Consider the following 1,153,433-nt stretch of genomic DNA (forward strand, 5'->3'; position numbering starts at 1 on the left):
AAACCCTATTTAATATACGTAGTTCCCCACCCGGTAGTCTCAATTTGAAGCATGATAACTTGGCGACACATGTTTCTGCTTCTTCACTTCATCTAGCATGTAAATTCATATGATGAATGAAGATGAGATCATTCATGTTTGTTCTGCCTTTTTTTTAACTAGGAATAAACCACTTCTCTTTCTTTTTCAACATCTGCGCCAAAAAGTCTTAGATCTTCCTATTACATTGATACGTCGTTCACCATCTTAATCTGAATTTTCTTTTACCTAACCTAAGTATTGGGATTAAGTTTGATTTAAAAATTAATTGCAAGAAAATGCGATAATATTCAAATATTTTCTAGTACAAAATTGAATTTTGCGCCGTTGAAAAGAGCACTGTCCCATCCATCCAGATGCACGATAAACAGGTTGCTTAAGATTTTTCTCAGATGAGACAGAGATGACGCTTTTTTACAAAACCTTACTGGTTTTGTGTCAAAAGCACATACGCGTCTGAGAGAAAGCAAGATAGATTGTTCAATGTTAGGGAATGCTTCTAAGCATCCCTAACATTCGAGATCTTCAGCAATAGCCATCAAACACTGGTGTATCCACTGATGATTCAAAATGGCAATGAATGGGAATGTTCTTGAATGCTTCTGTCCAGTCTCAGGAATTGTTTAGACTTCACTGCATTAGACCACTCATCAATTTTTTGGCCTTTGATTGAGATCCCCATCAATATTGTCACGAATAGAAATTCGTATTTTGTAAAAAATATAAATTCATTAAAGCAGATAGTAAAAGATGGCGAGATAATAAAATGCACGAGGCAATGTTGCAAGTTGCTACACGTAAAATTTGGTTCAGAGGGTTGAGTTTAAATGTAAGTGAAAAAAAGCAATAAAATAGTAAACTCGAAATGTAACAGTCAAGCTCTGGTTCGGTAGATTAGTTCTTTTGATACGTGAGCAAACACTCGACTAACTCAGAGGGTTCAAAGCGCCACCGACTTTAAATGGCTAAAGATAATCACAACAGAAGTTACACTTACTTACGTAGTACTTACTACAGGGTGGTCCAGTTTTAAATGTCAATAATTCACCAATCCATAGCCAATTAAAAAATAAGTTGACATTCATTATGTCATTTTCCTGAAAAGTGCTTCTTAAGGAAAATACAGTCCTTCAAATTTCTGTTTAAAAAATCGTTTTTTTTGTCATAACTGTCAGACCGTTGGAGAAATATTGATCAAATTTGGAACAAGCACTTTATTACACGTTATTACGGTTAAAGACCCAAAACTAACCCAACCCAACTTAAAAATTGTCTTGGAAACGGAAAATTCACTTAAGAAGTTTAAAAAATATTATTGTACCCAGTTTTCATAGTTTCCAGGCAAACTAAAAGACTTTAGTTTTGAAAATTGAATTAGAAAAGATAAACATTTCAGAAGCTTAAAAATTGTGTTTGTAACCAGTTTTCATGCAAATCGAGAGACTTTAATACTAAAAATTGACTTGTAGACATAAAAACTACTTTTTGAAGAATTTATTACTACAAATTCATACATTTAAACCTTAAAAATTGACTTGAACCCCAAAATGTAACTGAACTAATGAAAAGTGACATCAGAAGCTTAAAATTTGCATTTGAAGTAAGTTTTCATAATTTGAGGACAAATTTAAATATTTTAGTCTTGAAAATAGTCTTAGAGGCAGGACATTGACATTAGATTCATGAAAATTGTCTTGAAAACTAACTTTTCGTGCTTTTTACTTTGCTTTTCATTTTCTTCGAATTCTGGACTATTTTTAGTGCTTCAAAACTGCTTTCAGCTTGGAAAATCGAGTTTCAAGACTATCTTCACCAAGTTATTGACAGCAAAATTAAAAAACAATTTTTACATTCTTCATAGACTTAAAATAGCATTCCAAGCTTTGTCACTATTAAATCGACTTCTAGACACCTCAGTGCTAAAAATTCGGGTATTTCTTAATAAACTAGACTGTTTTTAGTGTTTTAAGGCTGTTTTCAGTGCCTCAAATCGAGTTTCAAGACTATCTTTACAAAGTTTTTGACTTATTAGGCCTAAAAGCCAGTTTGTCCACTGACCATAGTCTTGAAAATGTTATTTCAAGCTTATTCACTATTCAATTGACTTCTACACTCATAGGTGCAATAAATTGTAGCACCTCTAAGAAATTGAGACTGTTTTTAATGCTTTTTAAGACTGAAAAATCGAGTTTAAGACTATTTCCAAAAGTCAAGTTTCTTCAGTAATAAAAGTAAAAAATGTTGGTACCAAATGCTACAATAATACGTCTTGAGAACTAATTTTTAGAAATAAAATAGTCCGAAAATTTAATTTACTTCTAGACTTGTTGTCCAGTTCAGAAAATTCAGTTGTACACCAATTAAAGTCTTGAAAATATACTTTTGGACTCTCTTTAGTCCTAGTAAAGTCAGTTCTAGCATTAAAAGTCAACTTTTATATTATTTTTAGTAGTAACAAATGAGTTTCATGCACAATACAATCTTTGTCTTGATTTCCGGACTTTTTTTAGTTCCTGAATGCCAGTTTCAGACAGTCAACCAGGATGGCAGTCTGAGAAAGCGAATCATAAGACCATTCCTAGTAGTAAAAAAGTTTTTAGACCATTCAGTACAAATTTGGACTTTCACAAGTCTTGGATGTTCAGTTTTAAACTATAAAACGATTTTTTAAATGGAAATTTGGAGGACTGTATTTTCCTTAGGAAACGTTTTTCAGAAAAATGGCACAATGCAAGTCAACTTATTTTTTGATTGGCTATCAAATGGTGAATTATTGACACTTAAAACTGGACCACCCTGTATAACCAATGCAGCTGTGAAGATAGCGAGCTAATTATGTGAGGATAATTAGCTTATTAAGGGACGCTGTGACCTGAGCATTAAAACAACTAGGTAAAATTCAATTAAATATATTGTCACGTTAAGGGGTAGCCCAGAGGGAAGAATACTCAGGTTTCCACAAGTAACCCACTTTATTTGAGAAGTTAAGACAGTTGGTATAGTAATCTTACCCCCAGATCGCCCAAATGGCGAAGAGCATGATGTGGGATGATGGTCAGAGTTGATGGGAGGTTCACGGAGGGCAAACGCTTTATCGGAGATGAATGAACCCTAGACTCGTGTCCGAGGGCATTCACCGGGCCGGTAAAGTCGTTATGGTTCTAGCAAAGGGAGGTAAGTAGGTAACGGCAACTCTAGCAGCACGCCCACACTATTTCCTTTGCTAGGGCTGATACTGGGGTGTGGCACTTGGTCACCTGATGCTCCACGTTTCGTTACACAAGAGGCATACCCAGACTAACCCAGAGATCAGTAAATGACCTCCCTCTGGGGAGGTACAATATTGACAGTACAATCAAAATCACAAGCTAAGTTAAATATTGTCACATTAAGGGGTAGCTCAGAGGAAAGAATACTCGGTCCATAGATAACTCGCTTTATTGCACTAAAACATACAGAGATCGCGGAGGGCAAACGCTTTAACGGGGATGAATGAACTATATCCTCTTGTCTGGTAACGACATTGTGGAAGTAGCAAAGTGAGGTAAGTAGGAATGGCAACTCTAGCTGCACGCCCACACTATTTCCTTTGCTAGGGCTGATACTGGGGTGTGGCACCTGGTCACCTGATGCTCCACGTTTCGTCTCCAGACTAACTCAGAGATCAGTTAGTGACCTGCCTCTGAGGAAGACCCCAGAGTTCGGTGATTTAGACGGTGCATCTTTTATATTCGTCAGCGACCTCATTATGCTAACCTTGCTGACTATGCTGGTTACTGGGTGTGCACCGTAACTACTAACACGGGTGCTACAATATCAATTAAGTTAAAACAGAAACAAAGGTAAAAAACCGCTGCTATCAATTGTGATGGCAGATTACTCGTTATTAGTTTGGTTCGGATAAATAGGCTTGCCTGACAACTCGACTCAGCCCCTCTGCAGGAACGGTATCTTTGTCCCTCACCCAAATTAAGCTGTTATGGCAATCGCGAGTACTGGTACGGATAGTTCTAATGGTAGCTACCCCGATGTCTAGCCCTATCGGTTCAGATTCGTAACCCTGGCGTTTGTTGCCCTAACCAAGGACCCCTGCCGCAAAACAAAGCACTAAAATCCGCATAAGCGACAAAAATACTTAAAAACTCGCAAAATCCTCAACAAGTGAGTAACAAAGAGTGGTTAAGTTGGCTTAAAAATGTAGATTAGTATGTTAATTAGCCTAAACATAAAGTGTTACATTAGAGGTGTAATCTTAGATTAAAGTGTTATTGTGTTGGGTGTTGCGCCTCTGAAATTTTTGTGGACGTCCTGTCCTTGTGGTCTGTGGCAGATTGCGTGGTGGTTTCCGGTGGATCGGCCTTGATCTGACGAATTTGAGTGCTGATGATGACAAAGGATCAATAAACAATTTGCACGTAGCATACGCTTTTTACTGAACTATCCTGTAAAATATTTGATACTTTGCGGTGTTGCCAGATCAGTCGGAAAGAACACCAACTTTCGATTTTTAAATAGAACACCCTGTTTCTAATCTCATTTTTGAATTCCTCGCAAGAAAGCTAATAATGGGCTCTATCTCACATAACGTAAAACTGCGTTTCAATGCATGAAATGAAAAAATATGTGGAATTAGTCCATTAATATTAATACTTCCCTATTCCTATCTTGTACCGCTTCTTAGATAATTCATAAAAATGGTGGATTTGTCAGCAAAACGGTAGTCTAAACCTTAATTAAATTCTCAAGTCCTGAGAGGTTTGTTCATGCGACCTCTTGTCCTCAGTTGGACAATACTATATGGCTGAAAAGCCCAGAAACAAAAAATGAAAAAACCTACAGGGTGGTCAATATTTATACCTTCAAGTCCGACAGATAGAAAAACTGCCGTTTTTAAAATGGATCCACAAATATATTCTGGTTTGTAATAAAAGAACAAATCCATGTACATTTACTATACCTAACTTCAACGGTTTCTGATTTATTAACAGTTTTTTTCTAATTTTGGCATATAAAGTGACACTTTTCAAAACTGATTAGGGTGGCAAAACGTTTTACTTTATGTAACTAGTTATGAAAAGTTCATTTCATCACTCCCTGTTTTTATGCATTTCCGTAAAAACATATGGGCGACATCCATCATAACATGTCGTTGTCAGTGTTTATACAAGGTGCTATGAAAGTGAATATTTGTGTTAAATCACTTTAAAAGATGGTTATTACCGCTTTTTGGTCAAAATTAGAAAAAATCATGTATGCAACACGTTTCGAAAATGTCTTATTGTGTAACTCATTCAAATTGTAGGACCTCGCTGCGCTCGCCCTACAAACATTCATTCGTTACACAAAATCGATCTTTTCGTAACTGGTTACATAAATAGCTATTTAATACAAACCATCAAAAAACCGATGGATCCATTTAAAAAAACAAACTTTTTGCAATTTTTCTATCTGTCCGACTAAATGGTAAATATTGACCACCCTGTAGGTTTTTTTTCATTTTCTGTCTCTGGGCTTTTCAACCATGTAGTATTGTCTAACTGAGGACAAAAAGTCCCATCATTTAATTAATGGCTACTGTTTTGCTGACAAATGACAAAAAGGTGTCAAAATTAGTACATAATACAGCAAATGTGAATTGTAAATAGCAATAATTGTTGAGTATGACGTAATGTAGTCAGAATAAGATGGCATCATTATATTATACTGTCAGTCTTCTTCTTCTAGTTGTGCATACGCGCATTGGCGATCCTTAATCGTATACTTGTGCCATTTGGAGGATGCCATCTTCTGGTTGGCGGAATCTCTTACTCCACACCAGTTTCTTATGTTTCGAAGTGTTGCTTTCTACCCGGGCCCCTCTTACCTTCTATCTTGCCTTGCAGGATCAACTTTGGAATTGAATATCTCAGGCCTCACAGAATATGACCACGATACGATATCTTTCGCACCTTGACGATTCCAAGCAACTCTCTCTGAACTTCAGCCATCCTCGACACCTCTTCGTTGGTTTTGCGCGTAGTCCACGGAATGCGGAGAAGTCTGCGAAGGGTCCACATTTCAAATGCCTCTATACGGTTCAGGGTCTTTTGTCTCTGCACATAAATGTGATCTCAGCTTGTCCAATTCGACTTCCTCATCACAATCCCATTTTTGGTTGAAGGTGGCACCCAGATAAACAAAACGCGACACTTGATCTAAGCTTCTTCAACTCTGATCACATAGTTGACGGGTTGTCGGATAATGGCCGTTACTTTTGTTTTAGATGAGTTGATTGTCAGTCCGAACTGTTTACCCACTTGGTTTACTCTGTCTACAAGCTGTTGAATGTCTTCGGGTAAATGCGCCAGTAGGGCAGTATCATCTGCATACTTATTAATATTACTTATTGACCTTGATTCTTTTATCTTCTTGAAAAGCCAGCTTCAATATCTTTTCAACCTAAATATTAAATAAGATTGGTGACAGAATCTATCTCTGGCAAACCCTTTTGGACATACATACCTCGGCAGTCTGTTGTAGGTAAAGACGCAAGATTACACGGATGTCCCTAGAATATAAGTCAATCTCTTGCACCCTTTGCTAAAAGAAGATCGTGATAGTTTTGTAGCTTTTTGATAGTCTATAAAGCAAATAAACACATCTCGCCTCTGATTATAACACTTTTGGATAAGTAGTTTCATAAAGAAGAGTGCCTTCCTAGTGCCTAGACCCTTTATAAAACCAAACTGAGTTTCTCCGCTCATTAGTCCTACAAAAATGACGTATAAACAATAAGAGTTTCACCTCAGTTCACAAAAAATCCGTTGAAGATTTTGTTTTCAAACTTATGGACGCCTCGAAAGCTATAGCCCGCAAATCCCTCGGGAAATTTTACTGATCCAGTACACCAGCCTTTATTAGATTATTAATCCATACCCGACAAAATAGCATTATAATTAAATCTGAAGCCAATAACGAAGGAATAAAATTTGTGAGTATAAAAGATCAACTCGAAGGCATCAAACTTCAGTTGCATCCGACGAGTCGAGTGTACGTGGTCGGAATATACAACAAAAAAGGTAAGTAAAAACTATTTTTGAATATCAAAGATATACTACCACAGTTTATAAAGAAATGTTGTTTGTTATCTTCTGTTACCGATTGTAATGACGTGCATCTCACAAAGTTTTCAATTTATTAAATATGGGCTCAAACATTGTTTTTGAAGTGTCAGTATTAGATCAATTGCTTGTAAAACACATAAAGCGTCAAAGTAACTTTGTCTCACCATAAGTCTATTCACACCTACTTTCAAACCTTTTAGGTTCATTTTTTATAATTTTTTTTAACAAATCAGTTTTAATTTCTCAGTAAAAATCCCACTGACTGACTTGCTCAAAAGCATTGGTTGACAGTAATGCTTCTTTCTTCTCATCGTTGATTCCAAAGGCAAATATTGAATTATCTACCCTTGTATGCACTCTAGTTAACCGGACAATAACAATGATGAGCAACCAATCCATTCGTGCCAAACTGATCGTCTTGCTGGTAGTCGCCACTATAATGTTAGCCCTATCACCGGCCAGCGCCACCTACCGGAAACCGCCTTTTAACGGTTCCATTTTCGGAAAACGTTCAGGAACTCTCGTAAATGGTGGTAAGTCTAGTTCCAAGATTTAAATTTAATTACCACATTGAAAACATAGTTTTATACTTGTGCTTCAAAATACTAAACGTGTATGAAATCAGAATGGGAGTTCTGCATCCAATTTATTACTGAACTTTAGCGTATAGATCGTTTAGAAACATGCCGATAGCAAATTTACAAAAAAGTAATTATTTAGTATTAAAAAATGGACTAAAAATGTTTTAAAAATCCTTCTACGTAAAAATGACGTCACGCTAAAACGACTCCTACGTCACGAAGCACCTCCTGTCGTCTAGAATTAATACTCAGCGCTCAATCTAATAATTCTTTAGCGAAAAAATCGTTCAAAATTGCTGATGTTGATCTTTACCAATTTAAAACAAGACAAAGATCTTCCTATTTAAAAATTTTAAAGATTTTCGAAGTAAATCACAAATTAAGTCGCTTTACTGATTCCCAGATATACAGAGGGGTGTCCGGGGATTTTTTAGCATTACTTTAACCTTAATTTTTATATTCAAAAACAAGTCAATTTGCAGAAAAAATTAATCTGAGTATGATCTGATGAAAAATCTTTTTTATTACATATCTGTTAATACATTTTCACCGGCAGGTAGCACTTCTTCTTGGAAAATTACCGGAAGCCTCCAAATACTATCAGAAACGTGACAAAAATTGTCAGACTTCCAAACCTTTGAAAAACTGTTAAAATAGAATCCTTTAGACCTTAGAAAAATTGTGTATAAGGGCCAGAAACCCCAAAATACTATCAAACAGCTCCTAAAAATTGTGAGAGGACTATACAAGTGTCCTAAACCTTAGAAAAATCATTTATAATGGTCAAACACTTTCAAAAACTATCAAAATCCTCCTAAAAATTGTCAGAGGTCTTTACAAGAGTCCTAAACCTTAGAAATATCGTTTAAAGTGGGCAAAAGCCTTTAAACACTATTGAAAACGTCCCAATAATTGCCAGAGGATTCTACAAGTACCCTTAAACTTAGAAAATCGTTTTTTGTGGTCAGACGCGCCTCTTATTATTTATATTACACCAATACACTCTTAAAAAGGTTGGTTTTTGTAAAACCTTTCTTTATTTCCTGGTGTTTATTTCCACTTTAACACCATTTAGTATTGACAAACATTTTTCCTTTCCAATATTAATTAAGAAAGAAGCAAAAGGAGAATTAATAATCACACTAAAACAGACAACATAACAAGCGCTAAAAGTGGCCTAAGTGAAACGTGCCTTGTGACGTAACACGGCACTTAGATCGAACATCGCCGTGTGCGTTTAACGGCCCTATTCACTGTTTGGTTTAATTGTACGTTTTATAATTTGTTTATTTATTTAATTTTTCAGAATATGACTCCACCGGCAAAGCCTTATCGGCAATGTGTGAAATTGCTAGCGAAGCTTGTCAACAGTGGTTTCCATCCTCCCAAGAAAAATAACTACAACTGAACATGCGACAACGACGTCTGTAATCCATATTTTGTACCCAATTATGTAGTGAATACGAAATAAAAGGAACTTATTAACACATTTTGCATCTTCTTTTGGTTCTAAACTCCACCACCATCCGCAAAAAATCAATTTCAAACTGGAATTTGAGATTTTGCGTAACGTTTTTCAATATAATTTTCTGTATTCCAAGTTTTCTCTTGTTAAGATTCATAACTTATAATAACTGGACAACGTGTTAGTAGTTTTTCTGTTAAATAAACAATTTTTGGACCTTCCTTTATACAGGGTGGTCCAGTTTTAAATGTCAATAATTCACCAATCCATAACCAATTAAAAAATAAGTTGACATTCATTATGACATTTTCCTGAAAAGTGCTTCCTAAGGAAAATACAGTCCTTCAAATTTCTGTTTAAAAAATCGTTTTTTTTTGTCATAACTGTCAGACCGTTGGAGCAATATTGATCAAATTTGGAACAAGTACTTTATTACACGTTATTACGGACAAAGACCCAAAACTAACCCAACCCAACTTAAAAATTGTCTTGGAAACGGAAAATTCACTTAAGAAGTTTAAACAATATTATTGTAGCCAGTTTTCATAGTTTTGAAAATTGAATTAGAAAAGAAAAAAATTTCAGAAGCTTAAAAATTGTGTTTGTAACCAGTTTTCATGCAAATCGAGAGACTTTAATACTAAAAATTGACTTGTAGACATAAAAACTACTTTTTCAAGAATTTGTTACTACAAATTCATACATTTAAACCTTAAAAATTGACTTGAACCCCAAAATGTGACTGAACTAATGAAAAGTGACATCAGAAGCTTAAAATTTGCATTTGAAGTAAGTTTTCATAATTTGAAGACAAATTTCAATATTTTAGTCTTGAAAATAGTCTTAGATGCAGGACATTGACATTAGATTCATGAAAATTGTCTTGAAAACGAACTTTTCGTGCTTTTTATTTTGCTTTTAATTTTCTTCGAATTCTGGACTATTTTTAGTGCTTCAAAACTGCTTTCAGCTTGGAAAATCAAGTTTCAAGACTATCTTCACCAAGTTATTGACATAGCAAACTTAAAAAACAATTTTTACATTCTTCATAGACTTAAAATGGCATTCCAAGCTTTGTCACTATTAAATCGACTTCTAGACACCTCAGTGCTAAAAATTCGGGTATTTCTTAATAAACTAGACTGTTTTTAGTGTTTTAAGGCTGTTTTCAGTGCCTCAAATCGAGTTTCAAGACTATCTTTACAAAGTTATTTTTGACTTATCAGGCCTAAAAGCCAGTGTGTCCACTGACCTTAGTCTTGAAAATGTTATTTCAAGCTTCTGCACTATTAAATTGACTTCTACACTCATAGGTGCAATAAATTGTAGTATTTCTAAGAAATTCAGACTGTTTTTAGTGCTTTTTAAGACTGAAAAATCGAGTTTAAGACTATTTCCAAAAGTCAAGTTTCTTCAGTAATAAAAGTAAAAAATGCTACAATAATAGTCTTGAGAACTAATTTTTAGAAATAAAATAGTCCGAAAATTTAATTTACTTCTAGACTTGTTGTCCAGTCCAGAAAATTGAGTTGTACACCAATTAAAGTCTTGGAAATATACTTTTGGACTCTCTTTAGTCCTAGTAAGGTCCGTTTTAGCATTAAAAGTCAACTTTTATACTATTTTTAGTAGTAAAAAATGAGTTTCATGCACAATACAATCTTTGTCTTGATTTCCGGACTTTTTTTAGTTCTTGAATGCCAGTTTCAGATACTCAACCAGGATGGCAGTCTGAGAAAGCGAATCATAAGACCATTCCTAATAGTAAAAAGCAAGTTTTTAGACTATTCAGTACAAATTTGGACTTTCACAAGTCTTGAATGTTCAGTTTTAAACTATAAAACGATTTTTTAAATTGAAATTTGGAGGACAGTTTCTTCCTTAGGAAAAGTTTTTCAGAAAAATGACACAATGCAAGTCAACTTATTTTTTGATTGGCTATCAAATGGTGAATTATTGACACTTAAAACTAAACCACCCTGTATAAAATATCTAACAGGTTATGGAACCAGGCCATATTCCAAAAATTGTTTTGAGTTCCAGTTTATTCCAGTGTGGGTAGTTCATTGCGTTGCAATTCAGCTAAAGAAGAATGGCGGTAAGTAGTGGTTTGCAGTTATGTTTCGAGAAACTGTCTGTCTGTGAATTGAAAGATATCCAGTAGAAATTCCTTCAAGGGAAGCAAAAAGGGAAAAGTGGAACCAGAAAGCATTAGCCAAAATTTGTCTTGGTTAAGCCTGAAGATTATAAACACGTTAGATCAGCCACAACTGCCAAGGAGGCCTGGATCAACTTAGAAAAAGCCTATGAAGATAGAGGACTATCTAGAAGATTGACATTAATCAGGCATATATTGACAAGAATATGGAATTATTAGCCCAAAAATTAAGTGACATGTCTAAACCAGTTAAGACGAATTTCTTGGTGTTATTTTGTTAAGTGGACTCACAGCTGAGTATGATCCAATGGTGATGTCAATAGAAGCATCTGGTATGCCAATCACAAGCGATTTTATCAAAGTAAAGCTTTTACAAGATGATAAATGCAAGATTAACGAAGAATCTGCAGTTACAGTGAAGAAAAACAGTTCAAAGTTTAACAAAAAATATCAGTGTTTTAATTGTGGACAAAAGGGACATTTTAAAAATCAGTGTCCAGCCAATCAGTTTGGAAATACACAAAAAGATCATTTTGGACAGAAGAAATCCAAATCAAGGTAATAGAAGTCGAAATCAGTCTAAACCCAAGGACAAGGCTCTCCAAACACTCTCAGAAAGTTAATGTACTTCAGGAGTCTGGTACATTGATTCAGGTGCAACATCCCATATGATTTTTGAAAAAGAAATACTGAATAGTTGTGTTCAAAACCAAAAATCTGGCATTATAGTGGCCAATGGACAAAAACTTTCAAGTGTTGATGTTGGTAGCACTAGTGTTTACACTTTAAATAGTGCAAATACAATATCAGACATAGTTTATGTACCTAACCTGCATGCTTAGTTGTTATCTGTTAGCAAAATGGTGGAAAAAGGACATACAATAGTGTTTAGTGACATCTATGATGCAGATGATTTCCAAGTAAGTGGAACTATTGTAGTAAATGCCAATTTGGAAGACAATTTATATCAGTTAAATACCTTACCAATAGTCAGAGCAGGTTTTTATGGCAATAATTCAGAAGAGTTAGCAGGAGAAGAGGCACATTGTTAAGGAAAGGACTGGCAATGGGAATTTCTTATAGTGAAGTTGAAACTGGAGTAAAATTGCATTGTTTGCTTACAGGGAAAGCAAAGCAGGCAACCTTTCAAAAACACTGGTGGACGGCGTGCAAAACAAGTATTAGAACTTGTACATTCTGATTTATGTGGACCAATGCCTGTAGAATCATGGGGTGAAGCATGAGCAGAAGAATTCAACAAATTTAAGTCATTCAAAGCACTTGTTGAGAACCAGATTGGACATCGAATCAAGAAAATTAGAACTAACAATAGCACATAGTATGTGAATCAGGCATTAAGAGAGTTTTTAAATCACAGTGGAATTATACATGAATTAGCTGTTCGTCATACGCCCCAACAAAATGGTGTAGCTGAGAGAGTTAGTCGGACACTTCTAGAGAAAGCTAGATGTTTAATGCATGAGTTAAAGGTAGATGAAAATATGTGGGCAGAAGCTGTTCACGTTCACCACAAAAGCAATCCCTGGAAGTACCCTTGAAGAAAAATGGACCGGACAAAAAGCAAGATTGGAACACTTAAAAGTGTTTGGATGTCTTGCTCAATCTCATGTTCCAGTTGTGCTTAGGAAAAAGCTTGATTCCAAAAGCAAAGGCTACATATTTATTGGATATTGTACTGAAACTAAAGGCTACAGGTTATTTGATCTAAACAAACCTGGAGACATAATAAAGTTACCTGATGTAGTGTACTTTGTAAATGTTTTCCTGTGTGCAAAGAAATCAGGTTCATATGAAGAAAGTACCACTAATGATCCAGTACAAGTTTACGTATTGAACTCACATACTGATGTTGAACCAGAAGAACAGAAAACACAGGAGGATGAAGAAGAGTCTGCAGAACGAATCCAAGATGAGAATGCTGAGGATGACAGTCAGAATTTTGGTGATTTAGTTGAAACACCATTGAGAAAATCAAATAGGGATCAATAGGAATAAATTTCCTGATTATATGTTTCAGAGCAATCATTGAGTACTTTTGATGAACCAATGACAGTAAAAGAAGAACAAATAAACAATGGAAAGAAGCAATGAATCGAGAATACAAGACAATGAAGGAAATTATTTTGACAAATTGTTTAAATAATAATATCCTCGGATTGCGTCATTTCTCACACTAAATTGAAATTACTCAATGTTACCAATTTTTCTGTGTAAAAGAAAATAACTAATAATTATGGAATCTAACAAAGTTATCAAAAAATTTAAAACTCATTCAAAATGACCAAATTTAATTTTTGTTTAAAGGATATTAAGTTTAAAAAACATGTGAAGAAACCCCTCTTAAATAATAAGTTAAAATCAAAAATTTCTATTATAGGACAGGAAAAGTTGAAAAGTCACAGAACTCAAATAATGAATTAGCAAGTTCTCGACGTGTACTCATTTGCATTCAATAGTCGTAATAATACCGACTTGCAATTCTTCAGACAATTTGAGCTTTGGAATCAACTAAAACCAATGTCTTGATGGTAGTAAGTATATTCTTACATATAAAAATTATAACACAATCTCTATGCATCATCACAGTCTTTATATAAAATATAGTCTATAACCTATAATGTTTAAATGGTAGTAAACTTAAATAAAAGTATAAACTAAATTCAGAATCAAAGTTGTGCACTCGATCGAATAAACTGTCATGAAGATTAAAGTTAGTAAAGTCAAGACATTTTTTTGTTGTCACTCAAAGAGATTTAGGATTCCTTGTTTTAAAAATTTGCAAACCTTATTACTTAATAACAGGCACCTGAGACAAACTAACCCTTAAATATCAAGGACGTTAAATGCCTTCTTAAGTAATACTTGCGTGTACTTAGTCCTGTCCAGTGTACAAGATAAATACATCAATAGAATCTTTGATGCAAACAACCACAACTCTTTGTTTCACATTTTTTCTGAAATTACATTGAGTATTTGGAGTTCTAGGTAGAAAAATTTGAAAATTATGATAACTTACCTAAATGACACATAATGATCCTCCTTTACCGTCAAGGTGCTGTTTTAAATCTGAAGCAAAAACTAACATCATTTTGACGAGTTCCTTATCCAAAATGAATTTAGGTATTTTAACGTTTAAATTCGGGTTTATTAGCCAAATGATTCGGCATTTGTTATCTTCATTAGGTATTGATTCGACGACGTAACCACCTGGACCATTTTCAGCCCTAAAATAATCAATCACAAAATTGTAAAAAGGACAAACAAGAGAAAATACACATAATAATCAACGAACACGAACAGTTCACAACATCGAAAAACTACTTTGAAAAGATTGTAATTCATGTGTAATATAATTAATAGTGTATAGTAGAATGGTAACTGATCAAGCTTTCCTTAGTGTATTCTTCCAAAAAGACATTTTACATAAAGCCTATTTAAAAACTAGGAGAAGCCTGATATACACAAGCAAAAGTTACCAAAAAAAATCCCCAGATTTATTTATTTACAGGTTTGGGTGACATTGGTAGTCTGTTATTGTTTAGATTAGATAAATAAAGTTATATTGCCAGTGTATTTGCCTCCTCTAAGGATATGGCCGAGGTAGAGTACCTTTCTTTAACGATGTTAAGTAGTTCTCGTTCACAGCCTGCAGTTCTTAGAATTTCTTCATTCGTGGCATGTGCTGTCCATGGCACGCGCAAGAGTCTCTGGAGAATCCACATTTCGAACGCCTCAATGCGGTTTAGGGTTCTAACTTTGAGAGACCACGTTTCTGCGCCGTATAGTAAGATATGTAGTACTTTATTACCCGTAGTCTAAGTGCTAGAGGGAGACTGCGAGTTAATAGGAGGTTTTTAAGTTTGAAAAATGCTGTTTTTGCATAATTCGTTCTTAGTTCTTAGTAACTTCTTCATCGAGTTTGGTCTTGGTAGCGTTGATTTTAAGACCAAAACGTTTGCCCATGTCCTCTATACTATCCATCATTTCTTGAAGATCCTCTAAAGTTGGTGCTAAAATTGCCGTATCGTCTGCATATCGTACATTGTTTATTGGATATCCGTTAATCTTAATTCCTCCACTTTCTCCTTCCAGGGCCATTTGAAAGATCTTTTCCACGTATATATTGTTACGGTTTGGGCCTACTATGCTGGATACTTCTTAACGAGCACTCGATTCGGGATGAAACCGATGTGCCGCAATATCTGGCCGGGCGCGTGTTAAAGTAGGCCACAGTTAGGAAGCGCCACCTGGAAGCATCTTTGATATTCGAGGCAAATCGCGAAGCGTTTTGCGGTCATTCTAGAACGTGGTTTGCGAATATAAAAGAAGCGGTGTCGACGACGGCGTAGTAGTGTAGTAGTGTATTTGGGAACGCGGTAAAGTTTAAATAGTAGAATAATTGTGGAATTGTAGTAATGTTTTTAGTAGCTGAATTAATTATTGTACGGAGTGTTTTAAAGTGTAAATAAATTTATTAATTGTTGAGTTAAACTGACTTTGTGAAAACCCACGGGAAAATCGTAACAATATTAAAAGGTATTGGTGACAATATACAGCCCTGGCGGACTCCTTTGCATACATTGAAGGTATCTGAGTATTTCTTTTACGGCGTTATCAAGTTTACCTGCCTCAAACGAGTTTAGTCTTTCTCATGTCAAGCCGGGGGATTCTTAGCACCCTCTGATGATCGAACATCTGCCCGGGACTGAGGGTCGTACTGTTTAGATTTCCTGACATGATAAAGAAGAGTTACAGGACAATGTCCCGGGGATATCCTTAAGGATCTTTAATATGGTAGTCATCCCGTGGCTGTTTGGCTATTCTTCTATAGTTCCTCCGCCTTTGAGGTCGATTTCTCAACATCAGAACGAAAGGGTGCCCTTACTACCATTTGTTCATCCGCCTGTAGCCGTTGACATGCTTGTAGTGGATCGCTTATTCCGGCGATCATTGGGTCGCCAGAGCCTCGTCTGTTATATTGGAGGGTGCACCGGATGACGTTAGTCATCACACGAGCAGGTGAGGTTGACATTTGGGCTGGCATTATTAGACCTTCGCCCCTTACAAGCTTTTCCCTTCAGGATACAAATGGTCTAATTGCAATGGTCTTCGCATTTTGTGGGGAATTATGGCGGATTGCAAATTGACTATGACAGATCATGTGCAAAATGTCACAGTCAAATTAAATTTATTTCACTTGAATGGAAACATTAAAAAATGTGGAATTTATATTACTTAAGCGGAAACCTTAAAATTGTGGAATGCGGTCAGAGTGCAACTGCACTTATGTTGCAATTGCTGAGTTGCGAAATATGTGGAATGTTTCCAAGTACCGAGGGTCGAAAGGTCGTCACGAGTTGTCGGCTAGAGGAGACCAGGTCTGGGAGTTTTGATTGGTGGAACCAGTGTCTGGAATGCTTTAAAAAGGAAGTTGTACCCTAGAGAGGAGTTCAATTCATTCCAGTCAGTCCAGTTTTGCTGTGCACCACGTTAGTGACCGAACCGCAAATGTCTATTAGACATGTCCGTAACTCTCAAGTAAAGTTATTCGTGAACGCGTTCCAAGTGACAAGCCTCTCTCCAAGATTCTGTCTTCAATAGAGATGTAAGTATGTTTATTGTACTTTTATGTTGTGTATTGATTTACGCCTGGTTTATTATGATTTTATTGGGAGTTAGCAACGTTTTCGTTGGGTTAGGAAACCGGTTATTTTATTAGTTAGTAAGTTAGGAGTTGTTAAGTTAAGGTACTTATTTAATAGAACTTGATGGTAGAGTCAACTGTGTTTTATTTTCACGCTGAAACGAGATCCCAGGCAAATAAGTTGAATTAAAATTCAACACGTCACGCTAGTCGTACTTCTAAGGGACTTTCTTGCCAAGGCTCTTCTGTTTCTCGCGGATTAGGCGGAGTCCTACTCAATGAAGCTCTTGGCTTAAAAAACTGTTCTGGAGATCGTGACCCTGCTTTGGAATCTTTAGTTTTCTGAACTTGGGAAGTCGAAGCTTTGGTTGTTTGAATTCGCGGGGTTTCAATTTGAGCACTTACGACAGTTTTTTCGAAAGGGCTTTCCTCGTCCTCACTACTTGTTAAACTGGCAATAGAAGCTGTTTTGTCAATTTCTGGGGCACCTGCAGATATCGATGCCTGTACAGAAGCAGGAGAACCGACAGTTGAGCTATGATGCACGGGTTTAAACTCTTTCAACCCTTTTTCGGGGTTTTTTCCTTGGGCTAGTGCTTGTTGCAAAACAAATTTTTCTTTGTCTGATACACTTTGAGCTCTACTGCGAGTTCGTACTCGTGATTTGTCACTTGGTTCACTCATGGAAAATTAATACGAAATGTTTGGCAGTATTTTTTCATTATTTCGATTTTTCAAGTTTTCAGACAAAATTTAAACGATTATCTTAAACAATTTGATTATTCCTAGCAATTTCTTTGGGAATTTGCTTATTCATCAAACTAATAATCTTCCTAATGCTAAAATACACCAGCATTAATACCTCTATGCACAAAAAAATGATAATTAAAATTTCCTTAGCTGACCATGAATTATCCTTTTCTTGAGACGCTTTATTAGAAATACCTCCGCTATTACCCGCTTGAAAAATAATAATTTCTTCTTCTTTTGATGAAGAACCCCCGATTTTAAATAGAACGATTTTTTAAAAGATAAAAATTATGTTTTTTCCACCCTGAAACGTAGGCGCCTCCACCATATCTCACGACTAGCGTGACGTGTTGAATTTTAATTCAACTTATTTGCCTGGAATCTCGTTTCAGCATGAAAACAAAACACAGTTGACTCTACCATCAAGTTCTATTAAATAAGTACCTTAACTTAACAACTCCTAACTTACTAACTAATAAAATAACCGGTTTCCTAACCCAACGAAAACGTTGCTAACTCCCAATAAAATCATAATAAACCAGGCGTAAATCAATACACAACATAAAAGTACAATAAACATACTTACATCTCTATTGAAGACAGAATCTTGGAGAGAGGCTTGTCACTTGGAACGCGTTCACGAATAACTTTACTTGAGAGTTACGGACATGTCCAATAGATATTTGCGGTTCACAGGAAAACTGGACTGAGTGGAATGAATTGAACTCCTCTCTAGGGTACAACTTCCTTTTTATAGCATTCCAGACACTGGTTCCACCAATCAAAACTCCCAGACCTGGTCTCCTCTAGCCGACAACTCGTGACGACCTTTCGACCCTCGGTACTTTCCACATATTTCGCAACTCAGCAATTACAACATAAGTGCAGTTGCACTCTGACCGCAATCCACAATTTTAATGTTTCCGCTCAAGTAATATAAATTCCACATTTTTTAATGTTTCCATTCAAGTGAAATAAATTTGATTTATTTCCTTCGTGACAATATGTCGGTGCAATCAGCCCTTATTCACATTGGGTCTTGGCGTAGTTGAACATTATATGCAGAATGGATATTCAAGTGGTGTAGTATTGAAACTAACTTTTTTTTGATATCAATACACTGCCAAACGCCTTTATACAGACTCAAAAACAACTTTAAACGACTCTGATGCAACAAGAAAATTTGGAATGCTAAAGAAACAGATTGACAGTGATTAACCTGAAAATTAAAATGGTGCCCGAGCCGGTGTTTCCTGTTTATTTATGATTTCTGCTGTGTAAATCATACCGCCAAATCAACCAATTACATTTGACCACTATTGCCAATCTAATTTACTATCGCTCCTCTTAGTTTTTAAATAGACTATAACCAGTAGTTTTGAATATTAATTGTCTATTACCACAGGGAACCACACTATAATAAAATAATACTTACAGAAAGCATGCACTCACCTAACGAATTTACTAGGAGGTAATTTAGGGTGGTCACATTTGACGCACGCAATGACGTAGGTGTTTTCGATATGGGCCCAGTGACGCAGATTGACAAAGTCTCGACTACTGACCAGACCGCCAGCGCCCTCTTCGCTCACTTGATATGTGATATCAGTGTATTCGTCTATAGTTTGTACCTTGTGTGACTCTTTGACTGTTCGATTCCATTTGGGCAAGTCACCCACACCAAAGTACAATTCTTCCAGCAAATATTTGGGTGGAACGTTTATTTCCGACTAAAAATTTAATACATACTCGTATGTAGTGTCTAAAAACTTCTTTTTTTTTCAGAACGTTTCACCACCATTTTAACAAAAAACCGTTTTGTATGTAATTATTAATAAGTGAAAATAGCAGTAAATGCAGGGTAGCATACAAGGTAGTGCAATAGTGTGATAAGGTCCCATTTTTTTTAAATTTATATATGAAAGTTGTACTTGATCACCAGATTTAACCAATAAATCACTCCCTCATTTTTTTAAATTAATGGCACATTGCCATGACACTTTATTTAACAAAACGGTCAAACTAGCGTCAAAACATCTTGTAACCAAAATCGGTTCAAGAGCTATAACTAAGTGTTCAAATAGGTGCAGAAGACATAACTACTTACTCATTGTCAATTTTGTGTTAGAGGGCGTTAGTTAAGCATAACTTTTAAGACATTATTGTTTAAAAGTTTTTTTATGAAACTTTGCATATTGAATTGCTTTACTAATAAATTGTGTAAACTAATACAAAGTTGTATATTACTTTTGCTGAAGTTTTAAACACATGTCTCTAAAAACTCACCTCTAAACGGAAAATCATACCAGCTTTAGGATCTTTTCTTGAGAACACGCAATCGCAATCTCGTTGTTTTTCAAGTTTCCAATCAGTCTTTTTGTATAAATCCCAGGTAGTCTGCAAGGTCCTGGAACCTAAATGCTTATAGTGAGTTTCCTGAAAGTAAAATAAACCAGGTTAGATGAATTTATAAGAAATTCCATTTAATGAAGAAAAAACTTGGTATTTTCCCCATAAGTTCCATATTGTTGTTGCTTTTGATCAGAATCATTTAGTGTACAGGGTGCTGCATTTTCGATGGTTTTACGGGGTACAGAGAAAACGGTAATAGATATAAAAAAGTAGCATACGTGTTCTGATCTCTTTTTCTGAGCTGAGATGACTGGCGAAGAGTGGGCTGCGCAAACTTCTTTTGTTTCAAAGATACGGGGGGCTTTTGAAAATTGGCCATTTTGGAACCTCCTCTGTATTTCATTTGCTATTAAAGTTATCAAAAAAGGAAAAACGGTTTCCGGTAGAAGTTTTGACGTAGATCCAATGGCGTAGTCAGTTTTTTTCTATTACGTTTAGTTTCTGACATATGACAGTAAGTTAGGTCACACCCTATATATTTTTAGGTCATTTAATTCTGTTGATTTTTACTTGTTCAACGGTATATTAAAACATATAAGTTTGTAAACGTTAATCTTGGTAATTAGAAAAAAAGTGTTTCCTTAACAAAAAAGTGCTAAATAATATGTATAAAAATACCCACAGTCGAAACAAAATTTGGCTATCTTCATATTAACATGTTACATGTCGTTTATAAACAGTTTTTTCAACTTCCACCTTAAAAATAGTAGAAAATAGAAATAGCCACTTTTCTTATTAAAGTGACGGTAGAACTGTTTGTAACTTAGATTTTTAATAAGATTTATTAAAAATATTTAATTTTCTGATGTGTTAGTTTATATGATTTCCGATTTTGTTTGGTATTTTAGATATTGGCCTTTTTTTAGCTTAGCAAAGGTCTTTTTTTAAAATAACAGTATTAACCTCTACAAACTTATATGTTGTAATACACCGTTGAAAAGGTAAAAATCAACAGAATTAAATGACGTAAAAATATATAGGATGTTCCATTTAAAAAAATGTAACTTACTGTCATATGTCAGAAACTAAACGGAATAGAAAAAAACTGACTACGCCATTGGATTCTACATGAAAACTTCTACCGGGAACCGTTCTTCCTTTTTTGATAACTTTAAGAGCAACTGAAATACAGAAGAGGTTCAAAAATTACCAATTTTCGCAAACCCCCCGTATCTTTAAAACAAAAGAAGTTTGCGCCGCCTACTTTTCGCCAGTCATCTCAGCTCAGAAAAAGAGATCAGAACATGTATGCTACTTTTTTTACCGTTTTCTCTGTACCCCGCAAAACCATCGAAAATGCAGCACCCTGTACAACATAAAAATGCTTCCACTATACAGGGTGTTGCGTAAGTAAAGTTTTTTGTTTTTTTAAATAAAACACCCTGTAAATTTTTGCATATTTGGATTTCTTGTAAAATTCTGCATCTGAATCAGTTTTCAGTTTTGCATAAAATGGCGGCGTTGCCAGCTTATTTAACAAAATAATCAAATTAGTGGCAAAACATAAGTCTTGGTTATCGGCAATAAATCATCGGCATAATTACTTGTATTAAAGTGATCAAAATCGACCTAAAGGTAGCCAAAGATGTAAATAAAAGCTTAAATAGGCTTAGAAGACATTGCGTCATACAAGGTTGTTTTGTACAGAGCGCCCAAGTTAGGAAATTTCAAAATCGGTTAAATAAATTTTTTGAATCTGCTTGTATTTAAGGGATCTCCAGTCAATTCTCTTCAACTAACGCTAGTTTGGGGGCTATTTTAATTTTTCTGAATTATCACCTAAAAACGCGTAATAAGTAGATCAATTAAATTATTTTCTGGAGTGTTGTAAAACTTACTGACTGCATTTAAATATCAAATTTATTATTGATTTAGCTGTCATCAGTATTTTGTTATTGAATAAATTACAATTTTTTCATCATAAGACAGACCCAGCATGTTTTATTTTGCAATATTTCACACATAAGCTAAAACTAAAGGAAATGAGTACCTTTTAGCAATAATTGACCAAAATTAAAATCTCAACACTTTAGGAGAACTAAATGCACAGGGTTGCATTCAAAAAAATAAAACTAATTTACTATATTTTTTGAAAAAAAATTATTTAGATTGATTAGTCGGAAAGAGTATTAGTATAAATGTGTCATTAATAAATAAATAGGTAAATATTTTAGCTAGTCCTTGTATTAAATTAAAAAATTAAACTCAACAACATATAACACATGTTTAAGTACTATAACTTTCACTTAATTTTTATAATAATTACAAAACACAATACAAAAAAAATTTTTTAGGCAATAATTCAGAAAAATTAAAATAGTCCCCAAACTAGCAAAGATAGGCATAGAGGCATCTTAATGAAAGTTAAAGAAAATTGACAGGAGAAAAAGATGCAACCTTAAATATAGGGTGTTCCATTTCAAAAAATCGATTTAACCGATTTTGAATTTTTATAACTTGGGCACTCTGTACAACACTGACCGTAATAAAAAATCTGATTGCGCCATGTTCAGTTCAACTCTGCCTATCAAATTAACGAAAACTTTCTGATAACGTTGCAGGCAAATTTGACGTCACGATGACGTAATTTGGCAGGTGGTCAAATGACGGTTTTGTTAAATTACGTCATCGTGACGTCAAATTAAGTCTGCACGATCCATAAAGCATCAAAACGAACAGGGCCACTGCAAGGTTTTTCTGAAAATTATTGATACTTACAGAGAGAAGGAAAATTACAAGTTTTCTTTCTCCGGATTTTTGAAATAGAAGAACTATGTTTTTGCGGCGTTTTGTGTTGTTTCTTGTTGCGTAAATACTAAAAACGTCAAAAAAACATGGCAGCAGATACAACCCTATACAAATTGTGAAGAAACGCCTTTAATAAATATTATTGTGTGAGTGTAATATCTGTGCAAAGTTTTTTAGTGACTGCCCAAATTATGCTAAACTCGGAAATACTTGGAAAGAAGACTTTTGAAAAGTCCTTGTCTACATAAAACCTAAGGTGATATACTGCTATTATCTATAGTGATTACAAATCTGTTTTGGGGATAGTAAACTAATGAAGTTGTACTTGTATTCAGTTACGGCCAGTTATAATTAATAAACTGTTAGATAAGTCGTCGGATGAGGCCTTCTCGTCCTACCACTTATCTAACAGTTACATAAGGAGACTAAATTCTAACCAATAATTAATAAACTAAAAAACAATTCGGCCTAAGTCATCATCAGATCTAAAATACACACAACTGTGAACCAAGAACTGCTGCATTGACACAAAAAAATAATACCACACATTTACAGTTCAAAATTTACTGTAACCATTTCAAAGCAACCACCCTTACTCACATAAGATGGCAGCCTTCAATTCACTTTTACAACGTCTTTTCACAATCACTCTTGATAAAGGCGATTTCAATAAAGAAAAAGATATTATATACCAGTTCTCTCAGTCTGCAGTTCATTTCATTTCTATGGTAATATCGATCAGTGTTTAGTAATTTAAACATACCAATTTCATTCAGAAAAGATAACAACTTGGCTTCTCTGAAGAACAAAAGATCAGGTTCCTATAATGAACAGACCAGGAGTTTATTGTCTCATTTGTGTCGACTGCTTTTCCATTTACATAGGACAGTTTGTCCGCAGCTTTGAAATTCGGTTGAAAGATCACACCAAACTTATCGATAAGTACAAGGACAAGGGAGTCTCAAATACAGCATCACATTTTGCCAATCTTGAATCCAACCATCGGTTTTCAATGGATACCAACTTTAAACCCCTACACATATGTAATAAGGACAAACGATTAGACCTTTTGGAGTCTTTAGAGATTAAAAAAGCAATTAAAAGCCCGAATTACAACTGCTTAAATAATCAACTGTTTTTAACATCAAAAAAATGGTGTCATTCCTAATTGATCCACACTCCTTTGATTCTTCAGGTATTGATCAGTCAACTACCTAGAATATTTCCATACATCCATACAGGGCAGTTAATAACATTTTTTCGATCCGTTTGCTTTCAGACAATTCTTCAAGAGATGTTAAACAGAACGAATTGATTAATAATTAAGATAAGTTATTATACGTGTCGAATTGCTCAGTCATTAAACGAAGCCAATGCAGAACCAATAAACTTATCGAAGCATGAAATTTGGTTCTACTTTAGAAGAAATCAGTAAGTTTAAAATGATTTTGTTCCTCTGGTACCAAGTCTCCAATAGCCGTGATCGTCTAGTGGTTAGGACCCTACGTTGTGGCCGTAGTAACCCAGGTTCGAATCCTGGTCACGGCAATGTGCAAACATTGTCACGGTGGAGCATTTTTTTTAGTTTGTATGAATTTTCTATAAAATTCAAATATTTTAGGTTCATAACATTTTTTGGTTGTAGCATTAGTTTTGTCCAAAAATATGAATTACAGAACTCGTTTTAGTTAAGTGTGGTAACAACTTACTTGTTTTAAATTGTTTTCGATAAATTAAAAAATTTCAGGATCTGGTTTTCTAAAATAGCGCGTAAAAATGTAATTTTTTACTTTTGGTTTCAATTTTCTTAATTGTAAATTCATGTATAGGTAGGTGAACCAAAAGAAGTTTGAATCAATATTGAGTTTTACTTTTTCAAATTGAAACATCCATTTTTTGAATTCTGCATCAAATTCTAAGTATGTTTTTATAGGTTTTTTTTACTTACAGACTTTGATTTTAAAGACTTTATTGTAGGTAATTATGGCAATTATTGCGGATTGCATAGATTTATGTTTTGTTCCTAATTTAAATAGTTTGTTAAAGAAGTTGGCAACGTCGCCATTTTATGCAAAACAACAAATTCATCAATATAAGACTTTGTCACATTACTGCACTACACTGTATATGGGGGAGATGGGGTCTCAGAGGCATATGAGGCTATATGAAGTAGCTAGATGCAAAACGAGTGCAGGCTCTTTAATCGAAAGTATTGTTGGGGGACTTCAAATCCAAGAGACAGAAGCTATGAAAAGGAGAAAAACACTGGAGAGGAAAGAAGAAAAAATGAATATACAGTTTAACACAACGGGACTGTTACTGTCTCCAAATTACCCACTTTTTAGAGCTTCTCCAGATGCTATTTCTGACGAGTTTGTAGTGGAAATAAAATGTCCTTCCACTATGAAAGTGAGTACTTATTGTTAGGAAACAGCGAAATGAAAATGCCAACTTCTCAGGTAACTTTCCGGAACAAATTTGCTTGTAAAATGTAAAAAAATTTATCAAAGACTGAAACATGACTGAACAGCCATGAGTAATCAGAAAAAAAAACTACAAAGTGACATTGACAACCGTCAAAATTCATAAAAGAATGTCTCTCAGACGACTATTTATTTAAGCATTTTATCAATTTCTTTTCTCTAATTTGTGAAAAAATGGCCAGAAATTAAGTACACAGAAGATACACAAACTTTATACATAAAAAATAGGACACATTACCCAACTTATTGAAAAACGAATAAAACTCAATTTATTCTTTCCTATGGGTATCAATTTTCATTAAATTTAACGAAAATGTATAGTAAAATTGTAAAAATAAAAGTTTTGTCTGTAAAGATGATGAAAAGTGTATTATAAATTAAGAAAACAATAATCTTAATTTTAACTTATGAGCGATAGTCAAGTTTATTGTAATATAGTCAGTGCGGAAAATGCACTTTACCGCACCCGAGTAGAAAAACCTACTTATCTGGTACCTACTTAATCAAAGAAAATAATCCGATTAAGTGACTTATTTAAAGATAAAGAGTGGACTAAATTACAGTCTGAACTTGACAGACAGTTTAACGGCTCATTAACTCATTACTATTTAAATTACAGGGTAGTTCAAAGTACCAATTTGTAGCCCTTGAAATACTCTTTTGATCACCCTATAGTGTCTATAGTAAAAATGTCAAATAACCAAGTAATTCAATGTGAAAAACAGATTGTACTGTATTTAAAAGTTTATGTTACCACAGAATTTACACGGAATTGACGATTTTTTTTTACATCTTATCTTTGTCAGTCAATTACTTATTTCATCACGATTCATTGAAATTGAACTTCAATCAGATAATTCCACTAAAATTGTCATTTTAACAATTGACGTAAATTGACAACTGTCAAATATGACACAATTATACTACACACACATTATAGGGTATATGAGAAATCTGGCTAGACAGCAGGCAACTTGCTAGTAAAGCTCTTTGTTACAAAATTGAATGCTATGTTACCGATTTTCTAGGGCTACAAAGTATTGACAACTGTCAACAACTGACACAACTATAAAATATCCAATTGATTATTATCCAGCCATGTAAAGCGCACTTTGGTCTGGATGAGTGAGGAGCACTCGCAAGTCGTAAAAGAAGCAAAATTACTGTTTAAAAATGTGTGCTAGATGCTGTCGTAATTTGCGCACGCAGGTGTGTGTTAAAATCGTAAATTTAACAAATGTGACAAATTTAGTCCTTAAACGGTATTAGTAATCAACTATAAAAAATATCCGATTGATATTTATGCAGTGAACAGTTTACCATAATAGTCAACAGTTCAATTAAACTGAATAATAATATCCAAATATTAATATCCCAACAAAATGTAATTAAATTTTTAATAAAGAGACTAATAATTACCTGTTCTGGTGTTAATGGAACGGAACGAATTTCCAATTGGTCGGACTCGGCCACAAATATAGACCCCTCAGGAGAGGCCATAGGAGAGTAAAAGTTCCCTACACTTTCGGTATAGATTGAAGGAAGACCCTGTACATAACTTCGGATCAAAGGTGCCCGTTCGCTTTCCACATTTGCTGGAAATCGTCAACTTTTTAGTAGAGATATACTAGTAATTTAAAGAGGCAATACTAAATACAAATAATTAAATGCTGACGACTTATTATAGTACAATGCATATCAACATAATCAGGTAACATGTATGGTGCAAAAATAGACTAACCGATACTGAAAATAAATCCCAGAAAGGCAGCCCCAGTTCATTACATAAAAAGGCGTGGACTACAAATTAAACTGGAATCAATATTTCAATAGCAGTACAAAAGGCAACAACTACTCTTATCATAGATAAATGGATCTATAACAAAGAAGAGATCAGATAACAACCAGACAGAAACTCAATTCTCCTCCCAAGCTCACGTGTCTGAGAATAACAGGAGCAATGAGAACCATTCTAAGAACCGCAATGGAAGCTTACATCATTTCCAACTGTAATTCAGTACCACCAAGCGTAATTAAAAAAGTATATCAAGGGTAACTGTGGTGGTTTTCAATGCTATAATTTTGGTACAAGGAAAATGTCCACAATTAAACGAGTCCTCATGTAGTTTGCGGTCCGTTTATGTCCTTCTAAAAGTTTGCAGTTCTGATGGCCTTGTCATTGCTGGGTTCTGGATTTCTCCTCAGGAGCACTGAAGGTTTTTCGTCCTCCAGCAGCATTCCCCATTTTTGAAGGGTGTTTCTGCACCTCTTGTGCGAAGTCTATTGAGCGTTCTCCACATTGGGTATGGAAAGAAATATCTCGGTTCCAGCTCCTCTCTTTGTTGGGTGAATGGGTCTTGAACCTCACCGCGCCATTTCTGAAGCCTTCTGGCTTCCTGAGAAACTTGCAAAGGTGCTGTCCCGGTCAAAAAGCTGTGGCGGGATTGGAGTCTGGGTCTGGCATACAGAGCAAGTGCTTTGGCTTAGTCTTTTGTCACTCCCTTTCCACTTCTGCGGCTACCGTTCTCCGGCGGTACTATCCCAGCGAGAAAGTAACCTGACGATGGGGCTTAAGGCAAGGACTGAGATGCTCAATGCTGCTGGCTGTGCTCCATATGACCTACCAGTCAGTTTCTGGAACAGGTTGTTTCTTATTGATACCTTTTTTCTGGTGTTAAGGCAGTGGCGCTTATATGTGAGAGCTCCATTTAATGTTACCCTGAGGTATTTTGGAGTTGGGCTAACTGCTGGCTACACCTCACTATATTCAACTGCTTCCTTGTCTCCCTGTTGCGAAGGTGGAAGGCGCACACTTGAGTTTTTGCTTAATTGAGTAGGAGGAAATTGTGCTCATAGTAGGTGGCAATGTCGTTCAGGACATTTTTTAGTTTTCTCTTTACCTCATGGAAATTACTTCCTAGGGCTGCTAGCGGTATATCGTCCGCATGCATAAACTGCCTTACCTCCAGCCGTATTGATTGTTGGTGTAGATATTGTACAGTACCGGAGCCAGAAATGCGCAAGAGAACTCAAATATGTGGAGAGGTCCCAAAGACGAAAGAAGGGCAACCACTATGAGCCAATACCTGTGTACCTATTAATAATCTTAAATAACTTGCAAGAACAAAGAAAGTAACTAAACACACCGGCAAAATTAGGGGAACACTCAAAATTTACACTTAGTTTAACATCAACTCCCTCTTCAATCTTTCGCTCGATTTTGATCATCCTTTTTATGAATTGTAGCTTGATTCTTTATGAATACATCTGTCTTATTACGATTTTTAAAAGGTTTGTCTTTATGTCATATACAGGGACGAAAAGGAAGTAAAGAATTTTCTGTGCTCTTTGAGACACCCTGTGGAGAGAACCACTGAGAATTGAAAACAGTTTATAACATCAAATTGTAGTCCGTTATTTTCTGAACATTTCCCTTGTTTATTCCCTCTGATATCCCAATTATTAAAGAAAATACAGGGTTTCGAAGAAAATGTGGTTATTGATCTTATTTTTCCACACCTGTTTTAGAGGCAATCCATTGCCATGGTTTCCTAATCGAATTTGCTAGGCGTCATTGGTTATTGTTAAGCAAAAGTCAAGAAAGAACATTAATCATTTTGATTCTTAAAAATCCAACACGGGTGATACGGCTTCTACTGATGTGGCAAAGGCTGTCGCGTTGATTCAAATTGTTACGTTGCAGCGATGTTGCTGACATGTTAGGAAAATCAAAATCTACGATATACCGTAATGAAAGACGTTGGAGACCAACGGGAGAGTATGTGAGGAGACGAGGTCAAGGAAGGACAGATTCATAGTCTTGCAAACATTATTGAATAGGCGTAAAACAGTACTGCAACTAAGACGCGAATTGGAAGAAGTACGGCTCGGACGATTAGCAGAAGGCTTAAGAAAGTTGGTTTGAAGGCCTATAGAACAAAGAAAGCTCCATTACTCCAGCGACGACATCGTTTGTCAGACTAGGCTTTGCTAGGGAACACAAAAATTGTAAAAATGATCAGTGGGCCAATGTTTTGTTCACAGATGAGAGTCGATTTTGTATTAATTCCATCGACGGCAGGGAAAGGTTATATCGCCGCCGAGGAAAACAAGATAAACAATTTAATTTTACTCCCACTGTCTCCTATGGTGGAGGCTCAGTTATGGTCTGTGCTGGAATATGCTTAGGAGCACAAACAGAGTTGGTGGTGGTTAATGGAGCTTTAAATGCAGATGGATACATTCGAGATGTTCTGCAAGAGCATGTCGTACCATTCGCCCTTCATATCGGAGAAAACTTTTTGCTAATGCTCGACAATGCCCGCCCTCACAAGGCTCGTTGTGTCTCCGACTTTGTGAATGTCGTCGGAATAAGAACAACGGCGTGGCCGGCATGTTCTTCAGACATTAATCCGATTGAACATGTCGGGGACATATTAGGTAGACGATTAAGGTCCATAACTCCTGCAGTTCAAAATCCTGACAATCTGCCTCAAGACAGTATTGAAAATGTCATCAGAAGCATGAGGAGACGGATGACTGTCGTGATAAAGGCGCCCGCATTTTACAAATCACCCGGACGCCGGTGGTACTGGAGTGCCAGTTAAATATGAATATAAACCTGGATAAAACTGGACACACTTGGCAAAGTTAGGAAAAGTCACAGTGATTAATATGCCATTGTGAAACCCGACTGAATCATCCAATCTGCCTCTAGAAGAACTATACAACCTCTTAGAGGAACAAGTGTAGGAGATTGGTTGAAATGAATAATTAAGCTCAACAGTTTAAGTCTATATATGGTTGCGGAATTATTCTACAATCACCACAGATGCGCAGGATCAAAACCAAAGAAAAAAAATAATTTGAATGATGAGAAATTTTGTACCACTTGATCAAATTAATGAATGATTCAGTAGATTTAGTAAAAAATGCAATCAAACAAAAAAAAACTATACATACTTATGAGATACCTGCTGGCGTTTGATTCCTGGGGAATGACCCTGAAGTCCAAAAACCAGGCCTCACCCCATGACAATATGAAAGAAGCGAGCACCAAGAGCACTTCAAAAATGGGCTGTGACGATTTAGGCCACTACAGATTAAAATAAAGGGTGTCCCATAAGTAAGTGACAATTTCTAGAGATCATATAGGAAAGGTCAAAATAAAACAGTGTTATTTTTTTCATAATGTTGTTACTATAAGGTAGATATCGGCCCTCAATGTTAACCTCAAAAAGTAGTCTTATTCTGTTTGTAATTTTCGTACATTGTCACCCAGAAAATATAAGATCGATAAGTGGTTTGTAAAAAATAAGCTTAATAAGGATAAGACATATATGATTTTATTTCATATAAAATTATCAAGAACTCAGAAACCACAAATTGTGAATGCCCTAAATGAAGAATATTGAACCAAGTATAAAATTCCTAGGTTTTCCCATAAACCTAGACGAGTTTCTTGATTGGACCAAACACGTAAATATGCTAATTAAAAATTTTAAGCTCAATTTGCTACGGAATACGAGTAATTAGTAGTTATATGAATGAGAAAATGCAAAAAGTCGTGTATTTTCCCAATTTTGAGATGCGTTTTCTGGGTAAGTGGCACTGAAATGCTCCAAAAAAATGAGAGTAGAGAAAGAATAGAGAAAGTTGCAGGAGTTTAAAAAAAAAGAGAATATTTTAACCTTTTTAACTTTGGCCATATTGGAGTTTTTAATGTTATTTTTACAGCACGGGAAGAATGTTAATTAAAAGTTTAACACAATACACGAACTCTAAATGTAAAATATCTATACCTACATAGATTAACTGTGTTAATAAGAAAATGTTCCTAAAAGTTAAGATGAAGAAATGTTATTAGAATTAGAACATTACTTAAGTGATTAAACATTGGATTATAAAAAGAAATGTAGCCCTATTTTGTATGCTTTTTATTGTATGTACACAAAACAGTGAAACTGTTTTTAATTCATTGTAGTTGTAGGTAATTCCGTCGGATTATTTAAAAAACTGACTGATGAAACTACTTTTTTGCGTAAAAACATCCAGAGAGCTAAGAAGCAATATTCGTATTTATCTGCATGAGCAGTATAGTGGAATTTAAGGTTTTAAATATAAACTTTCTTAAATGTATACTTTAAAACGAGCTATTACGTTTAACGGTTAAATATTACATCCCTAGAAATATTGTAAAAAGCATAAAACAACAGTTAAAATGAGCCGAACACGGTCCCCTGTGACGTAGTAAGAGACATTTCAATTTCACTCATTCCACAGGTATCGGTCTTTCTCATACTTAAATATCTTATTGGGACAGCGTCGCGTAAAAATATCCTATTGGGACAACATTTACCATTGTTTGAACATGATTGAACAATACCAACGCTAAAACGCCATTTTTTTCAGCAGAAGATAACTTCCTAAACACAAATGACTCTAAAATAAACCTAAAATTTCAGTTCCGTCTTTCTCGACTCTTGACGTCTCGAAATTGATATTTAGACATACGTCCAAGAATTCCGTCTAATTCAACTCACTATAAACAGGAGAGAGATAGGAAACATGTCCCTTTCTACGTCACAGATATATGGCGTACCAAAATAAGTATGGTTTTCACTGACGTTTTTTTTAAAAAAGAGAAAATAAGTGTCAAATTTCTGCGTACTTCTAATTACCTCAAAAAAATGTTTGGTCTATAATCTCATTCCTGATTTTTTTATAAAACCTAGTGGGTCGGTTTTTAAATCAGAATTTGGGTCTTATATCTACATTTAACCAAATATTGATTAGGATATACAAAGTATAGTTAGAGCTGATGCACATTTTGACGTTGACTTACTATTGACGCCTGTTAGTAGAAACATTAGAATAAAAAAGTTTATGAACTGTATTATTTTGACTTCCTCTATACGCTTCCTAGATTTGCCACGTACTTATGGGACACCCTGCATACAATGTGATTAATTTTGTTGTCGAATTGAAATGACCACATCAAAATACAATTTTGTATTCTCTCCAATTTGCTTTTAGACGAAACTTAATGTAACTAAAATGTTTTGAATGTGACAATTAAAGATTGCATTGTTAACAATCCTATTTCCTTTGATTTTTGTCGTACATTCAAAACTTTCTAATCCCAACTACTTACTTAAACAAACGTGATACTCACATCAAACATAAACACCTTGGTTATTAACAAAGCACAACTCAGCGTCGTAGATATCTACAAAAAAATAATGATTATCAGTGACAAGACTGAAATAACAAAAATTTATTGTCATCCAATTTTGAACAAAAATGGTGTGATGTAATAAGAATTTACACTGAAATAAATTATTGCAATGTCAAATGAGCTTAACGAGTGCTAGAAGATTAGAATTATAAATTTTTTAACAGAATATTGCTATTAAATAATTTTAATATTTTCTGAACTTTATTTCATTGAACCACAATTATTAGTTTTCATACTTACTGCTATTACGATCCAGTGATTTAGTTGCACTATAGCATAAAATAAAATTAGTAGCACAAATCTACTAAATGCGATGAGAACAATGTCAAACAATGACTTGTGTACATCATAATGTAAGATTTGATCGTTTAGGGCTTTTACTATGTTTTGTCCGTCTAGCTGAAAAAAAAAATTAAAATATTTAAATGACTTTATTCAACGCACAAAAACCTATTTTTATATAAACTGCTCCCGGAAAAGATCCGGGATAAGCATAATTTTTGGCAATTTTTACTTGGACTGTATCTACGAAATGCCTCAACTAAATTTAATGAATAAAAAAAGTTTTAAAAGACCGTTTTTATAGAATTGGAGGATAATTACCGAAAATGTACACGTTTTTATATGTTACCTTGTACTGCAGAAATACTGAGGATAATTTTAATAAAAAAGTTCATATTGAAAATTTTATTAAAAATTAAACTTAGGGACATAAGCTATTGATTAATAAAAGCATTGTGTTGGAGATATTCGAACATTCCTACTCGTCTTTTTCGAAAACAACCCATAATTCTGTTTATAGACCAAAAATTTAAAAATCCCCAAACATGTCCCAAAATATCAACCAAATCCTTGAAATGACATAAGAAAGATAGTTTACCATTACCATTACCATGATCTCAGCTAATGGTAATGGTAATGGTAGGTGTGGATGGTGACGATTGAGTGCGACCTGATTAGATCTATTGTAAATAAATACAGGTGAAGAAATCACTGGAAGTCAAAATGAATTTCTGGCTCGAATTCTACAAAAAATGGTCTTTTAAAATCGTTTTTATTCAATAAATTCGGCTGCGGCATTTTGCAGGTACAGGCCGTAGAAAATGGCCAAAAATCTTACTGTGTCGATATTTTGATCAGTTTATTAAGCAGTAATAAAACTAGCTGAAAACCAAAACAAGAAAAAAATCTGGTTTATTTCCTATTCCTTCCCTAACCTAACCTAACTATAGTCAAAAATATTTTCTGGTTGTGCCAGTTTCCGAAATATCTCTTAAGTAGGTAAAACTGTTGTCAATTCAAGAAACTGGAAACAAACAACTATTTTATCTAATTTGCATGTAGGAAAATGAATATTACCTGAATACTTTCAAATTCTTATCACACACATTCACAGGGTGAACAACATTCAGAACACTGTCCCAAACATCAAATAATAACACTAAACTTATAAGAACTGATAAGAAACTAATTTGAATTGATTATGTCACAACCAAATCAAAGGCGTTCAGGAAACTATTAATTTATCATTATTTTAAAAAGTACTCATTTTTTGCATGCACACCTTTATACAAAGTTACTCTTATTATAGTATGCGTTAAAACTGTGTGTGTACATTTAAAAGAATTTGCTTTTTGCCTTTATTTTGATTTAATTTTTGGACACACACCTAACATTTTATACACAAATACAGTAAACTAATAACAAACCATTAAACAAGTCTCAAAACTCACTCATAATAAAATTTCAAAAAATCTGTGATATTTTAAGGCCCTTTTTTTATAAGAGAAATTCTGATAGGATGGAAACATAAGATAAGATTCAGAATTTAGAAATCATCTTAATCTCAATATCAAGCAACAAAGTAGCCTTCAGTTTATAATATCGACTTTTTTTATGTAATATGGATGCAATTAAAGTTCAAATAAATTGGCAGTATTATCATTGCGATGATAAAATAAAAACTTTCATAAAACATAAAATGTAATAGAAAAAAACTTACCATAACACAAATGAGCCACATGAGAGATATGAACAGGAAATCAAATGTGACAAACAAACAAAAAAATCTTCTAACATTGGACATCCTGCCATCTAGTCTTTGTCCAGCTAACAGATCTTCAGATATGATATAATCGCGAACAGATGGGATCGTATTGATACTGTGTGAATGAGCTGTCAAAAAAAAAAACAAAAAATTGCTTACTTGTTACATACCACGTAGGACAGAGACTAAACTAAGTAAAAAATACTAAAAACCCTTTATTTCAAGTGCCTACTTACTAATATGTACTTAACTTGTAAATCAGTGATAAATTTACAAAGACATCAGACCCAAGCATTTGTTGATATTAAAAAATCTTAATATTTCAAACAAGTTTGGCTTCTTAAAAGATATATAACAAAAATGTTAACAAAATTAAGATAATTAGAAAAATGTCTCCATTTATGGTTAAAACATTTTGCCATACATGGCTTTTAGAATAAAGTTGAAATACAAGCAGACTTTTCTTATTAAAGAGGCAATTTGGGAAAGAAGAAGCCAAAGGGTAAGCCACTAGGGCATTATGGTGTACAAACTATAGGTGGGCATTACTTTGCAAGTGAGTAGTAGAGAATTGTGGGGATTGCCGGGGAACTATAGTAGGCATTAAATTAGTTTTTTGAAAACTGTTAATGAATAAAATAATTTTTTCTATATCTACCATTCAAATTTAAACATAAATAAAGTTTGAAAGTTTCAATGAAATCCCTTGAAAAACAAGGAAGAACTTTTGTAATTTTACGGTTTCGCCGCTAGAGAGCTAGTTATTGAAGATTGAACGAAATAATGCACTAAACAAGTCATAAAAAAACATTTTTAGAAAGCTCATTTCATTGGCTATCCATTGACGTATAAAAATCTACTAACAAAGGTGCAAATAAACGAGTTATTAAAGATTGAACGAAAGGATAGACCAAAAAAATTAGTCAACGTTGACGCTCTCTAGCGGCCAAACGGTACCACTAACCAATCGATTTTTATACGTCAATGGAAAGCTCATTTCAATGGCTGTTCATCGACATATAAAAGTATATACAAAGTGTTGCAAATACGCGTGTTATTTACGGTTTAGTGACAGGGTGCACCAGAAACACATTTTGACTGGTTAAAGGCTAATTTGACCCTGGAAAATGGGGAAAACACGGTTATGTGACCTACTAGTCTTCTATGAGGATGGAAATTTCTTTAAAACTGGTTTTGCAAAGGACAATTTTTGAAAGGGTCAAATTTGCCTGAAACACTGCCTCTGTGCCTGAATCTTTTCTAAAGGGTTTTCAATTTAGTTCGCGCGAAAATCGGCCTTAATGATTTTATTTCTACAAATCCCTAAAAGAAAACATTTACTTAGTTTTGGAGCCTTCTGGCGGCCAAACAGAGAAATCTATCAAAACAGGCGGCCATAAACGAAAATTACAGTTCAATTAATTTGTGTTCAATGTTAGTTTGTTTATATCTGTAAATAAGCAAGTGTTGTTGCAAATGCATTTGACAATAAATACAGTTTTGACAGCTACTGATTTAACCTTCAATAACTGGGTTATTTTGACAGTTACAGGGTGGCTCAATGTAATTTAAAGGGACCTAATACAAACTTAGCTTTAATTTGAAATCTAAATCAGACAAGTTATAAGAATAAGGAGTGTTCCATTTGAAAATTAGACTAGCTGCAAATATCAATTTTCTCATAAAATGGTACATATCTCTGAAACTGATACAGAATGCAATAAAATTGCAATAAAATCAGAGATAAGATGAATTTTTATTGTTATGTACTCCTCTAAGTAAAAAGGACAAATAAATATTAAGGGTTTTCCCAAAAAATGTGCTATTCTTGGTGCAGGTTAAATTTATTAACCTTTTGGTTCCCCTTTTGGGAGACAGGTTTTGACCTATAAGGTCCTGAAAATTTTGGTGCAGGAAGAATACCTGTCAGAATATCTACAGCATTTTTTGTAAACACTCTTGTTCTGCACCCAGCATTTCAACCCCCATTTACAAATAAATTTAATTTCACAGAATATATGCATGAGTAAATAATACAAATGCAAATAAATAATGTTTATGGCTGAATAAGCTGTTATCAGAATCAGGATCTGTAATTATTAAAAAAAAAACTCAATAATAAAACTAATTATAATAAAAATATTATAACAGGTAAGCCATTACATTATCATTATACTTACACATATCAAGTGAAGCTTGATTATTCAGGCTCTGGTAATTTGGATACCCTTGAGGAAAAACCACTTCTTCAGGAGTCATCTTTAGAACAAAGAAAATAAAATTGTGATCTAAACTAAACGTTTTATGTTATAAAATGGACTTTATGTGCACATTTCGAATTATACAAGCACTTCTTCCTTAAAAGCTTAACAAATAAAAATTATAAACAATAGTTATTATTAGGATGGGGTGAACTTGTTTTGAAAACGAAAGTGCGAAATAAACAAAACAAACGTCAAGATGGTAATGTCGGCCATTTTTTTTTTTTATTTTTACTGTATATCACGTGACGGCACTGTCTGATGCTTACCTATAATCATGTGATAGCATACATATCAGCTGATAAAAAAAAATTTGACAATGACAGTGACCAATGAGTGACATTGAAATGTTTTCATGTTTGTGTTAATGAAAATTTAATGAAAAATTAAAAACGCAGATAATTAATTAAAAAAAAACCTATATTCTATAATCTACAATAACCGATGTAATCGTAGCAAACTAAATAAAACGAGATAATAACTGTAGCGATGGCTGAGCCCACCAAATCTGGGGCGCAGCCCCCTGTTAAGATCGGCCATTACATCCTGGGACAAACGTTGGGCGTAGGAACGTTTGGTAAAGTGAAAATTGGCGAACATCAGCTCACCAAGCACAAAGTTGCCGTGAAAATCCTGAACAGGCAGAAAATTAAAAGCCTAGATGTGGTCGGTAAGATCAGAAGAGAGATTCAAAATCTCAAACTGTTCAGACACCCCCACATTATTAAGCTATACCAAGTGATTAGTACGCCAACTGATATTTTTATGATTATGGAATATGTTTCTGGGGGTGAATTGTTTGATTATATTGTAAAGCATGGGAAGCTACAAGAGCATGAAGCTCGAAGATTTTTTCAGCAAATTATATCTGGAGTGGACTATTGCCACAGGCACATGATAGTGCACAGAGATCTTAAACCTGAAAATTTACTGTTGGATCATAATATGCATGTGAAAATTGCTGATTTTGGGTTGTCCAACATGATGATGGATGGTGAATTTTTGAGAACCAGTTGTGGTTCACCTAATTATGCTGCTCCAGAGGTAAGTTTGATTTCACATAAAAATATAAAAGTTTCCATTGGAATATTCCTAAATGTAATTCATACATGAATGTATTACCTAGTCTCAAAGTGAATGATAGATGTAGGTAAATTTAGCATTGTTTATAAGTTCCTTTGATTGATTGGTACTTAATTAAGTAAAAAACAAATAATGTTAAGTCTGTTGTAAAAAATGTGTTGACTTAGCTCAGCCCAAGGCATTTGGCTCCATATTTTATAATTTATAGGTTAATGTTCTTACTCGATCCTGGGTCTAAATCTAATATTAATAACAACTAACCATTTTACCCATTTAACTATTTGTTACTATTAACAATATGACTTTAAAACCAAACCAACTTGGGTTATGATCACTTGCAATGGTTAGTATTCTGTTCATCTAAACAGGTCTTGGCTATTTGTGATATCTGTGTATGTCTCTGTTTGTTCTTTTACAGTTTCCAGATTACACCTGTCTACATATATCATGTGCATGTTAGTTGGCTATAAACCTTCTTTCATACAGATGATATTGCATGCCTGAGCCAATAAGTGAAAATGCAGGTTGTCAGGTTATTCTGCTTATTTTGCCTTTTCTTAGTGGAGTTATCCAATTAATTTTTGGTTTATATCCCATATTTTGTTAACTTTGTGAATGTTTCTCTTAATTTAAAGGTATATATATAATAAAATTTTGCTTATAATCGGTATTGGGTTAAAGTTTTATTCATTATAGATATCTTGATAAGCATAGGCATATGATGAGGGTGCTCTTTGGTTTGTATGCCAATATTTGCTTTGATTTGTACAAAAACTAAAGGTGCCTCATTAGCTTAACTTTGTTGTTATTATTTAGCCTTTGGAGCACCTTTTCCAGGTCTGCTGCTTTTGCATGTCTTTCTGTCTGTTATCCTGGTTCATGCATAGGTATGAACCAAAAGAAGACTGATAAGTTAACTGTCAGATTCTAAGTGATTCAAGTATGATTTCCTGGAAACCATCTAACAAAAATCTCAAGCAAACCAAAGAAGAAAAATTTAAAGTTACATAGCTTTATTGTAAAAAACTGCTGCAAATGTGTTGCCAAGTCAAAATATTTAATAGCGGTAGAATAATCGGTTAAAAAACGGTAGATAACCGTATATCAAAAAATAAACAATTTACATAAGAAAAACAAATTTTACATGATTTTAGATCACTATTTAGTTGCCCGTTTGTCATGTGATAATTGTTAAAGTAGCTGTCATAAATTTCAGAAACATGTCTCGTTTCAAAAACTGTGTTAAGGACATTTTTGGAATCCTCATTAAATATCCTATTCAATAACATGAAAAAACACTACAAAATTTGGTAAAGTCAAGTAGAAAAGCGGTGTCAAAGTTTGAACTGCCAGAAACACAGTTTGAAATGGCAATCAGGGTCAAAATTGCTAGTAAAACCCACTTGGAATAAGAAAATTCCTGCTTTAAGCACATTTTTGGAATTCTCATTACATTTCCTATTCAATAACATGAAAAAACACCGCAAAATTTGGTAAAGTCAAGTAGAAAATCGGTGTCAGTTTGAACTGCCAGAAACACAGTTTGAAATGACAGTTAGGGTCAAAATCGACTGTAAAACCCACTTGGAGTAAGAAAATGACTGTTTTAAGCACATTTTTGGAATCCTCATTAAATTTCCTATTCAATAACATGAAAAAACACTACCAAATTTGGTAAAGTCAAGTAGAAAAGCGGTGTCAAAGTTTGAACTGCAAGAAACACAGTTTGAAATGACAGTCAGGGTCAAAATTGCTAGTAAAACCCACTTGGAATAAAAAAATTCCTGCTTTAAGCACATTTTTGGGATCTATATTAAATTTCCTATTCAATAACATGAAAAAACACTGCAAAATTTGGCAAAGTCAAGTAGAAAAGCGGTGTCAGAGTTTGAACTACCAGAAACACAGTTTGAAATGACAGTCAGGGTCAAAATTGCTAGTAAAACCCACTTGGAATAAGAAAATTCCTGCTTTAAGCACATTTTTGGGATCTTTATTAAATTTCCTATTCAATAACATGAAAAAACACTACAAAATTTGGTAAAGTCAAGTAGAAAAGCGGTGTCAAAGTTTGAACTGTGAGAAACACAGTTTGAAATGACAGTCAGGGTCAAAATTGCTAGTAAAACCCACTTGGAATAAGAAAATGACTGTTTTAAGCACATTTTTGGAATCCTCATTAAATTTCCTATTCAATAACATGAAAAAACACTACAAAATTTGGTAAAGTCAAGTAGAAAAGCGGTGTCAAAGTTTGAACTGCCAGAAACACAGTTTGAAATGACAGTCAGGGTCAAAATTGCTAGTAAAACCCACTTGGAGTAAGAAAATGAGTGTTTTAAGCACATTTTTAGAATCCTCATTAAATTTCCTATTCAATAACCTTAAAAAGCATAGGAAATTTAATACAGTCAGGCAGAAAAGCGGTGTAAAAGTTTGAATTGTCAGAAATATATTTTATAAGAACAGTCAGGGACAAAATCGTCAGTAAAACCTACGTGAAATAAGAAAATGACTGTTTTAAGCATATTTTTGGAATCCTCATTAAATTTCCTATTCAATAACATGAAAAAACACTACAAAATTTGGTGAAGTCAAGTAGAAAAGCGTGTCAGAGTTTGAACTGCCAGAAACACAGTTTAAAATGACAGTCAGGGCCAAAATTGGTAGTAAAACCCACTTGGAATAAGAAAATGAGTGGTTTAATCACATTTTTAGAATTCTCATTAAATTTCCTATTCAATAACTCAAAAAAACATTACAAAACTTAGTACAGTCAGGGAACATCATGGAAGCATTTTGGAATGTATAAGAAGAGTATATTTTACGAAATGGGAGCAAAGTTGCGCATTTTGTGGGCATCATGTCGATTTTTGTGTTTTTTTTTGTAGTTGAGTACAGTAAAGCTATATACTTTTCCACACTCATTTAATTTTCCAAATGGCGAAAAACAATAACTAGATACTTGATTTCTTTTTGAATGCACTAAATGCAATAAATTCTCCTTGTAAATCAAAGTTTTTAATTTTTTGTACATTTTCGTTCTTAGTAAAGTAATTTGACACACTCATAGGAAATAAAAGACACTTATTAGGCAAATATCTACTAAAGATTTTATTTACAACCATATATGTAATGCTGTCATTACTAACGTCATTGAAGGTTAGGAAGTATCATATTGCGCACCTCTACTTCCCGCCCTCACTTCCCGCCCTCACTTCCCGCCCTCATTTCCCGCCCTCTAAAATTGTGATTGTTAATATTTTTTAAAAAAAAAAAGATGATCGAATCAAATTTTTTAAATGTCAGATAAAGTCGGATCGATATTCAGTTCGCAAATAATAAATTGAGAAAAATGTCCTGGATTACAACTCGAATTGTATGCATTCTAACGGTTATAATGCCTATAATACATTACAATACTAAAATTAACATGATCTAAACTAAAACAAACTACTTATTGAAATTAATGGTTACATTTGAATTATTATAAGTGTTTATAGAAATATTTAGGCCAGTACCAGCACTGGCGTCTCCAACAGTTGTCTCTTTGGTCGACAAATTAATTTGCTGCTGAATGACTGAGGTTTGTGAACTACTTGCAACAGCTTCAGAAGACATGGCACGTTGGGACAGCATAACAGAAAAGCAAAAGAAAAGCATATAGAAAAATGACTGCTTGGTAGTTTTTTGTTAAATGTAATATTCTAGATATGTTCAGAATGAAACAATGATTTGTAAATTTTGATAGAAATATGATGGTTGTAAATAAAATAGTATACAAACCTCGGTAGGAAGTTTCATTCCTGTCTCGAGATCCTAGCTAAACCTCGACGCTTCGCGTCTCGGCTATCTAACTAATCTCTCGACAGTAATGAAACTCTTCCCACCCCGGTGTGTAATATACTATTTTGACGGGGGCCAAATATCTGTAACTTTTGTTTAGTTTTCCAGTAAAGGATCTTTAGCCTGTAGGAGCTTTTTTTTGTGTCAATGTATAACTTTGTTGTTTCAGATTCGAAGTTTTCATTATTTTTTATTTATTATTAATATTTAGCATGTTTAAATAATGATTCTAGACCAAGTTTTGACTCACCGTTGATTCTCTCTGTTATGTATGTAAAGTATAATATTCAAGTTAACGACTTTAAAAGAAGAGTAAATTAAAACAGATTTTTTTATTTATTTAGTTAAATTTCCCGATTAGACTTTAGTTTTACCCCTTTTATTTAAATTTGCTATACTGCTTATAAGTCAAATTATTCTTGCAGGTAATATCTGGTAAATTATATGCAGGACCGGAAGTAGATATTTGGTCTTGTGGCGTCATTCTATACGCTTTACTATGTGGTACTCTTCCGTTCGATGACGAACACGTTCCGTCTCTGTTCAGAAAAATTAAGTCGGGCATTTTCCCAATACCAGAATATCTGAACCGATCGGTGGTTAGCTTGTTATGCCAAATGCTCCATATTGATCCGATGCGACGCGCCACCATCGAAGACATTAAAAAGCACGAGTGGTTTCAAAAAGATTGCCCTGCTTATCTGTTTCCATCGCCTGTTGAGCAGGATTCTTCAGTTATCGACATTGATGCTATCAGAGAGGTCTTTCATCGATTACATTGTCTAGAAAGTGTTAATAAAGTAAGAATTCCAACAGGTTTGTGAGAAATTTGGAGTCCAAGAATCAGAAGTGCACAGTGCGTTACTTAGCGGTGATCCGCACGACCAATTGGCAATTGCATACCATTTGATTATTGATAATAAACGTATAGCCGATGAGGCTGCGAAAGCTGAAATTAAAGATTTTTATGTGGCTGGCAGTCCACCACCAGTCAGTGTAGCGCCTAATATTGTAGCTGACTTTAATAGTCCTCTTAAGCCACATCCGGAAAGAATTGCACCATTAAGGGATAGAGTAACTGCGGCCAATCACGCAGCAGCTACTGGAGATCGTAGTAGAGGTAATTTTCGTGTTTGACTTTCAGATATTTGCTCTACTGAATATTTTGTAGTGAAACGAGCCAAGTGGCATTTGGGTATCAGGTCGCAGAGTAAACCAAACGATATAATGATGGAAGTGTACCGAGCTATGAAAGCTTTGAATTATGAGTGGAAAGTGATTAATCCGTATCACGTACGAGTCAGGCATAGGAACAAACTTCATGATCGTTATGTTATGATGTCACTTCAGCTTTACCAGGTATGTGACTTAGGATTAGCATTTCAGTCATTTTGCAACATCTCTTGGCAATAATATTGATGGCGGATTGCACCGACATTGATCGATCTAGACTAAGTTGTGATTTGACTGTGACAGATCATGTGTAAAATATCATAGTCAAATTAAAACCTAGTCTAGGGTGCCCTTAAATACAAAACTGAACGTCCAATTTATTTCAATTTCCTCATAAATTGTATTAATCTAGTATTAGATGCAATAAGTTAGTTTGTAGTGAAACTAGAAACTTACAGTATTGACAGATCTATAGGGAAATTTATACAAAACTAGGATGACGACAGTTAATGCATTTTAATCGTATTGACTGGCAATCACTGCCTGAATGCTCGTATTCTCCGCATTTATGGCAACACAGCCTTTCCTTGCAGTATTTTCCAACATGTCCAAAACCGCAACATTTGAAACATAAGGCTAGGTTAACATGTTCTTGGACGTAGTACACTTTCATCATATCAAAATTGACGGTTTCGGCTTTTAAAAACCACTTAGCTATTGCTGGTTGAGCTTGTAGAATCCAATTTTCTTTGGTGGGATTACGACACTGTTTTTTAGCAATTACTTCGATTTCCATCTTTGGGTTTGAAATATTCAGATCGGTTTCGATGGTGTCGTTCATTCTGATCAATTCTTCAATAAATTCGGTTTCTGAGTAGCCCTTTAGAATGCCAGTTATCATAAACATTGGATTTATTATCCCACTTTCTTTAATTTTTATGTTGTCCTTCTTTTCCAGTGTGTTTTTTAATATCTTTTGTTGCGCTTTGTTCCGGCTTTCAAAAACTATTGCCCCATCTTTCAAATGCTTGATATTTTTGAATCCTCCTTCTATCCGAGATCTTTCAATTTCTTTTTTAAGTTGACACATTGCTTCTCTTGGGTCTGAGACATCATTGATTTTAACGAGTGTTTCTAATTTCTTTGAAACTTTAGGTGTTGTTCATGTTTGTTTTTCTTGATCATTGTTTGTTTTTGAAGGATTAATCTCTTGTACTACAGCTGCGTATGTTTTTTCTTTTGGCACAATGGATTCTTGATTACTAGCTTTCAATAGGGGGTGTGTATTTGAGTCATTTTTTATCTTCAAGGTTTCCAATTCTAATTCATGTGCAATGGACATTTTTTCTTGCTCTAGTTGTCCCATTTTTAGGGTGATAAGAGTCAAGTTCTTGTAAATAACAGTAGTTGATTTTCTTAACCTTTCTTGATTGTACCTAATTATAGCTGGACTGCCATTTACTTCTTCACTTGTGTAAAATTCAATTTTTCCTAGTGCTTCAAATGTATCATTCAGAATGCTGCCTATTTGTAGTTCTTTTTGTTTTCGGATGTTTGTATTGTTTGTTGAACGGAGGACCTCTTTAAAATTGGTGCTTCCGCGTCTGACATGAGTCTTATTCCACCACATGTCCTTTTGTAACAGTTTTCCTCTTCAGGTCACATAACGTTACGTGTTCGCTTGCCGGAGTTATCCGGCGACTTAAATACGTAGTCGGTAACGATCGAATTGTCTTTTAACTTATTGAGGATCTCCGGTATTTGTCTGCTATTAGTATTATCTTCGATATTGGAAGCGATACCAATGTTATCTTTATATTGGAAGGTTTGTTTAGTTGACTGTGTCCTTATCAGCTCCGCTGCTGTTTTTTCTTGGTACCCGTGAATAATTTTATTTATTTCTGACTTTGAAAACGTTGTTGAACCCATTGAATTGGATCGGTTTTTCCGTGGAAATTCTTCACCAAATTTGATCATTTTTTTGTCAGTGTCTTTGGAACCGCCACTATTTTCAGCCATCACAAATGCAAAATTAAGTTGTCACTACTTTGTAAGAAAAAAGCACTTTATTGAAGAGCAAACAAAATGTATTTATATACGACTCGATGTTTGTGTTAAAGTAAATAATTTAATAGCGTATTTATGGGGTCAAAATAATACGATTTAACACAACTTACCTTAGACGAAAAGTTAACGGAAACTGAAATACAGGTGGTCAACGTAATTTTTTTAAAATGCACTTTCTTGAATAACTTGCGATCCATCACTTGGAGTTTTTTGCTAAAATTAGGTTTTCTGAGGGTGTCAAATTTGATTATCTACTCAGTTTTAAGCCAGCTTATAGAAAGCGCCAGCTACAATAAATGATTTGCTTTAAAATCGCTCTAACTTTTTTCTGGTAGAGCAAAGAGACAACTGACATCCGAGTATCTGTTATCCAATATTTTCTGAACAGAAAAGGTATACTTAGTTGGTATCCCTAAGATTAACCGTTTTCGAGATATTCGCAATTAAAGAATTTGGTGCCATACATGATTGCAATTTGTCATTTTCTTCATTGGAAGTGAGAAATAACTTGAACAAAAATATTCCGAATCGTTAAATTGGTCGGGGAAGCCAAAAAACATGACTAGCACAAAGTTCAAACTTAATCTGCCAGATTTTTGTGTAAGTGACACTTGAAGCCTTTTGTGTATGAAGAAATGATAGATAACCGAAGCAAATTATGAAATTAAACTCAAAAAGCTGTTGAGTCAGTTTGGAACAATATTAGGCAGTTATTTAATTGAACCGGTGATTTTAAGGATACTTCTTAACGTCTTCTTTCGGTGCCTTATCAGGTCCCCCTAACGTTGGCTTCTTCTTCTTGAAATAAGCTTTCAGCCTGTTTTTCCAGCTTTAAAGAGTTCCTTGCGACGTCGACATCCCTCCACCTCTTTGGTGGTCTGCCTGGCAGTCTTCTAGAGTGTGGTTTTCCGTCTCTCGCAATTTTAGCAATTCTATTGTCTTCCATTCTGTTGATGTGTTGATTCCACTCTCGCCGTCTCTGTCTCGTCAATCTTACAATGTCCTGTATGTCGCAGATTCGTCTTATTTCTTGGTTGGGTATTCTGTCACGTTCTCATCTCTGTCGTTTGAGTTATGCTCTTGGTTCTGCTGGTTTCTGCGGCATATGTGATTATTGGTCTTACGCATGATTTATAGGTATCTTCTGGTCTTTGCTTCTATTTTTAGGAACTGGTTTTTCCATATAATGTCTTTAAAACATCCTGCTATTCTAGAGGCCTTATCTATTTGATTCTTTACCTCAGATCTCCTGTCTTGATGGGACGGTTATTTCTACCCCTAAGTTTCTGAAGGACATCACCTGTTCTACTATTTCGTCGTTAACAGCTAGTTTGCATCTTCTAGGTTCTTTTGCTACAACTAGTGATTTTGTCTTGTTTATCGCAATCGACATATTGTAGCGTTTCGCTGTCAGGTAGAATTGATGAAGTAGTCTCTGCAGCTCATCTTCGTTTTCTGATATAATTACTGCGTCATCCGCTAAGTATTGTTATTTCTCCTTTGTTAGTTCTTTAACCATGCTCCGCGTTTTTAACGTGTTTTATTATTTCGTTTATGATTAGGTTAAAGAGTACCGGGCTTAGTTAGTTAGTTAGTCTTCTTTATTTCTAATTATGGTCACAATACATTTCCTGTAACTACAAAAAACATACATGAAAACACAAAAAGAAACAGCGTCATTTTAAGAATGAGTGTACACCTAATAGTCTCTTACATAATCCCTGATACAATATGGCTCTAAATTAATTAACATCTGTTTTACCTTTCTTTTAAAAAGTTTCTCATTTCTTTCTAATTTTAAATCATTTTGTAATGTATTAAAAAGCTTCAAACAGGCATAATATGGATTTTTTTCGGTTATAGTTAATCTGTGTATCGGATAATTTACATTTACGCTTCGAGTGTTATAACTATGATGTACCTCCAGATCAAACATACTTTTGTTTTTGAAAAAGAAAACTATACATTCATAAATATATAGTCCCCACACCGTCAGAATGCCATTAGCTTTGAAAACCCCCCTGCAGCTCTCCCTGTATCCCATTTTCTTGACTATTCTAAGTGCTCGTTTTTGTAAAACAAAAATTTTTTCCATTAAGCTATTAGAACCCCAAAATATTATCCCATACTTGAGCACAGATTCAAAGTTTGCGTAATATAGGATTTTTAATGTTTTTTAATTGTTCTTTCTTACTGACTCGTATGCCATAGCAAACTGAACTAAGCTTTTTGTTTAACTCTAAAATATGATTTGACCAGTTTAGGAATTCATCCAAGTGAATTCCAAGAAATTTGGTATGTTCTACTAGCTCTGTATTTGATTGTCCAAAAGTTAGTGTTCCAGGTTTTTCAATTTTGAATTGTTTTGTTCTAAAGAGTAGAACCTTTGTTTTATTATTATTAAGTAATAATCTGTTACTTTTAAACCAATCTTGTGCCCTGCAAAATAAGTTTTCTCCCGATAGTGCTAGGCTTTCTACATTTCTTCCCCCTGTCAATAAATTCGTATCATCGGCATAACACGTCACATGCTCATTTTCTGAAAGCAGAATGTTGCTCAGGTCATTAAGAAATACAATGAATAAAATAGGTCCCAACATGCTTCCCTGTGCAATTCCAATTTTATTTTCCTTCAGACTTGAGAAATAATTTTGTCCATTTTTTAATATTTTAACTTTTTGTTGCCTATTAGTTAAATATGATGAAAACAAATGTAATGTTTGACCTCGCACACCGTAAGCCTTAAGTTTTCTAAGCAACATATCTGGGTCAACACAGTCGTACGCCATTGACAGGTCCAAGAAGATGCCAATCGCCAGATTACCTTTTTCCATACTTTCTAATATCCGTTTTGTAAAGTTAAATATTGCAGTCTGCGTGGACCTTCCAGGTACATAACCATGCTGATTTAAGCTCAATAAATTACAATGCTTGAAAAAATCTATCAACCGTTTACACATACATAATTCAAAAATTTTTGAAAAAGCGGGCAACAAACTAATAGGCCTGTAGTTTTCCATCAAATCCGCATTTCCTTTTTTAAATAAAGGCTTAATCAACGCTATCTTTAATTGCTCTGGAAATATACCATGTTTGAAGGAATTGTTAATTATATGGCAAAGCAGCAGAGTCTCCCTGTCTTATTCCTGTTGATATTGGCACTTCTTGGGTCAGGCTGTTGTTCACAAGTATTCTGGTCGTTGTATTGGTGTTCAAGTTTTCAATAGTTCTAACTTTTTCTTCCGGAATGCTGCCCGGTCTCAATATGGTTGTGATGTCATTTAGCCTCACTCGATCAAACGCTTTGCTCAGATCTATGAAGGACATATACGCCGGTTTCTCGTATTCGATTGATTTCTCGACTATTTGTCGAATGATGAATATGGCGTCTGTGGTAGACCTGTTTTTCCTGAATCTCTGTTCTTACCGCATATGATTTTCGTGAATAGTTTCATCATGGCGCTTAGGAAAGTTATTCCTTTGTAGTTTCCCGGTTTTTTTGTCGCCTTTTCGAAGATAGGGATAGTGATGCTTTACTTCCAGTCGGTTCGTATAGTTGTTTCATTTAAGATCTTCTGGTAAAGACTGGCTAGTTGTTCGCTTAGTGGTTTACCTCCGTACTTTATCAGTTCGTTGTTCGTTGAGGCTTCGTCGATTCCTGGGGCTTTTCTGTTTTTTAGTTCCTTGGTATATTTTTCTACTAGTTCTTGAGTTACTTCTGCCATTCCTGGCTTTTCCTGGTGTTGAGTATCATCTTCGTCGAACATTTGTTTGAAGTAATTTATCCATGCCTCGCCCGGAATATTTGTTACTGTTACATATTCGTTGACTTCGCGTTTCCTTCGTCTTATCAATCCCTATACCTTGTTTTGGCTGCCATAGAGGTCGTGTTCCACATCCGCCATGAAGGTTTCCCAGTATTCGGTCTTTATTCGTCATATTTCTGCCTGCGTTTTGTTCCTTATTTCCTTGTATCGTATCCACTCTTCCGGTGTTCTGTTATTTAAGTATCTCAGGTAGGTTTCACGTTTTTCTCTTGCCATTTATTTACTTCCGGCGTGAACCATGGTGTGTTATGTTTATTGGCCTAAACTAACGTTGGCAATTACGTAATTTATTTAAACGTAATTTATTTAAATAAATGGATACTAAGTAAACCTTTTTTGGATAGAAGATATTTGCTCGGATATTTGGGTTCCAATTGTCACTTGGCTACACCAGAAAAAAGTTATGACGATTTGAAAGCAAATATTTGCTGCAGGTAGCGACCTTTACGTATTTAGGTATTAGGCGTTTAGGTATTTCTGTACGCCCCATTTTTCCAAAATTGTAAAAGCAGACATGCTACTTAATCCAACCTAAAAACTGTCACGTGATAAAAAAATTAATTTGAAGGGGGTATGTATATTTCATCAAGATTTATCATTATCTCAATACCAAGGGGACTTATAACTAAATTTAAGAAGAAGAAGGTATTGAAGGTATCCTGAGGCAGTTTAAATAGAGATAGATGCATTTTGATGTATTTCCAGGCAGTTTGAGGTATTTAAGGCATTTTGAACAATAATAGAAGCATTGTGAGGTGTTTTAAAGGCATTTCAAGGTATTTTGTATGCAAAACATTTTGGTGTACAAAAAATTATCGGCGGTCTACCTCTCGGGATGACCCAAATAAAAGGGTCAACAAATCCTATGTTTTATTTGGCCGTAACACACCAGCAAAAACTTTAAACGGCCACTAAAAGCAATTTGTAACTACACTAATTCGCATCAAGTACTCATTTTACAAAACATTCAGAAGACAAACGAGAGTGCTTTTTCTTTCGATGCAACCCGCGTAATCGTGGACGCTATGACGCTGATTTCAACTAGTTTGTATTATAAATTCCAGGTTGATTACCGAAGTTTCCTCTTGGATTTCAAGAGCTTAAGTAACGAAGAAGCAGAATCAACAAACGTTAATCCAGCTACTTTGCTTATGGACGCAATTCCGACCCCAGTTTTAACAGGTAACTTGTCTCTCAAATTCATTTGACTTAAACCTCAAATGTGTGTTTGAACTTAGGAAATATTGCTATGCCAAAACCGAGTGGTCACCACACCATGGAATTTTTCGAAATGTGCGCAGCTTTGATTATTCAACTTGCACGTTGAATGCTTATATACCCCTCTTAGAGTCTATAACCTAGTTGCAAAATTATAACAAAAGGTATATTTTAAATGTTATTTAATTTTATTTCACTTATATTTTTAGAGGTATTTTAAATTTCACTTGTTAGCTATTTGGCGCTGTTGCCTTCTTATTTTAACAATGTACATATAAATTTATTTGTTAAAACCTAAAATAAAACGGGATTGAAAGTAACTCAAACACAATGTTTTATTAAGAACCTTTATTTTTCTTTCTTTGAGCTAATTTTTCTAGAACTGAAGGAATTTTCTCCAGCAGCTGCTCCCTGTTCAAGCTGAACTCACTGTCAGCCCAAATCTCCTTTAACTCATTCAAAACCACTCCCATAAATCTACCACTTTCCACACCTTTCTCCTTCAGCATACCACCACTAATTGGAAATTGCGGTATTTCCCAACTTTCAAACTCTTTTAAATGTGGCGAGTTGTTGTACTTCAAAACTTCGATAACGCTCAGTCGAATTAAGTTTGGTTTGGACTTGGTTTTTACCACTAATTGTTGGTACGGCAATAACGGTTTGGGGTGCAATTTTGCTTCTCGGTGTTCCACTATAAAAGCCGCCAAATCGCGTTCGAACGCTGAAAATCTCAGGCGAGCATTTAACTTAACAGCGTCTTCCACTGTGTTTAAAAGCGATGAAATTAACGTTATTGCGTTTAGACTTAAATGTTGACTTCTAGCCCACACTCTTTGGAGTTCTTCCACATTAGGTTGACTTGGTAAACCTTAAAAGTTGAATTAGTTCGATAGTACTCATTTGGTTAGCATTTTGAGAAACAAATGGGTTTTTACCTATGTGCTCTGAACATCCGCAATCTATGATAATTTCCATTAAGTCACCAGCAAAGTTTCCTTCAAGTATTTTTTTAAGTTCAGTCCAAATTCTCTCGCCTGAGATTCTACTTAAACCAGAGGCGTTTTCTTTAATTGCCTCTAAAGTTGATGCCTCATGGTTGTTATTGTTTTCTGCTATTCTTCCGTAAAACCTTAAAAAAAGAACAGTTTTACAAGTTAGTGAAAAACATTCTTTAAAAAGATTATTGTCAAAGCTGTTATTATGTCCCTGACTGTATACCATGTCTAAATACAATACAATACAAAAACTCTTTATTTACAATTGTGTTACAATAATTATACATTGAAGCACAAAATAAATAGCGTCAAAAAGAAAAGACTTGCCAAAGCCTGTCCCAAGCCAGATTGGAAAAGAGTGGGATGCAGGAGGAACAACATCGATAGAAAAAGACAGGGTTCAGCTAGCCCGGATGATAGTACCCTGTCAGGGTACAGACGAAGACCACAACGGCAGTGAAGGCGGAAGTGGCAACCATGCTTTTAGGATAAACAAGAGCGAAATTGCTACCTTGCAATGAGGCGCGGAAACGCCAAAGGCTAGAGGAAGACAACCTTAATGATAAATCACCCGACCTTCCTGGATGGGGGTTGAGACATGGGACCAACCCCTCGGTACGCGGAAAAACAAAAAAGGTTAAAAACTCCAGTAACCAACCTCGGAATGGACGGAAACAAAGACGACCCAAGCTTAGGAAACGGACTATGAATATTGGAACCATATTGGTGGGACCAAGAGATCGAGTTTTACAAATAGAAGTTAAAAGAAAGGCTTACAATAAATTCCTTAACTCTCAAACAAACCAAGATAAGACACTTTATAAGAATGCCCCAGCAAAGGTCCGAAAAATGATCTGTCAAAGGAAAAACGACGCATGAGAAAGAAATTGTTCGGGAATAAATACCTACTTGGGAGGCACTAGAAGCACTGAGAGTTGGAGACTACTAAAGTCGCTAAGACAAGATAACAAAAGAGACATAATATCACCGATAACCCTAGAAAAATGGGATGATTACTTTAGCAAGCTCCTCAAATAGGCCACACTTTCAAATCGAAGACCAGACTGGTGCAATACAGACGACAGCATCTCCAATTAGAATAAATTATATAGAGACAAAAAATACTTGTAAGCTTTTAAAAACTGGAAAATCTGCGTTATTTAAGTACGGGACCGACAAACTTTTTAAACAACTTACCAACTTATTTCAAAACTGCATCAACGAAGCGGAAGTACCTGACGAATGGAAAACATCTTATATGTCGACGATCCACAAGAAGGGAAATAGAGAAGAATGCGACAACTGCAGAGGCATATCAGTACAACGCTCAATGGCTTGAGTATACGGAAAAATACTTACTAAGAAATTCGAAAATGAATACAGCGACTTTGAAGCGGAAGAACAAGCCGGCTTCAGAGCGGGAAGATCTACAGTGGACCACCTATTCTGTCTCACCCAGACGATAGAAAAGAAAACAGCATTTCAGCCAGAAATACACCTAGTTACTATAAGTGGACCTAAAAAAGGCATACGATAAGATCCCACAAAGCAAAATCTGAGAAGCCCTAGAGAGGACTAACAGCAATGTCAACTTAATTAAAGCCATAAAGAATCTTTATAAGGACAATACAACTAGAATAAAAATAGCAAAAAGGATATCAAAAGGTTTTAGAGTGGACAAGGGCCTGAAGCAAGAATGCAGCCTCTCACAGACGTTATATCTGGAACAAGCTTTGGAAGCATGGAAACGAAAGTCTAAAGATATGGGCATCCCACTAAATTACACACTTTTATATACTGTGAGCTTTGCAGACGATCAAGTAATTTTGGCCCAGGACTACGAAGACCTGGAGTATATGCCCCGGAAATTAGTTGAAGAATATACCAAATGGGGCCTTGTAGTGAACCTAAATAAAACCGAATATATGTGCATAGGCGGACTACAACAAGACCTTATCCTCGAAGATACACAACAGAAAATAAAACCCTGCAACAAATATAAATAGGCCTGGGAATGTACATTACGAACGACGGTACCACGGATGAAGCCATAAGCGACCGAAACATACAGGGATGTAGAGCCATCAACCTTCTAAACAGTGTACTATGGGACAAAAGTCAGACATACAGGTGGCGCAACTCAAATGGTATGGACACGTCCAGAGGATGGGAGAAGAAAGGCTACCCAAGCAAATCCTTAATTGGACACCACAGGGGAGAAGAAAAAAAAAGCGACCCAGAAAAAGCTGGAGAGAGGGCATCACTACACAAGTCTGAGAAAGAGAATTTGAAAGACCTGTGGATGAACCAAAGGCGACTGGAGATCGGAAGACGTCGAAGAACGTTTCAACCCGATGTATACAAGAAAAAAAACAAAATAAAATTCGGTTACATTTCTGTTTGCAATCCAATATTGAAATAATCACTCAATGAGTAAGGCTCTATTTCTAGTAACATTTTTTAAAGCTTAGTTTTAAATGTTTTCTTATTAGATATACATTGCACATTTTTGGGTAACAATTATATACAAACGAAGACACATATAAAACGGACTTTTTTCTGTAAGTGTTAATCAATGTACAGGATATTCTACATTTAGATTTCGTGTATTATATCTGTGGAACTTTTAATTCAAATTCGTCCTTGTGCTGCAAAAAGAATGAAACTCCAATATGTCTCTATATTGTATTTTTTTGAACACCTTAACGCTCTTTTCTGAACAACAAACACATTTTGAATTTTACTGCCACTTCCTCAGAATACTATGCCGTATCTTAAAATTGACTAAAAATTTGCAAAATATACGATTTTTTCATTTTCTCATTCATAATACCTACCGGTGTTGATTTATTTGAAATATATCCGTGTTGATCCGGGTTGAATAGCTGCCATTTGTTTAAGAAATCAATAAGTCTTTTAGACATGACAAGCTGACTGATAAATTGGCCGGTAGCTTTCAATTGAATTTGGATTACCTTTCTTGTATAGAGGCCTGATAACAGCCAGTTTCAACAGACTCGGAAATGTCCCATGCTTGAAAGAGCTATTAATTAAAAAAGCACACAACACTGCATATAATCGGAATTACCATTTAAACGAGACATGTACTATACTTATTCTTTAATTATTTTGATAAGTCACAAATTTCCGAGTCAGTTACGTTTTACTGGTGCCAGAAAAGAAACATTGAATGTATATTTCGATCAATATTCTGATGCATTTCACAGTTGGGTAAATTAGTCTAACATGTTTAGTACATTGGAAACAATTGATAAAAAATGTAGATTATATTGATGAGCGAGTTTATTAGGAATCAAAAATAAACACATTTTAAAAATTTTGCAGTAAAATGTTGTAAACGATCTATATCATTATTTTTTATTAAAATTACTAAACATGACTTTGTTTTCAAAGTTTTTTTGGGTCACCCTGTTTAAGGCAGTTTAAGTTTTTTACTTAAACTGAGTAGTTTTACGTGTAACCTTGCGAATCCCGTATTTCTTACCGTAATGATCTAAAGAAATTGTTGAATTTGAAACAAGAGTAGTAGAATAAACCACTTTTTAAAAAATGTGCAATAAATCCTGTAAAGGGTCCTTAATCGCAAAACTGGCAAAAACGTCTTGAGATATTGACCACAAGGCTGGATAAAGGTTATTGTGAAATCCAAAAATTTTTTTGCCAGAAATCACGACGTTCAACCAAATTTTTCATTTTTTGAGTACACCTCAATCACACTCGGTAAACTCGGATCCGTGGCAACTTTCAAAAAGATCATTTAGGTCGTCAGAAATAGGAAGAAAATACCTTTTAATCCTCAAAAAAATCATTAAAATCGAGTGATTCAATTTGAAGAAACATCCACTTAAAAAAGACCAAAAATTTTGCTGTCCCATTCTTTTTGATGAGCAGTTTAGTTCTGCCAGTGGGATAAATCACACTGCATATTGTAGTATAAATATATTCCCGAGTATATCCAATAAATTCATCCTTCTCTTACACTTCTTCTAAAATTCTCTCTGCATTTTATCCAAAAATAAATTTCTGAGAATTTTCCATCTCTACCCTTTTAACAATTCTTCTAATATGATGACTAGTTAAAAGGTAACCTGGTGTAGAACTGTTGTGTTTTAACTGAATGTAGATATAGCAATAGTTCGAAAATGTCTTTTAATTCCAGAGTTACATATCTTTATTTTTTCTTTAGTTTATCCACTTACTAATTCAATTAGGTTAGGTTAGGTTAGGTTATAGTGTCAAAGACCCTTTAAAATTGAACATACTTATTGAGGATTTTAAAATCTCTACTGTACAATTTTGTATCTCTACTTTGCTGTAACAATTTTTTTGTCTTTTACTCACCGACAATACCTAAGAATCCTTAAATAATCTTCTTGAATCCTTGCCTTTGCACTACCAACAAAAGCAACCCTCCTCTTCTTCAAATCATCATAACCAAAAAAATAATCATACACATTCCCATCTAACCCCAAATACATGGAGTTTATAGTTAAGTCCCTCCTCAAAGCATCTAGTAACCAATCTGTAGTGAATACAACCTCTGCATGCCTCCCATCAGTGGCAACATCAATTCTCAAAGTAGTCACTTCAAAGTTTTCTTTATCGTTGATACGCGGTGTAATTGTGCCGTGCTTTTCACCATTTTCATTGATCATTCGAATGTTTTCAGACTCAAACATTTTCTTCATTTCAGTTGGTGTAGCGACAGTAGCAAAATCCAAATCTTTGGGCTGCAGCCCCATTAGCAAGTCTCTGACCGCGCCTCCCGCTATACGAATCTCAAAATTGTGTTTCTCAAAAAGGGACATTAAGGTCTTTAGTTCTTCGGTGAACAGGGAGCGAAACTCTGGACTTTGCAGTTTCATAATGACTGGGTTGTCTCTTGACGGTGGCATTTCCATTTTGATTCGTTTAAGCAGCTGCTCAGGCACGTGCTGTAAAATTTATACTTTTAAAAACCTGTTAAGTAAAATGTTGAAAAAACTAACTTTAGTGGAGAATGTTCTTTTTAACAACTTAACTGAAAAAAGTGACAACTTACGACAAAATAGCATGTTATGAATTCACCTTTTTTAACGTTAGTTTGTATCAAGAAAAGTCAATAAACGTATAAACAAATGATCTAAAGTAAAATAGGAAACTTTAAATTTAAAAAGAACAATCAAAACAAATCTGTAGACAAAACTTACATAACCTCAATTTTACTTATACATGCGTTGGTGGTTGCTGTACCATTAAAACGAAAATCATCGATCACGTGATTATATTTACGCTCTCATAAGAAAAATCACGTGATCGGTATGTTAACGCTGTCAGCGGTCAAATGTAGACGTCGGTCGAGTGTTGCGGTTGTTTGCTTGAAATTTTGTGCCGGATTATTTAATTAGTTCTTATTTACAATATAAAGTATTGAGCTTGTTAATAATAAAATCATTAATATTTGCGTGCAGTAGTGATCACACAGTGTTTTCCAGTAATTTTACAGTAATTGACCTCTCCAGCTTCCATCGAGTAGGTAAACGTTTACAAAACGTTTAAAAGGCTTGTCAAACCTTGAATTCACCACTTTAAATTTAAATGCAATTTTTTGATTGTGGCATATCTTTAAACTAATTTTAGAAGTACTACAATGTCTGACGCACAAACCATTTACGATTTTACGGTAAAGGATATCAAAGGGAATGAGGTTTCCTTGGAAAAATACAAGGGACATGTTTGTCTTATTGTTAATGTTGCTTCCAAGTGCGGCCTGACCAAATCCAACTATGCAGCTCTCAATGAGCTTTTCGATAAATATGGTGAAAGTAAAGGGCTTAGAATACTTGGTATGTACTTAGTTATAATTATCATATTATACCTTCTTATCATTAAGGTGATCATTTGTCCCTATTTTACAGGATTGTCCTTTTTCTCTTTACCCCTTGTACTGTATTGTAACTGTCCTGTATTTTGATGTTCAGAGTTTGCTTTATACAAAAATTGTCAAAAAAATTTGATGTTGGTATAGTTTCTTTGAGTTGAAAATGATTACAGTACCCTGCAATACAATAAAATAAAAACTCCATGCAATACAAAAACTATCAGAATCCAACAGTCTTGTATAATAAGTAAATAAAAATCTTGAATAAAAATATTTGTTGGGAACTGAAATTTTCTGTATTGCAAAGCATGAAAAAAATGTTTTTAAGGTTTGTTTTATGAATATAAAATGAAGTAGGGTATTTGTAAAAAAAAATATTTTTTGTTTATTTTTTCCTTGCTTGCATTGATAAGTATGAGTTATAACATAATTCTAGTTGTAATTAATCTGAGTCTGTAAACATGATTTTTTCCACAAAAATGTCTTCTGTCACTGATATATTTATTCTTTTCTGTAGTCTTCAAGTTACATAATTTAGATATTACAACATCCTTGATGTTCAGTTTGGATTTCTATTGCTTTTTCTTCATATATTGATGGAAATATGTAGACTCTTAAAGTGAATAGGCATTTGACCTTTGAGTTAGCCTATATTATTGGGTTTCAAAAAATATGGTTACCTCACATGATAATTAATTCAGCAGACTCTGATGATTAAACAATAACTGTGGGAAACCACTAGTCATGGTACTATTAGTTGTAACATACCTAAGATAATCCTAAATAATTAATTATCAGTATGACAAGTCATTATTTATTGATTTTATTTAGGATACTTCAGAGAATGTCTTATAATATAAAAACAGATCACAATCATATATCTTTATGTCTTGTTATGATAATTAATTCAGTAGACTCTGAACTCCACTCTGATGATTAAGCAACTGTGGAAAACCACTAGTCATTGTACTATTAGTCATATAACATGTGTGAGATAATCCTAAATAATTGATTATCACTTTGAGTAGTTAGTATGTAAGGCAAATTTTTAATGTGTCTTATTGTTTTTTTATTTATGATACTTCAGAGTAGTAGGTATTGCTGCTGAAAACAGATCATACCTTATGGTAGGTATGACTATAATAATTTTAAAAAAATCAAATACCAAATTGATCAATAATCATGCATGTTCATTTGTTATACTTATCCTTATATTTTTTTATTATTGTTATACTTACATACAATTTGTTTGTAAAAATGGATTACAATAATACTTTATAACCTGCTTTTTTGCAGCTTTTCCTTGCAATCAATTTGGCGGTCAAGAGCCAGGCAACAATGAACAAATTTGTGAATTTAATTCTTCCAAAGATGTAAAGTTTGACTTATTTGATAAGGTAGGTAAATAAGAACTATAAGTCTGCTTGTAAATCTTACCTACTCACCTATAAAGATGGAGTGACTTCAGTGACTTTAACCAGCTTTTTATTGACCAGTGAATTTTTACTGAAATTTATGGAGGCTTTGTCAATACTGCGACTTTAGCATCAGCATTTTGTGCAACTTTTCAAAGAAAATAAATGATTTTGGGCTGCTTTATCAACTTCTATAGGGCAAGATTCCAGCTTGCATAATTGCCAGAATAAGCTTTATAAAGTGTAATATGCTAATTATTATGAAACAGTATAGTGTTATGAGAGCCTTTCTTTCTCCAATATTACTAAGCCCTGTTCAGTGACTTCTGACCGTTGCGCCACATTAATTATCTCATTTCATTAGACAAAGATCGAATAAGAATATGTGTTTTATAACATGATATGGTCAGTCTGAAGGTTTAATAATCAGGTAATTTTGACGTTTTTATCAGTTTTGTAAATAAACAGCGTGAGTCATCTTAATTAGAGCAGTTTTGTGTCAGAAATGACATTCAAGTATAGTGAAAAGGAAAAAATCTTACTTTATTTCAAGATTTTATAGACTATCTCCAAAAGTAAAAATTGACTAGAGAAACTTGCTTGATTTAAACTAGTCAGAATACTGTATATCCATTTTGAAAGTTCCATAGACCTCTAAATGCTATTGAAAATCTCTTAGCAAGTGCCAGAGGCCTCTACAAGTGTTTAAAACCTTCCCAGAGTTGTTTTGATTTGCTAGAGGTTTCTAGGACCTTTTTGAATGTTCTAGAGACTTCTAAATGCTACCTACAACCTCTGGTAGAACCTTAAACTGTCAGAGGCCTCTACAAGTCTCTTAAACCTTCCCATAACTGTACTAAATTGCCAGAGGTCTCTAGGACTATTTTGAAAGTGCCAGAGACTTCTAAATGCTACTTAGAACCATTTCAAAATTGTCAGAGGCCTCTAGGATCGTTTTGAAAGTGCCAGAGACCTTTAAATGTTACTGAGAACCTTCTTAAAACTGTCAGAGGCCTCTACAAGTCTCTTAAACCTTCCCATAACTGTTCTAAATTGCCAGAGGTCTCTAGGACTATTTTGAAAGTGCCAGAGACTTCTAAATGCTACTTAGAACCATTTTAAAACTGTCAGAGGCCTCTAGGATCTTTTTGAAAGTCCAAGAGACCTCTAAATGCTACTGAGAACCTTCTTAAAACTGTGAGAGACCTCTACAAGTCTCTTAAACCTTCCCATAACTGTTCTAAATTGGCAGAGGTCTCTAGGACTATTTTGAAAGTGCCAGAGACTTCTAAATGCTACTTAGAACCATTTCAAAACTGTCTGAGGCCTCTAGGATCGTTTTGAAAGTGCCAGAGACCTTTAAATGCTACTGAGAACCTTCTTAAAACGGTCAGAGGCCTCTACAAGTCTCTTAAACCTTCCCATAACTGTTCTAAATTGCCAGAGGTCTCTAGGACTATTTTGAAGGTGCCAGTGACTTCTAAATGCTACTTAGAACCATTTTAAAACTGTCAGAGGCCTCTAGGATCTTTTTGAAAGTCCAAGAGACCTCTAAATGCTACTGAGAACCTTCTTAAAACTGTGAGAGACCTCTACAAGTCTCTTAAACCTTCCCATAACTGTTCTAAATTGCCAGAGGTCTCTAGGACTATTTTGAAGGTGCCAGTGACTTCTAAATGCTACTTAGAACCATTTTAAAACTGTCAGAGGCCTCTAGGATCTTTTTGAAAGTCCAAGAGACCTCTAAATGCTACTGAGAACCTTCTTAAAACTGTGAGAGACCTCTACAAGTCTCTTAAACCTTCCCATAACTGTTCTAAATTGCCAGAGGTCTCTAGGACTATTTTGAAGGTGCCAGTGACTTCTAAATGCTACTTAGAACCATTTTAAAACTGTCAGAGGCCTCTAGGATCTTTTTGAAAGTCCAAGAGACCTCTAAATGCTACTGAAAACCTTCTTAAAACTGTGAGAGACCTCTACAAGTCTCTTAAACCTTCCCATAACTGTTCTAAATTGGCAGAGGTCTCTAGGACTATTTTGAAAGTGCCAGAGACTTCTAAATGCTACTTAGAACCATTTCAAAACTGTCTGAGGCCTCTAGGATCGTTTTGAAAGTGCCAGAGACCTTTAAATGCTACTGAGAACCTTCTTAAAACGGTCAGAGGCCTCTACAAGTCTCTTAAACCTTCCCATAACTGTTCTAAATTGCCAGAGGTCTCTAGGACTATTTTGAAAGTGCCAGAGACTTTTAAATTCAACTGAGAACCAATTTAAAACTGTTAGAGGCCTCTAGGATCGTTCTGAAAGTGCCAGAGACCTCTAAATGCTACTGAGAACCTTCTTAAAACTGTCAGAGGCCTCTACAAGTCTCTTAAACCTTCCCATAACTGTACTAAATTGCCAGAGGTCTCTAGGACTATTTTGAAAGTGCCAGGGACTTTTAAATGCAACTGAGAACCAATTTAAAACTGTCAGAGGCCTCTAGGATCGTTTTGAAAGTGCCAGAGACCTCTAAATGCTACTGAGAACCTTCTTAAAACTGTCAGGGGCCTCTACAAGTCTTTTAAACCTTCCCATAACTGTTCTAAATTGCCAGAGGTCTCTAGGACTATTTTGAAAGAGCCAGAGACTTTTAAATGCAACTAAGAACCAATTTAAAACTGTCAGAGGCCTCTAGGATCGTTTTGAAAGTGCAAGAGACCTCTAAATGCTTCTGAGAACCTTCTTAAAACTGTCAGGGGCCACTACAAGTCCTTTAAACCTCCCCATAACTGTTCTAAATTGCCAGAGGTCTCTAGGACTATTTTTGAAAGTGCCCGAAACTTCTAAGTGCTACTGAGAAGCATTTTAAAACTGTCAGAGGCCTCTAAGATCATTTTGAAGGTGCAAGAGACCTCTAAATGCTTCTGAGAACCTTCTTAAAACTGTCAGGGGCCTCTACAAGTCCTTTAAACCTTCCCATAACTGTTCTAAGTTGCCAGAGGTCTCTAGGACTATTTTGAAAGTGGCAGAGACTTTTAAATGCAACTGGGAACCAATTTAAAACTGTCAGAGGCCTCTAGGATCGTTTTGAAGGTGCAAGAGACCTCTAAATGCTTCTGAGAACCTTCTTAAAACTGTCAGAGGCCTCTACAAGTCTCTTAAACCTTCCCATAACTGTTCTAAATTGCTAGAGGTCTCTAGGACTATTTTGAAAGTGCCCGAAACTTCTAAGTGCTACTGAGAAGCATTTTAAAACTGTCAGAGGCCTCTAGGATTATTTTGAAAGTGCCAGAGACCTCTAAATGCTACTGAGAACCTTCTTAAAACTGTCAGAGGTATCGTAAGTCTCTTAAACCTTACCATAATTGTTCTAAATTGTCAGCCTCTAGGATTATTTGGAAAGTGCCCGAGCTCTTTAGATACTACGGCAAACCTTCTAGAAATTGCCAAAGGCTTCTTACAAGTGCTCTAAACTTTGCAAGAATTGTTTAATTGTTGGTACATAAATATTGATTGGTTGGTCATATAGTATATAATTTATTGTAGCTCCTGCCTTAAGTTAGAACCTAAAACTACAGTCATTTTGACAATCAATCCAATAAATTTTTATATCACATTAATCACCAACATACGTTTATTGCTGGTGTTTGGGACGCAACAGTCAGAAGTTTCTTGTTTACCCTATACTTAGAGGTGGAAGATTCTCCGAAGTTTATTTTTGAATAAAATGCGAAGTGAATTTAAGGAATTTAAAGATAATTTAAGAGAATGATAAAGAAAAGGCTAATAAATGCGCATTAAAAGCAACAATTCAGGCAATGGACACTATTTGAAAATTATAAAATGCCAAGTAGATGTGTTTCTTGGAGGAATCACTCTATATGTATATTGGAGCTAATGAACATTTTTATATTTTTCTTATGTCACGTGACAGCTGTCATAACTGTCGAAATTCGTTCACCACTGACTTGAAACTATAAAAGTTTAACCAAATTTGACAGTTGGGACCTTAAGGAACAGTTCAGTTCGTCAAAGAGGTCCACGTTTTCCAACCACACGAATTATAAAAGCTTCTTGAACTTTTGGACGTTGTCAAAATGACTGAGTTAAGAGTTTTCTTTTTGGCCACGTGTTCCACATCCACATGTTGCCGTTATGTAATTCTTAAGCTTTTCCACATGGAAAAGGTGTTGTAGAGTCTGAAAAACTGACTTTTTTTCGGTTTGTGAACGTATGGCGTTCAAAATTCCATTGCCTGAGAGTTTAAATGAAGAAGAAATATTCAAAATTCTGAGAACATTTATTTTGTAAAAGAAAATTATCTTGGGGCCATTTCTACATACACTGCGTCCATAATGTACTGAATAATTAATTTTACCTGTCACTGCAACAATCTTGCGACTATAATTGATCTACAGTAACCTGATTGGCACTCCATCTTAAGATGGGCAATAACAAAAAAATGTAAAAACCTTTGTTGCTTTAGGTTGATGTGAATGGAGACAATGCTCATCCATTGTGGAAATTCCTAAAATCCAAACAGGGTGGCACTTTGGGCAGTTTTATAAAGTGGAATTTCACCAAGTTTGTGATTGACAAAGAAGGAAAGGTGGTGGAACGACACGGTCCGACTACGGATCCCAAAGACATAAAACTGGAAAAATATTTTTAATCTCCTTTTATCTTCCAATTTTTGTGATACCATGGGCATTTATTCTATAGCTTTATACTGGGAGTACCTGGGGGTATTAGAGTTTTTGTTGTAAATTTTGTTGTTGTTATATTGTTGTATATTATGCTATTGCGCAAAATATTTATTGGAATATGTATGTTTAATAAAACTATAAATAATGTTGGTGACTACTAAATTGTTTGATTTGTAATTTAGTACCTTTAGTGTTGCATTTTTTTGCTTACACTCATTTATAAAAAATGTGGTCACTGAATGTTTTACTTCTTAGAGGTTACAATCGGGAAAAGGAGTAAAGAATTTCTAAAACTGAGCAAAAGCAACTTACAGCCACTTGAAGCGGATAAGTCTAGGAAATCACGGACACTGCAGATACTGTGGGGATCAGAAAGAAACTCGTTAACACCAGCTTTGTGAATGTGATGTAGAGTTGGCCTGTAGTATAACAATAGAAGTTCTTAAATTCGACTTAAATTAGTATACAATATTAATAAATAGCTATTTATGTAACCAGTTACGAAAAGTTCGATTTTGTGTAACGGATGAATGTTTGTAGGGCGAGCGCAGCGAGGTCCTACAATTTGAATGAGTTACACAATAAGACATTTTCGAAACGTGTTGCATACATAATTTTTTCTAATTTTGACCAAAAAGCTGTGAAAACCATCTTTTAAAGTGAAACACAAATATTCACTTTCATAGCACCTTGTATAAACTGTGACAACGACATGTTATGATGGATGTCGCCCATATGTTTCTACGGAAATGCATAAAAACAGGGAGTGATGAAATGAACTTTTCATAACTAGTTACATAAAGTAAAACGTTTTGTCACTCTAATCAGTTTTGAAAAGTGTCACTTTATATGCCAAAATTAGAAAAAATAAATTATTATACTTAGCAGCGTTGTTCAAAATGGTGTTCATATTTCTCGATTTTATTGATTGTTATTGTAATGTGGAAAATTATAATAATTGATGACTTAAAGTAATGCTGCTTAATACATTTATTTTGTTTTAACATTATCATCATTATTTTATAATTATTACTAGTTATCACAAGGATTTATTTGAAATTCATTTTACAATATAATTTTCACAAAATTAAATGGTAAAATGTTGAAACCACTATTGCATGTTCGAGCAATTGATTTGTTCCAGCTGCGTTTGCGGTCAATTCTGAAAATGCAACAAAATACAAAACCTGGTTCTAATAAGGGTAGTAAACTGAGCCTTAACATTGGAATAATCGTAAATAAAAACTGATGAAAAAACAGGTAAATTGGGGCAAAATTTCCCGCTTTTTCAACAAGTCTAAAAACTTGACATTAAATAAGCACACTTTCACTTTTGATCGGCTGATTGATTTGTTGTTTCTCTTGTAGTGTATGGTTAAAATATTTATGTTATTACCTAACGGATGATACAATACACTTTTGCGTCTTGTATACCCAGTGCCTGGAATATTCAGCTCACAGTGTATCAGACTATCCGCATCTACCTCGGATATATTATCTGTGCCCACGACTGTTATGGTATGTTTCTGGCTGATTGGGTCCACTTTGACGTCCCATACAGTTATTGAAAGGTATTTCATTCTATAAAAAATATTAGAAATAAAATTTGAGGCAATATAAGCTTGTTCTAACTGATTATTATGCCTGCTAATAATTTATATATTATTTTGTTGGTTTGGGATCATTTAAGGATTTAACAAAGAAAATTAATTAAAAAATTCTGTTTCAAGTTTCAATTTAAAAATCTGTTGATATTTATATACATATTTTTATGCTCATAGATGAGTAGATTGATTTTATATTGTTGGTGAGGAATTACAGAGCTATTGCAACATTATCTACAAAAAGCAAAATGCCTAGAATTGTAAAAAATGAAAAGTCACCTGGTGTGCATAGTGTGATCACTGGACTTCCGGAAAATTAACATATTTGGTGATGGGTAGATCCCCACAGCCAAACATGTCACATTTAGATACTGCTCATCCATTGTTTTCCAGATCAGTAGTTGATCTTCAGGCTCTTTAACACGTTAATTACAATTTAGGATAAAAAGGGTCTTAAATGTACCTTTTACCTATCACAATCATCTTTTTAGCACGCGCGGCATGGCCTTTTAACGACGACACAGCGCACTTGTACTTTCCTGACATGTTTGTAGTAGGATTCAGTATTTTTAAAGCTCTGTACATAGTTTGGGAGTGGTTTGACGATTGGTAACCCAATTTTACGCGATCCTGGTAAGTTGCATATGTTACCTTTAATAGAACATTTTTCTAGGGCCTTACCTTAAAAACTCCAAGACTTTGAGGTTGATGCGGTGGAATCCATTGGTAGACTAAATTTCCATTTAAGAACCATTGTAGAACCAGTTCTGAATCGCCAGATTCTACTGAGTAATCACAATCCAGTGTTAGGGGTCGATTTGAGTTGTTTTTTACTACATTCGGCACGTGCATATTGATTATTTTGATACCCCATGTATTCAGTCCTAAATTTTGATTTTGATTAGAGTGTTTCAATAACAAAGTTGATTTTCCCCATACTTACTAGAATTTAAGAAGCAAATAACTAGTATTCCTCTGATATAATTATACATCTCTAAACTACGGTGATTCCGATTACCATCCACACCTATCCACTTTCAAACTTTTATTAGTCGATTGGTGTATCAGTGAAGCTCGAAATATTCATTGGAGATGAAAGGTTTATTAGGGGCGCAGGAGCATTAATTTTAAATGTCCATAAAACAAAGGGATATTTTTAGACTAAAGAAAGTTTAATGTGTTCCAGCTTGATAACCTGAACTAATTTCATACAATTTGGAATTGAAATATTTCTGTTTTTTTAAATTTGTAAATATATTTTATAAACTTAATTACAAATGGGTTTTATTTATACAGCAAATGTTCGTGTTTTTTGTGATGATCGGCTCATCAGAACATCGCCGTTAAGTCGATGTGTCAGTGGGGTTGCTTTGTTGTTGGCCGGCACCTGGAATCCTGACCCTGAACTATCGGCTATCCACTATAAGTGAAATAATAATATAATTAATAATATAATTTATTAGGGTCATTTGAAATTAGCGATGATTCAGATCAGACAATAAAATTATGTCACCGTATACAGTATCAGAGATGCTTTTGACCAGTTTGACCAGAAGCCGAACGTTTAAAAAGGAAAAGCTTGGAATAAGATACCAACTATGGGTAGTTTTACATTTATGATGTCCATATTGAGGAAATTAACTTGATGAATCTTTTTACGATTTACTGGAGCGACTGCTAAGCACAATCCCGTAACCTGATATGAGACTTTAATGGAAAAGTTGTTAGAGGAGAAGTGTTTAGGTTAACCATAGGACGACACAGTCATTTGCACGACATGGCTTACGACTCGTAGATTTAGCAACGTTTTCTTCTTTATCAGTCATTTTCTGTCCACTCCTGATCTCTTTTCATGCTGGTTCTGTCTTTCGCTGTATGGTACCATCTTCCTCCCGCTATTTTCTTTACATCATCCAACCATCTCCTCTGTGGCCTGTCGACACTCCTCTTTGTCTGCCGTGGTCTCCAGTGTACAAGCTTTGACACCCATCTGTCCACACTTAGTCTGCCAACATGGAATAAGATACCAACTATGGGCAGTTTTATATTTATGATGTCCATATTGAGGAATTTAACTTACTTTTTATTTAATCATGTTAAGGAATCTTTTTACGATTTACTGGAGCGAATGCTGAGTACAATCCCGTAACCTGATATGAGACTTTAATGCAAAAGTTGTTAGAGGAGAAGTGTTTAGGTTAACCATAGGACGACACAGTCATTTGCACGACATGGCTTATGACTCTTAGATTTAGCAACGTTTTCTTCTTCTTTATCAGCCATTTTCTGTCCACTCCTGATCTCTTTTCATGCTGTTCTGTCTTTCGCTGTATGATACCATCTTCCTCCTGCTATCTACAACCATCTCCTCTGTGGCATGTCGACACTCCTCTTTGTTTGCCGTGGTCTCCAGTGTACAAGCTTTGACACCCATCTGTCCACACTGCTTAGTCTGGCAACATGCCCAACCCATCGCTACTTAAGCTCCGCGACTCGCTCTATTATGTCCACTACCTTTTCGTTCTTCTTATTTCTTCGTTACGGATTTTACACCGTCAAGTTGTTAGTGTACTTCTTGGTTAGAGCCTTTGTTAGACCATATATTGCGACCGGCAGGATGCATGCGTTGAAGACCTTTCGTTTAAGATTTATAGGGATATCAGGGTTTTTAACTATATGACTCAGTTTTCCAAATGCTATCAAGCTATAAGATCTTATTCATTCATCAACAATATCCAACGTTTTATCCGCTATTCTTATGTTTTCCTCGGTCCTGCTCATTATTTTTGTTTTTGATAAATTCATTTTTAATCCGACATCATTTGCAGCTTTGTTTAATTGTGCTAGCATGTTCTTATAAGCTCCTGGATATCTGAACTGATCAGTATACTAAGTCATCTGCAAAGCGCAAATGGTTTAAATAGGTGTCATCAACGTTTACACGTTTATTTTTCCAAGGTAGCATTTTAAAAACGTCTTCCAAGACTTGTCCAGCCTCCAAGATGACCCCACGATTCAGCTGTGTCTGTAATCAGCATATTGAGTCCTGCCCTGGTGGCTTGTGCGTGTATGGTGTATTCTATTTCCTTTCAATCCTTTTTATTCATTGCTTTCAGCAATATCCTGAACATTGGCAAACTTACCCATCCATGTTTCCAAAATTAGATAGGCGGTTAAGAGAGAATGGCACATTCAAGAAAAAGCGAAACAAATATGGAATAATATAGTTAGTGAATAAAATAGAAAACGCGGGTTAAATGTAAAAGTACCAAAACTGTAAAGAACAAAATACTCTGCTTCTTCTTCTCTTCCACATATTTTAGGCCTTTAGGCTTGTATTTTCCCACTTTCAGTTCCTTTGAGATGTTGAAGACCATGACTCTATCCATCTTTTTGGATGTTTTCCTAAGGGGCGTCGTGTTTCTGGTATACCATCTCTAGCCATTCTATCTACTTAATCATTCCAGTCTCTTTTACGTTTACATCCCCACCCGACAATGTCTTCTACTTCACATTCGTGCTATATGTCTATTTTTGGTGTCAGCTTTTGTCTCTTTAGCGTATGTCATCACCAGTCTAATACAGGGTGATACAGGTTTTGTATATCTTAACTTTGGACATTTTATTCATATTGGTGTCATTCCAAATGGTGTCCCGAAATGTTGGTTTGTCCATTTACTTCATTCATTCTATTTTGACTTGAGGTAATTTGCATGCCTAGGTAGTCGAACGACATGACATGTACGATAGTTTTGCTTTCCAGAGAAAGTTACACTGGTTCTTTGGAAATGACGAAGGTTTTAGTTTTTGTTATGGATACTTCCTTGTCGAATGATTTAACTTGCAAGTCGTCTTGGCAAAATAGATAATTTTGATTTCGCACGTTGTGAGTGAATATCCTCCTTCCATACTTTTAACATATTTTAAATTATTTCATCCATTATTTGATTGAAAATTTGGGGGCTTAAACAGTCTCCAAGACGAATTCCAGTTGGTGTTTTTATTTCCTCTGTCAGGTTTTAATTAACTGATATGTGAGTAGATGAGTTGTGATTTAGTTGTCTTATGATATCTATTCAAGTATATCAACTTACCCCAACTTTCCTCAACTCAACTACCCTATCAAACGCTTTGGTGAGGTCTATCAAGCACAGATATGTGGGCTTTCCGTATTCTATAGCTTTTTCAACTACTTGCCTGATTATGAAAATAGCAGACCGATTTTTACTGAACCCTCGTTGTTCTTCCGATATGTTTACATTGCTATTGCTTCTATGATCTTTGTGAAAAGCTTCATGACTGAGCTGATGAGATGATGTGAAAATAGAAATGCTTATACCATTTTTCCAATCGTTAAGGACTTTTTTTGAGTATAAAAATTTGGTTAAAGAGATGAAAATCCGAGGGTTAATAGAGAAGTAAATAAAATCAAATTTAGTGTTAATGTATGGACTGGGATCTACGGTAATAAACTTATTGGACCATCTTGAGTTGAAGAGAATTTGCAGGGTGTTAGATATTTGGAACTTCTTAACACGGGAGAGTATTTAAGTGATATTCCTCTGGATGGGCTACGCCAAATCTGGTTCCAATAAGACAAGACGATGGATTGAAATTAGAGTGAAAAATTGTAATCAAAAAGCAATAAATAAAATAGGAAAAAAAACAATAAGCGCATTAAAATTAGCGGTAATATTTTTGATAATAAATTAGAGTTAAAGCTGGAAATTTCTAAAAAATGTAATGGAGAATTTTTATATTTTCTTTTGTCTTTTTGTCATAACCTATCCAGATTAGTATGGACATTCAAAAGTTTAATCAACACTAATACCCAAACCATCTTTTTGAAAATTCAAAACTTACCATATTGGGGTTTTGTTGCTTCCTTAAGAACATAATCATATTACATTTCAGCAATTTGGTGGTAGACGACCGAAACTTTTTGGACAGGATACAGTAAATAATGGGATTTAACGCTGAATTTGTATGGCCCAGCAATAAAAGATACCTAGTGGCGGTTTCGTACTTGTTGTCTGCTTTCAAACTAATCACCAAACTGATGATGTGGTAAGGTAACCAACAAACTGCAAACACTATGGCTAGCAAAAGTAGGATGCAGGCGACTCGTCTCCTTGATTTCATTACTCGAATCCTCTGGAAAATTACTTTTAAAATATTTCCTCACGTTTTTATAAATTACTTACCTGACGAGTACAAGAAGACTCGTTGTTATCAAGAGGTGGCAGAGCTGCACACAGGGTTTTTCCCATTACTGAGTAGGCAAAAATCATTATACAACCTGTAGAAAGTATATTAGTTAACATGTATTTAAAATGTGGACAGTCAAGGTTCTTACCAGGGATTGCAAACATGAACAGAAACCAAATCACCCCAATCACACCCTGTGGTATTGGAGCGTCTTTGAAGTTCATACGACACATGGTGATGTCACCCTGGATTACTGTTAATCCAGCTATCCAAAGATTCGGGGAAAACAGAATCAAAGAGAACGTCCACAGAATGGTTATCATGATTATGGTCGATTTTCGATTGAAACATCTATACCTTAAACCGAACGGCTTTATGATGGCCATATATCTATCCACAGCCATTGTGGTTATCGTAAAAATGCTACTACCTACAGATATTCCTGAAAAGAAACCATACAATATGACACTCTGTATGATCATATAGTTTGAAATTACCTTGAAGATACGCAATTATCTTACAGGTATCTTCACCGAACGTGTAAGCATCAGTATAGGCTCCCCAAGCAGCGTTTGGCATGCAAATGATAGTCACCAGTAGATCTGCCACTGACAGATTCACCAGGAAGTAGTTGGTTACGCTGAAACAATATAGGATCAATATGGGACACTCTGTATATCTAAGACGACGTACTTTTGCATGTACCTGTCCTTAACAACTATAATGATGAGTATTAGATTGGCGACCAATGCGGCAAAAAATACGATAAAATACAACACTATTGTAATGTATTCTCTATGCTTTAGCATCTCGTAGATTCCATCTTCTGTTATATTTCCCTCGGTGGTCGTCGAGTTACTCATGATGTTTCTGAAATGTTATTGTTTTAGTAAACCAAAAGTGTATCACTTAATAATAATTTTGAAGTAATCAGAAGCAGTAATTAAGAATTCAGGACACCCTGTATCTAAATTCGCCTTTATTTTTTTTATGAAAAGTCTCGAAGGAACTCAATAATATAGAATTTCCTAAGCATATCTCTTTTACGAGACAAAAGGTGTTTGGAATTTATATAACAGAACTCTAACCACATATACAAAAATAATTGTTATTTTCTGTGTAGAGACTAGAGAAGACTAGACTCAGAAACAAAAAACTGGCAAATAGATTTTTATTTTATTTTTTTAATGGCTAAGGTCCTGGGTCTCAAGGAATATCGATTTATCCAAAAAATGCGACATAGCAGTGCTCAATCCCGAATTAAGGCAGTATGTAGCTTTAATATGTCATTCTAATTCAGATAGGTCTCATATTATGTGTTACATAACTTTAAGTCACTTCCTTGACCGATAGAACCATACAGGGTGTCTAGAAACAGTTCTGACTGAAAATCCTGTAAGATCTTATAAACATGGGGCTTGTCCCGAAAATTACTCAGATACTGACTATATACCGAGCCCAAATCATTCAGACCTATCAGTTTAACGTCCTTCCTCATGAAAACGCTGGAAAGGATGATGGACAGGTACCTAACAGAGGAAGTCCTCATCAGGACTCCGCTGCATAGTAACCAGCATGCATACAGGAGGGTTGACAGATACGGTTCTCCATGCTTTGGTGCAAAAAGCTGAACAGAAATTACAAGACAAGGAGGTCGCATTGGTCCTCTTCTTTGATGTGGAGGGAGCATTTGATAAGGCCAGAGCAAGCAATATTTGCAGCACTCTCAAATCGAAAAATGCACCTGTTTCAGTTATAAACTGGGTCCGGAGTGCGATAGCGAGGTCAGGTATTGCAATCGAAAAACGTAAAGTCTTTTCCGATATCCTTAAGGGGAGGAGGGTTTGTTACAAAACACGCATCTCATCACACAACAGAATTACTGCAGTTACTGATAATTCCTAAACATCAATCAATCTTCTTTGAAAAAGCATCATAATATAAAGCTATTAAAGCATATCAACTGCTTCCTAATCAACTCAAGACCATAGCAAATATAAACACTTTTAGTAAATCTGTGATAAGCATCCTATTGGAATAAAATCTGTCACATATTCTTCTTCTACTTCAATGTAGCATTAGATAAATAAATTGTTTCTTTACGACTTTCAAATAATATTGACATTCCAGGGCATTTATTCTTGAAACCAGGCACCATCAAGAGTCTCAAGAGAGGTTTTGATAGAAGAAGGTGACAATGAAAGGTTCAGCATATACAGGGTGGTCCAGTTTTAAATGTCAATAAATCACCATTCTATAGCCCATCAAAAAATAAGTTAACATACATATTATGTCACTTTCCTGAAAAATAATTTCCAAGGAAAATACAGTCCATAAATGTTCAGTTTAAAAAAATCAGTTTCTTGTCATAACTGTCAGACCGCTGGAGCAATTTTAATCAAATTTAGAACAAATACATATGAAATTAATACTTCCATCACTCGAAACTGTCCAGTGGTGTAAATACAGAAAGATGGTTTTCATTTTTCTGCCTTATATTCTATGTCACTGGATATTTTTCAAAATTTTCAGTTTTTTTTACTTTTTCAATTTGACAAAATAAGTATCTCTTACAAAACTCTGATTTGAAATTTTGTTTACGACAAAATTGAGTAATTACGTTTAAAGACCCAAAACCAACCCAACCCAACATAAAAATTGTCTTGAAAACGGTGAAAATTGACTTAAGAAGCTTAAAAAATGTCTTTGTAGCCAGTTTTCACAGTTTCCAGACAAATTAAAAGACTTTAGTTTTGAAAATTGACTTAGAAACCAGTAAATTTACTTTGAAACTGTGAAAATTTACTTGAGAGGCTTAGAAACTATCTTTGTAGTCAGATAAGTTGAAAAACTTGTGAAAACTGACTTGTAGCCATGAAAAACTACTTTATCTAGAATTTTTTACAACAAATTCACACATTTCAACCTTGAAAATTGACTTGGACACCAAAAAGTGACTCTGAACTAATGAAAAGTGACATCAAAAGCTTAAATTTTGCATTTGAAGTAAGTTTTCATAATTTGAAAATACATTTCAATATTTTAGTCTTGAAAATAGTCTTAAATACAGGATATTTATATTAGATTCATGAAAATTTACTTGAAGACTAACTTTTCAGGTTTTTTTACTTTGCTTTTCATTTTCTTAGAACTCTGGACTATTTTTAGGGCTTTGAAACTGCTTTCAGCTTGGGAAATTGAGTTTTAGGCTTATCTTCACCAAGTTTTTGACATAGCAGACTAAAAAAAAACTATTTTTACATTTTTCTCAGTATTAATTTGACTTCTAGACGCTTCACTGTGCTTTAAGACTGAAAAATCGAAATTGAAACTATTTTTTATAGTAAAAGTTAAGTTTCAGACTCTTCATTGATGAAAGTAAACAATTTTGGCATTAAATGCTACGATATTAGTCTAAAACTTTAATTTTTAGAATAAAATTAGTCTGACTGTCTGACAGTTGTAACAAAAAAAAGATTTTCAAAACTGAATTTTGGAGGTCTGTGTTTTCCTTAGGAAGCGTTCTTCAGGAAAATGACATAATGTGTGTGAATTTATTTTTTGATGGGCTATCGATTGGTGAATTATTGACATTTGAAACTGGACCACCCTGTATTTCTCTTGGTAACTCCTTCCCTTAATTTCCAGAATACGCACCCAGGTGGTTTGTCCACAGATGACTCCAAAACTCAAAATAACGCGTATATTTTAGAATATACTATAGTGCTTCTTGAATTGTATAGACTATACTTTATTATTATTGTTGTGTCTTGGGCTCTTGGGATTTGAAGAAGACTCTTTCAATGGGCACTGCATACATTTATTGATCACATTAATATATATATATGTACAAAGACAATTTTTATTAAGACCAACATGTGCCCTCGTTCATGGTTGAGTAGCAAGAGAGATGGCGGGTCATCGGTCGTCCACCGGCTTCCCCCACTGTCCAGTGTTGCCGCTTTTCGAGGGAACGCAATACATCACATTTCCCTCCCTTCTTAATCTATAACTATACTATATGAGACAACACATGTGTGCGCCATGACAATCGAAAGGTAACCAGGCCTACCCCATACAATACTAATTAGCATACTCAACTAAAGAGTCCGGGACTTCCTACCTAATCCTTGATAAAGTCTCTCAAATGAACAGACGGTTTCGACGCGCGCCCCGACCTTGTGGTGACGCCACCCTTAGCCGCAGGTCCACCCCCTGCCTGTGTACGCTTGTCGTACCTGCACTCCATGACAATGCTGTCTCTTCTCTGACTGGTTTCTACGCCTGGACTTTGTAATCCGGCGCCGGCACCAGCTCTTGTGTCTTCAGTTGCAGCTTTTGAGGGTGTTTGAGAGCCTACATCTACGAACACCTCCTCATCTGTTGAGGTTTCGCTGTCAAGATGCCCCACTGGTGTCTCATTCGAGTTTCCTGTAGGAGTGGCATCCTGGTGGTAGTTACTCTGCTTTCCTTCTTCTGTCCACCCTGCTGCTATTTTTCCCGGTTTTATTGAGGGTTGTCGCGGTTCTGCTGCCTGTGAGCACTTTCTGTTGTCCGCTTGGTCAACAGCGCCTCTCACGATTATCTGATTTTTGTGCCTCTTCCACAGCTGTCTAGTCGGCAATCTGCACAAATACGTGGTTGCTCCTATCACTCTCTCAATGACTGCCTCAGTCCAAGCTTTCTTATTTATTGTTCTATAGTCTCTTACCATTATTTCCTCTCCCTTCTCAAACCTTTGCTTGCATTGTCTTCTTTTACTTGTCTCACGTTCTTGATGCTTTACCATATTTTCCCTGGCGGATGTTGCACTTTGCGTTGCTGGATCTACTACCCTATTTCTTACTTGATCCAGTAAGGTTCTCAGTTTGCGGCCAAGCATCAACTCTGCTGGGCTCACTTTGGTAATGCAATGGGGAGTGGTTCTGTAATTTAAAAGAAATCTTGCAATTATAGTGTCAATGTCAGTGTTGCTATTCCTCTGATCGTTCAGCGCAGCTGAAATTTTGTTTTTGAAGGTCTTCACTGCGTTTTCGGCTGCTCCATTGCTTTGACTATTATAAGGAGGGATTGTCACATGTTTGATACCATTCTTTGAGAAGAATAGTTCAGTCTCTGATGCTACAAAGGTTCTGCCATTGTCTGAACAGACCAACTCGGGCAACCCGAAGCATGAAAACACTCTTCTGAGGTGCTTGATCAACTCTGACGCAGTCATACCCTGGACAGGTACCACTTCTGGCCATTTGGTGAATGCGTCTGTGAGCACCAAGTAATTTTTATTCTTGAATAGCAAGTAATCAATGTGAACTCTCTGGAACGGTCTAACAGCTACTGGCCATGGAGTTACGACCTTTGGTGGGTCAGGCTGCGTCTTGAGACATGCAACACATGATTTTATAAGGTTTTCTATGTCATTATCGATGTTGGGCCACCAAACATACGATCTAGCCAGCTGTTTGGTCTTAACAATACCTAAATGGCTGGTATGAAGTAGATTTAATACCTCTTTCCTGCATGAGCTCGGAATCACCACTCTGTGGCCCCACATAACCATGCCCAATTCCTCATGAAGTTCATCCCTCTTTGAGTATAAGTTCTTCTCTTCTACCTGCAGTTCCTTGGGTTTGCATGGCCATGTTGTCTGTGCGTATCTTACTACCTTCTTCAAAACTCTGTCTTTCTTAGTCTCCTCTCTAATCTTCTGCGCGTCGAGTGGCCAATGCTTGCTGGTTTCTGCAAAGCTTATGAAGCATTCGGGCTCAATCTCTCCCACGTCCGGCGGTAGCTCGTTCTTGCCGTCTGGTAATCTAGATAAACAATCGGCGATAAAATTGTTTTTGCCTTTTATGTATTCTATACTATAATCAAACCCAGACATGTACAACGCCCAACGCTGTAACCGATCTCGACTTCTTACTGGTATGCCCTTATTTTCGCCGAAAATTCCCAACAGTGGTTTATGATCGCAACGCACGATGAAACGATGCCCGATCAAGAACTGCTGAAAATACTTCAGTCCAAAAATGATGGCCGCTGCCTCCCTATCTATTATAGCCATTTTTTTCTCGGACTCAGCCAGAGTCCTGGATGCCATGGCCACTGGCCTTTCACTTCCGTCGGCCTGTCTATGGAGCAACACCGCCGACAAGCCACTATCGGAGGCATCAGTCTCCAAAATCGTAGTTTTAGAGGGATCGAAGTGGGTTAATACTATGTCCTGGCTAATTAGTTTCTTTATTAACTTAAAGGCATTTTCACATGTGGTGTTCCAATTTACAGCTTTACTACTATTACTTACGTTGTTCTTCAGAAGTTCGTAAATTGGCTTCATTATGCTTGCCAGGTTCGGTATGAACTTAGCATAGTATTGCACCAGCCCACAAAAAGATCTCACCTGTGTTACTGTGGTCGGCCTTGCTGCATTTTCTATTGCTGCTACCTTCTTTTCGCACTTCTTTAGGCCTTCTTCGCCTATTACGTGTCCCAGGTATTCTACTTCTCTCTCGAAAAACTTGCATTTTTCCGGCCTTACGGTAAGCCCTGCTTCCCTCAATCGCTGTAACACTTCTTCACAGTTCCTAATGTGCTCCTGAGTGCTCGCGCCAGTGATGCATATGTCGTCTGCAAACACGGCCACGCCTTTTAATCCCTGCAGAACTTGCTCTATCGTCATCTGGAAAAGAGCAGCTGCTGGAGACACCCCAAAAAGCATTCGGTTTGGCCTGAAAAGACCTAAATGAGTTGTGAGTGTCATTGCTTCTTTTGACTCTTCTGAAAGCATTAACTGTGTATATGCCTGATTGAGGTCCAATTTAGTGAACAACTTACCGCCCGATAACTGATCAAAGATCTCATTTATGCGAGGTAAGGGGTAGTGGATATTTTTGTCTAAACATTTATTCACAGTCGCCTTATAATCGCCACAAATTCTTACCGTTCCGTTGGCCTTCCTGACTGGCACTATCGGAGTTGCCCATCTTGAATTTGTCGTCGGCTCTAGAATGCCTTCCTCGACCATCCTCTTTATTTGCTCTTCCACTTTTTGTCTGTATGCCAGGGGAACTGGTCTATGCCTGAGAAAAATGGGTCTCGCCTGCGGATCTATGGGTATTGTGACCTTATCGTACCTGTAAGTTCCCAAACGATTCGTCAAGACATCGGAATATTCCTTCAACAGCCTGTTCCTGTGAGAACACTGCAAGACTGAATTAACGTTTAATGATATATTGAAAGCACTGAGAAAGTCCCGGCCTAACAAACAAGGTCCCATGCTATCAACTACATAAATCTTTATTGTTCTTACTTTGCTGAAGGCTCTTACATTTGTCACAAAGTATCCTAATGGCCTAATCATTGACCCTGTGTAACCACGCAGCAGTATGTGATCTACTTCAAGCTGAACATTTGGAAGACCCTTTTTAAACACTGACCTGCTTAGTGTGGTCACACATGATCCAGTATCAACTTGCATGCTGAACATTTTCCCCATAATTTCAACCTGAGCAACAAATCCCCCTGAACAACCCTTATGTGTATCTACCTTAAATATGTCCCTTGCGACCTCTGCTTCTTCACTTGCCTCCATCAGAGCATTTTGTCCCCTCACTGTGGCTCTGCGACAAGCTCTCTCCAGATGGCCCTCTACGCCGCATCTTCTGCATCTGTAGTTTGCATAACGGCAGCTTCCTGGGTGGTTCCTGCCGCACACTCCGCACTTTGATGGATTTCCCATCTGTTTAGCACTTTTGTTATTGTTTTTCCACTTGTCGCCATTGCCGCCTCCATCTTGGAACTGGCTGCGCGCGCCCTCTGACATGCCCATCGCTATGCCTGCGCGAGCAGCAAATCTTCCTCGGTGACGGTCCGCCCTGTTGCCACTGTTCGCTCCGTTTCTAACCCAATTGACTTCCTCACGCTCGTGCTGGCTACTTTCTCCATTCTTTACTTCCTTCTGTACCGCCAACTTTAAAAGACTCTCTAGGGGCCTATCTGAATCCTCTTCGCATAATCGGTCCAGTATTGAGCCCTTCCTCAATCCTGCCATAAACTTCTCCCTCAAAACGAAGGTCAAATTTCCTTCAAAAGCACAGTTAATGGAAAGTCCTCTCACCCGCACGTACCATTCTTGCGAGGTTTCGCCAGACATCTGAGTGGCCGCCCAAAATTTGCTTCTCTCGCGCCACACGGATACAATGGGGCTGAAGTGACCACAGAGTAGCTTGGTTAGTTCGGCATACCTTTTGTCTTTTGGTAATGCCGGATAAGTCAGTTCACGCAATATGGTATAGGTGGATGTTCCAATTAGGCTCACTAAGGTTGCAGTTTTTACAGGTTCTTCAATTATTTTGTTGGCGGCAAAGTACTGGTCCAATTTCTCTTGGTATATCTGCCAATCATCGGTGGCATGGTTGTATTCCGCCATGGATCCGATCAAGGCTGCCATCTTGAATATCGCCGGTCCGGTCGGTCCTTCTCCTCGTGGGATCCTAGCCCTTTACTAGTTTTCGGCTAAGTATCCCATCCTCGTCGCCATTTGTTGTGTCTTGGGCTCTTGGGATTTGAAGAAGACTCTTTCAATGGGCACTGCATACATTTATTGATCACATTAATATATATATATGTACAAAGACAATTTTTATTAAGACCAACATGTGCCCTCGTTCATGGTTGAGTAGCAAGAGAGATGGCGGGTCATCGGTCGTCCACCGGCTTCCCCCACTGTCCAGTGTTGCCGCTTTTCGAGGGAACGCAATACATCACAATTATCATCAATTCGGTCACATTATATACCTCTTAAACTTCTTTTTCAGAATAGTTTTCGAGATATCCCGCTGTTTTGAGGCTTAAAAGATATTCCCATACTAAAAATATAACACATGGAAACATCACTTTATTTATACAAAAATCTAAAAACGACAACCGTTTTACTGAACGAGAGGCGGTTTCAAAGAAAACACACATAAATTAAATGAAAATCACGTTTACTAATACTAGAAAAACAAACTCGTTTTGTACCAACAAATACTAATTCGAAGATTTTTCCGCCTTTGCTGTTTCTGCGAGTTTCTATATATAAAAGCAAAGTTTACATGTCCACCTATTAAAGCGTCCGTGGCACTATTACCGCCATTAACATGTATAAAAACAAATTTTCGATCGGAATTTTATATTAAGTTAATATTTTGTTTTTGTCCTAATGTAATCAATATTTGAATTGAAAATTCTTTGAGTGGTTGTGCTGAAAAAGCTATGCCAGCGTCAAAAGGAGTGATTAGTTAATTGGTTTATATTACTGTAGTTAAAATTGAAAAGCACGGTTTTTAACACCAGAAAAGTTAAACATTAAAATTTGATGGATATATTTCCTTATTATTTGATGCTTAACGTTACAGTTTTAGCATCTTAAATCAATTTTAATCTTATTCATTAGTAAAAGTCACAGAAGTTTTATGGTATGTAGAAACATATAGCATTCTGAGATATCACCATGATCACCATGTATCAAGTGCGGAGAAAAAAAAACCGTGTAATTAAGAGAGAAACACTGATAATTGCACAGGCGAGACAATGACAGAAAACCCAATATAAAATCTAGAGATAGATATCCTATCTGAATTCATTGATTGTATTAGTCACATAATTTTGTTATTGGTCTATTCGATGAATTAGTGTTTTAACTGGTTTTTGAATTTTTTTAACTAAAATGAATGAATATTTGTTTGGCTCTTTAGGATTTGAATTACTGTTCCGTTACGATAACCCTCTAATGCCGTAATTTTCAATTTTCATCACTCCAAAAGGAAATCAATTCTAACCACAAAATTAAACCAAACAGAAAATGGTAAACACCGACTTTTTAAGTTGTCTGGATGCCTGTATTGTAACATTTTGGCAAAACAACAATCATTTACAGACAAAACAAAAAGGTCCACCAACTATTTGTAGATTTCCGCCAGACATACGATAGCACCAGCCGGGAAAGAAGAAAAGATCCATAAATCCTCAGATGGAGCGGACACGTACAGTGATCACCGAATTAACGTCTCCGCAAGAGGATATGGGAAGAAAACCCAGTGGAAAACCTTTATAGAAAGGCCAAGGCTCAGATGGATGGACAATATCGGAGATATAAAAGTCTTGGAAACACAGGACTGGAAGGAGGTTGCGTTGGACGAAGAACAGATGATAGGAAAATCAACAGAATTTAACAAACCCATTTTGTCAACAAAGACATTCGACAGGGTCAGACTAGATCAAAACCGAGATGAAAATACTAAGAACTATCAAGGGGTTTACCTTCAGAGATAGAATAAGAAGCCAGAATATCAGAGAAGATGGCCTAGAACACGCAACAGGTGCTGGAGAGACCATGTGAAAAGGATGTCGTGGGCAAAGTGGACCGTGTCGCAAAAACCAAACTGGCGAAGACCGATAGGCAGACCACCCAAGAGATGGCACGAAAGCTGGAGCTTAACGTCACAGGAGGCTAAACGCAACGGAATAAACAGGATCAGTTCCTATTATAAGAAGAAGAAGAGTCGTAAGGGCAGCTAAGACCCGCAGCTGCTACTAAATGGATGGAGATGGTTATCATTACTTGGAACGTCCCACAAATGCCACCCCAAGAGTGCGCCAAACAACGTATGGTTGCAATGAACTAAGCACATACCCTAAACCTTTCCTCCCAACAGTCCTAACCGGAATGTATAACCCAGGAACTTGTCGGATGACAACCGAAGTAACTCAGGGCAAGATGGTTACTACACTTCAACCTTTTTCGCGAGATTATACAATCCTCAGCTGCAACAGCATGCTGCAGATCAAGTCATCCATAATCATGCGTCTGAAGGAAATGGTCCAAGTCATTAAACAGACAAAAACAAATACCCTGCGGCACACTGATATTGACTGTCACATGACACACTTAAACTCAAATATATGTCTCCTCAATCTCTTGAATTTATTGGAGCCTTTATTGTACCGTACCCACCAATCTTTGTAAAGAAAATCTGGTGCTCCAGGGAATTAAAAGCATTACAAGGAGCCGAACACCCATCGACCATTGTTACAGTGATCAGAAATGTTGATACATCTGGACACTGCGGTATTTATGGGCTTGTTCTTCACCAAACCTGTCGGCTAACAATCTCTCAAATTTTTTTGAAAACTTATTAACATGTTGGTAAGATCCGGATTGCCTTTTTTCTGGATTACTCTAATTAGTGACAATTCTAGCATTGGCTACTTAGTACATCAACTATTTGTTTATAATGAGTTTTGTAAAGTCGATATGAATCGCACCTTTTTCGTCTTTAATAGCGCATCTTCATCTTCACTCCACTTACCGACATACGCCTCTTTCAATTCAAACTTAGCTTGTTTAATATCATCGTACCACCACATTGGTGGCTGTCCTCTAAGTCTCTTGAAGGCATAAGATCGCCAGGTTAAAATTATTTTATACCATTTATATTAGGCACTTTTGCCGCATAGGACCACTTTAACTTGGCCGACCTTTTGGGTATATCTGCTATTATGGTTGTTTGTCCAATCCATTAATTAGTCCTTTGATTGTTTAGAGTTAGTCTGATTCAGATTATTTGATGACATTGTCCAATTTTTCGCTCCATAGCTCATTATCAGCAGAATGCACATATCATATTTTTTGTTCATGGGTATATAACCGTTTGCCAAACGGCTCTCAGGATTGTATATTTCTTCTTTGTTTGATTTTCTCTTCCAGGAACAATTTTTTAATCCAATGTTGTATTCCTCCATTCTCTCCAATTTCTGATTTCCCACCTGGATTATACCTTCCTCCAAAAGCATTACTAATCATCCTCAGTTCAATTTTTGAAGATTCTTCATTTAGTTCATTTATCATGATCTCAAGTTTCTGAAGGATATTCTGTCATTAGGATTATGTCATCGGCAAAACGTACGTGGGTCAAGTATTGACCATTCACATATAATACCGCGTTTTGACCAATCCAGTTTCCTAAACACGTCTTCCAAAGCCAAAAGTACCTAATTGGTTTTCGTATTTAAGTAGTATGTTGTTGTTGCTTCGTTGGTAGTCTCTTGTATTGGTTCTGAGTATCTACTATCGATTCTGCAATTTTGCAGTGCTTTCTAAATGGCCTAACCGTTTCGAAAGCCTTATCATATAGTCTATAAAGGCCAGATTCAAAGGAAAGTGGTATTCATTGTACTTCTCAATCAAGACTTTCACAGTAAGCAAGTGATCCGCAGTTGAGTAACACACCTTTCTAAAACCTGCTTGTTCCAATGACTGATGTTCAGAAGAATGTAGTTTAACATTGTACAGTTATAGGACGGTAGTTCATAAGTTTAGTCTTATCTCCCTTTTTATGAAGAAGTTTAATTTTAGCCTTCCTCCAAGTATCCAGGATTTTAACTAGTTGGAGACATTTATTCATTAAGCTCGTTATCAGTTTTATTAGTTTAACTCCCAATTCGATCATTAAGTCGAATATAATATCATCCTCTTTTTCAGGGCTTTCATTGCTTCTTCCTCTGTTACTTCCGGTAATTCTTCAGATCCGACGTTTCTCTTTCACCTTCTTCGTATTTGATCTTCCTTTTGATCCTGTACCTTTGGTTTGGTATAGGTTCACAAAGTCGATATTAGTTCCTTCACGAGTTGCCTAAAATTTGGTAGATAAATATGTTGTTGTAATATTCTATTAAGTTTCGAAATGATTGGTTTATCAGGAAATGAGTTGTAACGATGTCTATTAGAACCGAAGCAGAGGAAGATTATCAAAGTTAGTCTGCATATTTGTTACTTTTGAGCTATTCTACGTCTCTTGGGACTACATTGGTCGCTGGATTTCACTCGTTCGTGGTCTATCTGTGCCAAATTGTATTATTTCGTCTCAAAACCGACATAGATCGATTCCGCTGATGTTCTAGTCTGCATATTTCTTACTTTTGAGCTATTCTACGTCTGTTGGGACTACATTGGTCGCCTCCTGGCTTCTCTAACCAATTGCCCCTCCATTATTCTTTTAGTCCCCTTTACCTCTACTACTACAACTACCAATTAACTTTAAAAAAATGCTTTTACAATTTATTACACCTAACCTAACCTAACCTAATCTATAAAAACGAAATAGCTATTTTTTCTAATTTTGACCAAAAAGCTGTTAAAACCATCTTTTAAAGTGATTTAACACAAATATTCACTTTCATAGCACCTTGTATAAACTGTGACAACGACATGTTATGATGGATGTCGCCCATATGTTTCTACGAAAATGCATAAAACAGGGAGTGATGAAATGAACTTTTCATAACTAGTTACATAAAGTGATACTTTTCGTAAGTAAAACGTAAAACGTTGTGTCACTCTAATCAGTTTTGAAAAGTGTCACTTTATATGCCAAAATTAGAAAAAAGTATAATCATTATCATTTTATTTTATTTTTTAATTTATTTTTTATTTTTGAGATATTAAACCGTTTATAGACCGGTAAATAACTCTAACTCTGTATAAACAATATGTATGGTTTTTGCACTGACTTGAATATTTTGTTTAGAGATTACCAGAAAACCACATGAAGAAATAAAATTTAACTAAGTATACACTTAAATCACTCTTGAACCTCGTAAAAAGGATTTTACACATCAATTTAACACGAACCTGTAATAAACTCCTGGCAAATTTACTTATGCACGATGCGGAATAGTTGAAATTAAACACGCCTAATTATACATCAAGAATTCCTAAATATTTAATTCAACTGCACATATAAAACGACAGATTTTATTGTAACTAACGTATTTTTTCTGAAACGATGTTTCAAAGTTGCAGGGCAATAAACGTTAACCATCTATCAGTTTGCAGGAAAAATAAATAACTGAAAGTTTTGTTTAGTTTTTGGTTTTTGCCACTCACCGTCATGTTTTACTGAGAATTATCTGTTTTTGCATGTTGAGACTAGTCAAAATTACCATTTTTTTTCTTAAAAACAACTGATATTTGGTTATAGACACCTTTTTGAAAAACGTGCTATTTACATTTTACATAATATTGTACCGTCGTACTCTTTAATGACACACTTCTTGTACAACACTGTATATTGTTTACAAACAATAAACTGACACTGACACTTAACCTCGCTATCTGACAACTTCAACTTCTCTACAACCATCAATTCAACAACTAACTAACCAGGCCTGGTTCAGCTGCTTATATAGGCTTCCATGGTTTCTAGAAAGTTCCCAAATATTCATGAAATTGACTTTCTCCCTCACACTCATTAAGCTATAACATAAATCTCTCTCTATATAAGCAACGGAGCCAGGATTTTCTAGAACACAGACAAAAGAATGTAGAACGTAAACAAAGCAACGTAACATACAGGGGTAACAACAAATAACTAAAGAAATCCTAACTAATAATCAAAAGTTCGCTTCGCAACAATATGTAGATCATCTCATGGTGAATCATCCCACAAATTTATAGGTAGTTTACCGTAAAATCCCACATTTACTAACCGAAATGAAAATCAATAAATAAAACTTACAAAAACAATTTTAACAGTTTTCTCAAGAGTTTCATAAAAAGTGATTACACTTTTTATTACAAACATAAAAACACACTAAATGATTGGTGATTACCTACAAAAAAGTCCTGATTTAGAAAGAAAACTGAAAGTTGTGTATGTTTTATTAACGCTACATGAAAAATGTAGACAGAATGTCCTGATGATGATATTGATATTGTTAGTAGTATCTGAGGTCCTTTCTGGATAATTCCATCAGGAACTTCGACTTGTTTCTTGGAAAGAAGCCCATGAGTTTTCACATTTTCATTTTTCAATGTGAGTTTCACACAAAAATGTGTTCTTTGAGAAGAACTCAAATTTGAGCACTTTTACTTTAATTTAACCAACTCTGTAGCCCTTACCATTTTAGAAATTTCATATACTTACACAAGAATTTGTAGCACTCTGTATTTGTTCCATACTCGAACTTAACTACTGCTGAATTTGGTCCGGAGTTTTTCAACACACTGTATACAGTGCGTTTTTTTTAACGCGCAACATAGGATTTTACGTGTTAAATTTTTAAGCCCATGTTAGACCATGTTATTTTAGAACTACAAGTATAAAACTTGATGGGTGGCTGTTTCGAACCCTGAAGCTTAAGCAAGTTTACCAATTGGGCTTAAAAAGTGATTATAAACTTGCAAAAAATCATCTTTTTTCGAAAAGATTTCATCTTTCCATACTCCCTGTATGTATGATAGGTGCTTGTTGTTTTTGATACTGGCACGGCAGGTAGTAGGTAAAATTTGGCGTAGAAAGTAAAACAGGGTGATCATTAACTTTATATCAAGAAAGTTAAGAACAAAAGAGGTATTTTTATAAGTGAATTGTTCACAAAGTGATCTACGTTTGAAGCCAAACAGTATTCCAAACAATCATAAAATGCCTTTTTGACGTTCAAAAGATGTCGGGTCGTGATGCAGTCAAAATATGTCACTTTACCTGCTACCTGCCCTGCCAGTATAAAAACAAACAACAAGGAACAACAATGCATACAGGGAGTATGGAACGATAAAATCTTTTCGAAAAAAAAATGATTTTTTTTCCAGTTTTTAATCACTTTTTAGACCAAATTGGTAGACTTACTTAAGCTTCAGGGTACTAAAGACAAACCCGTCAAGTTATAGACTTGCAGTTCCAAAATAAAATGGTCTAACATGGGCTTAAAAATTTAACACGTAAAATCCTATGTTGCGCGTTAAAAAAAACGCACTGTATGTGGAAAACAGCACATAAAACAGGTGCGTAATTTTTAAAAAAATTTCTATAAACTGTTTGGCGCCATTAACATTCACGCTTGTTGAGATATTAAATTCTTGGCAATTTGTCAAGAACTGTTTTGATTAGTTTACATCTTATAACATATCGAGTCTCAAAAACTTCCGCTGATTAGTATCAATAAATTGATATAAAGTACTCATTAGTGCAGGGCAAAATTATTAATTAAAATTCTTCTCTATTATTACTTCCTCCATTTTATAACATTGAAAATATCAGAAAATTATGTTGATTATGACAATAAACGTTGTCCTTTAATTGAAAGCGACAAAAAACTTGTTTTGTGTGTGATTTTCTTCTGTTAGTCACATTTTCTTTGAAAACCGATTGCACACGATGTATTTTTCTGTGTGTAAAGTTGAAATACATTATTTTAAATAGGTACCGCTTATTTATACAATAGAGTAAAAATAGACTAGAGGATCCACATATCTTTTTGTATTGGAAATATTAACATACAGTGAGAGTAACATTGTTTGGACATCCTTGACAAAAGACATTCAAAAATTTGTTTGATTTATTGAAACTGCTTAACCTCAGCCCGATTTCCTGAAATAATACTTAAATCAGTTTCCAATCTGAGAAAAGCAACTTAAATTTGATTTCAGTTATCAATATAGTTGTAGTACCAAATTTCGTAGTGTTTTCTTTCAGGTTATTGGATAGTAAATTTAATGTGAATTCCAAAAATGTACTTAAAACTGTCATTTTTCCACTCAAAGTGGGTTTTACAGGCGATTTTGTCCCTGGCAGTTCAAACTGTGTTTTTGGAAGTTCAAACTTTGACACCGCTCTTCTCTCTGGCTGTACTAAAATTTGTAATAATTTTTCATTGTCATTGGATAGCAAATTTAATGAGGATTCCAAAAATGTGCTTAAAACAGCAATTTTCTTACTCCAAGTGGGTTTTACAGGCGATTTTGTCCCTGAGTGTCGTTACAAACTGTGTTTTTGGCAGTTCAAACTTTGGCACCGCTTTTCTACCTGACTGTACCAAATTTTGTAGTGTTTTCTTTCAGGTTATTGGATAGTAAATTTAATGTGAATTCCAAAAATGTACTTAAAACTGTCATTTTCTCACTCAAAGTGGGTTCTACAGGCGATTTTGTCCCTGACTGTTCTTTCAAACTGTGTTTCTGGCAGTTCAAACTTTGACGCCGCTCTTCTCTCTGACTGTACTAAAATTTGTAATAATTTTTTTAGGTCATTGGATAGTAAATTTAATGAGGATTCCAAAAATGTGCTTGGAACAGCAGTTTCCTTACTCCAAGTGGGTTTTACAGGCGATTTTGTCCCTGACTGTCATTACAAACTGTGTTTCTGGCAATTCAAACTTTGACACCGCTTTTCTTCCTGACTGTACCAAATTTTGTAGTGTTTTCTTTCAGGTTATTGGATAGTAAATTTAATGTGAATTCCAAAAATGTACTTAAAACTATCATTTTCTCAATAAAAGTTGGTTCTACAGGCGATTTTGTCCCTGACTGTTCTTTCAAACTGTGTTTCTGGCAGTTCAAACTTTGACGCCGCTCTTCTCTCTGACTGTACTAAAATTTGTAATAATTTTTTTAGGTCATTGGATAGTAAATTTAATGAGGATTCCAAAAATGTGCTTAAAACAGCAATTTTCTTACTCCAAGTGGGTTTTACAGGCGATTTTGTCCCTGACTGTCGTTACAAACTGTGTTTCTGACAGTTCAAACTTTGACACCGCTTTTCTTCCTGACTGTACCAAATTTTGTAATGTTTTTTCAGGTTATTGAATAGGAAATTTAATGAGGATTTCAAAAGTGTGCTTAAAACAGTCTTTTTCTTATTTTAAATGGGTCACGTGACTGCCCAAAGTGCAAGTAATAAAGTTTAACACAGTTTTTGAAACGAGACGTGAGAACGTGTTAAATAATACTTAAATCAGTTTCCAATCTGCGAAAAGCAACTTAAATTTGATTTCAGTTATCAATATAGTTGCAAGCAAGTTTTCTAATTAATTAGAAAAGCACAATATAATAAAATCTCATTTATACAGTGTGGTTCAATTGCTTTGTCCTAAATTGTAATAGTTACAAGTTAGTTTAGACATCATCTCGAGATACACAAGTTTGCAAATTTTGTTGCGTTTCAGAAATATTGTAAAACAAATTTTGTACACCGTTTTATTACTTTTTAAAACTCTACACAATAAAAATAATTTTAACATATTTTTTGTAAATGCATATTTTGTCCTAATTTTATACATTTGTGGAGGTTTTTCCAAGCAAGTCATCATCAAGTCAATATATGATTGCTAATACTAAACTGCTGGCCAATTGAAACGTGCAACGTATTTCGTAATTTAATCCTTTAGCAATTTGTAGCCCTCCCTAAGGCCGCAGGATTAAAAAGGGCTCTTTGATTTCTAGGTTTATAATATACTATTGTCATTAAATCCAGTCATATAAATAAAAAACTGAGCCCAGCAACAGTAGTAGTTCTGAATTTCTCTCCTCGTTTGTAAACAATTTTAATTAAAAATGTATTATTAAAATCGCCACTGCAGAACACATTCCTGGAAAGAACTACCCTAATCATCTAAATAAATTTGTCTACCAAGTGGTTTGATTTTACCTCCGAAACGAGATCTCGGTAAAGGTGTATATTAAATTAACTAACGTACCTACGTTTTGTTTAACTTGTTTGGCCCAAAAGGCTCATTTAAATTTAAACGTGGTAATGAACACAAAGTCAAAGTTTCAACTATGTTTTTCCTGGGTTTCACTTGTAAAGGCAGTTTCCAACGCATTCTTAGGACTCAAATAAAAAATTGTGTTTGTAACTCATTTACCGTAATGTCACGTTAAACTCACAAACAGAAAATTAAACAATATTACAATGATTTGTGGTTGTAAGTTTCTCTTACTCTACTCTCTCTCCAATAGTGCTCCAGCCTAAATTGAGCCTTGGTCTCCTTCACTCCATCCTCCCATCTGTTCCGTGATCTCCCTTTTGGTCTTCTGCATCCTACTATTGAGTGCCCTTTTTGGTAGTCTGTTATCCGGCTTTCTTACTACGTGGCCTCTGTAGTCTAACGAATTCTGAGATAGGTGCCTCCTTGAAAAGTTGGTAGATTTCATGATTATATCTTCTTCTCCATATCTCATTTTCATTTAGTGGCCCAAAGATCCGTCTTAGTATTCTTCTTTGAAACACCTCTAGTTTATTCTGTGAGTTCTTTGTTATGACCCATGTCTCGCATCCATAGCATAGTATCAGCCTGATGATGGTTTTGTATATCCTGATTTTTGATTTTCTGTGTATGATTTTGGAGCAGAATATATGGGACAGAGCGAAATAGGCTTTGTTTGCCGATATTATTCGAAGTTATATCTCCGATTCCTCTGATCCTCTCGTGTTGTCCTCTACTCTTAGGTAGTTTTACCCTACTCTACTACTCTTTTTTATGTTAACGACGAGAAATGCAGAATCAAAGTTATATCTGCAGAATAAAATATCCAGTCTAATTGGTGCCAAAAACGAGAAAATTTGCCCATTTCTTCAATTAGACAGCACTTTAGTTTCCATATAACCACCCAAAATTGGAAATTTTGCAATAAATTTGGTTACTCAATTAAATGCTTCATCATCATTATTGACCTTAGATTACAAATAACCCTCAATATGTCAAAATCCAAGACGTAAGATACATTAATTAATAAAAATAATACATACACTTGGAACAATTTTGCAAATATGTACTAATATGGAAACAAAACATTAGTTTAAAAACTACTGTACTGTAAAGTGCTAAAAGTTGAGGTTTTTCACAGCAGCAATAATTCAGTAAAGTTGTTGTTTGAGCTGAAATTGACGTTCTTTAAGCTTAGAAGTTGAAGTTTGGTTCTGAATAGGCAATATGGTAACGGGTATGTAAAAACCAGATTCGGAATTTATTTTAGTTTTCAACGCAGAAAACTCAGAAAACGACTACCGGCCAAAACGGTTTAATTACCATTTTTGTAGTATTTCTACCGTTCTCCTGTTTTTTTTTGTATATAATCTACCGTTTTTAATAATATTGCAATTTTCAAACTGTTTCTGAAAGTTCAATGTCAAAAAATGTCATTTTCTCACTAAAAGTGGGTTCTACAAGCGATTTTGTCCCTGACTGTTCTCTCAAACTTTGACACCACTCTTTTCTCTGACTGTACTAAAATTTGTAATAATTTTTCATTGTCATTGGATAGCAAATTTAATGAGGATTCCAAAAATGTGCTTAAAATAGCAATTTTCTTACTCCAAGTGGGTTTTACAGGCGATTTTGTCCCTGACTGTCGTTACACACTATGTTTCTGGCAGTTGCACCGCTTTTCTTCCTGACTATATCAAATTTTGTGTTGTTTTCTTTCAGGTTATTGGATAGTAAATTTAATGTGAATTCCAAAAATGTACTTAAAACTGTATTTTTTTCACTCAAAGTGGGTTTTACAGGCGATTTTGTCCCTGACTGTTCTTTCAAACTGTGTTTTTGGAAGTTCAAACTTTGACGCCGCTCTTCTCTCTGACTGTACTAAAATTTGTATTACTTTTTTTAGGTCATTGGATAGCAAATTTAATGAAGATTTCAAAAATGTGCTTAAAACAGCAATTTTCTTACTCCAAGTGGGTTTTACAGGCGATTTTGTCCCTGACTGTCGTTACAAACTGTGTTTTTGGAAGTTCAAACTTTGACGCCGCTCTTCCTTCTGACTGTACTAAAATTTGTATTACTTTTTTTAGGTCATTGGATAGCAAATTTAATGAAGATTTCAAAAATGTGCTTAAAACAGCAATTTTCTTACTCCAAGTGGGTTTTACAGGCGATTTTGTCCCTGACTGTCGTTACAAACTGTGTTTTTGGAAGTTCAAACTTTGACGCCGCTCTTCCTTCTGACTGTACTAAAATTTGTAATACTTTTTTTAGGTCATTGGATAGTAAATTTAATGAGGATTCCAAAAATGTGCTTAAAACTGTCATTTTCTCACTCAAAGTGGGTTCTATAGGCGATTTTGTCCCTGACTGTTCTTTCGAACTGTGTTTTTAAAAGTTCAAACTTTGACACCGCTCTTCTCTCTGACTGTACTAAAATTTGTAATAATTTTTCATTGTCATTGGATAGCAAATTTAATGAGGATTCCAAAAATGTGCTTAAAATAGCAATTTTCTTACTCCAAGTGGGTTTTACAGGCGATTTTGTCCCTGACTATCGTTACAAACTGTGTTTTTGGAAGTTCAAACTTTGACGCCGCTCTTCCTTCTGACTGTACTAAAATTTGTAATACTTTTTTTAGGTCATTGGATAGTAAATTTAATAAGGATTCCAAAAATGTGCTTAAAACTGTCATTTTCTCACTCAAAGTGGGTTCTATAGGCGATTTTGTCCCTGACTGTTCTTTCGAACTGTGTTTTTAAAAGTTCAAACTTTGACACCGCTCTTCTCTCTGACTGTACTAAAATTTGTAATAATTTTTCATTGTCATTGGATAGCAAATTTAATGAGGATTCCAAAAATGTGCTTAAAACAGCAATTTTCTTACTCCAAGTGGGTTTTACAGGCGATTTTGTCCCTGACTGTCGTTACAAACTGTGTTTTTGGAAGTTCAAACTTTGACGCGCTCTTCCTCCTGACTGTACTAAAATTTGTAATACTTTTTTTAGGTCATTGGATAGTAAATTTAATAAGGATTCCAAAAATGTGCTTAAAACAGCAATTTTCTTACTCCAAGTGGGTTTTACTCCTGACTGTCGTTACAAACTGTGTTTCTGGCAGTTCAAACTTTGGCACCGCTTTTCTACCTGACTGTACCAAATTTTGTAATGTTTTTTCAGGTTATTGAATAGGAAATTTAATGAGGATTTCAAAAGTGTGCTTTAAACAGTCTTTTTCTAATTTTAAATGGGTCACGTGACTGCCCAAAGTGCAAGTAATAAAGTTTAACACAGTTTTCGAAACGAGACGTGTTTCTGAGATGTACGATTTATGACAGTTCAAAAAAATCACGTGACAACTGTCACTAAATGTGAAAAATTTCAAACTATTCTCAAAGGTTGCAAAAATCAGAGATAGAAAACTGTAGTTTTGAATAGTAGGAAAGTATTCTTGAAGTATTGGATATAAAACGTGTTTCTGAAATTTATGACAGTTGTCACGTGACTGCGTAGCCAAATTATCTTCTAAAACCACGTGATATCTGCCACAAAGATTAAAACTTAGAAAACAAATGCTGGAAAATTAAAATTTGTATTTTTACATACTTTTGTATTGGTATGGTTTATAAATTTAGCAAATTGGCATTATTTTTCGATGTAGAATCAATAATTAATATATTTCGTAATCATTAAAAAAACATCCTGTATAATAATGTAAAATAAATTTTGTTTCTTTTTGTAAATTGTTTATTTTTTGTTTTTAATACACTTTACTTACCGTTTTTTGACCAACTTTCACGTTAGTACAAAAAATTGCTAAAAGTGTAATTTGTTATTTAATAATTAGTTAATGGTCCTTCGACGGGGTTAAACCGCTTTAAATATATACGAAACACCAGAAACCAGTTCAACGGGTCATTTGAATCTTTTCCCGAAGGAAACTCGGTGTTTATTCAAGGAATTCTTTTCTTACATTAAATGGTTTATACTCATTCCGGTAAAATAATACATTTTTCTCTAACAGTGAAAATTGCAGCAAAATCCGTTTTACAAAAATGAGTTAAAAACGCAGTGTCCCGGTTAAGGAGGCGAATAGTTTAGTTGACTTTCCAACGTAAAAGTTCACTTTTAAAGTTTTAATAATTAAATTTTGAGCTTGCAAGTCAACTTTTCAGCTAGAAACTGTTGAAAGCAAGTGACAAACTTAAAAATCAAATATTTTTACTTTCCAGTTTTGAAAGGTTTTCAAGAACTTTCAGGGACAACCAGTAAAGCGTGTAAATCAGTCTACTAAAATTTCCTTAACGTGAAATGGAATTGCGCTGTTGCAAAAACATTATTACTTTTCTGAACCCGAAATTGAAATCTGTTATCTCGGTTTGGTGGTTCTGTAAAATTATATAAATAAATATAAACAAAAAAATAATCAAACTAAATTAAAACGACGTCACCAGCATTGTCATCAGAAAATAGAAGAAATTTTAATATTTAGGAACGTGTCTGTGTGAAAACTGGGAATCAGAGACAGGAATCAGATGCCGGATTGAAAATGCCCACAGTGCGTTCCTGAAATTCAAAAAAGTGCTCACAAATACTGATTTCTATCTTGGCTTGAGAATTACATTCTTCATAAGCTTAAAAACGTCATTTCAAGCTTTGCCACTATTATATTGACACCTCAGTACTAAAAATTCGAGCATTTCCTAAAAATCTAGATTGTTTTCAGTGTTGAAGGACTGAAAGCCAGTTTGTACATACACTGTCCATAGTCTTGAAAATGTAATTCAAGGTTCTTCACTATCAAATTAATTTGTACACTCATCGAGCATTTCTAAAAATTTTGGACTGTTTTTCGTAGTAAAATTATGTTAAGTATTGAAAATTGACCTGTAGACATAAAAAACTACTTTTTCTAGAATTTTTGACTACAAATTCACACGTCTAAACCATTGAAAAGTCACATCATAAGCTTGAAATTTGCTTTTGAAGTAAGTTTTCAGAATTTTAAGATAAATTTCAACATTTGTGTCTTAAATACTGTATCTTAGGTTTTTGAAAATAGACTTGAAGTTTAACTTTTTTACTTTGTTTTTCATTTTCTTTGAACTTCTTCACTGTTAAATTAATTTTTACATTCATCGAGCATTTCTAAAAATTTTGGACTGTTTTTCGTAGTAAAATTATGTTAAGTATTGAAAATTGACTTGTAGACATAAAAAACTACTTTTTCTAGAATTTTTGACTACAAATTCACACGTTTAAACCTTGAAAATGGACTTGGACATTAAAAAGTGACTCTAAACCATTGAAAAGTCACATCATAAGCTTGAAATTTGCTTTTAAAGTAAGTTTTCAGAATTTTAAGATAAATTTCAACATTTTTGTCTTAAATACTGTATCCTCACATTAGGTTTTTGAAAATAGACTTGAAGTTTAACTTTTCAAGTTTTTTACTTTGCTTTTCATTTTCTTTGAACTTCTTCACTATTAAATTAATTTTTACATTCATCGGGCATTTCTAAAAATTTTGGACTGTTTTTGGTAGTAAAATTGTGTTTAAGACCAATTATAATAGTAACAGTCAAGTTTCAGACCATTCAGTAATGAAAGTAAAACATTTTAGCCCTAAATGCTACGACATTAGTCTTAAAACCCAATTTTTAGAAATGAATTAGTCCGAAAATTTAATTTGGACTGTTTCCAGTGTTTAATTAAATTGTAGGCTTTTTCAGTCCAGTACATTGAGATACACTAACTAAAGTCCTGAAAATAGACTTTTGGACTCTCTTTAGTCTTAGTAAAGTTTTAGAGCATTTCCTAAAAATCTAGATTGTTTTCAGTGTTGAAGGACTGAAAGCCAGTTTGTACATACACTGTCCATAGTCTTGAAAATATAATTCAAGCTTCTTCACTATCAAATTAATTTTTACACTCATCGAGCATTTCTAAAAATTTTGGACTGTTTTTCGTAGTAAAATTATGTTAAGTATTGAAAATTGACTTGTAGACATAAAAAACTACTTTTTCTAGAATTTTTGACTACAAATTCACAAGTTTAAACCTTGAAAATGGACTTGGGCATTAAAAAATGACTCTAAACCATTGAAAAGTCACATCATAAGCTTGAAATTTGCTTTTGAAGTAAGTTTTCAGAATTTTAAGATAAATTTCAACATTTTTGTCTTAAATACTGTATCTTAGGTTTTTGAAAATAGACTTGAAGTTTAACTTTTCAAGCTTTTTACTTTGGTTTTCATTTTCTTTGAACTTCTTCACTGTTAAATTAATTTTTACATTCATCGAGCATTTCTAAAAATTTTGGACTGTTTTTCGTAGTAAAATTATGTTAAGTATTGAAAATTGACTTGTAGACATAAAAAACTACTTTTTCTAGAATTTTTGACTACAAATTCACACGTTTAAACCTTGAAAATAGACTTGGACATTAAAAAGTGACTCTAAACCATTGAAACGTCACATCATAAGCTTGAAATTTGCTTTTGAAGTAAGTTTTCAGAATTTTAAGATAAATTTCAACATTTTTGTCTTACATTCTGTATCTTAGGTTTTTGAAAATAGACTTGAAGTTTAACTTTTCAAGTTTTTTACTTTGTTTTTCATTTTCTTTGAACTTCTTCACTGTTAAATTAATTTTTACATTCATCGAGCATTTCTAAAAATTTTGGACAGTTTTTCGTAGTAAAATTATGTTAAGTATTGAAAATTGACTTGTAGACATAAAAAACTACTTTTTCTAGAATTTTTGACTACAAATTCACACGTTTAAACCTTGAAAATGGACTTGGGCATTAAAAAGTGACTCTAAACCATTGAAAAGTCACATCATAAGCTTGAAATTTGCTTTTGAAGTAAGTTTTCAGAATTTTAAGATAAATTTCAACATTTTTGTGTTAAATACTGTATCTTAAGTTTTTGAAAATAGACTTGAAGTTTAACTTTTCAAGCATTTTACTTTGTTTTTCATTTTCTTTGAACTTCTTCACTGTTAAATTAATTTTTACATTCATCGAGCATTTCTAAAAATTTTGGACTGTTTTTCGTAGTAAAATTATGTTAAGTATTGAAAATTGACTTGTAGACATAAAAAACTACTTTTTCTAGAATTTTTGACTACAAATTCACACGTTTAAACCTTGAAAATGGACTTGGACATTAAAAAGTGACTCTAAACCATTGAAAAGTCACATCATAAGCTTGAAATTTGCTTTTGAAGAAAGTTTTCAGAATTTTAAGATAAATTTCAACATTTTTGTCTTAAATACTGTATCTTAGGTTTTTGAAAATAGACTTGAAGTTTAACTTTTCAAGCTTTTTACTTTGTTTTTCATTTTCTTTGAACTTCTTCACTGTTAAATTAATTTTTACATTCATCGAGTATTTCTAAAAATTTTGGACTGTTTTTCGTAGTAAAATTATGTTAAGTATTGAAAATTGACTTGTAGACATAAAAAACTACTTTTTCTAGAATTTTTGACTACAAATTCACACGTTTAAACCTTGAAAATGGACTTGGACATTAAAAAGTGACTCTAAACCATTGAAAAGTCACATCATAAGCTTGAAATTTGCTTTTGAAGTAAGTTTTCAGAATTTTAAGATAAATTTCAACATTTTTGTCTTAAATACTGTATCTTAGGTTTTTGAAAATAGACTTGAATTTTAACTTTTCAAGCTTATTACTTTGTTTTTCATTTTCTTTGAAGTTCTTCACTGTTGAATTAATTTTTACATTCATCGAGCATTTCTAAAAAATTTGGACTGTTTTTGGTAGTAAAATTGTGTTTAAGACCAATTATAATAGTAAAAGTCAAGTTTCAGACCATTCAGTAGTGAAAGTAAAAAATTTTAGCACTAAATGCTACGACATTAGTCTTGAAACCAAATTTTTAGAAATTAATTAGTCCGAAAATTTAATTTGGACTGTTTCCAGTGTTTAATTAAATTGTAGGCTTTTTCAGTCCAGTACATTGAGGTACACTAACTAAAGTCCTGAAAATAGACTTTTGGACTCTCTTTAGTCTTAGTAAAGCAATTTCTAGCGTTAAAAGTCAACTTTTAGACTATTTTTAATAGTAAAAAATGAATTTTATACGCATTATTCTAAAAATCCTGTTTTGTGACTACTTTCACTGTTAAAAATTAGGTAATAGTGGATTTATTATCATGCAAGCTGAAATTTGCTGTTTCACTTTTTTGCGATTTCATTTCAGGTCACCCTGTATACAAATTCAATTGAATTTGCTGCAATTCATTCTTTGTGCTAACCGTGCCTAGGATTGAAATACATGGTGTTCAAAAATTTAGTTTGAATTTTCAAATTTTTTTTTTCAAAGGATTCAAATTTGTACAGAGAGTTCAGTTACAAAAAGTGGTGTTTTCTTGTGACAAAACCATTTTTTCCAAATTTGATCAAAATTGCTCAAACTGTCTGACAGTTATAGCAAAAAAAACGATTTTTTAAATTGAAATTTGGGGGACTGAATCTTGTGACTGAATGACTTAAATAAAGTGAATTATTGACACTTAAAACTGAACCACCTTGTATATTTGGGTAAAAACTCAAACTCCTCAACAGAAATTTCTGACTGGAAAAACATATTAAAGGTTAAGCGAATTTTTTAATCATGAGACTTAGTAACTTGTGTATTTTGTCCAATATTTGTATAGCTACTCTGTAAGTTCACATATTTTGTTGATTTAATTTCCCAACTCAATGTAACGTTCCGAAAACAAATAATTGAAATTACTTTACGTTTTGTTGGAAAACGTACACATAAGTTAATAGAAATTGGCCAAATACTTGCCCAGTAAATTTGTGAACAAGTTTGTTTGGGGAAAGTTTGACCGCAACGTACAAACGTGTTTCAGAGGCTTGTTTTCTCCAATTTTGCGGCACAGGGAGGCGCAATTGTGTCCGACACTTTGTCCCTTATTGTTTATACAAACTGTTTTGCTTTGCATGCCACTCACAAAATACACTTTAAACCAGTTTTTGTCAAAGCTGATTAATGATGCTACTATCTAACTGTAAAATGCAACCGTATTGTTACATTTTCCCTGGTAGATGGGAGATAATTAATTCGTTTCATAAAAAATTCAAACTGCAATTAAACGACAATAGCAAAAATTAATTAGTAGAGAGAAAATCAGGTAGTGCTTGTACAGGTTGTTCTATCTCATTAATGCGAAAATTAGAAAAAATTCTGTATATAAATTTTAGTTTTAGCGAATATTTAATTGCATAATAATTGTGATTTTACTGAATTTTGCTGGAATTTAATGGACACTAAAATGCTGAAGAGAAAAAAATTCTAAGTGGTATTTAAAAAGTTTTTATTAACAAAAAAATGTAAAGTTCTATTACTTAAGTATGGATTATTAAACAGTCATAGATTACAGGGTGACTTTAGTAAAAAATTAAACTTTACCACTGTCACCTGTGTTCCTTCTCTACAGTGTGTCCACGATAGGGAGAGCCATTATGGGGATCTTCAAAACGGTTAGAGATAACCGAGATTGCTTAAATGCTTATATAAAATAATAATAATAACATGACATTTAGAACGAGATTTTTTTAGTTTATGAGATATTTTGAAAATTTTTATTTTTTTATGACGTTAATGTTGAACTTAGACCAAAACTAATAACAGTTCATCACAGCATGGTTTTTGCTATATTTACAAAAAAGTATGACAAAACTAAATGACCAACTTTGACGCCATCTAGCGGCTAAAAGTCACGTGGTAGTCCTATTTATTGGCTACCTAAGTGTGTCTATACTCAATGTTTCAAATAAGCGAGTTATTAGCAATTTTATGGTAAAGTGCCCTAAAATTGTGTCAAATTTACTGTTTTTTTTTGGAGCTTTAGATTAGGGTACCTAATAAAGCACCATATTGGAACTATTTCAATGAAATTCTTTTATAGACTAATTTGGACCTCAAAAACTCAAATCCGGTGTCAGAATGACTCTAACTGGTAACATTTTTGAGTTGACTTTGATTTTTGTAATTGTTTGGTACTTTTCAGAGCGTGGCTTCTTTATAATTACCTTTTGTCACCTTGCACAACATTTTGTCTATCAGTTCAAAAGTATTTGCCCAGTTAAAGTCGATTTTAAAATTTTGATTTTTTTTTTAAATTTGCTATGCTCCCTTCTAAAAAAATTGAAAAAATGGGCTTTTATTTTTTTACAGCTAAACTGTGCGTTTTATAAGAAAATTGTATATATTATGACAAAATTAGTATCGTCCTGTCGAGACATGTTTATGTTAAAAATTTCAAGTTTGTAAATTGGATCGTTTTCGAGATATTTAGTATCGTTTTTGTAGCGTTTTTTCAGGTCATTGGATAGGAAATTTAATAAGGATTTCAAAAAGTGTTTAAAACTATAATTTTTTCACTGCAAGTGTGTTTTACAGGCGATTTTGTCCCTGACTGAAGTGTCAAACTGTGTTTCGGACAGTTCAAATTTTGACACCGCTTTTCTCCCTGACTGTACTAAACCTTGTAGGGTTTTTTCAGCTCATTGGATAGGAAATTTAATGAGGATTTCAAAAAAGTGTTTAAAACATTAATTTTCTTACTCCAAGTGTGTTTTACAGGCGATTTTGTCCTTGACTGTAGTGTCAAACTGTGTTTCTGGCAGTTCAAATTTTGACACCGCTTTTCTCCTTGACTGTACTAAATTTTGTAGTATATTCTTATGTTATTGAAAAGGCAATTTAATGAAGATTCCAAAAATATGCTTAAAAGAGTCATTCTCTCATTCCAAGTGTGTTTTACAGGCGATTTTGTCCCTGACTGTCCTATCAAACTGTGTTCCTGTAGTTCAAATTTTGACACCGCTTTTCTCCCTGACTGTACTAAACCTTGTAGTGTTTTTTCAGGTCATTGGATAGAAAATTTAATGAAGATTTCAAAAATATGTTTAAAATAGTAATTTTCTCACTAGAAGTGTGTTTTACAGGCGATTTTGTCCCTGACTGAAGTGTCAAACTGTGTTTCTGGCAGTTCAAATTTTGACACCGCTTTTCTCCCTGACTGTACTAAACCTTGTAGTGTTTTTTCAGGTCATTGGATAGAAAATTTAATGAATATTTCAAAAATGTATTTAAAACAGTCATTCTCTCACTCCAAGTGTGTTTTACAGGCGATTTTGTCCGTGGCTGTAGTGTCAAACTAACTAACTAACTAAAACTAACACCCCTTTTATTTCTGACTGTACCAAATTTTGTATTGTATTTTTATGTTACTGGTTAGAAAATTTAATGGGGATTAAAAAAATTTGTTTAAAATAGCTATTTTCTCACTACAAATGGGTTTGATAAGCAATTTTATCTCTGCCAAACTGTGCTCAAAAGTTGCAAAAATCCGGTTTTTGAAAAGTTTTTATGCAGTATTTGATACAAAACGTGTTTCTGAGATTTGATGATGATAGTTATTTTTTGACAGTGGTCACGTGACTGCCTAGCTTAATTATTCTCCAAAAACCACGTTATATCTGTCAAAACTGTCAAAATTTGTCTAGAATTTGCAAGAATTACAGTTTAACACAGTTTGCGAAAGAAGACGTGTTTCGGAGATTTATTACAGTTATTTTGACAATTGTCGGTCAGTAACAAATATTGACCGAAAGTGACTTGATGATATCTTTCTAGCAAATTTCAATTAGAATCATAAATTTACTGGTCAAATTGGAATTTACTGGTAAAATTGGTAAATTTTCCTGTCACACTGAATTTTATGTATTCTTTGTCAGTTTGCCAACACTCCGAACATATTTTCAACCAAATCAAATTCTCAACATTGCAAACTAAAAAACTATTTCAATCTAAATTGGTAGAAATCGTCAGTTTGGCAACTTTGCCAATTTTCATAAAAGAAGAAGAATTGTGAATACAGTTAGTCCTGTTACAATGGTAAATTTGAGAAACGGTAACATATTTTTTTGAATTCTCACCTAATTTTTAGACAAACCAACAATTAATTAATTATTTTTAGAATATTCCAGAAGTATTCCGCTCGAATTTGACCTTATTAAAAGTCTAATTTCAGAGATCTACCGATTTTACAAATGTCAAATTAGTTGCTTAAATTTACCAAAGCAACCTTCTATTTCAAAATAATCTCTCAATCTACCGAAAGTTGAACGTTTCAATTGACATTATTGTGAAATCGGAAGATTACTAAAATTCATATATAAGGGCCAAATTTCAAGCGAAAAACCTTTGAAGGTGAAGAAGCAACGAAATTGACATTATTTGGTGAAATCGGTAGAAAATTGAAATTACTGTTTTAAGGTCAAATTTTCAGAGGAAATCTTCTGAATTAGTATCACGAAGGATATTCTAGTAAATTTAAGCAATAAAATTGACACTTGTTTAATTGGTAGAATTCTGAAATAAATTCGGTATCTCTTACCGTTTTCAAGATCCCCATACTTACACACAAACTTGTAGCAGCCTGTATAAATATTATTTATGTATACTAGTTTTTAAAAAAATTATAATAAATATTTTTTTTTTCATTTCAGGCCATCAAGGAGTAATAAAATTATAAATTATGAACATTTTCTCTGAAGAAACAAAATATATTAGAAACACAATTTATAACAAAAAAACGATTAGTATGAGCTACCATTTTTACGTAATGATCAAAATGGTATAAAGTAATTTACTTTTCTCTTTGGAACACCCAAATATAGCTAAATAACTCCAGTCAGAAGCAAATAAACCAATAAATTCTCATTAACAATTGCCAATAAATTCTCTAGTAACTAATCGAAAAAGTAGGGGGTAAATGGAGGAAACGAACACATATAAAGACAACCATTGCTATTTAATTAACGTTTCGACCTTTAATTTTGGTCCACAAATAATTATAATTGAATGTGATTTATTAAATAATAGTAAATTACTGGTAAATTACAAATACTGTGATTTTGGCAGTTCAAACTTTGACACCGCATTTCACCCTGACTGTACCAAATTTTGTAGTGTTTTTTATGTTATAGGATAGGAAATTTAATGAGGATTCAAAAAATGGGGATCAAACTGTAATTTTCTTACTCCAAATGGGTTTTACAGGCGATTTTGCCCCTGGCTGTCCTGTCAAACTGTGTTTCTGGCAGTTAAAATTTTGACACCGCTTTTCACCCTGACTGTACCAAATATTGTAATGTTTTTTCACGTTATTGAATAGGAAATTTAATGTCGATTCCAAAAATGTGCCTAAAACTGTCATTTTCTCACTCCAAGTGGGTTTTACAGTCGATTTTGTCCCTGACTGTCCTTTCAAACTGTGTTTCTGGCAATTCAAACTTTGACACCGCTTTTCTCTAACGGTACAAAATTTTGTTGTGTTTTTTCAGGTTATTGGATAGGAAATTTAATGTGGATTCCAAAAATGTGCTTAAAACTGTCATTTTCTCACTCCGAGTGGGTTTTACAGTCGATTTTGTCCCTGACTGTCTTTTCAAACTGGGTTTCTGGCAGTTCAAACTTTGACACCGCTTTTCACCCTGACTGTACCAAATGTTTTAGTGGTTTTTCAGGTCATTGGATAGGAAATTCAATGTAGATTCCAAAAATGTGCTTAAAACTGTCATTTTCTCACTCCAAGTGGGTTTTACAGTCAATTTGGTCCCTAACTGTCTTTTCAAACTGTGTTTCTGGCAGTTCAAGATTTGACACCGCTTTTCACCCTGACTGTACCAAATATTGTAGTGTTTTTTCAGGTTATTGGATAGGAAATTTAATGTGGATTCCAAGAATGTGCTTAAAACTGTCATTTTCTCACTCCGAGTGGGTTTTACAGTCGATTTTGTCCCTGACTGTCTTTTCAAACTGGGTTTCTGGCAGTTCAAACTTTGACACCGCTTTTCACCCTGACTGTACCAAATGTTTTAGTGGTTTTTCAGGTCATTGGATAGGAAATTCAATGTAGATTCCAAAAATGTGCTTAAAACTGTCATTTTCTCACTCCAAGTGGGTTTTACAGTCAATTTGGTCCCTAACTGTCTTTTCAAACTGTGTTTCTGGCAGTCCAAGATTTGACACCGCTTTTCACCCTGACTGTACCAAATATTGTAGTGTTTTTTCAGGTTATTGGATAGGAAATTTAATGTGGATTCCAAGAATGTGCTTAAAACTGTCATTTTCTCACTCCGAGTGGGTTTTACAGTCGATTTTGTCCCTGACTGTCTTTTCAAACTGGGTTTCTGGCAGTTCAAACTTTGACACCGCTTTTCACCCTGACTGTACCAAATGTTGTAGTGGTTTTTCAGGTCATTGGATAGGAAATTTAATGTAGATTCCAAAAATGTGCTTAAAACTGTCATTTTCTCACTCCAAGTGGGTTTTACAGTCGATTTTGTCCCTGATTGTCCTGTCAAACTGTGTTTCTGGCAGTTAAAATTTTGACACCGCTTTTCACCCTGACTGTACCAAATATTGTAATGTTTTTTCAGGTTATTGGATAGGAAATTTAATGTGGATTCCAAAAATGTGCTTAAAACTGTCATTTTCTCACTCCAAGTGGGTTTTACAGTCAATTTGGTCCCTAACTGTCTTTTCAAACTGTGTTTCTGGCAGTCCAAGATTTGACACCGCTTTTCACCCTGACTGTACCAAATATTGTAGTGTTTTTTCAGGTTATTGGATAGGAAATTTAATGTGGATTCCAAGAATGTGCTTAAAACTGTCGTTTTCTCACTCCAAGTGGGTTTTACAGGCGATTTTGCCCCTGGTTGTCCTTTCGAACTGTGTTTCTGGCAGTTCAAATTTTGACACCGCTTTTCACCCTGACTGTACTAAAAAGAAGTTACCAAAAATGTTTCTAATTAATTCCTTAACCAAACACCGTAAGGTTGCAGGACCGTTTTTGCTTCCAGTATACAGCGTGTGCAAGAAAATTATTGTGGTTCACTATTTTTGTGACCCTGTACGCAATTTTTAAGATAGAATTTTTTACTCAACACCACTGGAAAGAGAAGCTCAAAACTGTTCTTTTAGGTGGTTGAACCACCCTGAACTCACAAAATTAACCCAGTTACAGGGTGTTCAAATTTCAAACCACTACTTCAACTGATTTGAAAATTTGTTGCATAAAACCAGTTTTGGCTAAATAACTCGAAAACGGTGAAAGTTACAAAAAATTTGCAAGGAACTAAAAATGTTCCTAGTCAACTTCTTAACTCAGCACCGTAAGTTTCCAGGACCAGTATACAGGGTGTGCATGAAAATTATTGACTGTTTTTGGTCATCCTGTACGCAATTTGTCAGATAGAATTTTTGCTCAATACCACTGAAAAGAGGAGCTCAAGACGGTTAATTTGAGTGGTTCAACCTCTCTGAACTCCCAAAAATAACCGAGTTAGAAGGGGGTGTTCAAATATCAAACCACAATTTCAACTGATTGGAAAATCTGTTGCATCAAACCAGTTTTTGCTAAATAACTCAGAAACGATGAAAGTTCCGAAAAATTTGAAAGAGAGCAAAAATGTTCGTAAAGAACTGCTAAACTTAACCCTGTAAGTTTCACAGTCCGTCAGTAAAGCTATTCTACAGGGGACATATGAAAAATGTAGTGATTCAGATGTATAACTTTTCAAATTAATGTCAGGAAAATGATATATTTTAAGCAAATTTCAGACCCATAAATTTACTGGTAAAATTGGTAAATTTTTCTGTCACACTGAATTTTTTACCAGTTTTACTTTACCTAACCGGTCACGGTCTCTTCTAATGTAAACGAAATGGTGGAGACAAAATATTACTAGAGAATTGTATTTCTTAGCACATGCCAGGTGGTTTTACTTTTGACAAACAATCTGGCAGTTAAAGTCATAATAAACTGACAAAAAGATTATTCCAGAAAAACTAATACTAAATGTAGTAAAGCATTATTAAAACGGGCTAGGATCTCGTACTCTAAGTGTAGCAAAAGCCGCAAATGTTCTTAAGGTAGTCGAAGGTACAATTTTTAAATTATTGGATCCAAATAGAGCATCAAACCAGAAATACCTCCAAAATATGTCCGCTAAAGTAACCGAAGCAAAAATCAAAACCCAAGGTGAAGTTTGCAAAAATACTCATGCTAACTTTATTTTACTTGGAGAAAGTGACAAACTAAGAGAGTGTGACTTTTACTGGTGGCACTTTTCCTCCCTAGGGAGGAAAATACTTTTAGTACCTCTGGTGGCACTTTCACACTCCTTAGGAAATGAAAATGATATTTTCATCTCTCAAATGAGGGAGAAAAATGTTATTTTCTATAGGGGTTGTAGAAAAAATCGGTACAGGAACGACGATTTGTTATAAAATGTTTAATTTATAATTATGTAGCACTTGGTATATCCGTACGATTTACTGAACTAAGAATACATGTAGATTTAGTGTCTAGATTCCGACATATTCGTATGTTTTAGTCCGCTGGGGTAATAAATAGTATATTACGTAACTAGTGCTGTAAGAAGCATTTTACGCACAATATTGAAAAAGTTACGCATGAAACCGCGAGCGTGTAATTCCATGAGTGCGTAAAATGCCTTAGAGCACGTGTGACGTACTATACTTTACCTACGACCAAATGGAAAGTCCTGTTTTCGCAATTCATATGATTCAGAGTAACTTTTCATTAAAAAAGTATATTTTCAACGTATTGACATCATATTTGTACTAATCATAGGTATTACGCCACTAAAGAAAAAAATAATAACGTAAAACAAAAATTCACAAATCATGTTATTTAAATCATTATTAATGGTGACATTACAGTTATTAAGAAGAAAGGGAAAACTTTCAGTAATATTACTTGATATGTTTGCTATTGCAGATAATATTCTAGACGAAGTGGTAGTTACTTAAAACTGTATGAACAATGCATTACGCGATGATCTCCATCTAATATACTCTGATAAAGGAAGAAATGTAAACAAAATCAATTTTTCCCAGCATTAGAGCAATAATTTGTGGCCGATCTTAAAACTGTACAACTGTGCGTAACGAGGCTCATTACGTAACGGAAAACTATGCGTAATTAGCAATTTACACTGATGTCATAGGTAAAATACTATACAACACATCAAGTGCAGAAAAATATAACAGTGTTACTTTTATGGCGACATCATGTTGTAATAACTACGTTTAATGAATCAACGTTAGAACCTTAAATTATCCGTAAATCATTATTTAATATGCAATAATATCTATTGTTATCTATGTATCCAGGCATAACCTGTTTGTGCTAAAACAATATCCCGATAAAGTGCCAAACAGCGTTAAAATCCCTAAAACGCAAACAAATTGTGTGCCATCCTATATCAAATTGTTACAATTATCTGAACGTTAATCGATATACATAGTTTTTTTTTTCCATGAAGGCGTAAGCTTGCTCTAATACCTACGGATTTTTGTTAATAGATTGTTTCAATCAAAGTTCAATAGATCTCAATTGAATCAGGGCGATATGAGCATTTTAATTGAGTTTCACGTACATGTCATGGAAATAAATGGGCGTTAATTTACCGGTAAGGTAAAGTAAAATTCAGTAGTTCCAATTTGACCAGTAAACTTATGGGTCTAACTGAAATTTGCTTGAAAGATTTAATTTTTCCTGTAATGGGTGTTATTAATTTAATTAAAGTAATTTTCGGTCAATACTGTCAAAATCCTGAAAAAAGGCTGTTTTAATTTGTTATTTATTGTTTTAGAAATTTTGATTTATCAATAATAAAGTAAATGAAGTAAAACTTTTCTGACAAAGTGATTCTTGTACCAAATGAATTTCAATCGTATAACTTTTTTATGAACAAGTAGGCTTTTCTAAAAAAGTCATTATTAGCTTTTTGTCACTTTTCTTTATTATCTCATATTTAAATTATGACTAATAATATGTTTTTGAGATGAGAAAAATGAGGGAAATCTGAAGATATTGATATTTAAATAATTTGTAATTTACCTGAATTTACTGACTTGCCAAAATAGGCAGTCATGTTACCACTGTCAAGATAACTGTCATAAATCTCAGACACGTTTTGTATCGAATACTGCAAGAAAAACTTTTTAATTCCTAAACAGTCAGGAACAAAGTTGCTTGTCAAACCCAGTTGGAGTAAGAAAATTATAGTTTTAAGCACATTTTTCGAATCCTCATTAAATTTCCTATCCAATAACCTAAAAAAACATTATCAAACTTGGTACAGTCAGGTAGAAAAGCGGTGTCAAAGTTTGAACTGCCAGAAACACAGTTCGAAAGGTCAGGGACAAATTTGCCTGTAAAACCCACTTGGAATGAGAAAATTACTATTTTAAGCACATTTTTTAAATCAAATTTCCCATTCAATAATCTGAAAAAACACTACAAAACTGGGTACAGTCAGGGGAAAAAGCGGTGTCAAAGTTTGAACTGACAGAAACACAGTTTGAAAGGACCGTCAGGGACAAAATCGTCTCTCAAGCTCATTTGAAGTGAGAAAATGACAGTTTTAAGCACATTTTTGGAACCCTCACTACATTTCCCATCCATTAATATGAAAAACACTACAAAATTTGGTATAGCCAGGGAGAAAAGCGTTGTCAAAATTTGAACTGACAGTTTAAAAGGACAGTCAGGGATAAAATGGCCTGTGAAACTCACTTGGAGTAAGAAAATTACTGTTTTTAGCACATTTTTAAAAGCCTCATTAAATTTCCTATTCAATAACCTGAAAAAACATTACAAAATTTGGTACAGTCAGGTAGAAAGGCGCTGCCAAAGTTTGAACTGTTAGTTAGGGTCAAAATCGCCTCTAAAACTCATTTGGAGTGAGAAAATGACAGTTTTAAGCACATTTTTCTAATCCTTATTAAGTTTCCTATCCAAAAAATTAAAAATCACTTTAAAGTTTGGTACAGTCAGGGAGAAAAGCGGTGTCAAAATTTGAACTACCAGAAACACAGTTTGAAAGGACAGTCGGAGATAAAATCGCGTGTTAAATCTACTTAGAGTAAGAAAATTACTGTTTTAAGCACATTTTTGGAATCCTCATTAAATTTCCTATCTGATAACATAAAAAAACACTACAAAGTTTGGTATAGCCAGGAAGAAAAGCAGTGTCAAAATTTGAACTGACAGTTTAAAAGAACAGTCATCAACAAAATGGTCTGTAAAACTCACTTGGAGTAAGAAAATTACTGTTTTAAGCAAATTTTTGGAATCCTCATTCAGTTTCCCATCCAATAATCTGAAAATCACTACAAAATTTGGTATAGTCAAGGAGAAAAGCGGTGTCCAAATTTGATGAGACAGAAACACAGTTTGAAAGGACAGTCAGGAACAAAATCGCCTGTAAAACCCACTTGAAATGCGAAAATTACTGTTTTAAGCACATTTTTGAAATCCTCATTAAATTTCCTATCTAATAACTTGAAAAAAACACTACAAAATTTGGTACAGTCAGGAAGAAAATCAAAATTTGAATGCCAGAAACAGAGTATTTGAAATTTATCAGTAATTTACTGGTAATTTCAAAGTAAAACTTGTATTGGGGTGGCTTAAATTCAATCAATAACCCTGTGTACATATCTAAACCTCCCCATTTTTATTTCTTATTTCTCCTATTGTTGATGTAAACTAATAGTTATTAGGTAACATCAAATTTTGTAAAAGCAACAATTCCAAAATCGGAAAAAATCGTAAAAGCTCATGTTTTTAGCTGAATTTACGATATTTTAGCCAAGCAAGGTGTCATCAAAAAATAAAAATTTTAAGATATCTTAAAGAAATTTTGAAAAAATCCTAGAAATGGGTAAAAATTAGCTTAAAATGGCCTAATTTATTTAGATTATGTGTTAGGAAACCCAACCAAAAACGTGGGTTGGCTTCTTTTCAGGTCCCCTGACCACCCTAGAACCTCACATTGGCAGAAACACCGAAAATGTCTGCTCACTGCAAAAATATAGGCCAAAACTCAAAAAGTGCGTTTTCCGATTTTCCTGAGCTTATACCAATTTTCCGACCTCTCAACGACACTATTTAGAACCCAAAAAAAGACTTCAAATTTACAAAAGTTTAGGAAATTAACTAAAAATTACTTATTCAAAAAATGCTACTTTAATATTGGCATACTTTATGGAGCAACCTGTATAATTCCAATAAATTTTTTGTCCAAAAATTCTCTATAACTTTTATACAGGTACTTTTATAATAATATTTTATTATTAGATGTTAATGACAGGATACAGGGTATCATTAGTTGATTTTCCTTCCTTATTTTCTACTTTCACTAAACATTTTTCAAACAATGACACTTTTTTTTAAATTCCTTGTTCAATTTGGAAAAGAAAGTATGTCTTGTAAAATTCTGATTTGAAACTTCATCTACGAGATAATACGTTTTAAAACCCAAAAAAACTGATACCTGGGCGGTCAAAATTTGGATAATTTATTTTATAATAATTATATTTTTTATAATATATTATAACTGGATAATTTATTTGGCTGCCCGGATATCCCTCTTTTTTTGGGCTTTAAAACGTAATAACTTAAAGTAAAAGGAATTTTAAATTAAAATTTTACAGGAGATACATTTTTAAATTGAACCAGGAAATTATTATACAGTGCGTTTTTTTTAACGCGCAACATAGGATTTTACGTGTTAAATATTTAAGCCCATGTTAGACCATGTTATTTTGGAACTACAGGTGTAAAACTTGACAAGTGTGTCTTTAGTACCCTGAAGCTTAAGTACAACCACCAATTCGGTCTAAAAAGTGTTTACAAACTAGCAAAAAGTCATCTTCTTTCGAAAAGATTTAGACTCCCTGTATGTATGGTAGGTGTTGTTTTTGATACTGACAGGGCAGATAGCAGGTAAACATACATACAGGGAATATGGAAAGATAAAATATGTTCCAAAAAAGATGACTTTTTGCTAATTTGTAAACACTTTTTAGACCGAATTGGTGGTCTTACTTAAGCTTCATGGTACTGAAGACACATCTTCCAAGTTTTATACCTGTAGTTCCAAAATAACATGGTCCAACATAAGCTTAAAAATTTAACACGTAAAATCCTATGTTGCGCGTTAAAAAAAACGCACTGTATACATTTTGCACAGTGTATGTAATATTTATTGCATTTACAAACTTCTAAGTAACTTATTTAAAGTGACATTACTGAAAGTTAATTTGGTGTATTATTCACTAATTTTTGTCTTGAAACCTAAACTGAATTTTTAATCCACTTGTTGCTGGAAATATGGGAAAATGGCAATATTGACGCACTTACCAACTTTTCGGTCCCTTTAAATTAATGAACTGCATTAACGGTCCACTAGGTTTTTCCAGCGGTTAGCAAACAAAAAAGAACAAATTGACCCGAACGACGGGCTCAAAAATCGCGCACCTCGACTACCGACAAAAACTTCATGACTATGGAAAGCCGGTTGATGAAATTTCCCAATCGTTTCCCGTTCCAGTTTCAGCACTAATCACGCAACTGAAACGGCTATTTTCAGTTAGTTCTAAGCGAAGACAATCGCTCCTCTAAACTACCCAAAACGCCCGTAAAACGTTCACTCATTTCTGCTTATCCCGCCTTTTAGTAAATGGATTTACGAAAACTTTTAATTAACTACAGAATCCGTGGCTGAAATTGGCTTTTCTTGATGATGCATCAGGGTTTCGTTTAGTTTCAAATCAATTAGAATAATCAAGGATACTGCAAACTTTAATGCAAGTCTAATAACATTACGTAACAAAATTTGGGTCATCGTAACAAACAAGTGTTTTTATTTGGGTTTTTTGGGAAGCGGCCATTGGGAGCTTTCGGAAAATTGGAATAACCTCAGTAAAATCGGAAATTGGCAATTTTTCAGTTAGTTCTAAGCAAAGACAATCGCTCCTCTAAACTACCCAAAACGTCCGTAAAACGTTCACTCATTTCTACTTATCCCGCCTTTTAGTAAATGGATTTACGAAAACTTTTAATTAACTACAGAATCCGTGGCTGAAATTGGCTTTTCTTGATGAGGCATCAGGTTTTCGTTTAGTTTCAAATCAATTAGAATAATCAAGGATACAAATATGATCATTAATAAAATAGTCGAAGAACTAAAACGCAATAAAAATTGCTAAAAATTATGAAAAAAATTTGTTTACAAGATCTACAGTTAAAACACAATAGCACAATTCTTAGTGAAACTAGTAGTGCCTCAACAAATACAAATTATAATACATTTACGAGAATAAAGTAGTGATTTTACCAGGAAGGTAAAGTAAAATTGGAAAAAAAAATTCAGTGTGACAGGAAAATTTACCAATTTTACCAGTAAATTCCAATTTGACCAGCAAATTTATGGGTTTAATTTTTGGTCAATATTGTCAAAATAAAATCCTGCACAACGCACCTTAACAGCAACAAAACAGCTTGTTTGTTCATGGACATTAACAAAGCTTTTGACAGTGTCTGGCACAAAGGACTACTTTACAAACTACATAAACTTGATACACCAAAATACTTACTTTACACAATCAGAAATTTACTAGAAAATAGACAACTGCACGTTCGAATAGACAACACACTCTCCTTTCCTTTCAGTCCTGAACAAGGACTACCCCAAGGATCACCCCTCTCACCTTTACTTTACAACCTATACTGCCATGACATATACAATCACAACAAGCAGGACAAGAACCAATTTGACAAGACCGCATACATATTACAATACGCAGACGACACTGCACTTATAGTACACGACAAAACTACGTCAAAAGCAGCGTCAAAACTACAATCACTTACTGACGATACTATGACATGGTTCTACAGATGGAGACTGACCCCCAACGCAACTAAAAACCAACTTTTACTACCAAACCATAGGATCAAAGACGACTCCCCAAACATAACCGCGGACGGCCACATAACTGAACCCAAACATGACATAAAATACTTAGGCGTAATACTGGACCAAAAATTAAAATTTACAAAACACTTAAAAAATGCAAGAACTGAAACTATTAACCGGACAAAACATTTTAGATCACTGACATACAAAACAAAGGTATTAGCACGAAAACCACCACACAAATATACAAATCCATCTGTAGACCAGTTCTAGACTACGGACACTTACTTAGAGCAAACGCTACTGACAAAACTAAAAGATATACTCAGACTACGGAACAGATTGCTCTAAGACTAATAACCAAAATAAGACACCCAGAAAACCCACTACACAACCCATCCAACCAACTTCTCTACGAACGTACAAACATGACCAAAATAACAGACAGACTTATACAACTACAAAACAAATGGAAAAATAATCCAAACAACTGGACAATAATAAACCCACTGTGCATAACAAGACAAACCAGACAATCCCGTTACCTCTTTCCCACTGCCACCCTACTAGAGCACTTTAACTAAGACTATTTTTGTTTTGTTTTTTTGTAAATAAATTGTAAATAATTAGAATAAGTTAACATGTATGCTAAAACTATTAAAAAAATCCCACTGTAAACATAGGCAGAAAGACCAAGTGGTCGATAGCCTTTTTTCTGTTGAAAATAAAGATTGTTTATATATATATATATAAAATCCTGCAAAATAAAGACTGAATAAAAGGCTGTTTTGATTTTTTAGATAAAATAAACAATTTGTAATTTACCAGTAATTTACTGAGAAATGTCAAAATAACTGTCATAAATCTCAGAAACATCTCTTGATTCGTAAACTGGAATTTTTGCAAATTCTAGGCAATGTTTGACAGTTTGACATTAGTCACAGATATCCCGTGGTTTTTGGAGTGTAATTTAGCTAGGCAATCACGTGACCACCGTCAAAATAACTGTCATAAATCTTAGAAACATGGTTTGTATCGAATACTGCAAGAAAACTTTCCTAAATCCTGATTTTTGCAAACTTTTGAGCACAGTTTGACAGCCACGAACAAAATCGCCTGTAAAAATCACTTAGAGTGAGAAAATTACTATTTTAAGCACATTTTTGGAATCCTTATTAAATTTCCCATCCAATAACCTAAAAAACACTACAAAATTTGGTACAATCAGGGAGAAAAGTGGTGTCAAAGTTTGAACTGTCAAAAACACAGATTGAAAGAACAGTCAGAGGAAAAATCGCCTGCAAAACCCACTTGGAGTAAGAAAATGACTGCTTTAAGCACATTTTTGGATTCCTCATTAAATTTTCTATGCAGTAACGTGAAAAGCACTACAAAATTTTGTACATCCAGGGAGAAAAACGGTGCCAAAGTGTGAACCTTCAGAAACACAGTTGGAAACGACAGTCGTGGAACAAAATCGCCTGCAAAACCCACTTGGAGTAAGACAATGACTGGACTAAACACATTTTTGAAATCTTTATTAAATTTCCGATTTAATAGCGTGATAAAACCCTACAAAATTTATTACAGTTAAGGAAAAAGTGGTGTCAAATTTGAACTGCTCGGAACACAGTTTGAGAGAACAGCCATGGACAAAATCGCTTGTAAACCCCACTTGGAGTGGAAAAAATGACGTTTTTAAGCACATTTTTGGAATCCTCATTAAATTTTCTATCTAATAATTTCAAAAAACAGTACAAAATTTGGTACAATCAGCGTGAAAAGCGGTGTCAAATTTGAACTACTCGGAACACAGTTTGAGAGGACAGTCAGGGACAAAATCTGTGACTGATGAAAGTATAGAAAAAGGAAGTGTACATCAAGTGGCTTTTCCAGACAGAAATCATTCGCACAAGTCAATATATTGTGTAAGCAGTTCTATTTTACAGCTTATTTTTTGAAAAATAGAGTAACACACAGTGGCCTTCACAATAAATTTATGGGGTTTTTATAGCTCCTTCTGAAACGCCAGTGAAAAGACAAAGAGCACTGGGCAAATTAAAAAAACAAACAATACATTACCTAAATAAAAAGAAAAATAAAAAAGTAACCTCAGAAAAATCGGAAAATGTCAAGTTTTTGCCAAAATTTTCCCTATATTTTAGAGAAGTGAAAAATTGTCTGTGTTTTGCGTTCTGAGTGTCAGAAGATCTTGAAAGAAGCTAACCCAAGATTTTAGTTGGTTTGCCTTATTAGTGCATTTTAGGCTAATTTTGAAAAACATGCACATATACGATTTATATAGATTTTGCAATTTTTGTTATAACTAATTGCGTTATTGCTAATTTTCATCATCAGGCGGGGTCTTCTCTTCCTCCATTCTCATAACCTAACCTATCCACTCAAATTAGGGTTCCCTAAGTCCACTTTATTTTCTGTATTTATTAATTAGATTCAATGAGGGCCTAATCTGAGTGTGAGTGAATATAAAAAACTATAAAAATATTTGTTAGAAAAGGAAGTAAAAATTGATTCAATTTAAAATATTTATTTTATGATAAATATAAAGCGCTAACCGAAAAAGATCAATTGAGCGAGGAAAAAGTTAAATTAATCTTAAATGATCTCTAAATAATATTATTAAGCAATTTATTCTTAGAGACAATCAATTCACAACAAAGACAATCATTCTCTTCTAAAAACTTATTTAAAGAGAATTTTTTCAAAAACAATTTAAATTGTTTATAAAGCTTTTGTTGTCTATTTTAAATCTGAAAAACATCATCGACAATAGTTTCTATTTACTGCTAGATAACTGATCAGCAGGATTATACGGTTTAGTTCGTTTTGACCTTTTCTCAAAAAGTTATAAAACAATAATGTAATATTTAGAAACTAAAAACTGCCCTTTTTCACTTTCTCAATAATGTACAAATGGAAACTTTGAAGCTCGTGTGCAAAAGGCAAACTTATGTTGGAAGTTCAAATTGTTTCTGGCCAAAGTTGATCTATTAATAAGCTTCTTATCTATCAAGTGACAACGGAGGTTAATAATGTTGCAACCCTTCTGTTAATTAATCATTTTAACCAGTTTAGTAATAATTATCGATCAAATTTTTATTAACGGCTAGTATTGTTGACCTGAATATGAATGATGTAGAAAAGAGAAGGAGAAAAATGGAATTGATAATGGTTTTCTCTTGTCAAAAATGTCTGAAATATTACTCTAAATTTTCATTTTGCTTTGGTTTATAGTGGTAGCAGATCAATTTATATTTAAATAAACGTTCACTTTATTCTGAATTAGCTTAGCTATCATCATTTCTTGCAAAGATGTAACTTAAGTCAACTGTAACTTCCAGTTCCTGTTAAGTTGTTGTTAAATGATAATCCGTATTCTTCATTGCATTCTACTATTCTGTTAATTGGTATCTGAAAATCTTCTGGAGTTTCTGCAATTACAACCGTGTCATCGGCGTATCTTATGTTGTTTATTGGGATCCCATTTACTTTAATACCTGTATTTTGCTCTAAAAGTGCTCTGTTTATGAGGGTTTCTGAATATAAGTTAAATAAGGTTGCATACTTTCGCCTCTTATCTTTAACCTATACTCGGAGCGCATCTTCAATGTAGCCCTAGACGGCATGAACAAGAGAATTCAGACAAACCGACTCAGATTGAATAATATCAGCTACGCCGATGATACCATCGTGTTTGCTGACAATCTCGAAGACCTACAAGCCCTGGTGCACAGAATTACCCATCAATAGTCAGTAAGTGAGATGGGTCAAGCAATACCACTGCTTTTTACCCTCCCATCACTGTAGACCAAAAGGATAGGTCTGGAAGAGGAAGTCGCTACAAGTCCAGGAATTTTCTCTGTCGTGGGAGAAGGATGCTCCCGCTGACAGAGGGGCTCTTCTGGCGCTCTTTTGTCCTCCATTTCTTCTTTCTTCGTCCGCGCGTCCATCTCTGGTGGTCCTGGCAAACTATAGGATGTAAAAACAGACGGACGAAAGCCGGCTGTTGAAGTTTTGGGGAGTTAGGATCTGGTGAGTAGGGGATGGTTTACGGGGTTAACTTCGGAAAGGTTCTACCCAGATGTTGAGAATAAAATTCTCGCCACCCGGGGGAAGGTTTGGGAGAATTTGTGGTCCTCTTCTTGGCTGGTTGGTTCTGAATTGTCGTCTCTCTGAAACAGAAACTGAGTTACTAGTAACTACCTAATCTCTCGACAGAAATCAAACACTTTCCACCTGAGTATGTAATAAAGGTACTATTGCATTATTTGATTTATTAGTTAAAAAACACCAGCCAAATACATATTTAACATGTTTTTCCTGTTTTTATTTTGAAACGAAGCGCTCACATTGCAATAATATACTACAGAGGAAGTTCACTTTTTGTTCGTATATGACTACATGAAACGCAATTTTCCACTTCCTCAATTACAAAAAAACTACCAACCCTAAAAAAATTCTATTCATTGCTCTGCTGGCGGGTTTTAGTTTCCACATTTTCCAGTTAGTTTCTTTTCAGGAAAAACTTAATTTACGCATATGAATTGGATTTCTCTTGCCCTTGCCAATTTTGATTAAACCATCCGGAATTAAGGGAGAGATTTCACGAATTACACAAGTCGCTGGTTTCGAAACCATCTGCGTCCTCTGATAAGGTAAATTGGATTTCTAACACACACACGTGATACGTACATCAGAAGCACTCAGTCCAGAATGCATCAAGTAGAAGAACGTGTAAAAGTGTTGAGTCAGAAATTTGAAAATTCCGACATTACGAGTTCGGATTTGTCAAATTTCACGGTGGTTAAGAAGTATAAAAGTGCTGACAGGAAGTGGATTAAACATGTCTTAATGCTTTCCGCATTTGTTTTAGTGGTCGCTACTTTCCGAACCGTTGGCTTTTCGAATAATCCAGAGGTAAATTTGTACATATAGGTTGTTCCAAATAAACGCCCATTAATATTTTATCTAGACTGTACATGCAATCAAAAATATGTTTAGTGACGTCAGGAGTTTAGATATGCCCTTACTAACAATAACGGATCTTTTCTTCTTTTGCTTGTTGCTTAACTAAATTCTGCAATCTTTCGAAGCTCAAAACATGCACGCCACTGGATTTTGTTCGTTTTTCCTAGTGATGGGTAAATTACCGGTGAAGTAAATATTTTACCTTACCAGGAAAATTTGACTGGTAAATTACTGATACATTTCAAATACTGTGTTTCTGGCAGTTCAAATTTTGACCCCTCTTTTCTTCCTGACTGTACTAAATTTTGTGGTGTTTTTTTAGGTTATTGGATAGGAAATTTAATAAGGATTCCAAAAATGTGTTTAAAACAGTCATTTTCCCTTTCCAAGTGAGTTTTACAGGCAATTTTGTCCCTGACTGTCCTTTCAAACTCTGTTTCTGGCGGTTCAAATTTTAACACCGCTTTTCTCCCTGACTATCAAATTTTGTAGTGTTTTTTAGGTTATTGGATAGGAAATTTAATAAGGATTCCAAAAATGTGCTTAAAACAGTCATTTTCCCTTTCCAAGTGAGTTTTACAGGCAATTTTGTCCCTGACTGTCTTTTCAAACTGTTTCTGGCGGTTCAAATTTTGACACCGCTTTTCTCCCTGACTATCAAATTTTGTAGTGTTTTTTTAGGTTATTGGATAGGAAATTTAATGAGAATTCCAAAAATGTGCTTAAAACAGTTATTTTCCCTTTCCAAGTGAGTTTTACACTTTTACAGGCAATTTTGTCCCTGACTGTCTTTTCAAACTATGTTTCTGGCGGTTCAAATTTTGACACCGCTTTTCTCCCTGACTATCAAATTTTGTAGTGTTTTTTTTAGGTTGTTAGATAGGAAATTTAATAAGGATTTCAAAAATGTGCTTAAAACAGTCATTTTCCCTTTCCAAGTGAGTTTCACAGTCAATTTTGTCCCTGACTATCCTTTCAAACTGTCTCTGGCAGTTAAAATTTTGACACCGCTTTTCTTTCTGACTGTACCAAATTTTGTAGTGTTTTTTTCGGGTTATTGGATAGGAAATCTAATGGGGATTCCAAAAATGTGCTTAAAACAGTCATTTTCTCATTCCAAGTGAGTTTCACAGTCAATTTTGTCCCTGACTATCCTTTCAAACTGTGTCTCTGGCAGTTCAAATTTTGACACCGCTTTTCTTTCTGACTGTACCAAATTTTGTAATGTTTTTTCAGGTTATTGGATAGGAAATCTAATGGGGATTCCAAAAATGTGCTTAAAACAGTCACTTTCTCATTCCAAGTGAGTTTCACAGTCAATTTTGTCCCTGACTATCCTTTCAAACTGTGTCTCTGGCAATTCAAATTTTGACACCGCTTTTCTTTCTGACTGTACCAAATTTTGTAATGTTTTTTCAGGTTATTGGATAGGAAATCTAATGGGGATTCCAAAAATGTGCTTAAAACAGTCACTTTCTCATTCCAAGTGAGTTTCATAGTCAATTTTGTCCCTGACTATCCTTTCAAACTGTCTCTTGCAGTTAAAATTTTGACACCGCTTTTCTTTCTGACTGTACCAAATTTTGTAATGTTTTTTCAGGTTATTGGATAGGAAATCTAATGGGGATTCTAAAAATGTGCTTAAAACAGTCACTTTCTCATTCCAAGTGAGTTTCACAGTCAATTTTGTCCCTGACTATCCTTTTAAACTGTGTCTCTGACAATTCAAATTTTGACACCGCTTTTCTTTCTGATTGTACCAAATTTTGTAGTGTTTTTTTCAGGTTATTGGATAGGAAATCTAATGGGGATTCCAAAAATGTGCTTAAAACAGTCATTTTCTCATTCCAAGTGAGTTTCACAGTCAATTTTGTCCCTGACTATCCTTTCAAACTGTGTCTCTGACAGTTCAAATTTTGACACCGCTTTTCTCCCCGACTGTATCAAATGTTGTAGTGTTTTTTCAGGTTATTGGATAGGATATTTAATGAGGATTCCAAAAATGTGCTTAAAACAGTCATTTTCTTACTCCAAGTGGGTTTTCCAGGCGATTTTGTCCCTGACTGTCCTTTCAAACTGTGTTTCTGGCAGTTTAAACTTTGACACCGCTTTTCTCCTTGACTGTACCAAGTTTTGCAGTGTTTTTTTCAGATTATTAAATAGGAAATTTAATAAGGATTTCAAAAATGTGCTTAAAACTGTTATTTTCTCACTCACAGTGGGTTTGACAAACAATTTTGTTCCTGTCAAACTTTATTCAAAAGTTGCAAAAATCACGGATTAAAAAAAATATTTTGTAGTCTTCGATACAAAACCTGTTTCTGAGATTTATGACAGTGGTTACGTGACTGCCCATTTTGACAAGTCAGTAAATTACTGGTAAATTACAAATTGTTTAAATAATAATATCTTCAGATTTCCGTCATTTTTCTCATCTCAAAAACATATTATTTTTCATAATTTAAACATGAGATATTAAAGAAAAGTGACGAAATGCTTAAAATGCAATTTTTTTATAAAAGGCTGCTTGTTCATACAAAAGTTGTAAAATTGGAACTCATTTGGTACAGGAATCACTTTGTCAGAAAAGTTTTATTATTCAAAAATCAAAATTTCTAAAACAATATATTACAAATTAAAACAGCCCTCTATTCAGTCTTTAATTTCAGGATTTTATTTGGACATTATTAACCAAAAATTGCTTTAATGAAATTAATGTGCAGCCATATGACAGGAAAAATTATATCTTTGAAGCAAATTTTAATTAGACCCATATTTACTGGTCAAATTGGAACTTAATGGTAAAATTGGTAAATTTTCCTGTCCCACCGAATATTACGCCTCTCACTATTTTTTCTTTTGTCAAAACGATTTTCAAAACTATTTTTGTAATTAATATTTTGTATAATGACAATTCTGTTTCAGTGCTTACTGGATATGCCACGTGACGCACCTAAACTATTCCGAAAACCTGAACAATGCGACATCTGCGAAAGTTTCACTCAAGTCGACAAAATCACCAACGTTTCTCCTAATTTCCTACTGGAAAACTACATCAATCGTTTCAAACCTGTTGTAGTATCAGACGGTGCTCTAAACTGGCCAGCTAAATCTTTATTCACTTTTGATTTCTTCAAATCTCTGTTCGAAACCGTTGAACTAAGGTCGGGCAAGGACAAAAACTGTCAGTTTTTCCCCTACGAAACCGAGTTTACCTCTGTTAAGGAGGTTTTTAATATGAGTGCTGATCGGATCAGAGGAAATTCAGGGGAGAAACCTTGGTACGTTGGATGGAACAATTGTAACGATGAAGCTGGAAGGTACCTGAAACAGTTCTACGATCGGCCTTATTTTTTGTCAAATATGTCGGAGCAAATGTCTTTGAGTTGGGTTTTTATGGGCACACCAGGATATGGTGCTCACATGCATGTAAGTATATTATACAGAAAAATCATCTACGAATTCAAACAAAATTGCTGTGGCATCACCAACTTCAGTAACTATTGAGCGATGTTTCTCAAACCTAGTTTTTTGTTCCTCTGGCATTTCCAAAGTGATTATAGAGGAATCTGTCAATTCTAGAAAATTCTTGCATGAAAAGTTTAAGGCTTCTGGTAATATCAGATAATTCTTGAAATGTTTAAGACACTTCTAGAGCCCTCTGGTAATTTTTGGGGTGTTTTTAGCAGTTTTTAGAACTCTCTGATATTTCCAGAATGATTCTAGAAACCTCCTGGCTATATCAGAAAATTTTTGGAATGTTTGAGACACTTCTAGAGGCATCTGGGAATTTTTGGGATGTTTTTAGAACTTTTAAGAACTTTCTGATATTTTCAGAATAATTCTAGAAACCCCCTGGCCATATCAGAAAATTTTTCGAATTTTGGAGACACTTCTAGAAGCATCTGATAATTTTTGGGGTGTTTTTAGCAGTTTTTAGAACTCTCTGATATTTCCAGAATGATTCTAGAAACCTTCTGGCCATATCAGAAAATTCTTGGAAAGTTTAAGACACTTCTAGAAGCATCTGATAATTTTTGGGGTGTTTTCAGCAGTTTTTAGAACTCTCTGATATTTCCAGAATGATTCTAGAAACCTCCTGGCCATATCAGAAAATTTTTGGAATGTTTGAGGCACTTCTAGAGGCATCTGGGAATTTTTGGGATGTTTTCAGAAGTTTTTAGAACTCTCTGATATTTCCAGAATGACTAGAAACCTTCTGGCTATATCAGAAAATTCTTGGAAAGTTTAAGACACTTCTAGAAGCATCTGATAATTTTTGGGGTGTTTTCAGCAGTTTTTAGAACTCTCTGATATTTCCAGAATGATTCTAGAAACCTCCTGGCCATATCAGAAAATTCTTGGAAAGTTTAAGACACTTCTAGAAGCATCTGATAATTTTTGGGGTGTTTTCAGCAGTTTTTAGAACTCTCTGACATTTCCAGAATGACTCTAGAAACCTTCTGGCCATATCAGAAAATTCTTGGAAAGTTTAAGACATTTCTAGAGGCATCTGATAATTTTTGGGGTGTTTTCAGCAGTTTTTAGAACTCTCTGATATTTCCAGAATGATTCTAGAAACCTCCTGGCCATATCAGAAAATTTTTGGAATGTTTGAGGCACTTCTAGAGGCGTCTGGGAATTTTTGGGATGTTTTCAGAAGTTTTTAGAACCCTCTGATATTTCCAGAATGATTCTATTTACCTCTTGCAATATCAGAAAGTTTTTGGAATGTTTAAAACACTTCTAGAGGCATCTGATAATTTTTGGGGTGTTTTCAGCAATTTTTAGAACTCTCTGATATTTCCAGAATGGTTGTAGAAACCTCCTGGCCATATCAGAAAATTTTTGGAATGTTTAAAATACTTCTAGAAGCATCTGATAATTTTTGGGGTGTTTTCAGCAGTTTTTAAAACTCTCTGATATTTCCAGAATGATTCTAGAAACCTCCTGGCCATATCAGAAAATTTTTGGAATGTTTGAGGCACTTCTAGAGGCATCTGGGAATTTTTGGGATGTTTTCAGAAGTTTTTAGAACTCTCTGATATTTCCAGAATGATTCTAGAAACCTCCTGGCCATATCAGAAAATTTTTCGAATGTTTGAGGCACTTCTAGAGGCATCTTGAAATTTTCGGGATGTTTTCAGACGTTTTTAGAACTCTCTGATATTTCCAGAATGATTTTAGAAACCCCCTGGCCATATCACAAAATTCTTAGAATGTTTAAGACACTTCTAGAAGCATCTGATAATTTTTGGGATGTTTTCAGAAGTTTTTAGAACTCTCTGATATTTCCAGAATGACTCTAGAAACCTTCTGGCCATATCAGAAAATTCTTGGAAAGTTTAAGACATTTCTAGAGGCATCTGATAATTTTTGGGGTGTTTTCAGCAGTTTTTAGAACCCTCTGATATTTCCAGAATGATTCTAGAAACCTCCTGGCCATATCAGAAAATTTTTCGAATGTTTGAGACACTTCTAGAGGCATCTTGAAATTTTCGGGATGTTTTCAGACGTTTTTAGAACTCTCTGATATTTCCAGAATGATTTTAGAAACCCCCTGGCCATATCACAAAATTCTTAGAATGTTTAAGACACTTCTAGAAGCATCTGATAATTTTTGGGATGTTTTCAGAAGTTTTTAGAACTCTCTGATATTTCCAGAATAATTCTAGGAACCTCCTGGCCATATCAGAAAATTTTTGAAATGTTTGAGGCAGTTCTAGAGGCATCTGGGAATTTTTGAATGTTTTCAGAAGTTTTTAGAGCTCTCTGATATTTCCAGAATGATTCTAGAAACCCCCTGGCCATATCAGAAAATTTTTCGAATGTTTGAGACACTTCTAGAGGCACCTGATAATGTTTGACATGTTTTCAGTTTCTAGAACCCTCTGATATTTCTAAAATTATTCTAGAAACCTCTGGTCATGTCAGAAAATTCTTGGAATGTTTAAGACACTTCTAGAGGCACCTGATAATGTTTGACATGTTTTCAGTTTCTAGAACCCTCTGATATTTCTAAAGTTATTCTAGAAACCTCTGGTAATATCAGAAAATTCTTGGAATGTTTAAAACACTTCTAGAGGCATCTGATAAATTTTGGGATGTTTTCAGCAGTTTTATAAGAACCCTCTGATATTTCCAGAATGATTCTAAAAACCTCTGGTAATATCAGAAAATTCTTGGAATGTTTAAGACACTTCTAGAGACACCTGATAATGTTTGACATGTTTTCAGTTTCTAGAACCCTCTGATATTTCTAAAATTATTCTAGAAACCTCTGGTAATGTCAGAAAATTCTTGGAATGTTTAAGACACTTCTAGAGGCACCTGATAATGTTTGACATGTTTTCAGTTTCTAGAACCCTCTGATATTTCTAAAATTATTTGGCAATTTGTAAAACATTTTCAGTATTTTTTAGAGGCTTACATCACCATTTTTCAAAATAAGAATTCTAGAGGCCACCAGCAATCTTAAAAAATTTAAAAAAAATTGCAGATGACTCTCTGCTTATTTTTGAGAATTTTTGGAAAATTTACGACGGTTTTAATAGTTTTTGGAAATTTTTTATTTTATGTTCTTTTAACGTTTTTGGTTTACGTGTCTTCTCTTTGGCAATATTTAGTGTGTTTAAATAATATTTAGACATTTGGTATATCTAAAATAAAGACTTCTGGCAATAGGATTAGATTTTTCTTGGAAGATTTAAGACACTTCTAGAGGCATCTGGTAATTTCTGAGGTTTCCAGCAGTATTGCATAATGAAGAATTCTTGAAATATTTAAGGTAATTTTTGGGAGGTTTGCAATAATATTTAGAATTCTCTGACACTTTTAAAATGAATTTAGAGGCCTCTATAACAATTTTAGAAAGCTATTAAAAGATTTAAGATCTTTCTAGAGTCTTCTGCCAATTTTTAAAAAAATGTTGAAATGTTAACACATGTTTGTAAAGACTTTCTGAGGTAATTTGTGAAACGTTTTTAGTATTATTTTCAAGCCTCAATCATTTCTAAAATGATTCTGGAAACATTTGGCAATTTTTACGAATAAGGCTTACAACACTTCTTGTAGAAGCTTCTTTTTTATTTGAAAAACAGGTTTAATGGTGTCATATAATTTAGAAGTATCTGGCACTTTCCAAATGATTTTAGATGCGATTTTACAGCATTTTTGAAAAGGTGTAATATTCTTTGACAATTTTGAAAATTTCCTGGAAGGTTGGAGAACCTTTTTAGAGGTATCTAACAATTAAAAAAACATTTGGAAGGCTTAATTTTTCAATTTTTTATTAATTTTTAAACAAATGTTTTGAAAGGATTAGGACACTTGAAATAAAATTAAGTGGCCTGTTCTGGCAAATTTAAAAAATTCTGGAAAGTTTTTAAATATGTTTTTCTTATGCTGATCACTCTACTATTTGCAAATAATAAAAAACAACTTAGTAGGTCCAGAATCGTTATTTGTGTTACTAAAATTTAAGTGGAAGTTTTTCTCTTAAACACTTTGTTAAATGAATGCGAAAGTAAAAAAAACACTTTTTACGAGTAGCACATATTATTGTTTATACGATACAACTTTTTGTGACCACTCTATATGCAAAAAACCTTTGTTTAAGTAGTACAAGTTTAGGTAAGTACAGTTCTGCCATTTGGTCAGTATAAAAATAAAGAATATTTTGAAATCTACTAGAATTAAGTTATATTTTTATAGCTACAATTAACTAGATTTTGCATTTTTGTTCCAGGTTGACGACGTGCATTTCCCATCTTGGCAAGCTCAGCTAACTGGGAAAAAGCTATGGAAGCTGGCGCCTCCACCAGAATGCTACTTTAAGTGTCAGGAAGTGGAAGTTGTCGTCCATCCTGGAGAAATAAGTAAGTTAACTCCTCCTCTACTAACACAATTTTCAACTTTATGACGTATTTTTTCAGTTGTACTGGATACCAATAAATGGTACCATCAAACGCGAGTACTACCGGGTGACATCAGTATTACCATTGGAGCAGAATTTGATTAAAAATGATGCTATTTTAGTAAACTATTAGAGTACATTATAATTGAGTGCATTTATAATCAAGTTTGTAACTTCAAAGTTAAATAAACGAACATTTGAATCACGTACTAGTACTGATTTAATTATTTAGTACAGGAAAAAATAAGCTGTAAGTGATACTCGCTTTCCTCCATTTTTATGGTGGTATACTGAAAATGTTTCTGTCTTCTTTCTACTAATAATATCAAATCTGACAGTCTGACAGATGACGGCCGACGGTCAGTGTTCTCTCTTACTAGCGTCAAGTGTCAATTTAATTTTTTATTTTGTAATTTTGTAATGGAATATTTGTGATTTTTCCATTGTAACGATGATTATTAAAAGAATTAAAATTCTTCTACAGTGCTAACTATCCCGTTCCCCGTGCTGGATCATAGTGCCACTAATGTAATCTGAGGTAAGCGAATGTTATTTGATTTGTTTACATTGAAAAAACATTAAAGTTGACATGTTCCTGGAACCAGGAAACTGGTGCAGCTGAAATTACTCTCCTGATTAAAGTATTTGTTAATTAAATGTCTTAATAGACTGGGTTACGTGTTAGAACATAAATCAAAGTACACGTTTGCACATGCATGTTGATTTTTTGTAATGTGCACTACAACTTGAGAGAATGTGTCTAAACACAGTTCTGCAATAGGAGGTATTCAATAGGAAATTTTTATCAAAAACTGTGTGTAATAAATGTATTAACCCATATATTGCCTTAGAACAAATAACACTAAATATGGGGCAACATAATAGTGTAATTTATGGTTGTTGAAGTTTAAATGTATTTTTATCATAATTGTGGTTAACTGATACAAACTTAATTACCAGTATTTAGATTACTACAACTTTTTGAACTCCTTTAACTAGTTTCACTGCAATTATAGTCCATAGTTTATGATATAAGTGTATATTTGAAAATTAATTTTCTAGAACATGGATCATCCTTGTCCCCATTTAGGGGATTCCCTGACTGACATCAATGAGGTTTTCAGGATATTAACTTTAAAACATGTAAGTTTTTTGTAAAAAGTACCACATCAATGAAAAGTGAAACTCAAACTGACTGAGTTTTCTTATTCAGGAGATATCCTGCTCAGATTGTGACTGCCGCGGTCCTAATTTGTGGCTTTGTCTGAGGGAGAATTGTGGTCATATTGGATGTGGAGAAAAGTCTAATGATCACAATACCAAACATAATGCTGTAAGTGAAAACATATTTATTATACAGTACTGTTTTATTAGTTTTTGATAACTAATTTTGTAGTTACAAAAGTTATGGTTTATTGCATATTTACCAGTCTAATTTAATAATGAAATTATGTAAAAACAGAGGTGTAGTGAATGACCATCATAATATTCAATCAGGAACTTTAATTTAAAAACTTCCTTGATTTAAAGTTCTTAATCTGGAGGTGTGTGCTTAAAACTTCTTGAAACTGGCTCAAAAATTTGTGAATCTATTTTTTGTTAAACATTGTTGGTTTGATTTTTTCTTAATATCTAGTGGATGCACTTTTAACAGTCATAGGCCTGCATATAAATTACAAAATTTTGATGGTAATTTACGCTGGTACGACGGCGCTGTGTATTTGGGTCTTGTAGTCAATTTTAGCACAAGGGGTAGTTTGTGATTGGTAAAAAAAAAAATTCTCAACCAATCACAAACTGTGCTGTAATTTACGCAACTATGGTACAGGGAGTCCCAATAAGCCGTGCACGCGGCTGTTTCTCGAGAATTATACATAGTACGGTTATGGAAAAAAAAAAAAAAATTAGAAAATGGAACCAAGGGAAAATGTTGGAAAGATGAATAGACCAATTACCAATAAACCATTTATTAATTAAGTCAAATCAAACCATACTCTTTATTATTAAACATTTAACTAGTAACCAATCAAATTATATTTTTTCGCCGATTGTCAGTAAACCTGTTGTTTTAGTGCCTAACGACAGGCTGTAAACAACCACTTTTACTGCCTAGGCAGTAAAAATTTTTTAATGCCGCTTACCTGGCGCAGGGACAATATAAATATGACATTGTTTACACAACATAAAATTTAACATTTATTAAGAAAAAACACCAAACACTATAACATTTTTGGAGTCAAACATTCAAAAGTATATATAATTATTTAGAAACATTAACAGTAAAATTAGAACATCCTTCTATTATTATTGATTTGTCGTTCACTTCGTTAGAACTATTTTTCAAATACACCGATGAACTAGAAGTTTCATCTTTTCTCTTCCCACTGTCACTGCAGGTGGGAATATTTGGTAGAATTTTTTCACTAATCACACTTTTGCTTTCGACTGAATTCTCTATGTAGCCTTCAGCAACACTTGTGGACTTCCATCCTCCATGTCTTTTTAGCATTGTGATGTCAGCTCCAGAATTAACAAGCCAAGTAGCAGACGTCCTTCTAAAGCAATGTCCAGTGTACTTCTGAGCATTTGGTAGTTTTAAATAAGTTGCTATCTCTTGTGGCATAGCACCAAATTTATGAATTCCAATAACTTGTTTTAATGCTTTACCCCTCCAATATCTGAAGAAAAATCTTCGGCTTTCAAATCCAGAAGGACGATAAGAAGCATATTTTCTATACATGTCCAGGTGTTCTGATACCACAAAAGATCTCGGTCTCTTCGTTTTGGTATCAGGAAGGGAAACTAATAGCTTATTGCCCATATCTTTAATATCATCTAATTGCATTCGCACAAGTTCTTCACTTCTACATGCTCCGGCAATCGCAAGAACCGCCGCAACCTAGACAAAAATACTTGGTTATTCACTTAAAATTCGATACAAAGTTCTGAAACTTACTTTGGTTGATAAATAGTTGGCATCTGGAGCTTCCAATAAAAATTTAATAACTTCTTCCTTCTCAAACACCTTAGATTTTTTGGGTTCGTATCGATCTTTCTGCCTTTTTAAAAAAGCCCTTAGTTTCAAATACTTTGCCAAATCTACATTATGATGAGTGCTTAAGGTGGATTTGAGCATAGAATATACACTCCACAATGTAGAATACTTTAGTTTTTGAGACAGTTCAGCAAAATATGCGATTAACACGTTTTCTGAAAACGAACCGATGTTCTTGTTCTTCCGGTAATCCATAAATTGGCAGTATGTGTCTTTATATATTTTTTTCGATTTTTCCGGTAGGAGATTAATTTCTACATTCCTGGCTGCTTCTCGCACCTCCGGAGGCGTTAGTGGTACATCGTCGTCACTCTCCATAGTCTCCATCATGAAGAAACAACTTATAAATTTGACGAAACTTTTAGATGTCAATTTTGGCTTATTTATGATGTCTTTTTAAGATCGTAATCATAGCAACCAAACAGGTATAATTATTGTTGTAGGTACATCATAGGTGGACAGGAGGCGAACTCCGTAACAATGTAGGAAATAGAAAACGCATAGAAATAGACAAGAAAGAAAATTTCTTTCTATTAACTGTTGGTACTCTCTAAGCTATTTTCTATCACATTCGGCTGACACCGTCAACAGAAAACGGGAACTTATCGGTCCTAAAAACATTGACTAATTTCTAGTAATAAATCTAGGGCTTTTGCTTGTTTCGTCGTATTCAGGGTTAATGACAAGTATCAACGACGCTACTTTGAATAATTCTACGTTTTTTACTTTCTTTTTCAGTAATTAATCATATATTTCAAAGTTTACATTCTAAAATAATCCGTTTTGTTGCCATTTTTGTTGTTGGTTTTATTTATTGTAGTTCTGTCTCTTCAGTTTCTTATTTTCTTGTTAGACCATTAATATTTTTCAGTTGCTTGTAAACATGCTACCAATTTTTATGCATTTTGTGAAGAAAGTAGGATGGGACTTTAGGATGTGTTGATGGAACCCATATAGCCATAACACAACCATTCCATCAAGAACAGCTTACACCTCAAAAACAATAACTAATAGATGCATTAACACTTTAACTAAAAACTCAAAAATAAAGAAAGGGGGGTGCAAACACAATTAATTGGTCCCCAACACAACCTTATTGACACAATGTTGACACTGACGGGCATAAAGGTTAAAAAACAAAACATTTGAATTTTAGAAGACGACGGAAAATAAAGATTGGCAAATACAAAATTTCATAGCCGCAAGAGAGATAAAATCATAGCAAGACCTCATTTGGTCTTTCTATTTTACACAACCCGAATAGCTACGTTGAGTGCCGATCTTCGCCAATTGAAACGTAGAGAGTACCATATATTACGATAGAGAAGGGTTTTCTATGATAGCAAAGAAATTTCCTTGCTATTCGTTAGAGAGTTCACCTTCAGTTTTCATTATTAGGTGTATTACTATTTAAATATAAAAAGTTATTCTGATTGACAATAATCGGCGAAAAAATTATGTGTTTGACTCGGCGAAAATGCACATTTACTGCCTCATCTTTCTTCTTCTTAAATGTACTACTTTTTCGCCTTGTAAAACAAACAACTATTAAAAGCAGCTGAAATAAACAGTAGTAATGATAGTTGAATAATTAAATGGCGGAATGGATCTTTCTCAAAATGTACAACTCTCGAGTATAATCCTTCTATAAGAACTAGGATGCAAAGTGAAATAATGGTTGAATAAGTGAATTTCGCAGGTGACACTTATCATTGCCTCTGCGCGTGTTTCCTTATATTTGTAAGCAATAAAACTGGTACTCTTCTGAAGGCGAACTCTCTAAGGAATAGCAAGAAAATGTCTTTTCTATCATAGAAAATCCTTCTCTATCGTAATATATGGTACTCTCTACTTTTCCTGCCCCATCGCTTGAATGGTGAAAATTATCTTGAATTCTTAGTGAATACTTTGCCTGTTCTAATGGAGGATGCCCCTCTCAGATGTGGTTCATGCACAATGGTGCATCCTGCTTCTCTACACATTAATGAAATTGCGTCAGCAAAAGAGAGACTACTTAGGTATATTATTATACTTATGATATAGTATACTCATTCAATACAGGAGAGTTCAACCTCTACATGTTTAGGTAATCGTGGATGATAGGGTTCCAATTGGATTAATAACTTTTTTAGCTCCCTTTAAATTTTTGGTTACTCACAATTGTTTTAATATCCATAGGTAACTTATTGAAGAGCTTTATACACATATAGTGGGGAGTTTTTTCTGTTATTTGCAGCCGGTGTGTTGGATACATAATTTGATGGGTTAATCTTGTATTATATTTGTTTACCTGTGGATTCTGAAAAAATAAACTTCTGTTGTTGAAAAAGAACATTAAGCGTTCATATATATACAGAGCATATACTGTCATTAGTCCCATTGACCTGAAAGTGTTTCTACATGATTGCCGATAATCCATTTTTTTAATTATTCTCATAACTCGTTTTTGAGCAATAAAAATGTTCTGAACCCTACCATCTCGGCCCCAGAACATAATACCATACTTCAGTCTGGATTCAAAATTGGCGCTATACAGAATTTTTAGACATTGCTCACTTAGATATTTACCAGTGAATCGTATTCCGTAGCAGATAGTTCCCAAAGTTTTCAAGAGTTTATCCAAATGAAAAGACCAGTCAAGGTTCTCATCCAGATAAACCCCTAGGAACCTCGTGTTTTCAGATACTGTTATGTCTTTTCCGACAATCGGGAGTCCTTCCAGTTTACCAAAGTTTGATTGTTTTGTCCTGAACAGGACTAAATCAGTTTTCTCTGCGTTCAAAATTAAGCCGTTATCAGCATGCTTCAATTTTAGACGTTAAATATTGACTATTGCTTACTAGGCTCAAACTATTTTTGTCTCCAATCAACAAGTTGGTGTCATCGGCATAGTTAATAATAGTTTGCCATGGTTCATCTGCTACCGAATACAAGTCGTTTATGAAGATTACAAAGAGGATTGGCCCTATAATGCTACCTTGTGCTATTCCATAATCGTTTGAAAGAGTCCCTGACCTACTAGATTGACCATCTTTAGTGACAGCCACTATTTGTTGCCTGTTTTGCAAGTATGACCTTACCCACTCCAATGGTTGCCCCCTTATCCCATATTTTTCCATTTTATTTAATAAGATTTCTCGATGTAGACAGTCATAGGCCTTCGAAAGATCTAGGATAGTTCCTGTAGGAATAATAGAAATGTAACTGCACATTTAAACAACACTTGGATCGGAAGGAGAAGAAGAGATGTTCCTGTCGAATGGCCCTCTAGGTCCCCCGACTTAACACCATTAGATTTTTTTTTATGGGGTGCCTTAAAAAATTAAATCTACGCTACTCCTGCGGAATCCGATGATGAGTTAATACGTAGGGTGCAGAACGAGGCAAACGTAATTCGGGATGATGCAGAAATGTTGAGAAAGGTTCAATTCAATTTGAAAATGGTGGACTATCGAACACTTGTTGTAATTTCTATTTTTTTTGAGAATCTTCTGCTTTTGAGATCTGGCTGGTAGTTTCAATAGAAAATTATGTTTTAGTTTTTTTTAACAACATCAAAACTTTGATAGTTAGTTTGTAGTTATCAAATTAACTGGTGGCTACGTTATTTGCAATAAAAATGTGTAAAATGGTAAATAGCAGGGGGACACAACAAACATTTTTTGCGGAAGAATTATGAATGCTACAAGATTTTACCAAGAGTAGTAAAGCCTTGAAAAAGGACCAATACATCAGATTAAATAATAAAAAGTTAACTGAAGAATTTAACACTTGCCAAATGCAAATGGATGTGCTTGTTTGATCAAACCATGAGCCTTACTTAGAGACAAGTCCACAGCAAGTTTCATTAAAATCCATCGAAACGTTTTCCAAATATTTCCGAAAATAGATTTTTTATCAAGAACTTTGACCATCAATCGATCTAAAAATGTCACAGTACGCTTTTGATCATGTGGTTACTGGACACCCTGTATAGCTCTCATAAAAGCATCATTGTAGAATGTATTTTATTATTTTTTTAAGTAAAATTTCACATAGTTTTTATTCTGCAGGCAAACATATTGCACAGCACTCACATGAACTTGTCCACTCGTCGAATTTGGTGCTACGATTGCAAACAAGAAGTGTTTCTGGATCAATATAAACGGCACAGTTACTCCCACGATTTCGATAATGCCGATCGGCAATCCATATACAATAAGGATTCAGGACGAGGCAGCTACGCTACTTTAAGATCCGGTAGCTCGGACAGGGGTAATTTATAATTGCAAACTATTAATTCAGTAGTGTGTTATCATTTTACGCATAAACGACTCTGTAATGTTTGTTTACCTAAGACCATCATGGTAAGTAGCTAAAAACACAGAGTTGCTGCCAAAAAATGGCACAGATCCATAAGATTAACATGAAGAGCTAGAGAGAATGTTTGTTTTGTACAGTTTCATAAGAATAGAAAATTCCCATGTAAATTTTATTATCCTCTAATATTATCTTTTTAGAAGGTACTTAAATACAAACTTGGTGCATTCATAATGTGGTAAAAGCAGCCATTCAACATTGCTATATACAGCAATTTGAAAACAGTAGTTTGGTTCTAAGAAACCATTAAATGATTAGTCAATCAGGTGTTTGCGTGTGTTAAACTAAACTAATTTCCTTAAACTAAATTAATCAAAATTTACGGTGAAGATGACAAAAGTAATATGCAGCAATTAGACCTGAAAGAACCCAAAACTGGTACTGCTACAAATTCAGCGTACGATAACAACTTCAAAGCGTAATGCACTCCAAATTAGTTTTGTATTGATTTATCAAAAACAAGTTAACGGGATAGTTTAAAACCACCACATTAACAGGAAGTTAATGCTTTGAATTGCGCTACAGTCAATTTTGTTTGGCTCTTTTTCGTGTTTCGTGTGAACTCCTCCTACTTTGGAACTACTCCACAAATTCTGATGTGCCAGTAAGTATTTTTTCCAACAAGCTGTATAATCGTTTTATAAAAAATACCGTTTTTCAATATAAACTAGCCGTAAAATACATCAACTGAACTGTGTATTGTTGTCGGATAATGTTCACTAGTAGCCAGACTTTTTCACTGAAATTTTTAATGAATTTTACTACTCTTATCAAGTATACAAAGTGGTCCTGTTTGAAATGCCATCATTCACCGTTTTGACATTCACCGGTTGACATGCATTATGTCATTTTCCTGAAAAATGCTTTGTAAGGAAAATACAGTCCTTCAGAGTTTAGCATAAATAATCGCTTTTATGGCATAACTGTCAGATCGTTGGAGCAATTTTAGTCAAATTTGGAACAAGCACTTATGAAATTACCTAATACTCAATTATGTGCTGTTAATGACGAGATTGGTACAGGAAGATGGTTTAATTTTTTTGCCTTATTTTCTTCCTCACTAGATATTTTTCAAAAATGACTATTTTACTGTTTTTTTATTTCTTTGTTCAAGTTCCAAAAAAGGAAGTGTCTCATACGAGACTAACTCATTACGAGATAATTGAGTTATTACGTTCAAAGACCCCAAACCAACCCAACCCAACTTAAAAATTGTCTTGGAAACCGTGAAAATGTCTTTGTAACTAGTTTTCATAGTTTTCAGACAAATTGAAATACTTTAGACTTGAAATTGACTTGGGAGGTTTAAAAACTCTCTTTGTAGTCAGCTCTCATAGTTTTCGGAAAAAGTTTAGTACTAAAAATTGATTTGTAGACATAAAAAACTATTTTCTCTAGAATTTTTGACTACAAATTCACACATTTAAACTGAAAATTGACTGGGACACCAAAAAGTGACTCTGAACCAATGAAAAGTGACATCAGAAGCTTAAAATTTGCATTTGAAGTAAGTTTTCATAATTTGAAAACCAATTTCAATATTTTAGTCTTAAAATACATCATATTGACATTAGGTTCATAAAAATTGACTTAAAGACTATCTTTTCAGGTTTTTTACTTTCATTTTAATTTTCTTAACAGTTTTTTTCATACTCTGGACTATTTTTAGTGCTTTAAAACTGCTTTCAACTAGGAAAATCGAGTTTCAGGGCTATCTTCACCAAGTTTAGGACATAACAGACTTTTTTTACATTGTAAAACAATTTTTACATTTTCCATAGGCTTAATAATGATATTTCCAGCTTTGTCACTATTAAATTGACTTCTAGACACCTCAGTGTTAAAAATTTGATCATATCTTAAAAATCTAGACTGTTTTTAGTGCTTTAAGGCTGTTTTCAGTCTGTTTCACAATGTTTTTCATTTATCAAGCTTGAAAGCCAGTCAGAAAATGTAATTTCAAGCTTCTTCACTATTAAATTGACTTCTACACTAATCGGTGCAAAAAATTGGAGCATTTCTAGAAATTCGGACTGTTTTATGACTGAAAAATCGAGTTTTAGACTATTTATAATAGTGAAAGTCAAATTTGAGACTCTTCAGTGATGAAAGTAAAAAATTTTGGCACTAGCTACGATATTAGTCTTGAACACTAATTGTAGAATTGAATTAGTCCAGAAAAGTGAGTTGTACATCAAATAAAGTCCTGAAAATATACTTTTAGACTATTTTTAGTAGTGAAAAATGAGTTTTATGTGAATCAATTTTTGTCTTGATTTTCGGACTGTTGTGCTTGAAATCCAGTTTCAGACACTCTGAAAAAAACGAATTTAAAGGCCAATTTTTAATTTCCAAGTAGTGAATAACAAGTTTTTAGACTATTCAGTACAAATTTGGATTATCACAAATCTTGAATGTTTAGTTTTACACTACTTATAGTCGAAAAAGTTGAACCCCAAATTAGTCCAAAAATTTAGTTTTTTTGGCTATTTTTAGTGTCAAAAATTAACTCGTAAACCTCCCAGGGTGCGTATTCTTGAAATGAGGAAAGGGACTTACCGAGAGAAAGGTCAGTAGAATGTAACAGGAAACCGCCATTCTGAGCTGCTTCTGTCACATTCTATCAACACTTCTCTTGAAAATTATGTTTCCCGGTTTGTGACGAACAATTTTGACGAACGTCATCACAAAACGAATACTCATTTCAAGTACTTGTTCCAAATTCCGAAGTTTTCATTATATCAAAGTGATAATTTGCTCACATCTTTGAGATTTGAAAGAAATATAGTTTTATCTGTTTGTAAAAAGAAAATATGAGCACATTTTTAGTAATTTACTATATAATTCCACGAAAAACGAAAAAATTTTACAAAAACCCAATATATCCTTTAATAACTTAATATTTTCTTAAATTTACCAAGTACCAAGAAGTTTTATAAAAAAAAAACTACAACTACTTTAACTTTACCAATTACATACAACAAGTCTTGAAAATTTAAAATAGAATTTCAATTTTTCAAATTTGGTGATGTGATGAAAAGTATTTTTTCGTATTTTGTTTAGTAGGACAGTTTTCTAAAAGGAACTATAGAAAAACTAAAATTCAATCACAATTTTTTACATGACTTTTGGCCGCGGAATACCATTGCTATCACCGTGCTACGGTCTGACAGTTATAGGAAAAAAACAATTTTTTCTAATTTTGACATATAAAGTGGCACTTTTAAAAACTGACAACAGTGACGTAACATTCTACTTTTCGTAACTAGTTAGGAAAAGTAACACTTTTTGTAACTGGTGATGAAATGGCCATTTCTTAACTAGTTAATAAATGAATACGACAATTTATATCAAAAGGAACATAACAATTTAAAAAATCAATTATTGTAAATATTAATTACACAATTTGTACAGGGTGCTGCATTTTCGATGGTTTTACGGGGTACAGAGAAAACGGTAATAGATAGAAAAAAAGTAGCATACGTGTTCCGATCTCATTTTCTGAGCTGAGAGGACTGGCGAAGAGTGCGCTGCGCAAACTTCTTTTGTTTCAAAGATACGGGGGTTTTTTGAAAATTGGTCATTTTGGAACATCCTCTGTATTTCATTTGCTATTAAAGTTATCAAAAAAGGAAAAACGGTTTCCGGTAGAAGTTTTGACGTAGAATCCAATGGCGTAGTCTGTTTTTTTCTATTACGTTTAGTTTCTGACATATGACACTAAGTTATATTTTTTTAAATGGAACACCCTATATATTTTTAGTTCATTTAATTCTGTTTATTTTTACCTTTTCAACGGTGTATTACAACATATAAGTTTGTAGAGGTTAATCCTGTTATTTTAAAAAAAGGACCTTTGCTAAGCTAAAAAAAGGCCAATATCTAAAATACCAAACAAAATCGGAAATCATATAAGCTAACACATCAGAAAATTAAATATTTTTAATAAATCTTATTAAAAATCTAAGTTACAAACAGTTCTACCGTTACTTTAATAAGAAAAGTGGCCATTTCTATTTTCTTCTATTTTTAAGGTAGAAGTTAAAAAAACTGTTTATAAACGACATGTAACATGTTAATATGAATATAGCCAAATTTGGTTTCGACTGGGTATTTTTATACATATTATTTAGCACTTTTTTATTAAGGAAACGCTTTTTTTCTAATTACGAAGATTAACGTTTACAAACATATGTTTTAATACACCGTTGAAATAGTAAAAATCAACAGAATTAAATGACCTAAAAATATATAGGGTGTTCCATTTAAAAAAATATAACTTAGTGTCATATGTCAGAAACTAAACGTAATAGAAAAAAACTGACTACGCCATTGGATTCTACGTCAAAACTTCTACCGGAAAGCGTTCTTCCTTTTTTGATAACTTTAATAGCAAATGAAATACAGAGGAGGTTCCAAAATGACCAATTTTCAAAAACCCCCCGTATCTTTGAAACAAAAGAAGTTTGCGCAGCCCACTCTTCGCCAGTCATCTCAGCTCGGAAAATGAGATCGGAACACGTATACGTTATACATTTTCCGAGCTGAGATGACTGGCGAAGAGTGGGCTGCGCAAACTTCTTTTGTTTCAAAGATACGAGGGGTTTTTGAAAAATGAAAAGCGTTTCCTTAATAAAAAAGTGCTAAATAATATGTATAAAAATACCCAGTCGAAACCAAATTTGGCTATATTCATATTAACATGTCGTTTATAAACAGTTTTTTTAACTTCTACCTTAAAAATAGAAGAAAATAGAAATGGCCACTTTTCTTATTAAAGTAACGGTAGAACTGTTTGTAACTTAGATTTTTAATAAGATTTATTAAAAATATTTAATTTTCTGATGTGTTAGCTTATATGATTTCCGATTTTGTTTGGTATTTTAGATATTGGCCTTTTTTTAGCTTAGCAAAGGTCCTTTTTTTAAAATAACAGGATTAACCTCTACAAACTTATATGTTGTAATACACCGTTGAAAAGGTAAAAATAAACAGAATTAAATGAACTAAAAATATATAGGGTGTTCCATTTAAAAAAATATAACTTAGTGTCATATGTCAGAAACTAAACGTAATAGAAAAAAACAGACTACGCCATTGGATTCTACGTCAAAACTTCTACCGGAAACCGTTTTTCCTTTTTTGATAACTTTAATAGCAAATGAAATACAGAGGATGTTCCAAAATGACCAATTTTCAAAAAACCCCCGTATCTTTGAAACAAAAGAAGTTTGCGCAGCGCACTCTTCGCCAGTCCTCTCAGCTCAGAAAATGAGATCGGAACACGTATGCTACTTTTTTTCTATCTATTACCGTTTTCTCTGTACCCCGTAAAACCATCGAAAATGCAGCACCCTGTACAGTTCGACAAGTTGATGCCCGAATTTGTCTCTTGAATTTGTTGTTACAGCAAGTGATTTGGCACTGCTTGTTTCACCAAGAATGCTAGCAGAAATGCTTTTTTTGTTTTCAATCGAGTTTTCAACATATCCCTCGGCAACAGAGTTCGATTTCCAGCCCCCATGTTGTTTTATTTTCAACAAATTGGCTCCAGAGTCTGCAAGAAAGGTAGCAGACGACCTTCGAATGTCCAGTAAATAATCCTGTATTTTTTAAGCCAAGTAATTCAGCAATTTTCTTTGGTAACTGGCCAATACTATTAATACCTACTGGTTGTATACTGCATTTACCATGTAGGTAGTTAATAAAAAATCTGTTGTGCTTCAATTTTTTTGGTAGCATATTAATGTATCTTCTTAGTATATCTACAAAACTGAGTCCCTCCATACCTCCTTCCGTTATGACAAATTCACGTGATGTTTTTGTTTTTGTGATTGGAATGTTAACTCGAAAATGCGAGTGTTCATCTATTACATCTTCATTTCGAAGAAACGTTAATTCCACCTTTCGACAGGCGCCTGCTACACCTACAATAAGGACCACCTGAAACATGAAAATAAGTGATTATATCGAAATTTTGTGTAATAGTTTAGGCCTACCTTAGCCACTTGGAATCATCTGCTTCTTTTAAAAACTCCGACATGTTTTCTCTAGTAAACACATTAGATTTCTTCGCCTTATACCCATCGCTGCATCTTTTTAAATACCTACGCAATCAAACTGCAATAACCTTTAATGTCTATGCCTTTTTTCAGAGACAGCTTCGCTCTCAACATTGAATAAAGTCACCATAATGTTGAAGATTTACATCTTTTCCTCGAAGTAAAGCCTGGTTTATAAAACAAAATTTAATTTTAGCGTTAACTTTAGTATTAGCATTAAGAATAGAAGTAGTGGTTTTAAATTGTGATGTTCATAAACAAAATTTAACTTTAACTGTAAATTTAGCTGTAGCTTCTGACCTTGGTTTTACATAAAATTCTAAATTTTCTTACAGCTAATACTAAAGTTAAATCTCCAATGTTTAAACTTCTTCTTAAGATTGAATTTTTGCTTTATTTATGAAATTTCTAAACAGAAATTCAAAGAATATCCTTTTGCTATTAATTTAGTGCAGTAATGTGGCATTAGGCAGCAAAACTTGAAAAAAATAACATTAAAGTTAGGTTACCTTTCAGAAAACTGTATGGTTAAATTAAGGGTTTTATAAACACCCTTTTTTTTTAGGGTTAATACTAAATTTATTACTAATGCTAAAGTTACAACTAAAGTTAAAATTTCTTTTATAAACTAGGCTTGAGCTAGCATAACTTTTTCATTTATGTGTTTTACCTTTTTTGATTTAAGCCATATTTCAAATTTTTCGTAAGCTGTATCGTACAGCGACTTAGATATTTCGGGAATGAGAGTCAGCACAGCTTTTCTTGCAGCCTCTTCGATATCACTCGGTAATCCTGAATCTAAGTTGTTCATTTTTCAATTAAATTATCGCACCATTAAACATCTGTCGCAATGTTTACAGCATAAACAATATTTGACGTGGCAACATTTTGATATATTAACAATACACCCACAAGTCACCATGGATATTTCATTTGGAACATCTGGTGGGGAATTGGGATGTAGGCATAGATGTTGGATGTGAAACTATAATTTACTTAGTTTGTACCACTTTTAACTATTTACCATTCAAAATTAGAAAAAATCATGTATAAAACACGTTTCGAAAATGTCTAATTGTGTAACTCATTCAAATTGCAGGAACTCGCCCTGCAAACATTCATTTGTTACACAAAATCGCACTTTTCGTAACTGGTTATATAAATAGCTATTTTTAAACTAAAATTTGGAGTACTGTATCTTCCTTATGAAGCGTTCTTCAGGAAAATGACATAATCAATGTCGAAATGAGTGAATTATTGACACTTAAAACTGGATCACTTTGTAGACAAGTCATTTGTGCGTAAAACATTGTACACCTCATGCTTAACTGTTTTACGTTGAGCCGCAGGCGTAACTTTTTCCTTTCAACCGTTTATACTTAATAAATATTATTGCAGGCGCAATTTTCGAAAATAGCGTTGGTTTGAATGTAGTAATGAGCGGTGATGGCGATGCTTCCGATTCGAGTGAGGTTGGAGATTTCAGTGAGTACAACTCGCATGGTCGTAGAGGCGGAGGATTAGTGGGTCTTCAAAATATTGGTAATATTTTTCATCACCTGAAATACTGAACGAATTCAGGGGATTATTTTAGGTAACACATGTTATATGAACGCAGCGTTGCAAGCTCTTAGCAATACAGAACCACTTACCAGGTATCTATTTTTTTTTTTAATGTAACAGTGTTTGCAATTTGTTTTGTTTTGAAGGTATTTTATAGATTGTGGCAATATTGTGCATATTTTGTCTGAAGGCAAAAAACCGGGTTTGAGTCGAACCTATCAAGCTCTTATTCGAGATATGTGGATGAAAAAAAATGTGAACGGTTACGTAACGCCATCAGGTAAGTGAATAACTATAAGTATGTCAGACAATTTGTTTAATTTAATTGGGCAACAACAACAACAAACTTGTTGAATGATAATATACAATTTTTTTTGTTATTTATTTGTAAATTGAGAAGAGTAGTCTATAATAAGGATTTTGCACCAAATTTACAAAAAAAAAAAAATGTAAAAATGACGTCACGAGGCATGTCCCGTCGCAATTCGCGACCGATCCAATTTTAATACTACTAATTCCCTATCAATTCTTTGTTGTTTTGCATGCATCGTACTTTATGTTATATACATCAATCGAATCGATTTTCTAATGTTTTGAATATATTCTCTTATTAAAAAAAAGTTTCAATTGCATAAAGTGTTCCCAAAATCGATGAAGAAGGATTCATTAGCGGTAAATTCGTTTAAAATTGTAAGTTTTTATTTTTATCAATCACAAATTAATTCGCTTCACTGATATAAAGGGGTGTCCGAGTAATTTTGAGCATGAGTTTTCTTCCCCTTTTCTAAATCCAAAAGCAATTTGCAAAAAAATTCTTTAAGAGCTACAGGAGGATTTTCAATTTCATAGAAAATCTTAGTGATTATTAATTTCCTTAATTTATTACATAATATTAATACTTTTTCACCGCCATGTAACACTTATTCTTGTAAAATGGTCAGAAGCCTCTAAATACTATAAGAAATATTATGAGGCACTTTCCCATTATTATGAAGCTTTGTGAGGTATTACAAGGCATTTTGAGATGTTTATAAGGCATTTGAGAGTATTTTGAGGGATTGTCTGTATATTTCAAAATGTAGTTTATTAATAAAACAAAATTGACTGAAAATTGAACAAAACAGCATAGGCACATGTAATTATTATGGATGGTAAAATCTTTGTTACATGGTATTGAGTTGAAACAATATTTATTACAATTATAATAGTTTACCAATTTTTCGACATTTAAACTACATTTTTAAGATCACGTGACTGTTTTTGACAGGCGTCAGTTGGCTTGGACAGTGTGGCAAGCTCTAAAATGACATAATGAAAGTCACGTGATGTGCCCCTTGCAAATGTAAATTTGCAAGAGACATTCATTCTAAATGTAATTTTTACCAAATTTTTAAATTTTAAATCACATTTTAAAGGTCACGTGACTAATTTTGACAGATGTCAACTGCTCTTTACAGTGTCGCAAAAACATGCCGAATTGCATTTTCAACGTCACGTAACGTGTATTTTGCAATTTAAGTTTTTACAACTGTCTAATATTAATTTACCAAATTTTTATATTTTAAACCACATTTTAAAGGTCACGTGACTAATTTTGACAGATGTCAACTGGCCTTTACAGTATCGCAAGAACATGCCGAATTACATTTTCAACGTCACGTAACGTGTATTTTGCAATTTAAGTTTTTACAACTGTCTAATATTAATTTACCATTTTTCAAAGTTTAAACTGCATTTTGAAGTTCACGTGACTGTTTTTGACAATGTTGCAAACTCAAAAATTGAATTATCAAGTCACGTGACGTAGTACTTACAATTTTGCTACTGTCTAAATTTAAATTACCAATTTTTCAACTGTTTCTTTTAAATGATAAGTGTCTTTATTTAACACGTGCTGACTTGGTTACTATGACAGTTAGAAGATTCGTGCAAACGTCAAAATATGACCCGTAATTTCAGACAACCGTACAAAAAATATTTTTTGTTTGTCAGAATTTGAAAAAACAGTCACCTGACCTTAGAAAATCAATTCAACCTTTAAAAAATCAATTTTAAGATTTTGGGTCTTTAAAATTTGGAAAAACAGTCACGTAACCTGAGGAAGTCATTTTAATTGAATCATTAATCATGTACAAATTATAAAAGCAGACACTATACTTCGTCCAACCTAAAAATTGTCACGTGACCATAAAAAAATTAATTTCAAGGTTGTATTTCATCAAGATTTATCATTATCTCAGTATCAGGGGAGTTATAATATCTAATTTAAGAATGCCACAAATGTGTAAACATTTGAAAGTATCCTGAGGCAGTTAAAAAAAATAATTTAAAGGCATTTTGATGTATTTCAAGGCAGTTTGAGGCATTTTAGGCAGTTTAATTTATTATAAGGCATTTTGAGCAATAATAGAAGCATTGTGAGGTATTTTAAAGGCCTCCTCAATTCCTCCTCCTAAACCTCAGAAAAATCAAAATGAAGTAGTAGCCCATGTTCTCACAGTGGAGGTGTATCCAATTGAGTGAAAACAAGAACACAAAGCCTTTTCCACAACAAGTTTATCAACCTCTAATTAAAGAGGAACGCTTAACATCAGGACTTTCTAAACAGGGGAGACAGTAAAACTTAGGTCAGATGTTAATTAAATTGATAAAACATTACTTAATATCTAATTAAAGCCAAATAAGCAATATTTTGGAGAAAAAACCACTAACAAGTAAAGTTAAATTTAAGCTTAAAACTACATAATTAAGCTTACATTTTTTTAAAATTTTTAATATATTAATAAAAGCTGATAGTGTTTAATCTTAAGAAATCGTTTGAAATGACCAGAAGTCTCTAAATACGAAAACCTCCTTACACCTACGAAGATCCTAAAAAGGTGGTTCCTCCGCCTTCGATAAAAAATTGAGCTACTTATTGCTTCTATCTGATGGCACTTTAATTAATGTTTCCTGGTGTGGACTTAGTGAAACTAGCACACCCTGACAATTTAGTATTGACACCTCGATTGACACACCATTTTCCCTACAACAACAATAACACGAAACAAGCAAAGGGAAAATTAATAGTCACACTAAAATGGACATCACAAGCGTTAAACATGCCTCGTTACGTCACACGGCACTAAGACCGAAATTCGTCGTTTTGGCGTTTAAACTTTGAATTGCTGATAAATTCGTTATTGTCAGAAATAGAAAAAAACTTTGTAGAATTGTTTTTCATATGTGTATCAATTTAAATTAAAATTAAATAAAATTAATCAAAAAAGTGTGCATCGGTTCTATTCTCAAAAAGACTTTACTATAACACCTGGTTTTATAAAAAAGCTCCCACAATTTGTATGGCATAACTACGTTACTACTTTGTTTTGCCTAAATCCTGGTTTATAAAACTTTGTTTTAACTGTAAAAATGGAAGGTGTTTATAAATGTAGACTGAAGTGCCAGTACATAATTATATACCAAATTCTACTTTTAAAAATGGAATACTTGTTCAAAAGTAATTAGTATTTTTTAAATGAAGTACTTGTACTTTTTTACTTATAATTTGTATTGGAAAGTTTTTATTCTACTTAAGCAAATTTAAAAGTATTTTTAAGTATTAAAATTATTTGTATACTCTTAAGCAGTACTTGTTTAGTGGTAAAAGTAATTTTAAAGAAATAAGTAAAAGAAACTATAACCAGCATAAACAAGTCTCTGTCTGTTAAAAGAGGAAAATTACTTAATTGCAGCGAATTTTGTAAACGGTTCAAGTTTTTTTTTCGTGGATTAAAGGCTTGTTAATCCCCTTATATGATTAATTACTTACTAACATCACAGATCGTGAAAAACAATGACATACCTGCAAATAACAGCTATTTTTACGCAGATTATGGTAAAAAAGTATATTTTTAAAGTACTTAAAAACTTCTTTTTAATTCTTAAGTAGTTAAGTACTACTGAGACTACTTAAACAGTGATAAAAGTAAACTTATGTCTGAAAGTACGTCAAGTGTAGTTTATTTATTACTTGTACTGCAAATGTTTCAATTTAAGTACTTATTACCTGAAAGTATATTTGTTTAATAATTTTACCTAATACTTCAAGTAGATTTGAAATTATGCTTAACAAAGGGTATCAGACGTCTAAAAAATACACAAAAAAGAATGCATACATATAAATATCGAGTAATATTCAACGGCCACACTAAATATGAAATAAAATGTTGGACTTGTTGCAATAATTAGATATTAATAATAATAAGGCGAAAAAGATTCCGAACGTTATTGCATTAATGAGGTGACTAATTTGGAACTTTTTTTGGGCATTTGGTGCCTTTGATAGGTAAAACTCGAGTAACGTAGTTAATAAGGATTGTGAAACCGAGTTTTTTTTGAATAAAACCAGCTATTTATAAAGTTTGCAACGTCAAACCTCTGCCTTTGGTTTACGTCAGAACTGTTTAATGTTATAGATGTCTTATTTGTAAAATCAACATGAAACAAACCACAATCTACGTTTCAATTTAAGGTATACTTTATGGGATAAGAAACGTTCACGCAATGTTTCGGGGGTATCATCAGCACGACACCCAGGAATTTTTGCGTAACTTTATGGATCAACTTCACGAAGAATTGAAGCAACCGGTGGCTCCAGAAATATCCAATTTAACCGACTCGGATACTCTCAGGTATTAAGTAAACCATCAGACCGTTAGGGCTTTTTTTTTGAGAGTGAATTGTATAGTCTGGCAATGGAAGAAACCCAAAGTCCGCCAATGAGTTTCGACTCGTCGGAAGGAGAATATGAAACTTGCGATTCGGGCGTTAGCGAACGTTCGTCGCTGAGTGACGATTCGGAATCGCGTCAGGGCGACAATATGACTAGATCGCCAGTTTGCGGGGGCGTAACCAGTAAACGAAGACACAGCAGATGCCAAAGTCCTAGTAGAAGACAAAGACCTAGAGTAGTTAGAAACGTAATCGGTAAGTATTTTCAAATTAGTATTTAGGTGGTGTCATAATTGGTATTTATTACAAAACTGCTACTAAAGCAGCCCTCACACGATCAGTATTACTAACAGTATCAGAGTTGATATTAATAATCAGCTTAAAATTATTCAATGCCTCAGTAATAAGGTTTTAGGTTTAAATGTTGTAATGCAAAACTTTCTGATTTTACTTTATGTACTAGTTTTTATTAGAGCGTCTTGGGGGTTGCCATATACAAGAGATGAGATACTTGTCCGTTTTCTTTCGGATGCTTGGTCATGCGTGACTTCGGTCTGGAAAGAACTTTTGAATGTGATAGCTATTGATGATTTAGGAATGATTCTGATAATAAACTGCTCGTCAAAAAGAATGGGACAGCAAAATTGTTGCTCTTTTTTGAGCGACTGCTTCTTCAAATTGATTTACTTGATTCTAATAATTTTTTTGAGGATTAAAAGGTATTTTCTTCCTCTTTCTTTTGACCTAAATGATCTTTTTGAAAAGTGCCACGGATCCGAGTATACAGGGTGTGACTGAGGTGTAGTCAAAAAATGAAAAATTCGGTCTAACGCCATTTCTCGCAAAAAAAAATTTTTACGTTTTACAATAGCCTTAATCGAGTCTTGCGGTCAATATCTCTAAACGTTTTCGCCAGTTTGGCGATTAAAGGCCGTTTACAAAATTTATTGCAAAATTTTTAAAATGTGGTTACTTTTGATTCTCTTGTTTAAAATTAAACAATTTCTTTAGATCTTTTGTGGATGAAGAGCGGGATTAGCAAGTTAACTTAAAACTACCCAATTTAAGTAAAAAACATACACTGCGGGATACAGGGTGACCCAAAAAAAAAATTGCTAAGAAAATCATATGTTTTATCATAAATCTTAGCATGTTCAGTAATTTTAATGGAAAATAATGATATTGGATAGAGAAGCACATTATTTGTTTAGTAATTCAATTCATATCTCTAGACGTTTTCGCCAGTTTGGCGATTAAGGGGCGTTTTCGATATTAAAAAAATGTTTTTTTTTAATTCTCTTGTTTTAAATTTTAAATTATTGAATTTAAAACAAGATTAGCAAAATTACATTTCAATTCACCCATTTTAGGTGAACATTTATAAACTGCGAACTTTTATAAACAGAGTGGGTTAAAAAATCATACAAAAGATAAATCAAATGTTTTACCATACAAAAATAGCTATTTATGTAACCAGTTACGAAAAGATCGATTTTGTGTAACGAATGAATTTTTGTAGGGCGAGCGCAGCGAGGTCCTACAATTTGAATGAGTTACACAATAAGACATTTTCGAAACGTGTTGCATACATAATTTTTTCTAATTTTGACCAAAAAGCGGTAAAAACCATCTTTTAAAGTGATTTAACATAAATATTCACTTTCATAGCACCTTGTATAAACAGTGACAACGACATGTTATGATGGATGTCGCCCATATGTTTCTACGGAAATGCATAAAAACAGGGAGTGATGAAATGAACATTTCATAACTAGTTACATAAAGTGATACTTTATAACTGATGTATAACTGTGATACTTTGTAACTAGTTACATAAAGTAAAACGTTTTGTCACTCTAATCAGTTTTGAAAAGTGTCACTTTATATGCCAAAATTAGAAAAAAAAACATGTATCTTTATTCGGTAAATTTAATCGAAAATAATGGTTTTTAATTTTAAAAAAACCAGGTCCACAACATTCATATCCGATGACTTTGCGGGCTACAAACCCATTTGTTCTTAATACCTTGTCGGTCCCCCAGCAGTTTGTTGCAACTCCGCAACCCTTCTTGGCATGCTATTCACCAACTTTGCAATCAAATGTTGGGGAATTGCCTCCCATTCAACCCTCACCATTTCTGCCAACTCATTCAAATTTTGAAATTCATGCTCTGAGGCATTTCGAAAATTCTGCAAAAATTCGAAGCGTCGAAATAAATTGTCACTATTGACAATAGCGTGTTGCTATGGTACTCAACACACGTCTACAAATGCATGCACATAAGATTTTATTTTGATTTTTTTTTGGTTCATTCTGTATGAATGCAGTTTATAAGTTTTTACTTAAATTGGGTATTTTTAAGTGTAATTTTTCTAATCTCGTATTTCATCCGAAAAAGATCTAAAGAAATAATTTTAAAACAAGGGAATTAAAAATAACCACATTTAAAAAAAAATTCAATAAATATCGTAAACGCCCCTTAATCGCCAAACTGGCGAAAACGTCTAGAGATATGAATTGGATTACTAAACAAATAGAGTGCTTCTCTATCCAATATCATTATTTTCCATTAAAATCACTGAACATGCTAAGATTTATGATAAAACATATGATTTTCTTTTCAAATTTTTTTTTGGGTCACCCTGTACTTCGCAGTGTATGTTTTTTACTTAAATTGGGTAGTTTTAAGTGTAAACTTGCTAATCCCGCTCTTCTTCCACAAAAGATCTAAAGAAATTGTTTAATTTTAAACAAGAGAATCAAAGTAAACACATTTTAAAAATTTTGCAATAAATTTTGTAAACGGCCTTTAATCGCCAAACTGGCGAAAACGTTTAGAGATATTGACCGCAAGACTCGATTAAGGCTATTGTAAAACGTAAAAATTTTCTTTGCGAGGAATGGCGTTAGACCGAATTCTTCATTTTTTGACTACATCTCAGTCACACCCTGTATACTCGAATCCGTGGCACCTTTCAAAAAGATCATTTAGGTCAAAAGAAAGAGGAAGAAAATACCTTTTAATCCTCAAAAAAATTATTAGAATCAAGTAAATCAATTTGAAGAAGCAGCCGCTCAAAAAAGAGCAAAAATTTTGCTGTCCCATTCTTTTTGACGAGCAGTTTAGTTTACAGGCCTCCTAATGAATTGAAACCTGATTTTTTAAAATATTTTAACTGTGCTTTGAATACCTTTTTTAAACCTTCTTGTTTACTAATTGTTGCTGGCGAATTTAATTTGAAAGCAAGCTTCTGTCACTTTTTAAAGATGTATTGACTACTTTTCAATTTTCAACATTTTTTATGTTAAATTGTGGAAATAAATGGATTATTATACTGACGAAAATCAGTATTTAGTGTATTACGTCTACGTAAAAGACATAATAAAAAAAATCAAAGTAGCACTTTTATACTTGAATATACAGGGTTTTTCAATGAAAAGTAGCCACCCTGAATATCTTCCAAAATAATTTCTCTGTTAAAAAATGCTAAGACACGTCAACAAAGATTGCAAGGGGGACATCTTTTTTTACGTAGGATTTGGATTTCTGCCATCAGCCCCTTTGCCGCCATAGCCACCCCCACTAAGTTTTCAAATGGCACCATACCCTGTGTGGCACATCGTTGGAAAGGGTATTTCATAAGAGAGACCAAAAAAAATAAAAACATTTTTTTGTTATTTTGGTCAAACTGCTGATAATACTACCGAATACCTGTTTTCCATGCCATGTTTTTGCCTCAGTCGGTCAACTTGTAAGTTCGTTTTGAAGGAACATTGTCAATATGGTTTACACGACTGCCGAAAGAATAGAAGAGCAACAGATTTCCTGGAAGATGGATTGGTAGACGTGGTCCCATGGAATGGCCTGCGAGATCACCCGACCTCACTCCGTTGGACTTTTTTCTATGGGGGCATTTAAAATCTAAAGTCTATGCAACACAGCCGGCCAATATTGCAGACCTTAGGCAGAGAATAATACATGAATGCCGACAACTGACACCGCAAGTCCACACAAATGTTCGCGAACTCTTCCAAAGTCGCTTGTATTATTGCATGGAAGTTAACAGAGGTTATTTTGAGCCATTAATTAAATGATAACCGCTATTTGCTATTATTTCTGCAGTTAACAAAAAATAAACACAAAACGTATTTTTTATTTTTTTTTGGTCTCAATTCAAAGCAAATGTACAAATAAAATAGTGCAATTAATTCCTTATGAAATACACTTTCCAACGAAGGGTATGGTGCCATTTGAAAACTTAGTGGTGGCTATGGCGGCAAAGGGGCAGAAATTCAAATCCTACGTAAAAATATGTCCCCCTTGCAATCTTTGTTGACATGTCTTAGCATTTTTTAACAGAGAAATTATTTTGGAAGATATTCAGGGTGGCTACTTTTCATTGAAAAACCCTGTAAAAATCTTTGATATGTTTACAGATTCCCAGCCTAGTATAAGTACGCCTCATCCGAAAAAACAAGTCAAATATCACTCGATAATTTCGGATATATTTGATGGAAAGTTGCTAAGTTCCGTGCAATGTCTCACTTGTGATAGAGTGTCTAGTCGCGTGGAAACATTCCAGGATTTGTCGTTGCCAATACCGTCGAAAGATCATTTGGTGCTATTACATGGTAATAATTCATATTTACTGTTAGATTGGAATTCTACAAGTTGCTACAAAGTTACATATCGATAAATCATTGACAAGGATAGTTTTGGTTGCAGGCAGGACCACGTCTCCAAACGCTACGTGTTCGGATGTTATAGTTCCCGTCCAAGACGGGTGGATGTCCTGGATATTAGCTTGGTTGAAGTAAGTTTTGATTCAGCTGCACTAGGGTATTTGCATGTATTTTTTTAATTTACCAGGTGTAATTTAATTTCTTGAGACTTTTATTTGAAGAGATATCTAAAAACATATGAAATTTTACTCTGTAATTTTTTGTCTTTTTATCTCGTATCACTATTATTAATGACATAAAAAGTCTCAGTTTTTGACAAGCATATATCATCAGTTTCTTGGGTTTTCTTTTGGAAACGCCATATTATATAGAATTTTACTTATTTAAAATGCTCGTTAAAATGTATTTTGTTACAGTTCAGCTAAAATTTCACAAATTGTATCTTCACAAAGAGTGCATGTGATATCGGTCAATAATTTATTAGATTAGAGCGCGTTTAGTGTCATCATCTGACAGTTTGTCACGTTATCATTATTTTGCAAATGGCAGTAATATCACGTGGGTAGTGTCATTTGACCGATTGATGTCATTTTCAAGGTGCTTTTTGCAAAAACATAATTTTTCTATATAATAGATTTTCTATTATATAGAAAAATAGACTCGACGAAGTGACAATGGTAAAGTGTCTTTTGTTTTCAGTTATCTTATGAAATAAATTAGTAAAAAAATCAAAACTAATTTCCAAAATTTCGGATATCTCCGGAAGTAGTAAGAATTTTTTTAATTTTTAAAGCGTCATTTTATTTGACCCCTAATTGCTCAATTTTGCCCCAATTTAAACTTGAAACACAATTCACTATAAAATAAACATTAAACTTAAAAAAAATTGATATTAGACATAAGACTACGTCCATGCATTCCATCTCACTTAACTCATCAACATCTATAAACAGAAAAGAGATTGGGCACATGTAGAGCTCGAATCAGATGAGAAAAGGCCACCGCATCATCAATGACGCAGTTTTTAAAACTATTTCTTTCTCCTTCTACAGTTGCCGTCGCATTAGATATAATCAGAGGCGTCCTATTAAAATATTCCCGAAAATATATTGTTAAGCGGTCAAAAAGCCACTTGGCAACGTAGTACGGTTTTTACTTGGACACAATTAAAACAGATGCGGCAGCGGCCAGGGACATTTGGACCTTTTTATATGCTTTTACTAGCCGGCACTCTAAACGGTGTTGCCAAGTTTAAAAAAATGTAGTGGCGGACAGGGAGACTTAGGGGGTTAGGTTAGGTTCCGTTTTAGTCTGGTGTTTTGGTTGTATTGTTGATGGTCGCAGTTGAAGTTCACATAGTGTTATGAATAAAAAACGTTATTTTGTCAAAATGTCTTTCAAAAAGGTTGGAAAGAAAGGTGTTATCATATACAGCCAAGGCCGTGAAATCGTCAGTAACGTCTTACAATTTATGAAGAAAGAAGCAGAAGGAGTTTCCATTCCTTTGAAAAACTTGTTGTCTTTTATTTTCTTTATTAAAAACGACGAAAATGTTTCATTTTACTGATAAAATAATAGCACGCCACTGACTGGCTGCAACAACTTGGAAAGTAACGAGAGCAGCAATATTTAAAGCGAGACGTACAGAGATCGTGACATCATCGTTTGATGACGCCTGTGGCCTTTTCTTAGCTGATTCGAGCTCTAGAGCTCGAATCAGATGAGAAAAGGCCACCGCATCATCAATGACGCACTTTTTAAAACTATTTCTTTCTCCTTCTACAGTTGCCGTCGCATTAGATATAATCAGAGGCGTCCTATTAAAATATTCCCGAAAATATATTGTTAAGCGGTCAAAAAGCCACTTGGCAACGTAGTACGGTTTTTACTTGGACACAATTAAAACAGATGCGGCAGCGGCCAGGGACATTTGGACCTTTTTATATGCTTTTACTAGCCGGCCCTCTAAACGGTGTTGCCAAGTTTAAAAAAATGTAGTGGCGGACAGGGAGACTTAGGGGGTTAGGTTAGGTTCCGTTTTAGTCTGGTGTTTTGGTTGTATTGTTGATGGTCGCAGTTGAAGTTCACATAGTGTTATGAATAAAAAACGTTATTTTGTCAAAATGTCTTTCGAAAAAGGTTGGAAAGAAAGGTGTTATCATATACAGCCAAGGCCGTGAAATCGTCAGTAACGTCTTACAATTTATGAAGAAAGAAGCAGAAGGAGTTTCCATTCCTTTGAAAAACTTGTTGTCTTTTATTTTCTTTATTAAAAACGACGAAAATGTTTCATTTTACTGATAAAATAATAGCACGCCACTGACTGGCTGCAACAACTTGGAAAGTAACGAGAGCAGCAATATTTAAAGCGAGACGTACAGAGATCGTGACATCATCGTTTGATGACGCCTGTGGCCTTTTCTTAGCTGATTCGAGCTCTATCCTTTCTACGTCACAGATACATGGTGTACCAAATAAGAATGGTTTTCACTGACATGTTTGTGCAGTAAAATGTTTCATTTTTAAAAACAGAAAAAATAGATGTAATTTTTTTTTCAGTACTTTTTTTTAATCAATTTGGCAGACATTACCATTAAATGGTTTTATGCACTTTTGTCTGATTGCTTTTCAATTAATCCTAAAGCCTAATTGATTTATTGTAACCAAATTGTCCCATTCTATTGTCATTTAAGCAAACTGTTGTTAAGTTGAATTTGACGCTGAATAGAAAACCACGTAACGACAAAACAACGTTACCTAATAACTTTATTTTACAACTTGTTGGTCATAAACTAAAATTTACCAGTTACTCATATCATATATGTACAAATTTTTGAGCTTGCAACACTGTTAATGAAAGTTGACACCTGACAAAACCATAAAAAATAGTTTGAATTGTGAAAATTTGCTAAACCAAATTTCGACAATTGTAAAAGTCTCTTAGTGACTCTTAAAATGTATTTTATTTTTTGAAAATTGGGTAAATAAAATTTAGTAAACTTTAGGCAGTGGCAGAAGTTGAAATTGTAATAAACATGTGTCACGTGACACCGATAATCCAATTTTTGAGTTTTCAGACCAGTTGACACCTGTCAAAACTGTCATTTGAACATAAAAAAATAGTTTGAACTGTGAAAATTTGCTGAATCAAATTTCGACAATTGTAAAAGTTGAAATTGTAAAATACATATCACGTGACGTTGATAATATTATTCTGAACTTGCTACACTATAAAGGCTGGTTGACACCCGTCAAAACTGTCATTTAGACATAAAAAATAGTTTAAACTGTGAAAAAATGCTAAATCAAATTTCGACAATTTTATTGTAAAAGTTGAAATTGTAAAATACATATCACGTAACGTTGTTAATGCTATTCTGAGCTTGCAACACTGTAAAAGCTAGTTGACACTGGTCAAAATTAGTCACGTGACTCTTAAAATGTATTTTAATTTTTGAAAATTGGGTAAATACAATTTAGTAAACTTTAGACAGTGGCAGAAGTTGAAATTGTAATAAACATGTGTCACGTGACACCGATAATCCAATTTTTGAGCTTTCAGACCAGTTGACACCTGTCAAAATTGTCATTTGAACATAAAAAATAGTTTGAACTGTGAAAAAATGCCAAATCAAATTTCGACAATTGTAAAAGTTGAAATTGTAAAATACACATCACGTAACGTTGTTAATGCTATTCTGAGCTTGCAACACTGTAAAAGCTAGTTGACACTTGTCAAAATTAGTCACGTGACTCTTTAAATGTATTTTATTTTTTGAAAATTGGGTAAATAAAATTTAGTAAACTTTAGACAGTGGCAGAAGTTGGAATTGTAATAAACATGTGTCACGTGACACCGATAATTCAATTTTTGAGTTTTCAGACCAGTTGACACCTGTCAAAACTGTCATTTGAACATAAAAAATAGTTTGAACTGTGAAAAAATGCTCAATCAAATTTCGACAATTGTAAAAGTTGAAATTGTAAAATACATATCACGTGACGTTGATAATATTATTCTGAACTTGCAACACTATAAAGGCTGGTTGACATCCGTCAAAACTGTCATTTAGACATAAAAAATAGTTTAAACTGTGAAAATTTCCTGAATCAAATTTCGACAATTGTAAAAGTCGAAATTGTAAAATACATATCACGTGACGTTGTTAATGCTATTCTGAGCTTGCAACACTGTAAAAGCTAGTTGACACTTGTCAAAATTAGTCACGTGACTCTTAAAATGTATTTTATTTTTTGAAAATTGGGTAAATAAAATTTAGTAAACTTTAGGCAGTGGCAGAAGTTGAAATTGTAATAAACATATGTCACGTGACACCGATAATTCAATTTTTGAGCTTTCAGACCAGTTGACACCTGTCAAAACTGTCATTTGAACATAAAAAATAGTTTGAGCTGTGAAAAAATGCTAAATCAAATTTCGACAATTGTAAAAGTTGAAATTGTAAAATACACATCACGTAACGTTGTTAATGCTATTCTGAGCTTGCAACACTGTAAAAGCTAGTTGACACTTGTCAAAATTAGTCACGTGACTCTTTAAATGTATTTTATTTTTTGAAAATTGGGTAAATAAAATTTAGTAAACTTTAGGCAGTGGCAGAAGTTGGAATTGTAATAAACATGTGTCACGTGACACCGATAATTCAATTTTTGAGCTTTCAGACCAGTTGACACCTGTCAAAACTGTCATTTGAACATAAAAAATAGTTTGAGCTGTGAAAAAATGCTAAATCAAATTTCGACAATTGTAAAAGTTGAAATTGTAAAATACACATCACGTAACGTTGTTAATGCTATTCTGAGCTTGCAACACTGTAAAAGCTAGTTGACACTGGTCAAAATTAGTCACGTGACTCTTAAAATGTATTTTAATTTTTGAAAATTGGGTAAATACAATTTAGTAAACTTTAGACAGTGGCAGAAGTTGAAATTGTAATAAACATGTGTCACGTGACACCGATAATCCAATTTTTCAGCTTTCAGACCAGTTGACACCTGTCAAAACTGTCATTAGAACATAAAAAATAGTTTGAACTGTGAAAAAATGCTAAATCAAATTTCGACAATTGTAAAAGTTGAAATTGTAAAATACACATCACGTAACGTTGTTAATGCTATTCTGAGCTTGCAACACTGTAAAAGCTAGTTGACACTTGTCAAAATTAGTCACGTGACTCTTTAAATGTATTTTATTTTTTGAAAATTGGGTAAATAAAATTTAGTAAACTTTAGACAGTGGCAGAAGTTGAAATTGTAATAAACATGTGTCACGTGACACCGATAATCCAATTTTTTAGCTTTCAGACCAGTTGACACCTGTCAAAACTGTCATTTGAACATAAAAAATAGCTTGAACTGTGAAAAAATGCTAAATCAAATTTCGACAATTGTAAAAGTTGAAATTGTAAAATACACATCACGTAACGTTGTTAATGCTATTCTGAGCTTGCAACACTGTAAAAGCTAGTTGACACTTGTCAAAATTAGTCACGTGACTCTTTAAATGTATTTTATTTTTTGAAAATTGGGTAAATAAAATTTACTAAACTTTAGACAGTGAAAGAAGTGGAAATTGTAATAAACATGTGTCACGTGACACCGGTAATCCAATTTTTGAGTTTTCAGACCAGTTGACACCTGTCAAAACTGTCATTAGAACATAAAAAATAGTTTGAGCTGTGAAAAAATGCTAAATCAAATTTCGACAATTGTAAAAGTCTAAATTGTAAAATACACATCACGTAACGTTATTAATGCTATTCTGAGCTTGCAACACTATAAAAGCTAGTTGACACTTGTCAAAATTAGTCACGTGACTTTTAAAATGTAGTTTAAACGTAAAAAATTTGGTAAATTCAATTTAAACAGTTGCAAAAGCTGAAATTATACGAGACAGATCATGTGACTTTTGTAATCTAATTTTTGAACTTGCAACACTGTATAGGCCAGTTGACTCCTGTCAAATGTTAAAACAATCACGTGACCATAGGAAAAAGTTTGAATTGTAAAAATTTGATAAAGCACATTTCGACAATAATTGCCAAAGCCGAAATTATAATTTTATAACTTACTGTCAAAAACTAAAATTTTCTGTCACTCATATGTCAAATTTTTACGTTACTGAAACTGCAACATTTCTTAATCAAACATTTACTGTTTTTGTAACACGTTTATACAGGGTGAGTCTGGGAAGCGACACCCCCTTGTTATTTTTTAAACAAGAAAGAATTTTAAAAAAGGCTTTATATAAAAATTGTATGAGTGCATATGTACTATATTTTGCAACCACAATCTATTATACAGGGTGACTCATAATTAAGATACAAAGGAAAACAATATTTTTTTAAATGGAACCCTGTATATTTTATTATATATTTAAAAAGAACACAAAATTTTGTTTAACATTGAATTGTCAGATATTAATAATTGATCGGAAACTTATACTATAAAAAAAATAAAAAATATTAATTATGAAGCAGTAGAAATGACAGTAAATTATGACAGCAGTACTGACAGCAATGAATTAGCATTACAAATACCAGACAACAAGTACCAGCTAATAGAAACTATATTATTTTTATAATATTTTTTATTTGCCTAAGTTAAAGTTTCCGATCAATTATTAATATCTGACAATTGAATGTTAAACAAAACATATTGTACATTTTGTGTTCATTTTCAATATGAAATAGAATATACAGGGTTCTATTTAAAAAAATGTTGTTTTATTTTGTAACTTAATTATGAGTCACCCTGTATAGTAGTTTGTGGTGGCAAAATGTAGTACATATGCATAATTACAATTTTTATATAAAGCCTTTTTTAAAACTCTTTCTTGTTTAAAAAATAAATTGAAATTCAACGTTGGTTTGTTGTTACTTTTAAGCGGGAATGAAATAATAAAATACTTTATTACATTTGCACTTAAAGTAGCTAATCATCTTATAAAAACCTTTTATAATATTCTTTGCAAACTGACGTGAAACAAATGTTGATAAAAACTTCCTTAAAACGTTAGATTACATTTGAAGGGTGCACGGGAAAAACAAGCTAAGTCAATTTTTGGCCAAATTGAGAAAACAGCTTCACCTGATAGACAATAGCGATGCTATACAGGGTCAAAACTTAGTCAGAAGAAAATCGAGCTACGTCGTCTAATAGAACATATTTTAGGATAGGCGTACACGGGAATGACCTACTTACCTTATTCTACAATCTTTTTAGTAACTAATTAGTTTAATAATTTTTTATCAATAAAAAACAAACAAGTTTTCAACTAATTATTTTTTGACATACATTTTAATTTATGAATTACCTTGTTTGCTACTTAAGCTTGATGAATTTAATATTTATAATATAAATCTGGTGAAAAACAGGCTAAGTCAAGACCTATTTTTGTATCTTCTTCAACAAAAACCTTGTAATTATTATATTAAATAAAAAAGCATGCTGCTTTATATATAAAAAAATATTTATGTTTCTAATGCCTATAGGCGACCAGTTAACAACGATTTTAGAGATAAAACTGCTGTACTCAAAAACTTCAAAAATTTGACTTAGCTTGTTTTTCCCGTGCACCCTTCATTTGCAATTCAACGTTGCTGTTGCAAGTTTTGATTCAAGCCTATATTTTAATCAACGTTAGGTTACGTTTTACTATAATGTTTTTTGACCTAATTGTGCTTATTGGGTATTAACGTTATATTAACGTATTTCTTGTTAAATTACATTTGCAAATCTACGTTGCTGTTGCAAGTTAATTAAACGTTGATTCAGGCGACATTTTTACTTTTATTTTAACGTTTTCCAATCTCCTAAAACCAACGTTCGGTTGCATTTCAGTACAACGTTTCTTTAACGTAGTTGTGTTTACTGGGTTGCTTCTTTACATTTTTGACAGCTACATAACACATTAGGGTTATTTTTTGACTTACTACAATAATTTAATTCTTTATGTTGTTTCAGGTCTTGGTGGTATGGGCCAGTAGTAACACTTCACGACTGTTTGTCTGCATTTTTTAGTACTGACGAATTAAAAGGAGATAACATGTATAGTTGTGAGAAATGCAGTAAATTAAGGAATGGGGTTAAATTTAGTAAGGTACGATTTTGAAATAACTTGCCTTAAACTAGTTCTATATCTAATCGAATGTGTTGTAACACCTGGAATAACAAAACTCGGTTTCCATAAGATTGAACATGATTTAAACCCAAATTTGTTTGTAGGTTTTGCAATTACCAGAAGTGCTGTGTATACATTTAAAAAGATTTAGACACGAACTTATGTACAGTAGTAAAATATCGTCCGCCGTTAGTTTTCCTCTAACTGGATTGGATATGTGGCCATATCTTCATACTAATAACACTTCCAAAGTATGCTACTTTTGTTTTTGCATATGAAATGGTCAAATTGTGTATCACTCACTCAATTTTAGGTATCCAAATATGATTTGTTTTCTGTTATTTGTCATCATGGAACAGCTGGAGGCGGCCACTATACAACCTACGCCACTCACAACAATGATTGGTTTGAATTTGACGATCAGTACGTTTCTAAAGTTTCACCAGAGCGGGTTCAAACTTGTGAAGCGTATGTTTTGTTCTACAGGTAAACAACATTTTTACAACCCCGTATAGCAAGTTTATAAACTGTCGATTTCGGTATACGTGAAGAAAGAAATAATACTTTTACAGTTTTATACCTACTTTTAGCGACAACTCATTACATCTCTCACTGTATTACGCTTACCGTAAAACGGGCATCTCTTTCTAGGAGTCCATCTGTTGTTTTACGTGTTTTAGGCAGGGTTGCAGCCATTTAAATTACTTGGATTTACAAGTTTTTTTATCCTTTTAATAATATTTAAGCTATTTGTTATTCAAGACTTCAAATCACAGGGTTGTTAGGCGGCGATAGAAGCGAATTCGAATTAATAGAAAGCTTAGACCAATAAGCAACACTAAAACCTTACTAAAATTTACACATTAAAACATTGTAAATATACAGTGTGTCGCAGTTGAGAAACAATCCATTTTTAAGTATTTTTACGCAGGTGAACTAGCCAAATACGGTTAATTTCCTTCTTTATCTTTTGATTTAAAGTTTTTGATACAAAATTCTGTCACCACTTACACAGTGGGAAAAAAATGCTTTTTATCAACATTGAAACTTGAAGTTTAGGCGGTAAAGATTTAAATTGTAAATCTGAGTATATTGGATAACGTGGATTTTTTGTGCATATTTTCAACGGATTTAGAATTTGATTTTCCTTACTCCATTAATAATTGAGAAAAATAATACAGGTCTTACAAATTGGATGCATTAGCGACGAGTGACACACCTGCGGAATGGTTGACGGAATAGTGTTAATACAAGTGGGTTTTACAGGCGATTTTGTCTTTGACTGTCCTTTCAAACTGTGTTTCTAGCAGTTCAAATTTTGACATTGTTTTTCTAACTGACTATACTCGATTTTTTAGTGTTTTTTTAGACTATTGGATAGGAAATTTAGTGAGGATTCCAAAAATGTGCTTAAAACTGTCATTTTCACACCACAAATGGGTTTTACAGGCGATTTTATCGTTGACTGTCCTTTCAAACTGTGTTTCTGTTAGTTCAAACTTGACACTGTTTTTCTCTCTGACTGTACTCAATTTGGTAGTGTTTTTTTAGGTTAGTAGATAGGAAATTTAATGAGGATTCCGAAAATGTGCTTAAAACTGTCATTTTCACACCACAAATGGGTTTTACAGGCGATTTTGTCCTTGACTGTCCTTTCAAACTGTGTTTCTAACAATTCAAACTTTGACACCATTTTTCACCATGACTGTACCAATATGTTTTTTGTTTTTTTTGGCTATTGAATAGGAAATTTACTGAGGATTCCAAAAATGTACTTAAATCAAACATTTTCTGACTAGAAGTGGGTTTTACCAGCGATTTTGTCCCTGACTGTCCTTCCGAATTGTGTTTCTTTTAGTTCAAAATTTGACACTGCTTTTCTCCCAGACTGTACCATATTTTATACGGTTTTTCCAAGTAACTGAATAGGAAATTTAACGAGGATTCCAAAAATGTGCTTAAAACTGTCATTTTCTCATTCCAAGTGGGTTTTACAGGCGATTTTTTCTCTGACTGTCCTTTCAAACTGTGTTTCTGGCAGTTCAAACTTTGACACTGTTTTTCTAACTGACTATACTCGATTTTTTAGTGTTTTTTTAGGTTAGTAGATAGGAAACTTAATGAGGATTCCAAAAATGTGAATAAAACTGTCATTTTCTCACTCCAAGTGAGTTTAACAGACGATTTTGTCGCTGACTGTCTTTTCAAACTGTGTTTCTGCCAGTTCGAACTTTGGCAGCACTTTTCTCCCTGACTTTACCGAATTTTATGATTTTTTTAGGTTATTGGATAAGAAATTTAATGAGGATTCCAAAAATGTGCTTAAAACTGTCATTTTCACACTACAAGTGGGTTTTACAGGCGATTTTGTCCTTGACTGTCCTTTCAAACTATGTTTCTGTTAGTTCAAATTTTGACACTGTTTTTCTCTCTGACTGTACTCAATTTGGTAGTGTCTTTTTAGGTTATTGGATAGGAAATTTAATGAGGATTCCAAAAATGTGCTTAAAACTGTCATTTTCACACCACAAATGGGTTTTACAGGCGATTTTGTCCTTGACTGTCCTTTCAAACTGTGTTTCTAACAATTCAAACTTTGACACCATTTTTCACCATGACTGTACCAATATGTTTTTTGTTTTTTTTGGCTATTGAATAGGAAATTTACTGAGGATTCCAAAAATGTACTTAAATCAAACATTTTCTGACTAGAAGTGGGTTTTACCAGCGATTTTGTCCCTGACTGTCCTTCCGAATTGTGTTTCTTTTAGTTCAAAATTTGACACTGCTTTTCTCCCAGACTGTACCATATTTTATACGGTTTTTCCAAGTAACTGAATAGGAAATTTAACGAGGATTCCAAAAATGTGCTTAAAACTGTCATTTTCTCATTCCAAGTGGGTTTTACAGGTGATTTTTTCTCTGACTGTCCTTTCAAACTGTGTTTCTGGCAGTTCAAACTTTGACACTGTTTTTCTAACTGACTATACTCGATTTTTTAGTGTTTTTTTAGGTTAGTAGATAGGAAACTTAATGAGGATTCCAAAAATGTGAATAAAACTGTCATTTTCTCACTCCAAGTGAGTTTAACAGACGATTTTGTCGCTGACTGTCTTTTCAAACTGTGTTTCTGCCAGTTCGAACTTTGGCAGCACTTTTCTCCCTGACTTTACCGAATTTTATGATTTTTTTAGGTTATTGGATAAGAAATTTAATGAGGATTCCAAAAATGTGCTTAAAACTGTCATTTTCACACTACAAGTGGGTTTTACAGGCGATTTTGTCCTTGACTGTCCTTTCAAACTATGTTTCTGTTAGTTCAAATTTTGACACTGTTTTTCTCTCTGACTGTACTCAATTTGGTAGTGTCTTTTTAGGTTATTGGATAGGAAATTTAATGAGGATTCCAAAAATGTGCTTAAAACTGTCATTTTCACACCACAAATGGGTTTTACAGGCGATTTTGTCCTTGACTGTCCTTTCAAACTGTGTTTCTAACAATTCAGACTTTGACACCATTTTTCACCATGACTGTACCGATATGTTTTTTGTTTTTTTTTGGCTTTTGAATAGGAAATTTACTGAGGATTCCAAAAATGTACTTAAATCAAACATTTTCTGACTAGAAGTGGGTTTTACCAGCGATTTTGTCCCTGACTGTTCTTCCGAATTGTGTTTCTTTTAGTTCAAAATTTGACACTGCTTTTCTCCCAGGCTGTACCACATTTTATACGGTTTTTCCAAGTAACTGAATAGGAAATTTAACGAGGATTCCAAAAATGTGCGTAAAACTGTCATTTTCTCATTCCAAGTGGGTTTTACAGGCGATTTTGTCTCTGACTGTCCTTTCAAACTGTGTTTCTGGCAGTTCAAACTTTGACACTGTTTTTCTAACTGACTATACTCGATTTTTTAGTGTTTTTCAGGTTATCGGATAGGAAACTTAATGAGGATTCCAAAAATGTGGATAAAACTGTCATTTTCTCACTCGCAAGTGAGTTTAACAGACGATTTTGTCGCTGACTGTCTTTTCAAACTGTGTTTCTGCCAGTTCAAACTTTGGCAGCACTTTTCTCCCTGACTTTACCGAATTTTGTGATTTTTTTAGGTTATTGGATAAGAAATTTGATGAGGATTCCAAAAATGTGCTTAAAACTGTCATTTTCTCACTCCAAGTGAGTTTAACAGACGATTTTGTCGCTGACTGTCTTTTCAAACTGTGTTTCTGGCAGTTCAAACTTTGACAGCGCTTTTCTCTCTGACTGTACCGAATACCTATTGTTTTCATTCGATTGGCAATCTGCAGCCAAGCCTTCTTCAAGGCATTATTATCCTTGTGTTGATGGTGCTTAGAATCCCACAAAATAGGGAACTTTGGACAAAATCAATTAGCGTAGTGTTAAAATCGTTTTCGTTCATCTCCACGGACATATTTGCTTTACTGTTTCTATTTTGTTTTCTGTCCCTGTCAAAATATCAAAATATGCAATCCGGTCCGGATAGACGGACAGAACGCTTACGGAAGAACGCTGATTGGCTGAACGATTTTCCGCATTCCGCGAATGTTCCGGATTCATGTGAACCAAGCATAAGTCCGTTATTTGCTCAGGTGTTAAAAAGTGTGAATAATGAAAGTAATAGCAAAGATCATGCTATACAAAATTACAGGTTTTTTCATCCTTACAAGGCCTCTTCAAAGAGCTACTGGGCAAAAAGTGACAGAATGCACCACAGTGCTCTTTTTCAACTAGTTTGATTTTTCAAGAGAGCGTAGCTCCGTTGTTTAAAGAACTATCAAAAAGTGTTAATAAAGAAAGTTGTAGCAAATTTCATGCTCTACAAAATTACATGTGTTTTCATCCTTAAAGGCCTCTTCATAGGGTTACAGGACAGAAAGTGACAGAATGCACTACAGTGCTCTTTCTCAGCTAGTTTGATTTTTCAAGTGAGCATAGCTCCGTTATTTGAAGAACTATCAAAAAGTGTTAATAAAGAAAGTTGAAGCAAATTTAATGCTTTACAAAATTACCTGTGTTTTCATCCTTAAAGGCCTCTTCAAAGAGTTACAGACCGAAAAGTGACATAATGCACCACAGTGTTCTTTTTCAACTAAATTGCGCGCCACCTCAACCGGGACAGTGATTTTTTTGGGTTAATTTTAAAACCTTGCCATTTCTAAAAGAAACGACAGATTTTAGTTCGGTTTGGACTATCATTGAACTTAATTTATTGGCTTTTGGTTGATGGAAAAAACTGGAAAAGAAGCGCGTGCAAAAAAGTGAAATTTTCAAGTAGTATAACACTAAAACACTTGAAACTGTAAAAATGGGATAGAATACTTGAAAATTCACTTGTTAACATAAAAATTCATAGGAAACTTGAAAATTGACTTAGAAACGTGTAATTTAACTAAAAAACTTGATAACTGACTTGGACACATACAAATTGACTGGAAAACATAAAATATGACTTGGAAATGTAAATATGTGTGAATTGAACGTGAAGTTGGAAAATTGGCGTAGAAACTTGAAAACTGACTAAGAAACTTTAAAACTTACTTGAAAATGTAAAAATGATAGAATACTTGAAAATTTCCTTAAAAATTCAGAAATGAATTGTAAAACTTGTAAATTGAATAGAAAACTTGAAAATTAATTTAGAAACGTGACATTTAACTGAGAAACTTGAAAGCTGACATGGACACATAAAAATTGACTAAAAAACATAAAATATGACTTGGAAATGTAAGAATTTACTTTTAAATGTGTAAATTGAATGTGCAGTTTGAAAATTGACGTAGGAACTTGAAAAATGATTTTAAAACGTGAAAACTGACTAAGAAACTTGAAAACTGATTTGAAAATATAAAAATTGAATAGTATAGTTGAAAATTTTCTTGTTAACGCAAAAATTGACTGGGAAATTTGAACATTTTCTTAAAAATTCAGAAATGGATTGTAAAACTTGTAAATTGAATAGAAAACTTGAAAATTTAGTTAGAAACGTGTCATTTAACTAAAAACTTTACAACGGAATTGGATATGACTTGGAAATGTACAAATTTACTTACAAAATGTGTAAATTTAATGTGAAGTTTAAAAATTGACAAAAAAACTTGCAAAATGATTTAAAGACGTGAAAACTGACTTAAAAATGTAAAAATTGGATAGAATATTTGAAAGTTTACTTGAAAAATCAGAAATGGACTGTGAAACTTGTAAATTGAATAGAAAACTTGAAAATAGACTTAGAAACGTGTCATTTAACTGAAAAACTTGGAAAACTGACTTGGACAAGTACAAATTGATTGGAAAACATAAAATATGACTTGAAAATGCAAAAATTTACTTAAAAATGTTTGAATTAAATGTGATGATTGAAAATTGACGTAGAAAATTGTCACCTGATTTGAAAACGTGAAAACTGACTAAGAAACTTTAAAACTGACTTAAAAATGTAAAAATTAGATCGAATACCTGTTTTAATATGAAAACTTACTTGAAAACTTGAAATTGTACTTATTAACAATTCAAAAATGGACTATAAAACTGACTATATCCATCAATTGTCTCAATCAATCATTTTTTTTTGGGTTTGTTTCAACATAAGGAAGTGTTGCTTAGGTCAATATCTCGGGACGTTTTTGGCCATTCCCTAATTAACATTCTGTGACTCATGAAATATCGATTTATCCAAAAAATGTGACATAGCAGTGCTCAATCTCGAATTATGGAAGAAGTGGAAGAACAACCTGTGCAAACAATTTCAAGTTGCACTCACTCTCGCTGGACACTCTGTAAGGTCTTACCAAATATGGGGCTTGTCCTGAAAAGTACTCAGATTATGTAACAGATAATGTTGAACATACAACGGCATTTGAATGACGGATACAAACCTGCTAATATGGCTTAATTCAAGATTGAACAGTGTTATATCAATTTTCCGGAAAATCGATATTTCTTCGGACACATGACGTTAATTAAGAAAAGCCCAAAAACGTCCCGACGTAATACCCTGGACAACAAGTTACTATGTAAGAAAAAAGTTTAAAATATTTATTAGTAAAGTGACTGTAATTTAATACTTTTTTTTTGCACACGTTCTTTTCTCTAGCCACCCTGTATGGTCTTATTTATCATGGGGTTGCTTTAAAAATCATGTAACAGATAATATTGATAATATTAAAAGCTGGTGCCATAACTTAATTCGTGCTTGAGCACTAATGTCGTCTTTTTTGGATAAATCAATATTTCTTGAGACGAGTTTGATGTTTCAAGTGAGCGTACCTCTGTTATTTTATTTATTTGAGGAACTATCACAAAGTGTTAATAAAGAAAGTTGTAGCAAATTTCATGCACCACAAATTATGTTGTTTCACCTTTAAAGGCATCCTTAAAAAAAAATTGAAATATTTAAGTAATAGACTAGGTATAATTTGAAGTAATGATGGTATTTAAAACACAAAACGTCGAAGCTGAAAACTAAAACTATTTTCTTGAATAGCTTAAAAAAGTGCCTCCAGAAAGTCCCATTGACTTTTTAGGTTTTTGTCGGATATCTCCGGATTTAACACAAATTTGTCAATTTTTCTTTCAACAAATTGTTTAGCAATGAAATGCGCAACTTTACCTTCATTTAACTAAACCTCTACCGACTATAGTTTCTGAGATATTTAACAATGCTAATACATCGAATTTGTAACACCCTGTATACACATTCATCTACCTATAATTAACATTTTTCTTCATTTTGTACTGTTCAAATAACTAAGATTGATTTTCAACTGTAGTTTTTTTGGTAAAATTTTAGTTTTGTAAAAACGATTTTTTTTAAATACTTAGTAATTTTTCTACATTCCATAAATATTGCACTCTACAAAATGTGTTTATATTATTATTAATTTGTGTTTATACAGTCGTAAATACACAAATGTGTGCATCTTAAGGTTTTCCTATTTACAGTCCTTACCGGTCTGAAAACTAAGTCTATAGGTCCAACACAAGCATACATTTGATGTGAAAATGACCTAAAAATTTCAGGAAAAATTGATTATTTTGACAGTGATTTTTTCCCAAATTGAAAAAATTTCGAAGCATTGTAAAGTAGAAAATTTAGAGGTTGTCAGAAAGTTAAATAAAGTTGTAAATTGGTATAAATGTAATCTGAGGAATCTTTAATCTATGAACTGAACTGATTGTTGGTCAGTTTTGAAAATAACTTTTCTTTTTCAGTAAGTAGATTTTCTGTAATTTCATCAAAATACCCATAAAATTACGAGTGTACGTTTAACCTTAAACGAAAAGAACAATCTAAAAACAAGTTTATTCTTACGATTGTATGTTATTTACAGAAAGGTTCAAAGTAGTGCAGAAACCACTAGAATGAAAGTGACTAAGATGAACGAAGAAATTGATCGAGAAATTGAAGATTTTAAAGGTGTTTACATATCTAAGCAATGGATAAATAAGTAAGTATGTTGTCGATTAAATTTTTTAGTGCTCAACATAATTGTGGTATAAAGATTTTACTACTGCGTTGAACCTGGACCGATCGACAATGCGGACTTTCTATGCCATCACGGAGCGCTGGATCCGGAAAAAGAACTCCACCTGGAACAATTGTACATCGAAATACCCTTGGAAGTTTACGAATACCTGCACAGAAGGTTTGGTGGCTGTCCGCCCATCAGAGAACCGATTATTTGTCCTGCTTGTTCCGCATTGCAAAAGAGAATCCTTTACGAGCTGGAAACATTTGCTGAGGTAATTTCAATTCCGTATAATAACAATTTAAATATTACAAATCTTGAAAGTCACACCTTTTACGTTTTTCTCATAAACTAACATTGAAACAAACATAATTTTTATTAATCAATTTAATCGGTGTCTGACGTCACTTATTTTCTATTGGTAGAAGAAAAATTTGAAAATTACAACACGAAAAATGCTGTCCCTTTGTATTGATTTTAATTTAAAAAAATACAAATTTTATAGTCAATTTTCACGAATATTATGTCGAGTCAAGGAATTTTGGGGGAATTTAAAAGAATTAATGCTGTCTGGCTAACCCGTGCAAACCGTTGATTTCGCACATTGCGTCGATTTCTCCGCGATTATCTAGATTTGAAAGTTTTCACACGATTCCTAGATGGAGTTAGTTTGAACATGTAAAAAAAAGCAAGCAAAAGTCCGGTCGGGTATTTGTTGTGGTTGAAAACTGTCTCGATTCAGGAAAATTATGTTACGGCAACTCTTGGAAGCTGATTGTTGTCTAAAAGAATTTTGGAACACGTGGTCGATTAGGAATGAAATTTTTGCTCCTGCAGAGAGTTGCAGCGACATTCCAAGTGTAACATTAGAAAGATCTATCAAAACTCTTAGCGTCCGTGATAATTGTAAGTTGATCAGTTGAAATAGTATTGTCACAGTACATGAATTAATAATAAATACTTATACAGGGTGTTTAAAAAAGACACGGCATTATTGAAGGGGGTAATTTTATGAGATTATTTCCCTCATTGTACTAGCAGCCAATAAAATTCAATGAACCTTTCTAGTTCGACCAATGAGAGCCGTTATATACTGAATAAATCCCTAGATGCTAAAATTTTACACTGAATAAACACTTCCTACCTTTTTCGAATACGTTTTTTTGAAGAACATTTGATATTAAACGAAACGGGATTTAGACACATATAAAATTTAAGCTATTTTCTTCAATATTAACAATTAATAAATCACTAAACGTAGTTTCCATTAAAAAATTACATAAATTAAAATATTATGACGTCTGATTGTCAATCTGAAATGTAAACAAAAATATACATGGCTGAACGAAAATCTGTCGTCTGCTAGGGTGAGTTCAATATTATCATTAATTTCATCACGTTTAGTTTAGTATTTGTGTTCTAACTATGGTGTTTTCTTGTTAATAAACTAAAATGTGAGTTTTCAGGAAATAATCTTGACATATACCCCTCGGCGTTCACGTTTTATCACGTAAAATGTGCATTGGTAGGTTTTTTGCAACATTTTTCTTTTAGGCAAATGGTTTCGACTAAATAATTCGACGATAAAATCCTGAGACCGCAGGTCGAATCATCTCAATCATTTTCCAAGTAAAATTTTGCAAAAAATCACCTATGCACAGTTTACCCGATAAAACTTGAACGGTTCGGGATATAACCTATGAAAAGTTCCTATAAACGTAGGTCCGCATACGCTTCGTTACCGATTTACAGGGTGTGAAGTTTAATTAAACAAAATAGTAAAAACAGGATATTTTGAAAACGTTTTTGTATAATAACATGTACAGGGTGTCCGGTTAAGGGTACGGAGCGGCTATACAGGGTGTCCCACGACGAAAGACATTGATTGATATTGGAAAAATTATAAATAGGAGAGTTTTGAAAATTTGGCAGAATACTGATGTGGGCATGCCCAATCTAACTAAAATATTTTCAAGATGGTTGCACTTCCGTTTATACCGAAAGTCGATCACAACTTTCTTATTTTAAATAGAACATCCTATATATTATTACATATTTGGATTCCTCACAATATTCTGACCAACTTTTGTGTACAATGCCCTATGCCTATCTCTAGCCGTTTTTGAAATATTTGATGTTTTTCCAAAAAAGTAACAGTTGCAACGCTCAACATATTTTTGTACTCTGTCAAAACTGTATTTCATTTTGCAATGAAACTTTGGGTTATTGTAAATAAAGGATCGTTTTATTAAACTGAAGGTGCGTAATGACTCATTTGTATACAGGGTCGTCAAAAAAAATCATAAACTTGCCACTAAAAAAAATGAAAAATTTCAAGTTTTTTAAATAGAAACCCACATTTTTTATGACGGAATCATTTTGAGCATTAAAAATTACTATACGTTTCAATTTACTTGCCTATACCTAAATCCAACCCATTTCGTTTTATTTGAGAATAAACATTTTCTATTCATAAAACTCCAGATTTCTTGAAAATTTCTCTCTCTAATTACGTGTGGATTTATGTCACACCAGTAGTTTGAATTATGTCTATTGAACATTCCATTTTTAGTGAATTTGGCCTCGTCGCTCTAAATAATATTATTCAAAAACAATTCTTCTCCATAGTGACTAGTCAGCAAAAACTCACTAAAAACCACTCTCTTCGGAAATTCAACCTCTTTTAAGTGTTGCCCTAATTTAAATGAAAAAGGGTGAAATTTATGTTTCTTCAGGATCCTTTGAATTGAACTTTTGGATATGCCTGATTCTACAGAAACTTGTCTTATTGACGAAGTTGGATTTGCAACAAAATAGCCCAAAATTGCAATTTCTACATTTGTACACTTCTTCACAGATCCGGTATTCTCAAAATTTTCAATTATTTGCTTGACAGCTTTTGGTGATGGCTTTGGTTTTTCTGGATAACGAGCGGCAAATACCTCACATGTTCTACTCACAACTTTATCACATTCTCCGTAAATAATAAACAGATTTAAGTAATCTTGGTTTGAATAACGTAACAGCGACGGCATATTTGCAGTTGTCAAAACACTCAAAACTAGTGTTATTAACATGCCCTGCAGGTCTCCAATATCACCGTGTGTCAAAAGCATAACCAACTAGAATACCAGATAATCCCAACCGTGCAGCATAATAAAAAAATGTTTATTCTCAAATAAAACGAAATGGGTTGGATTTAGGTATAGGCAAGTAAATTGAAACGTATAGTAATTTTTAATGCTCAAAATGATTCCGTCATAAAAAATGTGGTTTTCTATTTAAAAAACTTGAAATTTTAAATTTTTTTTAGTGGCAAGTTTATGATTTTTTTTGACGACCCTGTATACAAATGAGTCATTACGCACCCTCAGTTTAATAAAACGATCCTTTATTTACAATAATCCAAAGTTTCATTGCAAAATGAATTACGGTTTTGACAGAGTACAAAAATATGTTGGGCGTTGCAACTGTCACTTTTTTGGAAAAAGATCAAATATTTCGAAAACGGCTAGAGATAGACATACGGCATTGTACACAAAAGTTGGTCAGAATTTTGTGAGGAATCCAAATATGTAATAATACATAGGGTGTTATGTTTAAAATAAGAAAGTTGTGATCGACTTCCGGTATAAACGGAAGTACAATAATCTTGAAAATATTTTAGTTAGATTGGGCATGCCCACATCAGTATCCTGCCTCCTATTTATACTTTTTCCAATATCAATCGATGTCTTTCGTCGTGGAACACCCTGTATATCAACAACGTTAAGGTCTAGCGGTTGGAGTGTTCTCAAAGCGTTTGCAAGGTATTTTAGAGCTACTATAGTGTTTTGGAATGTTTTTACATTTTTTAAGACTACTTCAGGAGCATTTGGAAATTTTTTGGTCAGTTTAAATGTGTAATTTGATAATTATACATTTTGCAGCATGTTTTTGTCGTTTAGAGAAGCCTTCAATATTTCAATATAGCAAAAGTCATTATTACCACTTAGGGCCCAATGGCCTACTGTGCGACATTACAGAACCAATAAGATTACGTCAAAAGTCCTGCGTTTTTTTGGTAAAGCAGTTATTAGTTTAGTTTATTTTTAAAAACTTGTTAAAAATTAGTTAAACCATACAAAAATAGCAGTAAATAAACACAAAAACTAAAATAAGCACAAAAAGAAGAAAAATGCAAAAAAATATTCACATTAGATGTCAAAGGTTGGTTGCTTTTATTATTTACAAAAAGCAATATTTCGGAAAGAAATCCGGACTCCGGTTTTAATTGTGGTACACTGCAAGCATTTCTTCATAACTGACAAATAAAAGGATGAGTAAGAAAACTTCTTCTTCTTCTGCATATTCATTGCGACCACATGACTCATTTGTGTTCCGTCTCTGGCCGTATGTATTAGGCTTTCCAATGTTCGTAACCCAGTCCACTGTTTTATGTTACGCAGCCACGACATCTTCCTTCCCTCTTATCTTCTCCTCGAAGATCAGTTGTAAGTCATATTATGTGTCCTAGGTATAGTATACTAAGAACACTTTCCCGGTAAATTACTGAGAATCTAACAAAGAAATATTCAAAATTCTGCGAACTGTTGTGAAAGAATATTCTCGACAATTCCACTCATGTACAAAAAATGCCATATATACGTCATCAAAACACGGTTTGCTATCGGCTAATAAGGAAGGAAGAGAGTTTGCTAGCGGATAAAAAAATCGGATAAATTTTGCTGTTGATTTCATCGTTTCCACGGATTTTCACTACACTTCTATTGTTGCAATGTCTCACCTTGAGGTTTTTGCTGGCACTGTCAATTTTGATTTTTGTTCGTATTGTTTTGGTTATGGCTCGCTTCGGATAGAGTTCTACTGCAGAAAATCAAAAGACCCAGAAAAATGTATTTCTGCCAGTACAAGGCAGTCGCAGTCTTATTATATTATTGATTATATTCATGGAATTGTCGTATCAAATACCATTCGAGCTCAGATTTTGAGCAGGATAATTTTTCCGCTTGTATTCTCATACTTTCTTTATGGTACAAAACTCGACCTGTTTGCCAAAATCACTCGAGCTACGCTCTCGTGATTTAGTTACAACAGGTCTCGTGCAGTTACACCAAAAAGAAAGTGTTCTAAGACAAGCACAAAAATTATCCGGCTAAATCTGAGCTCTTGTGGTATTGCCCCCGACAATTCCACTCATGTACAAAAAATGCCATATATACGTCATCAAAACACGGTTTGCTATCGGCTAATAAGGAAGGAAGAGAGTTTGCTAGCGGATAAAAAAATCGGATAAATTTTGCTGTTGATTTCATCGTTTCCACGGATTTTCACTACACTTCTATTGTTGCAATGTCTCACCTTGAGATTTTTGCTGGCACTGTCAGTTTTGATGTTTGTTCGTTTTGTTTTGGTTATGGCTCACTTCGGACACAGTTCTAAGGCAGAAATTCAAAAAGAAGTTGAAAAATTGATTCCTGCCAATACAAGGAAGTCCCAGTCTTCAATATGGAAACAATTTAGTCAGTTTTGTGAAGAAAGGCAGTTCGAACTGGAGACACAGCAATCAGTAGACGATATTGCACTTATACTCATGGATTGGGGATTTAATATGAAAAGAAAAACGGCGATGATTATAAGGAGTACGTAGTAAAAACCATATGGAATACAACAGCAAAACTTCTGCAAATGAGATATCTAGAAAGGTACCGTGTTACTTTTAATCCTTTTACTGATCCTGGTTTCAAAAAGTCTCGCGACGCACGTGATTCTAAACGAAAGAAGCTGCAAAGTGACTACAGTAAAGGTAAAGAAAGTTCTGTCGCATTAACTAAGAGTGAAATCGACAAAATGGCGTTAATATGGAATGAAGACACACCAATAGGCCTATTAAAAATATTTTACCATGTTGTCGCATACGAGCTAGCATGGCGCGGAGGCGAAGCTGCTAATTGTAAAGTGTTTTATTTCAAGGAGGAAAGGTTTAATAATGGAGACTTGACTGGCCGCATCGAGTACAATTCAGTGTTTTCAAAAACTTGTCAAGGTGGCTCAAAACAATGTTGCGACAGTAAATGGTTAGTAAAGAACAAAGAAAATCCTTCTATTTGTCCAGTAAGATTATTTTACAAAATTTTATCACACAGAGAAAATCATATTTTAAGTGACAGATTCTTCTTAACTCCAAATCCGTTCTGGCAAAGTAACACGTCAAAAGGTTGGTACAAGAATGTTCCGATAGGAGTTAAAGAAATACTCAAGTGGACAAAAACCTCCGGCGAAAAAATTGGTTTGGACATTAAAAGAAGAAAGATAACTAATCATTCTCACCGCTCGAGTGCGGTGTCAAATTTAGCAAAGGCCGGTGTTAGTGAACAAAATTTAATCAAAATTACTGGGCACTCCTCAGCAAGTTCCATAAAACCTTATTTACAACTTCACACTGATCATCATTTAAACCTTGTATCCAGTCTCCGAGAGCATTCTGAAAACTTTGATGCACCTATACAACCATCATCGAAGAATCTATTTCAGTTACATCAACAATCAAGTGCTACAGTTACAAAAAAATCTACATCGATCCTAGAAAGTAGCCTTCAAGGTGAAAGTGCAAGAAAGAATTGTGTTTTTAATAACTGCGTTTTTAATAATTGTTCTTTTTAATGTGTAGTGTTTTTATTTGTTTAAATACTCGTTTCTAATAAAATTGTTGTATTACCTTATATTTCAGAATTATATTCATGGAATTGTCGTATCAAATACCATTCGAGCTCAGATTTTGAGCAGGATAATTTTTCCGCTTGTCTTCTCATACTTTCTTTATGGTACAAAACTCGACCTAAAATCGGATAAATTTTGCTGTTGATTTCATCGTTTCCACGGATTTTCACTACACTTCTATTGTTGCAATGTCTCACCTTGAGATTTTTGCTGGCACTGTCAATTTTGATTTTTGTTCGTATTGTTTTTGTTATGGCTCGCTTCGGATAGACTTCTACTGCAGAAAATCAAAAGAACCAGAAAAATGTATTTCTGCCAGTACAAGGAAGTTGCAGCCTTATTGTATTATTAATTATATTCATGGAATTGTCTTATCAAATACCATTCGAGCTCAGATTTTGAACAGGATAATTTTTCCGCTTGTCTTCTCATACTTTCTTTATGGTACAAAACTCGACCTGTTTGGCAAAATCACTCGAGCTGCGCTCTCGTGATTTAGTTACAACAGGACTCGTGCAGTTACATCAAAAAGAAAGTGTTCTAAGATAAGCACAAAAATTATCCGGCTAAATCTGAGCTCTTATGGTATTGCCCCCGATAATTTACCATTTTCCGTAAACTTTTCGTGGAGTAAATTACCTTTGAAAAAAAAAAATACTTTTTTTGCTAGATGAATCGGCGATCTCAAGCAGAACAATACCCCCGCACCCATTATTTATCAATGTCGTGGTACTTGTTATGGCACGCCTTTACCATGAAAAAAACCTTAGAACCACCAGGCCCCATTAACAACACGAAAATCGATCCGATCAACTTGGACGTGGACGAAGCCGCCGAGGTGCCTCAAGCTTTGTGGGAGTTCTTTTATAATATATACGGTGGAGGACCAACGATACTCATTAACTCCGGTAAAGATGAGGTGGTCGAGTGTCCTGATGAACCATCGAATCAAGAAAGTGAACTGGAAGCGGTTAAGGCGAACGAGATGGGCGATGCACCGATTCCGGCTTCAGCGGACAAAAAAGTCAACGGATACAGCAACGGTGAGTCATTTTTACTAGCATTTAAACACAAAAGAGTTATTTTAGTTTTCATCACTTTAAATCGTTTAAAGTCTCCAGAAAACGCTTGATATTCGAATATTTAAATATGTGAATTCAACCAGTTGAAATTGTAGTTTGAAGTTTGTAAGTAACTCAGTTAATTTTAGGAGTTCAGGGTGTTTGAACCACTTAAAAGAACCGTTTTGAGCTCCTCTTTCTCAGGATGTAAAGTAAAAAAATTTATCTTAAAAATTGCGTACAAGGTGACCAAAAACAGTCAATCTCCATATTTTTCATGCACACCCTGTTTTAAGCAAATACTATCCTGAAAATTTCCGGTGCTGAGTTAAGGAGTTGATTAGAATCTTGGTCTCCTGCAAATTTTTCGTAATTTTCGACTTAATTAGGAAAAACTGGTTTGGTGCAGCAAATTTACAAATCAGTAAAATTGTGATCTGAAATTTGAACACGGTTTAAAGGACAGTCAGGATCAAAATCGCCTATAAAACCCAGTTGGAGTGACCAAATCATGATTTTAAGCATATTTTTGGAATCCTCACTAAATTTCCTATCGGATGGCGTAAAAAACACTACAAAATCGAGTACAGTCAGAGAAAAAACGCTGTCAACATTTGAATTGCCAAAAACACAGTTTGAAAAAACAGTCAAGGATAAAATTGCTTGTAAAACCCCCTTGGAGAAAGAAACTGACACAAAATCAGGTAAAATCAGGGAGAAAAGTAGTGTCAAAATATAAACTGTCAGAAAGACGGTTTGAAAAGACAGTTAGGGGAAAAATTGCCTGTAAAACCCACTTGGAGTGAGAAAATGACTATTTTAAGCACATTTTTGAAATCCTCACTAAATTCCCTATCGGATGGCGTAAAAAACACTACAAAATCGAGTACAGTCGGAGAAAAAACGCTGTCAACATTTGAATTGCCAAAAACAGTTTGAAAAAACAGTCAAGGATAAAACTACTTGTAAAACCCCCTTGGAGAAAGAAATTGACACAAAATCAGATAAAGTCAGGGAGAAAAATAGTGTCAAAATATAAACTGTCAGAAAGACGGTTTGAAAAGACAGTTAGGGGAAAAATTGCCTGTAAAACCCACTTGGAGTGAGAGAAAATGACAATTTTAAGCACATTTTTGAAATCCTCACTAAATTCCCTATCGGATGGCGTAAAAAACACTACAAAATCGAGTACAGTCGGAGAAAAAACGCTGTCAGCATTTGAATTGCCAAAAAAAACAATTTGAAAAAACAGCCAAGGATAAAACTACTTGTAAAACCCCCTTGGAGAAAGAAATTGACACAAAATCAGGTAAAGTCAGGGAGAAAAATAGTGTCAAAAGATAAACTGTCAGAAAGACGGTTTGAAAAGACAGTTAGGGGAAAAATTGCCTGTAAAACCCACTTGGAGTGAGAAAATGACAATTTTAAGCACATTTTTGAAATCCTCACTAAATATTAGATCCAATATCCTGAAAAGAGGGAGATCTGCCAGAAACACGGTATTAGTGATTTACCGGTCAAATTTACGTTTATATTTACTTTACCGGTAATTTACCCATCACTAGTTTTAAATGTGTACAAGGTGGCGCCCTCTACATTTTACAAGGGAAATGAGGGCAGATTTGAATTTTTCACACCACAAAACCCCTCTTAGCCAAATTTTGTGATAATACATCAATTATTAAAAAAATATGTCGGAAAACTAAAATTAAATTGAACTTTTGACACTCTGTATCTCCGAAATTGTCGACTTTTGGATTGAGCTCCGTTATATCGTCATTTAAGCCTCAAAAATTTGTAGTAGCAATTTTTCCGCACCTTTCAGCGACACCCTGTATATGAATATTCGACTATTTGAATTATTACTAACCGATTTATTCGAGTTTATGACTAATCGAATATTCAGAGCCTTAATGAAGAGTAACTAACTAACCCATTTTATGCCGTACTCACTTGATGCTAAAATCACTCAAAACAAGAAAATTACATTTGTGCGTCAAGGTACTTTTCCAGAATTTTTGACATTGCTGTTCAACACACACTGACAAAATTAGAGAAACTGTCAAAATTTAGACTTAGTTCAACATCAATTTCCTCTTCAATCCTTCGCTCGATTTTGATCATCTTTTTTATGAATTGTAGCTTGATCCTTCATGAATACATCTGTCTTATTAGGATTTTTAAATGGTTTGTCTTTATGTCATATACAGCGACGAAAAGAAAGTAATTTTCTGTGCTCTTTGAGACACCCTGTGGAGAGAACCACTGAGAATTGAAAACAGTTTATAACATCAAATTGTAGCCCGTTATCTTCTGAACATTTCCCTTTTTCATTCCCTCTGATATCGCAATTATTAAAAAAAATACAGGGTTTCGAAGAAAATGTGGATATTGATCTTATTTTTCCACACCTGCTTTAGAGGTAATCTAAATTGCCATGGTTTCCTAATCAAATTTGTTATACGTCATTGGTTCTTGTCAAACGAAAGTCAAGAACATTCATCATTTTGATTCTTAAGAAACCAACATGGGTGATATGCACCGCCCTCTGTACAAGAAAGCCAAGAAGGTGCATGCCAAAAATTCCATTATGGCCGAAATAGTGGTTGACAGTTTGTATTGTGGAAATTGAGTTTTTCGATGATTAAATTAATTTTTAAGGTTTAAAGTCAAGACTTGGGATTACTTGCCAAAGTAATTTGTGTTTGCTATTATATATTGTTGTTTATATGTTTGTTGTTCTAGTGAAAGTGTAGTTTGTGTTCATTTTATTGTGTTATCACTATTGTTATTGTTCCTTCATTGTTCTATAATTTGTTGTTGGTTTTTTAACTTAAATTCTATTGCCTCTACAATATGCCGTGCACTTGTTGTTTGCCAAATTGTAAAAGCAATTTGGTGAAAGGCCCAAAAGTGTCAGTCTTTTACTTTCCAAAAGATCCTGCTCGAACCCAACAGTGGTTGAAAGCTTTGAACTGGAATGATTTTACTCCAACACAATACTCAGTGGTAAGTACAATATGCTCTCTCATTCAGTAAACTTATTGCCTCTTACATACGTATGTGAGTTACATTTTGAGGCCGCCTGCATTTTGAGAGCAACAAAGGTTTACTCTGAAGAAGGACAGCTTTTAGAAGTTCCATTGGCACATTTACATTTTAAAAGAAAGGTCTTGGTAATAATATAAAACCCATTTACCAGTTTTGCTTACCTAGCTTCAAGGATTTCCAAATTTTCTTTGATTGAGCAGTTTTCACACTAGTTTGTTGTACTTTCCAGGACAAAGGGTTCTAACCAAACTTTGGCTGGACTTTATTGGGTATAAAAAGCCATATCTATACATATCTGAATCAGGAATGAAGCGTTCTTTGATTTTTCACTCACAACTTCTAATCAACTACACGAAAAAATAAAAAAAAAACATCTTTTCTACTGCATCTGCATAGGTTTGTGTACAAAACGAAAACCGCTAACGCCGCCATTAAAAGTGACATTCTAGGCTTTCTTGTACAGAGGACGAGTCACAATTTGATGTTATAAAGTGATATCAATTGTCAGTTGTTCAATCCTCAGGGTGTCTCAAAAAACACCGAAAATTCCTTACGTCCCTGTATATGACATAAAGACAAACCATTTAAAAATGGTAATAAGGCAGATGTTTTCACGAAGAATCAAATATGAAGGTGGAAAAGAAAAATTTAACAAAATGCATTTCTGAGATACGACACAGTTATTTACGGTTTTTTTCTTCTTTCAGATACCACCCCAATGAACACCGAAAACACTATAGAAAGTGAAAATTCAACAGACGAAACTAGTCAGTTTAACGGTAACGATAATGCCGACAACCTAGATCCGTCTTCTCCTAAAGTTGAGCGTAAACTAGACGAAATTGCCGATCCGGACCTGAATGCGAAACAAACACCAGTCTCGGTAAAAAAAGCAAATTTATATAAACGAAAAAATCACTGAAATTATTTTTGATGTTGCATACATGCTTCTCATTCCATGTTTTTATACCTTGAATGGCGGACGAGTATGGTTTGTTCACTTTTTTTGTTTTGTTTTTCTTTTGTTGGTATGGTTAGTGTATGTAGAAACGTTATTTATAGATTGTGGCATAAAAAAACCAACATTTTCTATATATTTTTCAGAGAAGTTTATCTAAAATTGGTCTTTGAAAAATAATCAATAATTTTTGATATGCAAATGTTCGCGTTTATTATTGATAATAATTATACATTTACAGACAATGGGAAGGTGTTCCATAAAATGCGCATTTTGAAACGTGAATGCCAATTATGTACAGGGTTTACGGTTAGATTTTGACTGGCCCCGAGAGGTTATGCTTGTTTGTCACATGTTATACAGGGTGTCTCTGAAATCACTGTACAAGGCTTAATCACAAATTTCTTGGTCAAAAATACGGCGATCTATGTCCAAAGTTGCTTAGTTTTGCCACTACAGGGCCCCAAAGGTCTCAAAAATAATTATCGTTCTTTCAAAATAATTCTTTAAGGCCCTTATCGATTTTTACGAGATTTAGGACCAAAAATTATTACAAGTTTATATTTTTGTTTTTTTTTCGAACTAGTTGACTTTATGAAATGATGAAATTTTTGTCTCCCGCAAAATTATTGTCAGACATACGGTTTTCCTAAAAAGAAGTGGTGGTTACTTTTTTTTGCCATCCAGAGAATAGGTATATTTTTCTAAATTGCATAATTTGAAACTATTATTCGGCGTTATTTTAAACTTCTAATTATTTTTGGGTAGATATGGCAACGCTGCATTTGTTGATCTTAATATTTTAAGCCCCGAAAAAAAAAACAATTTAGAAAAATTATCTTTATTAGTTCTTCAGAATCCTTAGTAGGGCAGTTGATTTACCTTGTATATCTTATACATTTTGTAAAATATGTAGTGTTTTAATCTGACTGTTTTTTATAGATTTTCATTGAATATGACTTACTTTTTTAACATAACTTGCAAACCGTGTTAGCCTGTTATCTTAAAACTTGATTTAAAATAACAAAATAACTTTATTTCAGATGTATCTGAAACAAAGGTTAAAACGTTTTCTTTACTAGTTTTTTTTATACTTGATGTCACGTAATTATTCACTTTAGGATCTTTAGTTGAAAATTCAATTTTCGTACACACTAAGCTATTTAGCAGATTAGAGCTTTCGTACTTACTTATTTGTAATGTTTGGAGAAACATGAATTGTCGAAGTTTTTGATTTTCATATGCCCTTCTATAGTTTTTGTATATTTTTTTTAACTATTTTAAATTACTTGCAAGTGTACTTCACTATTTTTAAAACCACTGCATGATAATTGTAGGGTCATCAGTTATTGACCATCTATCCAAAATTTTCACTTTACCAAAGTATTTTCAGATTTCAATCTGTAAATTTACATTAACTACTAAATGAATTAATTGATTAGTAAGATGATTAGCTATTTCAAACATTTTTAACATTATCATATACATGCAAAATTTTAGTTTTTTCTAATAGTTGACCAGGATATGTCGTAATAATTGTGACGTGACGAGCGGCAGTGACGTAATAATTGTCTTTCTTTGTCTATTAGTTGTAAACTGAGCAAGACGGAATTTTGACGTCATTAACATATGTTCTTTAACTAATTGTTAAAATTCGGAAAAATAAGGCGTTGGCGCTGCCGGCAACGTCATTTAAAATTTATAATTTTGGTTGTTTGGCGTTTGTTGACAGTTTCTTCGAACTTATCCTGTTCCAACTTAAATTTGTTGATTAAGTTATTATTTTGTGTGAGTTGTATTTGTGCTTTTTATATTTTGATTTTTCGGTAACAAAAAATGTCTAAACAATACAGTGAGGGCAAACAGCGGCTGATAGATGTTTCATGTGACATACCAAGGGTTGGTTGTTGCTTACCTTACTTTGCAGGTTTACCATCAAGTAAATAACACACAGACAGTCCAGAATCACTATAGTTGGATTTTTACCTTTTGAGAATGACGTCATCGTTTTACATCTTTGTTTATCGCATATCAAACATATGAAATAAACAATTTTAGCAAAAAAGGCACGTTATTAATTTTGTCATCCTGTCAAATTAAAAACGTTGACATTTACTGTCACTTTGATATAAACAAATATCAAAGGTACACAAATGCTACGCTACAATGAGCAAGCCCAAATGCTAATTCTAAATGTGCTGCTTTTTTTGGAGTACGAAAAGAAACAGTTTCCAGATGTCATCCCAATTGATTATTTCAATGTGTATGATAGAGCATCACAGGCTTTGAAAGTGAGTACTGCTATGCCAAATGAAAAATGATGGAATTCCAGCTGACGACTCCTATTTCACCAACATTTCTAAGAAAATGTCGGTCAGTAAAACCAAAATAACCGCTTTTATGAAAAACAAAGAAGTTAGTAATGTTGTTATGTCAAATTTCTATTTTTGCTTTATTGTGCAAAGTACAATAACCCAGCACAAAATCAATGAACATTAATAATATATTATGTTATTAGGAGTAGAAGAGATCTTTAAGTGAGTGCAAGCACACCTATTCACTGAATGAATGATGATTAAACTGAAACTCTCATGATCATGTGATTTTCAAGGCACTTGATCATCAGTCACTTCCGAACATCCGAACGCAATTTTTCAAAGCATTTGTGGGTTAAAATTTGTGATCTAATTCCAGACATGCGTGTTTTTTCACCTGCTTGACGTCATTCTCAAAGGGTAAAATTCTGACTATACCACAGTATAAAAATAGTCGAACCAGTAGGATCACTTCTTTGATCTGTCGCAAAAGCCGGCTTTTTTTGCGCCCGGTCGTAAATCACTTTATTTTACGAATACGAGGGTCGCTCAGGCATACTTACAAAGTTTTCTCTGGAAAGTGTTATACGGGGGTATTACAGAAAGAATTCTACAAGCAAATCAGCATTTATTTTCAAGACAGCAAGAGAGAGAATTGACACAACAATCATCTACAGAACAATAATACCCATTGGTAGCCATGTTTAAGTTCATTAAAACAAGTTACAAGAAAGTAAACGCTGCAGCTCAAATAACGTAACATACGAAACTTCATCCGTCTTTATCCCACAATCACATACAATGTTCAGTTAGTCATTGCGAATATTCTTGCTTGGCAAGTCGACTTTAGGCGGGACGCAAGGTGAGGTAAATTTTACGATTTTCGGAGAGTGATCGGACTGGTTATGTTATATCTTTAGACTGTGACTATACCAACACCAGCCTGCACAATTCAAGTAAAATAATAACGACACTAATTTAATTTTTCCAAAATTGCTTTTTACCAGCTTAACCTCACTCTTGTGAGTCTAGTCAAATCGGTAAACAACTCAAGCACTGTCAATGTCAATTGTCAACCAATATGTTTCTATCGTTTGCTAACCTTAAAAACACACTGATGCCACGTTGCCAAATACTCCCGTATAAAAGGTATTGATAGATCAAGCTGACAACCGCAAAATATCAATGAAAAGCTTTGGAACTAATCTAAGACATGAGTGAATGATGGTTTTGTTCGTCTTGGTTTAACGTTTAGTTGCAAAGTATTGTCTTTGTTTTAGGAAAACCGTATGTGTCTGACAATAATTTTGCAAGAGACAAAATAAAGTCAGCTAGTAGCAAATAAATTATTAAAGTAATTGATACAGGGGAAAAAATATTTCGTTTAGGTCAGAACATGCCAATTTATGTAGTAATTGTTGGTCCCAAATCTAGTGAAAATCGATAAGCGCTTTTATAAATTATTTCGAAAACACAACAACTTTGACAAAATTAAGCAACTTTGGACCAGGTAAGCCTTGTTAATGGTAATGGTAGGTGTGGATGGTGACAGATGTACTGCGACCTGATTAGATCTATTGTACCCCATCTTCTTCTGTTATCTCAAGGTTTCCTTGTTCATAGCAGCCCCTCAAAATTTAGTTCCTTTAGGAATTTCAGGATCTTGAGTGGGTTTGTTCGAGGTATTTCTTCCACAGCAAGCTGGGGTAATCCCAGTGTGTTTAATATTCTGTGGCGTACAGCATAACACTCCAGCAAGATGTGGTGGGGTGTTTCTGGTTCTTCTCCGCAAAACCTGCAGGTACTGTACTCTTCTAGGCCTATCTTCCTTAGGTGTTATCTGAGTCGACAATGACCCGTTAGAAACCCCATTAATGCCTTGAGACTAATTTTGCTGAGGTTAATCAGTGTCTTCGATCTTGCTGGATCGATCTTTGGCCTGCCTCAGTCCTGGAAGGTTTGCCAGTGCGCTGCTCTCAGTTCTTCTTCAGCTTTATTAAGTTCTTCCTTGACATATGCTTTTCCAAGGTTGCAGAAAGGTTCTGGCCCGATCAGTGGCGCTGATGCTCCTTTTCGTGCCAGAGTATCTGCTTGTTCGTTACCCTCTACTCCGACGTGCCCCGGAACCAAGAGGAGGGTTACCTTGTTCCTTCTTATATCATTGAGCTTTCCTAGGCACTCTAGAACCATCATCGAGTTGATGTTAGATGAGCTCAAGACGCTTTGATGGCTGCTTGGCTATCGGAAAGAATCGCAATTGTTCCGGTATTTCCTGTCGAGGTTAAACTGAATAAACCTTTCTATGGCTTGAATAATGCTAGGGAACTGGCCCATGGGTTTGGAGTATTTGGTGCGAGGCTCTTAGACTCCTGCTCCAGTCTCCTCGGGAGTTTTAGATCCGTCCGTATACCATATTATGGTATTTTTTCCCAATGTTTGAATGGATTCTCTGCTCCAATCTTTCTTGGTGCTCAGTTCCGTTCGAAATTATTTTTCGAAACTAAACTTCCTGATGTGCTCTCCTTTTAAATCCGGCCTTATCCAACCTGAGATGTGCTCTCCAAGCAGTTCTTCTCACCATGATGTAGAGCAGTGTGAGGTCGAGAATTACCTCTAGTGCTGCCGTGGGGGTCCATCCCATTACTCCCGTTATGCAAAGACATGCAAGTCTCTGCACCTTCTCTAATGTTTTCCTTGTTGTTCGGCAAGTTCTGTTTTTCTGTGCCACACTACTGTCTACTGTAAGCCTGGTTAGATCGCCGTTATTTGTGGTTAAGCGTTGTACAGTAATTTCAGAGACACCCCGGATATTAAAAATGGTGTATGGTTTACTTAGTAGGGAATCATGTGGTATACAAACACGACTGTTACACCGCCGAAGGGGGTGCTAATAATGAAAAGCATTTAACTATTTTTTTTCAATTCTGTAAGTAAATACAGAACGTTGTCTAATTAAAAGTACAAAGTTAAGTGTCGAGTTTCTATCCCCTGCTTGTATAATGTTAAGTTGTCCTGTCCATTCAAATCCTCCACTTTTATCTAGGAGTTGTGAAACTTAAGGTGATTTTGATCAAGTCAAATTTTTCAAAATTTGTTGTGACTTGTGATCCTATTTTATGTTCCTGTGGCCATTAAACGGTTCATTTATGAACAAAAAACATTCTGTCTGTCATGCCAAAACCGTCGAATACTGGCTCCAAACAACTTTATTCTATTAAATGTTTGTGTGAAGCTTACGTCTATAGTTTGATCTAAAAATGTGTCTGCAGTACAAAAAGCTAAGTATTACCATACCGACCCGGTTGAATCGTACGGTAGTTTGACTGGAGAAAAATTTATCGTACGACGGCGTTTGATATACGACAAACCGGACTCAATTCGACATAAACTTCTCGCAAATATAGAGACTAATACATTTTGTACTGAATTTATTGATCTCTATCGTGAGCAGGTTTGTTTGAGGGATGTGAAATCCAATGAATATGCCAATAAACATAAACTTTTTCCTTTCTTTTCTTTTTCCTAACTTTTCTTTCATCAGGAACTAAAACGACCATTATTGCTACTGTAGTTGTTTTTGACAACGTACGCGGCATTATGCTCTGTGTGCTACAGAAGTTTAAAAAGTACTACAAATCTTGATGCTCAGATCGTTTGTGTTTTGCAACTTGTCGCATCAATTGTATGTTCAATCTATCGTACAACTTGTCGTACAACTAATTATATAATGTATGGGCCGTTTAAGCCTCAAGAATTTGTGGTATACAGGGTGTCCCACGTCGAAAGACATCGATTGATATTGGAAAAAGTATAAATAGGAGAGTTTTGAAAATTTGGCAGGATACTGATGTGGGCATGCCCAATCCAACTAAAATATTTTCAAGAAGGTTGCACTTCCGTTTATACCGGAAGTCAATCACAACTTTCTTATTTTAAATAGAACACCCTATATATTATTACATATTTGGATTCCTCACAAAATTCTGGCCAACTTTTGTGTACAATGCCCTATGCCTATCTCTAGCCGTTTTTGAAATATTTGATGTTTTTCCAAAAAAAAGTGACAGTTGCAACGCTTAACATATTTTTGTACTATGTTAAAACCGTATTTCATTTTGCAATGAAACTTTGGGTTATTGTAAATAAAGGATTGTTTTATTAAACTGAAGGTGCGTAATGACTCATTTGTATACAGGGTCGTCAAAAAAAAATCATAAACCTGCCACTAAAAAAAATGAAAACTTTCAAGTTTTTTAAATAGAAACCCACATTTCTTATGACGGAATCGTTTTGAGCATTAAAAATTACTACACGTTTCAATTTACTTGCCTATACCTAAATCCAACCCATTTCGTTTTATTTGAGAATAAACATTTTTTATTCATAAAACTCCAGATTTCTTGAAAATTTCTCTCTCTAATTACGTGTGGATTTATGTCACACCAGTAGTGTGAATTATGTCTATTGAACATTCCATTTTTAGTGAATTTGGCCTCGTCGCTCTAAATAATATTATTCAAAAACAATTCTTCTCCATAGTGACTAGTCAGCAAAAACTCACTAAAAACCACTCTCTTCAGAAATTCAACCTCCTTTAAGTGTTGAACTAATTTAAATAAAAAAGGGTGAAATTTATGTTTCTTCAGGATCCTTTGAATTGAGCTTTAGGATATGCTTGATTCTACGGAAACTTGTCTTATTGGGCAGCGTGAATAAAAATTCAGTAAAAGCTAAAACTTACATTTTCCTAGCAAATGCTTAGTTTGCAGTGAATAAAAATAAGTATTAGCTTTTACTAAAAATGCAATTAGCAAAAGCTAAAGTTTTTAGCATTGTCTAAACATGGTGTGAATAAAACTAAGCAATTACTAAGAATATTGGCAGAAATGGCTGCATTTATGAATATAAAGATCTGTAAAATTTTATCCCGAAAGAAAAGAAAGTCGGCTCGAAGAATACCCACGGTCTGTATAGATTTAGTGAAGAAAATGTTGAGTGGATAGCTAACCATTTTTTGGAGCCAAAAGTGGAAACTAGAGGGGGTGAGATTGAGTCCAAAAAAAACAAATGCAAATATTTTTGCGATTTTTAATCCTGGATTTCAAATAGGGATCGGAAAAGAAGAAGGAGTTCATAGAACAACAATATGTAAAACGATATCTAACGTTTTACCAAAAATAGTTAAAAAGGCAGGAATTTGGATTAAATTTCCTACAGAAAACTCGACTGACCAGGCAATCAACAAATGGGCAGAGTTGTATAGATTTCCCTGTGCTTTTGGTGCAATTGATTGCACTCATATACCAATAATAAAGCCATCGCTACATGGTGACGAATATATCAATAGGAAAGGCTGGTGTAGTATAAATGTGCAAGCAACTTGTGACGGAAAAGAATGTTTTACATCCGTAGATGCTTAATGGCCTGGCTCGGTGCACGACAGTCGTATTTTAAGAAGATCAAATATTTTTGGTATGATGAGAAGACGTCAACAGAACTATGGACTTTTGTTAGACGATGAAGGGTACGGCATAACAAGATGGCTATTAACACCGTATAGAAACATCGTCACACCTCAAGAAATAGCGTATAATAATTTACATAAAAGAGAGCGCGTTATTATAGAACGCTGTTTCGGACAACTAAAACGTCGATTCCCTGTTTTGCAACATCAGATACGCTTGAACATTGACAAAATTCCGTCAGTAATCGTCAGCGCTGTGGTTCTGCATAATGTTGCTAAGTATTTAAATGACCAATTACCAAATGACGAAAAAGAAGTTGTGGAAGATAATGATGAGCTGAACAACGACCGTCACCGTGGTCAACAGAGACGAGAAGAAATAAAAAATATAATTTTTCAATTGCAGTTGTACTAAATATACTACTAAGTACGATACCATATAATATCAAAAGATAACATGAATATTAATACATAATAAGAAAAACCAAATAAGAACTTTAAGTAACTACTTAAAATATCTAGATTTTCCTAGTAAGTAAAAGCAAAAGGTTATTCACTTCAATTTCAGCAAATACTATTAGCAAAAGCTAAATCTACCTAGTAAAAGCTAAAGCTTATACTTCATACTAAAAGGAAAAGCTTAGTTTTTATTCACTCGGCCCATTGACGAAGTTGGATTTGCAACAAAATAGCCCAAAATTGCAATTTCTACATTTGTATTATTAAGGATTGGTTTTGTTTTAATAGCTTTTATCTTCACAGATCCCGTATTCTTAAAATTTTCAAATATTTGCTTCACAGCTTTTGGTGATGGCTTTGGTTTTTCTGGATAACGAGCGGCAAATATCTCACACGTTCTACTCACAACTTTATCACATTCTCCGTAAATAATAAACAGATTTAAGTAATCTTGGTTTGAAAAACGTAACCGCTACGGTATATTTGCAGTTGTCAAAACACTCAAAACTAGTATTATTAACATACTCTGCAGGTCTCCAATATCACCGTGTGTCAAAAGCATGGCCAGCTAGAGTACCAGCTAATCCCAACCATGCAGCCTAATAAAAAAAATGTTTATTCTCAAATAAAACGAAATGGGTTGGATTTAGGTATAGGCAAGTAAATTGAAACGTATAGTAATTTTTAATGCTCAAAATGATTCCGTCATAAAAAATGTGGGTTTCGATTTAAAAAACTTAAAATTTTTCATTTTTTTTAGTGGCAGGTTTATGATTTTTTTTTGACGACCCTGTATACAAATGGGTCATTACGCACCCTCAGTTTAATAAAACGATCCTTTATTTACAATAACCCAAAGTTTCATTGCAAAATGAAATACGCTTTTGACAGAGTACAAAAATATGTTGAGCGTTGCTTGATCTGTCACTTTTTTGGAAAAACATCAAATATTTCGAAAACGGCTAGAGATAGGGCATTGTACACAAAAGTTGGTCAGAATTTTGTGAGGAATCCAAATATGTAATAATATATAGGGTGTTCTATTTAAAATAAGAAAGTTGTGAAAAGTATAAACTCTCCTATTTATACTTTTTTTTACGAATGTTTGCAAATAAGCTACTTTGCATACGTAAAAGTGTGTGCAAAGTGGCACTTTCCCCGGGAAAAATTTTTTCCCGCACACTTTTTAAAATGCTGATTATACCTTTGAACAGTGGTTTTATATAGACTATTATACATAAAATCTGCTTAGAATTTTGCGTAGAATTGAAAAATGTAATAATATAATATTCAGGGGTTTCATATAAAAAACACGACTTTTTTCACATTATTCTTCCGTACAGTTTAGGTAAATAAACCACCTTGTCTCTGTCTTTGAAAATGAGGCTTATTTCCTTAAAAACCAAAGCTCATTGTCAAAAAACGCATTTATATGCAATTTAAAGTCTATAACAGTGTTTCATTCTTACTTATTTAAGTTAAAAAAAACTATTTTAATAATGGATATCACTGAAGATGAACTTCCGGAAGATGTTCTAAAAGCCGCCAACATGGCTAGTTTGCAATTGCTGCCTCTCAAATCGCGAGAAAAATACGAGAAACAGTACGAGTTGTTTACCCAATGGTGCGAACAAAAGGGGATAAAAACCTTAAAGGAAGAGGTACTTTTAGCGTATTTTGTTACTTTAAGCAAAGAATTCAAACCTAACACAATGTGGTCAAAGTATTCAATGCTCAAAAATGTAATAAAAATAAAAAGAGACATCGATATCGGTGAATTTTATAAGCTCACTGCATTTCTGAAAAAGCAGAATGTTGGTTTTAAACCTAAAAAGGCAAAAATTTTTACAAAAGAAGAAATATTCAGTTTTATGAACTCCGCACCAGATGAAATTTACCTGTTAATTAAAGTTGCCACTATATTCGGACTTGCTGGTGCATGTCGAAGGGAAGAGCTAGCCAATTTAACCACTACAGATATTGAAGACAAAGGAAACCTCATAATTGTTAAAATTAGGGATTCCAAAAATCATACAGCAAGAAACTTTATAATATCAGAAGAAGTTCATAACGGAACCTACCTGCAACTGTACAGAAGATACACCGGCCTACGTCCAAAAAAGTCAAACAATCGTTTTTTCCTAGTTTACAGAAAGGGTAAATGTTTTTCGTAAAGTGTTGGAGTAAACAGTTTTGGAAAAATGCCTTCTGAAATAGCTATTTTTTTGAAGTTGCCAAATCCAGAATTCTACACAGGGCACAGTTATCGTCGATCATCGGCAACGTTCCTGGCCGATTCTGGAGAAGGAATCACTGACATAAAACGCTTGGGGGGTTGGAAATCGACTACGGTAGCTGAAGAATACATTGATGAATCCACAAGTTATAACAAAGGATTAAGTAACAAAATTCTGACCTTCAATCCTAAAAAAAGTGAAGCAGTTCCAAGTACCAGTATTTTACCTTCAGTTGCTCAATCTGCGATCAATTTAAAAAACGCGACCAATTGTACATTTAACATTAATGTTGTTAATAACAATAAATAGTTATAAGTTGTTGTTTTTAATATCAATAAAAATTAAAAACAAAATATATACAGTGCGTTTTTTTTACGTTAGACCATTTATGTTAGACCATTTTATTTTGGAACTGCAAGTCTATAACTTGACGGGTGTGTCTTTAGTACCCTGAAGCTTAAGTAAGTCTACCAATTTGGTCTAAAAAGTGATTAAAAACTGGAAAAAAATCACTTTTTTTCGAAAAGATTTTATCGTTTCATACTCTCTGTATGCATTGTTGTTTTCGATACTGGCAGGGCAGGTAGCAGGTAAAGTGACATATTTTGACCACATAACACTTACTATATAAGGGCAACTACCATGCTAACCAATTGTTGAAAAATCAGGGTATACCTGCTGACTACAGCGCTGTCAGTGGGTATGGTCCTAACTTTTTGAAGTGTTTGTACTAAAGTTTTCTATATTACCGGCTGTCATACATTTCGATACAGGGGAAGTTATAAAAAGGTATTGTTATTTTTAGAATATTACATACAGGGCGATTCTTAATCTATACGGATAAACTTAGCGAATGATACCTTATAAAAAAATAATGAGTAATCATGGAAAAAAGTTTAGTAAAAGTATTTTATTTATGAAGATAATCGATAATACAGTGAATTTGCAATGCAATTCACAGTTATCGTAAAAATGTTTTTGCCCGGTTTAGGCCGTGCGAGTAGGTCTCATCGATTCAGCAATTTATAGAAAATGATGGAAATAACTTCAAACAGTTGGTATCAATCATATTAGTTAATAATGCACTTTCAATTATAATTTTGAATTCACGGTAATGTATTTTTTTTCAAATTTGTCTCTGTAAATAAAAAAACTTCACTTTTACTAAACTTTTTTCACATTATTAATCATTATTTTTCATAAGGTATCATTCCCTAAATTTAGGCGTATAGGTTAAAAGAATCACCCTTTATTATTAGATGCGTTTCAAGCATAAGAAAGTTGGCTCATTTAACCACATGTGTTATAATGGGTCGATTATTCTTAATCGTTCCAATGAAAGTAAACTCCCCCTATATTGAAAACGCTTGTGCACACTCCACACTCAGCAAATTCTGGAAAATAATGTAGGTAAAGTTATACAAATCACCAAGAAATTTATATCTCACATTCTGAGAGTCGTATAAAATTTTTATTTTTGCTATTTATAAATAATATGGATACATACTAGGTACCTACATTTGAACTTTGAAGAGGTGCTGTCAATAGCAAACTATCTGCATGATGTGAGCTTGTGTACTTTACAATAATAAGAAGACACTATAAACATACAATTATTAAACACGTCAAACTTTTAATAATATTTGCTTAGAAAGCTAGACGATAACTTAAAAGTTAGTAGGTAAATCGTTATTTATAATTCCTTTGTCCCTTACCCGCTACTTCTCTCTTCACTCAGTTAATAATATTAATTAAAAAATTAGTAATCAGCTATAATATATTTCTTATTAGTTTCATATGTAAAACTCTCTAAATGTTCCTGATCGATACTTTTGCAAACAACTAGAATACAATGCAAAAAAAATGGAAATGAATGTCCCCAGCGAATTTGGGACGTTATGCTGATATAGCCTGTTAGCCTCTATTCTTTCACATACCTTTTGAATTTTTGTTAATATGCATCTGTAAACTAAGATTTTTTTACACCTTTTGTGAAGGAAACAGAAAATTAATCATCCGGTATTGAATCTTATTGATATGAAAGTTAAATTCGCCGTAGACGAAAAATGGCTTACATGAATTGTAATTATTGTGTCCGTTAAAATCGACGGATGGATTGATGATTTCAGAAGAATCATTATTTATGCGAATGTTATTATAAGATTCTTCATTTGATCTATTCTCATCGTCATTTTTTAGGGTCGGAGATGAACTACTTGTTCCTAGAATAAAGAAAAACATGAAAGCACATTATTGTTATTACGTGTCCCAAATGAAACCCAATATTGATAAAAAAATATATTTGTGTACCTACTTACCCAGTATGGATGGTACTTTCAATCGGGGCAAAAATTTCGTGGGAATGGCCGTTGTTCGAAGCCCTCTTAGAGTACCAGGAACTTTGTCAAAATCGCTAAAGTGAACATCACAAACCCAGTAGGACTTGTAAATTTGGTCATTGCTTTTGTTTTTGAGAATGGGATTTTGGACGCAATTGACCCATTTTTTAAAAAGTTCTTGATTTTTTTTCGGGGACGTATGACGTTTTGAGAAAACGTCCAAACACTCCGGAACGACGCACTTTTTATAACGAACACGATAACACTCCATATTTATTTTACTTCTAAAACTCTGAACTTAACGAAATTAACGAAATAATGAACAAAATTTAATTACTAAACTATTTAAATAAAAATAAAAAAACATAAATATATATAACAAGTATGGAACAAATAAGTTTGCAAATTAAACGTGACACTTTTTCAAAATAATGGCAGCTCTAGTCAAAATACCAATTAACCAATTATTTTGTCTTACCTTCCTCCTAGATTTTTTGATATGATGGTGACATCTATTATTAGAATGCAAAACGTAGATTTTTATACAGCGCCAAATCCTTGCAGTGGGTATGGTCCTAACTAACAGGTTTGGTATATAGGAGTTTCACATATATTATAAGTGATATGTGATTTTGACTGCATCACGATCCGACATCTTTTGAACGTCAAAAGGGCATTTTATGATTGTTTGGAATACTGTTTGGCTTCAAACGGAGGTCACTTTGAACAATTCACTTATAAAAATACTTCTTTTGTTCTTAACTTTCTTGATATAAAGTTAATGATCACCCTGTTTTACTTTCTACGCCAAATTTTACCTGCTACCTGCCGTGCCAATATCAAAAACAACAAAGAACAACAATGCATACAGGGAGTATGAAACGATAAAACCTATTCGAAAAAATATGATTTTTTGTAAGCTTTTTAACACTTTTTAGGCCGAATTGGTAAACTTACTTAAGCTTCAGGGTTCGAAATAGCCACCCGTCAAGTTTTATACTTGTAGTTCCAAAATAACATGGTCTAACATGGGCTTAAAAATTTAACACGTAAAATCCTATGTTGCGCGTTAAAAAAAACGCACTGTAGATATTTCATTCGTAGAAAAAATATTGTTCCTAACACGTGTGCAAAGTAGTTTTCCCGCACTTGAAGCTTATCCGAACTCCGCTTCGCGTCGTTCGTCTAACTGCTTTCGCGTGTGGGAAAACATAACTTTGCACACTGAATAGGAAAACTACTATTTCCAATATCAATCAAATGTCTTTCGTCGTGGGACACCCTGTATAGCATTTTTTCCGCACCTTTCAGGAACACTCTGGATAGGAAAACACTCTGTATAGGAACAAAATTCATAAATTACAAGTCAACCTTAATTATTAGTGCTCGTTTAATGAAACAGAAAAAATGCACAACAGATGAATTTCAATTTGTTTTTTTTTTTTTTCAACACGTAGCCATTACAACAAAGCAAACACTTCCGATTGATAAATGCAAATTGAAGTTACGCTCGCTATATACAACTAAACATCATATTACAATAATTCGAATTGAAATGTTTTATCACATATTTATACCTATAATCTTACCTTATTTTCTCACACCAGCGGCCGTTTCGTGCTTATCTAGGATCGCTGTTAAATCGTGTATGGTTTTTTCGAGAAACTTCATATCTTCCAACAAACAACATCCAGTCTTGTTGCCACTGTTCCTGTCTTTGTTCTCAAACTCTTCGGCGCTGTTCGTGTTGGTGCTTTCTGAACCGCTCGAATGCCGGTGTTCGCTGCTTTTTGAGCTTTTCGCTTTTTCTTGAGGCGGCGATTCAGTCTGAGGGCTTTCCTTTGAGGTTGACGGTTTACTTTCTGCGTTTTGTTGGTTTTCTTGACGTGCAGATTTTTCTACAATGTTAAAACCAATGGCTATTTAATAAATAAACTGTGAATGATAATCTGAAAATTGGCTTCTTTAAGCCGTTTTTTAGAGTATAAGCGTCTTACAGCCGTTTGCACCACTAATCAGTTTGAAAGTTTAGACTGTAAATATACATACAATAACAATACAAATAAAATCACAGTTTAGAAGCTTCGAAATATACGCAAAACTGCCCAGAAGCTTACAGATGCTCTTGAAACAGCCTAGCAGCCTCTAGAACAGCTTGAAATCTCCTAAAGCAGCCTAGAAGCTTCCGAATGCGCTTCAGCTAGTCTCTCAAAAGTTTCTAGAACAGTTCAGGGCCCTAATTCTTGAACGCAGTAGAATTATCGATAGAAGTGTTGATAGAATGTGACAGAATTGGTTGGCAAAAGCAGGTTTCTGTCAAATTATGTGTTCCGTTCTCTTGATAACTCCCTTTCCTCGATTCAAAAATCTAGGGCCAGATGCTTTCAAAATTATCTAGAAGATTTCAGAGGCTCTTGAAATAGCCTAGCAGCAGTTTCAAGATTCTAGAACAGTTTAGATGCGTCCAAATAGAAGCTATCAAAAGTTCCTAATACAGCATAGAAGCTTACAGATGCTCTCTACAACCTAGAAGCTTCTAGAAAAGCTTGGACGCTTCTAAAGCAATTTAGAAGCTTCCAAATGCTCTTCAGCTAGTCTCGCAAAAGTTTCTAGAACAGTTCAGAAGCTTTCAAAACTAGAAGATTTCAGAGGCTCTTGAAATAGCCTAAAAGCAGTTTCAAGATTCTAGACAGTTTAGATGCGTCCAAATAGAAGCTATCAAAAGTTCCTAATACAGCATAGAAGCTTACAGATGCTCTCTACAACCTAGAAGCTTCTAGAAAAGCTTGGACGCTCCTAAAGCAATCTAGAAGCTTCCAAATGCTCTTCAGCTAGTCTCGCAAAAGTTTCTAGAACAGTTCAGAAGCTTTCAAAACTAGAAGATTTCAGAGGCTCTTGAAATAGCCTAGAAGCAGTTTCAAGATTCTAGAACAGTTTAGATGCGTCCAAATAGAAGCTATCAAAAGTTCCTAAAACAGCCTAGAAGCTTACAGTTGCTCTCTACAAGCTTCTAGAACAGCTTGGACGATCCTAAAGCAATTTAGAAGCTTCCAAATGCTCTTCAGCTAGTCTCTCAAAAGTTTCTAGAACAGTTATTCAGAAGCTTTCAAAACTAGAAGATTTCAGAGGCTTGTAAAAAAGCCTAGAAGCTTAGTCTAGAACACTAGCTAATCTAGAACAGTTTAGATGATTCCAAATGCTTTTGAAACAGCTCAGAAGCTTACTAAGATGCTCTTGAAATGGCTTAAAAAACTCTAGAATAGCTTCGAAGCTTCTAAACCAACCTACAACCTTCCGAATGTTCTTCAAGTATCTCTCAAACCTTCCTAGAACAGTTCAGATGCTATCAAAAACCGCCTAGAAACATCCGAAAGCATATAAGCTTCCAAAACTTTCTAAAACAGTCTATATAAGCTTCCCGAAGCTTGAAAAACTATCTAGAAGATTTCAGAGGCTCCTGAATTAGCCTAAAAACTGATAAAAGCTTCTAAAACGGTTTAGAACGGTTTTTAGCTTCCAAATTTTCTTAAAACAACCAAGAAGCTAACTAAGATGCTCTTGAAACAGTCTAGGAGCTTCTAGAACAGCTTGAAACCTTCTAAAACAGCGTAGAAGCTTCTCAATGCTCTTCAGTTATTCCCTCAAAAGTTTCTAGAACAGTTCAGAAGCTTTTAGATGCTCTTAAAACCGCCTAGAAGCTTTAAAAAGTTTCTAAAACAGCCTAAATAGTCCCTGAAGCATTCAAAACTATCTTAAAGCTTCCAGAGGCTCTTGAAATAGCCTAGAACCTCTAGAACAGCTGCAAAGTTCCTAAAACAGCCTAGAAACTTCCAGAAGCTTTCAAAACTATCTATAAGATTTACGAGGCTCTTGAAATAACCTAGAAGCCTATAAAAGCTTCTAAAAGATAGTTTAGAAGCTTCCAAATGTTCTTAAAACAACTCAGAAGCTTTCAGATTCTCTAAAAACCGCTTAGAAGCTTCCAACGGTTTCTAAAACAGTCTAAATAGTTCCAGAAGCATTCAAAACTATCTAGGAGCTTCCAGAGGCTGTTGAAATAACCTAGCAGGTTATAATAGCTTCTAGAACAGTTTAGATGCCTCCAAATGTTCCTAAAACAGCCTAGCAACATTCAAAACTATTTAGAAGCTTCTAGAACAGTTTAGATGCTTCTAAATGTTTCTAAAACAGCTCAGAAGCTTTCAAATGCTCTTGAAACAGCCTAAAAGCCTCTGGAACAGCTTCGAAGATTCTAAAACAACCTACAACTTCAAGAGAAAGACAACTTGAATAATCAAGAGTGACAGCAAACCGCCATTGTCAGCTTCTTCCGTCACGTTCTATCAACAATTCTCTTGGGAATTCCGTTCCCTACTTTCAAGAATTAGGCCCCAGAAGCATTCAAAACTATCTAGAAGCTTGAAATAGCTAGAGGCTCTTAAACTACCCTAGAAGCTTGTAAAATGCACACTCTAGAAGCTTCCAGAAGCTTTTAAAACTATGTAGAAGCTTCCAGATGCTCTGGAAATAGCCTAGCAGCAGTTTCAAGATTCTAGAACAGTTTAGTTGCGCCCAAATAGGAGCTATCAAAAGTTCCTAAGCTTACTATCAAACAGTCCAGAAGCTTACAGATAGAAAGAGAACCTTCTAAAACAGCTTGGACGCTCCTAAAGCAATCTATAAGCTTCCAAATGCTCTTCAGCTAGTCTCTCAAAAGTTTCTAAAACAGTACAAAAACTTTCAAAACTAGAAGATTTCAGAGGCTCGTATATTTCGTAATAATAACCTAGAAGCTTATAACAGCTTCTAAAACAGGTTAGAAGCTTCCAAATGATCCTAAAACAACCCAGAAGCTTACAGATACTTTTGAAACAGCCTAGAAGCTTCTAGAACAGCTTGAAAGCTCCTAAAAACGGCCTAGAAGCTTTCAAATGCTTTTCAGCTAGTCTCTCAAAAGTTTCTAGAACAGTTCAGAAGCTTCCAGATGCTGTTGAAATAGCCTAGAAGTTTTTTAAAACGTCTAGAACTTTAGATGATTCCAAATGCTTTTGAAACAGTTCAGAAGCTTATAAATGCTCTTGAAACAGCCTAAAAGCCTCTAGAACAGCTTCAAAGATTCTAAAGCAACCTACAACTTTCCGAATGATCTTCAAGTCACTCAAAACGTTCCTAGAACAGTTCAGAAGCTTTCAGATGCTATCAAAAACCGTCTAGAAATATCCGAAAGCTTCTATAACAGTCTATAAGCTTTCCGAAGCTTGCAAAACTATCTAGAAGATTTCAGAGGCTCTTGAAATAGCATAAAAGCTTATAAAAGCTTCTAAAACGGTTTAGAAGCTTCTAGAACAGCTTGAAAGCTTCTAAAACAGCGTAAAAGCTTCTCGATGCTCTTCAGTTATTCCCTCAAAAGTTTCTAGAACAGTTCAGAAGCTTTTAGATGCTCTTAAAACCGCCTAGAAGTTTTAAACAGTTTCTAAAACAGCCTAAATAGTTTCTGAAGCATTTAAAACTATCTAGAAGCTTCCAAAAGCTCTTGAAATAGCCTAGAAGCCTCTAGAACAGCTGCTAAACCAGCCTAGAAGCTTCCAAATGCTCTTCAGCTAGTCTCTAAAAAGTTTCCAGAACATTTCAGATGCTCTTAAAACGCCTAGAAACATCCAAAAGCTTATATCACAGTTTAGAACCTTTTAAAAGTTTCTAAAACAGTCCAGAAATTTCCAGAAGCTTTCAAACCTATCTAGAAGATTTACGAGGCTCTTGAAATAACCTAGAAGCTTATAAAAGCTTCTAAGATAGTTTAGAAGCTTCCAAATGTTCTTAAAACAACTCAGAGGCTTTCAGATTCTCTAAAAACCGCTTAGAAGCTTCCAAAGGTTCCTAAAACAGTCTAAATAGTTCCAGAAGCATTCAAAACTATCTAGGAGCTTCCAGAGGTCCTTGAAATAACCTAGAAGCTTATAATGAATTCTAGAACAGTTTAGAAATGTTCTTCCAAATGTTCCTAAAACAGCCCAGAAGCTTACAAATGTTCTTGAAACTGCCTAGGGACATCCAAAAGTTTCTAAAACAGTCTATAAGCTTTCATAAGATTTAAGAACTATCTAGAAGCTTCCAGATGCTCTTGAAATAGCCTAGAAGTTCCTTAAAGATTCTACAACAGTTTAGATGCTTCTAAATGTTTCTAAAACAGCTCAGAAGCTTACAAATGTTCTTGAAACAGCCTAAAAGCCTCTAGAACAGCTTCGAAGCTTCTAAAGCAACCTACAACCTTCCGAATGTTCTTTAAGTCTCTCAAATGTTCCTAGAACAGTTCAGATGCTATCAAAAACCGTCTAGAGACATCCGTAAGCTTCTATAACAGTTTAGAAACTTCCAAAAGTTTCTAAAACAACCTAGAAGCTTCTCAATGCTCTTCAGTTACTCTCTCAAAAGTTTCTAGAACAGTTCAGAAGCTTTTAGATGCTCTTAAAACCGCCTAGAAGCTTCCAGAGGCTCTTGAAAAAGCCTATAAGTTTCTTAAAGCTTCTAGAACAGTTTAGATGCTTCCAAATGTTTCTAAAACATCTCAGAAGCTTACAAATGCTCTTGAAACAGCCTAAAAGCTTCTAGAACAGCTTCGAAGCTTCTAAAGCAGCCTACAACCTTCCGAATGCTCTTCAAGTCTCTCAAACGTTCCTAGAACAGTTCAGAAGCTTTCAGATGCTATTAAAACTGCCTAGAAACATACGAAAGCTTCTATAACAGTTTAGAAGCTTCCAAAAGTTTCTAAAACAGCCTTGAAGCTTCTCAAAGCTCTTCAGTTACTCTCTTAAAAGTTTGTAGAACAGTTCAGAAGCTTTTAAATGCTCTTAAAACCGCCTAGAAGCTTTCAGAGGCTCTTGCAAAAGCCTAGAAGTTCCTTAAAGCTTCTAGAACAGTTTAGATGCTTCCAAATGTTTCTAAAACATCTCTATCTATGTCTATAAGCTTCCCAAAGCTTGCAAAACTATCTAGAAAATTTCACTTGAAATAGCCTAAAAGCTTCCCAAACAGTTAGTAGTAGTAGAAGCTTCCAAATTTTCCTAAAACAGCCAAGAAGCTTACTAAGATGCTCTGGAAACAGTCTAGAAGCTTCTAGAACAGCTTGAAAGCTTCTAAATCAGCCTAAAAGCATCTCAATGCTCTTCAGTTACTATCTCAACAGTTTCTAGCAGTTCAAAAGCTTTTAGATGCTCTTAAAACCGCCTAGAAGCTTCCAAAAGTTTCTGAAACACTCTTAATAGTTCCTGAAGCATTCAAAACTATCTAGAAGCTTCCAGAGGCTCTTGAAATAGCCTAGAAGCTTCAGAGATAATAAGAAAGCTTTATTCAATGTTAGAGACTTGATCGAAGTGACCAGCGAAGTGAATTTAATCACAATAATATACAAGGTGTCCCAAATACCGCGATCGATATTTCGAAAACTACAAAAGATAAGTTTTTGAAAAAGTTAGGTCGTTACTGGAAGTCAAATTGACTACTTTAAATAGTACTCCGCAATTCCTCTACATTAAATAATTCTACGTTATTATTTAAGAAAAATTCGTTAAGATTATCCTAAGGCAATCTGAAGCAGAGTTTGAGCTATATACAGGGTGGTCCAGTTTTAAATGTCAATAATTCACCAATCCATAGCCAATTAAAAAATAAGTTGACATTCATTATGTCATTTTCCTGAGAAGTGCTTCCTAAGGAAAATAGAGCCCTTCAAATTTCTGTTTAAAAAATCGTTTTTTTTTTGTCATAACTGTCAGACCGTTGGAGCAATATTGATCAAATTTGGAACAAGCACTTTATTACACGTTATTACGGTCAAAGACCCAAAACTAACCCAACCCAACTTAAAAATTGTCTTGGAAACGGAAAAATCACTTAAGAAGTTTAAAAAATATTATTGTAGCCAGTTTTCATAGTTTCCAGACAAACTGAAAGACTTTAGTTTTGAAAATTGACTTTTCATGCAAATCGAGAGACTTCAATACTGAAAATTGACTTGTAGACATAAAAACTACTTTTTCAAGAATTTGTTACTACAAATTCATACATTTAAACCTTCAAAATTGACTTGAACCCCAAAATGTGACTGAACTAATGAAAAGTGACACCAGAAGCTTAAAATTTGCATTTGAAGTAAGTTTTCATAATTTGAAGACAAATTTCAATATTTTAGTCTTGAAAATAGTCTTAGATGCAGAACATTGACATTAGATTCATGAAAATTGTCTTAAAAATTAACTTTTCGTGCTTTTTATTTTGCTTTTCATTTTCATCGAATTCTGGACTATTTTTAGTGCTTCAAAACTGCTTTCAGCTTGGATCTTCACCAAGTTATTGACATAGCAAACTTAAAAAACAATTTTTACATTCTTCATAGACTTAAAATGGCATTCCAAGCTTTGTCACTATTAAATCGACTTCTAGACACCTCAGTGCTAAAAATTCGGGTATTTCTTAATAAACTAGACTGTTTTTAGTGTTTTAAGGCTGTTTCGAGACTATCTTTACAAAGTTTTTGACTTATCAGGCCTAAAAGCCAGTTTGTCCACTGACCATAATCTTGAAAATGTTATTTCAAGCTTCTTCACTATTAAATTGACTTCTACACTCATAGGTGCAATAAATTGTAGCATCTCTAAGAAATTCAGACTGTTTTTAGTGCTTTTTAAGACTGAAAAATCGAGTTTAAGACTATTTCCAAAAGTCAAGTTTCTTCAGTAATTAAAGTAAAAAATTTTGGTACCAAATGCTACAATAATAGTTTTGAGATTTAGTTTTTAGAAATAAAATAGTCCGAAAATTTAATTTACTTCTAGACTTGTTGTCCAGTCCAGAAAATTCAGTTGTACACCAATTAAAGTCTTGAAAATATACTTTTGGACTCTCTTTAGTCGTAGTAAAGTCAGTTCTAGCATTAAAAGTCAACTTTTATATTATTTTTAGTAGTAAAAAGTGAGTTTCATGCACAATACAATCTTTGTCTTGATTTCCGGACTTTTTTTAGTTCTTGAATGCCAGTTTCAGACACTCAACAAGGAAGGCAGTCTGAGAAAGCAAATCATAAGACCATTCCTAATAGTAAAAAAGTTTTTAGCCTATTCAGTACAAATTTGGACTTTCACAAATCTTCGATGTTTAGTTTTAAACTATAAAACGATTTTTTAAATTGAAATTTGGAGGATTGTATCTTCCTTAGGAAACGTTTTTCAGAAAAATGACATAATGCAAGTCAACTTATTTTTTGATTAGCTATCAAATGGTGAATTATTGACACTTAAAACTGTATACAGTTAATGTAATAATTTTGCTCTGAGAGTGACATTTGTTCAGCAAACACTCGATGCAAAACCCAAACAAATGCCGAGTAAAACACATCGGATCTCGAAACCCTAAACTAAGTTTTCTTCACCCTCAACCCCCTAAGAGATGGCTTAACAGCCAGTTGTACGATATTGCTTTAAATTGTGCAAAAACGTCTAACGTATAGTAGCAATTAACCCTTTTGACGCGACAGTCAGAAAAAATGGAGTATTCGGGGGTAATATCCCTAGTGCATTTAATTTTTCCGGAAAAACGAGTTTCTAAGTAATTTGTTTTAATAAATAGCATGAGCGAGAGTGGTTTTAAAAATCATCCGAGTCGAAGACGAGGATTTAACAAACTACTTAGAAACGAGTATTCCAATTTTTCCACAGGAAAAATTAGATGCACGAGGGATATTTGGTAAGAATATTTCCTGAGTTAAATAAACATTTTTTTCTAATTTTGGCATATAAAGTGACACTTTTCAAAACTGATTAGAGTGACAAAACGTTTTACTTTATGTAACTAGTTATGAAAAGTTCATTTCATCACTCCCTGTTTTTATGCATTTCCGTAGAAACATATGGACAACATCCATCATAACATGTCGTTGTCACTGTTTATGCAAGGTGCTATGAAAGTGAATATTTGTGTTAAATCACTTTAAAAGATGGTTTTTACCGCTTTTTGGTCAAAATTAGAAAAAATTATGTATGCAACACGTTTCGAAAATGTCTTATTGTGTAACTCATTCAAATTGTAGGACCTCGCTGCGCTCGCCCTACAAACATTCATTCGTTACACAAAATCGATCTTTTCGTAACTGGTTACATAAATAGCTATATTTTAATTAAAACAATAAGAACAATAATTAATAAAAACAATAACTTTCAAGCTAGAAAGGGTAACACTATTCTTTATGTTGCTGTGAGGAGTGTGAAATTTTGTCGATTTTTTTTTCCGGAAAAACTGCTGACAGCTAAGTTGACAGTTGTCAAGTGATTTTTCCACTTAAAATTTACATTTGTTATACTAATTCTTGATAGCGATTGGTCAAAATTGATAGGAAGGAAATAATTCATTTAAAAATCCCGAATTACCTGAATTTTTTAACTAAATTTTAAATAACTACACTTGCCTTGAAATTTCTCATTCATCTGGTAAATCGCAGCTTGAACATTAGCTAGCAAAGTCTTCAATGCAGTTCTCAAGACGTTTGATTTACGCTCGGGCTTGTTGTACACTAAAGACAACGCTCTTAAATCCCCTGCAAGCCGTTTAGGACTGTTCAGGATATCCGGCGAATTTGCGGATTCGTGTAAGGAGTCAACCATTGAATCCACCATTCTTAACGTTTGATCATTGAGAACTTGAGCGGATACCTACAATTGTAATAACACAAAACTAAAATAAAAACCACAGCAACGATAAACAAACAAACCTTAGGAAAAAATTGTTCTACAAACTCATAAATTACATCTACAGTTAGAGCGTAACGTTCGTCCAGCAGTATGGCGTCCACGTAGTCCACAAAGTAGTTACAGGATGTGAGCATGTTTATGTATTTCCTATCTATATGCTGCAAATTCAATTAATTTTATGAGCCCTAAGGGACAGATCAAAAAAAACCAACCTGAGCCTTTAGTATGTCCAACCACAGTTTGGGGAAGTAAGTGGAATGTAAGGGAACCGCTTCGAACCCCACTACAGCACTTAGATTGATGAGCCCTTCTTGCACCGTGTCGTTATTTACGGCCAAACGAAACAACGTATCGATGAAATCGTGATACGGGGCGTAGAACTTGTCTAGGGCTTTGTCGTACTCGGGATCCACGCCCTGCAGGTTATCAAAATACCGTAAGTACAGAGATACTGGGTCCTCTTCTTTTCATTATTTATTTGAACGATCTGCCACATGCTCTTCATAATGATAACTGCTTAATAAACTATGCAGATGATACTAATTTGATCATAAAAGAAGCAAGTCTATCAAAATTGGTATTGCGGATAGAACAATATGACTTAATAAAGAAGTGGTTTGATAGTAACGGCTTAATTTTAAATTCAGACAAATCACAGTGTGTTTTCTTCCGGACTCAACAAAATAAGGTTAATGTGCCTTCTGAACTTGTGTTCGATCATAACATATTGACGATGAAGAGCGAGAGTAGATTTCTTGGTGTGATCACTTAAGTGGTTTGCTCATGTTGAGGGTCTGTGTAAAAAGCTTAACACTGTCTGCTATAGTCTCCGAATTATAACTAAATACCTTCATTTGGATGTGTCAAAATTGGTATACAACGGTGTTTTCCTATCGTTTTTGCGTTATGGCATAATTTTCTGGGGCAGTGGAACAAATCTGGATAAAGCTTTTATAATTCAGTGTAATTCAATGTTTTGTTGTTTTAAATTTGTTGTAATGTTCGATTTTAAGGTATATTATATAATTGACAATTACATACTAAATCTCAGTGAAACGCGGTTTTATTGATTGATTTTTAATGATTTGTATTGTATTAATTTTTAAATTTTAGTGTGCATTTGCACTTTAATTCTGTATGGCCTGTTTCAAACTTTGTGTACTCACGCAAATGCCTTTGGAATAAATGCCTTTTTGACTTTCAACTCTGGATAAATTTATTCTTAATTAATTTCCATAGGAAATGTTTTTAAAACAAAGTTATTCTGATGTGAAACTGGGCCTTAATCTACAAATTGTTTAACTCCCGATTGTTGCGCAACGTTGCCAACCGTGGCAAAATCAATTATGTTTAAGGAAGCGAAACACGTAATTCAATTCAATTAATGGAGTTATTGAGGTTCAAAGCAAAAGATACTCGACAAGTTTCCTGGAGAGGGGGGCAAATTTTTCAAATCCAGTTCACTCAAAAACAGTGCTTTGTAGAACAAACAGTTAAGAACTTAGTTTTTTGCACCTTTAACCATTTTGGAGTTAACCGGTTACTTGTGAACCCTCTGCTCCCTTTCAGATGCTATCAAAAACCGCCTAGAAACATCCGAAAGCTTATAAGCTTCCAAAACCTTCTAAAACAGTCTATATAAGCTTCCCGAAGCTTGACAAACTATCTAGAAGATTTCAGAGGCTCCTGAATGGGCCTGTCCCACATTTTTTTTTTATTTCATAACTACAAAGACGGATTGAAAATATTATACCCGTATTTTTTTGTTTTCAAAAATATTAAGTCTAAATAGAAAAAAAATGATGATAAAAACTACATTAATCTCATGTTTAAAACGCCCGCCGTCGGTGACGTACTACACTATCAACCAATCAGCGACAAGAAGTGAAACAGATGGCGTGCAACAGCCAATAAAATCGCCCAGAATTACGTACGTCACATGCGCGCCAAAACAGATCTTTTAAATTTAATGGACAAATTCAAACTAATGTAGGAACATTTACGACCATAATTTTTTTCTTCAAGAATATGAAAAATTAGTTTTTTGATCCTATTCTTTCGATTCCAGTCATTAAAACAAAGATGTATGATATGTGGGAAGGCCCATTAGCCTAAAAACTTATAAAAGCTTCTAAAACGGTTTAGAACGGTTTTTAGCTTCCAAATTTTCTTAAAACAACCAAGAAGCTAACTAAGATGCTCTTGAAACAGTAGAAGCTTCTAGAACAGCTTGAAAGCTTCTAAAACAGCGTAGAAGCTTCCCAATGCTCTTCAGTTATTCCCTCAAAAGTTTCTAGAACAGTTCAGAAGGTTTTAGATGCTCTTAAACCGCCTAGAAGCTTTAAAAAGTTTCTAAAACAGCCTAAATAGTTTCTGAAGCATTTAAAACTATTTAGAAGCTTCCAGAAGCTTTTGAAATAGCCTAGAAGCTTCTTTGTAGGACAGAAAGTTAAGAACTTAAAGGAGTTTTTTGCACCTTTAATCATTTTGGAGTTAACCGGTTATTTGTGAACCCTTTGCTCCCTTACCTAAACTCGAGAGAACTTTGTCGCCCTCTAGCGGCGTTATGCGACAAGTTAACCCAGTTTTTCTTGCACTCTCCGAAAGGAGGAGTAACTATCTTGGAGTCTTTACTATCAATCACCTGATAAGCATTTATGATGTATACAGGGTGGTCCAGTTTTAAGTGTCAATAATTCACCATTCGATAGCCAATCAAAAAATAAGTTGACTTGCATTATGACATTTTTTCTGTAAAACGTTTTCTGTTCTGTTCTGTGATACTGTTCTCCAAATTTCAATTTAAAAAATCCTTTTTGTAGTGTAAAACTGAACATTCAAAACTTGTGAGAGTCCAAATTTGTACTGAATAGTCTAAAAACTTGCTATTAACTACTAGGAATAGTCTTATAATTCGTTTTCTCAGACTGCCTTCCTGGTAAAAACTAAAAACAGTCCGGAAATCAAGACAAAGTACATGAAACTCATTTTTTGCTACTAAAAATAATCTAAAAGTTGATTTTTAAGTCTAGAACTAACTTTACTAGGACTAAAGAGAGTCCAAACGTCTATTTTCAGGACTTTAATTGGTGTACAACTCAATTTTCTGAAACAAGACTAGAAGTAAATTAAATTTTCGGACTATGTTACTTCTCAAGACTAATATCGTAGCATTTGGTATCAAATTTTTTTACTTTTATTACTGAAGAAACTTGACTTTTGGAAATAGTCTTAAACTCGACTTTTCAGTCTTAAAAAGCACTAAAAACAATCTGAATTTCTTAGAGATACTACAATTTATTAGTAGAGAGTGTAGGAGTCAATTTAATAGTAAAGAAGCTAAGCTTGAAATGACATTTTCAAAACTACAGATAGTGTACAAACTGGCTTTTAGGCCTAATAAGTCAAAAAATAGTCTTGAAGCATCTTAAAGCACTAAGAACAGTCTAGATTTTTAAGAAATACTTGAATTTTTAGCATTGAAGTGTCTAGAAGTCGATTTAATAGTAAAAAAGCTTAGAATGACATTTTAAGTCTATGGAGAATGTAAAAATTGTTTTTTTAAGTTTGCTATGTCAATAACTTCGATTTTCTAAGCTGAAAGCAATTTTGAAGCACTAAAAATAGTCCAGAATTCTAAGAATATGAAAATCAAAGTAAAAAGTACGAAAAGTTAGTTTTCAAGACAAATTTTATGAATCTAATGTCAATGTCCTGTATCTAAGACTATTTTCAAGACTAAAATATTGAAATTTGTCTTCAAATTACGAAAACTTACTTCAAATGCAAATTACGTTTCTGATGTCACTTTTTGGTGTTCAAGTCAATTTTTAAGGTTTAAATGTATGAATTTGTAATAAAAAATTCTAGAAAAAGTGGTATTTTATGTAAATAAGTCAATTTTGAATATTAAAGTCTCTCGATTTGTATGAAAACTGGTTAGAAACACAAAGCTTCTGAAATAAATTTTTATCTTTTCAATCAATATAAATAATAAAGTCAATTTTCAAAACTAAAGAATTTCAGTTTATTTGGAAACTATGAAAACTGGCTACAATAAAATTTTTTTAAGCTTCTTAAGTCAATTTTTCGTTTCCAAGACAATTTTTAAGATGGGTTGGGTTAGTTTCGGGTCTTTGAACGTAATAACTGAATTATCTCGTAAACGAAATTTCAAATTAGAATTGTATAAGAGATAATTAATTTTTCATCGTGAACAATAAAATTTAAAAAAACTGTAATTTTTGAAAAATATCCAAAGACGTAGAAAATAAAGCAAAAACATGAAAACCATCTTCCTGTATCTACGCTTCTGAAGAATGTTGGCAAACGTCATTCATAATGAGTATTAATCTCATGAGTGCTTGTTCCAAATTTGATCCAACGGTCTGACAGTTATGAAAAAAAAAACGATTTTTTAAAGTGAAATTTGAAGAACTGTATTTTCAAAAAAATGACATAATATGTATGTTAACTTATTTTTTGATGAGCTATCGAATGGTGAATTATTGACATTTAAAACTGGACCGCCCTGTATAGTCAAATTTCAACTTTGCACCTTTTTGGAGTTATCCGGTTATTTGCGAACCCTTTGCTCCCTTACCTAACCTCGAGAGAAATTTCTCGTCCTCTAGCGGCGTTATGCGACAAGTTAGCCCAGTTTTTCTTGCTTTTCTTTCTTTCAAAAGGTTGGAATCTTTACTATCAATCACCTGATAAGCATTTTTGCTGTATCTATTCAATTAAGAGAATTATTGAGGTTCAAAGCAAAAAATGCTCGACAAGTTTCCTGGAGAGGGGGCAAATATTTCAAGTCCAGTTCACTTAAAAATGGTGCTTCTTAGGACAAAAAGTTAAGAATAGTAAAAGTTGAACTTAAAGGAGTTCTACCAGTCATTTTTCACCGTTTAAAAGCATCAAAAATCAACTTAAGGGGATCGGTAAAGACTTTACGTTTTTCGATCGCGACGCTTGAACAAAGATGCAAGATTTCCGCTCCCTAATTCGAGCAATTTTTTAGTCCTATCTTTTAACCCAAATTACTTAATTTTTAACTTATTTGCGTGATTTTTTTTTTTATTAAATAGCTAAAGGTTTGGGGAATGTGCGAAAGTTATTTTTGTCACCAAAAAAGTTTTGCAGGTATGAAAAATAGTGACTTGAAAATTATGGTAATTTTAGCATTTTGTTAAAATGCTTCTAAATATTTTGATTGATGTACTATTAATAGTATATTATAAACCTTAGTCGCGAGGTTTATATACTATTTTATGCACTTTAGAATGCGAGAAACTAAAAATAAAAAAAATTACAAAACTAACAGTGGTTACAACGGTACTCTCGTATTAATGATAGTTGTTATTGATTGTTGTTGGCATGGTGGATTCACTTAAAATTTATTGTGCCCTGGAAGTGTTGCTATGGCACAAAACAAATGTCAATCAGTTGTTATCAAACGGTGAGTCCAGAAAAATCGTATTTTTTGAAAATGAACATTGAAGAGGCCGCCCAAGAGGACATCGCTAGCCTTCTTCCAGAAAAATCTCGCGAGGCTTACAAAAAACAGTTTCTTGTTTACCAAAAATGGTGCATTGAACAGAATGCAGAGAATTTTACGGATGAAAAGGTGCTCCTGGCTTACTTCCTGCAGAAGTCTAAGAAGCTCAAGGCATCTTCTCTATGTATATATATCCACGATAATATCTGAAGCAAACGTCGACATCAGCAAATACAGTAAACTCCAGGCATTTCTAAAGAGGCAGAATGACCATTATAAGCTGAAGAAGTCCAAGACATTGGATTTCGACCATATAAGAGATTTTCTTCAAAATGCTCCAGATGAACAATATCTAGCCCAAAAGGTAAGATTATTTTCTTTACTTCGAATATTTTCCTGATAGTACTACTAAAAATAACACCATTGATTATTTTTGTCTACAAAACTACAAAATGTACTGACAGGAGACAATTTTGTTGCAGGTGGTGCTGATTATGGGAGTCGCTGGAGCATGTCGAGGAAAGGAGCTCTGCCAGCTAGACTGCAACGATGTCTCGGATCATAAAAGCTTTTTTCTGGTAAATCTACGGGGTACAAAATCAGGAAAGGATCGTTTGTTTGTGATAAAAACGTCTGGCGAAAACTACGAATGTAGTGGAATTAGTGAGAAAGTATATTGGTCTAAGCCACCTATAGAGCATACACGATTTTTTGTGTCTTACAAAAATGGGAAATGCATGACTCAGCCCATAGGAAAAAATACATTTGGACAGCTACCAAGGAGAATTGCTGGCTATACTGGGCATTGTTTTCGCAGATCATCAGCTTCTTTACTTGCCGACTCTGGATCAACCATAGATGTGTTGAAAAGACATGGTGGCTGGAAAAGCAGTTCTGTTGCTGAAGGTTATGTTGAAAATTCATTGTATCAAAAGAAGAATGTTGCCGATCAAATATTCACCAATGTCTTCTCCGATGTTGATATGGCATCAGCATCAACCATAGAAAGATCAATTTCAGAAAATGAGACAACGGCAACGGCGACTCCTACGTATGTGCAGAATATGTTTACTACTAAAAATGTTGCTTCCAATTGTCCACCCTTCGTTAGCCTTGCAAACTGCACCAAAGTCAATATAAATGTAAATATATATAATAATAAGAACTAGATTTAAGTTATGTTTATGTTAATTATCCTTTTTCGTCCTTACATTTTAACAAATAAATAAAATTTCAATAAAATCATTGTTTAATTTGGAAGAATTTACTTTAAATCCCCCAGGGATTAAAATTACTTTTATTTACAACCATATATGTAATGCTGTCATTACTAACGTCATTGAAGGTTAGGAAGTATTATATTGCGCACCTCTACTTCCCGCCCTCACTTCCCGCCCTCATTTCCCGCCCTCTAAAATTGTGTGATTGTTAATATTTTTGAAAAAAAAAATGATGATTGAATCAAATTTTTGAGAGCGTGGCCTGTAAAGCCTTTCGAGTTCTCTAAATTCAAAAAAGTAGCAATTTTTTGGGAATAATTAGCTATTGTATTGTGCCCAATTGGTTGATTTCTTGCTATTCCTCCTCTAAGCTGAACAAAAAGTCTATCGATTTCTATGTTTTCTCTCAAATTTATGTAGTCTCGAACGATCTTCACCCATATTGGATCAGTAATGAGAAATTATCTACTTGTACTCGTATGTGTTTTGGAATCTGGAATCTCAACCAAAATTTTTGTATTTTTTTCTGTCGTATTTCTGGCGGGGTACACGTCAATGCTTCACCGGAGGACATTTTTCTCAATTTATTAATCCGGAAATGAATATCGATCTAACTTTTTCTGACATTTATTTATATTGGTGAGTTGTTTACCACATAGCTACGGTAACAATATACCTGATTGATTATTCTGAGAAAAATGCCTGCTTGGTAGTTTTTTGTTAAATGTAATATTCTAGATATGATGGTTGTAAATAAAATAGTATACAAACCTTGGTAGGAAGTTTCATTCCTGTCTCGAGATCCTAGCTAAACCTCGACGCTTCGCGTCTCGGCTATCTAACTAATCTCTCGACAGTAATGAAACTCTTCCCACCTCGGTGTGTAATATACTATTAATCCCTGCGGTATTAAAACTCTCTTTTATCCCTCAAATGAGGGATTAAAAGTGCACTTTTAATCCCTAAAGTGCATAAAATTATATTGACTTTCGCACATTCTAGCAAGTGTCTTCTTTCATATGCCGTTTAAAAAACAGCAATACCTAGCCTAGTTTTTTTTTAATTTGGGTTAAAAGATTGTCATAAAATGCATTGAATCTCCCATAAGATGTTTTGCTTTACCGATGCCCTTAAAAAGAAAATAAATTGCTAAACTTACCCTACTACATTCCAACTGATTTTGCGGCACTGTCATCTGAACCATGGGTCTAAGCGGTCGAGCGCTGCCCTTACCAGGAACTATCGGTATCGAGTGGCCTCTGCGAGGAAAGTACGGCCCTAAAGGTACAGTGTCTTGACTGTCCTGAAAAGCCGAATGACAATGCGACAGCAACGGAACTAGAATTTGCATCGCTTCCGGCGTCATTATCAAAACGAATTCCTTCAAAATATCTGAAAAAAACACTTTGTGTCTAATTTGCGACACTAAAATTGTGAATCAAAAAAAGGTTGTTTACCTATACATAGGACACGCATTTCGGAAGGATTGTAAGTATTCAGTAAAGTGGCAAGTTTCCTAATAACTTCCAGCCACTCTTTAGTGGCTAAGACCAGGCTGCGTGCGTCTTTATTATCCCTATAGGCTCGGATGCAGTGCATTAAATCCAGTAGAATTTGAAGGATTTCGAGCATGTCGCCTACCACGTGACACGCTGTCGCTTCGTGAAGCATAATGTGCAAGTTTTGGAAACACTACAATCATTGTAATTTTATCCCAATCCAGTTACTTCATACTTTAAATTTACCTCAAAAACGATTTGCAGCCCTCCATTATAAACTACGTACAACTTATCGTCGTTGGTTTCAACGAGGATTCGAAACGCGTTAATTAGAGTTCCCCAACTTGTCCTACCGTCCAAACACTGAAATACAAAAAATATACAGAGTGTCTGTATAAAATGCTATCACATCCCAGAGGTGAAAACGTGATGGTTTATTTTGGTTTGTCTACTGTATATTATTTACTATCAATTAAAGTTTATACAGAATGTGTCATGAGGAAGCAGTAATATTTTAACTACTAATTATATGTTTAAAAATAAACTTAGTTTGCTGGTTCTTCTGAACTGTTAACAGTTACAAATTCTGTTTGTTGACAAAATTGAGATCACACTGTTACCAAATTTACTTAAAATTCGGAAATACTGGAAAAAAAGCTTTGCGGGAAAGGTTTTTTGTTCATGAACCTAATACAGAGTGGTGGAAATTGTTTTTTTTGTAACAAAAAAATAACACTTCCTGTTTATGAAATATCAACGACTTGATAAACAATAATTTTCATTTATTAAATACCGACCTGCCCAACAAACATTTTTGGTTATAACAACCAAGCAGAAAATTACGCATTTGCATTTTTTTAAGCAAATTTACTTATGTTGATAAAATTTTACCTAAATTTCAAAAGTCACAAAATTTGTTAAAGTACAGTTTTACCAGAAAAACTTGTGATGGCAACGCCAGGCGGAGAAACGTCAAAGTGAAACCAAGTGCAAGCTTAAAAAGTCACTCTGCTGCTCATATCTGCTTTGACAGCCCCTAACTTTAATTCCATGACAGCTACAGGGTGGATTTTTTTACTAAAATGTAGCTAAAACCATTGTTTATTTAACCGCCCTGTATAGTTTTACCGGAAAAATGTGTAGTGGCAGCGCCAGGCGGAGAAACGTCAAAGTGAAATCAAGCCAAAGATCAAAAAAGCATTACCTGCTTTGACAGTTCGTAATTTTGATTCCATGGCAGCTACAGGGTGGATTTTTTTACTTAAATGTAGCTAAAACCATTGTTTATTTAACCGCCCTGTATAGTTTTACCGGAAAAATGTGTAGTGGCAGCGCCAGGCGGAGAAACGTCAAAGTGAAATCAAGCCAAAGATCAAAAAAGCATTACCTGCTTTGACAGTTCGTAATTTTAATTCCATGACAGCTACAGGGTGGATTTTTTTACTAAAATGTAGCTAAAACCATTGTTTATTTAACCGCCCTGTATAGTTTTACCGAAAAAATGTGTAGTGGCAGCGCCAGGCGGAGAAACGTCAAAGTGAAACCAAGTGCAAGCTTAAAAAGTCACTATCTGCTTTGACAGCCCCTAACTTTAATTCTATGACAGCTACAGGGTGGATTTTCTTACTAAAATGTAGCTAAAACCATTGTTTATTTAACCGCCCTGTATAGTTTTACCGGAAAAATGTGTAGTGGCAGCGCCAGGCGGAGAAACGTCAAAGTGAAATCAAGCCAAAGATCAAAAAAGCATTACCTGCTTTGACAGTTCGTAATTTTGATTCCATGACAGCTACAGGGTGGATTTTTTTACTTAAATGTAGCTAAAACCATTGTTTATTTAACCGCCCTGTATAGTTTTACCGGAAAAATGTGTAGTGGCAGCGCCAGGCGGAGAAACGTCAAAGTGAAATCAAGCCAAAGATCAAAAAAGCATTACCTGCTTTGACAGTTCGTAATTTTAATTCCATGACAGCTACAGGGTGGATTTTTTTACTAAAATGTAGCTAAAACCATTGTTTATTTAACCGCCCTGTATAGTTTTACCGAAAAAATGTGTAGTGGCAGCGCCAGGCGGAGAAACGTCAAAGTGAAACCAAGTGCAAGCTTAAAAAGTCACTATCTGCTTTGACAGCCCCTAACTTTAATTCTATGACAGCTACAGGGTGGATTTTCTTACTAAAATGTAGCTAAAACCATTGTTTATTTAACCGCCCTGTATAGTTTTACCGGAAAAATGTGTAGTGGCAGCGCCAGGCGGAGAAACGTCAAAGTGAAATCAAGCCAAAGATCAAAAAAGCATTACCTGCTTTGACAGTTCGTAATTTTGATTCCATGACAGCTACAGGGTGGATTTTTTTACTTAAATGTAGCTAAAACCATTGTTTATTTAACCGCCCTGTATAGTTTTACCGGAAAAATGTGTAGTGGCAGCGCCAGGCGGAGAAACGTCAAAGTGAAATCAAGCCAAAGATCAAAAAAGCATTACCTGCTTTGACAGTTCGTAATTTTAATTCCATGACAGCTACAGGGTGGATTTTTTTACTAAAATGTAGCTAAAACCATTGTTTATTTAACCGCCCTGTATAGTTTTACCGGAAAAATGTGTAGTGGCAGCGCCAGGCGGAGAAACGTCAAAGTGAAATCAAGCCAAAGATCAAAAAAGCATTACCTGCTTTGACAGTTCGTAATTTTAATTCCATGACAGCTACAGGGTGGATTTTTTTACTAAAATGTAGCTAAAACAGTTGTTTATTTAGCCACCCTGTATAGTTTTACCGGAAAAATGTGTAGTGGCAGCGCCAGGCGGAGAAACGTCAAAGTGAAACCAAGTGCAAGCTTACAAAGTCACTATCTGCTTTGACAGCCCCTAACTTTAATTCCATGACAGCTACAGGGGGATTTTTTTACTAAAATGTAGCTAAAACAGTTGTTTATTTAACCACCCTGTATAGTTTTACCGGAAAAATGTGTAGTGGCAGCGCCAGGCGGAGAAACGTCAAAGTGAAATCAAGCCAAAGATCAAAAAAGCATTACCTGCTTTGACAGTTCGTAATTTTAATTCCATGACAGCTACAGGGTGGATTTTTTTACTTAAATGTAGCTAAAACAGTTGTTTATTTAGCCACCCTGTATAGTTTTACCGGAAAAATGTGTAGTGGCAGCGCCAGGCGGAGAAACGTCAAAGTGAAACCAAGTGCAAGCTTACAAAGTCACTATCTGCTTTGACAGCCCCTAACTTTAATTCCATGACAGCTACAGGGGGATTTTTTTACTAAAATGTAGCTAAAACAGTTGTTTATTTAACCACCCTGTATAGTTTTACCGGAAAAATGTGTAGTGGCAGCGCCAGGCGGAGAAACGTCAAAGTGAAACCAAGTGCAAGCTTACAAAGTCACTATCTGCTTTGACAGCCCCTAACTTTAATTCTATGACAGCTACAGGGTGGATTTTTTTACTAAAATGTAGCTAAAACCATTGTTTATTTAACCGCCCTGTATAGTTTTACCGGAAAAATGTGTGGTGGCAGCGCCAGGTGGAGAAACGTCAAAGTGAAATCAAGCCAAAGCTCAAAAAAGCATTACCTGCTTTGACATTTTGGTTCCATGACAGCTACAGGGTAGATTTTTTTACTAAAATGTAGCTAAAACAATGATTTATTCCACCACCCTGTATAGTTTAACCAGAAAAATTTATAGCGACAGTGTCAGACAGAGAAACCTCAAAGTGACATCAAGGTAAAGTTCAAAAAAGCACTACCTGCTTTGACTTACTTTGGTTCCATGACAGCTACAGGGTGGATTTTTTTATCAAAATGTAGCCAAAACCATCGTTTATTTAACTAGCCTGTATAGTTTTACCATAAAAAAGTGTGGGCAAACGGATAAACGTTTGACAACATCGCAGCAAAATGTGCAAAATGCATGCAATTATCAATGTTTCTCTGTTAGGTACACAGTTTTCCTATGGCCAGTTTTAGTTTTACCACACCTGTATAGTACTGAAGAAATTATTTTGAAGAAGGTATATTAATGTATAATTTATTTAGTATATCATATGTATAACTAAAAGTGACAAATAATTTAGCAATAACTCATAAAACTAAATTGTATTTCTCATTTTATTTATATAAAATATTTTTCAACAGATTGTTGCCAAACCTTGGGGTGATAATTTGACGTTAACAGTTGCCGAAGAGATTTTGGTGGATGGATTGAACCAAAACTAGATTAAATCAATATATTTTTGTGATTGTTTTTTTTTTTGTATAATTGCTGATTATTTATGTAAATGCTGAAGTGATATTTCAATGGCTAATTGTTGTTAAATAAATAGAATACAGGTGTTTTTTATATTTAGTGTGTCTGCTAACCACCAAAACTACCTAGAGCCCTAGAAATTAATGGCATTGTTTACTTTAAAGACCAAGTTGCACAAGCGCCCTGTAATAATTTAAGACATGACTCCACAACAAATCTGGAATAAATTTGAAGATTGTTTAAAGGAAGCTAAGAGTCACAAAATTTTTTACAGTTTTTCAAGGAAGTTAAAACTTAGTAACAAATGCCTTTTAAAAAAAGCCCTTCAAGACAAATAAAACTTAAAGTTATGGACATATAACAGTTAAACATAATACAGGGTGTGAAAGGTCTTTACAACGCCCTGTCGCAGTTAGCTGGGGTCAAGATAAATCGATTCAGCCATATTTGCCTTAAATCCAAAAGTGGATAATTACAGAGCTACAGGGCGGCAAAGTTAAAATTTAAAAATCAATTTTTAATCATAGTTTTTTTGTACCAAACCATTTAAAATTATGAAATTAGGTATCAGGGGGTTTTCCGAGATATCTGCCAACGATTTTTACATTGATCGTAGAAGGCTATCGGAATACGGTTTAAGCAATTTGTTTAATTCCTTTATATTTTTTTCTCGGTAACGTAAAATCAATTTTTGAGTATAAACGCGTATTTGCCTGGTATTTCTGTTTAGAATTAGTCATGTCGCTATAGACAACCGTTTTTGAGAAAAGTGCGTTTGAACTACTAAATGTACGTTAATCTCAGTCTAAAACAGTCTTTAGAAGTAGCTCTGTAACTATCAACTTTTGGATTAAGGCAAATATGTCTAAATCGCTTTATTTTGACCCCAGCTAACTGCGGCAGAGCGTTGTAAAACCATTTCAGCGACACCCTGTATACAGTATGTCGAAGATTCAATTCTCCATACAGGGATCTCGCTTCACGTAGGAGCTACTGCAAAGGTTAAATGGGGAAAGTTTTAGAGAATTTAATAGGCAATCCAGCATCGTTTTAAAAATATTTAATTTTTGCTTCGTTTTTTCCAAAAACGATCATTTTCAAAAAAGTGCTGTATTTTCGCTAATTTTAAAATTTGGCTTGAACATTGTTAGAGCAACTTTTTAAGGACTATCTTTCTGTGTATTTCGTTTTCAGTTCCGACGTTTCGGTCTCGAGATACCATCATCAACTTCTTTTTTACTTATGGACGCTATTTTGTTTTTGTATCTAGTTAAAAAGAGCACTTTTTTGCATTAAAACAATGTATTACATGTTGCAAAAAAAATGTACTTTTATGTTAAAAAAGCTAAATAATACATTTCGGAATATGACAGTGACATATTTTTTTATTTTTATTCGGTTTTTCAAAACTATTGCAGTGAATATTTGTATTAAAATGCCACAAAATAAGTGTTCAAATGAAGAGAAAAAATGAAGAGAAAAAACCTGCTGGCACTGTACCCACTTTAGAAATCTAGTTGTTAATTTATTAAAATACGGTGCTTTTGAAAAACCGAGAGGATCATATCGTCTTCATAATGAAATCTGAATATTTTGCAAGCCGTCAATGAAAACCCAACCGCATCTGTTAGAATAGTAGGACAAGATGTAAACGCACCAAAATCAACTGTTCGCCAAGTTCTTAAGACTTCTGGATATCATCCTTATATGCCAACAGTTGTACAAGGACTTTTGGAGACCGATTATCCCAGAAGACTGCATTTCTCGAACTGGTACATTAAAAAATATGTAATGAGGACCCGGAATTTTGTTCTATGGACTGATGAAAGCAGGATTACTAATTGTGGTGTTTTTGATAAGCACAACAGACATTTTGGGGCTGTAGAGAATCCCCATGAGGTTGCTCAAAGACGGATGCAGACAAGATTTGGCTTAAGACTCAGTAACTGAGCAATGTTTCTCATTTTAGGAAATCGTTTAATAGGGCCATTTACATTTGATTATAATCTTCATGGAAGGAGGTATTTGGATTTATTGAGAGCTGAGATCTTACCAGCCCTTCGAGAAATTGTGCCAAATGAAGCTGATTTTAGAAAATTTTGGAAACAATGTCATTTCAACATTTTGAAAATTTACCAGAATAAGTTACGTTTGGTTAGATTGAAAGCTAGTTTAGACCTTAATTACATACTACATTTTCATCATTTTGTAATCGTTTAGATTTTGCATTAACGTAATTTTAAGAATTCCCTTTAGTTGGTCTTTCAAACCAAATTTTAAAATTGTTAAAATTAGCGAAAATACAGCACCTTTTTGAAAATTGTCGTTTTCGGTTTTTCGAAAATAATTCAAAAACGAAGAAAAAATTTAATATTTTTTAAAACGGTGTTAGATTGCCTATTAAATTCTCTAAAACTTTCCACAACTAAAACTAAACTAAACATTTAACCTTTGCGGTAGCTCTTACGGGAAGCGAGATCCCTGTATAGAGAATCGAATCTTGGACATACTGTAGAAGAAACTTTCAGGTTGTTTAGTAGATGACAAGAACTATTTCAACCACTTACCATTACGGAGTAAATGTCAACTTTCGATTAAGATTATAGGTAACATATATTTTACAGAAATTTTAAAACAATCGAATGAGCAACTCAAAAGATAATTAAATTTTTAGTTATTTATTTGAACTTGAACGTCCTGTAGAATCGTTATTATTGAGTTTTCCGAAATAGTGAAATGATTGTTCTAAAATGCTACGACATGCGGAAAACCGAACAAAAATAGAATAACCTCACAATGCAGCAGACCGAATTAAATGTTTTGCTTCTACAGGGTGGTCCAGTTTTAAATGTCAATAATTCACCATTCTATAGCCCATCAAAAAATAAGTTAACATACATATTATGTCATTTTCCTGAAAAATCCTTCCCAAGGAAAATACAGTCCATAAATGTTCAGTTTAAAAAAATCAGTTTCTTGTCATAACTGTCAGACCGCTGGAGCAATTTTAATCAAATTTAGAACAAATACATATGAAATTAATACTTCCATCACTCGAAACTGTCCAGTGGTGTAAATACAGAAAGATGGTTTTCATTTTTCTGCCTTATATTCTATGCCACTGGATATTTTTCAAAATTTTCAGTTTTTTTTTACTTTTTCAATTTGACAAAACAAATATCTCTTACAAAACTCTGATTTGAAATTTTGTTTACGACAAAATTGAGTAATTACGTTTAAAGACCCAAAACCAACCCAACCCAACATAAAAATTGTATTGAAAACGGTGAAAATTCACTTAAGAAGCTTAAAAAATGTCTTTGTAGCCAGTTTTCACAGTTTCCAGACAAATTGAAAGACTTTAGTTTTGAAAATTGACTTAGAAACCAGTAAATTTACTTTGAAACTGTGAAATTTACTTGAGAGGCTTAAAAACTATCTTTGTAGTCAGATAAGTTGAAAAACTTGTGAAAACTGACTTGTAGCCATGAAAAACTACTTTATCTAGAATTTTTTACAACAAATTCACACATTTCAACCTTGAAAATTGACTTGGACACCAAAAAGTGACTCTGAACTAATTAAAAGTGACATCAAAAGCTTAAATTTTGCATTTGAAGTAAGTTTTCATAATTTGAAAATACATTTCAATATTTTAGTCTTGAAAATAGTCTTAAATACAGGATATTTATATTAGATTCATGAAAATTGACTTGAAGACTAACTTTTCAGGTTTTTTTACTTTGCTTTTCATTTTCTTAGAACTCTGGACTATTTTTAGGGCTTTGAAACTGCTTTCAGCTTGGGAAATTGAGTTTTAGGCTTATCTTCACCAAGTTTTTGACATAGCAGACTAAAAAAAACTATTCTTACATTTTTCGTAGGCTTAATTATGCCATTTCATGCTTTGTCAGTATTAATTTGACTTCTAGACGCTTCACTGTGCTTTAAGACTGAAAAATCGAAATTGAAAAAAAAAGTTAAGTTTCAGACTCTTCATTGATGAAAGTAAACAATTTTGGCATTAAATGCTACGATATTAGTCTAAAACTTTAATTTTTAGAATAAAATTAGTCTGACTGTCTGACAGTTGTAACAAAAAAAAGATTTTCAAAACTGAATTTTGGAGGTCTGTGTTTTCTTCAGGAAAATGACATAATGTGTGTCAATTTATTTTTTGATAGGCTATCGATTGGTGAATTATTGACATTTAAAACTGGACCACCCTGTATATTTGTGAAATTTCTCACAAATTACCTTATTACCTCATCGTATTTTTGTTAATCATCAATAAAATTGGTAATTTAGCAAAAATATCTTACCTGCAGATATGTCATTAAAGTAGTGCGTTTAAACGTGTATATTTCCCTTTGATCGGCTTCTGACGCATCAGGATGTTTCATAACCATGATTTGCATTAATTTAAACAGCTCTTCGACAGCCTAAAATCAAGTGGATCATCAAATTAAACCTAAACTCTCAACATCAAAACAAACCTGTGGATACTGAGTTGGATGTGGTGTAATATTCTTAAAAGCCCATTGAAGATTTTGATGATTTGCCAGATTTCTGATAAAAATCCTAGATTGTTGACACATCATCCTTAAAATACCGTAATAAGCCGGCAACATCGCCCGGTTATACAAAACTATGTCCTGATCGTCATGATCGGCGCTGTTGAAATTAAAGTTACCAAAACCAATACAACCGCAACAAAATTACTTACAGTATATAGTTGAAAGCAATATTTTTGGTCACGTGCGCATTAGCTAACATTAACTGTACATTTTCGGGACAATCGGTACACACGTGATTCCAAAAAGCCAACAACGCTTGTTTGTTATGATAAGCCGGAATCGAAGGTTCGGATAGTTTCGGGTGGAACAAATGCCACAGTTGCAAAAAATACTGGCCAAACTGCAATTAAAACCAATTACAAATTATGTAACAGCTAGTTGTAGTAAGATCTTGGAATAATACCATAAGTTTCTCAGTTCGGGATATACAACAATACATCAAAAGCGCAAAATATGTGGTTAGTTTCATAGATCCGTGTTGTTGCATGTCGGTGTAATGCTTGGCAGCGGGTAACAGCCTAAAATATTTATTGTTAACAGTTTGAATCACACGACGAAGTAGTTTAACCAGACCTGAGTAGAGCAGTATATACTTGGTGCAGTACAGTTTGAGCTTCGGTGGATAAATGGGGTTCTCTGTTGGCTCTGTGAGACGCTCTAAATCCCTGTCTGAAAGGTGTACTAGGAACTAAAGACACTAGAAGATAACCGGCGGCTGAAAAAACACAATTACATTCTGTAAAGTTTGTTCAACTTTTAATCACAAGTAGAATAATTATGTTAGCATATAGGGTGACCTTTAATTTTATTTTTGCACCACAATAGGCTCCGCCTATTTTAAACATTTAGGTTTTTGCAACACCTTTTAAGTGCTTTTTTCTACGACCCCTATAGAAAATAAAATTTTCCTTCCTCATTTGAGAGATAAAAATATTCACCTACCAGAGGGCCTATTCTTGAAAACAGGGAAATTCTCAAGAGAAGTGTTGATAGAATGTGACAGAAGAAACTGACAACGGTGGGTTCCTGTCACATTCTACAGGTCTTTCTCTTGATTATTCCCTTCCCTTGTTTCAAGAATACGCACCCTGAGAGACTGAAAGTATTTTCCTTCCTAGGGAGGAAAAGTGCCACCAGTAAAAGTCACACTGCCGCCAATATGTCATGGTTTGACATGACAAATTGAAAAACAATAGTATATTACACACCGAGGTGGGAAGAGTTTCATTACTGTCGAGAGATTAGTTAGATAGCCGAGACGCGAAGCGTCGAGGTTTAGCTAGGATCTCGAGACAGGAATTAAACTTCCTACCGAGTTTACTATTTTATTTACAACCATCATATTTCTATTAAAATTTACAAATCATTGTTTCATTCTGAACATATCTAGAATATTACATTTAACAAAAAACTACCAAGCAGGCATTTTTCTCAGAATAATCAATCAGGTATATTGTTACCGTAGCTATGTGGTAAACAACTCACCAATATAAATAAATGTCAGAAAAAGTTAGATCGATATTCATTTCCGGATTAATAAATTGAGAAAAATGTCCTCCGATGAAGAATTGACGTGTACCCCGCCAGAAATACGACAGGCTGCTGACGCATTAGCACACGGCTTGGTGCCAGAGAAAAGTAAGCATCGCTACCTAAAAGCTATTGAATTATATAGCAAGTGATGCGAAGAAAAAAAGGTGAAGAATACCAGTTCCGAAAGTGTACTCTTAGCATATTTTGGAGAACAATCCAGACAAAAGAAGCCGTCCACTTTGTGGGCAATGTACAGTATGATACGAACGATGCTACAAATTGAAGAAAAAACTGATATTTCAAAACATGGGAAACTGCTGGCCTTTCTAAAACGTCAAAATGTGGGCTTCAGCCCCAAAAAATCGAACGTATTTTCTAAGAAAAATATAGAGGATTTTTTAAACAAAGCTCCAAATAATCTTCTACCGATAAAGGTAAGATATTTGTGATCTTTAAATAGGTATTTTAAAAAAAATAGTGTTTGAGCTTATACAAGTGCACAGTTATTATGGTATTATATTCTTCTTATTGTTTTAGGTCGCATTAATAATAGGTGTATCTGGAGCTTGTAATACGGACGAATTAGTGAAAATGAAAATGTTGGATGTTACTTTTTTTGAAGAAAAAATTTCGGTTGAGATTCCAGATTCCAAAACACATACAAGTAGATCATTTCTCATTACTGATCCAATATGGGTGAAGATCGTTCGAGACTACATAAATTTGAGAGAAAACATAGAAATCGATAGACTTTTTGTTCAGCTTAGAGGAGGAATAGCAAGAAATCAACCAATTGGGCACAATACAATAGCTAATTATTCCCAAAAAATTGCTACTTTTTTTGAATTTAGAGAACTCGAAAGGCTTTACAGGCCACGCTCTAAGAAGAACCGCCGCTACGTTACTTGCCAACAGTGGAGCAAATGTACTCCAATTAAAAAGGCTGGGAGGATGGAAATCTAGTACTGTGGCAGAAGGTTATGTGGATAGCTCAATGGAGAATAAAACCAAAACTGCCGTTATGCTGTCCCAACGTGCCATGTCTGTCTTCTGAAGCTGTTGCAAGTAGTTCACAAACCTCAGTCATTCAGCAGCAAATTAATTTGTCGACCAAAAAGACAACTGTTGGAGACGCCAATGCTGGTACTGGCCTGAATATTTCTATAAACACTTATAATAATTCAAATGTAACCATTAATTTCAATAAGTAGTTTGTTTTAGTTTAGATCATGTTAATTTTAGTATTGTAATGTATTATAGGCATTATAACCGTTAGAATGCATACAATTCGAGTTGTAATCCAGGACATTTTTCTCAATTTATTATTTGAGAACTGAATATCGATTTTGGCATATAAAGTGACACTTTTCAAAACTGATTAGAGTGACAAAACGTTTTACTTAATGTAACTAGTTACATAAAGTATTACTTTATGTAACTAGTTATGAAAAGTTCATTTCATCACTCCCTGTTTGTATGCATTTCAAGGTGCTATGAAAGTGAATATTTGTGTTAAATCCCTTTAAAAGATGGTTTTTACCGCTTTTTGGTAAAAATTAGAAAAAATTATGTATGCAACACGTTTCGAAAATGTCTTATTGTGTAACTCATTCAAATTGTAGGGCCTCGCTGCGCTCGCCCTACAAACATTCATTCGTTACACAAAATCGATCTTTTCGTAACTGATTACATAAATAGCTATTTTAATGAAAACCAATCGGGTTTCCGGGAGCACCATTCGTGCGAGTCCGTTGTTGTCAGTATGTACAGTAAGTTTGTGAAATGGATGGATGAGGGATGTTTGGTGTTGGCGGTTTTCCTGGATTTCAGGAGAGCGTTCGAAACGGTGGACCGATCGTTGCTTTTAAGTCGTTTGAATAATGTTGGCATTGGGGGGGATCCATAATCAAACATTGGTGCAATTCCAACTTACTGTCATTAAATATCAATAAGACCAAGATCCTACATTTTGGATGCTCATTGCAGGAGATTTTTGTTGAGGGTGAGCCATTGTGCGCCCCTGGAATGAACAAGTTTTTTGGTCTTATTATTGACGACTCGCTTCGATTCGATTTGAGGGTAATCTCTGGCAATCTAGATTACCATGTAGCTAGGAGTGCATACTATGCACCGATTGACTGCGATCTCCGCTACGACATAGCTTTCTGGGGAGTTTGTTCTCGAAGCCGCTTCAATTCTGTGTTTCTCCTGCATTGAAGTGCTTGTGTCGTGTTGGATACAGGGCCTCATGTAGACCCCTCTTCATTGAACATGGTATCCGCACCTTGTGCTGCATTTTCATCTTAGAGACGATTTGTCTTGTCCGTGGCAAGTTTGGGGGTCAGTTGTCCGAGGGCTCCGGCTCGGTGACTCGCAGTAGATTCGTTTTGAGGCTCCCCATTCCTCACACGGAGAAGATTAAGTCGTCGCTTATTTACGGTGGCAGGAGACTTTTCAATAACCTTCCTCTCCACGTGAGAGGCCAGCCATCTGCGCATGGATTTAGGCGTGAGGCTGAGAGGTTTTTGCTTGACGGGGCGTACTATTCTCTGGACGAATTCTACTCCAGTTCTTAAGGCGCCTTGTTCTGCCATAAATTGATCAAGCAGCACTGTTTGTGTTTTTGATCCTCTTTCTCCTCTCTTATACAGGGTAACTGCCTTTTTGTTTTGTTTTTATTTTAATAACTGTAAGGTGTAATTATGTGTGATTCATATTGTATTAGTGTAATATTTATGTATGTTCTTTTTTTGCTGTTTTTGTATGTGTTTTCAGGGCTTTGTCAATGATTTTATGTGCCGCAGGGAACTGTTCTGGGCCCCTTGCTTTTTCTCCTGTACATTAATGACATGGTAAGAGTCGTTAAAATTTGTGAAGTGGAATTATTTGCTGATGACACGATGATCTACTTACTGTGCTGGGAAAGACATAACCACTATGCAGCAAATTATAAATAAGGATTTGGATGATGTGTTCAACTGGCTGTGTAATAACAAGCTCAGCTTGAATGCATCAAAGTCTAGGTTTTGTGTATTTGGGAGGAGGAGCAAGCTAAATGACATTATTAATCAAAAAATGACATTATTAATCAAAAAGTAAGTAATTAATAATCAAAAAATTGTATATGAGGCTGAAGTAAAATATCTAGGAGTTATTCTGCACAAGTGCCTCAATTTTCAGGCCCATGCCGATTACATAACTAGAAAGTTCTTTAAAAAGGTTAATTTTATATAAAGAGTGGGAAAACATCTGTCATCTTACACCAAAAAAATGTTATACAGGGTGGTCCAGTTTTAAGTGTCAATAATTCACCATTTGATAGCTAATCAAAAAATAAGTTGACTTGCATTATGTCATTTTTCTGAAAAACAAATTTCAATTTAAAAAATCGTTTTATAGTTTAAAACTGAACATTCAAGACTTGTGAAAGTCCAAATTTGTACTGAATAGTCGTAGTAAAAACTTTTTTACTACTAGGAATGGTCTTATGATTCGCTTTCTCAGACTGCCATCCTGGTTGAGTGTCTGGAACTGGTATTCAAGAACTAAAAAAAGTCCGGAAATCAAGACAAAGATTGTATTGTGCATGGAACTCATTTTTTATTACTAAAAATAATATAAAAGTTGACTTTTAATGCTAGAACTGACTTTACTAGGACAAAGAGAGAGTCCAAAAGTATATTTTCAAGACTTTAATTGGTGTACAACTCAATTTTCTGGACTGGACAGCAAGTCTAAAAGTAAATTAAATTTTCGGACTATTTTATTTCTAAAAATTAGTTCTCAAGACTATTATTGTAGCATTTGGTACCAACATTTTTTACTTTTATTACTGAAGAAACTTGACTTTTGGAAATAGTCTTAAACTCGATTTTTCAGTCTTAAAAAGCACTAAAAACAGTCTGAACTTCTTAGAGATGCTACAATTTATTGCACTTATGAGTGTAGAAGTCAATTTAATAGTGAAGAAGCTTGAAATAACATTTTCAAGACTATGGTCAGTGAACAAACTGGCTTTTAGGCCTGATAAGTCAAAAACTTTGTAAAGATAGTCTTGAAACCCGATTTGAGGCACTGAAAACAGCCTTAAAACACTAAAAACAGTCTAGTTTATTAAGAAATACCCGAATTTTTAGCACTGAGGTGTCTAGAAGTCGATTTAATAGTGACAAAGCTTGGAATGTTATTTTAAGTCTATGAAGAATGTAAAAATTGTTTTTTAAGTTTGCTATGTCAAGAACTTGGTGAAGATAGTCTTGAAACTCGATTTTCCAAGCTGGAAGCCGTTTTGAAGCACTAAAAATAGTCCAGAATTCGAAGAAAATGAAAAGCAAAGTAAAAAGCACGAAAAGTTCGTTTTCAAGACAATTTTCATGAATCTAATGTCAATGTCCTGCATCTAAGACTATTTTCAAGACTAAAATATTGAAATTTGTCTTCAAATTATGAACTTATGAAACTTACTTCAAATGCAAATTTTAAGCTTCTGATGTCACTTTTCATTAGTTCAGTCACATTTTGGGGTTCAAGTCAATTTTTAAGGTTTAAATGTATGAATTTGTAGTAACAAATTCTTGAAGAAGTAGTTTTTATGTCTACAAGTCAATTTTTAGTATTAAAGTCTCTCGATTTGCATGAAAACTAGTTACAAACACAATTTTTAAGCTTCTGAAATGTTTATCTTTTCTAATTCAATTTTCAAAACTAAAGTCTTTTAGTTTGTCTGGAAACTATGAAAACTGGCTACAATAATATTTTTTAAACTTCTTAAGTGAATTTTCCGTTTCCAAGACAATTTTTAAGTTGGGTTAGGTTAGTTTTGGGTCTTTGACCGTAATAACGTCTAATAAAGTGCTTGTTCCAAATTTGATCAATATTGCTCCAACGGTCTGACAGTTATGAGAAAAAAAAACGATTTTTTAAACAGAAATTTGAAGGACTGTATTTTCCTTAGGAAGCACTTTTCAGGAAAATGACATAATGAATGTCAACTTACTTTTTAATTGGCTATGGATTGGTGAATTATTGACATTTTAAACTGGAGCACCCTGTATAATAGTATAGCTGCGCCTCACATTGAGTTTTGTGCCACACTTTTGTACGGTTTGTCTGCGTATAAAATTGAACAACTACAAATGATTCAAAATAGAGCCATGAGAGCCATATTGAAGTTCAACCGATATACGCACATATCAACAATACTTACGACCTTAAATATGTTACCTGTCAAACAGAAGATAATGTATAATGTTGTTGTTGAAAAAGTGAAAAATGTTTAAAGTTATATTCAAATGTCCAGCAGTTTTGGAGATACACAAATATTTTTTTATTCACTCTGCGTAAGGAAACAAATTTGGAATTGATTTATCGCAAAACTTCCACTTTTGGTACTCAAATAATTTAACCATCAGGAAATTTAAAAATAAAGACACTTACTATTCCGAACTCTCTGGTTGTTGTGAGCGATCAGGAAATGTTCCAACCAGGAATCCATGGAGTTTAGCACCCAAGAATGGACCAGTCGATTCCTAGTTACCTGCAACGCCAACCAATCCAACGCGCTATGCGGACAACACTCCGCGGCCTCCCACACCTTTTGCAACACCAATTGCGTGAAACACGGTTGATTCGAACCGCTTGAACTACTTTGATTCGAGCTTTCTGTTAAGAGAGTCAGTATTTTGAAGAACGGTTGACAACCTTGCAAGTTGACCTAGAACAACAACATCACTAGTCCCTTGGATTATATCGAAACAAAAAGATTACCTCAGAATGTCGCGTAATGGCTTGAGAAATCATGCAAATAATACTCTGAGCCAACTGGTTGTTGCCTTTGCAAAGCGAATGTATCAAATTTCTGGTTTGTTGAAGATTAATATTGTCTTTAATTTGTTGGTAAAGAAATGAGAATCCCTAAAAGATTACAGTTGCACACAATTTGTGGTTTGTTTTACTTCAAATTTACCTTTCCTCCAGCTACAGCGTTGTAATCCCGTTCGCTTAACTGTAGCTGCATACTAGAATCCCTACTTTTCTCTACTAAGGACGCTATTAAAGTTATCATCTTGTCTAAACTTGCAGGTTTGTACTTTTCGGGCGGAATCGCAACCATTTCGTCCTCTTCTTCCCCTTCACTAACATCAACCTTCAATACCATATTTAACAAATTATCATTTCCAAAAATAAATAAAGCTGCTTACAAAGTCGTTGGCTTTTTGTCCTAAATAGAAATGAACCATGGAGTTAATAGCCCCAACAGCTAATAGGAATTTCGCTTCCTCGTCGCCCATTTTGCTGAACTCGTACAAAAAATTGAAATATTCAGTGAGATGCTTTAAATGAGCTTTGGCACCGTGTTCCATCTGAAAAAAATGTCGTTTTAATCTAAACAATGGCAAAAAAACAACCCGACTCACCAAAGATAATAAAGTTTTAATAAACTTAGTAACGCAAGACGCATTTCCTATTTTCGATATGTTGACGTTGTGCGGTTCGTCCAATGGGGACAGCTCTACATCATCGTCTACTTTTAAGTACAAACTAGAGTGAGACTGCCTAAAAACCAAATCAGGTTTGAAAACTAAATGGATCACTCCGCCAAGTATAAGTGTAGTATTTTAATTAAAGTTATTACGTAATTATCAAAGGCCACAACATAGATTTAAATAAAGTATTTCTATACAAACATAGAATTAGATTTATCTGAGTGCTATGGATCTTTTAAAACCACTAAGAGGTCTAAAACGGATAGAACGCAGAATATTGTTACGGTTTGGGCCTACTATGCTCGATACTCGATGAAACCGATGCCCCGCAATATCTGGCCGGGCGCGTATTAAAGTAGGCCACAGAAGGAAGCGCCATACCTGGAAGATTCGAGGCAAATCGCAAAGCGTTTCGCGGTCATTCTAGAACGTGGTTTGTGAATATAAAAGAAGCGGCGTCGGCGTCGACGGTAGTGTAGTGTAGTAGAGTATAGTAGTGAATTTGGGAACGCGGTTAAGTTTAAATAGTGGAATAATTGTGGAATTGTAGTAGTGTTTTTAGTAGCTGTGTTAATTATTGTACGGAGTGTTTTGAAGTGTTAATAAATTTATTAATTGTTAAGTTAAACTGACTTTGTGTGAACCCACGGGAAAATCGTAACAATTGGTGTCAGAAGTGCGATCAGACTTTAGTGCGACGTGAATTGGAACTAAACTTCGGGTTAAAGACTTGTGTTCAGAACCGGACTAGAGATTTTCGGAACAGTGGTGTGTTAAATTTATTTTATGCCAATAACAAGACGTCAAAGTGCAAACATGGAGGCCCAACTTGCAGCTATTATGGAATTCCTTAAACAAGAAAAGGAAGAACACGAAAGGATTCTACAACAAAACGAGGAAAAACAAAAAGAAAGAATTCGACAACAAGAAGAAAGAATTCGACAACAAGAAAAGGAAGAACAAGAAAGGATTCGACAACGAGAAGAAAGAATTCGTCAACAAGAAAAGGAAGAACAAGAAAGGATTCGACAACAAGAAGAAAGAATTCGTCAACAAGAAAAGGAAGAACAAGAAAGGATTCGACAACAAGACAAAGAAGAAGAAGAAAGAATTCGACAACAAGACAAAGAAGAAGACAGAGAGCGGCATGAAAAGCGTAACGTAGAAATATTGAAAGTTCTAGCGGGGACCAAGACAGAAATCCATGAGTATGTAACCCATAGTCTCAATAAAATTCAGAATGATGTTCGGGAGGACATTAATAAAATTCAGAATGATGTCAAGATAAAGCTACGCGACTTAGAGCGGAAAATTGACAGCAGAAGAGTCAACTCTACAGTGATCACCGGAAACGGGCTCAACAAGATCAAGCCTCCCACATACGACGGTCAAACTTCATGGGCAATGTACCAACTCCAATTTGAGGCCGCTGCAAAAGCAAATAGATGGAGTAACGAGGAAATGGCTGTAGCACTAATAGTGGCATTACGTGGACCTGCATTGGAGCTGTTACAGACTCTGCCTATCGCCCAACGAAGCAACTATGAAGCATTAGTAGCTGCATTAGAACGTCGTTATGGGGATCAACATAAGAAAGGACTGTATCGAACGCAATTAATGGCAAGACAGCAGAAAACTGGTGAAAATCTAGAAGAGTTTGAAACCGAAATTCGTCGCCTTGTGCATCTGGCTTACCCAGCCGTCCCGGATGAAATCCAAGAAGAACTTGTGGCACAGTATTTTGTAGATGGGATTCGAGATCCGGAGGTAAAGAAATGGCTGAAGATGTTCAAAGGGAGCAACAACAGCGAATTACTGATTCGAGTGCTGGAAATTGATGCTGCGTGCAATGATTTAAAGCCAGAGCCTATTCAAGAGGAAAGAGTACCGCCAGCCGATCATGTTGCTATATTAATCGATGAAATTAAAGCAATGTTCGGACAATTAGTGCAACAAATGGCAGCATTAGGTAATGGTCAGACCACACAGTTAGAACGATCCCGTCCTATCACTAGAGTGGAATGTTATCGATGTGGGCGCAAAGGACACTATAGAAGGAATTGCAGACAGCGGTCTTGTTCTCCAAATGCACAGTGCCGACGAAATCAGGACATCAGAACAAATCACCGGAACTCCTCTGCTAAAAGAAACATTACATGTTATATTTGTGGACGTAAAGGACATTACCAATGGAATTGCAGACAGCAGTCTCGTTTACCGACCCCGCAGAATTGGCGTAACCAGGAGCAGGAAATGAAGAACCCGGAAGGACATTTACCGCGATATGTAGAGGATTGTCAAGCTTTTGATAGTGATTTAAGGTACCGGAAAGGACAAATTCATAATGGATGGAGGATTGGTCAAATCGCGATGGTGACAGATAAAGAGGCTACAAAAAAGAATGAAGAGCAGCGTTTCTAAGGAGGACATAATAAAAGGACAGCGCTCAGACTCTGATTTGAAAGTAATCAGAAGATGGTTGGAGAAGGATTTGAAACCGGATTGGCAACAGATTTCCAGATATGGACCAACAGTAAGGGGTTACTGGTTGCAGTGGAATTCGCTTCGACTGCGAGATGACTTAATTACTCGCAAATGGGAAAGTCCAGACGGAAAACGCTTTGTTTACCAAACAATAGTGCCCAATTCCTGCAAAGAGAATGTGCTGCGAGAACTACATGACAGTCGCGGAGGAGGACACTTTGGAGTAAACCAGACTTTGGCTAGAATAAGAGATCGATTTTACTGGATTAACTTCAGAAAGGACGTTGAGGAATGGTGTAAACGGTGTGACCAGTGTTCGTTACAGAAGGGATCCATCACAATTCGGGAACTTGAGAGAGAGAAGATGAAACCAAACAACGACCGTATGAAGATGACACTGGACCACAGACCAACTGGTGGCAATTATAAGAAAGGTGATGCTGTGTGGATGTTTCAACCCAGGAGGAGCAAAGGATTAAGTCAAAGATGGCAACGACACTGGGAGGGACCTTACCATGTGGTAAAAAGGTTAAATGACGTCGCGTACAGAGTCCAACGCAGCCCCAAAGGCAAGATGAAAATTGTCCATCTGGACCGACTCAAGAAATACCAGGGACTAGATGAAGCGGATCGGGACGATCAGCTTTAAGAGGGGGGCAGTGTTACGGTTTGGGCCTACTATGCTCGATACTCGATGAAACCGATGCCCCGCAATATCTGGCCGGGCGCGTATTAAAGTAGGCCACAGAAGGAAGCGCCATACCTGGAAGATTCGAGGCAAATCGCAAAGCGTTTCGCGGTCATTCTAGAACGTGGTTTGTGAATATAAAAGAAGCGGCGTCGGCGTCGACGGTAGTGTAGTGTAGTAGAGTATAGTAGTGAATTTGGGAACGCGGTTAAGTTTAAATAGTGGAATAATTGTGGAATTGTAGTAGTGTTTTTAGTAGCTGTGTTAATTATTGTACGGAGTGTTTTGAAGTGTTAATAAATTTATTAATTGTTAAGTTAAACTGACTTTGTGTGAACCCACGGGAAAATCGTAACAATATTGTAAATGTGCGTGAAAAAGCAGCAGCTACCATTGTATGTTATATCTGCGACAAGTTTATGGTTATGAATATCATAAAGGCCAAAATGAATTCAAAAAATCAGTCGCTTTATTACATAGCAGATTCCTACAAGAGTTTGTCAATAACAATGACAAATTTGAATGGTAATGGCAAGTTTGACAGTTTCCCTATCAAGGTTTTATCTGTGGACGCTGGGACTACCCATAAATATTTATTGATGGTTTGAAGTTGTGTTAAAAAACCACTTAAGGAATATGCCAGAAATTTCGTCCGTAGTAAAGCAATATTTGATTTTTCAATTAAAAACCTTCTGTTTCCACCTTTTTTGTATCTAAAACCTAGTACAGACAATAAACGATGCAAAGAAGAGTTGCTTATGTCAATTATGCTTTTCTCTTTCAACACATTATTTATAGTTGACACTGTAATGTGCTTTTCTAAAAATAAAGATAATAATTTTCAAGGAATCCTGTTAAATAAGGAGAGATTTATTACTTTCAAAATACATCTGAAGATAGTGTCATGAATATCACATTTACTACTTTCAGGTAAGAAGTTTTGGTTTTTTGTCCATGTCGTTGTTTCCCGGGAGATTTCAGAACATTATTGTTATTATCCAAGCTGTTTTGCAATCGGGTGATGGTGGTTACACTCAGAGCTGTCGGTAGTTGAATTACTTTAATTGGAAAATGTAGTTCAATTAATTTTAAGTAATTGAACTACTGTAATTAGATTACTTTTCAAAAACAATAATTGTAATTGATTTTTCAATTACTCAGCAAAAGTAGTTGAATTACTTTCAGAGTATTTGAATTACTTTCAGAGTAATTGAATTACTTTCAGAGTAATTGAATTACTCTCAGAGTAATTGAACTACTTTCAGAGTAGTTGAACTACAAATAATATTAAAGTAATGGAACTACTTGTTTTTGAGGTTAGATACGATTGTTTTTTTTTTTGCTCTGTTTAATGGCGTTACCAACTAGGGTATTTGCCAGCTCGATACGAAAGAGGCTCAGATAGTCGGGCTTGTGCCCCTGAGCCCCAAATAGCTACTAAAAGATACGATTGTTGTGTTTTGCGCGGTCGAGAAGTAGCGGTTTACTGAACCGGGTTCAGAGCAGTGTTTGGTTGGAAATGAAAAAATAGAAAAAAGTTAGAAAGTTGCGATTTTTGCTGCCTGGTGTAGTATTTTGTTCTCTTCATTTTAACATTAAACAACGCTATAGGTTGCATTTAATTTTTTTGAGTTAGGCGGTAAAATAATATTTCTTTGTAAAAAGCGCCACCTGTGGACGAAAGAAAACAACTTTAAATAATTATTTATGGAGCATCTAATAGAAAAAAACCTGCTCTTTTCAATGGCGCCAAACTTAATGTTCTACGACAAAGGGTTTCGAAGTTATCGCAGTTTTTTTAAAGCAACTTTTGACTTACCCCCACCACTTTAAGTCAAGAAATGGAGAAAAAAGGTTTTAACCAAAGTTGTTGCTAGTAAACGTAGCTTCCGTTTGCAAGTATTTTCAAAGTGCTATTGTATTTGAAATTTTGGAGATATGCACTTTTTTTAAGTTAAAGTTGTTAGTACGCCCTCTTGAGGACATTTCCTGAAACTGAAAATATTTTCTAGCGATTCTTTTGGCCCCTTTTTATAACAAAATTTTTTTTTTCAAAGCGCTACGATTATCCTTTAAGTCAAAAAAGCCGAGTGCCACTCTTATTTGGACATCCTGTACATTTACTACTGCCAATAAATAAATTACTTTTTAGTAGTTCAATTACATTTGAGTAGTTCGATTACATTTTATCAGTAATTGAATTAATGCCAGTAGTTGAACTACTGTAATTGTCTATTAATTCAACTACTTTACTGAAGTAATTGGTAGTTCAACTACATTTTAAAAACATTGACTAATTGTAATTCAACTACTTTCACTAATTTGAGAGTAGTTGATAATTGTTATTTAATTACTTTTTTTGAGTAATTGCGACAGCTCTGGTTACACTTATATTATCTAATATTACACTTCTTATATGTTATTTAAGTGTACCTACCTTCTGCACTAACGATTAATCAATAAGAGGTTCTCCATTGTCCTTTTCTTCTTGAAAATATTTCAGTAAAGAAAATACTATTAACCCCTCATATTCATTGGTTTGCAAAACTTCTCAATAGTGACACAGATGATATATCAAGAAATGTCTTTAAAAAGACAATTTTAATTATTTAAAAGATGTACAGAATAAAGCAATTTAAAATAAATCCAAACAATAATCAGTAAAAGGTTAATGAAAAAACATCCAAAATGTTTCCACATTACATGTAACACTGCAACAGTCATTCACAGTTAGGAATCGAAATCAACGTTCGAAAGAAACGCGTTGAATCCAACTGCAACAGGTTGAATTTTGTTTAATACACGTTTTGTTTGTAAATAGGGAAAATAAACAGCATTTTATGCATCAAGAAAACACTACTGAACTTTCTCCTTCTCTTTCTAGCCAATTGCAAAATTGGAAGACATGAATTATCTAATCGTCTAGAACATTACCATATTCAAAGAGATATGTCGTTGATTGAACGTTTGAATGGCCTTTAATCGTCTTCTTTCGTGACACAGACAATAGTTTCACTTTTTCAGCATGGAACTCGCATTTCTTAACCTTGTGTGTTTTGTGACCAAAATCAACTAAAATATCGAACTCTATAACACTCAAAAACCGCATTAAAATCCTTTGTTTCCTTTTGGAATAGCAAAAGATGTTCAGTAACCGAGCAAAAACTGTTTTTTTTTTCTTCTCCTGGTACCCAAAATCAAACTTGTTTCTTAAGTAAAATGAATAAAAAAATAATCATACTGTTTTGCTCACTTTAGTCTCTGTATCACATGTATACACAGCCTTTGGAACATCTGCCTGACCATTTGATTGGGGCATTTCAATAGCACCTGTACTGGCCACCACACATCTTGTGACATGTGCTCTAAAAACCACACGCACGCCTCCTGACAAGCGTTAAATTGCTTTGTTACCAGTTCGACCCATTGCACCATAGTGGGCTAAAAAAAATTCAAAGTTAAAACACCTAGACTGGGTAATCGGGCAAGTCCTTCACCTTTTCTTTGGCATGAATAAAAGTTTCAATGAAAAACGTCGTGGACAACTGAGCAGCCTTCTGTGTGATATTAGGCTCAATAGGTAGTATAGTTTGAGGGATATAACCGCATATTTGCCACATGAAACTATACAAAAATGCTAGTAAAAATAACCACAAAGTTTCACCAAAAATAACTCACTTAAAATATGTGTGCTCAAAAATATTTTTATCCTGAATAAAATGCATGTTATCCTGCCAAATCCAATCCTCCAGCTCTTTACTCAATTCAAACGTCATGTTAGGCGCCGGAGAGCTATTACAAGTTTCTATGGCGTCCAATGTAGTAGAAGAGCTTTCGCTACTATCATTATTAGATATCGGACATCTGGAAAACGATATGTCAGTCAGCAGTGTCCTACCAACTGAAATTGCGCGCGTACCTTTCATAAAACAACATGTAAGCACTGTTGGTTTTCTCGAAACTGAAATCCATAAATTTGTCCGTGACGCTGTCGTACGTTTTGCTGGTCATTTCGCCACCGAAACACTCGGCAGCTATCTGATTGGGATCGAACGGTTTTACCTCGGCATCGTTAAATAAAAACCATTTATCCCGTGATCCTACAGTTCGGTCTTTTATAAAACTGTAGTAGTGGCCTCCGTCAGCAGTTCCTAAACGTCAAAAATGTTTATTTTGCTAACGGAGTAAGTTTAACTGTTTGAAAACCTCAATTTCAATTTAATACGAGTAACAGGATACCCGCATTACTTTTCTTAAATTGGACAAACTGATTGAATTTATCGAATTGAAACTAACTGTAAGCTGACACCAGTCCCAAAAACTGACAGGTGGACCTTTTTTATAATGATGGGAGTAAATTTACCTTGACCGTTTAATTACCGGTACGGTAAAGTAAAACTCAATTTACCAATTTCACCAGTAGATTTATGGGTCTGAAATTTGCTTAAAAGATATCACAGGGTGGTTCAGTAAAAAGCGTATGCTACGTTCAAAACTACTACTTTACCATGCAAGTGCGCACGTTGTATACTGGAAGCAAAAACGGTCCCGCAAACTTACGGTGCTGAGTTAACGAGTTGATTAGGAACATTTTTGGTCTCTTGCAAATTTTTCGTAACTTTCACCGTTTTCGAGTTATTTAGGAAAAACCGGTTTGATGCATCAAATTTTCAAATCAGTTGAAGTGGTAGTTTGAAATTTGAACGCCCAGTAACTGGATTAATTTTGTGAGGGTGGTTCAACCATTTAAAAGAACTGTTTTGAGCCAGTGTTTCCAGCCGATTAGGGACATTTTTGGTTTCTTCGGGTCAAATCAAAATTCCCTATAAAATCCACTTAGAGTGAGAAAATGACTGTTTTAATCACATTTTTGGAATCCCCATTAAATTTTCTATCCAATAACCTGAAAAAACACTATAAAATTTGGTACAGTCAGTGAGAAAAGCGTGTTAAACATTGAACTGCCAGAAACACAGTGTGAAAGACAGTCAGGGACAAAATCGCCTATAAGACACGCTTGGAGTAAGCAAATCATGTTTCTAAGCACATTTTTATAATCCTTATTAAATTTCATATCCAATAACCTGAAAAAATACTACAAATTTTGATACAGTCACGGAGAAAAGCGGTGTCAAAGTTTGAACTGCCAGAAACACAGTTTGAAAGGATAGTCAGAGGCAAAATCGACTGTCAAACCCACTTGGAGTGAGAAAATAACGGTTTTAAACACAATTTTAGAATCATCATCAAATTTCCTATCCAATAACCTGAAAAACACTACAAAATTTGGTACAGACAGAGAGAAAAGCGATGTCAAAGTTTGAACTGCCAGAAACCCAGTTAGAAAGTAAATCGCCTGTAAAACCCACCTGCAGTGAGAAAATGACTATTTTAAACACATTTTCAGAATGATCTTTAATTCTATCCAATAACCTGAAAAAAACACTAGAAAACTTGGTACAGACAGAGAGAAAAGCGATGTCAAAGTTTGAACTGCCAGAAACACAGTTTGAAAGTACCGTCAGGGACAAAATCGACTGTCAAACTCACTTGGAGTGAGAAAATAACTGTTTCAAGCATATTTTTGGAATCCTCATGAAATTTCCTATCCAATAACCTGAAAAAACTACAAAATTTGGTATAGTGAGGGAGAAAATCGATGTCAAAGTTTGAACTGTCAGAAACACAGTTTGAAAGAATAGTCAGGGACAAAATCGACTGTAAAACCCACTTGGAATGAGAAAATAACTGTTTAAAACACATTTTTGAAATCTTTATTAATTTTCCTATTAAATAACCTGAAAAACATTACAAATTTGGTACAGTCAGGGAAAAAAGCAGTGTCAAAGTTTGAACTGCCAGAAACCCAGTTAGAATGGACATTAAGAGAGTAAATCGCCTGTAAAACCCACTTGCAGTGAGAAAATGATTATTTTAAACACATTTTTAGAATCATCTTTAATTCTATCCAATAACCTGAAAAAAACACTAGAAAATTTGGTACAGACAGAGAGAAAAGCGGTGTCAACGTTTGAAATGCCAAAAACACAGTTTGAAAAGATAGTCAGAGGCAAAATCGACTGCCAAACCCACTTGGAGTGAGAAAATAACGGTTTTAAACACAATTTTAGAATCATCATCAAATTTCCTATCCAATAACCTGAAAAACACTACAAAATTTGGTACAGACAGAGAAAAAAGCAGTGTCAAAGTTTGAACTGCCAGAAACCCAGTTAGAATGGACATTAAGAGAGTAAATCGCCTGTAAAACCCACTTGCAGTGAGAAAATGATTATTTTAAACACATTTTTAGAATCATCTTTAATTCTATCCAATAACCTGAAAAAAACACTAGAAAATTTGGTACAGACAGAGAGAAAAGCGGTGTCAACGTTTGAAATGCCAAAAACACAGTTTGAAAAGATAGTCAGAGGCAAAATCGACTGCCAAACCCACTTGGAGTGAGAAAATAACGGTTTTAAACACAATTTTAGAATCATCATCAAATTTCCTATCCAATAACCTGAAAAACACTACAAAATTTGGTACAGACAGAGAGAAAAGCGATGTCAAAATTTGAACTGCCAGAAACACAGTTTGAAAGTACCGTCAGGGACAAAATCGACTGTCAAACTCACTTGGAGTGAGAAAATAACTGTTTCAAGCATATTTTTGAAATCCTCATGAAATTTCCTATCCAATAACCTGGAAAAACTACAAAATTTGGTATAGTGAGGGAGAAAATCGATGTCAAAGTTTGGACTGTCAGAAACACAGTTTGAAAAAATAGTCAGGGAGAAAATCGTCTGTAAAACCCACTTGGAGTGAGAAAATGACTGTTTAAAACACATTTTTGAAATTTCTATTAAATTTCCTATTAAATAACCTGAAAAACATTACAAATTTGGTACAGTCAGGGAAAAAAACAGTGTCAAAGTTTGAACTGCCAGAAACCCAGTTAGAATGGACAGTCAGAGAGTAAATTGCCTGTAAAACCCACTTGCAGTGAGAAAATGATTATTTTAAACACATTTTTAGAATCATCTTTAATTCTATCCAATAACCTGAAAAAAACACTAGAAAATTTGGTACAGACAGAGAGAAAAGCGGTGTCAACGTTTGAAATGCCAAAAACACAGTTTGAAAAGCCAGTCAGGGACAAAATCGACTGTAAACCCACTTGGAGTGAGAAAATCACTGTTTCAAGCATATTTTTGGAATCCTCATGAAATTTCCTATCCAATAACCTGAAAAAACTACAAATTTTGGTACAGTCAGGAAGAAAAGCGGTGTCAAAATTTGAACTGCCAAAAACACAGTTTTTGTAATTTACCGGTCAAATTTTTCTGGAAACCATCCTAATTATTCTGAAGTAAAAGTACTAGTCCTAACAAAAAATTTACCTGTTTAACCAGGTTTTCATTTAACAGTTCAAATAACACTCATTTGCAAGTAATACGTTTTTACGAAACTAAATAGAAAAACTGTATTTACCAGTATGAACGGTAACACCTATAAGGTCATACTCGTACTGTTCCATTTCAGGATCCTCTTTCACTTTATCCTCCTGATAATGCTGCGGCATTAGAGTTTTTTCCACGTAGCCTGCCATATTTAACCGCAAAGGAAAGGAGAAATGCGTATTGACCTACAACAATCCTCATCAATAGCGGCTTATCAATAACATGTCAGAAGTTATACCACACCTTCTCTTTCAGCATCGTCAACATATTAAAAGTGTATCGCATGGTGTTAAAACACAAAATGTGCGGTAACTTTTTGAAACAGGCTCGTTTTTCGGCTCGCACTTTTTTGCCGCACTGCGAACACGTATACATGTTATCGCCTTCCAGGGTGTCTTTTACGGTCACCTCATCCAAGGACTCGTACAAATTACGCATATCGGCAACCTGGACAATTCGATAATGGCTTACTGTAGTGGTAAAAATTAAATTGCAACGTTAAATTACCTGACACCGCACTGTATAGAACTCCTCTAACGTGCGACTGACATGATCGCAGTCCAGAGAAACTACATTGTTGCTAATCACACCGCAAAACAATTTTTTAATTACTTCTTTCAGTGGCGGAGTCATTTCTTCTAATTTGCTGACCAAGTCGATGAAAAACTCGGCCATGTCTTTCTGTTCGGCTGTGTTTAGTGGTTGATGGTCCATTGTGTACACCTAAAGATATTTTTAATGGATATACATAGTTCCAAATTTGTTCTACATTGTATTAGGTATCAACAACCATATTAATACAGTGCGTTTTTTTTAACGCGCAACATAGGATTTTACGTGTTAAATTTTTAAGCCCATGTTAGACCATTTTATTTTGGAACTTCAAATCTATAACTTGACGGGTGTGTCTTTAGTACCCTGAAGCTTAAGTAAGTCTACCAATTTGGTCTAAAAAGTGATTAAAAACTGGAAAAAAATCATTTTTTTTCGAAAAGATTTTATCGTTCCATACACCCTGTATGCATTGTTGTTCCTTGTTGTTTTTATACTGGCAGGGCAGGTAGCAGGTAAAGTGACATATTTTGACTGCATCACGACCCGACATCTTTTGAACGTCAAAAGGGCATTTTATGATTGTTTGGAATACTGTTTGGCTTCAAACGGAGGTCACTTTGAACAATTCACTTATAAAAATGCTTCTTTTGTTCTTAACTTTCTTGATATAAAGTTAATTGTCACCCTTTCTACGCCAAATTTTACCTGCTACCTGCCGTGCCAGTATCAAAAACAACAAAGAACAACAATGCATACAGGGAGTATGAAACGATAAAACCTTTTCGAAAAAAGATGATTTTTTGCAAGCTTTTTAACACTTTTTAGGCCGAATTGGTAAACTTACTTAAGCTTCAGGGTACGAAACAGCCACCTGTCAAGTTTTATACTTGTAGTTCCAGAATAACATGGTCTAACATGGGCTTAAAAATTTAACACGTGAAATCCTATGTTGCGCGTTAAAAAAAAACGCACTGTATACTCAATAAGTATATAAAAAATCTTTATTTCCGAGGAAAACGGCTATCGACCTCTAATGGTCTTTCTGCCAATGTAACAGATATAAAGCTTAATGTATTGACCACTGTCAAAATAACTGTTATAAATCTCAGAAACACTTTTTGCCTCTAATACTGATAGAAAGCTTTTCTAAACCTTGATTATTGCAACTTTTTAGCACAGTTTGAGAGGGAGAAACAAAATTGCTTGTCAAACCCACTTAAAATTCTCCTCATTAAAATTCTTATACAATAACCAGAAAAAACCTTACAAAATTTGGTACAGTCAGTGAGAAAAGCGGTGTCAAAGTTTGAACTGCCAGAAACACAGTTTGAAACGACAATCAGGGACAAAATCCACTGTCAACCCACTTGGAATAAGAAAATTACAGTTTCAAGCATATTTTCGGGATCCTCATTAAATTTCCTATCCAATAACCTGAAAAAACTACAAAATTTGGTATAGTCAGGGAGAAAAGCGTTGTCAAAGTTTGAACTACCAGAAACACAGTTTGAAAGGACAGTCAGGGACAAAATCGCCTATAAAACCCACTTGGATTGAGAAAATGATTGTATTAAGCACATTTTTGGAATCATCATTAAATTTCCCATCCAACTACTTGATAAACACTACAAAATGTGGTACAGTCAGTGAGAAAAGCGGTGGCAAAGTTTGAACTGCCAGAAACACAGTTTGAAACGACAATCAGGGACAAAATCCACTGTCAACCCACTTAGAGTAAGAAAATGACAGTTTCAAGCATATTTTTGGGATCCTCATTAAATTTCCTATCCAATAACCTGAAAAAACTACAAAATTTGGTATAGTCAGGGAGAAAAGCGTTGTCAAAGTTTGAACTACCAGAAACACAGTTTGAAAGGACAGTCAGGGACAAAATCGCCTATAATACCCACTTGCATTGAGAAAATGATTGTATTAAGCACATTTTTGGAATCATCATTAAATTTCCCATCCAACTACTTGATAAACACTACAAAATGTGGTACAGTCAGTGAGAAAAGCGGTGGCAAAGTTTGAACTGCCAGAAACACAGTTTGAAACGACAATCAGGGACAAAATCCACTGTCAACCCACTTGGAGTAAGAAAATGACAGTTTCAAGCATATTTTTGGGATCCTCATTAAATTTCCTATCCAATAACCTGACAAAACTACAAAATTTGGTATAGTCAGGGAGAAAAGCGGTGTCAAAGTATGACCTGTCAGAAACACAGTTTGAAACGACAATCAGGGACAAAATCCACTGTCAACCCACTTGTATTGAGAAAATGATTGTATTAAGCACATTTTTGGAATCATCATTAAATTTCCCATCCAACTACTTGATAAACACTACAAAATGTGGTACAGTCAGTGAGAAAAGCGGTGTCAAAGTTTGAACTACCAGAAACACAGTTTGAAACGACAATCAGGGACAAAAGCATCTGTAAAACCCACTTGGAATGAGAACACAACTGTTTTAAACAGATTCTTGAAATCCTCATTAAATTTCACATCCAATAGCATGAAAAACACTACAAAATTTGGTAAAGTCAGTGAGAAAAGCGGTGTAAAAGTTTGAACTGCCTGAAAGACAGTTTGAAGACACAGTCAGGAACAAAAAGGCGTGTGAAGTTCTCGGTTTTGTCCAAAAATGTCCAAAAACTCTGAAAATTTAAATGGAAAGGTACAGTAAAAATCTCATAAAAGTAATCCCATATTCTCTACGAAGAATTTTCCTATTTAACTTTTTTTTGGATCCCTTCAAATAAAGTGGTGTGAGTAGTCCAAAGTTTGCTTTGAAAGAAATGAAATATCTCGAAAACGGTTAACCGTAGAGACTTTGTTTTTGCGGCATTTTAAAGAGCATTTTCTGTCCTGTAGAGTGTCCCAAAACAATGTTCCATTTAGTTTTCGGTCTTTTCGATAGAGGGCGTTTTTACAAAAAATGCACTTTTATCTTAGATATCTCGAAAAAATCAAATGCAATGGTATAGCTTCCTATTACTTATTCCATAAGCAATCAGATTATCTATCGTTGTGTGAAAACTGCTCTATCTCTTTTATAAAACGAGATATTATTGAAAAATCGTTAAGAATAGCCTTTTTACAGTTGTAAACATAACATTATTAATCAAATTAGAATACTATATGTTGCATAGGGTTTGGTTATAATGGCAGTCATTAGTACACGCAATTCCGTTTTGATTCAGACCATTTTCTGTTTGCTTTTTGAGTTTCTGAACGTAATACTGCAACATCTTATTGAGAAACCCTGGTATTTACAGTTACAGAGTAGACAGCAATCATATCAGCAGCTTCAGAATTCGGTAAAGGCAATTTGGAAGGTACAAAATGGACCAAATATGAACAATTTGACAATAAAAAAATATTATAGAGAAATAAATAAAATGCCTCATTTCATGCCTCATCTCTCTCATGTCGTCTATCATTTTGACGTTGCCAGGTAAAGCAATACTCAATATCGTCTGTAAATACCAAGGTTTATCAATAAGATGTTGCAGTATTACGTTCAGAAACTCAAAAAGCAAACAGAAAATGGTCTGAATCCAAACGGAATTGCGTATATTAATGACCAAATTGTGATTATAACCAAAACCTTGACCAAAATGATTATAACCAAACCCTAAGCAACATATAGTATTCTAATTTGATTAATAATGTAATGTTTATAACTGTAAACAGGCTATTCTTAACGATTTTTCAATAATATCTCGTGTTACAAAAGAGATAGAGTACTGCAGTTTTTACACAACGACAATCTGATTCCTTATGGAATAAGTAATAGGAAGAATTTGATTTTTTCGAGATATCTAAGAAGAAAGTGCAATTTTTGTAAAAACGCCCTCTATCGAAACGACCGAAAACTAAATGGAACATTGTTTTGGGACACTCTACAGGACAAAATGCTCTTTAAAATGCCTCAAAAACAAAGTCTCTACGATTAGCAGTTTTCGAGATATTTCATTTGTTTCAAAGCAAACTTTTCACTACTCCCACCACTTTATTTGAAGAGATAGAAAAAAAAGTTAAATAGGAAAATTCCTGGTAGAGAATAGGGGATTACTTTTATGAAATTTTTACTATACCTTTCCATTTAAATTTTCGGAGTTTTTGGACATTTTTCGATTTAGTGGGATCGAGCGGTGGAATTAGAAAGCTGAAAATTATTTCCAGCATTTTCTCTCGGCCACATTTACTAAGAAAATTTTTTTTTTTCATAGCCATACTATGTATAGTATTGGGACACCCTGTACAGAAATTGGAACTGTAAAACAAAGCTACAATTTATGGCAGCAATTTTAATTGAAGGTAGAACAATAGCCAACTAAACCAGTTCTTTGACTACTCTCAATTAAAGTACTGGTTGGTGAAATATTAGCCAAATAAACTAATTTCAGCTGGTAATTTGTTGTTTATTAGTTGTTTAGTTCTTTTAAGTTAAACCTCATTAATGATTCGACTTTTGAGGTTCATAAACAATCTATTTTAGCACTTAAAATTAAATATTTCTATTGATATAGTCTGCAGTTACTTCTTTAAAGCAGAGAAACTTGAAACACTCAAAACATGGAAATAATGAAACTAATTAATCTCAGATAGCTAAAAGTTCATACCTTACAAAAACTCCTGGGATTATAAGCTTTCCGTTCGCTCTCCAATAAATAAGCAAACATGCGTTGTAGCTCTTTTAAAGTGGGTTCGTGTTTCGAGTCTTCTGTGCATGCACCTAGAATGGAAGCGCGCGCTTGTGGCATCATGTACAGATGTTGCATACAAGACGCCATGTAGCAAGTGGCGCCCAAGTTTGTTAAACCCACATAACCGCAATCGGAACGTCCGTCCTCGTGAGGCCAATAATCCCAAGGATATGGAGAATTTGACCCTGAAATGTTTATCATAAATTTACGAAACGTTGGATAAACTGTTGTTTGATTTTTTACACTACAGATCCTACTCCCAAAATCAAAAACATCGGTCATGGATCGGTCAGGATCATAATCCACGAAATATGAATCAGTGTTGCCAATGGCCGTAGAATAATCATTCAAAAATGGTAGATTTTTGAAAACAAAATTAATTTTACATTATTATAAAGGATGTTTTTGAATGATTGACATAGAATCTACATCGAAAAATACTGCAAATTTTCTATATAAACCATACGTCAAAAATACAGATTTTTATTTTTTCATAATTTGTTAAGTTTTAACATTTGTGACAGATATCGCTTGGGTTTAGAAGATAATTTAGCTAGACAGTCACGTTACTGTCACTGTCAAAATAACCGTCATAAATCTTAGAAACACGATTTATATCAAATAGAAGAAAACTTTTTTAAACTCTTGCTTTTGTAACTTTTGAGCCCAGTTTGATATTTTTGACCTTAGTGACATTTGTCACGTGATTTTAGAACACTATTTATATAGACGGTCATGTGATAATTGTTAAAATAACATAACTAGGGCTATTTTAGCTAGGCTTTCATGACCTACCCACCACCATTAAGTAAGAAAATGATTTTTTTTCAGTTTATTTTTGAAATCGAGAATTGAATTGAATTTGCTGAAAAACCCACTTTAGTGAGAAAATTACTGGTTTAAGCACATTTTTGCAATTCTCGTTAAATCTCCTATCCAACAACCTAAAAAAACACTACGAAATAGAAAAGCGGTGTCAAAGTTTGAACCGCCAATAACACAGTTTGAAAGAACAGTCAGGGATAAAATCGCCTGTAAAAACCACTTGTAGTGAGAAAATCACTGTTTTAAGCACATTTTTGAAATCCTCATTAAATTTCCTATCCAATAACCTAAAAAAACACTACAAAATTTGGTACAGTCACGTAGAAAAACGGTGTGAAAGTTTGAACTGCCAGAAAGACATTTTTCAAGGACAGTCAGAGACAAAATCGCTTGTAAAACCCACTTGAAGTGAGAAAGTTACAGTTTTAAGCACATTTTTAGAATCCTCATTGAATATCCTATACAATAACCTAGAAAAACATTACGAAATCGAGTACAGTCAAAAAGAAAAGTGGTGTGAAAATTTGAATTGCTAGAAAGACAATTTTCAAGGACAGTCAGAGACAAAATCGCTTCTAACACCCACTTGGAGTGAGAAAGTTACAGTTTTAAGCACATTTCTGGAATCCTCATTAAATATTCTATACAATAACCTAGAAAAACACTACGGAATCGAGAACAGTTAAAAAGAAAAGTGGTGTAAAAATTTGAACTGCCAGAAACACAGGTTGAAAGGACAGTCAGGGACAAAATCGCTTGTAAAACCCACTTGGAATGAAAAAATGTCTGTTTCAAGCACATTTCTGAAATCCTCATTTAATTTTCTATCCAATGATATAAAAAAACACTACAAAATCGAGTACCGTCAAAAAGAAAAGTGGTGTGAAAGTTTGAACTGCCAAAAACACAGTTTAAAAGGACAGTCAGGGACAAAATCGACTGTAAAACCCACTTGGAGTGAGAAAGCTACAGTTTTAAGCATATTTTTGGAATCCTCATTAAATATCCTATACAATAACCTAGAAAAACACTACAAAATCGAGTACAGTCAAAGAGAAAAGTGGTGTGAAAGTTTGAACTGCCAGAAACACAGTTTTCAAGGACAGTCAGGGACAAAATCGCTTGTAAAACCCACTTGGAGTGAGAAAGTTACAGTTTTAAGCACATTTTTGGAATCCTTATTGAATATCCTATACAATAACCTAGAAAAACACTACGAAATCGAGTACAGTCAGAGAGAAAAGTGGTGTAAAAATTTGAACTGCCAGACAGACAGTTTTCAACGACAGTCAGTGACAAAATCGCTTGTAAAACCCACTTGGAATGAGGAAATGTCTGTTTTAAACACATTTTTGAAATCCTCATTTAATTTTCTATCCAATGATATAAAAAACATTACAAAATCGAGTACCGTCAAAAAGAAAAGTGGTGTGAAAGTTTGAATTGCCAGAAAGGCAGTTTTCTAACGCCTGTCATTGACGAAATCGCCTGTAAAACCCATTTGGAGTGAGAAAGCTACAGTTTTAAGCATATTTTTGGAATCCTCATTAAATATCCTATACAATAACCTAGAAAAACACTACAAAATCGAGTACAGTAAAGAGAAAAGTGGTGCGAAAATTTGAACTGCCAGAAACACAGTTTGAAAGGACAATCAGGGACAAAATCACTTGTAAAACCCACTTGGAGTGAGAAAGTTACAGTTTTAAGCATATTTTTGGAATCCTCATTGAATATCCTATACAATAACCTAGAAAAACACTACGAAATCGAGAACAGTCAAAAAGAAAAGTGGTGTGAAAATTTGAATTGCCAGAAACACAGTTTGAAAGGACAGTCAGGAACAAAATCGCTTGTAAAACCCACTTGGAGTGAGAAAGTTACAGTTTTAAGCACATTTTTGGAATCCTCATTGAATATCCTATACAATAACCTAGAAAAACACTACGAAATCGAGTACAGTCAGAGAGAAAAGTGGTGTAAAAATTTGAACTGCCCGAAACACAGTTTGAAAGGACAGTCAGGGACAAAATTGCTTGTAAAACCCACTTGGAATGAGAAAATGTCTGTTTTAAGCACATTTTTAAAATCCTCATTTAATTTTCTATCCAATGATATAAAAACACTACAAAATCGAGAACCGTCAAAAAGAAAAGTGGTGTGAAAGTTTGAATTGCCAGAAAGACAATTTTCAACGCCTGTCATTGACAAAATCGCATGTAAAACCCACTTGGAGTGAGAAAGCTACAGTTTTAAGCATTTTTTGGAATCCTCATTAAATATCCTATACAATAACCTAGAAAAACACTACAAAATCGAGTACAGTCAAAGAGAAAAGTGGTGCGAAAATTTGACCTGCCAGAAACACAGTTTTCAAGGACAGTCAGGGACAAAATCGCCTGTAAAATTCACTTGAAGTGAGAAATTGAATGATCTTAGTACATTTTTGGAATCCTCATTAAATTTTCTATCCAATAACCTGAAGAAACACTACAAAATTTGGTACAGTCAGGTAGAAAAGTGGTGTGAAAATTTGAACTGCCAGAAAGACAGTTTTCAAAACAGTCAGGAACAAAATTGCTTGTAAAACCCACTTGCAGTGAGAAAGTTACAGTTTTAAGCACATTTTTGGAATCCTCATTAAATATCCTATCCAATAACCTAGAAAAACACAACGAAATCGAGTACAGTCAAAGAGAAAAGTGGTGCAAAAATTTGAACTGCCAGAAACACAGTTTGAAAGAACAGTCAGGGACAAAATTGCTTGTAAAACCCACTTGGAGTGAGAAAGTTACAGTTTTAAGCACATTTTTGGAATCCTCATTGAATATCCTATACAATAACCTAGAAAAACACTACGAAATCGAGAACAGTCAAAAAGAAAAGTGGTGTGAAAATTTGAATTGCCAGAAAGACAATTTTCAAGGACAGTCAGAGACAAAATCGCTTGTAAAACCCACTTGGAGTGCGAAAGCTACAGTTTTAAGCATTTTTTGGAATCCTCATTAAATATCCTATCCAATAACCTAGAAAAACACAACGAAATCGAGTAGAGTCAAAGAGAAAAGTGATGCAAAAATTTGAACTGCCAGAAAGACAGTTTTCAAGGACAAAATCGTTTCTAAAACCCACTTGGAGTGAGAAAGTTCCAGTTTTAAACACATTTTTGAAATTCTCATTAAATGTCCTATCTAATGACATAAAAAACCAATAAGAAATTAGTTAAAGTCAAAGAGAAAAGTGGTGTCAAAATATGAACTGCCAAAAAACAGTTCGAAAGAACAGTCAGGAACAAAATCACTTGTAAAACCCACTTGAAGTGAAAAAAATTACAGTTTTAAGCACATTTTTGAAATGCCTATCCAATTACCTAGAAAACACTACAAAATCAAGTACAGTCAAAGAAGAAAGTGTGAAAATAACTTACCAGGTTGATGCTGCTTCAATAGCTTTTCATGTAGAACCGCATAGTTTTCAGGCGATCCCTTCACTAATTCAACCAACAAATCAAAGGCGGCGGTACGTGATCTCGGCGATTTACATTTAGGCACATGCCGTAATTTTGGATTGGGCAAAGCAAACAAAAAGTCAAACACCTGAAAAAAAAAATCGTAAAACCCCCTCGATTCAATCAGAAGTGAGTTTTTACCTCATTGAGCAGTTCTTGACCACCTTTACTAGTTTGAAATGGTGGTCGATGTTTTATTAAGTTGGTTAGTAGATTCAAAAGTCCTATAAGACCGTCATCTTCTATGGTTCTATGACGGGCTTCCAGGTAATCTCTAGTCAGGACCGAATGAGCTATTTTAGATGTTAATTCGTTGATGTCAATTACGGAGTTTTGCGGTTCCTCAATACTCTCCTTCACTAATTCATCGGGAAGGCTATCCACAAGCCTAAAAAATGTTTTACACAACAATCTGCAAGCTGGATTTAAACTAAAAACGCACCGTGATACGAGCCAAAAGTAATCACGACAAGCGGGACCGTAAGGTTCTTTACCCTCTTCTTGCGCTTGCATCGGCTCAATTCTCTGAGATCGCATGTTTTCCGCTTTATCCAAGTATGTCAATAATTGCGCCAGTATGGGCGCTACTAAGACACTATCCACGTGTTCGCCCCTTGAAGATATACCCAAGCATAGACGGTAAATGTGCGAACAAACTTCTCTTCTAACAGCTGGCTCTGGATCTTCCAGTACCAATCTATTGATCAATGAATACAATTTATGTTAATTAAAAAGAATTCATTTTTTCGTCTATATTCTAATAATACAAGAACATCACATATCACATCAAGTCAAATATCTCTTGATGATCTTTTCGCATTTTAGGAACTCTTCACACCAGCGATATCAACTACCACATTTTTTAATGGATCGGTAAAGGTTTTAATCAATTTTTATATTCAGTTTCTAGTTATCAGAGTTTAATCTTTGAGCAAAGAATAACACATTTGATTATTGACTAAAATACCTGTTAATACCCAATCAAAATATTAGGGATGAGAGATGTATACGACAGATATCAGTTTTCGATTGGTGATTGTATTACCAAACATTTATCCTACTTGTAGATATAAATGTCTTCTGTCATAATATCCAACCATCATGAGTAATGTCCCAATTTTCTTTCCTTAAACTGAACCACTTTCTATTGAACGTGATTTAACACATTTGATACGAAATATTAATCTATTTTCATTATTTTAAATGATCAAAAATAGAAAGTAATATTCATCTTTGAAGGTACGAGTCTACTGGATACTTTTGTATGGCAACAATGTTGCACAACATGCTGGAAAGCGACGATACTATAATTTCTTTGATGTTTCGGCGAAAAACCGCCTAATGATTGACTTACATTGAATTCCTTTGTATTACAATTTGATACGTATTTAGCACATGGATTTCGTATTTATTGCAACGCAACGGTGATACGACATGGGTTTTGCCTCCAATTGCCTTTGGATTATCGAAATCTGCAGCTTGTTAAAATAATGATGGTAGTAAATTACCGGCAAGGTAAAATAAAATGGAAAAGTAAAATTCAGTGTGGCAGGAAAATTTACCAATTTTACCAGTAAATTTATGGGTCTTAAATTTGTTGTGTCATAGCTGTCCTTAATTTGAATTTTTTCATATATACCCTGTAGAGTACACTGACGGACTGTGAAACTTCCAGGGATAAGTTTAGCAGTTCTTTACAAACATTTTTGCTTTCTTTAAAATTTTTCGTAACTTTCACCGTTTCTGAGTTAATTAGCATAAAAAAACTGGTTTAATGCAACAAATTTTCATGTCAGTTGAAATTATTGTTTGAAATTTGGGCACCCCCTTCTAACTCGGTTATTTTTGGAAGTTCAGGGAGGTTAAACAACTCAAATTAACCTCTTTCCAGTGGTGTTGAGCAAAACATCTGACAAATTGCGTACAGGGTGACCAAAAACAGTAAATACTTTTCATGCACACCCTGTATACTGGAAGTTAAAACGGTCCTGCAAACTTGCGGTATTGAGTTAAGGAGTTGATTAAGAATATTTTTGGTTTCTTGCAAATTTTTCGTAACTTTCACCGTTTTCGAGTTATTTAGTAAAAACTGATTTGATGCAACAAATTTTCAAATCAGTTGAAGTGGTGGTTTGAAATTTGAACACCCTGTAACTGGGTTAATTTTGTGAGTTCAGGGTGGTTCAACCACTTAAAAGGAGCTCCGTTTTGAGCTCCTCTTTGTAGTGGTGTAGAGAACTTGGAGTGAGAAAGTGAGACTTTTAAGCACATTTTTGGAATCTTCATTAAATTTCCTATCCAATAACCTAAAAAAAATAAAATAATTGGGAGAAAGCGGTCAAAGTTTGAACTGCCAGAAACACGGTTTAAAAGGACAGTCAGGAGCAAAATTACCTGTAAAACCCACTTGGAGTGAGAAAATGACTGTTTTAAGTACATTTTTGGAATATTCATTAAATTTCCTATCCAATAACCTGAAAAAACACTACAAAATTTGGTACAGTCAGGGAGAAAAGCGGTGTCAAAGTTTGAACTGCCAGAAACATAGTTCAAAAAGACAGTCAGAGACAAAATCGAGTGTAAAACCCACTTGGAGTGAGAAAATTACAGTTTTAGGTATATTTTTGGAATCTTAATTGTATTTCCTATCCACTAACCTGAAAAAACACTACAAAAATTGGTACAGTGTGAGAAAAAAGCGGTGTCAAATTCTGAGCTGCCAGAAACCCAGTTTGAAGGGACAGTCAGGGACAAAATCGACTGTAAAACCCACTTGGAGTGAAAAAATGAGAGTTTTAAGCACATTTTTGGAATTTTAATTAAATTTCCTAACCAATAACCTAAAAAAAAATAAAAAAAATTGGGATAGTTAGGGAGAAAAGCGGTGTCAAAGTTTGAACTGCCAAAAACACAGTTTAAAAGGACAGTCAGGGACAAAATTACCTGTAAAACCCACTTGGAGTGAGAAAATGACTGTTTTAAGCACATTTTTGGAATCTTCATTAAGTTCCTATCCAATAACCTGAAAAAACACTACAAAATTTGGTACAGTGAGAGAAAAAAGCGGTGTCAAATTCTGAGCTGCCAGAAACCCAGTTTGAAGGGATAGTCCGGAACAAAATCGACTGTAACACCCACTTAGAGTGAGAAAATGACTGTTTTAGGCACATTTTTGGAATCTTCATTAAGTTCCTATCCAATAACCTGAAAAAACACTACAAAATTTGGTACAGTCAGGGAGAAAAGCGGAGTCAAAGTTTGAACTGCCAAAAACACAGTTTAAAAGGACAGTCAGGGACAAAATCGACTGTAAAACCCACTTAGAGTGAGAAAATGACTGTTTTAAGCACATTTTTGGAATCTTCATTAAGTTCCTATCCAATAACCTGAAAAAACACTACAAAATTTGGTACAGTCAGGGAGAAAAGTGGGGTCAAAGTTTGAACTGCCAGAAACATGGTTCAAAAAAACAGTCACCGACAAAATCGAGTGTAAAACCCACTTGGAGTGAGAAAATTACAGTTTTAGGTATATTTTTGGAATCCTAATTGTATTTCCTATGCACTAACCTGAAAAAACACTACAAAATTTGGTACAGTGAGAAAAAAGCGGTGTCAAATTCTGAGCTGCCAGAAACCCAGTTTGAAGGGACAGTCAGGGATAAAATCGATTGTAAAACCCACTTGGAGTGAAAAAAGGACTGTTTTAAACACATTTTTGGAATACTCATTAAATTTTCTATTCAATAACCTGAAAAACACTACAAAATTTGGTACCGTCAAACCAACTGCCAAAGGAAGCCTTCCTGGTAAAGTAAAATATTTACTTTACCGGTAATTTACCCATCACTAGATTAAAGAAAATTACTAAGAAAATTTCGAAACTTTGACACCCCATGTCAAGAAAGAAGCGATTACTGACGATTATATTCCTAACGAAATTTGTATTTAAAGTAAGCTGCTCTATCGAATGCAGAAATCCTGATAAAATACTGACTCACCCTGTATAACTCTTCGTTTTAAAACAAAACTGAACACAATATATTCATAATCATTGTTTGCAGATGTCCGCAGATAAGACGCTACTTTTTCTGTGTTCTTTTTTTCAGAAGTGTCTTCTTTGAAAAGACTCGCGTACAAAAAAGTAAACATCTTAAAATTTGGCCACTAACAAAAAAATTGCAAAATGTAAAAACATTGCTCCTCTAAAAAAAATTAAACGATATAGAATACTTAAAAAAAAAATATCAAAATCATGTCATTCATGAAATCCAACTGATATAAATTGATAAAATTTCTAACAAAATTTGACAGTTTAAATGATAGAATTGTCCAATTTCTTCATAAAATTCAATTGCTTAAATGGTAAAGTTCACTAATTTACTAATAAAATTTCCAACTTTAAATGACAAAATCGACTAGTTTGCTAATAAAAATTGACAGTTTAAATGACGAAACTCACTAATTTCTTCATGAAATTCAATTGCTAAAATGCTGAAATTGACTAGTTAACAAACTTTAAATAATGAAATAAGTGACTAGTTGCATTTTTCTAATGAAATTTTACTGTTAGGTTGATGAAATTGCTACATTTGGTATCAGAATTAGTGAAAATGAAATAAAAAATAACTTTTTATATCAATGAAACTTACCTTTGAAACCACACCGAAAAATCCAACGATTCAAACAATCCCTGCCTGGCCTCTTCACTACAATGCAACCAAGACACCAACAAAGTCATAGCGTAATGAACGACTTGAGCTCGTCCCCAAAATCCAGTCTTATAATGATTAGGATCCCTAGGCAAAGACGCTTCTTTTAAAATAGAAGTCAACTTGGGCATCGTTGTCTTGACATCAACCAGAGCCATCATGGCATCGTTCAAACTAGGAATGATAATCTTTTCGTTTCTTGAAGGGCGTGATTCGTGAGGCAATTGCTCCAAACCCAAGTGACAGAGCAGTTTCAATAATGAAGCCAGACAGTCTTGTTGCCAGTCACTGCCGTCGCCACTGTCTCTTTGCAACACTCCCGACATGAAAATATCGTAAAGATATCGCAGCCCTCCGTGTTGGATAAACTTTCTAGTCCAAGGAACTTCATCGTCGTCCCCGAATTTGCCTTGCCTGATACTGAGAGACTCCACAATGTACAGGGAATACATGAGCTTCTGCGCACTGGACGGATCCAAAAGTTCGGACAGAGAAATGTTCAACTGTTGAAATCCTTTCAACAACTTAGGACTGGTGGGCATTAAACTCAGTATGTCCCAAACTCGACGGCTCAAAACTTGAGCCTTGGTATGCGGAATCACTTCGCCACCTTTAACCACTATTTTCATTGAACTCAAGGTGTGCATAAGAGAAAACAGTTGCTCGAAGTAACTCGGCTTCAATAACAATAGCGTTGGTAAACAGTCTCTTGACGGTGCCGCTTGCATTGACGGTGCGTCCAAAAACTCTCGTTTCTTCATATTCCTGGACATTCCCACCGAGATGTAGGTGATTTGATTGTCTTTGAAACCCATTTCTTGCAACGTTTTTTCATCACAGTCAATTGACAGTTCTTGGCCTAAATATTTTAGAATAAACGAACATTCCCAGTGTAAAAAATTAAAATAATATCTACCTTGGGTTATGATTCGAATCCAAGTGTCTGGTTTCTTTGTAGTGTGACTAGTTGGATGACCATCTATTGCTTCCTCTTGAGAACGGATTTTTAAGATACCTTCCCACCATTTAACTATTTCAGCCCTGAGGTCTGCTACATAGTCTAAAAATTTTAAAATGAACTCAAGACTGTTATACAAGGTATTCCAAATGTTTCGAAATCTTTTTTCACAAGATTAAAGCTACAAAGATGGAATTTTGAAATATCACGTAAGGTTAATTTTTTCAATTTTTCCATCTATCTCTTGATGGTCATTTCGAATTTTTGGGACCCTGGAACCAGCGACATCCACCACCATTTTTGTTTAATTCAAAAATCTGCTCACAACACTATAGAGGAATAACCCTCTTAAATACAGCAATAAAACTATTGACGAGCATTCTTAAGAACAAACTGGAAACGCAAATTAAGAATGCTGAAGAACAAGAGAGCTTCACGAACAGTCAATAACAGACGCAGTATTCAAAACAAATAAAAGAAAAGTCTACAGGGTGGTCCAGTTTTAAATGTCAATAATTCATCAATCGATAGCCCATCAAAAAACAAGTTGACATACATTATGTCATTTTCCTGAAAAACGCTTCCTAAGGAAGGCACAGACCTCCAAAGTTCAGTTTAAAAAATCGTTCTTTTGCTACAACTGTCAGACCAATTTTGATGAAATTTGGAACAAGTAATTATGAAATGAGTACTCGTTATGTGATGTGAATGACATTCTTCAAAATTGTTTATATGCGTCGATATAGGGGGATAGTCTTTATTTTCTACGCTCACTGGATATTATTCAAAATTGACAAAAATGTCTACTTGGGTTATTGTATTTTTTACTTTAAAATGGTTCAAAAGGATTAAAATCTGGTGATCTGTGAGGTTTACGAGTTAATTTTTGACAAAATAGTTAAAAAACAGGATTTTTGGACTAATGTTTACTGGCGTTCAATTTTTTAGACAATAAGTAATGTAAAACTGATCATTCAATCAATTTTTTTTTTATTCATTTAAACGCTAGTAACAATCCGAATTTTCGAACTATTTTAATTCTAAAAATTAGTGTTCAAGACTAATATCGTGGCATTTAATGCCAAAATTGTTTACTTTCATCAATGAAGAGTCTGAAACTTAACTTTTACTATAAAAAATAGTTTAAAATTCGATTTTTCAGTCTTAAAGTACAGTGAAGCGTCTAGCAGTCAATTTAATACTGACAAAGCGTGAAATGGCATGTTTAAGCTTATGGAAAATATAAAAACAGTTTTTTAAGTCTGCTATGTCAAAAACTTGGTGAAGATAACCCTAAAACTTGATTTTCTAAACTGAAAGCAGTTTTTAAGCCTTAAAAATAGTCCAGAGTTCTAAAAAATTTAAAAGCAAAGTAAAAAACTTGAAAAGTTAGTCTTCAAGTCAATTTTCATAAATCTAATGTCAATATCCTGTGTTTAAGACTATTTTCAAGACTAAAATATTGAAATGTATTTTCAAATTATGAAAACTTACTTCAAATCCAAATTTTAAGCTTTTGATGTCACTTTTCATTGGTTCAGACTCATTTTTTGGTGTTCAAGAATTTTCAAAGTTGAAATGTGTGAATTTGTAGTAAAAAATTCTCGATAAAGTAGTTTTTAAGCCTCTCAAGTCAATTTTCATAGTTTCCAAGTCAATTGTCAAGGCTAAAGTCTTTCAATTTGTCTGAAAACTGGTTACAAATACAATTTTTAAGCCTCTCAAGTCAATTTTCACCGTTTCAAAGTAAATTTACTGGTTTCTAAGCCAATTTTCAAAACTAAAGTCTTTCAATTTGTCTGGAAACTATGAAAACTGGCTACAAAGACATTTTTTAAGCTTCTTAAGTCAATTTTCACCATTTTCAAGACAATTTTTAAGTTGGGTTGAGTTGGTTTTGGGCCTTTGAACGTGATAACTCAATTATCTCGTAAACGAGGTTTCAAATCAGAATTTTATAAGAAATACTTTATTTTTCAAATTGAACAAGTAAAGTAAAAAAAAAACTGAAATTTTTTGCAAAATATCCAGTGACGTAGAGAATAAGGCAGAAAAATGAAAACCATTATTGCTCCAGCGGTCTGACAGTTATGACAAGAAACCGATTTTCCTTGGGAAGCATTTTTCAGGAAAATGACATAGTGTATGTTAACTTATTTTTTTGATGGGCTATCGAATGGTAAATTATTGACATTTAAAACTGGACCACCCTGTATAGAGTACAGTATCCCAGCATACATTTACCCAGCTTCATTGACCTAACAAAGGCGTTTAACAGGGTTCGTTTGGGAAACATTCTACATATAATAATAGAAAACAAGGCACCGGCTAACATAAAGATAATCCATAACCTAAATAACAACAACACAGCAAAGGTTAAAGCAGAAGATCAGCACACTAAAAACATCCCAACACACGGAGGAATCAGACAGCATGACAGCCATCAGAGCCATTTTGTTTAATCTTATCATGGTGTGTTATGCCGATGATGCAGTAATTATTGCCGAATAAGAAAACGACCTACAGAGACAACTCTTCCAGTTCTTCCAAGCAAGCCAACAACTCAGATGTACGCTAGTGGTGGAGGACAATCCCATAGAACAGGTAATGCAATTTATCTCTGGGTATAGATATATCAAACACCCAGTTACCCAGTTGAAGACTTAAGGAGCCAGACTATCAAAGCTTCCGCACTCTCAGGATGCCTACAAGAAATAGTCTGGTCAAACCCGTACATGCGCAAAGATAGCAAACTGGTATCATCTTGAATCTGCAAGACCTGTATCCGACCGATTATGACGTACGGTACAGAAGTCCGCAAAGACACCAACAAGACGAAACACATGCTAAGGGTGGCCGAAATGAAAACACTGTGGGGAAAACAAGAAGAGACTGAGTAAGAAACACAGATATTAGAGAACAATTCAAAATACAAGATATTGCGAGATGGAGAAGACAACGAAAAAGGCAGTGGTACAACTATGTACGGACGGATGGAGGGGACTTCCGAAAATAGCCCTAGAAAATAACCCACCTGGCTCCAAACCCCCGGGAGATCACCCAAAAGATGGACAGATAGTTGGCAATCTACCTCCCAGGAAAAGATGCAGAAGCAGCTTTAAAATTAACAGATCGACAGATCTCCAAGAAGTAGAAGAAAAAGAGATTGAGAGTAAAGAAAAGGAATTTATTTGGAAAAAACATTTGGTCCAGTGGTCAGAACAGAAGCACTTCCAGTGTTATTTGATTTAGCTGTTCAATAAATTAATTTTTAAGAAAATTGATATTAAAACTGCTTTCTTATATGGAGAGTCAGATGAGTATATAGAGAGAGAGTGGTAAACTGTGTCGCCTACAGAAGACAATTTATGAATTGAAGTGAAGAAATTTATGACCTTTGTGCTGGAATAAACATTTTTCTGATTTTATATGGATTAACTGCTTTGACAACTGAAATAGTAATTTATTTCATACTCTGTATCGTAATATGCTCTATTACGTAATCAGTTTCAGTCCGGAAAATGATTCATTACGTTACCACTCCGGTAAAATGTTTTTTTTCCGGACTAGTCCGGCAAATAATTCAAGCATACGCCCCGACCAGCAAGTCTCCAGAAGAAGAATGCGAACAATTTTATGAAGACATATCAGTAGCAATGAACTCTGAAAGAACAAAAGCTAAGCTAAGCTAATATTAAGAAATTTTAATGCGAAGCTAGGCCAACGAAATGTATCAGACCCGCATAACATCGGAAATTTCGGGCTGGGTGAACGAAATCATAGAGGGCAGATAATGTTAGACTTTCTCTGTCGTGAAAATCTCTACTCCTTAAACACCTTTTTCAAAAAGCCTCCTCAAAGAAAATGGACTTGGAGAAGTCCAGATGGCACGGTAAAAAACGAAATCGATTATATTCTATCAACGAACAAGAATACCTGCCTGGATGTTTCTGTACTAAACCATTTTAACACAGGCAGTGACCACCGTTTGGTTAGAGCCAAGTTCAGCATCAACACTCAGCTGGAACGTAAAAGACGAATAGAAAAGAGCATTCGTCCATCAATAGTAGAGCTCGCAGATAAAAGAGAAGAATATAACACTATTATTGAGAACAAACTAGAGCCAACAGAAAACCTAAGAGAATTAAACCTAGACGATCTCTCAACGAAAATAACAAGTAGCATTCAAACAGCAAAAAAGGTTGTATGTTATAGAAACAAAAATAAAGAAACAAAAATTAGTAAAGAAACTAACACCCTCATTGAATTACGCAGAAAAACCGATAGGGACTCTCCAACGTATGAGGAGCTGAATAAAAGAGTCAAGAAAGAAATCAGGAAAGATCTAAGAAGATACAACACTCGCCAAATTGAAAAACTGATCGAAAATAACATGAACATGAAGGTGCTTAAGTCGAAAGGAAACAGAGGAAAACTTCTAATCACGAAATTAAGAAATGGCCAAGGAAACCTTATATATGGGAGAAACGAGATCGCTAAAGTAATACAGGAGTTCTACCTAGACCTATATAAGCAGACTGTACAACCACCAACAGCCGACACAAGAAGACACACACACCCTGTCATAAATGTGGGATCCGAAGAGATGCCGGAAATAAGTATAAGTGAGTTACGAACCGCAATAGGGCAGCTAAAGAAAGGAAAAGCCCCTGGAGAGGATGGAATTACCAACGAGATGCTTAAGATTGGAGGTAAGACATTGGAAGAAGCCATCCTTATACTATTAAATAAATGTCTCGAAGAAGGAAAAACCCCGGAAGCCTGGCAAAACGCTGAAGTTATTATTCTATTCAAAAAGGGAGATGCCACTAACCTGGAGAATTACCGCCCTATTAGCTTGCTGTCTGTCTTATATAAAGTGCTGACGAAAGTACTTACAAACAGATTAAATGCCAAGTTTGATTTTTACCAACCAGTTGAGCAAGCAGGTTTTCGAAAAGGCTTCAGCACGATTGACCACATACAGAGTGTACGGACATTGATCGAGAAGTGCACAGAATACAACATTCCTTTACATCTGGCATTTGTCGATTACCACAAGGCGTTTGACTCTATTGAGACATGGGCTGTTTTGGACGCTATGCATGATGCGAGGATCGACTCTAGATACACTGAAATAATAGGTCATGTGTATGGAAATACTGCAATGCGGGTAAAGATTGACGATGATAAAATTCCAATAAACAGGGGAGTCAGACAGGGGGACACGATCTCTCCTAAGCTGTTTACATTGGCCATAGAGAACTTATTCAGAAAGCTACCATGGCTGGATAGGGGCATCTCAATCGATGGAAAACACTTGCACCATCTGAGATTTGCCGACGACATCGTGCTCATTAGTAAAGATTCTGAAGAATTATCCACAATGATAAAAGAACTACAACAAACATCCAAAACAGTAGGACTGATAATGAATATCCGAAAGACCAAAATAATGAGCACAGACAATATCGACGTAATTATTGAAAATCAGCCTATCGAAGTGGTGAACGAATATAACTATCTAGGCCATATCATTAAGCTCGGCAAGGAAAATCAAACTGCTGAAATAAATCGTCGAACAGGTCTTGTCTGGGCAGCTTTCTCTAGGATGGCCTATATTCTTAAAAATCACGATGTCCCGATTAGTCTAAAACGTAAGATCTACAACACATGTATTCTGCCAGTAGCGACCTACGGGTTAGAGACAGTCACTATGACACACGCAAATGCTAACAAGTTAAGGGTCTGTCAACGCGCCATGGAAAGAATAATGCTTGGTATTAGCCTCAGAGATCGGGTGCGAAATAAAGACATTCGGCAGAGAACAAAAGTCGATGATGTTGTAGTACGGGCGACAAGGTTAAAATGGCGCTGGGCAGGTCATGTGGCTAGAGACAACAATAAATGGACCAAAATACTCATGGAATGGAGGCCGCGAGAGTCAAAGAGAAACATCGGAAGACCGCAAGCGAGGTGGCGTGACGACATCCAGAAGATTGCTGGAAGAAACTGGATCATGGCGGCCCAAGACAGGAACCGATGGAAAATGATGGAAGAGGCCTATATCCAGCAGTGGACAGAGACAGGCTAGAAAGAAGAAGAAGAAGAAGTCCGGCAAAGTAATATAATTTTGTTAGCAAACTATTTAATAGTTGGTGTCCGAAATGTACAACGGTCTGTGAAATCACAAAAAATCTAAGAATTAAATAACTATTACCACTTCCCTTCTCCTTCAAGTTGTTAAAAACTGTCGATCAGATAACAAAGAAACACAGTAATAGTGAGTAGTAAATTACGAAAACCATGCTTTTAAATAAGTTCGATAATCAAAACTTAGCGAGAACAGGCATTTTAGAAATATGAATATAATTTCCTGTGATTTCTCAGGATCAATTTTTCTAAGAAATCTTTTTTTTATATATAGCTGACGACTTCTTAGTGACTCGCCAAGTACAAGACATTGAATTAATACATACAAACATTGAAGAACTAGTTTTAGTACTTTTTTCTTGTAAGTCTACAAAATTATACTACTAAATAAAGTACAAAAATTAAAGCTGGAACATACTGTAAATTAAAAATATTGTTTTTAAGTCAAACAAAACTGTTTGTAGAATGATTTTTTGTTATTTATTTGCGTTTTCTCGTTTGGTGCATTTACCTGATTAACACTTGTGTCACTTTTTATACTTGTTTTGTAACAAAAACAAAACGATAACACAAATGTGAGTAGGCTAAAATATATCAAATTAATGATAAAATAAAACTTACCGGTAAGAAACATTTCCAAAATGCAACGTTCCGCACAACTTCCCGACTGAACTACGATTCGTATGGGGCTACTCAATCGTTCTCCTAAAGCTGCGGAATGGCTACCAATACCTTTACCTTCTAATGCCCATTTCCTCAAATGATAAGCGTATCTGTAAATAAAAAAATGTGACATGTAGATTCTAGGAACTATGATATTAATTAAGTATACAATATTCGAGAAATTCTCAAAGTATACATAGAATAACATGCAAAACGTTGTTCAGCACGTTCCAGTTTGCTGTGGAAGTGGCGAATACATCTTTTCGGTACTGTTGTACTTGGAGTCGTTGAGGAATATGGTTTCCTTTAGACAAACTATATAATAGTTAAATAATTAAAGAAGCAAACGTCACCTTTAAAATATTAACTACAAGGTTGATTTTCCGCTTAATTTGATTGCAGCATACAAGCAAACCTTACAGAAAATGTACACCACTCCAAGTCAAACAACATTAATTGCAATTCTGTGTCTGACCAGTCTCCGCTATTCATTAAAACGTATTCGTAAAAGAAAGTTTTTGAAAAAATAGTTAGTATAACAGACATCACATGGTCACAATTTGCCAAGAATTTCAGAACCTAAACTGGCAGAATTCATTAAAGAACAATTGGCAAGGATGGACTACAATAATTCGCAAAGACTTTTTACCTCAGATCAGATTTCTTTCTTTCTTTTTTTTATTCCATAACAAGATTTATCTACACCATTTACACATGTAGTTTAGAAAATATCACTTGGATTTTAAAAATATAAGTTGGATATCAGAATTTATAACTTGTATTTCATTATCGTAAATTTGGTTTTAGAAAACGTAAGTTGTATTTCAGATTCGTCACTTGTATTTCAGAAAAGGTCACTTGTATTTTAGAACGCGATATTTCAATTTCAGATTTTTTTGGGTTTCTATGTAGTTATTAGTTCATTGTTTTTTTTATATCACTTTGAGCCAAAAAAAAACCCGCGCCCATTGGGAGTATTAATTTATATAAAATATACAGGGTGTCCCATAACTATATGACATACAGGGGAGGTCAAAATAATACGATTTGTTCATATAATTTTTTTTTTAAGTCACTCCTAAGTTAAATATTGAGCCCCAAAGAACTGCCTTCCAATTAACGTTTTTGGCCGTAACTTTTGAAACACTTTGTATATTGTAATGATTATTGGGTTTAATGTTTTATCGAAAGAGACCTTCTATTTGACATGAAAACCAGGTATCTCGTATTCGAAAGGCCGGAACTAACTGGACCTAAGACACAATTTGCTTAAACTTTGACAGCTGTCATTATTTTCAGCTGCAAACGCCATTAATGGATACTCTTGACATTTTTATCGAAAAACTGTACTCTTCTTTTATTTCGATAAAATAAATGGTTTTCGAGATAAATCGATTTTTCATTGAACTGCTTAAACACAATGTTATTAAAAATATTCGTTAAACTATTTACTTTTTTTACTTATTTAATTTTTTTTATTAACTTTTTTTGCTCAACTTTAATTTTCCAAATTACATGTCTAAAATCCAACTGCTCTTTTCTATACTACAAGTGACTAATCTGAAATACAAATTGCAATTTCGAAAATCAAAGTTATTATTCTAAAATTGAAAGTACCTTTTCTGAAATACAAGTGATATTTTTTAAATCCATCTTATGGTTTCTAAAATTCAACTGACGCTTTCTAAACTACATGTGTAAATGGTGTAGTTTCTATTACGCCAATAATTATACTTTACGGTATAAACCGTTTAAAAACACGGGTCTTGCTATCTCCTTCTTATAGAAAAACAGTCGGTGCCTCAATTTTTCTTTAAACTCGTTAAGGGGTACTTATGTGCCCGAAACATATGTTTAGCGGCGCCTTTAGTAATTAACAGTTTAAATATTTTTTTTTTGTAGAGAAGGTTGAATGTTATTTTTACCCATCATTTTACACTTCCACCTCTATACAGAAAATGGACTACTACTTCAAGAAAAAATGTTACAAAATTATAAAACCACACGAAATTATTGTACTAACACTTTGACAGACTAAAACAAACAACTTACCTTTTTCTAAAAGTCTCAATATGAGTCTTCATTAACAGAAGCGCCCTCTGAATGCATAGTAAAGCGGCTTCCTCGCTACAACTATTAGACAGCAAATCCTCGGAAGAAGCTTTCAAATTCGTCATACATTGAGACACGAATTGGCTTTCGTATTGCAAATTCTGACCCATATAGTAGCCGTTTATGTATCCGATAGCGGCCATACTGACGTCCGTATTATTGGCTCGAAGAGCGATTTTCCACATATGATCCATACCGATGTTCCTATTTTCTTTGTGTTCGTTCTCCAAGTGGCTGTGAAAGCTGCACAAATGTTGGAATAGAGTCAGGCAAATCATGCTGAACTTTTCAGGAGGTAAACTCGGCAAGTGATGTAAATACAGTCGACGTAATGCGTCAACGCGTAAAGCGTGCGATTCGTTCGTTTTAGTTTGCGACAGTAACCAACTGAATAGTTCGTCCGAACACTCCGGATCAAGAGCCAGACACTCCCACAGTGTGTCAACCTGATCGATACTCAGCTTGAAAGAGTTTGGAGACACCATTGGTGAGAATATGGCTGAGAGAAACTGCAAACGAACGTGAACTTGCATTTGATGAGTGTACAACGGCAATGATTTGTCTGGATTAGCAGTGTACGATTTCAAGTTGTTGAAGAAATGCGTCATCATTTGGTGTTGCTTTTCTGCCCATTGGGTCACGTGATGCATTTCAATTCCCCTAAACGAATTTAACAGTCTGGGCAACATGTGCAACGACACTATAACCGAAATATTGTTGGCAAGATTGTTTAAGCACCCTTCGATAAATTTCATTCGAATATCTTTGTCGGGCATGAAACAGATTAAATTACATAAAGTTTTTTCAGCTTCTTGTGCCAAACCCTCGCCTAACTGACAGATCTTATCGTCTTGCAGTAAGTCCCATAAAAGAGTGTTTCCAGGTTGACAAACGTTGTCGGGTTTGAAGCAAGTAGATACTCGAGGGTCAATCATTTTTACTGATGACTACAATTATTAAGGTATTTAAATTAGCATTTCAAATTGTGTTTTGGTAATAAACAACTTACTTTCTCTACAGTCGGAGCTATAATGTGCAGGTTCAAATTGGGATGATTATCGGTTAATTGGGCTAATTCTTCTTCGCAAACCGAGTCTTCACCATCAAAATCAGCCATATTTTTTTCAGACTTATTGCTCATTCTAGAGGAATAACTTCCTTCCCCATCACCTATAATTAAGACACATATTTGATGTTTAAAACAAAAAAAATATTTACTAATTCCAGGTGTTATAAAAAAGGAGTCCAGTCCGTTAATCACAAATTACTTGCACAAAATAAATACCAGTTTTATAATGTCACATTTTAATTTAAACAACTTTGTTTGATATACAAGGAAGCAAAATTTAAATCTTCGTTTATTTCGAACAGATTCTTAACTAAATTTTCGATTCCAGAAACTCAATTTTCTACTGGTTTTTTGCTACGCTGCAAGCAGTAACTAAAGTGCTCTGGAACCGAACAAAAAGATCAGAATAGTATCTCTGTTCTTTAAATACCGATGTTTTCTACACAAGTGAGTCTCCAACTGGCCAATAACTTTTTTTTGGTTTTATTTTAACATATGGACAAAAATAGCTATTAAACAAGAAAAGACAGTTGAAAAGACCTTTGAATTGTCATTCTAAACCATATGTAGGTCCTGTTTATTGACTTTCTCTTTCTCTCGAACCGGGGTGCTGCATTTTCGATGGTTTTACGGGGTACAGAGAAAATGGTAATAGATAGAAAAAAAGTAGCATACGTGTTCTGATCTCTTTTTCTGAGCTGAGATGACTGGCGAAAAGTGGGCGACGCAAACTTCTTTTGTTTCAAAGATACGGGGTTTTTTTGAAAATTGGTTATCTTGGAACCTACTCTGTATTTCATTTGCTATTAAAGTTATCAAAAAAGGAAAAACGGTTTCCGGTAGAAGTTTTGACGTAGAATCCAATGGCGTAGTCAGTTTTTTCTATTACGTTTAGTTTCTGACATATGACACTAAGTTATATTTTTTTAAATGGAACACCCTATATATTTTTAGTTCATTAAATTCTGTTGATTTTTACTTTTTCACCGGTGTATTAAAACATATAAGTTTCTAAACGTTAATCTTGGTAATTATAAAACAAGCGTTTCCTTAACAAAAAAGTGCTAAATAATATGTATAAAGATACCCACAGTCGAAACAAAATTTGGATATGTTCATATTAACATGTTACATGTCGTTTAAAAACAGTTTTTTTAACTTCCTACTTAAAAATAGTAGAAAATAGAAATAGCCACTTTTCTTATTAAAGTGACGGTAGAACTGTTTGTAACTTAGATTTTTAATAAGATTTATTAAAAATATTTAATTTTCTGATGTATTAGTTTATATGATTTCCGATTTTGTTTGGTATTTTAGATATTGGCCTTTTTTTAGCTTAGCAAAGGTTTTAAAATAACAGGATTAACCTCTACAAATTTATATGTTGTAATACACCGTTGAAAAGGTAAAAATCAACAGAATTAAATGACGTAAAAATATATAGGATGTTCCATTTAAAAAAATGTAACTTACTGTCATATGTCAGAAACTAAACGGAATAGAAAAAAACTGACTACGCCATTGGATTCTACATGAAAACTTCTACCGGGAACCGTTCTTCCTTTTTTGATAACTTTAAGAGCAACTGAAATACTGAAGAGGTTCAAAAATGACCAATTTTCGAAAACCCCCCGTATCTTTGAAACAAAAGAAGTTTGCGCCGCTCACTTTTCGCCAGTCATCTCAGTTCAGAAAAAGAGATCAGAACACATATGCTACTTTTTTTCTATCTATTACCGTTTTCTCTGTACCCCGTAAAACCATCGAAAATGCAGCACCCTGTACAACATATACAAAAATTCTAAAAATAACAGTTAATCTACACCAAGCCAGCAAGCCCATAAAACTCGGAAGAAGAGTGAGAAAGGGGGATACCATGTTTCCTAAATTGTTTATAACCGTATTCCAAAAACTCAATTAGGACACAATATTGACGGTCAGAAACTTAACCACCTTCGTTTCGCGGATGATATAGTCTTAACATCAGACGATCTAAGGGAGGCTCTATGAGCTCGAGGATACATGTTCTGGGGTTGGCTTCAAAATGAACTTCTCTAAAACAAAAGTAATGACCAACATGGCCATTAGCGAAAGGATTAACATCAGAAACAACAAAATAGAGTTAGTCGATAAATATATTTAGAGACAACCAGACATGTGAACTCCGCAGGAGGATCTTGGGTGGGCAGCCTATAGAAGACACACATCTTTGCAAGTGATCTCCCTACTCCCTACTTGTCTAGAAAAGTGTTTCTTGCCAGTGCTCACGTACGGCGCAGAGACTCTAAGTTTAACAACTCTGTCAGCGAGAAAACTCAGGATTACACAACGCAAAATGGAAAAAGCAATGCTCGGGCTTAAGTTAAGGGACCAGATATTCAGATATTATTATGAGGATAGCCATAATGAAGTAGAACTAGGCTGGGCACGTAGCCAGACAAAGAGACAAAATGGAGATCACATACCTACAAGCGTAATAGAGAAAGATTACCCACACGTTGGATCGGCGGTCTAAAAAGGATTGTAAAACATGTAAGGACTTATCAGACATGGGGCTTGTCCTGAAAAGTACTCAGATTATGAAACAGACAATGTTGAACATACAAAGCATTTGAATGACAGATATGAGCCTGCTGAGATGGCTTACTTCAAGATTGACCACCGTTATATCCATATTTCATCTGACACATGACTTTAATTAAGAAAAGTCCCGGTATATTGACCTAACCCTTGTTAAAACAAAACCAAAACTAATTATTGATCAATTGGGGAATACTTGAAAATGTCACTTATTTGTGTCTGCATTAAAGTAAACGAATTTCACGTCAAGCCCAACGACAATCCAAACCGCATTCAAATACGTTGATTCGGTTTTAAAAATGACCCAAGAAAATCCTTGTCCCAGTTGATGTGATGTGCAGTTTAGTTTCTAACAATTAGCTGAAAGTGTATACTTTAATGAATCATTAAGGACAAATTTACAAGTAGGCAGTAGGGGCAAGACTGTTGTAAAAGTATTATGAAACTCGTATTTATTTAGCTCAAATAGTCTAAAGTTAATACATTTTAGAATTCCTTTCCTGATATAGAGTGGAAGTAAATAATTATCTTGTCAAACTTCCATAAGTTCCATATAAAATAAATTACTTCCCTCTATTGGTATTTCTGTATTACAGTAAATTGCTTCGAACAACAATTTCTATGGACACCTTGAAATCGGACTACAACACTCCAAAAATCAAGATTCACAGTAAAACTTTTTACTCGTTACAAAACGATTTTGTCATACAGAGAGATTTGAGTGATGTGGTTGAATTCTGCACAAAAATTTGGTTTAATTCTTTTCACCTGGTGCATGGTTTTGAACGTGACAGAGCGAGAGAAAAAGTCACAGTGTGAACTTACACTTAAGCTTGACACGACGGTGCAATAACTCTTTTCTATGTAGATTCATGGTAAAAATTCATATTTCAGGAGAAATGTATAACATTCCATCTGTTTCAAAGTGGTCCTTACTCCACAAAGCGGGCGTTTGGGTAGAGTACTAGGAAATATGTCAAGTTATGTTCACATACCAGCTCTATTAATCCCTTATTTTTCTAAAATTTTGCAAATATCTTTAAAAACTCTTCTGAGATAACTTTTGGTAACACTTTCATAAACTTATTGTAAATAAATCTCAGTTATTAATCCATAATAACTGAGAATTAAGATGCTGGCGCAGATCGGTTTCCTTAATTGTCCCATACTTTGAAATACAGGGTGGTCCAGTTTTAAGTGTCAATAATTCACCATTTGATAGCCAATCAAAAAATATGACTTGCATTGTGTCATTTTTCTGAAAAACGTTTCCTAAGGAAGATACAGCCCTCCAAATTTCCATTTAAAAAATCGTTTTATAGTTTAAAACTGAACATTCAAGACTTGTGAAAGTCCAAATTTGTACTGAATAGTCTAAAAACTTGCTTTTTACTATTAGGAATGGTCTTATGATTCGCTTTCTCAGACTGCCATCCTGGTTGAGTGTCTGAAACTGGCATTCAAAAACTAAAAAAAGTCCGGAGATCAAGACCAAAATTGTATTGTGCATGAAACTCATTTTTTACTACTAAAAATAATATAAAAGTTGACTTTTAATGCTAAAACTGACTTTACTAGGACTAAAGAGAGTCCAAATAGCTATTTATGTAACCAGTTACGAAAAGATCAATTTTGTGTAACGAATGAATGTTTGTAGGGCGAGCGCAGCGAGGTCCTACAATTTGAATGAGTTACACAATAAGACATTTTCGAAACGTGTTGCATACATAATTTTTTCTAATTTTGACTAAAAAGCGGTAAAAACCATCTTTTAAAGTGATTTAACACAAATATTCACTTTTTTTTTTTTCTTAAGTGGTAATGGTTGGATTAGGCCAGAAAAAAGCAGACGTTTATTGTCTACCACGAGTCGACGTTTCGACCACTGTTGGTGGTCATCCTCAGGACTCTAAAATTTTTTATTATTCCTGTTTACATAGTGGTTACACTGAGGGTGTAGAATACATATCACAATTTAGCTCACAAAAAATTAGCTTAATACCTGAACTGACTCAATTTATATGATTGTTATAACACATATACACAATAAAACATAAATAAAAACACTTAATTATAATATAATTAAAGGACAAGCCTAAATCATGTAGATTTAGTACAAAAACAAAGAAAGGAACAAACCAGGGACAGGCAACACCAAAAACTTACGTGTAGTTTAAAACGCCTTAGTAAGGGTCTTCAAAATGTAGGACACATGTAACTCCATCATTGCACACATTTATAAATTGAACTATTTGTTCTAGATTCAATTCTGTACTATTTATTTTGTTTTACAGTAATCAGCGTGCTTGCAATGTGTAGTGGGATTCACTTCTTGTACGCTCTGAACACAATTTAACTCGGTTATTTCGATGTTTCTTCGAGTCTAACTGCCTATTTATCATCTCAGCATGCCGGATTTTTGCATGTCAATGGAATGTGTTTATTTACTCCTTCATAGCTGTAAACTTAGATTAAGGTGGATGTCGACATTGATTGGAAATCATTGTTTTATGTTTAAGAAATATATTAAAATAGCAAGAATTTAAACCTTCAATATCTTCTTTTTTATTAACATGATGTCTCTCCTTTTTTATAGCAATCATTTCATGTATCAATCTCTTTTTTAAATTTTTTTGTTTTCCAATAATCTTTGTGTTTGTAAAATCAAATGTATGAGCGAGCGTTTCTGAGTGTTCTGCCAAAGCGGTCTTTTGTTTTGACTGTAAGAGGTTTTGAGGTCGCACACTTCTTTGATGTTCCAATAACCGTGTTCGCAAATACCGACCTGTTTGGCCAATGTAGCAACAGTTACAATTTTGACACGGAATTTTATAAATCACATTACTTTGATAATCTATTGGTGTTTTAGTTTTAAGCTGTGTAAAATATTTTGTTAACGTATTTTCAGGTTTGTACGCGATTTTTACAGTGTCTGATTCAAGCAACCTAGAAACAGTTTCTGAGAGACCTTTAATGTATGGTATTTTATAATATTTACAAATGGAATGATCACTTGAGTTATTGGTAGTTTGTTTCCTAAGTAATTTATTTATTAATTTTTGAGGATATGAATTTTTAGTTAAGTAGATTTTAATACTCTCTAAATTCTTTGTGTGAAAGTTTGGATGGGAAAGTTTAATTGCTCTATTTTGTAGGTTTTTTATTATATTAGCTTTATGTTGGAAAGGGTGTTGTGAATGGAAATTTAAAAACCTTTCTGAAAAGGTTGGTTTATGATACCAATCTGTAATAATAGTGTTATCTGTTCTAATTAGTAAAATGTCTAAAAATGGAATGGAGTTGTTTTTCTCTTTTTCTATTGTAAATTGGAGCTTTGGATGGAAGGCATTGAAGGTTTCTAGCAACGTTTGTAATTGGTCTAAAGGCGCACAAGTAATGATGTCATCAACATACCTTTTGAAAAAGGGCAGCTGAAATGGTAACTTTTTTATGCAATTTTCTTGTAGTTTCGCCATAACTACCTACAAAAAAGAGCAATTAAACTTTCCCATCCAAACTTTCACACAAAGAATTTAGAGAGTATTAAAATCTACTTAACTAAAAATTCATATCCTCAAAAATTAATAAATAAATTACTTAGGAAACAAACTACCAATAACTCAAGTGATCATTCCATTTGTAAATATTATAAAATACCATACATTAAAGGTCTCTCAGAAACTGTTTCTAGGTTGCTTGAATCAGACACTGTAAAAATCGCGTACAAACCTGAAAATACGTTAACAAAATATTTTACACAGCTTAAAACTAAAACACCAATAGATTATCAAAGTAATGTGATTTATAAAATTCCGTGTCAAAATTGTAACTGTTGCTACATTGGCCAAACAGGTCGGTATTTGCGAACACGGTTATTGGAACATCAAAGAAGTGTGCGACCTCAAAACCTCTTACAGTCAAAACAAAAGACCGCTTTGGCAGAACACTCAGAAACGCTCGCTCATACATTTGATTTTACAAACACAAAGATTATTGGAAAACAAAAAAATTTAAAAAAGAGATTGATACATGAAATGATTGCTATAAAAAAGGAGAGACATCATGTTAATAAAAAAGAAGATATTGAAGGTTTAAATTCTTGCTATTTTAATATATTTCTTAAACATAAAACAATGATTTCCAATCAATGTCGACATCCACCTTAATCTAAGTTTACAGCTATGAAGGAGTAAATAAACACATTCCATTGACATGCAAAAATCCGGCATGCTGAGATGATAAATAGGCAGTTAGACTCGAAGAAACATCGAAATAACCGAGTTAAATTGTGTTCAGAGCGTACAAGAAGTGAATCCCACTACACATTGCAAGCACGCTGATTACTGTAAAACAAAATAAATAGTACAGAATTGAATCTAGAACAAATAGTTCAATTTATAAATGTGTGCAATGATGGAGTTACATGTGTCCTACATTTTGAAGACCCTTACTAAGGCGTTTTAAACTACACGTAAGTTTTTGGTGTTGCCTGTCCCTGGTTTGTTCCTTTCTTTGTTTTTGTACTAAATCTACATGATTTAGGCTTGTCCTTTAATTATATTATAATTAAGTGTTTTTATTTATGTTTTATTGTGTATATGTGTTATAACAATCATATAAATTGAGTCAGTTCAGGTATTAAGCTAATTTTTTGTGAGCTAAATTGTGATATGTATTCTACACCCTCAGTGTAACCACTATGTAAACAGGAATAATAAAAAATTTTAGAGTCCTGAGGATGACCACCAACAGTGGTCGAAACGTCGACTCGTGGTAGACAATAAACGTCTGCTTTTTTCTGGCCTAATCCAACCATTACCACTTAAGAAAAAATACCTTACAGAGGCTACTACCAACCAACTACACAAAAAACAAATATTCACTTTCATAGCACTTTGTATAAACTGTGACAACGACATGTTATGATGGATGTCGCCCATATGTTTCTACGGAAATGCATAAAAACAGGGAGTGATGAAATGAACTTTTCATTTCTTTTTCAGTTTTGAAAAGTGTCACTTTATATGCCAAAATTAGAAAAAGTATATTTTCAAGACTTTAATTGGTGTACAACTCAATTTTCTGGACTGGACAACAAGTCTAGAAGTGAATTAAATTTTCGGACATTTTATTTCTAAAAATTAGTTCTCAAGACTATTATTGTAGCATTTGGTACCAAAATTTTTTACTTCTTAAACTTACTCACGTCTTAAACTCGATTTTTCAGTCTTAAAAAGCACTAAAAACAGTCTGAATTTCTTAGAGATGCTACAATTTATTGCACTTATGTAGTGTAGAAGTCAATTTAATGGTGAAGAAGCTTGAAATAACATTTTCAAGACTATGGTCAGTGGACAAACTGGCTTTTAGGCCTGATAAGTCAAAAACTTTGTAAAGATAGTCTTGAAACTCGATTTGAGGCACTGAAAACAGCCTTAAAACACTAAAAACCGTCTAGTTTATTAAGAAATACCCGAATTTTTAGCACTGAGGTGTCTAGAAGTCGATTGAATAGTGACAAAGCTTGGAATGCCATTTTAAGTCTATGAAGAATGTAAAAATTGTTTTTTAAGTTTGCTATGTCAATAACTTGGTGAAGATAGTCTTGAAACTCGATTTTCCAAGCTGAAAGCAGTTTTGAAGCACTAAAAATAGTCCAGAATTCGAAGAAAATGAAAAGCATAGTAAAAAGCACGAAAAGTTCGTTTTCAAGACAATTTTCATGAATCTAATGTCAATGTCCTGCATCTAAGACTATTTTCAAGACTAAAATATTGAAATTTCTCTTCAAATTATGAAAACTTACTTCAAATGCAAATTTTAAGCTTCTGATGTCACTTTTCATTAGTTCAGTCACATTTTGGAGATCAAGTCAATTTTTAAGGTTTAAATGTATGAATTTGTAGTAACAAATTCTTGAAAAAGTAGTTTTTATGTCTACAAGTCAATTTTTAGACACACAATTTTTACAAACACAATTTTTAAGCTTCTAAAATTTTTATCTTTTCTAAGTCAATTTTCCAAACTAAAGTCTTTCAGTTTGTCTGGAAACTATGAAAACTGACTACAATAATATTTTTTAAACTTCTTAAGTGAATTTTCCCTTTCCAAGACAATTTTTAAGTTGGGTTAGGTTAGTTTTGGGTCTTTGACCGTAATAACGTGTAATAAAGTGCTTGTTCCAAATTTGATCAATATTGCTGTTAGTCTGACAGTTATGACAAAAAAAACGATTTTTTAAACAGAAATTTGAAAGATTGTATTTTCCTTAGGAAGCACTTTTCAGGAAAATGACATAATGAATGTCAACTTATTTTTTAATTTGCTATGGATTGGTGAATTATTGACATTTAAAACTGGACCACCCTGTATATTGGACGCATTTATTTGAGAAGTAAAATTAAATAAATAATAGACATTACCTTCAACTTCGGCTTCTTCACCGCTAAGCATCTCCAAAATGTGACTCGCGTTCGAATGTACAGTTATGTAATTTCCACATTTAGACGACTGAACCACATGATGATGTTCCTCTTTTCCTAAATCGCTGCAGGAAGAACTTTCTTCCAAATAGACATTCGGTTTCAAGCTGTCATTTTGATGTACCAAAGAACTGATTTCCGCTGGTAGCATTAATCCTTCCTGAGCTGAATGAGTTTTAAGGTTGCGAATTTCGTGGTCGCTGTCCACCTCGATTTCACTGTGAACATCCGCTAAACGACCGATTCCACGTTTGGTGTTTCCCTTTTGACGCTTGACGCGAGCTTTACGTAGAAACTTGCGTCTCTTTCGCATTTTTACTGGACTGTCTTCGGTATCGCCATCTTCCTGACTGCTACTAGAACCCAAACCTTCCACGCTTTCCGTTAACACATTTAGATTGGAGAGGATTTTCTTCCTGACGTGAGCTTTGCGTTCGTGCTTCGTTTTGACCGACGTGGGCCATTTTAATTTTTCTTGCACCGGAGAAGCCTTAATCGGAATACCATCGATCTCGGTATCAGTACTGCTATTATTTGGTACGTCGCAGTGTACCACTCTGTCCATAACCTGTTTACGGGCCAATTTACACGGTGGTGGGCCGTTATTGTCGATCACAATATGACCGTGTTCTTCGTCTTCGATTTCGACAGCGTCGATTTCTTCGCTGTCTGATTTGTGACTTTCGGAACGTCCCGAAGTATCTCCGTGTTCTTCTTCAGAATTACTAGAAACAAAAATAGAAATCAAACGATAAATATAGGTGCAGTTTTAATAATTATTTAACCCAGTGTGTTCAAAATTCCATGTTCCAAAGTAGTCCGATGCTTATAACTTTAGTTATAACTCAGGTGATTCTATTGCCAACCAAACTTGCTGGACAATAACAAAAAATGTTAGATTTTAAAGAGGGTTTCAGATGCTTTAAGTATTTCTAAATCTAACGGTATATAAACTTTGATTGGTTGGTCATATACTATGGCTTCCGCAGACTTTAAACTTAAACGTTCCAAGAATTGATTTAAATTACCAGAAACCTCTAGCGCCATTTTTAAAGTGCCAGAGACCTCTCAATCCTAACCTTCTGCAAGTGTCTTAAACCTTTCCAGAAATATTTAAATTGTCAGAGGCCTCTAGGACCGTTTTGAATGTGCCAATGACCTGCTACTGGGAACTTTCTGAACAGTTCCAGAGACGTCTACAACTGTCTTGAACTTTTCCAGAACCGTGTTAACTTGCCAGAGGCCTCTAGGACCATTTTGAATCTGCCAGTGGCTTCTAAATGCTACTGACAACCTTCTAAAAAGTCAGAAGCATCTACAAGTGTTCTTAAACCTTCTAAGAATTGTTTAAAATTGCTAGAGACTCCTAAATATGACTGAAAACCTTCTAAAAATTGCCTGAAGCCTTTGCAAGTGTTCTACATCTTCTAAGAACTGTATAATTGTTGGTATAGAAACTTTGATTGGTTGGTTATATACTATGTAATTTATTGTATTGTAAAACTATTATCATTTTGACAGTAAATCAATATCACAATTTAATCACAAACATACGTTTTTTTGCTGGTGATTGTAGACTATACAGGGTGTCCCACGACGAAAGACATCAATTAAAATTGGAAAAAGTATAAATAGGAGAGTTTTGAAAATTTGGCAGGATACTGATGTGGGCATACCCAAATTACAGTTTTTTCAAATTTCCCTGTTCACGATGAAAAAGAAATTACCTCTTATAAAATTCTGATTTAAAACTTCGTTTACGAGATAATTCAGTTATTACGTTCAAAGACCGAAAACGGAAAATTCACTTAAGTAAGTTAAAAAAATTTCATTGTAGCCAGTTTTCATAGTTTCCAGACAAACTGAAAGACTTTAGTTTTGAAAATTGACTTAGAAAAAATAAAAATTGATTTCAGAAGCTTAAAAATTGTGTTTGTAACCAGTTTTCATGCAAATCGAGAGACCTTAATATTGAAAATTGATTTGGAGACATAAAAAACTACTTTTTCTAGAATTTTTGACTACAAATTCATACATTTAAACCTTAAAAATTGACTTAAACACCAAAAAGTGACTATGAACTAATGAAAAGTAACATCAGAAGCTTAAAATTTGCATTTGAAGTAAGTTTTCATAATTTTGAGACAAATTTCATTATTTTAGTCTTGAAAATAGTCTTAGATAGAGGACATTGACATTAGATTGATGAAACCTTATTTGAAAACTAACTTTTCTTGTTTTTTTACTTTGCTTTTCATTTTCTCAGAATTTTGGGCTATTATTAGTGCTTCAAAATTGCTTTCAGCTTGGAAAATCGAGTTTCAAGACTATCTTCACCAAGTTATTGACACAGCAAACTTAAAAAACAATTTTCACATTCTTCATAGACTTAAAATGGCATTCCAAGCTTTGTCACTATTAAATCGACTTCTAGATACCTCAGTGCTAAAAATTCGAGCCAAAAATTATTTCTTAAAAATCTAGATTGTTTTACGACCTATCTTTACGAATTTTTTGACTTATCAGGCCTTAAAGCCAGTTTGTACACTGTCCATAGTCTTGACAATGTTATTTCAAGCTTCTTCACTATTAAATTGACTTCTAAACTCATAGGTGCAGTAAATTATAGCATCTTTAAGAAATTCAGACTGTTTTTAGTGCTTTTTAAGACTATTTCCAAAAGTCAAGTTTCTTCAAGTCAAAAAGTAAAGTAATAAAAGTAAAACATTTTGGTACCGAATGCTACGATATTAGTCTTGAGAACTAATTTTTAGAAATGAAATAGTCCGAAAATTTAATTTACTTCTAGACTTGTTCCGGCCCAGAAAATTGAGTTGTACACCAATTAAAGTCCTGAAAATAGACTTTTGGACTCTCTTTAGTCCTAGTAAAGTCAGTTCTAGCTTAAGTCAACTTTTAGATTATCTTTAGAAGTAAAAAATGGGTTTCATGCACAATACAATCTTAGTCTGGATTTCCGGACTGTTTTTAGTTCTGGAAATCCAGTTTCAGACACTCGACCAGGATGGCAGTTTGAGAAAACAAATTATAAGACTATTCCTAGTAGTAAATAGCAAGTTTTTAGAGTATTCGGTACAAATTTGGACTCTCACAAGTCTTGAATGTTCAGTTTTACTCTATAAAACGATTTTTTAAATTGAAATTTGGAGGACTGTATTCTTAGGAAACGTTTTTCAGAAAAATGACATAATGCAAGTCAACTTATTTTTTGATTGGCTATCGAATGATATAAGCGCTTTATCAATAATATTCACCTTGATAAAGCGCAACTAAAGTTAATAATCAGGCTGTACCTACTTAAAGCTTTTTATGTAAAATAAATAATTTTTAAGTTATTTTTTTATTCTGCTGCAATAGTAGATAAATTAACATTTCTACCAGAATAAATGAGTAATAAAATTCTAGATCTGGAAGGAACACATAATAAAGAGTACAGGAAAAATAGATCAGTGTCACAAAGAAGATTTCTGTGGAAATAGGACAAAGTTTTCAAACTCAGATTAATTACCACAACCACAGTAATATAAGAAAAACTGATTTTAACTATGACGTTTTAACTGACTATTTTGTCATACGTCATATTAGGTCTATTTCCTCAAGGCAACTACAGCAAATGGTAAGTAAAGGTTTATGACGTAATGGTTAGATCAGGGTAACTACGAAAATAGCAACTGATTGTCAAATATATAAGCGGAAAAGCCTCACGTTTGGATTACTGTTTTTATATGCTGTTTTTTAAATCTCACCAATAATTGAGATCGGTGGTGGTTTTGGGATTGTGCAGAAGAAAATGAGTAATATTGACAAATCTTTATTGGGATTAGACAAAATTGCCAATCCTGTAGGAGGTTTTATGGAAAATATCCTCCTCCTTGGAGATGCTGCTTTTGAACGGCTTTTGAAGCCGTTCAGGTAAGTCAAGTTTGAAATAATAACTATTATATGCTGTTTTACATTTCCTACCCCTGCCTACTTTAGGATTTACCCAAATATGAGTAAAATTGAATAGAATAATTATAATTATCGGCTCAGCAACAGTAGAGTTGTAACAGAGCGCGCTTTTGATGTTTTGATGGAAAATTCTCAACCATATTGAATAGCATACAAACAGCTACAAAAATAATAGTTTCTTGCTGTGTGTTACCACGTTACATAACATTTGCATCATGAACATGGACGATTTGGTAGTAGAAGATATAAATAATCCTCAGGAAAATATGGAAATTAGCACTAACTGTAGTGATGATGGTTCACCAAAAAGAAACACAATTGCTAGATTATTGTTAAATAACGTAATGAATTGAACAGATAATATTAGAACAACAACTGTTAGTGTATACAAATAACTATAATACAGGGTGGGGCAGAATGGAAGGGCGTTTTTGAAATGAAAATATTTCCGCTGATCGATGACACAAATACAAAAAAAAATAAAAACATAAAATACCAAATAAACCATCTCCCTTATTGACTGACAAGTATATTGAATTAATAATAATTCATTATCTAAAAAGACAGGGTTATTAATAACCTTCCTGTTATGCTTGCTATTAATAAGTAACTAACCTGTTTTTAATTTTTCGATTTTTTTGCGGCTGTTTTGTATAGTAAACAATTCGTTGTTTACCCGCACAGAAAGTTCCATTTTCATTTATTTCGACTTTAAAGTTTTGCAAACCAAATTATGGAAATAATAAATTCAGAAAAATCAAATCATATCCTAGTAAATTAAGAGGAATTTTACAGTAAAAATACTTGGAAAATTGATTTTTTTCCACCTAACTTAATCATTCAAAATTTTCTATTAATGACATTTTAAAGAGTAGTAATAACTCACCTTTGATCCAAAGACACGCTATTCTCCGAAGACGTGACCGGACACTTGTGCAACGCCATTCCCACATTTTGGGCGGCCACGCTGATCAAACCCACTTCCGGGGCCACGCCGCCTCTCGACCACACCGCCTTGATCAAAGCGCTAGCCAAATACAAGGTTTGTTCTGTGTGTTCTTTAGGCTCGAGCTTGGTAAGTAAATTGTAGAGATGCAAAGTGGGTGAAGCCGCTAAATGTTTGACGAGACCAGGTAGCAAATCGTACACTGGTTTGGCGCAGTGTTTGAGTTGCGCCGCCGCCCATATTACGTCCATGTGTTCGCAGGTTATTCGGCCTTCCATGGCCAAGAAATTCAAAATTATATGGCTTTGTTTTATCACCTGAAATTTCAAATTTCTTTCTATACAAACTAATAACAATACAATTTTGTGGTAATGTTTATGAACAGCTACACAAGGAAGGTTGTGTAACCGGAAAAGTCTAACATACCTCAACATGTAGATTAGGTCCAAAAATGTGTGAGATGATATTATTGTTAATCAGCCAATCAGCCATAAGCCTAGGAACAGCTTCTGCTTCAGGTAATGTCTCACCCACGCATATTTCCGCCAAAACTCCAATTTGATTGTTAATCTGTGTAATACCTGCCAGTCTGTAAAATAACATTGTTCCAATCCTTTATACTATTTCACTGACAACCCAACCAAATACCTCATAGTCAATGTGCTGGAAGTAAAGTATTTGAAAGCCAAATCCAGTCCATCTGCATCAAAAGCCACAGGAGAGTCCAGGGGGTCTTTAATAGCATTCCACATAAAATCTATGAAAAAATTCAATGTGTACCTTAATGTAAGATAAATGAATGTGTTCAGTTCCTACCTGCCATGCTTTTAATAGTCGGTGTTCTCAGATCCTGGTCTGACAATTTACACATATATTTTAGTACACAAGATCTCAGTGGTACAAGTAAGGAGACCATAGTTTTATAGTTCATCCACAGTTTCAAGTTGCAAACTAAAAACATATTAAGAAATCACATTAAAGATGGCAAATGTCTAAAAATCAATTATTTATTGATGCAATTAAAAGCATACCCACTGAACCTAAATATAATTCAAGTATACGCTCCAACGGCTGATAAGAATGACTTAATCATCTAAGACACTGATTAAACTGACAAAGAAGAACGAAGTAACGCTGATAATAAGTGACTTAAATGCAAAAGTTGAAAACGGGCGAATATCTGACGTTGCTGGCGATTTTGGACTAGGAATTAGAAATGAAAAAGGAGACCGTCTGGTACGCATCTGTCACGAACAGCTGGTGCTAAGCATCACGTTTTTCAAGCTTCCTCCGCGTAGGCTCTATACATGGAAATCCCCAGCAGACTCAGCGGTAACACTTGTAAGAAATCAAATTGATTTCATCATGATACCAAAACGTTAAAGAAACGCAAACAAATCAGCGAAAGCCTATCCTGGGGCAGACGTTCATTCCGACCATAACTGATATGCAAAATGGAAGTTAAATTGAGGCGTTTTAAAATAGAGAGACCTAACAATACCAAAATAAACATTAGAAAGCTTTACAATCTTGATATAAAACAACAAGTACAGTTATCCCTAAGTACGAGTATAAAAGACATAAACAGTTCTATAGTGGATGAAATCTGCAAGTGGGACAAAATTAAAGACGCCAGTGAAGCAACATGCACAACGTATTTAGAGCAAGACCGTATAAAGAAGAAGGAATGGATGACAGATGAAATCCTCGACATGATGGAAGAAAGAAGGAATTGCAAGAACAAAGATCCAACAAAATACCGAGACATTCATAATAACATAAGAAAAATAAGAGAGGAAAAGGAAAACTGGCTGTCGATGAAATGCAACGATATCGAACAATGTGAAAGAAAATACGACTACCATAAGATGCACAAGAAAGTTAGAGAATTGACAACTAAAAAGAAACCAAGCGGCCTACATTCAGACTTATTGGATGCAGATGGGAACCTAATATTCGAAAGCTCAGAGCTTATAAACATGTGGAAAACTTAACACAGAACAACTTTTTGATAATATACGTATGAGCGAGTACAAAGATGACGATGATGTCTATGGGCCTTCAATTCTACGATCCGAAGTGGAGACAACATACAGGGTAAAATATTGAAACTAATGTGGGAAACAGATAACCAGTTTCTTGATATTTTTAACACCATCTATGAAAGAGGAAAGTTCCCTGAGGACTGGCTACAGCCAACCTTTATCGCTATCCCTAAGAAACCAGATGCGAAATACTGTGGACAACACCGCCTAATAATCTTGATAAATCATATAACGAAGGTTTTCACAAAAGTTATACAAAACAGAATATACGCGAAATGTGAAACAAACATGTCCGAAACGCAGTTTGGCTTTCGTAGCGCACTAGGTACAAAGGAAGCGATCATGGCATTGACGGAAAAGATATTCGTATTATCGCTAATATGTATTCAAGTCAAACCGCAAAAATAAAAATAGGCAATTCGCTCAGCGAAATGAATTCTGTCATCTCTCTTATTCAACCTTCACTCCTCCTGAAGAAATCTTTGGAAAAGCACTGGCGGAACTATCAGATTGCATCAAAATCAATCAACAACATTAGATATGCCGACGACGCAGTAATTATAGCAAATAACAATGAAGAGCTACAAAATATTATGCAAAACATATACCTAGCAAGTGAAGAATATGGACTCTCCCTGAATATATCAAAAACAAAACATTATTAGCAAAAGTCATCATCCTCCAGTGCGTCTAACGATAAACGGTCAGGACATGGAACAGTTGGAAACGTACACATATCTCGGAACCACAGTTAACGCAAAATGGGACCAGGCATCAGAAATACGATCACGAATAGGAAGGGCTCGGGATGCATTTAATAATATGAAGAAACTATTTACCAGCTAGTCAGGTACTACATATTTTTTGTTTTGTTCTATGGTGTAGAGGCTTGGACGAAATCTGAGGCCACCTTAAAAAGACTGGAATCCTTCGAAATGTGGACATATCGGCGTATTTTGAAAATATCCTGGACGGAACACATCACCAACATGGAAGTCATGCAGAGACTAGGGAAAGAGAAGGAAGTCGTCTTTACAGTAAAAAATCGGAAGCTGGAGTATTTTGGCCACAGACTAAGACATGAAAAATACCGCCTTCTATATCTGCTGATCTGTTTAGAAGCGTAGTAAACAAGATAAGAATAGTCATATGTTAACAGCCAATGTTCGCAACGGATAAGGCAATGAGAGAAGGAAGAAGAAAGACAAATAGAGAAGGTGAATTAACGAGATAAATAAAATACAATACGTGTCCATTATTACGTCACAGCGGACCATGCCCAACTCATTTTAACTTTCTTTCTTGCATACATTTTAAAAAGTTTATATTTAAAACCTTAAATTCCACTATGGTTTACAACCCTATTTTTAATCATTAGAAACAACAACACATAGTTAAGTCAATGAAGAGGTAGCATCAAAATATGCTGATAATCTGAAACTATATATGATTGTGAAGACCCCAGAGAATGGTTTGAATTTACAGTACCCCACAGAAATTATACAAATTGGCGGCCTTTAAACGCCACAAAGCGTTCAGTTATAAGGCAAAAACGCTCGTTTTTTCCTATTCATATTATGATAAACAAGTGAAGAAATAAAAAATAGAAATTCCTGTGTTTCCACTTATTTTACCAAAAGTTAAAAAGTCCATCTAATGCGTCTATTATATTTTTTTAATTTTGTTATTTTTTTAGTGTAATTCTTAATTTTTTTCTACAAAAAGTACTAATAAATTTTAATAATAAATTTTGTGAGGAATATTTATTGACGTTTCAACATTTTCAGTCTTCAGCAGTATATTTAACAATGCCATTAGTAGCTTAAATCTAAATTAAAATGTGTAAAATGGCTAAATTCTTAATAGCTATTTATGTACCAAGGGTGTTAGAGAGAACATAATGTCCTGAAAGCTGAAACAGCCAGAGCGCCTAAGGCACAAGGGATAGGTTTTAGCTTGATGGCCACCTAATTCCAATTTATGTCCACCTAAATCCAATTCCATAAATTGGAATTAGGTGGCCATCATGCTAAAACCTAATAATAATTATTATTTACAGTTTCTGGCATTGAAAAGTAAAGGTATACCTTTACCAGTAGATTGTTTAGTATTTATTTTACCTGAATAATGTTACTTTGATATTCCTGCCAGTCAGTGAAAATAGCAAAAGCTGGAGGAAATTTTAGAAAGTCTAAAAGAAAATAAAGCACAAGCTAATGAAGGTTTATTACCTAAAAAGTCAAGAGCATCCTAGAATGGGGAATACAAAGTTCTTATAGCATGGAACAATGAAAATGCCATTGCTAATATTAAAAAAAGGTTTCAGGGAGTTATAAGCGGACATTATGATAACTGTTTATTCACAATATTTTTTTTTTTTAAAGAAACAGCAATGAATTAAAAGTTGTCAAACATGTTTTGAGATTCATCCTGATTTTAGAAGAGACAGCCTTTCAAAATGTTTTCGGCGTTCCTGAGATACAGGGAGTAAAAAATTACCAAAAATTCTACTGCCACAACATCTACATCTGGTGGCAATAGAATATTAAGCCTGATTTACTACATTTTTAATAAATCTTTTGGTAGATCACACTGAGACCTTTCAAGAATGTCTTTATTTACTTTGCTAAACCAACAATTTAGGCACATATTGACTGTAAATTTCAGATACCTATTTAGATACTACAAGCTGATATGTCATTATGCTTGTTGTTGGAACTGCAATTAAAACTATAGTAGCTAAGTCACTAACATTAAAAAAAAAAAACAAATAAAATAATAATAATTGTCAATACTTTCCACAAAGTGCAATTAAAGATAAAAACAAATCCAGCTAGTATATTTTTGGTTGTAATCAGTCTTATTTAATATATATATCCTCCTATAATTCTTAAATAAGGTATAGGTACTAAACAAATATGGTTTTTGGGTGTAAATTCAAAGTTAAAACTTCCTCATGAAACATGCATTTTTTAGAAATAAAACTTTATTAAAAAGGGAAACTGATATGTTCAAAGTGCAAACTTCTGGATAGAAATACTGTAGGGGTACTATGTCACTTAATAGAGATAGAAATACAGATTTAAACAAGAGACTTATAGTAAAATATGCAAGTCAAACTGTGATAAAGAAATAAATTTCTTTTCTATTTTCTTACATAGTTCCTAAGGGTTCCACTGCTGCTGTTCAGATAAAATAACTTACAAACTCCTCAAAAGGCTTTTAAAAAAATAATAACATTGCAGGTGCCAGCAGTTTGATTAAATACACTACATAAACTGTATTATACATGGTGGTAGAGCAGTGTTTGTACCTACTTAATTTCAACTTACTCATCCCCATTACTTGATGAAGCTATTGTGTAAATTCAAAAAGCAATAACATGATTCCAGACATTATTAAACAATACACAATACTGAGCCACAAAATAACACCATAAAACTAAATTTGAAAAAAAAGTTGATTGCATATTACCTCACATTTTTTCAAGACTAATAATATTACTCACCTATTGATATCATTGCATGAGCTGTAGATACTGGCAAGGCATCAGTTGTTAAGTGTGTAAAACATTTAGTCATCGCCATCAAACCTCCAATTTTACAAAACCAACTGACATTTTTCAGTAAGTACATTGGAATTTCTGAGTCATGTAGATCACAAAACATACTCAAATTAGCTATTTCTTGTTGAGTTAAATCATCAACTTTTGACTGGACCGTATGTTTGAATGCCACATACAAGGGAAAATTTAGAAGAAATACTTTTGATACTAAGATTAGCAGTTTGTCTCGTTCCACCACTTCAACATTTTCAACTTCATCTTCAGGATTAGTGCTGGATTCTTTTTCTTTTGGTCTTGTGTCACCTTTCTTAGCACAGTCTTCAGATTTACTTTCTTCAGTTTTTTTCTCATTATGTTTTTCACTCTCCCCAGTGCTACTGCTCTTTTTTTCTAAACTTTTGTCTACTAATTGCTTCAGTTGGGTGACAGCCATGTATATCAGTCCACGAGTTAAATAGCCAAACCTTTCTAAATTTTTTGAGTCTCGATAACAACACATACATTGTCTAGAAGAATTCAACAGTTTCAATGCAATTTGGTAGAACAGCTTCTTAACTTACCTGGCCGGCCATGTTTGCACATAAACAAAGGTGGTATTTATATCATCTACTGTTAAAGTTGGTTGTTCAGCTGAATCCTGACTAATTTGGTTCTCATCTAAAATTGTGGTAAACAAAGACTAAATAACCGGTATTAAGTTCCACACATCTAATGTTTTAAAAATTTGACAAAATTTTTTTCAATAAAATCTAGACAAACATTTCTAAAAATATAATAAGGGGTACAAACTAATAACATTCAGTAAACCTACACTAATCGTTGAGTTAAAAAGTTTGTTTTCTGTCAATAATACAATAAAAACAACAATAATTCAGTCTACCTTGCATGTTTAAATGGATTTCACAAAAGAAAACATTGATAAAATACACTTACAAGAAATAAGTAACTGGACGAAATCCGAACATGACTCGCACATGATTAAAACGTAAAATATAAGTTAAACTTAAGATTTTTTCATATTTTCTTCTAAAATACTTCTCAATTTCGCACTAAAGTTGCTTTAATAAAGTTTTTCAGTTTTTTAAAAATTCTACATGAAAGAAATATATATAACACCTGCCATTTTTCAACATATGTTTGGTTACTGTCAGAAGTGTCAATCCGTCATTATTTCGTATTGATAGTTAAGGTTATGTTGTGGTTTGAAAGATTACTTCAAAGACGTGTAGAATGTGCACGTGACGACTAATAAGAGACCAGCTAGAATGGTCACGTGACAAAACGTATGATTTTTTTTAAATGATTAAATTAATAATTGTCAGCAATGACATCCTCATTTGTCAAGAAATTAATTCAAAACAATAATTAAATAATAAGTAAATACACAGAATAAATACAAAATTGCTATTAAAGTGGTGTCTGAATTAATTTTTGAGTTATAAAACTATGAGTTCTGGGTTTATTTCCGAAACCGAAGCCGCCGACTTGCGGAAAAAACGACAGGAAGAATGGGAAAGGGTACGTAAACCCTCAGATCCTGTTGGTGAGTTACCTTTTGCAGTTAAAAAAGCTTTTATGGACCAGGAAAAGCTTGCTTCACGTCTATATTATTATTTTTATGAGTATATTAGACTGACATAAGGAAACATTATTATTTCAGTTCGTCCTGAAGAACCTTATGATAATCGAAGCTTGTATGAGAAACTGCAGGAGCAAAAGCAGAAGAAAGACTTGGAGTACGAAGAGGCCCATAAGTTAAGTAAGTCTGTCTATTCACCTTGACTTGATGTCTGTAGTATGCAATCTACAGTTGTTTTAAAAAAGTATACCTATTATTAATTATATTGTATAGATACTTATAATTTAGAATTAATAATTTTATTGATTAGAATTGATATGGTGTGTGAATTTTTAAACATTGCTTATTTAAAGAAGTACTTGTTTTAAAAATTTATATTTTGAGTATTGAAGATTGTGGGCATTACATCAATCAATAGAATGTTATAAAGGTCTCTTTGTTAATAGCACACTACATTGTTGCCAGTGATTTTGTGATATCTGTAGTTCACAATGAACTTTAACACTCTGTATTTTCTAACAATAAATTCCTAACAATTCCCACAAATTTTCTGAATTACCACAACTGGAGAGTCTAAAAAAACCTTTCTTAATGAAAAAATAAAAATAGGGAAATATGTGTTGATAATAAATTTAACCAGAAGTTCAACTGCTGCTTATTTTAAATGGGACACCCTGTATATTTTTGCATTTTGGATTCTACTTCAATTTCTAGAAATATTTTGTGTATTAATACTATTAATGTCATATAACTATCATTTTATGTGGAACTTGATATTTTCAATTTCCAAAACAATTTAAATTTACACATATCAGGAATAATTTTTTTCTTGGTTTTTGTATTGTATTGGTTTAAACAAGGTTTGTTCTAAGAGTGGGTGCAGAAAAACGTCAAAATATATAATACAGAGTGGTCAAAAAATGGACTCCAAAAATCAGTTTTAATAAAGGACAGAAAGTTTAGTTTTTTAAATTGAACTTATTCTGCATTCCGCATTCGTTTTAAAAGTCCATGGAGCGACCAGAGTGAATGTGACGTCACAATGACATGTTTTGACATTTGTTCAAATTATGTGTTAGCAAAGTTACCAGCTAGCCAATGTTGCCAGGTCTATCGTTAAAACGGTATATCTACCGTTTTTGTGGTTCTTCTACCGTTCTCATGTTTTTCAGTTTGTCACTAATGTCAGAATTGTCAAAATTTTACTAGAATTTGCAAGAATTACATTTTAACAGAGTTTTCGAAACAATACGATTTTCTCAGATTTAACAGTTATTTTGACAATTGTCACTTTATAGACTAGCTAAATAGTCTTCTAAAATCACGTGACAACTGTCAAAACTGTCAAACCATGCTCAAAAGTTGCAAAAATCAGGGTTTAGAAACGTTTCTTGTAGTATTTGATATAAAACGCGTTTCTGAGATTTATGACAGTTATTTTGCCAATTGTCACGTGACCGTCTAACTAAATAGTGTTCTACAATCTCGTGACAACTGTCACTAACGTCAAAACTGTCAAAATTTGCTCAAAAGTTGCAAAAATCTGGTTTTAGAAACGTTTTCTTGCTGTACTTGATATAAAACGCGTTTCTGAGATTTATGATTTTTGACAATGAGAACACGTGACTGCCTAGCTAAGTTATCCTTTAAAACCACGTGATATCTGTCACTAATGTCAAAACTTAAAAAAACCAATTATTAATGAAAGAATGAAAAATCTATATTTTTTAAGTAAGATTTTTATAGCAAGAATTAATAATTAAAATTTTTGACAACTATTAAAAGACAACCTGTAAAATGAATGATATTGTTTTGATCTACCGTTTTTTGACTGATTATTCTACCGCCATTAAATATTTTGACTTGGCAACACTGCAGCTAGCTTATGTTTTAGCAAGTTGCTGCTAGCTTCAGGGAAGGTAAAAACGAATGCTATAGCTCGAATCAGCTAAGAAAAGGCCACAGGCGTCATCAAACGATGATGTCACGATCTCTGTACGTCTCGCTTTAAATATTGCTGCTCTCGTTACTTTCCAAGTTGTTGCAGCCAGTCAGTGGTGTGCTATTATTTTATCAGTAAAATGAAACGTTTTCTTCGTTTTTAATAAAGAAAATAAAAGACAAAAAGTTTTTCAAAGGAATGGAAACTCCTTCTGCTTCTTTCTTCATAAATTGTAAGACGTTACTGACGATTTCACGGCCTTGGCTGTGTATGATAACACCTTTCCTTCCAACCTTTTTGGAAGACATTATGACAAAATAACGTTTTTCATTCATAACACTGTGTGAACTTCAACTGCGACCATCAACAATACAACCAAAACACCAGACTAAAACGGAACCTAACCTAACCCCCTAAGTCTCCCTGTTCGCCACTACATTTTTTTAAACTTGGCAACACCGTTTAGAGTGCCGGCTAGTAAAAGCATATAAAAAGGTCCATCTGTCCCTGGCCGCTGCCGCATCTGTTTTAATTGTGTCCAAGTAAAAACCGTACTACGTTGCCAAGTGGCTTTTTGACCGCTTAACAATTTATTTTCGGGAATATTTTAATAGGACGCCTCTGATTATATCTAATGCGACGGCAACTGTAGAAGGAGAAAGAAATAGTTTTAAAAACTGCGTCATTGATGATGCGGTGGCCTTTTCTCATCTGATTCGAGCTCTACCTGTATATCAAAAAATGAAATAGGATCATAAAAAAAACATACAAACTTGTGTCACTGCTTTGTAACTTGACAGTTAACAACTGATATGTAAATGTCTTCTAAAAAAACTACTACTAACTACTATTTTTTATTTTCATTATGAATGTAATAGTAGAAATGTTTATTTTCTTCCATTTCAGAAAATCTAATTAAAGGATTAGACGATGACGAAATCGAGTTTCTCGATTTGGTAGATCGTACCAAACTAGCGGCGGATAGGAAAAAAGAAATCGAAGAAGAACAGGAACTGAAAGACTACCGAAACCGCGTCGCTATTTTGCAAGAGAAAAGCGCGAAGGAACGCCTCCAAGCAGAGAAAATCGTGAACAGCAAACCAAAACATTCAGGATCGAAAAATTTGAATCAGCAGAAACTTCTAACGGGCGTTGTGGTGAAAAAGACTTCGGTCAAACGAAAAATGGAATCCAGCAGTAATGAAACCAGTGAAGAGGACAAAAAGAAAGAAAGTAGTAATAGCAAGCAGCAGAAAATGGAAAAACCTGAACAGGGCGACTCAAATTCAGTTAACTGTGATAATTCTGGTAGTAATCAATGTACAAAAGTTATTAATCCTCCAGCTTTTAAATGTGTTGCAATTTTACCAGGTAAGTTTTCAAAGCACTTTAGTGCACCATAAGAAGAAGCGCCATAAATATATTTTTTTTTAATTTCACGATTGACGGGTTGTTATGGAAAACCAACGTTTTTCTAGGATTGGGTTCTTACGAGGACTCGTCCTCTGATGAAAACAGTTCAGATTCGGAAAGTTCAGAGATTGATACTAGCGGCAGTAGCACGGACTTGTTGGGGCGAAAACGGATAGTCGTCAAGTCTCCTGCACAGTCCTCTAAATAGTTTCAATCTAATGTATTAATTAGAGACAGTTTGTAAGAGACATAGAAACAACGGTTTTCAAATATATTATAATTATACGTTGCTTAGTATTTGATTATTATTTAATGTCGAAAAGCGGTGCACCACATAACATAATTACTACACTATAGTTTATTCAAAAACTAGGAGGAGCGAATGGTGGTGAGTGGGGTGAAAAGTAACCTTCTTGGCCACCAGAATGCGCTGCAATAGCAAAGATAATTATTGTAATATCTAGTGCACATTCATATTAAGCACACATAGTTTTATTTTGTTAGTTGTCATGTTGAATATGGAAAAAAAACGATTTTTGTTCTCTCATAAATCATTAATTTTTGAGAGGCAAAAGGGCGAAGGAAACAAAAGTAAAGTTGGATAAATATTATGGGGCTATAATGCTCTTTCAGATTACACCGTGAAATACTGGTTTCGAGAGTTTTGTGGTTTTGTTTTGAGTCCGCAGCGGCAGGCCCTGCAATATGAGGCCCTGAAATACATGAAATGGTGTTGGCCGATAGGAAAGTAAAGGTGGCTTATTTTGATGTCGGGAATATGTCATAACGTCATCATCTTACTAAATGCTACAGGACAACTGAATTTCTTGTACAGAGCTTTTGAAAAAATGTTTAAAAACGACAAATGAAGACCGAATACTGGGAAACCTTCACTGCGGATATGGAACACGACCTCTTATGGCAGCTAAAAGAAGATATGGGGGATTGATAAGACGAAGGAAACGCGAAGTCAACGAATATGTAACAGTAACAACTATCCCGGGCGAGGCATGGATAAATTACTTCATACAAATGTTCGACGAAGATTAGACTCAACACCAGGAAAAGCCAGCAATGGCAGAAGCAACTACCCGTATCACCCACGAACTAGTAGAAAAATATACCAAGGAACTAAAAAACAGAAAAGCCCCAGGAATCGACGAATTAAATAACGAACTGATAAAGTACGGAGGTAAACCACTAAGCGAACAATTAGCCAATCTTTACCAGAAGATCTTAAATGAAGCAACTATACGAACCGACTGGAAGAAAAGCATCACTATCCCTATCTTCAAAAAAGGCGACAAAAAACAAGTATCATCTCAGAATAAATGCCCATAATGAAAGAACAACAGGGTTCAGGAAAACAGGTTTACCACAGACTCCATATTCATCATTCGACAAATAGTCGAGAAATCAATCGAATACGAGAAACCGGCGTATATGTGCTTCATAGATCTGAGCAAAGTGTTTGATCGAGTGAGGCTAAATGACATCACAACCACTTTGAGACGGGGCAGCATTCCGGAAGAAATAGTTAGAACTATTGAACACCAATACAACGACCAGAATACTTGTGAACAACATCCTGACCCAAGAAGTGCCCATATCAACAGGAATAAGACAGGCAGACTCATCATAAACGAAATAATAAAAGACGTTAAAAACGCGGGGCATGGTTACAGAACTAACAAAGGAGAAATACCAATACTGTGCTACGCGGATGGCGCAGTAATTATATCAGAAAACGTAGATGAGCTGCAGAGACTACTTCATCAATTCTACCTGACAGCGAAACGCTACAATATGTCGATTGCGATAAACAAGACAAAATCACTAGTTGTAGCAAAACAGCCTAGAAGATGCAAACTAGCTGTTGACGACGAAATAGTAGAACAGGTGATGTCCTTTAGATACTTAGGGGTAGAAATAACTGCCCATCATGACAGGAGATCTGAGGTAAAGAATCAAAAGGTTTGAAAGGCATTATATGGAAAAACCAGGTCCTAAAAATAGAAGCAAAGACCAGAATATACCTATAAATCATGTGTAAGGCCAATAATCACATATGCCGCAGAAACCAGCAGAACCAAGAGCATAACCCGAACGGCAGAATGCTCCGAAGTATCACGGGACACACGCTACGTGACAGAATACCCAACCAAGAAATAAGACGAATCTGCGAAATACAGGACATTGTAAGATTGACAAGGCAGAGTGGAATCAACACATCAACAGAATGGAAGACAATAGAATTGCTAAACTTGCGCGAGACGGAAAACCACACTCTAGAAGACCGCCAGGCAGACCACCAAAGAGGTGGAGGGACAGCTGGATGTCGACGTCGCAAGGAACTCCTTAGAGCTGGAAAAACAGGCTGAAAGCCTTTTTCAAGAAGAAGATGACCTTTTAGAGACACCCTGTATACGGTTTTTGCATCCGGGTCTTCATTTAATATTTGTTTGTACATATTCACTACAAATTGCTTTTCCTCAGAATACAAATGGTCTAATTAGAATTGCCTTCCCATTTTTCTGGGAAATTATTCACATTCGGGCACTGGCTTTTGGCGTAGTTGAATACATTATGCAAAATGGATATTCAAGTGGTGTAGTATAGAAAATAACTTTTTTGTGATGTCATTACACTGCCAAACGCCTTTATACAGTCTCAAAAACTCTGATGCAACAAGAAACTTTAGGATGCCAAAGAAACAGATTGACAGTGGTGTTTTATGAGATAACCTGTTTATTTATATTTCTGCTGTGTAAATCATACCGCCAACCAGCCAATTATATTTGATCACTATTGCCAACCTAATTCACAAACGCTCCTCCTAGTTTTTAAATATACTATAGGCTACCACGTTGTAGTTTGTAGCATCTTTAAAGTTGTTTCGCCAATTCCCAATGATGTTTAATACAATAAGGCCGTTGCACACTTTTTTTATTTCGTTAAATTGATTGAAAAACGACGAAGCGCAACGAATTTATCAGTAATTGAAGTTTGAACGCCAAAACGATGATTTTCAGTGCCGTGTCACGTCACGAGGCACGTTTCAGTTCGGCCGCGTTTAGTACTCTTAAAATCTGAAGTAATATACAGCGTGTTACGTTTGAATTAAGAAAGTTGGTATACTTTGTGACTGATCTGCTATCTACACAAGTTAAACTTAGGCTTGTGGAATCATTAATTGTGTCTCAGTTTGATTATTGTAACGTCGTGTATTATAATTATGTAAGTAAAGAATAGGATAAAATACAATAGCTTCAAAACTCAGCAATGAAATTTGTATATAAAGTAGGAAAATTTGAACATGTTACTCCTTTGTATATTGAAAAAAGAGTTTTAAAGTATAATTTACGAGTTAGATTGCATTTTAGTCTATTTACTCTAACACCCGAATATTTGTGGACTACTTTTTTACACAGGAAAAATTTACATAATTTAAATCTACGAAACATTGTCAGGTTTAATATACCACAACATAGAACGGCAAAATTTGAGAGTTCCTTTCGCTATTTGGCTGTTAGCCTGCTAAATTCTCCCATGTATGAGTTTCTAATAAAATATAAAAGAAATGCTCTTAAGAAGTTTATATTCTAATCTGTTTATATTGTTTATACAATGGTTGCTTTTTGTGTATTGTAATTTGTTATACTGCACAATAAAGATTATTATTATTATTATATTCTAATAACACAACACAACCTAGCAAGTACAAATCATAAATTTAAAAAATAATAACAATACCTACTTTTGAAATAAAATTTAGACGTTTAACAAAAATTAACTTAGTAATTTTGATACCTACTCACAGCCCACTTTAACATGCTACACCTTACAAGTAAGGCTCTATTTCACGTTTAAAATCTTGGATTCTCTGTGGACTTAAATTCTGCAAAGGGGGGCGAGCCAATCCCACATTTACCGGGGTGAACAGATTCATAGAGAGTTTAACTCCAGGTACTTTAGAGCCTGCAAGAAATGAAGTACATTCCATTAAAAATGAGCCATCCTGACTAATTCAACTGAAGGCTACATAAGTATAAAAAGGTAAGCACTTACCGTACTTAGTTAGAATGTTCATGATCATAGTTAAATTTTGTTGCAGGGCTATGGCATCTTGCAGTCTGTTCTCTTGGACCGCTCTCAGAATTCCTTTAGAATATCTCGGAAACGCGTTTAGGGACGTCACAATGGCCGAATTGAATCCCACTGAAAATGCTGGTTCTACCACCTTTAATGGTTTCAAGTTTTAAGTTTTTTCATATGGGTGGGTTTTGGTGGTACTACTCACAGTGTCACTGCCTATGAATATCGTATATTTTGCGTTTACGGCCCTTAAAGCTGCGTGGGCTCCTGCCAAATCATTAGACGTGTATTTAACCCCTCTTAAGTTGGGCACTTGTTCAGATGCTTGTTCCAATAGTTCAGCCACATCAACTACAAATCATTAACAACTGTTGATTTGCAAATCAACCAAACCAACCAACACTAACTATTTACTCCGGTTTGGGTGGGATAGTGATAATACAGCAAAGGAGTATTAGGGGCGGCAGCACTGATAAACTTCAGGTAACTAATCAATTCCTGAGTTCGGGTGGGCTTAAAGTATAACTCTGGTAGGGTTAAAATGGAATCCACTCCCAAATCATCCGCATATCTGGCTAATTCCACCACGTCAGGAAATGGCGCTCCTCCAACTTGTACCATCAGATGTTGAGAGGTGTTTTTAACAGCGTCCGCCCAGGATGCTATCAAGTTTTTCCGTTCTTGGACTGAAAGAGACGCTCCTTCGCCACTAGTAGCTGTGACTGAAGGTAATAATTGTGTTTTAAATGATTACTTGTTGGTTTGTTGTAATATTTACCAAGCACTCCATTAATTCCTGCGTCTAAAAGGTAATTTGCGTACAAAGGGATACGGTCGGTATTAACAGAGCTGAAATGTAAAGAGATTTATTTATAACCATATAACCTGATATACTTTTAATATGGATTAGTGATCTCAAACCCATTAAAATAGCAGTTCAGCGATTTAAGTTTGAGAGGTGATTATATGAATTTTCCTGCATGGAGATTTGTTTTTAGCGAAAAAGTGTCACTGCATATTGATATTATAGTTAAATTAGGCATGCAATTACTCCGATTTGTATTTTTTTGCTTATATGTACAGGCGCAGGACAGTAAGTTGTAAAGAGAGATCCAGTTTTATTAATTAAATTTAAATAAGTAAAAAGTTCGGCAGGTCACGTGACCATTGGCAAAACTTTTCTGAACAAACTGAGGAACTGAATTGCTTGTCAAACTTACAAAATTTGGTACAAACAAGAAAAGGTGGGTCAAAGTTTGAACTGTTTGGAAGAACAGTCAGGGACAAAATTGCCATTCATTCTTGGAATCCTCATTAAGTATCCTATTCAATAACCTGAAAAAATACTACAGAATTTGGTACAGTCATGTAGGAAAGCGCTGTCAAAATTTGAATTACCATAAACACAGTTTGAAAGGACAGTAACGGACAAATTCGCTTGTAAAACCCGCTTGGAGTAAGAAAATGACTGTTTTAAGTACTTTTTTGGAATCCTCATTAAATTTCCTATTCAATAACCTGGAAAAATACTACAGAATTTGGTACCGTCAGGTAAAAAAGCGCTGTCAAAATTTGAATTGCCAGAAACACTTCAGTTTGAAAGGACAGTGACGGACAAAATTGCCTGTAAAACTCACTTGGAGTAAGAAAATTTCTTTTTTAAGCACATTTTTGGAATCCTCATTAAATTTCCTTTTCAATAACCTGAAGAAACACTACAAAATTTGGTACAGTCATGAAGAAAAGCGGTGTCAAATGTTGAACTGCTAGAAACACAGTTTGAAAGGACAGTAACGGACAAAATTGCTTGTAAAACCAACTTGGAGTAAGAAAATTACTGTTTTAAGCACATTTTTGGAATCCTCATTAAGTATGCTATTCAATAACTTGAAAAAATACTACAGAATTTGGTACAGTCATGTAGGAAAGCGCTGTCAAAGTTTGAATTACCAGAAACACAGTTTGAAAGAACAGTAACGGACAAATTCGCTTGTAAAACCCGCTTAGAATAAGAAAATGACTGTTTTAAGTACTTTTTTGGAATCCTCATTAAATTTCCTATTCAATAACCTGGAAAAACACTACAAAATTTGGTACAGTCAGGTAGAAAAACGCGGTCAAAATTTGAATTGCCAGAAACACATCAGTTTGAAAGGACAGCTGACAAAATCGCCTGTAAAACTCACTTGGAGTAAGAAAATTACTTTTTAAGCACATTTTTGGAATCCTCATTAAGTATCCTATTCAATAACCTGAAAACACACTACAAAATTTGGAACAGTCATAGAGAAAAGCGGTCAAAATTTGAACTGCCAGAAACACAGTATTTGTAATTTACCGGTGTAATTTTCTTGGTAAAGTAATAGTATAGTACATACTCAGGTGGAAAGTGTTTGATTTCTATCGAAAAATTAGGAACTATATCTCGAGACAGAAATTAAACTTTTCACCATGGTTTGTATACTATTTTATTTTCAACCATTTATCAGAATCTTATCAAACTTTTAATAAATCATTCAGGGCAATGATGATATGAATCCTTTAGTCCGCTATGTTGTGCTGTATTAACAGGGAGTGAAAACGTAGAATGCGCAAATAAAGGTGAAGATTGGATGGCCCTAGCGGATACTTTGGGGATTGGATAGAAAACCGGATCTCATTGGGTGAGATTGGGCAGAGGAAAAGCATTTAAAAAAGGCGGGGTAAAACCCAAACTTCTACAGGAATCATGGGTTCAAGACGAATGTGATATCACTTTAAAGAAACTTCAAGAAAAATAATGTCCATATCCACTTGTTCCGACATAGTCTGAACGTTTTGGGAATTTCCAGACTTTTAGTTTTTTACGACATACCTACAATGAACTGCCTTTCATTTACCAGATTTCTTTAACTGTTAAAAATGGGCTTGGTTATCCCGGGGAAATTCATTTCCTTCTCAGTTTTGGGTACCTAACCAGTAATAAACCTAATTTCGTTTATGACTAAGTACGTGCTCGAAATAAGAAATAATACCCCTGTAATTGTGAGCTTTTGTTTGACTAGTTCTTTGAAGGATTCTGAAAGAATCCAGGGATGATTCTAACGATATGAAGGGCCTATAGGTGGGGTAAAAGTTGATAAAAAGGTTGGAAATGGAGTCTTTCGGAGTGAATCTCACTTAAACAACTACAAATATCTCTTTCTCTCTCAATATATCTCGTTTTTATTCTCTATACAAACTTCTACTCAAGTTAGTTTATACTATAGTACTAAGTGTTAGAGAATTGTTAATAAAACCGGAATGAAAATAGAAATTGAGTGTGATAATTGTTTCTCGCACGAGGAAAGTGGTCCTTCGAAAAATCAAAAGTCCCAACAACTAAAATTATAAGTTGAAGGGCGCCAGCAACCTATAGAATCAGTTTGATAGTAATATCCTTGGTGCGAAGGGAGAAGAACTCTGTACGTCACACCACTATAGCCAATTATTTGGAAGGAAAGTCATTTACAGTGAAAAATAAATAAAAATAAGAGAAAAAGAGCAGAATACGTTCGGCAACTAAACAGATTAATTCAAGAAGGCAAACAAATTGTTTGGATGGATGAGACCAACTTTAACTTAGTTTGTCTTCGAACTAGGGGCAGAAGTTTAACTGGTTCGAGAGCAACTCAAAAATTACCAGCGTCCAGGGGACCCAATGTTCTTGATGCTATTTCAACTGCTGGTGTAAGAACGGGTTCGTTTACCAGGGAGTTGGCGAATGAATGGATGCAGTCTCTGTTTTAAAGATGGGAAACCATCTGCAGGATCTTGTGGTAGTATGTGATAATACACCCTCTGTCACTCTACTTTAGAGGGTGTGTTTCACGGAACAGATCTGTTATGTTTAGCACCTTACTTCCCAATGCTAAACCCAATCGAGACAATTTGTTCCAAAATAAATCCGTTATAGGAGGTAATTGTGGTAGAGCAGCTCAACATTCTACAACTGTTCATGAGGCTGTTCTAAATATGGCTGATGTTATGATTGGAACTTAGATTGTGTTATTTTTTTCATAATATTCATTGTATTATAAAGTATATTAATTTATTATAGTGCCTTGGAGTTTCAGCTTTTGGTAATTTTGTCTACAGATAATGCATGTTATGGAATTGTCTTTGAATGTTCAGAATGTGATTTGATGGTTTCTTAATTACAGTTACTAATTCTGAATTACATTTGATGGTTTCTGAATTACAGTTGCTAATTCTGAATTACATTTGATGGTTTCTGAATTACAGTTCCTTATTCTGAATTACGCTTGACTTTTTCTGAATCTCACTTGGCCTTTTCTGAACTACATTTGAAAATGGTGACATACATGGTTGAAAATTTCAAAAATTTCACTCTTACAATTTTAAAAGTAGTACAAATTAAAAAGAAAAACCTGCTTCTTGAAGATACGTTGTATACTTCAATAATCCAGCAAATTGCAAAAAATTAAAAGATTTCAAAATATAAAAGAGTCTAGAGATCACACAGAGTGGCAGTAAGTATCCAAAAGACCCACAAGAACAAGTAAAAGAGGTTCTTTAAGAAATCAGGTGACTGCATAACTAACATGACACGTGAACATATCAAATTTTGGTTGGATGCTCTAAACAGGACTACACTTTTTCAATCATCCAACAAACCGAAAATCAGTTTACAAATTTTCGTTTTGACAAAAATTATTACTACAATTTATTCACTACAAAAGCAATAATTTCATTATATTCCAACGCAAATATTGTTACTTATACTAGGCCACTTTGTATATTTTCCTATTATCATCTAAACAACAAGAGGCATAGATTTGGTTGATTAGTTACGGATATGCACAACTATTAAGTTCAATGTCGCTCTAAGCTTAACATATTTTCAAATAAATACTTACAAGTCTGGATTGAAGATAGTCAATACCGGCGCCATAAGCCCGATGAAAGTGAAATTGACCTAGAAAACAAAAACATTTTGCACTACAAATTAACCGAAGCAATTCGCGTTCATGCTTACAATCATCTTGTGATCCGTTGACTAATCGGTGTATTCAATCAGTCTGACCACCTTCATTAATAACGCGATATTAAACACATTCAGTCGGGCAACCTTCAATTCGGAATTCACAAGAAGTGAAAGTTCAACATGCTAAATAAATTTGTATAACCGACCCAAGGATGGTTTTATTAATTTTCGCCCGGCACTCGTGCGTAACTCAAAGGGATTCTCTTAATAACTAGAAAATTGTTATAAAGTTCAATTACCGAAACCGGTCACGGTACCAAATTTAAGGACAATATTCAAATTTAAATTAACTGATGTAACTGTAATTTAAATCGCGTTGATTTTTGTTTTTTAACTTTCCGCTAATTTTTTTCTTTCGATAATTTTATTTACTGTATAGAAGTTGGGAGAACAAGAGCAAGATATAGGCGTAAATTAACCGTTTACGGTTTTTCCAATTTTTGGACCTCAGTTTAATGACCAACCATCTGGGACATGAAATTCTAGGCAGAGACAACCAAACCCGGGAGATAGCGCGAAGAATCGGCTGAAGTTGGAAGCAGGAAGTTGGGCAGCTTTTGGAAAGCTAAGCAACATTCTAAAGTCGGACATTCCAACCAGTCTAAATAGAAAGGTCTTCAACCAGTGTGGGCTTCCTGTGCTAACGTATGGAGCCGAAACACTAACAAAGAAAACCATAAATTTGCGTAGCCCAGAGAACCATGGAGAGAGTATAATGCTGGGCATATCATTGGGGGACAGAGTCTCTAACATCAGGAGAGTCAAATTGGATGAATGCAGCCCAGGATCGAAGACGTTGGATTGGACTACGGGAGGCCTATGTTCAGCAGTGGACTAGGCTGAATGATGATGAAAATAAGACAACAAAGTAAGTTGACCAGTACAATTATGGGTCTAATTGAAATTTGGTTGAAAGATATCATTTTCCTGTTATAGCTGATGCAAAGTTGGAATAAGTAGAGCCTAACTACTTTAGAAGTAATAAGTAGTAAATAGCCATAATTTCACATCAACTTGAAGTAATAAGTAATAGTAGATTACATTACTAGTGTGGTATGAGCAATTTTATAATCACGAGTGGGGAGTGTTGTCATGACGAGGTCGTAGACCGAGTTGTGCTGATCACACGTCCATTAATTTGCCATAACAATTCAACTCTTCCTTTGAGTTACGGAATGAGGGATTTTACAGTGACTAGAACGATAATGATTGCTTTATTGTACTCTTAGGGTGCTTTACCGCACTGGTGCGATAAAATCAATTATTATACTAGTGACTGTAAAATCCCTCATTACGTAACTCAAAGGAAGCTATGTAATGGATCATTACCGTGCTAGTAGTAGATAAAAGTATTAAACGAATCAGATAATAAGTACAGTACTTAAAATAATTCTAGACTTTGACATTAGTGACAGATATCACGTGGTTTATGGAGGATAATTTAGCTAGGCAGTCACATGAGCACATGTCAAAATAATTGTCATAAATCTCAGAAACACCTGTTGTATCGAATACTGCAAGAAAACTTTTCTAAACCCTGTTTTTTGCAACTTTTAAGCACAGTTTGACAGTCAGGGACAAAATTGCTTGTCAAACCTACTTGGAGTGAGAAAATGACTGTTTTAAACACATTTTTGGAATCCTTGTTAAATTTCTTATCCAATAAAATAAAAAACCACTTCAAGATTTGGTACAGTCAGGGAGAAAAGTGGTGTCAAAGTTTGAACTGCTATAATCGGTAATTTACACATCACTACTAATTTCTGCGAGAAAAAGTATAACTACAACTGAGATTATTTGTAATTACGGCAATTATTTTAAAGTCTAATTTAATCTTAAATTAGTTCCTTAGCATTGTTACTTATATTCATTTGCATTGACCTAGTTTGGTGTTACATTGCAATTCCCATATTAAGCAGATTTACCTCCTTGAAGATGGTTTTTAGATCAAAGTTTTCCGGTGAACAATAAGAACTCACACTTCCTCATTTTTGGACAAACATTAACAAAGTTGATGCTGTTTTTTGTTAAAATTTGTAGCGTTTTTTACGATTATTGGATAGGAAATTTAATGAGGATTTCAAAAATGTGTTTGAAACATTCATTTTCTCACTACAAGTGGGTTTTACAAGCAATTTTGTAATGTTTCAAACTGTATTTCTGGCAGTTCAAACTGACACTGTTTTTCTCTTTGGTTATACCAAAATTTGTAGTGTTTTTTTAGCTTATTGGGTAAGAAATTTAATAAAGATTCCAAAAATGTGCTTAAAACAGTCATTTTCTCACTCCAAGTGGGTTTTACATGCGATTTTGTCCCTGACTGTCCTTTCAAACTGTGTTTCTGGCAGTTCAAACTTTGACACCGCTTTTCTCACGGACTGTACCAAATTGTATAGTGTTTTTTCCGGTTATTGGAGAGGAAATTAAATGGAGATTCCAAAAATGTGCTTAAAACAGTCATTATCTCACTCCAAGTGAGTTTTACATGCCATTTTGTCACTGATTGTTCTTTCAAACTGTGTTTCTGGCAGTTCAAACTTTGACACCGCCTTTCTCACGGACTGTACCAAATTTTATAGTGTTTTTTCCGGTTATTGGAGAGGAAATTAATTGGAGATTCCAAAAATGTGCTTAAAACAGTCATTTTTCTCACTCCAAGTGAGTTTTACATGCCATTTTGTCACTGACTGTTCTTTCAAACTGTGTTTCTGGCAGTTCAAACTTTGAAACCGCTTTTCTCACGGACTGTACCAAATTTATAGTGTTTTTTCCGGTTATTGGATAAGAAACTTAATAAGGATTCCAAAAATGTCCTTAAAACAGTCATTTTCTCACTCCAAGTGGGTTTTACATGCGATTTTGTCCGTGACTGTCCTTTCAAACTGTGTTTCTGGCAATTCAAACTTTGACACCGCTTTTATCACTGACTGTAGCAAATTTTGTAATGTTTTTTCGTTTATAGGATAAGAAACTTAATAAGGATTCCAAAAATGTCCTTAAAACAGTCATTTTCTCACTCCAAGTGGGGTTTACAGGCAATTTTGTCCCTGACTGTCCTTTCAAATCATGTTTCTGGCAGTTCAAACTTTGACACCGCTTTTCTTACTGTACCAAATTTTGTGGTTTTTTCGGGTTATTTCAGAGGAAATTTAATGAAGATTCCAAAAATGTGCTTAAAACAGTGTTTTTTCTCATTCCAAGTGGGTTTGACAGGCAATTTTGTCTCTGACTGTTCTTTCAAACTGAGTTTCGGGCAGTTCAAACTTTGAAACCGCTTTTCTCACGGACTGTACCAAATTTTATAGTGTTTTTTCCGGTTATTGGATAAGAAACTTAATAAGGATTCCAAAAATGTCCTTAAAACAGTCATTTTCTCACTCCAAGTGGGTTTTACATGCGATTTTGTCCCTGACTGTCCTTTCAAACTGTGTTTCTGGCAATTCAAACTTTGACACCGCTTTTATCACTGACTGTAGCAAATTTTGTAATGTTTTTTTCGTTTATAGGATAAGAAACTTAATAAGGATTCCAAAAATGTCCTTAAAACAGTCATTTTCTCACTCCAAGTGGGTTTTACAGGAAATTTTGTCCCTGACTCCTTTCAGACTTTGTTTCTGACAGTTCAAACTTTGACACCGCTTTTCTCACTGACTGTACCAAATTTTGTAATGTTTTTTTTCGTTTATAGGATAAGAAACTTAATAAGGATTCCAAAAATGTCCTTAAAACAGTCATTTTCTCACTCCAAGTGGGGTTTACAGGCAATTTTGTCCCTGACTGTTCTTTCAAATCATGTTTCTGGCAGTTCAAACTTTGACACCGCTTTTCTTACTGACTGTACCAAATTTTGTTGTTTTTTTCGGGTTATTGGAGAGGAAATTTAATGAAGATTCCAAAAATGTACTTAAAACAGTGATTTTCTCACTCCAAGTGGGTTTGACAGGCAATTTTGTCTCTGACTGTTCTTTCAAACTGAGTTTCGGGCAGTTCAAACTTTGACACCGCTTTTCTCACCGACTGTACCAAATTTTGTAATATTTTTTCCGGTTATTGGATAAGAAACATAATGAGGATTCCAAAAATGTCCTTAAAACAGTCATTTTCTCACTCCAAGTGGGTTTTACAGGAAATTTTGTCACTGACTCCTTTCAGACTTTGTTTCTGACAGTTCAAACTTTGACACCGCTTTTCTCCCTGACTGTACCAAATTTTGTAATGTTTTTTCAGGTTATTGAATAAGAAATTTAATGAGAATTCCAAAACTGTACCACTTTTGTGCGGTAAAGTTACTTTTCCGCACTCATTTTTTTCTTTGGTTTGGTCCCATAAAAAAGTTGGTGCAAATAGGTATTTTCGCTCAACACATAAACTTAAAAATTGCAGGTTTATTATACATTTATTATAAATTAATCTTGAAAGTAAAGTTACTTACATAGTGCAAAGAAGACTTTGTTGCACAAAAAGTAGAACATTTTGCACTAAAAATCATTCATAAAAATAACTATTTTGGTACAATCACCCTGTATCTACATGTTTTCGACAGCTATTGTTTTATAGCAGCTTTTTGTTTTATAAGGAAAAAAAAAGTTTTTCGACAAAAATAACGGAACGGAAAAAAACGGAAATTTAATTTTTTTTTTCAAATAAAAAAAATTTCTTCATTTTCGAAAACGCCATAAATAACGATTCAAAAATTCATTGAATAGCACTAACCTAGCTCTATCACGTAACTGAATATTAATATACGGGGTGTCTCATTAAAAAGAAGAAGAGTCTCATTGATGAGATTATGTGGACACTTTTTTCCTTTGTGTATCAAAGGTTTTGTGTTTAAAGGAAAGTTTGACCTCAAATATCTCGAAAACGGTAAAAATTTTCTATTACCCTATTTCGGTCTAGCCTTATCACGTGACCCAATGATATACATACACGGTGTCTCATTAAAAGTAACCGAGTTAAGTTACTTTAACCAAGTACATATTTCTTGAGGTTTTGGAGATCCCAATGCATCCTTCACTTGGACACTCTGTATTTTATATCTTCTGTAGTTTTAAATTGTGAGGGTGAAAAAAATATAGTTTACTCAGGTCTTAAGGCTGTATATTTATCAATTTTATGACACCACGGATATCTCATACAAATTCAAGTAATCCGGCTTATATTTATCGTTATCTGGGTGTTTAACAAATAACTTTCGCCGGTCACTAATGCCCGACCACAATAATGATAAAATATGGAAAGTGTGCAATAGTCCGTTTGACCGTGAAACAGAGTCGGTTAAAGGAAGATCATTATAGAAATTTTGTAAAATAATCGAAAATTTTCATTTATTGCTTAAGTCTTTCAGCTCAAATTAATAGTAAGGAATTACCTACTCACATACACAAAAATTCGTATGAATGTGTGAGGAAATTAAAAAATAATAAAAACAGAAATCAGCCCGTTCCTGTATCGATAAATTAACATCAGCGATTATCTCTCTGTAAACTAGTCTTGTAAAGCAATAGCATTTTTACAGGTGTTTTCATCACAAACATGATTAAGTACACTAAGGGACTAAGAATTTTTTTAATCATATTTTTGTACTTAAATGAAATTGTACAAGGAGCAAGGATTCTATGCGTGTTTCAAATGCCGGCTGTTAGCCATCAGGCTACGTTCAAACCAATTTCCAGAACACTTTCTCTTAGGTAAGTTTTGTTAATAATTTTACTTTTTAACTGTACTATTAGAAGTTCATTGTCTCCCAGTGGAGGTGTATGAGAATCAAATTGAAAAGAACACACAATAAAATTTATTTAGCTTTAACCAGTGTTGCCAAGTCAAAATGTTTAATCCCTGTAGAATAATCGGTAAAAAAAAACAGTAAAAAAGTATACAATTTACATGAAAGAAAACAATGTTCATTTTACATTATTATACAGGATGATTTTTAATGATTACGAAAAATTTTAATCATTAATCCATTCTATTATATTGGAAAAATGGTGCTTATTTAATCCTTATACTTAAAAAATACAGATTTTTATTTTTTTATCATTTGTTTTCAAAGTTTTAACATTCGTGACAGATATCACGTGGTTTTAGAATGAAATTTAGCTAGGAAGTCACGTGACAACTGTCATAAATCTCAGAGACAAATTTTTTTTTAAGAGAATAATTTAGCTAGGATTAAGAAAATGACTGTGAATGTTTTAAAACACACTTTTGTAATTCGCATTAAATTTCCTATTCAATTACCTCTGGAAAAACACTACAAAATTTGGTACAGTTAGTTAAAAAAGCGGTGTCAAAATTTGATTACCAGAAACACATTAGTTTGAAAGGACAGTAACGGACAAAATCGCCTGTAAAACCCAGATGGAGTAAGAAAATTACTTTTTTAAGCACATTTTTGGAATCCTTATTAAGTATCCTATTCAATAACCTGAAAAAACACTACAAAATTTGGTACAGTCAGGAAGAAAAGCGGTGTCAAATGTTAAACTGCTAGAAACACAGTTTGAAAGGACAGTCAGGGACAAAATCGCCTGTAAAACCCACTTGGAGTGAGAAAATTATTGTTTTAAGCACATTTTTGAAATCCTCATTAAGTATCCTATTGAATTACCTGGAAAACACTAAAAATTTGGTACAGTCAGGTAAAAAGCGCTGTCAAAATTTTAATTGCCAGAAACACATCAGTTTGAAAGGACAGTGACGGACAAAATTGCCTGTAAAACTCACTTGGAGTAAGAAAATTTCTTTTTTAAGCACATTTTTGGAATCCTCATTAAATTTCCTTTTAAATAACCCGAAAAAACACTACAAAATTTGGTACAGTCAGGAAGAAAAGCGGTGTCAAATGTTAAACTGCTAGACACACAGTTTGAAAGGACAGTCAGGGACAAAATCGCCTGTAAAACCCACTTGGAGTGGGAAAATGATTGTTTTAAGCACATTTTTGGAATCCTCATTAAATTTTCTATTCAATAACCTGGAAAAATACTACAGAATTTCGTACAGTCAGGTAGAAAAGCGCTGTCAAAATTTGAATTGCCAGAAACACAGTTTGAAAAGGACAGCGACGGACAAAATTGCCTGTAAAACTCACTTGGAGTAGGAAAATTACTTTTTTAAGCACATTTTTGGAATCCTCATTAAATTTCCTATTAAATAACCTGGAAAAAACACTACAAAGTTTGGTACAATCAGGAAGAAAAGCGGTGTCAAATGTTAAACTGCTAGAAACACAGTTTGAAAGGACAGTAACGAACAAAATTGCTTGTAAAACCCACTTGTAGTAAGAAAATTACTGTTTTAAGCACATTTTTGGAATCCTCATTAAGTAGATTCAATAACCTGGAAAAACACTACAAAATTTGGTACAGTCAGGTAGAAAAGTGCTGTCAAAATTTGAATTGCCAGAAACACATCAGTTTGAAAGGACAGCGACGGACAAAATTGCCTGTAAAACTCACTTGGAGTAAGAAAATTACTTTTTTAAGCACATTTTTGGAATCCTCATTAAATTTCCTATTGAATAACCTGGAAAAACACTACAGAATTTGGTACAGTCAGGTAGAAAAGCGCTGTCAAAATTTGAATTGCCAGAAACACATCAGTTTGAAAGGACAGCGACGGACAAAATTGCTTGTAAAACTCACTTGGAGTAAGAAAATTACTATTTTAAGCACATTTTTGGAATCCTCATTAAATTTCCTATTAAATAACCTGGAAAAACACTACAAAATTTGGTACAATCGGGAAGAAAAGCGGTCAAATGTTGAACTGCTAGAAACACAGTTTGAAAGGACAGTAACGGACAAAATTGCTTGTAAAACCCACTTGGAGTAAGAAAATTACTGTTTTAAGTACATTTTTGGAATCCTCATTAAATTTCCTATTCAACAACCTGAAAAAACACTACAAAATTTGGTACAGTCAGGAAGAAAAGCGGTGTCAAACTTTGAACTGCTAGAAACACAGTTTGAAAGGACAGTAACGCACAAAATTGCTTGTAAAACCCACTTGGAGTAAGAAAATTACTGTTTTAAGCACATTTTAGGAATTCTCAATAAATTTCCTATTCAACAACCTGAAAAATGTTTCACAACCCACATATGTTATTAAAAATGGTAGATTACATATAAAAATAAAGACGGGACAACAGTAGAAAAATCCCAAAAAAACGGTAGATATACCGTTGTAACGGTAGACCTGGCAACATTGGCTTTAACAAAAAAGCACGCTTAACATGTTTCGGGCGTAAGAGTCCTAACAGCTATTTAATGGGACAACAACATATATTCCTGTTTTAGGTCTTTATAAAAATAAATATATATTTTTATTATTTATAAAAATAAGTAATAAAGAATAAATGACAATGTACTTGCATGAAATTAACATAAAAACAACTAAATATTGGTACATTAGCAAAAATATAATGAGTAAAGCCTCAGAGACGAAAACAGTGCACCGAGACTCATTAAATAGTTATTTGCACAACTAGGGAGGAAAGTGCAACTTTTGCTCCCGCGTTCTCCAAGCTCCGCTCAAAGTTCAAGGGTGCAAAAAGCACTTTACTTCAGAGTTGCACATCTAATTTTTTTCTACGACCAATGTAATGTTTTATGAAAAAAAACAGCATACTTTCTAAAGACAAGTTTGTCAAGAAAGTGACAAACTTTAAGTCTTTAGAAAGTGTGACTTTTCCTCCCATGGTAGGAAAATACTTTCAGTCTCTCTGGTGGCACTTTTACTCCCTTGGTACCTCTCACTTTAGGGAGGAAAATTTTATTTTCTATAGGGGTCGTAGAAAAAAGTATAAGTAGAATGAGAAAAGCAAAATGGTGAGAAATTTCACTGTTTATGTTCAATTTCTGACTTTCGACTAATTTAACATGGGAATGTCTGTCTTTCGACCTTTGTAAAGAGACAGAAAACGGTTTTTTTGACACACAACAAAACTCCTGATGATAATGTTCTTATAGGCCCAAAACATGTTGAGCGTGCTTTTTTGTTAAACTTGTAAGACTGTGTGTTTCAATTTAGTAATTTTCTTAACTAATAACTAAACTTTAACATGCAGGGGGCACGAAGTGATTGCAGTGACTCCGCACCCGATCAAAGACCCAAAACTAGTAAATCTAACTGAAATAAACACAAGTGAAGCCACTTACGAAATTATACAGAGGCATGGGTTTGAATTCTTCATGTCTAAAGAAGTACGCATGCTTTTTCAGGATGTTTGTTTTCTAGTTACTATACAGTGTATAATTGCAGCTAACTGTACAGTCAAAAATTCGAAAAATCTTTGCCATGTACAACGAATTTGCTGATGTTATACTAGGCAATGAAGAATTCCAGAAAATTTACACGGATCCAAAGCAAAAGTTTGATTTGATTATCTCGCAAATATACATCAGCCCCATTATGTTTGCTTTAAGTGCCAAACTAAACGCTCCAATTATTGGAGTGTCATCTATGGGAGGTTGGTCTGGTACCCATGTCGCTATAGGGAACCCAAATCCACCTTCTATTTATTCTGAGATGTTTTTGCCCTATAATGGAGCATTAACGTAAGTTGGATAATTAATTTTTACCTACGATCGCAGTGTAATGAGCCAATTACGCATAGTTTTCAGTTACGTAATGACTTGGACGCCACTATGACGTTTTTTTGAAAAAAATTACTCTGAATTATATGAGTTGAGAAAAAAGGACTTTACACTTGGTCGTAGGTAAAGTATAGTACACGTCACACGTGCTCTAAGGCCTTTACGCACTCATGAAATTACACACTCGCGGCTTTGTGCGTAAAATGCTTCTTACAGCACTAGTTACGTAATATACTCCTAATAATTGCAGGTTGTACGAACGTATCAAGAGTACGCTATACTTCTTATGGTCTCGTTTCTACGTTCATTTTGTGGCGATGCCCAAATGCGATGCAATTGCCAGGAAGTACTTAGGGGACGATCTACCATACTTGGCAGACATTGAACGTAACGTTAGCGCATTATTTCTGAACATCAATCCGATTCTTTATACACCAAGGCCTATGGTACCCACTGTGGTACCTTTAAGCTTTATGCATATTCAACCAGTAAAACCATTACCGGTGGTAAGTGTGTTTATTTAGTAAACCTAGGCTAGTTGGTTGGTAGATGTATAGAAATGACATGAACACTTTGAGAAAACAGCTAGGATATCCAATTTTCGATGTGGTTGTAATATTATGGGGGAGAACAATGAAAAACCTTAATACAGAATTTTGAAAATATTGGATAAAGGTGAGAGTTAGGAAAATTTTCCAAGAAACCAAAAATTTTCAGGACAAAAGACGCCCAGTGGACTAGTATGACACCCACTTATTAAAACTGGGTAAACGCGGTTTACAATACGTTCTATCGTGTTGCGGTTAGTACAAGGCGAAAGATTAGTTCAAAACGAACATTTTGAGCTTTACAAAGTCGCTGCAGACCCAAAATGGCGGAGGTACAGAGTTTTCAAAGTTTTTGCAATGCAATTTTCTTTAAAAAGTAAAAAGTTTGAACCGTATCTTGTGAATGGTTCTTCTTCTTCTTCTGCTGCGTGTCCGTTAATGGATGTTTGCGATCACATTTGTCCACTCTTCCTTATTACGTATGGTATGCATTAGTTCTTCTTCTTCTTCTCATTCTCCTCAGTCCTGTCCACTGCCTAACATTGCGGAGCCATGACATCTTTTTCCTGCCGATTCCTCTCTTTCCCTTAATCTTCCCCTCAATTATCAATTGCAGGAATTGGTACCTTTCGTTGCGTATTACGTGGCCCAGGTATGCTGTTTTTCGACGTTTAATGGTGTCTAACAGTTCGCGGTCTTTATTGATTATTCTCAAGATCTCATTGTTGGTTCTTCTTGCAGTCCATGGAATCCTCAGTACACGCCTATAGACCCACATCTCAAATGTAGCTCTAGCTTGTTCATAGTGCTCACCTTCAGTGTCCATCCCTCCATGCCATAAAGCAACACTGTCCAAACATAGCATTTGACAAATCTAATTCTCAAGCCAAGATCAGTATTTTCAATCCGGCATCTGATTTCTGTATCTGATTCCTGACATTTAAATTGATTTACTCGCTGTATTGGTTGATTCTCATATGTTAGGCTTGAGTTGTTGAAAATCTCAAGCATATACCAAGCATATCCCGCAAATCCTCCATGTTATCTGCAATTAGAACTATGTCGTCCGCATAACGAATATTGTTGACCCATACACACCATTCACCTTAACGCCCACGTTGCGTTCTTCTAGGGCTTTCTAGAATATAAATTGAAGAGAAGTGGGGAAAGAACACACTCTTGTCTGACCCCTCTACGAATTGGTCTTGCTTCTGTAAGATCGTTACCAACTCTGACTTCAGCCATATATGTTTATTCTGGTTGCGGTCAGCACGAGGTGAAAGGGTAGTTCAAAAGGATCATTTTTAGAATCTTACATTCGCTAAAACACTAAAATTGCGGAGAAACGGAATTTTCTCTAAAAAGTTATTAGTGTCCGGATCACACTATGTCCTTCCAAAAGTTTGCGGCTCTGATGGCTAAAATTAAGTCGTTCCCTGTGCAGCTCTGTCCCATGTCGGTGCAGGTCAGCAGGTGTGCCGGGTTCTGAATTTCTCCGCAAGAACACCGAGGATCCTCATCCTCTGGTAGCATGGTCCTTATTTTTGCGGGTTTTCTCTGCACCCCGATACTCCTGTGCGAAGTCCCGGTTCCAGCTCCTCTTTTTGTTGAGAGACTTGCAAAGGTGCTGTCCTGGCCAAAAATCTGTGGCGTAATCGGAGTCTGGGTTTCTTTCTGCCTCCGCGGCTACCTCTCTTTTGATGTGAGGCGGTGCTATCCCAGCGAGAGAGTGTACCTGATGAAGTGGCGTAGGCTTCAGGCAGCCTGTTATTAGGCAAATTGCTTGATTCAAAGGGACGTCGACTTGCTTTGCGTGAGTGGATGCACACCTTACTCGGCTGAAGAGAAGCTTAATGCAAGGGCTGAGGTTCTCAATGTTGCTGACTGTGCTCCCCATGACCTACTTCTGATATTGAGGCAGTGACGCTTATATGTAAGAGCTCGATCTAGTGTTACCCCGAGGTATTATGGAGTTGGGCAGTGTTCTAACTGTTGGCCACACCACACTATATTCATCTGTCTTCTTTGCCTCCCTGCTGCGCAGGTGGAAGGCGCACACTTGAGCTTTTTCTGGATTCTGTTGGAGGAAATGCTGCTAGCGCTGTGTCGTCAGCCTATATACACTGCCTTATCTCCCGATGTATGGGTTGATCGTTGGTATAGATATTGTACAGCAATGGGGCTAGTACATTTACATCTACTATTTATTTATTTATCGTATGGCTTTTCTACTAAGTAATTTCACGAACAGTCTAAACCTAGTTACATAGTACATAATATGATCAATTACAACACAGAATATATAACAGGACGAAAGTGCCATGTAATCACACTCAAACACTCAGCGAAACTAAATGGTCAATTACGGCGTCAGTTGCCTTCAGGAAGTCTCCAGGATTGATTGTTGGTCTCTGTTGGTTGCTCCAGGCGGTTTTGGAGGAAGGCTCCGACAATCGACATGATGTGGAAATCCTTTGTACTCAAAAAAGTGGAACCGTATCTCGGAAACGGTTTGAGTTTACAAAAATTTAACAAGAGATCAAAAATATTCAGAATGACTTTCTGCATCCAGCAAAACTAGGCTTTTTGGACCACTTATGTTATGGATGTCAAAGGGAAAAATTACAAATTTAATTTTAGGCAATTACATTCGGATTGGCACGTTTTACAATGAGGGACATCAATATTTCTCACAAATTCATTAGTTATTAAGTTGGGATTAAATGGAGTTATTATAAGCAATTGATGATATTGTTACGATTTTCCCGTGGGTTATTTACACAAAGTCAGTTTAACTCAACAATTAATAAATTTATTTACACTTCAAAACACTCCGTACAATAATTAACTCAACTACTAAAAACACTACTACAATTCCACAATTATTCCACTATTTAAACTTTACCGCGTTCCCAAATTTACTAATCCACTACTACGCCGTCGTCGACACCGCTTCTTTTATATTCGCAAACCACGTTCGCGGCGATTCACTTAGCCCCTTCATATTTAATTTGATAATGGATAAAATAATTGAAAACCTACCCAAAACTGCTGGATTCAAAATGGAAGGCACATTCTTCCATGCCGTCTGCTATGCTGACGATGCTGTCCTTATTGCGGATTCCGAGGAAAATCTCCAAAGATTACTACATTCCTTTAACACTCAAGCAAAAGAATTAAATATGGTCATTAACACCGAGAAGACCAAATGCTTAGTAACATCTAAAGAACCGATAAGATGCAAGTTGGAAATAGATTCTAAAATTATCGAACAGGTAAACCACTTTAAGTATCTGGGAGCAGAAATAACGAGCCATGGAAATCTGTATAACGAAGTTAGAGAGCAAACAATGAAGGGGGCTAGAATTTCGGGATGCCTGAGAGAAATTGTCTGGAAGAACAAATACCTTAACACCGAAAGCAAAACCAGAATATATAAAACGGCCGTAAGACCTATCATAACATACGCGGCAGAGACAAGATCAGACACAAACAGAACTCTACAACTGATGAGAACAGTCGAAATGAAAACATTAAGAACCATACAAGGCAAAACGCTACACGACAGAATTCGGAATGAAGATATTAGGCAACAATGCGAAATACAGGACATAGGAAGGTGGGTGAGACAGAGACGAAGATTTTGGAACAAACATATAAAAAGAATGGAGGACAGCAGACTCGTCAAAGCCGCAAAAATGAACAACCCAGTAGGAAAAAGATCACAGGGAAGACCACCAAAACGATGGCGAGAATGCTGGACATCATCCTCCGGGGAGGACATGCTGGCAATGAACAGGCAGTAGCCTACTAATATGGTTCACCATGTTAGAAAGAAGAAGAAGAAGAAGAAGAAGAAACCACGTTCTAGAATGACCGCAAAACGCTTCGCGATTTGCCTCGAATATCAAAGATGCTTCCAGGTGTCGCTTCCTAACTGTGGCCTACTTTAACACGCGCCCGGCCAGATATTGCGGCGCTTCGATTCCATCCCGAATCGAGTGATCGTTCAGAAGTATCGAGCATAGTAGGCCCAAACCGTAACAATATTCTTTACACACCCTTCTCCGAACACAACAACTTAGAACCGAATAAACGCGGTTACAACTGACAGAGCATCAGTTTCAAACTTAATTCTTTATTTTGTTATTTAAACACCCTGTATATGTTTAATGGTGTTGTGGTTAGCACGAGGTAGAAGAGCAGTTTAAGACGAACATATTGAGCTTTTTGCAGTCGCTTAATTATCAAAAATGGGAAAGATACAGAATGTGCATGTGAAGCACCCTGTATAATTTACACTTGTGGCAATATTGAATTGATTATTGCCTTCATTCTCTTCGGACTTTCAAATGCGGCATCTTCTACAAATTTGTCTGATTTGTAATTTGGTTTAGCACACCAATTTGTAGAAGATGTCTGATGTGACAAATTCAACGGTGTAAACTAGCCTAGGAAGGTACTAGCTTAGCCTAAGTTTTCAGGACAAATACACTTAATTGTAAATGACATAATACATTTTAATCTTAACTTACATCCACGATTCTCAGGCTTCTGTATAAGTCAAAATTCGGAAGAGTAAGGTGGCTCCGCTTTGAAGTTTTTGGCTGTTTTCAGATTTGCGCAGAACAGACATTTTTCCTACTTTGGTTTTACTTATTCTCATTTCAAAGTTTCAATCATACAATCTTCAGCTAATAATCTTGCTTTAGGACATCAAAATGGAAATTGAATCTTCCAAAAACGGCGTTGTGTACTTCAGCCTAGGTTCGAACGTTAAAAGCGTGAACATTCCAGAACGTGTTAGAAACCTTCTGATGCAAGTATTCGCAGAATTACCCTACAAAGTGTTGTGGAAGTTTGAAAAGGAAGAACTACCGGGGAAACCAGATAATGTGGTCATTAGAAAATGGTTGCCCCAACAAGACATCTTGGGTAGCTCACTTTCACCATTGCCCAATAAATACTTACAAGAATTTATTATAGCTCATCCAAATGTAAAAGTTTTCATTAGTCAATGTGGACTGCAGTCCACTGAAGAAGCGATTGATAGAGGAATACCAATGGTAGGAATACCATTTATAGCGGACCAAGAGATGAATAGTGTCCGGTTAGCTAAATGGGGTGTACTTCGACATATCGACTACCGGAACACCACCAAGCAGGAACTAATTGAAGCTATTACAGGCGTTGCAGACAATCCTAGGTAACCTTATTCTTATGTCAACCGATAACTTAATTTAAGTTCGTGATAATTAGTTACAGAAAAAATATGGCTAAATTACGCAGTTTACTTCAAGACGAACCGTTGAAAGGGATCCAAAAAGCGGTTTGGTGGGCGGAATACGTTATTAGACACAAAGGGACCAGACACCTAAGAAGTCCCACCGTAGATATAGAGTGGTACAAGTATTTACTAGTTGATGTTATATTTGTTTTGATTGGGCTTCCCGTTCTCGTATTAGTTGCAATTGTTAAGGTGCTTGCAGTTGTTAAACAACGGAAAATAAGAAGAAAAACTAAATTCTTGTAAATTCTGGAAAATACAGTTGTCAATATTGTTATTGTTTTAATTTGCTGGAAAATCTAGGGAGGTGTTTACAGGAAAACGTTTAATCTACATAAAGAACCCTACCACTTAGCACACAAATCTTAAGGTTCTACAATCATATACAGTTAAACTTATTCCCAATTCTGACAGACTATCCAAAGAAAATTGAAACAAACTTGCCAGAGTTTTGATGACTTAAGACTAAGGTAAGTAGGGTTAGATCGTCGTAAGATTTTGTTGCATCCAACAAAATTGACTGTAATATGATCGTGTGTGTCCGAGCTTCCAAGCAAATCGTACGAACTTGCCTCTCTGGCTGCAGTACAACGCTCTGGGTTGGATCGAATTTTGGATAGTGAGTGGCAGACTGCGATTTGTTGATACAGTAGTGTGACGCGTTTTCTTAAAGCGCGTATCCACCGGCAAATTTATTGCGAACATGTTACAGTTTTGTTCGCGAGCAGTTCACAATCAGAATGCAAGCAATTCGCGAGCTGTTACACGACCACGTCCACATGAAACCTAATTTTTGTTCACTCCTGTTTGTCAAAGTGTTCCGCGTTTACTTGTATCAGTATATCGTCTGAAGCAGAAGATCTACTTCTAGCGCTGCATATGTTGTAATCAAGACATCAGATGATATCAAACGGCAGAGACGTCGCCCAGGATAGTGGCAAAGACAACTTTTCCAAAGCAGAGCACAATACAATGGCAGCAGCTTACTGGCAGATTTAAAACTAGAAGATGCAGTTGGTTTTAGAATTTTTTGTCGTGTATCAGTGGCTGCTTGAATATTTTCTAAACGTACTTGGACCGAAAATTTCAAAACAAAATACTAATTATAGAGAAGCAATTCCCTCGAAGGAAAGGCTTCTACTTCTTTGCGGTTCTTAGCTACTGGGGACTCCTTCATATCATATCAAAACAGCTAATATCCAGAATAGTCCCAGAGGTGTGCAGTGCACTAATAACAACATTAAATGAATATATACAATCAATTCTTTTTATTAATAACAGAAAAAAAGCTGAACATTTTGTATACAGGGTTTTTCAATGAAAAGTAGCCACCCTGAATATCTTCCAAAATAATTTCTCTGTTAAAAAATGCTAAGACACGTCAACAAAGATTGCAAGGGAGACATCTTTTTACGTAGACCCTGTGTGGCACATCGTTGGAAAGGGTATTTCATAAGGAATTAATTGCACTATTTTATTTGTACATTTGTTTTGAATTGAGACCAAAAAAAATAAAAAATACGTTTTGTGTTTATTTTTTGTTAACTGCAGAAATAATAGCAAATAGCGGTTAACATTTAATTAATGGCTCCAAATAACCTCCGTTAACTTCCATACAATAATACAAGCGACTTTGGAAGAGTTCGCGAACATTTGTGAGGACTTGCGGTGTCAGTTGTCGGCATTCATGTATTATTCTCTGCCTAAGGTCTGCAATATTGGCCGGCTGTGTTGCAGAGACTTTAGATATTAAATGCCCCCATAGAAAAAAGTCCAACGGAGTGAGGTCGGGTGATCTCGCAGGCCATTCCATGGGACCACGTCTACTAATCCATCTTCCAGGAAATCGATTGTTCAGATATTCTCGAACGGGAAGTGAATAGTGTGGAGGTGCACCGTCTTGTTGGAAAATTAGTTGATTTTCAAATAAATTTTCATCATTTTCTAGTAGCCTTGTTATGGTCGGATCAACAGTGGTGTAAAGAAGCTCAAGATAAGTAGCGCCATTCAAATTACCGTCAATAAAAAACGGACCAACGATGTGGTCTCCTAAAATACCTACCCAAACATTAAGTTTTTCTGGATATTGGGTATGGGTTTCCCTAAACCAATGTGGATTCGTGTCTGACCAATACCTACAGTTATGCCTGTTCACTTCACCATTCAAAAAAAACATACACTCATCACTTAAGCAAATATTGTACAACAAGTTCACGTTGTTTGTCAGATTAGTAGACATAATTTTACAAAATTGTAGTCTTCCATCATAGTCATCTTCGTTTAATTCCTGAACCAATTTTACCTTGTATGGATGAAAATTGTGCTTGCAGAATATCGTCCCTGTTCGCCATCGGTTAGGTTCGTGACTGCGCCAAATGATGGGTTTGATGGTCGAAAATACAGGAACAATACAGGAACTCAGTAACCACTTTATTTAACAAAAGAACAGAAGAAAATACATAGAACTTAAATACAACTGATTTTTCACTTGACAACTCGCCATCCTTTTACCTCATTGATACCTTTAGCCGACTTGGGACGGAATTTCTCAAGAGAAGTGTTGATAGTGTCTTGAAAATAAGGAATTTTTTTCAAGAAAATAAAGAAAATTTATTTATTTAATTTATAGAAAAGGTACATTTTTGTAGGGATGTCAAGTGTTTACTATTATAGTAAGTTTTAGTAGGATTGTATGTAGTTATTAAGAAAATTAACAGTATTACTTGATGAACTTCAAAGGAGGTGAAAAAGGTGGTACGTGGAGGTAGAAGGTGGGAAAAAAGGTTTTTTTGTTTTTGGTTGTTGATTGTCAAAAGAGACTTTTAATGAGAGCTGGAAAGTCAGTTTTCTAAAAAATTCGAGCAAAAATCAGACTATTGAAGATCAGGGGATCTTAGAAAGCTTTTTCCTTCCGGAACGGAAGTTACTGGGTGTAATACCGAGTGCTACCAGCAATTGTACCGTCTAGTCCACGTTATGACATGGAGCAGATTGTGATAGAGGACCTATTCCAGAAGTGATTAAATCGATAACCGAGGAGGCCTCCCGGCTGTTACCGAAATACAGCCTTTGCAGTTAAAAATCCACCTCAACGGAAGAAAAGAAGAATATTGGTCAACTGACGGTTTATTTTGGACAATTTGGACTCTTTGACGAAGAGTATTAGTTATAAGTAGTTTGTAATTTTTTGTATTAAAGACATTTGCAGTTTCAATGATATATTTAGAAGCAGGATTTTTAGGTAGAAAGTAAGTTAGATAGGTTTAGTTATTTACCTTAAAAATAACTTGGCATCCCTATTATAGAATTTTTATTCAAGCTTATTTATTTAAATTTTCTTTATTTACTAGATTATTAGAATGAATGGTCAGGGTGAATCTGATGCCAGTTATGACGATATTATCATGCAACTAGGAGGTGAGGGAGATTTGAGTAAATCTCATCTTCAGGATGATAATAATCATGACAATAGAATGTGACAGAAGAAACTGACAATAGCTGGTTTCTGCCACATTTTTTAGACCATTCTCTTGATAACTCACTTCCCTCGTTTCAAGAAACGACGGACAATGGCAGACATCTTGGAATATAATCATAGTGGTGTAACATATTGTCATATCAAAATGCTGCCATGTTTATTTATTGAAACTGAATTAATTAATTATTTTAGTGGGGTTATACGGGTTGATAAATGAAACCCAGTCAAGTTCCTTATAACCATCAATTTTATTAAAATTATTTTAAAAAAAGTATCTGATTTTAAAATATAATTTATTTACAAAGTCCAGTAAGCACGTACGGCAGCGTCCAATGAAAATTATAACACTGTAACAAAATCTGTAACGTTTGACGAATAATACACTTAATACCTTCATTATATTGTCATAAATTAATAAAGCTTTTACAGGGATCTAATCTGTTGTATATAAGAAATTGAAGTGACCATCGATACGTGTATACTGGTATGGAAACTTCAAAACTGTCATAAAATAAGAGAGAATCAATAAAAATCAATACTATCGACAAAGATGGGAAAAGTGACATGTGTCAGTATAATGTCACTCATTAGAAAGATATCTGATGATCTGAATGATATCGTCACAAAGTTTTTTCCCTATCCCACTCATTTATAATGGTTCTCTCTTCTTTCACTGATATCCTATGTCCATGGAAATTATCATACTTGTAACATAACAACTAAAATAAAGCGTCATTGAATTGTTAAGATCGGAGCCGTTATACGTAAAAGAACTAACTGAAAGTGAAGTTAAACAGAACTCAGAACAAGAAAAAAAAATTATACACCATTTTCGGTAATTACCGGTGTTTCTTCGAGATTAAATAGGTAACCATGTTTGTTCATTATAAAGTAAACGGCATGCACTAACATAAATGAATATAAAACCATTAATAACATACCGTTCACTCGAATTGGTTGTCGCACAAGTACTACACCTCATATTAATCCGGATTAAAGTGGAATTTTATATATGCACAATACAAAAAAAATCGATACACTTATTAAGACTATATAATCTAAAATATTACGTATGAGTAAAATAATATAATTATCACCTTTGCTGAATTGATATACAAGTTATTGTATGGTTCGTACAGTTAGAAGAATGTTCGTTTTGTACAACGTTTTAATGCGTGTTTTGCACATGTGTTCACATCACTTTTATCCACAAAATCTGAAATAAAAAATAATTTATTATAAAAAGGTGATTAATAAATGCGAGAGAGTTAATAGTTATTTGTTTTACAAGGCGAAAAAGTAGCACATTTACTGCCGCAGCGCCATGAAGAAAGATGAGGCAGTAAATGTGCATTTTCGCCGAACACATAATTTTTTCGCCGATTATTGTCAATCAGAATAACTTTTTATATTTAAGTAGTAATACACCTCTCCTATTTCTTAATGAAAACTGTCCACCTATGATGTCAGGAATGTAGAAATTAATCTCCTACCGGAAAAATCGAAAAAAATATACGAAGACACATACTGCCGATTTATGGATTACCGGAAGAACAAGAACATCGGTTCGTTTTCAGAAAACGTGTTAATCGCATATTTTGCTGAGCTGTCTCAAAAACTAAAGTCTTCTACATTGTGGAGTGTATATTCTATGCTCAAATTCACCTTAAGCACTCATCATAATGTAGATTTGGCAAAGTATTTGAAACTAAGGGCTTTTTTAAAAAGGCAGAAAGATGGATACCAACCCAAAAAATCTAAGGTGTTTGAGAAGGAAGAAGTTATTAAATTTTTATCGGAAGCTCCAGATGCCAACTATTTATCAACCAAAGTAAGTTTCAGAACTTTGGATCGAATTTTAAGTGAATAACCAAGCATTTTTTTCTAGGTTGCGGCGGTTCTTGCGATTACCGGAGCATGTAGAAGTGACGAACTTGTGCGAATGCAACTAGATGATATTGAAGATATGGGCAATAAGCTATTAGTTTCCCTTCCTGATACCAAAACGAAGAGACCGAGATCTTTTGTGGTATCAGAACACCTGGACATGTATAGAAAATATGCTTCTTATCGTCCTTCTGGATTTGAAAGCCGAAGATTTTTCTTCAGATATTGGAGGGGTAAAGCATTAAAACAAGTTATTGGAATTCATAAATTTGGTGCTATGCCACAAGAGATAGCAACTTATTTAAAACTACCAAATGCTCAGAAGTACACTCGACATTGCTTTAGAAAGACGTCTGCTACTTGGCTTGTTAATTCTGGAGCTGACATCACAATGCTAAAAAGACATGGAGGTTGGAAGTCCACAAGTGTTGCTGAAGGCTACATAGAGAATTCAGTCGAAAGCAAAAGTGTGATTAGTGAAAAAATTCTAGCGAATATTCCCACCTGCAGTGACAGTGGGAAGAGAAAAGATGAAACTTCTAGTTCATCGGTGTATTTGAAAAATAGTTCCAACGAAGTGAACGACAAATCAATAATAATAGAAGAATGTTCTCATTTTACTGTCAATGTTTATCAATAATTATATATACTTTTGAATGTTTGACTCCAAAAATTTTATAGTGTTTGGTGTTTTTTCTTAATAAATGTTAAATTTTATGTTGTGTAAACGATGTCATATTTATATTGTCCCTGCGCCAGGTAAGCGGCAGTAAAGAAATTAAGTAACATAGTAACATATAGTTTTATTGACCTAGGTAAATAATAATGTCTATTAAGACATATGACATATGAAATATACTTGACAGAGACAGATAAATTCGGTTGTCTCTCAATCAGAGGTCGGCAGAGGGTGCTGTACGCCGGTGTGTTTACATCAAGGTACCTTTGAGGTTGAAGAAAACCAAACAAAACCGTGTAAATCAATCTATGGTCCCTGAAAATTTCGTGTATGTTTTTTGTAGAGTTATTCGTTGGTTTCGTGGTCGGAAAACTAAACGAATTTGGAATAAACATGTCTCCTGTAGAGAAATAGTGCATTTTGATCTGATACTCCTAAGAACGACTAAGTAAGTTCCAATACACAAGTTAAAATAGAAGGTTTTAAACCACCGACCCATTTTTAGGTGTTTATGTTGACCTGTCTCTGGAAGTAACCAATTAAGTGCCTCGAGGATGGTTAGAGAAATTTTAAGATTATGTGAAAACCATTAAGGCCCAGTTGTACAACAGTGATTCAAGTCAAAAACGTCACTTTGACAACAATGCAATTCATATGGAAAAGTTTAAGTACCAGTCGCAGTTCAACTGAACTATAGTCAAATTTTTACCCTTTGAGAATGACGTCATGCAGGTGAAAAAACACGCATGTCTGGAATTAGATCACAAGTTTTAACCTACAAATGCTTTGAAAAATTAGTGTGTTCAGAAGTGACTGATAATCAATTGGGATGACATCTGGAAACTGTTTTTTTTCGTACTCCAAAAAAAGCAGCACATTTAGAACTAGCATTTGGGCTTGCTCATTGTAGCACAGCATTTTTATACCTTTGATATTTGTTTATATCAAAGTGACAGTAAATGTCAACGTTTTTAATTTGACAGGATGACAAAATTAATAACGTGCCTTTTTTGTTAAAATTGTTTATTTCACATGTTTGATATGCGAGAAACAAAGATGTAAAAAGATGACGTCATTCTCAAAAGGTAAAAATCCAACTATAGTCTGGTAGAACTGTGATTGTACAACCGGACCTTAAACACTCGTAATCCTCCACAAGATGGATTCCAATGCATTTCACCCTAAAACTAAGCTTTGAAACGTTCGAATACGTTTAAAAGCCCAAGAAAGTCTAAAGTAGGACTCAGAAAACGGCCACTAAGAACGTTGTGTTTATATGTGTGTTATTATTTATTATTGTAACCTTTTTTGAGGTGTTGTACCAACTTGCTGACCCAAAACCATATAAAAGTAGCTTTGAAGTGTCATTTTAAGTCACGTGTAGATCCCATATTATGTGTTGCATAATTTTAAGTCAACTCCCTTGACCGATAGAACTATACAGGGTGTTTAGAGACAGTTATAGTGAAAGACCAACTTGTGCAAACAATTTTAAGTTTCATTCACTGTCGCTGGACACCCTGTAAGGTCTTACTAAATATGGGGCTTGTCCCGAAAAGTACTCAGATTATGTAACAGATAATGTTGAACATACAACGGCATTTGAATGATAGATACAAACCTGCTAATATGGCTTAATTCAAGATTGAACAGTGTTAGATACATTTTCCGGAAAAATCGATATTTCTTCGGACACATGACGTTAATTAAGAAACGCCCAAAAACGTCCCGACGTAATACACCCTGGACAACAAGTTACTATGTAAGAAAAAAGTTTAAAATATTTATTAGTAAAGTGACTGTAATTTAACACTTTTTTTTTGCACACATTCTTGTCCCACTTTGATTGTCTCTACCCACCCTGTATGGTTGTATTGGTCACGGGGTTGATTTAAAAATTATGTAACAGATAATATTGGACTAAAATGACACATAAAAAGCTGCTGCCATAACTGCATGCGGATAAATCAATATTTCTTCAGACATGGGACGTTAATTGGAAAACGCCCCGAGATATTGACCTATATAACAAATTATCAATTGGGGACTACTTGAAAATTTAACTTTTTGCACGCATTTCTTTCACATCCTGTATAAGGCAGTTAGAGTGCATTAAAGCAAAAGTTTTTTACATCAGTAAAAAGCCAATAAACCAAGCCCAATGACAGTCCAAACCGCATTAAAATCTGTAGATTCGTTTCGAAATGGCGAGGTTTTAAAAATGACCCAAAAAATCACTGTCCCGGTTGACGTGGCGAGCAGTTTAGTTTTGTAGAAAATGATGCATTGTCTTTTCAGATGTATTAATATAGGGTAGAGTGGTGTATACTGGGACATGGTATATATCGGGACATCAACCTCCAAGGCCATCATATTGTTTAACAAAAGTTATTGTTTACGTTTTGGTCTCATGAAGAAAATACTTTTTTTTGTAAAAATATATTTTACAAAGGGTAGCTGGCGGTTCTCTGGACGTTATTAAGGGTGTGTATAAATAGAAGAGTAAAAGTTTGTAATTTTTGTCCCTCTTGATGATCATTATTGTGACGGGGCGCGGTGGTATTTAGTGGGACATAACTTGGTGGTGTATAGTGGGACGGTCCAAAGTTAACTTTATTAGGAAGACCTCGACCTACAATTTCATGTTTCCTGATATCGAAGATGAAGATGTCGTGACCGAAGACAATATTATTTGTAACTCCCTGAGGCGAAATTAGTTGGAGGAACAGAACGGGCTTTAAATCATATGACATTTTACTTTGATTTTGCCAAATATAATGTCCAATAATTTTTTTTTCTCTACTTTACTCGGAGAATTACTGATTTAGTTGTATAAGTTAGAGTAAAAAATTTATTTGAGCATCAATTTCTTTAATTTTATCCTACTGTCCCTTTATATACCATGGGGTGGTTCATACAGGGACATATGGTATATAAAGGGCTTAATTTGTTAGAGAGTAGTAACATTCTGAAGATGAAAGTTGTACCTAAAGAAACAAAAATCAAAGAAAAAAAAAAACGTCCCTGCATATACCACCCTCCCCTACACTATTCATATACTTTGTTTTAATTACTTTTTTGTATTTTAATCTTCATAATTACTAACATCATTCTAATATGCAAACAAATCGAGTAGGTTATGTTCTTATGGTTGAAACTTCGTACTGAAGTGAGTGAATTTATAATTCATAGGATGTGTCTATGTTTCAAATAATTTTTGGAAAAACACACTGAAATTTTGTCCAAATGAAGGTTTTTCTTGGCATACTATACTGACCGCCGCCGTATTAGATTTAAACGTGTCAAATTTTGACATGGAGAACACAAATCTGATGTCGGTTTTAAGCTGAATTCATAGTTGGAAATCCGACATAAACCGCAAGCAGTAAGCAGCAAGAAATGAATCGTTTTCATTTTTTACTACTTCGTGCATCGTCGGCTGCCTGTTCGTGGGTTTTCGAATTGTCATTTGTCAAGTATCTGATCTTTTCTGGTTTTTACTTGGCTTACTTGCAGCTACTACTGATAGAATAGTCATCGACAATCATCACGTTTCATTTTCTATTCTAGAAGAATAGAAATAAAACATTCTAATCAAATTTATATTGTAAACAAGAAAATAAACTGTCAAATAATCTGTAGTCTGTCAGTTTACTAAGCATCGAACTATGAATTGAAACATTTGCGGAAGATTACTTCTTACTACTACTGCTTGCTGCATGCCGCTTACTTCTTGCGGAATTAGAACTATGAATTCAGCTTAACTGTAATTGATTTTGTCACTGACTTTAGAAAGAAAATTGAGGCATTTTTGACGGTATTCAAGTCAACTAAAATAAAATTAGTTTGTGAATTATTTGGTCATTTATAAAGCAAATCATAAGTTGTCGTACATCACTGAAAGCAGAATAAAATGCACTATTTTGTCGTGTAAAAGTTCAATATGGTGTCCAAGAAAGTCGATGATGACGAAACGTCGGTTGTATATTTAGAAAAAAGTGTCAATGAAAAGATGCTTTTAGTTTTAGGATATCTCTTCAAATAAGTTTTCAGTTTTTCAAAAACAAATTTTCAGTTTGTTAGTACTTTCAATATTATTATTGATATTTTTATTTTTTTTATGTCGGCTGTCACGATCTAACCAAAATTGGCACAATTACTAACCTGTTTTGAAAAAAAAGTGGGAGTGTCTATTATGGTTTTTATTTAGCCATTTGGTTTTTCGTAAATTCGGAATTACTTACTATTACAGTATTTTTTTAGAAAATGCCTGGAAAAATTCTCCACAGACAAGCCCAGCAGTTAATTCTTAAACTTTGTGAATATTTTAAATTGGAAAAAACCAATGGAAGCTTTATCATCTGTTCAGGAATAAAATAAGAAATTTTAAGACCTTACATATTCTTACTGATGTATTTTTTTTGATACTAGAAGGTTGCAGCTGCTTTGAAAATTTCCCGCAAAACTGTTTATTCGATTCGGAAAAAGCAAGCAAGTAATCTTAAGATTTCCTCACCTAGAAAACGTAAATCGAGATGTTATCGACGGGCCAAGACCACTGATTTATCTGAAAGCATTAAAATGGATGTTCGAAATACATTATATGATATGTACAACGATAGTATGTTAATAATAGTAAAATATATTGTTACGATTTTCCCGTGGGTTCACACAAAGTCAATTTAACTCAACAATTAATAAATTTATTTACACTTCAAAACACTCCGTACAATAATTAACACTACTACAATTCCACAACTATTCCACTATTTAAACTTTACCGCGTTCCCAAATTCACTACTACACTACGGTTGACACCGCGTCTTTTATATTCGTAAACCACGTTCTAGAATGACCGCGAAACGCTTCGCGGGTTGCCTTGACCATTCGAGAATCTTCCAGGTAGCGCTTCCTAACTGTGGCCTACTTTAATACGCGCCCGGCCAGATATTGCGGCGCATCGGTTTCATCCCGAAGCGAGCGCTCGTTAAGAAGTATCGAGCATAGTAGGCCCAGACCGTAACACTGCCCCCCTCTTAAAGCTGATCGTCCCGATCCGCTTCAACTAATCCCTGGTATTTCTTGAGTCTGTCCAGATGGACAATTTTCATCTTGCCTTTGGGGCTGCGTTGGACTCTGTATGCGACGTCGTTTTAACCTTTTTACCACATTGTAAGGTCCCTCCCAGTGTCGTTGCCATCTTTGACTTAATCCTTTGCTCCTCCTGGGTTAAAACATCCACACGGCATCACCTTCCTTATAATTGCCACCAGTTGGTCTGTGGTCCAGTGTCATCTTCATACGGTTGTTGTTTGGTTTCATCTTCTCTCTCTCAAGTTCCCGAATTGTGCTGGATCCCTTCTGTAACGAACACTGGTCACACCGTTTACACCATTCCTCAACGTCCTTTCTGAAGTTAATCCAGTAAAATCGATCTCTTATTCTAGCCAAAGTCTGGTTTACTCCAAAGTGTCCTCCTCCGCGACTGTCATGTAGTTCTCTCAGCACATTCTCTTAGCAGGAATTGGGCACTATTGTTTGGTAAACAAAGCGTTTTCCGTCTGGACTTTCCCATTTGCGAGTAATTAAGTCATCTCGCAGTCGAAGCGAATTCCACTGCAACCAGTAACCTTTTACTGTTGGTCCATATCTGGAAATCTGTTGCCAATCCGGTTTCAAATCCTTCTCCGCAACCATCTTCTGATTACTTCCAAATCAGAGTCTGAGCGCTGTCCTTTTATTATGACTTCCTTAGAAACGCTGCTCTTCATTCTTTTCGTAGCCTCTTTATCTGTCACCTTCGCGATTTGACCAATCCTCCAACCATTATGAATTTGTCCTTTCCGATACCTTAAGTCACTATCCAAAGCTTGACGATCCTCTACATATCGCGGTAAATGTCCTTCCGGGTTCTTCATTTCCTGCTCCTGGTTACGCCAGTTCTGCGGGGTCGGTAAACGAGACTGCTGTCTGCAATTCCATTGGTAATGTCCTTTACGTCCACAATTAAAACACGTAATGTTTCTTTTAACAGAGGAGTTCCGGTGATTTGTTCTAATGTCCTGATTTCGTCGGCACTGTGGGTTTGGAGAACAAGACCGCTGTCTGCAATTCCTTCTATAGTGTCCTTTGCGTCCACATCGATAACACTCCACTCTAGTGATCGGGCGTGACCGTTCTAACTGTGTGGACTGGCCATTTGCTGATGCTGCCATTTGTTGCACTAATTGGCCGACCATTGATTCAATTTTATTTATTGATGTAGCAACATGATCGGCTGGCGGTTCTCTCTCCTCTTGAATAGTCTCTGGCTGAAAGTCATTGCACGCAGCTTCAATTTCCAGCGCTCGAATCAGTAATTCGCTGTTGTTGCTCCCTTTGAACATCTTCAGCCATTTCTTTACCTCCGGATCTCGAATCCCATCTACAAAATACTGTGCCACAAGTTCTTCTTGGATTTCATCCGGGACGGCTGGGTAAGCCAGATGCACAAGGCGACGAATTTCGGTTTCAAACTCTTCTAGATTTTCACCAGTGTTCTGCTGTCTTGCCATTAATTGCGTTCGATACAGTCCTTTCTTATGTTGATCCCCATAACGACGTTCTAATGCAGCTACTAATGCTTCATAGTTGCTTCGTTGGGCGATAGGCACCGTCTGTAACAGCTCCAATGCAGGTCCTCGTAATGCCACTACTAGTGCTACAGCCATTTCCTTGGTACTCCATCCATTTGCATTTGCAGCGGCCTCAAATTGGAGTTGGTACATTGCCCATGAAGTTTGACCGTCGTATGTGGGAGGCTTGATCTTGTTGAGCCCGTTTCCGGTGATCACTGTAGAGCTGGCTCCTCTGCTGTCAATTTTTCGCTCTAAGTCGCGTAGCTTTATCTCGACATCATTCCGAATTCTATTAATGTCCTCCCGAACATCATTCTGAATTTTATTGAGACTATGGGTTACATACTCATAGATTTCTGTCTTGGTCCTCGCTAGAACGTCCAATATTTCTACATTACGCTTTTCTGGTCACTCTCTGTCTTCTTGTCGAATTCTTTCTTCTTGTTGTCGAATCCTTTCTTGTTCTTCCTTGTTTTGTTTTCGAATCCTTTCTTGTTCTTCCTTGTCTTGTTGTCGAATCCTTTCTCGTTCTTCTTTGTCTTGTTTAAGCATTGCCATAATAGCTGCAAATTGGGCCTCCATGTTTGCACTTTGACGTCTTGTTATTGGCATAAAATAAATTTAACACACCACTGTTCCGAAAATCTCTAGTCCGGTTCTGAACACAAGTCTCTAACCCGAAGTTTAGTTCCAATTCACGTCGCACTAAAGTCTGATCGCACTTCTGACACCAATTGTTACGATTTTCCCGTGGGTTCACACAAAGTCAATTTAACTCAACAATTAATAAATTTATTACACTTCAAAACACTCCGTACAATAATTAACACTACTACAATTCCACAACTATTCCACTATTTAAACTTTACCGCGTTCCCAAATTCACTACTACACTACGGTTGACACCGCGTCTTTTATATTCGGAAACCACGTTCTAGAATGACCGCGAAACGCTTCGCGGGTTGCCTTGACCATTCGAGAATCTTCCCGGTAGCGCTTCCTAACTGTGGCCTACTTTAATACGCGCCCGGCCAGATATTGCGGCGCATCGGTTTCATCCCGAAGCGAGCGCTCGTTAAGAAGTATCGAGCATAGTAGGCCCAGACCGTAACAATATCTACTTTTGTAAGAAACATCTATTAACATTTCATTGTTTCCAGAGACTGAGATTTTTGGGTTGCATTATAGATTTTTCATAAAAATTTCTTCAAACATATTAATAATAAAGTCATAGAAAAAATAAAATAAGCGTCTAAAATGTTTTCCAGCGGGTTTAAAATAAAATAAGTGGATTGCAACCTGAAAATGAGATATGAGATACTACAGACTACAGCATCACTCAGAATGTCTTGTTGAATTTTTAATTTGTTGTATTTATTTTAGAGAAACATGTAACCATCCAGAATCTAAATCAAGAGCTTAAAGTTAAATAAATACTACATATTGGTGATACATCTCTGTGAATTTTGGTAAATAAATTAGGTTTCAAATTTAGACTGAATTCTATGATCCAAACGGAGACTTTTCATAAATAAAAAATGTTATTTCGGTCAAGATATTTTTGATTTGCTTTGGTATAAGGTTGTTTTAGTGCAATTTTGCAGCCAAAGATCTCTACTTTCTGACTGACAATACACGCAAAATTTTAAACGTGACGAAGCACACACACCCTTTTCTATAATATGAACACAACAGGTTTGTTGACGAAAACTTGATTTGATTCATATGATTATAAATGACGTAGCCTTCAAAAACTCACTCCGCGAGAACAGTATAGAGTAAGCATGAATTTTTGGAGTAGAATCCAAATATTAACAACAATATACAGAGTGTTCCATAGGTGCTACTCAACTATGCAATGTGGTTTTTGTTTCATTCCGATATTTTTAAAAACAAAAAAGTTACAGCTGATCAAAATGTTATCAAAGTTATTATCACTGTACATTTTCTAGTCAAATTCATTGCTCTCAAATCGAGTGTGAGGTAGCTTTCTTTATAAGTAATTAACCATTTTAGTTAGTTAAGCCGCGCATATAACATGAAGATATAAGAAAATCTTCAAAGGCTAGAACTTAACTTAAACCGAGACAGAAAAAATCGAATTTTATGTCAAATGACGGTTTTTTTTAGAACAGAAGCAGGTCAATTCCTTCGTTTTGTCAGCATTTTTTCAATCTGTTCCTGCATATCAAATTTTTACTTTCAGTTTTAAGTTCAGTTAACTAACACATATTCAAAATTGTAAATCATCAGATGAATTTGTTAACTGACTCATCCAAATTGACAATTCCACCATAATTTTATAATCACTTTAACGATATAATTAGAATTGTTTACCTTATTCATCTTAGTTATCTTGACTGAATTAAAAATGAGTCATTATTCAATTTCCTGAAAACCTTAAATTCACCTTCATTTATAATCCAAACGTGAAAATCCAGTACAATTTACTATTTTGTCACATTATCAAGCAAGATTAATTAATTTTCGGTAGATTATACAGAAAATACTTTCTGTAAAGAAATTACGTGCGGAAAACTGAATACGAACCGATTAGCTGATAGCTAATCATGAAAAGCTGAAAGCCTGAAAGCTCAGGCTAATAAAATCAAAAAACCCGACCCTAAATTAAACTAAACTACTGGTTTACTTACTTTAACTGGGCTGGTGAAAATGGGCGTCCTACTAGAACAAAAGGTCAGAGAAGGCTGCAACGAGACAACCAACTGGTTGGTTTCTTCTGGGTTTCGGAGGCTCTCAGCTGGTGTCCACCTTTCGGCGGATTACTCGCTTCCTGTATAAACAAGTGTTTAAACTGGTTATAAAAATGCACTGAACACGTTTCGATTCAGGCATAGAAAAATTAATACGTGAAACATCACACTTTGGATTAATGAAATTAGTAAAAAGAAAAACAATCAATAATTAATGACTTGCATGGAAAACACCATAATTACCTTCTGCCATTCGAAAGAGAGGCGGGAAAAGAAAAAACAGAATTAGAAATTTAAGTCTACTATAAAGAAAAGCTCAAATTTGTGTGATGTCAAACATTGATTACTTACCAGTTTCTTTTCCATTTTTGCTTTAATGTCCCTCGCCAACGTGAAAAACGCCTCCTCTACCCTAATACTAGCTTTCGCACTGGTTTCTATAAACTTGATTCCATATTCAATTGCTAATTGTTCACCTCTTTCTTTTGACACCTGCCTTTTCTCTTCAAGTTCACATTTATTACCTACAATCCCATGTTAGTTTATTACACGCCTGAGTTAGTAATATAGCTAATACAAACCTAATAACATTTTTTCAACGTCAGCCGACGCATTCTCTTCAATATTTCTAATCCAGTTTTTGATATTTTCGAAACTTTTCTCATTGGTTATGTCATAAACTAGCATTATACCCATTGCCCCCCGGTAATATGCCGTTGTGATTGTTCTGAACCGTTCTTGTCCGGCTGTGTCCCTAAAAATAAAATAAAGCTAAAACTACACCAATATTATTTTTTAATAACAGATAAGTAAAAAGAAGATTTTTTGTCAGTAAGTTATTTTCAACAGCACTGTGTACAATTAATTAATCTGACTGAAGTGTAAAGTAATAATTCTTGGCTGCCTTTTTTTACTTGGAACAATTTTTAACTTCATAACTTTGCTTGGACTAGTTAGAAGGAGAACATGTCACAAGTTTCTGCCCATATCATTCTCATACAAGTTTCACTCAGTCAAGTATTTCGAGATTTTTTATAGTTATCGAGAAATTCGTTCTTAAACGTATACGGTTTTGAAAAAAAATTATTTCACATGTTTGCTCATTTTTGGGTTTTTTTGCTTATATCTTGGAAAGTATGCGTCCTAAACTGTAATCCTTTTGAAAAAGTCAGATATGCAAAAAACAACATTTCAGTTAGTATTTTTGAAATCTGAGTGTTACGGCACTGAGATTTGCTGTGTAACCAGTAAATTGACCTTAAAATCCACAGACGTACTGTATTTTTTACATAAACAAACCTTACTTTACTAAAACTGTGACCATTACCACAAAAAATAAAAGAATGTCAGTTAAAATGCAGTGAAACACAATTTCAGCCAGTATTTTCAAAATCTGGAAATTACGGTCCTGAAATTTGCTGTGTAGCCAGTAAATTGACCATAAAATCCAGGAACATGTAGATTTTTTCCATAAACAAGTCTTACATAACGGAAACTGCAATAAATCATTTAAAAATGAAGGAAAACCAGAAAGGCAATGATATCCATACAGGGTGTTATTTTCACACACAAGTTTCAAAAAACATTACAAATTTATCAGGAAAAACACCCGAATTTTGCTACCAATGTGCAGTATGAAATTGAGACATCTTTTCTGAACAACAAAATACTTGAAAATGGTTGCAGATATGGAAGAAATAAATGATACAAAAAAGTATCTAAATTGAATAAAAATCTTAAAATTTTAAGAAAAAAGCATTACTGGCGCAGCAGAGGTAAAAATTAAAACTTTTAACACCCTGTATATAGCACACATTCACAATAGAAAAATAATATTAGTAAATTCACTCATAAATTTTATTCATAATTTTTTCAATTTCATAATTTTTCAATTCAATTTCATAATTTTTATTTTTCTCCATTCTTATAACATTTATTGAGCTTTTTATTGGTATGCTCTTTGCACAAGAAGGTTTTGTGCTCAGTTTTTTGAATAATTTTATACAGGGTGGTCCAGTTTTAAATGTCAATAATTCACCAATCCATAGCCAATTAAAAAATAAGTTGACATTCATTATGTCATTTTCCTGAAAAGTGCTTCCTAAGGAAAATACAGCCCTTCAAATTTCTGTTTAAAATATTTTATATTTGTCATAACTGTCAGACCGTTGGAGCAATATTGATCCAATTTGGAACAAGCACTTTATTACACGTTATTACGGTCAAAGACCCAAAACTAACCCAACCCAACTTAAAAATTGTCTTGGAAACGGAAAATTCACTTAAGAAGTTTAAAAATATTATTGTAGCCAGTTTTCATAGTTTCCAGACAAACTAAAAGACTTTAGTTTTGAAAATTGAATTAGAAAAGATAAAAATTTCAGAAGCTTAAAAGTTGTGTTTAACCAGTTTTCATGCAAATCAAGAGACTTTAATACTAAAAATTGACTTGTAGACATAAAAACTACTTTTTCAAGAATTTGTTACTACAAATTTATACATTTAAACCTTAAAAATTGACTTGAACCCCAAAATGTGACTGAACTAATGAAAAGTGACATCAGAAGCTTAAAATTTGCATTTGAAGTAAGTTTTCATAATTTGAAGACAAATTTCAATATTTTAGTCTTGAAAATAGTCTTAGATGCAGGACATTGACATTAGATTCTTGAAATTTGTCTTGAAAACGAACTTTTCGTGCTTTTTACTTTGCTTTTCATTTTCTTCGAATTCTGGACTATTTTTAGTGCTTCAAAACTGCTTTCAGCTTGAAAAATCGAGTTTCAAGACTATCTTCACCAAGTTATTGACATAGCAAACTTAAAAAACAATTTTTACATTCTTCATAGACTTAAAATGGCATTCCAAGCTTTGTCACTATTAAATCGACTTCTAGACACCTCAGTGCTAAAAATTCGGGTATTTCTTAATAAACTAGACTGTTTTTAGTGTTTTAAGGCTGTTTTCAGTGCCTCAAATCGAGTTTCAAGACTATCTTTACAAAGTTTTTGACTTATCAGGCCTAAAAGCCAGTTTGTCCACTGACCATAATCTTGAAAATGTTATTTCAAGCTTCTTCACTATTAAATTGACTTTTACACTCATAGGTGCAATAAATTGTAGCATCTCTAAGAAATTCAGACTGTTTTTAATGCTTTAAAAAATGTTGGTACCAAATGCTACAATAATAGTCTTGAGAACTAATTTTTAGAAATAAAATAGTCTGCAAATTTAATTTACTTCTAGACTTGTTGTCCAGTCCAGAAAATTGAGTTGTACACCAATTAAAGTCTTGAAAATATACTTTTGGACTCTCTTTAGTCCTAGTAAAGTCAGTTCTAGCATTAAAAGTCAACTTTTATATTATTTTTACTAGTAAAAAATGAGTTTCATGCACAATACAATCTTTGTCTTGATTTCCGGACTTTTTTTAGTTCTTGAATGCCAGTTTCAGACACTCAACTAGGATGGCAGTCTGAGAAAGTGAATCATAAGACCATTCCTAATAGTAAAAAGCAAGTTTTTAGACTATTCAGTACAAATTTGGACTTTCACAAGTCTTGAATGTTCAGTTTTAAACTATAAAACGATTTTTTAAATTGAAATTTGGAGGACTGTATCTTCCTTGGGAAACGTTTTTCAGAAAAATGACATAATGCAAGTCAACTTATTTTTTGATTAGCTATCAAATGGTGAATTATTGACACTTAAAACTGGACCACCCTGTACAGTTTTGAATAAAATATTGTTTAAAGACAACTTTAATACTAAATGTAATAATATTAGGAGCTGCAGTCCTTGGTTGGATGGAATTTTGAATTCTTTCTTCATTTACAAAATAAAGAGGCTGTTAAACTAAGTAGTTTTGAGCAAAATATTTGTGGATTATCTACATTTTGCATCAAGAAAGTACCATTTACTAGTTAGCATAGATCAATTAGGAAGGTCAAAAAGGCGCCAACAGAAAAGCATAAAATGCTGATGTTTTACTGGGAGAAGGAAAAAGTGATGTCATACTGATTATAAGTTGCAATGGTTGTTTTTATTAGTATTAATTTAGTAAACAAAAAAATTCAAGGATGTTGAATAATGTTAGAAATAGAATACAATCATAAAAATAGGCCATATTTTTGTCTGGGAGTATCTAGGGTGGCTAAGGTTTTACAAAACTTGGTGTTAAAATGAAATGGGTTAGGTATAGATAGATTATAATTCATTTAACAATAAGGCCAGTTTGATTGGCCACAAAATAATATTTTTTGAGATAGTATTTTTTTTAAATAATAACCACATTGGTATTGCTGGGTATCCCCATTGGAAAAAAATTTGAACTGGTAACAAAGCAATTTTTTTTAACAAAACCTTAACTTCTTATATCTCATAGAGTAATGATTCATGGACACAAATTGTTCTTATTTTTCAATGATTTTTTATAAACACCCTGTAAAAACAAAATATGCATCATAATTGTGTGTTCCAAAATTAATGCATAAAACTTAAAAATAACAATCTAAGAAATTGACTAATCATAACATTTCCTACATAAATAAAACCTAAACTGTTGAAAAATCCTTACAGCAAACATTTTACTAGAAATTTAAGTGAATGAGCAACAATTTATTATGTTTACTAATCAAGCCAAATATATTAAGTTTGGAATGTGAACACATACTAGTTCACCTCCCAATTAACACATCCTAACTGGGTTAGTCATGTACTTACCATATTTGTAATTTAATCTTCTTTCCATCTAACTCTATGGTTCTGATTTTAAAATCGATACCTTAAAAAGAACACAAAAATTAGTAGTAAATCAGTTATTAAATTGGGGTTTTGATAAAGTTTGTAGGTTAATTTCCAGTTAGTTCATAATGATGAGGGATAAAATAATATTTTAGTATCACTCTCATATGGATTATTAAGAGTGAAAAAGTGGTTAATATATTATTTAAAAATTAAAAAAAAAAACAAATTGGTTTCCTAAGTACCTAAAAAAGTATATTATAATAAGGCAGTGGTGTAAATACTTAAAAAAATTCCTTGACCCTTTACAAGGCAATCATTCAATGCTAAATTATGAGACTACTACATAAACATGACAAGAACAGGAAATCAAAATAATTAAGACTTAAAACTTCCTTTTTGGTGTTTCTGTTCCTTTGACCTCCATTGCATATTAAAACTGGTAAAACTAGTTACCAATATTATGATGCACCAAGGAAAAAGCAAGAGAATGACTCGAAATAAGGGTACAGACAATTAAACACAATCAAACATAACAAAGGGCACATTTATTAGTTTTTTTTTTCACTTACCAATAGTGGAAATAAAGGTAGTATTGAATGCATCCTCTGAAAAACGGAATAACACACACGTCTTACCCACACCAGAATCACCGATTAGCAGTAATTTGAACAGATAGTCATAAGTTTTGGCCATATTCACAAAATATGAAAATAATCCACTTTCTTTAGTAATTAATTAAACAGTTTCCAGATTTTTTCCTTCTTTTTATTAAAACAGTAGCTGGCTCAAGTTAACAACAATACAACTAACTGACAGTGGCATATGACAAGTGTGACAGACAAACTGATGGGTGTGTTGACGTGTTGGAAAAGAGTAGACCATCAACCTATTAATAGTTACCCACTAAAGTAAAAGTAGAGTGGCACTGTTATAAAACCAGAAGAATTAGAAGTGTGCCTGATATACTCATACAGGTGGAATAATAAAAGTAACTGATCTTATTAACACCTTTTAAATTTGTGCAGAAGTGTTGAATAAATTAATAAAAGCAGGGTTCTAATTAGAAACTTTAATACCTCAAAAATTTAACAACAAGACAGTTGTAATGTCATACGTCAAACTTCAAATGTGACTACTCTGTCGTTATCCAACCTCATTCTTTCTTTTGAGTTTCCTAGTTGAGGAAAACGTGTTTCTGTGGCGGTGCTAATCAAATTTTAGCAATTTCGAAAAACAATGGGTTTCCAAAACATTTGGTATTCACATCCCCGTAAATACGGACAAGGATCTAGATCCTGGTAAGTACAACGTTTTTGTAGCTTAATCTGGGATGAGATTGAGGTTATGTTTTCTCTATGCTTGTGAAGGAAACTTTTAATTTTTGGCCCCTTGATTGTATCAATAATTCTTGGTTTGCATAACATTCTAAGCAGATAAAATAACATACAATTTTCAAGATGCTAGAATAGAATTACCATTCACAACACTGGCTTAATTGGGGCCCATCCTTTTTAAGGTGTTTAATATTTCCTTACACGCGTTTTAAATTTCAGCCGTGCATGCTCAAACCGGCATGGTTTGATTCGTAAATATGGATTGAACCTGTGCAGGCAGTGCTTTAGAGAGTACGCCAATGACATTGGATTCAAGAAGGTATGTAATTTTGTTTCACTTAGTATACAGGAGATTTTAATTTGTTGTATCTTTGTTTAGTTGTGTTAGATGAATTGGCGAGCTTTGGGGTATCTCCAAGACAAGGAGGAACAACATCCACTCCTTAGGTGTATGTTACAATTTTATTTGTAATTTACTCTAAATAAATGTTTTTTTTTTTAAGTACATTATTTGGTATTTAATTGATTGATAGTGTTAACCTAAACATTACATAGTTGGCATAATAGACACAAACTGCCACTTATAGTATACTCTTTAAACCTAAATTCCAGTATGTATGATTAAATATTTACTACATAAAAAATGGCAAGCAAAAAAACTATAGTACATCCTGTGCTCAGAAATCTTCATTGGATTATAGGTATATTAGAAGCTTGACAAATTGAAATTGCTGTCACTTCTGATGTTTGTAGGCAAATGGAATAGCAAATCAGCAGAAGCCCACTACCCAACAATGTGTGAAGCTGTAAAATTCAGGGAAGAGCTTGAATTTCAGTCTGAAGGGCAACCTTTACTTAATTACAGTTCAGTTACCAAAAATCCTAAAAGTGGCAACCTTATGCATTTAGAGAAAGGTTTCCTAAAGGTTGATGATGATTACTGCACTCTTGCTCTTCTTACAGGTGACTTTTTTGCCAATAACTTTGTTTTTCAGTTTTGTAACTAGACCATCATATATTCACAATTTCAGTTTTTTGTGTTCTTTAAGATTTTTTTTATTTCTTTTTTCTACTTTTAAATCTGTTGAAAACTGACTACAACAGCATAAAAATCACTACTCTAGTAAAATGTTTATGTTGTAGACATAAAGCAATTTTATGCATGTGTCTGGGCATTTAGTAAATAATAAGTGTCCAGGCAAATAAAACAGATAAAATGTGCCCTATTTGTCTAGGCACCTACAATTTGCCTGTACCATAAATGCTACAGTCAGCTCACCATTTCTTAGTATAGATTTAGGACCAGTATGTTCACTTCTGAATAGAAATATATCACAAAGATAATTTTCTTAGGATCCATGAAATTGCAGACGCTATACAATTCTCATTTATAAAGGGTGTGTCATGTTTTAATTGGCAAACTTAAACCGCGTATTTTAAGTCTAAAAATAACAATAGTTTGTTATATGAAGGGTTTAAATGACCCAAAAGTAGTTAATAGTAAAATGCAAAAACCTACCAAAATCTTCAAAAGTTACGATATTTTTTATTTAAATTTTCATGACCGGTTTTGCTTGCATTTTACAAAATTGCTAACACGCAAGTAAAGGCCTAAAAAGCGTTTTAACAATCAAACGTTTCAACATTTAGAAAATACAGGGTCTCAATCTTGTTCAATTTGAAAACAGAAAGTATCTTATAGAATTCTGATTTGAAACTTCGTTTACGAGATAATTGATGTTATTACGTTCAAAGGCCCAAAACCAATCCAACACAACTTAAAAATTGTATTGGAAACGGTGAAAATTGACTTAAGAAGCTTAAAACTTGTGTTTGTAGTCAGTTTTCAGAGAAATTGAAAGACTTGTCTTGAAAATTGACTTAAGAATCTTAAAAATGGTCTTTGTAACCAGTTTTCGTAGTTTTCAGACAAATTGAAAGACTTTTATCTTGAAAATTGACATGAAAGGCTTAAAAACTGTCTTTGTAGTCAGTCGTCCTAGTATAGACATGAAAAACCAAGTTTTTTGACTACAAATTCACACATTTAAAACCTTTGACTTGGACATCAAAAAGTGACTCTCAACCAATGAAAAGTGACATCAGAAGCTTAAAATTTGCATTTGAAGTAAGTTTTAAGGGCAAATTTTAATAGTTTAGTCTTAAATACAGAATATATTGACATTGGTTCATGAAAATTGACTTGAAGACTAACTTTTCCAGTTTTTTTTGCTTTGATTTTCATTTTCTTAGAACTTTGGACAATTTTTATTGCTTTAAAACTGCTTTGAGCATGGAAAATTTAATCCTTACCAAGTTTTTGAAACAGCCGACTAAAAAAACAATTTTTACATATTCTCCATAGGGTTAAAAATGTAATTTCAAGCTTTGTCACTATTAAATTGACTTCTAGACAAAAGTACTAAAAATTCGAGCATTTCTTAAAAATCTAGACTGTTTTTCTACTCTCTTCTTCTTCTCAGCCCGTATTTATCCACTCCTGGATTAGTAGGCTTCTTCCAAATCCCTCCACGCCTTTCTATTTCTAGCAGTCCGGGTCCAATTCCTTCCTGCAACATTCTGAATATCGTCTCTGGGGCCTACCAATGCTCCGTTTGGTCTCTCTTGGGCGCCAAACTAGTATCCTATGTGCCCACCTGGGGCGTCCTGCCTTGCCACATGACCAGCCCGTCTCCATTTCAGTTGTGCCACAAGCCTCAGAACATCTGTCACTTTAGTTCTACGAATTTCCTCGTTGCGGATTCTATTCCTTAGAGTGATTCCTATATCATAGCCCTCTGCATTGCTCGTTGGGTGGTTTGTAGTTTATTGGCAAATTTGTGGGTAATTGCCATTGTCTTTTAGTCATTGAAAGTATGTGCTGGCTATGTTTTTTTGCCTCCCCCAGAATTCAGAGGCAGACTGATCAAAGATCAGTGCAAGATTCTGAGCTAGTCGCTCTACTTGCCTGGGGTAATAAAGTTGTACGACATGATTTATTTGGAACGGTTTTAGCATTTAAACGCCAGGCGGGTTGGCAAGTTAGGTTTCAGCCGCCCATTCTGGATCAGACACTCATAGAGGATAGAAACATCATGTTGCAAAAGCATGCAGTTTCATTAAAAATGTCTAGAAATGTTGAAAAAGGCCTAGAAATATTGCAGAAGGTCTAAAAATTTTAAAAAATGTTTAGAAGTGTTGCAAAAGGACTAAAACTTATTTTCTACATTCATTTACCAATCCTTGGATGGACATGTCTGTATGTTTGTATTTAGATCTGTAAAACTAAAAACTGCTTTTTGTCAAATAATGGTGAAGCTGAGCAAATGGTAAAGAGTGCCTAAACAAAAATATCAAAATATTGAAATTTTTTTAATGGTATTTCTAAAGCAAATTACTAAATGTCTAGGCAAATGACTATACATACACAAATTGCAGCTATGAATTTTGGGGTATCAACCTTAGAAGAGGGCTATGTAGAAGGGCAAACTGTTAATTTAACGTCCGTTTGCATAGGAATCATGAAGTTTGCCAAGCAGACCATTCTTGCCATTCATCGAAGTTATCGGTAAGTTTAGGTTAACAGATCAATAAATCAATAAAATATCAATTTCTAACGGATCAGCAAATTAGGTACACATCAAATGTTTCCAATATTTCCATTTCTGATCGATTTACCAACTACACCTGGTTGGAACAGTAATAAATATTAGTATTTTAATATTCTAGTATAATAGTATTTTTCGACGACTTACTTTGAAAGTACCTCATGTACGCTTCCATTTAGAAGCAGAAAGGGGTTATTTGCCGCGCGCGAGCAGAAAGAGAGATTTTCTGCTCTAGAGCGTTTTCGCTTTCTACTAACAATCTACTCACCAACTTTTTTCGGCGTTTCCATAACAACGCTTGACATACCTGTTTGAAATAACCACATTCCGTCAAAGTGATTTATCGGTGACAATGAGTTCGAGCGACGAAAATGATGCGAGTTGTCCTTCTAATCCACCCCACAGCAGTCGTCGAAAAAATATCGTCTATATTTCGAGCCAAATAAGTACTTTTGCCGCTTTTACATGATTGCAGCGTTCGGCTTCGCCTCAAGCTGCAAATTTCATGTGCAAGCGGCAAATATATACTTTCCGCTCTTAATATAGAATATACTATTATATTATTATAACATTATAATAAGGAGCTTTATTACTGATCGATGGCAATGTTGAAAATAGCGTTTTCAGCTATACACTGTGTCCATAATGTATGGAGTAAATTCGGGGAATTATATTTTTTGGCAAAAATCACACTTTTCTTGTAATTCTCAAAAGGCGTGGATAAATTGAATAATTGCACTGAAAAGCCTCTGATTTCAACTTTTGGATTTTTTTTGTGAAGCCATCTCTAAAATGTAGTGTACCATCCAATCCTGAATGGATTGACTACTTGAAAACTAGAAAAAAAAAATTGAGTGTGGTAGTATTATCCTAGAATCAATAGTAAAATGGGGTTTGACGTGAATTTATCGATTATTTTGGATAATGATGGGATTTTCAGTAAAACCGTGTTATATTTTTCAAATCAGCTGAATAGTGACATATTGTATGACCAGTCAAGGTAAAATGATGAATTTGGGGACACCCTATACATATAAATCATTAGGTACATATCCGATGATTGTTTACAACATACATCAGCGTGTTACTTTTTCCAAAAAATATTTAAGTTTCTCATAACCATTTGAAATACTTATAATAAATCAAATGATTGTGTGATATCTAGAGTCCCGATTAAAAAGCACTAAAATCGTGAAAAAAGAGCTTAAAAACAAAATTATTTTCCACAAAAAAGCAAAAAAAATAAAAAAAAAGCACAATACTCTTTCAGAGATGCAAAATTTTACATTTTTTGAGTTGAAGCATACGAAAGATTTTAGACTTTCTTGGAAACTTTCAAAATTTTTTTGGTGCAGTGAATGCTTTAGAGGCATTTGGAAACTCTTACACGATTCTAGAATTTTTTGGAAAATTTAGACTGTTTTGAAGTTTTTTGGAAGCTTCTTGACTAGATGAAGAGCATTTGGAATTCTTTTTAGATTACTTTAGGAGCATTGAAAGTTTTGGAATCCTTTTAGGGAATTTGAAACCTTGTAGACTGTTTTGGAACCTTTTAAACTGCTCTAAAAGCATACAGAAACTTTTAGACTGCTTTTATTTCTGTAGTATTTTAAAATATTTTTAGACTACTTTAGGAGCATTTGAAAGATTTCTAGAGAGTTTAAAAAGCAGTGAAGGTTCTAGACTGCTTTAAAAGCATTTGAAAACTTATTGACGGTTCTAGAAACTTATGGAAGCTTTTAAACTGCTTTAGAAACATACGGAAGCTTTTAGACTGCTTTTAAATTTGTTGAGAGCTTCTACACTAGTTGAAGATTATTTGGAAGCCTTTAGCGCGTTTTAAAAGTTTTTGGAAGACAAATTTGAAAGACTTTAGTATTGAAAATTGACTTGTAGACATTAAAAACTACTTTTTCTAGAATTTTTGACTATAAATTCAAACATTTAAACTTTTAAAATTGACTTGGACACCAAAAAGAGACTCTGAACTAATGAAATGTGACATCAGAAGCTTAAAATTTGCATTTGAAGTAAGTTTTCATAACTTGAACACAAATTTCAATATTTTAGTCTTAAATACATGATATTGACATTAATTTCATAAAAATTTTGAATTACTTGAAAACTAACTTTTCAAGTTCTTTTTACTTTGCTTTTTATTTTATTTTAATTCTGTTCTATTTTCAGTGCTTTAAAACTGCTTTCAGCTTGAAAACCGAGTTTCAAGACATCTAAACACCAAGTTGTTGACATAGCAGACTTAAAAACAATTTTTACATTCTCCATAGGCTTTAAAATGTCATTTCAAGCTTTGTCACTATTAAATTGACTTCTAGACACCTTAGTGCAAAAAATTCAAGCATTTCCTAAAAATCTAGACTGTTTTTACTGCTTCAAGGCTGTTTTAGCCTGAAAAATCGAGTTTCAAGACTATTTTCACAAAGTTCTTGACTTATCAAGCTTGAACGCCAGTTTGTACACTGTCCATAGTCTTGAAAGTATCATTTCAAGCTTCTTCACTATTAAATTGACTTCTACACTCATCGGTGCAAAAAATTGGAGCATTTCTCAGAAATTCGGACTGTTTTAAGTTTGTCTATTTCTAATAGTCAAAGTCAAGTTTCAGACTCTTCAGTAATGAAAGTAAAAAATTTTGACACCAAGATTTTTGGACTCTCTTTATTCTTAGTAAAGTAATTTCTAGCAAGTCAACTTTAGTAGTAAAAAATGATGCGCAACAATCTAGTTACAGTACATCCAATCTAAAAACAGTCCGGAAATCAAGACAAATTTCCGGACTGATTTTAATTCTTGAAATCTAGTTTCAGACACTTGACCATGGATTGCAGTCTAAAAAAAAACAATTATAAGACTATTCCTAGTAGTAATAAATAACAAGTTTTTAGACTGTGCAATACAAATTTGAACTCTCACAAGTCTTCAGGGAGAATTCAAATTTGTTGAGTTTTTTTTCAGTTTGACAAAAATTTGTTTAAAAATCCTGTTATTTTGACAAACGTCATTCACATCACTTATAACAAGTATTAGAACAAAATTGCTTTAACGGTCTGAGAGTTATAGTACAAAAACGATTTTTTATACAGAAATTTGTAGGACTGTATATTCTTTAGAAAACGTTTTTTAGGAAAATTTCATTAGTATTATTTGTACAATTTTGAAAAACATACCGGCACAACACTGGTTAGGTAAAAGTTAGTAAAAGTCTTTGATCTATACAGTTCCTAAAGAAATGTCAAATTATTGAATTAATTTTGAAAAATGAAAGTTTATAGGATATTGGTTTGTATAGCAAATAAAAATTAAAACACCCTGTATATAGGTTAAATGAAAAAGGAGAACTGGAATACACGCTCTTAGTGGAAACTCCGCAAACTCCATTGTCTAAACACGTGGAAGCGGTTTTTACAAAGGAATCTGATTTGAGAGATATTGAAGGTATTAATTCTTTCGTTATTCCTGTTTTTATTTTATTTTTTAATTTAAAATTTTTCAGTTAGTGAAACCTTGTAACCTGTTGTAAATGAAAGTATACTATAGGCAGTAAAAGTGTGTATAAGTTAATAAACATTGTTTTTTCATTTAAGTGTAGCATTTTTACTAGAGATTTTGAAACAACAGTTTTAGTAGTAACAAAGACTTCAATATGGGACCTCTAATAAGGGCATTTGACAGCATCTTTAAAAATCAATACGCTCTTTTCTATTTCATCTCCGTTTTCCGGCACAAGCGTGCTGTGCACCTCCAGTTTGCCCTATATTTCCTCCGTATCATTTTCCGCACAAAATTAAGATTTCCCAGTTTTCCGGACGGGACTTTTGTTCGTAGTTTTGGCAATTTAGTGTTTTTTTGTTTTAAAGTCCGAGCCAGTTTACCAGTAAATTCAATTGCCTTGATTTCTGAATCTGACAATACGTACATATCGATTTTTCATATGCCACAACTGGTTAGCGTGTAGTGAATGCGGAAATAGTTTTTGTCCTCAAATTTTCGTCAATTATGAATAAATTGGGTGGATTCAAGTTGCCCGACTTGAAAGCCGTGGGTAATGTGGCCAATCAATTGAAAAGGCAAGTTTTTCCTTCCGGACATTCGGATGAACATGGACACCGTTCAGGCCAAGGCGAAAGGGTAAGATCACTTTAACTTGTTTTACTAAAATTTCAACTTGTGTAGCCTAATTTTGACGTGAAATTTCTGTATACAAGGTAGTCAAAAAATAGGTTACAACTTTCAATTTTCAAATAGAAACACCTCCTTTTTATCCCACTAACACATTTTTAATCAAAATGAAAAACTTATTTTTGAGATATTTTTTTGCAATTTCTTGTTCAATTTAGAGCTTTTGTCGAAATATTATTTAATTTTCTTTAATCGCAAACTTATACGATAACTACAGGGTTGTCCAGTTTTAAGTGTCAATAAATCACCATTTGATAACCCATCAAAAAGTCCTACAAATTTCAGTTTAAAAAATCGGTTTTTGCTATAACTGTCGTCAAACTAAATATTTTAATACTTGTGAGAGTCTAAAACTTGTTATTTACTACTTGGAATAGTTTAAAAATTTGTTTGGAACTAGATTTCAAACAATAAAAACAGTCCGGAAATCAAGACAAACACTGTTGCGCATAAAACTTATTTTTTACTACTAAAAGTTCTTTTAAAGCTAAAAATGACTTTACTAAGACTAATGAGAGTCCAAAAATCGATTTTCAATTGGTGAAACAAGTCTAAAATTCTATTAAACACTGGAAACAGTCCAAATTACATTTTTAGACTAATTCATTTTTAAAAATTGGTTTTCAAGACTAATATTGTAGAGTTTAGTGACAACATTTTTTACTTTCATTATTGAAGAGTCTGAAAACCGAATTTCTTAGAAATACTCCAATTTTTTACACCGATGAATGCAGAAGTCAATTAATAGTAATATGACATTTTAAGACTATATATATATAAGGACAGTGTACAAGCTAGCTTTCAGGCCTGATAAGTCAAAAATTTTGTGAAAATAGTCTGAAAACTCTATTTTTCAGGTCTTAAAGCACTCAAAACAGTCGAGATTTTTTAAGGGTTCTCGAATTTTTAGTACTGAATTGGCTAGAACTCAAATTGATAGTGACAAAGCTTGAAATTACATTTTTGTTACTACTTTACAGCCTATGGGGAATGTAAAAATTGTTTTTTAAGTCTGCTATTTGAAAAACTTGGTAAAGATTGTCTTGAATTAAATTTTCCAAGCTGAAAGCAGTTTTAAAGCAATGAAAATTGTCCAATGTTCTAAGAAAATGAAAAGGAAAGCAAAAAAACTTGAAAAGTTAGTTTTTAAGTCAATTTTCATGAACCTGTCAATATCCTTTATTTAAGACTATTTTCAAGACTAAACTACTAAAATTTGCCTTAAATTATGAGAATTTATTTCAAATGCAAATTTTGAGCTACTGATGAGAGTCACTTTTTGATATCCATCAACTTTCAAGGTTTAAATGTGTGAATTTGTAGTCAAAAATACTAGAAAAAGTAGTTTTGTCATGTCTACGCTATAACGACTGACTACAAAGACAGTTTTTAAGCCTTTCAAGTCAACTTTTTTCTGTTTCCGTCAATTTTCAAGACTAAAGTCTGTCAATTTGTCTGAAAAGCATGAAAACTGATTACAAGTATTATTTTTAAGGTTCTTAAGTCAATTTTGAAGGTTTCAAAGGCAATTTTCAAGACTTTTAGTCTGAAAACTATGAAAACTGGATACAAATACAAGTTTTAAGCTTCTTCTTAATTTTTACCGTTTCCAAGACAATTTTTAAGTTGGGTTGGGTTGGTTTTTACTTTCATTACTGAAGAGTCTGAAACTTGACTTTTACTATTATAAATTAATAGTCTTAAACACGATTATTCAGTCTTAAAGCACTAAAAACAGTTCGAATTTCCGATTTTTTACACCGATGAATGCAATTACTAGTAATATGCCGTTTTAAGACTATGGACAGTGTACAAGCTAGCTTTCAGGCCTGATAAGTCAACAATTTTGTAAAGATATTCTGGAAACTATATTTTTCAGGCTGCAAACAGTCTTAAAGCACTCAACACAGTCTAGATTTTTAAAAAATGCTCGAATTTTTAGTATAGAGTTGCCTAGAACTTAACTTAATAGTGACAAAGCTTGAAATGACATTTTTAAGCTTATGGGGAATGTAAAAATTGCTTTTTAAGTCTGCTATTTGAAAAACTTGGTAAAGATTGTCTTGAATTAAATTTTCCAAGCTGAAAACAGTTTTAAGGCAATGAAAATTGTCCAATGTTCTAAGAAAATGAAAAGGAAAGCAAAAAAACTTGAAAAGTTAGTCTTTAAGTCAATTTTCATGAACCTGTCAATATCTTGTAGTTAAGACTATTTTCAAGACTAAACTACTAAAATTTGCCTTAAATTATGAAAATTTATTTCAAATACAAATTTTGAGCTACTGATAAGAGTCACTTTTTGATGTCCGTCAACTTTCAAGGTTCAATTGTGTGAATTTGTAGTCAGAAATACTAGAAAAAGTAGTTTTTTAAGTCTACAATATGACGACTAACTACAAAGACAGTTTTTAAGCCTGTCAAGAATTTTTTTCAGTTTCCGTTCGTGAAAGACTAAAGTCTTTCAATTTGTCTGAAAACTGTGAAAACTCGGTTTTGGGCTTTTGAACTTAATTATATTGTAAACAAAGTTTCAAATCAGAATTTTATAAGATACTCTCCGTTTTCAAATTAAAGAAGATAATTAAAAGAAACTGTGCATTTTAAAAAATATCCAGTGACGTAGGAAAGAAAAATGAAAACCTTCTTCCTGTATCTCCGCAACTGCACAGTTTTGACAAACATCATTAACATCATATAATGAGTATTAATTTCCGAGAAGAACTGTATTTTCCTTAGGAAGCATATTTCAGCAAAATGACATAATGCATGGGAACTTGTATTTGATGGGCTATCAAATGGTGAATTATTACGCCATTTAAAACCACCCTGTATATACCTATATTCATCAAATTTTAGATCAAGATCTTAAAAACTGTAAAAGTAACAGAGAAAAAAAAAACAAAAATAAAACTTTTGTGGTTTTATAATTACAACAACTGTAAAACTTAAAAATATGAAATTTAGTAATTGTGGTTTTCAAACTCGTTCTAGGTTCATTTCGCCCAAGTTCCCACTCAAAATCACGTGACGCACGGTGGGACCATGAATGAGGATCACGAAATGTCGTCCATGCACACCGGAAACAATCCCTTCGAGTCATCAAATCCTAGCAACCCGTTTCTTCAACAATCATTCGAGTCAGCAGACACAAAGGGATTACAACAGGTAAATAAATACAAAAAAAAAATCAAGCAAGAATAAGGAATTGCAAATGACCTGCAAGATCTCTCGATTTGACCCTATTAGACTCAACCACAAACGATTTTGATGAAATTTCTTTTTATCATAAATATGTTTTTTTTTAAAGGAAAGCCAGTTTAACAATTTTCAAGAAAGTGTAGCGAAACAACACAGCCGCATGTCATCAGCCGATTTTTCGGAGGGTAGCGATTTTGTAGAAGGCAAAAGCGACGTAAAAATCAACGAATATCAAGCGGCGTGGAATGTGACAAACGCTATTCAGGTTAATATACCAATTTTGTTCAACTTTGGCAACAGTGCAAGTATCAATTTATAGGGGATGTTTATCGTGTCCCTGCCCTTTGCCGTAGAAATTGGTGGTTACTGGGCAATTGCCGCCATGATTTTGGTCGCCCAAATCTGTTGTTATACTGGGAAAATACTGGTCGATTGTCTATACGAAATAGATCTACAAACCGGCAGGTATGAATATCATATACAGCTTGTGGCAATTTAAAGAAATTTTATAATTTATTATTTTAATAAGTTAGAGATGACATTTTCCTGGTCACATGACACAAAAATACAATGCCCAAACTTAACTATTACATTCTCATACTTAGCCTATGCCCTCTTGCTTATATTTACAACAAATAATCTTGAATTCTAGTTTTCCTCCTTACAAGACTTCCTCCTCAGATCTGGTGGGCCTTACTGCTCTTCCCTTATAACCCTCATCCATTTTACCCACCCGTCCCAGCTGAACAGAAGTCCAAATAATCTCTTTTACCCGCATCTTCGTTTGCACCCTATCATTCCTCTCGCAGACATCAATCACATGCTCACTCGACTCAACACCTCCACCACACTTTCACTCACCCCTCCCTCTCGCCAGCTTAAACTTAACCAAATTCTCTTCTAGGTTGCCGTGTCCCATGAAGAGTTTATTAAATAAAGAAGTTCATCAATGACATCAAGACAAACATAGCATGGGCTAAAATAGATATTGAGCATCATAATTCCCCACTCAGGTTTCGTAGTCTTTCCACAGAAAGTCAGAAAGTCTTTTCTTGAGAACCGCAGTCCCATCTAGGGTAGGGTCTCATGTTCCTTGGTAGATGGAAGCCCGCTGGGGGGTTTGGAGTTTTAAGTGGATGGTAAAATCTGGGATTTACTTTGCTTCTCCAGTTCGTATGTCAAGTTTCAGTACCATTGTAGCCTTGCCTTAGGAGTTGTTGCGCAGTCAGGAGGATTTCTTGATTTGAGTCTTCCAAATTCAATCAAGTCTTGGTGGATAGGAAGGGCAGGGTTGTTGGAGATCTTTAAACCTCCTTTATCAGTATATTACGTCTTCGTATTTCCGGTGGTTAGATGTTACTAAGGACTGGTAGACAGTAGAGTGGAGTGCGTGAAGAGTTGTGTCCCCTAAAGGGCAACATATTTGCTAACCTCCTTACATAGCCCATATACCCTTTTACGAATTATGCCACTCTTCCTCTGCTACTTCTTCGTCGCCCACACCTCTTCTTGACCCTCTTGCGATCCTAGAGGTCACAATCTTTGAGGATCTCATCTATTGTCCTCCTTCGTTGCCCCTTTCAACCCACTCAATGCCGAGGTCCCATCCACTCTTGTCGCTCCCCACTGATATCCTCGTCAGTCCCTCCTTAACGCTGACATAGCCTGTTGACACTCTCTCTTCCTTCTTTTTCCATTCAATCCCTTCCTTGTTACGATTTTCTTTTCCCTTGACCCCCAAATCTCGCCTCCATATAGAGCAACCGATATCCTCACTCGATAATCATCTTGACTTGACTTTTCCCTTATTCACCTTGTTCTTACACAACCCCGTTAGCTTGCTAGCTACCTCTCCCACTTGCGCTCTCACTCTTCTCGCATGCTCCACAAACACTCTCATCACACTGGATTCTCACTTCTCCCATTCTCACCCTCATATCTTATTCTCTCTTTCCTTTCCCACTCTCTACACACTTCCCAACTTTCCTGGCATTTCTCCTCAATCTTCTTGACAGACATTTCAGCCACCAGAACCACCTGGTGGTCAACCCCTTCCATCTTCTCTTCCAACCAGTTCATGCCCACCAGCCACGGAGTTGGTCCAGGAGTGGAGCCCTGTGGACATTCTCCTTCGAAAATTCTACTCACTCTTCCACTCGCCACCCAAAGTCCCAGGCGGTCTCCCTAATGAGTCCTGGGACCCCGTCTTTCCCTCCCATCCCCGAGTTTGGAAGTTTGTGTTAAAGTGTTAAAATTTCTTTCTTTCCTCGACATTTTTGGAGGTTAAAAAACACATTTTTCACTGCTGTGATATATAATCTGCACTGTATACTAAAGTCTAAACTGTTTTTCAGGAGGGTCAGAGTGAGAGACTCATATGTGGCCATCGCCAAAGAATGTTTCGGCAAAAATTACGGTGCGAAAATAGTAAGCATCGCTCAAATAATTGAACTTCTAATGACCTGCATACTGTACGTTGTGGTGTGTGGAGACCTCATGATTGGAACATTCCCCGAAGGAGCAATCGACACTAGATCCTGGATGATGTTAATTGGGATTTTCTTGCTTCCATTAGGTAAAATGTTAAATTCAAATTCACTGAACTATTTAAACTGAATTGGTGTAGGTTTTTTGAAGTCCCTGAAAGGGGTTTCGTTACTCTCCTTCTGGTGCACCATGGCCCACATCTTCATCAACGTGATCATTATAGGATACTGTCTGCTCTATATAGGAGAATGGGGCTGGGGGAACGTGAAATGGTCCCTAGACTTGAAGAACTTCCCTATCAGTTTAGGAGTCATTGTTTTCTCCTACACCTCACAAATTTTTCTCCCCACTTTGGAAGGTAACATGGTGGACCCCTCAAAATTTGAGTGGATGCTCGACTGGAGCCATGTTTGGGCTGCGGTGTTTAAAGCAGTGTTCGGGTATATTTGTTTCCTAACTTTTCAAAATGACACCCAACAAGTAATCACCAACAACTTGCATTCTCCAGCTTTTAAAGGTTTGGTCAATACCTGTTTAGTCATCAAGGCTTTACTCAGTTATCCTTTACCGTTTTACGCGGCTTGTGAGTTGTTGGAAAGGTCGTTCTTTAAAGGGAAACCCAAATCTAGGTTCCCGACTATTTGGGACCAAAATGGGGATATTAAAGTGTGGGGTCTGGCCTGGCGACTTAGCATTATTTTGTTCACGATTCTAATGGCTTGCTTTATACCACACTTTCAAATTTTGATGGGTTTTATAGGAAGTTTTACGGGCACCATGCTCAGCTTTATCTGGCCCGCTTATTTCCATATAAAGTTGAAAGGCAACAGCATAGACCGGAAAACTATAATTTTCGACTATTTTATCATTTATTTAGGTTGTATTTTTGGGGTTATTGGGATTTTTGATTCGGGTAGAGCTCTAATTGATGCGTTTTCTATTGGACTTCCATTTTAAATCACTACAAAATTACTCTCGTTAATTTTTTTTTCTCTCATTGAACATGAAACTACTTTCACTCTGTATATTTCGTTATTTGGGCGTTTTTCCCAGGCCTGAAAATTTACCAACATTGAAAATGTGATATTTTTACTCCTTGATTGTTTATTAACTCTTTACAATCTCTTCGTTATTGTTATTTTATAATTTTTGTTAGTCACTAATTTAAGAATATCACTACACTATTTATAACATGGTAAGAAACGATTGTTGATGTCTTCCAAAGAAACATAATGTCTTCCATTTTAATAGTAATATAGTACGTATACATAATATACAAGGTTTGTAGATGCATAAATATAATTTTACTGTTATACAGTGATAATAGTATACAGGGTGATTTTTTGAATTTTCAACATTCCTGTAACTCCTCTATTTTTCATTTTATCAAAAAATGCCTTAATATGAATCTTGTAGATATTTGTGTCTACTTTATTCCTAGATAATCCATCAAAATACAGGGTATCCCAAATTTTTGTTTGATCTTTGGAATCTATCTCAAAAATCGTAAATAACTCGTTTATTTGAAATATTCTGTACATACACACCGTATAACAAAAGAAAGCTAATTAATGTAACTATCACGTGACGTTGAGTGAATACGGCTAAGTTGCGCCGTTTGGTCGCTAGGGGGTGTCAAAGTTGACCTTTGTTTTTTGTAGTTTTTGCTAAATATCTCCTCTGAAATTTGTTTGTCTGATATTTTAAAATTTACTTTTACGGCCTAAATTCTTTCAGGTTAATGATACAAAAATGACGTAAAGTGTCATTTTTCAAAATGTTACTTTTTAAATGTGGCACGCACTGAAAACTGTCAAAATTGACATACTTTCAAGGTTATCTCCGAAACAGTGCCAGTTAGAGCAAAACGAACGTCAGATTCATGTTCCTCAGGTTGAAATTAATTAAAAAGGTCACTTTGATCGACCCAAATCCAATGTGGCCGCGTTAGTATAGTAAGCCCAAAAATTTCTACTTTGTGCACAAAACTAAATTTTTGTGCACTTTTTCCAAAAATCTTTTATAACTTGCTTATTTGAAACATTCTGTATATGTACATCGTATAACAAAAGAAAGCTAATGAATGGGGCTATCACGTGACGATGAGCGAGCACGGTTAAGCTGCCCTGTTTGGCCGTTAGGGGGCGTTTGTTGAAAGTTGACCTTTGTTTTTTGTAGTTTTTTTTCAAACTGTGTTTCTGACAATTCAAATTTTGACAGCGCTTTTTTACCTGACTGTACTAAATTCTGTAGTGTTTTTACAGGTTATTGAATAGGAAATTTAATGAGGATTCCAAAAATGTGCGAAAAACAGTGATTTTCTTACTCCAAATGGGTTTTACAAGCGATTTTGTCCGTTACTGTCTTTTCAAACTGTGTTTCTGACAGTTCAAATTTTGACACCGCTTTTTTAACTGACTGTACCAAATTTTCTAGTGTTTTTTCAGGTTATTGAATAGGAAATTTAATGAGGATTCCAGAAATGTGCATAAAACAGTAATTTTCTCACTCTAAGTGGGTTTTACAAGCGATTTTGTCCGTTACTGTCCTTTCAAACTGTGTTTCTGACAGTTTAAATTTTGACACCGCTTTTTTAACTGACTGTACCAAATTTTGTAGTGTTTTTTCAGGTTATTGAATAGGAAATTTAATGAGGATTCCAAAAATGTGCATAAAACAGTAATTTTCTTACTTCAAGTGGGTTTTACAAGCGATTTTGTCCGTTACTGTCCTTTCAAACTGTGTTTCTGTCAGTTCAAATTTTGACACCGCTTTTTTAACTGACTGTACCAAATTTTGTAGTGTTTTTTTCAGGTTATTGAATAGGAAATTTAATGAGGATTCCAAAAATGCGCATAAAACAGTAATTTTCTTACTTCAAGTGGGTTTTACAGGCGATTTTGTCCGTTACTGTCCTATCAAACTGTGTTTCTGTCAGTTCAAATTTTGACACCGCTTTTTTAACTGACTGTACCAAATTTTCTAGTGTTTTTTCAGGTTATTGAATAGGAAATTTAATGAGGATTCCAAAAAAGTACATAAAACAGTAATTTTCTTACTTCAAGTGGGTTTTACAGGCGATTTTGTCCGTTACTGTCCTTTCCAACTGTGTTTCTGACAGTTCAAATTTTGACACCGCTTTTTTAACTGACTGTACCAAATTTTGTAGTGTTTTTCCAGGTAATTGAATAGGAAACACAATGCGGATTCCAAAAATGTGCTTAAAACAGTCATTTTCTTAAGCCTAGCTAAATTATCCTCTAAAAAACAAATTTGTCTAGAATTTCCTAGAATTAAAGTAAATTATCACAGTTTTCGAAACGAGACGTGTTTCTGAGATTTATGATAGTTGTCACGTGACTGCCTAGCTAAATTATCTTTCAAAACCACGTGATATCTGTCACGAATGTTAAAACTTTGAAAATAAATGATGAAAAAATAAAAATCTGTATTTTTTAAGTATATGGGTTATATAGGCAAATGAGCACCATTTTCCGATGTAGAATTGATTGATTAATGATTAAAACGTTTGGTAATCCTTTTAAAAAATCATCCTGTATAATAATTTAAAATGAATTTTGTTTTCTTTATGTAAATTGTAAATTTTTTGATATACCGTTATCTACCGTTTTTTGACCGATTATTCTACCGCCATCAAATATTTTGACTGAACACGCTGTATAATAATTGCATATCTACAAAAACATAAAAATGCATAACTTCAGTTTTAATCTAGTCAGTCCCTTTCACTGTGAAGGTTGTGTTTCCAGCTAGATGCAAAACTGTCTAATAATTAAATAAAGAGAGCACAATACAAGATAATAATAAAATATAAATTTCCTTATAGTATGAGAATTTTTATAATTATAACACTATTAGGAAGATGATTATACGAAATTATTAAATTACTTTATCGAAGTTATACTGTTATGAATGCACTTGTTTCACTGAAAACCTTGATATTATCATTTATAATACAGTTATAACGTTACGAAACTTGAAAAGTGTTAGGTCGAGTTCGAACTGGAGGAATTGCCCTGTAATTTACCTACATTGCGCAAAAAGTGAATTAACAATTAAACATTGCTAATTGGCCTAGATTACGCCACGTTTTACTCATTTTACCTAAACAAACAAGATTAGCATGTTGGTTTTAGTCAAAAATCCGTTTACCTTGTATAAGTAATCATACTATAGTTGTAAAAACCACTCACCGACTATAGTAGAATTGTGAAAAAATTGAAAATTTATTCTACAATACAGTGTTATTTTAAATTAGAAAAATGTATATACATAATTAGGTAACCTCTCCCCTACCACTTAGAAAAGTGTTAATAAATGTATACAAAAGTTTATATAATTATATATGGCAAAAATCAAAGTAAAATTAGATAATCATTTGTTACGTTATCCCATTTTGCCTTGATTTCCGCCATACATCCACATGTATAAGAAAAATTAATGTCTTCCAGTAACGAAAAAAAATGTCTTCCAATTATTCACTCAGTATATTTATACATTATAAGGCTTATTAAAATACCACATATTTACAGTGTTATTTTTGTGTGTATTGCTGATGCATTTTTGAAAAATTCACCTAAAACGTGTACAATACTCTATACTACCACCTAATGTAATAATTAAGCAGGTGTTAGAAGCTAGTTGAGCAAAAGTTGTTAACGAATTGTTGTACGTTGTACTAAACATCAAATAATAATAGTTGACTTATATATATATTTGTCGACAATAAAAATAAAAACAATTCAGTGACAATAAAAAAATAATGATAATGCAATAATAGTGTAGTTATGAAATCAATTAAGTAATAGTGTCTGAAATAAATGTATGGAAAATATATTGATGAAATTATAAAATTTTGCTGTTTTGCTTTTTTGGTGTAACCTGGGATTTTCAGAGAAATGATCAACGTTTGATGAAACTGCAGTGGTTAAGAACACCATTGAAAAAGTACTGCAAAGAATACTCCTACCAAAGTAGAGAGACTTATAACATGCTTCAATGGCTTAAATGGAAGTCAGTGTTAAGTTTTCAGAATAAAGATGGAATGGGTGGATGCTCTTCAAAAGACATCTTCAGAGCTCCAGTATCCACAACCATGTTAGCCATATGGACCTTCCTGTGGAGACGGCGATTTAAGAAGAAGAAAGAGGGAATGCTGTATTGGAGAGCTTGGACTTTTCTATCTGCAAAATTTCACATCTAACATATTCTAAACATGAAACTTTAGACGTTCTTCAGTAATTTCACTTACACCCTTTACAAGAAGAGAATTCTGTGGCTTGGAGATCATAGCTACAAATACAAGTTCAAATTATTCTTCTTATTAAGGTGCCTTATCCGGTTTCGGTCTTGTGCAACTCTGAAAAGTGCTTGCGCATCGATGTGTCCAGTCCAGTGTTCCTTTTTTGGTGTAACCTGTGATTTTCACAGAAATGATCAACGTTTTGTGTAAATGATTCTAGAATGGTTTTGATGAAACTGCAGTGTTTAAGAACACCATTGAAAAAGTACTGCAAAGAATACTCCTACCAAAGTAGAGAAACTGGCATGCCTGAATAGCATCTTCAGAGCTGCAGTATCCAGAACCATATGTTAGCCATTTGGATCGCCAACCTTTCTGTGGAGACGGCGATTTAAGAAGAAGAAAGTATTGGAGAACTTAGACTTTTCTATCTGAAAAATTCCACATCTAACATATTCTAAACATGAAACTTTCAGAAAATATAACTTTAGACGTTCTTCAGGTATTTCACTTACTCCCTTTACAAGAACAGAATTCTTCTGTGGCTTGGAGACCATATCTACAAATACAAGTGGAAATTCTTCTTCTTATTAAGGTGCCTTATCCGGTTTCGGTCTTGGATGGCTCTGAAAAGTGCATGGGTGTCGAGGTTTGTCCAGTCTCTTATGTTCTTTCTTCTTCTTCGAATCCATTCACTGGATATTGGCGACCACATCAATCTCTTCCGGTCCCTGGCGGTATGGACAAGTTCCTCTATGGATTTGAGCCCCCGTGCAGTTTCTAAGGTTCCTCGCCTAAGATGAATTCAAGTCAGTGTTAAGTTTTCAGAATGAAGAGGGAATGGGTGGATGCTCATCAATAGACTTCTTTAGAGCTGCAGTATTCCGAACCATGTTAGCCATTTGGATCGCCAACCTTCCTGTCATCTAACATATTCTAAATATGAAACTTTCAGAAAATAAAACTTTAGACGTTCTTTAGTTATTTCACTTACTCCCTTTAGAAGAACAGAATTCTTCTGTGGCTTGGAGATCATAGCAAATACAAGTTGAAATTCTTCTTCTTATTAAGGTGCCCTATCCAGTTTCGGAGTCTTGTGTAGCTCTGAAAAGTGCTTGGGCTTCGGCATTCTTCTTCTTCGAATCCATTCACTGGATATTGGCGACCACATCAATCTCTTCCTGTCCCTGGCGGTATGGACAAGTTTCTCTATGGATTTGATCCTTGTCCAGTTTCTAATGTTCCTCCAGAATCAACAGTAAGAAGCTGCATTTTTCGTTCCGAATGATATGCCCAAAAGTATGCAGTTTTCCTCTTTTTAATTGTAGTTAGCAATTCCCGATCCTTATGCATTCTAACCAAGACCTCATCTCCTTGTTATTGCTGACAATTACAGCCGGTACATAGATGCAGCATGGATAAACCCAGCTCAAGATGAAAACTCAATTTGACGCCCACCACGGAGCCCGTCACCGTAACTTTGATATGAGGAAGGAAGCAGTAGTGGAGCTTTGGAACAGAAAGAGCGTAAATTGGAACCATCATCAAGCTAATTGACACCGGCGTCACTACAATCTGATCTGGAAACGTAGGACAAATGCTACTTCTATATCCGATTTGGACGATCTTCCTACAATACAGGATTTGAATGTTTGTGATGATAATTCTGCAGACCTTCAACATGATGAAAGTTCAGCCAATGAAATGCAAAACATCACCAACCAGAATACATCTCAAGCAATGCCTGAATCTCCTACCTTGATATCGATACAACCCACTTGCCACACACGGAAGGATATCAACTATCGACAGTTGTCAGGAATCCCGGTATAACCGAAAGAACTCGGTCGACTAAAGGTATTAGGGAGATAAAAGGGTGGCTAGTTGTCAAGTGAAAAGTCAGTTGTATTATAGTTCTATGTATTTTCTTCTGTTCTGTTGTTAAATAAAGTGGTTACTGAGTTCCTGTGTTGTTCCTGTATTATCGACCATCAAACCCATCATTTGGCGCAGTCGGTAGGATCAAAAGGAAGTGCCCTTCTCGAACTTGTTAACAACTATGGAAAGTTTATTCAGCATCTACTAGTCAAGGGATCGTTGGAATGTCTACTGCGTAAGAATGTTCCGTTCAATTGGACGTCAAAAGAAGAGAAAGCGACTCTTCGCTGGCCTCTTCTTCTGGCTCACTACGATCCACGTCAAAAACTCATCGTAACTGCTGATGCTTGTCAGTCCGGGATTCCAACGATATTGTGATGGCACTGAGAAAGCTGTGTTCCTCAAGGAACTACAGTCAAATAGCTGTGGAACGATTTTACAAGTACATCTGGGGACGCCATTTCATTTTGCACAGACAGATCACCGTCCTCTACTTGCACTGTTTAAGTCCTCGAGAACAAAAGGACACCAGCGAAAGAACTGCAGCTCGTCTTCGCAGATGGTCCATTAGCCTCATTGGACATAGAATATATCAAGACAGATGAGTTTGGTTAAGCTGATGCTCTGTCTCGACTGATCAATGAAGTTCGAAAAGACTCAGATGATACGGAAATGGCTACAGTCATCACATCAGTACAAATCGATCAGGAACTCACAGACATTTTTTGTGATGTTTTCAGAGACTTTAAAACTGAATTTGTATGATCAGTCGTCATAGTTTTCAGGTAAATTGAAAGACTTTTTGAAAATTGACTTGTAGACATGAAAAACTTGTTTTTCTAAAATTTTTTACTACAAATTCACACATCTAAACCTTGAAAATTGACTTGGACACCAAAAAGTGACATCAGAATCTTAAAATTTGCATTTGAAATAAGTTTTCATAATTTGAAGACAAATTTTAATATTTTAGTCTTGAAAATAGTTTTAAATACAGGATATTGACATTAGGTTTATGAAAATTGACTTGAAGACTAACTTTTCAAGTTTTTTCATTTTCTTAGAACTTTGGACAATTTTTATTGCTTTAAAACTGCTTTCAGCTTGGAAAATTCAATTCAAGACTATCTTCACCAAGTTTTTGACATAGAAAACAATATTTACATTATCCATAAACTTAAAAATGTCATTTTAAGCTTTGTCACTATTAAATTGACTTCTAGACACTTCAGTGTTCATGATTCGAGCATTTCTTAAAAATCTAGAGGGTTTTTAGTGCATTAAGGCTGTTTTCAGCCTGAAAAATCGAGTTTCAAGACTATCTTCACCAAGTTTTTAACATAGAAAACAATATTTACATTCTCCATAAACTTAAAAATGGCATTTTAAGCTTTGTCACTATTAAATTGACTTCTAGACACTTCAGTGTTCATGATTCGAGCATTTCTTAAAAATCTAGAGTGTCTTTAGTGCATTAAGGCTGTTTTCAGCCTGAAAAATCGAGTTTCAAGACTATCTTCACATAGTTTTAACTTATCAGATCGAAAAGCCGGTTTATTGTACACTATGGACATAGTCTTGATAATGTAATTTCAAGCGCATTCACTATTAAATTGACTTCTACACTTATTACTGCAAAAAATTGGAGCCTTTCTAAGAAATTCGGACTGTTTGTAGTGCTTTCAAACTGCAAAATCGAGTTTAAGACTATTTAGAAATAAAGGTAAAAGTTTTGCCACTAAATTCTACCATATTAGCTTTAAAAACTAATTTAAAAAAATGAATTTGGACTGTTTCCAGTGTTTAATTGAATTCTGGACTGGTTTTAGTCCAGAAAATTGAGTTGTATACCAATTAAATTCCTGAAAATAAAGTTCTGGACTATCTTTAGTCTTGATAAAGTCATTTATAGCCTTAAAAGTCAACTTTTAGAATATTTTTAGAGAGTAAAAAATGAGTTTTATGCGCAATAATATTGGTCTTGATTTTCGCACTGTTTTTAGTGCGACAATCGATAGTAGTCTTTTTGGACTCTCAGAAGTCTTGAATGTTCAGTTTTACACTACCTATAGTCTAAAAGATTGAACGCCAGTAAAAATTAGTCAAAAAATCCTGTTTCGTAGACTATTTTCAGTGTCAAAATTTTTTGGGTCTTAAAACGTTATAACCTGATTATCTCGGAAACTTTGGAAGAAATCCAAATGTTACAAGAGATACGATTTTCTCCAAATTGAACAAGGAAATTAAAAAAACTGTAATTTTTGAATAATATCGAGTGAGAGTAGAAAAAAGAGCGGGAAAATAAAGACCATTTTCCTGTATCAACGCCACTAAACAATTTTGACAAAAAAAATGTTAACAAAATTGCTCCAACGGTGTTCCAAATGTTTTTTCTTCTTTAGGAAACATTTTTCAGGAAAATGACATAAAGCATGTCAACTTATTTTTTGACACTTAAAACTGGACCACCCTGTATATAATGTTTAATGCAAATTCCTTGAGTGAAAAATGCAATAACCTTCTAATGTTTCTAACGACATATACTAATTAACGTATCTAACAATAAACCTTCCTGCGAAACCACATATACACATCCACCTAGCAATTATGCAACGCGTTAAGATATCAGCGAGGCTATACCTTCTACTTCTTTTGCGTGAAAGCAAAATATTTTATGTTGGGAAAATCGATTCAGTATTATCTGCGACTGTTTGTATATCACAGGGTGATTTTTGCGTTTGCCATGCAACCATAATGGGTTACAACCGGTTCTTGTTCATTTTCGTTATTGTCGCAATTGGTGCAATCAAATGCGAAAATGAGGAGAAAATTGATACTTTGCCAGGTTAGTAAGGCTGTTTGTGTATAGTTCAGCTGATGAGTAAAAAAATTGCAGAAAAGAACGAAATTCCCCACGAAAAGTACGACAAACCTAAAACTAAATACAACGATAAGCCGGTGCTGGTGGTAAAAGTTGAAAACATCACAGCGGAAGATGTTAAGGAAACTGTCTCGGCGGAAACTGAAGAAACCCTGAAATTGGAAGAAGTTCCATCCGGAACAAAACTGAAATCGGTGCTAGTGTGTCCTCGAAAAGATGTTCACAGACCGTTGTTTTCATTACCCTGTTTTTCTAACTCTAATTGCGGCTTTTTAGGTAGTGAAGTGCTGTGCTGTGATGGGAGATGTCTGAAAGGTGCCCATGAGTTACGAGAAGACGCTCATCAAGCACGTAAGTTGGTTAATCTCACAAATTATGCTTTAATTTAAACTACATTATTTACACATGTAGTTTCGAAAATATCACTTGAATTTTAGAAAATATCAGTTGGATCTCAGAATTTAAAACTTGTATTTCAGTATCGTAAATTTGATTTTAGAAAGCGTACGTGAGTTCTATTTCAGAAAAGGCCTGTTGAATATTAGAATAGTTATTTTAATTTCAGAATTTGTCACTTGAATTGTGGAAAAAGTTATTTCAATTTCAGAATTTTATTATGTTTCTGTGTGGTTATTAGTCCATTTTTTTAATTTAACACCAAAAAAAAAAACCGCGAAATTTTGATTTGCAATTTCTAAAATCAGAGTTATTATTCTAAAATTGAAAGTACCTTTATCCAAGTGATATTTCTAAAATCCATCTCATGGTTTCTAAAATTCAACTTTCTAAATTACATATGTGAATAGTGTAGTGATGGGTAAATTACCGGTAAAGTAAATATTTTACTTTACCAGGAAAATTTGACCGGTAAGTTACAGTTACAGTAAATTACAAATAGTGTTTCTGGCAGTTCAAATTTTGACACGGCTTTTCTCCCGGACTTCCAAATTTTGTAGTGTTTTTTCAGGTTACTGGATAGGAAATTTAGTGAGGATTCCAAAAATGTGCTTAAAATAGTTATTTTCGCACTCCAAATGGGTTTTACAAACGATTTTGTCTCTGATTGTTATTACAAATTGGGTTTCTGTCAATTCAAACTTCGACACCGCTTTTCTCCCTGACTGTATATCAAATTTTGTAGTGTTTTTTCAGGGTATTGGATAGGAAATTTAATGTGGATTCCAAAAATGTGCTTAAAACAGTTATTTTCTCACTCCAAGAGGGTTTTACAAACAATTTTGTCTCTGAATGTTTTTACAAATTGTGTTTCTGTCAGTTCAAACTTTGACACCGCTTTTCTCCCTGACTGTATATCAAATTTTGTAGTGTTTTTTCAGGTTATTGGATAGGAAATTTAATAATAATTCCAAAAAAGTGCTTAAAATAGTAATTTTTTCACTCCAAGTGGGTTTTAGAGGCAATTTAGTCCCTAACTGTCCTTTTAAACCGTGTTTCTGGTAGTTCAAACTTTGACACCGCTTTTCTCTCTTACTAACAAATTTTGTAGTTTTTTTAGGTTATTGAATAAGAAATTTAATAAGGATTTCAAAAATGTGTTTAAAACCGTCATTTTCTCACTCCAAGTGGGTTTTACAGGCAATTTTGTTCTGGCTGCTTTTACAAATTGTGTTTCTGTCAGTTCAAATTTGACACCGCTTTTCTCCCTGACTGTATATCAAATTTTGTACTGTTTTTTTAGGTCATTAGATAGGAAATTTAATAAGGATTCAAAAAATGTACATAAAACTGTAATTTTCTTACCCTAAGTGGGTTTGACAAATTTTTATAATTATTATTATTTTTATATAATTTAAATCTGCTTAGAGTTCTTTTAAGTTGTCAAAAGCTTCTAGATCTATTTAAAAAGTGACAGTAGCCTCTAAATGCTACTGAAAATTTTCTAAAAATGCCAGATGCTTCTACAAGTGTCTTAAACCTGCCAAGAGTTGTTTTAAGTTGTCAAAAGCTTCTAGATCCATTAAGAAAGTGTCAGTTACTTCTAAAATGCTACTGACAATGGTCTAAAAAATGCCAGGGGCTTCTACAAAGTGTCTTAAAGCTGCTTAGAGTTGTTTTAAGTTGTCAAAAGCTTCTAGATCCATTCAGAAAGTGCCAGTTGCTTCTAAATGCTACTGACAATATTTTAAAAAAGCCCAGGGGCTTCTACAAAGTGTCTTAAACCTGTCAAGAGTTGTTTTAATTTGTCAAAAGCTTCTGGATACATTCAGAAAATGCCAATGGCCTCTAAATGCTACTGAGAATCTTCTAAAAAATGCCAGAGGCTTCTACAAAGTGTCTTAAACCTGCCAAGAGTTGTCAAAAGCTTCTAGATCCATTAAGAAAGTGCCACTTGCTTCTAAATGCTACTGACAATCTTCTAAAAAATGTCAGATGCTTCTACAAGTGTCTTAAACCTGCCAATAGTTGTTTTAAGTTGTCAAAAGCTTCTAGATCCATTAAGAAAGTGTCAGTTACTTCTAAAATGCTACTGACAATCTTCTAAAAAATGTCAGATGCTTCTACAAGTGTCTTAAACCTGCCAAGAGTTGTTTTAAGTTGTCAAAAGCTTCTAGATCCATTAAGAAAGTGTCAGTTACTTCTAAAATGCTACTGACAATGGTCTAAAAAATGTCAGAGGCTTCTGCAAAGTGTCTTAAACCTGCCAAGAGTTGTTTTAAGTTGTCAAAAGCTTCTAGATCCAATCAGAAAGGGCCAGTGGCCTCTAAATGCTACTGACAATATTCTAAAAAATGCCAGAGGCTTCTACAAAGTGTCTTAAACCTGCCAAGAGTTGTTTTAATTTGTCAAAAGCTTCTAGATACATTCAGAAAATGCCAATGGCCTCTAAATGCTACTGAGAATCTTCTAAAAAATGCCAGAGGCTTCTACAAAGTGTCTTAAACCTGCCAAGAGTTGTCAAAAGCTTCTAGATCCATTAAGAAAGTGCCACTTGCTTCTAAATGCTACTGACAATCTTCTAAAAAATGTCAGATGCTTCTACAAGTGTCTTAAACCTGCCAATAGTTGTTTTAAGTTGTCAAAAGCTAAATCCATTCAGAAAGTCAGTTACTTCTAAAATGCTACTGACAATGGTCTAAAAATGCCAGAGGCTTCTAAAAAGTGTCTTAAACCTGCCAAGAGTTGTTTTAAGTTGTCAAAAGCTTCTAGATCCATTAAGAAAGTGCCAGTTGCTTCTAAATGCTGCTGAAAATCTTCTAAAAAATGCCAGAGGCTTCTACAAGTGTCTTAAACCTGCCAAGAGTTGTTTTAAGTTGTAAAAAGCTTCTAGATACATTCAGAAAATGCCAATGGCCTCTATATGCTACTGAGAATCTTCTAAAAAATGCCAGAGGTTTCTACAAAGTGTCTTAAACCTACCAAGAGTTGTTTTAAGTTGTCAAAAGCTTCTAGATCTATTTAAAAAGTGACAGTAGCCTCTAAATGCTACTGAAAATTTTCTAAAAATGCCAGAGGCTTCTACAAAGTGTCTTAAACCTGTCAAGAGTTGTTTTAAGTTGTCAAAAGCTTCTAGATCCATTCAGAAAGTGTCAGTTGCTTCTAAAATGCTACTGACAATCGTCTAAAAAATGTCTTACTGTTCGCGTTTTCTTGGAAAGACAACCTTTTTTGATACTCTTGAGAAATTACCACAAATTAGTTTAAATGACAGTTTTAATAGCAAATTAGAGAAATTTTAAGAGAATATCCCCTAAGATGCTTATTAATGTTGCTGTAGGATTTAAAAACAAGTATGTTTGTGTTTGTAGTCGGATGGTCGTCGATTTAAACATTTTTTAAGAATTATTTTTGTTTTTTGAATAGCAAATTTAAGCTTTCTAAAATTCTAAGCAAACGTACTAACAAACTGGTAAATGTAAACATTTTCAGCAATTCTGTTTGGAATCATGCAAGGAAAATGCCCCACAGAACCGCTGACCGAATTCTCAGAAATTAAAATTTGTACCACAGACGAGGAATGCTCTCCACGAATTTGTTGCGGAGAAACCTCAGGGAAAAACAAGTACTGCCGGACCCCGATTCCAGTTTGGGATACTGTGCCATTACCGGTTCCAGTTTTGGATTGTACGTATAGTTGATTAGATACTTTCGGGATTTTGAATAAACTTTGAATCTGATGAATTTTCAGCTCTGAAAGCCATGACCAGCTATATGCAATGCACTCAACCGCCTCCGCCCCATTTGGATCTGTATCCGAAAGTCTGCCAAAATCCGATGGATTGTTTTCCAAACCTGTGCTGTCAGGAAAAAGACCGGAAAATTTGCAGACCGCCTAAACGATCTCTCTTAACTTTAGTAGCGGAAGTTGGACAGGTATAAGTTGCATTTCAATTATTATACAGGGTGCTCCAGTTTTAAGTGTCAATAATTCACCATATACAAAATAGTTATTTTCCCAACAAGTGCGGAAAGTGATACTTTTCCGCACGCTAACATCAGTCGAGTGCGGGGAAGGCACTTTCTGCACGTGGTAGGAACACCATTTTTTCTACGAGCGTTTCCAATAATTGAAAATTAATGCTAATTTGGAATTTTGTGAATTTAACAATACTGCTCCTTTATACATCATATTCATATAAATTTAACTAAAATATACATATAACAGCATATTAAAAATATTAAGTACAAAAATAAAACTTTATTACAACCTACAAATTACTTCTATTCTACTTGGTACATTCAAGAGTTGTTAGAGTCCAAATTTGTACTGAATAGTCTAAAAACTTGTTATTTACTACTAGGAATAGTCTTATAATTCGTTTTTTTAGACTGCAATCTATGGTCAAGTGTCTGAAACTGGATTTCAAGTACTAAACACACTGCGGAAATGAAGACAAACATTGTTGCACATAAAACTTATTTCATAATACTACTGAAAATAGTCTAAAAATTGACTTTTAAGGCTAGAACTGACTTTACTAAGACTAAAGAGAATCCAAAAGTCTAATTTAATTGGTGCATAACTCAATTTTCTGGACTGAATCAAGTCTAGAATTCAACTAAACACTGGAAACAGTTCAAATTAAATTTTCGGACTAATTCATTTCTAAAAAATAGTTCCCAAGACAAGACAAGACAATTTTTTACTTTCATTACTGGAAAGTCTGAAACTTGACTTTTACTATTAGAAATAGTCTTAAACTCGATTTTTCAAATTTAAAGCACTACAAACAGTCCGAATTTCTTAGAAATGCTACCATTTTTTTGCACTTAAAGGTGTAGAAGTCAATTTAATAGTGAAGAAGCTTGAAATGACATTTTCAAGACTATGGACAGTGAACAAACTGACTTTCACGCCTGATAAGTCAAAAACTTTGTAAAGATAGTCTTGAAACTCGATGTTTCAGGGTGAAAACAGTCTTAAAGCACTAAAAACTCTTTGTAATTTGTAGGATTTTTAAGAAATGTTCGAATTTTTAGCACTGAGATGTCTAGAAGTCAATTTAATAGTGACAAAGCTTGGAATGACATTTTTAAGCCTATGGAGAATGTAAAAATTGTTTTTTAAGTCTGCTCTTTCCAAAACTTGGTGAAGATAGTGTTGAAACTCGATTTTCCAAGCTGAAAGCATTAAAAATAGTTCAAAGTTCTAAGAAATTGAAGACAATTTTCATGAACCTAATGTCAATATCCTGTATTTAAGATTTTTTTAACACTAAAATATTTAAATTATGCAAAACTTAATTACTTAGCTTCTGATGTCATTTTTCATTAGTTCAGAGTCGCTTTTTGGTGTCCAAGTCAATTTTCGGGACTTAAATGTGGGAATTTGTAGTAAAAAATTATAGAAAAAGTAGTTTTTCATGTCTGCAAGTCAATTTTCAATACTAAAGTCTTTTAATTTATCTGAAAACTATGACGACTGACTACAAAGACAAACAGACAGACATTTTACAGTTTCCAAGTCAATTTTCAAGTCTTCAAGTCAATTTGTCTGAAAACTATAAAAACTGGTTACAAAGACAACTTTTAAGCTTCTGAATTCAATTTTTACCGTTTCAAAGTCATTTTACTCGCTTCTAAGTCAATTTTCAAAACTAAAGTCTTTTAATTTGACCGGAAACTATGCAAACTGGCCACAAAGACTTTTTTAAGTCCATTTTACGTTTCCACGACAATTTTTAAGTCTGGTTGGGTTGGTTTTGGGTCTTTGAATGTAATAACTCAATTATCTCGTAAACGAAATCAGTTTCAAATCAGAATTTTATAAAAGACACTCCCTTTTTCAGCCTTAACAAGAAAATTAAAAGAAAATTGCTCCAACTGTCCGACAGTTATGACAAAAAACCGATTTTCCTTAGGAAACATTTTTCAGGAAAATGCCATAATGTCAACTTATTTTTTGATGGGCTAGCGGATGGTGAATTATTGACATTTAAAACTGGACCACGCTGTAGAATCTTTTTGAACAACCAATTAAGTCATAAAATAAGTGTATATTTGGCAACAATGTCTACCTATATTTTTGACGTTTTCAAGCAGATTCCTGAAAAAAATTTAAGCAATTCATACTTCTTTCAATCAATCATGCTCAGAATAAGGCTGGGTTTACCCAATTACATCAAAATAGGACATAATCACAAATTTTGCTGTAGATTTAATCATAAGCTTTAAGCAGACTCCAGTTCAACTATTTAATGTTTAATTTTTATATTTGAACAACAATGACACATTTGACAACACAATTTTATAATTTCAATGGTTTTACTATGAATAATAATTAATTACAAACACGTAACACAATACACTGAATAGAAGTGAATAATTAGTAATAAAGTTAGTTTAGATGCAATGTTCTCAAACTGACAAATTCTACCAATGAAACTTTTCTTTGTCTACATCATAAATAAGCAAAAATAATTTTGAAATGTCCACACTTTTATGGTGTTAATAAGTAAGTTGCAAATGAACGTGTCTTTGTATACGGTTTTATTCATTAAGAAAATGACACCAGGAAGGTCAGTAAGTCAAAAATATTGCAATGTTTTCAAAGATAATCAAATTATCATATTTGTTATTACATATTACACAATCATACTCAGACTATACATATTTTGTGAAAGTAGCAACAGTTGGTCAAGTGGGTCAAGTGCAAACTTATGAACTATGATCATAACTGTCAGGTTATGGGACATATAAATGACAACCATAATATTTTTTTAAGTTTTAGTTATTTTAATACCTTTACCTAACATTTAATTTTTTTTCAGAGGATTATTCCAGAAGAAACCGCTAGAAAGTTCATCGAGAGGATATCTTAATGAATTTTAAGTCATTAATTGAGTAGGGTTCTAAATAAGTTTCTATTTTTGAGCTGTAATTAATTTAATATTATTCAACAGTTTGTTAAAACATTTTAGGCTCATATAATACACACTATTCTCTGTCATTGATAATCAATGAATAGGGTAATTCATATTTACTGTTCTTGTATTCTGTATCTGTATCTGTAGAGGTTTTAAGCCCGATAAACTTCTTTTTCTGGTGAAAAGGACCGTCTCAGTCTTGTCAGGATTGATCGACAGTGAGTGTTCCTTACACCATGTTTCTATTAATTTGCCCATCCTGCGCTCTATCGCACAGTGTGTTCACAAATTTGCCGGTCTGCAAGCTAACTATGTCATCTGCGTATGCAATTGTGTAGAATCCATTATTGTTGAGGTGATTAATTAGGGTATCCAGAACTATGTTCCAAAGAAGGGGTGTTAAGACCCCTCCTTGTGGACATCCCTTCATGACCAGTCCTCTCACTGTGATGTCTTCTACATTGATACTTATTGCTCTACTGGAGAGCATCTTAAGTGTCCATTCTCCTACTACCAGGGGTGTACATTCCTGGAGTTAAATTGCTGGGTAATTGTCGGAAAGGTTGTTTTATCAAACGCTCCCTCGATATCTATGAATATACCCAGGGTGGATTCTTTATTGTCCAATGGTCTTTCGATTCTGTCAACCACTTGGTGAAGGGCCGAATCAGTGGACCCACCCGGAATATATGCATGCTGATTTGGGTGAAGTGGGTTGTAAACCAGCACCTCATCTCTTATATACCGCTCGCAAAGCCTCTCCATTGTTTTTAAGAAGAACGATGTGAGACTAATTGCTCGGAATGCTTTTGGTAAGGTAATCCATCCTACCTGGTTTGGGTATAAATACCACTTGTACTTCGCTCCACTTTCTGGGAATATACCTTCTTGTATTATACAGGGTGGTCCAGTTTTAAGTGTCAATAATTCACCATTTGATAGCTAATCAAAAAATAAGTTGACTTGCATTATGTAATTTTTCTGAAAAAGGTTTCCTAAGGAAGATACAGTCCTCCAAATTTCAATTTAAAAAATTGTTTTATAAAGAAAAAAAAAACGCTTTCTCAGACTACCATCCTGGTTGAGTGTCTGAAACTGGCATTCAAGAACTAAAAAAGTCCGGAAATCAAGACAAAGATTGTATTGTGCATGAAACTCATTTTTTACTACTAAAAATAATATAAAAGTTCACTTTTAATGCTAGAACTGACTTTACTAGGACTAAAGAGAGTTCAAAAGTATATTTTCAAGACTTTAAGTGGTGTACAACTCAATTTTCTGGACTGGACAACAAGTCTAGAAGTAAATTAAATTTTCGGAATATTTTATTTCTAAAAATTAGGTCTCAAGACTATTATTGTAGCATTTGGTACCAAAATTTTTTACTTTTATTACTGAAGAAACTTGACTTTTGGAAATAGTCTTAAACTCGATTTTTCAGTCTTAAAAAGCACTAAAAACAGTCTGAATTTCTTAGAGGTGCTGCAATTTATTGCACCTATGAGTGTAGAAGTCAATTTAATAGTGAAGAAGCTTGAAATAACATTTTCAAGACTATGGTCAGTGGACAAACTGGCTTTTAGGCCTGATAAGTCAAAAACTTTGTAAAGATAGTCTTGAAACTCGATTTGAGGCACTGAAAACAGCCTTAAAACACTAAAAACAGTCTAGTTTATTAAAAAATACCCGAATTTTTAGCACTGAGGTGTCTAGAAGTCGATTTAATAGTGACAAAGCTTGGAATGCCATTTTAAGTCTATGAAGAAAGTAAAAATTGTTTTTTAAGTTTGCTATGTCAATAACTTGGTGAAGATAGTCTTGAAACTCGATTTTCCAAGCTGAAAGCAGTTTTGAAGCACTAAAAATAGTCCAGAATTCGAAGAAAATGAAAAGCAAAGTAAAAAGCACGAAGAGTTAGTTTTCAAGACAATTTTCATGAATCTAATGTCAATGTCCTGCCTTTAAGACTATTTTCAAGACTAAAATAACTTGAAATTTGTCTTCAAATTATGAAAACTTATTTCAAATGCAAATTTTAAGCTTCTGATGACACTTTTCATTAGTTCAGTCACATTTTGGGGTTCAAGTCAATTTTTAAGGTTTAAATGTATGAATTTGTAGTAACAAATTCTTGAAAAAGTAGTTTTTATGTCTACAAGTCAATTTTTAGTATTAAAGTCTCTCGATTTGCATGAAAACTGGCTAAAATAATATTTTTTAAACTTCTTAAGTGAATTTTCCGTTTCCAAGACAATTTTTAAGTTAGGTTGGGTTAGTTTTGGGTTAGACAGTTATGACAAAAAAAACGATTTTTTAAACAGAAATTTGAAGGACTGGATTTTCCTTAGGAAGCACTTTTCAGGAAAATGACATAATGAATGTCAACTTATTTTTTAATTGGCTATGAATTGGTGAATTATTGACATTTAAAACCGGACCACCCTGTATGTATGGGAAATCTGTGGTTCAAAATCGCACTTTAAGACCTAAAAACACCTCTACAACTGTCTCGATATTTCATTCCTTTTATTGATCGCATAAGGCGTTTCTGAATTACAGTTTTTGCACTTTTTCTGCTTTTAACCCAGAAAATTATCCAGTATCTCAAACCTGACTGAAAATTAGCACAATACATAATCTTTTGGGTTATTTCGCTTATGTATCTACCAACGATCCTTTATCATTCTATAGCATACTGAATTTAGCTTGTTTATTAAATCATTTATATGTTCGCTCTAATCAAACAACTTTCCAAAACAACTTTATTTGTTTTCTACATTGTTTTGTTCTAAATATTGTTAAACTTCTTTTTTCTTCATTTAATAATAGTTTCCTATAAACCAATTATATGCTTTAGCAAAAATGTTTCTTCCTTTATGTATAATTTCATTAAATTCTTTACCACCCACAATTAAGTTAGTATCATCTGCATAACATCTTACATCTTGATCATGTTGAAATGCAATGAAATTCAGATCATTAACAAAATTTATGAATATAGTTATTATTTATTATGATCAAACTTATGTTTTCTTTCTCCGCTTCGCGTCGTTCGTCTAACTGATTTCACGTGTGGAAAAACTACTTTGCGCACGTGTTAGGAACAATACTTTTTCTACGAATGAAATTACTATACATTTTTAATTTGTATTGACATCAAAAACAACCACTTATTGAAGGTAAAAATCTCGTAGATGTCATTTCACTGGTTTGTCAGCATTGTCGCGTTGCAAAAGAGAGAAATGGATTCATCTTTTTGGAAGTGTTGGAACTGATTCACTTTTTTTAGAGCTGAAGCTTAAAATCTTGTTACTTTCTTATAAGTTGTGGATTCATCGATGTGTCCTTCAGCTAACGTAGTCCATTTCCAACCCCCCAAGCGTTTTATGTCAGTGATTCCTTCTCAAGAATGGGCCAGGAACGTTTCTGATGATCTTCGATAACTCTGTGATCTGTGGTGCAGAGTTCCACATTTCGTTTCATCAAATTCATTTCCCCAAAAAGACAGCTATTTCAAAAGGAATCTTTCAAAAACTGTTTACTCTAACACATTGTGTTTGACGACGTTATCGGACGTAAGCTAGTGTACCTTCTGTACAGTTGCAGGTAGGTTCCGTTATGAACTTCTTCTGATATTATAAAGTTTCTTGTTGTATGATTTTTGGAATCCCTAATTTTAACAATTATGAGGTTTGCTTTATCTTCAATATCGGTAGTGGTTAAATGTCCAATGTGTGTGTGTCTCTTAATAATCTCTGTATCTAAATTTGACTGTTTGTAAGGTATAGGAAAATAGTAGTTTTCCTATTCAGTGTGCAAAGTTATGTTTTCCCACACGCGAAAGCAGTTAGACGAACGACGCGAAGCGGAGTTCGGATAAGCTTCAAGTGCGGGAAAACTACTTTGCACACGTGTTAGGAACAATATTTTTTCTACGAATGAAATATCTATATATTTTGTTTTTAATTTTTATTGATATTAAAAACAACAACTTATAACTATTTATTGTTATTAACAACATTAATGTTAAATGTACAGTTGGTCGCGTTTTTTAAATTGATCGCAGATTGAGCAACTGAAGGTAAAATACTGGTACTTGGAACTGCTTCACTTTCTTTAGGATTGAAGGTCAGAATTTTGTTACTTAATCCTTTTTTATAACTTGTGGATTCATCAATGTATTCTTCAGCTACCGTAGTCGATTTCCAACCCCCCAAGCGTTTTATGTCAGTGATTCCTTCTCCAGAATCGGCCAGGAACGTTGCCGATGATCGACGATAACTGTGCCCTGTGTAGAGTTCTGGATTTGGCAACTTCAAAAAAATAGCTATTTCAGAAGGCATTCTGAAATAACAAACTTCGCAACTGTTTACTCCAACACTTTGCGAAAAACATTTACCCTTTCTGTAAACTAGGAAAAAACGATTGTTTGACTTTTTTGGACGTAGGCCGGTGTATCTTCTGTACAGTTGCAGGTAGGTTCCGTTATGAACTTCTTCTGATATTATAAAGTTTCTTGCTGTATGATTTTTGGAATCCCTAATTTTAACAATTATGAGGTTTCCTTTGTCTTCAATATCTGTAGTGGTTAAATTGGCTAGCTCTTCCCTTCGACATGCACCAGCAAGTCCGAATATAGTGGCAACTTTAATTAACAGGTAAATTTCATCTGGTGCGGAGTTCATAAAACTGAATATTTCTTCTTTTGTAAAAATTTTCGCTTTTTTAGGTTTAAAACCAACATTCTGCTTTTTCAGAAATGCAGTGAGCTTATAAAATTCACCGATATCGATGTCTCTTTTTATTTTTATTACATTTTTGAGCATTGAATACTTTGACCACATTGTGTTAGGTTTGAATTCTTTGCTTAAAGTAACAAAATACGCTAAAAGTACCTCTTCCTTTAAGGTTTTTATCCCCTTTTGTTCGCACCATTGGGTAAACAACTCGTACTGTTTCTCGTATTTTTCTCGCGATTTGAGAGGCAGCAATTGCAAACTAGCCATGTTGGCGGCTTTTAGAACATCTTCCGGAAGTTCATCTTCAGTGATATCCATTATTAAAATAGTTTTTTTAACTTAAATAAGTAAGAATAAACACTGTTGTAGACTTTAAATTGCATATAAATGCGTTGTTTGACAATGAGCTTTGGTTTCTAAGGAAACAAGCCTCATTTTCAAAGACAGAGACAAGGTGGTTTATTTACCTAAACTGTACGGAAGAATAATGTGAAAAAAGTCGTGTTTTTTATATGAAACCCCTGAATATTATTACATTTTTGAATTCTACGCAAAATTCTAAGCAGATTTTATGTATAATAGTCTATACAAAACCACTGTTGCAAGGTATAATCAGCATTTTAAAAAGTGTGCGGGAAAAAAATTTTCCCGCATAGTGTGCGGGAAAGTGCCACTTTGCACACACTTTTACGTATGCAAAGTAGCTTATTTGCAAACATTCGTAGAAAAAATCAATATCAGCATTTTTATTATATTTAAGTGTGCGGGAAAATGCTACTTTGCATATGTAAAAGTGTGTTGAATTCTACGCAGAATTTTAAACAGATTTTATGTATAATAGTCTGTATCTAAATTTAACTTTAACTTCATAAAAGTGTGCGCACGGTATACTTTTTGCGGTCATTCATAGAAAATAGTTATTTTCCTAACAAGGGCGGAAAGCAATACTTTTTCACTCGCATTGCAGTTAACTGACCCTGCAAGTCTTAATATGCAAAAAATCAACCAAAAATAGGATAATTTGTTATGGCATCCCACTTTTGGTTCACTTTTCCGCATAGATACCAAGATTCCCATTCTTGTAGTTAAATTTGGGACACTTTTATAAGGAATTTTGAAAAATAAAACAATATTAATCCTGCAGCAGGGAAAATGTTATATCAAAACCAACATAAATATATAAGTAAATCAATATATTACTTTCCATTCATTTTTTTTTTGTTAAACAAAAATTAGGTTAGGTATTTCACATCAAACATACTGAGCTCACACTGGGTATGTACATTGTTTTAATTTTGAACACTTTTGAGAAAAATCCCCATTTTTAAACTCAAACTGCTACTTGAGTAAATTTTGTAAATAATAGCATTAAAAAAAAACACAATAAAGATAACATAAAAACAGTTTTTTTTGTTAATTATTACCCCCTAGCACATACCCTTGACCCCAAGTATGACCCCTGAACATACCACCCCTTTGAGGAGCGTTTGGGGCTCTTTCAGGCGCCTGACCGAAACCATGCACATTACCTTCATCGGGGAAAAAGTTTTTCAAAAAACCTGGTGTACTTAAAAGTGACGGCCCTCCTAGTTCTTGGGGATACTGGAATGCCAGGAAGAAGTACAGGTGACCAATGAGAATTCCGATCAACTCCATGAGACCGCCACCGGACATAACTAGATTGAATCCAAGCAGAACCCACGGTAGAAAAATAGCTCTAAAACGAGTTCCAAACCAGAAAGTCACTATCACATCTTTGTTTAGTTGACACCATATGTGTAGTACTGATATGACCATTGGATCCATTAAAAGCTACAAGTGTAACTTTATGACATAACTTCATGGTTATAAATACCGAATGGTAAACCGCTGGTGCATTATGGTGTAGTTCAAATAACTCTCGGCTTTTTTGACTAAACGGTTGACCGTAAGGCACAAAGAATCGCTAGAAAATATTTTGAGTTTCGGAGACTAACAACTTCAAAAACAGTGCTTATCTCCCAAATTTCAAATACAATAACACTTTAAACATATTTGTAACCGAAAACTACGTTTACTAGTCACAACTTTGACTAAAACCGTTTTCTCCACCTTTTGATATAAAGTGGTGGATAGAAGTCAAAAGTTGCTTCAAACGATAACTTCGAAATACTTGCAAAAGAAAGCTACGTTTACTTGTAGCAAGTAATATAGCCATTACATGCGTATAGAATACTATACTTTTTCCACGACTGTGGTAAGTATTTACAATGAAAAGAATACACCAGCAATGTAAATTGAGTCACACTAATTTTGTTACTTTTCAAGTATGTTTCGTGCTTTTGTACCTCCATGGTATTGAATTTGATAGTTTCCAGGTTTAGGAACTGTAACGAACGACCAAATGTCATAACTGTCAAAATTCCACTCATAAATCTATAAATTTCGTTTTGGTACTGCTTATACTTATTTTACTGGATTTTAAGAGTGTTTTGTGGTTTTACAGCTTTATGAAGAGTATTTTGACGGTTGTCATATTTAGATAGACTGAAAGTAAGTCAGAAACAGACAGCCAAATGTCAAAAATGTACTGATGCACCTATAACATGCATTCAACCAAAGTCAGACCGATTTTGTTACTAAAATTGAGTCAGAAACAAAAAACCAAATGTTACAAATGTCGAAAATGCACTGATGGAGGTATAAAATGCATTTAACCAAAGTCATACTAATTTGGTTACTTTTCAAGTGTGTTTCATTGTTTTGTACCTCCATGGTATTGAATATGACAGTTTCTGGGTTTAAAACAGAACAAAATACAGCGCTGTAACTTGTAACTAGAAGCCAAATGTCATAACTGTCAAAATTCGACTCATAAAGCTATAAAATACGTTTGGTATTGCTTACACTGATTTTATTGGATTTTAAGACTGTTTTGTGGTTTTACAGCTTTAAGGAGAGAATTTTGACAGTTGTCATATTTAAAATAGATTAAAAATTAAGTCAGAAACACACAACCAAATGTTACAAATGTCAAAAATGCACTGATGGAGGTATAAAATGCATTCAATCATAGTCAAACTAATTTTGTTACTTTTCAAGTGTGTTTCATTGTTTTGTACCTCCATGGTATTAAATATGACAGTTTTCGGGTTTATAACAGAACGAAATACAGAGCTGTAACTTGTAACTGGCAGCCAAATGTCATAACTGTCAAAATTCGACTCATAAAGCTATAAAATACGTTTGGTATTGCTTATACTGATTTTACTGGATTTTAAGACTGTTTTGTGGTTTTACAGCTTTAAGGAGAGAATTTTAAAGGTTGTCATATTTAAAATAGACTAAAATTAAGTCAGAAACAGACAAGTAAATGTTACAAATGTCAAAAATGCACTGATGGAGGTATAAAATGCATTCAACCAAAGTCAAACTGATTTGGTTACTTTTCAAGTATGTTTTGTTGTTTTGTACGTCTGGGGAATTTAATTTGACAGTTTTCGGGTTTAGAACGGAACAAAAGAGAGCTGTAAGCTGTAACTAATTGTCAAGGAAAACATTCAGTCAAATTTGGAGCCCTCTGGCGGTCAAACGGAGCAACTTATTGACACAAGTGGCCATATTTTGGGATAGCCCATTTTTTGGCTGGCCATTGACATATAAAAGTGTTGCAAATAAGTGTGTTATTTACCGTTTATTTTGACCGTGAAAAATTAAGACAAATACAGTCATGTGACCTACAAGGCCTACCACGACTTATTGGTCAGAAATTTCTTAAAAAATTGTTTTTGCAAATGACAATTTTTGTTAGAGTCAAATTTGCCTGAAATATTGCCACTCTATCCTAACGAATTTTGCGTTAGCTTGACCACTTAGTGCAAGCGAAAATCGACCTTAATGATTTTTTTGTACCATTTTGCTACAGTACCAGCCCGATTTTTTCTTAAATTTGCTCAAAGAAATTACAAGTGGTAACAGTCAAAGAAAACATTCAGTCCACTTTGGAGCCCTCTGGCGGCCAAACAGAGCAACCTATCAACACAAGCCGCCATAGTTTTATAAAAGCCCATTTCATTGGCTATCCATTGACATATAAAAGTCTATACAAAGTGTTGGAAATAAACCAGTTATTCACATTGTTTGACATTGTATGTTGTTTTTTTTTACCTACTTTTAAGTTTTTAAGACCCTTCAGTTGTGTAATTTATACTTGAAATGAAATTATTAGGAATTAGTGTACAAAATTTTACCCAGCGGTTTACCCTTCAATAAACAAACACTTACTGGCATATCTGCCACCAGCCCCATAATAACACAACATATCCAGTTAAAAATCAGTAAATAAGCATAATCAGCTGGTTTTCCTTGATATGTGCCTGTAATTAACACTGCATTTAAAAGCAGTACAACGAAATCAAATCCTCTTACCTTCTTCAAGTCTTCTGGAATAATTGTACAGGAAATATAAATTAATTAAATAATGGAACCCTGTTTGTGGTGTCAGAGGGTAATACAAAACTGAAGTGACCAATCGCCACACTTGGAACTTTTTGACTGCATCATACAATAAAATTAGATTTAAAGGGTTTAGGAGCCCGAACCGACCCAGTAAAGTGAGAGTGACTGTCCCGGTAAACCAGGCTCGCGTAAAGCGAGGAACGCTTCGATACCAGTCCCCTAAGTCTGACATAATTATCTGCAAATAAACGAAAAGTTGTAATTGGTAGTAGTTTTTGCAAAAATAAGGACATTTGTTTACCTGTGTTTTTTTTTGTTGTTGATAAGAAATATAACCTATAAGTAAAGACTGATTTTATGTAAAGTAAGAAGAGGTTTCTACACTGAAACTATTCACAATACGTCGTAATATTACTGAAAATTACAATAAATCAACAAAAACAACCCTAACTATCATGTTTTTTTAAGCATTTGTGGAACCCACTATCCACTAAATTGTTATCGACATTGACAGGACCACGTACAAGAAAGCTATTGGGGACTTAAGCAAACTGTCATAATCAGCTGTTTTGTACGGGACGTAAATGACCTTTGTTGATTATTCGTCTGTCCTACGTAAACAAATCAACAAAAAACATCCAACAATTAATAACTGTTATAACTACAAGGAAAGCAGGTATAATACTGCAATTCCTGATGCAAAAACTTAAATAATTAATTAGAAAACTGAAAACCCAAATGACAATCCGCTTAAAAACAATAATAATGATCCGAAACACGCGCTGCTTGATAGGCAACCATACTTTCACACACATCACTAAAGTGTGGCCTGCCTATTAAACTTCTAATGTTATCTTTAACTAGAGCTAAATTGTAGTAAGTTAGTAAGTCTAATTGGTTAGTGCAGGTTAGATAAAGGTTTCGACATATAAAAAGCACTGTCTTAGAAAATTTTAAAATGTTATGTATGGAATTGGAAAGTATACAAAGCGCATTCACCATGTGTCAAGATTTTAGTGCATATCATTTAGGCATATCTTAAGTTAAGTGTGATTTAGAGTGTGACTTTTTTCACCTGTACTGTCACAGTCTGACCCACACTTAAATTAAGCTCTGTTTACAAAACGACGGTGTAAACGGGGGTAAATCATTAAAAGTACATTAAACTTTGTTTGAATTAATATTGGTTTGTTGTACAATTATTATAATTAAAAAACGAATTATTTTTGAATTTTCAGATTTTCCATTTTTTTCCGGAAAATTACCGGAAACTTTCTGAAAAATGTTGTATACCTCACCTCAATACGTTTCAAAATAATATGAATTTAAAAAAAAAATAATTATAAATTTATCTCTTCAGGACAACACATTCCTGGTATAAAAGCTTTAATCTTTCGGTAGCGTGACATTTCTATTATATATGGTATACAGGGTGATCAAAAGACAATTTCAATGGTTACAAATTCGTATATTGAATCACCCTGTAACTGTCAAAGTAACAGAGTTATGGGCTGTCACTGAAAAAACGGTCAAAATCAAACAACTCAGTTTTAACAGTAAATAACTCACTTATTCGACGTTTTAGGTAAAAACGCTATACAGGGTGGTCAAAAGGGAATTTCAAGGGCTACAAATTGGTATATTGTACCGCCCTATAATTGGCACAATAACCGAGTTATTGACAATACAATGGAGTAGTTTACAGGGTAAATTAAATGAATTTGTAACATTCTTGTAACTTGTTTAATTTTTATTGCATAAAAAAAATACCAAATATGAATCTGGTAGATATTTGCATATTATACTTTATTTCTAGATAATCCATTAGTATACAGGGTGTCCTAAATTTGAGCAACAAACCAAACTTCGATTTTTGGAATCTACGCCAAGTTCTAGGCCTACTTGATGTAAAATGTTTGTATCGATATTCAATTCTTGTGTGCTTATTTAAAACACCCTGTATAAAAATACCGTATAACAAAAGAAAGCTAATGAACGGGGCTATCACGTGACGTTGAGCGGGTACGACTACGTTGTCCCGTTTAGCCGCTAGAGGGTGTCAAAGTTGACTCTCGTTTTTTGCAGTGTTTTTGCTCAATATCTCAGGAACGTTTCAGGTTAGAGGTCTGAAATTTGCCACAAATGCACCTCGTTAGGATATAACTTTTACCTTCTATACACTTTTTTGGTACCACGCACCGTTTGACTTTAAAAAATTAACTAGAATTGTCAAGAAATTTCAGGTAAAAATTTTTTATATTCAAAATTAACCTCAATTGCCTAAATACCTTCAAGTTAATAGTACAAAAATGTAAAAAACATTTTTTTTTTAATTTTCAGATTTCCCAATTTTTCCGGAAAATTTAAAAAAAATTTCATGTCAGTGGATGAGTGGTATTTGACAGTTTCCAAATTTATGACAGATTGAAATATGATTAAAATAAATAGATACACGTCAAAACTGTCCAATTTCATTTTTAACCCTGTCCTGTATACAGTGTGTCCCAAATTGGTTCTACATGTTCTACAACCGTAAGAGCTTCCGGCTTCCCAAATAATAATATAAATTATATTTCTCCGTTTTCCGGAAAATTGAGAAAACGTCAGAGGCTGCATTGCTTACAGCTGCTATTTATTTTGTAAACTATTACTGCAATTAAACGGTGTTTATGAAGTCAATATTTTAAATGAAGGACCGTTTTTCCAACATTGGCTAAGTTGAACTATTTTTGTTATACACGTAAAATGATAAAAGCTTCAAATAAAAATTCACTTATTATCACTAATTGCCTCGTACAGAAAACGACAGAGTGAAAACAAATATTTTAATAAAACACTAGATTATTTACATATTCCACATAAAATCGTAGACATATAATATTAATGTAAATAAAAAATTACCAGAAAAACACTGTATTTAATATAAATCAATTAAATAATATCATTAACACGTACCTACACTCTATAGTCACCCACAGATCACTAATCACCCAGCCAGACTTAGCTTTTGATACCCATATAATACATTCCCTCCCCCGTTTCTCCAATAGGGTCAATACTTTCCTCTATCTTTGGTCGAAGTTTCACTGCAAACACTATAAAAATCACTGTCGTCACCACTTTTAACACTATAAAAGCTCTGAACACTTTTCAAACTGGCAAACGATGAGGAGGATATGGTGCGCGAGTGCATAACACCGGAAGGCTGAACTTTTTCCTTTCCATTTTGCTGATGAGGCTGAGGATGGGCCTCTTGATTTCTGGGCATAGGGGGAGAATCTAGAAAAACATTTAAAATAATTTGTTTTCCCATAAATATGTGATCTTTGTTCTGTATTGCGAGACAAAAGGTCAAGTGGATGTTTCAGTTAATTATCAAACTTTTTGGGTTCAGGTGTAAAGTACAATAAAATAAAAAGGAGATACTTTAAAATACCTATTATAGCAGCTATAATAATGTCCGTGATGGTAATCTAGAATAACTAGGAAAAAATTAGCTGGAGGGTTTTTAACCAAGTTAATTATTATCTCATGGGGCAATTTACATATTTATACACACAAGCTTTTTCAAGGCTATGCGTTACAAAACGAAAAGCACATAAGGTACCTTAACTAAATATAAACAATTATTTCAGTCATAAATTAAAATGACTGATTATTACTTACCCTGAAAAGTTATGGAATGAGTGCTAGTTCTCCTTCTGCTCCTTTGACAGCAAGTGAAAAACATTCTTGTTCTCGTATATGTTAATAAAACACACTTTTACCACTTTAACAATGGCTTTTTTTAATTATACTGTTCAAATTTACTTCACAACGCTTCCAAGTCGACTAACCGAGTGTAATAATTTAAACGCGCACATACATAAAATGTTTGAGAGAAAAAAACCTGTCCGGTTGACTTTTTCCGATCAAATGGATCAATATAGATAACATTTTTATCTCCTCGAGATAGTGATAAGAGATAAAGTAGAATAATTAATAAATCTGAACAATAGCTTTTTTAATTTTCTAGTTTTGATTATTAGGTATTATATTATTGTAAAAAAATTATTAATTTGATCCTCATTAAACATCAAATCATGTTTATCTTAACGCCCACATACAGTATACAGAGAGGACTGGTCATGAAGGGATGTCCACAAGGAGGGGTCTTATCACCCCTTCTTTGGAACATAGTTCTGGATACCCAAATCACCTCAACAATAATGGATTCTACACAATTGCATACGCAGATGACATAGTTATCTTGCAGACCGGCAAATTTATGAACACACTGTGCGATAGAGAAAGAAGTTGACCCAAAATTTTGTTAAGGTTGCCTAACCCGTAATTAACCTACTTAAATTAGTCCATTTTAGGCCAATTTTAACCCATTGTAAGCGTTTTTTCGAGATTTTTTTAAAATAACTTAATAATTCTATTTTTTGATCGGGCCTGGACAAAAGAGCGGAGGAAGGTTTATAGTAAATAGAAAAGACTTGCCCGATACCAATGGGCTTGGCTGTAATATCAAAAAGTAAAGTAAATTCTAGCTATTGGTGTCGGGCAATTCTTTTCTATTTAATATGATTCTTCTTCGTCTTTTTATCAAGGGCCCGATCAAAAAATAAAAATTTTAAAATATCTTCTTAAGAAATTCGAAAAAATCCTTGAAATGGCTTAAAATGGCCTAATTTAAGTGGATTATGGGTTAGGAAACTCAACAAAATCGTGGATTGTTTTCTTTTGAGCTTCTCTGACCATCCTAGAACCTCACATGGAAATTTCGGCTCACTGCTAAATGTTGGCAAAAACTCAAAAAGTGCGTTTTCCGATTTTCCTGAGCTTATAATGGCCCTTTCCCACTATTTGGGACCCAACAAAAGCAAAAAAACACGTTTTGTCGATGGGACCAAACATATGACCCAAATTTTGTTATGTAATGAAGTGACCAGATAAGTTTCAAACTGTTTATAGTTATTTACCTAACAAGTGCGGAAAGTGGTACTTTCCCGAGCCTACTCACGAGACTGCATTTAAAGGGCGGAAAAGACGCTTTCCGCATGTGTTAGGTACAACATTTTTCCTACGAGTCTCAATTTTCATTAAAATGAAGAAAAGAGTGTATACAGTGCGTTTTTTTTTAACGCGCAACATAGGATTTTACGTGTTAAATTTTTAAGCTTATGTTGGACCATGTTATTTTGGAACTACAGGCATAAAACTTGGAAGATGTGTCTTCAGTACCATGAAGCTTAAGTAAGACCACCAATTCGGTCTAAAAAGTGTTTACAAATTAGCAAAAAGTCATCTTTTTTGGAACATATTTTATCTTTCCATATTCCCTGTATGTATGTTTACCTGCTATCTGCCCTGTCAGTATCAAAAACAACACCTACCCTACATACAGGGAGTATAAAACTTTTCGAAAGAAGATGACTTTTTGCTAGTTTGTAAACACTTTTTAGACCGAATTGGTGGTTGTACTTAAGCTTCAGGGTACTAAAGACACACTTGTCAAGTTTTACACCTGTAGTTCCAAAATAACATGGTCTAACATGGACTTAAAAATTTAACACGTGAAATTCTATGTTGCGCGTTAAAAAAAACGCACTGTATAGTAAAATTACTAAAATGAAAGCCCCTGTTTGCGAAGATGATTAAACATGTATTTTTGATTTGGTTTTTTGATTTAAATGTCCTGTTTTTTTAAATAAAATGAGTGCGGCAAAGTAACTTTTCCACAATAGTGCGATAAAGTCACGTTTCCGCACTCTTTTTTTCTTCGCTTGAACATCTCATAAAAAGGTTAGTGCACATGGGTATTTTCGCTCTACACATATAAAAAACTTCAAAATTGCAGTTTTATTATACATTTATTGTAAATTAATCTTGCAATGCGGAAAAGTACTTTTTTTTGCACTCAAATAAGCAAAATGAACTTTTAATTTAGAGAAGTGGTAGAACTTTGTTGTTACCCTGTATTAAGTAATTAATTTCGTCTTATTATAACGTCCTATTTCGGCTGTTTGCGAGAGAAACTTATATCACAGTTTAAAATTTAAGAGGTAATGCCAATTCCATGAATATTCCGGGATTTCCTGTAATCCATAGAAACTTAAACGGAAATTTTACATCCCCCTATATTCATACAAATTTCATAATCCACTTTGTGGCGGTTGTCACGTGACTGATTGTAAACTTATAAACGAGTTGATCACGTGATAAAATGGCAGACGTATACAAATCTTTATGACACTTGACAGCAGAAAAATTTTTAAGGTTATTTTTTGTTTTGCTGTCAGCAATATCAAAAATAAACAATGCAAACTTTTTAATAAAAAGCGAATTATATGTATTTTAAAATCACTGTAAGTACAGAAACAATGAAATAAAGTGACTTCTTTAACCATACAACTTAATTTCGTAAGTGTACAATATAATTATTATTTAGTTGAGTAGTATAGAGAGTTGTTTAAAGGTAAGAAGGCAACAATACTGCAGTATAAATCAGTGTATCAGGCTCAAATTCTAAGGTCCACGCACCATGACTGATCAAGAGCCCCCGTCCCTCTCTAAATACTTTGGCACAGAAGATCCGGAGAAAGATGCCATAGATTTCTCGAAACAAATTGCTCAAGCCACTGAACAGTTAAACAGCATCAAACTGGACCAGAGCAATAAAGCTGAAAAAGAACCGGAAGTGTGCAAGTTATTTACTAAAACTACAGTGGAAGCTAAGGATCCAACAGCATCATTTTTCAACTTTATTGGTTACCCAAATGAGGTAAGGACTTTTCTTATTAAGGAAGAAAATCTTGTTTAAGTGAATTGTTGTTTGATTAGGGCTTGTTGATTGTTGACTTTTAGTAGCAAACTGCTTAGATGCAGGACTACCTGGGACCTCATTACTTTAAAATTTACTTCAAGGGAGAGAACTTACTTTTATTGATTTTTAATAAAAACAATGCATAACTGGGTAATTGATCATCAGTTTTCTATTATAAACAATCTAATACAGAACATGTTAGCAAATTGCTATTTTGTGTAGATGCAGTAGTAAATAGTAGTAAATTGCTAATTTTCTTAGGTGCCTTACATAAATAGAGCTATTACATGATTGTGTCTTCAATTAGTATATTAGTAATATAAAGAACAAAAACTCAGTCAGTCAAAAATGCATAACAAATAACAATTTTTGGTAACCTCAAATTTCTGAATACAGGGTATTCCAAATGTTCTAGAAAGGTTTTCCACAAGGTTAAAACTGCAAAATTTTGGAATATCACATAAGGTTAAAAAATCTACCTTTTATTCATGGTTCTTTAAAATTTCTTTGAGCAAGAAACAATCATCTCTCATCCCTACAGGGCCATATTTCCAAACAGGCTCGCATTACAAAAAGAAAACTATAAAAATATTACAGAGAATGTCCTGAAGGTATATGGGTGTAGGGTTGTTAAATTTCATGAAATAGACAACTGAGTTGAAATTTCACCAAATTGGTCATGAAATTTCGGATGCCATCAGAATAGCAAGCAAACACCTGAAATTAATGAAACTTATAAATATTCATGAAATTTCTAGGTGTCACATAACTAATAAACTTGATTTTTGTCAAGGTATTGCATTTGCATAGTTTTCATAAGTAATTTTTTATTTAAGCCTTTAAAACAAGTCACAAATATTGAAAAAAGAAAAAAGAAGAACATTAAATAGACTTACATAGACAGTCAATTTTAATTCTTTTTTCTTTGACAAGAGAATTGGAGATTGAGAATCAAATCAATGAAATTTGGCGGAATAGTCCAGGCAGCTGAAAGTCGTAAATCCAAAAAAAAGAAAATAAAATAAAATTCAAATACTTATGTGTTTTGAGGTTAGAATGTTTTTTATTTTATGTTAATCAGATGTTGAGCATTATGACCTGAGACGTGACATATCAAAAGACAGGAATTTCATTTGTCAATAATAATTTTTTCTTAACTAAAACTATTGAAATATTCAAGGAAATTTCCATAAAACTTTCATAAACCATAAAATTTAGAGGAAATCGCGGAAAGATTCAGAAATTTCATGAAACTTCTGATTGTTTCAATTTGAAATTTCCAAACTAACAACCCTATCTGTGTGTAAATACCGTCCAATCAGTTTTTGATTAGCTCTTTTAAAAGTGCTGTTGGTGGCGTGTCGTCTAGTTGCAGTGATGTCACTTGTGGCGTTCCACAGGGCTCGGTATTGGATCCTGTTCTGTTTTGAATTTATATCAACGCCATGACTAATTTGGACGCCGCGGGTTCGTTCACTTTGTTTGCTGATGATACTTCTGGTTCTGTGGCGCAATGCGGACTCCGTTGGTCTCTTGCGTGCCATTTCGGACGATCTAATCTAAACAGGTGCCTTTTTCGATTTGAGAGCATTTCAGATATTGCTTGTTCTGGCCTTATCAAATGCGCCCTCCACATCAAAGAAGAAGAACAATGTGACCTCCTTGTCTTGTAATCCCTGTTCAGCTTTTTGCACCAGGGCATGGAGAGCCGTATCTGTCGACCTTTCTTTCCTGTATGCATGCTGGTTACTATGCAGCGGAGTCCTGATGAAGACTTCCTCTGATAGGTACCTGTCTATCAGCGTTTTCATGAGGAAGGACGTTAAACTGATAGGTTTGAATGATTTGGGCTCGGTGTAGTCCCTTTTACCGGGTTTTGGTATAAAGACCACTTCCGCTGAACGCCAATCATTCGGGACATATCCCATTAAAACTACAGTAACAACACGCAATAAACGAAAAAAAGCAACAGAAACATCAATTAAATATTCGGTATTGTCTTCAGACGTATTATTTAATTATTAAGTGGACTGTAATTTTGCTTATTGGCGTAAAACACACGTTAAAGGTTTACACTCACTCTCGTAGTTGAAGGTGCTCTGGGGCTGTGAGGAATCCTCTTTTTGTGCCCACAAACTTTAAAAAAAACACCGTTTTTGAGTGTTCTTTTAAACGGACGAATTCAAACTGTCCTTGGCGACCAGAAACGTGTTATCGCAAAATTCAATTTTAAATTGAGAATACAAACAACAGTATAATTAGTCAAAAAGGCATTTATTTGATTGCTGAACAATTTTTAGAGTGTTGATGATAATAATAATAATAATAATAATAACAGTCTTTATTTCGAATTGTGATTAGGATAGAGTACAATGTACATTATCAACTAATACAAAGGAAATAGCGTCATGGTAAACTATGAACTATGTAGTACTTAAAGATACTTATATACATTTTCAGCGATTTTTTCCTAAATACAGATTTCAGAGAATAAGTAATCTTTATTTAACAAAATAATCCTCTATAGTGTAGGGTTCTAATTCAATTAGTAAATTTTTTACTTCTTTTTTGAAACTTTTGTCCGACAATGTTTTCAGCCTGTCTGGTAGGTTGTTAAATAGGCGAATACACATATATTTTGCATTCTTCTCAGTGAGTGTTAATCTATGTTTTGAACAGTTTACATCTTTTTGTCTTGTGTTGTATGTATGATTTTGATGTTAAATAGGTTTTGGTTCTTTTTAAGAATGATGAGACACTCATATACAGGGTGTCCGGAAAATACGTGTACAACGTTTGACGACAGACTCCTGACGTCAAAATATGTCGATCTAAGCCGACTTAATTATATCCAAAATTGTCTCGTTTAGCCGGTAGAGGGCGTCAAAAATTTGTAAAAATATTGGGTACAATTTCATTTCTTAAAGAGTATTGATAAGTGTATTCAGCAAGATGGCGGTCATTTTACACATTTGCTTAAGTAATGTTTTTGGTTTACTTAGTTTCTTACAATAAATAATTTCAACTTTATTATACCTACTTTGATGTATGCAGGTAATTGTAAATTTTTTTTTTCTGGCGAAACAGCTCATCCACCGGGAAATATTAAAGAGGTAAAATAGCTTCAAAATACTGTCACGTTTAGGGGGGTGGCGTAGGAAGAGCAACAAGACTGTAGCTTAAGTATGTCTTCTTTATTAGGCAGTGAACACTGACCAAGAGGGGGTGTGTGGGTGTGTACGTCTAGTGGTAGGTGCGTAAGCCCTTCTGAAGTGTCGCCAAGCCGTCCAAGTGTAACGAGCCGTCCGGGCACTAGAAAGTTCGGACTGTCGCTCGTGACCTCCCTCTGGGGATGACCCCAGAGTTCGGTAATCCTCGATGGCTTGAGACGCTGATTAAATACCCACATCGTGACCCCAATTTGCCGGTCTTGCTGATTCAGACAGTGCACTAGGGGAGACCGGGGCCCGACTAGGTAACGGAACATAGTGCAATTTATGTTATTCGTGACATCTCCCCCTTCCAACAAGTGTTCGCCCCGAACACTAAAAGTCCATGTTTACAAAATCAACTCACTTATTTTCTATTCTTATTTTCTAATGCAGGTGGGGGAGTACTTTATTTAAACCAACCTATCATCAAATATTACTTCTTAAACTAACACATGTTACTTATCTTCTAGAAAAGGGGTGGAAAAACTTTATTGAACAAATATCTTAACTACTTCTCGATTTTTAGACGTTGCCATGTTTGCATACCCAAAAAACACTTATTCCTTTCATTGGGTCATCTTTCAACCTTGTTGTTGCGTCCATCTTCTTGCCTTCTCATTTAAGCGTAAATTGTCCCCTGCATCGGGCACCATCTTCTAGTACCTTCTCTCGGCACTACATTGTCTAAGCGGAAATCCATCGCTTAGCTTCGACATCTTTGGTCCATTGCGTGCTCTCTTTTTAGCACACGTTGCTTTGGACTACTATACATCATTTCTAAGCCCATCTGGAGAACCTTCTTCAGCCCGTCATTTAAGGGACTCTGGGTGCACGCGGCTGTAGAACCGACGGTGCGGGACCCATCCGAAGATGCTGGTTTCTCCTAGGCTTGCTCCTCTTCTTCTCGCTTCTTTAATCAGGTCAATTTGTCGATGGACGCAACGAGGTAATTAGGTGGCCCCTAAAGTCAACAATTAATTAGCAAACAAGCCCGACTCCAATAACATAAACAGACATAACATGTATTATAAACAAAACACCTGATACTTGCGCGATTTTGCTACCTCAGCAAAGTACCTAGGTCGGGAATTGTGTCACTAGAAATCGAGATATTGTTATTTCATTAACTAGTGAATGTATATTCACTTATTTTACGAAACCTAGTCATCAAAAAAATTTAGTTTTATCTTACCCAATACTATACAAACGAATATGTGCTCCTATACACTAAAATGTTTAGGGCAACCTACAGGCCGCTCTTGACATTGCCCTACTCAGTTCAAGCAACTGCGAACCTGCAGGCTGGTCCTTCAAAACTCGTCTTGATTCTTCTGGGGTGTGCTTGAACTTGTGGGGGTGGGCATTGTTGTGTCGTCTTCGTGATCTCTCTTACTTTCTCTCTCTTTGTCTGTCTTCTTTCTTCTGGTCTTTGCCTCTCTTCTTTCTTCTCTGTTATTCCTTCATCTTTTTCCTGTGACTTAATTGGCTTCAATTTGCGAGGGTGTGTCTATCAATATGAAGATTAATAGACGGGGATTGAACGGGGCGCCTCCACCATGTCACGTTTAGGGGGGTGGCGTAGGAAGAGCAACAAGACTGTAGCTTAAGTATGTCTTCTTTATTAGGCAGTGAACACTGACCAAGAGGGGGTGTGTGGGTGTGTACGTCTAGTGGTAGGTGCGTAAGCCCTTCTGAAGTGTCGCCAAGCCGTCCAAGTGTAACGAGCCGTCCGGGCACTAGAAAGTTCGGACTGTCGCTCGTGACCTCCCTCTGGGGATGACCCCAGAGTTCGGTAATCCTCGATGGCTTGAGACGCTGATTAAATACCCACATCGTGACCCCAATTTGCCGGTCTTGCTGATTCAGACAGTGCACTAGGGGAGACCGGGGCCCGACTAGGTAACGGAACATAGTGCAATTTATGTTATTCGTGACAATACTTCCGGTCACTCGACAAAAATATCTGGGTTGTCATAACGCCGTTCATATAAAAAATGAGGAGAAATGTTGACGTATTATATCACTTTTATAACACTTCCACTTATTTACAGCCGGTGACTATACTACTAGAAAACGTCATTTTATAGTATTAGTCTACATACTAAAATTCATTAAAATCCATTAGCAGGTTTTCACGTAATTTAGTAAAAAACCAATATTTTTACAAATTTTTGACGCCCTCTACCGGCTAAACGAGACAATTTTGGATATAACTAAGTCGGCTTAGATCGACATATTTTGACGTCAGGAGTCTGTCGTCAAACGTTGTACACGTATTTTCCGGACACCCTGTATATAAATTGCATAAACTGTCATTATTTTATTTTTTTTAAAAGATGGATCTACATTAATCTTTGTAATTCATTTTGAACATTAATCTAATTGCCCTTTTTTGAATTACAAATACATTCTGTATTGAAGTATTTCTACCCCAAAACAATTGCATACTTCATAATCGATTCAAAGTTGGCAAAGTACAATATTTTAAGGGCCGCCAGGTTCAGATACCCGGAGACAATTCGAATTCCATAGCAAATTGAGTTTAACCTGCCTAGCAGAACATTTATGTGATCAGACCAATCTAGAAATTCATCAATCTGCACTCCCAAAAATTTTGTGTTCTTGGCTAGTAATTGGCTCCTGTCAGTGAGAAGGTGTATTTCATTAGGTTTCTCAAATGTACCTTGTTTTGTTGAAAAAATAATCACACTTGTTTTTTCCATATTTAAAGCTAATTTATTTTTTTTAAACTACTCAGAGGTCCTAATAAACAGATCTTTTCCAGACTGAATTAAAGTGCTGATTTCCTCTTGACCTACAAGTAAATTTGTGTCATCTGCAAAGTTGACGATTTTTTCATTTTCTTTTGCTATAGAATTCAGATCGTTCATGTAAATTACAAAGAGTAGTGGCCCCAGAATACTAGTGATAGAACAGTGATTAGAAATAGGTGTATCAAACTTAACTCGTTTGCTTCGAACCCTTTCAATTACTATTTATATGAAACAGGACACGCATACTCCTTCAGTGTCCTTAAATCCAGAAGAGGACAGGAGACGTGACGCCTGGATCCCAACTGAACGGACTAGACAGGCGTTAATCGCGTCCGTAACCAGTGCTCCTGGTGCTTATGTACCAGATCCAGATTTATTAACCATGCCCGGGGTATTGTTTGAAGTGTTGATTGATTCTTAATATTTTAACTAATGGTTACACGTAGATTATGTTAAACGAAGAATTGGGAGATACGATAAGCGAAGCTGTCAGAGTCTACTTGGGGGAAGCGGAGGCAGCTCAAAGACGAAGTTTAACAGATGCCGATGTCACTCAAGATGAACGAGGGTTAAGAGAGTTAGTTCAAGCTGGCGCGTATAGGTGAGTAGAGGTAATTTCCCTGACTGAACTTTTTTTTACGTAAGTTTTATTTAGCGCCGCTATTAATCTTACTGCCAAACTTTTATCAATTTACGGACAAGGTAGAGATCGTCAAGGTAAATTAACGTAACTTTCATGTAAACCGCAAACATCCCTTGATGGTTTATTTACTAGGTCGTCCTACCAAACACTCACCAAACTCGTTACAATTGTGGTTTACCCGTATCGCGTTGCTAGTGAAAATCAAAGCTTTAAACGTTGCTCAAGCCGAAGCCGAACCATTCGGCCAGTTAGAAAAACCGGACATGTTTTACCAGTTTTATCCGGAAATGTACGGGAGACGTATGGGGTCTATGGCATCTTTCAGTTTCCGGCTTTTACTGGCCGAATTGCCAATGCATTGTGGCAAACCTAAAGATTCCTTAAAGAAGCTATTCAGTGTACTAGCCACGGTTAGGAAAATTATTAGTAATTTGAAGGAAGGTATTGTAAACACCCAGTAACTATTTGAGTCTGAAATATCTAATTTGGGAAGTCATTAGGGTTGTGCGCGGATGGGAGTCCGTTGGTTGTGGGTGAAGGAGATTTGATGGATTCCTTAAAACTATGGAATGGACGGGAGGCGCGTGTTATGCATTCCATTATTAATTGTGCAATTAACGTTAAAAATTACGAGCTTGCCATGGATTTGCTTATTCAACTTTGCGAAAGGTAGAGAGGTAACTTAATAACAAAACATGTGAAGTGAAAAAAAGTTTTGTTTAGGGATGGTGCGCCCAAACATGCGTTATTGTCAGCCTTAGGCCGGTTACATTTACAGATGGGTAATATTGCAGGTGAGTTAAGTGAAACGTGAAACAATCAATGCTATTTTACAACATTTCGGTTGAATATTTTGTGTGGTGTGAATATAATCTGTCTGGGAGCAATACAAGTTGTGTGCTCAACTTAAATATACTTAAATGTAATCGACCTCACACTATTTCAAACTGTCGTAATTTGGCCAATTGTCAAATTACGTCATTGTGACGTCAAAAAAGCCCAACTCGCTCCATGGAGCGTGAAAACGAATGGGGCCGTTGTCACTCAAGTCTTAAAATTACGTCATCAAAGACGTAAATGCAGTTTTCGTTGGCGTTTCCTTTATTTAAACATTTTTGTTTACCTAAAAAATTAAAATTACAAATTACAACTGGAAAAAAGTTTAAAAATAACAAACGTCAAAAAATCAAAATTGATGGACAATATAAAAAGCAAACTACTAAAAAGCTTAACTCCTGAAACCCACAAACTCATACTAGACTTACTTAACGATTAACACAAATCCGGATACATGGAAAACTGGTATAATATATCCATTTCAAAACCTGGACTTGACAATACACAAACGCAAAATTACAGACCCATCACACTACTTCTTAGTAAACTGCTTGAACTTATTATTAAAAATAGACTTCAAGAACAGATCGGGCAACATAACACTTCATTCAATAAGTCCCGGGACCAACTAAGAAAAACAATTATTTTTCATGAAATTCGTCTTTATTCATCAATATAGTTCCCTTCTAGAGTGATACAATCATTCCAACGATTTTCCAACTTTTCTATACCATGTTTATAGAACGATTTTTCCTTGGCCTCAAAATACGCTTCAGTTTCAGCAATGACTTCCTCATTTGATTGATATTTCTTTCCCTGGAGCATTTTTTTGAGGTCTGAAAACAGCCAGTAGTCGCTGGGGGCCAGGTCTAGACTATACGGTGGGTGGGGAAGCAATTCGAAACCCAATTCGTTGAATTTGACCTTCGTTTTTATGGACTTGTGACACGGTGCATTGTCTTGATGAAAGAGAATCTTTTTCTTCTTCATATGGGGCCGTTTTAGTGCGATTTCATCCTTCAATCGGTCCAATGCACAATAATAGTCGCTGTTGATTGTTTTTCCCTTTTCCAAATAGTCAATGAACAATATACCGTGTGTATCCCAGAATACAGAGGCCATAACCTTGCCAGCCGATTGTTGCGTTTTTGGTCGCTTTGGACGGCTTTCGCCGGGTCCAGTCCACTCAGATGACTGCCGTTTTGATTCAGGTGTGTAGTGGTGGATCCAGGTTTCGTCCATGGTCACATATCGACCATGGACAAATCCTTTTTATTACGGTTAAACAGCTCCAAACAGCGCTCTGAATCATTAATTCGTTGTTGTTTTTGGTCAATAGTGAGCACTCGCGGCACCCATTTCGAAAGCAGCTTTCGCATACCCAAATGTTCATGCAAAATTGTTAACACACTACCTTCTGATATCTTTGAGGCCTCAGCTATCTCACTCACTTTCAGTTTACGATCAGACAATATCATTTTGTGGATTTTTTTGATGTTTTCTGGAACAACAGCCGAATTTGGGCGTCCAGACCGTTCAGCGTCATTTGTGTCTGTACGACCGCGTTTAAAATCAGCAAACCACCTACAAATCGTTGTTTTCGATGGAGAAGAGTCCCCGTAACATTTTTCAAGCCATTGTTCTGTTTGGACGGTGTTTTTTCCCATCAGGAAACAGTGTTTAATCAGCACACGAAAATCACTTTTTTCCATGTTTTAAAAAAACTCAAAAGTAGTTCACTAGAAAATTCTCACAAACAAAATATTGGAGAGAATGAGCTCAGGATTTGACAGCTGTCGTTTGAAAGATGGTACTTCAAGGGAAAAATATAAAAATGCGATTTGTAGTGCCACCTGTGGGTTAGTCCCGGGACTTCTTGAATGATGATACCACCATACCAGTTTGGTTTTAAACTAAAGCACTCGACTATACACCCACTTGTCAGCTTAACCAACAACATACAAACCACACACCTCAACAACAATAAAACGGCTTGTTTATTTATGGACATAAACAAAGCTTTCGACAGTATTTGGCATAAGGGACTACTCTACAAACTACATAGACTTAACACACCAAAATACTTACTTTACACTATCAGAAACTTACTGGAAGACAGACAACTGCTCGTTCGAATAGACAATACACTCTCCTTTTCCTTCAGCTCTGAGCAGGGACTACCGCAAGGTTCACCTCTCTCACCTTTACTTTATAATAATAATAATAATAATAACAGTCTTTATTTCGAATTGTGATTAGGATAGAGTACAATGTACATTATCAACTAATACAAAGGAAATACCGTCATGGTAAACTATGAACTATGTAGTACTTAAAGATACTTATATACATTTTCTGCGATTTTTCTCTAAATACAGATTTCAGAGAATAAGCAATATTTATTTAACAAAATAATCCTCTATAGTGTAGGGTTCTAATTCAATTAGTAAATGTTTTACTTTAATTAATCTAATTGCCCTTTTTTGAATTGCAAATACATTCTGTATTGAAGTTATTCTACCCCAAAACATAATTGCATACTTCATAATCGATTCAAAGTTGGCAAAGTACAATATTTTAAGGGCCGCCAGGTTCAGATACCCGGAGACAATTCGAATTCCATAGCAAATTGAGTTTAACCTGCCTAGCAGAACATTTATGTGATCAGACCGATCTAGAAATTCATCAATCTGCACTCCCAAAAATTTTGTGTTTTTGGCTAGTAATTGGCTCCTGTCAGTGAGAAGGTGTATTTCATTAGGTTTCACAAATGTACCTTGTTTTGTTGAAAAAATAATCACACTTGTTTTTTCCATATTTAAAGCTAATTTATTTTTTTTAAACCACTCAGAGGTCCTAATAAACAGATCTTTTCCAGACTGAATTAAAGTGCTGATTTCCTCTTGACCTACAAGTAAATTTGTGTCATCTGCAAAGTTGACGATTTTTTCATTTTCTTTTGCTATAGAATTCAGATCGTTCATGTAAATTACAAAGAGTATAGTTGGATTTTTACCTTTTGAGAATGACGTCATCTTTTTACATCTTTGCTTCTCGCATATCAAACATGTGAAATAAACAATTTTAACAAAAAAGGCACGTTATTAATTTTGTCATCCTGTCAAATTAAAAACGTTGACATTTACTGTCACTTTGATATAAACAAATATCAAATGTATAAACATGCTGCGCTATAATGAGCAAGCCCAAATGCTAATTTTAAATGTGCTGCTTTTTTTGGAATACGAAAAGAAACAGTTTCCAGGTGTCATCCCAATTGATTATTCCAATGTGTATGATAGAGCATCACAGGCTTTAAAAGTGAGTACTGCTAATTTATGCCGAATGAAAAAGGCAAATTCCAGCCTTTTTCATTCGGTGCTGATGACTCCTATTTTACCAACATTTCTAAGAAAATGTCGGTCAGTAAAACCAAAATAACCGCTTTTATGAAAAACAAAGAAGTTGGTAATGTTGGTATGCCAAATTACTATTTTCGCTTTATTGTGCACAGCACAAAATTAATGAACATTAATAACATATTATGTTATTAGGAGTAGAAGAGATCTTTAAGTGAGTGCAAGCCCATCTATTCACTGAATGAAGACTGACTGAACTGTAATAAACTGAAACTCTCATAATCATGTGATTTTCAAGGCACTTGATCATCAGTCACTTCTGAACGCACTAATTTTTCAAAGCATTTGTAGGTTAAAATTTGTGATCTAATTCCAGACATGCGTGTTTTTTCACCTGCTTGACGTCATTCTCAAAGGGTAAAAATTTGACTATAGTGGCCCCAGAATACTGCCCTGGGCTATTCCATGTTGATTTTCTTTTATATTTGATGTGTATGGCTTGCTGTCCCTAAATAGTTTAACCTGTTGTTTCCTATGAGATAAGTAAGAATCAAACAATCTTAGGGCCTTCTAACTCCATAGAGTTCTAATTTTTTTAACAATAGTTTTTTATCTACACTATCATAAGCCTTAGATAAGTCTAAAAATATACCTATTCCTAGTTTATGGTTTTCTATGTGTTCAAGGATATGACTTGTAAACTGAAAAATTGCTGTTTGTACTGATCTTCCGGCAATGTAGCCATGTTGATAACCACTGAAGAGGTAGCACATTATAAAAAAAAATGTTAGCTGTGTGTATAAAACCAATTCAAAAATCTTTGAAAAGGCTGGAAGGATGCTTATTGGTCTGTAATTTCCTATTTCATTTTTATCACCTTTCTTATAAATCGGTTTAACTTGAGCAATTTTCAACTGATCTGGAAAGCATCCCTGCTTGAGACTTTTATTTATTAAGTATGTTAGTGGCTTGGATATATGTGGTAGTACCAATTTAACTATACTTGCAGGAATCTCATCTATACCACTTGTTATTTTGTTTTTTAATTTTGCTGAAAAATCACACAGTTCCTCTTCAGTGATTGGTTTGAAGTGAAATGATTCACTATTGGGGATTATATTACAACTAAACTCCGTGTGCTGCATATTTTTCAATATATCAGGGACCAACGACAAGAATTTGTCATTAAATTTATTTGCTATAACACAAGGATCACCCGCTATATCAGTCTCAAGCCAACACTGAGTTTTCCCCAATATCTGATTACAAACTGACCACATACATTTATTTTTATTGTCAGAAGATTATTTGTTTTTTATAACTATCCGCTCTTGATTTTAATAAAATGTTGTCATATTCCTTTTTTACAGTGATATACTGAGGTTTAAATCTTATATCATGTCTTGACAGCTGAAGTAGCAAATCTAGTTTTTTCTTGCACTCATTTAATTCATCCGATTTATATAATGTTTTGCACTTATTTCTGCTTTTATTTGTTACTAATTTCTGAGGAAAACATCGATTAAACAGGATTGTAAATTCCGACAAAAATAAGTTCCATTGCTCATCGATGGTTTGATAAAATGAACTGAAAACTATTCCCCAGTTTTCACTCTTAAGGAGGTTTACAAATTGTTGTTTGTTTTGTTCAGAAAAGATACGAGTGGAATAGCTTGTATTAATAGCCTTAGTTGACATCTGGAACGTGACTTTATAATCTGTACTGCCATGCAACCATAACAAACAAGACAAAAATCATATTGACGAAACAGCATACATATTACAATACGCAGACGACACTGCACTTATTGTTCACGACAAAACTACAACAAAAGCAGTTTCAAAACTACAATCACTTACTGACGGCACCATGACATGGTTCTACAGATGTCATGCCCTGCGCCAGCCCCAAACCAGCAAATTTAAAAATTAGTAAATAATAAACGTCAATGAGGTTAAATTTCCATTTCGCTCAGTACACATGTAATAGAAAAGGAACGACAATTATTACGTCACTGCCACTAGCTCTGAGACGGACATTATGTACTTATTAGTGCCGTTTAAACGTAAACGATACACATTAACATATTGGCGCCTTACTATCAAAAACTCTTTAAGCCATTTTGACAAGAATTTACAGGAAACGAGAAAAATGTCCTGTAGTGTCCGGCCCTAATTTCGGTGTTAAATCAGACTGCAAGAAAATATTTTATTGTGGCTCAAAATATGTCTCAAAAAGCATACAACTAATGCAACAAAGATGGAAGATATCGCTTGTGCTCAAGACGAAAATTAGCAGGCAAAACATGACAACCTGTTAACCCAAACTGTGCTTCTATTTTTGAAAATATGTAATGTTTTATTGTTTGGCTGTTTTGTACACATTTCAGTGGATGTCAGAAAGTCTTTTTCATGTTCCAAAATAAATTATTTTCGGTGTAATCTGTCTTAGAAAATACCGCTTTTTGGTCACTTTTAGAGACCTTGTAGTTTCAAAATGCACTACTTTTTTAATGTAAAAACAACTTTCTGACACACTTACTTATATTACGTATGAAATACCGTTTAAATTGATTCAATATATTTATCCGTTTCACCTTGATTTGGGTTAAAAAAAGACCAAAATCAGCACGAAAAATGGGGGTGCGCCGATAGCCTTAATGTTACATTGCACAAAGTATACTGGTGTTTTTAGGAAAAAAATCTTGATTTTAGTTGTAGCAAGATTTAGGAGTTATAAAAATGTCACCAAACTTCTAAATTCCAAAAAAAATCCAAATCAAAGAACTTAAATTATAATATTTTTTTTTAAAAACTTGTCACAACAACTATATTCGTATTGTCAGGTGCCGAAACGTGTTTCAACGATGCAGCCCGGCATGTTGGTTCTTCTGGAGTGCGCGAAATAGTCGATAAAGGATTGCTGGCAATCGCTCAAAATAATTTCGATTTGGCCTACATAGCATTTCAGCAAGCAAGCAACTTAGAACCGTCGAATATTATGGTAAGATAATAACACAATAAATTATTGTTTAAACTGTTTATTTTCTACTTTCTACTTTTCTACTTATTTTCAAACCTAACGAAATTGAATGTCTAGTACAACTATCCATCTTCAAGTAACTTTTTGGAATTATTTAAGGCAACTCATTTTCGTTCACTCATTTCAGTTCGAATTTAGTTAAGTAAAAGCATAAAGAACAATAGCGGTGAACGCCAAAATTGGGCTCATGGGTCTTTTACTGTCGGTTAACTACAGAAATCTGTTTTTAAATCAAGCAAGAATGAAACTCTAACATAAACTGCGTTTCAACGCATATAAATCGGGAAGCTTAGTCTGAAATGTCGGAATTTGTAGTTTATTTACAAAAAAGAAGGTTTTTTGGTAATATACAGGACTTTGAAGTGCGTAAATAAATTCAATTCAACGGTTTTGCCGCGTATATGACGTGGACGACTTTCAGCAGTTTTATTGGCTATGGCTGTCTGATGGTTGACAGCTGATTTATAACCTCAAAATCAAATCACGAGTGAAGTCCACAGAGTGCAATGTTGCCAAATAACACGTTTTATAGCACGACACGACAACATTTTTATTTCACTGGACAAAAAGTAATTTGATGTCAATTTGACATAATATCTCATCTGCATAAACGTACTTCTCGCTATTTCAATTCTATGTTTTATCTCCTGTGAGTGATCCCAGTCCTCGTTTAACGTGCAGCCGAGATAAGTAAACTTTGCCTTCCTCTCAACTGGCTTGTTTTTATATAAGCATACATATATCATACATCATTTATTTAACTACACTAGAAGTAATTCTAGGAAATTAAAATTAAATTATAAATAAAAAAAGAACAATTAATTTTCAAACAAACACAGCATAAATTCTAACTGTATGTAGTATTTTTTTTACTGAAAGTTTGAACTGCTTAAAAAAAACCTTCATTAAATCCTACTGGCTGAGTAGAAGGATTTTCAAAAAATTACCCATTAAGAAAAAATTGTAAACGATTCTGCTTCAAAAAATAAATTACTGTTTCTGTGTGGCAACGAGTAGATTATATATTTTTGAAACATCACAAAAAGAAATAATTCCTAAGCTGCTTTTATTTCAGTTATAAATTACAGTACATCTTCAAAACAAACTGCACCACTGACAAGTTAAATTTAGTAGAAAAAGTCAACAACATTCCCATTATATTAAAACTGCAATAAAATCCATTTTTATCTCAAATACAGTGACATAGTTATTATTTTAAAACTTATACGCTCGTTGGAATTATAACTTGTTTGTCATTATAAAAAACAACATTTACTTTTGCCTGTCTTTAGGGTTTAATGTTGGATAATTTTAGTGCACATTATTATGGCAATTACATATTAACAGTGACTTTGTGTCAAGCAACTTTGCACCATAACAACCGTTTTGATTGCTTCATTTTTCTCTACTACTTTTACTAATCACCATATATTTGGTCTTATGTCTTGTTTGGTCACATGATTAAAAACTGTCACTTAACTTCAAGTGACACTCAAGTGTCTCTTTTAGGTCCCTCAAGTGCTACTTTTGGCAAAAAAGTGAGGTTAAGACGTAAAGACACGTTAAAGTCCTATAGATCATTTTGAGTCACCTGGTTTTGACACTGGCTTTCGACGGCAGCCATATTGCCGGGGGGGCAGACAACTGAATTTAGCTGTATTGATTTTCATTGTTATTTGTGATCTCCTGGTGTTTAATAAACTGTTTAAATGGAAGCAGAGTACATTTAGTTGATATGTAGGGAGAGACACTGTTAAAAACTAAAAACATCATCTGTGCTTTTGGAAAGCCTGTAAAATATAATGTTTTTGAATCATTATCTTTAAATGACTCTTCTGACAAGCCAGACGATTTTAGTTTTTCTTGCAATGTATAATTTTTTGATTTGCAAAATTAAAATCTTCTGATAGACAAGTTGTTCCAAGTAAGATACAGATACTTCTGTAGATGGACCTGCAGTGGGTTCCCTGTCCATGTTCATAGCTAACGTGCTTTCTCACCTTCATGTTCATCTTCCTATATAAAGGTCTTATTACAGATAAATTATAACTTTTGTACAAAAACTTACTCTATTAGGAGACGTTTTGTTTAACGCTTAACTGCTTGAACATGCCGCTATACATTTTGTACATTTTGGGTTTTGGTAATAATATAAATCCCATATTTACAGAAGGAACCCAGTCAGGATTGTCCTTATCTTCCAATTTGGCTGGTTCGCCTAAAAAAACCAAACAAAACTGACACAATACACTAAAATTAAAACAATATTTTTTTTAACCATACTTCGTTAGATGCTGTACTACTGACAAATAATAATAATAGATACCTGAGACAGTGATTTGCACAAATTCGTGCATTATTAAGGAAGGTTTTACTTAAATCCCCACGTTTTGAAGCGGCAACCCATTTAAGTCGACGTTCTTTTGACAAGGCGTTTAGTTGTTCTCCCCGGTTCTTCAACGCTTTGGGAATCTTGAAAAATCGAACTTTATCCCTTTCTGCTCTATTTCCACAACGCACGACTAAACAAAACGACGGCATTTTTCTACAATCTTCTGAACTCAATCGAAAATTTCTATAGTTTACATTTAGCTAGTGGGTCTGTATGCCCCCCGGCAATATGGCTGACTTACGTTTGACGTTTGTGACGTCACCTCGAAATGGTCTATTACCTATTATTCTTGTTTTAACTTTTACTAACATCTTTTATCAGTTGTATCATCGTAATAATGGATGGTGTACATGAGTTTATTGAATTCATTGAGATATCCTTGAGGAGGAGGAGCAAAATGAGGATGAAGGCAATCATTTATTGAGAATGGGCCTATCCCACATATCATAAATGTTTGTTTTAATGACTGGGAGAAGAATAGGATCAAAAAACTAATTTTTCATATTCTTGAAGAAAAAATTATGGTCGTAAATGTCCCTACATTAGTTTGAATTTGTCCATTAAATTTAAAAGATCTGTTTTGGCGCGCATGTGACGTACGTAATTCTGGGCGATTTTATTGGCTGTTTCACGTCATCTGTTTTGTTTCACTTCTTGTCGCTGATTGGTTGATAGTGTAGTACGTCACCGGCGGCGGGCGTTTTAAACATGAGATTAATGTAGTTTTTATCATCATATCATCATTTTTTTTCTACTTAGACTTAATATTTTTGAAAACAAAAAAATACGGGTATAATATTTTCAATCCGTCTTTGTAGTTAGGAAATAAAAAAAAAATTGTGGGACAGGCCCATTCCTAAACGTTATATTAGACAAAAGGGGGGTGAAGAACACTCAGCCTTCTCCACATCACACTCACACATTTACCTCCACTTTGAGAGCATAAACTACTACTACAAGTTATATTAGGGATATGCAAGATCCATTTTCATTTTACGAAAGTTCTGAATTTTCTAGGCGATATCGTTTTGAAAAAGAAAATGTGCGTGATGTTCTATTACCTTTAGTAGATAATGCTTTGGAAAAACATAGTCAACAAGGATTGCCAGTTCCTGTCCATTTGCCACTGTTAATGGCATTACGATTTTATGTCACTGGAAGCTTCCAAGGAAGTATCAAGATTTTTTCTTTGAATTATATATCAAAGAACACTTCAACTGTTAACCTTCCAATCACCAAAAACAAAATAACTATCATATTTTTCCAATAACAGGGCTTATGTCCCACTTTCATTTCAAATAGGCGCATCATAAAATAAATTGAAAACTCTCTTAATTAATATTTTGTGGAGAAGGTTGTGTGTTCTTTCCTCTCTTTTAGAGAGTTTTTTTTTTTACACAATATGCGTTACACATTAATTCTAAATCATATTAAATAGGATCGGTTCTTAATGTAACGATTCTACGCATCATAACAACAAGTATTATTATCGTAGGTCCTAAACAATATGGCCGTGTGCCTGCTATACGGGGGCCATCTAAAAGAAGCGATCGCCGTGTTAGAATCGGCAATCGCCGCCAATCCCACGCACGCCCTGCACGAATCCATCATACTTAACTTGTGCACCCTGTACGACATGGAGTCATCGAAAGGGATAACGAAGAAGTTTGCTTTGTTACGACAAATATCAAAGTACAGCGCTGACGCGCCCAGCGCTATTTTGGAGAAGCTGTACGGGTAAGAAAGTACCGCTTCGTTTTTTTGATTGATTGCTTATTTTAATAATTTATATCTTGTTAATCAATGTTGTATGCAAGTTTTATTTCTATATCATTCCTAAAAACGTCCTGGTATTCTTCTTATTTGGAGTTAGAGGTTTCAAAATTGGAATAGAATATTTTCAATACTCCTGTCATTTCAACTTAAACCTAATCTAGCCTAAGAAGTAAAATCCACAGCGCATAAATATTTCAATTACAATTTAGCTACGGAAAATGAAAATGACGACGTCATTGTTTACTATTGTGTTACTTCTCTCTCATAAGCTCTATAAATGTCACTTTGTCTGATTTATTAGCACAGTTCAGTTACGGCTTGTTAGAGCATAATTTAACCAGTGTTAGTACTGCTCATTCAAATTGATGTTACAAATAGCAAAATAAATGCTAACATCCTTCTCTAGAGATGACCAGAAGGTAATTTTCTTTTACAAATGTTCTCAAAGTTTTGATTATTTGAATTCTTAGTATTTTACCCTTACCCTTTTTTTAATTGTCATTTGTGTGTAAATGCATTTGAAGCATACATGGTCTTCAAATTTAATATTTGCTAAATAGTTGATTTAGGTAAATAAAATTGCTTAGAATTTTGTGAAAACTCCAATAATAAAATGAAAAGTGTGGCTTTGCAACCGAAAAAATGGATTTTCCACGTAAGAAACGTTGCCAAAGCCAAAAACTTGTGATTTTGGCAACGTCGAAAAGCTCAAAGCTAAAAAAGCTCTTAAGTTTTTAATTTGTGTGATTGGAAAAACCATACTTTAATGACAGGTTATGACACACACACTTAGCCACCTGACAGCTGTCAAATAGTGCTGTTGAAAAAAAAAAACCGAGGTGTGTTACGCTTCTGCGGTATTGTAATGAGTTTAAGCTTAGATAAGTTTAGTTTAGACTGTGTTATTTTGTACCTAATCTGTCACATTCAAATCGCAAGTTTCAGACTATTTTTTGTAAAGTATTTACTAAATACAAATAGAATTGTAGTACAATTTATAAGATGCTTAAAATATTCTAAAAATGCTAAAATTGAAACATCTTTTTGATGTTATTACGCCGGAAAGTATTCGTAACTATGTGCAGTTAAATTTAGCAGTTGTTACGTTAAATTTGACAGTTATGATATTTAATGACACCTCACAGCGTGGCTTATAGTCATAACTAGAGTCCGGATTAAAAATCACTAAAATTGCGAAAAAAGCAAAATTATTTTCTACAAAAGAGCAGAAAAATCTGTAAAGAAGCTTTAAAAAAGCACAAAAATTTTAAACTGTTTTAAAAACTTATTTTGAACTACTTAAGGAGCATTTGGAAGATTTTTGGACAGTTTAAAGAGCATATTGAAGGTTCTTGAATGCTTTAGAGGCATTCGAAAAATTCTTAGATGGGTCTAGTATTTATTGGAAGCTTCTAGATCGTTTTGAAAGGCTTCCGACTGCTTTAGAAGCATTTTGGAGTTTCTAGACTGCTTTTAAAACATTTGAAACCTTCTAGACGGTTCTAGAAACTTTTAAACTGCTCTAAAAGCATACGGAAACTTTTAGACTGTCTTGAAATGTTTTGAGAGCTTCTAGACTAGTTGAAGATCATTTGGAAGAATTTAGAGTGTTCTAAAAGCTTTCGACTGCTTGAGAAGTATTTTGGAGTTTCTGTGATGTTTTAAAATCTTATTAAACTACTTTAGGAGCATTTGGAAAGTGTTTGGACAGTTAAAAGATCATTGACGATTCTGAACTGCTTTTAAGGCATTTGAGAACTTGTCGAGGGTTCTAGAAACTTTTGGAAGCTGTTAAACTGCTCTTGAAGCATACAGGTGCTTTTAGACTGTCTTGAAATCCTTTGAGAGCTTCTATTGACAAGTTGAAAAGCATTTGGAAGCTTCTAGGCTGTTTTGGAAGGCATTTTGGAACTTCTATAGTGTTTTGGAATGTTTTTACATTTTCTTAGACTACTTCAGGAGCATTTGGAATTTATTTATTTTGGAATTCATTTTGCAACAGATAATTGGTATGTTTTTGTCTATCATCAGAAGCCTTCAATATCTCAATATAGCAAAAGTTATTATTATCACTTAGGGCCCAATAACCCACTGTGCAACATTATTTATATTTACCCCACTTATTGACCCTCATATTAATAAACTAATAAGTAAGATTGATAACAATTGGTAAGAATTTAAAACTGGGGGCTTCGCCACATAAATGAATTGAAAATAAAAATTTAAATTCAATACAGAAACAGTTTTTAAATAGAGTTATTTAAAAAAATGGAAAAGCTTGTTTTGTCAAAAACTAGTTTAACCATACAAAAAATAGCAGCAAATAAGCACAAAAACTTAAATTTAGCACAAAAAGAAAAAAAATCTGACATTTGACAGATGTTTTTGCGTAAATCTTTCACATTAGATGACAAAGGTTTTATTATTATTTAGAAATCTAGTCATCACTATTAAAACTCGTTCAGCAGTAAGATGAAACTATCAAATGGAAACCAATTAAACCTCTTACTTACACCTCATTAGAGCCCCAAATTTGATATTTGTGAGGCTAAGTGAAAGTTTGATATGTTTACTACGTCATTTGACAGCTGTCAATTGTCAAAACTCATTCAGAGCTAGAATGCGCAGATTATTTGTTCTTCTTTGATAAATCGCATTGCAATTTATAGCTCCATAGATTTAACGGTTGTGGCATTATAACAGACACTTTCATGTTTTTTATGTCACCTGCTATCAAAAATCACGCAACTGATGACAATTTTGACTTTTTTATTTTGAGCCAATGGACAATCTGCATTATTTGACCAATAAAATACGTTTCGGGCAATCGTTTTGTTCGAGATTATAAGAGTTTCGTGTCGTCGGATCACGGACGCATGGGACTTTAGCTTAACGCAAAATTACCAATCCAAAATAGTTCTACCGCTTTGTTGCGTTGTGACGTTAAGTGACGGAAGTATCAAAGTGCACGCTAAGGTCAGGACTGACAAATTTGGCTCCATGTAGCTGTAAACAGTGTAAACACAACTTTAATGCAAGTCCTCATAGATTTATACATCTGTTTGGTATTTTATACTTTCAGATTACTGGGTTTAACAGTTATGACAGCTGACATGTGACGCAAGCAAAGTATTAAAGTGTCCCTTAACATCCCAAAACTGTCAAGTTTGGCTCCACAGAGCTTTAAACACAACTTCCAGTGCAATTTTTTCAAATAAGCAGCTATATGTACTTCTATAGCTTCAGGCTACTAGTGAACAGGTTTTGACAGCTGTCACGTGACGTAAGAAAAGTATAAAAGCGTTCCTTAACGTAAGCACTCAAATTTGTCTCCACAGAGCCGTAAAAACTACTTACAGTGTGGTTCCTCCAAGAAACTACTTGGAATTTTATAATTTCCAAATTCCATCGCATGAAATGTTGCTTTTGATGTGCTTTCTCTTAAGTTCTCCTCAAAGATTCGTTAAGTTAGTTTAGCATTTTTTCCAAAAATACCTTTCTTATAATTTTCCATCTTCAATATTCAGTGTTAAGTGAATAAAGAAAAACAAATAAATTTGACAACAGAGAGCAGGTCTTGGAGTATTCAGAACAGATAACTAGCAGTAATTGTATAGGACTTCTTCTGAATGTTGTGTTTTAAATGTTTGAAATTAAAGTATGGTACTATGCACTTATGTTCTAGAAAGTCATGGAAATAATTTACTGTACTTCTATAGCTTCAGGCTACTAGTAAACAGGTTTTGACAGCTGTCACGTGACGTAAGAAAAGTATAAAAGCGTTCCCTAACGTAAGCACTCAAATTTGTCTCCACAGAGCCGTAAAAACTACTTACAGTGTGGTTCCTCCAAGAAACTACTTGGAATTTTATAATTTCCAAATTCCATCGGATGAAATGTTGCTTTTGATGTGCTTTCTCTTAAGTTCTCCTCTAAGATTCGTTAAGTTAGTTTAGCATTTTTTCCAAAAATACCTTATTGATAATTTTCCATCTTCAATATTCAGCGTGAATAAAGAAAAACAAATAAATTTGACAACAGAGAGCAGGTCTTGGAGTATTCAGAACAGATAACTAGCAGTAATTGTATAGGACTTCTTCTGAATGTTGTGTTTTAAATGTTTCAAATTAAAATATGGTACTATGCACTTATGTTCTAGAAAGTCATGGAAATAATTTACTGTACTTCTATAGCTTCAGGCTACTAGTAAACAGGTTTTGACAGCTGTCACGTGACGTAAGAAAAGTATAAAAACGTTCCCTAACGTAAGCACTCAAATTTGTCTCCACAGAGCCGTAAAAACTACTTACAGTGTGGTTCCTCCAAGAAACTACTTGGAATTTTATAATTTCCAAATTCCATCGAATGAAATGTTGCTTTTGTTGTGCTTTCTCTTAAGTTCTCCTCTAAGATTCGTTAAGTTAGTTTAGCATTTTTTCCAAAAATACCTTTCTTATAATTTTCCATCTTCAATATTCAGTGTTAAGTGAATAAAGAAAAACAAATAAATTTGACAACAGAGAGCAGGTCTTGGAGTATTCAGAACAGATAACTAGCAGTAATTGTATAGGACTTCTTCTGAATGTTGTGTTTTAAATGTTTGAAATTAAAGTATGGTACTATGCACTTATGTTCTAGAAAGTCATGGAAATAATTTACTGTACTTCTATAGCTTCAGGCTACTAGTAAACAGGTTTTGACAGCTGTCACGTGACGTAAGAAAAGTATAAAAGCGTTCCCTAACGTAAGCACTCAAATTTGTCTCCACAGAGCCGTAAAAACTACTTACAGTGTGGTTCCTCCAAGAAACTACTTGGAATTTTATAATTTCCAAATTCCATCGCAGGAAATGTTGTCTTTGATGTGCTTTCTCTTAAGTTCTCCTCTAAGATTCGTAAAGTTAGTTTAGCATTTTTTCCAAAAATATCTTTTTGATAATTTTCCATCTTCAATATTCAGCGTTAAGTGAATAAAGAAAAACAAATAAATTTGACAACAGAGAGCAGGTCTTGGAGTATTCAGAACAGATAACTAGCAGTAATTGTATAGGACTTCTTCTGAATGTTGTGTTTTAAATGTTTGAAATTAAAGTATGGTAATATGCACTTATGTTCTAGAAAGTCATGGAAATAATTTACTGTACTTCTATAGCTTCAGGCTACTAGTAAACAGGTTTTGACAGCTGTCACGTGACGTAAGAAAAGTATAAAAGCGTTCCCTAACGTAAGCACTCAAATTTGTCTCCACAGAGCCGTAAAAACTACTTACAGTGTGGTTCCTCCAAGAAACTACTTGGAATTTTATAATTTCCAAATTCCATCGGATGAAATGTTGCTTTTGTTGTGCTTTCTCTTAAGTTCTCCTCTAAGATTCGTAAAGTTAGTTTAGCATTTTTTCCAAAAATATCTTTTTGATAATTTTCCATCTTCAATATTCAGCGTTAAGTGAATAAAGAAAAACAAATAAATTTGACAACAGAGAGCAGGTCTTGGAGTATTCAGAACAGATAACTAGCAGGACTTCTTCTGAATGTTGTGTTTTAAATGTTTCAAATTAAAGTATGGTACTATGCACTTATGTTCTAGAATATTATGGAAATAATTTACTGTACTATTTTTGAAAATATAAATTTATTGATTACTTATTTAGTAGCACAATTTTACCTCCATCGTTTTGGAAGACTAGGACTGACACCTCTAATGTAAGTTCTCTTTGGCTGTGGCTCTCTACTTCGCGATCGCTCACTCCGTTTGTCTTGGTCTTTCTTGAAACTCGACTCACTTTTCTTATCATCTTTACTTGAATATGTTGGTTCATCTTTTTTGCTCTTGTGCTTCTTTTCCTTGTCTCGGCTTTTACGTTTTTTCTTTTTACGCTCCTCACCATCACTCGACTCGGAATCTTCGCTGGACGATCGTTTTTTCGATTTTTTCTTTTTCTTGTCTTCTTTAGTGCTCTTCTCTGGTTCGGACACCGGTTCGGTTTTCACGGGAGTGGTAGAGTAGATCGGCAGTCTTGCCGGTAATTTAATGTCATGCTCGATTTGATCTACTAATGTTTCTCTTATGTTTGTGATTGGGAGTTCAGTTTTTACCACCACTGGTGGTTTAGGTGGTGCTGCTTTTGGTGCACATCCTTCGTCATACAATTTCTTTGTTTCATCACTGGTTGTCTTGCCCTCTTTTGGAACCTAAAAATAAGTTCAGACAGAACTTTATTACAAGATATTTTTGGGAAGAATGAGGTTCAAAAGCATTTATTAAAGCTAAAGGCATTTATTACCTTATAACTTTGTACATGGTCTACTCTTATAGCTCTGTTCAAAATTTTTATGCCATTTAAATTGTCAACAGCCAAAATAGTGGAACGTTGATCCTCATAACACAAAAAACAAAATCCTTTTGACTTCCCTGTGTCTTTGGCTCGAATCAAATTTATATTCACTATTTCCCCATATCTAAAAATGCATATTTACATAGAAAAAATATTATTTTATGCTCCTTTCACCATAGACCTAAACATAAATTTTCAGTTCATTTTTGTTATTTATAAGTTGTGATTAACTTGAATCTGTCAGGAAAAGCAGCATTTGATTGTGAACAAATAGGTATGTTTCACAAAAGTTATCTTATTAATTTTCGTTTTGTATTACGTTTACGTTCATTGTGAAAGAGACATTACGCTTCCTAACGGGTCTGGTGTACAGGGTGGCCACTTTTCGTTAGTTTTACGGGGTATAGAGAGCAAACGGTAACTAAGATTAAGATTTTCGAGTTTAGCTGGTCCAATCAGAACTGGGCTGTCGTCATTTGTTTTGGATTTTATACAGAGGATTTTTAAAAATTGGCCATATTCCTTTCTTTGTGATATCTCAGATGTGATTTGAGTTAATTAAAGGCCACTTTTCATAGAGTTTTTGACGTAGATTCCATTGGCGTTGCCGCTTTTTGTCTAATGTTGTGAAGATAAGTCAGTTTTTGCTTTTAGCACACCTTATTTTATATTATTGGTTCACTAGATAGCTTTTCTTCATCTGATTTCAACGTTATATAGTTTTATATACCTACTTATCTCTATTTTTTTTAATTTAATCAAAAATTGTTTTCTTCATAAGAAAATTTGAGGAAAATTAGAAAATCATTTCAAAAAGTTCAAATTTGCTATGATTATGTTAAAAACTTGTTTTAAACTTCCAAAGTCCTATTGACAACCTTCTTAAAAGTGCCAGAGGTTTCTACAAGAGCCTTAAACCTTCCCAGATTTGTTTTAAAATGTCAGTAGCCTCTAAGACCGTTTTGAATGTGCCAAAGACCTCTAAATGCTACTTAGAACTTTCTGAAAAGTTTCAGAGCCCTCTACAACTGTCTTAAACTTTCCCAGATCTGTTTTCAATTGCCAGAGGCCTCTAGCACTATTTTAAAAGTTCTATAAATCTCTGAATGCTATTGAAAACCTTCTAAAAAGTTCCAGAGGCCTCTACAATTGTATTAAAACTTTCCCAGATCTGTTTTCAAGTGCCAAAGGCCTCTAGCACTATTTTAAAAGTTCTATAAATCTCTGAATGCTCTTGAAAACCTTCTAAAAAGTTCCAGAGGCCTCTACAATTGTATTAAAACTTTCCCAGATCTGTTTTCAAGTGCCAAAGGCCTCTCTACAAGTGTCTTGAATCTTCCCAGACTTGTTTTAAATTATCAAAAGCCTCTAGGATTGTTTTGAATGTGCCAAAGACCTTTAAATGCTACTAAGAACGTTCTGAAAAGTTTCAGAGCCCTTTACAGCTGTCTTAAACTTTCCCAGATCTGTTTTCAATTGCCAGAAGCCTCTAGCATCATTTTAGAAGTTCCATAAATCTTTAAATGCTATTGAAAACCTTCTAAAAAGTGCCAGAGGCTTCTATAAGTGCCTTAAACCTTCCCAGACTAGTTTTAAATTGTCAGAGGCATCTAAGACCGGCTTGAATGTGCCAAAAACCTCTGAGTGCTACTGAGAACTTTCTGAAAAGTTTCAGAGCCCTTTACAACTGCCTTCAACTTTCCCAGATCTGTTTTCAATTGCCAGAAGCCTCTAGCATCATTTTAAAAGTTTTACAAACCTCTACAAGTGTCTTAAATCTTTCCAGGCTTGTTTTAAATTGTCAGAGGCCTCTAGGATCGTTTTGAATGTGCCGAAGACCTCTAAATGCTACTGAAAAGTTCCAGAGACTTCTAGAACTCTCTTAAACTTTCTCAGACCTGTTTTCAATTGCCAGAGGTCTCTAGCACCATTTTTAAAGTTTCATAAATCTCTACAAGTGTCTTAAACATTCCCAGACTTGTTTTAAATTGTCAGAGGACCTAGGATCAATTTGAATGTGCCAAAAACCTTTAAATGCTACTGCAAAGTTTCAGAGCCTTCTACAACTGTCTTAAACTTTCCCAGAACTGTTTTAAATTGCCAGATAGACAGGTTTTGCTGATGGTTGTGACACAACAGTCAGAAGTCACTAAACAGACACTAGTCTATTTTAGAATTTTAGGTATAAGTTGCATTTGGCAACATTGCACGTTTAATTTGGAGAACAGCCGTGTTTTTTTTTTATACTAAATTAGAAGGTTTCCAATTTAATTTTCTGAAGAAATTCTTGAATTTTCCGCAAGTTTTATTTTTGATCTATACAACACAAGCAGTAAATTTGTGGAGACCTATTGTACACCAGACCCTTCCGAACTATTTAAATAGTAAAGTAAAGTCCTAAACTCACTGTGAAAATATGCATATAATGTCACCTTCGGTAAGATCAAATGGCAAACCCCCTATGAATATCCAGGCACTGTCGCGGTACTGATCGTGCCAGGAACTTTTACTGGTACTGTGTAGATCCTGATGGCTCAGTTTGGAAATATTTTTCATATTCCTTAAAACAACAACATTGTAATGATGAATTGTACCCAATAAATGTTCAACTTACGTTAGTGGATTCATTGTTGGAAAAACCGCCTTTCAAACACACTATGTATTGACGTGAGTGCTTAATGGCTTAATGCACTATGTAACAACTAGGCTGAGACTTTACTACTTTATTTATTTAAATTTTTAAATAATAAAGCCAAGTCCAACAAACACAAGAACATAAACAACTACATAACCTAGAACTTTGAGACAACTGTTCAATTCTTCTTCTCTACTACTTTAGAGGCTTTTAACGAAAAGAAGAGGAATTAACCATTGACATTTGACAAATTTAAAAATGGCGGCATTGTCTTGTACGTTTACATTTCGCAGTTCAAAACAAAGTTAAAACACAAAATTGTGAGGTAACTGTCCAGGTTTTCTATAGTGTGGGCACTAAAACCAGAAAATGAAGATCCATTGCAAGGTTTGCGTAGTAAATAGATTGTTGCCGCCCATTGGGGGCAACATGAGAAAAAAGCCTTGCAAATCCACCCTTGCTATTTGTAAGCACCCCAATAACGAAACCTACTGCTTGCTTTTGTTCCTGGGGCAAAACAAGTCCGGCACCAAATACGTGATCAAAGACAATATCATGAAAGTCCTGGGGCGATTTATCCAAGAAGGAAAGTTTACAATTCAGTTTAAGAAACCGGAACATGATTTGTGCATACAGGGAGACCCTATACAGATAAAAAGTTTCGTTCACACGCTGGCCAGTGCTATAGCAGGGAAAAAAGGATTAGATAAAGTAAAATATTCAAGTATAAGTATTGCACCTATAAAACATAAAGAGGTTGCACCTACAAAAATGTTTATCACTAAAAAGTATGATGTGTGAGGGTGGTTGGGATGTTTCTAAATAGTTTTTTCCAGGTCTGAGTATCCAAGCAGCTTTCCACGCACTTTAGAGTCACTCCACGTGAATGAGATTGAGAAGATGGGGTTCAACACTACTACAATGCTGACCAAAATTCTACTACTTAATAAGCTCAAAGTGCTGAACTTAAGTCATAATACTCTTTGTTATCTGCCTGAGGAATTGAACAAATTGCCAAATTTAAAAGAACTAAACCTATCTCATAACAGGCTAAGTGAGAGTACCCCAAAACAGTGGCAGTGGTTAGGTAATTGTTTGTCAAAGAGTTTAACCTTGCTAGATTTAAGTTATAATGAATTGAGATACATTCCTGATCAAATAGTCAAATTGCAAAACTTGGCAACCCTGCATCTCAGCCATAACTTATTACAAACACTTCCAGCAGGAATTGGTAGTTTAAGAAATTTAAAAATTTTCTCTGCTTCTAATAATGCTCTCACCACTTTACCAGGGAGTGTTAAAAAACTCAAACTGCAAAGCATTGATGTATCTAACAATGACTTTTCTCGAAGTATTCCAAATGGGGCTAGAATTTATCCAAAAACTTTACAAGCTTGCAGTTTGAAAGAATATGCAGCTAAGAAGGTTTTAAGTTGCAGAATCCCATATCCGAAGGGTAGTTTGCCATTAACGGTAATTGATTTCCTTGACTATGCCAAATATTGTGTGTGTGGAAAGGCATGTTTTAGCATCTACTTAAGACAGTCACATAACCTTCTTTTGTCAACAATTTCAGAGACAATCAATGCTGTAGCCGATGATAGTGTTTATGTTCCTATTGACTGTTATTTTTGTAGTTTAAAGTGTTTCCGTTCGGTGTTTCATAATAGGGTGAGATATCCGTTAGTTAGATAGGACGCGGTAGATTTTGGTTAAAAGAATATTCGCAGATAATATCTTGTTTAAATTACAAGATGGTCTGTGACTTGTGACTGTTGTGTCACATATAGCATTTCATTAGACAAAGATTGAATAACAATTTGTGTTTTATAACATTATCAATTTCTCAGACCTCTAGCACTATTTTTTAAAGTTTCTCTAAATCTCTCAGTGTCTCAGTTCCCCAAGTGTGTGTTTTAAATTGTCAGAGGTCTCTAGGACCGTTTTGAGTGTGCCACGGACCTCTAAATGTACTGAGAACTTTCTCAAAAGTTGCAGAGCCTACAACTATCAAAGTTTCATCTCTAAAACCTATTGAGAACCTTCTTAAAAGTGTCAGAGGCTTCTACAAATGCCTTAAACTTTCCCAGACTTGTTTTAAATTGTCAGAGGCCTCTAGGAGCGTTTTGAATGTGCCAAAGACCTCTAAATGATACTGAGAACATTCTGAAGGGTTCCAAAGCACTCTACAACTGTCTTAAACTTTCCCAGAACCAGTTTTAAATTGCCAGAGGCCTCTAAGACTATTTTGAAACTGCCAGGGACCTCCAAGTGCTACTGATAATCTTCTAAAAAGTGCCAGAGGCCTCTACAAATGTCTTAAATTTTCCAAAAGTTGTTTTAAATAGTCAGTGGCCTCTAGGACCATTTTGAAACTGCCAGGGACCTTTAAGTGCTACTGATAACTTTATAAAATGTGCCAGAGGCCTCTACAAGTGTCTCAAATTTTCCAAGAGTTGTTTTAAATACTCCGAGGCCTCTAGGACCATTTTGAAACTGCCAGGGACCTCTAAGTGCTACTAATAACTTTCTAAAAAGTGCCAGAGGCCTCTACAAGTGTTTTAAATTTTCCAAAAGTTGTTTTAAATAGTCAGAGGCCTCTAGGACCATTTTGAAACTGCCAGGGACCTCCAAGTGCTACTGATAATCTTCTAAAAAGTGCCAGAGGCCTCTACAAATGTCTTAAATTTTCCAAAAGTTGTTTTAAATAGTCAGTGGCCTCTAGGACCATTTTGAAACTGCCAGGGACCTTTAAGTGCTACTGATAACTTTATAAAATGTGCCAGATGCCTCTACAAGTGTCTCAAATTTTCCAAGAGTTGTTTTAAATACTCCGAGGCCTCTAGGACCATTTTGAAACTGCCAGGGACCTTTAAGTGCTACTGATAACTTTATAAAATGTGCCAGAGGCCTCTACAAGTGTCTCAAATTTTCCAAGAGTTGTTTTAAATACTCCGAGGCCTCTAGGACCATTTTGAAACTGCCAGGGACCTCTAAGTGCTACTAATAACTTTCTAAAAAGTGCCAGAGGCCTCTACAAGTGTTTTAAATTTTCCAAAAGTTGTTTTAAATAGTCAGAGGCCTCTAGGACCATTTTGAAACTGCCAGGGACCTCTAAGTGCTACTGATAATCTTCTAAAAAGTGCCAGAGGCCTCTACAAGTGTCTTAAATTTTCCAAGAGTTGTTTTAAATAGTCAGAGGCCTCTAGGACCATTTTGAAACTGCCAGGGACTAAGTGCTACTGATAATCTTCTAAAAAGTGCCAGAGGCCTCTACAAGTGTCTTAAATTTTCCAAAAGTTGTTTTAAATAGTCAGAGGCCTCTAGGATCATTTTGAAACTGCCAGGGACCTCTAAGTGCTACTAATAACTTTCTAAAATGTGTCAGAGGCCTCTACAAGTGTTTTAAATTTTCCGAAAGTTGTTTTAAATAGTCAGAGGTCTCTAGGACCATTTTGAAACTGCCAGAGACCTCTAAGTGCTACTGATAACTTTATAAAAAGTGCCAGAGGCCTCTAAAAGTGTCTTACATTTTCCAATAGTTGTTTTAAATAGTCAGAGGCATCTAGGACCATTTTGAAACTGCCAGGGACCTCTAAGTGCTACTAATAACTTTCTAAAATGTGTCAGAGGCCTCTACAAGTGTTTTAAATTTTCCAAAAGTTGTTTTAAATACTCCGAGGCCTCTAGGACCATTTTGAAACTGCCAGGGATCTCTAAGTGCTACTGATAATCTTCTAAAATGTGTCAGAGGCCTCTACAAGTGTTTTAAATTTTCCGAAAGTTGTTTTAAATAGTCAGAGGCCTCTAAGACTATTTTGGAACTGCCAGGGACCTCTAAGTGCTACTGATAATCTTCTAAAAAGTGCCAGAGGCCTCTAAAAGTGTCTTAAACCTTCCTAAAGTAATTTTATTTTTAGCTCCTCATTCAAGATTTGATTTTTTATAACCACTTAAAAAAATAAGTAATTTGAAGCAGTTTATTCTTACTACTTTATGTTTTATACAACAACATAAAGTAATTTCTCATTACTTTATGTTTTTGTATACAAATTACAGACCTTCTTGTTTTTTTTTAAATTTTATTCTTGCTCAAGGATGTTGAATTTGATTAATAATAACGTGTTACAATTCGAAATAAAATATTGTGATATCTTTTCTACATTTGTATAAGGATGTATTGGAAATATTCTTTTAACTAAAATCAGATGTTCTCAGTCTTTTTAATACTTATAATTATACTTCTTAGTTACGTTTATTATGTATTATTAGCTTGTAGATGTTAACTATTAAATTTGACACTGTGTGTCTGTCTTCAAATTTTCTACATTCTAGTTTGTTTATTAATGGTATATAAATTTTGCGACAATATACTCTAATACCCAAAAATATACTAATGTCTTGATATATAAACTTTTGTCACTGCATAAAGCAACTTTTTATACTTTATTACTTGTATATTGACATGTTTTATTGAAATTCCCTGTTTAAAACAAAGGAAAAAGGGAATATAAGTTATGCACTTGGCAATAAATCAACAATTTTAATAGCATGAATAGTGTATTTCTTACAATTTTTCCACTATTTCTTCCATAATAAAACAAACAGGCAAACGTATTTTAGTTATGTGAAGATATTTGGTTGAGTTCCAAAGTAGTCCAAGCTTTGGTGTGCATTTGGGTTGTTTTGAATTAAAAACATACGGTTATAGAAATCCAAAATAAGAATAATTCGCTGATAAAAATGATTTATTACTTTACGAAAAAATATGCAGACATTTCAGTTAGTGTCATTGTTCTATTTTAAATTATTTAAACCACCAAAAACACATGAATTTCTTCCAATATTTTTTCTCACTGTTGTATACAGGTATTTATAAAACTAAAACTGGCCATAGGCCAAAGAAAGTCTTATTCAAAATCTAGTAGAAGTTTATCTGAAATCATCTACTGGATTAGTTACATAATTTTGTTATTGGACCATTGTTATTTATTTCGATAAACGAGTATTTACTGTTTGATCTGCATTTGGACAGAGAAGAAAAGGCATTTGGCAAGTTTTCTGTCTGGATCGCGCATGCAATTATCACTGTTTTCCTGTCCGTTACATGGTTTTCTTATGCCTAGTTTTAGTTTTACCTGTAGACTTTGATTAATCTATCACCCCGTAGATGTGTGGACAAAATGTCAACAAAAATTAAAATAATTCAATGCTACAAATTCGGAAATAGAAGAATTTAAATTGATCTTACTCTGTCCTTTATACAGGTTTGGAAATTAAGGCTTAAGAAGTCAACGGTAAGAAGAAATGCAAACCAATGTTGGCAAAAATGAAGAGAAACATCATGTGTCTGTTACTGAATAATGATCCATGGATTTCCTGCTACTTGCAAGCATAAGTTTGTGAAAAAAACGCTTATAAGATCAGGTAATATTTTTAATAATAATATACATAGAACGAACAGGTAAATATCTACAAAAAGCTGGTTTAACTAGTTTACAACAGACGAGTATTTATATTTCGGGAAAAGCGCTTCCAATCATGTTTTTTCCGCGGTATCTATAAGTATAAGTCCTGATGATAAATCGATTTCCATTCATTTTCAACGGACATATCCTGTCCGCCCTCAACATGAAACAAGTGGTATACAGGGCCATTTCAAGTTCCGGACTGGTACCGATAAACATCGAACCTACCGGTTTATCAATGTCGTGGAAAGTAAAGTGGTGCTTCAGTATCGCTCCTTTCTACAAAAAAACATACTCATCTGTTGTGCTTTTACACTTTTTATCGCAAAACCTCTCCAAGATCGATTTTTTTCATGTAACCCAAATAATTGGCACGTCCTTGAGTTTCCTCCTCGTTAAAGTAGACCCAATTGTGCAACCCTGACACTTGGTTGTTTTTAATTTCGGCCAGGAAAATGTGTTCGAACCCACTGGAACCTATTTTTCCTCCACCTCGAGAGTACATGTAAAACCACAGCTGACGTAGTAGATCCTTGAACTCTTTAGGATCTTTCCCTATTAAACCTGCAAAAACCAGATTTCAGTTGGAAGCAGTTTTCAGAGTGGGAAACGCACCTTTTCTGACGAGAAAACTTCTAGCAAACTGCATAACTGGTGTAGTTAACATAACATCCAACAAGTTGTTTTCTTCTATTCTTTCCTGTCCTGAATATACTTCGTTCTGACTAGCTTCGACGAAGTAGTTGTTATAGAGTAAAATTAGTTTTTCTATGGAAGGAATTTGGTAGGCTGCAGCGTTGATATTCAGCAACCTACCACAGAAGTTGTGTATATTTTCAAACTTGGATAAAACAGGAGCAAACTCACGGTAAAGGAGCTTCATCAACTGAAGACCTTGAAATAGTCTTCCCTTGTAGATTTACCGTGACATACTTCATGGCGTTATTAACGTCTTTTTTTAAAAGAGCTTCAGAAAATTCACGCAATTCATCGTCTGTAGCATTTGAATTACCGTCTACAATCATTTCTTGAGTGTCATCAGTCTTTTCTTCTGCATCTTTGGTTGCAGTCCCTATAAAATACAACCCAACTCAACATATAGTAAAATAAAATATTTTGAGAGTAGTTTAGGCTGTTTAATCTTTGTTATACTGGGTGGATCACAATCCATTATAGAAAAAAAAGTGAAAGGAGCAGAGTTTGAAAGTTTAACTCTACAGGGTGGTCCAGTTTTAAGTTAGTTAGTTATGGGTGGGCATATTCTGTCCTCCACCGCAACCGCAGGTCTATTGTGGCTCACACATAAGTTAAAGCTCATCCAGAATACTCGACTCCCTGAGGAATCGAATAACTGCTCTGGATGAGAGGTTGTCCAGGTCTTCTGGGCGTACATACGCCCGTTCAAATATGGAAGACCTGGAGTAGGCCAGAGCCGGACACCGGCACAGTAGGTGCGCGATTGACTCGTCATCTTCCATACACTAGCAGCATTCGGCGTCTTCCACCAGGCCAATTTGCGCCGTCACTGCCCTCAGGTGTGGTCTGCTGAGTTGCAGGAGATTGTTGGTCCTGTTCCTAGAGGGCCCCCTAATAAACTTCTTGGAGTGAGCCAACCCTGTAGTTCTCAGCCATAGGTCGGAGTGTTCCTGATAACACGGGCGATGTAGGCCACCTCCGAACCCAACTAAGCCAGTTCATCGGCTTTGGCATTCCCTGTGAAGTCGGAGTGACCCGGAATCCACATCAGGGTAACGCTGTTGGATTTTCCAAGAGTGTTAAGGACTTCATGACAGCCCAGGACCTGAGGAGAGGACACGAACAGCGGCTTCACTGTGAAGATTTTATCGATTTCCGCCTAGGGGGGTTTTTATTCATCATCTCCCTAGAGCAGATCTCGATGGCATAAGGTTCAGCCTGCAGGACCATTGGTGTTTGCCCCAGTCCCTCAGTCAGACAGACTCCCGCTTTGGCACAGAAAGCCCCGGCTCCAGTCCCTTTTGAGGACTTTGAGCCGTCCGTAAACCAGCAGATATCTGCTCGGAGTAGGTCATCATCGTACGAGGGTCCTGTAGCAGAAATCGGTGGCAGCCGTGCCCGGCAGAACATCGGGGGGCATAGCAAGGGACTCGCGATTTACAATTTTTGCAAGTGGCTCTCGAGGCTCCATGTATGTGGCCAGGACACGGGTAATATGGAAGAGCCGGTAGGAGGCTATCCTTGCCTCTCTCTTCAGCTTTCTGTAAGTACGCCACTGCACAATGTCGACAAACGTCATTAACATCACATAATGAGTATTAATTTCGTAACTACTTGTTCCAAATTTGATCAAAATATCTCCAACGCTTCAGACATAATGCATATCAACTTATTTTTTGTTGGGCTATCTAATGCTGACTTATTGACATTTAAAACTGGACCACCCTGTATACAAGTGAATTTTGACAGGTTATTTGGTTTACAATTTCGAGGACTTTGTGCTAACTTGAGAAGAAGCCAAAAAACACCAAAACATTGGTGCTTTTTCCAGTTTTCTTATATCTCGTAAACTTAGCATATCTAGTGTAAAATAGTTCAGAAGAAAGTTGTAGAGAATAGAATTTACTAACATTTGGCTGGTAGCGAATTTCTAGGACCAACAACAACCGCAACTCTGTTCCTTATCGATTTTCTACTTGATCGCAACAGTTTATTGTGGTCCACCCTGTACTGTCATCAATGGTACAGAAAAAGTTTTTAAATCATTAATTTTAACTGAAATTTCTTGACAAATTGTAGTTATTACCAGTCAGTTTTGGTTGATTTTTATTTACGTTCACATTCTGGTTCTGAGAATTCCCTTTATTATTGCTGATTACAGCGGAGGCCGCTTGTTCATTTTTAATCCAGATATTATTTTGCTTAACCCACTTTTGCGGGCCTCTAGAAACGGGCTGTCCTAAGGCCGGCCAAGGCGTGGAGGTCGAAAATCGATTAAGAAGGACATTAGACACTTTGCCTGTACTGTTTTGAGCTTGGATGGATCTTCTGGAGTTGGTAATCTCACTACCCTGACCTAATTGATATATTTGGAATTTACGTTACGATAAGTAGCAAAAATAGTAATTATGTGTTTGGCAGCCCATAACCCATGCCTATGTTCAGATTTAATGTTAGTTTATATGGTGTAAAATCAAAATTATTTGTTACCCCGATGCCGCCCTAATTATAGCAGAGAATGAAGAGGACTTGCAACAGCTCCTACACGCATTCTATGAAAAAGCTAAATCATTCAACATGCAAGTATCCATAACAAAAACCAAATTTCTCGTCATTTCCAAAGAACCAGTGTAACTTTCTCTGGAAAGCAAAACTATTGAACAAGTTATGTCGTTCGACTACCTATACATACAAATTACCTCAAGTCAAAATAGAACGAATGAAGTAAATGGACAATATATGCCTTAAAAATTATGCCACACTACTACTAGAAAAACTTACTGAAACCAAACCCTACCAAAGCCCAGGTATCTGGTTCTGTATTCTGGTTTCAGTAAGTTTTCCTAGTAATAGTGTGACATCATTTATAAGGCTTCTTCCAGTTTAGTTTCAATCTGTCTGTATGGCCAAGATCGTCAGCATATATGAAATGTTTCGATTGAGAGTGTATTGGTTGATCGTTACTGTAGATATTGAAAAGGGCTAGACCCTGTGGTAAGCCATTTGGACACCCACCTAGCAAAGAAAAAATTAATTGTGTCCTGGAGGGACAAGTGCTGGAACACACAGACAAACCCAAATATCTCGGTGTGGTACTCGATCGCTCTCTGACCTACAAATACTACTGCCAAAACACTAGGCAGAAACTCACTACCAGGAACAACCTTCTTAAAAAACTAGCAGGGAGCAAACCCAAAGGTTTTAAGAACAACAGCTGAAGCAATGTGTTTGTCAACGGCGGAGTATGCCTGTTCGGTATGGAGTAGATTAAAACACGCAAAACAAGTCACCACGGCACTGAACGACACATGTCGGATAATTACCGGCTGTATGAAGGCTACTCCATTACCCATTAGGTACTTGGAGAGGTTCAAACAAACTTTTGAAGACAGACACCTTTTGCACCAGCTCGAAGAACCTGGATCCATGCGGCATAAGTCCAGGAAACGCTTTATGAGAACTGTAGACATAGAACTCCCAGAGAGTTACCCCCTACATCAAGAACCCTCTCACGGAATAGAGACAGAGTGGAAAATCTGACGCATGCGTTCTGGCGTCGCCCTTGTCAAGCCTAACCTGGCGAAGTGGGGTGTGTTAGGAAATGACGACGTCCTATGCGAGTGCGGAGAAACACCTCAGGGAAAGAAAGAAAAACATCTCAGGCAACACATTAAGAGACCGCAAAAGAAACACAATGACGCTCCTTTAGGAAGACCTCCAAAGGGATGGATAGAGTCTCCAACATCTCAAAGGAACTGTAAGTTGGAAAATACAGCCCTAAGGCCTACAATATGTGGCAGAAGAAGAATACGAGGTTTTAGTGTGCTTGCACACAGCGCGTAACACAACGCAATGTAATGGACATAACATAACAATCACATAAACATAAGCGCAAACTTAAATTTTCTCAAACCCTTTTGTTTATTTTACAATCCCTAAGAAAAAGCGGCATTTCATCGTAAACAAAATGAATGTTTTACATAAAAATACCGCTTTGTCTTACAGATTCCCTCTAATCATAACATAAATAGGGTTGGAAAAAATTAACTTTCAGTTTATGTTTAGGTGTGTTTCTTTATGTTGACGTCCATTATGAAAGAGGCATTAGTGTAGCATAGTTCAACATAGCCTAACCTTCTTATTCTTGTGAAATGCAATATGATTCATTTATGTAAGATGTGGATTAACTTGTTTTGATTTAAGGAGAGTTTACACATGCAAAATTGAATTTACTGGCACAAGTAAATCTATGCATGTGTAAACTGTCCTTTAAACACGTACAGTTCTCGCGGAGCCAGTTTACCCCTGCCTCATGAACTTATGATAAAGAAGCGCCCATGCAATATTGATTTCATCCTTGTCTATCGTTAACTTATAGAAATTCTAAGTATCTACCGGGTGACAATAAAAAAATGACAACCAAATTGTCACGAATGTGACATGAAGGTCTATTCTTCGTTATAGATTAGATTCTTCGTTAAAAATACTACATATAAGATATGTTTTAATTATATTCAGTACTTTTAAGCTACTTTATTAAGATGTTTAGAGAGAAAAAATGTGGGCGTTACATGAGTTGGAAAAGCGTCCGGTCGATATTGCGCGAACTCTCAAATGTAACCGTGTCCGACGAACCATCAAGCAGTTGGAAAAGCTCGGCCATACTGGTCGCCGTCGAGGAAGTGGCAGAAAGCGGACCGTTAGAACCGAGAACGAGTCAGGCGAAATCCGAGGGTCTCCATGCGAAAAATCGCTTGTGAGATTAATGGGGAATCAATCCGCCAAATAGGATCTACATCTCAAGCCTTACAAGCTCCAAAAAGTTTAGCTCCTCACCGACGATAACAAACGGCTTGAAAGATGCATACGACTCCTTCGCCACGCTCCCCTTCAGTGGGACAAAATCCTCTTCTCAGATGAGAAGCTGTTCACCGTTGAACAAGCCCACAATCACCAGAACGATAGGAGCTGGTGTGTGGAAGCCCCAGGCACTTCGGCCAGCGGCAAGACCCCCCTCGAGGCCGTCGTACTTCCGTGGGCAGAGCAGCACTTTGGCAATGCAGATTGGACGTTCCAACAGGACTCTGCTCCGGCCCACAAAGTAAAAGCGACTCAGGACTGGTGCCGGATCCATTTTCCGGATTTCATTTCGTCGAAGGAATGGCCACCCTACTCGCCAAATCTAAATCCGATGGGCTACAGTGTGTGGTCTATTTTGGAGACCAGGACCTGTGCTACACGTCACAAAATTTTGAAGTCGCTGAAGGAGCGCTCGAAATTTTCAGAAGCGCTTGGTACTCTGTCGAGATGCGCAAGGAGGCCACTTAGAAACTGACTATTTGTTTACCCATATTTTGTTTTCAACAGATTTATTGGGATTCCTTAAATTATTTTAGTAGAAATTGTCTCAACATATGCTTAGAAGCCCTACAATTATTGATACTATTACATATACTCTGGGGGTTGTTTTGTTTTAACCTCTAGACTCACCCTTTTCCATTAATGAATGCAAAAGGTTTTTTGACTAAATTTTGATTTGATTCATATGGTTTTATTGACCTCAGCATTGATGAGGCACTGGTAAACTGGCTCCCTGTTGTTATTTTTTATTTGGATAAATAAGCACAGAACTTAAATTGATTTATGACCACAACCACATTAAAGCAGCCAATTTGATTTTTAATAAACCAGATTTTTGCTTTTCTGCATACTTTTAACATATTCTACAATTTTCTAAGTATCGAAACTTTCTCATATTTAAAATTAACCTGTTTTCTAAAATCACTTGTAAGCTTCCCAAAAAGTCTTTAAATGCCTAAAAAAATATCTATAATAACTTTGCCTTTGCTGGACTAAGTTTGGTATAGTTAAGTTTTTCTTGGTGCTCAGTAACACTCAAGGAGAGAGCAAGCTAAGTCCAATTATCAAAATTTCACACACAGACCACAATTAGAAACCCTCTCCAACATGGTTCGATGAACCACAAAACTCCATGCAAAATTGTTACCATGGGTTAAAAGGAACGGAAATTCAATCAAAAACATCCCACAGCCTTTAAAATAATTATGGATAATTAGTGGAATATACTTACAATATAGATCTACTAATATCACAGCAAAAATCACTATGAGCATTGCATTTAGTGTTGGGGAGAACATGTTTGCTACTACTTGGCAGTATTTGAAAAAAATGATAATAATAATACTAGTACACTATCTCGTTCATGGTTAAGAAAATCAACGCTTATTTTATCTTTACTTATTAGTATTAATTAACGCAGTACAAGATTGTGAAAGTAGTGGCTAGTGGCCTTTCACTTAACCTTTACCTAAATTAGCAAAACAAGTTTTAAAATGTAAACAGTGTTTTGACAGTTGACAGCCCTTAATTGTAGATTGTATAGCTTAGCTAGAGATGGGATCGTGAAATGCATATTTTCACCGGAATTTTTGCTATTATACAATTGCAATCTTGAAACAAGTTAAAACTCCTAAAAAACCCGGTAATTGAAGAACAAAAATGACACGTTAATGTTAGGTTAGGATATCAAACTAGTCACCCAACTGTCAAATATCAAACCGAGTTAAGTCGTTAAAGTAGGAATGGGATTGCGAAATGCTTATTTCTACTGAAATTTTGTTATTACAATAATGCAGTCTTGAAACAAGTTGAAACTCGTAAAAAGCCCGGAAATTGAAGAACGAAACCAAAAAAACAAAAAAGAAAGGTTATGTTAGGTTAGGATATCAAACTAGTCACACAACTGTCAAACATCAAACCGAGTTAAGTCGTTAAAGTAGGAATGGGAAATGGGATTGCGAAACGCATATTTCCACTGGAATTTTGTTATTACAATAATGCAGTCTTGAAACAAGTTGAAACTCGTAAAAAGCCCGGAAATTGAAGAACAAAACCAAAAAAACTGAAGGGTGTCATAGAAGGAGAAGGAAAATAATAATCTTCACCAACTTAACACTCCACTTTATTGAATCCCTTCGAATTCAATGTAGAATCAAATATAACAGATTTTTGTAGGAACTAACTAGAAAATGATTGAGATCGAAAAACGTAAGCATTGAGCAAGAATCGTCCATCTTGTGTTGTAATCCTGAGTTAAAGTGTCTCGTCATCGCCCTGAAGTCAGGTCCTTGCGTCCTATTCTTCTTTTTGCTTCTTGCCGGCTGACACTGCTGACAGTGTCGCCACAGTACCCCCCGTCCAGCGACAAAGTCGCGAAACGAACTGTTTTCCTTGTCTTAGCTGGCAACGTTGCGGGAGATTTTCGAACTTCTTCAAGGCGCGCATACGAATGTTCGGACTGGATCTGGAAATCATCTGGCAGATAGGCGGGCTTTAGGCGGTCTATTGTGATGTTGTCACTACGATTGCCAAGGTCAATCTTGAAGAACTTGTCACTTCTGGAGATAACACGATGGGGTCCAGAGTAAGGCGCTGTCAAAGGTGGTTTTACTGCATTATTTCGCACAAAAACATGGGAACAACTTGAAAGGTCCTTGGAGATAAAAGTTTTAATCTTGCTATGATCAGATGCTGGTCTAGGTTGAAGTTCTAACATTGTTGCTCTGAGTTTGCTGACCAACTCATTTTCGTTGGCTGGTTCAGTGGATGAATTTAGAAATTCTCCTGGTAGTTTAAGAGTGGTTCCATAAACAAGCTCAGCTGGTGAACAATCAATGTCCTCTTTGAAAATGTTTCGAAGACCCAATAAGGTTATTGGTAAAACTTCAGTCCAACGATCCGACTTGGCTGCAATGAGGCTTGCTTTAAGGGTCCTATGAAAACGTTCAATAAAACCATTTGCTTGAGGATGATATGATGTTGTTTTGATGTGCAGAATACCCAAGAATCTGGAAAGTTCTTTGAACAAGCTTGATTCAAATTGTCTCCCTCTATCCGAAGTAATCTTGCTGGGTACACCAAAACGCGATATCCAAGTAGAAATAAAGGTGGATGCAATGGTGGTTGCTGACATGTCTTTAATTGGAACTGCTTCGGGCCATCTAGTGAAACGATCCATCATTGTTAACACATAACGAAAATCACTGGACGATGGCAATGGTCCAACTATGTCGATGTGGACATGGTCAAATCTGTAGTCAGGCATAGAAATTTTCTGGTGAGCTGTCTTAGTATGTCGGTTGATTTTGGAGCGTTGACAGTTGAGGCATTGCCTACTCCAAAGGGCTACTTCTTTCTTGATGTTTCTCCATACGAAACGACTGGTCAGAAGCTTGATGGTTGCCTTAACACCGGGGTGAGAAATTCCATGAAGCTTTCTGAAAATACTAAGTCGATGTTTTTCTGGGATATAAGGACGAAATTTATTTTCAAAAACATCACAGTAAAGTTGAACATCAGTGCCTGGGATTTGAATCTGTTGAAGATTTAAACTGGAGTCAGTAAGCAGCTGGTTTAGTTCTGCGTCGTCAGTCTGATCTGCAGCTATTGCTTGGTAATTAATCTGAATATCTTCAATACTCGAGATTTCAGGTCTGGAAAGGTAGTCTGCTACTATGTTGTCTGAACCTTGAACATGGCGAATGTCAGTGGTAAATTGTGCAATGAAATCTAAATATCGAAACTGTCTAGGAGTGCACTTGTCACTTTTTTGATAGAAAGCAAAAGTGATTGGTTTGTGGTCAGTAAAAACAGTAAATCTGCGGCCTTCTAACATGAATCGAAAGTGTTTAATAGCAGCATAAATGGCGAACAGTTCTCTGTCATAAGCACTATACTTAGCCTGAGCAGTATTTAACTTCTGAGAGAAAAAAGCCAATGGTTGAAGTTGATCATTGTTCTTTTGTTGTAAGGAGGCTCCTACAGCAAAATCCGACGCATCTGTAGACAGAATGAGTTGAGCAGAAGGTAAGGGATGTGACAAAAAGGTGGCTTCAGCGAGGATTTCCTTACAGCTCTCAAATGCCTTCACTGCAACATCAGTCCAAGTTATTGGTTGCTGTTTTTTCTGCTTACCTTTAAGTAAGTCATGTAATGGTGCTTGAAGCTCAGCAGCCTTGGGAATGAATGAACGGTAGAAATTTAACATCCCAAGAAACCGTCGAAGTTGCTGAGTGTTGTTGGGCTTGGTAAAATTCCGTATAGCAGAAAACTTCTCGTCTGTTGGTTTGATGCCCTCTGCCGAAACTTCATGACCTAAGAAAAGAACTTTATTTTGGCCAAAAACACATTTTGACGAATTTATTAAAATTCCATATTGGCATAAACGTTCGAATACCATACGTAAATGTTCTAAATGTTGATCGGCTGACTCAGAGGCAACAAGGATGTCGTCAATGTAGACAAAACAGAAATCCAAGTCACGGAAAATTTCATCCATAAACCTCTGAAATGTTTGAGCAGCGTTTCTGAGCCCGAAGGACATGTACACAAATTCGTACAGACCAAACGGTGTTGTCACTGCAGTCTTATGTATATCATCAGCAGCAATCGGTATTTGATTGTAAGCGCGAACCAAATCCAGGGTGGAAAATAGTTTCTTGTTGGCCAATCCATGAGTAAAGTCCTTGATGTTGGGGATCGGATAAGAATCGTGAACGGTACGAGCATTAAGAGCTCGATAGTCTCCACACGGTCTCCAAGAAGTGTCCTTTTTGGGAACAAGATGCAAAGGTGAGGACCAGCTACTTTTTGATGGGCGGATGATTCCTTGTTCCAACATGGATTGAAACTCCTCTTTGGCGATGACAAGTCTGTCAGGTGCCAAACGTCTAGGGCGAGCTGATGCAGGTGGGCCAGGGGTAGTTATAATGGTATGAACAGTGTTGTGTTTGGCTTTGGAGTGTTGGTTGCGTGGCTGGGTAAGTGATGGAAAATTTTTGAGAAGTTTGTGGTACTCTGTAAGGACAATCATAGTTTGAATGAAAGGACCGTAAGAATTGGCATTATTTCCAATGGTTGATAGGCCAGTTGTCCTGTCAAAGATTGCGAGCTTTCTGCTATCTACAATAATGTTGTAAAAAGATAAAAAGTCGATTCCCAAAATTGGATGTGAAACATCGGCCACAAGAAATGTCCAACGAAAGCTTCTGCGAAGTCCAAAGTCCAAGGTGAAAGTACGCTGTCCGTAGGTCGAAATTTCTGAGTTGTTGGCTGCCAAAAGCTGGTAATTGGAGCGAGGACGCCTTTCTTTAAGCAAAGTGTATGGAAAAATGGAAACCTCGGCGCCGGTGTCCACTAAAAAACGAATTTTTGATGAATTGTCAGTCACAAATAAGCGGCGCGGGTTTGAGGAGGGTAGAAAACCCGCCGCTACTGGTTCTCCCCCCTTGAGTTTTCCGAGATAGTGAAAGAACATGGGCTATTACATTTTTTTGCTTTATCACCGAATCTGGAATGATAATAGCAAAGAGTACTTTGGTTCGAGGCCCTGTTGGTTGTCGTTCTCTCTGATGTCCTAGATCTGGAGCGTGGTTGTCTATGACAACAACTTTTGGTCTCCAATCTGTCCAGACGCTTAACAATTTCAGCCAATTGTTTGTGTATATCAGAATCTACACTAGAAACTGTACAAGCTAAAGATGGTGTACATACCTCATGAATTTTGTCAGCTAATTTGGCTAAGTTGTCTAGTGACATACCTTCCTGAGTGGTTAGAATTGTCTGAATCTGCTGGGGAAGTCTTCCAGTCCATAATGTTCTGAGAAAGTCCTCTGGAAGGGAAGTTGGTGCTAAACTCTGCAGCTTCCTGAGGTACTCGGATGGCTTTCGATCACCCATTTCTTCCTGTTGAAGAAGCTGGTGGATTTTTTGGTGTTGAGAAGCGGATAGTCTCTGTATGAGTTCCTGCTTAATAGTTCCATATTGATTGGCAGTAGGAGGTTGTGCTATTAAGTCACGCACGAGTTGGACTTGGTTAAAGTCTAGGTTAGCCACAACAATATTATATTTGGTGTTGTCATTCACAATACCACTAATAGCAAACTGACTGTCTAACTGAGCAAACCATAGTGCCGGTTCGTTTGGCCAAAAAGGTGGTACTTTTAAGGATACTCTCTCTACCATGTGGGTAGGAGCTGGTGCTGCAACTGAAGGTGATAGAGATGATGAAGTACCTTGTTGTTCCGTAGCCATTGTGGTGCGAGAGTTGTGAGTTTTCGAATGGTTCAGCGTTCTAGAACGTCCAAAAAGTAAGTCTGACTCTGGCTTGTAGATTCTTTTGTGTCGGGGTCACCAATGAAGGGTGTCATAGAAGGAGAAGGAAAATAATAATCTTCACCAACTTAACACTCCACTTTATTGAATCCCTTCGAATTCAATGTAGAATCAAATATAACAGATTTTTGTAGGAACTAACTAGAAAATGATTGAGATCGAAAAACGTAAGCATTGAGCAAGAATCGTCCATCTTGTGTTGTAATCCTGAGTTAAAGTGTCTCGTCATCGCCCTGAAGTCAGGTCCTTGCGTCCTATTCTTCTTTTTGCTTCTTGCCGGCTGACACTGCTGACAGTGTCGCCACAAAACATAAAGAAAGGTTATGTTAGGTTAGGATATCAAACAACTGTCAAATATCAAACCGAGTCGTTAAAGTAGGGATGGGATCGTGAAAGAAAACACCTGGGACCCAATTCTTGAAAGCAGGGAACAGAATTGTCAAGAGAATTGTTGGTAGAATGTGGCAGAAGTAGCTGACAATGGCGGGTTTATGTCACATTCTACAGGACTTTTTCTTGATTATTTGTTTCCCTCGTTTCAAAAATACGCCCTCTGGTGCAATGGTAAATCTAAAAACAATGGTTATACTTATACGATGACGGTTTCAAATTTGTCGTCCGACGTTTTAGTCATCATCAACGTTTTTTTTTTGTTATGGACGCCATATTGGGTTTTTAGACGACAAAATTGGTTCTTTTTATTCCGATTTCAGTGATGTATGACAACTTACGATTTGCTTTATAAATGACGAGAAATTAATAAAAACTAATTTTACCTTAGTTGGCTTTAAATACTGTCAAAAATGCCCTAATTTTAAAGTCAGTGAGAAAATGGCGGCAGTTACAGCAAAACTGACAACAGATTCACGGTCTCCATGCCAAAATTAGTTAAAATGGCCACCTTGACATGTCTATAAATCCAGTGTGGCGGCGGTCAGTATAGTAGGCCAAGAAAATTCCTCTGCATTTTTCCAATCACGTGACGTTGATCGGGCACTGCTAAGTTGCCCCGTTTGGCCGCTAGAGGATGTCAAACTTGATTACCTTTTTTCGGACAATATGATTTTTGTAAATAGCTCGAAAACAGTTTGAGGTAGGAGTATGAAAGTTTTACCATATTATGTCCCTCAAAGAGACCCAACTTTTATTATACAGGTGTGGTAAATCCGAAACCTACCATAGGAAAACCGTGTAACTGACAGAGAAACGTAGATAATTGCATGCGTGGGACAAAGACCAGAAAACGAAAAAAATACCAAGTAGGTCATATTTTCAGTACGCTGTTGCCAAAATCCAGCACATTTTGTCGACGGTATTGGATTTTGGCAACAGCGTACTGAAAATATGGCCTACTTGGTATTTTTTTCGTTTTCTGTCTTTGTCCCACGCATGCAATTATCTACGTTTCTCTGTCAGTTACACGGTTTTCCTATGGTCGGTTTTGGATTTACCACACCTGTATATTACATTTTTCCATATAACGCACCGGTTTACTTTGAAAATTAAAAAAACTAGATTTTGCCACTAGATCAACATTTTTGGAAAATTGTTCAATTTTAAAAAAAATCTTCTTCAACTGCCTTAATTCGTTTAGGTAAATGGTAGAAATGTGACGGGAATTCTCACTAATTAGTCACTAATCACTAAGTTAATTGTGTTATATATAATATATTACAAACAGGGAAACAAATAGGGGATGAGATACAATTTGTCCATCACACTATTGATATTCACAGTAAGATAGTTTACAGCAAAAGCAAATACAAAAATAAATTAGTCATATTACATTCTATTTAATTTTAGTTGCTTATTTTGACTTAATGACAAAGCAAAAAGTAATTATTAATTGCTTGTGAAAGATTATTTATAACATTAAAGTGTCAAAATTTTAAATATGATAACTTGCAATAAACACACTTTAATTAGAAAATAAATAACAGAATTAAGCAATGAAAAAAGCCAACCTTTGAGAATAAACTAATGGTTTTAATAATGTTGAGTTTCTGAATAAATTGACATTAAAAACTTAAAACAGAAACAGAAACAAAAAATATTAAAAAATGCTACAGAGTAATTTATTTTATGTGCCTTTGAAACTCAATGATGTTATAACATTGATGTAAACTGATTTTTGTCTTTTCTTGACATCTTTGACTTATTAAATTTTGTTGTCTGTTACTGTTTGTAGTTTTAGGTCCAACAAGTGAGGGTCGAATTTTATTTACCCTGTTATTAGGTAAAAACAACTTTGCCAAAATTCTTCAATTAATAATAATGTTTAAAATAAATTTAAAAGGGTTAAAGAATGCTTTAATTAGTATCAATCAAATTGGTTTACAGTTAAAAAGCGTAAATTAAGTCTTAATATTTAAATTATTGTTTTATTGGTACAAAATTAAAAAATCAAATTCAGAGATGAACAGGATGACAGGAAAAAAACATTAACGACTTTAATAATAAATAAATTTCCAAGTTAACACTATAAAGCGGTTATAAAACATATATTACAAACAGGGAGACCTAAATAGGGGAGACACACACATATCGGATGATGACATGTGCTGCGTCATTTGGTACTGGGAGATATCAAAGTCGGGGGGAAAAAACATTTGGGTCATTGGGGTAATTGGGGATACACTCGGAGGCAAGAACAAAAACGGGGAAATGTTGGACGATTTCCGTTCAATGGGAAAGAAACCGTTGGGCACTAATATGGGAGTGTTAGGCACGTGACTGATCACTAAATTGGGGCGATCGAAAGTAGTGTTATTGCCTTCAGGCTTGACTTGAAGCATGTCTTTTGCAGTTGATAAATGCTCATTCTGAGTTATCTGGCCCAAGTCGTTTTCAGTTGAAACGTAGTGCAACTTAGTGTTCCCGTCGATTAGTTTTGACATCTTTGTCCTGTATCATATATCACGTGTGACAAAAAAAGTTAATTTTGCCTGGAAAATTTACCTGTAGTACCCTACCGGGCTTTCTCGTCCAGAATCACTGTCACTCATTTCCGATCAAGTCAAAAATTAATAAGTTAATAGGTAAGTTAATCATAGACTCGTTGAACTTTAAATCATTCAAGAAACACTACAAACAGACCTAAATTGTGGGTTCAGTTCTTATCAGTAAATTCCTTACAAGTTTTTTTAAAAACCAATGTTAAGGTGCCTGATTTAGTAGGTACCCTTAAATGCTTACATATTTGTATTTAAAAATAAAATAAAACAGTCATGTAATGTAACTTTTGAAAAACGAAGCTAAATTTAATAGTCCACATGTGCGGTACACAGCATTGTTTGTAGTTTGTGATTGATCAAGAAACGACATTCTTTAGATTGAAAGATGACGATTTGACGTGAAAATTAAGAAAAACTGTCTGATTTTGTTGCTATAAACGGTCAAAGAAGATCGAGAACAAGTTGTAATGCTCTAAAGTAGTAAAAAAACAGACTAAAAGCTTCTAAAAGCTTTTGGAACAGTCAGCTTCCAAATGATCATCCACTAGTCTAGAAGCTTTCAAACGATTTCATAACAGTCCAAAAGCTTCCATATGAACTTAGAGCAGTTTAAAAGCTTTCAACAATTTCTAGAACCGTCTAAGGTATCCAAATGCCTCTGAAGCAGTCCAGAATCTTCAATATGCTCTTTAAACGGTCCTAAAACCATTTAAATGCTCCTGAAGTAGTCTGAAGATTTCAGAAGGTTCGAAACCACTATAGAAACTTCAAAAGCTTCCAAAACAGTATCTATAAAAGCTTTTAAATTTCCCTGAAGCAGCATAGAGAAGCTTTCAAAAGCTTTTGGAAGAGTCTAAAAGTTTCCAAATGATCATCAACTGGTCTAGAAGCTTTCAAACGATTTCATAACAATCCAAAAGCTTCCATATGAATTTAGAGCAGTTTAAAAGCTTTAAACAATTTTTAGAACCGTCTAAGATTTCAAATTGAATCTAAAAGCAGTCCAGAACTTTCAATATGCTATTATGCTATTGAAACTATCCTAAAACCTTTCAAATGCTCCGAAAGTAATCAGAAGCTTCCAAAACTGAGTCTAGGAGCTTCAAAGTCTTCTTCAACTAGCCTAGAAGGTCTCAAAAGATTCCAGAACAATCCAAACGCTTCTATATGTATTTAGAGCAGTTTAAAAGCTTCCAAGAATTTCTAAAACCGTCTAAGATTTCCAACTGCTCCTAAAGCAGTCCAGAACTTGCAATATGCTCTTGAAACTATCCTAAAACCTTCCAAATGCTCCGAAAGTAGTCAGAAGTTTCCAAAACACTATAGAAACTCCAAAACAGAGTCTAGGAGCTTCAAAATCTTCTTCAACTTGTCTAGAAGGTCCCAAAAGATTCCAGAGCAATCCAAACGCTTCTATATGTCTTTAGAGCAGTTTAAAAGCTTCCAAATGATCATCAACTAGTCTAGAAGCTTTCAAACGATTTCATAACAATCCAAAAGCTTCCATATGAATTTAGCGCAGTTTAAAAGCTTTAAACAATTTTTAGAACCGTCTAAGATTTCAAATTGAATCTAAAAGCAGTCCAGAACTTTCAATATGCTATTAAAACTATCCTAAAACCTTTCAAATGCTCCGAAAGTAGTCAGAAGCTTCCAAAACACTATAGAAACTCCAAAAGCTTCCAAAACAGAGTCTAGGAGCTTCAAAATCTTCTTCAACTAGTCTAGAAGGTCCCAAAAGATTCCAGAGCAATCCAAACGCTTCTATATGTATTTAGAGCAGTTTAAAAGCTTCCAACAATTTCTAAAACCGTCTAAGATTTCCAATTGCTCCTAAAGCAGTCCAGAACTTGCAATATGCGCTTGAAACTATCCTAAAACCTTCCAAATGCTCCGAAAGTAGTCAGAAGTTTCCAAAACACTATAGAAACTCCAAAACAGAGTCTAGGAGCTTCAAAATCTTCTTCAACTTGTCTAGAAAGTCCCAAAAGATTCCAGAGCAATCCAAACGCTTCTATATGTATTTAGAGCAGTTTAAAAGCTTTCATATTCTCCTGAAGCAGCATATGTTCCAAAAGCTAGTGTAACAGTCTAAAAGCTTCCAAATGATCATCAACTAGTCTAGAAGCTTTCAAACGATTTCATAACAATCCAAAAGCTTCCATATGAATTTAGAGCAGTTTAAAAGCTTTAAACAATTTTTAGAACTGTCTAAGATTTCGAATTGAACCTAAAAGCAGTCCAGAGCTTTCAATATGCTCTTTAAAACCATCTAAATGCTCCTGAAGTAGTCTGAAAAGATTTCAGAAGGTTCGAAACCACTAAGAAACTTCAAAAGCTTCGAAAACAGTATCTATAGAAGCTTTTAAATTCTCCTGAAGCAGCATAGAGAAGCTTTCGAAAGCTTTTGGAACAGTCTTCACCACCAGTTGGAATGATTCAACTAGTCTAGAGGCTTCCATATGAATTGAGCAGTTTAAAAGCTTTCAACAATTTCTAGAACCGTCTAAGATTTCGAATTAAATCTAAAAGCAGTCCAGAACTTTCAATATGCGCTTGAAACTATCCTAAAACCTTCTAAATGCTCCGAAAGTAGTCAGAAGTTTCCAAAACACTATAGAAACTCCAAAACAGAGTCTAGGAGCTTCGAAATATTCTTCAACTTGTCTAGAAGGTCCCAAAAGATTCCAGAGCAATCCAAACGCTTCTATATGTATTTAGAGCAGTTTAAAAGCTTTCATATTCTCCTGAAGCAGCATATGTTCCAAAAGCTAGTGTAACAGTCTAAAAGCTTCCAAATGATCATCAACTAGTCTAGAAGCTTTCAAACGATTTCATAACAATCCAAAAGCTTCCATATGAATTTAGAGCAGTTTAAAAGCTTTAAACAATTTTTAGAACCGTCTAAGATTTCGAATTGAACCTAAAAGCAGTCCAGAACTTTCAATATGCTATTAAAACTATCCTAAAACCTTTCAAATGCTCCGAAAGTAGTCAGAAGCTTCCAAAACACTATAGAAACTCCAAAAGCTTCCAAAACAGAGTCTAGGAGCTTCAAAATCTTCTTCAACTAGTCTAGAAGGTCTCAAAAGATTCCAGAGCAATCCAAAAGCTTCTATATGAATTTAGAGCAGTTTAAAAGCTTCCAACAATTTCTAAAACCGTCTAAGAATTCCAATTGCTCCTAAAGCAGTCCAGAACTTGCAATATGCGCTTGAAACTATCCTAAAACCTTCCAAATGCTCCGAAAGTAGTCAGAAGTTTCCAAAACACTATAGAAACTCCAAAACAGAGTCTAGGAGCTTCAAAATCTTCTTCAACTTGTCTAGAAGGTCCCAAAAGATTCCAGAGCAATCCAAACGCTTCTATATGTCTTTAGAGCAGTTTAAAAGCTTTCAAATTCTCCTGAAGCAGCATAGGTTCCAAAAGCTAGTGTAACAGTCTAAAAGCTTCCAAATGATCATCAACTAGTCTAGAAGCTTTCAAACGATTTCATAACAATCCAAAAGCTTCCATATGAATTTAGAGCAGTTTAAAAGCTTTCAACAATTTCTAGAACCGTCTAAGATTTCAAATTGAATCTAAAAGCAGTCCAGAACTTTCAATATGCTATTAAAACTATCCTAAAACCTTCCAAATTCTCCGAAAGTAGTCAGAAGTTTCCAAAACACTATATAAACTCCAAAACATAGTCTAGGAGCTTCGAAATATTCTTCAACTTGTCTAGAAGGTCCCAAAAGATTCCAGAGCAATCCAAACGCTTCTATATGTATTTAGAGCAGTTTAAAAGCTTTCATATTCTCCTGAAGCAGCATATGTTCCAAAAGCTAGTGTAACAGTCTAAAAGCTTCCAAATGATCATCAACTAGTCTAGAAGCTTTCAAACGATTTCATAACAATCCAAAAGCTTCCATATGAATTTAGAGCAGTTTAAAAGCTTTAAACAATTTTTAGAACCGTCTAAGATTTCGAATTGAATCTAAAAGCAGTCCAGAACTTTCAATATGCTATTATGCTATTGAAACTATCCTAAAACCTTTCAAATGCTCCGAAAGTAGTCAGAAGCTTCCAAAACTGAGTCTAGGAGCTTTAAAATCTTCTTCAACTAGTCTAGAAGGTCTCAAAAAATTTCAGAGCAATCCAAAAGCTTCTATATGAATTTAGAGCAGTTTAAAAGCTTTCAACAATTTCTAGAACCGTCTAAGGTATCCAAATGCCTCTAAAGCAGTCCAGAATCTTCAATATGCTCTTTAAACTGTCCTGAAACCATCTAAATGCTCCTGAAGTAGTCTGAAAAGATTTCAGAAGGTTCGAAACCACTAAGAAACTTCAAAAGCTTCCAAAACAGTATCTATAGAAACTTTAAAATTTTCGTGAAGCACCTTAGAGAAGCTTTCAAAAGCTTTTGGAAGAGTCTAAAAGCTTCCAAATGATTTTCAACTAGTCTAGAAGCAATCAAACGATTTCATAACAATCCAAAAGCTTCCATATAAATTTAGAGCAGTTTAAAAGCTTTCAACAATTTCTAGAACCGTCGAAGATTTCGAATTAAATCTAAAAGCAGTCCAGAACTTTCAATATGCTCTTAAAACTGTCCTAAAACCCTCCAAATGCTCCTAAAGTAGTCAGAAGCTTCCAAAACACTATAGAAACTCCAAAAGCTTTCAAAACAGAGTCTAGGAGCTTCAAAATCTTCTTCAACTAGTCTAGAAGGTCTCAAAAGATTCCAGAGCAATCCAAACGCTTCTATATGTATTTAGAGCAGTTTAAAAGCTTCCAAATTCTCATGAAGCAGCATATGTTCCAAAAGCTAGTGTAACAGTCTAAAAGCTTCCAAATGATCATTAACTAGTCTAGAAGCTTTCAAACGATTTCATAACAGTCCAAAAGCTTCCAATTTCTAGAACCGTCTAAAAATTTCCAAATGCCTCTAGAAGCAGTCCAGATTCTTCAATATGCTCTATAAACTGTCCTAAAACCTTCTAAATGCTCCTAAAGTAGTCTAAAAATATTTCAGAAGCTTCAAAAACACTATAAAAACTCCAACAGTGTCTGGAAGCTTCCAAATGCTTCTGAAACAGCTTAGAAACTTCCAAAAGCTTTTAGAACAGTCTTTGAAATTAATTGAGCTGGCTGATTGCTCAAAAATAGACGAAATGATGGAAGAAAAGCGGAAAAATATGTTGAAATGATTGTGCAATTTTCAAGAGAAAAGTAGAAAAATTTGAAAAAATTATTGTGCTTGGTTAATTGCCTAAAATTTTCGGGAGAAAAGTAGGAGAATGTGTTGAAATAATTGAGCTGCCTCATAAATCAGACGCGGAAGGCCTCTGGCGGAAGAATGTGTTAAAATGATGACTAATTGCCAAATAATCTAAAAACAAAACGAATTGATTAAAAAAGAGCTGAAGATTATGTCGATATGATTGAGATAGCTAATTACTGCAAAATAAAACTGACAGGATCGTATTTACGCTCAGGCTACATAAGAATTAGCAGTCAGGAATGTAAAATTTACGGAAAATTATATTTATAGAAATATTTACAGAAAATTTCGGGTCATTTTCAGTATAGATTGTGATTGTTTTGTCGCCTTTTGCTTTTGAACATTTACAGTCTAAACTTAGCTTAAACCTTCAAAATGAATAGTAGTGCACACGGCTGTAAGTAGTTGAATTTGAGGACCAATGGTACAAAAAATCTTAGATCAATCCAAATGAAAGTCTACCGTACATTTAAAAATAAATTTGTGTTTTGAGTTTTCTCGTTAAGAATGCATGACAAATTTGACACATTTGAAATTTGAGTGGTAATGATAAGTTTGACAGTTATGTACCTTTCCAGAAAACCTACCTTGATTATCAAAAAAAAAAATTCATTTATGATTCATTTTTTAATTTTTTTATTTCATTTATAGGCATGGCCAAAATTTCCAAGAATGAAAATTTTCCGACTCGAAAATTACCGCCTTTTCATCACTATAGGTTTCACCCGTCTAACCGTAAATGTAAAATGCAAATATACCGAATCTACAACCATAGAACCGCACTGGTATTAATTCATTAAATAAAAAACATTTTTTTAAGAAAGATATATTAAAAAAATCGGTACTGTACTAAACTGACATCACAATCATTACTACCAAGTAAACGGGGCTCGTTCCCTTAAAACTTTCACGCCGTACTTTTGCCATTCGGCAGCTTCGATCCACAATTCTTGGGCAGTTTCAAGGCACGACATTATACAGGCGCCCTTCCAGGCCACCATCGAGCTATCCATATCTCTCGGATTGGTTATTATGTCCAATTGTTCCGCCCGATAAAGATACGGTATTTGGAGTGATATCCGATTTTGTAACCAAGTTCCTATAACAAGACAGACTGAAGAACTCTCGAGCAGGCTCTGGGTTCCCAAACTTGTAAAAACTCAATACAATGACTTACGGGAATTCTGAATGACGTGTTCGGAAAGACGCTAACAGCGCCCTCTGTGACGACATTAGACAGTTTACGTGACAACTGTTAAAAGCACTTCCATAAAGCTGTAAAATTCATTTTGCCTTTGATCATTCACGAGTCTTTAAAATTTTGACTTTATAGCTCCATATCCTGATTGAGACAAACTTTTGCAGTTATGACAACAGTCACGTGACCCTAAGGCACTTGTCATACTGATTTCTACGTCACCACTGTCAAAAGCACTTTCATAAAGCTGTAAAGTACATTTTGCCTTTGATCATTCAGAATCAGAAGATATTAAAACTTTGACACTTTTATAGCCCCACAGCCTGATCGAGACAAACTTTTACAGTTACGACAGCGGTCACGTGACCCTGAGACACTCGATATACTAATTGTTACGTCAAAAATACTTCCATGAAGCTGTAAATTACATTTTGCCTATGAACATTCACGAGACATTAAAAGTTTTACCCTCTTATAGCTCTATGGCCTGACTGAGACTAAGTTGGAAAGTTATGACAACAGTCACGTGAGCTTAAACTTGACATACTGATGGTTACGTCGCAACTGTCAAAAATACTTCCATGAAGCTGTCAAAATTCATTTTATCTTTAATCATTCAGAAAATATTAAAACTTTAACACTTCTATAGCTCTATACTCTGATTGAGACAAAACTTTTACAGACATGATAGCAGTCACGTGATTCCATGACACTTGACATACTAATTGTTACGTCACAACTGTCAAAAACAATGCCATAAAGCTGTAAATTACATTTTGCCTTTGAGGATTCAAAAGACATAAAAACTTTGACTCTTTTATAGCTCTACGGCCTGACTGAGGCAAACTTGGAGAGTTATGACAGCGATCACGTGACTTTAAGACACTTGACATACTAATTGTGTCGTTCCAACTATCAAAAACACTTTCCTAACGCTGAAAATTACATTTTGTCTTTGAGCATTCAGATTCAGAAGATATTAAGACTTTGACTCTTTTATAGCTCTACGGCCTGACTGAGGCAAACTTAGAGAATTAAAACAGCAGTCACGTGACCCTAAGACCTTTAACCGTCCTGATTTTGACGTCACAACTGTTAAAACACTTTCATAAATCTGTAAAGTTCAATTTGCCTTTGATCATTCAGAAGTTGTTAAAATTTTGACACTTTTATAGCTCCATAGCCTAATCGAGACAAACTTTTGAGGTTATGACTGATGACAGAAGTCACGTGACCCTGAGACACTTGACATACTAATTGTTTAGTCGCAACTGTCAAAAACACTTTCATAAACCTGTAAAGTATATTTGGCCTTAGAGCATTCAGGAGACATTAAAACTTTGACTATTTTATAGCTCTGTGGCCTGATTGAGGCAAACTTGGAGAGTTATGACAGCAATCACGTGACCTTAAGACACTTGACGTACCGATTTTTACGTCCCAACTGTCAAAAATACTTTCATAAAGCTATAAAGCTTTGATCATTCTGAATCAGAAGATATTAAAACTTTGACACTTTTATAGCTTCATAGCCTAATTGAGACCAACTTTTACAGTTATGACAGCGGTCAGGAGACCTTAAGATGGTTGACATATTAACGGTTTTGTCACAACTGTCAAAAACACTTTTATAAAGCTGTAAATTACATTTTGCCTTTGAGCATTCACTCATTCAGAATCAGAAAATATTAAAACTTTGACTTTTTTATAGCTCTACGGCCTATAAACTTGGAGAATTAAAACAGCAGTCACGTGACCCTAAGACACTTAACGTACTGATTTTGACGTCACAACTGTCAAAACACTTCCATGAAGCTGTAAAATTAGTTTTGCCTTTGGGTATTCAGGAGATATTAAAACTTTGACTCTTCTGTAGCTCTATGGCCTGACTGAGGCAAACTTGGAGAGTTATGACATCAGTCACGTGACCCTAAGACACTTGAAGTACTAAATGTTACGTCACAACTGTCAAAAACCCTTCCATGAAGCTGTAAATTACATTTTGCCTTTGGGCATTCAGGAGATATTAAAACTTTGACTCTTCTGTAGCTCTATGGCCTGACTGAGGCAAACTTGGAGAATTATGACAGCAGTCACGTGACCCTAAGACACTTAACGTACTGATTTTTACGTCACAATTGTCAAAAAACACTTGAATGAAGCTCTAAAATTAATTTTCTTTGCGCATTCAGGGAACATTACAAAAAACTTTTACTCTTCTACAGCTCTATGGCCTGACTGAGGCCAACTTGGAGAGTTATGACATCAGTCACGTAACCCTAAGACACTTGAAGTACTAAATGTTACGTCACAACTGTCAAAAACCCTTCCATGAAGCTGTAAATTACATTTCGCCTTTGGGCATTCAGGAGATATTAAAACTTTGACTCTTCTGTAGCTCTATGGCCTGACTGAGGCAAACTTGGAGAATTATGGCAGCAGTCACGTGACCCTAAGACAATTGACGTACTGATTTTGACGTCCCAACTGTCAAAACACTTCCATGAAGCTGTAAAATTAGTTTTGCCTTTGATCGTTCAGGAAAAATTTTGACACTTTTATAGCTCCATAGCCTGATTGAGACAAACTTTTTTTTACTTATGACAGCAGTCACGTGACCCTAAGACACTTGTCGTACCGATTTTTACGTCACAATTGTCAAAAACACTTAAATGAAGCTCTAAAATTAATTTTCTTTGGGCATTCAGGGAACATTACAAAAAACATTTACTCTTCTACAGCTCTATGGCCTGACTGAGGCCAACTTGGAGAGTTATGATATCAGTCACGTGACCCTAACACACTTGAAGTACTAAATGTTACGTCACAACTGTCAAAAACCCTACTATGAAGCTGTAAATTACATTTTGCCTTTGGGCATTCAGGAGATATTAAAACTTTGACTCTTCTGTAGCTCTATGGCCTGACTGAGGCAAACTTGGAGAATTATGACAGCAGTCACGTGACCCTAAGACAATTGACGTACTGATTCTGACGTCACAACTGTCAAAAACACTTCCATGAAGCTGTAAAATTAATTTTGCCTTTGATCATTTAAGAGTTATTAAAATTTTTACACTTTTATAGCTTTTACGCTTTTAGGCTTGCCTAACACCAAGTTTGGCATTTATGACGTAGCTAACAGTTGTCACGTGACACTAACATTGTTTCTAATCTCTCTGTGTTACGTCGCCACTGTGAAAAACATAACATCATCATATACTTTGTCCAGATTTTAGTTTTAATACCTTAACAACAAAATGTCTAAAGTATTTGACAACAACACTGCTGCTTGATGTGTTCGACGTTGCCAAATGACTGAATCAAGACTTTTGGCTTTGGCAACGTTGATTTGAATGTAATTTTAAAGCTTTCAAGACGCCAAGATCACTCCTCTAAAATTCCCGTGCCTGAATTGTTGCAACGCCATACAAGAACCAATACTTACACTTGAGAATAATTTTATTTCACTTTTCTCATTTTATACAGGGTGGTCCAGTTTGAAGTGTCAATAATTCACCATTTGATAGCTAATCAAAAAATAAGTTGACTTACATTATGTCATTTTTCTGAAAAACGTTTCCTAAGGAAGATACAGTCCTCCAAATTTCAATTTAAAAAATCGTTTTATAGTTTAAAATTGAACATCCAAGACTTGTGAAAGTCCAAATTTGTACTGAATAGTCTAAAAACTTTTTTACTACTAGGAATGGATGATTCGCTTTCTCAGACTGCCATCCTGGTTGAGTGTCTGAAACTGGCATTCAAGAACTAAAAAAAGTCCGGAAATCAAGACAAAGATTGTATTGTGCATGAAACTCATTTTTTACTACTAAAAATAATATAAAAGTTGACTTTTAATGCTAGAACTGACTTTACTAGGACTAAAGAGAGTCCAAAAGTATATTTTCTAGACTTTAATTGGTGTACAACTGAATTTTCTAGACTGGACAACAAGTCTAGAAGTAAATTAAATTTTCGGACATTTTATTTCTAAAAATTAGTTCTCAAGACTATTATTGTAGCATTTGGTACCAACATTTTTTACTTTTATTATTGAAGAAACTTGACTTTTGGAAATAGTCTTAAACTCGATTTTTCAGTCTTAAAAAGCACTAAAAACAGTCTGAATTTCTTAGAGATGCTACAATTTATTGCACCTATGAGTTCTACACTCATATCAGTCAATTTAATAGTGAAGAAGCTTGAAATCACATTTTCAAGATTATGGTCAGTGTACAAACTGGCTTTTAGGCCTGATAAGTCAAAAACTTTGTAAATATAGTCTCGATTTGAGGCACTGAAAACAGCCTTAAAACACTAAAAACAGTCTAGTTTATTAAGAAATACTCGAATTTTGAGCACTGAAGTGTCTAGAAGTCGATTTAATAGTGACAAAGCTTGGAATGCTATTTTAAGTCTATGAAGAATGTAAAAATTGTTTTTTAAGTTTGCTATGTCAATAACTTGGTGAAGATAGTCTTGAAACTCGATTTTCCAAGCTGAAAGCAGTTTTGAAGCACTAAAAATAGTCCAGAATTCGAAGAAAATGAAAAGCAAAGTAAAAAGCACGAAAAGTTCGTTTTCAAGACAATTTTCATGAATCTAATGTTAATGTCCTGCATCTAAGACTATTTTCAAGACTAAAATATTGAAATTTGTCTTCAAATTATGAAAACTTACTTCAAATGCAAATTTTAAGCTTCTGATGTCACTTTTCATTAGTTCAGTCACATTTTGGGGTTCAAGTCAATTTTTAAGGTTTAAATGTATGAATTTGTTGGAACAAATTCTTGAAAAAGTAGTTTTTATGTCTACAAGTCAATTTTTAGTATTAAAGTCTCTCGATTTGCATGAAAACTGGTTACAAACACAATTTTTAAGCTTCTGAAATTTTTATCTTTTCTAATTCAATTTTCAAAACTAAAGTCTTTTAGTTTGTCTGGAAACTATGAAAACTGGCTACAATAATATTTTTTAAACTTCTTAAGTGAATTTTCCGTTTTCAAGACAATTTTTAAGTTGGGTTTGGTTAGTTTTGGGTCTTTGACAACTTATTTTTTAATTGGCTATGGATTGGTGAATTATTGACATTTAAAACTGGACCACCCTGTATACTCTTCATACATTTATTTATTTACAAATTATCCTAAGAATAAGTTTATCTGCAGGTGAAAGTACCGGCCCTTAATGGTTTATGAATATTTTGTAAATAAAAAATGTATTCCATCAAGTTAATATGCTGTTTTGAGATTATTTGTGCAAATTCAATTTGAATGCATTTTGTTTGTGGTAAAAAGCAAGCATTTATTCACAACTGACCAATAAAAACAAGGGTAAGAGAATATTTTCGGTAAATTACTTAGAATTTACCGAAGAAGAAAATTATTTTGTGGAGAAAATTACCTTGTGCCATCTTTAGGCTTAACACATCATTCAATAAGTCCCGGGACTAACCCACAGAGGTGGCACTACAAATCGCATTTTTATATTTTTCCCTTGAAGTACCATCTTTCAAACGACAGCTGTTAAATCCTGAGCTCATTCCCTCCAATATTTTGTTTGTGAGAATTTTTTAAAGTGAACAACTTCTGAGTTTTTTTAAAACATGGAAAAAAGTGATTTTTGTGTGCTGATTAAACACTGTTTCCTGATGGGAAAAAAACACCGTCCAAACAGAACAATGGCTTGAAAAATGTTACGCGGACTCTTCTCCATCGAAAACAACGATTTGTAGGTGGTTTGCTGATTTTAAACGCGGTCGTACAGACACAAATGACGCTGAACGGTCTGGACGCCCAAATTCGGCTGTTGTTCCAGAAAACATCAAAAAAATCCACAAAATGATATTGTCTGATCGTAAACTGAAAGTGAGTGAGATAGCTGAGGCCTCAAAGATATCAGAAGGTAGTGTGTTAACAATTTTGCATGAACATTTGGGTATGGGAAAGCTGCTTTCGAAATGGGTGCCGCGAGAGCTCACTATTGACCAAAAACAACAACAAATTGATGATTCAGAGCGCTGTTTGGAGCTGTTTAACCGTAATAAAAAGGATTTTTTGCGTCGATATGTGACCATGGACGAAACCTGGATCCACCACTACACACCTGAATCAAAACGGCAGTCATCTGAGTGGACTGGACCCGGCGAAAGCCGTCCAAAGCGACCAAAAACGCAACAATCGGCTGGCATTAAGGTTATGGCCTCTGTATTCTGGGATACACACGGTATATTGTTCATTGACTATTTGGAAAAAGGAAAAACAATCAACAGCGACTATTATTGTGCATTATTGGACCGATTGAAGGATGAAATCGCACTAAAACGGCCCCATATGAAGAAGAAAAAGATTCTCTTTCATCAAGACAATGCACCGTGTCACAAGTCCATAAAAACGAAGGTCAAATTCAACGAATTGGGTTTCGAATTGCTTCCCCACCCACCGTATAGTCCAGACCTGGCCCGCAGCGACTACTGGCTGTTTTCAGACCTCAAAAAAATGCTCGAGGGAAAGAAATATCAATCAAATGAGGAAGTCGTCGCTGAAACTGAAGCGTATTTTGAGGCCAAGGAAAAATCGTTCTATAAACATGGTATAGAAAAGTTGGAAAATCGTTGGAATGATTGTATCACTCTAGAAGGGAACTATATTGATGAATAAAGACGAATTCCATGAAAAATAATTGTTTTTCTTAGTTGGTCTCGGGACTTATTGAATGAAGTGTTAATATGTGACTATTTTGCTTGCCAATGGCAACTAGTAACCTGCTGTCAAATGACGTCATATAAAGCACTTTAAGTGTCTTTCCGAACGCGCCCTAAATGTAGTATACCTATACCTATTCCAGAGAACTTCATTCCACCACCAACAACTAATACACATCCATACATTTTTCGTTTCAGATCTTCATTTGGACATCTAAATTCAATTAATAAAAATGTTAAAGATTTGAATTCCCATCTACTGAACAAATTACCTATCAATGCTTTGCAACACAGCTTGATCTAACCCCAATATTTGTCCCGGATTTATTACAAACTCTTTAACGGATTGGATAACGACGGGATCCATAGCATCAACCACAATATCGTCATCATTACCCACTTGCTGACTTTCCATGTAAGGTTCGTTCAGTTCGTTTGTGGCCGATTCTTCCTTAATTCCTTTTAAAGAAAGTTGAGATAATAGTGTGACTCGAATTATAATCGTAATTTTGTACCTTTTTTCCTCACATCACGAAGGTAAATTTCGTCGTGAGGATCTTCCGGATCGCCCATTGACATTTTTTGAATGTGAACCTGTTTCACACCAGTTATTGCAAATAGTTCCGGATGAAATAGACTTAGAGGTGCAATAATACATTCATCACCCACCTGAAATCAACCTCTAAGTTAGAGAAGAAATTCTGTAATTCACAACTTCTAGTTATCAATAAACTAACCTGGATAGTATAATTGCAAATCGGTTTTTCTGGCTGTTTCAATAAAAACGACTTTTCCTGCGATCCGCAAATATCTAAGTTAACGTGGCATAACTCTTCTTTCAGTTTCCGTAACAACATCGAATCTAACATATTCTGTAACACATTTAACCGTTTAGCAGCTAAATAAATTAGCGTATTTAATCAAAAACTCGCCTGATCGTCACACCCTTTATATGGAAAGGCACATTTTTGTAGAAGCCAATAAAAAATTTGAGTTATGTCGCCCCCGCCGTATTCTAAACGAACTCGAGTATTAGGGTGACATATGCCGTCTTCTACGCAGGACACTGACGTTTTCTGATCACCCACATCTACTACGCACGCGTAACTTAGACCAGAACCGAAGGTTGCTGACACATGATCTTGAACTGAAACCGTTTATTATTGTGTTGATTATCAATTGAAGAGCCAGGAGGCATTTTTCTTCAAAAAAAGGTTAACTACCCAGAAATATATTTAATTTTCAATGTTCTTTTGGGAATTAGTGGAATTGATACTCTTAAAAGTAAATAACCACTTCCAGTACCTATTTATGACAAAATTTTTAAAATGCTGATTCAATTTACAAAAAAAGTAAAAAAAATGACAAAAACGCCATTACAACTTTTTGTTTTTTGAACACCCTGTATATGTTCAATAGTGTTGCGGTTATCACGAGGTGAAAGAGCAGTTCAAGACGAACATTTTGAGCTTTTTACAGTCGCTGATATCTTAAAAATGGCGGAGATACGAAAATTTCAAAATTTTGATTTTCCAAAAAATTTAATTAAAAAAAAAAACGAATATCTCGGAAACGGTTCGAGTTACGGAAATTTAGCAAGAGACCCTAAATGTTCAGAACGACTTTCTGTACTCAGTGAACTAGTTTCACGTTTAACTGTTTTTCTTTTTGTTTTTTGAACACCCTGTATATGTTCAATTGTGTAGAGGTTCGCACGAGGTGAAAGAGCAGTTCAAGACAAATGTTTTGAGTTTTTTACCGTCGCTGAAACCCAAAAAATGTCGGAGATGCGGAATTTGAAAAATTTTGATGCAATTTTTAAAAGAAAAAGTAAAAAAATCGAATATCTCGGAAACGGTTAGAGTTATGGAAATTTTGCAACAGGTCACCGATATTCAGAATCACTTTCTGAACCCAATAGACTAGGTTTACACGTACTTAGAACCGAGTAAACGCGGTCGCAACTGGCAGAGCGTGAGTTTCAAATTTGACTGTTTCTCTTTTTATTTTTTGAACACCCTGTATATGTTCAATAGTTTTGCGGTTAGAACGAGATGAAAAAGCAGTTCAAGACAAACATTTTGAGCTTTTGACAGTCGTTAAAACCCCAAAAATGGCGGAGATACGGAATTTTCAAAATCTTGATAATTTTCCAAAAAAAAATGTAAAAAAAGTCGAATATCTCTGAAACGGTTAGAGTTACGGAAATTTTGCAACAGGTCACCGGTATTCAAAACCACTTTCTGAACCCAATAGACTAGGTTTACACGTACTTAGAACCGAGTAAATGCGTTTGCAACTGGCAGAGAGTGAGTTTCAAATTTGACGGTTTTTCTTTTTGTTTTTTGAACACTCTGTATATGTTCAATTGTGCTGCGGTTAGCACGAGATGAAAAAGCAGTTCAAGGCAAACATTTTGAGCTTTTGACAGTCGTTAAAACCCCAAAAATAGCGGAAATACGGAATTTTCAAAATCTTGATAATTTTCCAAAAAAAAAAGTCGAATATCTCGGAAACGGTTCGAGTTACGAAAATTTTGCAAGAGACCCTAAATGTTCAGAATGACTTTCTGAACCCAATAGACTAGGTTTACACGTACTTAGAACCGAGTAAACGCGGTCGCAAGTGGCAGAGAGTGAGTTTCAAATTTTACTGTTTCTCTTTTTGTTTTTTGAACACCCTGTAAATGTTCAATAGTTTTGCGGTTAGAACGAGATGAAAAAGCAGTTCAAGACAAACATTTTGAGCTTTGACAGTCGTTAAAACCCCAAAAATCGCGGAGATACGGAATTTTCAAAATCTTGATAATTTTCCAAAAAAAAATGTAAAAAAAGTCGAATATCTCGGAAACAGTTCGAGTTACGGAAATTTTGCGAGGGACCCTAAACGTTCAGAATGACTTTCTGTACTCAGTGAACTAGTTTCACGTTTAACTGTTTTTCTTTTTGTTTTTTGAACACCCTGTATATGTTCAATTGTGTAGAGGTTAGCACGAGGTGAAAGAGCAGTTCAAGACAAATGTTTTGAGCTTTTTACGATCGCTGAAACCCCAAAAATGGCGGAGATGCGGAATTTGAAAAATTTTGATGCAATTTTTAAAAGAAAAAGTAAAAAAATCGAATATCTCGGAAACGGTTAGAGTTACGGAAATTTTGCAACAGGTCACCGATATTCAGAATCACTTTCTGAACCCAATAGACTAGGTTTACACGTACTTAGAACCGAGTAAACGCGGTCGCAACTGGCAGAGCGTGAGTTTCAAATTTGACTGTTTCTCTTTTTGTTTTTTGAACACCCTGTATATGTTCAATAGTTTTGCGGTTAGAACGAGATGAAAAAGCAGTTCAAGACAAACATTTTGAGCTTTTGACAGTCGTTAAAACCCCAAAAATGCCGGAGATATGGAATTTTCAAAATATTGATAATTTTTCAAAAAATTTTTTTTAAAAAGTCGAATATCTCGGAAACGGTTAGAGTTACGAAAATTTTGCAAGGGACCCTAAACGTTCAGAATGACTTTCTGTACTCAGTGAACTAGTTTCACGTTTAACTGTTTTTCTTTTTGTTTTTTGAACACCCTGTATATGTTTAATTGTGTAGAGGTTCGCACGAGGTGAAAGAGCAGTTCAAGACAAATGTTTTGAGCTTTTTACGGTCGCTGAAACCCAAAAAATGTCGGAAAGGCGGAATTTTGATGCAATTTTTACAAGAAAAAGTAAAAAAAATCGAATATCTCGGAAACGGTTAGAGTTACGGAAATTTGGCAACAGGTCACCGAAATTCAAAATCACTTTCTGAACCCAATAGACTAGGTTTATACCTACTTAGAACCGGGTAAACGCGGTCGCAATTGGCAGAGCGCGAGGTTCAGATTTGACTGTTTCTCTTTTTGTTTTTTGAACACCCTGTATATGTTCAATAGTGTTGCGGTTAGCACGAGATAAAAAAGCAGTTCAAGACAAACATTTTGAGCTTTTGACAATCGTTAAAACCCCAAAAATAACGAAGATACAGTATTTTCAAAATTTTGATACTCTTCAAAAAAAAAAAAATTTAAATATCTGGGAAACAGTTAGAGTTACGCAAATTTAATTATTTTTTAAATTTCTTTTATTTTTTATTTAACTGAAATTTCCAGATCAGGCTTTTACAATTTAATTTGGTCTTTTTTTGAACATCATTATCCTCCTGGCCTTTCAATTGATGAAAGTTATTGTAACACCCAGTATTTTAAAAGTACCTAGACTAACAACAAAGGAGCTCATCACTTACAAGATGAACAAATTGTGAAAATTGTTGCAAAATTCTACTTCATACCAATTAGTCAAAACACTTAATCAAAATCAGTACTTTTTGTAAAAATTATAAGTTAAACTTACCTAGAAAACAGCTACCAAATCCTAAAGAACCCAATAACAAATACATTAATTCCCTTAAGAATGTTCTGTTATACACATCAGGAATTATCAGAACCACCTTATAATTTTTAAATTCCGAACTTTTGACCTGCAAATGTGTCTCAATAATGTGTTTCCAAATAGCCTCCAGGTCAGCCAGAACTGCTGTCATTGACCCTCCAGGACCTGAGTGAATATTAAAATCACCTCTTTTGTAAGGAAAATGGATGTTAAATGACTCCTTGGGATTCAAACGAAATATGTCATTTCCTATTACAGTGTCACCTTCAGTTTTAATCCATTCACCACCAGAATCACCTAAAGGATCTCACAACATTAAAGTGTTTTCTTTCAGCCAGTTTAGTGTAGTTAACCTATAATTTCAGGCTCCACTCTACGATTAAAGGCTGCAATTTGCTGAGGTGGAGTGGCATATCTTCTTCTACCATCAGATTGCAAACAAGACTGTAAAGTGTGAGATATTGCAAGACGAGCGTCTTCTAGGTCCTTAGTGGGGCATAATTCCGCTCGTGAAGGTAGAAACGAGTCGGTATACGCCTAGAATTAGTTAAAAACCACTCACAAATATTAAACTTGTGATTGTTATGATTTATTCTCACTTGACCTCCAGGCTTTCTTCTTCTAGCTATAGCATGTAGCACTGTTATGGGGTTTAAGTCGGACGCTTTGCCAATTCGTAAATTGAGCGAACCAGGGTGGATTACTATTATGTTCTTGGACTGGACATGTTCGGGGGGAATTTCAGGCGCTGAATTTCCACTCGGAATCATAGCGAAAACAACTTGCAAACTCGTGCGGAATGTTTAATTATCGTTTTGTTTTACTAATTGAGTAACGTTTCATTCAGAATTGTTTAAATATTGAGAGGACGTTTTGTTTATTTATTTACCAGTTTTCAGAGGTTAGATTTTTCAGAATTGTTAGGTTAGGTTATACTTGTCTTCCTTTTCTCTTCTTTTTGCGGGGAAACACAATACGGCGGTGTTGCCACTTATCCTAGTTCTAAGACTACTAACTAAAAAAATTATTATTTGAACAGTACTTGCTAAAGCACATATTATTAATAAAATCTACTGTATTTTTGTACCCTACACTAGTCCAAAACTTAGAACCCAGAACTGGCAGGATGTTACAATTTAGAATTTAGAAATATTACTCACTAACTAAATTGGCAATACTGCTGACCATTCATAACCTCAAACATCAGACATCAGCTGTTTATTATCTGAATTATCTAGCTGAAATACCCTAATTAGATGGTTTTATCATCGTTCGAAATGTTTTTCCTACTTGTCAAAGTAGCACTATTATCCGCGCTCGCTTTAACAGCAAATGGTGATTCGAGTCTGGAAGAAGGTGATGGATCTGGACGGTATATTATAGAAGGGAGGGTTTTTCCCCTTTCTGATTACCAGAGCACCGGCTCTAACTGGCAGGCTCTAACCAGAGTGCATGTAAATGGTGGAGAATTTATTGGTAAGCTTTAGTAACAATTTGTAGTTGTTTTTACCTCTTAAGTTATTGCTGTTAGGTTTTGTTAAGCGAGATGGCAGTTTTGCGGTTCACAATGTCCCATCAGGGTCTTACGTAGTTGAGGTTCTCCACCCTGAATATGCCTTTGAGCCCGTCAGGGTGGAAATAAACTCTAAAGGCAAGTTTAGGGCTAGAAAAGTCAACCACATTCAAACTTCCTTGGTAAATCAAGTGCCGTACCCTTTAAGGATCAAAGCTTTAGGCAAAACCAGGTGATTCTTGCTTATCATCAAACTATACGCAAAAAAACACTCTAAAATGGTGTTTCAGATATTTCCAAGTAAGAGAACAGTGGCGCATCACAGACTTTATTTTCAACCCCATGATTATAATGATGGTGCTTCCAGTTCTTCTAATAATGGTCCTACCGAAAATGATGAACGATCCTGAGACGAAAAAAGACCTGGAACAAATACAGAAAATGACTAAATTTGATGTCCCACAAGTTTCAGATGTGGTTAGTAACTTTTTAGCTGGAGCATCTACTCCAGCTTTGGCCAAAGAAAGTGCAAAAGAAAAAGAGAGTAAGAAGGGTTCAAAGCAGAGAAGAAAGCCTGTTACTAAAGAGTAATGTTTTTTACAAGAATATAGATTGTAGTTTTTTTTTTTAATTGTTAATATTAATTTGAAAAATCTTATATGACATAGCATACATAGATCCAAATAAATAGTTACAAATTACATTGTTTGGATTTTTAATTCTGCTTGTATTATTATTTAATTCTTGATTTCATGTAAGTAACTTAAAAATTGTATCAGAGAATTTTGGTATTCTGAGTTAGCAAAGTGAACCTTTTAAAACTACATCCCTCTAACCAGAAACGTTCCTGAAATATTGATCAAAAACTAGAGTTAAATTTCGCGCCCTCTAGCTGTTAAACAGGGCAACTTAGCCGTGCCCGCTCAACGTCACGTGATAGCCCCGTTTATTAGCTTCCTTTTGTTATACGGTGGTTTTATACAGGGTGTTTCAAATAAGCGAGTTATGGACGATTTTCTGGAAAAGTGCACGGAATTTTAATATAAATTAGGGACTTTTTGAAACTACTTACTAATGGCGACTATTTTGGATTTTCCTTAATCAAAGTTATTTTTTTAACTAATTTGCACCTGCGGAACACAAATCTGACGTCCATTTTGCTCTAACTGGCACTATTTCGGAGATTACCTTGAAATTATGTCAATTTTTGACACTTTGGGGCGTGGCACCTTTGCAAAATGACATTTTGACAAATGACACTTTTGTACCATTAACCTGAAGGTATTTAAGCAATTGAGGATAATTTTAAAAATAAAAAAAATTTTTAGAAAAATCAGAAGGTCACCCTTGAAAATTCTTGACAATTCCAGTTTTTAATTTTTTAAGGTTAAACGGTGCATGGTACCAAAAAAGTGTATAGAAGGTAAAAGTTGCATCCCATCGAGGTGCGTTTGTGATAAAAACTTCAGACTTCTAACCAGAAACGTTCCTGAGATATTGATCAAAAACTGCAAAAAACAAGAGTCAACTTTCACGTCCTCTAGCGGCTAAACGGGGTAACTTAGCCGTGCCCGCTCAACGTCACGTGATAGCCCCGTTTATTAGCTTTCTTTTGTTATACGGTGGTTTTATACGGGGTGTTTCAAATAAGCGAGTTATGGACGATTTTCAGGAAAAGTGCACGGAATTTTAATCTAAATTAGGAAGTTTTTGGGCCTACTATACTAACGGCGACTATTTTGGATTTTCCTTATTCAAAGTGATTTTTTTAACTAATTTGAACCTGGGGAACACAAATCTGACGTCCATTTTGCTCTAACTGGCACCGTTTCGGAGATGACCTTGAAATTATATCAATTTTGACACTTTAGGGCGTGACATCCTTGCAAAATGACATATGACACTTTACGTCATTTTTGTACTATTAACCTGAAGGTATTTAAGCAGTTAAGGTTAATTTTGAAAATTAAAAATTCTTTGAAAAAATTCAGAAGGTATCACCCTTGAAAATTCTTGACAAATCTAGTTTTTAATTTTTCAAGGTCACACGGTGCATGGTACCAAAAAGTGTATAGAAGGTAAATGTTGCATCCCATTGAGGTGCGTTTGTGATAAAAACTTCAGACCTCTCACCAGAAACGTTCCTGAGATATTGATCAAAAACTGCAAAAAACCAGAGTCAACTTTCACGTCCTCTAGCGGCTAAACGGGGCAACTTAGCCGTGCCCGCTCAACGTCACGTGATAGCCCCGTTTATTAGCTTTCTTTTGTTATACGGTGGTTTTATACAGGGTGTTTCAAATAAGCGAGTTATGGACGATTTTCAGGAAAAGTGCACGGAATTTTAATCTAAATTAGGGAGTTTTGGGGCCTACTATACTAACGGCGACTATTTTGGATTTTCCTTAATCAAAGTGATTTTTTTAACTAATTTGCACCTGCGGAACACAAATCTGACGTCCATTTTGCTCTAACTGGTACCGTTTCGGAGATTACCTTGAAATAATATCAATTTTGACACTTTAGGGCGTGGCACCCTTGCAAAATGACATTTTGACAAATGACACTTTACGTCATTTTAGTACTATTAACCTGAAGGTATTTAAGCAGTTAAGGTTAATTTTGGAAATTAAAAATTTTTTTAAAAAAATTTGAAGGTATCACCCTTGAAAATTCTTGATAATTCTAGTTTTTAATTTTTCAAAGTCAAAGGGTGCATGGTACCAAAAAGTGTATAGAAGGTAAATGTTGCATCCCAACGAGGTGCGTTGGTGATAAAAACTTCAGACCTCTAACCAAAACCGTTCCTGAGATATTGATCAAAAACTGCAAAAAACAAGAGTCAACTTTCACGTCCTCTAGCGGCTAAACGGGGTAACTTAGCCGTGCCCGCTCAACGTCACGTGATAGCCCCGTTTATTAGCTTTCTTTTGTTATACGGTGGTTTTATACAGGTTGTTTCAAATAAGCGAGTTATGGACGATTTTCTGGAAAAGTGCACCAAAATTTCGCTCAAATCGGTAATTTCTGCTTTCGAGGAGAGTGGTCTATCGATACAAACATTTTACATCCAGTAGGCCTAAAAGTAGAATAAAAAATTATAAGTTTGGTTTGTTGCTCAAATTTGGGACAACCTGTATACTGATCTAAGAATAAAGTAGATGTAAATATAAGATTCAAATTTGGTATTTTTTTTATAAAATGAAAACAAGTTACAAGGATATTAAAAATTCAATGAATCACCCTGTAAACTACTCCATTGTATTGTCAATAACTCGGTTATTTTGTCAGTTACAGGGTGGTTCAATATACCAATTTGTAGCCCTTGAAATTCTCTTTTGACCACCCTGTATAGCCTTTTTACCTAAAACGTCGAATAACTGAGTTATTTACTGTTAAAACTGAATTGTTTGTTGTAAAGTTTGATTTTCACAGTTTTTACTGTGACATCCCAGAAGGGAGAAAGTATAGAATATCTGTTCAATTAGATTACTATACCCTTGCATACATTTATAAATAATATTTTTAACAAAAAATCATATTATTTTGAAAAGTGTTGAGGTTAGGTATACAACATTTTTCTGAAAGTTTCCGGTAATTTTTCGGAAAAAATTGGAAAATCTGAAAATCCCAAAATAATTTATTTTTTAGTTGATTGTACTAACCAGGGATGTAAAATTTCCGAAAAATTAATTTTATGGAAATTTTTCCCGAAAATTTCCGGTAATTTTACAGAAAAATTGGAAAAATTTATACTTCAAAAAGTTTGCATTTTTTAGGGTGTAATTAAGTACAGAAATAGGTTATCAAATTATAACATTGCTATTGAAATAATTTCATCAAAAATTCTTAAATTAATCTGATTTATTAGGACTCAAAACAAAACATGAAATTATGTGAACATATAGGGAAAGAAGGAAATTTTTCCAAGAATGGAAGTTTTCCAACTCGAAAATTACCGCCTTTACATCACTGGTACCAACCATCCAATTTGACAATAATAATGACAAGTTTGACAGTTGTTTCCCCTATCATGGAATATTTTCTTTTAAACATGAAGTAATTTTCCGGTAAGTTTCCAAAAATGGAGTTTTTCCAACTCGAAAATTACCTCTTTTACATCTCTGAGAGGGTGTACGCGCATTATCGATGCACACCATGACTCAATAAAGGTAATTCACACTTTTGTCGATTAGTAGTAATGTCACCGCAAATTTATGGTAAAAAAAAAACAGGGCTGTTGATTTTAGTTCTGTTTATTAAAGTACATCTTTTAATGTGTATAATCTACGTTTAAATAAAACTGCTTGTCCAATTTAAGCAGCTTTGCTCAGTTCATCTGCGAATGGATATTCCGGGTGCTCCGTTACTCTGCAAACAAAAAGTATTTTAATAATTTGTTCCTTTAAAGTTTTGAACATGATTTTTAATGTTAAAAAAACAACAACTTTACCCATTAAACAAAGTGAAATCCAGCAACCTAACACCGCGATCTAAAGCATTCATTTCCTTCATGTCCTCCTCATCCAGAGTAAAATCAAAAATATTGATATTCTCCCTGAGCCTTTGGGGGTTGGTAGATTTAGGAATGACGCAAATTCCTTTTTGAACCGTATGTTTCAGCAGAATCTGCGCCGGTGTTTTGTTGTGTTTTTCCGCCAGTCTTACCACAGTCGGGTTTTTCATTATGTTTGGTATGCTCACCCTGTAAAGTAAGTTGTATAATCACAATTTTCCAGGACGTAGAAGGACTTACTCTTTGCCGAACTTATTGAAAAAGCTCGTTAAACCTGGATTTCCTAGAGGAGAATAGGCGGTCACTATGATATTGTGTTTCTTGCAACAGTTGACTAATTCATTTTGCTGGTGATAGGCGTGTAATTCGATTTGTAATGAAGCTGGTGGTATCCTGGCGTTTTGTAAGATTCTCTCTACTTGACTTACGTTGAAATTGGATACACCAATTGATTTTGCTAATCCTTTATCCACTTGCTCTTCCATTGCCTGATTGATCAAGATTACTAACTAGATTTCTAGAGGAAATAGTTGCTAATAAATTACCTTCCAGATTGCTATGTGGTCAGTATTTAAATCCAAAATGATTTTCCCGTCCGCAGTGAAAGGGTGAACATCCCCCTCAATGTCTTTGAAAGCAAACGGAGTGTGCACCAGGTACAGATCCACGTAGCTGGTTTGGAGTAGGTTCAGGGACCTCTGCAGATACTTGGTAACTCCCTCTGGTCTCATACCACCTGGTGGAAGTTTGGTTACCAAGAAAATGTCTTCTCCTGGAAATTCATAGAGTTTAATAATTATTCAAGTTGCAAGTTCAATTTATTTAAGAGAAGGCTTACGAGTTATTTTGCCTGCTTCTATCCATTTTTTCAGTACGTTGCCTATTACTTTCTCGTTTTCGTACACGTAAGCCGTGTCAATGTGCCTGTAACCGGCTTCCAAGGCTGCTTCAACGGCTTCTTCTAGTTCTTTTTCGGTAGCCTGAAAATTGTCAAATTTTTTACGATTTTACAGTTGTGTGTATACAAGGAGTAATTCAAATTCTACCCTCACCACTCTAGGAAACTATAAGAGATATACGAAAAAGTTTAAATTGGGGTAATGTTGCGCAATTTACAGCTGAACCCGTTTTAAAAATTACGGTTTTCCGAGTACTTCCGAAGATATCCAACAAAATCAATCAATTTTATTTTTTGTTTTTATTTATTTCTAACCTTATTTGAGAAGATATCCCAAAACTAATAGTATCTTTTCATTGTCTTTCTTTGTTAGTTATACGATGTTGGTTTCAAATTTGCCTTCCGACGTTTCGATATGCGGCAGTCATCGTCAACTTCCTTTTTTCTTATGGACGCCATATTGAATTTTTAGACGACAAAATAGTACAGCCTGCGAGCAGAGCGTTTTTGACGTCACGATGACTGACGATGTTTTGGCAAATTACGTCATCGTGACGTCAAAAACGCTCTTACTAAGTACGGTACTGATTTTTTGGTCACGTGGTGTTCTAGGTTATGGCAGTATCAAGTAAAAAATTAAGATAATACGCTAACTGACAGGGCGCCGTACTGAAGCAAAATCCAAATGTGTACCTTGTAGACCTGAACTGTTTTTGATACCACCAAATTTGAAAATTAATTTCTTCCATACTAGCCTAAGTACGGTTCTGATTTTTTAGTCACGTGGTGCGCTAAGTTGTGGCAGTATCCAGTAAAAAATGTTAATAATGCGCTAACTGACAGGGCCGTACTGAAGCAAAATCCAAGTGTGTACCTTGCAGGCCTGAATTGTAGTTTTTGAAACCACCAAATTTGAAAATTAATTTCTTCCAAACTAGCCTAAGTACGGTTCTGATTTTTTAGTCACGTGGTGCACGAGGTTGTGGCAGCATCCAGTAAAAAATGGAGATAATGCGCTAACTGACAGGGCCGTACTGAAGCAAAATCCAAGTGTGTACCTTGCAGGCCTGAATTGTAGTTTTTGAAACCACCAAATTTGAAAATTAATTTCTTCCAAACTAGCCTAAGTACGGTTCTGATTTTTTGGTCACGTGGTGCGCTAGGTTGTGGCAGTATCTCCAGCAAAAAATGGTGATACTGCGCTAACTGACAGGGCCGTACTGAGACAAAATCCAAGTGTTTACCTTGTAGGCCTGAATTGTAGTTTTTGAAACCACCAAATTTGAAAATTAATTTCTTCCAAACTAGCCTAACTACGGTTCTGAGTTTTTGATCACGTGGTGCGCTAGGTTGTGGCAGTATCCAGTAAAAAATGGTGATACTGCGCTAATTAACAGGGCCGTACTGAGGCAAAATCCAAGAGTGTACCTTGTAGGCCTGAGCTGTAGTTTTTGAAACCACCAAATTTGAAAATTAATTTCTTCCAAACTAGCCTAAGTACGGTTCTGATTTTTTGGTCACGTGGTGCGCTAGGTTGTGGTAGTATCCAGTTAAAAAATGCAGATAATGTGCTGACAGGGCCGTACTGAGGCAAAATCCAAGTGTGTACCTTGTAAGTCTGAACTGTAGTTCTTAAAACCACCAAATTTGAAAATTAATTTCTTCCAAACTAGCCTAAGTACGGTTCTGATTTTTTAACATAGATCCACTGCAGTTTGACGTTAATTAGATAAAGATGTCCCATGTATCACAATATTCAAAAACAATTCTAAACTGCCACTTTTAAACAACATTTACAATGAGCTACAGTTCTAATTAGACAATAAAATGGTATATTAGTATTATACGGAGTTTTTTAATAGTAAAAATAGGTATAAGACAGGTAAAATAAATAAGGAAATCAGTCACAAAAATCCAAGGTGATATTATTCTAATAAACTTTTTATAATAATTTTTTTTGTAATTATAAAGCTTTTTTCTTCTTATGTAGTTTGATTAAGTTAACCTTCAAATCTATTTAGCTCAAATTGTACACGGTTCAGTCTAATTGAGAAAAATTAATATACACATGTGCATGAATGTTGTAATTTGTATTCATCATATTATTATAAAAATCTTCATAAGTATAAATTGTTTACGCAACGTCATTACTTGGTGCAAATTTCAGTTAAACAACAATAACATAAAGTATCGATAATGGGATTTGTTTTTGTTTATTACTGAAACAAAACTGTATTTTGATAAGAAGTTGGCCCACTGTCATTATCTAAATAGTAACCGATTTTATTTATTTACTATAATGGAGTAGATAATTGTATACCTACTGTGTTCTTAAGCGACCAAATTTAAAATGACATTTGTACACTTATGGAGAATGTAAATTTCATTTACTATGTCAAAAACCTGCAAAAAAACTTGAAAAGTTAGTCTTCAAGTCAATTTTCATAAACCTAACGTCAATATCCTGTATTTAAGGCTATTTCAAGACTAAAACATTGAAATTTGTCTTCATATTAAGAAAACTTAATTCAAATGCAAATTTTAAGTTTCTGATGTCACTTTTCGTTGGTTCAGAGTCATTTTTTGGTGTCCAAGACAATTTTCAAGGTTTAAATGTGTGAATTTGCAGTCAAACATTCTAGAAAAAATATTTTCATATCTAGACGCCAATTTTCAAAGAAACAGGATTTTTGGACTAGAATTTACTGGCGTTCAATTTTTTAGACTATAGGAAGTGTAAAACTGAACGTTCAAGACTTGTGAGAGTCTAAATTTGTACTGAATAGTCTAAAAACTTGTTATTTACTGCTAAGAATAATTTTGTAATTTGTGTTACATGATGAGTGTTTAAAACTGGATTTTAAACACTAAAAACAGTCCGGAAATCAAGACAAAGGTGGCGTATAAAACGTTTTACTACTAAAAATAGTCTAAAAGTAAATTTTTAAGGCTAATCGGGGGCAACACATTCCTAACCTAAAATTATAAATAATATGACACTGTCACTTCATATTTATGAAACCGGTGCTAAATTCCTAACCAAAATCAACGTAAACAAACGGAGAAATGACAGTTGGAATGCCCAAAATTGTTCAAAACGACACCAGAGGGAGTATCTCTTATCTTGAAATGCCAATAGAGAGTCCAAAAGTCTATTTTCAGGACTTCTGGACAGAAACCAGTCTAGAATTCAATTAACACTGGAGACAGTCCAAATTTATTTTTTGAACTAAATTAGTTTTTAAGGCTAATATCATAGTATTTAGTGTCAAAATTTGTACCTCCTTGAAACTTGACGTTTACTATTACAAATAGTCTTAAACTCGATGTTGCAGTCTTAAAGCACTAAAAACAGTCCAAATTTCTTAGAAATACTCCAATTTTTTGCACCGATGAGTGTAGAAGTCAATTTAACAGTGATAAAGACATTTTCAAGCCTATGGACAGTGTAAAACAGGCTTTCAGGCCTGATAAGTCAAAAACTTTGTGAGGATAGTTTAGAAACTTAATTTTTCAGGCTGAAAACCGCCTTAAAGCACTAAAAACAGTCTAGATTTTAAAGAAATCTTCGAATTTTTAACACTGAAGTGAGAAGTCAACTAAATAGTGACAAAGCTTAAAATGACATTTGTAAGCTTATGGAGAATGTAAAAATCGTCTATTATGTCAAAAACTGGGTAAAGATAGTCTTGAACCTCGATTTTCCTGAAAGCAGTGTTAAAGCACTTAAAATAGTTCAAATTTCTAAGAAAATAAAAAGCAAAACAAAAAAACTTGAAAAGTGTGTCTTCAAATCAATTTCCATGGATCTAATGTATTTAAGACTATTTTCAAGACTAAAACATTGAAATTTGTCTTCAAATTAAGAAAACTTATTTCAAATGCAAATTTAAAGTTTCTGATGTCACTTTTCATTGGTTCAGAGTCATTTTTTAGTGTCCAATACAATTTTCAAGGTTTAAATGTGTGAATTAGTAGTCAAAAATTCTAGAAAAAAATAGTTTTTCATATCTACAAGCCAATTTTTAAAGAAACAGGATTTTTGGATTAAAATTTGCTGGCGCTCAATTTTTTAGACTATAGAAAGTGTAAAACTGAACATTTACTGAATATTAACATTTTACAAAAACTTGTTATTTACTGCTAAGAATAATCTTGTAATTTGTGTTACATGATGAGTGTTTAAAACTGGATTTTAAACACTATAAAAACAGTCCGGAAATCAAGACAAAGTTGGCGTATAAAACGTTTTACTACTAAAAATAGTCTAAAAGTAATTTTTTAAGGCTAATCGGGCAACACATTCCTAACCTAAAATTATAAATAATATGACACTGTCACGTCATATTTATGAAACCGGTGCTAAATTCCTAACCAAAATCAACGTAAACAAACGGAGAAATGACAGTTGGAATGCCCAAAATTGTCCAAAACGCCACCAGAGGGAGTATCTCTTATCTTGAAATGCCAATAGAAGGCCCAAAAGTCTATTTTCAGGACTTCCTGGACAGAAACCAGTCTAGAATTCAATTAAACACTGGAGACAGTCCAAATTCATTTTTTGAACTAAATTAGTTTTTAAGGCTAATATCATAGCATTTAGTGTAAAAATTTGTACCTCCTTGAAACTTGACGTTTACTATTATAAATAGTCTTAAACTCGATGTTGCAGTCTTAAAGCACTAAAAACAGTCCAAATTTCTTAGAAATACTCCAATTTTTTGCACCGATGAGTGTAGAAGTCAATTTAACAGTGATAAAGACATTTTCAAGCCTATGGACAGTGTAAAACAGGCTTTCAGGCCTGATAAGTCAAAAACTTTGTGAGGATAGTTTAGAAACTTAATTTTTCAGTCTGAAAACAGCCTTAAAGCACTAAAAACAGTCTAGATTTTAAAGAAATCTTCGAATTTTTAACACTGAAGTGTCTAGAAGTCAACTTAATAGTGACAAAGCTTAAAATGACATTTGTAAGCTTATGGAGAATGTAAAAATCGTCTATTATGTCAAAAACTGGGTAAAGATAGTCTTGAATCTCGATTTTCCTGAAATCAGTGTTAAAGCACTTAAAATAGTTCAAATTTCTAAGGAAATAAAAAGCAAAACAAAAAAACTTGAAAAGTGTGTCTTCAAATCAATTTTCATGGATCTAATGTATTTAAGACTATTTTCAAGACTAAAACATTGAAATTTGTCTTCAAATTAAGAAAACTTACTTCAAATGCAAATTTTAAGTTTCTGATGTCACTTTTCATTGGTTCAGAGTCATTTTTTAGTGTCCAAGACTATTTTCAAGGTTTAAATGTGTGAATTTGTGGTCAAAAATTGAAAGAAAAAAAAATTTCATATCTAGAATCCAATTTTCAATACAAAAGTCTTTCAATTTATCTGAAAACATTCAAAATCAGACACTAATTCAAAACATGCGTAAAAAATCGAAATGGGTTACACACATAGAGAAAATACAGTGTGTCCCAAATTGGTTGTACTTGTATTGCAGGGAAAATTACATGTGAAACTTACATTGATTCTCTCACTCATTTCTTAAGAAAAAATGCAATTATTAGATTAGATCACCCTGTACATTGGCTAATTCGATACATTTACTAATTAACCTTCCCAGAAAAATGCATGCATTGTGGTAAAGAATGCGTTAATTATAGGGTTTAACTGAAAAATTGAAATTACTACAGTAGAATAGAAGAGAAACAGGGCATGCGAGTTGATAGTGAAATATTCTGGTAACTAAAACTCACCTGCCAAGTACCGTACCCAACAATGGGCATGGGCAAAGTCCCATTAGGAGTATTTATCAAATTTATGAACGGAACAGTGTCAGTCATCGCGTATGCAAAATGGTTTAGGCCAGTGAAATTAACTAGACAAAATAACAGTTTCAGGCTTCTGAACGCACCGAAACTTGTAAACGTTTTCTGAAAAGTGAAATGAGAAAGTTGAACGGGTCTCGGTTTTGTTAAAGTGGGCGATCCTTTAATAATTGATGTTGTTATCAAGTATAGACAGGCGCACGTGCACGTTAACCCATGTTATTTTTAACTTCCTTTATTATTTACCATAATAATGATAGATGATAAATCATTATGGCAATTGATTCAAGTTTATCAATATTTCTTTTAATACCGCACTTGAGTGAGTTGAAGCATTGCAAAGCTGGTAGTATTTGACCCAGGACTAGGCAATGGTTGGTGGTTAATTTTTTTTTAATTTAACACCCTTTAAGCAGTAATGGAATTACTTCTAATGATAAGTAAAGTAAAATTCAGTGAGACAGGGAAATTTACTAATTTTACCAGTAAATTTCAATTTGACCAGTGAATTTATGGGTCTAATTGAAATTTGCTTCAGATATCATTTTCATGGCCTAGCTGCCAGCTCAAAGTAATTTTAGAGATTTTGATTTATCAATAATAAAATGAATAAAGTAATACTTTTCTGACAAAGTGTTCCTTGTACAAAATGAATAACAAACTTACACGAAAAAGTAGTCTTTTCTAAAAAAATAGCATTTTCAACTTTTTGTCATTTTTTTTATTATCTCGTGTTTAAATTATGACAAATAATATGTATTTGAGATGAGAAAAATGACACGAATATAAAGTTATTATTATTTAAACAATACGAGTAATTTACTGACAATTGTCAAAATAACTGTAATAAACCTCAGAAACACGTCTTGTTTCGAAAACTGAAACTGTAATTTTTGCAAATTCTGACAGTTTTGACGGGGACCGATATCACGTGGTTCTTGAAGGATAACTTAGCTGGGCAGTAACGTGACCAATGTCAAAATAACTGTCATAAATCTCAGAAACACGTTTTGTAGTAAGGAACAAAATTGCTTGTCAAACCCCTCTTGGAGTGAGAAAATGGAAGTTTGAAGCACATTTTTGGAATCCTCACTAAATTTCCTATCCAATAACCTGAAAAAACACTACAATATCACTACAATATTTGGTACAGTCAAGGAGAAAAGCAGTGTCAACATTTGAACTGACAGAAACACAGTTTGAATGGGTAGTCAACAAAATCATCTGTAAAACTCACCTAGAGTGAGCAAATGGGTATTTTAAGAACATTTTTGGAATCCTCACTAAATTTCCTATCCAATAACCAGAAAAAACACTACAAAATTTGATACAGTCAGGGAGAAAAGCGGTGTCAAAGTTTCAACAGACAGAAACATAGTTTGAAAAGATAGTCAAGAACAAAATCATCTCTAAAACCCACTTGCAGTGAACAAATGACTGTTTTAAGCACATTTTTGAAATCCTCACTAAATTTTCTATCCAATAACCCGAAAATCACTAAAAAATGTTGTATAGTCAAGAAAAACAGCGGAGTCAAAGTGTGAACTGCTAGAAACACAATTTTAAAGGGTAGTCAAGAACAAAATCATCTCTGAAACCCACTTGAAGTGAGTAAATGACTGTTTTAAGCAGATTTTTGGAATCCTCACTAAATTTTCTATCCAATAACCCAAAAATCAATAAAAAATGTTGTATAGTCCAGAAAAACAGCGGAGTCAAAGTTTGAACTGCTAGAAACACAATTTTAAAGGGTAGTCAAGAACAAAATCATCTCTAAAACCCACTTGCAGTGAACAACTGACTGTTTAAAGCACATTTTTGAAATCCTCACTAAATTTTCTTTCCAATAACCCGAAAAAACACTAAAAAATGTTGTATAGTCAAGGAGAACAGCGGAGTCAAAGTTTGAACTGCTAGAAACACAATTTTAAAGGGTAGTCAAGAACAAAATCATCTCTAAAACCCACTTGAAGTGAGTAAATGACTGTTTTAAGCAGATTTTTGGAGTCCTCACTAAATTTTCTATCCAATAACCCAAAAATCAATAAAAAATATTGTATAGTCCAGAAAAACAGCGGAGTCAAAGTTTGAACTGCTAGAAACACAATTTTAAAGGGTAGTCAAGAACAAAATCATCTCTAAAACCCACTTGAAGTGAGTAAATGACTGTTTTAAGCAGATTTTTGGAATCCTCACTAAATTTTCTTTCCAATAACCCGAAAAAACACTAAAAAATGTTGTATAGTCAAGGAGAACAGCGGAGTCAAAGTTTGAACTGCTAGAAACACAATTTTAAAGGGTAGTCAAGAACAAAATCATCTCTAAAACCCACTTGAAGTGAGTAAATGACTGTTTTAAGCAGATTTTTGGAATCCTCACTAAATTTTCTATCCAATAACCCGAAAATCACTAAAAAATGTTGTATAGTCAAGAAAAACAGCGGAGTCAAAGTTTGAACAGACAGAAACACAGTTTGAAAGGATAGTCAAGAACAAAATCATCTCTAAAACCCACTTGCACTGAACAAATGACTGTTTTAAGCACATTTTTGAAATCCTCACTAAATTTCTTATCCAATAACCCGGAAAAAACACTACAAAATGCGGTACAGTCACGGAGAAAAACGGTGTCAAAATTTGAACTGACAGAAACACAGTTTTGAACAGTCAGAGACAAAATGGCTTGTAAAACCCACTTGGAGTGCAAAAATGACAGTTTTAAGCATATTTTAATTTCTATCCAATAACCTTAAAAAAATATTACAAAATTAGGTAATTTACCGGTCAAATTTTCCTGGTAAAGTAAAATATTCACTTTACCGGTAATTTACTCTTTACTATCGACAAGTAACCTTTCATCTTTCATTAACTTAACCGAGCTTTATTTAAATCTGTCGTAAAACTTTTATTTTTAAGGTTTTGCAAAAGTAGGTAAAAGCCATCATCATATTCGTTCTTTGAAAATTACCTTTTTAGTACAAGTTGGTAACGTGACTTATTGCCAAAATATACAGGAAAAAAATGTCAAAATCAAAAAATCCATGGATAAGGAGGATCGAAAAATCCGTAGTTTTATTGTTCAAATAGGACACTTTTAAGCGTTTGTGTACTAAACACGTGTCGATATCATTTTTGATAAGCTTTGCACTGACATGCAATTTGCGTAGCAATACAAAACATAAATAAACAAAAATGCAAATATAAATAAATTCTAGCAATAATAATTTGCATTTGTGTTATCTCCCTAGATACACTGCTTCAAAACATTAAACGTATCACCTAAAATATTGCTAAATTCTGATATTTTTTCCGAACCACAGATCTGTGTGTGATGATGTGTTTCTTACTAATCCATCTGAAATTTCAATTCCTATTGAAATATAAATTTTAGGCATATGCAAGGTGTATGAGTATAATCATGACATTTGATGTAATTTCAAATCAATCAATATTGACGACCAACTTGTAAATTGTGGATTGATTCATGTTTTTTCTTACCTGAGATATTTGACTTTTAGTTTTAATTAAAAACACTTAATATTCAATAAACTATAAGGAATCGAACTGTCAGAACTTGAATTTTGTACGTTAAAGTACAGCATTTGACTTTGAAACTTTGGCTTTATGTACCTCATTGGACCAGAGATGTTTGTGACTACATAATGGAAACTCTTATTGTGAATTCGGCTTGTCCAGCATGCAGTCCGGATTTGAATCGCACATAGAATATGTTTGGGACAAGTTCGAAAGACATTTATTACGAGCTTAGATTTACAATATTAACCGTTATCTTAACTAGGAACGCTCAAGTCAAGTTTTTGTGGAAATATGGAACAAAATTGATCAAAACAATATAAAAAAAAAAAAATTTGAGCACAGTTTGACAGTCAGGTACAGAATTGCTTATCAAACTGACTTGGAGTGGGAAAATGGCAATTTTAAGCACATTTTCGGAATCCTTACTAAATTTCCTAACCAATAACATAAAAAAAACACTACAAAAACTTGGTACAGTCAGTCAGTGTCAAAGTTTGAACTGACAGAAACACAGTTTGAAAGAACAGTCAGAGACAAAGTCGCCTGTAAAATCCACTTGGAGTGAGAAAATAACTGTTTTAAGCTTATATTTGGAATCCTCATTAAATTTCCTATCCAATAACCTGAAAAAACACTACAAAATTTGGTACAGTCAGGGAGAAAAGTGGTGTCAAAGTTTGAACTGCAAGAAACACAGTTTGACAAGACAGTCAGGGACAAAATCGCTTGTAAAACCCACTTTGAGAGAGAAAATGACTGTTTTAAGCACATTTTTGGAATCGTCATCAAATTTTCTATCTAACAACCTTAAAAAAAATTACAAACTTTGGTACAGTCAGGGAGAAAAGCGGTGTCAAAATTTGAACTGTCAGAAATTGAATTTGAAAGAACAGTCAGAGACAAAATCGCCTGTAAAATCCACTTGGAGTGAGAAAATGACTGTTTTAAGCTTATTTTTGGAATCCTCATTAAATTTCCTATCCAATAACCTGAAAAAAACACTACAAAATTTGGTACAGTCAGGGAGAAAAGTGGTGTCAAAGTGTGAACTGCAAGAAACACAGTTTGACAAGACAGTCAGGGACAAAATCGCCTGTAAAACCCACTTTGAGAGAAAAAATTACTGTTTTAAGCTTATTTTTGGAATCGTCGTCAAATTTCTTATCTAATAACCTGAAAAAACATTACAATATTTGGTACAGTCAGGGAGAAAAGCGGTGTCAAAGTTTTAACTGCCAGAAATAGAATTTGAAAGAACAGTCAGAGACAAAATCGCCTGTAAAACTCACTTTGAGAGAGAAAATGACTATTTTAAGCACATTTTTGGAATCCTCATTATATTTCCTATCCAATAACCTGAAAAAACACTACAAAATTTGGTACAGTCAGGGAGAAAAGTGGTGTCAAAGTTTGAACTGCAAGAAACACAGTTTGACAAGACAGTCAGGGACAAAATCGCCTGTAAAACCCACTTTGAGAGAGAAAATGACTATTTTAAGCACATTTTTGGAATCCTCATTAAATTTCCTATCCAATAACCTGAAAAAACACTACAAAATTTGGTACAGTCAGGGAGAAAAGTGGTGTCAAAGTTTGAACTGCAAGAAACACAGTTTGACAAGACAGTCAGGGACAAAATCGCTTGTAAAACCCACTTTGAGAGCGAAAATGACTGTTTTAAGCACATTTTTGGAATCCTCATTAAATTTCCTATCCAATAACCTGAAAAAACACTACAAAACTTGGTAAAGTTAGGGAGAAAATCGGTATCAAAGTTTGAACTGCCAGAAACACAGTAATTTATCGATTAATTAAATCGAAAGTCATTCCATATAATTACCGTATATTAATAACCTTATTATGTAATTACTAAACAGTTTACTTGTACCTCCACATATGTATCAAAAATTGGTTTACATCTATTACCTATGATAATACCGGTTTACTTTCCTTTAAACTCTATAATGATGTACAAAAATAGGCAAAACAAGTTAAAAAAAAATTATAAATTAATCAAAAGAACAAAAACTTACATTCCATGTTCCATAGCCAATTTTAGGCATTTTTACATTTTTTACCAGCTCCACAAATTCCATCTTCAGTTAACTCTGAACTAAATTTTCCACGCAATAATTACTGATTATTTAAATTGCTAATCCTTGATTGTGTAACTTCTAGTCTGACTTCTTCAATCTGACTGATGTAGTGAAGGTAAAACATGCAAATCAAGTCCTTCATAGCATAAAAGTAGGAAAGACCTTGACCTTGCTTTTATAACAACATAGTTATGACAAGGCAATTTCCTTCAGCTATAATAGATTGTATCGAAGCTATACATTGTGGTTGATTTATTTGAAAATATCAAATTTAAACCCATGAAATAGTCCATTTTTGATAGAAAACCACTTAAAAATATCACGATTTTATCAATATTGTTGGCAAAATATTTCCAAACCATTGACGAAAACATCTTGCGGTCATTAAAATTATGTAAAGGCAAAAAGGCCGTATCGGATTTCCTTTATAAAGCCGTTTTTGTTCTTAGGCGAGCAGGTGATCAATTCGAAGTTAGTCACTTTGAAACCGAAATTTCCTAATCCGAGAAAGGGTTTTTGTTTAGAACGGGTAACCTAATACCTTTGGCTCCTGTCTGATTGCTTTTGGTCGGATGGATGAGAGATTAGAGTTACTTTTTACACATGCTGCTTCTGAATTTTTCTCTTACAAGGCGTTTAAGGTGATGAATGGTTTACTAAGATGATTCGTTGCAATTTCGCCAAATTCTCTTATTTCTCTACAAATCCTCCTGGATTGTTCTATCTCTCGTTGTTTGCCTCCGCTTATCCATGTAGTTGCTGGTCTTCCACGTTTTCTTTTGCTTTCTGGAGAGCACTACAGATAATAAACCAAAAACTACATGGACAATTCCACTCATGTACAAAAAATGCCATATATACGTCATCAAAACACGGTTTGCTATCGGCTAATAAGGAAGGAAGAGAGTTTGCTAGCGGATAAAAAAATCGGATAAATTTTGCTGTTGATTTCATCGTTTCCACGGATTTTCACTACACTTCTATTGTTGCAATGTCTCACCTTGAGATTTTTGCTGGCACTGTCAATTTTGATTTTTGTTCGTATTGTTTTGGTTATGGCTCGCTTCAGATAGAGTTCTACTGCAGAAAATCAAAAGAACCAGAAATAGTATATTTCATTACCAGTACAGAAATGAGGATTTTTCCGTGCGCGCGTGACAAATCGGGAAGTCATGCAAGAACGGAAAATCCATTTCTGGACGAGTAATGAACGATATTTTTTATTATACTTATGTACCTGAAATCAACATAAACAAAAAATATCGCAAAAAATTATTAAGAAAATCGGGAATATTTATTTTTATTTTTAAAACAGTAAAAATGTAAGTACATACAACTCAAATTAACAAAAAAAATACAAGTAGGTAATTCTAAGAAAATTAATTTTGGACAGAACCGTTATTATTAATAGTAATATTTATTGTACAATTCGTATTATTGTTGAAGCTCAATCCCTTTTGCATTTCTTTTTGTTGAACTAAAGACTCTGCTAAAGATGTAGAAGCGGAGTGTTCGTGTGTGCTTTGGTTCTCTTGATTGACTGTTACAGATGTTGTAGTTTCCAAGTTACAAGGGCTAAACAACTTCCGTGATACTTCAATTTTTCTTTGTATGGACTCTTCTATGTATCCTTCTGCTACATTGGAAGAAAGCCATCCTCCGTGTCTTTTCAAAGTGAGCAAATCACCGCCGTTTTCCACCAACATGGTTGCCGAAGAGCGCCTTAGCCCATGTCCGGTATATTCTTCGGGATTTTTTAGTTTTAGGTGTTTTGCAACAAGTTTTGGAATACCACTGATAGTATGGCACCCAACATGTTGAGCGTAACATCTTTGGTTTCGGTATGCAACAAATAATCTTCTACTCTCCATATGTTTAGGGCGGAGATCTGCGTATTTACGGTAAATTGTACAGCGATCGAATTTGCAATTTTCATTGGTAATGGTAAAACTTCTTGACCTGTGAGTTTTTCCATCTCGTAAGAACACGACAAGGAAACGCCCATTATCTTCCACATCATCTAAACTCAAACGTATTAAATCATCTCTGCGGCATGCACCGAAGATGCCAAACACTAAAATTACTTTTGCTAGTAGATATTCTCCATCTGAAGCTTCACATAAAAATTTGGTTACTTGTTCTGCTGTAAGAATCTTGGATTTCTTTGGTATATATCCTACAGCTTGTCGTTTCAAAAAAGCAATCGTTTTTGGATATTGATGGTGAGTATTTTCTTTTATTGCCAAACAACCCTTTAACATAGAGAATCGACTCCATAAAGTGGAGGATTTCATAGTGTTGGCTTTTTCAGAAAAATATACTAAAAGAATATCGTCACTCACAATTTTGATTCGTTTCTGAGTCCGCCATTCGGTAAAACTGTTATATTCTTGTTCATATCTCAACCTGGATTTCACTGGTAATAAATCTGCACTCACTTCTGCCGCTCGTTGTAAGATATTTTCGGGAATATCCCGATTTTCTTCACAATCTGAATTCATTTTTGCAAAATGTAATAAATACATAAATACTTAATTTTCACTAACAGAAAATAAAATTTGTCATTAATAAATAAATCGTTGCTATAGACACATTACTCGTTTCTTTTTTTTCTTCGGGTTGCCATAGGATATCTAGTATCATGGATATCTATGTTTATTATTAAGCGCACGGAAAGAGGGATCGGGAAAAAATTTCCGTGCGCTGTTCCGAAAATGTCATATTTACTGTATTTTATAAACAGTTGAAAATGTAGTATTTTCTGTTAAGTATAATAAAAAATGTATTTCTGCCAGTACAAGGAAGTCGCAGTCTTATTATATTATTGATTATATTCATGGAATTGTCTTATCAAATACCATTCGAGCTCAGATTTTGAACAGTATAATTTTTCCGCTTGTCTTCTCATACTTTCTTTATGGTACAAAACTCGACCTGTTTGGCAAACAGGTCTCGTGCAGTTACACCAAAAAGAAAGTGTTCTAAGACAAGCACAAAAATTATCCGGCTAAATCTGAGCTCTTATGGTATTGCCCCCGAAAATAATAAACGAATTGACAAATGATAATTATCACCAAAATAACAACATCCCTGAAGGGGACTTATTGACACTGGCGAATAAATTTAATAAATATTTTATGACGTGCTCAAATGGGTCACAGTTCAATAATTTCCAGAACACATGTCCTGACTTTTCTGCAATTTTATCTATCTACTTACCTCCGATAACTACGAATGAAATACTCAAAATTGTAAAACAATTCAAAAATAAGAACAGCTCTAGTGAAGACGAGGTACCAATTTTCTTTTTGAAAGGACAGTTAGACATAAAATTACCTGTAAAATCCACTTGGAGTGAGAAAATTAGTGTTTTAAGCAAATTTTTGGAATCCTCATTAAATTTCCTATTCGATAACCTAAAAAAACTCTGCAAAATTCGGTACAGCCAGACACAAAAGCGGTATCAAAGTTTGAACTGCCAGAAAGACAGTTTGAAAGAACAGCCAGGGACAAAATCGCCTGTAAAACCCACTTGTAGTAAGAAAATTACTGTTTTAAGCACATTTTTGGAATTCTCATTAAATTTCCTATTCAATAACCTGAAAAAACACTACAAAATTTGGTACAGTCAGGGAAAAAAACGGTGTTAAAGTTTAAACTGCCAGAAAAACACTTTGAAAGGACAGCCAGGGACCAAATCGCCTGTAAAACCCACTTGTAGTAAGAAAATTACTGTTTTAAGCACATTTTTGGAATCCTCATTAAATTTCCTATCCAATAACCTAAAAAAACACTATAAAACTGGGTACAGTCAAGCAGAAAAGCGGTATCAAAATATGAACTGCCAGAAAGACAGTTTAAGACGACAGCCAGGGATAAAATTGCCTGTAAAACCCACTTGGAGTAAGAAAATTACTGTTTTACACATTTTTGGAATCCTCATTAAATTTCCTATTCAATAACCTAAAAAAACACTGCAAAATTTGGTACAGCCAGACAGAAAAGCGGTATCAAAGTTTGAAATGACAGAAAGACAGTTTGAAAGGACAGTCAGAGATAAAATCGCCTGTAAAATCCACTTGGAGTGAGAAAATAACTGTTTTAAGCACATTTTTGGAATCCTCATTAAATTTCCTATCCAATAACCTGAAAAAACACTATAAAACTGTGTACAGTCAGGCTGAAAAGTGCTATCAAAGTTTGAACTGCCAGAAAGACAGTTTAAAAGAACAGCCAGGGATAAAATCGCCTGTAAAACCCACTTGTAGTAAGAAAATTACTGTTTTAAGCACATTTTTGGAATTCTCATTAAATTTCCTATTCAATAACCTGAAAAAATACTACAAAATTTGGTACAGCCAGACAGAAAAGCGGTATCAAAGTTTGAAATGACAGAAAGACAGTTTAAAAGAACAGCCAGGGACAAAATCGCCTGTAAAACCCACTTGTAGTAAGAAAATTACTGTTTTAAGCACATTTTTGGAATTCTCATTAAATTTCCTATTCAATAACCTGAAAAAATACTACAAAATTTGGTACAGTCAGGGAAAAAAAACGGTGTTAAAGTTTAAACTGCCAGAAAGACACTTTGAAAGGACAGCCAGGGACAAAATCGCCTGTAAAATCCACTTGGAGTGAGAAAATAACTGTTTTAAGCACATTTTTGGAATCCTCATTAAATTTCCTGTTCAATAACCTAAAAAAACACTATAAAACTGGGTACAGTCAAGCAGAAAAGCGGTATCAAAATATGAACTGCCAGAAAGACAGTTTAAGACGACAGCCAGGGATAAAATTGCCTGTAAAACCCACTTGGAGTAAGAAAATTACTGTTTTACACATTTTTGGAATCCTCATTAAATTTCCTATTCAATAACCTAAAAAAACACTGCAAAATTTGGTACAGCCAGACAGAAAAGCGGTATCAAAGTTTGAAATGACAGAAAGACAGTTTGAAAGGACAGTCAGAGATAAAATCGCCTGTAAAATCCACTTGGAGTGAGAAAATAACTGTTTTAAGCACATTTTTGGAATCCTCATTAAATTTCCTATCCAATAACCTGAAAAAACACTATAAAACTGTGTACTGTCAGGCTGAAAAGCGCTATCAAAGTTTGAACTGCCAGAAAGACAGTTTAAAAGAACAGCCAGGGACAAAATCGCCTGTAAAACCCACTTGTAGTAAGAAAATTACTGTTTTAAGCACATTTTTGGAATTCTCATTAAATTTCCTATTCAATAACCTGAAAAAATACTACAAAATTTGGTACAGTCAGGGAAAAAAACGGTGTTAAAGTTTAAACTGCCAGAAAGACACTTTGAAAGGACAGCCAGGGACAAAATCGCCTGTAAAATCCACTTGGAGTGAGAAAATAACTGTTTTAAGCACATTTTTGGAATCCTCATTAAATTTCCTGTTCAATAACCTGAAAAAACACTACAAAACTGTGTACAGTCAGACAGAAAAGCGGTATCAAAGTTTGAACTGTCAGAAATACAGTTTGAAAGGACAGCCAGGGACAAAATCGCCTGTACAACCCACTTGTAGTAAGAAAATTACTGTTTTAAGCACATTTTTGGAATCCTCATTAAATTTCCTATTCAATAACCTAAAAAAACACTGCAAAATTTGGTAAAGTCAGGGAAAAAAAACGGTGTTAAAGTTTAAACTGCAAGAAAGACACTTTGAAAGGACAGCCAGGGACAAAATTGACTGTAAAAACCCACTTGGAGTAAGAAAATTACTGTTTTAAGGACATTTTTGGAATCCTCATTAAATTTCTTGTTCAATAACCTGAAAAAAACACTACAAAACTGTGTACAATCAGGCTGAAAAGCGCTATCAAAGTTTGAACTGCCAGAAAGACAGTTTGTAAGAACAGCCAGGGACCAAATCGCCTGTAAAACCCACTTATAGTAAGAAAACTACTGTTATAAGCACATTTTTGGAATTCTCATTAAATTTCCTATTTAATAACCTGATAAAACACTACAAAATTTGGTACAGTCAGGGAAAAAAAACGGTGTTAAAGTTTAAACTGCCAGAAAGACACTTTGAAAGGACAGCCAGGGACAAAATTGACTGTAAAACCCACTTGTAGTAAGAGAATTACTGATTTAAGCACATTTTTGGAATTCTAATTAAATTTCCTATCCAATAACCTGAAAAAACACTGCAAAATTTGGTACATTCAGGCAGAAAAGCGGTATCAAAGTTTGAACTGACAGAAACACAGTTTGAAAGGACAGTCAGACATAAAATCGCCTGTAAAGCCCACTTGTAGTAAGAAAATTACTGTTTTAAGCACATTTTTGGAATTCTCATTAAATTTCCTATTCATTAACCTGATAAAACACTACAAAATTTGGTACAGTCAGGAAAAAAAAACGGTGATAAAGTTTAAACTGCCAGAAAGACACTATGAAAGGACAGCTAGGGACAAAATTGACTGTACAACCCACTTGGAGTAAGAAAATTACTGTTTTAAGCACATTTTTGTAATTCTCATTAAATTTCCTGTTCAATAACCTAAAGAAACACTACAAAATTGGGTACAGTCAGGCGGAAAAGCGGTATCAAAATTTGAACTGACAGAAACACAGTTTGAAAGGACAGCCAGCGACAAAATCGCCTGTAAAACCCACTTGTAGTAAGAAAACTAGTGTTTTAAGCACATTTTTGGAACTATAATTACATTTCCTGTCCAATAACCTAAAAAAACACTACAAAACTGTGTACAGTCAGGCTGAAAAGCGCTATCAAAGTTTGAACTGCCAGAAAGACAGTTTGAAAGAACAGCCAGGGACAAAATCGCCTGTAAAACCCACTTGTAGTAAGAAAATTACTGTTTTAAGCACATTTTTGGAATCCTCATTAAATTTCCTATTCAATAACCTGATAAAACACTACAAAATTTGGTACAGTCAGGGAAAAAAAACGGTGTTAAAGTTTAAACTGCCAGAAAGACACTTTGAAAGGACAGCCAGGGACAAAATTGACTGTAAAACCCAGTTGGAGTAAGAAAATTACTGTTTAAAGCACATTTTTAGAATCCTCATTACATTCCCTGTCCAATAACCTGAAAAAACACTACAAAACTGTGTACAGTCAGGCAGAAAAGCGGTATCAAAATTTGAACTGCCAGAAAGACAGTTTGAAAGAACAGCCAGGGACAAAATCACCTGTAAAACCCTCTTGTAGTAAGAAAATTACTGTTTTAAGCAAATTGTTGGAATCCTCCCTTGGATTAAATTTTCTGTCCAATAACCTGAAAAAACACCGCAAAATAAAGCATATGGATGTGGCAGTTCGAAGTATACAAAATGTTTCACAACCCGATCATCGTAATGTTATTAAAAACGGTAGATTGCATAAAAAATAGGAGAACGGTAGAAAACCACAAAAACGGTAAATGTACAGTTTTAACAGAAGACGTGGCATCATTGTAATACACTGCTTTTGTATTGAAATGAACACACAATAATATTTAAAGCCAGCGTGTCTTGCAATGCACCCAAACACTGTCCGACAAGCAGAAAATGAGCAACATGAGCGGTTACAATTAAATATTAAGCCATATCTATTATTCCTATCAGGAGTCGGATAAATCGGCCCTCAAAGGTATCAATTACATAATAAAACGTATTTGAATAAAGAGGGTTCCATTAATCGCGGCCTCCGGTCGGTTATGGGAATTAGACCACCGGGCTACCTAACTGTCTCCGCTAATTTGTTATGCCTTTTCGATTTTCTTAATTGTCTTTTTATTATATTAAAATCAGTACATAAACCAATTCTATCCTGTGTACTGATAAGCCTATCATACTTATGTCTAGTTTATCAATATATTGGAAAAATGTACATAATCTAATACATGTAGGTACCAAAAAAGTATGTGGATTTTAAGAGAAAAAGTTGAATCATACGTTTGTCACAAACATTTGTTCAATAAACATTTTCAACTCAAAAATATATAGTTAAATGTTAATCACGTGATACTGGTACACTATTTAATTAGACAGTCACGTGACAACTGTTAAAAAAATGTCCATTAAACTAAAAACCAGGACTTGTCTCGAATACTTCAAGAATACTGATCCATATTGTGATTTTTAGAGCTTTATGCCCAAACAAGGCAAAGTTTAACAGTTTAGACGTTTCTGGCAGTTGTCACGTGATACTAGAATAATATTTACCTAGACAGTGACCTGTTAATTGTCAAATTATGGATCGAGAAGCTATAAAACATATTTTATTTCGAACAGTATAAAAAAAGTCCTGAACTTTGATTTTTGCAGCTTCATGTTTTGTTTGAGCAAACTCTGACGTCTGTGACAGCAATCACGTGATACTGGTACACTATTTAATTAGACAGTCGCGTGACAACTGTCAAAATAACGGCCGTAAAGCTAAAAACCATGACCTGTCTCGAATACTTCAAGAAAACTGATCCATACTGTGATTTTTAGAGCTTTATGCCCAAACTAGGCAAAGTTTAACAATTTTGACGTTTTTGGTAGTTGTCACGTGATACTAGAACGCTATTTACCTAGACAGTGACCTGTTAATTGTCAAATTATGGATCAAGAAGTTATAAAACACGTTTTTTTCCGAACAGTACATAAAAAACTCCTAAATTGTGATTTTTGCAGCTTCATGTTTTGGTTGAGTAAACTTTAACGTCTGTGACAGCAATCACGTGATACTGGTACACTATTTAATTAGACAGTCGCGTGACAACTGTCAAAATAACGGCCGTAAAGTTAAAAACCATGACGTGTCTCGAATACTTCAAGAAAACTGATCCATACTGTGATTTTTAGAGCTTTATGCCCAAACTAGGCAAAGTTTAACAGTTTTGACGTTTCTGGCAGTTGTCACATGATACTAGAACACTATTTACCTAGACAGTGACCTGCTAACTGTCAAATTATGGATCAAGAAGCTATAAAACACGTTTTGTTTCGAACAGTATAAAGAAAAGTCCTGAACTTTGATTTTTGCAGTCATGTTTTGGTTGAGTAAACTCTGACGTCTGTGACAGCAATCACGTGATACTGGTACACTATTTAATTAGACACGTGACAACTGTCAACAAAAAAATCCATTAAACTAAAAACCATGACCTGTCTCGAATACTTCAAGAAAACTGATCGATACTGTGATTTTTAGAGCTTTATGCCCAAACTAGACAAAGTTTAACAGTTTTGACGTTTCTAGCAGTTGTCACGTGATACTAGAACACTATTTACCTAGACAGTGACCTGTTAACTGTCAAATTATGGATCAAGAAGCTATAAAACACGTTTTGTATCGCACAGTATAAAGAAAAGTCCTGAACTTTGATTTTAGCTGCTTCATGTTTTGGTTCAGCAAACTTTGACGTCTGTGACATCAATCACGTGATACTGGTACACTATTTAATTAGACAGTCGCGTGACAACTGTCAAAATAACGGCCGTAAAGTTAAAAACCATGACCTGTCTCGAATACTTCAAGAAAACGGATCCATACTGTGATTTTTAGAGCTTTATGCCCAAACTAGACAAAGTTTAACAGTTTTGACGTTTCTGGCAGTTGTCACGTGCTTTGCAGCTTCATGTTTTGGTTGAGCAAACTCTGACGTCTGTGACAGCAATCACGTGATACTGGTACACTATTTAATTAGACAGTCGCGTGACAACTGTCATAATAAGGATAAGAGCAAATGTATCACCACTCATCCTGTATCTACAACGAAAAACTCCAATTTAGATACATAAGAAACCAATTTAATCAAATTTAATACACATTTTCCTATTATTCTTGCAGGCTCACGATTTACTCCCACAGGTATTCGTTCCTATAACCATTTAGGTTACACTATGTTAAATAAGCATTTTCTCATGCTGGCAAATATCAAAAGAAGTCGGCATCCAAAAGAGCATCGCTCGGTAATCGTTAAGTCTTTAATACCCTTCCGCAATTTAAGTTGCGTAAGCCGGCCCATCGATATAATAGGCCTAATTTGAAAGTGATCCTTGCTTAGGGTATTTAAAACCATTTGTTTGGTAACATTACCCGGTGGGGGTTATGTAAAGGCAAACCGACAAAAGACTAGGGGCCTTTTGGGCGTGTCTACGCTTATTGAAAAAAAGGCTCGTGCTTATGTTGTTACTTTTGTTGAGATTGGTTATACCGCCAGATTTCATCAACTGATTTTATTAAAGAATTAAATGCCGATCTGATTAACTAAAAGTACTGTTTTAACAGTAAATTTGTTCCCTACTAACATATACAGGGAACTAAACTAAGTTGGAATAAGGTTACAAATTTCAAAAGCTCGTGCCAATACACATAAACGACAAATTATATGAAGTAAAATGGACATGACAATGAAGAGTTAGGTTGGAAATAAGTTTACATGTGCAGCATTTGCGTAAATCGCAGGAACAATGGTTGTTTGAGATTGGTCAAAAAAAAAACCAGCAAGCCAATCACCAACTACTTACTTTTTGTGCTGTGGTTTACGCAAATGCAGCACATGTGAATTTAAGTAGGGATGGAAGAAAGGAAGCTCATAATTCGGCACATCCTAACCAAAGGAATTGGTGTTTGTTCACAATGTGGAACGGCGGAGGAAATATTATATCAACTATTAAGAGTCTGTCATTTTAGGACACGCCTTCGTTGAAGCTTTCTTGAGAGATACTGCGTTCTTTGGAGTGGAGATGTATTCTGGCCTTCGTCAGGAAAACGAAAAGCCTATGTGGCAAAGATGAGAAGTGTTAATCTAGGGAGAGACAGAAAGGGAATGAGAATGGCGATTAGGTAATTCAGAAAGAGTCAAGTCTTCTTCTTGAAATAGGCTTTCAGCCTGTTTTTCCACCTTTAAGAAGTTCCTTGCGACGTCGACATCCAGCTATCCCTCCACCTCTTTGGTGGTCTGCCTGGCGGTCTTCTAGAGTGTGGTTTTCCGTCTTTCGCAATTTTAGCAATCTATTCTCTTCCATTCTGTTGATGTGTTGGTTCCACTCTTGCCGTCTCTGTCTCGTCAATCTTACAATGTCCTCTATGTCGCAGATTCGTCTTATTTCTTGGTTGGGTATTCTGTCACATAGCGTGTATCCCGTGATACTTCGGAGCGTTCTCATCTCTGCCGTTCGGGTTATGTTCTTGGTTCTGCTGGTGTGATTTCTGCAGCATATGTGATTATTGACCTTACGCATGATTTATATATTCTGGTGTTTACTTCTATTTTTAGGAACTGGTTTTTTCATATAATGTCTTTCAAACATCCGGCTATTCTAGAGGTCTTGTCTATTTGATTCTTTACCTCAGATCTCCTGTCATGATGGACAGTTATTTCTACCCCTAAGTATCTAAAGGACATTACCTGTTCTACTATTTCGTCAACAGCTAGTTTGCATCTTCTAGGTTCTTTTGCTACAACTAGTGATTTTGTCTTGTTTATCGCAATCGACATATTGTAGTGTTTCGCTGCCAGGTAGAATTGATGAAGTAGTCTCTGCCCTAAGTATCTGAAGGACCTTGTGTTTTCTTTTTGTTGTTGAATAGACGTTCGAAAAAGCCGAAAACGTCAATTTTTGTTGGAAGTATGCTAAATATTATAAAACACATTATTGAGACTCAGTGGATCTCAAAAAGACTGCGGACAGAAAGTAGTTTCATCAGACAATAGTCGGTGTGCTTAAAACTGTCATTTTCCCATTACAAGTGGGTTTTATATGCTATTTTGTTCTTGACTGTCATTTCAAACTGTGTTTGTGCCAGTTCAAACATTGATATTGCTTTTCTCCCTGACTGTACCAAATTTAGCCGGGGTTTTTTTAGGTTATTGGATATGAAATTTAATGAGGATTCCAAAAATGTGCTTAAAACTGTAATTGTTTTACTTCTGTGGGTTTTACAAGCAATTTTGGCCCTGAGTGCCTTTTCAAACTGTGTTTCTGGCAAATCAAATTTTGATACCGCTTTCTCCCTGACTATACCAAATTTTGTAGTGTTTTTTCTGATTATTGGATAGGAAATTTTATGAGGATTCCAAAAATGTGCTTAGAACTGTCATTTTCCCATTACAAGTGGGTTTTATATGCTATTTTGTTCTTGACTGTCATTTCAAACTGTGTTTCTGCCAGTTCAAACATTGATATTGCTTTTCTCCCTAACTGTACCAAATTTAGCCGGGGTTTTTTTTAGGTTATTAGATAGGAAATTTTATGAGGATTCCAAAAATGTGCTTAAAACTGTCATTTTCCCATTACAAGTGGGTTTTATATGCTATTTTGTTCTTGACTGTCATTTCAGACTGTGTTTCTGCCAGTTCAAACATTGATATTGCTTTTCTCCCTGACTGTACCAAATTTATCCGGGTTTTTTTTAGGTTATTGGATAGGAAATTTTATGAGGATTCCAAAAATGTGCTTAAAACTGTCATTTTCCCATTACAAGTGGGTTTTATATGCTATTTTGTTCTTGACTGTCATTTTAAACTGTGTTTCTGCCAGTTCAAACATTGATATTGCTTTTCTCCCTAACTGTACCAAATTTAGCCGGGGTTTTTTTAGGTTATTAGATAGGAAATTTTATGAGGATTCCAAAAATGTGCTTAAAACTGTCATTTTCCCATTACAAGTGGGTTTTATATGCTATTTTGTTCTTGACTGTCATTTCAAACTGTGTTTCTGCCAGTTCAAACATTGATATTGCTTTTCTCCCTGACTGTACCAAATTTATCCGGGTTTTTTTTAGGCTATTGGATAGGAAATTTTATGAGGATTCCAAAAATGTGCTTAAAACGGTCATTTTCCCATTACAAGTGGGTTTTAAATGCTATTTTGTTCTTGACTGTCATTTCAAACTGTGTTTGTTGACAGTTCAAACTTTAATACAGATTTTCTCACTGACTGTATCAAATCTTGTAGTCTTTTTTCTTCTTTTTACGTTATTCGATAGGAAATTTAATGAGGATTCCAAAAATGTGCTTAAAACTGTCATCTTCACACTCCAAGTGGGTTTGACAAGCAAGTTATGAAACTGTGCTCAAAAGTTGCAAAAATCAGGGTTTAGAAAAGTTTTCTTGCAGTTTTCGATACAAAACGTGTTTCTGAGATTTATGACGACAGTTATTTTGACATTTTGTTACGTTACTGCTTAACTAAATTATCCTCCAAAAAGCACGTGATATCTGTCCCTATTGCCAGAATCACACTTTAGTTTCTGAGATTTATTACTGTTTGTTTTGACAATTGTCAGTTTGTAAATGTAAATTACAAATCGTGTAAATAATCGTCATTTTTGTCATCTCAAAAACATATTATTTGTCAAAATTTAAACATGATAATCAAGAAAAGTAAGAAAAACCTGAAAATGCTATTTTTTAGAAAATTTTATAAGATTTTTACTCATTTGATACAAAATTAACTTTGTCAGAAAAGTTTTATTTCATTTATTTTATTATTAATAAACCAAAATCTCTAAAACAATAAATAACAAATCAAACAGTCTTTAACTTTCAAGATGTTATTTTGCCAATATTGACCGAACATTATTTTAATGATAACCATGAAAGGAAAATGATATCTTTCAGGCAAATTTCAGTCAAATTGGAATTTACCGGTAAAATTGGTACATTTTCCTGTCACACTGAATTTCACTTTTCCAATTTTACTTTCCATTATTACTAATTTATATTAATACTATTTTATTATGTAACTACTCAGACAAAAGTTATGATGGCTGATATGTAAACTATTTTCGGTTTTTTATGACACCTAACTAAAATACTTACCTAAAAATCGCTTTGAGAATTTCCTGCCAGAATTTACCTTTCTTGGAAGATAATTTGCGCACTTAACAGATCGTTTTCAATACGCACTCTCTTCCGTTTTTCTTCATTCTTGAAACAATTATCACAGACGCAAACCAAAAAAAACAAGAATTTTTAAAACTTACGAAGTCAAAAAAGTTTCTAGTTTCTTGAAAACATCTCGTCTGCTACGTCGCTGTATATGCTCTGCTACAGTACGTTTGAATCTCTTGCTACCTCGAATCCGTCTTATACTACATTGAAAATTAATTTGAGTGTACAAGTTAGTGATTGACATTACCTGTGATTGTTTAGATGACTCCAAAACCTTTGAGGTTGAGTTCTGTAATAGGTATTTGGATCATATTGCATTAACTGATAGTCTCTGTTGTAGGGGTTTAAATACGTTCTATCAGTGTTGTGGTCACAATCTGAGTAATCTGGTTGTTCAGGCAATTAGTAATTACAAATTTTTACTAGCGTTACTTTTCACCTGTTTCAGGTAAGTGATCAATAAACACTGAATTGAATTTTACAGTTGTAGTCTCGGTTTTGTCATCTCTAAATTTGGTTTTATTTAAGAATATTGGTTGGGTAGGCAACTCCCATGCCATAGCTGCGGTGTTACCAAAAGTAATAAGATTTCCTTGTAAAACAATAGCAGGATACGTCAAATCATACACTAAAAATGTATTGAGTGCATTATTCTAGACTCAGAGAAACTAGAAGTTGAAGTTTAGGAGACGGAGGTTGTGGCATAGGAGGCCTCCAGGTTAGTTTCTAAGAGGCATTTGGAGATTCTTAGACAGTTCTAGAATATAAAAGCTATTTTCACCAAACTCTCATAATAACCAAGTTACAGGGACTTGTCCAAAATGTTTACAAGAAAACAAAAGATCACCCTGTACACATACAATTTAACCAGCATATTGTACCAACAGACAAATTATAAAATCAACCAATCAACAAAAAAAACACGACCTAGTCCCATTGAAATTGTATAATAAACTGGAGGAGCCGTTTCGACTGCGGTCTGCCCGTCATCAAGAATCAACACAATGCAGTACAATAAGCCTGTTTGGAAACATTGAAACATCCCCGAAATCTTTTAAATGGGGTATGAAGATAGTAAGGGTGTTATCGGGTTGTGAATCTTGACAAGGCTTATCGTACGTTCACATCTCGAGAGACTTTTAAGTGGGTTTTCTATTATTGTTGTTGTTTGTTATTTTGTTAAGGAATTAGGTGTGGTGGGATGCACTCATTTTATTTCTAGTTAATGTTGCATCTTTAATTTTATTCCGAGCACCAACGATGTATACAGTGTTGATAGTCCGTATATTCAGACAACTTGTGGCGAATTTATGTTTGCAGATAGGTAAAAATTGTTAATACTAAAGTTATGGAGCTTCTCCTAAATCACCCAAAAATTTTAGTTTATAAAATAAGAGATCATGACAGATATGAAAATGACACACCCTGTAAATTTTCTCCTCTTTCCCCTTTTCCCTCCTGTAAAGGGTTGACAGATCTTTCTATTCTGATTCTAAAAATTTAAGTTGACATTTATTTTTGAAAATCAGAAATGTCATGAATAGTCAAAGAGGCTAGACGTCATCAGTATTCGAGTTGCTGCTTCATCCTGTGTGGAAGGCAAATTTGACGTCACGATGAAGAACAAAACAATATAATAACCAACTGTCAAATTACGTCATTGTGACGTTCGGTCCCTTGATGATGAAAAATATCAACTTTAACCTTAAAAAGTCTGTAAATTACATTTAGACAGTTGGGAAAGCTGAAATTGTAAAAGCACACGTCACATGATCGTGACAATTTAAATTCGCAGCTGGCAACACTTTAAAGTTAAAAATTAACACCTGTCAACAACAGTCACGTGACCAAGAAAATGTCATCTTTAACCATAAAAAATCGGTAAATTACATTTAAACAGCTGAGAAAGCTAAAATTGTAAAAGCGTGTCACGTGTTTGTGACAATTTACATTTTCAGCTGGCAACACTGTAAAGTTAAATTGACACCTGTCAACAACAGTCATATGACCCGGAAAATGTAATTTTTTACCTTGAAAAGTCTGTAAATTACATTTAGACAGTTGGAAAAGCTGAAATTATAAAAGCACCTCTCATGTGATTGTGACAATTTGAATTCGCAGCTGGCAACACTGTATAGTTAAATTGACACCTGTCAACAACAGTCATGTGACCAGAGAAATGTAATTTTTAACCTTGAAAAGTCTGTAAACTACATTTAAACAGCTGATAAAGTTAAAACTGTAAAAACGTGTCACGTGAATGTAACAATTTAAGTTTTCAGGTAGCAACTCTGTAAATTTTAATTGACACCTGTCAAGAACAGTCATGTGACCCGGAAAATGTCATTTTTAGCCAGTTAAATTGACACCTGTCAAAACTAGTCATGTAACCCGGAAAATGTCATCTTTAACCTTACAACGACTGTAAATTACATTTAAACAGCTGAGAAAGCTAAAATTGTAAAAGAGTGTCACGGGATCGTGACAATTTAAGTTTTCAGGTAGCAACACTGTAAATTTAAATTGACACCTGTCAAAACTAGTCATGTAACCAGGAAAATGTAATTTTTAACCTTGAAAAGACTGTAAATTACACTTAAACAATCGGAAAAGCTGAAATTGTAAAAACACGTCTTTTGGTCGTGACAAATTACATTTTCAGCTGGCAACACTGTAAAGCTAAATTGACACCTGTCAACAACAGTCATGTGACCCGGAAAATGCAATTTTTTACCTTGAAAAGTCTGTAAATTACATTTAAACAGTTGGAAAAGCTGAAATTATAAAATCACCTCTCATGTGATTGTGACAATTTGAATTCGCAGCTGGCAACACTGTATAGTTAAATTGACACCTGTCAACAACAGTCATGTGACCAGAAAAATGTAATTTTTAACCTTGAAAAGTCTGTAAACTACATTTAAACAGCTGATAAAGTTAAAACTGTAAAAACGTGTCACGTGAATGTAACAATTTAAGTTTTCAGGTAGCAACTCTGTAAATTTTAATTGACACCTGTCAAGAACAGTCATGTGACCCGGAAAATGTCATTTTTAGCCAGTTAAATTGACACCTGTCAAAACTAGTCATGTAACCCGGAAAAATGTCATCTTTAACCTTGCAACGACTGTAAATTACATTTAAACAGCTGAGAAAGCTAAAATTGTAAAAGCATGTCACGGGATCGTGACAATTTAAGTTTTCAGGTAGCAACACTGTAAATTTAAATTGACACCTGTCAAAAACAGTCATGTGACCCGGAAAATGTCATATTTAACCTTGAAAAAACTGTAAATTACATTTAGACAGTTGGAAAAGCTGAAATTGTAAAAACACGTCTTTTGGTAGTGACAATTTAAATTTGCAGCTGGCAACACTGTAAAGTTAAATTGACACCTGTCAAAACTAGTCATGTAACCCGGAAAATGTCATCTTTACCCTGGCAACGACTGTAAATTACATTTAAACAGCTGAGAAAGCTAAAATTGTAAAAGCGTGTCACGGGATCGTGACAATTTAAGTTTTCAGGTAGCAACACTGTAAATTTAAATTGACACCTGTCAAGAACAGTCATGTGACCCGGAAAATGTCATTTTTAACCTTGAAAAGTCTGTAGATTACACTTAAACAATTGGAAAAGCTGAAATTGTAAAAACACGTATTTTGGCCGTGACAATTTAAATTTGCAGCTGGCAACTCTGTAAAGTTAAACTGACACCTGTCAAAACTAGTCATGTAACCCGGAAAATGTCATTTTTAACTTTGCAACGACTGTAAATTACATTTAAACAGCTGAGAAAGCTGAAACTGTAAAAACGTATCACGTGATTGTAACAATTTAAGTTTTCAGGTAGCAACACTGTAAATTTAAATTGACACCTGTGAAGAACAGTCATGTGACCCGGAAAATGTAATTTTTAACCTTGAAAAGTCTGTAGATTACACTTAAACAATTGGAAAAGCTGAAATTGTAAAAACACGTCTTTTGGTCGTGACAATTTAAGTTTTCAGGTAGCAACACTGTAAAGTTAAATTGACACCTGTCAAAACTAGTCATGTAACCCGGAAAATGTCATCTTTAACCTTGAAAAAACTGTAAATTACATTTAGACAGTTGGAAAAGCTGAAATTGTAAAAACACGTCTTTCGGTCGTAACAATTTAAATTTGCAGCTGGCAACACTGTAAAGTTAAATTGACACCTGTCAAAACTAGTCATGTAACCCGGAAAAATGTCATCTTTAACCTTGCAACGACTGTAAATTACATTTAAACAGCTGAGAAAGCTAAAATTGTAAAAGCATGTCACGGGATCGTGACAATTTAAGTTTTCAGGTAGCAACACTGTAAATTTAAATTGACACCTGTCAAAAAACAGTCATGTGACCCGGAAAATGTCATATTTAACCTTGAAAAAACTGTAAATTACATTTAGACAGTTGGAAAAGCTGAAATTGTAAAAACACGTCTTTTGGTAGTGACAATTTAAATTTGCAGCTGGCAACACTGTAAAGTTAAATTGACACCTGTCAAAACTAGTCATGTAACCCGGAAAATGTCATCTTTACCCTGGCAACGACTGTAAATTACATTTAAACAGCTGAGAAAGCTAAAATTGTAAAAGCGTGTCACGGGATCGTGACAATTTAAGTTTTCAGGTAGCAACACTGTAAATTTAAATTGACACCTGTCAAGAACAGTCATGTGACCCGGAAAATGTCATTTTTAACCTTGAAAAGTCTGTAGATTACACTTAAACAATTGGAAAAGCTGAAATTGTAAAAACACGTATTTTGGCCGTGACAATTTAAATTTGCAGCTGGCAACTCTGTAAAGTTAAACTGACACCTGTCAAAACTAGTCATGTAACCCGGAAAATGTCATTTTTAACTTTGCAACGACTGTAAATTACATTTAAACAGCTGAGAAAGCTGAAACTGTAAAAACGTATCACGTGATTGTAACAATTTAAGTTTTCAGGTAGCAACACTGTAAATTTAAATTGACACCTGTGAAGAACAGTCATGTGACCCGGAAAATGTAATTTTTAACCTTGAAAAGTCTGTAGATTACACTTAAACAATTGGAAAAGCTGAAATTGTAAAAACACGTCTTTTGGTCGTGACAATTTAAGTTTTCAGGTAGCAACACTGTAAAGTTAAATTGACACCTGTCAAAACTAGTCATGTAACCCGGAAAATGTCATCTTTAACCTTGAAAAAACTGTAAATTACATTTAGACAGTTGGAAAAGCTGAAATTGTAAAAACACGTCTTTCGGTCGTAACAATTTAAATTTGCAGCTGGCAACACTGTAAAGTTAAATTGACACCTGTCAAAACTAGTCATGTCACCCGGAAAATGTCACCTTTAACCTTGCAACGACTGTAAATTACATTTAAACAGCTGAGAAAGCTAAAACTGTAAAAACGTATCACGTGATTGTAACAATTTAAGTTTTCAGGTAGCAACACTGTAAATTTAAATTGACACCTATCAAAAACAGTGATGTGACTCAGAAAATGTCATTTTTAACCTTGAAAAGACTGTAAATTACATTTAGACAGTTGGAAAATCTGAAATTGTAAAAACACGTCTTTTGGTCGTGACAATTTAAATTTGCAGCTGGCAACACTGTAAAGTTAAATTGACACCTGTCAAAACTAATCATGTAACGCGGAAAATGTCATCTTTAACCATAAAAAATCTGTAAATTACATTTAAACAGCTGAGAAAGCTAAAATTGTAAAAACGTGTCACGTGATTGTAACAATTTAAGTTTTCAGGTAGCAACACTGTAAATTTAAATTGACACCTGTCAAAAAAAGTCATGTGACCCGGAAAATGTCACTTTTAACCTTGAAAAAACTGTAAATTACATTTAGACAGTTGGAAAATCTGAAATTGTAAAAACACGTCTTTTGGTCGTGACAATTTAAATTTGCAGCTGGCAACACTGTAAAGTTAAATTGACACCTGTCAAAACTAATCATGTAACGCGGAAAATGTCATCTTTAACCTTGCAACGACTGTAAATTACATTTAAACAGCTGAGAAAGCTAAAATTGTAAAAGCGTGTCACGGGATCGTGACAATTTAAGTTTTCAGGTAGCAACACTGTAAATTTAAATTGACACCTGTCAAAAACAGTCATGTGACCCGTGTAAAAATATACGGGGTGTACCATTAAACATTTATCAACAGGGTGATTCGAAACATTTTCACTAAGTTTGTTAATTTTGATCTGCTACACCAGGGTGTGTCAAAAGTTAATAATTATAACAACTCTGCCAAAAACAACACTTTGTTTTAAAACCAAGAAAAATATACTGTCAAGTATTGAAGATCCTGAATATTTACACATTAAACTAAAGTAAAACTTACTTGGACCTCTATTGAAGGAATATTCATCACTTATAGATTTACAGGGTGTGACAAGTACTAAAAACAGTCACAGCTCAGACTAAACTTTAATTCTAATTAAACGAGATCAGTTCATTGGTCCATTATCTGTCAACCCTGTTGAAACGAATCCATTAAGACACATAGATACAAAAGAGATTAAAAATTCAGAAGCGGTAACCAGATCCGCCACAGGCGTCCGCATAGTGGTAAACAAACATAATAGGGCAAAACAATTTTCCGTCTAATTGGCCAGACACTGATCCGTTGGAGCACAAAGATACTGATCTTCACTAAAACCACCGAAATGGTGGGGCGAATATAAAAGAGGGTAGTGATACTAGATTGAGTTTAGTTACAATTATTTTTTTTTCTGAGGGTTACCATGTCCCAGTCAGACAATATGACTGCTTTGACAACGTCAAATGATGATGCCAACAGCTCCAAACGTTCTGATTTCAGTATTGATCATATACTGAACAGAGCAGGAAACAGCAATGAAAGGAATGTGGATAGTGATAAAGTAGATAATTTAAAGTTTCAGTGGTTGCAGTGTTCCAGGTATTGTCCTCCAAGAATACCAAGTGAGTAAATTGTTACTTATTTTTACGCTTCACGGTGAATAGTATAGAAAACTGCAAATAATGTGTTTATTTCTCACTAATTCTAATTTATCATTTTTATGATTTTGAAACAATGGTTTTCTGTTGTCATTATTTTTTAAAAGTTCTGTTATACAGGGTGGTCCAGTTTTAAGTGTCAATAATTCACCATTTGATAGCCAATCAAAAAATAAGTTGACTTGCATTGTGTCGTTTTTCTGAAAAACGTTTCCTAAGGAAGATACTGCAGTCCTCCAAATTTCAATTTAAAAAATCGTTTTATAGTTTAAAACTGAACATCCAAACCTTGTGAAAGTTCTAATTTGTACTGAATCGTCTGAAAACTTTTTTACTACTAGGAATGGTCTTATGATTCGCTTCCTCAGACTGCCATCCTGGTTGAGTGTCTAAAACTGGGATTCAAGAACAAAAAAAAATCCGGAAATCAAGACAAAGATTGTATTGTGCATGAAACTCATTTTTTACTACTAAAAATAATATAAAAGTTGACTTTTAATGCTAGAACTGACTTTACTAGGACTAAAGAGAGTCCAAAAGTATATTTTCAAGACTTTAATTGGTGTACAACTGAATTTTCTGAACTGGACAACTCTTCTGCATCTAGAAGTAAATTAAATTTTCGGACTATTTTATTTCTAAAAATTAGTTCTCAAGACTATTATTGTAGCATTTGATACCAACATTTTTTAGTTTTATTACTGAAGAAACTTGACTTTTGAAAATACTCTTAAACTCGATTTTTCAGTCTTAAAAAGCACTAAAAACAGTATGAATTTCTTAGAGATGCTACAATTTATTGCACCTATGAGTGTAGAAGTCAATTTAATAGTGAAGAAGCTTGAAATAACATTTTCAAGACTATGGTCAGTGGACACACTGGCTTTTAGGCCTGATAAGTCAAAAACTTTGTAAAGATAGTCTTGAAACTCGATTTGAGGCACTGAAAACAGCCTTAAAACACTAAAAACAGTCTAGTTTATTAAGAAATACCCGAATTTTTAGCACTGAGGTGTCTAGAAGTCGATTTAATAGTGACAAAGCTTGGAATGCCATTTTAAGTCTATGAAGAATGTAAAAATTGTTTTTTAAGTTTGCTATGTCAATAACTTGGTGAAGGTAGTCTTGAAACTCGATTTTCCAAACTGAAAGCAGTTTTGAAGCACTAAAAATAGTCCAGAATTCGAAGAAAATGAAAAGCAAAGTAAAAAGCACGAAAAGTTCGTTTTCAGGACAATTTTCATGAATCTAATGTTAATGTCCCGCATCTAAGACTATTTTCAAGACTAAAATATTGAAATTTGTCTTCAAATTATGAAAACTTTCTTCAAATGCAAATTTTAAGCTTCTGATGTCACTTTTCATTAGTTCAGTCACATTTTGGGGTTCAAGTCAATTTTTAAGGTTTAAATGTATGAATTTGTAGTAACAAATTCTTGAAAAAGTACTTAGTTTTTATGTCTACACGTCAATTTTCAGTATTAAAGTCTCTCGATTTGCATGAAAAGTCAATAAGTCTTTCAGTTTGTCTGGAAACTATGAAAACTGACTACAATAATAAAACTTCTTAAGTGAATTTTCCGTTTCCAAGACAATTTTTAAGTTGGGTTGGGTTAGTTTTGGGTCTTTGACCGTAATAACGTGTAATAAAGTGCTTGTTCCAAATTTGATCAATATTGCTGCAACGGTCTGACAGTTATGACAAAAAAAAACGATTTTTTAAACAGAAATTTGAAGGACTGTATTTTCCTTAGGAAGCACTTTTCAGGAAAATGACATAATGAATGTCAACTTATTTTTTAATTGGCTATGGATTGGTGAATTATTGACATTTAAAACTGGACCACCCTGTATAATAAATAGTTCAACTTTTTGCACTAAATTACTCTACTACACTAACCTATCAGTGCTTTACTTGTCATTTAAAATCCATTGATGTTAGCTAACTCAACTTAATAAAAATGACTCAATTACTGAATCGAGTTTCCAAAAGAGCCATAAAATGACCCACCAAAGATTTTTTGCTTATGGGCCATCCTGTATTTAAGATCATTTTTGAACTCTGATATAAAATATCTCAAATACCGTTACTAGTAGGTATAAGAGAAACATACAAATTTGGCTTTATTTTAACGGATAAAAGAACTATACAGGGTGTTTCATGAATATACCGACAAATTTTGAAGAGCGCTAGAAAACCTCTTACCAAAGTGTTTTAACAAAGACTATCTCTTTTTGTAACAATAATTTAAAATGAGATAGACACATGTATGTCACTTAGAAAGTTTGGCGCCATTTATTGCATTCACAGGAATCATAAATTGTTTCAAAAATGCCATTTGTGTTTGTTAGAAACTTCACCTGAGTGAAACAAGTGGTTTCTTATATACAGGGTGTCCTTAAAATGGGTGGATCAAATCAGGGATGTAAAATTTCCGGAAAAATTGGAAAGTCTGAAAATTCAAAAATAATTCATTTTAAGTATTTTTTCTGAAAAAAATCAGTTCTAGTTTTTAATTTTTCAAGAATCAATCAAGAGTCAACTTTGACGCCCTCTAGCGTCTAAACAGGGCGACTTAACCGTGCACGCTCAACGTCACGTGATATCCCCGTCATTAGCTTTCTTTTGTTATACGGTGGTTTTATACAGAGTGTTTCGAATAAGCGAGTTATGGACGATTTTCTGGAAAAGTGCACGGAATTTTAATCTAAATTAGGAAGTTTTTGGGCCTACTATACTAACGGCGACTATTTTGGATTTTCCTTAATCAAAGTGATTTTTTTAACTAATTTGAACCTGGGGAACACAAATCTGACGTCCATTTTGCTCTAACTGGCACCGTTTCGGAGATGACCTTAAAAATATGTCAATTTTGACACTTTAGGGCGTGGCGTCCTTGCAAAATGACATTTTGACAAATGACAGTTTACGTCAATTTTGTACTATTAACCTGAAGGTATTTAAGCAGTTGAGGTTAATTCTGAAAATAAAAAATATTCTTAAAAAAATCAAAAGGTATCATCCATCACCCTTGAAAATTCTTGAAAATTCCAGTTTTTATTTTTTTTTTAAAGTCAAACGGTGCATGGTATCAAAAAAGTGTATAGAAGGTAAAAACTTTAGACCTCTAACCAGAAACGTTCCTGAGATATTGAGCAAAAACTGCAAAAAACGAGAGTCAACTTTGACGCCCTCTAGCCTCTAAACGGTGCAACTTAGCCGTGCCCGCTCAACGTCACGTGATAGCCCCGTTTATTAGCTTTCTTTTGTTATACGGCGGTTTTATACAGGGTGTTTCAAATAAGCGAGTTATGGACGATTTCCTGGAAAAGTGCACCAAAATTTTGCTCAAATCGGGAATTTCTGCTTTAGAGGAGAGTGGTCAAAGTAAGGCTATAGGAGCAAAAACAATTGAATATGGATACAAACATTTTACATCCAGTAGGCCTAGAATTTGACGTACGTTCCAAAAATCCAATAAAAAATTATAAGTTTGGTTTGTTGCTCAAATTTGGGACAACCTGTATACTGATGGATTATCTAGGAATAAAGTAGACGAAAATATCTATAAGATTCATATTTGGTATTTTTTTTTATAAAATGAAAACAAGTTACAAGGATGTTAAAAATTCAATGAATCACCCTGTAAATTACTCCATTGTATGGTCAATAACTCGGTTATTTTGACAATTATCGGGCGGTTCAATATACCAATTTGTAGCCCTTGAAATTCTCTTTTGACCACCCTGTATAGTGTTTTTACCTAAAACGTCGAATAACTGAGCTATTTTACTGTTAAAACTGAGTTGTTTGTTGTAAAGTTTGAATTTTGACAGCCCAGAAGGGAGAACATATAGAACATCGGTTCAATTAAATCAGATTACTATACCCTTACATAAGTTTATAAATATTTTTTTAAAAATTCATATTTTATTTGAATTTTTAAGGTGTTATTTTTAATTTTAAACCTAGACAAGTAATCAAGAAAACAGTTTACAATATCTGATGGTGGACCCTTTTCTTAATTTCCGAGACCCTGCTGATTTTCTGTTTTACATAACGCGAAAATTACTTGTGGTTGTATATGGTGTTCTCCAGTCTCTTTATTACCAACCTCTTTGAATTCGACATTATAAAAATCACTCCCAGTAAGTTTATGAATAAATAATACCCATCCATGATAAGGGCGTCATACCCACGGAGTGGCTCAAATCTAAATTTGTTACCCTCCCCAAAAAGCTTGATGATTCATCTATTAAAGACATTCCTGAAGATAATTCACAATAGAATATTTAAACTAAATGAAGAACAGATATCTGAGACCCAATTTGGCTTTAGAAGTGCTGCAGGTACTAGAGAGTCTCTATTTCGATCCAGGTGCTGTTTCAGCGATGCAGGGACGTCAACTGCGATGGATACGCATGTTTCGTTCATTATAGGAAGGCGTTTGATCAAGTGCGACACACGCAAATGATGGAAGTTTTGCAAAAAGCTGGCCTGGATGGAAAGGACCTCAAAATCAGATGGCTTGTGTCAAGGTAGAATATTTCCTGTAATTTTCTGTACTCCCTGCAAGGTATTGAAATTGCAAATTCTACTAAATGGAGAACGATTGAATAACATAAGGTATGCAGATGATACCGTTAGTTTTGCAAACATCCTAGCTTACTTACAACTCTTAATGGACATTGTTACATCATACAGTCGACAATATTGTCTGGGAATAAACACCAACAAAACAGTAAATATCAGTAGAAAAAGTCAACAAATACATATACTTGGATGCCAACATAAATTGGGATCATTCTGTCGAAATCAGAACGAGTATTGAAAAAGCCAGAACAGCATTTGTCAGGATGAAAAATATACTTACAGTTACAGCTGTCAACGAAAATTCGTCTATTACAATGCTACGTGATATCGATCCCTTTGTTTACGCAAGCCTCCGGACTGTAGGTACCGAAAAATCCAACGAATACCTTGTACAGAGAGAATAACCAATACGGAAGTGCTGAGAAGAAAGGGAAAGGAAAAAGAAGTCCTGAATGCAGTTAAGAATCAAACAGTACAATATCTGGAACATGCAATGCGTAATGAGAGCTGATATGTCCTTTTGCAGAAGATTCTCCAAGGCAAAGAATAGGCAGCTTGAGGAACAATCAACCACTCAGCTATTCCGCGCTGCTGGGTACCGCTAGTCACTCTAAGAAGAAGACAAAGTTTCAAAATTATAATGATAAAAACCTATTGAACAACTGTAATAACTAAAAAATAAGAAACTACCGATCCCGAGAAACCGACTCCGCTCCAGGCAGGGGGTTGCCTGTCAGAACTGCAATGCTGTCTTTGCATGATGGCGGTTTTGACATAACCGCCCGCTGCCGAGAAGAATAGGACGTCAATGCTCCACTGGCCTACCACAACATGCCTTGCATATCCAGCAAACCTCATGGATTCTACCTACCCCGCAAAACATGGTTAACCCTAAATAGAATTAGAACCAAATGTGGGACACACACAAACAAAAATCTGGAAACACTCGAAAGTAAGGAAGAATACCGGAACTGCAGAAACATAAATGAAAAATGGTGCGGAATTAAATCAGCCGTATTGGAACCCTCAATAGACATGTTAAAGAAAGAGAAGCCCGCAGGAAGGAAAGAATGGATAACTGGCGAAATCCTTGATCTCATGGATAAGAGGAGAAGCTATAAAGGAAAAAATGAACAACGATATAAAGAAACACAACGAATACTCCGCTCAAAAATCAGGAAAGCAAAAGAAGACTACTATAAACAAAAATGCCAGGAAATTGAGAAATTACAAGCCAAACATGATAGCTTCAACATACACAAAAAGATCAAAGAACTCGCCGGCACCAATAAACAAAAGCAACTCAATATATTATACAACAACAACGGAAAAATAGTCACAGAAACAGTACAAAAACTAGAAATATGGAAAGACACAACTATTCGAAGATGAAAGACGACAAACCAATCTTGATAATATAGAAGGCCCGGACATAATTAAGGATGAAGTGACATATGCACTGGAGATGCTAAAGAACGGAAAAGCTGCAGGTCCAGACAACTGTCAGTGGAGATTCTTGATAGAGGAAGACCGGATTCATATTTTGGTAGAATTAATCAATACCATATATAGAACAGGAATAATACCAAATGGTTGCTATCAACTTTTATAACTCTTCCAAAAAAGAAAAATGCCAAGCAGTGCTCTGACTACCGTACCATTAGCTTGATGGCTCACATATTGAAAGTCCTGCTGAAGGTAGTCCATGGTAGAGTATTCAGGAAAATAGACATAGACATCGGCGATACACAATTTGGATTCCGTAAAGGCCTAGGAACAAGGAAAGCGCTAGTTTCACTCAATGTCCTGTCACAAAGATGCCTAGATAAAAATCAAGACATATATACATGCTTTATGGACTACAATAAAGCTTTCGATAAAGTGAGGCATGACTTGCTCATAGAAACATTAATAAAGAGAAGAATAGACCTCAGAGACATAAGAATAATATCAAACTTATACTATGGTCAAAAAGCAGTAGTACGAATAGAAGACATGACATCAGAAGAAATAGAAATACAGAGAGGTGTTCGTTAAGGGTGTATACTATCACCAATCCTCTTTAACCTGTACTCGGAGGACATAATAAATAGGGCACTTGATGATCTGAACATAGGCATTAAGATCAACGGCATGACAATAAATAATCTGAGGTATGCTGACGATACAGTTATTCTGGCTGGAACATACGAAGATCTGCAGACGCTAATTAATAGAATCAGACTATCACTGAACATAAACAAAACAAAATATATGTTGATGACAAAAAGAACTCAGGACATTCATAGGATATACGTAAACAATCAACCTATTGAGAGAGTAAGAGAATACAAATACCTAGGCACGACCATTAATGAAAACAACGACAGCTCACAAGAAATACGAATCAGAATCGAACAGGCCAGAAGCACATTTATAAAAATGAAAAGGCTTTTCTGCTGTCGGGATCTAAACCTGGAACTGAAAATACGACTAATGAGATGCTATGTGCTGTCCGTACTGTATTAAGGGATGGAAGCCTGGACGCTGAAGGTAACCGAAATGAGGAGACTGGAAGCGTTTGAGATGTGGGTATACCGAAGAATACTGAAGATTTCATGGGTAGACAGAATAACCAACGTGGAAGTGATGAGACGTATGAATAAGGAGAAAGAAGTTATTACGACAATTAAGGCCAGAAAATTGCAATATATGGGACATGTCATGAGGGGGGAAAAGTATCGAATATTGCAACGTATTATGCAAGGAAAAATCGAATGAAAGAGATCTGTGGAGAGAAGACGTAATTCATGGCTGAAGAACCTTAGAGAATGGTTTGGTTGCAATAACAACGAACTATTTAGAGCTGCGGTCTCCAAAAATAAGAATCGCCCTGATGATTGCCAACCTTCGAAACGGAGACGGCACCTGAAGAAGGAAGATTTTTGTTATGCTAACATTTGTGATGTAAATAAGCCATACGCTAAATAAATAATAACTAAAAACAATCTAATACCTGGAACACACGGGCTGATAAAACATTGTAAACGTTATTGTGACAACGAATAAACCTAATTTGCCATATCCTGTCTAACAAAGAATTGAACAAATATTCTGGATGAACAGTCTGTTAATTATAAAAGAAAGTCAATTGTACTGCTCATTGTCCGGCTGCGCAATCATTCACAATATCACTGCTCTATTGTACTAAACCCTACAATACAAGTAGCAAATGGTAACCCTAATGGCCTACCTCTGAATCTTTCCATCCTCAATGGGGGTTCAATTTCAGTAGCATTGTGTTCTATCTATCTGCTGTTGTAGCACAATGTCCTAAAAATACTTATCCTTTTTCAGGGCTACCCAGAAAAGAAATCCAAAAACGACAACTAGGCCGTCATCCCCGAATTCCTTTCACCAGTTTCCAGTTATCAGTTATGGAGCAAAAGTTTAAGGAAACGCCCTATCTAAGCACAGAAGAAGTAAACGCATTATCGAAAAAGTTGCAGCTTGCTGATATCCGAGTGAAAATATGGTTCCAGAACCGGCGAGCTCGAGAACGACGGGAAAAGAGCAATGTTGACCTAACAAAACCAAAAGAAGAAGGAAGAAGTTGTGAAGAAAATCGGCTTGGAAGTGGACCAGCTGATGAGGATAACAAAGTGTCGAGAAATAAGGATTATTCACAGTTAGATTTTAGTAGTAGTAGTAGCAATAATTTAAGCAAAGTTCCTCAAGTTAATGCATATCTTATGTCAAATGCAGTGCCACTTTTGTTTCCTTATGTACATTTTGTTAATAGTGACAATACAGAAGGAGAACCGTATTCCTGAAGTTTTTTTAACAGTAGAAAGAGTGTTAAAATTAGAATTTGCACTTACCGTCATTGAAGTTGATCTTTTCATTATATTTTCTAACTCAGCACACAGCACCTGTAAACATTTAAACCAAATACAGTCAAAGTTTTAAGAACACTTTTATTTTCAATTTGGTAACCTTTACGAAGGCAAAATGAAATTAAATTTCCTGTTAAATAACCTGAAAAAACACTGCAAAATTTGGAACAGCAAGAGAGAAAAACGGTGTCAAAGTTTGAACTGCCAGTAACACGGTTTGAAAAGACAGTCAGGTACAAAATCGCCTGTAAAACTCACTTGTAGTGAGAAAATGACTGTTTTAAGCACATTTTTGGAATCCTCATTAAATTTCCTATCCAATAACCTAAAACAACTTACACAATTTGGAACAGTCAGGAAGAAAAACGCTGTCAAAATTTGAACTGTCAGAAACACAGTTTGAAAGGACAGTCAAGGACAAAATCGCTGGTAAAACCCACTTGAAGTGAGAAAACGACAGTTTTAACCACATTTTGGGAATATTCATTAAATTTCCTATCCAATAACTGGAAACACTACAAAATTTGGTACAGTCAGGGAGAAAAGCGGTATGGTTTGTACTACCAGAAAGACAGTTTGAAAGGACAGTCAGGAACAAAATTGCCTGTAAAACTCACTTAGAATGAGAAAATGACTGTTTTAAGCATATTTTTGGAATCCTCATTAAATTTCCTATCCAATAACACAAAAAACACTATAAAATTCGGTAGTCAGTGAGAACAGCGGTGTCAGTTTGAACTGCCAGAAACACAGTTTAAATAGACAGTCAGGTACAAAATCGCTTGTAAACCCCACTTGGAGTGAGAAAATGACTTTTCAAAGCACATTTTTAGAATCCTCATTAAATTTCCTGTTCAATAACGTGAAAAACAATACAAAACTTGGAACAGTCAGGGAGAAAAACGGTGTCAAAATTTTAACTGCCAGAAACACAGTTTGAAAGAACAGCCAGGAACGAAATCGCCTGTAAAACTCACTTAGAGTGAGAAAATGACTGTTTTAAGCACATTTTTCGAATCCTCATTAAATTTCCTATCCAATAACCTAAAACAACTTACAAAATTTGGAACAGTAAGGGAGAAAAACGGTGTCAAAGTTTGAAGTGCCAGAAACACAGTTTGAAAGAACAGCCAGGAACGAAATCGCCTGTAAAACTCACTTGTAGTGAGAAAATGACTGTTTTAAGCACATTTTTGGAATCCTCATTAAATTTCCTATCCAATAACCTAAAACAACTTACACAATTTGGAACAGTCAGGAAGAAAAACGCTGTCAAAATTTGAACTGTCAGAAACACAGTTTGAAAGGACAGTCAAGGACAAAATCGCTGGTAAAACCCACTTGAAGTGAGAAAACGACAGTTTTAACCACATTTTGGGAATATTCATTAAATTTCCTATCCAATAACTGGAAACACTACAAAATTTGGTACAGTCAGGGAGAAAAGCGGTATGGTTTGTACTACCAGAAAGACAGTTTGAAAGGACAGTCAGGAACAAAATTGCCTGTAAAACTCACTTAGAATGAGAAAATGACTGTTTTAAGCACATTTTTGGAATCCCCATAAAATTTCCTATCTAATAACCTAAAAAAACCCCGGCTAAATTTGGTACAGTTAGGGAGAAAAGCAATATCAATGTTTGAACTGGCAGAAACACAGTTTGAAATGACAGGCAAGAACAAAATAGCATATAAAACCCACTTGTAATGGGAAAATGACAGTTTTAAGCACATTTTTGGAATCCTCATTAAATTTCCTATCCAATAACCTAAAACAACTTACACAATTTGGAACAGTCAGGAAGAAAAACGCTGTCAAAATTTGAACTGTCAGAAACACAGTTTGAAAGGACAGTCAAGGACAAAATCGCTGGTAAAACCCACTTGAAGTGAGAAAACGACAGTTTTAACCACATTTTGGGAATATTCATTAAATTTCCTATCCAATAACTGGAAACACTACAAAATTTGGTACAGTCAGGGAGAAAAGCAGTATGGTTTGTACTACCAGAAAGACAGTTTGAAAGGACAGTCAGGAACAAAATTGCCTGTAAAACTCACTTAGAATGAGAAAATCACTGTTTTAAGCATATTTTTGGAATCCTCATTAAATTTCCTATCCAATAACACAAAAAACACTATAAAATTCGGTAGTCAGTGAGAACAGCAGTGTCAGTTTGAACTGCCAGAAACACAGTTTAAATAGACAGTCAGGTACAAAATCGCTTGTAAACCCCACTTGGAGTGAGAAAATGACTTTTCAAAGCACATTTTTAGAATCCTCATTAAATTTCCTGTTCAATAACGTGAAAAACAATACAAAACTTGGAACAGTCAGAGAGAAAAACGGTGTCAAAATTTGAACTGCCAGAAACACAGTTTGAAAGAACAGCCAGGAACGAAATCGCCTGTAAAACTCACTTAGAGTGAGAAAATGACTGTTTTAAGCACATTTTTGGAATCCTCATTAAATTTCCTATCCAATAACCTGAAAAAACACAATGATTCACAATATCACCGCTCTATTGTACTAAACCCTACAATACAAGGAGCAAATGGTAACCCTAATGGCCCATCTCTGAATCTTTCCTTCCTCCGTAAACCAACACGTGAACTGAAACTTTGAGTTGACTTTCATTGGTTGGATGTTCAATGTTCTTATAAACTTTCTTAAAATAATTGGGGGTTCTATCTATCTGCTGTTGTAGCACAATGTGCTAAAAATTAAATTACTTTTGCACTTACCGTCATTGAAGTTGATCATTTCATTACATTTTCTAAGGCAACTCAGCACACAGCACCTGTAAACATTTAAACCAAAATACAGTCAAAGTTTTAAGAACACTTTTATTTTCAATTTGGTAACCTTTACGAAGGCAAAATGAAATATTAATTTTAGCCCTTCAACAACATATTTGACTAAAAATTATAAATTTTTATTATTGATTTTGCAACAAATTAATTTACACTGTTCGAGACAAATAACGAGAGTAAAAAAATAACTTTAAAAGTTATACAACAAAGCCACCTATTATTTACAAAGAAATTGCTTAATAAACACCAGCTGAAGTAAATATTTGGTTGCAGCGACACAAAAAAAAACAAAAGCTAAACAATATATAATATTATGTAAGTAGTAATACTTTAAGCATATTTACTAAGGAAAAAAATATGTTACCACCTTACAACCCCTATCAAAATTCGAACCGTACCAAGTTAAAATTACGGTGCGTGGTAAGAATTAACAATAGTTACGCCTTATAGAATAAATAATACAGTGTGGCCACATTAAGTGGACAAAGATCCAGCTCCGCTGATGGCTAACACTAAACGATTATTACGTTACAAACACACTGTATTTAGGAATAATAACAAAACTGTACCCTTAAAACGTTTTCGTGTTAATTAATCTTTATTATGGACTCTCTGCCTTTACCCACGCCGATCCATTTTACTGAAACAAACATATTTTTAATTGCGATTTATTGTTGAATGCGTTTTCGAAATAATTAGAGTGAATTGTTTATATGGGGGACATTTAAATATTTTTGTATTCCAACTAAATCCTAACTCACCACTTTTAAACTTTGAACCAGAAAACTGCGAGGGGTAACGAAGTTTGTCTAATTAATTTAATAAAAATCTGTTGGTATTATCTATCATAGAAGTGGCTTGAAAATCCCATCACAATCAAAAAGCATTTCGTTATCCCGATTCGTTAATACTCCTCATAGCATACTAATAATTATACAAAATTCATCAATTTTTGAAAATGTAAACACAATGTTTGTGCACATTTTCAAACGTTCAAAACAACTTAAATAATCTAATTGAAATTTACTTGAAGGATGTCATTTTTTTGTCATGACTGTCATTAATCTCATTAAAGTGATTTTCGGTCAATATTGTCAAAGTATGATATATTTGATTTGTTATTTATTGTTTTAGAGATTTTGGTTTATCAATAATAAAATAACTAAAGTATAGTAACCTTTTCTAAAAAAATAGCATTTTCAGCTTTTTGATACTTTTCTTTATTATCTCATGAGATAAGAAAAATGACGCAAATCTAAAGATATTGTTATTTAAACAATTTGTAATTTACCAGAAAATAATTGACAATTTTCAAAATAAAATAACTGTCATAAATCTCAAAAACACGTAAGTGTAATTCTTGCAAATTCTAGGCAAATTTTGACAGTTTTGTTTTCTTTGACAGAAAGCGAATTAGAGAGAGATGGACTCTTCCTACCAAAGTTAAGAGACAATCGACTGATATCGGCTTTGATCGTTGAGTATCAGGAGTTTTATTGGTTGGTCATTCAGGTTGTTGAAGACCGTTGCCATATCTCAGGCCACATCAAATATTTGTTGTAATACATCAGTTTAAAGTTAATAAAAGTTAATAAGGATTGATATCTTCCAATGTATAGGAGGCGAACTTAAAATTCTTTGAATCAAAAGAAGTAAACAATGATTATAAGAAACTAGTTTGTATTTGACTCTGAAAATTGGATGCAATTTTTTTTTCAGCATGAAATAAGATTTTTGGAGGATAATTTAGCTAGACAGTCACGTGACTACTGTCAAAATAAATGTCACAAATCTCAGAAAGACGTTTTGAATCGAATATTGCAAGAAAACTTTATAAACTAAAATTTTTGCAACTTATGAACACATTTTGACAGTCGGGAACAAAATTGCCTATAAAACCCACTTAGAGTGAGAAAATGACAGTTTTAAGCACATTTTTAGACTGCTCATTAAATTTCCTATGCAAACGTGAAAAAACACTACAAAATTTGGTAGAGTAAGGGACACAAGTGGTGTCAACATTTGAACTGACAGAAACAAACTTGGAAAGAACAGTCAGAGACAAAATCGCCTGTAAAACCCACTTGGAGTGAGAAAATCACTGTTTTAAGCATATTTTTGGAATCCTCATTAAATTTCCTATCTAATAACCTGAAAAACATTACAAGATTTGGTATAGCCAGGGAGAAAAGCGGTATTAAATTTTGAACTGCCAGAAACACAATTTAAAAGGACAGTCAGGGACATCCTCGTCTGTAACACACACTTTGAGAGAAAATGACTGTTTTAAGCACATTTTTAGTTTCTTCATTAACTTTCCTATCCAATAACCTGAAAAAACACTACAAAATTTGGTACAGTCAGGGAGAAAAGTGGTGTCAAAGTTTGAAATGCATGAACCTAGTTTGACAAGACAGTCAGGGACAAAATCGCCTGTAAAACCCACTTTGAGAGAGAAAATGACCTTTTTAAGCACATTTTTGGAATCCTCATTAAATTTTCTGTTCAATAACGTGAAAAACAATACAAAACTTGGAACAGTCAGGGAGAAAAACGGTGTCAAAATTTGAACTGCCAGAAACACAGTTTGAAAGAACAGCCAGGAACAAAATCACCTGTAAAACTCACTTAGAATGAGAAAATGACTGTTTTAAGGATATTTTTGGGACCCTTATTAAATTTCCTGTTCAATAACCTGAAAAACACAGTTTGAAAGGACAATCAGGTACAAAATCGCCTGTTAAACTCACATAGAGTGAGAAAATTACTGTTTAAAGCACATTTTTGGAATCATCATTAAATTTCCTGTTCAATAACCTGAACAAACACTACAAAATTTGGAACAGTAAGGGAGAAAAACGGTGTCAAAGTTTGAAGTGCCAGAAACACAGTTTGAAAGGACAGTCAAGTAAAAAATCGTCTGTAAAACCTACTTGGAGTGAGAAAATAACTATTTAAAACACATTTTTGGAAACCTCATTAAATTTCCTGTTCAATAACCTGAAAAACAATGCAAAAGTTTGAACTGTCAGAAACACAGTATTTGTAATTTACCAGTTAAATCTTTCTGTAAAATATTTACTTTACCGGTAATTTACCCATCACTAATTAATTTGTTATCAAAAACTTTAACCCCCTCTCTTTTACCCTAATAGAGAGGAGGTAAATAATTATGAAGACTTTTTTTTTTTGAAGTTTTTTCATCATTTATAAAAGAAGTATGATTTCAAATTAACACCCGGTGTAAAATGAAAGGTACCGTATCAGCTTGATTACTTGCCTATGCAATTTTCAACAAAAAAAAACTTTAAACTTGAAATCACACTCTTCATGTTACATATTATATTACTTTCAACTTTGTTTTTTCTGATTTTAACTAACTAAAAGTAACTATGTTAATTTAGACACTCACCTGGAACTCCTACTAATTCCACTATTTTATTAATGTAGACTTGTGCATTTTTTGGCAAATCACTGAACTCCCTTATTCCTTCCGTGTTGCTCTCCCAACCAGAAAGAGTGATGTACTCACACTAAAAGAAAAGTGTATTGTCAGAAATTTGTACTATTAATAATTATTATTATTATTATGACACTCAAAAGGTAAATGAACAAAACACATCTTTTAGACCTTAATTAATTAATACTGTGTTAAGTTTCCTTAGACGTTAACTACACTGAAATTCGATAAAAAGCCGAGAAGACGTCACAAATACTAATTATTAGAACCAACATAAACGCCAATAAAACAACATTATTTGTATGAAAATCAAGTTGATTCAACAGTCGTTGGGTTGGTTTGGTAGCAATAAGCGATGTTGTCGAATTTATATAGCTGCTACGTCTTTTGCCACCAGATATCGTTGTTATTTTTCTGTCAAATTTGATTTTTTGAGACATTTCCAAAATTAGTCTGGAAGTCTCTGGCAATTTGTGTAAGATTTTTAGTAGTATTTTAATTTAAGGCTTCCGACATTTCCAACATTAATCTAGAGGCATTTGTAAATTTTTTGGAGGTACCTGACAATTTTTAGAGTTTTCAGGTTTTCAGTAGTAAATATTTAGAAACTTATAGCAAAGGGGTTTATTTTAATAAAAGCTTCATTAATTTTTTTTTAATTATGTTATTATTAGAAACCAATGCTCTTGACAAGATGGAAAAATATCTTATTTGCCCTTGTTACCTTTGATTTTTCAGAGTTGTGAAATTTTCATAATTTTAGAAACGACATGTATAACGTATTGGCCAAGTTTAAACAAAACATTCATATAATTTAAATAAAAAACACCTTAAAACAGAAAGTCGTTCTCTAATAAACACAAACCAAACTTTTACTTTTTCAAACACGAGTCATAATTTATTTTTTCCCCATCAGAAGAGACTATTTTTTTTCTTTAAAATAGAGGGTTTTTAACCAAAATTAATAACGGCAATTTAATGGTTAACTTTAATAAGGACAACGGTAACCACAGCAAAAATGTATACAGCTTTTATAACACCAAATAGAGTGACAGTTTGACAGTTGACAGTTACATTCGTGATTGGTTTGGTTTAGTGGGGTTTTCTCTCGGGAATTTAAATCGAAAAATCAGGATCGATCGGAATATCTACCTGCTGTTTCAATGTTGCCAAACTACAGCAGAAAAAACGTGCAGTTTTATCAACTTTGAGAAAGAAAAAAGCCATTTAAAATATCACTAGGCAAACTGGTATTTTGAAAACTATTAATAGAATTGGGAACGTATAAATTATATTATAAAAAAAATCATAAAATATTTTTTCCTGTACATCTACCATTCAAATTTAACCATAAATAAAGTTTGGAAATGAATTCCGTTGGAATACAATGAAAAATTATGAATTTTATAATTTTTCTTTTAAAAATTTTCACGTTTTCTAGCGACAAAACCGTACCACTAACCCCGTCAATAGAAAGCTTATTTCATTGGCTATAGATTGACATATAAAAGTTTCTACAAAGTGTGGAAAATAAGCTAGTTATTGACGATTGAACGAAAGAATGCACCAACAAAGTCATGAAAAAAATAGTCAACTTTGACACCCTCTAGCGGCCGAACTGTCTAATCTATCCATTCAAATTGGGAGACTGTTAAAAAGCTCATTGAATTGGCTATCCATTGACGTATAAAACACTACTAAAAATGATGCAAATAAACGAGTTATTGAAGATTAAACAAATAGATGCACGAAAAAAGTCATAAAAAATAGTCAAATTTGACGTTCTCTAGCGGCCAAACCGTCTAACCTATCAACCCAAGTTGGAAAATTTTTAGAAAGGTCATTTAAGTGGATCTTCATTGACGTATAAAACTCTAGCAAAAATAGTGCAATTAAGCGGGTTATTGAATATTAAACAAAAGGATACACCAAAAAAATTTGTCAAAGTTGACGACCTCTAATGGAAAGCTGATTTCATTGGCTGTCCATCGACATATAAAAGTATATACAAAGTATTACAAATACGCGTGTTATTGACGATAACACAAGGGTCAAATTTGCCTGAAAAGCCACCACTATTCCAATGGGTTTTGCCTTATGTTGGCCACTTAGTGCAAGCGAAAATTGACTTTAATGATTTTATTTCTACAGTTTTGCTACGGCTCTAAAATTGACACTCACTGTACTAGGTTTGTGCCAAATATCAGGGCAGTACCTGACCGATTTAAAAAAATCCCTCAAAAAAGTTAAAGTGATTACAGTCAAGAAAAACGTTTTGTTAGCTTTAGAGCCCTCTGGCGGCCAAACCAAGCACCCTATCAACACCAACGTCCATATTTTTTGAAAGCCTATTATATTTTCTATCCATTGACATATAAAAGTCTATACAAAGTGTGGCAAATAAACGAGTTATTTGACAATAAAGACAGTTTTCACTGAATTTGACAGCTACTACTTTAACCTTCAATAACTCGATTATTTTGGCAGTTACAGGGTGGTTCAATGTATCAATTTAAAGAATAAATGTTTCAAATAAGTGACCTAATACAAACTTACCTTAGATTTAAACAGAGAATCAGACAAAAGGAGTGTTTAATTTGAAAAACGTCCGTTTTTAGAACTGATGTCTTGAGCTTTTTTTTTGACCATCCTGTATAATATATTTTATCGTTTTTCTTCACCCACTCTTAGAAAAAACCTGGTAAAATACGACAAAACACAAATACCAAAAAAAAACGTTTCCTGATATGCGTAAATTAAAATTATTGTTTTGGAAACTGAAAATATTAAATTTCACATAAAACGGTAAATATCTCAGAAACGGATACAGAAAAGTGTATGACATTAATACACGAAATGTCTAGAATTTGACGTAGAATCCAAAAATGCAATAATATACAAGGTGTCTCATTTAAACTAAGCAGCAGTTGATATCTACTTCCGGTTAAAACGTTGCACGCATATTTCCTTATTTTTAGACTCTCCAGTGTGGTAATTCAGAAAATTAGTGGGTATTGTTAGGTTAGGTTAGTTATTGAGAATTATTAGGAATTAGTGGACATTATTGACATATTAGGAATTAGCGTACAAAATTTTACTCAGCGGTTTACCACTCGCATTTCTGTTTTTTGCTCATATAAATATTGCGTAGTAATTTTAATAATAATCTCTTTTTTTTTTGGTAAATATGGCATGACAGTGAAGGTGAAACATTCGCAAATCCGGAATCTGAATCTTTCATAGAACTGGAAATAATTAGGTATCGTTTTTGAACACACAATAATAATTTTAATTTTATTCAATAACACTTGGTCAAAAAAACAAGATTTCTAAACTTAAATTGATTGATACTTAATACTTTGAATTACGTTATTTATATGAAAAAATGTCGTTGCAATATCAGTTAGAAATTTGTTAGTAGCGCGTATGTGTGTGAAAGTTTATTATTAAAAAATTCTGTATTAAAAATACTACACACAATTTATCCGAAACGATACATATTATAGGTCATTTTAAAATAAAAAATCTTTCTGAAAAGATAAAAATTAATTATGATTCATATTTAAAAAAACTAGTACTAACTCAAAAAATAGTAAATCCATAGAAGTAATAAAATAGAATCGCATTCTACGTAAAAAAATGTCTTATTATTGTACTATTTTTCCAACATTTTTTGGAGGTTTGAATGCGACAAATCTGAAAATAACACAGTCTAAGCTTAGCCAATGTTGGGGAAATGGACATTACTAATTTTAGCAAACTCTCATAATAACGAAGTGACAGGAACTTGTCCAAAATGTTAAAATTTGCCACTTACAAAAAAAAAACCAAAAGATAACAGAGAATTTCTGTTTGCGACATCAAACTCACCTTTTTGATTTTTTCAATTTCTTAATAGTTGTGGAAATTTATAAAAACAAGCAAACATTAAGCCACCCTGTAACACTTATTGTTTTTAGTGGCATAAGTACCAATCATTAGAATTCATGAGTTACCCAACCTAATTTAAAACGTACAGTTCCTAACGGTTTCAAAAATCCAATTTGTATAAAATGAATGAGTTTTGAGGGTTATAAAAATAAACATCTACTCACCTCTACTTTGGCCAAGTCAGCTGCCGTAGACGGCATATAATTAATCTTTTTCCCGTTTAATTTGTAGCCAACTGCAATTTTGACTGAAATTAAAACATTAGTATACAATTAAAATTGTAACATGCACAATATAAAACAATACCTTCTTTTAGAGTGTCTAATATGTCCAATTTAGTAACGCAAAACGCTGTGTAACCATTGATTTTGGTGGAATATTGGAGTAGGAAACAATCCAACCATCCGCACCTTCGTTTCCGTTTGGTCGTGACCCCAATCTCGGCGCCCCTTTCTTGCATCAATTCTCCAATTTCCTGTTTTAATCCGAATATAAAATGTATTAATACGGAACAACTCCAAAAGAAAGGGTTCAGTAAATTTTCAAATTAAGTTGACTATACTACTGGATAGAGGGAAGATTCTCCGAAATTTATTTTGCAGAAAATGCCAAGAGAATTTAAGTAATTTTAGGAGAATGATGAAGAAAATGCTAATAAATGCACATTAAAAGCAACAATTCAGAAAATAACTATTTGGAAATTATAAAATGCAGTAGTAGTAGTAACTTTACAGTTTCAAGTCAGGATGGGGTCGTGAAAACATCTGGTGCATATTATTGCACCAAATTGGGTGTTTATGATGGGTACATATTTTTTTTGTTAATAATTGTTCATTCATATGTTAATAATTGTCAATTGTCAAATGAGGAGGTTATTAAATATCATTCGTTAACAGCTTTAGTAAGTGACTACTATTTTAACATAAATTGTTTTTATTTGAACTTTGACAGTTGCAAAATCAATTTTTTAGGGCCACGTGACTACTTTTTTTTTTCAATTTGAAGTAACAGTTTCAATTCGACGCCCCAGACAATTTTCAAGTTGAAAACTCTATTTATTAGGGTTACGTAACTTAACTATTTTTTAAACAAACATTTTTTATCCTGTTGACATTTGAACTTTGACAGTGTCAAATTTAATTTTTTTAGGGTTACCTGACTGTTTTACTGAACCTCAACTTTAATACTTCACTCGTTTTTAAACACAATTTCTTTATCAATTTGAACTTTGACAAATTTGATTTAATGCCCCAGAAAACGTTCAATTTCAAAACTGTATACTGTATTCATTAGGGTCAGGTGACTGTTTTTGCTATTTTTTTTTCAATTCAAACTTTGACAGATAAAATTTGACGTCGGAGATAATTTCCCAGATCAAAACTGCATTATTTAGGGTTAGGTGACTGTTTTAACGATTTTTAAACACAATTTGAACTTTGACAGTTGCAAAATCAATTTTTTTAGGGCCACGTGACTACTTTAATAATTTTAAAACTCAATTTTTTTCAAGTTGAACTAACAGCTTCACTTTGTCGTCCCAGACAGTTTTTAAGTTGAGAACTCTATTTATTAGGGTTGCATAACTGTTTTAACTGTTTTTTTAAACAAACATTTTTTATCCTGTTGACATTTGATCTTTGACAGTTGCAAATTTAACTTTTTCAGGCTCACTTGACTGTTTTACTGAACCTCAATTTTGACACTTCACGATCATCCTGACTATTATAATCGTTTTTAAACATAATTTCTTTATCAATTTGAACTTTGACAAATTTGATTTAATGCCCCCGAAAATGTTCAATTTCAAAACTGTATACTGTATTCATTAGGGTCAGGTGACTGTTTTGGCTATTTTTTTTTTCAATTCAAACTTTGACAGATAAAATTTGACGTCTGAGATAATTTCCCAGATCAAAACTGCATTATTTAGGGTCAGGTGACTGTTTTAACGATTTTTAAACACAATTTGAACTTTGACAGTTGCAAAATCAATTTTTTTAGGGCCACGTGACTACTTTAATAATTTTAAAACTCAATTTTTATCAATTTGAACTAACAGTTTCACTTTGTCGTCCCAGACAGTTTTCAAGATGAAAACTCATTTTTATTAGGGTTATGTAACTGTTTTAACTATTTTTTAAACAAACCTTTTTTATCCTGTTGACATTTGATCTTTGACAGTTGCAAATTTAACTTTTTCAGGCTCACTTGACTGTTTTACTGAACCTCAACTTTAATACTTCACGATCATCGTGACTGTTATAATCATTTTTAAACACAATTTCTTTATCAATTTGAACTTTGACAAATTTGATTTGATGTCCCAGGAAATGTTCAATTTCAAAACTGTATACTGTATTCATTAGGGTCAGGTGACTGTTTTGGCTATTTTTTTTTCAATTCGAACTTTGACAGATAAAATTTGATGTCTGAGATAATTTCCCAAATCAAAACTGCATTATTTAGGGTTAGGTGACTGTTTTAACGATTTTTAAACACAATTTGAACTTTGACAGTTGCAAAATCAATTTTTTTAAGGCCACGTGACTACTTTAATAATTTTAAAACTCAATTTGAACTAACAGCTTCACTTTGTCGTCCCAGACAGTTTTTAAGTTGAGAACTCTATTTATTAGAGTTACATAACTGTTTTAACTATTTTTTTAAACAAACATTTCTTATCCTGTTGAAATTTGAACTTTGACAGTTTCAAATTTAACTTTTTCAGGCTCACTTGACTGTTTTACTGAACCTCAACTTTAATACAATTTCTTTATCAATTTGAACTTTGACAAATTTGATTTGATGTCCCAGGAAATGTTCAATTTCAAAACTGTATACTGTATTCATTAGGGTCAGGTGACTGTTTTGGCTATTTTTTTTTTCAATTCGAACTTTGACAGATAAAATTTGATGTCTGAGATAATTTCCCAGATCAAAACTGCATTATTTAAGGTCAGGTGACTGTTTTGATGATTTTTAAACACAATTGGAACTTTGACAGTTTAACACAGTCAAGTGGCAAGCCCTGTCAAGTGTCAAATGTTAATAAGCGGTTGTTAATATGAACATGTTTGATTCCAGTATGCCTTTAAAGATTGGTGTCACCTGTAATTTTGACATTATAAATGCATTTAACTTCTGTTTAAAAATGTAAAACATCAAAAACGCAAATAAGGAAATATTATTTATTTAATGTTTGAACAGGGCCAGTTGACAATTGTGTCATTGGTGCCATTTGTCAAAGAGGCCGTCGCCACTGACGTAAAGAAAGAATTTTCAATGCAATTCGGTGCAAACGAATGCACCTGGTCCCAACCCTAGCTCCAAGGAGCTAAATTTGACAGTTCTGACGATCAGAATAGCTTTCATATTTTTCTTTCATCACGTGACAGCTGTCATAACTGTCAAAGCTCGTTCGCTAGTGAATTAAATTAGAAATAGTTGCTATTTTCAGAAATTACACTGGAAGTGAGCTAAATTAGACAGTTGGTAAGTTAAGGACCTTTTTAATACTTTGCTTGCGTCACGTGACAGCTGTGACCTGAAAATATTAAATGCCAAATATGTAAGTATATATATATGTAACTGTAAGTTGTGTTTACAGCTCCATGGAGTCAAATTTGTCAAGTCTGACGTAACGGAACACTTTGATACCTAAATTACGTCAAATTTCGATCCATAGAACTATAAATGCAATGTACACTGTGATTTATGTAAGCGGTAGAACTATTTTAGATTGGTAATTTCGCCTCACAGCTGCGTGATTTTTGACAGCTGTCAGGTGGGGTAAAAAAACACATCAAATGTCTGTTAATGTAACAACTGTTAAATTTCACTTTATGAAGCTATAAATACAGCTTGCCATGCGGTTTATCAAAAAAACACAACTAATTTGCGTATTCTAGTTGTATGATAGCACTGAATGAGTTTTGACAGTTGACGTAAGAAACAAGACTCACTTAGCGTCAGAAATGTCAAATTTGGGGCGCTCTATTGAGGTGTAAATACAAGGTACAACTGTTGAATGAGTTTTATTTAATAGTTATAATAAATAAGTGTCACCTGACGCCTCGCTGTGAAGTATGGTGAAACTATCAAATGTAACGTCTTAAACTGTCATTTAACGTCACAATTCCCAATTTTAACTCCACAGAGTTACGATAAACAATTTGCGGCGCGTGTCATCAAAGAGACGCGACCATTTGACATTTTACAGTTTCACGGCACTGTTTAATGAGTTTTGACAGCTGTCAGGTGACTATAAGCCTGTCATAGCTAGTTCAGTTCGTCGAAGTGGTCCACGTTTTTCCAACCACCCAAATTGAAAGCTTCTTAAGCTTTTCGATAACTGAATCAAGAGTTTTGTGTTTGTCTACTTTGATTTTGTGATTTTTTGAATTGATGTAATTTTCGAGCTTCTCCAGTGGAAAAGGCGTTTTAGAGGTGATTATTTCCTTCATTGTACCAGCAGCCAATCAAATTCCGAGAACCTTTCTAGTTCCACCAATGGAAACCGTTTTATACTGATTAAATCCCTGGCTGCTAAAATTTAACAGTGATTAAACACCACCTACCTTTTTCGAATACGTTTTTTGAAGAAAATTTGATATTAAACGAAACGGGATTTAGACACTTATAAAATTTAAGTTATCTTCTTCAATATTAACAATTAATAAATCACTGTAACGTAATTTTCAGTAAATAATTACATAAATTAAAATATTTTGACGTATGATTGTCAATTTGAAATGTAAACAAAAATATACATGGCTGAACGAAAATCTGTAGTGAGCTGGGGTGGTCTCCATAGTAACGCCGCTGTTTGTAATATAAACATTCAAAACAGTTTGTGAAAAATTCCGCGATTTAAAATGTCACCCTTTGGAAATTCTAATATTGTGGAAATTGATCAGGAAATTGAAAACTGTACTCCCAGGACTACAAAGAGGACACATATATCCATTTGGAATCAGTTTAGTGCCTTTTATGAAGAAAAAGGGTATGTTTTAAATGAAACAACTTCAGTTGAAAACCTTGCAAACATTTTGAAAGACTATGCGTTTAATATGAAAAAAGTTGATGGAACAGATTATAAAGAAGGAGTTATCAAAACAATGTGGAATATAACGGCCAAGCAGTTACAACAACTTTATTTTGACAATTATAACATAGTATTTGATCCCTTTAAAGACGTAATGTTTCGAGAAGCAAGAAATGCTCGAGATACAAAGCGAAAATTGTTACAAAAAGATCCTACTAAAAAAAAGCAAAGTTCTAAAGCTTTCACCCCAACTGAATACCAATCCATTATTCAATTGTTTGATGAAGATACCCCGGCTGGTTTACAAAAGAAGTTCTATCAAATTGCTGCTGTAGAACTGGCATGGCGAGGCGGAGAAGCTGTTAATTGCTTAGTTGACTATTTTCAAACTGAATTGGACAACAAAGGCATTGCAACAGGTAAAGAATTTAAATCAATACAATAATAAGCTAACTGTAAAGTATTTTTTGGCTCTTAGGAAGAATTGAATACAATCCAGTTTTTTCAAAAACAAATCAAGGTGGAGCTAAAAAACTGGCCAAAAGTAAATGGTTGGTGCAAAATACTATAAATAAAAACATCTGCCCTGTCAGACTTTTTAATAAACTAATCGCTAAGAGAACAAGCGCCATAACTACAAATAGATTATTTCTAAGTTGCAACCGATTTTGGTACAAAAATAGTCCTTTAGGTAGAAATGAAATTTCAAAGTGGACAAAAAATGCAGCCAAAAAAGTTGGTTTAGACACAAAAAGAATAAAAATATCAAATCACTCTAATCGAGCAACTGCAGTAAGCAATCTTTCTTTCCACGGTGTTGAAGAACAAGAATTAATAAAGATAACGGGTCACTCTAATGCAAGTTCTATAAAACCATATTTGCAGCTAAATCCCGACCATCATTTAAATATTATTGAGAAAATAAGAAACATTCATTCTGAACAGATTCTTGCCAGCAGTAGTACTCTAGCTCCCTCAGCCACAACAACTATAACCTCAAATTCAGCAGCTGCAACCACCTTAAGCAATGAAAATCTACCACCATGTGAAGTGAAGCAAGAAAGTAAAGACTCTACATACTCTGTAATTTATCAAAACTGCAATTTCTTTACTAATTGTTCAAACTTTAGGCCTGCTTAAATGTTAATGTAAAAAAATCAACATTTAATATTATTATTACGTTTGTGATGTTTAGTTTAATTAGTAGTTTTGTCTTGTTAAGTACTCGTAGTAGATGTTCTTTTGTTAATAAAGCAAACGTTGAAAAATGTGTGTTTTCAGGAAATAATCTTGACATATACCCCTCGGCGTTCACGTTTTATCACGTAAAATGTGCATTAGTAGGTTTTTTGCAAAATTTTTCTTTTAGGCAAATGGTTTCGACTAAGTAATTCTTTGGAAAAAATCGTCGAATTATTTAGTCTCAATCATTTTCCAAGCAAAATTTTGCAAAAAATCACCTATGCATAGTTTACCGGATAAAACTTGAACGTCTCGGGATATAACCTATAAAAATACCCTTAGTTTGTAAAAAGTAGTGTAAGAGAATATTCTCGGTAAATTGCTGAGAATTTAACGAACAAAAAATATTCAAAACTCTGAGAACATTTGTAAAAGAAAACCCTCAATAATTTACCGCTTTTCATAAATTCTTCGTGAAGAAAATTACCTTGGGTCATCTCTACTACTAGAAACGCATTTGATTTATTAACAACAATCTAGGAAAGATCACTGTCATAAAAAAATACTTACATCACGAAGTTCTGTAGGAAACGGTCCGTCTCCGACCCTCGTTGTGTACGCTTTGACCACACCAACAATACTTCCTATCCTCAATGGGGAAATTCCAAGACCGGTAGAAACGCCCCCTACCGTGCAGTTTGAAGATGTGACATATGGATACGTCCCTACATTTATTTTATGTCAATTTTTTTTTATTTTTTCTGTTTATTTTAAGACTAAAACTAGTCTCACACTAGTTAACATAACTATCAACTGACTTACCAAAATCGATATCAAGCATCGCCGCATTAGCACCTTCCACCAACACCTTCTTTCCTTCGTTTATCTTCTTATCCAAAAATGATACGGTGTCATAGACCAGCGGTCGAATTTTTGTAGCGTATTTCTCGTAACGTGACAACTCCTCCTCAATGTCCACTTCCAAGCTGGGAAACATCCTCTGGTGCATTCCCACTAAGGCCTTGAATCTGGAAGACACCATCAAATCTACCACTATCGCATAATAAGTAAACGAATCGAAAACATCTTGTACATGCTTTTAGGCATCGTAGTAACTATGAAAACTTACTTTTCTCTAAATATTTCAAAGTCACCAAGGAGATCTCCTACCCGAATACCGTTCCGAGTAGCTTTGGAGGCGTAAGTTGGACCGATTCCCTTTTTGGTTGTTCCAAGTCCCTGACCTTTTTGGATCTTCTCTTGTTCCTGGAGTCCGTCAACAGCTTGGTGCAGGTCAAACACCAAATGTGCCCTGCAAATTCAATTCTCAGTAGGATTGAAAGCTAAATTAAGATGAGAAATTTACCGATCTGAGATTATTAATCGATCCTCCCAGTTTTTCATTCCTTTTTTCACATTTTTTTCGATCTCATCAAACAGCTGAGGTAAATGGATAACCACACCATTTCCTGTTAAATAATAACGTTAAATTAATATTAGGTAAGTATTACTTTGAGCTAACGAACAAAAAACTATGAATGTGACAAGATAAGATGCAAAATGTCACAGTCAAAGCTAAGGCTGAGCTGTCGTTAAGCTTGGATTTCAGCATTTAAGAGTAATTTGTAATTATTGATAAATAAGCTTCTAGAATTTTACTGTAATTAATGCCTTTGACAGCAGAAACAAAACTTCCTATACATTGGTAACTTTTACCTAGAGATGCAGAATTCTCAGAAAATTATGTTTGGAGAAAATGCCAAGGGAATTTAAGGAATTTTAGAAGCATTTAAAAAAATGATGAAGAAAAAGCTAAAAAATGCATATCAAAAACAACAATTCAAGCAATAGAATTTGGAAATTATAAAATACCAAGTGGATGTGTTTCTATGAGGAACCACACTGTGATTAGCCTTTACAGCTCCATGGAGCCAAATTTGACAGTTCTGACGTAGATAAACACCTTTGTACTTTTCTTACGTCACATGACAGCTGTCTTATCTGTCGATACCTATTCACCAGTGACTTCAAACTATAAAATTAGAAATAGTTGCTAATTTGGGGAACTACACTGGAAGTTTTAGGCAATTGTAGACTTAGCATGACTATTTTGGACATACATTTCCTTACAATTGAATTAACACTCTCAAAAGTACTATTATGAAGCTACCAATCATATTTGGCAAACACAATCAGTGTACTGTACATTACAGGCATAGCGATAAGCTTACATATGCAGTATTTGTCTAGAACACAGTACTTTTGGTAGTTAGTGAACACAGACACCCATTGTGCTAAGATTTAGGCTACTGTCTATTTTAGACACGCATTTCATCATATCACTCATACTGTACATTAATATGTTTTACAGCTCTATCGGTGCAATTTTGACAGTTTTCAGTGCAATGACAGATGAAACTACGTGGTCCAATAGAGGGGGGGGGACAATAAAACATCATAATTGTCGAAATCCTATCCATAGACAAATAATACGGATTTAATACTTTTATTGTCTTTTCTGTTAGATTTTTACATTTTCTGTGTATTAAAAGTTTGCACAAATGTACGAAACCTGCCCTAAAACATTAAAAATGTCACAATTCTAACCATTGGCGTATCAAATACAATTTACCCAATTTAGGTAGTTTCTATTAATTCTGAAGAAACAAAACATTGGTGACTTTTACCTAGAGATGGAGAATTCTCAGAAATTTATGTTTAGAGAAAATCCCAAGAGAATGATAAAGAAAAGAATAATAAATGCACTTGAAAAGCAACAATTGGAGAAATGGAATTTGGACTATTTAAAAATTATAAAATACCAAGTAGATGTGTTTCATGGAAGAACCACAATGTAATTAGCCTTAACAGCTCCATGGAGCCAAATTTGACAGTTCTGACGTAGATAAACACCTTTGTACTTTTCTTATGTCACATGACAGCTGTCTTATCTGTCGATACCTATTCACCAGTGACTTCAAACTATAAAATTAGAAATAGTTGCTAATTTGGGGAACTACACTGGAAGTTTTAGGCAATTGTAGACTTAGCATGACTATTTTGGACATACATTTCCTTACAAATTGAATTAACACTCTCAAAAGTACTATTATGAAGCTACAAATCATATTTGGCAAACACAATCAGTGTACTGTACATTACAGGCATAGCGATAAGCTTACATGTGCAGTATTTGTCTAGAACACAGTACTTTTGGTAGTTTGTGATTGGTCAAGAAAAAGCAGCAAGCTGAAAGCTGCTTTTTTGACCAATCACAGACACCCATTGTGCTAAGATTTAGGCTACTGTCTATTTTAGACATGCATTTCATCATGTCATTCATACTGTACATTAATATGTTTTACAGCTCTATCGGTGCAATTTTGACAGGTTTCAGTGCAATGACAGATGAAACTACTTGGCCCAATAGAGGGGGGGGACCATAAAACGTCATAATTGTCGAAATCCTATTCATAGACAAATAAAATGGATTTAATCTACTATGCATAAAATTTCTTACCTTTCATCTGTCTTTTATACTTTTATTGTCTTTTCTGTTAGATTTTGACATTTTTCTGTGTATTAAAAGGTTGCACAAATGTACGAAACCTGCCCTAAAACATTACAAATGTCACAATTCTAACCATTGGCGTATCAAATACAATTTACCCAATTTAGGTAGTTTCTATTAATTCTATTAGAATTCAAGCTTATTTTACAATTTTATACAGACAGTTGTCAGTAAACTGAAGGTAAGGCTACATGTCAATTTGTCAGTAAAACTGTCAAAATCCTATGCACAGACATGGTTTAATAGTTGGCTTTCATGATAGTAATCTAGACTTATTCAACTGATATGACAATTGTATCGTGTTACTTAAATAACATTCTAAAATAAGTTCCTCCTCCCAATTGTCAAAGTTTCGTTCATGGAGCTGTAAATACTTATGCTTTAGCACAAAAATATGATTCATCGAATGCGTTTTATACCTCTATAGCGTGGAGTTTGACACATGTCAATGTCGTGACAGACGCAACTACGCTTTTACAGTACTGTGCTAAGATTTAGGCAATGACCATTTTGGACTTGCATTTCTTTATGATTTACAGTACAACTCTGCAACAACCATAAAGCTATAAATCATGGCAAGGCACAATCAATCTACTGCACATTAATAGGTTTTGCAGCTCCATGGGAACAATTTTGACAGTTGTGCAAGCATAATGATAAGCTTACACGTGCAGTATTTGCCTAAAACATAGTTCGTACTTTGTGATTGGATAGTTTAAAACAAACCAAATTTCATAGAATGACAGCTGTCAACAATCACGCAGTTGTGACGCGAAAATTACAAATTACACTGGACGATGCGTTTAAAACTCCATGGAGCCAAATTTGACAGTTGTGACGTTACGGAACCTTTTTTTTTTTTTTTGCTCTGTTTAATGGCGTCACCAACTAGGGTATTTTGCCAGCTCGATACGAAAGAGGCTCAGATAGTCGGGCTTGTGCCCCTGAGCCCCAGATAGCTACTAAAAGTTCTAAAAAATCGCTTAAAGGCACGATCCGAGCAAAAGATGTAGTCGTTCCTCGTGGAAACTATAACCGTCACTGTCACATCCACGTGGTCTTCTCCTAGGTTTTCACCCTTTCCGCCTTTTGGAAGTGCCCCGCACAAGACAATTCCCCGTAGACTTTTAGGAATCGACGTTTCCACTTAGAGCTCCCACCATCTCCACTCGACCGGCTGCGGAGTTCGGTCGTCAACTTCAAATTTCTCTTAACACCGTTTCAAGAAACGTGGTTTCTTAGCGACAAAAAAATGGCGCCCACGAAACAGACGTGCGATACGTTTCAAGTTGAAAACCGGACTGTTACGGAATTACTTTTTTTTTACGGAACCTTTAATACTTTGCCTACCTCACGTTACAGCTGTCATAACTGTCAAAACTCACTCACCAGTGACCAGTAAGTATAAAATGCCAAATTGATGTATTTCTTTGCGCAGTTGCACTGTAAGTAGTCTTTAGAGGTCAATGGAGCTAAATTTTTCGGTTCTGACCTTAAGGAATACGTCACTTAACGTCACAACTTTCAAATTTAGCTCCATAGAATGTAAATACAACTTACAGTGCAATTCCTTAAACACAGGCACACCTATTTGGCATTTTCTACTTTCAGGTCATTAGTGAGTTAGTTTTTACAGTTCTGCCAACTGTAACGTGACGCAAGCAATGTATTAAAGGGTCTTAACAATCCATCAAATAAATAACTAACATCCAGTGTAATTCCTTAAATTAGCAACTATAAAATCTATACAGCGTGATTTATCCAAGAGGTAGGACTATTTTGGATTGGTAAGTTTGCGTCACAAGCATTTAAAAACGTATTTTCTTCCCAAAAACAGTATTCACTGATTAATTTAGACCCAACATTTATTTATCATTTCATCAGAAACGAAAGTACAAACTTAACCAGTCTAGAAACTAAATTTCTTTGCATGATTGGCAACCGTTTGTCCTTAATCGAAACTAATAGGCATGCAGCAAACATAGTTAAAAAAAAAACAAATTACATTTGCTGCAGTTGGGCAAACTATATAAAACCAAACATCTATATTTATTTAGGTTACTATAATATCGTTAGCTTTCGGCGAATTAAAGGCATTTGCCAAATATTACATCAGCGAATATTTTGAGAAATGCAGCGTACAACAACAAAACAATACAAATTGAACGCGAAACTAGGTTGCTAACTAAAAAAATTTAATCTTGTTGCTCAGCAAAAATCATTTAATGCAACTCTCTATCAGCTGCCAATCTGTATTAATTTTAATGTTTAGGTTTACAGTAATGTACAGTCACATGTTGCCCTACTCAATCAATTAGGATGTTCATTCTACTATTTTTATGTGTTTGTCATAATGACCGTGAAAAACAGCACGTCACTTTGTTTGGCAATGCTTAAATAAATATTTTGTTGTTATGTAAAAGGGAGGGGCTTTCCTTTCAAGAAAACTCCACTTTATTTTTAGCTTAATCGATTCAGTAAACCAAAGTGTTTTTGTATTTTTTTTTTATTTAAAAGAAGCGACATATTAGATAACTAAAACTCAATACATACCTATAACGGAAATGGCATTTGGTTGAATAATACCACTTGGCAAGAGATGGAAGTCATATTCCACCCCATCAACTACAATTGTGTGTCCAGCGTTGTTGCCGCCCTAAAACAACAAAAAAAGTTTATAAAACCACCTAAAAATTACTTAAAATCAATTTATGATAAACCTACTTTTTGTAATAACAACATTTACAGCATTGACCTTCTAAAATTTGATTCACTTAACCACTATTGTAATCAATAGTTATAAATGTTGTCTGGGGTGTTAAATAAAATATTGGGTTACTGGAGGCCTAATCTTAACGGTTCTTTTAAGAAAAAGGTTCCAATGTATACCTGGCACTAGATTTATGAGGATGGAAATCCCTAATGGGACCAATTGGAACCACTATTATTTCGTAAATTACCCTTTGTCTAACACTATTTACTTTTCGGTTTAATGTAATCCTGGATGTTATCAGATACTATAAAAATCCATTTAATTTCCTTTCACACACACTTGGTTTGAATCATTCTTAGGTAATCATTTGATAAAGATTATGTAAATAAACACTTTAAATTTGCTTTTTTGGCATGTGACTCACAATCTTTTACATTAAGGAGTTCAATTACTAAATATCCAAATGTGCAATGATCAGTTTGATAATAGCTTGATATCACCTTTGGGATTACTTTCTGATTATAAGTGTCACAAGGCTAAATCAATATTCGATTAATACCAAATAAAATGATATTTAAGCCAGCTGCATCTAAACAATTATGCCTTAAAAAATATGTCCAGACTTAAGTAACTAAATTTCCTTTATGTACAGGCTGTCCACAGATGGTACCTAAAATTAGGAAGAGTAAAATTTAGTGTGGTCGAAAATCCCCTTTTTCTAAAAAAAAAACAGCATTTTCAGTTTTTGTCACTTTACTTTTCATATTTATTCATTCAATTATGACAATAACAACATTCATTAAATTATGACAATTAATACGTTTTTGAGATGAGAAAAATGACGAAAATCTGAAGATATTATTATGTAAACAATTTGTAATTTACCAGTAAATTACTAACAATTGTCAAAGATATCTCAGAAACACGCCTTGTTTCGAAAACTGTGTTAAAAACGAGGTTAAAATGTAGTTAATTCTTGCAAATTAGTGACAGATATCACGTGGTTTTTGGAAGACAATTTAGCTAGGCAGTCACGTGATCACTGTTAAAATAACTGTCATAAAACTCAGAAACACGTTTTGTATCGAATACTGAAAGAAAACTTTTCCACACTCTGATTTTTGGAACTTTTGAGCAGCAAGAGAATTGCTTGTCAAACTGACTTGGAGTGGGAAAATGACAGTTTTATGCCAATTTTTGGAATCCTCATGAAATTTCCTATCCAATAACATGAAAAAACTCTACAAACGGTATCAAAGTTTGTACTGCCAGAAAGACAGTTTGAAAGGACAGTCCAGGACAAAATCGCTGGTAAAACCCACTTGAAGTGAGAAAACGACAGTTTTAACCACATTTTGGGAATATTCATTAAATTTCCTATCCAATAACTGAAAACACTACAAAATTTGGTACAGTCAGGGAGAAAACCGGTATGGTAAGTTTGTACTACCAGAAAGACAGTTTGAAAGGACAGTCAAGGACAAAATTGCTGGTAAAACTCACTTGGAGTGAGAAAATGACAGTTTTAACCACATTTTTGTATCTTCATTAAATTTCCTATCCAATAACATGAAAAAACACTACAGAATTTGGTGCTGTCAGGGAGAAAAGCGGTATCAAAGTTTGTACTGCCAAAAAGACAGTTTGAAACGACAGTCAAGGACAAAATCGCTGGTAAAACCCAGTTGGAGTAAAAAAACAACAGTTTTAACCACATTTTTGGTATCCTCATTAAATTTCCTATCCAATAACTGGAAAAATTACAAAATTTGGCACAGTCAAGGAGAAAAGCGGTATGGTAAGTTTGTACTGCCAGAAAGACAGTTTGAAAAGACAGTCAAGGACAAAATTGCTGGTAAAACCCACTTAGAGCGAAAAAATGACAGTTTTAACCACATTTTTGGAATATTCATTAAATTTCCTATCCAATAACATGAAAAAACACTACAACATTTGATACAGTCAGGGAGAAAAAAAGTATCAAAGTTTGTACTACCAGAAAGACAGTTTGAAAGGACAGTCAAGGACAAAATTGCTGGTAAAACTCACTTGAAGTGAGAAAACGACAGTTTTAACCACATTTTTGGAATATTCATTAAATTTCCTATCCAATAACATGAAAAAACACTACAGAATTTGGTGCTGTCAGGGAGAAAAGCGGTATCAAAGTTTGTATTGCCAGAAAGACAGTTTGAAAGAACAATCAAGGACAAAATTGCTGGTAAAACCCACTTGGAGTGGGAAAACAACAGTTTTAACCACATTTTTGGAATATTCATTAGGTTTCCTATCCAATAACCTGAAAAAACACTACAAAATTTGGTGCTGTCAGGGAGAAAAGCAGTATCAAAGTTTGTACTGCCAGAAAGACAGTTTGAAAGAACAGTCAAGGACAAAATTGCTTGTAAAACTCACTTGAAGTGAGAAAACGACAGTTTTAACCACATTTTTGGAATATTCATTAAATTTCCTATCCAATAACATGAAAAAACACTACAGAATTTGGTGCTGTCAGGGAGAAAAGCGGTATCAAAGTTTGTATTGCCAGAAAGACAGTTTGAAAGAACAATCAAGGACAAAATTGCTGGTAAAACCCACTTGGAGTGGGAAAACAACAGTTTTAACCACATTTTTGGAATATTCATTAGGTTTCCTATCCAATAACCTGAAAAAACACTACAAAATTTGGTGCTGTCAGGGAGAAAAGCAGTATCAAAGTTTGTACTGCCAGAAAGACAGTTTGAAAGAACAGTCAAGGACAAAATTGCTTGTAAAACTCACTTGAAGTGAGAAAATGACAGTTTTAACCACATTTTTGGAATATTCATTAAATTTCCTATCCAATAAGATGAAAAAACACTACAGAATTTGGTGCTGTCAGGGAGAAAAGCGGTATCAAAGTTTGTACTGCCAGAAAGACAGTTTGAAAGAACAATCAAGGACAAAATTGCTGGTAAAACCCACTTGGAGTGGGAAAACAACAGTTTTAACCACATTTTTGGAATATTCATTAAATTTCCTATCCAATAACATGAAAAAACACTACAGAATTTGGTGCTGTCAGGGAGAAAAGCGGTATCAAAGTTTGTACTGCCAGAGAGACAGTTTGAAGGAACAGTCAAGGACAAAATTGCTGGTAAAACCCACTTGAAGTGAGAAAACAACAGTTTTAACCACATTTTTGGAATCCTCTCTAAATTTCCTATCCAATAACATGAAAAAACACTACAAAATTTGGTGCAGTCAGGGAGAAAACCGGTCTCAAAGTTTGTACTGCCAGAAAGACAGTTTGAAAAGACAGTCAAGGACAAAATTGCTGGTAAAACTCACTTGAAGTGAGAAAACGACAGTTTTAACCACATTTTTGGAATATTCATTAAATTTCCTATCCAATAACTGGAAAACACTACAAAATTTGGTACAGTCAGGGAGAAACGCGGTATCAAAGTTTGTACTGCCAGAAAGACAGTTTGAAAGGACAGTCATGGACAAAATTGCTGCTAAAACCCACTTGGAGTGGGAAAACAACAGTTTTAACCACATTTTTGGAATATTCATTAAGTGTCCTATCCAATAACATGAAAAAACACTACAAAATTTAGTAGTCAGGGAGAAAAGTGTTATCAAAAATTTGAACTGCCAATGACACAGTATTTGTAATTTACTGGTAATTGTTACCTAAACAATCAAATTTTCAAAATGATCATACTTCCAGATCTCCATAAACGTCTAAGGTACCGTCTAGATTAGCCACCCTGTATCTAAGTAAATACCATATTTAAAAAATAGGAAATCCTTCAAAATAACCAATAAAATGCATTTTCTAGCATTTTAATTTTCCTAGACGATCTACAAATAAGACGATTATGAACGTTCATGTGACAATAGCACTTGGTTTAATTTATTTATGATAATTGATAACATAAGTCAAATGTGCATGATATGCACAATAAGTCAGGTCATAAAATTTAATGTAATTTGTTTTTAGGTTACCATAAAACTGCTATTTTTAGCTTCACTTTTAGTCATAGTTTTTATCTTACTGTGTTAAAACAAACTGCCAAAATACACTATTAGAAAAGTATAAAATAATTTAACAAGTTTAAAAGCATTGAAAGTAGTTTGTTATGTTGGGTCAAATAAAGTTAGCTCTTAGCAGTGAATTAAAAGTTTGATTGCATAAAATTATACTTACCGGGCTAATTTCTTTATCAAAACATTTCATTAATTACACAGGATGTTCTTTTTAAAGTGTTATCTGAGAAGTCACTTAGATAATAACCTAAAATTATAACAAACTCAAAGATGTTTTCCTTATTTCTTATTATTTTACAGGTGTCCTGCATAACTTTTTAAAAATTTTTAAATAGAATGATGCACTAGAAAAATTTGAAAAACATGCAATCACAAATTCTTGATGTTTAAAGATAATTCTTCAACCCAACTTACCTTAGTATAGTCCCTCTAGAAAATATCCGGAAAAATTAAAACGGAATTATAATTTTCCTCTGTACATTTCTATTATGTGAATATTAAAATTAGGGAAAATAACTCATTTTATTTACTAATACAACCCATTGGAAACATATCCAATCATATCACACATATCCATCCAAGCTTGAGTATAGGCAGAAGTATGGCATCTTGCATTATCTTGCTGAAAACGCCACCTTTCTGGGTATAAAACATGAGCCGTTTCAAGAAGAAAACCACTTAAAATTTTACAATATTTTGGACTATTAACGGTGCCATCCACTATACAAAGAGGAGTAGCACCATGCTGAGATATGGCACCCCAAACCATTATTTTAATGGAAAACTTAGAACATTGAACCCTAACTTTTTTTCTTGAGAGGATTCTTAGATGATTTGCACCAAGCTGGAAACAACTTTTGTCAGATTAAAGACGTTACTAAAGTTATCTTCTCGAAAACGTTGACAAACATCCATTCTTCTTTGCTTTTGTAGAGGTGTCATTGCAGGAATTCTTTTCGGCCTTCTTGAGGTGTAGCCTTGTCTTTTCAGCGATATGCAGACAGTTTCTGGACACACTTTTATTCCTCGTTGATTTCCGAATCTGTTAGCCAATTTTCTAAAGCCTAGTCGCGGATTTTGTGGCCCTAAGGCCACTAAAGCGTTTAAATTGTTTTTTTTTCTCTTTATGTCTCATACACTGCACTTTTTCTGAGATCAGTTAATTGCACTACAATTTTTTCCAGAGTCTACTATTTGGGCCAACTTGCCTGTGCATTACTTTTAACTTAGAAGGTTACAAAAAAGAGTTAAGAAGAGAAACTATAAAATTCTGGATAATTTTTAGATGGACTATACAATAGTAGATCATTTGAAAATGCAAAGAAAATCATTTGTGTATTACCTAATCACTCAATTAATGGGGAACACTCCAATTTTTTTTTATTCAATAATATGCTTAAGCAGAGACTAAAAAAAGTAAATCCCTTTTAATTCATTAATTGCAGACCTTTTGTTAAAAAAAAATGTTTTTTCAGTGGTACCTATAGGTCTTAATAAAGTATGTAGATACTAATGATTTATAGTAGTATTTTTTAGAAAAAAAAATTGTCAAATGTCCTATTCCAAGGGCCTTCTATTCTATCAAATAAAATAATGTGAGAGAAAAATACGAGACATAATAATCAAGCCAAGATAATAACGAAAATAATAGTCCCATAAGTCTCATAGTTCATAGTAAGTATAGAAAACTCCACTTTACCCAAAATTACAGGTTTTTATGCAGAAACTATAGCACTATCATCTCAAAAATCTTTTTTTTGCTTATTAAATATTTTACAGCTTATTACATAACTACAGCTATACTATTGTAATGCTACTTAAAAGTAATTATAAACATTCTATAAAGTCAGTAAAAAGATAATGAATAACAGACAGTAAAATAGGGCAAAAGATAAAAAATAATGAGTGTACCTATTTTAGGTGTTAACTTTTTATATTATTATAATATCAGTGTTGTCCTAGTTCCTAATGGAAGTGTTTTGAAAATTATAGATTTACTAGTGAATGATAGAGAGATCTGTGAATATTTAATTCACTGTAGGTATATGAAAAAATGACCAAAATTAAGGTGCCCTTCAAATCATCCAAAAATAACCTTGTTTACCCTTTGACTTTTAAATTACCTTTTTATTTGGGGGGGAGCAAGAGGAGGAGGGACAGATCACAAAAATGATTAGAATATGATATTGGATTGCATAATCAGCTTACCTGACACCGGCATACAACATCCGCTGTGGTGGCCAACAAATCGACCACCTTGCCCTTGCCCTCGTCGCCCCATTGGGCCCCCAAAATAACAGTCACCTTGCCCTCTTGACTATCGGTGCGTTGTTTCTTTCTAGGCGATCCGCTGCCGTTCATTTTCGTAAAATTAAACTTGTCGAGACTGGGAACGAGGTTTTGAAGATGAGACCTTCAACTTTCTACCAAAAATTAGCTAGAGTAGCTGAGGCTGGTAGCGGCACGAACTGAACGCAAATTTGAATGACAGTCGCCGGACTGGACGGGACACGACCGCACCACAATCCTGAACTGACTAAATTGAAATTTAAAATAGAAACGACAATTTACACAAACCACCAGACACGATATTAGAAATCAACAACAAAACTCCGGGCCAGAGACCCCGCTGTGATTGTGATGTGTGATGCTCGTGACTCAAAGCGACGTTGCCAATGAGCAAAATTTACTGACACTAGTGACAGTTGACAAGCATTCGGAAAAAAACATTTAGTCACATGACCTTACTTGCAATTAGGCAATAGAATGATCACGTGACAGGAATGCATTTGACAGCTAAAAACCAAAATAACCAAACAGCTGATTTTGACACTTCTGTTTGTTTTTGTTATGTGGGTTTGTTAGGATTTTGAACATATCCAAAGTTAAAATTTATTCAAACAAGGTCAGTACCATTAATTATCCCCGTTATAATCAATATTTGAAGGTAATAACAATTAAAACACATTTAAACTTCAAATTACACTTTACGGATTGTTTTCGCTGCATCAGTTGTTTGAACCATATCTATTTTCAGTGGTGTGGTAATAAAGAATTCTCTGTTTCTTGAAAAGCTAAATAAATTCAATAAGATCCTATAAATAGGGATTGCATCATTCCAAAAGAGTCCGGTTTAACCTTACCCCCACTGTTTTAATGGGTTTCATTTCTATGGACTACTAATGTTTTCAGTCATCATTACTAATGTAATTTGATTTTGTGGGGAATAGTGTTTGTATTAAAATTGTAATAATTTAAGACTGTTGTGGTTTTGTTCCAGATTTTCTTTTTAAATAAGTAGCCGAAACTTCAGGTGGAATATGGCTGAACCAATTGTCAATCCTGTAAGTATACTCTGATTAGTTTAAACATTAATTTTTTGGAATTATATGACCATCCACTGCAACATGATTTGAACATATCTATTGTAATTTTTTCTTGCCTGACATACATCCAAGACATTAAGCTAATACTGGAAGTTTAGAATCAAAACTCTTCTCAGAGATCACAAGTAGTGTAATAATTATACTTTTGACTATTTAAATAAAAGTTCAATGTGTGCATTTTTTTCAGTTATATAAATTTTTAGTTAAAAAGAAAATAAATAGAAGCTGAATCCATCAAAACAAATTGGTTAACTAAATAAACACTTACAATATTGGCAAATACTTTAATAAAATCCTGTGAGTGGTTTGTGTCTGACAGGGAGTTTGAGGGATTCAAAATTAAGGAAAATTGTGATAACTCAATCAATTTTTTAAGTAGTATCAAATGGAAATCCCTTGGATTAACTGAAATAGTTTTAATAAATTAGGTACAAGTTGTATAACAATCTTAAAATACTATCAAAATATATTAAATATAATCCATCTCATATTGAGGATCATCATGTTATTGATAAGCTTACTATAGTGAGCTTTTACATAATATGGAATTTTAGAATTTTAATTTTTTAATACTTAATATTTTTAAATAAACAGGACAGGTGGTATCCAGACTAAAAATCACATTTTAAATGGGAGACAGTAATATGTTATAAAAAAACAGGAAAAAACAGTATGGTCTATAAAAATACCCCTAAATTTAATTAGAAGCATTGTTTGCATGCCTTATTTATTTAAATAGAGAAAATTCTGAAAAGTGTGGAAATATTATATCCGAAATTGATAGTCTTACCCTGTCTCCTTTCCTGGTTTTCACAGGGCTAGACTTAAGGAAATGTCAAAGAAGACATCCAAACAAACAAATAAATATCTCTGGAACTATAAAAGGTACAGGGGTGAATTTTGATGTGTATTATTACTAAAGTTGTCAGGTATTATAATATATCTAAAATTGACAGTCCTACTGACAGAACTACAAAAGGTACAGAGATGAAATAATATACCCAAGATTGACAGTTTTACCCTCTGTTTTCCTCCTTGGTTTACACAGGGCTGGATTTAAAGAAATGCTAAAGAAGACCCAAATAAAAAAAAAATCAATATCTCTAGAATTATAAAAGGTACAGGGGTGAATTTTAATGTAAATTATTACTAAAACTGTCAGGAATAATATATCCACAATTGACAGTCCTTTCCCTGGTTTGCACCAAACTGGACTTAAGGAAATGCTAAAGAAGACATCCAAACAAAAAAATCATTATCTCTGGAACTATCTAATTTTAGTGGGAATTATTACTAAAACTGTCAGGAAGTTAACAAAAAATTGTTCAAACTAGTGTAAAAATACTTCATCAATATGAAGAACACTCGAAATGTTAATAAAACAATTAAGTAGAATTTTTTGTAATAATTAAAATTTTAGACTGAATTATTTATAACAAAATCTGGAAAACCAATTTCCAGTGTCCCAGTTTATTTTTCCTGGCCTGGAAGAGAAACGACACACTGAAGCAAGCCAAAAATTCATTTTTACCTCCATATATGAACTTGGAATGAACATTGTCAAATAATCAGGTTTTAGAAACTTGCCTGTCGGTATCTATAATTTGCTGATTTAAACCAAATTTAAAATCCACAAATTATTATAAAATTTAGAAACAAAAAAATACTCTAAAAGTGAAAAGTATCAATGCAAAAGAAGACAAGTACCATGAGTGCTATACAGTGTGTTCCAAATTGGTTCTACATGTATTGGGATCTCTGTAACCGTAAGAGCTACAGAGTCGGTTAAATGGGGAAAGTTTTAGAGAATTTTATCTGAAACTTATTTCCGGTTTCCAAATTAAATTATCTTTCTCCGTTTTCCGGAAAATTGGGAAAACGTCAGAGGCTACATTTTAAACACTCTTTAACAAAGCCCAAGAGAGTTTTGAAACTAAGACATTATTAAGGCACTTTTTTACGTAGAACACGATGACGTAATTATAAAAAAATGGATGACGCCATCTTGAAGTCCCCCATAAGAATTTACAAAGTTATCATCCATATCTAAAGTGCCTTAATAATGTCTTAGTTTCAAAACTCTCCTTGGCTTTGTTAAAGAGTGCTTAAGCTAGCCTCTGACGCTTTCCCAATTTTCCGGAAAACGGAGAAAGATAATTTAGTTTCGAAACCGGAAATAAGTTTCACATAAAATTCTCTAAAACTTTCCCCATTTAACCGACTCTGTAGCTCTTACCGTTTTCGAGATCCCAATACATGTAGAAGCAATTTGGGACACAACTGTATATTTGCGGAAGTGCTAAAACATATTCAACATTATATTTTTCAAATATTATTTTTTACAGCCTTTGCCCTTTGTTGGGGAGATTCCATCCGGACTGCAACCTGGAAAAATGATTCGTTTTCAAGGAGTGACTCATCCTAACAGCGACAGGTAATAATTAATCAGTTTCACTGTTCTGTCAAATTGTTATAACGTTGAATAGTTGCGGACATTTGTAGTAAAACTGTTGTGCCTAAATAAGTATTAAAATTCAAAATGACAAACAAGGCAGGTGTGATTTTGCCGAATTGCTAAATTTTGAGTGCAGCGAATTAGGGGTTTTCTTTCTGATTATGAGCGTATTTATAGAAACGTGCCAATAGCAGATTCACAGAAAAAGGACTAAAAGTCATCGCTTACAACGTAAAAATGGCATCACGTATAAACAACTCTTACGTCACGAGGCACGTCCCGTCGTCTAGAATTCCTAATCAGCAAATTCGCGACCGAAGAGAGCTGAAACTGGATTAAACATACCACAGCACAATTAACTGACACAAAATCAAGACCTCAACCACACTAGATGACTGATGAAACCTTTCGACTTATAGAACACAGAAGATTTCTACGAAACTCAAATCTAAACGGCAGACAGAAAACGAAAATAATGATTGTAGATCGACAGAACAACAACCAACCTCATTCGGTTTCAAGACGGTTAACACGTTTAATTACCTTGGTTCCATTATCACAAATTCGGGAAGTTGCAAAATGGAAATCAAAGGAAGGCTTGTCATGGCAAGAAACGCAACCGAAATGTGGGTTTACCGACGAATCCTGCCCACAATTAATGTGTCCATACTAGAAGAACTACATATTAACACCTGATTAGTCACAAAAGGAAGTCAATCAACTATTTTGGACACATTTCTAGACAGACTCGATGGAAAGACTAATCGTGGAAGGAAGGGTTGAAGGTAGGCGATCACCAAAGCGATGGGTGGACCAAGTCAAACACATGGTGGGCCATAGTCTGCCGGATTCGGCACACCTGGCACAGAACAGAACTGCCTGGAAAGAGAGAATCAAGAGAATTGATACATGATATCACCAAGCTTTCTTGAGCGCAAAGGACTAAGGAGGAGGAAATTCGCGACCGGTGTGGTTTTAATATTATCAAGCGGATGAAAATCCTTTAAGAAAATACAGGACGATTTTTAATTTAAAAGAAAATGTTAGTCATCATTAATTTTCTTCATTTATTACATCATTAATACTTTTTCACCGACATGTAGCACTAAATACTGTCAATGTACTGTAATCTTTCAAAAACTGTCAGAAGAGTGTCCAGACAAGTGTCCTAAACCTTAGCAAAATTATTTAAAATGGTCAGAAGCCTCTTTAAATACTAACAAAAACCAATAAAAAATTGTGAGATATCTATCTCACAATTTTTATCTATAAGTGTCCTAAACCTCAGAAAACCTGTTTAAAATAGTCATAGGCTTTTGCAAGTGTCCCTAACTGTGAAAAAGTCGTTTAAGAAAAATAATTTAAAATGGCCAGAAGCCTCCAAGTGTCCCAACCCTTGGAAAATTCGTTTATAATGGCCAGAGGCTTCCAAAGATTGTCAGAGGCCTTTTCAATTGTCCTTAACTTAGAAAACCATTTTAAAATGACCAGAAGTTTCTACCAATTATCCAAAACCTCCCAAAAATTGTTAGAAAACTCTACAAGTGTCCTAAACCTTAAAAACATCGTTTAAAATGGCCAGAAGCTTCTACAAGTGTTCTAACCTTTAGAATATTCGTCTATAATGACCAGAGGCTTCTAAATACTTTCGAAAGCTTCCTAAAGTTTGTCAGAGGACTTTTCAATTGTTCTAAACCTTAGAAAAACATTTTAAAATGACCAGAAGTTTCTAAATATTATCGAAAACCTCCTAAAAATTGTTAGAAGACTCTACAAGTGTCCTAAACCTTAAAAACATCGTTTAAAATAGCCAGAAGCTTCTACAAGTGTTCTAACCTTTAGAACATTCGTTTATAATGACCAGAGGCTTCTAAATACTTTCGAAAGCTTCCTAAAGTTTGTCAGAGGACTTTTCAATTGTCCTAAACCTTAGAAAACCATTTTAAAATGACCAGAAGTTTCTAAAATTCTAAATATTATCGAAAACCTTCTAAAAATTGTTAGAAGATTCTACAAGTGTCCTAAACCTTCAAAAAATCGTTTAAAATGGCCAGAAGCTTCTACAAGTGTCCTAACCCTTAGAAAATGTGTTTATAATGACCAGAGGCTTCTAAATACTTTCGAAAGCTTCCTAAAGTTTGTCAGAGGACTTTTCAATTGTCCTAAACCTTAGAAAACCATTTTAAAATGACCAGAAGTTTCTAAAATTCTAAATATTATCGAAAACCTCCCAAAAATTGTTAGAAGACTCTACAAGTGTCTGAAACCTTCAAAAAATTGTTTAAAATAGCCAGAAGCTTCTACAAGTGTCCTAACCCTTAGAAAATTCGTTTATAATGACCAGAGGCTTCTAAATACTTTCTAAAGATTGTCAGAGGCCTTTTCAATTGTCCTAAACCTTAGAAAACCATTTTATAATTACCAGAAGTTATTAATATTATCGAAAACCTCCTAAAAATGGTTAGAAGACTCTACAAGTCTCCTAAACCTTCAAAAAATCGTTTAAAATGACCAGAAGTTACTAGAAGCGTCCAAACCCTTAGAAACTTCGTTTATAATGACCAGAGGCTTTTAAAGATTGTCAGAGTCCTTTTTAATTGTCCTAAACCTTAGAAATCCATTTTAACATGACCAGAAGTTTAGTAATATTAACAAAAACCTCCTAAAAATTGTTAGAAGACTCTAGAAGTGTCCTAAATCTTCAAAAAATCGTTTAAAATGGCCAGAAGCTTCTACAAGTGTCCTAACCCTTAGAAAATTTGTTTATAATGACCAGAGGCTTCTAAAGATTGTCAGAGGCCTTTTCAATTGTCCTAAACCTTAGAAAACCATTTTAAAATGACCAGAAGTTATTAATATTATCGAAAATCTCCTAAAAATTGTTAGAAGACTCTACAAGTGTCCTAAACCTTCAAAAAATCGTTTAAAATGGCCAGAAGCTTCTACAAGTGTCCTAACCCTTAGAAAATGTGTTTATAATGACCAGAGGCTTCTAAATACTTTCTAAAGATTGTCAGAGGCTTTTTCAATTGTCCTAAACCTTAGAAATCCATTTTAAAATGACCAGAAGTTAATAATATTATCGAAAACTTCTTAAAAATTGTTAGAAAACTCTACAAGTGTCCTAAACCTTCAAAAAATGATTTAAAATGGCCAGAAGCTTCTACAAGTGTCCTAACCCTTAGAAAATTCGTTTATAATGACCAGAGGCTTCTAAAGATTGTCAGAGGCCTTTTCAATTGTCCTAAACCTTAGAAAAACATTTTAAAATGACCAGAAGTTTATAATTATTATCGAAAACCTCCTAACAAATATAAAGGCCAGACGCGCCTCTAAATACTAACAAAAACTTCTTTACACCTACAAAGATTCTAAAAATTTGAGGAAATTGAGCTACTTTCATATTCTATCTAAAAAACTTTTCTTTGTTTAATGGCACTTTAATTATAATGTTTCCTGGTAAAGACTCGTGCACCTGACACCATTTATACTAATGAAAAACCATTTTCCTTCAATGATAATTGAGAAACAAGCAAAGGGAGAATTAATAATTACACTAAAAACGGTAACACCACAAGCGCTAAACGCGGCCGAACTAAAACGTGCCTCGTGACGTCACACGGCACTTAAACCGAAATTCGTCGATTTGGCGCCCTTGGTTTGCGTTTAAACTTCAATTGCTGATAAATTCGTTATTACTTGGCAGAAATAGAGAAAACTTTACAAAACTACTTTTCATATTACCTATGTAATTAATCAATTTAACAGAATGAAAAAAAGTCTGCAACCCTATTATAGGTATACTGTATTTTGATAAATTGTCTTTTTCTTTAACTGTTTTCTTTAAATTATGTCTCTTGACATATCTCCAATTAGAGTATTATGTAATATGACATGGGTTAATTTATTTTAGATTTAATATAAATTTTGCCACTGGTCCTAACTCGAAACCACGTGACGATACAGCCTTACATATTTCCGTTCGTCTGAATCAAGGTAATATTCTATCTCATCTATTTTTATAGTTTTAATAATTTTGGAACTTCCGCGTCATGTTTTAAAGGTTACATTGCCAGAAACACTTACAAAGATGGGACATGGGGTGATGAACAAGGCAGTGGCAAACTTCCGATCGGCCAGGCCCAAAGTTTTGAAATGATTATTTTGGTTGACCCACACCATTACAAGGCAAGTAAGACTTTGGAGACCTTATAGGTCGTAATTTAAACACTTTTAGGTTGCTGTAAACGGTCAACACTTTTGCGAATTTCCGCACCGAATCTCTTACCAAGAAGTTACACACCTACTAGTCGACGGTGATGTCAGTTTAACTCTAATATCTTTTGAGGGTATTGTTCTAGGTATATTTGCAAATGTGTGTTTGTTGTCTTAGTTAATTGTGTTTTTTTATATACAAAAGGCAGTGAAACCGCAACTCAAGCTTCAAATGTCAACGCAGAAGGTCCGCAAGCAGGGCCTCCTCCACAATTTGGAGGACCTCAGTACGGTCCTCCTCCTGGAAGTTACGGACCTCCTCCAAACTACGGCGGATATGGACCTCCACCACCTCCAGGGGTAATTCTCTACAGCATTTTACTAAACTTATAATTAAATATTTTGTTGCTGAAATAATTTAGAAATCACACAAAAACTGGATCAAACAACATATTTTTGTATGGTTTTCCAACTAAACTTAATTAATTTTGTTCAAACTACTTAATCTATATCAATTTTTTACTGTAATTTAGGCTCAACAGCAATCAGAATTTGCTGGATTCTTCGACAAAGCCCAAGAAATTTTGGCTGGGGCCATTGCCAGCGGAGCCGCGGAGAAAATAATGTCCAGCATTCTGCCCTCCGGAGGCCAATCGAATCAACCTCAAGGCTACGCACCTCAAAACGCTGTAAGTATTAGTAAAAAGGTGTGGATTTTGTTGTGTTGTGTTAATTACCTAAATTTGGCTTCGCCACCTTTGTGATTTGTAAAAAATATGCTTATATCGGCTACTAAACATTATTAACGGGGTTAGAGCACACTTATTTTTTGTTGTGACGTGGTTTGGCCGAACATGAGTCAATACTGATCGTCGGTAAGTTTGTAATAAACAATCATCAGGTTTTTCATCATCAATAATTGCTTATAGCGTAAAATTCAATCAAATGACGTAAGTAGGTAAGTAACAATTTGTAGTAATAGTAATGCATTAAGAAATTATTAGAATTGCGTGCTTTATTATTATGTTAATGTAGCACTTTTTTCGCTTCTAGAAAATGTTAGATATTCTTATTAGACTAATTTGTCTAAGTTATTATAATATTTACTTTTTAACGTAACATAAAATCATCTCTTCTTTAAGAGAGTTCATTTAGTTCATTCATTTTCTTCACAGTCATTTTCTTAACCCAAGTGGGTCTTACAAGCGATTTTGTCTCTGACTGTCCTTTCAAATTGTGTTTCTGTCAGTGTAAACTTTGACACTGCGTTTCTCCCTGACTGTACCAAATTTTGTAGTGTTTTGTTAGGTTATTTGATGGGAAATTTAATGACGATTCCTAAAATGTGCTTAAAACAGTAATTTTTTCACTCCAAGTTGGTTTTGCAGACGATTTTGGTCCTGACTGTCTTTTCAAACTGTGTTTCTGGCAGTTCAAAATTTGACACTGCTTTTCTCCCTGACTGTACCAAATCTTGTAGTGTTTCTCAGGTTACTAGATAGGAAATTTATAAAGATGCCAAAAATGTGCTAAAACAGTCAGTTTCTCACTCCAAGTTGGTTTTGCAGACGATTTTGGTCCTTACTGTCCTTTCAAACTGTGTTTCTGTCAGTTCAAACTTTGACACTGCTTTTCTCCCTGACTGTACCAAATTTTGTAGTGTTTCTCAGGTTACTAGATAGGAAATTTAATGAAGATGTCAAAAATGTGCTTAAAACAGTCAGTTTCTTACTCCAAGTTGGTTTTGCAGACGATTTTGGTCCTGACTGTCTTTTCAAACTGTATTTCTGTCAGTTCAAACTTTGACACTGCTTTTCTTCCTGGCTGCACCAAATTTTGTAGTGTTTCTCAGGTTACTAGATAGGAAATTTAATGAAGATGTCAATAATGTGCTTAAAGTCAGTTTCTCACTCCAAGTGGGATTTACAGGCGATTTTGTCTTTGACTCTCCTTTGAAACTGTGTTTCTGACAGTTCAAACTTCGATACTGCTTTTCTCTCTGACTATACCAAATTTTGTAGTAGTTTTTTTATGTTATTGGATAAAAAATTTAATAAGGATTCAAAAAATGTGCTTAAAACAGTCATTTTCTCACTCCAAGTGAGTCTTACAGGCAATTTTGTCTCTGATTGTCCTTTCAGACTGCGTTTTTGCCAGTTCAAACTTTGACACTGCTTTTCTACCTGGCTGTACCAAATTTTTTAGTGTTTTTTCAGGTTTCTAGATAGAAAATTCAATGAGGATTCCAAAAATGTGCTTAAAACAGTCATTTTTATACTCCAAGTGGGTCTTACAAGCGATTTTGTCTCTGACTGTCCTTTCAAACTGTGTTTCTGTCAATTCAAAATTTGACACCACTTTTCCCCCGGACTTTACCAAATTTTGTAGTGTTTTGGTAGGTTATTAGATAGAAAATTTAATGAAGATGCCAAAAATGTGCTAAAACAGTCAGTTTCTCACTCCAAGTTGGTTTTGCAGATGATTTTGTCCTTGACTGTATTTTGAAACTGTGTTTCTGTCAGTTCAAACTTTGACACTGCTTTTCTCCCTGACTGTACCAAATTTTGTAGTATTTCTCAGGTTACTAGATAGGAAATTTAATAAAGATGCCAAAAATGTGCTTAAAACAGTCAGTTTCTCACTCCATGTGGGTTTTACAGACGATTTTGTCCTTGACTGTTTTTTGAAACTGTTTCTGGCAGTTCAAAATTTGACACTGCTTTTCTACCTGACTGTACCAAATTTTGTAGTGTTTCTCAGGTTATTAGATAGGAAATTTAATGAAGATGCCAAAAATGTGCTAAAACAGTCAGTTTCTCACTCCAAGTTGGTTTTGCAGACGATTTTGGTCCTTACTGTCCTTTCAAACTGTGTTTCTGTCAGTTCAAACTTTGACACTGCTTTTCTTCCTGACTGCACCAAATTTGGTAGTTTTCCAGGTTATTAGATAGGAAATTTAATGAAGATGCCAATAATGTGCTTAAAACAGTCAGTTTCTCACTCCAAGTGGGATTTACAGGCGATTTTGTTCTTGACTGTCCTTTGAAACTGTGTTTCTGACAGTTCAAACTTCGATACTGCTTTTCTCTCTGACTATACCAAATTTTGTAGTATTTTTTTATGTTATTGGATAAAAAATTTAATAAGGATTCCAAAAATGTGCTTAAAACAGTCATTTTCTCACTCCAAGTGAGTCTTACAGGCAATTTTGTCTCTGATTGTCCTTTCAGACTGCGTTTTTGCCAGTTCAAACTTTGACACTGCTTTTCTACCTGACTGTACCAAATTTTGTAGTGTTTCTCAGGTTATTAGATAGGAAATTTAATGACGATGCCAAAAATGTGCTTAAAACAGTCAGTTTTTCACTCCAAGTGGGATTTACAGGCGATTTTGTCCTTGAGTGTCCTTTGAAAGTGTGTTTCTGGCAGTTCAAACTTTGCACCACTTTTCTCCCTAACTGTACTAAATTTTTTACTGTTCTTTCAAGCTGCAAAATAGGAAATATAATGAGGATTCCAAAAATGTGCTTAAAACGGAATTTTTTCACTCCAAGTTGGTTTTGCAGACGATTTTGGTCTTGACTGTCTTTTCAAACTGTGTTTCTGTCAGTTCAAACTTTGACACTGCTTTTCTCCCTGACTGTACCAAATTTTGTAGTGTTTCTCAGGTTATTAGATAAGAAATTTAATGAAGATGCCAAAAATGTGCTACAACAGTCAGTTTCTCACTCCAAGTTGGTTTTGCAGACGATTTTGGTCTTTACTGTCCTTTCAAACTGTGTTTCTGTCAGTTCAAGCTTTGACACTGCTCTTCTTCCTGACTGCACCAAATTTTGTAGTGTTTCTCAGGTTATTAGGTAGGAAATTTAATGAAGATGCCAATAATGTGCTTAAAACAGTCAGTTTCTCACTCCAAGTGGGATTTACAGGCGATTTTGTCCTTGACTGTCCTTTGAAACTGTGTTTCTGACAGTTCAAACTTCGATACTGCTTTTCTCTCTGACTATACCAAATTTTGTAGTATTTTTTTATGTTATTGGATAAAAAATTTAATAAGGATTCCAAAAATGTGCTTAAAACAGTCATTTTCTCACTCTAAGTGAGTCTTACAGGCAATTTTGTCTCTGATGGTCCTTTCAGACTGCGTTTTTGCCAGTTCAAACTTTGACTGCTTTTCTACCTGACTGTACCAAATTTTGTAGTGTTTCTCAGGTTATTAGATAGGAAATTTAATTACGATGCCAAAAATGTGCTTAAAACAGTAAGTTTCTCACTCCAAGTGGGATTTACAGGCATATTTGTCTCTGACTGTCAAACTGTGCTCAAAAGTTACAAAAATCAGGGTTTAGAAAAGTTTTCGTGCAGGATTCGATACCAAACGTGTTTCTGAGGTGTATGACAGTAATTTTGACAGTGGTCACGTGACTGTCTAGCTAAATAATCCTCGATAAGCCACGTCGACTGTCACTGATGTGATGAACTATCAGAATTTGCAAGAATTAGTTGTAACACAGTTTTCGAAACAAGACGTGTTTCTGAGATTAGTGACAGTTATTTTGACAAATGTAGGTTTGTAAATAATAAAGTAAATAATATCTTGAAATTCGCCTATTTTCTCATCTCAAAAACATATTATTTCAAAGTCATATTAAGTCATAATTTAACATCACTTAATAAGGAAAAGTGACAAAAAGCTGAAAAATGTATTTTTTTACAAAAGACTACTTTGTTCATAAAAAAATATATGATTGGAATTCATTTGGTACAAGAATTACTTTGTCAGAAATGTTTTACTTTATTTATTTTATTATTGATAAACTAAACTGTCTAAAACAATAAAAAACAAAAAAACAGTATTTTATTTTGACAATATTGACATAAAATAACTTAATGGAAATTAATGACAGCCATGACAGGAAAATGATCTCTTTCAAGCAAATTTCAATTATTAGACACATAAATTTACTGGTCAAATTGAAATTTACTAGTAAAATTGGTAAATTTTCCTGTCACACTGACTAACCATAACCGGTTACGGTAAATTTATGCTCATTATTAGTTATTTTTGAAGCATTGATTTCAATGCTAATATAGGTGGAACACTATCTGTCAAAATAACGGAGAGCTTTTGAAAAGTAGAATTTAAAATAGCAAACATAGCGTATGTTTCCTATGCTTTGTAGAAAGTCCGTAACTTTGAAAAGTAAAGCTACTTATTGACATCGTTTTGCAGATTAATGTTTCTTTCACAGTGAACGTAACATGTTAGTGAGTTCTAATAAGTTAATTAATTCATAACTTATACATAATGTTGATAAAGATTGACTGAAACTTTTTGTTTACGTCCTTTGTGAAAGAGCCATAATAAACGACATTAGAAATGACCAAAAAAATCTAATTCGTCGCTGTGCTAATAAGTAGTAATAATAGAGCTAAATATTACTTTTGTTGTCCTGACTGCATGTATATTTAGCGAATTTTTTCTGTCTTAATTACACACACAGCAGCAGCTAGATTTAGTAGTTTTTTTCTAGTCTTACAATCACTTAACACGTTTTTATAGGGGATATGTAAATTTGTCAACAAATTATTTAATTTTAACACCAGAAAACTTTACAATAATTATTTTTTAGTACAGGACGAAACTGGCTAACTTTTCCGTTAACCTCGTATTCTACGTCTGAAAATAACTATAGTTTGCTATGTAAACTATTAATTCCAGAAATCCAGTTAAAGAAATATAGAAATACATGGATTGGATAAGCCAACTTTTTGCAAAATTCTACAGTATATTTTTGGTATTTGGACCTCTTTTTCCACAAGCTTCTTTCCTGGTGCCCCAATGATTTTTTTTATAAAAGATTCAAATTTCTGGTTCAATTTAGAAACTTTTATGCTTCCTATTTTTGAAAATTACAAATTTATCAGAAAAAAACAACCCAATTTCTCTGCCAATGTGCATTATAAAATTGAGATCTTTTCAGAACATAAAAATGCAATTTGCTTAAAAAACAAACAAAAAGTGTCTAAATCGAACACTGGAAAAAAAGTTTAGAGGCCTACAACTAAAACTTAAATTAGTGTATTAAAACCTGAAACACCCTGTATAATATAATAATTTGCAGATATTTTTGTTACTCTAACTTACTCCCTTCTTTCTTTTTTTAAAAGTGTATTTGTAGCCCTAATATACTAATATAATACTCTAGCCCTAATTTATATGACTCTACAAGTTTGTTTGATCTTACTTCAGTTTCGTAACTAAATCACGAATTTCAAAATTCTTTCCTCATAACACGGGACAGGTTCGAATTGCAGAATAAACTGGAGAACTTTTTTCCATTTTCATTTAAATTTTAAGTGAATACAGAATTGTTCCTTATATTTTAAATTAAAATACTAGATTTGCTTGCTCCAACCTACTGTATTAGCTTAGTAAGTCACTGTCAAGTGTCTAGTAATTCGGCATTTCTGCTGATTAGTTGTGTGTACAAAAAGTAATCGGCACTCTACAATCAGTCTGCAAGTTTCCTTGCCAACATTGTTGACCAATGAATAGAATTGCTCAGAAATCATTACTTATGGCATTTTCTGGTGCAACTGAGCAAAATATGACCCCTTGAGTCATCCATCTTTTTCTGACAACAAAGCCAATTTAAAAACAACATTACTCACACATTCTAACTATCTAATTGAGCGTAGCTTTGCATGCAAAAACTCTAACATTATATTGCTAACCTTTTTTAATGCATGGTTATGATGATAATAACGATTTTCGTCACACTTGGATAATAAAGATGTAATTTATGATAAGAAGTATGCAGCCCTAAGAAATGTGTCTTAGCGAAAGCTAAGAAATGTGAAGTTACGACAATACACTTTAAGGAAAAACAACAATAATATAACATAATAAGCAGTTATTTGTAGTTTTGAATTCTGCATCGGATTCTATGTAATGTTTCCTGTATAGAATGGGCCAAATTGGACGCTTTTGAATGAAAATTGTCTTTTGTCCTAACCTAACCCAATTGGTTCACCATTTAAATCTCGTTTAAGTTTGAAAACCCATTTACATTGTACAACTGTCTTGTTCTTTGGCTTGTCAACAAGTGTCCAAACTTTATGTTCCTTCATTGCCTTGTATTCTTGATCCATTGCTTCTTTCCATTCCTTACTTTTTGGACTAGCTAAGGCTTCTTTTACTGTCATTGGTTCATCAAAAGTACTCAATGATTACTCTGAAACATGAAAATTGTTTCCCAATATGAACCCTATTTGATCTTTTCAACTAAATCACCAAAATTCTGACTTTCTCAGCATTCTCATCTTGGATTCCTTCATATTCATCTGCAGAATCTTCTTCATCCTCCTGTGGTTTCTGATCTTCTGGTTCAACATCAGTATGTGAGTTCAATATGTTAACTTGTACTGCATCATTAGTGGTACTTTCTTCATGTGAATCGGATTTCTTTGCAAACGGGAAAACATTTTCAAAGAACACTACATCAAGTGACTTTATTATGTCTCCAGGTTTGTTTAGATCAAATAACCTGTAGCCTTTAGTTTCAGTGCAATATCCAATAAATATGTAATCTTTGCTTTTGGAATCAAGCTTTTACCTAAGCACAACTGAAACACGAGCTTGAGCAAAACATCCAAACACTTTTAAGTGTTCCCATCTCGATTTTTGTCCGGTCCATTTTTCTTCAGGGGTACTTCCAGGGATTGCTTTGTGTGGTGAACGATTCTTCAAATAAACTGCTGTATTAACAGCTTCTGCCCATATACGTTCATCTACCTTTGACTCATGAATTAAACATCTAGCTTTCTCTAGAAGTGTCCCATTAACTCTCTCAGCTACACCATTTTGTTGGATTCATGTATAATTCCACTGTGATTTAAAAACTCTCTTAATGCCTGATTCACATATTCTGTGCCACTGTCTGTGGTGTGACTTAAATTTGTTGAATACTTCTGATTTATTGGCCAGAAGGTATACAAATATTTTTCTACTGAAATCATCTGGCATTGGTCCACATAAATCAGAATGTACAAGTTCTAATACTTGTTTTGCACGCCGTCCACCAGTATTTTTGAAAGGTTGCCTGCTTTGCTTTCTCTGTAAGCAAACAATGCAATTTTCTCCAGTTTCAACTTCACTATAAGAAACTCCCATTGCCAGTCCTTTCCTTAACAATGATTTGATGTAGTGGCCCAATCTTCTATGCCATAACTCTTCTGAATTATTTATAGTCATAAAAACCTGCTCTGACTTGATTGGTAAGTAACTGATAGAATTTGTCTTTCAAAATTGACATTTACTACAACTGTTTCACTTACTTGGAAATCATCTGCATCATAGATGTCACTAAACACTATTGTATGTCCTTTTTCCACCATTTTGCTAACAGATAACAAGTTAGCATGCAGGTTAGGTATATAAACTATGTCTGATATTGTCTTTGCACCATTTGAAGTGCTACCAACACCAGCAATTTAAAGTTTTTGTCCATTGGCAACTATAATGTCAGACTTTTGCTTTTGAACAAAACTATTCAGAATTTCTTTTTCAAAAGTCATGTGGGATGTTGCACCTGAAGAAATGTACCATACTCCTGAAGTACATTGACCTTCTGAGAAGTGTTTGGAAAGAATTGTCCTTGGTTTTAGACTGATTTCGACTTCTATCACCTTGATTTGGATTTCTGGACTGTCCAAACTGATTGGCTGGACACTGATTTTTAAAATGTCCCTTTTGTCCACAATTAAAACACTGATATTTGTTGTTAAATTTTGAACCCTTTTTCTTCACTGTAAATGCAGATTCTTCTTTAATCTTGCATTTATCATCTTTAGTTTGATAAAATCCCTTGTGATTGGCATACCAGATGCTTCTATTACCATGACCATTGGGTCATACTCAGCTGTGAGTCCACTTAACAAAATAACACCAATAAATTAACAGGGCTAACAAAAATGTGTTACAAAGATATGAAAAGATTCAGTATTTTGAACTTAGTATATTTACATATAAAACGTCCAATATTCTATATCATTTATGATTTCTCAAAAAAATTCTGAATATATTTTTCTGTTCAACTTTTGTTATATTTCAAATTTCTACAATTTTATCTAACGTATCAGTTTTGAGCGTCATTATAGTTAACGAACAACAAAATAGAGTTTGTAAAGATTTTGAAAACAAAATTGAAGAGAATAAAATAAAGGTGGTGTATAAAAATATAGAGATTTTCTGTCTATTATACAGGGTGGTCCAGTTTTAAGTGTCAATAATTCACCATTTGATAGCTAATCAAAAAATAAGTTGACTTGCATTATGTCATTTTTTTGAAAAACGTTTCCTAAGGAAGATACAGTCCTCCAAATTTCCATTTAAAAAATCGTTTTATAGTTTAAAACTGAACATTCAAGACTTGTGAAAGTCCAAATTTGTACTGAATAGTCTAAAAACTTACTTTTTACTACTAGGAATGGTCTTATGATTCGCTTTCTTAGACTGCCATCCTGGTTGAGTGTCTGAAACTGGCATTCAAGAACTAAAAAAAGTCCGGAAATCAAGACAAAGATTGTATTGTGCATGAAACTCATTTTTTACTACTAAAAATAATATAAAAGTTGACTATTAATGCTAGAACTGACTTTACTAGGACTAAAGAGAGTCCAAAAGTATATTTTCAAGACTTTAATTGGTGTACAACTCAATTTTCTGGACTGGACAACAAGTCTAGAAGTAAATTTAATTTTCGGACAATTTTATTTCTAAAAATTAGTTCTCAAGACTATTATTGTAGCATTTGGTACCAAAATTTTTTACTTTTATTACTGAAGAAACTTGACTTTTGGAAATAGTCTTAAACTCGATTTTTCAGTATTAAAAAGCACTAAAAACTGAATTTCTTAGAGATGCTACAATTTATTGCACCTATGAGTGTAGAGGTCAATTTAATAGTGAAGAAGATTGAAATAACATTTTCAAGACTATGGTCAGTGGACACACTGGCTTTTAGGCCTGATAAGTCAAAAACTTTGTAAAGATAGTCTTGAAACTCGATTTGAGGCACTGAAAACAGCCTTAAAACACTAAAAACGATTCTAGTTTATTAAGAAATACCCGAATTTTTAGCACTGAGGTGTCTAGAAGTCGATTTAATAGTGACAAAGCTTGGAATGCCATTTTAAGTCTATGAAGAATGTAAAAAATGTTTTTTAAGTTTGCTATGTCAATAACTTGGTGAAGATAGTCTTGAAACTCGATTTTCCAAGCTGAAAGCAGTTTGAAGCACTAAAAATTATCCAGAAGTCGAAGAAAATGAAAAGCAAAGTAAAAAGCACGAAAAGTTTGTTTTCAAGACAATTTTCATGAATCTAATGTCAATGTCCTGCATCTAAGACTATTTTCAAGACTAAAATATTGAAATTTGTCTTCAAATTATGAAAACTTACTTCAAATGCAAATTTTAAGCTTCTGATGTCACTTTTCATTAGTTCAGTCACATTTTGGGGTTCAAGTCAATTTTTAAGGTTTAAATGTATGAATTTGTTGTAACAAATTCTTGAAAAAGTAGTTTTTATGTCTACAAGTCAATTTTTAGTATTAAAGTCTCTCGATTTGCATGAAAACAGGTTACAAACACAACTTTTAAGCTTCTGAAATTTTTATCTTTTCTAATTCAATTTTCAAAACTAAAGTCTTTTAGTTTGTCAGAAAACTATGAAAAATGGCTACAATAATATTTTTAAACTTCTTAAGTGAATTTTCCGTTTCCAAGACAATTTTTAAGTTGGGTTGGGTTAGTTTTGGGTCTTTGACCGTAATAACGTGTAATAAAGTGCTTGTTCCAAATTTGATCAATATTGCTCCAACGGTCTGACAGTTATGACAAAAAAACGATTTTTTAAACAGAAATTTGAAGGACTGTATTTTGCTTAGGAAGCACTTTTCAGGAAAATGACATAATGAATGTCAACTTATTTTTTAATTGGCTATGGATTGGTGAATTATTGACATTTAAAACTGGACCACCCTGTAGAACAATGGTAATCATGGCAGTACATTCAATCTGATGTAATTATTTGAGACTTTGTAAATAATTTCTGAGAACAACGGAGAAGCTGCATATTTGCCACAAACTATGTACGTAATTTAGGTGTTCTTTCAGAAAGATTTATTTATAATTTTAGTCATTTAAGATGGTGAAAAAATTGGTGATTGTTTATTTATCCAGCTACAGTTTTTTTGACAAATACCTGCAATTAAGAGTGTATTATGTGAGATTACTTTCAACTATTCTGAATAAATGGAGAAAACACTTTTTAAAAATCGTACAGACTACGAATTTTTGGTAAATGTAATTGCAGTTGTAACTTTTATTTCACTTAGTAAATTTTCTCTCAGCGTTACGGCATATATCCTGATTTACCCACTCAAGAAACCACTCAACTACCACCTCAAAGTGGAGGACCACAAAATCCGCAAGACTCTACATTAAGTGATCTGATAGCTGGATCGGGAGGGACAATCACTTCCGGGCCCCAACCTACACTCCCCCCAAGTGCAAATCAACCAAACCCTTCAGCAGATCAGGGTGCTGGCTCAATAGGAAGCCTTCTAATGGGTTTGATGGGAGGAAATGGGGGTGATAATCGAGCAAACCAACCCCAAAACGCACAATCCGGAGGTGCAGATGTGTTGTCCGGCATTTTATCCAGTTTTCTAAGCAATCAGGGACAACCACGAAACCCTGCTGCGCCTCCACCAGCTCAGACTGGACAAGGACAAGGTCTTGATTTGTCCGGAATTTTGTCTGGTTTGTTATCCTCAAATAACCAACAAGGAGGAAATCAGCCAGTACAGCCACAAAACCCTACCGGACCAGCGCAATCTGGACAAGGTCTTGACTTGTCTGGGATTCTGTCCGGACTTTTAGCATCAAATAACCAACCGGGAGGAAATCAACCGCAAAGCCAACCCCCCCAAAGTCAAGCAGGTGGTGATGTCCTATCTGGATTACTCTCAAATATTCTATCTTCCAATCAAAACCAACAGAATCCACAACAAACGCAAACGCCACAACCGACGTCTCAAAATACTCAAACTCAAGGGCAAGCTGGGGGTGCCAACATTGAAATGTTGACCAGTTTATTGCAAGGTTTAATTGTCAAAGCTAAAGAACAGCACGATAACACCAGACCGATACAGGAAACCAATCCGACCGGTGATGGGGCTCAACTACCGCCACAAAACCCCAATGTGAGTGAATTTTTGTTGTAGTTGGTGTAAATAAACGATCACCAGGTAGTCAATTCAGTTAGATTTTAAACAATAGCATAAATATTTCATGGTGCTGGGTGTTAATATTGGAAAAGGCCCGATTAATGTTATTAAAAACTTAATAAGACATAAAAAAGGGTGATTGGAAATAGACAGTATTGCACATAGACAGAACATTTTGCTGTACTGTATATACAGGGTGGTCAAGTTTTAAATGTCAATAATTCACCAATCCATAGCCAATTAAAAAAAAAGTTGACATTCATTATGTCATTTTCCTGAAAAGTGCTTCCTAAGGAAAATACAGTCCTTCAAATTTCTGTTTAAAAAATCGTTTTTTTTTTGTCATAACTGTCAGACCGTTGGAGCAATATTGATCAAATTTGGAACAAGCACTTTATTACACGTTATTACGGTCAAAGACCCAAAACTAACCCAACCCAACTTAAAAATTGTATTGGAAACGGAAAATTCACTTAAAAAGTTTAAAAAATATTATTGTAGCCAGTTTTCATAGTTTCCAGACAAACTGAAAGACTTTAGTTTTGAAAATTGACTTTTCATGCAAATCGAAAGACTTTAATACTAAAAATTGCCTTGTAGACATAAAAACTACTTCTTCAAGAACTTGTTACTACAAATTCATACATTTAAACCTTAAAAATTGACTTGAACCCCAAAATGTGACTGAACTAATGAAAAGTGACGTCAGAAGCTTAGAATTTGCATTTGAAGTAAGTTTTCATAATTTGAAGACAAGTTTCAATATTTTAGTCTTGAAAATAGTCTTAGATGCAGGACATTGACATTAGATTCATGAAAATTGTCTTGAAAACTAACTTTTCGTGCTTTTTACTTTGCTTTTCATTTTCTTCGAATTCTGGACTAATTTTAGTGCTTTAAAACTGCTTTCAGCTTGGAAAATCGAGTTTCAAGACTATCTTCACCAAGTTATTGACCTAGCAAACTTAAAAAACAATTTTTACATTCTTCATAGACTTAAAATGGCATTCCAAGCTTTGTCACTATTAAATCGACTTCTAGACACCTCAGTGCTAAAAATTCGGGTATTTCTTAATAAACTAGACGGTTTTTAGTGTTTTAAGGCTGTTTTCAGTGCCTCAAATCGAGTTTCAAGACTGTCTTTACAAAGTTTTTGACTTATCAGGCCTAAAAGCCAGTTTGTCCACTGACCATAATCTTGAAAATGTTATTTCAAGCTTCTTCACTATTAAATTGACTTCTACACTCATAGGTGCAATAAATTGTAGCATCTCTAAGAAATTCAGACTGTTTTTAGTGCTTTTTAAGACTGAAAAATCGAGTTTAAGACTATTTCCAAAAGTCAAGTTTCTTCAATAATAAAAGTAAAAAATGTTGGTACCAAATGCTACAATAATAGTCTTGAGAACTAATTGTTAGAAATAAACTAGTCCGAAAATTTAATTTACTTCTAGACTTGTTGTCCAGTCCAGAAAATTGAGTTGTACACCAATTAAAGTCTTGAAAATATACTTTTGGACTCTCTTTAGTCCTAGTAAGGTCCGTTTTAGCATTAAAAGTCAACTTTTATGCTATTTTTAGTAGTAAAAAATGAGTTTCATGCACAATACAATCTTTGTCTTGATTTCCGGACTTTTTTTAGTTCTTGAATGCCAGTTTCAGACACTCAACCAGGATGGCAGTCTGAGAAAGTGAATCATAAGACCATTCCTAGTAGTAAAAAAGTTTTTAGACTATTCAGTACAAATTTGGACTTTCACAAGTCTTGGATGTTCAGTTTTAAATTATAAAACGATTTTTTAAATTGAAATTTGGAGGACTGTATCTTCCTTAAGAAACGTTTTTCAGAAAAATGACATAATGCAAGTCAACTTATTTTTTGTTTAGCTATCAAATGGTGAATTATTGACATTTAAAACTGGACCACCCTGTATATGTATAGTCGGTTTCATAGCGTCCTGCGCTTTCCGGTTTCTAGCCTCCAGCCTCTTCTGTCTTTCCCAGTCCTCTGGTTGCAGCTTTCGTTCCGACATAGCTTTCTCTATTCATAGTCCATGTCCCCTTGGGTCTTCCTGTTTTCTGTCGGCGTCCATTTGAGGATCGTTAGGTATTCTAGTATCTTCCATCCTCTCTACATGTCCATACCATATTAGTTATCTACGTTGGATCTCTTCTGCTATAGTTGTCTCTACCTTCATAATTTCTCTAATTTTGTCATTCGTTATTTTTTCCAATTTCAACCTTCCTGATGCTGATCTACGCCAAAAGTTCATTTCTAAAGATAGTAGCCGGCTCTCTAAATTTGTGGCTTCACATCCATACAGCACTATACTTTTGAATATTTGGGGGTATAAGAGGTGCTTCTTTTCCCTTTTATAATTCGATCCTCTATTTCTTTCTCTGTTCGACCTCCGTCATCAATTTTCCTCCTCAGGTATGTATATTCAGTACAGCAGCTTATCGTTTCGTTTTCTTGTGGGTGAAGGTTATTTCTGTCGTCTCCAGTACATAGATATTTGGCTTTGGAACGGTTTACTTTGTCTTGTGCGGTAACAACCTGATCATCTGCAAAGTGCATGGTGTATAAGGTTCTCTCATCACTTATTTGTATGCCCATCCCACTACATGATCTTCTCCATCGCCTCAAAGCTTCGTTCAGATAGATTTTAAATAGTGTGAGAAAGAAACAACAGCCTTGCCTTAAGCCCTTCGTAACTGGAAAGCTGTCTGAGATGTTGTTTTTCACTTTGATCTTGAATGTAGAATCTCTCTAGAATTGCCATAGTTTTTGAACGGGTACGGTGGCGTATGCTTTCGTAAGATCGACAAACAGAAGATCTCTGTTCCTGGCGACTTTCTTTTTATTTAGTTGGATAAGGCTAAATATGTGGTCCAGACAAGAGTGGCCGGATCGAAAACCAGCTTGTTCTTCTATTTCCAGAGGACTGTACTCTTCCTCTATAAAGTTTCTGAGAACGGCTCAAAAAGCTTAAAATAAAACTTTTTACTGCTACTGTCAGTCTCTCTTGTTCTTTTTGTGACATCATGTCTCTATTGCTCGGATTGTATTTCTCCATCCTGCTCTTGAGCTGCAAGAGAAGCTTCTTGCAGACCGCGACCAATGATTTCTTTGGTTTCATCCATCCAGCACGTCGGACACCCTCTTGGTCGTTTATTATTAATCTTTCCCTCCACAATAAGTTTTGGGGGATCTTTTTTTACCTCATCAATTTGTGGTAAACCATGGTCTTCGGCTCTATCAGTAGAAGAAAGCTTTTTTGCAGTATTGCCTCCATACTTCTGCTATGTTGTTAGCATCCGTCATTGTCTCGCTACTGTCAGTACTGTAGTTTATTTTTTTAATACTGTATAAGATATTCCAGAGCAATTTATTTTTTATTTGCTGGCACTTAGGTTTTTAGAGCTTTAAGAGCCAGTTGAAATCACTTATACACTCTAAATATCATAAAATAATAACAGCTTTAAATATCCTTAACAAACATCACCTTATTAATACTTTTTAAATATGAATGAGCTAGGGCCAAAATATTTAAACAAATTTCGTTAACTTTTTGATACTTGGCAATGTTTTTATGAAGCTTTGTTCTTGTAGCTGTACGGTCAATATCCTCACCCACAACAACAACAACAACAACAACAGCAGCAGCAAGGACCTGTGGAGTCTCTACTTTCTGGGCTTTTATCAGGAGGACACCAACAGGTTAGTAGGCTAGTCCTAATCATTTTATAATCTACAGAGTGTTGATGAAACACTTGGTAAATAAGAGTACAAAGAGTTTACTATTCTAATGTAGAAATTTTGAGATAAATGTTTTGATTATGTGAGTTTATAAAAAGGCTGCATTGTCAAACTATATTTTTTTACGTTTCAAGGTATTTGGGTTATTTAATGTTCAAACTTTTTCTGGTAAAAAATTGTAAATTTTATGTGTCATAAAGTTTAAGTTGTGTGTTTTATAAGCCGAATTTATTATGAAAACATTTTCTAAAATCTGGTAGCATTAGTTCAGTTTAAGTTTTTAGGTACTTGCAACGAAAAAATGTTGAACCCAGTGTTGCCAAGTTAAAATATTTAATGGCGGTAGAATAATCAGTCAAAAAACGGTAGGTATTAACGGTAATTCATTCATTTTACATTATTATACAGGGTGTCTTTTAATAGTTGTCAAAAATGTTAATCTTATAATATAGGATAATTTAGCTAGGCAGTCACGTGACCATTGTCAAAAATCATAAATCTCAAATACACTCTTTATATCGAATAGTGCAAGAAAACGTTTCTAAATTCTGGTTTTTGCAACTTTTGAGCATAGTTTGACAGTTTTGACGTTAGTGACAGTTGTCACGTGATTGTAGAACACTATTTAGTTAGACGGTCACGTGACAATTGGCAAAATAACTGTTATAATTCTCAGAAACACGTTTTATATCAAATACTGCAAGAAAACGTTTCTAAATCCTGATTTTTTCAACTTTTGAGCATGGTTTGACAGTTTTGACGTTAGTGACAGTTGTCACATGATTGTAGAACATTATTTAGCTTGACGGTCACGTGACCATTGGCAAAATAGCTGTCATAATTCTCAAAAACACGTGTTATATCAAATACTGCAAGAAAACGTTTCTAAATCCTGATTTTTTCAACTTTTCAACATGGTTTGACAGTTTTGACATTCGTGACAGTTGTCACGTGATTGTAGAACACTATTTAGTTAGACGGTCACGTGACAATTGGCAAAATAACTGTCATAATGCTCAGAAACACGTTTTATATCAAATACTGCAAGTAAACGTTTTTAAATCCTGATTTTTGCAACTTTAAACATAGTTTGACCGTTTTGACATTAGTGACAGTTGTCACGTGATTGTAGAACACTATTTAGCTAGACGGTCACGTGACAATTGGCAAAATAACTGTCATAATGCTCAGAAACACGTTTTATATCAAATACTGCAAGAAAACGTTTCTAAATCCTGATTTTTGCAACTTTTGAGCATGGTTTGACAGTTTTGACATTAGTGACAGTTGTCACGTGATTGTAGAACACTATTTAGCTTGACGGTCACGTGACAATTGGCAAAATAACTGTCATAATGCTCAGAAACATGTTTTATATCAAATACTGCAAGAAAACGTTTCTAAATCCTGATTTTTGCAACTTTTGAGCATGTTTTTACAGTTTTGACGTTAATGGCAGTTGTCACGTGATTGTAAAACACTATTTAGTTAGACGGTCACGTGACCATTGGCAAAATAACCGTCATAATTCTCAAAAACACGTTTTATATCAAATACTGCAAGAAAACGTTTTTAAATCCTGATTTTTGCAACTTTTGAGCATGGTTTGACAGTTTTGACGTTAGTGACAGTTGTCACGTGATTGTAGAACACTATTTAGCTTGACGGTCACGTGACAATTGGCAAAATAACTGTCATAATTTTCAGAAACATGTTTTATATCAAATACTGCAAGTAAACGTTTTTAAATCCTGATTTTTGCAACTTTAAACATAGTTTGACAGTTTTGACATTAGTGACAGTTGTCACGTGATTGTAGAACACTATTTAGCTAGACGGTTACGTGACACTTGGCAAAATAACTGTCATAATGCTCAGAAACACGTTTTATATCAAATACTGCAAGAAAACGTTTCTAAATCCTGATTTTTGCAACTTTTGAGCATGGTTTGACAGTTTTGACGTTACTGACAGTTGTCACGTGATTGTAGAACACTATTTAGCTAGACGGTCACGTGACATTTGGCAAAATAACTGTCATAATTTTCAGAACCATGTTTTATATCAAATACTGCAAGTAAACGTTTTTAAATCCTGATTTTTGCAACTTTTGAACATAGTTTGACAGTTTTGACGTTAGTGACAGTTGCCACGTGATTGTAGAACACTATTTAGCTTGACGGTCACGTGACAATTGGCAAAATAACTGTCATAATTTTCAGAAACATGTTTTATATCAAATACTGCAAGTAAACGTTTTTAAATCCTGATTTTTGCAACTTTAAACATAGTTTGACTGTTTTGACATTAGTGACAGTTGTCACGTGATTGTAGAACACTATTTAGCTAGACGGTCACGTGACAATTGGCAAAATAACTGTCATAATGCTCAGAAACACGTTTTATATCAAATACTGCAAGAAAACGTTTTTAAATCCTGATTTTTGCAGCTTTTGAGCATGGTTTGACAATTTTGACATTAGTGACAGTTGTCACGTGATTGTAGAACACTATTTAGCTTGACGGTCACGTGACAATTGGCAAAATAACTGTCATAATTCACAAAAACACGTGTTATATCAAATACTGCAAGAAAACGTTTCTAAATCCTGATTTTTGCAACTTTAGAGCATAGTTTGACAGTTTTGACGTTAGTGACAGTTGTCACGTGATTTTAGAACATTTCTTAGCTTGACGGTCACGTGACCATTGGCAAAATAACTGTCATAATTCTCAAAAACACGTTTTATATCAAATACTGCAAGAAAACGTTTCTAAATCCTGATTTTTGCAACTTTTGAGCATGTTTTGACGTTAATGGCAGTTGTCACGTGATTGTAAAACACTATTTAGTTTGACGGTTACGTGACAATTGGCAAAATAACTGTCAAAATTCTCAAAAACACGTTTTATATCAAATACTGCAAAAAAAACGTTTTTAAATCCTGATTTTTGCAACTTTTGAGCATGGTTTGACAGTTTTGACGTTACTGACAGTTGTCACGTGATTGTAGAACACTATTTACCTTGACTGTCACGTGACAATTGGCAAAATAACTGTCATAATTTTCAGAAAAATGTTTTATATCAAATACTGCAAGTAAACGTTTTTAAATCCTGATTGTTGCAACTTTTGAACATAGTTTGACAGTTTTGACGTTAGTAACAGTTGTCACGTGATTGTAGAGCACTATTTAGCTTGACAGTCACGTGACAATTGGCAAAATAACTGTCAGAATTCTCAAAAACACGTTTTATATCAAATACTGCAAGAAAACGTTTTTAAATCCTGATTTTTGCAACCTTTGAGAATGGTTTGACAGTTTGACATTAGTGACAGTTGTCACGTGATTGTAGAACACTATTTAGCTTCACGGTCACGTGACAATTGGCAAAATAACTGTCAAATCTCAGAAAATCGTCTTGTTTCAAAAACTGTGTTAAAATGTAATTCTTCCAAATTCTAGTAAAATTTTGACAATAGTGACTGACATCACGTGGTTTTAGAGAATAATTTGAAGTAAGAAAATTACTGTTTTAAGCGCATTTTTTAGAATCTTTATTAAATTTCCTATTCAATAAATTGAAAAAGTATATAAACAGTTTCACAATCAACATAATGGCAACGTAACGTAATTAAAAAAGGGTATATACAAAAAAAAGGAGAACGGTAGAAGAACTACAAAAACAGTAGATATACCGTTTTAACGGTAGACCTGACAACATTGATGAAACCTATAAAGCATCAAAAAAGAAATAAATTTTAATATCTGATTTGATAGAAAAAAGTTGTGACTGTTTTGGTCTAGACGAGAATCAATTAAGCCTGCTGATGAAAGGGTGTTTCTGTTGACGCTCTTTAGAGGGCGTGAAGCACGATGACGTAACTTGACAGTTGGTAGAATTATATGGTTTCGTTGAATTACGTCACGTCCGCTCTGCTCACCCCATAACGAACAGCGGATGACTGTCATGCTTATTTAGTTAAACTATATTATCCTATAACTTCATATTGGTTTCTTTTGCAGCAGCCTCATGGGCCTCAAGTGGGTGGCGAAGGTTCCGTAGGCGGTCTTGGTTCAGTAGGTGGCATTTTGGGTTCTTTAGCCGGTTCGCTATTGCACAGACCAGTAAGTTTTTCTGTCAAAAGGTTGAAGTTTTTATTAAAAAAGCATTTTTTCAGGACAACCATTAAGTTTCATAATAATGGCAGCGGAAAAAATTGCCTGCCCTTAGTGCGCTACATTGAGTCTTCGAGTCCAAATACCTCAGTTTTATAGTAACTCTCTTATTGTGGGTGTGTTTTATAGTACAAGCGTTTTACATTATTTTTTTTTACACTTTTTTGGTGATTTATTTAAGTAAAAACTACTTTGGTGCAACATTCTGCAGGTTTAGTAATCAATTTTGATTTATTTAACTTCTATTATATGTATTAAATATTCTAGTTCTGATATTTTTACTAGAACAACTATATTGTCTATTCTGGTCTGTCTCTCAATTTAAAATACTCATTTGTAAATATGTTCTGTTACTTTGTTTTGGCAAATGATTAAAATTTACATAGTTATTTTGGCTGAATATGTTTTAGTACTAAATAAGATATTATATTCATGTTGACAAATTTATATTAGAAAGATTATCAATGTTTAACAATTTATAGCATATAAATGCACAAAGCTTTTGGCAAATATACTTATATACCCATTTTGTTTTAACAAACCATTAAATCCCCAATTTCGAATTTTGTAGATTCAATAAGTAAAAAATATTGTAAGTAATTCCTTGCTAGTGGATTTGCAAGCAAAACACTAGTCTAAACAATAATTAAATTTTCCTGCAAAGGTTTGCTAACGCCAACCTTTACCCTTTTTTCAGGTCGTCTTTTTTAATTTCTGGGCAATTAGCCAGCTCAATCAATCTTCCGCTTTTCTTTCATTAGTTCGTTTTTGTTAATGTCTACGAAATTAGCCAGCTAAATTATTTGGAGATATTTTTCCGCTCTTCTTTCATCAGTTCGTCTTTTTACGTTTTAGGCCAAATAGCCAGCTCAGTTAATTTAACACATTTCTCCGATCTTCTTTTGAAATTTCTGGGCAATTAGCCAGCTCAATCATTATTCTGCTCTTCTTTCATCAGTTCGTCTTTTTAAGTTTCAGGATAAATAGCCAGCTCAGTCATTTTACCACATTTCTCCGTTCTTCTTTTGAAAACTTTAGACAATTAGTCAGCTCAATCATTTCAATTTAAAGAGACATTATTGTGTTGGAGAAAGTGGATGGAAATCGACCGATGAGAAGATCACCAACAAGATGGATAGACCAGATGAAACCCTTAGTTGGACTGGGAATACAGTAGGGGTACTATGTAACTTGATAGAGATAAAAACAGAGATTTAAACAAGGCAGACTTATAGTAGAACATGCAAGTCAGAGTGAGATGAAGAAAGAAGTTTCTTTTCTATTCCCTGACATAGTTTCACTGCATGAGTCCCTGCAGGCCGCTCAGGACAGGGAAGCAGTCCACGAATCCCAACAAACTCTCTTTATATCGAATACTGCGAGAAAACGTTTCTAAACCCTGATTTTTGCAACTTTTGAGCATGGTTTGACAGTTTTGACGTTAGTGACAGTTGTCACGTAATTGTAGAACACTATTCAGCTAGACGTCATGTGATAATTGTCATAATACTCAGAAACACGTTTTAGATCAATTACTGCAAGAAAACGTTTTTAAATCCTGATTTTTGCAACTTTTGAGCATGGTTTGACAGTTTTGACGTTAGTGACAGTTGTCACGTGATTGTAGAACACTATTCAGTTAGACGGTCACGTGACAATTGGCAAAATAGCTGTTATAAATCTCAGAAACACGTTTTATAACAAATACTGCAAGAAAACGTTTTTAAATAAGATTTTTGCAATTTTTGAGCATGGTTTGACAGTTTTGACGTTAGTGACAGTTGTCACGTAATTGTAGAACACTATTCAGCTAGACGTCATGTGATAATTGTCAAAATAACTGTCATAATACTCAGAAACACGTTTTATAACAAATACTGCAAGAAAACGTTTTTAAATCCTGATTTTTGCAACTTTTGAGCATGGTTTGACAGTTTTGACGTTAGTGACAGTTGTCACGTGATTGTAGAACACTATTCAGTTAGACGGTCACGTGACAATTGGCAAAATAGCTGTCATAAATCTCAGAAACACGTTTTATAACAAATACTGCAAGAAAACGTTTTTAAATAAGATTTTTGCAATTTTTGAGCATGGTTTGACAGTTTTGACGTTAGTGACAGTTGTCACGTAATTGTAGAACACTATTCAGCTAGACGTCATGTGATAATTGTCAAAATAACTGTCATAATACTCAGAAACACGTTTTGTATCAAATACTGCAAGAAAACGTTTTTAAATCCTGATTTTTGCAACTTTTGAGCATGGTTTGACAGTTTTGACGTTAGTGACAGTTGTCACGTGATTGTAGAACACTATTCAGTTAGACGGTCACGTGACAATTGGCAAAATAGCTGTCATAAATCTCAGAAACACGTTTTATAACAAATACTGCAAGAAAACGTTTTTAAATAAGATTTTTGCAATTTTTGAGCATGGTTTGACAGTTTTGACGTTAGTGACAGTTGTCACGTAATTGTAGAACACTATTCAGCTAGACGTCATGTGATAATTGTCAAAATAACTGTCATAATTCTCAGAAACACGTTTTAGATCAATTACTGCAAGAAAACGTTTTTAAATCCTGATTTTTGCAACTTTTGAGCATGGTTTGACAGTTTTGACGTTAGTGACAGTTGTCACGTGATTGTAGAACACTATTCAGTTAGACGGTCACGTGACAATTGGCAAAATAGCTGTCATAAATCTCAGAAACACGTTTTATAACAAATACTGCAAGAAAACGTTTTTAAATAAGATTTTTGCAATTTTTGAGCATTGTTTGACAGTTTTGACGTTAGTGACAGTTGTCACGTAATTGTAGAACACTATTCAGCTAGACGTCATGTGATAATTGTCAAAATAACTGTCATAATACTCAGAAACACTTTTTATAACAAATACAAGAAAACGTTTTTAAATCCTGATTTTTGCAACTTTTGAGCATGGTTTGACAGTTTTGACGTGTGACGCATGGTTTGAACATCTGGATTTTGGATTCTGGAAACAGTCCAAATAAAATTTTCGGACTAATTCATTTTTAAGGTTAATATTGCAGCCTTTAGTGCCAAATTTTTACTTTCATTACTAAAGATAAAGAAGACTTATTATTAATCGATTTTTCTGTCTTAAAGCACTAAAAACAGTCTGAATTTTTTAGAAATGCTCCAATTTTCAAGTCTATGGACAGTGTACAAACTGGCTTTCAGGCTGAAGCCTTAAAGCACTAAAAACAGTGTAGATTTTTAAGAAATGTTCGAATTTTTAACACTGAAGTGTCTAGAAGTCAATTTAATAGTGAAAAAGCTTGAAATAAAAAAAGCTTTAAAGCTTGATATTTTTAAGTCTATGAAGAATGTAAAAATGTTTTTTCTTCTAAGAAACTAAAAACTTGAAATGTTAGTCAAAATCAGTTATTATCGCACCAGTGTGATAAAATTGGTCATTACGTACCTCAAAATAAGCTATGTAATGATTTATCTTTTCTATTCCCTGACATAGTTTCACTGCAGGCCGCTCAGGACAGAGAAAATATCTAATCTGTGACGTGTACCGGTGTGCATACTTACTTTAATCTTAACACCTTGTAACAATGTCAGAGTTGCTAATATTTATGTAAATGAGCGGGTTAGATTATTAATTGGATTGAATAAAACAAACTGGTTATATGTATAACCGAAAATACTTTAATTTGTTTTAAAATAATTAGAATGACACTATAATAAAATTAACATTGAAATGAAAATAATAGTTCTCTCCGTACCAACTTTGCTACTGCTTAAACGTGCGTATAGCCAATAAAAATGCCTTTCTGCTCAAATCTTTCTGCTTTCATCACAAACTCGCGCAATTCCCATCGAACAAAACAGTTTGAAAGAAAACTGCTTAACTATGAAAGACTTTGGAAAGTGGGCACTGGATTTGCTATACTGAATATTGGCCGATTCTACGTAATTTATGTACACTCTACTATCACACCCAGATATTTTATTTAATAAGTCAATTGTTTAATCAGTCCGGCACTCAATTCGAATCCGAATCGTTAGCGCACACGCGATTTCTAAAGTTCATTCGAGCCTTGCGGATCCGTTTTCTAAACCGTTCAGATTTGTGTTCCTCGTCGCTAGTGTGACCGTTTTGGGATGACGTCTCCGGTGCTTTTTTGCCACTGAAATTCGTTAATCTTGTGGACCTGTGACTGCTCGGGCACGTGCCGAAACCCGAATCTGATTGGCTGACGGTACGACGTTTGGTTGGCGGAGTGCGTAGTTGATATTCAAAGTCAGAGTCAGTCGACGAGGATCCGTAACCGTCTACCAACTTGTAGCCGTTTGTGGTTGCGGGACAATCGTCTTCTGAGTCGCTGACGTTGCTTTTTGTGGCCACGTGGGACCTTTTGAGGTTTTTCCGCTTTGATGTGGGAATATCGGTAGTACCTAATAAAAGAAATTATAAATACTTACATAGTGTTACAATTACATAAAGAATAAAATAGCATAGTTGTTGATTAAAGTAGTCGTGAGTAGGTAAAGGATCCGCCACATAACAATGCGGGCACATCATAGACGATGCAATGTAGCCAAACCTCTCAACATTCTCAACAAGTTTCATTTAATTGCGCAGTAGGCGAATGTCGTGGACAAAGATGGCGACTTCCGTTTTGGTCGTTTAAAGCTCGGTTCTCATGTATCCGGAATTATAACGGAGCGCGGGGTGCGGAACGTGCGGAATGAATGCTTTTTACGCACGGAAAACTATGACTGTCCTTTCAAACTGTGTTTCTAGCAGTTCAAATTTTGATACTGTTTTTCTAACTGACTATACTCGATTTTTGAGTGTTTTTTTAGACTATTGTATAGGAAATTTAATGAGGATTCCAAAAATGTGCTTAAAACTGTCATTTTCACACCACAAATGGGTTTTACAGGCGATTTTGTCCTTGACTGTCCTTTCAAACTGTGTTTCTAACAATTCAAACTTTGACACCATTTTTCACCATGACTGTACCGATATGTTTTTTGTTTTTTTTTGGCTATTGAATAGGAAATTTACTGAGGATTCCAAAAATGTACTAAAATCAAACATTTTCTTACTAGAAGTGGGTTTCACCAGCGATTTTGTCCCTGACTGTCCTTCCGAACTGTTTCTTTTAGTTCAAAATTTGACACTGCTTTTCTCCCAGACTGTACCACATTTTATACGGTTTTTCCAAGTAACTAAATAGGAAATTTAACGAGGATTCCAAAAATGTGCTTAAAACTGTCATTTTCTCATTCCAAGTGGGTTTTACAGGCGATTTTGTCTCTGACTGTCGTTTCAAACTGTGTTTCAGGCAGTTCAAACTTTGATACTGTTTTTCTAATTGACTATACTCGATTTTTTAGTGTTTTTTTAGACTATTGGATAGGAAATTTAATGAGGATTCCAAAAATGTTCTTAAAACTGTCATTTTTACACCACAAATGAGTTTTACAGGCGATTTTGTCGGCGACCTTGACTGTCCTTTCAAACTATGTTTCTGTTAGTTCAAACTTTGACACTGTTTTTCTCTCTGACTGTACTCAATTTGGTAGTGTTTTTTTAGGTTAGTAGATAGGAAATTTAATGAGGATTCCAAAAATGTGCTTAAAACTGTCATTTTCACACCACAAATGGGTTTTACAGGCGATTTTGTCCTTGACTGTCCTTTCAAACTGTGTTTCTGGCAGTTCAAACTTTGATACTGTTTTTCTAACTGACTACACTCGATTTTTTAGTGTTTTTTTAGGTTAGTAGATAGGAAACTTAATAAGGATTCCAAAAATGTGGATAAAACTGTTATTTTCTCACTCCAAGTGAGTTTAATAGACGATTTTGTCGCTGACTGTCTTTTCAAACTGTGTTTCTGCCAGTTCAAACTTTGGCAGCACTTTTCTCCCTGACTGTACCAAATTTTGTGATTTTTTTTTAGGTTATTGGATAAGAAATTTAATAAAGATTCCAAAAATGTGCTTAAAACTGTCATTTTCTCACTCCAAGTGAGTTTAACAGACGATTTTGTTGCTGACTGCCTTTTCAAACTGTGTTTCTGTCAGTTCAAACTTTGACAGCGCTTTTTTCTCTGACTGTACCGAATACCTATTGTTTTCATTCGATTGGCAATCTGAAGCCAAGCCTTCTTCAAGGCATTATTATCCTTGTGTTGAGGGTGCTTAAAATCCCACAAAATGGGGTAACTTTGGACAAAATCAATTAGCGTAGTGTTAAAATCGTTTTCGTTCATCTCCACGAACATATTTGCTTTGCTGTTTCTGTTTTGTTTTCTGTCCCTGTCATGAATGTCATGATTACGACGTTTACGCGCGGAAAATATCAAAATTAGCAATCCGGTCCGGATAGACGGACAGAACGCTGATTGGCTTTTCCGCTGTCCGCATTCCGCGAATATTCCGGATTCATGTGAACCAAGCTTAATGCACAAACGGGGTATATGTTACCGTCAAATGGGGTAAGTCGGAACATTGGGGCGGATAGGACCAAAACTAAGTAGAAATCGCTCAAAGTGCATTATTATTGTAATGGAGTCCCTCTCAAACCGCCCTCTTAATTTTGTTGCTAAAAAAACAAGCAACATTCCATAAATTATTGCATTTTTTTTGGATACCTACAGGTGAATCGGAACACCGTAGGCAGGTGAATAGGAACTACGTCATAAATTCGAAAATGCCTGAGAATTTACGGCAAAAAGGAGATACACAATTAGACAAGCTGTTGAGGCCATAACGATGCAATCAGATGACGTACAGAGAAGAGGCTCTTAGATTTGATATTCCAAAGACGGCGTTAAAAAAGGAAATGTCAAAAAACAAGGTGGTCTCAACTATTTTTACACAAGAAGAGGAAAGACTTTTCATAGAAAACATCCGTATATGCGCTGAGTTGGGCTACCCTATTGACACTTGCGATTTCCAGCTTTTAGTCAAAAATTACTTGGATAAACTTATTGGCAGAACCATTACACGTTTCAGAAATACTCTACCAAGAAAGGAATTTGTTTACGGTTTCCTCTGGAGACATAAGACCGGATTTCAAATCGCATGTGCCAGAACATCAAAAGCTCCAGAGCAAATATTGCTAGAGACATTGTGAATAAATATTTTCACAATCTTTCTGAAGCCTTAAAAGATGTACCACCGAGCAACCTGATAAACTGTGATGAGATCAACTGAATGGACGACGTTGGCAGAAAATGTTATATTCCGAAGAGGTTGTAATAAGTATCCCGAACGAGTTATGAATACGAGCAAGTCGGCCACATCTATAATGTTTGCTGCTACAGGCGATGGAATAGTACACTACATCCTTATGTAGTCTATAAGGCTCAAAATGTATATGATTCATGGACAGAAGGAGGCCCCCTCAATCAACAGAAAGACCTGTAGAATGTGACAGAAACCCACCATTGTCAGTTATTCTGTCACATTCTATCAACACTTCTCTTGAGAATTTCCTGCTTTCAAGAATAGGCCCCCAGGGTGGTTCGATATGAATTGCTTCGAAGACTGGATTATGACCTTACTTTAGAAAATTGGAGGGCCGTAAGGTCCTTATAGGGGATAACTTATCTTCGCACATTTCATTGCAAGTGATAAAAGAACTCAAACAATATAATGTTGACATGGTATTTTTGCCACCCAAATCGACACACTTAACGCAACTATTGGATGTTGCATTCTTCGGCACCGCTTAAGAGAATATGGTGGCGAATTTTATTGGAATGGAAATAGGGACCTGGAAGGAAAGAAGCAAGTATAACAAAGAGTGCATTCCCTAGACTTCTGACAAAATTGATGTATGGAATTATGCCCACGGCGAAAGAAAACATTTTAACGGGATTTAGGAAAACTGGACTAATCCCCCTCAACAAAGATGAAGTGTTGCGGCAATTGCCTAAAGAAAACTTGGAACCTACAGAAGTTGAGGCTGTTAACACAACTGTTATTGCGTTATTAAAAGAAATGAGGTGCAGTAATAAGCAAACGAGAAAATCAAAAAATTTAAAATAGCTCCAGGACAAAGTTTACTATCTGTATAGTGCAGAATGAACTAGAAGAAAATTATGTCGACGAAGAATTCGATTTAGTAGATGAAGACTTTGGAGACATCGCTACTAGGCTAAAAAAACATAGAAATGTCATTTTTTATGCGTCAATATCTCGAAAACCGTTGCAGATAGATATAGGTTATCCATATATGAAACCTACTTGATATCGTTATCAGAATCTAAAAATATAATAATTTACAGGGAGACCATTTAAAATAAGCGAGTTGGTACGTACTTCCGGTATAACCGGAAGCGCCACGATTTTGAAAATATTTTATATGAACTGCCCCCGTCGACCACCAAATTTTCAGAATTATGCTCCGTACGGTTTTTTCATAATGGTTCCTGATAGACCACCTTGTATATTAATGTTTTTGGGACATTTCGTTTCTTCAAATGGGAGTGGAAGCCGAACCAACGAAAATTGAATCTGTTAGGAATTGGCCCATACACAAGAATAAAAGAGATGTCAGAAGTTTTCTTGGATTGTGTAGCTATTATCGAAGATTTGTAAAGGATTTCGGACAGATTGCGAAACCTTTGCATCTTAGGTTTAATGGACAACCAATTTTCCTGGACACCGGATTGTCAGCAAGCTTTCACGGAATTGAAGAAGCGTTTTATCAAAGCACCTATTCTGGCTTATTCATCGCAAGAAGGAACATTTGCTTTGGACACCGATGCTTCTCAGTTTGGCATAGGAACCGTTCTTTCTGAGATCCAAAATGGTCAAGAAGTGGTCAACGGCTATTACTGCAAGCCGTTGGGAAAATCTGAGAGAAACTACTGCGTCACTCGTAAAGAACTTTTGTTTACAAAAAGTTCTTTACGGATGCTGAATTTGGCTCGTTCGTGGTCATTTGTGCCAAACTGTATTATTTCGTTTCAAAAGCGGCCTAGATCGATTCCGCTGATGTTCTAGTATGCTTATTTGTTACTTTTGAGCCATTCTACGTCTGTTGGGACCACATTGGACACTGAATTTGGCTCGTTTGTGGTCAATCTGTGCCAAATTGTATTATTTCGTCTCAAAACCGGCATAGGTCGATTCCGCTGATGTTCTAGTATGCTTATTTGTTACTTTTGAGCCATTCTACGTCTGTTGGGACCACATTGGACACTGAATTTGGCTCGTTTGTGGTCAATCTGTGCCAAATTGTATTATTTCGTCTCAAAACCGGCATAGGTCGATTCCGCTGATGTTCTAGTATGCATATTTGTTACTTTTGAGCCATTCTACGTCTGTTGAGACAACATTGGACGCTGAATTTGGCTCGTTCGTGGTCATTTGTGCCAAACTGTATTATTTCGTTTCAAAAGCGGCCTAGATCGATTCCGCTGATGTTCTAGTATGCTTATTTGTTACTTTTGAGCCATTCTACGTCTGTTGGGACCACATTGAATGCTGAATTTGGCTCGTTCGTGGTCTATTGTGCCAAATTGTATTATTTCGTCTCAAAACCGCCATAGGTCGATTCCGCTGATGTTCTAGTATGCATATTTGTTACTTTTGAGCCATTCTACGTCTGTTGAGACAACATTGGACGCTGAATTTGGCTCGTTCGTGGTCATTTGTGCCAAACTGTATTATTTCGTTTCAAAAGCGGCCTAGATCGATTCCGCTGATGTTCTAGTATGCTTATTTGTTACTTTTGAGCCATTCTACGTCTGTTGGGACCACATTGAATGCTGAATTTGGCTCGTTCGTGGTCTATTGTGCCAAATTGTATTATTTCGTCTCAAAACCGCCATAGGTCGATTCCGCTGATGTTCTAGTATGCATATTTGTTACTTTTGAGCCATTCTACGTCTGTTGGGACCACATTGGATGCTGAATTTGGCTCGTTCGTGGTCAATCTGTGCCAAATTGTATTATTTCGTCTCAAAACCGGCATAGATCGATTCCGGTGTTGTTCTAGTCTCCATAATTGTTACTTTTGAGCCATTCTACGTCTGTTGGGACCACATTGGACGCTGAATTTGGCTCGTTCGTGGTCTGTAGTAGAAGTTTTACTACAGTTTCTCATACGGGAGAAGAGAGAAGAAGAACCCGGAAGGACACGTTGGTTGAAGAAACTTCAAGCTTACGATTTTGACTTCAGACACCTGAAAAGACGATCCCCTGCCAATGCTGATAGTTTGTCGCAAAGAACATTGCAAGTTTTGCAAACGGCAGGAGAGAGTATCTAATCTAGAGTATCAGACACTCCTCTTCAGGGGGTTAACAATGCTCACAGTCTCCCTTTTGCAGAATGACAGCCAGCAGATTGTTAATCCCCTGAAGATGTTGAGAAGATAGCAGATAATGGTAATTTAATAAATTTTGTGGAGATCGACTTTGTGGTTTTTCTTTCACTTACACTTAAACAAACATCCTGGAGACAATAAAGTCTACAAAATAACTGGTTCAACCTGGTAAATTCACATTAAAGAGTGATAACTTGCTAAAGAAAGTTCTTTAAAAAATTAAAAGCAAGAAAAATCATCGTATACCATCAAGTAGTTAGCACTAACCTCGACTAGTTGAAGCTCCATTGTTGTACTCTTCACTATGCCTAACAGTTACGACGTTTCCGTTGCTAGGACCATCCTCATTAGACATCTGGCCGCTTTCAGGACTTGGATAATCGACTGAACTTTGTGGAACGTCCAAACCATTTATCACGTGTTCTTGAGTACCTGAACAATCACGGTAATTATGATAAATTGTACACAAATCGGTAAAAAAACACTACCATTAATTGGTGTTGGTAGTATGTTAATTAGGTTCTCTCCTTCGTTATGTGAAGACTGATGGTCTTCCTCTTCGTCATTTTCGGGACTATCGACAGTTAGATTCAAAGCCTCATCGTCGGAATCCTGTTCTAAAACCTTAAATAAAGCATTGTTAACTTAAAGAGTGTACGAAAAACTGGACTGGACTTGTACCCTGTATAAAGAGGAACTTGAGCAAGTTATCCCTGTGCTAGTACTTGGGGTGTCTAACAGCATATTTAAATTGGCATTGGCACATGCTTCTCTTAAGCATTGACGGGCGCGATACCTGAGTGATCTGCATTGAACATTGAACTCGGAATGTAGTTTAATTAAACTAAACTATTCGTCAATTAGGACAGTGGATTTTATAGCTTAAGCCGATCATCTTTCCGAAAGGAAAATTCTGATTTGATGCGGTTTGTACTGTTGTTGTTTATTTTACTTTTACTATGGAAAATTCTGAGAAAAATCCAAAGGAATCTTAGAAGAACGCAAGAGTGATAAAAAAAAGTCTAATAAATAAACACTTAAAAGCATCAATTCAGGCAATGGAATTTGGACTATTTGGAAAATATAAAATGCCAACTAGTGTAGTTTACAGCTCCATGTAGCCAAATTTGACAGTTATGACGTTAAGGATCACGTTTATACCTTTCTTACGTCACGTGACACATGTCATAATTGTCAAAACCCGTTCCCCAGTGACCTGAAACTATGAAATTAGAAATAGATGCTAATTTGAGAAATTACACTGGAAGTTGCGTTTAAAGCTACATGGAGAAAAATATTACAGTTGGGACGTTAAGAAACACTTTTATAATTTTCTTAGTCACGTGACAGCTGTCATAACTGTCAAAACCCGTTCAACCATTGACTTGCTACTAAAATTAGAAATAGTTGCTAATTTGAAAAATTAAGTTGTGTTCAAATCTCTATAGGAAATAAATTGACAGTTGTGACATTAAGAAACACTTTTATACTTCTCTTAGTCACGTGACAGCTGTCATAACTGTCGAATCCCGTCCAATCATTGACTTGATACTAAAATTAGAAATAGTTGCTAAGTTAAACAAATCATCAAAGCTCTATAGGAAATAAATTGACAGTTGGGCCGTTAAGGAACACTTTAATACTTTGCTTGCGCCACGTGACAGCTGTCATAACTGTCAAAACCCGTCCAATCATTGACTTGATACTAAAATTAGAAATAGTTGCTAAGTTGAACAATTAAGTTGTGTTCAAAGCTCCATGGAAACAAAAATTGACAGTTGGGACGTTAAGTAACACTTTAATACTTTGCTTGCGTCACGTGACAGCTGTCATAACTGTCAAAACTCACTCACCAGTGACCTGAAGTATAAAACACCAAATAGATGTATTTTATTGAGGAATTGCACTGTAAGCTGTGTTGTGTTTACAGCTCCATGAAGCCAAATTTGACCGTTTTGACGTTAAGAAACACTTTTATACTTTTCAAAGCTCTATGGGAAAAATTGACAGTTGGGACGTTAAGGAACACTTTAATACTCTGCTTGCGTCACGTTACAGCTGTCATAACTGTCAAAACTAACTAACCAGTGACCTGAAAGTATAAAACGCCAAATAGATGTGTTTCTATGAGGAATTGCACTGTAAGCTATGTTTACAGTCTCATGGAGCCAAATTTGACAGTTATGACTTTAAGAAACACTTTTATGCTGTTCTTACGTCACGTGACAGCACTTACTAGGGATTTGAAAGTACAAAATGCCAAATAGATGCGTTTCTTTGAGGAATTGCACTGTAAAGTGTGTTTACAGCTCCATGCAGCCAAATTTGACAGTTTTGACGTTAAGGAACAGTTCTATAATTTTCTTACACACTTTTTTGTCACGTCACGTGACAGCAAAAATGCCAAAACTGTGACTTGATACTATAGAATTTAAAATGGTTGGTAATTTGAAGAATTATTTTGAAAATTATGTTTAAGGCTCCATGGACAAAAATTTTACAATTAAGGAACACTTTGATACTTACATCACTTAACGTCACAACTGTCAAATCTACCTCCATAGAACTATAAATACAATGCACAGGGTGATTTATCCAAGCGCTAGAACTATTTTGGGTTGGTAAGTTCGAGTCACAGCTGCGTTATTTTTGACAGCTTGATCAGGTGACGTAACAAACATATGTGACAGTTTATGTCACACCTGTTAAATTTAACTCTATGGACTAATCTGCGTATTTCAGTTGTATATGTTAGTGACGAATGAGTTTTGACAGCTGTCAGGTGACGTAAGAAACATAACGAAGTGTCACTTAGTCTCACAAATGTCAAATTTGGGGCTTTATTAAAATGTCTGCATTTTACAGTTTCATCTCACTGCTGAATGAGTTTTAATTGTTATAACAAGTGTCACCAGTAAGTAGCCACCTTGTGAAGTGTCATAACTGTCAAATTTAACGTCTTAAATTGTCATTTAAAGTCACAACTGCCAAATTAAACGTCACAGCTAGTTCAGTTGGTCAAAGTGGTCCACGTTTTTTGAACCAGACAAATTAAAAGCTTGGTGAGCGTTGCCAAAATAACCGAATCAAAAGTTTTGGTAATTTTTAAGGTTTTCCACGGGAAAAGGTGTTTTGGAGTCTAAAAACTGAAATTTTTGCCAACATCACTAAATTAAAAGTTCCATTGCCTGTTTGTAATTGTTGCAAAGCCATACTTACCGTGGAATCAGACGCAGAAATTTATCCGAAAGTGAAAGTACCGATCTTTAAAATAGATTGTTAATATTTCATTTAGTCCACAAAATAATATGCTGTTTTGAATTTATTTGTGTAAATTAAATATGAAGACAATGCTTCAGAGTTTATGTTTTTCTTCGTGGTAAAATGCAAGCATATTTATCCATAAATGTCATTTAAAAAGCAATTTAAATGAAAATTCTCGGTAAATTACTGAGAATTTACCTAAGAAAAAATATTCACAATTCTGAACAATTTAACGTTTTCCTTAACTTCTTCATGAAAAAAATTACCTTGAGCTAAAAATTCACTGCCCCATTTCACGTGACGAACAGTTTAATTTAGAAAACCCACCTTGGACTGCCTTCGGTAAAATACTTATTCCTCCTCGTCTCTAAGAAACTCGTATTTTTCCTGGGAGATTTCCGAAAACCGCCGTTGTACCGTTCTTTTGCTTTTTGTTTCAACGAGTGCCTATCCTTCTTTTTCTTCTTTTCTTTCAGTTGCATTCTACAAAACAAACCAATACAATTATGGGGAAAAAAAAAAGTTAAATTGGGAATACTTTTCAATGGCACTGGGGGCTTTATTGTACGCCATTTTCGCCAGCCTGTGGCGTTTCTTCGATATCAACAAACCGATTTTGTTAAATTTCTGTTTCCTAGTTTCTTCCGCCGATTTGTTGCGGCTTTTAAAGATCACTTTCATTAATTTGGAGTAGTCATGTTCGGTGTCCGAATCGGTACTGTCAGTGGCTTGGAACTCGTCGGAACTCACCCAACCTAAATACAAAAAAAAAATAACTAGAAATATGCCGATTGTTTCGAGTGGTTTAAAAGACCTTCAATCTCTCTCTGAATAAGCGAATCGAAAAAGGCCATCATTTTAGAGTCTTCTAAAGTTGATTGGTCGCTATAGTCGTGGGATATTCTCTAAAATATATGAATGTTTTCAAAGATGGAGGTTTGAAACAGCAGAAAAATTATAAACAATTTTCTTAATAAATTTGTTATTTGGACTTCAAATGTCAAGAGTAAAAAATTCAGTCAAAGAAATACAGCTTAAAGTTTGACAGCTCGTAATTCGGTTATTTTGACAGTTAGCGAGTTGATTTTTTTACCAAATTGTAGGCCGGGAAATTCTTGGTATAGTGTCTAGCAAAGTTGTCAAATAACCGAGTTATTTTGACTTCAAATGTCAAGAGTAAAAAATTCAGTCAAACAAATACAGCTTAAAGTTTGACAGCTCGTAATTCGGTTATTTTGACAGTTAGCGAGTTGGATTGTTTTACAATCGTGTAGGCCGTGAAATGCTCTTTAAATCACTTTCTATAGTTCGAGTAGCAGTTGTCAAATAACCGAGTTATTTTGACTTAAAATGTCAAGAGTAAAAAATTCAGTCAAACAAATACAGCTTAAAGTTTGACAGCTCGTAATTCGGTTATTTTGACAGTTAGCGAGTTGATTTTTTTACCAAATTGTAGGCCGGGAAATTCTTTGTATAGTGTCTAGCAAAGTTGTCAAATAACCGAATTATTTGGACTTCAAATGTCAAGAGTAAAAAATTCAGTCAAAGAAATACAGCTTAAAGTTTGACAGCTCGTAAATCGGTTATTTTGACAGTTAGCGAGTTGATTTTTTTACCAAATTGTAGGCCGGGAAATTCTTTGTATAGTGTCTAGCAAAGTTATTTTGACTTCAAATGTCAAGAGTAAAAAATTCAGTCAAACAAATACAACTTAAAGTTTGACAGCTCGTAATTCGGTTATTTTGACAGTTAGCGAGTTGATTTTTTTACCAAATTGTAGGCCGGGAAATGCTTTGTATAGTGTCTAGCAAAGTTATTTTGACTTCAAATGTCAAGAGTAAAAAATTCAGTCAAACAAATACAACTTAAAGTTTGACAGCTCGTAATTCGGTTATTTTGACAGTTAGCGAGTTGATTTTTTTACCAAATTGTAGGCCGGGAAATGCTTTGTATAGTGTCTAGCAAAGTTGTCAAATAACCGATTTATTTTGACTTCAAATGTCAAGAGTAAAAAATTCAGTCAAACAAATACAGCTTAAAGTTTGACAGCTCGTAATTCGGTTATTTTGACAGTTAGCGAGTTGATTTTTTTACCAAATTGTAGGCCGGGAAATTCTTTGTATAGTGTCTAGCAAAGTTGTCAAATAACCGATTTATTTTGACTTCAAATGTCAAGAGTAAAAAATTCAGTCAAACAAATACAGCTTAAAGTTTGACAGCTCGTAATTCGGTTATTTTGACAGTTAGCGAGTTCGATTGTTTTACCATCGTGTAGGCCGTAAAATGCTCTTTAAATCACTTTCTATAGTTCGAGTAGCAGTTGTCAAAATGTGAAATTCTTTGACCACCCTGTATAGTGTCGGTAGTGAAAATGTCAAAACTGTGTAATTATTGTCTATTTTGACATTGAGTTGATTTTTTTACCATCCTGTAGGCCGTGAAATTCTCTTTAAATCACTTTCTAAAGTTCGAGTAGCAAAGTTGTCAAATAACCGAGTTATTTTGCCTTCAAATGTCAAGAATAAAAAATGCAGTGAAACAAATACAACTTAAAGTTTGACAGCACGTAATTCGGTTATTTTGACAGTTAGCGAGTTCATTTTTACCAAATTGTAGGCCGGAAAATTCTTGATATAGTGTCTATAGTGAAAATGTCAAAACTGTATAATTATTTAAGCGCAAATACTAATAAAAAAATTTAAAAAAAAAAACTACTTTGACGCCCTCTAGCGGCCAAACGGGACAGCATAGCCCGGTCCTGTCAACGCCACGTGATAGCCTCATTCATCTCGTGATAGTCTCATCTCATTTTAACTTTCTTTTGTTATACGGCGCGTTTATACAGAATGTTTCAAATAAGCGAGTTATGGACGATTTCGAAACATGGGACATTTTGTCCAAATGAAGGTTTTTCTTGGCATACTATACTGACCGACGCTATATTGGATTTAGATTTGTCGAAGTGGCAATTTTAATTAATTTTGAAAAAAAAGAAAAATTGTAAACAATTTTCTTAATAAATTTGCCCATAAGAAACGTTTTTAAACTGCCGTTAGTCGGGTCGGTTTCACTGTCACTAAACAATAATGCCAGTTTCATAAGCCTTCTGCTTACTGAGATTACTACAAGACTCATTGTTTCACTTTCTCTAAGTTCCTGCGTTGTTAATTCATAAGTAGTTATAAGTAGTAAGTAATTATAAGTAGTAGTAATTTTGCAGATTTTCAATGTCAGTAAGGTAAATGCTAAGATTGAAGTGAACGAAAGTGATTGGCCGCATTCATAATACCAAATTGATTATAGTAATTGGTTTGCAATGAATGACGTCACACAGAATCATCGATTTGTACTTCTTAAAAATGCGCTGATTTTGCAGCAACAATCGATTTTGCAGCAACAACTTTTTTGACTTTTTTTTGGAAAATTTCGTATCATTTGAAAGTCAGTGACAAAATGGAGGCAGTTACAGCAAAACGCACCTCAGATTCGTGTTCTCCATTCCAAAATTAATTAAAATTGCCACCTCGACAAATCTAAATCCAATATGGCGTCGGTCAGTATAGTAGGCCAAGAAAAACCTACATTTGGACAAAATGTCGGTGCATTTTCCAAGAAATCGTCCATAACTCGCTTATTTGAAACATTCTGTATAAACGCGCCGTATAACAAAAGAAAGTTAATATGAAGTTAATGAATGAGGCTATCACGTGGCGTTGACAGGACCGGGCTATGCTGTCCCGTTTGGCCGCTAGAGGGCGTCAAAGTAGTTTTTTTTTGTTTTTTTTTTATTAGTATTTGTGCTTAAATAATTATACAGTTTTGACATTTTCACTATAGACACTATACCAAGAATTGTCCGGCCTACAATTTGGTAAAAAAATAACTCGCTAACTGTCAAAATAACCGAATTACGTGTTGTCAAATTTTAAGTTGTATTTGTTTCACTGCATTTTTTACTCTTGACATTTAAAGGCAAAATAACTCGGTTATTTGACAACTTTGCTACTCGAACTTTATAAAATGATTTAAAGAGAATTTCACGGCCTACAGGATGGTAAAAAAATCAACTCGATGTCAAAATAGACTATACACAGTATTTGTGCTTAAATAATTACACAGTTTTGACATTTTCACTACCGACACTATACAGGGTGGTCAAAGAATTTCACGGCCTACAATTTGGTAAAAAAATCAACTCGCTAACTGTCAAAATAACCGAATTACGAGCTGTCAAACTTTAAGTTGTATTTTTTTGTCTGAATTTTTTACTCTTGACATTTGAAGGCAAAATAACTCGGTTATTTGACAACTTTGCTAGACACTATACAAAGAATTTCCCGGTCTACAATTTGGTAAAAAAATCAACTCGCTAACTGTCAAAATAACCGAATTACGAGCTGTCAAACTTTAAGTTGTATATGTTTGACTGAATTTTTTACTCTTGACATTTTAAGTCAAAATAACTCGGTTATTTGACAACTTTGCTACTCGAACTATAGAAAGTGATTTAAAGAGAATTTCCCGGCCTACACGATGGTAAAAAAATCCAACTCGCTAACTGTCAAAATAACCGAATTACGAGCTGTCAAACTTTAAGTTGTATTTGTTTGACTGAATTTTTTACTCGTGACATTTGAAGTCAAAATAACTCGGTTATTTGACAACTTTGCTACTCGAACTATAAAAAGTGAATTAAAGATAATTACCCGGCCTACGCGATGATAAAAAAATCCAACTCGCTAACTGTCAAAATAACCGAATTACGAGCTGTCAAACTTTAAGCTGTATTTGTTTGACTGAATTTTTTACTCATGACATTTGAAGTCAAATTAACTCGGTTATTTGACAACTTTGCTACTCGAACTATAGAAAGTGATTTAAAGAGAATTTCCCGGCCTACACGATGGTAAAAAAATCCAACTCGCTAACTGTCAAAATAACCGAATTACGAGCTGTCCAACTTTAAGTTGTATTTCTTTGACTGAATTTTTTACTCTTGACATTTGAAGTCCAAATAACTCGGTTATTTGACAACTTTGCTACTCGAACTATAAAAAGTGAATTAAAGATAATTACCCGGCCTACGCGATGATAAAAAAATCCAACTCGCTAACTGTCAAAATAACCGAATTACGAGCTGTCAAACTTTAAGCTGTATTTGTTTGACTGAATTTTTTACTCATGACATTTGAAGTCAAATTAACTCGGTTATTTGACAACTTTGCTACTCGAACTATAGAAAGTGATTTAAAGAGAATTTCCCGGCCTACACGATGGTAAAAAAATCCAACTCGCTAACTGTCAAAATAACCGAATTACGAGCTGTCAAACTTTAAGCTGTATTTGTTTGACTGAATTTTTTACTCGTGACATTTGAAGTCAAAATAACTCGGTTATTTGACAACTTTGCTACTCGAACTATAAAAAGTGAATTAAAGATAATTACCCGGCCTACGCGATGATAAAAAAATCCAACTCGCTAACTGTCAAAATAACCGAATTACGAGCTGTCAAACTTTAAGCTGTATTTGTTTGACTGAATTTTTTACTCGTGACATTTGAAGTCAAAATAACTCGGTTATTTGACAACTTTGCTAGACACTATACAAAGAATTTCCCGGTCTACAATTTGGTAAAAAAAATCAACTCGCTAACTGTCAAAGTAACCGAATTACGAGCTGTCAAACTTTAAGTTGTATATGTTTGACTGAATTCTTTACTCTTGACATTTTAAGTCAAAATAACTCGGTTATTTGACAGCTTTGCTACTCGAACTATAGAAAGTGAATTAAAGATAATTCCATGACCTACGCGATGATAAAAAAAATAACTCGCTAACTGTCAAAATAACCGAATTACGAGTTGTCAAAATTAAATATTTATTTCATTCATTGGTTTGTCGATTGGAAAAATGAAAAATACCGTTATAAACCTAATAAATAATTAAAATTTTTATAATAAAAGATATATCAACAAATCACAAATTGCAATCGATAAATCGGTTTTTAAAATCGATGGAAAAAATGGCGTCCGATTAGTATTTTTTGATTGGTAATCGATTTATTTCAAAGCACTGGTTTGTGTGCAAAGGTTTGTTTATGGAAAAAATACAATACGTCCCTGTATTTTAAGGTCTATTTACTGGTTACACAGCAAGTTTCAGTGCCGTAATTACCAGATTTCAAAAATACTAACTGAAATGGGGTTTCATCGCATTTTAACTCACATTTGCCGTTAATTATCATCTCATTTCAGACTTTCCTTCATTTTCAAATAAATTAAAGTTTAGGACGCATATTTTCCGATATATAAGCAAAAAAAAAAGAAATATGAGACTTGCGTCATTGAAGAGTTATCTGGTCAAAAAGAGCAAACATGTGAAACAAAATTTGCAAACTTTCAAGAGCGAATATCTCGGAAACTATAAAAAATATCGGAAAACGTGACTGAGTGAAACTTGTAGCAAATTTAATCAGCTTTTATATAGTAATGTGGGTAGAGAACATCATTTCCGAGATATAAAGAAAAATCCGAAAAATAAGACTTTCACAACCTCCCCTCCCCTCCGGCTTTTGATATGTTAACCTTCTAACAAGTCCAATCAAAGTTACAAAGCCAAAATTGCGTTTCAATCATTTTCCTCTATACTTTTTTGAGTATTTCTTGTCTGGACTAAACATATTATACTTTTGTAACTAACGCATTAAATTATGGTAAATTATGAGTATGTTTCATATGAAAATGTCTTAATTTTCAAGGATACGATAAAATAAATAAAATCATAATTACCTCGCCGCTGCTACCTACTAAATCCACATAGTCCTGATGTGTGTACACTATCCTAGCTGGATCTGAGCATTCTTTTAACAAAGACCCACTCCAAGTACCTAAAATTCAGATTTTCAAAAAACACTGGCCTTAAAATCGAATTAAACTCACCTATCGGAATGGCGCTCCACAACTTAATCATTTTCTCAACTCCTGACGAAGCAATCAAATTGTTGTGTTTATTGTAACGCACTTGGTTGACAATGGACCGATGACCCTTCAGTACAACATGAGACGCTCCCCACTCGTCTAATTTTACGTTCTTAGTCGTTGAAGTTAAGTAAAATCACAACAAAAACCTCACCGTCATCTTCAGGCACTCGCCACATGTATAAGTTGAAATCATCTGAACCGCTTAGAACGTATTCGTCATTTTCTCCAGCAAACGAACACGTTTTCATGGTACAACTGTTGTAATATTGGGGATGGTAAAATTGGCAAATCGCCTGTTCGTTGTGCGTATTGTACAGGACCGGAGGCAGTCGACGTCTTAAAGCTAAAACTTTTTTACCGCTCGAATCGAAACAGGCACTTATCCCTGATGTTTTGCCAATGGATGAGTCGTAATGCACCATTTCCCTACAGTTACAAAAATGTAACAATAAAACAAACCACCACAGTGTTACGGTCACGCTCACTCTTTGGGTTTTCTGCAGTCCCATAAGGCGATGCCTTCTTCAGAATTGGCCGAGACTAGAAATCTTGGATTAACAGGGTTGAACATCACAGAATGAAAACCAGTCTTTTGTTTTGCCAGCACTTGTGCTTCTGTAAGTTTGTATTAATTTTATCATTTGATCAGGTTGATTCTATAACAGGTGATTGAAAATAAAATCTTTTAGTAGTGTTGCTCAGCTTTTTAAAGGTTAAATCAGTGGTAGATTTGTAACTGAGATAATAGGGTCGTAAACCGTAGGTAATTTTGAGTTTCAGGATTTAAATATGAACTTTTTAAAATGTATGTATTATAACGAGCTATTTTGTCTTACGTTTTAATATTACATCATTAAAAGCTTAGGGCATGATCCTCTGTGACGTAGTAAGAGACATTTCATTTTTATAACGTACGTGAAGGTCTAAAGTCAGGACGAGAATTACTCATTCCACAGATATCGGTTTTCTCGTAAAAATATCTTATTACCATTGCAGTGGGGCAACCATTGGAGTGGGTAAGGTCATACTTGCAAAACAGGCAGCAAATAGTGGCTGTCACTAAAGATGGTCAATCTAGTAGGTCAGGGACTCTTTCGAACGATTATGGAATAGCACAAGGTAGCATTATAGGGCCAATCCTCTTTGTAATCTTCATAAACGACTTGTATTCGGTAGCAGATGAACCATGGAAAACTATTATTAACTATGCCGATGACACCAACTTGTTGATTGGAGACAAAAATAGTTTAAACCTAGTAAGCAATAGTCAATATTTAACGTCTAAAATTGAAGCATGGTTTGCTGATAACGGCTTAATTTTGAACGCAGAGAAAACTGATTTAGTCCTGTTCAGGACAAAACAATCAAACTTTGGTAAACTGGAAGGACTCATTGTCGGAAAAGACATAACAGTATCTGAAAACACGAGGTTCCTAGGGGTTTATCTGTATAAGAACCCTGACTGGTCTTTTCATTTGGATAAACGCTTGAAAAATTTGGGAACTATCTGCTACGGAATACGATTCACTGGTAAATATCTAAGTGAGCAATGTCTAAAAATTCTGTATAGCGCCAATTTTGAATCCAGACTGAAGTACGGTATTATGTTCTGGGGCCGAGATAGTAGGGTTCAGAACATTTTTATTGCTCAAAAACGAGTTATGAGAATAATTAAAAAAATGGATTATCGGCAATCATGTAGAAACACTTTCAGGTCAATGGGACTAATGACAGTATACGCTCTGTATATATATGAATGCTTAATGTTCTTTTTCAACAACAGAAGTTTATTTTTTCCGAATCCACAGGTAAACAAATATAATACAAGATTAACCCATCAAATTATGTATCCAACACACCGGCTGCAAATAACAGAAAAAACTCCCCACTATATGTGTATAAAGCTCTTCAATAAGTTACCTATGGATATTAAAACAATTGTGAGTAACCAAAAATTTAAAAGGGAGCTAAAAAAGTTATTAATCCAATTGGAACCCTATCATCTCGACGATTACCTAAACATGTAGAGGTTGAACTCTCCTGTATTGAATGAGTATACTATATCATAAGTATAATAATATACCTAAGTAGTCTTTCTTTTGCTGACGCAATTTCATTTTGTTGTATACGTTGTTTATGACAATCTTGAAATAAAGTTACTATTATTATTATTATTATTGGGACAGCTCTTACTATTGTTTGAACATGATTAAATGATACAAACGTTTATACAGCATTTTTTCCAACAGAATCACTATAAAATAAACATAAAACAAAACCCATAATTTCATCTTCCTCGACGGTTGACGTTTGACTAAAATTGACATTAGACGTCCGCCTCACTCAACTCACTATAAACAGAACAGAGATAGTGCATATGTTCCTTTCTACGTCACAGAAAAATATATGGTCTACCAAATAAGTATGGTTTTCACTGACGTGTTTTTGGCAGTAACATGTTGCGTTTGGTACGTACTGCTTCTTCTTCTTAGGACGCCCTCTCCCTACGGAGGTTGGCGATCCAACTGGCTATAATGGTTCGTGAAACCGCACCCCTGAAGATCTCTATAGATGTACGTCCGCACCATCGACGTACATCCTTTAGCCATGAGTTCTGCCCACAGATCGTTTGCCCCCGATCTTCCCTTCGATAAGGAGCTGGAAGAACTCGTACCCCCTCATAACGTGTCTGATGTATTGGAGCTTTCGTTCTTTGATGGTTATCATCAGTAGTTTACCTTTACCTATTCTCCTTAGCACTTCCTCGTTGCTTATCCTGTCTACCCAGGATATGCGCAGTATACGGCGATACAAGTACATCTCAAAGGCGTCAATGCGCTTCTCCATTGCGTGGCATAATGTCCAACTCTAGGAGCCATAGAGTAGCACTAGGAAGATATACCAGCGCAATATACGTATGCGGAGCTTTACGTTTATCTCTACTAGTGAGGAGGTTCTTCCTGGAAATGAATGTCCTTCTGGCCTGTTCTATCCTTGATCTGATTTCCATTTTAGGGTCCCTGTTCTCGTTGACAAGGGCTCCAAGATATTTAACGGACGGCACTTGTTGTTAATCTGAAGGATCGCCCGTCTTGGTGCCTTGGAAAACACGACCACCTTGGTCTTGGCAACGTTTATGTGTAGACCATACTGTGTGCTATGTTCAACGATGAGGTCCATCATATTCTGGAGATGTGGGAGGCTGTCGGCGACCACGACCGTATCGTCGGCAAATCGTATATTATTAATAAGGGTGCCGTTGATTTTAACGCCTTCTTTCACACACTTCTCCAGTGCCTCCCTGAACACCGCCTCCGAGTATACAGGGTGGTCCAGTTTTAAGTGTCAATAATTCACCATTTGACACCTAATCAAAAAATAAGTTGACTTGCATTATGTCATTTTTCTGAAAAACGTTTCCTATAAGGAAGATACAGTCCTCCAAATTTCAATTTAAAAAATCGTTTTATAGTTTAAAACTGAACATCCAAGACTTGTGAAAGTCCAAATTTGTACTGAATAGTCTAAAAACTTTTTTACTACTAGGAATGGTCTTATGATTCGCTTTCTCAGACTGCCATCCTGGTTGAGTGTCTGAAACTGGCATTCAAGAACTAAAAAAAGTCCGGAAATCAAGACAAAGATTGTATTGTGAATGAAACTCATTTTTTACTACTAAAAATAGTATAAAAGTTGACATGCATTATGTCATTTTTATAAAAAATGCTTCCTAAGAAAGATACAGTCTCCGGGAGAGCTGTATTACTTAGTAGCAAAAATTTACTTGAAGTAAAGTAATAAGTAGTTTACTGAAATACTTCTAAAAATGGAATACTTGTTCAAAAGTAACTAGTATATTTTAAATGAAGTACCTGGACTTATTACTTAAAAAATGTCTATTAAAATAAGTAATACTTATTACTTATAATTTGTATTGGAAAGTTTTTATTGAATTTTTCAAAGAATTGAATCAAAGTTTTACAAGAGATACATCGATCTTTCTTTAAATTGAACAAAGAAATTTAAAAACTTTTGGGAAATATCCATGTCAGCATAGAAAATAGAGTGAAAAAATTAACATCTTCATTTTGTGTTAGAACGCTTATTTAGCACAAATCGAGTAATTTAAGAACCACTGGTGACAGTCTGCTCGTTTCCCTGCAATATAAAATGTCAAAAGTGTTTGAAAACCACTGATTTCCCACTCATTTCACTCATAACATGCTATGAACCCTTGCCTAAACCTTATTTGGTGTTAGAATGCTTATGTTGCACAAATCGAGGGATTTAAGACAATTTAAGAACCACTGGTGACAGTCTGATGGTTTCCTGTAAGCTAAAATGTCAAAAACTGTTTGAGAACCACTGATTTCCCACTCATTTCACTCAAAACATGCTATGGACCCTTGCTTAAACATTATTTTGTGTTAGAACGCTTATCTTGCACAAATCGAGGGATTTAAGACAATTTAAGAACCACTGGTGACAGTCTGGTGGTTTCCTGTAAGCTAAAATGTCAAAAACTGTTTGAGAACCACCGATTTCCGACTCATTTCACTCATAACATGCTATGGACCCTTGCTTAAACATTATTTTGTGTTAGAACGCTTATCTTGTACAAATCGAAGGATTTAAGACAATTTGAAAACCACTGGTGACAGTCTGGTGGTTCCCTACAATCTAAAATGTCAAAAACTGTTTGAGAATCACTGATTTCCCACTCATTTCACTCATAACATGCTATGGACCCTTGCCTAAACATTATTTTGTGTTAGAACGCTTATCTTGTACAAATCGAAGGATTTAAGACAATTTGAAAACCACTGGTGACAGTCTGGTGGTTTCCCGTAAGCTAAAATGTCAAAAACTGTTTGAGAACCACCGATTTCCGACTCATTTCACTCATAACATGCTATGGACCCTTGACTAAACCTTATTTGGTGTAAGAACGCTTATCTTGCACAAATCGAGAGATTTAAGACAATTTAAGAACAACTGGTGACAGTCTGGTGGTTTCCTGTAAGCTAAAATGTCAAAAAGTGTTTGAAAACCACTGATTTCCCACTCATTTCACTCATAACATGGTATGAACCCTTGCCTAAACCTTATTTGGTGTAAGAACACTTATCTTGCACAAATCGAGGGATTTAAGTGAATTTGAGAACCACTGGTGACAGTCTGGTGGTTTCCTGTAAGCTAAAATGTCAAAAACTGTTTGAGAACCACTGATTTCCCACTCATTTCACTCAAAACATGCTATGGACCCTTGCTTAAACATTATTTTGTGTTAGAACGCTTATCTTGTACAAATCGAAGGATTTAAGTGAATTTGAGAACCACTGGTGACAGCCTGTTGGTTTCCTGTAAGCTAAAATGTCAAAAACTGTTTGAGAACCACTGATTTCCCACTCATTTCACTCAAAACATGCTATGGACCCTTGCTTAAACATTATTTTGTGTTAGAACGCTTATCTTGCACAAATCGAGGGATTTAAGTGAATTTGAGAACCACTGGTGACAGCCTGTTGGTTTCCTGTAAGCTAAAATGTCAAAAACTGTTTGAGAACCACTGATTTCCCACTCATTTCACTCAAAACATGCTATGGACCCTTGACTAAACCTTATTTGGTGTAAGAACGCTTATCTTGCACAAATCGAGAGATTTAAGACAATTTAAGAACAACTGGTGACAGTCTGGTGGTTTCCTGTAAGCTAAAATGTCAAAAAGTGTTTGAAAACCACTGATTTCCCACTCATTTCACTCATAACATGGTATGAACCCTTGCCTAAACCTTATTTGGTGTAAGAACACTTATCTTGCACAAATCGAGGGATTTAAGTGAATTTGAGAACCACTGGTGACAGCCTGTTGGTTTCCTGTAAGCTAAAATGTCAAAAACTGTTTGAGAACCACTGATTTCCCACTCATTTCACTCAAAACATGCTATGGACCCTTGCTTAAACATTATTTTGTGTTAGAACGCTTATCTTGTACAAATCGAAGGATTTAAGTGAATTTGAGAACCACTGGTGACAGCCTGTTGGTTTCCTGTAAGCTAAAATGTCAAAAACTGTTTGAGAACCACTGATTTCCCACTCATTTCACTCAAAACATGCTATGGACCCTTGCTTAAACATTATTTTGTGTTAGAACGCTTATCTTGCACAAATCGAGGGATTTAAGTGAATTTGAGAACCACTGGTGACAGCCTGTTGGTTTCCTGTAAGCTAAAATGTCAAAAACTGTTTGAGAACCACTGATTTCCCACTCATTTCACTCAAAACATGCTATGGACCCTTGCTTAAACATTATTTTGTGTTAGAACGCTTATCTTGTACAAATCGAAGGATTTAAGTGAATTTGAGAACCACTGGTGACAGCCTGTTGGTTTCCCGTAAGCTAAAATGTCAAAAACTGTTTGAGAACCACCGATTTCCGACTCATTTCACTCATAACATGCTATGGACCCTTGACTAAACCTTATTTGGTGTAAGAACGCTTATCTTGCACAAATCGAGAGATTTAAGACAATTTAAGAACAACTGGTGACAGTCTGGTGGTTTCCTGTAAGCTAAAATGTCAAAAAGTGTTTGAAAACCACTGATTTCCCACTCATTTCACTCATAACATGGTATGAACCCTTGCCTAAACCTTATTTGGTGTAAGAACACTTATCTTGCACAAATCGAGGGATTTAAGTGAATTTGAGAACCACTGGTGACAGCCTGTTGGTTTCCTGTAAGCTAAAATGTCAAAAACTGTTTGAGAACCACTGATTTCCCACTCATTTCACTCAAAACATGCTATGGACCCTTGCTTAAACATTATTTTGTGTTAGAACGCTTATCTTGCACAAATCGAGGGATTTAAGTGAATTTGAGAACCACTGGTGACAGCCTGTTGGTTTCCTGTAAGCTAAAATGTCAAAAACTGTTTGAGAACCACTGATTTCCCACTCATTTCACTCAAAACATGCTATGGACCCTTGCTTAAACATTATTTTGTGTTAGAACGCTTATCTTGTACAAATCGAAGGATTTAAGTGAATTTGAGAACCACTGGTGACAGCCTGTTGGTTTCCTGTAAGCTAAAATGTCAAAAACTGTTTGAGAACCACTGATTTCCCACTCATTTCACTCAAAACATGCTATGGACCCTTGCTTAAACATTATTTTGTGTTAGAACGCTTATCTTGTACAAATCGAAGGATTTAAGTGAATTTGAGAACCACTGGTGACAGCCTGTTGGTTTCCTGTAAGCTAAAATGTCAAAAACTGTTTGAGAACCACTGATTTCCCACTCATTTCACTCAAAACATGCTATGGACCCTTGCTTAAACCTTATTTTGTGTTAGAACGCTTATCTTGCACAAATCGAGGGATTTAAGTGAATTTGAGAACCACTGGTGACAGCCTGTTGGTTTCCTGTAAGCTAAAATGTCAAAAACTGTTTGAGAACCACTGATTTCCCACTCATTTCACTCAAAACATGCTATGGACCCTTGCTCAAACATTATTTTGTGTTAGAACGCTTATCTTGCACAAATCGAGGGATTTAAGACAATTTAAGAACCACTGGTGACAGTCTGGTGGTTTCCTGTAAGCTCAAATGTCAAAAACTGTTTGAGAATCACTGATTTCCCACTCATTTCACTCATAACATGCTATGGACCCTTGCCTAAGCCTTATTTGGTGTTAGAACGCTTATCTTGCACAAATCGAGGGATTTAAGACAATTTAAGAACCACTGGTGACAGTCTGATGGTTTCTTGGAAGCTAAAATGTCAAAAACTGTTTGAGAACCACTGATTTCCCACTCATTTCACTCAAAACATGCTATCGACCCTTGCTCAAACATTATTTTGTGTTAGAACGCTTATCTTGCACAAATCGAAGGATTTAAGTGAATTTGAGAACCACTGGTGACAGTCTGGTGGTTCCTACAATCTAAAATGTCAAAAACTGTTTGAGAGTCACTGATTTCCCACTCATTTCACTCATAACATGCTATGGACCCTTGCCTAAACCTTATTTGGTGTAAGAACGCTTATCTTGCACAAATGGAGGGATTTAAGACAATTTAAGAACCACTGGTGACAGTCTGATGGTTTCCTGTAAGCTAAAATGTCAAAAACGGTTTGAGAACCACTGATTTCCCACTCATTTCACTCATAACATGCTATCGACCCTTGCTCAAACATTATTTTGTGTTAGAACGCTTATCTTGTACAAATCGAAGGATTTAAAACAATTTAAGAACCACTGGTGACAGTCTGGTGGTTCCCTACAATCTAAAATGTCAAAAACTGTTTGAGAATCAGTGATTTCCCACTCATTTCACTCATAACATGCTATGGACCCTTGCCTAAACCTTATTTGGTGTAAGAACGCTTATCTTGCACAAATCGAGGGATTTAAGACAATTTAAGAACCACTGGTGACAGTCTGATGGTTTCTTGGAAGCTAAAATGTCAAAAACTGTTTGAGAACCACTGATTTCCCACTCATTTCACTCAAAACATGCTATCGACCCTTGCTCAAACATTATTTTGTGTTAGAACGCTTATCTTGCACAAATCGAAGGATTTAAGTGAATTTGAGAACCACTGGTGACAGTCTGGTGGTTCCCTACAATCTAAAATGTCAAAAACTGTTGGAGAATCACTGATTTCCCACTCATTTCACTCATAACATGCTATGGACCCTTGCCTAAACCTTATTTGGTGTAAGAACGCTTATCTTGCACAAATCGAGGGATTTAAGACAATTTAAGAACCACTGGTGACAGTCTGATGGTTTCCTGTAAGCTAAAATGTCAAAAACTGTTTGAGAACCACTGATTTCCCACTCATTTCACTCAAAACATGCTATCGACCCTTGCTCAAACATTATTTTGTGTTAGAACGCTTATCTTGCACAAATCGAAGGATTTAAGTGAATTTGAGAACCACTGGTGACAGTCTGGTGGTTCCTACAATCTAAAATGTCAAAAACGGTTTGAGAATCACTGATTTCCCACTCATTTCACTCATAACATGCTATGGACCCTTGCCTAAACCTTATTTGGTGTAAGAACGCTTATCTTGCACAAATCGAGGGATTTAAGACAATTTAAGAACCACTGGTGACAGTCTGATGGTTTCCTGTAAGCTAAAATGTCAAAAACTGTTTGAGAACCACTGATTTCCCACTCATTTCACTCATAACATGCTATCGACCCTTGCTCAAACATTATTTTGTGTTAGAACGCTTATCTTGCACAAATCGAAGGATTTAAGACATGTATCTACGTCACTTAACAAGTTTTACAAACGTCATTCACATCACATAATCAAAATTGCTCCAAAAACCGTCTGACAGTTGTAGCAAAAAAAAACGATTTTTTAAACTAATTTTTGGAGGAGTGTATCTTCCTTAGGAAACGTTTTTCAGCAAAATGACATAAAGCATGTCAACTTATTTTTTGATGGACTATGGGATAGTGGATCATTGACATTTAAAACTGGACCGCCCTGTATAACCCAATATTCAATTAAGTTTCGTCTTCAAAATATTTAAAAAAATATTACTTATTCACTAATTTCTTTAAAATTTGTTGAGATATTGTAATGAAAATTCTAGCAAAAACTTGAGATATTGTAAAAAATCAAACTTTAGGACAAATATTTGACTTTTACCTAACCAGTGACGCAAAGAGCACTACAATTCTCTAGCTGACAAGTTCTGACAGACTAAAAATTACTATTTTGATTAAAATGCTGATGTTGGACATCCTGAACCTTAAAACCTTGATAATAATGGAACAAACTTATATGTTATATGACTTTGATGGTATATTTTAGTGAGATTTTATTTTCTGACCCCTGTTAGAAATTATGGCAACTATCTTGTGCAATCACCTTGATTCGGAGCTTCTCTAATATCGTAGAGCAGCAGTCTTCCGTCTTCGCCAGCAGTGGCGATTATATCGTCTTTTTGTGGATTAACAGTTAAACCGTACACCGGTTTTCTGTGAGGTATTACTGTTAAGGCATTCCCCCTAAAAAAATAAATAATGTTTAGTTTTAATAGCATCAAGCACCTTCAAGTGAACGAGATAACCGAAACAATAGACTACTCTGTACGGTAAGGCTATTGTTATTTTAAACAGGAAAGAGGCTAAAATAGGTGAGTCACAACGAGCAACCGATAAAAGAAAAATTATAGGATTGCAGCCAGTAGTTTTCAACAATTTATTGTAAACTTTATCAGCATAGTGTTATATAAAAAAGTGAAAGAAGAGGATAATAACGAAATACACAGTGCTTTATCCAGACAAGTCCCACCATAATGGCGTTCAGTGTTCTGGTTTACGTTCTCTATTAGAGTGCTTTAAGTGGGACAGTTCACTCTATCCAGTGCTTCAATTCAGGAGCTCATAGAAATGCAGTCCCTTTTTGAATTATATGATATCTTCATATCAGCTTTACTTGCTCCATAACAGTGCCATTAAATGAAACAGCATGTCTCAACTCATCCATGAGCTTAATCACAGCTTTTAAGAGATCCTTATGGGTCCCATCCGTAGCAGTGTGCAAAGTATTTGCTACGCTTCTACGATGAGCAGATCTCCTGAAGGAAGAGTGAAATCTCCTCTTCCAATTCCTCCAAGCCCACTTTTGAAGTGGAATCAAGCGGGGTCGGAGAATGGCAATGACAATGGTTGAATCGGTTATGGTTCGGAGGTGTGGACATTAAATGCAGACCTAAAGAGAAGACTAACGCCAGTTGAGATGGACTACATGAGAAGAAGTGCCAGAACATCAAGGCTCAAGAGAAACAAATGAGAACATAAGGAATAATATGGATGCTCCAGAAACGATCATGGGGACTCAAATGGTTTGGGCATTTGTTGAGGATAGTCGAAGAAAATATTTAAGTGGAAGCTCCCAGGAAAAAGAAAGATGGAAGGGAGTGGAAGCTAGAAACCTAGAGGAGGAGCATGTCTTGGATTGAGAGGAAGTTCTGAAAAACAAAAAAAATCTAAAGTTTGTCTTCTAAGATACTCAAACATGACGTCTAATATTGGAACTAGTTGAGTATTAGTATAGTTATATTAATTAAAGTATAGTAAATATCTCAATTAACAAAATGTGAAGACACTTTTGGGATAGAGCAAAAAACTCAAATTAAGTGCCAGTTTTACAGGTTCATCTAAATGTCAACCTAAAGTTTAACTACAAGATTTCACAGCTAATTTTCTAGTAGACACTCGAGATTGAATTTAATCTCAACCTATACAACTGATCTTCTATTAGCAAAATTTAACTTACGAATAAATTTCATGGATGATAACTTGATCGTCGTTGCCACCCGAAAAAATCCGCTCATTTTTAGAGTCAAAGGCCACACAGAATATGTTGCTGTTGTGGGTTCTTTTCATCGACACGGGGGTTTTGGAGCTGGATTTTCCTTCGGGGTCCAAAATGGGGACGCCAGAGGCCACTGTGGTGTCGAAAACTGCTTCAGCCACATTCCATAACAGCACTCTTCGATCATCGCCACCTTGAAAACGTACAGACAGAAAAATCTTTAATTTTAGAAAAATTTCCAACAGCTTAGATCTTTTAGAAGTCAAATATGATGCTCTTATTTGGGCTTTTCAGAAAAGTTCAAATCAATTCAAAAAGTGTCCAATTTTAATGGTTTTTATGAAAAAGTAGAAAATTGTAATGTGTCTTAAAATAATGAGAAATATGGAAAACACATACAGTACATTATGCTCATCAAACTAGGACATCAATAGAACTGGAATACTGGAAATTGTCATATAAAGAATATAGAGAAAAAATAGATCTATGTACAATCAAAATCAGATATTTTTTTGGTTCCAAAGGGAATAGTAAATATTCTCACATTTACCTAAACTAAAATTATCATTATTTGGCTATGGTATGAAAACAACAGTTTTAAGAACAAATTTAGGATGGATTGATTAAAAAGTACCATTACAGAACATTTTATTGAGCACTAATTTGTGTGAATTTCGTTATGTGTTATACATTTATTGGCTTTGTAACTTTTTTTAACATTTTTGGTTCTTTGCAAAATTTCCTTAACTCTATCCGATTTCGAGACATTCGACTATTTGACTTTTTTTGGAAATTTTGTATCTCCGCCATTTTTGGGGTTTCAGAAACTGTAAAAAACTCAAAATGTTCGCCTTGAACTGCTCTTTCACTTTGTGCTAACTGCCAGACGATTGAAAATATACAGGGTGTCAAAAAAATAGTCAAATTTGAAAGTAACACTCAGTGTTACTCAGCCAGTTGTGACCGCGTTCACCTTGGCGTTCATCGTTTCTAAGTAGGTGTAAACTTAAGTCCATTGGAGCCAGAAAGTAATTCTTGACATTTTTGGTCCCTTGAAAAATTTCCGTAACTATAACCGTTTCCGAGATATTCGACTTTTTTACTTTTTTTAAACTGCATCGACATTTTGAAAATTTCATATTTTCGCCTTTTTAGGGTTTCAGCGACTGTAAAAAGCTCAAAATGTTCGTCTTGAACTGCTCTTTCACTTCGTGCTAACTATAAGACGATTAAACATATACAGGGTGTCAAAAAAATAGTCAAAATTGAAAATAACGCTCTGCCAGTTGTGACCGCGTTTATTCGGTTCTAAGTAAGTGAAAACCTAGTCCACTGGGCGCAGAAAGTAATTCTTAACATTTTTGATTCTTTGCAAAATTTCTGTAACTCTAACCGTTACCGAGATAATCGTTTTTTTTTTAGAAATTTTGAAAATTTTTTATGTCCGCTATTTTTGGGGTTTCAACAACTGTAAAAAGCTTAAAATGTTCGTCTTAAACAGCTCTTTAACTAGGTTTTAATCGTAACACCATGAAAATATACAGGGTGTTCAAAAAACAAAACAAAAACAGTTAAATTTGAAAGTAATTCTTTGCCAATTGTGACCGCGTTCATCCGGCTCTAAGTAGGTGTAAACCTAGTCCTTTGAACGCAGAAAGTGATTCATATCATTTTTGATTACTTGCAAAATTTCCGTAACTCTAACCGTTTCCGAGATAATCGACATTTTTTGGGAAATTGCAGAAAATTTTAAAAATTTTGTATGTCCGCCATTTTTGGAGTTTCAACAACTGTAAAAAGCTTAAAATGTTCGTCTTAAACTGCTCTTTAACTAGGTTTTAATCGTAAGACGATAAAAATATACAGGGTGTTCAAAAAACAAAACAAAAACAGTTAAATTTGAAAGTAATTCTCTGCCAATTGTGACTGCGTTCATCCGGCTCTAAGTAGGTGTAAACCTAGTCCTTTGAACGCAGAAAGTGATTCATATCATTTTTGATTACTTGCAAAATTTCCGTAACTCTAACCGTTTTCGAGATAATCGACATTTTTTGGAAAATTGCAGAAAATTTTAAAAATTTTGTATGTCCGCCATTTTTGGAGTTTCAACAACTGTAAAAAGCTTAAAATGTTCGTCTTAAACTGCTCTTTAACTAGGTTTTAATCGTAACACCATGAAAATATACAGGGTGTTCAAAAAACAAAACAAAAACAGTTAAATTTGAAAGTAATTCACTGCCAATTGTGACCGCGTTAATCCGGCTCTAAGTAGGTGTAAACCTAGTCCATTGGACGCAGAAGGTGATTATTATCATTTTTGATTCTTTGCAAAATTTCCGTAACTCTAACCGTTTCCGAGATAATCGACATTTTTTGGGAAATTGCAGAAAATTTTAAAAATTTTGTATGTCCGCCATTTTTGGAGTTTCAACAACTGTAAAAAGCTTAAAATGTTCGTCTTAAACTGCTCTTTAACTAGGTTTTAATCGTAACACCATGAAAATATACAGGGTGTTCAAAAAACAAAACAAAAATAGTTAAATTTGAAAGTAATTCTTTGCCAATTGTGACCGCGTTCATCCGGCTCTAAGTAGGTGTAAACCTAGTCCTTTGAACGCAGAAAGTGATTCATATCATTTTTGATTACTTGCAAAATTTCCGTAACTCTAACCGTTTCCGAGATAATCGTTTTTTTTTTTGAAATTTTGAAAATTTTGAATGTCCGCTATTTTTGGGGTTTCAACAACCATAAAAAGCTTAAAATGTTCGTCTTGAACTGCTCTTTAACTAGCTTTTAATCGCAAGACCATGAAAATATACAGGGTGTTCAAAAAACAAAACAAAAATAGTTAAATTTGAAAGTAATTCTCTGCCAATTGTGACTGCGTTCATCCGGCTCTAAGTAGGTGTAAACCTAGTCCTTTGAACGCAGAAAGTGATTCATATCATTTTTGATTACTTGCAAAATTTCCGTAACTCTAACCGTTTTCGAGATAATCGACATTTTTTGGGAAATTGCAGAAAATTTTAAAAATTTTGTATGTCCGCCATTTTTGGAGTTTCAACAACTGTAAAAAGCTTAAAATGTTCGTCTTAAACTGCTCTTTAACTAGGTTTTAATCGTAACACCATGAAAATATACAGGGTGTTCAAAAAACAAAACAAAAACAGTTAAATTTGAAAGTAATTCTTTGCCAATTGTGACCGCGTTCATCCGGCTCTAAGTAGGTGTAAACCTAGTCCATTGGACGCAGAAGGTGATTATTATCATTTTTGATTCTTTGCAAAATTTCCGTAACTCTAACCGTTTCCGAGATAATCGACATTTTTTGGGAAATTGCAGAAAATTTTGAAAATTTTGTATGTCCGCCTTTTTTGGGATTTTAACAACTGTAAAAAGCTTAAAATGTTCGTCTTAAACTGCTCTTTAACTAGGTTTTAATCGTAACACCATGAAAATATACAAGGTGTTCAAAAAACAAAACAAAAACAGTTAAATTTGAAAGTAATTCTCTGCCAATTGTGACTGCGTTCATCCGGCTCTAAGTAGGTGTAAACCTAGTCCTTTGAACGCAGAAAGTGATTCATATCATTTTTGATTACTTGCAAAATTTCCGTAACTCTAACCGTTTCCGAGATAATCGTTTTTTTTTTTTGAAATTTTGAAGATTTTGTATGTCCGCTATTTTTGGGGTTTCAACAACCATAAAAAGCTTAAAATGTTCGTCTTGAACTGCTCTTTAACTAGCTTTTAATCGCAAGACCATGAACATATACAGGGTGTTCAAAAAACAAAACAAAAACAGTTAAATTTGAAAGTAATTCACTGCCAATTGTGACCGCGTTAATCCGGCTCTAAGTAGGTGTAAACCTAGTCCATTGGACGCAGAAGGTGATTATTATCATTTTTGATTCTTTGCAAAATTTCCGTAACTCTAACCGTTTCCGAGATAATCGACATTTTTTGGGAAATTGCAGAAAATTTTAAAAATTTTGTATGTCCGCCATTTTTGGAGTTTCAACAACTGTAAAAAGCTTAAAATGTTCGTCGTAAACTGCTCTTTAACTAGGTTTTAATCGTAACACCATGAAAATATACAGGGTGTTCAAAAAACAAAACAAAAACAGTTAAATTTGAAAGTAATTCTTTGCCAATTGTGACCGCGTTCATCCGGCTCTAAGTAGGTGTAAACCTAGTCCTTTGAACGCAGAAAGTGATTCATATCATTTTTGATTACTTGCAAAATTTCCGTAACTCTAACCGTTTCCGAGATAATCGTTTTTTTTTTTTGAAATTTTGAAAATTTTGTATGTCCGCTATTTTTGGGGTTTCAACAACCATAAAAAGCTTAAAATGTTCGTCTCGAACTGCTCTTTAACTAGCTTTTAATCGCAAGACCATGAAAATATACAGGGTGTTCAAAAAACAAAACAAAAACAGTTAAATTTGAAAGTAATTCACTGCCAATTGTGACCGCGTTCATCCGGCTCTAAGTAGGTGTAAACCTAGTCCATTGGACGCAGAAGGTGATTATTATCATTTTTGATTCTTTGCAAAATTTTCGTAACTCTAACCGTTTCCGAGATAATCGACATTTTTTGGGAAATTGCAAAAAATTTTGAAAATTTTGTATGTCCGCCATTTTTGGAGTTTCAACAACTGTAAAAAGCTTAAAATGTTCGTCGTAAACTGCTCTTTAACTAGGTTTTAATCGTAACACCATGAAAATATACAGGGTGTTCAAAAAACAAAACAAAAACAGTTAAATTTGAAAGTAATTCTTTGCCAATTGTGACCGCGTTCATCCGGCTCTAAGTAGGTGTAAACCTAGTCCTTTGAACGCAGAAAGTGATTCATATCATTTTTGATTACTTGCAAAATTTCCGTAACTCTAACCGTTTCCGAGATAATCGTTTTTTTTTTTTGAAATTTTGAAAATTTTGTATGTCCGCTATTTTTGGGGTTTCAACAACCATAAAAAGCTTAAAATGTTCGTCTCGAACTGCTCTTTAACTAGCTTTTAATCGCAAGACCATGAAAATATACAGGGTGTTCAAAAAACAAAACAAAAACAGTTAAATTTGAAAGTAATTCACTGCCAATTGTGACCGCGTTAATCCGGCTCTAAGTAGGTGTAAACCTAGTCCATTGGACGCAGAAGGTGATTATTATCATTTTTGATTCTTTGCAAAATTTCCGTAACTCTAACCGTTTCCGAGATAATCGACATTTTTTGGGAAATTGCAAAAAATTTTGAAAATTTTGTATGTCCGCCTTTTTTGGGATTTTAACAACTGTAAAAAGCTTAAAATGTTCTTCTTAAACTGCTCTTTAACTAGATTTTAATCGTAAAACAATGAAAATATACAGGGTGTTCAAAAAAACAAAACGGTAAAAAGATTTAGCTCTAATTTGTAAACTGAATCTAGTTGGACAATAATTTATCGCTCATACAACTATAATATATTGTTTCAACCATCCCATTTACGTTAAAATATTCGTTAAACTAGTTTTAAGAATGTAATTACAATTAATACAAAGTAAAACATATTACATACAAATTTTATTAAGCTTCTTGTAGTTTTGTTGGTAAATAGGTCAGCCGTCCCAAAAAGTCTAAGATTGCAAACACTTTAAATTCTTCTGTTTCTTGGAACTATATGGCAAAAACACCCACCTGGCAATAAACCGAAAAAGGTGTGAATTTTAGGTTTTTACCTGTTCACTATAAATCATGTTTTAGTTTAAAAATGTCTTCATGGTTGGTAACAAAAATGCAATAAACCAAAGTACTTTTCTACAGTAAAGAGGGTAAAATTGAAATCGGTCGAGGATTGTCTGCTTCACACGTTTTTAAACAACAAAAGCGGAATCCTTGAAACGAAAAATGGAAGTTGCCGAGAGGAACGTGTACAGAATATGATCAAAAGCTGTCAGTGGCAATTAGTACTGTCACATTCTATTAACACTTTGCTTCAGAATTTCGTTTACTGCTTTTGAGAAATTTCTGGTAATGAATACTATCGAAATTCGAAACACGATTTTGACTAATCATTTAAAGAATTCCGTTTTTAGAGAATGTGTTACTCTTCCTACGAGGTTACATAATATACTATAAACGCGCTAGAAGAAGAGATTTTTAGAAGAAATCTTTTTCTGCCAAAAACACAGTTTGAAAGAACAGTCAGGCACGAAATTCCCTGTAAAAACCACTTGGAGTAAGAAAATAACTGTTTCAAGCACATTTTTGAAATCTGCATTAAATTTCTTATCCAGTCACCTGAAAAAATGCTAAAAAACTTGGTACAGTCAGGGAGAAAAGCGTTGTCAAAGTTTAAACTATCAGAAATACAGTTTGAAAGAACAGTCAGGGACAAACTTGCCTGTACAACCCACTTGGACTTAAAAATTGGCTATTTTAAGTGCATTTTTAGAATCCTCATTAAATTTCCTTTTCAATAAGTTGAAAAAAGGTTATAAAATTTGGTACAGTCAGAGAGAAAAGCAATGACAAAATTTGAACTGTCAAAAACACAGTTTGAAAGAACAGTCAGGCACAAAATTCCCTGTAAAACCCACTTGGCGTAAGAAAATGACTGTTTTAAGCACATTTTTGAAATCTGCATTAAATTTCCTATCCAGTCACCTGAAAAAATGCTAAAAAACTTGGTACAGTCAGGGAGAAAAGCAGTATCAAAGTTTAAACTGTCAGAAATACAGTATGAAAGAACAGTCAGGGACAAACTTGGCTGTAAAACCCGCTTGGGCTTAAAAATTGGCTGTTTTAAGTACATTTTTAGAATCCTCATTAAATTTCCTATTCAATAAACTGAAAAAATACTATACAATTTTTTAAAGTCAGAGAGAAAAGCAATGTCAAAATTTGAACTGCCAAAAACACAGTTTGAAAAAACAGTCAGGCACAAAATTCCCTGTAAAACCCACTTGAGGTAAGAAAATGACTGTTTTTAGCACATTTTTGAAATCTGCATTAAATTTCCTATACAGTCACCTGAAAGAATGCTAAAAAACTTGGTACAGTCAGGGAGAAAAGCAGTGTTAAAGTTTAAACTGTCAGAAATGCAATTTGAAAAAACAGTCAAGGACAAACTTGGCTGGAAAAACCCACTTGGACTTAAAAACTGGCTGTTTTAAGTACATTTTTAGAATCCCCATTAATATTCCTATTCAATAACCCGAAAAAACACTATAAAATTTGGTACAGTCAGAGAGAAAAGCAATGTCAAAATTTGAACTGCCAAAAAGACAGGTTGAAAGAACAGTCAGGCACAAAATTCCCTGTAAAACCCACTTGGAGTAAGAAAATGACTGTTTCAAGCACATTTTTGAAATCTGCATTAAATTTCCTATCCAGTCACCTAAAAAAATGCTAAAAAACTTGGTACAGTCAGGGAGAAAAGCGTTGTCAAAGTTTAAACTATCAGAAATACAGTTTGAAAGAACAGTCAGGGACAAACTTGCCTGTACAACCCACTTGGACTTAAAAATTGGCTATTTTAAGTGCATTTTTAGAATCCTCATTAAATTTCCTTTTCAATAAGTTGAAAAAAGGTTATAAAATTTGGTACAGTCAGAGAGAAAAGCAATGACAAAATTTGAACTGTCAAAAACACAGTTTGAAAGAACAGTCAGGCACAAAATTCCCTGTAAAACCCACTTGGCGTAAGAAAATGACTGTTTTAAGCACATTTTTGAAATCTGCATTAAATTTCCTATCCAGTCACCTGAAAAAATGCTAAAAAACTTGGTACAGTCAGGGAGAAAAGCAGTATCAAAGTTTAAACTGTCAGAAATACAGTATGAAAGAACAGTCAGGGACAAACTTGGCTGTAAAACCCGCTTGGGCTTAAAAATTGGCTGTTTTAAGTACATTTTTAGAATCCTCATTAAATTTCCTATTCAATAAACTGAAAAAATACTATACAATTTTTTAAAGTCAGAGAGAAAAGCAATGTCAAAATTTGAACTGCCAAAAACACAGTTTGAAAGAACAGTCAGGCACGAAATTCCCTGTAAAAACCACTTGGAGTAAGAAAATAACTGTTTCAAGCACATTTTTGAAATCTGCATTAAATTTCTTATCCAATCACTTGAAAAAATGCTAAAAAACTTGGTACAGTCAGAGAGAAAAGCAGTATCAAAGTTTAAACTGTCAGAAATACAGTATGAAAGAACAGTCAGGGACAAACTTGGCTGTAAAACCCGCTTGGGCTTAAAAATTGGCTGTTTTAAGTATATTTTTAGAATCCTCATTAAATTTCCTATTCAATAACCTGGAAAAACAGTGTAAAATTTGGTACAGTAAGAAAGAAAAGCAATGTCAAAATTTGAACTGCCAAAAAGACAGTTTGAAGGAACAGTCAGGCACAAAATTCCCTGTAAAACCCACTTGGAGTAAGAAAATGACTGTTTTAGTCACATTTTTTAAATCTGCATTAAATTTTCTATCCAGTCACCTAAAAAAATGCTAAAAAACTTGGTACAGTCAGGAAGAAAAGCGTTGTCAAAGTTTAAACTATCAGAAATACAGTTTGAAAGAACAGTCAGGGACAAACTTGCCTGTACAACCCACTTGGACTTAAAAATTGGCTATTTTAAGTGCATTTTTAGAATCCTCATTAAATTTCCTTTTCAATAAGTTGAAAAAAGGTTATAAAATTTGGTACAGTCAGAGAGAAAAGCAATGTCAAAATTTGAACTGCCAAAAACACAGTTTGAAAAAACAGTCAGGCACAAAATTCCCTGTAAAACCCACTTGAAGTAAGAAAATTACTGTTTTAGGGACATTTTTGAAATCTGCATTAAATTTCCTATACAGTCACCTGAAAAAATGCTAAAAAACTTGGTACAGTCAGGGAGAAAAGCAGAGTCAAAGTTTAAACTGTCAGAAACAAAGTTTGAAAAAACAGTCACGGATAAACTTGCCTGAAAAAATCCACTTGGACTTAAAAATTGACTGTTTTAAGTACATTTTTAGAATCTTCATTAAATTTCCCATCCAATAACCGGAAAAAAACTGTATAAAATTTGGTACAGTCAGAAATAAAAGCAATGTCAAAATTTGAAGTGTCAAAAACACAGTTTGAAAGAACAGTCAGGCACAAAATTCCCTGTAAAAACCACTTGGAGTAAGAAAATGACTGTTTCAAGCACATTTTTGAAATCTGCATTAAATTTCCTATCCAGTCACCTAAAAAAATGCTAAAAAACTTGGTACAGTCAGGGAGAAAAGCAGTGTCAAAGTTTAAACTGTCAGAAATACAGTTTGAAAGAACAGTCAGGGACAAACTTGCCTGTACAACCCACTTGGACTTAAAAATTGGCTATTTTAAGTACATTTTTAGAATCCTCATTAAATTTCCTATTCAATAAACTGAAAAAATACTATACAATTTTTTACAGTCAGAGAAAAGCAATGCCAAAGTTTAAACTGCAAGAAACACAGTTGAAAGAACAGTTAAGGAGAAAATCTCTGACAAAACCCACTTAGAGTGAGAAGATGACTGTTTTAAGCACATTTTTGGAATCCTCATTAAATTTTCTATCTAATAATGTGAAAAAACACTACAAAATTTGATACAGTCAGGGAGAAAAGTAGTGTCAAAGTTTGAACTGCTAGAAAGACAGTTTGCAAGAACAGTCAAAGACAAAATTGCTGACAAATCCCACTTGGAGTGAGAAAATTACTATTTTAAGCACATTTTTGGAATTCTCATTCAATTTCCAATTCAATAACCTAAAAAAACACTACAAAGTTTGGTACAGTCAGGGAGAAAAGCAGTGCCAAACTTTGAACTGCAAGAAACACAGTTGAAAGAACAGTCAAGGAGAAAATCTCTGACAAAACCCACTTAGAGTGAGAAGATGACTGTTTTAAGCACATTTTTGGAATCCTCATTAAATTTTCTATCTAATAATGTGAAAAAACAGTACAAAATTTGATACAGTCAGGGAGAAAAGCAGTGCCAAAGTTTAAACTGCTAGAAACACAGAACGAACAGAAGGACAAAATCTCTGGTAAAAAATAATCAAAAAAACACTAGTCAATTGAACCAAATGTCATGACCATTTGCAATTTTACCATTTTTTGTGATAACAGTTTTCTTTTTAACTGTGTAATTATTTATCAGAAAAAGTCATCATCAATGGAACAAATGACTGATAAATCATCATCAGTGCTGAGGAAATTCAGAGAAAATTATGTTTTAGGTATCTAAACACCTGTTACACTTGACAAACCCTTTAATAACATGATTATGAAGTAGCAAATTCATTAATATCATGACAAACTATTATCTAATATGTAGAAACTTCACATAAAGCAAAAAATTACACTTGTTTACTATAGCAACTTTGTGGTAAGTTTAATATTGTTGTTACTAATGTTATTTTGTTTGTCCTGTAGTGGAAACAGTAGAGCAGACAAACTTAATGAAATATGTTAAATAGAAATAATTAAAATAGATTTTCCATGATATGGCAACCATTTTCTTCTAGACTTTTGACTGATGATGGTGTTTCTTAAAATGCTTCTTAAAAACCAGGCCAAAAATTGATTTTTCCAGTTTGAAGCCCCAAACAGGAAAGGAGAAACATTGAAAAATCACGTAATCCACTTACCTGAAACCAATAATTCACCTTCTTCAGAAAATTCAATGGCATTCACACACCCATAATGAGCGACCAAGTCCTTCCTATAGAAATTTTTTGCTTTGGCCAGTCTTTCTTTGAAAATTCGATTTTTTATCACTAAACCATCACTGTATTGTCTGTTCACGATGTACGTCAAGGGATTTATTACCGATGGCCCGGCCATTGGCACAATTTTGGTAAATTTCTCTTGGGCAAAATCGGGGTATTTGTTGACAAAAATGCCAGAGCTCAACGTCAAAAGAAATACTCGTTGTCAGAATCAGCTGTTTTATAATTACATGCCAGACGGTTGAACGTTTTTCGTATGTTTTGCGCATTGAACAGCGTTGCCGGATCTACACAGTGGGCCACACTGTACCATATCTAGCTGGACATTCGTTTTCACGCTCCATGGAGCGAGCAGAGCTTTTTTGACGTCACGATGACGTAATTTGGGAAAATCATAAATTGACCAACTGTCAAATTACGTCATTGTGACGTCAAAAACGCTCTGCTTGCCGCCTAGGTCTGTTCGCAGCAGGGTTGCTACATCTGTCAACTCGATTTCCTCAATCAAAATAAAAAAAATTGCCGGTAATGCCAAGTATGCACAGTGAAGAACACAGAGTAGTTGTTTTTGGAAAAAATAATTGTTTTTTTTCTCTAAACTACCCTGTGATAATAAAAAAATCCCCAAACTGTCATTTATTTTCTGTTTCTTTTAAGATGACAGGGGTCCTTATTTGACATTTGCTAACTTGGTTATTATGACAGCTAGAAGTCGGACAAACGTCAAAATGTAGCACATGATTTTGGCTTTGTTTTACCTCAATACAATTTTCTTTAAAAAATTACAAATAACCGAGATATTTTACATGAAATAAAACAGTGTAACTGTACTAGAAATATTGAATAAGGTGTCAGTGACAGCTTCTAACCTGATTACTATGACAGGTAGAAGGTTCGTTCAAACGTCAAAATGTAGTAAATGATTTTGGCTTTGCTTTACCTAAATACAATTTTCTTTCAAAAATTACAAATAACCGAGATATTTTACATGAAATACAACAGTGTAACTGTACTAGAAATATTGAATAAGGTGTCAGTGACAGCTTCTAACTTGATTACTATGACAGGTAGAAGGTTCGTTCAAACGTCAAAATGTAGTAAATGATTTTGGCTTTGTTTTACCTAAACACAATTTTCTCTAAAAAATTACAAATAACCGAGATATTTCACATGAAATAAAACAGTGTAACTGTACTACAAATTATGAAGGTGTCACAAAATTTTTTCAAACGTCAAAATGTAGCACATGATTTTGACTTTGTTTTAACTGAATACAATTTTCTTTCAAAAATTACAAATAACCGAGGTATTATAGACGAAATACAACAGTGTAACCAAGTGTAACTGTACTAGAAATATTGAAGGTGTCACAATTTGACAGATCCTAACTTGCTTACTATGACAGCTGGAAGGTTCGTTCAAGCGTCAAAATGTAGCACATGATTTTGGCTTTGTTTTACCTCGATACAATTTTCTTTCAAAAATTATTCAAATAACCGAGATATTTTACACGAAATACAACAGTGTACTAGAAATATTGAAGGTGTCACCAGTTTGACAGCTCCTAACTTGGTTGCTATAACAGCTGGAAGGTTCGTTCAAACGTCAAAATGTAGTACAGGATTTTGTCTTTGTTTTAACTGAATACAATTTTCTTTCAAAAATTACAAGTAACCGAGATATTTCACATGAAATACAACAGTGTAACTGCACTACAAATATTGAAGGTGTTACAATTTGACAGCTCCTAACTTGGGTACCATGACAGCTAAAATATTCTTTCAAACGTCAAAATGTAGAATATGATATTGGCTTTGTTTTACCTCAATACAATTTTCTTTCAAAAATTACAAATCTTCTTCTTCTTCTTGGTTCACATGAAATAAAACAGTGTAACTGTACTACAAATATTGAAGATGTCACAATTTGACTGCTCCTAACTTGGTTACTATGAGAGCTGGAAGGTTTGTTCAAACGTCAAAATGCATCACATGATTTTGGCTTTGTTTAAACTGAATACAATTTTCTCTCAAAAATTACAAATAACCGAAATAATTCACATGAAATAAAACTGTGTAACTGTACTACAAATATTGAAGGTGTCACCAATTTGACAGCTCCTTACTTGCTTACTATGACAGCTGGAAGGTTCGTTCAAGCGTCAAAATGTAGCACATGATTTTGGCTTTGTTTTACCTCAATACAATTTTCTTTCAAAAATTATTCAAATAACCGAGATATTTTACACGAAATACAACAGTGTACTAGAAATATTGAAGGTGTCACCATTTTGACAGCTCCTAACTTGGTTGCTATAACAGCTGGAAGGTTCGTTCAAACGTCAAAATGTAGTACAGGATTTTGTCTTTGTTTTAACTGAATACAATTTTCTTTCAAAAATTACAAGTAACCGAGATATTTCACATGAAATACAACAGTGTAACTGCACTACAAATATTGAAGGTGTCACAATTTGACAGCTCCTAACTTGCTTACTATGACAGCTGGAAGGTTCGTTCAAGCGTCAAAATGTAGCACATGATTTTGGCTTTGTTTTACCTCAATACAATTTTCTTTCAAAAATTATTCAAATAACCGAGATATTTTACACGAAATACAACAGTGTACTAGAAATATTGAAGGTGTCACCATTTTGACAGCTCCTAACTTGGTTGCTATAACAGCTGGAAGGTTCGTTCAAACGTCAAAATGTAGTACAGGATTTTGTCTTTGTTTTAACTGAATACAATTTTCTTTCAAAAATTACAAGTAACCGAGATATTTCACATGAAATACAACAGTGTAACTGCACTACAAATATTGAAGGTGTCACAATTTGACAGCTCCTAACTTGGGTACCATGACAGCTAAAATATTCTTTCAAACGTCAAAATGTAGAATATGATATTGGCTTTGTTTTACCTCAATACAATTTTCTTTCAAAAATTACAAATAACCGAAATAATTCACATGAAATAAAACAGTGTAACTGTACTACAAATATTGAAGATGTCACAATTTGACTGCTCCTAACTTGGTTACTATGAGAGCTGGAAGGTTTGTTCAAACGTCAAAATGCATCACATGATTTTGGCTTTGTTTAAACTGAATACAATTTTCTCTCAAAAATTACAAATAACCGAAATAATTCACATGAAATAAAACAGTGTAACTGTACTACAAATATTTGAAGGTGTCATAATTTGACAGCTCCTAACTTGGTTACCATAACAGCTAGAAGGTTCGTTCATACATCATAATGTAGCACATGATTTTGGCTTTGTTTTACATAAATACAATTTTTTTTTCAAAAATTACAAATAACCGACATAATTCACATGAAATAAAACAGTGTAACTGATGTATTACAAATATTGAAGAAATCACAATTTGACAGTTCCTAACTTGGTTACTATGAGAGCTGGAAGGTTTTTTCAAACGTCAAAATGCATCACATGATTTTGCTTTGTTTGAACTGAATACAATTTTCTCTCAAAAATTACAAATAACCGAAATAATTCACATGAAATAAAACAGTGTAACTGTACTACACATATTGAAGGTGTCATAATTTGACAGCTCCTAACGGTTACCATGACAGCTAGAAGATTCTTTCAAACGTCAAAATGTAGAATATGATATTGGCTTTGTTTTAACTGTATACAATTTACTTTCAAAAGTTACAAATAACCGAGGTATTATACACGAAATACAACAGTGTAACCAAGTGTAACTGTACTAGAAATATTGAGCCAAAGTTTGACCGGTGTCCCGCATTGTCACCGGGTGACAGCTGATTAACTTCGTCTTTTAGGTTGAGGTGTTGAATCACCGCCCTCTGTACAAGAAAGCCAAGAAGGTGCATGCCAAAAATTCCAATATGGCCGAAATAGTGGTTGACAGTTTCCATTTGTTTGTATTGTGGAAATTGAGTTTTTCCATGATTTTGGTGAAAGGCCCAAAAGTGTCCAAAAGAGCCTGCTCGAACCCAACAGTGGTTGAAAGCTTTGAACTGGAATGATTTTACTCCAACACAAAGTAAAAGCCTCAGTGGTAAGTACAATATGCTTTCTCATTCAGTAAACTTATTGCCTCTAACATACCTAGGTATGTGAGTTACATTTTGAGGCCTTGGTAATAATATAAAACCCATTTACCAGTTTTGCTTACCTAGCTTCAAGGATTTCCAAATTTTCTTTGATTAAGCAGTTTTCACATTAGTTGTACTTTCCAGGACAAAGGGTTCTAACCAAATTTGCTTTGGCTGGACTTTTATGGGCATCTGTATAAGTTTGTGTACAAAACGAAAACCGCTAACGCCGCCATTAAAAGTGACATTCTAGGCTTTCTTGTACAGAGGTGTCTTTCTTGTACTAGGCTGTCTTGTACGGTGGTCAATGAGTAAAAAAAATGTAAACATAGCAGGAAGGAGCAATAGCAATCAAAGAGGGGGACAGAAACAAGGGGGAGGCGGGGGGAGTAATATGGCGGCCGTCAACTTCCGGTTGGCACTATCAGATCTAAATTTAATCTTGTCCACTGTACAACTTAATTTAAATTTGCAAAACTCAACTGTTAAAGAACCACAAACAAACAAAACAAACTAACACTATACTACAACAAATACAAACAACAAATTTTTGCGGGTTTGAAACTCCAAACTTTCAATGACTGCGTCAATTAAACTGCGCAGTAGGCGAATGCGCAATCAACTTCCGTCCCCCTCGCTTAATGCACAAACGGGTTATAATTTGTATTATTGTTAACTCCTGATACTTGTTCTTTTTACTCATTGACGGTGGTTGAATGGATTTAATCACCGCCTACTATACTAGAAAGCCTAGAAGGTGCTTGTCAAAAATTCCAATATGACGGAAATAGTGGTGACAGTTTGCGTTTGTTTGTATTGTGGAAAGTGAGTTTTTTGAGGATTAGATGAATTTTTACGGTTTAAAATCAAAACTTGAGGTTATTTGCGTAAGTTATTTTTGTTTGCTGTCGTTCATAAGTTTTTCAAGCCACATTGTAACAGCAATTCAGGAAAAAGCCCAACCTTGTCAGTTTTTTACTTTACAAAAAACCGGATCTAACTCAACAGTGGTGGAACACTTTAAAGTAGGGTGATTTTTCTCCAACAATATACTCAATGGTAGGTACAAGTGCTTTCTAGTACAGTAAACTTATTAAGTACTTGTTATATATGCACAGGTATGTGAGTTACATTTTAAAGCATCCTTCATTGTGAGAGCAATAAAAATAATTTTGAATGAATGTTCTTGGTAATAACATAGAACCATTTATCAGTTTTGCTTACCTAGTTTCAAGGATTTACAGATTTTCTTACATTGAACAGGGTATAAACTAGTTTGTTTTGTGTTGTACTTTCCAGGACAAATGTTCTAACCAATTTGTTTAGGCTGGACTATACATATCTGGATCAGGAATGAACCTTTTTTTGATTTTTCACTCACAACTTGCAATCAACTACACGAAATAATTTAAAAAAACATTTTTTTTACTGCATCTGCATACGTTTGTGTATAAAACGAAAACCGCTAACGCCGCCATTAAAAGTGACATTTTAGGCTCTCTAGTATAGAGGGCGGTGATTTAATTCATTGTAAATTATAAGTTTGTATCATTTGCTTTATCATATAATAAAGTAGATGTTTTTATTCTTTAATTGAACACTAACTGAAACTTGAACGGCTTTTTCATTGCCTCAAAACATAAGCCAAAATGCAATGTTTTGATGCCAACTGTCAGTGAGGATGACAATCAGAAGAATTATTTTGTTTACGTTCAAGATTAGCTGTAATTGGTCTATTTCATATCGCACGCTGCAAATTGCCTGTGATTGATCTATTTCATATCGCACAGTTGCGGAAAGTCTAGGATTTTGTATTCGTTCAACCGTTGGCAATTGCCTACTTATCCGTTCTCTAAACTGTTAAGGAATGAACCAATATCCTTGTAGGAGTAGGAAAAAATATTGTGGTTTTGGTTTGTCAACTCTATTGTTCCTTAAAATCTATGTGCATTTCAATCTAAGCTGAAACTACTGTTGGTCTACTAATAATTTACCAGGGAGATTTATTTGATTTCGTAAAATTGTTTAAATGAAGCATTTATAATAATATAATGTTTTGTATATTATTATTAATGTTTTTGATAAATTTGAATAATAAAAATAAATATAAATAAAAATAAATCCATAGCCAATTAAAAAATAAGTTGACATTCATTATGTCATTTTCCTGAAAAGTGCTTCTTAAGGAAAATACAGTCCTTCAAATTTCTGTTTAAAAAAATCGTTTTTTTTTTGTCAAACCGTTGGAGCAATATTGATCAAATTTGGAACAAGCACTTTATTACACGTTATTAAGACCCAAAACTAACCCAACCCAACTTAAAAATTGTCTTGGAAACGGAAAATTCACTTAAGAAGTTTAAAAAATATTATTGTAGCCAGTTTTCATAGTTTCCAGACAAACTGAAAGACTTTAGTTTTGAAAATTGACTTTTCATGCAAATCGAGAGACTTTAATACTGAAAATTGACTTGTAGACATAAAAACTACTTTTTAAAGAATTTGTTAGTCTTAGATGCAAGAAATTGACATTAGATTCATGAAAATTGTCTTGAAAACGAACTTTTCGTGCTTTTTACTTTGCTTTTCATTTTCTTCGAATTCTGGACTATTTTTAGTGCTTCAAACTACTTTCAGCTTGGAAAATCGAGTTTCAAGACTATCTTCACCAAGTTATTGACATAGCAAAATTAAAAAACAATTTTTACATTCTTCATAGACTTAAAATAGCATTCCAAGCTTTGTCACTATTAAATCGACTTCTAGACACCTCAGTGCTAAAAATTCGGGTATTTCTTAATAAACTAGACTGTTTTTAGTGTTTTAAGGCTGTTTTCAGTGCCTCAAATCGAGTTTCAAGACTGTCTTTACAAAGTTTTTGACTTATCAGGCCTAAAAGCCAGTTTGTTCACTGACCAGAGTCTTGAAAATGTTATTTCAAGCTTCTTCACTATTAAATTGACTTCTACACTCATAAGTGCAATAAATTGTAACATCTCTAAGAAATTCAGACTGTTTTTAGTGCTTTTTAAGACTGAAAAATCGAGTTTAAGACTATTTCCAAAAGTCAAGTTTCTTCAGTAATAAAAGTAAAAAATGTTGGTACCAAATGCTACAATAATAGTCTTGAGAACGAATTTTTAGAAATAAAATAGTCCGAAAATTTAATTTACTTCTAGACTTGCTGTCCAGTCCAGAAAATTCAGTTGTACACCAATTAAAGTCTTGAAAATGTACTTTTGGACTCTCTTTAGTCCTAGTAAAGTCAGTTCTAGCATTAAAAGTCAACTTTTATATTATTTTTAGTAGTAAAAAATGAGTTTCATGCACAATACAATCTTTGTCTTGATTTCCGGACTTTTTTTAGTTCTTGAATGCCAGTTTCAGACACTCAACCAGGATGGCAGTCTGAGAAAGCGAATCATAAGACCATTCCTAGTAGTAAAAAAGTTTTTAGACTATTCAGTACAAATTTGGACTTTCACAAGTCTTGGATGTTCAGTTTTAAACTATAAAACGATTTTTTAAATTGAAATTTGGAGGACTGTATCTTCCTTAGGAAACGTTTTTCAGAAAAATGACACAATGCAAGTCAACTTATTTTTTGATTGGCTATCAAATGGTGAATTATTGACACTTAAAACTGGACCACCCTGTATAAAAAGTGGGATGAATTTGCCAAAGGCCTTTCCGATTTTTTTGGTACACATGTGAGGTCATCTAGTAATTATTCTGGTGATGCTGACATAAAAATGCATCTAACAAAGTTAAAACTTTCCGATTACTGATTACATACTTGCATTGCACCATAACACACCATAATAAGAAACAATCCTTATTTTCAGTTTTTATCTCATACTTATTACTTTATTTTTGTCCTGGTAACTGAGTGACTCGGTAAAACAACTAATTGGTCATGGGTTATAGTGTTTTAACCAAGGTTATCGTTAAGTACCGTAATCAGCGCTAGCTTGTCTATTTATTTGGTTTAAAATTGTGAACCGATCGCATATTACTGTTCATTTTTGCACCGGCCGGTAAATATACAAATATTATGGCTCCACAATACAAATTGACTTATTTCGACATAACTGGGTTGGGAGAGTCCATCCGGATGCTTTTCAACTATGGAGGTATTAATTTCGTCGATCAGAGAATATCTCAAGCGGATTGGCCTGCTTTAAAACCAAGTAAGTTTTGTACTAAAATGTATGTTAAGTTACAAGCCAAAAAAACTATAGACCAAAAAATTGTGCAAGAGGATATGTAAACTGTTCTTTTCCTACTCGGGTGCGGTAAATTGTACTTTTCCACAAAAATGTACTGTATCTAACACATGCGGAAAGCGGCTTTCCCGCCCTTTGCTTTGCGTCATTCGGGCAACTGCAGTCTCGTGCGGGAAAGTACCACTTTCCGCACTTGTTAGGTAAATAACTATATTACAAGTAGGTTTTGGATGAATGAAAGAAAAGTGCATTTTTAAATTTATTTATTTATTTGAATACAGGATCCAACATGGGTCACTAATAAGGTTGCCTAAATCTAACTTGCATACTAACTAAACTACACCATTTCTAACTGTAATTCAGAAAAAATCAAGTGTAATTTGGACTAGGTAGTCAATTGTAATTCAGAAAATGTCAAGAGTAATTCAGAATAAGCAACTGTAATTCAGAAATTGTTAATTGCAAATTAGAAAGTATATCAAGTGTGTAATTTAGTTTAATTTTTAATATAAATTGTGTTATTTTTTTCATAACGTTCATACACCATTTCTAACTGTAATTCAGAATTGTCATCAAATGTTCTAAACTTTTGATTTGATGGTTTCTGAATATAAATTGATTTTTTCCGAATTGCACTTGATGATTTCTGAATTACAGTTGCCTATTCTGAATTACACTTGATGGTTTCTGAATTGCAGTTCCTTATTCTGAATTACGCTTGACCTTTTCTGAATCTTACTTGGCCTTTTCTGAACTACATTTGGAAATCGTGTAGTGCACTTGACTTAAAATTTGCAAATTGCTTAAGAAATTTTGAGTCTTCAAGTCTTTCTTTTTGAAATCTTAACAGTTTTAAGACACTTTTAGAGGCTTCTAGTAAGTTCTGGGAGGTTTTTAGTACTTTTCAGAGACTTCTGGCAATGTTAAAAAAATGTTCAAATGTTTAGAACACTTGTAGAGGTTTCTAGAGAGTTCTGAGTGGTTCTCAGTAGTTTTTAGAGGCTTCTGGCAATTTTAAAAAAAATCTTAAAACATTCAAGACACTTGTAGAGGCTTCTAGCAGGTTCTGAGAGGTTTTCAGTAGTATTTATAGGCTTCTGGCAGTTTTAAAAAAAACTTGATAATATCAACACATTTTTAGAGGCTTCTGGCAGGTTTTGGGAGGTTTTCATTAATAAATAGAGACTTCTGGCAGTCTAAAAAAAAATCTTAACAGTTTTAAGACACTTTTAGAGGCTTCTAGCAAGTTCTGGGAGGTTTTTAGTACTTTTCAGAGGCTTCTGGCAATGTTAAAAAAAAATTCAAAGGTGTAGAACACTTGTAGAGGTTTCTAGAGAGTTCTGAGTGGTTTTCAGTAGTTTTCAGAGGCTTCTGGCAATTTTAAAAAATTCTTAAAACATTCAAGACACTTGTAGAGGCTTCTGGTAAGTTCTGAGAGGTTTTCAGTAGTATTCATAGGCTTCTGGCGGTTTTAAAAAAAACTTTAAAATATCAAGACATTTTTAGAGGCTTCTGGCAGGATTTGGGAGGTTTTCATTACTAAATAGAGACTTCTGGCAGTCTAAAAAAATTCTTAAACGTTTTAAGACACTTTTAGAGGCTTCTAGCAAGTTGTGGGAGGTTTTAGTACTTTTCAGAGGCTTCTGGCAATGTTAAAAAAATGTTCAAATGTTTAGAACACTTGTAGAGGTTTCTAGAGAGTTCTGAGTGGTTTTCAGTAGTTTTTAGAAGCTTCTGGCAATTTTTAAAAAATCTTAAAACATTCAAGACACTTGTATAGAGGCCTCTGGCAGGTTCTGAGAGGTTTTCAGTAGTATTTATAGGCTTCAGGCAGTTTAAAAAAAAAACTTGAAAATATCAACACATTTTTAGAGGCTTTTGGGAAGTTTTCATTACTAAATAGAGACTTCTGGCAGTCTAAAAAAATTCTTAAAGGTTTTAAGACACTTTTAGAGGCTTCTAGTAAGTTCTGGGAGGTTTTTAGTACTTTTAAGAGGCTTCTGGCAATGTTAAAAAAATGTTCAAATGTTTAGAACACTTGTAGAGGTTTCTAGAGAGTTCTGAGTGGTTCTCAGTAGTTTTTAGAGGATTCTGGCAATTTTAAAAAATTCTTAAAACATTCAAGACACTTTTAGAGGCTTCTGGCAGGTTTTGGGAGGTTTTCATTAATAAATAGAGACTTCTGGCTGTCTAAAAAAAAATACAGTTTTAAGACACTTTTACAGGCTTCTAGCAAGTTCTGGGAGGTTTTTAGTACTTTTCAGAGACTTCTGGCAATGTTAAAAAAAAATTCAAAGGTGTAGAACACTTGTAGAGGTTCCTAGAGAGTTCTGAGTGGTTTTCGGTAGTTTTTAGAGGCTTCTGGCAATTTTAAAAAAATCTTAAAACATTCAAGACACTTTTAGAGGCTTCTAGCAAGTTCTGGGAGGTTTTTAGTACTTTTCAGAGGCTTCTGGCAATGTTAAAAAAATGTTCAAATGTTTAGAACACTTGTAGAGGTTTCTAGAGAGTTCTGAGTGGTTCTCAGTAGTTTTTAGAGGCTTCTGGCAATTTTATAAAATTCTTAAAACATTCAAGACACTTTTAGAGGCTTCTAGCAAGTTCTGGGAGGTTTTTAGTACTTTTCAGAGGCTTCTGGCAATGTTAAAAAAATGTTCAAATGTTTAGAACACTTGTAGAGGTTTCTAGAAAGTTCTGAGTGGTTCTCAGTAGTTTTTAGAAGCTTCTGGCAATTTTATAAAATTCTTAAAACATTCAAGACACTTTTAGAGGCTTCTAGCAAGTTCTGGGAGGTTTTTAGTACTTTTCAGAGGCTTCTGGCAATGTTAAAAAAATGTTCAAATGTTTAGAACACTTGTAGAGGTTTCTAGAGAGTTCTGAGTGGTTCTCAGTAGTTTTTAGAGGCTTCTGGCAATTTTATAAAATTCTTAAAACATTCAAGACACTTTTAGAGGCTTCTAGCAAGTTCTGGGAGGTTTTTAGTACTTTTAAGAGGCTTCTGGCAATGTTAAAAAAATGTTCAAATGTTTAGAACACTTGTAGAGGTTTCTAGAGAGTTCTGAGTGGTTCTCAGTAGTTTTTAGAGGCTTCTGGCAATTTTATAAAATTCTTAAAACATTCAAGACACTTTTAGAGGCTTCTAGCAAGTTCTGGGAGGTTTTTAGTACTTTTAAGAGGCTTCTGGCAATGTTAAAAAAATGTTCAAATGTTTAGAACACTTGTAGAGGTTTCTAGAAAGTTCTGAGTGGTTCTCAGTAGTTTTTAGAAGCTTCTGGCAATTTTAAAAAATTCTTAAAACATTCAAGACACTTTTAGAGGCTTTTGGAAAGTTTTCAGTACTAAAATAGAGACTTCTGATAGTTTCAAAAAGTCATACTCAAATTTTCGGCTTTGTGCGATATGGACATCTTATTCACCCTTGTTGTACAATATACTATTTTCCACGAGCGTGGAAAGATAACATTTCCGCACTATTTTTCTTCTCAAAATATAGACTTTCCCGCACTAGTGCGTAAAGAAATAATTTTAAATTTTCAGATTGAAATACCAAGATACTTACTTTTAAATTTTGGTTAGATGGTCAATATTACTGCTACAATGACCCTATATACTTCTTGTGCCTCCAAACGACTTATTTTAAAACCTTCCATACCACATTCCCATTGTCACTCCTGTATAAAGATTTTTGAGTAAATTAGCAAAATTACAGAGACACCATTGGAACAGATACCTACTCTGGAAGTGGATGGTAAAGTTTTGTATCAAAGCGTTGCCATTGCCAGATACGTTGCCACTTTAGTGGGATTAACTGGAAAAACCCCTCTGGAAAACTGGGAAATCGACGCTGCCGTCGACACAGTCACGGATTTAAGAACTAGTAAGTTTTCTTTTACAAGTTTTGAAAAAAATAACTGTATTTTACAGAGATTTTCGGTTGGGCTTTTGAAACTGACGACGCGGTAAAAAGCAAGCTGAAAAGCACTTTGGACGGTGAAACCATACCATTTCTTCTCTCCAAACTAGAGTCTTGGGCTAAGAAAAACGGTGGCTATCTAGCTACTGGAAAGGTATACTATCCATAAATATATTGAATCTTTTTCATAAAATCTTGTACTTTTTAGCTGACTTGGGCTGACGTATACTTCACAGGAAACACAGACTTCCTTCTTACTTTATACGGACAGAACTTATTGGTAAATTACCCCAACTTAATCAAAGTACGCGAAAATGTTGCTAGTGTACCCCGCATTAAGGCGTGGATCGAGAAACGCCCCAAAAATTAGTCATGTATATTAACAAATTTAATTAAATAAAGTGTATAAAAAACATATTAGGTATTTTTTCTAAATGTATTGTTACGGTTTGGGCCTACTATGCTCGATACTCGATGAAACCGATGCGCCGCAATATCTGGCCGGGCGCGTGTTAAAGTAGGCCACAGTTAGGAGGCGCCACCTGGAAGAATCTTGGACGTTCGAAGCAAATCGCGAAGCGTTTCGCGGTCATTCTAGAACGTGGTTTGCGAATATAAAAGAAGCGGTGTCGACGTCAGAGTAGAGTAGTAGTAGTGAATTTGAGAACGCGGTAAAGTTTAAATAGTGAAATAGTTGTGGAATTGTAGTAGTGTTTTTAATAGCTGAGTTAATTATTGTACGGAGTGTTTTGAAGTGCAAATAAAGTTATTAATTGTTGAGTTAAATTGACTTTGTGTGAACCCACGGGAAAATCGTAACAATTGGTGTCAGAAGTGCGATCAGACTTTAGTGCGACGTGAATTGGAACTAAATTTCGGGTTAGAGACTTGTGTTCAGAACCGGACTAGAGATTTTCGGAACAGTGGTGTGTTAAATTTATTTTATGCCAATAACAAGACGTCAAAGTGCAAACATGGAGGCCCAATTTGCAGCTATTATGGCAATGCTTAAACAAGACAAAGAAGAACGAGAAAGGATTCGACAACAAGACAAGGAAGAACCAGAAAGGATTCGACAACAAGAGAAGGAAGAACAAGAAAAGATTCGACAACAAGATATGGAAATGCGTCAAGAAGATAGAGAGCGTAACGTAGAAATATTGAACGCTCTAGCGGGGACCAAAACAGAAATCCAAGAGTATGTAACCCATAGTCTCAAAAAGATGGAGTGTGATGTTCAGGTAAAATTAGACGATGTTCGGGAGGACATTAATAAAATTCAGGTTGATGTTCGGGAGGACATTAATAAAATTCAGATTGATGTTCGGGACATTCATAAAAATCAGAATGATGTTGAGATAAAGCTACGCGACTTAGAGCAGAAAATTGACAGCAGAGGAGCCAGCTCTACAGTGATCACCGGAAACGGGCTCAACAAGATCAAGCCTCCCACATACGACGGTCAAACTTCATGGGCAATGTACCAACTCCAATTTGAGGCCGCTGCAAATGCAAATGGATGGAGTACCAAGGAAATGGCTGTAGCACTAGTAGTGGCATTACGAGGACCTGCATTGGAGCTGTTACAGACGGTGCCTATCGCCCAACGAAGCAACTATGAAGCATTAGTAGCTGCATTAGAACGTCGTTATGGGGATCAACATAAGAAAGGACTGTATCGAACGCAATTAATGGCAAGACAGCAGAACACTGGTGAAAATCTAGAAGAGTTTGAAACCGAAATTCGTCGCCTTGTGCATCTGGCTTACCCAGCCGTCCCGGATGAAATCCAAGAAGAACTTGTGGCACAGTATTTTGTAGATGGGATTCGAGATCCGGAGGTAAAGAAATGGCTGAAGATGTTCAAAGGGAGCAACAACAGCGAATTACTGATTCGAGCGCTGGAAATTGAAGCTGCGTGCAATGACTTTCAGCCAGAGACTATTCAAGAGGAGAGAGAACCGCCAGCCGATCATGTTGCTACATCAATAAATAAAATTGAATCAATGGTAGGCCAATTAGTGCAACAAATGGCAGCATCAGCAAATGGCCAGTCCACACAGTTAGAACGGTCACGCCCGATCACGAGAGTGGAGTGTTATCGATGCGGACGTACGGGACACATTAGAAGGAATTGCAGACAGCGGTCTTGTTCTCCAAACCCACAGTGTCGACGAAACCAGGACATCAGAACAAATCACCGGAACTCCTCTGCTAAAAGAAACATTACATGTTATATTTGTGGACGTAAAGGACATTACCAATGGAATTGCAGACAGCAGTCTCGTTTACCGACCCCGCAGAATTGGCGTAACCAGGAGCAGGAAATGAAGAACCCGGAAGGACATTTACCGCGATATGTAGAGGATCGTCAAGCTTTTGATAGTGACTTAAGGTACCGGAAAGGACAAATTCATAAGGGTTGGAGGATTGGTCAAATCGCGAAGGTGACAGATAAAGAGGCTACAAAAAGAATGAAGAGCTGCGTTTCTAAGGAGGACATAATAAAAGGACAGCGCTCAGACTCTGATTTGAAAGTAATCAGAAGATGGTTGGAGAAGGATTTGAAACCGGATTGGCAACAGATTTCCAGATATGGACCAACAGTAAGGGGTTACTGGTTGCAGTGGAATTCGCTTCGACTGCGAGATGACTTAATTACTCGCAAATGGGAAAGTCCAGACGGAAAACGCTTTGTTTACCAAACAATAGTGCCCAATTCCTGCAAAGAGAATGTGCTGCGAAAACTACATGACAGTCGCGGAGGAGGACACTTTGGAGTAAACCAGACGTTGGCTAGAATAAGAGATCGATTTTACTGGATTAACTTCAGAAAGGACGTTGAGGAATGGTGTAAACGGTGTGACCAGTGTTCGTTACAGAAGGGATCCAGCACAATTCGGGAACTTGAGAGAGAGAAGATGAAACCAAACAACAACCGTATGAAGATGACACTGGACCACAGACCAACTGGTGGCAATTTTAAGGAAGGTGATGCCGTGTGGATGTTTCAACCCAGGAGGAGCAAAGGATTAAGTCAAAGATGGCAACGACACTGGGAGGGACCTTACAATGTGGTAAAAAGGTTAAACGACGTCGCATACAGAGTCCAACGCAGCACCAAAGGCAAGATGAAAATTGTCCATCTGGACAGACTCAAGAAATACCAGGGATTAGTTGAAGCGGATCGGGACGATCAGCTTTAAGAGGGGGGCAGTGTTACGGTTTGGGCCTACTATGCTCGATACTCGATGAAACCGATGCGCCGCAATATCTGGCCGGGCGCGTGTTAAAGTAGGCCACAGTTAGGAGGCGCCACCTGGAAGAATCTTGGACGTTCGAAGCAAATCGCGAAGCGTTTCGCGGTCATTCTAGAACGTGGTTTGCGAATATAAAAGAAGCGGTGTCGACGTCAGAGTAGAGTAGTAGTAGTGAATTTGAGAACGCGGTAAAGTTTAAATAGTGAAATAGTTGTGGAATTGTAGTAGTGTTTTTAATAGCTGAGTTAATTATTGTACGGAGTGTTTTGAAGTGCAAATAAAGTTATTAATTGTTGAGTTAAATTGACTTTGTGTGAACCCACGGGAAAATCGTAACAGTATAGTACAAATGTTTCCAATCGCATTTTTGAGCTCTTTTAGGACGATAAATGAAATGAAATGATTGAGCTGGCTAATTGCCCAAAACTTGAGTAAACCGCACTCGAGTAGGAAAAGACATTAAAATGATTTACAAATTGATCCGATCAAAACCGAGTATTTGAAATTACATCAGAGTGGTAAATATTTAGTACTCTCCATTTTTCACTTTAAATCAATTTAATTTTTACTAGTATTTTGCCAAAATTAAGCAGAAAAATAAATTTCAAATTAAATTTTTAAATTCGCATAATATATTACAAATTAATATTCAAGTGCAGTAAATGAAGAACGCGCTACATTATAACAATTTTGCCGCATTATATTAATCTATACAGGGTGGTCCAGTTTTAAATGTTAATAATTCACCAATCCATAGCCAATTAAAAAATAAGTTGACTTGCATTATGTCATTTTCCTGAAAAGTGCTTCCTAAGGAAAATAGAGCCCTTCAAATTTCTGTTTAAAAAATCTTTTTTTTTGTCATAACTGTCAAACCCTTGGAGCAATATTGATAAAATTTGGAACAAGCACTTTATTACACGTTATTACGGTCAAAGACCCAAAACTAACCCAACCCAACTTAAAAATTGTCTTGGAAACGGAAAATTCACTTAAGAAGTTTAAACAATATTATTGTAGCCAGTTTTCATAGTTTCCAGACAAACTGAAAGACTTTAGTTTTGAAAATTGACTTAGAAAAGATAAAAATTTCAGAAGTTTAAAAATTGTGTTTGTAACCAGTTTTCATGCAAATCGAGAGACTTTAATACTAAAAATTGACTTGTAGACATAAAAACTACTTTTTCAAGAATTGGTTACTACAAATTCATACATTTAAACCTTAAAAATTGACTTGAACCCCAAAATGTGACTGAACTAATGAAAAGTGACACCAGAAGCTTAAAATTTGCATTTGAAGTAAGTTTTCATAATTTGAAGACAAATTTCAATATTTTAGTCTTGAAAATAGTCTTAGATGCAGGACATTGACATTAGATTCATGAAAATTGTCTTAAAAATTAACTTTTCGTGCTTTTTACTTTGCTTTTCATTTTCTTCGAATTCCGGACTATTTTTAGTGCTTCAAAACTGCTTTCAGCTTGGAAAATCGAGTTTCAAGACTACCTTCACCAAGTTATTGACATAGCAAACTTAAAAAACAATTTTTACATTCTTCATAGACTTAATAGTATATTTCATTACCAGTACAGAAATGAGACTTCCCGTGTTCGGCTGCGCCTCACACGAGAATTTGTCACGCGCGCACGGAAAATCCATTTCTGGACGAGTAATGAACGATATTTTTTATTATACTTATGTACCTGAAATCAACATAAACAAAAAATATCGCAAAAAATTATTAAGAAAATCGGGACAATTTATTTTTATTTTTAAAACAGTAAAAATGTAAGTACATACAACTCAAATTAACAAAAAAAATACAAGTAGGTAATTCTAAGAAAATTAATTTTGGACAGAACCGTTATTATTAATAGTAATATTTATTGTACAATTCGTATTATTGTTGAAGCTCAATCCCTTTTGCATTTCTTTTTGTTGAACTAAAGACTCTGCTAAAGATGTTGAAGCGGAGTGTTCGTGTGTGCTTTGGTTCTCTTGATTGACTGTTACAGATGTTGTAGTTTCCAAGTTACAAGGGCTAAACAACTTCCGTGATACCTCAATTTTTCTTTGTATGGACTCTTCTATACAGTGCGTTTTTTTTAACGCGCAACATAGGATTTCACGTGTTAAATTTTTAAGCCCATGTTAGACCATGTTATTTTGGAACTACAAGTATAAAACTTGACGGGTGGCTGTTTCGTACCCTGAAGCTTAAGTAAGTTTACCAATTCGGCCTAAAAAGTGTTAAAAAGCTTGCAAAAATCATCTTTTTTCGAAAAGGTTTTATCGTTTCATAATCCCTGTATGCATTGTTGTTCTTTGTTGTTTTTGATACTGGCACGGCAGGTAGCAGGTAAAATTTGGCGTAGAAAGTAAAACAGGGTGATCATTAACTTTATATCAAGAAAGTTAAGAACAAAAGAAGTATTTTTATAAGTGAATTGTTCAAAGTGACCTCCGTTTGAAGCCAAATAGTATTCCAAACAATCATAAAATGCCCTTTTGACGTTCAAAAGATGTCGGGTCGTGATGCAGTCAAAATATGTCACTTTACCTGCTACCTGCCCTGGCAGTATAAAAACAACAAGGAACAACAATGCATACAGGGAGTATGGAACGATAAAATCTTTTCGAAAAAAAATGATTTTTTTCCAGTTTTTAATCACTTTTTAGACCAAATTGGTAGACTTACTTAAGCTTCAGGGTACTAAAGACACACCCGTCAAGTTATAGACTTGCAGTTCCAAAATAAAATGGTCTAACATGGGCTTCAAAATTTAACACGTAAAATCCTATGTTGCGCGTTAAAAAAAACGCACTGTATATCCTTCTGCTACATTGGAAGAAAGCCATCCTCCGTGTCTTTTCAAAGTGAGCAAATCACCGCCGTTTTCCACCAACATGGTTGCCGAAGAGCGCCTTAGCTGTAGCAATCTGAATTCATTTTTGCAAAATGTAATAAATACATAAATACTTAATTTTCACTGACAGAAAATAAGATTTGTCATTAATAAATAAATCGTTGCTATAGACACATTACTCGTTTCTTTTTTTTCTTCGGATTGCCATAGGATATCTAGTATCATGGATATCTATGTTTATTATTAAGCGCACGGAAAGAGGGATCGGGAAAAAATTTCCGTGCGCTGTTCCGAAAATGTCATATTTACTGTATTTTATAAACAGTTGAAAATGTAGTATTTTCTGTTAAGTATAATAAAAAATGGCATTCCAAGCTTTGTCACTATTAAATCGACTTCTAGACACTTCAGTGCTAAAAATTCGGGTATTTCTTAATAAACTAGACTGTTTTTAGTGTTTTAAGGCTGTTTTCAGTGCCTCAAATCGAGTTTCAAGACTATCTTTACAAAGTTTTTGACTTATCAGGCCTAAAAGCCAGTGACCATGGTCTTGAAAATGTTATTTCAAGCTTCTTCACTATTAAATTGACTTCTACACTCATAGGTGCAAAAAATTGTAGCATCTCTAAGATATTCAGACTGTTTTTAGTGCTTTTTAAGACTGAAAAATCGAGTTTAAGACTATTTCCAAAAGTCAAGTTTCTTCAGTAATAAAAGTAAAAAATGTTGGTACCAAATGCTACAATAAGAGTCTTGAGAACTAATTTTTAGAAATAAAATAGTCCGAAAATTTAATTTACTTCTAGACTTGTTGTCCAGAACAGAAAATTGAGTTGTACACCAATTAAAGTCTTGAAAGTATACTTTTGGACTCTTTAGTCCTAGTAAAGTCAGTTCTAGCATTAAGAGGCAACTTTTATATTATTTTTAGTAGTAAAAAATGAGTTTCATGCACAATACAATCTTTGTCTTGATTTCCGGACTTTTTTTAGTTCTTGAATGCCAGTTTCAGACACTCAACCAGGATGGCAGTCTGAGAAAGCGAATCATAAGACCATTCCTAGTAGTAAAAAGTTTTTAGACTATTCAGTACAAATTTGGACTTTCACAAGTCTTGAATGTTCAGTTTTAAACTATAAAACGATTTTTTAAAATTGAAATTTGGAGGACTGTATCTTCCTTAGGAAACGTTTTTCAGAAAAATGACACAATGCAAGTCAACTTATTTTTTGATTGGCTATCAAATGGTGAATTATTGACACTTAAAACTGGACCACCCTGTATATTTACAGGATAATTGAATAATAATATACTCTTTCATCAATATATTACTTTAATTCATACAAATATGATGCAGAAGTACAGACTGAAATAATAAATGCATGGTAGTTTTCAACAAAATTAGTTTTAAAACCAATTACTTTCATCTTAAATTGTGTAGGGCAGAGATTATATTATTAAAACAGTTTTTATTTAGATTGCACATTTATGAAGGGATTGTGGATCTCATCGAAATTTGGATCGTTTTCGGTCGAGTGTCGTCCGAGTCGCGACATTAAAAACAAAAAAATCAAAATTCCAAAAATGATAAAGGTGCCAAACATGCAGTACCTTCGGTATTTTGATCGGGTACCCCTTGCGCGCAACGGCGCCCCAAATGTAATCCTAAAAGAATTGTAAATGTTTTATTTGCATTGCTTTGTGTAGCTAGGAAACTTACTTCCACCAAGTGCTTACTAGTTCTGAAATCGGTCGTCTTTTATATTTGTCATCATCATGATCAAATACAATAGGTTTGACATCTCGAACGTCCTATAAATAAACACTTTATAACTTTTTTTTATTTACCAATTTCGAGGTGTATACACTCGAGGTAATTTGAGGTATTATGAGGCACTATCCCATTATTACGAAGCATTTAAGGAATTTGAGAGTATTTTGAGACATTGATTACGTTTATACCGTAGGCTGTTAATCCGATCGACAAAGCGGATTAAATTAAGGATTATTCAATCGAATATTTATCGTGTTTTACTTATATTTGATAATTATGGATTATTGGAGGTGTTTGAAAGATCCGTAAGGATCGAAAAAAATCACTATTCAAGCAGAAAGAGATGACAACATATTCGTAATTGTTATCTATCAGCAGTGTCACAAATGTTACAGAAATATAGGTATGTATTTTACTTATAAAAAACCCACCTTGTCGGCAAATCAACAAAGCCCCAAATCTGTTTGGCATTAACGAAAACAAAACTCAAAAAGTTTGGTAATTTGTCTTAATTAATTTTGTCCGTCAAATTAATGTCAAGTGAATCCTTTTTACATCGGACATACATGGCATAGACGTCACCGTTTCAATCGGATAGAGCATTTCAATCTTGTTATTTTTTAGGATTGACTAGTCAATCCAAATCGTTAATCCGCGTCATTTATATCGAGGATTTTATGACGGTTTACATGATCGAATTAAATAAGCAGATTCAATTCAAGCTCGATATAAACGTAGTAATTGTCTGTATACGAGGGGTAGACCGCCAATAATTCTTTGTTCTTCAAAATGCCTTTTTGCATACAGAATACCTTAAAATGCCTTTAAAAATGCTTCGATAAATACCTCACAGTGATATTGCCTTAAAACTGCCTCAAATTGCCTTGAAATACATCGAAATGCCTTTGAATTATTTAAACTGCCTCATCAGGATACCTTCAAATGTTAACACATTTGTGGCATTCTTAAATTTAGTTATAACAAGATAATGATTGATGACTTTCTTAGGTTACAGGACTGTTTTTCCAAAATTTAAAGACCCAAAAGGTCCCGTGACTGTTTTAAGGTTAAGTTAGGTGACAACGTAAAGGATTTTCCAAATTTTTGACACTTGATTTGATCTTGTGTGCAACATTGTAAAGGACAGTTGAAAATAAAAAAAGGAAGACAAAATAAAGACACTTATCATTCAAGAAAACAGTTAAAAATTGGTAACTTAAATTTAGACAGTGGTAAAATTGTAAAAACTACGTCACGTGACTTGATAATTCAATTTTTGAGCTTGCAACATTGTAAAGGCCAGTTGAAAATGTCAAAAACAGTCACGCGAACTTCAAAACGCAGTTTAAACTTTGGAAAATGGTAAATTAAAAGTAGACAGTTCTAAAAACTTAAATTGCAAAATACAGGTTATGTGACGTTGAAAATGCAATATCTGGTAACACTGTAAAGGCCAGTTGACATCTGCCAAAATTAGGCATGTGGTTTAAAATTAAAAAATTTGTTAAATTAAATTTGACTTTTTTTACTTTGACTTTTAATAATTCAGTTATTTAAAGAGTTACGTCAAAATGTTACAGAAGAGAAAAGATAGTTCAGGTTGTGAGCTTTCCAAAAAATGTTAACAAACAAGGTGGTATCCGTCCTCGTTTAGCCGCTATAGGGTGTCAAATTTTACACTTGTCAGTTCAAAATAGTGAATTTGACACTTTTTGCTTTAACCTTAAATAACTTCGTTATTCAGAGAGTAACGTTAAAATGTCACTAAAGGTAAAAGATAGTCCAGATTATGGGCTTTCCAAAAATAAAAAGTCAAAAAACTAGGTGGTAACCGTACTCGTTTGGCCGCTAGAGGGTGTCAAAGTTACACTTGTCAGCAGGTTTTTTTACATTTATTTAAAAAAAATGACAGTTTGGGCGTGGTCCCCAAAAAATGTTCGGGCAATTTGCTTTCCTTTGTGCACTCCCTGTCAAAGTTATTAAGAAATTAATAGTTAAAAGAAATTATTTTTTTATGGTAATTTGACAGTTTTCAGGTTGGATTAAGTAGCATGTCTCTTAAAATTGATTTTCTAAGGTCAAGTGACCAGTTTTTCCAATTTCTGACAAACTAAAAATATTTTTTATAGAAAACAGTTGAAAAATTGGTAATTTAAATTTAGACAGTGGTAAAATTGTAAAAACTACGTCACGTGACTTGATAATTCAATTTTTGAGCTTGCAACATTGTAAAGGCCAGTTGAAAATGCCAAAAACAGTCACGTGAACTTCAAAACGCAGTTTAAACTTTGGAAAAGGGTAAATTAAATAAAAACAGTTGTAAAAACTTAAATTGCAAAATACAGGTTATGTGACGTTGCAAATGCAATTCTGCATGTTCTGGCAACATTGTAAAGGCCAGTTGACATCTGTCAAAATTAGTCACGTGACCTTTAAAATGTGGTTTAAACTTTAAAAATTTGATAAATTAAATTTAGACTATTTTAGACCGTTGTAAAAGCTGAAATCGCAAGAGACACATCACGTGACTTTGATTATATAATTTTAGAGCTGTCACCTGTCAAAAACACGTCACGTGACTTTAAAATGTAGTTTAAACGTTGATCATTTGGTAAATTAAATTTAGACAGTTGTAAAAGCTGAAATTGTAAAATACACCTTACGTCACGTTAATAATACAGTTTTGAGCTTGCAACACTGTAAAAGCCAGTTGACACCTGTCAAAAACAGTCACGTGACATTAAAAATGTAGTTTAAACGTTGAAAAATTAGTAATTTATTATAATCATTTGTAATGAACATTATTTCAACTCAATATCATGTAACAAAGATTTTACCATAATAATTACATGTGCCTATGCTGTTCTGTTCAATTTTCAGCCAATTTTGTTATATTGATACACTACATTGTCTACTGCAATGTATTCCTCAAATATCGAATTGAAAATATCGCAATTGAAAGAGGCTTTATTTCGCTCAAAATTCCAATAAAAATACCACAAAACATTTTGAAATATACACAACACAATGCTTCAAAATACTCTCAAAAGCCTGTAATATTTTCATTCGACTTTTGAGCGAAATAAAACCTAAATAAAGAAAATTTTGCGATATTTTAAGGAATACATTGCAGTAGACAATATAGTGTGTCAATGTAACAAAATTAACTGAAAATTGGAGAACAGCATAGGCACATGTAATTATTATGATGAAATCTTTATTTCATGATAAGTTCATTTTTAAAGTCACGTGACTGTTTCTGACAGGTATCAGTTGACGTTGACAGTGTTGCAAGTTCAAAATTGCAACGTCACATAACGTGTATTTTACAATTTCAGCTTTTACAACTGTCTAAATTTAATTTACCAAATGATCAACGCTTAAATTACATTTTAAAGCCACGTGACTATTTTTGATAGATGTCAGTTGGCTTTGACAGTGTTGCAAGCTCAAAATTGCATTATCAACGTCACGTAACGTGTATTTTACAATTTCAGCTTTTACAACTGTCTAAATTTAATTTACCAAATGATCAAAGTTTAAGTTACATTTTGAAGTGACAGGACTGTTTTTTACAGGTGTCAGTTGGCTTTGACAGTGTTGCAAGCTCAAAATTGCATTATCAACGTCACGTAACGTAATTGTTAGAATTTTACCACTGTCTAAATTTAAATTACCAATTTTCTGTTTCTTTTAAATGATAAGTGTCTTTATTTGACACATGCTAACTTGGTTACTATGACAGTTAGAAGATTCCTGCAAATGTCAAAATATAACCGATAATTTCAGGCAACAGTATAAAAAATATTTTTTGTTTGTAAGAAATTGGAAAAACAGCCACTTGATCTTAGAAAATCAATTTTAAGAGACATGCTACTTAATCTGACCTAAAAACTGTCACATGACCATAAAAAATTAATTTAGAGGCAGTACAACAGCAAACATTTTTTTGGGAACCACACCTAAACTCTCATTTTTAAAAAATAACCTGGTGACAAGTGTAACTTTACCCCCTCTAGCGGCCAATGAGCAGTCTGGACTATCTTTAACCTTTAGTGACATTTTAATGTTACTCTCTGAATAACGAAGTTATTTAAGGTTAAAGCAAAAAGTGTCAAATTCACTATTTTGAACTGACAAGTGTAAAATTTGACGCCCTCTGGCGGCCAAACAAGGACGGATACCTCCTTGTTTTTTGACATTTTTGGAAAGCTCATAACCTGAACTATTTTTTCTCTTCTGTAACATTTTGATGCAACTCTTTAAATAACTGAATTATTAAAAGTCAAAGTAAAACTGTAAAAGTATAAATTTTTTCTTCTAAAGTTAAGGAAGAAAATTTAATTGTTTTAAGATATTGCAGAGGAACCATAACCATATGTACCAGGGGACATAACTAAATTTAAGAATGCCACAAATGTGTATCCTGAGGCAGTTTAAATATTTTTGATGTATTTCAAGGCAATTTGAGGCATTTTGGGTATTTTGTTAAAAGGCATTTTGATGTACAAAAAATTATTGATTAAATAAACATTCTTCTTACTTGAAAAGCTTTCCTGCTTGCAGATAAAGCATGATAATTGTTATCAATCCGATTAAAAGCTCCATGATCATCCACATTGACTACTGAGTGTGATGGACTGGGGGTTGATCTAGGAGTCTGTGATAAGGATGGGTTGACATGATTTACCACAGATTTTATTTCTCTCTCTTCTGGCAACTGAAACAATACAAAAAAAACACTAGTTTTAGTACTTCATTTGGTCAAAAGTGCTTCACTTACCAAAGGAAGACCCAGGCCAGCTCTGGCCCAATTAACCCCAGCTAATTTTTCCTTCAACACATCAGCAACAGGACTAATCAAATTGGGTGCAGGAAATAATGGATTTTTGCAAGATGGACAGACATAACCCCTGGGTGCTGTGGTTGGTGGTAGTTGTCTTGAGTAATGGTCCAAACAGGACCAATGAAAGACATCTACAATAAATGCAATGTAGTAGTTTTTACTCATTGAAGGCTGCAAACTTACGATAGCAAGTCAATCTAATGCTGTCCTCAATATTTAAATCATTGGAGCATAATTCACAAATCGAGTTGTAGTCACTGTCTTGTAACCATTGTAAGTAAGACTGTACAACACACTAATAAGAAAAAGTGTTAATTTAAGACCTGAATGGGGCTAGTGTATGAAATACTTACTATAGGGTGATTTGTTACCATACAGTTTTCGCAAACACATACTCTATGTTCAAAACAAAACTGGTTGGTAACTCTCTTTTTGGGGCACTTGCACAAACCCATTCTGGCTAAAACACTCAAAATACTGCTTCAATATTATAAAAAAACAAAAATTAATTGTATTTTATGGTTCAAAATTAGGAATTTATCATCTTTTTTAAGTATTTTTACTATTACTCCCCTCTCATTCTCCACGTATTTATTATTTATATTTTCTTTGAGACACATGAATATATAATGAAATTTTACAAATCTAGAGTGAGTTTAAACCATTGTGCATGTGATGCCCGTTGAAATTTCGTATGAACGGTCATGTGACTGTATATCATGTGTTTTTAACTAGTACAGGTGGGTCTTCTAAATGATTATGACGTTTTATGTGATCAAAATCCTATTATTGGAGTAAAATGTCACTTTTTGATCACATGACCGAACATGCTGTTTGTGATGTATGGTCACGTGATTCCCACCAGTAAACATAACAATCCTAACCCTAACCTATATTTATTTTGTTATTAATTTGTTTCCAAAAGTTTAAAGTATTTAGGTACATTTTCCCTTTTTAGCAGAAAATTTGAAACTTAAATGTAAATACGTGCATTTCATTTAAGTGCTATCTTGGAAAATTTTTAACCAAAGCTGAGGTAACAGGCATTACCAAATTATCAATACCCACTTTTCCTATAAGCAGAAGTAGAACTAGCTTATCATTTTGAGCATTTTTCAAACACAAAATGAATAGGTTTTCGCGAATATTTCAGCCAATTAATGCAATAGCGAAAGATTCGAAGGGTATGCACAAAGACTTTATGTCCAAAAGCCAGCGAGTAAGTATAAATTCATTAGTAAATTAGCTTGTACAATTAAAAACACACAAAGTGGTGTACCAAATTGAATTTAAGACCCCTTTCCATGAATTTGTACTTCTAAAAGTAAAGTAGCAGCTGTGGATCATTTGTTTTATTGAGTAAAGTAATTGTAACAATTTATGTGAATTATTTGCATGCAACTATGATTGCAGTGCTTCTTTTTCCACAACATGCTGTTTGAAAGCAGAAAACATGCTACTTATTTTAAAACCAGTATACAATTTGTATAATGTCATTATTGTGTTCTAGTAATGTTTCTGCAGCTTACATTAAGTAGGTAATTTGAGTTGAAGGATAATATAATACACTTAAACACAAATAAAAACTCCAAACAAGACTATTTTATGCCAATTGTATGCCATTTACTGGTTATCATGTTTGGTGTGTAAACAAACAACATTCATTTATAGAAAATAAAAACAATGAGAAGATCAAACCTGTCTATTACATGGTCACTTTGTCCAGTTTTTGTTTGCTTTATTGCATAGTTATAATAATTGAAAAGTCAGAAAAGCAAGGGCAATTAGCTTAATGCCTTTGATACAAATGATGGATAACACTACCCTTAACAAAATTTGGGTGTTATGTTTGGTCCTCCCTATCACAAAAAGTGTTCCCCAAGGGGTAAATGCCCAGTAATTCTTAATAATTCCCAATAACTAACCTAACCTAACAATACCCACTAATTTTCTGAATTACCACAACTGGAGAGTCTAAAAAAACCTTTTTTGCTCATTTGCAAAAACAGTTTTTCAAGAAGTTTCCAAGCATTACATCGTAGTAGACCTAGTAGCTCATGTAACCATGTGTTCTTAATTTTCCAGTGTCAAATTAGGTTTCTGGGGCACCCTGTTTGTAAATCGTAAATAACACGCGTATTTGTAACACTTTGTATATACTTTTATATGTCGATGGACAGCCAATGAAATGAGCTTTCCATTGACATGGAAAAGTCGGTTGGTTTTAATGTAGTACTTTTTTGGTGTATCTTTTTGTTGAATATTCAAAAACCCGCTTAATTGCACTATTTTTGCTAGAGTTTTATACATCAATGAAGATCCAATGGAATGACCATCCAATCCATCCAATGAAATAAGCTTTCTATTGACGTATAAAAGTTGATGGGTTAGTGGTACGGTTTTGTCGCTAGAGAACGTGAAATTACAAAATTCATAATTTTTCATTGTATTCTAATGGAATTCATTGAAATTACCTAATTTTATTTATGTTTAAATTTGAATGGTAGATGTATAGAATTTACATATTTTTATAATATAATTTAGACGTTCCCAATTCTGCTAATAGTTTTCAAAATACCAATGTCCTCCATCAATGCCCATTAATTCCTAAAATTGGTACACCAGCCCCAGCGGTTTACCCCTCGGTGTTCTGTCATGTTTCTTGGGTCCCAAATAGTTGGAAAGAGCTATTGAAAGCTCTCAGAAAGTTAGCATAAGCTCAGGGGAATCAAAAAACTGCATTTTTTGAGTTTTGCCAAAATTTCACAATTTCACAATTTCAAAAGAAGCCAACTAAAGATCTTGGCTGGGTTATACATAACTTACTTAAATAGTTAAATTAGGCCAATTTTTACCCATTTTAAGCTTTTTTTCGAGATTTTTTATAGATAATTTAACATTTTTATTTTTTGACCAAGTCTGGGTAAAAGGATGTTGGAAGTTCTATATTAAACAGAAAAAAATTGCAAGACACCAGTGAGGCTAGCTAGGATATCAAAAACTATCGTAAATTTACAAAAACATGCACTTTTACAATTTTTCTAATAACGGAATTTGATGTTGCGGATATTTAATAAATATGTTTAGATCAAGAAGAAATAAGAAAGTAAAAAGGAAAAATTTGCTCCACAGAACCATTAATATCACATTTACAATAAAAAATGTTGCCAAAACTTTTTTTCTCACTTGACAATGCTTCAAGTTTTAAATATGTTATCCGTGAAACAGAAGATTACATTTTTAATGTCCATGTATTTGTATTTAAATTAAAACATAACCTGTTACCGGAGTATATTTGCGATAAAACCAAACTGTTTAGGGATGTACACGCTTATAGCACAAGAAATGCTTTGGACTTCATATTGACACAGAGATGTGGCGCTATTTTGTATGTTCTTTGTTATTTACTTAAGTTATTTATATTGTTTTTTATATGTAGCTATTATGCTCTCTTAAATCTCTCTTACTTTCTCTTACTTGTTAAATCAAAACTTTGCAGTTTTCTTGTGGGGAATTTTTTTTCTTATTTAATCATTGGTTGATATAAACTAATAGTTATTGAAAATAGGCAACTTCGAATTTTGTTATAGCAAAAATTGCAAAATTGTTAATTATGTTTATGTTTATCGTAAAAGTGCATGTTTTTTAGCTAAATTTAATATTATCAGTATTTTTATTTTTGTATAGGAATATGAACCTTTCTACACCTTTTTGGCGATCTTAAATGAGTAAAAATTGGCCTAATTTAAGTAGGTTATGGGTTAGGTAACCCAATCAAAATTTTGGGGTGATTACTTCTGACCATCCTATAGCCTCACCTACACAAAAACATTGAAAATTTCTTCCCTAGCCTATATAGGCCACATTTTGGAAAAAACTTAAAAAATATGATTTTTTGATTTCCCTAAGCTTATGCCAATTTTCCGAGTGCTCCTAATGGCTGTTTCTGCCTATTTAGGAACCCGGGACAACACTTTTTGTCGATGGGACCAAACACTGCCCAAAACTTGTTATGTAGTGTAATAAAATATGGAAACCTACTTTGGTAGAACTGACACTATGTAATCATCTCTCAGTTAAAATAACAATAAATATACTAAGAATACTATAATACAGCTCAAATATATATTTTTTTAGTTAATGCTTGAACTGGGAATAATACATCAAGCAGTACCAGGATGTTTTCATTTTTTACCGTTAGGAGTCAAATCATTAAATAAAATTATCCATATAATAGATCAGGAAATGGAAAATATTGGTGCAGAAAAAGTAATTTTACCTACATTGGTTAAGGCAGAACTTTGGGAGAAAAGTGGTAAGATTAGTATAAAAGCAACATAAAGTCCAAGACTAGTGGCAGTGACGTAATAATTGTTGTTTCTTTTCTATTATATGTGAACTGAGCGAGATATAAGTTTTACGTCATTGACGTGAGTAAATAAATTCGTGCTGGTTTGGAGCTGGCGCAGTAGTAATGACAATGTGTATTACAAAATTATTATTAATTTAGATTTTTTTAAATTATTAATTTTCCATCAGTAACTTGAATTTATTGATTTAGTTTTTATTTTGTGTAATTGTATTTGCAATTTTGATATTACAAATAATATTATTTTTGTTTTGTCTCTTTTGACAGCAGAATCATGTTCCCAAGGTCCAAATTTACGTTTTTTTTAAAGTTGCCACGCCATAAAAACTGTCAAAATTGCCATAATTTCAAGGCCATCTCCGAAACCGTGTCAGTTAGAGCAAAATGGACATCAGATTCGTGTTCCCCCAGTTTGAAATTAATAAATAAAGTCACTTTGTTTGAGCAAAAGTCAATATGACCGCTGTTAGTGTAGTAGGCTCAAAAATCCCAAATTTGAGTAAAAATTTCGTACACTTTTCCCCAAAAAATCGTCGATAACTCGTTTATTTGAAACATTTGGTATAAACGCACTACATAAGAAAAGAATGCTAATGAATGGGGCTATAACGTGATGTTGGCCGGACCAGGCTAAGTTATACCGTTTGGCCGCTAGAGGTCGTCAAAGTTGACTCTAGTTTTTCGTTGGTTTCCTTGAATATCTCAGAAACGCCTTAAGTTAGAGGTCGGAATTTTTTGTACAAACGCACTTAATATGTCTTTTTCAATAAAAACAAAGCTTTTAAAATCACCAGAGAAAAACGCTGAAACCGGCAACCACAAAGTATCAAAGAAAATCTTGAGAACTAATCTAAGACATAAGTGATTTTCAAACGTCACAGAATCGCTCATTGTCACTTCTTCTGGGACAGAGAGTAGAAACAGAGACAGTTCAATTCTTTTATAGGCAGACTTAATGATATGGGCCCTGAATTAATTACATTGAAGGACAGACATATGCAGAAGTTTATTTTAGGGCCTGTAGGTAAATATGCAATTACTTCAAGGTAACAACCACTTTAAAATTCGCAAATCTAGACTCATGAAGAATCTATAAGCAATCTGGTTGCAACTTTGCCTCCAATGTCATACAAGAAATTTCCCTTGCTCTTGTACCAAATTACATCAAAATTTAGAGACGAGATGAAGCCTCGTTTTGGTCTTATTAGAGGAAGAGAATTTCTGATGAAAGACCTTTACTCATTTGATGTGGATGAGAAAAGTGCTCTAGAAACTTATGGGAGAGTATGTCAGGCTTATGAGGGAATTTTTAAAAGAATTGGTGTTAATTTTATTAAAGGTAAAATATTTTCTTGAATTTTAATAACTCGATGTTTTATTTATGTGTTATTGAATAGTTTCGGCTGATTCCGGAGCAATGGGTGGTAATTTGTCACATGAATTTCACTACTTGGGTGATATAGGAGATGATAAAATATTATTCTGCCAAAAATGTAGTAAAACAGCTAATATGGAGTTAGTGGAAGGTAATAAGTGTCCTTCATGTGGTGAGAGTACTGATATCAAAGTACAACCTTCAATAGAGGTAACTTAGTAGTATATTATATATATAATAAGTGTGGTAAGTAAGTTATTACCGCACGAAAGTGAAGCTAGATCACTAGCTCTGTTTGCAATCAATCTAGGGCGGTAATAACCGAGCATGCTCTGTTCAGTGACTTCTGACTGTTGCATCCTTTATCTGACTTCATTAGACAAAGATTGACAAATCCTTATATCAAGACTTCATAGACTATTTCTAGAAGTAAAAAGTGGACTCTAGAACCATTTTGAAAGTGCCAGAGTCCTCTCTAAATGCTACTAAGAACCTTCCAAAGAGTACCAGACCCCTCTACAAGTGTCTTAAACCTTTCAATAACTGTTTTAAATTACCAGAGGCCTCTAAAACCACTGTGAAAGTGCCAGAGACCTCTAAATGCTACTGAGAACCTTTTAAAGAGTACCAGACCCCTCTACAAGTGTCTTAAACCTTTCCATAACTGTTTTAAATTACCAGAGGGCTCTAAAACCATTGTGACAGAGACCTGTAAATGCTACTGAGAACCTTCTAAAGAGTACCAGACCCCTCTACAAGTGTCTTAAACCTTTCCATAACTGTTTTAAATTACCAGAGGCCTCTAGAACCATTTTGAAAGTGCCAGAGACCTCTAAAATGCCACTGAGAACCTTCTAAAGAGTACCAGACCCCTCCACAAGTGTCTTAAACCTTCCCATAGCTGTTTTAAATTACCAGAGGCCTCTAAAACCATTGTGAAAGTGCCAGAGACCTCTAAATGCTACTGAGTACCTTTTAAAGAGTACGAGACCCCTCTACAAGTGTCTTAAACCTTTCAATAACTGTTTTAAATTACCAGAGGCCTCTAAAACCATTGTGAAAGTGTCAGAGACCTCTAAATGCTACTGAGAACCTTTTAAAGAGTACCAGACCCCTCTACAAGTGTCTTAAACCTTTCCATAACTGTTTTAAATTACCAGAGGGCTCTAAAACCATTTTGAAAGTGCCAGAGACCTCTAAATGCTACTGAGAACGTTCTAAAGAGTACTAGACCCCTACACAAGTGTCTTAAACCTTCCCATAACTGTTTTAAATAACCAGAGGCCTCTAAAACCATTTTGAAAGTGCCAGAGACCTCTAAATGCTACTGAGAACATTGTACCAGACCCCTCTACAAGTGTCTTAAACCTTTCCATAACTGTTTTAAATAACCAGAGGCCTCTAAAACCATTTTGAAAGTGCCAGAGACCTCTAAATGCTACTGAGAACATTCTAAAGAGTACTAGAACCCTCTACAAGTGTCTTAAACCTTTCTATAACTGTTTTAAATTACCAGAGGGCTCTAAAACCATTGTGAAAGTGCCAGAGACCTCTAAATGCTACTGAGAACATTCTAAAGAGTACTAGAACCCTCTACAAGTGTCTTAAACCTTTCTATAACTGTTTTAAATTACCAGAGGGCTCTAAAACCATTTTGAAAGTGCCAGAGACCTCTAAATGCTACTGAGTACCTTTTAAAGAGTACGAGACCCCTCTACAAGTGTCTTAAACCTTTCAATAACTGTTTTAAATTACCAGAGGCCTCTAAAACCATTGTAAAAGTGCCAGAGACCTCTAAATGCTACTGAGAACCTTTTAAAGAGTACCAGACCCCTCTACAAGTGTCTTAAACCTTTCCATAACTGTTTTAAATTACCAGAGGCCCCTAAAACCATTGTTAAAGTGCCAGAGACCTCTAAAATGCCACTGAGAACCTTCTAAAGAGTACCAGACCCCTCTACAAGTGTCTTATACCATTCCATAACTGTTTTAAATTACCAGAGGACTCTAGAACCATTTTGAAAGTGCCAGAGACCTCTAAATGCTACTGAGAACATTCTAAAGAGTACCAGACCCCTCTACAAGTGTCTTAAACCTTTCCGTAACTGTTTTAAATTACCAGAGGCCTCTAAAACCATTGTGAAAGTGCCAGAGACCTCTAAATGCTACTGAGAACATTCTAAAGAGTACTAGAACCCTCTACAAGTGTCTTAAACCTTTCTATAACTGTTTTAAATTACCAGAGGGCTCTAAAACCATTTTGAAAGTGCCAGAGACCTCTAAATGCTACTGAGTACCTTTTAAAGAGTACGAGACCCCTCTACAAGTGTCTTAAACCTTTCAATAACTGTTTTAAATTACCAGAGGCCTCTAAAACCATTGTGAAAGTGCCAGAGACCTCTAAATGCTACTGAGAACCTTTTAAAGAGTACCAGACCCCTCTACAAGTGTCTTAAACCTTTCCATAACTGTTTTAAATTACCAGAGGCCCCTAAAACCATTGTTAAAATGCCAGAGACCTCTAAATGCTACTGAGAACCTTCTAAAGAATACCAGACCCCTCTACAAGTCTTAAACCTTTCCATAACTGTTTTAAATTACCAGAGAGCCCTAAAACCATTTTGAAAGTGCCAGAGACCTCTAAAATGCCACTGAGAACCTTCTAAAGAGTACCAGACCCCTCTACAAGTGTCTTATACCATTCCATAACTGTTTTAAATTACCAGAGGACTCTAGAACCATTTTGAAAGTGCCAGAGACCTCTAAATGCTACTGAGAACATTCTAAAGAGTACCAGACCCCTCTACAAGTGTCTTAAACCTTTCTATAACTGTTTTAAATTACCAGAGGACTCTAGAACCATTTTGAAAGTGCCACAGGCCTCTAAATGCTACTGAGAACCTTCTAAAAAGTGTTCTACAAGTGTCTTAAATCTTCCCATCATTGTTTTAAATTGTCAGAGACCTTTAGGACCATTTTGAAAATTTTATACACTTCTAAATGCTATTGAAACCCTTTTAAAAAGTGCTAGAGGCCTCTACAAATGTTTTAAGCCTTTCAAGAATTCTTTTAAATTACCAGAGGCCTCCAGGACCATTTTGAATGTGTTAGAGACTGCTAAATGCTGCTGACAACCTTTTTAAGATTGCCAGAGGAGTTGCCAGAGCCCTCTACAAGTGTTTTAAAGTCTCTAAAACCATTTAGAAAGTGTCAAAGACGTCTAAATGGTCCACAGGTCCTTGACATCAACAATTTGGACTTTGCCTTGGCGTCGCTTGGGATTCCAATCAATTCTTTGGCTTGTCTGCACCCTTCCGCCTTTCTCCACGTCTCTCTGGTACCTTCTAGCGTCCAGTCACTTAGTGCGCTTGCTATCTGTCTGTTATGCCTAATCCTATGTGAGGTTCGGCCAGGGCATCCCAGCATTCCTGAATCAGTCTGTTGCCCATCCTGGCTCTACAAAGTGCCTTTAGGACAGCCTGACTGTCGGAGTAGATCTCGATCACTCCCTCTAATTGATGAGATAAGGATAAGTGCAAACGTAATCAATCACTGATATTGTCACACCCGTGTTAGTAGTTACGGTGCACACCCAGTAACCACCATAGTCAGCAAGGTTAGCGTAATGAGGTCGCTGACTAGTATAAAAGATGCACCGTAGCTCGGCTAAATCACCGAACTCTGGGGTCATCCCCAGAGGGAGGTCACGAGCGACAGTCCGAACTTTCTAGTGCCCGGGCGGCTCGTTACCTTGCGCAGTGCCTTAAGTAAGTCCTTTGGGCGTGTCGGACATAGGGGCACCCTGCTCGTATCGAGCGGGTTCCGCTTGGCGGCACTTCAGAAGGCCTTACGCACATACACCCACACCCACACACCCCCTATTGGACGGTGTTCGATGCTAAGAGTAATAGAGTGCCTAATAAAGAAGACTTACTGGAGCTACAGTCTTGTTTCTCTTCCTACCTACGCTACCCCCTAAACGTGACAATATGCGTGCCGTAATGTAGACTTACCGCACTGTTGTAGATAAAAAAATCAAATTAACACAGTGACTTAAAATATTACAGGTAGGACATACATTCTACCTTGGAGATAAATATTCCCAATCTCTAAATGCAAAGTATTTAGATGTGCATAATAAACCTCAAACATTACAAATGGGTAGTTATGGAATTGGTGTCAGCAGATTATTAGCTGCATCTTTAGAATGTTTGAGCCTAGAACAGGAATTACGATGGCCTGACGCTATTGCACCGTATAATGTCGCAATTATTCCACCAAAGGTTTTTAATAAACTACCCGTTAAAAACTGGTCGTTTTAACTTTTTTTTTAGAGTGGTAGTAAAGAAGAGGCTCAACTAAAAACAGAGGCAGACGTTTTGTATCAAAACCTTGAATCATACCTGCCCAACCTTAAAAATAGTGTTGTATTGGATGACAGGACTAACCTAACAATAGGGAGACGATTATTGGACTGCAAACGAACTGGTATTCGTTATATTATAGTTTTAAACAAGCAAGCATGTCAGTCACCTCCACTTTTTGAGCTTAACGATATTGTTGGGGGTCAACAGCATTATTTAGACGCCTGCGGTATTGCAAATTATATAAAAGAAAATTGGGAAGGTTTAGAGACAAGTCTGAAAGTCAGGCTGAATTAAATAGTGTGTTTTATAATAATTTTGTTTTAATAACTTGTTAAATTTGTAATAAAATATAGCAAGTTGAATTGATATAGCTATTAAAATACACTTTTAACACGAAATACATACAATATTTTTTCTACAAACGTATTTTAAAACTTCAATGATACTTTATATTTGAGATATTCTTTTTGCGCGAAAAAGTCAAACCAGTTCCATTTGTCAATAATTCCATAACGACCATTGTTGCCCTCTTCGTTACGAACGCTGTCAACCAATTTAAAAACATTTTTGTGTATTAATATATCCTGATTATTATAACTTTAGTTGCACGTCATCACACAGGCCAGATTCTATTGCCAACCGAATTTACTGGACAATAGCACAGACACGAAAATTTAAATTACGCGCCTTAAAATAGGTTGGCAATAGTGCGCAATGTTGTCTTACTACCGAGCTGTTCCGGTCACTGATTATCTCACCCAATCCTGTGTTGGTTTAACGGCCTTCAGCTGCCAGAGGTGCTTTCCAGTGAAGTAGTTCTCGTTCTGTTAGTGAATTACTTTTGACCGTTCCAGTGGGTCGGAACTTTTCGCTTCTGCACTGCTCCGAGTTGTAATCCCCTGCCCCCTGGCGCACCACCCGATAAATTGGTGCTTGTTGCTCCGTTAAGTATATACAGTTCAAATCTAGTTTAAATGTTCCAGTGCTTGGCAAAGAAGAACAGTTGAAAAGCTATACAATTCGGAGTAGCCTAAACTTTTAATCACTGGAAAGCACCTCAGGACTATTTGGCATAGTGGTGACTGCAGAAACGGCAAGGATTCGTCGCTGAGGACGATCCTGAGTTCACCTGAGACATCATGAAATCATGATATACAAAATCAAAAACAAACGAGGCAGGCAATGCCACAACCAAGCACAGGAAAACACGGGACAGGTGCAACGAGCCAAATATGCATATGAATGAGCGTGCAGCGGTGCTATTACTATAGCTTAAGTTGAGCAGAATTAAGAAAGCTTACTGTGTGGGAGGCGGTAAAAAACGGGTAGAGCAGAACAGATGACACTCTAAGAGGTGCCCCTGTGGGCAGCAAGGTTTGCAAAGTCGATCTCGCTCCAGAATGCTATGAGGGCACTCAAACAGTAGGTGGTGAATTGTTCCCCTCTGATTACAGGTACACAGTGGATCCGGTTTAACTCCATTCTTATGCAGATGTAGCTGAGAAAGACAGTGACCACTACGCAGACGGTTTAGGGTAGTAATCTCCTTACGTTTCAGGTGCTTTGCCCCCGCGAACCATGGAATCCTCAAAAGCCTTTCCACCAACTCGGCCTCCTTTGTGTCCTAAATGCGTCTCCATTGCTCAGTCCAACGCTCCCATATTTGCTTTTTAATTGTAAGGAGATATTCCTTATATCCAAGATGAAAGTCGAGTTTATCAGCACAAGATCTCCCTTTATTTGCCAGGTAGTCCGCCATAACGTTCCCCTCAAGCCTCCAAATGGCCAGGATCTCCCCAGTACATATGCTTACATCCCCTGAAAGTCCCAGGTTAACAGTCAACATCAGTCTTCTCCAAGGGCATATTGTAGCAATGTTTTCTCCGATTGAAAGGCTTTTCCGTATAATAGCGAGCAATTCTATCAACGCGTACGTCCCTCATGTAAGGCCGTAGTAGGTCAAAGGCCTCCAGCAAGGAAGGAACGGAAAAACTCGACCAAAATTGATAATTAACATACTACTAATATAAGTGGAGGTGATTTCCTCCATAGTAGGGTTATCCGAACAGGAAAAGGCTCTAAACAAAAATCTAGCTGCAAGTCAATCGCGATCGGAGGATTTATAGGGGAGGAATTCACCATCCCCAGGACCAACCTCAATCCCCGATGATGAATCGTATCCAGCCTTTTAAGATTTTCCTTACTGCTCCTTGGCTAGACAGCCAAAGTCTAAGTGTGACCTAAGTAATATGGCTATAAGAAAAACATTTAAAATATTTTAGTGATTCCAGCGTTGCCGCATCTATATGAAATCAGTGGCGACAACGGATTTCAACCGTTCGCCTGCTATAGCCTTCCAAATAGTAAAAATTCCAATGTTTAACAGTCAATATCTTGAAAAGGACAACATTTAGAAGGATACTGATTAGAACAAAAATTAATTAGATTAATATGCAACAGAATCAAGAAATGTTTCAAAAAAAGAAATGTTTATTAGTTACTAGGGTTGTCGAACAAAAATCCGTTGTTGCCACTGATTTCATATAGAACGGTTTTCGCCATTAAGTTTTCTATTAAATTTGAGCTTCAAACACTGACATTAGTTTTCGCCTATCTGTTAATAAGAGCACTTTTCATTTAAATGCGTCCAATTTGGCCCATCCTGTACAAGGTGAGTTAACGATAGAGTAAAAGTTTATTATCTCATTAGTTACGAGAAATACAAAAAAATGTTAAATTCAAAAGTTTTAAAGATTCATAGTTTAAAATTACGTCAAACAAGAAGATTTTCTGTCAAATCAGTTCAACAAAAGCAGACTCATCAACATGCTTAAGGTGAAGCTTGAGGACAATGGGATTAGAACCCTTCAAGCAGAAAGTGATGCGGACGTTCTGATTGTGGATACGGCTGTGGAAATGTCGGAAACGACAGCTGTCTGCATTGTGGAAGAAGATGTCGACCTCATCGTCCTTTTGATGGCTAAAGCTTATCAAGCCTGGACGTGGAAAGATGAGAGATTCCTTATTCTCGTCTCAAGAGCTTCAGCACCAAGATTTCAAGGACGTGCTGTTTTTGCATGCGATACAACATCCTCCGCATTTCGAAAAAGCAAGGTCGCATTTGCAAAGTGGTATCTGAAGTCGCCTGAGCTCCAGAAAGCGTCGGCAGTTTTTTCAGATCCTTCCTCTACCACCGCCCAAGTACAAAAGGCAGGAAACCTGTATGTCAAAGTGGTATGGAGCTCCAGCGAGAGGTCTCCCTGAATGCCTACACAAGTCATTCTTGAAATCGGTGGCCACCATCAAACCTGATATCTCTTGTTTTCCTCCCACCGAAGGAGCAGTAAAACAGTATTCCCTCAAGTTCAGAGCTATGGCTAGGAAATAACCTGCCTTCTCAGATGTATGGGTGGAAGATTGAGAACAACAGCCTGGTCCCCGTGCACAGTGAGTTAGCACCTACCTGCACCGGACGATATTCTTAAAATGATTATCTGCCGTTGCACGAAAGATTGTGCCAACGCGAAGTGTGGCTGCAAAAAAGCAAGCCTCAAATGTTCCCAAGCATGCCAAAATTGCCAGGGGAACTGCCTGAATGAGATCCTCAAGCTGACTCCGAAGAGGATCAGGAGGATCCTGTGATCGTTCTTTACAGTGGTCCGATGGAGAAGACGATAGCGGAACAAAAGATGAAAACGAAGACGAAGATCAAAGTCCCCCTCAAGAACGCAAGAGATTAACCGAATTCTTTCTACTGTTGTAATGTTTTAAATTAATTTTCTATGAAAATAAACTTTTTTTTATTAGTCGATAGAAAAGATTTTCATGCTCTACAACTCTATGGCCAGTATTTAGTTTTTCGGTGCATGGGTAAAGATTTATCCGATCAAAAAAATATGAAAAATTATAAAATTACAGACTTTCAAGAGCGGATATCTCGAAAACTATACAAGATATCAAAAAACTTGATGGAATAAAACTTGTAGAAAATTTAATCAGCCTTTTTTGTTTGCATAGCGAGGTCACGCCGGTAGGACATATAGTTTCCGAGATATAAGCAAAAAACCGAAAAATGAGTCTTTCAAACTCCTCCCCACCACCTAGCTCAAGGGCTAGAGGTGGGGACTTTTGATATGTTGACCTCCTAATTAGTCCAAACAAAGTTATGAAGTCGAAAATTGTGTTCCAAGCATTTCCCTCTATCCCTTTTCGTTGTCTGGACTAGATGTGCAACTAAAGTGATATTAATCAGGGTATAGTTTAACTACTTTACTGAAATAACTGTTAATTCCACTCTACTTAGAATTATTTGCAAACTGACAATTGAATTACATTCATACATTTTAGAGTAGTTGTAATTGAACTACTTTTTTTGAGTAATTGTGACAGCTCTGGAGGGTCATCAATAAGACTTAATTGGGTTTTGACAATTTTGAAGCTAAAGTGCTGCCTGACATTGCTATTATACTAAAAAAACGACCAGAAATTGACTCAACATTATTAGTGACTGATGATGGGATTTCTAATTTTCAGTTGGTTAGGGCAACTATTGATGCATTTTTTTTTGTAACCAGTTACTTTAAATACAAAAAAAAAAAACAATGAGGAAGGTAATAATCAAACAAAAGTCAAAAAGGAAGTTTTCAAAACAATTGTCATTATAATAACAAAATAATAACTTACAATATTATTTCACACTTGAACAAGATCACTTACTAAAAAATGTACTAAATGCAACACTTAAATGACTACTAATAGCATATTTCAGTAGTTGTGATGAGAATAACACAAACAAGCACCACATTTTGGGGTGACCAAAAATAACTGAAAAATATTTCCTGTTATATTTAATACTTTTTACCACTTTATCCTCTTACCTTTATAAGCTAGTAATTGAGATAAGCATGTATATAAAGTTATGAAATGCAGGTGGTAATTATACAATGATACATCCCAAATTAGTGAGGGAAGTTGTAAAAAGGCCCCAGCTGACGAAAGTGTTATAGTTTTTGTAATTAGTGTAAAACTAACTACTGTCAATACATTTGTTTTACACCAGGCATAATAGAGCACTGTGAATCCATATACAGACAAAACAAACCCCAAATAACCTAAAATATACCAAATTTAGTTAGTGAGTATGAATTAGACCAGGAGCAACTAACTTAAAGCAACATTCATCAGAAAGGCATAAAACTTAAGGTCATCAATGTTCATATCAAAATTAGGCAAACTAGGTTTAGTTTCTTTATAACTTTTATTATGCCCTGATGAATTGTGCGTGTTGTTTGCCAAAGACCAACTGCAAAACGATTCTACTAGAATTAGAATCACTGAAAGTTTCCAAAAGTTTTTGAAACTAGTGTTCAGTAAAATGTGCCTATATGCCTTTGGGTTCAAAAGTACTAAATCGATGATTATAATAATTAAGTCATACTCTACATATTTATCAGCTACTTCATCACAATTTTCCTGAAAAAATATAAAATGTAAACATGTCACTACTTATCTTGGTAAAATTACTACTAACACATTCACTAAGTTTTAATACAGTAGGACTATACTTTTTGTACAATTCAGTAGTCTTGTGGGTGCAATTACAACAGTAATATACATTTTCTTCAGTTTTTTCAGTCATAATTCATATCTTGATACTCAAAAATTTTCAAAAAAGGATGAAAAATTTTAAAAATAATAAATTGCAATGTAAACAAATCACATAACCACAAAATCTAGCTAACTGTCATAACTTCTTCTCTTCTTGTATAAAAACATCTGGAAAGGCTATGCAGCGCCGTCAAAAGGTAAAATGTGCCCAAATGGGTGCCATCATTTTTCTCCAAAATAATTTGTCCCAATATAATTACATAACATTGATTCCAAAAATAATTAGTTTCTAATATATTTCAGTCTAAAATAATTACGCCCAAAAAAACAACCAATCGGAGCTGTAATGTCGTTGTCACCACTGACAGATGACTGACAACATTCAATCAAACGTCAAATTGCCTGAAAATCCACAAAAATAAACACCTACATAGAAAATGGCAATTTGAATTTACATTTTCACCCTTCAGCTAAATTTCAGTGAGAACTAAAGCAGAGATTCATCTCAAAAACGAAACTACGGTCAGTGTTTATCCTTAAATCATCTTTTAAAAGTACGAAATACAGACGTTATCAACGCTACGTTGCGTCATGTCAGTTTGAGACCTTGATCCTACCTGAAGGTCTACGTGTTCACAAACATACGTTTAAAAACAAGTTACATTATAAATAACTTTAGCTCAGTGCGGTTAAATAATTGAGAAACATGTCTAGTGTCCGGTGCAGCTTGGCCACCGCTGGTAAATATGCTTTTGGGGCCAGGACCTCTAAACTTCAACAAGGTGAGTTTTGGTTGCAATTTTTGTCCTGCTTTTCCCATTATTTCAAATACGTGTTTGCGTTTATTTTTAAAATATGTTTATCAATACTGCTTGACCTATGTATGGAACAAACGTAAACAATCTGCTAGTGAGATAAGTTGTCAACTCTAGAGATGCCAGTTTTTTAAAGTGGGAAAATGAGGACATTCTAATGAATGTTGATCAACAATTTGGTTTGATTTTTTGGTAAGGTATCATAAAACAATAAAGTTGTTATTTAGGTAAACTGAAAAGGGTTTTTCAAAAACTTTACTGGGTTGGTCTTAAAAGTTTAACATTCTTTAAAAAGTATTTTGTGATTATTGTATTATTGTAGATTGACTAAACTTGTGATTAATGATTTTAGCCAGGGTTTTAGTTATGCTTTAATATTTTGTATCCTTTATTAAAATCATTATAATTGCTGCTAATGACATGAATGAGTAGTATCTAATAATAAGAGGAAAATCTCATATTACACCTGTATAAGGTGACTGACTTTATTTTACCTTACTTTTATTATACCTATCTAGTATAAGGTTAAATATGGAATTACTAAATATGGTTTAATGGTCATGGTTACCTTCACAGTTCACACTAATAGAATGTCATTGCAAACTTGCCCTAGAATAAAGTATAGGTAGTATTTGCAATTATTGCTCAACTTGATATTAACCAAAACTAGTTAATTTAGATATTTTAAAATAAAATTGAAGCCTAATTAAACATATTTTTGTATTATTCAATATGAATTTTGTAATTTTACTTTTGGAAAAGTCTAAATTCTGACACTCTCTAGTGACAAAATCCTTCCACTAACCAATTGACTTTTATATGTCAATAGAAAGCTCATTTCATTAGCTATCTATTGACATATAAAAGTTTCTACAAAGTGTTGCAAATAAGCTAGTTATTGACCATTGAAAAAAAAAGCACCAAAAAAGTCATAAAAAATGAGTCAACTTTGACGCTCTCTAGCGGCCAATTTGTCCAACCTATCAACCCAAGTTGGGATACTTTTATAAAGCTCATTTTGGCGATCCATTGACGTATAAAACTCTATAAAAATGGTGCAAATAATCAAGTTATTCAAGAGTGAACCGAAGAGTGAACCAAAGGATGCACCAAAAACAAGTGATGAAAAAATTGGTCAGCTTTGACGCCCTCTAGCGGCCAAACTGTCTAACTTATCATTTCCAATTGGGATACTTTTAGAAAGCTCATTTCATTGGCTATCCATTGACGTATAAAACTCTATCAAACATAGTGCAGATAAGTGAGTTATTGAGGATTAAACGAGAGGATGCACAAAAAAAGTGATAAGGAAATTGGTCAACTTTGATGCCCTTTAGCGACCAAACCGTTCAACCTATCAACCCCAGTTGGAATACTTTTGGAAAGCTCATTTTATTGGCTATCCATTGACATATAAAAGTCTACCACAAATAGTGCAATTAAACGAGTTTTTGAGGATTAAACAAAAAGAAAGGATTGGTGAAAGTTGACGCCCTCTAGCGTCCAAACGGTACCACTAACCCATTGAGTTTTATAGGCCAATGGAAAGCTCATTTCATTGGATGTCCATCGACATAAAAGAGTATATACAAAGTGTTACAATTACGCGTGTTATTGGCGGTTTAGTGATGAGTCTTAATAGGTTTTGCATTATGTTGGCCAATTAGTTCAAGCGAAAATCCACCTTAATGATTTTATTTCTACAGTTATGCTACGACCCTAGATTCGACAGTAACTCTGCTAAGTGTGTGCCAAATATGTCCCGATATTATCCCATTTAAAATAAGCAACCCTTGATATCTACTTTCAGTTCAAATTAAAAAAGGTTTTTTTAACTTCTCTACTTGTGGTTTTTCACAAAATTAGTGGGTATTGTCAGGAATTACTGGTCATTACAAGAAATTAGTGGGTATTATTGGTATCCTAGGAATTAGTGTACAAAATTTTACTTAGCTATTTACCTCTCAACTCAACTGAACTGCATTTTAGGTCTACTCTCAACAATACACCTGAAGAGTCCACCCAACAATAGAGCAATTTCAACAAGTGTGGTGCTGCTTAAGACTATCGGAGCAGGAGAACCCCCTGTAAGTCCCACTACACCCCCAACTACCCCAACATCAGGGGGTGGTGGCAATGGCAAAAACAAAAACACCCTGTCTTGCCCAAAATGTGGAGATCCCTGCACCCATGTGGAAACATTTGTCAGTTCCACTAGGTAAGCAGACATGCATAAGTAATCATTTTTGGCATAGGTTAGTTCGCAGTTTATTTGTTGCCAAGTAGCGTTTGATCTTTGATTTGATCCAAATATTGCACTATAAATAAGGTGGTTGTTTACATTGTGGGTTTACTGATATACATTATTATTGTCTGATTTATTATGGCTAATTTTTTCTGCCAGCTAAACTGTGATTGTATTGTTAATTAGATGACTACATCCAGTAGATTGATGAAAATCTAAATTTTATTAAGTTATCTTTCTCAAAACTAATTTGTCTAAAACATGTTTTGCAATAACTACTGATTGTATCAATTAAAATGCATTAATTGTTATAATACAAGCTTTGAACTGAATTATTAGTATTACACAGTCCCATTACAGTCATTTTAAAACATGTTTACATCATTCAATTTTCTGGTGTTTTATTTGTCAATTATTGTTGATAACAGTTTCAATAAACTAAGAGAAGACATTTTCTTTGGAGGTCATCAAAATTATGTGATTTTGTTTCTGATACAGCCAAATTGAAATCAATACTTATGTAAACTGTTACTGTCAATAGAAAATTCAATATTAAAGTGAACACAGCAGTTTACATTTAATTTCTTAGCATTTACTGTTTCTCACAATATAATTAACACAATAATTTGAAAAAAAAACTATTCTGCCACAACCCACCAAAATTCCAGGTTATTCAAATTAGTTGAGAAACCTTATTAAATTATAAAATATACCTAAAACTATCTTTAAATAAATATAATTTTGAGAGAAGATTTATTTTTTGTTCAGAATGCATAATTGCAAGTTTTGGTTTACTCTTATTTGTGGTGGGTATGATTGTATGAAGAAGTTTGCATTATAATCACAACTCATCTAAATGCTGTCATTTCGTGCAAAATCATCATTAAGGGTTAGTACTTTCACTTCTGGATACATTTATTCTTAGGATAATTTCTATAGAAATAACAGAATTGACCAATAGTATGGTCAGATTTCACAGTTCTATCTAATTATCTATAGAAATTATCTTTGGAATGAATTTATTGAAAGACGCTTGTCAAAATTGTCCAGTGGCGTAGATACAAGAAAATTGTTTTCATTTTTTCGCCTTATTTTCTACGTCACTGAATATTTTTCAAAAATTGGGGTTTTTATAAATTTTTTTGTTTAATTTAAAAACAGAAAGTATCTTATAAAATTCTGATTTGGAACTTTGTTTACAAGATAATTATTACGTTCAAAGACTCAAAACCAACCCAACCCAACTTAAAAAGTGTCTTTGTATCCAGTTATCATAATTTTCAGATTGAAACACTTTAGTCTCGAAAATTAAGTTGGAAACTGAAAAAATTATAGTGTAGATATGAAAAACTACTTTTTCTAGGGTTTTTGAATACAAATTCACTCATTTAAACCTTGAAAACTGACTTGGACCAAAAAATGACCAAAAAATGACTCTGAACCAATGAAAAGTAACATCAGAAGCTTAAAATTTGCATTTGAAGTAAGTTTTCATAATTTGAAGACAAATTTCAATAGTTTAGTTTTAAATATAGCATATTGACATTAGGTTCATGAAAATTCACTTGAAGAATAACTTTTCAATTTTTTTTTACTTTGCTTTTCATTTTCTTAGAGCTTTCAGCTTGGAAAATCGAGTTTCAAGACTATCTTCACCAAGTTTTTGACATAGCAGACTTAAAAAACAATTTTTACATTCTATTTAGGCTTAAAAATGTCATTTCAAGGTTTATCACTACTAAATTGACTTCTTTTGACACCTCAGTGCTAAAAATTCGAGCAGTTCTTAAAAATCTAAACTGTTTTTGCTTTAAAACTGTTTTCAGCCTGAAAAATAGAGTTTGAAGACTATCTTCACAAGATTTTTGACTTATCAGGCCTGAAAGTCGGTTGGTACACTCGTTTGTACACTTTCCATAGTCTTGAAAATGTCATTTCAAGCTTGTTCACTATTAAATTGACTTCTACACTGATCAGTGCGAAAAATGGAGTATTTCTAAGAAATTCGGACTGTTTTTAGTGACTGAATCGAGTTTAAGACTATTTATAATAGTAAAAGTCCAGTTTCATTAATGAAAAACTGAATTGGTGCAACAAATTAGTGGTTTGGTGCTACAATTTAGTTTAAAGGACAGTTAGGGACTAAATCGCCGGTAAAACCCACTTGGAGTAAGAAAATTAAAGTAATTTACTGCTAATTTTCCGGTAATTCACTACTTTTTATTTGTTTTTTAAATAAACTGATGTGTGAGCTCTAAAGCTCGCTTTGAAATTAATTAAATATCTTTAAACTTTAACACAAATTTATTAATAAAAAACCATTCAATGAAGTGTTCAGACAGTAAGCCTCAAACTATCATTTAAATGAAATCTATTTTTATGTCAATTCAAGTTGTTAAAATGACTGAATTCACTTAATTCTAACTAGTTTTCTAGTATTTTTCATTAAAATTTGGAAAATTATAGCTGCAATCCATTAAAGTCAAACACCTCATAACCACCAATTTAAACTGAGTCAATCTGATTTAACTAATGGCGATCTGACAATGTTGAATAAATATTGATATAAATTCCTTGCAGTTATGACTTTTTCTAGAATAACTAATAATTAAACCTCATACTTTAGTTGATAATGTAATGTTTACAGCCAGTGTTGCCAACCATTAAGTTATTATAATTATAATTCCCCAAAAGCGTTTTAAAAAAGTTGCCAGATTTCATTAAAATTTGTTCTCCTTTCTTAAAAACCCATTACCACCATTTTTTTTCTCCTTTTTTATAAAGCAATACAGTTTTGTATCAAATTTCAGCTTCATACACCGGACATCAGTTTTTGCCTATCTCTATTAATAAAAGCACTTCCCATTTAAATACATCTAATTTGGCCCACCCTGTACAGGAGGTTTGACTATGGCATGTGGATGTTTCTCGGAATGTATTCTACAGCATTTAAACTAAATTGTTCAAAACACTTTGTGAACACCTTACAGTTCTTTACTTGAATTATACGGTGGTATAGTTTATTTAAATCGAACACGATTACAATCATCCTAGTGGTATTATATCTGAAGATCTCCGAACGACCTTATTCCTTTAACAAAAAAACAAAAAATGGCAATAGCAAACTATTATTTGGTTTGTCATTAACAAACTATTAAAATTTTTTCTTTGTAAAACAGTATTTGTTGAATAACCATATTTTTTGTTTTTAGAATAAAAAAAGGAGTAGTATATTTGTAGTAGCATTAATTTTGATTTTTGCATTTGTGGTGCCCTATTAAAGAATTAAAAACGATCAGAGTCTTTGACTTTGTGTTTTTTTATTTTTACAAAAATGTTCTTTGTGAATGTGATCTATTTTCCTTTCTATCTTGTTGTTTTGTTTGTTATCCTGTTTGTTTCTTTTGTACAGGGTGGTCCAGTTTTAAGTGTCAATAATTCACCATTTGATAGCCAATCAAAAAATAAGTTGACTTGCATTGTGTCATTTTTCTGAAAAACGTTTCCTAAGGAAGATACAGTCCTCCAAATTTCCATTTAAAAAATCATTTTATAGTTTAAAACTGAACATTCAAGACTTGCGAAAGTCCAAATTTGTACTGAATAGTCTAAAAACATGCTTTTTACTATTAGGAATGGTCTTATGATTCGCTTTCTCAGACTGCCATCCTGGTCGAGTGTCTGAAACTGGCATTCAAAAACTAAAAAAAGTCCGGAAATCAAGACAAAGATTGTATTGTGCATGAAACTCATTTTTTACTACTAAAACTAAAAATAATATAAAAGTTGACTTTTAATGATAGAACTGACTTTACTAGGACTAAAGAGTCCAAAAGTATATTTTCAATAATTTTCTGGACTGGACAACAAGTTTAGAAGTAAATTAAATTTTCGGACTATTTTATTTCTAAAAATTAGTTCTCAAGACTATTATTTTAGCATTTGGTACCAAAATTTTTTATTTTTATTACTGAAGAAACTTGACTTTTGGAAATAGTCTTAAACTGGATCTTTCAGTCTTAAAAAGCATTAAAAACAGTCTGAATTTATTGGAGATGCTACAATTTATTGCACCTATGAGTGTAGAAGTCAATTTAATCCTGAAGAAGCTTGAAATAACATTTTCAAGACTATGGTCAGTGGACACATTGGCTTTTAGGCCTGATAAGTCAAAAACTTTGTAAAGATAGTCTTGAAACTCGATTTGAGGCACTGAAAACAGCCTTAAAACACTAAAAACAGTCTAGTTCATTAAGAAATACCCGAATTTTTAGCACTGAGGTGTCTAGAAGTCGATTTAATAGTGACAAAGCTTCGAATGCAATTTCAAGTCTATGAAGAATGTAAAAATTGTGTTTTAAGTTTGCTATGTCAATAACTTGGTGATGATAGTCTTGAAACTCGATTTTCCAAGCTGAAAGCAGTTTTGAAGCACTAAAAATAGTCCAGAATTCGAAGAAAATGAAAAGCAAAGTAAAAAGCACGAAAAGTTCGTTTTCAAGACAATTTTCATGAATCTAATGTTATGATGATGATGTCCTGCATCTAAGACTATTTTCAAGACTAAAATATTGAAATTTGTCTTCAAATTATGAAAACTTACTTCAAATGCAAATTTTAAGCTTCTGATGTCACTTTTCATTAGTTCAGTTACATTTTGGGGTTCAAGTCAATTTTTAAGGTTTAAATGTATGAATTTGTAGTAATAATAAATTCTTGAAAAAGTAGTTTTTATGTCTACAAGTCAATTTTTAGTATTAAAGTCTCTCGATTTGCATGAAAACTGGTTACAAACACAATTTTTAAGCTTCTGAGTTAAGTTTTTAAGTCTTTCAGTTTGTCTGGAAACTATGAAAACTGGCTACAATAATATTTTTTAAATTTCTTAAGTGAATTTTCCGTTTCCAAGACAATTTTTAAGTTGGGTTGGGTTAGTTTTGGGTCTTGGCCAACAGTTATGACAAAAAAAACGATTTTTGAAACAGAAATTTGAAGGACTGTGTTTTCCTTAAGAAGCACTTTTCAGGAAAATGACATAATGAATGTCAACTTATTTTTTAATTGGCTATGGATTGGTGAATTATTGACATTTAAAACTGAACCACCCTGTATATTGCGTTTCTTCATTTGCTAACAAATTAAGCCAATTTTCACTTTTTAAACATTACAGGTTTGTGAAGTGTGAGAAATGCCACCATTTCTTTGTGGTGCTGAGCGAAGTGGACAGCAAAAAGAAAGAAGGCGTGGACCTGAAAAATGGACAATACAGAAAACCGCCTCCGCCACCAAAGAAAATTTACGAGTATCTTAATAAGCACGTTATCGGTCAGGAACATGCTAAAAAGGTATTTGTCCAGCTTTGTGTTCTTTGAACAAGCCAGATGCAGGCTGGATAATCTACTTTCAGGTTCTGTCGGTTGCGGTGTACAACCACTACAAGAGGATATACAATAACGCGCCAAACCAATTAAATAATAATAGACAAGACATGGCTGTGATGGAACAAGGACCCCATCAAAATATGACACATAGAGGTAAGCATTTATTTAATTTTGTTTGTTTGTTGGGTTTGTTTTGCTGTTACTTTGGCGTCATTTAAAAACTTCAAAGTCAATTCATTTTCGTAAGTTTTGTGCTTAATGTGTTTGAATTACGCTTTTTTTTTTTCAAATGGGTCTTTTTATTGGTGTAAACGCAGATTTGCTCCATATAACAGGGATGGGACAAGGTCCTGTGGGAATAAGTTTCAGTCCTACCGAACCTCCTTATTCGAAAACGACGTCCCAAAGTGCGGTTGGATCCGATATTCTTGATAGAACCACACACGAGTTGAAACTTGAGAAGAGCAATATATTACTGTTGGGACCTACAGGTTCAGGTTAGTTGAACGACAGTAAAATCTTTTAACGTTGCGTTACAATAGGGAATACTTGCACATTCTTCACCTCCCTTTGGTAAATATTATTTGAATTTGAAGTCCATAATCTCACAAGGTGTAAAAAATACAAAATGGAAGAAGACACACACAGTCTTTTCCACGATAAATTTTATTCAGCCTTTAGCAGACAAAATAGGCACTCAACATGTTTCGGGCCTATATTAAGATAGTTATAAGAATAAACCCACTTACTAGAGTACTTAACTAACAAAGAAAGTGAAACATACCTTACATTAGATGGTTGCTTTTCTGTTCTAAATTGAATGAGGAATTCAGAACTGATTTGCATTTTATGGAAAAGCAGTGGCGTAAACGTTTTTTTTGCGAACATATTCAGTAACTTGGTTGATTGGACGCCACTGGAAAAGTTGAAAAATATCTTTTTTATTGCAAAACGTGCTTTATCATTGACAGTTGAAAAATATCTGCAGCTGCCCTGACACAATAATTAATTTTAGATTTTTGAACCCCCTGTATCTCCATAACAAAACGTCTTAGGACCATGATTTATATAGAAAAATAGAGTTATTTTTTATGTTTAATCAAACCCTAAAATATGACGCATTTATCGTCAAACACCCTGTATATTGTTCCAAATTTGACAGTTGTGACGTTAAGGAACACTTTTATACTTGTCTTACGTCACGTGACAGCTGTCATAACTGTCAAAACTCACTCTATCACTAGGGACCAGAAAGTATAAAATGCCAAATAGATGTGTTTCATTGAGGAATTGCACTGTAAGTTGTGTTTACAGCTCCATGTAGCCAAATTTGTCAGTTCTGACGTTAAGAATGATACCGACGATCATTTAACGTCACAACTGTCAAATTTAGCTCCTATAAGTACAATGTGCAGTGTGATTTTTCCAAGCCGAATTCGTAATTTTGCGTCAGTTGAAAAGTTGCGTCGTTTGAAAGTTCCAGAAATCACTTGAAAGTGCCAGAAGCCACCTGATTTTTGAATTGATTTGAAAGTACCAGAAACTCTCTCTCTAGAAGTTTCTTCTAGTTCTCTACGACAAATTCTAGATATATTTCATGTATAATATTATATACCTGTTTGTATTCGTTTCTGAGATATTTACCATTTTATTTTGCAATACTTAAAACAATTGTAAGTTTGTAATTATGTTACTTATTTGACAAATTAATGCCTTTTGACATAAACACAAGTAAGTAAATCAATTTATATGCTACGTACGCGTTCAACTACGGTTTTTCCATAATAAATCGCGACAGTTTGTGGTGGTCCACCGTGTATACATATTGAGAATGTATGCTATTTTAGGAGAATTCTAGAGAATGGCAAAGAAGAAGCCAAAAAATGCACATCAAAAGCAACTGTAAAAAATTCCAAAAAGTAGATGTGTTTCTTGGAGGGATCACACAAAAGTTAGTCTTTATAGCTCCATAGAGGCAAATTTGACAGTTCTGACGTTAGGGAACACTTTTATACTTTTATTACGTCACGTGACAGCTGTCATAACTGTCGAAACCTGTTCACCAGTGACCAAAAAATATAAAATTAGAAATAGTGGCTAACTTGAAAAATTACACTGGAAGTTAGGTTTAAAAGTCTATGGAGCCAAATTTGAAAGTTGGGAAGTTAAGGAACACTTTACTACTTTGCTTGCGTCACTTGACAGCTGTCATAACTGTCAAAACACACTAACCAGTGACCTGATAGTATTAAATGACAAATAGATGTGTTTGATGAAATTGGTCAGTTCTGACGTTAACTCTGATATTTTCGTCACTTAACGTCACAACTGTCAGGTGGCGTAAAAAACATATCAAAGCGTTTGTTAATAGAGCTTTTCAGAAATTAAGTATTAGTCAGCTGATTTTAGTTTTTCCGATTCTCGGAGTTGAATTTAGCATTACCGACTACCGACCGGGAGTAATTTGTACTGTAACACTCTCTATCAGTGACAGATAACAGATTATCAATTGTATTTTCTATTTTCGTCGACGTTTTAAACAAGTAGAAGCATTTTTGGTAATTATTATGATTATAATATAGAGTAACAGACAATTCTACAATAATCATAAACTGCCACAAACTACGTAATCAAGATCAGCTGATCCGTTTACTCTGCGTTTCACCAGGGATAATCGGTTTAGTTACAGCTTCCCATATGTCGAACTAGAATAATCTGAAACCGCTTTATATTCCGAATATTAAGTTTACTGATCCTACTGATCAGGTTAACTTGATCACACTTTCTGTAAAGGAAAGTCACAACTGCTAAATTTAATCTCTTTGTAATGCGATTTATCAATTATTCTAGACAGCTGTCAAGTGACGTAAGAAACATATTAAAGTGTCACTTAGCTTCACAAATGTCAAATTTGGGGCTCTATTGAGAAGTAAATACAGGGTACAACTGTTTTGTATTTGATAGTTTGATGTCAGTGCTGAATAATTTTTATTCCTGCCTAAGAATAAATTTATCCGGAAGTAAAAATACCGGTTCTTAGTAGTTTTTTAACATTCCGTTTATACAAAATATATTCCACAAAAAAAAATGTATTTGTTAAAATTTAATTTGAAGTGAATAGTATCGTGAGTTGTTTTTTGGCAGTTGTGATGTGTAACTGACTACAGGGTGGTCCAGTTTTAAGTGTCAATAATTTACCATTCGATAGTCAATCAGAAAATAAGTTGACTTGCATTATGTATTTTTTTCTGTAAAACGTTTTCTAAGGAAGATACAGTCCTCTAAATTTCAATTTTAAAAATCGTTTTATAGTGTAAAACTGAACAGTCAACCCTTGTGAGAGTCCAAATTTGTACTGAATAGTCAAAAAACTTGCTATTAACTACTAGGAATAGTCTTATAATTCGTTTTCTCAGACTGCCTTCCTGGTAAAAACTAAAAACAGTCCGGAAATCAAGACAAAGATTGTATTGTACATGAAACTCATTTTTTGCTACTAAAAATAATCTAAAAGTTGATTTTTAAGGCTAGAACTAACTTTACTAGGACTAAAGAGAGTCCAAAAGTCTATTTTCAGGACTTTAATTGGTGTACAACTCAATTTTCTGAAACAAGACTAGAAGTAAATAAAATTTTCGGACTATGTTACTTCTCAAGACTAATATTGTAGCATTTGGTACCAAATTTTTTTACTTTTATTACTGAAGAAACTTGACTTTTGGAAATAGTCTTAAACTCGATTTTTCAGTCTTAAAAAGCACTAAAAGCAGTCTGAATTTCTTAGAGTTGCTACAATTTATTGCACCTATGAGTGTAGAAGTCAATTTAATAGTGAAGATGCTTGAAATAACATTTCCAAGACTATGGACAGTGTCCAAACTGGCTTTTAGGCCTGATAAGTCAAAAAATAGTATTGAAGCATCTTAAAGCATTAAAAACAGTCTAGATTTTTAAGAAATACTTGAATTTTTAGCACTGAGGTGTCTAGAAGTCGATTTAATAGTAAGAAAGCTTAGAATGATATTTTAAGTCTATGGAGAATGTAAAAATTGTTTTTTTAAGTTTGCTATGTCAATAACTTCGATTTTCCAAGCTGAAAGCAGTTTTGGAGCACTAAAAATAGTCCAGAATTCTAAGAAAATGAAAAGCAAAGTAAAAAGTACGAAAAGTTAGTTTTCAAGACAATTTTTATGAATCTAATGTCAATGTCCTGTATCTAAGACTATTTTTAAGACTAAAATTTTGAAATTTGTCTTCAAATTATGAAAACTTAGTTCAAATGCAAATTTTAAGCTTCTGGTGTCACTTTACATTAGTTCAGAGTCACTTTTTGGTGTTCAAGTCAATTTTTAAGGTTTAAATGTATGAATTTGTACTCAAAAATTCTAGAATAATCAATTTTTAATACTAAAGTCTCTCAATTTGTATAAAAACTGGTTACAAACTATTTTTAAGCTTCTGAAATAATTTTTTATCTTTTCTAAGTCAATTTTCAAAACTAAAGAATTTCAGTTTATTTGAAAACTATGAAAACTGGCTACAATGAAATTTTTTAGGCTTCTCAAGTCAATTTTTCGTTTCCAAGACAATTTTTAAGTTGGGTTAGTTTTGGGTCTTTGAACCTAATAACTGAATTATCTTGTAAACGAAGTTTCAAATTAGAATTGTATAAAAGATAATTAATTTTTCATCGTGAACAATAAATTTAAAAGAAACTGTAATTGTTGAAAAATATCTAAAGACCTAGAAAATAAGACAAAAACATGAAAACCATCTTCCAGTATCTAGGCTTCTGGAGAATTTTGGGAAACGTCATTCATAATGAGTATTAATTTCATGAGTGCTTGTTCCAAATTTGATCCAACGGTCTGACAGTTATGACAAAAAAAACGATTTTTTAAAGTGAAATTTGAAGAACTGTATTTTCCTTAGGAAGCCTTTTTCAGAAAAATGACATAATGTATGTTAACTTATTTTTTGATGGGCTATCGAATGGTGAATTATTAACATTTAAAACTGGACCACCCCGTATTTTGGATATATTCCGATCTGTCGCAATGGTGGTAACTGTCAAATACATCTTCACGAAGCTATCAGATTATAAAACATTGCTTGAATACAGTAGAATCAGTACAAATCATATTTAATGCTTGTTTATAGGTTTATCAATACAATTTTTGGCTGTTCGTGGTGGACCATCCTGTCTAGGAAATGTTAGGTTACCTTGTCTGGATATCAGAGAAAATAAAATTTCTCCTAGTTCTAGTAAAAAAATTATAAAGCAAGTTCAATATTTTTCAAATAAAATTCATAGCAATATTTTATTTAAAAATCGTGATATGTATAAACAAAAAACGGCTCTAAAAGAACATTATCGGTAAATCACTAAGAATTTAATGAAGAAGAAATATTCAAAATTCTGAGAACATTTGTAAATGAAAATTATTGATAATTTACTGTTTTCAGTAAGTGGAGAAAAATTTTTTTGGTGCATTTCTACATTGTATATTGCCTTTTTTTACATCATTTTAACGCAAGTGAGTTTATAGATTGAGTGTTTTTATATTTGGGTGATTTTAGGTAAAACTTTATTGGCTCAAACCATAGCTCAATGTCTAGATGTTCCTTTTGCGATCTGTGATTGTACGACCCTAACCCAAGCAGGTTATGTGGGTGAAGATATAGAATCTGTAATAGGAAAGCTTCTACAAGGTAACTGTTAAGTTGGCACCCAAAAAACAATATTTTACCAACAATTATATCTATTTCAGATGCTGGTTATAGTGTGGAAAAAGCGCAAATTGGCATAGTATTTCTTGACGAAGTTGACAAAATCGGAGCTGTTCCTGGTATCCACCAACTAAGGTTCGTTTTGAGTTGCTTTTTGTGTACTAAATGTTACAAACGGATTGTAAAAATTGCAGAGATGTAGGTGGTGAAGGAGTCCAACAAGGTATGCTAAAGATGTTGGAAGGAACTATAGTGAACGTTCCAGAACGAAATTCACCTAGAAAATTGCGCGGTGAAACTATCCAAGTGGATACAACGAACATATTGTTTGTTGCTAGTGGAGCGTACAATGGATTAGAACGACTAATTCAGCGACGGAATAATGAAAATGTAAGTATCACTTTGTTTTGTTTGAAGTCAAACTTTTGAGTATTTTACAAGATTTTAGATAAAAGTGTACTGTTTTGAATTGCTAATCAATGATTTTCAACTTATTGATATTTTGGACATAGTTAGTTAGTTAGTCTTCTTTATTTCTAATTATGGTCACAATACATTTCCTGTAACTACAAAAAACATACATGAAACACAAAAAGAAACAGCGTCATTTTAAGGTGAGCGTACACCTAATAGTCTCTTACATAATCCCTGATACAATATGGCTCTAAATTAATTAACATCTGTTTTACCTTTCTTTTAAAAAGATTCTCATTTCTTTCTAATTTTAAGTCATTTTGTAATGTATTAAAAAGCTTCAAACAGGCATAGTATGGATTTTTTTCGGTTATAGTTAATCTGTGTATCGGATAATTTACATTTACGCTTGAAGTGTTATAACTATGATGTACCTCCAGATCAAACATACTTTTGTTTTTGAAAAAGAAAACTATACATTCATAAATATATAGTCCCCACACCGTCAGAATGCCATTAGCTTTGAAAACCCCCCTGCAGCTTTCCCTGTATCCCATTTTCTTGACTATTCTAAGTGCTCGTTTTTGTAAAACAAAAATTTTTTCCATTAAGCTATTAGAACCCCAAAATATTATCCCATACTTGAGCACAGATTCAAAGTTTGCGTAATATAGGATTTTTAATGTTCTTTCATTCATGTATTTCGCAGTAACTCGTATGCCATAGCAAACTGAACTAAGCTTTTTGTTTAACTCTAAAATATGATTTGACCAGTTATGATTTGACCAGTTTTGAATTCCAAGAAATTTGGAATGTTCTACGAGCTCTGTATTTGATTGTCCAAAAGTTAGTGTTCCAGGTTTTTCAATTTCAAATTGTTTTGTTCTAAAGAGTAGATCCTTTGTTTTATTATTATTAAGTAATAATCTGTTACTTTTAAACCAATCTTGTGCTCTGCAAAATAAGTTTTCTCCCGATAGTGCTAGGCTTTCTACATTTCTTGCCCCTGTCGTTCCCATTTCGCCCCCCTGTGTAAAAATTACTTAGAGCGCAAATGTCAGTCAAATTTTTAATTAACCGAATCAGGCTTTTCGATGAGTTTGAGTTTAAATTCCATTTTCTAAGAAGAGAAGAAAATTGGTTGGTTGGCATACATTTGAAGTTTTTTTTTTTGAAAACGGTTTTAATGAAAATATTCGGTTTTTACATTTTTGGCTGGAAAGTAAATATAAATTGTTCGCAGAAAATATCGATACATATACAGGGTTATCCACGTTATTCGACACGGAAAATTGTGACTAAAGTATTTACTTTCAACAAAGTTTTGATTCTGAATATTTTCAAGATGTACCGGTTGTCCCAAATGCAGAAAAAGTATCAAAGTTTTATTTTTTCAAATGGAATACCTAGTAGTTTATTTGATTTTCAGAATCTACGTTGAAAATAAAAGGTTTGGTACGTCTAAGCTTTACACTTTCTCAGATATTGTAGAAAGATTTTGTAGAAATTTAGAACAAATTTTAAGGTTTAATCACTCAACCTCTGTTTGATTTTTATTAATCAAAATTGGAACTGCTAAATGATCAAGTTTTAGGATCCATGGGTGAAAATTTTGTACCCAATAATTGCAACCTTTAAACTTTAATAACTTGTCAAAATCCAATTGAACACCACCTATTTTATGATTAAAGTAGATGCAAAATTTAATTATCTATCGAAACATATTGAGGTCTCCTATGGTTAACTGTTCGCGTTTTCTCGGAAAGTCAACATTCACTCGCACCGATTTTGAGTGATTTTTGATACCCTTGAGAAATTACCACAGATTCAAACTGTTTTAAATGACAGCTTAAATAGCGAATTAGCGAAATTTTTAGGAGTATATCCATTAAGATACTTACTATTCTCGCGGAGTAAGTTTACCCGTGCGTCACGAAGGCTACGTCATTTATAATCATATGAATCAAATCAAGTTTTCGTCAACAAACCTGTTGTGTTCATATTATAGAAAAGGGCGTGTCTAAAGCTTCGTCACGTTTAAAATTTTGCGTGTATTGTCAGTCAGAAAGTAGAGATCTTTGGCTGCAAATTTGCACTAAAACAACCTTATACCAAAGCAAATCAAAAATATCTTGACCGAAATAACATTTTTTATTTATGAGAAGTCTCCGTTTGGATCATAGAATTCCGTCTAAATTTGAAACCTAATTTATTTACCAAAATTCGCAGAGATGTATCACCAATATGTAGTATTTCTTTAACTTTTAGCTCTTGATTTAGGTTCTGGATGGTTACATGTTTCTCTAAAATAAATACAATTAAATTAAAAATTCAATAAAACATTCTGAGTGATGCTGTAGTATCTCATTTTCAGGTTGCAATCCACTTATTTTATTTTAAGCCCGCTGGAAATCATTTTAGACGCTTATTTTATTTTTTCTGTGACTTTATTATTATTAGGTTAGAAGAAATTTTTATGAAAAATCTATAATGCAACCCAAAAATCTCAGTCTCTGGAAACAATGAAATGTTAATAGATGTTTCTTACACAAGTAGATATATTTTACTATTACTAACATACTATCGTTGTACATATCATATAATGTATTTCGAACATCCATTTTAATGCTTTCAGATAAATCAGTGGTCTTGGCCCGTCGATAACGTCTCGATTTACGTTTTCTAGGTGAGGAAATCATAAGATGCTTGCTTTTTCCGAATCGAATAAACAGTTTTGCGGGAAATTTTCAAAGCAGCTGCAACCTTCTAGTATGAAAAAAAAATACATCAGTAAGAATATGTAAGGTCTTAAAATTTCTTATTTTCTTCCTGAACAGATGATAAAGCTTCTAAAGGTCCTCCATTGGTTTTTTCCAATTCAAAATATTCACAAAGGTTAAGAATTAACTGCTGGGCTTGTCTGTGGAGAATTTTTCTAGGCATTTTCTAAAAAAATACTGTAATAGTAAGTAATTCCGAATTTACGAAAAACCAAATGACTAAATAAAAAACATAATAGACACTCCTGTGATTTGTTGTAACTATACCGTTTTGCTGTGGGTTATGTTTCTACAAAATTGCTGAAACTCTTTTGAGGTATATTCTCCCCCATTATCACATCTTAGCCTTTTAATGTGACTGTCACAATTTTTTTCAGCCATTGAAACATACTGTTTAAATTTTTCCAACACTTCATGCTTGTGTTCAATAAAATAACAAACAGTAAAATGTGAATAGCTATCAATAAAGGATACCACATACCTTTTTCCATCATATGATGCAGGACTTATTGGCCCACATACGTCTGACGATACAACCTCCAAAACTGACTTTGCTTTTCTCTCTTCTGGCAATGATTTGTAAGATAAAGCGGTTTGCTTGCCCTTTTGACGTATTTCACATACTTTATCAGTGGGGTATCTAGACGAATGTCCCATCCGGCGATGCCAGAAGTCCTGATCTGCACATGTAACATTAGCATTAGTATTTGTACCTACTTGAAACTTTAGTATGTACAAATTTCCCAATAACTTTCCCTTAGCAACCACTGTTTGTCCCTTTTTAATAGTCACTATTTGATTCCCAAATGTAACACTTAGTCCACGGTCTTCAAGTTTTCTTACTGACAATAGGTTGTGGGTTAGATTCTCACATTCAATCACATCTTCAATTTTAATTTTTTGTCCAGTTTCTAAGTGTAACTGAAGATTACCCTGCCTTTTCCCTAAAATGGCTTCTCCAGTCTTTGCTACATTTACACGGAGTTTAACATCTCTGACATTTGATAAAAATTGTCCCACACAACTTTTCACTAGATGATTGGTTGCTCCACTGTCAATTACAAAGGTTATATTATTATCATCACTTATCAATGTTTCAGCATTCATTGACAGTTCTAAAGGTGTTATAAAACAAACTTCATCATCATCTTGCTCAGTTAAATTGCAATTTTGAGTTTGATTTCTAAGTTTTGGACAATCCATCTTTTTATGTCCTCTTACTCCACAATTGTAGCACTTATACCAAAACTTATTAGAAAGAAGTAGTAGTCCATTTTCTTTCAGTGGAGTCGCAGGATTACGAAAGGAAGGAAATGACAAACAGTCTTCTCCACAATACTTTTATTATGACCATCTAAGGTCATAATAAAAGTATTGTGGAGAAGACTGTTTGTCATTTCCTTCCTTTCGCAAAACTTATTAGTTTGACCAGTTTTCTCATTACCTTTTGGTCCTCGTCCATGTTGCCAGTTTTCTCTTGCTGCGAAAGCTGTTTTCTCCTTGTTCACTAGATCCACTATGGTCACTAAACTTTGATTGCCTGGCTTCTTCCATCAGTAGCTTACTTTTTACAAATTCTAAGCTCACTGCTTTAACGTCTTGGGAAAATATCACATCCAATGCTGTAACAACTCCTTGGTAACAATCAGGCATTGCTGCCAGAAGTTGAGATATCACTTCAGTTTCTTGTATGGTCCCACCACAATTTCGCAGTTCACTGACTGTTTTTTCATAGTCCAACAAAAACTCACTTAATGCTGATTTCCCAGAGTATTTCAAATTCCTTAACCGTCTCTGCAGTTGTACTTGACGTGCCACACCTGACTGTACATATATTCCCCTAAGAGTGTCAATAATTTCTTTGGCAGTTGTTTTTTCTTTGATTACTTCTAGCACATTGTCTGCTAGACAAGTTACAATCAAGTTCTTTGCCTTTACATCACTCTTTTTGAAAGTTGCATGTTCTGAAGGTTCAACTGGAGGAATTGTGCTCAACATCTCCAAAACCCCATGATGCTCAAGCAACAATAAAACAATAAAAGATAACTTAACTTTAATGGTTTTATTGCACTTTTAAATCAGTGTTTAAACAAAATACATGACATGGCACGATGACTTCTTACAACTACTTCTCTTGACATCTTTGACATGACACACATGACAGTTGACTTATAAACTAATATAGTGTTTATATACATATAGAATTGTTATCAACAACTCCCACTTTTTTTTCAAAACAGGTTAGTAATTGTGCCAATTTTGGCTAGATCGTGACAGTCGACATAAAAAAAATAAAAATATTAATAATAATATTATGAGAGTACTTACAGAATGTTAAAAGTGTAGAAACAATAGCTACTTAAAAGAACTGTGGTGGTGTAGTAAATAGAAAACTTTATAAATGATTAACAACACAAAGAAACGGAAAAGAATTAATAGTAAATAAATTAAATAAATTTCAATGGTTTTCAAACTGACAATGACTGAAATAGAAGCACTAATCAGTAAATGTTTTTTTTTTTGAAGACATTCACTTAGATATTTACCCTTTCTGAAAGTGAACAATAGACAAGGATGAAGTCAATAATGCAGGGGCCTAATTCTTGAAAGCAGGGAACAAAATTTTCAAGAGAAATGTTGATAGAATGTGACGGAAGAAGTTGACAATAACGGGTTCCTGTCACATTCTACAGGTCTTTCCCTTGATAACTTCGTTCTCTCATTTCAAGAATACGCACCCATGTCTCTTCTAAAGGCGGATTCACGTTCACACTTGAGACTTCTCTGTTGTAAAAAGTCGTATAACACTATAACATAGATATGCGTAGAAATTATTAAAGCAACAAATGGAGTTTCTCTTGGTACGCGGAACGTCTGTCGCACAAGTCATGAAATGTGCCAAGTAAAATTTTTTTAAACAATGAACACTGCCCTTCACTATACATATAAACATAACATTCATTTAAAAAAACAATAAAACAATTTAGGTTTAATTGCGACAGATTTCCGGCCGACGCCGCTAAATTTTTATTCATTACCACTTGTCAGTCGATTGTCAACTTCAATCAAGAGTAAAAACGTACCGATTTCTACATCAAAAGTTGAAATCGTACATACTTTTACGTCACGTAGAAGTACGCCGTATTACGAACTTCTATGTTGCGCCGTTCCACGCACTACTGAAAACTGCCTCATATAACTACATGCAATTTAACTTTTTACGTGTGCGACTTTTTACGACAATGACTTTGTAAGTACGAACGTGAATCCGCCTTAAATCACAGGGGGATGACGCACGGGTAAACTCAGTCCGCGAGAACAGTACGTATTTCATTATAAAACCCACCTTTCACTACAACAATAGATAACTTTTTCTATTGTAATGGGAAAAGTCAAAATTAATGTCAATTTTTATTGACAAAAACCTTTCTGAGAGTTCCAAATTGAATATTATCAAATTTAATGTTTATTAAGTTGTTGTTTTCTGTGTTCTGTCGTTGTGTTCTTTTTTAAATTCTCTGAAGACGGTGGTAGATTTTCCACCGAAACGTCAGCTATTTTAGGTATCAAGACCGAACCTAAAACAGTGGCATTGTGTTGGGACGACTAGGTTTATGTTAGTTTCAACTTAGTTGAAAATAGTGCAAAATTCCATTTTTCCAACCAACCTTTTTTGTGTGGTGAGACAGAAGACCCAATTAGCAAAGGAAAAATGAGTAACTTGCCTCAAAAAACATATAGAACATATCTTCATCTTAAATAACCATGGAATAATACGGTTCTTTCAAGTTGCCATGCTAAAATTGAAAAAATGCACGTTTAGGGCGTTATATCTTTAAATTAAAAACATTTTCGTTAATTTACTCTGCGCTCTAACGTACCAAAAGTTTACAAACGCTTTTTATTAAACTGAAACTGTTTAATAATAGCTATTTATGTAACCAGTTACGAAAAGATCGATTTTGTGTAACGAATGAATGTTTGTTGGGCGAGCGCAGCGAGGTCCTACAATTTGAATGAGTTACACAATAAGACATTTTCGAAACGTGTTGCATACATAATTTTTTCTATATATATATATTTAATATTTATTTTACAGTACAAGGTACAGTAAAAAGGGCTATCGGCTGCGTGGCCTTTCTGCCCATGATACATGATGAAATTCTGATGAAAAATTCTAGTTAATACACTTAATATTGACAATAAATAATTACTATACACTAATATTTACTTACATACAGATGTTTTTTACATTTGATTGAAATGCTCCAACAGAGTGGAGTGGGGAGACGTGAAGCGGGATTGTCGAGTTGGTCTTTGAAGGGAAATAGGGTTTATTATGGTCCAGTTCTGTGTGTTGTTATTCCATTTTGTCTGAATTTTTTCTAATTTTGACCAAAAAGCGGTAAAAACCATATTTTAAAGTGATTTAACACAAATATTCACTTTCATAGCACCTTGTATAAACTGTGACAACGACATGTTATGATGGATGTCGCCCATATGTTTCTACGGAAATGCATAAAAACAGGGAGTGATGAAATGAACTTTTCATAACTAGTTACATAAAGTGATACTTTTCGTAACTAATTACGAAAAGTAAAACGTTTTGTCACTCTAATCAGTTTTGAAAAGTGTCACTTTATATGCCAAAATTAGAAAAAAAATATGAATTTGTTTTTCAGTATTTGGGATTCGGTGCTCCTGTTACTGGTGGTCAGGGACGGCGAGCGGTAGCGCAAGAAGCAACTCTACACTCATCAAGTCAGTCAGCTGAAGAAGAAAACGCCGAGAAAGATCAAGCATTGAAACAAGTTCAAGCCAGAGATTTAATTGATTTCGGAATGATTCCTGTGAGTTAAGATGATTCTAGGTGAACATATTCTAATAATGTAATTAATATGCAGGAATTCGTTGGAAGGTTTCCGGTTCTCGTACCTTTCCACTCACTGAATCAAAGTATGTTGGTGCGAATTTTAACGGAACCTAAAAACGCGCTTGTTCCGCAATATCAAAGGTTGTTGGCGATGGATCAGTGCCAATTATCCTTCAGTTCTGACGCGCTTAATACTATCGCCATGCAGGCCATGGAGAGAAAAACTGGAGCTAGAGGACTTAGGGCGATAATGGTAAGTTATAAAATGTTAAAACCTTTAATCTAGTGTGTGACGTAGGTTTTACTATAATAAATGTTTTTACCGTAAATTAAACGAAATAATTAGGTGAAAAACAAGCAGAACAAAGACTCAAAGTCATAGAAACTCAAAGTTTCAAAAATTCTATTCTAAAAAAGGAGCAAAAGATGTCATCTAAACATAAAATAAAAGGATTTGAACCAAAAAAAATGTGAATGTGTGAATGATTTGACAAGAGACCCGTTAAAGTTCGGAACGTCATATACAGGGTGTTCCTGAATTTTTGTCACAATTTGCAAGGAGAGGTAGTACATCAAAAAAATATGAAAAATGTTCTTGTAAGCCACTCTTAAATGTATCTATTTTGAGATAATTTTGAAAATGTCTCCGGTACCTAGTCTCCTAGGAAATGCAGTTTTTTAGTGTATGTTGATTATAGATGGAAAATTCCAGAAGAATTTAAGATAATATTGAAAAAAGGCTCATTAGTGCACATCAAAAACTTTTTAAAATGGAGCCAATGGAAATTCAATATTCAACCTTTTCAAATGCAAAGTCATATTTTTGAAAGGAGACCAAGTGTAAAAATTTCCATTATAACCATATAAACGAGCTTATATTGAATCTAGTTCATTGAAGGCAAACAAATGACACTTTATAGCTCTATGAGCTGGATTTTGACTGATTTTTTTTGTGAACTGTAAAATCCACTGTCTTAAATAGGACAATACGTCACATTGTCAAATCTTCAACCATAAACCTGTAAAATGCACTTTTGTGGCGTAAATAGGTAGTAACAAAATATTGCACATACTAAATACACTTTGCAGCTGTGACAGTTCTTAAATTATTTCAAATAAGAAGAACAACATATCACAACTGGCAACATTTTTTTGATAAATGTATAAAGTAGCTTATGTTGAGTTCTGTCCAAGCGATGGCAAAATATCACTCTTTATAGCTGTTTGACGGGGGTTTTGATAGATGCATTATACAGGGTTTTACAAATTCGATGCATTAGCGTTGCTATCTTAGAAACTATAGTTGATAGAGCTTTAGTTAAATGGAGGCAAAGTTGCGCATTTTATTGCTAAATAATTTGGTAAAAAAAAAATTCAAAACATTTTCATTATTTCCGGAGATATCTGACAAAAAGCGAAAAAGTCAAATTTCTATTTTATTTGTTTACTACTTTATTAGTGATTATTTTGGAAAATTAATAGCACCTTCTGGAGGCACTTTTTTATGCTCTTCAAGAAAATAGTTTTAGTTTTCAGCTTCGACGTTTCGTTTTTAAAGATATACCATCGTCTCGCTCGTTCGATGTCAATCTGTATTCTTTCGTCTCTAAACCGGCAAAGATCGATTCCGGTGTTGCTCTAGTATGCATAATTGTTACTTTTGAGCCATTCTACGTCTGTTGGGACCAGATTGAACGCTGAATTTGGCTCGTTCGTGGTCAATCTGTGCCAAATTGTGTTATTTCGTCTCAAAACCGGCATAGATCGATTCCGCTGATGTTCTAGTCTGCATATTTGTTACTTTTGAGCCATTCTACGTCTGTTGGGACCACATTGGATGCTGAATTTGGCTCGTTCGTGGTCAATCTGTGCCAAATTGTGTTATTTCGTCTCAAAACCGGCAAAGATCGATTCCGCTGATGTTCTAGTCTGCATATTTGTTACTTTTGAGCCATTCTACGTCTGTTGGGACCAGATTGGATGCTGAATTTGGCTCGGTCGTGGTCAATCTGTGCTAATTTGTGATTTTTCGTCTCAAAACCGGCAAAGATCGATCCCGCTGATGTTCTAGTCTGCATATTTGTTACTTTTGAGCCATTCTACGTCTGTTGGGACCAGATTGAACGCTGAATTTGGCTCGTTCGTGGTCAATCTGTGCCAAATTGTGTTATTTCGTCTCAAAACCGGCATAGATCGATTCCGCTGATGTTCTAGTCTGCATATTTGTTACTTTTGAGCCATTCTACGTCTGTTGGGACCACATTGGATGCTGAATTTGGCTCGTTCGTGGTCAATCTGTGCCAAATTGTGTTATTTCGTCTCAAAACCGGCAAAGATCGATTCCGCTGATGTTCTAGTCTGCATATTTGTTACTTTTGAGCCATTCTACGTCTGTTGGGACCAGATTGGATGCTGAATTTGGCTCGGTCGTGGTCAATCTGTGCTAATTTGTGATTTTTCGTCTCAAAACCGGCAAAGATCGATCCCGCTGATGTTCTAGTCTGCATATTTGTTACTTTTGAGCCATTCTACGTCTGTTGGGACCAGATTGGATACTGAATTTGGCTCGTTCGTGGTCAATCTGTGCTAATTTGTGATTTTTCGTCTCAAAACCGGCAAAGATCGATCCCGCTGATGTTCTAGTCTGCATATTTGTTACTTTTGAGCCATTCTAAGTCTGTTGGGACCACATTGGACGCTGAATTTGGCTCGGTCGTGGTCAATCTGTGCCAAATTGTGTTATTTCGTCTCAAAACCGGCATAGATCGATTCCGGTGTTGATCAAGTCTGCATATTTGTTACTTTTGAGCCATTCTACGTCTGTTGGGGCCACATTGGACGCTGAATTTGGCTCGGTCGTGGTCAATCTGTGCTAATTTGTGATTTTTCGTCTCAAAACCGGCAAAGATCGATTCCGCTGATGTTCTAGTCTGCATATTTGTTACTTTTGAGCCATTCTACGTCTGTTGGGACCACATTGGACGCTGAATTTGGCTCGGTCGTGGTCAATCTGTGCTAATTTGTGATTTTTCGTCTCAAAACCGGCAAATATCGATTCCGCTGTTGTTCTAGTCTGCATATTTGTTACTTTTGAGCCATTCTACGTCTGTTGGGACTATATTGGACGCTGAATTTGGCTCGTTCGTGGTCAATCTGTGCAAAATTGTTTTATTTCGACTCAAAACCGGCATAGATCGATTCCGCTGATGTTCTAGTCTGCATATTTGTTACTTTTGAGCCATTCTACGTCTGTTGGGACCAGATTGGATACTGAATTTGGCTCGGTCTTGGTCAATCTGTGCTAATTTGTGATTTTTCGTCTCAAAACCGGGCAAGATCGATCCGATGTTCTTCTAGTATGCATAATTGTTACTTTTGAGACGATATCTCGATAGATACCATCATCAACTTCAGTTTTTCAAATACGGATTTGAACTTTTTATTTCATTTTTTAGTAGCTACAGACCTCCAGAAACTAATGGTGTGCCACACTTGTCAATAAATTATACCTAGTGTACTTATATACTTGTTTTTTTTTTAATTATGCATTTGGAATTCATATGTTGTCATAATAAGTAGATAATTTATTGTTTGATATGATAATTGATTGAATTAGGTTTTGCTCTTTTTAACATTAAAAATAAAGTTTAAGCTGTTTCTTTAAAACTCAACCTCGAATTCAAACATGTGAGTATCTGAATGTACCATTAGAAATCTCTCCTTTCGAAGGAGCAATGAATTTAATTATTAAATTATATCAAACTAAATTATCTACTCATTATGACAACATATCAATTTCAATTGCTTTTAAAATACTTAAAGTACCAATTACGTAATACACTAGGTATATTTTTTTGTATGGAAAGTACCCACTTTCCACCCGGGTAAATGTCACTTTCCACCCGGGTGAATGTCAATATGCGTTTTGTTATATCTGGGCTTACTTTTTATAGAAGAGACTGTGCCGCCACCTCTGCAACTTCTCGCAGCTCAGGTGACGATGAATAACATACAGCAACAACATTAACAACAGCGTCTTCAAAAATCTTCATGTTAAAAGCACTTTAAGAAACGTTTCAGCTCAAAAAATTAAAGTCAGAATAGCACAATAATGAAGATTGTCAAGATTGTAAACAAATCACCAGTCGTTTATTATGGCTGAAGTCATAACTACTCGTACACCTATACTACCTTATTGTTAGAGACTATTAGCAATCAATATTTCAACTGAATGATTTATTAAAAGTTTGATGAGATTTTGATAAATGGTTGAAAATAAAATAGTATACAAACCACAGTAGAAAGTTTAATTTCTGTCTCGAGATAAAGTTAAAACTACCTAATTTCTCGACAGAAATCACATACTTTCCACCTGAGTATGTAATATACTATTTTTTTAATAGGAAACACTGTTGCTTGAACCCATGTTCGAAGTGCCCGGTGCCGGTATTTCCGAAGTCCATATAACTGAAGAGTGCGTCTGCGGAAAAAGCCATCCAACCTACGTAAAAACCAGTCCGGAAGTGTCTGAAGAAGATGAGATCAACGCTACGATTAGACTTAAGCAATGATATTGGGGTGAGCTGCACATTTAAATTAAGTCAATTAACAGAATTTGTTTTTTGATAATCGGGCACACGTTCTTTCTTATCAACCTTTTGTTAATTGTGCTTCAAGTTTCCAGCATATTTTTCTACTTCCCAGGTTGATCTCATTAATAATTTTTACGTTTGATACAAACTAAATTTATTTATTACGGGAATTGTTCATTTTCAGATTCAAAATCGCTTAACTGCTAGTACTGGATTTGTTTTAACTTAGAGATCTGGTCGTCCTGCTTACGGAACAAATCTTTATACGTATGTCGCATATTTTTTTAATTCATGTTGTTGCTATCACAATTAATACCATTACAAGAATCTTGTGGATTTCTGTTATTAAATATAAACAATATTTAATAAAAAAAATATACTTTTTTGTGCAAAGTGTGTATTAATTATGATAGCTGCTTTATGGCATGAAAATCCGTCTAAATATTGACTATAAATATTTATCTTTTTTTTTTTTTTAAGGGGACTGAAGTTCCCTTGTTTGTTAACTACTATTATATTTAGAGCTTTATTTTAGTAATGGCGATTAAATCCGATTGACTATAAATACGATGTAAAAAGATTAATAAAAAATGAAAGATACTGCCTTTTAAGTCAGTCTTATGTGATGTTCAAGTAGGTGTAAAAATTTTTAAAAAACATTAAATAAAAAGATATATAGTGTTACGTGTTTTCTTGCATTCTAAATCCTGTAGGACGGTTTACATCCCAATGCTGATTATAAGATGATTAGAGGTGGTTACCTATGTATGGCAGGTAAGGTAAATCATTATTTTTATTGGTAAAGTATAAATGACATTATCTTGACAATTATTCTGACAATGAAAAAATCCCATAAAAAAATAAGTTGACATGCAAAGCAAAATACTGTCCTTCAAATTTCAGTTTAAAAAATCGTTTTTTGGTCATAATACTGTCAGACCGTAGGAGCAATTTTGCTCAAATCACTAATACTCATTATGTGATGTTAATGACGTTTGTCAAAATTCTCCAGTGGCGTAGATACAGGAAGATGTTTTTTATTATACTTAACAGAAAATACTACATTTTCAACTGTTTATAAAATACAGTAAATATGACATTTTCGGAACAACGCACGGAAATTTTTTCCCGATCCCTCTTTCCGTGCGCTTAATAATAAACATAGATATCCATGATACTAGATATCCTATGGCAACCCGAAGAAAAAACAGAAACGAGTAATGTGTCTATAGCAACGATTTATTTATTAATTACAAATTTTATTTTCTGTCAGTGAAAATTAAGTATTTATTTATTTATTACATTTTGCAAAAATTAATTCAGATTGTGAAGAAAATCGGGATATTCCCGAAAATATCTTACAACGGCAGAAGTGAGTGCAGATTTATTACCAGTGAAATCCAGGTTGAGATATGAACAAGAATATAACTTACCTAACTTTTACCGAATGGCGGACTCAGAAACGAATCAAAATTGTGAGTGACGATATTCTTTTAGTGTATTTTTCTGAAAAAGCCAAATCTATGAAATCCTCCACTTTATGGAGTCGATTCTCTATGTTAAAGAGTTGTTTGGCAATAAAAGAAAATACTCACCATCAATATCCAAAAACGATTGCTTTTTTGAAACGACAAGCTGTAGGATATATACCAAAGAAATCCAAGATTCTTACAGCAGAACAAGTAACCAAATTTTTATGTGAAGCTTCAGATGGAGAATATCTACTAGCAAAAGTAATTTTAGTGTTTGGCATCTTCGGTGCATGCCGCAGAGATGATTTAATACGTTTGAGTTTAGATGATGTGGAAGATAATGGGCGTTTCCTTGTCGTGTTCTTACGAGATGGAAAAACTCACAGGTCAAGAAGTTTTACCATTACCAATGAAAATTGCAAATTCGATCCCTGTACAATTTACCGTAAATACGCAGATCTCCGCCCTAAACATATGGAGAGTAGAAGATTATTTGTTGCATACCGAAACCAAAGATGTTACGCTCAACATGTTGGGTGCCATACTATCAGTGGTATTCCAAAACTTGTTGCAAAATACCTAAAACTAAAAAATCCCGAAGAATATACCGGACATGGGCTAAGGCGCTCTTCGGCAACCATGTTGGTGGAAAACGGCGGTGATTTGCTCACTTTGAAAAGACACGGAGGATGGCTTTCTTCCAATGTAGCAGAAGGATATATAGAAGAGTCCATACAAAGAAAAATTGAAGTATCACGGAAGTTGTTTAGCCCTTGTAACTTGGAAACTACAACATCTGTAACAGTCAATCAAGAGAACCAAAGCACACACGAACACTCCGCTTCAACATCTTTAGCAGAGTCTTTAGTTCAACAAAAAGAAATGCAAAAGGGATTGAGCTTCAACAATAATACGAATTGTACAATAAATATTACTATTAATAATAACGGTTCTGTCCAAAATTAATTTTCTTAGAATTACCTACTTGTATTTTTTTTGTTAATTTGAGTTGTATGTACTTACATTTTTACTGTTTTAAAAATAAAAATAAATATTCCCGATTTTCTTAATAATATTTTGCGATATTTTTTGTTTATGTTGATTTCAGGTACAATAAAAAAGTATAATAAAAAATATCGTTCATTACTCGTCCAGAAATGGATTTTCCGTTCTTGCATAACTTCCCGTGTTCGGCTGCGCCTCACACGAGAATTTGTCACGCGCGCACGGAAAAATCCTCATTTCTGTACTGGTAATGAAATATACTATTTCATGTTTCTGCCTTATTTTCCACCTCATTTTTCAAAAATGACAGTTTCTTTTAATTTTGATTCCTCTGATGTAAAACTTTGTTTACGAGATAATTGAGTTATTATGTTCAAAGACCCAAAACCGAACAAACCCAACTTAAAAATTGTCTTGAAAACGGAAAATTAACTTATGAAGCTTAAAAAATGTGTTTTTCGACGACTTACTTTGAAAGTACCTCATGTACGCTTCCATTTAGAAGCAGAAAGGGGTTATTTGCCGCGCGCGAGCAGAAAGAGAGATTTTCTGCTCTAGAGCGTTTTCGCTTTCTACTAACAATCTACTCACCAACTTTTTTCGGCGTTTCCATAACAACGCTTGACATACCTGTTTGAAATAACCACATTCCGTCAAAGTGATTTATCGGTGACAATGTGTTCGAGCGACGAAAATGATGCGAGTTGTCCTTCTAATCCACCCCACAGCAGTCGTCGAAAAAATATCGTCTATATTTCGAGCCAAAAGTACTTTTGCCGCTTTTACATGATTGCAGCGTTCGGCTTCGCCTCAAGCTGCAAATTTCATGTGCAAGCGGCAAATATATACTTTCCGCTCTTAATATAGAATATACTATTGTAGCCAGTTTTCATAGTTTCCGGACAATTTGAAAGACTTTAGTCTTGAAACTTGACTTAGAAACCAGTAAAATGACCCTGAAACGGTAAATTTACTTCAGAAGCTTACAAATTGTCTTTGTTTGTAACTAGTAACCACTGTAACCAGTTTTTATAGTTTTCAAACAAATTGAAAGACGGTAGTTTTGAAAATTGACTTGTGACATGAAATACTACCTTTTCTAGAATTTTTTACTATAAATTTACACATTGAAAATTGACTTGGACACCAAAAAGTGACTGAACAAATAAAAAGTGAACCAGAATCTTAAAATTTGCATTTAAAGTATGTTTTCATAATTTGAAATTTCAATATTTTAGTCTTGAAAAAATAGTCTTAAATATTGACATTAGGTTCATGAAAATTGACTTAATACTCTGGACTATTTTTAGTGCTTTAAAACTGCTTTCAGCTTGGAAAATCGAGTTTCAAGACTATCTTGTGTGGATGGTGACAGATGTACTGCGACCTGATTAGATCTATTGTACCCCATCTTCTTCTGCTATCTCAAAGTTTCCTTGTTCATAACAGCTCCTCAAGATTTAGTTCCTTTAGGAATTTCAGCATCTTGAGTGGGTCTGTTCGAGGTATTTCTTCCACAGCCAGCTGGGGTAATCCCAGTGTGTTTAATCTTCTGTGGCGTACAGCATAACACTCCAGCAAGATGTGGTGGGTTGTTTCTGGTCTTCTCCGCAAAACCTGCAGGTACTGTCCTCTTCTAGGCCTAGCTACTTTAGGTGTTCTCTGAGTCGACAATGACCCGTTAGAAACCCCGTTAATGCCTTGAGACTAATTTTGCTGAGGTTAGGATCTTGCTCGGTTAAAATTGCCGAGGAGATCTTTGGCCTGCCTCAGTCCTGGAAGTCTCTCAGTCAGTTCTTCTTCAGCTTTATTAAGTACTTCCTGGCATATGCTTTTCCAAGGCTGCAGAGTGGTTCTGGCCCGATCAGTGGCGCTGATGCTCCTTTTCGTGCCAGAATATCTGCTTGTTCGTTACACTCTATTCCGACGTGTCCCGGAACCCAGAGGAGGGTTACCTTGTTGTTCCTTCCTAGATCATTGAGCTTTCCTAGGCACTCCAGAACCATCATCGAGTTGATGTTAGATGAGCTCAACGTTTTGATGGCTGCTTGGCTATCGGAAAGGATCGCAATTTCCGGTATTTCCTGTCGAGGTTAAACTGAATAAACCTTTCTATGGCGTGAATTTCCTCTTGAAAAATGCTGAGGGAACTGGCCCATGGGTTCAAAAAATGGCGGAGAGACAAAATTTTCAAAATTTTGATGCAATGGTCGACTTGTAGCGACTTCCTCTTCTAAACTATCCTTTTGGTCTACATCGATGGGAGGGTAAAAAGCAGTAGTCTTGCTTGCTGGACCAACCAAAGAATATTGGCGCGTGGGATATGATTGGTAACTTTTACAGTGCAAGTTTAAAGAAGCGGAAAACTGGTCCACCAAACTCGCTTCTGTATTATAAAGAAGCATAAAAACGTAAGTACATCTAAATGTAAATAATCACAACTTTTGCAAGGATTAATATTAATTAAGTCAAAAAAAATCCTATCTACGTAGTCTGAGCACTAATTATAGCAATTTTATCAGTGACGTTCCACAATATAAAACAAATTGAGCGTTTTGACTCAATCTGGGCTTTCTTTTAAATGCAGCTGATGTGAAAGTATTGCTTGGTCATTTATAAGAATCATCTTCATTCTTCTTCTTCTTATCGGCGTAGTTCCCGTTAAGAAACCAGTCTTCCAGTCAGGTTTGTTCGGAATTTTGTGGTTTCAGTGAATAAATAAATAATCAATGTGAGTATCCGGTAATTCAATAAAAAAAATCCAAGAACCATACAATATCAGAATCTATTCACTTTTGATTGGTTTTTATTAATTGGTTCAACAATAACTGGTTATTGATTTATGAGCAGGAAATACAATAATACCCGTTACTACTAATTAAAAATCACTGCAGGCAAGTCACAGTTCAATAATTTATTCATTGACTGATGTATTGTTTACAATTTTAACTCAAATCGTTAACCGAGAATCGGTTCGTCGTTTAAGGTCAAGCATAACTAAACTTTCAAGTTTATCAAAAGTAAAATAATTGTCTGCGTGAATTTTATTATTTTAGTTTTATTTTCAACCAAACAATAAGGTAAGTTATTGGAATTTATAGAATTAGTTAATGCTGTAAGTAAACACATCTTTCAGAAGTTTTTCAAAAATTATATTAATTAAATGGGTCTAAAGGTGAGTTTATACCTGTACAAATATTAGATAATAATCTAAAACGTGTAGGTAATTTTTTTTTTCATTTAACGATAACCATAAACGTTTATATGCCGTTACAATTGTTAGATAGCTAATAAATTATGTTGTTTTGTGTAATTTAGTATAATTTTGAATGTCATATAGTGGGTACCTAATCGTATAAGGTGAGCTATTTTTGTATAAACTTTGAACTAACAATTTGCTGGTTTCACATTGAATACCTGTATTGTTTTGCAATTCCTGTACTTTATTGTATTGGTTTTTATCGATCAGATAAGATGATTAATCAAAGTGTTGACACCAAATCACGTACTGTAATAGTGTATTTTAATACCGAAAATTGGCTTCTCTCGTGTTTGATGACCGAAAAAGCCATTTTGGACGTATAATGAACGTAAGTTTTCATTATCAGACTCTGAAAGTGATAAAATACTGGATCTTGCATTTGAACTTTACTGGAAGCTTAGTGGTTTATTTGCAATCCGATTAACACATTTTAAAATTTGTCAGGACTATTCTGGTGTCAAAAAATAGTCAAATATCATGAACATTTATTATAACGCGCTATTTTTAACCGTTCTAGTCAATTTTCCAAATTATTGGAAAATTATCAATTTTCATGCAGATTGACTTACTGATGGGTCATTTGCAGCCATTTAAAAATAGTCAAATTTCATGAAAATTTTAAATTTACTTCACTAGTCAAATTTCAATTCCAGTCAAACCGTCAAAAATAGTCAAATCAATATCTTAATCTATAAAATCAATATTATATAGATTTTTTAAATTTTTTTCAAATACTGCCAATCAATATTGCAAGAATGTTTTGCATCATCATTTTGGCAATATTATATTAATACAGGGTGGTCCAGTTTTAAATGTCAATAATTCACCAATCCATAGCCAATTAAAAAATAAGTTGACATTCATTATGTCATTTTCCTGAAAAGTGCTTCCTAAGGAAAATACAGTCATTCAAATTTCTGTTTAAAAAATCGTTTTTTTTTGTCATAACTGTCAGACCGTTGGAGCAATATTGATCAAATTTGGAACAAGCACTTTATTACACGTTAAAATTCACTTAAGAAGTTTAAAAAATATTATTTTAGCCAGTTTTCATAGTTTCCAGACAAACTAAAAGACTTTAGTTTTGAGAATTGAACTAGAAAAGATAAAAATTTCAGAAGCTTAAAAGTTGTGTTTGTATCCAGTTTTCATGCAAATCGAGAGACTTTAATACTAAAAATAGACTTGTAGACATAAAAACTACTTTTTCAAGAATTTGTTACTACAAATTCATACATTTAAACCTTAAAAATTGATTTGAACGGCTTGAACCCCAAAATGTGACTGAACTAATGAAAAGTGACATTAGAAACTTAAAATTTGCATTTGAAGTAAGTTTTCATAATTTGAAGACAAATTTCAATATTTTAGTCTTGAAAATAGTCTTAGATGCAGGGAATTGACATTAGATTCATGAAAATTGTCTTGAAAACTAACTTTTCGTGCTTTTCACTTTGCTTTTCATTTTCTTCGAATTCTGGACTATTTTTAGTGCAAAAGTGCTTTCAGCTTGGAAAATCGAGTTTCAAGACTATATTCACCAAGTTATTGACATAGCAAACTTAAAAAACAATTTTTACATTCTTCATAGACTTAAAAAGCTTTGTCACTATTAAATCGACTTCTAGACACCTCAGTGCTAAAAATTCGGGTATTTCTTAATAAACTAGACTGTTTTTAGTGTTTTAAGGCTGTTTTCAGTGCTTCAAATCGAGTTTCAAGACTATCTTTACAAAGTTTTTGACTTATCAGGCCTAAAAGCCAGTTTGTCCACTGACCATAATCTTGAAAATGTTATTTCAAGCTTCTTCACTATTAAATTGACTTCTACACTCATAGGTGCAATAAATTGTAGCATCTCTAAGAAATTCAGACTGTTTTTAAGACTGAAAAATCGAGTTTAAAACTATTTCCAAAAGTCAAGTTTCTTCAGTAATAAAAGTAAAAAATTTTGGTACCAAATGCTACAATAAGAGTCTTGAGAACTAATTTTTAGAAATAAAATGTCCGAAAATTTAATTTACTGCTAGAACTGTGTTGTCCAGTCCAGAAAATTGAGTTGTACACCAATTAAAGTCTTGAAAATATACTTTTGGACTCTTTAGTTCTAGTAAAGTCAGTTCTAGCATTAAAAGTCAACTTTTATACTATTTTTAGTAGTAAAAAATGAGTTTCCTGCACAATACAATCTTTGTCTTGATTTCCGGACTTTTTTTAGTTCTTGAATGCCAGTTTCAGACACTCAACCAGGATGGCAGTCTGAGAAAGCGAATCATAAGACCATTTCTAGTAGTAAAAAAGTTTTTAGACTATTCAGTACAAATTTGGACTTTCACAAGTCTTGGATGTTCAGTTTTAAACTATAAAACGATTTTTTAAATTGAAATTTGGAGGACTGTATCCTTAGGAAACGTTTTTCAGAAAAATGACACAATGCAAGTCAACTTATTTTTTGATTGGCTATCAAATGGTGAATTATTGACACTTAAAACTGGACCACCCTGTATATTTCAGAAATGCTGTTTATCTTTATTTCTAGTCTAGTCTCTAAAAGTCATCAAAATAAGCCGATTTAAAGCAACTTACCTTTAACTTACTTAAATCCGAAATTGCTGCGTTTTTGAGATACAGGGTGGTAAAGTTATAAAAATCGATTTTTTTTTAAATATATGTACATCTTGTAACGTATTGGACTTTCAAATCTGGTACTCAGGAGTTTTTACTGCGGTCATTAAAGGGCGCTTTACGGTGTACTTCTGATGGTTTTAAGTGACTTTTTCTCGGTGTAATTTTCTTAATTATTTTTTAGGAAAATAATGTTTTATACATTACAAAGCAAAAAAGGTACTCCTGCTAAAAACCACTAATGTAAACCGTTGCCGTGTTATTTCGGTTTTTAGTGTTCGATACTGTACAGAAATACTGTCACCTGAAATTTGTTCAAAGTGTCCAAATTCGCCATCTTCTGGCTACCAGATTTCAAAGTAATATTCAACAAAATGTACAATAAATTAAAAAACAAAATTTTTTTAACTTTACCACTCTCTGTATCTCGAAAACGGTGCAATTTTAAGATAAGTTGCTTTAATCGGCTCATTTTGATGTCAGGAATATGTTATAGGATTTTGTACAGACCTTTTAGAAACACTCTGTATATAAATCTTTCGATTTCAATATTGATAAAACGCTTGATAAACATACAGTGTGTCCATAAAGTATGAAATAAATTCGTTTGAAGTTCAGGAAATTATCTTTCAAAAAAAAATGTTCGGACACGTATGTTTTAATTTTTTCCTACTCGGGTGCGGTAAAGTACACTCATTTTAGTGCAAGAAGGAGTACTTTTTCCACACTAGTGCGGTAAAGGTACTTTTCCGTATTGCTAGACTAATTTACAATAAATGAACTGGCAACAAAGTCAGTCGCAAAGTTTGTTTATTTTTTCTAGATAATCCATTAGTATACAGGGTGTCCCAAATTTCAGCAAGAAACCAAACTATTCTAGACCTATTTGATGTAAAATGTCTGTATCGATCCTCGACTGTTTTTGCTCTAACTTGTCTTGATTGGCCGCCCGTCAAATTGAGCAGAAATTCTTAATTTGAGCAAAATTATTTCGCTTATTTGAACCATCCTGTATATAGGAGCCATATAACAAAAGAAAGCTAATGAATGGTGTTCTCCCGATTCGGCCACTAGAGGGCGTCAAAGGGTGTCTCAAAAAAGTGAAAAACAATTTTTAGTTTCCGGGAAATATCTCAAAAACTGTGTAAAAAGCACAAATGGTCAAAATTGTCAAAAAGCTTGACTTTTACGCCCTCTAGCGGTCAAACTATTACACCAATGACCCTTTTTGAATAAACCGTTGAAAAGCCTTTGGTCTGGACTATATTTTATCTTCAGTGACATTTTTGTCGTAACTGTTCAAATAACTGAATTATTTTATGTTAAATCACTTTCAAGGTTTGTGAAGCTGGACTTTGACGCCCTCTAGCAGCCAAATTGTGTAACTGATTAACTTAAAAAAGCATATTTTTGGAAAGCTTACGACCTGAGCTATCTTTTCACTTCAATCACTTTTCCTCGTCAACTGTCAAATAAGCAAGTTATGGAAAATTTTTGGAAAAAAGTATACGAAAATTTCCGACGTTCTTATGATAAAATCAAGAAATATACAGTTTTCAAAATGGTATAATGAAAAATGAGTAAAATACAACATTTTTTATGAATAAAATTAGTAAATAGCTATTTTCAATGATGTAAATTGCTCAATTTACAGAAAGACTACAAAAATGGCAGAAACAAGCAAAGAAAACAACACAAAAGGCAGTTATCAAGAGATTGACAGTTTGCTGAACTCCACTGAAAACGTAAGTCTAAAAGTGGATAAAAAAATATTATCCAGTCGGATAAATTTATTTCCAGAATAATTTCTAGAGAATCTGTGAAATCAGACGCAACTATTGAAAAATTAGATAATAGAAAATTTCGTCATTTCTATAGAAATTATTATAAGGATAAATTTATCTGGAGGTTAAACTACCGGTCTTAAAAGTATAGTTTGTTTACGATATTTTTAGATCTACCCTACCAATTTTCCTTGTATAATAAAATGACAAGAAAAATTTAAGCGTTAATTTCGACCATTTCATTGTGTTTTGGTTAAATGTTAAAAGTGTATCATTTTGTAAATAATAATGTTAAGACCAATTTGTAAATTTTTGTTTTGATTTGAAATTCCGTTTACGAGATAACCGGGATATTATGGCCACAAACTGAAATATTTCATTTTATAAAAATAATGCTGCAAGAAATGGTTGTCTTTAAAATAGTCAGAATAACAGGATTTTTGGACAAATTTTTACGAAGGTGAGGCAGTCCCCGAGTACATGCTCCAGGGTTTCCTCGTCTTCCAAGCAGCCTCTGCAGGCCAGCTCTTCGTGAATTTCCATGGAAAGTGCGATTGGAGGAGGACCTCCAAAGTCTCTCCAACATTTGACGTAAACCCACTGTTGGGAGCTGATTTCACTTTTTATTAGTTCAGAGTCACTTTCTGCTGTCCAAGTCAATTTTCAAGGTTTAAATGGGTGAATTTGTAGTAAAAAATTCTAGGAAAAGTAGTTTTTCATGTCTGCAAATCAATTTTCAATACTAAAGTTTTTCAATTTATCTGAAAACTATGACGACTGACTACAAAGACTTTTTTTACTGTACATACAGTATTTTTTCGAAATCTAGTTACAAAATTCATATATCAACAGAAAACCCTGCAAATTTCAATTTTATAGTTTCGAAAAATTGTCGTATAACTTAAATGATGATATAGCAGGGTAAAAGTGTCGAAATTCTCACACACAACACTTTAGTAGTGGTAGTATTTAGTGTGGAGGGACCTGATTAGGTTCAGAGAGTAGGCCTAAAAGCTCCTTTTACCATTCCTCCTTCATCCATTTCCACCTTACCACTCCTGAGAGTCAAGAATCCTCTCTCGCTCTAAATAACATAATTCTTTGTAGAAGAATGTGGAAGATTCAAGAAAAATGACGTTTCTTATGCTGACAAAGTAATTTCAACTAATTCATTGGTTTGTCAGCATCATTCCGTCATTTAAAGCGCTTGTTCTGCAAAAGGTCTGTTATGACTTAATTCTTTGTGAGGTTCAGCAGTTATTGTACTCAATATACTACAGAATCCACATAATATAATTATTTCATTATTTACCACTAGGAAACCATCAACCACCACAATTACACAACATCGCATACCTCGAGTGGAAATAACGATCATCGGAAAAATGGTATTCCACTCCACCTAAAGACGGTCCGAGCGACTTTATACATTTTGGTTCAAGCTTTAAACATTGTCTACATTCCCATATTTGTCTACCGCATGTTTCAACGAAAAAGAAAATGTCCACCAGTTACTGATCCCATTTTAAGAATCACTGCTGTGGATTTAGCTAAAGCTATTCGAAGGAGACATGTAAGTTTACAATTATTCCAACTCAGCAATCTTATGTAAGTCGTTTCATAACATATTTCTGGTAGATATCGTGTGAACGTGTTGTGTCAGCTTACATATCCAGAATAAAAGAAGTGGATCCTTTGTTAAATGCTGTGATTGAAGATAGGTTTGAAGCTGCCTTGGAAGATGCAAAACTAATTGATAAGAAACTTTCTGAAAGTGACGTTTCTAAAGATGAAAAACAGCTAGAAAGAGAACAACCACTTTTGGGTAAGTCTGATCTTAACAAAAGTAGTCATATATTACATAAACCTCTTATCTTTGATGGAAGTTTATATGTAAATTATTAATCCAATCCAGTGACTGTGTAGTTGCATACTGTCTTCTTCTTCTTGAAATAGGTTTTCAGCCTGTTTTTCCAACTTTAAGGAGTTCCCTGCGACGTCAACTTCCAGCTATCCCTCCACCTCTTTGGTGGTCTTCTAGAGTGTGGTTTTCCGTCTCTCGCAGTTTTAGAAATTCTATTGTCTTCTATTCTGTTGATGTGTTGATTCCACTCTCCAATGTCGTTCAATCATCCGGCTATTCTAGAGGCCTTATCTATTTGATTCTTTACCTCACATCTTCTGTCTTGATGGGAGGTTATTTCTATCCCTAAGTATCTGAAGGACTTCTTTCTTCTAGGTTCTTTTGCTACAACTAGTGATTTTGTCTTGTTTGTTTTCGTTTTTTAGTTCCTTGGTATATTTTTCTATATATACTTTCATGCTTCTATGCCACATCACCTTTGATTGATTTGATCTGAACTTGATTTCAGGAGTACCAATAACTATTAAAGGTAGTCTAGCATTAAAAGGAATGAAATTTAACAGTGGTTCAGTTATTCGGAAAAAGCATCGTGCAGAATACGACGCAAATGCCGTAGCTTTAGCCAAGCAAGCTGGTATGGGTTTTACCAAACTAAAACGTTCAACTCTGTGATTAAATCACCCAATTCCAGGTGCCATCCCTTTACTAGTATCCAATGTACCAGAACTGTGCATGAGTTGGGAAACCAGCAATAAGCTGACAGGAACCACGAAAAATCCTCATGACTTGACAAGAACTTGTGGTGGCTCATCTGGTGGAGAGGTAAGCAGCTTTAAATTTTTCAAGGCATCAAATATATTTTGATTTTTAATAGGCCAGTCTCTTAGCTGCAGGAGCATCCCTTATTGGAATCGGTTCTGATATAGCTGGTTCCTTAAGACTTCCGGCTCATTATTGTGGGATTTATGGCCACAAACCAACTCCGGGTGCTGTATCGTTTGATGGGCATTTTCCTAGTTGCTCTCAGAGAGATAAGTGGGAATCCGTTTTCACTCTAGGGCCTATGGCAAGATATGCGTCTGATTTGAAGACGCTTTTAAAAGTAATAGCAGTCCCGGAAAAATTAGGTCTATTAGATCTTGATAGAAGAGTAAGTACAACGTCGAAAAAGTCAAGAAGCTTTTAATTTCAAAAACTGTCAAAACTCATCAAACAGTATCGCGAAAGTGTAAAATGTCAAATAGTCGCGTCTCTTTGATAAATCACTCCGCAAATTGTCATTTGTAACCTTGTGAAGCTAAATTTGGCAGTTGTGACGTTAAATGACAGTTTAAGACGTTAAATTTGACAGTTATGACACTTCACAGCTTGACTTTTAGTAAAGTGACACTTGTAACTATTAACACACATTCAGCAGTAAGATGAAACTACCAAATAGAAAACAGCTGTACTTTGTATTTTCACTTCAGGAAAGTCTAAAATTTTACGTTTATGAGGCGAAGTGACACTTCGATATGTTTCTTACGTCACCTGACAGCTGTCAACTATCAAAAATCATTCAGCGCTAACATATACAACTGGAATACGCAGATTAGTTGTATTTTTTTTGATAAATCTTATTGCAAGTTGTATGTATAGCTTTATAAAGTTAAATTTAACTTGTTGTTGCATTTACAGACACTATGATATGTTTTTTACGTCACTTGACAGCTGTCAAAAATTACGCAGCAGAGTTTTCAAAATGGACGAAATTTGAAAAACGCCCTCTAGCGCCGCGAACTGACAAGATATCAAAATAAGGTTTTTGCCATTTTGACACCCTGTACATTGTGTTTATAGTTCTAGGGAGCGAAATTTGTCAGTTGTGACGTTAAGTGACGTAAATATCAGAGTTAACGTCAGAACTGACCAATTTCATCAAACACATCTATTTGTCATTTAATACTATCAGGTCACTGGTTAGTGTGTTTTGACAGTTATGACAGCTGTCAAGTGACGCAAGCAAAGTAGTAAAGTGTTCCTTAACTTCCCAACTTTCAAATTTGGCTCCATGGACTTTTAAACGTAACTTCCAGTGTAATGTTTCAAGTTAGCCACTATTTCTAATTTTATACTTTTAGGTCACTGGTGCACAGGTTTCGACAGTTATGACAGCTGTCACGTGACGTAATAAAAGTATAAAAGTGTTTCCTAACGTCAGAACTGTCAACTTTGCCTCTATGGAGTTATAAAGACTAACTTGTGTGGTTTCTTCAAGAAACACATCTACTTTTTGGAATTTTTTATAATTTTTAAATAGTACAGCTGCTTTTGATGTGCATTTTTTGGCTTCTTCTTTGCCATTCTCTAGAATTCTCCTAAAATAGCATAAATTCTCAATATGTATACATGGTGGACCACCACAAACTTATTATGGAAAAACTGTAGTTGAACGCTTACGTAGCATATAAATTGATTTACTTATTTGTGTTTATGTCAAAAGGCATTAATTTGTCAAATAAGTAACATAATTACAAACTTACAATTGTTTTAAATATTGCAAAATAAAATGGTAAATATCTCAGAAACGAATACAAACAGGTATGTAATATTATACATGAAATATATCTAGAATTTGTCGTAGAGAACTAGAAGAAACTTCTAGAGAGAGAGTTTCTGGTACTTTCAAGTGGCTTCTAACGCTATCAGGTGGCTTCTGGCACTTTCAAGTGATTTCTGGAACTTTCAACAGGTTCCTGGCACTTCCAAGTGATTTCTGCCAGTTTCAAGAGGCTTGTGGCATTGTTAAGCGGTTTCTGGTACTTTCAAATGGCTTTTGGCACTTTCTAGTGGTTTCTGGAACTCACAAGTGGCTTTTTTTTTCAGTTTCATGTGACTTCTGGCTCTGTCAAATGGATTTTGTCTTTGTTAGGTGGTTTCTACAATTTTTAAGTCGTCTTCTGGCACTTTCAAGTAGCTTCTGACACTGTTAGTTGGCTTCTGGCACTTTCAAGTGGTTTTTGGTACTTTCAAGTGGCTTCGAACGCTATCAGGTGGCTTCTGGCACTTTCAAGTGATTTGTGGAACTTTCAACAGGTTCCTGGCACTTCCAAGTGATTTCTGCCAGTTTCAAGAGGCTTGTGGCATTGTTAAGCGGTTTCTGGTACTTTCAAATGGCTTTTGGTACTTTCTAGTGGTTTCTGGAACTCACAAGTGGCTTTTTTTCAGTTTCAAGTGATTTCTGGCTCTGTCAAATGGCTTTTGTCTTTGTTAGGTGGTTTCTACAACTTTCAAGTCGTCTTCTGAAATCTGCTCTATTTCTTGTTTTCTATGACATTTTGACGTAACTTGTCAAATAAGGGAGTAATTTAGGGTCAAAACAACGTGTGTCAAAAAATATGTGATTTCATGGTGAAGGAACTTTGACGCCTTCTAGCGGCCAAACGGTGCAATCAATCGAATCATGGGGGGATAGTTTTGGAAATCCTGAAATCTGCTCTATTTCTTGTTTTCTATGACATTTTGGTTTTTGGTACTTTCAAGTGGCTTCTGGCAGTGTAAAGTATAAGAATGTATTTGTGTTTATGTCAAAAGGCATTAATTTGTCAAATAAGTAACATAATTACAAACTTACAATTGTTTTAAGTATTGCAAAATAAAATGGTAAATATCTCAGAAACGAATACAAACAGGTATATAATATTATACATGAAATACATCTAGAATTTGTCGTAGATAACTAGAAGAAACTTCTAGAAAGAGAGTTTCTGGTACTTTCAAGTGGCTTCTAACGCTATCAGGTGGCTTCTGGCACTTTCAAGTGATTTCTGGAACTTTCAACAGGTTCCTGGCACTTCCAAGTGACTTCTGCCAGTTTCAAGAGGCTTGTGGCATTGTTAAGCGGTTTCTGGTACTTTCAAATGGCTTTTGGCACTTTCTAGTGGTTTCTGGAACTCACAAGTGGCTCTTTTTTTTTTAGTTTCAAGTGACTTCTGGCTCTGTCAAATGGCTTTTGTCTTTGTTAGGTGGTTTCTACAACTTTCAAGTCGTCTTCTGGCACTTTCAAGTAGCTTCTGACACTGTTAGTTGGCTTCTGGCACTTTCAAGTGGTTTTTGGTACTTTCAAGTGGCTTCTGGCAGTGTAAAGTGGCATCTGACACTGTCAGGTGGCTTCTGGCACTCTCAAGTAGCTTCTGGCACTATCAAGCTTCTCTTGTAAAGTAGTTTCTGCCACTTATAAGTGGCATTTGGCTCTGTCAGGTTAAATAGGTATATAACTAAGTTATCTAGTCTTTGGTATACTACCATCAGAATTATGGTCATTACGGTTTTTCCATGGTTTGTCTTGTCTTTTTTAAGAGATCTATGAAATTATGATGCATTATAATTTTGATGAGCAGTTACAGAGTAATTTGGTGTAATTTTCATTTTTTCAGATCAACTTAAGCTCCATTAAGGTATTTTATTCAGAACACGAAGACTATTACTGGCAAGGACCAAATCGTCATTGTGCTGGAGCAGTTAGGAAAGTAGTAAACTACTTAAGTAAAATATCAAACAGCACACCAGAAAAGGTAGGTAAATTAATATTAATAAAACAGGAACTGAAATTTTTGCCAGATTAAAAAGTTAGCTGGTTATAGTGTTTTTAGTATAATATACCATTTTATTCTTATTGAAATAAGTTTTAAGGTAAATCAAAAGAAGCAAAAAAATAATCATCAGTTACGTTTCCATATAGAATTCATGGAAAATATTTGTTTAAACCAAAGTTTTTCGTTTACCTTAGGTATAACCAGAGTGTTCTTCCGTACAATAGATATTTCGAACAAAAAAAAAATTATTTTACAAATAAAATACCGATTAAAACGTTCTCAAACCAAATATTGTATACATACAAGGTTTATTCAAAGTTTAGCCCTTTAACTGCTTGTCCGAATTCAGTTTTGCGTCGTTTGGGCAGAAAGTATCGCTTTCCGCACTTGTTAGGAAAATAACTATTTTTCAATTGACGTTCAAAGTTTTCTAAGCAAGTAATCACAAAAGTGATACTATTTTCTTGCAGATGGATTTTTATTTATCAAATAACGCGCCAGACGTACTTAGTTTGCACCTGTTATCCATAGAAGATATAGAAGATGGGTTTGATGGAAACGCTAATGGTGTTTTTGCAGAACTGTTTAAGTGAGTATTAGATTTAAACAATAGTTTTTAATTGAAATATTAATTATTTCTTCATTCTACTAGACTATACTACTTATGAAATTAATAGTCGTTATGTGATGTTAATGACGTTTGTCGAAAAAAAAAGATGGTTTTCATTTTTCCGCCTTATTTTCTACGTCACTAGATATTTTTCAAAAATTACAGTTTTTTTACTTTTCTTGTTCATTGAGTTATTACCTTCAGAGACACAAAACCAACCCAACCCAACTTGGAAACGGTCAAAATTGACTTAAGAAGCTTAAAAAAATGTCTTTGTAGTCAGTTTTCATAGTTTCCAGACAATTGAAAGCATTTAGTTTTGAAAATTGATTTAGAAACCAACAAATTTACTTTGAAACGGTGAAAATTGACTTGAGAGGCTTAAAAATTGTTTCTGTAATCAGTTTTCATAGTTTTCAGACAAATTGACAGACTTTAGTCTTGAAAATTGCCTTGAAAACTGTGAAAATTGACTTAAGAAGCTTAAAAAAATGTCTTTGTAGCCAGTTTTCAGCCAAATGAAAGACTTTAGTTTTGAAAATTGACTTAAGAAGCTTAAAAAAATGTCTTTGTAGCCAGTTTTCATAGTTTTCAGACAAATGAAACTTTAGTTTCGAAAATTGACTTGAGAAAGTTAAAAATTGTTTCTGTAACCAGTTTTCATATTTTTCAGACAAATTGACAGACTTTAGTCTTGAAAACTGTGAAAATTGACTTAAGAAGCTTAAAAAAATGTCTTTGTAGCCAGTTTTCATAGTTTTCAGACAAATTGAAAGCATTTAGTATTGAAAATTGATTTAGAAACCAGCAAGTTTACTTTGAAACGGTGAAAATTGACTTGAGAGGCTTAAAAATTGTTTCTGTAACCAGTTTTCATATTTTTCAGACAAATTGAAAGACTTTAGTCTTGAAAACTGTGGAATCGACTTGAGAGGCTTATAAATTGTTTCTGTAACCAGTTTTCATATTTTTCAGACAAATTGAAAGACTTTAGTCTTGAAAATTGACTTGAGAAGTGTGAAATTGACTTGAAAGTCTTAAAAACTGTCTTGTAGTCAGTCGTCATAGTTTTCAGACAAATGAAAGACTTTAGTTTTGAAAATTGACTTAGAAAGCTGTAAATTTATTTTGAAACGGTGAAAATTGACTTGAGAGAGTTAAAAATTGTTTTTGTAACCAGTTTTCATCGTTTTCAGACAAATTGACAGACTTTAGTCTTGAAAATTGCCTTGAAAACTGTGAAAATTGACTTAAGAAGCTTAAAAAAATGTCTTTGTAGTCAGTTTTCATAGTTTTCAGACAAATTGAAAGCATTTAGTTTTGAAAATTGATTTAGAAGCCAACAAATTTACTTTGAAACGGTGAAAATTGACTTGAGAGGCTTACAAATTGTTTCTGTAACCAGTTTTCATAGTTTTTAGACAAATTGAAAGACTTAGTCTTGAAAATTGACTTGTAGACTACTTTCTCTAGAATTTTTGACCACAAATTCACACATTTAAACCTTGAAAATTGACTTGGACACCAAGAAGTGACTCTGAACCAATAAAAAGTGACATCAGAAGCATAAAATTTGCATTTGAAGTAATTTTTTATGATTTGAAAACACATTTTAATATTCTAGTCTTGAAAATTGTCTTAAATACAGGATATTGATATTACATTCATGAAATGAAATGAAATCGAGTTTTAGGACTATCTTCACCAAGTTTTTGACATAGCAGACTTAAAAAACAATTTTTAAGGCTTAAAAATGGCATTTCAAGCTTTGTTACTATTAAATTGACCTCTCAACACGTTAAGATTAAAAATTCGAGTATTTCTTAAAAATCTAGATCCTTTTTAGTGCTTTAAGGCTGTTTTCAGCCTGAAACATCGAGTTTCAAGACTATCTTCACAAAGTTTTTGACTTATTAGGCCTGAAAGCTAGTTTGTATACTGGCCATAGTCTTAAAAAATGTCATTTTGAACTTTTTCACTATTAAATTGACTTCTACACTCATTGGAGCATTTCTAAGAAATTCGGACTGTTTTTAGTGCTTTAAGACTGAAAAATCGAGTGTATAACTATTTTTTATAAAACCGTGCAAAAAAGTTCACTTTTTTGAATGATTTTTAGTGCAAAAAGTTCTACTTTTTTGCACTATGTTATATTTGCTGTGCTTTTGTCATCAAACAAGTCGATTTTATATAAAAATTTGTATGCATCCCATGCCAAAAGCTCTTTTTTGCACTTACGTGTTGTTACTTTCACTTGCAAAAAAGATGTACTTTTTGCACTTGTTGCTTAAATAACTATATAATAGCAAACGTTTCAAACTTTTGGCACTAAATGTTACGATATTAGTCTTGAACACTAATTTTTAGAATTGAATTAGTCCGAAAATTTAATTTGGACGGTTATCAGTGTTTAGTTGAAATCTAGACTTGTCTTAATCCAGAAAATTGAGTTGTATACCAGTTAAAGTCCTGAAAATAGACTTTTGGACCCTCGTTAGTCCTAGTAAAGCCATTTCTAGCCTTAAAAGTACGTTTTAAGACTATTTTTAGTAGTAAAAAATTAGTTTTATACCCAACAATCTGTTTTGATTTCCGGATTATTTTTATTGCTTGAAATCTAATTTCAGACACTGGACAATGGATTGCAGTCTGAAGAAACGAATTTTAAAACTATTCCTAGTAATAACTTACTTACTGACTTTTTGTAATGAAACTTGGACTCTCACAAGTCTTGATTGATCAGTTTTATACTACCTATAGTCTAAAACAGTAAAAATTAGTCCAAAAATCCTGTTTTTTTGACTATTTTCAGTATCAAAAATGAATTCGTAAACCTCACAGATGACCAGAATTTAGTCTTTTTGAACAATGTTAAACTAAAAAATACAATAACCCAAGAAGACATTTTTGTCAATTTTGAATAATATCTAGAGTGATCTAGTTATATCGACGTCTGTAAACAATTTTGACAAATATCATTCACATCACACAACGAATACCTATCCTTATTCCTTAGGAAGAGTTCTTCAGGAAAATGGCATAATGCATGTCAACTTATTTTTTGATGGGCTATCGAATGGTCAAACTGGACCACTCTGTATATGGTTAGACACAATAATTTTAGATTTTATCTGTTTTTTCTGATTAGGTATGCCACATTGAGATCTAAGCACACTTTTATGCTCATCGCTTGCGGACTGTTACGAAAATTAGCGTCATCTTCGTCCGACAAACAAAAAAGACAAATAAATAAGTTATTACATAAAATCAAGAACGAGTTTGAAGAACTTTTAGGTGATAACGGTGTAAGCTGAAGCAGATATTTTCTAACTGTGCAAGAAATTATGTGTTGAATCATTTTTAGGTTTTGGTTGTGCCATCATTTCCAGTTGAGGCGACTAAACATGGAGACGTGTTAAGGATCGCTATAAGTGCTGGTTATTTGAGTATTTTCAATGCTTTAGGTTTTACTGTTACAAACTGTCCTGTAGGAGTGACTAATGAAGGATTGCCAATAGGAGTCCAGGTATAATTTTATATATTCTCATATACAGGTTTGGTAAAAGAAAAACCGACCATAGGGATGTAACAGTGTCTGTTGATAATTGAATGTGCGAGACAAAGACAGAAAGCCTAAAAAAAAGTCCAGTTTGTTGATTAGATTACTTGCAAAATAAATTTACATCAAGAATGACGTCGATAGCTCTACTAGTTACAGAGATATTCGAATTTAAGTGAAAAAGGTGTTTTTCACACTAAAACTAGACAATTGTGATTTTTGGATTTTGGATATTAATGAATTTATATTCTGCATTAAATTCTCATCAATTCACATCAAAAAGGGCGTCGATAACTCTACTGGGTGTTGAGATATTCTAATTTAAATAAAAATGTGTCTTTATGGACAAAGTGAGGTCACTATGTGCTTTGACAGCTCATAACTTTGGTTCCATGACAGCTACAGGGTGGATTTTTTTACCAAAATGCAGCTAAAACAATTGTTTATTTAACCGCCCTGTATAGTTTTACCGAAAAAATGTGTGGTGGCAGCGCCAGGCGGAGAAACGTCAAAGTGAAACCAAGTGCAAGCTTAAAAAGTCACTATCTGCTTTGATAGCCCCTAACTTTAATTCCATGACAGCTACAGGGTGAATTTTTTTACTAAAATGTAGCTAAAACAGTTGTTTATTTAACCACCCTGTACAGTTTTACCAGAAAAATTTGTGATGGCAACGCCAGGTGGAAAAACGTCAAAGTGAAATCAAGCCAAAGATCAAAAAAGCATTACCTGCTTTGACAGTTCGTAATTTTGGTTCCATGACAGCTACAGGGTAGATTTTTGTACAAAAATCTAGCTAAAACAGTTGTTTATTTAACCACCCTGTATAGTTTTACCAGAAAAACTTGTGATGGCAACGCCAGGCGGAGAAACGTCAAAGTGAAACCAAAAGCAAGCTTTAAAAGTCACTATCTGCTTTGACAGCCCCTAACTTTAGTTCCATGACAGCTACAGGGTGGATTTTTTTACTAAAATGTAGCTAAAACAATTGTTTATTTCACCGCCCTGTATAGTTTTACCGGATAAATGTGTGGTGGCAGCGCCAGGTGGACAAACGTCAAAGTGAAATCAAGCCAAAGCTCAAGAAAGCATTACCTGCTTTGACAGTTCGTAATTTTAGTTCCATGACAGCTAAAGGGTGGATTTTTTTACTAAAATGTAGCTAAAACAATGGTTTATTCCACCACCCTGTATAGTTTAACCAGAAAAATTTATAGCGACAGTGTCAGACGGAGAAACCTCAAAGTGACATCAAGGTAAAGTTCAAAAAAGCACTACCTGCTTTGACTGCCGTTTATTTTGGTTCCATGACAGCTACAGGGTGGATTTTTTTATCAAAATGTAGCCAAAACAATCGTTTATTTAACTAGCCTGTATAGTTTTACCAGAAAAAATTGTGGGCAAACGGATCAACGTTTGACAACATCGCAGCAAAATGTGCAAAATGCATGCAATTATTAATGTTTCTCTGTTAAGTACACGGTTTTCCTATGGCCAGTTTTAGTTTTACCACACCTGTATGGTACTGAAGAAATTATTTTGAAGAAGGTATATTAATGTATAATTTATTTAGTATATCATATGTATAACTAAAAGTGACAAATAATTTAACAACAACTCATAAAACTAAATTGTATTTCTCATTTTATTTATATAAAATATTTTTCAACAGATTGTTGCCAAACCTTGGGGTGATAATTTGACGTTAACAGTTGCCGAAGAGATAGAACGAGCTTTTGGTGGATGGATTGAACCAAAACTAGATTAAATCAATATATTTTTGTGATTCTTTTTTTTTTGTATAATTGCTGATTATTTATGTAAATGCTGAAGTGATATTTCAATGGTTAATTGTTGTTAAAAATTAATAAATGAAATACAGGTGTTTTTTATATTTAGTGTGTCTGCTAACCACCAAAACTACCTAGAGCCCTAGAAATTAATGGCATTGCTTACTTTAAAGACCAAGTTGCACAAGCGCGCCCTGTAATAATTTAAGACATGACTCCACAACAAATTTGAAGATTGTTTAAAGGAAGCTATAGAAAAACAACCAAAACGCCCTACAAACAAAACGTAAACACTGGCTTTCGGGCCATGAAAGTGCTTAGTGAAGGAAGAAGACAAGGATAAGAAAAGATAAACAAAAGTACTATAAAAACATATGTCAAGAGATCAAATATAGAGGATGCGAATGGCAGCCTAAAAACAGACTTGACGCCTTTTTGCCAGAATTTATATACAGAAACAGATACCCATAGTAACCAGACAGCCATAGATGTCGAGATGGAGGAGCCGGATATCCTGACAGAAGAAGAGTCACCTATACGCAATGAGAAAACTAAAACATAAAAAACCTTCCGGACCGGAACAAATCTCTGCAGAAATCCTTCAGGCTACAGAAGATGTGGGCATTGAAGGTAATGCGCCAACTCTGTAACACAATCTGGAAGACTGGACTAAATGCTCAATAATAACCATCCATAAAACCGGATCCATTACCATCATAACATTACTGTCACACGGTAGCAAAGTAATGTAAAAGACCAAAAGACAAAATATATGTGCACAGAGATAGAACAGGGCAGAATGTAACAATAGACACTTATAATTTTGAACAAGTGGAGCGTTTCAAATATCACGATGTCACAGAGGAATGTCAATCGATGTCTCTTCTCCCTAAACAACTTCTTCAAATCCAAAAACAGCTCAAGAACCTCAAAGGTGAAAGTCTATAAAAGCACTCTATAAGGCCAATAATCACTTATGGATGCGAGACATGGATAATAACTAAGGCTAATAAAGAAAAACTTTTGGTTTCCATCTTGACCCTAACAGGAACCAATATCGCATCAGGACGGAAACGCCGAGATTAGTCAGCTTTATGGCGACGGTGATATGGTCAAAGAAATTAATTCCAACGCCTAAGATGGTAAAGGGCCTGTTCATAGACTACGAGATGACAGACTGAGGAGGCTGATATGGGAGGAAAGACCGTTGGGAAAAATGCCACCTGGGTGCGTATTCTTGAAACGATAGAAGGAAGAGAGAAAGAACTGCAGAATGTGGCAGAAACCCGCCATGGTCAGCTTCTTCAGTCACATTCTATCAACACTTCTCTTGAGAATTCCGTTCCCTGCTTTCAAGAATTAGGACGCCAGAGATGGAAAGACAACATCAAAGCAGACCTCGCAAAAATGCATATCCCTCTGGACACCAATCTGTTGAAAGAACTACCCTAAACCCTCAAAAATAACTGAATTACAGGGTGCTCAAATTTCATACCACAATTTCAACTGATTTGTAAATTTGTTACATCAAATCAGCTTTTGCTAAATAACTCGAAAACGGTGAAAGTTACGAAAATTTTATGAGAGACCAAAAATGTTCCTAATTAAGTCTTTATCTCAGCACCGTAAGTTTGCGGGAACGATTTTGCTTCCAGTATACAGGGTGTGCATGAAATTTTGGTGATTCATTGTTTTTGGTCACCCTGTACGCAAAATTTTAGATAGACTTTTTTGCTTTACACCCTTTGAAAGAGGAGCTTAAGACGGTTAATTGGAGTGGTTCAGCCTCCCTGAACTCCAAAAATAACCGAGTTATAGGGTGCTCAAGTTTCAATGTGACCAAACTGACAAATTCTACTAATTTGGTTCGAAGATGGTTTGCAATGTAACCAAACTGACAAATTATACTATTTTGGATCGAAGAAGATAGTTTACAATGTGACCAAACTGACAAATTCTACTAATTTGGTTCGAAGATGGTTTACAATGTGACCAAACTGACAAATTCTACTAATTTGGTTCGAAGATGGTTTGCAATGTGACCAAACTGACAAATTCTACTAATTTGGTTCGAAGATGGTTTACAATGTGACCAAACTGACAAATTCTACTAATTTGGTTCGAAGATGGTTTACAATGTGACCAAACTGACAAATTCTACTAATTTGCTTCGAAGATGCTTTGCAATGTGATCAACTGACAATAAATTCTACTAATTTGGTTCGAAGATGGTTTGCAATGTAACCAAACTGACAAATTGTACTAATTTGGCTCGAAGATAGTTTACAATGTGACCAAATTGACAAATTCTACTAATTTGGTTCGAAGATGGTTTGCAATGTGACCAAACTGACAAATTCTACTAATTTGGTTCGAAGATGGTTTGCAATGTGACCAAACTGACAAATTCTACTAATTTGGTTCGAAGATGGTTTGCAATGTGACCAAACTGACAAATTCTACTAATTTGGTTCGAAGATGGTTTGCAATGTGACCAAACTGACAAATTCTACTAATTTGGTTCGAAGATGGTTTGCAATGTGACCAAACTGACAAATTCTACTAATTTGGTTCGAAGATGGTTTGCAATGTGACCAAACTGACAAATTCTACTAATTTGGTTCGAAGATGGTTTGCAATGTGACCAAACTGACAAATTCTACTAATTTGGTTCGAAGATGGTTTGCAATGTGACCAAACTGACAAATTCTACTAATTTGGTTCGAAGATGGTTTGCAATGTGACCAAACTGACAAATTCTACTAATTTGGTTCGAAGATGGTTTGCAATGTGACCAAACTGACAAATTCTACTAATTTGGTTCGAAGATGGTTTGCAATGTGACCAAACTGACAAATTCTACTAATTTGGTTCGAAGATGGTTTACAATGTGACCAAACTGACAAATTATACTAATTTGGCTCGAAGATGGTTTACAATGTGACCAAACTGACCATCATACTAGATAATCAATACTAATAGTTTAACTGGATGTTCAATATTAAAATAATTTGTTTTCTGTAAAATCCTTTAATCTTTCAATCATTGTTCATTATCACATTGAACTGTTCCAGTTACGTGACCCGTGCTATACAGATTAAGATACAAATTTGAGAGTTAGTATATGAACTAAGTCACATCTACTCCACATGCAACAATCTAAAAAACTCAGATATGTGTAAATGAGATGACAAATCTATTCAGATCCGCTAAATAAGCAACAGCCTGTGAACAAACTTTGTTTAGTTATTAGCTCCTGAAACTATACCTATTCGTTTTTTCATAATGCACACTAGAGAAGAAACCTCAAAATGAAAGCACAAATAGTATTGTTAGGATTGTTTGTATGTTGTATTTTATTACCTACAAATGGTAACGGGAGTAGGAAACGCAGGGTTAGAAGATACGTAGCTTTTCCTGAAGGTTCGTTATTTTCGGTGAGTATAACTCAAATCAAGTAGTAGTTTAGTCTAATAATTTTTTTACAAATTACAGACCATATTTTGCTTAACAAATCTCATGAAACTTCCAGCAGGATCTGACCTACTTTCTTTGAACATAAATTGGGGTATAGGTTACGAACTTCCAAACGACACAAGACCGTTCCTGGAAGAGTACAAACCTGCTATGAAAAGACGACATCGACGTGATTTGTATGGTCGTGTAGAAAAGGTGTTAAATTCGTAAGTAATTGTGTAACACCATCCTTGAAACAAATTAAACCCACTTCTTCAGAATGGGTTATGATGGTAGATCATGTTTGCTTAGAAGCCTTTGTGAAGCTGAACAACGTTTCACCAATCTGGATGACAATTTGGTTTACAAAGTTTTAAGTTTAATTTTTAGGTACGTTTTATTTATTACTTACTAGTTCTGTTTTTTGAGAAAAAAATACTTTTTACAGATTTCCTCAAGAGCCTTTACTGAAAACTGAACCGGATATACATCGTACATATCATTATGCATCTCAAATGGGCAGAAGCGTAAACGACGATGTTTTAGAAGTACCCCAAATTTGTGCTGAAGCTTTTCATTGTCCATTTTCTTTAATTGATTTTGCATTAGGTTACCATTCAGTTCCTGCATTATAAATCCTCTAAAGGCATGTTCCTAGTAATTGTTTTACTTTGCTCTAAGATTTACTGTGCTCTGTAAGACTGAAAGCGCTATGAGACCAATTAGGAACAGTTAATTAAAATAAATTAGTTGGACTTAAATTCAAAATAAACGAATTAAGGAAAAGAAATTCTGATTTTCATTCTGAGAAAAAACAATACAACAATCATAACAGACAATAACCTAACTTGATCGTATTTGGATAAATTGGGCATACCTATAAAAAATGTAAATAATTTTTTTAAAAAGGTGATTTTTCCACTAAAATCTTTACATGTGGGTTTTGGATATTAATAAAATTATATTCTGCATTAAATTCTCATCAATTCACTGAAAAATGGCGTCGATAACTCTACTGGGTGTTGAGATATTCAAATTTAAATATGTTTTATAGATAGTGAGGTCACTATGTGCTTTGACAGCTCGTAACTTTGGTTCTATGAGAGCTACAGGATGGATTTTTTTCTAAAATGTAGCTAAAACAATAGTTTATTTAACCATCCTGTATAGTTTTAGCAGAAAAATGTGTGCTGGCAGCACCAGGCGGAGAAATGTCAAAGTGAAATCAAGCCAAAGTTCAAAAAAGCATTACCTGCCTTGACAGTTCGTAATTTTGGTTCCATGACAGATACCGGGTGGATTTTTTTTCTAAAATGTAGCTAAAACAATTGTTTATTTAACCATCCTGTATAGTTTTGGCAGAAAAATTTGTGATGGCAACGCCAGGCGGAGAAATATCTAAGTGACACCAAGTGCAAGCTTAAAAAGTCACTATCTGCTTTGACAGCTCCTAACTTTAGTAGCATAACAGCTACAGGGTGGATTTTTTTACTAAAATGTTACTAAAACAATGGTTTATTTTACCACCCTGTATAATTTTATCAGAAAAATTTGTAGCGACAGTGTTAGATGAAACGTCAAAGTGACATCGAGGTAAATTTCAAAAAAGCACTGCCCGCTTTGACTGCCCCTAATTTTGGTTCCATGAGAGCTACAGGGTGGATTTTTTTACTAAAATGTAGCTAAAACAATGGTTTATTTTACCACCCTGTATAGTTTTATCAGGAAAATTTGTAGTGACAGTGCCAGACGGAGAAACGTCAAAGTGACATCGAGGTAAATTTCAAAAAAGCACTGTTTGCTTTGACTACCCCTAACTTTGGTTTCATGATAGCTACAGGGTGGATTTTTTTACTAAAATGTAGCTAAAACAATCGTTTATTTTTTATTTTACCACCCGGTATAGTTTTATCAGGAAAATTTGTAGCCACAGTGTCAGACGAAGAAACGTCAAAGTGACATCGAGGTAAATTTCAAAAAAGCACTGCCTGCTTTGACTACCCCTAACTTTGGTTCCATGACAGCTACAGGGTGGATTTTTTTACTAAAATGTAGTTAAAACAATGGTTTATTTTATCACCCTGTATAGTTTTATCAGGAAAATTTGTAGCGACAGTGTCAGACGAAGAAACGTCAAAGTGACATCGAGATAAATTTCAAAAATGCACTGCCTGCTTTGACTGCCCTTAACTTTGGTTCCATGACAGCTACAGAGTGGATTTTTTTACTAAAATGTAGCTAAAACAATGGTTTATTTTACCACTTTGTATAGTTTTATCAGGAAAATTTGTAGTGACAGTGTCAGACGGAAAAACGTCAAAGTGACATCGAGGTAAATTTCAAAAAAGCACTGCTTGCTTTGACTACCCCTAACTTTGGTTCCATGACAGCTACAGGGTGGATTTTTTTACTAAAATGTAGCTAAAACAATGCTTTATTTTACCACTTTGTATAGTTTTATCAGAAAAATGTGTAGTGACAGTGTCAGACGGAGAAACGTCAAAGTGACATCGAGGTAAATTTCTAAAAAGCACTGCCTGCTTTGACTACCCCTAACTTTGGTTCCATGACAGCTACAGGGTGGATTTTTTTACTAAAATGTAGCTAAATCAATGGTTTATTTTACCACCCTGTATAGTTTTATCAGGAAAATTTGTAGCGACAGTGTCAGACGGAGAAACGTCAAAGTGACATCGAAGTAAATTTCAAAAAAGCACTGCCTGCTTTGACTGCCCCTAACTTTGGTTCCATGACAGCTACAGGGTGGATTTTTTTACTAAAATGTTGCTAAAACAATGCTTTATTTTACCACTTTGTATAGTTTTATCAGAAAAATGTGTAGTGACAGTGTCAGACGGAGAAACGTCAAAGTGACATCGAGGTAAATTTCTAAAAAGCACTGCCTGCTTTGACTACCCCTAACTTTGGTTCCATGACAGCTACAGGGTGGATTTTTTTACTAAAATGTAGCTAAATCAATGGTTTATTTTACCACCCTGTATAGTTTTATCAGAAAAATGTGTAGCGACAGTGTCAGACGAAGAAACGTCAAAGTGACATCGAGTAAATTTCAAAAAGCACTGCTTGCTTTGACTGCCCCTAACTTTGGTTCCATGACAGCTACAGAGTCGATTTTTTTACTAAAATGTAACTAAAACAATTGTTTATTTAATCGCCCTGTATAGTTTTACCGGAAAATTTGTGGTAGCAGCGCAACGCGGAAAAACATCAAAGTGAAATCAAGCCAAAGTTCAAAAAAGCATTACCTGTTTTGAAAGTTCGTAATCTTGGTTCCATGAGAGCTACAGGGTGGATTTTTTTAGTAAAATGTAGCTAAAACAATGGTTTATTTTACCGCACTGTATAGTTTTATCAAAAAAATTTGTAGCGACAGTGTCCGACGGAGAAACGTCAAATTGACATCGAGGTAAATTTCTAAAAAGCACTGCCTGCTTTGACTGCCCCTAAGTTTGGTTCCATGAGAGCTACAGGGTGGATTTTTTTACTAAAATGTAGCTAAAACAATGCTTTATTTTACCACTCTGTATAGTTTTACCAGAAAAATGTGTAGTGACAGTGTCAGACGGAGAAACGTCAAAGTGACATCGAGGTAAATTTCTAAAAAGCACTGCCTGCTTTGACTACCCCTAACTTTGGTTCCATGACAGCTATAGGGTGGATTTTTTCACTAAAATGTATGTGAATTTGGGAATATTTATGAAATTGGCATTCTCTATTAAATTTCAGACTATGACATAAGTCCCTCGCTTTTACAAACAACTACGACGTTCGCGAACATAAACAATTAAGATACGGGGAAAGACGAAATAAATTAAGACCATACGAGGTAACGCAAAATAACTAAAAGTTTTTTTCGTAACAATATTGAAAAGCAAGACACTCAAATCAATGGTCAAATATCAGCCAGAAGTAAGTTTAGTGTAATTTCATATAATTTTTCATTTGATGAAATAAGTGTTTTATAACAATACTGACCAAAGTTTTGAGTATTTTTTTATTTTTCCATTTTAACTCTTGTAGTTTTTGAGTAATTTTCTCAAATTTGAAACGTAAATGACTCTTGCACTGGATTGTTGGACGTGTTTTAGAAGTGTCTTTCCTCCATCCAGTACACTTTGGAAACTAATTTTTTCGTATCACTCTTACCATTCTCCAGTTTTTTATAAAATAATTATTACAAAATATCATCTTTTGTCAGGGTTTTGAAAAAATTAAACTGCATCCTACTAAAACTTTTTTATGTAACAATTTTAAATAAGCATTTTCGAAGCATCGTGGATTACATTGGGTGGGGTCTGAATTTCGGAATAATATCCGAGCGCCATTTCTAGTAGGGAAAAGGGACAAGGGAAAATATTAGCACATCTTTTGATATCGTCTTTATAAAGGGTGTTCTCGTTGTCACTACCAACTGACGCCGCCCAGTGGTATATTTTGGTATCATCCGGTTCATGTGGCAAAATTGGTTCTTTAGGAAATCTAAAGTTTATAAAAACAAACCGTTTATTTTTTAATGTAAAATTGATGGAATAATTACCTGAATATCAGACCTATAATGTGGTGGACTAAACTATCTTCGCGACTTTTGAATGATCTGGTTGCTTCGCATAAACCACGTAAAACACAAGATCGACCATTGTATCCCATCCTTAAAATGACAAAAAGTATATAGAAGGAGGTCCAGTTTTAAGTGTCAATAATTTACCATTTCGATAGCCCCTCAAAAAGTAACTTGACATGCATTATGTCATTTTCTTGATAAATGCTTGGAACAAGAACAATTTTTAAACTGAAATTTGAAGAACTGCATCTTCCTTAGAAAGCGTCTTTCAGGAAAATTACAAAAGTTCAACTTATTTTTTGATGGGGTATCGAATGCTGAATTATAACTGCACCACCCTGAATAAATTGAGTAAGCTCTGGTAAAATCTAAAATTATAACCAAATTTTGGTTTTAAAACAATAATAAACCTTGATGGCATTAAGTGTGACTTACGAGCTTAGAATATCTTCCACTTTGGTATAAAGTTCACGTCGGTTTCGTCGTTTTTGAGCTGCACCATAACCATCCAAAAAAGGCTTAGTGTCATTGGGCAAGTCATAAACCAAGCCCCAATTAATACCTTCTGAGAATATGTTTGCACCGTCTGTTATACCCATTTGGCTGGTTAAGCAAAAAACAGCCTGAAATGATATAATTAATTACTAAATTGAGATTTTTTGGCATATTAATAACTATTTTTTAGGTTTAGGTTTAGTTAAAATAAACAGCATTTCTGAAATATACAGGGTGGTCCAGTTTTAAGTGTCAATAATTAACCATTTGATAGCTAATCAAAAAATAAGTTGACTTGCATTATGTCATTTTTCTGAAAAATAATACAGTCCTACAAATTTCCATTTAAAAAATCGTTTTATAGTTTAAAACTGAACATCCAAGACTTGTGAAAGTCCAAATTTGTACTGAATAGTCTAAAAACTTTTTTACTACTAGGAATGGTCTTATGATTCGCTTTCTCAGACTGCCATCCTGGTTGAGTGTCTGAAACTGGCATTCAAGAACTAAAAAAAGTCCGGAAATCAAGACAAAGATTGTATTGTGCATAAAACTCATTTTTTACTACTAAAAATAATATAAAAGTTGACTTTTAATGCTAGAACTGACTTTACTAGGACTAAAGAGAGTCCAAAGGTATATTTTCAAGGCTTTAATTGGTGTACAACTCAATTTTCTGGACTGGACAACAAGTCTTGAAGTAAATTAAATTTTCGGACTATTTTATTTCTAAAAATTAGTTCTCAAGACTATTATTGTAGTATTTGGTACCAACATTTTTTACTTTTATTACTGAAGAAACTTGACTTTTGGAAATAGTCTTAAACTCGATTTTTTAGTCTTAAAAAGCACTAAAAACAGTCTGAATTTCTTAGAGATGCTACAATTTATTGCACCTATGAGTGTAGAAGTCAATTTAATAGTGAAGAAGCTTGAAATAACATTTTCAAGATTATGGTCAGTGGACAAACTGGCTTTCAGGCCTGATAAGTCAAAAACTTTGTAAAGATAGTCTTGAAACTCGATTTGAGGCACTGAAAACAGCCTTAAAACACTAAAAACAGTCTAGTTTATTAAGAAATACCCGAATTTTTAGCACTGAGGTTTCTAGAAGTCGATTTAATAGTGACAAAGCTTGGAATGCTATTTTAAGTCTTTGAAGAATGTAAAAATTGTTTTTTAAGTTTGCTATGTCAATAACTTGGTGAAGATAGTCTTGAAACTCGATTTTCCAAGCTGAAAGCAGTTTTGAAGCACTAAAAATAGTCCAGAATTCGAAGAAAATGAAAAGCAAAGTAAAAAGCACGAAAAGTTAATTTTTAAGACAATTTTCATGAATCTAATGTCAATGTCCTGCATCTAAGACTATTTTCAAGACTAAAATATTGAAATTTGTCTTCAAATTATGAAAACTTACTTCAAATGCAAATTTTAAGCTTCTGATGTCACTTTTCATTAGTTCAGTCACATTTTGGGGTTCAAGTCAATTTTTAAGGTTTAAATGTATGAATTTGTAGTAACAAAATCTTGAGAAAAGTAGTTTTTATGTCTACAAGTAATTTTTAGTATTAAAGTCTCTCGATTTGCATGAAAACTGGTAACAAACACAATTTTTAAGCTTCTGAAATTTTCATCTTTTCTAATTCAATTTTCAAAACTAAAGTCTTTTAGTTTGTCTGAAAACTATGAAAACTGGCTACAATAATATTTTTTAAACTTTTTAAGTGAATTTTCCGTTTCCAAGACAATTTTTAAGTTGGGTTGGGTTAGTTTTGGGTCTTTGACCGTAATAACGTGTAATAAAGTGCTTGTTCCAAATTTGATTAATATTGCTCCAATGGTCTGACAGTTATGACAAAAAAAAACGATTTTTTAAACAGAAATTTGAAGGACTGTATTTTCCTTAGGAAGCACTTTTCAGGAAAATGACATAATGAATGTTAACTTATTTTTTAATTGGCTATGGATTGGTGAATTATTGACATTTAAAACTGAACCACCCTGTGTACAATCTTTATTTCGTTTACAACGAAACAGGCTATCGACCAGTTTGGTCTTTCTGCCTATGTGATAAGAGATACATACTGTAATATGATTACAAAATAAAGTATAACTTAACTAGGTAAAGTTTTTATTAATATTAATGTACAAACACAAACATAAATTGAAGATATTGAAACAGCTTTACTTCATAAAACCAAACAGCTAAAATATAATTTTAGGAACCTTAAGAACCATGCAATAAGGAACCAAGTAAAGAAGGAGATCAACGACAAATGCTGATTGCGGAGCAGACTGACAACACAGAAGATCAAATAATGATACTTGCTGAAACAACAACTAATGTCAAAGATAAGTACCTGAAGAATGATGAAGCGAAACATAAATCATGGATGACAGAAGAAATTTTGTTACTCATACAAAAGAACAAGCAGATTAGATGAGTTCAAATGTACGTAAGAAAGTAAGAGAAGTTACAGGAAAGGTCAAAAAGAAAAATATGGGAAAACGTTTAAATGATGAAGGAGAGCTGATTGTGGATAGAGAAGATATGAGAGAAACTTTGAAGAAGTATATAGAACAATTGTTTTTTTTGTTGAGAGAGGAGACCCACCTCCATTCAGGCTGAATCCGGACTAGATTTCATAAGAAAAGACATCCAGTGTCGTCATCGTCATATTCCTGACTGCCACTTTCAATAACATCTACAATACTGGAAACGTTCCAAAAAAAATGGATTATCTGAATTTTTACCGTTACCAAAAAATCAGGGAGCCAAAGCGTGTGGTGACTGCAGAAAGCTGTTCCTCAAAATTATTTATAGGATCTGCCAAGTGTCACATACACAATTTGGATGTATGAAGACCATGGGTACAAAAGAAATACTTTTCGGTCCACTGAAATTCCAGTGCTGTAGGTATATGAACTATGATATTACCAGCTGACTACCAGAAGGCGTTTGACAGACGAAACCACGAAAAGATGATAGATGAATACGGGAATGGATGATACAGATCTAAGGATCATCTGAAATTTTACTACTCTTAAAATTAATATGGAAAAACAAACCAATACAGTAAACATTCTTCAAAGAGTCATTCAGGGTGGTATATCCTGTTGCCACCCATATTTTAATCTCTACCCGGAGAAATTCTTTGAAAAGGCCGTTGAGAATTGCGACATAAGATATTTTACTGAATGGAGAACGAATGAACAACATCCGGTATGCAGATGATACAGTGATACTGACAAAATGAATGTCTTACAAGCTCTAATAAAAAAAATAACGTCAGCAGTAAATATGGCTTAGCAAATAACATTGATTATACTAAATTCATGGTAATCAGTAAAGAAACTGGTGAAAGATACTGCTTAACGATCAACAGCACACCAATAGACAGTGTAGCACAGTTCACCTATCTGGAGAACCATGAACGGAATTCTCAAGAGAAGTTTTGATAGAATGTGACAGAAGAAGCTGACAATGGCGGGTTCCTGTCACATTCTACAGGTCTTCCTCTTGATAATTCCCTTCCCTCGTTTCAAGAATCCGTTATTGTCAGCTTCTTCTGTCACATTCTATCAATACTTTCCCTGAGATTGCCGTTTCCTTCTTTCAAGAATTAGTCCCAAGTGTGGGATAGAGAACGCAACGGCCGCTTTCAACCAATGTGCTAAATTGTTTAAATGTTTAAGAGGTTCAACCTCAACATCGACAACAAAATCAGACTCTTCCGATGCTATTTTCTGGATTCTTCTCTATGAGATGGAATCATGGACATTAACAGAGGCAACACAAAGAAAACTCGAAGCCTCTTGATGAACCCCATCAAGAGAAGAAGGCTTGAGTAGCTTGGACATGATTATGAGGAATAAAACCAAATATCACTTAAGGCGACCGAAGCTATTTATTGAAGGTGGAAAAAGTGGTAGAAGACATTTGAAAATGTGAATGAAGCCATTTGAAGATTGCGAAAGCTGTCAAAAGCTGTTTTATAGTGGCAGAAACAGTTTTAAGGCGTCACGACAATCAAGAAGCCATTTTAAGATTGCAATAAGTTGAAGAAGCTATTTTAAGACGACCGAAGCTATTTATTGAATGTGGAAAAAATGGTAGAAGACATTTGAAGATTGCAGAAGCTGTCAAAAGCTGGTATACAGTGGCAGAAACAGTTTTAAGGCGTTGGGAGAAGGAAGAAGCTATTTGAAGATTCCTGAAGCTGTTTTACAGTGGCAGAAACAGTTTTTAGGCATGGGGAGGAGGAAGAAGCCATTTGAAGATTGCAGAAGCTGTTTTACAGTGGCAGAAACAGTTTTAAGGCGTTGGGAGAAGGAAGAAGCCATTTGAAGATTTCTGAACCTGTTTTACAGTGGCAGAAACAGTTTTTAGGCATGGGGAGGAGGAAGAAGCCATTTGAAGATTGCAGAAGCTGTCAAAAGCTGTTTTACAGTGGCAGAAACAGTTTTAAGGCGTCGGGAGGAGGAAGAGGCCATTTGAGGATCGTAGAAGCTGTCAAAAGCTGTTTTACAGTGGCAGAAACAGTTTTAAGGCGTTGGGAGAAGGAAGAAGCCATTTGAAGATTTATGAAGCTGTTTTACAGTGGCAGAAACAGTTTTTAGGCATGAGGAGGAGGAAGAAGCCATTTGAAGATTGCAGAAGATGTCAAAAGCTGTTTTACAGTGGCAGAAACAGTTTTAAGGCGTCACGACAATCAAGAAGCCATTTTAAGATTGCAATAAGTTGACGAAGCTATTTTAAGACGACCGAAGCTATTTATTGAATGTGGAAAAAATGGTAGAAGACATTTGAAGATTGCAGAAGCTGTCAAAAGCTGTTATACAGTGGCAGAAACAGTTTTAAGGCGTTGGGAGAAGGAAGAAGCTATTTGAAGATTCCTGAAGCTGTTTTACAGTGGCAGAAACAGTTTTTAGGCATGGGGAGGAGGAAGAAGCCATTTGAAGATTGCAGAAGCTGTTTTACAGTGGCAGAAACAGTTTTAAGGCGTTGGGAGAAGGAAGAAGCCATTTGAAGATTTCTGAACCTGTTTTACAGTGGCAGAAACAGTTTTAAGGCGTCGGGAGGAGGAAGAGGCCATTTGAGGATCGTAGAAGCTGTCAAAAGCTGTTTTACAGTGGCAGAAACAGTTTTAAGGCGTTGGGAGAAGGAAGAAGCCATTTGAAGATTTATGAAGCTGTTTTACAGTGGCAGAAACAGCTTTTAGGCATGAGGAGGAGGAAGAAGCCATTTGAAGATTGCAGAAGATGTCAAAAGCTGTTTTACAGTGGCAGAAACAGTTTTAAGGCGTCACGACAATCAAGAAGCCATTTTAAGATTGCAATAAGTTGAAGAAGCTATTTTAAGACGACCGAAGCTATTTATTGAATGTGGAAAAAATGGTAGAAGACGGGGAGGAGGAAGAAGCCATTTGAAGATTGCAGAAGCTGTCAAAAGCTGTTTTACAGTGGCAGAAACAGTTTTAAGGCGTCGGGAGGAGGAAGAGGCCATTTGAGGATCGTAGAAGCTGTCAAAAGCTGTTTTACAGTGGCAGAAACAGTTTTAAGGCGTTGGGAGAAGGAAGAAGCCATTTGAAGATTTATGAAGCTGTTTTACAGTGGCAGAAACAGTTTTTAGGCATGAGGAGGAGGAAGAAGCCATTTGAAGATTGCAGAAGATGTCAAAAGCTGTTTTACAGTGGCAGAAACAGTTTTAAGGCGTCGGGAGGAGGAAGAAGCCATTTGAGGATCGTAGAAGCTGTCAAAAGCTGTTTTACAGTGGCAGAAACAGTTTTAAGGCGTTGGGAGAAGGAAGAAGCCATTTGAAGATTTATGAAGCTGTTTTACAGTGGCAGAAACAGTTTTTAGGCATGAGGAGGAGGAAGAAGCCATTTGAAGATTGCAGAAGATGTCAAAAGCTGTTTTACAGTGGCAGAAACAGTTTTAAGGCGTCGGGAGGAGGAAGAAGCCATTTGAGGATCGTAGAAGCTGTCAAAAGCTGTTTTACAGTGGCAGAAACAGTTTTAAGGCGTTGGGAGAAGGAAGAAGCCATTTGAAGATTTCTGAAGCTGTTTTACAGTGATAGAAACAGTTTTTAGGTATGGGGATGAGGAAGAAGCCATTTGAAGATTGCAAAAAGCTGTTTTACAGTGGCAAAAACAGTTTTAAGGCGTCGGGAGGAGGAAGAAGCCATTTGAGGATCGTAGAAGCTGTCAAAAGCTGTTTTACAGTGGCAGAAACAGTTTTAAGGCGTCGGGAGGAGGAAGAAGCCATTTGAGGATCGTAGAAGCTGTCAAAAGCTGTCTTACAGTGGCAAAAACCGTTTTAAGGCGTTGGGAGAAGGAAGAAGCCATTTGAAGATTTCTGAAGCTGTTTTACAGTGATAGAAACAGTTTTTAGGTATGGGGATGAGGAAGAAGCCATTTGAAGATTGCAAAAAGCTGTTTTACAGTGGCAAAAACAGTTTTAAGGCGTCGGGAGGGGGCCTTAAGATGGCAGAAACCATTTGAAGATAGCTGAAGGTAGCAGGAGCTATTTTAAAGTGATCTAGCTAGCTATTTTAAGGTGGCAGAACGTGGCAGGAGTCTTTTGAAAATGACAGAAGCTCCTGCGACAGAACCCACTTGAATGTGATCGAAGCTACTTTAAGATGGCAGAAGCGATTTTAAGGTGAAGGATTGTGCCAAAAGACATCAGAGAGTAGACAAAGTGGCAGAAGCTACTCTAAGGTGTTAGGTAACTGGTTGTAGCAATAATCCAAGTTAAATCAGTCTAGTCACTAGAAATTTTAGTTGATAATACTACAACTTAGCTAAGAATATCTTAAACCTGATCAGTGCAATGATCAAACTTACAAGGTTCACCTTTTAAGTCAAACTTTTGTTTAGACCAAGACACCATTTTACAATGTAAGAACACATTAAACACTAAGGAAAATGCCAATATGCATTAGTTAATCTAAATTGGCAAACATGTTATTTTTTAAATATTTAGGTAAAAATACATACCGAAAAAGAAGCTCCTTCTGGAAATGCTACATATCGTTTTTTTCTTAATAAGTTTTTCCTTTTACGCACACAATCCACTTCTTGCGTCAGAACAATAATACTACAGAAACATATTACAACCGTTTTAAGGGTACACATAACGCCAACTAAATAATAGTATTGAATCCGTAATAGGCAAACAGTAAGTACATCAATAGCATTCTGCTAAACGGCGACAAATGTGCGTTAATCTTTTCTTAACCCATATTCTGGTTAGAAACTTTCCATGTGACTGATATTTTTTATGTAAACATTATATGTATAGTTGAGTCCTAAATGGAATCCATGGAGTTATGATTGTTAGCTATGCAAAAACACAAAAAACTATTTAGGTTACTAGTTAAATCAGATTCAGCCACTCTGATCCTAATTTGTTAAGCAAACAAAGAGGAAATGATTTTAGACCGGAACGGTAACTTGGAGACTGTTTTGATTTTCAAGCTGACATGAAATTTGCTATGGAAACTGCTTCATTAACAATAATTATTGCTATATTAATTCAAATTAATGAAGTCACTCTGATTGATTTGGAAAGTAATAAAGTTGTGAAATCAAGAAAGAGGCGGTATTTGGTGTTTCCTGAAGGTGCTTCATTTCAAGTAGGTAAGCAACCATTATTTCTTGATCACATACTCTAGAATAATGCACTTAATACATTTTTAGTGTATGATTTGACTTATCCTGCAATTGCTTTACAAGGAAATCTTATTACTTTTGGTAACACCGCAGCTATGGCATGGGAGTTGCCTACCCAACCAATATTCTTAAATGAAACCAAATTTAGAGATGACAAAACCGAGACTACAACTGCAAAATTCAATTCAGTATTTATTGATCACTTACCTGAAACAGGTGAAAAGTAACGATAGTAAAAATTTGTAATTACTAATTGCCTGAACAACCAGATTACTCAGATTGGGACCACAACACTGATAGAATGTATTTAAACCCCTACAACCGAGACTATCAGTTAATGCAATATGATCCAAATACCTATTACAGAACTCAACCTCAAAGGTTTTGGAGTCATCTAAATAATCACAGGTAATGTCAATCACTAACGTGTACACTCAAATTAATTTTCATTGTAGTATAAGACGGATTCGAGGTAGCAAGAGATTCAAACGTACTGTAGCAGAGCATATACAGCGACGTAGCAGACGAGATGTTTTCAAGAAACTAGAAACTTTTTTGACTTCGTAAGTTTTAAAATTCTTGTTTTTTGGTTTGCGTCTGTGATAATTGTTTCAAGAATGAAGAAAAACGGAAGAGAGTGCGTATTGAAAACGATCTGTCAGGTGCGCAAATTATCTTCCAGGAAAGGTACATTCTGGCAGGAAATTCTCAAAGCGATTTTTAGGTAAGTATTTTAGTTAGGTGTGATAAAAAACCGAAAATAGTTTACATATCAGCCATCATAACTTTTGTCTGAGTAGTTACATAGTAAAATATAAAACTTAGTCTAAATTTGTGATGGGCGTACATTTAGTAATAATGGAAAAGTGAAATTCAGTGTGACTGGAAAAATTACCAATTTTACCAGCAAATTCCAATTTGACTGAAATTTGCCTGAAAGATATCATTTTCCTTTCATGGTTATCATTAAAATAATTTTCAGTCAATATTGGCAAAATAAAATCCTGAAAGTTAAAGACTGTTTGATTTGTTATTTATTGTTTTAGAGATTTTGGTTTATTACTAATAAAATAAATTAAATAAAACTTTTCTGACAAAGTTATTTTCGTATCAAATGAGTAAAATCTTATAAAATTTTCTATAAAATAGCATTTTCAGGTTTTTCTTACTTTTCTTGATTATCATGTTTAAATTTTGACAAATAATATGTTTTTGAGATGACAAAAATGACGATTATTTACACGATTTGTAATTTACATTTACAAACTGACAATTGTCAAAATAAACTGTAATAAATCTCAGAAACACGTCTTGTTTCGAACACTGTGTTAAAGTGTAATTCAGGAAAATTTTGACATTTTGACACTAGGGACAATTATCACGTGGTTTTTGGAGGATAATTTAGTTAGGCAGTAACGTGACCAATGTCAAAATAACTGTCGTCATAAATCTCAGAAACACGTTTTGTATCGAAAACTGCAAGAAAACTTTTCTAAACCCTGATTTTTGCACCTTTTGAGCACAGTTTCATAACTTGCTTGTCAAACCCACTTGGAGTGTGAAGATGACAGTTTTAAGCACATTTTTGGAATCCTCATTAAATTTCTTATCGAATAACGTGAAAAAAGACTACAAGATTTGATACAGTCAGTGAGAAAATCTGTATTAAAGTTTGAACTGTCAACAAACACAGTTTGAAAGGACTGTCATGAACAAAATCGCCTCTAAAACCCACTTGGAGTAAGAAAATGACTATTTGAAGCACATTTTTGGAATCCTCATTAAATTTCCTATCCAATAACCTAAAAAAACCCCGGCTAAATTTGGAACAGTCAGGGAGAAAAGCAATATCAATGTTTGAACTGGCAGAAACACAGTTTGAAAGGACTGTCATGAACAAAATCGCCTCTAAAACCCACTTGGAGTAAGAAAATGACTATTTTAAGTACATTTTTGGAATCCTCATTAAATTTTCTATCCAATAACCTAAAAAAAAACCCGGCTAAATTTGGTATAGTCAAGGAGAAAAGCAATATCAATGTTTGAACTGGCAGAAACACAGTTTGAAATGACAGTCAAGAACAAAATAGCATATAAAACCCACTTGTAATGGGAAAATGACAGTTTTAAGCACATTTTTGGAATCCTCATTATATTTCTTATCCAATAACCCAAAAAAAAAACGGCTAAATTTGGTACAGTCAGGGAGAAAAGCAATATCAATGTTTGAACTGGCAGAAACACAGTTTGAAATGACAGTCAAGAACAAAATAGCATATAAAACCCACTTGTAATGGGAAAATGACAGTTTTAAGCACATTTTTGGAATCCTCATTAAATTTCCTATCCAATAACCCAAAAAAAAAACGGCTAAATTTGGTACAGTCAGGGAGAAAAGCAATATCAATGTTTGAACTGGCAGAAACACAGTTTGAAATGACAGTCAAGAACAAAATAGCATATAAAACCCACTTGTAATGGGAAAATGACAGTTTTAAGCACATTTTTGGAATCCTCATTAAATTTCCTATCCAATAACCCAAAAAAAACGGCTAAATTTGGTACAGTCAGGGAGAAAAGCAATATCAATGTTTGAACTGGCAGAAACACAGTTTGAAATGACAGTCAAGAACAAAATAGCATATAAAACCCACTTGTAATGGGAAAATGACAGTTTTAAGCACATTTTTGGAATCCTCATTAAATTTCCTATCCAATAACCCAAAAAAAAACGGCTAAATTTGGTACAGTCAGGGAGAAAAGCAATATCAATGTTTGAACTGGCAGAAACACAGTTTGAAATGACAGTCAAGAACAAAATAGCATATAAAACCCACTTGTAATGGGAAAATGACAGTTTTAAGCACATTTTTGGAATCCTCATTAAATTTCCTATCCAATAACCCAAAAAAAAACGGCTAAATTTGGTACAGTCAGGGAGAAAAGCAATATCAATGTTTGAACTGGCAGAAACACAGTTTGAAATGACAGTCAAGAACAAAATAGCATATAAAACCCACTTGTAATGGGAAAATGACAGTTTTAAGCACATTTTTGGAATCCTCATTAAATTTCCTATCCAATAACCCAAAAAAAAAACGGCTAAATTTGGTACAGTCAGGGAGAAAAGCAATATCAAAGTTTGAACTGGCAGAAACACAGTTTGAAATGACAGTCAAGAACAAAATAGCATATAAAACCCACTTGTAATGGGAAAATGACAGTTTTAAGCACATTTTTGGAATCCTCATTAAATTTCCTATCCAATAACCCAAAAAAAAACGGCTAAATTTGGTACAGTCAGGGAGAAAAGCAATATCAATGTTTGAACTGGCAGAAACACAGTTTGAAATGACAGTCAAGAACAAAATAGCATATAAAACCCACTTGTAATGGGAAAATGACAGTTTTAAGCACATTTTTGGAATCCTCATTAAATTTCCTATCCAATAACCCAAAAAAAAACGGCTAAATTTGGTACAGTCAGGGAGAAAAGCAATATCAATGTTTGAACTGGCAGAAACACAGTTTGAAATGACAGTCAAGAACAAAATAGCATATAAAACCCACTTGTAATGGGAAAATGACAGTTTTAAGCATATTTTTGGAATCCTCATTAAATTTCCTATCCAATAACCCAAAAAAAAACGGCTAAATTTGGTACAGTCAGGGAGAAAAGCAATATCAATGTTTGAACTGGCAGAAACACAGTTTGAAATGACAGTCAAGAACAAAATAGCATATAAAACCCACTTGTAATGGGAAAATGACAGTTTTAAGCACATTTTTGGAATCCTCATTAAATTTCCTATCCAATAACCAAAAAAAAAACCGGCTAAATTTGGTACAGTCAGGGAGAAAAGCAATATCAATGTTTGAACTGGCAGAAACACAGTTTGAAATGACAGTAAAGAACAAAATAGCATATAAAACCCACTTGTAATGGGAAAATGACAGTTTTAAGCACATTTTTGGACTCCTTATTAAATTTCCTACCTAATAACCTGGAAAACACTACAAAATTTGCTGAAGTCAGGGAGAAAAACAGTGTCAAAGTTTGAACTGCCAGAAATCCAGTTTGAATAGACAGTTACAGACAAAATCGCGCGTAAAACCAAAAATGACTGTTTTAAGCACATTTTTTGAATCCTCATCAAATTTCCTACCCCATAACCTGGAAAGGCACTACTAAATTTGATAGAGTCAGGGAGAAAAGCGGTGTCGAATTGTGAACTGCCAGAAACCCAGTTTGAATAGACAGTCGCAGCCAAAATCGCCTGTAAAACCCACTTGGAGTGAGAAAAAAACTGTTTTAAGCACATTTTTGAATTCTACATTAAATTTCCTATCTAACAACCTCAAAAATTACTGCAATATTTAATACAGTCAGGGAGAAAAACGGTGTCAAAATTTGAACTGCCAGAAACACAGTATTTGTAATTTACCAGAAATTTACTGGTAATTGACCCATTACTAGTTTAAACAAAAAGACAGTTTTTATTGTTGATATTTTTGATGCTTTGCTGATACTAGCGATTTCTCCACACTGTGGGCTTCAAAATAGTATATTATTAAGCAGTGAGATGTTTGTGTTCTTTTTATCAAGTAATTGTTACATAACAAATCCCTTTTTGGTGATAATGGAACCTATTACCTTCTATATTTTTAAATAGGTTTCATAATTCAATTGTTAATTATTTAATTAAAGGATTTTCTGAAAAACCCTATTATCCAGAATATTACACCATAATATCGTGATGTTTCAATAATGTAAATTTGCTGGTCGGTCACTTCTTTCTTGCTTACCTTTAGCTACTTTTTGTTTCCTGGTCTTTTGCTTCTTTATTTATTATTACCTTCAAAACCGGATTTTTTGTCATAATTACTATGTGTATTTTGCTATCTGGTCTATATTTAAATTTAGTCTTCAAATATTTGACAGGTTACAGATTTAATTTAATCTTATTTCAATCCAACCTAACCTAAACCATTAATTATCAGAATATTTTTTTTAAGATTGACTATTTGAGCTTGAAATCAGTATTATCGAAATAAAGTAATAACTGAAAGGTTTTATTTTAAGAACTCTAATCAGAATTAACTGTTAATTCCTGAAGTTCATTTTACAGCTTACTATCTTCTTGTTAAAAATAATTCTAACAAGCTAAATAAACATAGTGATTCTAAAGGTTTTCTAAGAACAGATATTCTGTACGTTTACTGAATCCACTAAAATGATACTCAATTTAAAAAATTTTAGATCAAAATTTGATGTGCGACCAGATGAAGATCACTATGATAAGGCAGCCGCTCTAGAACACGATTGCGAGAAGATGTATCCAGAATGTCCAGGGCATGTTTTAAGTAATTTGTTCAAAATTAAATTGAAGAAAAAGTAACTAGTGTTTTTTTTTATTAACATCCTTATTCAGTAAGTTTTTTCTGCGTACCAGAAAATATAGTCGTAGATAAGTTTCTAAAGATGTTGCAAGTATACGAATTATTGTCCTGCAATAGTACCAAATAGTAATTAAGATAGCAATATAAGAACAATAATGCCTGGACACACTGGTGTCCCTGGAAACTCACAGACAGATGGAGGTCTCACAGACTCGCCAGCATGGGAACTAGAGAACTGCCACTGGGGCCTGCATCTAGTGTGGAAATCTCTTACAATGGTTGAAGAACTCTTTCAGCAAGGCTGCGGAACTGCTCCAGGAATGAGACAGGCAAAGGACCTAATACTTCGTCCGTGCCCTAAACGATCAAAGCTTCTTCTAAATCATAACACTGTCACTGTCACATCTACGAAGACCCGGCTTGCAGAGGCTGTTTGGAGGACGAAGAAACACCGCCTCGCATTTTCTCGCCATCGTCACACTTACCTGGGACAGCCTTCGCGAGAGTAGCGAAAATCAGTAGTCTACGACCCGGAGCTAGATGCACCCCACAAACGCCCCAGTTATTGTTTAAACGATGCCAGTTATTGGATAATGGGTAATTATTAATAAGTTTTTCTTTCTGTTTCAGATAGACGGTAATTCATGACCAGCCAGCCAAGAAGAGTGCGAAGAATCTTCCCCCCAGGTGGCAAGAATTTTATTCTCAAAATCTGGGTAGAACCTTTCCGCACTTATCCCGGTTCTAACTTGGCTCTGACTGCACTCCTCGCACCATCCCCCAGTCACCAGACCCTAACTCCTTAAAACTTTAGGATGTAAAAACAGACGGACGAAAGCCGGCTGTTTGGACATCCTACAGTTTACCATTACCACCAGAGATTTACGAGCTGGCAAAGAAAGAAGAAATGGAGGACAAGAAGAGCGCCAGAAGAGCCCATTCCAGAAGGGGGGATTCTTTTCCAAGGACAGAGGATGCCGATGCAACTCTGGGAACTTCTCGAAAAGGAAAACTCCTGGACTTGAATCGACTTCCTCTTCCAGACCTATCTCTTTGGTCTACAGCGATGGGAGGGTAAAAAGTAGTAGTCTTGCTTGACCCATCTATCTGAGGCCGCATTCCCTGCCAAAGAATATTGGCGCGCAACTGATATAAGTAGGAATGAATCATGTTGTATCATTCACAAGAAGAAGGAAGCTGGCAAATCTAAAACGAGATCATGAACCTGAAGCTCTTCTTCTTGTTGAATATCTGTTAATTTTTAAGCTGCCTCTGCATTTTTTCCTGGAAGGTAGACTGCCAACTGTCTCTCCATCTTTTGGATGGTCTCCCGGGGGATCTTAAGCCGGGCGGGTTATTTTGTAGGGCCATTTTCGGAAGTCTATTCTCGTCCATCCGTCTTACATTGTTGTATCACTGTCTCTTATGTTGTCTTCCCCATCTCACCTTAAGCAAGAAGTTAAATTTCTAGGAATAACACTATAGATTACAAACTACTTAGGAACAGGCACATTTAGGAAACTGTCAGCCACAAGAGCATTAATGGTGTGTAGCTATGCATAACAGGAGCCATGAGAACATGTTCTAGAGCGGCAATGTCCTAGTAGGCAGAGTTGGAGGGGGAATGCTGGTAAGTAGGAGAGCGTGGACATCTCTATCGAAAAGCATTCCACATCTGACTGTATCAAAAAGTTGAAACTATCAGGAAATATGGCTTTAAAAATCAGTTTTTTACAGTTGTTGCTTAGTAAGTTAAGCAACAAGAGAGAGTGGACTAATGAATCTGTTGACATGGAAGCAGGAGTATTTGGACCAAGAACCAAATCTTCTTCTTCTTCAGGTGCCGTCTCCGTTTCGAAGGTTGGCAATCATCAGGGCGATTCTTATTTTTGAGACCGCAGCTCTAAATAGTTCGTTGTTATTGCAACCAAACCATTCTCTAAGGTTCTTCAGCCATGAATTACGTCTTCTCCCCACAGAATTCTTTCCTTCGATTTTTCCTTGCATAATAAGTTGCAACATTCGATACTTTTCCCCCCTCATGACATATCCCATATATTGCAATTTTCTGGCCTTAATTGTCGTAATAACTTCTCTCTCCTTATTCATACGTCTCATCACTTCCACGTTGGTTATTCTGTCTACCCATGAAATCCTCAGTATTCTTATGTATACCCACATCTCAAACGCTTCCAGTCTCCTTATTTCGGTTACCTTCAGCGTCCAGGCTTCCATCCCATAATACAGTACGGACAGCACATAGCATCTCATTAGTCGTATTTTCAGTTCCAGGTTTAGATCCCGACAGCAGAAAAGCCTTTTCATTTTTATAAATGTGCTTCTGGCCTGTTCGATTCTGATTCGTATTTCTTGTGAGCTGTCGTTGTTTTCATTAATGGTCGTCCTAGGTATTTGTATTCTCTCACTCTCTCAATAGGTTGATTGTTTACGTATATCCTACGAATGTCCTGAGTGGTTTTTGTCATCAACATATATTTTGTTTTGTTAATGTTCAGTGATAGTCCATATTCTTCGCTTATCGTGACCATTCTATTAATTAGCGTCTGCAGATCTTCGTATGTTCCAGCCAGAATAACTGTATCGTCAGCATACCTCAGATTATTTATTGTCATGCCGTTGATCTTAATGCCTATGTTCTGATCAAATCAATGATGCTTGAAAACAAAAAGAAAATAGATTGGGTATTTATCTTCATCACGACCTGTTTGACATCAATTGAGAAGAAATTGTAGCAATTTAGCACTTTTAAGTGACAGATGTACCAACTATGCCCTTCTATGTTTTGTCTTCACAGAATAAGCTTCAACATTTTCATATGAAGACTTTTACTTTGATAACTTTAGTTCCTTCAACTGAAGATGCTACCTGAGTCTTCTGTGCCGAATATGTTCCAAATATTACCCAATCCAGAAAGAATATTGTTGTAGAAGAAATTCCAAAATCTTCTGGTGAAAGAAACAATAAGTAACTGCTCTGCTGAGAATTAGAGCAATTTGAACTTTGATGTATATAATATTTTGATTTCCTGTTGTGACCTCCATTGTTCATAAAGATTCATAGAGAATTGTTGTTTGTTTGCAGTCATTGTTCATAATGAACGCAATTTTTAAAAACAATTCTACCACTAACTGAAATTTAAATGACGGTCAAATTGCGAAACTTTTGATCACAAAATACAGTAAATTTAGGTGATGTGAGTATTTCCCGGAAGATAAAACATATTACATAATGCAAAACCCGAACTCTGTCTGGTTTAACCTAGTTTGATGTCAAATCTCCCATCAAACCGTTATCCAAACATAACGTATTTTTTCACTTTAAGAAATGCAAACATCAATAAACCAATTTGTGTAACTGTAACAGTCCGTTATTTCTAACTTGCTTAGATTGTAATGCTTTACATCCGTCCGATCTGTAATAATTGATTTTGTTGACAAAACGGTCGGTCTAACCGGTAAATGCGTAAAAATATGCATTGGGTGTTTAAAATTTGTGTTTTACTATTCGGTGTACTTTGGCCCATCAACTTTACTTCAGGAAGTTTAAACGAAGATATTGAGTTCAGCTTAAAAGATCACAATGATACACATTTACTCTCCAGACCTAGGAGATATTTAGTGTTTCCGGAAGGAAGTTCTTTTCAACTGGGTAAGTTTTTAAAAATATTTGCAGATTAAGAATTGGGATAATCAGGTTGGAATTTTAGTGTATGATCTTGCCTACCCATCAATTGATGGGATAGGATTTTTTGTCTACGGAAACACTGCAGGTTTGGCTTGGGAGTTGCCTTCCACTCCTGTTTTTCTTGATGGCAAGTTTAAGAAGAAGGAAGAACCTGAACCGACTACGACTACGGAATTGCCTCACATAGAATATCCCACAGATGAGCATGGTATTGTTTATAACTGGGTTGAGAGGAGTTACTTATTTATTTTTCGGACTTTTGTCTCACTAAAATTAAAACAGTCCGGATATCAAGACTAAAAGCAAAGTAAAAAACTTAAAAAGTTAGTCTTCAAGTGAGTCTTCATGAATCTAATGGCAATATCCTGTATTTAAGACTATTTTCAAAACTAAAAATAATGAAATGTGTTTTCAAATTATGAAAACTTATTTCCAATGCAAATTTTAAGCTTTTTTGGTGTGCAAGTCAATTTTCAAGGCTTAAATGTGTGAATTTGTAGTCAAAAATTCTAGAGAAAGTAGTTTTTCATGTCTACAAGTCAATTTTCAATGCTAAAGTTATTCAACTTATGTGAATACTATGACGACTGAATACAAAGACAGTTTTTAAGCCTCTCAAGTAAATTTTCACAGTTTTCAATACTAAAGTATTTTAATTTGTCTGAAAACTAGGAAAACTGGTTACAAAGAAAACTTTTAAACCTCTCAAACCAATTTTCACCGTTACAAAGTAAATTTACTGGTTTCTAAGTCAGTTTTCACAGTTGGCTACAAAGGCATTTTTTAACCTTCTTAAGTCAATTTTCACTGTTTCCAAGCCAATTTTTAAGTTGGGTTAGGTTGGTTTTGGATCTTTGAACGTAATAACTCAATTATCTCTTATGTGGAAATGAAAAAAAAAGGTAAAGATGGCGTCCAGCATCTTGATCAAAAGAGTTATATGAAACCTTGTTGAAGGCCTTAAAAACATCCAACATGGCGGCTTCTATTGCCTCTTTCTTATTCGATCCAACTGTGATACGTCATCCAAAGAGTTCCTTAGATAGCATTCTCCTAATTGTGCTTCGGGGATGACGTGCAAGTCCTCTCCTAGCCTCTTGTAGATGGTGATTTCTGTCACGTTTTTCTGATGCCAAAGAAGGTAATTCTGGGAAAATAAATTGTCCTTTTATGGTTTCGAAAACAGAATGACAGGCGTTGACAATATTCAGCCAGCCAGTTCCCTTAGCATGTTGTCTATTTTCATCTTGGTTTCTTTCGGATGTTGAGATCCCGCAAGATTTCCTGGAGTTGGTTTGGTCTGACCCATTTTTGGACGACAATGAGTTGATGTCTCCCGGAATTGTTTCTTTAGGAGGTTGACAGTTGTTCTTGGGAAACCTGCACCATAAAAGGGAATATCAGGTTTGTCACTGTAGATCTTGCGGAAGCGCCTGTTTGATATCCTGCACTAAAGTTTAATCTACGTCCTCAATTCCTGCTGTTGTTTCCAGACTGGGGATTGATAATAAACCACGCTGGAAGAACATCATCAGTCACAATCGGTTTATCTGCAGGTGATGGCTTCTGGTCTCCAGCTGCAGCAGGATACGGCTATAGCCGGAAGAATTTTTGTTCCGAACCAATACTTGCTCCATCATCAGATTCCTGGTTATCGTGATGTTCAGGATGTCATTTCTTCCTACATTTTCTTCTTTCTGTGAAACTCCTGAATGTGCTGTTTGCGTTTGTTGTCCTGCAATGAATTCACCAATGGCAAAGTTTCCTATTCTTTTTGTCTGTTTTTTTTTACCGAATTATTCGTTATTACAAATAATTATTTTTTGTCTATAATATCTTTTTTAACTGTAGTTTAGATGTTTGTGTGGGTTGGCTTTCTGTATACTCTTGTTTTCAAATCGATTTATGCCTATTTAATACTTGTTGGTGTTCTTTTAACAGATTTTAAGTTGTCACTTCAATTGCAGAAATATTATTAAGTATAGAAATGTGTTGTGGGGTAATGGCAACAATTCTCTAAAATTTTGTCTCTTCTCTAAATTCCAGATTGAACATTATAAAGTTTAATACTTTTTGAATAATTATACAGGGTGGTCCAGAATTAAATGTCAATATACAGGGTAATTCAAATTCGACCCTCACCATTGGGATCTCGGAAACTATAAGAGATACGAGAAAGTTTAAATTGGGGCAAAGTTGCGCAATGCAAAGCTCAACCAAATGCAGTTTTAAAAATTTCTATTTTCCGAGTACTTCCAAAGATATCCGAAAAAAACTGAAAATTTGATTTTTTGTTTTTATTTATTTCTAATCTTATTTGAAGACATATTCCAAAACTAAAAGCACCTTTTCATTGCCACTTTTTCTCAGCTATTCGATGATGGATTCAAATTTGCCACACGACGTTTCGTTTTTTGGCAGCCATCATCAACTTTCTTTTTTCTTATGGGCGCCATATTGGATTTTTAGCCCACCAAATAGTACGTTTTATTCTGATTTTAGTGATGTATAATAACTTATGATTTGCTTCATAAATAACAAAATAATTCAATAAAAACTATTTTTACTTTAGTTATTGGCTTTGAGTTAATGGGCCGTTTTAAAAAATGTCATTATTTGACAGTACTTGTCAAACACGATAATTTGGACGATCATTAGAGCTTTTAGAGATTTTATCTTTGTTACCTTTGAGTGAATGAGACGTTTTATGAAGATTACTTGGTAGTACTTGTCACACGCAATTGACCTGAACATACTTAGTCACAAAGGTGTACACGTGACTTAAACCGGTTTATTCACTCGAAGAGCTTAGGCCACTCGCTACGCTTGTGGACCTAGTTGTTCTTTTCGTGAATAAAAAATGGTTTAAGTCACTTGCTGTATTAATAACTATTAAATCACTCTGAATGACATTCGCTTATTTACAGATGTAAACAAACAAACATCAATGTTACATCTACGGGGCGCGGTGCAAATTTAATAGAACTGTAATTTTAGTTTTTTTTTTTAATATAAGAAGTCGAAATTTAATAAAATACTGTATAAGACACGTGACTTAAACCGGTTTATTCACTCGAATAAATATGAATGAATAAAAAATGGTTTGTCACTTCCAAAATAAATAACTATAAACTTGCACTTAACATTATAAAAAATTGAAATTTGGCAAAAAATTAAGTTCCTAAAATGATGATCTTTCTCTTGGAAACATAAATAAGCCTTTTAAGTTAGAGATAATGCTAACAAATCTCTTTTTCTGATTAACCTAAATAGTTAACATTTTCTGCGGGGGTTTCTTTTCTAGATACATTTTTAACTATGATTGACTTGCTCTAATGTTCGTCCGAATTATCGTGTTTGACAAGTACTGTCAAATAATGACATTTTTTAAAACGGCCCATTAACTCAAAGCCAATAACTAAAGTAAAAATAGTTTTTATTGAATTATTTTGTTATTTATGAAGCAAATCATAAGTTATTATACATCACTAAAATCAGAATAAAACGTACTATTTGGTGGGCTAAAAATCCAATATGGCGCCCATAAGAAAAAAGAAAGTTGATGATGACTGACAGAAAACGAAACGTCGTGTGGCAAATTTGAATCCATCATCGAATAGCTAGGAAAAAGTGGCAATGAAAAGATGCTTTTAGTTTTGGGATATCTCTTCAAATAAGGTTAGAAATAAATAAAAACAAAAAATCAAATTTTCAGTTTTTTTCGGATATCTTCGGAAGTACTCGGAAAATCAAAATTTTTAAAACAGCATTTGGTTGAGCTTTAAATTGCGCAACTTTGCCCCAATTTAAACTTTCTCGTATCTCTTATGGTTTCTGAGATCCCAATGGTGAGGGTCGAATTTGAATTACCCTGTATATATATCAGCATTCGATAGACCATCAAAAAATAAGTTGACATATTACATTATATCGTTTTCCTGACAAATGGGAAGATACAATACTTCAAAGTTCAGTTAAAAGTAAGTATCTCTTATAAAATTCTGATTTTTGAGTTATTACGTTCAAAGAGCCAAAATCAACTCAACAACTTAAAAATTGTCTCAAAAACGGCGAAAATTGACTTAAGAGGCTAAAAAACTGTCTTTGTAGTCAATCGTCATAGTTTTCAGACAATTTGAAAGACTTTAGTTTTGAAAATTGACTTAAGAGGATTAAAAACTGTCTTTGTAGTTAATCGTCATAGTTTTCAGACAAATTTAAAGACTTTAGTCTAAAAAATTGACTTAAGAGGCTTAAAAACTGTCTTTGTAGTCAATCGTCGTAGTTTTCAGACAAATTGAAAGACTTTAGTCTTGAAAATTGACTTAAGAGGCTTAAAAACTGTCTTTGTAGTCAATCGTTATAGTTATCAGACAAATTGGAAGACTTTAGTCTTGAAAATTGACTTAAGAGGCTTAAAAACTGTCTTTGTAGTCAATCGTCGTAGTTTTCAGACAAATTGAAAGACTTTAGTCTTGAAAACTGACTTAAGAGGCTTAAAAACTGTCTTTGTAGTCAATCGTCGTAGTTTTCATACAAATTGAAAGACTTTAGTCTGAAAAATTGACTTAAGAGGCTTAAAAACTGTCTTTGTAGTTAGTCGTCATAGTTTTCAGACAAATTGAAAGACTTTAGTCTTGAAAATTGACTTAAGAGGCTTAAAAACTGTCTTTGTAGTCAGTCGTCATAGTTTTCAGACAAATTGAAAGACTTTAGTCTTGAAAACTGAGTTAAGAGGCTTAAAAACTGTTTTTGTAGTCAGTCGTCATAGTTTTCAGACAAATTGAAAGACTTTAGTCTTGAAAATTGACTTAAGAGGCTTAAAAACCGTCTTTGTAGTCAATCGTCATAGTTTTCAAACAAATTGAAAGACTTTAGTCTAAAAAATTGACTTAAGAGGCTTAAAAACTGTCTTTGTAGTCAATCGTCATAGTTTTCAGACAATTTGAAAGACTTTAGTTTTGAAAATTGACTTAAGAGGATTAAAAACTGCCTTTGTAGTTAATCGTCATAGTTTTCAGACAAATTGAAAGACTTTAATCTAAAAAATTGACTTAAGAGGCTTAAAAACTGTCTTTGTAGTCAATCGTCATAGTTTTCAGACAAATTGGAAGACTTTAGTCTTGAAAATTGACTTAAGAGGCTTAAAAACTGTCTTTGTAGTCTTTTCAGACAAATTGAAAGACTTTAGTCTTGAAAATTGAGTTAAGAGGCTTAAAAACTGTCTTTGTAGTTAGTCGTCATAGTTTTCAGACAAATTGAAAGACTTTAGTGTTGAAAATTGACTTAAGAGGCTTAAAAACTGTCTTTGTAGTCAATCGTCGTTGTTTTCAGACAAAATGAGAGACTTTAGTCTTGAAAATTGACTTAAGAGGCTTAAAAACTGTCTTTGTAGTCAGTCGTCATAGTTTTCAGACAAATTGAAAGACTTTAGTCTTGAAAATTGACTGAAAAGGCTTAAAAACTGTCTTTCTCATTTCTAGTCGTAAAAGTCAACTTTTAGACTACTTTTAGTTGTAAAAATCGAGTTTTATTCGTAACAATCTTTGTCTTGATTTCCGGACTGTTTTTAGTGCTTCAAATCCAGTTTCAGACACTCAACAATGGATTGCACTATGAACTGAATTATTCCTAGTAGTAAATAACAAGTTTTGAGACTATTCAGTGCAAATTTGGACTCTCACAAGTCTTGAATGATCAGTTTTACACAGTTCCTAGTCTAAAAAATTCAACGCCAGTAAAAAGTAGTCCAAAAATCCTGTTTGCTTTTACTATCTTCAGTGTCAAAAAATAACTCGTAAACCTCACATATGACCAGATTTTTTAAACTTTTTGATGTTTGCTTCTGAATATCTTAATAATAGTTTCCATGTTTCTATTTAGTTTGAATTTCCTGTACATTAATTCTATTTCTAGGGTGGGAAGGGCAATCTCCTACAGGATGGGAGGATCCACATCAAGCGGACAATCCTGACGGATGGCAGAGCAAAATAGATAACAAATACCAAATAAGAAAAAAATACAATTCGAACAAAGTTGCAAAGCAACCAGTAACATCCTATTTGAATCCATTTGATGTATCAAGTAAAAATGGATTCAGTTATTACAATAATTACAATATGAATGGAAATAGGAGGCAACACATGTCACCTGTTTATAAACCAAATTATTTACAGAAATATAAGGGCGGTAATACGTGGAACAATTATAATAACTGGCAAAATCGAAGGTAACACAATAACTAAGTTTATTCAAACAAATAAAATTAATGCAATTTGTAGGAAATTTGATACTGGACGTTCTAGAACACAATTCCAAGCATCAACTGCTAGAAATGTATATCCAGTTAGCAGGGAACATTACCACAATATTCACAGAATAACCAGACGAGATTTGTATTCAAAGCTTGAGGATTTAATTTCTGCGTGAGTTTTAAGCAATTTTTAAAATTATAATAAATAGTATTGATTAGTTTTAGAATTTACGAAAAAGAAGTTTTTCAAGAAATAGAAAAAAACAAGTATATTTTCTATAATTTTTGTGATATTTTCAAAAAGGTGAAATTCTGCTTTTTGTTGTTATTCATTTTGCCTTTTTGAGTTTATGAAACTTTATCCCAACGTTTTGTTTCTTAAAAACCATCATTCACTTTTGTTATTCATTCGAACCAAAAAAGCACTATATAACGTGTTAAATAGCTCATCGATTGATAGTTCGATTTGTATTAGCTTTTGCGCCAAAAAAACAATTTGTTATAAATTATGCCTTTACATTTTTAAAAGTACAAAATAGTATATTACGTAGCATTTTACGCACGATATGGAAAAAGTGACGCGCAAAACCGCGTAGCGGCGAGTGTGTAATTCTATGAGTGCGTAAAATGCCTTAGAGCACACGTGTCGTACTATACTTTACCTACGACCAAATGTAAAGTCCTGTTTTCGCAATTCATATAATTCAGAGTAACTTTTCATTGAAAAAGTATATTTTCAACGTATTGACATCATATTTGTACTAATCATAGACATTATGCCACTAAAGAAAAAAATAATAACGTAATTAAAAAAATTCACAAATCATGTTACTTAAATAATAATTATTAGTGTTGTTCTTAAAATAATTATTTATGGTGACCTTACAGTTATTAAGAAGAAAGGGAAAACTTTCAGTAATATTACTTGATGTGTTTGCTATTGCAGGTAATATTCTAGACGAAGTGGTAGTTACTTAAAACTGTATAAACAATGCATTACGCGATGATCTCCATCTAATATACTCTGATAAAGGAAGAAATGTAAACAAAATCAATTTTTCCCAGAATTAGAGCGATAGTTTGTGGCCGATCTTAAAACTGTGCGCTTTTTTCCAGCTGTGCGTTTTTTTTACAACTGTGCGTAAAGAGGTTTATTACGTAACGGAAAACTATGCGTAAATAGCTATTTACACTGATGTCGTCGGTAAACTATTTTAATTAAGACGTACAAATTGCTGTTGTGACTGATGGTAGTTCAATAAAAGCTGCAGAATTTTCTGTCAACCAATCAAGAGCAATGTGAAACGAAAATCGTCATTATGACCTATTTTTGATTGCTATACCTTTTTAATGCTTATGATAAACCTAATTGAGCGCAGAGTTTGTTTCATGCAAATTTGAGTCATAATAAAATTTCAATTTTTGTACACAAAATATAATGGGTTATGGAAACATAGAAAAATTCACAATGTTCACTGTGAAGCTTCACATACTTACCACAGTGGTAGTCGTAGATAAAGTATAGTATTCTACTCGTTTGTAATGGCTATTACTCACTCGATGATTTACAGCACTCGTGTTCGGATTGCGTCGCAAACTTCATCTTCGTGAGTAATAACTATCATTACACACTCATTGAATAATAAATGACAAAGGGATAAGCTAAAATAAATCACAAATGGACAAAGAAAATAAAAACACAAACGCTTACTCCTAAATATTCCTCAATAAACAATAAGCTACACAAAAAATTATAAAACTCACTCTGTTACAGGTTGTCAACAAATGGGAAAAGTTGCATTTTGAAAATTATTTGTCAAGTACACAACACGCCAAAGGGAAAAGGATCATTTTGGGAGGAGTTTCTAAAACTCGTATTCAAGTAAGTAAATTCAATATACAGCATATTATTTATATAAAACTAAATTGCATGACTTGAATTAAAATATGCAACATTTTTGTTTAAATTGACTTTAAAATTGGGTAAAAGCCACAGTTTTATTACAACATGTATTAAAAAATGCATGTTTCCACTCAAACCATCAAAAAAGTCAAAGACCAAAAACACCAAAAGCTAAAATTCTTTAAAAAAATCAAGATCACTAACAACGTATTGATCAACGTAATTAATCACAAATTTTTAGGTTTCAGCAAACAAAAATAACAAATAATATGTTGTTTTTAATTTTCCTTAAATTAAAGCTTTCGATGAACGATCATAATACGACATAAATGTCATTTAGACAAGGTGGAACAAGATATGACAACATAGTGTCAAGATAAGAAACACTATTTTTTGTAATGGAAATCCCTTATAAACCAAATTTTTTGCTGTAATTAGAAGTTTGCAGTAAGACATTTGAACATTTTACTGCGAAAAAACAGTTATTTGATACACCATATAACTGTGACGTAGAAAGGGACACGTGCCCTATCTCTCTTCTGTTTATAGTGAGTTGAATGAAACGGAATGCATGGACGTATGTCTAATATTAATTTTAACTAAACGTCAACCGTCGAGGAAAACGAAGAAACTGAAGTTGTAGGTTATGTTTTATTATATATAGTGATTTGTGTTTAGAAGTTATTTTCTGCTGGTGTTGATCAATCAATTTCAAACAATAGTAAGAGTTGTCCCAATAAGATATTTGTACTAGAAAGACCGATATCTGTGTAATGAGTAGAGTTCGGGTTAAAAAGCACTAAAACCGTGAAAAAAACGTTTAAAAAGCATTTCCCTCAAAAAAGCATAAAAATCTGTAAAAAAACACAAAACTCTTTCAGAGATTCAAAATTATTTATTTTTTTTTGAGTTCTAGAAATTTTTTGAACTGCTTTAGACGTATACGGAAGATTTTGAACTGTTTTGAAAACTTTTTTTTTTAGTTTAAAGATCATATTGAAGTTTCTGGATTGCTTTAGAAGCATTTGGAAATTCTTCAACGGTTCTAGAATTTATTGGAAGTTTTAGAATGTTTTGTCTAGTTGAAGAGCATTTGGAATTTTTTAGGCGGTTCTAAAAGCTTTTGGAAGCTTCTAGACTGTTTTGAAACGCTTCTGACTGCTTTAGAAGCATTTTGGAGTTTATATAGTGTTTTTACATTTTTTTAGATTACTTTAAGAGCATTTGGAAGGTTTCTGAAGAGTTTAAAAATCATTGAAGCTTTTGGACTAAATTTAAAGCATTTGAAAACTTATGAACGGGTTTAGAAACTTATGGAAGCTTTTAGACTGCCTAGAAATATTTTGAAAGCTTCTAGACTAGTTAAAGATCATTTGGAAGCCTTAAGAGTGTTCTAAAACTTTTTCGAAGCTTCTAGATTGTTTTGAAAGGCTTTCGACTGCTTTAGAAACATTTTGGAGTTTCTGTAGTGTTTTTGAAATGCCTGCCTAGAAAGATTTTGAAAGCTTCTAGACTAGTTAAAAATTATTTGGAATCCTAAAGAGTGTTCTAAAACTTTTCCAAAGCTTCTAGACTGTTTTGGAAGGCTTTCGACTGCCTTAGAAGCATTTTGGAGTTTTTGTAGTGTTTTCGAAATCTTTCTAGATTACTTTAAAAGCATTTGGAAGGTTTCTGAAGAGTTTAAAAAGCATTAAAGCTTTTGAACTGCTTTTAAAGCATTTGAAAATTTATGGGCGGGCTTAGGGACTTATGGAAGCTTTTAGACTGCCTAGAAATATTTTGAAAGCTTCTAGACTAGTTAAAGATCATTTGGAAGCCTTAAGAGTGTTCTAAAACTTTTTCGAAGCTTCTAGATTGTTTTGAAAGGCTTTCGACTGCTTTAGAAACATTTTGGAGTTTCTGTAGTGTTTTTAAATTTTTTAGATTACCTACTTTAAGAGCATTTGGAAGGTTTGTGAAGTGTTTAAAAGCATTTAAGCATTTGGACTGCTTTTAAAGCATTTGAAAATTTATGGACGGGCTTAGGGACTTATGGAAGCTTTTAAACTGCTTTAGAAGCATACGGAAGCTTTTAAACTGCCTAGAAAGATTTTTAAAGCTTCTAGACTAGTTAAAGATCACTTGAAACCCTTGGAGGTAGTGTTCTAAAACTTTTTCGAGGCTTCTAGACTGTTTTGGAACGATTTCGACTGCTTGAGAAGCATTATGGAGTTTCTCTAGTGTTTTTAAATTTTTTAGATTACCTACTTTAAGAGCATTTGGAAGGTTTGTGAAGTGTTTAAAAGCATTTAAGCATTTGGACTGCTTTTAAAGCATTTGAAAATTTATGGACGGGCTTAGGGACTTATGGAAGCTTTTAAACTGCTTTAGAAGCATACGGAAGCTTTTAGACTGCCTAGAAAGATTTTGAAAGCTTCTAGATTAGTTAAAAATTATTTGGAATCCTTAAGAGTGTTCTAAAACTTTTCTAAATCTTCTAGACTGTTTTGGAAGGCTTCCGACTGCCTTAGAAGCATATTGGAGTTTCCGTAGTGTTTTTAAATCTTTCTAGATTACTTTAAGAGCATTTGGAAGGTTTCTGAAGTGTTTAAAAAGCATTAAAGCTTTTGAACTGCTTTTAAAGCATTTGAAAACTTATGGACGGGCTTAGGGACTTATGGAAGCTTTTAAACTGCTTTAGAAGCATACGGAAGCTTTTAAACTGCCTAGAAAGATTTTTAAAGCTTCTACCCTAGTTAAAGATCATTTGGAAGCCTTAAGGCAGTGTTCTAACGCTTTTTCGAAGCTTTTAGATTGTTTTGGAACGATTTTGACTGCTTGAGAAGCATTTTGTAGTTTCTGAAGTGTTTTTAAATCTTTTTAGATTACTTTAAAGGCACTTGGAAGAATTCTGAAGAGTTTAAAAATCATTGAAGCACTGCTTTTAAAGCATTTGAAAACTTATGAACGGCTTTAGAAACTTATGGAAGCTTTTGGACTGCTTAGAAATATTTTGAAAGCTTCTAGACTAGATAAAGATCATTTGGAAGCCTTGGAGGCAGTGTTCTAAAACTTTTTCAAAGCTTCTAGACTGTTTTGGAACGATTTTGACTGCTTGAGAAGCATTTTGGAGTTTCTGTAGTGTTTTTAAATGATTATGATAAATAGATGTAACGCCTGCTTAACATTAATGGATAATTTCGTTTCATAGAATTTAGAATAATATTTGTTTTTCATATAAGTTAGAAGGTTTGAAGGCTTTATTCAAGTAGTAGTTTTAAATAATTCTACAAAATTGATATCCTTTCTTAGGGTGAAACCAGATGGATTTTATGAAGATAAAGACCATTATGACCGAGCAAGTGCAGCCAACACTGACTGTGAAGCCACATATCCGGAATGCGAAGGAACGGTATTAAGCAAAGTGATTTCATCAATATTAACTAATAAAACAAGCGTCTCTACTTATGGATATGTGTTTTACTTTTTCTTTGATATTTCCTTTTCCACATATTTAATTTATTAACTATTTAGCAAGAAATATCTGATTTAATGCAAGTAGAGTGAAATATCTGGTAACATCTGAATTGCATTAACAGGTCAAAAAATGTTTTAACAATCAACTAAATTAACAAATCTAGTCTTCATAACATAAAACTGAAATTTGTATTATGATGTGTACTTGTTACGTGTCATTATTCTAGTAAATTGCTGAATAGGGTCTACAGAACACTCTGGAAATATGTGGTCACAAGTCCCCACTTCTCTGCCAACTTTTTCGGCAAAATGGTAGTCGTAATTACTGTGGTCTTCGACATTTTCGTTTGTACTGGAAGGACTGTAACATAAAAAGTACCAGTTAGGTAAAGTTAGGACTATCAAGTTGATGAAAATCTTACGTCAAAATGTTGTGAACAATTTCAGCAAATAAGCCGGACCTTTCCTCGAGTTTAATTGCTGATATCTGGCATATGGATTTTAGTAAACATGCTTTACCGTCAGTGTAATGATTACTGAAATAAGTACAAAAAGTAATGATAAACTTATTCGTATCCGTATCCTACAGTGATCAGTCTTGAAATCACCAGGTTGAAGTTAGATAGAGATTTCACACCTTTGCATAATATTGCAACTAATCAAGGTCTTCAATCTTCAAATAGTTGGACCGCACACCTGTCATACAGACCAATTTTCTTCTTCTTCATGTACCATCTCCATGTCGGAGGTTGGCCATCATCATTACTATTCTTACTTTGGAAACTGCAGCTTTAAATAGAGTGGAGGACGTGATGCCAAACCATTCTCGTAAACCAGGATATTCCTCCAACAGACCTCCTTTCCACGATTTTTTGCTGGATGAGTTGCAGAATCTCATAGTTTTGACCTCTCATAACGTGTAACGTCTTGAAATCACCAGGTTGAAGTTAGATAGAGATTTCACACCTTTGCATAATATTTAAAGAGTGTCTAACCAGGAGATTTGTGTCAAACTTGTGGCAACTAATCAAGGTCTTCCATCTCCAAATAGTTGGACCTTAAACTTAAGTCATACAGCCCAATTTTCTTCTTCTTCATGTACCATCTCCATGTCGGAGGTTGGCCATCATCATTACTATTCTTACTTTGGAAACTGCAGCTTTAAATAGAGTGGAGGACGTGATGCCAAACCAGGATATTCCTCCAACAGACCTCCTTTCCACGATTTTTTGCTGGATGAGTTGCAGAATCTCATAGTTTTGACATCTCATAACGTGTAACGTCTTGAAATCACCAGGTTGAAGTTAGATAGAGATTTCACACCTTTGCATAATATTTAAAGAGTGTCTAACCAGGAGATTTGTGTCAAACTTGTGGCAACTAATCAAGGTCTTCAATCTCCAAATAGTTGGACCGCACACCTGTCATACAGACCAATTTTCTTCTTCTTCATGTACCATCTCCATGTCGGAGGTTGGCCATCATCATTACTATTCTTACTTTGGAAACTGCAGCTTTAAATAGAGTGGAGGACGTGATGCCAAACCATTCTCGTGAACCAGGATATTCCTCCAACAGAGGATCCTCCAGCTGGATGAGTTGCAGAATCTCATAGTTTTGACCTCTCATAACGTGTCGGAGATATTGCAGTTTTTTCTTTTTGACTTTATGTAGGATCTCCACGCCCTTCTCCGTTCTTCTTAGGACCTCTACGTTTGTAACATGGTATTCTCAACATCTTACGGTATGTCCACATCTTAAAGGCTTCCAATTTTTGCTCGCACTATTAGTTTAGGGTCCAAGCCTCCACACCATACAGAAGGACCGGAAATACATTAGCATTAAAAGATTCGAGTTACTCAATGCAAATCTTTTTTTCTGAACAATAATCCACAGAACAGTTGACACTTGTCTTTAAGTAGCTAAAGCTCTCGACTCTTTCCAGCTTTTCCTCTTCCACATACAGATCCTCATTTGGCACTTCAGTTTTGGTAACAACCATGTATTTGGCCTTCTTAACGTTGAGTGTCAGACCATATTCTCGACTAGATGGGATGCTTCATCCAACATATTTTGAAGGTCAGACATGTTTTCGGCGAGAATCACTGTATCGTCCGCATGGCGCAAATTGTTCAGTCGAATGCCGTTAACTCGTCTTCCACCCTCTTCATTTTCGAGGACTTTGGGGAAAATTTCCTCTGGATACAGGTTGAAGAGTCTTAAAAGTACTAACTTTTAAGAGGATTCAGTATTCTTGATACTTTTAAATATCCACATAATTTTCACCAGAAACCTGACATTTTCGAGATAGTCGTTAATTTAAATGATGATGTCTTGAAACCCTACTATCCTTCGAAACGTTGGCAAACAAGTAAAAATGCATATAGTAAAACCACACCACTTTTCCCTTATTAAAACTTCTACTCACTGTTCTAATAATTCCTCAATAAACGCATAAATGTTCCATCTAGAAACTGTTCGTCGTTTCCTTTCATAGCTCAGCTCCGGATGCAGAAAATATGAACTGTTATCGGGTAAAGTGTAATAAGCTTTGACTGCAGTCCCAAGAACAATGCTTTGACCATCCACTTCAAAGGGAATACCAATTCCAAATATGATCTAAAACAAGCATTTCGTTAAAAAAAATATAAATAGGTACATGAACAAATAGTATGTTATTCAACGAGCATGTAATGATAGCTATTACTCACTAAGGCAAAGTTTGCGTAAAGTGGCTAAAATGTTAAAAATCGGTCAAGGTTCCTGAAAATTGACTTAAGAAACGTTTCCAGTCGTTTTAGTCTATTTTCCAATTTTATGGCAATTGTCATCGGAGTATTTGCAGTCGTTTTAGGTCAAAACGTTAAAAAGTAGTCAAATATCATGAACATTTACTTGACTTACTGTTTTCAGTTATGCAAGTCAATTTTCAAGGTCTAAACGCTAAAAAGGATCAAATATAATAAAAACTGATTCAGCCAACTATTTGCAGTCATAATAGTCAATTTTCAAAGTGAAAACGTTGAGAAAAAGTAAAATTTTATGAAAATTGGCTTACCGGACTATTTGCGGTCACTTTAGTCAATTTTAAAACTCAAAACGTTAAAAGACTACGCTAAGAACGACGAGAACACGCTATGTCCAGTCATTCTAGTCAACTTTCAAGATTAACATATTAAAAAATCGTAAAATGTCATGAAAATTTACTTAATATAGTATTTGCAGTCATTCTAGTCAATTTTCAAGGACAATTCAACATTTTTTAAAAGTGGACTTTCCAGACTATCTACAGTCATTCTATGCATGATAGTCAATATTCAAAGTCAAAAGGTTAAAAAAAAATGGTCAAATATCACGAACACTGATTTAACGCGCTATTTCCAGTCATTCTAGTCAAGTTTCAAGCAGAAAATTGTGGAAAATGGTAAAATTTCATGGAAATTGACTTATTGGGTCATTTGTAGCCATTTTAGTCAATTTTTAAAGTCGAAACGTCGAAAAGCAGTCAAAATTGACTTACCGGACTATTCATTCTACTCAACTTTCATAAGGCAAAGTTTGCGTAAATTATCGAGTGAGTAATAGTCATTACTAGAGTCCGGATTAAAAAGCACTAAAGTCGTGAAAAAAGCGTTTAAAAAGCAAAATTATTTTCTTCAAAAAAGCATAAAAATCTGTAAAAAAGCACAAAACTCTTTCAGATGCAAAATTTTTTGAGTTCAACTTCTAGAAATTTTTTGAAGATTTCAAATTGCTTTAGAAGCATACGGAAAATTTTAGACTGTTTTGAAAACTTTCAAAACTTTTTTGAATTACTTGAGAGCATTTGGAAGGTTTTTGGACTGTTCAAACAGCATATTGAAGGTTCTGGAATGCTTTAGAGGCATTTGGAATCTCTTACACGGTTCACAACATTTTTTGGAAGCTTCTAAACTGCTTTAATATCTTCTGGGAGCTTCTAGACTAGTTGAAAAGCGTTTGGAATCTTTTAGACTGTTCTAAATGATTTTGAAAGCTTCTAGACTATTTTGAAAGGCTTTAGACTGCTTGATAAGCAATTTGGAGTTTCGGTAGTGTTTTGAAATCTTTTTTCGACTACTTTAGAAGCATGATGGTTCTGGACTTCTTTTAAGCATGTGAATTTGAAGTTTTGGAAGCTTTTAAACTGCTTTAGAAGCATACGGAAGCTTTTAGACTGCCTTGAAATTTTTTGAGAGCTTCTGGACTAGTTGAAGATTATTTGGAAGCCTTTAGAGTGTTTTAAAGCTTTTGGAAGCTTCTAGACTGTTTTGAAAGACTTCCGACTGCTTTAGAAGCATACGGAAGCCTTTAGACTGCCTTGAAATTTTTTGAGAGCTTCTGGACTAGTTGAAGATTATTTGGATGTCTTTAGAGTGTTCTAGAAGCTTCCATTGGAAATTCCATTGGAAGCTTCTAGACTGTTTTGGAAGGCTTTAGACATATTTTGGAGTTTCTGTAGTGTTTTAAAACCTTTTTAGACTACTTTAGAAGCATTTGGAAATTTTTTGGTCAGTTTAAATTTGTTTCAGTCAGTTTTCAGTTGATACTTATACATTTTGCAAAATGTTTTTGTCGTTCAGAAGCCTTCAATATAGCAATTTTTTGTCAAAGCAGTTATTAGTTTAGTTTATTTTTAAAAACTTGAAAAGCTTGTTTTGTAAAAAACTAGTTAAACCATACAAAAATAGCAGTAAATAAGCACAAAAAACTAAAATAAGCACAAAATGAAGAAAAAAGCAAGAAAAGCATCAACAAAATCAGTCAAATGACGCGTGCTTGCATAAATCGTTCACATTAGATGTCAAAGGTTGGTGGCTTTTATTATTTACAAAAAGCCAATCTTCTAGAAATCCGGACTCTAGTCATTACATGCGTGTAGAATACTATACTTTTTCTACGACTGTGGTAAGTAAAATCATCTGCTGTCAACGTGACATTAGCAGGTAAAGGCGATTGTCACGTCAACAGGATGTTTCGATGTTTTGTACCTCTATGGGATTAAGTTTAACAGTTTCTAGGTTTAGAACAGAACTGTCAAATGTCATAGCTGTCAAAATTCCACTCATAAAGCTATAAAATACCTTTGAAACTGTTTTTACTGATTTTACTGGATTATTAGAGTGTGTTGTGGTTTTACAGCTTTCTGAAGAAAACTTTGACGGTTGTCATATTTAAAAATTGACTAAAATTAAGTCGAAAATAGACAACCAAATGTTATAAATGCCAAAAATGTACTGATGATGGTATAAAATGCATTCAACTAAAATCGAACTCATTTTGTTACTTTTCAAGGATGTTTCGATGTTTTGTAACTCCATGGGATTAAATTTAAAACTGTTTTTACTGATTTTACTGGATTGTTATATTAAATATTATTAAAATAAACAAACATTATTGTTTGTCTATTTTTTGCGGAGTTGTCGGCTTGTGCCATATTTGATTTGCCTTGGACCAATCAGGACATTAACAAATTTAAATTTTAAGTTAAGTTTCTAAATCAACCAATTATATTTTCTGGGTCTAAATTACAGTTTTCCTATTGCTATGCTATTTCCATGTTAGTATCAAAATATAGTATATTATATGCTGATCTCATCTGTTTCGCACATAAATCAGTACACACTACTTGTAATAAATACTTATATACAAATATATTATTAAAATTAAGAGAAAATTACCGCAACCCAGTTAATTCCTTCTTTCCAAACCAACCAACGTTTGTCCCGTTTTAGTACAGCTAATTCATGACTAGTGTCCCGAACGTTTTGCACTGAACTTGTACTAAAAACATTACAAATTACAGTAAAAATCACAATACACAAAATCATGTTTATTCCCTGTATGAACCAACTTGAAACTCAAGTCAACTTGCAGAAACATGTGATGAGGTCTTTGTTTGCTGTCAAATTGCCTTAGCGCCTGTGTTGGTTTAAGATTTGCATAGATTATACCGGGTGTCCCTAGTTTAACTCAGTTTACTCATTATCACTCTCTAAAGCTGGAATGATTTTGAATTTTTAATGTTCGAAGCTGCACAGTTGTTTACTAAATAAATAATCATGTGACTGTTTTTGCCTTTATTGTAAAATAATTCCATTTCAAACGGTTTGAAAAAATAAGACATTTCTATTTTGCCGTCTGTAGATTATGTGTAAATTGAATTATCAATCAAAAAAGGCCATTCACAGTAGAGCAAAAATAATTAAACATTTAAAAAGAAATGTACATTTTATAAACAAAATAAATGGTGTAATAAGTTTTTCCAAAAACCATGTTTTGTTTTGCAGCAACATGCAATTTGCGACATCCTGTATAAGATATTATCATAGGTGCATGAGTAATTTCACATACATACAATTTTTTTCGGTTTTATTAAATTTTATTATAATAAGTCCATTATATAGAGTGTCCCCAAATTGATGCCACAAACTGTAAGTAGAGACAGCGTTAACTGTGAATTAGCAGAGTTGCAGTAATCTGATTTGATTACTTTAAATGTAACACCCTGTATTGTATTTGTTCAATCGGAAAATCTTATTTGTCTGATTTTAAAAAATATATATTTTATTGAGGTTATGTTAGTTATTTTTCTAAACATTTTTTTTGTAAAAATTGAAAACAAAGGACAATTAAAATATTTGTGCTTTACGAATATCTAAGTTTAAAACTCATAAAAATTGATTTAGTGAGCAAATTTCAGTCATTCTGGTCAATTTTTGTGGCTAAAATGTTGAAAATCGGTCAAGGTTCCTGAAAATTGACTTAAGAAACGTTTCCAGTCGTTTTAGTCTATTTTCCAATTTTATGGCAATTGTCATCGGAGTATTTGCAGTCGTTTTAGGTCAACACGTTAAAAAGTAGTCAAATATCATGAACATTTACTTGACTTACAGTTGTCAGTTATGCAAGTCAATTTTCAAGGTCTAAACGCTAAAAAGGATCAAATATAATAAAAACTGATTCAGCCAACTATTTGCAGTCATAATAGTCAATTTTCAAAGTGAAAACGTTGAGAAAAAGTTAAATTTTGTGAAAATTGGCTTACCGGACTATTTGCGGTCAATTTTAAAAGTCAAAACGTTAAAAAACTAGTCAAATATCATAAACCCTGATTTAACACGCTATGTCCAGTCATTCTAGTCAACTTTCATGATTAACATATTAAAAAATCGTAAAATGTCATGAAAATTTACTTAATGGAGTATTTGCAGTCATTCTAGTCAATTTTTAAGGACAATTCAACATTTTTTAAAAGTTGACTTTCCAGACTATCTGCAGTCATTCTATGCATGATAGTCAATATTCAAAGTCAAAAGGTTAAAAAAATTGTCAAATACCATGAACACTGATTTAACGCGCTATTTCCAGTCATTCTTGTCATTTCCAGTCACTTTCAAGGAGAAAATTGTGGAAAATGGTAAAAATTTATGGAAATTGACTTATTGGGTCATTTGTAGCCATTTTAGTCAATTTTCAAGGTCAAAACGTTAAAAAGATAGTCAAATACAATGAGTACTGCTTCAACACGCTATTTTCAGTCATTCTAGTCAATTTTTGTGGCTAAAATGTTGAAAATCGGTCAAGATTCCTGAAAATTGACTTAAGAAACGTTTCCAGTCGTTTTAGTCTATTTTCCAATTTTATGGCAATTGTCATCGGAGTATTTGCAGTCGTTTTAGGTCAAAACGTTAAAAAGTAGTCAAATATCATGAACATTTACTTGACTTACAGTTGTCAGTTATGCAAGTCAATTTTCAAGGTCTAAACGCTAAAAAGGATCAAATATAATAAAACTGATTCAGCCAACTATTTGCAGTCATAATAGTCAATTTTCAAAGGGAAAACGTTGAGAAAAAGTAAAATTTTATGAAAATTGGCTTACCGGACTATTTGCGGTCAATTTTAAAACTCAAAACGTTAAAAGACTAGTCAAATATCATAAACCCTGATTTAACACGCTATGTCCAGTCATTCTAGTCAACTTTCAAGATTAACATATTAAAAAATCGCAAAATGTCATGAAAATTTACTTAATGGAGTATTTGCAGTCATTCTAGTCAATTTTCAAGGACAACTCAACATTTTTTAAAAGTTGACTTTTCAGACTATCTACAGTCATTCTATGCATGATAGTCAATATTCAAAGTTAAAAAAATAGTCAAATATCACGAACACTGATTTAACGCGCTATTTCCAGTCATTCTAGTCAAGTTTCAAGGAGAAAATTGTGAAAAATGGTAAAATTTCACGGAAATTGACTTATTGGATCATTTGTAGCCATTTTAGGCAATTTTCAAAGTCGAAACGTTGAAAAGCAGTCAAAATTGACTTACCGGACTATTCATTCTACTCAACTTTCATGATCAAATTATTGAAAAATTGTAAAATTTAGTGAAAATTGACTTACTGGACCATTTGCAGTCATTCCAGTCAATTTTCAAGATCAAAACGTTAAAAAGATAGTCAAATACAATAAATACTGCTTTAACACGCTATTTTCAGTCATTCTAGTCAATTTTAAAGATAAAATAATTGAAAAATTGTAAAATTGACTTACTGGACCATTTGCAGTCATTCTAGTCAATTTTCAAGATCAAAACGTTGAAAAACAGTCCAGGGGGAACTGTGTTAAATGACAAATAAAGTCAGGAAGGAGAGACTAAGTCTACGAGGCGAAGTAAGGGTTGAAAACTGGTCAACCTACTAGAGGAAATGAAGAGACTGAAGATGGACATTCTGAGTGTGGCGGAAACGTGGTGGCCTCAGGCTGGAGTGTGTCACGTTTCTGGAGGGGTCATGTACTATTCAGGAAATAATGACAGAAATCATTGAAAGGGAGTAGGAACAGTCCTGACTGAAAAGTTATCCAGATCTGTAATAAATGTTCTCCCTTTCTCAGACAGAATTATATTACTTAAACTGTACGCCAAACCAGTCAACATCAATGTCATCCAGGTGTATGAACCCACAGCAGATTCAACAGAAGATGAGATCAAGACGTTTTACGAAGAATTAAAGCAAGTACTCAAACAAGTTAAAAATAATGAGATAAAAAAGATTATGGGTGATTTCAACGCCAAAGTGGGAGAAGGAAGATTTGAAGCATTGGTGGGACCTTATGGACTAGGATTACGCAATGATCGTGGCCAACGTCTTTGCCAATTCTGCCAGGAGGAAAACATGAAAATAACAAACATATGGTACAATCTGCCACCTAGACGCTTATATACGTGGAATCGCCCAGACAACATCAACAAACGTTATGGGACATCGGCAAAGATGAAAAGAAGTATGCATCTATCCGTGCGCCGATGTGCACTCTCTCGATGGCGGTAATCAAAATTATGACAATCAAAACCCATGCACCAAAGATAGATTACGAAAGACTTAAATATGAAGAAACAAAAAATAAAGTTACCAAAAACCTTAATGAGAAAATACTGACAACCATAGATCCACAGACGGTAGAGGAAGCTAACATGGGTGACGTATAGGAAGAAATGGAGGCTGCCATGACCAATGTTGCGAAGACAGTATTGGGACATACACGAAAAGCAGAAAAACACGATTGGATGACAGATGGGATACTGGCGCTGTTTGAGAAACGAAGAGGGTACAAGAACAAAGGGAATGGTGATAACTACAAAAAAATCCAGAAAGTCATTAAAACGAAGATAAGAACCGCTAAAAATGAGTGGCTGAAACAACAGCGTGAAGAACTAGAACAACAGAAGATATTTAATCGAATCTATAACATAGGCGAATATCCCGCCAAATAGTTGACATCGAATTTCGTCCCCTTGCCGAAAAAGAAGAATGCAACAAAATGTGAGGACCACAGACCAGTCAGCCTCATGAGTCACACGTCGAAGATATTCCTTAAGATTATCCACTACAGAATATCAATAAAGTGCAAAAGAAACATCGGATCCACACAATTTGGGTTCAGACGAGGTTTAGGCACGAGAGAAGCATTAGTTGCGACTCAAGTACTGATTCAGAACTGCAACGATCAGAGAAAGGACATAATGATATGTTTCATCGATTAGGAAAAGGCGTTCGACAGAATCCAACATCATAAACTGATCCAAATCCTAAATAGATTGGACATAGACCAAAAAGACATCCGCTGCATTCAAAGCCTATACTGGAACCAAATGGCTGAAGCCAGAGTTGGTAACGATCTCACAGAAGCAAGACCAATTTGTAGGGGGGTCAACAAGGGTGTGTTCTCTCCCCAGTTTTCTTCAATTTATATTCTGAAGCCATATCTTTCAGGAAGCCCTAGAAGAACGCAACGTGGGCGTTAAGGTGAATGGTGTATGGGACAACAATATTCGTTATGCGGACGACACAGTTCTAATTGCAGATAACATGGAGGATTTTCGGGATATGGGACGTGGAATGCAGTAAGTTCATGGGCCTCAATACCAACACCAAGAAGACTAAATTCATGATAATTACTCAAAAGCTACAAAACTTTCAAAGCCTATCATATCAACCAATAGAGCGAGTAAATAATTTTAAATATCTAGGAACGTGGCTGTGTGAAAACTGGGAATCATACACAGAAATCAGATGCCGGATTGAAAATGCCCGCAGTGCGTTCATGAAATTCAAAAAAGTGCTCAAAAGTGATATAATAATATACAGGGTGTTCCATTTAAAATAAGCCAGTTGACATCTACTGAACTGACAGAAAGATGAAAATAATTTTAAAATATAGCACACATCAAATTTATCTTCCAAATTTTAAAATTTCTATAAATATTTGATCCTGATAAACTTTTAATGAACGGTTTGGGTGGCTAACCTTATATAAGAACTTTTTTTATATTTGTGCATATACTATCTTTACGTGAGAAACCAATTCAGAGACACCCTGTATATTTGATTATTATATGGTTTTATAAATTTCACGTTTATTAGTAAACCTCCTACTAAATAAAAATAATAATAAATGGTTCGATAAACTGGTAATTAACCTAAACATACTTTTTGATAATAGAAACCTGTTTTTTTTTAATTTACAATGGTTTATAATATCTTCCAAAAACTAGACTGTACTTACGGTACATTTATACTGTTACTGCTCCAGTTTGTATAAGCAATTAGAGCTAGAGAACCCAATAGCAAATACAAGGTGTCAAAACAAACCTAAACTGTGCTGCTTTAAGTTTGTACTTATTTAGTTATTGCCGCTAGAAAATCATGCATTTTCAAACTATTTTTATATTATTTGTTTGTTTTATATTCCATCAAATTGTATGCATAGAAAACCATTCTGACGGCAAAATTCGTGATACTAGCAGTCAGCTATTGTCACGACAAAAGAGATGGCTGCTTTGGAAACCAGGGTCAAACTGGGTATCGGTACGTATTTTTCCGCAACATTAAATTTTCTTGAGGAAATGCTCGATTTGAACGCTTTTTCCACATAAATCCGTATTAAAGGTTCGGTTTTTAGTTTTATATTGTGTGTTTATAGGTTATTTTTGGTATCGGTATCCCTGTGAACGTGCAGGGCAACAGTATAACATTGGGAATGGTAATGAAAGCTTTTTACCAACTGCCGAATAATATCACTTATTACACTCATCCTTCAATTGATTTGGAAAGGAAGAAACGGTCTCCAACAAGGTGGAAATTGTATGAAACGTTTGAGAACTATTTACAAAGGTATGATACATATTTTTATTACAAAGAATTGTTTAAGTAAAACCAATTTTTGTGCAATTTGTAATTGAATCTACCACCGTTGGTAGTAAAAACACCACCACAATGGACGTAAAAATAAAGTAAAAGTGTTTTTTTACGACTGTTTTCACGTTATGTATTAGTATATTTCGTAACTAGTGCTGTAAGAAGCATTTTACGTACGAAATGGAAAAAGTTAGTGCGTAAAATGCCTTAGAGCACGTGTGACGTACTATACTTTACCTACGACCAGTTTTCAGTCCTGTTTTCACAATTCATATAATTCAGAGTAACTTTTCATTAAAAAAGTATATTTTTAACGTATTGACATCATATTTGTACTTATCATAGGTATTATGCCACTAAAGAAAAAAATAATAACGTAATAAAAAAAATTCACAAATCATGTTACTTAAATAATTATTAGTGTTTTTCTTAAAATAATTATTTATGGTGACATTACAGTTATTAAGAAGAAAGGGAAAAATTTCAGTCATATTAGTGTGCTATTGCAGATAATATTCTAGACGAAGTGGTAGTTACTTAAAACTGTATAAACAATGCATTACGCGATGATCTCCATCTAATTACAACTGTGCGTAAAGAGGTTCCTTACGTAACGGAAAACTATGCGTAAATAGCTATTTACACTGAGGTCGTAGGTAAACTTGTTTTTTACTTTTTGAGATACAGGTTATCAGTTTTGTTTTTGTTAGTATTTTTATCACAGCTCTTAAGATTTTTGAAATCAATTTATCAAATTTTAAGTTAAGTTTATTGGGCTGAAAATTCTACAGGGTGGTAACGTTTTCATGGTCTGGTTCCAATTGACAGCCTAACATTTTTTGTTGTTTTTTAATGATCCAGTGTATGTCGTGAGTTGATTTTTTGATGGGGATTGGATTTAGGTTTAGTAAAAAACCAGTACTAAAGTTGCCAACGTTATGCCAGTTTTATTTAGGCTTCCTCAGGGCACTAAAGAAATACAACAATGAAAGTTTGTTGAAAGAAAAAAAAAACAAATGGAGGAACAAAACAGAGAGAACAATCATACTTACACACATTTAATTAAACTTTTTTCAATTTAAATTATAATTTTATTTTTGTGAATTATTTAGGAACTTTCGTATTACCCTTTTATTTTCGAAAATGCTCATTTCTTTTATTGAGTGGTGAAAGTTTGAGGGAAGACTTTGAGTGAAAATTTAAACTTGGACACGCTGTATCACAAAATGAATGACAAACAAAATAAGTTTTCCTGTTGGATCCCATTACTCACACATCTTACTGGTATAAAATTACTTTCTTCGCACGATTAGTGAGATACATAATAAATTGCCATAACACGTAAATAACTATTATTTTAATAAAGCAAAAATGTCACAATTATGCGGTAATAATAATAATTTTTCCTAATTAGTGCGATAAAATCGCTAGTATTTACCACTCTTCCAATCTTTTTTGTTACTATGATAATGCTCAAACCACTATTGTGATGGGAAAATTACAAATAAAGTAAATAATTTAATTTACCAGGAAATTTTGATCTGGTAATAATTTACTGTGTTTCTGGAAATTCAAATTTTGACACCGCTTTTCTCCCTGACTGTACCAAATTTTGTAGTGTTTTTTTAGGTTATTGGATAGCAAATTTATTGAGAATTCCTAAAATGTGCTTAAAATTGTCATTTTCTTACTCCAAGTGGATTTTACAGGCAATTTTGTCTCTGACTCTCCTTTCAAACTGTGTTTCTCTCAGTTCAAATTTTGATACCGTTTTTCTCCATGGCGGTACCAAATTTTGTAGTGGTTTTTTATGTTATTGGATAGGAAATTTAACGAGGATTCCAAAAATATGCTTAAAACAGTCATTTTCTGAATACAAATGGGTTTTATACGCTGTTTTGTCTTTAACTGTCCTTTAAAACTGTGTTTCCGTCAGTTCAAATTTTGATACCGATTTTCTCCATGGCATTACCAAATTTTGTAGTGTTTTTTTAGGTTATTGGATAGCAAATTTATTGAGGACTCCTAAAATGTGCTTAAAACAGTCATTTTCTTACTCTAGGTGGGTTTTATAGTCGATTTTCTCTTTGACTATCCTTTCAAACTGTGTTTCTGTCAGTTCAAATTTTGATACCGTTTTTCTCCATGGCGGTACCAAATTTTGTAGTGGTTTTTTATGTTATTGGATAGGAAATTTAACGAGGATTCCAAAAATAAGCTTAAAACAGTCATTTTCTGAATAAAAATGGGTTTTATACGCTGTTTTGTCTTTAACTGTCCTTTCAAACTGTGTTTCCGTCAGTTCAAATTTTGATACCGATTTTCTCTCTGCTGGTACCAAATTTTGTAGTGTTTTTTTAGGTTATTGGATAGCAAATTTATTGAGGATTCATAAATGTGCTTAAAACAGTCATTTTCTTACTCCAAGTGGATTTTACAGGCAATTTTGGTTCTGACTCTCCTTTCAAACTGTGTTTCTGTCAGTTCAAATTTTGATACCGTTTTTCTCCATGGCGGTACTAAATTTTGTAGTGGTTTTTCATGTTATTGGATAGGAAATTTAATGAGGATTCCAAAAATTAGCTTAAAACAGTAATTTTCTTACTCCAAGTGGGTTTTACAGGCAATTGTCTCTGACTTTTCTTTCAAACTGTGTTTCTGTCAGTTCAAACTTTGATACCTACTTTCTCTATGGCGGTACCAAATTTTGTAGTGTTTTTTCATGTTACTGGATAGGAAATTTAATGAGGATTCCAAAAATGTGCTTAAAATAATCATTTTCTTACTCCAAGTGGGTTTAACAGGCAATTTTGTTTCTGACTGTCCCTTCAAACTGTGTTTCTGGCAGTTCAAATTTTCATACCCCTTTTACCTCTAGGCGAACCAAATTTTGTAGTGTTTTCTAATTTTACTACAAAGGAAAATTTAATAAAGATTCCATAAATGTGCTCAAAACCCTCATTGTTTTACTCCAAGTGGCTTTGACAAGCAATTTGTTCTCTGACTGTCAAACTGTGCTCAAAAGTTGCAAAATCAGGATTTATTAAAGTTTTGTTGCAGTATTCGATTCGAGACGTGTTTCTGAGATTTATGACAGTTATTTTGACAGTCACGTGACTGCCTAGCTAAATTATCCTCCAAAATCGACGTGATATCTGTCACTAATACCAAAACTGTCAAAATTTGACTACAATTAGCAAGAATCACAGTTTTCGAAACAAAATGTGTTGTTGTGAGATTTATGACAGTTATTTTGACAATTGACAGTTTGTAAATTTTTTTCATTTTTCTTATTTCAAAAATATATTATTACTCATAATTTAAACGAGATAATAAAAGAAAAGTGACATAAAGCTAAAATCCAATTTTTTTTAAATAGGCTACCTGTTCATAAAAAGTTATAAAATTGGAACTCATTTCATACAAGAATCACTTTATCAGAAAAGGTTTACTTCATTTATTTTATTATTGATTGACCAAAATCTCTAAAACAATAAATAACAAATAAAAACCTTTTATTCAGGATTTAATTTTAACAATATTCACCAAAAATTGCTTTAATAAAATTAATGATTGTTAGCCATGATAGGAAAATTATATCTTTTAAGCAAATTTCAGTTATACCCATAAATTTACTAGTAAAATTGGTAAACTTTCTTGTCAAACTGATATTTTACTTTTCCAATTTTACTTTACCTTACCGGTAAATAACTGTTCACGTATAAATTTACGCCCATCATTAGTAAAAATTATAAAACTATTACAATTACAAGCTTCCCATCCAAGTCTATGTAAATTAATTCAATATTTAATTAATGCTAATAACTGTGTTTGATTTTTTGCAAACAAAATCCTTACGGTTTATTAATTTGAAAATTTTTTTTTAGGAACAAATATGATGGTAAAGCCTGCCTGCTTAAATCCATCTGCGAGGTTTCGGCTACTCCCTTAGAACAAAGATCTGGATTAATGGCTGAAATTTTTCATAGTATTCTCACGTAAGATAGACAATTATTACTTTCTTTCTTGTATTCTTACTTTCACATTTTCTTTAACCTACTTCTACTTGACGTCTCAAAGAAATATAAACTTAATACAGCAATTTTCTCTGAGGGTTTACTGATGCTTTAAACAGTTTGCGAGTTTAAATTAAATCTTTGTCAATTCAATATAACACTTGCTACTTAAGGTGTTTTTATTTGAAATAAAAACGGACAAAAAACTTTTTATTTTCAACCAGGTATGTAATAACGTTATTTCTTATGTGTAAACCAACCAAAAAGTCTTGAAAACAGTGAAAATTGACTTAAAAAGCTTAAAACTTGTATTTGTAGTCAGTTTTCATAGTTTTCAGATAATTTTAAAAACTTTAGTCCTGGAAATTGACTTAAAAATCAATAAATTGACTTTGAAACCTTGAAAGTTGACTTAAGAATCTTAAAAATTGTCTTTGTAACCAGTCTTCATAGTTTTCGGACAAATTAAAAGACTTTAGTCTTCAAAACTAAAAAAATTGTCTTTGTAGTCAGTTGATGAAAAACTAATTTTTCTAGGATTTCTGACTGCAAATTCAAACATTTAAACCTTTAAATATGACTTGTACACCAAAAAGTGACTGAACCAATGAAAATTGAAAGCAGAAGTACCTCAGATGTACTAAAAATTCGAGCATTTCTTATAAATTTAGACTGTTTTTAGTGCTTTAAGACTGTTTTCAGTCAGAAAAATAGAGTTTCAAGACTACCTTCACAAACACTTTTAACTTATCAGGCCTGAAAGCTAGCTTATACACTGTCTATAGCCTTAAAATGCCATTTCAAGCTTTGTCACCATGAAATTGACTTCTAGACACCTCAGTACAAAAAATTCGAGCATTTATTAAAAATCTAGACTGTTTTTAGTACTTAAAGACTGTTTTCAGCCTAAAAAATAGAGTTTCAAGACTATCTTCACAAAATGTTTAACTTATCAGGCCTGAAAGCTAGCTTATACACTGTCTATAGTCTTAAAATGCCATTTCAAGCTTTGTCACTATTAAATTGACTTCTAGACACCTCAGTACTAAAAATTCGAGAATTTATTAAAAATCTAGACTCTTTTTAGTGCTTTAAGATTGTTTTCAGCCTGAAAAATAGAGTTTCAAGACTATCTTCACAACATTTTTAACTTATCAGGCCTGAAAGCTAGCTTATACACTGTCTATAGTCTTAAAATGCCATTTCAAGCTTTGTCACTATTAAATTGACTTCTAGACACCTCAGTACTAAAAATTCGAGAATTTATTAAAAATCTAGACTGTTTTTAGTACTTAAAGACTGTTTTCAGCCTAAAAAATAGAGTTTCAAGACTATCTTCACAAAATGTTTAACTTATCAGGCCTGAAAGCTAGCTTATACACTGTCTATAGTCTTAAAATGTAATTTTTAGCTTGTTTACCATTAAATCGACTTCTAAACACCTCAGTACTAAAAATTCGAGCATTTATTGAAAATCTAGACTGTTTTTAGTGCTTAAAGACTGTTTTCAGCCTAAAAAATAGAGTTTCAAGACTATCTTCACAAAATGTTTAACTTATCAGGCCTGAAAGCTAGCTTATACACTGTCTATAGTCTTAAAATGTAATTTTAAGCTTGTTTACCATTAAATCGACTTCTAAACACCTCAGTACTAAAAATTCGAGCATTTCCTAAAAATCTAGACTAGTTTTTAGTGCTTAAAGATTGTTTTCAGCCTGAAAAATAGAGTTTCAAGACTATCTTCACAACATTTTTAACTTATCAGGCCTGAAAGCTAGCTTTTACACTGTCTATAGTCTTAAAATGACATTTCAAGCTTTGTCACTATTAAATTAACTTCTAGACACCTCAGTACTAAAAATTCGAGCATTTATTAAAAATATAGACTGTTTTTAGTGCTTAAAGACTGTTTTCAGCCTAAAAAATAGAGTTTCAAGACTATCTTCACAAAATGTTTAACTTATCAGTCCTGAAAGCTAGCTTATACACTGTCTATAGCCTTAAAATGTTATTTCAAGCTTTGTCACTATTAAATTGACTTCTAGACACCTCAGTACTAAAAATTCGAGCATTTCCTAAAAATCTAGACTAGTTTTTAGTGCTTAAAGACGGTTTTCAGCCTAAAAAATAGAGTTTTAAGACTATCTTCACAACATTTTTAACATATCAGGCCTGAAACCTAGCTTTTACACTGTCTATAGTCATAAAATGCCATTTCAAGCTTTGTCACTATTAAATTGACTTCTAGACACCTCAGTACTAAAAATTCGAGCATTTCCTAAAAATCTAGACTAGTTTTTAGTGCTTTAAGACTGTTTTCAGTATGAAAAATAGAGTTTCAAGACTATCTTCACAAAATTTTCAAGTTTAAGACTATTTATAATAGTAAAAGTCAAGTTTCAGACTCTTCAGTAATGAAAGTAAACAATTTGGCACTAAATGCTACAATATTAGTCTTGAAAACTAATTTTTAAAAATGAATTAGTCCCAAAATGTAATTTGGACAGTTTCCAGTATTTAATTGAATTTTAGACTTGTTTCAGTCCAGAAAATTTAGTTGTCCACCAATTAAAGTTCTGAAATTAGACTTTTGGACTCTCATTAGTCTTAGTAGAGTAATTTTAGCCTTTAAAGTAAACTTTTAAACTATTTTTAGTAGTAAAAAATAAGTTTTATGCGTAACAGTCTTTGTCTTGCTTTCCGGACTGTTTTTAGTGCTTGAAATCCAGTTCCAGACACTCGAAAATGGATTGTAGTCTGAAAAAAACAAATTTTAAGACTATTCCAAGTAGAGGATTGGTTTTAGACCAATCAGGACAAATTTGATCTTTCAGAAGTCCTAAATGTTCAGTTTTACGGTCTGACAATTATAGAAAAAACCGATTTTTTTATACTGAAATTTGGAGAACTGTATCTTCCTTAGAAAGCGTTTTTCAGAAAAATGGCAAAATGCATGTCAACTTATTTCTTGATTGACCACCCTGTATAATAACTTTTATGAAAACCATTTAAAGAAATTATTATTTAGCAGCTTACTAAATTGTGCTGTCCAGAACTAAATGGGCTAGTAAATTGTTTATTGGCGAAAATCCTAAAGAGCAAAGACATATTTGATGATCCATCAACAATTTTAAATTTTGATTTTGCTACTAATTGAAAAACGAGAAAATAATACCATTCCCTTCTTTGCAATTTCAACTGATCGTCAGATTTTTCCACCTATGTCAGTTTCTACATATTTTCATTATTATTTTATGTAAGAAGGTTAAAATAGTACTCTATTAATATCAACATCGATAATTTTTTAAGTTTACATGATCTTTAATAGTATTTTTGTGTCAAATAATTGATTAAAAACCTTTGCAGGCCTTCGTCTACAGATGACCAAATAGAAAACAACGAGCACAACATCTACCATGCTGCAGAAAAATTGGGAAAAGAAGTGGAAAGTTGCTCGCAAGTGTTTCCAGAATGTCCAGTAGATCCTGTACAGCAATTTTCTAGATTTATGACAGTCAATAAATTTGTATAAGTAACCAGAATTTTGACCTTTAATAAAGAAGTTGATTTGATTTGGTTTTTATAATAATACAAGTTCGAAAATGTTTACTTTGATATGTGAAAGCTAACATCTTCTTCTTCAAGTGCCTGATCATCCTGGATATGATGACTTCGGTAGTAGTTTTTGAGAACCATGTTCTTAGGTTTTTGAGCCATGATATTTTTCTTCTTCTTGGTGGTCTTCTGGCATAACTTTTTCTCGGAGGAATGAGAGAAGAATTGAGAAAATATAGCATCGGAGTAGTCTGAGGTTGTCACTTTTAAACAGTTTAGCCATTTGATTGAAATCGGACATTGTTTTCTTTATTTTACATCTGATCATCTGTGAGTGATCCCAATGGGCCTATCCCACATATCATAAATTTTTGTTTTAATGACTGGAATCGAAAGAATAGGATCAAAAAACTAATTTTTCATATTCTTGAAGAAAAAATTATGGTCGTAAATGTTCCTACATTAGTTTGAATTTGTCCATTAAATTTAAAAGATCTGTTTTGGCGCGCATGTGACGTACGTAATTCTGGGCGATTTTATTGGCTGTTGCACGCCATCTGTTTTACTTCTTGTCGCTGATTGGTTGATAGTGTAGTACGTCACGGGCGGCGGGCGTTTTAAACATGAGATTAATGTAGTTTTTATCATCATTTTTTGTCTATTTAGACTTAATATTTTTGAAAACAAAAAAATACGGGTATAATATTTTCAATCCATCTTTGTAGTTATGAAATAAAAAAAAATTGTGGGACAGGCCCATTATCATTGATCATGGCTCCCAAATAGATAAACTGTGCTATTCTGTCTATTGCTATTGCAGTAACCAACACCACCTTTTACCAAAAATGAGTTTGTTTACTTTGACGATCCTGGGGTAACGGCGCAGGGATCTATTTGAAGGCTCCCTCGAAGATACAGGGTGTATACTATCGACATTTTATAGCATTTTTAATCATCTTTTCAACGATATATAGAAAATCTAGATTGGAGAACAAATTACAGCGTCACAAAGGTTTAATCCTGGCAACAACGCTTTCAACTCACAAGAAGTGACACAATTTTCGAATTGAAATTTCTCAAATACTGAAAAAGTGAGAAAATTCGCTCATCCGACATTTTGTAACATTTTTTATCCTCTTTCTAATGATATTTAAAAAATCTAGATTGGAGTGCAAATTACAGCTTCACAAGGCTTCAAACTTAGCAACAACGCTGCAAACTCACAAAAAGTGACACAATTTTCGAATTGAAATTTCTCAAAAACTGAAAAAGTTAGAAAATTCGCTCAATCGACATTTTGTAACATTTTTTATCCTCTTTCTAATGATATTTAAAAAATCTAGATTGGAGTGCAAATTACAGCTTCACAAGGCTTCAAACTTAGCAACAACGCTGCAAACTCACAAAAAGTGACACAATTTTCGAATTGAAATTTCTCAAAAACTGAAAAAGTTAGAAAAGTCGCTCAACCGACATTTTGTAACATTTTCTATTCTCTTTCTAATGATATTTAAAAAAATCTATATTGGAGTGCAAATTACAGCTTCACAAGGCTTCAAACCTAGCAACAACGCTGCAAACTCACAAAAAGTGACACAATTTTCGAATTGAAATTTCTCAAAAACTGAAAAAATTAGAAAAGTCGCTCAACCGACATTTTGTAACATTTTCTATTCTCTTTCTAATGATATTTAAAAAAATCTAGATTGGAGTGCAAATTACAGCTTCACAAGGCTTCAAACCTAGCAACAACGCTGCAAACTCACAAAAAGTGACACAATTTTCGAATTGAAATTTCTCAAAAACTGAAAAAGTTAGAAAATTCGCTCAACCGACATTTTGTAACATTTTTTATCCTCTTTCTAATGATATTTAAAAAATCTAGATTGGAGTGCAAATTACAGCTTCACAAGGCTTCAAACTTAGCAACGACGCTGCAAACTCACAAAAAGTGACACAATTTTCGAATTGAAATTTCTCAAAAACTGAAAAAGTTAGAAAAGTCGCTCAACCGACATTTTGTAACATTTTTTATCCTCTTTCTAATGATATTTAAAAAATCTAGATTGGAGTGCAAATTACAGCTTCACAAGGCTTCAAACTTAGCAACAACGCTGCAAACTCACAAAAAGTGACACAATTTTCGAATTGAAATTTCTCAAAAACTGAAAAAGTTAGGAAATTCGCTCAACCGACTTTTTGTAACATTTTTTATCCTCTTTCTAATGATATTTAAAAAATCTAGATTGGAGTGCAAATTACAGCTTCACAAGGCTTCAAACTTAGCAACAACGCTGCAAACTCACAAAAAGTGACATAATTTTCGAATTGAAATTTCTCAAAAACTGAAAAAGTTAGGAAATTCACTCAACCGACATTTTGTAACATTTTTTATCCTCTTTCTAATGATATTTAAAAAATCTAGATTGGAGTGCAAATTACAGCTTCACAAGGCTTCAAACTTAGCAACAACGCTGCAAACTCACAAAAAGTGACACAATTTTCGAATTGCAATTTCTCAAAAACTGAAAAAGTTAGAAAAAAAAAAAAATGTTAATGTGTGTTGATAGGAAATAACCTGTCAGTTAGTTAAAATTAAGTTAAAGTTTTTTTTGTATTTTTGTTTTTTCAGTAAAACTTTGACACCCTGTATCTTCGTTATTGTTCACATTTCCAAAAAAAATTATTTAACCTTGAACCTTATTTTTTGAAGCCCTATTTGCAGGTTAAAGGAAAGCCCCAACTATGGAATCACCCTGTATATGGAAATTTTACCTTTAAAATAATCGTCCTACTTATTAAAAAATACAAAATACTGGTCAGGGTAGCTTTGAGTTACACCGGAAGAATCTGAAGGGCACACCAACTTCTTCATAGAATCATAAACAGATAAAATAGTTATCTATTAATTTTTAATGTATACAGTTCATTGACCAGGCCATGTACCTTTAAGTTAATGAATAAATCAAATTTAGGTAACCTACATTGGAATAACCACGGCAAATAAGATTTGTATATGATTAACATTCTCAACGCCCTAACCAATCCGAGATGTTCATAATTTGAAACACAAACATTGTCGTTGAGTTTGAAATAGAATTACTCACTGGTAAAGCGGTTTATGGTTGCTTATCCAAAATAAAAATGAAAAACCAAAGAAAAGTTTTAAATTTTAGTGTCAGTCTTGTGTTAATTGTATTAACTGTGTATTTTCTGCTAGACGTAAGTGCTACGGAGTTTTCGATTAAAAAAAGAGTCAAAAGAAAAGTGTTGTTTACTAAAAGTAGCAAGTTTTTTGTAAGTATTTGCTTGTATAATTAATGTAGTATTTTTTAAAAAGTGTTTAATATAATAGTTTCGTCTTAATGGTAAAGATAACATTCTCAACTACACTACAACTTTGGCGCATGGGTGGGGTTTTCGTATCAATTACGACTTACCATCCAGCCTGAACCAGCGATTACGCTTTTTCAAAAGGGACGTGCACAATGATATTGAAAATTTCAAGGAACCGTAAGTACTTCAATTTATCAAAAAAATAAATCTTAATTCAAATCTGAATAGGTTGGTTGGCAGTTTGGTGTCCTGCGTTTTAAAAAGGGTGTGTGCAGTTTTATCCCATCCCTTTATATCGCAAAATTGTGGAGTGTTTTGTGGAATCGCTAAAATAATTGCCAGGTAATATGTTTAAATCGTTTGTTGTTTATGATGCATATTTCTGACCCAGCAAAAACAGTCTTATTAAGAAAACCCACTTCTGAATGGGCCTGTCCCCATAAAATTATTATTTATAGAAAATATTAAGTCTAAATAGAAAAAAAATTATGATAAAAACTACATTAATCTCATGTTTAAAACGCCCGCCGCCGGTGACGTACTACAATATCAACCAATCAGCGACAAGAAGTGAAACAGATGGCGTGCAACAGCCAATAAAATCGCCGAGAATTACGTACGTCACATGCGCGCCAAAACAGATCTTTTAAATTTAACGGACAAATTCAAACTAATGTAGGAACATTTACGACCATAATTTTTTCTTCAAGAATATGAAAAATTAGTTTTTTGATCCTATTCTTTCGATTCCAGTCATTAAAACAATGATATGTGTTAAAATTTATGATATGTGGGATAGGCCCATTATGAAAGTTATGTTAGTTATGTGCTCTTCTGTACCTCTCGACGATGACTGGCTCCATAGAGAAATTTCCACTCCGGATCTTACAAGGATCTCTTCCTTCCTGTTGATGATGTTCTCGTGCTTAAAGATCCCAATGGCTTCTTTAGTTAATCTAGGATAGTAGCGTTGTGATCGATCCAAAACCTCCACTTCTTCAAAACGAATATCGTGTCCTCTGGGAAGTGGATGTTCTGTCTGTCCCAGTCTGGAACTTCTCTTGTGCTCTGCTATTCTCGTGTTGACACTACGTTTAGTCGTTCCAATATATACGAATCCACAGCTGCACGGGACCCACTGCTCCAGTTTTAAGTGTTAATAAATCCCCATTTGATAACCCATCAAAAAATAAGTTGACATGCCATATGTAATTTTTCTGAAAAACGCTTCCTAAGGAAGATACAGAGTCCTACAAATTTCAGTTTAAAAAAAATCGGTTTTTGCTATAACTGTCAGACCGTAAAACTAAACATTTTAGTACTTGTGAGAGTCTAAAACTTGTTATTTACTACTTCGAATAGTTTCAAAATTTGTTTTTAATGTTTGAAACTAGATTTCAAACAATAAAAACAGTCCGGAAATCAAGACAAACACTGTTGCGCATAAAACTAATTTTTTACCACTAAAAATAATAGTCTAAAAGTTCTTTTAAAGCTAAAAATGACTTTACTAAGACTAATGAGAATCCAAAAGTCGATTTTCAAGACTTTAATTGGTGGAACAAGTCTAAAATTCTATTAAACACTGGAAACAGTCCAAATTACATTTTTAGACTAATTCATTTTTAAAAATTGGTTTTCAAGACTAATATTGTAGAGTTTAGTGACAACATTTTTTACTTTCATTATTGAAGAGTCTGAAACTTGACTTTCACTATTATAAATAGTCTTCAACACAATTCTTCAGTCTTAAAGCAGTGAAAACCAAATTTTTTTATGTAATATGACATTTTAAGACTATGGACAGTGTACAAGCTAGCTTTCAGGCCTGAGAAGTCAAAAATTTTGTGAAGATAGTCTGGAAACTCTATTTTTCAGGTCTTAAAGCACTAAAAACAGTCTAGATTTTTAAAAAATACTTGAATTTTTAGTACTGAGTTACCTAGAACTCAATTTAATAGTTACGAAGCTTGAAATTACATTTTTGTTACTACTTTACAGCTTATGGGGAATGTAAAAATTGTTTTTTAAGTCTGCTATTTGAAAAACTTGGTAAAGATTGTCTTGAATTAAATTTTCCAAGCTGAAAGCAGTTTTAAAGCAATGAAAATTGTCCAATGTTCTAAGAAAATGAAAAGAAAAGCAAAAAACTTGAAAAGTTAGTCTTTAAGTCAATTTTCATGAACCTGTCAATATCCTGTATTTAAGACTATTTTCAAGACTAAACTACTGAAATTTGCCTTAAATTATGAATATTTATTTCAAATGCAAATTTTAAGCTACTGTTGAGAGTCACTTTTTGATGTCCATCAACTTTCAAGGTTTAAATGTGTGAATTGGTAGTCAAAAATACTAGAAAAAGTAATTTTGTCATGTCTACACTATGACGACTGACTACAAAGAGAGTTTTTAAGCCTTCCAAGTCAACTTTTTTCTGTTTCCGTCAATTTTCAAGACTAAAGTCTGTCAATTTGTCTGAAAAGCATGAAAACTGATTATTAACTATTATTTTTAAAGTTCTTAAGTCAATTTTGAAGGTTTCAAAGGCAATTTTCAAGACTTTTAGTCTGAAAACTATGAAAACTGGGTACAAATACAAGTTTTAAGCTTCTTCTCAATTTTTACCGTTTCCAAGGCCATTTTTAAATTGGGTTGGGTTGGTTTTTACTTTTATTACTGAAGAGTCTGAAACTTGACTTTTACTATTATAAATTAATAGTCTTAAACACGATTTTTCAGTCTTAAAGCACTAAAAACAGTTCGAATTTCCGATTTTTTACACCGATGAATGCAATTACTAGTAATATGACGTTTTAAGACTATGGACAGTGTACAAGCTAGCTTTCAGCCCTGACAAGTCAAAAATTTTGTGAAGATAGTCTGGAAACTCTATTTTTCAGGTCTTAAAGCACTAAAAACAGTCTAGATTTTTAAAAAATACTTGAATTTTTAGTACTGAGTTGCCTAGAACTCAATTTAATAGTGACGAAGCTTGAAATTACATTTTTGTTACTACTTTACAGCCTATGGGGAATGTAAAAATTGTTTTTTAAGTCTGCTATTTGAAAAACTTGGTAAAGATTGTCTTGAATTAAATTTTCCAAGCTGAAAGCAGCTTTAAAGCAATAAAAATTACCCAATGTTCTAAGAAAATGAAAAGGAAAGCAAAAAAAAACTTGAAAAGTTAGTCTTTAAGTCAATTTTCATGAACCTGTCAATATCCTGTATTTAAGACTATTTTCAAGACTAAACTACTAAAATTTGCCTTAAATTATGAAAATTTATTTCAAATGCAAATTTTAAGCTACTGATGAGAGTCACTTTTTGATGTCCATCAACTTTCAAGGTTTAAATGTGTGAATTGGTAGTCAAAAATACTAGAAAAAGTAATTTTGTCATGTCTACACTATGACGACTGACTACAAAGAGAGTTTTTAAGCCTTTCAAGTCAACTTTTTTCTGTTTCCGTCAATTTTCAAGACTAAAGTCTGTCAATTTGTCTGAAAAGCATGAAAACTGATTATTAAGTATTATTTTTAAGGTTCTTAAGTCAATTTTGAAGGTTTCAAAGGCAATTATCACGACTTTTAGTCTGAAAACTATGAAAACTGGGTACAAATACAAGTTTTAAGCTTCTTCTCAATTTTTACCGTTTCCAAGGCAATTTTTAAATTGGGTTGGGTTGGTTTTTACTTTCATTACTGAAGAGTCTGAAACTTGACTTTTACTATTATAAATTAATAGTCTTAAACACGATTATTCAGTCTTAAAGCACTAAAAACAGTTCGAATTTCCGATTTTTTACACCGATGAATGCAATTACTAGTAATATGACATTTTAAGACTATGGACAGTGTTCAAGCTAGCTTTCAGGCCTGATAAGTCAACAATTTTGTAAAGATATTCTGGAAACTATATTTGTCAGGCTGAAAACTGTCCAGATTTTTAAAAAATGCTTGAAGCAGTTCGTCTTTACCATGGCTCCAAACTACAAAGGTATCATCAACGTATCGAAACCAGCACTTTGGTTTCTTTGAAGCGGTGGCATTTACTTCAAATGCTTCCATAAAATAGTTTGCTATAACCGCACTGAGAGGGTTGCCCATTGCTACACCATCATTCTGTTCGAAGAATTCACCCTGCCATTGGAAGTAAGTGGTGGTTAGGTAGTGTCTGAACAACCTGGCGATGTCCAGTGGAAATTCTCGTTCTATCTGTTCAGATATCAGAAGAACACAGAAGAACACTTCAACCGTTACATCATCGCCTTTGATAATGTCTGCCGCAGATGTGGACGAAACGTCAAGAAGAAATTCCATTAGACCACGGCTTAAACAGTTAGTTTAGGTATAAACGTTCTGCTTACTCCAACGGTTTCTAGCTTACTCTACTGGATTTAGGGACATCTCTAGCATATAGTATGTTGGTTATAGCTACATTTGAAGACAAATCTCCAGAGATACTTCTTTTAGTAATTCAAGCGAGATTTCCAGACTCCTTTCTTAATCTTCTCGGTTCGCTGCTGCTCTTTTCTGTTTCCTTACGCCTATTAGATCTCTTGTGTCTTTTTGTGTGTTGTCATGCCATCTTTTTGTTGCCTTTCATGTTTTCTTTGTAGATCTTTTGTTGTATCCTTTTGTTGTTTCGTTGTTATACTTTATTCTCCTGATGTCTTCTTCGTGGTTTGCTCCAAATTTTGTTCTCAAACAATAATAGGTTTTATACACTTTCACGTTGGCTTTTACTCCCACTATGTGCGATATCATTATGCTTTATTCCCCGCTGTGAGTCTCTATTGAATTGTATATAGCCTAGATATTTAAATTCTCGTACCACTTTAATATTCATGTTATCCATCGTTATGTTCTCTCCCAGCCGAGTCCTTAATCTAACGGCCATGTTTTGGCTTGGTTTTGTCTTCATTCACCATCAGCCTTAGCGGTTTGACCTCTTCTATCAGCTACACAAATATTTCTTTCACTGCCAGTACATTTTTTCCCACTATATTCAGATCGTCTGCATATCTTATGACTTGGCAAGACTTGTTTAAAATCGTGGTATCAGTTTTAATTCCTGTGCCTCTAATCACTTTCTCGAGGGTTAGGTTAAATAGGATTGGAGCCAGACCATCTCTTCTTCTCGCTGGTTTTGTATTCTGATTGAGTCTTTTCCATGGTTATTTGTATCATCAGTATTTGGCGTATGGCAATTTAGGACCTTGTGTACCACACAGAGTAGTGAGAGACGTCTATAGTTGTTGCAGTCTTGTTGGTCATCTTTTCTCAGAGCACTTATTTCAGTTTCTGGTAGTTCTCCTCCTTGTGTGAGCACTTCAGCTGATCGTCTCTGATTTCTTGTAATTCTGAATGCCATAGTCGTGGTTGCACTGTGCAGATGCTCCTTTTGGTCCTTCGTAGTTTGTTCCTTGTTCTTTGTTTAGTAGTTCAGTAACATACTCTTTCCATCTTGATAGGATTTTATTTCTCTAGGAGAGGCTATGCGATGCTAACAGAGAACAGCATGCACTACCCCATTTAAACCCCGATTTCTAAAACCAGTTCAAATAAGAGGGGTTCCTAACGGTAGTGGAAGAAATATGGCCCAATTAAATGGCCTTTAAGAATACCAGCACATATGTTGATTCCGATCTTGTATTGAAAGTTGGCGGTTTGAATATCATAAATAAAAATTCCTTCCAGTAAATGCAGCTTCGTCAGAAGAACTTCTTCACTAATGAATATTTGCAACTACATATCCCATCTCTGTTCCGTCTCTGGCTTTTCACTGTCTTATGTTACGTAGCCATGACATCTTCTTTCTTCCTCTATCATTTTATATATATATATAGGCCGGTTTAGAACGTCTTTCGACGTTGTGCGACACCTAATTTCCAGCCTCTTCGGTCTTCACAATCTTCAGGTGTTAGATTTCTCTCACTCATGCATTTATGCATGGTTTTCTGCCACTCCTGTTTTGGCCTTCCTCGTTTTCTTCTGCCTGTTGGTTGCCAATGAAGTACTCTTTTAGGCCATCGGGTATTTGACATTCTTTCCACGTGTCCGTACCACGTAAGTTGCTTGTTTTCGATATCCTGTGTTATTGCGTCTTCTATTCCCATCCGTTGTTTTATGATGCCGTTTCTTATTCTTTCTCTTCCTGAAATGCGCATCGATCTCCTAATTGCATCCATTTCAACTGCCTCAACTCTTTTCTTGTGTCTATCTGAAATTCTCCAGGTTTCTGATCCATATAGGAGGGTGCTTTTTACCATTGCCTCATAGATATTAAATTTCCGCTTCTTGGTTATTTCTTTGCTCCATAGGATTCCATTCAGAGCTCCGATATCATTTCACATTCACATCCCTCTATCATTTTGCTTTTAGGATAAACTTTTTTGAATCTGAGTCTGAAAAACAGTCACAATTTTCCGGTATCTAGGACAGCCATCAGTATCATATAACTTAACGCTTTAACATTTTTATTGTGGTGCTAACATTGCAAAAAGTTAGAATATATTTGTAACTCTTTTTAATGTCCTTTCCAACTCGAACAAAAAGTTTTCTGTTCAATTTATCTCCCTCGAATTTATCAGGGTACGGTCCGGATACACGAAAACACTTTCCAGTCCCCATCATTCATTTCCTCGTCGCCGTGTTGGATACTCGTCCCAAACAATCATTCACCCGATGACAGTATCCTGAAAAATATTGAATAATCCGTTATTTTTTAGTTCGCAAGGCATCGAGGCCGACTTCTTCAAAACGTTCGGAGAGAAATGTCATCTCTATCAGGAACGTTGTCCGCCCAATATGGACAAATCGTTTATTTTTAGTGCGGGCAGTTAAATGGCAATTGTAAGAAAATACACTTTTTTTACAATAATTTCGTGTTTTATTTATTTATTGGTTTGCAATAATCATATCAACTACTTTGGGTGAGATATTAGTTAATTTTTCTTTGCTTGTTTAATAATGCTTATTGTTCATTCACTAGTCTTCAATAGATAATAGCCGCCATTATCTACCCGTCAGTAATTAGAATTACTTACAATTAGTGTTGGGTAAATTACTGGTAAGGTAAATAATTTACTTTACCACGTCAATTTGACAGGTAAATTACTGGTAAATTACAAATATTTTGTTTCTGTCAGTTTAAATTTTGACACCGCTTTTCTCCCTGACTGTACCAAGTGTTTTTTCAGGTTATTGGATAGAAAATTTAATGAAGATTCCAAAAATGTACTTAAAACAGTCATTTTCTCACTCCAAGTGGGTTTTACAGGCGATTTTGTCCCTGACAGTCTTTTCAAACTGTGTTTCTGTCAGTTCAAATTTTGTCACCACTTTTCTCGCTGACTGTACCAAATCTTATAGTGTTTTCTCAGGTTATTGGATAGAAAATTTAATGAGGATTCCAAAAATGTGCTAAAAACAGTGATTTTCTCACTCCAAGTGGGTTTTACAGGCGATTTTGTCCTTGACTGTCCTTTCAAACTGTGTTTTTGGCAGTTCAAAATTTGACACCGCTTTTCTCCATGACTGTACCAAATTTTGAAGTGTTTTTTCAGGTTATTGGATAGAAAATTTAATGAAGATTCCAAAAATGTACTTAAAACAGTAATTTTCTCACTCTGAGTGGGTTTTACAAGCGATTTTGTCCCTGATTGTCCTTTCAAACTGTGTTTCTGTCAGTTCAAATTTTGTCATTACTTTTCTCGCTGACTGTAGCAAATCTTATAGTGTTTTTTCAGGTTATTGGATAGAAAATTTAATGAGGATTCCAAAAATGTGCTAAAAATAGTGATTTTCTCACTACAAGTTGGTTTTACAAGCGATTTTGTCACTGATTGTCCTTGCAATTGTGTTTCTGTTAGTTCAAATTTTGACACTGCTTTTCTCAATGACTGTACCAAATTTTGTAGTGTTTTTTCAGGTTATTGGATAGAAAATTTAATGAGGATTCCAAAAATGTACTTAAAACAGTCATTTTCTCACTCCAAGTGGGTTTTACAGGCGATTTTGTCCCTGACAGTCTTTTCAAACTGTGTTTCTGTCAGTTCAAATTTTGTCACCACTTTTCTCGCTGACTGTACCAAATCTTATAGTGTTTTTTCAGGTTATTGGATAGAAAATTAATTTAATGAGGATTCCAAAAATGTGCTAAAAATAGTGATTTTCTCACTACAAGTTGGTTTTACAAGCGATTTTGTCACTGATTGTCCTTGCAATTGTGTTTCTGTTAGTTCAAATTTTGACACTGCTTTTCTCAATGACTGTACCAAATCTTATAGTGTTTTTTCAGGTTATTGGATAGAAAATTTAATGAGGATTCCAAAAATGTACTTAAAACAGTCATTTTCTCACTCCAAGTGGGTTTTACAGGCGATTTTGTCCCTGACAGTCTTTTCAAACTGTGTTTCTGTCAGTTCAAATTTTGTCACCACTTTTCTCGCTGACTGTACCAAATCTTATAGTGTTTTTTCAGGTTATTGGATAGAAAATTTAATGAGGATTCCAAAAATGTGCTAAAAACAGTGATTTTCTCACTCTGAGTGGGTTTTACAAGCGATTTTGTCCCTGATTGTCCTTGCAATTGTGTTTCTGTTAGTTCAAATTTTGAAACCGCTTTTCTCCCTGATTGTACCAAATTTTGTAGTGTTTTTTCAGGTTACTGGATAGAAAATTTAATGAAGATTCCAAAAATGTACTTAAAACAGTCATTTTCTCACTCCAAGTGGGTTTTACAGGCGATTTTGTCCTTGACTGTCTTTTCAAACTGTGATTGTGGCAGTTCAAAATTTGCACCGCTTTTTTTTCCTGACTCTACCAAATTTTGAAGTGTTTTTTCAAGTTATTGGATAAAAAATTTAATGAGGATTCCAAAAATGTGCTAAAAACAGTGATTTTCTCACTCTGAGTGGGTTTTACAAGCGATTTTGTCCCTGATTGTCCTTGCAATTGTGTTTCTGTTAGTTCAAATTTTGACACCGCTTTTCTTCCTGACTGTACCAAATTTTGTAGTGTTTTTTCAGGTTACTGGATAGAAAATTTAATGAAGATTCCAAAAATGTACTTAAAACAGTCATTTTCTCACTCCAAGTGGGTTTTACAGACGATTTTGTCCTTGACTGTCCTTTCAAACTGTGATTCTGGCAGTTCAAAATTTGACACCGCTTTTTTTCCTGACTCTACCAAATTTTGAAGTGTTTTTTCAAGTTATTGGATAGAAAATTTAATGAGGATTCCAAAAATCTACTTAAAACAGTCATTTTCTCACTCCAAGGCGATTTACAGGCGATTTTGTCCCTGACAGTCTTTTCAAACTGTGTTCCTATCAGTTCAAATTTTGTCACCACTTTACTCGCTGACTGTATCAAATCTTATAATGTTTTTTCAGGTTATTAGATAGAAAATTTAATGAGGATTCCAAAAATGTGCTAAAAACGGTGATTTTCTCACTCTGAGTGGGTTTTACAAGCGATTTTGTCACTGATTGTCCTTGCAATTGTGTTTCTGTTAGTTCAAATTTTGACACTGCTTTTCTCAATGACTGTACCAAATTTTGTAGTGTTTTTTCAGGTTATTGGATAGAAAATTTAATGAGGATTCCAAAAATGTACTAAAAACAGTGATTTTCTCACCCAGAGTGGGTTTTACAAGCGATTTTGTCCCTGGTTGTCCTTGCAATTGTGTTTCTGTTAGTTCAAATTTTGACACTGCTTTTCTCAATGACTGTACCAAATATTGTAGTGTTTTTTCAGGTTATTGGATAGAAAATTTAACGAGGATTTCAATAATGTGCTTAAAATAGTAATTTTCTTACTCCAAGTGAGTTTTACAGGCGATTTTGTCTCTGATTGTCCTTTCAAACTGTGTTTCTGTCAGTTCAACATTTGACACCGCTTTTCTTCCTGTCTGTACTACACCTTGTAGTGTTTTTTCAAGTTATTGAATAGGAAAGTTAATGAGGATTCTAAAAATGTGGTTAAAACAGTAATTTTCTCACTCTAAGTGGGTTTTACAAGCGATTTAGTCCCTGACAGTCTTTTCAAACTGTGTTTCTCACAGTTCAAATTTTGACACCGCTGCTCTTTCTGACTGTACCAAATGTTTTAGTGTTTTTTCAAGTTATTAGACAGAATTTGATAAAGATTCCAAAAATGTGCTTGAAACAGTAAATTTCTTACTCTAAGTTGAATTTGTCTCTGACTATTCTTTCAAACTGTGTTTCTGTCAATTCAAACTTTGACACCGCTTTTCTCCCTGACTGCACCAAATTCTGTAGAGTTTTTTCATATAATTGGACAGGAAATTTAATGAGAATCCCGAAAATGTGCTTAAAACAGTCATTTTCTCACTTCAAGTGGGTTGACAATCAATTTTGTCAAACTGTGCCCAAAATTTGCAAAAACAAGTGTTTAGAAAAGTTTTCTTGCAGTATTCGATACAAAACGTGTTTTTGAGATTTACGACACTTATTTTGACAGTGGTCACGTGACTACCTAGCTAAATTATCCTTCAAAACCACGTGATGTCTGTTAGCAATATCAAAATTTGCAAGAATTACAGTTTAACACAGGTTTCTTATAGTTCTTGAAACAAGATGTGTTTCTGAGATTTCTGACAGTTATTTTAACGATGGTCACATGACTGCCTAGCTAAATTATCCTTCAAACACTATGTGATATCTGTCATTAATGTCAAAACTGTCAAAATGTTCCTAAAATTTGTAAGAATTGCATTTTAACAGTTTTCTTACTGTTTTCGAAACAAGACGTGTTTCTGAGATTTAAGGCAGTTTAAACAAAATAATATTCAGATTTGTGTCATTTTTCTCATCTCAAAAACATATTATTTGTCATAATTTAAACATGAGGTAATAAAGAAATGTGACAAAAGTTGTAAGATTGAAGAAAAGTTTTACTTTATTTATTTTATTATTGACAAACCAAAATCTCTAAAACAATAAATAACAAATCAAATCAGCCTTTTATTCGGTTTTATTTTTCAGGATTTTATTTTGACATTATTGACCGAAATTAATGACAGCCTTGACAGGAAAATGATATATTTCAAAGCAAATTTCAATTAGACCCATAAATTTACTGGTAAAATTGGTAAATTTTACCTTACCAGTAAATAACCGATCACTAACTTACAATTTGCATACTCGTTGAATAATATACCTAAACTATTTCAAAACCAGAAAACGATATTTTAAGATCACATTCAAACCTAATTGGAATCTGAATATCTGAATAAGGGTAAAGCGCAAAAATAAATGAGAAATCAATGTTCATTTCCTAAGCGGTGATTTTGTTATCCCGCTTTGGCCGAGAACTGGAAATTAGAAGATTGATAAGTTCCTTCTTACATTTTGCTGTTTTATTAGAATGGCTGAATATTGCTTACCAGACAGGTAAATAATTTTGTTGCTGTTAATTTGATTTTTATGTTACAACACCTTTAACGTACAAATCTAATTAACTAAACTTGATAGGAATTTTTCGTGTAATTTTGATGCTATTCTCGCATCACCTCCATGGAGGATTTACATATTTTGATTGGAAATTCTGAATCATATCGATAAATATCCATCTCACACGTGACTTGGTTTCGTAATTTTACTATATCTGATAGGTCGGCAAGTTTGGTAATATGTGTAGTAATTATTGAGGCATTTTAGGCCAACTACTGTCTAAATATTGGAGATTCTGAATGCTTACAAAGGTTATAAGTAGATTTTAACAAAAACTTAGAATATATACAGTTTGGATTTAAATTTCGGCGAGTTCAGTAGAAATTATGAACATATATTTGTATAGTAAAAATAATCTTTAAAAAAAAAACTTAAAATTAACAAAGTTAACCCAGTGAAGATGTAAAAATTAAATAAAAAAAAATATAATTTTTTTATTATTAAATTTAATTCCTAATTTCAGCAAAATTTTCGTGCACTTTTTCGAAAAATCCTCCTTAACTTGCTTATTTGACAGTTGACGACCAAAAGTGATTGAAATTAAAAAATAGCTCAGATCGTAAGCTTTCCAAAAATATGCCCATTTAAGTTAATCGGTGGCACCGTTTGGCCGCTAGAGGGCGTCAAACTCAAGCTTCACAAACCTTCAAAGTGATTTAACCACTTTTGCTTTAACCTAAAATAACTCAATTATTTTAACAGTTAACACAAAATGTCACTGAAGGTAAAATATAGTCCAGACTAAGGGCTTTTCAACGGTGTATTCAAAAAAGGTCATTGGTATGATAGTTTGACCGCTAGAGGGCGTCAAATTCAAGCTTTGCTTTTAACACAGTTTTTGAGATAATTAAATTTAATTACGTCAATTTTGACGGTTTTCAGTGTGTGGCACCCTTAAAAAATGACATTTGTTGGACGACGAGGGCAGCTTTCTGGAGGGTTTGGCACTCGCCAATATTAAAATTTAGAAATTATTTACTATTTTCATTAATATGCGGATTGCAGAATGCGGGACTACTACATTTTGTGGCGCGAGACGGAGTCTTCCGACTGTCTTCGTATATCGAGCCAATCGGTTCAGTGACGAAACGTATTATTGTTTGTCACTCATTTTCCATATTCCTGCATAGCAGTACGGTGATTCGTCAACGCTAATTTGTATAGTTTTTAATTATTTCTTGATTGCAAGGTTTTTAATTTAACTTTAAGAAACAATTTCCAGTGTAATCTTTGATACAGCTATTCTTTTATTTTACATATTATCCTACTTTTTATTCTTTCTTATTAAATTTTTCTTCATTCTTACGTTACACTGATGGCTTTTTTGACTCCTATTCCACGTCAGTCACAATGTAACGAAAGAAGCTGTTAACCTCCTTTCAAATCAAACACAATCCAAGAGAATGTGAAGACAATATGTATAAGGTTTAGCATCAAAAATCCAAAATATCGACTAAAGCAAACACGGTCGTCGTCGTTCGCAGCATTTCGGCTCGATTCGGGACCAACCCCAAATGTGATCCTGTAGGGATGCTGCAATGCCAATGGTTAGTAACTTAGGGTTGTTCCCTAAACGTAGGTCCGAAAAGCGGAATGCGCGCCGCGAAACAAAAATCAGAAAATCTTACGTTCGAATGCTTCTAAAATGCTGCAGGATGTGGCACTGGTTTCGTTACGGGAGGTTTTTGCCAGGTTAATTCACTAGTGAATACTGATTTTTAGGAAAGGTTTTTGTGACATTTTATACAATTTTTAGTAGGGAAATCGTAATATGCTGTGTGTTAAAGTCAAGAAAAAGTTGTTAAGTGACATCTTTGCCTTGAGTTTAGGTGGGTGTGAAAGCTCTGTTTTGAGAAGAAGATAAGTAAGAACGTTGGGTAAGTACAAATTGCAAACAGTAAAGTCGGGTAATTGACTAGTAGTAGTGAAAAATTATGCATCAAACTTTATAACAGAAAAAAATTAATTAACTTCTCTTATATCACAAAAGGTAGCTTTGTTATATTGTTGAGTTGTTGTGTGTATGAAATGACATTCACCCTGAAATACTTCAATATCAAATCATCACAAAATCGAATCAGGCACAATATTATCATTTTAATTAAATCCCTCTTCCAAACTTGACAGATCAAAGTTAGTCAGGACATCAACAAATACTCGATCGGGACAATATTAATGGGTCTTTGTTTGAATTGAGGCTTTATGTACAACTTAGTTGGGCAGACTGTGATTTAATTCCAACATTAACCGCAAACAATGTGTTTTTAAAAGTTACACTGAAAGTTCAGTATCAAATTGTTCAAAACATGAAAATTGGTCCAAAAACTAAAAAATGAGCAAAATCATGAAAAATGATCAAAACATGAAAATTGGTCCACAAACTAAAAAATAAGCAATATCATGAAAATTGATCAAAACATGAAAATTGGTCCAAAAACTAAAAAATGAGCAAAATCATGAAAATTGATCAAAATCACGAAAATTGGGTTAAAAACTAAAAAATGAGCAAAATAGTGAAAAATGATCAAAACATGAAAATTGGTCCAAAAACAAAAAAATAAACAAAATCATGAAAATTGATCAAAATCACGAAAATTGGTCCAAAAACTAAAAAATGAGCAAAATCATGAAAATTGATCAAAACATGAAAATTGGTCCAAAAACTAAAAAATGAGCAAAATCATGAAAATTGATCAAAACATGAAAATTGGTCCAAAAACTAAAAAATGAGCAAAATCATGAAAATTGATCAAAACATGAAAATTGGTCCAAAAACTAAAAAATGAGCAAAATCGTGAAAATTTATCAAAACATGAAAATTGGTTCAAAAACTAAAAAATGAGCAAAATCATGAAAATTGATCATAACATGAAAATTGGTCCAAAAACTAAAAAATGAGCAAAATCATATTAGCTATTATTAACATAAAATAACGTAAAAATACCTGAACTTTCTGGTTTTATTAAAATTTATATATTAGATTAAACTGATTTTTTAAATTCTTTTTATCTTAAACGTTTTTAACTTCCACCATCAAATTCCAAATTTTCGATCACATTAAATGTTCTTAAATCTAAAGTAATTTTGAATTTAACCTAACCTAACATAACATTACATTACATAACACTTTTTATTATAAATAATAATTTTATTTACGTTTTTCTTACAACCGTACAGATAAATCCTAGTTTATATTATATACTGTGTGTCCAAGAATGGATTCTCTATACAGAAATTTTGCTTCCAGTAAACTGCAAAGGTTAAATGAGAAATTTTTTAGAGAATTCTATAGGCAATCCATCTCCGTTGGAACAACATTGCATTTTTGTTTTTGAGTAATTTTCGAAATCCAAAAACTAGCATTTTATTCAAAAAAGTGCTGTATTATCTCAAATTTGAGAAAATATCAAATTTTAACCACATCTTTTTAAAGACTATCTTCCTGTGCATTTTGTTTTCAATTCCGACGTTTTGGTACCGAGATACCAGCTTTTGAAGTTGTTTGTCCTTTTGCAAAGTTTGCTTTTTTTGAAATATTTTTAGACAATTTGCAAATTTTCTAGGCCTTTTTCAACATTTCTAAAATTTATTGGAGGTGTTAAAACCCTTTGTCGTATTTTAAGACATTCTACATTTCCAAGCTTTTTTGAAGGTTTTTAGACTTTTTTGTAACATTTTTAAACCTTTTGCTAAAATTCTAGACCTTTTTAAATATTGCTAGATCTTTTCCTTTGTATTTTGTTTTCGCTTTCGACGTTTTGGTATCGAGATACCAGCTTTGACTTTGGTTTCCTTATAGACACCATTTGTTTTTTTTTATCTAGATAAAAAGAGCACCCTGTTTGCTTTAAAATGATATATTACATTTACAAGAACCGTGGTTTTTATGTTAAATGCAGTGCAGAAGAGTATGGGGGAAAGTAAATGTTTTTTGTAATATTTTTTTAGGCCTTTTTGAAGGTTTTTAGACTTTTTACTCCATTTTTAGACATTATTCAATATTTTAGTCGTTTTTTGAAGTTTTGTCCTTTTGCAAAGTTTGCTTTTTTTGAATTTTTTTTAGACAATTTGCAAATTTTCTAGGCCTTTTTCAACATTTCTAAGATTTATTGGAGGTGTTAAAACCCTTTGCCGTATTTTAAGACATTCTACAACATTTCCATGCTTTTTTGAAGGTTTTTAGACCTTTTTGCAACATTTTTAGATCTTTTGCAAAAATTCTAGACCTTTTTAAATATTGCTAGATCTTTTCCTGTGTATCCTGTGTATTTTGTTTTCGCTTTCGACGTTTTGGTATCGAGATACCAACTTTGACATTGGTTTTCTTGTGGACACCATTTGGTTTTTTTATCTAGTTAAAAAGAACACGCTGTTTGCTTTAAAATGATATATTACATTCAGTGGCGGCTCGTAGTAAATTAGAAAGGTAGTGCACAATAAAAGGGGCAAATAGCGCCGCAGGCGAAAAATTTTTTGAGACCACGCCCAAACTTCCTACAATTTTAAGATAAATGATGATCTTATTAAGGGATAAAACCTTATTTAACTTACCTCTGTGAATACCGCAGTCTGGCCAAACAATGTTTTAATACGTAAATAATACCATGTTTATTAATTAATTTTATTGTCCTTTACAAACATGTTTTGAATTGAAAGTCTGCTCGTCGATTCTTTTTTGATATAAACTCCTCAATGACCAGTTCATTAAAGTTGGGAATTTCTGTAATCATTCCTTTTTCAATAGACAACATTGCGAGGGCAGCTAGTCTATTCTCGCCCATTGTACTCCTAAGAAAAGTTTTTACTCGCTTTAATGTGGAGAAACACCGTTCCGCTTCTGCAGTTGTTATAGGCATCGTGACAATTGCTTGTAGTACTAAAAATGTTTCCGAAAAATCTGTTTGTAAATTATTTTCAATTAAAAATTTAAGGAAGTGGACTGCTCCAGAAACTTCTCTAAAATCTGATCTTCTATATATTATTTCCAATTCTGTCTTTAATTTATATTTATTTAAAAATGGAAAGTTTCGAACAGCTGAATCCAAATGTAGGGTAGGAAAGTTTGATGAAAATGTTTCAAAATTTTCGACAGAAAATAAGTGTGCAATTTCCAAATATCCTGTGAATGAGAACCTTCTTTTTATTTCAGCAATTATAGTATCACATACTTCCTTAGCTTGAACAGTCGTCGAAACATACGAATTTCTCTCTTCCGTCTTCCTTCTTTTCCTGGCTTGGCTGTCATCAATGTCTGCTAACTCACTTTCTCTTATAGTGTGTATGTTGTCTCTTTCATTTTGAATACTTTTCTCAAACTCTGTAATACATCTTTTTATTGTTACTGAATCAGTGGTTCTTTTTTGAAGTTGTGAATATAAGATACTAACGTGTGGCATTATTCGATGAAACACTGCCAACCAAAAAATAAATTTTGAGTCCTGCAGTAACCTGAAAAGTGCTCCTGCTTTGGTGATGGTGTCAGACTGTCTAGATGTTGATTGAATTTTTTCCATACACGCTATAAGAGCTTCTCCGTTCTCATACACTGTGTTAACGGTTCTAATTTTAAAGTTCCATCTGGTAGCAGAAGCTCTAGGAATCCTGTTTCCGACCACTTCATCTAATATGGCAACTCTTTGTGGAGAATTTGAAAAAAAATTTGTGATATCACTCAACTCGGAAAAAAATATGCGTACGTTTGTATTTATGCTTGTTGTTTGAGCCATTATTAAATTTAGTTGGTGAGCATAGCAATGAATATAATGGCCATATTTGAATTTGTCTTTTATTAGTTTTTGCACACCACCATGGGCTCCACTCATGACACTTGCTCCATCATAACTTTGGGAAATTAGTTGGTCAGAATTTCTTAAAGCATAATTTAAAGATTTTTCTATGCAGCTTGCTAAGGCCAAGGCATGGTGTTCATTTGGTTTGATAAAGCTCCAAAATCGTTCAACGGGGGTGCCGTTTGCCAAAGTATAACGGTAAACTATAACCATTTGGAAAATATTCGAAATGTCAGTTGTTTCATCACTAATAATGGACACAAAACTTGACGTGGAAATTTCTTCTTTGATATGTGCCTGACAAACAGAAAGCATGCATTCCAATAAATCATTTTGAATTTCTTTTGACGTGCCTTTAAATACGGTAGCTTGCTGCAAATGATCCCTCAGTGCAAAATCCAATTCTGCAGAGAAATTGACTAGGCCTTTAAATATACCCGGATTTAAAGAATTTTGTTGTTCATCGTGTCCACGGAGAGCAAGTTCAAAAGCACCACAAAATTTTATACAGTTTATAATTTTAGATAATACATATCTGTTATTCTTTACTTGGTCATTATGCTTTTCAATGCTTAATCGGTATGCTCTATTTAATTGTTGCCGAATATCTTGCTTGCCCAATAAATTAAATCCTAATTTAGCAGTCAAATGGGCCTTTGATCGTTGGTGTTTTTTAATTTTCTCAGATAAATGTATTAAATCTTTAACACCTGATTTTGTCCACTCTGATGCTTTGTCACTTTCAAATAATAAACAAGGAAAACAGTAAAGACTATTGCTAACATCACACCCGCACAGCCAGTCAGTTTTTTCATAAGTTTCTGGTTTAAAGGTTCGTTTATAGTCACGATTTTTGCTTTTGGTTATACTCGTTAATTCCAAATTAGGCTTTGGACGACCTACACTTTTGATATTAATCTTTTCTTCTAAGGTTAAAGAAGAAAATTTAATTGTTTTTAAATATGGCACACTAAGAAGGGTAGGAAATACTGGAGGCATTTTATAAAAAGAAAAATAACACGCGACCGACAAGCAAACTGATAAGAAAAAGCCCCGAGTGCACGATCTAACTGTGCACACGGGCCAGCTTAAAACATCGACGGACTCTAGACAGTCGCGGGGTACAAAGGGGGCGGGCGGCGGAAGTTCGACCAATCAGATTTACTATACCCAGGAGCTGTGCACTTGATTTTACCACGGCACACGGTGCACGGTCGCGGCGGTGATCCGTAATTTGTCCAGATTTCGATTATTTATTATTAAAAGCTTAACTATTTCCAAGATTAATACTTGGTATTAATAGAAAATTATTTCAATCATTATAAGATTTATAATGAAAACATGCATTTTTGGTTTCAAAATTTGGGAGTGCACGTGCACATGTGCACTTATTGAGGAGCCGCCACTGATTACATTTACAAAAACCATGGTTTTTATGTTAAATGCAATGCAGAAGAATATGGGGGAAAATAAATGTTTTTTTGTAATATTTTTTTAAGCCTTTTTAAAGGTTTTTAGACTTTTTACTCCATTTTTAGACATTATTCAATATTTTAGTAGTTTTTTGAAGCTGTTTGTCCTTTTGCAAAATTTCTAGCTCTTTTTGAAACATTTTTAGACAATTTGCAAATTTTCTAGGCCTTTTTCAACATTTCTAAGACTTATTGGAGGTGTTAAAACCCTTTGCAGTATTTTAAGACATTTTACAACATTTCCATGCTTTTTTGAAGGTTTTTAGACTTTTTTCTAACATTTTTAAACCTTTTGCAAGAATTCTGGACCTTTTTAGGTATTGCTAGACCTTTTGCAACATTTCTATGGGTTTTTGAAAGTTTTTAGAATATATATATAAACAATCTTTATTTTCAACAGAAAAAAGGCTATCGACCACTTGGTCTTTCTGCCTATTTTTAGAATATTTGCACAATTTTTAGACATTCTGCCATAAATCAAAGTTTGTTCCAATTCTATAATATGTACTGTACTGTCAGTCAATTGCATCATTTTTATCATCAAATTTGAGCACTAAAACAGTTAATTTTATAATTTGTATTTGTAATTTCACACTAAAATAGACAATTTAATCATTTTAAAAAGGTTGAATGTCTAGAACTGGTAATGGATATTAATTAATAAATAAATAAAAGTTATATAGTATATAAGTAACTATAGTCCGTCTCAGAGCAAGTGGCAGTGACGTAATAATTGTCGTTCCTTTTCTGTTATGTGAACTTAGCGAAATAGAAATTTGACGTCATTAACGTATGCTATTTACAAATTTTTAAATTAAAAAAATGAAAAATGTTAGTCTTGAAAATAGTCTTAAATACAGGATGTTGACATTAGGTTCATGAAAATTGTCATTTTCATGAATTTTTTTTTAAATTTTTAATTTTTTGACTACACCTCAATCACACCCTGTATACTCGGATCCGTGGCAACTTTCAAAAAGATCATTTAGGCCATCAGAAAGAGAATGAAAATACCTTTTAATCCTCAAAAAAAAATATTAAAATCGAGTGACTCAATTTGAATATACAGCCGCTCAAAAAAGACCAAAACTGTTGCTGTCCCATTCTTTTTGACGAGCAGTTTATATCTCTCTTCAGAACGTTCTACGACACGTAACCTCCTCCATTCAACCCTAGTTCATCTGGTAGTTCTTTCTCCTTCAATTCCTTGTCTATTCCTTCCCACCTGTTCTGGGGGTCCCTCTTTTATTTTTTCCTTGTGGTGTCCACAGTAATACCTGTTTTGGGATTCGGTTTTCTCTTCCAATAGTCCATCTCGGTTGCCGGTAGCATGCTTTCTGTTCTCTTCTTCAGCGGCCGTATCTCACATCCACAAGTAATTATGCTCTTTACTACAGTAGTATATATGAATTTTTTATTAAACTTTGCGATGCTTTGGTCCCACAAAATTCCATTCAGCATGGATATTGCTTGTCCTTAGTTTCGTGTGATCTTTCAACCAAATTTCAAAGCTGGAGCCAGTCTGTTCTATGTAAATGGAATTGCAGTCGACACAAGAGAGTCATAAATGATGGTGTTGTGTGGTATCATGAGTTTCACTTTCAATGTTCAAACAGTATTTTATTTATGTTTTCAGAGTAACCAACAAGTTGGTATGCTTTATAAAGTTTAAACTACAATTAGTGATAGATTGCACAGACCAAAGTCCTGCTGGAAGACTTCACGGGTCTTGTCCTGCTGGAAGAACCTACCTCCACAAATGATGGTTTCAAAAATTCAAAATTTACGAACTTGAAACTGGTATTCCATTTTGTATGTGGTATACAAAGCAACTCCTGTCGGTCGTTAGAGAGCTTTACTACACCTGAAGCTTGCTGTCTGTTGTGTCTTTTACGAACTCGACTACATATTATACATTTTCTTTGTACTCGAATGCGTTCTTATTCGCTACTCAATGCAATAAGAAAATGTTCCCCATGCAGAACTACCCCTTGAGGACCGGATATAGTATTTTCAATATTATTCACATCTGAATCTCTCTTTGGTATTCTTCACAAGAATTATTTATCAATAGCAAAGAGAGCTGTTCAGTGAAGTCACGGTTTTTAAGTTAGGTTCTTTTTTAAAGTATTTATAGCATTTTAGTCATATACTGACAAATATTCGGTTTTGCCATCTCCTGGTATTCCATACTTGTTCTAAAGCTAAACCACGTTGGCGAATGTGATTGTGCATGTCAATTGATGGTGCTCCATCAAAGTACTCTTCCACAATTTTTGGTCGTGGTACTGCTTCACTGTCATATCGCTTTGTTCTGGATGGTTTGCCTGGAAGTGTTGTACCACAAGATGAAATAAAAGTAGGGAATTTTTTGTCTCTCCAGGTCAGACAAGTAAGTTTTAGGGAGTCAATAGTGGTAGTAGCTGAAACAAATCCACCTTTTTCCTCTGGACAACGAATTCGAGCTTCGCGAGAGAACGCCCCCATGGGCTTCCCCTGGCAACCCACGCCTCTGACGTGCTTGCGTTGAGTTCCGCAAAAACCAAACGGTTGGACAACATGGTTGTCACCCATCCGGCAACCACCGGATGTGCCCCGGAGATGTTGTTAAACGGTCCCTCTACATCCACAAACGCCGTGTTTGGTTCCTATATTGGAACCAAACAGAGCAAATCAAACTAGGCAATAATATGTCCAATGCCATACAGATTAGAAGGGGGGTACGACAGGGATGTGTGCTGTCTCCACTCCTATTCAACTTATATTCGGAAGCAATATTCCAAGAGGCCCTGGAAGACGTGGAAATGGGAATCAAAGTCAATGGAGTGTGGATCAACAACATCCGCTATGCTGACGACACGGCCTTAATTGCTGATAACATACACGACCTACAACAACTGGTCAACAAGGTAGGAGAACAGAGCAAATCAATGGGCTTAAATATCAACACCAAAAAAACAAAGTTTATGATTATCTCTAGAAACCTAAATATGTTTGGAAACTCCACCATAACATTTAACGCAAAGCCCATAGAAAGAGTAGATAAATTTAAATACTTGGGCATCTGGCTTTTCAAATCTGGACATCAGACAAGGAAATAAAATGTCGCATTGAACAAGCTCGACAGGCATTCCTAAGTCTTCGAAGAGTGCTTACCTATTCCGATTTTGACCTTAACCTAAGGCTCAGATTCACTAAATGCTACGTTTGGTCGGTGCTTCTCTACGGTATGGAAGGTTGGACATTGAAGGCGGCTGCAATCAACAAATTGGAGGCTTTCGAGATGTGGCTGTATCGCAGAATCCTGAAGATACCCTGGACGACTAGACTAACAAACGAAGAAGTTCTAAGACGAGTCAACAGACAACGTGAACTGTTTGAATCGATTAAGAAAAGAAAAACGGCATACCTGGGGCATATAATGCGAAACACGAAATATCAATTCTTACATCTATTGATTGAAGGCAAGATCGAATGCCGGAGAGGGATCGGAAGGAAAAAAATGTCTTGGCTGCGAAATATCAGACAGTGGACAGGGCTGAACGATGTACAGTCTGCTGATACACACCGCAAGAAATAAGGAAGAAATGGAAAATGTTATCGCAAACATCCATTAGTGGATACGCATTGGAAGAAGAAGAATGCTCTCAAGAGTCTTGAGAGGCTGATGGGTCGAAACAATTTCGGATTAGAGTAATTTGCCTTTCCCAGTTTGGGAATGAACACGACTCTCACTCTTCAGGGTAAGCGATCGCCTAAATATCCTCAGCAGGACCAGGGTCATCTCCTCCGGGCTCCTGTGGAGCAGCGCCAGAAAGATACCGTCAGTCCCCGGAGACTTAAACGGGACCAACGAGCGTATAGCCCATTTCACTCTTTCAAAAGTGACGATACGGTCTGCCCGTACGTCACACTTCTCGCTATCTGTGAGTATTGGTCTTACCTGACTCGACCCCGGGAAGTGAGTCCCAAGTATGATGCCTAAGGTCTCCTGGCGGCCCTGGCGCCTCAGTGGTGTCCTCCCTCCACAGGAGTCTCGTATCGCTTTCTTATAGAGCCTCTGAGCCAACTTGTGGAATATACTCTAACTCTCGACAACTGAGCGAAGCACAATAATCGCTTTCTACGTCCGTGTAACGTATAATATTTTTTTTTTCAAGCGGCGTATGCAGGGTGCTATCACTCATTTCGGCGATTTAGGTCGCTTTACAGCTTCACTGAAACTTTATTTGACAATACAACAACGCAAGCGTGTGCCATGGACATCACGATTTTTGACAGATGACACAGTGAAAGCGTAATAAGGTAAACATAGGATGTGTATCGTTTCCTAGCCAGGTTAACCGATTAATTCGGACTGGTAAATATACATATATAACGGTTACTGAAAAAATATCATTCTCATAGAACAACGGAGATTTGAAGCCAAAAAACCAGAGCAAATGGCCGATAACATTTTTGAAAGCCTATATTCAAGAACCGCGTGATAGACAGCCATGATACGCCCTCTGTTAGACAACTTTGGAAATAGCTTCGTGTTGTTATCGTATTAGCCGTGTTGTGTCAATCAGTTTTTGTCTTTTTGTGTCAGTCCGTTTGTTTATGTTGATTTTGAATTTGATCACAAATTTAGCCCTGACACCTTCAAGAAAACTATATTTCAGAATAAGAACATGAAAGGATTGTATTGCAGAGCCAAGCTTGACAAGTCAATCAAAGCAAAGTAAGTGTTGCATTAATTTCATTTGCTTTTTTCTAAATGCAACGCTTTTAGTCTGGATCAAGTTCTGGACATTATTTTTTTACCTCCTAGGATATGAAATAGCCTTTCTACGCCGGCAGTACAGGTACACAATAGGCTTATTTTAGACCGCTTGAAAAAAAAAATATATAATCCAACGATTAAATAAATATGAAACAAAGGCAATATTGGATAGTCTCGTTAAAGTTCGCGCTCCAACTGTTAGTCTTTAAAAGTGCTGCTAACAATAAACCTTAAAAGAGCAATCAAACCACTTAACTTGTGAACACCACTTTACTGGTTCTTGCGTCTATCGATTGATTCCCATGCTACGACCTGAAATAAATCTCATAAGAGCTCGGGAGAAATATTTTACGTCATTTTAAAAGTCTAATCAGTTTAGAAGACAAAAAAGATAAATGACGCATTATCGATTATCGCTTACTACCTACTTAGCGTGGGATTAATATGTTTGCCTGCTTAATTTCATTGCAGTTGAGATTAAAAATTCCAAAAACTGTTCTAGCCGTCTTAGCTAAACTACAAACACTTCACGGTTCAATAGCGTCGTTACTTGGCCCTAGTAATAAAGTGTCCCAGTGTTCCAGAGAATTTCGATCCGAAACCCCTCGAATTGAAGATCATGCATAAGGGTTTAGATGCTGCGGCGGAGCTAATTCTGTCCTTAATAAGTTAATGGGTGTATTCCAGGACACGTTTCCCTTTCTAATTAATGTCAACAACCTTTTACATCTCATAACTATTTATTAGATCACGTAGGCATGTGCACATTCACATTTGATTTTGTTGTGACCTACCATGAAAATAGTTAGGCACTAAGGATTATCAAAGTTATAGTTTCAATATCAATTAACAAATCTAATAAAAGGTTTAGTTAAGAAGTAAAAACAAGTAAACACTTCTTAGGCCTCCACCTCAAATAGTCGAAAATAGTCATTGAGAGCTTTCAAGGAAATAGGAGAATCACATTTTTTGAGTTTTTGCCAAAATTTGGCTTATTACCCGAGATATTCATGAATATCTCTGTGTTTTTGTTAAGGTGAGTTTTTAGAATGGTCAGGAGACCCAAGATTTTGATTGGGTTACCTAACCTAATTTTTACCAATTTTAAGCGTTTTTTCTCGATTTTTTACAGATAACATAAAATAATTATTATTTTTTGTCCGGGCTTTGAAATTTAAAAAAAAAATCTAGTTTTTTATTTTTTAAGGTCACAAACGATAAAATTTGCATCCCAACGGGGTGCGTTTGTGATTCACACCTCTAACTTGAGGCATTTCTGAGATATTTAAGAAAAACCAGAGTCAACTTTGACGACCTCTAGCGGCCAAACGGTACAACCTAGCCTGGTCCGGTAAACGTCACGTGATAGCCCCATTTACTAGCTTTCTTTTGTCATATGGTGTGTCTTTACAGATTGTTTCAAATAAGCGAGTAAGAACGATTTTTTGGAAAAGTGCAGCACAAAATTCACACTCAAATTTGTGGTTTTTGGGCCTACTATACTAACAGCGGCCATATTGGACTTTGCTCCATCAAAGTGGCCTTTATTACTAATTTCAAACTGGGAAACACGAATCTGACGTCCATTTTGCTCTAACTGTCGTGGTGTCGGATATCACAATGAAATCATGGCAATTTTGATAATTTTTAGGGCGTGGCACCCTTAAAAATTTATATTTTCACAAATGACAGTCCACGTCACATTTCTACTGTTAACCTAAAGCTATCTAGGTAGTCCTAGACAATTTTCAAAATACAAAAATTTTTCAAAAAATCCAATCCCTTTGAAAAAAGTCAGAAATTTAGTTTTTTACTTTTCAAACTCAAACAGTGCGCTGTACTGAAAAATATCATATTTAGTAAAAGTTGCCTCCTATCGGGATGTATATATGGTAAATATTTCACACCCCTGACTCAAACCGTTTTTGAGATATTCATGAAAATATCCGAAATAAAATAATCAACTTTGACGCCCTCTAGCGACCAAACGGTACTACTTAGCCTGGTCCGGTCAACGTCACGTGATAGCCCCATTTACTAGCTTTCTTTTGTCATATGGTGTGTCTTTACAGATTGTTTCAAATAAGCGAGTAACAACGATTTTTTGGAAAAGTGCAGCACAAAACTTTGACTCAAATTTGTAGTTATTGGGCCTACTATTCTAACAGCGGCCATATTGGACTTTGCTCAATCAAAGTGGCCTTTATTACTAATTTCAAACTGGGAAACACGAATCTGACGTCCATTTTGCTCTAACTGTCGTGGTGTCGGATATCACAATGAAATGATGGCAATTTTGATAATTTTTAGGGCGTGGCACCCTTAAAAATTTATATTTTCACAAATGACAGTCCACGTCACATTTCTACTATTAACCTAAAGCCATCTAGGTAGTCCTAGAAAATTTTCAAAATACAAAAATTTTTCAAAAAAAACCATGAAATCCCTGTGAAAAAAGTCAGAAATTTAGTTTGTTATTTTTCAAACTCAAACGGTGCGCTGTACAGAAAAATATCATATTTAGTAAAAGTTGCCTCCTATCGGGATGTATATGTGATAAATATTTCACACCCCTGACTCAAAAAGTTTTTGAGATATTCATGAAAATATCCGAACAAAAATAATCAACTTTGACGTCCTCTAGCGGCCAAACGGTACAACGTAGCCTGGTCCGGTACACGTCACGTGATAGCCCCATTTATTAGCTTCTTTTTGTCACAGGGTGTGTCTTTGCAGAATGTGTCAAATAAGCAAGCTATGGACTATGGATCAAAACTTTGACTCAAATTTGTGGTTTTTGGGCCTACTATACTAACAGCGGCCATATTGGATTTTGCTCAATCAAAGTGACCTTTTTTACTAATATCAAACTGGGAAAAACGAATCTGACGTCCGTTTTGCTCTAACTGGCACGGTTTCGGATATCACCTTGAAATTATGGCAATTTTGACAGTTTTTCGGGAATGGCATCTTTAAAAAATTACATTTTGACAAATGACAGTCCACGTCACATTTCCACCATTAAGCTAAAGCTATCTAGGCAGTCAAAAACAATTTTCCGAAAAAATCCCTGTAAAAAAAGTCAAAAATATCACATCCCTAACTCAAACCGTTTTTGAGATCGAGAGAAAATAATCAACTTTGATGCCCTCTAGCGGCCAAACGGTACAACCTAGCCTGGTCCGGTACACGTCACGTGATAGCCCCATTTATTAGCTTCTTTTTGTCACAGGGTGTGTCTTTGCAGAATGTGTCAAATAAGCAAGCTATGGACGATTTTTTGGAAAAGTGCACAAAACTTTGACTCAAATTTGTGGTTTTTGGGCCTACTATACTAACAGCGGCCATATTGGATTTTGCTCAATCAAAGTGACCTTTTTCACTAATATCAAACTGGGAAACACGAATCTGACCTCCGTTTTGCTCTAACTGGCACGGTTTCGGATATCACCTTGAAATTATGGCAATTTTGACAGTTTTTCGGGAATGGTATCTTTAAAAAATTACATTTTGACAAATGACAGTCCACGTCACATTTCCACCATTAACCTAAAGCTATCTAGGCAGTCAAAAAAAATTTTCCGAAAAAATCCCTGTAAAAAAAGTCAGAAATTTCACATCCCTAACTCAAACCGTTTTTGAGATCGAGAGAAAATAATCAACTTTGATGCCCTCTAGCGGCCAAACGGTACAACCTAGCTTGGTCCGGCCAACGTGACGTAATAGACCCATTCATTAGCTTTTTTTTGTCATATGGTGTGTCTTTACAGAAGGATTTAAATAAGCGTAATATATAATATCAAAATTACAAAAACAACTGCACAAAATAAAAAGTAAATCAATAAATTCAAATTATAGCTGGAAAAAAGTCGAGGAAACTGTCAACAAACGTCAAAATATTAAAAGACAGTTTGTCACGTGACACAGGTTCATTTTTTAAATATGTTGATCAAATGACACATTGTCAAATTACGGACGTGGGAGTTATTTCTGAACGTCGCTTCTGCGTCAGCCCCCTGAACCAGCACGAATTTAAAAATTCGTAAATGACATACGTCAATGACGTCAAACTTTCCATCTCTCTCAGTTCACATGTAACAGAAAATGAACGACAATTATTACATTACTGCCACTAGCGCTGTGAGGGACTTTAGATTATCTATTTGTGTATCTATCATTTTCATCAATTTTCTCACTAATATGATCAGTTTCAAGATACGATCATCCTTGGGATCTTCCAGACCAGAGTCAGAATAATGTCAGCCTCTCGAATAATGATCAGCTTGGGAAAAATTAAACTAACAATGAACATAAGTAAAACCAAATACATGGTAATCTCAAAAACTAGAATTAACAAAAAGGTAAGCAATTGAAGAGGCTTGACAAATACAAATACCTGGGAGTAACCATACATTTCCAATTGGACCAAGATGAGGAGATAAGATCAGAATAGACATAGGACATAGGTTCCTAGAAAGATATTGTAAAATACAGTTCACAAATAGAAAACTGAGTTTGGCCATTAGATAAAGTTTGAAGAAGTTATGTATCACATTCCAGCTCCTGAAGAAGGGTGCTTATGCACTTGAAACATGTAGAGCGTACCATCTTGAATTATAGGCTCTAACATATAACTAAGAGAGGCAGCCCTCTTTAATTAGAGGCTCATTAAATTTCCTCGTAAAGAAGGTTTTGTGTTTTTCACCTCCCGTTTGTATTAGATAAAGGTTTCCAGAACGTTATGGATACAGTGGCTCTACAGACTCACACTTAAAATTCCTTGGACTGATTTCAGTTGATTAGTATTACAAATGAAGAAGTACTAAGAAAAATTGAAAACGACAGAAAATTAAGTGCGAAAAACAGCATATTAGGATCACATACTTCGCAATGACAAATATTCTCTCTTGCAAGTAATCATGCAAGAAAGAATAGAGAAAAAAGACCTTGGCTAAGGAATTTCAGACAGTGGACTAACCTCATCGTTGTTTCACGTTGCAAGGGATAAGGAAGCTTTTGGGGAAGTGATCGCCAACCCTTATGAAGGTAGACGGTATATGAAGAAGATCAGCCTGACCGGTTTACTTCTTCTTCTTCTTCATGTACCATCTCCATGTCGGAGGTTGGATATCTTCATTGCTATTCTTACTTTGGAAACTGCGGTTTTGAATAGGTTGGAAGACGAGAAGTTCCTAAGCCAGGATATTCTTCTCCTTCCCACGATCTTTCTTTGGATTATGAGTTGCAGAATCTCATACCTTTGACCTCTCATAACGCGTCCGAGATATTGCAGTTTTTTCTTTTAACTTCATGTAGGATCTCCACGCCCTTCTCCGTTCTTCTTAGAATCTCATGTTCCGTTCATGGTATTCTCAACATCCTACGGTATGTCCATATCTCGAAGGCTTCCAATTTTCGCTCGCAATATACGTTTAGGATCCAAGCCTCCACACCATAAAGAAGGACCGGGAATACATAGCATTTGAGCATAGGAGTTCTTAGGTCCAAGCTTAGATCGCGACTACAGAGCAGTTTCTTGCTCCTCATGAAGGATGCACTAGCTTTCTCAATGCGAATCTTTATTTCTGAACAATAGTTCAGAAGATAAGTTTGACTTGAACAACGGCATCAAAGACTGCCTTCTCAAACTACCACGTTCCAATTCAGCATCATCTATAGGACACAAAAGATTATTAAATCCACATCTTGAAAGCCCATGACTAGGTATGAAACTGACTAACCTGACGAACTAAGATTAGGCTCAGAAGCATGCTTCTCTGCTGTTTTTAACGCAGGAAAGGCTGTTAACGTCTCTCTAATAGAGAAAACAAGCAACCTCGCGTTACTTTCAAGATTTTGGCAAAATGGGACACTGATGAAAACAACGTAGGGTTGCCAAATAAAGAAATGCTTACATAAAGCAAATTGCAAATTATTAATTAACAAGGTAATTAAATTTTAAAAAACGTATCTTAACGTAATTTAACTTATACTATAAAGTAAAAGCACAATAATGCAAATTTTGTTTATTTGACTACGTGTTCACGGTAAGCAAGTAGATTTTCCTTTCTAGAAAAGTTTTAATACTCATGATCTTTATAGCTCTTTATAAGTTATGACAGTGCCGCGACCGTTTTAAGTGAAACTTTACGAGTTATAAGTTTTATTATAAAGTTGGGACAAAAAGCCAGACGCTGAGAATGTGGCGACCCTTTCTTGTATAGGAACAAACTTTACTAAAGAGGGTACACTGCACCATTGGAATCCAGACAATTTCTAGTAAGTAAACTAAACTAGTAATGTTCTAGAGTCCAGCGAGTTACTTAGAAGTAAAAAAACATTTTTGTTATACTATAACTATAATAATCTTCAGAATGTGAGGAGTATTGTTTATTTACCATTTTTTCCTAAACAAATTTTGTGAAAACTCATTTTCTAAGTTCTGGCAGGCCTTCGAGATCCAGTATTACAAAAGTGATTACTTTATTTCAAATTTAATTAGTTATTTATTAAGTATTACCTAATTCGGATGTGTAAGTCTACATAACATTCATTTTCAAGGTTTTTATCATTTCAAATCGTTTGAAGTCTTACAAAGGGGCTTGAAATAGGTGATTCAGTCATCCTGATTTAATATTTGCAAGTTAAAACCGGAGTTTCCTTGAAAAACTCCAAGCTGCAAAGTAAATAAGATGTCAATTTCCGTAATTTGCCTTTCTTTCTCTGAGGATTAAACAACCAAATTGTATTATCCTTGTGGAACTCGCCCGAACTCGCCTTAAGATCATAACGAGCTTTCATCTTATCACCAGCTACATTCAGACTTTCTCTGACAAGTTCATGAATGTCCAGCAATCTTGCAACTCGTCAACGTAATCCTCAATGTCTTTGGGCTGTTGGAGATCCAAACACAACATCACAAAAAAGTTGATTGAAAAGAACTCTGGATGGTGACTGTCCTGTTGAGTTGTGGGCTGCTGCTCTAAACGCCATCAAGAAGAGCGGAATATGCTCCTCTCAATCCTTATTCTGGGGTTGGTGGACAACTTTTGAGAGATGTTGCTTTATGGCCTTATATAGGACACATACATATTTGGACGGGCGGATGTATGCCCAGGAGACCTGGACAACCTCTCATCCAGAGCAGTTATTCGGTCCTCTGTGAGGTGGACTGCCAGCTGTCTCTTCATCTTTTTGTTGGCCTGCCCAGGTGTCTTCTTCCTGTTGGTATGTTATCTCTGACGATTCGTGGTAATCTATCTTCATTCATCCTGCTGACGTGTGCGTTCCAGTATCTTCGTCGAGCTTTACACCATCATACGATATCACTGCTGTCAATTTGTCTTCTTAGGTCTTTCTTATCCAGAAGGGTGTTCCCTGGTATTGCGCGTATTGTTTTCATCTCTGTTGTTCTGAGCGTTCTTTTGGTTTTCGATATATCAGCTGCTGTCTCTGCTCCGTAGGTCATTACTGGTGACTTACCCTGAATTGTTATCTGTTTGTTTCGCCAAATGCTTTTTAGATGGCCGGAAATTGATGCAGCTTTATTCACGTTTCGTTTGACTTCTTCCTCCAAATTTCCTCGGCTGGAGATCATGCAACCCATGTAATCGAAATCCATGACCCGCTCTATCGGTACGTCATCAATTACTAGTTTAGATCTTATTGAGTCTTTTGCAATGGTCATCAATTTTGTTTTTGATTTCGAGATTTCCACGTTTCATTTCCTGCCTTCCTTGTTGAAGGCATATAGTAGTTTTTGCAGAATGTCTTCGGTTTCGGCTATTAGAACGGCTTTCTGCATAGCGTAGAACTGTTATTTCCGTATTGCCCAGGACTCTGTTTATTATGTTGTTCATTATGATGTTAATGATATCTGTGGGCTTAGGCTGTCCCCTTGACGTATACCAACTGTATTGTTTATGTCTCCAATAATTTGAAACTTCGCTTCGTAAAGCCGTCATGCTCGTTGAATAATATACTACTACCTAATATTATCAACGACTATTTATAGTATATTACAACAAAGCTACTTTTTGATTGAGTGATACCTGTACATTATTCCTAAGTTTTTATTTAGCATTTGATGCTCATCAGCATCAAGTAAGTAGAAGAATATAAAGAAAGGAGCTGAAATGCTAAACCTTTTATGATTCTATCTGACAAAAAAACTAATAGTATTTTTCTTTATACTGTAGTAAATGGAGTGCCTGTTAGCAATCCTAGTCGTACTAACGACATGGCCAGTGGGATTATTCAACGCAAATCCGGACGCAAAAAGACTCTACGACGATCTTTTAAGCAATTACAACAGGCTGATTCGACCGGTCGGGAACAATTCTGATCGGCTCACTGTCAAAATGGGTCTGAAACTATCCCAGCTAATTGATGTGGTAAGTAGTTTTTTTTCTATCCACGAATTTACAGTGGAACAAAACCCCAAACATGCGGTTTAAAAGGGTAAAGTGGTTTTAGTGTGAATGACGCTTTAGAGTTAAGTTTCCACAACAGTTTTGCGGTTTTTAGGGTGCAAATTGTAGAGATGACATAGTTCGAATATAGTTATTTTCGAGAGGAATATTCTTTTAGGAAAATTTATTTTTTTTATTGTGTAATGATACTTGTAACAACTAAAAACATACAGGAAAAATGGGGTCGTCTACCAGAGTAAAATTTAAGAGCAGAATTCAGAAATCTTGTGAAAAAGAGAAGCTTAATCTGATTCTAAAAAAATTTGCTTTTGAATGAGGTGCTTATATGACCCTAATAAGTGAGTGGCGAATGAGTTAAATGTGAGCAGAGCAGATAGATCACTCATCTGCAAAATAATTGTTATTGTTGTGTTAGAGTGTCTGCAAAATATCTGTACCACAAATTTCTTGTGTAAAACATAAAAAGTAATTTAAGAATATTTACAACTTTCTCATCTAAATTTACGGACGAGAAATCAAAATCCAAACTAAAAGGTTAGGTCAAATTGATACAGAGTTGAAACTTTAAAACAGTATTTTTAAAATCTGAAGTGAAAATGACCACAATTGTAACATTTTTAAATTGATAATTGTCAAAATTTATAATAAAGTAAAAATTCTACCAAGTCATAGTTTGGCCTCCAAATTTAAATTTCATACTTACAATATAGTTAAAATCATGACTTTCAAGTTAAAAATTGATGAATTACAATGAAATGAGGATTAAGTTTGCCAGTTTTATATAAAAATCACAATTCTAACTTATTAAACACTCGTCAATTTTACCACTTTTGTCATGACATCGTTTAAAGTTTCATTGTTTAAAATCAGATTTTATCTCTCGTTTCAAATCATTAAACAACGTCACCGTGATATTGTTGTCAATTGTCATTAATTCTGACAATTTTTAGTTTTTGTCAGTTAGAACTGAGAATATGATTATATTAAATTTATAATAATTAATTAGATACAAGTGTCTTCTTCTTCTAGTGCCTATTCGTTTCGAATATTGGCGACCATCCTGGCTATGATACTGAATACCATGTCCTTAGGTTCTTGAGCCACGATATCCTTCTTCTTCCGGGGCCTCTCTTTCCAAACACTTTTCGTTGAAGGATGGATTTTAAGAGTTTGTATTTGTTGTCCTTTCTAATTATATGTCCAAGATATTCCAGTTTCCTTCTCTTAATCGTTTTCATCACCTCTTTTTCCTTCCCCATTCTTTCCAATATTGTTTCGTTGGTCACTCTATCTACCCATGATATTCTAAGGATCCTTCTGTATAGCCACATCTCGAAGACTTCGAGCTTCTTTTGTGTAGCTTCGGTCAATGTCCAGGATTCCATGCCATAGTACAATATGGAGAACACATAGCAGCGCAGGAGTTTTTCTTTGATGTCTAATTTGAGGTTATGGCTTTTGAAGAGCTTAGACATTTTGATGAAGGCATCTCTTGCTTTTTCTATTCTACATCTGATCTCTTGTGAGTGGTCCCACTGTTCGTTTATCAAGTTTGGATATCCGTTCTATTGGTATATTTTTAATAAATAGTTGTCAATTTCTTTACTTATGACCATTTGTTGATGTTCATTTTTAGCCCATATCTTTCACTTACTTCATTTACTTTGTTCATTAGCTGTTGTAGACCTTCTATACTATCTGCAAATATGACAGTATCATCTGCATATCGGATATTTTTCAGCAGTTCACCTTTTACAAGAATGCCATTATCAACGTTTTCCAGAGCCTCCTTAAATATCTCTTTCCCGCAGAATGTTAACGGTCTCTGTTGTTTCATCTCCAGCGTTGATTTTTATGGTGGCTGTCTGGTTCCAGTACAGGTTTTGTATAATTCTGAGGTCTTTATCATCCATTCCGGTGCCTTTCAGCATTTGTATCATCTTCTGGGGTTGGACTTTGTTAAACGCCTTTTGGTAGTCCACAAAGCAGGTATAAATGTTGCAATTCATGTCCCTACACCATTGGAATAATACTTGTATACTGAACAATGCTTCTCTTGTTCCAACTCCTTTCATGAAGCCAAATTGTGTGTCTGCTACTCTCTCTTCGCATATCTTGTATATTCTGCGATGGATAACCTTAAGAAAAAGCTTTAGTTTCTGTTGAAGCATTAAGCTTCTGTGTTCTTCGCATTTCTTTGCCCCCTTGTTTCTTGGGCCATAGAGTTATACTGGAGCCAACTGGCCAAATAAGTTTATCATCTAAAATGGATAAACATTGCGTTGATTTTCTTAGAACCTTTAGATCCATAACAGTACCTATACTATTTAAGCAAAAAATTTTATATAACATTGACATTGTCAATTTTTCTATTTCAGAATCTGAAGAGCCAAATCATGACGACGAATGTTTGGGTGGAACAGGTAATACAACATGTTTTAAGATTGTATGATTAGAAAACATATTATTACTGTGATTATACTTAATCGTGGTATATACAAATAGTCAAAGTAAATTAGACAAGTAAATTGTTGGCACTAGTGTAAAAAAAGTGTGTCAAATCACTTAAACTGCTCAAGTAATGTTGTTGTGGCATACACCTTTGGAATTTGTGTTGTCATCGTAATTTAGTTTGATTTTTAGTATACAAGGTGACCAATCAAGGATGCATTATTGCATGGGGATTTTTGAAACCGTAAGAAATACGAAGCCTGTTGAATTAGAAAGTTGCGCAATTAAGGAGACTTATACACTGCCCTTTCGAAAATCCAGTTTTTCATTTCATTTGAGATTATTAAAAAATATATTTTTCGAATTTTCGATTTTATTCATTTTTGAATAAAACATTATCAACTTTTGTGTTTCATATAGATTGTTTTTTGAGTCATTTCAATTCCTTCTTCTTTCTATGGATCTTTTGCCCATCATTTTGACAGACGACGTAACATGTCACAAGGCGAATTTTAAGCTTAAGGCTTAGATCTCGTCCTCAGAACCTTCACTTTCTTCATTTTAGTAAACGTGGCTCTAGCTTTTTCCACACTGATTCTGATTTCTTCAGAACTATCATTATTTTCGTTGATAACAGTTCCCAGGTAATTATATTTGTTGTTGTTAAGGAATTAAAAGCTAATTAGTATCTGAAGATCTTCTGGAGTTTCTGCAATTACAACCGTGTCATCGGCATATCTTATGTTATGTTTATTTGGATGCCATTTACTGTATTACTGTATGAAATACCGAATGAAAACATATTGACCAGGTTATATCACAATGACGTATTCCGCAACTTTTTCTAGATCTGGTACAGAATAATGTAAGAGTTTTGACAACAAAATGAATTAATTAATGACGTACAAGATATGGGAACGTATATAAGTTTATATTCCATTTCGTGATTTAAACCTGAAAAATGGTATAAGTCAAGCAGTAAATCACGGAACGTTTTAAAAGCAAGCCACTTTTAATAAAGTACGGTCGCTTTGTAGTTTGCATGTAAATTTGTCTCTTTTTATTTTTTGGGAGTACTGAAATGTTGTAAGTGGATTTATAAAGCGGTAAGCACAGGATTTTCCGAATTGTTATTAAGTTACAAGTAAAAAACGTAAAATTATGATTTAGTTAATACCTTTCAGCTATTATTTCTGTTAAAATATTATGAGAAACTACAATTTATAAGTCCTATAACCTATCTTACTTTTTTGAAATATATTCATCTTAAGATGGTATTTACAAAATTTTTCAAAAACTTCACATTTTCATTATTTGGAATATACCATCATAACCTAGTTTTCAAAAAAGGAAGATAGAAAAATGTAAACCGTTTTGCTTTATCTTCAAACTGTTATAACCTTACAAATAGTGAAAACTACAATGTTTAAAGTCGATATCTTAAAAACGACAACATTTACTGACAAAAACTGTCTAGAATAAGCAACATAATCAAAAAATAGCATCAGTTACTAGGGTTGTCGAACAAAAATCCGTTGTTGCCACTGATTTCATGTAAATGCGGCAACGCTGGAACCACGAAAATATATTCGATGTTTTTTTTTGATTTCCTAGTTACAACAACTCGCGTTCTTAGTTGGCAACCCTGTACAATACTTATTGTATTTATGTGATTGTCCCTGTTTGTTTCACTTTGAGGTTAAGTTAGATTCTTCTATATTTTCTAATGGAAATGAATCACAAAATTCGTCGAATAGACATTTGACAACATTGCAGCAAAATTTTCACCTACTTGAACTTTTTTTTAGATTTTCCGTCTTTGTCTCGCGCATGCAATTATTAATGTTTCTCTGTCCGTTACACGGTCATCAGTAAGTACTAGTTGACCAACTAAGAATGCGAAGTACGGTATCTGGAAAACCAAAAATGATACATATGTTTGAAACAAAAATGTTATTAAGTAATATGGCTATAAGGAATAGTTCTAAAATATGTTTGTGATTCCACCATTCGTCTACATGAACCTTGAATATTCTATTCCAGATACGGAGTAGGATTGATTTGTCTAGTCTCTTAAAATTCAGAAAACTATTTTTTTTAATTATTATTAGAAAATCAGGAATCAGACGTTTTGAGGACTGCTCTAAACCTAACTCCATATAACATCACTTTTCAATAAATTGGAAATAAATAATACACAATGCCTGTCAAAGTGTCCTGTCATTCTGTCTGATGAAATTAATTCCAGAATAGAGTAGAATCAGGGTTAATAACATGGCAAAAATTAAATCATAAATTGTTTAAAAGTTAAATTAGTTAAATAAAAATCAAATTTAATTTACTAAAATTGTATGTAATAATCATTCAGTTATTTATTTCATTTTTAAACTGTTTTATAAACCCAATATACATTGTATATAGTACTCGTTTAAGTTTGTCCCACTGCATTTTCTCTATTAAGTTGAATTACAAATCAGAACAAATATAAAAAAAAATGTCGAACCTTTATTTAAAATTAAATAAAATTATAGGAATGGAACGACTATAAGTTAAAATGGAATCCAGACGATTATGGAGGAGTGGAAATTTTGCACGTTCCCTCTGAACACATATGGTTACCGGATATTGTCCTGTATAATAAGTAAGTTTAGCCGTATCCTAAACAATCTGTCTAGCAAATTTTTGCATGTTTGAAATATTTTACGGCATCGAGGGGTTCTCCCCTGCTTTTCTTATGCCTTTAATAAGTTATGTAACACTGCTTGGGTTATAAGACACATTTTCGGGAGCACTAGAGGACAACTGGGCCCTAATTCTTGAAAGCAGGGAACTAAATTCTTAAAGAGAATAGTTGCTAGAATGTGACAGAAGTAGCTAGTTCCTGTCACATTCTACAAAGCAAATAATGGTTTCTACAAATTTTTGCGTTTTTTCTCTAGAGCTCTTGTTGGTTGATATATTTATGAAACACACTGTATACCTAAATGCGCACTGATATTTTCAGCTTGAGCTCAACCAATAAATTGGCAGTTTCGTACAGTTTTATCTTCGCAAACCATAAGTTCTTTTTCCTTTTAGTGCCGACGGAAACTACGAAGTAACAATCATGACCAAAGCGATCCTCCATCACACGGGCAAAGTGACTTGGAAACCGCCGGCTATCTATAAATCCTTTTGCGAAATCGATGTGGAATATTTTCCCTTCGACGAACAAACTTGTTTCATGAAGTTTGGAAGTTGGACGTACGATGGATATTTGGTAAGTGGGTACACTGTTGACGTGTATTTTCGTTAAGTGTTCGATGTTATAACAGTGAGTCAAACATGTTGCCTATTCAGCAATTCAAGGATAATATTTATTTATTAAGATACTCATTCGTCTTAGGATCAAGCAGGGTGCACTTAAAAATGTTAAAATCCAAAAATAGTGTACGCCTTGGAAACTATGATCCAAGGCGTACCGGTACTGATCAGATACAGATAGAGCTTCTCCAACTTTGGTGTGATGATGTAGTTGATGTAGATACTTCTGGTCCTCTTTAACCGCATTTATGATAAGGGAGACATTCCTAAACAATGGATATCATCCACTTTTGTCCCCAAACCCAAGAGAATGTCCAGTTAGCCAAAGATCATTTACAGAAGACTAGAGAAAGACATAAGCAAAACACAATTTGGTGTTCACTTAAAAATGTTAAAATTCAAAATAGTATGCGCCTTGGAAACTATGATCCATGGCTGATCAGATACAGATAGAGCTTATCCAACTTTGGTGTGATGATGTAGTTGATGTAGATACTTCTGGATCTCTGCAACCGCATTTATGATAAGGGAGACATTCCTAAACAATGGATATCATCCACTTTTGTCCCCAAACCCAAAAGAATGTCCAGTTAGCCAAAGATCATTTACAGAAGACTAGAGGAAGACATAAGCAAAACACAATTTGGATACCGCGAATGACTGGAAACACAAGAGACTCTTTTTGGGATTAACGTTCTTTTCCAGCGGTGTATCCATATAAACCAAGAGGTGTTCACTAAAAAATGTTAAAATCAAAAATAGTATACGCTTTGGAAACTATGATCCAAGGGGTACCGGCACTGATCAGATACATATAGAGCTTATCCAACTTTAGTGTGATGATGTAGTTGATGTTGATACTTCTGGATCTCTGCAACCGCATTTATGATAAGGGAGACATTCCTAAACAATGGATATCATCCACTTTTGTCCCCAAACCCAAGAGAATGTCCAGTTAGCCAAAGATCATTTACAGAAGACTAGAGGAAGGCATAAGCAAAACACAATTTGGATACCGCGAAGGACTTGAAACACGAAAGACTTTTGGGATTAACGTTCTTTTCCAGCGGTGTCTCCATATAAACTAAGAGGTGTTCACTTAAAAATGTTAACATCAAAAATAGTATGCGCCTTGGAAACTATGATCCAAAGCGTACCGGCACTGATCATATACAGATACAGCTTATCCAACTTTTGTGTGATAATGTAGTTGATGTAGGTACTTCTGAACCTCTTTAACCACATTTATGATAAGGGAGACATTCCTAAACAATGGATATCATCCACTTTTGTCCCCAAACCCAAGAGAATGTCCAGTTAGCCAAATATCATTTACAGAAGACTAGAGGAAGGCATAAGCAAAACACAATTTGGATACCGCGAAGAACTTGAAACACAAGAGACCCTTTTTGGGATTAACGTTCTTTTCCAGCGGTGTCTCCATATAAACCAAGAGGTGTTCACTTAAAAATGTTAAAATCAAAAATAGTATGCGCCTTGGAAACTATGATCCATGGCTGATCATATAGAGCTTATCCAACTTTGGTGTGATGATGTAGTTGATGTAGATACTTCTGGATCTCTTTAACCGCATTTATGATACGGGAGACATTCCTAAACAATGGATATCATCCACTTTTGTCCCCAAACCCAAGAGAACGTCCAGTTAGCCAAAGATCATTTACAGAAGACTAGAGGAAGACATAAGCAAAACACAATTTGGATTACGAGCCACATTTTGAAGTTGTTCTTAAAGATCATTCACAGAAGACTAGAGAAAGACACTTTGGATACCGCGAAAGATGCTTTTTGGGATTAACGTTATTAGGAGAGAGGAAGACGGATCTTAGTAAAACATATATAAGAGCAGTGCAGAATATGTACAAGAACCTGCATAGCAGAGTTAAGACAGGGAACACTTTTTCAAAACCATGTAATGTCACAAAGAGTCTAAAGCAAGGATGCTGCCTTTCCCCTATCCTGTTCAAAATATACATCCAAGTGTAAATGCTCAAGGATGAGTCTGAAAATCAATGATTACTGTTTGACGACGCGCAGATGACTTGGTAATAATGGCTAGTTGCAAAGAAGATCCAGACTACTAAAGGAAGAATATGGAAAATGCGGGTATGAGCATGAACATGAGAAAACCGGAATATATGCGAGTAGGAGAGGGGGGCAAAGATCAAGATCTAGAGTTTTGAAAAATAAAAAAATTGCCCAAGAATATAAATATCTGAGAAGCATAATCTCGAGTAAAAGATCTACAAGACCTGACATAAAACGCAAAGCACAACAGGGTCAGAGAACGATACATATTACTCATTACTTTGGTCCAACCAAATTAGTTTAAAAACTAAGAAGACATTTTATACAGCAGTTGTAGAGCCTATCCTAACATATGGGACAGAATGCTAGCAAATGACAGAAATAACAAAAAGGATAGACTGTGTGGAGATGAACTACCTAAGAAGAGCCTGTCGCATATCAAGGAGAGAGCACATTTCGAAAAATGAAATTAGGCGGCAAACAAATAGAATTCATAGAACCTTAGAAAGAAGAGAAATTCGATAGTTAATATGGAATAGGCACGTACAACGCATAAACAAGAATAGGTGACCCAAACGAGCTCTAAAGTACATTCCAGAAAGCAAAAGAAACCGTGGAAGACCAGCAACTACATGGATAAGCTGAGTTAGGCAAACAATGAGATATAGAGCAATTCAGGAGAATTTATGGAGAGATAAGAGAGTTTGACGATCTAAATGCGGGATGCGGCAGAAACTGTAGAACCCCCGCTTAAAGATAGATAGATGTTGATGACACCGTCTTGTTAACGAGAAATTTTAAATACACCTTTTAGGGAAATAAATTAATTTTAAGAAAACCGAGTTAATGGAACTTAGGATGAGGATGCTGTATGGAGTTGAATCATGAACCATCAAGAAGAATGTGGCGTATCTCTCTCTAAGTCATTAACACCATAAAGACAATAGAACTTCAAAAGCTGGGTCATATAAATTTTGAGAAGTATTAACTAGCAAAAGTTTTCAAGACCATATATTCACTTATGGGTGTTTATATGTGAGACTTCTAAGCTGTATATTGCTGTGCAAATAGGTTGGAAGTATTCAGTTCTCCTTAGTTACTGTTATTAATAATATGCAATTTTGGGAATACCAACCTAGACCTGTATAGTCATACTAACATCATTTTGCTCATGTTACAAACTATTTTTATGACAACTATGCAAATTCTGCAAACTCTTAACCTGCATCGATCTGATAGCTGTAACCATATCCAATTTTATGTGCTTAGTTTTAAATAAACTTTTTATTCCTTCTCTGACCTTTCTGAAAATGTAAAATGTGTTTCTGTAAAATTCTCCTCTTTTGTTTTGACAGATTGACTATAACTGCTTATAAGCCCGAAAACCCATCAAAATTCGGTTAAACACCTCAGTTTTTTGAATTTTACTAACAACGCGACTTATCAATTAAAATTACAACCTGCTTGGAAAAGCTGCAGAGTTCCTAAAAAAGGTGGCTACTAAGGGCGGAATTGAGAAATCTCCCTAAATGTTTACACTAACTTATCGCATACTCAATTCACTTTACCCAAAACTAATCATATTCACAAACCAATTGCTTATGAGTGAGCTACTCATACTACCTACAAAGTGAGTGGAAAATGATGAAAGATGATAATTTCGGGAAATATAGAATAATCTGGCTGCACCAAGGTAAATATCTTCTTCTTCTTTTTGAAATAGGCTTTCAGCCTGTTTTTCCAGCTTTAAGGAGTTCCTTGCGACGTCGACATCCAGCTATCCCTCCACCTCTTTGGTGGTCTGCCTGGCGGTCTTCTAGAGTGTGGTTTTCTGTCTCTCGCAATTTTAGTAATTCTATTGTCTTCCATTCTGTTGATGTGCTGATTCCACTCTCACCGTCTCTGTCTCGTCAATCTTACAATGTCCTGTATGTCGCAGATTCGTCTTATTTCTTGGTTGGGTATTCTGTTACGTAGCTTTCATTACCTCAGATCTCCTGTTTTAATGTATCTGAAAGACATCACCTGTTCTACTATTTCGTCGTTAACAGCTAGTTTTCATCTTCTAGGTTCTTTTGCTACAACTAGTGATTTTGTCTAGTTTATCGCAATCGACATATTGTAGCGCTTCGCTGTCAGGTAGAATTGATGAAGTAGTCTCTGCAGCTCATCTTCGTTTTCTGATACAATTACTGCGTCATCCGCATAGCACAGTATTGTTATTTCTCCTTTGTTAGTTCTGTAACCATGCCCCGCGTTTTTAACGTCTTTTATTATTTCGTTCATGATGAGTCTGCCTGTCTTATTCCTGTTGATATGGGCACTTCTTGGGTCAGGCTGTTGTTCACAAGTATTCTGGTCGTTGTATTGGTGTTCAAATTTCTCATATTCGATTGATTTCTCGACCATTTGTCGAATGATGAATATGGCGTCTGTGGTAAACTTGTTTTTCCTGAATCCCTTCCATTAAGGATATTTGTTCTGAGATGACACTGCATATGATTTTCATGAATAGTTTCATGACGGCGCTTAGGAGAGTTATTCCTCTGTAGTTTCCTAATTGTTTCATGTCGCCTTTTTTGAAGATAGGGATTGTGATGCTTTTCTTGTTAGTCTAGTTGTTTCATTTAAGATCTTCTGGTAAAGATTGGCTAGTTGTTCGCTTAGTGGTTTACCTCCGTACTTTATCAGTTATTCGTTGTACAATTCGTCGATTCCTGGGGCTTTTCTGTTTTTTAGTTCCTTGGTATATTTTTCTACTAGTTCGTGGGTGAAAAGGGTAGTTGCTTCTGCCATTGCTGGCTTTTCCTGGTGTTGAGTCTCATCTTCGTCGAACATTTGTTGGGAGTACAGTAGTTACTGTTACATATTCGTTGACTTCGCGTTTCCTTCGTCTTATCAATCCCCATATCTTCTTTTGGCTGCCATAGAGGTCGTGTTCCATATTCGCAGTGAATGTTTCCCAGTATTCGGTCTTTATTTGCCGTATTTCTGCCTGCACTCTGTTCCTTCCTTGTATCGTATTTGACTTTTTCCCAACTAGCTTCCACGTCGCCCTGATCCAGGATTGGCTGTTCTCTGATCTTTTGGGTCAGTCTTTTTTCGTATAAGTCTTTCACGGTGGGATCATTGATGGATTCCATGTTCAGTACGTAAATAGTTGGTACCTTCTTTTTTAATTGTGTTGTAGTTTTGCCATGACAATATTCGCTGATGGATTATTTATTCCCATCTCGTTCTGTGCGCCGAATGTGGTCAGAGTTTCTGCGCTGTTATTGACGTGTGCTTCATTGAAACGTTGTTTTATGCCATCAACGATTGAGTTTCCAATTCTGGCATTCAAATCCCCTATAATCAGGATTTTTCCTCATTGCGTATTTTATTGATTTCATCCTGCAGGTGCTCGTAGAAGGTGTCAATTTCCTCGTGGGCGTAGACGCTGAGAAGATGTATTTTGTCCTTGCCGATATCTAGAACAACTCTGAGTATTCTCTCATTGACGTAGAATGTATCTTTTATATTCTGTGTAAATTTGTTATTAATTAGCAGGCCTACACTGGCTGTGGCTCGTTTGTGTTTCTCGCCTCCACAGTATTTGAGTATGTATCCTTTATATGTGAGATCACCTCTTTTCTAGTTTGGGATAATGCACAATCTATTTTGTGTATTTCCATTTTCAGCAGAATCTCTTGTTATCTCCCGTTCCAAGATCTTACGTTCCAACAGGCGCATCTTATCGTGTTTTTCCTCCACCACTCTTTTTTCTTTTTCCTTTTCCTCTACGTATCCGCGTCTGTAGTTGGGGTCGTCATCGTTGTATCCGTCCGCTTCCGAGGCTTGTGGCTGGTTCTATGAGCTTGTGGGTTGTTTTACTGCAGGTAGGCTGCTAACCTCACCTGCCAGCCCTCCTCCTTTATCCGGGCTTGGGACCGGCAGCCGATGAGCTACTCAGTCCAACCATCGGATGACCCAGGCGGAGTTAAGGTAAATATGAAAAACAAAATATAGAAAGGATGCCTATTTAGAAGTTTGCAAGAGTCATTGCTGTAACAACTGTATTGCATCATATAGCAATATAGAACATACAAAATTTTGTAGACTAGCCTGAAGAATACCACATAATGCTAGAGGAAATGTAACTAAAACAGGATTTATTCATATACACTACTCAGGCTGATTTGTTGTTAAAATGTGCTTACTCAATATAATTTAATAAATAAACAACATATCTAATTCAGCTTTGATCAACTTTTCAGTTTTTATTTGTTCCTGCTTTAAAATTTCCCTTAATACAGCTACTCGTATTTCTTTTTTGCTTCTCATTTTTTTAGTTTTTACTCTTGCAAAGTGGAGTTCTTCATCCTGAGCTATTAAGGTTGTTGAGCTTTGTAGCCGCACTTCAAACTCTTACACAATTGCACTACTTCTTGACAACACTTTCTAAAATATGAATACTTAATAACTCAAAAATTTAGAGTCTATTAAATTTAATGAATACAGAATGAATACGGAAAGTGAGGTGGACTTAAGGAAACCGTAAATTGAGTAAACTTGAGAATGAGAGGAGTGCACATTTAAGACGATCTCTGAATTCTACCATAAGATGACCCTTGTCAATGGTCTGCCAAACCTCATATTTATATTAAAATTACTGCAAGAGCAAATTCAACTTCCATTTTCCATATTTCTGCCTATCAGAGAACTCAAGTTCTGTAGTTCTTGTTTAGGAGCACTTCCCAGCTTTGCAAAAATTACCAATCATTCTTCTCAAACATTTCATATGCTGGAATAAACGTTTGGTTTGAATTAAATTAAGTTCTGAACTTCCAACTCCTTAATTTTACTCGACATCTTGAAAAATCACACTGTCTTCAACTTCATGTCATTTTGTTATTCAAGTCACACGCTAAAATGTCTGATTATATTCGCTCGACTCTTACATAGTTCCTTAACAGCGAGAGGGAGAACATCAAACGCCAGTCGAATATTTTCATATTTTTGATGTGCCATAAAACTTCATCCCCCTAATTTGAAATTCCGAAGGATAAGCGTTTGCAGAAACTACAGTTTCTGGAGCAAAACAAAGCTATAAACCACCTTAACTATATAGTATTCTGAACAAGGCTAAGGGAATTCAAACAAAAGGGTCTCACTTGCGAATTCAACATGCAGCCATAAAAAAAGAAAACATGCCATAAATTTCAGTATGTCAAACTAAAATAGATTCGCCCTTATGACTATACGGGTCGATAGTAACAGATTTGGTTAAGTTTACGAGCAATTTAATTAATTCTTATTCCTTTCCTTCTGTTTTTCCAGATAGACTTACGTCACTTAAAGCAAACGGAGCACAGCAATAACATTGAAATGGGAATTGACCTACAAGATTATTACATATCGGTGGAATGGGATATAATGAAAGTACCGGCGGCACGAAACGAAAAGTACTACTCGTGTTGCGAGGAACCCTATCCGGATATTATTTTCAATATCACCCTTAGAAGAAAGACTTTATTTTACACAGTGAACTTGATAATTCCTTGTGTTGGTATTTCATTCCTCAGTATTCTCGTCTTCTATCTACCAAGCGACAGCGGCGAAAAAGTGTCTTTAAGTATTTCAATTTTACTCTCGCTGACCGTGTTCTTCTTGCTTTTGGTCGAAATTATTCCTCCTACGTCCATCACAGTGCCATTGTTAGGAAAATACCTACTGTTCACCATGCTGCTCTGCACATTGTCGGTGGTAGTCACTATTGCAGTTTTGAACGTCAATTTCAGGTAAGTCAATTAATTAAACACCTACCAGCTATGGTCACTTTTAGGAATTTTTCACTTTGATCATGTGTATTTATCTAGAAAAAAATATGTACTCTGATATGTGATGATGAAGCAAATGAAGCAAATATAAAAAAGCCTGTTAAATTTCACCTTTCTCAATATGACGTTGTTATCTACGATTGAATTGTGAGAACTGTGCATACAATGTATTTCTTATTCCTCCTTCTTCGAAACTTTCAAAATTGTAGCAAAATAACGGTAAGTTATCTGCACTCTTTTCCTCGATTACTTAAATTGCACAAGAATATGATTTGATCTAGTCGTTAGCTTCATGTTTTTAGCAGTTTCCCTCCAATCCTCTCTATCTGACGTGCTTCTAATGCTGTCTTGGAAAGATTTTCCTGTAAACTGCTTCACCTGCTCCAGCCATCGTTTTGAAGAACGTCCTCTAGGTCGTGTTCCCTCTACCTTACCTTGAACCATAAGGTTTTCGAGATTGTCATCTTTCCTCCTGTTGACATGTCCAAAATACTTGAGAATCAGTTTTAGTTGAAAATCTGACTTGAATGTTAAGTTCTTCGAGTATGAATACGTAAGTTCTGCGGTCTGTCCAGGGAATCCTCAGTAGTCTTCCCCAGACCACTGAGAAGAATATGATCACCCACCACTAAATTACTACTTCTTCTCAGGTACAACCCATGTTTTATTTGAAAGTTGAAACGTTTCATCAAATTTCACTCTCTACACATTCCTATTCAGAAAATGTTTCATCATATTGTTTAGCTTGTTTCGGGAATACACTTTCTTATCAGTTGTTGTTATGTTAAGTGAGTGGACAATTGCTGCGACCGTTGGTGTATTGTAGCTCACACATCTCTTCGATCATAGTTCAGTCAGAATATCCAGCTGTTCCAGGAACCGGATGACCTTTCTGAGCGAGATGTTGTCCAGATCCTCTGGCCGGAGTGCCTCTTGTCCAAAAGCACGATACCTGGATCTGGCGAGAGTCGGACGACAGGAAGTCTTATCCTGTCTTATCTTCTCGTCTTATCTGCCATGTGTCGTCATAGCCTTTAAGTGTTGTCTGCTGAATTGCAAGAGATTATCAGTCCTAGTCTTAGACGAACTTGGTAAGATTGCGGAAGTTGAAGGTGGCAGGACACGTATGGCAGAATCAACGGCAAATGGCCAGCTGGCAGACCAAGAGACAGGTGGGAGGACTCTGTCCGGAGGGACTGCGGTGACCTCCTGGGATTAAGAAACTGGAAGCAACGATCGGGGATCGGGAAGATTGGAGGCAATGTATATTAGAGGCCAAGGACCGCACACGGTCCGTCACGCCACGAAGAAAAAGAAGTCTTAGACGGACCTTTCATAAATTCTTTGAAATGGATCATTCCCGGCGTTCTTAAGCCAGAGTGCTCTTCGTTGCACCACTCCGAGATAATATTCTTTGCTTCACTGTAAGCAAGACCGATCACCAGTTTTTAGTCTGTGAAGGCCTCCTCTGACGCTTGAATCGCGAGTTTATCAGCCTCTGAAGCCGAAATGACCCGGAATCCACGTTAGGGTAACAATGTTGGTTTGTCCAAGAATGTTTAGTGCTTCGTACGAGCTCCCACCAGATCCGACGACAGGGTTCGTACGGCCGCCTCACTGTCCGTTAAATTTTTTATCGATTTCCGTTCGGATGAAGTCGGAAGGTTTCGGATCTTCTTCCTGGAGGAGACTTCGCTGGCAAACAGTTCCGCCTGGAAGACCTGGCGGCGAAGACCTGGCGAATATCTGCCTGGAGGGATGCTTCCCTCCTTAGGCAGATATTCGCCTTGTCGTTGTAAACCGAGGCTCTTACCTCTACGGATTTCGAGCCGTCTGCCCATGTGGCTTAGCGTTCTAGCTGTGTTGCATCCGACATCGTCAGAGACTCACGGTTCAGATTTTCCAAAAGTGCTCCTCGACGCTCCATGTATGCCGTCAAGTCAGAAGCTGAAGAGGAAGCAGATTGAGGAAGTACTCCTTTTTGATGGCCCCCCTGATACTTAGACAGGCCTGTATCTGCATTGAATATTGTATATTGGTGGCGATCCTCCGGAGACTTTTGTTGTACCAGACGAGCATGAGTCTGATGATACTAGTGTAAAGCCACAGCATCTAGGGTGGTCCAACACCCAAAAATTTCCCACAGATACTTCTGCATCTCCATAAAGAAATCTATGCTTTACTTATACTAGACTTTCCAAGTACTGGCTTCAAGTGAGCTGTCAAGAGTGACTCCCAGATACTTTACTTAAGTCGCACATTCTTCACCAAAAAAAACAAATGGCCGAAGAAATTCCAGCCTCTGCCTCCTGGTGTATAGTATTATGACTGTTTTGCGAAGAAGATTTACCTTAAATTATTCCTTCTCGCACCAGCTTTGGGTCACATTGAGCACTCCTTCTCTTTTACCTCTGGCAGCCATTTTGAATTGCCAGAGGCCTCTGAAACCTTCTTAAGCTTACTATGAATTGTTTTTAACGTGCCAGAAGCCTCTAGCAGCCATTTTGAATTGCCAGAGGCCTCTGAAACCTTCTTCTAGCTTACTATGAATTGTTTTTAACGTGCCAGAGGTCTCTGGCAGCCATTTTGTATTGCCAGAGGCCTCTGAAACCTTCTTAAGCTTACTATGAATTGTTTTTAACGTTCCAGAGGTCTCTGGCAGCCATTTTGTATTGCCAGAGGCCTCTGAAACCTTCTTAAGCTTACTATGAATTGTTTTTAACGTGCCAGAGGTCTCTGGCAGCCATTTTGTATTGCCAGAGGCCTCTGAAACCTTCTTAAGCTTACTATGAATTGTTTTTAACGTGCCAGAGGTCTCTGGCAGCCATTTTGTATTGCCAGAGGCCTCTGAAACCTTCTTAAGCTTACTATGAATTGTTTTTACGTGCCAGAGGCCTCTGACAGCCATTTTGTATTGCCAGAGGCCTCTGAAACCTTCTTAAGCTTACTATGAATTGTTTTTAACGTGCCAGAGGTCTCTGGCAGCCATTTTGTATTGCCAGAGGCCTCTGAAACCTTCTTAAGCTTACTATGAATTGTTTTTAACGTGCCATAGAGGACTCCAGCAGCCATTTTGAATTGCCAGAGGCCTCTGAAACCTTCTTAAGCTTACTATGAATTGTTTTTAACGTGCCAGAGGCCTCTGGCAGCCAGTTTGTATTGCCAGAGGCCTCTGAAACCTTCTTAAGCTTACTATGAATTGTTTTTAACGTGCCAGAGGTCTCTGGCAGCCATTTTGTATTGCCAGAGGCCTCTGAAACCTTCTTAAGCTCACTATGAATATTTATATTTTTTCAGCTTGTTTTGTTTTCTACCTTCTCTTTTTCTTTTAAATCAAATTATTCCACTGACTTGTTTCATGTAATTACGCTGACATGACAGTCTCTTCTATTTTTGTCTTGTATTAAAACATCATCACTGGTGTTATTTGAGATTCAAATGACAACAAAAAATTACTGTTTAGTCTCTGTGGAATATTGTTTTCTAAGGAAATGTTATTTATGTGAACAGCTTCCATTTCATTGACAAAAAAATAATCTATATTACTGATTGTTTACTCGAATCCGGACAGTCAGTTTTGTCCTTTTCTTCACCTGAAACTTTCATCCAAACCCGAAATAACAAGTTAACTTCTACTAATCATCACATTTTGTCTCTTGTTTGGAGAAATTTTCGACTCAAGATAACTTAATTGGGATACTATGTGTTTTTTTTGGCAGGTCTCCAGTGACACATAAGTTAGCACCATGGGTACGAACCGTCTTCATTGAAACACTGCCACCATTCCTTTTCATCAAGAGACCAAAAAAGGACGACGACGATAAAGTCGACTCGATGCTAACCGACGTTATACACATTCCCATGTCGGACCAGTTTAAAATCTATGACAAAACCAATTTTGAAAGTTTTGACATTGGTAAGTGCTTTCGAGTTTAACTATACTTTATAGTAAGAATAGTTTTGCTTTTAGCGCCCTTATCTTACAAAGTAGATATTGAGTTTAGGGCCGGAAATCAAACCAACTCTTCTTTAGGTGTCAAAAGTTGTAACCATTAACGCTGTAACATTAACTGTGGTTGGTTTTATTTGGTTTTATTTCCGGCCCCAATCCTAATAAATTTCAGTATCCACTATACATATAAGCTTATTTGTTAAATTAATAATGTAGGTTTGGCATCAAAAAGGTTTGAAATTCCTCCAGCAGGGCTTGGATCTTGTTTTGGTGAGCCACCTTTCCCCCTTCCTTTAACAGGCGGCGATGAGGAACTGTATAGTCCAGCAAGTTGTAGAATGGGTGCGTTTGATCCGCCCAACGACATTAGTCCAGCCTTTGACAAGATCGAAGGTCAGGACATGGAGAAAACCATCGCCGACTCTAAATTTATCGCTCAACATATGAAGAATAAGGATAGTTTTGAAAACGTGAGTGTTGGATATCTTCTGAATTTCTGCATGAGTTACATCTTTTTTAGGTTGCGGATGATTGGAAATACGTGGCAATGGTGCTAGATCGTTTATTCCTTTGGATTTTCACGTTAGCATGCGTAATAGGCACCGGAGTCATTATCCTAAACGCGCCCTCTCTTTACGACACCGCACAACCGATCGACGTGGTGTTTTCGAAAGTAGCCAAAAAAAGGTTGGCTTTGTTACAAATGGTGCCCGAAGAAATGTGAAAAAGCCACGACAATATCGTACTTCTAGTTGAATCACTTGAATCTTCGGCGCAAACTTGGTGGCCGATCATTCATATCACGATTTGATGGTTAATTTTGCCACAGGTACTGACCATTTTTAGATTGGAACCCAAACATATTTGAAAATTGGTCAGTGCCTGTTTGAGCAAGAATATGAAATGTTGACTTTTTATATGATATTAACATTAATAATATTATATTTGATAAGATAGTTTTAAAGACGTAACGAATTGGTGAAAGTAACTAAATGACAAAATGGTCGATTTATCAGTTTGGTAAATAGTTTAAGTAACACTTTGAACAATAACTTTTTTCATGCACAAACACAATTATTGAATAGTTTGTACTTACATGTGCATTCTGGAGGGTTTGACACTCGCTATTATTATAGATTAAGAATGATTTACTATTTTCATTAATTTACGAACCTGGTGCGGGTTGCAGAATTCGGGACGACTATATAGTGTGGCACGAGACGGAGTTTTCTGACCGTCTCTCTTACTAACGGATCGACATCCGTTAGTCTTATTTATACCAAATCGGTTCAGTGACAAAATCTGTTATTATCAGATAATGAATTTGAAAGTTATCCGGGCTTATAAGCCGTGGTCCAATGGAATTTTTTCCTGACGTTTCGTCCACATCTGCGCCGGATATTATCAAAGGCGATGATGTAATGGTTGAATTACTCTTCCGTACCCCTCGACGATGACTGGGTCATGAAGGATCTCGCTTGTCCCGTCAAGTGAACTCAAACAACATCTCCCCCTTTTAGTAGCTCTCTACTGGCTGTTCATTTTAATCTTGATTTCCGACTCTAACTAATGTGTCCGGAATGTTTTGAGATGGATTTTGTATAGGTGTTTGAGCAAGAACCGGAACTTGCGGACGGGATCCTAAATCCGTCAAAGAGAACATTTAGATTATAGTCTTCAGTCACCTCTTCTAATTCCCGCTCTTTGGCTGAGCGTAAACAAAGTTGGTTGACGTGAAAACGCGAGACTTCGGTGGGTGTTCTGACATCATAGAGGACTCCTTTAACAGCTTCGATAGTTCCACAGGTCCACGGTTGATCGCGAAGACGACGACAGTAGATTAAGTCGCCTACTTGAAACGATCGGACTTTGGTACCATTGTGGCGGTTAAATTGTGATTCCATTGCTTCATCTCTAACACAACTGGTTGTGCTTGGTAGAAGAAGGCTAAGGATGGTTCGTGGCATGCGTCCAAAGAATATTTCAGCAGGCGCCTTGCCATCAGATGATGATGAACAAGGTGTTGTACGGTGCTGATGAACAAGTTTGTACTTACATTTGTTAAACTATGAGGGCAGCATTCTGGAGGGTTTGGCACTCGCTATTATTATAATTTAGGAATGATTTACTCTTTTATTAATTTACGAACCCGGTGCGGGTTGCAGTATTCGGGACGACTATATAGTGTGGCACGAGACGGAGTTTTCTGACCGTCTCTCTTACTAACGGATGTCGAGTCTTATTTATACCAAATCGGTTCAGTGACAAAATCTGTTATTGTTCGTTTTCCATATTCCTGCTTAGCAGCCACTAAAACATGCCTCGTGCATTTTATTATTTTGTCATCTTCGAACATCTGCTTTAATTTAATGAATCGTAAAACATTATGCACATTAGTTTCTTCAAATTCTTTCAATAACATTGTTGAATTTCAGCGAGTTTCATGTTTACACTATTCTACTGTAACCTATATCAACTAGATTTGCCAAAAAGTGTCTGAAATAGTACCCTAAAACTTTCTGTAAATCTCTGTTTTGCGAATAACCTTCTAATAGTCTGTATAATTATTAGTTTACAGTTACTTTCACCAATTTACTAAAGTATAAGTATACCGAATCACGCAAAAACTGATATTAGAAATAATATACAATTTTTCTTCAGCTGTCAAATCAAACATTGATATATAATCAAGGTACTTATTAAACAAAAAATCTATCTGCTTTTTCTGACAACTGGCTTAACTGAATACATTTTCCTCCGCAAAGTCTGCTCCACCAGGAAAAAAACATTCTGAACAAACAATTCCTTGGCGTTGAAAATGTCAATAAGCAATATGAGCTTCCTTTCTAGATTATTTCTATCATTTTCGAATCCATTATACCACTTGCTCTCTAAAAGGAAGCGAAAGACATTGATTGATTGCTGAAATTCAGTTTCTAACAGCACTTTTGTCTAAACACAACGCTTTCTCATGTTCTATGTTAGTGCAACCCTTTAAAATTCTGCTTGGTTTGAAAGTAACTGAAGAAAACTTGTAAATATTTCTCGTATATGAGTTTTGCGTTTTCGCATGTTCATCGATCTTCCGATTAATTAGTGATAGCAAACTAGTCTTACAATTTTTTTTTCTCAAAGAGGTCGCAAAAACTGATAAAGAAGCAGTTTTTTTATTCAAACACCCGCTTCACTATGTAAATATATGAGTCGCGTCTTGTCGTTACTTTTCTGAAGCAAAGTAGATCTATTTTTTCACCAAATTCATCAGGTCGAATTGGTCATTTTCTTTGAAAGCAAATCAAAGACTAAATAATAATAACGATGATAATCATTACAATAGGAAGACACTGTAGAGACGAATGTTATTATGTAAATTATATTAATTATTACTATAAAACGGCTGATGGGGGATTTTAGAGTTATTATGCTCACGAGTTGTTATAATAACTATAAAATATCCGGTCAATAATATTACAATAATTGTAAAAATATTTCAAATATACTACGTTGGGATATTGAGTGGAGATCAGTAATGACGCATTTGGATTGATTTTTTTACTTTATAATGTTTTTGAAAAAGTCAATCAAAATTTTATCGAACAAAATTTGAAGGGTGACTGTTACAATTATAGTAATTTTTGAAACTGTTATTGAAAAGTTTGGAAAGATATCAAGATTGTTTAGAATTGTTGATAATACAAAACACCAATTTCATAATATAAGTGATGTTTCAGCCTCTGTAAATGTACGCAAAACACCATGTATTATATTGGTATGTAATAATCGAAATTAATAAATCATATTGAAAATGCGTATGTGATTGCACATTGCACCACCTATTTATTTACCTCCTTCACTTAAATCTATCTGTAATGCACCTCATGTTGTCCTGAAGTAACCTTCCTGTGGAGTGCTTCACTTGATCTATCCATCGCCTCGGCGATCGCCCTCTAGGTCTCATATCTTCGATTTTTTCCTGGTATCACAAGTTTTTCCAAATTCTCATCCTTTCTCCTGTTCCCATGTCCAAAAAACTTGAGAATTCTTTGTATTCACAGTCTTACATTTAATCTATGGTCTTACATTAATTTGAAGTTCTAATATATTGACAAGTTATTGATGGTTCTGTGAGCAATCTAAAGAATTCTTAAAAACCTTATTCTCCTGACCCACATTTCAAAGCTGCCCAGTCTGTGGCTTTCAAAGGCCAAGGATACGCAGCACCCAGATTATTTTCTTCTATCATTTTATATTCAGTTTATGGTAGGCGCTCTGTCTATTCTGTTGGTACGATATATACTACCATTAACTTAGTTTTTTTGTCGATTTAGTTTTAACCCATATTCCAGACTTGCTCCTTACACTCTTTCAACAATTTCAGCAGTTACAAGAACAAAGGGAATGGTGATAACTACAAAAAAATCCAGAAAGTCATTATAATGAAGATGAGAACCGCTAAGAATGAGTGGCTGAAACAACAAGTGTGAAGAACTAGAACAACTACAAAGAATACACGATGACTTCAACCTACACAGAAAGATAAAAGAGACGGCAGGAGTATATAGAAAGAGTCCATTCTCTAATGTAAAAAACGATCAAGGAGAATTAGCGCAGGATGATCAACAGCGTAAAATCATATGGGAAAACTATATTAGTAACCTTTCTGCCGATGAAAGACCTACTGTTGAAAATGTAGACGACAAATACCTCTCTCCAAAAGAGGAAATTCGGAACGGTCCAGACCGCATACCTGTAGAGTTGCTCAAACTATTGGACGACAAAAGCATCACAGTTCTTCAGACAATATTTAATCGAATCTATAACACAGGCGAATATCCCGCCAAATGGTTAACATCGAATTTAGTCTCCTTGCCGAAAAAGAACAATGCAAGAAAATGTGAGGACCACAGACTAACCAGCTTCATATGAGTCACACACTGAAGATATTCCTTAAGATTATATCCACTACAGAATATCAATAAAGTGCGAAAGAAACATGGGATCCACAGAATTTGGATTCAGACGAGGTTTAGGCTCGAGAAAAGCATTAGTTGCGACTCAAGTATTGATTCAGAACTGCAACGATCAGAGAAAGGACATAATACTTCCATGCTTTCATCGATTATGAAAAGGCGTTCGACAGAGTCCAACATCATAAACTGATCCAAATCCTAAATAGATTGGACATAGACCAAAAAAACATCCGCTGCATTCAAAGCCTATACTAGAACCAAATGGCTGAAATCAGAGTTGGTAACGATCTCATAGACGCAAGACCAATTTGTAGAGGAGTCAGACAAGGGTGTGTTCTCTCCCCACTTCTCTTCAATTTATATTCTGAAGCCGTCTTTCCGGAAGCCTTAGAAGAACGCAACGTGGGCGTTTAAGGTGAATGGTGTATGGGTCAACAATATTCGGTATGCGGACGACACAGTTCTAATTGCAGATAACATGGAGGATTTGCGGGATATGCTTGGGACTGTCGGGGAATGCAGTAAGAACATGGGCCTCAATATAATAATAATAATAATAATACTTTATTCATGTTAAGCACCAGATGGTTTACACACGTAATCACTAACATAGATAAGTAATTGCAAATATAATGCTAAAAAAAATCCCTAAAATAAGTGCTAAAATATAGTTTAAAACAAAGCTTGATCAGTAATATTTAGATTTGTTAAAATGGACAATTAGACAATTACATCCATAAAACAAAAGACTTGACAATGAATTTAGAACTATAATATACTACAATCACATACACGTATCACTATACTAAGCTATTACTATTCAAAAAGTCATCAAGACTTTAGAAGGGGTTTCGAAGCAAATAATCCCGAAGTCGGTTCTCAAACCGGGCCACAGGAAGCAGCCTATAACTGTGTGGAAGTTTATTATAAAATTTTTGTGCCCAGTAATTTGGACCTATTCTTGTTCTCTCTAACCTATGAAAAGGTATCACTAGGTCACCTCCGAAACGAGTCTCCCAGCGGTGCACATCAATATGCATTGTGGAATGGTTGAAGTTATTTTTCAGATGCATTAAATTTTGAAATATGTAAACACAAGGGAACGTCATTATACCGAGAGCTGTAAATTTCTCCCTACAGTCATCCCTGTAGCCCAAACCCGAGACCACCCTGATTGCCCTACGCTGAAGAGCGAAAACACGTCGCCTACCCGCGGAGTGACCCCAGATTATTGCAGCATAGGACATGACAGAATGAAAGAGGGCGAAGTAAGCAGTGCACATAAACTGAACGTTCACCACACCCGATAGTCTTCGAAGTGCAAAAACCGCGCCCCGGAGGGATATGATAGTCAAATCTCAATTCAGTGTCTAGTTGTACGCCCAGAAATCTGGTTGCCTGATTGAGGTGTGGAATGCTGGCCGTATCTCTAAGAGAGAATACAGTGCGAGAAGTTTTGTCTTCATTGAGAACTAGGTTGTTTTTCTCAAACCAGACCCGCGCTCGAGCATGAGCCGCTTGAGAGGCTTCAGCAGCCGCATTAAGGTCGACATTCCGGACGAAAAAGGTGGTATCATCAGCGAATAGTATATATTTCTCATCATGGGCTATTGAGGTTAGGTTATTAATGTACAGTAAGAAGAGAAGAGGCCCCAGAACCGAGCCCTGTGGGACACCCGTCCTTATAGCTTCCCTCTTTGAGCTTTTACCATTAAGGGATACACACTGATACCGGCCACTTAGATATGATGTTAGTAAGGCAATGCTGTTCCGGTCGAAGCCGTAATAAGAAAGTTTTCTTAAGAGAAGATTATGAGACACACAGTCAAAAGCCTTGCTTAAATCGCAAAAAACCGTGACTGTGTGTTCCCTATTCTCGTACCCCTCGAGGATGGCACTCACCAAGTTCAGTATTGCCTGAACAGTGCTTCTGCCCTCACGAAATCCGAATTGATCTGGGCTTAACATTGAATTATCCTCTAAAAACGAGGCAATCTGGATAAAATAAATATCAACACCAAAAAGACTAAATTCATGATAATTACTCGAAAGCCACAAGAATTTCAAAACTCAAGCCGAACATATGAGCATCAACCAATAGAGCGAGTAAATAAATTTAAATATCTAGGAACGTGTCTGTGTGAAAACTGGGAATCAGATGCCGGATTGAAAATGCCCGCAGTGCGTTCATGTAATTCAAAAAAGTGCTCACCAATACTGATTTCGATCTTGGCTTGAGAATTAGATTTGTCAAATGCTATGTCTGGACAGTGTTGCTTTATCGCATGGAAGGATGGACACTGAAGGTGAGCACTATGAACAAGCTGGATGCATTCGAGATCTGGGTCTATAGGCGTGTATAGAAGAAGAATAATGATTTATTTAGCATAATGCTATATACAAAAACAATTACAAAGGGTAACTATAAAAAACTTAAAATAAATTTAAAAAATACATAGGCATCACAATATAAAATCTACAAAAAGTGTTCTCTAATTAATTTTTTAAAATTCTCGATGTTGCGACAATCTTTAATATGATTCGGCAACATATTAAATTCCTGCAGTCCTTTATATAACATAGAATTATACAATTGACCAGTTTTACACGAATCAGACAATATAAAATCCGCAGAACCTCTAGTATCATACCGGTGAACATCTTTAAAAAACTTAAATCTTTCACAAATATACGACGGTAACATCTTATTTTTAATCTTAAACATAAAAACATGCACATCATATAAAATTTTTTGTCTCACCGGTAAAATATTCAAAACGCCGAGCATCGTCGAAATGGGTGTGTATCTGTTGCACTTTAATATTGTCCTCATTGCACGATTTTGAACAATCTAGATCGCACTAACCTTAAAAGCAGGTAAACCATACAACAGGGTGGAACAAAACTGCAGGTGTGGTGCCGCCAGGCTATTATACAAAAGAAGCTTAGTTTCGAGTGAGAACTGTCTGCCCATCCTGGAAATAAAACCAACTTTTCTTGAAAATGTTCGTGTTACGTAATCTGCATGGTCGTGAAATTTCAGGCCGGAATCCAGAATCACTCCCAGATATTTAACCTGCTGCTCGTGCTTGATGGTGGTATTATTGATGACTATGTCATTATACATATATTATACTATTCACATTCACATGTCTTAAGTTATACTTGCTGCCAAACAAACAGAACTTTGACTTTGATGTGTTCACACACAACTTGTTTACACAAAGCCACTGAAACAGTTTCTGTAAGTCATCATTCATCCTTTGTTGCATAAATGCTAAATCTTTACCAGTCACATACAGCATGGTATCATCTGCGAACAGTTCCACCCTACAAACACGAACAACCTCGACAATGTCATTTACGTATAAGAGAAACAACAGTGGACCCAAAACGGTTCCCTGTGGCACTCCATACCCTACATTTATTTCATCAGACAAACAATTCCGAAATTTGACTTTTTGTCTCTTGTTCTGCAAATACGAAGTAAACCATCCCAAAACTGCACCACCAAAGCCCATGTTCAGTGCACTCAGTTTACGCAACAACAATCCTCTGTCCACGGTCTCAAACGCTCTCTTAAAATCCAAGAACACTGCCAAAACGAAATTACCTTTATCCAACTCTCTTTTAAAGATGTCACACATATTGACAACAACAGTTTCACATGAGTGGCGTTCTCGAAAGCCCGACTGATTTTTTGCTATAATATTATTTCTATCACAGTGCTCTTGTATTTGCTTTTTAACAGCCAACTCCAAAACCTTTTCATAAGTTTCGACAGTGTTTATAGGCCTGAACTCACCGCAGAGAACAGTGCCCGCAACCTTAAGAACGGGAAAAACCGTTGACACCTTCCACTCATCGGGAAAAACACCATTTATCAGAGAAGTATTCACAACATCCAAAAGCCTATCAACAGCCACACAACAAACATCACACAAAATACTGTAACATAAAGATTACACTAGGTGCCGTTACCCTAAGTTGCCCCGGTCTCCCCCAGTACAATGTTTGTGTCAGCAATATTTGCGAATTGGGGTCATGATGTGGGTATAAATACTGCACCAAAAGCACGTACAGATTACCGAACTCTGGGGTCTCCCCAGAGGGAAGTCACTGACTGATCTCTGGGTTAGTCTGGGTACGCCTATTGTGCAACTTAACGTGGAGCAGTAGGTGACCAAGTGCCACACCCTAGATCAGCCCTAGCAAAGGAAATAGTGTGGGCGCGCAGCTTAAGTTGCCGTTCCAGCTTACCTCCCTTTGTTAGGTTCTTCACGTCTTTGCCGGCTCGGTGAATGCCCTCGGACCTAAGTCTAGGGTTCATTCACCACCGCTAAAGCGCTGCCCTCCGTGTATCTTCAGCCTAGCCAGTTCACATCATGCTCCCAGCCATCTTGACCATCTGGGGGTAAGATAACTATCTAGACAATAAGGCACAACTACTTAAATAAAGTGGGTTACTTGTGGAATCCTGTGTGTTCTTCCCCCTCAACCAACCCTTAACGTGACAATACGTTTGGAGATTCCACTAGTCCCCCACCCCCAACGTCCCTCAAATCATTCAAGATACGTTTCAGATCTGTCATGGACAAAGATTTAAACCGATCAAATTTCTCAGCTACACAAGGAGCTGCCACCGGAAGCTCCCCCATCAAAGCAGAGTCAGGAATGTTACTAATGATAACATCAATGCTCTCAAGAAAGTAATTGTTAAAGCTTTGGGCAATTGACAAATGGTCAGATATAATTTGTCCCTCAAAATTAATTGTTTCAGGTGCTGAAGTTTGTTTCCCAGGCAACAATAACTTAAGTTTTTTCCACATTTCCCGTGGATTATTTTTATTGTTATCAATAACTTGCTTATAATATTGTTCTTTTTCCAGTTTAATCTGTGCTACCACATAATTTCTCATCTGCTTATATTCTCGCCATACCCCATCATTACCTTCATTAACAGCACGCACATATAAATAGATACACACACATATACTGAGAATTCCATGGACTGCAAGAAGAACCAACGATGAGGTCTTGAGAATAATCAATGAAAACCGCGAACTGTTAGACACCATTAAACGTCGAAAAACAGCATACCTCTGGGCCACGTAATACGCAACGAGAGGTACCAATTCCTGCAATTGATAATTGATAGGAAGATTGGGGGAAAGAGAGGAATCGGCAGGAAAAGATGTCATGGCTCCGCAACGTTAGGCTGTGGACAGGACTGAGGACAATGCAAGAACTAATGCATACTAATGTGATCGCAAACATCCATTAATGAACACGCAGCAGAAGAAGAAGAAAATATTATCACTGTCGTTGTAGACCAGTAAAATTTGCTGGCTTTAGGTTTTATCGAAAAATAATATAATTAAAATTCGAAAACGGCGCACCACCTTTCTGAACGGGACTCACCTGTCTAAAACTTCCTGGCTTGAAGGAGAGCGCTCTCGTTAAGAAATGTGGATTCGTCGGCTTGGATGGACTGGAGTGAGTAACACTCGCGAGTCGCGGTAATACGAAAAAAAGTCAAAAAAAGACGTGACAAGTTGAGTACGCTTTGAGCTTGAGCTAATTTGATGTTTTACAGTAAGCGCAAATGAATCTAACACTAGACAAGGTTAAACAATAATTCAAAAATAAAACAATTTGTTAATGAGAAATATATCTGATAGTCTTTATTAATACATAGTTAGTTCTAAAGTTTCACAGGAACTTACACCTAAATAACCTCAACAAGTAGGTATACTCAATTGTTTAGTAGCTAAATATACTATAGTCCATAGGTAACAACACACAAAATTTTTTCTACACAATAATACTTGTAACATTTTAAATATAACTTATAGCAATCTTTGGTGGTTTAAATTATCCCAGTATCACTTCCACTTTTGATTTGTAAAAAAAAATTCTAAAATCTATTTTTTAGGCTTATGTTGGGTGGCATTAACTTGTTAATAATTTTATGAATTGCCTTCCGGTGGTGGTAGGGGGGCGTCTTCTTCGTAAATCATCATAAGAGAACTGTAAGAGCGTCGCTTTGCGGGCTGTAAATTTAAAAAAGACCGTAAAACAAACTCCGGATGTTTTGTACGAAAACTTACTCTGCTTTGACTGGTAGAATTGGAGTTACTCCTCGGATTATCATCGCTGCTGGTGCTGCTAGATGAAATCGCTTCTTCAAGTGTTAAAGCCTTGGACAAACCTTCCAATTCCATTTCTATGTATAACTGGTGAAGTTGGTCGTTAACCATCATGGGCTAAAAAATAATAAAAGTATTAATATGATATACAATCGAGCGTTGTTACGAATAACACACCTGTTCAGTGTTTCTCAATGTGTTCAAATCCATTTGCAAGATTTCGTCCAAGTTTTTCACCGCCATTTGATATTTATAAATTAAATTCGGAGACACTGAAACTGATTCAACCCATGGAGGGTCCTTTTTTCTCATCGGATAGGTTTTTCGGCGTTCTTTCATAATTTCCTTAAAAAGCAATAGTGTCAAAACCTCTAAGTAAACTCCAAAAAAAAGTAACTTACATCATCAGTTTTGTTTGTGTTGTTATTAGACGTAGAATCGTCGTTTGATCCTGATCCGGTGTCAGTTTTCAAAAACGATGAACAGGATGAAGAGTAGCAGCTACTCTCTTCGTCCATTCGACTGATTCTGTACTGGCTGCTTTGTTTCGAGTGTTTTGCACCTTCCGAAGTCTGCTGAGTCTGCAATAATGAATTGTTATTTACTTTTAGGGTGGGTTAATTTGGTTTAAATCATGCAAGGTGGAAAAGGCATTGACTTTGACAAATATTCAATAGTTAAAGTGCTGTCTGAAAAAAGGCCCTTAAGAAGGATAATTTGCTAAAACACAACCATTTTAATGTTCAGCTGCAATTAGAAGTAAAGATTTAGAAGACACGTTAAGCGTTACAGTGATTTTCAGCGAATTCAGAAAGCATTAAAGAAATATTATCTGATTTAGTGTAAAATTAGGAAATAACAATAAGTGCTGCGTTCTTGATGGAGCCAGGTAATATTAACGGTCCAGATAAATCAATTGAAGTACTCCATTAAGATATGAGAAGCATAGATGACGCAGACATAAAAATTGAAAATTCAAAAAAATAAATTAAATAAAATTCATAAGCTTCCGGTAGCAACTTTGACTATTCAAAAAGAGGAAGTAGCTTTCTGGGTTTAATTTGACATTTTAAGGACAGTAAAATTGACGGGATAGACTTCTAACATTTGTTTTGACAATCCAACGATTTGAGACAGGTTTTTTGGTGCATTTTTAATTATTCAAAGACCAGAAGCAGCTTTGCGGGTCATCTTGACATTTCAGAGACAATTTGAAATAATGTCTGGTCTTACTGTGGCAGCCACTAGCAAGTGTCGACAATCATTTGATAATTTCTTCCGTAAACCGTGGCATTTATTACTAAATAACATAATTAATCAATAATCAATAAGCATTTATTAATAATAATAACGCTGCCTTAATAACAATAGGTGAAGTTTGTTAATATGATTTTCGGTCAGTTTTTGCTTCTGATGCACATTGGCTAGACTTCCTCTTCCCTGATTCACCATTCCTTTTGATTTAAGGCACTGATGTTGTATATGTCCTTCTTTATTATTACAAAAATCGTGTAGACGGCTTTTTTTCGGTAATTTTAATTGTTTTGCATTCTTTTTCCCCATCTTTCCTCATTCTCTATTCTTCTCGGTTTATCGCATTGAGGTCGAATGTGTTATTTCTCACCACGGTTCCAGCATTTAAAAGAACGAGAAAACGGCTTTATTTGCACACTACGACTGTTCTGTACTGAGTCTGGATTGTCATATGGGTCTTCGTACTAGAGTGTACAGCTTATTCTTGGCGCACTCCTGCATGTCTTCGTGACACTTGTTTTACCGCTTCAAACTCCAAAGCTGTGCTACGCGGATGACGCAGTAATTATATCAGAAAACGAAGATGAGCTGCAGAGACTACTTCATCACTTCGATTGCGATAAACAAGACAAAATCACTAGCTGTAGCAAAAGAACCTAGAAGATGCAAACTAGCTGTTAACGACGAAATAGTAAAACAGGTGATGTCCTTCAGATACTTAGGGGTACCCAACCAAGAAATAGGACGAATCTGCGACATACAGGACATTGTAAGATTGGCGAGAGTGGAATCAACACATCAACAGAATGGAAGACAATAGAATTTGCTAAAATTGCGAGAGACGGAAAAGCAGACTCAAGAAGACCGCCAGGCAGACCACCAAAGAGGTGGAGGGATAGCTGGATGTCCACGTCGCAATGAACTCCTTAAAGCTGGAAAAACAGGCTGAAAGCTTATTTCAAGAAGAAGAAGAAGAAACTGCAAAGCGTAGGCAAGGCCATGTTTTGCACCTGGCTAGTCTTAAAGCTTGCTCAGTGTCACAATCTTTTAGGCCTCTTACGCTCTGGGATGTCATCTTCGTACTGCTGCAAAGCTTCTTGGCTTCTGTTGGATAACTATGCCTCGTAAACGTGCTCCAGGTGCTTGATGTTTTCAAATTTCATTTTGTAGTGCTAGATAAAGTCGTCATAGTTTTTATAGTGGATTTCATCTAAGGTCTGCAAAACCTGAGTGATAACACCAAGGCGGTGGCTTTGTCACTCGAGGTCCAGTTGTCTGCATCAGCTTCTTGTAAATCTGCCAGGAGGTTATACCATCGTAAACTGCAGGTTTGATGTTCGAACAAGCATTTGGACTGGCAACTGTTGACTTGAGTGACTTCTTATGCAACTTGTCAAATTCCTTTTGTAATAAATTCGGGACAGTTTCTTCCACTCCCCTTATTCTTTCAGTAAATTCCTCAATGGTATGCGTCACTTTTCCTCCCAAGTTTTCCATCTCGCTTTTCAGTTCATTAACCATAATATCTGACTTTTCTTCTTGTTTAAAGTGATCCTTTAGTTGGCCTTTAATGTCATTTAGATTGCATTTGTTTTGACTACTACTCTGCTGACTACTTGCTCTGCTCGCTCCATGGAACGTTAAAACAAATGCGACCCTAGCTTCTGGTCTTGAATTGACTTCATCTCTTCTAATTTGGCTTCAAATTGATCCTGACTTAGTTATCTGGTTTGCTTTAATTTCATCCAACTTGCATTTCTTCTAGTTTGTGTTGTTGGCTTGCTTTCATTGCCTCCAGCTTCACTTCGAACTGGTCTTGACATATTTTCAAGCTGCTTTTATCTCCTTCATCGTCTCTACTCTTCACTGCGACCTCCGTTTTCGCACTTGGTAGACATTGGTAGGCTCACAGGAATTCAACCAACTCAAAAGGGCTCCTTCTTGCTGGATCTTCGTATCCCACTTCTTCTTACGTTAGGACATTAGCCAGAAACAGTTGGGATGCTGAAGACCAGCTTTCACACCATCATCGTCCAGGAGGTCCAGTATCGTGAGACGTTTCAAACTGATTATTTCCTTCATTTCACTAGCAGCCAATAAAATTCAAGTAACCTTTCTAGTTTGCACCAATGAGACCTGTTTCCAACTGATTATTTTCTTCATTTTACGAGCAGCCAATGAAATTCAAGGAACCTTTCTAGTTTGCACCAATGAGAGCCGTTTCAAACTGATTATTAACTTCATTTTACTAGCAACCAATAAAATTCAGAAAACCTTTCTAGTTTGCACCAATCAGAGACGTTTCAAACTGATTATTTCCTTCATTTTACGAGCAGCCAATGAAATTCAAAGAACCTTTCTAGTTTGCACCAATAAGAGACGTTTCAAACTGATTATTTTCCTCATTTTACTAGCAGCCAATAAAATTCAAGGAACCTGTCTAGTTTGCACCAATAAGAGACGTTTCAAACTGATTATTTCCTTCATTTTACTAGCAACCAATAAAATTCAAGTAACCTTTCTAGTTTGCAGCAATGAGAGACGTTTCAAACTGATTATTTCCTTCATTTTACTAGCAACCAATAAAATTCAAGGAACCTTTCTAGTTTGCACCAATGAGAGCCGTTTCAAACTGATTATTTCCTTCATTTTACTAGCAGCCAATAAAATTAACGAACCTTCCTAGTTTGCACCAATGAGAGACGTTTCAAACTGATTATTTCCTTCATTTTACTAGCAACCAATAAAATTAAGGAACCTTTCTAGTTTGCACCAATGGGAGACGTTTCAAACTGATTATTTCCTTCATTTTACTAGCAACCAATAAAATTAAGGAACCTTTCTAGTTTGCACCAATGGGAGACGTTTCAAACTGATTATTTCCTTCATTTTACTAGCAACCAATAAAATTAACAAACCGTTCTAGTTTGCACCAATGGGAGACGTTTCAAACTGATTATTTCCTTCATTTTACTAGCAACCAATAAAATTCAAGGAACCTTTCTAGTTTGCACCAATGAGAGACGTTTCAAACTGATTATTTCCTTCATTTTACTAGCAACCAATAAAATTAAGGAACCTTTCTAGTTTGCAACAATGAGAGACGTTTCAAACTGATTATTTCCTTCATTTTACTAGCAACCAATAAAATTCAAGGAACCTTTCTAGTTTGCACCAATGAGAGCTGTTTCAAACTGATTATTTCCTTCATTTTACTAGCAAGCAATAAAATTCAAATAACCTTTCTAGTTTGGAAGAATGAGAGGCTTTTTCAACTGATTATTTCCTTCATTTTACTAGCAGCCAATAAAATTCAAGGAACCTTTCTAGTTTGCACCAATGAGAGCCGTTTCAACCTGATTATTTTCTTCATTTTACTAGCAACCAATAAAATTAAGGAACCTTTCTAGTTTGCACCAATGAGAGACGTTTCAAACTGATTATTTCCTTCATTTTACTAGCAGCCAATAAAATTCAAGAAACTTTTCTAGTTTGCATCAATGAGAGACGTTTCAAACTGATTTGAAGAAATGTGTCTGTAACAAGTACCTACTCCAACCTACCATTCGAGCTTCTAGATATGTTAATAGAGAAAATTGGCTGAACAAAAAATCACTTAAATAGACAGTTTTTAAGTTTACAAGTATTGCTGCACAACCAAGCCTATTAGAATGTAGGTACCTATAAAGAAATGCACTTCACATGGAGAATATGTGGCCTTTCTGCAGACAAGCACCTTTCACAAAGTTAAAGTCAAAGTAAGTAATATTACAACTAGACGATCACATACAGTGCGTTTTTTTTAACGCGCAACATAGGATTTTACGTGTTAAATTTTTAAGCCCATGTTAGACCATGTTATTTTGGAACTACAAGTATAAAACTTGACGGGTGTGTCTTTATTACCCTGAAGCTTAAGTAAGTCTACCAATTTGGTCTAAAAAGTGATTTAAAACTGGAAAAAAATCATTTTTTTTCGAAAAGATTTTATCCTTTCATACTCCCTGTATGCATTATTGTTCCTTGTTGTTTTTGATACTGGTAGGGCAGGTAGCAGGTAAAGTGACTTATTTTGACTGCATCACGACCCGACATCTTTTGAACGTCAAAAGGGCATTTTATGATTGTTTGGAATATACTGTTTGGCTTCAAACGGAGGTCACTTTGAACAATTCACTTATAAAAATACTACTTTTGTTCTTAACTTTCTTGATATAAAGTTAATGATCACCCTGTTTTACTTTCTACGTCAAATTTTACCTGCTACCTGCCGTGCCAGTATCAAAAACAACAAAGAACAACAATGCATACAGGGAGTATGAAACGATAAAACCTTTTCGAAAAAAGATGATTTTTTGCAAGTTTTTTAACACTTTTTAGGCCGAATTGGTAAATTTACTTAAGCTTCAGGGTACGAAATAGCCACCCGTCAAGTTTTATACTTGTAGTTCCAAAATAACATGGTCTAACATGGGCTTAAAAATTTAACACGTGAAATCCTATGTTGCGCGTTAAAAAAAACGCACTGTATATGAAGAGTACAAGAGCAAAAATATTAGAGTACACTTTTGACAAAAAATTTAAAAAAGCCCCACCTTATAGAGTTCTTTACTTAAATTTGACGATGGTTTAGTTTATTTGAGTCGAAAACGATTAAATTGTTATCATTTTTAGTCATGCATCAAAAAACTAAATAAAAATCGATCAAAATCCTCTCCGAGAGGACTCTGATCCTCTGATGATGATTATGTATGGTGAAGAATGTTTTTTTGCTCATATAGTAGTTTACTAGGGTCTGTTAAGACTATTGACAAAATAGTTAATAATTTAATTAATCTGAGTCTGTAAACTTTATTTTCCTCTGTACTCTTCATATACAGGGTGTCTAAAAAGTCTGGAATATTGCAAATATCTCGAAAACTGCTGATTTTATTTTTCTCAAAATTTGCGTTTTGTTAAAGTAAATAACAGCGCATGACGTGAGGGTGAAATGAGGTTCGCAAGTATACAGGGTCAGTCACAAAGTATACCAACTTTCTTAATTCAAACCTAACACACTGTATATTACTTCAGATTTTAAGAGTACTTATAAAGGTCAATTCAACGATATACGATTTTTATTTTTTTTTATTTTTTTTTTTTTTTGGATTTTTTTTTTTTGATTTTTTTTTTTGTACCTGCCTATAACAATGATAGGTGTAACAATGACAGCTAACGTCAATATAATGTTAAATTAATTGGCAAATTTTCCTATTACTTAAAATGGTGTTTTTGAGTGAGAAGGATACTTAAGATGTCAGTCTTTTCCTTCTCACTCAAAAACACCATTTTAAGTAATAGGAAAATTTGCCAATTAATTTAACATTATATTGACGTGAGCTGTCATTGTTACACCTATCATTGTTATAGGCAGGTACAAAAAAAAAATCAAAAAAAAAAATAAAAATCGTATATCGTTGAATTGGCCTTTATAAGTACTCTTAAAATCTGAAGTAATATACAGTGTGTTAGGTTTGAATTAAGAAAGTTGGTATACTTTGTGACTGACCCTGTATACTTGCGAACCTCATTTCACCCTCACGTCATGCGCTGTTATTTACTATAACAAGACGCAAATTTTGAGAAAAATAAAATCAGCAGTTTTCGAGATATTTGCAATATTCCAGACTTTTTAGACACCCTGTATATGAAAGTGAAGTAGATCAAGCAAACACAAATAAGTCCAAGCATACAATACGTTTAACCAGTCAACTACTACTAAATGAAAACATGATTTGATGATCCGTGTGATTAATAAATTGGTATTAATGATAATAAAAGACACTCAAAAGTGACCTTGGTATTTGTATTAAATTGTTCCGCTTGGGTTTCACCGTCAGGAGGGCTGACCAGCGGAGTACCAGGGGAACAGACTGATAGCAAAGCGAAGTCCTTACGAGAACATTCCGACAATGCCTAAAAATCAACATGATTTGCTAAATAGTTTATTTCCTAACCCACAGTAGATTTTTTTTTAAATATTTGTAAAGTATATTTGTGCAATTCCAGATCGGCAAAAATATTCCTAAACCATTAATCTAAAAATCAATCAATACTACTACATAAGGTATGAGTGAGAGTAGGCAGTATACTCTTTGCATAATGTAGGTATTAAAGCAATTTTAGACATACAGCCATTTGATTTGGAATTTAATAAGTGTCGTGTAAGTATCTAGCAGAACAGTTCAAGTTTATTTCCCGTGTTTGGCTAGTTTAGGCAGATAAGTAACATCCTGAGATTAAATAGAATATCACTCCGAGGCATTTAGCGCTTGTTCAACTCTCCTCCTCCTAAGTGCCGTCTCGTTTGAGATTGGCGACCAATATGGTAAATTCTTCTCTGTTTCGTAGTGCGTTTATGTTAGTTTCTTAGCCATGATATCTTCTTTCTTCCTGGACCTCGCTTTCCCTCAATATTGCTTCTATAATTATTTGGATTTTATTTCTTGTGGCGCATTATGTATGAGTCCGAAGTATGTTGACTAGGTTGGAGCGAGTATTTATTTCAGTCAATTCTTCTTCATTGGTTGTTCTACTTGTCTAACTAATTCTTAATATACGTCTGTAAAGCCACATTTCGAAAGCGTTGAGTTTCTTTATATCATTCTGCTTAAGAATCCATGTCTCTCATCCTACTTCAGTAGAGTTCGCACACTCTACTGAAGAATACATTTCTCTGCCCTCATAAAGAATGATGATCCTCATGAAGATTTTCCTGTAGTCTTCGTATTTTCTTGCCTTTTCTCACCATTTTCACAGATAGCGTTATACAGACAGGTCAGTTTTCCAACTGCATCTTTGGTGATAATTTTAAAATGTTCGCTCGCAATTGAGTCTTCTTCTGGTGTTGGGATTGAAAACAAGTTCGCTTTTTCAATTGGGAGGCATTCTAGTATTATTCGAGTTCTCATATGTGTTTTTGTCTATCCGGGTCTAGTTCAATATCATTGTTTTCGTCGACTACTGTTGATAAATGCCATGGTATCCAGAGGCCGGCAGCTTCCCTGTCTTTGCGCTGATCTTGTAGTTGCTCTTTAGTTGTTGCATTGTTCGCTTAGCTAGTTTTCCCCTAAATTTCTGGTTTTTACCTTACGCCTTTCTTCCATTAGGTTCAGTATAGTATTGGTCATCCAAGGATTGAAAAATGTACATATCTACACAATGGTAATTTTACCAAAGTTTACCTAAGATGTGGTGGGGTGTTTCTGGTTCTTCTCCGCAAAACCTTCAGGTACTGTCCTCTTCTAGGCCTAGCTTCCTTAAGGGGTTCTCTGAGCCGGCAATGACCCATTAGAAACCCCGTTAATGCCTTGAGACTAATTTTGCTGAGGTTAATCAGTGTCTTCGATCTGCCTCGGTCCTGGAAGTCTTTGCCAGTGCGTTGCTCTCAGTTCTTCTTCAGCTTTATTCAGTACTTCCTGGACATAGGCTTTTCCAAGGCCGCAGAATGGTTCTGGCCCGATCAGTGGCGCTGATGCTCCTTTGCTTGAGTATCTGCTTGTTCGTTACCCTCTACTCCGACGTGCCCCGGAACCCAGAGGAGGGTTACCTTGTTGTTCCTTTCTAGATTATTGAGCTTTCCTATGCACTCCAGAACCATCATCGAGTTGATGTTAGATGAGCTCAACGCTTTGATGGCTGCTTGGCTATCGGAAAGGATCGCAATTTCCTTGTTCCGGTATTTCCTGTCGAGGTTAAACTGAATACACCTTTCTATGGCGTGAATTTCCGTTTGAAAAATGCTAGGGAACTGGCCCATGGGTTCGGAGTATTTGGTGCGAGGCTCGTGGACTCCTGCTCCAGTCATCATATTATGGTATTTTTTCCCAATGTTTGAATTGATTCTCTGCTCCAATCTCTCTTGGTGCTCAGTTCGGTTCAAAATTGTTTTTCGAAACTAAACTTCCTGATGATTTCGTCGGTTGGGAGATCGGCAAGGTCTGCACTGCCAGTAGGCAGTGAGTCCCTTGCACTGTGTGCTCTCCTTTTAAATCCGGCCTTATCCAACCTGAGATGTGCTCCCCAAGCAGTTCTTCTCACCATGATGTGGAGCGGTGTGAGGTCGAGAATTACCTCTAGTGCTGCCGTGGGAGTCGATATCATTGTTCCCGTTATGCAAAGACAAGCAAGTCTCTGCACCTTCTCTAATGTTTTCCTTGTTGTGACAACTTCGGTTTTATGCGCCTTATGTGATCATAGGGTTCACTATCATGGTAAACATCCATCGCAGTATTAATGGGTTACAACCCCAGGTCTTTCCCGCAATGTTCCTGCACACCATCAGTGATGACCTTGTCTTGCTGGCAATCTTTTCTACGTGGCGGTTCCAGATAAGTTTTGAGTCTAGGGTAAGTTTTAGATACTTAACCTCTTGCCGCCATTCAAGTTTTTGCCGTTGAGGCGGATACTTCTCAACTGCTAAAGTCTTGTTCTCCTGGTGAAAGGTACCACTGTGGTTTTGGATGAGTTGATTCTCAATCCCACTGATAAACACCATCTTCTGGTGGTCTTTAGCTCCCTTTCTATGAGATCACAGAGGGTTTCATCGAATTTGCCTTTCCCGGTAAGAATTCCGAGAAGTTCGTACTACCAGACTCCACATTAAGGGTGATAGGACCCCTCCTTGTGGACATCCTCGATTTGTGCTGATATGAAAGTTGTTCCTGCCCACGTTTCTTTCAGCGGTTCTTGTAGTCAGCATTTGGCACATCCACCTGGATGTCATTCTGTCTATTCCCTTGTTTGTCAGGGCCGTTTTGATTGCCTCGTGAGAGGTGTTATCGAATGCTCCCTCTATGTCTAAGAAGGCGCATTTCTTTGTGCTCAAGTGTTTCTTGGATGTTTTCGGTCAACACGAAAAGAGCAGTTTCTGTTGCAAAGACTTTCTGCTTTTAACATAAAATACAGTCCTTGCGAAGCCAGTTTACCCGTGCGTCATCAACTACATCATCTTGTATCTATCATCTAAGTATACTATATCATTTGTATCATCCTGTATCTCATAAACTTATGAAGGTTGCATATTATGACCCGTTTAGAGCTGGACAAATGGCAAATAGCAAAATGACATTTTATTGAATCTCAGGTTGTTACTTGCCTACTTAAATATCAACTGCCTGAATCTTAAACTAGACATTTATCAAAAGACAGTAACCTGTACGGCCAAATTGTAAATACTAAGACAACTAGCAAAATATTGATCTTGATCTTGATCTTGAACTGTTGACAGTGTGACAACAGTTGACACTTGTGAGTAAATGACAAATATGCCTCAAAACTGCTTTATGAATAAGACATACACGTCAATTAATTAAATTGATAAAATTTTAAGATCACCTTGTTGACCACACTAGCGGAAGCGATTGAACCTATACGACTTCCGGGTTCGGCCTTCACAGACGTTGCTTGTGAGGAAGGCCTGTCGCATGTCGTCATCATGTTTGACCCACTCCGAGTGTTGTCAAACTGACGGTATTGGTCGGTTTGCAGAAGGTTTTCGTTACCGCTTTGAGTGGAGCCGTTAAAGCCTGGCCGACTAGAATTAAGCTAAAAAGAGGATTTAGCGTTATTAAACGGTAATTCTTCCCTTGGCGTAACTATACAATAGACATCAACTTGGTGTCTCTCTGATTTTTAAAAAAATGCTGTAAAAAAAGACTAAATTTTACGCCACTGCCAACGTGCGTCAAATCAAATTCATCGAATAGGAAAACGGCGTCAAACTCCTACTAAACATCTACAAAACTATTTTCTGGTTTACTGTAGTGGTAGGTAATTCCATAAGATTACTTTAAAACGGTTCATTCTATCTTTTTTATGTAAAATAATCAAGAACACATCCTCTTTCTACATACTAGAATATTAGTAGGTCAATAATGTTCTTCTTTGCACAAAGTTTAAACTGACTGGTTGGAAACTGACAGGATTTATTACATTTTAACTGCTGATTATCGGAAAACAACGAACGTCATGAGGCATGATTAATTGGATTTTGACCGACAAGAAAAACTTTTACTTTAATGCACTATAACACTATAAAAGATGGGAATAAAGCGTGTGCAAACAAAGTGTTAGGTACGAAGAAGTTTTCCGCTGGAATCATTGAAAGATTGTGAGCACTACTGAACAAACCATTAAAGCGGCTGTGTTACCATCCTTTTGTACTTTGTAGACACTGCTGATTCATCCGCGTGTTGGAAAATCAATCTCTAAGGGACACAGGGTTTTAAAAAGGTCAGATTTTGGGTCATCTTCATGGATGTCAAGTCTTGAAGCTGCTTCTTCTTATCTACTCATAAGAGAAGGTTTGCTATCATCACAGCAATCCGGACCTTATTGACTGCAGCTCTGAACAGTTGTACATTGCTACAATTAAACCAATCCATTAAGTTCCTTACATAGGTCATTTGATTTTCTTAAAGGTTTTGTGAGTCTTCTCCATTTATAACTATTCCCACTAATTCATATTCTAGGCTTTCTCTAATAACGCTCTAGAGGTTAAATAGAAGCGGTGATAGAATGCAACCTTGTCTCACACTACGGAGAATCTCCATTTCTTCTATTTGTTGCTTTTCTACCATTGCATTAGATTTTTTTTCCCAGTAGATATTATTAGTTATTCTTCTACTCTTGTCAGAGTCAATGTTACTCAAGTTTCACCTTGTCGATGTAACAACCTCTTGGTTTATATCGAAACAGCTCTGGAAAAGAACCTTAGTCCCAATAAAAAGCGCCTCTAGTGTGCCAAGTCTTTTGCGGAATCCAAATTGTGTCTCTAGTTTTCTGTAGGAAATAGCAAACAGTACTCATGACATGTTCTTATGAACTGTCCTGTCTACTCTTAGGCGATATGAGCAAAGCGAGTGTTGTTACTCAAAGACATGAGTTATGTCCCAGCAGTCTTGCAGACTTTAAAAAGGACACTCGCGGGGCGTTACGGGCCCATACACGTTATTAAGAGCAAGAACCCCCTGAGTTGTGTGTGTTTTTCTTACACACGTAGAGTTTTCGAGATATTAACCTAAACAAGTAACCACATTCAAAAATAATTATACTGGTACTGTAAGTTGAAAAAAGTGTTTTTGTTACCTTGACTATCTTTGGACATCCTGTATATGGGCCTATCAAACATGAAGCTATTTAAACGCTCACAAACTTCGCGACATATCGACCTAAATCACACTACTTCTTTATGTTAGAACAAAATCGAAATAAAATTATTGGTTAATTTAGGTTAATTAAACTATTTTCAAATTTAACTTTTCTGTATGCGCTTCCTTTATACCCTATACAGTATAGTTATGGTGCATTAAAGTAAAAGTTTTTTTCATCAGCCAAAAGCCAATGAATCAAACCGCATTAAAATCCGTTGTTTTTATTGGACCGAAGGGTTTGAAACTGATCCCAAAAAATTCACTATTCCAGATGGAAACTAGTTTTTTATTTATATAAACTTTAAATTTTCTATAGTTTCCTCAAATAAAACTATAAAATGTACTTCTTTTTAAATACACTGTACACACAACACACATTATGTTTTAAAAATATTTTTCTACTCCGGTTTAACCAGAAGTTGACGTCAACTTGCTTATTTTAACTGGATCCCTCTGTATATTATTGTATTTTTGAATAGTCCTATCGATTTCAAATATTTTTCATCATTTATCAACGTCAATATTTCGAAAACCGTACATCAAAAATATTTGAAATCGATAGGACTATTCAAAGATATAGTAATATACAGGGTGTTCCATTTAAAATAACCAAGTTGACATCTACTTCTGGTTAAACTGGAAGTGACAGAAATATGAAAATATTTTTAAAATATAGCACGCAGCTAAATCTGTCTTACTTCCAAAATTTCCAATTTCTATCAACATTTGATCCTGATAAACATTTAATGAACGGTTTGGGGGACTAACCCTGTATACAGGGTGCCACAATTTCGGAAAAGAGATACAGAGTTGGTTAAATGGAGGCAAAGTTGCAAAATTTGGAGTTCAATCTTAAAGTAACATTCACATAACATGCAGTGCATTTGTACTGTTAATGGCAAGTGCACTGCAAGAAGTAGACAAATGACATCATTCACAATATTAACTCAAAATTAAAATTAGAAAATAGGAATCAGGTTAGGATTTCAGAAACACAAGACATAAATGTCATACTAATAATAGTAACCATCGTCTAGACTTCGACTATTTGTTTCAAAAAAGATAATTAGGTGCAAACTGAACATACATTCATAAAAAAATACAAAAAAGCATTTTTTTCAAATTTTAGAATTTTGAACAGTTAATTGAAAACAAAAATACGCAACTGTCAAACGTCTGAAATGGCTCTCCTTATTGGTTGCTTGTATTAACGTGTATTATTATTAAGTTATTAATTCCACAGTATACATGTACCTACTCTAACTGTAGTTATTAACTTGTGTGATATTTTTAAGAGAGAGATAGATAAGGGTAATTTTGTTATGGCTGTATTTCTAGACTTTAAAAAAGGGCTTTCGAGACCGTTAATAGGGAAATATTGTTGCGTAAGCTCGACAACATGGGCATTAAGGGTGACGTTTTGAGGTGGTTTAATTCGTATTTAGTTAATAGACAGCAAAGGGTTAAATTTAAGGACAGCATATCTGACGCATTAAATGTTTTGAATGCAGTTCCGCAGCGAACAGTTTTGGGTCCCTTGTTATTTTTATTGTTTGTACAGTAAGTGGATGTAAAATAGATATGTTTGCGGATGATACCATGTTATATTTGACTAGAGGAGATCTGGGTGTTATGCAGCGTACTGTGAATGATGATCTGGCCAAATTATTCAAATGGTTTTGCAATAATAAATTGAGTGTAAATATTGAAAAATCAAAGTTTTGCATTTTTGGCAAAAGTCATAGTCTAAAAAACGTAAATTTTGAGGATTTAAATATAGTAATTGACAACAGAAAAATTGATCATACCAACCAGATTAAATACTTAGGAATAACATTTGATTCTCAACTTAACTTTTACGCACATGCCGATTATGTTACTCGAAAATTCGCAAAAAAAAGTAAGTTTTATTGCAAGAATAGGACATCAGTTATCACTCGCTACAAAATTGTTATTGTATATCACGATAGCTGCTCCTCATCTCGAATTCTGTTCCTCCATACTGTATAACTTGCCAGCGTTTAAAATTGACCAGATCCAGAAAATCCAAAACCGAGCAATGAGAACTATTCTGAAATGTAACCGTTATACTCCGATCGAAACTATGCTCAATGTTTTAAACTTTTTGTCTGTAAAGCAAAAAATTGATTTTAGTGTGTATGTGTTTGTATTTAAAATAAAAAATAATTTGTTGATGTCTGATGTGTCTAATTAATAGTTTGTTCAAATTTTGTACTGATGGAAAAATGTCGTTCTAGTCAAATGTTGAATTCTGTGTTGTATAAGGGATTGTATAAATTCAACATGTTGCCACAAAAAAATAGGGACTGTGATCAACTGTGTAGTTTTAAGATAATGATCAGAAGACATATTTTAGAGCAGTGTAGTGTTTAGTGACGGTTTTACTTATAAATGTATTTTTTCTATCTGTGTTTTGTATAAGTCATTTTTTTTGCATTAGTATACTTTTTAAGTGGTTTATTGGATAGCTATTATGCTAAATAAATACATATTACTATTAGTACACATACCTTACCGTTGCAACAGCCATAAAGTTTATGTGAATGATGCTTAAGGCGTTTTAAAATTAAAAAAAATCCGATTACTTCCAGAAAAACGTTTTTTCCTTTTATTGTAAGCTTATTTGATGAGATAATTCAAATTTAATAATAATAATTTCAATTTAAGACAAATGTGACCATGCCAGGTTTTAGAGGGAAAAAAGTGTTGCAATGACAAAGTGTCAATAAATTTAAAATATTTCATAAAATAAAACATTTTTTCGGATATTTGCGAAAGTGATCGGATGTTAAAACGACATAAGATTGAACTCCAAATTGGGCAACTTTGCTTCCATTTAACGAACTCTGTATCTCTTACCGTTTTTGAGATCCCCCCCATACTTAGACACAAATTTGTGACACCCTGTATACAGGATTTACGTTTCCATTAAGTTGACCCTCTAACGTTTAAGGCCTATTTTACTCTGACGATATAATAATATGAAAACTTTCAGAATAATATAAGCAGACTTGTTGGACAATCTGTACAAGAAACATAAGAAGTAAACCAATCTTTCTACACCATTTACACATGTAGTTTAGAAAATATCACTTGAATTTTAGAAATATAAGTTGGATTTCAGAATCTATAACTTGAATTTCATTATCGTACATTTTGTTTTAGAAAACGTAAGTTGTATTTCAGATTTGTCACTTGTATTTCAGAAAAGGTCACTTGTATTTTAGAACGCGTTATTTCAATTTCAGATTTTTTTGTGTATCTATGTGGTTATTAGTTTATTGTTTTTTTTTAATGTCACTTTAAGCAAAACAACCCGCCCATCGGGACTATTAATTCATATATAATATACAGGGTGTCCCATAACTATATGACAATCTCTCGGGGGCATGCAGGGGAGGTCAAAATAATACGATTTGTTCATATACAGGGTAATTCAAATTCGACCCTCACCATTGGGATCTTAGAAACCATAAGAGATACGAGAAAATTTAAATTGGGGCAAAGTTCCGCAATTTAAAGCTCAACCAAATGCTGTTTTAAAAATTTTGATTTTCCGAGTACTTCCGAAGATATCCGAAAAAAAATGAAAATTAGATTTTTTGTTTTTATTTATTTCTAACCTTATTTGAAGAGATATCCCAAAACTAAAAGCATCTTTTTATTGCCACTTTTTCCTAGCTATTCGATGACGGATTCAAATTTGCCACACGACGTTTCGTTTTTTGTCAGTCATCATCAACTTTCTTTTTTCTTATGGACGCCATATTGGATTTTTAGCCCACCAAATAGTACGTTTTATTCTGATTTGAATGATGTATAATAACTTATGATTTGCTTGATAAATGACAAAATAATTCAATAAAAACTAATTTTACTTTAGTTATTGGCTTTGAGTTAATAAGCCGTTTTGTGAAATATCATTATTTGACAGTACTTGTCAAACACGATAATTCGGACGATCATTACAGCAAATCAATATTAGTTAAAAATGTATCTAGAAATGAAACCCCCACAGAAAATGTTATAAAATTATTATTATACAAGCATTGCGGAACTATTTAGGTTATTCAGAAAAAGAGATTTGTCAGCATTATCTCTAACTTAAACAGCTCATTTATGTTTCCAAGAGAAATATCATCATTTCAGGAACTTTATTTTTTGCCAAATTTAAATTTTTTATGTTAAGTGCAAGTTTATAGTTATTTATAAGGCAAGTGACTTAAACCATTTTTTATTCATTCATATTTATTCGAGTGAATAAACCGGTTTAAGTCACGTGTTTTATAGTATTTTATTAAATTTCGACTTCTTATATTAAAAAAAATCTAAAATTACAATTTCTATTCAATTTGCACCGCGCCCCGTAGATGTAACATTGATGTTTGTTTGTTTACATCTGTAAATAGGCGAATGTCATTCAGAGTGGTTTAATAGTTATTTATACAACAACTTGTCTTAAACCATTTTTTATTCACGAAAAGAACAACTAGGTCCACCAGCGTAGCGAGTGGCCTAAGCTTTTCGAGTGAATAAACCGGTTTAAGTCACGTGTACACCTTTGTAACTAAGCATGTTCAGGCCAATTGCGTGTGACAAGTACTACCAAGTAATCTTCATAAAACGTCTCATTAACTCAAAGCTAACTAAGGTAAAATTAGTTTTTATGGAATTATTTTGTTATTTATGAAGCAAATTATAAGTTATTATACATCACTAAAATCAGAATAAAACGTACTATTTGGTAGGCTAAAAATCCAATATGGCGTCCATAAGAAAAAAGAAAGTTGATGATGACTGACAAAAAACGAAACGTCGTGTGGCAAATTTGAATCCATCATCGAATAGCTAGGAAAAAGTGGCAATGAAAAGATGCTTTTAGTTTTGGGATATCTCTTCAAATAAGGTTAGAAATAAATAAAAACAAAAAAACTAATTTTCAGTTTTTTTCGGATATCTTCGGAAGTACTCGGAAAATCAAAATTTTTAAAACAGCATTTAGTTGAGCTTTAAATTGCGCAACTTTGCCCCAATTTAAACTTTCTCGTATCTCTTATGGTTTCTGAGATCCCAATGGTGAGGGTCGAATTTGAATTACCCTGTATATTTTTTTAAAAGTCACTTAAGGGAAATATTGAGCCCCAAAGAACTGCCTTCCAATTAACGTTTTTGGCCGTAACTTTTGAAACACTTTGTATATTGTAATGATTATTGGGTTTAATATCTTATCGAAAGAGACCTTCTATTTGACATGAAAACCAGGTATCTCGTCTTCGAAAGGCAGGAACTAACTGGACCTAAGACACAATTTGCTTAAACTTTGACAGCTGTCATTATTTTCAGCTGCAAACGCCATTAATGGATACTCGATACTACTTGATATTTTTATCGAAGAATTGTACTCTTCCTTTATTTCGATAAAATAAACGGTTTTTGAGATAAATCGATTTTTCATTGAACTGCTTAAACCACAATGTTATTAAAAATATTCGTTAAACTATTTACTTTTTTTACTTATTTACTTTTTTTTACTTTTTTTGCTCAACTTTATTACAAATGACCACGTCTAAAATCCAACTGCCCTTTTCTACAGTGTGACCCATTTAAAATGGAAACACCCCTATAAAATTTTAGGTTATTAACCGATTTCAATGATTTTTTTTTTAAAATAATTAGGAATGAAATGTCTATTACGGGAGAAAATTTTAAATATTTATTTCAGTTTTCAGGTCATATTATGATACTTTTTCTTGATAGAAAATGGAGAATTTTTATTAGCGAAAAAAAAAAAAAAAAATTTTGGTCACAGCTATTTGAAAGCACTATAGATCCAGTGGCGTAGTAATTTTTTCAATAAAAAAATCGCTAATAAAAATTCTCCATTTTCTATCAAGAAAAAGTATCGTAATATGACCTGAAAGCTGAAATAAATATTTAACATTTTCTCCCGTAATAGACATTTCATTCCTAATTATTTCAAAAAAAAAATCATTGAAATCGGTTAATAACCTAAAATTTTATAGGGGTGTTTCCATTCTAAATGGGTCACACTGTATAATACAAGTGACTAATCTGAAATACAAATTGCAATTTCAAAAATCAAAGTTATTATTCTAAAATTGAAAGTACCTTTTCTGAAATACAAGTGATATTTTTTAAATCCATCTTATGGTTTCTAAAATTCAACTGACGCTTTCTAAACTACATGTGTAAATGGTGTAGAAAAGGCAAAACGTTATCACGGATTATCTAAAACTGTTGCCACTGTAGACAGACACTGTACCTTATTAACCATACGTGATATTATTTACAGTTGATGAATATTTTTTAAATGCATTTTCTAAAAAAAAACTTACATAAGTTTGTAATCCGTTAGGCTCTAAGTGCGGTCCATTAGGACATCTAGATGAAGTCGAATTATGTTGTGGTAAAGACACTAACGGCATAGTCGGGTATAAAATTGGTTGCTGTAGAAATACTGGATTGTAGTTGCATACAAGTCCAGCTGGTATGTATTGAACTAAGAGAACAATTTCTGATTAAATTGGACTCAATTTGCTTTGTTTTAGGTTTTGGTTCTAAACTGGTTTTCTAACAGTTCAGAATCATGAACCAAATCTAAGCTAATATATGAAAATTAGTATGGTGGGCATTTTCTGACTCATTTCACCACCTGATGTAATATCAGTTTGCAGTCGGTTTTTAAATTTAAAACTTACCTTGATATTTGTGATTTTGTTCAGCGTTATTAGGTGCAACTCGTGGCTGCACTAGCGTCGGAACATAATAAATAGGCAACATATTTGTATTGTATGAGGTATTGGCTGCAATTGATATGGGGGTAGGCAATTGAGGAGCTGGAGTTGTCACGGGTATAGTAAATGGAGTCCACATACCATTCTACCAGTGTTAAGATGGTGTTTAACAATTTTTCATGTTTACAAGGACACTTTTGTAGCAAAATATTTAAACTAATAGAAAAACTTACAGTGTGAAGCATATTTCCAGTTACATTAACCGATGTTGTAGGTAAATCCAGATTAATTTTCCCATTAGAATTACAAGTTTGATTATTATTAATTCCACTTTCGTTAGTTGCAACATTTTGATGGTCATGTTTGGATATTTTATGACAGTCTTCTTCCCAAGAATGAGATACACTTCGTTTTACACCATGATATTGCTGTAAAGCCACAAAATTCGTTACGCAACAAAACAAAAACCAAAACAACTAATTTACTTCATTTCTATCTCCAAAAACATCATTGGTGTGTTTCTTTAACTTCTTTTTAGTTTCGCGGTCTTTAATATGCGACCGTTCTTTTTTATGCCGTTGGATCATGATTTTTTCCATGACCTCGTTATGTCGAACTAGTACAGATGCGGTCAGTTGAGTGGGTTTAAACTCGTCGTTTGATGTGTTGGTACCACTTGTAGTGCCGCTTTCTAAATTTGGATTGCTGCCGGAACTTAGGTTTTCAGCACTGCCGCAAACGGACGCTCCACTGTTTTGAAGTGGTGACAGGCATTTTCTAAAAAATTACGATCGTTTTGTTAATATAGGGTGGTCCAGTTTTAAATGTCAATAATTCACCATTCGATAGCCCATCAAAAAATAAGTTAACATACATTATGTCATTTTCATAAAAAAATGCTTCTCAAGGAAAAAAAAGTCCATAAAAGTTCAGTTTATAAAATCGGTTTCTTGTCATAACTGTCAGACAGCTGGAGCAATTTTAATCAAATTTGGAACAAATACATTAGGTGATGTTAATGACGTTTGTCGAAACTGTCTCTGTGTGTTAATTTTTCGGGGGTAATATCCCTAGTGCATTTAATTTTTCCGGAAAAATTCGGAAAAACGAGTTTCTAAGTAATTTGTTTTAACAAATAGCATGAGCGAGAGTGGTTTTAAAAATCATCCGAGTCGAAGACGAGGATTTAAAACCACTCTCGCTCATGCTATTTGTTAAAACAAACTACTTAGAAACGAGTATTCCAATTTTTCCACAGGAAAAATTAGATGCACGAGGGATATTTGGTAAGATTATTTCCTGAGTTAAGTAAACATTTTGTTTTAATTAAAACAATAAGAACAATAATTAATAAGAACAATAACTTTCAAGCTAGAAAGGGTAACACTATTCTTTATGTTGCTGTGAGGAGTGTGAAATTTTTTCGATATTTTTTTCCGGAAAAACTGCTGACAGCTAAGTTGACAGTTGTCAAGTGATTTTTCCACTTAAAATTTACATTTGTTATACTAATTCTTGATAGTGATTGGTCAAAATTGATAGGAAAGAAATAATCTATCTTATCCTTAGTTTTCAAAAAATTAAATTTTTTTTACTTTACTTGTTCAATTTAACAAAATAAGAATCTTTTATAAAATTCTGATTTGAAACTTTGTTTACGAGATAATTGAGTTATTACGTTCAAATACCCAAAACCAACCCAACCCAACTTAAGAATTGTCTTGAAAACGGTGAAAATTGAACTAGGAAGATTCAAAAATGTTTTTGTAGCCAGTTTTCATAGTTTCCAGACAAATTGAAAACCTTTAGTTTAGAAAATTGACTTATTAACCAGTAAATTTACTTTGAAACGGTGAAAATTGACTTGAGAGGCTTAAAAATTGTCTTTGTATGCAGTTTTCACAGTTTTCAGAAAAATTGAAAGACTTTAGCCTTGACAATTGACTTGGAAACTGTGAAAATTGACTTGAAAGGCTTAAAAACTGTCTTTGTAGTCAGTATAGTTTTCAGATAAGTTGAAAAACTTTAGTAGTGAAAAATTGAATTGTAGCCATGAAAAACTACTTTATCTAGAATTTGTGACTACAAATTAACACATTTCAACCTTGAAAATTGACTTGGACACCAAAAAGTGACATCAAAAGCTTAAAATTTGCATTTGAAGTAAGTTTTCATAATTTGAAATTACATTTCAATATTTTAGTCTTAAATACAGGATATTGACATCAGATTCATGAAAATTGACTTGAAGATTAACTTTTCAAGTTTTTTTACTTTGCTTTTCATTTTCTTAGAACTCTGGACTATTTTTAGGGTTTTAAAACTGCTTTCAGGTTGGCAAATCGAGTTTTAGGGTTATCTATAGCAAGTTTTTGACATAGCAGACTTAAAAAACGATTTTTACATTTACCATAGGCTTAATCATGCCATTTTATGCTTTGTTAGTATTAAATTGACTTCTAGACGCTTCACTGTGCTTTAAGACTGAAAAATCGAATTTTAAGTATTTTTTATAGTAAAAATTAAGTTTCAGATACTCTTCATTGATAAAATTAAACAATTTTTGCATTAAATGCTACAATATTAGTCTTGAACACTAATTATTAGAATTAAATTAGTTCAAAAATTTGGACTGTAACCAGTGTTTAATTGAATAAAAAAAAGTTTGAATTGAATGATCAGTTTTACACTACTTATAGTCTAAAAAATTGAACTCCAGTAAACATTAGTCCAACAATCCGGTTTTTTGACTATTTTCAGTGTCAAAAATTAACTCGAAAACCTCACAGATGACCAGATTTGAATCCTTTTGAACCATTTTAAAGTAAAAAATACAATAACCCAAGTAAACTTTTTGTCAATTTTGAATAATATCCAGGGAGCGTAGAAAATAAAGACTATCCTTCTAAACAATTTTGAAGAATGTCATTCACATCACATAACGAGTACTCATTTCATAATTGCTTGTTCCAAATTTGATCAAAATTGGTCAAACGGTCTGACAGTTGTAGCAACTCTGGAGGTCTGTGTTTTCCTTAGGAAATTCGCATAATGCATGTCAACTTATTTTTTGATGGGCTATCGATTGGTGAATTATAGAGGTTTTAGAGGTTTGATTTATTTCCGTTTATTAACAGACTATTTTAATAGGACGATAAACGAATGCAAAATCGTTCATTAGTATGAATAATTTTTTGTTTTACTTTAATTCATTATAGGCAACTAAATACCTTCACACTAAAGTTCTATAATTTGTTAATTGTATTAGACAGAGAGAAATAGACGCACATTAATAATTATCACTAGTTTTCTTGGAGATTAAATGGTCAATATTGGGTTTGTCTGTCTGAGAGGCAATGAAGTTGACCGAAAACTTCATTGCAATAAAACTCTGGGAAATGCTCTCTCTACAAAAGACGCTCTGACAAATCCTACTTAAACGTTCTAGAAGTGCATAGCGTACAATGAATGTGCGAGGATGGTAAAAGGCGAGTTTAAGGCGCCTTAAAACTTGAAATATTCTCGGTTAAGGGAAACACCCCAACAGAAAATTCTGGTCCTCCACGATTACGGTTCGACAATAGACATACTCTTCTTCTTTTTCTTGTGCCGATTGTCTGTTCTCTTCATACAATGTGCAGAGCGCCGCTTTCGGCTCTTCGAAATATGGGGGCTGCCAGGATGTTTCTCAGCCAGGAGTGTTGCTTTCTTCCCTCTATTTTTCCTTCTAGAATCAATTTAGGAATGTATATGTTAAGTAGTTCTCGTTCTTCAGCCTGCAGTTCTTAGATCTTCTTCATTCGTGGCATGTGCTGTCCATGGCACGCGCAAGAGTCTCCGGAAAGTCCACATTTCGAACGCCTCGATGCGGTTTAGGGTTTTAACTTTGAGAGACCACGTTTCTGTGCTGTATAGTAAGATGGCACATATGTAGCACTTTATTACCCGTACTCTAAGTGCTAGAGGAAGACTGCGAGCTAATAGGAGGTTTTTAAGTTGTTTTTGCATAATTCGTTCTTAGTTTAACTTCTTCATCGCAGTCCCATCGTTCTGTGGCACCCAGATATTTAAGCCGTGACACCCGCTCTATATTTTTTCCATCGACCGTCAGTGCGGCATTGATCATGGGCTGGCGGCCTATTACCATGAGTTTGGTCTTGGTACCGTTGATTTTAAGACCAAAATGTTTGCCCATGTCCTCTATCCTATCCATCATTTCTTGGAAATACTCTAAAGTTGGTGCTAAAATTGCCGTATCGTCTGCATATCATATATTGTTTATTGGATATCCGTTAATCTTAATTCCTCTACTTTCTCCTTCCAGGGCCATTTGAAAGATCTTTTCCACGTTTATATTAAAAAGTATTGGTGACAATATACAGCCCTGGCGGACCTTTGCATACATTGAAGGTATCTGTTGTCAGGTTTTTGTTATCTGTTATCTCCACGATTTGGTTCCAATATAGTTCCTGTATGATTCTGATGTCCTTGGCGTCTATTCCTATCTCGAGCAGTCTATTTAGGAGGATATCGTGTTTAACATTGTCGAAGGCTATCTGATAATCTATCAGAATGGGCGACATGAGTATGGAACTGGTTGGTCATAAAAGAGCAACTTGCAAACACTGCGTTTTAAACCCATAAGTGATAACCCTTGCTACATACGACTAAAGGCACATTGGTATAACATATCCTTATTATCAGTATATGCTCCTAAAGAAGACAAAGTCACTAAAGATTCCTTCTACTTAAAAGAACAGTAGAAAGCCTGCCCAAATAGGATATGATATTACTATGCGGAGATTTCAAAGCAGAAATAGACAAAGAACCAACTTTAATGCCGACAATAGGTCAACATAGCCTGCACAATAATGAGTCAAGTGAGTAATACAGCAGAACAACAAAAATACCAACAAGGACTGAAACAGAAACTCGTAAGTGACGTGTAAAGGATGTTGAAGATTTGTGGAACTAGAGTGAACAAACAATAATAAAAACAGCAGAAAAAGCTATACGGAAAACCAAAAAGAAAACGATTAAACCATGGTTTAATGAAGAGTGGCAACAAAAACTGCAAGATAGGGAAACTTTTAGGAAAGCCATGATTCAGCATGATACACCTGAAAACTGAAAAATATATGCAAACACTCGCAAAGAAACCAGGAAGTTCATAAAAGAAAAAAAAACAAGAATATGAACATCAAAAATACGAGATAATCGAAATGAATGTGCCATGAGAATGCCGATGTTAAAAAGAGAAAAAATGGAGACATGATAATCAAGGAACACGAACAATTGAAAACATGAAAAAACTACTTTGAAAAGATGTTTAATATACATAGAACCTGATGAAGAGCACACTGAAAATACATACAGCAGATCTCACTGTAGAAAAACCAACTATAGAAGAAATTTGAAAAGCAGTAAGAAAATTAAAAAACTCAAAGGCTGCTGGATCGGATAACATACCATCAGAACTATATACAGATATACCAAAAGAAGTACGGTAGTAACCCTATGTGTTCAGACAATTACACCAACTCATTATTTTGATCTGGGCCCTAATCTTGAACGCAGGGAGTAGAATTACCGATAGAAGTGTTGATAGAATGTGACAGGACTGATCAAATTATGTGTTCCTCTCTCTTGATAACTCCTTCCAGAGACCATTCCAACAAAATAGCAAGAAAACCATCATAATACCAATCCAAGTCAAAGTGTTCAAACTACAGGGAATTGCCACTCATCAATACGACCTACAAGGTCCTAGCCAATATTGTTCTAGATAGACTAATGCCTGCTTTATACCTCCCATTTAAGAATTAAATTAAATTTAAATTTCCACTAAAATTAATATTTAAACTAAGAAATCTTGTTTAGGTTTATACTACAAATTAATAATTAGCAAAATAAATGACTGTTTTGACTTCCTGGACGTTCGACGTTGATGTTTGACGTTGACGTTTCTATTGTCATCGTCATTACGCGTGTTTTGTGGATAAAGAAAATTTTTATTAAAATAATTTAAAAAATTTGTTCTTAAACCACTTTTTCGGTAAAAAATCCAATTGTGGAAATAGACGATTCAAGTCTAATAGACTACGTATCGCAATAGAAGACAGCAATTTACATCATGAGTGATGACAAGTATGACAGTGATAGTTCCGAAAGTCAACGAATTTAAACGAATTAAGCCGAACTTTAATTTAAAATTAAGTTTAGTTTAGTGTAAATTGAAAGTATAAATGGGCGCGCTTGTAAGTTCACTTTCAGCATTGAAAAATTAATTTTAGTTTAAATGAAAGTTTAGTTTAATTGTTAATTGAGAGATATAAAGCAGGCGGCTTTCAGGAAATTTACATCAACTATTGATCAACTTTTTACACTCAGGCAACTACTAGCGAAATATCAAATCTGAAATGCAATGGCCAAATTCGCAATTTTGATCACTGCTTTGGGTCCAAATACGATCTTAAGGGCATAAAAGCAGTTGTTTGCGGATGTTCGTAAGAACTTTATTTCCTCGCAGATGCCATGTTCATGCTGACATGTTCATGATGCCAACCTGTAATGATCGAATCCAGCATCCAAAGTAGTCCCAACGGACGTAAATAGACTCAAAAACGTCTCAAAGTGGGTTATGTAGGCTAGAATAACAGCGGAGTCGATCTTTGCCGGTTTTGAGGCGTAAGAAAACAATTTTAGAGAGATTGATCACAAACAAGACCAATAGAGCGTCCAGGAGTTGATCTTATAGGGTTTTGAGACATAAGAATACAATTATAGGCAGAGACTGACCACAAATCAGCCGAATTCAGCATCCAATGTAGTCCCGACGAATGTCTGACTCAAATCTGGTGGTAAGAAAAATAAACCAAGTATTTAACAATTAATTTATTTTTCTTACCACCTCCCATTTAATTAACCCTCACTCCCTTAAAGTACCCGGCCTTTCCGGGTTATTAACAGGATATTATTCCCATATCTACCCTTTGTCTATTTAGTGAAAAAAACACGCACGTTTCAACAAAATACCTACTTGGTATAATTTTTTACCACCGCTCATTTAATTCATCCTAAGTTCTCTTCAGAACATTAGAGCAACATGTATACCAAGACGATTTACCGAAAACCCCCCAATTGACTTTATTAATTTATATTTGCATCTTTGATTTAATCCCAGAATGATGCACAATATAATAAAATTATTACTATATTTCTATTTGTGTAATGAATTGTGCAGCAATGGAGCGCACCATGCTTGGAATCAGTCTAAGAGACAAAATCAGAAATGAGGAAATCCGACTGAAGAAGAAGAAGAAGGGAATGAATTGTGCTGCTTTTGTTTAAAATCATATACTTGTTAATGTTCAGTGCTAGGCCGTATTTTTGCAGCAGTGCATCATCCTATTCATAAGGTTTTGCAGCTGTGACTCCGAGCACTCTATCAGCCACTATTAAATTATTCCAGAACTGTACTTAGAAATAGATTTAAAATCATATTTCTTGAAAAAATGCGTAATCCATGATAGTACATACAAAATTGTAATCCCTAAGTTATACAGGGTGGTCCAGTTTTAAATGTCAATAATTCATCAATCGATAGCCCATCAAAAAACAAGTTGACATGCATTATGTCATTTTCCTGAAGAACGCTTCCTAAGGAAGGCACAGACCTCCAAAGTTCAGTTTAAAAAATCGTTTTTTTGCTACAATTGTCAAATTTGGAACAAGTAATTATGAAATGAGTACTCGTTATGTGATGTGAATGACATTCTTCAAAATTGTTTATATGCGTCGATATAGGGGGATAGTCTGTATTTTTTACTTTAAAATGGTTCAAAAGGATTCAAATCTGGTCATCTGTGAGGTTAACGAGTTAATTTTTGACTCTGAAAATAGTCAAAAAACAGGATTTTTGGACTAATGTTTACTGGCGTTCAATTTTTTAGACTATAAGTAGTGTAAAACTGATCATTCAATCAATTTTTTTTTATTCATTTAAACGCTGGTAACAGTCCGAATTTTCGAACTATTTTAATTTTAAAAATTAGTGTTCAAGACTAATATCGTAGCATTTAATGCCAAAATTGTTTACTTTCATCAATGAAGAGTCTGAAACTTAACTTTTACTACAAAAAATAGTTTAAAATTCGATTTTTCAGTCTTAAATTACATTGAAGCGTCTAGCAGTCAATTTAATACTGACAAAGCGTGAAATGGCATGTTTAAGCCAATGGAAAATAGTTTTTTAAGTCTGCTGTGTCAAAAATTTGGTGTAGATAACCCTACAACTTGATTTTCTAAGCTGAAAGCAGTTTTTAAGCCCTAAAAATGGTCCAGAAATCTAAAAAATTGAAAAGCAAAGTAAAAAACTTGAAAAGTTAGTCTTCAAGTCAATTTTCATAAATCTCATGTCAATATCCTGAATTTAAGATTATTTTCAAAACTAAAATATTGAAATGTATTTTCAAATTATGAAAACTTACTTCAAATGCAAATTTTAAGCCTTTGATGTCACTTTTCATTGGTTTAGAGTCACTTTTTGGTGTCCAAGAATTTTCAAGGTTGAAATGTGTGAATTTGTAGTAAAAAATTCTCGATAAACTAGTTTTTCATATCTACAAGTCAATTTTCACTACTAAAGTTTTTAACTTATCTGAAAACTATAACGACTCACTGAAAGAGAGTTTTTAAGCCTCTCAAGTCAATTTTCATAGTTTCCAAGTCAATTGTCAAGGCGAAAGTCTTTCAATTTGTCTGAAAACTGGTTACAAATACAATTTTTAAGCCTCTTAAGTCAATTTTCATCGTTTCAAAGTAAATTTACTGGTTTCTAAGTTAATTTTCAAAACTCAACTCTTTCAATTTGTCTGGAAACTATGAAAACGCTACAAAGACATTTTATAAGCTTCTTAAGTCAATTTTCATCATTTTCAAGACAATTTTTAAGTTGGGTTGGGTTTGTTTTGAACGTAATAACTCAATTATCTCGTAAACGAAGTTTCAAATCAGAATTTTATAAGAGATGCTTTATTTGTCAAATTGAACAAGTAAAGTAAAAAAAAACTGAAATTTTTGCAAAATATCCAGTGACGTAGAGAATAAGGCAGAAAAATGAAAACCATTATTGCTCCAGCGGTCTGACAGTTATGACAAGAAACCGATTTTCCTTGGAAAGCATTTTTCAGGAAAATGACATAGTGTATGTTAACTTATTTTTTTGATGCGCTATCGAATGGTAAATTATTGACATTTAAAACTGGACCACCCTGTATGTAGTCGTTTTAGATTTTTCTGTATGTGACAATAATTATTACCGTATTGTACTTAAGGGCTCCATGGAAGAACGCTAATGCGAATGGCAGCCTTTTGTGTAAAATGTTAACTTGTTGTACACAATAAAAATTATTATTATTCTTAAATGAATAAATTCGTTCTGACGAATAAATATCTGGAAAATAATAAGAACTATTCTCATAGAGCGGTCGTATCAAATGACCTACTGTACCATGATTAATTTTGAATTATTGACTTAAAACAAAACCGCTTTCCAAAACAAATTTATAGTGTTTCAACTTACTGCGTATTGGGAGTTGGATCCGGATCAGTTTTTCCCTCTGTTTCCATTGCATTACTGGCTGAGGTACTTTCGTCAGAAGTTGCCACAGTTTTCGGATTACTTTGGAAGAACCTATTAAGGTTCTCGTAATAGTTCAATTGATTATAACTTGGCGGTGTTTCCGACGACGATTTGCTGTCGCAAAACTCGTGATGAGGTGATATCTCACCAAGCATCACAGAATCACGTTCCTAAATATCAAAATAGTAAGTAAATTGCCACCACTTTGGAAACTATATTCATCGTACAGAGATGCTAGGATTAAACTCTTTATCATTGACTTCAACTTCTAATTTTGAAGTGCTCATAAAAGACTCCATAAAGTTAGCTAGATCTTTACATCGTTTGGACACTTCTAACTTGCCAATTTCAGCTGGTTTTGGAATTTCCTGGAAAATATGCCGCTGTAAAAAATTCATTCAGTCAGTCAAATAAACATACCTGAGTTAGGAGTTGTATAATTTCACTTTGTAACACTTTCCCTTGTTTAATAACTGCATCGGGAATATTTTTAAACTCCCTATCGCTTGCTTCGTCAAATACGTTAGGATTCAAAGGACCCTAAAACATTAATTAGCAGAAGTTATTAAAAGTAATTGCAAATTTGTCAGTTAAACTAACCTGCAATACTTGATGCAAACTTATAACAAATTCTAATCGCCTGGACCACGGATTTATAACACTAGACCATTCGGTTTCAATCAAGACAAAACACCCATTTTGTACTAGAAATCGGTATGGTTTGCTTCGAAATACGGAACCGTTAATTTGACAAGTATTGGTTACTGCAATATGAAATTTTTATTACAGTAAAGCACAAGTATATACGTTACAAATCACATACCATATTTATAAACTTCTTTGAGAAAAGGCATATCTTCGGGATGATAAAAATCAAAAACAGACTTTCCTAACATGTCCTGAGGCAAAAAGCCAAAGTTGGTGACTACTTCCGCATCTACGTAACTAAATATGCAAGTAGCTGTGTGACGCAGAGCAAATTTAGTTGATTTTTTTCTCTCTCCTGGTACTAAAAGTTAAAAACGCTCTTAGTTAATATCCAGGTTATTTTTGCTCTGCTGGAACTCACATTTATAGGCACTATACACAGGAACCGCTAAAATGATTAAAAACAATCCGTTATTATGATCGCATAGCTGATTTTCAGACGAATCGGTCATTTTCTTTATGGTGACTGTTAAATGAAAGGCTTGATAGGGTGGTATTTCGGCCACTGCCATTCCAGCAGTCTTGTTTACGTATCGCTTCAAACATACGTACATATAGTTTCTAACATCTGTAAATTACGTTAAAACTGCAAATTACGGCAAAAAAATCGTAGAAGATATTGTACCTTTAACTTTTCCTTGTGAATCTACCAAAGGAACAGATACGCTTCGACTTATGTGACTGGAAAAGGTTTCTTTATCTTTGGGATGAACATAGTCAAGAAATGAATGTCCTAACCACGTGCCCTTAGGAAATCCCAGGACTGGGGTTAAGCTGGGTGTAGTGTACAATACGACCCCGTCGTACATTGATATTACACAGCAAAAGCCGTCCTGCAATTTAAAGTAAATAGATGGTAATTATAAATGCTAAAAAATATCTGCCTACTTATGGAAAATGTGCTAGTTTTAAACACAAAATGCTCAGAGAGAGTTCTTTTCAATAGTCTTCGAACTGATCAATAACACTTTTGATCAGCAAGTAAGTGTTTTTGAAAGTTGAAACTAAAGAAACCACTAAATATTTAAAAACATTAAACAAGGTGTTTCTTCTATATGTTTAATAATAATGAAAAGTATAACACATACAGTGCGTTTTTTTTAACGCGCAACATAGGATTTCACGTGTTAAATTTTTAAGCCCGTGTTAGACCATGTTGTTTTGGAACTACAAGTATAAAACTGGACGGGTGGCTGTTTCGTACCCTGAAGCTTAAGTAAGTTTACCAATTCGGCCTAAAAAGTGATTAAAAACTTGCAAAAAATCATCTTTTTTCGAAAAGATTTTATCTTTCCATACGCCCTGTATGTATGATAGGTGCTTGTTGTTTTTGATACTGGCACGGCAGGTAGCAGGTAAAATTTGGCGTAGAAAGTAAAACAAGTTGATCATTAACTTTGTATCAAGAAAGTTAAGAACAAAAGAAGTATTTTTATAAGTGAATTGTTCAAAGTGACCTCCGTTTTAAGCCAAACAGTATTCCAAACAATCATAAAATGCCCTTTTGACGTTCAAATGATGTCAGGTCTTGATGCAGTCAAAATATGTCACTCTACCTGCTACCCGACCTGCCAGTATCAAAAACAACAATGCATACAGGGAGTATAAAACGATAAAGATTTTTCGAAAAAAATGATTTTTTGCCAGTTTTTAATTACTTTTTAGACCAAATTGGTTAACTTACTTAAGCTTCAGGGTACTAAAGACACACCCGTCAATTTTTAGACCTGTAGTTCCAAAATAACATGGTCTAACAGGGGCTTAAAAATTTAACACGTAAAATCCTATGTTGCGCGTTAAAAAAAAAACGCACTGTATACTACTACACCATTTACACATGTAGTTTAGAAAATATCACTTGGATTTTAAAAATATAAGTTGGATTTCAGAATCTATAACTTGTATTTCATTATCGTAAATTTGGTTTTAGAAAACGTAAGTTGTCTTTCAGATTCGTCACTTGTATTTAGAACGCGTTATTTCAACTTCAGATTTTTTTGTGTTTCTATGTGGTTATTAGTTCATTGTTTTTTTTTTTAATCACTTTAAGCAAAAAAACACTCGCCCATCGGGAGTATTAATTTATATAAAATATACAGGGTGTCCCATAACTATATGACGGGGGCATACAGGGGAGATCAAAATAATACGATTTGTTCATATAATTTTTTTTTAAAGTCACTCCTAAGGGAAATATCGAGCCCCAAAGAACTGCCTTCCAATTAACGTTTTTGGCCGTAACTTTTGAAACACTTTGTATATTGTAATGATTATTGGGTTTAATATTTTATCGAAAGAGACCTTCTATTTGACATGAAAACCAGGTATCTCGTCTTCGAAAGGCAGGAACTAACTGGACCTAAAACACAATTTGCTTATACTTTGACAGCTGTCATTATTTTCAGCTGCAAACGCCATTAATGGATACTCTTGATATTTTTATCGAAAAATTGTACTCTTCCTTTATTTCTATAAACGGTTTTCGAGATAAATCGATTTTTTATTGAACTGCTTAAACCACAATGTTATTAAAAATAATCGTTAAACTATTTACTTTTTTTACTTATTTCCTTTTATTTACTTTTTTTGCTCAACTTTAATTTTCCAAATTACAAATGACCATGTCTAAAATCCAACTGCTCTTTTCTATAATACAAGTGACTAATCTGAAATACAAATTGCAATTTCGAAAATCAAAGTTATTATTCTAAAATTGAAAGTACCTTTTCTGAAATACAAGTGATATATTTTAAATCCATCTTATGGTTTCTAAAATTCAACTGACGCTTTCTAAACTACATGTGATTATTGGCGAATCCTCTGGAATTCCCTAAAAGTCTATTGGCGTTTCAACTTAAGATCACAGGGTCCTTAAGCCCTAAACTCTGTTACAGCACTTCTGACCTACTTAACAAGGTAATTCTACAGCAAAAACGAGTAGGACAAGTTTTCAACAAGTAAATAATAACGGATTTACAAGGTGATATAACTGACCTAAAATAAAAATTAATAATTACTCTAATATATTACAATCTGTCAAAATTGTGCGTACAGATGTCTTGGTTGTTATAGAAAACAATATCAGTTGTTTCAACGCTCTTTAAAGTCAATCAAGAGCTTATCCAATATTTAAAACTTATGTTTGCAGTCTTTCTACACAGAGATAGATAGTCCTTACAAATCATTGAAACATGATTTGTAAGGACGAAATAAACTTATTTTGGAGAAAAAAACTGAACTTAATCTTAAATACACATTTAACAACACCTCAGGCCAACCATCAACAACTTCACAATTACAAATAGAGTCATCACAAGTTCTTACAGAACAGTTGAAGGGTAAAACAACTTGCAGACCTAAAAAGAAGCAGTTATCTGAATATTAGCTTAACTTCACTGCCGAAATGGAATACGATTTGTTTGGCGCACAGAGAAATGCTCAAAAACAGAAACAAGGCTGTGAATAAGTATGCACAAATCAATAATGCAAACAGCTTTACAAATCTGAAGAAATAGCTAATTTGGAAGAACACAAAACAGTATCTCTACGATCGATGAGACTGAAAACTGGAAACTGAAAAAAAACTTACCGCAGGATTGGCTTTAAAGCATCAGGGTCCCTATCAATAAAAAGGACTGAAGACATGCGCAGAGAATTACAGAGAAATTACACTACTATGTAGTACAATGAAACTATTTACAGCAAGACTAAAGAATAAGCTAGCAAAACACATAGAAAAACGGCGACAGCAGAAGTTTAGAAGAAACAGATCCACAACAGATGCTATACCTATTCATTGTCAAACAAATAAAAGACAATAGATTTTAACACACCAGCGTATATTTGCTTCATAGATCTGACCAAGGCGTTTGATAAAGTGCGTCTAGACGACATCATCAAAAGCTTAATAGAAAAGAATACAGCAGCAAACATTACAAAAATATTGCACAATCTAGTCGCAACACAACAAAAGCAGAATCACAAAACCAAATATCAAATAGCATTCCAATACTAGGAGGAATCAGACAAGGGGATAGTTCGTTCAATATTCTCATGGATAAAATTATAGAGTACAGGATTAACCACAAAAGAATTAGCATGATATGTTACGCAGACGACGCCGTACAATATGACAATTTCTACTAACAGACGAGAAGAAACAAATAAAACAAAGTGTATGATGCGAGTAGCAAAGATGAAGACTCTAAAAATGATCGTGGGTAAAACCAGAAAACTCAGGGTGAGAATCACGGATATCGGAGAACAATATGGAATGCAGGACGTGGTGCGATGGGGAAGACAGAGAAGGACACCTTCACGTAAAGAGGATCGACGAAAACCGTCAACCACGTATCGTGGTGGAAGGAAAACCAGTAGGTATTAGACCAGCGGGAAGACCGCCGGTCTTCTGTCTACTACCACAACCAAAAGATGCAAGGACAGCTGGCAATCAACATCCCAAGAAATACTACAGAGGCGTGTCGAATCTACATGAAATCAGTGGCAAGAACAGAGTTTTGGTCCATAACCCAACTAACTGATGTTATTTTAAAACTTTGCTTCTTAGTCTAGATAAATTTTGTGTCGTTTTCGAGATATTGACTGTAACAACCGTTCAAGAGAAAGCAAAATGTTTGCATGTTCCTATTTGGAGGTGGATTGGGTTCATCCCACATAACGTAATGCATATAAATCGGGAAGCTTAGTCTGTAATGTCGGAATTTGTAGTTTATTTACAAAAAAGAAAGTTTTTTGGTAATTTACAGGACTTGAAAAAAATGCGTAAATAAATTCAAATCGACGGTTTTGCCGCGTATATGACGTAGACGACTTTCAGCAGTTTTATTGGCTATGGCTGTCTGATGATTGACAGCTGATTTATAACCTCAAAATCAAATCACGAGTGCAATGTTGCCAAATAACACGTTTTATATCACAACACGACAACTTTTTTAATTCACTGGACAAAAAGTAATTTGATGTCAATTTGACATAATGTTTTTAGTCTAGTGTTATTGTTAGAAACTTAAAAACTGTAAACACTGAGATGTTTATAGAAATAAAGAGCGTCTTTTAATCTTTTCTAATTTGTCAAGATTAATTTGAATCGGTAAAAGTTTACAAACTGGCAACGCGAAAGCGGGCCTAGAAAAAGCTGAAAATAGAAATGGCTCCTCGCACCTAATTGGTTGAAAACCGTCTACGTCATATCTAGCGGGCGTTTTAAATGTTAGAATGAAATTTGAATCTTTTTATTTAATTCTTGTTATGTTAGACTTGGCCGGAATAGGATTTGGACAAATGTTTTGCGACATTGCCAAAATTCTATTTAAAAAAGACAAATATCTTTGCATTGCATGCAGCAGAATCATCGATACAGGGTGGTCCAGTTTTAAGTGTCAATAATTCACCATTTTATAGCTAATCAAAAAATAAGTTGACTTGCATTATTTCATTTTTGTGAAAAACGTTTCCTAAGGAAGATACAGTCCTCCAAATTTCAATTTAAAAAATCGTTTTATAGTTTAAAACTGAACATCCAAGACTTGTGAAAGTCCAAATTTGTACTGAATAGTCTAAAAACATTTTTACTACTAGGGTTTTACTACTGGTCTTGTGATTCGCTTTTTCAGACTGCCATCCTGGTTGAGTGTCTGAAACTGGCATTCAAGAATTAAAAAGAGTCCGGAAATCAAGACAAAGATTGTATTGTGCATGAAACTCATTTTTTACTACTAAAAATAATATAAAAGTTGACTTTTAATGCTAGAACTAACTTTACTAGGACTAAAGAGTCCAAAAGTATATTTTCAAGACTTTAATTGGTGTACAACTCAATTTTCTGGACTGGACAACAAGTCTAGAAGTAAATCAAATTTTCGGACATTTTATTTCTAAAAATTAGTTCTCAAAACTATTATTGTAGCATTTGGTACCAAAATTTTTTACTTTTTTAATTTATTGCACCTATGAGTGTAGAAGTCAATTTAATAGTGAAGACGCTTGAAATAACATTTTCAGATTATGGTCAGTGGACAAACTCGTTTTTAGGCCTGATAAGTCAAAAACTTTGTAAAGATAGTCTTGAAACTCGATTTGAGGCACTGAAAACAGCTTTTAAGTGCTTTTACTTTTTAAGTTTGCTATGTCAATAACTTGGTAAAGATAGTCTTGAAACTCGATTTTCCAAGCTGAAAGCAGTTTTAATAGTCCAGAATTCGAAGAAAATGAAAAGCAAAGTAAAAAGCACGAAAAGTTTGTTTTCAAGACAATTTTCATGAATCTAATGCCAATGTCCTGCATCTAAGACTATTTTCAAGACTAAAATATTGAAATTTGTCTTCAAATTATGAAAAGTTACTTCAAATGCAAATTTTAAGCTTCTGATGTCACTTTTCATTAGTTCAGTCACATTTTGGGGTTCAAGTCAATTTTTAAGGTTTAAATGTATGAATTTGTTGTAACAAATTCTTGAAAAAGTAGTTTTTATGTCTACAAGTCAATTTTCAGTATTAAAGTCTCTCGATTTGCATGAAAACTGGTTACAAACACAATTTTTAAGCTTCTGAAATTTTTATCTTTTCTAAGTCAATTTTTAAAACTAAAGTCATTCAGTTTGTCTGGAAACTATGAAAACTGGCTACAATAATATTTTTTAAACTTCTTAAGTGAATTTTGCGTTTCCAAGACAATTTTTAAGTTGGGTTGGGTTAGTTTTGGGTCTTTGACCGTAATAACGTGTAATAAAGTGCTTGTTCCAAATTTGATCAATATTGCTCCAAAGGTCTGACAGTTATGACAAAAAAAAAAAACGATTTTTTAAACAGAAATTTGAAGGACTGTATTTTCCTTAGGAAGCATTTTTCAGAAAAATGACATAATGAATGTCAACTTATTTTTTAATTGGCTATGGATTGGTGAATTATTGACATTTAAAACTGGACCACCTTGTATATTGTAATATTTAAATATGAACTAGGAAACGATCAGGGTTGTGTTACAGTTTTAAATATTTCTTAATTGAAATTTTTGTTAAAACATTATTTATGTTAACAATATAAGTACGAAAAACACAATTTGACAATGCCGATGAACAAAATAACTCCGCTTTTTCTTAGCTGTTAATTTCGTGCTGCATAAATTGAATGTAACTACTAACCTTACTTTAATTTAGTATAATTGTAACTTGCTCTTTTCGGATAAATTTATTCTCAGAATTTCTGTAGAAATAAGGAAATTGACCAACAGTAGCATCTCATTTCATTCATTCGGTTTCTATAGAAATTATCTTTGAAATAAAATTGTGGAAGTACAGACGTTTTTTCTTAGTGGCACTCCTGGTAATTACATCATTTTAAACTGGACAACCTGTACAGTGCAACATAGACAACACATCTGATATTTAGTGCTACACTCAAAATCAAATAGAGTAACATAAATGTTTTAAAAAATAGAACAAAGTATTTGTCGCTAATAAAATTAAAAACCACACTTACATTGATTTCCGGTTCGTTTAATGGTATCATCTCAGGTTGTGTGGTTTTGATATCGGATTGGGTCTCATCTGTATTTTCGACAGGCGTAGTAGATGGATTGAGGTCAGCTACTTCCAAGGTAGTTGGAGAACTTTCCGGAATAACTAAATCAAGTCAGTAGTATTATAGTATATTAGTATAACAAGCAATATCTTGAAAAAGTTCGACAATTTCCAAGAATTTAAAGACAAATCTTTATAAACTCACCAACATCTTCTGGAGTCAACGGTACAACGGTAGTCAACAACAAATCGGAATGTTCTATTCCAGTCTTTAAAATTTCAGGTACATCGAATTCCAAATCCAATAATGGTGACAAAGGCTCATTTTCTACACCTAAATGAAATAATTTTTTTTTATAAAACAACAATAAAACCAATTATTTTGCATAAATAAATTGTATACGCCAGATTGCCTGCTATTAGCCACCACAAATAACTTCTAACTAATTTAAAGACTAAACAATTTTAGGTTGTAACTAAAATGTATCAAAGTGTGTATTAATGTGAAAAACGTAGAATAAAAGAGATGCACATAATGTAAAGAAAGATTCCCAATTAAATTACCTTACTATTGCCCGTACTGGTCACCCACTCGTACCCCACTACAATAGACGTCACAGTTAGGCATCTCTTTTAAGACTATAAAAATCTGCACATAACTGAACCTGTAGGAAAGTGGCTCTGTTGTTATTTGATATACAAAACAGGTCAGCTGTAGTGCAGATTTTGCTACGGCTCCCCGAAGATAATTAGATTTGTGTTTAGAATGTTTTGTCTGACGATAATTTAGAGGACCTGGAAGACTGTGGACACGCTGAAAGTATTGGTGAATTCAAAGTTTAGTTAATTTTGGATGCTCAATAATCAAATGACGCAAACGCTGTTGCTAGTAGATGAAAGTAAAATGGTTGTTATTACAAACCTGTTGGGGGTTTTGCAGAGGATGATTCATCAAGAGTATCAGAAGGAACAGTTAAAGTTTGAGGTATGGTATCCAGGCCAGGAGCGGCCAAGGTGTCGGTTGATTTTTGTTTCTTCTTTTTGTGTTCACGGTCTTTGTTTCGTTTAGGTCCTTGTCCGTGAACCGACTGGTCTAGATTACTGCAAAAACCAAACATTTATTACAATTCCTAAAAAATTCTTGCAAAGTACCTTTCATGTCGGTTCGGTGCGCCCCCATATCCACTACTCCTGCTTGAATTGCTTCCACCGCTGTGCCTAGATTTAGAACTGGCACTAGAACGAAACAAAAACAACTGTACTACTATAATAATTTGATTTTGTGTGAAAATTACCTTCCTTGCGAAGTAGTATTACTGCAACTGTTAGAATATCCAGAATCGGATATTTTCGTGTTGTTGGTGCCGGACTCTGATTCCATTTTTAAAGTTAATCAAGCTCGTGATTTATCAAACTGTCTGAAAATAAATATGTATAATTTTTAAACTACTTTCATTCGTTTCAGAAAAATCTGAGTAAAACACAAATAATTCGGTTTGATCTGGTTATTTTACTCGTATACGTAGGAATCCCCTGATAAGAGAAAACTATCTACTCTAGACAAAGATATTGTTAGTGACGTGTCAAAGTGCCTAAACGGATATGACATCATTTGACAGTAGGTCACAAGATCAGACTTACTGAGAAAGTTGTCACGTGACCAACTGTTGAATAACATCATTGAATTTCTATGCATAGTTTTGACATTTTCATATTTGTATGTGTTGTTAGTAGGAGACTTAGTTTTAATTGTCTATTTATGGCCGCATTCGTTTTCAAGCTCCATGGAGCGAGCAGAGCGTTATTGACGTAACGATGACGTAATCTGACAGTTGGTTAAATTATGCTTTTGCTAAATTACGTCATCGTGACGTCAAAAACGCGATGCTCGCTCCATAGAGCTTGAAAACGAATGTAGCCTAAGTTTAACTAACATGTATAACTTGTACAGAGGGTGATTGTCTATATTTTTCTCTGTCAATTTTGACCTGACAGCACTTCAAATGTTTTGATTATTTTTAATAGAACACTCTGTATTTAATGTTCTCAATTGGTAAATCTCTTTTTTATGATTTCGCATATATAATAAATTGAGGTTATGTTGATTAATTTTTGAAAAATATATTAACATCTAATCAACTTTTATTCGTCATTGAAAAGCCCGTTTTATTAGCTCTCCATGGAGGTATACAAGTCTTAGAGAAGTGTGTTAAATATGCTAACTATTCAAAGTTAAAGCAAAAAGTGTCAAAATGGTTGAACTAGATAAGTTGCTTGACTTTGACGTCCTCTAGCGGTCAAACCTACCAACCAAATTGTATACATCAGTAGAAAGCCTGTTTCATTGGCTATCCATTGATGTATAAAAGTCCCAGACAAGTGTAGGAAATAAGCAAGTTATTCAAAGTTAAAGCAAAGAGTGTCAAAATGGTTGAGCTGGATAACTTGCTTGACTTTGACGTCCTCTAGCGGCCAAACCCTAAAATCAACCAACGGACTTTTATACGTCTATGGAAAGCCCGTTTTATTGGCTGTCCATTAACGTATAAAAGTCCTTGACAAGTGTAAGAAATAAGCAAGTTATTCAAAGTTAAAGCAAATAGTGTCAAAATGGTTGAGCTGGATAACTTGCTTGACTTTGACGTCCTCTAGCGGCTAAACTCTAAAACTAACCAACCGACTTTTATACGTCTATGAAAAGTCAGTTTCATGAGCTATCCATTAACGTATAAAAATCCTAGACAAGTGTAGGAAATAAGCAAGTTATTGAAAGTTAAAACAAAGAGTGTCAAAATGGTTGAGTTGCATAACTCGCTTGAATTTGACGTCCTCTAGCGGCCAAACCCTAAAATCAACCAACGGACTTTTATACGTCTATGGAAAGCCCGTTTTATTGGCTGTCCATTAACGTATAAAAGTCCTTGACAAGTGTAGGAAATAAGCAAGTTATTCAAAGTTAAAGCAAAGAGTGTCTAAATGGTTGAGCTGGATAACTCGCTTGAATTTGATGTCCTCTAGCGGCCGAACTCTAAACCAACCAACTAACTTTTATACATCAATAGAAAGTGTTTCATTGGTTATCCATTGACGTATAAAAGTCCCAGACAAGTGTAGGAAATAAGCGAGTTATTCAAAGTTAAAGCAAATAGTGTCAAAATGGTTGAGCTGGATAACTCGCTTGAATTTGACGTCCTCTAGCGGCCAAACTCTAAAACCAACCAACTACATTTTATACGTCATTGGAAAGCCCGTTTCACGCGCTATCCATAAACGTATAAAAGTCTTGACAAAGTATATCAAATAAGCGAGTTATTCTAGATCAAAGCAACAAGTGTCAAAATTGTTGGTAGATAATACCAGTTTTTAAAGGAAATGGAGCCTTGGTCTCTAAAACAGATTTTGTGGAATATCTCGTGGCCTAGTAGAGATATGGAAAAAGTGGTGCAAAGGATCAAAATTGCGTAAAAAAGGAAACTGAATCTTTAAACTGACAAATTTCCACTGAAACTACATACAAGGTGATCACAGTCCAATTTTTTGACTCATCCTGTACACTAAAAGCTACCAAGAAGCATATCACTAGAAAGAGGAGAAAAAATTACATTTTTTAAGTGGTTTACCTCAAAAAACATCCGAACACCGAAAGTGTACTTTGTGGAACATTTCCTAAACTAGTGAAGATATGTGAGATATGAAAAAACTAGAAAAACCCTAATTCTAACTTTATACAGGGTGACCAAAAAATAGTTTTATACACACATTTTAATACTAAAATTAAAAAAGGTATTACACAAAGGCAAAAAAAAAGTTACTAAGGATATCAAAAATGAGCTTACTTACATGCTAGAAACTAGTTAAGAGATAAATTGCCGGCAAAGTAGAAGTAAAGTTGTTGTACTGAAGTATTAAAGAAATAGGCAGCGGAAAAGTATCAGAATCAGAAAAATCAATTTAAGAAGGCTTGCAAAAGATAAAAACCAACACTTTGAAAGAACTAAAGAAAGAAGAGAATTGACCAGAATATTAAAAACCTTGAATAAATCTACATTAAACTGCAAGGCACTTTTAGCAAGGCAAGAAAGTTATTTTAATGGAAAAACAAACGTGATAACGAAAGCTCTAGCCTACATAAAGAAGCACGTTGACTAAATTGTCGCACATGTTTTACAAGGGAAAACTACTCTCCATTCTAAATATACAACAAAGTTAAGACGATTTCACAATATTGGCAATTCAAATGCAATATAATTAAAACGTGTCCAACAACGTGCAGACAACCTAAATATATGCCATTAATTTTAAATGGATGAAAAATGATTGCGAAATCGTTATCTAGTTAGTACTACGCAACATCATCATTATTACCTTTAAGTCAATTAAAAAAATCTTGGATAATATCGCAACAACTTATTAGGCTTTAAGAGTTATTTTTACCCTTAAAATAATCACCTGTATTACAAAGTTAAATAACGTGACAGCTTTATATTCCTCATAAATGTAAGTCGATTTAATATAGATTATATCAAGAATTACGAGCAATTTTGTTTTGGAATTTAACTTTGTTTGGTTAGTTAACCTTTAATTAATGATGACTTGAAGTCTCTATTAGAATATTTTAAGTTTTTAAGATGCAAACAAAGGGGTTACATATGAAACGGAAGCTTGCATTCTACTATTTGTTAAATTTCAAAATCACAAGACGGTTATGGTATTATCTTGTATAAGTGCAGATGTCCCAGAATTGTCTAACTAAACACACACTAAGTGCCCAAATCAACAAGACCACTGTTTTCGACAGGAATCATAATTATTACTTCTAGTTTCAAATATAAGATGGCTCCAATATGGCTGACAACAATATGTAAGACACTAATGATTGATTTGTAAACTTAAAATTCTTTGGTTATGACAATGCTTTTTTATAAGCTTTTGACTTATAAAAACTGTGTTAAGCTGTTGGTCAATAAATTGTAAAAGCAAATGCACTTTCTTCTTTTAAAAACTAACATCCAACAACACATTTGAGGACGAATGCTAGCAAGTAGTTTTAAATAGCTCTCCAAGAATCAGCAACAAGTAATTGGTTTTATATTAAGCTTTATGAAGCCAGACAACATTTAAAAACAAAGCTGCATATCTTTGTGAGATGTACTTACAAGATGAGCACGAGTGTAAACCATCTTAAAGTGAAAAAAGCATAAATATTTGGAAGAAAAAATGTTAAAATTGTTTCTTAATCGAATCGAACCTGTAAGTAAAAAAGTCAGTCAGAAACAGTCCCTTCGGAATAGAGAGTAAAAGTAAATGGAATTAGCAATATCCGGTATGCGGATGACACCGTGTTATTGGCAGATAATGCACACCAAAATCTACTAATGTAGAAAACCAAAGACATGGTGCGTTAACAGAACTATAGGTTCATCCTATCCTAATTAGTTTATAGAAAATTGTAAATTCCTACCTGGTTTAAAAAAATAATTATACACAATAATTATATATTCGTGAAAAGCACACAATAAGCCTAATAAAAATAAAAAATAATATACAGGATGTTTCATTAAAAAAAATCATGTTTTTCTGTTCAAAAGTAATGTTTTTAAATTTTTCCCTGTAAATCTAATTTTCAGTTTAAAAGCTTATAAAACTTTGTAAAGCTCCCGACCATCAAACTATAAGAGCAAATACATATGTATTACTCTTAAGAAATAGTTTTAAAAAGCTTCCTAAAAACACAAAGCTATTGTTTTTATATGAAATAACATGAAGTTTCATAATCAAAAAACATTTAAGAACATAACAAAGTCAGGATAAAGCTTATGTTATATCTAAAGGGTCTTTTAGTACAAAGTCTAAAATATTGTTTTAAAGAGAGCTTTTTAAGGTAAATTTAAGAGAGTAAACCACTTTAAAAGGGAAATAAATATAAATTAGAGAGATGAAAACTGGTGTACGTTCAATAAGCACTTCAATGCTATACATACATCTCATACTCTTAAAATTGTTACTTAGGAGATCTAATATGGTGAGTTAAAATTATAAATCCATTGTGGTTTTGGGACAAATATGTGAATTTGGCGGAGTTAGGAACAAATAACCACTAGACTAATAAAAATATATGGATACTTATCTCCAAACCAATTTAGTTCCATACTTTACACTTACACTTCATTAGTATAATACAAATTCTTGACAATTCAAGTTGTCTTGTAGTCTTTCCTAAAAGGAAGAACTGAAGACACAAAAGCTCATCTAAAATAAACTGAGTAGTTTTTTTGAGTAGAGAGGCTTTATCTTTTATAAAAACTCATCATGAGCTTTCAACCTTTTTGGTCTCATCAGTAGGACAAAGTAGTCCTATAGCTATGTGTAGTTAGTTTGTTGGTATGAGACAAGATATGCTTTTCTGATTCTCTAAACTGTAATGGAAATAGACAATATCCTTACAGAAGCTTTATTAATAGTTTGTTAACGTGAAGCTATTCACAAAACGACAGCCGCACCAATGCAGACCTACTATTTCACTACTATAACTGTAGCAAAAGAAGACATACCTATTTTCTGTTCTTACTTATTTCTATGTGTTTAGCAAAATGTGTCTATGCTCTTCTCATACATTTTTGACATATTCGAAGAAAGTTCTTAAAATTCATACATTTCTCTGAGTTCTGGGTCCATATAACTACTTAGTCGTGCTCTACCAGATCCACCAAAATAAAAAAGTGTTTAATTATAATAATTGTAAAAGCACTGCATAGAGATTCTATGGCCTCTAAATGCTTCGTAGGACTTCAAGAAACCTCCCTAAACTAACCAAATGGAAACGTACTACATCAAAACAAATCAAAATTCTGATTCCCAGTCCTTGTACGGCTGCTGTTATTTAGATACTATTCTCCACGTACCACCTGTCTTGACTCCCCCCTTTTCAAAACAAACTTGTCAAAATTATGAAACTAAATTTAGCATCTGTAGAGTACAAGTCTTTGAGTAAACTTGATTTAGAACATGCTGGGTACACAATTTTCTTTGTAGTAGCATCTTTTATAAATTAACCCAGTTATTGAATATAACCTTCGGTTATACAACAGAACATCACGTTATTTACAATGTATGTTCTTGACATCTGGATGTGGATGCTTTAGTAATAATACCAGTGTTTCACAACGTGACACCACGGATTAAATCTACTTGACTAACTCACTGAAATATTTCCCTTATTCTGTTGCACTTTTTGCAAAAAGGTCACCTGCATGTCACGGGGTCGCCCTTATAATATTATCGTGTTAACAAATGAGAACTTTGTTACCGTATGCAAGTATAACCTGCTTTACAAAGAGCTTTCTCTAACTGGTCAGTATAAATCTGTTATAAAACATCTATCATAAGATTAAACTGTTATTAGGCTTGTACTTGAACTACTCGGAGAAGTTTTGCTTTAATAGAGTTGGAAATCTATTTCAGGATTTTGTTCTAATATGGAAATGAGTCCACAACATTATACATAACTGAAGCATGCCTTTATATTATGATATAAAGGGTATTTTAAGAACGGATAATAAGTACATTGTTATTATTATGACCTATTATATCGTCTTATTCAATAGTTATTTTGAGGTAATGTGTGTAACATTTTTACTCTCATCACTAGAGTACGGATTTCTAGGAATTTTGCTTTTTGTTTATAATAAAAGCAACGATTTACGCAAAAACATCTGTCAAATGACAGATTTGAGATTCTTCTTTTTGTGCTTAATTTAGTTTCTTGTGCTTATTTGCTGCTATTTTTTTGTATGGTTTTATCTTGTATAGATTAATTTACAATTGCACACTGTTAACTCAAACCGTTTTCGAGATATTTAGAAAAATGTCCGAAAAAAGGTAATCAAGCCTGACGCCCTCTAGCGGCCAGACGGAGCAAGTTAGCGGTGCCCGCTCAACGTCACGTGATAGCTCCATTCATTAGCTACTTAAGATCATTTAAAAACGAACGTTTTTCGAGTTATTCACGATTTTTTGGGTAAATGTACCGAAATTTTATCCAAATGAAGATTTTTCCGGGCTTACTATAGTGACCGCCTGAATTAAATTGGTTTTTAGTAAATATTTCGAAAACGGTTAGATTTCCATACAAATTACAAGAGTGAAAAATTGTTCCTAATGAACCACTAAATCAAACTTCGTAACGTTTGAAATTAAATACATTTGCCTGTATACAGGGTATGCACGAAATTGTTAGTGGATCATTATTTTTGCGCACCCTGTACACAATTTTTTAGATACAATTTTTTACTCTACACCACTGAGAAGAGCAGTTTAAGACAATTATTTTGAGTGGCTGAACTATCCTGAACTTCCAAAACATACCAAGATATAGGGGGGTGAACTAATTTTCGGTAAGAAGTGCATCAAAGTAGATTTTTGGAAAATATCTAGAAAACGGTTAGATTTACAAAAAAAAAATACTACAGAAACTCCAAAATGCTTCGCAAGTCTCTAGAACAGTTCATACATTTTCAAATGCTTTAAAAGCAGTCCAAAACCTTCAATGCTTTTTAAACTCTCCAGAAACCATCCAAATGCTCCTAAAGTAGTCTAAAAAAAATCAAAATACTACAGAAATAACTCCAAAATGCTTCGAAACCAGTCGAAATCCTTTCAAAAGTTTCTAGAACCGTCTACAAGGTTTCAAATGCTTTAAAAGCAGTCTAGAACCTTCAATGCTCCTAAAGTAGTCTAAAAAGATTTCAAAACATTACAGAAAGTCCAAAATGTTTCTAAAACAGTTTTAAAACTATTTAGAAGCTTCCAAAAGCTTTTAAAACTGTCTAAAATTTTCCAAAATTCTAGAACCATTTAAGAATTTCCAAATGCCTCTAAAACATTCCAGTCTAACCTACAATATGCTCTTTAAACTGTCCAAAAACCTTTCAAATGTTCCTTAAGTAGTTCTAAAAAATTTTGAAAGTTTTCAAAACAGTCTAAAATCTTCTGTATGCTTCTAAAGCAGTTCTCTAGAACTTGAACTTAAAGAAGTAAAAAAATTTGCAATAGTATTTCAGATGGGTGTCATGCCCTTTACAGGACCTCTTCTATAGCTTGGAGCATCACACCTACAATTACAAGTTCAAATTGAAGAAGGAAGAGCAAAGCCCTAGAAGAAATCACAAATTTGGCGCACTCCAAGATAAATTAATTTCTCAATTGGGGAAAGAGTAAAGAATTTGTAGCATTGAGCAAAAGAAACCTGCATTCACTTCCAAGTTTCCCCTCAAGACACTGTCGCGTGAGAGATCAGATCGCAGATTTTATGGAAATGAGGAGGAAAAACGTAAACACCTGCATTGTGAATGGAACGCACCCTGCAATGATGAGATTAAATGAATCCTTTTCTAAAGATGACCAAGCTGATCGCCTTTATTAGAGCCGTTGAAGATGATGAGCCGTTGATCAATTATTTGGCTAAAATGAGAGCCAGAACATCCTGTCACATGGGTGTCCTGCCCTTTACAGGACCTCTTCTGTAGCTTGGAGCATCACACCTACAATTACAAGTTCAAATTGAAGAAGGAAGAGCAAAGCCCTAGAAGATATCACAAATTTGGCGCACTCCAAGATAAATTAATTTCTCAATTGAGGAAAGAAGAATTTGCAGCATTGAGCAAAAGAAACCTGCATTCACTTCCAAGTTTCCTCTCAAAACACTGTCGCGTGAGAGAGAGAAATAAGCCGTTGAAGATGGATAATTAACTGTGATGAGATGCGAGCTTGAGCCCAGATGAGATTCTAGAAACGAAGGTACAATCTAGAATCTAGAATAGAATAGGTTTATTTTAATTATTTTATAAAGAGCTATCCTACTTCTGCTTGCTGTTAAAATTCCTAAATAATGTCTTCTGACCGTTATTAGCAACCGAATCAGATAAGTTTTACTCAAAAGGAGTAATTTTATATTAAAACATCTGCCATACATATTGATAGACTGGAAGCAAAACAGTTTATCGAAATAAAAAATAAAATATAAAAAAAATGTAGTGGGCGATTCCCGGTGAATGCGTGGGTCTGGATTAGCTTTTACGGTCCAAGATTATGTTGGAATATTGATGGAGGTTTAAACAGTGAAGAATACATTATTATCCACGAAAATAGATTAGTTCCGTTTGCTAATGCCACTAATAAATGCATAAAATTATTATACTTATCAACAAGTAAATAATTAGCTGCAGGATAATAACGTAAGAGGTTTACCATGATGCTGAAGAGTCCTAGATCTAAATCCAACGTAAATAATAATTTTATGTCAAATAATACGGTAGAATTGTCCCAAAAAAATAGAAACCACCTAGAATGAAAGAATTTGTAAACGCAAGTACCCTTGTTATTATTCTCTATACTGAATCCACTGGAATGCATACATCAGCTTCTACTAACTAAAGCAGTTTGGTTAAATAACATTAATTCATAATTTTCTTTGTATGACAAAGTTAATTTTTTACAAGTAAAGGTTCTAAAGAAATTATTTAGTTTGTACACAGAAGCAAAAAAAAATAGAAGTTTTAACTTTGTCTCATCATCAAAGTCTTCAACATTATTATTTCTAATAATTAAGCTATCAAAAGCGTAGTATTTTAATATTATTAACTAACAATTGATAATTACTATTGAAGCTGTATGCTAAATTAGCAAAAATCAGTACACAATTTCACATACTCAAAGTATAAAATAGTAATATAAAGTAGGCAACTTGAAAAATTAAACAATAACTTACCTAAGTTCAGCAAATAACACTAAACCAAATTAAGCAATATTTTATTTTATCACTCAAGTCCATACAACTCGAACTCAATCTCTTTACTACTTACTCAAATTAACAACAGGCTTTAAAACGAAAAGCAAAATACATTGCGCAGTACAGAAAAGAGAGATGGAAGGCAAACAGAGGCTCATTTACACGCTCCAAACAACGTGACTGCTATTTTCCTCCCACAAGAGTCATTATAGAGTTCCCCGTTTTATTTTAAGACTTTCGTTTATAGGGTTGAGATAAATTTAAATCGAAAACAAGTTTATTTTGATTGCTCGTTTTTTTTTGCCAATAAAAACTTAAAATACTCTTATAAACATTTTAGAGCCTTTTCTAACAATTAGAGAAATAATAAATAAGTTCCATTATGACTGAATAGTATTAAATGTGTTTTTATTAACTTTTGCTGTAATAATTAATTAATATAATTATTAATGTACTGTTAATGAGTTAAGAAATCCTTGACATGTGAAATGGCCTACACGCTCACCTGACTTGACGCCGCTCTACTTCCTTGTTTGTGAATGTTTTATCAAAAAGTTAAACCAGAATAAGCTCTTATAGAGAAATTTGTGAAACCATTGTGTGTGTAGAAAATTGTAATTCGCAGGTCATACAAATTCATTGTTGCACAGCAATTACTTTTGTACAATTACATTTACTTTGATTTCCACAATTAAATAGTTAATAATTTGAATATTTAATTAAATTTTAGTTTTATTTCCTAGAATGACCTTTATTATATGACTTATTATACTAGGTGTCCTATAGTTTAGGAAAAAACTAGTGGTGCCCATATCTGATTTCCCTACATTTGTGGGGGAATGTGTTACCAACTACCCCTCCCTAATTATACTAAGATTAGACCCATATAACTCCATGTAAAATGTAGATCTTTAGACAACTATTTACGGAACCACCTCAGTATTTGTATAAGATGTATTGCCTAGAAACTTTGGGAAAAAATAAACGTTTGCTGAATGTCGTAGACCATTCTAGAAGCCTCCAGAATGCTGGATCCGCACACGTTTAAACTGGACTGGAGATGCGGACAGAGGAAGTACAGAATTATAGTAGAGCCTAGAGCAAGGTAACAGACCTTAGTCATTCTCCGTTGTACTTATGACAAAGAATGATGGTTCAACTCGTTTTTGCGTTGAGTATAGGAAGCTTTAACGATATTACGAAGAAAGCGAATAAACCGCGTATACATGCACATTGAACACCCCGGTTAGGTTAGGTTAGGCAGGCAGAAGTTCATAGGACGAGGAAAAGACTGGAAATACCACCGACAGCAGCTTATACCAATTTGGGTTGTGTAACGCACCTGTCATCTACGAACCATTATTGGAGCTCGTTTTACTTGAACTTATGTGGAAGACGTGATTAATTTACCTGGATTTCATAATGGTTATTGGAAAAAACTCTGATGCTGACCATATAAAGAATCTTAAATAAGTTCACGACGCTCAAGATTGCTCATCTAGGATAGAACCGACAGAACCTCTCATTCTCCCAAAAAGAAGAGTCCACTTTCTCGGTAATGTCGTTCCCTCAAATGACTTTGGCCGTTTGGCTCGTTCCCTGAAATTTTCCTAATCACCGCATAGGATTTTGCTAATTCATCGCAAATAGGAACTTTTGTTTTACACCCTACTGCTTACCAGTATGGTCTAGGTGCCGTTCTTTCCCAGTTTCAAAACGGACAAGAAGTAGTCATTAGCCATTATAGCAAATCGTTCTGTCTGGGGATTAACAGGTACCTGGCGCACTACTCCAACGACAGGAATAAAGGTTCTTCTAAATCTCAATACCCTGAAAACCATATTGATGAGGCTGGACACGACAGCATTTTACCGACCTGAATTTATCTTCGGACTGGCAAGTTGCCAGCTAATTGCAGACTTCCGTAAATGGGAAAAAACATGGGAAACAACAAGAAGGCTGAAAAAGCCTTCGCCTCAAAGAAAACCTTCTTGATCTAAGAAGAGGAGACATAAAGTCATCAAGCGACCGCTTATTGAGGTACCACAAATGTTACAAAATGTTGACACAAAATTTCCGTGATGTGAAGAACATTTGCAATGTGCAAGCAAGTTTTGCGAGCGTTACATATACTGAGAGCGTTAATCAAATTCGGAAAGTGACATCCATAAACAGAAAGTTTATACAGAAGTACCAGTGGTGGAGAACTGGAGAACCACCTCCCAAATTCCCCTCTGATTTGAAGATAATCAGATTATAGTTGTCCAGAACCACTCTTTGAATTTGAAACCGGAATGGCAAGATATTTTGATCGACCAATAGTGAAGGGTTACTGGCTACAATGCGATTTGATTCGACTGCGAGATGACTTAATAAGTCGCAAATGGAAATGTCGTGGAAGAGGCCTCTTTGGCCAACAACAGCAAGAACGTTGCGGAATTGTGCATACCGCGTGACCTGGGTTGCAGTAAATGTATCTCCGGCAGCCCATGAGATAGACTAGCAGTTAACATATAGCAGGTCCATTTCTTCGAACTGAGTTCGGCAACACATATCTGAATGGTGGCTTATCCGTCGACTTCGTTTCAAAATGACCAGAAGGAGTACTTCTGCCAAATCAGGAATCAGAAATGGTAACAGAAGCGTTGGAAGATATTTGGAAGCAGTTGATCAGGAAATAAGACAAACTCGAACAACGCCACTGCATTCTCAGTACTATAAAATGGTCGAGAGACATAACAAAACCATGTTTGTGAACGATAATCAAATAAATTGGAACAAGTTGATACCAGTATTCACTATTCCTCTATTCTTACCCAACTACGTCACAACATATATGACACTATCTATGCTGTTGGGACATGATGAGAAACCTATAGATCTCAAGTTTGGCAGACCAGCAGATGGTCTAAAACAGCCACCAAGACCGATTTGAAAGAAAAATCATGAACTTGTGAGAGTTAAATTGAAATTGAACAACGACTGAATGAAGATGAGACTAAACTACAAACCAGCTGTTGGCAATTAAAAGGAAGGTGGATGTACCAAAACTGAAGAGGAAGAAAGGAATTAAGTTGAAAACTACAACAAACCTAGGAAGGACCATACAAGATAGTGAGTGTTGGTCGCACATTTTCCGGACACAAAGAGCCAAGTAATCAAAGTGTTAGTTGTTCAAGTTTGAGTTTTAGTGTTGTAAAATATTGTGTGGACAAAGCTTGTTTACATAAAATAACCTGCGTAAAAAGTTACACAATAATAATAAAATTACGATTATGTCACGTTTTATTTTTATATAATTTAGGTAAGGAATAGAATGCGTTTTGACAAGCCGTACAGATTATATTTAGCCATTGCGTGTCCAATCGTTTATATCACAGGCAATCATATAATAATTCATTTTCTCCAGGTTTATCTTCAAAAAATTACGTTACGGATTAACATTCTGAGTCAAGTACAGCTCTGAAATAATATAAACTGAGGAGAACAATAAAATAGTTTGTTCCGAAAGCAATGGTTCTTATAGAAAACCAAAATAAGAATTTTAAGGATGAAAGTGAAGGACATGAAGTTAAAAAGAGAAAACTGCAATATCGCGGACACGTTATGTGATGTCAAAAGTATAACATTCTGCAACTCATATTCTAGAGAAGGATCATGGAAAGGAGGTCTGTTAGAAAGAGAAGAATATCCCTCTCCAACCTATTCAAAGCCGCAGTTTCCAAAGTAATGATAGCAATGAGGATAACCAACAACAACAACAAAGAAGAATAATTGTTACAGAAATTAAGATTTTTTTAGCTGTACGTCTACTAAATAACTTGGCTTCCTTTTACCAATCTTCTTTGAACTGTTCTTATACCAACTGCAATTCATTATAATAATTCTTGGTGCTTCCTTCAAAGGACTCAGATTTTGGTAAATTTAAAGGGAGGAGATTAAACGCAAATTGTAATAAACTCTCCGCTTGTTTGGTATATACCTAGCAGATTTACAACAAGATTTTTTGAAATCACTTTGAAATAAGAATTCTTCAGAATAACAAATTTACCACAGATTAAAACTGCAGTACAATAAAATAGTTAATAAACACAATTCCCATTTAAGACAAATTGCATAATAATTATTATGAAGGCGTGTTCCGTTCTAATTATGGAGAACTATCTGGAATAATAACGGAGTTGTCATCTGCAAATGCAGTTACGTGAACATTGGAAGTAAACGTTTTACTTTTATCTCTTACATATTAAAGGAGAAAATAGAGCTTTGTGGCAGTCTCGTAAACATTTCAAAAATAACTTTAAGAGTTGATTTAGTTCTGTCTCTTATGACATTGTGTAATGCATACAATATTGTTGAGGAATAAACTTAATAATATAATTCAAAAATAGGTAGCCAATGATATTAATTTACCTAAGAATATTGATGCAACAGTAGATTATGCAAAATAATTTCCCAATAAACCTTAAGAATTACACTTTTTCCGAGTGTAAATAATAGCTGTGGGACAAGAAAAAAAAAACAAAGTATCAACACCCATTAAGATTTATTGTTATTTTAACGACCATTGCATTGAGACTTATGGTCCCCCAAAATTCTAGGAGCCTCGAGTTCAAAGAGAAAAATATTCAGGTCCCTGAAAGTTGGTCTTATCCTGGTTCCTCTTAATGGTACTTCCAGGTACAGCCTGGAAAGCACAGCCAGAGTTGCACGTAAAGAACCACGTAGCTTTTCTTAAGTTAAGCAATAAGACTAACTGAAAGACTATAACTAAGGAGACTTTTAGGACAATTTATTTTCCAAAATACTAAAAGCTTTACATGTTTTCACAATTTGCATTGGAAAATTCCAGATGAATCATCAGAAGGGATTTTGAAACGAGGGAAAGGATTTATCAACAGAAAGATATGTATAATGTGACGGAGCCTTTATCGGCTGCTTCTGACAAATTCTATCAACGCATCTCTTATTAAGAATCCCGTAACCCTGCTTTCAAGAATTAGGGCCCGCAAATCTTTGGAATCTACTATATCCGTAGAATTTTGACATTTTACCCTTGGTATATTTTTTTAATGATTTTTCCTCAAGGTTGTCAAATTGGAATATAAATTATTCATGCCCTGTTGTCAGTTAGTAACAAAAATGTAACTTTTTAAGGATAAGTTAAGTTAAATCAATAGTTTATCCAAGGGTTGAAAAATCAATTTTATATTATAATGTAAATGCCTGTTTTCCAACCAGTCTAGACAAATTCACAATAAAAAATCTTTACAAAGATGTGACAGCGTTCTTTGTGACAACCATTTAACCAAAAAATGTTTGATTTGACGCATTTTTTTTGGTCATTTTATTATACAGGAAAAATTCCATAGGTAGAGTAGATACAAAAAGATCGTAAATAGACTATACATATTAATTTCGACCATGTCAATATACTACTTATTGTTGCATAATTGATTAATGCAAGTGAAAACTAGTAGTGTGTTTTTAGGTTATAACTTGAGGCGCGTGAGAATTGATATTTGCAATGGTTCTCTTGCTTTTATACCGTTGATTTCCTATGAAATTATCGTACCTGTATATTCACGTTTTGTCCAAAAAACCACTGGATAGCACAGTGGCTTTGCTAGTTTTTTAAAGCCTTCTTCTTTATTTACACCGTTAAGACTGATTCTTTGCACAGTAGATTTCGAAATGCCTAAAGCATCTCAGAATCTGTTACTAAACTGATGGTGGTCCAAAAATGAATAGAAAACATTGTGGACAAAGATGTTTTGATTGTCCATTTCAAGGGTAAGATATGGTGTTCTTATTCAATGTTAAAGTCATCCAAAAATTTATTTATGAAGTATCCGATGATGTGTTTTACTGCAACAGGTCCATTTTTACTAAATTTTCTATGCAGTACAAGGTTTTTTGAATTTTTATTGTATAACAACTCGGAAATTATTATTAAATTCCGACTTTATACTCAAAAATTACATTGTCACATTACAAACACTATTTGAACCAAATAAGTAGCATTTGTCAGTTTGGCATCATTGCAATCACACTTCAAACCAAATTAGTCAAATTGGTAGCACACTTTGAATCAAATTAGGCAGCAAATCAGCTATTTTACGTCATGTGTCATCTTAGAGATTGCTGCTATATCACGTTTTTCCTTTATTTCGTGGATTTACATTACATTTACTTAAAATGACCCAACTTATGCATATTTTTGTTTAGCCTCGGTTAAATCAGCTCTACTAATTGCTGTTAACCTTCCCAACCTGTTGCCTTCTTATTTTCGACAATTCTATCAGAATGGTTTTGTGTATTGGACTCAACACCGTAGGAATTTTGAAGAAACTAAGCTTGTCCCCATTTCTCCGGCTCCCACAATTCATAACACAACAAATAAAATTTCAACCCAAAGTCTTTAGAAAAACTAAATTTAAGCTAAAAATCTATCAGTATTCATAAGAAAGTGTGTGTTTTAATTGCCGTTCCAAAAGTTTCGATCAGCTGTGTTTGACATTTCATTGGAGTGCCTAAAAGTTGTCAGCTAGGCAACATTGCAAATACTCTTCAACCTAAATTAGTAGAATTTGTTAATTTGACAACATTTCAACTAAATTCAGAGTTGGAAGCTTTTTAATATTTATCAGCTATTTTACAGTCCAATTCTGTGTAAATAATTACCACGATATAACCGAACGAACACGCAACAGCTAAACATAATGTGCAACGTACTAAAACAGACAATATTATCACTTACATAATCTTCTATAAAAATAAAGTGTTTATTACCGATATCATTACAAACACAATGGTAAATATGCATAAGAAATTAATAGGATATGATCGATATCGTAAAATGACATTAAAACGTTATTAATAAGTCAGTAGTCTAAATCTGCTCTATCAATATACAAAATATAATCAAAGGATTTGAACAGTCCCAATTTAAAGAATTCTTCGGATTGTTTAAAACAGTTTTTGCGAAATGTATTAGAACACGTTGTCATTAAATTTATTCCGCGTTATATTAAAATACAAACAATAAATACTCTTTTTCAGTTCAAATAATAAAACCGCACAAATGTTTAATAAATGTTTCAAACAGTTTAAATTATCAGACAAAGATGATCTCTAATTCTCCCAGCAGGAGGCTATTTCATTTTCAGTTCTTGAATGCTGACATGTATGTGGTGAATTTGAATATCTTTTTTGAAAAAAATCAGAAAGAAAGAGTCAGAACAGTTAGTAGTGTAATTTTTGAAAACTTTTCTTCAAAACAGATCGTGCTGATAAAACATTCGGAAAGTACATTTTTAAGTCCCAGTAAAAAGAAAGTGGTTATTAAGTTGTTTAAAGTTTGAGTAATACCTTTTGCTACTCAAGTGTAGTCAAGTTAGTATTTTAATAAAAAAATTACCTCAACATTAATCGTCCAATCAAAACAAAATATTAATTAAAATCAAAACAATAAAAATATTCTTTTGGATGAACTTACATGATTATGAATTTTTCCTTTCAAAGAACAGCAACTTTCTACCCCATTGTGTCCTTTCACTTTCCCTGATTTTCAGTAATCCACAATGATTGATAATAAATGATTCAATTTCTTCTTCTACATTTTGCCTAATTTTCAGCTCTTTGAACCGTAAAAACTCGGACTTTCCCAGTTTCAGCCGTTTCACAGCGGTCCTGTAACATTTCCACGGTTGCGGCTCAATCACCAGAAAATTACCAAGTCTCGACACTTTTTCCAAGAACAGTTTTAATCCGTCGTCTCCGTGGTTCAAATGTATCCACATTGTAATAGAGAAACAAAACACCACATCAAATGCGTTGATATTTTCTGCGATCAAAAATTCTTGGATTGGGTCATTTTGTGGAGGAGCCATAATGTCACAACATTTAAATTGAATGCTATTTAAATGACAGTTTTCACAAGCTCTCTTAATCAGGATAGGATCAATATCTACACCTAAGATTTGGTGCTCTAAAGAGTTGTGAACATTTTTCAAAAAGTGATGCAAAGCTACAGTCAAATCCTAAAAAATGTACAGTTTATAAATATTACAAAATCGTAAATAGTTGTTGCCTACCCCTGCATTACATCCAACATCTAAAACGTAGCATTTGTTCGGTTTTTGTAAGGTGAAATTCCAAATGTTTTGGGGCAACATGGCAATTCTATTGTCTGGTGGATGGAACCGGTAATAGTTAATAAAGTTTCCAAATTGTACAGCACCAGGATTCCCACATTTGAAGTTCAGTTCCTCCATTACTTATCTAGAAATATGAAATCATGATAAAAATTACTACTATTATTACCGCTTTATGTTAGTGAAGATAAGTCAACAGAAGTGTCTTCCTATTAATAGGGTAACTAGAACACACAGCAACGTTGAGTTGTATCTAAGAAGTGTAGTTCAGACTGTGACCTTTTCCACTTGTTCTGCCACATTCAAAACCCAACTCAACTTCAATAACACCCTTTTCACACTTTAACGAGTAGGTATGACAACTTTTTTGTGAGATAATCTTAATATAGGGCGGCCCAACGAAAAGGTCACACCCCAACTAATGACTTTCCTGGTAGATTGGGAAACAAACAAAATAGCATTAGAACCAGACACTTTTTCTTCTTCTTCATTCTTTAATCTAAGTAAATTGCTTGTTTTTCTTCGTATCCTCTGCCGTTCAATTGTTAGAAAGGTTGTCGCTTCATCTCTTGCGGGGCCTTCCTACGCTTCAGTGTCCGAAAGGCGACTTGTCTCTAGTTGTTTTGACCATTCTGTCGTCATTCATCCATGTGTTCGTTCCACTCTCTCTTTCTTCCCAGTATCCATGAATTTACATTGTCTATTTTACATGTTCTTCTAATGTCCTCACCAGCGATCCTTCGCACTATTTTCATTTTGGTGGTTTCTATTATTCTCCTTGTGTTTGATGTATCTGGTCTAGTTTCCGCTCTATATAGCTCGGATGACCGCCTTGTAGATTCAGGATTTGGTCTCCATTCCGATATATTTGTTTCGGAAGATTGTGTCGTTCAGGTAAACTGAGGTTCGTGCTACTTTTTCTGCTTGGTTTCTTAGCTCCACCTCGATGTCAACGTCCTCTCTCGATCGATCTCTTGTTGTATAATTTTATCATCCACAACCAGTTTGCATCTGATCAATATGTGCGTCTTTGCTGCAGATATCTTCATTTAGACTTTCTGCCGCTGTGCTAAATTTGAATAGTAATCTCTGTAGGTCATCTTCGTTTTCTGCATCATCGGCATAGCATACGATTTTGACGTCTTTGTTCCCCATTTTAAACCCCTTCAAGTTAGGAGTGTTTTTTATTATTTCGTCCATAACAAATTTCTTCGGTAGTTGTGCCATATTAATTTTGTTTCTCTGGTAAATATTTTAGATTGTTTTTATGATTTTGTATGGGATTTGCCTGTTGTATAGAAGATGACCACGTCTTCTAGTTGTATTCGGTCAAATTTTTCCAGGTCTATAACACATGAAGGAAGGCTGGTGGCTTGAGTATAACAAAAATACTCAATGGATTTTTCAGTTATTTGTTGAAGGATAAATACCGCATATGTGCAAGATCTTCCTGATCTGAATCCTTGTTGTGCATCGCCCAATGTGGTAAGTTTATTTATTTTATTTGTTATAATCTTTGTTACTAGCTTTAGGGTTGTACTTCGGTACTTTTCAGACACTTTTTCCTAATGACAATTATGTCAAATCGTCATATTACCATTTTGATCATTTATTTATGGGACACCCTGTTTTTCCACAAAACGGTTATTGAACTTTCTGATTTGACTGTGACAGGTCATAGGCAAAATTGTTTATTTCACATGTTTGATATGCGAGAAACAAAGATGTAAAAAGATGACGTCATTCTCAAAAGGTAAAAATCCAACTATAGCCTTAAGTGTCTCTAATATAGGTGTGTGGGCATTAATGTTCAAGAAAATACAAACTAAGGTTAACATGATTTAATAAGGCATGCTTCAGAATATATGTTAAATTAAATGACAAAAATTGCTGTCATCAGTTTTTGATTTAAATACAGGGGGTCCTTTTAAAGTGTCAAAACAACAAAATTCTTCCACATATTGCTACGGTGAATGATTTAGAAAGATCTGTATAAACCGAAAGTAGACAAAAAATATTTCTAATTACAGAATGTAGTTTACCTTTGTAACTGATGATGCTTTATCTGAAACTGCGGTTAGTCAATTTCATTGAAAATTGTTGCCACCATTATCTTGAGATGATGATTTTAGAGTGTAGAAGTTATGATAATAATAAAAACAGTCACACAATTCAAACGCCATTTAATAAGTGCTATTTCGGACTAAAAACTATTTTGTATCATAGAAAGAAGCTAAATACCAAAAATAGTAAAACTGATAAGCCTGCTTAATAAAGCCACAAATAAACATGATTTTTGTGAATCTTTGTTTACTGTTCTTAGAGTACTTAAGCCTCCTTGATCCTTCAATCTTCAATGCTTCAATTAGCTATTATAATTTGACTTTAAAGTTATAAGTCTTAACGCTATTAACTTTTCTAAAAACAATTACACAGAAAAGTTAAAAAATTGTAGGTATATGTCCAAATCATTTTCAAATTTCAAGGTAAAGTGAAAGTACATTGTCTCGCAGTATACATGTATTAAAACCAAATTGAAAAAAACACACAATCTTCTCTTTCTCCACTGGAAAAGACTGTGTGTTCCTTTTATTATTAATTTAATAAAGCATATTGTTTCCCACCAAAATGATCAACATTGCCCCTATTGAACTGAAGCTGTATCTATTATAATTCCTGAGATGCCTATATGCTTCCAGTCAAGCTTGGAACCCCCTGTATAGAGTGTCTTAAATTCAATGGTTTAAAACTAGCAAAGAGAAGAATGTGAGTTTTGCATGTCCTTTGTTGTTAGGGAAAAATAAACAAAAAAAAATGTTTTTCTATATAAAATTTAACATAGATTCGAAATATACAGTGTCATTCATTTAAACTTCTTCAGAAAAGCTTGCTGGTTTACTTATTATCTGATTGAAATAAAATTTCGGAAATATGTGTAAGCAGGCTAATAGAAGCATATTTTAAACTTAAGCAGATAGGGTGTTGCAGAAAATTGTTATTTAATTGACCCTGTATTTTATTATATTTATGGATAATTCTAATGTTTATAAAAAAGTTTTGTTATAATAATGTGCACAGGTTTTGTGAAATCTACTGTGCACAGTTTTTGTGAAAACGGTAACCAAAAATTGAAATTTTCTACATTTACATTTATAAAACTTAATGTATTGAACTTAAAGCAAAATGGCTTGCACACTTTTAAATTTAAAGTACATATTTTTTCCATCTTTATCAAATTTAAGTGAAAAATTCCTCAAAAATATCACAAAAGGAATTTTGACATAATGAAAAATTAAGATACAAATATATGCAAGTAATTTTCCTCAAAATTCAATATTATGATCACCCATTAAATTAACCAGACATCTTTGTTCATCTTGTTTTTGAATGGAGTTTGCACAACAGAGTGTTCCATTTTAATTATTTGCGCAACTAGGGAGGAAAATTCAACTTTTGCTCCAGCAAACAATTTGAGACCCAACACAAAGTGGAGGGTTTCATTGTTCAAGGGCTTTTTAGAGGTAGGATAAGCTGTTAAATTATTACAGAAGACTAATTCTGGAACACTCTATATATTATGGGTTCATAAAACCATGGAATTTGAGACATCCTCTACATACCTACCAACAAATATGTATTTTAGTTACAATTTAAAAAAAATTATTGTAATTTTCATTTAGCAGTTAAATGGAATATTCAAACTATGTGAACATGTTATAATAATGACGAAAAACCTATGATTGGTGCCTCAGACCCGATATCTAAGCAGATGCAACATGTAAGTAATCGACACAAGTTAATGCATATAAACTATAAGGAAAAATTACAAAAAATCCGTTTTTATTCTTACCACATATAAAGTGAATTGCTTTTGGACTTCACAGTCGGTCCCAATGATGGACCAGAAAGTTCCCAGAAACTCTTAAGCAAATAGCAGTAGTACAACTTCATAAACTGCCTGCTGCACTCAAAATTTATCAAACTTGTCCAAATAAAGTCTTGTTAAGTAAAAGCAAGTGAGTATGTAAAATATAATCGTCTATATGACCAACAAATTTAAAAAAGTTATAAAAAAATAACAAAATAATAATAAATAATTCATAAACTTAATCCTAACCTCAAAAATTCTTCGTCCTTTCAAAAGAACCCAGCAAATTATAAGAAGAGTTAAAATTCTTATTATTCTAACCTGACATTTTACACTAACTAACCTAACAAAATTAAATTTGTTTTTGTTTTGGCTGTATTTCTGTTATTGGGCTTTTTCCAGTGATTTTCCAGTGAAAGTATCATCAAATATATTTTTATTATTAGTAATATCATAGTGTTGGTTCAGCAAATATGTCCCGGCTTCAAGTAAATTTTGGTTCATTGCGAACCGAGTTTAAGGTAAGTCACACAAAACTAATTCATTGAATACTCAATTAAAACACTTACTTGTACCGCACAGGAAACGTTAAAGACTGCATTTAAGAAAAACAATGTGGATTACCTTGAGACCAAGTTGACTTCATATAAGCGAACAGAAATTGACACTAAAACACCCCTCGATCAGGCATTCAGAGACTACTTGCTGGATTTGCTTGCTAAGGAGGTGGGAGTGGCGACTCTGAAATCTTTTGTGCAACTTTCAATTGAATCATGTCAGAGGCATTTAACTTCACCTACCATGCCAGTTGTTTTGTTAGGTTTGCTGATTTACTTTATTTTTCAGTATCAAATATATCAAATCAGATTTAAGTTAAGGAATTAGAACAGATCCTATATTTTTTTAAAAGCATGGTTTAAGCATGAAGCCTAATAGTTATGTGAGAAGTTGCAGTTATAAGCTTTTGCTTGAATTGTAAAAGTTGATGGAACCAAAACCAATCAGTTTTGTTTATGGATGAATTCCAGAAAGCTAAAAAATAATAGCTTATAATATGTAATTTTAAATGGGACACCCTGTATGTTTTTCTTTTTTGTCATTTTTAGAACCAAATTTTTGAGGCCTTTTTTGACCACCTTGTGATACAACAAAAGATCATTTAAAAGAAGTTTAGAAAAACTTGTTTCAACAGCAAATTTGTTCAGAAATAAGAAATATTTTCAATATGGCAACGTTGCAACAATTTTGTCATAAATTAGAATATAGCTCATAGGAGACCTTTAAGGGCAAAAACACACAATATTGTAGAGGACAAAAAGGTCTCACAATTTTTTTTATTTACATACACTTTTTTGTAGCTTTTCATATAACAAAAACAGTTTGGTGCACCCTGTCACTTTTTGCCTTGTAACTCTGTAAGGAGATTTTTAGTGGCAAAAATACCTTAATACAATCTTGGGCACTTCAAAACAAAAAATATTTTAGATGTGGGGGCCCCAACACAATTACTAAACTCTGAAATTTTCAAAAAGTTAACTTATATAGTTTCTAAAATATCGACCGCGGTAGTTCCCGGTGGGACACTTTGTACAGACGCCATTTTCTCAGAAACAGTTCAATATAGATAGGATATGTTTTGTAAAGTAGGTATGCATGGATTTTGAGTAGAATCACAGACAAGTCCAAATATCCAATATATAATGTTTTTTTTTTCCATTCTGACATCTTTAAAAACAAAAAAATTGTGGGGTTACAGCTGATCACAATATTATCAATATTGTTACGATTTTCCCGTGGGTTCACACAAAGTCAGTTTAACTCAACAATTAATAAATTTATTAACACTTCAAAACACTCCGTACAATAATTAACACAGCTACTAAAAACACTACTACAATTCCACAATTATTCCACTATTTAAACTTAACCGCGTTCCCAAATTCACTACTACTGCGGTCGAGACCGCGTCTTTTATATTCGCAAACCACGTTCTAGAATGACCGCGAAACGCTTCGCGGGTTGCCTTGATCATTCAAGAATCTTCCAGGTAGCGTTTCCTAACTGTGGCCTACTTTAATACGCGCCCGGCCAGATATTGCGGCGCATCGGTTTCATCCCGAGGCGAGCGCTCGTTAAGAAGTATCGAGCATAGTAGGCCCAGACCGTAACACTGCCCCCCTCTTAAAGCTGATCGTCCCGATCCGCTTCATCCAATCCCTGGTATTTCTTGAGTCTGTCCAGATGGACAATTTTCATCTTGCCTTTGGGGCTGCGTTGGACTCTGTACACGACGTCGTTTAACCTTTTTACCACATTGTAAGGTCCCTCCCAAACAGGTGTTAATTTCGGTGATTTGCGTTTCTTCCTCTGAGGGTTAAACAACCAAACTTTATCATCCTTCTGGAACCCTCCCGAATTGGCCCTCAGAGCATAACGAGCTTTCATCTTGTCGCTAGTTAGATTCAAACTTTCCCTGACCAGATCATGGATGTTCAGTAATCTGTCTTGCAACTCGTCAACGGAGTTCTCAATGTTCGTGCTTTGGCCTGTTGGAGATCCGAACACCACATCGCATGGAAGTCGCAGTTCTCGACCAAACAGAACTTTAGATGGTGACTGTCCCGTTGAGTTGTGGACTGCTGCTCTATAAGCCATCAAGAAGAGCGGAATATGCTGGTCCCAATCTTTCTGATGCTGATCAACAACCTTTGAGAGATGTTGCTCTATGGTCTTATTAAATCTCTCGACCATGCCATCCGACTGAGGGTGAAGCGGCGTTGTTCGGGTCTTCCTAATGCCTAGCAGGTCACAGAGCCTCTGAAAGAGCTTGGACTCAAAGTTTCGTCCTTGATCAGAGTGTAACTCCAACGGCACACCAAATCTACTGAAGACATTTTCGACGAGAATATCAGCGACTGTGCTGGCTTCTTGATTTGGAATCGCAAACACCTCAGGCCATTTGCTAAAGTAATCCATGGCAACAAGAATGTACTTGTTGCCTCTGTTGGTCTCAGGAAAAGGCCCAGCGACGTCTATGGCTAAACGTTCGAACGGCAATCCTACGTTGTACTGCTTCATAGGTCCCCGGGATCTCGTCTGTGGTCCGTGACTAGCTGCACAAATGGAACATTGTCGACACCATGATTTCACGTCTTGGCAGTAGTTCACCCAGTAAAAGCGTTGCCGGATTTTGTCCAAAGTCTTATTTACTCCCAAATGAGCACCAGTCTTTCCATTGTGCATTTCCTCCAGTACGTGGTCGACCCTTCCTCTGGGAACTACCAGCTGCTTCCTTATCTCTTTTCCATCGGCACTCTCCCAAGCTCTTTTTAGCAAGCCGCCTTCAACCACAAGCGAGTCCCACTGAGCCCAAAGTGCTTTGAACGTCAGGCCTTTGCTAGAGATTTCTTGCCATGTTGGTCTTGGCTCGCTTTGTTCCTTTCTCAACAACAATGGGCCTATGTCGCTGTCTTCTAGTTGATCCTTCCTAATCTCATCGGGACTCCATTCATCATTGGTCTTCAGCCGAACCATTCTGATGGACACAACGCCTTCACGTTGTTCCGCTTTCTGGCAATGTTTGCATTCTTCGGCGCAAGGTCTTCTTGATAGGGCATCTGCGTTATTATGCAGCTTTCCGGGTCGATGCTTGATGTTGAAATTATACTGCTGGAGTTTTTCAAGCCATCTTGCTACTTGTCCTTCCGGTTGTTTCATTCCGAGGAGCCACTTGAGTGCCGCATGGTCAGTCCTTATCAAAAATTCCTGTCCGTACAAGTACTTGTGAAAGTGATCGACTGATTTTACTATTGCCAGTAGCTCTTTTCTCGTTACACAGTAGTTCCGTTCTGCTTTGGTAAGTTTCCTACTGAAGTATTCTATGACATGTTCTTCTCCGTTTTGGACTTGAGACAATACAGCTCCAATACCAGAATTACTGGCATCTGTGTCTAAAATGAACTTTCCTTTTGGTTGTGGATAACTGAGGATGGGACTGGAGCAAAGTGATGCCTTTAATCTTCTGAACGCCTGATCACATTGGGTATTCCAACAGTAGGGTGTTTTGTCCTCAGTAAGTTGATGTAGCGGAGCTGCGATGTTGGCAAATCCTTCCACAAACCGTCTGTAGTAGGTGGCAAGTCCTAGAAAGCTTCTGAGTTCGTGTTTATCCTTTGGTACTGGCCATTCTCTAATTGCTTGGATCTTCTTGTCGTCCGTCTGGATTCCGTCGACCGTCACCACATGCCCAAGGAATTCGACTTGCTTTTGGAAGAACCAACACTTTTTGGCGTTCAATCGAAGATGGGCACCACCTATTCTAGCAAATACTTCTTGCAAGTTGTCCAGATGTTCTTCAAAAGTTTTTCCCATCACCATGATATCGTCCAGATAAACCAAGCAAGTCTTCCAGTTAAGGCCACGAAGCACAATTTCCATTAGTCTTTCAAACGTAGCAGGAGCATTACAAAGTCCGAAGGGCATCACATTGAATTGGTACAGCCCATTTCCAGCAGAAAAAGCAGTCTTCTCCTTATCTTGCTCCTCAATGCCAACTTGCCAGTACCCACTCTTCAAATCTAAAGTGGAAAACCAACAGGATCCTGCCAAAGTCGTCAGTGTGTCGTCGATACGGGGAAGTGGATAGCTGTCCTTTTTGGTCACGTCATTCAGTTTTCGGTAATCTACACAAAATCTGCTTGATCCATCTTTCTTAGTGACCAGAACAACAGGTGATGACCAAGGGCTGCAGGATTCTTCTATAACTCCGTCGTCAAGCATCCTGTCCACTAATTCCTGCACTTCCTGTTGTTTGGCTATTGGTAGTCTCCTAGGTGGTTGTCGAATCGGTTGTGCATTGCCGGTGTTAATTCGGTGTTTTACAATGGTAGTTTTTCCCATATTGTTCGGTGTTCCAAATATGCTACCATGGTCCAAAATCAGTTTCCGAGCCTTCTTCAGTTGTGGTGTTGACAGATGTTTCCAGGGGGCCTATTCTTGAAAGCAGGGAACCGAATTCTCAAGAGAATTGTTATTAGAATGTGACAGAATAAGGTGACAATGGCGGGTTCCTGTCACATTCTACAGGGTTTTCTCTTGATTATTCCCTTCCCTCGTTTCAAGAATACGCACCCAGGTCTTTTCAAGTTCATTTAAGAGCTTGTTTTCCCCCAACTGCTCCTCCTGTTCTGGTAACCCATCGCAATTGGTTATTTTGACTACAGGCTCGAATACCGCAATAATTTCGCCTTTGTTGATTTTTACGTCGTCTGAAAAAATGTTTGCAACTCTTATTGGGACTTCACTTCCTCCATTTACAAGTGATTTCCCAATGAGGCATCTTCCTGGTCGGTCCGGGTTTCGTACAAGTCCAACACAGCTCCCAGAATTCTGCTCCAAATGTCCAATGATTATTTGCTCGGAATTGCCGCTTATTTTTACTGTCTGAGATGCCAAAACATTAATGGGTGACTCATAGCGGTGATTGGTTGACAGGATAAACTCTTCACTTCCAAACCTTAGGATATTTTGCTCGGGATTAAAAGAAAATCCATGTTGACGAATCAGGTCCATTCCCAGAATAAATTCATCTTCAATATCTGCTACTAGCACAGTGTGGTAAAACGTAATCCTTCCAAGGCAAATCTTGACTGTTATTTCTCCTAAAACTTTAGCCGATTCTCCAGTCACAGTGCGCAGGAGAATACTTCTTCGTAAAGGCTTAACTTGACTTTTATCCACAAGGTTTGACCGGATCAAAGATACTGCCGCACCGGTATCCAAAGTAAAAGTAACGTTCATCGCATCCACCTTTCCATCTACGTTCAGGCTTCCCATTGATCTACCCAGGCTTCTGATGGAGATAATTCTGGGGGCTTTGTCTTCGCTAGTCAACATTCGCCCCGTAATGTTGACTAGTGGGAGTTTTCCTGGTCCCTTCTGGATGGTTGTACGTCCCTCGTTGGAGAGCGGGACGGTATCCTTACTCGACAATCTCGTTTGATGTGTCCCGTACGTCCGCATCGATATCACTCCACTCTAGTGATCGGGCGTGACCGTTCTAACTGTGTGGACTGGCCATTTGCTAATGCTGCCATTTGTTGCACTATTTGGCCGAACATTGATTCAATTTTATTCATTGGTGTAGCAGCATGATCGGCTGGCGGTTCTCTCTCCTCTTGAATAGTCACGGCCCTGATCATTGGCTTTAAGTCATTGCACGCAGCTTTAACTTCCAGCGCTCGAACTAGTAATTCGCTGCTGTTGCTTCCTTTGAACATCTTCAGCATTTTCTTTACTTCCAGATCTCGAATCCCATCTACAAAACACTGTGCCACAAGTTCTTCTTGGATTTCATCCGGGACGGCTGGGTAAGCCAGATGCACAAGGCGACGAATTTCGGCCTCAAACTCTTGTAAATTTTCACCAGTTTTCTGCAGTCTTGCCTTTAATTGTGTTTGGTACACTCCTTTCCTATGCTGATCCCCATAACGTCGTTCTAATGCAGCTACTAATGCGTCATAGTTGCTTTGTTGGGCGATAGGCAGAGTCTGTAACAGCTCCTCCATCTATTTGCATTTGAAGCGGCCTCAAATTGGAGTTGGTACGTTGCCCATGAAGTTTGACCATCGTATGTGGGAGGCTTGCTCTTGTTGAGCCCGTTTCCGGTGATCACTGTAGAGCTGGCTCCTCTGCTGTCAATTTTCTGCTCTAAGTCACGTAACTTTATCTCGACATCATTCTGGATTTTATTAATGTCGTCCCGAACATCATTAATGTCTTCCCGAACATCCTTTAATTTTTCCTCAACATCACACTCCATCTTTTTAAGACTATCGGATACATACTCTTGGATTTCTGTCTTGTTCCGTGCTAGAACGTTCAATATTTCTACGTTACGTTTTTCTTGCCGCTCTCTATCTTCTTGACGCATTTCTATATCTTGTTGTAGCATTCTTTCTTGTTGTTGTCGAATCCTTTCTTGTTCTTCCTTCTCTTGTTGTCGAATCCTTTCTTGTTCTTCCTTCTCTTGTTGTCGAATCCTTTCTTGTTCTTCCTTCTCTTGTTGTCGAATCTTTTCTGTTTGTTGTCGAATCCTTTCTTGTTCTTCTTTGTCTTGTTGTCGAATCCTTTCTTGTTCTTCTTTGTCTTGCTGTCGAATCTCTTCTTGTTTTCCAAGCATTGCCATAATAGCTGCAAGTTGGGCTTCCATGTTTGCACTTTGACGTCTTGTTATTGGCATAAAATAAATTTAACACACCACTGTTCCGAAAATCTCTAGTCCGGTTCTGAACACAAGTCTTTAACCCGAAGTTTAGTTCAAATTCTCGTCGCACTAAAGTCTGATCCCACTTCTGACACCAATTGTTACGATTTTCCCGTGGGTTCACACAAAGTCAGTTTAACTCAACAATTAATAAATTTATTAACACTTCAAAACACTCCGTACAATAATTAACACAGCTACTAAAAACACTACTACAATTCCACAATTATTCCACTATTTAAACTTAACCGCGTTCCCAAATTCACTACTACTGCGGTCGAGACCGCGTCTTTTATATTCGCAAACCACGTTCTAGAATGACCGCGAAACGCTTCGCGGGTTGCCTTGATCATTCAAGAATCTTCCAGGTAGCGTTTCCTAACTGTGGCCTACTTTAATACGCGCCCGGCCAGATATTGCGGCGCATCGGTTTCATCCCGAGGCGAGCGCTCGTTAAGAAGTATCGAGCATAGTAGGCCCAGACCGTAACACTATTAATGAAGCCCACTGTTCAACACATAAATGACATGGAAAAATTATGTTTTTGGTGATCCAATTACAAATGTATTTCTAATAGAATATTACCTTTTAACATACTAAGTCTCTTTTTCAGCAAACAGAATATTGTAAGGTCATTTGTTTAAAACTTTTATTTAAATCCCAATTTTACCTTAAGAGCCATGATTTTTTGCACAGTTGACTAGTGTCTTTCTGAGATTGTGTCAACATGTCTGCAGAATTGTCCTCAACTTTGCTTAATCTGCTTCTTCCATTTTTATAAAAGTCTTGATAATAATTTTCTTTCATGTCTTAAGTCTTAAATTAGTAAACAGTGTCATATCTATGCCAAAACTACAAATATTAATATATAATATAGGTGAAACTCCAAATGATTGTTTAGAAGAAAGTTCTGTTGATTGAATTTCAGTATTTCAAAATACAACTTAAACTAATTCTAAAGATAATTATTATAGAAATGGCAGAACTGATTTCACAGTTTCTATCGAAAAAAACGTAGAAGTAAAATCCAACTAAAGTCTGAAGTATAAATACTGGACCTAATTTGGAAAAAAGGTGCTGATAAGCTTCAAAGTAGTTGGCTTGCAATGATAGTTGCAAATTGCATACAAGAGTACATCACATTAGACCACTGATTTGTCTGGAACAAATATTTGTATAAACCAGTTTAGTGGTGTACAAACATAAAAAAAGTACTGTAGAAAGGAATGAATGAAAGAAGGAATGTACAAACTTAAATTGTCATCAAAATATCAGTTGGATCATTAAACATCTTTTACACATATTTTGTCTTAATTCTCTAAACCAATTAATGGTTTACTTCAGCCAAATACTTAACATAAAATTGATAAAAAGAATTCTTAACTTAAATTTGGTTTAAGAGACACTCAAGTACAATACTAAAATTTCGAATAAATATTTTATTGACAGGAGATATTTTTGATACATTAACGCTGGATGTCTGTCAAGAAATGTTTGGTTTTGTGGAGGGAAATGTACAAGTATGGAAAGAAGAACTATTCTTTACCAGCTGCAAAAACCATTTGTTGCGTTTGTGCAATGATTTGCTCAGACGAATGTCCAGGACTACTGCCACTGTGTTTTGTGGGAAGATTTTGCTGTTTTTAGCAAAGTTTTTCCCATTTTCTGAAAGATCTGGTTAGTGGGTATTTCGGGGTGCTTTTTCATTTTGTTTCATCAAGTTGCAGTATTTTATTATGCAATGTTAATTGAAGATTTTGACTTTACATAAATGCTTAGATGCACATCTCTGTAGCTAAATACAGTAATGCTTGGAAGGTAAACTGAAGTTTGTTTCACAATAACTCAACATACAAATCATCATCTGCTTGATGAAGTAAAATTAAAGTGCTTCTAAATTATTTTTTTACAATTCTAATTCCATTCCAATTCTAATTCATCTGTAGGATTAAATATTGTGAGTGAGTTTAACTTGGAAAATGTCACAGAATATGGTACTGACACATCTGATGACATAGTAACGGAAATAGTTTCCGGAGATCAGAAACACGTTATAGATTTCTCGTTTTACTGCAAATTCTGGCAGTTACAAGACTTTTTCAGAAATCCTAATCAGTGCTATGACAAAGTTCAGTGGAAGGTGTTCTGTTCTGTAAGTGAACTTTGACTCAATTTTGACAGTTTGAAATTTACAAGTTTTCTTTTAGCATTCAATGAACATTCTAAATACATTCCAAGGAATAAAACTAGATTATGTAGGAACGTCAGATCAAACTTCTAGCGTCGGATATTTTGCCAAATACTTAACCAGTCAGAAATTGTTGGATTTGCAACTGAATGATGTCAGTTTTCGACGGTCAGTTTTGTTGCAATTTCTGATTGTTTTTCAGTATTTAACTTCTTCAGTCAAGTTTAAATCGTACGTTTTTTTTTATTACAAACAATTTGAAAAACTTAATTGTTGTTGATTTTAAGTGACAGTTACGAATTAAAATCGGACCAAAAAGAATGGATTCAAACCTCCACAGAAAAAGTGTATAATTTATTAAAAGAAACACCTCCAGATGGAGCTACTTTTGCTAACATAATCAAAAACATTTTAAAGAGGGAGGAGCTGTGGAATGCCTGGAAGAATGATGGATGTCCAGGTGATTAAGTGAGGTTTTGTTGTGGTGTGGTTGCTATTAAGTATGTTGCAGAAATTAAAAAGTTTTTGCCTCAAAATGAGCCGGTGCTAATACCTCCACCAGAGAAATCGGAAGTGCTAGTAGGAGATTTAATTAGAGAGGCCAATCAGAATGGAAAGTTTTACCTGGGAAAGTGAGTATATTAGATTAAAAATGTTATAAAGATAGATTGATGTTGTTTAAGTAAAAAGAAGGTATGGTTTTTTACAAAATAAGGTTAAGAACCCAGTACCGGAGAAATTATAAATTATTTGGGTTTTCTCAAAAACCGCAAAAATGTGAGTTAACTGTGAAAAGCTCCATGAGTTTTGGCACTAAATCTACACATTTTTTGAATAAGGCAGTTTTTTGTAACTTAGTTTGATCATACTGCCAAATTGTTATATATACACTGGTACAAAATCAAAGTAAATCTTTTCATTTTTTTTAGAAAACCATTTTGCGATTTGTGCAGGTGATAGTATCCAATTTTCTTTCTTTGACTTCGACAATACAGTAATTCAGACATTTCAATTATTCGGTTGTAAAAACCCATTTTGAATACACATAAACATTGGGTTTTCACTATCCATTTCTCTAATTTCAACATTTTCTACACCATGAACTGGATTTTTCAGTTGTTTCGGTTGATTTTTATCATGACTCTATAATGTTCAGTCCACTTTTCTTCTGTCTTGTACTCTTAAAGCCATTTCCCATGTTGTTAATGTTTATTTTGCTTTTAACTATCTTTCACGCTTCCTTTGGACATTTTCAATTCATATCACCGTTTTTGGCGTTGTCCACTTTGCTGGTTCTGGTTGAAAATATTGCTCTATTTCATTCTTGTGGCATGTTATTTGGGCATATAAATGGGTCTTATGCCCGGTTTCTGAACATCAAGCCTTATCGGTTCAATAGTTATCGGTCCCATATATTTATTTATTCAATAACTTTAATTGGGGTTCCGGCCTATAAAATTTGTGGATTGATATTTTTGTGGTTAGTATGCCGAAAACGATTTGGCCGGAAACACTATAACATCCATTTGATAACGAATTAACAACACAAAAAAAAACAAATTACGAAACTGATGGAAATGGAAGTTCAAGGAACATTTTTTGATGAGACCCATTATGTGGAAAATGAGGAAAAATCGTGGAAAATTTTACTAGATGAAGATTTAATTATACCCCACAGCTGGCACCAATTGTAAAGCCGCGATTTTTCCCCTTCCTTGAAATCATAAAAAAATCATACCTGCTGGACATTTTGGGGATAATTTGGCAGAAGGAGCTGACTTGGTAGTTGAGGCACCCACTTTTCCTTCTTGAAGATGCTCTACGGTGCCATGTCCCTTGCGAAAACCAGCCTGATCACCCGACTGATATTCATCTAGTTTCCGCGTAAGCCTGTTTGGAAGAATCTTGTTAAGGAGCTTATAAGGATGGGGCAATAAGCTTATTGGGGAAAAGTTGCTGAGATTTAATTGGTCTCCCTTTTTGTGTAACAAGATGACTTGGGCATTTTACCATGTTGTTGGAGTATTACCGATGTGAAGACATTTGTTCATTAAGATTTTCTTGGATTCCATTGTGGTTGTGATTCCCAGTTTTATCATTTCACTAGTGATTTTATCTTCACCAGGAGCTCGAACATTTGTTCAGTCAAGTTAGTAATTTCATTATTTTATAGGTAATTTGGAGTAATAATTTGAAGCGAACTGACATACGTGACGAATTAAACAGTCAACTTGTCTGCTTTTAAAATTAAAAATGTAGAAAACTGACAAATTAGACGAAAAGTCTATAAGTCCGTACACTTTAATTTAAATTTGGGATGAAAAAAACTGTTACTAAATATATTTTGCTTAGAGAGTAATTAAATTATGGATTAAATATGCTGCGCAATGTGTTATTTTAATCCCAAAACCGAAAGTATTGGTCGACATGCCTTCAAAACCTCAAATTTTAGCTCGGATTTAACGAAACTTTGGAACATCAGCCCAAGTAATTTGGAGGCGTGCAAAGACCGTGACTTTTTGCCGTCCTTGGAGGATTATTTTGCTGACGCAATTACTCAAGTCGAATCAGGCGCAGTTGCAAAAGACGAGGACAATCTTCTGAAAGACAGTAACTTTGGTGAGTTCTAGGGCTTAGCAGAAAAATGAATATTATTTTGATCTAGATTAATATTTTTTAAACATTCAAGCGAGTCTGAAAATATGTAGATTTTGTTTATCATAGGATGGAGAGCCTTGAGGTTATTAGCAAAGAGAAGTCCCTACTTTTTCTCGAATAATACTTTAAATCATTCCTTGCCAAAGTATTTAGAGATGATGGTGCACAAAATAGCACACGAGAAACCGGGTAGAAGTGATGAAAACAGCCAGGTAGTTGAGTGATTTGCTAAAACAAGGACACGCTCTAAATGATTTTATTAGGAGGGACCTACGGAACAAGAAGAAGAAAACATTCTAACCGAAGAGCAGAACACCACCGAGGATTTCAATAACAAAACCGAGGAGTTTTCATCTGAAGAAACCGTCCAACGAAAAGAACAATCCAAGCAAGTGAATATGGAGCGGTTACAAACTGTTATCGAGAAAATAACTCCGGAATGGGAGAAACTTGGCACTAAGCTAGGTACTGCCACGCCCCACAATTCTCGCAAAACAAAACAGCATTTTTGTTAAATTTTGCAGGTTATAAAGCTGACGAAATTGAGTGGTTTAAGAACGAGAATCCTAAAAGGTTTGACCAGGCGACACATATGATGAACTTGTGGTTTGAAGATGACGAAGACGCCAACTTGGACAACTTGCTGTATATTTTGGAAGGTCTTGAAATGAATGAGGCTGCGGAAGCTGTTCGGGCTGAGTTGAGTGCTGCCAGTGAAACTTAGAAGTATTGAAAATGTTTTGTTTAATATAACTTAAACTATAGAAATTATTTTATTATCCACACCCCTCTAAATAACTAAGGTGATTGTTGATTACTGTCTAGTTTATTTATTGACTTGATCTTGTGTTTCATAAACTCTAAAACTTGTCTCTTTTTATGCGCTTAAGGACCTATAAATTTCGTATTTTATTACCTTTTTTTCCGCGACAATAGCACATTTACTGCCGCAGCGCTAAGATGAGGCAGTAAATGTGCATTTTTGCCGAGTCAAACACATAATTTTTTCGCCGATTATTGTCAATCCGAATAACTTTTTATATTTAAGTAGTAATACACCTCTCCTATTTCTAATAATGAAAACTGTCCACCTATGATGTACCTACAACAATAATTATACCTGTTTGGATGCTATGATTACGATCAAATAGACATCATAAATAAGCCAAAATTGACATCTAAAAGTTTCGTCAAATTTATAAGTTGTTTCTTCATGATGGAGACTATGAAGAGTGACGATGATGTACCACTAACGCCTCCGGAGGTGCGATAAGCAGCCAGGAATGTAGAAATTAATCTCCTACCGGAAAAATCGAAAAAAATATATGAAGACACATACTGCCGATTTATGGATTACCGGAAGAACAAGAACATCGGTTCGTTTTCAGAAAACGTGTTAATCGCATATTTTGCTGAGCTGTCTCAAAAACTAAAGTCTTCTACATTGTAGAGTGTATATTCTATGCTCAAATCCACCTTAAGCACGCATCATAATGTAGATTTGGCAAAGTATTTGAAACTAAGGGCTTTTTTAAAAAGGCAGAAAGATGGATACCAACCCAAAAAATCTAAGGTGTTTGAGAAGGAAGAAGTTATTAAATTTTTATCGGAAGCTCCAGATGCCAACTATTTATCAACCAAAGTAAGTTTCAGAACTTGGATCGAATTTTAAGTGAATAACCAAGTATTTTTGTCTAGGTTGCGGCGGTTCTTGCGATTGCCGGAGCATGTAGACGAACTTTTGCGAATGCAATTAGATGATATTGAAGATAAGGGCAATAAGCTATTAGTTTCCCTTCCTGATACCAAAACGAAAAGACCGAGATCTTTTGTGGTATCAGAACACCTGGACATGTTGTTATGATTCACACTGGATGACCTTCCTTGTCCTGACGTGGAGAGAAATGGGTTGGATTTATTAATTTGCATTATAATGTCCACCTCACTTTCCTGAACGGATTTCTGACTGCCGTCCCGGTTCTCTCCAACAGTACAAGAAGGCCCGTTTGTTTTGAACACTTTTACCTCACAAAAAATCACTCCTAGTGTCGAACCACAAAATAAAATAACAAATGAATTTAGAATTTAAATTCAGCAAAACAAGAAATACCATACAGGGATGCCAAAACGTTGTGTTATTAGGACAACGAATAAACCTAAACTAACCTATTATATAATTACCTTCTCTCACAAAATACAAAACTAAAAATTACTGCTACAATACTGTTATCTATGAGTTCGAAAGATTCTTAATTCTAAAAAGAAATTACTTTACTTACAGTCTGTTACTGTTCTTTTAATATCACCGCACGTCACGCCCTCTCTCCCCGCACTATAGAATAATCCTTTATCTGCTGTGATGCCAAAGGGTTTATCTCAAACCCGAGACGGTCTCGAAGAACGTGGAAACCTCTGGCTTTTTAGAATCTTCTTCCCCTGCTGCAGCAGGACGTCTTCCAAAGATAATGTTAGCTTTTCCTGGCGAGATTTGTGGATTTAATGTCACACGCCTCGACCAATTCGCTTGATCTCCTCAAATGATGTAGCCTAATTAACACGCCCGGTGTAGACCTCTCGAATTCCAGCGGAATACTCAAATCAATTCGAGGCTTATTATTTATAATCTTCTTTCTTTACTTGACTTCCAAAAAACCGCCAGTCAATCATTCAAAATTGATTAATTCCCAAAAAACAAAAACCGCTCAACAATTAACTACCTACAAACTAGCTATTTTTTAACATCCCTGTAAAAAAAATACCAGGAGTGATTTGTGTGATAAAAAGATATCAATATCTTTTCAATGTATAGAAAATATGCTTCTTATCGTCCTTCTGGATTTGAAAGCCGCAGATTTTTCTTCAGATATTGGAGGGGTAAAGCATTAAAACAAGTTATTGGAATTCATAAATTTGGTGCTATGCCACAAGAGATAGCAACTTATTTAAAACTACCAAATGCTCAGAAGTACACTGGACATTGCTTTAGAAGGACGTCTGCTACTTGGCTTGTTAATTCTGGAGCTGACATCACAATGCTAAAAAGACATGGAGGATGAAAGTCCACAAGTGTTGCTGAAGGCTACATAGAGAATTCAGTCGAAAGCAAAAGTGTGATTTAGCGAATATTCCCACCTGCAGTGACAGTGGGAAGAGAAAAGATGAAACTTCTAGTTCATCGGTGTATTTGAAAAATAGTTCTAACGAAGTGAACGACAAATCAATAATAATAGAAGGATGTTCTCATTTTACTGTTAATGTTTATAAATAATTATATATACTTTTGACTCCAAAAATGTTATAGTTTGGTGTTTTTTCTTAATAAATGTTAAATTTGATGTTGTGTAAACGATGTCATATTTATATTGTCCCTGCGCCAGGTAAGCGGCAGTAAAAAATTTTAACTGCCTAGGCAGTAAAAGTGGTTGTTTACAGCCTGTCGTTAGACACTAAAACGACAGGTATACTGACAGTCGGCGAAAATAATTATTTACATTACTAGTGTGGTATGAACATTTATTATTAGCATTGCCACGACTAGACAGTTACCGTGACAAGTATTATGGCTACCTTAAGTTTCAAGGAACCCTTAAGGAATAATAGATAATTCTAAGGGTCATATTAATAATCATTAAGGATTAAGGATCATTGAAGGAACTCTTAAGCCTTCCTTACTCAAGGCCTTGAGTTGCCTTCGGCGATTTGGATTCACAGACGCTCCTCAAGTGGCCCTTGAGTAAGGCGCCCTTGCAAATGATAGGAAACTGTCAACACCGTAAATTGATAAAATGTCTTAACCTTTAACTGTTGTACTGTTGTGTGTGTGTGTGACGCGGGAAGCTCCTGCCCTTGAAAAACATATAGGCCTCCTATATGGGCCCGTCACGTCCCGAAAGTAAGGGAGCTACAGCAGCCCAGTCCTTTATAAAATCCACCAGGTTGCTAGAGCATAAGTCCCTTATGTCCCTGGGCAACAGCATCAGGCTGTCCCAGTATGCGCATACGCGCGTAAGAGAAGGCAGGGAAGGCATGTCCCGAAGTTTCTTCATCTTCTAAGCATCCCCTACATTCGGGATCCTCAGCAACACCCATCAAAGACTGATGTCATCTAAGGTGACAATGATCGGTCAAAAAGCCTGTCACCGTTCTTAAATTGCTTCTGTCTAGTCTCAGTAGTTGTTTAGTTTTCAGAGCACAGGGACCACATGAATTCCTTGGCTTGTCGAGGCGATTATTGGAAGGTTTAGAACACTTACAGAGGCTTCTGGCAAGTTTTGAGAGTCTTTCAATAGTATTTAGTGGTTTCTGGCATTCCCAAAATAATTATAGAAATCTCAGTCAATTTTAAAATTTCTTGAAAGGTTTAGACCACTTGCAGAGGCTTATGGCAATTTTTGGAAGGCTTTGAATAGTATTTAGAGGCATTTGGCAAATTTAAAAACATACTTGGAAGGGTTAGGACGCTTCGAATCTTGTATAAGCTTCTGGCAAGTTTTGAGACTTTTTCAGTAGTATTTAGAGGTCTCTGGCATTCCCAAAATAATTATAGAAGTCTCTGTCAATTTCAAATTTTCTTGAAAGGTTTAGAACACTTGCAGAGGTTTCTGGCAAGTTTTGAGAGTCTTTCAATAGTATTTAGTGGTTTCTGGCATTTCCAAAATAATTATAGAAATCTCAGTCAATTTTAAAATTTCTTGAAAGGTTTAGAACACTTGCAGAGGTTTCTGGCAATTTTTAGGAGGCTTCAAATCGTATTTAGAAACCTTTGGCAAATTTAAAAACATCCTTGGAACGTTTAAGAAGCTTGTATAAGCTTCTGGCAAGTCTTGAGAGTCTTTCAGTAGTATTTAGAGGTCTATAGGTATTTAGTATTTAGAGTCTCAAGGAGTAATAATGACAAATATTATGGCTACCTTAAGTTTCAAGGAACCCTTAAGGAATGATTATTATAAGGGTCATATTTAATAATCATTCCTTGAAGACCCTAATTCAAGGATGTAAAACTTTCGGTAATTATCCGAAAAAAAAGTCTGAAAATTCAAAAATAATTCGATTTTTATGTTTTTGTATTATTAACTTGAAGGCAAATAGGTCAGTTGAGGTTAATTTTGAAAATACAAAATTTTTACTTAAAATTTCTTGACAATTCTAGTTTTCAATTTTTCAAGGTCAAACGGCATGGTACCAAAAAAGTGTATAGAAGGTAAAAGTTGCATCCCATCGAAGGTGCATTTGTGGTAAAAATCCTCTAACCTGAAATGTTCCTGAGATATAAAAACGAGAGTCAACTTTCACGGCCTCTAGCGGCTAAACGAGGCAACTTAGCCGTGTCCACTCAACGTCACGTGATAGCCCCATTCATTAGCTTTCTTTTGTTGTACAGTGTGTTTATACAGGATGTTTCAAATAAGCGAGTTATGGACGATTTTCTGGAATAGTGCACGAAAATTTAATCTAAATTAGGGATTTTTTGTTCCTACTATACTAACGGCGACCATTTTGGATTTTCCTTAATCAAAGTGATTTTTTTAACTAATTTGAACTTGGGGAACACAAATCTGACGTCCATTTTGCTCTAACTCTCACCGTTTCGGAGATGACCTTGAAATTATGTCAATTTTGACACTTTAGGGCGTGGCACCCTTGCAAAATGACATTTTGACAAATGACACTTTATGTCATTTTTGTACTATTAACCTGAAGGTATTTAAGCAGTTGAGGTTAATTTTAAAAATACAAAATTTTCTGAAAAAAATCAGAAGGCTAATTCTAATTCTAGTTTTTAATTTTTCAAGGTCAAACGGTGCATGTTACCAAAAAAGTGTATAGAAGGTAAAAGTTGCATCCCATCGAGGGTGCATTTGTGGTAAAAATTCAGACCTCTAACCTGCAACGTTCCTGAGATATTGAGCAAAAACTGCAAAAAACGAGAGTCAACTTTGACGCGCTCTAGCGGCTAAACGGGGAGACTTAGCTGTGCCCGCTCAACGTGCCGTGATAGCCCCATTTATTAGCTTTCTTTTGTTATACGGTGGTTTTATACAGAGTGTTTCAAATAGGCGAGTTATGGAAGATTTTCTGTAAAAGTGCACCAAAATTTCGCTCAAATTGGGAATTTCAATTTTCGAGGAGGGTGGTCAAAGTAAGGCTGCTAGAGCAAAAACAATTGAATATCGATACAAACATTTTACATCAAGGAGGCCTAGAATTTGACGTAGATTCCAAAAATCGAATAAAAAGTTATACTTATGTTTGGTTTGTTCTTCAAATTTGAGACACCCTGTATACTGATGGATTATCTAGGAATAAAGTATATGCAAATATATGCAAGATTCATATTTGGTACTTTTTTATACAGGTGTGGTAAATCTAAAACCGACCATAGGAAAACCGTGTAACGGACAGAGAAACGTACATTATTGCATGCGCGGGACAAAGACAGAAAACGAAAAAAATATCAAGGAGGCCATATTTTCAGCGCACTGTTGCCAAACGCCAAGTATCACTCCAATACCGTCGACAAAATTAATTAAATTAATTTTTCTCTGTCCGTTACACGGTTTTCCTATGGTCGGTTTTGGATTTACCACACCTGTATAACGAAAATTAAACAAGTTACAAGGATGTTAAAAATTCATTCAAACACCCTGTCTGTAAATTACTCCATTGTATTGTCAATAACTCAGTTATTTTGACAATTATAGGGTGGTTCAATATACCAATTTGTAACCCTTGAAATTCTCTTTTGACCACCCTGTATAGCGTTTTTACCTAAAACGTCGTATAACTGAGTTATTTACTGTTAAAACTGAGTTGTTTGACTTTGACAGTTTTTACTGTCACAGCCCATAACTGTTATTTTGACAGTTACAGGGTGGTTCAATCTACCAATTTGTGAAAACCATACCTTGAAATTGTCTTTTGATCACCCTGTATACCATATATAGTAAAAACGTCAAATATTTTTTAAAAATTCATATTATTTTTAAAAGTGTTGAGGTTAGGTATACAACATTTTTCAGAAAGTGTCCGTTAATTTTCTGGAAAAAATTGGAAAATCTGAAAATTCAAAAATAATTCGTTTTTTAATTAATTAAAACATAAATTAATAAAAAAAAACATATTTTCTACTGCATCTCCATAGGTTTGTGTACAAAAAAAAATCCGATAACGCCGCCATTAAAAGTGACATTCTAGGCTTTCTTGTACAGAGGGCGGTGGCATAGCCAATCTCCCGCTCTGTATACCGAACACACTCTACATTGAATAAACTGTCAACTGTCCAGAGTGCGCGCGCAAAAACATCATATGTCAGATGTCGTATGAGGCCGGCGCACAAAAGGAAGAGAGGCACGTTCTTCTCAGATTCTTTAAAAATGAATTCTCAATCGAAAACCAAAAGAAACAACTCGTTTCTCGAAGAGGATGAGGCCGAAATTGCGTCAGGCGAACAAGAACAGGAAAACGAGGTTTTTTCTTGTAAATATTGCGAATTTGCAACCCAAGATATCGATGTCCTGGACGAGCACATAGTTAGGACCCACGATGAAGCTTTGCTCGAAGATGATGATGGTTTGGACGAAGAGTTTTTTGAAATTTGCGAAGGGGAAGACTTAACAGAAGATATCAACGAGGCTGAACTGGATAGCCAAGATGAATGTGATGATGAACAGGAAAACCCAAAATTTTCCATCAACAGTCTTGCAGAAACTAAGGTGGGTTTTAATCTTGATAGGTAAGTGGCTTATTTGCTTTTTTATATTTAAAATGGTTCCTATATCTAAAGCCTAGTTTATAAAAGAAATTTTAACTTTAGCAGTAACTTTAGCATTAGTAATAAATTTAGTATTAACCCAAAAAAAAGGGTGTTTATAAAACGCTTAATTTAACCATACAGTTTTCTGAAAGGTAACCTAACTTTAATGTTATTTTTTTCAAGTTTTGCTGCCTAATGCCACATTACTGCACTAAATCAATAGCAAAAGGATATTTTTTGAAGGGTCTTGTGAACAATAACTAACCATGAATTTACTACGACGAGATGCTTTGTCCGCTGTTGCCATCTAAGTGATCAGTCACTTGGTTAGCATAGGTTCACCTAAGCATTTTTTTTTAATAATATTTAAAAAATAACCCTTACAGCATAACCATGTTTTTGATTACTCTATGTGATCGGCCACTAGGTTAGCATAGGTTCACATATTCTCATATTCATTCTTTTTTCAAAACACTTCTACAATTTTTAAGAATGATGTAATATTTGATTTCAGACTACGCGTGCGATTTGGCAACAGCGCAGACGAACTTTCCAAATCAGCTGATCAAATTCCACAAAATGCTTGTAAAATCATGGATTTTTTGAACGATTTTGTGACAAAAATTGTGGATCGTTCGCATTTTTTCTTTTTTATCTGTACTATATAGGACGTAACCTAACCCAAAAAAAAAAAATTGACTCAAAATTCGTGGTTAGCTATTCTTCACAAGACCCTTTTTTGAATTTCTGTTTAGAAATTTCATAAATAAAGCAAAAATTCAATCTTAAGAAGAAGTTTAAACATTGGAGATTTAACTTTAGTATTAGCTGTAAATTTAGAATTTTATGTAAAACCAAGGTCAGAAGTTACAGCTAAATTTACAGTTAAAGTTAAATTTTGTTTATGACCATCACAATTTAAAACCACTACTTCTATTCTTAATGGTAATACTAAAGTTAATGCTAAAGTTAAATTTTGTTTTATAAACCAGGCTTAAACCTATTTTCCTATTAGCTAGTAGAAATAAGTTTTTCCTTGTACATCTAAAGGTGATTTTGGAAATCAAAGAATAAAACATACATACACAGAACCTCTGTTTCCATTCAGATTTAGAAAACCAAAACAGATTTCATCTTTCAACAAACTTATTAAAATGTCTTGAGAAAAAGAAAAGTAACTTTCTTACAGGAATCATAATCTATTTATAAATAGTTTATAGAATAGTATAGTAATCAACATTTTTTACTAGAATTTTAGTTTTTCTGTTAACAAAATAAAAGTTTTAAAACAGGTCTAAACTGTTTGATGTTTGCTGCTTTTGCACGAGAATCAAAAAACAAAATTGCATCTTTGTGACCTTGTTTTTGAGAGAAGTTTTATTCTATTGCACAAGAGTTTCTGTTTTATGTGTCTGGTTCCAAACCTCCAAAAACAGCATTTCTAGCCAGGCTATAGGTACTAAACAGCTGGCCAATTAAATTTTTCAAATCAATTTTAAAGTTAAATCTATTGATTGAGTTAAAATATTTTGAAGACAAAGTAATACAAATTTCTGGTTTTAGGTGTTGATTAGAGTCACTCATCAAGAAGTTATTCCAGATTGTCAGTTTCCAAAATATCTCTTAAACTAGCATATGAGCAGCACATTTTTAAGAAATTTTATTTTCACTTATAACCAAGAAGAAAACTTATTTGGACTCCAAACAAGGTTTTGAACATTTGTAAAAGCATCTGGGACTTTTTTGAGGGGTAAACTGCTGGGGCATTATGACTTCAGGAATTAATGGCCATTACTGGAGGTATTTTGAAAACTATTAATAGAATTGGGAACATCTGAATTATATTATAAAAAAAATCTACCATTCAAATTTAAACATAAATAAAGTTTGGTAATTTCAATGAATGGGCCTATCCCACATATCATAAATTTTTGTTTTAATGACTGGAATCGAAAGAAGGATCAAAAAACTAATTTTTCATATTCTTGAAGAAAAAATTATGGTCGTAAATGTTCCTACATTAGTTTGAATTTGTCCATTAAATTTAAAAGATCTGTTTTGGCGCGCATGTGACGTACGTAATTCTGGGCGATTTTATTGGCTGTTGCTCGCCAACTGTTTCACTTCTTGTCGCTGATTGGTTGATAGTGTAGTACGTCACCGGCGGCGGGCGTTTAAAACATGAGATTAATGTAGTTTTTATCATCATTTTTTTTTTATTTAGACTTAATATTTTTGAAAACAAAAAAATACGGGTATAATATTTTCAATCCGTCTTTGTAGTTATGAAATAAAAAAAAATTGTGGGACAGGCCCATTCTGTTGGAATACAATGAAAAATTATGAATTTTGTAATTTTACTTTTACAAAAATTTTACGTTCTCTAGCGACAAAACCGTACCCCTAACCCATCAACTTTTATATGTCAATAGAAAGCTTAATTCATTGGCTATCCATTGGCATATAAAAGTTTATACAAAGTGTTGCAAATAAGCTAGTTATTGACGATTGAACGAAAGAATGCACAAACAAAGTCATGAAAACATTTGTCAATTTTGACACCCTCTAGCGGCCAAACCGTCTAACCTATCCATTCAAATTGGGAGACTGTTAGAAAGCTCATTTCATTGGCTATCCATTGACGTATAAAACACTACTAAAAATAGTGCAAATAAACGAGTTATTGAAGATTGAACAAAAGGATGCACGAAAAAAGTCATAAAAAAATAATCAACTTTGACGCTCTCTAGCGGCCAAACCGTCTAACCTATCAATCCATGTTGGGAACTTTTTAGAAAGGTCGTTCCCTTGGCTTTCCATTGACGTATAAAACTCTAGCAAAAATAGTGCAATTAACCGGGTTTTTAAATATTAAACAAAAGGATACACCAAAAAAATTATCAAAGTTGACGCCCTCTAGTGGCTAAACGGTACCACTAACCAACCGACTTTTCTACGTCAATATATTTCATTGGCTGTCCATCAACATATAAAAGTATATACAAAGTGTTACAAATACGCGTGTTATTTACGGTTTAGAGACAGGGTGCCCCAGAAATACTTTTTGACAGGTTTAGAGCTAATTTGACCCTGAAAAATTAAGAAAACACGGTTACATGAGCAACTAGGTCTACTACGATGTAATGCATAGAAATTTCTTGAAAAACCGATTTTGCAAATGACAATGAAACACCACCACTATTGGGGTTTTGAGTTATGTTGGCCACTTAGTGCAAGCGAAAATCGACTTTAATGATTTTATTTCTACACTTTTGCCACGGCTCTAAATTTGACACTCACTGTGCTCGGTTTGTGCCAAATATCAGGGCCGTACCTGACCGATTTAAAAAAAATCCCTCAAAGAAGTTAGAGAGGTTACAGTCAAGAAAAACGTTTAGTTAGCCTGGAAGCCCTCTGGCGGCCAAACGAAGCATTTTTGGAAAGCTCATGTAGACGGTTGTCAGTAGCATTTAAAAGCCAGTGGCACTTTCTTAATGGATCTAGAAGCTTTTGACAATTTAAAACAACTCTGGCAGTTTCTAGAAGGTTTGCAGTATTATTCGAGAGAGCTTTGGCACTTCCAAAATGGTTCTGGAGGCATCTAAATTTAAAACCATTCTTGGAAGGTTTAAGATACTTGTAGAGGCCTCTGGCAATTTAAAACCACTCTGGGAAAATTTAAGACACTTGTAGAGGCCTATGGTACATTTTAAAAGATTCACAATAGCATTTAGAGGTCTATTTAACTTTCAAAACGGTTCTAGAGGCCTCTGGCAATTTAAAACAGTTCTGAGAAAGTTTAAGACAGTTGTAGAGGACTCTGAAAGTTTTCAGTAGCATTTAGAGGTCTTTGGCGCATTCAAAATGGTCCTAGAGTCTTTTGACACTTTAAAACAAGTCTGGAAATGTTGAAGAAGAACCTCTGGCACTTTCTAAAAGGTTTTCAATAGCATTTAGAGGTTGATGGGACTTTCAAAATGGTCTTAGAAGCTTCAGGCAATTTAAAAGAGTTCTGGGAAAGTTTAAAACAGTTGTATAGAGCACAGAGTTCTAGACACTTTTGTTTTACCTATACTTCAAGCTATCATCACACATAAATCTTATTTATTAAGTTTGAAAGAGTACGCTCCTACTTAAAACATTGTAAATTCTTATTGCAGAAGGTAATTTTCATTGCAAAAATGACTCTCCCACAATAAAGTATTGGTTTTTACGTTTTTGTAACTTAAATTGCTATTTTTTGATAGTAACTCTTACTTATATGGAAATTTCAATGGCAAGGCGAACGATCTTTGATAACTTGATTAGCCAATTTTACAGTAAAAATAAAGCCTCATACAAGTTGATTAACTATGAACTTGATAGAAATGTATTGGATAACAACTTGTGAGAGTTTGAACTTACACTTTGCCACTGTGGCTGACGTTTTGTTGGATTTCTGTGCAGAACCCGGTGGGGCGCACATCTGATATGCGGGCTTCTGTTAGTAAACACTCTTTCTACTTCCCTTACATAACATATGAAATGGTATCCCATGCCATTACAAAGTTGAAAAATTTTTTTGTGTTTAGATATTTATAATTTTAATAGCAACACCTCTGTTTTTCCCACGATGTTTATGTTTTCCCCGTCCGATTTCAATTATTCCTATATTTGGCAAATTATTTCAAATTTTCTTAAATTACTTGATTATTGGCTTCAGGTGTTCTTTTGAGAGCAGTTCGGGTTTCTGTCTGGGAGGTCAACTGTGCAAGCGTTGTGCGCTGTTATATCTGGCGTTGTTGAGGGACTTGAAAGGGGTGATCAAGTGCGGTTATCTCTTTATGACGTCTCAAAAGCATTTGATTGCGTTGACCACACCCTGCTGTTCGAGAAACTGCCACTGAAGACTGTCTTGCCACTAAAGCGAGGTGTTCCGCAGGGATCAGTTTTGGATCCTCTTCCTTTTATAATCTACATTAATGATTTTTCAGAGTATGTAAAGCTAGTTAATTGTTATCTGTTCGCTGACGACACAACCGTTATGTCTAGCGTGGCTACACTCTCGGAGCTATTGTTTCGTTCTGGGGAGGTGCAAACGAGAATCGAGTCTTGGTTTTCTAATAAATTAGTCTTAAATCACATTGAAACTCAAGAGCAGATTCATTCTACTTCGGACAACGTGTCTAAGGGATTGATGATCGTCTGAGCTGCCTTTCCAATAAACTTGCCACCGTCATATTTATGTTGCGACACCTGAGAGACACTTTAGAACTAAAAGTCATAAGAACTGCATATTTTGCATTGTTCCACTCGAAAATTCAGTATGATATAACACTTTAGGGTGGTTCCGCTCATTTTATTCGAATCTTCCGGCTCCAAAAGGGAGCGATCCGAACCATGTTGAGGCTGGACCTAGAGATTCTTGTAGACAGCATGGAAAGGATCTTAACCTTTCCATCGGCATATAGATGCATTCGTTTAACACCAGGAACGCTAATTTATTGCGTTTACTTCGCAGGCGACTTCAAGTCTCTGCTAAAAATTGTCCTAATTTCTTCTTCTTCTCCTTTACCCAGCTATCGTAGTCCACTGCTGGACATAACCCATATTTACATTTCCACCGTTTACGATGGACCACACTCTTCCACTGACTTTCGATTTTTTCTTATGTCATTTCGTCATCTTGTGGGAGGTCTTCCTGCACTTCGTTTATCATTTCGCGGTCGCAACTCTAATAATCTCCTCGCCCACCTATCATCATTGCGTCTAGCTACATGTCCTGCATGCTGGCACTTCAGTTTCGCAATTCTTGTTATTATGTCTTCCACTTTCGTTCTTTTGCGGATATCTATGTTCCTAACACGATCTGATAGTTTTATTCCCAGCATAGAGCGCTCCATTTTACGTTGAGCTAAGTTTTTCTGCACTCGCTCTTGTACTAACACTTTACGCTTTAAACAGATCGGGATATTACTCTTGAATACTCCGTTCAGTTTAACATAGGCTGCCCATCCAAGCCCCACTCGTCTTTGTAGCTCTGCGTTTGGTTGTCTCTGTGTATTTTTATGTCATGGCCTAGATATCTATATTCTCTTACTTCGTCGATGTTGTGCCTTGCCAATGTTAGAGTTTCTCCGAGAACTGTCTTAATTTACGATATTATAATGGCGGTTTTTGAGAATTTTGAGAGGGCGGTCTTTATTGGCGCTTTTTTTTATTGGGAGAAGAAATTTTAATTATGTTTCTCAAAAGTGAGCGTCAGTTTTGTATGTTATTTTATATTTTGTATATGATAGACTGTAGGAATTATTTAAGTTGACTTGCTGCGCTTACATTTCATGTATATTGTGGTTAAATAAATAAATCTTATTTAGTTGTCCTGGCGTGGAAGAAAACCCAAACAGAGGTTACCAGCATTCTTCGAAGAATATGCAGACAAACTCAATAAAAAGGTGTTTGTGTGTCCGTTTTGCGGCTACCAAAGTATGAAAAAGTCCGACCTTAACAAACACTTGACAGGACACACTCAACCTGTGGAAATCCCTATTTACGCCTGCGCCGAGTGTACCTACACCACACGCAGAAAATGCGATATGTCCAAACATCTGCTGACTCACTGTGAAAATGACACCGGTAAGAATTTATATTTATATATTAGCACTAGATTCCGGAAAAAAACGCTTAAAAAGCAAAATAATTTTCCTCAAAAAAGCATACAAATCTGTAAAAAAGCCCAAAAGTCTTTCACAAATGCAAGATTTTTTTATTTAATTTTTTTCAACTTTTTAGATTATTTACTTAACTACACATATTTTATGTTTTTTTAATCACACATTTCTTGGCTAATTGCTAGCTTCTAGTAGTTTATTATCACTAGATTCCGGGAAAAAAACGCTTAAAAAGCAAAATAATGTTTCTCAAAAAAGCATACAAATCTGTAAAAAAGCACAAAAGTCTTTCACAAATGCAAGATTTTTTTATTTAATTTTTTTCAACTTTTTAGATTATTTACTTAACTACACATATTTTATGTTTTTTTAAATCACACTTTTCTTGGCTAATTGCTAGCTTCTAGTAGTTTATTATCACTAGATTCCGGGAAAAAAACGCTTAAAAAGCAAAATAATGTTTCTCAAAAAAGCATACAAATCTGTAAAAAAGCACAAAAGTCTTTCACAAATGCAAGATTTTTTTATTTAATTTTTTTCAACTTTTTAGATTATTTACTTAACTACACATATTTTATGTTTTTTTAAATCACACTTTTCTTGGCTAATTGCTAGCTTCTAGTAGTTTATTATCACTAGATTCCGGGAAAAAAACGCTTAAAAAGCAAAATAATGTTTCTCAAAAAAGCATACAAATCTGTAAAAAAGCACAAAAGTCTTTCACAAATGCAAGATTTTTTTATTTAATTTTTTTCAACTTTTTAGATTATTTACTTAACTACACATATTTTATGTTTTTTTAAATCACACTTTTCTTGGCTAATTGCTAGCTTCTAGTAGTTTATTATCACTAGATTCCGGGAAAAAAACGCTTAAAAAGCAAAATAATGTTTCTCAAAAAAGCATACAAATCTGTAAAAAAGCACAAAAGTCTTTCACAAATGCAAGATTTTTTTATTTAATTTTTTTCAACTTTTTAGATTATTTACTTAACTACACATATTTTATGTTTTTTTAATCACACTTTTCTTGGCTAATTGCTAGCTTCTAGTAGTTTATTTCAATGCATGTATTAAATGTAAAAAAAGAACAGTGTTTTGGATTTTTGTACCAATATTTATATGGCAACTAGCCAGATTTTTTAATTTTTAAATTGGCGATCACTGTATGCAAAGAAACTGTGTGTTTGTAACCAAAAAACATTATACAGTATAAACCTACCCTTAAAATGTATAGTATATTTGATAATAATTTGAATTAAAGCAATTTGATGTGCTTTGTTATTTTCTATTTTTACAGATGAAGATTATGAAGACTAACAAATATTGTATAAGGCAAAGTGAACAATAATAAGCACAAGAAAGAACGTATTCGTTCCGGTAACTGTCCTTAAATACCATGATTCGTTAACGGTAATACTGTTAACGAACAAATTTTTCACAGATAACGTAAAAAAACGGAAATACAGTCAAAAGAACTTTCTATTATTAATTTAATTTGTTGATATTTTTACAGCATTATTCACGGTGATGGTATATTAGAGTATTTAGAGAACAACTCAATATTTTTCACTGAAATTTGGAGTGTAGCGTAGGTTTGGTCTAAACTATCTTTTCAAAATATTTTGGCCTTTTTGATTTTCAAATGGAACACTCTGTTATTAATCTCCCTTTTGAATTCCTTGCAAAAAGTAATTAATGTCAATACTTCCTTATACCTCTCTCTCTTGCACCGTTTCTTAGATTTTTCATAAAAATGGTGAATTTGTCAGCAAAACGGTCTAAACTTTAATTAAATTCTCAAGTCCTGAAAGGTTTGCTGATGTGACCTTTTGTCCTCAGTTAGACAATACTACATGGTTGATAAGCCCAGAGACAGAAAATGAAAAAAACCTACAGAGTGGTCAATATTTACCTTTTAGTCGGCAGATAAAAAAACTGTAAAAAGTCCAGTTTTTTTAAATGTCATCGGTGTTTTATGGTTTGTAATAAAAGAACAGAGCATGAAGATGAAGATGATAAAAATAGGAGGTGAGACGCTGATGGAGCATGTAAGATTGTTGCTGAATGAATGTTTGACAGAAGGTAAAATCTCAACTCAGTGACAGGTCATCCTATTATACAAGAAAGGAGACAGAAACTAATGATCACATTTATATAAACTATTTACGAAAATAATAACCGACCGGTTGACGAATAAGATGGACTCATACCAACCGGTCGAGCAAGCGGGATTCCGTAAGGGGAAATGGCTTATTGAATGTGGCTTATTGAAAAAGCCACAGAATATAATACTCCATTTGGCCTTCGTCGACTACCAAAAGGCTTTTGACTGTCGAAACCTGGGCAATTCTAGAATCCCTACACAATGCAATATTCGACTCTAGATACTCAAACCTCATCAAACAAATCTATAATAACGCTTCCATTCATGTAAATATAGATGATGAGTTAAAAACCGACAATATTCTAATCAAAAGAGGAGTAAGGCAAAGAGACACCATCTCACCATAACTTCTCTTCTCGTCTTCAACTTGATTGGCAAGAGAACGAGATTAATATCGATGGAGTGCGTCTAAGCCATTTACGATTTGCCGACGATATTGTGGTCGTTGCCAGTACAGGTGAAGAGCTTAAGAACATGCTTCGGGAGCTTCATCAAGCATCGCTGCAAATTGGAACTTGAACAGAACAAATAAAATCACAAGAAGAATAGGCCTATCCTGGGCAGACTAGGATTTATCATTGAATCTAGTGAATTTCCTATAAATTTGAAAAAGAGAGTGTTTGATGCCTGCGTGATGCCGGTTGTCACATATGGACTAGAGACAATGGCAATTTTCCGCAAATTTGCCAATAAACTGCAAACCACCCAACGAGCAATGGAGAGGGCTATGATAAGAATCACTCTAAGGGATAGAATCCGCAACGAGAAAATTCGTAGAAGAACTAAAGTGACAGATGTTCTAAGGCTTGTGGCACAACTGAAATGGAGACGGGCTGGTCATGTGGCAGGGCAGGACGACCACAGGTGGGCACATAGCATACTAGTTTGGAGCCCAAGGGAGTCCAAACGGAGCATTGGTAGGCCCCAGAGACGATATCCAGAATGGTGCAGGAAGGAATTGGACCCGGACTGCTAGTAATAGAAAGGCGTGGAGGGATTTGGAAGAGGCCTACATCCAGGAGTAAATAAGAAGAATAAAATAACATTAAATTTAGACCAAATCCATGTATACATTTGCCATACCTAACTAGGACCGTTTCTGACTTATTAACAGTTTTTCCTTAAAGGGCGCATTCAATCGTAATTCATACTAATCTGAACACGAACACCTGCTTGGTCATAATGACTAGTTGTCGATTCCACATCACAGTTGGTGATTTTTTTGCTGGTATCTTTTTGACAACACTGTTTTTGACAGATCACGCGTGAATCGTGCCTTGTGTCATTGTCAAACTTGTTCAGTTTGGTCTATAATTTAATCATGAATCGACTTACGAACGAACAACGCTTGCAAATTATTGAATCTTACTATCAAAATTCATGCTCGGTTAAGAGAGTGCATCGCGCACTTCTTCCAATTTATGGGCAGTTTGGTCGGCCTACTGAGGGAGCTATTCGGAAGCTTGTGACTAAATTTCGAACCCAGTTTACACTATTGAACATTAAACCACTAACACGCATACGTAGAGTGAGTACCGAAGAAAATATTGCGGCTGTATCCGCCAGTGTTATTGATGACCGTGAAATGTCGTTTCGTCGCCGTTCACAGCAATTGGGCCTCTGTTACTCCACTACGTGGAAAATTTTGCGAAAGGATTTGGGTGTAAAACCTTATAAGATACAGCTGGTGCAAGAATTGAAGCCTCACGACCTCCCACAACGTCTAACATTTGGTGAATGGGCGCTGGCAAAGTTGGAGGAAGATCCATTTTTTTATCGAAAAATTGTGTTCAGCGACGAAGCTGCGTCTGGAGTGAAGACCAGCCAGAAGCATTGCAAGAGCTAACAATGCATCCCAAAAAGTCACTGTTTGGTGTGCATTATGGGCCGGTGGCATCATCGGGCCCTACTTCTTCAAAGGCGACGATGGCCGGAACATTACTGTGAATGACGAGCGCTACCGTGTGATGATTGACGATTTTTTTATGCCCAAAATGGAAGAATTGGACATGCCCGACATGTGGTTTCAACAAGACGGTGCCACATGCCACACGGCACGCGAATCAATGGCCAAATTGAGAGCCGCCTTCGGTGAACAGTTTATCTCACGTTTCGGGTCAATTGGCCGCCTAGATCGTGCGATTTAACGCCTTGGGACTATTTCTTGTGGGGCCATGTTAAGGCTCATGTCTACAGAGATAAACCAGCAACGATTGACGCACTGGAAGCCAATATTGAGGCATTTATTCAGGAAATACCGGCCGATATGTTGGAGAGAGTGTGCCAGAATTGGACCTTGCGCATGGGCCATCTAAAGCGGAGCCGCGGCCAACATTTACATGAAATCATCTTCAAACATTAAATTATATTGATCGTTCTATTGATTGCACTAAAGATTTCATCAATTTTTTCAAATTTTTTGTGTTTTTTTTGAAAATCAAATCCTATACCTCTTAAAAAATCACCCGTTACAACATGTTGTGACAGATATTTGTCAATTAATTCAACACTGCTTCAAACTCAGCACAAGCAGGTATCCGTATTCAGATTAGTATTGAGTACGATTTTAAACGCACTTTAAGGAATTACTGATCGGTTGAAGTTAGGTATAGGAAGAGTATACATAGAATTGTTATAAATTTTTTCTACGAATGTTTGCAAATAAGCTACTTTGCATACGTAAAAGTGTGTGCAAAGTAGCACTTTCCCGCACACTATGCGGGAAAAATTTTTTCCCGCACACTTTTTAAAATGCTGATTATACCTTGCAACAGTGGTTTTATATAGACTATTATACATAAAATCTGCTTAGAATTTTGCGTAGAATTCAAAAATGTAATAATATTCAGGGGTTTCATATAAAAAACACGACTTTTTTCACATTATTCTTCCGTACAGTTTAGGTAAATAAACCACCTTGTCTCTGTCTTTGAAAATGAGGCTTGTTTCCTTAGAAACCAAAGCTCATTGTCAAACAACGCATTTATATGCAATTTAAAGTCTACAACAGTGTTTATTCTTACTTATTTAAGTTAAAAAAACTATTTTAATAATGGATATCACTGAAGATGAACTTCCGGAAGATGTTCTAAAAGCCGCCAACATGGCTAGTTTGCAATTGCTGCCTCTCAAATCGCGAGAAAAATACGAGAAACAGTACGAGTTGTTTACCCAATGGTGCGAACAAAAGGGGATAAAAACCTTAAAGAAAGAGGTACTTTTAGCGTATTTTGTTACTTTAAGCAAAGAATTCAAACCTAACACAATGTGGTCAAAGTATTCAATGCTCAAAAATGTAATAAAAATAAAAAGAGACATCGATATCGGTGAATTTTATAAGCTCACTGCATTTCTGAAAAAGCAGAATGTTGGTTTTAAACCTAAAAAGGCGAAAATTTTTACAAAAGAAGAAATATTCAGTTTTATGAACTCCGCACCAGATGAAATTTACCTGTTAATTAAAGTTGCCACTATATTCGGACTTGCTGGTGCATGTCGAAGGGAAGAGCTAGCCAATTTAACCACTACAGATATTGAAGACAAAGGAAACCTCATAATTGTTAAAATTAGGGATTCCAAAAATCATACAGCAAGAAACTTTATAATATCAGAAGAAGTTCATAACGGAACCTACCTGCAACTGTACAGAAGATACACCGGCCTACGTCCAAAAAGTCAAACAATCGTTTTTTCCTAGTTTACAGAAAGGGTAAATGTTTTTCGTAAAGTGTTGGAGTAAACAGTTTTGGAAAAATGCCTTCTGAAATAGCTATTTTTTTGAAGTTGCCAAATCCAGAACTCTACACAGGGCACAGTTATCGTCGATCATCGGCAACGTTCCTGGCCGATTCTGGAGAAGGAATCACTGACATAAAACGCTTGGGGGGTTGGAAATCGACTACGGTAGCTGAAGAATACATTGATGAATTCACAAGTTATAAAAAAGGATTAAGTAACAAAATTCTGACCTTCAATCCTAAAGAAAGTGAAGCAGTTTCAAGTACCAGTATTTTACCTTCAGTTGCTCAATCTGCGATCAATTTAAAAAACGCGACCAACTGTACATTTAACATTAATGTTGTTAATAACAATAAATAGTTATAAGTTGTTGTTTTTAATATCAATAAAAATTAAAAACAAAATGTATAGATATTTCATTCTTAGAAAAAATATTGTTCCTAACACGTGTGCAAAGTAGTTTTCCCGCACTTGAAGCTTATCCGAACTCCGCTTCGCGTCGTTCGTCTAACTGCTTTCGCGTGTGGGAAAACATAACTTTGCACACTGAATAGGAAAACTACTATATTGTTCTTTTATTACAAACCATAATACATTGGTGGTTAAAAAAAACGAACTTCTGGCAGTTTTTCTATCTATCCGACTTAAAGGTAAATATTGACCACCCTGTAGGTTTTTTCATTTTCAGCCTTTGAACTTTTCAACCATGTGGTATTGTCTAACTGAGAACAAAAGGTCACATAAGCAAACCTTTCAAAACTTGGGAATTTAATTAATGTTTACACTACACACACACACTCAACTTTGTAGATTGATTTCATTATTTTGTTGGTGAGAAATTTCATTAGTAATGTTAATGATCAACATTTTTAGTACCAATGTACAAATGTGATCAATGTCAATATGCAACCAAGAGAAAAGGAGATTTGTCAAAACACATTTTATGCCATGGAAAGCCAACCACTTTGTACAAATGTTCGGAATGTTCATATTCCTCAAAAAGACACGGCGATCTTAAAAAGCATCTTTCATGCCACGACACTCCAAACGCTACCAAAGATGGCTCAGTTTACAATTGCACTGAGTGCGGATATACCTCCAAAAGGTAATCATCCAAACAAACACAATATATTAGTAATTTTTAGGTAATATTTACTTATAGATTGAATGATCTACACAAACACGTGGTTTTACATTGCGATCGAGCTTATAAAAGCTTGTTCAAATGCCTTAAATGCGATTATATGTGCGCCGCAGGCAGTCATTTCGCTAAGCACGTGCTTAGTCAATGTCGCACTAGAGAAATGGCCATAACAGAGTTTGGAGAAGATTCGTCGACGGGCAACGTGGTATATTTGGAAGAAATGGTTTGCACCTCCGAAGTCGAAGAGGAACATGTTTCGCAGAAACCGACCCGTTGGAGAAGAAAGCGCAAAATGCGCAGTTCCAACGGGGATATTCTTAAGAAAGCCTATTATTCTTCTGAAAACCAATTGGATGATCAACAGGATGTGGATAAAGTCATTGTATTGTCTGGTTATGAGGAGAATGACCAGACGGAGGGTTAATAGTAATCAACATCAAGGTTCTCTGCGCGAAATATTGGTTATTAGCTTTGTTTCTGTAGTAGTAGAAATGTGTTAATGAATAAATATAATTAAGTCAAACCAGTGTTTTTGTTTTACTTGTGACAGTCAGTCGGCCCCAACCTAACCCAACCTAATAGATTTATGTTGCTATAATTAACTTGACTCGTTTTTTCAAAAATCGCTGAAATAGGTCAACTATAACTTTTTCTTCCGCGTTTTATGAACCAAGACATATACACTTTTCTACTTTTTCAAAAGCATACTTTAGTAGCAAGCAGTCAATAAAAATAAATATTTCTCTAAGGTTTGAGATAATATATTTTAAGTTGTACAAATATTTGTAAAAAGTTACAAAATATGCCAATTTTCTCTACAGAAACTATACTTTCCTTCACCCTGTAAAAATGTATAATAGTTTAAGACCATACCCATCATTGCAGCGCTGTAGTCAGTAGGTAAACCTAGTTTATAATACTAATGATGCTAAGATACGGAGATAAAAAAAAGAAGTGGTTTATTTATTTAGAGAAAAATATCCTGATTGGCCACCATATTTAGAGAAAATGGATCTTAGCTACTAAGAGGCGTTCAACATTGAACAACGCCACTAAACTGAATATCTTATTATCAATCCAAGATAATCGACGACCGGTTCAAGAAATATAGCAGCAGAAATATCGCAAAAATCGGTACTAAGGGTCCTTAAAGAACATTGGTATCACCCCTACAAAATATATCAGTTCCAGGAATTAACAGAAGGTGATCCTGATAAAGGGGTACAGTTTTGTGAGAAAATGCAAGAATTACTCGATAGCAAACGCATTAGACTCTAACAATATTTTATGCACTTTAGGGATTAAAAGTGCACCTCATTTGAGGGATAAAAGAGACACTTTTAATCCCGCATCTCTTATATGGTCGAAATCCAATGTCTTGGACTTCTTCGGCTTATAATGGTCATTCTGTCTCTTTAGAAATGCCTGGAGTTTACTGTATTTGCTGATGTCGACGTTTGCTTCAGATATTATCGTGGCTTTGATCATGGAATATTGGCTCCATAGAGAAGATGCCTTGAGCTTCTTAGACTTCTGCAGGAAGTAAGCCAGGAGCACCTTTTCATCCGTAAAATTCTCTGCATTCTTTTCAACGCACCATTTTTGGTAAACAAGAAACTGTTTTTTGTAAGCCTCGCGAGTTTTTTCTGGAAGAAGGCTAACGATGGCCTCTTGGGCGGCCTCTTCAATGTTCATTTTCAAAAAATACGATTTTTCTGGACTCACCGTTTGATAACAACTGATTGACATTTGTTTTGTGCCATAGCAACACTTCCAGGGCACAATAAATTTTAAGTGAATCCACCTTGCCAACAACAATCAATAACAACTATCAGTAATACGAGAGTACCGTTGTAACCACTGTTAGTTTTGTAATTTTTTTAATTTTTAGTTTCTCGCATTCTAAAGTGCATAAAATAGTATATAAACCTCGTGACTAAAGTGTCTTTTAATCCCTTAGCGAATTGTACCTTTCGCCGCGGGATTAAAAGAATCACTTTAGTCCCTAGGTTTATAATATACTATTGTTTACTGATGAGGCAACTTTTTACTTTAACACAACATGTTAGTAAACAAAATTGCCGTTATTGGGCAAATCACATTACAAATTGGATGAGGGAATGCCATACACAATGGCCACAAAAGATCATTGTCTGGGCAGGAATTCTTTAAACAGGAACCTCTACTTGGGCCGATATTTTTCCAAGAAAATTTAACTGGAGAGCGATATTTGCATTTTATTCAGCAGGAACTTATCCCACAATTAGTAGCTTTATTTCTCAACCCAAATATGCCTAATGCAAGTATCTGGCTACCACCAGATGGAGCTCCTCCTCACTTTGCAGGGGCTGTTCGAATTTATCTTGGCAGAACATTTCCAAATTTAAAAAACGTTTTTCTGCCCTTTAGAAACTAAATATCAAGTACATCATTGAAAAGGATTTTTTAAGCGCTTTCCAAAAATGCAAAAATCCAAGACGATGGCCATAAAAATTTACGTTAAGTTATCATCCATATCTCGGAAACCAATGACGACAGATTTCATCATGTTCTACGTAAGAAAGTGCCTTAATAATGCCTTAGTTTCAAAATTTTCTTTGGCTTTGTTAAAGAGTGTTTAAAATGCAGCCTCCCACGTTTTTCCAATTTTCCGAAAAACGGAGAAAGATTTCAATTTGGAAACCTCGAATAGGTTTCACATAAAATTCTCAAAAATGTTCTCCATTTAACCGACTTTGTAGCTCTTACTCTCTCGAATACCGAGATCGCAATATACATGTAAAACCAATTTGTCAGGTAATTTTAAGTCAACTTACTTGACCAATAGAACCATTCAAGATGTCTAAAAATACCTAGTTGAAATGAGAGAACAACTTGTGCACTTGTACACCCTGCAAGGTCTAATAAAATATGGGGCATGTCCTAACAGTATTCATCTGATTCTGTAACAGTTAATGTTGAACATACAACTCTGCATTTGAATGACAGATACAAAACAGCTGATATTGGAAAATTCAAGATTAGAAACTGTCCATTTTCCGGATAAATCGACATTTCTTCATTACACACGGCGTTAATTAAGAAACACCCAAAAAAAAATCCCGAGATATTGACTTAAACAACCAGTTACTGTGTTAAAAAAATTAATTGGTAAAGTGACTGTAATATAAAACTTTTCTTTTTTTGTACAGATTTTCCACTGTGTCTGCACACGCTTCTTTCCCACAGTGTATAGTGCAATAAAGTAAAAGTTTTGCACGTCAGGAAAAAGCACAATTACAGTCCAAATCTAAAATCAGTTGATTCGTTTAGAAAATAGCGAGGTTTTAAAAAATTACCCAAACAAATCACTGTCCCTGTTGAGGTTTATTTAGAAAAAACTAACTAAACTTTTTGTTTAATTCAATTATGAAAATATTTGGAATGTTATCTGAGAAAACTAAAAATACTGTCTCATTGCACCTTTTCAATAAGCTTTACAAGATTAGCGTTTATGAATATTTGTTCCAATCATCAACTTTAGTTTTTTATATAATCAAAATAAGTCGTATTAAATAGGTACCCCTTTTAATAGTGAACTCAAGCAGATTTGTGGCGGTTTTTACTTAAAAAAAAATTCAAACAAGTGTAATAAGGGAGAGTTGTAAGAAATTATATTCTCTACAAGAGTGCTTAGAACACTTTTGCCATAAAAGGTCATTTAAAGGAAAAATTCCCCCAAAACTGTTCTAAAAAATGAAGCGACTCCATAACACGGTTAATTGGAAAAATATCAAGAAAGTTAAATAAAGAAGAGTTGTAGGGAATTATATTTTCTGCAAGACTGCATCAGGGCACTTTTGCCCTAAAAGGTCATTTAAGGGAGATATTGTTAAGTTAATTATTGTTCCAAGGATTTCCTTTCTTCTTTGCTCTTCAAAGATGAAATCTCTTAGACAGCTTTGCAGCGTTTTCGCAGTCTTTTACGCAAGGTGTATTAACTGTTGTGAAGCTTTCTACAAGCTATTCTTCCATCAGTCCGCAGCTTTAGCTTCGCAAGAAAATTAGATATCTATGTCTGACAATTTTAAAAAATTCTTATCAAAAAATTGATCTCTACCTCTACCTGAATATCCCTGGCATCCCTTATAAATTTTAATTTGCGCAAAAAGAAAAAATAAATAAATCAATCTTAAAAAAGAATAGATATTTTTAAGACAATATATCTCGTGTTACAGAAGAGATAGAGTACTGCAGTTTTCACACAACGATAGATAATCTGATTGATTTATGGAATAGGTAATAGGAAGCTATACCATTGCATTTGATTTTTTTGAGATATCTAAGATGAAAGTGCATTTTTTGAAAAGACCGAAAACTAAATGGAACATTGTTTTGGGACACTCTACAGGACAGAAAATACTCTTTAAAATGCCGCAAAAAAGTCTCTTTGATTAGCCGTTTTCGAAATATTTCGTTTCTTTCAAAGCAAACTTTAGACTACTCCCACCACTTTATTTGAAGAGATAGAAAAAAAGTTAAATAGGAAAATTCTTCGTAGAGAATAGGGGATTACTTTTATGAGATTTTTACTATACTTTTCCATTTAAATTTTCAGACTTTTTGGACATTTTTCATTTTAGTGGTATCAAAACGTATTTTGGCCACATTTACTAATAAAAAAAATTTCTCGTAGCCATACTATGTATAGTTTCCGAGGAACAGCCGCGTGCACGGCTTATTGGGACACCCTGTACAGGGTGCTGCATTTTCGATGGTTTTACGGGGTACAGAGAAAACGATAATAGATAGAAAAAAAGTAGTATACATGTTCTGATCTCTTTTTCTGAGCTGAGATGACTGGCGAAAAGTGGGCGGCGTAAACTTCTTTTGTTTCAAAGATACGGGGGGTTTTCGAAAATTGGTAATTTTTGAACCTCTTCTGTATTTCAGTTGCTCTTAAAGTTATCAAAAAAGGAAGAACGGTTCCCGGTAGTAGTTTTCATGTAGAATCCAATGGCGTAGTCAGTATTTTTCTATTCCGTTTAGTTTCTGACATATGACAGTAAGTTACATTTTTTTAAATGGAACATCCTATATATTTTTACGTCATTTTATTCTGTTGATTTTTACCTTTTCAACGGTGTATTATAACATATAAGTTTGTAGAGGTTAATCCTGTTATTTTAAAAAAAGACCTTTGCTAAGCTAAAAAAAGGCCAATATCTAAAATACCAAACAAAATCGGAAATCATATAAACTAACACATCAGAAAATTAAATATTTTTAATAAATCTTATTAAAAATCTAAGTTACAAACAGTTCTACCGTCACTTTAATAAGAAAAATGGCCATTTCTATTTTCTACTATTTTTAAGGTGGAAGTTGAAAAAATTGTTTATAAACGACATATAACATGTTAATATGAACATAGCCAAATTTTGTTTCGACTGTGGGTATTTTTATACATATAAAAATACCCACAGTCGAATATTTAGCACTTTTTTGTGAAGGACACGCTTTTTTTCTAATTACCAAGAATAACGTTTACAAACTGATATGCTTTAATACACCGTTGAAAAAGTGAAAATCAACAGAATTAAATGAACTAAAAATATATAGGGTGTTCCATTTAAAAAAAATATAACTTACTGTCATATGTCAGAAACTAAACGTAATAGAAAAAAACTGATGACGCCATTGGATTCTACGTCAAAACTTCTACCGGAAACCGGTTTTCCTTTTTTAATAAATTTAATAGCAAATGAAATACAGAGGAGGTTCTAAAATGACCAATTTTCAAAAGCCCCCCGTATCTTTGAAACAAAAGAAGTTTGCGCCGCCCACTTTTCGCCAGTTATCTCAGCTCAGAAAAAGAGATCAGAACACGTATGCTACTTTTTTTCTATCTATTACCGTTTTCTCTGTACCCCGTAAAACCATCGAAAATGCAGCACCCTGTACAAATCCAAACTTTGCACTGATATTTTGATTGACAGAAAGAAACTAAATCACACTTATGTTGCACCAATCACATATGGGAAAGAAAGGGATCAAAATAAGAACAAAACACTAGAAAACTGAGTAGAAAAATTAAATCTCCTGATTTTACGCAATAAACAAGTAAACAAACGATTTTTATCCAAAAGTTTTACCGATTTGGACTCCAAACGTTCGGCAACCCTGATATTTTAGTCCAATATCGAAATTATTTTAAATCACTTAAAATAATCATCATTATTATGTTTTTTTTTTGCCCAACCCCAACTTGGATAAAGTAAGAAGAAAACAAAAATAAATATAAATAAGAGTAAATATATTGACAAACCTTTTTCTGATGTAATAATGAGATGCTAAAATATGTACAATGTTTGAGATAACTCTAAATAACATATAAATATAACATCTTAAAATATTTTGATCTCAAGCACAGAAAAATTAGGACCGTGACCCAGTAAAGCGGCGAATAAATAATGCATAATACTTTATAACTTAATTAAATTAAGATAAAATACCAATGCTTACACATGCCCAAATAAGGCTGAGAAAATACTTTATAAAATACATTGCAATTTTTTACAAAAATTACTTCAAAAACTTGTGAAAGATGAAATTTGTTAATTAAAACACGTGTGATGTAAACAAAATTGTCACCTTATTATTTGCCACAATCTGCTTGTGGCAAATTTCTGAGCAAATTTTAAACCACCAAAAAAAGTGACAAATTATTGAAAAAAAAAAATAATCATCACTTCTAGAGAGAATGGCAAAGCAGTTCAGTTGAAAACTTAAAAAAGGCGGCAGCTGTCATAAAAATATGTTGGCTAATAAATTTAAGTAACAATTAGGCTTCCTCAGACTTTTCAGTTTCTTCTTCATCTTTGTTACTTGACTTATCTTCATCTTTCACTTCTTGTTCATCACTTGCTTCTACAGTATCACCTTTTGCAAAACACCAACAACTAAGTCACACACCATTATAAATGACAATATACACTTACCTGCATCTTCATCTTTAGCAGGTGTTGGAGACTTTTCTTTTGGTGTCACTTCAGGCACATCTTCACTAGTTGAAATTTCATCTTTTCCATTTTCATGAATATCTGAATCCTCCACTTTAGTTTCCTGTTCATTTAATGATTCTCCATTAGCAGCAATTTCACCATTGCTTAATTTAATCTCTGCATTAGATGTGGCCACTTCATCAGGACTGAGTTTTAGGAACTTTTCCATTTCATCCAATTCATTAGCCATGTCAAATGCATCGTAATCCTGGAAAAAAGTTGATACTAATAAAACCTCTGGTAGGTCTTGTGTTATTTGGTTTCTACTATACAGAGTGGTCCAGTTTTAAATGTCAATAATTCACCAATCCATAACCAGTTAAAAAATAAGTTGACATTCATTATGTCATTTTCCTGAAAAGTGCTTCCTAAGGAAAATACAGTCCTTCAAATTTCTGTTTAAAAAATCGTTTTTTTTGTCATAACTGTCAGACCGTTGGAGCAATATTGATCAAATTTGGAACAAGCACTTTATTACGGTCAAAGACCCAAAACTAACCCAACTTAAAAATTGTCTTGGAAACGGAAAATTCACTTAAGAAGTTTAAAAAATATTATTTTAGCCAGTTTCATAGTTTCCAGACAAACTGACTTTAGTTTTGAAAATTGACTTTTCATACAAATCGAGAGACTTTAATACTGAACATTGACTTGTAGACATAAAAACTACTTTTTAAAGAATTTGTTACTACAAATTCATACATTTAAACCTTAAAAATTGACTTGAATCCCAAAATGTGACATCAGAAGCTTAAAATTTGCATTTGAAGTAAGTTTTCATAGATTGAAGACAAATTTCAATATTTTAGTCTTGAAAATAGTCTTAGATGCAGGACATTGACATTAGATTCATGAAAATTGTCTTGAAAACGAACTTTTCGTGCTTTTTACTTTGCTTTTCATTTTCTTCAAATTCTGGACTATTTTTAGTGCTTCAAAACTGCTTTCAGCTTGGAAAATCGAGTTTCAAGACTATCTTCACCAAGTTATTGACATAGCAAACTTAAAAAACAATTTTTACATTCTTCATAGACTTAAAATAGCATTCCAAGCTTTGTCACTATTAAATCGACTTCTAGACACCTCAGTGCTAAAAATTCGGGTATTTCTTAATAAACTAGACTGTTTTTAGTGTTTTAAGGCTGTTTTCAGTGCCTCAAATCGAGTTTCATGACTATCTTTACAAAGTTTTTGACTTATCAGGCCTAAAAGCCAGTGTGTCCACTGACCATAGTCTTGAAAATGTTATTTCAAGCTTCTTCACTAATAAATTGACTTCTTCACTCATAGGTGCAATAAATTGTAGCATCTCTAAGAAATTCTGTTTTTAATGCTTTTTAAGACTGAAAAATCGAGTTTAAGACTATTTTCAAAAGTCAAGTTTATTCAGTAATAAAAATTTTGGTACCAAATGCTACAATAATAGTCTTGAGAACTAATTTTTAGAAATAAAATGTCCGAAAATTTTATTTAGTTGGCAAACTGCATTCGTTTTGCTAAGCGATTAGTTGCGGACTCTTTTTCACACAATTAGCGGACCCAGATTGGATTAAATAAACGCACATCAAAAGCAACAATTCAGGCAATGAACTTGGGACTATATGGAAGTCATAAAATTCCAAGTAGATGTGAACCACACTGTAAGTAGTCTCCATGGAGCCAAATTTGACAGGTAGGACGTTAAGGAACACTTTAATACTTTGCTTGCGTCACGTGACAGCTGTCAAAACTCACTCACTAGTGACGTGAAAGTATATTAATGTGTATGTGTCTATTAATGTTGAAATGCGATTTATCAAAAAAAGTTCCAGTAGAATATTTCACACAATAATTTTCATCAGGTCAGGTAAGTCAGGTAACGTAAGAATCATATCTAAATGTCACTTAGCCTCACAAATGTCCAATTTGGGGCTCTATTGAGGTGTAAATACAAGGCACAACTGTTTTGCATTTGATAGTTTCATGTCACTGCTGCTGAATGAGTTTAAATCTAACTAGAGAGTTACAAATAACAACTTGCGGCGTGATTCATCAAAAAAAACGCGACTATTTGACATTTTACAGTTTCACCACACTGTTTAATGAGTTTTGACAGTTGTGACAGCTGTCAGGTGACTATCAGCCTGCCCTTAAACGTCATAGCTAGTTCAGTTCGTTAAAGTGGTCCACATTTTTCGACGTTGCCAAAATAACAGAATCAAGAGTTTTGGCTTTGACAAAGTTGATTTGAGTATAATTTTTAAACATGAAAAAGGTGTGAAATGCCAAAACCACTCGTCCAAAATTGAATTTGCCTAAATTATTGCAAAGCCATACTTTTTATTTTATTTTCTAAATCTACATGAAATTTTAAGCAATACTACATGATTGTATTGATTTATACCAACATTTAGCTATGCTGTTAGATTAAATATGTATTGATACAGTTAGAAGTAGTTAGCAACAAGTTTCTTTCATTTATGCTGTTTTGAATTTATTTATGCAAATTAAATTAGAAGACAATGCTTTAACAAATAAAAATTAAGAAAACATTCCCAGTAAATTATCGAGATTTTAATGAAGAGAAAAAATATTCAAAATTCTGAAAACATTTGTAAAAGAAATTTCAGGATAATTTTACATTTTCTGTAAGTTCTTTGTGGAGAAAATTACCTTGGGCCATCTCTATGTCTATTTACTATCAGAAGCTATTCCAAAGATTATATAGAATCTCTTTCTCTCTCTAGAACATTTTTTAATGGTTTTGTTATGCTTTCTCAGGGACATTAAGATAAAAATAGTTTTTGTCAAGAAAAATGAAAAAATCTAATTCTAAAGGTTGCAGGTATTTTGTTGGTTTTTGACATTATTTTAAAGTTCATTTTACTAATGAATGAATAGGACAGGGTGGTCCAAATAAATTATTTCTGGAATGTAACAACTTTATCATTTCATTAGATTAGAGGATTGAGAAGAATGTAATGCAATTTTGGAACCTACTGCCTACAAAAACATGTCAAAATATAATAGTAATATTATCAACTTCAAACCTCTGGGATAAAGTAAAACAATTTTTTTCAACTAACTTTTTGAAGATTACAAAAGTATTCTCACCATCATAATGACAAGCTTGGGTGAGATTTTCAATTCACCCAGTATAAGAGCTCTATAAGCCTAACATTGATACCTAATAAAATAAACATTAATATTCACATATAATTTTTTTCTGTAATCTCTCTCTAACTACATATTACAACCACCTGTGACCTACTTATCCAAAGCTTAAAACTAAGAAACTTACCCCACAATACTCATCATCATTAAATATCTGTGGAGGTAGTGGATGTCTAGGATTGGGATCACTTATAGTACCACCCATAAGTTTTGAATTGTTTTGCATGTATTCTTTGGCTTCCTCCATGTTAGGTTCGGCAATATCCAGGAGTTCATATTGAACACCTTTTGAATCTAGGATAAGTGTGACTCTTTGCTGTCTCTTTTTCACCTATCATAATAAGATGATCTGATTATGTGTTGACTAGTAAAATTAGCGGAAATTTAATAACACCTCATATTGTCAGATTGCCAGAATAATTATGAGTAATGTATTAAGGGAGTTTCTTAAACGGAAAAATACTAGATGCCAAGAAGATTTAGGTAATTCAAATTTTTCGACTTTGTAGATCTTAAATCAGCATTATTTTTATAGATAAATTCTAATTTAAGAAGATAAATTTTGAAAATACTGATGAACAGCTAAGATTAAATGAAAAAATATAAATTATAAATTGAAACTTACCTCTTTATTGCCAGATATTCCACTTATATACACTTTAATAACCATTTTGTAAATAAAATTGGCGAAATCAAAATTAAAACAATTTTTCTAGAGAAATTAATTAAATTCCAAATCCAACCCAACACAAATCCGGGAATTGACATTGACTGTCAACGACCTTTAAAAATTGACAGATAATTGACAACTGACGGTGCTGCTAAATTTTGACGGATACCACATTCAAAATTTGTTTTGATTTGATTTTTGAACTCAATTGCAAAAATTAAAAATTTCTGCACGCGAAGACAAGAATGATCGGATTCTGCAAGTCTAAGAGAATGCAAAGTATGAGAAATTTGAAAGAAATCAATGAAAAACAAAAAAAAAGAAAAAGAAGAGAAGTATAATATTAAATTTCAATTCAGCTGTCAGTGCTGTCACTGTCAACATATAAAAATGTTAATTCAAATGTAAACAATAATATTGATGACAATAAATAATAATAGATAAAAAATGCTAATATTGATAAAAATGCATTAAACCAATACTAATTTTTTACAGAGTGTTTCTAGTATTTTACAGATTATTATAATATAAACAAATAAAGTTGATTGATATCTAACTCGAAAAAAATGTCTTTTAACTTTATAGTACTACTCTAGATGCTATGACCTGGAATTTAAGCAGTGCAGAGTGAAGTAAGTGAGTAGTAGGAGTTTATTGAATATTATTACATAGAACTTTTTGGCTGCAGAGTCTAGAGAGCACCTTCCAAGACCTGCATGCAAATTACAAGTTGTGACACAAAAATTCAGGAACTTTTGTGTAATTTGAAGTACCTGGATAAGTTGGTATAATACCATAATATGATATCAAAGAGGAATGCTTATAGGTGAATTTTGGTTATGGTTAGTTTAAATTCAAAATGAGCTGCAACATCTTGAAATAAGGCCACCCGATTACCCCCCCTTAATAGTTATTTTTTTTATAAAATGAAAACAAGTTATATACAAGGATGTTAAAAATTCAATGAATCACCCATGTAAACTACTCCATTGTATTGTCAATAACTCGGTTATTTTGACAATTATCCGGTGGTTCACTATATCAATTTGTAGCCCTTTAAATTCTCTTTTGACCACCCTGTATAGCGTTTTTAACTAAAACGTCGAATAACTGAGTTATTTACTGTTAAAACTGAGTTGTTTGTTGTACAGTTTGACAGTTTTTACTGTGACAGCCCAGAAGGGAGAACGAATAGAACATCTGTTCAATTAAATCAGATTACTATACCCTTGCAAAAATTTATAAATAAATAATATTTTTTTAAAAATTCATATTAATTTGAAAAGTGTTGAGGTTAGGTATACAACATTTTTCAGAAAGTTTCCAGTCCTTTTCCGGAAAAAAATGGAAAATCTGAAAATTCAAAAATAATTCGTTTTTTAATTAATTGTACAACAATCCAATATCAATTTGATTTCCAAAAATGGAAATTTTCCGACTCGAAAATTACCGCTTTTACATCTCTGGTTCCTGGAGAACTCCCCAGTATTTCTAAGTAAATACCTACTAAGTATTATTAAGAGAAACTTACTTTCTGATAAACATCTACAAACATACCTAAGTATAGATATACATACCATATTATGATCATCAAGTTCATCATATTTATTTAAATATTAGAAGTTAGAATGTGACTGTTCTGCACAAACTGAAGCCCCATTTTCTTGGCAATATGTAATTATTTAATATATTTTGAAGAAATTTAAAAGTTTGTGAGTAAATTGAATTAATATGGAAATTGGCACCTATATACAGGGTGGTCCAGTTTTAACTGTCAATAATTCACCAATCCATAGCCAATTAAAAAATAAGTTGATATTCATTATGTCATTTTCCTGAAAAGTGCTTCCTAAGGAAAATACAGCCCTTCAAATTTCTGTTTAAAAAATCGTTTTTTTTTGTCATAACTGTCAAACCGTTGGAGCAATATTGATCAAATTTGGAACAAGCACTTTATTACACGTTATTACGGTCAAAGACCCAAAACTAACCCAACCCAACTTAAAAATTGCCTTGGAAACGGAAAATTCACTTAATAAGTTTAAAAAATATTATTGTAGCCAGTCGTCCTAGTTTCCAGACAAACTAAAAAACTTTAGTTTTGAAAATTGAATTAGAAAAGATAAAAATTTCAGAAGCTTAAAAATTGTGTTTGTAACCAGTTTTCATGCAAATCGAGACACTTTAATTCTAAAAATTGACTTGTAGACATAAAAACTACTTTTTCAAGAATTTGTTACTACAAATTCATACATTTAAACCTTAAAAATTGACTTGAACCGCAAAATGTAACTGAACTAATGAAAAGTGACATCAGAAGCTTAAAATTTGCATTTTAAGTAAGTTTTCATAATTTGAAGACAAATTTCAATATTTTAGTCTTGAAAATAGTCTTAGACGCAGGACATTGACATTAGATTCATGAAAATTGTCTTGAAAACTAACTTTTCGTGCTTTTTACTTTGCTTTTCATTTTCTTCGAATTCTGGACTATTTTTAGTGCTTCAAAACTGCTTTCAGCTTGGAAAATCGAGTTTCAAGACTATCTTCACCAAGTTATTGACATAGCAAACTTAAAAAACAATTTTTACATTCTTCATAGACTTAAAATGGCATTCCAAGCTTTGTCACTATTAAATCGACTTCTAAACACCTCAGTGCTAAAAATTCGGGTATTTCTTAATAAACTAGACTGTTTTTAGTGTTTTAAGGCTGTTTTCAGTGCCTCAAATCGAGTTTCAAGACTATCTTTACAAAGTTTTTGACTTATCAGGCCTAAAAGCCAGTTTGTCCACTGACCATAGTCTTGAAAATGTTATTTCTTCACTATTAAATTGACTTCTACACTCATAGGTGCAATAAATTGTAGCACCTGTATGAAATTCAGACTGTTTTTAGTGTTTTTTAAGACTGAAAAATCGAGTTTAAGACTATTTCAAAAAGTCAAGTTTCTTCAGTAATAAAAGTAAAAAATTTTGGTACCAAATGCTACAATAATAGTCTTGAGAACTAATTTTTAGAAATAAAATAGTTCGAAAATTTAATTTACTTCTAGACTTGTTGTCCAGTCCAGAAAATTCAGTTGTACACCAATTAAAGTCTTGAAAATATACTTTTGGACTCTTTAGTCCTAGTAAAGTCAGTTCTAGCATTAAAAGTCAACTTTTATACTATTTTTAGTAGTAAAAAATAAGTTTCATGCACAATACAATCTTTGTCTTGATTTCCGGACTTTTTTTTGTTCTTGAATGCCAGTTTCAGACACTCAACCAGGATGGCAGTCTGAGAAAGCGAATCATAAGACCATTCCTAATAGTAAAAAGCAAGTTTTTAGACTATTCAGTACAAATTTGGACTTTCACAAGTCTTGAATGTTCAGTTTTAAACTATAAAACGATTTTTTAAATTGAAATTTGGAGGACTTTATCTTCCTTAGGAAACGTTTTTCATAAAAATGACACAATGCAAGTCAACTTATTTTTTGATTGGCTATCAAATGGTGAATTATTGACACTTAAAACTTGACCACCCTGTATAATTCAATAACTTTTTTGACTAATCGAGTTCTGAACCCCTTTCTCTACTTAAGCTGCCTTTAAGTACCCAAATACTAAGAAAAGATAAATTATGAGTTAAGCTTTTGACACTTTATATTCTTTAAGGGCTCTTCTGTTCTTAACCCAACTAACCTAACCTACTGAGAAGAAATAGAGGTCTTTTGAAAAATCTACTTTTTAAGTTACTGAAGGTTCAGATGTAGTACCTGCAAGGCTTTCTAAAATGCTATTTGTATTACAATTCTTGAATCAGTTGTGGTTAAAGTATGTAGTCATTATTTTGTCTATAACAACAGCACAACAAGCACACAATTTTTCTTGAAATATCAGCATCAATTTTCTGTTGTTATCAAATCAGGGTAAATTTACTGCCCTACATGATTGGGCTACAGTTGTTAGCCTTAAGTTAATTGTGTTTTAAGTTCACAGAGACATCTGAAAATTACATTTAAAAAACTCTTATACGGTCTCAACTGTCTACTGCTTTTAAAAACTGAAATTTTATTTTCAGATAACCAAACAGGACAATAAAAATGGACACTGATATTGACTACCAAAACACCTGCCGATTTTGTTTGAAAAATTCTGCCGGAATGCTGGATATCTTTACATATAATTTGGAACCTGGCAGCATATCGCTTGTGGATTTTATTAAAAGAATAGCTGATTTAAAGGTAATAATAATAAACTACTAATCAAACATTCTGGGAGTATTATGTATTAGTGCAACTTGCACTCAATCCTAAAGCTGAATTTACGGAAGTAGCATGTGAATGTGCTTATTTTAAACCTAAATATTACATAAATTATTAGCTTAAAAAAAATTGGAACAGTTACTAATATGTTGTAATAACTCAAATATTAGTAAATATAGTACATATCAGATAGTATGAAAGGTAAGGTAAGTAGTAATTTACATATGCACCAATACAAAAAGGTTTTTTTTTTTAATCTCTGGAAAGGTTGTGAAATTGTAAGTTAACTTTATTTTATTTATAAGAGTCTTTTAAAACTTTTGAGAATTGTTTTTTTTTAAAGACTTGAAAAGATTGCATTTAAGGAAGTCCAATTTAATTTTCTAATAAAGTTAAACAACAATACCATATCATTTTTAATTAAAAAAGAATAGATAGAACGTTATTTTTGTTAAAATGTGTGATTTGCTGTTGTAGCTTGTAAAAGGCGAGTTTCTACCAAGCAATTCTTGTCTTAAATGCATAGAACTGATTAACTCTTCCTATTTGTTTGTTCAAATGTGCATTGCTTCTGATGATGTTATCAAAAAGGAGGAGACCCGACGAGAGTTTCGTAAAATTGAGCAAGAGGCACTCTTGGATGAGAATGACATAAACACTGAAAATGTGAATGACGAAGCGAAAAATGATTTGTCAATTAAATGTGCAGGTAACTTGAAGTGGATGTCTATATTTATTGGTTATATGGAAATTCAGACAATAGAATATTTCATTACCAGTCCAGAAAAAAGGTTTTTCCCCCGTGCTTGTCAAGTCATGCTAGAACGGGAAATAACTCATTCGGACCTGTAATGAACGATACTTTTCATTATCAGACTCTGAAAAACGTTTAGATCATTTAAATATGTTATTAGGGAAATACCCTTGACATTGAGAGTGACAAGATGTGTTTTAACCGATTTTAGGTGCAACTTGAGCTCTTATTGTATCTTAAATCATCCAATTTTTTGGATAGTATTCTAACACACCAGGCTTTTAAAAAATTGGTTTTTATGCAAGAAATAACACGTTTTTATCAGCGCACCGAAAATGGGCACTTTTGTGCGTTATTTATTTAGGCCCAACAATAATGAATTAATAGGGCCGAAACTTATTCACAATAACAGAAACATAGATTTTATACTCTTAAACGGAATGTAGTATACTCTCCTGGGCGGCTTACGGCAAACTTTCAAAAGCGACCTTTCAATATGCTTGAAAAGAACAGTTTTCAACCAATGTGTTCTACCGATTATGACCTACGGCGCCGAAACACTAACCCTTACCAACGCTTCTGCTAAGAAACTAAAAGTAACACAGCGCAAAATGGAGAGATCGATGCTTGGTGTTTCGTTACATGACCACATTAGAAATGAAGAATAACGCAGAAGAACAGGCGTCTGATATGGTCGTACATGCAGCAAAACTCAAATGGAACTGGGCAGGACATGTCCTCTAGATCCGATAAAAGAAATAGAGGAATATCACCAACTCGCTGGACAGACGACGTTACAAAAAAACTGGATTCGTAGCGCGCAAGACAGAAAAAAATTGACTCAACTAGGGGAGAGATTGGTGATGGTTGTCAGAGGGCTGATTGATGATGATGAAGATGAAACGGAATGTAGTATACCTATAAGTACCTACACAGTCCAACAAAATTCATCTTCAACATCAAACTACCCTACGCAACTTCACTCCACATGCTACATTTTTGGGTATTCATAAAGTACCGTTATAAAGTCCTCTTAAACTTTATGAATGGTTCACTAAGATCTAGGTCGCATCTGATTTACCGAATTATACAAAAAACATATTTTATATAAGGATTGCGTTATTAAATTTGTTCTGGCCGCTGGCAGGTAAAATAAATTATGTGATCTTGCTGTATTCAAAGGTGCCAAGAAATTTAGAAACAATCGATCCTGCCGTTCAACAGTTTAAAACATTATACTGTGGACACTTCTACGTGATTCCAAACTGATTACACCAAACCTCTGTATTAAAATAGCTATCCCTCTCACGGGGTACACATGATCCACTTTAAACGACAAATATTGTAGAAATTTTTGCTGGACATTCTCAATCTCATTTATATACTTAGTGTAAATAGGTGACCAAACGATTGATCCATATTCCAGCCTACTTCTAACAAAAACCGTTTCAAAATGACTTAAAATTTCGCATTACAAATCCCAACGCTCGGATTGCCTCTGCAACAGTTTCATGAACGCGATCCGCCTAAGTTAATTTAGAGTCTACCAGGACCCCCGATCTCTCACATTAGTCACTCTCGCCAGAGGAACCTGGTCCATGGTATATGAATCAGAAAAAGACGAGTGCTTTCTCGTTATGGTCATAACTGAACACTTTGCGGCGTTTAAAGGCAGTCTATTTGCAATACACCACTCTGACACACCATTCAGAGAGCGCTGTAGCTTCAGACAGTCCCCCGAGTCCTTCAGACAGTCACATACAGTTTTAGATCATCAGCATATATTTGATGCTCCACCTCAATTGACTCCACTATGTCGTTTATAAATATTAAGAATAGTAAAGGCCCCAAATTTGATCCAGGGGGAACTCCTGAGGACGCCTTAAATGGTAAAGATTTATAGCCGTTATACTGCACGTACTGTGTGCGATCAGTGATTCAAGTTTTGAAAAAGCTAACAAACCCATCAGTCAAACCAAAGAAACTCAATTTTTGTAATAATATGAGAGAAATAGAGAAATCCGTATAGACGACATCAACTTGTTCTCGCCCATCCACTACAGCGGAAGCGTATTGAGTAAAACATGTAAGACTAGTTTTGGTAGATCTGCCCCCGAGAAAACCATGTTGGTTAACTGATAGATTCGGCTTTATTCTAGTCATCAAGTTGTCGTGCAGCAGACGTTCTCAGGGAAAAGGTACATTTTCTCGACAACGAGAAATAGACAGTTTTCAGAGTCGTATAATGAAAAAAACTATGACAACATTTTTAAGTTTCATCATAGTTACTCTTAATAGTCTAATTGTAGGTATTAAATCAACAGAAATCAATAAAGATTCAGATGATGTCTTCTCAGACCTTTCTGATACAGAGAATTCGCTGCCAGTAGATGATAACAAGTGTACCGTCTTAGAGCCCATAAAAATTTCTACCAAATTAAGACAAAAATACACTTGTAACTGCTGTCAAACGACATTTAGCAATAAAGCAAAATATTTAAAACACGAAAAAATGCACGACCAAACTAAAGATTTTAAGTGCTCATTATGTTCCAAAGGATTTTTCAAAGAGGTAACTAAGTTTCTTTTAACGTGGCAGTTATAAGAAGTGTTAAACGTTCCAGGCGCATTTAAGAATTCATCTTAGATCTCACGCTAAACCCGAGGAAAAGAAGTTTTTCTGCAACAAATGCGGCAGGCAATTTATGTACGAATATTTATTAAAAAAACATGAATATGTCCATTCCGACAAGAAGCCATTTCCGTGCAGTAAATGCGATAAAGGTGATTGATATACACAGTTTGATTCTAGATTCAATGTTGTGAGTGATATTAGGAAATCTGTCTGTCTTAATACAGGCTTTCATGAATCTATTGTCACTTGAATTTTTAATTATTCCTCCTTGAGCTACTGTAAAAAATTAATTTATTTAGGATGTTTAACTGCTGAAAATCTCAGACGACATATGATGACTCATGACGAAAATTACGTTAAAAAATTCTACACTTGTGCCGTATGTAGGAAAAACTTTCCTTTTCCCAGCTCATTGAGTGAACATATGAGGCTACACACTGGAGAGAAACCTCATCTATGTTCAGTGTGCGGAAAAGGATTCAGGCAAAGTGGATCTTTACATTTTCACCAGAGAATACATACCGGCTTTAAACCGTTTAGTTGCGAGACGTGTTCGGAATGTTTTAAATCCAGAAGTAAGTGTGCTTTCGATTCTCTGTAATATTTGCTAGAGACTGAATCTTTCGCAGAACATGGTTGATGGAAATTTTTAGGTTTACTAAAAGTACACATGAGAAAACATACAAATGAAAGGCCGTTCGTTTGCGATAGTTGTGGTGTGGCTTTTAGGCAGTCGAGCGATTTAAAATGTCATATGAGAACCCATACGGGAGAAAAGCCAGTTTTGTGCACTCTTTGCGGGAAAAGAATGAGCACTTCAGGTAATAACATTTTTTCTTATAGGTTTGGTTCTAACTGCACTTTGATTATAGGTCAGTTGACCGTGCATTTGCGTTCGCATACTGGAGAGAAGCCGTACAAATGCGAATATTGCCAGAAAGCTTTTGGTACTAAAACAATATTGCGCAAACACACTCGGATACATACCGGAGAAAGGCCGTATGTGTGCCTGATTTGTAATAAAGCATTTAATCAAAGTTCGACTTTGAAGACTCATTCTAATATTCATAGGTACGTTTTATTATTGTTATTTAACCCTCAATACTTGTTACCACTTTTGATTTTAAAATGATTGATATCTAGAACAAAACTTGAGAAGCCAAAGTCCAGTAATGGGAAACGAGAGGCAAGGAAATCAGGTCGGAATATTCGTAACGAGAAAGCTACCGTCAAAATCGAGGTAAATAACGCGGAAAAGAATAACTCTACTGTTCAAACTGAGTTTACTGTGATTTTACCTGCACCAATACCACATTTGACCACCACAATCAGCAATATCCATTCACATTGAAACTGGGCACATGCAGTCCGTTTATTATAACTTTAGTTGCACGTCTTCTATTCTAATCGAAATTTGCTTGAAATGTATCATTTTTCTGTCATGACTGTAATTAATTTGAAAAGTAATTTTCGGTAAAGGCTGTTTTGATTTGTTATTTATTGTTTTAGAAATTTCAAAGAACCGTTTTGAACTCCTTTTTCTCGTGGTGTTAAGCAAAAAATTATTTCTTTAAACTGTAACTTTCTAACTTTCAACGTTTCTGAGTTATTTATCACAAACTGGTCTGATGCAACAAATTTTCAAATCAGTTGAAATTCGATTATTTTTTAGAGTTTAGGGAGGTTGAGCCACTCAACTTAACCGTCTTGAGGTTCTCTTTCCAGTGGTGTTAAGCAAAAAATTATTTCTTAAAAATTTCATGAAAAAATCTGAATTACTACACTTTTCATGATTCAGCAGTACTTTAGGAAATTTTTGCTTTCATTCAAATTTTCCGTAACCTTCAACGTTTCTGAGTTATTTATCAAAAACTGGTCTGATGCAACACATTTTCAAATCAGTTGAAATTCGATTATTTTTTAGAGTTTAGGGAGGTTGAGCCACTCAAATTAACCGTCTTGAGCTTCTCTTTCCAGTGGTGTTGAGCAAAAAATTATTTCTTAAAAATTTCATGAAAAAATCTGAATTACTACACTTTTCATGATTCAGCAGTACTTTACGAAATTTTTGCTTTCATTAAAATTTTCCTTAACTTTCAATGTTTCTAAGTTATTTATCAAAAACTGGTCTGATGCAACACATTTTCAAATCAGTTGAAATTCGATTATTTTTTAGAGTTTAGGGAGGTTGAGCCACTCAACTTAACCGTTTTGAAATTCTCTTTCCAGTGGTGTTGAGCAAAAAATTATTTCTTAAAAATTTCATGAAAAAATCTGAATTACTACACTTTTCATGATTCAGCAGTACTTTACGAATATTTTTGCTTTCATTCAAACTTTCCTTAACTTTCAACGTTTCTGAGTTATTTATCAAAAACTGGTCTGATGCAACACATTTTCAAATCAGTTGAAATTCGATTATTTTTTAGAGTTTAGGGAGGTTGAGCCACTCAACTTAACCGTCTTGAGGTTCTCTTTCCAGTGGTGTTGAGCAAAAAATTATTTCTTAAAAATTTCATGAAAAAATCTGAATTTCTACACTTTTCATGATTCAGCAGTACTTTACGAATATTTTTGCTTTCATTCAAATTTTCCTTAACTTTCCACGTTTCTGAGTTATTTATCAAAAACTGGTCTGATGCAACACATTTTCAAATCAGTTGAAATTCGATTATTTTTTAGAGTTTAGGGAGGTTGAGCCACTCAAATTAACCGTCTTGAGGTTCTCTTTTCAGCGGTGTTGAGCAAAAAATTATTTCTTAAAAATTTCATGAAAAAATCTGAATTACTACACTTTTCATGATTCAGCAGTACTTTACAAACATTTTTGCTTTCATTGAAATTTTCCGTAACTTTCCACGTTTCTGAGTTATTTATCAAAAACTGGTCTGATGCAACAAATTTTCAAATCAGTTGAAATTCGATTATTTTTTAGAGTTTAGGGAGGTTGAGCCACTCAACTTAACCGTCTTGAGGATCTCTTTCCAGTGGTGTTGAGCAAAAATTATTTCTTAAAAATTTCATGAAAAAATCTGAATTTCTACACTTTTCATGATTCAGCAGTACTTTACGAATATTTTTGCTTTCATTCAAATTTTCCTTAACTTTCAACGTTTCTGAGTTATTTATCAAAAACTGGTCTGATGCAACACATTTTCAAATCAGTTGAAATTCGATTATTTTTTAGAGTTTAGGGAGGTTGAGCCACTCAAATTAACCGTCTTGAGCTTCTCTTTCCAGTGGTGTTGAGCAAAAAATTATTTCTTAAAAATTTCATGAAAAAATCTGAATTTCTACACTTTTCATGATTCAGCAGTACTTTACGAATATTTTTGCTTTCATTCAAATTTTCCGTAACCTTCAACGTTTCTGAGTTATTTATCAAAAACTGGTCTGATGCAACACATTTTCAAATCAGTTGAAATTCGATTATTTTTTAGAGTTTAGGGAGGTTGAGCCACTCAACTTAACCGTCTTGAGGTTCTCTTTCCAGTGGTGTTGAGCAAAAAATTATTTCTTAAAAATTTCATGAAAAAATCTGAATTACTACACTTTTCATGATTCAGCAGTACTTTACGAAATTTTTGCTTTCATTAAAATTTTCCTTAACTTTCAATGTTTCTAAGTTATTTATCAAAAACTGGTCTGATGCAACACATTTTCAAATCAGTTGAAATTCGATTATTTTTTAGAGTTTAGGGATGTTGAGCCACTCAAATTAACCGTCTTGAGCTTCTCTTTCCAGTGGTGTTGAGCAAAAAATTATTTCTTAAAAATTTCATGAAAAAATCTGAATTTCTACACTTTTCATGATTCAGCAGTACTTTACGAATATTTTTGCTTTCATTCAAATTTTCCGTAACCTTCAACGTTTCTGAGTTATTTATCAAAAACTGGTCTGATGCAACACATTTTCAAATCAGTTGAAATTCGATTATTTTTTAGAGTTTAGGGAGGTTGAGCCACTCAACTTAACCGTCTTGAGGTTCTCTTTCCAGTGGTGTTGAGCAAAAAATTATTTCTTAAAAATTTCATGAAAAAATCTGAATTACTACACTTTTCATGATTCAGCAGTACTTTACGAAATTTTTGCTTTCATTAAAATTTTCCTTAACTTTCAATGTTTCTAAGTTATTTATCAAAAACTGGTCTGATGCAACACATTTTCAAATCAGTTGCGATTAGTTTTGAGAGTTTAGGGAGGTTGAACCACTCAAATTAACCGTCTTGAGGTTCTCTTTCCAGTAGTGTTGAGCAAAAAATTATTTCTTAAAAATTTCATGAAAAAATCTGAATTACTACACTTTTCATGATTCAGCAGAACTTTACAAACATTTTTGCTTTCATTCAAATTTTCCGTAACTTTCAACGTTTCTGAGTTATTTATCACAAACTGGTCTGATGCAACAAATTTTCAAATCAGTTGAAATTCGATTATTTTTTAGAGTTTAGGGAGGTTGAGCCACTCAAATTAACCGTCTTGAGCTTCTCTTTCCAGTGGTGTTGAGCCAAAAAAATCTATCTGAAAAATTGCGTACAGGGTGTCTTAAAAACAGTCAATCACCATATTTTTCATGCACACCCTATATACTGGAAGGAAAATCGGTCCTGCAAACTTACAATGCTGAGTTAAGGAATTAATTAGGAACATTTTTTGCTCTCTTGCAAATTTTTCGTAACTGTCACCGCTTTCGAGGAGTTTAGAAAAAACTGGTTTGGCGCAAAATGTTTCAAATCAGTTGTGGTTTCAAATTTGAACATCCTGTAACTGGTTGATTTTTGGGAGTTCAGGGTGGTTCAACCACCAAAAAACCGTTTTGAGCTCCTCCCAGAGGGTGACAAAAATAGTGAACTACCATACTTTTCTTGCACACCCTGTAAGTTTCAAACAAAAATGGTCCTGCAAACTTACGGTGTTGGGTTAATGAGTTGATTAGGAACATTTTTGGTCTCTTTAAATTTTTTTGTAACTCACCGTTTTCGAGTTATTTTAGAAAAACTGGTTTGGTGCAACAAATTTATAAATCAGTCAAATTGGGATCTGAAATTTGAACACGGTTTAAAGGACAGTCAGGGACAAAATCGCCTGTAAAACCCACTTAGAGTGACTGAATCATGTTTTTAAGCGCATTTTTGGGATGCTCATTAAATTTCCTATCTAACCACATAAACTCAAAATCAGGTAAAGTCTGGAAGAAAAATGGTCAAAATATAAACCAGTTTGAAAGTGAAGGCCAATATCTTCGGCAAAAACCACTTGGAGTAAGAAAATGACACATTTTTGGAATTCTCATTAAATTTCTTATCTAACAACCTGAAAATATAATACAAAATTTGTTATAGTCAGGAAGAAAAACGGTGTTAAACTATAAACTGAAACACATTTTAAAAAAACAGTCAGGGACAAAATCGCCTTTAAATCCGACTTGGAGTAAGAAAATTGCAATTTTAAGCACATTTTTGGAAACCTCCTTAAATTTTCCATCTATAATAACATGAAAAAACACTACAAAATTTGGTACAGTCAGGGAGAAAAGCGTTATCAAAATTTGAACTGTCGGCAACACAGTATTTTTAATTTAGCAATAATTATCACGACATTAAAGTATAATACGTTTACCAGAAGTGTTTTAAATAGGGAATCAATATAATAGGTTTTTAAAGTAACGTTTTAGGATGATTCATTATTTCTGTATGTGTGACAGGCTGCAGAAGATAGTAAAAGTGGGCTCAAGGAGTCTAAAGAAAATATTTTTAGTTTCGTGAAATGTTCCCAAGACAGCGTACTATTAGTTTGAATTTAAAAAAAGGATATTTCCCCCTGATTTAATATAAAATAATAACCTCAAGTAACTGCAAATGAAAGTTAATTTATAACAACTAATAAGTTTCATTAAAACCTTTTTCTTTCTTTTTTTCTTCTTTTTGCCTTTCTATCTCTTAAACAATAAAGTGTTGACGATAAGTCAAAAGTTGTCTGCAATAACTTCTAAACCATGTGTCATTTGTCATCAGGTACCCTATAAATACCTACGTTAACTTGTTTTCGTCAACAGATGGCACTTTTACAAAAACTTACTGTTTATTAACTCAAAACTAAATGCTACCCATGACGCTTATTAGCATGATAATAAAGAGTATGTACTAAATATTGCAAAAATAGCAAATTTCTAATTTTCTTTCCTGTCAAGTTAGTCACAAACACAGTGGCGTTTTAAGTGGGTCAGCTTGGTCTGCTAGGAACTCAGAGCATGATATCACAGTGTATTACTTGACACATAATGCCAAACATGTTGATACGGTACCTAAACGTCAATTTTTGTTTCGTTTGCGTTTACTTTTCAAAAAAATATTGTTACACTTTACTGGGTTCTTTTTCTTTTTGATAAGTGAGACTAAGTAAACTCAACAAACTTTATTTAATAAATACACAACAATTTACAACACTAGAGATCACTTTTTAAATTACTAAAGTCACTTTTACCACTTCACTACTTCGTTCTTTGCTTTATCGCGCCACTGTTATTTCACAACTGTTTCGCCATGCACAACTATTCAATTGCCTCCAAAATAGGCGTTTGTCGAAGTTTCTGCATCGGCGTAGATGTTATCAGGTCAAACCTCACAATGGATCTTGTTGCCCCAGTGTCAATGGTAAACTCACATTCTGTGTTGTTCAATAGTCCAAGGGTTACTTGCCAGGGGTCGCCCCCTTACTCCGGCGGCAACCTCGAGTTTTCCTGGTCCTGGTTACTTCGGTACTGTGAATTTGGTAAACGAGACCGCTGCCTGCAATTCCAACCATAGTGTCCTTTGCGTCCATAGTTGTAACATTTTATATCTTCTCTAGATGGAGAGTGGCTTCTTTTGTTATTGTCGTCTTTTTGCAGACTTTGATCCAGCTTTTTAACAATCAAATTCAAGGTAGAATCTGTTTGGTCCTGATCATCCGAAAATTTTACTTCCCGCACTCTTTCCTTTTTGTAGGAGATATTCTTTGCGGCTTCAAACTCTAAGCTGTAGACTACGGCATCAGTCAAGTTCCTAAAACGGCCAAGGCGAAGCGCCTGCTGTAGATCTGCTCCTCTGACACCATCGGTAAAATTTTGGATTGCGATCTGGTTCAGAAACTCTTCGGGTGATTGTGGATAGGCCAGTCGGATTAATCGCTCAATTTCAGCTCCAAATTCTTGCAGAGTCTCTGATGACCCTTGGGCTCTACTCTTCAATTGGCTCTGGTATACCTGGTTCAAATATTTATTCCCGTATCTTAGTTCCAGCGCGTTTGCAAGGGAATAGTAATCTTCTTGTTTACACTCCGGGATGTTCTGGAGTATTTCAAGAGCTTTACCACGTAATGCCAGAACCAACTCGGTGGCTTTTGATGTTCGGTCCATCGATTAGCCACGGCGACAGCCTAAAACTGCTTCCTGTACAACTCCCACGACGTTTTCCCGTCAAACTTTGGCACCTTACAATTCATTGTCGCAGTTTTCTATCGGAGATACCTCGACTAAGTTCTTCTATTCCTCGCAAACGCTCATGATTTCCTTCCGTAAAGTTGCAATTGTCCAAATTGAGCCTCCATTTGTCCAAATTTATTATCCAATTGTCCAAGTTCGTCGTCCAAGTGGTCTACCTTTTCTACTTTATCGTCTACCATCTGTTGTTTGTTGTTCATTGATATAGGCTTGCAACTCCGATCGATTTGTCTCCAGAGCTTGATGCATAGTTTGCTGTTCTTTGTGTCTTCGTTCTTCCTCCTGTTGGTAGCGTCTCTCTTGCTCCTCTTTTTCAAGTCGTCGTCGTTCTTCCTCTTCTTGCTTTTCTTTCCGTCGTCGTTCCTCATCCTCTTGTTTTTCTTATTGTCGTCGTTCCTCTTCCGCTCGTTTTTCTTGTTGTCGTCGTTCTTGTTCCTCTTGTTTTTCTTGTTGTCGTCGTTCCTCTTCTGCTCGTTTTTCTTGTTGTCGTCGTTCCTGTTCCGCTTGTTTTTCTCTCTGTCGCGCCTCTTTATCAGCCTGAAACATCTCAAGCAATTGTTTAATTTCAGCCATTGCGTCGTAATCGGTCGATCTTGTATTCACCATTCATGTAGAGCACAATTCTTCACTCACTTATCCCACTTCTCGACACCAAATATTACACTTTACTGGGTTCTTTTGGGTAAGTGAGACTTTGAATAAACTGAACAAACTTTATTTAATAAATACACAACAATTTACAACACTAGAGATCACTTTTTAAGTCACTTTTCCCACTTCAATATGGAATTTGCAATCAATCGTCATGTCTAACTGCTTGCACGTGCGGGAAATCATAACTTTGCGCACTGATTAGGAAAACTGACGCCTTTCTTGCAGATATTTCGAAAAACTAAAAATATTTTCTTTGCTGTTGCTATCAAAATATTTTTCCCAGATTCTATGAGTAAATGTTTCGTCAACGCAGTAAAGTTTCCAACTCCAGATTTGTTAGGTTCTGCAGATTATAGCTATTCGAGATTGAACTGATAAAGCATAATGGTCGCATATTTTGTATATAAAATTCATACCTATAAAGTATTTCTTAAACTTTCAGTAGTTTTATTTATTTCCCCATTAAAGATCAAACGAACATAATTAAATAAAAGTTAACTAAACCTCTGAACCGTAATTTAACTTATGGTTGGTAACTTTTCATCAGCTTTGTGCACCCGAAATCTATATACGCACGTAAACTCAGCCTTGCCATAATTACTCAAAATGGACAACTCGACCGAGTTGAATAATTGGCTTTGTGAGACATCAACTTTGAAATTTTGATGCTGTTTGCCATACAAATCGTAAGTAAATTGACCCAAAAAGGTAGGTGTGTCATTTGTGTCACTATATCCCTAAAAGTGAGTTAATTTTTTTCCAGGAGACTGTGAAATTGGAAATTTACGTACGAATATTTGAAAGTCTTTGGGAGCACTACTCAGCTCTTCCATATCAAGCAAAAGTTTTGAGGCATGACTCAAAGAAACACTACCGATCTTAACTGGTTTGCTCAGTTTGATGCGTATCGCCCCAGTGCTTCCCCTAAAGAATTATTTTACCCGAAAAACTGTACACTTTTTCGATGTTTTTGCGTACCTGAATGCAAAGCAGCTCCCAGGCAAAACTGACGGTTGTATGATCTGCTCAGGTCTACTGAAAACATTCATTTTATAAATTCCCAACACTAGCCTTTCATCGGAGTAGGGATGTGTGTTTTCGGTAACTCCAAGTATTGCACCTCCAGCGTAAGCGGCAGCATAATCTGGAACAATTTTTAATTCTAAAATATTGTTTTTGATTCGGTAAAGGCGAGACAACCTTTTAGTCCAATTCCATCCGAATCGTAAACTTGCACACTCATTTCTTCAATATAACGGGCAATCTCGTCATCATCAAAAGTTTTTCTAAAATGTGTAATTTTTGCTTAAATGGGTGTTTAAATTATATTATAAATAAAATTATCATACAATATTTTTTTCTATACATCTACCATTGAAATATAAACATAAATAAAATAAATAAAGTTTGGTAATTTTAATGAAATCCGTTGGAAAACAAGGAAAAATTATGAATTTTGTAATTTTATTTAAAAAAATTTTGACTGTCTAGGGGCAAAACCGTACAACTAATCCATCAACTTTTATACGTCATTAAGAAGCTCATTTTATTAACTATCCATTGACATATAAAAGCTTATACAAAGTGTAGCAAATAAGCTAGTTATTCACGATTAAACAAAAAGATGTACCAAAAAAAGTCCTGAAAAAATGAGTCAACTTTGACGCCCTCTAGTGGCCAAATCGTCCAATCTATTAACTCCAGTTGGGGTATTTTTAGAAAGCTCATTTCATTGGCTATCCATTGACGTATAAAACTTTACCAAAAATAGTGCAATTAAGCGAGTTTTTGAGGATTAAAAAAAGGTTGCACCAAAAAAGTGATAAAAAAAATTGGTCAAATTTGACGCCCTCTAGCGGCCAAACCGTCTAACCTGTCAACCCAAATAGGGATATTTTTAGAAAGCTCATTTCATTGGTTGTCGATTGACATATAAAAGTATATACAAAGTGCTACAAATACACGTGTGTTATTTACCGTTTAGTGACAGGACGTACCACAAACATTTTTTGACTGGTTAAAGGCTAATTTGACTGTAGAAAATTAAGAAAACATGGTCACGTGACTTACTAGATCTAACACGACGTAATGCTTGGAAATTTTTTGAAAAACTCTTTTTGCAAATTTTCGTAAGGGTCAAATTTGCCTGAAACGCCGCCACTATCCTAATGGGTTTTGCGTTATGTTGCCAAGTTAGTGCAAGCAAAAATCGACCTTAATGATTGTATTTCTACAGTTTTGTTACTACCCTAGATTTGGCAATCATTGTGCTAGGTTTGTGCTAAATATCAGGGCCGTATCTGCCCGATTTAAAATAAATCCTTTAAAGATATCAGAGCGGTAACAGTCAGGGGAAACATTAGCTATGGAGCCCTCTGGCGGTCAAACGAAGCAACCTATCAACAGGCGGCCATATTTTTTTAATTTTATTTTCGAGCCATTGACATATAAAAATATATACAAAGTGTTGTGTGTGACAATAAAGACAGTTTTGACTAAATTTGACAACTACTACTTTAACCTTTATTAATTCGGTTATTTTGACAGTTACAGCGTGGTTCAATGTATCAATTTAAAAAGTGATTTTTTTAAACAAGCGGCCTAATACAATCTTCTTTAATTTTGAACAGAGAAGAGAATCAGAGAGAATAATAAGAATGTGTTCCGTTTGAAAAACTAGACTCCTAGTCCTTTTTTAGAACTGATTTTGTGACCACACTGTACTATATATTTTGACGTCTTTTTGCACCTTTTCCTAGAACAAACCTTGTCTAACATGACAAAACACAAAAACCAAGAAAACAACCTTTCCTGATATGTATAAATTAAAAATGTTTTGGAGACCAAAAATATAAAATTTCACATAAAATGGTAAATATCTCAGAAACGGATATAGATAGGTATATGACATTAAGACGCGAAATATGTCTAGAATTTGACGTAGAATACAAAAATGAAAAAATATACAGGGTATCCCATTCCGGTCAGTTGCACGCATATTTTCTTATTTTTACTTTTTTTAATTAAAAAAGGTTCTTTTAGACTTTCCAGTTGTGATAATTCAGGAAGTTAGTGGGTATTGTTAGGCTAGGTTAGGTTAGGTTAATTATTAGGAATTAGTGTACAACATTTTACTCAGCGGCCTACCCCTCGGTAATAAGAGTATGTAGGTAAACATTTAAAAAAAAAAAAAGTTAAAAAACAAACCTCCAATCTGAAATGGCAGCGATTTGCTCTTTTAACTCTTTGATTTCATTAACAAGCGGTATTAAACCACTAGGAACACTTGGTAAATCTGCAGAATGCAGATCTACGGATCTAAGATCATCGTCGTTAACCTTCCTACCATCTTGGTAGTGAACGGAATCATCACACAAACTTTTCTCGACTGGTAAAGTGACACTATTCTGATGATCTACGAAAAAATCTTGGTTAAGATCATGCTGTAACAAAAACTATAATTGGTAATTGCTTACAGTAGTAAATACCCAGAAGTATGCAAACTGCTAGGGTCAGTGCAGTAAGGTGAATTATAATCTCTGAAAAAGAAAAAAAACAAAACAGTTTGGCCTACATAGTATTTTAAGTTCTTCTGGTGTACGAAATAATACAGTTCATCTTAAAATAAGGTAATCTTGCAAATCTCACTATCTTTAGTTGCTTTTGATCAATGCAAGAGCAATGCTTGTTTTCTAACTAGGTTGCTAGGAAAAGTGAGCTTTACCATGGGAGTTTAAGGGATCAAGGAAGTTTAAATTTGGGCAGTTGTACAATATGGAGTCGAATAAAATGCCGCTTTAAAAATTAAAAAATTTTTAGTACTTCCGGAGATATCCGAAAAAAAAAAACAAAACTTTTGAAATTAGCTTTTATTTTTTTAAAAATTTTATTTGATAAGATAACTGAAAATAAATGACACTTTACCATTGCCATGCACTTTTCCTCCTCTACAACGTGTGGCAATATCAAATTTCATAACCGACGTTTCGGTTTTTAATCACCATCATCAACTTTGATTTTTCTTATGGGCGCCAAATAGATTTTTACATTTTTGAATTGGGCTATTTCACATAGTCATATAATGTGGTTCAAATTGGCAGTCTAGTGATAATAACGAAATAAAGGGTCTCTTGAAAATAACAGCTTAGCAATTCTCTGTTACGTCACTTGTCACTTGTGACATCGTTGATGAGCATGTGATGACATGACCATTAAATGACGTTAATTTGACGTTAATAAGTTTGAAAATAAATGACATTTTTCCTACTCTACAACGTGTCATTATCATAACGAAATAAAAAGGTTCAGTTTTTGGACAACCAACATCGGCTTTTAGGTTTTTGTTTTGGGGACGTCATATATTCCATATTAGATAGAATTCTAGGTACTTATTTAATGTTTTCTTACTGAGTACATTGATATATCAAATAATGTTATAGTAATTGTTATGTTATACTAGGTAATTCTTATGGAAACCGATATTTGAGACACATAAGTCAACTTTTGCAGACCGAAATAGCTTAGCTCCATACAATTTCCTTTAAAAGCGGTATTCCCTTTAAACAGGTAAGTATTCGTTACTGATTAATTCATATACTGGGTCTTTTATTATTATTAAACCGAGGTTTAAATAACGTCTCTGTTATTAATTCACCTACCTTTAACATATCTTCTCCTGGAACCATTGGCTAGACCGTAATAATCACAAAAGTAAGCCGGAATGAAATCTTCCGGATTGGGTCTTCGAAGTATAGAGTTTTTCATTCTAATTAACTAATCTAAAGGAAAACACTCGAAATATACAATACATAGACGCGTTTCTGAGACAATTTTACAAATGGCGGTTTCAAATTGAAAATGGCTTGCAAAAACGTCAGGAATGGTTGTCAGTTGATTGTCGAACTACATGATATTGCAACGTTGCCGGCTTGCCAGTTTAAAAAATGCAGTGTTTTACGAATTATTTTTGTTTCAGTGGCGGCTGAAAGTTCTTAACAGTTGATCATGGTGGTTTTTTCTATTGACGTTTCCAAATAAATTTAATGCAAAACTCTTGAATTAAAAAGCAACGAGAAAAAAAACATTGGAAACGTAACTGGAAAATAAACCGTCCAGTTTATTCGAAATGGAACGAAATGGCCAACAAAAACAATTTTATCAGTGAGAGCTGGCAATGTTGTAAATGTAAAATAGCAATGACGGATGACTGACGACACCTGGGTCAAGTTCGGTTTGACGTTGACGAACGGTATTAATATTATTCATATTTTTAAAAGTTATTTTTATAGATATAGTTTGTTTTGTTGAATGGTGCTCTGTTGATGTTTGTAAAAAGTCAGAAGTTCTTAAATAAAGCCTGTGACTTATTGTAAGAGGCGTACACCGCAGTCCATTATTTAAGTAAGTAGGTAGGTACCTAATTTATTAAAAGTTGAGTTAAAAATTAACAAATTATTTCTTAGCAAAGTTTAGAGTTTAAAATGCACATAGAATCCCGTATCCCGTCAGTGGCTGAAACATTTGTGAGACAAAGAAGTCTTCCGGCATAATTCTAGTAACAATATACAGTGTGTTCAAAAAAATTCTAAATTGGCTACCATGTTGGTATAATTTAATTGTGAAAAAGGATGGTGACATTTTCTATTGTATCACAAAATGGGAGACTTCCTAGATATAGGAGAACGTAAGTTATTTATGTTATTTATTTCAACTTTTTCTTGTGGTAGTCCTATAATTGATAATTCAAAGGTGGAAACCTAGAAAGTACATAAAAAATAAACTACAAACTTCAAAGCAGGGTTGCCACATCTGTCAACTCCAATGAGTAAAAAGAACAAGTATCAGGAGGTAACAATAATACAAATTATAACCCGTTTGTGCATTAAGCGAGGGGGACGGAAGTCCACCATTCAATGACGCAGTCATTGAAAGTTTGGAGTTTCAAACCCGCAAAAATTTGTTGTTTGTATTGGTTGTAGTATAGTGTTAGTTTGTTTTGTTTGTTTGTGGTTCTTTAACAGTTGAGTTTTGCAAATTTAAATTAAGTTGTACAGTGGACAAGATTAACAAGTATTGACGGCCGCCATATTACTCCCCCTTGTTTCTGTCACCCACTTTGTTTGCTATTGCTCCTTCCTGCTATGTTTACATTTGTTTTATTCATTGGTCAACTCGATGAAATCCCTAAACTGTCACTTTTCTTCTCTTTTAAAACGACGTCCTTATTTGACACGTGCTACTCACCGCCCTCTATACTAGAAAGCCTAAAATGTCACTTTTAATGGCGGCGTTAGCGTTTTTCTTTTTATCACAGCAGATGCTGTAAGAAATATGTTTTATTAAAATTATTTTGTGTTGTTGATTGCAAGTTGTGAGTGACAAATCAAAGAAAGGTTCATTCCTGATTCAGATATGTATAGAACGCTGGTATTTTTTCCCTTTCCCCATTTAATCCTTTGGCTTAGTGACCTAGAGTAAACTCCACATCCTGAGCCTTCTTTGGTTTTTGAGCCGTCTGTGTAAATACGTATTGCATTTGCAGCATCTGACTCTGTATTCTGTTTTATTTGTATTTTGTAGGGTTTGTTAAACACAAATCTGGGTTCAATTGCATCACTGGCTGCCTGCAGCAGAGGCAGCGCAGTGAGTGCTTCTCGCCATAGGCTTAGCCTCAATTGACCTGCTCCTACTGCGGGGTTTACACCAGCCGTGCGCAATCGTAACATGGTCATTAACGCAACCTCCTTAACGTACAGGTCCAGAGGGGTCAGACCAGTAATTAATTCCATTGCCGCGGTTGGTGTTGTTCTCATGGCGCCTGTGATGTTTAAACAAGCCATTCGCTGTATTTGATATAATTTTCCGATAGTCGTGCTTGTAGAACCTTCGGTTCCCATGCAATGGCTCCGTACACTAACATAGGTCTTATTATTGCAGTGTAGATCCAGGTGACCACGTGGGTGAAAGACCCCACTGTCCTCCGACATTGCTCATAAGCCACATATGCTCTTTTTGCTCTGCTTTGTAGGTGAGAGTTCCAGGTTAACTTCCTGTCGAGGGTAATACCAAGGTATTTCACTTCTTCAGAGAAGTTTAGTTTGCTTCTGAAGATTTCGGGAGGTTTTAAGCCCGATAAACTTCTTTTCCTGGTGAAAAGGACCATCTCAGTCTTGTCGGGATTGATCGACAGTGAGTGTTCCTTACACCATTTTTCTATTAATTTGAGCCCATCTTGCGCTCTATCGCACAGTGTATTCACAAATTGCGTGTCTGCAAGATAACTTTGTCATCTGCGTATGCAATTGTGTAGAATCCATTATTGTTGAGGTGATTAATTTCAAGATGGTATATTCAAGATGTGGCCTGACCAGTAAAGTATAAAGCTTGATAATTGTATTGATATTGAAATCTTTTGTATTACGTATGACAAAACACAGTACTTTAAACGCCTTGTTTATTATATAGTCATAGTGGTTATTAAAAGCAAAATTACTTTGAAATTGAACTTCCAAATCCCTGACTTCATTGCATCTCTCCAATCTAGAGTCTGCTATAGAGTATCTCCAGTTACTAACATACGTTAGGAAATGGAATAAAACATTTTTTAATATTCAGTGTCATATTATTGTTATAAAACCATCTAGCAACCTCATCCAAGTCACCCTGGAGAATACTACGATCAGCATCGTTGCCTATTTGTCTGAAAATCTTAAAGTCGTCAGCAAATAACAAACCGGTAGAGCCTTGCAGGCATTTTGGTAGGTCATTACTAAAAATCAAAAAATTAAAGGCCCCAGAATACCCCCCTGGGGTAACCCAGAAGCCGACTTTAACAGTCTGCAGACGACCAAGCAGGTAGGAACTCATCCTCCACCAGAAAACCCAGCCTCCTCAAGCTTCGACATGTCACAGTGCATATATGAAATTATAGATAATCCTCTCAAATATATCTAGAGCAAAATTTGTTGCCAGATACTGCAATATGCTTTTCACCCTGTGAATATTTAACTGTAACAATCAAAAAGCACCTTAAAAGAGATTTGAAAAACACAAAAATCCACGATAAAACCTTGTGTCCCTTAATTGATTCCCGATAAAAGGTTTCGATGTTTTCCCTTGTCGGAGTAATGGCGTAAAGTACCAGCCCTGGGAAAGGCGGCAGATGTTCTTTTTGTCTCCCAGTTTTCCCAAACGCCGCAAAAGATTTTGTGGGGGTGATATCAGTGGCTTTTCATGTCTAACGTTTAGAGAACTTTATTTCTTATTTAAGAGAAAATATTTGGTCGCATTTCCTCGTGAGTGTATTTTCATGTTTATATTGTTATTAAAGTCAAATACAATAATGTACCAACATTTTACTGGTGGTGATTTTAATTAACTTGCTCGGATCGGAAGGAGAGCAAACAATGGTTGATTTTAATCTTTTATCTTTCTCCACCAAGTGTGATTCTAAAATGGATAGCACCATAGTTATCCAGTAGTTATCTTACATATCAATCAATCAATCAATCAACATTTATTGGTGAAGCACATGCCAAACAGCAATTTCACAAGTCAAGTATAAATCATTAATACAATTTCACAAATTTAAAATTAGAGATAAAACATAATTTTCAATACAAACACACTTAAAAATCAAGGATCTTTTAGACAGTCACAGAGTTAAAAATGATCAGCGCAGGAAAGTACAACTCTGAGGCTACAAATCGGAGAAGTCACTCTCCAGGTATTCAGTCACACTGTAGAAAGCCTTCACCTTTAGATACAGTTTAATTTTTGTTGCAAAGCTCTTCAATCAATGTTAGCTACTTACAATAGATTACGAGTCATAACAGTGCACGTCGTCCGGTAACGGTATAAAATGTACTCCTCTTAGTAAGGCACGTCGTAACATGGAATATGAAACAAACACAGATTTACCGGATGGCTATTTTGAGGTTAATATGTTTTTACTCATTGGGGGCCCCGCCGCCATTTGCCCCTTTGTACCACCGACTCCATGCTCATAGCAAACTTCGCCTCTGTACTAACACCTTCTCCTGACTCTATCACCTGTAGAAACTGATTAACGATCTCCCTCTCTTCCCCAACTAAATGATGCTTTAATCAATACTGCTTTGTCACTCTTTCTCTATCTCTAAGGTACAATCAAACGATTAGCCTCCTAATGCTCATATGCTTCACATAACCTACTCACACAGCTACGGACATGTTTAACTTCTCTTTGCGTTAGAGACAGAACTACCCTCCAGCTGATCTGCGGGTTTTCTCTCTCTAGCGCTCCTAAACGCCATGCTGCTCCCACGGCCTATTACGCCCTAGATGTCATCTAGGCGCGTCTTCCATATATCCGGTTTCCTAGCGTCCTGCGCCTTCTGGTTCCTAGCCCCCAGCTGTCTTCCCAGTCCCCTGGTTGCAGGTTTCGTTCCAACATAGCTTGTTCTATTCCGCCGGTCCATGTCGCCCTGGGTCTTCCCCTTTTCCTCTTTTCTGTCGCCGTCCATTGAGGATCTGCTTAGCTATTCTAGTATCTTCCATCCTCTCCACATGTCCATACCATATTAGATGTCTACGTTGGGTGTCTTCTACTAGAGTTGTCTCTACCTTCATAATTTCCCTAATTTTGTCATTCGTTATTTTTTCCAATCGCGACCTTCCTGCTGATCTACGCCAAAAGTCCATTTCTAAAGATAGTAGCCGACGCTCTAAATTTGTTGTTAATTGCCAGGTTTCACATCCGTACAGCATTATACTTTTGAATATTGAGTGGTATAAGTGGTGCTTCTTTTAGATACATTTGGACCACAGGATCGAGTTCAGGCAGCCTATCACCTTTTTCCCTTTTACAATTCGGTTCTCTATTTCTTTCTCTGTACGACCTCCGTTATCAATTTTTGTCCCCAGGTATGTATATTCAGTACAGCAGCTTATCGTTTCGTTTTCTTGTGGGTGAAGGTTATCTCTGTCGTCTCCAGTACACATATACTCTTTTAATAGCTTTCTTGTCATATACTCTAAGTCCTCTTTGTCTTGTGCGATAACAACCTGATCATCTGCAAAGTGCAGGATGCATAAGGTTCTGTAATCACTTATTTATATGCCCATCCACATGACCTTCTCCATCGCCTCAAAGCTTCGTTCAGATAGATTTATAGTGTGGGAGAGAGACAAGAAGCCTTTCGTAACTGGAAAGTTGTCTGAGATTTTGTTTTTCAATTTGATCTTAGATGTAGAATGGTCGTATAGTTGTCTGACCGCAGCTATTAACGTGACATTAATTCGGGACTTCTCTATAGTCTATCCGGCGAACCTACGGAGTAATAAAATTCGATGGGCAGCAACTTTGGTCGAACTGTATTACACTGTAAAACAGGTACGTAAAAGTGAATCGAGACATGAGACCCGAGAAGTCCTTATATTAGAGAGAGAAGAAGATATTATATTGTAAAACGGACCGGATATAGCTTTTATTACTCCGTAGGTTCGCCGGATAGACTATAGTATTTGCCATAGTTTTTGAACGGGTACTGACAAACAGAAGATACGTCTCTCTGTTCCTGGCGACTTTTTTTTCTTTTTTTGACTAGCAGTTTAGTTCAACAATGTTTTCAGTTACGAAATTGAAATAGGTTGCTCCTGTGTTAGTCTTCTACTTGTACTACCATTAATACAAATATGAGGCCTAACTCTGTGGTAATAATTAAATTATCCTGGAAAATACAGCTCAGTTTTATGTGCTTTGTATACGTTAAAATTGATACTCTTAAACGTTACTTTTCTGTTGAAAAATTGTAGTTTTATTTTGTGTCGTGGAAAAAACGTTTCCCCGAGTTAATAGAAAATCCATACCTAGTTTTATATCGTAAACTTTACACCAAAAATTAGTCCATCCATTTGACGTTTAATAAAACTAGCACCGACTTCCAGATACTTCCCCCATGATAGTTAATTATAATTCCTCAACAATTAACTGTATGCAACACTGAAATTGTATTATGTGTGTAAAATGTACATATACTTTTTTGGTATGACCTCACATAAGCCATTTTGACCGGACTAAAGTTTTCAATTATTAAACCACCAACTCTGTCATAATGACTAAAAAAACTCTGTATCACCTGCAGCGATGAACGTTGCCCGGATCGTGACCAATCCGATGCCTTCAACCCTTAAGCGACGACCAATCAGAACGTACGTCCTCGGTCTGTGCACCAGTGATCGGCGGTCTTTTAACCCTCTGTTTCCGGGGGGCGGGCGTCTGGTCTACAGGGTGTAATGACTTGGATAGGGGCGACTTCAATTTGGTTAAACTTGACTTTCCACTTGCTGCGGTGGTGCTTTGTGGTGTTGACGGTGTTTTCTCGATCTTGATGAGGTAAGTGGTTATTTTCTGTGTTACCTATTTATTACACTTTTCGTTCTGTTTAGAGAATAAGTCAAACATAAGCCATATTATTACCTTATCATTTTAAAAATGTAGGATATTTATTTACATTTAATTTGTATCATATTTACAGCTTTGGTAGTTTTTGTAGGTTATTTTTGACTCTTCTCTATTATACTTTATATTCTCCATATGCAATTAAACTCAGCTTAAACATTAAGCCAGCTTTAAAACTGGTTTAAAACTAAGCCATCAATATTGGCGGCTTGCCAAAGCCAGGCTTTAATATTTGTGATGTTTTTAGTTTTTGGGAGTTTGAAATTGAATTTTGTTTTGAGTTTTGATGAAACTTTACAATTTAGACTAATAAAAGGAATGATCGTAAATCACAAAATATTTAATATTTGTTTTGGTTTTCAATTAGGTCATTTTTGTAGAATTTATTGATTGATTTAAAAAAAGCAAAAGTAGAGAATCTGTGTATAAATAACATGGAACTAGAGGCTGAAACAGAAGGTGATATAGATTATTTAGGGCTACCATATATTAGAATAAGGATTTTCTAACATTTTGTAACACTGATTTTAGCAAAGATATAATGGCGATAGGCTTTTTTAAGAAAAGTACACAACAAATTTAGGACATAATTGTGTCTTCAACCTTACCATATTTTAAAACAGCTATGGGAAGGTTTAAGACACTTGTATAGTATTTTGTCACATTTTAGAAGGTTCTCAGTAGCATTTAGAGATCTCTTGCACTTTCACAAAGACTTAAGACACTTGTATAGTATTTTGTCACTTGTTAGAAGGTTCTCAGTAGTATTTAGAGATCTCTGACACTTCCAGAATAGTTTTAGAGGCCTCTGGCAATTTAAAATAGCTATGGGAAGGTTTAAGACACTTGCATAGTATTTTGTCACTTTTTAGAAGGTTCTCAGTAGCATTTGGAGATGTTTGACACTTCCAAAATAGTTCTAGAGGCCTCTGGAAATTTAAAACAGCTATGGGAAGGTTTAACACACTTGTATAGTTTTTTGTCACTTGTTAGAAGGTTCTCAGTAGCATTTAGAGATCTCTGACACTTCCAAAATAGTTCTAGAGGCCTCTGGCAATTTAAAACAGCTATGGGAAAGTTTAAGACACTTGTATAGTATTTTGTCACTTTTTAGAAGGTTCTCAGTAGCATTTAGAGATATCTGACACTTCCAAAATAGTTTTAGAGGCCTCTGGCAATTTAAAACAGCTATGGGAAGGTTTAAGACACTTGTATAGTATTTTGTCACTTTTTAGAAGGTTCTCAGTAGCATTTGGAGATGTTTGACACTTCCAAAATAGTTCTAGAGGCCTCTGCCAATTTAAAACAGCTATGGGAAAGTTTGAGACACTTGTATAGTATTTTGTCACTTGTTAGAAGGCTCTCAGTAGCATTTAGAGATCTCTGGCACTTCCAAATTAGTTCTAAAGACCTCTGGCAACTTAAAACAGCTATGGGAAGGTTTAACACACTTGTATAGTTTTTTGTCACTTGTTAGAAGGTTCTCAGTAGCATTTAGAGATCTTTGACACTTTCAAAATAGTTTTAGAGGCCTCTGGAAATTTAAAACAGCTATGGGAAGACTTAAGACACTTGTATAGTATTTTGTCACTTGTTAGAAGGTTCTCAGTAGCATTTAGAGATCTCTGACACTTTCAAATTAGTTCTAGAGGCCTCTGGCAATTTAAAACAGCTATGGGAAGGTTTAAGACACTTGTAGAGGACTCTAGCACTTTTCGGAAAATTCTCAGCAGATTTTAGAGAGTCTGGCACATAGCAATTTAAAACAATTTATGGAAAGTTGGAATAATACTTATAAAAGTCTCTGGAACTTTTTTAAAGGTTTTCAATAGCATTTAGAAATCTCCGTGACCTCTGGCACTTTTTGGCAGGTTCTTAATATAGAATTTAGCGGTCTATGGAACTTTCAAAATGGTCCTAGAGGCCAACTTAGATAACAACTTACAACTTAGAGGTATTTGACACTTTCAAAATAGTTCTAGAACCCTCTGACAAATTAAAACAGTTACGGGAAGGTTTAGGACACTTGTTTAGGGCTCTGTCACTTTTAAGCAGATTCTCAGTTGCATTTAAAGGTCTGACACTTTCAAAATTGTTTTAGAGGCCTCTGACAATTCTAGGAAGTTTCAAAACACTTGTGAAGGCCTCTGTGGCACTTTTTAAAATATTTTCAATAATCTTTTAGATGTCTCTGACACTTTTAAATTGGTTCTTAAAGGCGTCTGGCAATTTAAAACAGTTAATTATGGGAAGGTTTAAGACACTTGTAGAAGGCTCTGGTACATTTTAGAAAGTCTCTGGCACATTCAAAATGGTCCTAGAGGCCACTAACAATTTTAGGAAGGTTTAAACTCTAGTTATCTCTAGTCTCTAGTAGGTACTTTCAAATGGCCCTAGAGGACTTTGGCAATTTGAATCAAGCAAGTTTTTCAAGCAACATTTTCTTGTGAAAATGGTCTACAAAGTTTTGATATAAGGATTTGTTTCCTTTCATTATGAAACCTGAAAGGCATTTTGGGCACAAAACTGCTCTATTTACGCTGTTTATTTACGAAACTGATAAATAACTAGACATTTATTGAACCGTCAAACTGACTGAACTGTTATAAAACACATATTTTTGTTCGATCTTTGTCTAGTAAAATGAGATCAAGGATGTGACGCAGCAGTCAGAAGTCACTGAACAAAGCTTACTGATAGTTCTATTCCTAATCAATATAGGCAGTGATTGGTGAACTCTGTGTAACAATTAGGATATTCTGAAATTCGATTGTGAATTAAGAAGTCTATTCACTAGGCAACTTTATAGCCTATTATAGGGCACACCAACTCTTGAAAATTCATTGTTTAATGATAAATATTTCAAAAACGACCACATTTAGAAAAAAAATTCGATACCAAGTGGCAGAATCGAAAAATGGTATCAGTTAGTTAAACATTTTTTGTCACTGAATTCAAGTAGATGTGGCAAGGATGGAATCACAACAATATTTTAGATGTTTAGATGTTTCTCTTGGCCCTTTTAGGTATAAATTTAAATTATACTGTTTTGCCGTAAGCGTCTATGTTGGATAGTTTCCCAAATACAGTAGGTACCTCTCTTTACCGGTACAAACAGGTAAATGTAATAATCATATCGTTTTAACCCGATCTAATTAATACCCATACAAGTTGTGATTCAAAACAAGCATATGCTACTAATAAGGGCTTTTATACGCCTGACCCCTGTTTTTTACTGCCACGTGTCATAACTTCCGCAGAAATTAACTATAATGCCGCTTACACAATGAAGGTTAATGTTTTACAATACAAATGTTTACTTTTTACATCTCAATTTATAAACTATATTGCTCCACGCGGTAATATTGCCCAGATAGATGGGTCAAGCAAGACTACTTCTTTTTACCCTCCCATCGCTGTAGACTAAAAGGATAGGTCTGGAAGAGGAAGTCGCTACAAGTCCAGGAATTTTCCCTTTCGGGAAGTTCCCAGAATTCCTCTGTCCTGGGAAAAGGATGTCCCCGCTGACGGAGGGGCTCTTCTTGTTCCCCATTTCTTCTTCGTCAGCTCGTCCATCTCTGGTGGTCCTGACAAACTATCGGATGTCCAAACAGCCGGCTTTCGTCCGTCTGTTTTTACATCCTAAAGTTTTGGGGAGTTAGGGTCTAGTGAGTGGGTCATGGTTTTCCCCCTTTCCCCCCCAAAAGGGTCTCCTCGTTGCGTCACTTGATGTCCATGTCTTTTAACCTCACATTGCCTTCTATCCGCATCTCGGTCTTCTTTTGAAGACTATGGCCTGCATTTTCTCCTCTTTGAGGTCGATCTTCCATTTGTTGTACCATTTCTCCAATGCTGTGGTCTCCTCTTGCAGGTCATGTTGCTCCAGTTATTTGTTGTTTGCAGTTTGCGTTTTACATATAAATGCCGCTATGTATTACAGATTTAATGTAAATATAATCCGCTTTGAAAAAAAATAATTTACGTTTATGTTTACATCTTTCTTATGTTAACGTCCATTGTGAAAGAGGCATAAATACGAAGCACGACAGGCGTAAACATAAACTTAAACGAATTATATAAATTATAGTAAATCATATCAATTTGTTCACAATAAACCATACGCGTTTCTTTATGGATTCCGACTAATCATGACATAGACATAACGTTGCAAAAAATTAACTTTATGTTTATGTTTATTGCAAAAAAAACTATTTACGGAAAATATTGTAAAATCATAACAAAAAATGAAGTGAGCGGAATTCAATTCAGGCAGAATTTAAGGGATTTTAAATGTACAAAACATTTTTCATAGAATGACATTGCACACCTAAAATGCATTTGAATGTTGGTTGGTAAACCCAACATAGCTTGAATTACCACACAATACAATTTACCTTATGCAAATTCGCCATTCGACACGAAACACAATTCGCGCAAATTGCTCTCCTTGATTTTTTTATGAGAGTCATCTTTCGGTAATTATTTTTTAAAGTTGTCACCCCAATACTGTCGATTGATTGATTCTATTCATAAAAAAATGAAAGTTAGCACCCCACGGAATTTAAATTTATAATAAGTTTGCGCTGGATTTACTGAGGAAGTTCGGAAAAAGGGTGACCGAAGACAGACTGCTGCTTATGCGACGATAATCAAAATGTCATGTTAAGTTGAAAGCTTTATTTTATCTAAATATGTCTTTCAAAATTCAAAATTATATTTTTGTATTAAGTATCGTATAATAATGTATTATTAACCAAGGTTTAGACAGGACAAGGAGCGAAGCGACGAGGGATTTAAAATTTAAGGTTAATAAAAGCTGTCTAAATCGTGGATAATGTAGCGTTTTTTCCACTATTAACAAAATTTAGGATAACTACAAAACAGCATGAATAGACAAACTAAATTATCTGTCTCTGTCAAGTCAAGTATATTTCATAGACATTGACATTATTATTTACTTAAGGTTTTGTGGTTTACGATCCTCTGTTGAATGGCTGATGTTAGGTTTCGGTCATCAATGTCTTGAAATCAAACTTCACAGTAAAGTCAACGTTTCGCAAAGTTTATTTTTGCTTCATCAGGACAAGTTATGTTAATTTAAGTTTTAAATTTTTAAATAATGTGACATTGATGATCCAACTCCCGAAACCTAACATCAACCATTATTATTTACCTAGGTCAATAATATTTTCTTTTTTGTTGTGTTTGTGTTTGTGTTTGTTAACTTGAAAAACTAATTTTTCAAGTTACTAATCGGTCAGTAATGGCATGTTTATCATGTTATGTTATGTACCGTGAGTGGGCAAATGATATGCCCTCCATCGCGATCGCAGGTGGTCATTCCTAAGTTAGAGCTCATCCAGAATACTCGACTCTCTGAGGAACCGAATAACTCCTCTGGATGAGAGGTTGTCCAGATCTCCATGTTCCATACACCGGCGGCATTTGGCGTCTTCCGTCAGGCCTATCCGATGTATATGAGCCCTTAGCTGACAGTGACCGATGTACAGCGCCGTCACTGCCCCCAGGTGTGGTCTGCTGAGTTGCAGGAGATTGTTGGTCCTGTTCTTAGAGGGCCCCCTAATGAACTCCTTGGAGTGAGCCAACCCTGTAGTTCTCAGCCATAGGTCGGAGTGTTGCTGATAACACCACTCCGTGATGCTTTTCTTTGCTTCACCATGCGCCGGTCATGGGCCGATGTAGGCCGCCTCCGAACCCAGCTTTCAGTAGGGGGTTTTTAATCATCTCCCTAGAGCAGATCTCGATGGCGTAAAGTTCAGCCTGCAGGACCGTCGGTGTTTGCCCCAGTCCCTCAGACCCCCGCCTTGGCACAGAAAGCCCCGGCTCCAGTCCCTTTTGAGGACTTTGAGCCGTCCGTAAACCAGCAGATATCTGCTCGGAGTAGGTCATCAGCCCGTTCTTCCCGGTCCACTCTCGATGGTACGAGGGTCCTGTAGCAGAAATCGGGGCCAGCCGGGCCCGGCAGAACATCAGAGGGAGTAGCAAGGGACTCGCGATTTAGAATTTCCGCTTGGCCCTCGATGCTTCATGTATGTGACCAGGACACGAGTAATATGGAAGAGCCGGTACGAGGCCATCTTTACCTCTCTCTTCAGCAAGAGCTGAAGGGGAGGACAAGTTAAGGAGGCACTCTAACGCCGACGTGGGCGTTGTCTTGAACGCCCCCGTGATAAAAAGGCATACCTGTTCTTGGGTTGAAGACAGTTTCTTCGCTACGGTGCTCTGGAGGTTCTTGCCATACCAGACTAGGGCCCCTTAGGTCAGCATAGGTATAATTGTGCTGGTGTAAAGCCAGTATATCTGCTAGTGCCTTAAACCCCATGTTTATCATTTTAATAGTGGAAAAAAATGTTCAGTCAAACTATCATTAATTACCCTTCTGGTTTCTGGAAGTATATACTGTCAATGTAAAGTCACCAACTAAATTTTGTGTTTTTCAGTGGCATTTTTCTGCCACTAAAGAACACCACTGAGCACCTTTTGACCTCGTTTCTATATTCTTCTTCATCAGCCCTTCTCAGTCCACTTCTGAACATAGGCCTCTCCGAGTCTCTTCCATTCTGTTCTGTCGTTTTTTCTGGGGCCATCTCCATGCCTATGCATTGGATTATGTCGATTACTTTTGTTCGTCTTCTTATGTCCTCATTCCGGATCCTGTCTCTCAACTAGATTCCGATTCTCAGACGTAGCCACTAGCAGTATACACGTGTATGCAGTATGCATATTGGAATATTGTTTCAGTTTACCAAAAGCAGTCCCGGTTAGACTTACTCGTCGGGATATTTGCAGCTTTTGGTTTTCTTTTCCCAGTTTAATGGCATCACCAAGGTAAATGTATTAATTTACGTTTGCAATAGTCTCGTTTGATAGTGATAGCTGACATGATCTTGGTTTCATTTGTGTTCATTTCCAGTGGCATACTTTTTGAGGCCTCATTCAGTGGTTGCATCATTTCCTTCAGCTCATCTGAATCTTTTGAGATAACGCGGATGGCTGAGCTGTGTTTGATCCCCAGATTTTGATGCCCTTTTGTTGCCAATCCAAAATTTTAAAGATTTCTTGCGGTGCCAAGTTAAACAGTTTTGGTGATATAGTGTCCCCTTGACGTACTCCTCTCTTGTATTTTGGCAGTTTCGGTGCTTTTGATTTTAACATGCATTATTGTATATATCTTTGATAACTGTAATATATCTTGAGTCGATTTTGGCATTATTCATGGCATTTAAAAACGACCATGTTTCGACTCAATCGAATGCCTTATGAAAATCCAGAAATGCTGGACATATCGGGATATTACATTCAATTGCCTTTTCTATGAGTGTACGTGGTGTTTGTAGGTGGTCTGTTGTGCTGAGTTTACTGCGAAATTCTACTTGTTTGTCTGGCTGGTAAGAATCGAACTTTCTGAGCTTCTAACTTTACTTTGAGCTTCTACGTTACTTTTGAGCCATTCTACGTCTGTTGGGACCACAATGGACGCTGAATTTGGCTCGTTCGTGGTCAATCTGTGCCAAATTGTATTATTTCGTCTCAAACCGGCATAGATCGATTCCGCTGTTGTTCTAGTCTGCATATTTGTTACTTTTGAGCAATTCTACGTCTGTTGGGATCACATTGGATGCTGAATTTGGCTCGTTCGTGGCCAATCTGTGCCAAATTGTATTATTTCGTCTCAAAACCGGCATAGATCGATTCCGCTGATGTTCTAGTCTGCATATTTGTTACTTTGAGCCATTCTACGTCTGTTGGGACCACAATGGACGCTGAATTTGGCTCGTTCGTGGTCAATCTGTGCCAAATTGTATTATTTCGTCTCAAAACCGGCATAGATTGATTCCGCTAATGTTCTAGTCTGCATATTTGTTACTTTGAGCCATTCTACGTCTGTTGGGACCACAATGGACGCTGAATTTGGCTCGTTCGTGGTCAATCTGTGCCAAATTGTATTATTTCGTCTCAAAACCGGCATAGATCGATTCCGCTGATGTTCTAGTCTGCATATTTGTTACTTTTGAGCCATTCTACGTCTGTTGGGACCACATTGGGCGCTGGATTTCACTCGTTCGTGGTCAATCTGTCCCAAATTGTATTATTTCGTCTCAAAACAGAAGAGAACAGAATCCAGAAATGCTAGAAATATCGGAATATTACATTCATTTGCCTTTTCTATGAGTGTAGGTAGTGTTTGTAGGTGGTCTGTTGTGCTGAATTTGCTGCAAAACTCTGCTTGTTCGACTGGCTGGTAAGAATCAAACTTTCTGGTGAGGCGGTTTATAAGGATTTTTGTGTGAAGCTTGTAGAAACGTGATAGTAGACTAATAGGACGGTAGTTCTCGATGTTACTAGTGTCACCCTTCTTGAATAGAAGCACAACCTTAGCGTTGTACCATTCGGCTGACAATTTTGCTTCTTGCAGGTTTGGAATATTCTTGCTAGAATTTCTTCTCCTAGCGTTATAATTTCTGACGTAATATGATCTTCCGGACATTTTCATTTTCTTTAGGGCATATTGTATTTTCTCATGTTATTTCTGGCAGATCCTCTGACACCACATTCTTTGTTTTTCAGTTGTTATTGTAATTGTTACATCCTGATACTTGTTTGACATCCTTCGTTAAACCTCGTATGGTAACTGTTTAAATAAATTATTATCTGTTAGCACTAGACAAGGTAAAATACATGTATCAATTTTCTTATCCAAAGTTACAACTGTTATAAGTCACAAATAAATAATATTTAACAATAAAGAATAATAAAAGTGGTTTTGGCTTGCTAAATGATTCATATATTAATAAATAACCAGGACTGTCCGCTTGTATCTAAACACTCTATTAAACACTTCCGATAAAAAAACAACCCTCTCGAACGAAAACTGACTTTAACACCTGTGTTTTCCCTGAGGGAGCACCCCCATAATAAAAAAAGCTAGGAAACCTGCTACAGCGAAGTTAAATAGTAATTATAGATAAATGTAGGTACAAATTACACAATATGTTACGATGTGGTCAGATTTCCCGCTGGTTCCCCTTATGAATCGTTCACCCTTCAAATCGGTACACTTAGTTGTCGAGTACTGGCGTGTGCATGTTTTTGTCTGCGGTTAGACAAGGACAAATTACTAATAAACTGTAAAAAGGAAGTGAAACAGAGAAGTGGAACAATATGTAGCATATGAGCTTAGTAAGGGGTGTAATTGGCTTTTCCTGATTTAATTATACGGTGTGAGGGTTGTGACATTTTCGTGATAAATGATATCTGATTTTGATTGATTTACTTTTTTAAAATTCTTCAATTTCATTCAACAATTTTAATGTTGTCATAGATGGACGATCCTATTAGCCCTAGACAAGAAAGTTTGTGCAAAGTATGTGGTGACAAAGCATCTGGGAAGCATTACGGAGTTTCCAGTTGCGATGGTTGCCGAGGGTTTTTCAAGAGAAGCATACGAAGGTAGCTAAAAGATTTTTGTTTTTTTTGTGGTTTAATAAATTTGATTCAGAAGGTATTTCAGGAATTTGGAGTATATCTGCAAAGAAAATGGTACTTGTATTGTTGATGTGACGAGACGGAATCAGTGTCAAGCATGCAGATTTAAGAAGTGCTTACAAGTGAACATGAAACGCGATGGTAAGTATTTTGATAAGGAAAAATATACAATTTGTAGTTGAAATATACAGTGACATGACATTTTACCAATTCCCTTTACTTCTGCATATAAAAATCATAAAAAAAGTTGTTGGCAAACACTTTGTTATTGCAATTTTGCAAGTGTCAACCATTTTGAATCGTACTATAGTTATTATGCACAGAGTGCATATTTGTGCAATTTTTGTTGATGTTGACTTTACTAAATAATAATTTTAATTAATTAATTTTTTTATATAAAAAAACAATCTGTATCATCGAATACAGTGTGGGGTAACCGTGTAAAATTTGATAAAACAAAATTTGCTAAATTAATTGCAAAATATGAACTGACTGTCCTTTCAAACTGTGTTTCTTGCAGTTTAATTTTGGACACTACCAAATTTTGTAGTATTTTTTCAAGATATTGGATACAAAATTTAATGAGGATTCCAAAAATGTGCTTAAAACTGTCATTTTGACACTCTAAGTGGGTTTGACAAGCGATTTTGTCCCTGACTGTCATTTCAAACTGTGCAGTTCAAATTTTGACACCGCTTTTTTTTGCTGGCTGTACCAAATTTTGTATTGATTTTTTAGGTTATTGGATAGGAAATTTAACGAGGATTCCAAAAATATGATTAAAACTGTAATTTTCCCACTCCAAGTGGGTTTTACAGGCGATTATTTTGTCTCTGACTATCCTCTCAAACTGTGTTTCTGACAGTTTAGACTTTAACACCGCTTTTCTTACTGACTGTACCAAATTTTGAAGTTTTTTTTTAGGATATTGGATATAAAATTGAATGAGAATTCCAAAAATGTGCTTAAAACTGCTATTTTCACACTCCAAGTGGGTTTGACAAGCGATTTTGTCGCTGACTGTCATTTCAAACTGTGTAATTCAAATTTTGACACCGCTTTTTTTGCTGGCTGTACCAAATTTTGTATTGATTTTTTAGGTTATTGAATAGGAAATTTAACGAGGATTCCAAAAATATGATTAAAACTGTCATTTTCCCACTCCAAGTGGGTTTTACAGGAGATTATTTTGTCTCTGACTATCTTTTCAAACTGTGTTTCTGACAGTTTAGACTTTAACACCGCTTTTCTTACTGACTACCAAATTTTGTAGTATTTTTTCAGGATATTGGATACAAAATTGAATGAGGATTCCAAAAATGTGCTTAAAACTGCTATTTTCACACTCCAAGTGGGTTTGACAAGCGATTTTGTCCCTGACTGTCATTTCAAACTGTGTAATTCAAATTTTGACACCGCTTTTTTTGCTGGCTGTACCAAATTTTGTATTGATTTTTTAGGTTATTGAATAGGAAATTTAACGAGGATTCCAAAAATATGATTAAAACTGTCATTTTCCCACTCCAAGTGGGTTTTACAGGAGATTATTTTGTCTCTGACTATCCTTTCAAACTGTGTTTCTGACAGTTTAGACTTTAACACCGCTTTTCTTACTGACTACCAAATTTTGTAGTATTTTTTCAGGATATTGGATACAAAATTGAATGAGGATTCCAAAAATGTGCTTAAAACTGCTATTTTCACACTCCAAGTGGGTTTGACTAGCGATTTTGTCCCTGACTGTCATTTCAAACTGTGTAATTCAAATTTTGACACCGCTTTTTTTGCTGGCTGTACCGAATTTTGTATTGAAAAAGGTTTTTTTTCATGATTTCAATGGTTTGAGACAATAAAATGGGCACAAAATTACCAAATTACAATTTACTATCATTTGCAACCTTCCACGCAGCTCCAGAAGTCTTAAAAATGTTTTTTCAATTTCAAAATGTCGGTTTTTCAATAGAAGATTTTTCAAAAACTGCTTAAAATGGTCTATTTAAGTTTTCAGTGGTCTGAGACAATAAAATTGATACAAAATCACCAAATTGAAATTCACGACCATTTATAAACCTTTTATACAGTTCCAGAGGTCTTTTGGAACTGTATGTAAATTGGCACAAACTCCTTTAAACGATTTTTTTCGACGACTTACTTTGAAAGTACCTCATGTACGCTTCCATTTAGAAGCAGAAAGGGGTTATTTGCCGCGCGCGAGCAGAAAGAGAGATTTTCTGCTCTAGAGCGTTTTCGCTTTCTACTAACAATCTACTCACCAACTTTTTTCGGCGTTTCCATAACAACGCTTGACATACCTGTTTGAAATAACCACATTCCGTCAAAGTGATTTATCGGTGACAATGAGTTCGAGCGACGAAAATGATGTGAGTTGTCCTTCTAATCCACCCCACAGCAGTCGTCGAAAAAATATCGTCTATATTTCGAGCCAAAAGTACTTTTGCCGCTTTTACATGATTGCAGCGTTCGGCTTCGCCTCAAGCTGCAAATTTCATGTGCAAGCGGCAAATATATACTTTCCGCTCTTAATATAGAATATACTATTCTATAAGTAAAAGCGGCAAAAGTACTTTTGGCTCGAAATATAGACGATATTTTTTCGACGACTGCTGTGGGGTGGATTAGAAGGACAACTCACATCATTTTCGTCGCTCGAACTCATTGTCACCGATAAATCACTTTGACGGAATGTGGTTATTTCAAACAGGTATGTCAAGCGTTGTTATGGAAACGCCGAAAAAAGTTGGTGAGTAGATTGTTAGTAGAAAGCGAAAACGCTCTAGAGCAGAAAATCTCTCTTTCTGCTCGCGCGCGGCAAATAACCCCTTTCTGCTTCTAAATGGAAGCGTACATGAGGTACTTTCAAAGTAAGTCGTCGAAAATATACTATTTTATGATTTCAGTTGTTTGAGACAATGAAATGGACACAAAATCATCAAATTACACTATAGGACGTTTTTGTTTCAAACATACAGGGTGTGCAAGAAAAGTATGTTGGTGCACTATTTTTGTCACCCTGTACGCAATTTTTAAGATAGAATTTTTTACTCTACACCACTAGAAAGAGGAAAATCGGTTCTTTTAGGTGGTTGAACCACCCTGAACTCCCAAAAATAAACGAGTTACAAGGTGTTCAAATTTCAAACAACAACTGATTTGTAAATTTTGTGCATCAAACCAGTTTTTCCACAATATCCGTTAACTAAATGTTCAAATAACGTACCCAAATATACAACACCCTTTATACGGAAATCTCTAAATGAAAAAGAGCATAAAAGAAAAGTGTGTCGACGCTATCATCTCCAATAATCATCTTGAGGGTGTGGGAATGACAGGGTGAAGTAAACATCACTTTAACCCCACAATGCTTTCAGTTACGCTTCTTTCGGCAGCTCGGGACCTTTTCCGCTTATTGACATAGGTGATAATGACGTGAAGTACACATTTTCATTCTATATTAAGGGACGCAAAATAAATAACATTCGGTAACCAATTTAATGGGGCTTCAATTTCGATCTTCTTTTAGATAGCAATTTAGCATCCTCATTTAGTTCACTTATGTGATGATCAATTTAAACTGAACTTTTATTATACTACTCTACTAACTATAACTATCTTAATTGTACTTTTGCCGATATGTTAAGTTAAATTAGAATTTGATTGAATTTATGCTAAATGTTTTAATACAGACGAGCTTAGATTTGAACCAAAATCTATTTGTTTGTTTTTTGGATTAAAACAAAGCATTCGATTGTGTAAGACATGACATACAAAGTGAGACAGCTGGTCTACAACACAAAACTCATGATAAAGCACATCATGTTCATCGCAGGGGTTGAAAGAGGGATGGAGTACAAATACCTGAGTACTATGGTGGACGAGATTGATGGCGTTTACAAACATGAATAAAGTACTTTGCACTAGAGAGCTGAACTTAAACTTAAGACTAGCCAAAGGTTATGTTTTTTCTTCTCTATGGAATGAAGTTATGAACAACGAACAAAAATGACTTAAATAGAGACAAATTCTTGTACAGAACGCAAACTGAGGCCAGTAGGTAAATAGGCAGAAAGAGTGGACACAATATAGATAGAATGATAGAAGTGTTCCGAGCACCCTCATTCAAAGCACATGGATTATGGGAAATTGTGTCAGGAATAAAGAAAATGGAAGATCTGGCATATGAAAAGGAGAAAGCAGATTTTGAAAGGAAAGACGCCCGAGCTCAGAAGATAATAATAACAACCATAGATAAGAAGCAACTAATGCATATATTTAACTGTAAAAGATCTAAAGAAATGTACGACAAGCTTAAAAACATAAATGAGAAACAATCAGAAGAAGAATAATGTTGTTTGATGCAACAATTTTTTAATTTCTTGTACAGCAAAGGAACTGACACTTTAATGCACATTAGCAAAATTGAAAACTTGGCAACTAGGCTAAGAGTACTTAAACAAGATATCCTAGACAGTGTGTTGGTATCTAAAATACTTGCAACATTACCCGATTAGTTTAGGAATTTTGCTACATCTTGGGAATCCACTTCACAAGGTGATAAAACCCTTGATAATCTCTTAAACAGACTGATTGGAGAAGAAGAAATACAGAAGAAACAGTGCGAACCCGAAGGTATGGCTTTTAAAGCTCAGCTACAACAACAAGTAAATAAGAATAAAACAAGATTTGGAGGAAAATGCTTTAAATGTGGCAAGGAGGGGCATATTGCCCGTTATTGTGACAAAAGGTCATGTAGAATATGTAAAAATACAATAATAATGTAGAAAGCAATTGTTACTTCCGAAACAGACAGAGCCAGGAAAGGAAAAATAGCGTTTCTATGTGAAGATATGGATTTAGAATCAAATACAGCAACTTTCCTCATTGATTCTGCAAGCAATAACAATCTGTTCACTTGAAGGAAATTGTTTAATGACAGAAAGAAGGGATCAAAATATTTTGTGGAATAAAAAGTTATCTTAGTGCTAGCAGTATGAAAAAACTACAAGATTTTTCAAAGGGCATGATCTTAAATACTGTAGAATGTGACCAAATAATTAAGGATTGTGTAGTTTGCTTACAGTCTAAGCAAACTCGTAAACCCTTTACAGTAGTAGGACCAGAGCCACAAGACCATTAGAACTGATACATAGTGATGTGTGTGGTCTAATTGAACCAGAAACCTGGCATGGCAACAGGTATTTCTTGACAATAATGGATGATTTTACTCATTACACTCAAGTATACCTAATGAGACATAAAAATGAAGCAGCTGAAAATCTTAAAATGTACATACACGAAGTAGAGGCTTGTCAAAATTTAAAAGTCTCAAAATTACGGTGCGATAATGGAAGAGGACTTCATGGTATGGTGCAAAGCTATAGGTGTAGTTGTAGACTATACAGTGCTCTACTTTCCTCAGCAAAATGGTCGATCTGAGAGGTTAAATCGAATCATAATGGAAAAGGCTAGAGCTCCTATATTTGAGGCAAACTTGGACAAGGCTTTCTTGGGTGATGCTGTATACATTGCAACTTATTTGTTAAATAGGAGTCCATCAAGTATTATTGATAAAACTCCTATTGAAATGTGGAATGGAAAGAAACCTGACAAATTTACCAATCTTTGGATGAGTATATTTTTGTTGGGTACTCTTTAGGAAGTTATCGTCTGTGGAACGTTAAAAAAGAAAAATCGTCACGTCCAGAGATGTTATCTTTAAAGAACCGATGATTACTACTACTACTACTCCGTAGCACTACAACCCAGGGTGGGTCTTGGCTGCCTGGACTATCTGCCTCCACCTGGAGCGGTCCTGGGTCATCTCCCTCCATTCTTGCTGGTCTACACCAAGGATAACCAGATCCTTAATGATGTTATCTCTCCATCTGAACCTGGGTCTTCCCAGTGGTTTTTTTCCTATTGGTGCGTCCTCCCATACCCGTTTTATTAGGCTATCGTTTTGGCTTCTTTGCAGGTGCCCTGCCCATCCTAGTCTGCCGGGTTTTGATATATTTGGACAAGCTCAGCATTGCTTCTCATCTTATAATGGCCGGTTTCAGGGTCTCGAACGGGACCATATATCATGCGCAGGATCTTTCTCTCAAATCTTCTTAGGAGCTCTGTGTCGCGAACTGTCAGTGTCTATATTTCACTGGCGTATGTTGCTCCTGGTCGTATCATTGTTTGATAGATTCCGGTTTTGGCTTTTCTTGTGATAAATTTTGATTTTAGCTGGGTTTGTACTGCAAATGTACATGTTTGTTTTCCTGTGTGATTCGCTGTTTAATCTCTTCCTGCATATTATTCTCTGCCGTTATCACTGCGCCCAGGTACTTGAAGGTTTGTACATACTCAAAATTATAGACGTCCATTGTGACCTTCTGCCTGACAAAGCATTCCCCTGTTTTAGATTTTCTTTGAGCCAATTGGCTGTTTGGTGTAAAGCATCCGGAGGCAGGTTTGAGCCACATATTAATATGTTGGTGTCATCTGCATAGCTCGTTAACATGAATTTTTCTCCTATACTGTATATTATCATTAATTCAATAAAAAGAAAAGGACCCAATATACTTTGAGCAACCCCTGCACTACTAATAGCCATTTCGGATTTTCCGCAATTTATTAACACTCTTTGTGGCTTATTTGATTTGATGATTCCATATTTAGATAATTTGACCAGCAGATTCTCATGATTAGCACAACCGTATGCCTTGCTGAGATCTAGAAAAATGCCTAAAGCAATCTCTTCGTTTTCTAAGTGGTCCATTTTGATGAATTGGAATACGGTTGTGTTTGTGGATCTACCAGACGGTGTTAGAATTTAGTTATCTTCTTCTTCATCTAGTGCCTATTCGTTTCGAATATTGGCAACCATCCTGGCTATGATGACCTTGTTGACTGTTGCTTTAAACAGTTCTGTGGTTGTTCTTGAATACCATGTACTTAGGTTCTTGAGCCATGATATCTTTCTTCTTCCGGGCCCTCTCTTTCCAAACACTTTTCCTTGCAGGATCGATTTTAAGAGTTTGTATTTGTTGTCATTTCTCATTATATGTCCGAGATATTCCAGTTTCCTTCTCTTAATCGTTTTCATCACCTCTTTTTCCTTCCCCACTCTTTTCAGTATTGTTTCGTTGGTCACTCTATCTACCCATGATATTCTAAGGATCCTTCTGTATAGCCACATCTCGAAGGCTTCGAGCTTCTTTTGTGTAGCTTCGGTCAATGTCCAGGATTCCATGCCATAGTACAATATGGAGAACACATAGCAGCGCAGGAGTTTTACTTTGATATCTAATTTGAGGTTATGGCTTTTGAAGGGCTTAGACATTTTGATGAAGGCATCTCTTGCTTTTTCTATTCTACATCTGATCTGATTGTTTGAAGTTGAAGTTGTGTAATTTTTGGGCTGTCTAATTTAATTTTCTATTTTATCATAAAGTAAAACGTTCCAAGTTATTACTCTGCTGCTGATTACAACCCAACATAAGATAGTACAGTCATATAGATAGGTAAATAATATGAATTAAACATAAACACATTACGAATATTTTTTAACGTAAACGAGCCCTCGAGGGCAAACAAAGGGATTTCCAAACCAATGCGGGACAATAACAGTTAACTTACTAAAATATTTATCGGTCGGCTTGTGTAATCATCATTAAGGTCGGCCCAGCGACATGACATCATGGCGGCCGTGGATCGCCCTGAAAGGGTGTCTGGTTTCGTGGTGCAGGTGACTTTTCCCAAGCTTATCATCTCGACGAGTCCTTTTTCAGGAACACGGAACTGATATATCATTAGGATGATGATAGGGAAATTTATTATACTTTTTCAGTCGGTAGAAATTCAATTAGCACCGAACGTTCGGTTCTATGAATTAAATAGTGCTGCTCAGTGATAATAGCCATTGCAGGTTGGCGAGAACTGTTCGTAATGGAGTGGCATTTATCATTCGAATAAATATTCATTTGACATTTCAGTTCCTCGTAAATTGAGTAAAAATGTTGGCTAATGAATAGTTTGGTTTAAGTATAATTCTTAGAAACCAAAGAGCTTTAATCAAACAATTATTGTGATCTATATGAGTAGCATTTTTGGTACACAGTTAGTAAAATGGGCAAAGTTTTAGAGTTTTTTTTTTATAAGAAACTTATGTTTGTTATGACAACGTAGATAAGTGTCGTTTAGACTGTGATGTTTGGCACCTATAGTCTGTTCACGATCTTTTTGGATCTACCCTATCCATGGAATTTTCCCTGTATTATAAAAAAAACGAAACTGAAAACGTTAAGTCAGACTTTTTTTGGTTAAATATTAACATAAATAAGGAAAGGATATTCTGTAACTTAAAAGAGAAGAGAAATTCAGATCTAAACAAGACAGAAGTGGTTCCACTGCAAAATTCTTATCATCATTTGATTTGTATACAGGGTGTTTCAGGTTTTATGATCAGGAGTAGTTAGAAAAGCACCTTTCAAGGTGGGTTACTTCTATAAACATATATCTGCAAAGACTACGTTTCCAATATACAGGGTAATAAAGTTTAAAATTATAATATTGATTTTTGTTGGGTTGTAATCAGCAACAGAGTAATAATTTTAAACGTTTTATTTTATGATAAGAAAATTAAATTAGACAGCCCGAAAAATTACACAACATCAACTTCAAAAACAACACTAACTTGTACCATATTACAGAAAGGTAATTTTACCTTTTTACAAACTAGACATAATTTTAACTTGTCTTATTTAAGATTAATTATAACAAATTCTAACACCCTCTCCTAATCTTAAATAAGAATACTTATTATCTATTACAAGTACAAACACATAAATCTAATCCAACATCGTATTACATTTAAAATTTTGAAATTTCACTTTATCTAAAGGTTTGGTTAAACTATCTGCAAGCTGCTCACTACTCAGACAATAAAACAATTTAACAATACCTTCAGATACTTTCTCATTAATAAAATGATACCGAACGTCAATGTGCTTGCTGCGTTTGTTAAACTGTCCATTTTTAATTATAGTAATAGCACTTTGATTATCAACATGTAGATTTATATTTATATTTACTCCCAAAAGCTCATCTATAACTGACTTTAAAAACAAAGCTTCTTTAATACATTCTGCAGCAGCTATATACTCTGCTTCAGTACTGGAAAGTGATACTATAGGTTGGCGTTTAGAACACCATGCTAATTTGTATCCTCACTATGACTTGTATATTGAATGCCCAAATTGATTGTTGAAACTAAATAACGCAAAATTCTTTTAATATTTCCTACGTCACGTTCTGAGGGTTTATCTAATTTCCTACTACAATATCCTACCGCATAAGATATGTCTGGCCTAGTTTTATTTGAAACATATAGTAATATGTACCTACTAATTCTCTGTAAGGAAAAACTTTGTTCAAACAAGTATCATCAGTGCTTGGATTATAAATCATAGGAGTACTAACTGGTTTCATGTTTTCCAAACCAAAATCATCCAAGATTTCTGATATGTACTTACTTTGAGAAAGTTTAATAGAATCTTTGCCTTTGCAAATCTCAATACCTAAAAAGGAAGTTGGATTTTTACAGGACACTATCTCAAAATTAGTTGTTAATTTCTGAATCAAAATATTAATCTGTTCCTCATCATTTCCTAAAATTAGACCATCATCTACGTAAATCGCTAGAAATAAGGTGGAGGATTCATTTTTGAATATACATTGTTCACTTTTAAGGTGTATCAAACTCGGTATCAAACCAATTGATTTTAAAACAGAAGTAAAATGTTCATTCCACCTCATTGGACTTTGTTTCAGCCCATACAATGCTCTTTTTAACAAACAGATTTTATTTTCACAATTTACTTATAAAATTTCATCTTTTAATTCGCTATACAAAAAGGCCGTTTTGACATCAAATTTCCTAATTATTAAACTATTTTTAGCAGCTAAAGCAATCAAAATTCTTAACGGAGCTATACTTATGACTGGACTAAACGTTTCCGTATAATCTATTCCCTGTTCTTGCTCAAATCCCCTAATTACTAGTCTAGCTTTATATTTATTATTTTCTTTAATTCGAAAAACCCATTTACTACTTAAAATCTTCTTACTTTTAGCCACCTCTCTGTCCACATACATCCAAGTTTGATTTTTCTCCTTGACTCCTTCTCTTCATTTATTGCTTCAACCCATTTGTGCTTTTCAGTCCCATTTATAGCATCGCTGTATGACAGCATTACGTACTCATTTAATCGTTGAGGCTTCTTGATGATTCTTCCACTTATTGTTTGAACATCATTTTCTGTTTCCTCTTGGATATCAGATACTTCTTCATTTGGTACATTTTCATAGCAGATTTCATCCATGACATTTTCAGGTAAATTTACATCTGAAGCAGGTTCCAGATGTTCAATCTCTTCATTTAGGTTATCTTCCAGAAACACGGTTTTTTTAGTTGTGTTAAATTCTGGTCTAACCATTGGTTCTTTAAAGATAACATCTCTGGAAGTTACGATTTTTCTATTTTTATTGTCCCACAGGCGATAACTTCCTAAAGAGTATCCAACAAAAATGTACTCATCACAACGATAATCAAGCTTCTTCGTTGGTCCCAGTCTTTTCTCATAGGCTATGCATCCAAACATTTGTAAATTTGTTAAATCAGGTTTTTTTTCATTCCACATTTCAATAGGAGTTTTATCAATAGTACTTGAAGGACTTCTATTTAACAAATAAGTTGCAGTGTATACAGCTTCACCCCAGAAAACCTTGTCCAAGTTTGCCTCAAATATAAGGGCTCTAGCCTTTTCCATTATGGTTCGATTTAGCCTCTCAGATCGACCATTTTGCTGAGGAGAGTAGGGCACTGTATAGTCTACAACTATACCTCTAGCTTTGAACCATTCCATGAAGTCCTCTACCATTATCGCACCGTAATTTTCAGACTTCTAAATTTTGACAAGCCTCTACTTCGTGTATGTACATTTTAAGATTTTCAGCTGCTTCATTTTTATGTCTCATTAGGTATACTTAAGTGTAATGAGTAAAATCATCCATTATTGTCAAGAAATACCTATTGCCATCCCAGGTTTCTGGTTCAATTGGACCACACACATCACAATGTATTAGTTCTAATGGTCTTGTGGCTCTGGTCCTACTGCTGATAAAGGGTTTACGAGTTTGCTTAGACTGTAAGCAAACTACACAATCCTTTATCTTTTGGTCACATTCTACAATATTTAAAATCATGCCCTTTGAAAAATCTTGTAGTTTTTTCATACTGCTAGCACTAAGATAACTTTTTATTCCACAAAATATTTTGATCCCTTCTTTCTGTCATTAAACAGTTTCCTTCAATTGACAACTTAATACAATAAAGTCTACTACTGTCCTTTTGACCTTGCAACACTGGTAGTTTATTTTTAGAAACGACCACTTTGTTTCTTGTAAATATTACCTCACCACCATTTTCAGTAATTTTATTGACCGATAATAATTTTTTGCTTAACTCCGGAACATACAGCACATTTTCAAGAACACATTGATCCGTTTCAATGAATCCTTTACCCTCTGATGTTATAGATGAATTCTTCTTGGCTACTAAAACATCTGAACAATCTGCTTGTAATGAAGTGAACAGATTTTTATTGCTTGTCATATGCGATGAAGCTCCAGAGTCAATGAAGAAAGTTGCTGTATTTGATTCTAAATCCATATCTTCACATAGAAAAGCTATTTTGCTATGAGTTTCCTGTCGACCTTGGTCTGTTTCGGAAGTAACAATTGCTTTCTACATGATTTGTTTTTTTACATATTCTACATGACCTTTTGTCACAATAACGAGCAATATGTCCCTCCTTGCCACATTTAAAACATTTTCCTCCAAATCTTGTTTTATTCTTATTTACTTGTTGTTGTAGCTGAGCTTTAAAAACCATACCTTTAGGTTCGCATTGTTTCTTCTGTCTGTTTGAGAGATTATCAAGGGTTTTATCACCTTGTGAAGTGGATTCCCAAGATGTAGCAAAATTTCTAAACTGATCAGGTAATGTTGCAAGTATTTTAGATACCAACATATTGTCTGGGATATCTTGTCCAAGTACTCTTAGTCTACATGCCAAGTTTTCAATTTTGCTAATGTGCATTAAAATGTCAGTTCCTTTGCTGTACGAAAAATTAAAAAATTGTTGCATCAAACAACATTTTTCGTCTTCTGTTTGTTTCTCATATATGTTTTTAAGCTTGTCGTACATTTCTTTAGAACTTGTACAGTTAAATATATGCATTAGTTGCTTCTTATCTATGGTTGTTATTATTATTTTCTGAGCTCGGGCGTCTTTCCTTTCAAAATCTGCTTTTTCCTTATCATCTGCCAGATCTTCCATTTTCTTTATTCCTGACACAATTTCCCTCTGGGCCCATAACCTGTTGGGTTGTAATCAGCAACAGAGTAATAACTTTGAACGTTTTATTTTATGATAAGAAAATTAAATTAGACAGCCCGAAAAATTACACAACATCAACTTCAAAAACGACACTAACTTGTACTATATTACAAAAAAGTAATTTTACCTTTTTACAAACTAGACATAATTTTAACTTGTCTTATTTAAGATTAATTACAACAAATTTTAACACTTTTCATATGAAAAAACGATGACAGATAGAAAAAATCATCAAGCTGAACTTTCTTATGATAATTAATTCTGTTGTCCTTAACTCAATACCTTAACACCCATCGTCTCCGCCACTGGTGAACTTATAATCACTCGATATGATTTGCTCTTGTGACATTTGGAATGTGCTTTTCTAACCACGCCTGAAGTCCTAATCATAAAACATGAAACACCCTGTATAAAGTCAAAAGTTATTCTAGTGATATTTCTTAAGAAATTTGTCTCTTGTTTTAATTGTGCATTTTTATCTTCGAATAAGCAATTCTAGACTGACTACAATTACATGCTACACTTTTAACCACCAACCAACAATAATGGAACTTAATTAAACAGGTTGGCCTTACCGAACAATAAAATATAATACACATTATAATATGTAATGAAGAAGATTCCTCCATACTATACGAGTAGAGTGCCATAGACTATCCATACTATCATCAATATAACTTTGATTGTGCCAGAGACCTCTAGAAGTGTCTTCAACCTTCCCATAACTATTTTTAAATTGTCAAAGACTTTTCGAACTATAAAAGAAAGTGTCAAAGCTTTAAATGATACCGAAAACCTGTGTGTCAAAGGGTTCTACAAGTATTTTAAAAATTCCTAGAAAATATGAAAACTGACTACAAAGACATTTTTTTAAGAACTTAAGAAGCTTAAGTCAATTTTGCCGTTTTTGATACAATTTTTAAGTTCGGTTGGGTCTTTGAACTTAAGGACTCAATTATCTCGTAAAGAAAGTTTCAAATCAGAATGTTATATCTTATTTTTTCAAATTGAAAAAGAAAAGTAAAAAAACTGTGAAATTTAAAAAATATCCAGTGACGTACATCTTTTTGTATCTACGCCACTGGACAGTTTCGACATACATCATTAACATCACATAATGAGTCTTAATTTCATAAGTATTTGTTCCAAATTCAGTCATTTCCAAACAGTCTGACAGTTATGACAAGAAACCGATTGTTTGAACTAACTATTTTCCTTAGGAAACCTTACCAATAATCCTAACCTTATTGACATTTAAAACTGTACCATCCTGTATTTCACTTTAATTAGTATAATTTTTAGCTGTCCAACATGAAAGGGCACCCAGAACAACGCACCCAGCTTTACACCACTATCCAATGGGACTACCTTCAAGGTTTCGATCTTTGCAGCCATCTTCAATGTTTTCCAGTCTGCCCATACATTTTTCCAGCCCCCCTCTACTCGACCAGCACGTTTCTTCACCACTTATTGGCAGTCAAGCTAGTTTTATGCATCAAGGTCTGATGTATCCTACTATTTTAAGCGGTCAATTTTCTAAGCCTAGTACTATGCTATATCCTATGCTAGGTATGTATTATTGTTATGTTTTAATACAACAACGATAACTAGGAATTTGTGTAGGTAATCATGGAATGTACAGAGAAAAAGCTCAACATTTTAAGTCTGAAATAACCAGCTCTGGTAGAGATGGGCTAAAAGATGATGAAGTTACTAGTTCTGAGGAGGTTACTCAGGAAAAACGAGGATTAAGTGAAGGTAATAATTACAGGCACGTTGACATTGTTTTGCCTCAATACTGCGTACTTGCAGATCTTCAGAGTAATTCAAGTTTACGGCTGGAGTTGCCCCTTCTCAATGATGTAGAATCTAGAACTCCCAGTTTAATACCACCGGATGTACCATGTATGTCGGCTTTTGCTGAAAACATTTACGAGTCTGCTGCTAAACTGCTTTACATAGCAATCAAATGGGCAAAAACCATACCTTCATTTTTGCAAGTAAGTGTTTGAAGTCGATAATTCATGTTTAAATAATGATTATAACAGGTTATGTTATTAAATTAATAATTTCAGCTTTCTCATAGAGACCAGTCAATTTTACTTGAAGAGAGCTGGAGTGAAATTTTTGTTTTAACTGCAGCTCAATGGGCGCTTCCTGTTGATGAAGGTATTTTGCATTATTATACAGAAAAATTTAGTGCACGGTAATACCTAACAAGTGCGAAAAGTGGTATTTTTTCGCACGAGTGTAGTTGCCCAAACGACGCAAAGCAGACTTTGGGCAAGATATTAAAGGGCGGTTAAATTTTATTAAATTAAACAAAAATGTATAGCAAAGTTACTAAAATGAAACTCTCTGTTTGCAAGAAGTCTAATAGGTATACAGTTCATTATTCTTTCGTTTAAATGTACAGGGTTGGTCCGTATATTTAGACGCTTGTGGTGTTATTTTTGTAGATAGAAAAAGAAAAAACTGTTAAAACAAAAGTTATAGGATTTCTCCTAATTTACCAAAAAATCTTATTGAAAAAAAATAAAAGACCATGACAAAAATAAAAAATACAAAATTGATAAATGTTTTATGGAACACCCTGTATATTTTCTGATGAGTTGATAGATCTTTTTCTTCTGATTCCAAAAATATAAATACATTGACATTTGGTTTAACCGTTTTCAAATTATTAGCATTTTTAAAGATTGTGATTTTATTGTTTTTTAAAATCACTGGATTTGGATGATTTCAAGGTTAAAGACGGTATTTTCCGGGTCACATGACTGTTGTTGACAGGTGTCAATTTAACTTTACAGTGTTGCCGGCTGCAAACTTAAGTTGTCACGATCAGAAAACGTGCTTTTACAACTTCAGCTTTCCCAACTGTTTAAATAAAATTTACAGAGTTTTCAAGGTTAAATATGACATTTTCCGGGTCACGTGACTGTTTTTGACAAGCTGCAATTTAACTTTACAGTGTTGCCTGCTGCAAATTTAAATTGCCACGATCACGTGACGTGCTTTCACAGTTTTAAATTTTCCCACTGTTTAATTGTAATTTACAGACTTTTCAAGGTTAAATATGACGTTTTCCGAGTCACATGACTGTTGTTGACAGGTGTCAATTTAACTTTACGGTGTTTCCAGCTGCAAATTTAAATTTCCACGATTACGTGACGTGCTTTTGCAATTTTAGGTTTCCCAATTGTTTGAATGTAATTTAAAGACTTTTCAATGTTAAAGATGACATTTTCTTGGTCACGTGACTGTTTTTAACAAGCTGTCGATTTAACTTTACAGTGTTGCCTGTTGTAAATTTAAATTGTCACGATCACGTGACGTGCTTTTACATTATCAGTTTTTCAGCTGTTTAAATAAAATTTACAGAGTTTTCAAGGTTAAAGATGACATTTTCCAGGTCACGTGACTGTGGTTAACAAGCTTCAACTTAACTTTACACTGTTGCCTGTTGCGAATTTAAATTGTGACGATCACGTGACGTGCTTTCACAGTTTTTAATTTTCCGACTTTTTAAATGTAATTTACAGACTTTTTATGGTTAAAGATGACATTTTCCTGGTCACGTGACTGTTTTTGACAAGCTGCAATTTAACTTTACAGTGTTGCCTGCTGCAAATTTAAATTGTCACGATCACGTGACGTGCTTTCACAGTTTTAAATTTTCCGACTTTTTAAATGTAATTTACAGACTTTTTATGGTTAAAGATGACATTTTCCTGGTCACGTGACTGTTTTTGACAAGCTGTCAATTTAACTTTACAGTGTTGCCTGCTACAAATTTAAATTGCCACGATCACGTGACGTGCTTTCACAGTTTTAAATTTTCCCACTGTTTAATTGTAATTTACAGACTTTTCAAGGTTAAAGATGACGTTTTCCGAGTCACGTGACTGTTGTTGACAGGTGTCAATTTAACTTTACGGTGTTTCAGCTGAAAATTTAAATTGTCACGATTACGTGACGTGCTTTTACAATTTTAGGTTTCCCAACTGTTTAAATGTAATTTACAGACTTTTTAAGGTTAAAGATGACATTTTCCTGGTCACGTGACTGTTTTTGACAAGCTGCAATTTAACTTTACAGTGTTGCCTGCTGCAAATTTAAATTGTCACGATCACGTGACGTGCTTTCACAGTTTTAAATTTTCCGACTTTTTAAATGTAATTTACAGACTTTTTAAGATTAAAGATGACATTTTCCTGGTCACGTGACTGTTTTTGACAAGCTGCAATTTAACTTTACAGTGTTGCCTGCTGCAAATTTAAATTGTCACGATCACGTGACGTGCTTTCACAGTTTTAAATTTTCCGACTTTTTAAATGTAATTTACAGACTTTTTATGGTTAAAGATGACATTTTCCTGGTCACGTGACTGTTTTTGACAAGCTGTCAATTTAACTTTACAGTGTTGCCTGCTGCAAATTTAAATTGTCACGATCACGTGACGTGCTTTCACAGTTTTAAATTTTCCGACTTTTTAAATGTAATTTACAGACTTTTTATGGTTAAAGATGACATTTTCCTGGTCACGTGACTGTTTTTGACAAGCTGTCAATTTAACTTTACAGTGTTACCTCCTGCAAATTTAAATTGCCACGATCACGTGACGTGCTTTCACAGTTTTAAATTTTCCCACTGTTTAATTGTAATTTACAGACTTTTCAAGGTTAAAGATGACGTTTTCCGAGTCACGTGACTGTTGTTGACAGGTGTCAATTTAACTTTACGGTGTTTCAGCTGAAAATTTAAATTGTCACGATTACGTGACGTGCTTTTACAATTTTAGGTTTCCCAACTGTTTAAATGTAATTTACAGACTTTTTAAGGTTAAAGATGACATTTACCTGGTCACGTGACTGTTTTTGGCAAGCTGCAATTTAACTTTACAGTGTTGCCTGCTGCAAATTTAAATTGTCACGATTACGTGACGTGCTTTTACAATTTTAGGTTTAAATGTAATTTACAGACTTTTCAAGATTAACGTTGACATTTTGCCACTATGACAAAATTTGACAGTTATAAGTACGTCATCGTGACGTCAAATTTTCTCTGCACACTGACATTCATTCATAACACCATCAACTGTGTGATTTTGAAAAATAATAAAATCACAATTTTTAAATGCCAATAATTGGAAAACGGCTAAACCAAATGTCAACTTATTACATATTTTCCCACTCGGGTGCGGTAAAGTGCACTTTTCCGCACTCATTTGAGTGCGGGAAAAAGTACTTTCCACACTAGTGCGGTAAAGTTACTTTTTCGCATTGCAATTTCCATTTACAATAAATGAATAATAATCCTGCAATTTGAAAGTTTTTCGGTGTAGAACAAAAATTTTCACCATACCTTTCTATGAGATGTTTAAGAAAAGAAAAAAATTAGTGCGAAAAAGTAACTTTACCGCATTTTTTCACTTTTTTCATGGTCTATTGTTCTGGTTATTTAGGGAAAACTCTATAACTTTTGTATTATCAATTTTTGTTGTATCTGCAAAAATAAAATCGTCACAAACTGTGTACAGATCAACCCTGTATATTTTTTAAAAATGAGTGAGAAAAATGTACCCTATCACAGCCAAATAGGAAAATAAATTTACGTTTATCGAATTCTTAAATATCTTTAGTGAGTGATGCTGCTTTTGTATTTAAAATCTTTGCTTAAGATTTAAAAAAAAAATCTTTCTTATGAAAATATTATACTATAATTTGGTAATTATTGGGTTGTAGTGGTTTTGGTCAGTAACGCAATAGCACCGAGTTCTAGACACACAAAATTAGAGGAGGATGCAAGAAAGCTTCGAGAGGTCATCTCACGCTTAAATATGTTAAGGGTTGACCACACAGAACATGCGTGTCTTAAGGCTTTGGTTCTGTTTAAAGCCGGTAAGTACAGATTTTTCAGTTTTTTTTTTTATAATTATTACCGATATACATTCAGTCTAAATTTGCACCAATCCAGCTCTCTAACACGTAGTAGCCAGAAGACAAAACTAAATCTAACTAAAATGGACGCAGACAAGTTAAAACAACGAATACACGATTACTTACTTATTTATTAAAATGTTTTTATTTTTTTTGGTCTCAATTCAAAGCAAATGTACAAATAAAATAGTGCAATTAATTCCTTATGAAATACCCTTTCCAACGATGTGCCACACAGGGTATGGTGCCATTTGAAAACTTAGTGGGGGTGGCTATGGCGGCAAAGGGGCTGATGGCAGAAATTCAAATCCTACGTAAAAAGATGTCCCCTTTGCAATCTTTGTTGACGTGTCTTAGCATTTTTTAACAGAGAAATTATTTTGGAAGGTATTCAGGGTGGCTACTTTTCATTGAAAAACCCTGTACATATAAACTGCATCAACTTCAAATACCAAAATACCTCCTTTACAATATCAAAAACTTACTACAAAATAGACAACTTCAAGTACGCATCAATACTGACTACTCCTATTCTTTCTCTCCCGAGCAAGGGCTTCCTCAAGACTTCCCACTTCTTTATAACATACATTTACAATCGTCATTTTCAAGACGATTGAAAAAAATTACAATGACAAAACATCTTACATATTACAATACGCCGACGATACTGCACTTGTCGTACATGACAAAACTACCTCAAAAGCCACAGAAAGACTTCAGAATTTGACAAACAATACAATGACATGGTTTTGTAAGTGGCACATGCCACCAAAAATCAACTTATTTTGTGTAATCATAAAATTAATATAAACTCACCTACTATTACAGCTAACGGTCATATTACTGTACCCAAAAATGAAATAAAATATCTGGGAGTGACTATTGACAAAAAATTAAAATTTACAAAACATTACAACATTTGAAATTATCAGAAGGACAAAACACTTTAGATCACTAACGTACAAAGACAAAGGAATAAGTACTAAAACAGCCACGACAATTTATAAATTCATCTGTAGAACTCTGCTAGATTATGGAAATGTATTGAAGATAAACGTTACTGAGAAAACCAAACAATACATACAAACCACTGAACAAATTGCAATAAGACTAATTACAAAAATTAGACATCCATCCATCGAACTCTTTTATGAAAATTTCAGAAAGACTGCTACAAATTCAAACTAAATGGGAAAACAACCCTAACAACTGAACTATACTTGACCCTCTTTGTCTAAGAAGACAAACGAGACGTTGCCGATTTTCCTTTCCCTCCTGCACCCTATTGGAACAACTTAGATTTTAACTGTAAATTAAATTTTACTGTTAATTTTCGTTCTCTATGTAATGTAACATGGGCAGAAAGACCGATTGGTCGATAGCCTATTCTTTGAGAATAGAGATTGTTTACATACAGGGTGGTCCAGTTTTAAATGTCAATAATTTACCATTCGATAGCCCATCAAAAAAATAAGTTAACATACACTATGTCATTTTCCTGAAAAATGCTTCCCAAGGAAAATCGGTTTCTTGTCATAACTGTCATACCGCTGGAGCAATAATGGTTTTCATTTTTCTGCCTTATTCTCTACGTCACTGGATATTTTGCAAAAATTTCAGTTTTTTTTTACTTTACTTGTTCAATTTGACAAATAAAGGATCTTTTATAAAATTCTGATTTGAAACTTCGTTTACGAGATAATTGAGTTATTACGTTCAAAGGCCCAAAACCAACTCAACCCAACTTAAAAATTGTCTTGAAAATGGTGAAAATTGACTTAAGAAGCTTAAAAAATGTCTTTGTAGCCAGTTTTCATAGTTTCCAGACAAATTGAAAGACTTTAGTTTTGAAAATTGACTTAGAAACCAGTAAATTTACTTTGAAACGGTGAAAATTGACTTAAGAGGCTTAAAAATTGTATTTGTAACCAGTTTTCAGACAAATTGAAAGACTTTAGCCTTGACGATTGACTTGGAAACTATGAAAATTGACTTGAGAGGCTTAAAAACTCTCTTTCAGTGAGTCGTTATAGTTTTCAGATAAGTTAAAAACTTTAGTAGTGAAAATTGACTTGTAGCCATGAAAAACTACTTTATCGAGAATTTTTTACTACAAATTCACACATTTCAACCTTGAAAATTCTTGGACACCAAAAAGTGACTCTGAACCAATGAAAAGTGACATCAAAAGCTTCAAATTTGGATTTGATGTAAGTTTTCATAATTTGAAAATACATTTCAATATTTTAGTCTTGAAAATAGTCTTAAATACAGGATATTGACATTAGATTTATGAAAATTGACTTGAAGACTAACTCTTCAAGTTTTTTACTTTGCTTTTAAATTTTTTAGAACTCTGGACTATTTTTAGGGCTTAAAAACTGCTTTCAGCTTAGAAAATCAAGTTTTAGGGTTATCTTCACCAAGTTTTTGACATAGCAGACTTGAAAAACTGTTTTTATATTGTCCATAGGCTTAAACATGCCATTTCACACTTTGTCAGTATTAAATTGACTGCTAGACGCTTCACTGTACTTTAAGACTGAAAAATCGAATTTTAAACTATTTTTTATAGTAATAGTTAAGTTTCAGACTCTTCATTGATGAAAGTAAACAATTTTGGCATTAAATGCTACGATATTAGTCTTGAACACTAATTTTTAGAATTAAAATAGTTCGAAAATTCGGATTGTTGTTTAAATGAATAAAAAAAAATTGATTGAATGATCAGTTTTACACTACTTATAGTCTAAAAAATTGAACGCCAGTAAACATTAGTCCAAAAATCCTGTTTTTTAACTATTTTCAGTGTCAAAAACTCGTAAACTTCACAGATGACCAGATTTGAATCCTTTTGAACCATTTTAAAGTAAAAAATACAATAACCCAAGTAGACATTTTTGTCAATTATGAATAATATCCAGTGAGCGTAGAAAATAAAGACTATCCCCGTATATCGACGCATATAAACAATTTTGAAGAATGTCATTTACATCACATAACGAGTACTCATTTCATAATTACATGTTCCAAATTTCATCAAAATTGGTCTGACAGTTGTAGCAAAAAAAACGATTTTTTAAACTGAACTTTGGAGGTCTGTGTCTTCCTTAGGAAGCGTCCTTCAGGAAAATTACATAATGCATGTCAACTTATTTTTTGATGGGCTATCGATTGATGAATTATTGACATTTAAAACTGGACCACCCTGTATATACCGATATACAAAATAGTAATTCTTTTTATGTAGAATCCAGAGGTTTATGCGAGCCAGCCCACGTTGAACTTCTCCAAGATCAAACTCACGTAATGCTCCACGAATATTGTGCACAAAAACAAACCCATCACAAAGCTCGTTTTGGAAAGTTACTTTTAACATTACCGGCTCTACAAGGAATATCTAGTCAAAGTTTGGAGGAACTGCTTTTTAAGCAAACAGTTGGAGACGTGACTATCGACAAACTGCTGTGCGATTTGGCCAAATCTACGTACGGCTAAACTTAACCAAATTGGGCTTTAAATCATAAATTACGTTGCTAGTCAGCATTGTGTATCCAAAAAAATGTTATTTATGTTTTTTTTTTTTTGTAAAATAAAGGCGAAACACCAGTTAGCATTGTTTTAATGTAAACTACTGCTAAAATGTGTAACTAAAAGTAATTTCAGTTGTTTAAATACTAATGTGTAATTTTCGTATAAATCTAACCTTAATATGCAATTCCACACGTCCTGGCTTGATTAATAGGTAGGTATTAGAAGTTTTGATACGATCCAATAACACTAATCAATATCTCTTTGTAATTACAGGTAGCTTGAAACCAGTAACTATCGCAAAATTTCCCGTTCGAACGAGTATTTATTAAAGCGATTTTTCAAATATAATCTGCATTCAATGTTGTTTGGAAGATGTATCAAAGCGGGGTAATACTTTTAGTTTCAGTAACTTTAGTCTTAGGTGGTAAGGTAAGTTATAACATTTTTATCTTTTTTCTGCTAAAAGTGGGTACTTTAATTAACCATTATCTAGAATTTGTAATTGGCTTGTTAGTCCGTTGAAGTGAACATCACATTGAATGATCTTACTTTACTTTTTCGAATCTAGATCCAAAAAGTCCTACAGTTATTCTGCCCAGTATCGGGCTACGTCCAGGGCTTCTGTATTAGCAAGCCATAAATCATCAAGAGTGCATTTTGATGGACAGTGCATGGTCTGTATTTCTCCACAGTCACAGAGCACCTCCTTAGCATTTGTTATTTTCCACTTTGCCAGATTAGATTTAACGGGAGCAACATGTGTGTTTTATAACATCATACTACCAGCTATTGTCAGTTTGACAGTTCATCTAATGTTGGATTAGTTTGATGTTTTTATCAGTTTCATAAATAAACAGTGTGGCAGGACGTTTCGAATGGGCCAAAAACTTGTAAAGCTACTGAAAACTTTCTAACCCCCTGAAAGTGTCAGACCCCTCTACAACTGTCTTAAACCTTCCCAGAACTGTTTTAAACTGCCAGAAGCCTCTAGGACAATTTTAAAAGTTTTATAGACCTCTAAAAGTGTCTGAAACCTTCCCAGACTTGTTTTAAACCATCAGAGGTCTCTAGGACCGTTTTGAAAGGACTAAAGAGATTTAAATGCTACTGAGAACTTTCTGAAAAGTTCCAGAGCTCTCTACAACTGTCTTAAACTTTCACAGAACTGTATTAAATTGCCAGAGGCCTCTTGAATCATTTTAGATATTTCATAGACATGAGAACCTTCTAAAAAACGTCACAGGCCTCTACAAGTGTCTTAAACCTTCCCAGACTTGTTTTAAATTGTCAGAGGCCTCTAGTACCATTTTGAAAGTTTCACAGTCGTCTAAATACTATTGAGAATCTTCTAAAAAGTGTCACAGGCCTCTACAAGTGTCTTAAATCTTCTCAGACTTGTTTTAAATTGTCAGAAGTTTCTAGGACCGTTTGGAATGTGCCAAAGACCTCTAAATGCCACTGAGAACTTTCTGAAAAGTTCCAGAGCTCTCTACAACTGTCTTAAACTTTCCCAGAACTGTATTAAATTGCCAGAGGCCTCTTGAATCATTTTAGATATTGCATAGACATGAGAACCTTCTAAAAAACGTCACAGGCCTCTTCAAGTGTTTTAAACCTTCCCAGACTTGTTTTAAATTGTCAGAGGCCTCTAGGATCGTTTCGAATGTGCCAAATACCTCTAAATGCTATTGAGAACTTTCTGAAAAGTTCCAGAGCCCTTTACATCTGTCTTAAACTTTCCTAGGAACTGTTTTAAATTGTAAGAATCCTCTAGGACCATTTTGAAAGAGTCGTAGACCTCTAAATTCTATTGAGAACCTTCTAAAAAGTGTTACAGGCCTCTACATGTGTCTTAAACCTTCCCAGACTTGTTTTAAATTGTCAGAGGCCTCTAGGACCATTTTGAAAGTTTCATAGACGTCTAAATACTATTGAGAATCTTCTAAAAAGTGTCACAGGCCTCTAAAAGTGTCTTAAACCCTCTGAGACTTGTTTTAAATTGTCAGAGGCCTCTAGGACCGTTTCGAATGTGCCAAATACCTCTAAATGCTACTGAGAACTTTCTGAAAAGTTCCAGAGCTCTCTACAACTGTCTTAAACTTTCCCAGAACTGTATTAAATTTGCCAGAGGCCTCTTGAATCATTTTAGATATTGCATAAACATGAGAACCTTCTAAAAAACGTCACAGGCCTCTTCAAGTGTATTAAACCTTCCCAGACTTGTTTTAAATTGTCAGAGGCCTCTAGGATCGTTTCGAATGTGCCAAATACCTCTAAATGCTATTGAGAACTTTCTGAAAAGTTCCAGAGCCCTTTACATCTGTCTTAAACTTTCCTAGGAACTGTTTTAAATTGTAAGAATCCTCTAGGACCATTTTGAAAGAGTCGTAGACCTCTAAATTCTATTGAGAACCTTCTAAAAAGTGTAACAGGCCTCTACATGTGTCTTAAACCTTCCCAGACTTGTTTTAAATTGTCAGAGGCCTCTAGGACCATTTTGAAAGTTTCATAGACGTCTAAATACTATTGAGAATCTTCTAAAAAGTGTCACAGGCCTCTACAAGTGTCTTAAACCCTCTGAGACTTGTTTTAAATTGTCAGAGGCCTCTAGGACCGTTTCGAATGTGCCAAATACCTCTAAATGCTACTGAGAACTTTCTGAAAAGTTCCAGAGCTCTCTACAACTGTCTTAAACTTTCCCAGAACTGTATTAAATTGCCAGAGGCCTCTTGAATCATTTTAGATATTTCATAGACATGAGAACCTTCTAAAAAACGTCACAGGCCTCTTCAAGTGTTTTAAACCTTCCCAGACTTGTTTTAAATTGTCAGAGGCCTCTAGGACCGTTTTGAATGTGCCAAATACCTCTAAATGCTATTGAGAACTTTCTGAAAAGTTCTAGAGCCCTTTACATCTGTCTTAAACTTTCCTAGGAACTGTTTTAAATTGTAAGAATCCTCTAGGACCATTTTGAAAGAGTCGTAGACCTCTAAATTCTATTGAGAACCTTCTAAAAAGTGTCACAGGCCTCTACAAGTGTCTTAAACCTTCCCAGACTTGTTTTAAATTGTCAGAGGCCTCTAGGACCATTTTGAAAGTTTCATAGACGTCTAAATACTATTGAGAATCTTCTAAAAAGTCTCACAGGCCTCTACAAGTGTCTTAAACCTTCTCAGACTTGTTTTAAATTGTCAGAGGCCTCTAGGACCGTTTTGAAAGAGTCATAGACCTCTAAATGCTATTGAGAACCTTCTAAAAAGCGTCACAAGCCTCTACAAGTGTCTGAAACCTTCCCAGACTTGTTTTAAATTGTCAGAGGTCTCTAGAACCGTTTTGAATGTGCCAAATACCTCAAAATGCTACTGAGAACTTTCTGAAAAGCTCCAGATCCCTCTACAACTGTCTTAAACTTTCCTAGAACTGTTTTAAATTGTCAGAAGCCGCTAGGACCGTATTGAAGGTTTCATAGACGTCTAAATGCTATTGAGAATTTTCTAAAAAGTTTCACAGACCTTTACAAGTGTCTTAAACCTTCCCAGACTTACTTTAAATTGTCATAGGCCTCTAAGACCGTTTTGAGTAATATACTCTAACAAAACTGGTTTATTTGGACATTTAATACGTGAGTTCGAATAAATTACTAGAATCTAGTGAAGGTAAAATTTAGTTGTACCTAAAATCCCAAAAATAAAGTAAGCAATCAGCCAAGCAAGGTGAGGACGGTGAGGTTGGAAATATATAAAACATTTCCAACCTCACCGTCCAGATTAGAAAATCAAACAGCCAGATTACCATAGATTTAACGGGAGCATAAATCTTTTTCTAGATTTTAAGGGTTTCTTGGGGGTCCTCAAGATTGTGAAGGAGGTGTCTTTCATCAAACACTTGTTTGAATCTTTGGACCATGTTCCAGATTTTGTCCCTCCCAGGATACATTAAGTTTTTTATGTGCTAAGTGGAAACTAAGTGTAAAAAATAGGTACTTGGGTTTTAGCAGGGTTCGGTTTTAGAGAGTTTTCTTTGTAGTATTTGCCCATTGTGCTCAAGGCTTCCTCAAGTTTTCTCTCGATCTCTTCGAAGGTTTTACCTTTCACCCCAACACCAAGATTGTCAGCATAAACAAAATCTTTAGCTTGAAGGTAAACAGGTTGGTGTAGATATTGAAGAGTAATGGAGCTAAGACGCTTCCTTGGGGTAAACCGTTTTTTTTGCTTTCGCCACATGCTCTTTTTCCCATCCAGCACCACATAACCCCTTCTGTTATATAAGAGTTTGTAGTCCATCAGAGTGCTATAAGATTTAGATAGCCTTATGGTATCATATGCAGCTGTGAGACCCTCCTCTATAAATTCTGTAAGGTTTAGTGTTGGTCCTGTGCATGATTTTCCTGGTCTAAAGCCAGCTTGTTGGGGAATGAGTTTTGGGTCCAGATGATTTTGAATTCGGTTGAGTATGAGGCGCTCACAGAGCTTGAACATGTGACACAGCAGAGATATAGGGCGATAGCTATTTGGGAGTTCCGGATCTTTTCCAGGTTTAAGTAGGGCTATTACTTTTGACTTTCGCCATGCTTTTGGGATCTGGTAGAAAGATTTACAATGATTAAATAAGGCCAATAGCCACTGTTTCGTGATTTGATTGAATGATCAACATTTTATCAAGAAAATGTTACACACCAAACTGATACTCTAAACTAACAATGATTTGGTTTTAGCTGGATCTACCTGCGGAACTTCAAGAGCTGATTGACGATCTGCACAAGCTTTGTCTCGAGAGAAGCTCTTTGGAAGAAAGTAAGTGCATTTAAAAATAACTTATCTCATTAGATTGTATATAAACTCTCTAAATGATTTACGTTTACCAATTTAGAACTTTTCTCATTGACTTTCTCTTTTTGTTTCTTTGTTAAAACAGGGTAGGTAAGTTTTAACAAAGAAACAAAAAGAAAAAGTCAATGTAACTGTAATGTTATTAGTTTAATCACACTATTTTAACAAGTCATTTACTTATTGGCGTCCTTTGGTTGATGAAATAGATGCATATTTAGTCCGAAAAAACTGTAATTTTCCTTTCCCTTTGTAATGAGATTTTATGTTCAATCCGGTTTTGAGAATGGTTATGACTTTTAAACTGTTTTTTTTTAAGATCACGTGACATTTCCGCTATTTTGATATGTTTTAATTATTTTATTCCAACCAGTTTTTCTGTCACGTGATTTTTTTTTGTCGGCTATTTTGATCACATACTAGATCACATGACACAGCAAGCCAAATTTACGTTTTTTAAAATTTTTTATACACATTTTCATTCAATCGTGAATAACTATCTTATTTGATACATAATGGTGATAAACTTTTATATGTCGATGGATAGCCAATGAAATTGGCTATTTTAAAAAAAGTGAAATGTTTTCTGTTCAATTTTCATGCACTGTTTTGTTTAAACCTAAATAACTTTCTATTAAACTGGCATAGTAACGACTTTAATATGTCGATGGATAGCCAATAAAATGGTTATTTTAAAAATTGACAACTTTGGCTGATTGGTCTGATGGTTTGGCCGCTACAGGGCGTCAAATTTGACCAATTTTTTTTCACCTTTTTGATGCAGTTTTCGTCAACACTGGTTAGTTGATTTATTGGTTGGGTCGCTAGAGAACGGATAACTTGCTTATTTGGTCCACACCAAAATGAGATATCATTGAAAAGATATGATAACACTGGTTGGTAGGTTAAACCGTTTGGCCGCTAGAGGGCTTCAAACTATAACCAATTTTTTCTCAACCTTGATAATCTAAGCAACTGAAAACAGTTTTCAAACTTCTGGTGATATTTAAAAAGATCATAATCCACTAAGGCCATTTTGATGTTTCTGACCTGCAAAAACCATTTGAGAACCTCTTGACATTTTGGTGTTTTTGAGCTGCAAAAAACTGTTTGAAAGCTTCTAGTGACTTTTTTCAGAAGAATCAGAAGAAGACAATTAATAAGCATCCATTGTGACGTCAGATCGCATGCGTAGCGCAAAACATGTGACCGCTCGGAGAACAATTTTTTTTTGTTTTTTCAGTTTTTTTTTGGTTTTTACTAACGCTCCAGGATTGTTCCCTTAGGAAGGTGGTGAGAAAAAATTGAAATTCCCTCTTAAATTGATTAAATGAGGTTTTTCTAGTACTTACTGGTGTCCTAGGAATGATTTGAGGCCACTTTCTAACAGAATGGGTGAACCACGTTCCTTGTAGCTCATCTTACTATTACTGTTCAAATTATAAATAACGAGCAAAATTTTGCCATTTTTCAGATATTTACCATTAAATATTGAAATGTTCATTATTCGGCTCTAGCAGGCAAACAGTTGATGTTAGGACAAAACGGCTTGTATGTTCCTATCTTACTTTTCTGAAACCTATATTATGAAAGCATTTTAAAAATTTTCCAAAAAATTAACAAAATTAAACAATTTTGGAGCCACTAAGTAATTCCATTTTGGTGTTTATAAGCTTCAAAAAAACTTCCAAATATCCAAATGCTCCATTACAGATGCTGTATTACAGATTTTTGAAAAGGTAAATTTTTGCTTATTCCAACTTTGCAAAAGTATACAGGGTGTCCCATTAAAAAAAAGTATATTAGGTTCATATCTTAATAACGATGTGTTTCAGAAATTTTCTATGGGAATTACATTAATTATTTCATTTCATAATTTAATTAGTTCTTTTGCGTCGCTAATAATAAACAAAATACGAGGGAGTTCCACCAAAATCTATCGAATTTGAGACATCCTGTACATTAAGTTAATGAATCTCCGTAGTTTTGTTTCACTAAAAACTCACTATCCTTGTTGACTTGGCGATCAGTTAATATCTTCGGGTAACTTACTGAAAAATTCACTGTTGGTCCTGGAAAACGATGAGTTTCTTAAATCAACTTCAAGCCACGAATTGTCCTGTTTAGCTTCATTTTTCTACCATACTTTATTTGAATTATCTACGTATTTTAGTTAATTTTAATTAATTTAAAATGAAATACTGAATCCAACCATCACGTACACCTCTTCTAGTATGTATGTTGCAATTTTAACTAATCATGTACTAAATTTCCTTAGAGGATCACATCGCTTTTGATATCAAGGACAAGAATGAGAAGTTAATGGTAAGTCAATGTATTGGGGATAAAAAAAAACTTTAACCTAAATATAATACTTGCAGTGTTACATGAAATGTCTTATGTTGGAGTCTAAATGGGTAAGTTAAGTTAAAGTTATTCTTTTCAGTTTAGTTATAATGTAATCTTTAGATTTACAAAAATGATAATAGTTAAAGAATGAAAAATTGTAGATGAAACCTGATGGTACAATCGACTACGATTTTATTGATATTCAAGCTCATCCTGATGTAAAAGACGTTTTGATGGCCGCGGTCAACCAGTGTAGGAACATAGAAAGTGAGTAAAGTATATGAAGAAAATCAAACTGATTTAACACTAGTAAAATGTGATTTTAGATGGTGCCGATTTGTGTGAAAAATCTTACAATTTTAACAAATGTATGCATGTAGCTGATCCAGTTGTAAGTAGCCCATTATTTAGTTGTGTAAGGTTTTAAATGAGTCTTCTTTGTGTTTTTAAGAACTGGTTCTTGGTCTAAAACTTGGAAATGGTTAAATCTATTCCATTGCTCATTTTTGCTGGAATTTATGAGAAATTTTAGTGGCGTGCGTAGTAATAAATTCTTAAAAACATAGTGGTTTTACTCGTTCAAATCCCATCAAATATGAAGCCGCTACAACACGTACAAAATGCAGGTTACAACTCTTATTTTGTATACAGACACAAACATAGTCATCCCATTTTTTTTGTATATTTATGTACTCATAATGGTATTAGGGAATTTCAAAATGTAGGAAGTTTCAAAAACGTGGTTCAATTTGATGCCTCAAATCTAGCATTTTGGGTAAAGTGTTAAACTTTCTTTATTTTTGATATACAGGGTAATTCAAATTCGACCCTCACCATTGGGATCTCGGAAACTATAAGAGATACGAGAAAGTTTAAATTGGGGCAAAGTTGCGCAATGTAAAGCTCAACCAAATGCAGTTTTAAAAATTTTGATTTTCCGAGTACTTCCGAAGATATCCGAAAAAAACTGAAAATTTGATTTTTTGTTTTTATTTATTTCTAATCTTATTTAAAGAGATATTCCAAAACTAAAAGCACCTTTTCATTGCCACTTTTTCTCAGCTATTCGATGATGGATTCAAATTTGCCACTCGACGTTTCGTTTTTTGACAGCCATCATCAACTTTCCTTTTTCTTATGGGCGCTATATTGGATTTTTAGCCCACCAAATAGTACGTTTTATTCTGATTTTAGTGATGTATAATAACTTATGATTTGCTTCATAAATAACAAAATAATTCAATAAAAACTATTTTTACTTTAGTTATTGGCTTTGAGTTAATGGGCCGTTTTATAAAATGTCATTATTTGACAGTACTTGTCAAACACGATAATTCGGACGATCATTAGAGCTTTTAGAGATTTCACCTTAGTTAACTTTGTTAATGAGACGTTTTATGAAGATTACTTGGTAGTACTTGTCACACGCAATTGGCCTGAACATACTTAGTCACAAAGGTGTACACGTGACTTGACTTAAACCGGTTTATTCACTCGAAGAGCTTAGGCCACTCGCTACGCTTGTGGACCTAGTTGTTCTTTTCGTGAATAAAAAATGGTTTAAGTCACTTGCTGTATAAATAACTATTAAATCACTCTGAATGACATTCGCCTATTTACAGATGTAAACAAACAAACATCAATGTTACATCTACGGGGCGCGGTGCAAATTTAATAGAACTGTAATTTTAGTTTTTTTTTTTAATATAAGAAGTCAAAATTTAATAAAATACTGTATGACACGTGACTTAAACGGGTTTATTCACTCGAATAAATATGAATGAATAAAAAATGGTTTGTCACTTACTGTATAAATAACTATAAACTTGCACTTAACATTATAAAAAATTGAAATTTGGCAAAAAATGAAGTTCTTAAAATAATTATCTTTCTCTTGGAAACATAAATAAGCCTTTTAAGTTAGAGATAATGCTAACAAATCTCTTTTTCTGATTAACCTAAATAGTTCAGCAATGCTTGTATAATAATAACATTTTCTGCGGGGGTTTCTTTTCTAGATACATTTTTAACTATGATTGACGCTCTAATGATCGTCCGAATTATCGTGTTTGACAAGTACTGTCAAATAATGACATTTTTTAAAACGGCCCATTAACTCAAAGCCAATAACTAAAGTAAAAATAGTTTTTATTGAATTATTTTGTTATTTATGAAGCAAATCATAAGTTATTATACATCACTAAAATCAGAATAAAACGTACTATTTGGTGGGCTAAAAATCCAATATGGCGCCCATAAAAAAAAAGAAAGTTGATGATGACTGACAGAAAACAAAACGTCGTGTGGCAAATTTGAATCCATCATCGAATAGCTAGGAAAAAGTGGCAATGAAAAAATGCTTTTAGTTTTAGGATATCTCTTCAAATAAGGTTAGAAATAAATAAAAACAAAAAATCAAATTTTCAGTTTTTTTCGGATATCTTCGGAAGTACTCGGAAAATCAAAAATTTTAAAACAGCATTTGGTTGAGCTTTAAATTGCGCAACTTTGCCCCAATTTAAACTTTCTCGTATCTCTTATGGTTTCCGAGATCCCAATGGTGAGGGTCGAATTTGAATTACCCTGTATATTTGGAAAATAAATGTTACGAAAAATGTGGAATAGGGATATACTTTTTTGGGTTTTTAGGCTTACTTTTTAAACTAAAGGTAAGAATCCCTAGAGTAATATTAAAGTGACTTAAGTTCAAGATGTGTTTAGTCCTTTTTTGAAGCAACATGAATGTTATGACAATACATTTTTTTATGCCTAAATACTTCTATTTAGACTCACAATTGCTTCTTTAACATCTTATTCATTTCGTAGCTAAATTGGTTTTTAGTTTTAGGAAATTTACCGCGCGATTCTTGGGCATTCAAGAATCTCCCAAGTTTCCCAATATTTGAGGTTAGAAACAAGATTTAAAAAAAAAACGGTTTTTACTGGCCTATTTGAAAGCTATTTGGGTACTTTTTCATACAGAAAAAGTCATACCATTTGATTTTTTTTAGAATTTGTGTCATGGTGTCAAAACTGACCCACTGGTGGCAAAGAATTCAACTAATTCTTTTGGTTGATTCTTATTGCCCAAGGAATGCTCTGAAATTTGTTAAAATTGGTCAAACCGCTAAGAAGATACTGCAGGTTATTACGAAAACAATCGCCCACCATCTTTGTTTTTGAAATCTGAAATTTTTGTTTTACGATAATTCTAGATATACTGGTTCTCTTTAAAAATGTGACCATTTATAGCCAGTTATGCAAAATGTATAGTAAATGCAATTTTTAAATTTAAGGTGGTAGTTACAGCGATTACGCTCTCTGGTGGTAATTTTTAGAACTTTCCAGCAATTCTTCATGGCCAATGGGCTCATCCCCAGCGTTGCCAACTCCTGATTTGATTTGTTTTTATTTATTAATTTCAAAACTATAAAACTATGCTCTCAAGTTGCAAAAATCAGGGTTTAGGAACGTTTTCTTGTAGTATTTGATATAAACCGTGTTTCTGAGATTTATGACATTTATTTTGACAATTGTCACGTGGTCCTCCAGCTAAATAGTGTTCTAAAATCATATGACAACTGTCACTAACGTCAACACTGTCAAACTATGCTCTGAAGTTGCAAAAATCAGGGTTTAGGAACGTTTTCTTGCGGTATTTGATAATGAAACGTATTTTTGAGATTTATGACCGTTATTTTGACAATTGTCACATGACCGTCTAGCTGAATAGTGTTCTAAAATCACGTGACAACTGTCACTAACGTCAAAGCTATCAAACTATGCTCTCAAGTTGCAAAAATCAGGGTTTAGGAACGTTTTCTTGTAGTATTTGATATAAACCGTGTTTCTGAGATTTATGACAGTTATTTTGACAATTGTCACGTGGTCCTCCAGCTAAATAGTGTTCTAAAATCATGTGACAACTGTCATTAACGTCAACACTGTCAAACTATGCTCTGAAGTTGCAAAAATCAGGGTTTAGAAACGTTTTCTTGCAGTATTTGATAATGAAACGTGTTTTTGAGATTTATGACCGTTATTTTGACAATTGTCACATGACCGTCTAGCTAAATAGTGTTCCAAAATCACGTGACAACTGTCACTAACGTCAAAACTGTCAAACTATGCTCTAAAGTTGCAAAAATCAGGGTTTAGAAACGTGTTTTTATAGTATTTGATATAAAACGTGTTTTTGAGATTTATGACTGTTATTTTAACAATTGTCACATGACCATCTAGCTAAATAGTGTTCCGAAATCACGTGACAACTGTCACTAACGTCAAAACTGTCAAACTATGCTCTAAAGTTGCAAAAACTCGAGGTTTAGAAAAGTGTTCTTTTAGTATTTGATATAAAACGTGTTTTTGAGATTTATGACCGTTATTTTGACAATTGCCACATGACCGTCTAGCTAAATAGTGTTCCAAAATCACGTGACAACTGTCACTAACGTCAAAACTGTCAAACTATGCTCTAAAGTTGCAAAAATCAGGGTTTAGAAAAGTGTTCTTTTAGTATTTGATATAAAACGTGTTTTTGAGATTTATGACCGTTATTTTGACAATTACCACATGACCGTCTAGCTAAATAGTGTTACAAAATCACGTGACAACTGTCACTAACGTCAAAACTGTCAAACTATGCTCTAAAGTTGCAAAAATCAGGGTTTAGAAACGTGTTCTTGTAGTATTTGATATAAAACGTGTTTTTGAGATTTATGACCGTTATTTTGACAATTGCCACATGACCGTTTAGCTAAATAGTGTTCCAAAATCACGTGACAACTGTCACTAACGTCAAAACTGTCAAACTATGCTCTAAAGTTGCAAAAATCAGAGTTTAGAAACGTGTTCTTGTAGTATTTGATATAAAACGTGTTTTTGAGATTTATGACCGTTATTTTGACAATTGTCACGTGACCCTCTAGCTAAATAGTGTTCTACGATCAGGTGACAACTGCCACTAACTGTTAAACTATGCTCTAAAGTTGCAAAAATTAGGGTTTAGACACGTTTTCTTTTAGTATACGATATAAAGAGTGTTTTTGAGATTTATGATTTTGACAATGGTCATGTGACTGTTTAGCTAAATTATCCTTTAAAACCACGTGATCTAACGATTATTATTAAAAAAAATAAAAAATCCATACTTTTGAAGTATTTACGGTTTTTATATTATAGCAAGAATCAATGATTCAAATTTTTGACAACTATTAAAAGACACCCTGTATAATAATGTAAAATGAATGAATTTGTTTTGATCTACCGTTTTTTGACTGATGATTCTACCGTCATTAAATATTTTGACTTGGCAACATTGCCAATAATAACAAACCGAAACGGTATGAACTCAGCAGGAGTAGGAGTTCATCCTGGTCTGGTCTGAAGCCTGATCGTCATTGTTCTTCAAAAAAATCTATACGATAATTAATAATAGGTAATATAATACGATGAATGTCTGAACTGCCCCAATGTATTCAACAAATCTACCCCGAAAAAGAAAATACGTTTGGCAACACTGCTCATCCCACATAAAACTGCGTTGCAATGCAGATAAATCGGGAGGCTCAGTCTGAAATGTAGGAAATTGTAGTTAATTTACAAAAAAGAAGGGTTTTTGGTAATTTACAGGAGTTTGAAAATGCGTAAAGAAATTCAAATCGACGGTTTTGCCGCGTATATGACGTGGACGACTTTCAGCAGTTTTATTGGCTATGGATGTCTGATGGTTGGACGGAAGTCCGCAGAGTGCAATGTTGCCAAATAACACGTTTTATAGCACGACACGACAACTTTTTTATTTCACTGGAGAAAAAGTAGTTTGATGTCAATTTAATTTTTAAAAAACTGTAATCACTGAAATGTTTATAGAAATAAAGATCGTATTTTATCTAATTTGTCAAAATTAATTTGAATCGGTAAAAGTTTACAATCTGGCAACACGAAAGCGGGCCAAAAAAAGGCTGATGCGCAGAATTGGCTCCTCCTAACCTAACTAACCTAATTGGTTGAAAACCGTCTACGTCATACTTAGCGGGAGTTTTAAATGTTACTATGAAATTTAAATCTTTTTATTTAATTCTTGTTATGTTAGACTTAGTATTTTGTAAAATAATAAAATACGTACTTTTTTTGCGTTCTAACAATCATTTCTGAGATAGAAAAATAGACATTGTTATTTGGGTCCACCCGGTACAAAACGAATGAAAATATGGAAACTGCACGCAAATAGAGAAACTACAAAATGTGTCTAATCCGTAATTTTAGCACTTGAACTGATACGAGCTGTAAACACTAAAATAAAAAAGTTATTACTATCAAGCTGATAACAATGATAAGTTCGTATCGGTACCTTACTGTCGTTAATCATTGTTGCTGATGTTCTGTTATGAATTTAGACATGATTTGGAGTTGGATCAGTGTACGTCACTGATTTAGTGTCTTAATACCTGTGTTGTGAAAGGACTTTGATGATTTGCATCGCTTTGTGGACTTTAAGAGAAAATGGCTAATCCAGGATTAGTATTGGTAAGTGCAAGTTTACATAATTACGTATTATTAATTAATAATATGTGATAAAATAGTTTTTGGTGTTTGATGAAATAGTTTTTAACCACTCAGTTAGAATCTGTCTGCTAAAACAGAGTTAACTAAACCTATTTGTTCCTAAATCAATATTATAATCCATATCAAATTAAATAATAGCAAATCGTTTTGTATATACATTTTGCTAATGCTGGTTCTATCCTCAAGTATTTCTATTAATCACTTCTATTACTACAAGACTTTTAAACTAATCTTGCTTTGAAAGTTAAGCCAACAGTTTTAATAAAAGCAGAAAACCAGTTAATTAAACACTTGGAATATCACATAACGCAATCTATACTAAACAGGATTATCTCAATGGATTAGACAGTCCGATTTATGTATGACACAATGTTAATAAATAAAACAATTATGTTCTTTATGTATATGGTTTATTAGGGACATTTTTAAATGCATTCGTGATGGTGGAAAATCCAAACATTTATTAGTTTTTGCTCGAATTTTTGTGTAAATCTGTAATGGTTGAATTAAAACATACTTTTAACAATTACAGTGACTTGATTAGTAAGCGAAAATATGAATCGTCAGAGTTAATTAAATAAACGCATTAATATTGTTGACGTAATACTTAGATTGCAAAACGAAAGTGAATTTAGAAAAGTGGAATATGTATATTATTCACTGTGTAGACACAAGTAGGTACTCTAGAGTACTTCGGGTCAGTAGTAGGCAACAAAAGTTAGTGATTCTGTTAAGTACCAATCTGTCAGGTACTTATTTCTAAGTAGTGACAAAAGTGTTCACGTTTATGAAAATATTAATAACACAAGAAGACGTAGAAGTATACAACGAGTGTTTTTTGTACCTACGAATTTGGGTTCTTATTAGTCAGTAGTTATGAATAGAAAGTAAAGCCCGTTATGTGTGAGTAATGAACGAGTTTACTCACGGTTGACGGGTATTGTCGTTTTTTTATAAAGATTCGTGGAAAAACTGTAGTATTCTACTTTGTATTGCCAACTTGTCACTAGATGAAACTTTATATCCTTGCGAGTAATAACTGTCATTTTATGGTAGTTGATGATAATAATAATAATAATATATTCAGGGTTATTCAGGTTATTTGAGACTCAAGATTGTGACTGCTATTTAATAATGTTAAATATTTACCGGTAAAGAAAAGTAAAATTGGAAAAGTAGAATTCAGTGTGACTCTGTAAATTTCCTATTCAATAACCTGAAAAACACAACAAAATTTGGTACAATCAAGAAGAAAAGCGGTGTCAAAGTTTGAACTAACAGAAACACAGTTTGAAAGGACAGTCAGGGACAAAATCGACTGTAAAACCCACTTACAGTGAGAAAATGACTGTTTTAAGCACATTTTTGAAATCCTCACTAAATTTCCTATCGAGTAACCTGAAAAACACTACAAAATTTGGTACAGTCAGGAAGAAAAGCGCTGTCAAAGTTTGAACTGCCAGAAACACAGTATTTGTAATTTAACAACATAATTTTTTTAATTTACTGGCCACTTACCAGTCAAATTTTTATGGTAAAGTAAAATATTTACTTTACCGGTAATTTACCCATCACTACTATTTAGTTTTAAAAATATAGGTTGTAAAAATATAAAAAAATAACCAATCTATGACAACTGTCAAAATCCTCTCCATAAAGCTAAAAGTATTAAACTACAAAACTAACAAAATTCTTTCTAGAAGGCTGCAACAGTAGAAGACAAGCACGAAAAATGAAAAAGTCAGTTTGAGTTAGGTTATATGCATTTTATAGTTTCATGAGTGCAATTTGGACAGTTATTGTGCCTGTCCCTGAGTTAGTTTGGTCTATTATGACAACTGTCAAACTTCTCTCCATAAAGCTATAAAAGTAGTAAACTAGAACACATGGAACATAGCAAATTCAGTTTGGGTTAGGTTGAATGCATTTTATAGCTTTATGAATGCAATTTTGACAGTGCCTGTTCTTGACTTAGTTTGCTTTATTATAACTATCTCTATAAAACTAACAAAGTAGAACACATCAGGCATGTAAAATAGCAAAGTCAGTTTGGGTTAGGTTGAATGCATTTTATCGTTCCAACTGTTAAAATTTTCTCCTCAAAGCTGCGAAAATAGAAGACATACATTTGTGTATGCTGTAAAATCTCAAAAGTAAAATAAATTAAATAGCTGATTTCTGACTTTTTAATTTAATGTTCAATAAAAGGGTTTCTTAAATCGAAAAATGCCATGAAGGTGTTTTCGAAGATTGAAGCAGAAAAAACAAATTTTTCGATTTATTTTTTTAACTAGAACTTTGATTTACAATTTTTTCACTATTTAAATGTTACATACAACTTCCAAATTTTTCATAAAAATCATAATGGATTTTATTTTGAAATTTACAAAGAATTTCTATTTAAAACATGTACCTATCTCTGTATGCTGTACTGCTACTGATTTTGTATTAACAGCCGGCATAAAACACTTTTCTAACCTAAAATTCAAAAGATTAATCAAAGTGTTGCACATCATTTGAATCAGAAAACAAGGAGAGATTTTTTAAATGTTAAAACGGCATAAAATTGAACCAAATTAAGCAACTATGCCTTCATTGAACCAACTCTGTATCTCTTACCATTTTTGAGATCTCCATAAAAAAATAGTACGCTACTGATTCAGTAATTAATTTAATTTTGTTTATAATTCTTCGTTCAATTTTAAAGCTTTTTTGAGGTTTTTTCCTGTTTTTAATTAGATTTCAAAACGCTGTATTTCTTTAACGAATTGAAGTATGGCTTTTAGAGCAAACTGGCATTATCTTTGGATGAATAAAATTTCTCGCAATCATAAAAAAAACATCCTGTATAATTTCAGTAATATAATCAGATTATTAAGATTTTTCAACAATTTTTTTATTGAAATCCAGAGTCCAGAGAAATTTTAGTTATTGTTGAGATTTAGAACATACACAATTTGTATTGGGACGCTTTGTGTATTGTCCTGTCTTATTTTAAAATATACTTCTGTTAGGCTTTACACATATTTTTAGAATTCCATTTTAATTGGATAGCAAAATAAACCCGTAAGCTGGGACATGCAAATGCAGGACCTTTTTAGAAACCACTAAACTTCTGATATTGTCAGTATCAGGTTTTTTCATAATTTATGAGTCAAGAAGCATTGACACCCTAGATATATAGTATTTGACAGTGCAATCAGATATAATGATGGCCATAAAATAGTTCACAGTCATGTTAATCCTAAAATATTGCATTTATGTTTACTTCACAATATTAATTAGTCTTTTACGTTGAGAGACAATATTTACTACATTAATCGTATGGAAATTTGCAGGGAGATTACATCTGGGCTAAGCAAGTAACAAATGGGGAATTTGACATACCAATTGGGGGCAAACTGGTGGCGATTGAATCAAGCAGAGTTAAAATCCAAGACGATGATGGTGTCCAGCTCTATGTGTCCAACCAGCAAATACTTAAACTCATGCACGTCAGCTCGGAGAAAGGTGTGGATGATATGATCAATTTGGGCGATCTTCAAGAATATGCTATTTTGAGAAACTTGCATAAAAGATACAAGGAAAAAAAGATTTATGTAAGGGATTAACTTGATCATTCTAGAGTTTGAAAGATAGCAACGTACAACGCTTATTACTAGTTGTATTGATATATCGATTGTAAAATAATTATTATTGGTTTCTAGACTTACACAGGTACAATGTTGGTGGCGGTGAACCCGTACGAATTTTTACCTATTTATAATAATTCACTTATCAGTGAATACAAGGACAAGAGATTTGATGAATTGCCTCCCCATATCTTTGCAGTAGGTGACAATAGTTATAACGATATGAGGAAAACGAGAAAGGATCAATGTATTGTCATAAGGTAAATGGATAACTTCTAATAATTCTCTTGACAAAGTTGAAATCATTTTAAATAGATTTTAGTATTCTAGATAAATCATAATAATTATACAGGGTGGTCCAGTTTTAAGTGTCAATAATTCACCAGTTGATAGCCAATCAAAAAATAAGTTGACTTGCATTGCGTCATTTTTCTGAAAAACGTTTCCTAAGGAAGATACAGTCCTCCAAATTTCCATTTAAAAAATCGTTTTATAGTTTAAAACTGAACATCCAAGACTTGTGAAAGTCCAAATTTGTACTGAATAGTCTAAAAACTTTTTTACTAGGTACTAGGAATGGTCTTATGTTTCGCTTTCTCACACTGCCATCCTGGTTGAGTGTCTGAAACTGGCATTTAAGAACTAAAAATAGTCCGGAAATCAAGACAAAAATTGTATTGTGCATGAAACTCATTTTTTACTACTAAAAATAATATAAAAGTTGCCTTTTAATGCTAGAACTGACTTTACTAGGACTAAAGAGTCCAAAAGTATATTTTCAAGACTTTAATTGGTGTACAACTCAATTTTCTGGACTGGACAACAAGTCTAGAAGTAAATTAAATTTTCGGACTATTTTATTTCTAAAAATTAGTTCTCAAGACTATTATTGTAGCATTTGGTACCAAAATTTTTTACTTTTATTACTGAAGAGACTTGACTTTTGGAAATAGTCTTAAACCCGATTTTTCAGTCTTAAAAAGCACTAAAAACAGTCTTAATTTTTTAGAGATGCTACAATTTATTGCACCTATGAGTGTAGAAGTCAATTTAATAGTGAAGAAGCTTGAAATAACATTTTCAAGATTATGGTCAGTGGACAAACTGGCTTTTAGGCCTGATAAGTCAAAAACTTTGTAAAGATAGTCTTAAAACTCGATTTGAGGCACTGAAAACAGCCTTAAAACACTAAAAACAGTCTAGTTTATTAAGAAATACCCGAATTTTTAGCACTGAGGTGTCTAGAAGTCGATTTAATAGTGACAAAGCTTGGAATGCCATTTTAAGTCTATGAAGAATGTAAAAATTGTTTTTTAAGTTTGCTATGTCAATAACTTGGTAAAGATAGTCTTGAAACTCGATTTTCCAAACTGAAAGCAGTTTTGAAGCACTAAAAATAGTCCAGAATTCGAAGAAAATGAAAAGCAAAGTAAAAAGCACGAAAAGTTCGTTTTCAAGACAATTTTCATGAATGTTAATGTCCTGCATCTAAGACTATTTTCAAGACTAAAATATTGAAATTTGTCTTCAAATTATGAAAACTTACTTCAATTGCAAATTTTAAGCTTCTGATGTCACTTTTCATTAGTTCAGTTACATTTTGGGGTTCAAGTCAATTTTTAAGGTTTAAATGTATGAATTTGTAGTAACAAATTCTTGAAAAAGTAGTTTTTATGTCTACAAGTCAATTTTTAGTATTAAAGTCTCTCGATTTGCATGAAAACTGGTTACAAACACAATTTTTAAGCTTCTGAAATTTTTATCTTTTCTAATTCAATTTTCAAAACTAAAGTCTTTTAGTTTGTCTGGAAACTATGAAAACTGACTACAATAATATTTTTTAAACTTCTTAAGTGAATTTTCCGTTTCCAATTTTTAAGTTGGGTTGGGTTAGTTTTGGGTCTTTGACCTTAATAACGTGTAATAAAGTGCTTGTTCCAAATTTGATCAATATTGCTCCAACGGTCTGACAGTTATGACAAAAAAAAACGATTTTTTAAACAGACATTTGAAGGACTGTATTATCCTTAGGAAGCACTTTTCAGGAAAATGACATAATGAATGTCAACTTATTTTTTAATTGGCTATGGATTGGTGAATTATTGACATTTAAAACTGGACCACCCTGTAGATGTGACTAAAATCTGCAGTTATTATTATCAAAGCATCTAACATTTAAGTCTAAAGTAATAACGCTTGTTCTACAAGTAAAAATCAACTGAAATCACAGTGGTCTTATATTTTTATCTGTCGTTGTCTCCTTAAATATGAAGTTTAGTTACGGATTATTGATAGGATAATAAAGATAATACGTTATATCCCAAACAGTTTCAGTATTAATAGCGATTAATCACCTAACAATACATGTAATTTCTAGATACACAATACATTGAATGCTCATTACGCACATACATGTTTTTAGTAGTCTGATTGACATATCCATAAGTGGTTTACTTAAATACTTTTCTCTATGACTTTCAAATAATATGTTTATTCCAGGTGATTTTTAAATTGATAAATGGTATAATTTCTACATATAGGTCAGGGAGTTTCAAATTGGAAATCACTGCTGTTGGTCAATCAAATCATCCCTATTTTATTATGCAGCTTTCCAGGTTTCTCCTAGAGGCTAAATGATTTATAACGATCGTGTCGTATAGAAAGTATAGTCTTCTTCTCGCTATAATGGGTAGTAGTAGTAGTAATAATGCTGGGGGACCTTAAAAGGTCCGGCGACTAGGCCTTAAGGCCCTTCTCGCCATTTCCTCTCAAACCCTCACCACCTTACCACACCTAACCTACGCCACCCAGACGTCCCGTCTCCCTGAAGAAGGCAAGGATCCGTCTCCACTCCAAGGAAGACAATTCCCTGCAGGAGAGTGTGAAGGCCCCAAGAAAGCGCCTCCTGATAGACGACCAGCGATGGCAGTCTCCTAATAGGTGATACGATGTCTCCTCCGCCGTTCCACATTGTGAACAAACGAGGCTATCACCAATTCCTCATAGGAGCAAATGTCTGTTTAGGCCACAGTGGCCTGTCAGAACTGCAACCAGTGTCTTTAAGGCCCAGCTACTCCTTGATATCAACCATTTGGATTTTGCCTCGTTTTCGTTTACCTACTTCTGCTCTGCCACTTTGTTCAGGGCATCCCAGCATTCCTAAATCAGTCGGTTGCCCATCCTGGCACTACAAAGTGTCTTTAGGACAGCCTGACTGTCGGAGTAGATCTCGGTCACTCCTTCTCGTCCTTCTGTAGGTTTCTTCGAGGATTGCAAATAATTCCGCCTGAAAGATGAACGTCCACCGCTCCAGCAAAAAATATGCTCCCTTGTTGATGTCTTCTCGGTACACTACCGCCCCGGACCATCCCGTATTGGAAGACTTTGAGCCGTCGGTGAACCAGCTTTGCACCCCTTCTCAAGAAGTCACTGACCTACTATCCAAACTTTCCCTAGCTGGGATTTCTACCTTAAACTTCCTTTTGGACCTAAGTCTTTAAGACAGGTGCGACCACCTTTGCCCCCAGGATTGGAATATCCCTTGTATGTCCCTTGTGTGTTACTTGTAAGTCCTTGACGCAGGTGGTTGTCACGCCATGTAGAGCCGCATTCCATCCTCCGCAGCGGCCTCCCTGCGTATCCACAGAGGAGGTAACTCAGGAAGACCCAGAAGAACGTTTAATGCGAGTCTCGGTGTCGTCCTCATTGCGCCGATTATTGCCAGACAGGCTAGTCTTTGCAAACCCGCCAGTTTCCGGAACAATATAACCATCCGACCAGACCAAGGAACCATATAACAGTTCCTCGGCCTTATAACGGCCGTGTATAACCACCTCATAACGTGTGGTTTTAGGTTCCAGTTTTTTCCCAGAGCTCGGCGCAAATATCACTTAGTGACAGTGGTCTTTTGTATGACTTCGCTATAATGGGTACTATTCCCTCAAATGTTTCCAAACCACTAATATGTAATAACCATCATTATACGCTCGTTGGAGGGTATAATAGTAATTGATTGGTATCGCTATCTTATATATTTTAGAAAAACTTATTATTTTTAAACGGGAGTATAAATCATTAAACCGTTTATAAGTAATGTTACTACACTGCATTTAATATAAAATAATGGTTATAAATTACTTAACTTGTCAAAACCATTGGATATTAAAAAGAGAGATACTATCATATTTAACAGGTTATTCACATTACTTACGAAATACACGTCGTACTAGTTTTTGAATCATCAGGCCTGGACTAGCCATTTTACTGTAAATAAAATCCAGTGCAGTTAGATCGGGCGGGCGGGGAGCCGACTCTACTTAACCTACACAATTCACTCTTCACTGAAACGTTTACACAAAATGTGATTGTTCCGAACGAACCGAAATAAACGAACCACCCCATATATTTTCACTTTGTCTTTCAACGTACTTTTGAAGGTCCCAGTTCTTTTTGTGAATTTTTTGCAATACTTTATTACCTCGGCTTCTTGGAAGCACTATCTCCCATTTTTTTCTAAGTAACTCTTCATCAAGTATAGGGGACTCCCATAAAACCCAATATCCCTTCAATATTGTAGATTTAGCGGAAATCTCCTCCCACTTTCGTCTTTCACCAAGTTTGTTGCGTCGTTTTTCAAAGCTGTTCTTCTACAAGGCTTTCCAAACGCAGCCACTTTGAGCCGTTTGCAGTGGTTACAACCCTTTGAACAAGGTCATCTTAACACCGCGTTCGCTTTTCCATGCGAACGTCCCTTTATGTGTTCAATCTGGAAGTCATATTCTTGCAGCCGTTGTAGCCATTTGATCTTCCGGATTCTTGAGTTGGAACAGCCATTTCAGGGATGCATAATCGGTTATTCGGTTAGTTCCTTGGATCCTTCCTGGTTCCGCAATAATTTCTTTCTGGCTTTGATAGTGCCTTGCTGGCACTTGGTTTTGATACAAGACTCCCCCCATACCAGTGTTACTAGCATCTGCGTCAACAATAAATTCTTCACCAGGTGAAGACGGTCACTCTCCATGGCTTCTTGGCATGTTGGGGTCCATTTAAAAGGCTGATTATTCTCCGAATTTATGTAAAGATCTTGCTATATCAGGAAATCCACGAACAAACTTTCTGTAATACGAGCAGAATCCCAAAAAGCTTCTTAGTTCATGCTCATCCTTAGGTGGCTAGTTTCGTACTCCTTTGAGTGTGTGTGTGAGTGACGCGGGGGGCTCCTGCCATTGAAAAACTCATATATGGGCCCGTCACGTCCCGCCAGTAAGGGAGCTACAGCAGCCCAGTGTCCTTTATAAAAGCCACCAGGTTACTGGGGCATAAGTCCTTTATGTCTCTGGGCAACAGCATTGGCTGTCCCAGTATTCGCATACACGCGTAAGAGAAGGCAGAACAGCTCATAAGGATATGTCCTGAAGTTTCTTCATCTTCTAAGCATCCCCTACATTCGGGATCCTCAGCAACACCCATTAAAGACTGATGTGGTCTAAGGTGACAATGACCGTTCAATAAGCCTGTCACCGTTCTTAGATTGCTTCTGTCGAGTCTCAGTAGTTGTTTAGTTTTCAAAGCACTGGGGGCACTGGAGTTCCTGGCCAAGGTCCCCATGGAGCGTGTAGGAACATCAGAATGTCCTGGCACCCAGATGAGGTGGATGTTATTTTCCAACGAGAGTGTCTCGAGGATTGTTTTACATTACAGCACCAGCTGGGATCTTACCTTCTCGGCACTGAGTGCTTGGATGGCTGCCCTGCTATCTGAGCAGATATTAATATTCTGTCCAATTAGGGGACTGGACAATAGATTGCAAATACTTCTGCCTGGAAGACAGTGGCATGTTGTCCCAGAGCTGTGTCTTTTAATCTCTTCGGGTTTCACTTCAAGTTTACTCTCAGGAACTTCTTGAACATTTCTTCGATCCTTTGTAGGTGCTTTTCAAATGTTTTCCTCATGAGGATGATGTCATCTAAGTAGACAATACAGGATTTTCAGGTCAATCCTGAAAGTTGCAGAAAAAAATTAACTACACGATTTCTTTATTTGTGCAATTATTAGTATATGGCCATCTAGATAACATTGCTACTCACATTACCTTTTAGTTTGTATTGACTAAGAAAAGTTAAAATATAATTCCATCTTCTAGTGGAGAATCCGGAGCTGGAAAAACAGAAAGCACGAAACTAATATTACAGTACCTAGCCTCGACCAGTGGCCAACATTCCTGGATTGAGCAGCAGATATTGGAAGCCAATCCGATTCTGGAAGCTTTTGGAAACGCCAAAACTGTAAGAAACGACAATTCTTCGAGGTTTGGAAAGTATATTAACATAGATTTCAACACTCAAGGTAAATCTATGCGCAATTCTTCCAAATCCTCATTACTATTTATAATCATATTTGCAGGAGCAATTGAAGGAGCAAAAATTGAGCAGTATCTGTTAGAAAAAAGTAGAATAGTTGCTCAGAACGAAGGGGAACGCAACTATCACATTTTTTACAGCATGTTAGCTGGACTACCGAAAGAGGATAAGAAACATCTAGATCTCGGGGACGCAGAAGAATACCAATATTTAATAGGTATTATTAAATTTCTGCTAAAAACTTTGTGATTCCACTGTAAATGTTTATAGGAGGGAGAACTTTAAAATGTGATGGCCGAGACGAAGCCAAAGAGTTTACAGAAATCGCGGGGGCTTTTAAAGTTCTGAATTTCAGTAATCAGGAAGCCAATGACATATTCACTCTATTGTCTGCCATTCTACACTTAGGAAATTTGAAATTCAAGTCTGGCAAGTCTTCACATTCAGAAAGTTCTGAGGTGGCTGATCCAGGATTAACCGATCGAATTGCCAAACTATTAGGAGTCAGCAAAGTAGAATTATCTGAGGCCCTAACAAAACGAACAATTTACGCTCATGGTGATACTGTACGAATCTTATTTAAGCTTCTAAAACGCTTTACGAATTAATTATGATTGTATTTCCATTAGATCGTGTCCACCATGTCTAAAGAGCACGCCGCCGAATCAAGAAATGCATTCTCTAAAGGAATCTACGGGAAAATGTTTATTATGATAGTGAACAAAATAAACGAGGCAATTTTCAAACCCAGAATCCCGCATAAGAAGTCCATAGGAGTGTTAGATATTTTTGGGTTTGAAAATTTCAAAGTAAACAGCTTCGAGCAGTTATGTATTAACTATGCAAACGAAAATCTGCAACAGTTTTTCGTTCAACACATATTCAAACTCGAGCAACAATATTACACAAACGAAGGAATTAACTGGTCTAAAATCGAGTTCATAGACAACCAGGAAGCTTTAGATATGATCGGATTGAAGCCCATGAACGTACTTTCACTTATTGACGAGGAAACCAAGTTTCCAAAAGGAACGGACTTTTCAATGTTGACAAAATTACACGGTCAACATGGAAAGCATAACTTTTATTTAAAACCCAAGTCTGATATGACACCATCCTTTGGTATTCAACATTTTGCTGGTCCAGTATTTTACGATGTTCCAGGTATGTTTTTTACAATTAACACGTATACGGAAAAACAAAGTAAATTAGGATGACGTAATCAATTTTAAAATTTAGTACCAACATAACCAACAACAAAAAAATTGTATATTATTCAACGAGTATGTAATAATAGCTATTACTCACGAAGATGAAGTTTGCGACACAACCCGAAGGCGAGTATTGTACGTCACATTCGCTCTGCTCATGATACAATGTTGCCAGGTCTACCGTTTTTGTATATAATCTACCGTTTTTAATTACGTTATTGCAATTATGTTGGTTGTAAAACCTTTCATATACTTTTTCAATTTATTGAATAGAATAGAATAACAGTATTTGTTAATAAAACGTGTTTTTGAGATTTATGACAGTTATTTTGACAATTGTCACGTGACCGTCTAGCTAAATAGTGTTCTAAAAACACGTGACAACTGTCACTAACATCAAAATTGTCAAACCATACTCTAAAGTTGCAAAAATCAGGGTTTAGAAACGTTTTCTTGCAGTATTTGGTATAAAACGTGTTTCTGCGATTTATGACAGTTATTTTGACAATTGTCACCTGACCGTCTAACTAAATAGTGTTCTACAATCACGTGACAACTGCCACTAACGTCAAAACTGTCAAACCATGCTCTAAAGTTGCAAAAATCAGGGTTTAGAAACGTTTTCTTGCAGTATTTGGTATAAAACGTCTTTCTGAGAGATTTATGACAGGTATTTGGCAAGTATCACGTGACTGTTTAGCTAAATAGTGTTCTAAAATCACGTGACAACTGTCACTAACGTCAAAACTGTCAAACCATGCTCTAAAGTTGCAAAAATCAGGATTTGGAAACGTTTTTTTGCAGTATTTGGTATAAAACGTCTTTCTGAGATTTATGACAGTTATTTTGACAATTATCACGTGACCGTTTAGCTAAATAGTGTTCTAAAATCACGTGACAACTGTCACTAACGTCAAAACTCTCAAACCATGCTCTTAAGTTGCAAAAATCCGGGTTTAGAAACGTTTTCTTGTGGTACTTGACATAAAACGTACTTTTGGGATTTATGACAGTTATTTTGACAATTGTCACGTGACCGTCTAGCGAAATAGTGTTCTACGATCACGTGACAACTGTAACTAACGTCAGAACTGTCAAGATATGCTCTAAAGTTGCAAAAATCAGGGTTTAGAAACCTTTTTTTGCAGTATTTGGTATAAAACGTGTTTCTGAGATGTATGACAGTTATTTTGACAATTGTCACGGGGCCGTCTAGCTAAATAGTGTTCTAAAATCACGTGACAACTGTCACTAACGTTAAAACTGTCAAACTATGCTCTAAAGTTGCAAAAATCGGGGTTTAGTAACGTTTTCTTGTAGTATTTGATATAAAACGTGTTTTTGAGATTTATGACAGTTATTTTAAAAATTGTCACGTGACCGTTTAGCTAAATAGTGTTCTACGATCACGTGACAACGGTAACTAACGTCAAAACTGTCAAACTATGCTCTAAACTTGCAAAAATCAGGGTTTAGAAACGTTTTCGTTTACTATTCGATATAAAGAGTGTTTTCGAGATTTATGATTTTGACAATGGTCACGTGACTGTTTATCTAAATTATATTTTTTGACTGATTATGCTACCGTCAATAAATATTTTGACTTGGCAACATTGCTCATGAAAATGTTTAGAAAAAATCCAGGTTTTCATAAAACTGAAATAACCAAACAAAAAAATGGCAAAAAACACACTCAACTGATATGAAACACAATTTGGCTCATAATTTGGGTATTTGGGCAGTTACAGACCTGAAACTTTCATCACTGAGTGTTGTAAATTGAACTTCAAAACCAGGGCCGTATTAGAAGTTTATTTAAAAATTCTGGTTTTCGTTAAACTAGAATAAACCAAACAGGAATTAGCAAAAACACACTCAACTGACATGAAACACACAATTTGGCCCATAATTTGGGTATTTGGGCAGTTACAGAACTGAAACTTTCACTTGGTCTGGTAAATTGAACCTCAAAACCAGGTCCCTACTAGAATTTTTATAAAAAATGTGCTAGTTTTCGTTAAACTAGAATAACCAAACAGAAATTAGCAAAAACACACTCAACTGACATGAAACACACAATTTGGCCCATAACTTGGGTATTTAGGGAGGTACCGACCTGAAACTTACACTGGAAGCTAGTAAATTGAACGTCAAAACCAGGACTGTACTGGAACATTTTTATAAATAATCCTGGTATTTATAAAACTGGAATAAGTAATCAAAAATAAGCAGAAAACACAATCATCTGGCATGAATCACAATTTGACCCATAATTTGGGTATTTGGGGAGTTACGGACCTGAAACTTACACTGGGGGCCTGTAAATTGAACGTAAAAATCAGGGCCGTACTGCAATTTTTTTTATAAAAATTTTGGTTTTTTTTAAACTGGAATAACCAAACAAAAAATACCAGAAAACACACTCAATCGACATGAGACACCATTTGGTCCATAATTTGGGTATTTGGGCAGTTACAGACCTGAAACTTTCACTGGGGGCTAGTAAATTGAACGTCAAAACCAGGACTGTACTGGAACATTTTTATAAATAATCCTGGTATTTATGAAACTGGAATAAGTAAACAAAAATAAGCAGAAAACACACTCATCTGGCATGAATCACAATTTGGCTCATAATTTGGGTATTTGGGCAGTTACAGACCTGAAACTTTCACTTGGTCAAATTGAACTTCAAAATCAGGTCCCTACTAGAATTTTTATAAAAAATGTGCTAGTTTTCGTTAAACTAGAATAACCAAACAGAAATTAGCAAAAACACACTCATCTGACATGAAACTTAATTTGACCCCCAATGGCCCCAATTTGGGTATTTGGGCAGTTACAGACCTGAAACTTTCACTGGGGGCTAGTAAATTGAACGGCAAAACCAGGACTGTACTGGAACATTTTTATAATGAATGAAACTGGAATAAGTAAACAAAAATAAGCAGAAAACACACTCATCTGGCATGAAACACAATTTGACTCATAATTTGGGTATTTGGGGAGTTACGGACCTGAAACTTTCAGTGGGGGCGTGTAAATTGAACGTAAAAATCAGGGCCGTACTGCAATTTTTTTAGAAAAGTTTTGGTTTTTCTTAAACTAGAATAACCAAACAAAAAATACCAGAAAATACACTCAATCGACATGAGACACCATTTGGTCCATAATTGGGGTATTTGGGCAGCTAGGTCCTGAAAGTTTCTTTGAAGGCACTAAATGTATTTTTTGTTTTTTTTTCGACTCTCTGTATACATACGCTCAATCGAATTGCAGTTTGCAGGAGATGAAAGAGCAGTTCAAGGCGATTATTTTGCGGTTGCTAAAACCCAAAAAATACTGAATTTTGATGCAATTTTCAAATAAAAAGAGATACAATACAGAAATTTAGCAAAAGACCAAAATCGTTCATAATTGCTTTCTGCACCCACTAACTAGGTTCAAACCAGTCCCATCTAATTAGAATGAAGTAAACTGTTGTTTTTGTTTGTTTTTTTGGACATCCTGTATATGTTTATTTGTGGCGCGGTTTGCAAGAGGTGAAAGGGCACAAGACTCACATTTTGAGATATTTACGTCCACTGAAACCCTTGAAATGGCGGAGATAAGGAATTGTCAAAACTTTGCTCGATCTCTAAAACAATTAGAGATATTAAAGTTCGGCAAGAGCCCAAACAATGACATTTCTACAAGGTTGCCAAACTAATAATTATTTTAATATAGCATGGAGTTATAGCAATAGTTGTCCTTTTATTGGAGGACTTTACCACGTTTGATCCTGTATATCTTATATCAACCACAACATTTATCTGCCATATTATATGACTACACTGCACACTTTGGCAACAACAACATTTTTTACTGTGACGTAATCCTACTTTACTTTTCCCTTTAGTAGTAAAGCTGCAACTATCAAACTAAGATGTGTTGTAGGTTTCTTGGATAAAAATAGAGATACTTTCAGCCAGGATTTAAAGAACTTGATAGGCAAAACCCAAAATGTGATGCTCAAAGATATATTCAAGGATGACTTGAATACCGAAACCAATGGAAAGAAAATGTTAACTTTATCGTCTCAATTCAAAACTTCTTTAGAGCTTTTAATGAAAACTTTAGGGTCTTGCCACCCATTTTTTGTTAGGTGTATAAAACCTAATGAAGTTAAAAAGCCTCAGGTGATTTAATTAGATTTCTATGGTTTTCTTTTTGCTTTAACTGTAAAGTTTTTAGATATTTGATCGAGCTCTTTGCTGCAGACAACTCAGGTATTCTGGTATGATGGAGACTGCAAAAATTCGTCAGTCCGGTTATCCCATTAGGTATTCATATCCAGAGTTCGTGGATAGATTCCGTTACTTAGGTAAATTGCTTTTAGTTCAATTTCCGTTACCTTACACCTTTATTCCAGGTAAAGCAATTCCACCCTCTCATAAAGGTGACTGTAAGGAATCGACCAAAAAAATTTGTGACGAAGTTTTTAAAAACGACGAAGACTATCAAATGGGTAATACCAAACTATTCTTGAAACACGTTGACAATGAAATACTGGAATCTCTAAGATCGCAGATTTTAGCAAAGTAAACGCTTAATGTAAATAAGTTTCAACAATTTTCATAATGACGAGTTGTAGATATATTCTGGTGCTGCAAAAGGCTATCAGAGGATGGATTTTTAGAAGACGTTACTTGAAATTGAAAGCTGCGGCTGTGGTGTTCCAAAAACATTTCCGAGCTAGAGGATATCGAAGTAGATACTTAAAGATTAAAAATGGATATCAAAGGTTACAAGTAAGAATATGGTTTGACAAAAAAGAAGGACAAAACGCTAACTTTTAAACGTTAATTCAGTCAAAACTACGATCCAGACAACTGGCTTTTGAGTATCAGTCAAGACGTACACGTATTATCGGCATCCAAGCATTGTGCCGAGGATATCTCACCCGTACAAAAGGACAGTTTGGTCGAATTTACGCAATTGTTCACCAGCAAAAACTCGATGAAGCCGAGTTTAAAAAGCAAAGAAAACAAAACGCGTCTGAAGAGGCTGAAAGGCTGAAGAGGAGAAGATTGGCCGAAGCTAGCGAGACTTATAAGGAAGAAATGAGGAGACAGGAAGAGGAAAACGCTGAGGTAAAATAATTTGAATTGAATGTTTTCAAGTAGTTACCGATTGGTTTTATATTGATAGGCGGTAAGGCAAGTAGAAGAAGCGTTCTCTATTATTAGTGATGGTGACTTGGCGGAGCCTCATCCAGCAGATGGAAAAGAAACTCCCAGTTTAAGCGTAAGTTTAGTTCTTCTACTTGAGATAATGTTTAAAACAGTTGGAATTTCCGAGTGGCACTCTCTAACAAATCATCTCAATCTGAAAAAACTTTTGATTACTTCATCTTTGTTGTCATTGATGTTGTATTTTCGAATTGTCTTCTTTGCGCGTTTTATAAATGATTTTCTCCTCTGCATTGAGGTGATCTACAGGGTGGTCCAGTTTTAAATGTCAGTAATTCACCAATCGATAGTCCATCAAAAAATAAGTTGACATGCACTATGTCATTTTCCTGAAGAACGCTTCCTAAGGAAGACACAAATCTCCAAAGTTATATATTAGCTTGTCTGTAATGTTATTCAAAATTGACAAAAATGTCTAATTGGGTTATTGTGTTTTTTACTTTAAAATGGTTCAAAACGAGTCAAATCTGGTCATCTGTGAAGTTTACGAGTTCATTTTTGACACTGAATATTAGTAAATAGTCAAAAAACAGGATTTTTGGACTAATGTTTACTGGCGTTCAATTTTTTTGACTATAGGTAGTGTACAACTGATTATTCAATTCAAACGTTTTTTTATTTAATTAAACATTTTGGACTAATTTAATTCTAAAAATTAGCGTTTAGAACTAATATCGTAGAATTTTTAATGACAAATTTGTTTACTTTCATCAATGAAGAGTCTGAAACTTTACTTTTACTATAAAAATAGTTTAAAATTTGATTTTTCACTCTTAAATCACAGTGAACAGTTTAGAAGTCAATTTAATACTGACAAAGCGTGAAGTGGCATGTTTAAGCCTATGGAAAATGTTAAAATAGTTTTTTAAGTCTGCTATGTCAAAAACTTGGTAAAGATAACCCTTATAGGTACTTAATTTTTCAAGCTGAAAGCAGTTTTAAAGCCCTAAAAATAGTCCAGAGTTCCATAAAAATGAAAAGCAAAGTTAAAAAACTTGAAAAGTTAGTCTACAAGTCAATTTTCATGAATCTAATGTCAATATTCTGTATTTAAGACTATTTTCAAGATTAAAATATTGAAATGTATTTTCAAATTATGAAAACTTACTTTAAGTGCAAATTTTAAGCTTTTTATGTCACTTTTCATTGGTTCAGAGTCACTTTTTGGTGTCCAAGTCAATTTTCAAAGTTGAAATGTGTGAATTTGTAGTCAAAAATTCTAGAGAAGTAGTTTTTCATGGCTACAAGTCAATTTTTACTACTAAAGTTTTTCAACTTATCTGAAAACTATAACGACCGACTACAAAGACTTTTTAAGCCTCTCAAGTAAATTTTCATAGTTTCCAAGTCAATTGCCAAAGCTAAAGTCTTTCAATTTGTCTGAAAACTGGTTACAAAGACAATTTTTAAGCCTCTCAAGTCAATTTTCACCGTTTCAAAGTAAATTTACTGGTTTCTAAGTCAATTTTCAAAACTAAAGTCTTTCAATTTGTTTGGAAACTATGAAAACTATGTCCAAAGACGTTTTTTAAGCTTCTTAAGTGAATTTTCACTGTTTTCAAGAAAACTTTTAAGTTGGGTTGGGTTTGTTTTGAACGTATTAACTAAATTATCTCTAAACAAAGTTTCAAATCAGAATTTTGTAAGAGATACTTATTTTGTAAATTGAACTGAGAGAGATGAGTATTAATTGCACATATATTTGTTATAAATTTGATTAAAATATTGCTCCAGCGGCTGACAGTTATGACAAGTAACTGATTTTTTAAACTAAACTTTTATGGACTGTATATTTTCCTTGGGAAGCATTTTTCAGGAAACTGACATTTATGTATGTTAACTTATTTTTTGATGGGCTATCGAATGGTGAATTATTGACATTTAAAACTGGACCACCCTGTATATTGCCCTTTAGTACCTTCTTTATGTCTGGCTAACTCGAACTAATTGTTGGCTAATTTATGTTTAACACGTTTGTTTACACAGTAGGTATACATAGAAAATTATACAAATCTATCGACCCCCCCTCGATGCAAAAAGCTATGCGGCAGACACTTTCCCATTTCACTTTGATTATGGGAGATTTTAACGCCAAATTAGGCCACAAACAAGACGACAGTGAAACATCACTGGGAAGTCATGGGTTGGGGACAAGAAATGATAGAGGACAAGTATTGTTTGACTTCCTACAACAAAACAACTTTTATGCAATGAATAGCTTTTTCAAAAAGGCCCCCCAGAGAAAATGGACTTGAGAATGCTGACAAATGAAGAGGATATAGGCATTGAGGAGACAAACAAACAAATAATAACAACAATGAAAGAAGCGGAAAACAAGTGCAAGCAATCGCTTGGAGTTGGAAAGGAGAAGTTGAGTGATAGTACTAAGAAGTTGAACACATCAAAACAATGCCACTCAGCTAAGAGAAATCAACAATGAAATATCAAAGGCTATCCGAAGAGATGTAAGCCTACACAAAGCAGAGGAAATAACTAGAGTGACAGAGGAAAACAGGGGAATGAAAGTGCTTAGGAAAAAATTGTAACAAAAATTGTAACAAATTGTAACAATTAAGTAAGATAATTGACAAAAAGAATGGACAAACCACCACAAATAAGCGAGACATCCTGCTAATCGTGAGAATCTTCTATGCGGAGCTCTATAAGAAAACTACAACAGCAGAATTTGGCATGGGCATTCCCGTGATACAAAACCAGGGATCAGAAAGACATGAAGAACATTAGCACCGAAAATATAAAACTAGGAGGATAAGCTCTTCTGAAAACACTGTGTAAGCTATATACAGCGCTTGTTTAAGAAACTCCATAACGCCTGATCAATGGAATAAGTCCGTCATAATTAGACTCCGGATTAAAAAGCACTAAAGTCGTGAAAAAAAGCGCTTAAAAAGCAAAATTATTTTCTTCAAAAAAGCATAAAAATCTGTAAAAATGCACAAAACTCTTTCAGAGATGCAAATTTTTTTTAAGTTTTACTTCTACACATTTTTTTGAAGATTTCAAATTGCTTTAGAAGTATACGGAAGATTTTAGACTGTTTTGAAACAAAAGGTTTTTGAACTACTTGAGAGCATTTGGAAGGTTTTTGTACTGTTTAAACAGCATATTGTGGGTTCTGGAATGTTTTAGAGGCATTTGGAATCTCTTACACGGTTCACAAAATTTTTTGGAAGCTTCTAAACTGCTTTAATATCTTCTGGGAGCTTCTAGATTAGTTGAAAAGGGTTTGGAATCTTTTAGACTGTTCTAAATGATTTTGAAAGCGTCTAGACTGTCTTCAAACGCTTCCTACTGCTTTAGAAGCATTTTGGAGTTTCTGTAGTGTTTTAAAACCTTTTTAGACTACTTTAGGAGCATTGAAGGTTCTGGACTGCTTTTAAAACATGTGAATTTGAACTTTTGGAAGCTTTTAAACTGCTCTAGAAGCATACGGAAGCTTTTAGACTGCCTTGAAATTTTTTGAGAGCTTCTAGACTAGTTGAAGATTATTTGGAAGCCTTTAGCGTGTTTTAAAAGCTTTTGGAAGCTTCTAGACTGTTTTGAAAGACTTCCTACTGCTTTAGAAGCATTTTGGAGTTTCTGTAGTGTTTTGAAATCTTTCTAGACTGCTTTAGGAGCATTGATGGTTCTGGACTGCTTTTAAAACATGTGAATTTGAACTTTTGGAAGCTTTTAAACTGCTCTAGAAGCATACGGAAGCTTTTAGACTGCCTTGAAATTTTTTGAGAGCTTCTAGACTAGTTAAAGATTATTTGGAAGGCTTTAGACATATTTTGCAGTTTCTGTAGTGTTTTAAAACCTTTTTAGACTACTTTAGAGGCATTTGAAAGGTATTTGGGCAGTTTAAAGAGCCTTGAAGGTTTTGGACAGCCTTTAAGACATTTTAAACCTTGTATTAGACGGTTTCAGGAACTTTTGGAAGCTGTTAAACTGCTTTAGAAGCCTACGGAAGCTTTTGAGAGTTTTTAGATAAATTGAAAGCATTTGGAAGCTTTTAGACTGTTCTAGGCTGCTTTGTAAGTGTTATATAAGGGGGTTAGGTTAGGTTAGGTTAGGTTAAATTTTTTAAATTGATACTTCATTTGCAACATGTTTTTGTCGTTTCAAATATCTCAATATAGCAATTTTTTTCAAAGCAGTTATTAGTTTAGTTTATTTTTAAAAACTTGAAAAGCTTGTTTTGTAAAAAACTAGTTAAATCATGCAAAAATAGCAGTAAATAAGCACAAAAAACTGAAATAAGCACAAAACGAAGAAAAAAGCAAAAAAAGCATCAACAAAGTCTGTCAAATGACGCGTTTTTGCATAAATCGTTCACATTAGATGTCAAAGGTTGGTTGCTTTTATTATTTACAAAAAGCAAAATTTCTAGAAATCCGGACTCTAGTCATAATACTTTTACACAAGAAAGGAGATATAGCCCAAATAGAAAACTACACACCAATTAGTCTGCTATCGCAGATATATAAGCTGTTTATGAGAATAATCACCAAAAGGCTGACAGCTAAACTCGATCTTTACCAACCTTATTGAGCAGGCAGGATGTCGTAAGGGCTATGGCACAAATGATCATCTTTTTTGTAGACTATGAAAAAGATTTTGAAATAGACCACCATAACATGCTTAGTGTCCTCGCTGATTGCAGAATCGACCATCGCTAAATCGACATCATTAAGCAACACAAGAACGCAAATGCTGTCATTAAACTTCATGAAGATACTCTTAGCTTCCAAATAGAGAGAGGCAAGGGGAGGTCATCTCCCCCAAATTATTTATCAACCTTTTAGAGTGCATATTCAAACGCACAAACATCGAGAACCTCAGCATCAACATTAATGGTAAAAAAACTTCACCTTCGCTTTGCCGATGACCTGATACTAATTACAAATGATCTCAAAGCCTAGCATCCAGAGAGGCTGGGCTGAAAATCAATATAGGCAAAAGAAAGTTCATGACAAATCTGCAAGTATACTCCTACAAATACTTAGGCCACGAGATTCGATTGGGAAGGGATAATCAAGCCTGCGAAATTGGCTGAAGAATATGTCTTACATGGGCAGCCTTTGGAAGATTGAGCTACATCTTAAGAAACACTGACTCTAACAAAGAACATCGCGAATAAAATAAGAGTAGCGCAAAGAAGCATGGAAAGAATAATGTTTATCCCTGAGAGATAGAGTTCCAAACAAAGAGGTGAGAAGGAGAAGTGCCAACAGATGCCATCACAAGAGTATCGACTCTAAAATGGAACTGGGCGGGTCACCTATAGCGAGACCACGCCTTCCGCAGCAGAGGCAGACCGCCCACTTGTTGGTCAGATGATCTGGAGCGCATCCATACCAACTGATGGTTAAATGCAGCACAGGATAGAGGGAGATGGAAATCTTTACAGGAGGCTTATGTCCAGCAGTGGACGAACGTATAGCTGATAGTGATGATGATGATGACGTTTGTTTGTGATTATGAAGAATTGTCAGTGATTTTGGATGGGGCTGTGGTTACTTCAGAAAATTGATAATCTGGACAATTCTTGAATAACTTCTGCACTGTGATTGGCAACTTCTTTCTCTGTGTTTGCTGAACTTTTTGGAGCTACCTCGGCAACTTTTTCTACAACATCAGTAGTTTCGTGGTCAATTTGACTATATTTTTTAGCATCTTTATCTGGGCTCTCACTTTTAGCTACTTTCTTCCTAGACCTAACGTTTATGCTTGTTATACTTTGACGCGAGAGTTGGAATTGCAACCTTATTGACCTGAGTAGTTTAAGTAATTGATTTAGGCTTCAACACCAAAAAACTGTTCATTTTAGTGGCAACATGTTTAATCATCTATTTTACATACCTACCTTCCATAGGTTTCGATGTTCTTTATAGATGCCTTTCATTTGGGTGTTGAGGATGGCTAAGTCGATCTTTCTTAGCAGGAGCACTGATTTTTGTAAGAATTCTATAGAATCTTCTTTAGAAATTCTTTACAAACTGCTACGTTAGTGGCGAGTAACGGCTATGATCTCGTCTTCTATTTGTACTGCCGTTTTTCTTTGTAAAGCTTCCTGCACTGTTCTCAGGCTCTTTTTCTGAATGTGAGTGTGTTTGGAGCCTTTCTTTGGGCTTTTCTCTTCTTAATCTACATTTTTCTTCAGAACGTCACTTCTCTGTTTCCATCTGATATGTCAAACTAACATAGTTGTTTGGTCATCAACACATATACAGGTCTAGTACCTCAAGCATGGGAATTCCAGTTAATAAGGAGATATGAGATCGGTTAAATTAAGGCAAAAATCAGCAATATGGAGCCCAACAACGTGCTGTTTTGAAATGTCAAAAGTTCTGACTGAAAAAAAATGTTTGGTTGAGAGGAGTTACTCATTTATTTTTCGGACTTCTGTCTCACTAAAATTAAAACAGTCCGGATATCAAGACTAAAAGCAAAGTAAAAAAACTTAAAAAGTTAGTCTTCAAGTCAGTCTTCATGAATCTAATGGCAATATCCTGTATAATAATATATCTGTATTTAAGACTATTTTGTGTGTGTGTTTCAAATTATGAAAACTTATTTCCAATGCAAATTTTAAGCTTTTTTGGTGTGCAAGTCAATTTTCAAGGCTTAAATGTGTGAATTTGTTGTCAAAAATTCTAGAGAAAGTAGTTTTTCATGTCTACAAGTCAATTTTCAATACTAAAGTTTTTCAACTTAAAGTGTTTTAATTTGTCTGAATACTATGAAAACTGGTTACAAACCTCTCAAACCAATTTTCACCGTTACAAAGTAAATTTACTGGTTTCTAAGTCAGTTTGCAAAACTATTGTCTTTCAATTTGTCTGGAAACCATGAAAACTGGCTACAAAGGCATTTTTTAACCTTCTTAAGTCAATTTTCACCGTTTCCAAGACAATTTTTAAGTTGGGTTAGGTTGGTTTTGGATCTTTGAACGTAGTAACTCAATTATCTCGTAAACGAAGTTTCAAAACAGTCAAAAGTGAGGATTGTGGAAATTAAAAAAAAGGTAAAGATGGCGTCCAGCATCTTGATCAGAAGAGTTATATGAAACCTTGTTGAAGGCCTTAAAAACATCCAACAAGGCGGCTTCTATTGCCTCTTTCTTATTCGATCCAACTGTGATACGTCATCCAAAGAGTTCCTTAGATAGCATTCTCCTAATTGTGCTTCGGGGATGACGTGCAAGTCCTCTCCTAGCCTCTTGTAGATGGTGATTTCTGTCACGTTTTTCTGATGCCAAAGATGGTAATTCTGGGAAAATAAATTGTCCTTTTATGGTTTCGAAAACAGGATAACATCGACTCTTTTCCATCAGGAAAGTGTCTAGTCGAAGTGTCGCGTTGACAATATTCATCCAGGCAGATTCCTTAGGGCAATGTTGTCTATTTTCATCCTGGTTTCTTTCGGACGTTGAGATCCCGCAAGATTTCCTGGAGTTGATTTGGTCTGACCCATTTTTGGACGACAATGAGTTGATGTCTCTCGGTTTATCTGCAGGTGATGGCTTCTGGTCTCCAGCTGCAGCAAGGTACGGCTATAGCCGGAAGAATTTTTGTTCCAAACCAATATTAATACTTGCTCCTCATCAGATTCCTGGTTATCGTGATGTTCAGGATGTCATTCCTTGCGTTTGCATTTCCTAGATTTTCTTCTTTCTGGGAAACTCCTGAATGTGCTGTTTGCGTTTGCAATGAATTCGCCAATGGCAAAGTTTCCTGTTCTTTTTGTCTGATTTTTTTTTTACCAAATTATTCGTTATTACAAATAATTATTTTTTGTCTATAATATCTTTTTTAACTGTAGTTTAGATGTTTGTGTGGGTTGACTTTCTGTATACTCTTGTTTTCAAATTGATTTATGCCTATTTAATACTTGTTGGTGTTCTTTTAACAGATTTTAAGTTGTCACTTCAATTGCAGAAATATTATTAAGTATAGAAATGTGTTGTGGGGTAATGGCAACAATTCTCTAAAATTTTGTCTCTTCTCTAAATTCCAGATTGAACATTATAAAGTTTAATACTTTTTGAACAATTATACAGGGTGGTCCAGTATTAAATGTCAATAAATCAGCATTCGATAGACCATCAAAAAATAAGTTGACATATTACATTATATCATTTTCCTGACAAATGGGAAAATACAATCCTTCAAAGTTCAGTTAAAAGTAAGTGTCTCTTATAAAATTCTGATTTTTGAGTTATTACGTTCAAAGACCCAAAACCAACTCAACAACTTAAAAATTGTCTTGAAAACGGTGAAAATTGACTTAAGAGGCTTAAAAACTGTCTTTGTAGTCAATCGTTATAATTTTCAGACAAATTGAAAGACTTTAGTTTTGAAAATTGACTTAAGAAGCTAAAAAACTGTCTTTGTAGTCAATCGTCATAGTTTTCAGACAAATTGAAAGACTTTAGTCTTGAAAATTGACTTTAGAGGATTAAAAACTGTCTTTGTAGTCAATCGTCATAGTTTTCAGACAATTTGAAAGACTTTAGTCTTGAAAATTGACTTAAGAGCCTTAAAAACTGTCTTTGTAGTCAATCGTTATAGTTTTCAGACAATTTGAAAGACTTTAGTTTTGAAAATTGTCTTAAGAGGCTAAAAAAATTTCTTTGTAGTCAATCGTCATAGTTTTCAGACAATTTGAAAGACTTTAGTCTTGAAAATTGACTTAAGAGGCTTAAAAACTGTCTTTGTAGTCAATCGTTATAGTTTTCAGACAAATTGAAAGACTTTAGTTTGGAAAATTGACTTAAGAGGCTAAAAAACTGTCTTTGTAGTCAATAGGGCAAAAATCAGCAATATGGAGCCCAACAACGTGCTGTTTTGAAATGTCAAAAGTTCTGACTGAAAAAAAAAAAAATTTCCTGGATTTTGAGAGTGAGCTAATTGCAAGAAGCTGGCACACTTGTGATGGCCACTTTTTATTCTCTACAATCGTGCTGTGTCAAATATGTACGCAGATGATACGACGTTTGACGCAGCTCTAAATGCTATTTCAATCTAACGTGTTTCTTTTTAGCCTACCAATGTAATAATGTCAATAATCTTTTCTGTTTAATAAGATTAAAAACGGCAAACGACATATGTTATTGGACCTAAAAATTGTACAACTTTGCCTTAATTTAACACAAAATTAACCGATAACTGAAATCTTCATGTTTGAGCTCCTGAATCGGATACTCTGTATATTTATCCTTCATTTTTGCATCTACTTTTTTTAGTTTTGTCTCTACAGTTCTCGCTTCTGCAATATTAAAACTGATATTATCACAATGTTACATAACCAATTACTCCCACACTTTGTGTTTAACTTAGGTATTTGCTTTCTTACGCATCCCTAATTTCCTGATATGTTGTATATTACGCATTTTCTCATACAACCATTATTAGAAGGTATTTGGCTGATCATCGCAAGTTAACAAATAAAGTGCCACAACACGACCGACAATATGCTTACACAGTTATTGATTTGCAAGCGATGATATGGCAAGAGATAATTTTTTCAGATTTTTTTAATCTGAATACAGTAGTAAACCTTTTGCTGTGATTGTGATTAAACTTGCGTTAATATGAAGAAAATATTCAAACCGAACGAAAACACATTTGTCGTACCGCTAAATTTTCAACTTAACATTGACGATGACTGTGTTAAGCTGCTTCATTTTTGGAACATATCTTTTGAGGTATTTGAAAATATTTTTGCTTTTTGTATATTTACTTTCTGAGATGTGTTATAAAATGTGTATGTTTAATATAGGATCAGTTGAGTAATGATTTACCGGAAACGAGCGAGGACTTGTCAGAGTACACCTTCCGCAAGTATGCAGCTACGTACTTTGCTCATGGCACTGGACCACAACATTCCAGAAAACCACCAAGGGGTTCTTTACACGAATTGCCAACGCCAGACGATGTTTTAGCTGCTCAGGCTCTTTGGGCTGCTGTTCTGAGGTTTATGGGTGACTTACCGGAACCACGAAGTAATAAGTATTTAAGACTGTCTATCGTTAGAAAAGTTTAACAAGCTTAAATAGTGATGGTTAGAGTCCGGCTAAAAAGCACTAAAATCGTGAAAAAAGCGCTTACAAAGCACAACTATTTTCCTAATGAAACATAAAAATCTGTAAAAAAGCACAAAACTCTTTCAGAGATGAAACATTTTTTACTTTTTTTGGGTTCAACTTTTTCATTTTTTACAGAGCATATTGAAGGTTCTGAAATGATTTAGAGGCATTTGGAAACTCTTAGACTATTCTAGAATTTTTTGGTAGCTTCTAGACTGTTTTGATATCTTTTGGGAGCTTCTAGACTAGTTGAAGATCATTTGGAATCCTTTAGACTTTCGAGTGCTTGAGAAGCATTTTGGAGTTTCTTTAGTGTTTTCAAATCCTTTTTGACTACTTTACGAGCATTTGGAAGGTTTCTGGAGAGTTTAAAAAGCATTGAAGGTTTTGGACTGCTTTTAAAGCATTTGAAAAATGGAGGGTTCTAGAAACTTGTGAAACCTTTTACTATCTTGAAATGTTTTGAGAGCTTCTATACTGTTCTAAAAGCTTTTGGAAGGTTTGGACTGCTTTTAAAGCATTTGAAAACTTATTGAGAGTTCTAGAAACTTATGGAAGCTTTTAAATTGTTTTAGAAGCATACGAAAGCTTTTAGACTGCCTTGAAAATTCTGGAGAGCTTCTAGACTAGTTGAAGATCATTTGGAAATCTTTACTAAAAGCTTTTGGAAGCTTTAAGACTGTTTTGGAAGGCTTTCGACTGCTTGAGAAGCATTTTGGAGTTTTTATAGTGTTTTAAAACCTTTTTAAATTACTTCAAGAGTTTTTGGACAGTTTAAAGAGCATATTGAAGATTTTTGAATGCTTTAGAGGCATTTGGAAACTCTTAGACGGTTCTAGAAGTTTTTGGAAGCTTTTAGACTGTTTTGATATCTTTTGGGAGCTTCTAGACTAGTTGAAGATCATTTGTAATCCTTTAGACTGTTCTAAAAGCTTTTGGAAACTTTTAGACGGTTTTGGAAGGTTTTTGACAGCTTGGGAAGCATTTTGGAGTTTCTGTAGTGTTTTCAAATCCTTTTTGACTAATTTGGATGGTTTCTGGAGAGTTTAAAAAGCATTGAAGGTTTTGGACTGCTTTTAAAGCATTTGAAAAATGGAGGGTTCTAGAAACTTGTGAAACCTTTTACTGTCTCGAAATGTTTTGAGAGCTTCTATACTGTTCTAAAAGCTTTTGGAAGGTTTTGGACTGCTTTTAAAGCATTTGAAAACTTATGGAGGGTTCTAGAAACTTATGGAAGCTTTTAAATTATTTTAGAAGCATACGAAAGCTTTTAGACTGCCTTGAAAATTCTGGAGAGCTTCTAGACTAGTTGAAGATCATTTTCAAATCTTTACTAAAAGCTTTTGGAAGCTTTAAGACTGTTTTGGAAGGCTTTCGACTGCTTGAGAAGCATTTTGGAGTTTTTATAGTGTTTTAAAACCTTTTTAAATTACTTCAGGAGTTTTTGGACAGTTTAAAGAGCATATTGAAGATTTTTGAATGCTTTAGAGGCATTTGGAAATTCTTAGACGGTTCTAGAAGTTTTTGGAAGCTTTTAGACTGTTTTGATATCTTTTGGGAGCTTCTAGACTAGTTGAATAGCATTTGGAATCTTTAAGACTGTTCTAAAAGCTTTTGGAAACTTTTAGACCGGTTTGGAAGCTTTTTCGAATGCTTAGGAAGCATTTTGGAGTTTCTGTAGGGTTTTGAAATCTTCCTAGACTACCTACTTTAGGAGCATTTGAAGGTTCTAGACTGCTTTTAAAACATTTGAAACCTTGTAGACGGTTCTAAAAACTTTTGAAAGCTGTTAAACTGCTCTAGAAGCATACGGAAGCTTTTATACTGCCTTGAAATCTTTTGAGAGCTTCTATTGATAAGTTGAAAAGCATTTGGAAGCTTTTAGACTGGCCTAAAAGCTTTTGAACGGAATTTTTTGGAGCTTCTATAGTGTTTTGGAATGTTATTACATTTTTTTAGACTACTTCAGGAGCATTTGGAAATTATTTGGTCAGTTTAAATTTGTAAATTGATTCCCATTTTGCAAAACAGATAATTGGTATGTTTTTGTCTCTCAGAAGCGTTCAATATACAAGATAAAACCACACAAAAAATAGCAGCAAATAAGCACAAAAAACTAAATTATAAGAAGAAGAAAGCAAAAAAGCAATGTTGGTTGCTTTTATTATTTACAAAAAGCAAAATCCCTAGAAATCCGGACTCTAGATCCTAAAATTTGTATTGATTGACTTGGTGAAAATGATTTTGTCTTCCTTGATGCCCAACATACTATTGTATTCCATAACATTGTTGAATCAGGTCAAGGGAATGAAAACGGCAAAGTTATACCGGTGATGGCTGAACTGAATCAAACATTGAGTCGCGGATTCGCAAACCGTAAGGAATACCAACAGATTGTCCAAGAAGAAAAGAAACAAAACTCGATGAAGAAATCAGACAGACAGAAACTGCTCCACATGACACTGAAAAGGAAAACCAAATTGCTGGAAGATATGAAGAGAGGATTGGTCGAAGACACATTCGCCCTAAACAGCTACAACGAATGGATCAACACGAGACGATCCAACAATTTAGAAAAGTTGCATTTTATTATTGGTCATGGAATTTTAAGGTCCGAACTAAGGTTAGTTTAAGCACTAGTATCTTGCCTTTGGTTAGTAATGTCAACGATACTTTATATAGAGATGAGATATTTTGCATTATCTGCAAACAGCTGACTAACAACTACAGCAGAGCATCTTATGCACGCGGTTGGATTTTACTGTCGCTCTGCGTAGGGTGTTTCACTCCTTCTGAACGTTTCCTACCTTACCTCAGAGCTTTTCTACAGTCAGGCCCTCCAGGATATGCGCCGTTTACACAAGCGCGACTTAACAGAACTTTGAAGAACGGTTGTAGAACTCAACCTCCAACGTATTTGGAATTAATTGCAAACAAAGTAAGTAGATTTTTACCGTAATTTTTCTCAGGAAGGGTAGCTGAGAAAATAAGTCTTACCAATAAGTTTTCAGTTGTAATATAGTCAATTTGATCTGCAACAGTGTGGTAAGTGTACGTTATTGCTATTTTTGATTTGTCAAGCTATTGCTGTAAATAACAATGGGCCTATCCCACATATCATAAATTTTTGTTTTAATGACTGGAATCGAAAGAATAGGACCAAAAAACTAATTTTTCATAATCTTGAAGAAAAAATTATGGTCGTAAATGTTCCTACATTAGTTTGAATTTGTCCATTAAATTTAAAAGATTGTTTTGGCGCGCATGTGACGTACGTAATTCTGGGCGATTTTATTGGCTGTTGCACGCCATCTGTTTCACTTCTTGTCGCTGATTGGTTGATAGTGTAGTACGTCACCGGCGGCGGGCGTTTTAAACATGAGATTAATGTAGTTTTTATCGTCATTTTTTTTCTATTTAGACTTAATATTTTTGAAAACAAAAAAATACGGGTATAATATTTTCAATCCGTCTTTGTAGTTATGAAATAAAAAAAATTGTGGGACAGGCCCATTTTCCTGGTATTTTAATAGTAAAACATAGGCCTGAGTCATACTAAATGTTTCTGAATTTCAAGTGTAATCTAGTTTCCGCATTGTTGTAGATAAAGTATTGATAATACGTGTGGTATACGATTATTACCGTCCTCGATTCAAAGTTTCACTCGCATGCCGTAATAACCTACTTACCACACTTATTAGAAAATATACTATTAATATTTAAACACAAATGTCTTAAATTGTTACAGAATAAAAATCCTGTTCAAGTCCAGATTGAACTTCTTGATGGAGCTTTGCTGGATATTGACATAGATTCTGCTTCCACTGCTCAGGAAGTGATTAGTGCTATCTCTAAAATATTGAACTTAAAAGACTCGTTTGGATTCTCTATCTTTATTACACTTTATGACAAGGTATGTATTTAGTTAACTTAGTAGCTAAGTGATTGCGGTAAAATTTAAAGTAAAATGGGATGAAGTAACAATGTAATAAAAAGGTAAGTAAAATTAAATAAATAAAGACTTTGAAAGTGAGAGAGATAAAGAAGTAAACGTCACATTTTACCGCTGGATTACATTGTTTTGTCATCTAGTGGATCGAGTCTTTTTTCGATTTTTTCCTTAAATGGTACACCCTGTATTACGTTTAATGTGCCCTTTCCAAAAACCCAAAGCACTTAAGAGAGGATTTTTGAAAAAATGGTACCAATTCAAACAAATTAAAAAAAAAACAGTATAATTTGTCATTTGTATGTTTTATGGTAATAACATTTTTTTGGGTCGAATCTAAACCAAACATTTGCAATTGCACGATTTTATATTCCTGCTTCATTAAAATTGATGCAGTGGCTCCCAAGACTCCTCTAGTCTTTTTTGGGGGATACTATTTAACTAAACGCAATGGCTTTAAACAACAACTGGTAATGCTAGGCAACAAGCATTCTTCTTCTTCTTCTTCTGTAACAGCCCTTGCTCATTCACTCCCAGACATAGGCCTCCATTTGTTTTCTCCACTCCAACCTATTTTGTGCTGTTTGGTACCAATTTTCTTCCTATCCTTTCCTGGATGTCGTCAATCCATCTTTTCTGTGGTTGTCCGATACTTCTGTTGGAAAGTCTGGGTTTCCATTGCAGTAACTACCTTGTCCAACTTGTTTTGTTCTGCCTAGCGATATGAGCCATTTTAGAATGGTAATGTGGTTCCCTACATTTTCCACTCTTGTTCGAGGTGGAATGTAATAAATATGTAATGATATAACGGATGTCCCTCCCCCAAAGGTCTATGTATATGTCAAAAAGTATGACACGTGGAAAAACACAACTAACTACGCTACCAGATTCTATGGGAAAAACTGTCTAAAGATGCGTTTTTACTTTTTAGATATCTTAATAGACAACAAAAATACATGAAGAGTACCAAAATGCAGAACTTTGAAAAACGCCTTGTATCATCATCATCATCATCATCATCATCATCATCATCGCCATGTATATGTTAATAGAAACATGATGTAAGGAACACTCACTGTCGATCAATCCTGACAAGACTGAGATGGTCCTTTTCACCAGGAAAAGAAGTTTATTGGGCTTAAAACCTCCAGAAATCTTCAAAGGCAAACTAAACTTCTCTGAAGAGGTAAAATACCTGGGTATTACACCCATGCTCAATCCCTAAAGAGATGGGATGAAATCAAAGGATGCAATCTTGCCAGGATCACCTTGGGTGACCCAGACAAGAAAGAAATATTTGGCAATGACCAGGAAAAACCTACGTTTAACAGTAGGATTTCTGACTGGCCACTGTCAACTAAGGAAACACCTCCATACTATGGGGCTAGTGGACACACCTCCATGCAGGATGTGTGAACAGGAAGATGAAACTGTCGGGCATGTCTTATGCGAGTGTCCGGAGTTATCGTCAATAAGAGAGTGTGTGTTCGGTGAGTCTTGGCCCACACCTGCCCCCATAAAAGAGATGTCCCCTAGTGACCTGTCCACCTTTCTGGGAAAGGCAGGATGGACAGTGACCTAGAAGGACGACATGGGAGGATATACAATGGGTCACATGTGGCCTAAGTGCTGTGGATCTACACTCATCCTCTCCACTCTACTGATACAGAACGCCTTGTATCTGCAGAACCCAAATGACACCAACAAGGTTTATTTGTACGTCTCTAATGGCGGATTGCACCAACGTAGTTAGGTCTGTTCGCAGAAGCAATCCCTGACTGGTTTCCAACTCAGATACAGTAAATGTCAAGTTTTATTGGTTGAATGCTCACGTGACTATGACGTACCCTGACTTGTGACCAATGGATGACTGATTACTAGTGGGAGATTCTCTCTGCGAACAGACCATTTGACTGTGACAAATCATGCGCAAAATGTCACAGTAAAATTAAAGCCAGCTAAGTTGAGGTTTGTTAAGGACACCTTAGATAAGTTTAGTTTAGACTTATTTTGCACCTGATCTGTCACATTCAAAAGTGTCAAAGAAACAGGCATCAATTCTTTTTATAAGTTGTGGATGCGTTGATGTACCCCCTTAGCGACCATAGTCGATTTCCAAGGCATATGGGCATCAATAATAACTGAGATATCCTGCAATCTCAACGAAAACTTGAACTCTGAACCTTTTTTATAAAACAGTGAGGTCGCGCAGGTTGAAACACCTTCAAAATATTTAAAATTCAGTTGGTTGTGTTTTTTTTTACATTAATTTTTGGCTGCAGTTTTTCTGATGGTAAATTGATGTATACCAAAACGTAAACCCTTAAATGAAAAATAAAAAAATTATACTTACGCAACCTCATTGTAAATAATAAGGAGAAAAAATATATTATTTTCTTAATTATCCTGTACCTAGTTATTTTTTTGTTTATGGTAATCCATTCTATTCAAAATAACCGAAATAGTCCAAGCTAATAGTCCGAATTCAACAGAAACACTCTGTGTATACAGTATACATAGTGTTTCTGTTAAATCCTAATAGTTTTATGACTTATACTATGCGTCATCCCATTTTACTTTGACATTTATGATAATTGAAAAACTGCCTTTAAAAAGAGAAGTATTTTGCAATAATGGATTTCTAGGTAATGTCTTTGGGTAGTGAAGGTGACCATGTTCTAGACGCAATATCACAATGCGAACAATATTCTAAGGAATTGGGTTATGACGAAAAGAGTAGTCCTTGGAAAATGATTCTCAGGAAAGAAATGTTTTCACCCTGGCATGATGCTGCTGCTGATCCGGTCGCAACGGATTTGATTTATCAACAGGTTTGTTTACATTTTCAAAAAATTCTTCTTAAATTTGGCAATATCATACAAGAAGCAATTATTCAAAAGTAAGTTACAAAAATATCCTGTTCATTCCTTTTATACTAATAATCATTAGAATGACAGCAAAACACACACGTTATTTAGAATAACTTTTTCAGATATTCAAAGGACTGAAATCGGGAGAATACCGCTGTCCACAGCAAGGCGATGTAGCAACTTTAATAGCAACTGGATTTTATATTGAAGAAGGAGCACCTCTAAATCCAAAAGTACATATCAATTTTTTTTTGAAAAACTTGATTAATCACTCGTGTTTTTTAGGTGTTGCATAGTAGAATTGGTGAATTTTTACCAGTCGATATGGTGAGACACGCTCAAGGTAATTTAACAGAATGGGAACAAAAAATATCTGAAGCCTTCCAAAAATTGGTTTGTGTTAAAAGGAAAATGCCTGCCACTAAGGCCAAAGAGTTTGTAGTTATTTACGGGTATGCACCTAAATGTTAACTATAAAATGCAGTAAGTGAGAAGGTTTTAATTTTAGTAAATCAACTTGGCCAATTCTGTTCTCTAAATTCTACGAAGCTCTACAAATATCCGGTCCTGAGTTGCCAAAGAAAAATATTATTATTGCGGTAAACTCGACTGGAATTTACTTTATTGATGACCAGGAACAAATGCTGATGGAACTTACTTTCGCCGATATATCATTTATTACATTCGAGCTGACCAATAACATACCGAAACTAATGCTTACCACGGTTAATAGATTGTAAGTAAACTCCTGGTGACATTATTAATATTAGAGTTGTAGATTTCCAGAGAAGAGTATGTGTTCCATACACCTGATGCCAAAAGCTTGTGCTCTCTAATTCAGTACATTATTGACGGATTAAGAAAACGGTCGATCTATTGCGTTGCCACTCAGGACTACAAAGTAAGTACTTAAGTAATATTTTCTGTTACCTACTATTCTTATATCCAGATTTCTATAGAGTATCAGTATAATCCTGCTTTCTTATTATCTATTTTATATCATTTTCCAAATTAGTTTGATTGGTTGTACAAGAAAGAGCATTAAAGTTAAGATTTATGTACCTTCTCTCCTACTGTAAAGTTTCGTTAAAGGACAACTTAGACAAGTATTCTGTTGTACATAATTTGTTCCATTAAAATCTGAACTGAAGTGTCAGTGGAACAGGCATTAACTGGGTAACTCAAATTTTGGTCCTAAGGGCCAGTACTTTCTGTTCAGAATAACTTTATTCTAAGGATCTCTCTCTAGTCGTTTACTTCTCTCTTCTTTTACGTATCAGAAGTTTTTCCAAATTGTCATCCTTTCTCCTGCTCTTTTTCTTCTTAAGGTGCCGATCCGTTACGAATGTTGGCGATCATCATAGCGATTCGGAATTTGTAGCAATCCGCAACAGTTGTGTAGATGTTTTATTGAACCAGATCCTGAGGTTGATGTCCTGCGTCTTCCTGGCTCTCTTCGACCAAAGATTTTTCCCTGTAAGTTTGTCTGCAGCAGACCGGATCTTTCTTTGTTTCGCATGACATGACTAAGGTTTGTCACTTTTTCCGTCCAAGGGATTTTCAGCATTCTCCTGTATAGTTACATCTCGAAAGCGTTGAGTTTTGTGGATGTGGTTTCATTAAGCGTCCACAATAAAGGAAAACGGAGAAGACATGGCATCGCAGGAGTCTCACTTTAGTGTCCAGGGTGATGTTATGACTTTTAAGGAAGACGCTCAAGCAGTTAAAGGTTGCTCTGGCTCTTTCCATACGTGCTCTTATTTCCTGTACGTGGCTCCAGTCCTCATTTATAATGGTTCCCAGATAGTTGTAATGATCAACTCTCTCGATAGTTGCTTGGTTAAGAATAGTTGGCTTCTTGTGATGTTCCGTTTGCTGATTATCTTAAGTTTGATCTTATTTACATTGACTTCAAGGCCTTCTCTTACTCACATGTCCTAGAAACTTCTTACATTATGTTGTGGGTGTTGGTGGTGGTGGTTCTGTGAGCAGTCCAAGAAATTCTTAAAAGCCTTCTCCAGATCCACAAAGCTGACCAGTTTACCAATGTCTGTGTCCTTCAAAGTCCAGGTTTCTGACCGGTAGGCGCTCTGTTTACTCTGCTGGTGCGATCTACTGCAATTAACTTAGTTTTTTGTCGAGTTAGTTTTAACCCATAGTCCTTCCACAGGAGCAATCCTTCCACTCTTCGCCATAACGAAGGTTCTTCTTCTGCCACCCTCCCAACCGTCCAAAACCATCCTGATAATGTCTCTTCTTCTTCTTCTTCTTGAAATAGGCTTTCAGTCTGTTTTTCCAGCTTTAAGGAGTTTCTTGCGACCTCGACATCCAGCTATCCCTCCACCTCTTTGGTGGTCTGCCTGGCGGTCTTCTAGAGTGTTGTTTTCCGTCTCTCGCAATTTTAGCAGTTCTATTGTCTTCCATTTTGTTGATGTGTTAATTCCACTCTCGTCGTCTCTGTCTCGTCAATCTTACAATGTCCTGTATGTCGCAGATTCGTCTTATTTCTTGGTTGGGTATTCTGTCACCCGTGATACTTTGGAGCGTTCTTATCTCTGCCGTTCGGGTTATGCTCTTGGTTCTGCTGGTTTTTGCCGTGGTTTCTGCGCGGCATATGTGATCTAGCGCGGTTATTCTAGATAATGTATTCACCATAAATTTTGAATAGCAAGGGAGATAAAATGCACCCTTGTCTTACGCCTCGTTGAGTGAAGGTTGGGGCATCCAGTCTGACTGTTGCCCTGCACCAGATGTTGAGGGGTTCCCATCTCTAAGAGAGCTCCTCCAAAGCTTTTGCTAGCTAACACAGTCAAACGCTTTGCTGTAGTCTAGGAAACAGAGATATATGATGGTTTTGCAATTTCCTTTGTCTTTTCGATAATTTGTCGAACATTAGAGATTTGTTCTCTTGTGTCCTTGCAAATCCTGCCAGTTCCTGTGGAATGGTAAACAGCTTCTGAGGAGGGGAGAATTTTGAGCATAACTTTGCTTGGATGTGAGATGAGTGTAATGGTTCTGTAGTTGTTACATTTTTGACTGGAACCTTTTTTGTGCAATAGCATGAAGGTCGATGTGCACCAATCCTTTGGCCATTATCCGGTTTTCCATATGTTCTTGCGTATCTTCCACAGAATTGTAATGCCTACTTCATCTAGTTGTTTTAACATTTCTGTTCCTCAAAATGTCATAGGCTCTTGTTCCACCTTATTCATATATGGTAGTTTGGTCTCTTGTTCAGGTTCTTCATTCTTGTAGATTTAGAGCTTTCTGCAATATAACTGCCATACCTCAAGAACTCCCTGTATTTCAGTAAGAATTTTGCCATTTTAATCTTCCATTTTCCATGTTTTGGGTTTAAATTCTCTGGTAATTTGCTTGATTGTTCGGAAGAGGTCTCGTGTTTCATTGGTGTTGTGTAATCTTACAATGTCAAGGCAGATTTTTTGGAAGTGTTGGCTTTTGTCCCGTCTGTTCAGGTTTTGGTATTCGATCCTCGGTTCGTTTTTTAAGATTCTGGCACATTGTCTTTGAATTTTCAAATTTTGAGTTGTTTGAGATTACTTACAATTTTCTCTTAAAAAAAATGGATGTTTCCAGGGTTCAAAGGAGGAACTTTTACCTTTGTTTTATTGGATTTAATGTGTAAGTTTACTGGAGATAGTAGCAGTTTGTGGTCGCTGCCACACTCCGCTTCTGGTAAGGTTCTGTATACTGAATTTCCATCTTGACTGTACTAATATACAGGGTGGTCCAGTTTTAAGTGTCAATAATTCACCATTTGATAGCTAATCAAAAAATAAGTTGACTTGCATTATGTTATTTTTATGAAAAAGGTTTCCTAAGGAAGATACAGTCCTCCAAATTTCAATTTAAAAAATCGTTTTATAGTTTAAAACTGAACATCCAAGACTTGTGAAAGTCCAAATTTGTACTGAATAGTCTAAAAACTTTTTTACTACTAGGAATGGTCTTATGATTCGCTGTCTCAGACTGCCATCCTGGCTGAGTGTCTGAAACTGGCATTCAAGAACTAAAAAAAGTCCGGAAATCAAGACAAAAATTGTATTGTGCATGAAACTCATTTTTTACTACTAAAAATAATATAAAAATTGCCTTTTAATGCTAGAACTGACTTTACTAGGACTAGGAGTCCAAAAGTATATTTTCAAGACTTCAATTGGTGTACAACTCAATTTTCTGTTCTGGACAACAAGTCTAGAAGTAAATTAAATTTTCGGACTATTTTATTTCTAAAAATTAGTTCTCAAGACTATTATTGTAGCATTTGGTACCAACATTTTTTACTTTTATTACTGAAGAAACATGACTGTTGGAAATAATCTTAAACTCGATTTTTCAGTCTTAAAAAGCACTAAAAACAGTCTGAATTTCTTAGAGGTGCTACAATTTATTGCACTTATGAATGTAGAAGTCAATTTAATAGTGAAGAAATAACATTTTCAAGATTATGGTCAGTGGACAAACTGGCTTTTAGGCCTGATAAGTCAAAAACTTTGTAAAGATAGTCTTGAAACTCGATTTGAGGCACTGAAAACAGCCTTAAAACACTAAAAACAGTCTAGTTTATTAAGAAATACCCGAATTTTTAGCACTGAGGTGTCTAAAAGTCGATTTAATAGTGACAAAGCTTGGAATGCCATTTTAAGTCTATGAAGAATGTAAAAATTGTTTTTTAAGTTTGCTATGTCAATAACTTGGTGAAGATAGTCTTGAAACTCGATTTTCCAAGCTGAAAGCAGTTTTGAAGCACTAAAAATAGTCCAGAATTCGAAGAAAATGAAAATCAAAGTAAAAAGCACGAAAAGTTAGTTTTTAAGACAATTTTCATGAATCTAATATCAATGTCCTGCCTCTAAGACTATTTTCAAGACTAAAATATTGAAATTTGTCTTCAAATTATGAAAACTTACTTAAAATGCAAATTTTAAGCTTCTGATGTCACTTTTCATTAGTTAAGTCACATTTTGGTGTTCAAGTCAATTTTTAAGTTTTAAATGTATGAATTTGTAGTAACAAATTCTTGAAAAAGTAGTTTTTATGTCTACAAGTAAATTTTTAGTATTAAAGTCTCTCGATTTGCATGAAAACTGGTAACAAACACAATTTTTAAGCTTCTGAAATGTTTATCTTTTCTAATTCAATTTTCAAAACTAAAGTCTTTTAGTTTGTCTGGAAACTATAAAAACTGGCTACAATAATATTTTTTAAACTTCTTAAGTGAATTTTCCGTTTCCAAGACAATTTTTAAGTTGGGTTGGGTTAGTTTTGGGTCTTTGACCGTAATAACGTGTAATAAAGTGCTTGTTCCAAATTTGATCAATATTGCTCCAACGGTCTGACAGTTATGACAAAAAAAACGATTTTTTAAACAGAAATTTGAAGGACTGTATTTTCCTTAAGAAGCACTTTTCAGGAAAATGACAAAATTAATGTCAACTTATTTGTTAATTGGCTATGGATTGGTGAATTATTGACATTTAAAACTGAACCACCCTGTATAGTCTAGTATTTGTCGTCTTGGAGATTGAGGGAAGATGGTATTGTACCGGTCCTAAGGGCACGATATTATTTCATAATCAAGCTCAATAATGTCTTAATAATGGCCTAATTCTCTTTTCATTTTAATTTAGGCGGAGACAAAAGAGTCCTTCCTTTCATTCAAAAAGGGTGATCTAATAACACTGAAAAACAACACTACTGGCGAAACTTTGTTAACCGCAACGTGGGGATTCGGAGAATGTAACGATAAAACTGGCGATTTCCACACGGAAATGGTGTATATCTTACCAACTTTATCTCCCCCATCTCAAGATATATTAATGGCATTTAAAAAAGACGTTATCATCAGCGGTAAGACTGTTTTCCTAAAGTGAGTACTAAATATTCAAGAAAATTTGTAACAGCTGAGAAGCAGCAATCAGCTCCTGTATTGACAACTGTACAACGTATGCGTCTGCACACGTTATCACAATATGGCGAGGAACACTTTAGGTCGGCCAGGAGAATTACACCTGGTGGTAGGCCGTCAGTGTTCACCGCAGCTAGGAGGAATTCCAGAGAAGAGTTGTGGAAGTATACTAACGAACCAATTTACCAGCCGATGTTGAAAAAATTGTTGGAGAACGAAGAGGCTAGCAAAGAGGCGTGCAACATATTTACAGGTAACTGTTGCGGTAAAGTTGTCGAGAACATCGTGTTGATAAGTTTGAGGCAGCAATTTTAAGGTATATGGGCGATCTGCCGGCGGCTAAAGCTAAGTACGCGAATGAGTATACAGACCAAATATTTGGGCCTCCGTTGAAGATCGAAATGCTCAAAGACGAGCTGTACTGTCAAATTATGAGGCAGCTAACATTTAATAGGTGAGTCATTATTAGAGTTCGGATTAAAAAGCACTAAAATCGAAAGACGAGCTGTGCAGGGTGCTGCATTTTCGATGGTTTTACGGGGTACAGAGGAAACGGTAATAGATAGAAAAAAAGTAGCACACGTGTTCTGAAGACGAACTCCGTAACGATGCACAGTGGTCGATTTTAAAAAAATCTAGGCAATAATTAAAAGAGTTAAATACAGTTAAGGAATTTTTGATAAATGACACAATGGAATTTTTTAAGCAGGTTTTTAAAGAAATTAATAGTCGCATAATATAATATACAGAGTATTTCATAAAGATAAATAGTTGTTAGTTAAAGTAAAGTGCTGAATGGTAATATTCGGTTCAATGTGTCTAATAATTTCATTTTAAGGTCTTATATATCGTACATAATTCATTAAAAATATCAAAACCATCTTTTTAATTAAAAAAAATACCTAATGATATTTTTATTCTTCATCAGAACTACTTATCTCTAAAAACTTAGTATCCGTGGAATTATTTACTTTTGGAGTATCTAATAACTCAAAAGTTTCAGGAAGGAAACATTTTAATTTTTTAATAGGTAGTTTACGTAAACTCGAGATGCAAGGATCTGACGAAACCAGAAGGCGATTTATTATATCTCGTATGTTATCTTTTCTGGAAAAATCCGCTCAGTACTTCTTGATATCCTTGTTGCGTGCCTCTTGTGCTTCCTCGGATAATTGTCCTATTGGCAAGCAAAATGATTTAATAACTTCAAAGCCATGTATTAAAATTTTGTGTATAGTTGGAGGCATGGCATACCAAGGATACAATGTCACAAAAAGTCTTGCAGTTGTTAACGCAAATTCCTTAAATCTATCTGTATTGATGTCAAATCCAGACGATAAAGTTTGCAATATTACATGAAATTTTGTAATTAATTGTTTGTCAATTTTGGTTATATTTGATACTACTTCTACATTTTCAAAGAACCTACGAGCTGTGTTACCATCATTGGAGCTACCAAAACCGGGCTTAGGCTTCTCAACAATAAGCCCTATCTGGTTGCGCAATTGCCCTTGAATACGCTTTTTGGTATCCAATACAATTTGTTTATCAATATCACTTCTAGCTTGCCAATTTTTAATATCCATTTTATAAGCTAAATGTAAGAGACATTCAAAAAAACGTATCCAAGCATGTAAAGTAGACAGGCCATACTTAAAGTTATCAGTATTTGCTGGTCGTAGAACAATATTGTCGATGTTATTAAAGTCTTTAGAACAGGCTCCACAAATATAACATCTTTGAGTAGATTTGTTTGAAGTTAAAGAATTGCAAACTTTACCAATTTAATCATTAATCATTGTAAAATGTAGTTCAAAATTAACAGTTACATTTGATTAATGGTACAACTAAATGGAACGATATTATTAATTTGACGGTCCACAAACTCTTTTTCTAGTTTAATTAGCTCTGCTGTTTCGTGAATGAACTGTAAGGACGACAAAAACGAGGCGATGATGTTCTTACATTTTGCCAAATTATTTGATTATTTTTATTGGTTTCTGTACGATATATAAGCCTTATGGGTACTATGATGTCAATACTATACTAGAGTCAGAACTACCGGTTTTGCCAAATTTTTGTTTGTACTCCGATTGACCTGAAGAACCGTCTAGGCCCCATTTACATATTAAAACTAAATTTACGTTTGAGCAGGAGTTTAAACTATCAATAACTTCTTTTTGTAACTGAAGCAATCTTTTGCAAGTATGATTCAGCATTGACTTCATTGGAACTTCGGCTACAGTATCCGAAGAGACAATTATTGAGTTAGGGTAACATCGCTTCATTGCTTTAAGGATTTTATCATAGGAAGGATAAATATGCCAGTTTTTTTCTTTGACTTGACGCCTGATTAAATTGTATTGACTCTTGCTTAACTTTGCTTCTATTAGAAGAGAAAGTGCCTCATCAGCACTCAATTTAGTATAAGTTGTTGTTTGATTTTTTAAGGCGTTGCAATACTCGTGAGCTTTTGATGGTGTATTGGTAATGTCTTTGAGTATTTTTGCAGCTTGATTGTTTCCTTCGACACGAAAATTCATTTGCTTTTCATAGGCGAGTTCTACTGCACTAGATGTATTTCGCAAATTACTAGTTTTCATTCTTTTGGAACGATCACTGCTATCTTCAAAAGATACTTTAGGTCGACCTTTATTGCTTGATTTTTGTTTGACTTGATTGCTTCTTTTGAAAAATTTCATTTGCAAACTCAACCATTTTGCATGTGTTTGTATGAATCTGTCTTTATATCGACATGAAACCATCCATTTTTTTAAAAAATCTGATTTAAATTTTGATAAATTTCTTGTTTCGTTCTTGCTGAGTTGCTCATTTTTCGTCAGTTCTAAAATTTTATTTTCTAAAGTAGTGAATCTACTATTAATACTTTTATCGGAAAAACTCTGAACCATGTCAAAAAGGTCCTGGTAACTAATAATAAAATATCATAGCCAACTTGTTCTTTGAAAACATTGTTTGACATTTGAATGACTTTTAGCCAAATATATAAAACTCCAAGTATTTCTTTTATGCCAATGAAATTAAAAAAACTACCAGTGTGCGATGTAGGAAATAGAAAACGCATAGAAATAGACAAGAAAGAAAATTTCTTTCTATTAACTGTTGGTACTCTCTAAGCTGTTTTCTATCACATTCGGCTGACACCGTCAACAGAAAACGGGAACTTATCGGTCCTAAAAACATTGACTAATTTCTAGTAATAAATCTAGGGCTTTTACTTGTTTCGTCGTATTCAGGGAAGTATCAATGACAATAATTTGAGTAATTCTACGTTTTTTACTTTCTTTTTCAGTAATTAATCATATATTTCAAAGTTTACATTCTAAAATAATCCGTTTTGTTGCCATTTTTGTTGTTGGTTTTATTTATTGTAGTTCTGTCTCTTCAGTTTCTTATTTTCTCGTAAGACCATTAATATTTTTCAGTTGCTTGTAAACATGATACCAATTTTTATGCATTTTGTGAAGAAAGTAGGATGGGACTTTAGGATGTGTTGATGGAACCCATATAGCCATAACACAACCATTCCATCATGAACAGCTTACACCTCAAAAACAATAACTAATAGATGCATTAACACTTTAACTAAAAATTCAAAAACAAAGAAAGGGGGGTGCAAACACAATCATTTGGTCCCCAACACAACCTTATTGACACAATGTTGACACTGACGGGCATAAAGGTTAAAAAACAAAACATTTGAATTTTAGAAGACGACGGAAAAGAAAGATTGACAAATACAAAATTTCATAGCCGCAAAAGAGATAAAATCATAGCAAGACTCATTTGGTCTTTCTATTTTACACAACCCGAATACATTGAAACGTAGAGAGTACCATATATTACGATAGAGAAGGGTTTTCTATGATAGCAAAGAAATTTCCTTGCTATTCGTTAGAGAGTTCGCTTTCTGATCTCTTTTTCTGAGCTGAGATGACTGGCAAAAAGGGGGCGGCGCAAACTTCTTTTGTTTAAAAGATACGGAGGGTTTTCGAAAATTGGTAATTTTTGAACCTCTTCTGTATTTCAGTTGCTCTTAAAGTTATCAAAAAAGGAAGAACGGTTCCCGGTAGAAGTTTTCATGTAGAATCCAATGGCGTAGTCAGTTTTTTTTCTATTCCGTTTAGTTTCTGACATATGACAGTAAGTTACATTTTTTTAATGGAACATCCTATATATTTTTACGTCATTTAATTCTGTTGATTTTTACCTTTTCAACGGTGAAAAAAAAATGTTTCGTTTTGAGAGGACACAAACTGAAAAATCATCAATCCTCATAAGATAAAGAAATAGAAAGATCTACACCGCAAAAAGCATGAGAAAACAATTATTTACTATTTATATTGCAGTAATGTCAAAAAACAGCCCAGCCAAGTGTTTTTGTTGCTTTATTAACCTTCTTTCTTACCCCCAAACCGCCAGTATCGCCCCAAACGGTGTAAACATGTTTCCTTTTGAGAGGAAGAGTGGTAATAAAGTGTGTAAGTGAGTGTTAGATAGTGAGATATGATGAAATTAAATTTATCTACTACTAGCACGGTAATGATCCATTACATAGCTTCCCTTGAGTAACGTAATGAGGGATTTTACAGTCACTAGTGCGATAATAATTGATTTAAGCGATTAAGCGAGATAAGGGATGTGACAGTCACTGAACAGAGAGTACTTGTGGTCTGTCCTGTTGTATGGAATGAAGGTTGGATTGATCAATGAGGTTGAGGCCTTTGCAAAAAGACCGAGAATTGCTAACTAAACTGCATACCTTGGGATATGATTCGGAACGAAAAATACATCTCCTTACAGTTGATTCTGGAGGGTAACGGACGAGGCATAGCCAGAAAGCAGACATCTTGGGCGATGAAGATTAGAAACTGGACGGGACTAAAATCAATAGAGGAACTTGTCCATACCGCTAGGGACAGGGAGAGATTCCAACTTGTAGTCGCCAACATCCAGTGAATGAATAGAAATTCAAAGAAGAAGAAAACGCTATCACTTTGGTATAGTCCAATAGACTTGTTTGCAACAGCAATCCAAATCCTGGAATATTTGTTTTAATTTGTATTTTTTAAATATTGCAAAGTTCTAATAGTGATAATATTATTGCAAACATTTTTAGAATGTCTCTTAGCGAAGAAAAAGGATGGGAACTAATGTACTTATTGACAGGATTATTCGTACCCAGCATGAATTTACTTGAGGAAACAAAGAAATTCTTAAAATCGCGAGTTCATCCATTCGTCGAGCCTTGTTTGCAACGTCTACAGGTGAACTAAAAAACATTTGACTAACACAACTACTCTACGATAACATTATATTTTAGAAAACGCAAAAAGTTGGACCCAGAAAATTCCCACCTTATACCATCGAAGTGGAAGCGATCCAAACTCGAAGCATGGAAATTTACCACAAAATTTACTTCCCCGATGACAGTGATGAAGCTTTTGAAGTCGACTCGATGACCAGAGCTTCAGATTTATGCAAAACAATCAGCAGACAATTGGATCTAGCTTCGACTGACGGTTTCAGCTTGTTTGTGGCTATATCTGATCGAGTTTTCTCTATCCCTGAAGACTACTTCTTCTATGATTTCCTCAGTGAATTAATTAATTGGATACGGGAAACTAAACCAAGTTGGGGAAGTAAGTTTTAAACTATATTTTGTTCTATACAGTGAATTTTTATTATCTCTGAACTGAATTCATTCAGTTTTAAAAAGCACACCTCAATGCATTGTGTAGGTTACACAGTGTTTTCCTAACACCTTTGGTTTGTTCAATAACACCAAAATAATCAATACTTTCAAAAACAAGAAGAACAAACAGTCAAAGTCGTTGCCACACAGTAAGTTAATAGGTGGACGGTTTTGGCCTAAGCCATCTTCAGACCATTGTACACCAACACACTGAATCTTTCTGCTCTTTGTTTTTAAAAACATGAGTCACTTTGAGTTGTACAATTGCTTTGTACTTAATAATACTTTTATTTATTACTATTTTGTTTGAATTCATAAACAATTACTGTAAGTACTCAAAATGTTCGGCTTTACGTTCCAAACTGTCCAAATGTCAACTTATCACATGCAGAACGTCCGCGATCTTGCAGGTCTTGTGTATTTTGGATTGGGACATTCAACTTTCGATTTTAGATAACCCCAGAGAAAGAAATCATTTAGGGAGAGATCAGATGACCTCAGTGGCCAAGCTTTTTTCTTCTTCTTCTTTCAGCAGCTCGTTTGCATCCACTCCTGGACATAGGCCTCCCCTTGCTGCTTCCATTCGGATCAGTTCGTGGTGACATTTCCTTCCCACTATCTTTTTTATATCGTCGATCCATTGTTTCTGTGGACCTTCCTTTATGTTGCCTTGGACGCCACTGTCCTATCTTCTTCTTCTTCTTCTTCTAGCCGTTTTCTATCCTTTGGATATAGGCCTCTCTCATATTTTTCCAGTCTTCCCTGTTCTGTGCCACTTGGTTCCAGTTAAGTCCGGCTGTTCTTTTGATGTCATCATACCATCTTTGTTGTGGTCTGCCGGTGCTTCTTTTCTCCCCCCAAGGTCTCCATCTTGTTATTTTTCCGCTCTAGTTGTTTTTGTTTCGGGCAACATGTCCGGCCCAGTTCCATTTAAGACTGCCTATTCGCCTCACTATGTCCTCTACCTTGGTTCTATTTCTTATCCAGTCATTGGTTTTATGGTCTTTAAGCGTTATTCCTATCATTTTTCGTTCTATTGATCTTTGGTGTATCTTTAATTTATTTAAGATTTTCTTTGTTAGGACCCATGTTTCACCTCCGTAGGTTGTTACTGGGAGAATGCATTATTCCATGTAAACCTTGGTTTTTAGTTTGAGGGGTAGGTTGGAGCTGAAGACGTGACGCATCTTCCCGTAGGCCGCCCATCCTAGATGTATTCTGTGGTTAATTTCAAGTTCTTGATGAGCTTTACCCAATGTTAACTCTTGACCTAGGTAGACATAAGAGTTCACCTTCTTTACCTGTTGTCCTAGCACATTTATACTCTCTATGTTTGTCCGTTGGTTTGTCATGAATTTGGTTTTAGAAATGTTCATTTCTAGGCCTACTTTTCTTGCTTCTTGTTGTAGTTCTATAAGTACACTGTCCTATACGTCTTGTCAATCTGTCATTCTCTTGTCGTGCCACATGTCCCACCCAACGCCATTTCTGACGTGAGATGTGCTCCATCACCGCCCTCTGTACAAGAAAGCCAAGAAGGTGCATGCCAAAAATTCCAATATGGCCGAAATAGTGGTTGACAGTTTGCATTTGTTTGTATTGTGGAAATTGAGTTTTTCGATGATTAATAGCTATTTATGTAACCAGTTACGAAAAGATCGATTTTGTGTAACGAATGAATGTTTGTACAAACTACAATTTGAATGAGTTACACAATAAGACATTTTCGAAACGTGTTGCATACATAATTTTTTCTAATTTTGACCAAAAAGCGGTAAAAACCATCTTTTAAAGTGATTTAACACAAATATTCACTTTTATAGCACCTTGTATAAACTGTGACAACGACATGTTATGATGGATGTCGCCCATATGTTTCTACGGAAATGCATAAAAACAGGGAGTGATGAAATGAACTTTTCATAACTAGTTACATAAAGTAAAACGTTTTGTCACTCTAATCAGTTTTGAAAAGTGTCACTTTATATGCCAAAATTAGAAAAATTAATTTTTAAGGTTTAAAGTCAAGACTTGGGATTACTTGCCAAAATAATTTTTGTTTGCTATTGTATATTGTTGTTTATATGTTTATTGTTCTAGTGAAAGTGTAGTTTGTGTTCATTTTATTGTGTTATCACTATTGTTATTGTTCCTTCATTGTTCTATAATTTGTTGTTGGTTTTTTAACTTAAATTCTATTGCCTCTACAATATGCCGTCCACTTGTTGTTTGCCAAATTGTAAAAGCAATTTGGTGAATAGCCCAAAAGTCAGTCTTTTACTTTCCAAAAGACCCTGCTCGAACCCAACAGTGGTTGAAAGCTTTGAACTGGAATGATTTTACTCCAACACAATACTCAGTGGTAAGTACAATATGTTTCTCATTCAGTAAACTTATTGCCTCTTACATACATAGGTATGTGAGTTACATTTTGAGGCCACCTGCATTTTGAGAGCAACAAAGGTTTACTCTGAAGAAACAGGACAGCTTTTAGAAGTTCCATTGGCACATTAACATTTTAAAAGAAAGGTCTTGGTAATAATATAAAACCCATTTACCAGTTTTGCTTACCTAGCTTCAGGGATTTCCAAATTTTATTTGATTGAGCAGTTTTCACATTAGATTGTTGTACTTTCCAGGACAAAGGGTTCTAACCAAACTTGCTTTGGCTGGACTTTATTGGGTATAAAAAGCCATATCTATACATATCTGGATCAGGAATGAAGCGTTCTTTGATTTTTCACTCACAACTTCTAATCAACTACACGAAAAAATAAAAAAAAAACATATTTTCTACTGCATCTGCATAGGTTTGTGTACAAAACGAGAACCGCTAACGCCGCCATTAAAAGTGACATTCTAGGCTTTCTTGTACAGAGGGCGGTGGCTCTATAATATCGTCGAGTTTTGTTTTTTTTTCTCCTCGTTCTGACTCTCTCTTTAAGTCTGCCAACATTTCGATAAGTCTTCCTACTGCTGATTAAAACTATATCGTCGGCGAAGCGTAAATTTTCCAGATATCTAGCATCCACGCGCAGGCCCTTTTTGTCCCAATCTAGTTTTCTGAATACGTCCTCTAATTCAATGGTAAATAAATTAGGGGATATTGTGTCTCCTTGTCGGACGCCTCTGTTAATTGGTATTCGAAGCTTATAAGGATGGGGTAATAAGCTAACTGTTGCTGAGATTTAATTTGTCTCCCTTTTTGTGTAACAAGATGACTTGGGCATTTTGCCATGCTCTTGGAATATTACCGATGTGAAGACATTTGTTCGTTAAGATTTTCATGGATTCCATTGTGGTTGTGCCTTTCAGTTTTATCATTTCACTAGTGTATCTTCACCAGGAACTCGACCATTTTTTAGTTGGCTTAGGGCTTCCTCAATTTCGGTGGAGTTTATGTCAGGGATTTCTTCTGAGCCGACGTTCATGATCTTACATTGAGTATTAGCGTTCTCTAGTTCCGGTGCAATTGATGATCTTTGATTGATGAGCAAAGGTTCGGTTAAGAAAATCTGTAATGAATTTTGTAGAATGAGGAGGAGCTCCATCCATTTGAAACCGCGGCTTCTTTATGGCTAAATTTTTTAATTCTAAATAAATTAATCTTTCTAAAAAATGGTATAATAAGAATATTGTTAATTATGCCAATCCTTAACGTTTGGATCTCTAGTATTATACTGAGAGTGGGTGAACATTATCTAAAAATAAGGAAAAAGGTGTCTCACTTATAATTTTGCGAATTCACACAACCATTTGGAAAACGCCTTATCAGTGAAAATAATTTTTGGTAAAATATGCTCATTATGGTTAATTATATTTGGCATCTTCACAGAGCATTTGATGATTTGGAGTGTTTTGTATTTGAACTCTTTTAGGCACAAAAGTATAACTATCCTTATATTCAAGAAAGGCAGAAGACGCACCCAGACAACTACAGGGGCATAACGCTGCTGAATACAAGCATGAAACCCTTTACCGGCATTTTGAAGGAAAGACTTGAAACACAAACAACAAACAGGGAAGAAGAACAACGCTTCAGACGAAACAGATCCACGACCATATTCATTATCAAACAACTAAAAGAAAAATCAATCCAATTTAATACACCAGAATATGTCTGCTTCGTTGATTTGACCAAGGCATTTGATAGGGTTCGCCTCTCCGACATCATAAATATACTGATAGCGAAAGAAACGCCAGACACCCTCGTAAGAGCAGTCCGAAGTCTCAATATGAACAACATGACTAAAGTAAAGGCAGGAAACACTTATACGGAAGAGATACCGACACCAGGAGGCATCAGACAAGGTGACAGCCTTAGCCCATTTCTGTTCAATCTCTCAATGGACAGAATTATAGAGGAAGTATCATTACTAAATATGGGATACCGAATGGGACAGAATAAAAGAATCAGCATGGTATGCTATGCCGATGATGCAGCTATTTTCGCGGAAACGGAGGACGATCTACAGAGACAACTACACAAATTCTGCCAGGTCATCCAAGCGATGAACATGACAATGACAATGATGTAAAGATGTAAGCTGGTAATTCAGGACAAAATCATCGAGCAAGCCTCACAATTCAAATATCTGGGTATCTGACCTGTCTATCTGTCAAGTTATCACGACCCAGTGAAGGACCTAAGAAGCCAGATCAACAAAGCGATTGCCATGTCATGATAATATGGGCAAACGAATACATGCGAAAGGATAGCAAGGTCAGGATCTATAAGACTTGTATCAGGCCAATCATGACATACGGAATAGATTGCTTGGAGTAGCCGAAATGAAAACGCTTAGGAAAATAATGGAAAAAACAAGGATAGACTGAATTAGGAACACTGACATTAGGGAACAAAGACAAAGAAAAAGATATTGGTACGCTCACGTGAGAAGCATGGAAGAGGGAAGACTGCCACGCATCGCACTTGAAAGGGAAACCAATAAGGAAAGAGAGTACCCGGAAGACCATGGAAGGGCAGCTGGCAGTCCACCTCCCAGGAACTGATCCAGAGGAACCTGCAAAACTAACAGATTGCTAGATCTTAAATATGGATAAGAAGAAGAACTCTTTTAGGGTTTTTCGAACTGAATTTTTTGAAATTGCAAAGCGTTTACTGAGAACATGAATTTCTTCCACAAAACATAAAATATCTAGCTTCATTTCTTCTGTAAGGGTTTCTTCGTGTACCCATTTACCACACAACCATCTGAGGGAAACATTTCAACAATATTATAAATTGATCCAATAACAGGGATAGGCCGTTCTGGATGTTTTGCTGCAAACAAATCTCCCACTGCTTTGATGCTGTGGCCGTTTATAGAGTAATCAACTCTATTTTTTCTTTTTTAGTGTACATTGGAATAAATAAATATGGAAGTTTGAAGTTTCAGGTCAAATTTGAAGATTACTTTTGTTAGGTAGTGAAATAATTTTTACCTGTACCATGTATTGTGGTGTGCTTTTCAAAACATATTTGATTGTATGTTTTAAATTTTAAAAAAGTCACTGTATATGTTGATATTTAAACTTTAAATGAATTAGGTGCCGCTCCAGTCCAAGCTCAGTATCAAGTGTTCTTTATGAAAAAACTGTGGGTGAATACAGTACCAGGTAAATGTCCCAACTCCGATCAGATATTCCACTACCATCAAGAGGTTCCCAAATACCTGAAAGGATTCCATAAATGCACCAAGCAAGACGCTATTAAGCTTTCCGGTTTAATTCTACGGGCACGTTTTGATAAGGACACACATGAAGCTCAAAGGGTATGTATTAAAATGGGCCAAATAAGACACTTTTAAACGGTAATAAAATGTTTTCGTTAAGGCAATCCAAGATTTCTACAAAGACTTTATTCCTCATGACCTTGTCAGAGGAGCAAATGCTTCAGAATGGAAGAAGTCACTTTTGACAGCTTACAAATCGGAGAATTTAACTTCAGCCGAAGCCAAAGAGGCGTTCCTTAAATTTATATACAACTGGCCCACTTTCGGTTCCACTTTCTTTGAAGTGAAGCAAACGAAAGATACGTCACTCCCAGAAAAACTTATTATAGCAATAAATAAGAAAGGAGTTAATATTATACATCCGCAAACTAAGGTAAGAAATTTAATTTCTACTAATTTAATATTTAATTAATTTCTTTTAATCAAAGGACATACTGGTGGTTCATGAATATGCTGAACTGTCCAATTGGGCTTCGGGTAACACTTACTTCCAACTTACCATAGGTAATATAATGAGAAAGACGAAATTGCTGTGTGAAACCTCGCAAGGCTATAAAATGGACGACTTAATTACTTCCTACATTAAGTACATGCGAGATGTGAATAAAAAAGAGAAGAAAGACACTTCCATATTTTTGTGATAGACTAAATACTGTAAATCAACGATCGTTGGATTGTAAAAGCTTGCCATTACTGTCCTCGTTAATATTTAAAATTTAAGAACAAAAATAATTTGTTTTAATTAATACATTTTATGCAATTATTAAAGGTTTATCTTGAAAAGTATTAAGTATGTGTAGTAATTTTGTAAGATCTTTATTTAAACGCGTCTACTAAGTAATAAAACATGCTGCTAACATTTAAAATAAAATGTTTGTTTTTATTTGAAAGTCTAAGTCCTCCTAATCCTTCTAAGGTCCTGATTGAAAGTCTAATTTGCACAGGAAATTGTAAAAAAAATACTTCTTGTTATTTCTGTGTTCCTGGTAGTAAATTACACAAATGACAGACCCATTACACTCAAAATCGGATTTTGTATTAGGAATGCAGAAACGGACAGTGGTAAATTTTAGACACTGCAGTACATACAATTGTCAAAAAAACTTAATTTATCTCTTAATACTTCTGCTCTCCTGGTAGACAAACCAAAATCTGCTAAATTTATATACTAAATTTTACCCTAATTCGAATTTTGTATTAGGAGTGCAGAAACGGATATGTAGTTAGTTTTTAGTTACTTCTGACATTTTAGTACATTCACCAATTGTCAAGAAAACTGAATTTATTTCGTAATACTTCTGTTCTCCTGGTAGAGAAACCAATTTCTGCTAAATTTTACCCTAATTCGGATTTTGTATTAGGAGTGCAGAAACGCATTTAGGTCTAATTTTTAGTTACTTCTGATAGTTGATTACACTCACCAATTGTCAAGAAAACTTCATTTATCTCTTAATACTTCTGTTCTCCTGGTAGAGAAACCAATTTCTGCTAAATTTTACCCTAATTCGGATTTTGTATTAGGAGTGCAGAAACGCATTTAGGTCTAATTTTTAGTTACTTCTGATAGTTGATTACACTCACCAATTGTCAAGAAAACTTCATTTATCTCTTAATACTTCTGTTCTCCTGGTAGAGAAACCAATTTCTGCTAAATTTTACCCTAATTCGGATTTTGTATTAGGAGTGCAGAAACGCATTTAGGTCTAATTTTTAGTTACTTCTGATACTTGATTACACTCACCAATTGTCAAGAAAACTTCATTTATCTCTTAATACTTTTGTTCTCCTGGTAGAGAAACCAATTTCTGCTAAATTTTACCCTAATTCGGATTTTGTATTAGGAGTGCAGAAACGCATGTAGGTCTAATTTTTAGTTACTTCTGATAGTTGATTACACTCACCAATTGTCAAAAAAACTTAATTTATCTCTTAATACTTCTGTTCTCCTGGTAGACAAACCAATTTCTGCTAAATTTTACCCTAACTCGGATTTTGTATTAGGAGTGCAGAAACGCATTTAGGTCTAATTTTTAGTTACTTCTGATACTTGATTACACTCACCAATTGTCAAAAAAACTTCATTTATCTCTTAATACTTCTGTTCTCCTGGTAGAGAAACCAATTTCTGCAAAATTTTACCCTAATTCGGATTTTGTATTAGGAGTGCAGAAACGCATGTAGGTCTAATTTTTAGTTACTTCTGATAGTTGATTACACTCACCAATTGTCAAGAAAACTTAATTTATCTCTTAATACTTCTGTTTTCTGGGTAGACAAACCAATTTCTGCAAAATTTTACCCTAATTCGGATTTTGTATTAGGAGTGCAGAAACGCATGTAGGTCTAATTTTTAGTTACTTCTGATACTTGATTACACTCACCAATTGTCAAGAAAACTTAATTTATCTCTTAATACTTCTGTTCTCCTGGTAGACAAACCAATTTCTGCTAAATTTTACCCTAACTCGGATTTTGTATTAGGAGTGCAGAAACGCATGTAGGTCTAATTTTTAGTTACTTCTGATAGTTGATTACACTCACCAATTGTCAAGAAAACTTAATTTATCTCTTAATACTTCTGTTTTCTTGGTAGACAAACCAATTTCTGCAAAATTTTACCCTAATTCGGATTTTGTATTAGGAGTGCAGAAACGCATGTAGGTCTAATTTTTAGTTACTTCTGATAGTTGATTACACTCACCAATTGTCAAGAAAACTTAATTTATCTCTTAATACTTCTGTTTTCTTGGTAGACAAACCAATTTCTGCAAAATTTTACCCTAATTCGGATTTTGTATTAGGAGTGCAGAAACGCATGTAGGTCTAATTTTTAGTTACTTCTGATAGTTGATTACACTCACCAATTGTCAAGAAAACTTAATTTATCTCTTAATACTTCTGTTTTCTTGGTAGACAAACCAATTTCTGCAAAATTTTACCCTAATTCGGATTTTGTATTAGGAGTGCAGAAACGCATGTAGGTCTAATTTTTAGTTACTTCTGATAGTTGATTACACTCACCAATTGTCAAGAAAACTTAATTTATCTCTTAATACTTCTGAAGGCGAACTCCGTAACGATGTAGGAAATAGAAAACGCATAGAAATAGACAAGAAAGAAAATTTCTTTCTATTAACTGTTGGTACTCTCTAAGCTGTTTTCTATCACATTCGGCCGACACCGTCAACAGAAAACGGGAACTTATCGGTCCTAAAAACATTGACTAATTTCTAGTAATAAATCTAGGGCTTTTACTTGATTCGTCGTATTCAGGGTTAATGACAAGTATCAATGACAATAATTTGAATAATTCTAAGTTTTTTACTTTCTTTTTCAGTAATTAATCATATATTTCAAAGTTTACATTCTAAAATAATCTGTTTTGTTGCCATTTTTGTTGTTGGTTTTATTTATTGTAGTTCTGTCTCTTCAGTTTCTTATTTTCTTGTAAGACCATTAATATTTCTCAGTTCCTTGTAAACATGCTACCAATTTTTATGCATTTTGTGAAGAAAGTAGGATGGAACTTTAGGATGTGTTGATGGAACCCATATAGCCATAACTCAACCATTCCATCATGAACAGCTTACACCTCAAAAACAATAACTAATAGATGCATTAACACTTTAACTAAAAACTCAAAAACAAAGAAAGGGGGGTGCAAACACAATCAATTGGTCCCCAACACAACCTTATTGACACAATGTTGACACTGACGGGCATAAAGGTTAAAAAACAAAACATTTGAATTTTAGAAGACGACGGAAAAGAAAGATTGACAAATACAAAATTTCATAGCCGCAAGAGAGATAAAATCATAGCAAGACCTCATTTGGTCTTTCTATTTTACACAACCCGAATAGCTACGTTGAGTGCCGATCTTCGCCAATTGAAACGTAGAGAGTACCATATATTACGATAGAGAAGGGTTTTCTATGATAGCAAAGAAATTTCCTTGCTATTCGTTAGAGAGTTCGCCTTCTGTTCTCCTGGTAGAGAAACCAATTTCTGCTAAATTTTACCCTAATTCGGATTTTGTATTAGGAGTGCAGAAACGCATTTAGGTCTAATTATTAGTTACTTCTGATAGTTGATTACACTCACCAATTGTCAAGAAAACTTCATTTATCTCTTAATACTTCTGTTCTCCTGGTAGAGAAACCAATTTCTGCAAAATTTTACCCTAATTCGGATTTTGTATTAGGAGTGCAGAAACGCATGTAGGTCTAATTTTTAGTTACTTCTGATACTTGATTACACTCACCAATTGTCAAGAAAACTTCATTTATCTCTTAATACTTCTGTTTTCCTGGTAGACAAACCAATTTCTGCTAAATTTTACCCTAATTCGGATTTTGTATTAGGAGTGCAGAAACGCATTTAGGTCTAATTATTAGTTACTTCTGATAGTTGATTACACTCACCAATTGTCAAGAAAACTTCATTTATCTCTTAATACTTCTGTTCTCCTGGTAGACAAACCAATTTCTGCTAAATTTTACCCTAATTCGGATTTTGTATTAGGAGTGCAGAAACGCATGTAGGTCTAATTTTTAGTTACTTCTGATACTTGATTACACTCACCAATTGTCAAGAAAACTTCATTTATCTCTTAATACTTCTGTTCTCCTGGTAGAGAAACCAATTTCTGCTAAATTTTACCCTAATTCGGATTTTGTATTAGGAGTGCAGAAACGCATGTAGGTCTAATTATTAGTTACTTATGATAGTTGATTACACACCAATTGTCAAGAAAACTTCATTTATCTCTTAATACTTCTGTTCTCCTGGTAGACAAACCAATTTCTGCTAAATTTTACCCTAATTCGGATTTTGTATTAGGAGTGCAGAAACGCATGTAGGTCTAATTTTTAGTTACTTCTGATACTTGATTACACTCACCAATTGTCAAGAAAACTTAATTTATCTCTTAATACTTCTGTTCTCCTGGTAGATAAACCAATTTCTGCTAAATTTTACCCTAATTCGGATTTTGTATTAGGAGTGCAGAAACGCATGTAGGTCTAATTTTTAGTTACTTCTGATACTTGATTACACTCACCAATTGTCAAGAAAACTTCATTTATCTCGTAATACTTCTGTTCTCCTGGTGGACAAACTAATTTTTGCTAAATTTTACCCTAACTCGGATTTTGTATTAGGAGTGCAGAAACGCATGTAGGTCTAATTATTAGTTACTTCTGATAGTTGATTACACACCAATTGTCAAGAAAACTTCATTTATCTCTTAATAGTTCTGTTCTCCTGGTAGACAAACCAATTTCTGCTAAATTTTACCCTAATTGGGATTTTGTATTAGGAGTGCAGAAACGCATGTAGGTCTAATTATTAGTTACTTCTGATAGTTGATTACACTCACCAATTGTCAAGAAAACTTCATTTATCTCTTAACACTTCTGTTTTCCTGGTAGACAAACCAATTTCTGCTAAATTTTACCCCAATTCGGATTTTGTATTAGGAGTGCAGAAACGCATGTAGGTCTAATTTTTAGTTACTTCTGATAGTTGATTACACTCACCAATTGTCAAGAAAACTTCATTTATCTCTTAATACTTCTGTTTTCCTGGTAGACAAACCAATTTCTGCTAAATTTTACCCTAATTCGGATTTTGTATTAGGAGTGCAGAAACGCATTTAGGTCTAATTATTAGTTACTTCTGATAGTTGATTACACTCACCAATTGTCAAGAAAACTTCATTTATCTCTTAATACTTCTGTTCTCCTGGTAGACAAACCAATTTCTGCTAAATTTTACCCTAATTCGGATTTTGTATTAGGAGTGCAGAAACGCATGTAGGTCTAATTTTTAGTTACTTCTGATACTTGATTACACTCACCAATTGTCAAGAAAACTTCATTTATCTCTTAATACTTCTGTTCTCCTGGTAGAGAAACCAATTTCTGCTAAATTTTACCCTAATTCGGATTTTGTATTAGGAGTGCAGAAACGCATGTAGGTCTAATTATTAGTTACTTATGATAGTTGATTACACACCAATTGTCAAGAAAACTTCATTTATCTCTTAATACTTCTGTTCTCCTGGTAGACAAACCAATTTCTGCTAAATTTTACCCTAATTCGGATTTTGTATTAGGAGTGCAGAAACGCATGTAGGTCTAATTTTTAGTTACTTCTGATACTTGATTACACTCACCAATTGTCAAGAAAACTTAATTTATCTCTTAATACTTCTGTTCTCCTGGTAGATAAACCAATTTCTGCTAAATTTTACCCTAATTCGGATTTTGTATTAGGAGTGCAGAAACGCATGTAGGTCTAATTTTTAGTTACTTCTGATACTTGATTACACTCACCAATTGTCAAGAAAACTTCATTTATCTCGTAATACTTCTGTTCTCCTGGTGGACAAACTAATTTTTGCTAAATTTTACCCTAACTCGGATTTTGTATTAGGAGTGCAGAAACGCATGTAGGTCTAATTATTAGTTACTTCTGATAGTTGATTACACACCAATTGTCAAGAAAACTTCATTTATCTCTTAATAGTTCTGTTCTCCTGGTAGACAAACCAATTTCTGCTAAATTTTACCCTAATTGGGATTTTGTATTAGGAGTGCAGAAACGCATGTAGGTCTAATTATTAGTTACTTCTGATAGTTGATTACACTCACCAATTGTCAAGAAAACTTCATTTATCTCTTAACACTTCTGTTTTCCTGGTAGACAAACCAATTTCTGCTAAATTTTACCCCAATTCGGATTTTGTATTAGGAGTGCAGAAACGCATGTAGGTCTAATTTTTAGTTACTTCTGATAGTTGATTACACTCACCAATTGTCAAGAAAACTTCATTTATCTCTTAATACTTCTGTTCTCCTGGTAGACAAACCAATTTCTGCTAACTTTTACCTTAACTCGAATTTTGTATTAGGAGTGCAGAGACGCATGTAGGTCTAATTTTTAGTTACTTCTGATACTTGATTACACTCACCAATTGTCAAGAAAACTTCATTTATCTCTTAATACTTCTGTTCTCCTGGTAGAGAAACCAATTTCTGCGAAATTTTACCTTAACTCGGATTTTGTATTGGGAGTGCAGAAACGCATGTAGGTCTAATTTTTAGTTACTTCTGATACTTGATTACACTCACCAATTGTCAAAAAAACTTCATTTATCTCTTAATACTTCTGTTCTCCTGGTAGAGAAACCAATTTCTGCTAAATTTTACCCTAATTCGGATTTTGTATTAGGAGTGCAGAAACGCATTTAGGTCTAATTTTTAGTTACTTCTGATACTTGATTACACTCACCAATTGTCAAGAAAACTTCATTTATCTCTTAATACTTCTGTTCTCCTGGTAGAGAAACCAATTTCTGCGAAATTTTACCCTAATTCGGATTTTGTATTAGGAGTGCAGAAACGCATTTAGGTCTAATTTTTAGTTACTTCTGATACTTGATTACACTCACCAATTGTCAAGAAAACTTCATTTATCTCTTAATACTTCTGTTCTCCTGGTAGAGAAACCAATTTCTGCAAAATTTTACCCTAATTCGGATTTTGTATTAGGAATGCATAAACGCATGTAGGTCTAATTTTTAGTTACTTCTGATACTTGATTACACTCACCAATTGTCAAGAAAACTTAATTTATCTCTTAATACTTCTGTTCTCCTGGTAGACAAACCAATTTCTGCTAACTTTTACCTTAACTCGAATTTTGTATTAGGAGTGCAGAGACGCATGTAGGTCTAATTTTTAGTTACTTCTGATAGTTGATTACACTCACCAATTGTCAAGAAAACTTAATTTATCTCTTAATACTTCTGTTCTCCTGGTAGACAAACCAATTTCTGCTAAATTTTACCTTAACTCGAATTTTGTATTAGGAGTGCAGAAACGCATGTAGGTCTAATTTTTAGTTACTTCTGATAGTTGATTACACTCACCAATTGTCAAGAAAACTTCATTTATCTCTTAATACTTCTGTTCTCCTGGTAGAGAAACCAATTTCTGCTAAATTTTACCCTAATTCGGATTTTGTATTAGGAGTGCAGAAACGCATGTAGGTCTAATTTTTAGTTACTTCTGATACTTGATTACACTCACCAATTGTCAAGAAAACTAAATTTATCTCGTAATACTTCTGCTCTCCTGGTTTACAAAAACCAATTTTTGCTAAATTTTACACAAACTCAGATTTTGTATTAGGAGTGCAGAAACGGGAGGAGGTACATTTTAGTTACTGAGTACATTCCCTCAAGAAAACTTAGTTTACCCTTGTTGCTTTTGTGCTCCTGGTAGAACTACTTTGTACTCAATTTTCACAGCATCCTTGACCAATTATTAAGCGATTTCTTACTTACCTTCTGTTCCCTCTGCATGTATTAGGAATGTTTTTAGTGGAAAAATAAAACAACAATATCTGGTTTAAGGTACGCTTTTACTTCTTACAGGATCAATAATGAATAAACATCCTTCATTGTAAAATTAAGGCATTTACTTACTCTCTCTCTAGAAAACTTTATTCGCAAAACATTTTTTGTATTAACAAGGTATTATTGTATATATTCTTCTTCTTCTTGTTGTAGCGCTACAAGAAGAAGAAGAAGAAGAAGGTATTATTAATATACTCATTAGTAAAAGTTAACCAACATCGGCTTCATCTACAATAATATATTATTAAATTATTTTACACTATTTATACGTTTCGCTATGTATAGTATATACTGTTATCATAAGATAATTAAAAAGAGATGGCATAACAAAATGACCTGCCCTCTTGTATTATAATAATTTCGATGAGCTTGCTACAAGTTTCTACCGAAAATATGTGGTTTATATAGGCGTACAAAGCAGGCTAAGACAGTACTACACTTTAATTTGGCATGGACACTAATTGATTTAGTTTTTTTTGTTTTTGACCATCCAGACTATGTTGAGCACTCCATTTTGTCGACGCATCTTTAACGATCACAAAAATAAATAAAAGCCGTAAATTCCGGCTTTGAGGTTTTACTACTACTTTTTGCGTAAATAGCGTTGCAAGCAGTCTTTGGTATATTCCTTATCTTAAGTACAAATAATGTATTATAAACTGCGTAATGTAGATTTATTGTTTGAACTTTATTGTTTTTTTGTGTTCTCGGCGTTGCTCTTGTAAATACAAAACCTTTTTTGTGACTGATTAAAACTCTTAAAGAGACTTGAACAACCGATTTCGGTTCCGACATATTTTCCTCAAAGAAACCAAACAAAAATATTGAACGTAAGACGCTCAACTTAAACAAAACTTACACTATAAAAAAGAAACAGACATTTACAGAAAAACCCGCCTGTTTTCATCACCATGTCGCTTTTCATTAAAATCTTCATTTTTTTGTTTTAATTTACACTCTACGACTGCTTTGCCCTGGTCACTCTCCTCCTCCAGTTACCGTGACCTCTCTAAAGATTGGATTTTCAGCTGGTAATGAGTTCTCCACATCTTTTCCGATTGTCGGCGTTTCGATCGGGCTGCTTTCCGGCGAGTTTTGCTCTTCCGTCGATTTTTCTGCGTTTTTTGTACCATCCTCTTGTTCTTCCTCTTCAAGAATTGTTTGAGACACCTCTTCGTTTGAGGAAGTACGGCTAGATGTGGTGAACTTTTCAGGCATCTTGCTGATATCCTACAAGAAAAATATATAAAATGATTAAGTGAAAAAAGAGGAAGAAAAAAATTAGAAACAATGGTCTAGTTTACACCGTTAGTTGTAACTTCTTGCGGTACAGGGGAACTACAAGGGAGGATGTTTTTGGATAGGAAATTTAATGAGGATTCCAAAAATGTACTTAAAACACTCATTTTGTCACTCCAAGTGGGTTTTACAGGCGATTTTGTCCCTAGCTGTCCTTTCAAACTGCGTTTCTGGTAGTTCAAAGTTTGACACCGCTTTTCTCCCTGACTGTACCAATTTTTTTGTGTTTTTCCAGGTTATTGGATAGGAAATTTAATGAGGATTTCAAAAATGTGCTTAAAACACTCATTTTGTCACTCCAAGTAAATTTTACAGGAAATTTTGCCCTGGCTCTCCTTTCAAACTGTGTTTCTGGTAGTTCAAAGTTTGACACCGCTTTTCTCCCTGATTGTACCAAATTTTTAGTGTTTTTCCATGTTTTTGGATAGGAAATTTAATGAGGATCCAAAAATGTGCTTAAAACACTCATTTTGTCACTCCAAGTGGGTTTTCCAGGCGATTTTGTCCCTAGCTGTCCTTTCAAACTGTGTTTCTGGTAGTTCAAAGTTTGACACCGCTTTTCTCCCTGATTGTACCAAATTTTTAGTGTTTTTCCATGTTTTTGGATAGGAAATTTAATGAGGATCCAAAAATGTGCTTAAAACACTCATTTTGTCACTCCAAGTGGGTTTTCCAGGCGATTTTGTCCCTAGCTGTCCTTTCAAACTGTGTTTCTGGTAGTTCAAAGTTTGACACCGCTTTTCTCCCTGACTGTACCAAATTTTTTAGTGTTTTTCCATGTTTTTGGATAGGAAATTTAATGAGGATTCCAAAAATGTGCTTAAAACACTCATTTTGTCATTCCAAGTGGGTTTTACAGGCAATTTTGTCTCTAGCTGTCCTTTCAAACTGTGTTTCTGGTAGTTCAAAGTTTGACACCGCTTTTCTCCCTGACTGTACCAATTTTTTTGTGTTTTTCCAGGTTATTGGATAGGAAATTTAATGAGGATTCCAAAAATGTGCCTAAACCACTCATTTTGTAACTCCAAGTGGGTTTTACAGGCGATTTTGTCCCTAGCTGTCCTTTCAAACTGTGTTTCTGGTAGTTCAAAGTTTCACACCGCTTTTCTTCCTGATTGTACCAAATTTTTAGTGTTTTTCCATGTTTTTGGATAGTAAATTTAATGAGGATTTCAAAAATGTGCTTAAAACACTCATTTTGTCATTCCAAGTGGGTTTTACAGGCGATTTTGTCTCTAGCTGTCCTTTCAAACTGGGTTTCTGGTAGTTCAAAGTTTGACACCGCTTTTCTCCCTGACTGTACCAAATTTTTAGTGTTTTTCCATGTTTTTGAATAGGAAATTTAATGAGGATTCCAAAAATGTGCTTAAAACACTCATTTTGTCATTCCAAGTGGGTTTTACAGTCGATTTTGTCCCTAGCTCTCCTTTCAAACTGTGTTTCTGGTAGTTCAAAGTTTGACACCGCTTTTCTCCCTGACTGTACCAAATTTTTTAGTGTTTTTCCATGTTTTTTGAAAGGAAATTTAATGAGGATTCCAAAAATGTACTTAAAACAGTCATTTTGTCATTCCAAGTAGGTTTTACAAGGCAATTTTGCCTTGGCTGTACATTCAAACTGGGTTTATGGTAGTTCAAAGTTTGACACCGCTTTTCTCCCTGATTGTACATTTTTAGTGTTTTTCCATGTTTTTGGATAGGAAATTTAATGAGGATTCCAAAAATGTGCTTAAAACACTCATTTTGTCATTCCAAGTGGGTTTTACAGGCAATTTTGTCTCTCGCTGTCCTTTCAAACTGGGTTTCTGGTAGTTCAAAGTTTGACACCGCTTTTCTCCCTGACTGTACCAAATTTTTTAGTGTTTTTTCATGTTTTTTTTGATAGGAAATTTAATAAGGATTCCAAAAATGTGCTTAAAACACTCATTTTCTCACGCCAAGTGAATTTTACAGGCAATTTTGCCCTGGCTCTCCTTTCAAACTGTGTTTCTGATAGTTCAAAGTTTGACACCGCTTTTCTCCCTGACTGTACCAAATTTTTTAGTGTTTTTCCATGTTTTTGGATAGGAAATTTAATGAGGATTCCAAAAATGTGCTTAAAACACTCATTTTGTCATTCCAAGTGAATTTTACAGGCAATTTCGTCTCTAGCTCTCCTTTCAAACTGGGTTTCTGGTAGTTTAAAGTTTGACACCGCTTTTCTCCATGACTGTACCAAATTTTTAGTATTTTTCCATGTTTTTGAATAGGAAATTTAATGAGGATTCCAAAAATGTGCTTAAAACACTCATTTTGTCACTCCAAGTGGGTTTTACAAGGCAATTTTGCCCTGGCTGTACATTCAAACTGGGTTTATGGTAGTTCAAAGTTTGACACCGCTTTTCTCCATGACTGTACCAATTTTTGTAGTGTTTATTCAGGTTATTGAATAGAAAATTTATTTTTTTTTCTTTTTTTTTTTTCAAAGGTGAGTGTATTTTGTATGTTATTTTACATTTGTATATGCATGTTTAAGTTTTATCCCTAAGTGTTTGTAGGAATTATTTAAGATGACCTGCTGCGCATACATTTCATGTGTATTGTGGTTAAAAAATCTAAATCTAAATCATCAAACTCTCTATGTAAATGGCATTACTTTAGGTGCTGACGGCCAACCTGTATCGCAAGACAATATTCTAATAAAATAATGAACTTTTTGAGGATAATATCTGAAGAACTGGCTCACCGAATTATAATTCGAAAACACCAAACCTGGGATACATATCAAAACGACCAATAAACCATTAGCCGAAACAAATATAAAAATGTGTTATGTTATATTTCTTCGAGAAGGTTCAGTCCAAGCCAAAAACACTATAAGAAACCAAGAAAAGTAATTCATACCTGTGCTCTTACTGAAGCTCCTCCATCAGGCGACCCACCATCTTCTCCGCATGGTCGCAGCACTAGATACAGTAACAGATCTGAGAGAGAAATTATGCCTATGACTTTGTCTTCTTCATTGACCACCACTAGCCTATGAACCTGAAATTTCGAAACATTGCAACATTCAATCGAAACGAAATAAATCAAAATCACTTACCTCTGCCCTAACAATTTTCTCCATCACATTAAACAAAGTTTCGTCTAATTTACAATTATGTACACCCTCAAACCACTCGTTCCGGTGCTCGTTCGCCTTTTTTAATGATACATCTAAATCGTTATAAGTTTTCTCCGCGGCTAGATTCTATATATAAACAAGAAATGTTTTAGAAATTAACGATGTTAAGAAGTGATATGGTGACTTACAATAACATCAAATTTGGCATAAATATCCACCAATCTTCCTTCGGGATCGACAATCGGTAAAGCTGACACTCGCCTCTCCACAAACTTTTTTAATGCTAGAATAATTGAGGTGTCTTCGCTGGCGGTCTCGATGTTTTCATAACTCCCGATTTTCAGTTCTCTCAGGGTTTTATTCATGTAACTAGGTTTTGGTAATTCATTTATCTGAAAATAACGCAAAATAGTATAACAAGCTTCAGAAAATGGTAGTTTTCCTATTCAGTGTGCAAAGTTATGTTTTCCCACACGCGAAAGCAGTTAGACGAACGACGCGAAGCGGAGTTCGTATAAGCTTCAAGTGCGGGAAAACTACTTTGCACACGTGTTAGGAACAATATTTTTTATACGAGTAAAATATCTATACATTTTGTTTTTAATTTTTATTGATATTAAAAACAACAACTTATAACTATTTATTGTTATTAACAACATTAATGTTAAATGTACAGTTGGTCGCGTTTTTTAAATTGATCGCAGATTGAGCAACTGAAGGTAAAATACTGGTACTTGGAACTGCTTCACTTTCTTTAGGATTGAAGGTCAGAATTTTGTTACTTAATCCTTTTTTATAACTTGTGGATTCATCAATGTATTCTTCAGCTACCGTAGTCGATTTCCAACCCCCCAAGCGTTTTATGTCAGTGATTCCTTCTCCAGAATCGGCCAGGAACGTTGCCGATGATCGACGATAACTGTGCCCTGTGTAGAGTTCTGGATTTGGCAACTTCAAAAAAATTGCTATTTCAGAAGGCATTTTTCCAAAACTGTTTACTCCAACACTTTGCGAAAAACATTTACCCTTTCTGTAAACTAGGAAAAAACGATTGTTTGACTTTTTTGGACGTAGGCCGGTGTATCTTCTGTACAGTTGCAGGTAGGTTCCGTTATGAACTTCTTCTGATATTATAAAGTTTCTTGCTGTATGATTTTTGGAATCCCTAATTTTAACAATTATGAGGTTTCCTTTGTCTTCAATATCTGTAGTGGTTAAATTGGCTAGCTCTTCCCTTCGACATGCACCAGCAAGTCCGAATATAGTGGCAACTTTAATTAACAGGTAAATTTCATCTGGTGCGGAGTTCATAAAACTGAATATTTCTTCTTTTGTAAAAATTTTCGCCTTTTTAGGTTTAAAACCAACATTCTGCTTTTTCAGAAATGCAGTGAGCTTATAAAATTCACCGATATCGATGTCTCTTTTTATGTTTATTACATTTTTGAGCATTGAATACTTTGACCACATTGTGTTAGGTTTGAATTCTTTGCTTAAAGTAACAAAATACGCTAAAAGTACCTCTTCCTTTAAGGTTTTTATCCCCTTTTGTTCGCACCATTGGGTAAACAACTCGTACTGTTTCTCGTATTTTTCTCGCGATTTGAGAGGCAGCAATTGCAAACTAGCCATGTTGGCGGCTTTTAGAACATCTTCCGGAAGTTCATCTTCAGTGATATCCATTATTAAAATAGTTTTTTTAACTTAAATAAGTAAGAATAAACACTGTTGTAGACTTTAAATTGCATATAAATGCGTTGTTTGACAATGAGCTTTGGTTTCTAAGGAAACAAGCCTCATTTTCAAAGACAGAAAAAAGTCGTGTTTTTTATATGAAACCCCTGAATATTATTACATTTTTGAATTCTACGCAAAATTCTAAGCAGATTTTATGTATAATAGTCTATATAAAACCACTGTTGCAAGGTATAATCAGCATTTTAAAAAGTGTGCGGGAAAGTGCCACTTTGCACACACTTTTACGTATGCAAAGTAGCTTATTTGCAAACATTCGTAGAAAAAATAGTTAATATGTAAATCAAACATTTTGAAGAAAGTTGTAGCAGTAATTGACCACCTAAGCAAAATTTAAGCAAAGTATGTTGAAAAAATAACTACTAGAAGAATTCGAAACCGTTTAAATCCTAATTTTTGCATTAACAAATATATTGATATAAACTGCTCGTCAAAAAGAATGGGACAGCAACATTTTTGGTCTTTTTTGAGCGGCTGTATCTTCAAATTGAGTCACTCGATTTTAATCATTTTTTGAGGATTAAAAGTTATTTTCTTTCTCTTTCTGATGGCCTAAATGATCTGTTTGAAAGTTGTCACGGATTCGAGTATACAGGGTATTACTGAGTCAAAAAATGAAAAATTTGTTCTAAAGCCATTTTTCGCAAAAATATTTTTTTGGATTTCACAATAACCTTAATCGAGTCTTAAAAATTAACATGTTCCGAGGGGTAAATCGCTGAGTACAGTTTTGTACACTAATTCCTAATATGCCAATAATGTCCACTAATTCCTTGTAATGCCCAGTAATTCCTGATAACTCCCAATAACTAACCTAACCTAACAATACCCACTAATTTTCTGAATAACCACGACTGAACGAACCTTTTTTAATTAAAAAAATAAAAATAAGAAAATATGCGTGCAACGATTTAACCGAAAGTAGATATCAACTGCTGCTTAGTTTAAATGGGACACGTTGTATATTAGTGCATTTTCGGATTCTACGTCAAATTCATTAATGTCATACACTTTTCTGTATCCGTTTCTGAGATATTTACCGTTCTATGTGAAATTTAATATTGTCAGTCTCCAAAACAATAATTTTAATTTATGCATATCAAGGAACGTTTTTTTCTTGGTTTTTGTGTTTTGTCGTGTTATACAAGAGAAGAAAAACGATAAGATATATTATACAGGATGGTTAAAAAAGAGTTCAAGACGTCAGTTCTAAAAAAGACGTTTTCCAAATTAAACACTCCTTATTCTTATAACTTTGTCTGATTTTCTGTTCAAAATTAAGGTAACTTTGTATTAGGTCACTTATTTAAAAAAAATATTTTTTAAATTGATACATTGAACCACCCTGTAACTGTCAAAATAGCCGAGTTATTGAAGGTCAAAGTAGTAGCTGTTAAATTCAGTCAAAACTATCAAAACGACTCGTTTATTTGCAATACTTTGTATAGACTTTTAAATGTCAATGGATAGAAAATATTATGGGCTTTCCAAAGCTAACTAAACGTTTTTCTTGACTGTAACCACTCTAACTTCTTTAAGGGATTTTTCTTTAAATCGGTCAGGTACGACTGATATTTGGCACAAACCTAGCACAGTGAGTGTCAAATTTAGAGCCGTAGCAAAACTGTAGAAATAAAATCATTAAAGTCGATTTTCGCTTGCGCGAAGTGGCCAACATAACGCAAAACCCATTTGGAATAGTGGTGGTGTTTCAGGCAAATTTGATCCTTACGAATATTGTCATTTTCAAAATCGGTTTTTCAAGAAATTTCTATGCATTACATCGTAGTAGACCTAGTAGCTCATGTAACCGTGATTTTTTTATTTTCCAGGGTCAAATTAGCCCTAACCAGTCAAAAAGTGTTTCTGGGGCACCCTGTCTGTGAACCGTAAATAACACGCGTATTTGTAACACTTTGTATATACTTTTATATGTCGATAAACAGCCAATGAAATGAGCTTTATATTGACGTAGAAAAGTCGGTTGGTTAGTGGTACCGTTTAGCCACTAGAGGGCGTCAACTTTGACCAATTTTTTTTGGTGTATCCTTTAGTTTAATATTCAAAAACCCGCTTAATTGCACTATTTTGCTAGAGTTTTATACGTCAATGGAGAGCCAATTGACTGACCTTTCTAAAAAGCTCCCAACATGGATTGATAGGTTAGACGGTTTGGCCGCTAGAGAGCGTCAAATTTGACTATTTTTTTTTAATGACTTTTTTCGTGCAAATCTTCAATAACTCGTTCATTTGCACCATTTTTAGTAGGGTTTTATACGTCAATGGATAGCCAACAGTCTCTCAAAAGAGTTGTCTTTAATTTTGTGATTTGTTAAGATTAGTTGGTTTTTCGTGGGGTTTTGTGTTAATCTCGAATTTGTAGAACCATGCCATAGTTTTGGCATGAACTATGAGTGCAGTATCGTCAGCATATTGTAGAATGTAGTCATGTTTGCTTATGTAGTTTTTCTCAAGTAGATTGTGGCAGCAGATATTGTAGAGAAAAAATATTTTTGCGAGAAATGGCTTTAGACCAAATTGTTCATTTGTATCCGTTGCATCCGTCCGTTGTTGTCCAAAATGCATTTAATAAAGTTGCACTTTCCACCCGCGATTTAATAATAAACAATCATACTTACATACAAAAACAGAAACCGCAAAATCCGCTTGTGAGTTAAAATATACAGTACGTTGCCCGTCTCAGGATCTATGACAGGCAGTCTGTGAATTCGGTTGTGAATCAACACCTGAAATAAATCACAAAGTATTAGAAGCGGAAACCCTTCGTAAATCGAGGTTTAAAATTAGATTTACCTTTATGGCGTCATACAACGACGCATCTGGTCCTATATTAATTAAAGGTCGGGCATCCTTTAGGACTCGCCGCCACGTATCTAATTTGTGTTCTTCCAGCTCTTCCATCGTCACGCTAGGAGATTTGTAATACATTCTCAGGATTTTAATAAAGTCCGTAATGGTGAGCATGCCCACGAATTCCTGTTTTTGACTATCCCACAGTGGAGCTGCCCTTACACCTATAAAGAAAAATTAATAGTGTAAATTCTTAGTTGCTCATGTTTTTTAAGTTAATAACAATTAATTATTGAAGTCAACATTCATTTCAACTAATAACAATTGACCTTATTAGATAATATTAATAACTGCGAAAAGCAGCTTTAGGTAAACGTATTTAAAAAAAATCTTTTAACAAACATAGGAGTATTTCGGCTTCTGGTTAATTAAAAAGTTAAAATAATCATTCCGTTTATACAGGGTGTTTCTGAATGATAGGCTGTAAACTCACAGGTGGCTAAACCTAAACTATATTCCAGTCAAAAATTCATATAAATACGGTACAAGATGTCCAATTTTGTGAATTTAGCCCAAATTGGGAACATCACTGACTACTCAGAAGCTGCATTGTAAGATATGTGATTGTTCATGACGATTTTTATTTAAGCAAAATCCGAATTCTTGGATCAGTTCACAAAGTATTTGTCTCCTGTGTTTTTTTTAAATTTGTTTTCGTTCTTAAGTTATTTGAAAAAGACGTAGAAGTAACGTCCCACTTTTGGCTTAGTTTTACACTGCACTTAAATGCAGCATTCAAATTTACAGTAAAACTAAGCTAAACTGGGCATCTTCATTTCTAGTGATGGGCGTAAATTTACCGATAATTCATGTAACTAGCAACACAGAATCTTACTTGTGTGAGAAAATTTACCAATTTTTCCGATTTGACCAGTAAATTTATGGGTCTAATTGAAATTGGCTTGAAAGTTCAGGAATTTCATTAAAGTCATTTTCGGTCAATATTGTCAAAATAAAAGACTACAACTTTTCTGACAAAGTGATTCTTGTACCAAACGAATTCCAACCTTCTAACTTTTTTATGAATAAGTAGTCATAAATTTCATAAAAACTGTGAGAAAACTGTGTTACACTGTAATACTAGCAAATTTGAGGTTAATTTTGACATTAGTCACAGATATCACGTGGTTTTTGGAGGATAAGTTAGCTAGGCAGTCACGTGACCACAGTCATAAATCCCAGAAACACGTTTTGTATCGAATACTGCAAGAAAACTTTTCCAAATCCTGATTTTTTCCACTTTTGAGCACAGTTTGACAGTTAGGAACAAAATTGCTCGACAAACCCACTTGGAGTAAAAAAATGACAGTTTTAAACACATTTTTGAAACCCTCATTAAATTTCCTACCGAATAACTTAAAAAACACTTCAAAATTTGGTACATTCCGGGAGAAAAGTGGTGTCAAAGTTTGAACTGCCAAAAACATACCAGTCAGGGACAAAACCGCCTGTAAAACTCATTTGGAGTGAGAAAATGACTGTTTTAAACACATTTTTGTAATCCTCAGTAAATTTTCTACTCATTAAGCTAAAAAAACACAAAAAAATTGATACAGTCAAGGAGAAAAGTGGTGTCAAAGCTTGAACTGCTAGAAACACAGTTTGAAAGAACAGTCAGTGACAAAATTGCCTGTAGAACCCACTTAGAGTAAGAAAATTACAGTTTAAAGCACATTTTTGGAATCCTCATTAAATTTCCTATTCAATAACCTGAATAAACACTACAAAAATTGGTACAGTCAGGGAGAAAAGCGGTGTCAAAGTTTGAACTTCTAGAAACACAGTTTGAAAAAACAGTTAGTGACAAAATCGCCTGTAGAACCCACTTGGAGTGAGAAAATTACTGTTTTAAACACACTTTTGTAATCCTCAGTAAATTTTCTATTCATTAACCTAAAAAAACACTAAAAAATTGGTACAGTCAGGGAGAAAAGTGGTGTCAAAGTTTAAACTGCTAGAAACACAGTTTGAAAAACAGTCAGTGACAAAATCGCCTGTAAAACCCACTTGGAGTGAGAAAATTACTGTTTTAAACACATTTTTGTAATAGTCAGTAAATTTTCTACTCATTAACCTAAAAAAACACTAAAAAATTGGTACAGTCAGGGATAAAAGTGGTGTCAAAGTTTGAACTGCTAGAAACACAGTTTGAAGGAACAGTCAGTGACAAAATCGCCTGTAGAACCCATTTGGAGTGAGAAAATTACTGTTTTAAACACATTTTTGTAATCCTCAGTAAATTTTCTATTCATTAACCTAAAAAAGACACTAAAAAATTGGTACAGTCAGTGAGAAAAGCGGTGTCAAAGTTTAAACTGCTAGAAACACAGTTTGAAGGAACAGTCAGTGACAAAATCGCCTGTAAAACCCACTTGGAGTGAGAAAATTACTGTTTTAAACACATTTTTGTAATAGTCAGTAAATTTTCTACTCATTAACCTAAAAAAACATTAAAAAATTGGTACAGTCAGGGATAAAAGTGGTGTCAAAGTTTGAACTGCTAGAAACACAGTTTGAAAAAACAATCAGTGACAAAATCGCCTGTAGAACCCACTTGGAGTAAGAAAATTACAGTTTAAAGCACATTTTTGGAATACTCATTAAATTTCCTATTCAATATCCGGAATAAACACTACAAAAATTGGTACAGTCAGTGAGAAAAGCGGTGTCAAAGTTTGAACTGCTAGAAACACAGTTTGAAGGAACAGTCAGTGACAAAATCGCCTGTAGAACCCACTTGGAGTGAGAAAATTACTGTTTTAAACACATTTTTGTAATCCTCAGTAAATTTTCTATTCAATAACCTAAAAAAACACGACAAAAATTGGTACAGTCAGGGAGAAAAGCGGTGTCAAAGTTTGAACTGCTAGAAACACAGTTTGAAAGAACAGTCAGTGACAAAATTGCCTGTAGAACCCACTTGGAGTGAGAAAATGACTGTTTTAAACACATTTTTGTAATCCTCAGTAAATTTTCTACTCATTAACCTAAAAAAACATTAAAAAATTGGTACAGTCAGGGATAAAAGTGGTGTCAAAGTTTAAATTGCTAGAAACACAGTTTGAAAAAACAATCAGTGACAAAATCGCCTATAGAACCCACTTGGAGTAAGAAAATTACAGTTTAAAGCACATTTTTGGAATCCTCATTAAATTTCCTATACAATAACCTAAAAAAACACTAAAAAATTGGTACAGTCAGTGAGAAAAGCGGTGTCAAAGTTTAAACTGCTAGAAACACAGTTTGAAAGAACAGTCAGTGACAAAATCGTCTGTAGAACCCACTTGGAGTGAGAAAATGACTGTTTTAAACACATTTTTGTAATCCTCAGTAAATTTTCTATTCAATAATCTAAAAAAAACACAATTGGTACAGTCAGGGAGAAAAGCGGTGTCAAAATTTGAACTGCCAGCAACACAGTCTGAAAGGACAGTCAGGAGAAAAGTCACACTTACGAAAAAAACGTACGAGACAAAAAATTTATAAATTAAATAACGAATTACAGAAAATTGTCCATAAACTAAAATTATACATGGGAAGACAGTGGTATGAAGATAGAACCATTAGAAATCAATATGCTAGACAAAGATGGGAACGAACTTCTTAGGTGACATGTGTCTGACCAAGCGGATGGACTGATGAAGTGATCATGTGACCAACTGTTCTGACAACATCATATTCGTTCTGGCACACTGACTCTATGTCACATAAGAAGTATATTGCCATCTTTGTTTAGCTTTTTGGTTTCCTTCCCAGCCTTTACAATGGTAACGTAGATTTAAGTTAGATTATGCTGAAAATTTTGGAGCTCAGTAAACTGAGTAGTAAACATATAATCAACTAAGAAAACAGCGATTATTTGTAACTCTATTTAATATCTAATGATTTCTATCATAACTACTCAACTAGTTACGAAAAGTAAGCTTTTTGTAACATGCTGTCTGGTTGCAAACAGTTTAATAAATGCACTTTTGTAATTGCAATATGATTTACGAAAACAGTTTTACTATCAAAGTTATCATGCTCAGTAATTCTCAGAAATTTGCAAAGAAAATAAAGAATGTGTTAAAATGACTGACCTGGCTAATTGTCCACAAGAAAACTGACTGCATACCAACATATATTAAAGAAGAATAATCCTCTTTCTAGATGAGAAAAAATGTGTTAAATTGATTGTCTTGGTTAATTGTCCATTTTATCTAAATCAATTTGATTAAAAACTGGCAAGAAAAGCAAAGCTAAATAAAACTCACATTGACCTAGAATCTGAAATATTCAAACGAGCGGAATAAAAATAAAAGGCCTTTAATTAAATCGACTCTGGTATAAAACCATTGAAACTAATTGAAAAACTGTTTTCTAGTAAATTGAAGTGCACCTAAAATTTCCGATGATCTGCTTTAAAACCGATTTTCCAGAATATTAAATTTTTATTGACCATCACGCATCACTAGTGTTTCCTGTCATGAAATGTTTATGAAGCCGTACATTTATAATCAACAGCTTTCCGCAGCAACTAAAGTTAATGAAAAATAAATATAAAAATCGTATAAATTTCGTTTTATGCCTCATTAAAACAAGTTTACCTGCTGGCAGTTGGCTGAAAGTGTTGAAATCTTAAATTTAAGTACAAAGTTTTGAAAGAGAAACTAGCAATATTAGGTTATTGTCCATCCCAAGTATTGTAAAAAGAGAATAAAAGCCAGGAAATTACAAGTCGGGCCAAACCATTAGTTGTGTAAGCCAGAATGATTGATACACCAACAACATTTTGTAAGTAGTGTAGAACTTAAATTACTTCAACTATACTAATAAATTATTACGTCTGTTTTTAATGTAAAAAAATAAGTATTCTTCTTGTTAAATCATCTAAATTTGTCAGTTTTGTGGCATATACTTTATTTTTTAAATGATCCCAAAGAAAATAATCGCAACTCTGGTGATCTAGGCGGCCATTCATTTCTAGCAATGTTTTCAAAAGTGAAAGAGTAAATTAGAAAATGTCATTGAAATATAAGCCAATTTAATGCGAATAACTAAATCCATGGTAGTTAAAACTATAGTTATTGCTGCTTATTGTAAAGGTTATTATTCAGGTTCAACAGTTAGCTTAACCAGTGAGTAACCCAAATCCCAATTAATGGGCATTACTGGAGATACATTAGTATTTTGAAAACTATTAATAGTAAAAAAATGTATCAAATATTTTTTTGGTAATTTCAATGAATTCCGTTGGAATACAATGAAAAATTATGAATTTTGTAATTTTACTTTTAAAAATTTCCACGTTCTCTAGCGACAAAACCGTACCTCTAACCCATCAACTTTTATACGTCAATAGAAAGCTTATTTCATTGGCTATCAATTGGCATATAAAAGTTTATATAAAGTGTGGCAAATAAGCTAGTTATTGACGATTGAACGAAAGAATGCACCAACAAAGTCATGAAAAAATTAGTCAATTTTGACACCCTCTAGCGGCCAAACCGTCAGTTTGAAAGAACAGTCAGTGACAAAATTGCCTGTAGAACCCACCTGAAGTGAGAAAATTACTGTTTTAACCACATTTTTAGAATCCTCATTAAATTTCCTATGCAATAACCTAAAAAAACACTAAAAAATTGGTACAGTCAGGGAGAAAAGCGGTGTCAAAATTTGAACTGCCAGAAACACAGTTTAAAAGGACAGTCAAAACCCAAATCTCCTGTAAAACCCACTTGGAGCGAGAAAATGACTATTTTAAGCTCATTTTTGGAATCTTTATTAAATTTCCTATCCAATAACCTGAAAAAACACTACAAAATTTGGTACAGTCAGGGAGAAAAGCGGTGTCAAAATTTGAACTGCCAGAAACACAGTTTAAAAGGACAGTCAAAAACCAAATCGCCTGTAAAACCCACTTGGAGCGAGAAAATGACTATTTTAAGCTCATTTTTGGAATCTTTATTAAATTTCCTATCGAATAACCTGAAAAAACATTACAAAATTTGGTACAGTCAGGGAGAAAAGCGGTGTCAAAATTTAAACTGCCACAAACACAGTTTGAAACTACAGTCAGGGACAAAATCGACTGAAAAATCCACTTGTAGTGAAAAAATGACAGTTTTAATCACATTTTTGGAATCCCCATTAAATTTCCTATCGAATAACCTGAAAAAACATGACAAAACTTTGTACAGTTACGGAGAAAAGCGGTGTCAAAGTTTCAACTGCCAGAAACACAGTTTGAAAGGACAGTCAGGGACAAAATCGCCTGTAAAACGAGTTGTTTGACAGTTTTGACTGAATTTGACAGCTAGTACTTTAACCTTCAATAACTCGATTATTTTGGCAGTTACAAGGTGGTTCAATGTAGCAATTTAAAGAATAAATTTTTTAAATAAGTGACCTAATACAAACCTAACTCTATTTTGAACAGAGAATCAGACAAAGTTATAAGAATAATGAGTGTTTAATTTGGAAAACGTCTTTTTTAAGAACTGACGTCTTGAGCTCTTTTTTTCACCATCCTGTATAATATATTTTATCGTTTTTCTTCACCCACTCTTAGAACAAACCTTGTATAACACGACAAAACACAAAAACCAAGAAAAAAACGTTCCCTGATGACGCATAAATTAAAATTATTGTTTTGGAGACTGAAAATATTAAATTTGATATAAGTAGTATAATTTTTAATAGATGACCTAACGATAATAGGCAACTGAAAAATAGTAGTACATTAACAATCAAAAAAATTCTTATTCTTTTTGATATTCAAAATATAGAAAATTGAGTCGTCACGTAATGACGAAGTACGTGACGTAATGAAGTTGTAACTTACACATTTCTGACCAAATACGTAGCTCTTCCTCGTAAGTGGTGACTTATTGCATCCTTTTTCCAACTTGTTAGTGTCAACGTCATTAATGTAGACAACCAACGCAACTGACACAACTACAACGTCAAAAAATGGAAATTTTCCAACTCAAAAATTACCACTTTTACATCGGTGGTTTGGATCTATTCATCTTTACGATATGTTATCAATCTAAGCAAGAATTTATTTCCACTGTAACCTAAAAGCTATTATTATTAAATTATATTTAAGTCACCCAAACGTTATTCCAGAGTCAGATGTATGCACTTAATAATTCATTCACAGTGTATAATTTTCTGAGAAAAGAAAGCATTCCTTGTCTTCTTGGATAGTACGACACTCCTGTAAATGAGTTTTCCATACAAAGTTTGTGGTTTCTTACAAATTTAAAAAAATAAATAAATATAATTTTTTTTAAAGTTTGTTCTAATAATTTACATACAGCATGACTAAACTGAGTGAATATTTTGATCTGCTAACACTTGCTAAACAAAAGTTAAACTTGAATCCCATCTGACTAAACCGTACTGTAAACACAACATAGAATAACATGAATAACCAACTTAAACATCTTATATTTAATAATTTTTTAAAATCTAGCCAAGGTCGACGTTGTTTATACATATTTAACACAGGAACCTACGGTAAACTCGCTGCCAATACACTGACACTCGGTAAACATAACTTTATTCAATTTGGATAGAACGAAGGTGTGTATAGCTTGCCAGAAATAGCTCTCCAATCTAAATCAGCATTACAATTTTCGGTACGGATCGACCACGTTTGCCGGCTCCCAGGCAAATAAAATAACGAATCTATCAAGCAGAAATAAGACGCCCACTACGCGAAATTTACAGACAATATGCAAAACAGAAAAAGTAATTTAAAAGGCGTATTTACTGCACAAAAAGAGTGTTTAAATGCTAATAACTCGACTAGTAATAGTAAATTATTGCTTTGTTTAGAATGCAAAACAAAAAACAAATCTACTAAGAAAAAAACCTAGCAGGTGGTGCGTTCCAGTTCGAAAATAAGTTTTTAAGCCTCAGTTCCACATTAAAACTATCTGACGTAATGGATTTGAAATGCACGCTGTGCAAAACAATAACAAAGTTGTAACTTGCAGTTTCAGAATAGTTTAACGAGAACTATCCGGCTTTCAAATGCAGAATAACCGGAAATACAGAAGAACTTAAAACAATGTACAGGATTTTTGATTGAATTTAGACAAGCCGATTAAAAGATTTATTTTTAGTTTTAAAAGAAAACTTTAAATTCGAAAATTGACTACTATACAGGGTGGACAACGATGAACCACCGTGATTCATTATGAAAAACCGTTAGGACCATAAGTCTAAAAATTCGGTGGTTACTTTCAATGAAGCACGCTGTATATTGATTAATTTTCTACGACAAATTCTAAATATATCATTGCATCCTATTGTTAGGAGTTATTTACCAATACATGCAAAATTCTACGTTTGCAATGAATACAATTTTAATTTTTGCATGTCAGAAAACATTTTTTTCTTAGTTTTTGTGTTTCGACATCTTAAACAAGATTTGTTCAAAAGTAATGATACAGGGTAGTAAAAAATTAATTTTAAAAATTATTTTGTTCCTGTCTAAAGTTTGTGTTATGTTCTCGGTTATGTTACTTATTTGAAAACTTGATACTTTTTGACATAATAACAAGCCAACCTTGTTTCACAAAACGAAACATAAAAACCAAGAAAACAACGTTTTCTACTATGCAAAAATTAAAATTCTTTCAGGTATTACAAACGTCAAATTTCACATAAAATAGAAAATATCTCAAAAACGGCTACAGATATGATGTTATACATGAAAAATGTCTAGAATTTTCCGCAGAATGTAAAAAAGATACACAGGGTGTACCATTTAAAATAAGCGACATTTTTTTGCACAGCACAGTTTGACGACAGTCAGGAACAAAATTGCTTGTCAAACCCACTTGGAGTGAGAAAATTACAGTTTTAAGTACATTTTTAAAATCTTCATTGAATTTCCTATCCAAAAACCTGAAAAAACACTACAAAATTTGGTACAGTTTGGGAAAAAAGCGGTGTCAAAGTTAGAACTGTCAGAAACACAGATTGAAAGGACAGTCAGGGAGAAAATCGCCTGTAAAACCCAGATAAAGTGAAAAAATTACAGTTTTAAGCACATTTTTGGAATCCTCATTAAATTTCCTATCCAATAACTTGAAAAACACTACAAAACTTGGTAGTCAGGGAGAAAAGCGGTGTCAAAGTTTGAACTGCCAGAAACACAGTTTGAAATGACAGTCAAAGACCAAATCGCCTGTAAAAGCCACTTGGAGCGAGAAAATGACTATTTTAAGCACATTTTTGAAATCTTTATTAAATTTCCTATCCAATAACCTGAAAAAACACTACCAAATTTGGTACAGTCAGGGAGAAAAGCGGTGTCAAAATTTGAACTGTCAAAAACACTGTGAAAGGACAATCAGGACCAAAATAGCCTGTAAAACCAACTTGGAGTGAAAAAATACAGTTTTAATTACATTTTTGGAATCCTCATTAAATTTCCTATACAATAACCTGAAAAAACATTACAAAATTTGGTACAGTTAGGGAGAAAAGCGGTGTCAAAATTTGAACTGCCAGAAACACAGTTTGAAAGGACAGTCAGGGACAAAATTGGCTGTAAAACCCACTTGGAATAAGAAAATAACAATTTTAAGTACATTTTTGGAATCTTCATAAAATTTCCTATCCAATAACCTGAAAAAACACTACCAAATTTGGTACAGTCAGGGAGAAAAGCGGTGTCAAAATTTGAACTGTCAAAAACACTGTGAAAGGACAATCAGGACCAAAATAGCCTGTAAAACCAACTTGGAGTGAAAAAATACAGTTTTAATTACATTTTTGGAATCCTCATTAAATTTCCTATACAATAACCTGAAAAAACATTACAAAATTTGGTACAGTTAGGGAGAAAAGCGGTGTCAAAATTTGAACTGCCAGAAACACAGTTTGAAAGGACAGTCAGGGACAAAATTGGCTGTAAAACCCACTTGGAATAAGAAAATAACAATTTTAAGTACATTTTTGGAATCTTCATAAAATTTCCTATCCAATAACCTGAAAAAACATTACAAAATTTGGTATAGTTAGGGAGAAAAGCGGCGTCAAAGTTCGAACTGCCAGAAACACAGTTTGAAAGGACAGTCAGGGACAAAATTGGCTGTAAAACCCACTTCGAGTAAAAAAATTACAGTTTTAATCACATTTTTGGAATCCTCATTAAATTTTCTATCCAATAACCTGAAAAAACATTACAAAATTTGGTACAGTCAGGGAGAAAAGCAGTGACAAGATTTGAACTGCCAGAAACACAGTTTGAAAGGACAGTCAGGGACAAAATAGCCTATAAAACCCACTTCGAGTAAAAAAATTACAGTTTTAATCACATTTTTGGAATCCTCATTAAATTTTCTATCCAATAACCTGAAAAAACATTACAAAATTTAGTACAGTTAAGGAGAAAAGCGGTGTCAAAATTTGAACTACCAGAAACACAGTTTGAAAGGACAGTCAGGGACAAAATCGCCTGTAAAACCCACATGAAGTGAAAAATGTACAGTTTTGGAATTCCCATTAAATTTCCTATCCAATAACTTGAAAAAACACTGCAAAATTTGGCACAGTCAGGGAGAAAAGCGGTGTCAAAATTTGAACTGCCAGAAACACAGTTTGAAAGGACAGTCAGGGACAAAATAGCCTATAAAACCCACTTCAAGTGAAAAAATGACAGTTTTGATCACATTTTTGGAATCCTCATTAAATTTCCCATCCAATAACCTGAAAAAACACTGCAAAATTTGGTACAGTCAGGCGGAAAAGCGGTGTCAACATTTTTAGCTGCCAGAAACATAGTTTGAAAGGACAGTCAGGGACAAAATAGCCTGTAAAACCCACTTGGAGTGAAAAAATGACAGTTTTGATCACATTTTTGAAATCCTCATTAAATTTCCTATCCAATAACCTGAAAAAAACATTACAAAATTTGGTACAGTCAGGGAGAAAAGCGGTGTCAAAATTTGAACTGCCAGAAACACAGTTTGAAAGGACAGTCAAAGACCAAATCGCCTGTAAAACCCACTTGGAATAAGAAAATAACAGTTTTAATCACATTTTTGGAATCCTCATTAAATTTTCTATCCAATAACCTGAAAAAACACTGCAAAATTTGGTACAGTCAGGCGGAAAAGCGGTGTCAACATTTTTGTTATTTACCGGTCAAATTTTTCTGGTAAAGTAAAATATTTACTTTACCGGTAATTTACCCATCACTATTATAAGATAATTTTCCTTTCATAGAGAAAATAATGTAACATGAAAACAGGATCCAACCTTTACAGTAAATAAATATATTAAAACCAAAAAGTAATTTAAAATAAGTAATGTCCGTTTCCCCAACATTGGCTAAGTGAAGTTTAAGGACAGCTTAAATAAGTTTAAATTAGACTGTATTATTTTGCACCTAATCTGTCACATTCAAACCTCAACTTAGCTTAAGTTGTACTTAAAATTGCCTTGGAAGTGGCGGGGAAACAGACAACAAGACTCATAAAGTTGTTTAAGTTTTCATGTTATAACGAGGCACATTTTAAGGCAAACAATATTCCAAATAATTTATGCTGAATAGCAGTTTCCTATCATTTTGCTATTTTTAAAATAATATGTATATTCAAGAAAATGAACAAAGTAAACTTTACCACTTACCATTATACACCAAAGCGAAGAAGGCCTTCTTCACAAGTAGCTGTGTATCAAAGACCACTAGCTTTGCAGACGTAGGTATGAGATCGTAACATTTGTGGAACTTGAAGAACTTGACGAATATTTGAGATTCATCTTCTTCTGTAAAGAAAAAAGACAGTTGTGATAATTTTATCAATAGACACGTACAAAGTATTCGTTTTTTGAGCCGGACCATTTGAGGCAAAATCAAAATGCCACCAAAATTTGAAAAATTTCGGGAATTTCCAAGCGGTAGTCAGGAAGAAAAACAATATTAATAATTCTTAACATAACTTTACACAGATACTAAACATAATAAGTGATTTTGTTTCAAGACGTAAATACCACATACGCATATTTTATATTTGAACAAACAACATCAACTTGACAAGGTCAGAAAAAGCACGCGAGTTTCCAGCTAAGTATATTGAAAACTTTTTCATTTTTAAATATCCAGAGACTTAACTAAAATTTGCCTTAAGTAATCAAATGACGGTGTGGAGGGAATTTCAGGCAACTCAGGTTTCTAGATTTAAATTGCTTCACCAAGCCGCTAAACAAATTTACGATATTAGAGTGAATTATATTACCGCATACGCTTTGCTCTTTATATTCTAAGCGGCAGCACTAACTTTTTGAGAGGTAGTTTGTCGCAATATTTAATTAAAATAGCTGCTGCTTTTAAATTAAAAAATGAAATGCAGAGACGGAGGAAGAAATAAACCAGAAAGACGACTTAAAAATTTTAAATAATTTATGGGAATTCAATGAAGGAGATTGAAAATCAATACAAAATCGTTGTAATATGAGAAATAATAAGTTAAGTGGAATAAGAATAAAGATAAAGTTTGTCTGAACATTTCTTTTCATTTGGCATAGTTTTCCAGATACCAGATTATTTTAAAAAATTAAAAGCCAAATGATTACTTCCAAATGAAGAATGCCAAATTTTAGAGTTTTATTTTAGTTTATTAATTAAGATAAAAAAACTTTTTTCCTGGGGCACATACTTAGGGCCCGCTAGCTCCGAAAGAGGGCACTTCTCAACCATAGTTTATATGGCACTTTGTCGTTAATTTTTTATGTACTTTCTACCCCTTAAGTATACGACAATCAATGTTACTCATGTTGTGTTTTTAGCAGTTTCCCTCCATTCCCCTCTATCTGACGTACTTCTAATGCTGTCTTGGAAAGATTTCCCTGTAAACTGCTTCACCTGGTCCAGCCATCGTTTTGGAGAACGTCCTCTAGGTCGTGTACCTTCCCTTGGACCATAAGTTTTTCGAGATTGTCATCTTTCCTCCTGCTGACATATTCAAAATACTTGAGAATGAGTTGTTTGATTTTAGTTGACAATCTGAGTATGGATGTCTGTCCAGGGAATCCTCAGTAGTCTTCTCCAGACCCACATCTCAAACGCATCCAACTTGGCGATGTCTGTGGCTTTTAAGGTCCAGGATTCTGCTGCGTATAGCGCAATTGGAAAAACGAGGGTGTCTACTAATTTGCATTTTGTTGTGGTTGTTATATGCCGATCTTTCCAAATTTTGTTGAGTTTGGTCATGGCCGTTTTGGCAAGAGCTATCCTTCTTCTGATTTCTTGCCTTGATCCGCCATTTCTGCTGATGTGGGCACCTAGATAAGTTATTTCCTCCACGTTCTCGACATCTTTAATATTAGGCATATCTTCCATGCTGTGCGTACGATCTATTAACATAAGTTTCGTTTTCTGACGGTTCAGTTGTAGACTCCAAGCTCACTCTCTCTACTCGCTCAATAAGACTCGACATTTCCTGCTCATCTTTGGCGATAAGTGTGGTGTCATCAGCGTAGCGGATATTATCCATCCTTCTGCAAGCTACGACAACTCCTCCTTCCCAGCCTTCCAAGGCTTTCCTTATGATATATTCTCCATATACGTTAAACAATAAGGGTCACAGAACACAAACCTGCCGTACACCACGTTCCACGTTGAATCGTTAAGAGGTTCTTCCTTTAAGTGTTCTATTTAAAAAATTGTATCATAGAGTGAAAAAAACATTTTTTAAACACTTCTTAGGAAAGACATAAGCGAAAACAAACCTTGCTAACCTTTTTCTAAAACATCAGCCAACCAATCTTTATAAGCTTGCGAGATGTGCTCAAACTCTCTGATCTGATCTACGCGATAGACCTCTTCCTCCGGAATTGGAGCTAGAACCAGGCGAAAGTGATTCGAGTACAGGTGCAACCGCAACATGAGGTAGGTAGGCAACCAACATTGCTGGTTTTACTTATTTCACTCGTTGATAACGCACTGAACAGTTTTGACATCATTCAAGCCGAATAACACTGACGTAAACACTGTGGATAGGTCCAGTTCAATTTAAGTCAAACAGGTGGCAGAATTTCTGTATTTTTGGAATTTTAGTTTAAAACGACACAAAAAAAAACTTTTGGAATGTTTGCTCTTGATGTTGCAACGTGGAAAAAAGCACTAGATGTAAGTATAACTTTCTTATCTTGAACGGCTAATCATTGAGATATCAGACTGATGAGTACGGTTCTGAAACTATTTACTAAAATCTTGGCAGAAGAAGTAATGTCAACTGTGATCTGTGAAGAACAGCAAGGGTTCAGAAATAACAGGTCTGCCATAGATGCCATATTTATAATACGCCAAATAACCGAAAAGGCCATAGAGTTCAACAAGACCTTATTCAGGCATTCGATGTTCTAACTCTACTAAAAAAAAGACATTCACCCCTTAGTTAACATCCTAATAGATGAAATCTTTAATGAAGTAAAACAACCTGGAAGAGGATACCGAATAGGAGATAAAGAAATTTAAATATTATGCTATGCTGATGACGCAGTGATCATCTCGGAAGACGAAGGTAACCTACAGAGACTCCTGTATAAATTCCAACAAATTGCAGATACGTTCAAAATGCAAATATCCACAAAGAAAACAAAATCACTTACAGTATCTAGATAACCGATGTAAACTAGCGAGTGTAGAACAAGTGATGTCTTTCAAATATCTAGTGGCAAGTAATAGGAACTTAAAGGATGAAGTGAAATCCAAAATAACAAAGTCAGAATATCCAAAACTGGTCATGACATAGAGCGAAGAATACAACAACTAAACGACAAAATGCGAACACTAATATCAATAACATGACATATTTGTACGGAAGAGAAATGAAGAATTAAGGGAAATATGTGAGAGCCAAGATGTATTGTGATGGGAAATTGAAGAAGAGAATGGAGAGACCACGTGGACAGAATGCCAGATGATCAGATTGATGCACAATTTGATGTTCTGATTTGTTTTTAAACACCAAAAGCTCTTTTCAAAGATATTACGAAATAAAGGTCAACAATATCTGCATGAGAAATATAAGAATACAGCTCCTCAACAAAGCCAAAGAGAATTTTGCAACTAAGCATTATTAGGTTTTTACGGTTACCGAGATTCCAATACATATAGAACCAATTTGGAACACACTGTATACTATTTAAAATAAGGTTTCAGAGCATAGTAAAAGACAATTGAATTATGTCATATTTGTGCCATTTGTACGGGAGTTTCTTATTAAAAATTTATCCTACAATAAAGTTTAAATTACTAAAGTTAATAGAAATTATCTACAACTTTCCCAACTTAAATTAAGTTGACGTAAAATGCCAAATTTGGTCAAAATTTTTCACATTATTGCTTCATTTGATTGTATTTTTTTCTCTGATTTCCAATACATGCAGTTTGTTTAGTTAATTTTTGATAGATAGGATTACACAGCATTTTGCTTACATATAGTGAGTTTGAAATTAACAATAATTTGAATAAACCACCAAATATTTAAACTTTTAATAATACAGCCAACAATTTGTGTGAGATAAGTGGTTCTGATTGCAAACAAAATTATTCTTATTAACCAATATCAAGTATCCATCGAGTAACTTACAACGAGACACCCTGTACAATGTTTGTATTATAAATATTAAAATGCAAGTTAGAATATCAAGGCTAGCTCAATTAGCATTCGCAGTTTCAATTAAGATGGAAATAAAAGGAGGACTTCTTGCTTAATATTTTACATTCAATTTTACTGTAAAAATTTAGTTTTTTGAGTAGTTTGTTCAATCATTTTATACAAAAGCTGTTCTTATACCGAAATGCAGAAACACTTTGATTCAAATGCTTGAGAACAATAACAATAGCCAAAAATTTTGATTGATAAACTTTAAATACGTTAGAATTGGTTCAAAGTCTACCAAAAAGCTGCTGTAACGATAAACCAACTTCAAGCAACATCTGATAGAGCAAAACAATAACAAACCCGAACTCCAAAAATACTAGACTAACTGACTTGGAATTTCAATTTTTAATTTGGCAACAAATTTGCGTAGCGTTTCTGATCCACTAGTTTATTAATAGCGATGTGTTTGCTCGGAACTACATACAAAGGCACTACCGGTCCCGAATAAGTACGACTCGACAAACTATTGTCCGATGGTGATTGGCGGGGTTTAGAGGAAATTTTCGCGTTGAAAGCCGGGAGGCGACTGCCGAAATTTTCCTCAAAATCTATTATTGGCACTCGAAAACGTCTAGGTGCCAAAAAATCGAACACGCTGGGCGACTATTCAAGTTTGCGGTACATTAAGCGGATTAAAAGTGCTTAAAACACTTTGCTCTAATTTACACTGTTATCCAGGGTTGCTTAGCAATGAACTATAATTTGACACAGTGGCGGGTAGGTATACTTCTAAAATTCCCTCAAGTACAACTGAATACTGAACCAGGCGTCCACAACACTAAAACTCTAATATGAACACTGGATCCAGACTTAATTGTCGAGCCAGTAAAAAATGCAAAATCTAAGCCACTGAAAAAAGAACAAAATACACGCCAAAAGACAAGTTCGGCAAGGGGACGTAATATCTCCAAAACTATTCACAAAAAAGCTAAAATGGCAAAACAATGGATTGAACATACATGGTGCTTACACAATCTAAGATTTACCGACGATATTGCACGATTTGCAAAAGATTGATCGACAACAGGAATTGATTGATATGTTGAAAGAACTGCAAGATGCGGCTGCAAGAGTTGAATTACACATGAACTACACAAATTCACCAGATGCAGACGAAACTATACAAATTCATGACAGCGCAATGAAAAGGACAAAAACATTCATATACGAGTACCTTGACGAAGCTAGAAGCTATAACACCGGACCAACAAAATCAAAAAATGGAGATTGATGGAAGAATTAGATTCCTACGGAAAATTAAAGAATTTCTTCAGCATGAATAGCCCAATGACTGTAAAAACAAAAGTCTATAACGAGTGTATACTGCCTGTTGTCACGTATGGTTGCGAGACCTGGGTAATAACCAGAAAGATCAAACATAAGTACATCAGAGAGCCATGGAAAGACGAATTTTAGGAATTTTCCTGAGAGATCACAAAACCAATATATGGATAAATGAAAAAACCAAAGATTTCGACATAATAAAAAAGATTGGTTTCCTAAAATGATAATAAGCAGGACACGCGACCAGACACATACAAACAACTAGAGGGGTATATCACTGAATGGAGAGCTTGGGAAGAGAGAAGAAGTGTTGGAAGATCTCAGCAAAGATGGTACGACAAAAAGGTTGCAGGCTTAGATTGTTATCGAGTTGGGCAAAATCGAAACAAATGACCAAATTTGAAAGAGGCCTTCTATATCCAAAGGATAGAAAACATCTAAAATAGGAAATAGGATTGTCAAACTTGACACCTTTTCTTTGGAGGCTTATCTTTCTTCTTTTCAATTATTTTTCTGTTAAATCTGGTAGAATATAATTTTTAGCACAAAACTCTAATTTTAGCGTCTTTGGAACTCTTCTTTAAATTTTTATTCTTCTAATTTGGACCAAACACCGTTTTTAGCGCAAAAGTTGCTTTATCTAATTTTGACATCTTTGCTATTTCTTTTCTTCTCTCTTTGCACTATTCTTCTTTTAATTTGATTGATAACCATTTTAGTCAATTCCATTTTCAAATATTGGCGGCTTTTTCTATTATTTTTTTGGGAGCCTTATCTTTATTCTTTTCAATTATTTTTCTGTTAAATCTGGTAGAATATAATTTTTAGCTCAAAACTTTAATTTTGGCGTCTTTAGAATTTCAATTCCTTTCAATTTATTCTGTTAATTTGGAGAAAAAACCGTTTTTAGCGCAAAAGTTGTATTCTAATTTTGACACCTTTGCTATTTTTTTCTTCTCTCTCTTGAACTTTTCTTACTCTTCTTCTTTTAATCTGATTCGATAATTATTTTAATCAATTCTATTTTTAAATATTGACGCCTTTTCCTATTATTTTCTTTAGAGCCTTTTCATCATTCGTTTCAATTATCTTTCTTTTAATCTGGTATAATACAATTTTTGACACAAAACCCTAATTTTGGCACCTTTTATTCTGATTTCAGTGATGTATCAGTTTCTATCATTTTCTGAGTAAAATTAGTCAAAAACTTTACTAAAAACTAATATTGTATTGACTTTCTGTTGAATGAACATCACTTGACAGTACTCGTCAAATGAGATTAATCGTTTTACCCATATTTTCAATTTTAATGTAATTTTCAAGTGAAGAAAAACCAGAAACTTGGTTTTATTGGAAATTTTTTATCAACCCTTATGAAAGCTTCTTCTTCTCTTCTTATTCATATTTAAAATCTCGCGATCTGTTAGTTTTGCAGGTTCCTCTGGATCAGTTCCTGGAAGGTGGACAGTCAGCTGTCCTTCCATCTTTTAGGTGGTCTTCCAGGTGCTCTTTTCCCTATTGGTTTCCCTTCAAGTGCGATGCGTGGCAGTGTTCCCTCTTCCATTCTTCTCACGTGAGCATACCAATATCGTTTCCTTTGTCTCCTCCATCTTACGATGTCTTGCACCCCACATTGTTCCCTAAAGTCAGTGTTCCTAATTCGGTCTATTCTTGTTTTTCCCATTATAGTCGTGAGAGTTTTCATTTCGGCTACTCGAAGCATTCGTTTTGTTGCCTGATACAAGTCTTATAGATCCTAACCTTGCTATCCTTTCGCATATATTCATTCGCCCATATTATCTGCCTTAAGCAGCCCGCCATGGCAGACGCTTTGTTGATCTGGCTTCTTAGGTCCTTCACTGGGTCGTGATAACTCGACAGATCCATATTTTGAATTGTGAGACTTGCTCGATGATTTTGTCCTGAACTACCAGCTTACATCTTACGGGATCTTTAACGAAGGATATGCTTTTCGTTTTTTTGATAGATATGGTCATGTTCATCGCTTGGCAGACCTGGCAGAATTTGTGTAGTTGTCTCTGTAGATCGTCCTCCGCGAAAATAGCCGCGGAAAAGCGAACTCTATCAAATGCCTTGGTCAAATCAATGAAGCAGACATATGCTGGTGTATTAAATTCGATTGATTTTTCTTTTAGTTGTTTGATAATGAATATGGCGTCGGTCGTGGATCTGTTTCGTCTGAAGTCTTGTTTGTTATTTGTGTTTCAAGTCTTTCCTTCAAAATGCCGGTTCTTGAATATAGGGATAGTTAGTTATACTTTTGTGCCATTCCGTAGGTATTTTCGATGTTTCTAAAATTTTGTTGTAGAGGATTTTTAGATGTTTTCCTAGTTTAGGTCCGACATATTTCAGAAGTTCGTTTGGGATGATGCCTGTCCCGGGAGCTTTTCTGTTTTTCAATTTCTGCCATTACCTCTTCTTCGTTCAGTGTTATTTGATGGTTTGTATTGTAAGCAAGATAAGTATACTTTAAATATTTGAAAAGGTAAGGACATCAGTTAATCTTGTCAGACAATTACAGTCAATTGATGTTAATATAACAGAAACTTAAAAAAAATTGTAAGTCAACTAAGACAATATTTCTTGTTATTGAAATTTTTGACTAATTGCAAACATCACTGAAATGAAAAAAGACGTTTTTCATTCATTTTCATTACAAGGTAAATCCAATAAACTGATGCTACTAGTTGCATAAACCATCAGGTAAATACGATTTTATTACAATGTATCAAACTTGTAAATTATGTGCAATTGGCCAGCTGCCAGCAAAACGTTTGACATCACACAACCGCGTAAAGCATTTCAATTATGTCAGTTTGGGTGCAATGCAATAACGACAAAATATGGATGAGTAAAACAGCAAATCTAATTTGTTTAAAACAATATTGAAGCTGGGAAAAACTGCGTGTTAGTCTAATATACCTGGTTGCCAATCGCTTATTATGATTTGCCAAAACACAAAAAATTCATTAAAACTTATGACACATTTTGCATCTGTTGCTCGTAAATTTTGAGAACTTGAGCATCGCAGTAACTGTTTCGTTCACTCACTTTCTGGTTAACATATAATTATGCGAATATCCAAATTGATAAGTATTCTTAAGTCTAATCACATGTCGTAGCCGAATTGTCGATGTAATACACAATACAAATAAAAAAATATAAATAATAGTCCCAGTTAGACTGCTTTCCCAATAATTATCGTCGATTGTAAAACCTTCAAACGATTAGTCAGGTGTTGATTAAAGTCATTTGACTTCGACACTTAATACTACTTAAATTAGTTAGAAGGAAAGTGTAGACTTACCTAGATCTGATATATTTACTTTTTCTAAGAATGGGTCCACGACAGGCAACTGCAAAGAAAAATAATATTAGAAAACAATGACTTATACTTGGAATAAAACTATTGTACACTAACCAAAAAACGTCTGAAAACCTTGGGGCTGTGCAAGTTTTTTTTAACGTTCGTAGACAATCTGGAATACCAATTAAAAAGACCATTCGAAATTTGCGGTGATTGCAATATAGTAAGAGACGGCTTTGAAATCTTTCTGATTCGTTCGGAAGATCCGTTTTCAAAGTATTGTCCATTTCTGGTTGGTTCGGAAATTTTTCTGACGGGTATTTTCTGGGTAAATACATCCGAAGTCGGTTTGGCAATGGTTTTTCCTTCGGCTTCCCCAAACGAATGCAGTCGACGAAAGAAAGTTTTCCGGCGACATTGAGGTGCCGTAGACTCATTTGTAGTCATAATAGGTCGGTAAAGGTCAAAAACAATAAACAGGTGAATAATCAGTCACATTGTATTTTGATATCACGTTTGAAGTTTATACTGGAGTGCCACTTCGGTTAAATCTGATATGCGTTGATAAGAATTCAGTTAGTTTTTCAGGTCAATTTCGAGTGATTGATGATGTTTCTTAGAGATGTAAATCACTCATTACAACCAATTGGTTTATTATAAAATATGTGGTGATTTAGTCTAGACTAGCTACATTTAATGACATCGGATTTCATTATTCATCATTCATTCATTTCATTTAAAACCAGTAAACTTGCAACAAATGTTGTTATAGTCAAAATTGTACCCATCTAAATATTCGTCAAGCAGGTGAAAAAATGGCGCGTTCCGAAATGACTAATCTTGAATATCATTGATCAAAAAGTATGTTCACTCATCCTTTATTCATACTCCAAGATCTTTTGTCTTTGTCCCTAGTTTTAGATGAGTTAAAAAACTACATATCCACATAACTTACAGCTAAGTTACTGACTGATTCTCCAGTTGGAGATAGTTTTCTGCGGCTATTTATAGTTACTGATCTATTTCCATTTAAATTCAATATTTTGCATCATGTTTGCAAAGCAGAAATTGTCCTGCAAGCTTTAAAATGATCTCCAATTTGGTCCAAGAATTACGTTTGCAAAATTTCTATTTCTACATAATAATTCTGTTTTAGAATACATTAATTCGATCTCTCATTTGTTCTTCATAAATGTAGTTATTTTGGTTTTACTGACCGACATTTTCTTAGAAATGTTGATAAAATAGGAGTCGTCAGCTTAAATTGACGTAAATTGGAGGAAGCACGAATTTGGAACGGGCTTTGTGATTAGAAAAGATCTCCAGAATATACTTGAATTCAAACCAATAAGTGAAGGAATATGCTACATCAGACTTAAAGGACAATGGTACAACATCTCGATCATTTCAGCGCATGCACCAACTGAGGAGAAGGATGAAGCTACCAAAGATGCCTTCTACGATGCCCTAGAAAGTATCCAATGATAATGACCAAAGGCTTATAGAAACAGCTGCAGCTAACAACATGATGATAAAGTCAACCATGTTCCCACATAAGGACGTTCAACAGACCTGGGTCTCAAATGATCACATCAGCCGAAACCAGATCGACCATATCATTACAGATGTTAGAAGCCTAAGTGGAATAGATGGGGACACAGACCATTACTTAGTCCGCGCAAGAGTCTCTCCCAGTCTATCCCAAAATGGAACATAGATGAGCTGCAGAATGAGACAAAACAACAATATAGAGAAAAACTCAAGCAAACACTAAACCCTAACACAGAAGGTAGTAACTGCAGAAATTATAACAAAGACCGCCAAAAGTGTCTTTGGAAAAAGTAAAAGAGAGGACAAAAACATGGTTCGACGAGGAATGCCAAAAACAGCTAGGAAAAGGACAAACAGAAAGGAAGAGAATGATGTAACTACCAACAAACGAAAGTAGAGTCAAAACAAAATTTGTCGAAAAGAAACAAGAAAAGTAATAAAAGCGAAGAAAAGAAGATATGAACGACAGAAGTATGAAGCAATGGAAAGAGGTCAATCTCTTGGGAGAAGAGAGGATTTAAGCCCAGATCTATACCAACACTGAAGAACAATCAATCAATCGTTTCGGTAAACAAATGTGGGGTTGTTTAGTTACCTAAGTTATTACTGTCAGTAAATATTTATTTAAGTAACTTCGAGTTCTAGTTAATCTGAGAGTTAACGGCTATTAGTGTCAGCGGAATATAAAATACCATGGAAATTGTAATCAGGAAGAAAATGTATAATTGTTACAGTCATTTCAAAATATTGTCATTACATTATTGCTATGACTGATATAAAGTTCTATTTCAGTACAATCTCATTAGCATGCAATTAAGGAGCCTGTTAGAAACAACAAAAAACAAGTTAGGTGATTTCTTTCGCATTAGCATTCAAAACAATTTTCTAGGAAAAATCTTGCTGTCGCAATGTAAAGTTAATCTTAGCAAAACAATCTAAAATAAATAAAATGTAAGAATTTTAAAAATAAAACTTGCCTATTAAATACAACCTATATGTAATAACATAAATTAATTTTTTTAATGAAAAAGTCCAGAACTATTATTAGTTATAGTTATTCATGTATCAAAGGCATTAAGTTTAGTTTATTGCCTGAGGGCGATGCATTTTTAACACATTTTTTCTCATTCGTTTTGGGAGATTGCCATGCCACTAATAGTTCACTCTTTTTACCACTGATTTTCTATGTTTGTATATTTTGTAAATTTCCATTCATGATAAAAATATTCCAAAAGTTGATAAAGTGTCCATTGTGTTGCATGGCGCTGCAAATCAAGAAACTGCAACTATAATTTGTTTGAACTACAAAACAATTTGTCAAAATCAATAAATAAACAGGAAAATCCTGAACTTCCAGACCAACAAAGGCTACACAAAACCTACTACCTACGAAATCAAAGAAAGGACAAATTTGTAAAAAAAATTGCAAAATCCGTGTAGAAGACTTTACATGAAACTTGTTTTCCTAAAGTACTTAAGTGATCTCCCAAAAACATTGTCCCCAAATTCCTTATGCTCCAAATACTCAAAGATAAAAAGACGTTATTAGCGAATAACAGTGTAAACATAGGTAATTACCATAATTTTAGCATATATTTGAAGCAAGGATCAGATGGATTTCACCCAAAAAAGGCTCCGAAAAGATGTTTTAAAATGTATTTCCCAGATACTGAATGAAACGTTTTTAATAGACAAAGTTGCCTTACTGTTTGGTGTAATTGATATATGCCAACGACAACAGCTAGTAAATATGTTAATTACTCACGAAGAAGATAATCAGTGATAAATGTACATTATTTTGAGTCTTAGACATGAGATTATACATGTTTTTGCGATCACATGGTTGGAATATTCTTGCAACTACAGACAAGGCGAATGGACTAGCCAATAGGAAAAAACCTATTTAAAAAAATTCTTTTGGTCACTGCAAAACTTTTGGATTTGAGCGATCCAGAAAAAACAGATCATAGTTTGGTAAATAGAAAATCACTCACACCAGACTAAAGATTCTGAAGGGTATATCAAGAACAGTATTTTGTCAAAAAATCTATTACAGTACAAACTTTTCTTGGAAATCTTAACGAAGAGGCTGACACCTAAACTTGATTTCTATCGGCCCAAGGGACAGGCAGGCTTTAAAGCAGGATATGGCACAAATGACAATTTGAAAATCATGATGATATTGATTGAAAAATGTATGGAGTATAACATACCACTGGTTCCTACAATTACGAAAAGGCTTTTGAGTCTCTAGAACCTGAAACTTCGAATATAAGAACGAAGATACAGAAAAATTCAGCGTAGGCCGTGGGGTAAGACAAGGAGACAATATTTCACCAAAATTGTTAAAGGCAACTCTAGAGTCAATATTTAAGAACATTCAATGGCAAGAACTGGGCATCAACATGAGATTTGCCGATGACATCGTATTAATAGCAGACAACATAGGAGATACATTCACGTAAAACTATGTCTGAAAAAGCAGGATTAAGGATAAACTGAGAAAACTAAGCTTATGAGAAATATAATTATTGACACACACCTACAAATATCTGGAACATAAGATCAAAATAAGCAGAGACAATCAGACACATGAAATACAAAGACGCTTAGGTCTGACATTAGCAGTATTTGGCAAACTAAGCCATATTCTGTGAAGTTCAATTGCCATGTGTCTCAAACAAGGTGTATGCAAGAAGTGCAAACTTATGGAGCAGAGGCTTTTTCATAACGATGACGCAGGAATCCGCTCATAACTCAGAACCACACAAGGAGCCATGGAACTTGCAATGCTAAGCCTCCGAGATCGCATCACAAATCATGCAAAGATCGGGAGTCCAAGACGTTGTCGAAAGAATAGCAACGCTAAAGTGGAACTGGGCATGACAGCAAGAACACAAGATGGTGGACAAGACGAATCATGGAATAGAGGCTCAGAAACTATAAAAGAAACCGTGGACGACCACCATATGAACTGATGACGTGAAAAGAATAGCAGAAAACTGGGTACAAGCGACAAAAGTAGAAAAAACTGAGAGAGGTTATGTCCTGCAATTGGCTGAATAATGTTAGTTTTGTCAAAAAATACAGTTTTAACGATGCTAGCAATAAAATTATACTTTCTGAATGGATTTGCTGCTGATCATTCCAGAATAGTCAATTTAGCATATCGCTAGATGAGCTTCCTGGTTGAATTTTGAACTTAATACAAAAGCCATTTTTGGGAATATGTAACTATATTCCGGAGGACATAGCAAAATATTCCACTAAATTGCATCATTTGAGTAGATATTTTTATTATGTATCAAGTATCAAGAACGACTTTTTGTTACTTTGTTGCTTACCTATTTAGTGGGCCTTTGTGTATCTGTGTTGTGTGTTAACTATGTGATGGGTTTACAGCTACTTTATGACTTTGCGGGGCCATAAAGTAACTTTATGCCCGCGCGAGCATAATGTAACATTTTTATGTCTTTGATAACTAAGTAGTAAAAACCCAATAATCAAATTTGCTCTAACATGAAAATGAACCTTTCCAGTGTTCACAAAGTGAAGTTAAGATATTCAATTAGCAGAATGTCATCAAACAAATATTTTACCAATCACTAATTGCCCTGCATTTTTGTAGATTTAATAGGACCGGTATTATAACATCAGCTGATTGATAAAAAGAAAATACACGTGCGTAATCAATAAACAAATAAGCAATATGCGTTAAGGGCAATAAACTATTACGTATGTGGTATGTGAAATATCAAAAATAGTTATTAATTATATAAGGGGATTAACAAGCCTTTAATTCACGAGAAAAAAATGACATTTTTGCGAGAAGATTAGAAAGAAAAGGTTCTATTACCCTATTTTTTTTAATGTGAAGAAACGGTTTGCGGTTCCTTCAATGTGGACAAAATAATCGATGTTAAAACTGCATAGAAGTATGGTAAACTTACTTCATGATTAAAATCCGCATCAAGAAATTGCAATCCGAAGAGGGCAAAGATACTGGAGAGAGAACAAATTGAAGAGTTTTTGAGAAAAGCACCGGATCAGGAATGTTTACAAGTTAAGGTAGGAAGTTTACGATGTTAATATTTCAATTTACATATGAAATGCTTAAACCTTTTACAAGTTGCACCCACGTTGCATTCACAATTATTGAAGAAGCTTTTTCAGTCAATGCTGTAGAAATATGTCAAAAATACATAAATTTGCGACCTAAAACTGCTGATGGGAGATATGTGAATGGAAAATGTACTACACAAAAAAATGTACTCAAGTGGATTGGAAAACAATGTTCGTGTATTAGAAGGGGTTTAATCCACGCCAAACAGACGTATTAAACCTTTATAATATACCAGTCGTGGATACAGTATATTATTCTCCTTTAATTGAATAATAAACTGAGTTTCGTTTAGATACCAGGATCATAAAAGATTGGCAAATTTTAATTTAAGGTTACACGCTTTATGACACCTAAGGTAGGAACATAACCGTGATGAGGTTAATTGACGAAATTGAAAATAATTATTTAAACTGCCAGAATGTATTAAGTTATATGATTTGACTGTAACAGATTTAATTTAAAAAATATCTAGAGTACATTATTTGTTAATAATCATTGATGTGTCAGTGTTGAATTCACTTTTAAAAATTCTACACACAAAAAAAACATCCTCGTCCTTTTTTTAAATCACCAATTAAAAAAAATCAATTTTGAAATTGGCAACCGAATAACCGCGTCTAATGAAAAACATCAATTACTCTCAAGGACTGGAAATCTAATCCTCTGGGTGATTTATTAAATCTTGCTTTTGATTGACAGGAAATGGCAATGAAGGTGATAGAAATAGATGTATTCCAATACACTTGGCGTTGAATATTTCAACTACTATCCAAATAGAGAAACGTGGAATGTCATAGAACATACCTTTTTCGTTATTATCCTGTATTTATTAGAGTAATTCGAATTAATAATCATGGGTTTTTCCATAATCCGGTGCACAAAAAGATTGTTTTCCAAACTTGAATTTTCTGGAACACTTCTTTCATTTTCAATGGATTCCTGCGTTTGCAACTTGCGGATACATTTCACCGTTTTGTAAAGTAAATAAGCACCGATCAAAGCCATATATACGCGAAAAATAAATTTAGCTTGTCATTTGTTCATTAACACGTATCACACTTTGTAAACAACAACCTACATTAACCGAACGTTGCTAAAAGCACCATGAATTCAGGACAGTTTTTCTTTGATTGATTCAGTAATCAGAACTATTTAACACTTTACGAAATATGAAAGCCAAAAGCATAAATTTCACATTTTTGTGAATTGCGTTATAGTTATTATAGCAATGAAAGATAAGTGGGTACTAACTTTAAACAGATAATAAACTCTCAGCAATTCAATTAAATAAATGACAATAAAATTCAATTGGGTTTACCTTGAAACAAAAATGATTCACAATTAAAATAGGTACATTTCGACTTTTTGTGAAATATTGGAACACAACAATAAGTAATTATTGTATTTTTAATCTTAAATAGTTTACTGTTTTTCAGAACATTCAAAGCTTTATTACCTAACGCAGGTTATTTTCCCGTAGTTTCTACGTGTCATTAAACTGAATCTAGATTTTTACAAATAGTAAACTTTATCATTATGATGGTTCAGTGGTGTTTCGGAAAATTTGCGAATACTGGAATGCAAAAAATGTTAGGTGTTAATTGAAACTAACTACTTAAACAACATGAAAATTAGTAACTAAAATATAAATGAAACGATATGTATTTGGTATTCGGATAATAATTATAAAAAACGAAACGCCAGAACAAATTTGATACAACAAATATTTGTTGAGAAACCACAATGGGTAATAACGTCTGTAATAAGTCTGAAATGTCGGAATTTGTACTTTATTTACAAAAAAGAAAGTTTTTTGGTAATTTACAGGACTTTGAAAATGCGTAAATAAATTCAAATCGAATATTTTCCCGCGTATATGACGTAGACGACTTTCAGCAGTTTTATTGGCTATGGCTGTCTGATGGTTGACAGCAGCTGATTTATAACCTCAAAGTCAAGTCACGAGTGAAGTCCGTAGAGCGCAATGTTGCCAAATAACACATTTTATAGCACGACAACTTTTTTATTTCACTGGACAAAAAGTAATTTCAAAACAGTGAGATGGTTATAGAAAAAGACCGTCTTTTATCGTTTCTAATTTGTCAAGATTAATTTGAATCGGTAAAAGTTTACAAACTGGCAACACGAAAGCGGGCCTAGAAAAAGCTGATGATAGAAGTGACTTCTCACACCTAATTGGTTGAAAACCGTCTACGTCATATCTAGCGGGCGTTTTTAATGTCACTATGAAATTTGAATCTTTTTATTTAATTCTTGTTATGTTAGACTTAGTATTTTAAAAAATAATAAAATACGTGTTTCATATTTTTTTGCGTCCTAATCAAATATAAAGTAAAAAAAAATATGTGGCATTAGCCCATTATGCCCTTTTTTGATAACCTGGTAAAATGCAAACTTTCAGTTTGAGTTTTAGAAAATATTAATTGAAATTCCAGAATTAAAGCCATAAAACTAGATTACTGAAGAAGACGACTAATTGAAATTTCCTTATTCACTCAATTTCGCAAATAATTTGGGTATGTAAAAGTATACTAAAACTATTTTATTAAAACTTTAATGGGTAAACAACATGTATCATTTCTGAATTTCAAACCAGACTCTGAGTGAGAAACTAATTAAATTCTAGTTAAGGTGAATAAAATAGTTATCAAGGGCACTATTACTATTACTGAAGGTCAAATTATTATTAATTTCGCAAGGTAAATACAATGTCAAGTTAAAAAATCAAGTTTTGCGACCAAAAAGTTAGCACAGACAAAATATGTGACGAATATCTACTTTTAGGTCCAAGCAAGCAAGAAAATTTACATGCATAATCGTTTGTCCAAACAAGAATTGACAACTTTGACTTTAATATACAATAATTATACAGTTTGTTTAAGAAATAAATTCGGCTGTATAACCCATGGAAATAAGAATGAAAAATTTTAAATCTACTTTGTTGCGGTAAAATCTAAAAATAAAGACTATTATAACTAATCATTGATTATCATTTACTGCAACAATTAAAATATTGCCTGAAATTTAGGTATCTAATTGTATTTATTCAATATCTTCATAAAGAATGAATTCCATATTATTCGATGGGTACCTACGTGATCGTCGACACGATTTGGAGCAAAATACCACTTTCCATATTTTACAGAACAATTTATTCAACATTGGTTAGGATATACAGCAATTTTTATTGCCAGTACTTGAGAATGTCTATTTATACGTACCGCTCTCAATATTTTCTGTTTGTTTATGTTGTAAACGTGGAAACTTAATTAATGTTGCTATGTTATTAGGCTAATTTATAAAGTAATGGAATCATTGATGAAATTATAATAACACGACTGTATGATTGGTTTATTTAATGTGAAAAATGTGACATTTCGAGAAATAATCTCACTAAATGCCGCTCGAGCTTAATTTTACATTCCAGCATGTTTCCTTACTAATTTCCCTCGTTCTAAAGGACTCGTGAAATTATGGAAAACATTCTCGATCATGAAAATTATCGGTTTTACCGAATTACCTCCGATAATATTTTATTGCCGTTAGCTTGGTTAATAAGTGTTTCACTTTTATTAAACTTTTGTGCAATTTTATTTGCATTTTTGCTACACTAAAACAACAAGTTAGTCAAAAACCGAGATACATAATATTGAAAATTTAGGATCTATTTCAATAAAGAAAAAATAAAGTCAAATATCTCGGAAGGGTTAACGTTTCAAAAATTTTGCAAAATAGCAAACATTTTGAGAATCAACCGAATGAACGCGGTTACACTCTGTCAATTGAACGTTAGATTTTAATTTAACTGTTTTTGTTTTTGTTTTTTGAGCACCCTGTATATGTTCAAACGTATTGCGGTTAGCAGAAAATAAAGGATCAGTTCAAGAGGAACATTTTATACATCTTTCAGTTGTTGAAACTCCTCAAATGATGGTAATACGAAATTTTCAAAATTTTGGTGCAATTACCAAAAAAAAAACTCGGAAACGGTTAGAGAGAGGTTGAGGTTAGCACGAGGTGGAAAAGCAATTCAAGACAAACATTTAGAGCTTTCCAGCGACTGTAAAGCCCCACAAATTGCAAAAATACAGGGTTTTTAAAATTTTGATGCAATTTCCAAAAAAAAAGTAAAAACAGTCGTATTATTTGGAAACTCTTAAAGTTACCGAAATTTTGTGAAAGACCAAAAATGTTCAAAATGACTTTCTGCACCCAGTGAACTAGTTACATTAAATTTGACTGTTTTTCCTTTGTGTTTTTAGAGGTCCTGTATATGTTCAATCGTGTTGCGGTTAGTACGAGATGGAAAAGCAATTCAAGACAAACATTTAGAGCTTTCCAGCGACTGTAAAGCCCTACAAATTGCAAAAATACAGGGTTTTTAAAATTTTGATGCAATTTCCAAAAAAAAAGTAAAAACAGTCGTATTATTTGGAAACTCTTCAAGTTACCGAAACTTTGTAAAAGAACAAAAATGTTCAGAATGACTTTCTGCACCCAGTGAACTAGTTACATTAAATTTGACTGTTTTTCCTTTGTGTTTTTAGAAGCCCTGTATCAGTTCAATCGTGTTGCGGTTAGTACGAGATGGAAAAGCAATTCAAGACAAACATTTAGAGCTTTCCAGCGACTGTAAAGCCCCACAAATGGCGGAAATACAAAATTTTCAAATTTTTATGCAAAAAAAAATGAAAATAGTCGAATTTTGCATTCAAATTCGACTGTTTTTTGGAGACCCAGAACATTTTGATTTTCAGAAACTAATTTCGAGAATTTAAAAAAAATCTAAAGTTTGTAGTCAGGAAACCCAACTTTGTTGTTTGATGTAGTATTTCAAACAATATAAACAAAAACATCGAATCGTAATTATTAGATGATAAAACAAGAAAGTAAGATGAAAGTCATTAGACATTATCAATTCTTAAATGATATAACAAAAAAAAATATATTATTTTATTCTTCAAAATAATTCACATTATAAAAGTTTTATTTTTTCATATTTTTTGTTTAAGTGAACTTTCCAGAATATGATTTTACAATTCAATTCTTTTGTTGGAAAGCACATTTTTGGACATTATAGTCGTTATGCTGAGGACTTTCTGGTAGTCTGATAAACATGTCCGTCTTTCGTCGATAGTAGTAGCAAAATTGATAACTTTTTGTATTTTGTTAGTTTTTAAATTTTTTGATAATATAATTACTGAGGACTTTATGTTTCTCTATTTCTTGACATGCTTCAAACCATTTGTTTTGTGGGTATTGTTCGATTAAAGTTTTAACGTTTCTATTAAGGCTGAAGAGTGGTCAACAGAAGAAGTACACCCTTGATCGAATAAAAAGGGCGATTTTCTTAAGTATAATAATTCCACTTTTGCAAGAAAGCTTAAGTTATTCTGAATAATGAACATTTTTAAAACCCCCATTTTAAATATCTAACGTTTCGGTAAAAGTGTTTGTAATATGACCAAAATAACGACATTACATAGAACGTACTACATCATAATATCGATACAAACGCTTTATTCTGAAAACAAAAGCTATTTTTCTGTGTATTTTTCCTATAATGGGTAAAGTAATTGGTTTAGAATACTTAAGCCTATTTTTGGATTGTAATCGATAACAATCTTAATGTATTACAACACAAACTGATACACTAAAATGTTTCTAATTTGATATCATGCATCTTCAGAAAATGTTTTGTTGTTCTGCATTAGTGTTTGTTTAAGATAAGTTATTAATGTAAAATTAACGTCATAATCTACGATAATGTTACTAAAATAGAAAAATGGTAATGAATGCAAATTGGCTGCAGCATAGATAAATGCATTTCAGTTCACATTCAGTTCAGCCAACAAATTTTACTCCAAAAAATAACAAATTTCTATTACAATTTGAGCATTTTTGCGGTAAAAAGTAAACCTATCTAAATTCCTCTAGTTAACGGAAATTTCTGGGTATTTTTCATTAATTTGAAGCTATTGCCGAAACCAGAGATGGGAACTATAATACATGTAAAATATGTAAAGTAGAAACTGTTTTATACATTTTTGAAAATTATGGCGGTAAGTTAGAATACTCAGAGTTTAAATAGGTATACAGGGTAATTAATAATAATAATAATTGTCTTTATTTAGCACAAGGCTATAAGGAAAAACAAGTACAGGTATCAGTAAACTTAAAACTACGGTACTATAAATTATAGAATAAAAAAAAATAAAAGAGTAAAATATCAATCGGGTATAGTAAAACAGATTAAAATTTTGAAGACAATACATAATTTCGAATCAATTTTTTAAAAACATTCAAATCTTTGCAGTCCTTAAGAGTACCAGGCAGCATATTAAAATCGAGCAAGCCTCCATACAGTATAGAATTGTGCATGTGACTAGAATGACACTTCTCTATTAATGCAAAATTTGAGCAATGCCTTGTACTGTAGGTGTGAATATCGCTGAAAACCTTAATCCTGTCACAAATGTAAGAAGGCAACAGATTGTTTCTTAATTTAAAAGCAAATACATGGACGCTAAACACAATTTTTTGTTTGACTGACAAAAAGTTTAAAACATTCAATCCTAACCATTGGGATCTCGGAAAGTATAACACATACGAGAAAGTTTAAAATGGGGCTTAAATTAAAGTTAAACCAAATACTGTTTTAAAAGTTTCGATTTTCCTAATATTTCCGAAGATATCCAAAGAAAACTGAAATTTAGATTTTTTTGTTTTTTATTTATTTCTAACCTTATTTGAAGAGACATCCCAAAACCGAAAAAACATTTTCATTGCCACTTTTTATCAGCTACACGATGACGGATTCGTATTTGAGGCCCCACGTTTCGGCTATCGGCAGTCATCATCAACTTTCTTTTTTCTTATGGTCGACATATTAAATTTTGAAACGTCAAAATAGTACGTTTTTAATTTTGATTTCAGTGATGTATGACAACTTATGATTTGCTTTATAAATGACGAAATAATTCAAAAAAACTAATTTTACTTCAATAAGTTGGCTTTGAATTTATGAGAAGTTTTATGAACATGACTTGACAGAATCTGTCAAACGCGATTATTTAGACTGCACTACTTTCAATTAAACTTTTTTCACAAGAAAAACTTTTACTACTCTCTTTTACTTTATTTTGAGATTTATTAGAAATTTAATATGAGCACTTTGAGAGCATCATTTTGCAAACTTCAGTTTTATTTTTTCTATAACGTTAAGTGTAAATTATAAATTATGTAAATTAGATTAACCTTGGTTTTTTAAAAAAACACCAAATTTTAGCAAAAATGAAACTTTTTCTTAGGATACTATACTGACCGCTGCCATGTTGGATTTAAACCTGTGAAAGTGGCCATTTTTACTAATTTTGGCATAAAGAACACGAATCCGGTGTCAGTTTTGCTGTAACTGCCGCCGTTTTGTCACCGACCTTGAAATTATGGCATTTTGGCAGTTTTCAAAACATGGCACCCATAAAAAATTACATTTTGACAAATGACACTTTACCTCACATATCTACCATTATCCTAAACTAGTAAAGGCAGTTATAAAAGACAATTTTCAAAATTCAAACATTTTCCAAAAAAATTATGGGGTACCCCCTATAAAAACGTCAAAAAATCAGTTTTTTTTTTAGGTCAACCGGTGAGTTGTACGGAAAAATGTTATATTTAATAAAAAATCGTCTCTTTGAGGGGTATACATAGTAAAAATTTCACACGGCTCACTCAAACCGTTTTCGAGAGATTGTTAAGTTGCCAAACGGGGCAACTTAACAGTGCGCGCTCAACGTCACGTGATAACTCCATGCATTAGCTACCTACGATCATATGATATGTCTACAGAATGTTTCAAATAATCAACTCATTTTTGGAAAAATGTACCGACATTTGGTTCGAATGAAGGGTTTTCTTGGCCTACTATACTGACCGCCGCCATATTGGATTTAGACGTGTCAAGGGGTCATTTTAACTAATTTTAGCATGGAGAACATGAATCTGGTGTCCGTTTTGCTGTAACTGCCGCCATTTTGTCATTGACTTCAAAATTAGGGCATTTTGACGGTACTCAAAGCCAGCAAAGGTATAACTAATTTTTATTGAATTAATTTGTCATTTATCAAGCAAATCATAAGTTGTTGTCATACATCACTGAATTCAAAATAAAATGCTGTATTTGGTCGTGTAAAAATTATATTAACAATTATTCCTATTCACACCACATTCTGAACAAATTATTTTGTCACAGGTTGTGTCGTGGTCGGACAAATACTTATTTATTGAGATATTATTGTCTGGTATTAGCAGAAATAGTGCTGGTTTTATAAATATAATTGAACTATTAAAGAATTATACCCGAATACCCGATAATAAATAGAAACAACAACCTAACCCCAACCTTAATCAGACAAAAAGTGACGTATAATATGTCATACTTGTCATGTCATTCCTAGAAAATATTATACACATTTTTTTATGTATAAAACATAATTTTATACGTGTAATGTGTCATATTATTTTATACATACATTTTTACCCATCCCTGCCTGAAACCAAAATCTAGAAATACAAATAATGGTGCAGACCATGTAACTTGTAGAGTTTACTAAATATTTTCTGTTGAAAAGACAGTTCTGTTTTGCTTGAGACTTTTAGCATAATATGTCACAGTCAAATCACTTTTTGGCTACTAAAGGTGTATACTACCTATTTATAGGAACATTTCTTCCTGTAGTCTACTCTGTACAGGGTGCTGCATTTTCGATGGTTTTACGGGGTACAGAGAAAACGGTAATAGATAGAAAAAAAGTAGCATACGTGTTCTGATCTCTTTTTCTGAGCTGAGATGACCGGCGAAAAGTGGGCGGTGCAAACTTCTTTTGTTTCAAAGATACGGGGGCTTTTCGAAAATTGGTAATTTTTTAACCTCTTCTCTATTTCAGCTGCTCTTAAAGTTATCAAAAAAGGGAGAACGGTTCCCGGTAGTAGTTTTGATGTAGAATCCAATGGCGTAGTTAGTTTTTTTCTATTTCGTTTAGTTTCTGACATATGACAGTAAGTTACATTTTTTTAAATGGAACATCCTATATATTTTTACGTCATTTAATTCAGTTGATTTTTACCTTTTCAACGGTGTATTACAACATATAAGTTTGTAGAGGTTAATCCTGTTATTTTAAAAAAAGACCTTTGCTAAGCTAAAAAAAGGCCAATATCTAAAATACCAAACAAAATCGGAAATCAAATAAACTAACACATCAGAAAATTAAATATTTTTAATAAATCTTATTAAAAATCTAAGTTACAAACAGTTCTACCGTCACGTTAATAAGAAAAGTGGCCATTTCTATTTTCTACTATTTTTAACGTAGAAGTTGAAAAAACTGTTTATAAACGACATGTAACATGTTAATAAGAACATAGCCAAATTTTGTTTCGACTGTGGGTATTTTTATACATATTATTTAGTACTTTTTTGTTAAGGAAATGCTTTTTTTCTAATTACTAAGATTAACGTTTACAAACTTATATGTTTTAATACACCGTTGAAAAAGTAAAAATCAACAGAATTAAATTAACTAAAAATATATAGTGTGTTCCATTTAAAAAAATATAACTTACTGTCATGTCAGAAACTAAACGTAATAGAAAAAAACTGACTACGCCATTGGATTCTACGTCAAAACTTCTACCGGAAACCGTTTTTCCTTTTTTGATAACGTTAATAGCAAATGAAATACAGAGGAGGTTCCAAAATGACCAATTTTCAAAAGCCCCCCGTATCTTTGAAACAAAAGAAGTTTGCGCCGCCCACTTTTCGCCAGTCATCTCAGCTCAGAAAAAGAGATCAGAACACGTATGCTACTTTTTTTCTATCTATTACTGTTTTCTCTGTACTCCGTAAAACCATCGAAAATGCAGCACCCTGTACACTACGTAGTAAGAAGAAATATTGCCTTAAGATGATATAAATATAAATTCAGCAGTAAAAATGACAAAAATATATATTGATCAGACTGTAATCATTGTTATCACAATTCACGTATTATACAGCAGGAACCTAATTCAGAAGATGTAAAAGTAAAATTAAAAAGATAGAATAAATTTTCAAATGGTAATCACTTTTGCCTTTCTGTCTCAATAAAAATATTATACAAATATATTTTTCGTCGAAAGTGGATAATCCTGTTTGATAAGAAAGCGTGGGATATTTCCTAGATAATCGGTTGTTAAGTAAGTTTCAAGTGGAAATATTTACAAAACAAGTGGAAAGTCACAAAATACTACAAAAATTAAGTTATTTTTCAACCTAGACACTGCTGGCATAACTGAGTGTGTAGGTTTGATATTAATGTGTTATTGTCGGGGAACGTCGCAGAAACCATCAAAAAACTCAATTCTTTCCGCACATCAAATTAACCTGAAGTAACAGTTACCACTCCACCCTTAACACTCTCACAATTTCAATCAAAATAACCGAAAAAAAACCACGGATATGTTCATCGCGACAAATATACACCGACTGCAATATTAAACCGACAGGTGGCTGATCTTAATCTTTTTAAATTGTTATTTCACCGATCGGTAAACAAACGATTACCGGTCAAACTGTGCTAGGATAGGTAAACGAAACAGTACCGGAAAATAGGATTTACTTTTTACAATAATTATTAACCACTCTATTGGCCCGGATCAGTTTATATTGTAATTGCACGAGAAAAACAAAACAAAATTAATAAAACGCGCGCGCATGCGCCCCTATTGTTGATGATGATAATGTGGAGTTTTCGAGTGATGTGCTTAAACGATTATCGGTTAGTAAAAGTAAATCCCAGCTTTAGTTTATTTATAGAAACAGTGTTTTTTGGATTGTAAGTGTAATCCGGAATAATACTAAATTGCATCGCAGCTAAAAATAAACTTTATTGGAATCCTAACGCGAAATTACTTCAATTTATCACACTAAAGAACAAACTTCTTCAGTCCTACTTGTACTACAAGAGTACAGGCACTGTAGTACTCTAATAAATATTAAAAAAAAAAACATACGAAAACTAACTCTTATATCATTGGCACGTAATATTTGAACAATACCGCGTTTGTTTATTTACACATGGATTTGTTTTTACGATGCCAAGTTTAGGACCGGTTTGTGCTGTTTGACATCAGTTTAGCATTAATGTTTAGTTGGCATACAAATGCTACCCAATTTGCACTAAACAAGCTTGCCACAATTATTTACACTTGAACTTGCGCAAGGTTATTAAGATGATCAAGTGAAAAGTGTCAAGAAGCAGAGCTACAACAACAAAAATGAGTGACAATGAAGCAAAAAGACACAACAGTTGCAGAAAATCGAATATTTCAAATTGATAGTAAAAGCGTTTTACGTTTATTGTGTAAAAAACAAAATCAGTGAGAAAGAATCATGTTACAAACTAATGGGCTGGACAAAGATGAAGCAAAATTTCGTTAGTAACATGTGTCTTTCCAGCAAATGGATATATGATGACCACTAGTACAAATTTATGTTTCGGACTACACCATTTACACATGTAGTTTAGAAAGCGTCAGTGGAATTTTAGAAACCATAAGATGGATTTAAAAAATATCACTTGTATTTCAGAAAAGGTACTTTCAATTTTAGAATAATAACTTTGATTTTCGAAATTGCAATTTGTATTTCAGATTAGTCATTTGTATTATAGAAAAGAGCAGTTGGATTTTAGACATGGTCATTTGTAATTTGGAAAATTAAAGTTGAGCAAAAAAAGTAAATAAAAAAAAAGTAAATAAGTAAAAAAAGTAAATAGTTTACCGAATATTTTTAATAACAATGTGGTTTAACACGTTGGCGACATTGTGACCCACCCGTGGGACACAAAGAGTTTTCTTACATTCTTTCTGTGGGACGTTAGTGACATTTCGGTCAAAATTGTACTTTTCATATTTTAAACCGGGTAAATGTGTCATCATGTAAAACTGCTGACATTATTTTGTAGTAATTGCTAGTTTTAACTGTGACCCACCGGTGGAGCATGACGGCTGTTGGAGAAAAATTTATTCTGCAGCCATCGTGACCCACCGGTGGGTCAAACCGTATCAGCAAAATGTTAAAAAAAAAATTGTTTTTGTCTTGTCAAAAGCAAGAGTGAAAGCAAAAAAAGTGTCAACGTTTTGCGAAGACTGTGAAGGGCAAAACACCATATGTATTCTTTGCTTCAAAAAAATTCACCATAAATTTTTTCCCGATTTTTTAATTTTGTTTCCTTTTCCTCATTTGTTAAGTTGTTAAAATAAAAGAGTTCATTGATGTAGTAATAAAAAATGTAGTTACTTATATTCATAAATAAAGAATAACACTATTCTTTTAGCATTATATGTTGTTTTAGTTCGTTCTAATCTCAAAATTCCGAATTCTACGAAACCACGCTGCACATACAAAGATAAATCCGTGGTACAGCCGTAGCTCCAAATTCAAAGATGTTCTATATAAACGTAGCTTTCTATAAGCAATATAACACCCAATAGTCCGTGCCCCACCGGTGGGCACATATGTCCAGTAAGAAAACGCCGCGTGACCCACAAGTGGGTCATGACGTCGCCAACGTGTTAAGCAGTTCAATGAAAAATCGATTTATCTCGAAAACCGTTTATTTTATCGAAATAAAGGAAGGGTACAATTTTTCGATAAAAATGTCAAGAGTATCCATTAATGGCGTTTGCAGCTGAAAATAATGACATCTGTCAAAGTTTAAGCAAATTGTGTCTTAGGTCCAGTTAGTTCCTGCCTTTCGAAGACGAGATACCTGGTTTTCATGTCAAATAGAAGGTCTCTTTCGATAAAACATTAAACCCAATAATCATTACAATATACAAAGTGTTTCAAAAGTTACGGCCAAAAACGTTAATTGGAAGGCAGTTCTTTGGGGCTCAATATTTCCCTTAAGAGTGACTTTAAGAAAAAATTATATGAACAAATCGTATTATTTTGACCTCCCCTGCATGCCCCCGAGTGACTGTCATATAGTTATGGGACACCCTGTATATATTTTATATAAATTAATACTCCCGATGGGCGGGCTTTTTTGCTTATAGTGATATTATAAAAAAAACAATAAACTAATAACCACATAGAAACACAAAAAAATCTGAAATTGAAATAACGCATTCTAAAATACAAGTGATGTTTTCTGAAATACAAGTGACGAATCTGAAATACAACTTACGTTTTCTAAAACCAAATTTACGATAATGAAAAACAAGTTATAGATTCTGAAATCCAACTTATATTTTTAAAATCCAAGTGACATTTTCTAAACTACATGTGTAAATGGTGTAGATAATTTGAGTCCTTTAAAGTGGTTTTTCTACAAACGGATTAAAAATTAAATTTTGAACACCCTACTGAACTATTATAAATAACATTTGTAAATAGCAATGAATTTTTAATGCGTTTGTAAAAAAAATATTGTATAGTATTCGTGTTAAAAGTGTTTTTAAAGCGTCCATTTTCATGGAACAATGCACTTTTAACACTCATATCATAAATAGCTATTAGAGTTAGTCTATAAACTTGATGACATACCACTGTGGTTAGATTACATATTTTATTCTGCAATTTGCTGATTATTTGATTTAAAAAAACATTATTCTTCATACTTACATGAATATTCGCGAATTTTTTGAAATATTGGAATAACACCTTTAACCATGGCCACGTACACATCGTATAATCCGATAATTTGAATCATTGAATTAAATAAAGCTTTATCAACTTTAAAAACGTCGATGTGTGCACGTCAACTTGGAAATTTTGATCATCGGATAGAGAAACACAAGTGGTTTGGATCGATGCAAAAAAATCACACAAAAATAAAATGACGTAACTATGTAATAGAGAGGTAATATTAAATATGACAATTGCTTGTTTATTTTGTCACATTCAAAACGTTAGAGCAGTTCTACACATCTGTAAATATCCTCAATAATTCGCATCAAAATATTTGCCAAACTGAAAGTTTGAAGAACGGTATGGCAACTGTCTGGCACAAGAAATAAATTTCACAGTAAATGTCTTGTCAACCCTTAAAAATAACATAATTTCCCCAAAACCGTTTTTAAAAAGTTGCCAGATTTCACTACAACTCCCCAAGTTTTTTTTAAAGGTTTTTTGAAGTTTTGCTTTAATTACTTTCTTATACTTTGCAAATCCACTTAAATTGGTATTATCACGTCTAGTCAACATGGATTTGCTGATCTCAGATCATCTGAAAGAATCAGAACATTTTTCAACTCATAAACCTATAAAACTTACTTAAAATTATTTAGAACCGTAATGCTTTTAAGCATTTTTTTTTTTAAACTTTTATAGCTTCATAGAGTGGTATTTGACAATTTGCAGCATTCTGACACATTAAATTAGGTCCAACAGCTTTACGTCCCATCTGTCAAAAATCCTACTCGTGGAGCTCTAAAAAACATTTAATATGAATATCAATTTGAAAAGAACACACAGACTTCTCTACAACACATTTAATATGAATTTTAACTGATTGTGTTTGGAACATAGTTCTGGATTCTGGATATCCTAATTAATCACCTCAACAATAATGGATTCTACACAATTGCATACGCAGATGACATAGTTATCTTGCAGACCGCAAATTTGTGCGATAGAGCGCAGGATGGGCTCAAATTAATAGAAACATGGTGTAAGGAACACTGTCGATCAATCGGGACAAGACTGAGATGGTCCTTTATTATAATATATATATTTATAGAAAATATAGGAAATGTTAGGTTATCTTGTCTGATATCAGAGAAAAAACAATTTTATTTCGCCTAATAAAAAAATATAGAGCAGATTCAATATTTTTCAAATAAAATTTATCGAAATATTTCATTAAAAACCGTGGTCTGTATAAAACCCAAAATGTGCTCTAAACAAAAAATTCACATACAATTTGAAAGTAATTTGAGGATGTGTAAAACGGCTCTTAACCCATATTTTGTTTGATTTTTTTACATATGCGTGAACAGGTTTTAAAATGGAATTCACTGATTTCGTCATGATTCAGAAAGTTCAGTTCAGAATCATAAGCCCAAACAAGGTTACTATGAGTTTTACATAGTTTTAAACATTTTTCAAAGCTTCTTAATAAAAGCTTTAAGTAAAGCAAAACCATCCAAAATTGATATAATTGTTTTTTTCTCTCTTTAGATCAACTCCTATCCTTTAAATCCTGGATCAGAATGAATAATCAAATCCAGTTTGTACGTTTCAGACAGGCATGAATCTTAATAGCTTGGCTAGAATTTGCAACACTCTGTTGTGATTATAAACTTTTTCCAAAGTTAATAACAGCGATTTGACATTAAAGTTATAAAATGATAATGTCAATTAGTGTTTCTGTTAAAAGCTGAAAAGATTAAACCAATTTGTTTCAAGTGAAAAGCTTTTTAAGCGGTGCTAAATTGGAAGCGGAAAGTTATAATATCCGATGCCCAAGCACCGTATAACAAAAATTAATAAATGTCAGGGGGCAACAAAGGATGATAATAATAATAAATTACAAGAGAAGAGAACACACCAGATGGGGTTGAACGTGGAATTAATAACATTCAGGGTGGTGTAAACTTGAAAACATATCGTTGTATTTCTTCATTTACCTGAACAGTGAAAAGTAATACCCCAATAAACAGGGTGTCACATTATGTAATGTCACTATCTAGTGAATAATTTAATAATTAGTACAAAAAGAGAATAGAGATGTGATAAATTAAACATTACGTTTGTTGTAAGTACATCAATCATACAGGTGTGGAAATTTTATGAAAAAAGTGCTCATTATACTGTAAAAGTCCGATAATCTGAATCAAATCTTTCCTAACAAGTGAATAGGAAGACGTGAACTTATTGGATGGTCCTCCAAATCCCCAGATCGTACGCCTTTAACCTTTTTCCTTTCTAGTCATTTAAAAAATGTGTATAAAACTAGACCAGAAAATATAGAGGAATTGAAAGTGAGAATAACATTTGAATGTGGGAAAATAAATGAAGAAGTTATAATTAAGTGCAACAAGAGTTAAAGAGCCAAACACAAGAGACGCCCAATTTTGAACACAACTTTCTAAAGATGAATTATAATATATGATATGAAGTCTGCGTTCCTCTTGACTAACTATAAAATTGAAATCTGTAAGAGTCTTTTTCATTTTGAACACTGAACCACTTACAGAGAATTCGAGCCCTGATAGAGAAAACATCAGAATATAATATCCCAATCCATATCGCTTTTATCAATTTCCAGAAAGCATTCAATTCGATCGAGATATGACGAATATTCATGTCCATGGACAGACAATGCGCGAATCGATTCCAGATATACAACACTCATCAGGAATATATTATCAGAATGCAGCTTTCCATATAAAAATCGACGAGAATGAACACTAATAATATCAAAATTGAACAAGGTGATACAATTTTATCGAAGCTGTTTACACTCGCACTGGAATATGTTTTTAAAAGACTCCCATGAGGGAAAAAGGGAATCTAGATCGATGGATCATACTGAGTCATCTTAGATTTGCTGATGACATTGTGCATAGCTGAGATCGAATCAATACTTTAGGAATTGAATCAGGAGTCGGAGAGAGTGGAGTTATTCACAGACCAGAATATTGACCTCAGGAAATGTTCAAATACTCTTAGACAACGTTATTATCCAAGTAGTTGATGAATACAACTAGTCTCTTGGGCAGCATTTGGAAAAATGTCCCATATACTGAGAGATAACACAATTCCCATCAATTTAAAAATAATAGTGTATGATACCTGTATCCTGCCAGTATCTACTTATGGACTCGAGACAGTTGGAATATCTCTCAGAGATAAAATTAGGAATGAAGAGATGCGCAGAAAAACGAAAGTTAAGGAGATAGTGGAAAGAATTGCGGAGCTGAAATGGCAATAGACGGGTCACATCCCACGATAGAAGGATGGGAGATGGACCCAGGAAAACAAAAAGGAGTGTTGGTAGACCCCCCCTTGCGATGGATAGACGACATCAGACAGATTGCCAATAATCGATGGTATCAGCTGGCTCAGAACAGAGGGGAATAGAAGATGTTAGGCTAGGTTAGGTTAGGTTAGATTATTACACTAAAACTCTGGTTTTTGTGGATGAGTAAATAGTGATTAGAATCCTTTACGAAAATATGACAACGTTCATTGTGACTTTTAACATTTTACCAAAAAATTTCTGATTTGACCCTTTAACATTTTTTGTCATTCCATGGATACAGTAGATCCAAAAAGATCGTAAATACAGTTGTTTCAATTTAAAAAAAAAAAATATAACATTTAAGATTTTTAAGGAGAAAACCTTTGACAGCAGTTGGTAAAAGGAATAATATATGATTTTAAAGAAAAAGCTGTTGTCCTCGATAAAATTGTTCACTGTTGTGTTTCGCATTTGTGTATAATTTAAACACTCGGAAATCAAGCCGCTACGTTACGCTTTTCGCGGGTTCGTGAAAATACAGAAACTAATACACTTCAGGTAAAAATGAAGTTACTTACCCCTCGTGAATCTCTAAACAATATGGCCGCATGATGTGGATCTAGGAACGCGTCGGAAGCTCTGTGAATATTGGTAGGAATTATGGCACCTAGAGATTGCCGCCTCCTTTCCGGATCCAGCGACCTTTGTTTTAATTGAGCTCCTTTAAGAACAGAAAAGAAAAATGTTAAATAACTTTAATGTTAAATGTTAAGTGAAACATTCCAAAACGAGATATTGCTTGAATTACTTTTGCCATAATACAACACTCAATACAAAGAAAACTTTTCTTCGTAGGTATATTGAAATAACTTTTTTTCCATTCGCCTGTCTAACCTCATTATAAGATCCTATAAAAAAAACAGTTTTATGTGTTTATCTCGCCGTCCCCATTTCCATTTATATTCGAGACAAAAATGGGACTGTCTGTAGAGCACCAGCTAATAATGCTAGATATTAGACCACATGCCAACCCATATTGTCGTAACAAACGGTTTGGCTAGCTAACAAGAAAACGATTTGATCCTCTCGGAAATGAATATCTTTCATATATTATAATGCAACAACAAACGCAAGTACAATAACAGTGTCGTAAAGAAAAATGCTAATTTTTATTGACTAGAGTGGGATGAAAAACGTCCACTAAAAGTCATAATGAATTGTAAGGCAAACAAATATTACAAATCAACTTATTTAAATATTATTTGTGTAAGTGGTTTTGAATTATTTGTTAACAAGCAGCCTGAGTGGCAGCTTTCATAACAAACTCACACTGATTAACGACTAGCAGGATCAGTTAATACACGCTTGCACATTAGGTGTTAAGACAGGTTTTCATGTAACAATCTTAAAAAATAATTCCTGTATTGAACTTGAGTGGAAATTATTCAGTTTACCAATCAATAATTGCTTTATGTGTTATATTTGATCAGATTATTGTAATTTACAACTAAATAATGTCAGGAAACCTATTAATTAAAATTTTTATTGGTGTCAATTAGTACTGTTGTGTCAAGTTTGATAAAAGCTCCTTAATGGCATATTTCTTTGACTTAAAAACGAAAAGTGAATGTTGCTTTGGACAGTAGGGGTTAGGAAAAGTTACTGAATGTTTAATGCCTGGAAAGAATGAGACAAGCAATGAACCAAGTATGTTGAGAATTCGGTTCTACTGTGTTAATACTTGTAACAAACGAAGATACATCCATCCTGGCAAATTCCTGTTGTAAACTTTTACCCTTTTAATCTGCTCTACTAATGTGCTTTCGACAATTCCGGAACAAACACTGCTTCTGAGAAAAAAAAACTAGATCAGAAAGGGTGGTATTACTCACATCCAATGAGAATTTTCACTTGTCCAATTTCGACAGTTTTGTAACCCACATTTTACACCTATTCAATTACCTCATCAGAGAACAAAATTTGATTGAACAGATTTTGATTTTTGTTGAATTTACGCATCTTCAGTTCCAGTTTCTTCAAATTTACGGATGGCTCAAAAAATAGCACATTAGATCAGAGAAAGAACAATAATTGTCATTTAAAAACACATGATACCATAAAAACTATAGTTTTCCTTCATAATTAAATAGCTGTCAAACTGTTAGTTGACTCTGAGGTTAGAATAAAAAAATAACTAATTTCGATTGAAATATCACTCCATAAGTTTTTTCATTCTACATTATGAGTCACTCCATTTCCCTGTATACAGGGTGAGCCAAATTTGTGATTCTTGTATGACAATTTATTTTGTTTATCTTTAGAGATACAGAGTCGATTAAAGGACATACCAGGTTTCCAAATTGAGAAAATGTGCCAGAATGGTTTTTGAACCTCCTTTCATACAGATGTTAGTACATGCCTGAAAAGTTAATGGTACTAATCAACACATCGTTGAAAAGGTAATTTTAAGATTTATCAAAGTTATTTATATAACTGGGAAACAAAAGAGGATACATCTTTTCTGAAAACTTCATCAAATTCTTTGTAAAATAGTGCATTAAGAATGTCTTCATTTCAAAATTGCCATTGACGTGGTTTAGACACTAAAAAATCAAAATATGCTTTTAGCATATTTTCTCTTTTAGAAAACTGGGAAAGATAGTTAATTTTGGAAAACCGGGTATGAGTTTTAAATTCTCTAAAATCTTCCCCATTTAACCCAAAATAAACAAAATCCCCATACATGCATCACCAACTTAGCACACCTTGTAAACCTCAATCTCACATAAGTTTAAAACAAGTAATAATTTTTAATAAGCGTTCGAAATAATTCATTGTCAGAGTAATTTCACACAGTGAATAACAAAATGTAAAGAATTAATATTAGTGCTCTTCTAAGATTTCTTAATAATAATAATAACCAAATAATCGTTATTACATTATTACATAATCCAACATTAACCCATTATAACAAGCTATTCTAAGTACTAAAGATCAATTTTTCTAATACCAAAAATTTGTTGGTTTTCTACTTATTCTAATATATTTTTCCCCTGGAATATGAAAAAAAAAAAAAAAAAAATGACGAAAGACAAAGTTGAAAGCTAGTTAATCAGGCCAAAAGTAAAATATTTCTAAAAGTCGATGTCCTACATTTTGTTTGAATACAAACTCAGCATAACATTACAATAAACATTAGAAAGAAACTTTAACAAAATCTGGAAAGTGATTTTTAAAAAATGTAAAAAAAAATATTTCCTTTAATTTTAAGTCACCGTTTCTTAAAAACCAATCTTTTGCGACCTTCGAGTAAAAAAATTATGAGGAGGTAACAATATACCCCGTTTGTGCATTAAGCGACCAAAACGGAAGTCGCCATCTTTGTGAACGACATCAATTGCGCATTCGCCATTTGTTTTGCTTTTCGGTCCGTTTAAGGTTAATTTTTGCAAACTTAAATTAGTTAAGAATTATTATTGACGAGTGGATTTGTGAATAGTGGGCAACAGCAGAATGATTATCGTCTGACAGTGCCCACCGGAAATTTACGGCCGCCATACTGAACGATTTTTGTCTCCCACTTCAGTTGCTATTGCTCATTCCTGCTATATTTTTTTATGCATTGTTTGCGGCCCCATGTTAATATAAACTTCTAGTTTATCCATTCCTTTAAAAACACCCTGTATACATCAATGGACTATACAATGCAAGAAGTACAGAATTCAGTCATATTGGTTGTACTATCCATGGTGAATGTGCCCACAACAGTGCAGTCACCATTATGTCTGATATGCATAACCTAGTTTGATTAATAATAAAAAAAATTTAAATATAATGAGCTGATAAAATACAATCTTGACGGTTTTAACATACAACCTCAATCAACTATCAAAAACCAATCCACCAAAATAACAGGTTTACACGGTTTAACTATAATACTTTGCTAACTTTATCAAATAAAGTATTTACTTGAAAAGTAAACAATACAAGTTATAATCGTACATTGTTTATTTATTTGGTTACAAACCCTACAAAAATACATCCAATTATAGGGTAGGTTAGTTGAACACAATGATCAACCAATATAGCAAATACACAATTAGCCACAAAGTCTACAGCATTTCTTGAATCAGCCTTCTAAATCTATTTAAGTATCAAAAATATCACATTGATCCCTAATTCGATTATATAATTTACACATCCTTATAATAGGAGAGTTCAAATAATTGGTTCGTGCTGTGTCAACATACATGGTTGTGGGATTTCTGGTTTGATAATAAAGCTAACAAATTGGGGTCTTCAATATTGTTATTAATCTGTGTAAAAACAACAAATAGGCCACAGTAGGACTTTCTAAGGTGTGAAAATTATATCTCTTCATAATGTTAACCTTAGGTATATGAAACTGAACCTGTTTCCTTGTAATTTACATATCTTAGCATTTTATTTTCAACTTTTTCTAAGCTATACTTATGGATATTATAGTGAGAACTCCAAATAACAGAGCAATATTCTAAGACACTTCTTATATATGACACAAGTGTCTTTACACATGTCATAGTGTTAAAGCTCTTGCAGATACGAACTATAAATCCATAAATAGGTAATCAAAAGTAACTCTGCAACACTGCTCCATTAATTGTGTAGCCGAAATGTAAACTAAGGACATAACATTGACAGATATTAAGTTCCAAACCGTTTTCAACTGTCCAACTATAAATTTTGTTCAGATCCTCTTAAGGGTAGATCGCCTCGAGTTATTATGAGGCACTTTGCCAGTATTACGAAGCATTTTGAGGTATTACAAGGCATTACAAGGTATTACGAGGCATTTTTAAGGTATTTCATAGAATTTTCAGGCATTGACTGTATATTTCAAAATGTTTTGCGATATTTTAAGAAATACATTGTAGTAGACCAAGCAGTAGACAATATAGTGTATAAATATAACAAAATGAACCGCACATGTAATTATTATGGTAAAATCCTTGTTACATGATATTAAGTTGAAACAATATTCATTACAAATTATTATAATAGTTTACCAATTTTTCAACATTTAAACTACATTTTTAAGGTCACGTGACTGTTTTTGACAGGTGTCAACTGGACTTTACAGTGTTGCAAGCTCTAAAATAGCATAACGTGTACTTTGCAATTTAAGTGTTTACAACTGTCCAAATAAAAATTTTCCAAAGTTTAAACTTTGTTTAGAAGGTTACGTCACTGTTTTTGACAATGTCAACTGGTCTTTACAGTGTTGCAAGCTCAAAAATTGAATTATCCAAGTCACGTGACGTGTATTTTGTAATTTAAGTTTTTACAACTGTCTGTGTAAATTATATTTATCAATTTCTCAAAGTTTAAACTGCGTTTTGAAGGTTACGTCACTGTTTTTGAAACAATCTCAACTAGTCTTTACAGTGTTGCAAGCTCAAAAATTAAATTATCAAAGTCACGTGACGTAGTTATCTAAATTTAAAATACTATGTATTTAATTTTTCAACTGTTTCTTTTAAATGATAGGTGTCATTATTTGACAGGTGCTAACTTGATTACTATGACAGTTAGAAGATTCGTTTAAACGTCAAAATATAACCCGTAATTTCAGACAACCGTACAACAAATATTTTTGTGTGTTAGAATTTGAAAAAACAGTCACCTGACCTTAGAAAATCAATTTTAAGCTTTCGGCACAAGATCAAATCAAGTATCAAAAGTTTGGAAAAACGTTGTCACCTAACCTAAAAACTGTCACGTGACTTTAAAAAAAAGTGAATTTTAAACTTTTGGGTCTTGAAAATTTGGAAAAGCAATCAGGTAACCTGAGAAAGTATTTTTTTTTTGAATCATTAATCCTTATGACATTTTGAAAAGGGTCAAAATGTCATGTACAAATTGTAGTTGCAGATATGCTACTTAATTAATCTGCTCTAAAAACTGCCACGTGACCAAAAAAAATTCAAGGGTGTATTTTATCATTGTCTCAATACCAAGGGCCCTTACAACTAAATTTAAGAATGCTACAAATGTGTAGGTAAACATTTGAAGGCATTCTGAGGCAGTTTAAATAATTTAAAGGCATTTCGAGGTATTTCAAGGTAATATGAAGCATTTTAGGCAGTTTTACTATGACGCATTGGAACAATAATGAAGCATTGTGAGGTATTTTAAAGGCATTTCAAGGTATTTTGTATGCGAAAAGGCATTTTGGTGTACAAAAAATTATCGGCGGTCTACTCCTCGTTGGCAGTCTTCTATGTTTTTTATTGTAAGCTATAATTTTAAGTCATCAGCAAATAGTAATATTTTGGACTTATTAACGGTATCAATTAAGTTGTTGTGTACATTAGTGTTCCAAAGTTAAATCCTTGCGAGACACCTGAATCTAGTTTCTCGTTTTCTAGTTTTTTAAGAAAAATATTGTGTGGGATACATTTAAAAGCCTTTGCAAAATCTGTGTAAACAACATCTACTTGACATTTCTTGTCCAACTTTTCTGCTATGTACTGTGTTATATTGCATACATTTGTAACAGTGGATTTATTCTTAAGAAACCCATGTTGTCTGTGTGATATTTTATTACGTACATAATTATAAACCTGTTTATATATCATTGATTCGAATATTTTCGCAGGACATGACAAAATGGCAATCGGTCTATAACTTTTGATGTATTTCCTTCTTCTTTCCATACGATTGGAAAACTTTTAGTACTCAATGACAAGTTAAATAATATTCTTGTAAATACTTAACTAATACATTCAAGAGAAAGTAAAAACATATAAATAAATGGACATAAAACCCTCATTATTATTATCAAAAAAGGTGTGTAAGTACTGTGTAAATCACTCTTTAACCATTTTGTTTTACCATAAAATCATCCCATCTTATCAAAAGTATTTCGATTTTTTTGATAATGCGTGCAACTGGACAAAGTAATACAATAAACTCTAAACGACAATGACATTTAACTGTACTTATCCCCTTGATAAAAACCTTGACAAAGATGGTTGACCTTTTCTGGTTCCTCTCAGCTTTTGTAAACATTTGCATAGTGGTAAACAGTTACCACAATCCGTACCGGGTTTTTATATTTATACATTAATTGCCTTGAACTACTTATGCAGTTATGCACATAAAATATCTGTTATTGACTTAAAAACCATTTTTTACAACCGCCCATGAAATATTAATAATAACAAGCATTTTTTTATATGTGTTTTGTAAATGGAATTCTTTCGACATTTCAAACGTTAATTACTATCGGGGTGACATTTTTGCCCTCGTTGGGTTAGTAATACAAATAACCGTAATTACTAGAATGTGATGTACACGTGTGGTGTTGTTTTTTCTTAAAGGTTACTTGAAAAGAAAGTGGTAATAAGTAATCAAAACTAATCCCAATAAATAATGTATGACCAGCATTTCTAGGAGAAAGTAATTATTAAATAGCCCTACCCATTTCATTATCTAGACAAAAACTTGATTCAAACAATTTTTTTATTGTGGTTAAATAACTATTCGCAGAACAGCAAGTAAACAAATGATTTTAAATAACAGAAAAACAACACAATGTTTGTTGGTATTAGTTGTTATGATGTCAGAAATAACTCTTACTCTTTGAAGAGTAGAATTGCGCGCAATTTAATTAAATCCATTCAATTGAACTGAATTAAAAATACACCAGTGGAAAAATCTGCACCGTTGCAATTTCGAGTAACAAAGCAATGTTTGAAGGGCTTATATCGAAAAATAGGTAAAAATCCACTTTAGATAACTGATATTTGAGCTGTTAGTGACCGTGTAAATGTGCTTGATATTCGAAAAATGTACATGCACTTATCAAACTAGAAAGGACAAACAGGTATTTTCAAGAAGTTTTTGAAAAATATTATTAGGTACTTGTCTTGGAAAATAAGCCAAAACAAACTATTTATGGTGGTTATTTTAAATGAAGTAAACTAACTTGTACCAACTAAATAATAGGAGGTACTGTATTTGGAAAACTATCCATCCTAAGTTATAAATAATAAGAGTTATAAATCGTTCCCCAATTGGATCACCGGGGGGAATTGTGTCAAAATGAAGTCCGGAAGGAGAGACTAAGTCTGCGGGGCGAAGCGAAGTAAGGGTTGGTACTTGGAATGTGCGTAGCTTATATGAGGCCGGAAAACTGGCCAACCTACTAGAGGAAATGAAGAGACTGAAGATGGACATTCTGGGTGTAGCGGAAACGTGGTGGCCTCAGGCTGGAGTGTGTCACGTTTCTGGACTATTCAGGAAATAATGACAGAAATCATAGAAAGGGAGTAGGAATAGTCCTGACTGAAAAGTTATCCAGATCTGTAATAAATATTCTCCCTTATTCAAACAAGTTAAAAATCATGAGATAAACATGATTATGGGTGATTTCAATGCCAAAGTGGGAGAAGGAAATTTGAAGCATTGGTGGGACCTTATGGACTAGGATTACGCAATGATCGTGGTGAACGTCTTTGCCAATTCTGCCAAGAGAAAAACATGAAAATAACAAGCACATGGTACAAGCTGCCACTTAGACGCTTATATACGTGGAAGGCTCCAGGAGATCGCCCAGACAACATAATCCGCAATCAGATCGATTACATACTCATCAACAAACGTTATGACACATCGGTAAAGAGAGTATGCACCTATCTGGCGCCGATGTGCCCTCAGACCATGTGCTCTTGATGGCGGAAATCAAAATCAACACCCACCACAGCAAAAGATCGATTACGAAAGACTTAAAGATGAAGAACCAAACCACCAAAAATCTTGATGAGAAAATACTGACAACCATAGATCCACAGACGGTAGAGGAAGCTAACATGGGTGACGTATGGCAAGAAATGGAGACTGCCATGACCAATATTGCGAAAGCAGAATTGGGACATAAACGAAAAGCACAAAAACACGATTGGATGACAGGTGAGATACTGGCGCTGAGGAACGAAGAGGGTACCAGAACAAAGGGACTGGTGATAACTACAAAACAATCGAGAAAGTCATTAGAACGAAGATAAGAACCGCTAAGAATGGCTGAAACAACAGTGTGAAGAACTAGAACAACTACCAAGAATATAAAGGGGTCAGACAAGAGTGTGTTCTCTCTCCACTTCTCTTCAATTGATATTCTAGAGAACCCTAGAAGAACGCAACGTGGGCGTTAAGGTGAATGGTGTATGGGTCAACAATATTCGTTATGCGGACGACACAGTTCTAATTGCAGATAACATTGATGATTTGCGGGATATGCTTGGGACCGTCGGGTGACGCAGTAAGAACATGGTCCTCAATATCAACACCAAGAAGACTAAATTCATGATAATTACTCGACAGCCACAAGAAAAATATGCAAAAGGTCAGGTGAATTGGCGCTTTGACAATTATTTTGGCATTTTATTTGTCAGTCTATATATTTCGATATCATACCGTTTTCATGCAACTTCGATCCTGATACGATTGCACACAGGTGAGCAAAATTTTAGAAGAAATTACGGTATAACAACTGATGGTATGCAAAAGACTACAAAAAAAAAAAATTTTCTGACAAAATCAAACGAATAGCTAAAAAATATAACATCAGAACAATATTTAGAACTCAAAACAAAACCTCACAATGAAAATGAATCTACAAGAAACGTGATATATAAAATTCCTTGCGAATGCAATCAATTTTATATTGGTGAAACCTCCAGACCATTAAAAAAACGTATTAAAGAACACCAAAATTATTTAAGAACTGGAGACTTTCACAAATCTAATATATGCCAACACGCGTTTGCTAATGATCATAGAGTCAAATGGAATGAATGTAGTATCATAGACAAAGAAACTTTTTCAAAAAGACGTAAAATAAAAGAAAGTGCATATATTAGATTAAACCATGACTCCTGTGTTGCTACTTCCTCTATTAATATTGACCAAACTTGGTTAAATATTCTAGAGGAGGAGATAACACTTGGTCATATCAAACGAAACTGAAATTTCTTGTAATTTTGTTTTCATTATAAAACCCACCTTTCACTACAAAAATAGATAACCTTTCCTATTGGAATGACAAAAGTCAAAATTTATGTCAATTTTTATTGACAAAACCCTTCTCAGAGTTCCAAATTGAACATTATCAGGTTTAATATTTATTAAGTTGTTGTTTTCTGTGTTCTGCCGTTGTGTTCTTTCTTTTTTAGATTCTCTGAAGACGGTGGTAGATTTTCCACCGAAACGTCAGCGTTTTTAGGTAACAAGACCGAGCCTAAGTCAGTGGTCTTGTGTTGGGACGACTAGGTTAATGTTATTTTCAACTTAGTTGAAAATAGTGCGAAATTCCAAAGACTATAATTTGCAATTTTTTAAAAAATACACTTACCTTCTTTTAAAATAGTGTTGTATATCCTATAAGTACTCTCACAATCACTCAACGCCGGCCTTTTAATATTACAATCGAGTGACTTGCTCCGCTCCCTAAAGTCATCTCCGGGATTATTTCCGCTTTCGCTGCACGAATTCCTCCTGTATCCATTCTCGGACCGCCAATTATGCACTTTTTTCCGAAAATGTCCTATCAGCTCTTGAATCGAGTGATGGTGATGATGGCCGGTGTGTCTCTTGAAAAAATTTTCTTTTGGTGAGGAACTGAACTCCACTTTAGGGGAGGAGGAATAGTCCGACTTTGAGTCCACTCGCGGTGAGGAACTGAAACTCTGATTTTCGCTTTCATCCGAGGGAGTTTCCGGACAACTTTCGATGCTGACAGTCGGCGATGGCGTCGGATTGTAGTGCGAATAATTGTTTAGGTGCTGGTGATTGTAGTGCCCTAAATAACCTAATTGGCGGATGTGTTGAGGAGGCGTCAATTGAGTAGGATGCGACGGCATTGATGGTTGCTGGTTGATTTGAAACAAATTGCTGTAACTCTGCATTTTGGAACCAAAAGAGTCAGCGAGCCATTAGCAGCCACTGTAAGTTTGATCCTAGATTGATAACCTAGAAAGGGTTGGTTTCAATTACCGGAAAGGTGAGGTTTAATAAACCTCGCTTTTTGGAATGGTATTATTAAACGTAGTTTTTTATGCCAGAAAAGTATTTTCATTTTGAAAAAGCTGTCAAGACTTTGAAAGTTTGTTTTGCCTAGTCAGTCTAACTTATGGAGGTGGTTACGTGTTTCACACTGTATCTTCATTATTTCGGAGAGAAAAAAATCTGAAAAAATTTGACGTTTTACCAGTAAACCCACTTGACTTTTGTGCCAAATGTCAAAATTGTCAATTTTCTGTCAGCTTTGTTCTCTACTACACAATTCCTGAAATGTAATTTTTGAGTGTTTAAAAAAGATATAACTTTTAAGTCCTCTACTTTCTTTATCAAATATGTTTGTATGAAGTTTTTTTCCTTAAACTGGCCTAATCTTTCATCATCTTTTAGACGTAGAATGCGGAGTTTAAGTTTGCGTATATTCAAAACCTGAAACACTCTGTATAAGAAAATTCTCTGACTACAAAAAGAATTGAAGAAGAGAAAGAAAAGAATAGTATATTACAGACTCAGGTGGAAAGTGTTTGATTTCTGTCGAGAAATTAGGTTGTTCGCTGAGACGATGTCGAGGTGAATCTCGAGACAGAAATTAAACTTTCTACCGTGGTTTGTATACTATTTTATTTTCAACCATTTATCAAAATCTCATCGAACTTTTAATAAATCATTCAGTTGAAATATTGATTGCTAATAGTCTCTAACAATAAGGTAGTATAGGTGCAGGAGTAGTTATGACTTCAACCATAATAAACGACTGGTGATTTGTTTACAATTTTGACAACGTCATTATTGTGCTATTCTGTCTATAATATTTTGAGCTAAAACGTTTCTTAAAGTGCTTTTAACATGGAGATTTCTGAAGACGCAGATTATTCATCATCACCTGAGCTGCGAGCTGTTGCAGAGATGGCGGCACAGTCTCTTCCCTACAAAAAGTAAGCCCAAATATGACAAAACGCATATTGACATTCACCCGGGTGGAAAGTGACATTTACCCGGGTGGAAAGTGAGTACTTTCCACCCGGGCGGAAAGTAAAAGCAGATAATTTTCGTCTTTCCACCTGGTTTATACATAACGTTATTACATACCTGGTTGAAAATAAAATTCTATTACTACTAAGTAAATAATTGTTACTTATAGTGGGTTTATCTTGCTTGAACATGTAAGATTTGACAAATTTAGTAAGAATACAAATTACACAAAAAATTAATGGGACCACGGTTCACGGTTTGTCTTTAATTCAAAAGTCAACAGTCAAAGTCAACCTAATTGAAAACTGTCAGCTGTCCCAATAAAGTATCATTGTCAATGTCATTTGTCAAAATTAGGAGATATTCAGGTACATTTTCATTGGCCTCTTTTTGTAAACTGAAAAATCTTAATTCTTAAACGTGAATGAGCATAAATCCACCATTTTAGAATAGATATTAGGTTAAGAAAACGTACTCTTTTTAAAATAAAGAATGATCCATGAAATAAGTACTTTTACATTATTTTTAAGTGTATACGAATATTTAAGTGATACTAATGTAAAAACAAGTTACATATTCACACAACTACACACTGAACCTCTCTTTTTTGGTTTTTCAAAATTGGCAACACGCAAAACAGCAAGTCTGATATTTGAAGGTAAATTTGATGAAAAATTTCGTTTTACACTGATAAAATTGGTCCTTTAAGCTACTTTATAACTAAATTCATGAATTTCTTTGACATCAAAGTGCAGTGTAAAACCTGCTTTAAGTGAATTGTTGATTTAATGGGCCTACTCTACAAAATCCACAATTTTATTCCACAGTTATACGAATAGCAATTTTTGAACTGCAGCGATTTGAAAACCTCCAAAATGCATAATATAGGAGGAACAGGAAGTATTGGTGCAAAAATATAGTTAGAATTCCAACGAAAAAAATTGCTCATATTTTTCAATATGAGGTAACTAAGCAGTGCTATTGAATGTAATAATTTCCATATTTTATTTTGACTTTAGACGGGTTTTACGACGTTGACGTTCCAATTTAGATTAGGTTGGTATTTAGCAATTTTAGGATTAAGTTCAAAAGTAGATAATTGCTGTATTAGAAGGACAAGACACACAAGTTTTTGTTTTAAATTATATTTTTTGTATATGGACATTAGCAATGCATAAAGCGAAATGAACAAAATCTCTTATCGTTCATTATTAAATTATTAGTCCCTACGTGAAGGAATTGTTCACTTAGAGAAAAAACGTCAACGTCACGTCCCAAATCAATTACATATTAGTAATTATCTATACACATCATTTAGTTTGATTCAGGTCAGTTCACTAAATCAAACAAACAATCCTAAGTTCAACAGGTACACCGCAATCAGCAGAAACTATTTACTTACAGAATATATCCAAAAACAATGTGAAGCAACTCAGATTATGTAATAAAAACACAAGCATTCCACGATCACTTCGTATAAAATCCACAAAATTTCACTGAACTGCGGATAATCACGTAGACGTGAAAAATTAAATAAACAGTGGTAAACTGAACGTAAAACTGAACTTTATTATCACTTTAAAAACAGTATTTCCAGATTGGACTTGTGGCAAAATAAGTGGGAAAGAATTTAAATTAGAGCAGTTCGGTAATCGATTTTTATCGATCATATGCTCAGATTAATCACGATTAAGTTATTGTGCGCATTACGACCTTCATTTATAAACACCTACAGCACGAAAGTATGGGTTTATCTAACTTCGATGTAGAAACTAGGTTAAACTGAAAAAATAGTAGTATAAGATAATTTTATAGTTAGGCACATTCCCTCTAATTATTTATATAAACAGCGGTTATTGGAATATCAAAGGTTAAAATAAAAATTGCAGAATGGCGAAAATCCTTTAGTTCAATAAAAGCATAAAAAAAGTAGGCGATATAAATATGTTAATCAATCGTATAGATAAAGGTCGAATAAATAACCAGTTAAACAATAACTATATGAAACCAATTAACTCCATTATACAGGGGTAAATCTATATTAGCTCCATAGTACCCCATTGTTGTATATGCTAGATGTTCTGAATGGTATAAACAAATTAACGTTGTAGGTTGTAGTAATATTACAATTATTAATTGCAAGCTATGATTTAAAAAAGTAATTTCATAATTAGGATTTTGGAGCTGACACATTAGGGTAATCAATTCTGAATTGTATTACAGATAATATTCCAAAATTAATTATCTTAATGGGTCAAGCTCTACGAGCCCACTATTGTTCATGACATCACCAAACAGTTCATTACAATAAAAAATACATAAAAACGAAAGTATGATAGCATATTTTCGCTAGTGAATTAGACACTTTTACATTATAATTTGTTTGTATTGACGTTGTTATTGTGATTTACATTAAGGTGGATAATAAAGAGGTTAACTTAAATTTAACATTATTTTGTATTCTTTGAACTGACTTCTTTCTGTCCTTCCCAACATTAGTTTCGGTTAATGAATCCTAAACTTATTCAAAAAAAAACCTTGAACCATCTTGGAACCACCTGACCATCACCGAAGCAGAAAATTAATTTTAAAGTTGGATACCGCTCTAAAAGACACTTACTGAATCACAATTTAAGAAGAATTTACAGTTTTGCTTGGTACAAGAATTGCAAAATAAAGTTGTTTTAATGGCAATGCTATTACTATCTCGTCCGAGTTTTCGTCAGCTTGAAATGTAGTAATCTAGGGTAAGCAAATATATGGTTCAACTTAAATTGGAAACAGATGGGTTCCTACATGCATGAGGATATTAAAATTTACGTTTTCATCTTTGTCGACATCTGCGTTACTAACATGCTTAGATGAGAATTTAAGAGGAACAGTTCTCCATCTAAAGCAAACTTGTTTGTAACACTCTTACTATACATAAAGTAAAATAATAAATTACGGGACTGAAAGTGTAAGGTTATTGATTTGTCCAAGTTACATTTAATTTGACCCAAACTTTCTTCTTTTTCTTAATTTTCAATTTGACTTCTCAGACTATGGCTTTTAACCAAGTGACAAATACTTGCAAATAATTTATAATATGTAATTAAAATTACGTGGTTTTAAGTTAGGTTAATAACCTTCCTAATTTCCTTGGCTAATACTTTAACCTAAATATGAAATCTTAAAGGAATCAAACATCTTTACCTATAATCCGAGCTTCCGGCAATAACGTGATCCTACACTTTGTTAAAAACTTAGATATATCGAAAAATCTCAAAAAGCCTTTATTGGGTTCACTATAAACAATGTTAAACAGAAAATTGCGTCTCGTGTAATATTTGAACTTCAAATTGATGTTACTCGCTTCGAAGTTGTTGAGCCTGAAATTGCACTAATACATTTCTCAAGAAATGCAAACATCATTGATGCCTAGAAACTGTACTTCACAGTTCATTACGACATGAAAGATCATGGTTTTGCTTGTCTGATAAAGTAACTTTTGCGTTAACAGTGATTTAGATTAAAATATACAGGGTGGTCCAGTTTTAAATGTCAATAATTCACCATTCGATAGCTCATCAAAAAATAAGTAACATTATGTCATTTTCCTGAAAAATGCTTCTCAAGGAAAATATAGTCCACAAAAGTTCAGTTTAAAAAATTGGTTTCTTGTCATAACTGTCAGACCGCTGGAGTAATTTTAATCAAATTTTGAACAAATACATATGAAATTAATACTCATTATGTGATGTTAATGACGTTTGTCGAAACTGTACAGAGGTGTAAATACAGAAAGATGGAATTTTTCTGCTTTATTCTCTACGTTATTAGATATTTTTCAAAAATTTCAGTTTTTTTTTTACTTTACTTGTTCAATTTGACAAAATAAGTATCTCTTATAAAATTCGGATTTGAAACTTTGTTTACGAGATAATTAATTGAGTTATTACGTTCAAAGACCCAAAACCAACCCAACCCAACTTAAAAGTGGTCTTGAGAACGGCAAAAACTGACTTAAAATGCTTAAAAAATGTCTTTGTAGCCAGTTTTTATAGTTTTCAGACAAATTGAAAGACTTTAGTTTTGAAAATTGACTTATTAACCAGTAAATTTACTTTGAAACTGTGAAAATTGACTTGAGAGGCTTAAAAATTGTGTTTGTAACCAGTTTTCAGACAAATTGAAAGAAGGAAAATGACATAGTGTATGTCAACTTATTTTTTGATGGGCTATCGATAATTATTGACATTTAAAACTGGACCACCCTGTACTTACTTATAAACTGGCAAAAGAGCATTTTACAAATATGAAAATTGGAATACCACATGGGTGTAACACATGATAACATTTCATATCAATTAAGTAAATTTAGAAAAACTGATTATACTGCAGAAAATAAACTTAGTGAAATAATATATTAAGATAGTATAGCTGCTCAGGGAATATAACAAAAAGTATAAGTAATTCCATTAATAAATGATTGACAATTATTAAAAACTGAATTACACCAAATGAGTGGCAGTTACAACGGTAAAGAAATATCATAAATCATAACTGTATAGTTTCCAATACTAACATCACATTTTACAGAACAAAGTGATATTTTTTTAGTGACGTAACGATAAAAAAAGTGGTTAAATGCAGCATGCATAAATGCATTATAATGACGATTGCAGTGGCTTGGTAATAAAAATGTCTGTAGCGTCAGAAATAATTTGACACAATTATTGTAAAATTAACCAAGTTCTTGACATACATTAAGACAAGTTATTTTAAAATAAGTGTTGGTAGAAAAATATATTATCCCGTATTAGAAATTATAAAATAATATTTTTGCCAATTGATATTTAAAAAAAAAGAAGTATTGCATTATGTCTGTCAGAATAATAACATCAGTTAACAACTAATTTTAGAGAGAAATCAAAATTCAGTAAATGCATCAAAAACAGAGCCTTACCTAAATGTATTCTTATTCTAAGGAGCAGGATAAGAAATGACTCTGAAGCAAACGTGCATTACTCGTGTCACCATTCATTTCTCATGGAGAACCTTCCCATGCTTCTCAAACCAATATATTTTTGTAATGCATTACAAATTAGACAAAAATTGAGCACAGTAACAAACAACAAAAAACAAAGATTTGTATATTTGCAAGAGGTTCATATTTTGAATACTAGATGTTGGATGTAATTTACCAAAGAAACCTGCGTACGTGATTATTATACGCAACCTGATTATTGGTAAAATTAAAAGCAAATATGAACACACTTTATGTGAACTGATACAAGCAGGAATCAGTTACTGAAAATGGTGCACTGCCATGATCCAGCCAAAACCACTGTTGTACCCTTCACAAGAAGAAGGAAGCTAGCAAATCTGAAAACGATCCAGATATTTAGAGATTTCCAGCAAGACGTTAAATTTTTAGGAATAACTGTCAGTAAAGCAACAAGAGACTTAGTAAAAGCCTGGCAGAAAAGACCTGGGGTTGTAATCCAAGCATTCTGAGATGGATGTATACCACCATGATTAGATCCACAATCGTATGGGGCGGCTGCTTGGTACAATAAAACCAGACGGTCTGGCATTCCTATAGACAACAAGAGCCATAAGAACATGTCTAACAATGTAAATGTAATGGAGGTCATGCTTGACCTCACACTCTTGCACCTCACGGTGCTGAATAGCTAAGAACAGAGTTGGAGGGGGAATGCTGATTAGTAGGACAGCTTGGACACCTCTATCGAAAAGTACGTATCCAAAAGATAAAACTATCAGCAAATTTAATTTTAGAATTACGTTTTTCACTAAGTTAAGCAACACGAGAGAGGGGACTATTGAATATGTTATTTATCCGATGGCCGAATAACTCGAAGCCAATGAGAAAATACTCCAGTATCTTTCAGGCGGAAAGTCACGCAATAGAAAGATGTGCTCAGTTCAGCATTGACAACGGCTATTGCAAGCAGGATATTGTAATTTTGATCAAGCAGCCTTAACAGCGCTGAGTTCAACCATAGTTAGCTCTAAAATGGTATGGGAACATCTAGGCAAACTCAATTAAATTGAGGAAAAAAGACACCTTGCTCTGGGTTCCAGGACACAGAGGAATTAAGGGAAACGAGAAAGCCAAAACTCTGACTGAAAAAAGATGCCGGACTTCTTTCACAGAACCAGAACCCTTCTGTGGCTTGGGTGAGTACACCTGTAAACACGAGCTCAAATTGAAGGAGGAACACAAAAGAGCCAATCTCTGGAAACAACTGGAACTTTTTGGTTGGAGAAAGGAGTAAAAAATTTGTCAAATTGAGCAAAAGAAACCTACGCTCACTAACAGATTTCCTCTCAGGACACTGTCGCTTGAGAGAACACCTGAAGCTGATTCTGTGGGGATGGAATTCTGAAGAGAAGTGTTGATAGAATGTGACAAAAGAGTTGATAATGACAGGATCCTGTCACATTCTACATACCCTTCTCTTGACAACTCCCTTCCCTCAAGATTACACATCCTGGGTGCTTATTCTTGAAACGAGGGAAGGGAGTTATCAAGAGAAAGACCTGTAGAATGTGATAGGAACTCGTTATTGTCAGCTTCTTCTGCTACATTCTATCAAACACTTCTCCTGAGATTTCCGTTCCCTACTTTCAAGAATTAGACCCCTGAACACCTCCTTTGTGAATGTGATGCAGTCTCAAACATAAGGACCAACTTGTTTAATTTCTTGATGATGACGGATAACGGAGGAGTGATAAGATAACGGAGAAGTCATGTTACTTTTTTTACTTGTTTTAGAAAATAACAAATTTGCTACTACTAACCTAACCTAACCTTACAGTAACTTTTTTATTTTTCAATGTTGTTACATTGTATTTGTTTAATTAATTTGTTGAATTTTCCTTAATTATTGAGATAAAACAAGGATTAAAAAAAAACAATTATTACAAAAAAGGCTGTTTCAAAATGATTTAATACATTTCCGTTTCAAGAAAACTGGGTTTTGCATAAAGGGCAGATCGCCGAATATTTTTTTTTACACCAAAATGCATACAAAATACCTTGAAATGCCTTTAAAATACCTCACAATGCTTCATTATTGCTCAAAATGCCTCATAGTAATAATGCCTAAAAACTTCCTAAAATGCCTCATATTACCTTGAAATACCTCGAAATGCCTTTAAATTATTTAAACTGCCTCAGAATGCCTTCAAATATTTACCTACAGATTTGTGGCATTCTTAAATTTAGTTATAAGGCTCTTGGTATTGAGACAATGATAAACTTAGATGAAATACACCCTTAAAATTTTTTTTTCGTCACGTGGCAGTTTTATGTCAGATTAATTAAGTAGCATGTCCGCTTTTACAATTTGTACATGACAATGATTAAAAAAAAATGACTTCCTCAGGTTACCTGATTGCTTTTCCAAATTTTGAAGACCCAAAAGCTTGAAATTAAATTTTTTTTAAGTCACGTGACAGTTTTTAGGTTAGGTTAGGTGACAACGGAAACGTTTTTTCACATTTTTGACACTTGATTTAACCTTGTGCCGAAAGCTTAAAATTGATTTTCTAAGGTCATGTGACTGTTTTTTCAAATTCTAACAAACAAAAATATGTTTTGTACGGTTGTTTGAAATTACAGGTTATACTTTGACATTTAAACGAATCTTCTAACTGTCATAGTAACCAAGTTAGCACGTGTCAAATAAAGACACCTATCAATTAAAAGAAACAGTTGAAAAATTAAATATATAGTATTTTAAATTTAGACAGTGGTAAAATTGTAAGAACTACGTCACGTGACTTTGATAATTCAATTTTTGAACTTGCAACACGGTAAAGACTAGTTGACATTGTCAAAAACAGTCACGTGACCTTCAAAACGCAATTAAAATTTTGGAAAATTGATAAATAAAATTTGGACAGTTGTTAAAACTCAAATTGTAAAGTACACGTCACTTGACGTTGATAATGCAATTCTGACTCTACAAAAATGTAGTTTAAATGTTGAAAAACTGGTAAATTATTATAATAATTTGTAATTAATATTGTTTCAACTTAATATCATGCAACAAAGATTTTACCATAATATATACAATTTTGTTATATTGATACGCTATATTGTCTACTGCTTGGTCTACTACAATGTATTCCTTAAAATATCGCAAAATTTCCTTTATTTTGGCTTTATTTTGATCAAAATTCCAATGAAAATATTGCAAAAAATTTAGGAAAATACAGTCAATGCCTCAAAATACTCTGAAATGCCTTAAAAATACCTCAACAGACTTCGCAATGCCTTGTAATACCTCAAAATGCTTCGTAATACCGGCAAAGTGCCTCATAATACCTCGAGTGTGTACACCAAAATACTTCGGCGATCTACCCCTCGGCTGTAACACTCTTTTTTACCTGTTGGGAATGCTTTATCCTATTTTCGGACAGGTACACCGCAGTAGAAAGTTACTTTACCCTTTTGTACGGTTTTGATAATATTAGTCGTGGCTAAAACAAGAAAAAATAAAGAATGACAGATTTTGAAGAGTAAAAGTTTTGTACATAATCGGTTATCGAAAATGGAGGAACAACAATTATTATCTTTAAGGTAACAGACAAAGAATTAAGCTACAAACAAAGAAATAATAATAATAATAATTGATGACAAAGTTTCGTTTTTTTTTTTACCAAGAGAGAGTAATATTAAAAATGAGGTTTAAAAACACTACGTTTGTTGAAAACGTACCAAATTCACGTTAATTTAGCTAAATTTGAATTTTGCACACGAAGATGAGTCTGAGGTACTCTTACTGCCACGTGCCAGAATTATTGCATTTATACCTCTTGGAATTCTGCCTAAAATCAAATAAGGAATGTTTTCTCAAGAAATAATCTTGAATTACTCCGGAAAGCTGATTTAAGTATGAAGGAAGATAAAAATGTGAAATTTTAGCATAAAACAAAAATTGTGTGAGACACGGCCAACAAAACTTTGACCCAGTTTGTTAACTGCCTAAAACGTGGATTACACAACGATTATAGTGACAACAACAAACGTTATCAACGTAGCGGAAGGAAAATTTTTATTGTCCATTGGAAACCATACACAATCTCCAACAAACACGGTACAATATTTGCTGATAGACAGGAATATTAGTGTAAATAACCATCAGGAATTTCGCTAGAAATAATGCGCAATTTCAAATAAACCAGCGACTGTTTCCGATTCTACGTGTCACTTTGCAAAAGCCTAACTCAACAGAATGCACATGGACCTATTAGTGGATTTTTATGCAGAGTGTTCGGCTTTCGGACCATTGTTTTTGTTTTATTTTCAATGGTATTAGTTTACAGATGAATAATTCGGAATTATTTACCACAACGTAGTAAAATTGGCAAAATTTCAATAAACTCCAGTGTTGTACTGGAATAGAGCGGTAAAGTGACATTATTGATGTCAACTACAATGTTAATTAAATTTGCGGTTACCTTAGTGTAGTATAGGTGGATCAAACGATTTTGATGATCGGAAGTATGTGTACATGATTGAAAGCGAATTAATTCAGTAATATAGCAAGCATACAGGATATTAGCTATTGATTAGCAAGGTTACAACTGTTGACATAAACATATTTTCGAAAAACAACTTACTTTGTTGGAATCGATAAACAATTTCCCACTCACTATAATCCAGTAAGCTTTATGTAAAACCAAATATGTATAAACGTTTGGCTGATGTATTAAAACAATTGTAATTAACTGCACCTCACATAAAAAAAAATATAAAATAAGTGATTAAGTTTAGAAATGGTTATGTAATCTGTATAGTTTGTCCTTAATAACCGCAAATGTCGCCAACCTAATTAAACGACCAGGTGTAATAATCAGTTTTTAGTATTGTCAAAAACAAACGTAGTCATAGCTTAAAGCAACACAAAAAAAATCAGATTGAAATTAAAACTTATCAAAATGACACTATGTATTTAAAGTACAAAATTGACTTAGAAGTTTATTAAGCTTGTGAAGTTAGTTGTTTATGGTTACTTTAAAGCCAACAATAAATTGTTATCGACCTTCGATTTATAAGTCTAATATTGGACACGTGCGAAAACCTTCAAGGCAAAAAAACAAAAACTTTTGTCATTTAGAAGTAAACAAGTCAAATTATAAGCTTTAAGGCATTAAAAACTTGGCACCAAATATCTACACCGTGTTACAATAATTTATCCAGCCGTAAATTTATCACCTATAAAAATCATTGTGGCATTTCTGCAAATGAAATTACTTATTATACTTGTTTGGGAAACAATTAAGGTAGTAAATTAGGAGAATTAAAATATTAGTTTAATCGCTTAACTTAAATTCAGGTATAATAACAGGATGAATACCTTAAGGGTTTATTAAATAACATAATAAAAGAGCAAATAAAGCAAGCATCAAGGTAAAATTTGCGTCAGGATTGCTAAATTGTGATTTAAACAGCATTTAAGATAAATTCTGAAATTAGTATATTTTGTATTTTATGCCCAATTTTTGTATAAAACACCACTTTGCTATTAATGGTTGTTTGACAACCTTTAAATTCCATCAAATGCTTACATAACAACGCACAGATTGTAATTTTACAGAGATAGTTTGCAAAAAAATGCAGAAAATATTGGCCATTTCATAAATCCATGCCCACTATTATTTAGTCCAATTTTAAGCATGAATTGCCTATTACAACCTAAGTACGGGTTTGGTTTACAGAATGCACGTTGAATCCAATTTTTGGGTAAGCACACCTTAAGACCTATCAAATTGTTACTTGTAAGTATATTTACATTAATCTTTTCGGTTTTTCTTTTATTGTATATTGTTGATTGAAATTTGAAAAAAATATCATTTATGTCCAAAAAAATATTTATCAATCTATTATTTTAACGTGGTTTTAGAACAGTATTTAGTTAGACGGTCCCGTGACAATTGTCAAAATATCTGTCATAAATCTCAGAAACACTTTGGTAGATTCTAGGCAAATTTTGACATTAGTGACAGATATCACTTGTCTACAACCAAGTTTAAAAACAATTTAGCTAGGCAGTAGCGTAAGAAAATGACTGTTATAAGCACATTTTTGAAATCCTCATTAAATTTCTTATTCGAGAACCTGAAAAAACAGTACAAAATTCAGTACAGTCAGGGAGAAAAGCGGTATCAGAGTTTGAACTGCCAGAAACACAGTTTGACAAGACAGTCCTAGACTAAATTGCCTGTTAAACCCACTTTAAGTAAGAAAATTACTGTTTTAAGCACATTTATGAAATCCTCAATAAATTTCCTATCCAATAACCTAAAAAACAGTACAAAATTTAGTACAGTCAGGAAGAAAAGCGGTATCAGAGTTTGAACTGCCAGAAACACAGTTTGACAAGACAGTCCTAGACTAAATTGCCTGTTAAACCCACTTGGAGTAAGAAAATGACTGTTTTAAGCACATTTTTGAAATCCTCATTAAATTTCCTATCCAATAACCTGAAAAAAAGTTCACTTTATTGTTTTAGGCACATCTGCACAAGGATACTGAGAATAACAATAAACTCTAAAATACTGTACAACTTCAAAACCTATTCGGTTAGTATTCAGCTGTTTTTTGGTCGTTAAGAATTTTTTTTACAGCTTTGACGTATACGGCAGACAAAATGTTATGTCAACCCGACTTTTAAATGTCAAAACTGACAAAATTCCACCCAAAAACTCAAAACAACTTTTTGATTTTTGAGAATAGCTTGAGGCAAAAATGGACCAAAATGGTATCCTATTTGTTACTAAACAAATTAAGAAACTATGGACTTTTTCAAAGAGATTTTTTACGTTTTTGTAATGTAATAGTATATTAAGTACCAAGAATAAATAAGTAAGCTTTATTGATCGATGACAAAGTTTGGATTTGTCTGAGATCAGTAAAGCTGTTACTGTTTGTGACGTTTACACTATTTTTTGTAATTCATCAAAATCATCTCAATTATTAAATAAAATGAAAATATTTTAACAAATTTCCTTTAATCCTGTACTGTACTTCCCGTTCAATTGAACGGTAAGTAGAGAAGGTATTTACTTCTCGGTTTGCTAGTCCTCGCAATCAGAAACTAGTCTTTTCCGCTTTCAAACAGGTGCTGTAATCACTTAAAATTAGACAACTACGGAGGAAAGTGCAACTTTTGCTCCCGCAAGCAATTTTCCTGTGGAGGCGAGAAACACAAACGAGTCACAGCCGGTGTAGGCCTGCTAATTAGTAACAAATTTACACAGAATACAAAAAAAAACATTCTACGTCAATGAGAGAATACTCAGAGTTGTTCTAGATATCGGCAAGGACCTCGTACATCTTTTCAGCGTCTACGCCCCCTACGCCAACAAAACCAAAGAGGAAATTGACACCTTCTACGAGCACCTGCAGGATGAAATCGATAAAATACGCAATGAGGAAAAAATCCTGATTATGGGGGGTTTGAATGCCAGAATTGGAAACTCAATCGTTGATGGCATAAAACAACGTTTCAATGAAGCACACGTCAACAACAGTGGAGAAACTCTGACCACATTCTGCGCACAGAACGAGATGAGAATAAATAATACATACTTCAATCACAAGCCGCAACACAAGATAACCTGATCTAACACACAAGGACATTGGTCCATGATCGATTATATAATCTCAACCAGAGCAGTACAGCCATCTCATATAATCGACGTACGCCCCCTAACATCAGCGAACATTGGATCGGATCACCAATTAGTCATGGCAAAACTACGACTAACAACACAATTAAAAAAGAAGGCACCAACTATTTACGAAGACAAACTGAACATCGAATCCATCAATGATCCCACCGTGAAGGACTTATACGAAAAAAGACTGACCCAAAAGATCAGACAACAGCCAATCCTGGATCAGGAGGACGTGGAAGCTAGTTGGGAAAAAGTCAAATTACACATCGAAACTGCCGCCAATGAAGCATTAGGCAAAAGGAAGATACACAAAAACTCAAATAAACATAACACACCATGGTTCACGCCGGAAGTAAAACAAATGGCAAGAGAGAAACGTGAAGTCTACCTGAGATACTTAAATAACAGAACACCGGAAAAGTGGATACGATACAAGGAAATACGGAACAGAGTGCAGGCAGAAATACGACGAATAAAGACCGAATACTGGGAAACCTTCACTGCGGGTATGGAACACGACCTCTATGGCATCCAAAAGATATGGGGATTAATAAGACCAAGGAAACGCAAAGTGAACGAATATGTAACAGTAACAACAAGATGAGACTCAACACAAGAAAAACCCAGCAATGGCAGAAGCAACTACCCGTATCACCCACGAACTAGTAGAAAAATATACCAGGGAACTAAAAAACAGAAAAGCCCCAGGAATCGACGAATTGAACAACGAACTGATAAAGTAAGGAGGTAAACGACTAAGCGAACAACTAGCCAATCTTTACCAGAAGATCTTAAATGAAACAACTATACCAACCGACTGGAAGAAAAGCATCACTATCCCTATCTTCAAAAAAGGCGACAAAAAACAACCAGGAAACTACAGAGGAATAACTCTTCTTAGCTATCCATAATGGAAGGAATTCAGGAAAAACAAGTCTACCACAGACGCCATATTCATCATTCGACAAATAGTCGAGAAGAGATAGACGAGATGTGACAATAGAGAGAAGATATGTGCTTCATAGATCTGAGCAAAGCGTTTGATCGAGTGAGGCTCAATGACATCACAACCATATTGAGACGAGGCAGCATTCCGGAAGAAATAGTTAGAAATATTGAAAACTTGAACACCAATACAACGACCAGAATACTTGTGAAGAACAGCCTGACCCAAGAAGTGCCCATATCAACAGGAATAAGACAGGCAGACTCATCATGAACGAAATAACAAAAGACGTTTAAAACGCGGGGCATGTTTACAAAACTAACAAAGGAGAAATAACAATACTGTGCTACGCGGATGACGCAGTAATTATATCGGAAAACGAAGATGAGCTGCAGAGACTACTTCATCAATTCTACCTGACATTCATCTCTCAAATGAGGGAGGAAATTTTTTTTTTCTATAAAAGTCGTACTTTCCAGTTCTGGTAATTCAGCAAATTAGTGAGTATTGGTAGGAATTACTGGGCATTAGTGTACAAAATTTGGATTTTACCCCTCGCCTTAAATACATTCAACCTAGTCCATATCTTGTACAGTATTGTATGGATATTGTAACAGGATCATTATCTCTCAGTATATTGTTTTCGCAATATTAAGGTAGATTGTGAACCTGATGACACCAAAATACAAGGTTAAAATGTCTGTAATAGTAGTAAAGCTTGTCACTACGTCCCACTTTCAAGAACCTACACAGCCGTATATTATTTAAATTCGAAATTATGTTTTGACATAGAAAATTATATCACCTCGGGTTGTCGGGGAAAACAATTGTTCACATAAAATTAACGAAAAAACTTTGAAACTGACTACTATAAAGCGAAACTATTTAAATAATATCGGGATTTTACAGCATTATTAATAAGAATTCCTAGAAAATTTAAGACTTTTACATAAAACAACACAAAAATAATTCTCTGGAAAAACGTGACCTTAATCGCACACTTCCATCGGATTGTAGGTGCCAGTCGTGAGAATAACAGACAAATTTCAATAACAGTCCATATATAAAACACTGACGAAGGTTAGTCGAAATGAGCAATCAATGACACTAAAAACGAATCGTTTCATGACAACCAACATTTAAAGTGGTAGTAATTTTATTGAATGGGAATGCGTCGATTCAATTCGTACATATTTGTTAATGTAATGACGATAAAGGTCGGTTAGTTCAAATTGAACTCAAAGCATACGCCCAACCAATTTTAGCGCGAATTGAACTCTGTTCTGTTTTGTATTGCATTTAAATCAGCATGTAAACGTGAAATGCGTCATTCAATGACAGTTTACATAGTAATGCTAATTTGCCGAATTTGAGTTGATATTTTCAATCTGAGCTGCTCATCGAAAACAATGGAACATTTAATTTTTAAGCGGTAAACCCGATTTTTTGATGAAGTTTTTTCCTTAAATGACGCTATTAGAAAAATGACGGTTTACTTGGATAATTATTTCATTAAGTGAACCGGAGATGCTCAATATTCCTTGTCAATAGAATTAACCCGAGATAATTTTCTCAACGAAGAATTTACGGAAAAAAGGAAATTATCGACAACTTTCTTTTACAAATGTGTTCAGAATTTTTAATATTTATTGGAATAAAATTATTCTGAAGTGAAAGTAGTGGCCCTTAAACAAAAGCCACTTGTCTTTCAATGCATCTAACCTAAATAGTTGATATAAATAATATTGCTTAAAATTTCATGTAGATTCCAAAAATAACATGTAAAGTACCTGTTAAGATGTAAGTAACAATCCAGGAAATTGAATTTTGGACGAGTGATCTTGAGTCGTTTTAAACTCCCGCCAAACATTCACAAAGCGAAAAATATCAGTTTTTCAGACTCTAAAACATGTTTTCTAAAAGTTATACTGAAATCAACGTTGCCAAACCCAAAACTCTTGATTCAGTCATTCTGGCAAGGTTGAAAAGCTCAAGACGCCTTGAATTCATTTGCTTAACTAACTATGACGTTTAATGACTGATAGTCACCTAAAAGCTGTCAAAACTCGTTAAACAGTCTCTCTGTAGACTCACAAATAGTTCTGACGCTTGGATAAATCACACTATACAGGGTGCTGCATTTTCGATGGTTTTACGGGGTACAGAGAAAACGGTAATAGATAGAAAAAAAGTAGCATACGTGTTCTGATCTCTTTTTCTGAGCTGAGATGACTGGCGAAAAGTGGACGGCGCAAACTTCTTTTGTTTCAAAGATACGGGGGGCTTTTGAAAATTGGTCATTTTGGAACCCCCTCTGTATTTCATTTGCTATTAAAGTTATCAAAAAAGGAAAAACGGTTTCCAGTGGAAGTTTTGACGTAGAATCCAATGGCGTAGTCAGTTTTTTTTCTATTACGTTTAGTTTCTGACATATGACAGTAAGTTATATTTTTTTAAATGGTACACCCTATATATTTTTAGTTCATTAAATTCTGTTGATTTTTACTTTTTCACCGGTGTATTAAATCATATAAGTTTGTAAACGTTAATCTTTGTAATTAGAAAAAAAGCGTTTCCTTAACAAAAAAGTGCTAAATAATATGAATAAAAATACCCACAGTCGAAACAAAATTTGGCTATGTTCATATTAACATGTTACATGTCGTTTATAAACAGTTTTTTCAACTTCTACCTTAAAAATAGTAGAAAATAGAAATGGCCACTTTTCTTATTAAAGTGACGGTCGAACTGTTTGTAACTTAGATTTTTAATAAGATTTATTTAAAAAATTTAATTTTCTGATGTGTTAGTTTATATGATTTCCGATTTTGTTTGGTATTTTAGATATTGGCCTTTTTTTAGCTTAGCAAAGGTATTTTTTTTTAAATAACAGGATTAACCTCTACAAACTTATATGTTGTAATACACCGTTGAAAAGGTAAAAATCAACAGAATTAAATGACGTAAAAATATATAAGATGTTCCATTTAAAAAAATGTAACTTACTGTCATATATCAGAAACTAAACGTAATAGAAAAAAACTGACTACGCCATTGGATTCTACGTCAAATAAAACTTCTACCGGAAACCGTTTTTCCTTTTTTGATAACTCTAATAGCAAATGAAATACAGAGGAGGTTCCAAAATGACCAATTTTCAAAAGCCCCCCGTATTTTTGAAACAAAAGAAGTTTGCGCTGCCCACTCTTCGCCAGTCATCTCAGCTCAGAAAAAGAGATCAGAACACGTATGCTACTTTTTTTCTATCTATTACCGTTTTCTCTGTACCCCGTAAAACCATCGAAAATGCAGCACCCTGTACCTTGTATTTATAGAGTTCCATGGAGCGGAATTTGACAGTTGTGTTAAGTGACGTAAGTATCAAAGCGTTCCTTAACGTCAGAACTCACAAATTTGGCTTCATGGAGCTGTAAACACAATTTCCAGTTTAAATCCTCACATTGGCAACTTTTTCTAATTTTCATTCAATTTAAGTTCAGGTTACCTACTGCTGAACGAGTTTTGACAGATATGACAGCTGTCATGTGACGTAAGAAAAAACTGTCAATTTTGGCTTCATGGAGATGTAAAGACTACTTACTTACAGTGTGGTTTTTACAAGAAACAGATCTACTTGGAATTTTATATTGTCCAAATAGTCCATTGCCTGAATTGTTGCTTTTGATGTGTATTTATTAGCCTTTTTTTTTGCCATTCTCTTAAAATTTCTAAAATTATCTTGGCATTTTCTTCAAAAATAAATTCCCATGTCTTAGTCTCAATTAAATTTATGATTTTTTGACCCAACTAGAAACGAAGAAATGAGTAATTCGTTTCAAGAAACATATATCTCCAATAATTCTTCAATTGCTGAGTAAACCAGTTCTTCTGAAGCTTTATTGAAATGTGGTCGTCGAATATTAATGATCTTTATTAGAGTATCATTTCACGATACACGTTCAAATCGAATGGATCTGTGTGGTCTTCCTTCATGGACGTCAATCAAATTTCCTATCAATTATTGACAATAGCATCAATCACTTTCTACAGGAGCAAATGGATGCACCAATAAGTACAATTGACAATTTTCTTGATAATATAAACATTTTCTTTGCAGCAGCTTAAGGTAAAAGCAATTTTGACTGCATATAACGGTAAAATAGTAATCTTTCAAAGCTCAACTCTGTACTTGAGAAGAAAGTATCGAAATTCTGATGTAAAAAGCTATAATATCTCAGTCAATGGTTTGCCCATCAAGTAAAAATAAAGGTCAACTCAAAACAGCTCCTTACTAATAAAGCCAATATCTACAGAAAAGTTTGCTCAGACACAACAAGGCGTGGAAATTTTCTATAAACAACCCTCTGCTGCAATTTTATCTTTGGCAACAAAATATTTTCTGGTGGGTTGCGGTCGAGTGTAAAGAGCACAGTCTATGAAAACTTTACGAAGAGATTGTTTACGTCAAAACATCAACTCAATTTCGGTTGTAAAGACGAGAGTAAAATATTAATTAGCCACCAGGGAAGCGTAAATAAGGAAGAAAAACAGACAAATGCCGGCGGAGGTTTTTGTTATAAATTATAATTGGGAGAGGAGAGTTGTTGATAACGTTATGATGGTGGGTAAATTCAGCTCAAAATTTTGTTTACTCCAGTTCATTTTCCGGTTGAGTGAAATTAGGGATGGCTCTCCTGAATATTGAACAGGAAATTTACTTCTTGACGGAAGTAATTTTAATTATTTATACAGTTGGTACTACAAATATACCGAGTGCTGATGGATGACAAAACTAAACATTGTTTATGAACTACACAGGGTGTTGAAAACAAGATAGATATTAAAATAGAGTGTAAAACCAAAAAGGACGGAAACACACATTGTGTGATGATTTTAAATTATTGAACATTAAATTCGATTCGATATTGAACACATTGAGTTAAGACAATTGAGAATGGAATTTTATCTCTTCTCCAACAGGTTCAACTTACGATTTAAACTTCATTTTCTACACTTTTTATTGTATCTTGTGTTGTGTTAAATGCGTATTTTAATTTTTTAATTTCTGAAACACGTTCCTGCACTTAAAAATGTTTTATTTTCCGAATGGCCCACATAAACGATCATGTACATGAGAGAATAAACTCTTATACATATTTTTTTAAATACATTTTTAAGTTACTGGAGAGTAAGACCAACACAGTAAATACAGAACTGCAACCATTTTTCTAATATGTATGTTATAAAGATATTGGTGTTGAAAACACTAAGAAAGGTTAAAATATTAATATCAAGCACACAGATGTGTATGACATAATTTATCTTAAAATAAACTGCTCATCGAATGCCAAAAACTTGATAAACTGACTCGCCTTGTATAATTATACTACAGTGGTTTGTTATTTAGGTTCCTAGTACGGTGTGAAATTAGATAAAAACAAAAATAATCATAAAACTGTATTATAGCACGTGTTCATTATAAGTTTGAAGCGAGGAGTAAACCACAGGGGCATTATAGTGTACAAACTGTAGAAATTAGTGGGCACTAGTTGGGAATTGGCAACATTACTAAGAATAAGTAGAAATTACTGCGCATTAAATTAGTATTATTAATAAAATTGAAAAGGTCTAAATAATTATATTATTGCAAAAATTTACATTCAATATTTTTTCTATACATCTACCATTGAAATATAAACATAAATAAAATAAAGTTTGGTAATTTCAATGAAATCCGTTGAAAAACAAGGAAAAATTATGAATTTTGTAATTTTACTTTCAAAAGTCTCTAGCGGCGAAAGCGTACAACTAATCAATCAACTTTTATACGTCAATTGAAAGCTCATTTCATTAGCTGTCCATTGACATACAAAAGCTTATACCAAGTGTGACAATTTTTAAATAAGTGGCGTAATACAAACTTCTTTAATTTTGAATCAGACAGAATTATAAGAATGTGTTCGGTTTGAAAAAGTAGACTTTCTGTCCTTTTTTAGAACTGATTTTTTGACCACACTGTATTATTTATTTTGACGTGTTTCTGCCCCCATTCCTAGAACAAACCTTGTCTAACATGACAAAACACAAAAACCAAGAAAAAAACCTTTCCTGATATGTATAAATTAAAAATGTGTTGGAGACCAAAAATATCAAATTTCACATAAAATGGTAAATATCTCAGAAACGGATACAGATAGGTATATGACATTAATACACAAAATATGTCTAGAATTCGACGGAGAATGCAAAAATGAAAAAATATACAGGGTGTCTCATTTAAAATAAGCAGCAGTTGATATATATTTTCTTATTTTTACTTTTTTTAATTAAAAAAGGTTTTATTAGACTCTCCAGTTGTGATAATTCAGGAAGTTAGTGGGTATTGTTAGGCTAGGTCAGGTTAGGTTAATTATTAGGAATTACTGGGCATTACAAGAAATTAGTGGTATCATCAATAACACCAAATCAAAGCTTTACTCTAAAAATTTATATTTATAAAATGAAAAATAAATATTGTCACCATTTGGGTTGTTATACTAAAAGTAAATAACACTACCGGATACAAATGTTTACTGAAATTATTAAAACAGTTATTTAGAAAATTTTACCCCAATGTTTCGGATAAATTTATTTTTTACGGATGAATAAAATGAAAACCATTATAAAAACAGATTTCGTTCTGTTATTCAATTAACGGATGTTGATTCAGGCAGCATTTTCATTTAATTTTTTTTGGTTTCCGTTAATTGCACTCTACCAGTCTGGATTTATTTTAAAATATAAAAAAGTAAACAGAAAAACAAAAAGACCAGTTAAAAAAAATGATGAATCAACATAACCTTACATCTGATGAAACACCCATTAAATAATTTAGAATGTTTTTTTCTCTTTCCCGGTCAAAAGCCTTGAGAAAAACCAATCTTGTAATAAAAACCGGCTTGAAATTCAATCTCAAAAACCCACCACAAAGAATTCCCATCATTGATTAGTTAATAAGAAAAATATGGGAAAACAAATCCTGCAAAAGACCCAAAACTAGACTGATTCGTTTGATCTCGAATCAGGCAAAAACGATTGTCGTGTAGGATTTATTCTCACAAGTTAAAAATATTTTGGAAATCCACATGTTATTTCGTGTAAAAGTCGAAAACAGTCGCTTACGTCAGCGTTTGATTAAACTCTTCTCTCTTTAGATTGAATCATATGACTATGACATGTAACCTAACCTACAAAAAAAATGAAACAATCAATCTGGCAATGTCTGATTTTCAGTTTGATCCAGAAGAAATAAAAACATGCTGAAATAGACGTGAATAAATTTTAATATAGCGAAGCAAACAGTTAACAGGTTACGTAACGGCCAATTTCAGTTTATTGCTCTATACTTGCTGAAATAACAAAAAAGACTCACGCTGAGAATACCTTCTTATTTGGATGACTCTCATCGACTTTGAACTGTATTTCTACTTTTTTCGCTCATCATGTCAGTAATTGCAGATTTAAAAATAAATTGATGAATTCTTAAATAAATAATGAAAGTTAAAACTTAAAAGAAAAAAGTAGAAACTGAAACGACTACTCAACTTTGTGGCCTAGAATAAAAATGTGTAAACAAAAGGAAATTTATTTGGAAAATGAAACAAAAACATGTTGATGATGAGGAAAGTTGAAACCCGAATAAACGGCATGAAAAACCAAAAAAAGCAAATCTTTAAATTCGAAAAATAAATAAAATAGTGATTGGTATCGAGGGTGGTATGTATTTTGCTGAGAACATAATAAAACACATAATATGTAAAGCATGATCAAATTATAATTGCACTTCACCTTCACACCATCACAAAAACAAAAAAATAAAGATAACCACGTAGCACACCCATAAAAAAACAATCATAACTTATAAAAGCTTAAAGTATTGCTTTTAGGAAAAATTCAAACTTTTATTGGTCAAAATTATAGTATTTCGCTGGTAATATAAAATTTGTTTTCTACTCAGATTTGAATAAGTTGAAAATGTAAACAGAATAGTAAAATTTTCAAACCAAAACAATCTCGAGTTACGTGCATAATAAAAACCCAGTAACAATTCAAATTAATGTTTTGCGCTTAACAAATGATCTTAAAACTGTTGTTGAATGTTTCATTAAAACTTTTTTTAAAAAATAGTGCTGGCTAATTTGTAATATTTTTGCATTGAACACGAGTTTTGACGAGTTGACTAACAGAATTTCCTTAAACAGAAAATAATCGTGTAAAAGCGAGTTACAAATATGGACTGACCGAGGGACAAACTAGATGTTATACTATTCATTATTACTAACGACCCACTGGGGAAAAATTTATATGAAAATACTGAACTAATTTAGCGTTTTTTTCAATTCCTTTAAATTATCTTGTCATTTGTTTGGCCTCGTTAACCTAGATGTGTGTCACACAATACATATTAAAGAAAAAGTAAAATACTAAAATTATTGTTATAGAAAAATTGAAGAAGAACAAAGAAGAAACTAGAATGCAAGAAATCCCAAAATTAAATCGCAAAAGTAACAAAAACTAAAATTTTGAATCAAATCAAAATATCTGGTTTTATTCTGATTTCACTGATGTACAACTTTCGATGATTTGCTTTGTAATTAGTAAAAAATGTCAATAAAAAGTGATATTGTCTTAGTTGGGACGACAAGTTACTGTTATGTTAAGATTAATTGACAGTACTTGTCAAACAAGATTAAGTAATCCACACATATTTTCAATCAATAAGGCAACTTTAATTTAAACGAGTTTTCTGCTGCTTTTGCCTTCTCAAATATTTAAAATACATATATTTCTTTCATAAGTCTTGCTATAAAATTTGCAACAAAATCAGCTTTCTAGTTTTTCTTCACTTGAAATTTTCTTTTAAATTGAAAATATGTATAATCAAGATAAGTACTGTCAAGGGATGATTTTGAATTAGTCAGCACAATATTAGTTTGGATTGAAATTTTTGTCAAATTAGGTACAATGCATTTTATAAAAACTTATATATCACTCAAATTAGAATAAAATTAATTATTTTTCACTTTAGAATTATTTCTATGTAACTGTGTAATTTGACAATTGTCTATTGTGGTTTGATATAGTATTTTTCTAACTTTACTACGCATGTTGATGGTATACAATGTTGTTTTCAACTGGATTTTGACAATATGGACATAAATTTGATAATTTTCTACGTCTCAGCTTTTGACTTTGTATTCTGACAATTTTCCTTAATTATTTTACTTGGCTCTGTACCTTTCGAAAATAACTTGGTAATTTGACAATTAGGCCATAAAGACGGTAATGTTGAACTCTTTCCCTTTGTAGCTTTGACAATTTTGACACTATAATTTTGTATTTTGACAAAATGACTTTGTAATTTGACATAATTGCGGCATTTTTTAATTCGACAAAGTTTACAATTTGACTTTCTATTTTCACAACGACAATATAATATTGTAATTTAACATTTTGACAATTGTGACACTTAAAAAATGGTTGTCGAATAACGAAAAATCGGACAATAAATTTGAAAATGTCAGGGATATTTTTTCAAATAATGTTAGAAACTAAGGAAAATTAATAAAAAATAAATAAAATTTCAGTTTTTTTTCGAATATTTTCGGAAAGATTGTCATATTTAACTGTAGGTTTGCTCCCTGACTGTATCAAATTTTGTAGTGTTTTTTCAGGTTATTGGATAGGAAATTTAATGAGGATTCCAAAAATGTGTTCAAAACAGTAATTTTCTCACTCCAAGTAGGTTTTACAGGCGATTTTGTCCCGACTGTCCTTGCAAACTGTGTTTCTGGCAGTTCAAATTTTGACACCGCTTTTCTCCCTGACTGTACCAAATTTTGTAGTGTTTTTTCAAGTTATTGAGTAGGAAATTTTATGAAGATTCCAAAAATTTGGATAAAACTGTCATTTTTATACTCCAAGTGGGTTTTACAGGCAATTTTGTCCTTGGTTGTCCTTTGAAACTGTGTTTCTGCCAGTTCAAACTTTGACGCCGCTTTTCTCCCTAACTATACCAATTTTTGTAATGTTTTTTCAGGTTACTGGATAGGAAATAAAAATAGGATTCCAAAAATGTACCTAAAACATTCATTTTCTCACTCTAAGTTAGTTTTACAGGCAATCTTGTCCTTGACTGTCCTTTTAAATTGTGTTTCTGGCAGTTCAAACTAGGACACACTTCTTCTCTCCCTGACTATACCAAATTTTGTATTTTTCTCGGTTATTGGATAGGAAATTTAATGAGGATTCCAAAAATGTGGTTAAAACAGTCATTTTCACACTCCAAATGGGATTTACAGGCAATTTTGTCCTTGATTGTCCTTTGAAACTGTGTTTCTGCCAGTTCAAACTTTGACGCCGCTTTTCTCCCTAACTATACCAATTTTTGTAATGTTTTTTCAGGTTACTGGATAGGAAATAAAAATAGGATTCCAAAAATGTACCTAAAACATTCATTTTCTCACTCTAAGTTAGTTTTACAGGCAATCTTGTCCTTGACTGTCCTTTTAAATTGTGTTTCTGGCAGTTCAAACTAGGACACACTTCTTCTCTCCCTGACTATACCAAATTTTGTATTTTTCTCGGTTATTGGATAGGAAATTTAATGAGGATTCCAAAAATGTGGTTAAAACAGTCATTTTCACACTCCAAATGGGATTTACAGGCAATTTTGTCCTTGATTGTCCTTTGAAACTGTGTTTCTGCCAGTTCAAACTTTGGAAACGCTTTTTTCTGTGACTGTACCAAATTTTGTAATGTTTTTTCAGTTTATTGGATAGGAAATAAAAATAGGATTCCAAAAATGTACCTGAAACATTCATTTTCTCACTCTAAGTTAGTTTTACTGGCAATTTTGTCCTTGATTGTCCTTTCAAATTGTATTTCTGGCAGTTCAAAATTTGACACCACTTTTCTTCCTGCCTGTACTAAATTTTGTTATGTTTTTTCTAGTGATTGGATAGGAAATTTAATGAGGATTCCAAAAATGTGGTTAAAACTATCATTTTCACACTCCAAATGGGATTTACAGGCGATTTTGTGCCTGACTGTCCTTTGAAACTGTGTTTCTGCCAGTTCAAACTTTGACACCGCTTTTCTCCCTGGCTGTACCGAATTTTGTAGTTTTTTCAAGTTATTGAGTAGGAAATTTAATGAGGATTCCAAAAATGTGGTTAAAACTGTCATTTTCACACTCCAAGTGGGTTTTACAGTCAATTTTGTCCTTGATTGTCCTTTGAAACTGTGTTTCTGGCAGTTCAAACTAGGACACACTTCTTCTCTCCCTGACTATACCGAATTTTGTATTTTTCTCGGTTATTGGATAGGAAATTTAATGAGGATTCCAAAAATGTGGTTAAAACTATCATTTTCACACTCCAAATGGGATTTACAGGCGATTTTGTGCCTGACTGTCCTTTGAAACTGTGTTTCTGCCAGTTCAAACTTTGGCAACGCTTTTTTCCGTGACTGTACCAAATTTTGTAATGTTTTTTACGTTATTGGATAGAAAATTTAATGAAGATTCCAAAAATGTGCTTAAAACTGTCATTTTCTCACTCCAAGTGAGTTTGATAAGTAAATAATCAATTTTGTTCCTGACTGTCAAACTGTGCTCAAAAGTTGCAAAAATCAGGGTTTAGAAAAGTTTACTTATGCAAGTGTGTAAGCATAAGGATTTCCAAAACAGTAAGAGTTGGTTAATTGGTTAAATTATGACAATTGAACAATTTGGAGTACAAGTCTTCTAAAAAATTTTGGATTTTTTTCCCTTCTGAACTTATTTGATGAGTTAATTCAAAATACCTAATGGATATTTTGTCATTTCAACTTTTTCTCCTTTAAAACGTGACACATTTGAAATCAGACGTTTCGGTTTTTAGCAGCAATCATCCACTTTGATTCAAACTTTGTTTTGTTAACGCAGATTTCGATCGCCTTTTGGATTTATGAAGAGAGATCTATAAATTTTGGGTTTTGTTGAAGTGTACAAATTTCCAAATTAAATAAAGACCAATACTTTGTCTAATTCTCATAGTACATACTCACTTAGTTATTGTTTGTTAAATTAACCTCCTAAGGACAGTTTTATCGTTTTGTTAAATAAAGGTCAACTTTCAGCAATAATAAGTCTACTTTTCAGTAAACTAAAAATAGGTAAAAGCCTCAGGCTGTACCTAATTTAATTCATTTTATAACAACTAATATAAGACAATTACTTTACGTACTTTTAGAAGTACAATAGAAAAGTAATGTTCTGACGTAAATTCGAGTTGAAGGCCTACGACCTCTACACCAACATCATGTTTCAAACAATTTCCTTTACCGACAAAATTTAGTTGAAAAAAAGGCAACCTTTAAAGCTATTTCAAAAAAATACAATATTTTCATAAATAATAATGGGTCAAGTACAAACGAGTCAGCAAAAAATTATTTAGAGAAAATATGTTGTTATTAATACCATTCCAAAAAGACGCTTAATATAGGTACCTAAACCAGCTGTTTTCTACACGAAAATTGTCGAGCTCAAGTAAATTATAACCCCGATATAAATACAAATAACACCTGTTGGTGCAAGACAATATGTGACAAAAACAATTTTTGTCAAAAATGCTCAACCATTTTCATGTATTAACAAACGCCTGATAAGATCACTTACCTAATAGCTTACAAGAAAATCCGGACAAAAACAGTGACTAAAGTCTTATGCGACAAACTGCCCTCGTATGACAAAATAAACAAACACCTTGAAATCCAGCATTGCGATTTGTATGCAGTAATCCAGATGTAACACACACACACAGACCGAAAACGGTCCAGACCCGGCTCCACTAGACTTACGACAACCACGTGGCCGTGTTCTCAGTAGTACCACCGCTCAAAATGAAATAATTTATATCGTACCAAAACACAACGCGGCTGATTGCGTTAGTCACAAGGAAGCACACCACGTACAACGTTGCCGTTTCGTTTCCATATAGACCAAGGGTTAAATAGCGATTGTGTAGTAGAGCTCGAATCAGATGAGAAAAGGCCACCGCATCATCAATGACGCAGTTTTTAAAACTATTTCTTTCTCCTTCTACAGTTGCCGTCGCATTAGATATAATCAGAGGCGTCCTATTAAAATATTCCCGAAAATATATTGTTAAGCGGTCAAAAAGCCACTTGGCAACGTAGTACGGTTTTTACTTGGACACAATTAAAACAGATGCGGCAGCGGCCAGGGACATTTGGACCTTCTTATATGCTTTTACTAGCCGGCACTCTAAACGGTGTTGCCAAGTTTAAAAAAATGTAGTGGCGGACAGGGAGACTTAGGGGGTTAGGTTAGGTTAGGTTCCGTTTTAGTCTGGTGTTTTGGTTGTATTGTTGATGGTCGCAGTTGAAGTTCACATAGTGTTATGAATAAAAAACGTTATTTTGTCAAAATGTCTTTCAAAAAGGTTGGAAAGAAAGGTGTTATCATATACAGCCAAGGCCGTGAAATCGTCAGTAACGTCTTACAATTTATGAAGAAAGAAGCAGAAGGAGTTTCCATTCCTTTGAAAAACTTGTTGTCTTTTATTTTCTTTATTAAAAACGACGAAAATGTTTCATTTTACTGATAAAATAATAGCACGCCACTGACTGGCTGCAACAACTTGGAAAGTAACGAGAGCAGCAATATTTAAAGCGAGACGTACAGAGATCGTGACATCATCGTTTGATGACGCCTGTGGCCTTTTCTTAGCTGATTCGAGCTCTAAATGTCGTTGTCCTTTTATGCAATTTGTTTCCGGAACGGTTCACAACTAATCTGATTATTATTTACAAACGTGAGTTAACGCCATGACAAATAGGAAGAATGCCAGTCAACCTGGTGGATGAAATCTAACTGTATATTACGTCTGATATACCGTAGCGGTGGTCCTAGACCCACGAATAGAATGTAAAAGATGTTTGACTTGGTTTACATCCTCAACCTTATTCCCCCCTAACTACTTGGCGTTTCATTAATCTGATTGATAATATTCAAGTTTGACCTTCACCTTGACTTATCAAAATACAAGTGATATTGCAAATTTCAGTTTAAGTAAAGTATTGATAAAATTCTATGTGATTTGTCCCGGATCTTGGACAATTCTCGCTTGAATTTAGAAAACCATATTAGATACTGCTATATCCTTGTAAAAACTTCGTTTACTAAAAGTACACCTCAAGGTATGTTTTCTAGCAAACAAATTATTAAACAATAACATTACAACCTTGCTAAAACATCAACATAGGCTTGCTATTGATTAATTATTGACAACAACAACAAAAGTGCTTATACTGTTCTAAATTACGCCGCTACACATATCTTTAAGTGGCACGTGGCACTTGGAGGAGGTCGAGGTTGAGAGGTGCAACAGGATTAAGAGTGACAAAAAGGTTATGCATGTAAATAAAGAGATTCTTTTGAAGTGGCTGCAAGATCTTTTTATAGATGTCGATTTTTTAATCTTCAAAGAGAACAGAATTTTAGCACCCATTGTACTTTTATTGACATTTTCATGAAAACTGTATTTTCATCCTCAACCTACTGCTTAGCATATGATGAATTAAAAATTAGTACCACTTTCGATTGTTATTTGTTAATACTCCCTGTTAAGTGGTAGTCTTGTTCCCTACAGTCTTCCGTTGTCACATTTATTTAAAAACACCCTGTTATACAAGGTATTCCAAATGTTCCGGTACGGTCTACCTTCTTCCACAAGTTAAAAGCTGCAAAGTTGGAATTTTGGAATATCACGTTAGGTTAGAAAAATGTATCTCTTGATAATCGTCGTTCGTGTCACACATTGAAAGTTGTACACAGCAGAGTGTTTCAGAAACTGGAAAGGAATACCTCGGATACCCAGTTTTGGAAACGGATACAGTACTCGAGACGCACTATTTGCATACAATGTCCTCACACAACGTTGTCTCGATGTCAATCAGGAAGTTTACGCTTGTTTTATAGATTACAGTAGGGCATGTGCGAGTGAAGCATGATCAGCTAGTGCTAAACCAGAAAAACCTGGACTCACGAGATATCAAAATCATTGTCGACCTTTACTTTAACCAAAAGACAACCAAAAGTGTGAGTACAAGAAAGTCAGCCTATCAAAGTGGAGCGTAAGGCAGGAATGGGTCCTCTCACAACTTTTATTCACCATCTACTCGGAAGAAATATTTACCAGAGGTGTATATGAGATTTGGGAGGTATCACAGCAAATGGCAAGACACTTACTAACTTCTTGCTGGAAATATGCGTGACCTACAAGAACTGCTGAATAAGATCGTCACTAGTCTTGACACTTAACACAAAAAAGACCTGATTATAACAAAGATTCTGCAATAAGAACTCTGTGTAGACGGAGAACAATTAGAGAGGGTTACAAGATGTAACTACTACTACTACTACTCCGTAGCACTACAACCCAGGGTGCGTCTTGGCTGCCTTGACTATCTGCCTCCACCTGGAGCGGTCGTGGGTCATCTCCCTCCATTCTTGCTGGTCTACACCAAGGAGTAACAGATCCTTAACGTTATCTCCATCTGAGCCTGGGTCTTCCCAGTGGTCTTTTTCCTATTGGTGCCTCCTCCCATACCCGTTTTATTAGGCGATCATTTTGGCTTCTTGGCAGGTGCCCTGCCCATCTTAGTCTGTCGGACTTTCTCTCCTGAATGATGTCGGGGCTTTGATATATTTGGGCAAGCTCAGCATTGCTTCTCATAGTGGCCAGTTTCAGGGTCTCGAACTGGACCATATATCATGCGCAAGATCTTTCTCTCAAACCTTCTTAGGAGCTCTGTGTCGCGAACTGTCAGTCCATGTTTCACTAGCGTATGTTGCTACTGGTCGTATCGTTGACTGATAGATTCCGGTTTTCGCTTTTATTGTGATAAATTTTGATTTTAGCAGGGTTTGTACTGCAAAAGTACATACATTTGTTTGCCTGTGTGATTCGCTGTTTAATCTCTTCCTGCATATTATTGTCTGCCGTTATCACTGCGCCCAGGTACTTGAAGGTTTACACATGCTCAAACTTATAGATGTCTATTGTGATGTTCTGCCTGACTCTGCTTCGCGCGGAATTGCGGAAGACATGCATGTATTTGGTCTTTCCTTCATTTAATCGTAGACTTATTCTCTAAGCTTCTTCTACGATCTTTATGAAATTTTCCTTCACACTAACAGTACTTTCTCCTACTGCGCCTATGTCATCTGCGTAGGCCAAAATAAGTTTGGGACCTCCTGGGCCAAAAATCCCTGCTTTCACTAATGCTGTTCTTAGTGCTTTTTCTAGTGCAAGGTTAAATAGTACTGGCGACCAAGCAGGTTTTAGACCTCTGTTAATATGGAATGCTTGGCTGTACTTACCACCGATGACGCGGCTCTTTTCCCCCTCTAGGCACGCTCTACACAGTCGAATCAGTTTGTACGGGACACCAAGTTCCCCCGTAGCCTCCCCCAATCTCACTCTAATAACTCTGTCATATGCTTGTTCAAAGTCTATGAAAAGGGTATGTAGGCTATTGTTAAACTCCCAACATTTTTCCAGAATGTGACTTATAGTGAAGAACACGGTCAGTTGTTGATCTTCCGCTTCGAAAGCCGCATTGATAGTCTCCGATATATTATACTTTGTAGACGTGACTCAGCAGAGCAATACCTCGGTAATTTTTACACTGCATTTGGACCAGAAGAAGGAAGGTGTACAACGAAGGAAGGAAGATATAACTATCTGGGTACTAACATCACCTGCACCGCTGATTGTTGCTCCGAAATCGAGATCCATATAAAAAAGTACGTGCAGTTTTTTGTCAAAGTGAAGAAGATGCTCTGTAGCCAATTCATGAGATTTGAGATGTAGACCTAGTGCTTACCAGAATGAATAAACAGTTGGAGGGATTAAAGGAAGTAAAAAAGAGAAAGATCACTTATTTGCGTCACATAATGTGAGGTTCAAAATATGAGATACTGCACTTGATAATCCAGGGGAAGATTGTGGGCAAAAGGTCAATTGGATGAAGAAGAATATCGTGGCTGTGGGATCTGCGAGAATGGTTCAACATATATTTTACAGATCTGTTCAGAGCAGCAGATTCATCCGATAATGGAGAAGAGAGATATTATAAAATAAGTATCAATAACTAATCTAAACATTTCAAAATGAAATATAATAAACAGGGGAAAGATAGAGCTTTGTTGAAGTAAAATAGCAATCGAATATGTTTGGTCGTCAGCTGTTATTATAAAAGTATTGACACAAGTTTCAATATAATTTGAAGTATTAAGTAATATGACAATAATCATAAATACATTTAAAATAATTTCAGCGATGCTTCTCTTACTAAAATAACGCAGTTATTTGTGCATACATTTTAAAGATGCGAATTTTAAGAATTTTATTGTGACGATTCTAAAAATATCACTTCTGTTTACCATAATGGCTGTTACGACGCGAAAGTGATAGACAAAAAGTCACAGTGGCAACCCCGCGATCCCGACTGAGAAGAGAGAGACGGGACGTGTGTGTGTGTGTGCCGCAAGAACAGAAGCGATACGACTTTCGACAAAAGCAACAATCACGCGTTTACTATTTTTCACGTTCTTATTTCGTTAAATAAACCAAAGTTTGTAGTTAACAAAGATCATTTTTTTTGTACACATCCACGCATCATAGTGGTCCTTCGTCAGCCAGATTCCAAATTGAAGTTTGGAGAATCAAGCAAATTGCATCGAAACAGAAACAGAACCAAGAAAAGCAGCCATTTTGTACGTCGATCGCCAAACCACAATCAACAAGAAACAAAAGGTGAGCGCCTGTATCCTTTTAATCATTCCTACCGTACTTATTTTGATAATCGTTAGAAAAACGTTTACATCGTTCGCCACAGTTTACGTTATTTTTTATGGATTTACACGTTTCGACCTGAAAATAATAGCAAAGTGTACAGTAATTATCGCGAATTTACACGTCCATTCTCGTATTTTAATTACGTCACGAATCTCGATTAAGTTTAGGATTTATTCACGTTGCAAGAAAAGGGAAATTTGCAAATTTCACACCCAGGCAGTACTCGTATATACATTTGTTTCGAATATTCTCGTTTTGTTTAAAATATCTCGTCTCGAATCATCACGTGTTTTATTTTTGTGCTAAATAAGAATGCCAAAAGCAAAAAAGCAAACAATGCAGAGTTCTAATTCAACAGAGTCGGTCGACACAGACATTTTGGAATTAAGGCATGCTCGTAAAGTAATATGTCAAAGATTAAATCGATTTAATGATTATTTATCGAATGCTATTGATCGGTTTCAAACGGAAACTCGGCTTAAGAGCGTGGAAGAAGATTTTTCAGAATTCGATAAAATTCAAACCCGTTTAGAATTTTTGTCGAATGAGGAACAAATTAATAGACTTGACACGGAAACTGCTTTTTATGCGGCTATTTCATATGCAAAAAAATATATTGCAGATGCAGACAAAGTTTGCAACCTCTCGGTAAACAACTCTTCTTCCTCTCCTACCACGTCATTATCGTCACAGCCGGCGCAGGCGCACATTTCGCTGCCACAGGCGGGCGCTGTTGCCAAACTCCCAGACTTAGGGTTACCATCTTTTTACGGAAACTATGAAACATGGTTTAGTTTCAAAGACATTTTTGACTCTTTAGTGGACAATAGAACCGACTTAAGTGAAGTAAATAAGTTTTTGTACCTAAAGGTATGCTGTAAGGGAGACGCGCTAAAGTTAGTAGAGTCTTTAGATGTAACCGCCTCAAATTATTCTATTGCCATTGCGTTATTAAAAAAACGATACGAAAATAAACGAGCTATTATTAATTTTCATGTTAATAACATTCTTTTTAATTTACCAATTGTCCATAGGGATTCGCCCTTGCAATTAAGAAAATTAATAGACATGGTAAATCAGCATATCTGTGCGCTACAAAAATTATCTTTACCAGTTGAACAATGGGACACGTTGTTAATTCCACTAATTTTGCATAAGTTAGACAGTAGCAGTATTCGAGAATGGGAAAGCAAACAAACTAATGATTCACTACCAACACTAAGTGAATTTATTGAATTTTTGACAAAGAAGTGTTGTACCCTTGAAGCAATAAATCATGAATTTTCAAAATTAAACGTAAATCAAAGCAAATCACGAGATCAAGTACATACAAAACTTCCATTTAAAGGTACCAGAAACTATTCGAATAACAATTCTCACGCCAATTTAAATCAGCAATGTGCATATGGACTTACTGACAGGAGTGATAAGTCACAGTCTGTAAAATGTAATTACTGTAACGAGAATCATTTTATTTATCACTGTCCCAAGTTTTATAATTTAAACCCTTCAGAAAGGTTTAATGAAGTGAAAAAGCTTAAACTTTGCAGTAATTGCTTAAGAACAGGACATTCAAAGTATGATTGTAGATCTGGTGGATGTAGAACCTGTAATCAAAAACATAATACATTACTACATATTGACAGAGGTTTTTCGCAAAATTCAAGCAGTCAGAATAATGTCAATAGGACACAGACAGATAATTCAGGGGAAATCACGGATGGAAACACACGACAACTTCGAGAATATGTAGCTTCTTCTGAAGCTGGGCAACATGCAATGCTTGCTACTAATCCTAACGATATAAACCAAGTTTATGACAGTTCGATTCTGACAAATACCAATCAAGTTTCAAATTGGAAAATAAACGAAATTTCAGGCGAGTTGTCGTATGTTGCGTCTCACACTAATCAAGTATTATTATCAACAGCTGTCATATTGATAGCGGATAATAAAGGACATTGGCACGAGTGTAAAGCATTACTGGACTCTGGTAGTCAATCAAATCTGATTACTAAATCACTTTGTAGCAAATTAAATTTGCAACTCGAAAACATTAACTTACCACTTTCAGGTATTAGTCAAAGTCTAACTCGAATAACGCACCGTGCAAAATCTTTCATAAAGTCTCGGTTTAATCAATTTCAAGCAAACTTGTCATTTCTTGTATTGCCAGTCATTACTGAAAAACTACCACTTACTAGATTTGATGCTTCAGCAATCATTTTTCCAAAAAATATTAGATTAGCAGATAGTACTTTCAATGAACCACAGGATGTTGATTTACTTTTAGGAGCAGGAATATTTTACGATTTGTTAATGACAGGAAGAATTAAACTCGGAGACAAAATGCTAGGATTACAAGAAACTCGTTTAGGTTGGATTTTGACCGGTACTTTAAATTTTTTGGATTTTCAAAAAACAGTCTGTAATTTTTCCGCACGAACAACCAATAAAACATTACAAGAAACTTTGAGTAAATTTTGGCAGCTAGAGGAGTTACCTAACGAAACGCATCTTTCAAAAGATCAACAATACTGCGAAGACTATTTTAAAGAAACGACAACACGGCATTCGAACGGTACTTTTATTGTAAAATATCCATTTAACCAAAATCAAAATTCTCAACTTGGCAATTCAAAAACGACGGCTCTAAAACGTTTCTATTATTTAGAGAGAAAGCTTGGTCAAAACGCGGAATTGAAGACGGCTTATTTAGATTTTATGCGAGAATATGAGTATACATTAGGACATATGAAGTTAAAAGGCGAACTAGATTCGATAAACATTAATGATTGTAACTCATATTTTCTACCCCATTCAGCTGTTTTGAGGAACTCTTCTACTACAAAATGTCGTGTAGTATTTGACGCCAGTGCAAAAACTAGTTCAGGTATTTCCTTTAATGACTTGATATTAGTTGGCCCGACTGTACAACCAGACTTGTTCTCGATTTTATTAAGAATGCGCTTACGTAAATATGTATTAAGTGCTGACATCAAAATGATGTATCGTTGTATTCTAATCGATGAAACTGAACATCGTTTCCAACAAATATTGTGGAGATGGAATCCGGAAGAAAAAATTAAAGTTTATAATTTACAAACTGTCACATACGGTACTTCAAGCGCACCTTTTCAAGCCACACGCTGTTTACAAGAGCTAGCATTACAAAACAGAGCTAATTATCCAAGAACATCAAATTTAATTGATCAAGCATTTTACATGGATGACTTTTTAGCGAGTTTTGATAATGAAACTGAATGTACAGAAGTGTATCAAGAATTTTCAGAAATTTTGGCTCAAGCAAACTTTAAACTACGAAAATGGTCATCGAACAATCAGTCGTTCTTAAACAACATTTTGCAGTTAAACGGAAATAAAAATGAAGACCATTTAGTTTTGTTTCGTGATAAAAAACAACTAAAAACGTTGGGCATTTTGTGGGATCCTGTCGATGATACTTTGAATTATATAGTTGACGTAAAATTTAGCTTAAATAAATTTACCAAACGAACGATTCTCTCAGCTATCTCTCAAATTTTCGACCCGCTTGGTCTTATAGGCCCTGCCACGATTAAAGCAAAGCTATTAATACAAAGTCTTTGGAAGCTAGATCTGGATTGGGATGACAATATTCCACCAGACCTGGTTGACAATTGGCTTGAATTTTCATCTCAGATTCAACACTTGAATAATGTAAAGGTACCAAGACACGTGACGTTACCGAACTCGACTATAGAGCTATACGGGTTTAGTGATAGCTCTGAGAAAGCATATGGCGCATGTATCTATATTAGTTCGACCACTCAAACCGGTGAGAAAACCATTACCCTTTTAACGGCTAAATCCAAAGTAGCTCCTGTGAAAAAACAGACACTTCCACGATTAGAACTTTTAGCAGCTCACTTATTGTCTAAACTCATGAACCAAATCAAAAATATTATTGACTTACCGATTTGTCGAACAACTTATTTCACCGATTCGACCATAGTACTAGCATGGCTAAAAATAGAACCTCAAAATTTAAAAACTTTTGTAGCTAATCGGGTTGCAAAAATAACCGAACTTAGCGACGTCACAAATTGGAGACATGTAAAGAGTAAGGAAAACCCGGCAGATATCATATCACGAGGGCTAAATCCCAAAGAGTTAGTGGATAACCACATGTGGTTTTACGGACCTGACTTTTTACAGATCGACCGTCTTGACGTTGAGCTCGAAGATAACTTAACAATCATAACTGATAATCTTCCAGAGTTAAAGTCAAACGTACAATTTACGAACAATAGATGTGCAGCTGTAAATTTAAGTACTGAGTTACCAATCAATCCAAGTTTCAACGACTATCTGTTCAACAAATTTTCTAGTTTAACAAAACTAACTAGAGTAGTTGCTTACATTCTCAGGTTTAAAAATCGATCCTTGTTGAAGAAAACCTATGAATACAACACTCTTACTGTAGACGAACTTGACAAGTCTTTATTGGTTTTGATAAAATTAGTTCAACATAGCGTGTTTAAGCAAGAGTTAGTAGATCTCAAACGCAAAGGAATGACAAGCAATACCAGCAAAATATTAAATTTAAGTCCATTTCTTGATTCAGAATGTATAATTAGAGTAGGAGGTAGACTAACAAATTCAGAATTAAAATACGAACAAAAGCACCCTATTATACTGCCATATAAGCACAGATTAACCGATTTAATAATACGAGAAGCACATTTAAAAAATTTGCACGCTGGTATTCAAAATCTTTTATCTATCATACGTCTGAAGTTCTGGCCTATTAATGGAAAAAATGCCGTAAAACGTATAATCGGATCATGTCAAGTATGTTATCGAGTCAACCCTAAACCGACAAATTTCTTAATGGGTTCTCTTCCTCGCTCAAGAGTAGTACCGAGTAGACCATTTTCCAAATGTGGGGTGGATTATGCCGGACCTATTTATGTAAAGGACGGAACTCTAAGAACAACCAAGCTAATTAAAACGTATATCTGCATATTTGTTTGTTTTGCTACTCGAGCTATGCATCTCGAGCTGGTAAAAGATTTGTCAACTTCTAGTTTTCTGAATGCATTAAAGAGATTTTATTCACGACGAGGTAAACCTCACGACATCTACTCGGACAACGGCTCGAATTTTGTAGGCGCAAACAACTATTTTTTAGAGTTGTATGACCTAATCAACAAAAAAGATCACAATGAAAGCGTGACAAAATTCTTAGCTGACAGCCAAATTCGTTGGCACTTCATACCCGCGAAATCACCCCATCTAGGTGGGCTTTGGGAAGCTGCTGTGCGGTCTTGTAAATTTCACCTTCGGCGCGTATTAGGCAATTCATCTCTAAGCTATGAGGAGATGTACACTCTGCTTGTGCAGGTTGAAGCGTGTCTAAACTCGCGTCCCTTGGTACCAATTTCTAACGATGTCAATGACTTTTTACCTTTGTCCCCCGCCCATTTCCTAATAGGCGACTCACTGTTAAGTCCACCGGAAGAAGATTTAAAGGATATGCATATTTCACGGTTATCCAGATACCAAAAATTACAACAGTTGTTTCAACATTTCTGGAACCGTTGGTCCCGAGAGTACCTTGCATTTCTCCAGGTCAGGAACAAGTGGAACACCAAAAACGACCTCAGAAGTCAGCTGCCAGTTGGAAGTTTAGTAATTCTCGTTGAGGACAACCTTCCCCCTTTAAGATGGCCTCTAGCAAGAGTGACGGAGCTACATCCCGGTTACGATAATGTCATTCGAGTGGTCTCAGTAAGGCTGCCCAATGGAACCATTACCAGACGATCCTTAAAGAAGGTGTGTATTCTCCCTATGCAGGACGAGCTGGTTCAATGCGAAGAAAACGCTCAGTAAGGAACAATCGATTTCGACAGTTCAGTGCGTGTTTTTTTTTTGAAAAACTTTAATTTTTCAACGCGGGCGGCATGTTACGACGCGAAAGTGATAGACAAAAAGTCACAGTGGCAACCCCGCGATCCCGACTGAGAAGAGAGAGACGGGACGTGTGTGTGTGTGTGCCGCAAGAACAGAAGCGATACGACTTTCGACAAAAGCAACAATCACGCGTTTACTATTTTTCACGTTCTTATTTCGTTAAATAAACCAAAGTTTGTAGTTAACAAAGATCATTTTTTTTGTACACATCCACGAATCAATGGCATCATCATTACGATAACACATTAATAAATGCAACCACAATCGATTGTATTGTAACACAACTTCAGTTTAAACATTTAAGGTGACCCTAGTACACTCAGTTAGCTCAAAGAAAGATAAAAATTGACTTTATAACGTCGAATATTTTATTAAACTGACAAATAGAGCAGTCTACAGGTGTCAAATTCAATTTGAAGAAGCAGGTCAGTTTTAATAACCGAATGGATTTTTCAAGCATTTTCGCATACATGATATGTTTATTTAAAAAGCTTTTGCACTTAAACAAGATTCAAAGTGCATTTTGAAGTGATTGAAAATGTAGCTAAAATTTCGGACATCATGTCCAGACCAAGGAACCGGTAAGTTCCGTTTTCAAAATAAACAATAAATGTTGGTTTTAAAGAAAAATCTTTTTTCAAAATTCGGTACAAACTTAGGTAAGGAGTAAAATTAAAGAAATAAGAATTTTGTACTGAAGAATTTTGCATGTTTTTTTCCTCTACTCTAAAATGACTCAAAACAACCCTCAATCCAAAGATATACGACACTGAGAGTACAGAAAAATCTAAAGCTTGGGTAACACTATACCATTGCACCAATCTCAATCTTTTCTTCTAGATATTTCATCATCCACGTTCTTTTAAAACCCATTTGGCAGCCCAACAGAAATATCAAATAACAGTGATGTATTGTTATATTTTTACCTGTACTTTGGCTTAAAAGAAAGCCACTCTACCTTTTGTGGACAGTCTACGTTGGAATTAATCGTATAGAAATTGAATTCAGTATTTACCTTTGCTTGCGAACGAAAGTCAACTGTCTTAATTAGATTTAGTGACGTTCTAATTACACATTGACGAAGAGTGAACTTCGAATAAAATGTATACATTGGATTCAAATACATATTTGATGCAGGTTGCACGTTCCTTTTGCCTTGAACTTTCTACAATGCTGCCAAAGTGTGAGGAAACCAATTTGATTGAGAATCAATATTTTACAAAATAACTGCTACTAGTTGATGATATATTGATGGTTTTTTGTGCAAAAAGTTCTTCTTTTTTGCAACTTTCACGTTGAGTGCAAAAAAGATGTACTTTTTGCACGTTGCATCAATAACTATTTACAGTATTTACCAACATAAAGTGAAAAAGTACAGCTTCCTTCCTAATAGGCGTGTACAACATGTAAAGTGACGCATTCCATAAATCTACTGAAAAGGAGAACGTGGATCAATATAATTTGCCCGAATATGAGCTATGCAGGCTTAGGTCAAGTCAGTTCGAAAACACTTAATATGTTGATCTTCTATAACCATGCAATTTAAGAATAATAATAAAACTCTCGAAAAAATTTCACTACAGTTACTGATAATGCAATTTTTCTACTTTATCAATATAAAAATCATGAAAATCACGAACATAGCACTTATTGTTTATCTAATTGTTATAACAATATAATTAGGTTGAACACCACTTAACAAAATTAAGCAAATACTTGGTAAACTCTGCTCAAAATGATAATGGTTTAGTGCAACATTAAAAGAAAAGTTAAGTTACGTTATATTTCTTCTAAAGCTTTCAGAAATACTTTTATAAATTAATTAAACTTGCCTGGTTGCCATATCACACGACCACACGAGTAATGTATACAACTTCAGGATCAATATACAGAAAAGAGTTTTTTTGTAACTCTAACTTCGAGTTAAGTAAAATAGTTCATTACGTAACTCAACGTGAGTTATGTATAATAAATCAATACGATGCTAGTCGTAGATAAAATAAATTACCTTGGATGTTGCACCACAATTAATCATTTCCTTAAAATTCCTAGTGCATGGCTTTAGGAACCTGACAGCTCCCAAGCAATTTCATTGTGAATGATAAGTTTAGGAAAACTAGAGCAATTTGCAACTTCGAAGCTTAAAACTATGTCACCTGAAAAGTAAAACGTTCTAGCGCCGATTGTGTGTAACAATCAATAAATTCTTAATGAGATCACGTTTCCAATTAGACGACAGGAATAAATGTGAAAACTGTCGGAAAATAAACACGGTAGATAATAAGCATTGATCGATAATTTCACTTTCATTAACAGATGAGACTGTGTATAACAGTTAAGGAAGTTCATAGGAAAGAAGAAAAGAGACATCAATGGGCTAGAAAAGTTGGATAAAATTTAGTAACTGTGTGAAATATGAGGTCTTTTTATATCAAAAGTTGGTTATCGTGTTTAAAAACACCTTTAATAAACCTAAATATCTACCAGTTTTGTATTTTAAATAAATAACAAGTATGTTAAAAATCAATCAATCTCTCTGTAAAAGTGGCCAATTAAAGCATGTAAAACATAAATTGATGATCGTTTGGGTTATTGTTTAGCAACCAAAGACTCTGAACCTTTTGAGTTATAGAATAACATCCTCATTGCAGCTTTACAACAAATAAAAATATAGAAGAATGTAGCTTCAACTTAAATGCTTAGATGATAACTGACACAAAAAACAAACAATAAAAAATTACATGAGAAAACCTAGTAACATAAATCATAATAATAATAAAGAGTATTGTTTTGTAAACTATTTGATTCAAGGTAATTCAATCAAAACATTTCGTAACACATGATTACATTCTCTAAGATACTTTTGAGGCAATTTGGCGAGCATCCAAGATAAAGAAGCAATACATACATTAAATAATCAAACATCACAAGTATTGATAAGTTAACGAGAACTGTTAAATCCATTTCCTTTTATTTAACTTTAATAACCAGTAAGTGTCACAGTGCTATTACAAACATATGAAACAGTCAGGGACAGCCCGGTCCAAATATAACTGTTAAAATACAATAAATTTACAGCTGGCAAAAGAATAATTAGAACGCGGTATGCTTTAGGTATGATTAAAAATTAAATAACAGAGAGTTGCAACATGCGTATTTTCGAAAGTAATTTGCTATTAAACTCGGTATTTGATGGTGATATTACCACAAGTGCAATCAATCAAAATAGATAGGAAAGTGGGATTAGAATGTTAAATGACTGGTCTGTTTAAGTCTATTAATGCAAAGTAACCCTCAAAACCATAAATCTTTCTATTAAATAAATGTGTGCCTTCAAGTATAACCTGGAAATTCAACCGACAAAACCACGTCCTAAATTAGAAAAGTTAAGTTGCATTTACGGCAAAGCAATTTTTCCGTTTAGACTTCTACGAATACTAAATTTAGAAGGGTTGTAAGCGTAGTTTGTTGACACACTAACCCAAATATAGACCAGTAAGTTTTCCCCGGGATATTGCATGTTAAAGTAGTGAAAAGGGGTAAAGAAAGTATGAAAAATTCGAGGATAGCTGGAGGATTTATGAGGAAATCACAAAAGTGGTGTGTACACATTTTTTTTAAAATAAATCAAGGCGGATCAAACATCAGGTAGCTTGATGACCATTTTTGGGTTCGAGTCATAGTTAATTCTAAGCAATTAACAATGAGTGTTGCTTAATTAACCTTTAGTCACCTTAGTAAATTTTAAACTGCTAAATAAACACAAGTGGATCCTAAAAACTGTCAGTAATTTAAAGCAAAAATACATAATAACAAATTTGTTCTAGATATTCTAGATACCTGGAAGCCCCATAAAGGAAATTTAATTTAATTGGACGTTTCAGCCACAGTTAAGCATTACAAATGGCAATTCTATAATGGTGTTGCACCAGACGCCGATCACGTAGTCCAGTATAAATTTTAGATAAATGGATGTGTCTATAAATGGCAATAATAGCTTTACAGAAATGTAGAAAGGACGCAATTAAATCTTGAGCCTTTATCTTGCTTTACCGACAGTGTAAACCAAGTCAAAATCCAATTATTGAGTATCCAAAGCGTGTTTGGCCACTTCACTGTTTATTTTCCATTTCTCACCAATAATAAACAACTAGACCGTTTATAATATAAAATGTTCCATTCAAACACATCAAAAAGTAGTATAAACACTGACTTTAATAATATTATGATGCCACCGTTCAGTCACAAAATTTGTTCTAAAAAAAAATTTTTAGTATCAGATATGTTTAGAGAGAGAGAGCACGATAGATATACCGCAGTGCGCGAAGAGACAACAGACACGAGATGCACTAAAACGCTTCTGGCTGTACTTCAGCTTCAGCCTTTTTGGTTAGCTTCCAGAACGTAGTGGAGCACTGTTGCCAAATTTTTTTCGTAAACCCCCCTTGAATCACCTACCACACTTAAAAATCACAAAAAGTCTGCCCCATTTCCTTAAAAACACTAACTAAATATAATTGTAACTCTAATCAACATCTTATAAAGAATGTATTTGTGACCCAGTAAAAATACGTACCTACAATGTCCGGCAGTACTTGAAGAAGAAATTATTTAAGAATTCTGACAATTAAAAAAATGCTCTAATTCTTTAAATGTATATAAATCTTTTATGAGAGTTTTGCAATAGACATGGAAAAATTCAAACTAAATTGAGATGACGTACTAATGTAATACAGGAGTAAACGTTTTAAAGGTTATGTTTGCTTCTTTATTTAAAGCCTATTCGCGAAAGAAGTTCCTAACTGATCAAATGCTCACGTGACAATAGCATTTCCTGACTGCTGGTCAGTGACTGTACATATTTCTATGACTACTAGTTAAAGATTCTCTCTGAATTAGTAAGTGATGTGAGTAGAGAGTATTCTCGGGAATATTGGCTTGGATATAATTCTCAAGGTAATATTTTCCCAAAAAGAAGAGGTAGAAGCAATCGAGAATGAGGTCAAAGATACTAATAATAAAACTTTTAACTTACTTTTGGTGATTATTACATACAAACGTATAGGTACACTATACATTCAAAACACTATTCATTCTCAGAAAATTACCAAATATGAGAACTTTCTTAAGAATATTCTCCATTTTATTATTCTCGAGAATTTTGTCACATTGAAAACATTTACCCTCTTATAACATTGCTACGCCATCCCGTTTTACTTTAAATTTTGCTATATTTTGTTTACCTGTTGAGATATGTGCACAATATCGATTTCTTAGGCGCGAATCCATAATAGTGCTTCGTCAACCTTACTAAGGCATTTGACAGAGTCCGCCTGGAAGCCATCATACAAATCCTAAAGCTGTATCAACTGTATACAACTTTAATAACACTAATAACAGGACGCAAATCAAAGCTGGAGAGAATATCCCATCTAGGATCCCCACTGCAGGAGGAATTAGCCTTAGTCCATTTTTATTCAACCTCCTGATGGACAAAATCATAGAAGAAGTAACATCCCTGAATTCAGGATACAGAATGAACAATAAAGTTATCAGGATGGCCTGGCATATTCGCAGAAAGTGAGAATAACCTACGGAGACAGTTATTTAAGTACTACCAGATCAGTCAGGAACTAAATATGGACATATTCATAGGTAAAACGAAAACCATGACCATCGCTAGGGCACCAATAAGATTCAAGCTATAATAAACCCATAGCAGGTCAGAAACCAAATTAACAAATCAGCCATAATATCAGGATGTATGGAACTGTATGGACTAATCGTCAGGCCAATAATATATGGTACAGAAGCGAGATGTCAGTACTGAGAAAACAGGAAAACAAGAAGATATCACGTAAAAAACACTGACATTAGAACACAATGAATGGTATAACCACGTGAGGATGACGACGATAGACATGAATGAGAAGCATTGAATTAGAGAGTAAACCTGCAGGAACCCGTCCATCCGGAAGACCACCAAAGAGATGGAGAGAAAGCTGGAAGTCCACATCTCAGGAAATCAACAGATCATCTAGATCTCTAACAAGTAGACAAAGAAGAAGAAGAAGAGAATCATAAATTAATCATAATGATTATCACACCATAAACAGACCTCTGTATTCGCAATGAGATATTCTAGTTTATCTATAATATTTCACATTGATCTCTCTTGTGTTTCTACAAAAAAATATTATACCAGAGAACAAAAATCTTATAAAATATGCGTGAGTTTGATGAATGTCTCATGCCAGTTTTCTCTTATACACAAGTTTCAACATGTAAACCAGATGATATGTTCCAAATCACGCGATATTTGAGCTGTTATCTTGTGAGTTATAAATAAACCGTTCTTCTATCAAAACTAAAAGTGCTGAAAATAACAGTAATGTATCAAACCGAAGTAATCGACTTCAATAAAGTTAATTTGTGCGACAAACTGATCAAGAAAATATAAGAACAGAAATCTGAAAGATCTAAAGAAATGTTTGGCTTTTTAAGGTTTAGGAATTGCGGCTCATGAATTCAAAGACAAAACATATTAATCTGTGTGTGTTTTGTTACTATCAATTTTACTTAAACCAGAAAGGAAAGAATCTAGATATTTGGTTTCTGTAGAGAATTTAATAACGAGATTTCATACGACTGACAAAAAGAGCAATCTCCGTAAACTTTTTTAAAAAATCTCCACCGTTTTTAAGTCGGACCCGTTATTGTTAAACATGCTACGAACTCGGAGTTTTATAAACCTGCTTTATTATATCTAGAACATATTTCATATGCAACAACATGCAATTCCGTTTTCACTATAGAAGGAAATATATTGTGTGCATTTTTAAATGGACGGTTATTTTTATTTTTTGTAAGAAGTTTCGATTTAAGCAATATGATAAAATCTCTTCCTAATTCCAAATCTAAACCAGTCAGTCATCAAGTACATATTAATAGGAAAATTCTGAGTGCTACCCTGTTTCTTTATATTTCGTGTATTTGATATTTGCAAGATATTATGTAATCAAATGGAGTTCTTACAGCCACTTTACTGATATGTTTTGACTTTCTTTACTCGTCTCGTTGAAGAGGTGGATGACCTTAGTTACATAGATTTTGCTCGCCCAGCTCTTACCTTAATATACCGGGTGGTCCATTTAACTTGAGAAAGCTAAATATTTCTAAAATGGCTTATTTAAAAAAAAACTGTGTGGTCTAAACCATGAAACTTAACCAGACTTCTGCGTGCTTCTTCCTGCCTTAGATGATGGTTTACCTCTTCTTTTTATAACAGGACTTGGTCCTCCATGCCATGGCCCGCTTTACCTATCTTTCCTCTGACATCGTTTCCACATGATCTCTCCAAGATCTCTTGAATGCTTGTTTGCTTCAAAACCGTATGGTCTAAACCATGAAGCTTAACCAGACTGCTGCCTGCTTTTTCCTGCCTTGGAGGATGGTTTACCTCTTCTTTTTATAACAGGACCTGGTTCTGGTTAGTCCGTTGCGTTTAGCCTCCTTCGGAGCTCATCCTGTGACGCTGAGCTCCAGCTTTCGTGCCATGGCCCATTTTGCCCATCTTTCATCTGACATCCTTTCCACATGATCTCTCCAAGACCTCTTGCACGCTTGTTTGCTTCAAAATCGTATGGTCTAAACCATGAAACTTAACCAGACTTCTGCCTGCTTCTTCCTACCTTGGAGGATGGTTTACCTCTTCTTCTTATAACAGGACCTGGTCCTGGTTAGTCCGTTGCGTTTAGCTTCCTTCGGAGCTCATCCTGTGACGCTGAGCTCCAGCTTTCGTGTCATGGCCCATTTTAACTATCTTTCCTCTGACATCCTTTGCACATGATCTCTCCAAGACCTCTTGCATGCTTGTTCTAGCGCATTTTACCACATCTTGTATTTCTAGTTCTTCTCTCATATCCTCACTTCTTATTCTATCCCTGATGGTAACACCCTTGATAGTATGTTTATTTCGGTCATTCTCGTTATTTTTTCCGTTGTTGATGTTTCAGCTCTGGTCTCTGTGGCGTACGTTAAAATAAGTCTTACGCTTGTTTTGCAAATCTTCACCTAGCTTTTGGTACTCATCACTTTATTTCGTCATATGTTATCTCCCAAGTATCCGGCTGACCCTTGTTGCTTTTATGGCTTGTGTGCGTGCTTCTTCAACAAGGTTTCTTTTGCTTCATACCTCCTAGATAGCTGAATCTTCTCATCTGCTGGATTATTTTGTTGTCGACTGCTAGTTGGCTTTAGCTGCTATAAGTGTTTAGAGATAACCAATTTGTGTGATGTTACTTTCGTCTTGTATAACAGGCGTTGTAGGTCGTCTTCGTTCTCTGCTATGAGGATCGCATCATCTGCATAGCATAATACTTTAATAGTGCGATTCCGCATCATATATCCAACGTTCACTTTTTTAAAATTTTCAATAATTTGGTCCATAATGATGTTGTTGTATGTCCGTATTGATTTGCACTTCCTCAGTCAGTTTATCGTTCGTTTTTATTTTTGTTCTACTTCTGCTGTTCAGTTCTTGTATAATTCTTTGGTAATCGATGTTGTTTTGGTCTAGAATCTTCATTACGCCATCTAGTCGAACCCTGACAAATACCTTTGCTAAATCCACAAAACTGACAAAAAGGGGCTTGTTAAATTCTATATACTGTTTAAATTCTGGTATGTTCATCATCAAAGAGCATTATTGGGCCCAGAATAAAATTAATTCTAGTACTGGAACAGGAACTTAAGGATTGAGTTTTAATCAAACTACTTTTTAAGGTTACTTCTATTTTGGGACATGCTGGTTAATTTTGTAAAAATGTAATTCGCTACAAACTACAAGGAACTTTTCTGTTAGTAGCTGATAGTAACCATTTAGTAAACAAAACAACTTTCTAGTGACATTTTACATTGACAAATGACAGGGTTAACTACGACGTCACAAAAGTTAACTATCATGAATGTGCGTGGTCACGACTGGCCTTAAATCAGCTTCCCTATCAACATTGTTGCAAAAAGATCTAATCCCTTTTGATCTGAAATCCTGCTTAACAACCGCAACAATCAAATTGCTGTTATTTAAGAGTTGTTTTTTTTTGAGTCAACCAGTTGTCAGGCCTGCTAGATTTCCAGATCTAACATCTTTAAATTCATTAAGGCACTAAGTTGTTGTTTTGGACACGTAACAGTAGAGTAAGTAATTAAGGCTTTGGTTCCTAAGACACTTAAATACTATGCCTATCCCTAATTGGTTATTTTACATTTTCATTTATGATAATGTTGAAAATTAAATTACAAAAGAACTGTTTCCTATAAAATTTACTCATATTTTACTCCTTATTAAGTACGGAAAAGAAAATGTTGCTTTTTCAATTTCAAAATCCAAAGTTACCTTTTACTATGACGTGGAAAACATGAGTCAAACTCAAACTTGGTTTAACCCTCCTGATGACTTTACACTTTCAAAACGTGTTAAGTGCAGAAATGATCTGTATGTTATTCTAACAATATGAAGCTGATATAGCAAATGTCGAAAAATCTGAGAAGTTTTGCTCTACGAGGCAACGTTGCCCCTAAAAAGTGCCCGCGCAGTTAGAGGGACAGGTTTCCATTCTTCCGGTGCCGGAGGGTCAGTGGGGCACAACACGAGTATAGCTGGCCTTGAAACGTATAGTTAGAAGTGAAATGGAACGTATTTTGCTTTGCCGCAAATTTACGCATTCAATTTTGATTCAAGGCCGACATGTTTGCATCCCCAACCATGCATAATTTCAACAGGTTTTAAATGCAGCCGGGATAATGTGGGCAGAGATGAGATGTTGGGCCTTCAAATAAACTATAAAGGTCATATTTTGAATTGAATCACTCATGCAGATGTCTGATAACAGTTATGCAGGAGGGTTTTGCATTTTCTGTGCATAATTCAAAATCACTACCAAAATTTACATTGATAGCAGGAGTATTTAATATTTTGATAAACAAAAAGTTCTGAGCTTTCCAAATGAGCACACTAACTATACAATGTTGTGAACTTAAAAGATAGCATATTAAGGGGTTTCCTGTCAGAACATTAAAAACAAAAGTGACATTCTACGTACTCCACTCATCAATTTGGGTAGTAGCACAGGTAGTAGTAGTAAATGTAGCTTAAGAATTTGTAAAAAACAAATACATAGCACTTTAAGAACTAAAATAGCTTCTAACAAGCAACCAACTCTTGTGTTAAAACAAATTTTGTTCACTCTATTTGCAAATCAAGGAAATGCGGCATGAAGTGGAAGTTTTACAAAAAGGTCAATACCATTTTACCATTTATTTTCTGAAAGGTCCCACGAGAATAGATAACAGCGCATCTCTGATGCTTTTTATGTATGTGGTGGCTGCCTATGTGTATTGGTATACCCGTTGGTTGGAAGAAAAATGTAGATTGGGGTGTACTCTACTTGTATTAGCAATGCGATTAGAAGCTGTTAAATCTCGAATTTTCGCTGCTATAATCCATGTTTAATATTCAGTTGCAAACCAAGTAATGAGTGAAACTATCAACACTCAAACACTCTTTGGAGGACGTAAGGTAATGCGATTATACCTACACTGCCAGTCTCGTAAATTGGTCCATCCACGTGCCGTTATTGTCGTTGGCTCGACGCGCTAATCATTCTGCTCGCCTCTATTCATAGCAACTTTCAATTTTGCTTTCGACTAGGATTTCCATATACAAACGCTCTTTAAGAGATAATCCAACCGAAAATAAAAGAAGAGATGTTAGTAAAAATGCGAAAAATGCCAGCATTGAAAGAAGACAATAAGGACTCTGTGTATCTAGTGAAATTATTATGATTATCATAAACTGATAGTTCAGTTAGGCCGAGATTACCCAGCCCAAGTAACCTGGATTACTATGACAGTAAAGTTTGTTGGGCAATTCCGCAAAAAAATGAACAGAAAGAAACTAGGGTGATAACCCAGCGACACGTGTTTCTGCTTTTTGGCTTCATCAGGCATGTAACTCCATCTGTATGAAAGGGAGGTTCAAAAACCAACTGACATACACATGGTGAAACATATACGGGTGTAACCTAAAATAGAGGGACTTCTTGCGGAAATCACAATTGTGTCGCTGCTGGCCGTTTGTGATATCCATGTTTAGTTTTGAGTAGAACTAGTAATTTGGAAAACTAGAAAGAAGAAATAAGAGCAAGGTAAGTTTCAAATCTATAAAAAACAGACCATTTCAACAGTTAAAGCAACAATTTACTTCACACAAGTACATAGTATAGAAATTATAAATTTAAATAACTCAACACGGGTACTGAATACGAACAGTGTGCAAATTTGAAATCAGGCGGGTCAAAATGGTGTCAAGTCATGCTTTGATGAAAGTTTTCCTTGAATATCTCACATTTCAATCATTCGCCCCAATCTGTCACCAATATAATATAAAGACCAATAAGTACTCAAGATTATAGTACAACATACATTTTCAGTACATTATTTGATTTGCACTATTCACTTAAATTTAACCTTTTTACTTATGAGTGAAGTAGTATTCCATTTTGTAACCGAAAGTTTGCTGTCCCCTTGTATAGAATGAAGCCCCTGAAGATGAGCTGATTCTGCGCTCGAAACATGTAATGGGGCATTTTATGACTTAAAAAACCAACTAAATTTACTGTTGAGATGACTTTGTCTATTTACTTATGTAACATAGATATAAAAAAACCGAAGAAAAATTGTAAAGTAAAACACACTGCTGGTCCGATTCCATCTATCTATCTATCTATTTAGCCTCCTTCGGTCCATCTTTGGCCTCTCCCAGTCTTTTCCACGTTTTTCTGTCTGCCGCCTTCTTTATCCATTTAGTTCTAGTCTGTTTCCTCAGATCATCCGCTCACCTCATCAGGAACCTAATTTTTAAAAGCAGGAAACGGAATTCTGAAGAGTACTGTTAATAGAATGTGACAGAAGAAACTGACTATGACGGGATCATGTCACATTCTGGGGTCTTCCTCTGCTTCTTTTATTTTCCCAGGGTCTCCAGTTTAGAATGCATTTGTTCCACAGATCGTCCTTTTGTCTGGCATTGTGACCAGCAAATGTCCATCCTGACTTTGCTACCACTTCCTTAACATCTCCTACTTTTGTTGTATCCCTTATCCATTCGTTTCTCCTTCTATCTATCAGTGTTACATGTAACATCTGCTTTCCTTTAATCTTTGTGCTTTTGTTACTTTATCCATGTTTTTTGGTGTGTCCATATTTCTGATCCATAGGTGAAGACAGGGAGTACACATTGGTTAAATTATAGTGATGGTAAATTACCGGTAAAGTAAATATTTTACTTTACCAGGAAAATTTGAGCATTAAATTACCAGAAAGTTACTGGTAAATTACAAATACTGTGGTTCTGGCAAATTCAAACTTTGAGAGTTTTTTTTTCTAACTGTACCAAATTTTGTAGTGTATTTTTAGGTTATTGTATAGGAAATTTAATGAGGATTCCAAAAATGTGTCATTTTCTCACTCCAAGTGGGTTTGTAAGCAATTTTGTTCCTGACTCTTAAACTGTCTTCAAAAGTTGCTAAAATCAGGGTTTAGGAAAGATTTTTTTTGCAGTATTCGATACAAACCGTGTTTCTGAGATTTATGACGGTTACTTTGACAGTCTCCACGTGACTGCCTAGCTAAATTCCAACGTGATATCTGTGACTAAAGTTAAAATTTTCAAAATTTCCAAGGATTACAGTTTAACACAGTTTTCTTACAGTAAATTACAAATTGTTTAAATAATAATACACCTGAAAATGTATCAATATTTCTACACTTTGGACATCGCCTTAAATTAATATTGAGTAGCAAGTTTAGGCGCAATTTGGAAGTCGCGTGTTAATCTTACATAAACCAAAATGAGACTAAACATAATCATAAATATTTGCCCTTTATCCAGAGAAAATTGTGACACTAATAACACTACATAGAAGTTGGAATTGTTAATTATATTATTTCTTTTGTAACGTCATTAAACGCTTCCGTAAAAATATAATTTTTATTCAAAGATAAAAGCCTTTTTCCGTTTAAGTTCGACGACAGTAAAACCTTTGAACTATTAGCAATGAAAAAACTCCATTAACTTCCAATAATTCGATCAATTCAATAGTATGCAATATTCTAAATTAAGGCAAAGTTAATAATATCGCTTCATACATTTATAGCAAGTATGAGTTTCCTATTTACACTCATGAATGATTCGGCAATCATCTCCATAAAGCTCAGGAATAATTTAATTCCAGCAAGAGTGGGCTATTAATCGGCAAATTTGTATAACAGGAGTGTACTTCAAAGACCGGTGAATAAATAAGCCAAACCGGTTAGTGAAAAATATAGTAAACACTTTCATAGATAATTTAAATTATTAATGGGATTAATTTGCGTATGAATACTGAAAGTCTGTATAAATCTATTGAAATTAAAATAAATTTTTTTTCTGCATTTTATTGCAAAATAATTGCAAATGTTGCGGGATCGTTAAAGTTCGCAATATTGCCAACATAAAACTGCTTCGTCACAGTAAATTTATGCGATATTAAAATCCCGTCGAACACATTTTATGACATAAATATTGTCTAAAACTTAGAAATAGTCGGTAATCAGCCGTACCGTAACTCGTTCATCACAGTTGAGTTACCAGTAAAGGAGTAATAACTGACTGATTTATGATTGAAAATATTCGTAGGCGGTAAATTATTACTTAGATTAGAATTCCAATACGGGCAAATCAATAAACGCTTTGGTACGAGGATATTTTGTTCGGATTTATAGAGACTATGACACATGAAACCATTTTAAAATCTATTATCAATCATGGAATTTATAGTAATATTTCCCGAAAACTTTTTATTGCCCTATTACGTTATTTGGATCGTTCTTTTCTAAACAGAACAATAATAATAATTTAAATTTTAAACCACATTAACGGTATGTCAATAAACATTTCAAATTTCAATTAAAGCTGCGTATAATAATAGAGTTCAAAGCAAGTGCAAAATGTTTGTAGTTGTTAATTTCGTTCCAACGAAGCGAAAGCAGATATATTTCTCAACGAACGAATAATTATGGATATTATTTATTATAATTAAAAAAAAGCATCAAACGCAAAAAGATCAACAACCAGTGGATTTTAAAAATACCTTTACTGCTGTAAGCAAGTTTGATAAGATTTCATTCTATCTACAGGGTGATACAATGAAAACTGAACAGGCATTGTTTTTGGACTTCTTTGCATAAATCACAAATTTGGAGATAAGCAAGTGGGATAGTTTTAAAAAAGTACCATCTTAAAAACAACCCTAATCTCCAATTTCGCCAATGATAAAATGAACAGGGTGGACCATAAGTAATGGAAC

The 1,153,433-nt window shown here is 34.4% G+C and overlaps 65 protein-coding genes, 8 long non-coding RNA genes and 1 other non-coding gene across 128 annotated transcripts in view; 40 read left to right on the forward strand and 34 right to left on the reverse strand.

Moving 5' to 3' along the window:
• Nucleotides 1–6,057: 6,057 nt before the first annotated feature.
• LOC145724765 (uncharacterized) lies at nt 6,058–7,638 on the reverse strand. Its single transcript, XR_014177079.1, has 2 exons — nt 6,541–7,638; nt 6,058–6,477 (listed from the first exon to the last, which is right to left on the reverse strand). It is a non-coding gene; the product is annotated as an uncharacterized LOC145724765 (long non-coding RNA).
• SIFa (neuropeptide SIFamide) lies at nt 6,980–9,212 on the forward strand. 2 transcript variants are annotated; one of them, XM_081973191.1, is made up of 3 exons: nt 6,980–7,097; nt 7,505–7,675; nt 9,030–9,212. In XM_081973191.1, exons 2-3 carry the CDS (start codon nt 7,522–7,524, stop codon nt 9,119–9,121), a joined length of 246 nt encoding a protein of 81 aa, XP_081829317.1. In that variant the 5' UTR covers nt 6,980–7,097; nt 7,505–7,521; the 3' UTR covers nt 9,122–9,212. The 2 variants fall into 2 exon arrangements, with proteins under 2 accessions (XP_081829317.1, XP_081829316.1); XM_081973190.1 differs by having other exon boundaries at nt 7,051–7,101.
• A 4,677-nt stretch (nt 9,213–13,889) lies between these two features.
• Nucleotides 13,890–37,135, reverse strand: Start1 (Steroidogenic acute regulatory protein-like). Its single transcript, XM_081972912.1, has 10 exons — nt 36,869–37,135; nt 34,644–34,816; nt 32,882–33,040; nt 32,579–32,632; nt 30,367–30,499; nt 26,824–26,999; nt 20,048–20,197; nt 19,214–19,491; nt 14,384–14,591; nt 13,890–14,321 (listed from the first exon to the last, which is right to left on the reverse strand). Exons 1-9 carry the CDS (start codon nt 36,945–36,947, stop codon nt 14,384–14,386), a joined length of 1,410 nt encoding a protein of 469 aa, XP_081829038.1. The 5' UTR covers nt 36,948–37,135; the 3' UTR covers nt 13,890–14,321.
• Nucleotides 15,586–230,368, forward strand: LOC145725573 (uncharacterized). The gene is made up of 3 exons (XM_081974369.1): nt 15,586–15,720; nt 226,194–227,279; nt 230,247–230,368. Exons 2-3 carry the CDS (start codon nt 226,493–226,495, stop codon nt 230,366–230,368), a joined length of 909 nt encoding a protein of 302 aa, XP_081830495.1. The 5' UTR covers nt 15,586–15,720; nt 226,194–226,492.
• On the forward strand, nt 24,398–24,469 carry TRNAH-GUG (transfer RNA histidin (anticodon GUG)). Its single transcript has one exon. It is a non-coding gene; the product is annotated as a tRNA-His (tRNA).
• On the forward strand, nt 37,280–50,483 carry LOC145724564 (5'-AMP-activated protein kinase catalytic subunit alpha-2-like). The gene is made up of 6 exons (XM_081972911.1): nt 37,280–37,993; nt 42,304–42,639; nt 42,695–42,998; nt 43,050–43,237; nt 50,010–50,127; nt 50,184–50,483. Exons 1-6 carry the CDS (start codon nt 37,439–37,441, stop codon nt 50,270–50,272), a joined length of 1,590 nt encoding a protein of 529 aa, XP_081829037.1. The 5' UTR covers nt 37,280–37,438; the 3' UTR covers nt 50,273–50,483.
• Nucleotides 50,497–56,365, reverse strand: LOC145724566 (CCA tRNA nucleotidyltransferase 1, mitochondrial). 3 transcript variants are annotated; one of them, XM_081972915.1, is made up of 4 exons: nt 56,250–56,365; nt 55,524–56,116; nt 51,102–51,295; nt 50,497–51,034 (listed from the first exon to the last, which is right to left on the reverse strand). In XM_081972915.1, the coding sequence occupies exons 2-4, from the start codon at nt 56,081–56,083 to the stop codon at nt 50,502–50,504; spliced, it is 1,287 nt and encodes a 428-aa protein (XP_081829041.1). In that variant the 5' UTR covers nt 56,084–56,116; nt 56,250–56,365; the 3' UTR covers nt 50,497–50,501. The 3 variants fall into 3 exon arrangements, with proteins under 3 accessions (XP_081829041.1, XP_081829039.1, XP_081829040.1); XM_081972913.1 differs by having other exon boundaries at nt 56,171–56,365; XM_081972914.1 differs by having other exon boundaries at nt 56,224–56,363.
• LOC145724571 (uncharacterized) lies at nt 56,506–63,307 on the forward strand. 2 transcript variants are annotated; one of them, XM_081972924.1, is made up of 4 exons: nt 56,506–56,697; nt 56,802–57,007; nt 58,339–58,439; nt 62,926–63,307. In XM_081972924.1, exons 2-4 carry the CDS (start codon nt 56,812–56,814, stop codon nt 63,109–63,111), a joined length of 483 nt encoding a protein of 160 aa, XP_081829050.1. In that variant the 5' UTR covers nt 56,506–56,697; nt 56,802–56,811; the 3' UTR covers nt 63,112–63,307. The 2 variants fall into 2 exon arrangements, with proteins under 2 accessions (XP_081829050.1, XP_081829049.1); XM_081972923.1 differs by having other exon boundaries at nt 56,507–56,693.
• LOC145724570 (uncharacterized) lies at nt 64,145–65,830 on the reverse strand. Its single transcript, XM_081972922.1, has 6 exons — nt 65,693–65,830; nt 65,431–65,633; nt 65,220–65,379; nt 65,029–65,164; nt 64,542–64,726; nt 64,145–64,307 (listed from the first exon to the last, which is right to left on the reverse strand). The coding sequence occupies exons 1-6, from the start codon at nt 65,739–65,741 to the stop codon at nt 64,225–64,227; spliced, it is 816 nt and encodes a 271-aa protein (XP_081829048.1). The 5' UTR covers nt 65,742–65,830; the 3' UTR covers nt 64,145–64,224.
• Nucleotides 65,903–110,026, reverse strand: LOC145724567 (orexin receptor type 2-like). 3 transcript variants are annotated; one of them, XM_081972919.1, is made up of 7 exons: nt 109,768–110,026; nt 70,663–70,827; nt 70,455–70,597; nt 70,106–70,399; nt 69,954–70,048; nt 69,613–69,903; nt 65,903–66,169 (listed from the first exon to the last, which is right to left on the reverse strand). In XM_081972919.1, the coding sequence occupies exons 2-7, from the start codon at nt 70,818–70,820 to the stop codon at nt 66,038–66,040; spliced, it is 1,113 nt and encodes a 370-aa protein (XP_081829045.1). In that variant the 5' UTR covers nt 70,821–70,827; nt 109,768–110,026; the 3' UTR covers nt 65,903–66,037. The 3 variants fall into 3 exon arrangements, with proteins under 3 accessions (XP_081829045.1, XP_081829042.1, XP_081829043.1); XM_081972916.1 differs by having other exon boundaries at nt 70,651–70,827; nt 109,768–110,022; XM_081972917.1 differs by lacking the exon at nt 109,768–110,026 and adding an exon at nt 72,009–72,137 and having other exon boundaries at nt 70,651–70,827.
• On the forward strand, nt 77,790–78,602 carry LOC145724577 (uncharacterized). The gene is made up of 2 exons (XR_014177044.1): nt 77,790–78,242; nt 78,292–78,602. It is a non-coding gene; the product is annotated as an uncharacterized LOC145724577 (long non-coding RNA).
• LOC145724569 (uncharacterized) lies at nt 115,768–124,434 on the forward strand. The gene is made up of 4 exons (XM_081972921.1): nt 115,768–116,263; nt 119,240–119,743; nt 124,062–124,191; nt 124,249–124,434. Exons 1-4 carry the CDS (start codon nt 116,060–116,062, stop codon nt 124,332–124,334), a joined length of 924 nt encoding a protein of 307 aa, XP_081829047.1. The 5' UTR covers nt 115,768–116,059; the 3' UTR covers nt 124,335–124,434.
• Usp20-33 (Ubiquitin specific protease 20/33) lies at nt 124,605–213,206 on the forward strand. 3 transcript variants are annotated; one of them, XM_081972907.1, is made up of 19 exons: nt 124,605–124,767; nt 125,292–125,372; nt 125,443–125,562; nt 131,337–131,538; nt 139,104–139,247; nt 139,300–139,360; nt 139,415–139,548; nt 143,782–143,941; nt 143,998–144,236; nt 148,420–148,614; nt 148,697–148,796; nt 156,652–156,787; nt 156,913–157,059; nt 157,122–157,294; nt 165,159–165,275; nt 165,330–165,570; nt 172,687–173,059; nt 176,836–177,011; nt 213,000–213,206. In XM_081972907.1, the coding sequence occupies exons 2-19, from the start codon at nt 125,295–125,297 to the stop codon at nt 213,078–213,080; spliced, it is 2,877 nt and encodes a 958-aa protein (XP_081829033.1). In that variant the 5' UTR covers nt 124,605–124,767; nt 125,292–125,294; the 3' UTR covers nt 213,081–213,206. The 3 variants fall into 3 exon arrangements, with proteins under 3 accessions (XP_081829033.1, XP_081829036.1, XP_081829034.1); XM_081972910.1 differs by having other exon boundaries at nt 148,709–148,796; XM_081972908.1 differs by lacking the exon at nt 124,605–124,767 and adding an exon at nt 124,874–125,013.
• Nucleotides 126,490–127,906, reverse strand: LOC145725572 (uncharacterized). The gene is made up of 2 exons (XM_081974367.1): nt 127,186–127,906; nt 126,490–127,128 (listed from the first exon to the last, which is right to left on the reverse strand). Exons 1-2 carry the CDS (start codon nt 127,612–127,614, stop codon nt 126,490–126,492), a joined length of 1,068 nt encoding a protein of 355 aa, XP_081830493.1. The 5' UTR covers nt 127,615–127,906.
• puf (ubiquitinyl hydrolase 1 puf) lies at nt 191,273–282,339 on the reverse strand. Its single transcript, XM_081972906.1, has 41 exons — nt 282,136–282,339; nt 281,763–281,859; nt 281,146–281,708; nt 276,409–276,543; nt 276,241–276,349; nt 276,019–276,181; nt 275,533–275,909; nt 270,615–271,399; nt 261,553–261,713; nt 260,484–261,490; nt 258,390–258,541; nt 251,574–251,717; nt 250,598–251,516; nt 246,389–246,643; nt 246,088–246,334; nt 245,866–246,034; nt 241,530–241,798; nt 236,849–237,064; nt 236,585–236,788; nt 236,373–236,526; nt 232,798–233,029; nt 232,557–232,742; nt 232,376–232,502; nt 232,132–232,319; nt 225,638–225,776; nt 225,422–225,583; nt 225,187–225,366; nt 224,988–225,134; nt 224,658–224,934; nt 218,262–218,403; nt 218,092–218,206; nt 217,838–218,028; nt 217,608–217,785; nt 217,434–217,553; nt 209,102–209,218; nt 208,814–209,048; nt 208,516–208,748; nt 200,852–201,055; nt 200,660–200,797; nt 200,357–200,600; nt 191,273–191,798 (listed from the first exon to the last, which is right to left on the reverse strand). The coding sequence occupies exons 1-41, from the start codon at nt 282,176–282,178 to the stop codon at nt 191,491–191,493; spliced, it is 10,032 nt and encodes a 3,343-aa protein (XP_081829032.1). The 5' UTR covers nt 282,179–282,339; the 3' UTR covers nt 191,273–191,490.
• On the forward strand, nt 205,036–207,445 carry LOC145724568 (uncharacterized). Its single transcript, XM_081972920.1, has 2 exons — nt 205,036–206,500; nt 206,619–207,445. The coding sequence occupies exons 1-2, from the start codon at nt 206,240–206,242 to the stop codon at nt 207,303–207,305; spliced, it is 948 nt and encodes a 315-aa protein (XP_081829046.1). The 5' UTR covers nt 205,036–206,239; the 3' UTR covers nt 207,306–207,445.
• A 195-nt stretch (nt 282,340–282,534) lies between the features above and the next one.
• Nucleotides 282,535–286,425, forward strand: LOC145724343 (PSME3-interacting protein). Its single transcript, XM_081972530.1, has 4 exons — nt 282,535–282,745; nt 282,863–282,961; nt 285,630–286,094; nt 286,202–286,425. Exons 1-4 carry the CDS (start codon nt 282,649–282,651, stop codon nt 286,342–286,344), a joined length of 804 nt encoding a protein of 267 aa, XP_081828656.1. The 5' UTR covers nt 282,535–282,648; the 3' UTR covers nt 286,345–286,425.
• A 785-nt stretch (nt 286,426–287,210) lies between these two features.
• Nucleotides 287,211–288,517, forward strand: LOC145725637 (uncharacterized). Its single transcript, XM_081974445.1, has 3 exons — nt 287,211–287,450; nt 287,499–288,110; nt 288,191–288,517. Exons 1-3 carry the CDS (start codon nt 287,211–287,213, stop codon nt 288,515–288,517), a joined length of 1,179 nt encoding a protein of 392 aa, XP_081830571.1.
• A 1,200-nt stretch (nt 288,518–289,717) lies between these two features.
• Nucleotides 289,718–295,362, reverse strand: LOC145724341 (N-acetylneuraminate lyase-like). The gene is made up of 7 exons (XM_081972528.1): nt 295,249–295,362; nt 295,130–295,188; nt 291,010–291,080; nt 290,639–290,953; nt 290,437–290,582; nt 290,205–290,376; nt 289,718–290,114 (listed from the first exon to the last, which is right to left on the reverse strand). Exons 1-7 carry the CDS (start codon nt 295,252–295,254, stop codon nt 289,978–289,980), a joined length of 906 nt encoding a protein of 301 aa, XP_081828654.1. The 5' UTR covers nt 295,255–295,362; the 3' UTR covers nt 289,718–289,977.
• On the forward strand, nt 290,824–310,965 carry LOC145724336 (UDP-glycosyltransferase UGT5-like). 3 transcript variants are annotated; one of them, XM_081972522.1, is made up of 7 exons: nt 290,824–290,959; nt 304,328–304,463; nt 304,522–304,817; nt 305,107–305,362; nt 310,117–310,339; nt 310,391–310,610; nt 310,664–310,965. In XM_081972522.1, exons 2-7 carry the CDS (start codon nt 304,452–304,454, stop codon nt 310,935–310,937), a joined length of 1,281 nt encoding a protein of 426 aa, XP_081828648.1. In that variant the 5' UTR covers nt 290,824–290,959; nt 304,328–304,451; the 3' UTR covers nt 310,938–310,965. The 3 variants fall into 3 exon arrangements, with proteins under 3 accessions (XP_081828648.1, XP_081828647.1, XP_081828646.1); XM_081972521.1 differs by lacking the exon at nt 290,824–290,959 and adding an exon at nt 295,981–296,125; XM_081972520.1 differs by lacking the exon at nt 290,824–290,959 and adding an exon at nt 300,776–300,947.
• Nucleotides 310,966–314,398: 3,433 nt separating this feature from the next.
• On the reverse strand, nt 314,399–331,629 carry Rab8 (RAS oncogene family member Rab8). The gene is made up of 6 exons (XM_081972534.1): nt 331,382–331,629; nt 330,789–330,849; nt 326,648–326,820; nt 326,418–326,590; nt 326,007–326,146; nt 314,399–315,385 (listed from the first exon to the last, which is right to left on the reverse strand). Exons 1-5 carry the CDS (start codon nt 331,503–331,505, stop codon nt 326,051–326,053), a joined length of 627 nt encoding a protein of 208 aa, XP_081828660.1. The 5' UTR covers nt 331,506–331,629; the 3' UTR covers nt 314,399–315,385; nt 326,007–326,050.
• Nucleotides 315,641–316,663, forward strand: LOC145725638 (uncharacterized; the record flags this gene model as incomplete). Its single annotated transcript, XM_081974446.1, has 2 exons — nt 315,641–316,000; nt 316,058–316,663. Coding segments are annotated over exons 1-2 (900 nt in total), but the record flags the coding sequence as incomplete, so codon positions are not given.
• On the reverse strand, nt 321,491–438,312 carry LOC145724339 (uncharacterized). Its single transcript, XM_081972526.1, has 2 exons — nt 438,210–438,312; nt 321,491–324,700 (listed from the first exon to the last, which is right to left on the reverse strand). The coding sequence occupies exon 2, from the start codon at nt 323,500–323,502 to the stop codon at nt 322,411–322,413; it is 1,092 nt and encodes a 363-aa protein (XP_081828652.1). The 5' UTR covers nt 323,503–324,700; nt 438,210–438,312; the 3' UTR covers nt 321,491–322,410.
• On the forward strand, nt 331,949–332,651 carry RpS29 (ribosomal protein S29). Its single transcript, XM_081972537.1, has 3 exons — nt 331,949–332,110; nt 332,366–332,465; nt 332,526–332,651. The coding sequence occupies exons 1-3, from the start codon at nt 332,049–332,051 to the stop codon at nt 332,532–332,534; spliced, it is 171 nt and encodes a 56-aa protein (XP_081828663.1). The 5' UTR covers nt 331,949–332,048; the 3' UTR covers nt 332,535–332,651.
• LOC145724347 (peroxynitrite isomerase THAP4-like) lies at nt 332,672–339,358 on the forward strand. 2 transcript variants are annotated; one of them, XM_081972536.1, is made up of 5 exons: nt 332,672–332,847; nt 332,900–333,109; nt 335,663–335,714; nt 339,095–339,210; nt 339,269–339,358. In XM_081972536.1, the coding sequence occupies exons 1-5, from the start codon at nt 332,790–332,792 to the stop codon at nt 339,283–339,285; spliced, it is 453 nt and encodes a 150-aa protein (XP_081828662.1). In that variant the 5' UTR covers nt 332,672–332,789; the 3' UTR covers nt 339,286–339,358. The 2 variants fall into 2 exon arrangements, with proteins under 2 accessions (XP_081828662.1, XP_081828661.1); XM_081972535.1 differs by having other exon boundaries at nt 332,684–332,847; nt 335,585–335,714.
• On the forward strand, nt 339,497–350,513 carry VGAT (vesicular GABA transporter). The gene is made up of 6 exons (XM_081972511.1): nt 339,497–339,903; nt 342,946–343,119; nt 343,262–343,417; nt 343,472–343,617; nt 345,507–345,727; nt 345,779–350,513. Exons 1-6 carry the CDS (start codon nt 339,772–339,774, stop codon nt 346,594–346,596), a joined length of 1,647 nt encoding a protein of 548 aa, XP_081828637.1. The 5' UTR covers nt 339,497–339,771; the 3' UTR covers nt 346,597–350,513.
• LOC145724340 (uncharacterized) lies at nt 355,448–363,096 on the forward strand. The gene is made up of 5 exons (XM_081972527.1): nt 355,448–355,625; nt 355,677–356,012; nt 359,550–359,744; nt 359,809–359,993; nt 362,891–363,096. Exons 1-5 carry the CDS (start codon nt 355,535–355,537, stop codon nt 362,939–362,941), a joined length of 858 nt encoding a protein of 285 aa, XP_081828653.1. The 5' UTR covers nt 355,448–355,534; the 3' UTR covers nt 362,942–363,096.
• Nucleotides 368,904–372,793, reverse strand: Der-1 (derlin 1). Its single transcript, XM_081972532.1, has 4 exons — nt 372,464–372,793; nt 372,133–372,400; nt 371,989–372,080; nt 368,904–369,537 (listed from the first exon to the last, which is right to left on the reverse strand). The coding sequence occupies exons 2-4, from the start codon at nt 372,392–372,394 to the stop codon at nt 369,139–369,141; spliced, it is 753 nt and encodes a 250-aa protein (XP_081828658.1). The 5' UTR covers nt 372,395–372,400; nt 372,464–372,793; the 3' UTR covers nt 368,904–369,138.
• On the reverse strand, nt 374,974–376,068 carry LOC145725180 (uncharacterized). Its single transcript, XR_014177188.1, has 2 exons — nt 375,829–376,068; nt 374,974–375,441 (listed from the first exon to the last, which is right to left on the reverse strand). It is a non-coding gene; the product is annotated as an uncharacterized LOC145725180 (long non-coding RNA).
• On the forward strand, nt 378,421–411,446 carry LOC145724335 (trafficking protein particle complex subunit 12-like). 8 transcript variants are annotated; one of them, XM_081972512.1, is made up of 11 exons: nt 378,421–378,570; nt 378,626–378,931; nt 385,195–385,350; nt 385,406–385,560; nt 385,615–385,676; nt 385,735–386,043; nt 386,103–386,271; nt 386,326–386,396; nt 392,645–392,802; nt 396,729–396,970; nt 411,245–411,446. In XM_081972512.1, exons 2-11 carry the CDS (start codon nt 378,692–378,694, stop codon nt 411,255–411,257), a joined length of 1,575 nt encoding a protein of 524 aa, XP_081828638.1. In that variant the 5' UTR covers nt 378,421–378,570; nt 378,626–378,691; the 3' UTR covers nt 411,258–411,446. The 8 variants fall into 8 exon arrangements, with proteins under 8 accessions (XP_081828638.1, XP_081828644.1, XP_081828645.1 ...); XM_081972514.1 differs by having other exon boundaries at nt 378,433–378,625; nt 378,667–378,931; XM_081972513.1 differs by having other exon boundaries at nt 378,433–378,625; nt 378,681–378,931.
• On the reverse strand, nt 394,796–395,309 carry LOC145724348 (uncharacterized). The gene is made up of 2 exons (XR_014176986.1): nt 395,168–395,309; nt 394,796–395,059 (listed from the first exon to the last, which is right to left on the reverse strand). It is a non-coding gene; the product is annotated as an uncharacterized LOC145724348 (long non-coding RNA).
• Nucleotides 402,623–406,118, reverse strand: LOC145724342 (RNA-binding motif protein, X-linked 2-like). The gene is made up of 4 exons (XM_081972529.1): nt 405,957–406,118; nt 405,750–405,902; nt 403,292–403,466; nt 402,623–403,199 (listed from the first exon to the last, which is right to left on the reverse strand). Exons 1-4 carry the CDS (start codon nt 405,968–405,970, stop codon nt 402,669–402,671), a joined length of 873 nt encoding a protein of 290 aa, XP_081828655.1. The 5' UTR covers nt 405,971–406,118; the 3' UTR covers nt 402,623–402,668.
• On the forward strand, nt 406,240–410,529 carry Lrr47 (Leucine-rich repeat 47). 2 transcript variants are annotated; one of them, XR_014176985.1, is made up of 3 exons: nt 406,240–406,765; nt 406,814–407,907; nt 408,089–410,529. XR_014176985.1 is itself a non-coding variant. In XM_081972523.1 (2 exons), the coding sequence occupies exons 1-2, from the start codon at nt 406,347–406,349 to the stop codon at nt 407,670–407,672; spliced, it is 1,278 nt and encodes a 425-aa protein (XP_081828649.1). In that variant the 5' UTR covers nt 406,240–406,346; the 3' UTR covers nt 407,673–410,529. The 2 variants fall into 2 exon arrangements, 1 of the variants encoding a protein (XP_081828649.1); XM_081972523.1 differs by having other exon boundaries at nt 406,814–410,529.
• Nucleotides 411,400–418,617, reverse strand: LOC145724338 (endoribonuclease Arlr-like). Of its 2 annotated transcripts, XM_081972524.1 has the most exons (6): nt 418,233–418,617; nt 414,228–414,497; nt 412,313–412,517; nt 412,061–412,257; nt 411,777–412,009; nt 411,400–411,724 (listed from the first exon to the last, which is right to left on the reverse strand). In XM_081972524.1, exons 1-6 carry the CDS (start codon nt 418,297–418,299, stop codon nt 411,491–411,493), a joined length of 1,206 nt encoding a protein of 401 aa, XP_081828650.1. In that variant the 5' UTR covers nt 418,300–418,617; the 3' UTR covers nt 411,400–411,490. The 2 variants fall into 2 exon arrangements, with proteins under 2 accessions (XP_081828650.1, XP_081828651.1); XM_081972525.1 differs by lacking the exon at nt 414,228–414,497 and having other exon boundaries at nt 418,233–418,612.
• Nucleotides 425,632–426,460, reverse strand: LOC145724950 (uncharacterized). The gene is made up of 2 exons (XM_081973456.1): nt 426,293–426,460; nt 425,632–426,238 (listed from the first exon to the last, which is right to left on the reverse strand). The coding sequence occupies exons 1-2, from the start codon at nt 426,337–426,339 to the stop codon at nt 425,839–425,841; spliced, it is 447 nt and encodes a 148-aa protein (XP_081829582.1). The 5' UTR covers nt 426,340–426,460; the 3' UTR covers nt 425,632–425,838.
• On the reverse strand, nt 432,415–444,783 carry Arp8 (Actin-related protein 8). Of its 2 annotated transcripts, none has more exons than XM_081972510.1 (9): nt 444,476–444,783; nt 444,230–444,413; nt 443,838–444,173; nt 440,391–440,605; nt 440,196–440,330; nt 439,974–440,127; nt 439,731–439,917; nt 439,593–439,672; nt 432,415–432,653 (listed from the first exon to the last, which is right to left on the reverse strand). In XM_081972510.1, the coding sequence occupies exons 1-9, from the start codon at nt 444,644–444,646 to the stop codon at nt 432,427–432,429; spliced, it is 1,689 nt and encodes a 562-aa protein (XP_081828636.1). In that variant the 5' UTR covers nt 444,647–444,783; the 3' UTR covers nt 432,415–432,426. The 2 variants fall into 2 exon arrangements, with proteins under 2 accessions (XP_081828636.1, XP_081828635.1); XM_081972509.1 differs by having other exon boundaries at nt 439,587–439,672.
• A 280-nt stretch (nt 444,784–445,063) lies between these two features.
• Nucleotides 445,064–446,090, forward strand: EMC7 (ER membrane protein complex subunit 7). Its single transcript, XM_081972533.1, has 3 exons — nt 445,064–445,352; nt 445,408–445,621; nt 445,680–446,090. The coding sequence occupies exons 1-3, from the start codon at nt 445,133–445,135 to the stop codon at nt 445,978–445,980; spliced, it is 735 nt and encodes a 244-aa protein (XP_081828659.1). The 5' UTR covers nt 445,064–445,132; the 3' UTR covers nt 445,981–446,090.
• Nucleotides 446,091–449,629: 3,539 nt separating this feature from the next.
• Nucleotides 449,630–494,380, reverse strand: LOC145724456 (1,5-anhydro-D-fructose reductase). 3 transcript variants are annotated; one of them, XM_081972746.1, is made up of 7 exons: nt 494,360–494,380; nt 491,600–491,650; nt 450,744–450,885; nt 450,451–450,677; nt 450,146–450,393; nt 449,843–450,094; nt 449,630–449,760 (listed from the first exon to the last, which is right to left on the reverse strand). In XM_081972746.1, the coding sequence occupies exons 1-7, from the start codon at nt 494,363–494,365 to the stop codon at nt 449,706–449,708; spliced, it is 981 nt and encodes a 326-aa protein (XP_081828872.1). In that variant the 5' UTR covers nt 494,366–494,380; the 3' UTR covers nt 449,630–449,705. The 3 variants fall into 3 exon arrangements, with proteins under 3 accessions (XP_081828872.1, XP_081828870.1, XP_081828871.1); XM_081972744.1 differs by lacking the exons at nt 491,600–491,650; nt 494,360–494,380 and adding exons at nt 456,560–456,736; nt 462,201–462,354; XM_081972745.1 differs by lacking the exons at nt 491,600–491,650; nt 494,360–494,380 and adding an exon at nt 462,201–462,358.
• Nucleotides 482,594–491,691, forward strand: LOC145724459 (uncharacterized). Its single transcript, XM_081972750.1, has 2 exons — nt 482,594–483,109; nt 491,076–491,691. Exons 1-2 carry the CDS (start codon nt 482,911–482,913, stop codon nt 491,549–491,551), a joined length of 675 nt encoding a protein of 224 aa, XP_081828876.1. The 5' UTR covers nt 482,594–482,910; the 3' UTR covers nt 491,552–491,691.
• Nucleotides 494,381–494,444: 64 nt separating the features above from the next.
• Nucleotides 494,445–521,016, reverse strand: Adss (adenylosuccinate synthetase). The gene is made up of 10 exons (XM_081972743.1): nt 520,572–521,016; nt 514,169–514,271; nt 509,411–509,513; nt 509,174–509,356; nt 508,867–509,072; nt 508,615–508,769; nt 502,125–502,293; nt 501,983–502,065; nt 497,841–497,961; nt 494,445–495,068 (listed from the first exon to the last, which is right to left on the reverse strand). The coding sequence occupies exons 1-10, from the start codon at nt 520,722–520,724 to the stop codon at nt 495,016–495,018; spliced, it is 1,329 nt and encodes a 442-aa protein (XP_081828869.1). The 5' UTR covers nt 520,725–521,016; the 3' UTR covers nt 494,445–495,015.
• Nucleotides 521,017–521,175: 159 nt separating this feature from the next.
• Nucleotides 521,176–549,180, forward strand: LOC145724450 (uncharacterized). Of its 4 annotated transcripts, none has more exons than XM_081972725.1 (12): nt 521,176–521,268; nt 521,644–521,707; nt 524,095–524,183; nt 528,118–528,200; nt 528,268–528,392; nt 528,442–528,565; nt 528,625–528,779; nt 528,953–529,108; nt 539,835–540,689; nt 544,327–544,434; nt 548,502–548,603; nt 548,657–549,180. In XM_081972725.1, the coding sequence occupies exons 2-12, from the start codon at nt 521,684–521,686 to the stop codon at nt 548,666–548,668; spliced, it is 1,833 nt and encodes a 610-aa protein (XP_081828851.1). In that variant the 5' UTR covers nt 521,176–521,268; nt 521,644–521,683; the 3' UTR covers nt 548,669–549,180. The 4 variants fall into 4 exon arrangements, with proteins under 4 accessions (XP_081828851.1, XP_081828852.1, XP_081828850.1 ...); XM_081972726.1 differs by having other exon boundaries at nt 521,247–521,310; XM_081972724.1 differs by lacking the exon at nt 521,176–521,268 and having other exon boundaries at nt 521,563–521,707.
• Nucleotides 549,181–552,317: 3,137 nt separating this feature from the next.
• Nucleotides 552,318–591,521, reverse strand: LOC145724024 (uncharacterized). Of its 2 annotated transcripts, none has more exons than XM_081972088.1 (14): nt 591,223–591,521; nt 580,542–580,773; nt 579,129–579,268; nt 569,715–569,844; nt 569,381–569,655; nt 569,188–569,325; nt 569,038–569,135; nt 563,063–563,153; nt 562,787–563,003; nt 562,576–562,731; nt 559,666–559,780; nt 559,473–559,608; nt 559,252–559,416; nt 552,318–553,090 (listed from the first exon to the last, which is right to left on the reverse strand). In XM_081972088.1, exons 1-14 carry the CDS (start codon nt 591,416–591,418, stop codon nt 552,678–552,680), a joined length of 2,502 nt encoding a protein of 833 aa, XP_081828214.1. In that variant the 5' UTR covers nt 591,419–591,521; the 3' UTR covers nt 552,318–552,677. The 2 variants fall into 2 exon arrangements, with proteins under 2 accessions (XP_081828214.1, XP_081828213.1); XM_081972087.1 differs by having other exon boundaries at nt 559,666–559,789; nt 591,223–591,520.
• Nucleotides 591,522–599,386: 7,865 nt separating this feature from the next.
• LOC145724461 (glutathione S-transferase-like) lies at nt 599,387–603,947 on the forward strand. Its single transcript, XM_081972752.1, has 4 exons — nt 599,387–599,583; nt 603,329–603,496; nt 603,544–603,686; nt 603,741–603,947. Exons 1-4 carry the CDS (start codon nt 599,448–599,450, stop codon nt 603,900–603,902), a joined length of 609 nt encoding a protein of 202 aa, XP_081828878.1. The 5' UTR covers nt 599,387–599,447; the 3' UTR covers nt 603,903–603,947.
• Nucleotides 603,948–610,974: 7,027 nt separating this feature from the next.
• On the reverse strand, nt 610,975–616,879 carry LOC145724457 (zinc finger protein-like 1). The gene is made up of 6 exons (XM_081972748.1): nt 616,633–616,879; nt 616,463–616,574; nt 616,217–616,410; nt 615,977–616,153; nt 611,380–611,471; nt 610,975–611,324 (listed from the first exon to the last, which is right to left on the reverse strand). Exons 1-6 carry the CDS (start codon nt 616,732–616,734, stop codon nt 611,129–611,131), a joined length of 873 nt encoding a protein of 290 aa, XP_081828874.1. The 5' UTR covers nt 616,735–616,879; the 3' UTR covers nt 610,975–611,128.
• Nucleotides 616,880–617,153: 274 nt separating this feature from the next.
• On the forward strand, nt 617,154–626,812 carry ProRS-m (prolyl-tRNA synthetase 2-like protein, mitochondrial). Of its 2 annotated transcripts, XM_081972741.1 has the most exons (7): nt 617,167–617,498; nt 620,417–620,594; nt 621,595–621,668; nt 621,726–621,987; nt 622,046–622,233; nt 626,091–626,306; nt 626,358–626,812. In XM_081972741.1, exons 1-7 carry the CDS (start codon nt 617,406–617,408, stop codon nt 626,682–626,684), a joined length of 1,338 nt encoding a protein of 445 aa, XP_081828867.1. In that variant the 5' UTR covers nt 617,167–617,405; the 3' UTR covers nt 626,685–626,812. The 2 variants fall into 2 exon arrangements, with proteins under 2 accessions (XP_081828868.1, XP_081828867.1); XM_081972742.1 differs by lacking the exons at nt 626,091–626,306; nt 626,358–626,812 and adding an exon at nt 625,259–625,601 and having other exon boundaries at nt 617,154–617,498.
• Nucleotides 626,813–631,026: 4,214 nt separating this feature from the next.
• Arv1 (ACAT-related protein required for viability 1) lies at nt 631,027–632,229 on the reverse strand. Its single transcript, XM_081972749.1, has 4 exons — nt 631,921–632,229; nt 631,556–631,862; nt 631,268–631,501; nt 631,027–631,214 (listed from the first exon to the last, which is right to left on the reverse strand). Exons 1-4 carry the CDS (start codon nt 632,026–632,028, stop codon nt 631,099–631,101), a joined length of 765 nt encoding a protein of 254 aa, XP_081828875.1. The 5' UTR covers nt 632,029–632,229; the 3' UTR covers nt 631,027–631,098.
• Nucleotides 632,230–632,426: 197 nt separating this feature from the next.
• On the forward strand, nt 632,427–659,511 carry ClpX (Caseinolytic protease chaperone subunit). Of its 3 annotated transcripts, XM_081972730.1 has the most exons (12): nt 632,427–632,779; nt 634,802–635,030; nt 640,228–640,402; nt 640,465–640,591; nt 640,756–640,935; nt 646,019–646,150; nt 646,210–646,303; nt 646,363–646,558; nt 654,048–654,215; nt 654,270–654,491; nt 658,642–658,816; nt 659,015–659,511. In XM_081972730.1, exons 1-11 carry the CDS (start codon nt 632,704–632,706, stop codon nt 658,807–658,809), a joined length of 1,767 nt encoding a protein of 588 aa, XP_081828856.1. In that variant the 5' UTR covers nt 632,427–632,703; the 3' UTR covers nt 658,810–658,816; nt 659,015–659,511. The 3 variants fall into 3 exon arrangements, with proteins under 3 accessions (XP_081828856.1, XP_081828855.1, XP_081828857.1); XM_081972729.1 differs by having other exon boundaries at nt 658,642–659,511; XM_081972731.1 differs by having other exon boundaries at nt 632,428–632,779; nt 640,774–640,935; nt 658,642–659,511.
• A 4,374-nt stretch (nt 659,512–663,885) lies between these two features.
• Nucleotides 663,886–681,479, forward strand: LOC145724452 (fatty-acid amide hydrolase 2-B-like). 6 transcript variants are annotated; one of them, XM_081972734.1, is made up of 12 exons: nt 663,886–664,038; nt 668,849–668,939; nt 670,297–670,551; nt 670,617–670,803; nt 671,351–671,476; nt 671,534–671,664; nt 671,717–671,992; nt 675,258–675,395; nt 675,887–676,005; nt 679,175–679,331; nt 679,391–679,552; nt 681,258–681,479. In XM_081972734.1, exons 2-12 carry the CDS (start codon nt 668,862–668,864, stop codon nt 681,351–681,353), a joined length of 1,725 nt encoding a protein of 574 aa, XP_081828860.1. In that variant the 5' UTR covers nt 663,886–664,038; nt 668,849–668,861; the 3' UTR covers nt 681,354–681,479. The 6 variants fall into 6 exon arrangements, with proteins under 6 accessions (XP_081828860.1, XP_081828863.1, XP_081828861.1 ...); XM_081972737.1 differs by having other exon boundaries at nt 663,969–663,992; XM_081972735.1 differs by lacking the exon at nt 663,886–664,038 and adding an exon at nt 664,197–664,387.
• A 2,815-nt stretch (nt 681,480–684,294) lies between these two features.
• On the forward strand, nt 684,295–685,621 carry LOC145725036 (uncharacterized). Its single transcript, XM_081973559.1, has 4 exons — nt 684,295–684,812; nt 684,871–685,058; nt 685,111–685,221; nt 685,280–685,621. The coding sequence occupies exons 1-4, from the start codon at nt 684,687–684,689 to the stop codon at nt 685,464–685,466; spliced, it is 612 nt and encodes a 203-aa protein (XP_081829685.1). The 5' UTR covers nt 684,295–684,686; the 3' UTR covers nt 685,467–685,621.
• Nucleotides 685,622–689,073: 3,452 nt separating this feature from the next.
• On the reverse strand, nt 689,074–697,169 carry LOC145724460 (uncharacterized). The gene is made up of 4 exons (XM_081972751.1): nt 696,910–697,169; nt 689,849–690,036; nt 689,390–689,500; nt 689,074–689,331 (listed from the first exon to the last, which is right to left on the reverse strand). Exons 1-4 carry the CDS (start codon nt 697,045–697,047, stop codon nt 689,103–689,105), a joined length of 666 nt encoding a protein of 221 aa, XP_081828877.1. The 5' UTR covers nt 697,048–697,169; the 3' UTR covers nt 689,074–689,102.
• Nucleotides 697,170–697,263: 94 nt separating this feature from the next.
• On the forward strand, nt 697,264–702,983 carry LOC145725672 (uncharacterized). Its single transcript, XM_081974508.1, has 6 exons — nt 697,264–697,551; nt 697,612–697,800; nt 697,854–697,992; nt 698,040–698,147; nt 698,201–698,308; nt 702,845–702,983. The coding sequence occupies exons 1-6, from the start codon at nt 697,395–697,397 to the stop codon at nt 702,981–702,983; spliced, it is 840 nt and encodes a 279-aa protein (XP_081830634.1). The 5' UTR covers nt 697,264–697,394.
• A 3,287-nt stretch (nt 702,984–706,270) lies between these two features.
• On the forward strand, nt 706,271–718,350 carry LOC145725677 (uncharacterized). Its single transcript, XM_081974517.1, has 6 exons — nt 706,271–706,653; nt 706,712–706,897; nt 712,606–712,918; nt 712,971–713,114; nt 714,717–714,824; nt 718,137–718,350. The coding sequence occupies exons 1-6, from the start codon at nt 706,464–706,466 to the stop codon at nt 718,348–718,350; spliced, it is 1,155 nt and encodes a 384-aa protein (XP_081830643.1). The 5' UTR covers nt 706,271–706,463.
• LOC145724969 (uncharacterized) lies at nt 718,286–724,216 on the reverse strand. Its single transcript, XM_081973484.1, has 4 exons — nt 724,001–724,216; nt 720,730–720,920; nt 718,724–718,837; nt 718,286–718,662 (listed from the first exon to the last, which is right to left on the reverse strand). Exons 1-4 carry the CDS (start codon nt 724,148–724,150, stop codon nt 718,494–718,496), a joined length of 624 nt encoding a protein of 207 aa, XP_081829610.1. The 5' UTR covers nt 724,151–724,216; the 3' UTR covers nt 718,286–718,493.
• A 5,216-nt stretch (nt 724,217–729,432) lies between these two features.
• Nucleotides 729,433–737,613, forward strand: LOC145724949 (uncharacterized). Its single transcript, XM_081973455.1, has 4 exons — nt 729,433–729,695; nt 729,811–730,001; nt 733,913–734,023; nt 737,408–737,613. Exons 1-4 carry the CDS (start codon nt 729,534–729,536, stop codon nt 737,571–737,573), a joined length of 630 nt encoding a protein of 209 aa, XP_081829581.1. The 5' UTR covers nt 729,433–729,533; the 3' UTR covers nt 737,574–737,613.
• Nucleotides 737,614–740,648: 3,035 nt separating this feature from the next.
• Nucleotides 740,649–747,801, forward strand: LOC145725419 (uncharacterized). The gene is made up of 4 exons (XM_081974184.1): nt 740,649–740,893; nt 740,952–741,109; nt 741,161–741,274; nt 747,663–747,801. Exons 1-4 carry the CDS (start codon nt 740,741–740,743, stop codon nt 747,775–747,777), a joined length of 540 nt encoding a protein of 179 aa, XP_081830310.1. The 5' UTR covers nt 740,649–740,740; the 3' UTR covers nt 747,778–747,801.
• Nucleotides 747,802–753,980: 6,179 nt separating this feature from the next.
• Nucleotides 753,981–794,262, forward strand: LOC145724453 (acetylcholine receptor subunit alpha-like 1). 2 transcript variants are annotated; one of them, XM_081972739.1, is made up of 9 exons: nt 753,981–754,287; nt 772,635–772,829; nt 775,247–775,291; nt 777,851–777,960; nt 778,398–778,578; nt 785,991–786,451; nt 790,210–790,406; nt 790,659–790,912; nt 790,963–794,262. In XM_081972739.1, exons 2-9 carry the CDS (start codon nt 772,638–772,640, stop codon nt 791,164–791,166), a joined length of 1,644 nt encoding a protein of 547 aa, XP_081828865.1. In that variant the 5' UTR covers nt 753,981–754,287; nt 772,635–772,637; the 3' UTR covers nt 791,167–794,262. The 2 variants fall into 2 exon arrangements, with proteins under 2 accessions (XP_081828865.1, XP_081828866.1); XM_081972740.1 differs by having other exon boundaries at nt 790,692–790,912.
• Nucleotides 756,809–759,611, reverse strand: LOC145724508 (zinc finger MYM-type protein 1-like). Of its 2 annotated transcripts, none has more exons than XR_014177014.1 (2): nt 756,962–759,611; nt 756,809–756,904 (listed from the first exon to the last, which is right to left on the reverse strand). XR_014177014.1 is itself a non-coding variant. In XM_081972830.1 (2 exons), exons 1-2 carry the CDS (start codon nt 759,196–759,198, stop codon nt 757,680–757,682), a joined length of 1,449 nt encoding a protein of 482 aa, XP_081828956.1. In that variant the 5' UTR covers nt 759,199–759,611; the 3' UTR covers nt 757,528–757,679. The 2 variants fall into 2 exon arrangements, 1 of the variants encoding a protein (XP_081828956.1); XM_081972830.1 differs by lacking the exon at nt 756,809–756,904 and having other exon boundaries at nt 757,528–757,727; nt 757,798–759,611.
• Nucleotides 794,263–801,066: 6,804 nt separating the features above from the next.
• On the reverse strand, nt 801,067–857,095 carry per (period circadian regulator). 2 transcript variants are annotated; one of them, XM_081974122.1, is made up of 23 exons: nt 856,956–857,095; nt 839,967–840,089; nt 839,824–839,907; nt 839,594–839,772; nt 838,877–839,005; nt 838,631–838,773; nt 831,760–831,967; nt 831,496–831,702; nt 831,250–831,435; nt 831,027–831,190; nt 830,847–830,966; nt 830,654–830,794; nt 830,367–830,596; nt 821,269–821,560; nt 821,017–821,211; nt 820,748–820,928; nt 820,385–820,548; nt 812,191–812,400; nt 808,651–808,770; nt 801,963–802,142; nt 801,739–801,906; nt 801,523–801,678; nt 801,067–801,465 (listed from the first exon to the last, which is right to left on the reverse strand). In XM_081974122.1, the coding sequence occupies exons 2-23, from the start codon at nt 840,050–840,052 to the stop codon at nt 801,382–801,384; spliced, it is 3,627 nt and encodes a 1,208-aa protein (XP_081830248.1). In that variant the 5' UTR covers nt 840,053–840,089; nt 856,956–857,095; the 3' UTR covers nt 801,067–801,381. The 2 variants fall into 2 exon arrangements, with proteins under 2 accessions (XP_081830248.1, XP_081830250.1); XM_081974124.1 differs by lacking the exon at nt 808,651–808,770 and having other exon boundaries at nt 801,322–801,465; nt 801,963–802,133.
• On the reverse strand, nt 856,047–861,740 carry LOC145725388 (putative RNA methyltransferase CG11342). Its single transcript, XM_081974145.1, has 3 exons — nt 861,464–861,740; nt 857,554–857,740; nt 856,047–857,499 (listed from the first exon to the last, which is right to left on the reverse strand). Exons 2-3 carry the CDS (start codon nt 857,731–857,733, stop codon nt 856,960–856,962), a joined length of 720 nt encoding a protein of 239 aa, XP_081830271.1. The 5' UTR covers nt 857,734–857,740; nt 861,464–861,740; the 3' UTR covers nt 856,047–856,959.
• Nucleotides 861,741–861,805: 65 nt separating this feature from the next.
• Nucleotides 861,806–874,359, forward strand: Hpr1 (THO complex 1-like protein Hpr1). The gene is made up of 11 exons (XM_081974128.1): nt 861,806–862,002; nt 862,064–862,301; nt 870,195–870,422; nt 870,692–870,897; nt 870,953–871,164; nt 871,221–871,393; nt 871,445–871,565; nt 873,386–873,552; nt 873,658–873,803; nt 873,855–874,056; nt 874,116–874,359. Exons 1-11 carry the CDS (start codon nt 861,955–861,957, stop codon nt 874,313–874,315), a joined length of 1,941 nt encoding a protein of 646 aa, XP_081830254.1. The 5' UTR covers nt 861,806–861,954; the 3' UTR covers nt 874,316–874,359.
• A 182-nt stretch (nt 874,360–874,541) lies between these two features.
• LOC145725391 (uncharacterized) lies at nt 874,542–875,872 on the forward strand. The gene is made up of 3 exons (XM_081974148.1): nt 874,542–874,967; nt 875,042–875,233; nt 875,290–875,872. The coding sequence occupies exons 1-3, from the start codon at nt 874,917–874,919 to the stop codon at nt 875,350–875,352; spliced, it is 306 nt and encodes a 101-aa protein (XP_081830274.1). The 5' UTR covers nt 874,542–874,916; the 3' UTR covers nt 875,353–875,872.
• Nucleotides 875,873–880,898: 5,026 nt separating this feature from the next.
• LOC145724236 (uncharacterized) lies at nt 880,899–895,565 on the forward strand. Its single transcript, XM_081972392.1, has 4 exons — nt 880,899–881,303; nt 887,701–887,959; nt 894,772–895,003; nt 895,061–895,565. The coding sequence occupies exons 1-4, from the start codon at nt 880,911–880,913 to the stop codon at nt 895,464–895,466; spliced, it is 1,290 nt and encodes a 429-aa protein (XP_081828518.1). The 5' UTR covers nt 880,899–880,910; the 3' UTR covers nt 895,467–895,565.
• LOC145724238 (uncharacterized) lies at nt 890,103–890,683 on the reverse strand. The gene is made up of 2 exons (XR_014176957.1): nt 890,327–890,683; nt 890,103–890,287 (listed from the first exon to the last, which is right to left on the reverse strand). It is a non-coding gene; the product is annotated as an uncharacterized LOC145724238 (long non-coding RNA).
• Nucleotides 890,745–894,457, forward strand: LOC145724237 (uncharacterized). Its single transcript, XM_081972393.1, has 2 exons — nt 890,745–891,692; nt 891,727–894,457. Exon 2 carries the CDS (start codon nt 893,213–893,215, stop codon nt 893,855–893,857), a length of 645 nt encoding a protein of 214 aa, XP_081828519.1. The 5' UTR covers nt 890,745–891,692; nt 891,727–893,212; the 3' UTR covers nt 893,858–894,457.
• Nucleotides 895,566–901,320: 5,755 nt separating the features above from the next.
• Sh3beta (SH3 domain binding glutamate rich protein Sh3beta) lies at nt 901,321–906,022 on the reverse strand. Its single transcript, XM_081974146.1, has 4 exons — nt 905,864–906,022; nt 905,366–905,569; nt 902,023–902,293; nt 901,321–901,963 (listed from the first exon to the last, which is right to left on the reverse strand). The coding sequence occupies exons 1-4, from the start codon at nt 905,906–905,908 to the stop codon at nt 901,866–901,868; spliced, it is 618 nt and encodes a 205-aa protein (XP_081830272.1). The 5' UTR covers nt 905,909–906,022; the 3' UTR covers nt 901,321–901,865.
• A 138-nt stretch (nt 906,023–906,160) lies between these two features.
• Nucleotides 906,161–922,119, forward strand: LOC145725385 (uncharacterized). Of its 5 annotated transcripts, none has more exons than XM_081974129.1 (10): nt 906,161–906,540; nt 906,597–906,750; nt 909,977–910,139; nt 910,638–910,869; nt 913,224–913,486; nt 913,539–913,698; nt 913,849–914,124; nt 914,203–914,370; nt 914,422–914,620; nt 914,693–922,119. In XM_081974129.1, exons 3-10 carry the CDS (start codon nt 909,999–910,001, stop codon nt 914,898–914,900), a joined length of 1,647 nt encoding a protein of 548 aa, XP_081830255.1. In that variant the 5' UTR covers nt 906,161–906,540; nt 906,597–906,750; nt 909,977–909,998; the 3' UTR covers nt 914,901–922,119. The 5 variants fall into 5 exon arrangements, with proteins under 5 accessions (XP_081830255.1, XP_081830260.1, XP_081830256.1 ...); XM_081974134.1 differs by having other exon boundaries at nt 913,239–913,486; XM_081974130.1 differs by having other exon boundaries at nt 906,597–906,734.
• On the reverse strand, nt 922,111–926,581 carry LOC145725387 (SUN domain-containing protein 2-like). 3 transcript variants are annotated; one of them, XM_081974141.1, is made up of 7 exons: nt 926,343–926,581; nt 925,161–925,223; nt 924,892–925,099; nt 922,885–922,970; nt 922,663–922,828; nt 922,476–922,608; nt 922,111–922,421 (listed from the first exon to the last, which is right to left on the reverse strand). In XM_081974141.1, exons 1-7 carry the CDS (start codon nt 926,446–926,448, stop codon nt 922,203–922,205), a joined length of 981 nt encoding a protein of 326 aa, XP_081830267.1. In that variant the 5' UTR covers nt 926,449–926,581; the 3' UTR covers nt 922,111–922,202. The 3 variants fall into 3 exon arrangements, with proteins under 3 accessions (XP_081830267.1, XP_081830269.1, XP_081830270.1); XM_081974143.1 differs by lacking the exon at nt 926,343–926,581 and adding an exon at nt 925,609–926,041; XM_081974144.1 differs by lacking the exon at nt 925,161–925,223 and having other exon boundaries at nt 924,892–925,127; nt 926,343–926,531.
• A 326-nt stretch (nt 926,582–926,907) lies between these two features.
• Nucleotides 926,908–964,646, forward strand: LOC145725386 (photoreceptor-specific nuclear receptor-like). Of its 6 annotated transcripts, none has more exons than XM_081974138.1 (11): nt 926,908–927,096; nt 927,157–927,367; nt 932,808–933,058; nt 942,468–942,595; nt 942,645–942,772; nt 956,401–956,667; nt 956,722–956,856; nt 956,911–957,098; nt 957,174–957,267; nt 960,843–960,998; nt 964,288–964,646. In XM_081974138.1, the coding sequence occupies exons 4-11, from the start codon at nt 942,468–942,470 to the stop codon at nt 964,533–964,535; spliced, it is 1,344 nt and encodes a 447-aa protein (XP_081830264.1). In that variant the 5' UTR covers nt 926,908–927,096; nt 927,157–927,367; nt 932,808–933,058; the 3' UTR covers nt 964,536–964,646. The 6 variants fall into 6 exon arrangements, with proteins under 6 accessions (XP_081830264.1, XP_081830263.1, XP_081830262.1 ...); XM_081974137.1 differs by having other exon boundaries at nt 926,908–927,092; XM_081974136.1 differs by having other exon boundaries at nt 926,908–927,088; nt 927,147–927,367.
• A 205-nt stretch (nt 964,647–964,851) lies between these two features.
• On the forward strand, nt 964,852–972,309 carry LOC145725390 (general odorant-binding protein 83a-like). Its single transcript, XM_081974147.1, has 7 exons — nt 964,852–965,000; nt 969,286–969,364; nt 971,676–971,722; nt 971,779–971,814; nt 971,908–972,013; nt 972,073–972,137; nt 972,198–972,309. The coding sequence occupies exons 1-7, from the start codon at nt 964,944–964,946 to the stop codon at nt 972,213–972,215; spliced, it is 408 nt and encodes a 135-aa protein (XP_081830273.1). The 5' UTR covers nt 964,852–964,943; the 3' UTR covers nt 972,216–972,309.
• Nucleotides 972,310–978,109: 5,800 nt separating this feature from the next.
• LOC145725381 (myosin-VIIa-like) lies at nt 978,110–1,029,912 on the forward strand. The gene is made up of 30 exons (XM_081974121.1): nt 978,110–978,277; nt 981,655–981,915; nt 982,024–982,208; nt 988,091–988,293; nt 988,351–988,524; nt 988,578–988,873; nt 988,937–989,471; nt 993,455–993,696; nt 993,752–993,881; nt 993,930–994,098; nt 994,152–994,308; nt 994,369–994,650; nt 994,709–994,804; nt 1,004,536–1,004,758; nt 1,007,141–1,007,465; nt 1,007,525–1,007,780; nt 1,008,591–1,008,755; nt 1,011,437–1,011,622; nt 1,011,784–1,011,894; nt 1,011,947–1,012,113; nt 1,012,170–1,012,386; nt 1,012,440–1,012,562; nt 1,017,313–1,017,532; nt 1,017,586–1,017,843; nt 1,017,897–1,018,044; nt 1,022,731–1,022,878; nt 1,022,935–1,023,253; nt 1,028,857–1,029,080; nt 1,029,142–1,029,414; nt 1,029,470–1,029,912. The coding sequence occupies exons 1-30, from the start codon at nt 978,254–978,256 to the stop codon at nt 1,029,680–1,029,682; spliced, it is 6,330 nt and encodes a 2,109-aa protein (XP_081830247.1). The 5' UTR covers nt 978,110–978,253; the 3' UTR covers nt 1,029,683–1,029,912.
• Nucleotides 1,029,913–1,037,452: 7,540 nt separating this feature from the next.
• The window catches only part of SNF4Agamma (SNF4/AMP-activated protein kinase gamma subunit), a 161,041-nt gene continuing 45,060 nt past the window's right edge, over nt 1,037,453–1,153,433 (reverse strand). For all 3 annotated transcript variants that reach the window (XM_081974127.1, XM_081974125.1, XM_081974126.1), the window contains exons 10-18: nt 1,090,068–1,090,210; nt 1,066,780–1,066,828; nt 1,058,128–1,058,265; nt 1,046,437–1,046,657; nt 1,046,262–1,046,369; nt 1,042,056–1,042,259; nt 1,041,847–1,041,993; nt 1,041,648–1,041,788; nt 1,037,453–1,038,696 (exon numbers count right to left, since the gene is read on the reverse strand). In XM_081974127.1, coding sequence (XP_081830253.1) covers nt 1,038,445–1,038,696; nt 1,041,648–1,041,788; nt 1,041,847–1,041,993; nt 1,042,056–1,042,259; nt 1,046,262–1,046,369; nt 1,046,437–1,046,657; nt 1,058,128–1,058,265; nt 1,066,780–1,066,828; nt 1,090,068–1,090,210 — 1,403 coding nt within the window. In that variant the 3' untranslated portion in view covers nt 1,037,453–1,038,444. The remainder of the gene's footprint in view (nt 1,038,697–1,041,647; nt 1,041,789–1,041,846; nt 1,041,994–1,042,055; nt 1,042,260–1,046,261; nt 1,046,370–1,046,436; nt 1,046,658–1,058,127; nt 1,058,266–1,066,779; nt 1,066,829–1,090,067; nt 1,090,211–1,153,433) is intronic.
• LOC145725394 (uncharacterized) lies at nt 1,090,640–1,091,652 on the reverse strand. 2 transcript variants are annotated; one of them, XR_014177258.1, is made up of 3 exons: nt 1,091,382–1,091,652; nt 1,091,231–1,091,339; nt 1,090,640–1,091,166 (listed from the first exon to the last, which is right to left on the reverse strand). It is a non-coding gene; the product is annotated as an uncharacterized LOC145725394 (long non-coding RNA). The 2 variants fall into 2 exon arrangements; XR_014177257.1 differs by having other exon boundaries at nt 1,090,640–1,091,339.
• LOC145725395 (uncharacterized) lies at nt 1,101,153–1,105,822 on the reverse strand. The gene is made up of 2 exons (XR_014177259.1): nt 1,102,922–1,105,822; nt 1,101,153–1,101,473 (listed from the first exon to the last, which is right to left on the reverse strand). It is a non-coding gene; the product is annotated as an uncharacterized LOC145725395 (long non-coding RNA).
• The window catches only part of LOC145725392 (uncharacterized), a 27,894-nt gene continuing 3,418 nt past the window's right edge, over nt 1,128,958–1,153,433 (reverse strand). Inside the window, exons 1-2 of one of the 3 annotated variants that reach the window (XR_014177256.1) lie at nt 1,143,163–1,153,433; nt 1,128,958–1,129,114 (exon numbers count right to left, since the gene is read on the reverse strand). The exon at nt 1,143,163–1,153,433 is cut by the window's right edge and continues 3,418 nt beyond it. This is a non-coding gene — a long non-coding RNA (uncharacterized LOC145725392). Of the gene's footprint in view, nt 1,129,115–1,143,078 lie in introns of all 3 variants that reach the window. The other 2 variants (XR_014177254.1, XR_014177255.1) reach the window with 2 other exon arrangements.

The sequence above is a fragment of the Ips typographus genome, linkage group LG2, assembly GCF_016097725.1.
Source record: "Ips typographus isolate SLU linkage group LG2, UJ_Ityp_2.0, whole genome shotgun sequence".
In the NCBI taxonomy this organism is placed as follows: Eukaryota; Metazoa; Arthropoda; class Insecta; order Coleoptera; family Curculionidae; genus Ips; species Ips typographus.

Excerpts from the sequence above, each read along its gene's own strand:
- LOC145725677 (XM_081974517.1), top strand. The coding sequence starts at position 706,464 with ATGCGTAAAAATATGCATTGGGTGTTTAAAATTTGTGTTTTACTATTC. Across the intron at positions 712,919-712,970 it reads AATAACTGGCAAAATCGAAG|GAAATTTGATACTGGACGTT; the intron begins GTAACACAATAA and ends TGCAATTTGTAG. Across the intron at positions 714,825-718,136 it reads TTTCTAAAACTCGTATTCAA|GGTGAAACCAGATGGATTTT; the intron begins GTAAGTAAATTC and ends ATCCTTTCTTAG.
- LOC145724567 (XM_081972916.1), bottom strand. The coding sequence starts at position 70,820 with ATGAGTAACTCGACGACCACCGAGGGAAATATAACAGAAGATGGAATC. Across the intron at positions 70,049-70,105 it reads GTTCATGTTTGCAATCCCTG|GTTGTATAATGATTTTTGCC; the intron begins GTAAGAACCTTG and ends TACTTTCTACAG. Across the intron at positions 69,904-69,953 it reads AGTCTTCTTGTACTCGTCAG|AGGATTCGAGTAATGAAATC; the intron begins GTAAGTAATTTA and ends GTAATTTTCCAG.
- LOC145724339 (XM_081972526.1), bottom strand. The coding sequence starts at position 323,502 with ATGTACCAACTCCAATTTGAGGCCGCTGCAAATGCAAATGGATGGAGT.
- LOC145724569 (XM_081972921.1), top strand. The coding sequence starts at position 116,060 with ATGCATCAAGTAGAAGAACGTGTAAAAGTGTTGAGTCAGAAATTTGAA. Across the intron at positions 116,264-119,239 it reads GCTTTTCGAATAATCCAGAG|TGCTTACTGGATATGCCACG; the intron begins GTAAATTTGTAC and ends ATTCTGTTTCAG. Across the intron at positions 119,744-124,061 it reads GATATGGTGCTCACATGCAT|GTTGACGACGTGCATTTCCC; the intron begins GTAAGTATATTA and ends TTTTTGTTCCAG.
- per (XM_081974122.1), bottom strand. The coding sequence starts at position 840,052 with ATGGAATCAGAGTCCGGCACCAACAACACGAAAATATCCGATTCTGGA. Across the intron at positions 839,773-839,823 it reads GCACCGAACCGACATGAAAG|TAATCTAGACCAGTCGGTTC; the intron begins GTACTTTGCAAG and ends TGGTTTTTGCAG. Across the intron at positions 839,006-839,593 it reads CTCTGCAAAACCCCCAACAG|GTGTAGAAAATGAGCCTTTG; the intron begins GTTTGTAATAAC and ends TATTTCATTTAG.
- Start1 (XM_081972912.1), bottom strand. The coding sequence starts at position 36,947 with ATGACTCCTGAAGAAGTGGTTTTTCCTCAAGGGTATCCAAATTACCAG. Across the intron at positions 32,633-32,881 it reads ATCACTGGATCGTAATAGCA|ATATCTACGACGCTGAGTTG; the intron begins GTAAGTATGAAA and ends ATTTTTTTGTAG. Across the intron at positions 30,500-32,578 it reads CCAAGGTGTTTATGTTTGAT|TGGCCTAAATCGTCACAGCC; the intron begins GTGAGTATCACG and ends TTTAATCTGTAG.
- LOC145725390 (XM_081974147.1), top strand. The coding sequence starts at position 964,944 with ATGTATCAAAGCGGGGTAATACTTTTAGTTTCAGTAACTTTAGTCTTA. Across the intron at positions 971,723-971,778 it reads ACAAGAATGAGAAGTTAATG|TGTTACATGAAATGTCTTAT; the intron begins GTAAGTCAATGT and ends TAATACTTGCAG. Across the intron at positions 972,014-972,072 it reads CCAGTGTAGGAACATAGAAA|ATGGTGCCGATTTGTGTGAA; the intron begins GTGAGTAAAGTA and ends ATGTGATTTTAG.
- LOC145724335 (XM_081972512.1), top strand. The coding sequence starts at position 378,692 with ATGACTGATCAAGAGCCCCCGTCCCTCTCTAAATACTTTGGCACAGAA. Across the intron at positions 386,044-386,102 it reads TATTAGTAATTTGAAGGAAG|GGTTGTGCGCGGATGGGAGT; the intron begins GTATTGTAAACA and ends GGAAGTCATTAG. Across the intron at positions 392,803-396,728 it reads TAGAACCGTCGAATATTATG|GTCCTAAACAATATGGCCGT; the intron begins GTAAGATAATAA and ends TTATTATCGTAG.
- LOC145724950 (XM_081973456.1), bottom strand. The coding sequence starts at position 426,339 with ATGAGTGACAGTGATTCTGGACGAGAAAGCCCGGTAGGGTACTACAG. Across the intron at positions 426,239-426,292 it reads AGCCCGGTAGGGTACTACAG|GACAAAGATGTCAAAACTAA; the intron begins GTAAATTTTCCA and ends TATATGATACAG.
- LOC145725391 (XM_081974148.1), top strand. The coding sequence starts at position 874,917 with ATGAAGACACATACTGCCGATTTATGGATTACCGGAAGAACAAGAACA. Across the intron at positions 874,968-875,041 it reads CCGGAAGAACAAGAACATCG|AGTGTATATTCTATGCTCAA; the intron begins GTTCGTTTTCAG and ends TCTACATTGTAG. Across the intron at positions 875,234-875,289 it reads CCAACTATTTATCAACCAAA|GTTGCGGCGGTTCTTGCGAT; the intron begins GTAAGTTTCAGA and ends ATTTTTGTCTAG.
- EMC7 (XM_081972533.1), top strand. The coding sequence starts at position 445,133 with ATGGTTTTATCATCGTTCGAAATGTTTTTCCTACTTGTCAAAGTAGCA. Across the intron at positions 445,353-445,407 it reads AAATGGTGGAGAATTTATTG|GTTTTGTTAAGCGAGATGGC; the intron begins GTAAGCTTTAGT and ends TATTGCTGTTAG. Across the intron at positions 445,622-445,679 it reads AAAGCTTTAGGCAAAACCAG|ATATTTCCAAGTAAGAGAAC; the intron begins GTGATTCTTGCT and ends ATGGTGTTTCAG.
- Lrr47 (XM_081972523.1), top strand. The coding sequence starts at position 406,347 with ATGAAGATCCATTGCAAGGTTTGCGTAGTAAATAGATTGTTGCCGCCC. Across the intron at positions 406,766-406,813 it reads AAAATGTTTATCACTAAAAA|GTCTGAGTATCCAAGCAGCT; the intron begins GTATGATGTGTG and ends AGTTTTTTCCAG.
- LOC145724342 (XM_081972529.1), bottom strand. Across the intron at positions 403,467-405,749 it reads ATTATATGCATATTTTCACA|ATATGGGGAAATAGTGAATA; the intron begins GTGAGTTTAGGA and ends ATGCATTTTTAG. Across the intron at positions 403,200-403,291 it reads ACCATGTACAAAGTTATAAG|GTTCCAAAAGAGGGCAAGAC; the intron begins GTAATAAATGCC and ends ACTTATTTTTAG.
- LOC145724969 (XM_081973484.1), bottom strand. The coding sequence starts at position 724,150 with ATGATTTTGTGTATTGTGATTTTTACTGTAATTTGTAATGTTTTTAGT. Across the intron at positions 720,921-724,000 it reads AAGGAATTAACTGGGTTGCG|ATCATATTTGGAATTGGTAT; the intron begins GTAATTTTCTCT and ends TGCTTGTTTTAG. Across the intron at positions 718,663-718,723 it reads ATTGTTCACAACATTTTGAC|TCCTTCCAGTACAAACGAAA; the intron begins GTAAGATTTTCA and ends TTTATGTTACAG.
- LOC145724456 (XM_081972744.1), bottom strand. The coding sequence starts at position 462,263 with ATGGAATTTGTGGAGCTGGTAAAAAATGTAAAAATGCCTAAAATTGGC. Across the intron at positions 456,737-462,200 it reads TTGGCTATGGAACATGGAAT|AAAACGTTTACAAGTTTCGG; the intron begins GTAAGTTTTTGT and ends TTCACTTTTCAG. Across the intron at positions 450,886-456,559 it reads TTGGGTACGGTACTTGGCAG|GCTACCGAAAAAGAACTAGA; the intron begins GTGAGTTTTAGT and ends GACAATTTTCAG.
- LOC145724461 (XM_081972752.1), top strand. The coding sequence starts at position 599,448 with ATGGCTCCACAATACAAATTGACTTATTTCGACATAACTGGGTTGGGA. Across the intron at positions 599,584-603,328 it reads TTGGCCTGCTTTAAAACCAA|AGACACCATTGGAACAGATA; the intron begins GTAAGTTTTGTA and ends GCAAAATTACAG. Across the intron at positions 603,497-603,543 it reads AGTCACGGATTTAAGAACTA|AGATTTTCGGTTGGGCTTTT; the intron begins GTAAGTTTTCTT and ends TGTATTTTACAG.
- SIFa (XM_081973191.1), top strand. The coding sequence starts at position 7,522 with ATGATGAGCAACCAATCCATTCGTGCCAAACTGATCGTCTTGCTGGTA. Across the intron at positions 7,676-9,029 it reads AGGAACTCTCGTAAATGGTG|AATATGACTCCACCGGCAAA; the intron begins GTAAGTCTAGTT and ends TTAATTTTTCAG.
- LOC145725672 (XM_081974508.1), top strand. The coding sequence starts at position 697,395 with ATGAAATTTGCTATGGAAACTGCTTCATTAACAATAATTATTGCTATA. Across the intron at positions 697,801-697,853 it reads TGATCACTTACCTGAAACAG|ATTACTCAGATTGGGACCAC; the intron begins GTGAAAAGTAAC and ends CTGAACAACCAG. Across the intron at positions 697,993-698,039 it reads AGTCATCTAAATAATCACAG|TATAAGACGGATTCGAGGTA; the intron begins GTAATGTCAATC and ends TTTTCATTGTAG.
- LOC145725386 (XM_081974138.1), top strand. The coding sequence starts at position 942,468 with ATGGACGATCCTATTAGCCCTAGACAAGAAAGTTTGTGCAAAGTATGT. Across the intron at positions 956,668-956,721 it reads TATGCTATATCCTATGCTAG|GTAATCATGGAATGTACAGA; the intron begins GTATGTATTATT and ends GAATTTGTGTAG. Across the intron at positions 957,099-957,173 it reads CCATACCTTCATTTTTGCAA|CTTTCTCATAGAGACCAGTC; the intron begins GTAAGTGTTTGA and ends TAATAATTTCAG.
- LOC145724460 (XM_081972751.1), bottom strand. The coding sequence starts at position 697,047 with ATGTGTACCCTTAAAACGGTTGTAATATGTTTCTGTAGTATTATTGTT. Across the intron at positions 689,501-689,848 it reads GTGGAAGATATTCTAAGCTC|GATGGGATACAATGGTCGAT; the intron begins GTAAGTCACACT and ends TGTCATTTTAAG. Across the intron at positions 689,332-689,389 it reads ATTATAGGTCTGATATTCAG|ATTTCCTAAAGAACCAATTT; the intron begins GTAATTATTCCA and ends TATAAACTTTAG.
- LOC145725387 (XM_081974141.1), bottom strand. The coding sequence starts at position 926,448 with ATGAAAAACTCTATACTTCGAAGACCCAATCCGGAAGATTTCATTCCG. Across the intron at positions 925,100-925,160 it reads ACTTCTGGGTATTTACTACT|ATCATCAGAATAGTGTCACT; the intron begins GTAAGCAATTAC and ends ATTTTTTCGTAG. Across the intron at positions 922,609-922,662 it reads GGGAGCTGCTTTGCATTCAG|GGGAAGCACTGGGGCGATAC; the intron begins GTACGCAAAAAC and ends ATAATTCTTTAG.
- ClpX (XM_081972729.1), top strand. The coding sequence starts at position 632,704 with ATGTCTAGTGTCCGGTGCAGCTTGGCCACCGCTGGTAAATATGCTTTT. Across the intron at positions 640,592-640,755 it reads TCAAAATATGACACATAGAG|ATTTGCTCCATATAACAGGG; the intron begins GTAAGCATTTAT and ends GTGTAAACGCAG. Across the intron at positions 640,936-646,018 it reads GTTGGGACCTACAGGTTCAG|GTAAAACTTTATTGGCTCAA; the intron begins GTTAGTTGAACG and ends GGGTGATTTTAG.
- LOC145724564 (XM_081972911.1), top strand. The coding sequence starts at position 37,439 with ATGGCTGAGCCCACCAAATCTGGGGCGCAGCCCCCTGTTAAGATCGGC. Across the intron at positions 37,994-42,303 it reads CTAATTATGCTGCTCCAGAG|GTAATATCTGGTAAATTATA; the intron begins GTAAGTTTGATT and ends TTATTCTTGCAG. Across the intron at positions 42,640-42,694 it reads ACATTGATGCTATCAGAGAG|GTTTGTGAGAAATTTGGAGT; the intron begins GTCTTTCATCGA and ends GAATTCCAACAG.
- Der-1 (XM_081972532.1), bottom strand. The coding sequence starts at position 372,394 with ATGTCAGACTTAGGGGACTGGTATCGAAGCGTTCCTCGCTTTACGCGA. Across the intron at positions 372,081-372,132 it reads TTCCAGAAGACTTGAAGAAG|GCACATATCAAGGAAAACCA; the intron begins GTAAGAGGATTT and ends TGTTAATTACAG. Across the intron at positions 369,538-371,988 it reads GGCTGGTGGCAGATATGCCA|CTTTTAATGGATCCAATGGT; the intron begins GTAAGTGTTTGT and ends TTACACTTGTAG.
- LOC145724236 (XM_081972392.1), top strand. The coding sequence starts at position 880,911 with ATGAGGCCGGCGCACAAAAGGAAGAGAGGCACGTTCTTCTCAGATTCT. Across the intron at positions 881,304-887,700 it reads ACAGTCTTGCAGAAACTAAG|TTGTCCTGGCGTGGAAGAAA; the intron begins GTGGGTTTTAAT and ends AATCTTATTTAG. Across the intron at positions 895,004-895,060 it reads TGCGGATATACCTCCAAAAG|ATTGAATGATCTACACAAAC; the intron begins GTAATCATCCAA and ends ATTTACTTATAG.
- LOC145724336 (XM_081972520.1), top strand. The coding sequence starts at position 300,793 with ATGATTAAGTACACTAAGGGACTAAGAATTTTTTTAATCATATTTTTG. Across the intron at positions 300,948-304,327 it reads TCCAGAACACTTTCTCTTAG|GGGGCACGAAGTGATTGCAG; the intron begins GTAAGTTTTGTT and ends TTTAACATGCAG. Across the intron at positions 310,340-310,390 it reads GCCCCAACAAGACATCTTGG|CTCATCCAAATGTAAAAGTT; the intron begins GTAGCTCACTTT and ends AATTTATTATAG.
- puf (XM_081972906.1), bottom strand. The coding sequence starts at position 282,178 with ATGTGCGAGTCATGTTCGGATTTCGTCCAGTTACTTATTTCTT. Across the intron at positions 236,789-236,848 it reads TCTATACAGTGCGGTGTCAG|GTTGCCGATATGCGTAATTT; the intron begins GTAATTTAACGT and ends CGAATTGTCCAG. Across the intron at positions 191,799-200,356 it reads GATGAATGAGAAATTTCAAG|AAAAATCTGCACGTCAAGAA; the intron begins GCAAGTGTAGTT and ends TTAACATTGTAG.
- RpS29 (XM_081972537.1), top strand. The coding sequence starts at position 332,049 with ATGGGTTTCCAAAACATTTGGTATTCACATCCCCGTAAATACGGACAA. Across the intron at positions 332,111-332,365 it reads GGACAAGGATCTAGATCCTG|CCGTGCATGCTCAAACCGGC; the intron begins GTAAGTACAACG and ends TTTAAATTTCAG.
- LOC145724453 (XM_081972739.1), top strand. The coding sequence starts at position 772,638 with ATGGAGTGCCTGTTAGCAATCCTAGTCGTACTAACGACATGGCCAGTG. Across the intron at positions 775,292-777,850 it reads CGAATGTTTGGGTGGAACAG|GAATGGAACGACTATAAGTT; the intron begins GTAATACAACAT and ends ATAAAATTATAG. Across the intron at positions 790,407-790,658 it reads TTTTGAAAGTTTTGACATTG|GTTTGGCATCAAAAAGGTTT; the intron begins GTAAGTGCTTTC and ends TTAATAATGTAG.
- LOC145724450 (XM_081972725.1), top strand. The coding sequence starts at position 521,684 with ATGGCTGAACCAATTGTCAATCCT. Across the intron at positions 521,708-524,094 it reads CTGAACCAATTGTCAATCCT|CCTTTGCCCTTTGTTGGGGA; the intron begins GTAAGTATACTC and ends TATTTTTTACAG. Across the intron at positions 528,393-528,441 it reads TTGACCCACACCATTACAAG|GTTGCTGTAAACGGTCAACA; the intron begins GCAAGTAAGACT and ends AAACACTTTTAG.
- LOC145725036 (XM_081973559.1), top strand. The coding sequence starts at position 684,687 with ATGAAAGCACAAATAGTATTGTTAGGATTGTTTGTATGTTGTATTTTA. Across the intron at positions 685,059-685,110 it reads GTAGAAAAGGTGTTAAATTC|AATGGGTTATGATGGTAGAT; the intron begins GTAAGTAATTGT and ends CCACTTCTTCAG. Across the intron at positions 685,222-685,279 it reads GTTTTAAGTTTAATTTTTAG|ATTTCCTCAAGAGCCTTTAC; the intron begins GTACGTTTTATT and ends TACTTTTTACAG.
- LOC145724571 (XM_081972924.1), top strand. The coding sequence starts at position 56,812 with ATGTCTGACGCACAAACCATTTACGATTTTACGGTAAAGGATATCAAA. Across the intron at positions 57,008-58,338 it reads TAAAGGGCTTAGAATACTTG|CTTTTCCTTGCAATCAATTT; the intron begins GTATGTACTTAG and ends GCTTTTTTGCAG. Across the intron at positions 58,440-62,925 it reads AGTTTGACTTATTTGATAAG|GTTGATGTGAATGGAGACAA; the intron begins GTAGGTAAATAA and ends TTGTTGCTTTAG.
- LOC145724508 (XM_081972830.1), bottom strand. The coding sequence starts at position 759,198 with ATGCCTCCAGTATTTCCTACCCTTCTTAGTGTGCCATATTTAAAAACA. Across the intron at positions 757,728-757,797 it reads TTCATCGAATAATGCCACAC|AGTTTGAGAAAAGTATTCAA; the intron begins GTTAGTATCTTA and ends GATGTATTACAG.
- LOC145725381 (XM_081974121.1), top strand. The coding sequence starts at position 978,254 with ATGGCTAATCCAGGATTAGTATTG. Across the intron at positions 994,651-994,708 it reads AGGAAGAGGAAAACGCTGAG|GCGGTAAGGCAAGTAGAAGA; the intron begins GTAAAATAATTT and ends TTATATTGATAG. Across the intron at positions 1,012,387-1,012,439 it reads CGAAACTAATGCTTACCACG|ATTTCCAGAGAAGAGTATGT; the intron begins GTTAATAGATTG and ends TTAGAGTTGTAG.
- LOC145724338 (XM_081972524.1), bottom strand. The coding sequence starts at position 418,299 with ATGTTCTCCCCAACACTAAATGCAATGCTCATAGTGATTTTTGCTGTG. Across the intron at positions 412,010-412,060 it reads AAGTTTTCTCGTCAGAAAAG|GTTTAATAGGGAAAGATCCT; the intron begins GTGCGTTTCCCA and ends TGGTTTTTGCAG. Across the intron at positions 411,725-411,776 it reads AAAAAATCGATCTTGGAGAG|AAAGGAGCGATACTGAAGCA; the intron begins GTTTTGCGATAA and ends GTTTTTTTGTAG.
- LOC145724343 (XM_081972530.1), top strand. The coding sequence starts at position 282,649 with ATGAGTTCTGGGTTTATTTCCGAAACCGAAGCCGCCGACTTGCGGAAA. Across the intron at positions 282,746-282,862 it reads TAAACCCTCAGATCCTGTTG|TTCGTCCTGAAGAACCTTAT; the intron begins GTGAGTTACCTT and ends TTATTATTTCAG. Across the intron at positions 282,962-285,629 it reads CGAAGAGGCCCATAAGTTAA|AAAATCTAATTAAAGGATTA; the intron begins GTAAGTCTGTCT and ends CTTCCATTTCAG.
- LOC145724347 (XM_081972535.1), top strand. The coding sequence starts at position 332,790 with ATGGCAAGCAAAAAAACTATAGTACATCCTGTGCTCAGAAATCTTCAT. Across the intron at positions 333,110-335,584 it reads CACTCTTGCTCTTCTTACAG|CTATGAATTTTGGGGTATCA; the intron begins GTGACTTTTTTG and ends CACAAATTGCAG. Across the intron at positions 335,715-339,094 it reads GCCATTCATCGAAGTTATCG|GTTAAATGAAAAAGGAGAAC; the intron begins GTAAGTTTAGGT and ends CCCTGTATATAG.
- LOC145725573 (XM_081974369.1), top strand. The coding sequence starts at position 226,493 with ATGCCAATAACAAGACGTCAAAGTGCAAACATGGAGGCCCAACTTGCA. Across the intron at positions 227,280-230,246 it reads AGTAGCTGCATTAGAACGTC|GGTATTTGCCAGCTCGATAC; the intron begins GTTATGGGGATC and ends GTTACCAACTAG.
- Arp8 (XM_081972509.1), bottom strand. The coding sequence starts at position 444,646 with ATGATTCCGAGTGGAAATTCAGCGCCTGAAATTCCCCCCGAACATGTC. Across the intron at positions 440,128-440,195 it reads TTTGCAATTATACTATCCAG|GTGGGTGATGAATGTATTAT; the intron begins GTTAGTTTATTG and ends GGTTGATTTCAG. Across the intron at positions 432,654-439,586 it reads GTTCTCTGGAATAGGTATAG|GAACTTGGTTACAAAATCGG; the intron begins GTATACTACATT and ends GTCTTGTTATAG.
- Arv1 (XM_081972749.1), bottom strand. The coding sequence starts at position 632,028 with ATGACTGAAAAAACTGAAGAAAATGTATATTACTGTTGTAATTGCACC. Across the intron at positions 631,863-631,920 it reads TATTAAAACTTAGTGAATGT|GAAAATTGTGATGAAGTAGC; the intron begins GTTAGTAGTAAT and ends ATATTTTTTCAG. Across the intron at positions 631,502-631,555 it reads TCTGATGAATGTTGCTTTAA|GTTATTTGGGGTTTGTTTTG; the intron begins GTTAGTTGCTCC and ends GGTATATTTTAG.
- LOC145724949 (XM_081973455.1), top strand. The coding sequence starts at position 729,534 with ATGCATTTTCAAACTATTTTTATATTATTTGTTTGTTTTATATTCCAT. Across the intron at positions 729,696-729,810 it reads CAGGGTCAAACTGGGTATCG|GTTATTTTTGGTATCGGTAT; the intron begins GTACGTATTTTT and ends GTGTGTTTATAG. Across the intron at positions 734,024-737,407 it reads ATTTTTCATAGTATTCTCAC|GCCTTCGTCTACAGATGACC; the intron begins GTAAGATAGACA and ends AAACCTTTGCAG.
- Hpr1 (XM_081974128.1), top strand. The coding sequence starts at position 861,955 with ATGTCCCGGCTTCAAGTAAATTTTGGTTCATTGCGAACCGAGTTTAAG. Across the intron at positions 870,423-870,691 it reads CCCATTTTCTGAAAGATCTG|GATTAAATATTGTGAGTGAG; the intron begins GTTAGTGGGTAT and ends ATTCATCTGTAG. Across the intron at positions 874,057-874,115 it reads GAAACTTGGCACTAAGCTAG|GTTATAAAGCTGACGAAATT; the intron begins GTACTGCCACGC and ends TAAATTTTGCAG.
- LOC145724237 (XM_081972393.1), top strand. The coding sequence starts at position 893,213 with ATGGATATCACTGAAGATGAACTTCCGGAAGATGTTCTAAAAGCCGCC.
- LOC145724341 (XM_081972528.1), bottom strand. Across the intron at positions 290,954-291,009 it reads AGGAATTAATGGAGTGCTTG|TCACAGCTACTAGTGGCGAA; the intron begins GTAAATATTACA and ends TATTACCTTCAG. Across the intron at positions 290,377-290,436 it reads TATTCATAGGCAGTGACACT|GTGGTAGAACCAGCATTTTC; the intron begins GTGAGTAGTACC and ends AAACCATTAAAG.
- LOC145725388 (XM_081974145.1), bottom strand. The coding sequence starts at position 857,733 with ATGGAGGAACTGAACTTCAAATGTGGGAATCCTGGTGCTGTACAATTT. Across the intron at positions 857,500-857,553 it reads ATGTTGGATGTAATGCAGGG|GATTTGACTGTAGCTTTGCA; the intron begins GTAGGCAACAAC and ends TACATTTTTTAG.
- LOC145725419 (XM_081974184.1), top strand. The coding sequence starts at position 740,741 with ATGAAAAACCAAAGAAAAGTTTTAAATTTTAGTGTCAGTCTTGTGTTA. Across the intron at positions 741,110-741,160 it reads ATTGAAAATTTCAAGGAACC|GTTGGTTGGCAGTTTGGTGT; the intron begins GTAAGTACTTCA and ends AAATCTGAATAG. Across the intron at positions 741,275-747,662 it reads ATCGCTAAAATAATTGCCAG|TTCGCAAGGCATCGAGGCCG; the intron begins GTAATATGTTTA and ends GTTATTTTTTAG.
- ProRS-m (XM_081972741.1), top strand. The coding sequence starts at position 617,406 with ATGAATAGGTTTTCGCGAATATTTCAGCCAATTAATGCAATAGCGAAA. Across the intron at positions 617,499-620,416 it reads TTATGTCCAAAAGCCAGCGA|TTAATGCTTGAACTGGGAAT; the intron begins GTAAGTATAAAT and ends ATATTTTTTTAG. Across the intron at positions 620,595-621,594 it reads AGAACTTTGGGAGAAAAGTG|GCAGACTTAATGATATGGGC; the intron begins GTAAGATTAGTA and ends ATTCTTTTATAG.
- Sh3beta (XM_081974146.1), bottom strand. The coding sequence starts at position 905,908 with ATGGTTATTAAAGTGTATATAAGTGGAATATCTGGCAATAAAGAG. Across the intron at positions 905,570-905,863 it reads GAATATCTGGCAATAAAGAG|GTGAAAAAGAGACAGCAAAG; the intron begins GTAAGTTTCAAT and ends TTATTATGATAG. Across the intron at positions 902,294-905,365 it reads ATGATGATGAGTATTGTGGG|GATTACGATGCATTTGACAT; the intron begins GTAAGTTTCTTA and ends ACTTTTTTCCAG.
- LOC145725572 (XM_081974367.1), bottom strand. The coding sequence starts at position 127,614 with ATGATGGAGACTATGGAGAGTGACGACGATGTACCACTAACGCCTCCG. Across the intron at positions 127,129-127,185 it reads CCAACTATTTATCAACCAAA|GTTGCGGCGGTTCTTGCGAT; the intron begins GTAAGTTTCAGA and ends ATTTTTGTCTAG.
- VGAT (XM_081972511.1), top strand. The coding sequence starts at position 339,772 with ATGAATAAATTGGGTGGATTCAAGTTGCCCGACTTGAAAGCCGTGGGT. Across the intron at positions 339,904-342,945 it reads GTTCAGGCCAAGGCGAAAGG|GTTCATTTCGCCCAAGTTCC; the intron begins GTAAGATCACTT and ends AACTCGTTCTAG. Across the intron at positions 343,618-345,506 it reads ATAGATCTACAAACCGGCAG|GAGGGTCAGAGTGAGAGACT; the intron begins GTATGAATATCA and ends ACTGTTTTTCAG.
- LOC145724568 (XM_081972920.1), top strand. The coding sequence starts at position 206,240 with ATGCAGAGAATTTTACGGATGAAAAGGTGCTCCTGGCTTACTTCCTGC. Across the intron at positions 206,501-206,618 it reads AACAATATCTAGCCCAAAAG|GTGGTGCTGATTATGGGAGT; the intron begins GTAAGATTATTT and ends ATTTTGTTGCAG.
- Usp20-33 (XM_081972907.1), top strand. The coding sequence starts at position 125,295 with ATGGATCATCCTTGTCCCCATTTAGGGGATTCCCTGACTGACATCAAT. Across the intron at positions 157,060-157,121 it reads ATACTAATAACACTTCCAAA|GTATCCAAATATGATTTGTT; the intron begins GTATGCTACTTT and ends ACTCAATTTTAG. Across the intron at positions 165,571-172,686 it reads AGCTGGAAACATTTGCTGAG|ATGAATCGGCGATCTCAAGC; the intron begins GTAATTTCAATT and ends TTTTTTTGCTAG.
- Rab8 (XM_081972534.1), bottom strand. The coding sequence starts at position 331,505 with ATGGCCAAAACTTATGACTATCTGTTCAAATTACTGCTAATCGGTGAT. Across the intron at positions 330,850-331,381 it reads TACCTTTATTTCCACTATTG|GTATCGATTTTAAAATCAGA; the intron begins GTAAGTGAAAAA and ends GTTCTTTTTAAG. Across the intron at positions 326,821-330,788 it reads AAGATTAAATTACAAATATG|GGACACAGCCGGACAAGAAC; the intron begins GTAAGTACATGA and ends TTTTATTTTTAG.
- LOC145725637 (XM_081974445.1), top strand. The coding sequence starts at position 287,211 with ATGGCAGAAGCAACTACCCGTATCACCCACGAACTAGTAGAAAAATAT. Across the intron at positions 287,451-287,498 it reads AAAAAGGCGACAAAAAACAA|GAAAACAGGTTTACCACAGA; the intron begins GTATCATCTCAG and ends AACAGGGTTCAG. Across the intron at positions 288,111-288,190 it reads CTGAGGTAAAGAATCAAAAG|GCCAATAATCACATATGCCG; the intron begins GTTTGAAAGGCA and ends ATCATGTGTAAG.
- LOC145725385 (XM_081974133.1), top strand. The coding sequence starts at position 909,999 with ATGGACACTGATATTGACTACCAAAACACCTGCCGATTTTGTTTGAAA. Across the intron at positions 913,487-913,538 it reads CCAAAGGATTTTTCAAAGAG|GCGCATTTAAGAATTCATCT; the intron begins GTAACTAAGTTT and ends TAAACGTTCCAG. Across the intron at positions 914,621-914,692 it reads ACTCATTCTAATATTCATAG|AACAAAACTTGAGAAGCCAA; the intron begins GTACGTTTTATT and ends ATTGATATCTAG.
- LOC145724459 (XM_081972750.1), top strand. The coding sequence starts at position 482,911 with ATGTCCCAGTCAGACAATATGACTGCTTTGACAACGTCAAATGATGAT. Across the intron at positions 483,110-491,075 it reads TTGTCCTCCAAGAATACCAA|GGCTACCCAGAAAAGAAATC; the intron begins GTGAGTAAATTG and ends ATCCTTTTTCAG.
- LOC145724457 (XM_081972748.1), bottom strand. The coding sequence starts at position 616,734 with ATGGGTTTGTGCAAGTGCCCCAAAAAGAGAGTTACCAACCAGTTTTGT. Across the intron at positions 616,154-616,216 it reads CTGGCCTGGGTCTTCCTTTG|TTGCCAGAAGAGAGAGAAAT; the intron begins GTAAGTGAAGCA and ends GTATTGTTTCAG. Across the intron at positions 611,472-615,976 it reads CAAGCAGGAAAGCTTTTCAA|GACGTTCGAGATGTCAAACC; the intron begins GTAAGAAGAATG and ends GTTTATTTATAG.
- LOC145724566 (XM_081972913.1), bottom strand. The coding sequence starts at position 56,236 with ATGCTATTTTGTCGTAAGTTGTCACTTTTTTCAGTTAAGTTGTTAAAA. Across the intron at positions 56,117-56,170 it reads AAAGAACATTCTCCACTAAA|CACGTGCCTGAGCAGCTGCT; the intron begins GTTAGTTTTTTC and ends TAAATTTTACAG. Across the intron at positions 51,035-51,101 it reads CGGATGTTCAGAGCACATAG|GTTTACCAAGTCAACCTAAT; the intron begins GTAAAAACCCAT and ends TCAACTTTTAAG.
- Adss (XM_081972743.1), bottom strand. The coding sequence starts at position 520,724 with ATGAACGGCAGCGGATCGCCTAGAAAGAAACAACGCACCGATAGTCAA. Across the intron at positions 514,272-520,571 it reads ATGTTGTATGCCGGTGTCAG|GGCGGCAACAACGCTGGACA; the intron begins GTAAGCTGATTA and ends TTGTTGTTTTAG. Across the intron at positions 509,073-509,173 it reads TTTGAAATATTTAGAGAAAA|ATTCAAGGCCTTAGTGGGAA; the intron begins GTAAGTTTTCAT and ends GGTGTCTTCCAG.
- LOC145724340 (XM_081972527.1), top strand. The coding sequence starts at position 355,535 with ATGGGTTACAACCGGTTCTTGTTCATTTTCGTTATTGTCGCAATTGGT. Across the intron at positions 356,013-359,549 it reads AGAAGACGCTCATCAAGCAC|CAATTCTGTTTGGAATCATG; the intron begins GTAAGTTGGTTA and ends AAACATTTTCAG. Across the intron at positions 359,745-359,808 it reads ACCGGTTCCAGTTTTGGATT|CTCTGAAAGCCATGACCAGC; the intron begins GTACGTATAGTT and ends ATGAATTTTCAG.
- LOC145724452 (XM_081972732.1), top strand. Across the intron at positions 675,396-675,886 it reads CAAACAGCACACCAGAAAAG|ATGGATTTTTATTTATCAAA; the intron begins GTAGGTAAATTA and ends ATTTTCTTGCAG. Across the intron at positions 679,553-681,257 it reads GATTGCCAATAGGAGTCCAG|ATTGTTGCCAAACCTTGGGG; the intron begins GTATAATTTTAT and ends ATTTTTCAACAG.
- LOC145724570 (XM_081972922.1), bottom strand. The coding sequence starts at position 65,741 with ATGTATAATTATATCAGAGGAATACTAGTTATTTGCTTCTTAAATTCT. Across the intron at positions 65,634-65,692 it reads TATTTGCTTCTTAAATTCTA|GACTGAATACATGGGGTATC; the intron begins GTAAGTATGGGG and ends ATCAAAATTTAG. Across the intron at positions 64,727-65,028 it reads GATCACACTATGCACACCAG|AATGAAATACCTTTCAATAA; the intron begins GTGACTTTTCAT and ends TATTTTTTATAG.
- LOC145724024 (XM_081972087.1), bottom strand. The coding sequence starts at position 591,418 with ATGGCCGGGCCATCGGTAATAAATCCCTTGACGTACATCGTGAACAGA. Across the intron at positions 562,732-562,786 it reads GCCCCCAGTGCCATTGAAAA|AATGCAACTGAAAGAAAAGA; the intron begins GTATTCCCAATT and ends TTTGTTTTGTAG. Across the intron at positions 559,790-562,575 it reads TTTACCGAAGGCAGTCCAAG|ATCACTCAGGTATCGCGCCC; the intron begins GTGGGTTTTCTA and ends TGTTCAATGCAG.